General features: G+C 39.7%; 3 protein-coding genes and 5 long non-coding RNA genes across 17 annotated transcripts; 4 read left to right on the top strand and 4 right to left on the bottom strand.

The window, feature by feature from the left end:
• Positions 1 to 244,187: 244,187 nt before the first annotated feature.
• kbtbd8 (kelch repeat and BTB (POZ) domain containing 8) lies at positions 244,188 to 294,363 on the bottom strand. 2 transcript variants are annotated; one of them, XM_087994421.1, is made up of 4 exons: positions 294,345 to 294,363; positions 265,677 to 265,778; positions 263,520 to 264,637; positions 244,188 to 245,589 (listed from the first exon to the last, which is right to left on the bottom strand). In XM_087994421.1, coding segments are annotated over exons 2-4 (1,584 nt in total). In that variant the 5' UTR covers positions 265,679 to 265,778; positions 294,345 to 294,363; the 3' UTR covers positions 244,188 to 245,125. The 2 variants fall into 2 exon arrangements, with proteins under 2 accessions (XP_087850547.1, XP_043564240.2); XM_043708305.2 differs by having other exon boundaries at positions 265,571 to 265,778; positions 294,345 to 294,361.
• A 118,759-nt stretch (positions 294,364 to 413,122) lies between these two features.
• Positions 413,123 to 427,368, top strand: LOC122559068 (uncharacterized). The gene is made up of 3 exons (XR_006314327.2): positions 413,123 to 413,340; positions 414,210 to 414,384; positions 424,618 to 427,368. It is a non-coding gene; the product is annotated as an uncharacterized LOC122559068 (long non-coding RNA).
• Positions 422,700 to 493,623, bottom strand: LOC122559069 (uncharacterized). The gene is made up of 3 exons (XR_006314329.2): positions 493,448 to 493,623; positions 443,013 to 443,280; positions 422,700 to 422,896 (listed from the first exon to the last, which is right to left on the bottom strand). It is a non-coding gene; the product is annotated as an uncharacterized LOC122559069 (long non-coding RNA).
• A 94,810-nt stretch (positions 493,624 to 588,433) lies between these two features.
• LOC148147963 (uncharacterized) lies at positions 588,434 to 747,136 on the bottom strand. Of its 2 annotated transcripts, none has more exons than XR_015759414.1 (3): positions 746,969 to 747,136; positions 737,956 to 738,080; positions 588,434 to 589,353 (listed from the first exon to the last, which is right to left on the bottom strand). It is a non-coding gene; the product is annotated as an uncharacterized LOC148147963 (long non-coding RNA). The 2 variants fall into 2 exon arrangements; XR_015759413.1 differs by lacking the exon at positions 588,434 to 589,353 and adding an exon at positions 719,233 to 720,506.
• Positions 746,673 to 867,941, top strand: lrig1 (leucine-rich repeats and immunoglobulin-like domains 1). Of its 2 annotated transcripts, none has more exons than XM_043708289.2 (19): positions 746,673 to 747,274; positions 793,558 to 793,629; positions 795,485 to 795,559; positions 820,148 to 820,285; positions 826,193 to 826,336; positions 833,045 to 833,188; positions 833,905 to 834,048; positions 837,877 to 838,020; positions 844,618 to 844,698; positions 849,225 to 849,296; positions 852,876 to 852,947; positions 854,675 to 854,838; positions 856,472 to 856,792; positions 858,336 to 858,617; positions 861,191 to 861,628; positions 864,012 to 864,158; positions 865,925 to 866,062; positions 866,328 to 866,597; positions 866,764 to 867,941. In XM_043708289.2, exons 1-19 carry the CDS (start codon positions 747,048 to 747,050, stop codon positions 866,958 to 866,960), a joined length of 3,270 nt encoding a protein of 1,089 aa, XP_043564224.2. In that variant the 5' UTR covers positions 746,673 to 747,047; the 3' UTR covers positions 866,961 to 867,941. The 2 variants fall into 2 exon arrangements, with proteins under 2 accessions (XP_043564224.2, XP_043564225.2); XM_043708290.2 differs by having other exon boundaries at positions 746,787 to 747,274; positions 866,346 to 866,597.
• A 37-nt stretch (positions 867,942 to 867,978) lies between these two features.
• slc25a26 (solute carrier family 25 member 26) lies at positions 867,979 to 1,071,264 on the bottom strand. Of its 6 annotated transcripts, none has more exons than XM_043708292.2 (10): positions 1,071,150 to 1,071,264; positions 1,065,643 to 1,065,799; positions 1,056,959 to 1,057,068; positions 1,022,758 to 1,022,862; positions 1,013,863 to 1,013,910; positions 894,512 to 894,556; positions 889,039 to 889,108; positions 883,760 to 883,824; positions 883,142 to 883,215; positions 867,979 to 868,243 (listed from the first exon to the last, which is right to left on the bottom strand). In XM_043708292.2, exons 1-10 carry the CDS (start codon positions 1,071,180 to 1,071,182, stop codon positions 868,147 to 868,149), a joined length of 804 nt encoding a protein of 267 aa, XP_043564227.1. In that variant the 5' UTR covers positions 1,071,183 to 1,071,264; the 3' UTR covers positions 867,979 to 868,146. The 6 variants fall into 6 exon arrangements, with proteins under 6 accessions (XP_043564227.1, XP_043564232.1, XP_043564237.1 ...); XM_043708297.2 differs by having other exon boundaries at positions 867,979 to 868,181; XM_043708302.2 differs by lacking the exon at positions 1,071,150 to 1,071,264 and adding an exon at positions 1,025,505 to 1,025,610 and having other exon boundaries at positions 1,065,643 to 1,065,657.
• Positions 895,914 to 936,577, top strand: LOC122559066 (uncharacterized). The gene is made up of 3 exons (XR_006314324.2): positions 895,914 to 896,003; positions 910,646 to 910,883; positions 936,298 to 936,577. It is a non-coding gene; the product is annotated as an uncharacterized LOC122559066 (long non-coding RNA).
• A 108-nt stretch (positions 1,071,265 to 1,071,372) lies between the features above and the next one.
• On the top strand, positions 1,071,373 to 1,100,669 carry LOC122559067 (uncharacterized). 2 transcript variants are annotated; one of them, XR_015759416.1, is made up of 3 exons: positions 1,071,373 to 1,071,443; positions 1,082,504 to 1,082,612; positions 1,098,297 to 1,100,669. It is a non-coding gene; the product is annotated as an uncharacterized LOC122559067 (long non-coding RNA). The 2 variants fall into 2 exon arrangements; XR_015759415.1 differs by lacking the exon at positions 1,098,297 to 1,100,669 and adding an exon at positions 1,083,729 to 1,083,827.
• Positions 1,100,670 to 1,153,433: the final 52,764 nt, after the last annotated feature.

Genomic DNA, 1,153,433 nt, shown 5'->3' with positions numbered 1-1,153,433 from the left:
GATGAAAGTACATGCAATCTTTATTTTCACCTATTGCTACCTTTGTTTATCCAACCAAAGTACAGCTAAGCTGTAAATCTTTCCTCAACATCACACTGCTGCAGTGCAGTAATCAGAAGCAGGAACCCTGAAAATATTTCCCTCTTTCAACTAATGATTCAGAGACAAAAATAAAAATCATATTCCCATCTTGAGAAGACCAGCTAACAAAGCATAGGCCACAATCAAATTACAGGCTTGCTTGTTCTGGTTCAGCACCACATGTGTAGTGTACTTATCCACTGGGCTACTGGGATTGTCCTGACTCGGCTGTTGTAATCAAAATGAAATGTCAACAATGTTGGCAGGTCCTATATCTATCCAGATTGAACTTCAAACAACTTGAAAACTGCCCTATCTGTTTTCCAATCATCGAGCTGTCACTGTCTCATCAGCTCTGTGAATTCAAGATCAGCATCCAGTGATTTCTGTTTATCCAGACTGATATACGCTGCAAAAAAAGACCCTCAGTATGTGGCTTGCTTAGATAAAACTTAAATTGCTTCAAATAGAAAAATGATTGGGATGAAGTAATTACTTGATATCTGATGGAACTAAAATAATTGGAACTTGTTACAAATTGATGAAAACCCTGGGGAAAGTCATGCTGCAATCTGAAAATATTTCACAAAGGAAATGGTAATCCTAGTGAGTCATACAGATGAATCTGAAAGGGTTTCAGATGATTAACTATAGCATCATATGTGACTCATGAAACAAATGATATATAAATACTGTATTACAAATTACAACTGTGAGCAAAGTTATTCTGCAGTTTATGCATTCCTGAACCCCAAATAAAAATCTATGTTCAGTGAAGTAAAAATATTCTCATTTTTGTTTAGATAATGCAAACATATTTTATATGTGTTATCACTGGATGATTTTATTTGATAATAGAATTGTAGAAATGAATAAAAAGAAGTGAAATATCAGAAGGTGTTCCACTGGGCCACTTTGTTTATGGTTAGTGCTTCTCTGATTGTAGCGATCCAAAAGTAGATGAATGCACATTCAGAAAAAAAATAAAAACCTTTACTTTTGCTCAGAGTCATTGAGCCGTAGAGATATACAGCACAGAAACAGACTTTTCAGTCCATTTCATCAATACCAGCCAGATATCCTAAATAAATCTAATCCTATATTCCTCTAAACCTTTCCTATTCATAAAACCACCCAGAGGACATTTAAATGTTGTAATTGTACCAGCCACCACCATTTCTTCTAGCAGCTCATTCTATACAAGTACTGCCCTCTGCATGAAAAAGTTGTCCCTTAAGTCGCTTTTAAATATTTACCTTCTCACCCTAAATCTATGTCCTATATTTTTGGACTTCCCCACCCTGGGGAAAAGACCATGTCTATTTATCCTATCTATACCCCTCATTATTTTAAAGACCTCTATAAGGTCACCCCTCAGCCTCCGATGGTCCAGGGAAAATAGTTCCAACCTATTCAGCCTCTCCCTTTATCTCAAACCCTCCAATCTTGGCAACATCCTTGTAAATCTTTTCTGAACACTTTCAAGTTTCACAACATTCCTCTTATAGCAGGGAGACCAGAATTGCATGCAGTAATCTAAAACTGGCCTAACCAAAGTCCTGTATTGCCGCAACATGACCTTCCAACTCCTATACTCAATGCACTGAACAATAATGTTGCTATCTTGTTAAAGATTATTATTGACAAACAAGTGCTGAATTCTGCAGCAGCTTGGCTTTAAAATAATGTATTTGTTTCCAGGTCAAATGTTTCCTTAAAGAACATTACCTACTTCCCAGCCTCTCACTCTTTAAGAAATACATTAGAATTGAGCAGCTCATGCCAATTAGTGCATCTCACTCTGTGTTGCCGACCAAAGTAAGCTTTACTTCCATAATATTTAGTTTATTTTCCTGGGCCTTTGCATTTCATGGCTGTGGAATAGTAAGATTCATGTAAATCATGATGCTATAACTGATCGCATGACTCTGCTATAAGGAAGAAAATAAATGCTGATCTAAAATCAGCAAATGAAGAGAGAGGTCTTAGACAGCACACCAGAGAGCTGTATTGATAACCTGTTTTATATATGGATGTAAATAGAGTTACAATATATAAGGAGATGTAAGGCCTAGCTTAATGATAAGCAGCAAACAGTCTTAGAGACAGTAGAGTGCAGGTACCCACAGCCCAGAGATACTCCAGGCCAGTACCTCAACATACAGGTAGCAGCAGATAGAAACAGGCTGAAGGTACAAGATAAAGCTTGGTGGCAACTAAGGAAAATACCTCCAGAACTAGGATCTGAAATTCAAATTGAATCCAAGGGGCACAACTGAAAAAGGAAGACTCCAAAGGCATGTCAGGAGCTTGGAAGATTTAAGAAGATGAGCTGAGTAAAAAGCTGGAAAACTCTGAAGGTGAGCCATGCCCTTGCAAATTTTATGAAAGCAGGGGAAAAATAATACCTTGGAAGACTTCAATTACAGGGCTACAGAGCAGGAAGACTCCAAACGGAAAAAAAAGAATCTTGGAAGACTTCAAAGCCTAGTCACAAGATGGCAATATACTGGAGAGTAAGAGCATAAGATTAGAACACTTTCATAGTTAGAAATAAAAGAAACTACTTACCCAGAACATAGACCTTACCATTACCTCAATCATTTCATAATGTAGAAGAATCACAGCAAAGCCAGAAGTGGAAGCTCTGAAATTGGCAATTTCAACATCACAGAATGGCTTCAGACTTACACATTAAGGTACAGCCCTATCAAGTCAATACATTTTGTCTGCTGAAAGTTCCATAGCTGATGATGTACTGGCAGGACAAATCATGGAGTAAAACATTCTGGAACATGATGTAAGTGTTAAAGGATTCAACATGTACTTCAGCCTGTAAAACAAAATTAATGAAAGAATGGACAAGGTTTAATTAGAGCTTGCAATGTTTGAGAAAAACAATAGCCATTTTTTTGTAATGATTTATATCATTCAGAAGGATTCTGTAAGTATTGAGCTTTGAAAAATGAAGCACTTATTTTATATAGTAGTCAATGTGAGGGATGAAAACCTATGAGACTTTTACAATCTGAGGGAATTTTATTGCTAGCATATGCAGTCCAATTCATCAGATGGTGGAAATCAGGGTCCAAAATCAGTCAGTACTGTTGGATGGATAGGCACCAAGGCAGTAGCAACACCCTACAAACAGCCACCAAAACCCCAGAAATGTGAATATCAATGTATTAGATACATCACCATCGCTATTAGTTTTGAACTCAAACAAAGCAGATCAGGAAAAATAATCAAGGTTCTCAATTGTCGCGACCGGCGAGATTTGGACTTGGGGGTCAATTAGGGAAATGGTGAGGATGGTGTTTAGCGGTGATAATGTTGAAGATAACGATGACAATGAGTATGTATGTAAAATGAGTATGTATGTAAAGAGAGTAACTTATTTGAATAATATAGACCACATGGAAAGAAAACTTGAGGAAGTGTGAAATAATAACATTCATGTAAGTAATGATGATCACATGATTCTAACATCAGTGAGAAAGAAGAGATCAGTCTTGAACGAACATGTGAGGAGAGAGGTCTTAGCCACTGTACTAGATTGCTGTGTTTGGTAATCTAATATGCACAGATTTACCTAAGGATTGGTACACTACAGAAGGACGTAAATATCCTTACTTATTGTGAAGTATTCCAAACTTGTATAATGCACAGCTAGCAACATTGGCTTAAAGCAGAAGACAATGCAATGTGTTCTCCACAATGTTTGTGCATGCAACCTCTCACTTGCTTGATTGGGCTACATGAACAGTGCCAGTTGATTTTTGACACACCTCCTTTGACAATGTCTCATTTTTTACATGATGATTCTTCTTTTCAAAACTCTCTATGGCTTCATCTCTCCCTCACCCTGTAACCTCTTTCAGTGCTAAACGATCTGAGATTTTTGAGCTCCTCCATTTCTGAGCTCCAAGTTTGAACACTTCAACATAGACAATCATACTTCCAGCTACCAGGGTTGTATGGGCTGCAATTTACCCCATTAGTCTCTGTGATTTTCTGCTTCATTCATCTCCTCTCAGACTAATCTGAAAACCAGAAGTTTTCCCAAATGGATAACACTTTATGGCTTGTTGTAATGTATTATTTGCTATCACTCTTTAAGCTGTGTAATGTGATATTTTACCACTTTAAAGACAATATGTTAAAGGACTGTTGTCATTGTTATATCCAAAGGCAATTTGAAGGAGTAAATTCTGAAAATTTAATTGTTATATCTTGCAATGATTTTGTTTCTAATGACTGGATATGGAATAATATCACATATAGCGTTAAAGCAGAACTTTTGTATCCACCTTGAAACTGGAAATCTAACCACGCCTTCTCAACTTACATTATCTCAACCAATCTCCTTTAATGTACACATTATAATTTCATGAACAGGTTATCACAAATCAAGAGGATTTGAATTTTGGAGCACTGCATCACAATAATAATTTGATTCTTGCATGGTATGCAGTTTAGGACTGAATTAATAAAGTCAACTCAACAATCGCTTTGTGATTGCCTGACTTTCTGGCATGTGTCTCTTTGTAAATCATATCCTGAGACATGCATGTGAAAATTCTTTTCAGAAAGAAGAAAGCAGGTTTCTCCAAAGATGTCACAGCCTCCAAAATATTTTTTGAAGTGTAATCACTGGTAGAATTTAGGAAATGAGGTAATTAAATTGCACACAGCAAGGCAGGAAATAGCAATGTACCAAATAGTGGTAGATAAAGATGGGACAAGTAAGTGTAGTCTCATCCACCTCGATGTGTGCTCAGCTATGATGAAGTCTTTTGACAGGTCAAGACAGATGAGGAAAGGTAGATTAGCTTCATCACAGCAACATATAAATTTATGACTTTGATCAGAGGTAATTTTGGTACTGTGGCAGGAATTCAAACCTTATTGTGGGGATTTAAACATTGAGTTCCAGGAAAAATAGACAAAGTTTGGAGATGATAGCAGATTCAAGAACTTTGGAGAGGAAAGAGAAGTTGGTGATGTTTAGTTCACAAGAACTAAAGCTCAAGGTTTATTTTTGAGGAGAGGGTGCTCACAACAGATATGAAAACCATATGTTGGCTGTGATGAAGGAGTTATTGCTGTTACGTCTTTGTGCAACTTACTAAATGCAGAAAATTCAGAAGGAATACAGACCTCTCAGTGTACAAAAAATAAAATCAGTTTTCATTTTAACATTCATCCTTCATCAGATTGTTATGTTGAAGTCCAACTGATGGAATAATTCCTGTAAACATTTCCTGTGAACCAAACATTTCATTGTCATCTACTTTTTATCTGCAGAATAAATAATCCACACTGACATAAGGACTCAACAGAAAGAATTAAACCTATGCTTTTTAAAATGCTTTGTCAGATCTTTTTGCATTTGTAGTTATTTTTTATATCTCACCCATCATATCTCATATGATTGCCTCTAAAACATTCACTGTTTTCAATATTTATATATGGTCAGAAACAAACCAATTTAAATGACTTTCTGAAGACTGTTAAGTCAGTAACAAATAGTTCATCAGTAAATCAGTGGGATATGTTTCAGGGCTTTGAACACTGTGAAGTCAAGGTCATTGAAAATGCATGCAAGCAAACTTTCATTACATTTTTTTTATTGTTCAAAGCTATGGTGTTCCATGATAATATAATATTTTGCCCGAGCATGATCAATTAAGCTTTACCATCAAATGTTAAAATACTCTAGAAAATATGTCGGTGCTGTTTTTCAATTTTCAGACAAATACCCCAAGGTACGTCTGTTCATTTTTAAAAGAATCCCATTTACAGAGCAGTGCAATTCATGCTGTTGCGTAGCAACACCAAAAGTAACTTAGTCTGTTGAACATAGCTCTAGTATATGGGGATGGATATTGATCGTGATTAAAAAATGCATTTTGATGATCTTAAGGAAATTAATTTCAAGGTTTCATCTATTATAATTGTTGTCAATATTTGTACAGTTCAGCTCAATTTTATATTTTCTCAATTAGACAGCTGGCAATTTCTGTGCACTTCTTAAAAACAGACATCAGGTTATGATACTTATTTTCAAATGTCATGTTGCATTATAATTTTCAAATGATCCTTAATAATATCGGATATGCCCACTGCATCTGTGTAAACTGTTCTGAACATACATTTTGAGATTATTGTCAGGACATGGCCCAAGATGTATTTTTCAATATATATTTCATGCTGTTTGATTCCTATGTAAAATGGAAAGATGATGTTATTAGAAAATATAAATTAAAATATTCTTTGAGCCACCCCTTTAGATCACTGAGCATCTGAAAAGACAAACAGATTTCTTATTCCCCAATGGATCGATTGTGTCTTCATATAACAAAACATATGAATCACTTCAGACTAATCTCATGCATTTCCTCTGCACAGTGTAGATTACCAAATTTGAAAAGAACAAAAGAAAACTCAAACATAAACATAGAAGTAATGATAATATGATATCAGTTTTGTGTTGACAAGCCTAAATGACATTTGAAAAGCATAAAATGCTCTATAATGTAGAGATCCTGGGAAACAATGAGGTAGAGTGGGAAAAGGCTCAAATAAGTTTTGAATATCAACAAGGAATAGATTTGGAGAATGAAAAGTATACAGCATGGTATATTTGCAGCTCCAGAAATATTAAAGTCAGGTGACTTAGCTTTTTCATATACACACCAACAATTTATATTTATATAACATATTTAATGGAAAGAACCATTTCAATGCATTTCACAGGAGGATTTCAAAACACAAGCTCCATAAGGAGATCTTGGGTGAAGTGAGCCAATACTAGTCAGAGAGATAGGTTTTAGAGGTTCTTTTAAAGGAAGAAAGACAGTTAGAGGAGCAGAGAGGTGTCGAGAGGAAACTTCAGAGATCATGACCTCGTCAACGGAAGGCACAGCCACCAATAATTGATCAATTATGATCAGGAAAGCACAAAAGGCCAGAATTAGAGGAGCACAGACATCTTGGAGGGTTTTGGGTTGAGAGGAGATTTCAAGATAAGAAGTTTAAAGCCATGGAGAGATTTGAAAATAATTATCAGAATTTTAAACTTAATATCTTGCTAGATTTGGCATATATTTTAGGTGAGAAGAGAAAGAATTAAAAGGGACCTGAGGGGTAACTTTTTCACACAGAGGGTGGTTCATACATTAAATGAACTGCCAGAGGAAGTGGTAGATGCGGGTACATTACAACATTTAAAAGACATTTGGACAGGTACATGAATAGGAAAGGTTTAGAGGGATATGGATCAAAGACAAGCAAGTGGGATTAGTTTAGTTTGGGAAACCTGATTGGCATGGATTTGTTTCCATGCTGCATAACTCAATGCAATTTGTGACTTTGATCAGAAATAATTTTGGTATTGTGGCAAGGATGAAAACCTGATTGTGAGGATGGAAACATGGAGTTCCGGGAAAACTAGGACAATGTTTGGAGATGATAGCAAATTCAAGAACTTTGGAGAGGGAAGAGAAGTTGGTGCTGGGATGGGATGCTGTTCAGGAAGTACTGAGGTGATGGACTTCCAATTAAAATAGATAATGGTGAAGCTGCCTCACAGTTATCCACGGGATGCATTGTTGAATGAGAGGCCATGACCGAAACAGCATGGAGTTTCCAGGTTGCTTGTCCCCAGGTTTCATAATGAAGAAAAGTTAAAAAATCAAAGCTTTCTTAGTGGTCGATGAAAGTAAATTGTATATTGCTGGCCTCCCCTGTCCAAACTAAATTCAGAGGTTTTAACCCACAACACAGAATGGAGGAAATCAACATAAACACATTTTATTTTGAAAAGATCTTGAACTAATGAAAAGGCTCATAGTAAAATAACCTTTTTTCTTTGGTTGTTTAAAAGATCAGCTAAAACATGCGTAGGGATGGATCCATCAGAACCATCAGTTGTCGGTCAATCTGAGAACTAGATTTGGAAACCAGCTACAAGTCGTCAAGCATTCTGAAGATGAGTCACTGGACCCAAAACATTAACTCTGATGCTGCTGGACCTGCTGAGTTCTTCCAGCAGTTTCTGTTTTTGTTTCAGATATCCACCATCTGTAGTTCTTTGGTTTATTTTAATTCAAAGTATCCAACCTGTTTGAATTTCAAACTTCACCTGACAACTAACCTCTTTGATATGCAATTACAAAATTGAGGGAGACCCTGCTGTATACAATATCCTCACTTCAACTTTAAATACTTGAATTCATTCAGCCAAAAAGCTCATGTCTGGCACGTGGGTGTCCAGAATTCAGAAATCAGAGAGAGAATTAACAAAAGTTGTGAAAGTGTATTACCTTTACCTTTGTCTGTGTGCATACTAGTGGGTATTAATTCAGGATAAGTGTGTGACAATAAATAACCTTCTTTAGTTTAAACTCACAAATGTCTCCTGCTAATTTATTTAATTGCAAGCACATTCCAAGGATAAGAAAAGGCACACCTCATTTCTTACAAAGCACCACAATTCAGGAAAATCATTGTCATGGACGGAATCTATGAAGTAATTTAACAAATAGAAACAAAAAGACTTTGAACTACTGGTGAGGAAAGCATCATCTGCAAGAAACATTGTTTCATCCTATCCTAGAATGTGAGAGAAATGTTGAAAGAGCCTTTTTTCGACATGAGAGCTGTATTCAACTCTTGGATTATCATGGGGTTTGAATGAAGGTAAAAGTTATTGAGGATTCTAAATCATTTTGCTTCAATTAAATTCTTTCAAACGTGATTAAGGTGTCTGAGACCTTTAGATGTAGAAAAATAATATAACTTCATCTCTAGCTTTGTTAATTCTACTTTTACTGTGGATTTTTAAAAGAAATATGAAATACTAACAAAAACAGAAAAGGGTGCAGTGAGAATAACATCAGTTAATTTATTTCTAATGATTTGCTTTAACCTAACCCCACAAATGACCTAAAGTCCTTAAATGATTCTACTAGAACATTCCAATATTTCAATATTCAATCCTAAATATCAGTATAACAAAATTCATTCAGAGCACAACGTTACCTAATGTAACTACAAATTGCTCCATTTATTTATGGACCTCTGCTTTAGAAACAGATAATTGACACTGTTTAAGTAACAATTTCACAGTGCAAGTGTTTTCAAGTTTTTAGTCCTTGTGGATTTAGATATGATTGACAGAGAAAGGCACACAGAGCTCGACTAAAATAATGACAGAAATCATTTCAATGCGAATAACAGAGTGAAAGCACAACAATGCTCTTTAGCAAATAATTTGCCATTATAATGCACCATTTTGCAACTAGTAATGATCTATGAGCCTCACTGTGGCCTGTTTGCATGAGTTTGCTGCATATATAAATAGGTAAGAAAGATTGTTTGCATCTTTGTGTTTATCATGTGATATTTGTCAACATAATAAGTCCCTGAGGAAGCGTCAAAAGTCCTCAAAGTTGCAGTAATACCCATTGTACAGTTTTGTCTGAAAAATGAAATTAATATTATAGTCCTAGTTAGCACATGCAAATTTGGCATTATTAGCTCTAATTAAAGGAATTTTAGCAGTGTCTGCCTCAAAAGGAATCTACACAGACAGCTTAAATAAGCTAAAGCTATTAATCACCATAATATGTGAAAATATAGAAATATAGGGCTAATTTGCACTAATTGCCAATATTAAAATTCTGCCCTCTATTCTGTCAAGGTGGCATCATCCTTCTGGAGTTTACCTAGCATACTCACAATTATATGTTTTAAATGGAAAAATTCAGGACTTGATAGTTTTTTGAAAAGGCATGCAAGTTTTTTAAAGTTGTGCATTAGCTGGAGGCAAACACTTTACAAGGAGTTAAGACACTCATACCTCACAAATTCAAAGTGAAATTGTAGAAAAGAAATTGAGCTATCCAATAGCTGAATGGTTACCCACACTCCACAGTGTGGTACTCAGCCATATAACCCAGGAGGATCCTAGAACAGTAGGCAATAATGTGTTACTCGGGTCTCAGCTAATATGATTCGGAATGATTCGTTTTACCCTTGTGTTTCTTACCTTTCTGCCAAATCTCGCCAGCAATCCTTCCTAGAACTTATATGTTTGCTTGATAAGGTAACACTTTTGCTCTAAAACCACTAATAAAAGTCTAAACTTAAACTGCGACTCCGAGTCTTAATTCAATGCAGAGGATGCCTGCTGTACAATTTGTTGAGAAATTAAAATGATTCAGCTTTCCTATCTTACAGCAGTCTTCACAAGCCAAGTTTCTGAAGGGAGATGTGGTAAAACTAAAAGAAAGAGCAAGCCAATAAAGCAGGCGTGTAATGTCAACAGTGATTACCAGAGTTTCACAGGAAAGGACAGAGTGTGAAAAATGTGTTGCTGGAAAAGCTCAACAGGTCAGGCAGCATCCAAGGAGCAGGAGAATCGACGTTTCAGGCATAAGCCCTTCTTCAGGAATCCCCGAAACATCGATTCTCCTTGGATGCTGCCTGACCTGCTGCGCTTTTCCAGCAACACATTTTTCAGCTCTGGTCTCCAGCATCTGCAGTCCTCACTTTCTCCTAAAGGACAGAGTATACAAAATTAAGAACGCAAGATCAGAGTTTGCAATAATGGTTAAAAAAAAGTTCAAGACTCTGTATCTGAGTGAACAAAATTCACAAAATTGATAGCACAACTGGAAATAGATATTTATGTCCTGATAGTCATCCTGCAAATGCTTCTTTGAAATGTCTAAGGTTGAGACCAAAATATTCAAGGTTTTAACACTTATGGACGACAGGAATCGAGGAGAAAATGTTGGGAACTCTATTATTAAAGGATCATATTAGCACAGTAATGAGAGACCTTCATTCAGAACAGCAGGATATAGGAGTTTGTGTAAAATACGAAATAGCAACAGTAAAAAGTCATTTGTGGGAGCAGTTTATAGCCCCTCTGATTGTAGTTAACTGTGGGACATAATGTACTAGAAGAAATATTGGGGGTTATTAGACAGGTACTGTAATAACTATAAATAATATTAATCTTCCTATAGTTTAGACAAATCAGATTAGCAAAAGTGACTGGATGATGAGTTCATAGAATTTTTCAGAATAATTTGGACAGCAGTAAGTTCTGTCTGTGCATTCAGACTAAATTAACTAATGACCTAAGTAAAAGAGTCTTCAAGCAACAGTGATCAGAGTAAGGCTATGAGATCAGAGTTCACTAAAGTAAGCTGAGGAAATGTTCAAAGGTGGCGCAAAACAATAGCAGACATTTAAGAACGTAGATCATAACCAGCATTTCCTCTCATTTACTTACTGGCTGTGCAGGCCTCCTAGGGCCATGTGTGGCAGTGATTTTTGGAACTGGAAGTCAATGCATGATTGGTGCATGCTCATGTAGCAATTGGCTTAGAGGGAACAATGTTCATATTTCCCAGAAACAATATAGTCCATTAAGAAAGAAAGAAAAGCGTGCACCATCTATGGCTAGCTAAGGGAACTAAGGATAATACTAAGTTGAAAGGGTGGCACGGTGACTCAGTGGTTAGCAGTGTGCCTCACAGCACTTAGGGACTTGAGTTTGATTCCACCCTCAGTGGACTGTGTGGAGATTGCACACTCTCCCTGTATCTGCATAGGTTTCCTCTGGGTGATCAGGTTTTCGCCCACAGTGCAAAGATATGCAGGTTAGGTGGATTGGTCATGCTAAATTGCCCAGGCATGTGTAGACTAGGTGGGTTAACTGTGAGAAATGCACGGTTATGGGTGGGTGTAGGTGCGATGCTCTTGAGAGGGTCTTTGATGGGCTGAATGGCCTGATTCCACACTGTAGGAATTCTATAAAAGAAGTGCACAATGCCGTGAGGATTAATGATAGATCTGAAGTTTGGAAAGATGTTGGAAACAAGCAACGTATGACGAGAAATTCGAGGATGAGAGAAAACTATTTTGAAATAACAGATAACATTACACAAGGCATTACTATAGATTGTAAATAGTTTAAGCCCCAGAATAAAACCTGTGGTTCTCTGCCAACAATTTGACAAAAAGGGACTTTTCTAGAATCCAAGGAACTGTTCAACGATCGCAACCGATACATCAACTATGTTTGTAGTAATTCCTTTTAAAATCCTAGGATGAACACCATCATGTTCAAAGCACTTGTTTTCTGAAAGGAGAAGAGTAGCTATAATGAGTATGGGCCCCTGAGAAATTAAGACAGGAGAATATGGGCAACAAGGGAATTTAAAAAAAAATGTTGCAAAGGCTTTTCATGTCTGTTTTTGACAAAGAAGACACAAGAAAAATCTCAGTACTGGAAGAGGGCACTGTTGGTATGATCAGCAAGTTTGCAGATGATACGAAGATTGGTGGAGTATCAGTAAGCATAAGGGACTGTCAACGAATACAGTAGAATATAGATAGACTAGAGAGTTTGGTGGAGAAGTGACAGATGGAGTTCAATCCAGGCAAATGTGAGGTGATGCATTTTGGCAAGTCTAATTCTAGAGCAACTTATACAATGAATGGAAGAGCCTTGGGAAAAGTTGATGAGCAGAGAGATCTGGGAGTCCAGGTCCATTGTACTTTGAAGGTTGCTGCACAGGTGGATAGAGTGGTCAAGAAGGCATATAGTATGCTTGCCTTCATTGGCCGGTGTATTGAGCATAAGAGCTGGTAGGTCATGTTAAAGTTGTACAAAACGTTGTTTCGGCCGCACTTAGAATACTGTGTACAGTTCTGGTCGCCACATTACCAAAAGGATGTGGACACTTTGGAGAGGGTGCAGAGAAGATTTACGAGGATATTGCCTGGTATGGAAGGTGCTAGCTATTAAGAGAGGTTGAGTAGGTTAGGTTTGTTTTCATTAGAAAAAAGGAGATGGGGGGGGTTCCTGATTGAGGTCCACAAAATCATGAAGGGTAAAGACAGGGTAGATAAAGATAGGCTTTTTTCCCAGGGTGAAGGATTCAATAATGAGAGATCATGCTTTCAAGGTGAGAGGTGAAAAGTTTAAGGGGGATACACATGGCAAGTACTTTACCCAGAGGCTGGTGGGTGTCTGGAACACGTTGCCAGCAGAAGTGGTAGATGCAGTCACAGTAGATTCATTTAAGATGCATGATTAGGTGGGGAGCAGAGGGATACAGATGCTTAGGAATTGGGCGACAGGTTTATATTTGGATCGGCTTACGCTTGAAGGGCCGAAAGGCTATTCCTGGGCTGTAAATTTTCTTTGTTCTTTGTTCTTTGTACTTGGCAATCAAGAAATAAAAGGGAGGAAAGAACTTAAACCAGTCACAGTTATTACAGAAAAGGTCGTCAGAAAACTATTAGAACCAAAGGCTGTCAAATCCTCTGAACATGATGGCTTTCATCCTCGGGTTTTAAAAGGAGTTGTTGCGAATATAGTCGATGTATCGGTTGTGATCTTTAAAATGTTTCTTGGATTCAAGAAACATTCCAATTTGGCAAATTGCTAGCAGAATACCACAGGATTCATTTTTGGGCCTAATTTTTTTCTACACTCTATAGTAATGCCTTGAGTAAAGGGACCACATGTACAAAAACTAAATTTACTGAAAACACAGGAAAGTAAGTTGTCAAGATGTAGTCCACAAAAAGATTTAGACAAACTAAGTGATTGGCAAACTTTTGACAGATGAAGTATAATGTTTTCCCACTTTGGCAAAAAGAATGGAAAAGCATTGTACTATGTGAATGGAGGGTGAATGCAAATATCTGTGGTATATCTGGGTGTTCTGGTACATGAATTGCAAAATGTTGGTCAGCAGTAATTAGGAAGAGAAATGGATTGTTGCAAGGGGAATCCACTATAAAACTGGTGAGTTACTGTTGTAGACTTACTGCCTCTTAGACAGCATTTAGGGCACAGTGTTCAATTTTAGTCTTCTTACATGAAAAGAGATATAATTGCAATAGAAACAATTCATATAATGATTACTTGCATGATTATTGGAATGAAGAGGTCATGTTATATGGAAAGGTTGAGCAGACTGGGTCTATTCTCATTGAAGTGTAGAAGAATGAGGGATAGTCTAATTGAGATAAATAAGGTCCTGAGGAGACTTCGTAGAACAGATGCTGAGAGTTTGCTTTCTCGTGCAGGACAGACAAGAATGAGGAAGCATAGTCTATAATTTAAGATTGAGAGAAAGAGATTGTTTACCTATGAGGGTCATTAGCATTTTTTGATTGACAAAGCAGTCAAAGGTTATGGGGGATGGACAGGAAAGTGGAGTTAAGTCCACTATACAGTAATGGCCTAGGCAAGAGGGCTAAATGGCCCTGTCCTTCTAATCCTTTGTCCTTGTATCCTTGTGGATAACAGACCAAGTAGTTATCATGACTTGCTTTGGCACTCTCATTAATGCAATTTACTGAGCTATGACCTCGAACAACATGCTAACCGCTTCTAAAAGCCAGTGGTAACACCAGGTAAATGTGAGATTCAGTACATGAGCCACTTTAAATGACATGTTGAGTCTGCCCATGAGAGGTGCTGCGCCTCCCTACCGCCTTTCACACCCTGAATTCTATATCACTATTTTCTATCCTTTATTCCCCACATATCATTCCTTTCTGGGTTGCAGCTTCTGTAACAATCTGATAGCAAGAAGATGATAATATTTCCCAGGCTCCCATACAGCCTTTGATGGTTGTGCTGATTGGTATAGCTTGTTATTGAGCAGTGCAGTGAAGAAATGAATCTGTAGCACCAAAAAAGAACTGTGAGCAATTTAAATTGCTCCACTCTTGGTCAATACCTTCTTACACTGAAGTTTATTATATTTCAGCCAAGCACCTAAAGGCTAAGTGAACTGCTTCTTGAAGCAAACTGATAATGTGGTCTGAATATTACAATATTGATGCAAGGGCAATATTGTCACATAGCTCCAGAAATAATAGCTATTCCATTAGTCCATCTAAGATCCATTAGAGATAGGAAACTTACTGACAAGATTGCAAAGAGAGGACTTAAGTGACATAAATGAATTGGCACTTTAAAAATATTACCCCAAATGCTTTTACTTCTGGGACATTCAAAGGAGAAAGGAAGGAGACTGTGAATTATCTCTTAAGTATTCAATTGATTTTTTTAAAACGATTTAATTTTTAAAAAATATATGTATTTCATTTTGGATATCAATTCCGTTTAGACAAAATAAAAAAAGTACACTCTAGCAATACACATATAATTGATTTGAATTGGCTAGGTTAAGGAGAAAGAAGCTTATGATCATACCTTCCAAAAGGTGTTAGGAGAAGAAGGAGTGCACTTTTCTGTCACAGTGACCTTTTGGAACTTGATTCAATTGCTGGCAGGGATTAATGATGAACTTCCTAGATATATATTCATTGAATTGGCTGAGGGTTTTCTTTTCTGTAAGCTGTTTCACTTGACATGGGAGCTAAAATTCTTGTGGATCAGAATCTCCTGGATCACATACAAAATATTTATGCTAGCTTCTATATCAATTTTGTGGGTGGAATATTACATCCAAATTTCCTGCAAAAATCACATTGCTATATTAAAATATAAAATTCAAATTAAAACAAAGAAAAATTCAATGTCGCCACTACATAGTCATACAGACAATTTGCAGTGTAGTAACCTCAATGCAATGAGTCCATGCCTGTATTTATACTCAAGCTTCTTCTCAGCCCCCTTCAGCCAGACCATCAACAAAACCTTCTTTTCTTCCTCATGTGTTTATCTAGGTTTTATTTAAATGCATCTATGTTAGTTGCTTCAGCTACTGTTTGTTGGGAGTCAGGACCTCAAGAGCTAAAATTTTGAGGTCATGAGATTTGAGGCAGCAATGTTCACCAGAACTCTAGCCAAGTTATAAGAGTTATACTCTCACTCTCACAGTTTCCACTCAGGGGTGGAAACTCGCAATCCCCAATTTCAGCATGATAAAGGAGAAAAGTTTGGGAAGCACTTTGGTAGTGATTTTTCTATTCAAGTCTCTTTGATCAAGAGTGTTCTGCTGGATTTCTATGTTACAATGCGTGTGTTGCATTCTTCTAGCTTAGTAGCTGACTCATAAAGAATTTACTGCTAATTTTCTCCTTCTATCATTATGTTGCACATATACTGAGCAGAGAGGTCAAAAACCAAAAGATACAGATTTAAAATATTTGGTAGAAGGACTTGAGGAGAGTTGAGAATCTTTTTATTCACACAGAGGAACTCAATGGCTTCAGTAGTGATAAAAGGCAGAAATAATTATTTCAATCAATCAGAAACAATTGCATTGGAAAAGTACTAGGATCTGCACTTAAATGTTGTGACCTATCGGGATATGGATTCAAAGCTGGAAAGTGAGATGGGGTTGGATTACTCTTTTGGAACCCCTCAAGCATGATGGTCGAAATTGTCATCTTTTATGGTGCATATTTTCTGTCTCTTTCTCTCTTGGTTTCCAGATTAATCCACTGGAGAGATCATTCCAAGTGCTTAGCCCTTCTGCATGCCTGGGGTTTTGGGGGAAGGGCAATGGAAGAAGCTTCATGTGGGGCAGGGAGCAGAGACCAGGATTTGGCAGTGCTTTGGTTAGTTATGGGCCAAGGCTCAGGCAGATTAATCGGATAAAAACACTGCGAAGCTTGTAAAATCACAGCATGCATTAGGTAAATCGTTCTTGTTTGATAAATGTTTGACTGAAAATCCATGCATTAATTTTTCAACTTCGGACACTTACGTGACCTTTTTGTTTATCCTGGCATTATTTCCACATAGTAACCAAATGGCTTCTGTAATACTCAGATATAGAGGGAGTATAAGTGTGGAACTATTGCAGATTGAGAAATTGAAGATATGCCCAGTGATATTACAGTTGGTTTAGTCAACTATGAACTGAAAGTTTGAAAATGGGATGTGATAGTGGCTTCTTCTTGCTCCTCTGTTGCTTGCTGAATTACTAAGGGAAAGGTTATGATCTCCTGATGGTGAGGTTGTGCAATGTACAGCAAGCCACGATGAATTGTGACATGAGCACTACAATTGCTCCTCTAGAGTGACACAGGCAGTAGAAGAGTTACATTAGAACCCCCAGTGATATTATCAATGACATTTTGTGTAGCAGTTTGGCACTCATTATATCCATACTAATCAAGAGTACTTGAGTTGCATACGAGAGTTAGGAGTCAGGTGGTCAGCAGGTAGCTCCTGACACCCAAATGCTACCTTCTGGTTTGATGTGTTCGCTCAAATGTTAATGATGTAGCTGACTTGCAAAGGCCATAGGTTTCAATGCAGTTGCTGAGGTATTAGTCATTGTGCACCTGACTGTGCACAATATAGTTGTACTCCAACAGCACATTCAAGGAATAGAACACTTTGCATTTGTGACAGTTCACTGCATTAATGAAGCCATATGTGGGTCTTCAATGGCATCTTATAGTCATAAAAGGATCTTATATCCTGGAAAAGCCATGTGCATGTTCCAATGCTCATCTCTGACCAGAGAGAATGCTATGTCTTCTCCACTACTGAGATAAAGAATGTGACCTCATTTATACTGCAGTGGATGGCAAAGTAGGAGATGTTAGAGATGTCACCTGTGTCTGGGAGTCTCATATAAAGATGGTCTTAGCCCATGTCACATTCAAATTCTCTGACAGTACCGTCACCATCTGGCTCTGGTGTTGCAGATCTGCTTACAACAAGTGGCAGATTTCCCTGAAGTCCCAAAGTGGATAAGGTCACCCGCTGACAGCCTTTATCTTTCCCTTTAATCCACTGATCCTCTGTGAAATCTCTACTCAAAACCCTTGTTCGATTGCAGATCTGGGTACTTGAGAACAACAGCACCTAAGACTTAGAATAAATAATGTCTTCAAACTCGTGAAGTCAGAACAAGCCCTTCCTTTCAGGAAACACCAATTCCCACAGACTTCAGCAACTTTATGTTACAAAAAAAAACTTGCTGTACTTCTACGAACAGTAGAAATCAATCAACAAATAGCCTGATAGTAGCTGATGATGCCTTTAATAGCATTGGTCAGGAGTTGGTGTGCGATTCTTCCGGGTATTGAGCACATGTTCTGTTGTGCAAGGTTGAGAGGGTGCAAGTTGGTACACTGAAATTAAAATTAGCACCGCTTTACCAAAATCCGTGTTAAATACTGACTAACATCATGATCTATATTCTTGCATACTTCAAATAGACTTTTAACTTCTGCACAAGTACACTCACCAAAAATGGTGTACAGAGCAATCTGTACCAAAAGTGTGCATATGCAGCTGTGACACTATTTTGCACTCAGAGAAGCATGCATAGTCTGAGAAAAACAAGCACAATCGAGCTGGGTTTTGTGTCTCACATTTCTCTGGTGTTTTCAAATCTTTTTATTTTAGAAAGTGAATAATTGGCCAAATTGTGCTGTTAGCAAAAAAGGAACAGTACAGCCATTCATCATACTAACAGTTGTCCATAGATTTTTGTATTGAAACTTGCAATGATAAAAATTCCATTTTGGCGTATATTCTTCACAGATGATCTGAGACATGTATAAACAATGGTATGTTTCTTGAATGGATCAGTTTGAAGGATCCTTATTAAGTACACTTTAGAATGTACAAATTAGAACATTAAATTCAATGACAAATTAAGTTCAGAAAACAAAATAAAGAGAGGAAAGTAAAGGCTGTATTTGGAGGAAGAAATATAAGTTAAAAAAAGAGCAACAAGTTTTTCTTTAAATCGCCAAGAAAAATTACAAAATGTGACTCTGCACTTAGAAAATAGAACTTTCAGGTCTAGGAAGGATGTTTGGCAGAAATAAAAACTTTAAAGCTTCCGAAGATTTACTTTAGAAAACTCATCATATAGATACCAAAGCTACACACTGTTCCATTCAACATTCTATGCTGAGTTTGCCAGCAAGATGCTAGTGCAATGAAGGTGCAAGGCAACTCACAGAGCAACTTTCTAATTTCGGAATTTGACAGTCTATTTGTGGTTACTGGAATTTGCTAACTGAGTTACACTTTAATAACTGTGAATATTGCTTGCACTAGTATTCATTCAACCACAGATCCAAGTCTTATTCCCTAGGGTATCATACTCTTTAAATGTCCTCCTGAAGCAAGATTCTCATTTTAGACAGCTTTATTTCTTCCCTATATATTTATGTTTTAGTCCACCCCACATTTTCTGTCCATCACTGGTTTAAAATTTGTTAACTTCACCTCAAGAATATTCACATTACTTCAAGAGTAAGCAGTGTGCAGTATTTCCTCTAACATTGATGGGCGGCACGGTGGCACAGTGGTTAGCACTGCTGCCTCACAGTGCCTGAGACCCGGGTTTAATTCCCGCCTCAGGCGACTGACTGTGTGGAGTTTGCACGTTCTCCCCGTGTCTGCGTGGGTTTCCTCCGGGTGCTCCGGTTTCCTCCCACAGTCCAAAAAGATGTGCAGGGTCAGGTGAATTGGCCATGCTAAATTGCCCGTAGTGTTAGGTAAGGGGTAAATGTAGGGGTATGGGTGGGTTTCGCTTCAGCGGGTTGGTGTGGACTTGTTGGGCCGAAGGGCCTGTTTCCACACTGTAATGTAATCTAATGTAATCTAATCTAATTGATCCCATCCCAACACCTTGGTTCTCAAACTCATCTTTATTATCTGTTTTGATATGTGATAACATACCTTGGTGCCAGGTGGGATTTGAACCCAGTCCTTCTGATCCAGATGCAGGGATTCTATCATTGTGGCACAGACCATTCAGCCAAACTCAATCTTCCGCTCTAGCTACAATGACTGAAGTGCTTAATTTGCATCTACTGACCTTTCATGTGACATTGGGATAATGCTGAATTTATTATCAATGTTGCTTCATTATCAGTCAACAGGGATTTCTCTGGTCATAGATGAGCAGGCCTTTTAATCAAGCATCAAGCACCAAACTTATTAGAACCCTAGCCCCACTTCTTTCCCACTTAGTTCTAGTATGTACCACTATTTCAGCCTGTTCAATTCTGTGCAATTCCCCTCACAAAGGGCATAGTTATCTTGGAAGGAGTAGGGCGCAGATTTACTTGAATGATACATGAAGCTAAACAGTTAAATAAAGGGAACATTATTATATAAACCACGGCATGCCCATTAGATAAGGCATTTGAAAAGTAATCTCTCTCTCCCTCAGACAGACACACACACACGCACTCTATCTCTCTCTCTCTCTCCCTCACAAGCACATACACACACACATATAAGTGTGTGGGGTGATTTTGCATTTGCAGATTTGTATTTGCAGTATATTATTCTATTTTGTTCAAAAAGCACACAATCTGTAGGCAGTCAGTCAGTCAATATGACATTTTATAAATTTCTACTTTGGAAGCAGAACCAGTCTGACTCCAGGTTGGGATATAGGCAGACTGAAGAGGAAGAGGGAGGGGGCAGAGGGAGGGATCGAGGGAGGTGGGTGAGAGAGTGGGGAGAGAGAGGGGGGATAGAGGGGGTTACATTTACATTTTGTACTGTCCTCAGCACTCAACGAGACAGGATTTTATGGTTTTCTGGGGTTCTGGCCCTTCTAGTGAAGAATACAATTACAAACCAGCCCTCTTTAGTCAGCTGCCCCTCAGGCATTTAATGCTGGCAGTTTTCCTTATGGATTCAGGACAGGACTCCCATATGTGTCTGGGGAGAAGCTCACTTCTGAGAGCTGCCATGCAATAAGAAGGGGAGAGCATACCCAAAATTCATCAAGTAACCTTGAGTTTACAGTGGGTAGGTAGGTGGGAATCAGGAAAGGTGACCATAGCATCATGGTGAATAGTATGACCCTATCTACTGACCCACCACTGGGAAGTATAAGATTCTGCACTATATAGCTTATTCCATGTGTGAAATTACTTGAGCTGCACTTATTCAAGAAGTGTAAGAACCATGTCTGAAACATAGACACGCAAATTAGTTTTTGCCAGGCATTATGAATCTGAGCTAACCAAAATTTTCAGAAGTTGGCTGATTGGACATTGGACCACTACATTGTTTTAAACATCTCCTGAGACAATCTTACTGTTGCAATTATAAAGTCTATGCATTGTCTTTACTAATGAAGCATACGCTCCACTAATCCTTGAGCAGTGATGCATTGTGGACCTGGTACTGAAAGCCAGTTTTACGCCTCTCAAAACCTCTGTACTGAATTATTACCCTGAATACCGTAGGCTCATGCTTGTTTCCACATGAATGATTTGATATCAGATCACTATAATGTCATGTTTATTCACAAAGGCATATTTCTATTAGAATTGAAGCCACTTTGTGAACAGAAAGACGAGTAAAGATTTGGCTAATAGCAAATAAATTTATAAGGAGTTATAATCCAGTTATGATCTGGTGTGTGAGACCATGATGTTGTGAGATACTTATCTGTGTATATCTGAAGGTATCTGACTCAGTTGCAGATTCTGCTGAATAAGCTGATCTTAGCTGAGGACACTGCAATTTTGCTTCAAGTACCCTTAGGCTATGGAGCGGAAAAGTCAACTGTTTGTTTCTGATGAGTTCCAATGATATATTTTTGCATGTTAGGGAAGAACAGAACTGAGCAGGTAGTGATGCCCCCATGGTTAGTTTTCCTAATAAATTCTATGCAAAATGTTCAATCAACTCAGTTGTTCATTCTCCTCCATGAAAGTTGAAGGCAGAAAATGGGAAGAGAAAACTGAATTTATAAAGTTAACTTCTTGGCTGAGTAGTGCAGGTGAGAAGTGTCTGTTGGTTGGGGAGTCTAGCACCAGGAGGCATAGTTTTAAATAAAAAAAGGAGATGACATTTAGGAGTGACATGAGGAATGTTATTTTACTCAAAGGATAGCGCATCCTTGGACTACCCAACTCCAGAGCTGTGGAAGCTCAGTCTTTGACTGCCTTTAGAAGTTGATAAATTTTTGATTATCAATGGCCAAAAGGGTTGTGGGGATAGTGTGTGTAAAAGGCATTGAAGTGTTGATCAGCCATGATTGCATTAAGTGGTAGAGATAGCTCAATGGGCCAAATGGCGTACTCCTGAACCTATTCCTACTGCATTATACTCAATTATTGTTGGCAAAATTAGCAGCCTGAGCCCAAAGATATTTTCACATTATTCCTTTAATGGTAACCAATTTAATCAAAGGAAATGTTATGTAGGCATATGAAGACCTGAATTTTCCAAGGGTTAACCGATAATTTATCAGTAATCTGGAAGCAACCAATGAAGAAGAATGGAGTGGAGAGAGCTATCATTGCACCATAGCCTCACATATCTGCTAAAACAATTTTATGGGGTCAGGAGGCTTTGTCAAGTCTACAGTATTTGCTACTTACCTGTATTACTGCATAGGAATAGAAGCAGTAGACTCCTTTATCTGGTGGCTCTATTTTCCACTCCACCAGCTGTAAGCCACCTCCAGAAAAGAATCTTGTCTATCTATTGTCTAACCTCACAATCCTCCATGATCTCTGTTTTGCTCAAATTCTAATCCTTTATACACATCATATTTTAATTGCACTATTGTGCCTTCATTGTACCTGAGCCCAAACCTTCTGTCCTCCTTTCGGATACTTCGTAAAACCTATATACTTTACTAAGCTAGAATTTTGCAGGTTAGGTGAATTGGCCGTGCTAAATTACCCATACTGTTAGGTGCTTTAGTCAGGGGTAAATGAAAGGGAATGGGGCTAGCTAGGTTACGTTTCAGAGGGTCGGTGTGAACTTGTTGGGCCAAATGTCCTGTTTCCAGACTGTAGGGAATCTAATAAAAATAATCTAATTACCTAATGTAGTTATTGTCTCAATGTTTTGTTTACTAAAGTTGTGAAACTGGTTAGGAAAATTAAATACATTAAAGGGACCATATAAATGGAAGCTGCGCAATTAATATTCTTTCGATTTATAGATTTCCTGCTATTTATGAGCTGTGAGGGTCTGTAAATATTCTCAACATCCCCCAGTCACCCCTCCCTTTCCACCGGCCGGTGGAATGGTTAGTTTTGTGGGTGCATCATTGTCGCAGGTGTCTTGTAACCTTGTTCATCCATTGGTGGTGGTCAAGTAGAAAATCCAGGCTGCATTTCTTACTCAGATTCCCTATTTCTGCTGCAATTCAATAATGGAGATTGTGGAATGTATTCAGATGCTGTTAGTATAAAGGTTTACATCAGAATGCCTCTTTGTTTCAACATTTTCCATTAGAAGAAAGGTTTTAGACAACATGTAAGTTACATTTTTGTGTTTTGAGTTAAATTCAAGATCACAGAGAATGTTCTAGTGTTACTCTGGGGAGGCCTGTATTTTATGCCCACGAAACACGGCTGTAACTAACATCATATGTTAATGTTAAATTTCATGTCTGCTAATGAGTTGTTACTGATTTTGAAAAAAAAAATGGTTCTTCGGTTATCTCTGTGAAATATCAACAAGGCTAATCTGATAATTCGGATAGAAATGATATCATTGAACACCTCTCTGGTATATAGAACCATCATATACCACACCAAATCTCAAAAAGAAATTTAACTGCAAACCTTTCAATGTTGTCATGGGAACTTTTCTGTCCAGTTGAACAATATTATTTAGATAATAAAAATAAAAGCTTTCCATTATTAATTGAAATTTACTGTGTATTTTTTTCTGATGTGATGACGATTGTGATTTTTATATATTTTCATTTAGTATAAGTTTGAATTAATGACTTGTGAATTTTTCTGTGTGTCTGAAAGGTTAAATAATTTATTTGTAAGTCTGTCTATTGCTATGGTGATTTCTTTAAAAATAACTTGGTAAAAAAGTAGCTTTCAAAACTAATTTGTTTTTTCTGCACATTAGGAGAGTTTATGACCAAGCAAGGAGAACAATTGCGACACCAGATTTTTTTTAGAAATGTCAGGAATTGTTTTTTAAAGCTAAAGGGAAACACCATAGCTTGAAAAAAAAAGAGTTATTTGTTTTCAGTTTTTTGGGACAAGCATTTGGATGAAGATTAATATATGTATAGCAGTATTCAAAACAGAAAAAAAATTACCTTAGTGTAAGCGCTTAGTATTCATCCCAAACCAGAAGTGCTTCGGAACATTTAAACTCAGGAAAACCGATCAGACAGGAAATTAATTTACAGACAGGAAATTAAAATCAAAGTTAAATTAAGCCTATCGATATATTACAGAAAGACATTTTATTTTCTGATGTGACTTTTAAACAAGAGGCACTTTTGGGTACTGTATAGTTTTTTTGTATGTCAAGAAATTTTTTGAGATTGATGGGGATATATGTTATCATGTGTTTAAAAATCTTTTAAGTTTGTATTGTAAGCAAATAGTCTAGTTTATTCAATTCTATCATAACTTCTCCTGCCATATTAATTTCAGTTTTATCACAAATCTATAACATTTCATGCTTATGTTTCAGTGAGAGATCTAATTAAAACCAAAACAAAACATGATCTATCAAGACAGATTTCATTCTGGCATCTAACTTCTCCAGGAATAACATCAACTGGGATCAGAACACATGTCCCAATGACAGTATTCAAACTCAGCATCATTTGGTATTTACTAGGGCTGGGGAAGGTATTTGATACATTATGTCTGTGTGGGATCTCTGAAGAAGTAATTTGCCTAATGCCACTCTCCGGTCTTTTCCTCAAAACTCTACTTCCTTTTTTTTCTTTTTCAGAAAACCTTTTTGAAATCTTCAGTTGACCCTGTCTCCCCTTATACCCACCCCTAGTCCTGAGGAAGGGTTACACCCAAAATGTTGACTTCTCTACCTCCTGATACTGCCTGGCTTGCTGTGTTCTTCCAGCCTCCTGCTTGTCTACCTTGGATTCTAGCATCTGCAGATTTTTTTTGTCTCTGCACTACATTCAGGCAGTACATTCCAAATTGGCACCATTCATTACATTAAAAAGTGTTTCTTCATGTCACCATTGCTTCTTTCACCAGTTATCTTTAATCAATCCTTTGGTTTTTGGTGCATCCATCAGTGACTACAGTTACTCCCTCTGTACTCTGTCTAGTCACTTCATGATTTTGCTGGAGAAGATAATGATTGCCAAATGAGGAGGTTGCATTAAGCTCCACCCAATCTAATTATGTCATGATGTCTTCATATAAAGAAGAAACAGTCGAGCACAAGTCGTGCCATCTCTAGCTCCTGATAATTTTTGTAATTATGCCTAACTCATCACTATAAACTACAGCTTGTTGCATAAAATAAGTGTCTCTTCTCTTGAAGACTCAAAAGTAATTTATCATCTACAACTGATAATTAACTAGACCCTCAGATTCAGTCCACAGAGCTGGATCCATTCTTGCATCTGTGGGGAAGTGGTCAAAGAAAATGTTACCAGCTACAAGCTGGTTATTATTTGTTCCTGTACAGAGGCATCCTGCTCCTGGGAGCTGCTGATATAGCTGGATGAGTGTGGGAGGGAGACTTCTGTTTCTAAGCTGTAAATGTCAGTGGCTGGATCCACTGTGCTTGTTTAAATGCATCAGCAGCTGTTGCTCAGGAGTTGTTGAGAGACAAGAGAGTTGTTGAGTGGAAGAGAGAGGGGCAGTGCACCTGGCCATTGGAAAAGGGAATCACTCTGGGTGGGACATGCCTATTAGTGGATCCTTTACAGGCTAACACACAGCTAATTATTCTGTCTAAAGCACACCCTATATTCTTAAACTCTTTATTCTTAAACTCCTCCTCCCCATCTATGCCAATGGGAGATGGAATGGAGCATTTATTGTGATGCATGACGAGGCTGCCTTTGATATTGGTTGGATAGTGTGCAGTGCCAGGCCTGCAAGGCAGTTGCTGTTGTGAGAAAGAACTCTCCCTCCAAATCCATCAGGTCCATTTAATATCCATTGCTGGTGCCACCAAACCTCCCTCTCCCCACAACCAATCTGTATCAGACATGACAAGGAGAGTTTACACTGGAAACCGATCATGCCGCAGATGCCGGTCGGGTGAAAATAGGGAACTTGGAGTCTATCTCCGGTGATGCAACGCATGGTGACATGCTTTCCACTGAGCCCTCCCCACATCTCCAGTGGGAAACTGCAGGAATTTTAAGAGGTGAGCTTCAGGTGCTTGGATAGAGTCCAGCTGGCTCTGAACCAGTTGTGTGATTTATTGTTTCTTTTCTGTCTATTCACGTGATTCAGGTGGCCTTTGTGCAGAGTTGGAGTGAGAAACAGTAATTTAAGACATTCTTCATTGGACTCCTAAGGGAGTTGAGACGACATATGAGCCAATTCTCTCTCTCTCTGCACAGTAAACAGGTATTTGTGATGATGGGACTTAGCTGCTGACATGAAGAATGCTGTAAGTGCAGCACAGGTTTAGGAGCTTCTTGTTCCTTAGGAAAGGAAGTGAGTGATGTGAATCTTGCAGTAAACCCACATTATTCCAGGACATAAAGCTCCTGGAGAGATAAGAGGACTCTACGTAGTCACTTTGCCTCAAATTATGAACAGGATGGCTGACTTATTTACCACGTATTTTGTAGACCTTGGGGATCATGGAGCTTGTACTAGGCCATTTTCTCCATTTCACCTTGGGGAGCATGGTCACCTTGTGAATGGGCAAGTTCCCAAAATCCCGCTTGTCCCAGCTTCATCCACGAAGGCGGGTGCATCTTCCTCAGTGGGAGATTTTATCTGCACTTCTGAGGTGAAGGACTGTGCTAGTGCTCAGCTCCATTCAGCATAGGTGGACAAGACCATGGGTTTGATTACGTTCCTCGACTTGGTGGACCTCTGGTGGTATCTTCATCCTGACTTCATCAGTTTGTGAGGTTAGAATCAAACATCTTTCCATTTCAAAAGAGTATATTTCCTGCAATCCAGCAGGGCCTGTGCAGCATGCGTCATGCCCAGATCACAATCTGGTGTGGATGGAACCTGTTCCATTTCACACTTTGATGAGATCTGTGCGCTGGCACTCAACTTATTGCCAGAGGACAAGCAGTTCCAGGATTATTTCTGGGCACACCAGAAAGGGAAGCATAGAGGCTAATTGTCCTTGAGGCTAAAGTGAGATGTGAGCAAGACTTACACCCATGTCTTCTGTCAGCAGTAAATGATAAATGCTGCCTAGACAGCAGGCTGTAACTGAGCCATTCCATTTCTTTCACAACAGGAGTATTCATTCAAGCAGGCCAGCTATACCTGACTGTGCCACACTGAAAGATAGAAGGCAAATAAATTGAATACGCAACACTTTACACAACAAAATGAATATAAGAAAACAGTAAAGGAACAGAGGACATGAAAGTTGGGAAGATCAACCATGTCCTAAGACAGGTCAGACTCAGAAGACAGGCAGTAAAAAAATGCAGCAAAGGCCATGTTTCAACATTACTGACAGGTAGAATTGTTTCAACAGTAATTGGAAATGCTCATTTGTTTGTTTATTTTAATCATGCATAACACACTTATTTGTTGTAGTCAGGATCTGGTCAGTAACAAGTGAAAAGTTCAGGAAAGGGTTGTAACTACCAGACGTAAACTTATGGTCTGTTTAATCTTAATATGAGATTTCACCCACTTGCAAAGCCCAGGACATCGTTGGTCTTTCCAAGTATTGCGTCCTCTGTTTCTTCATTATTTTCTAATATTCATTTTACATTGGAAAATGTTGCGTATTCAATTTATTGTACCTTCTAACTTTCAGTGCTGTATATCAGGAATAACTGGCCTGCTGTGAATGACAATTCCTGCAGTGAGGGAAATTGAATAGCCTTCGTCAATCGCCTTGAGGGTGGATTCTGATGAAATGATTAAGCACATACAGCCAACGTTTCTTCTCTACCTCATTCTCTAAGGCCCAGGAGTTTACACATCACATCACTGAAAGGAAGACCTTCCTGTCGGCAAACATTGGATATACGGCCTTTGCTCCCAAGCTCTCTGACTGTTGTGAGGGACATTTCTTTGTTGTTTATGGAATAGAATGCACGCTTTATGCTGTTTTAAAGGTAGGTGTTTCAGCTGTGATTTTGAAAAGTCCCTTCAATAAGAATAGCACCCTTTTCAGTAATGCTTTCACATGATTTTATTGCAGTGAGTTCACTTGTGTGCAGTATATATTACACATAAGGTGGAAGAACTCATTAACCAAAATTTAGCAATTTTGAATCCTTACTCGTTAAAAACAAAATATAATGGTTCACACATTCTGATAGCCAGAGGATTGTTGGAGCAGTATGGAGTTCTGTGTCAAGACCACGTGGAATTGTCCATGTAGCTGACTCCATGAAGACTGCCAAGGATTTGGATTTTCTGATGGAGTGCTCCAAGAGTGTCCGTTCATGTTGGAGAGTCCAAAGGTTCCGACTTCTTAAGCTTTTCATAGTAACCCAAGAAAAATGAGAAGATTAAAAATCTACTTCAATTTCTGAGTAAATATTAAACCGAACTTCCAACCTCCTCCCCGCCTTTCTACAACTGAACCTCACCCAACTTGAGATGGACACCCTCACCAAATCTCTTCGACCACCCAAATTCCAGCCCACATACAACCCAAACCCAAGCACTCCTTATTTTCTGTCATACTGCCTCCACCAGGACAGACATCTCCTATCCCCACCACCAGCCTTACTTACCCACTAGGAACTGACACCCTCTCCCCTTCTGCCCCAGATCCAACATCCCCTCCTTCCAGTCAGACCCGCAACCCCTTACCACTGAACAGACCCCAGTCCAACCTGAACTGACAATCTACTCATAACCCCACACTGACCTTACACACTCATGCTTTTACAGTACTGGAAAAGCACAACAGGTCAGGCAGCACCCAGGGTGCAGGAAAATCGGCATTTCAGGTAACAGCTCTTCATCAGGAATGAGCCTGATGAACACATTCCTGATGAAGGACCTTATGCCTGAAATATCGATTCTCCTTCTCCTTGAATGCTGCCTGACCTACTGTGCTTTTCCAGACAACACTCTCAAGTCTGATCTCCAGCAGTTGCAGTCCTCACTCTCTCCTTTCACAGGAGCTGTCAAAGTGGATGGTTCTGCTGCTGCACATTTAAATCAGAGAAGATGGTACCATGAGTGCTGCAAAATAAGGCGTGATTTCTGTGAACTATTTCTTCCAGGCTGGATTTGCACAATCCTGGGCAAGTTGATAATGGAGGCCTCTCTATAGGATTCTTCAATGCAGCAGTCATCTTAAGGTAAAGTGGGGTTTTTTTAAATCCAGAGTCAGAAGTAAGATGAAGGCAATATGTGGGTCAGTAAATAACAAAATGAATTAAATAGAAAGCTAACACAAAGCTGTGTTGATAATCTGCTGAAGTGTATCAACCTTAACAGTCCAAAATGGCCTGTTCACAGAGATGAAATTTTCCAAGCAGACAGGAAAACTCCCAAAAAACAAGCATTAATAGACAAGTTAAAATTCTGTGTTCTCTATATCAGTGCATTCTCTGTAAGTGTGTGCTTTAAATCCTCTGTAAATATTGCTATGCACTTTGGCATGTCACAGACCACTCAAGCTAACCTCCAAACCACAGTGGCAACTACCCAAAGAATCACTGGGAAAATGATTGCCAATCAGTTTTTCTATTATTGTATAGCAACAGGAACAATGTTGTATAAACAAAGAAAAATGGCGAAGTTGATAGCAGATGGACAGAATGTGAGGTGTCCTGAAATCCTTCTAGTTCAGGGACATCATAAAAACCTTCCACTTTGAACATAGTTAAAAGCTGAAAGGTCTGATGCCAAGCTCTGTTTTAATGGGAATGGTATGTGGTTTCCACTTATCAAGATGAAAGATATCAGTGCTGAAGACTGATTTTTTTTTTACCTTTTGCATTCAGTGGTAGTATCAAGAATTCCAAATTTGGTTAGAGATGAATGCAGGTCAAAACATTACTTACTCTTTCTCAATAATAGACCCTGATTCCATGTTGCACTGATGGGTGATTAAAAACCATACCAACCACCCTTGTGGCCTCTCAAAGTAAGATTGCCAATTTAATACAGAAAGGCATGCAGTTTATGCTATGAACTCATACCCAATAGGAACTAAGTTCAGACTCTTAACTCATTTCACAGAAACATTTATCGATGGCAAAGCAGAAAGACATTCATTTTATTGTTAGATTTAGGGTTGAACCCAGGCTCCATGCTGAAATCAGATTTTAAACATTTTATGCTTTCGAACCTGTTCCTATATGGAGACTTTCTTTTTAATAATATTATTTGCTTTACATGTATTTCTTTTGGAAATTATGATAAATATCCCAGTGTGTTTTATATAGACTCTTCTATTAAGTAAAACGTAAGACACACTGATACTCTGCTCAGCATAAAACATACAGGGACATCAATTATAATTATTCGTGAAAAGTTTATTTGTTTTTCAAATGTACTCCAAACATGTAGCAGGGTACAGGTTATTTATTTTTCATAATAAAAAAACTTCTAGTGCAATATTCGCAACGTCTAGATTGCCAAGCAAGAGAAAGAGAGACAGATAAAACACAATAATATAACTCTCAGTTCACCTATTTCACATCATTGATAATGAATTCGATATACTGGTTTTGAAATTCTAAGTTGATCAGATGCCTTTTCCAGTTCTTTGTATTCCTATGGTTCTAATGCTGTCTCATTTTCCATATAATGCAATGGTCAATCATGTTGTGAATGTTTTGTCGAAACACTGCTAAGAAACATTATTAGAAGCCCTTGATCTGAAATCCTAAAAAAATTCATATCATGCATCACTTTGTACTGAATATTTAATCACCATGTACTAATAGGCAAATTAAGAGAATAAATCCCACACAATTTTCCCATCAGAGGCATTGATTTTGTGCTTGGCATGAGAAGATATAGAGACAAGGCAGCAAAACTGTCAGCAGGGATACAGAATTTTGAAGCCCCCAGGTAGCTTAAACATGCAAAATCCATCAGTGACAATGAAACCACAAACACAAATTACACAGAAATGAAATAAAGCACAAAGATGTTTAATTGGAAAACATCTCTCCTCCACATAGAAAGATTGACAACATAAAACCACATAACACTTCGATAAAATATTGTTGTGTTTTTTGTGCTAATTTAGAAGAGAGGTACTGTAACTAAAATATGATTTTTAATTACTCAATGGAGGAAGACTCCATAAATCACAGGTGATACAATTTGTCTTTAGTTCACTTCTTGAATAAGATATAAGCAACTTGTTAGGATATTATAGAATATTATTACTTCTTTTAAACTTTTAATTATCTTCAAATGAATTTGACCATGTTTAAGTTTAAAAAAAGACACGATTCATAAGGCATTGAAAATAGAAATTTTTGTCTGATTGTTTGGTAGCTCTCTTGAGGTTGTATTCATATTTGATTTGTCTTTTTTCCATTTATTAATAATTTGAAATAAAATTGTTAAAAATGAACTGCGGTTACCATCTATGGCTCAAGAAATGTTTTCTTTCCCAGAGACACTGGTTATACTTTGGATGGACCCACACTATTAGTCGAGACCTGCAATTTGTTCAGTGATGACGGTTTATCTGCAAACTTAAGGAATGCTATTCATTCAGGAGAGCCATCATAATAAAGTTCAATCCTGTCCTCCTCATTGATCACTAATGTGACTGACCTCAGTACAGGGCAGAAATTTAATTTTAAAGCTAAAGAGGTCAACAGCAAGATAAATAAATTTGGGACTACTGAAATTTGTATTTTTGAACCAAAGTAAGGAATATAATTTATGTCATGACTGAGAATACAATAAAAAGAAAGATGGCAAGTTGATCTTGTTGCAGTTCCATTCAATGGTTATGTCCCAAAATCCGAAGTATAAATTTGGAATGATTAGCTTGGAAATATAAGACACTTATAAGGTTTATATGTAGATTTATTTCTGCAATGTATTCACTGGAGGCAGATTCTCACCTGTTGCCAGTCAATATATGTGTCACTCAAAGACAACCAACTTCAGTGAAATCTAATACCATTAGGTTTCAGAAAATTCTGGTAGTGGTAACTTTCTCCTTTGACCCATTGAGCCTATTCTGTTTTAGCTTTGTATCAGTACTCACTAAGAACTTCAGCTCAGCAATTTGGGTGACTTTTGGTATTACCTCAATTTCCAGTCCAAGTGTAGAATCATCAAGATTTAAACACATTGTAAAAATGTATTCATGGGATGTAGATGTTGCTGCCTAGGCCAGCATTTATTGCCCATCCCTAATTGCCTTTCAGAAGGTGGTGGTGTGCAGCCTTCTTGACGCATTGCAGCTCATGGGAGGCAGGGAAACCCATGGTTAATAGAGTTTCTAGAATGTAGATCCTGCAACAGTGAAGGAACAGCCGTAAGGTTTCAAGTCAGATTCATGTGACTTGAACGGGAACATGCAGGTGCTCCAGGTTCATGCTTCCTGTATTCGTAATGTTGAAAGTCATCAGTTGAAAGGTGCCATCAAAAGAGTATTGGAGTGCATCTTGTACACCTCTGCCAGTGTGCAAAGTGATGGAAGCAGTGAATATTGAAGATGGTGGATGGTGCCAATCAAGCGAGCAGCTTTTTCCTGGATTGTGTCAAGGCTCATGAGTGCTATGGAGCTGTATGTATTCAAGCAAGTAGGGAATATTTCATCATATTCTTGACTTGTGCCTTGTAGATAATGGACAGGCTTTGAAAAGTCACCAGCTGGGTTACTTGCCTCAGAATTCTCGGTCTCTGAGCTACTTTTATAGCCACAATATTTCCATAGCTGTTCCTGCTCAGTTTCTGGTCAGTAATAAGCCCCCAGGAACCTGATACTAGGGGATTCAGCAATTGTAATATTTTTGAATGTCAAGGTGAGGTGGTTAGATTCTCTCGCTTGAAAGGGTCATTGCCTGCCACTTGTAGCGTGTGAATGCTACTTGTACTTACCAACCCAAACATGGATGTTATTGGCACAAAAACAGAAGTTACTGGAAAAAGCTCAGCAGGTCTGGCAGCATCTTTGAAAAGAAGTCAGGGTTAATGTTTCAGGTCCGGTGATCCTTCCTCAGAACAAGACCTAAAATATTAACACTGATTTCTCTTCACAGATACTGCCAGACCTCTTGAGCATTTCCAGCAATTTCTGCTTTTGTTTCTGACTTACAGCATCTGCATATCTTTTGGTTTTTATGATGGTTTTTATAGGTTTTGTTGCATATGGAAATGGATTGCTCAGTATATGACGAGTTAGGAGTGGTGCTGGACATCTGCATGAACAGCCAAAACCCAGTTTTCACATTAGGAAGGAGGGACGATCATTGATAAAGCCTCTGAGACAATTCGACCTTACAGGCTATCCTGTTAAACTTGGATTGAGATCACTGACATCCAACAACCACAACCATCCTCCTTTGTGCTAGATGTGATTTAGTTTTCCCTGATTCTCATTGATTCTAGTTTGTTACAGCTTCTTGATACTATACTTGGTCAAATGCTACCTTGGTGTTACTCCAAACTCATCTACCACTTCATTTTGTTGAAAGACAAATCACTTCCAAAGACTGGATGACACTTTGCCATAATGGGTGTAGGGATGAGCCAGTGTGCCTCTGCTGTAATCCAAAAAAATCTTCTCTTGTTCTAGCTCTGACGGGATGGCCACTGACAGTTCCTTCCTATCTTTTCGATGTACATTATGGCATGGGGGGGGGGGGGGGGGTAGCGGAACCGCAAAATCTTCCTGTTTAATGTCTATAATTCAGCCAGTGCCAGGGATGGGTAGGAGATGGAGTCATAGAGATGTACAGCAAGGAAGTAGACCATGTCGACCAGATATCCTAACCTAGTCTAGCCCTATTTACTAATACTTCACCCATATCCCTCTAAGCCTTTTTATTCATATGGCCATCCAGATGCCTGTTAAATGTTGCAATTGTACCAGCCTCCACCACATCTTCTGGCAGCTCATTCCATACACATACCACCCTCTGTGTGAAAAGGTTGCCCCTTAGGTCCCTTTTAAATTTTTCCCCTCTCACCCTAAAGCTATGCCCTCTAGTTCTAGACTCCCCTATCCCAGGGAAAAGACCTTTTGCACATCCCTCATGATTTTATAAACCTCTGTAAGATCATGTCTCAGCCTCCGACACTCCAGAGAAAACAGCTTCAGCCTATTCAGCCTCTCCCTATAGCTCAAATCCTCCAACCCTGTCAACATCCTTGTAAATCTTTTCTGAACCCTTTCAAGTTTCACAACATCCTTCCGATAGGAAGGAGACCAGACTTCCACACAATATTCCAAAAGTGGCCTAACCAATGTCCTATACAGCAGCAACATGACCTCCCAACTCCTATACTCAATGCTTTGACAATAAAGGAAAGAATACCAAACGCCTTCTTCACTATCCTATCTACCTGCGACTCTACTTTCAAGGAGTTATGAACCTGCACGCTGAGGTCTATTTGTTCAGCAACACTCCTCAGCACCTTACTGTTAAGTGTATAAGTCCTGCTAAGATTTGCCTCACATTTATTAAAAAAACTCCATCTGTTACTCCTCAGTCCTTTGGTCCATCTGATCAAAATCCAGTTGTAATCGAACATAACCTTCTTCACTGTCCACTACACCTTCAATTTTGGTGTCATCTGAAAACTGCTAAGCTTTTCCAGCAATTTCGGTTTTTGTTTCAGAATTGATAGCTCGCTGTTACTTCTTTCTTTATTAAGTACAGGGATTGTTCAGTGGTTTTTCAGCTGTAACACTAAAGTATCTTTCTTTGATATCTCATCATTGTCATAATTTGAAGCAACTTAAAGACTTGAATGATCATAATGTGTTTTATCAGACATTGTACGATTCATTTTATTTTGTATCTAATACAACTCACAGCCAACAATGGCTGTCAACTATCACTGACTATTTTTCATCCTCATGCACTGGATATGCATTGTATTTCCACTTTACATGGAAGCATTTGCAAAATATAAGACCTTGCATTATGTTTGCAAAATAAAATGTTGTGAGTGAATGTTTTGTAGGTACTTTCCTAATCAAGCTGTTCAGGGATATTAAGCTGGAACAGGTGGGACTTGAACCTAAGCCACTGGCTCAGAGAACAGGGCACTTTTAATTCTTGTTGGTCCCATCTTTTATTTGATTTAATTTTGCGGCGTAACATTACTTGCTGATTACTCTTTATGGATAGATCTTCTATTTCATGTTTTTTCCTGTAGCAAGAACTGAGATAGGGTATCGGGCAGCACCATTTCTCTTCCTTGTTTGTTGATGCTTTGCACAGATTTTGCTTGTAGAGCTGCTTCAGTTGTGGAAGATGTGGAAGTGACTGGTGTTGGACTGGGGTGGACAAAGTCAGAAGTCGCATGACAACAGACCACTTCATCAGGTGCAGTAGCAGCGCTCCAAAAGCTTGTGAATTCAAATAAATCTGTTGGACTATAACCTGGTGTTGTATGACTTCTAACTCAGTAGAGGATGATTGCTATCCACCATGAACTGTCTCCATGGAGAGATTTATGAAACTTCTTATGTCTAAACATAACTGTCAGAAATTCTCTTTCCATGTTGGCATATCTGGTCTCAGCTTAAAAAGAATGAAAGCTTTGGCTTTCCCTCTTGTATCAACGCTGATCTTAATACTTTTGTGGAATTGTCTACTTGCAGGGTGACAGGTTCCTTATTGTCATTGTATGTTCTCACTTTGCATGTTATTGTTTTGAGTTTGTTGAAATTCCTGTCACATGACATGGACCACAGTACTCTGTAACTGCTTTCATCCGCAGATTTGGTGCATGTTCTGACATATGCAGAATGAAGGAGCTCATGTTTTGGACCAGCCCAAGGAAACTTCTCAACTCTCTTTTATCTCCCACAGTTACCATCCCAAAGATAACCATAATTCTTTCCAGAGTCAGCTTGACTCCATTAGGTGTGTAGACCATCTGTAAGAAAAGATATTCTGGTACTTTTACAATACATTTGTCTACATTTTACTTGATCTCAGCTTTGAGGATTCTCTCCATGGCTTCACGGAGAAGCTTGTTGTTACAGAGTCATTGAGATATACAGCACAAAAATAGATCCTTCTGTCCAACTCATCCATGCCAACAAGATATCCTAAATTATTCTAATCCTATTTGCCAGCACCCGGCCCATATCCCTCTAAACCCTTCCTATTCATATACCTATCCAGATGTCTTTTGAATGTTGCAAATGTAACAGCCTCCACCACCTCCCCTGGCAGCTCATTCCATATACATACCACCCTCTGCATGAAGAAGTTGTCTCTTAGATCCCTCTTAAATCTTTTCTCTTAAACCTACATGCCCCCTAGTTTTGGACTCCCATACCCTGTGAAAAAGACTGTTGGTTTCACCCTATCCATGCCCCTCATGATTTTACTATGCTCTATAAAGTCACCCCTCAGCTCCAAGGAAAACAACCCTAGCCTATTCAATCTCTCCCTCTAGGTCAAACCCTCCAACGGTGGCAACATCCTTGTAAATCTTACCTGAATGTCATCAGCATTTTTGAATGCATCCGCCATATGCCTCACCTGCAGTCTGCTGGAACACATCATTTCTCCAATGAAAAATGTAGTTCCATGCATGTAAACACTTGCACATGGTTGGTCGATGAAACAGTCAAATTAACTTTGCAGGACAGAATCATTGATGAACCTTTGCATTAAAGATACATCTATATTACAACACAGCAACTAATTGTGACATTTGAATGTCTCAGAAAGTTTTAGATTTACCTGTTATATTGTTCTCTGCTCCTCAGCAGGCTTTTCACAGTAGTCGTGAACTCTCCAAGGACCCACACCCACATATGTAGTCATGTGTTTGCTCCTTTATAACTCTCTCTAGTCTTGCTGTGCCTTCTGCAGATGCGTAGAGGAAGGAGAGCCCAACAGCTTCACCATCACTGATAAACTTCGGGTACTAGCATGTAGCTGCCAGTAGGAGCTTGATTGCTGTACTACTAAAATCTTATCGTCCCACCTCCCAGTACAATTTGGGTGTTGGGTGGAGTAGTGTGTTAAGTATAAAATTTCACCCATTAAATTTGCTTATAGCTATAAAGATGCTGCCAGACTGCTGAGAATTTTCAGCTTTTACAAACAATGTTACCTCGCTTAGTTATATCACTAAATAAATGTAGGCTTGTTGTGACATATTCCTCTATTTTATCATCTGTTGGTTTCAAACTCAGGGTACTTGTGAGTCATAAAAGTGAAATGATACCTTGAATCACTGGCAAAAATTCTTGGAATTTCATAAGTTTAATAGTATTTAACTCACTCTGCCACTTTAAAGAAGTTGAATAAAGAAGTAAAAGTATGTCATTCACCTCTTCAATTAAATTGATGGTTGATGGCCATCCATCTGTTTTGATTCTGTAAATGTCGTACCCTTACTTAATAAAAATCTATTAGTGGCAAATTTGAAATTTTGATTTGGCCTTACAACTTTAATTAGGAACATATTGCAGATATCTACTGTTATTTGTATGAAAATCATACATCTTGCTTTACTTTTAATGTTCTACCTCTTTGTTATGGATTCTACGCAAGACAAACTAGTTTATTTCTATCCATCCACTCAAATTTAATCACCATCAGCACCTCAATTACTTCATCTTTAATCTTCTATACTCCAGTAAATACAAATGTTGGGGAACACTTTTCTGCTTTTTGAACAATTTTAGTAGTTGTTGTGAATTATCTTAGGTTAATAAATGTGCCAAAGTTGAGGGTCAGTACTGCTGGCAGCAATCAGGTACTAAATAGTTACTCTGGCTCAGAGGCCTCTCGGGTGCAAGAAAGAAAATCACTTCGCCAAATTGGTCTTGACCCCTCCAGGGCAAAAAGCACTGCCTCATTTACCTCACAAAACAAATGACAGTCACAGGTGCAATGTGTTTTCTGGTTGATTTAAATGCATGATGCTGAACTTAGTGAAAATGTTTTGGTCTCCTTATTTAAGGAAGAATGTAAATGCATTGGAGGCGGTTCAAAGGAGGTTTATCAGATTGATACCTGGAATAAGCAGTTATCTGACTTTTTTGTCTGTGGATAAACTAGGCTTTTTTCCATTGAAGTTTAGAAGGGTGACATACTTGAATATAAATTAGATTACCTACAGTGTGGAAACAGGCCCTTAAGCCCAACAAGTCCACACCGACCCTCTGAAGAGTAACCCACCCCCACCCACAATTTACCCCTGACATGGCAATTTAACATGGCCAATTCACTTGACTTACACATCTTTTGGATTGAGGGAGGATACCCACACAGACACAATGTGCAAACTCCACACAGACAGTCGCCCAAGGTGGGAATAGAACCCGAGTCCCTGCTGCTGTGAGGCAGCAGTGTTAACCACTGAGCCACCATGCCACCTAAATCATCTGAATGAATTTGACAAGGCGAACATGAAAAGGATGCTTCCTCTTGAGTGAATCCAGAGCTAAGGGCACTGTTTTAAAAATTAGGGGTCTACCTTTTAGGACCCAGATGAGGAGAATTTGTTTTTCTGACAAGTCTGTGCAACTTTGGGGCTGTCTGTCTCAGAAGGCCATGAGGTGGTATCTTTAACCATTGTTAAAGCAGTGGTAAGTAGGCAATGGAATCAAATATTGTCAGGGGTAGTTAGGAAATGGAATTCAAAACACAAACAGATCATGCAGCCATGATCTGCTTGATTGGTGGAACAGATTTATTTGTATATGTGGAAGCAAAGAGCTTGTGATTCTCGATGGGATATTATCGCACTCTCATATCTAGTTTTGAATTTCTCTCAATTATATGGAAGCCACAATGATCACGCTTTCTATTAACTGTCATCTCTTGTTACATTTAAATTCCCTATACACTATGTTGCACTTCCTATGTTCACATGTTGTGTTACAATCTACACTCATTATTCATTTTCAAATTCACTATTTCCATTTCTTTCTGTCCTGTTGCAAGCTTTTGGTTTTAAAATCCAAACTTGGTGTTACTGAATCCAAGACTGATGTATCCTTGGCTTCACTTTGTATCCGACTCTAAAAATTAGGCATCGAAATTTAAAAGAAAATTTAAAAGGAAAGTTATCAGGGCTAAAGGGTAACAACAGCCCAACCTTGGACATTCTAAATTGACCCCCCAGGCAGACGTTTGGCCCTGACCGAAACTTATCGGGTACCCGTTGTTCTTGAATACGTTGTATGGTGTTTTTCCTCAGCTTCTCGTAGTTCCTGGGTACTGCAGTGTGCTGCACAACACGCCCAGACACTCTAGCTACCCTGCCATATATCAAAGACATCTCGGACATGACGACTAGAACTACTCCAGACCCTGGGTATCATAGTAGCCCACAAACCTACAACCACACTGAAATAGCTCCTGATGAATTTAAAGGATGCAGTACCAACAACGAGCAGAACGAACATCATATATAAAATAACCTCCAAGGACTGAACAAACATTACATTGGACAGATGGGCAGGAAACTAGCCACCAGGATACAAGAGCACCAACTAGCCACCAAAAGACATGACCAACTATTACTGTTATCCATACACACAGACAAAGAGGGACACCAGTTCGACTGGGACAATACATCCATCTTTGGACAGGCTAAACAAAGACATGCACAGGAATTCCTAGAGGCCTGGCATTTAAACAGGAACTCCATTAACAAACACATAAAGTTGGACTCCATTTACCAACCTCTCAGAAACAGGACTGGAACTGATATCACGCCCCCCCCCCAACACACACACAACAAACAGAGACAGATAAATAGCAAAAGCGGGACAGAACACCAAAGTTTGAAGGCTCAATGTTGATGCTACCTAGCACAGTGATGAAACATCTGAAAACAAATCTACCAGCTCAGCGAGCACACATACATCCTGATCCACAACCTGAGCTCCAAATTTTCTCCAAAATCGTGGTTTTACTAAGGAATATTTTGTTAATAAAACTGAGTTGAATAACTAACCGAATTCTGTGCCCCTTTCTATGCCCCATCTACAAGAGCACTCGGGTAAAGTGTTTTTAATAAATAAATTGGTCAAAGTGTATGAAGCACAGACAACAGGTGAAAGAGCAAAAGAGTACAAGTAATTTGTAGTTTTCAGAAAGCAGTGTTGCCTCTTTATTAACTCAAATAATTCTGTGAAAAATATAGCAATATAATAATGCTGTACCATTGTGAGAAAGACTGTGTAACCCAAACTGTGACATTCTGGTTTTATAGGAATGATGCTGAACCTCCTCCATGGGTCACTGGGGGAAAAAAAACTGAAAGGAAACAAGCTGATGATTATTAAAATATTAGAGCATTGATCTGATGTACAAAGAAATGATGCTGAAACCTGGCATGCATCTGGAGATTGTGCCTTGTATGAGGAATTAAATGTTAGTCTGTCAGGGCACCAGATCACTTTCAGAGAGAAACATGCCTTTGGGGTGACTTCCTCTGGCTTTCATCTCCTGTCCTTTGCCTGCAAATGGTTTACAGAGATGGCAGTTTAAAAGGTTTAATTTCATTCCTCTTTGTCTTGCAGTGAGCTCCAAGGCTTTAATGAGCAAACCCAATGAAAGCATTACCATAACTAATGCAACCTTCACAATCTTACCTGACCTGCCTTGCAGTCAGGAGTTAGTAGTTGTTTGTAAGACAGAACTGAGATATTGATTAGTATGCATGTTCTCAGTTTAACATTGAGCTCCCAGCCGTGCAAAGTTCAGCTGTTTCATTCCCTGTGCATAAATTACAGCAGGAGCATTTCAATTCCACAAAACAGGTAAAATTAGAGATGGTGAATATAAATGCAAAGATTAACTGGCTGGTGCATCTGTAGGCAGTCCAAGTAATACATGTATTTCACAATAATTAGTATCTGTATGAAAACAGTTAAAAGATTATAAGATTAGATTAGCTTTTAGTGCTAATTGCTTTGACAGAATGCACCCTCACTTAACAATGTAATAAGTCAGTAATTTTAGTATGATAGATAATGAAGACAGAGCAAAACGCAATTGTTTATCAACATTGTCGCACAATTAAAACTCAATGTGCAAATCTGTTTCCATTAAAACCACACATTTCCCAAATGCCTTTGAGTAATTTTGACTTTTTTGTATTTCTATTTAGAACTGATTAGGAAATGTGAAAGATCTTTATATACGTGATATCTGTTTTTGCCTAACAAGATTGCATCTATGAATGTAATTCCAGTCAGCTGGCTGGGTGTTCATGAATATTTATAGCATGCTTATACATCCAAAAAGAGGTTTCCAATTATCAAAGTTGGGAAGGCCAAACCACCTGAAAGGTTCTGAGAACTAAATACCAAACCTAATCCACTGTTGGAAAACAGAAATTTTGCCTCTTGCCTAATTAGATTTCACCAAAGGTTTCAGTGTTTACTGCATGTAATTTTTTTAAAAACATGATGACATGATTTTCCCATTGGCCCACTACCCTGGCATCTTTTTGACACTGTACCTCTACGTTTTCCAACTTCACCACAATTACCAAGGCAAGACTCTAATGTTACACATTAGTTTCTGCTAATAATGTTAGACCATTAATGTTCTGGTTAGTAATCTAATAATTATACAGCACATGGTTTTCACCTCAGCACAAGGTGAAACTAATGGCAGCAAGGCATTAAGTTGTGGCTGTAATTGTTCTGTCTCCCATTTCATGTTGTTTTTGTCATACAAAATATAAAATATAAAGAACATGTGTTTGAGGTTGAAACCTGAAACAACTGGAAATGAGAAACAAAAACAGAAATTTTTGGAAATGCTCAGCAGATCTGGCAGTATCTGTGGACAAAGTTAAAAATCATACAACACCAGGTTATAGTCATGCAACTGAAATGATATATTGAACAAACCAAGATTGTTGCTCAGTATATCATTTCAGTCGCAAGGTACTGTAATCTTCAGCTATAAATTCTGTGACTTATGGTCCTGCTCCACAGCTACCTGATGTAGGAGCAGCGCTCCGAAAGCTAGTGCTTCCAAATAAACCTGTTGGACTATAACCTGATGTTGTGTGATTTTTAAACTTGTCCACTCCAGTCCAACACTGGCATCTCCACATCTTCAGTATCTGTGGAGACATTTCAAGTCCAGTGACCCTTCCTCAGAACCCTTCTGTTTCAAATTGTTGTCAAGGCATTTGAGCAAGCAGTCTTGAAAGGAATATAGCATGGTAAATGTGTCTCTTGTTTGTTTATTTATGCTTCCTTTCTTGGCACTAACTGCTCATGTACCATGATGTGCATTGTTAAATGTGTTTTTGTTCCAGCACCTTTACTAGATTTTCTCATTGAAATCTGATGTGTGAACACAGGGGAAGACTTATAATTGTCTAATTGAGTGCAGCGGCCAAGATATCAACAAATATTTCTTCAGACCTTGGCACGGAGACCTAGCCAGGCCCTGGCATGCACACTGAGTAATTCCTCAAGTCCATAAAGCAGGTGCAGAGCCATGCCATCTGCTCAAAAGACACCTACAGCTGTCTCAACAGAGGGATGGAACAAATAATAGGAGGAATAATTGGCAATTTGGCTACATCTCTTTGCAGGCATTCTGCAGTTCTGATCCATGTGGATAACTTTGTGCAACCGAAAATCTATCTCACAACCATCCTGTACAGCAAGACCTCCAATAATTATTCAGATTCCTATCTGCACTCATTATTTATTCCATTTGACTTTGCCTCTTTTTTTTTTCTTATGTTTCTTTCAGAAGGAAAAAAAAACAATTATCCCAGCACCAGTGAAAAATTGCCAGACAGTGATATTTGGGCACCAGCATATTAGAATAATTCATAAGTAATACAAGATGTGATGTCAGTAATACTGGCTGTGTCACCCATAAAATGACCATGGTACCAGTAATACTGATTGTACCAGTAATACTGCGTGTGGTGCCAGTGCTTATGGGTCAGTATACTGGCCAGTAATGTTGGTTATGACATTCGTAAGGATCTAGCAAATGGCTTGCAATGTCAGCTATACTAGCTCTGGTACTGAGTACAGGTGCTGCTCAAAAACATTTTCCACATTTTTCCAGATCAAATGAAGAGATCTAAATTTTAAATCATAGATGAGTGGAGAAGGCCTTCTAATGTTTCTGTGACAAAGATATTGAAGGTGCATCTTATGGCAAATTAAGTTGTGACATTCATTTGATGTTTTGAAAGCTCTCTTATTGAAAATCTAAATCATTAGTGTACAGGCAGTTCAAAACGTGCAACATGATAAAAACAAAAAAGAGAAACATAAAATCAAACTCACACTCTCTTTCTCTTTGCTATGACAATGAGTGTTATATGATCATCTGCTTTTCGTGTTCTCTTTAGGTCCATAATCTTCTCTGATAAATAAATTACAGGCATGAACTTGCTCCCAGCAACCCTTTTTAGCACTTATTCCCTTAGATCTGACTGAAGTAGTGTTTAGAATATGCTGCAGATGGGGGAGAAAAGAGGGAGGATAAAATTAATGACTGCAAACACAACTTGAAGTCACAATGCAGATCGGATATTATGAACTGGGATGGTGTTCAAAGATGCTGAAAGAGCTAGTAAGAAGGACATGTAAGTGAATGCATCATTAAAAATAATTGCTTTTCTTCCAGTTGAGTTTTATTTCAACAGGAAAAATTACAGGTTTGGGTAAAGGGGAATGTCCATGTTTATGAAGAGGGCACACACTCTGCTATGAATTGACATGTTACAGAGTATGTCTGAACTCCATAAAATGGCAGCCAGAGTCATAGAGATGTGTTTCCTCACGGAAAGAGACCCTTTGGTCTGACTCGTGCATGCCACCCAGATATTCTACATAAATCTAGTCCCATTTGCTATCATTTGGCCCATATCCCTCTCAACCCTCCCTATTCATATACCCATGGAGATGTCTTTTAAGTGTTGTAATTTTACCAGCCTCCACTACTTTTTCTGGTAACTCATTCCATACATGCACCATTCTCTACATGAAGTCTTCACAATATTGAGCTGCACTTTGAATCAAGGTCTCTTGGTGTTTGTGACCTGCAGACCTTTCTGCAGTTACACTCATTAGCAAAAAGTAGATATCAGTCTTCTGAACCAACATCTGAAAATTATTGAGACTAAAGGGGCAGGAGGACAATGGGGAGAATCCTATATTTTACTTCCCATCTATATCATACGAGAGGTGTTTTGGAAACTATTACTTGGAGAATTGTAAAAATAATTATTTGAGATTTGTCTCTTTGCATTTCCATCTCTCATCTGTTTCCCTCCCTCATTCTCATCCTATTTCTCTCAGATACATTTTCATTTCTCTATTATTCCCCTCATTCATGCTGCCTGCCCCTTCTCCCTGTCTCAATGTTCGTCTCTGATATTACCAACTCCAGTCTTTCACAGTGTCTAGTCCTTCTCAACAATCGTGCCATATTTGCTATGTTTCAGAATTTAACAGTGCTTGAGCTTTGATATGAATATGGTACATGCTCATGTGGTGCTGAAGTACTTTTATATCCCCACAGGCAGCAAGCAACCAATACTTCTGAGCAGGCAACCCCATCTGCGAAGCACAACACCTATTGTGGGAAAAGTAGACTAATGTGGGTTGCTAATGCTTAAAAAAAATTATTAATGCTCCATTAATTCATTCATATTGTTCTGACTGTCATGTACATTCAGAAATAAAACCCTCAGTTTTGTCTTTCCATTGTGTTTTAACATCTAATTATGATTTGGTGATCTATCCATAGGATTTTCTGCCATTCTGTGGCCCCCATTTCCCATATTACCATTATCATCTCATATTGTTTGTTCAGCACACCTTTCCACATCTTGCCCCATTAGTTGGGTTAAAGCTCTCTCTGCCTTCCTAGTTGTGCAGTTTGTGAGAACACTAGTTGTCTTAAGATACAGCCCCATTATCCCTAGTACTGGTGCCAGTGTTCCATGAATTAGAACCTACTTCTCCCAAAAGCCATATATTGACTTTTCTAAATTTTTGTACCGTTTGCCAATATACAAATATCTCAAATAATAATCGAGAGATTATAACCTTTGAGATTCTACTTTTTAATTTAGTGCCTAGCTCCTCATACTCTCTATACAGAATTTCTTTCTTCATTCTAACTATGTCATTGGTACCTACATGGACTGTGACTACCAGGTCCTGCCTTCTCCCATTTCAAGTTCCTTTGCAGCCCTGAGCAGGTGTAAATCTCCCTCACCATGCTATCCCCTACTGTAACTACTACCAATAAATATCTTGCTGCACTCCATCAGTTGAATGGTTTCCTGTATCACAGGAGTCATATATAGGCTAGATCAGACAAGGATGACAGAGTTCCTCTTTAAAGGACATATGTGAACAGATAGGTTTAACCAGAAGAAACGAAGGCAGTTTCATTCTCAGCATTACTGATAACTTGTTTTATTTTAGACTTATTTAATTAACTGTATTTGAATTTCCGACTACCATACTAGTGGAATTTGAACATTATGGTTTGAGACCTTTGATCCATGTCTCTGGATTACTAGTCCAGTTAACACTACTGTACAACAAATTGGATGGGCCTAAATTCCAACCTGATAACAGCCAGTTTGAAGTCTTTTTCCCTTTTAACCCTCGTCACCATCTTCTTCCCATCAAAAGACCTGATTTGCCAACTGGCTCAATGTGGCATGTTGAATAAGGCCTTGAAAGGGTTAACTCAGAAGGTTTGCATTAGCTTCACTCACTGAGATATGAGTAACTGTTTCTAGGAGGAGTTAGTTCTTGTTTGTTGTTTATCAGTTCCATAGTATGAGAACATAAAGATAGAGTTGCTATCTGTAGGTAATGTAGTGTTATTGTAGTTAACCTGTTTAAGTTAATGTAACCTGTTATCTTACTATAATATAAAAAACTACTTCTTGTTACTCAAGAATGTGCCTCTTCTGCCAAACAATTATCAATTGTTAATCCCTCCCCACTTAATACTAGTAGGTCTGTAGACTAGTAGTAAAAAAAAGACCTGGTGGCAGCAAATGTATCTAAGAAGATCCTCGCAAGACTATTTCCAACTGAAGTAACACAGGAGTTGGTCTCCTCAGCATCCTTTCAGAGCTAATGAATGACCTGTAATTTTTAAAAAATTCATTCATGAGATGTGGTCATCACTGGCTGGGCCAGCACTTATTGCCCATCTTTAGTGGCTTTAAGAAGGTGCTGTTGAACTGTCTTCTTAAATTGTTGCTGAGCATTTGGTTTTGTTGAATCTACAATGCTATTAAGAAGGGAATTTGAGGACTTTGACTCAGCCACACTGAAGGAATGGCTATATATTTCCAAGTCAGGATGGTGACTGGCTGGGCAGAGAACTTGTCGATGGTGGTGTTTGCATGTATGTCTTGTAGATGTCACACACTGCGTCTACTGAATATTGGTTCAGTAGGGAGTGAATATTTGCGGATTTGGTGTCAATGAAACAGGTTGCTTTGACCTGGATAATGTCAAGCTTCTTAAGTGTTTTTGGAACTTCACTCATTTTGGAAGTATTCTATCATACCCCTGATGTCTTGTCAATGATGGATCAACTTTGTGAAGTTAGGGGGTGAGTTACTCACAGCAGGATTTCTAGTCCCTGACTTGCTCTTGTACTCTCAGTATTTGCAGATGTAATACAGTTCAAATTGTGGTCAGTGGAAACCTTGAGGTTATAGATTATTCATAAATCTCTGCCTCATGCTGGCCCCTTTGGCTGGAGGACTACCAGCTCCTCACACCTTTTTGTCTAACTTGTGCAAAACCTGAAACTGATCCTCATAGAAGTTAATCTGTGTTCTTCAGGCTCCTGTCCCTTTTAACACTTTAAGATCTTTAACAGTATTCACACAGACACTTGTTAAGGAAGAAAGGAGTCAAGACATGTGATGTGAAAGAAAATTATGTTATATTTGAACATCCAAATCTGTGGATGTGTCTTGAACAATGCGGGGGATATTCAGAATTAGTATCCAAAGAGTTGACCTGAATTCAGAAAGAAATTTATGCTGTGGAGTTTTGTGAAAGATGAATGACATCCTTCAACTAAACCCTTAGTAAACAATAGCTGAATATTGGTTGAGATTGATTTGATCTGAGGTGATTGCAGTTTCTGCTTTACACACGTCAAACCAACAGTGGAGAATAAGATGACTAAAAACAGACATGACAGATAATCACTTAACAGCAAGACTGCAATCACGCAATGTTTGTAAATGACTTTTACATTCCATTCACACAAGTGCACTGCAGATTTCTTCGTTTAATGGAATGCCTAGGATTGATCAGCCAAATACTGATGTGGGAAGAGTTTCTGCTTTAGGCATAATCGGCAATCTGGGTTCTAATAGTGCTCAGTATTGAGGAAACTTTTTTTTATCCCTCATCTACTATCAATCAACTATCTTCAATATACCATGATCCAAAGCGATCAAGCCATTTTTAAAAAGTAATTCTACTTATTCTGTTTTTTAAAGTTTGCTTTAAAATGTATTTCTTGGTAAGGGAGGTTTAGTACAATTATAATATTAGGGCTGAGAATGGATGTGCAAGCATCTTCTCAAACTAAAGAACTGGATCTATGAACGATATCTGGGCATCATACTGGACCCTGAGGTCACCAGCTACTTTGTGACCAACTCGTACAGGATGTGAAAATGACTCCATATAATTTAATTCACACCTTTTGTTAACTTGAACACTTTAAGAGCTTCCTTCCACCATACTACATGCTGCATATGGGTCTGAAAAGTTTAATCTGAAGAGCAACATAGCACCAATTACAGTGATGTTGTCGAATGGACTTATAGGTAGAACAACTTAGGTGGTCTTCTTCAAAGTCTTCATAACAAACTCTATCATACTGACTAGTTTCTAGCAGTCAATAAAACATATCGTGATCATTTCAAGAGTCTTCTAGTTAGACCAATAATTGATTCTCCTCCACCACTCTAGCCCAAGCAGCAACAGTAGTGTCTTGTACTTAAAAAGGCTGGTGGCAGCAATCTTTATGATATGCAGGCAGCTGGCATGCCCATACAATACGAAGTTTAACAGTATTCCAGTTGCTGATATTTTACAAAAAATGTTTTTTAAGTCAGAGTTTTTAGTCCAGCAACTGTAAATAACCTAATTTTAAGAAACTGAAAATAACTTTGATAGTGCTATATTGAACCATTTCCAGCTTCATCATCACACTGTGGTCAGCACCTTAGTAAATTAAACCAATGAATTAATTCACAGCTTTCAAAATGTGCCTATTAAAATGTCCTTGCTCCATTAAAAACTGCTTAATTTTAAGAGTCGCTTTAATGCCTTGCAAACTGACTCATTCGTTTCAATCTGGGACTGTTCCATATGTTATCTGTGGCTTCTATTTTAGTGTACTTTATTTTAAAAAGCCAGGACAAAGGGTTGTGGACACATGATTCATGCTTAAAGTATTTGTGTTTCAGATGAATTGTGCTGATAACGACAATGTAGCCAAGCAACTCCAAGCCATGATAATCAATTTGGGGTGAAAGGGAGGAATTGATAAAATCTGTTTATCAAAAATTATGTAATTCAGGTTTGCTAATTCCTCACATGAAGTTGAGGGTATGACGAGGCTGAGAAGCAGGAGACCTCTCATAAAACATCACACCCCTTTTGATACACATTTCTGGGTCTGCCTGCTGTTATGGACCAGACTAAATCAGAATCCGTCAAAAACATTTAAGAAGGTAGACCAGATCACAACGTTTTCTTATTTTAAACACAAATGTAAAGTGTCCCAGATGCAATGCAAGTGGCCAAACTACTGAATGTTAAGCAAAACAAGTTATTAAAACACTGTCATTAAAGTACAAAGAAAGAAAGAGGAGTTTAGAATAACAACAGAATGGAAGCTTAACAGAACAATAGACACAGTAACTGTTATTAATTAACTGTTCCAATATAGTAACACCCCATAAGTACACCCCTTGGCAAAAAGGAAAATTCACATAGATTCTCACATGCAGTTCTCCAATCCAGGAGGGAAAAAAAACAAAGAAGGTTCAGAAAGAGTAACAGCTAAGAGGCATTCCCTGAAGCATCCAACTCCTATTAGGCCACAAAATCTGAAAAAAAAAACAAAACCCAGAAATCGGAATCTGTGAGAGCTGGCCACATCCATTCATGCTGTTAAAAAATGCACCATCTCTCAAGCTATTTACTCAATAGGTATTCAATAGCCAGTTCAGTGCCTCTGCCTTAGAACCTCTCTTTCTAAAAAAAACGACAAAATAATGTTTTAAAGTGACAGCAGCATCACACTACAGGAGATCTTAATAAGAAGCAAGTCAAAAGATCCATGAATTATGCAACATTGAATTAAAACCAGAATATGTGCAGTTTGCTGACCAGCATCTGAAAGAAACATTTGCATTTATTTTGAAGTGAGGCCAATCTAATGATGTAGACCTCTGTATCATTTTATTTCCCATTTTCTATCCAAATGCTGATTAATCCAAGCATTTTTTAGTATTTCCTATTTTTTTTCTTGAAGTGGATTGTGTTCATTTTTCAATGACCAAACAGTTGCTCCAATGCTTCATCTGTATTGGAATCAATATCCCCAAATTGTTGTTATTGAGATATAAAGGACATGAGTTCAAACTTCAGTGGCATTTTCTGCTGAGGATAGAGATATTTTACTCATTCTACTGTCCTTGCATCCCACTAAAGCAGCACTTATGTTGAAATGCCAGCCAGCAAGATAATTTCAATGCTATTGTGGTGCTTAGAAATGTTTGGTTACCTATTTGGTCAAAAATAAGATTGAATTTACTAGAAATAAAGAAAGATGCAGTTAATCAGCAATAAGGAGTACAACAGGCATAGATTTCTATCATGGGAATGCAATCAGCTGAGCTAAATAATCTAGATTGTAATGTTTGATTGATCTGCTGGAGATTTGGGTCAGTTATCTTCAGGGATCAGGACAAGATTTCACTCAGTTTTATCTTTTTTTTTCCGAGTGTCATCTCCTGCCTTTGACCTCCCTTAGGAAATTAAAGGACTTATTCAGTGATCCCAGCAAAAGTGCAGCTAGAATGACAGCACTTCCCTGAGCCACATTTCAGGCAGCAAGGTCAGCTGACTTTTACAACTTGTCTATTCTCCCTGCAGTCATTTCACAAGGATAGGGCAAATAAAGAATGAGAAATATGAGAGATTGCAACAGCAAAAGTATTTAAACAACTACTCTTTTGTTTTTCATGGGATGCAATAGAACTGCTATTACTGGCACAAACAACGACTTTGACCAAGATTTGGAAAAGATGCATCAGTGGATAATAACCACTCAGTGATACACCTGAGTGATGCCCTCATTGATACTATAAATGGCAGAAGACCACTGATCAGCATTCACCATGTTCGTAAAATGGAAATAGGGATAACGTATGCCAAAAGAAGGCTCCTATTGTAACTCAAATAGTGGTTATGACCATGTCCAGCTGGGTAGGACTGTTTTCACCTGATAAAATCTTGATCATCTGCAGTTTCTGATACAAACGCTGCCTCCTCAGCCTCATCATGTGAATGCTCAGCATTAGTTTGCACGTGAATGTTGATGATGCCCAGCACTACATCATCCTCATCACTCACTTCTCCACTGCTCGTCCTAGGTAATGAGGCAGCTGATCGACATCTAGCACCAGAAAGTAGAAATTGCCTCCAGTTAAATATTGGGATGATGGAGACAATTACTTTTAGTCCTTGCTGCAAAATCCATTCTCTAGTTACTGACTGCATCTCTCTCCTTTGCAAAGTCTGTAACAACAGCTGTCTGTTCACAACCTTGCTGTCACATTTGACTTTAGAGATAATCTTCAGCACCACTAAAATCAAACATTCCCCATCCTTGCATTATTACCTGATTTTTGCCCATCTCATCTGTTGTTCTAACACTCATTCATGCCTTTATCATCTCTGTATTTGACTATTCTAATGTACTCTTTGCTGGTTTCCGTCAATGTACTTGAATTCCAAAATTCTGTTGCCCATTCACCTATCAACCTATCCTCTCTAACTTGTATTAGTCAGGCAACATCTAAATTTTAAAATTCCCATCTTTGTTTTCAGTGTTCTCCCTGGTCTTACCCCTCCATTTGTGTGATCTACTCCAACCCCATAACCCTCTAAGATTGATTCATAGAGTTGTAGAGATGTACAGCATGGAAACAGATTCTTCGGTCCACCTTGTCCATGCTGACTAGATATCCTAACCTAATCTAGTCCCATTTGGCAGCACTTGGCCCATATCCCTCTAAACACTTCCTATTCATTGGCAAGTTTTGAGAAGATGAGAAGATTTGTAACTCAGATTGGAGTTCTGGATGTAAGTTTGCTAGCTGAGCTGGAAGCTTTCAGATGTTTCGTTACCATACTAGGTAACATCATCAGTGAGCCTCTGGTAAAGCACTGGTGTTATGGTCCGCTTTATATTTATGTTTTTAGGTTTCCTTGAGTTGGTGATGCCATTTCCTGTGGTGATGTCATTTCCGGTGGCTATGTCATTTCTGATTCATTTTCTCAGGGGGAGGTTCCCGTTAAATGGGAAATGTTGCACCTAAAAACTTTACTCACTAATGCAACAGGCCATGAATGGTGACACAGTATAACAAGCCATGTACATTAGACAGCAACAAACATAGAAAATGATAAAGCTAGACCTGCAGAAAAAAAACTAGACAAACTTACATAAAATTACAACACAAACAACACAGAAGCATAAATAAAACTTATCTGACCGACCCTTAACAGACACTGAAAAAGCCATCTTAGTAAGAGGGCTAAATTGCAACTTCCAGGATGTGTTGTGGAGAAAATATAGAGAATCACCAGAAGATGCAGAGAGTTCTTCAAGAAGTAGGTCTTTTATTTGCAAACAAAAAAAAATGACACTGAGAAAGCAGATTCTCAAATGCTCACAAACCTCAGGGTCCGTGGATTTTTATATTTTTTTAATCATATTTCTATTAGCTTATCAGCATGGCCAACTATATTCATCCAACCCAAGCTTTGGGTTCGCTATGTGGATGACACCTTTGTCATCACTAAACGAAACAAATTAAAGGAAACTACAAGACCATCAATAATACCCTTACTGGCATAAAATCCACTAAAGAGGAGGAAAACAACAACAAACTACCATTCCTAGATGTTGCAGTAGAGCAAACAGCCAATGGGGAACTTCAAACCAGTGTCTACAGGAAAACAACACATACAGACCAAATACTGAACTACAGAGGCAATAATCCCAAACTCCACAAACGGAGCTGCATTACAGCATTAATTCAATGAGCCACCACACACTACACCACAGAGGAACTATGCAGAGCAGAGGAAAATCATCTATATGGTATATTCAAAAAGAACATGTACCCAATAAACACAGTCCGCCGATTTCTCAGTAACAAACCCAAACAAGCAGACAAAACGCCTCCAGAAATCCTATATCAAAGACATCTCGGAAATGACTGCCAGACTACTCAGACCCTTTGGCATCATGGTAGCCCACAAACCCACCAACATACTAAAACAACAGCTAACGAACTTTAAAGACCCTATACAGACAACAAGCAAAAATAATGTCATTTACAAAATACCTTGCAAGAACTGTAACAAACACTACTTCAGACAAACAGGCAGAAAACTAGCCACCAGAATACATGAACATCAACTCGCCACAAAAGACATGACCCACTCTCACTAGTATTCTTACATACAGATGAAAAAGGACACCACTTTGACTGGTACAACACATCCATCTTTGGACAAGCCAAACAGAGACATGTGCGAGAATTCCTAGAAGCATGGTACTCCAACTGGAACTCTATCAACAAGCACATTGACTTGGATCCCATTTACCTCCCCCTGAGAAAAAGAATAGGAAATGACATCACTAAGGGAATGATATCACCAACCCAAGGAAACTTAAATACATAAATAAAAAGCAGGCCATACCACCAGTGCTTCACTGGAGGTTCTCTGATGATGTTACCTAGCATGGTGATGAAGTATCGAAAATGAACTTTCCAGCTCAGTGAGCAAACTTATCCCACTTCCTATTCATATACTCATACAGATTCTTTTACATATTGTAATTGTACCAGCCTCCACTATTTTTTCTGAAAGCTCATTCCATACACATACCACTCTGCATGAAAACGTTGTCCCTTGGTCCTTTTAAAATTTTTACCCTCTCACACTAAAACTGTGCCCTCGAGTTCTGGACTCCCCCACCCCAGAGAAAAGACATTGTCTATTTACCCTGTCCATGTCCCTCATAATTTTATAAACATCTGTAAGGTCACCCCTCAGTCTCCGATGTTCCAGGGAAAATAGCCCGAGACTATTCCACCTCTCCCTATAGCTCAAACCCTCGAGCCCTGGCAACATCTGAACCATTTCTGAACCATTTCAAGTTTCACAACATTCTTCCAAAAGGAAGGAGACCAGAATTGCACACAATATTCCAAAAGTGGCCTAACCAATGCCCTGTACAACCACTACATGACCTCCCAACTCCTATACTCAATGCTCTGACCAATAAAGTAAAGCATACCAAACGCCTTCTTCACTATCCTACCTACCTGCAACTCCACTTTCAAGGAACTATAAACCTGCACTCCAAGGTCTCTTTGTTCAGCACCTGAGCATTAAGTGTATAAGTCCTGCCCTGATTTGCTCCAAAATGCAGCACCTCATATTTATCAATATTAACCTCTATCTGCCACTATTTGGCCTATTGGCCCATCTGATCAAGATACCATTGTACTCTGTGGTAACCTTTCTCGCTGTCCACAACACTTCAATTTTTGGTGTCATCTGAAAACTTACTATTTAGGGTGTAGGTTTGCTTGCTGAGCTGTAGGTTTGATATCCAGACATTTCATTATCTGGCTAGGTAACATCATCAGTGGCGACCTCCAAGTGAAGTGAAGCTGTTGTCTCCTGCTTTCTATTTATATCTTTCTCCTGGATGGGGTTCCTGGGGTTTGTGGTGATGTCATTTCCCGTTCGTTTTCTGAGGGGTTGATAGATGGCATCTAGATCTATGTGTTTGGAAGTCGCCACTGATGATGTTACCTAGCCAGGTAATGAAACGTCTGGATATCAAACCTACAGCTCAGTGAGCAAACCTACACCCTAAACCTCAACCTGAGCTACAAACCTTCACAAACCTTGTAAAAAAAAACTTACTATACCTCCTACTTTCACATTCAAATCAATTATATAAATGACAAAAATCAGTGGATCATTGGTCTTTGTGGCACACCACTGATCACAGGCCTCCAGTCTGAAAAGCAACTCTCCACCACCACAGGCTGCATTCATCTCATTCTAGCTTTTTCTGCATTTTTTATTTAATTGCTTCACCACTGATGGCTGCACTTGCAAATATTTAAGGTATAAGCACTGCAGATCCCTTCCTATACCATCTGTTCCTCTGCCTTTCTTTCTCCCTTTAAAATATTACTTTAAATATACTGCTTTGACTAAGCCTTCAGCTATCTGACCTAATAACATTCTAACATTATAAAGCTCCTGTGAAGTAGATAGAGGCATTTTATAACGTAAAAGATGAAATATAAATATAAATTATTTTTATTGTATACATGCAAAATGCTAAATTACCTAACAACATTAATATACTGCAGTATATCATGTATACACTACACAGTGCACTCCAGTGTTGAATGTTGTAACTTTTTAAATTTGTGAATGGGGTGCTGACCAAGCAGACTGCTTTGTATTGGATATTTTCCTGCCTCAAACTTCCTAGCTTCTGCCTTGCTCTTGTAGTCACAGAATTTATATAGCTAGCCTTTTCATGTTCTGGTCAACAGTAACCTCTAGGACATTGATAGTTGGGTTCAGCAGTGATTGAATGTCAGGGGAAATGGATGGTTGTGCAGTATTATTGCCTTTGATATCCAACATTTTGTCCAAAGACTGATCCTAGTGGCAATCTGCTAGTCAGATTTTGCAACCTGAAAAGTACACATTAATCCTGACACTGTATGTTAACCAATCCTCAATCCATGATAATACCTTACCTCCCATCTTTTATGTGACACACTAGTGAATGCATTCTGGGAATCCAAATACTTTACATCTATTGGTTCCCTTTTATCAATTTTTGCTTGCTATAGCCACATTCTCCCCATGTCTGCTTGGTTTCCTCCGGGTGCTCCGGTTTCCTCCCACAATCCAAAGGTGTACAGGTTAGGTGAATTGGTCATGCTAAATTGCCCATTGTATGAGGTGCATTAGTCAGAGGGAAATGGGTCTGGGTGGGTTACTCTTTGGAGGGTCGTTGTGGACTTGTTAGGCCAAATGGCCTGTTTCCACACTGTAGGTAATCTAATCTAAAGAACTCTAGCAAATTTGCTAAGTATGACTACCCTTTCACAAAACTACATTGACTCCCAAAGGTTTGTTTTCTTCATTTATACCAAATATTTTCTAAAATTCATAATGATTCAAAAATTCTGATCTTAGAATTGAATATTGGGCCTCATAAAAGAACAGGGAGATTTTTGAAACACTTTTAAGTGTTGCCTTGGCTCAATGCTATCTTTAATAACTCTGTCAGAATATTGTGACACTTAAGTATATCACCTCAAATGGTACAAAACTAATGGAATGCTGCATTATTGGAGATGTTGATAAACGGATTCTGTCGGTCTGGCTGATTCGGAGAAAATAATGCATCCTAAATAGTTGGAAAAGAGAACACAGAATGGACCAGCAAGGTAACATACTGGATGCACAGAGAGGATATTAACAGAGAGTGGACTTCCAAACCTACATGTACCCAGAGAGAGAGAATCAGAGTATAACTGCAAAGAAACACACTGGGAGTACAGAGAGGATTTAGCAGAAAATGGAACTCCAGACTCACAGATACCACTGAGAAAGAGCAGAAAGTGGAACTGCAAGGATACGCACTGAGAGCACAGAGAAGACATAAGCAAAGTGCAATCGCTTCTGCAGACAAAGGAAGAATGAGTGGATGAACATGCAGTGGAAAAATTATGCTGCAGAAAGGTCTTTCGATTTCTGGGGCATTGGGACCAGTTCTGGGACAGTAAGACTATATAAGGAAGATGGATACACCCTAGCAGTCTTGTTCTTCATATTCTCAAGGAGAGGTTTACTAGAGTTACTGAAGCAGAATTTGATTGTGTGCAACTAAGAAACAGCAAGGAGTTGTAAACCCTCGATAGGAGTAATTCAGAAGCCACTAAACAGTTATAGTAATGTGGATTTCTACAAATCAGGAATGTAACAGCACATACTGCACAATGTGGTAATCACTGGTGACTTCAATCTACATAGAATGGTTAAGCCTAATGAGCATTAAGGTTGTGGAGGATGAATTCCTGAAATGTATGTCAAAATTTTTTATTAAGTTTAAAAAAGACGTAGTTCAATATGAAGCTAGAGCCTTCAATCTAGCAGGAAGGAGATTGTCTGTGGTGGATTAGAAAAAGGCATGAAAAGGTTTGATGGTGGATAGACAATGATTTGGAGACAGCGGCGTTGGACTGGGGTGTACAACGTTAAAAATCACACAACACCAGGTTATAGTACAACAGGTTCATTTAGAAGCACTAGCTTTCGGGGAGTGCTGCTCCTTCATCAAGAGGATGTGGAGAATGAGATTGTAAGACACAGAATTTAAAGCAAAAGTTTATGGCATGATGTAACTGAAATTATAATATTGAAAAAGACCTGGATTGTTTGTTTAGTCTCTCATCTTTTCGAATGACCATGTTGGTTTCAGTTCTTTCATATGTAAATCGCAAAAATTTTTTTTTGAAGTTACACTCTCAGGTGAACTTTAACAATTGGTGTCATGTCGGCCCAGATAATGTATTAAGGTGTGAGATTTCCTGTGTGGGGCTATCTGTGTCACAATGGTCAGACTGATTCTAATCTAAAAAGTGGAATTACAGAATCTTACATGGATTTGTGCAGTATTTTTGTGCAAAGTAAAATGCAGTTTTGCAAGTACAAATTCACCCCACAAACTTATATGTGTATGTGTGCATGTGGGTGGGTGTGTGTGGGGGATGTATCATTATGAGTGTCTGTGACAGAGTGTTTGCATGTGTGTGAGTACGAGTGTAAAAGGGTATAAGTCTATGAGAGGGTGTGCGTGGGAATGTATGTGTGAGCGTATGAGAGAGGGTCTGCGTGAGTGTGTGTGTCTGTAGGAGAATGTGTGTCTATCCGTGTGTGTCCGTCTGTGTGCCCGTGTGTATAGTGCAAGGGATCACCTGTAGTGTGATATGAACCCAAGGTCCCAATTGAGGCCATCCCCATGGGTACCAAACTTGGCTATCAGTCTCTGATCGGCCACTTTTCGTTGTTGCCTGTCCTGAAGTCCACCTTGGAGGATGGTCACCTGCCCCCACCAACCCCCCACACCCCAACACACACACACAAACACATGCACACATACAAATATAAGTTTGTGGAGTGAATTTGTACATGCAGAATTACATTTTACTTTGCTCAAAAACTCCATGAATCCAAGTAAGATTCTGCAAATCCATTTTTTAGATTAGAATCAGTCTGACTATTGTGACACAGACAGCCTCACACAGGGAAGCTTACATCTTCAATACATTATCTGGGCCGACATGACACCAATTGTTAAAGTTCACCTGAGAATGTCACTTTTAGAAAAAGCTTTGTGATTTACATATGAAAGAACTGAAACCAACATGATCACTCTAAAAGATGAGAGACTTAACAAACAATCCAGGTTTTTTTCAAAATATAATTTCAGTTACCTCACATTGTAAACATTTGTTATGAATTCTGTGTCTTACAATCTTATTCTCCACATCCCCCTGATGAAGGAGCAGCGCTCCGAAAGCTAGTGTTTCCAAATAAACCTGTTGGTCTATAACCTGGTGTTGTGTGATTTATAAGTTGATAGACAATGATTCCCATTTAAAGAATTAAGGCATAAAGGAAAGGAAAACTAAGAGTTTAACAAGAGAAGTTAAAGATCACATTAGATCATAGGAGGAGGTTGATAAAGTTGCTTTATAAAAGTTGTTAGCCTGAGAATTGGGAGAACTTAGAATTCAGCAAAGGAGGACCAAGAAATTAATAAAAAGAAAGAATAGAATATGAATGCATAACAGCAAAAAAACATAAAATATGACTCATAAAATCTTCTAAAGGTATGGAAAATGGAAAATAATAGCAATGACAAATATGGGTTCATTAAAGACTGAGATGGGAAAGTTTATCATGGAAGTTAGAAAATAAGCTGAGAAACTAAATAAACATTTGCATCTGACATCATAGAGGATAGTACAAGAAGTATTTTTAAAATAATTAAGGTCTGAAGGTTTTGTGAGAGTGTGGAACTGAAAGAAAATAGTGCTCATAAAAAGTAGCACTGAAGAATTTAATGGGTCTGAAAATTAATAAATCCCTAAGACCTAATGACCTTCATCCTAGTGTGCTGAAAGAGATTGCTGCAGAGATATTGAATGCATTGGTGGCCATCTTGCAGATTCTCTGAATTCTGTAATGGTGCCTGCAAATTGGAAGGTTTAAAATCTAAACCCACTGTTTACTAAAGGAATGTGAGGCAAAATAAAAGTAACTAGGGACCTATTAGCCCGATGTCAGTAATACATAAATCTATAATAAAAGATGTGATTACAGGATATTTATAAAATAACTGATTGGGAAGAATCAACGGGGATCTATGAAGAATAAATTATGTTTGACAAACCTGATTGAGTCGTTTTTAAGGATTTTATGAGCAGAGTCAATATAGGGGAATCAATGAGTATGGTGTATTTGGATTCTCAGACTTTTCTCAGGTTAAATCCTATACAGGAGGTTAGGAAATAAAATTGAAGTGCATGAGATTGAGGATAATATACCGACATGGATTGAAGATTAGTTAACAGGCAGAAAGTATGATAGTAGGAATAAATGGGTCATTCTTAAATGGCAGGGCATGACAATGGGGTACAGGAAAGATCAATTCTTGGATCCCAGCCCTTTACAATCAATATCAATGATTTGGAACTAAGGACCAATTAAAATATTTTCAAATTGCAAATGAAACAATACTTGGTAGGAATGAGAGTTATGAGAAGGATGCAAAGAGATTGAGATAGCCTGAGTTAGTGGGCATGACCATGGCAGATACACTTTTATATGTGAAGGTTTCCACTTTGGTAGGAGGAATAAAGGTGAAGAGTACTTGTTAAATGGTAAGAGATTTAAAAAGCATTGATGTCCAAAGGGACCCATGTGTCTTGATTCATAAATCAGTGAAGGCTAGCAAATAGGTGCAGCAAGCTATGCAAAAGGAAAATGCCATGTTAAATTTTATCACAAGGGGATTTAAGTAAAGGAGCAAAGAAGTCTTACTTGCATTGTAAAGAACAATTTATATTTCTGGTCCCCTTGACTAAGCAGGCCAGACTTTCTATGGAGGGAGTGTAATGGGATTTTACTAGACTTGATTCCTGGAATGAAGAGACTGTCCTGTGAAGAAAGATTGAAAAGATTGGGCTTCAATTTTCTGGAGTTTAGAAGAATAAGAGGCAATGTCACAGAAAGCATTAATTATAATAAGTGTAATGATTAGGAGAAAGACCCTGCAATTGTTAAGGTTAAAATTATGTTTGAATTGTGCAAGAATAATGTGGGATATTACCATATAGGGTACAATTCCACATTACCTTTTCACTTATCACTTATCACATATCACTTATCGAAGCCTATCTTCCCTGTTAGCTGAGTCAGTCTCCAGGCCACGTGTGGTTCTGTCAGCCCAGCACTGGTGGGCTGCAGCAAGACCTGTATTCAGGATCTATTCAATTCACAAATAGTATCTTGTCAACACCTTGTTTTTCAAGTGGACTTAACTTCCCACAAAAGAGATTGGGCAGATCCTAGCTCCTACAGCCAGTTTTCCAACAGTGAAAGTCATTCTTGATACTTCTAGCCTGGAAATGAAGTCAATACTTCCTTCTCACATGGGAGAACTAGCATTCCCTAATGAGCAAAGGACCTGTACTTTTGAACTGTTCTTAATTTTAAGGTCTCGCATGTGCATTTGGAGTCAGTGGAAACACTTTGAATCCAGTATCAGATATCACAGAGCTGGGGCTTTTGTTGTGGTAGGGAAAGCTCCATATTATAATATTATAATATTATAATATTTTATAATATTAACCATGCACCAGTATGTTAAATTCAAATTACAATGAGGTTGAAAATTCAAAGTAGTGACAGTACCGATACATCTTGTTTGATCTATTACCTAACAGTTCTGCAAACAGAGATTCATGAGATTCTTGGTGAAAATCTTGGAAACCTCATGCTTGAATGCCCTCCCACAAAGGTCCACAATTTGACAACTATTTATCAGTGCATGGACTATTTTAACCAAAATCATTTCTTGATAAAAAAAAAATCACTCACAGGTCAGGTGACATTCTTTTGCTTTGTTGCTTCTATAACTGTTAACTTTTCCTTGTACCTTAATCCCTTCTGTGGATAACAAGCTATCTCGTGACCAACTAAATGGAAATAAGTAGGTAGAAGGATTTATCGACCTGAGTTGGCATTATTGAGTAATCTTTCTTACCTCCATTTGATCCCAATGGAATTCTAACCACAACGTCTGTGCAGAGAACTGAGTATTAAGAAACACTTTGTGGGAAACGTTTGCCTGTTTGGATTATATTGCATGATTGAAAATTAAATATTTCTTATGTACAAATGATCTTGCATAATCCTATGAATGAAAAATACACACTAGCCATTTTTCAGAATGCAACCACTTTTACTAAATATGAGAACAACTCTGGGAATGCGAGTGTACATTCACATTCCCAGAGTTGGCTGATAGTCCTTTGTGAATGGGAGGGTGATGAGGTTTTGTACTTGTTTCTGAAACATGGACAAATTAATTTGTTAACAAGAATGCAGAATCTAGTAAGCATGGGGTCACAGCATAATATTTGAAACAACCAACCATTAGACTGACAATTTTATTTTCCAAGACATCAGAAATGGGCATCGTGTGATAGAAATATAGTTCATTAAAAAAAAATGATTTGCAACTTTGACTGATTCTGCAGCTTGTTTTAGATTTCAGGAATCATGAAGTGGAACAATCTTTACAATCGGTGTGGAAGAGCTCTTTGTGTTAATGCAGGATTTTGACAGGAATAAAGCTTAAGAGACATGACACTAACCAATAAGCTCCCGTGTGCTTCGGTGAGTTCATCCAGTAAATAGCTGAGCCATATCGATTAAGAAAGTATTGAAACAAATACCAAGATTGATCTCTAGTGGTTGAAATACAACACTACACCAATACTTAGCTAGAATTTTAAAATACTGTAACATTAAGAGGTAAGTAAAACTTAAAATATGTTTTGACTGTTTGAAATTAGTTTGAAGTTTGCAGTTCAAGATGAGCACTACTTCTGGAATAATTTGCCTAACTCCTAATCACAAAGTAGGTGACAGCAGCAGGTTTTATCTGAACTCATTGTCAGTACCCCTTACAACCTTTCTCCTTTAAAACTCATACTATCCATAAAGATACAAATATCTTTTAAAAGAAGACTTCTAAACTCTTCAGCACAATCTGCTGCCCTGTAGTATTAGGGAGTTTATATAGCAAGCTACTAAATTTTTTTCTTCCTTCATTCTTCACACACGATGAGTTTTTATTTCCACTTTGCATTCATAATGGTTACTTCCACTGTGACATTGAAAGCTTTACTATTAGCAATAAGAAATGATTCCTGTCTCACCCTGTACCTTATGTTGGTCTAGTTTTGGTTTAAGCAAATTTATGTTTCTTTTATTCCATTTTTAATGCTCCTCCTTGTATCGATATTAACTTCATTTACTTGATAGGCATGAGATTCTTGTGTTTGTTTTTAAGGATGGTTTTCTTGCCATGGAGAAAAGATATTTTATATAAAAAATTCTTCTAAACTTGCATGTATTTAGGTAGCACCAGCAGATTTCCTCAAGTGTTACAAATCTGGTAATGGATATAGACTTGAAGGTCTAAATGTTCCTTAAAACAAATTGATGGAATTAGAAGACTGGAGATAGAGCTGATTTTAACCCGCTCAAAACCACTCTGGGATACAAGGTTAACATTGTGCCTAATGAGTTTCATTCTGCTGAACTCCCTTGTCCGAACTACTAAACCTTGATCACATCTCAGTCTAGATGCTCTCTGAAGCACAACCTGGAACACTTTCATTCCACCTAGATGGAATAAGAAAATCAAATTGGGAACATTGTCTTCAGAACTGCCTCCTCTCTAGTCAGAGATCATCCAGGATTTGTGCTTTTGGAACAATCAACAGCCAGATTGTTCTACCTCCTTATGAGAGGTGATAGAAAAATGAATAGTAAAAAGTGAGAAATATTTTATTTTGAATACTCAAAGTGAATACTGCATGACTATCTATGGCTTTTAAACTGAGCCACTTTGTTATAATTTTATAATCCAGTTTTGAGTCCAAGTAACAACAGTAAGCTCAATTGGGCACAATACAACTTTTCATTTTCATGGAAAACTCCAAATATCCAACCAAAAGGAGTTTGAAGTTAGGCTGGAGGGTCACGGACCTGTTGGTATGAAATTGAGATGGTCAAATACTGCATTCAACAATGCCTCCCTGAATGTTCTGTGGGGGGCTATTCATGTCTGTACTTGACACAAAGAATGCATGGCTGGGGGTTGGCCAGAGGGTGAGCAGCAGGGTCATGCTGCTCAAGATTTAATCAGAAAATAACTTGCAGCGTGGGTTGGTACCTGGGATTTCGATGTTGTGGCTATTACGGAGACATGGGTAGAACAGGGACAGGATTGGCTGTTGCAGGTTCCAGGGTTTAAATGTTTTAGTAGGGTCAGAGGTGGGGGTAAAAGAGAGGGAGGTGTGGCATTGCTTGTCAAAGATAGTATTACAGCGGTAGAAAGGACGATGAATGAAGACTAGCCATCTGAGGTAGTTTGGGCTGAGGTTAGGAATAGGAAAGGTGAGGTCACCCTGTTAGGAGTTTTCTACAGGCCTCCTAATAGTCCTAGAGATGTAGAAGAAAGGATTGCGAGGATGATTCAGGAGAAGAGTGAAAGTAATAGGGTGGTTGTTATGGGGGACTTTAACTTTCCAGATATTGACTGGGAAAGCTATAGCTCGAGTTTGTTAAATGGGTTGGTGCTTGTCCAATGTGTGCAGGAGGGTTTCCTGACACAATATGTAGACAGGCCAACAAGAGATGAAGCCATACTGGATTTGGTTCTGGGTAACGAACCAGGCCAGGTGTTAGAATTGGAGGTAGGTGAGCACTTTGGGGACAGTGACCACAATTCGGTGACTTTTACTCTAGTGATGGAGAGGGATAAGTGTGCACTGTAGGGCAAGAGTTATAGCTGGGGGCAGGGAAATTATGATGCGGTGAGGCACGACCTAGGATGTGTGGCTTAGAAAAGTAGGCTTCAAGGCATGGGCACAATTGATATGTGGAGCTTTTTCAAGGAGCAACTATTGAGTGTCCTTGATAAGTATGTACCTGTCAAGCAGGGAGGAAAGGGTCGTGTGAGGGAGCCGTGGTTTAACAAGGAATTGGAATCCCTTGTTAAATGGAAGAGGGCAGCCTATGTAAAGATGAGGCGTGAAGGTTCAATTGGGGCTATTGAGAGTTATAAGGTAGCCAGGAAGGATCTGAAGAGAGAGCTAAGAGCAGCAAGGAGGGGACATGAAAAGTCCTTAGTTGGTAGGATTAGGGAAAACCCTAAGGCTTTCTATAGGTATGTCAGGAATAAAAGAATGACTAGGGTAGGAATAGGTCCAGTCAAGAATAGTAGTGGGAAGTTGCGTGTGGAGGCTGAAGAGATTGGGGAGACACTGAATGAATACTTTTCGTCAGTATTCACTCAGGAACAGGACATTGTTGCCGATGTGAATATTGAGTCACAATTAATTAGAATGGACGGCTTTGAGGTATGTAGGGAAGAGGTGTTGGAAATTCTGGAAAGGGTGAAAATAAATAAGTTCCCTGGCCCTGATGGCATTTATCCTAGGATTCTCTGGGAAGCAAGGGAGGAGATTGCAGAGCCATTGGCCTTGATTTTTATGTCCTCGTTGTCTATAGGAGTAGTGCCATAGACTGGAGGATAGCAAATGTGGTTCCCTTGTTCAAGAAGGGGAGTAGGGATAACCCTAGTAACTATAGGCCGGTGAGTCTCACTTCTGTTGTGGGCAAAGTCTTAGAGAGAATTGTAAGGGATAGGATTTATGAACATCTGGATAGGAATAATGTGATCAAGGATAGTCAGCATGGTTTTGTGAAGGACAGGTCGTGCCTCACAAACCTTATTGAATTCTTTGGGAAGGTGACTAAGGAGGTAGACGAGTGTAAAGCGGTAGATGTGGTGTATATGGATTTTAGTAAGGCGTTTGATAAGGTTCCCCATGGTAGGCTACTGCAAAAAATACGGAGGTATGGCATTGAGGGTGAGTTGGAGGTTTGGATTAGGAATTGGCTGGCTGGAAGAAGATAGAGGGTAGTAGTTGATGTTAAAGATTCATCTTGGAGTGCAGTTACTAGCGGTGTTTCGCAAGGATCTGTTTTGGGACCATTGCTGTTTGTCATTTTTATAAATGACCTGCAGGAGGGGCTAGAAGGTTGGGTGAGCAAGTTTGCGGATGATACGAAAGTCGGTGGAGTTGTTGACAGTGAGGAAGGATGTGTCAGGTTACAGCGGGATATAGATAAATTGCAGAGCTGGGCAGAAAGGTGGCAAATGGAGTTCAATGTAGGTAAGTGTGAGGTGATTCACTTTGGTAAGAGTAATAAATAGACGGGGTACTGGGCTAATGGTCAGATACTTGGTAGTGTGGATGAGCAGAGGGATCTTGGTGTCCGTGTACACAGATCTCTGAAAGTTGCCACCCAGGTAAATAGTGCGGTGAAGAAGGCATATGGCGTACTGGCTTTTATTGGTAGAGGAATTGAGTTCCGGAGCCCTGAGGTCATGTTGCAGTTGTATAAGACTCTGGTGCGGCCGCATCTGGAGTATTGTGTGCAGTTTTGGTCGCCATACTATAGGAAGGATGTGGAGGCACTGGAACGGGTGCAGAGGAGGTTTACCAGGATGTTGCCTGGTATGGTAGGAAGATCGTATGAGGAAAGGCTGAGGCACTTGGGGCTGTTTTCATTGGAGAAAAGAAGGTTTAGGGGTGACTTGATAGAGGTGTACAAGATGATTAGGGGTTTAGATAGGGTTGACTATGAGAACCTTTTTCCACGTATGGAGTCAGCTATTACGAGGGGGCATAGCTTTAAATTAAGGGGTGGTAGGTATAGGACAGATGTTAGGGGTAGATTCTTTACTCAGCGAGTCGTGAGTTCATGGAATGCCCTGCCAGTAGCAGTGGTGGACTCTCCCTCTTTATGGGCATTTAAACGGACATTGGATAGGGATATGGAGGATAGTGGGCTAGTGTAGGTTAGGTGGGCTTGGATCGGTGCAACATTGAGGGCCAAAGGGCCTGTACTGCGCTGTATTTTTCTATGTTCTATGTTCTATGTTCTAAAATAGTTTAATGAGCTAATCTAGGTGGGGAAGGTGAGTGCATTCACCTACATCCTGACGTTTGCCTAACCAACCTACTTTTGAGGGTTTATATTGTGTTTGACAAACACCCACGGGTGATCTACAAGTCCCTTAATTGCCACATGTTGGAGTTATAATTTTAAGTGCCCATTCACTCTGACTGGCTTAATCACAGAAAAAATTGACGTAACTGCTGTCCCTGGCAAAGAAGCAAACTGTCACTTGTTTGTAAGATGACTGCAATAACCTATAAATGTCTCCATCAGACTCCTGGAAGGAAGAGCTAAGGAAATTGAGCTTATTAGGGTCTTTGACCAGCTACTGATAAATGTCTAATTGACAATGAAGTTGTTCTCCCAGAATTCAAATGTCACAAGACCCTGATTCTCCTCAGAGACTGGTTTTCTGAAATATGGAGGAAACTTATCTTCTCTCTGTTGTGGTTCTGTTTGCCGAGCTGGAAGTGTTGTTGCAAACGTTTCGTCCCCTGGCTAGGCGACATCATCAGTGCTTGGGAGCCTCCTGCGAAGCGCTTCTTTGATGTTTCCTCCGGTGTTTATAGTGGTCTGTCCCTGCCGCTTCCGGTTGTCAGTTTCAGCTGTCCGCTGTAGTGGTTGGTATATTGGGTCCAGGTCGATGTGTTTGTTGATGGAGTTTGTGCCTAGGCATGGCATTCATCCACAAACTCCATCAACAAACACATCGACCTGGACCCAATATACCAACCACTACAGCGGACAGCTGAAACTGACAACCGGAAGCGGCAGGGACAGATCACTATAAACACCGGAGGAAACATCAAAGATGCGCTTCGCAGGAGGCTCCCAAGCACTGATGATGTCGCCTAGCCAGGGGACGAAACGTTTGCAACAAAAACTTCCAGCTCGGCCAGAACCACAACAACGAGCTCCCGAGCTACAAATCTTCGCACAAACTTTATCTTCTCTCTATTGATCCTGTCACTCTGTGTAACTGAAGGACTGTGAGCATCAGGCCTTATTGGTGCTGCAGCTGTTGGTCAGCTCAGTACACCTCCAAGGTCCAAAGTAATGTCCTGTAAGTGATATCTGATAGATTCAGTTCAAAAGTGTGACTAAATCTCAGTATCACAAAAGTGCAATTTTTTATTATTTGTTCATGAGATGTGGATGTCATTGGCTAGGCAAGTGGTAGTGAGCTGTCTTCTTAAGCTGCTGTAGTTTTTGGGTGTAGGCACACTCACAGTGCAATTAGGAAGGTAGTTCAACGATTTTGATGCAGTAATATTAAAGGAACTGTGGTGAAGTTCCAGGGCAGGATTATTTGTTGCAAGGAGGTAGATTGCAAGTGATAGCGTTCTTAAGTATCTGTCTCTCTTGTCCTTCAAGATGGCAGAAGTTGTGGATTTGGAAGGTGTTGTTGACGGAGGCTTGGTGAGCTACTGAAATGTGTCTTGCAAATACTACACACTGCTGCTACTCTGTGTTGGTGGTGGAGGGAGTGAATGTTTGTACACGCTATACCAATCAAGTGGGTTGCTTTATCCTGAATAGTGTCAAGATTCTTGAATGTTATTGAGCTGCACTCATCCAGGCAAGTGGAGAGCATTCTATTACTGTTTCCTAACTCGAATGCTGTTGTGATCTCCACCACCGAAACCTTCACAAATGCTGCCCGCTATGTATTCCTGCCCCTGTAGTTGCTGCCTCCTACGCCACTTCCGCTCCCACCAATGTCACCACAGCCCCACCGACGATGTCTCTGAGGTAATTGCTCACACACATCCTGATACATCAGAGAGAACTACAGAAGTCATGTTTTGATGCCACATTCTCCAAGCGCTCAGAATTTATCCCGATTTTAGTCCATAAATTGTCCACAGGTGGTTGCAAATGCAATGAACAGAAGTACTTATCTTTCACCGTTGACTTGAAGTTCTGAATCAGAGCATATCACTGGAATTCCCTACATTATGGGGTTTTCTACAGCACATGGACAGCTGTATTTCAAGAAGCCAGCTCATCACTACAATTCAAAGGAAACTAGAACAAGCAGAAAATACTGACCAGCCACTGTTCTTCATGTCTGATAAGTGATTTTTTTTACAAAAAAATTGAAAATTAGGCAAGAGGAATGGGTTTGCTGGATTGTTCACCCATTTTAAACCATAATGGGTATGTATTTTCTGACTTAGGCATGAGACTATTGCATTCATATATCTTTATTTATGAAGTACTGCCCATTCTGAAATTCTGAAGCAAAACATGAAAATGCAGGAAGTATCCAGCAGGTCAAGCAGAAGCTGTGAAACAAACCAATGAGTTTGGAATCAATAAATTCTTTATCTCAATAGAGAGTTGGTGTAGATTGGCAGCAAATAAAAAGGGACACAATAAAGAAAGGATTTTTCTTTTGACAGGAGTCGCTGTCTTTCTTCTCCAATGCCTAATGTTTCATATATTCCTCATTTATTTTTCCATTAATTTGAAATTTTCTGTTGCTGACACTCAATGAAAGGACTGGAAAACATGTAAGTTAAATTATACCATCAGCAATTTTGATCAATGAGCTTTTATCCCTTTTCAGTGCTACTCACTCAACTACTTGTAAATAAGGCATTAATGGGTGAGATCGGGAGTTCACTGTATAGGCAATCATAGGCAGAGGATTGGACCTCATTAGTCTGTGTTTACTATTCGGCTACCTTCCTGTGAAAGGGAGACGTGATTTTGTGCATGATATGTCTTAGCAGTACGGATGGTAATCATCATACTTGAGTTTGCAATCCAATCATATAGTCATACAGAATGGAAATAGGCCCAACTCATCCATCCTAAATTGAACTAGTCCCATTTGCCTGAGCTTGGCTCATATCCCTCTAAACCTTTCCTATCCATGTACCTGTCCAAATGTCTTTTAAATTTGTAATTATGCTCACAGTTACTACTTCCACTGGCAGCTCGTTCCATTTATACACCACCTTTTGTGTGAAAAGGTTGCCCTTCAGGTCTCTTTTAAATCTTTGCCCTCTCATCTTAAAACTGTGCCCTCTAGTTTTGACCTCCCCTACCCTGGGGGAAAACCTTGATTATTCACTTTGTATGTGCCCCTGATATATTTATAAGCTGCTATAAGGTCATCCCCTCAGCCTGCTGTGTTCCAGGAAACATATTTTCCAGCCTACCCAGCCTTCCCTTATAACTCAAATTCATCACTTTCAGAAACATCCCCTTAAACTTTTTTATGCACTTTTTCCAATTTAATAACATCCTTCCTTTAGTAGAATGGTATGCAACATTCCAAATATGGCCTCACCAATGTCCTGTACAGCTGTAACATAATGTCCCAAATCCTGTACTCAGTGCTCTGACCAATGAAGGCAAGAATGCAAATGTCTTCTTCATTACCCTCTCTATCTGTAGAGAGGTATTTTCAAGGTACCATGTACCTGCACCCCTAGATCTCTTGGTCTGACAACAGTCCCCAGGACCCTTTCATTAACTGTATAAGGCCTGCCCTGGTTTGTCTCACCAAAATGCAATACATGACATTTAGCTGAATTAAACTCCATCTGCCATTCCTCAGCCCACTGGCCCAGGTGATCAAGACCCCATTGCACTCTGAGATAATCTTCTTCACTGTCCAGTAAACCAACTTATATGTCATCTGCAAACTAATTATGTCTCATATATTCTCATCCAATCATTTGCATAAATGATGAACAACAGTAGACCCAGCACCAATACTTGTGGCACATCTCATCTTAATCTGAACTGAACAAATAGTCAATTAATTCAGGTTGATTCTAACTCAAAGCAGGTTCCACTAAGAAATGAATCTTTGACATAATTTACTATCTATAAGAGGCAACAAGAAGCTATGATTATTTTATCTACTTGGCCTTAATTAAATGCTTCTTGTCCATTTCTTTGTGCAATGGTTGTAAATCAGGTATTAAACCATTGCTGCTGGGGAAGGAAACCCATCAGTTTGTTCTTGTATAAGTAGCAGAGAGAGAGAGAGTGTTCCAGAACGATCTTGCAAGAAAAAAATGGCAGATTGGAGTCTCAGAGAACATGACATCTTTGCTTATGAAACCAAAGGGCACTTTTATTGTTCTGAGAGTGAGTTTGATGAGTAGTTAATTATAGTGTCATTATATTTCTAAAGGTGTGGTCTGTACTGTATACTTATTTCTTACTGGGCTAAGTAGTAAGAAAGTAAAGTAAGTTTCTTCCAATTTTTGACAGGATAAATAAGCCAAATTGGAGAAGAGCTGATTAGTTAATTCTGTAAACTGGTTCAGTCTAATTCTTGCACTGTAAGCTCTGAAGAGTATAAACGCAGAGATCCCAGTGCAGCTTGCAGGTAGAGTGATGATTTCAAGCAGTGAGTTTGGATCATGGTAAGTAAGGTATCCTGATGATTGCAAAGTGAATCATTTGACCTGAAATTATTTTTGCTCTATTAAAGTGTTACATGTTATGGAAACAAGACAGAAAGGTAGAATTAAGAAATTGATGAGCTATGCTAGAACTAAATAGTAGAACAAGTTATTAAGTTCCTAAACTTCTGATTTTTGTTTTGCAAGTAAATAATATATGAACTGGTGAAAAGGTAGGGAGGAGCTTTAACAAGGAGAAAGGCAGATACTTTAAAAATAGAACATCTAGAAAGCATTAATTTAGAATTTTAGTGTGTTTTAACTTTCAAAGCTGTCATAATTAAACAGGAAAGGTTTTTTGTGTTTGCCCACATTAGGTATTATGTTTTGCTGCCATCAATATCTTATACATTAAAAAAAAATCACTGAGAGATTGTTTATTAAGACAATTGGGATTACTGACCAAGTGCCAGTTCACCTTGTAGCTTAATAAAAACTGAAAGAACTGCGGATGTTGTAAATCAGAAAGAAAGCCAGAGGTTGCTGGAAAAGCTCAGCAGGTCTGGCAGAATCTGTGGAGAAAAATCAGAGTTAATGTCTCAGCTCTGGTGACCCTGCCAAGGACCCTGAGGAAGGGTCACCTGATCTGTAATGTTCTTTCCCCAGATGCTGCCAGACCTGCTGAGCTTTTCCAGCAATCTCTGTTTTTGTTCCTGATTTACAGCATCCGCAATTCTTTTGGTTTTTATAAATTTCTCCAGGTACATTGACATCAGAGTCATTTTACCTGGTTGCTGCCCATGAACCAACTTTTAACAGAATTCCTGACAGCATCAGAATTATTACAAGAAAATGGATATTTTGTGTTTCACTCAGTATATCTGGCATTGTATCTGCACGCCTCTTATTAGAGCAATGAGCTGGACTCTTGGACTCAGTTACAATGCTGCTGGGAGCAGCCGTGACGTGCCGATATGACATATTGAAGTAATAAAGCTCTACTCCAAAGGGAAGCTGAGGCAGCTCTAATTAAGTACCACTGGTGTGACTATAATGTGGATGCCAGTTGTCATGGTGTAGAAATATATCTTCTGGAGCTGGGTCAAAGTAGATTACTCTTCCCCGTGGACAGAAGTACCAAGGTCATTACCACAGAAGGCACAATTGCATCAAATCATCTCATTTTTAAAAATTATCTGTGTGGGTAGTCCAGTCACTGACATCTGCTACCTGGTTCCAGCGTAGGTCAAACATTAGCACATCACGCATTTCACAGAAAAAGTGCAGACAACAGTCTTTACCAGAGTGCTTCTGTGTGTGCTTTATGTGAAGGCAAGTTTTCTATGTAAGAAATGGACTACAAGTAATAAATTAGCAGGAAGGGGTAGAGAATATATTCTGCGAAGACAAAATCTCTGTATTCACAGATCCTGAGGAGATGAAATCTTTCCTAGTGGTGCAATTTTCTTGTACGTTGAACTGTCTACCTATGATTCTCACTATACATTTGATTATTGATGCAGGAAATGAGCTGCACTCATGGTGCAGTGAAAAGAATGAGTGAGGAGCTTTTGTGTCATTTTAAAATCGTGTTCCGCAAGGACCACTTCTGTTTGCAACTTAAAATACTTTCTTGGACTTTAAAATCAAAAGCACAGAGTTGAATTTTACCAAAAGTCAGGTTAGTGTCAATGCTAGGGAGTTTCATGGATGGCTTCTCTCTGTGAGCTCTAGCAAGTTATCTCATGTAATTCTCTGCTGCTCACCTCATTACATTTTTATGATTTCCTCGGGCTCATGTTATCATGTGCTCATCAGCGTCACCATCACCACTGCTGGGACCTTCCAGGATTTCATTGCCGGTGCCTAGCTTTTCAGCGGGTTAATTACTGTCAATCCCAAACAGTTCTTAGTGGGAGGGAAACAAAAAAACAGAAACTTCTGACAGCACGTGGGTCATGTAGGTGACACTTCATATAGAATCTGACAATTGTGAATGTATTGTCACTTTACATTATCACCTGTCTAATCAACTTTCATTGTGATTGCAGTTACAAGAATCAAGCTACAAAGATTACCCATCACTAGCACTGACCATGTTAGAAATTTCTTTACAAGGGCATAGTGATTGTCATGAGGTCAGCCAAGTGAAACTCATGGAACATGAGTTCCCTGATTGGGGCTGTTAATCTGGTCTAACCAGGGAACCCTGGCTGACAGATATAAACAGGAGTGTCAGAAACTCTGTTCACTCTGAGAGCTGGCTCTGAGGAAGCGATATCAATATCAAGGACTCTCCACATGTAAATAAAAGCTGACTTGGTGATGGGATACCAGCCTCTGTAGAGTTATTTCAGAGGGTGCTGCTATTTTTCTTAAATCTGGTTTAGCATACAATCTTGTCATTGTTTAAGACTGACATGGCCCACCTCTTGACAGACTTACAAGGACAGCCCAGATGATCATGAGTGACCAGACCCCTGTCTGATCTCTCTGCAACTGCTGACTGATTTATCATTACTCTTATATCTGGTTGCACAGGACCTGCGCGACTAACTTTGGACCATTCCCTGAACCGTAATGGGATGGAACCCTTGACCTGATGCCTTTGACTTACTATGTTGGTACACCTTGACTGACAGCAACCTCCCTTGACTTGACTGAACACTACATCTCAGGCCATTTGGTTGAAGCAGATGCAATGTGCTTGCCACAAAATCTGCTGCCACATACTACAGGTATGACCTTGTGTAGCATGGTGCTGGACAGCAACATGTCTACTATTTTGACTGATCACTGTCTGTGCTAAAAGGCAAGGCAAGACTAACATATGGTGAGCTTGTAAGTTCTAAATGAAATGACAGTAAGCAGCAAGGAAACACAAGACAATGGCTGTGAACAACCAAATAGGGACAGAGTGATTGAGGGTTAAGATGGCAAGTGATCAGGCCTTAGGCACATTCTGCTCCAATCCATGTGAAGGGTTCCTGTCCTCTGTGTAAAGTGGCCTGGAAACTGCATTGTAATGTAAGGTGCTGTTGCAATTCAATGCACAGCAGTGAAGTGGATTTCTGAACCAAAGATGTTCCATGTTAACATGGTAAGGCTGATACATGTCCAATGCCAACATCTGTGAATGAGGATTGATACGGTTTCTGCTCATGGAGGGTGCACTGAGAGTTTGGGACTGCTGACCATGTTGAAATTTCAGAAACGCAATCTGCAAACCGAAACTGCCAGGTATCTGCTTTTGATTTTCTTGTTAGGAATTGTCGCCATCTGGTTTCTCTCTACCATGTGGGAATGGGAAACCAATATAAATGAGGTGAGAGTTGGTAATCGTGAGATTTTAAGGCATGAAGTAGGACTCTAACTGCTCATTAGTGAGATTCTTGACTTGAAGCAGAAGGGCTGAGGGGTGACTTAACAGAGGTACTTAAAATGTGGAAAAGTTTTGATGAAGTTATTATGGAGAGTATGTTTCATGTTGCAGGAAAAGGCTGACTAGAGAACATTTATATAAAATAGACTATTATGAAGTTCTGAAGAAAAATGTATTTACCTTAAGAGGGGTGAGAATGTGGAACCCATGAATTGAATGAATGCATATGGATGGAGGTTAGAGGGAGAAAGGAAAGGGAGTTATATTATATTTAGATGAGGCAAGATGAGATTTGAGTTGAACATAAATACTAGTTGGACTGAGTGATCTGTCCCTGTACATCCAGTGCAACCCATTGTAAAAATTGTGCTGAGAAAACTTGCAACCAGTTGTGAAGAACTTGCCAAGCTGCTAAGGAAGGGAGGACAAAATGAAGGGAGAGGTGTTAAGTGCAAAGCTAAAGTGGAGACAGAGAAAGAAAATGGAGATTACAGTGTAGTCGAGGCCCTCGTTCAGGACTCCAGATGTTCAGATTATTCATGAACAATACCCAGAGCCTTAGCTATGCCATCCCATTCAGAAGCAGCCTCACATTCCTCACCTTCCTTCTCTCACTGAACATTGTGAAAAGCTACATCTGACAACACAGTTCAATACCTCTCTATGTTCATTACATTAGTAAAAACTCAAGTTTGACTTACATATATCAACTCACTGGTGAGGTAGTGCATACTGAATTAAACTAATCATTGATTGAGGTATTTCCGGTTTCTGCAGCGTGGCTCATGTTAGTTGCGACTTTTAATTCAAGACACATCAAAAGATCTTGGAGGATGACCTTGAGCAACCATGGACCTTAAGGCACAGGTTGCACCATTTCAGCGTGGGCAGTAGACAGGGCTTGTTGGGCTGGCAGGCAAAAGTAACAACACTGACAGAGTGGAAGGAATACAGACACCTTGAGAGGACATAGCAGGTCTCTATTCCATGGAGCCACTGCCACTCTTTTTGGGTAATGTTTCAGTACTCCTCGTGAACTGTTGTAGAATAGACTGATGGATAGTTTTCAGTTCAGATATTCAATGGAAGCTGTTCTTAATGGAAGCTGTGACATTAGTGACTGAACGTTACATCAGGCTAGGCTCCACATGTGGGCTGATGGAGGTGCTTCCATTCCACATTAAAATGTATGGGCTCCAAGCACCTGTACAAAATCCTTTGCCAGGTTGCTGCTAGACTCTTCTTTTTATCTCTTTTAACATAGTGTGCAGTTCTGACAAACTTGAAGTGGAGCAGTATTTGATTGTGTGCATCCAGTTATGTGAGGGCTTCAGGACCCTGGAGCAACCTCGTGATTATGTTACAAAGTGACACTTCAGTGAATATATACAGTACAGTGAGTTAGACAGTCTGGAAGACTAAACCATCCTATACAAGACTAGAACTTTAGAGAATGCTAAGAGCAAATGGACATGATTACATAAAGAGGACAAATTAGTCCTTACCGAATGTAACTATAAGTCAGAGCCTGATCTTCATCTGACTTACCTACAGCAGAACTAGTGTGTGAACCCACTTTCTGACAAGCTGGCCCCTATCCCATCCCCTTTCCTCCTCTCCTGGTTCTTAGACCTAGTGCCTCAACCTATGCAGAAGCTTTCTCCATCCTACTCCTCCATGATTCTATCCTCCATAATATGTGCACTGTCAGTTTCTGAGCCGGTGGCCATAAGAGTGACAGTGAATAATAGTGGCCATTTTCTACTCCTTTTTCTTCCCTCTGGGAAAGCTTCCAGTTCTTTGTATGAAATTATAAAGAAGCAAGGATAAGTTAAAGGGAAAGGAGGAAGTCAGAAATGTGAGCTAACACAATCTGCTCCACGTGAATTAGAGACTGTAAGATGAGAAAAAAGTGTGAAGGTGGATTACGTAGACGGAGAACATCATTATCAATCCCACTAGTCAAACAGCATCAGTAATGCCCCTTCACACGATGGCCAGTACTACCCTTCTCCCCTTCTTCCTCTTGTCTCCTGTTAAGCACCAACCTCCTTAGCGAGGAGAGTTTGCTTTGTAGTGTGTACTCTGTATCAATATGGAGCTTGAAATCTTTATAGCAATAAGTTAAGATGAAGTTGAATGGAATAGAATAGCCTTTATGGTTGATTAGAATATTCACAAATTGCTGAGAAAACGTTCACACTGAATAAAATTTTAATTGTTCAGATTGATGAACGGTTTTCCGATCAATGATTTCGAAACTTTCCTGTGTCGACCACCTGTAGGAGAGTTGCACTGTCATTGCGGAAAGTATCTCATTAGAATGATATTTAATCAATATACACAAAGAACTGCAGAAACCTGATGACGGCTTAGGATACAGGGACCCCAGTTTAAGAAGCTGAGATTTTGGTGGCTTGAAGATGTGCATTACTAAATGGAACTTTATCAAGCAGTGTAAATTTGCCCTGGTATAAAACCCTTTTCCCACCGTACAAACCAGGAATTAAATATCACGGTGCACTGATGATAAGCGAAGGTGTAAGAACTCAGACATCGGTAGATTCTGTCCTGCATAGGGAGACAAGGCTGAATGCAGCATATGATGCACAAGATAATGTCATCCACAAGACACAGACAAAGTATTGAATGCTTCTGTTCTATTGGAACACACACCAGGATCAGAACAATAAAGCAAGACCTCGCATTGGAGAAGCAATATGGAAATTCAAAACATAAATAACCGTAATTCAACCTGCTGCTTTCTATTTATTTGGGTCAACTGAGGCAAACAGAAGAAATGAGCCTCACAGGTGCCTTGGCTGGGACATCAATTCTATGAATTTCTCTTGGTGGGCCATTGCCAGCTGCAGGAAAGAGCTGAATTAATTATAGATGTATTTTAAATTACTTTCATTACCACCCTTGGTTCTAGGATGGGAACGTATGCACAGGATGACTGATGAAATAGTATTTTAATATATTCCCATGGCAGCCCCTGTTTTTTTTCGAGGTTGGCAGTGTGTTTGACTGCTAAATGGAGAGTCTAGCAATTTAGAACGCACACAGCAGAACTACGACGAAAGCAAACTTAGGTACCTGGGTACCTATTGTCTGAAATGTTCAAGAGACTATTATCATGTCACTGACAATCAAATCCTGACACTTGAATGAAATATAATATAAATTCCAGGTCCTGCATGCATCCCAGAGTAATAATGAATTAATTGTTAGTCTACGCTACAAGCATAACTTCAGTGTAAATGTATGTTGCAATGAGGTCAAATTTCATGAAAGAGATTTAATTATAAGAAATTTGCAGATGATTCTTTCAACTAAAATTGTTCAAATTCTAATTTTTTTTGCATGATTAGTTTGGGGGAGCTTTTTCTATATTTGATTAGAAATGGTGATAAGAACCATAGTTACATTTGAGTTCACTACAATCATAATTAAATCATCATTCAGAGCATGTCTGGTCAGTGACTCTCTTTAAAATGGATCAAGTATTAACCTTATTTTTATTCCCATTTGCACAAACCTAACAGTCACCATTTAACCCAAACAAAAGGCTCACCTCCAAAGTTGGACTTAAACTACTTTTAAATTTAACTACATTTAAAAACTAATATCTTGCATAAAGTTTAGTAACAATATAAGGCTTATGTGAGGATGAGGCATGAAGGCTCAGTTAGGGGGCTTGAGAATAATAAGTTAGCTGTGAAGAGTGGACATGAGAAGTTGTTGATGGATAGGAACAAGGAAAACCCTAAGGCCTTCTATAGGTATATCAGCAATAAAAGAATGACTAAAGTAAGATTAGGGCCAATCAAAGATAGTAGTGAAAATTGTGTGTAGAATCTGAGAACACAGGGGAAGCGCTTAATGAATACTTTTCGTCAGTATTCCCATTGGAAAAGGGCAATGCTGGTGAGAATCCGGCGATACAGGCTACAAGATTAGATGGGATTGAGGTTGACAAAGAGGAGGTTTAGCTATTTTCGAAGATCTGAAAATAGATAAGACCCTAGGGCCGAATGGGATTTATCCATGGATTCTCTGGGAAGCCAGGGAGGAGATTGCAGAACATTTGACTTCAATCTTTATGTCATCATTGTCGACAGGACTGGTGCCAGAACATTCGAGGATAGCAAATGTTGTTCCCTTGTTTAAGAAGGGGAGTCAGGACAACCCTGGTAATTATAGGTCAGTGAGCCTTACTCCAGTTGTGGATAAGGTGTTGGAAAAGGTTATAAGGGATAGGATTTATAATCATCTGGAAAGGAATAATCTGATTAGGGATAGTCAACACAGTTTTGTGAAGGGTAGGTCGTGCCTTACTAACCTTATTGAGTTCTTCGAGAAGGTGACAACAGAGATGGATGAAGGGGCGGTGAATGCGGTGTACATGGACCTCAGTAAAGCATGTGATAAGGTTCCACACTAGGCTAAAGCACAAAATAAGGATGTTCAGGATTGAGGGTGATTTAATGGTTTGGATCAGAAATTGGCTAGTTGAGAGAAGACAGAGGGTGGTGGTTGATGAGAAATGTTCATCCTGGAGCTCAGGTACCCGTGGTGTGCCGCAAGGATTAGTTTTACGGCCACTGCGGTTTGTCATTTTTATAAATGATCTGGATGTGAGCGTAGAAGAATGGGTTAGTAAATTTGCAACTAACACTAAGGTAGGCAGAGTTGTGGATAGTGCCAAAGGACTTTGTGGGTTTCAGGGGGACATAAGTAAGATGCAGAGCAGGGCTGAGAAGTGGCAAATGGAGTTTAATGCGGAAAAGTGTGAGGTAGTTCACTTTTGGAAGAAGTAACAAGAATGCAGAGTACTGGGCTAATGGTAAAATTCTTGGCAGTGTAGATGAACAGAAAGAGACCTCGGTCCAGGTCCATTAATCCCTGGAAGTTGCCACCCAGCTTGATATAGTTGTTAAGAAGGCATATAGTGTGTTGGTGTTTATTGGTAGGGGGATTGAGTTTCAGAACCGTGAGGTCATGCTTCAGCTGTACAAGACACTAGTAAGGCTGCACCTGAAGCATTGTGTGCAGTTCTGGTCACCGCACTATAGGAAGGATGTGGAAGCTTTGGAAAGAGTTCAGAGGAGAATTACTAGGATGTTGCCAGGTATGGAAGGAAATCTTACGAGAAAAGGCTGAGGGAACTGAGGCTGTTTTCGCTTGAGAGAAGAAGATTGGGGGGGTGACTTAATTGAGATGTATAAGATAAGCAGAGGGTTAGATAGGGTGGACAGTGAAAGCCTTTTTCCTCGGATGGTGAAGACTAACACGAAGAGACATAGCTTTAAAGTGATAGATTTAGGACAGATATCAGGGGTAATTTCTTTACTCAGAGTAGTAGGGGCGTGGAATGGCCTGCCAGCAACAGTAGTAGACTTGCCAACGTTAAGGGCATTTAAACGGACATTGAACATACATATGGATAATAATGGAACTATGTAGGTTAGATGGGATCAGATTAATTTCGCAGGTCGGTGCAACATTGAGGGCCAGAGGGTCTGTACTGCGCTGTAAAGGTTTACCTTCTATGTTCGATGATAAGAGTTTGTGTATCTACTTAGGTTAAAGGATTCTATTATTTACTTTAATATTATTGCTGAAATTTCTAATTTTGATTGACAATGGATTCACACAAGAACTCAAGAGAAATCCACGCAAGTACAAGTTTATTTTTGCTTACTAAGACATACACATTCACTATAGCACTTATTATATAAATATAGAAAGCAGAGCTTAAAAGAGTTTAGGAACCAATCAAATGCTCATGCTCAACAGGCTAACAGATTTGGTAAAGAAACAGAAATTGCTGGGAGATACAGTGGGTGTGGTGGCATCAGTGGAGAGAAAGCAGAGTCAATGTTTCAACAAGATCTAAAGAAGGGTCACTGGATCCGAACTGTTAAATTTGCTTTCTCTCCACAGATACTGCCAGACCTGCTGAGTTTCTCCAGCGATTTCTATTTTTGTTTCAAATTTCTAGCATCTGCAATTCTTTGTTTTTATTGTTTTCTATTGTTTGCACAGCAAAGACCACCCAACCTGAAGGAGTATTGGATCACAGGGTAATTTTATGCTGAGTGGAAGGAATTCCAGTCTCCAGTGACAGCAGCCAATAGCAATTCAAGTTTGTCTGTCAATAATCAGCAATGTTCTGGGGTACTAGATCTTCCAAATTCAGGTGTCAGATTGCTGAATCTATGAAAAATAATTCACTTGTGCTTTATTTTGGCTTGATGTAGGGGAGCTTTTATTGACAGCTCTGGTTAGAATGTGGAGCCTTTTACCATATAGAGTATTGAGCTGAACAGCATAAATGCTTTGAAGAGCAAACTGAACCAACACTTGAAGGAGAAAGGAACAGAAGGATGTTCAGTGAGTTAGATAAAATACGTGGGAGGAGGCTTCTGTGATGTATACAACGTTATTGTGCTCTACGGTCTATGCAATTCTCCTAAAGGTTATCCAAGTATGTGGTTATTTTATGAGTAAAAATGTTATAGAAATGTTCTTCTTCCAGAGATGACAGAGCATTACTTTAATTCAAAATAACACCCAATTGTAGTGTAATCAGCTTTTTAAAAAAGTAAATTATCAAAAAATTGTTCAGCATGTATTGCAGTCCCCTATATCCAATATTTCTGCACCTATTGCTACCATTTCCTTTAAATAGTAAAGTATTCGACACTAACACTCATACAGTGAACACTCACACAGTGAACAGCTGTTGTCATGATGTGGAATATTCTGTTGCTTTAAAGGAAGACAAACACTCTCTTGTGTTGGAGAGTTGAATTGCAGACCGTTTCCAGCAGTCCTTTACCATTTGACACCCACAATTAATGTTGGTCAAGTGTGGCCAAATGGTAAAGAAAATTCTCAGGTTGAAGTGTTATGAATGAGCATAGGAGTCTGAAATTAAGGGTCATTCACTTCAGCCACAGAAAATGAATAGTCACAGCAATCTAACAGATTTTCCACATGTTTGCTAATGTATGGTAATGTAACTTTTACTCATTCAGTCTAGTACATATAAATTTGTCCTTCAAGTCATATTGGAAGTCTTGACAGACTATAAACCCCTGATTTATTATTGCACAATTTAAAATACAGTTTGAGTTGTTAAAAAATAGCTATGAAAGAGATATTTCATGGTAATTCAAATGAATCACTTCTTTTTCTCAGTGGTAGCTATCACTATTTAATGGATTTTTTCCCAGCAGCTGTTATTTGATTTAACATTAGTGTCTAATTGTATGAGCTAATTATGCAATAATTAATGGCATGCAATGTGGGTTTTAGTGTTCCATGTTCGTTTTGGCATAAGGCAAATCCAGGACTAATTTTGAGACTGCAGCTCTTATGCAAATATGTAAGATTCTGAAATTAAGCCAAATCTATGAACAAGTTTGAATGCAAAACTTGACCAATCATGACCTCTTGCTTGGGCACAAAGTAACTTCAGAATTGTACGATAGTACACTTGTCAAATTAGTGCGCTAGCCCTTCGTTGTCCATTGCCAACAAAGAATCTGTATTTCATGGGACTGTTCCAATCAACTCAAGCATATTGACTATAGCCAAATGGTAAAACTGACAAATAGGCTTAATAAATAAATAGAGGTATGGAATAAAGAAACAAGGAAATTGTGATGAAAATTTATAATATAGTAGTTCAGCCTCAGCTGCAACATTGCGTCAAATTCTGGACACTACACTTCAGGAGCTGATGCAGAAATGATTTATGAGAATGGTTCCAGGGATAATTGACCTTGGTTGCATAGATCAGAGAACCTAGGGTTATTCTCCAAAAAGAAAAGAAGATTGAGAAGAGGTTTGAAAGAAGTAGGCAATATCATGAGGAGCCCAGACAGATTAAATAGAGGGAAACTGTTCCATTTGTGGTCATTTCAATAACCAGAAGACAGTGATTTTGGATAATTAGCTTAAGAACAAACAACCCAAATGAGAAAAAAATCTTTTCTTTGCTGCAAGTAATTAGAATCTGGAATGGATTATCTGAGAATGTGATTGAGGAAGATTCAAGTTCACTTGAAGGGAATTGGAATAAGGGCTTGAAGAGAAAATGACTTTTAGGGATATAGGAAAAAGAAAGGTGAATGGAAATAAGTGAGCCTTTCTCACAGACCATCGGGCATGGATATGGCAGGACAAAAGACCTTTTTCTATTATGAAGCTCTTTTATGATCTCCTATAACTTTGATAATACTTGACAGGGTAGTAATGCTGAAGTATATAGTAAGGGAGCTAACTGACTGCTGGGAATACATTTTTACAGCAGAATGTTTAATTCATTCTGTGGTTTGCAGTTATAGTTAAGATGCTTTTTACTTTCTGAGGAAATACCCCAAAATAGACATTTTTGTTGTTGCATCATCAGGGATTACATTAAAAAGACAGAGCACTTATACTAAAATCAATGTTTGCTTCACCCAACAGGGGTAGTTCTTTTGACATTCTCTGGAGAGAATGTCTGCTTTTATTACTGATTGAATGGGTGTCATTCTGCCTCAATTGCTCTTTTTAACATAGTCAATTGCCTGGTAATGTGGTACAGACAGAAACAATAATATCAAGATTAGACTGCATTTTAAATCTGACCTTGGGAACTTACTGAAATAATTTTTTATGATGCTAGTCCCAGCTTCTCTGCATGTGTTGTTGTATTGTTCAACTATTCTGATTCAACGGATGAAGGTTAATGCTGCTCTTGTAACAAAACACAATAAGCACAGAATTCCAGCTAAGTCCAACAAATAGATGTAAAAAGCTTCACTAATGGCTTACAGGCTTTTTGATACAGGAATCTCATGCCACACATAAGTAAGCAAGATATATTACTTAATGGAAAGGATGCTTTGGTCCACCCAGCCTATTCTGCACAACTGAGATGTTTTGTGCAACACAATAAATACACTCATCATTCCACCCAGAAACAATACAATCTCCCTAACTGTGTGATAAACCAGATTAAAGAAAAGACCAAGTCAGATACAAAAACCTAGAGAATTCCCCTCTAATCCTCTTAAGCAATCAAAACTAGACTTAGGTAATGCTCCTATGTGTCTAATATTGAAGACACTGTTATTCAGTTCTCAAATCTTTTTTTTATCATTATTCTTTATTTTTTTACATTTTGAACGCAACAGTTTTATCTACACAAAAGCATTTGCTCTGTTATGGAATCTAACAGTGTCAATCATCACTCAGCCTGCATGTTTAGGTAGAGTATTATGTCTTACATGCAAAGTCTCTACAAGTGCAAGTTCGCAACAAAGCAACCAGGGAATCTAAGTTTCTCCAGGGCTTAAGTAAACAGCGCAAAATCTGTGCATTTTCTTACACTGTCAGACTGACAGATGATGAAGTTAGCGGTGCATGGATGAAGAAGGAATTGGAAAATATTAAGGAAATTCAATGTCAAATTTGGTTCAGAAACATAAATAAAAAGAGGGAAACAAAGATAGGATTGAGAGAGCAAAAAAAAAATTAAGGAAAAGAAAAATAACTAAACATTAATTTTATTGTTAAAAATCTCGAACAGAAATTAATCTCTTATTATTTTGTTAAAAACATACTTAGACAGGAATGGATAAGACTGAACTTTCAGAAATGAATTCAATTCATATCTGGAATGAATGAATGACTTCATATACTTGTGTTAAGCCAAACAGTGATGGCAATTTTTGAAAGTATCTTGAACAGAAACTTCTGAATTTCTGCATTAAAGACAGATCTGCCCTGACTGAAGCTCCTGCATCATTTTCTCTTGGATAACAGCAAGCACTGTTAATGTCCTCATTACTTTCAATGGTATTAAGGAAAAAATATTATGACCATTAGTAGAATACTAATTTTTAGATCAACTCCATTGATTGCAAATGAATGCCTAAATTCAATTTATAAATTTATTTTCATATAGCATCCAACAGGTGTCAGTGTCACTTCAGCGTTGCTAGATTAAAATCCTGGAATTCGTTCCCAAACAAGCAAACGCACTTCATGTGCAGCAAGCAAGTAGTTATGTCTCAATGTCTTAGCGAAGTAGGACTCACTGAAGTCTAAGGAGACACCAGTCAGTCCTGGCACAGCAGGTTAAGTGCAAACTCTAACAGTAGTCCAAGGGATTGGACCCAGTTGAGTGTCCAGCTGGGTTCTTTCAGTCAGGAGGTCGGTGCCCTATGTAGTCTAGGGAGTGGGCTACAGTCTCTTCTGTTGTCTTGTCGTGGCTAGCTCATGGGGTAGGGCTAACACAGCATCAGCACAGGGTTCTGAGCTCTTCTCATCCTTGGCTGTCCAGTTAGATTGCTCCATTTACAGTTGATTTCTTTCATTTCAGATTCAACCCAAACATTCTCCCCGTGTCTGCGTGGGTTTCCTCTGGTTTCCTCCCACAGTCCAAAATAATGTGCAGATTAGGTGAATTGGCCATGCTAAATTGCCCATAGTGTTAGGTGCAGGGGTAAATGTAGGGGCATGGGCCTGGGTGGGTGCGCTTCGGTGGGTTGGTGTGGACTTGTTGGGCCAAAGGTCCTGTTTCCACACTGTAAGTAATCTAATCTAAGTGGAGGTATACAGTAAGCATCTTGACTGCCATGGCCTGGCCATTTTGTGAAGGATTTTGTTTACAATGAATACCCAAGAAGAGAAAAGATTGAAATTAAACTCTCCATTTCATGACCTAAATGCTTTGCACAAGAGGATTATAGGAAACGTAGCTGTGACTCTGCACACTGCAATCTTCCAAAAACAATAATTTGTTAATTGACAGATAATCCATCTTTCGGATGTTGGTTTGGGGAATTAGTAAATGTTGGCCAGGATGTTGTAGAGATCTCCTCCGCTCTTCTTTGATACTAACATGGGATCTTTGCATTCACTTGAGTGGGCAAATGGAGTAAAAATGTATCACTGGTAAAACGGGGATTCCGACTGCTCTGCTTATTTTGACGTATGCATATTAGCAAGCATACAATCTCAATATGCAATAATATACAGATGATAAATTTTTGCTAGGGGAGGTATTTAGCAAGTTTTTCAGTGAATCTGTTGATTTTTTACACTGCCAATAAATTCAGACTATTATTCTCATGATCTGATTTTTCGACTTCAAATTTGACCAAATGGCTAGGGTTGATAGTTGATCAAAGAAGATTAATTTTCACTACCAAGAGGAACCTCAATTATCCAAAGGACACGGACGGGGAGTATTTCGTTCGATTAATCGAATGCCACATAATCGAGTGCCGGATAACATAGTTTAGCCAAGCATAGGGACCTTGTGATCTTGCCGGATAATCTGAAATTCAGATAATCGAGTGCCGAATAATCAAGGTTCATCTGTAAACTCGTATACCATATTTTCCACTGGAAATGCATGCAATATTAGTTGTCACTTAGCAGCAGCCTAAACTTCAGAATTAGCAGTTACACAGTAAGAGCTGCAGTTCATTGCACAAGTTTAATATTTGTAAAAAAAATTTAGACCTGCCTGCACCTGGCCCTATCCGTTCTAACCTTTCCTATTCATGGACCATCTACACGTCTTTTAAACATTGTAATTATTCCCGGATCCACCATTTCCTCAGGAAGTTCACTCCACACATGAATCACCCTCTGTGTAAAAAGATTGCCTCTTATGTCTTTTTAAATCTCTTTCCTGTCACCCCAAAAATGTGCCTCCAGTCTTGAAATTCCCCATCTTGGGAAAAGACAACGACCATCAACTCTATCTATACCTCTCATTCTTTGATAATTTCACACAAGTTATAATTTTAACATATTAACCAATAATACATCAAAAATAACTGCATGTGTTTTAGGACTTACAGGGTTTTATGTCATTCTAAGCTATTAAAGATATTTAATAGGCCCGTTCTTTATTAATCCATATATGTGCTCCTGAACATTTATAATTCAATGCTACCTACAGAAGTAGGTGGTAAAGAAAATACTTTCTGTGCAAAAGATTTGAACCAGTTGGTGTGCTATGCTTAGAATACTTTGGAACAGTTTGCAATTTGTATCAAAAGTGCCAGCTTCAAATAAAGTGAATGAAACTGCCACAGGATAGGTTTGGCATCTTCACAAATCTAACATCACTAGAAAATCCACAGTAAGACTTACCCCAAAAGATTACTAAAATTATTTCAGTGAGTGATACATGTAATAACCTTTTAATTAAATAAATGTTTTAAACATCAGCTTTTCTACAAATTTAGACCAATATTGAAGCAGTCAATTATATATAATGAAGCGAGTTTTCTTCAGGTTGTGCGAGTATTTTCACTTCAATTCATTCAAAAACGATCATGGTCGAAAAAGATTGCAGGAATCTTAAGTTCAAATTATGTCCCGTACAAATTGAGTTTCTGCATTCATGGGTACTAGTTTAAAAATATTGCACTAGAAGCCAGTCACACACACAAAATCAGCCATGCCTTCAGATTGAACTAATGGGTTTGGAAAGATTCCATGAATTGCACACTTATGAAAGTCCTCAAATTAACAACTTGGGGCTAAATCTGACATTTTTTGGTTGCATCAGTTTTGTTGAGTTTCATGGAGGCTTTCTCTCCGTGAGACCTGGTGAGTTTTCTCATAGCAACGTACCAATCACACTTCACTAACTACCTTCCCTGCTCATTTGGCAGCTCTCTCTCAGAGAAGGATATGAACAAGGAACACGGATAGGCCACTCCTTCCTTTGAGCCTATTTTTGCCATTCTCTCAGCTCATAGTTGACCTGGTTTTAATTCAATTCACATCCCAATCAAAACACAAAGAACAGTATGGCACAGGAACAGGTCTTTCAGCCCACCAAGCCTGCGCTAAACTAAAAACAATTTACCTCTACATGGTCCGTATCACTCTGTTCCCTGCTTATTCATGTATCCGTCTAGATGCATCTTAAATGTTGCTATTGTATCTGCTTTTAAAATAAGCCTGATTCTAGCACCATTTTATTACTGATGTATGGGATTTGGGGACCACTATGACTGATAGTCAAACTTGCCATACCTGAAACTACACAATCCTGCTGGGATATCTCAGAATGAAACAACATCCTATCGTCACAAGGACTGTTAGTCAGAGCTGCCCTGCATGATTTCAGACATTTTGCCTGGACATGGCAGGTAGGAGGAAATCAGTGGCTCATTTAGTGGGCATGCACCCGGAGTTCCTGCTGGAGTGGAATGGAATGTTGGGATGCCCTTCATCCCAGGACAAACAGAGATCACAACATCATACCATGGTCCGAGGTTGCCACCTGGTCAGTGCAGTCTCAGCTGTCTGAAGGAATGCCCAGATCTATAGGAAGAAGGCCAATACCTTTTCTAACTGGCCACTGTAAGTACCACCATCTTCTCTCCGATATCTCACACTCACTCTATCTCTGATGCTGTACCCAGTTACCACCAAGGCTCATGGTCTAGCTCTCTCACTATTGTCTGCACCATTTCCACTAGTCGCGCTCACCCACTCAACAGCAGAGAGCATGAAGCCTGCATGCCCTCTGCACTGTCTACTCACTTGCTCGTGACACCTCCCTGCTTGAACAAACAGTAACAGCTGTGCCACCCACTTTCATTCTCTTTGATATCTACCTGTCTCTCAATCTTAGAAGGTAAACAGCCCAACATAAGAGCAGAAGAGTCCACCCAGTTATTGGGTTGCCTGGCATTCAGCTCCTCACTCCTTATGACAGGCAGATCCTGAATCTGACCACCCTAAGTGACTTCCCGTGACTTGCTGTGACTTGCTATCTCCCTTGATTTGATTGAGGCTTTTTGAGAACCAAAGATAAACTTTCTGGTTTGTGCTAGTCAGCAAGTCAAGACAGAGGTTACATGAACCTGGTCCCTCTGCCTGAAAGGCCAAAGTGTAAAAAGTCAATACAAGATCGGGTGCTGTGAGTGTTGAGGGAGACTCAGTGTGAGTGCACACTATTATAACGTGCAAACAGCCTGAAGATGCTGCCTGGTCCAGAAGATAAGCTGGGTGCATGTCTCTGAGGGCAGAGACCCTGCTACAATATCACAATAATAGTTTTGGTTGCACCCTGAGGTGCAGCATTAAAGAGTAGAAAGGGTCCTGTAAACGAATTGGACATGTGCCATGAGGGTTCTTTAGAGACTGGCATGAGTTAGGTGCCAGTGACCGTAAATGTGGGCTATACGTGGCTAATGCCTGTCGCCGATGGCCTGAAATGCTGTTTTTGTTGTGCCCATCATGGAGGTTCTTCATAGCCAGCAGCGAGCTGAAGAAGCCAGCTACCTGCTCTGATTTCCATGTTGAGAATTCACATCACCTAATCTGCTTGCATTGGATGGTAAGATCGAAAGATCCGTGTTAATGAGTGCGATCTGCAGTTAGTAGATAGCTAGCAATAATCCCCATTAATAGGTGACTCACTGCTGCCTAGCTCATTAAGAGATGCAACAAGTTGTTGCCAAAGTTAAGGAATTTTGAAGAAGATTCATAATAGACTTGAGACATTAGCTCTCTTTCTCTCTCCGCAGATGCTGCCAGACTTGCTGAGTTTCTTCAACATTTTCTGTGTTTCGTTTAGATAGGCCTCATTGGATTTAGATTTAGATTTTTTTTAGATTAGATTAGATTACATTACAGTGTGGAAACAGGTCCTTCGGCCCAACAAGTCCACACCGACCCGCCGAAGCGAAACCCACCCATACCCCTACATTTCCCCCTTACCTAACACTACGGGCAATTTAGTATGGCCAATTCACCTGGCCCTGCACATCTTTGGACTGTCGGAGGAAACCGGAGCACCCGGAGGAAACCCACGCAGACACGGGGAGAACGTGCAAACTCCACACAGTCAGTCGCCTGAGGCGGGAATTGAACCCGGGTCTCTAGCGCTGTGAGGCAGCAGTGCTAACCACTGTGCCACCGTGCCGCCCACCCACCGTGCCGGATTTCTCACGTGATTTTTCCACTTCTCTTGAAATTGCCAGATCAGTCATCTGTGAGATGGCGCTTTGCATTTAGTTAACACATTTTATGACCTCAGAAAATCCCAAAGCCCTTTATAGCTTATTAATATTTGATCATTATTCAGTTAGTCTCTGCTTTACAAACATCTGACTTCCACTCAATCGTACTTATGAATACAATCTCATACAGGGGTGTAATTTTAAAGGTCCAACATATGAACATTTTCTGTACTTATGAGCTACTATTTAGTTTTGTCCTGCATTGTGTTCTGACTTGTATACAAGCAAATTGACTTGAAAATGGACTCCAAAATGGAATCTGATAGCAACACAGGGACTGCCTGTGGTGAACTCAAAATGATCTTTTCTCCAGATGCAATAGAAAGAGTATGTTTGAAAAATGTTGATAACGTTTACAAAATTACACAGAAATGTAATACCATAGATCAGTGTATATAGTAAATGTTTCTGCATTGACTGTCCAAAATTATTTCTAGTTAATTAATGCCAGGTTATTTACAGATGATTAAAAATACTTCTTTTTGTGAGAAGTCCACTTTCAGTTAAACTAATTAAGTTGTGCCAAATTAGCTCACATACATATATCAAGCACAATTAATTAATGCAAAGCCATTTTTCAAAATTTCATTCATAAATGATCACACTGGTTCTTGAGCAGGTTTATTTTCAGTGATATACTAATGAACCTAAATGGAAACTAAAGCAAATTCAAATCGATAATTAAGGCAATTTTGAATATCATTTGATCCCAAATTGTGGATTCCATCCAAAGTGGGAACATTGCCCCCATAACCACAACAACCCATATTTATATCTAAACTTTAATCAACATGTGAAGACATTTCATAGGAATGCTATGAGACAAAATTTAACACCAAGTGATGTAAGGAAATATTGAACCTGTTCCAACAAGACTCCAGGAAAGATTCCCCAAGTATTAAATTCCAGATAGCTAATCCAAGTTGTTAAACTGCTGGGTGAGGGTAAATGTACAGGTTTCTCTTCTTTATTCACTCATTCCTTTGGTTGGTCACAGCAATATTAAATTTAATTTGATTTATTACTGTCACGTACCAAGACAGAGTGAGATGTGTTGTTTTACATAGTTTACAGGCAGATTGCACTATACAAGTGCCATCAGGGTAACAGAACAGAGTGCAGAATACAGTGGTACTACTGCTGAGATGGGGCAGAGAGAGATATCAACCTTAAAATGAAAGAGGTCCATTCAAAAGTCTGGTAACAATGGGGAAGAAGCTGTTCTTGAATCGGTTTTGTGAGTATATTTACACTTCTTTATTGTCTTCCTGACGGAAGAGTGTGGAAGAAAGTATAACTGGGTGAGCGGGGCCTTTGATTATGTTGGTTGCTTTCCTGATGCAGTGGGAAGTACAAGTGGAGTCAATAGATGGGAGGCTGGTTCGTGTGATGGATTGGGCTATGTTCACAACTCTTATGGGTGTTTCTTTTGGTCTTGGGAAGAGAAGTTGCCATTCTCTGCTGTGATGCATCCAGAGAGGATGCTTTCTTTCATGCATCTGTAAGAGTCTTAATGCTCATGCCAAATTTATTTCGGAAGTAGAGGCATTGTTGTGCTTTCTTGACCGTAGTGGATGGACCAAGACAAACTTCTGGTGATCGTCAGTCCCAGGAACTTGATGCTTTTGACCATCTCCACCTCAGCACCCCTGATGCAGACAGGGGTGTGCCTTCCATTCTGCTTCCTAAAATCAATGTCCATCTCTTTCATTTTGCTGACATTGATGAAAAGATTCTTGTCTTTACACCATGCTGTTAAATACTCAATTTCTTTCCTGTACTCGGTCTCATCATTGTTTGAGATCCAACCCACAATGGAGGTGCCATCAGCAAACTTATAAATGGAGTTGCTGCGGAATTTGGTCACACAGTCGTGTAATTTAAAAACGATTCTGCATTGTTGATTCCTATCTCCCAGGCACTAATTTTACCAGTTTTTCTGAGGACAACAAAGAGTATAATAAATGTGAAAATAAATAACAATACAACACATACATACCAATTAGGAATAAGAAGTGAGTCTAAAAAGAGATAAAAGTAAAAATATAGATACAAATCAGCTCTCTTGGTGATTTTCCAAAAGTAGATAGTGGTACATGATAAGTGAATAGTTGATTTTGGGATTTTTGGCTTTTGCAGGATCTTATCACTAGATCTTATTTGCTGGTTTACTTTTGAAGGTGATTGGCTGGCAGTACTCAAAGTGAGGGAGTCCGAGTTCTCCGGCTTCCTTCTGTCTGGCTTGCTGCCTCATTGGTTTCAAGCACACAGAGTGAGTCAATGATCTCACCTACAAGAGTGAAAAGTGGGTGTTTATTGACTGTGAACTTTACAGCACACTAGAGCTGAATCCAATGTAGCACAACCTTGTACAAGCAAACCTTCTTCTAATTACGCACCTTCGCCCACTACCGCAAACTTACCAGTGTCGCAGTTGGCTTTTTAACTCGTTTTTTGTATGCTCCTGGAATGGAAAGGTTGTGAGAGGAGACAGTCAAGCGTCCTCATTATTCTATCCTTTTCATCTCTCTTTCTCTCTCTCTCTCTCTGTTTGAAGTTTTTCTGACACTCTGCATTCCATAGTTCCCACATGGAACTTCACCAGACATCAGTTAATGTACATTTGTCGTTTTGTTTCTGAAATATTCTTCTTTTTAAAAAAAAGACACATTGGAATTAAACATTCAAAATGCCTGCACTTTGGGGTTCTGATCTATCATCATAATACTTTCTTCATTCATTCTCATTGCATTAAAAAAGCTGTAAAATAATTAAAACAATGAAGCAACAAACAAGTCACATATGCGCATTCATTCTGTTAGCCTGGTTCAAAATTATTTTTTCAGTTCTTGCCAGTTCTCTAAGTTCTAGAATGGCTGCCAGCAATCACATTCAATTTCCTAGCCATGTGGATAATATTTAAGTGGCAGAGTTGAAAGAATAAGCTCCTGTTAAATAGTCAGACATTCTGGTCTAAATCCCCTCTACAAATGTTAATGTATTATGATCAGTATAAACCATACTCTCTGTATACCTATTTGAACATATTTCTCACAACGTTTAAGACCCAGAAGATGTTTGTAAAATGATCTTCAGGTTTCCAAAATCATTTTTCAATTTTTCAATGCACACAATCTTTGACTAGACACTAAATAAACTGTCTGGAGTTACGAGGTTGGAGATTTTCGACATGCAGGCAGTCAAGCGAACGTATCCCTACACCTTGAGTAAATCTATGTTGGTAGTGTAGATGTCTTTACCTACCCCATCTATATTGAGTAGGAGTCAGTTCTGGTCACTGTTCACTGATCTACCTAAGTGGGTGAATAAGGAATTTAAATTTGCTAGTATTTCTGAATTACTCACTGGACAGTCGAAATTTCAACGTGGGCTTCATCCATATTTCCTTTTAATTCATCCTCACTTCTAATCTCATTCCCTGGATGTGGCAATAGTCCAAACCATTGCCTATTTGTCCCCTTTTGCTTTTTCCCCAATCTGGGATCTCAAACAGATAATTCATTTCCCTAAGCTGTATACAGATTGGAGGGTGACAAATGTGATGATGCTGGCACCTTAAAAAAATTATTTTGCCCTAGATTTTTTTGAAGAGAGGTTCTAAATATGGAGGTGTCAAAATGGCTACAAGAGACTGCCTAAGTCAACAATCAGAGGAGGCCTTTAGTTTTTTTTTAAACAGCTGTACAATGGAAGGGAAGGCGGTTGGGGGGGGGGGGGTGGTGGTGGCCAGTTCTAGCTTTTTTTTAGCTGTAGCAGTCACAAGATGTTTGAGTCCAGAAGGGTTGCAAGCTTCAGTAAACAATTCCTAACTTACTTTCTCTGAAATATTTCTCAGGATGTTGTTCCATTCTGCCTGTACGAATCTGTGTTTGAATTTACATTTTTGCCAAGGGGTGTGTTTATGGGATATTCCTATGCTGGAACAGTTCATTAGTTAAGTTACTGTATTGAGTATTCAGTTAGGTTTCCAATACTTAAGTTATTCTAAATTCTGATTTCTTTTGTTTGTGGTTTAACTGTCATGTTTAAATAAATTGTTTTCCTTAATGCCAAGTGGTTTGACCAGTTGCATCACACCCAGAATATCCTCTTCACATTTACCTTTAAAATAAGAAAAGGGTAGGGTCTAGGCTACCCTCCCCAAATATTTTGAGGGGTTCTGGCCTGGCCCATAACATAAATGTAACCTCACAATTTAAAAAAAAGGAGGGGATGAGAAGACAGAGTTTTATACCAGTTAGCCGAACATCAGTTTGGGAAAATTCTGGAACCTGCTATATAAGTCATGATAACAGAACAGTTGGAAAGCATGAGCAGGATTTGACAAAGTCATTATAGTTTATGAAAAAAATCCCTTGTTACTTTGTAATAAATACCTTTTTCCATTTATTGATGAATCGGGTTAGAATTTATTTTATCTTAGATTTGCAAGTCAGGCAAATGAATGACTTAGCGATCCAGTGGTGGCTGATGGAATAATGGGGCTTGATTAATAGTGCACTTTTCCCATCAGTGTTGTGACAATATTTTAACAAGAGTTGAGCAGGAAACCCATGGACCTGGATGGAATGTCATTCACAAACAGGGTCTAAGATTAATATATCAGTTAGGATAGTATTACCCCCAAAGTTTAGATGGAGTTCAAAGGCACTGCTCTCAAATTAGCATTCTGTATCAAAGAAATTCAGATCAAATCCTTAAAAAGGTATGTTCTTATGCATACCATTTTTATGCAGACATCAGCCCAACTACAATACCTAAGTAAAAAAAAAATACAGGAATGTAGTAGGCATGACTTAAGCATTCTGCAGTGAAATGTATGAGATGGATTTTTTTTACACCATTGTATCTCTTTAAATCTAGGCCTGGAGGTACACAAAGTGCTTCTGTTAATCTTCTGAAGCAAAACAGCAAGAAACCCTCAACAATAATCTTTAAAAACAATGGATTGTTGTGGACTTGTAGGGCTGAAGGGCCTGTTTCCATTCTGTAAGGAATCTAATCTAATCTAAAATACATTGATCTGACACTCTGCTGTTCATTAATTAATATATAGTGATCATTGATGAAACAGACAATAAACAAAGTTCAGTAAAGTCACCATAATGTTACCAGACTATAGGACTGCTCTCTCATTGGACAGAGATCATTGACAATGGCTTAACCTGAGGGTCACCACACCTTCAGGCAAGGGAAGAGGTTGAGAAGGAGAGTCCTTCATGATAACCTGGGCTGGTGCAAGAATTGAGTTATTTAAGTTATTTATTTATTGTCACATATATCTAGAAAGATATAGTGAAAAGTGTTTTGTGGCTACAATCCGGTGCCATTTTAAGTTACAAAAAGAAATTGCATAAATAGAGTTCATTTTCTGTACAAGGGATCTTCAAACACAGTACCAGGGCTTCTGCAAGGTGTCCCAGACCTCAAGGAGTCCATGCTCTGGATACAGCAATGACAACCCTGCCAAAAGTCCACACTTCAGGCCTACCGCAGCCAGGACTACCTCTGTCCGGGCACCAGCACCTGTGTGGCACCGCCATAGACAATAACCCTCCAGGTCCAGTATTTTCAGCTCAGATAAGGATCTGAGTCTTTTCCCACAGTTTCTGCATGTCCACAGTTTCTCCCTGTTATAACTAAACTTGTGTCTCGACAGGCCAGATGATTGGTTGAAATGTCGCTCGCGCACACAACACATGTACAGTTTCTCCCCACTGTGAATGGTGCTTTTTCATTCCGTGTTCACAATCCCTTGATATGCCAGTTATAATAAGTTGACCAACTCCCTCAGATCCAGATGAGATGTCTGGGTTCTGTTTCCCAACTGCAACTGCTCATCCTCCAATACCCTTCCAGATGCAGTGGCTGGTGATATTTAAATCTTGATAAACTGAGTTACTCTGTCAGATCATGATCTGTTGTTTGTTTTTGACTATCCCATCTGCAAAACCTGCCATATGATAATCAAATCTTAACCATACTGCACATTAAACCCATCCTGATGGTCTCACACATCACAACCCAGTTTCTAGCTAACTGAGCTATCTTACCACCAATGTTAAACCACAGGTTTACTAGTATTAAGTGGAGAAGAGTTAACCACTAGTGTCCCGTAGCCTACGACTATATAATAAGCTGCTACTTGCTACTCAGTTATGTGCCTCTTCTGCTGAAGATGCATTCGTGATGAACTCTTCTCTACTTCATACTAGTAAACCAGTAGACTAAAGCTGGGGGTACATTAGCTCACTTGGCTGGATGGTTGGTTTGTAATGCAGCGTGATGCCATGAGACGATGAGGTTACCATGGAGGTCTCACCCCCTCAACACTATTTCTTGCCTGAGATGTGGTGATCCTGAGGTCAAACTCACCACCAGTCACCTCTCACTAGAGAGAGCAACCTCTGGGACTGTGGTTGGTGACTTTACCTTTGCCTTTTCGACTAACATTAGAAGCAAGCTTGGTGGCAGCAAATCTACCCAAAGAAGATCCCAGCAGGACCATGAACCAGCAGTGTGCAACTCCCACAATATAGAGCACACTAGTGCAGATTCCTGACATATAAAATGAGGAAATTATCAACAGACCAAAGAATCCACCACCATCTGAAGAGAACAAAGAAGAAAAAGAAATCTGCAGCTGAAAACTGAGCTGCTACTTCAGGAGTGTGTTAGTTTTAACTTATAAACTACAAAGCAGCTAATAGCTGCAGCAGAGACAGCAAGCCAAAAGTTCAGACTGGAAACGCTCCAGAGACACAGCAGCCTTTCTCTAAACCTCAAAATCAACCAGAACAGAAGGAAAGGGTTGTGAGGACAATAGAGAGTCTCATTGAAGCAGTTAGGAATAGATATATGTGATGATCTAGCAAAGATGCTATTGAGGTTGGGCTCGAGGGACAAGGTGAGACCCTGGAAGAAAGGGTAAGAAAGTTTATTCATATTATTTGGTTCCGTGCGGTGAAGCTGAGAAGAGGCAGAATTCAGAAACAAAAATCATTAAATCTGAAGATTAATTTCATCACACTCAAAAGATTTTTGTAAATTGCAGAACAAATTTTCAATAAGAGCTATTATTTAAAATTCCTTCAATTTGAAATCGTCAGTTTTAAGACATGTACCTATAGGTCAAAATCAAAAAGATTTAGTGATATAAATGAGTTTGAGGGGCAAAGAAACATTTTGATTGTACAACAGAAATTATTTAAAGCAGCAAGAGATTGAGAGATGACATTTTGAGGGGATAATTCACCAAAAAGTTGGGGAAGAAGAAGAAATGGGACAAATTCTCCATCTTGTTGAAAATGGTGTGAAAGCCACCAACAGGAAGGGAAAAACAATGCAAAACCACCATCTTAAGTTTTCATATCAGAAACAGTTGCATTAACTGAAAGATTTAATAAATTTTACAATACCTCAAACAATTCAAAATTAATTTGAAGTTTTGTTGAAGAAATATATTTAAATACAACAGTTGAAAAAAATCACTTTTGCAATTTGAAATTTAAAAAAAGCAAAAAAAATTTGAAGAGACTTTAAAACAATATGAAACAACAATCAATTGCAATTCAAATCTTCATGAGAGCTTTATGAGTAACTACAATTAAAATAAGTACTTAATAAATTTGCTAAATACTTTGATAAACTTTACAGCAATTTAATTGAAGCCACAATTCAAACTTAAACAAGAAAATCTCAAAATGCAGCAGAAGTAGATTAATGTTAGAAAGATTTCAAAATCTTACATTAGCTATTTAAGTTAAAGAAAAGAATAGAAAATGTTATTCCACCTGTACGTGGATTCAAAGTTCAAGAACAAAATTCAACCGAAGGTTATAGTTTCTAGGAGAACTTGGTGATAATTTCAACAATGATTGCTTATTTTCCCAAGTTTCTTTCCAGGAACTTGTGTTAAAGAATCAGTACCTAGGTACTTTGTACCGAAGGAAGCACTTTAAGGGGCGACTTGTACACTTTTCACTGTACTCACTTGAGTACATATAATGATAAAGCTAATTCAACTCAATTCAATTACGTTTTCTGAATCTTGTAAATAGATGGCATTACAACTAGACCTAAATAGACACAGAATTGTCATTGGAATTTCTGATTCACCTCTTTCAAATCTTTTGCAATCAAAAAGGGATTTCACAGTGGAAAGGGATACCTGGATTGTATTAGAAACTGAGATTCAGAGAAACAAAAACGAAATCTGCCAAATAGAGGGCAATTATGTTTTGGAAGACGATCAGAAGCACTCCAAATAATCACACATCAAACCAATGCAAAGATCGTTTAAACCATTTGGTGTTAAGAGTCACTGTTCAAGATGTTGTGCAAAAAAGCCCCACAAACAAAAGCAATGTCCAACTCTATAATAAGAATATCACTTTTGCAAGAAAGTGGGGCACTTTAAAAAATAATGTTGTACAAAACTAGAAATAATCCTTGAACAACAGAATCATGGTGATTATATTGACAAAAATGTTTTATACCAAAAATCAATAGCAAAAATTTTGGACTTTCAGGATATCCTTTCATTAGAATATATTTCCTTAGATGATAACATACCATCTTTCAAGGAAGGCTCACAGCTATTCCTTGAGTAAATTGATTAATCCAGACATGGCAGAGCTCATCATGTCAATGGACATCAAACTCAATTCAAGCTTGATATAGGAGTAAGCATCACTTGTTGATTGAAAAACATAAAGTTACAACCTACAGATCCAATGTTACATGAGTCAGCAGAACAATTCATAAGGTTAAAGGAATTTTAAAAGTTTATTTAAAACAGGAAGACCATCAGTTCACAGAACATACCTATATCACCCAAAATCTGAAAACTTCACTTAAGTCCTTGAGAAAGGATTCCAACCACCCAAGAAGCCATCTTTCATTGACCAACTTAATATACATCAGCAACAAGAAGATTTTATTTGATTCAAATGAATGCTGGCTGAATCCAAATGGAAGCACACACACCAGATGAGATCAGATTTGCTGCTATTAAGTAATTGTCTGATATTACAAATATAGAATAAAACTACCAATTTCTCTTGACTCGCCTATGGGAAAATTGTCGGACCTTGATTTTCAGAAAACTCTGGCAGAATTGCCATCTGAAACCATTGGTGAACTTTTAATAAAATTAGTCCAGAGAAGAGAAAAGATTGTCAATGCTGTACGGCCAGTGCCAGTGCCAATAATAAAATCAAACAAAAAGATGACATTAGGTAAAAGACCAATGTCATAGTGAAGATATTCACCTAAGTCCAACGCATCACAAACTCAAAAGAAGACTAATTCTTTCACCAACTCAATTATTTTCCCCCACATGTTTTAAAGGATTTAAACACCTTCCAGATAGGACAACAGTCCACCAACAACATCTTCGGCAAAATACATTCAAGAAATGAAAAGAAATTGCCTGTGGTATAGAATGACAGAGAAACATCTGTGTATATCATCCTCAATAAAATAACAAACTACTCATCAAAGACGCAAAGGGTTTGAAAAGTCAGAGAAATGAGGTGGAAGAGTTAGATGCAATTTTGATAAATGTTATATATGATAGATATTGACAAGAGAATAAATGCTTGGCAGAGGATGCTTACATGCCATTTATAGAGTCATAGAGTCATAGAGATGTACAGCATGGAAACAGACCCTTCAGTCCAGCTTGTCCATGCTGACCAGATATCCCAACCCAATTTAGTCCCACCTGCCAGCACCCAGCCCATATCCCTCCAAACTCTTCCTATTCATACACCCATCCAAATAATTTTTCAATGTTGCAATTGTACCAGTCTCCACCACTTCCTCTCGCAGCTCATTCCATACATGTACACCCTCTGAGTGACAACATTTCCCCTTATGTCTCTTTTATATCTTTCCCCTCTCACCCTAAACCTATGCCCTCTAGTTCTGGACTCACCCACCCCACGGAAAAGACTTTGTCTATTTATCCTATCCATGCCCCTCATGATTTTATAAACCTCTATAAGATCACCCCTCAGCCTCCAATGCTCCAGGGAAAACAATCCCAGCCTATTCAACCTTTCCCTATAGCTCAAATCCTCCAACCCTGGCAACATCCTTGCAAATCTTTTCTGAACCCTTTCAAGTTTGACAACATCTTTCCGATAGGAAGGAGACCAGAATTGCATGCAATATTCCAAAAGTGGCCTAACCAATGTCCTGTACAGCCGCAACATGAACTCCCAATTTTAATACTCAATGCTTTGACCAATAAAGGAAAGCATACCAAATGCCTTCTTCACTATCCTATAACTCTACAACTTTGGAATAACTTTACCCACTATGATATAAATGATTGTATTTGAAAAGAGCTCATCAGTTCTAAGTTGTAATTCTAAGTAATTGTTCTCACTTTATTATAAGTTAGTCTGTTCTCCAGTTTACAACTATGTAGCATAAATTTGCTTACTATCTCATAGAGCTAATAGTACATCTTACCTATTGTTAATATAGCTAATCAGTTTAAGCTGATGTATCATGTAATCTTTCCATCTGTAATAAATTACTTCTTGTTACTCAAGGATAGTGACCCCTCTGTGTGGACTTATTATCGGTTAATCCTTCACCTTTTAATAACAGTAAGCCTTTATACCAGCATTAGAAGGCAAGCTTGTGGCAGAAATTCTACCCAAACAAAATTCTATCAAAACCAGTTGCAGGCATCTCTTACAACATTCGGTAATGCAGTAAGCATCTAAATCACACTCACAAAGATATTTTTAGTGTGGCAATACAACTCTTTAGTATGAGTATTAGCACTAAGATTAATTTGGAAACTTAAATCTCGATGTGGCGGTGCAGAGCATCAGGAAGAAGTGCATTTATCTCATTAGCAAAAAACACAGCAAAAGGTCTTCCTTGAGTCATGACACCACCTGACCTAGGCCCTAACATCGGGATTTCCGCCATTTCTCTAACATTTAGCTCATTGATTTTGCTTCCCACCAGAAATTCCATTTCCTCATCGAACCACGCCTGCTGTTGCAAGCTATTGTTATTACCTCTCTCTACCCGTCTTTTCTTTTCCAGAGTCAATGATTATGCTGTCACCTCCCAAATCCACATCAAAACCTGAAAACTTCTCTTCTCTGAAACCCTGAAATGAGTCTCTTGCCAATCTTGATGTCATATTGAGCACCACATGAACTTCTGACTTGATGTCCATGCCATTATTTCTTCCAGCTGTTTTCATCTCACTAATTTTGGGGTGTTTCACTGTGTTAAATTTGCTATATACATACAATTCCTGTTATTTTTGCAGGTGTTATTTCCATGGAAATGTGGCACAAAAACAAACAAACAAATGTATAACTCAGCCGCAAGCATTTTCCAACGAACATAATGTTGTACCATATATCAAAAGAACCTTACATGAAATACAAATATTGCAAGTCCAGGAGGGACATGAGAAATACTACATCACACGTAGTTTTGAAAGCCACATCCTTTCTCTGCAATTCATTTCATTTCTGTTTATACACGCACCAATACACCGTGACTCTGTCAATCTGCTTCCTTTTCAAATTCATAAATGTTAATAGGAACATATTTTTGCAAATGGGAATTATATTTGAATGTGCTCAAAGCCATCCATATGCCTGAAGGAGAACACGTTCTGTACTAATGAATAGCTGGCATGCAAAGCTACGACACTAACTCTGCTTTAGGCAGATTGCACCACAGAAATTGAACTCTTATTAAATTTAATCTTTAATGTAAACTCAGCAGAGGTTTAATAACTACTTTTTGCCATGACTGCACCACAGTTTCATTTGCAACTTCATCAACATAACAATAATTGACCAATTTAAATGCAGGTCTAGCCACTGTTGTAAAGGGGAAAAGCCAAGGCACACAAGTGGAAATTATGAACAGATGCTTATTCAATAAAGTTGTGTTTTTAAAAAGCTGGAAGGCAAGTGTTGCTATCACCGCCAACAAATGACAGCTTTAACTTGAAACTTTTTGGAATGCTGCTGTAGTTCTTTCCCATGAACCAGTGAATGCTTTCTAAATCTGCATTATTTCTTGTTTGCATTTCTACTCTATCTTGGAATCTTAATTTTCTAACTCAGCCTGTGTATGTATAAGTCAGATGAGGATACATTGTGGAAAACAAACATCGAAGAGTATTGTGAATTATTCCAAAGTAATCACTTTTGAAAAATTATTGTTAACTGTTTTTTTTAGAAAAGCTTTGGCTATATCTACCATTACCTGGTTTTGTTCAAAACTAACTGTATAACTTGTATTTTCAAATGCTGTTCAACATTCTGATAATTCTACAATTTCACTCGATAGGTTCCATTCATTTAACATCAACAGAAAAAAATTCCTATTCAATTTTCACAATTTGAATATAACTTCAGGTGATTTAATCTATCAACTTCTTTTCAATCAATTAATTATTCTGTCACCTATGCATTTAAATGCTATAAACATATCTGTAATAAGGATAAGTTAAGAATATTTGAGTTATTCTTCAGAACATTCAGTTTGACCAATACATTATTGGGAAAATGAAGAACTTGAGTTAGATAGTTCCATTCATATCATTGAGGTGCCCCTCAAAACTTCCCAAATCTAGATAACCAATTTCAATAGTGTACAATCTAAAATGACAAGATAATATTGGTGGTATTAGTTGCAGGGTGTTGGACCAGTAGAGTCCCTGTGCTGTACTTTAACTAGTGCCAAAAGATCTTTTGCGGTAACCTGAGCTTAGTCGAAAATTTTATTCAAAAGTCGGCATCTCTGGTAATGCAGTATTCAGTTAGTCCAGTTTGCTGGATAGCTGACTAACACCAACAGTGTGGGTTTAATTTCTGCTCTGGCTGTGATTACCACAAAGGTCACACCTTCTCAGTCTTGCCCTTTTCCTGAGGTATGGTGACCCTCAGGTTAAACTCACCACCAATTATTTTTCTTTAATGAGGGAGTAACCCTCTGGTTCTATGGAAGTATGGCATCTTTATCTTTTTACTCACTTTAAGCTGCATCAAATCATCAGCCAAGACTGTGGCCCAGATTTTGAGATTGTAGAAGTCAATAAGAGACTGCTGTCCAGTGGAAGACCTTGACTTACAGCAAAGCGGCCACTTGGTTGATAACTCCCAAGGCCCACCAACTGTGTGAAGTTGAATATTGGTGTGCCCTTCCTGCATCCTCTGATGAAGAATATTCACCACTGTTATTGTTGTCATGCATTTCCACTGCTCTTTGGGGAAAGAGAAATGCAAAAGCTAATCACCTTCTCTGAGGAGAAATTTCTGCCCAGATATATCCAATGGAGATCTTTATTTTTAATTGTGCCCTGTAGTTCTACTTTACCCATGACTAAAAACTTATCAGTAAAAATATCCAAAGAGATTCACTGAACATGTAAGATAATATTTCAAAGCCAACGACACAACATAGTCAAAAAGCGTGGTGCTGGAAAAGCACAGCAGGTCAGGCAGCATCTGAGGAACAGGAGGGTTAACATTTCAAGCATAAGCCCTTCATCAGGAATGTGACAATGTATACAATTTATATTCTAAGATAAACATGAAGGAATTATGAGTTAATAGACAACCTGTGGTAACCCCTTTATCCTTTAAATGTTCAATGGACTTAAAAAAAACAATATTATTGACATCACCAAATCTCATTAAAACTTTACTGTATTTGCAAGTGGTTACAATTCTTTACTTTCAAAGATCTTTGAATGTGCTCAAAACCTCTCCAATTCAGACCACCTCAATGACGACTCATGTTTTGGTAGTTCAATCTCTTCTCTTGAGTCCAAATTATTAAGGACTCCTGAGACTGCTCCACATGTCTAATTACCAGCACAATTTCAATTTTTAATACAGCTAGTTTTACCAAATTGTCACCAAATTTCTCTAAGCTCCTATGTTTTGTCGGATGCAATAAAGAAACACTGCTTGAGGGATTTGAGCTACATTTGATTATCAATTGCCCCAGGGCTTCTTTTTAGCTTTAATCTTTCTCCACAGTGCAATGCCACCATTCTTTGGACCCTCTCATGTGCTGTAATTACCTGGAGTCTGCTAGTGACAGCACTTGTACTTCCTGAAGCTACATCTTTACTTCAGTACTAGCCCAATTCCAAACTGTTTTCCCAGAGAACACACACACAGAAACCTGAGAAGCTACTAAGCTCCATCCATTCCAACAAGATTCAGATTGTGCTTAATGTGACCTTCAAGATGTACGGGATCCTTTTAAGGTAATTTAATCCAGCTCCTTTCTGACTGCCATTGCTGCAAGTTTTACAGACACTGCTTCTCCAGCTATGTAAGACCTTACGCTAAGTCTTCATCTTTTATATTCTCATTCTATTAAGTAAATATAACTGTCCTCCTGAAATGCCAAAATAAAGCAAAGAACTGAGGATGCTGGAGATCTGAAACAACAACAGAAATTGCTGGAGAAACTCAGCATTTGTGGGAAGAAAGCAAAGTTGAGTCAACATTTCGAGTCTGGTGATTCTTCATCAGAACTGTCAATAGCTCGGAAAAAAAAAGTGGTATTCATGCTGAAGCTGAAGTTGTTAGGCATCTGGAAACTCGGGGTCATTTTTGCAGACAGAATGTAGGGTTTCTGGTCACCCACTCTATGATTCACTTTCCCAGTGTAGAGGAGACAACATTGTGAGCAGTGATTACAGTAGACTAGATTGAATGAAGTATAGGTAAATCGCTGCTTCACATGGAAGGTATGTTTGGGGCCTTGGATGGTGAGGAGGGAAGAGGTAAACAAGCAGTTATTACACCTTCTGCAACTGCATGGGAAGGTACCATGACATCACCAATGAAATCATCAGTGCTACTTCCCTCTCTCATAATTGCTTTACTTTCCAAGCTATTAACTCAAAGCAACATGGAAGCAATTTTAAAAAAATCATTGGATATCAATGTGTTCATTTTCACTGTTAAACTTCAATATCTAAAACTAAAAAGTTAAAAATCACACAACACCAGGTTATAGTCCAACAGGTTTAATTGGAAGCACTAGCTTTCGGAGCGACGGTTGTGCCAGCACAACCACCTGATGAAGGAACGGCGCTCCGAAAGCTAGTGTGCTTACAATCCTCTTTGCCAATTTGATTTGTTAATTCAGAAGACTATTGGCACCGTGAGTATTGCAACACTTTTATTCCAAGCCCCCCATCATGTTATGTATAGTAAACCTATAAATTATTCCGACTATGGAATTATTTCCCTGACATTTACTTATCTCCATGCAAATTGATTTTATGAGTTGAATCTTACATTTTTTTTTACCTAAGTAACAGTTGCTTCTATTTTTTGGGACGGAATTTTAACATGAGGCCCAGGTATTTTCTCACTGTATCTTACCAGACACACCTTAATAACTAGTTAATCTGCCCCATGGCATCCTTCATATCTGATTCTAGCACCATTCTAATAGTCACTGTTCCCAAAACAATCTGCCACTCAGCAGATATCTGCCAAAAGACTAGCATCCTTAGAACCCATGCCATCTTTAAAAGCCTACTATGCTCCTAAACAAGCATCAATGGTGGGTGACAGGGTGGCACAGTGGTTAGCACTACTGCCTCACAGTGCCTGAGACCTGGGTTCAATTCCCGCCTCAGGCGACTGACTGTGTGGAGTTTGCACGTCTTCCGGGTGCTCCGTTTTCCTCCCACAGTCCAAAGGTGTCCAGGTCAGGTGAATTGGCCATGCTAAATTGCCCGTAGTGTTAGGTAAGGGGTAAATGTAGGGGTTTGGGTGGGTTGCGCTTCGGCGGGTCGGTGTGGACTTGTTGGGCTGAAGGGCCTGTTCACATGCTGTAATGTAATCTAATCAACCAATGTTCCCCATCATCAGCAACCATAAAGCTATATTAATCTCAACACACAGTTGGCATGTCTGTCAACCTTAACCTTATTCTCTCAACCTAGTCACTATTTAACCACCTGACCACACACATCACCTCAGGCTATATCCTGTTTAAACACCCTCCATAAGTTACTGCTGCACTGTTCCCTCTACTCACTATAGACCCACATTTAATCATTTCAAGTAGGGGAACATCACATACAATCAGTTGGACAAATATGTGCTTTTATTTATGTCCAGCAACAAGGAACACACATAAAACAAGAGGCTATAATTCACCCCCCACAATGCAAACCAAATGTTGACATCATTTAACATTCCATGATGGTCTGCTGCACCCAGGTCCCATCTTCTGGGCATCAATCTGACCCTGTCTGTCTTGAAGAGCCTGATGGAGGTGAACTAATCTTTGTCCTGCACAAGGAGAGCTTTCTCTTCACTATTGACCTCATCCTCTTCTTCAGAAGACTACTTCTATTCAACCAGTTTCTCAGAATGTATGATCATATTACGTAGAGCACAGCACACCAATATGATATAGCACACTCTGTGTGGACTGTGCTAGAAAGCCTCCCCAAAATTAGTCCAAGCAGTGGAACCACATCTTCAGCAGCCACATACTCTGCTCCAACATGAAATTGGTCAAAGCTTTGTAAGTGCTCTCTCATTAGTCAGAGGGTTGTGCAATGGTCTCAGTCAGTAGCTCTCGACCCCACAAGCATGCTTCAGGATGCAGGAAGTGTGGCTGCTGTCGGGGAAGTGATAATAGTGATCACAGGTCATCTGAACATTGATTGAATGGCTTCCCTTCCTCTGGATGAGTCCACAGTATTGTGATATGACTGTCTCAGAGCCACCTTTTTGCAGTCGATGGCACACTGCACCAGGGGAATTCAGCGATGTTTCTGAATCCTACTGCCCAAGTTCTGGCCCTGACCTCATCATCACGTAACAAAATGAGCCAGTGTGCTCTAACACAAATGACATCAGTCACTATTCTGATATATTGGTTGGTGAATGACTGAGAGATCCCAACACAGGTCCCCTGTCACTCTCTGAAAGGAGCCAGTCACAGAGAAGTTCAGAGCAGCTCTCACCTTCACAGCCACCAGGATAGAATGGCCACCCACTCCTACAGCCCTCAGGTCATACTCTGGCAGCTGGCACAGTTCTGTTACATTGTCCCTGAACATATGAAGCCTCCATTGACACTGTGCCCCAGGAAATGGAGTTAGTAACAAAGAGCTGTGGTCCTCCTGCAGACCCTGCATCCTGAGGGACACTGTGGCTGTGACCTGTCCCTGAGCTGGTGCTCATTGCAGCACCCCAATAACAGAGGCTGTGTCTCCATTATTCATTCAGCTTCCGTGCACATCAACTTGGTGAAGGTGCAATGGCAACAGAGTGACCAAAACATTACATCAAAAAGCACATTATTTCACTTGGTCGAGCCCATCCTTATACTTACATGACAGACAATGAAGTGATTATCTCTGCCTTCCAGAGTACCCTTGGAAGTTGTACAAATTATGTGTCACTGCTGACCAGCATTCCCTTAAAATTATCACTGTTAACGTCTGGATCAGTGAGATGCCAATGTTCAAGTTATAAGGACCAGTGGCATGGAGCAAAGTATGTTTGACATTCACTCTGCATGCATTACAAATGGGTGATGAAATGATTGCAAATCAAATGTAGCTACAGTTTGCATGTTTCATGTATTTGTCTTTTTGGTGTCTGGCAGATGTGGATCCCGTGCTTCCATCCATCAAACTGACACTAACACTGCTCACTCTGGGCATTGGCCCAACCATTTTCCAGTTACATTTTGCATCTAGAGAAACGTAATTAATGCCAGGGATTGCAGTTTGCACTGGTCACTGTCAGCACCAAGCTCCATCTGGTTTCCAGGTTTCAGGTCAGAACTTCCATGTTGTTTTTTTTTTAACTCACACTACCGAGCCAGTCCATTTTCACCTCGCCCCACATAGTGACCCACCACATTCAATCTCACTCTGACTGTCCTCTCTGTCCCCTAACTCCAGAAATTATACCTTAATAATGCCCTCTATAATCTACTATGCTTCCATTGCTAATAACCTGCTTAATGTAGCCTACCATGCTCTCTGATGCTGTTCCACCTACCCCACATGCCTTGAGATTCCCCTCATCCTTGTTCCTACCTCTACTCCTTCCCTTCCCCCTCTCCCGAACAGCATTGGCTCCCTATTCCATCTGGTAGTGATATCCCTGTTGCCACACTCAATGATCAATGCACGGACCCATTAGACTGTAATCACTCCAGATCTCTGACCAACTTTGATGGAAAGCCCCTAGCCATGACTGACCAAACTATTGTGTTTGTAGCTCCCTGACTGATAATGTGTGATTCCCTTGATTGCTTGTGATGGTCCTACAACTGACCATTGCCCACTCTATGGATTGTAGCTGGACATATTATCTGGCTGTGCCCAGCCTGAGTGGACTGGTGACTGTGGCCATGCAGATTATGCTGTGACCTACAGTACCAGGACCCCTGACTGACAGAAGGTACCCCTCCTCCCACTTTTACTGAACTGAGTACTGGTCCCCATTCACTTTCCGACATGGCCATTTGTTTGAATAAACTTGTGTTTTCTCCGCAGGCGGTGGCATATGCTGTGGGTGTTAGACTGATGCGTCAATGTGCTATACAGTAAGACTTCGCTCCCCCCAATAGAGATAGATCCCTATTTCCAAGCAACACGTTTATGTGTTTGTGCAAAAGAGGATGTCAATACGGCAATACTGATAGCAGACTCCATCTTAACTCAGATTACTTGAAGTATGACCTATTGAAAACATGCTGTTCTGAGATAACTGAATAGCTTAACACGAGCCCAGGCACTGATATAGGTTTGAATGTATTGTGTGTACATAATCACCACCTTTAATAAACATAATTTGAAGTTTTCAATATCACATTATCCTCACCTAGTTTCTGATGATACTGGGGACAACATTAGCATTGCCACACCGGGTACAACAAACTACTGGTGGCAAAATTTACATCATGCACAACATTTGGAAATGTTAATCTCAAAGCTGTTTCAGAAAGTAAAACTCATTCGCCAATCTGATGATACTTAAAAGCCCAACACATTCCTCATTAAGACACCTCTGTATATGAACAAGTTTTTCTCAAAATTAGAAATGCTGAATAGATACATTATTTCAAATATTATAGTCAGTTGCTGGTGGGGGTTGTTGCATGAGTTACCATTATCTTTGCACTCTGAGAAGAGTGTGTTCAGGGGCAGAGGTTGTAACTTATAATTGATCACCTGAATACATAGTAACATATGCTTGAGCATCATCAGAGTTAATAATGTTTAAAAATAAGGAGAGTTAAAGGGATCAGCGAGTGTGGATACTGATGGAAATTAAACGGTGCAGCATGCTGACTGACATGCATGTTAACTATCATACCGTAAAGAATCACAAGAATACTGAGAAGTATTGAGTTTTGTAAGCCTTCACTGCTTTGCCTCACCAGTCTGGGTTTAGGATGAACTCTGGATACTCTTCCTTTTCTCTACTATAACAAAAACTGTGAAACTTGTAAAGGTTGATTTTCAGAAAGACTTGTGTGTACTCAGGAAAGGAACAGAGAAAGCTACCATGAAGCTAGAAAGAAAATGGCCTATTGGTTTTCATTGTAAGAGGCTGAGAGTACCAGAATAACAAAGCCTTGCTCCAGTTGTGCAAGTTTTCGTGAGACAGCACTTACAATACTGTGTACAGTTTAGTTTCCACATCTAAAAAGGACATATTTGCATTTGAGCTGGTACAGCAAAGTTTTACTAGCTAAGTTCCTGGGATGAGCAGGCTACACAGCGATGAGAGGCTGAGTAAAATGAGCTTATATTCTTTGGGGTGAAAAATGAAACATGTCCTTATTGCAAAATAGAACATTCTGAAGGGGCTTTACAAGATAGTTTTCTCAGATGTTGGAATCTGATATTTAGTCACATGAGGAAATGCTTCTTAATTCAAATAGTTGTGAATAGTTCGAATTCTCCATCTTTGATTATGTTAAAGGCTAACAAAAATAGATTTTTGGTCACTTAGGGAATCAAGGGAAAAGGGGAGTGGTTGAGAAAGTGGAGTTGAAGCAGAAGACATAATCATATTAAATGGCAGTGCAAGCTTGGAACGGCCATATCCTGTTCCTTTTCTTATGCCCTTCTATTCTTATGGAATTCATAAAACATGTTGGCAAATTTTTATCCATGCAGACATTGGTTTTCTGATATGTGTTGCCAGTGGGTGATACATCTGACTCGTAGCATCAGTTCAGGAATTACCTATTTATTCATGAGAGAACTCAAGAAATAGAGATGGCAGGAAAGTGTTATACTTAAGCTATACCAAATGCAATATTTCCTTTGATTTATAGATATAATTTAACCCAAAAGGGAAATATGTTACGGTGAAAAGAATGACTAATGCATCATGGGAATATCTGTCTTCTAAATAACAATTAGGTGGTGGAAGCATAATGATACTATCATTCACCTAGTAATCCAGAAGCACAGGCTAAAGAACTGGATTATAGGTTTGAATCCCACCTTGTGGTATATTGTGGAATTTAAATTCTTTAAAAATTTGGAAGTAAATTTGAAATGAAATGAAACCACTGTCTATTGCTGTAAAAACTAATCTGGTTCTCTAACATCTCTCTGAGCACTTATGGTTGAGCAATATATATAGGTCAAGCTAGAAACACCCATATCCCATGAATAAATAAATAAAAAGTTACCAAGTAGTTGTATGATCTTACAGCAGTTTTTTTTTTGCCTGACATTTGTATGCCTATCATATTGGAGAAAACTATTAATGTATGTCAGTGGCATACATATGTACTCAGAATGCTAAAGTGGCTGGAGCCTAATTAATATTGATGAAGCTGGCTGCACTTTGTTTCAGGTTTCCGCCTCACAAGGTAACACAGATTAGTTTTCTTTCTCATTTAAAACGAGTAGCTGAATTAAAGCACATTTTCTCCTGAAGTACATAATGCTTCTATTTTTATGCTATTGTGCATCCTTAAACTCTTGAATTATTAAAAGAAGTCTAATTTACAATAAAATATTTAATTGCAACACAATTGAATAATTTTCAATATGTATTGCTTGTTCAGGAGCAGTGAAAGAGATACTGCCATCTTAACCATGATCTACTTTTACCCCAGGTGGCTTTACCTATTTTCCACATACCCAGTCAACTGTCACGCTGGCCCAATCTGTAGCACTCTTGCCTCTGAATCAACAGATCAATAGTGATGTAAACTTACTTTAGAAAGCTGTGCAATTCAGTATTGTGGAAACCCTGCACGTTTGAATGTAATGTTAACCAGAGACTGCATTTTAGCGCTGTGGCTAAATTGGATACTAAAAATGTCTGGAGCACTTTCTAAAGAAAATTATCAAAAATTTTTAAAGATCTGTGGTAATGTAATTTGGAAACTACATTTGCATTTGCAGAACCTTGACTATACTTCAAAAGAAGACAATACACCATGTGTGGAATGATTTGGGACATAAGTAGAAATGTGGTAATTTTTGTATAAATACATTTCATCACATTGTATCCATATACTCCTTTCCTCTTTCATGTTAGATGTGTTCTTCTAATAACTTATGCCTTACATTGTGACAGAGACAGGGGAGTCACAGTGGAGATAGCATTTAGGAGAATTCCAACCATGATGCAGTTTGATCAAGTGTGACCTGGAACTTTGTACAAATGAATACAGAAGTAATTTTCTGTGATCTCTACTGATAAAACATTGTGTACTTACATGTTGCAAGCATTGAATATAATGGCCCCAATCTTTTTGTCAGCTTTGGAATCCCCTTTTGTGATGTAGACCAGACAAAAGAATTACCAATTTCCTCCAATTTATCTGGCCAACCTTCCGATGTGGGATCCTCCCAAACTCAGTCTTCACAGGCATCCTCAGAGGGAACAGCAGAGAGTATTGTGCAAAAGCCCCCTTGTTACAGCACCAGATGATGTTATCTAGCAACTTTAAATGTCCAAGAACTTCTCAGTTTTAGTGTGAGTGAATGGTTGAAGGTGCAGGTATGTAAGTGGATAAGGAGCTAGTGTGAATGAGGGAATCAGGGAGGAAGGTGAGTAGAGTGGTAGAGTGGTAGATGGCTACTGAGGTAGGTAGGCAAGGCTAAGATAACGGGGTGTTAGATTGCAAGGATAGTAGGTAAGTTGAGTGATAAGTGTGCAGAGTGACAGGAGGGGAGGGTAGTGGGGCGATAGGTGGGTAGGATGGTGGGTAAAGTGGAAGTTTGTAGTGTGTCAGGGTTTGGGATAGAAATGCAATTTTTGCCAATGTACTTCCTGACTTGCTGAAGTCATATGACTGCTATCATAAAGCAAAGACAGGATGAATGCAGGTAGTTTCATGAAGTCACAGTACAAGCCATAATGTTGTCTTGACAGTTCACATCAGTAGTTGAGTAGAGTGGCAGTGCAGCAGGCAGGTAAGCTGGGAGGTGCAAAGGGTGATGAGTTTGAGTACTGTGGGAAGTTCAGAGAGATTCACTTATTTGGTTACCCAGAAGTTAGACATGGGTTTAACATGGTAACGCTCCATTTAAATAAGTGGTCTCCAAAGTATCTAACACAAACTAATTTGTGTTGGCTGCTGGAGTTTAAAAGTTTCAGGCAGTTCCTGCAGAGTCAATGCATGGGGATTTCTGAGAGCTTCTTACATTTGATTTTGGGCTCTGAGTAGACTCTGACTGTCCAGAAATTTGAATTCCTATAGAGCAATTAAAGCACAGATAGTTGGTTCAAATGAGACATGTAGAGCTTTTAGGAAAACACTGATAAATTTTTTTCTAATTATTTTACTTGGCCACATAATGTTTCTATCTATTTGCACTGTCATTTTCAGATGGTGCAATTGATATTTGGGTCATAAGTATTCTTATACAATTACCTATGGGCTAAAGTTAATGCTTAATTAAATAGGCAGACTCCTATCACAGCTCCCTTTTCCAAGCAGCAGCATAGAATGTCTGCTGGCCACTGCTGGAGCAGCAGCAAGTCCCCTGGATAAAGGGAATCACAGGCCCAGAACGAAGTGAGGCTGGAATCTTGCAGAGAGGTCTGGGGTGAGAGGATAGATGAGGGAGGTGGGGTTTGGAACAGGGTGCAGGAAAAATATTGCTGTTGGTGAATGAATGAGAGCTTTTGTGAGGACCTCTGATGGGCATAGAATATTTGAAGAGCACTCTGCTCCTTTTCAAACAGTCCTCTGGCATTTTTATGTGCACGTGCCTAGAGTAAATGTTTATTGTTTCAAGTTTGTATTGTTCCTGTTTAGGAACCTTTTGATCTTTTGTCATATACTGTCTTTTTAATTGCTTTTTCAATTCCCCCTACACTTTCAGTTTGATTCACTACTGTATTAATACTGTTCTATCTTAAATTACATTTCTTTAATTTAAACACAACAATAAAATGCTAAATTTCGGAACCATTTGTCAATGTAAATCAGTGAGGATAGATGTCATCTTGTAATGGATATGTTTAATGGCATTAAATAAGACCAGTAAGAACATTAAAACTTATCTTTATACTGTATAATGTACAAAATGTTACTAACCACAGTGAATTCATAAGGTGTGGAATTAAACTTTTTATTTGTTGTTCATCATTAGTACAGCGTCAAAGTGTCTCCTTCTGTTGTGACTGTAGCATATGCATGCGTTTCTTCTCATAAGGAAACTGCATTAAAAAAGATCATCCCACAACTGGAATAGTTTAGTGTTGGAGAAATCATGATAGAATTTCACAAACGAAAATAATTAAAATGATATTTTGAGAGGGAAAAAAATGGCTGAGTTTTGAGACCAAAACTGTAAACATGTCTTATTATCTCAAAACCCTTTATCAGCAGAGTAGAAATTACCTTTGTCATTGTATTTCAAGAGCTTACTATTTTAGAAATTAACGCAGTTTAGTTCGTTAAAACCGTGGGTTGCAGAGATTTAAATGATTACTGACAACATTTTAAAAAATCAAGCAGAATATCTTATGTGCATTCTATGGATTGCAGGCATAATTGATGGTTTAATAAAATTACATAACCAGTTGCATCACAATAGAAAAAGTATCGCAAAAGTGGATTTGGAAGGTTTGCACTATAGTTAATAGGGATTCAGCATTTTCTGGATGTATCATGATAAGCAGTCACTTTGTAAAAGCTGTTTTCAATTTTGAACAGTTTACCTAAATGAATACTATATTTAAGTAGTGAGTAGAATCAAAGAGTGGAATCTTTCTGAGGTGTTCAGGGTCATGGTTGATGGCTGGAGAGGCAGTGAGAAACACCTTGTGCCTCGTTATGGGAAGGCTCAATGAACCTTACAGTAATCAGGCAGTGGTCATGTCACTGGTGGGCTGCGTCATGAAATGAAACCCGTATGGTTGGAAGTTCTATCCAGCAAGAGCTGAGAGGATGCTGTGGCCTCTGCCAGAAGAACACTGCAACCAGGAGTCTGGGAATCGAGAAGGGTGTGGGGAAAGTGCACAGCAGGACAGAGCGGTCAGAAGCAAGGACAAAGAATAGCTTTCATTGCCTTATCCACCCAGTCCACCACCTTCCCAATGTCCAGCCCTCAAGCAGGGATAGGAAATAGTTGACCGATAAGAGCGGCCACCCCACACTGAAGCGACAGTTGCAAGTGTCCTACACGGTAGGACCTGTGGTACTTGCCACATGGTGACAAACGTGAATCATAAACCTAGAAGAATCCTTAATGATCTTAGATGGCCACTTAAAGAGCTCACTTGGTGCAAGGGCAGGGAGATTTCCAGCCAGATGTTAATTCTGGTGGAGGTAGGCAGGCAGTGATGTTCAGGTATGACACCACTTCACTCAATTAAACATCCTTCCGTCCCCAAGCTCATCACCAACAAGAGCAGAAGATTCTGCCCTGTGGATAAAGCGCAAATGAGCTTTAGATTTGTTTTTGTTTTTCAGGTTTCTCAACAAATTGTGAGTATATTTAATGGAAGCATAAAGCTGAAGGTTATGCTGGAGATGGGTGCCTTCTCATAAAAGTCAAAGGTGATCAACTCACCCCACAGTCATTTAACAACTGTCAGGTCATGTAGTGGGTTCATTTGCTGAGCTAGTGTGTTTTTCTGCAAACATTTCGTCGCCTCACTAGGTGACATTATCAATGCATCTTTGTTAAGGTGTTAGTACTCTGTCCTGCCTAGGGTTTATGTCTCTCTGCTTGTTGGTACTTCCAGTTCTGTATCTGAGTGGTTTGTTTATGGGGTCCAGTTCAATAGTCAGGTCTTTAACTGCCTCCAAATGGATCATCTGCACCAACCAAAGGAAAGTGTATCTTCCTGAAGTTGGCAACCAATCAGCGGGCTGGCAGGTCTGTTATATAAAGCAGTTAGTATCTGAACCAGTTAACTGGCATCATGAGATAATCCTTACCCATAGGATATTAAAGGACTGTTCTTGCGAATAGCTCAGATGTCTGAGGATTTCAACGTTTAATGACCACCTTTTAAATTTGTAGTACCCTCCCTTCTCGAATGAAGTTGAGACTGGCTCTAATGCAACGAGGGGTACGTTGGGTTACAAGAGATCAATTGTGTTAGGGGATTCTCTAGTCTGAGGTACAGACAGAAGTTTCTTTGGCCAGCAGCGAAAAAGCTGGATGGTGTGTTGCTTCCCTGGTGCCAGAATAAAGGATGTCTCCGAGAGGGTGCAGATTGTTTTCACGGGGGAGAGGGGCAGCAAGAGGTCATTGTCCACATTGGAACCAACGACATAGGAAGGGAAATGGTTGAGATTCTGAAGGGAGATTACAGAGAGTTAGGCAGAATTTTAAAAAGGAGAACCTCGAGAGTAGTAATATCTGGATTACTCCTGGTGCTACAAGCTAGTGAGGGCAGGAATAGGAGGATAGAGCAGACATGGCTGAGAAGCTGGTGTATGAGAGAAGGATTCACGTTTTTGGATCATTGGAATCTCTTTTGGGGTAGATGTGACCTTTACAAAAAGGACCGATTGCATCTATATTGGAAGGGGACTAATATACTGTCAGGGAAATTTGCTAGAGCTGCTTGGGAGGATTAAAACTAGTAAGGTGGGGGGGGGGGTGGGACCCCGGGAGATAGTGAGGAAAGAGATCAATCTGAGACTGGTATAGTTGAGAACAGAAGTGAGTCAAACAGTCAGGGTAGGCAGGGACAAGGTAGAACTAATAAGTTAAACTGCATTTATTTCAATGCAAGGGGCCTAAAAAGGAAGGCAGATGAACTCAGGGCATGGTTAGGAACATGGGACTGGGATAATATAGCAGGATACAAATGCTACAGGTAGTAATAGAAAGGGAGGCAGGAGAGGAGTGGGGGTGGCATCTTTGATAAGGGATAGCATTACAGTTGTACTGAGGGAGAATATTCCCGGAAATACATCCAGGGAAGTTATTTGGGTAGAACTGAGAAATAAGAAAGTGATGATAACTTTATTGGGATTGTATTATAGACCCCCTAATAGACAGAGGGAAATTGAGGAACAAACTTGTAAGTAGATCTCAGCTATCTGTAAGAAAAATACGGTGGTTATGGTAAGGGGCTTTAACTTTCCAAACATAGACTGAGACTGCCATAGTGTTAAGGGTTTAGATGGAGAGGAATTTGTTAATTGTGTACAAGAAAATTTTCTGATTCAGTATGTGGATGTACCTACTAGAGAAGGTGCAAAACTTGACCTACTCTTGGGAAATAAGGTGGGGGAAGGTGAGTGAAGTGTCAGTGGGGGAGCACTTTGGGGCTAGCGATCATAATTCTATTAGATTTAAAATAGTGATGGAAAAGGATAGACCAGATCAAAAAGTTGAATTTCTAAATTGGAGGAAGTCCAATTTTGACGGTATTAGTCAAGAACTTTCGAAAGCTGATTGGGGGCAGATGTTCACAGGTAAAGGGATGGCTGGAAAATGGGAAGCCTTCAGAAATGAGATAACGAGAATCAAGAGAAAGTATATTCCTGTCAGGGTGAAAGGAAAGGCTGGTAGGTATAGAGAATGCTGGATGACTAAAGAAATTGAAAGTTTGGTTAAGATAAAAAAGGAAGCATATGTAAGATATAGACAGGATAGAACGAGTGAATCTTTAGAAGAGTATAAAGGAAGTGGGAGTATACTTAAGAGGGAAATCAGGAGGGCATGAAGGGGATATGAGATAGCTTTGAAAAATAGAATTAAGGAGAATCCAAAGAGTTTTTACAAACACATTAAGGACAAAAGGGTAACTAGGGAGAGAATAGAGCCCCTCAAAGATCAGCAAGGCGGCCTTTGTGTGGAGCCGCATAAAATGGGGGAGATACTAAATGAATATTTTGCATCCGTATTTACTGTGGAAAAGGATATGGAAGATATAGACTGTGGGGAAATAGATGATGACATCTTGCAAAATGTCCATATTACAGATTTGGAAGTGCTGGATGTCTTGAAACAGTTAAAGGTGGATAAATCCCCAGGACCTGGTCAGGTGTACCCTAGAACTCTGTGGGAAGCTAGAGAAGTGATTGCTGAGCTTCTTGCTGAGATATTTGTATCATTGATAGTCACAGGTGAGGTACCGGAAGATAGGAATTTGGCTAACGTGGTGCCACTGTTTAAGAAGGATGGTAAGGACAAGTCAGGGAACTTCTTCTGGCAGCTCATTCCGTATACGTACCACCCTCTGTGTGAAAAAGTTGCCTCATAGGTCTCTTTTATATCTTTCCCCTCTCACCCTAAACCTATGCCCTCTAGTTCTGGACTCCCCGATCCTAGGGAAAAGACTTTGATATTTACCCTATCCATGCCCCTCATAATTGTGTAAACATCTATAAAGTCATCCCTCAGGCTCCAATGCTCCAGGGAAAACAGCCCCAGCCTTTTCATCCTCTCCCTATATCTCAAATCCTCCAACCCTGGCAACATCCTTGTAAATCTGATGTCGGTGGTGGACAAGTTGTTGGAGGGAATCCTGTACATGTATCTGGAAAGGCAAGGACTGATTAGGGATAGTCAACATAGCTTTGTGCATGGGAAATCATGTCTCACAAACTTGATTGAATTTTTTGAGGAAGTAACAAAGAGGATTAATGAGGGAAGAGCGGTAGATGTGATCTATATGGACTTCAGTAAGGCGTTCGACAGGTTCCTCATGGGAGACTGGTTAGCGAGGTTAAATCTCTCAGAATACAGGGAGAACTAGCCATTTGGATACAGACCTGGCTCAAACATAGTAGACAGAGGGTGGTGGTGGAGGGTTGTTTTTCAGACTGGAGGCCTGTGACCAGTGGAGTGCCACAAGGATCGATGCTGGGTCCTCTACTTTTTGTCATTTACATAAATGATTTGGACGTGAGCATAAGAGTCACAGTTAGTAAGTTTGCAGTCGACACCAAAATTGGAGGTGTAGTGGAAAGTGAAGAAGATTACCTCAGATTACAACAGGATCTTGACCAGATGGACCAATGGGCTGAGAAGTGAATTCAGATAAATGCGAGGCGTTGCATTTTGGGAAAGCAAATCTTAGCAGGACTTATACACTTAATGGTAAGGTCCTAGGGAGTGTTGCTGAACAAAGAAACCTTGGAGTACAGGTTCATAGCTCCTTGAAAGTGGAGTCGCAGGTTGATAGGATAGTGAAGAAGTCATTTGGTATGCTTTCCTTTATTGGTCAGAATATTGAGTATAGGAGTTGGGAGGTCATGTTGCAGCTGTACAGGTCATTGGTTAAGCCACTGTTGGAATATTGCATGCAGTTCTGGTCTCCTTCCTATCGGAAAGATATTGTAAAACATGAAAGAGTTCAGAAAAGATTTACAAGGATGTTGCCAGGGTTGGAGGATTTGAGATATAGGGAGAGGATGAAAAGGCTGGGGCTGTTTTCCCTGGAGCATTGGAGCCTGAGGGATGACTTTATAGATGTTTACACAATTATGAGGGGCATGGATAGGGTAAATATCAAAGTCTTTTCCCTAGGATCGGGGAGTCCAGAACTAGAGGGCATAGGTTTAGGGTGAGAGGGGAAAGATATAAAAGAGACCTATGAGGCAACTTTTTCACACAGAGGGTGGTACGTATACGGAATGAGCTGCCAGAAGAAGTGTTGGAGGCTGGTACAATTGCAACATTTAAGAGGCATTTGGATGGGTATGTGAATAGGAAGGATTTTGAGGGATGTGGGCCAGGTGCTGGCAGGGGTGGGACTAGATTGGGTTGAGATATCTGGTCAGCATGGACGGGTTGGACCGAAGGGTCTGTTTCCATGCTGTACATCTCTATGACTCTATGAATCTAAGTGCATGTAACTAAAAGTAATGGTTGTTCATTCTTCGGTTGGGACTCACAAGAGACTATGCCGTACCTTAGATATAACATAACATACGTTAAGAGATATGCAATCAACCTCTTTTTTATCCAGATTGAATCTGTCTTCTGATGAAGGCTTTGCATGGCCTTTACCCATTATTATCAATGACCTGTATTATATAAAAGGATTAGTGATAGTGAATGTACACAAAGCATTCCAGATGGGTTCAGGATATCACAGCCATAAGAACATTAGCAAATGTTGTGATAATCTTGAGGAGAATTCTCAGTTCTACAAAAGCCAAAACCACTGAGGAGAAGAAGAAAAGATGACAGTCAGAAAATATTCAGCAGCTTAAAAGCAAACATCGTCTGTCAGTTTCTGTAAATGTAGCTACCAGCAGTTAAACAGTCTGCCAAAGTGATAGCAGGACTAAGTCTGCCCCTAGAAACTCAATAATAGCCAGAAATAGTGAAAAATGTTGAAAAACGCTGTGTAGACCTGTGACAGTCTTTCCAGAGCTCCAAGGGGAAAATAATCTGAATCAAGAACCCAGACTAAAGTGGTCTTTATAGGACAACTAAGGTAAGTTAAGTAGATGAAAATACTTACAGAAAAATTCTGGGCTGCAAAGCTAAAGAAAGACTTCAGTCATTATATTTACTCAGTGAGTATTGTTCATAATCAACATTATTTAGAACATCTGGAAAACAGGACATTGGTGAAGGAATTTGTTAAAAATTGTAGTATAATTTGACTAATGAGAATGATAAAGACACAAGAAGGATTTATTAATAGTCAGTATTTTGATGGAAAAGACTCATCTTCTTGTGTAACCAGACATATTCTTCCAGGTACAGTAACAATACACTACCTTTATTTTTCAATTTAAACAGGCACAGGTATCTCAGAGAAGCAAAAAGGATGCAAGTCATCCATGTTGTTAAAGTGGTGCAAAAATATTTACAAGAAGGGAAACATGATCAGTTCTTACATCCATCATGAGAGAGTATAAAAGTATTCCTTGATTTTAAAGTATTTCAGTGGTCTTTAAATGCTTAAGCACATTTATGTAGAAATAGGGTAATCGTGTAACATTTAGAATTTGTAAACTTCAACAAAAAGAAATTAAAAATATTTCAATGAATAAGAATATGATAGAAGTCATAAAGCTCCATTAAATAACAAAGCATCTTCATGATAAAACTTTATTTATTGGATATTGAAGATTAATTGCTAATATAGTGAATAATTACAAAAACTGTTAAAAATTAAATTAAATATTTTAGACAATTGAAATGATTATGCAAATTAAAACACTCATCAGCAAAACCAACTGTATTTACAAACAATTACAAATTCTTACAACTTTAACAATAGTTAAAGTTAACTACAATGACAGTGGAGAAAATAATACTCCTCCAGGAAGATTTAAAATAATAAATACTTCAGTCTGTTCCTGGGAGGAGCTAACTGCAGTGTTTCAGTTATTTCTCAGATGTGCACCAGAACATTGCAGTAGCCTATCTTTTGCCGAAGACTTCATTTGAACATCTTTATTTTATATCAGTTACGTAGACTAGTATCAAGAATAGGGATTGGTGGCAGTGCATCTTTCCAATGCATCCCAGATGGTTCAGGTGGATATAACCACGACAATGTTATTAGATTCTCTGGTCCCATCAGAGTGTCTAGTAGTTGGGGTATTTGTTGGGACTACAGATATTTGCCAATGTAGACCAGGCTTTAAGGCAAGTCTGGGGACTTACTGGAGCCAAGCTGACAGGCCATAGTGAGAGGTGTGGTAGATCTGGAAGATCAAGGAGAAGTGAAAAGGGAAGCATTGTGGGAGGAATTACTATCAAGGAAACCAGCTGTGGGCATAAGGTTCAAAATAGTCCCCTGCTCGATCACCATTCCACTGGGTTTCACTTGGCAAGCTGGACATGACACCAATCTTCTCTGCCATAGGTAACATCCCAGTGCTGGTGGGACACTCTTATGTGGCCATTAACTGGCCCATGGACAAGTGGTGTCCTGACAGAAATGGGCAAGATTGAGTATGTGATGACCATGTCCATGCCCAATATACCAACCCTCATGCCTTTCACCACATTCCTAAATGGCTGTGAAGGTTCATCCACATGTTCTGTTAATCGCTGCATGCTACCTAAATACTGAGGAATGGATAGTGTTGGTGATCTGGAACAACACCATCAATTCATATAATTGGGAAAATCCTGCCCAATTAGAATCTGTTGTGCTCTTTATACAATGTAAGTTGTGTCATGGAGGATCCTGTGACAATTCTGGGTTTGTGAGTGAGGTTTTAGTATACTGGAGAACAAATTGGAAAAATGATTAGTAATAAAAGGGGAGATATGTTTAATTGTACAATACAAGACAGATTAAATTGTCTGAGTGTGTAGTCTTGAAGAAATATGTTGATTAGAAGGTAAGTCATTTACTTGTTTTAAAATCTGTGACTGCTTTCTAAGCTCTGGTCTGTTAATAGTCCAAAAGAAAAGAATCCCTTTGGGGACAAAGAGCAAAACTATTCTACAAGACGCTGGATTCAGTGGTAATCTTGCAAAGGCAAGTGTTTTCAAGGAGTCCACAGACTAATGTGCAATTAGTCTGTCTATCACCATTTTTAACTGTTGATTTTATTACCACAAAATTGCCAATTGGAGCAGCAATTACAGTGAAACCAGTAGCAATACTTACTTGTAAATCACTCTTTGACATACAATGTCACACAGCAAGTAACCTTAATGAATTTCATTTACACATTTCACTCATTAAGACTCAAGTAAAACCTAATCACCACAATTTTCTTTCTTTGCACTAATGAGATTGACTGAAAGGTCGAGTAAGCAAGCCTCAGAGGTAATAGTGAGACTCGTTTTCTCGTACATTGATGATAGAATACGTGAATCCCTTAAATAATAAGAATCTCCAAAAAAAAGAGACAAAGCATACAATTCATTTTTGATACATTATAAAATCCCTTGAACAACTTAGTAAATGGCATTTTCTGTTATTTGCACCTTAATCAAAAGGACAACTCAAATATGTAAGGTAAAACTACTTTAGGTGTGGGAATTACAATGTTCAATTCCTGTTCAATGTAAAGTCAGCACAAATCAAATTCTGTCTGCTCATTATAATGATTCCTACATGCATCTAACACGAACCATATTACAGGGGTTTGAATTGCTGTTTCTTAACATTGGCTAATGCTAAGCTGTGTTGTTTAAGATAATGGGTCTGAAAAAGTTAATGTTTGCTCTCTGGTGAGTTCTCCCCAATCCAATAATGTCACATCACTTCTGGGCGGGGAATCAATTGAACTCTGGCATGGTTTCCTGATGAGACACAGATGTCTTCTCTGTCTTTTGTCTGTAATATTTAATATGCCTAGGAATTAGTTGTATACAAGACTGAATCTAACATTTATTTGACTAAGTCCAAGTTACGTCAAGTTTTTTGGAAGGATTTCCACTGTGAAGTTGACCAAAGTTTGTTACTATTTCACCAAAATGACGTCATTAAATACCTAAAGTAAAACAAAGAATAGTGGACGCTGGAGATCCAAAATAAACAAATGCAGAAATTGCTGGAGAAATTCAGCAAGTCTAGCAGCATCTGTAGAGAGAAGACAGGATTAATGTTTCAAATTCAGTGACTTTTCCACTTCTTACTTCCTTGCAGTTTAGAAGAATGAGAGGTGGCACTCATTGCAACATTTAGGATTTTTAGGGAACTTGACAGTGTTGAAATGGAATGGTTGTTTCCTCTTTTGGGGTAGTCAAGGACCAGAGGCCATGATGTCAGAATAAGGGATTACCCTTTTAACACAGAGATAAAAAGAAATAGGATGTTGAATTTGTGGAAATCTTTACTGCAAAGGGATGACGTGGCTCTTCCATTAAGACTTTTCAAGGCTGAAATTGAGAGATTTTTAATCAGTGAGGGAATCAAGGCTTATGAGGAAAAGGCAGGAAAGTGAAGTTAAGGACATCAGATCACATGTGATCTCATTGCATGTTGGAACAGCTCAATGGGCCGAATGGTCTGTTTCTCCTTCTATATTTGACAATCCTATGGAAGCTAGTAGGAGAAAACACAGCTCCCAGCTCCCACTGTAAGCACTGGGCCCTACTTGGCCAGCAGCTCCAACCTCAAAGCCATCATGTTCCCTTTTACTTTGCAATATACTATACAACTAATTTACACACATTATCCCACCCATCTCACTACGTGAAATTTTGAGTCCAACTATGTCACCCGAACCACCCCACCCCCCCACCCCACCATCCCCTGAACCTCAGTGACACTTTAATGATGCCCACTCTACTCCTTTATGCTCACCCAGTGGAGATCAAAGTGATGGCCATTTTCATTAATCTCTGTCCTCTTCCGTATGCTACGATGGCCTTTGATGCTATTCCATCTACTCTTTCATCACCTTGAGATCACCACCACTCCCCCCCCACCCCCAACCCCATCATTGACCTGTTCCTATTGGCATATGCCAATGTTTTCCCTCCTAACCTCGACTCCACTCACCCTTCTTGCAGTGATCCTCCCACTACCCATCAAATCACCCTGCTGAACAATTGATGAATGAACCCCCAGACTGTATTACCCCAAACCTCTGGCCAACTAGATAAACCAGACCCCTGACTGTTGTGTTTGCCATTCCCCAATGGACAATGCACGATTCCACTGACTGCTGCTGTGAACCTTTCTCAGCTCACTCCCAAATTGTACTTAGACAAATCCACTGCCCATGGGGTCCCAAGACCTTGGACAGTGTGTGGACTGTGCCCATGACTGATAGTGCTGGGACCCACTAATAGACAGTGCACTCCACACCTCATCCTACCCCTTTGACTGAGCTCAAGACAATGCTCATTTCAATTGACATGCTTTGACATGGATTAGGCATGTGATGATGGCAGGGGATGTTCAGGGTTGTGAGGACGAGGGCCTAATGTTAGACTAAACAACTTGGATAAAGTCTCAGAGAGGTCAGGAAAGTGTTTTAAACAGTCCACCTTTTCTGTGGGCTTCAATCCGAGTTCAGGGTAGCAGCGCTGAATCAATTTTTGATTTGATTTGATTTGGGAACTATGGTGAGTTTCTTCCCAGTTCCCACTTGACAGCAATATTTCAGATTACAGACTCAGGTTGCAATTCTGGAGAAAGAAACAGAGTTAAAAATAAAGGCATTATGTCTATTGCCAGGTTACAGGGCATTGACATGCATGATGTGTTTCAGTTTCTAGGAATGGGTACATTTGCCATGTGATACAAGGAAATAATTACATGTACAGTTAATGACACCCTGTACCATATGGAAGCTTATTATCTGAGTGAAGTCATCTGCTTGTCACTAGCAAGAAAAAATGAAATGTAATTATCTCTCTTTGAATAGAGAACCTCAATGATCTCCTTTTACACAGTACAACAGTGAATGGGAAACAATGAGATACTGAAAATATCTCCAGCTGCAGCTTTTAAACTTGGAGCCAGCTGCTAAAACATTCATCAGCACTGCCATCTTCATACCCACTGGCCATTCGGTCCTTTCCCTGCTGGGAGGTTGCAGCTGTGGCTGCAACAAGTGGTAGATTTCAATGAGGCCATCCTTTCTGAAGCACAGGCATCACACACACACACACACACACACCTGGATTGTATGGAGACTGCTGGAGGTGGCAAATTGGCAGGCTGGCTTGGAGACTCATGCAGAGGCTGATGATTGAACCTCACAATTCTTGGTTAAATACAAATTGTGCCAAGGTGTTTGCAGGGATTCTTGCCACAAACACCAGCAAGATTTCTCACTGCATCTCACAAAATTTCTTCATTTACTACATACCCCGACCCATGGCATCCCTCTCATCCAATTCTGGTCCCCTCTTATGACTCTCCATACCCAGAGTAACTTGTAACTATTGGATATCTATTGAACAGTCAGAATCCCTTGCAACCCAGCCATTATTAAATCCCATTGTGCACCCAGACAAGCAGTATCAGTCCAGAGCTGCCCTGCACAGTTTTTGAATTTTTCCCAGACACGACAGATGGTGGAAAGTGCTGTTCAGTTTTATGGACTGGGATCTGGAGGTCCTATTGGAGATGGTGCTGCAGACATAGAACATCCTCTTCCCCAAGGACCAACAGTGGACACTATGCTAGTTACAATACCAGCCTGGTCAGAGGTTGCTACTCAGGTTGATGCAGCCTCCGCCATCTAGGAGCATACCACCAATGTAGAAAGAAGCTCAATGATCTTCTCCACACTGCCAGTGTAAATGCTGCCATCTTCTCTCTGATACCTCACACTCATTGTTACTGCAACCACCTCCCATGAAGGCTCATGCTCTACTATTTCCCACCACATCTTCTCTCATTTTCACCCAGCCTAATCCCTGGTTCTATGAAGCCTCCATACCCTCTGTACCGCTGACTCACTCACTCAGGACACGTCCTCACCTGCACCAAAAATAATAACTATATCGACCCACTTTCATCTCTCTTAATACCTGTGACTCTCTTATTCCAGGAGAAAATGAGCTGACAATAAGCCAGAAAGTGTCCAACAGTTGCTGTCCGATATTCAGCGCCCTGACTCTAACTGCCCTAAGTAGATGAGTGACCATGTCCAAGACCCTGAACTGATATTGGAGGCTCCCCTTGACTCACCATATGGCTAGAGCAAAGGCTATCTTCCTTGACTGAGGTCTGCTGACAATCTTGATGAGTTTCATGGCTTTGTGGCTGCACTAAATGGCAAGCCAAGAAAAGTAATATGAGCCTGGTATGGCTGTATAAGGAGCCAATGAGGCAAGGCAATGCAAGGCAGGAAGGCTGTGAGTGATGACAATAAGCATAGTGCATGCCATGCACTGCATGCATGTCCCTGCATGCAACGTTTCCTTCTAGCAGGGTTACAATGCTATTTGCCAGTGCCCATGCCAATGTTAATGCCGTGCAACCTGAGGTGCACCAGTGAAGTGCAGAAGCTTACTGTAAGTGGATTGAAGACATTCCATGGGGATTGAGAGGATTTAGCAAATGCTGAATGTCAATACATCCATGAATTGAGAGTCTGTGTAATAGTAGCCATGGATTATGCCCCAAGATGCTACTTGGTGTAGAGCAACGTGAAGACTCCTCACAGCCTTTATGAACAGAAATGGTCAACTAACTGCTCTAAGTTCCATATTGAAAGAATTCTCAATTCGGCACATTTGATCCTTTCTGAGAGTCGGGATCCCAGCAGCAAAAAGTGGATCTGATTTATATCATTGGCAGGAAGGTAAGGATTCAGGAAACTGGCCTGTCAGCATTAGGAACCTTGTCTTTATACATTATGGATCATTAACCTCTAATTCAATCCTTACTGGTTGGGGTTCAATGCAGCATCCTGGAGTGAGTAAAAGTGACACGAGTATCATGTCCTTTAGTAACCACATTCTAATGGCTAAAGTGTGGCATACACCAAATCCTTCCAGGATAACAAAAACATAGATGCCGTGCCACTCTAATTCTCCAATCTACCACAAAAAAACGATATGATCAGACCCAACAAGTTAATGGGGAAAAAAGATTGGGTCTGGAGCTGTTCTTGTGAGTGCATGGGCAACACATCCACCAAATGAACTTGCTTCAATGAGAGGACTCTTGAGTTGCAGCAGGGTGAGACAAATGGTTTTTGGAGAATTTTTCTCTGCATTAAAACATAATGATCTTGTACTCTGAGGGGCAGAGTCTGAGGCAGAAGATGCATTAGCCAAAAGCATTGGTTCTCAAAACTAAAGTGATCTGCAGAGCTGAAGCACAGAGAAGAACTGAGCCCTTAAGGGGAAGGCTCCTTTAGGGATTGCCTTTAAAGAGAGAGAGGAGTTGCAGCACCATGGTCATCATTCGTCATGCACCCTCTGATATTTGAGTGCTGCACACCATTGGTGCACACTGACACAACTATAATATGTATGCTTTTAAATATGACCTGCCCACAGGGATCAGTTAATGGGGTTTTTCCAACATTAAAGCCATCGACCACAAAATCTAATGACAAATTTACATCAGTCATGTTCATGAGTTCATAGCCATGCAGCGGGATGCAGGAAGCTTCCTGTACTACATCCTCCACACTTTTTGGGAGCCACCAGCAGAAGAAGGTTAAACTCAGGCTAGTTTCTCACTTCAGATTTCTGGTGAGGCCAGCGTTTATTATCCAGAGGGAAGATAAGAGTCAACCATATTGCTGTGGATATGGAGTCACATGTAGGCCACACCTCATAGGGTGACAGATTTCCTACCCTAAAGGACATTAGTGAATGTGATCTGTTTTTAGAACAATTAAATGGGTGCAATTCAAACAGCTTTAAATGCCATATTTTGAACTCAAATTTCATCATTGTGTGATTTGAACCCATGTCCACCGAATATTAGTCTGGAGCCCTGAATTACTAATTTTGTGATATTACTGCCATACCATTATCTCCCCCAGTGGAGAATTACTCTGAATGCTCTGGTACAAATGTGCCAGTGTATGCACCATTTTGGACTGCAAAAGGCATTTACAGTGCCCAAATATGGGTGCTTATGAGTCTACTTTGTTCACTCGAGACCTCAACTCAGCAAGTTAAAAATTATACACTTGATTGTCACCTTCTCTATTAATGATATAATTTTAGAAGTTTTTAAACAGGCACATTTTGGAAAACAATTATGCGAAAAACACAACTACTAAATAATACACAAAACTATAAATGAGGTAGTATTCAAATTGATTGTAAATGTTGCTGGGCAGTAATTAAAGGCGTGCCGCAATTATCTACTCCTGTGGAAATACTTCCAGTTGCAGAAAATAAGTATGAGTTGATTAATGTTAGGTGACATTTTCATGGAATGTCTTCTAAATGAGTACATCAGAATACCCAGAAAACCCTTGTTAATTCAATTTAAAAAAAACCTGTACAACAAATTTTAAAGTGGCCATAGAATTAAAGGCCACCTCAAAATGCAATTGGTCAATGATGTAGCAAACATGTTATTTGTTGGTTCTTTAATTGAATTATTTGAAATATCCACATTACATAATCTTAAAGTAACATAATCAGTTCAAAACTAAAACAGAAGTTGCTGGAGAAACTTAGCAGGTCTGGAAGGATTTGGGAAGATAAAAGCAGAATCAAACATTTCAGGTCCAGTGACCCTTCTTCAGAAATGTTAGCTCTGTTTCTGTCTCCACATAAGTTGCCAGACGGGCTGAGTTTTTTCAGCAATTTCTGTTTTAATTTCAGATTTCCAGCATCTGCAGTCCATTTTTTAAAATCATAATCAATTGCCTCACTTTGTGTATTAGTATTATTATGGTAGAGGATAGAGGAGTGATATAAAATAAAAGCATCATGACAATTGTCTGGAAAAGTATTACAAAGCACATGACATTTGGGCAACCAAACACCAGTTGTACATTAATTGAATAGAAACCTTTGCCATTAAGGATTATGATTTATAGCCACTGGTGATTGCATGGTTTAATGAATGAGGTATCAGAGGTTGGTGTGATTCATGATATTATCCGACGATTGCAAGTTTGAGTCCCACTTCAATGGCCTTGTGGCACAGCGGTAATGTCCCTGCTTCTGAACCAGAAGACCAAGAGTCAAGTCCTATCTGCTTCTGCGGTGTGTCATAACACTTCTGAACAAATATCTTAAAGCCATTGTTCTAATGGTGGATAATCTGCAGGCCAGATATAGATAGAAGCTTCATACAAAAATAATGTATTCGTAAAATTCCCTGAACACGGTGATGGCAGGATGAGGCAACTAGCAGGAAGTATAATGATGTCATCCATTCCTTTGTGGGGCTGAATGTAGAAGCAATGCTTCCTCAGTCCCTACTGGAAAGTGGCATCTGCTCCACACTCTTGCCTTTACTTCACACCTTCCCCTGAAGCCTATCTCCACCATTGATGCAGAAGCCCATGGGAAGTCACAGGTCATTTGATCTTCCCCTGCAGGGATCTGGTCTGCTCGAAACCTGCTAGAGATTAAAATCAGCCTCTAATTCTAAGAATATTAAGCTTTTATTTTCTATTAACATGATGCAGTTAGTATAACATAAATGAAACAAAATTCATACAATTAAATATATTCCAGTTATTATTGGAATTCTGATCTATGAGTTGGAAAGAATGAATTAAAAATATTGCTGTAAAACTACAATGAAGATGTTTAAGATCATAACACTGCTGAAATTATAGTGAAGATATTTAAAATTGATTTAAAAATTATAACATGCTGTGCACAAAAAAACTGCAGCTTCTGACCAAAATCATGATTAATTGTTACTTTCAGTTCTGTGCAGCTTAATTGTACAAAAATTGAAAGAAAGATGAAACCACATGATAGACATTAGTTGCAAATCAGGGTAATACAATTCCCATCATGAACAATGCTATTTTTAGCCAGGGTGCTGTTTTGTTTTACCTTCTGCAGAAATACAGCAGTCTGTCCACAGATTTCTTCCACAGCTGGGTCTGATATCCTGCCTCCATTCTCGAAAATATTCCTGCCAGCAATCACTATGTGTAGGTGGAGAAATGTGAAGTGTTGAAAGGCTTTCAGAACCATTTATGATGTTCACCATTTTCAAATATTGCAACTGTAACTATTTAGGAGAAATCAAAATACTGTGAAACCAATTTACATTGGTAAATCAATATATAGTCTCCTGCTATCATACATTTCTCTCTTGTACTAATGGCAGGGTGTCACATTTTTCACTCAACCGAATAATGAACTAATAAATACATTAAGTATATATTTCGTCCAGTGTAAATGCATGCTTAAGTTGTGATAAATTGTTGCTTTACAACATAATAAAAAGAGTATTTTTGATGTGTCAAAGAGTGAATACAACTCAAATACTGTGCTGATGTAATGCCTTAATTTGCAACTGTTTCTTAACATTTGAGCTTTAAACAACTCTTGTTAAATATGATCTGATGTTCATTGATGTTCCTTGTTTACTGGAAATTTAGTTGAGGTGATCTGTAAGAATATGTTCCACAGAAGTTTTTTCATGTTTATCCACAAAGAGACTAACAAGCAAATGTACAGCTAAAGCATATAAAACTTTCTAAAACATTTAGAATCGTTTAAGAACCATTGACATTTGTGCCACCATACTGTCTTCAAAAGATCATCTTCTTCTCTTCCCAACCACTGTCTCAGTGGACTCCCTGGTTCTGCAGCTGATGTGAAGGGAGCCTGCTTGGCACTAGAAACCGTTGGACCTGATGGTTTGGTCAGGCAACCCCAGATTGCTTGTGCCTGTACGGGCTAGACATGCTGATGGTCGTCATGTCAGAGGCATCTTCACCCTGCTTCCCCTGTCTTGGAAATTCAAACTGAGAAGCAATCCATGTTAGCAGTAGTTGCATCTTCAAGTTCTCCATAGTAATCACCAAGTTGGAGCACATCTGACTATGAATGCGGAATAGATTTTTCCAGCACAAGAGGTGGTGGTGGAGGGGGGGGTGGAGAGTGGAAGGCATCCATGGAAAGGTTTCCATAGTACATGGAGCAGATTACATATTTTCCCAATGATCTTGAAAACTATGGTGGGGTTAGTACCAGAGGGCACAATGGTTGCAAGCCAAATACAAAATAACATAATCAACCTTGCTGGATTTTTTGAAATATCAGAGTAAATGAGGGCATTGAAGACGTGGAAAACATAATTTTCAGAAGGCTTTCATCAAGTACTACTTGACAGGCACAATGGCAAAATCCAGGCTTTCAGAGATAGAAGTCAGACAGGAAGAAGGACTGGAAATGGATTAAAAACAAAAACAGGGATTTCTGGAGGAGGTTTCTCAGGCTGGCAAAAAGTATGAAGTGTTGGGACTATTGCTGTTTACTATATAAGTAAATAAATTCTGACCCAGGAGTTGGAAGAATGCTGTTGAAATCTGCAAATGACATCAAATTTGGGACATTAATAATAATGTGGAAGACTGCACAAAATACAGGACAATATAAACAGTGTTGCAGAATGGGTTGATAAATGGCAAAGGAAATCCAATCTAGCAAAAGTGTGAGGCAATTCATTTTAGTCAGAGCTATACCTGTAATGAGGACATTTACTCCTTGAAAGGGTGATAGCTAAATTGGGTAGATAATCAAAGAAACTGAGAAATAAAGAAATAAAGATAACATGAATCACTAAAGGTAGCAATGCAAATATATAAGGTGGAAAAGTGCAAAGAAAATACTGGCACTCATTGTTCAAGTAATAGAATGCAAAAATATTGTACTAATGTGAGATTTATGTAGAAATTTTGTTAGATGACACTTTAATTATTGTACACAGTTCTACCTCCACAGTACAAACAAAAGTGTGTCGAAATAATTGTGTTTACTTGTGCATTAATCCCAAATCATAAAGCATCACCACCATAATGTTCGATAATAGATACTTAAACAATTTAGAGAGGATTACTTTATATGCTGAGTGGTGGAACAAGGAATTTGCAAGCCGTGGAATAGTTGAAACAAATAAAATTGACAAATTATAAAGGGAGGTTTAATTCATTCATGAAGAAGATAATATGGGGACATGGTGCACCATGTGAATAGATCATTATAGTGGGAGGAGGATTTGTGGAGCAAAGTACCAACATAGACCAGTGGGACTGATTGGTCTGTTTCTGTGCTGTAGATTCATTGCACCAGATATTCTAATCTGGATTGGAAATAGCCATTCTGAGCAGGACATTTAACAGACATAAAGTGATAGAGTCATTCAGCATGGAAGCAGACCCTTCAGTCTACCTCATCCATGCCAACCAAGTTTCTCAAACTAAACTAGTCCCATTTCTTTAGCCATGTTTTTGACTTGGCGCAAGCTTCAGGTATATAGTTTGTAATTGAAATTAGACTAAAATATTTGTCTAACATTACTTCTACTTACACAAAAGTGGTGATAAAAGAGTAAGTAAAGTCTGAGGAGGTTTGGAATTTAACAGATTCCCTTTGATCTGACTTTTATAAAGCCCACTGGAATTTGATTTCTCAAAATCAGTTGTTAAATGAAGGCTAATATCGCTTTGATTGAAATTTAGTGATGTGCCCATGGAGTTAGATTTATTGTGAAGGTGTAATAAAATTGTAAATATATTATTTGTTATAAGTATATGATTTCATTACAGACTATACACTGAGAAATATATCTGCATCATTTAGATTTTTGGAGTAGACTTCAGAATTATTAGCTCTTACATTTCAAAATTATTCCATCCATTCATTATTCAATATCTCAAAATTCTCAAGTATCTCATTGCAGTGTATTTATCCCAACTGTGTCATCCATAAGGTTTTTTTTGGTATATTAACAGAACTTCTTTATTGGAAATAGAGAGTATATCTTATATTATAATTTTTGGAGGAACTAGTATGCTTTAATTTTTACCTTGTTTGGAGATCTGAATGCTTAGATATTTACTAAAAGAATGAAACTACAAGTTTTCACATTAAAAAAAATGGATTTCATTCTATAAGACACAAATAAACAAGTAAACAAATGGCTCCAAAAATACCATTGATTTTCTGATAATCCCACTGGTTCTTTCGCGAGATAGTTGCAAAACAAAATAATCCTTGTTTGAAAGAGAGCTGCAACCACAATATGCTCAGCTCTTTAATTAAATTCTATTTGACCTTTATTTCTATTTTTCATCTCCCAGACAGCTAGGTCACATGATCATTGAGTGGAACAACTCTGTTTTCAAATTAATTCTTTTTTCAGAGAATTCTAGCTCATGAAGAACTACCTAAAACCAAAAATTATAGTTTGTTCCACAATCATATATGAGCCATCACACATCAAATTTCCAGCACTATCTGTTCTTCTCAGTCTGGCAGTTAGACACACCATTGTTCTGCCATTCTCACATTCTGATTACTTAATCTGAACTATCAAAATCCTTTCTCCCCCAGCAGTCCAACCGCCCTCCTCCCACCCTCTCCACTGTTGCATAACGCTGCCCCTTCCACACTTCAATTCAGCTCTGATTAAAAGTCATCTGGACTCGAAACATTAGATTTCTTTCTCTCCGTGAATGTTGCCTGACCCGTTGTGATTTCCAGCATTTTCTGTTGTCAACACATTTCCACCAGTCACCCTGACCGGCAGAAATACTTAGACAACATTCAATAGTGAAGAAATGAGAATCCGCCACAGGTTTAATTGAAATTGAGAAATCAAACAGACCATGCCCCATTACAATCAAAAGAACATGGAATAATCAACCAGGCCAATGTAATGTTTCATCAGGAGACCAATCAGATAAAAGGAACCAGTGAAAATGATAAACAAAAGTAAATGAAGAATGTTAAACATTAAATAAATTAGGAGTGGAAGTAGGTCATTTGGTCTCTCAAATCAGTTCTGCAACTCAATAAGATCTTGTTTGAGCTGATTACATCATCTTCCCATCCACCCTTTCACTCCCTTGTTTAGCAAGAATCAACCTCATACATTAAAATATTCAAAGGCTCTGCTTCTACTGCTTTTTCTGAGAAAAGCATGTTCTAAAGAATCATCATCCTGTGGGGAAAAGAAAACATTCTCCTTAATAATCATTAAATAGGTGACCCCCTTATTTCTTTTAATCAGTGACCATTAGTAACAGCTTCTTACGTAAGAAGGAACATCCTTTCCACACCCAACTGATCAAGATCACTCCAGATCTAGTGTTTCAAGCAAGTTCCCTCTTAGTCTCTTAAACCCCAGATGATATAAGAATAGTTTACCCACATTTCCTCAAAAGACAGTCTGTCCATTTCAGGTGTTAGTCCAGGTAAAGTCATAAATTGACATGAACTGCTACCATTCACAGCCTTCCTTAAATAAGGAGAGCAATAGTGTGCACAGCACTCCAGATAGCACCTCACCAATGTGCTGTACAACCTTCCCTACTTTTATATTCACTTTCCTTCACAATAAAATATAACATTTTAGTTGCTTTGCTAATTACTTCTTGTACTTGCATACCAAACTTCTGCAATTCATGTACTAGGTCACCCTGATCCCTCTGTATCTCAGAACTCTGCAATCTCTTACCATTTAAATAATGTGCTCCTTTCTATTTGTCCTGTACAAATAGATCATTTCATATTTTTCAATACTGTAATCCATTTTTGAGATATTTACCTATTCATTGATCTTATTTAAATCATTTTGTAGCATCTTATGTGTACTTTGCAAATACTTTCCTCACTTCTTTGTGTAATCAGCAAATGTAACCAACTATACCTTTGATCCCTCCATCCAAGTCATTTAAATAAATTGGAAAAAGTTGAGGCTCCAGCATTCATTTGTAGCGCACCATTTGATATATCCTACCAACCAGAAATTATGCATTTATGAGTATTCAGTTTCTTGTTATGCTCTATCAATGCCAGCATGTTACCACCTACACCACAATAATCTTTGATGTAGCACCTTATCAAGGGCATTTTGAAAATCTAAGTGCAATATATTGACTGGTTTTGATTTATCCATAGTACAGATTATTTCCTCCAAGTTGTCAATAAATTAGGTAAATGTGATTTACCTTTCACATGTTGACTTTGTCTGTTTATCTTGAACTTTTCTAAGTGTCCTGCTCTAACATCTACAATAACAGTGAAAATTGTTCTATCATATCCAGTCTACCTTTATAATTCAAACTTTCCAGTCTTGTACTAACTGATTAGAGAAGGTCATTGACCTTTTTCCTACGTTGCTGTGCATTCGTCCATGTGGCTGAGACTGTATTGAGCTGGATGGGTGGCCACATCTGGTGTTATGGTTTCCACCTCTAGTCAGGAGAAAGGGAAAATCCTGTGTTTGCATGTTCCCATCCAGCAGGATCTCCAGGTCCCAAAAGAGAAAATGCTGGAAATCCTCAGCAGGTCTGGCAGCATCTATAAGGAGAGAAAAAGAGCTGATGTTTCGAGTCTATCTGACCCTTTGTCAAAAGCTTTTGGAAGCCTGTCCTCTTACAATATAGACAGAACATCTCAGTAGAGGGGAGGCTGATTGTATCCCAGAAAATTAGTCTAGTGGAGCCACACATGTGGATTCCCTTATAGCCTCAGACAGAGATAATTGTCCTTCCCAGTCAAGACTCATGGCCTTGGCCACAACCTGTTAAACTGCCTCCTGCTCCCATTGTCTTACTTTCCCTTCATATTAGCATAGGCATGTGAATCCCCCATTTACAGCAGGCAAGACCCTTCTGTCTTAATCCTATAATCCATTCACACATTATCACGGGACATCGACATTCATCAGGCTTTGTAAATTCATAATTACCTACTTTAATCTATGTAATGACAATCGGCCATGTGACTGATAAACATTTTGTTTAATCTCGAAAAGAAACACTGTGTTTGGAAGTAGGGCAGAGATTCGTGGAGAAGTGTCACCACAAGTAGACACATGACTACTTCTAGGGACATTGAGAATTTCTCACCGGCTGTCCAATAATAAAGCGTCTACTTTTGAGCAGAAACTGGTGTCCGAATTTATGGAAAATAGACATCAACATGTGGTAACGTGACTTGGACCTCAACACAGGGCTCACACTGGGATGAGTAAGTGACACAAAAGTCTGAATTGAACAGACAGAGTGGTAAAAGCGCCTCGAGGTATTTTACCCCAGACTGCTCCTTGTGTTCAGACAGACAATCTGTCCTTTGCCATGTGGAACTGGTACCTTGAAGAGATCGAACGAACCACCTGGACCCAGCTTGAAAGGTAGGAAACTTTTGACAAATTGCTGTGGGGTGACATTGGCTACTCTGTATTTTTCCTGCAGGATAAAGGTCGGGACTGGGGACCCCCGTCAGAGAAGTGTTCATCACTACCTGACGGATTTGGTTTAGGGAGCTGCCTCTTTCAGATATGACTGGTGGAAATTAATATATAATAAGGAAAGAGGGCAGGCTCGGTAAATTACTCACCCCGCAGTACTGATATGGCCAGTGGAAATTGTTTATAGCAGAGCAAGGAGTCATAAGGGAAAATGGGACAGTCCCTCTATGTAGTTGGGAAGGGGGACAATCTGTGAGAAAATACCTGATCAGAAAAATGGTTATAGGGATTGTAGGCCCCTCTGAGAGATTGGTTATTTTAGTAAATTTTTATATACAAATTAAAGGATACCTAATTTGAATTTTTGAGTGATTGTAATGGTATCATTTGAATTGAATGGTGAATTGATTCCAAAACTATGACTTAGCATTTTTGATTGTGATTGTATTAAAACAATTGACCAGGGTGCCAGTGTTTAGTCCTGTCTATGTGGGTTTTGTGTTGTTGCATGTTCTTTGTTTCTTCTTTGTTTGCTTACAGAACGTTGGGCTGAACTCTAAAATGCCAGAGAAAGGCTGCCCCTGGGGAGAAATGAGCCTTGTCTCACTGCGAAGGGTGGCCAAGAGTCAGTCTACCATCTCACGGAGGACACAGAAGCACCCCATTGCTAGGGTAAGGTTTGGGGAGAAGAAATAGAGAGGGTGGGTGCAAAGACCCTTTATGGCGTACGATTCATGTGATGCAATGCCTGGATTCATTTGGGAAGGTGGTTGGGGTTCATCAGTCCCCTACAATTAAAGAGATCCCCCATCAGCATCCCATGGGGTTTTTCGGGAGGCCCTTCCACCACCCCATTGCCCTATTCCCCTCAGTATCCGCAAAGTTTCCGTCAGTGCGGTGCAATCTGACCCTCAGGTGGATGAGGTTGCTGCTTTGGTCCGTCCAAGCCACATAGGGGGATGCTGTTACAATTCGCAATACTGGGCTACAAGTTGCTCATATCAGTACTCAACAGGGTCCTCGTATCAGGACGGAGAGCGCTGGTGATTTGTGAAGCTTATTTGCCCATTCCTTAACAAACAAAATCTAAACTGAACATTGAGGAAAATCACCTCAGACTTTAACATTTGTTCATTAAGTGGAGGAATTACAGTGAACTTTCTCTAGTTTAATTAAACAAAAATTGTAAAACAGAGTGTAAAGGTGGATCTGGATATACCAAACCAACAATATTGTTTTCAGAAAATGATACTGGTTGAATTGAATCTTTGTTTCGGACTCATTTATTCCACATAATTTTAAGACTACTTCATCTCCTTTATCAGTGTGGAGTGCCATTCATAGCTTTTTTTTTAGATTACTTACAGTGAGGAAACAGGCCCTTCAGCCCAACAAATCCACACCGATCCGTCGAAGCACAACCCACCCGGACCCATTCCCCTACTTTTACCCCTTCACCTAACACTACGGGCAATTTAGCATGGCCAATTCACCTAACCTGCACATTTTTGGACTGTGGGAGGAAACCGGAGCACCCGGAGGAAACCCACGCAGACACGGGGAGAATGTGCAAACTCCACACAGAGAGTCGCCTGAGGCGGGAATTGAACCCGGGTCTCTGACGCTGTGAGGCAGCAGTGCTAACCACTGTGCCACCGTGCTTTATTCTCTGTCAATTTCCCTTCCTCGCTGAGAAATGAAGTGTCAGTTCAACATTATCTTGCAAAAAGAAATGTAACAAAGGTTACAATACTGTTGTAAATATCTGTGTCTTTGGGTTAGTCATTATTTGTGCATATGAGGCATCTTGAGAAGACTTTTATTAATGCTGCCACAGTCATTTCACAGCCTAGGATATTATAAATGATCAATGACTGATCAGAACTGCTTGAAACCAAACCAAATTGGGGACTTAACTTGAAAGACTAGAACCAGGTAATTATAATGGAATTCAGAGTTGGAAACTGTGCTCATTCTACATTATAGCACTGGATTTTGATTAAATGAATTTCTAATTTATACTGAAGACTCTTAACAAAACTCCTACTCGATAGGAAAAAAACTTGTGATTGGTCAGCTGAGTGGGATATGCATGTAATTGAACAATCCTGCTACAATTTCCATATATACAACACGAAGCAGATTTGAATCATTTCTGTGACTTTGAAATCTGTTTGTTAGTTCTTATTATTTCACAGTGTGATGTCTAGTGACTTGTTCAGTTTCCATCTCTCATGAAGTATGCTTATTACTCAATATTTTAAAACAATTTGTACTGTCCTGAACTGCATTATCACATTTAATTAATTAATTAATTGGCGAGGCTTTAGACCTTTCCACATTGTCAGTGATCTGTGTCATTGCCTCATGGTTACTTTAAAGCATGGCTGCACTGATTAATACTCAATTGGTGACAGAAGTTATGGCAATATGATACGTTGCTCGATACGTTGCCTTGGAGTAGGACAAATCTAATTGAGGTGATTCTTTACACTACTATTTCTGGACAGTGTGGAGACAATATTTCTCTTAGATGTCGAAATTGGATACATTAATGCCATGTTTAAAACAAAAGAGAACAACAGAAACACCATAAAGAAGCTAAAGCTGAATAAGATAAACAAGAGGGGCTAAAGCAATAAAGCTGTCGAGAGAACCTCAACACTTCTCGGGATCCCGAGCTCAGGTCTGGCATACCAACCCTATTTGAGGAGGGAGGGAATGATACCGAGGTGGAGGGGAAATGGGGATGTTACCATCGTACACTGGTCCCTCCCATTGAGCCAGCTATGACTCTGTCCCCACCACTGTACCTGAGTCCCTAGAAAACCTGTATCGCTGATCAGGTTAAGATGTGCTCTAGGAAACCAGTGCTACCTTGGCACTGGAGTTCACCACGTCCATGTCACCCCCACCTAAAACTATGCTCCCCATAAGACAGCTACTGAACCCCAAGGCAGATGAGGAAGATGAGCTACCAATTATCGGGTCTGTGTCCTCTGGAAACCCCAAGAGATGATTGTGATAATGAATCAGGCTCTGGATTGTTGAAGATAAACCAGCCCAATTCGCCCAATATGTCCGGTGCACAATTCAAATGAACAATACAACATCCCGGGATCTGTTTGCATGATCTTGTCACCAGAAGAAGTTACTCAGTGGCAGGAACAAATGGGCGAGGGTGACAGAAAGGGACCAATCCACACTTATGATGATTTAAACGACAGATTCAAAGAGGACACCTTGAGTGTCGTGGACATGGTACGCACATATAACATGGATTGGTCTGAGAACACAAGGGCACAGATGAGGAGAGCCCTTATTTATTACTGGGATGACCAGAACGACCCCAAGTTGCGCTCTAAAAGTCATGCAAAAACTGAGTTTGTTCAGCTGCTCCATGATCACAATGTACCTTCAGCCAGTACTGATGAATTTCATTGTGAGCGGAATACCACAGACCTGCCCCGTGAACACGCAAACTTCACTTTTTATGTGGGTGGCAGCTCCTTTATTTCACCCACAGGTCAGCGATGCTCCGGATATGCGATTGCTGTGGATTCTGAAGTGTTTGAATGTCCAGGCTTTGAAATTCCATTGTCAGCACAGAAAGTTGAATTGTTTGCCCTCGCTCGGGCCTGCATCCTGGCGGAAGGGAGTTCAGCCAATATTAAATGGACTCTCGCTCTGCTTGCAGTATTGCCCATGTCCATGGCATCTTATGGGAGCAGAGGGGATTTTTAACGTCCACGGGGCAATCCATTAGTAATGCTGTTTTTGTGCATAATCTTTTGCAGGCCTCACAGTTACTGTCCAGCCTAGCGGTGATCAAATGTTCAGCCTACACTGGTGCCACTGACAGAGTCTCTAAAGGCAACGCGCAAGTAGATGCTGCCACCAAGCAGGTAGCTTTACACCCCACTTTCCTAGTTCATTGGCTCACAGCAACATCTAATTATAAAAAAGCATGAGGATGGGTATGCCAGACCTGGATGAGATACGTAACTTACAGGGGGACATCACTGCAGAGGAACACAGACTGTGGTCACAGATGGGGTGCACCATTAATGCTCATACCAAACTATGGATGACCCCTGCGGGACAGGTCTGTGTTCCTTCTTTGCTTTTACCGATTCTAGTAAATTACATACATATCTGTACACACCTGGGCAAGGAGAGAATGGTCAGCACTTTGCTGAAGATCTGGTGGCACCCCGACCTTCAAAAGACAGCTGAGAAACATGTACAAGCATGTTTGATCTGTAAAAAGACTAATGCTGGAAAGGGGATGCCTTGCAGTTCCAGGACTATCTCCTTGCTTGGTGGGCCTTTCAATTGTTTACAACTAGACTTTATAGAACTACCCAGAGTACAATGTGATAAGTACTGTCTGGTAATAGTAGATGTCTTCAGCAGATGGATTGAGGCAATTCCAATGATGGACAACACGGTTGCACCTGTGGTGAAAATACTGCTGAGGGAAATAATTCTCCGATATGGACTTCTGGAGACCATTAGCTCAGTTGGGCTGCACTTCGTGGCTATAATTAACCAGGAGATTTGCAGGAACTAGTGATAAAACAACAGTTCCACTGTAACCATCAGCCAAAAGTGGCTGGAGTGGTGGAATGGGCAAATGGTACTCTAAAAAAAATAAGCTGGCAAAGCTAAAACAGGAAACAAGCCTACATTGGTTGAAGGTCCTATCCTTGACCCTGTTCCACATGAGGGTTACACCTTCAAATGAAACCGGTCTGTTTCCTGCTTAGGTGATTTTCAGAAAGCCCAAGAGGACCTCATGGGGACCTGGGATAGTCTGACCGCCCCTCCCCAAGAGACAAGATATGAACACCCTGGGAGAAAATGTGGGGGTGTACCTACAGGGGCGAACCAAATCTCTCCAAAGTTTGTATTCGTAGGTACGTCAGGCTTACAGAGAAAGCGATGATCTGCCTAAAGGAAACTACCCCGCTGCTGAGCCAGGGGACTTCGTCTTGATAAAAGACTGGGAACAAAAGAAGCTGGGACCAAGATGGAAAGGACCATTCCAGGTGCTGCTGACCACTCCCACGGCTGTGAAAGTACAAGCTCATCCCCCGTGGATATTCAGAACTGACTGCAAAACAGTCAGCATGGAAGCCAACACCAACTAAGGACAGGGATGTTTTCCATACTTGTGACCTTGGTGAGTTTGGGATGGGGGCCTTGAGAATAGATGGATCCCAAATTGACATCCCGCAGCATCATATGTTTTGCACCTAGCCTATCAGACAGCCTGTGTAACGGGGAGAGAATCCCACTGCTGGGTATGTGCCCACATGCCATCCCATTCAGTAGGAGGAATCCCTTTGCTGGCATGAACTGGCAAAATGGCTACTGCGCTGAAGCCTTTCCGATGATCTTGCTAACACCGATGATGCATGAAAGTGACAGTCGGCAGGGAATAACCTGGCCTCATTCAGGGATTGGCATCAACTAATTACAACCAATTGTATAGGCACCCCTCCCCTGTAGTTCTCAACAACACCATCGACTACACTGTTTGTTTCAGGGGGTAAGGGAAGGCCTCCAAAGGTACTTACGCGGGAATGAGTGAATGCTCCTCTACCATCCCCTGGGTTGAACCTATTCAGTACTTAATAGAATATGGGTACTTTATATTTGATTGGTCTGCCGTCCACAACAGAACTTCAGGCCAGCTCTGGAATAATCCTGCTCCCAGGTTGTGAGGTGGGGGAGGGGGGAGCTGTTTCCATCCTGACAGTTTACAATGGCACATACTTTATTTGCGGGTTGAAAGTCTACCCCTGGCTTCCCTCAGATTGGGAGGAGTCATGCTACGTGGGGTATGTTGGACACCTCATTTGAGTTTTGGGCAACCTGCCCTCATCCCCGAGATCCAGAAGGTCCCTTGCCAGGTTTATCCCCTCCAATTTACATACCTAAGAACTTAGTCAGCTCAGGACCATGTGGGAAAGGGTCATCAATGATATGACTAGTGCTTTAACTGAAATTAACACAGAGCTACTTGCAATTAGGACTGTGGCCCTCCAGAATCATTTGGCACTGGACTTCCTGCTAGCCAAGGAGAGTTGTTGGGGCAGAGTGCTGTACCTACATCCCTGACGAGTACACAAAAACACTGATCTCTCTAAACATATCACATGGGAAATACAGACTCTCCAAACTATTGACCATGGGTTTAGCGATGGCATGGGAGGGTGGTTACTCAGGGGTACATTCTTGGAGGACTGGGAGTCCTGCTGGTACATATCAGAATTACATTACTAATTATAATTTCCTGCATTCTAGTGCTCCGAGGCTTATGCCCACTGTTGTCCGAATATTTTCGCTATAGATTCTAAGGGGACCTGGTTGATCATTGAATGATCAAAAGGAGGGAATGAGGAAGTTAGAAAGTCACAAGGGATCAGTTCCATGTTTTACTTCTCCTTCAAGGCACATTGGGGACTCAAGGGTTAAACATTTCACTGCCAAAAAGTCTCACTGCAGTGTCAATTGGAAGCCTGTCCTCTTATAATATAGACAGAATATCTCAGTATAGGGGAGGCTTATTGTATCCCAGAAAAGGAGTCTAGTGGAGCCATACATGTGGATTCCCCTGTAGCCTCTGACAGAGGGATTTCTCCTTCCCAGACAAGACTGATAGCCTTGGCCACAACCCTGTTAAATGGCCTCCTGCTCCCATTGTCTTACTTCCCTCAAAATTAGCATAGGTAAGTGAATCCCCCATTTACAGCAGGCAAAACCCTTCTGCCTTAATCTCTTCCCATCAACATAAAATCATAAAGAATACAAAAATCAGTTTCTTTAATCCATTCACACATTATCACAGGGCATCAACATTCATCGGGCTTTGTAAATTCATAATTACCTACTTTAAACTATGGAATGACAATCGACCATGTGACTGATAAACTTTTGTTTAATCCCGAAAAAAATACTGTAGGGCAGAGATTCTTGGAGAAGTGTCACCACAAGTGGACACACAACTAATTTTGGGGACATTGAGAATTTCTCACCAGCTAGCTGATAATAAAGCATCCATTTTTGAGCAGAAACTGGTATCGTCCAGATTTGTGGAAAATAGACATCAACAAGAGGCCATGTGTCATCTGTGAGCTAATTTAGCTAGCCAACAGAACACTGTGAGCTGCTTCATTTATAGTTACTTTATCCTGAAGCCAATTATGCTGCAGGGGTTGACAGTCATGCTTTGTGATCAGTCTACCTGCCAATTATCTTATTTTTTCCCCTCGTGCTTGTATTCTGTTGTCCTGGGAACTGGCTGCACAATATGGTGCAGCAGCTACCAAGGACTCCACTTCAATGAGGGCTTTTATTGTGCCAGTGGTAAGTTTCATTGTCTTCCACTGAAATCTTACCTTAAACACTTATCTGATGACATGCATGTAAATTTGCTTTCTTAAGGGAACTCTGAAATCACAATATATTTCTTTATGCGCAGTATTTATATAGTTATTCTCGGGAGCGGGGAGGGGGTATCATGGATTTTGCAGAAATGCTAAAGTAGTTCTGAAAGGATTCTTTTGAAGGTATCAACAATTGACAAATCCCTTGAAATGTTGGTTATTTAACATTTTCTGCCTCATGACTCAAACCTATAGCTGGAGAGATACGAAATTTACACAGTTAATCCAACTGGTTGGCTAAATATGTACGGAAATCCCCCTCAAATTTTGAGGTAAAATCTGAAGTTCTGTAATTGAGATAAAGTAGCCAGGAATCTTTAAAATTTATAGTGTTGGAAATCATATAGTAGGACTATATTATTTTCAGTTCTAGCTGCTTTGCAATTTAATATAAAAGATATTCTTTGGAAAATGATTCGTATAGATTTGTTTTTCACTTTCTTTAAGATAATTCCATAAAATTGGTACACCTGTGGACATCAAGTCAAAAGTTTGGTGGAGAAGGTTAATTGTCCAACATCTGGGGGTATTAACTCAGTGCAATGATTGCTGAAAAACTCCAATAATGTAACCAATACTTTTCAACGTACAGGAGGACGTGGAAACCTTACTTTAAATCTGATGGGAAAATGTGCTGATTTCATACAAAGCCATATTTATTTGAACTAAAACAGGTGGGGCTGTGTAAAATCTTTTGTTGCCAGTTTCTATTGTTGACTATGATACTCATGCAATCTACAGATGGTAGAATTTGGATCTGACTGAATAAGAATACATCAGTGACAAATCACACATATATTTTGGTCTGAAAGTTGGAGAAGTGAGTGTTAGAAGTGATTATACTTATACTGTTCCTTTCTATTTTCTTAATGGTCAGTTTTGATATCATTTGGAATGACTTGGATGTTACCAAGTGACGTTGGTTCCAACATCAAGTTCCAGGACATGGCCTGAACCTCTCAAAGGAAAGATCCATTTACGCTGCTAGTGGTACATGGCATTGTCTTTTAAACAGGTTCCTTTATGCAAAGGGATAGTTCCAATCTTCTCCCAGGTACACAGTCATTGACTGAACTTTCTGACTTCCCCAGTATCATGATACAATTGTCAGTGGCATGGTAATGAAAGAATATACCACTAATCTCAGGTCAACTAGATTTTTGGCAGATTAAATCCTTACACAAACACTGGAATTAATGGCTGCAGTGTTTTGGCTTCTGGGCTTTTTTTAATCACCTGGTCCAATAGTTATTGTTTGTTTTCCACATTTCCTTAGAAACAATTAGCAAAGTATATTCAAACCCCTGCCTAAAATCTTGAGGAGATTGGCAGGGAGGAAGAAGGCCATGCTGACTAAAAGAATCAATCCAAAACAAGTTGAGGTGATCAAGGTTTTGGGAAGGCGCAAAATTCTGAGGTGAGAAAGGTCCATGGTTCCCCTGTTGGGCCAGGAGAAATACTCCTACACCTTCAGGCATCCAAAGAAATGTCAAAAAAAAAGAGACATTTATTGAGGCTCTTCTGGCAATGTTTTTACCTGCAGTCATGGCTCAGATGTTGAGGTTTATTGCTACAATCAAACATTTAACTTCATTGGACATTGATATTTTGAAACCAATTATGCCGTCTTTGGAAAGCCATCTTTAAGCTGCTACTAACTTGCAAGTTGACAGTCTCCAAACACATATGAAATACAGCTGGCAGTCCCCAGTGGCTGTTTAACCACCTCATGTCCTATATAATGACTGGTTCACTGAAATTTAAACAACTTTGCTTTTGCAAGACAATATCCTCAAAAGACCTGCTGTTACAATCAACATTTATGTCCAATACTGATTCTTCTTCAAGTCATTGCGGTAACTCTCCCCATAGTGTTTGTAGATTCATATTTAATTACTTTTACAAACAGAGAAGTGAAATCTGCTAGTCATCTCAGTTTTAGATTAGATTAGTTACAGTGTGGAAACAGGCCCTTCGGCCCAACAAGTCCACACCGACCCGCCGAAGCGCAACCCACCCAGACCCCATTCTCCTACATTTACCCCTTCACCTAACACTACGGGCAATTTAGCGTGGTCAATTCACCTAACCTGCACATTTTTGGATTGTGGGAGGAAACCCACACAGACACGGGGAGAATGTTCAAACTCCACACAGTCAGTAGCCTGAGGCAGGAATTGGACCCAGGTCTCTGGTGCTGTGAGGCAGCAGTGCTAACCACTGTGCCAGAGGTTTTAGGCAGAGGATGAATTAATGCTTTCTTTTAGACGTCAGGAGGCTCATCAGAAAAACAATGTTGATTATATCCCAAGTTAATTCTCAAAGGCTAGATCTCATCGGCACAAATAGTTTTAGTACCAAGACCTTAAACCACCAAGCCAAACTGGTTTTGGGAAGACAATCAATCATGGATTAAACTTGCTATTATTTGGAGTAGCATGCATTGTGCTGTGAGCAAATATTAATTTAAGAGCTCTTACAGTTATACATCTGTTCGGAAATATTTGATTCGAATGTCATTTTTAAAATCGAGTATGTTTCCTGACCTGCTGTGCTTTTCCAGCACTACATGCTCGACTCTAATCTCCAGCATCTGCAGAACTCATTTTCACCTGCCATTTTTTAAAGTCAATCTTAAAGCATGATTCTGCAAAATGACACTAGCTGAGTACACGTTGAAACTAATAGTATTTTACTGATTAATTTTTAAATAGATTAACAGAGCTTTGACAGCCCTCTTAGTAATTTTGTAGAACAAATGTTAATATTGTTAGCAATGGTGGAGTTTGCAGAGGCAGTTATGCTATAAAGGTTGAACTGAAACAAACATTCTGATAAGGAGGATCATGAGGTTATATTGAACACCTGCATTCAAAGAAAGTTTTTGTAGTCTGGGAATGAAAATCCACCAGAGGCTAATTTTCACACAATTCCACAACAACTTACAATCAAAAGACAGTTGCTCTCGTGAGATACAAAGAAAGAGAGGCAAGACAAATTCTGCTGCAAAGAAGCAGGATGCTTGAGAGAATTTCTTTTTATTTTAAAAGAAGAACTTTTGGAGATTTCAACAACAAGAAGCCACTGAGAAGGGCCTTCCAAATGGAAGTTGGATCTGAGAGACTGAGTTTAAGTAAAATAACTTTCAAATGAAATTTGATATTGTGTCCTTACATGACAGGGAGAAGCAAGCCTGCTGGAGTTGCAGGAGTAACATTAAACCTGTTCGTCTACAAATCTGCAGAAGGTGCTGTGCACAGCAAAAACTGATTATAAGAACTACCATCATTGCATTATGTGGTTTGTAAATAAAATACATTTTCATACTATGCTTCATTAATTCTCAAGCAATTAATGTTTGATCTGTGTCGACATTGATTTGTTATCTACAATAAAAGTCTTAAAATATGAAATGCTGTTCTTTAATTACTTCTGCTGGATATTTAAGTAATTCATTGAATTCCAAAAGTTATTAGTCTCTATGACAATCACAACAATGTAATGGTGTGTCATTGGGTTCTGACCATGATGATGATGAAATGCAGGACAACCACTCAATTACCACTACTTCTATTTGAACTCATCATGAACTGCATATAAGTTAGCTGCTTCATCCAGCTACCATTTTTTTTTGTCAAATGCATATCGGGAATATGGACTTCAATAATGGGCCAGCATATATTACCCATCCCAAATTACCTTTCAGAAGATGTTAATGAGGCACCTTCTTTAATTGTTGCATTCCATTTGTTGCAAGTATACCCACAAGGCTGTTAAGGAGAGACTTATGTCATTTTGACCCAGCGGCACAGAAGGAACAGCAATATATTTCCAAGTCAAGAATATTTACCTTATTTACTTAAAATCTCAGTCGTATACAGGGAGTGGGCTGGATAGTCCTGAAGTAGTTTACTTGTTGATTTGAAAGCTTGTGCAGAGGTAAGTTGTTTTTAGACATGAATAACATGGTAGCCTTTTGGCTGGGGAATTGAGCATGACTGGTAGATTGTACCATAGGTTTTCAGACATTGTAATGGAATTCTTGTTGGAAGAGATGAAATAGTGGAGAGGTGCCCTGTATCTGCAGGGAAACAAGAGGCATCCGGTCAGGCAACAAACAGTGACAGAGGTCAATGCCAGGAGTATTATTCCAAATATATGAAGGCATTGCAGGAAGGAATTAAACAAACTGACAGAAGGTATCAAAATGAATTGCACCACTAACGTCACCCACGACTTAATTTATGACACCACTCTTTCCCATCTAGCAACTACTTTCAATCAATCAATACTCATGTTAACATTTATGTGATTTACCTCACCATTACACTTAGCATTGTTCCAATACATGCATTCTAACTCTCAGTTTTGGTTTCACGCAGTAATTATACAAACAGCAGGTAGCACAAATTTGCATACAATTCAATGAATAGACATGGGTTAATCACATGCTGAGATTCCAAAAGCTCATTTCAGGTGTCAGCCAATTTATTCTCAGTATATTTAATTAAACAATGATCCCTCATATTCACAATTGAGTTCATTTCCTAATGTTTCTGCCTTCCTTAACTATAAAATGATAAAAATGCATGTATCGTCAATCTTCAGAACATTACTACTGAGAATAACAAGTAGAATATCAAACCTTACATACACATGGAGGCAAAATCAAATTAATTCAGTCTACTTTGTGTCCTGTATGGAATAATTTAAGAAGTCTTGAAGGTCAAGCTGATAATGTAAGATGTCATCACCCTTTCAATTGCCTCAGTTTAAACTGAATGAAACTATCTCAAGTCATTTCTCAACCTATTGCCAGAACAACTCAATGCAATAGTCTAACTCCATATTCAGCAATAGTTACTCTTTCAGCAATAAATGATATGCATTTTAATCCATACAGAATAAATGTAAAATTGCGTAGAAGTACAGTTGTTAATTTGTTATTCTCTGATACTTGAGAGTGGAAAGCAAACAGAGGGATTAATAGATCAGTGTCATATGGGATATGAGGTTAAGTCTCTTCTTAAGGAGAAAGTGAGGTCTGCAGGTGCTGGAGATCAGAGCTGAAAATGTGTTGCTGGAAAAGCGCAGCAGGTCAGGCAGCATCCAGGGAACAGGAGAATCGACGTTTCGGGCATAAGCCCTCCACCTTTAAGGTGGAGTCTCAGGTAGATAGGTTGGTGAAGAACACTTTTAGTATGCTTTCCCTTATTGGTCCAAGCATTGATTATCAGAGTTGGGATATCATGTTGCAGCTGTACAGGACATTGATTAGATTAGATTGCTTATAGTGTGGAAACAGGCCCTTCAGCCCAACAAATCCACAACAACCCTCCAAAGAGTAACTCACCCAGACCCATTTCCTTCTGACTAATGCACCTAACACTACGGGCAATTTAGCATGGCCAATTCACCTAACCTGTACATCTTTGGACTGTGGGAGGAAACCGGAGCACCTGGAGGAAACCCGTGCAGACATGGGGAGAATGTGCAAACTCCACACAGACAGTTGCCCAATGCTGGAATTGAACCTGGGTCCCTTATGCTATGATGCAGAGTGCTAACCACTGAGCCACCGTGCTGCGGTTAGGCCACTTTTGGAATATTGTGTGCAATTCTGGTCTCCATCTTATCAGAAAGATGCTGTGAAACTTGAAAGGATTCAGAAAAGATTTACAAGGATGTTGCCGGGATTGGAAAGTATGAGCTAGAGGGACAGGCTAAATAGACTGGAGCTATTTTCCCTGGAGCATGGGAGGCTGAGCAGTGACTTTATAGAGGTTTATGAAATCATGAGGGGCATGGATAAGGTAAATAGGCAGGGTCTTTTCCCCAGGTTGGGAGAGTCCAAATCTAGAGGGCACAGTTTTTAGGTGAGAGGGAAAAGATTTAAAAGGGACCTAAGAGCAACGTTTTCATACAGAAGGCGGTGCATGTATCGAATGAGCTGCCAGAAGAAGTGGTGGAGGCTGGTACAATTTCAATATTTAAAAGGCACCTGGATGGAAAAATGAATAGGAAGGATTTGGAGGGATTTGAGCCAAATGCTAGCAAATGGGATTAGGTAAATTGAGGCTATCTGGTTGGCATGGACAAGTTGGACCAAAAGGTCTGTTTATATACTACACATGTCCATAATGCTATGACTCTATGTGAAAGGAAAACAATCTTTTAACTGCTGAATCCTTTCACCTGCTTCCTTGCGTAGGTGAATGGCTTTTGTTCTGAAAATATGGTTTCACTGCTTTGGAGGTGATTTTCAGTGACTGTGGACCTTATTGTCTTTGGTCTGCACCTCTCAGTTTTTGTTAGTCATTTGTGAGATATGGACATTGCTGGCTGGCCAATATCATTGCCCATCCCTAGTTGTCTTTGAGAAGGTAGTGGTGAACTGAGGTTCAAGTAGTAATCCTGATATTATCACCTTGGAGACTTTATATTTTACTTCAGCTCCTTGGGGATGATCATGGAGCCTGCCCATCCTAGTCAGTTGTTTCACATATACAGGCTTGGGCTGACAAATGACAAGTAACATTAGAATCCAACCATCCTCCTTTGGCATTCATAGGAATTACCATCTGTGAATACCTCATTGTCAACAACCATTGACCAGACATAGAATTGGACTAGCCATATAAATACTGTGGCTACTAAAGCTGGTCAGGTGTTAGAAATCCTGCAGTGAGTAACCGACCTCTTGACTTCCCAAAGCAGTCTAAATCAGGAGTACGACGGAATATTCCTCATTTGCCTGGATAAGGGCAATCCAGAGCTTGACTCTGTCAAAGATAAAGCAGCTCACTTGGCACCGCATCATTCCCTCTATCACTCTCACTCTGGAGCAGCAGTGTGTACTATTTTACATGATAGACTGCAGAAATTCATAGTGGTCTTTTAAACAGCATTTTCCAGCATCTCGAAGGACAAGGGCAATCGATACATCACACACCACCATCTGCAAGTTGTCCTCCAAGTGACTCACCATTCTAACTTTGAAATATGTTGCCATTCCTTCAGTACCACTGAGTCAAAATCCTGGAGTTTTTTCCCTAATGGCATTGTCCTAAACTAATTGGACTATAGTAATTGAAGGAGGCAGCTCACCCCAACCTTCTCATGGGGAAAATTCTAGGTAATAAATGCTGTTCCAGCTAGCGATGCCCACATAGAATGAATAAGAACTAGGATCAGGGGTAGGCCTTCTGGTTCTTCCAGCCTACTTCACCATTCAATAAGATCATGGCTGATCTTTTCATTAACTCAGATCCACTTACCTTTGCTATCATCGTATCTGTTAATTCTTTTATTATTCAAAGAAAAAGTCTACCTTAGCTTTAAAACTTCTTCACTGGGCAAGGAATTCCATAGATTAACAAGTCTTTGGGTGAAGAAGTTCCTTTCAATTCAGTCCTAAATCTGCTCTCTCTAATCTTGAGGCTATGCCCTCCTGACCTAGTTTCACCTGCCAGAGGAAACATCCTCTCTACTTCTATCTTATCTATTCCCTTAATAATTTTATATATTTCTATAAGATTCCCTCCCCCTCATTCTTCTGAATTCCAATGAATATAATCCCAGTCTACTCAGTCTCTCCTCATAAGCCAACCCCCTCAAATCCAGAATCAACTTAGTGAACCTCCTCTGCATCCCCTCCAGTACATCCTTTCTCAAGTAAGGAGACCAAAACTGCACACAGTACTCCAGATGTGGCCTCACCAGCACTTCGTACAACTGCAACATTACCTCTTTGCTTTTAAACTCAATCCCTTTAGCAATGAAGGGCAAAATTCCATTTGCTTTCCTAATTACTTGTTGTACTTGCAGGCCAACCTTCTGTGATTCATGCACAAGGACACTCAAGTCCCTCTGTATCGCAACATGCTGCAACTTTTTAAGTAATAATCCTTTTTACTATTACTCCTACCAAAATGGATAACTTCACATTTGTTTACATTGTATTTCATTTGCCAGGCCTTTGTCCACTCACTTAAAGTATCTATGTTCCTCTGCAAAGTTTCACAATCCCCTGCGCACTTTTCTTTGCCACACATCTTAGTGTCATCTGCGGTCCCAACACTGACCCCTGAGGCATACCATTAGTCACTGATTGCCAGCAAGAATAGCACTCATTTGCTATTGACACTCATTAGGAGTCCCCACTCTTTGCTTCCTGTTAGTCAACCAATCCTCTATTCATGCTAATACTTTACCCCTAATGCCATGCATCCTTATCTTAAGCAGCAGCCTCTTGTGCAGCACCTTGTCGAAGGCCTTTTGGAAATCTAGGTACTCCACATCCACTGGGCCCCCATTGTCCATCTTGCTTTATAAAATTTCAAAAGATTTGTCAAACATGATCTGCCCTTCATGAATTCATGCTGAGTCTGCCCAACGGAACAATTTCTATTGAGATGCCTTAGTATTTCTTCCTTGATAATAGACTCAAGCGTCTTCCCCACTACAGAGGTTAAGCTAACTGGTCTACAATTCCACAACTTTTATCTACCTCTTTTTTTAAACAGTGGTGTCACATTTGCTGCTTTTCAATCTGCTGGGACTGTCCCAGAGTACAGCGAGTTTTGGGAAATTACAGCCAATGCTCCTGCTATTTTTCCCGCCATTTCTTTTAGTACCCTGGGATGCATTCCATCAGGGCCGGGAGACATATACATCCTTCACTCCATTAGCTTGCCCAACACTACCTCTTCTATAATAATGATTGTTTCCAGGACATCACCCAACTTCATCTCTTTGTCAATTACAGACATGTTATTAGTGTCGGGGTAAAAACAATGACTGCAGATGCTGAAACCAGATTCTGGATCAGTGGTGCTGGAAGAGCACAGCAGTTCAGGCAGCATCCGAGGACAGGCAAAATCCGAGGACAGGCAAAATCGACGTTTCGGGCAAAAGCCCTTCATCAGGAATAAAGGCAGTGAGCCTGAAGCGTGGAGAGATAAGCTAGAAGAGAGTGGGGGTGGGGAGAGAGTAGCATAGAGTACAATAGGTCAGTGGGGGAGGAGATGAAGGTGATAGGTCAGAGAGGAGAGGGTGGAGTGGATAGGTGGAAAAGGAGCTAGGCAGGTCGGACAAGTCTGGACAAGTCAAGGAGACAGTGTTGAGCTGGAGGTTAGAAACTAGGATGAGGTGGGGGAAGGAGAAATGAGGAAGCTGTTGAAGTCCACATTGATGCCCTGGGGTTGAAGTGTTCAGAGGCGGAAGATGAGGCGTTCTTCTTCCATGCGTCTGGTGGTGAGGGAGCGGCGGTGGAGGAGGCCCAGTGCCTTCATATCCTCGGCAGAGTGGGAGGGGGAGTTGAAATGTTGGGCCACGGGGCGGTTTGGTTGATTGGTGCGGGTGTCTCAGAGATGTTCCCTGAAGCGCTCTGCTAGGAGGCGCCCAGTCTCCCCGATGTAGAGGAGACCGCATCGGGAGCAACGGATACAATAAATTATATTAGTGGATGTGCAGGTAAAACTTTGATGGATGTGGAAGGCTCCTTTAGGGCCTTGGATGGAGGTGAGGGAGCAGGTGTGGGCACAGGGAACTGTAAAACCTGTGCCCACACCTCCTCCCTCACCTCCATCCAAGGCCCTAAAGGAGCCTTCCACATCCATCAAAGTTTTACCTGCACATCCACTAATATCATTTATTGTATCTGTTGCTCCCGATGCGGTCTCCTCTACATTGGGGAGACTGGGCGCCTCCTAGCAGAGCGCTTCAGGGAACATCTCCGAGACACCCACACCAATCAACCAAACCGCCCCGTGGCCCAACATTTCAACTCCCCCTCCCACTCTGCCAAGGATATGGAGGTGCTGGGCCTCCTCCACCGCCGCTCCCTCACCACCAGACACATGGAAGAAGAACACCTCATCTTCTGCCTCGGAACACTTCAACCCCAGGGCATCAATGTGGACTTCAACAGCTTCCTCATTTCCCCTTCCCCCACCTCATCCTAGTTTCTAACCTCCAGCTCAACACTGTCTCCTTGACTTGTCCGGACTTGTCCGACCTGCCTAGCTCCTTTTCCATCTATCCACTCCACCCTCTCCTCCCTGACCTATCAACTTCATCTCCTCCCCCACTAACCTATTGTACTCTATGCTACTCTCTCCCCACCCCCACCCTCCTCTAGCTTATCTCTCCACGCTTCAGGCTCTCTGCCTTTATTCCTGATGAAGGGCTTTTGCCCGAAACGTCGATTTTGCCTGTCCTCGGATTTTGCCTGTCCTCGGATGTTATTAGTGTCCTCTACTGTGAAGACTGATACAAAATATCTGTTCAATATCTCGGCCATTTTACCATATCCCATAGCTAAATTCCCCTTCTCATCCTCTGAAGAACTAATGTTTACTTTAGCTACTCTTTTTTGTTTTATATGTTTATAGAAACTTCTGCTATCTGTCTTTATATTCTGTGCTAGTTTTTTTCTAATTTTCTATCTTACTTTTCATTATAACTCTCTTTGTGGCTTTCTGTTGACCTTTAAAGTTTTCCCAATCTTCTAGCTTCATGCTGTTTTGGCCACTTTGTATGCCTTCACTTTCAATTTGATAGCCTCCCTTATTTCCTTAGACACCCATGGCAGATTATCCCTTTTCTTATAGTCCTTCCTTTTCACTAGAATATACTTTTCCTGAGCACTTTGAAAAATTGCTTTGAAAGTCTTCTACTGCTCGTCAACTGTTCCACCATAAAATCTTTATTTCCAGTCTACTTTAATCAGGTCCTCCCTCATTCTATTGTAGTCCTCTTTGTTCAAGCACAGAATTCTGATATTGGATTTTAACTTCACACTCTCCATCTGTATTCTAAATTCAACCATACTGTAATCACTCCTTCCAAGAGGATCCCTAACTATGAGGTCATTAATTATTCCTGTCTCATTACACAAGGCCAGATCTAGGATAGCTTGCTCCTTTGTCAGTTCCATTATTATCATGGATGCACTCAATGAACTCCTCCTCAAGGCTGTCCTGACTGAGCTGGTTCGACCAATCTACATGCAGATTAAAATCCCCCATGATAATTGTCATACCATTTTTACAGCCATTAGTTATTTCCTTGTTTGTTGCCCACCCCAATGTGATGTTATTATTTGGTGGCCTATCGACTACGCTTATCAGTAACTTTTTCCTCTTAGAATTTCCAATTTTTACCCAAATGGTTTCAATATCATTCTTCATAGAACCTATATCATTTCTCAGCACCGCCCTTATGTCATCCTTGAATGTCAGAGCCACACCATTTCCCTCACCTTCCTGTCTGTTCTTCTGAATAGTCTGGTACTCCTGGATATTTAGCTCCTAGTCATGACCATCTTGTAACCATGTCTCCATAATGGCTACTAAATCATATTCATTTGTGATAATTTGTGCCGTTAACTCATAAACCTTGTTACGAATGCTATGAGCATTCAGGTAAAGTGCCTTTATGCTAGGTTTCTTACCCGCATGATTTCCAACATGTCCAACAACTCTCCTGAGTTACCCTTCCTTTTTGCTTCCTCCATGAATACATTTTTTTAAAAATGTGCTTCCAATTTGCAAGTTTCCAATGGTTTAACTAGGCATTTTAAAAAAAATGTTAATACAGTATAATTATGGTACCAGACACCATTGTGATTCCTAATAGCAGTATAGATAATAACTCAATAGCAGATGGTTGAAGAGCAATGGGGAGTGAAACGCCATGCATGAGGTATCTTTTAGTAGAAATTAGAAGCATTAAGGTGACATGAATGCATGAAGGTGGTGGGGTTGAGTGGGTGGGTGGGAGACCAAGAGATGATGTGTTAAGTTTCTCTTTCCAGTATCAATATTATTTGCTGCGCAAAGACTCAGCTGCTCCTCTGGGGTCTCCCTCTGTTTTCTATGTCCAAAGCCTAACCATTGTTACTGTCTTGTACATAGACAGAGCTTGCTTTGTTCCTCCCTCTCCACAGTTTAAGCAAAGATCTATTGTGGACGCAAAGGGATCCTGGCTTTAGTTCATTTTTATTGCTGAAAATGTGTTGCTGGAAAAGTACAGCAGGTCAGGCAGCATCCAAGGAACAGGAGAATCGACGTTTCGGGCATAAGCCCTTCTTCAGGAATGCTTATGCCCGAAATGTCGATTCTCCTGTTCCTTGGATGCTGCCTGACCTGCTGCACTTTTCCACCTGACCTGTACACCTTTGGACTGTTAGAGGAAAGCCACAGAAGCACAGGGAGAACGTGCAAACTCCACACAGACAGTTGCCAAAGGCTGGAATTGAACCTGGGAGCCTGGTGCTATGAGGCAGCAGTGCTAACCGCTGAGCCACCATCCCACCCATTCTAAATGAGTCAGAATTAGAATCAAGACAAGCAATGGCCAAGATGCCTTGTCAATCAAGGGATGTTGTCCAATAAAAATGAACTAAAGGAGAAAGTGAGGACTGCAGATGCTAGAGATCAGAGCTGAAAATGTGTTGCTGGGAAAGCGCAGCAGGTCAGGCAGCATCCAAGGAACAGGAGAATCGACGTTTCAGGCATAAGCATTCCTGAAGAAGGGCTTATGCCCGAAACGTCGATTCTCCTGTTCCTTGGATGCTGCCTGACCTGCTGCGCTTTTCCAGCAACACATTTTCAGCTCTGATCTCTAGCATCTGCAGTCCTCACTTTCTCCTTTAGTTCATTTTTATTGGACAACTTCCCTTGATTGACAAGGCATCTTGGCCATTGCTTGTCTTGATTCTAATTCTGACTCATTTAGAATGGGTGGGATGGTGGCTCAGTGGTTAGCACTGCTGCCTCACAGCACCAGGCTCCCAGGTTCAATTCCAGCCTTTGGCAACTGTCTGTGTGGAGTTTGCACGTTCTCCCTGTGCTTCTGTGGCTTTCCTCTAACAGTCCAAAGGTGTACAGGTCAGGTGAATTACCAAGCTAAATTGCCCATAGTGTGTTATATGCATTAGTTAGAGGGAAATGGGTCTGAGTGGGTTACTCTTCAAGAGTTGTTGGGGCCAAAGGGCCTGTTTCCATGCTATAGGGAATCTGTTTAAAAAAAACTAAATAATCATAATTATGTTTCATTCCTACACATCCTTTAGTTAGTTTCATCCCACTCTCAAATTCACAAGATGTTCGCATTCACCCAGTTGAGAAGTCTACTGTGAAGGACTTATGTAGAGTACAGTAGAGTAGATTTTATTGTCATTTCTACCATATACAACAGATACAGTAAAAAATTAGACAGCATTCCTCCAGGACCTAGGTGCTATATGGACAGTACAAACTAAACAATCATACAAAGGGTGACATAAATTGCACAAGAAGTGCAAAACATGCAAATGACAGCGTAAAAAAAGAATGATGATAGATGCTGCTCTAACTCAAAGTTGTGCAAATAATTTCAGATGGAAAAAAGTCCGATCATACAGTGTTAAGGAGCCTGATGGCTTGGGAAATAAACTGTTGTACAGTCTAGCTGTGAGAGACTGAATATCCCGATATCTTCTGTCAGATGGCAGATTCATCAAGTCTTAGGTGTACCAACTTTTGTTTCCCCAATCCTCTCCCTTAACAAAGTAACTTGAATTTCAATTAGAAATATGTAGAACATTTGAAAAAGTATATCTTCCTTGAACTCCATCTCGAGCACTGGAATCTGATTCCCTTCTCTTAAATTGATCATACTAATTCTCTAAAGATAAATATTCCCCTCATATCTGTAACAGCTGTTTCAAGGGATCACAACCATGTTTACATTCAATTCATCTGGAGCATAAGTGACTGAGGCTTGTAGCTAATGAGTTTGCAGATAAAGGGAGGTCTTAACATGTTTTCAACTGTATTAGTGGGCATCACAGCCCTACCACTTCGCCATCTGGTGTTTAGAACCACAAGGTTGCCAGCAATTATCCCTGGAGAGCTCTCTATGAAAACCGTTGTGACTGGTGTGCTTTTTCTTCACAGCTTTTACTCAAACCTTTCACAAGATTGCATCTCGAGAGTTTATTCCATTTACTTTAGTGCATTGAGATCCTGCACAACTATTGCCATATACTTTGGGATATTGATTGCTAAAACTCTCTGGCAAGTAATCAAAGAAATCATAGAATCCCTACAGTGCGGAAACAGGCCATTTGGGCTAACAAGTCCACATCAACCCTCCTAGACCCATTCCCCTCCCCTATTACTGTATATTTACCCCTGACTAATACACCTAACGTACACATCCCTGAACACTTTGGGAAATTTAGCATGGCCAATTCACCTAACCCGCACATCTTTGGATTGTGGGAGGAAACCGGAGCAAATGGAGGAAACCCATGCAGAGGCGGGGAAAATATGCAAACTCCACAAAGACAGTCACCAAAGACTAGAATCGAACCTGGGTCCCTGGTACTATAAGGCAGCAGTGCTAACCACAATGCCACCCATTAATCTAGACTGCCTGCCTGGCAAAGTTATCACTCAGTAAGTTAAAGCTCACACAACACCAGGTTACAGCCCAACGGCACCTGATGAAGAAGCAGCACTTCGAAAGCTGGTGCTTTCAAATAAACCTGTTGGACTATAACCTGGTGTCGTTTGATTTTTAACTTTGTCCATCCCAGTACAACACCAACACCTCCAAATCATCACTCAGTAAAGCAGGCTAAGAGCACTCAGAGAATCTGACCTTCTCAGAGAGTTCACTGAGGCTTACTGCGGAAGAAGACAGAAAGACTTCTATATTACTCTCAGGTTCACACTTTGCTGTTGATAAATTATTGAACAACTATCCCCTTCTGTTCTCTAAAGCTTGTTTGAATTACTAACAGCACTATAACAGCTTTGATCTGGAGCTCCACCATATTTAAGTGTGTGCAGAAGATTACATATTTTTGTAAACATTTTTAATTTCACCTGAAAATGCTTAGTGATTCTGGAATACGTTATGTATGGGATTGGTCACCCTTCCCTCCAGGTGATATAATCATTGAGGGCTTGAATTTTGGGCTATTCTGGTTGGGTCCTGCTATATATTTAGAGGTGTGCCAAAATTAGCTTGGAAAAACTAAGGCCAGGACCGTCAGAAGCCTTCTGGAGTACTTTGTCCAGTTCTGGTTGCCATGTTATAGGAAGCATGTTATTAAGCTAGACAATGTTCAACAGAGATTTACCAGGATGTTGCCACGTATTAAGAAAGGCTGGATAGGCTGGAACCTTTTTCACTGGAGTGTAAGAGGTTGAGAGGTGACCTAATAGAGGTTTGTAAAATCATACGGAGTATAGATAGGGTTAATGGCAGGTATCTTTTACCTAGGATGGAAGATTTCAAGACTAGGGGAATATTTTTAAGGTGAGAGGAGAGAGATTTAAAGACATGAGGGCAAAACCTTTACAGAGGGTGGTTCACATGTGGAATGAACTTCCTGTGGAAGTGGTGGATGCAGGCACAGTTACAACATTTGAAATATGCTTAGATTCGTACATGAAGAAGAAATATTTGGAAGGATTTGGGCCAGGGGCAGGCAGGTGGGATAGTTTAGTTTGGGATTATGTTCGGCATGGATTGGTTGGACTGAAGTGTCTGTTTCCATGCAGTATAACTCTGACTTTAAGCCAATACTGACTGGGTTTGGGAAACTCCACTGACAGTGATGGATCTTCTTTATGGCTTTTCAAAATCAGCTAAGTCATAAGAGACGGGCCAAGAACAGACTCTGTGATGAAGATTACCATTTTTCTGGCCCATAAAATAACCAGAGTTTCTACTGAGGCCTGTGTACCAAGTCAGTTGCTGGTAACTAGCCTCCAAAGTGGCACACCTGTGGCTGGCTCTCCAATGCTACTCATTTTATTTTTGAAAGGTACGTGCAGAGTAGACTGAGGAGGTAGAGTACTGGGTCTGCATGACAGTCTGCATATCCCTTTGTAATTGCAGAATAGATGAGTGGCAACTCTGATGTGCACATAGTGGTGTTGGCACCAGATGGCCTCATGAGATTTGGTTCCATCTCACAGATTCTGTACATTGCCATGGTTTGAGTAGGGTGGGGGGCACTTGTGGGATGCATTTTCTGCTTCTTAACATATACCAGATATTTGATGATTGTCTACACACTTTCCAACTAGCACCTGAATTGGAAGGGGACTAATATTCTGGCAGGGAGATTTGCTAGCACTGCTCAGGAAGATTTAAACTATTTGGAGGGGGGGAACCCAGGGAGATAATGAGGAAAGTCATCAATGTGAGACTGGTACAGTTGAGAAAAGAAGCGAATCAAACAGTCAGGGCAGGTAGGAACAAAGCAGAGAACAAGGTAGGAATGATAAATTAAACTGCATTTGTTTAATGTAAGAGGCCTAACAGGGAAGGCGGATGAACTCAGGGCATGGTGTGGAACATTGGACTGGGATATCATAGCAATTACAGAGACGTGGCTTAGGGATGGACAGGACTGGCAGCTTAATGTTCCAGGGTACAAATGATACAGGAAGGACAGAAAACAAGGCAGAAAACGGGGAGTGGCATTTTTGATAAAGGGTAGCATTACAAAATGTACTGAAGGAGGATATTCCCGGAAATACATCCAGGGAAGTTATTTGGGTTGAACTGAGAAATAAGAAAGGGATGATCACCTTATTGGGATTGTATTATAGACTCATAGAGGGAAATTGAGAAAACGATTTGCAAGGAGATCTCAGTTATCAGAATAATAGGGTGGTAATGGTAGGGGATTTCAACTTTCCAAACATAGACTGGGACTGCCGTACTGTTAAGGGTTTAGATAGAGAAGACTTTATTAAATGTGCACAAGAAAATTTTCTGATTCAATATGTGGATGTACCTACAAGAGAAAGTGCAAAATTTGACCTACTCTTGGGAAATAAGGTAGGGCAGGTGACTTAGGTGTCAGTGGGGGAGCACTTTGGGGCCAGCGACCATAATTCTATTAGATTTAAAATAGTGATGGAAAAGGATAGACCAGATCTAAAAGTTGAAGTTCTAAATTGGAGAAAGGCCAATTTTGATGGTATTAGGCAAGAACTTTCAAAAGCTGAGTGGGGCAGAAGTTCACAGGTAAAGGGACAGCTGGAAAATGGGAAGCCTTCAGAAATGAGATAACAAGAATCCAGAGAAAGTATATTCCTGCTAGGGTGAAAGGAAAGGCTGGTAGGTATAGGGAATGCTGGATGACTAAGAAATTGAGGGTTTGGTTAAGAAAAAGAAGGAAGCATTGTCAGAAATAGGCAAGATAGATCAAATGAATACTTAGAAGAGTATAAAGACAATAGGAGTACATTTAAGAGGGAAATCAGGAGGGCAAAAAGGGGTCATGAGATAGCTTTGGCAAATAGAATTAAAGAGAAACCAAAATGTTTTTACAAGTACATTAAGGAGAAAAGGTTAACTAGGGAGAGAATATGGCCCCTCAAACATCAGCAAGATGATCTTTGTGTGGAACCACAGAAGATGGGGGAGATACTAAATGAGTATTTTGTATCAGTGTTTATTGTGGAAAAGGACATGGAAGATATAGAATTCAGGAAATAGATGGTGACATCTTGAAAAATGTCCGTATTACATAGGAGGAAGTGCTGGATGTCTTGAAATGCATAAAAGTGGATAAATCCCCAGGACCTGATCAGGTGCACCCTAGAACTTTGTGGGAAGCTAGAGAAGTGATTGCTAGGCCCCTTGCTGAGATATTTGGATCATCGATATTCACAGGTGAGGTGCCAGAAGACTAGAGGTTGGCTAATGTGGTGCCACTGTTTCAGGAGGGTGGTAAGGACAAGCAAAGGAACAATAGGCCAGTGAGCCTGACGTCGATGGTGGGCAAGATGTTGGAGGGAATCCTGAGGGACAGGATGTACATGTATTTGGAAAGGCAAGGACTGATTAGGGATAGTCAACATGGCTTTGTGCATGGAAAATCATGTCTCACAAACTTGATTGAGTTTTTTGAGGAAGTAACTAAGAGGATTGATGAGGGCAGAATGGTAGACGTGATCTATATGGACTTCAGTAAGGTGTTTGTCAAGGTTCCCCATGGGAGACTAGCTAGCAAGGTTAGTTCTCATGGAATATATTGAGATCTAGCCATTTGAATACAGAACTGACTCAAAGGTAGTGGTGGACGGTGGTTTTCCAGACTGGAGGTCTGTGACCAGTGGAGTGTCACAAGGATCGGTGCTGGGTCCACTACGTTTTGTCATTTAAATGAATGATTTAGATGTGAGCATAAGAGGTATAGCTAGTAAATTTGCACATGACATCAAAATTGGAGGTGTAGTGGACAACGAAGAAGGTTACGTCAGATTACAACAGGATCTTGATCAGATGGGGAAATGGGCTGAGAAGTGGCAGATGGAGTTTAATTTAGATAATTGCAAGGTGCTGCATTTTGGGAAAGCAAACCTGAGCAGGACTTATACACTTAATGATAAGGTCCTAGGGAGTGTTGCTGAACAAATAGATCTTGGAATGCAGGTTCATAGCTCCTTGAAAGTGGAGTCGCAGGTAGTTAGGATAGTGAAGAAGACATTTGGAATGCTTTCCTTTATTGATCAGAGTATTGGGTACAGGAGTTGGGAGGTCATGTTGCAGATGTACAGGACATTGGTTAGGCCACTGTTGGAATATTGTGTGCAATTCTGGTCTCCTTCCTATCGGAAAAATGTTGTGAAACATGAAAGGGTTCAGAAAAGATTTACGAGGATGTCGCCAGGGTTGGAGGATTTGAGCTATAAGGAAAGTTTGAATAGGCTAGGGCTGTTTTCCCTGGAGTGTTGGAGGCTGAGGGGTGACCTTATAGAGGTTTATAAAATCATGAGGGGCATGGCTAGGATAAATATACAAACTCTCTTCCCTGGGGTCGGGGAGTCCAGAACTAGAGGGAATAGGTTTAGGGTGAGAGGGGAAAGTTATAAAAGAGACCTAAGTGGCAAGTTTTTCATGCAGAGGGTGCTACATGTATGGAATGAGCTGCCAGATGAAGTGGTGGAGGCTAATACAATTGCAAGATTTAAAAGGCATTTGGATGGGTATATGATTAGGAAGGGTTTGGGCCGGGTGCTGGCAGGTAGGACTATTTTGGGTTGGGATATCTGATCGGCGTGGATAAGTTGGACCAAAGGGTCTGTTTCCATGCTGTACATCTCTATGACTCTGTAACTCTATGACTCTAGAACCACTGGACAGTGAAAAACCAGGTCACTGAGGCTGATAGGTGTTCCTATTACCTTGTCTAAGGTAGTCTAACTCACAACAATTCTCAAATGAATTTCTTTGTAAGAGTTAACGGATAATATCTATGCCAAATGTTCCTTATATTTAAGTTTGAAATTACTCCCTATGATATTAATCTATGAAAGGGACATATTTGAAATGCTCTGTTTTAATGGAAACAACAGGCTGACCTCAAAGTCAAGATATGGAATATTTAGATCCTCCTCTGTGATGTAACAGAAATAAATGCCATCCTTATGTAATTGTGCAATATCATGATTTCTGTATGCAACCAATGCATACTATGTTATTCACTGGTGAATTGGTGAGACAGACAAAGACACAGAGACTTCCCAGTCAACATCAAAAACATTTCCATTCTCCACGTAAGGTTTAAACATCTAGATGAGAATTTGCATTTTTTACATTGAACTGGATATCTGCTCCTCACCTGAATTTACAGTGTAATTTGGGTAGATGTAGCGATAGATATGTACCTATATGCTGATCGCCTCACTGTCACTTTGGCATCATATTGTGGGCAATACATTTGAGTCTGTAAAATTACTTTTGTAGTTTTCAAAGGATTACTGAAAATTCAAAAGTTAAAAAACCTGCATTCCACTTCAGTTTTCCATTTTGTCAGAAAGATACTGTCCAAATCCACGGTTGCACTACTTTTGGGTGTTTACATCTCAGTTTACGATGATCCAGCCTGAGAGAAATGTTTGTTATGGCACAGGTTAGTTGCAAATGATATATACTTAACAACAGGCCTAGTATAAAGATTAGTTTTGACAATGATCTCCAGGTCCTGACCCATACAATACAGAACTCTTTTTCTTTCATACTAAATCTCACATCTCAATTCCTTTGTCTGGAATTTAATAAAAATCTTACTGAATTATGAATGCAGCCTACAAGTAATTCAGTTAAAATGATTCTATGGAATTGGGTTAACTAATGAACCATTAAACACTAAGCATATAAAATGACACAAGATAAAGTTAATGTACCCTGTCTGACAGTTTTAAAATGTATTAGCAAGATTGCATTACTGAACAATAATCATGAAGTACAGTATTTTTACATACAATTATTTTTGTCATTTTCAAGTTGAAAATATGCAAAATCATGATTTAGATGGAGCAATAATATATCTTATGTGTTTAAATGATACAAATAGCTCACAGAGCAAAAACATGCAAAACGATTGAGGCCCTCTTTCACATTACACAACTCCCAAGACGTACAAAATACCATCTCATCAATACAACTGACAGTTCAGTGTACTTATTTCATTATAAAAAAGAAACTGGGCTTCTAAAATGAATATAACACTAGCAGGAGACTAAAACTCAATGAAAATCTAGAGACTTGGTTTTGCCAACTGTAGCTGGTTTCTGCCAGGTTTTGAATTGGGATTGAATAGAGATAACATTTCTGTCTGTTCCTTATTACTGTAAGTAACAGACTCAGCCATGGAGTGGGTTCAGTATTGAATATATTCTGGAAGTGGGGGCAGTTCCTGAGCTAGGATTTTCAGAACCTCTGCCACAGTTGGGTTTGATGTGGACATAGTTGGTGAGGTGAGCTATCCTAGTTTCAACATTGAGACAAATGTAACCCAAAGATGGTTTCAGGCCTAATAAAAAGAAAACCTGGACTACTAAAGAATTAATTAGACTTGTGCTGTGGATGTCAGAACAATTTCTGTTGGTTGCAGAGGAATTGCTTATGCAATGTCACTGTTAACATGTGAAAAACAATGAGCATGAGATGTCCCCAAAGTGTGCTTCTATCCACTTACTCCAGGCTATGCAGTCCCACTGATGACCCAGTCTCCGGGCAGGTGATTATTGAGCATAATCCTGCAACTTTAGAGCTCATAACTTAACCTGGAATCTGAGAAACATTAACAAACTGGTGCAGCTTTCCATGGTAATTAATAACATCCCCTGTTTCTTGAACTCTTCTGTGAAAACACTTGTTAAAAATTGTAGTTTTTGTGTTGAACTGCAATATAATTCAGCAAGTTGCAGATTACTTGTTCAGAAGGACAAGCAGCTTGTTGATTGGCAAAGGTCTTCAACTCCATAAGCAGTGATTTGAATCTAACAAATATTCTATCTGAAATATTAGAATAGTGTAAGAATTGAATTATTCTACAAACTGCAGAATAAATTCAGTCTATTTGAAGAAAACTAACTTGAAATCAGAACTTTTTGGGATAAAGTATATGTTCAATTCTCAAAATAAAGCCAAACTTCAGTGTATCACCTGAGTTCTTTGCCTAATTAATAATCTTGTTGAGGTCTGCATGTCTGACATCCGAAGCCAATTCTAGACTGCGGCGATCTACTGGTTAAAAACATCAGAGCTACAGATAACTTATAAACACTATCAAAAAGTATGCAGAATTGAATTATCTCCCATGAGCAAATCGGAAGGTGGTGTTCATTTATTTGGGTGGGAGGATGCTAAATGCGACCTTGTTCATATCTACCTCTGCCTCAAAGTTGGAAGATTTATAGATAGTTTTCCTATGCATCTACCACATGAGATCCTTAAGTGGCAATTAACAGCTCTTCTCCCTGGTCTTCAACCATCGACATTCAGGACAGTTGTCACGACAGGAGGTCCGGAAAAACAAACCCTGGCATGTCTGTTTTTAAACTCAATTAAATGAATGACACCTTCAAACTTGCCCGAGGACAGGTTATTAAATTCAGCCCACATTTTTAATAGTTTTATTTACTATCCAGATCTTTGATGTATATAACCACGAGAATACCCAAGACCAGAATATCTGTAGACTGGATCTGCAGACATCAGATGCACAAAGCTCAATTACTGCCTGTACAAGGAGCCAACATTGGGAATGGGGCTCTGCTGGGAACCACCCATTTCCCCTGGCATCCTTTCTTCTTTCACCCGTTTCTTGACCAAATATCATCCCTTGGCCCCCATCCAGAGCTCATTCAACTGTGAACTGTAGTTTGCTGATCAGAGACATCTGGTGAGTGGATTGCTAGCTGACTGGCACTTGTTATAGGTGGCCTTCCTCAACAAGGGGCAACACTGGACTCTCATTAACTCTCCAATCAGGAAATGAGACCCCGATGACCTGAATTAATTTACATGCTATAACTTAATATTTCAAACTTGTATCCAAGAAATAATATTTTAATTTCATTAAATTTGAAATCTCAATCTATTCGGAAGTTCATTCCAATGAATACCCATAATCACAATAAATGTTCAATAAAATGAAATACTGTATAGCTAAAGGTAATGTGAGCTAAAGTCTTAGCACAAAAACTAAATTAGATGTGGATGTGTCTGTAAATATTAGCATTTTTCTATTCCCTTCTGTTGTTCTGTATGTTTTTCTTCTCTCTATTCCATTTCACACCACTCCTCCACTGAAGAGGGAGACAATATGAATTGCATTGAATTTATTGTCACGTGTACTGAGACACGGTGAAGAGCTTTGCCTTTTGAGCAATACAGGCAGATCACATAGTTAAGTAACATAGATAGTAAATAATAGGTAACAGCAGCAAAAACAAAAACACAGGCACAGGCGAATGTTAAGAGTTTGTGAGTCCATTCATTATTCTCACAACAGTAGGGTAGAAACTGTTTCGAAACCAGCCGATGTGCATGTTCAGGTTTCTGCACCTTCTCCCCAATGGTAGAGGTTGTAGAAAAATATTGCCAGGGTGGGATAGATCTTTTATTTTGCTGGTGGCCTTTCTTTGGCAGTGGGCCTGGTAGATGGATTCTATAGATGGGAGGTTGGCCCTTGTGATTGCCCAGGCCGAATTCACCACTCTCTGTAACCATCTCCGATCTTGAATGGTACAGTTACCATCCCAGGTAGTGATATAGCCAGATAGAATGCTCTTGATGGCGCACCTATAATATTTGGCAAGGTTATTTGCCATCATGCCAAATACCTGAGGAAGAAGAGACGCAGTTGGGCCTTTGTAACCAGTGCGTCCACATGTCAGTAATGTTCAATGATTGGTTATACTTTATCATTTATAGGAATTAGTAGGCCCTTATACCTGAAAACTGAATGTTTTCAATGTACAGAGCCACGAAAATGTGTTTAGAAAATAGTTGGGTCTCTGTCATTTTAATGCTGTATTGAACTTCCCAAACGTTCCCAGAGGAAATGGAATTTAGCTTGTCAGCAGAAGGGATAATTTTTAAAAAACCTTGTAAGTGAAGCAGGAATAATTGTTGCCAACCTCCTTCCTTGTAGAAGCATCTCATTACAAACCCAAATCAGGGTTTAACTATCACAAATATTGTATCTCTTCTCAGCCATCTCTTTTCAGTTATAAATAATCTCAGGTTCATTAACCTCTTATTATTATTCAAATAGATATCAAGGCCTTTTCACTGCTTGCAAAGCCTGAATATCATTGCAGTAATATGCTGACTGTAACTATGCACAATATTCAGTACTTGAGCCTTCTGTGTTTTCACTGGGCTGGGTGGGGGATTTTCATCTTTATCACCTTAGTGATAAGCATTAGACACAAAGCTGATTGAGATACCTGTCTAAAAGGACTGCACTCTGGTAACAGAATCTGCTAGATTGTCCTATCATTGATATTACTGAAAGGATTCTTTTAAGGGTATGCAATCCCTACAGCCAGATATTCCTTTCTCCTGCCATGGCAATGCTTAATGTCTAAGCATAAAAATTGAAAATTTGCTCTATCTCAATAAAGACAGCTATAAACTGGGGCTAATTTATTTCTCATTAGACTATAATTTTTTTCAAATCAGAACAAATTTCTAAGATTGCCGCAATTGAAAGAAAAGGAAAACAAAGATTGAAATGCAATTTTAAGCTGTGATGAAAAGCCATTGCAATGCCATCTGGAAGCTTAAGGCTAGTATGCTCTATTTCCAGCTGAACCCGCACAAATAGCAGTTCTCAGAGTGGTAGCTGCTAAATTCTTACAGAAGGAGTAGTCCTGATTCAAAGTCAGAACATACAGTCCAATGTTTTTAAGGCAAAATTATGGATATTAGAAACTACATTAAGGATTGGGCATTCCGTAACACCCTTTACAGAATTGCAACTATTCAGATAATGCATATAGTTACACTTTACAGATCAAGCACTAGATTATTCTGGGAAAAGAGCTCTAATTTATTTTTCTTGCCATCAGCAAGGAGGGGTTTCACAGCATTAGTACATCTGGTCTTTCCACAAATAATCAGAGAAACTCGGGAAATATATCAGCATTAAAAGACTCAACTCAAGTTATACTGGCAGCCACCCAAAGGGTCTATTGACCAGTTTGTCAAAAGATGCTGTGGCAAAGGACATGATTGTGGATTTTCCAAAGAGGTACTGTCGTTACAGCTAACCTGAGAATGCAACTTTTAAAAAAAGGTTTTGTGATTTACACATAAAAGAAGTGAAACTATCATGGTATTCGAACAGATGAAAGACTCAACAGACAATCAAGGTATTTTTCAATGTATAATTTCAGTTACGTCACATTGTAAATTTTTGCTATAAATTCTGTGTTAGGATTGAGCCCTCCACTATCACCTGATGAAGGAGCAGCGCTCCGAAAGGTAGTGTGCTTCTAATTAAACCTGTTGGACTATAACTTGGTGTTGTGTGATTTTTAACTTTCTACCTGACAGGTACTAAAGGTCTAGCAGTGGGAGGACTACCAGTATATGCAGAACTTGACATAGTAACCATTCATGAGGTTTAAACCACTCTTAAATGGGCCATACATTATACAATCGAATATGTCAACAATTTCAAACACCGATACCCAGATTGATTTGACACAATCAGAAATGTTAAGGGTATTGCATCTTGACAATGACACAACCCCATCTATTGATTCTCCAGGGAAGTGCAGTTTGCACATTCGAGAGCAGCTTCAAGCAGAACAAAATGAGATGAAGCAAAATGACACAGATGAGTGTAGCTCCTCACATGTGTTTTAAACAAAGATGGCAGCGTATGAGTGTACTTAGATCCAAGGCCCCAGATTGATCATTTCAAAGGCATCAGGAAAAAAGCTGAAAAAAATTTTTATATTATCTGAAACAAGTTTATTTTCCAAGCTACATGTAAACCATTAATACTGGTCTGTCTAGTCAGCAGAAGAAAATAAATGTTGCCCTATCAGGTAGAATACCCTGTTGGAAGCAAACTCACACCAGAATTGGCAGCAGAATTGAAGAGGTGCACAGCTACAGTCCCCTCTCCTGGGCTCTCAATGTTTTGCCATAACTCCCATTCCTTATGGTGATGTGTGAGCTATCCAATACCTCTTTCATCGAGAGATGGTTGTCCTGGGTTTAGAGATTATCAGGTTGTTGGAGTGAACTGGGCTGTAAAGATAAAGTAGAAGAAAAGTGAAGAGCAGACTTCAAGTAATGAACCTTTTGCATCCAAAAGGATAGTGTCAGCCGGAATCTGTAAATAACAGTTAATACTGTCAGAACATTCCAGAGAGGCCTTGGAGCCAAAGGAGTTTTAGAGATAGAGAGCCTGATAAGGAATGGGGCAAAACAAGAGTGGCTCAGTGGTTAGCACTGCTGCCTCACAGCGCCAGGGACCCGGATTCAATTCCCACCTCGGGTGACTGTCTGTGTGGAGTTTTCACATTCTCCCCATGACTGCGTGGGTTTCCTCTGGGTGCTCCGATTTCCTTCCATAGTCCAAAGGTGTGCAGGTGAGGTGGATCAGTCATACTAAATTGCCCATATTGTTAGGTCCATTAGTGAGAGTAGGAGAATGGGTCTGAGTGGGTTTCTCTTTGGAGAGTCGTTGTGGACTTGTTGGGCCAAATGGCCTGTTTCCACACTGTAGGGAATCTAATCTAATTCCAGACTGAGTGATCTATGACTGGAAAGGGGGAAGATATTAATGACATTAGCCTATGACCTTGAATGTTCATTGTCTATGTTTTCAGACATTGTTTCCAAGCCATTGCTAGGTTCAGGACTCAGCGGGAAATCACTCTGACCCTAAGAAAGTTCAGTCAATGTGGGGCAATGGCCCATGATGGGATCTTAATTGGAATGTCATGTTACCTGAATCATGTCGCCTATTTCTGTGGACGCCCACACCTGGAAATCTCACTTACAGACAGGACCGATTTGAACCTTCCTCAGGGTTTTCTTGATTCCTTGCCAGCACCTCTGCCTTCCAGGCCACCTCCAAGAGATCAAGAAGATTCTGTCTATATTTTCTGAAAACCTGTTTTAGATCCATTGAAAATTCAACAAAAGGCCTATTAAATCAACAGTTCATCAATGTTTGCTCGGGTTTAAATGGTCAAAATCAATTAAAAGGTGTAATTACTCCCCTTTCCAATTGCACATTGATCTCTTTTTGTTTCTTTAGCACCCACTAATTGCTCTTCCACCTCTCTGGACCTAACTGAGACCCACAGTGATGAGCAGTCTGGAGGTGTGCAGGAAGCAACTCCAGGTCATCAGTCTGATTGAAATGATACCAAAGGCTCATTTTTGCGTGCCCCTGAGATCATCTGTCATTTTTTTTTTCACTTATTCTAAGGTAATAATTCAACCCCAGCTCTCAAGATACTGTTCATGGTCCTAATTCTTATGAAAATCTCCCAAGTGGTTTTTGAAGGAGGCTGAGAGACCCAACATTGTGAAACCGCCCCGAGAAGATTTCCTCCTGAGCTCATGTTTCTGATCTTAACAAACCCATTGTCAAACCAAAGAGCGATCTCCTCAGAGGAAAAATAAATGTGCAAAACATTTGAGTTTTCACATTAATGAATCGTGAGCCTTTGTTTATCACTTTATTACATAGTTGGAGAATTTAGAACATAGAAAAATACAGCGCAGTACAGGCCCTTTGGCCCTCGATGTTGCAACGATCCAAGCCCACCTAACCTACACTAGCCCACTATCCTCCATATGCCTATCTAATGCCCGTTTAAATGCCCATAAAGAGGGACAGTCTACCACTGCTACTGGCAGGGCATTCCATGAACTCACGACTCGCTGAGTAAAGAATCTACCCCTAACATCTTTCCTATACCTACCACCCCTTAATTTAAAGCTATGCCCCCTCGTAATAACTGACTCCATACGTGGAAAAAGGTTCTCATGGTCAACCCTATCTAAATCCCTAATCATCTTGTACACCTCTATCAAGTCACCCCTAAACATGCTTTTCTCTAATGAAAACAGCCCCAAGTGCCTCAGCCTTTCCTCATACGATCTTCCTGCCATACCAGGCAACATCCTGCTAAACCTCTTCTGCACCCGTTCCAGTGCCTCCACATCCTTCCTATAGTATGACCAAAACTGCACACAATACTCCAGATGCGGCCGCACCAGAGTCTTATACAACTGCAACATGACCTCAGGGCTCCGGAACTCAATTCCTCTACCAATAAAAGCCAGATAAAATTTGTTTATCTCTTTAGAAGATCATAACCCAGCATTTTTTTATAGATAATTGTTGTTATCTTGAATTTGTTATCTTTTTAAATCAACTGGTTCAGGTGTGTTACATGCGCATCCCGGGCAGATGAAATTGAACTCAGGCCTTCTGGTTCAAAGATGACTATCATTCATCACAAATTTGTTAAGTGTGTCCGATATCAGGGGTAGTAATAGGTAACTCATCAATAATTAAACTCCTCTTCCCCGCCCCCTCCCCTCCCCACAGTGTGAGGATTTTTCAAAGAGCCAGCAATTATGTTTCATTACACCAATTTGAGTGCTTATTCAGACATAAGTACAAATATTCATGCCCTATTGACCTCTCCCATATCAGTTCATGATCCCAGTCATTAACAGCATGGATTGACTGAAAAAAGTAAAAACCTCTCATATATCTCAAAGCTATGTCATTTATTTGGGGCATTTGGAATATGAATAAATGATATTACATTCCTGAATGCAAGTATATTTTGCAAAAGCGTCATTATCAATGTGAGACATTTCATTTCAATTTATTTTTAATAAATGGCATTAGCAGGCTTTTTATCTTAAGATATTTTCTCAAACTAAACTCCACTCAAACATTTTTTAAACATTTGCAGCATTTTTCTAGCAATTCTACAGTTCCAATGGAAATTGCTTGATGTTATTTCCATGTCTGCTAATCAATTGTTAATCCTTTGTGAAGCTATCTATTGGTAAGTGCCCTAATAGTCTGGCTGCTTACTATGGTATTTCAGTTTTGGACCGAACAGGATGCATGCTAATACACTGACCTTGGGTATTATGAAACTCAGAGAAATAATGGCTTGTGCTGATTGACAGGTTAGCAGAGTTAGCTTGAAAAATACAATGCTTAACAATAGCTAGAAGACTAGTCTGCATTTCAATGAAGCATTCTTTCAGGAAAAGACCACTACACTAATATCACTATCACATTGACACAGAAGAAAATCTCAAAAATAATTCAGAAATGCTATTGTATCATTTGTGACAAAAATGAAAGTAACAGTATCATCTTGAAAAAGCACTCTTGAAGATGAGAGCTCAACAAGGCCAGATTGGAGATATCCAACAAGGCATCGGTCATGCAGGCCATCATCATTTTCAAATAGCAATTTATTATTACCAATCTCAGAAGTATAAACTAGGCTATATTTTTAGAAAATTCTAACTGCCAGTGAGAGGATCACACAATAAGCCTGGGTTAACTCATTAGAGTACTGTAGCAAAGATATTATTACATTTCGCAACCACAGCACGGGCCAATCTCGACAGTAACAGGCATAAGCTATGAGGAAAGATAAATGATATGAATATATTCTCACTGACAAAAAGGAGGCTAGCTTGAGGAAAGGAATATTGAAAATTGGGACAAAATAACATTATAATATTATTATTAGAATAATAAATTATCAAAATTTGGACAAAATAAAATAATACTGTTATTATTAAAATAATATGATATAATCAATTATACTCAAAATTGGGACAAAATAAAAAAAAATCAAAAATAGATGTTAGATTCGAATTATCATTAAAAATTACCTAATGAAGACCAGGTAGAAATTTCAAACATAAATAATTCACACAAAGTATTTTTGGAAATGTCAAACCATTCAACTCAGCTTATTTCATCCACTCAGAAAGATCCCAATGTTCCTTCTATTGCTTCTTAAATGATTCCAAAAGCCTATTTCCCACAATTGGGTCAAAGGTTTCTGATACTGCATCAGTTTTAATGTAAGTTTTTACTCATTTGAACCTCAGTGCTATATATCTGCAATCTGCAATATCTGCAACTGCAGATGGAGATGATAATGAAGACCACTGAGTAAGGGAGCTAAGTATGTTGCCAGGACCTCCAGCAACAGGTGGCGACAGTGAGAAGGACAGCAGGTGCGGTTGTATGGACTCATGGTGGAAAAGAAAGGTGTCTCTGGTGGAAAGAGGACTGACAGCAAAGGGGAGCAAATAGCAAAAGGATTCTGAACCTACAGACTTCATTTCCATGTACACACCATTTTTAATTCTTAATTTTCTTCCCTGTTTGTGACGGCTTGATGTAGTGGAATAAAGAACTTCTACTTCATGATTTTTGGACCTTTCGTGTGTTGATATCTCATATTATATTTCCACAACGAAGCAGGCAAAAAAAAAAATCTGCTTACATGTGCAAATTGGACTTTATGCTGGTTGTAGGATCCAGCAAATCTCAATTCAAAGATTCTGAGCATGCCCTGGACATTTATGCCAAGATGAGAGCCTAGTCACTGGGCCTTAAAAGTACAGCCACACCTTGTTGCAGAACTAGCTGCAAAAGTGTTGCAGAATGATGGTATCTGTTAAACCTAAAAATGAACTGTGGTCCACTACTGCCTGCTACACAGCCACCCTACTCCCCTTCCAGAAGGAAATAACATTGGGATTGGAAAATGAGATCTATTGGTTTAACCCATCTGGTATACTTAAAAATGGAGATCCAGCAAGACCAGTACGTTTATTTCTAAGTCTTAGCAAGTGTTTTTACTCTGCTTTTTTTCTCTTTGGGCTAAGGCGTTCTCCTTATTTACTGAGTGTTAGCTTATCCTGTTAATTGAGCAACTAGTTTACTCATCTCTAACACAACCAGCTGCATGTCAGTACTCATGGAAGCCACACCAACTCATCCAAATCAATGTGAAGAGAGTTTCCAGCTTCAGACACACAGTAAGGGGTTTTGGCTAACCTCAGCTTTTGGGTGCATGTTATAACATTGTCCCTGTGAACTGTAACCAGAAGGAACGAAAGCAAACCAATGTGACATTATTTTTTACTGCATTTTAAGATTTGATTTACATTACAATGCCAATTTCAAACATGATTTGGTATCAGCACAATGAACTAACAGAAGCAAAACCATGACAAAGTGCAGGCACTACCCCTTTCCCTGGGCAGTAATGTCTGGAATAAACACAGAGGTTTGAATCCTCAGTAATGGGGTCCAAATCCAGGGGCAGGCCTGAAAGAGGGTGTCACTTCCTCTCGTGGGTTGGTCTGGATTTTTTGCACAATCACATGGTTTTAGCGTATGACATCTGCATGTGAGCATGGGTGGCATGGTGGCACAGTGGTTAGCACTGCTGCCTCATAGCGCCGGAGACCCGGGTTCAATTCCCGCCTCAAGCGACAGACTGCGTGGAGTTTGCACGTTCTCCCCGTGTCTGCATGGGTTTCCTCCGGGTGCTCTGGTTTCCTCCCACAGTCCAAAGATGTGCAGGCCAGGTGAATTGGCCATGCTAAATTGCCCATAGTGTTAGGTAAGGGGTAAATGTAGGGGTACGGGTGGGTTGTGCTTCGGCGGGGCGGTGTGGACTTGTTGGGCCGAAGGGCCTGTTTCCACACTGTAATGTAATCTAATCTATTAGGTGAGTATAACACAAAAGGTCTCCCATTGGGTCCAGTGCAGGAATAGATTAATGATCACCTGTGTCCAACAAGGATAAGTGACACTATCGTCTCAATGCAAAGTGACACTCGTCAAGGCATTGATTTAATGATACCAGTGTAGAGTCAGGACAGATAGGATGCAAACCTCAGAACCGAACAGATAATGTAAATTGAATGGGTGACAACCACTTCATGTTGTCAATGTTCTAGCAGTTCCTAGGTGGTTTGCCTCTTAATCTATTGTCGTTCTAAGGACCTTACATGGCTGGCTGAGTACAAATAAGTACTCATTGTGAAGCAGTCATAATGATGACACTCAATCTTTGTTTTTGTCTGTGTGCAGGACAAGTATTCACACTACAGGTGGGAGTGTTCTGAGACTGGTAGAGTATTGCTGGATATTTGAATACTTAGGCATGTTGAAGAGGAAGCTACAGACCTGGCAGGGAATCCTTGATCATGCTTGTGCCAATCGAGAGTTAGAACACTCAAAGGTTGCCCATAAAATGCTTCCAATCTGCTGTTATCATATATGCAAACAGTGTGAGAGAGTGTTAAGATAAGGGACTGTTCCTGTTCAGCAGTTAAATTTTTCTTTCATTTACTCCAGGATCTAACAGCCACAAGATCAAAGCAATGAGAAATCAGTCTTCCACATCTTTTCTCCACCTCTTCCTCTTCTTTAGTCTCCAACTGAACAACCACAAGGTTTCTGAAACTGAAGGTACATTGGAATCACCTGCATGTTTCCCCAGCACAGAGACATTCACCTCAGTAGGTTCTCTATCTCTGAACTAGGATCAGGTTCCCAGTCTGGAGAGTGTATCACAGGCATGGGTCCACAAACAGCCGAGAAGGCAACATTCAAGGTCTCAGACTGATAAAGATCAGGCCCCTGCTCAGCCCTATCAACAAGAGGATTCTCTGTACTTGGTCACAATTGACATGTTGGAAATGTAGAGATGGACATAAAGGAGCATTTCCAGAGGTCCTTGCAATCTGGAGGAGTCCACTCAAATTCTGTCTGAGCTCTGGAATGTAAGTGCTTGACCATCTCCATGGAAACAGTAACCGCTGCTGTAGAGACCCAGGTCCAGAAGAAGGCTGCTGGACAAGCTCCCTCTATGCAAAATTCCATTGCTCTACCCATACATTCTAACTCCTTCCTGGTTCCCGGAGTCAGGGAGGTGCCATCGGACACCTACACCAAGGAGGAACATCAGCTACCTACGCAAGGGGATTCATCTCAGGGCACTTGGAGATACCCTGCTTCTCCACTTTTCCCCTTCCAGTAAGCTCATCACCTCCAACAGGTAAGGTGAAAAAGGTTGTGGGAGAACCTTAGTACACCAGGGTCTTCTGTGCTTCGAGCCTCCAGAAGATACCTGCCATCACAGTCATTGGGGTGTACAAGTCTACAGGCTACATTTACCCCAATTGTGGTTGTCAGGGCAACATTTGGATGTAGTGGTAGGCAAAATAAAGAAGACATTTTGAAATCACATAGGTGTTCACTCAACATATATTGATTGCATTAGTGTAAAGATATCTTGAATATAAGTTTGCTATAGTCACATTAAGGCAAAAGGTGCTGACATATGATTAGCTGGAATAAAAGGAATGAACCATTTTCACCAATTAGAATTTGGGACGGCATGGCAGCTCAGTGGTTAGCACTGTTGCCTCACAGCACCAGGGTCCTGGGTTCGATTCCAACCTCTGGTGACTATCTGTCTGGAGTTTGCACATTCTCCCCATATCTGCATGGGTTTCCTCCTGCAGTCCAAAGATGTGCAGGTTAGGTGAATTGGCCATGCTAAAATTGTCAATTAGGTGCATTAGTTAGAGGGGAAACGGGGCTTGAGTGAGTTACTCTTCAGAGGGTCAGTGTGTGCCTGTTGGGTGGACGGGCCTGTTTCCACACTGTAGGGAATCTAATCAGTCTGGTCTTCCAACAGCACACCTTTTATTGACACATATCATCACCAGTATGAGTGCCTAATGTCATTCTTATTACATAGAGATAGATAAACCTAACATCCCAGGCTTCCATTGAGTGCTCATGAGATTGATTTAAGGGTCAATATCTTCATCATATGAGATAAGCATGAGCAGAGTGGGTCTAGTTACAGGAGTTTGTCTCGACTAGGTATTTTTACCTGATATAGCAATGTTAATGTTATCTCCCATATGTAAGAAATTTGGCATGGATATCATGGTATTGAAGAATATAATAGATATATACTAGTATTAGCAATTATGTACAGACATTATATTTCTCAGGTATATAAGTATACTTCTGTACTGTATTGGACTGATCTTTTATCCCAGTTCAAGAGTAAATTTCAAAATTTTTGCTTAGTCAAAGCAATCTTGGAAATCTCTTCTGTGTTGAAAGAACTGACATTCTAATCAAAATGAAATGAGTTCTATTGTCCTGGTGGTTAATGCTCCATTTACAGATCTGTAGAAATATCTATATTCACAGAGACTGATGTTGCTTAGGGGTAGGAACATTTCACATTGTCCAAGTTCCCTCTTGCCTGGTTGGTCTAGTAAGTTCTCCAAATATCAGCCACAAAAAATACAGGAGTCTTTTATAGTGGGCCACCCCTGTCTTCATAATGCTTCCAACAGGGTATTTTACTTTATGAGACACTGTTTATGTTATTTCCTGTAATATAAAAACTGCAGTGAAAATGGGGCATATTTTGCATTCCCCTGACTGCTCTACACTATGAAAGAATTGTCAGAACGGAAGCATGACTCAGGATTCCTGAGTGGAATGTCTTCTCAGAAATGCAGAGCTCCTTTCTTGCATTAAAAATAAGTGGGTTGGAATGGCAATTGCCACTCCCCAGAAAATCCATCCCAGCACTTCCAATGCTGATCAGATGATCAGTGCCAAAACACTATGCTCCTTTTATATGACTTTTTTTTGTATCAATGGATACAAAGAGTAATATCTGGGAATTTGGAAAATGTTGATGGATTAAATTAATTAATCGATCTCCTGCAGAATTGTTTGTGAGAGGGCAGATTTTAAATTTGTACTTTGTGAGATGAGTGATATCAAATTGACAACTGGATTTATATTTCTCTTGCTATGTAAAAATCAGCAGAATTGTAAAATGAGTTGCTAATTCATAATCACCCAAATTCCAATAATGCATAAAGTTAAAATCTACTCCAAGAAGTCAAAGTCTTTATTATGTCCCAGTGCTGAAAAATAATCTGATGACTATACACGGTAAAATGTGGCCATTGGAAGCTGCTTCTGCAATGTAATGAAGAAAAAGAATAGTAAAAAGAAATAGAATCATTTAGAGATCTTCATTTGGAACACAGATTTTATTTCTTTTTTAAAACAAACAAATAAGGGAAATTGAACATACTGTAACCAACACAAACCATGCACATTGTGAACATTGACAGAATGCTAACAGATAGTATAGCAGAGCTACATAATCATCAGTTAATTAATAAGGTAATGGAGCAATTTATACCATTGGATTCATAGAAAATGGGTTATCAGTTAAAAAACTAATTCTGACATTGGCACTATTCAATTTCTAAATTAAAATAGCACACGGCATTACCAAATTAATTTTTAGAAGTGCAAAGAACTAAATGAATAAGTTCATAAAGCTATGGGCATACCATCATTAAGTTTATGGAGTACAAGGAACCAATGAATTCATGAATTAATGGACCCTAGGTACAGCAACAAATAAATAAAGCTAGTAATTAAGAGATTTGTGGTGAACCAATAACTTAGTAAAGGTGTGGGAGCATAACCAAACAAATAAGTTAATGTGACTGGTATACTGCGATCATGCAGAATAGAATAGTGTCACCAGTGAATCCTGACATCATTAATGAGTGGGGAGGAATAAGGGGGAAATTTTATCAGGTTTGGGAGTCATCCATTGATAGGGATTGATGTCCTAGTACCATGAACAGAGTCAGATTTAGGGGAAATCAATACACTGTGGTAAGAAGCACAAACAACAGATCACTGAAAGTGAGATTTGACAAAGGTGAAGATGGTGCAATGGCAGCAGCTCCAGGATGGGTGACACTTAGGTTCAGTGTTGTCTTGTTGGATGTGCTCCTCCTTGTGAGGGAGGTTGTCTTCCTATAGTGATTGGAACAAGGTCAGCCAGGTGGGACCTTATGAATATGGTTAGGGAGTTAGGGAGCCCTGGCTGACAGTTATGAACAGTACTATTGGGGTTAATTGATTTATTGTTACGTGTACCTAAGTACAATGAAAAGCTATGTTAATGAGCAGTAAGGCAGATCATAGTAAGCAAGAACATACAGTTCATAGGTAGAAAATAAAAACTTGGACAGGGGCATGCAGGTTATACGACACAGGACATGCACTAGGCAAGATCAACATTTACAAGATCAGGATAAAAGCAAATTACTGCGGATGCTGTTTTGACAAAGGGTCAGTTAGACTCGAAATGTCAGTTCTTTTCTCTCCTTACAGATGCTGCCAGACCTGCTGAGATTTTCCAGCATTTTCTCTTTTGATTTACAAGATCAGTATTATTTAGAGTTAGAGAATCCATTCATCAGTCTAATAACAGCAGAGAAGAATCTGTTCTTGAACCTGTTGGTGAATGCATTCAAGCTTCTGTATCTTTTGCCTGATGGAAGAGGTTGTAGCATAGCATTGCTAAGTTGCAATAGGTCTTTGATGATGTTGGCAGCCTTTCTGCACCAACAGGCCACGTAAATGGAGTCCGTGGATGAGTGATTGGATTCCGTGATGGTCTAGGCTGTGCACACAACCTTCTGCAGTTTCTTACAGTACTGGGCAGAAGTTGCCATACCAGGCCGCTATGTACCCAAACAGTGTGCTTTTTATGCTTAAGGTGCATCTGCAAAAGTTGGTAAGTGTCCTGATGGACATGCCAAATCTTCTGAGCCGCCTGAGGAAGAAGAGGCACTGTTATGCCTTCTTGACCATCACATCTACCTGCGAAGGTTAGGACAAGTTGTTGGTTATTGTCACTCTGAGGAACTTGATGCCCTCACCCTCTCGACCTCAGCTCCATTGGTGTAGAATGGGGGGATGTTCTCCTCTCTTCTTTCTGAAGTCAATGATCAGTTCTTTAGTTTTTCCAACATTGAGAGAGAGGTTGTTCTCCTGGCATCATGCCACCAAGCCCTCGATCTCCTTTCTGCTTGCTCTAGGAGCTGGCACTGAATTAGCTGGTCAGGGTCTTATACTATGTGTGTATAAATAAAGGGTGACTTGGTGATACGATACTGGACTTCATGGAGTTATTTCATTGACAACTGGAGGAAATGACAGGTCGAAAGGGCATGTTTGTAGTTCACAAAAGACATTGCCACACTTCAGAAAACCCAATTCATTATTTCAAGTGCATTAATTAGCTTTACTTGTTACATTTCAGCTGCAAGCAAACATTTTGCACATTCTCCTCTCTTAAAGCAATGTTAATTTTTAAAAAAATTTTGAGTCGATAGTCCAAAAATAAAAAAAAATGTCTTTCAAATTAAACATGCCAAATGAAAAGTGATGTATAGCAACATCTCTTAAAAAAACTCAGTAACTCTCCATGCATAAGTTGCACCTCAGAGAGATGGATCGATCTTTGTACCTCGGGTATGTTTGTCAAGTCTGCCCTGCCTTCAGCTTGGTACTCCCAAATTTTATTTGCTGTCCCACACCTTGCAATACAAAACTGCTACTTGATAAACCTATCACTGAGCTCCCACTTCCTTAAACCTGGTAAGGTTTGCTCTTTGTTTTTTATGTGCACTCTTGAAAATTCTAAACTTCTCCAGAAAATATTGATCAATTCACTTCTTAACAGGCACAGTTTGCTCCCGACTATCAATAAACATATCTCCAAACTGGGAACTGAGTTACTTCCAAGAATCTTCAATAGCCATGGAATCCATTCACCTTCCAGCCTGCTGCACTCACTTCTCAATTCACCACTCTGCTCCTTTCCACCCTTGGCGTGAGAAAATGTTGTCCAATTATTGAATGGAGCAGCAGCTATAATTGGGACTTCAAGTCTGCCCATGACAAAGCCATTTATAAATCCACGTCTATTTTTCTTTCTTCTTCGCTGACCCAAGATGAACACAGGGGAGAGACTGAAATCGCAAAAATAGACTTGTTGTTCTGTTCCTGCCAATATATGTCAGAAAAGCACCTGCAGAAACTGGCAGATGCTTGCATGCAAATTGGGATCCTATGATACTCAGTGAAACTTTGTGGGAGCAGAGACTGCCCAGAGCAACTACAAAAATGTGCGAGGGAACATACCTGAAAGGAGAGTCATAGAAGATGACTGAGTTGTTTGTGTTGAACAAGTTGTCTTTCTCAAAACTATCATGTCATTTTTTCGCCTCTCTCTTTGGTTTCACTCACTCAGACGAACCACTCTCTGCTTGTCCTGGCTGCCCACATTGCTGCTGTAACTTTGGTTAGCAGGACAGTTGGGTGAAGAGGAGCAGCAGCATCAATGATTAGGATGGAGCCTGTTCATGCACAGAGAGAGAGAGAGAAGAGAGAGTGAGTGAATGACAGGAAGAGAGAGAATGAGAAACACCAACTGAAAGTGAGTGGGTTTTCTCATTTAATTTAATTCATTGAGAAACCTGCAACCCATGTTACCATGAGACCTAGGAATTAAAATACCTGAAATTTTAAACTCATTCTACTACTGTTTCATGTGATAAGATGAGGTCCGCAGGCAGATAAGTGAACATGGACAGATGTTATTGAACATAAACATTGTATCAGGGAGTGTAGGGGAGGATATGTGTCAGACATATATTTGAGTTGCAGTTGTGTCTTGTTCTACCATGAACATCACTAATAAAATATTAATTACCATAATGTCCATTCTTGCCACCCTCATCTCGCTACTGACCCCCTCATCTCGCTACTGACCCCCTCATCCAGATGTCAAAATCAAGGCCAATAGTATCCTGAAAATTGCTGTGCAGGGTTTTTCTGATGAGACATCTTACTTAAACAGTTACATCACCTCCTTCCTCACTACAAAATCAAAGAATTCCAGCTGAAATACTGAATATTACATACAGTAAAATATTAGTTTTGTCTATTGATTATTCTTAATTGTGCATTTAAGGCTGCATTGTGCACAGGGATAACATGCTTTTCATCTACCACCGGAGTTTAGTGATTTGAAGTCAGTCTCCAAAAGGCTGACATAAAATGAGTTAAGGCAATCTCAATTCAGTTCCAATAAGGAGAGCTACTTGACAGTTTATCTGTGAATTAGCAAATGTCAATACTAATACAGCAGTATCAGCAGAGTTCATGAGGCTAATGTAGGAAATGAAATGCCCCACTGTTGTAATGAGGAGCGATCTTTTGAGGTTAGAATTAAGATAAAATTGTTGCTACGAAGTAAGTGGATGCTTGGTGTAAAATGTTCCAACCTACATCATTGATGTATTTTCAGGCAGCAAATAGAAGGGATCTCAGGAAGTCTTGTTTTTACCTCATACAGGAAAAGTTCTTGACCTCAACTTAAATGAAATTGAGTTCTGCTAAGCAAGTTTTGCAAAAGGATGTCAGGCGAGATCGGAACAGTACAGCGCTGTGCCACCATTGTTGATTGGAAAGTGTAAAATAGCACAAGTTGTTGCGGGAGAATATTTTTTAACTCTGATAGGGTCCAGCATGGATGTTAGCATGCTGATTTCTTGGCACTATTCCATCCCTGGGAATGTTTCCGGAGGCAGAATGGAGAGAAAGCAGGACTACCCACCACAAGTGACAGGTAGTAAAATTAACTCATCAAAGGCCTAATGAGGCCTACTATCAGAGGCCAGTGTGAATTTTCTAGATTATGTTGGGGTCCTCAATATGTAGGGGAACAGAGTAAAAGTAGTGGAGCCAGATCTCCAGGCAGACTTTGAGACCTGTTCAGCTGCTAAGGACTCTTCATGTTTTACATCTGAAGAAGTTGAAGAGGTCTCCACCATTTTGGCTGAATGGATTTCCTGCTGCTTCATTGGACTTCTGACGCCCACAGGGATTTTCCTGCAGTTTCCATCATAAATCTGGAAAAAAAACATTTAAAATAGAAACAGAAAATAAACTCAGAAAGTACAGTTTCTAAAATGTAGACTTTTAAAGTTCATTGATGGGATGTGGACATCACTGGTGAAGCCAACATTTATTGCCTAAGCCTAAATGTCTTGCTACACCATTTCAGATGACAGGTAATGTATAACCACTAGCTCTTTTTGCAATTTAAGGTTTATTTATTAACTTAATTTAAATTTCCCAGCTGCTATGTTGAGTTATGAACAGATCTCCAGATATTAGTCCAAGTATCCTAATGACTAACTCTATAATATAAACACTCCGGCATCATTCCATTTAAATTATTTGTGTATCAATCCAAATATCCTTTACATTCTAACTCCCATTCCTCAGAAGATTATGTTTGTTTTTAACTTCCTATCTGTGTACAATGAGTCAACAATTCATCTACTACATATATAGTTGAGGGTACCAATGTTATGTTAGGACTGCAAGCTCATTTAGAGAGCTCGATACTTTATACATCATTCTATTTTTCCTTTTCGGTTAAATGTCTTATCCCTCCCCTGTTCCTTGTTCTATTCCTTATTAAGTGCTGCTTAGCTATAATATCATCCAATTTTAAAGGAGTCATTCTTGTGAAAATAATTTTTCTGTTCTCTGTATAACTAGTTCATACGTAATTTTCTTTTCATGTTTTTGTTTAGGATTTGTATCAAACTCCTCCACTTAGCTCCTTGGTTTGGAACATCAGGAAAAACATTAAAGGAGATGTTGAGCTGATGAAACGCTCTCATGTTACTGACAATAAATGTTACTGATCACACAATCCTAATGCTATAACATTGTGTCTGTGTATCACATACACAGGCAGAATTTTAGTAGGACGTATCTTCTAACGAAAGGAAATTAAAAGTGAAATCTTAAAAAAAACACAAATAATTGTGAGAAGGGCAGGTTATTATAGGTCTTACAAATCATGATCAATTCCCAGTGACCAACTTAAAGGAATATGATTTCAAGTGTTAATAGTTACTGGAACAAACAAACTAAAAGCAGAGTTAAATCAGACTCAAAACATTGACTCTGTTTCTCTAATTATAGATGCTTCCAGATCTACCAAGTTGCTCCAACATTTTCTGTTGTGTTTTATTTTAGTTTCCAGCATTGGCAGGACTTGCCCATAGAGACAGACAGTCAGATACATACTTGCACAGGCAATGAGGTACAAATAGTATCGGTGGAGTCCTCCATTATTTGTCAGTCACTTTGCCCAGCATCTCCCAACAAACCTGCCTGCTGTTTCAATGTTTGCAAAAATTTTCTTTGGCTTGATCTTCCCATTTTTTCCTAAGTGTGGAAGCCTCCTCCATCACAGAAGTGACTCAACTGATTTCCTACCACCCTGCTCATTAAGATCCTGAAAGACAAGAGAGGGTGAGTACCTCACCCTATTACAGGGCACAGCACATAAGACTGGAGTTGCCAAAAGCTGCCAACCAATCACAACCCTAAAACCTGCCAGACAAGGCCTATTCCATCAGCAGTGAGAAGCGAAGTAACTTTTATCTAATAGTCGCAGGATGGGAGTTGTAAGGAGAGGGGAGTCGAGGGGGTCAGAGGCAAGAGCAGAGATTTGGCTTTCAAAGCCACTGCTTGGATCCCTATTCATACTTCTGACTGTACCCAGATTAGAGCAATTGGAGGCTCCTCCCCAAACTGACAGGCAGGTCACCATGTTTTCCAACTTCGGAAACTAGTCGCCTGTCTTGCCAACTGGGGAGGCAGGTGATCAGTAATGTGGTGAGTTGGGGCCCTCAAATTGTCATTGAATGACCACTTAAGGTTCTTAATTGCTGCAGATTTGAGAATATACCCAATGGACATTGTCTTCCAACAATCAATTGCTGTGGTAGTGAGAAAGAGGTCAGTTTATCTCTAGGTCCAACTTACCCCGTTATCTCCCCTTCTCACCATCTCTCTTGTCACATACATGGAGTGAAAAATTCCACTCTTCATTCTATGTACTGTTCTTTTGTCTCTAATAAGCATACAAAGCTTGTATGGAGAAATCATGAAATGCAATTTAAAAGTGGAAATAATCTCAGATACTCTCCACTAGCATGGATTCAGATCATTTCATCAGGCTTGTTGTGACTAGCTTAGGTATGATGTATCTTGTCCCATTAAATGGGGATTTGTTATCCTTTTGGAATACTAAAATAAGTGGATTCTGGTTTTAAAATACACATTGCATGCATTTCTCAATACTTGGAGATGTTATATTTCTTCTTAATTAATCATGAGGTTTTCTTGTGAATGTGTCTTACTTCTAACAAAGCTGAAAAAGAATTATTTCAATTCACTGCTTTTCTTCCATTAAAGCTCACTCATACCTTAAGGAACATCAAACACATCTTTTGCATTTAACAAGGATTAGCCATGGTGGATCAACCTAAAATACCCTTCAAGCATTCTTCAAAGCTGTTCTTTACCGACTCACAAATCAAAAACTATCTGTTTCAAATTGTAATCAGTTGTTAGGTCAAAATTCACATTTCTTTTTTTTGTCGTCCATATTTCACACTCGCCCCAAAACAGGCAACTGACCCATATTGTCTGGACATACGATTAGGCGCTTTGAGAATTTAAAAATGTTAATGGGCTACACAAATGCAAGTTGTTGTTGACTAGTAGATAATAAAATATATCTGGATCATTATACCAGGACCTGAATAGAATAAAATATTATTTTCTTCCTAATATTCAAAATGTACAAATGCAGGTCAAAAGGCCTGGATGGTCCAATTAAAGTGGTTGGCTGAAAGTCTCAAAAAATCAGCTCATTGACCCTGTACATACATCCACCTCACTGCCTCAGCATTTCCTGAAAAGCAAATTCTTGGATTAAGGATTTTACATCCCAGTATTCTAACTCAGTAGGAAAGAATGAGGTGGGATTTGTTTCTGCTTTGGTAGCTTTCTGTAGCCTTCTTTATTACTTTGTATTTTTTTTAAAACAGAAATTTGTCAATAATTTAAATGTTGCAGGGTCTCTTTCCTGGTAGCTGTTTTGGCTTAAGTCTGCATATTTGAAAGAAAACGCAAGCCATTCACTTTGATTGCTGAGTAGTATCTGATTGATGATTCCAGTTCTACATTATCTTGAGTGCACAGAGTGATATCTGGCTGACTAATTATGAATACAAATGAGTGACAAATAATCCATTGGGACGGGAATGGAAAGAGAACTGCAAAGACTTTATGATTGACATTTCTTTAAATATATATTTTAAATAGGACCTGTATTTAGCTAAAATGTCAGATAATCCTAAGTATTAAATAACAAATTAGGGCTATCAGAGCGAGTGGCACTGACTGTTCAGATCATGATTGCAAAGGATAATTGAGAGCAGTCCTGACGTCATGAAGCAACTTTTTTTTTTGAAAAGCACAGTGTAACATTATTATGAATAAAGAAAACAGGACATTCTTCTTTTTAAAGTTGGTGTGTTGTGTAAACTGCTCGTTGCTCCCTTTCCAAGCTGTTCTTCTCTTACATTTTCCTCCAACTTACCTGGGTCAATTCTGGGTTGACTAAACATCTTAAATCATGGACATTTCTGAGTGTATCATTTCATTGGGTTCAGCTCAGTGTTTAGTAAAAGTAATCATTTGTTTCTGTGATAAATCTTGGGAGCGATAGTCCACTGTTATTGATACTGACAGTACATCACTTGTGTTATTATTCTATATTTTTATTAACAGGATATAGTTTATTCATTCAAGTTGTAAATGGGACCAAAGAATGTCAAAGTTATTTTACCACATGGACCAATGTGCATTGTTCAATTCCACTGCCTTTTGAATTCTAGTGACAATTTCGATCCCAACACGGAAAGATATTAAAACAAAATATATGTTTTTCTGATTGCTTTTTAATCACTTCTGGCAAAAAAATTCATCAGGATTTTTAACATAAGGACTTTACTGAAGTGAAGCTTAAGATATCTGTCTACAGAGCGAGAGCCTCATCATAGAGGTCACATAAATGCAACAGACCAGAATATGATTGTATTTCAATCCCCTTTTTGAAACAACAAAAGACAAACAAAATGGCATGTTCAAACATGTAAATTTTTAGTTAGCCAATTCACTGTTCGCATGTCTTGACAGTTCATTAGTTCCATCAATCTATACACATGCAGTGCACATATTCCCTAAATTGTGCTGGTCTCTTCGTGGTATGTATGTGTGTTGTTGATGTTGGCTATTCATTTGGGTGATGTAGCCCCTGTGTAATTTGTTGTTGCTTTGGTAGCTGTTGTTTTATTTCTGTTGTTGGGTTGCTGTGGACCTCAGGGTCAGTTGGATGACTGTGTGTTCTGTTTAGGCGGTGCACTCACCTCTTCCTGATCAGCTGCCTGCTGTTGAGAAACAGCTTCTTCAGTTGTGTGTATGTGCCTACGATTGTGATGGTACTTCTGGTCATTGTATGACTGAGGTGACAACTTCTCCACTTAGAACCTGAGTTGCCAGATAGACTGACTTTTGTTGACACTGTTGACATGAATGCTCATACCCTGACTGGCCCTCCAAGTGCAACTCTGGCAATGGTTCAGCATGCTTATTAAAATGAAATAGGTCTTTCTGTCATTTCACCTGGATATTTTTCTGTCGCACCTGTTATTATTTCTCACATCAGTATGAATTTTGCTATTGGAAGAGTAGATTGTGTGTGGCATGACATTATCTTGGATCGAATTACTTTCCAAACTTTCAGTAACATGTTTCACCACTCAAGGACTGTCTTGTATAAATCAGCATTGGATTTGGTCTCTGACAGGGTTCAGAAAAGACGGAAAATGATTGAGGCTGAATAGGCTGGGGCTATTCTTCCTGGGTGAGGGATGACTTTAAAGAGGTTTATAAAATCTTGAGGAGTATGGAAAGAGTGAATAGTCAAAGTTTTTTCCCCAGGGTAGAGGAGTCCAAAACTATAGAGCATAGGTTTAAGGTGGGAGGGGAAAGATTTAAAAGGCACCTAAGGGGCAACAATTACACAAATGGAATGAGCTGATGGAGGAAGTGGTGGAGGCTGGTACAATTACAACATTTAAAAGGTATCTGGATGGGTATAAGAATAGGAAGGGTTTAGATGGAGATGGGCCAAATTCAGGCAAATGGAACTAGATTAATTTAAGATATCTGGTCAACATGAATAAGCTGGACCGAAGGGTTTGTTTCTGTGCTGTACATCTCTGTGATTCTATGGTCATTTTATTTATGATTCCTTTGGAAATTTTCAGCCTTTCCATTTCACTGGGGAGAGCGTGGAGATAATGTGTGCTATATGATTTTCCAGTCATTCATGAAGCAGCTAAATTCTTTACTCATGAACTGAGGATTATTATAAGACCATAAGACATAAGAGTGGAAGTAAGGCCATTCAGCCCAACAAGTCCACTCCGCCATTTAATCATGGCTGATGGACATTTCAATGCCACTTACCCACACTCTCCTCATAGCCCTTAATTCCTTGCAAGATCAAGAATTTTTCAATCTCTGCCATGAAGACATTTAATGTCTGGCCTCCACTGCACTCCGTGGCAATGAATTCCATAGGCTCACCACTCTCTGGCTGAAGAAATGTCTTCTCACTTCTGTTCTAAATTGACTCCCTCTAATTCTAAGGCTGTGTCCATGGGTCCTAATCACCCTGCCTAACGGAAACAAATTCCCAGCATCCACCCTTTCTAAGCCATGTATTATCTTGTAAGTTTTTATTAGTTCTCCCCTCAACCTTCTAAACTCTAATGAATACAATCCCAAGATCCTTAGCTGTTTATCATATGTTAGGCCTACCATTCCAGGGATCATGCGTGTGAATGTCCACTAGACATGCTCCAGCGCCAGTATGTCCTTCCTGAGGTAGGGGGCCAAAAGTTGAATGCAGTATTCTAAATGGGGCCTAACTAGAGCTTTATACATTGCTGCTTTTATATTCCAACCTTCTTGAGATAAATGACAACATTACATTTGTCTTCTTAACCACGGACTCAACCTGTAAGTCAACTTTTAGAGAATCCTGGACTAGCACTCCCAGATCCCTTTGTGCTTTGTCTTTATGAATTTTCTCACCGTTTAGAAAATAGTCTATGCTTGTATTCTTTTTTCCAAAGTGCAAGACCTCGCATTTCATCACGTTGAATTTCATCAGCCATTTCCTGGACCACTCTCCTAAACTGTCTAAATCTTTCTGCAGCCTCCCCGCCTCCTCAGTACCACCCACCTGTCCACCTAACTTTGTATCATCGACAAACTTCACCAGAATGCCTTCAGTCCCTTCATCCAGATCATTAGTATATAAAATCAACAGCTGTGAACACTGCGGGACACTACGTGTCACTATCTGCCATTTCAAAAAAGAACCTTTCATCCCAACTCTCTGCCTTCTGTCAGACAGCCAATCCTCAATCCTTGCCAGTAGCTCACCTCGAACACCATGCGCCTCACCTTACTCAGTAGCCTCCCGTGAGGCACCTTATCAAAGGCCTTTTGGAAGTCTAGATAGATAACAATGCCATGCATTAGGATGTCAGGAATGTGAAGGGCACTGTTAGACATTGGACAATCTCAGTGGTAGTTATTTACATCAATTGGCCAACTTCTCAGTCATTACTTTGACAAGACTATCAGTTCCTGTAAGATAAATCATGGTGGAAATCACATGACTATAGCAGACTAGGACAGACATTTATAAGTGATTGCATTTCATTCCAAGCACAGACTTATTCTTTTATAACATGCCCTATTTCATTCCTTATAATTGTTCATCTACAATTTACATTAAGATTCGTTACTTTCATGGTGTTCTAAAAGAAAATTTATTTCAAGATAATGAAATTCTCTATGTTTCTAATTTCAGACAGTTCTGTTAACCAAATAAAAAATAACACTTCTTTGTTTTCTGACGGCATATGTATATGCCGTCAGCAAATCTGTTTATCATTTTCTTTTCCAAATAGTTTTAATGGGCTGGGACTGGCAGTCATAAGCAAAGCAAACTATTGGCCTATGGAAATCTGCCCATAAAAGGTTTAGCAATCTCTAAAACTATATTTTCCTTTTCCATGTGTCTGTTTGATTCTGACACCAAGTCAATGGAATTCCCAAGATTTCCAAAAACAAAGATGTCATCAAACGGTGTAAGTAGCTAGTCATGTGAAGTATTCTCATAGACAGGAAGTAAAACAAAACACTGAATCTTCTTGTTTTTATGTTCTAAATAACTGATTAAGACATAGCAATAGTATTAAAGAAGAAAGCATGATAAACATACTTACAAAATGTACATTTTCATAGGTCTGAAATTTCTCATTATTCTCTCAAGGCAATAAAGCTTCTGAACATTAATCATATAATTAATACAGCATTAAAAATCACAATTATACTTCACCCAAGAGACTACAGCTTTTCCAGTATTTTTACCACTGAGACTAATGGTGAATTTTACCAAAAATCAGCTAAGTGTCAACTTTGATGAGTTTCATACGGGATATCACTCTGTAGCCCGAGACATTTCTCATTGTATTTTACACGATCACCTCATTAATGCTTCACATCCCTATCATTCCCTGCCTACGTTATCTTACCTCTTGTCTGAAGTGGACATACTCACCACTATCTAACAATTTCATTGCCATTATTACTTCAAAATATAGACCAACAGCTCCCATATTAAATACTTCAGTAACCATTCTTAAGACTGTGAAAAAAAAAGTTGAATGTGAGAGGGGTATTATCCAATATTGTTAAAAATATTGTACCTTTTAACTGTTTTTGGCATATAAAATTGAAAATCTAAATGGGCCACCAGCCCATAATTTAAAATTTAACATGATAATTCAAGAAGACACTTTATTTGGTATGGTACAAATCATCATATCCTATGTGGAAATAAATCATATAATAGTCAAACACTGGCAAAAAAGTCACTATGCATCATATAAGAATGCAAAGATCTCTCAGGGAGTCATCATGGATCAACTTTATTCATGATTTTCATACCAATAAATTGGGTTTGCTAAACCCAAAGCCCAAGCAGTTCATCTTTTTAAAACATTGAGACCTTTACAGTAAGGCAGTCAGTCATTAAAAAATTGGATAAAATTGCCTTCAGGTTTGTATATATTTGGATCTGCACAATAAATGATCAGATTTCATCCCACATCACTTAGAAAACAAATTGGGCTGCAAGGTGTTGGAAGGTACTTTTCCATCTCTTGTTATGTTGCAATCAATATTGGCCATATTGCAAAGTATCTGGGTTCACCAAGAATTGCATTAATGCATTGCAGTTAGATCCAGTTGACAGCAAGCATAGCATATATGTTGGCCTGGTCCAAAAGTCACTTTTTGAGGAAAATTGAAAGTGTCAATCTTGTCCTTCGCTTGGCTTTTTAAGATAGAGTGCAAGAAAAGGAAGCCACTACATGTCTTGGTACACCGCCTTCACTGCCATTAATCATGGATTCTTTGCTGACTCTTTTGGGGAGAATCATCCCTTCATTCACAAAGGTAATAAAGAGCCTTCTTGCTGCACAGTGTTAGTGTCCATAGCTCTGGACCAGGAGGCCTGGGTTCAAGTCCTACCTGCTTCAGAGCTTTGTGATAACAACTTTGAACAGGTTGATTAAAAATACTGTTTAAAAAAGGTGCACTTGTTTTGAGGAATATGAAAACTGCCTGAATTGAAATTAATATTTTATCAAACAGCTCTGAAATAACAAAACTAACTTAGATGTGAAAAGCCCTAATTTCCTGAATTGATTTCTATGTTTATGGTAATTTTCACACATTGGAATTACACGTAGCAAACCTAAATAAAACAACTTCTGCAAAGGGAATACACAGAGCAAGCTTGTCTTTCAAGGAACTGCTTGTGCGAGGAAGGAGGGATATGTTTTTGACTGCAGAAGTGTTCTCTTGGCTACTCAAAGAGGAAAAGTACTCAATGGCTGTATTTGCTCAACAGAAACACTGGGGCATCAAGAGTTTATAAAGGATATTCACTTTAAAGATTCAAGACACCAAATAAATGACTGTGGTTTTAAGGTAAAACCTTATAGATCAATTACATGCTAATGACCTTACCCTACCTATTCCTTTCATCCTCTTTATACTGGATAGTATTCCTTTATAACCTTATATCTGTATGTACACTTGACAATGTGTCTATTATTTTTTCGTATTAGCAAATATAAACGTGTTGCTTCTTTAAATCAAGAAATCTTGTCTCCTTATTGTATTTAGTAAAAACAATTAACTTTAACTGGAGGGACGGATAGCCTCATGTTAATAAGAGCGTAATTCTTTATTGCAGCAATCCAATAAATTTGAATGGATAGGAATCAATTTATCCTACTCAACTGTTCACCCAAGTAGCTTGGAAAACTTCAAAGCTGTGAATCAAATGGAGCATGATTGTATTAAAATTAGAGAAGTGTTGAAGAAGTTTAACTACCTGAAAGAGACTTCTGAATTCAAAGTTGAAACAGCACAATTAAATCAATTCCTGCATCAACTGTTCATTCTATCACTTTTGAGGCTCTTTTTGAGGATATGTCTGATGTTGAGGTTGAACTTCCAAGCAAGTTCGCAGACTAGAATACAGTGCAGGAACTTCCTGTAGACTCCAAACGTTGATGTGGATTCTGTTGTTTTTAATGATGCACTCCTACTTTATGATAGAGTTCCTGAGATCTGCAGAGGAGCAGTCTCAAGCTGAGAGAAATAGGGCAGTGATATCACTCCCTACGGAAAGCGAAATTCCTACGCAAGAATAGTAGGACAATCCTCATTTGTTTCAAATTCATATTTCTCTTCAAAATGCTCTTCATTCTTTTATTTTGTCGACCAGATTCATCCCTGAGTTGGACAGCAATGGATACAGGAGGATTTTTAGATTGTTATTTTCCTTTACAGAGGGTTACAATCGTTTGTATCTTGGAAGCTTCCCTTTTAAATCAGCTCTTCCTTAATTGGCCTTCACTGTCATTACATTCAGGTCTTTGAAAATGGCACAATCCAGGAATCAGCTGCCATCCTATTTTACCAATGTCAAATACATCCTATGTGTTCTCCAAGTGAGCCGAGAATGCATTTAGACATATTGCCTCCGGCAAGAGACACAGCATGAGAGGGAGAATTAAGAAAAGGTTGGATAAATTGTTAGCTATAATTAACAGCTTGAATGGAAAAGCACAAATAGGGGGTTATGTGGAGTACAAGGACTAACTACACTTTTATTCTAATTTAAGCTACTGAGTATGTACTTAAGGGGTGATACCATGGTGACGGCAGATCACATGGAAGCAGTTGTTAAGGAAAACCTACCTGTGTTGCTCTGGCTGCTGGTGCTGTAATGTAGACTAATGAAGGTGATATTACATCTCAAGAATCTCCCCATATTTCTACTCAGTATGATACTGCAGCAATCCAAGGTTGCCTGCTGCCTGGTTGGTTCCCTCACATATTGCTCTAGGAATCTATCCTAATGCACTCTATGAATTCATTTTCATTGCTAGCCTTTCCAATTTGATTAATCCAATCAACATAAAAATTAAGGTCACCCATAATTATTCCTCTATTCTTTTTACATGTTCCATTATTGTTGATTTGAAGCCTTTCCTACAGAATGGCTACTGTTGGGGTGACTGTACACTTCTCCAACAAATATCTTCATTCCTTTGTTTTTTTAAACTCTACATCATCCAACCCTAGATCATCTTTCACAACTATTGTAAATGCATCCCTTATTGACAGTGCTACTTTACCAACTTTTCCATCCCTTCTATCTTTCCAAAAAGTAAAAACATCCCTGAATGTTAAATTTCCATTTTTGCTTGATTTCCTTATAAACATCTTTCTGGAATGGCTGTGAGTTGATATTTATTTCACTCAATTTGGGCCATTATTTAATTTGCCTAATTCCTAATGCTATGTGCATTAAGATGTAAAGCCTTTACGTTTGTATTTTATCAAATTTCCCTAAACTTGAATAGTTTCTGGGTGCATTCAAACATTCTGTCTCTTCCTCTTACTTTCTGGTAACAATCAGCCCTATCACTAACCTGCAATCCTACATTCCCCTTTACCTTCAATTTTCATGGCAACTGAACCCACCTCCTGACTATTCGCTGTCCATCCCATGGAGGCAGCTATATGCTTGCAAGGCAAACCTCTGCGTATAAATAATAAATAAAGTTTTCAATGGAAAGAAAAGCAGATAAAGAGCTTCTTTTAGTACATCATCAGGCAGTAATATGCTGCTTTGGCACTATAAGCACTTTGGAGCTTGGATTTCTCTTATTAATCACAGAGTGCTCATCCCATTAGGTTTATATAGAACAAATTTCCACAGAACTTTTATTTGCAAGGACTTCCTCAAGCCCTCAAGCTTACCTGGATAATTCCATGCTTAGATGTACAAGGGCATGAAATTGTTCAGCCTGCTATCTTTTGATTAATATGGAACCTTAAGATAACAATATAAAAGACAGTCTCATGCTTTTGACACTTGTGAAGTTTAATGAGTATTACCATAATACCATTCCTTTCATATCCGTTATATGTAGTCCAGTTTTTAATTTGAATCTGTTTTAAGTACGTACTACTGAAAGGTTTCTGAACTTCAGTGGTGCATGGAAGAATTTTGGAATCTCTTAGAAAGCTACGTCAAAATAGCCACTGCAGCTCTGTATTGATAATGTGCCTGTGAAGTATTTGTTGGTCTCGAAGGTCTTAAGAAAATGAAACATCTAAGCTAAGCTCTTTCAACTCCTAAAAAATTAATCCCAGCTTTTAGAAATGATCCAACATTTATTTTAAGTGTCAGATGACTTTGTTTAAAACTGTCAAGGACAAAATGAAGAAGGATGTGGACTAAATGCACATATACAGGTATGAGTCAACCATACTTTTAGGTATGATAAAAAGAATGAAAGAATTGCGAATGCTGGAAATCAGAAGTCAGAGCAAAAATTGCTCAAATAGCTCATCATCTGTGGAGAGAAATCAGAGATAATGTTTAGGGTCCAGTGGATCTTCTTCAGAACTGACTGTATCTAGGGAAAACATTGTTTTTTTATGCAGAAGATAGCATGGGTAGAGGGCTAAGGAGTAAACAATAGGCGAAGATATAGTCCAAAGAGAAAGAAAAACAGGTGAACAGACAAAGAATAGATACTGGCCAGCCAAGGAGAATGAATAGCTACTAATGGGGACTATTTGTGGCTAACATTAGGTTGTGCGTAATAGCAGACCATGTGATAATAAGGCCTGGTTTGAGGGGTTAGAGGAAAATGTGGAGAAGGTACTCAAGCCCAAAAGTATCTAGAATCCCTACAGTGTGGAAACAGGCCATTTGGTTCAACAAGTACACACCAGCCCTCCAAAGAGTATCACATCCTATACTATTACTTACATTTCCCCTGACTAATGCACCTAACCTACACATCCCTGAACACTATGGGCAAATTATCATGGTCAATTCAGCTAACCTGCACGAGGAAACTAGAGCACCCAAAGGAAACTAAAGCAGACACAGGGAGAACTTGCAAATACCACACAGACAGTCACCTGAGGCTGGAATTGAACCCAGGTTCCTGGCACAGTGAGGCAGTAGTGCTAACCGCTGAGCCACCTTGCCACAAGTCTATCCTTACTTAAGTAATTGAACTCCAGAAGGCTGTAGAGTTTCCAAGTGGAAAATGAGTTGATGTTCTTCCAGATTGCACTGAGCTTTGCTGGAGCACTTATAACAAGCCCAACTCAGAAATGTTGGCCAGGGAAGGCAAGGTATGTTAAGTAGGAAGGCATTGGAGACTTAGGATCATTTTTGCAGACAGTTATCCAGTCTACGCTTCGTTTCTCCAGTGTAGAGGAGACCACATTGTGAACATCAATCGCGGGAGACTAGATTGAGTGAAGTGCAGGTAAAGCATTTCTTTACCTGGAAGCTGTGTTTGGGCTACTGGATACTGTGGAGGGAGGAAGTAAACGGGCAAGTTTACACCTGCTGCAGTTGCAGGGGACAGTGCCTTGGGGCTGTAGGGGCATGTTGGGATTGAAGGAAGAGCGGATCAGGATGTCCCAATGAGAACGGTCCTTGTGGAAGGTTGACAAAGGAGGGGAGGAGAATATGTGTCTAATGCTGGCATCCCACTGGAGGTGGCGGAAATGGCGGTTAATGATCCTTTGGATGTGGATGTGGATGCAGTTGGATAGCACGTGAGTATAAGGGGGTGGGGGAGTCCAATTGCTGTTGTGGAAAGGAGAGAGGAGAAGAGGGCTGAAGTGCAGTTGGACCCAGCTGAGTGCGCTCAGTTGAGGAACAAGGTGCAAGTGTGCATCCTTCCTTTAGCAAGGGGACCAGAACTGTACACAGTACTCCTGTGCAGAATGTCCAGTGTTCTATACAATAGGAATATGACTGCTTTGCTCCTTTACTCGAACCATCTTGTGGTAAGGATGAACATACTATTTGCCTTCCGATTTGCTTGCTGCACCAACATGCTAGCTTTCAGTGACTTATGTACAAGGACAAGGACATCTTGGTCCCTTTGGATATTAACACTTGCCCATCTCACAGAGTAATCTGTGCCTTCATTCCTCCGACCAAAGTGGATAATCTCACATTTATCCATATTATATCCCATCTGCTCTTGACCACTGAATTAGCAATCTAAATTATCATAAAGCCTCTTTGCATTTCCCTCAGAATTCATATTCTCATCAAGTTTTGTATCAGCAAACTTGGAAACTTTACAACGCCCTCTATATTCAACTTATCTATGCATTCTGAAGTAGGGTAACTGGACCCAAAACGTTAACTCTGATTTCTCTCCACAGGTACTGCCAGACCAGCTGACATTTTCCAGCAATTTCTATTTTTGTTTCTGATTTTCAGCATCCGCAGTTCTTTTGGGTTTTTTGTTTACAAGTTATCAAATAGATTGTGAACAGCTGGAGCCTATACACTGATCCTTGCAGTTGACCAGTGATTGTGCCTATTTTAGATGTTAAAACTCCAACAATAAAACTTAAAGTGGCCGAATGAATCGAAAATCAATCCAGTTGAGCGTTTGGTCAATGACAACCCCAAGGATGTTGATAGTGGAGGATGTGGTGATAGTAAAATCATTTAACATTAAGTTCTGGAAGTTTGATTGTCTTTTCTTGGAGATGGTCATTACCTGGCACTTGTGTGGCACAAGTTTTATTTTCCACTTGTCAGCCCAAGCCTGGATATTGTCCAGATCTTGTGCTACTGAACATGGGCTGCTTCAGTATCTGAGGGTCCATGAATGGTGCTGAACATTGTGCAATAAAGGCCTAAATGTTTATGTTGCAAGGTGAGATATTGAGGATAGGTTGTGTGAGTTAGATAAGTGAGTACAGTAGATGTATGGGTAGTATGGTAAGTAGACTGAGTGAGTAAAAATGTATGGGTAGAATGTGTGGGTAAGTAAAGTGGGAGAGCTGAGATGTATGAGATGAATCATTGTTAGGGTGGGTGAGTGATTGAGGGATAATTGAGTTTGTTAGGCTATGTGAGTGCTAGGCAATTAGTGGTAATATCAGTAGATAGGTCAGCAGTAGCTGGGCAGGGTAGTCTGGTCATATCAGGAATAATCAGGAAGTCAGATGTAAAAGAAGAAGGTCGAGAGTGAGTTGAGCAGGTGTATTCAGGGCATCATTGTGAGTATTTGTGATGTCAGTTGTGAAGTTACCGAGCTTTGGACATTTCCTGGGCAACTAGCCAGACAAGTTCAATGGGATTTTCCAACCCCTCCAACTCTAACCTAGAGTCAGAGACATTCATAGAGCATATCGTGGAGCAAGGGAAATGCTTTTTGGAAGTTCAAACTTCCTGACTTGTGAACACTGCCAGATCATATGAAGTACTTCTAAATGCTCTGCTTTTACATTTTTTATAATAGACCCTAACATTTTCCCCAATAACAGACATTAAGCTTATTGTTACCTAGATTTTATTTCTTTCCCTTTTTAAATACAGAGGAACCTTGATTATCCGAAAGACACGAGCAGGGAGTATTTTGTTCAGTTAATCGAATGCTGGATAACATAGTTTCAGGACCTTGCAATCTCGCAGAATAATCTGATATTCGGATAATGGAATGCCAGATAACGAGACTCCTCTGTAAATGCTTTATGTTGATGTTGTAAGTTGAGGTCTTGGGTATTGTTCTGATGCACATTTTCAGTCATATCTCTGACCTTGGGCAACCCAGAGACCAGAAGATTTGGCTGATGTTTCTTAAGGGTGTTTTCCAGTCACGACTGAAATTATAAAGATTTGGATAAAACTCTATATTAGAAGGAAAGAATTTCTAGGTTATAGCACTTTAGCAGATAGGTTTTTATTGTCATTTGTGCATTGTTGAGAGATAAAAACGTTATCATTGTAAACCAACATAAAGTATTACATAACTGTGCTGCAGAAACTCTGCTCTGAAATAAATAAAGAAGCCATTATCTAGATAATTCACAAGAATGATGGGAATGGAGATCTACTATGAGTTCTAACAGTAATTGAGAGCTGTCAAATTTTAATTCATTTGAGACATTTTTAATGTCAAAGTTCAATGAAATGTCAAATAGGCAACAATTCTGAAATTGTAGCACAAACCATATTTTTATCAACTTAACCCTCAATAAGAGCCTAATCTCAGTTATAAAGGCAGAAGGGTAGTATTTGCATAGTTAGATATTAGAACTTAGATTGATTAGATTCTAAACATGATTACCTATAGTCCACCAATTCACAATAGTTCAGTAGGGATATTCTAACTTTGACTCTTTGATAGTGCAATATCCACCCTTTACCAAGCAATAAGAACTGAACATTTGTATTGCGCATGCTGTAGGATAAAGCATCTTAAAATATTATTAAAAGCCCGCCTCAATCCCTTTAACTGCTTAACTCACACCAGACTACTGGGACTATAATTGATATATACTTAAGTTATAAAAATAAAGTTTAAATAATTTCAATGGAAGTATTGGTGTAAGAATGAGAAGGATTTATTTTAAACTTACTATATTTGTACAACTTCTTAAAACATTTTTTTCTGTTCCCCAAATTCAACAATTTGAGATTCTCATCATTCGAGGTATCATTAGAAGAAAGGAGCCCCCTCGAGCCTGCTTTGTAACCTTGACAAACAGCCCAATCACCTGCCACACCCAAGGACCTGCTACATTTTGTTTATGTTAGAGTCATAGAGATATACAGCACGGAAACAGACCCTTCGGTCCAACTCATCAGTGCCGACCAGATATCCTAAATTAATCTAGTCCTATTTACCAGCATTGGCCCATATCCTCCTAAACCCTGCCTATTCATATACCTATCCAGATGCCTTTTAAAAACTCCACCACTTCCTCTAGCAGCTCATTCCATTCACGTACCACAGTGTGCGTGAATAAGTTACCCCTTAGGCCCCTCTTAAAACGTTCCCCATATACCTTAAATCTATGCCCTCGAGTTTTGGACTCTCCGCACCCCCCCCCCCCCCCCCAGGGAAAGGACTTTGTCTATTTATCCTCTCCATGCCCATCATGACTTTACAAAACCTCTATAAGGTCACACCCCTCAGCCTCTGCGCTCCAGGGAAATCAGCTCCAGCTTATTCAGCCTCCCCTGTCGCTCAAATCCTCCAACCCTGGCAACATTCTTGTAAATCCTTTCTCAACCTTTTCAAGTTTCACAACATCCTTCTGGTAGGTAGGAGACCAGAATTGTACACAATATTCCAAAAGTGGCCTAAACAATGTCCTGTACAGCTATGACATGACCCTAGAACTCCTATACTCAATGCACTGACCAATAAAGGCAAGCATATGAAAAGCCTTCTTCACTATCCTATCTACCTGCCACTCCACTTTTTAGGAACAATGAACCTGCATTCCTAGGTTTGTTTGTTCAGCAATACTCCCTAGGACCTTACTATGAAGTGTATCAGTCCTGCTCTGACTTGCCTTTCCAAAATGTAGCATTTCTCATTTATCTAACTTGAATTCCATCTGCCATTCCTCGGCCCATTGGTCCAATTGATCAAGATCCTGTTGCACTCTGAGGTAACCTTCTTCACTGTCCACTACACCTCAGATTTTGGTGTCATCTGCAAACTTCCTAACCTACCATACTGATGATCTAAAAGGGCCATCCCCTCAGTATTGATCTGCTGCCAGGAAATGTGTATGTGTCATTATAGATTGAGTACTTCAATGCTCCTCCACAGAACGATGTCAGAGCACAGTACCTTCAATGCACTTACCTATTTGCTGGGCAGGCAGTGGCATAGTGGTGATGCTATTTGCCAAATAATCTAGAAACCCAGCCAATCATGTGGATAAGGATTCAAAATCTTGTAGCAGATAGTGGAATTTGAATTTAATAAAAGAAAATTATAGAATTAAAAAGCTGATCTGAGATTGGTTAGCAAGGTTAGCTCTCACGTAATACAAGGAGAACTAGCCATTTGGATACAGAACTGGCTCAAAGGTAGAAGACAGAGGGTGGTGGTGGAGGGTTGTTTTTCAGACTGGAGGGCTGTGACCAACGGTGTGCCACAAGGATCGGAGCTGGGTCCACTACTTTTTGTCACCCACATAAATGATTTGGATGTGAGCATGAGGTACAGTTAGTAAGTTTGCAGATGACACCAAAATTGGAGGTGTAGTGGACAGCAAAGAAGGTTACATCAGATTACAACAGGATCTGGACCAGATGGGCCAATGGGCTGGGAAGTGGCAGACGGAGTTTAATTCAGATAAATGTGAGGTGCTGCATTTTGGGAAAACAAATCTTAACAGGACTTATACACTTAATGGTAAGGTCCTTGGGAGTGTTGCTGAACAAAGAGACCTTGGAGTGCAGGTCATAGCTTCTTGAAAGTGGAGTCACAGGTAGATAGGATAATGAAGAAGACGTTTGGTATGCTTTCTTTTATTGGTCAGAGTGTTGAGTACAGGAGTTGTGAGGTCATGTTGTGGCTGTACAGGACATTGGTTAGGCCACTGTTGGAATATTGCGTGCAGTTGTGGTCTCCTTCCTATCGGAAAGATGTTGTGAATCTTGAAAGGGTTCAGAAAGGATTTACAAGGATGTTGCCAGAGTTGAAGGATTTGAACTATAGGTACAGGCTGAACAGGCTGGGCTGTTTTCCCTGGCGTGTCAGAGGTTGAAGGGTGACCTTATAGAGGTTTACAAAATCATGAGGGGCGTGGATAGGATAAATAGACAAGGTCTTTTCCCTGGGGTGGGGAGTCCAGAACTAGAGGGCATAGGTTTAGAGTAAGAGGGGAAAGATATGAAAGAGACCTAAGGGATAACTTTTTCATACAGAGGGTGGTATGGGTATGGAATGAGCTGCTAGAGGAAGTGGTGGAGGCTGGTACAATTGCAAAATTTAAAAGGCATTTGGATGGGTATATGAATAGGAAGGGTTTTGAGGGATATGGGCCAGGTGCTGGCAGGTGGGATTAGATTGGGTTGGGATATCTAGTCGGTATGGACGGGTTGGACCGAAGGGTCTGTTTCCATGCTGTACATCTCTATGACTCTACGGTCTAGTGGTGCCCATGGATGAAGTCTGATAAGGGCCGGAACAATGAGAAATATAGCAGAATCACATGAGAAGTCCAGCAAGGCCTATCCCAACTTCAGTAGCTACTTGATTTGTTAACAGAGAGACCTAGGTCCCGATTCTCTCACAAGACCAGTCTGTCACTTTAGAAACAAAACTGCCATAAACTCCCATAATTAGTCACACAGGCTTGGAATTTGCAGGAGTAGCTATGTAGCATGTGCCCTATCAGTTTCCATTCGCTCTTTAGCTCAAAGTAATTTGGGCCAGTATTTTGTGAGGAGAGTAAGCTGATAACTATTAGATGAGGGCAATAGAAGATTTAGGGTTCCAATATTGAATTGGACAAACAGCGTGTCAATATATTTCAAAGATTAAGATAGAACCAGGAAAGATGGCAAAGGTGAATGAAAAAGGGTTTCATCAGTATAGAAAGAGAAATAGAGAAGTAAAGAAAGACGGAATGAAGACACAGAGAGAAAAGAGACAAAGTGGGAAAAAAATTTTATAAATAACTTTTTTTTTAACATTTAACTTGCTAAGAATTCTAACAAAATTTTAATATTAATATCAATAGGAAAAATATCCCTGCAGCTTGATCTGGTCCCTTTCTGGAGCAGAGAGCATGATTGGCATATCAGGGGCATAAATCTCATTAAAAATGCATTCACACTGTTAAATACCAGAATTAACTGTAGTGAATTTAATGAGCAATTAACATGCAAATATAGCAACTTAATGAAAGTCACAAAGAGGTGAAAGGTGAGCTGCCATTTTCATGAAACTAGTGGGAGAGTATCACACACAGTCCAGCAACTTGAGCTTGTTCACAACTCATACGGTTTCCTTTCCTAATTACAAATAACTGGTTAATTTATTCAGTTAAGAACAGAGAATAACATTAAACCTGTTGACATTTTGGTAGAAAACCCTGGGAAGTTATGTTACTTGTGACATCTGGAACAGACAGATCATTGGAAAGTTAATAGAAGTCACAAAATAAATGGCAGATGTACAATATTTTCTGAATAGTCAAAAATAACGTAAAAATTGTAGACCACGGTGAGCCACATGTAATTTTATGTGTCAATAAAACTTAATTTAGTAAATGAACAAACTTTTTATTGAACTCTGATAAATTATAACCTTAGAGTCAAAACATACATTAAAATTTCTTAACTAAATTAAATGTTAATGGATATCAGGGTATAATTGCTGTTCTCAAATTAATTTGAGGACTACATATTGTTACTTGTACCATATACTTTGACCTGGACTTTCATTTCCAACAGAGATCTTCACCATTGTAATTGAACACATTTGAGTGAAGGCAAGAGCATTAGTAGTTCTCACAAACTGTGTTAAAATAAACCACCATGGCTACAGAAATACTTATAAGTTAATTAACTAGAGGTGGACAGAAAACTCATATGTCACTAACCCAAACTTAAAAGAAATTATACTAAATTACAAAAATCACACAACTTGCCACTTAAAAATATATCATTCTACCTATGCATTTGTTGCACTTTAAGATGACATTCTTGTAATCTCAGGAAATAAAGAATTAAGCTAATGGGTGTTGATTGGATTTGAAAAGTGATGAAACCAAGATCAATGCAAAACTTAATTCATTTCTAGTCGAAAAGGGTGGCAGTGGACATTCTTGAAGAAGATTATATTCCTGATGAAGGGGTTATGCCTGCAATGTTGACTCTCCTGCTCCTCGGATGCTGCCTGACCTGCTGTGCTTTTCCAGTGCCACCCTTTTCAACTCTGGCTTTACAGCATCTGTACTCCTCACTTTCTCCATAATTCTTTTCTAGCCAAAGTCATTCAAAGTTTACATTAAAAATCCAATCCAATTAAATAACATTTTTGAAATTTTTGAATGTGTCAAGCTAATAGTAATCTTGAATAATCAAACTTAATAAATGACCCTAAAATGAAGAAATTGAACAGGTCACCATATTTTGTAGTTTTTTAAAAATTTAACATGAATCAGAACAACCCAAGTTGCACATTAATTAACAGACAAGTTAACTCCAAATAAAAAAGGCAAATCTACTTTTAGTAGTTGAAACTGCAAAGATTTGTTTTATGCAACCACAGTCTTTCAATTGCTTCATCCCCGCACAAATGTGATACTATGTGCAATGCCATAGTCTTCTAACCTGGCCTCAGATACATAAAACCTCTTCCCTTACCATACAAGTAATTTGCCCGAGAATCACATACACAAGCAGTGATATTCCATCCAAGGTACTTGGATGCATTTAACACTAAGATATGATGGATCTTCAAATCTTCCCTCACTTTTCAGAGTTTCCAGAGTTTCTTTACAATTAAGCAGTCAACAGTGCCCAATTCACAATTTAGTCTTCTGATACAATCTCTTAGCTTCTTTGCATACTTAATTGTTCAGACTACTTTTAGAATTCCATAAATTTGCACCCAGATGTGCATTGGCTCATGACGAGCTTCTGAAATTCTATCTTGCTTCTTTCAGCCAAGCAGAAAGCTGATATTTTCATAAAAAGCTTAACTTGGCTTGCTTGTAATCAAATGAGAAGTTCAATAATTTTATCCTTTTGCTGCAATTGTTTGTGTTTGTATCACATTCTCCTTCCGGTCCTTCTCTGCATCTTTCATTAGCTTCTATATTTTAGCTACCTTCTTCTGATATTGTTTCCAGGTCAAGGGTTCCTAGGTGAAATGGATTAGTATTGCATATTATGCATGAAGATTATAATTGATCTCTTTACAATTGATGCAAGGTCCTAAAGATCATTTGCAAATATTCTTTAAAATACTTACAAATCCCACAAAACCCACAGGCACATTAAAGAAATTACACATTTTTCTTACTGTACTGCTTCTGGGTCAAAATTTGCATTTAGCTGCAGTTTCCATACGTGGCAGTTATTTTTTTCTCTTCACAAAATGTTTTGGTTTAAGCTTTGATGAAATTAATTCAGTTCTGTAGATCAAATTCTATGGATTCCAAGTAACATAATTGCACAAAGAAGATATTTTGTTCTCTACCAATGTTTTATAGATATTTAATCATGGTTCCAGCCAAGAAACCACATGAGCGTGATGGCGCAAAAAGCATCCTTCTGTCCTGTAAACCTCAATGATTCAGTTAGAAAGCTATGCATTTAAATTAAATAAACTATTGGACAATAAATTGTTTTCACAGACTATATTTCACACATTAAATCTCCTTCATCTTCTCTGTTGTAGTAGAAATGGGCCCAGTATCCTGATTCAGGTGTAGGACCATTCAGCGCAGCCATTTTGTCGCGAATGATTCGGCGTGGCCGGTTTGGCGCAGCCCATTTTGGCGCAGCTCATGTTTATTCCTTTTCAGGCTTAGTTAAAAGCATTAATGAAAGCAATAAAAAGAAAAATAATGTTTATCCTCTTTAGTAAAAATGTTAAAAAGAAAATAAAAAAAAACTTCCTCTGCAGTTTCAGCAGCTTGTACTTTTATCTTTGAAATTACGATATCTCTTTCCACCTTAGATGCCGAAGCTGCATGCGAATGTTCAATAATTTGTTTCACTAGGTCACCATTTATAACGTGTATTCAAACTTTGCAAATGCCCTTCCTCTCACATCTCTAAAACGTTGTTATCTTATCAGCAGCATATTTATCAAATACGTATATATAGCCGTCGTATGAGCACTTTTCCTTTCCACGTTTTGACAACAAAATTGTTGATGGCATTTTAATGGGTTATATTTTATTTTAATAATAACTACAAAACAGTTCTGCGCCAAAATGAGCTGCACCAAACCGACCGCGGCGAATCACTCGCGCCAACACAGCTGCGCTGAATGGTCCCACGCCGTCCTGATTTTCCCTTTATAACCTTGATTTCCCTGATTGAACCCTATATCCTTTTGACAACATGATTCCTGGATCAAAGCTAGAAAATGTAAATTAAAATAATTGCACGAGAAAGTAGTTATCAGTCTTTCTGAAATTTATAAAAATCAGTGGCCTACATAAATTGTAAGATAAGGCTATATCTCCAATCATACAAATCCATCAATGAGAACATTATCACTATTTTATGAATACTAGATTGTCTTTCCAATTCTAGGCTATTTTGTTTTGGGGATGAGCCACACTGGCATGCATCTTATTATAAAAATTAAAATCCCTGGTTATGCCAACCCTTGTTATTGTGTTGTAACAAGAACTTACATACAATGAAAGAAAGATCTTAAACTCATTAAGTGCTCACCTTTAACTGGCTTAATTCAAGCTAAATTGAAATTGTAATAAATGTAGGAAAATATCACCTGACTACATTTGGTAGTTTTCAATGAGGAAATGCCATGCTAGCTCAGTGGCCAAAAGTACATTATCAGTTGTCACACAAATCTTAAACAAACTTGATGAAAGGTGCAAAATGTATTCTGCCAGTTTATAGAAACCCTGATATGACTGGCAAACCTGATTTTCAAACATAATTTGCAAATATTTCATTTTTTAAGGAAAATAAGATATCATTGTTACAAATTTTACCAAAATGAAAAATCTACTGTCCAGTGGATTTTCCTCAAATGAATGTTACCTAAATGTGAATGTTACTAGAAATGTTCAAATACTTTCTAACTGCAATGAAAAATCTTTCCACGGCTTGGCATCACTCAATATCTTCAAGTTTCCCTTTTCTCATTCATACTCCAGCCAGCTGGCTCTAATACTGTATTTTATGCATAAAATGAATCAGGTTTATCATCAGAATAGATTAATTGAAAGTTTGGTATGGTGTGCATTGAATCAACTATGATTCCTAGGTTGTTTTAAGCTACATATTTTCAACACCATAATGTATGCAGGTGGTCCATTTTTCTTTCCCATGTTTAATACTTTACACTTATTTCCATTAAATTTTTATGTATCATTACTCAACCTTCTTGCATATTTTGTTGAACTCATTCTGTATTTTAAAGGCCATCCCCTTCAATTCCACAGTCTTTCTAGTTCAACCAATGTTCATTGAGTTTTTCAATCCATGGATTGCAGACTGTTTGTAAGTAGCAACCACACATCCAGATTTCTTGCCCATTGCCGAACAACCTACAGCTTGCCAATATGACAAAACTACCCAAAATAAAAAAAACTCAAGAACTCCACCTAGTGCACTGAGCAAATGGAGTAGGTGTACTGTAAAATACCCCTCTGACATATGAATCATATGAAGTCAACCCCAATATGTACAACAGCAAAGATGTTTAGTTAAGAAAGAATCAGTTAGTTACTTGATATTTTAGTCATCCAATAATAATCCATAATCTAGGCTAGTTGGCCTGTTTTCTGTAGCTAGTAATTGGTCTCATTCCTAGAGAGGTGTAAGTCAATTTTTGAATATTATATTTAGCTGTGCCAAGCTCGAGTTCTAGTTGTAACTAACTGGATTTTTAAAAATGCTGTAGATTGTTTGCAAACTAGAATACTATATGGAACTAGTTTCTCTTTAAGACACTACTAAAGTCATCTACATCTCTGATGTTATGCAATAGTTAACAAAGGAAAGTTTGTTGGAATACTACATTCATCATCTATCACCCAAAGTGTCCAGACTCCATTCTCTAGTTCCTGACTCCATCTCTATTTTGGAGGATGTGGCAAAACATCAAAAGAATCTTTATAACATCCATTTATTTACAAAAATAGGCAAATTAAAATGAAGATGAAAGCTAAGGATTTTTCCGACCATTGCCTGAAAGAATTGTCTCCAGGAGTGGTCTATAATATACCAATCAGTTACACTCTATTATATGTGTACAAAATATAGAAGTCACCCTTACATCAAACACCATACTGCTGAAATTTTGCTGCCATGCCTGACTTTTTATTTCAACCTAGGATAAAGGACTAAGCATTTCATTAAGACCAAGAAAGATCTTGGCAAGGAATGTCACAGCAACATTTGGAATTAATTATAATCTTGTCAGAAAATAATTATAGTCTTGTTGACACATACTTATAAAGAAAGAAAAAGATGAGATGTTTTGCAAATGTCATCTTAGATATATTTCAGCTCAAAGAGATTTTTAGCCTTTTAAAGGAGTATAATGTGCTGTGAGCCCATTTACCGTAAGATATTTAAAGACTTTATTAACTCACCAAAAAATGAAGCTGGAGCGAATACTGCAAAACATAGATGGATTAAGAGGTATAGCTGCTGATTTATCTAACTTAATTCTGTAGCCTGAGAGCTGACTCCAGTCATTAATCACTGTGTACAAGCTGGACAGGGAGACCAATGGCTCTTTCTCACTTAAGAGAATGTCATCAGTGTATAATGATATCTTGTGTTGATGATTGTCTACCTGTGAAGCCTATAAAGCCAGAGATCTAAATGTTCTATTTCAAAGACAAAGGTCAAGAGATTCAAGATATGCATGTTTTTGCCCTGACAATCAGAAAGGTAAAGAATAAATGTCACAGGTTCTACATATGACCTTTGAGATGAATAAAACATCATGATTCATTTTACAAAGCTCTGTTTGAAGCTTAAGTGATAAAGAATGGTATATAGGTAATTCCATTCAATTTGATCAAAATTTTTGTGTTAAAGGAAAGTATTGAAGCTTTCTGGTTGATTGTTGCAGAGCAGTGAATGTTAATCAGAAACCTTTGTAAGTTCTGTTTGAATACTAGCTTTAAATGAAATTCATTTAGCTTGGGTTATGGCTGTGACAAGTATAATCTCCAATCCAAATAATAAGAACATTTTAAACTTTTTGATACTCTGGTTTTTGAATCTCTCTCGACAGCAGATGGTTACATGGTAGTGGTGGTGGTAGATGGAGGTTTTACAGGCTGAAGAATCAAGCCATTACATTCCAGCTATTATAATTGTGGAGCAAGTGTTGAGTGACCAACTGTTTTTACATGTTTGTCATTCAAGCTCTTAATTTAATGAAAAATAAGGATAAACCCTTGAAGCCCTTGTAGTCTAACCACCATAGTGCAAAAACCAGGTTCATTACTCCTGGGTTCTTCTTACGTGCTAATTGCCCTTTACCAGTACTTTCACAAATTTCACTGCTGTGAATGCGGTTTTATAGGACTGTTACATTTTAATTTAAGGTACAACATAATTGTCTGGAAAGGGGATTGTTAGGAAGGTCTATCATTCTGCCTGGCAACAGGCCAGCTGACTCGGTTGCCTTGAGGACAACACAGACCCAGCCAAACCACTTGCTAAATTGTCATATATATCAAAATATAAGGCTACAGCATCTGGACAGACTTTCTATCTCTGACATTTCAGACAGAAGGAAAGAGAGAGGGAATCTCCCAGACAGATGGAAGGCCGCAGAATATGGACAGCAGAGACTGAAGTGTGGTCTTGCTATTAACTACCAGGCAGAAATGGGAAGGAAGACATTATGTGATTAAAAAGATGTGCCCAAAGGCAATTTAAGAAATCTGGAAGATCCTTCCTGGCAGCCTTGGGAGAGAAGAATCCCTGAAAAAGGAATTAGTGCAGCTAGGTTGGTTCATGATCTCTCCGTTAACTCAGTAAATGGCTTTTGACAGCCATTTGACATTACTGCGTTATGAAATGGGCATAGGTAAATTCATTAGAAGCTGGGAGTGATACTGCACTGGTTTATCAACAAATAGTTATTTAACAGAGAGCAACACAAAAAACATAATGGTGGCATTGATTTTTTTTAGTCATTTAAAGAAGGGATACATTTCCGATAGATTTGGTACTAGTTGCCTGCTAGTAATGAGAGGGATAGTCAATGCAGAACAAAGAGTGTTGTACTTAAATTGTATACAATATATGAAACAAGGTAAATGAGCTTGAAGTGCAAATTGAAACTGGAGGGGATGATGTTGTGGGCACCACAGAGATGTGGCTGCAGGAGGATCGGGGTTGGGAAATAAATATACAAGGATATGCATCCTATCGAAAAAAAAAACCAGGCAGATGGGCAGAGGGAGGCAGGGTTGCCTTGTTAATAAGAAATGAAATTAAATTGATACCGAGAAGTAATGTAAGGTCAGAAGGTGTAGAATCTGCGTGAGTAGAGTTGAGGAGCTGCAAAGGTAAAAATACCCTGATGGGAGTTGTGTACAGGCCTCCTAGCTGTAGTCAGGATGTGGGCTAGAAAATAGCTTGGGAGATAGGAAAAACACTATTTCAAAAATCATGGGTGACTTTGCATTGCAAGTGAACTGGGAAAATCAGGTTCGTAGTGAATCACAAGAAAAAGAATTCATGGAATATCTACAAGATGGTATTTTTTGGAGCAGCTCATAGTAGAGCCCACTAAGAAACAGACAACTCTAGATTTAGCAATATATAATGAGGCTGAATTTATTATGGTGAAGGAACCCCATAGGGGAGAGTGACCATAATATGATAAAGTTCACCCTGCACCTTGAGAGGGAAGAGCTGGAATCAGATGTAACTGTGTTACAATTGAGTAAAGACAATATACAAATACATGAGGGAAAAGTTGGACAGACTTGACTGGAAGGGGAGCCTAGCAGGGAAGAACATGGAGCAGCAATGGCAGACGTTCATGGGTGTAATTCAGGAGGCGCAGTAGGAATTCATCCCAAGGAAGAAACATACTAAGGGGAGGATGTTGTAACCATGGCTGACAAGTCAAGATAGCATTAAAGCAAAAGGAGAAGCACACAATATGGTGATGGTGAGAAGCCAGAGGACTGGGAAGCCTTTAGAAACTAGCAGAGGATAACTAAAAAAGCAATAAGGGGAGAGAAGATGAAATATGAGGATAAGCTAGCTAGTAATATAAAACAAGACTTCAACAGTTTTTTTTAGGTATATAAAAAGTGAGAGGACATTAGATCACTGGAAAATGAGGCTGGATGAGTAGAAATAGGGAATGAAGAAAGAAGGAATGGAATAGGTACTTTCTATCTGCCTTCACTGGGGAAGACACTAGCAGCATATCAGAACTTCAAGAGAGTCAGGAGCAGAGGTAAGTGTTGCAAGAATCAGTAAGCTGAGGAAACTGAAAGGGTGAAGTGGATAATTGACCGAGACTGGATGGACTACCTCTCAGGGTTCTGAAGGAGATAGCTGAGGAGATTGTGGAGCTATTGGGTGATCTTTCAGGAATCACTGGAGTCAGGGGTGGTCCCATCAAACTAGAAAATAGTTAATGTAACACCCATTTAAGAATGGATGGAGGCAGAAAATGGGTAATTATAGGCCAGTTAGCCTGATCTTGGTTGTTAGTAAGATTTTAGAGTCCATTATTGAAGATGAAATTGCAGAGTACTTGGAAGTGCATGGCAAAGTAGTCAGCATGACTTTGTTATGGAGAGGTCATGCCTGACAAACCTGTTGGAGTTCTTTGTCAAACTCACTCATTACTTCCTCAAAGGAGAGGCAGTAGACATAATCTATTTGGATTTCCAGAAGGCTTTTAACAAGGTATCCTGTATAATAAGAGCCCATTGTGTTAGGAGCAAGGTGATAGCATGAATAGAGGATTAGCTGGCTGGCAAAGGCAGAGAGTGGGGATAAAGAGGTCTTTTTCAAGGTGGCAGCCAATGACTAGGAGAGTTGCGCAAGGGTCAGTGTTGGAACCACAATTATTCACATTATACATTAACAATCTAGATGAAGGAACTGAGGATAATGTTGCTAAGTTTGTAAATGACACAAAGATGTGTGGAAATAGTGTTAAGAAGATGGGGAGACTTCAGAGGCCAGGAACAAAGAACTGGAAAATGGAACGCACTGTGGGAAGAATAGAGAAATAGACTATTTTCTAAATATGGAAAAACTTTGGAAATTTGAAGTACAAAGGGACCTGGGTGTCTTGGTGCAGGATTCTCAAGTTTAACATGCAGGTTCAGTTGCAGTTAGGAAGGCAAATGCAATGTTAGCATTCATTTCAATAGGGGTAGAATACAACAGCAGAGATTTTCTGCTCTGGTCAGACTCCATTTGGAATGTTGTGAGCAGTTTTGGGCCCCGTATCTAAGGATGGATGGGCTGGCATTGGAAGGGGTCCAGAGGAATTTTACATTAATGACCCTGGGAATGAAGGGCTTGTCATATGTGGAGTAGTTGAGGATTCTGGGTGTGTACTTGAAGGATGACAGTGTATCTCAGAATACTGAGAGTCCTGGAGATGGTGGATGTGAAGAAGATGTTTCTACAGTTGGAGAGATTGGGATCCGAAGGCACAGCCTCAGTGAACTGAGATGAGAAAGGATTTCTTCAGCCAGAGGGTGGTGAATCTGTAGATCTCACTGCCACAAAAAGCTATGGCGACCACATCACAAAGATAGATTGGTTTTCGATTAGTAAGGGGATCAGAGGTTACGGGAAGAAAGCAGGAGAAAGGGGTTGAGAAAAGTATATCAACCATGATTTGATGGAGCAGAATTAACAGGCCGAATGGACTAATTCTGGCTTTATATCTTATGGTCTTATAAAATAGAAAATATTTACATTGATATAAACATCAATTAAAAACATGCTAAACTAAAGTGTTATAAAGCAAAATTCTCTGAGGGAGTATGCTCCCAGATGTATAAAATGGATTCTGTATATGATATGCAAAGTACTTACTAACAAAATTAGTGGTGTGTTACTGTTCAGTCAGGGATTTCAAATTGCTATGAAAATATGTACTCCTGACGTGTACGATTTAGTCTGCAGCTATGTGCAATGATGATTATAAGCACCAATTTTCTTTACATCATTTTGCTGACCAAGAATCTCTTCTGCCATTGGCATGCACTGTAAGGATTTACAGGTTGATTCTCAATATATTTAGCTGCACTATGAGCAAATCTTCCTTGGCCATTAATTCCTGTGGTGGGAATCGAACCTGAAGCTTTTGACTTAAAGACAAGGACCTGAACCACTCTGGCCAGAGATCTCAAAACTAGCACCACAACACTGGCTATTATAAAGCTGTTGAAAAATAATTGGCTTTAAGTTTGTGAAGAGATGCTAAAGGTTAGTATGAGATAATGGGCATTTCAATGTGTCAAGTAAAAGAGAAAAGCTTTGATAATACCATTTCAAGGGATGTGTCCTCCATGGGAATATATTTGCCAGATATTCTTGTTCAGCAACAAAGAAGAACTATAGTTTGTTTCTATCATCAAATATATTTATTGTATATGAGTAAAATGTGCAATAATCTGAATTAAGTACCAAACAAATAGAGTTAGCCAAACTTTTTTTTCCCAAGAAATATGATGCTCCTTTGAATGTCAACAATTGGTTTACTTCTAGAACGATGTTTATTTGGATATTTCACACTACTTTTCATGATTATTTAACTCCTAGTCATAAATAATAGGCTAAGTTTTATTTCCAGGAATGGAGCTTTGCGCATTACAATACAGTAGGTCAGTGAGTAAAACCACTAGCTAATATAATATGAAACCAGATCAAAGATTTGATTCCTGCTAATTGCTAAATTAGTGAGTCTCAACCATGATAACAGACAGAAGGTAACTGATCTCTAAACTCTGGAGCAGGAAGATTGTAAATTTGATTTGCTGAATTTCACCCTGGCTACCAGGTCTCTTGGTGTCCCAGCAGTGCCAAATTGCAGGCAGTTCCAAAGAGTAGTCACACATGAAATCTGAACTTCATGCTAAATTCAAGGCTACACTGTAGTCAGGTTGTCAGGTCACTGCCATGCCACCCTATTTTATACATTTGTCTCCTTCCATTTCACTCCCAGGAACATAAAATTTCTGCCACAGCTGTTGATCATTATTGATTAGCCCTTTGTATAAAGTATATGCCTAGGCATCACCCAAATACAGTGCTAGGCTTAACTGCATTGATTTCCATAGTCTGCTGAGAATTGTCATACATGATTGTGTGAATAAGATTGATCATACGAGCTTCCTACAAGTGTCTAGTTGTACTCAATAAGAATCAGTTCCTTCAAGGCAATACAGAAAGGAAGTTGCTCTTCAAATTTATAAGTACTCCACATAGCTATCATCCAATGACCCAATGCACTGAGAATGATTGAATGGAAGAACAGCTATAAACTGAAAATCAAATACAACTAATTTTGAAGTACTTTTAAAAAAAAAGCTTCTTTAACTAATGCTATGGGTTATCTTTATCATACACGCAACGTCAAATAATGGGAACCTAATTTGAGTTTGTCTCCACCTTTTTTTTTATCATTGCTTGCCAAGTATAACTCCCCTGATGGTCATCAGCAGTTTGAGAGTCAGTTTGGAAGCTTTGCTTGCGTCAACATCTCAGAGTTTTGTGACACATTCTGAAATCAATCTCGACTCCAATAAGAGTGATGGGTGCTCTTGTGAGAATGCCAGTAATTTTGCCATGAATTATGATCAAGGTGAAAAGAAGCATTTAGAGCAATAAAGTTCATTTTGCTTGTTTTGATGATGTACCATTTCAAAAGAACAGACAAAGGAAGCACATGGCGAGGTCAGTGCAGGAGAGAGAGAGAAAGAAAATGACACCACAGTGTACCTGCACAGTTACTGACTTTGCTGTTTGAATTAATGTATCGCTGGACATCAGAGTGCATCTAGGAAAACAGTGAAATTCACAACTGATCTTGCAGGAACTGTTTGAGTGAAGATCACAGCATAGAAACAGATAAGAGAATTGTTTTAAGTGCAGCCTACAGAAAGTCTGCAGTAGTGAGTAAAGTGGGTTCTTTCTTGAATATATGTTTTTTGAGATATGTTTCTTGATTAAACTTAAAATATAAGCCATAACTATTAATTTAGTCTGGGACAGTGCTTTATAGAGGAATAAGACGGTGTTATTTTCTGGGTCTGCAGCTTGTGAAGGAGCAAAAATGGCCTTTAGTAGAGTGATATGCGCTTCTTGTCAGATGTGGGAGTTTAAAGAGAGTTTAAGGGTTACTGCGGATTATATCTGCAATAAATGCTGCTGGTTGCAAATCCTATCAGATTGACTGGATCGGTTGGAGAAACAGTTAGAGGCAATGAGGAATTTGCAACAGCAACAGTATGTGATGGATGACAGTTATAGGAAGGGGGGAAGTCTCAGATAGATGGGTTACAATCACATAGATGTGTTAACTCGAGGAAAGGTAAGAGAGGTAGGCAGCTAGTACTATCCCTATTTTTGGAAAGTGTAGGGGCATGTAGCACAAACAGCCAAGTTTCTGGTATTGAGACTAGCGCTAATGCAAAGAAGAGTATATTGAGTTCCAAGAGATCAATTGTGTTAGGCGACTCTCTAGCCTGAGGCAAAGACAGATGTTTCAGTGGCCAGCAGCGAAAAATCAGAATGGTGTGTTACTTCCCTGGTACCAGGATCAAGGATGTCTCAGAGAGGGTGCAGAATGTTCTCAAAGGGGAGAGGGGCCAATAAGAGGTCATTATCCATATTGGAACCAACAACATAGGAAGGGAAAAGGTTGAGATTCTGAAGGGAGACTACAGAGAGTTGGGCAAGAATTTAAAAAGGAAGGTCCTTGAGATTAGTAATATCTAGATTACTACCAGTGATAAGAGCTAGTGAGGGCAGGAATAGGAGGATAGAGAAGATGAATGCATGGCTGAGGAGCTGGTGTATGGGAGAAAGATTCACATTTTTGGACCATGAGAATCTCTTGTGAGGTAGAAGTGACCGGTACAAGAAGGACAGATTGCACCTAAATTGGAAGGGGATTAATACACTGGCAGGGTGATTTGCTAGAGCTGCTTGGCAGGATTTAAACTAGTAAGGTGGGGGGGGGGGGGGGGGGGGGGGGGGGGGAAGCGGGGGGGTGACACCCAGGAAGATAGTGAGGAAAGAGGTCAATCTGACACTGGAACAGTTGAGAACAGAAGTGAATCAAACAGTCAGAGCAGGCAGAGACAAGATAGGTCTAATAAATTAAACTACATTTATTTCAATACAAGGGGCCTAACAAGGAAGGCAGCTGAATTCAGGACATGGTTAGGAACATGGGACTGGATATCATAGTATTTAAAGAAACACGGCTCAGGGATGGGCAGGACTGGCAGCTTAATGTTCCAGGATACAAATGCTACAGGAAGGATAGAAAGGGAGGCAAAAGAGGAGGGATGTGTGGCGTTTTTGATAAGGGGTATCATTACAGCTGTACTGAGGGAGGGTATTCCCAGAAATAGATGCAGGGAAGTTTTTTGAGTGGAACTGAGAAATAAGAAAGGGATGATAACCTTATTGTGATTATAGATCCCCAAATAGTCAGAGGGAAATTGAGAAACAAACTTGTAAGGAGATCTCAGCTATCTGTTAGGATAATAGAGTGGTAATGGTAGGGGATTTTAACTTTCCAAACATAGACCAGGACTGCCATAGTGTTAAGGGTTTAGATGGAGAGGAATTTGTTAAGTGTGTACAAGAAAATTTTCTGATTCAGCATGTGGATGTACCTACAAGAGAAGGTGCAAAACTTGACCTACTCTTGGGAAATAAGGCGGGGGAAGGTGAGTGAAGTGTCAGTGGGGGAGCACTTTGGAGCCAGCAACCATAATTCTATTAGATTTAAAATAGGGATGGAAAAGGATAGACCAGACCTAAAAGTTGAAGTTCTAAATTGGAGAAAGACTAATTTTGACGGTATTAGGCAAGAACTTTCAAAAGCTGATTGGGGGCAGATGCTCGCAGGTAAAGAGACGGCTGAAAAATCGGAAGCCTTCAGAAATGAGATAACGAGAATCCAGAGAAAGTATATTCCTGTTAGAGTGAAAGGGAAGGCTGGTAGGTATAGGGAATTCTGGATGATTAAAGAAATTGAGGGTTTGGTTAAGAAAAAGAAGGAAGCATATGTCAGGTATAGACGGGATGGATTAAATTAATTCTTGGAAGAGTTTAAAGGCAGTAGGAGTATACTTAAGAGGGAAATCAGGAGGGCAAAAAGGTGACATGAGATAGCTTTGGCAAATAGAGTTAAGGAGAATGCAAAGGGTTTTTACAAATACATTAAGGACAAAGGGTAACTAGGAAGAGAATAGGGCCCCTCAAAGATCAGCAAGGCGGCCTTTGTGTGGAGCCGCAGAAAATGAGGGAGATACTGAAAGAGTATTTTGCATCAGTATTTACTGTGGAAAAGGATATAGAAGATATAGAATGTAGGGAAATAGATTGTGACACCTTGAATAATGTCCAGATTACAGAGGAGGAAGTGCTGGATGTCTTGAAACGATAAAGATGGATAAATCCCCAGGACCTGATCAGGTGTACCCTCGAACTCTGTGGGAAGCTAGAGAAGTGATTGCTGGGCCTTTTACTGAGATATTTGTATCATCGATAGTCACAGGTGAGGTACCAGAAGACTGGAGTTTGGCTAATGTGTTGCCAATGTTTAAGAAAGGTGATAAGGACAAGCCAAGGAACTATAGACCAGTGAACCTGACGTGGTGGTGGGCAAGTTTAGATTAGATTAGATTAGATTACTTACAGTGTGGAAACAGGCCCTTCGGCCCAACAAGTCCACACCGCCCCGCCGAAGCGCAACCCACCCATACCCCTACATTTACCCCTTACCTAACACTACGGGCAATTTAGCATGGCCAATTCACCTGACCTGCACATCTTTTGGATTGTGGGAGGAAACCGGAGCACCCGGAGGAAACCCACGCAGACACGGGGAGAATGTGCAAACTCCACACAGTCAGTCGCCTGAGGCGGGAATTGAACCCGGGTCTCTGGCGCTGTGAGTCAGCAGTGCTAACCACTGTGCCACCGTGCCGCCCACCGTGCCGCCCAAGTTGTTGGAGGGAATCTGAGGGACAGGATGTACATGTATTTGGAAAGGCAAGGACTGATTCAGGATAGTCAACATGGTTTTGTGTATGAGAAATCATGACTCACAAACTTGATTGAGTTTTTTGAGGAAGTAACAAAGAGGATTGATGAGGGCAGAGCGATAGATGTGATCTATATGGACTTCACTCAGGCATTTGACAAGGTTCCCCATGGGAGACTGATTAGCAAGGTTAGATCTCACAAAATATAGGGAGAACTAGCCATTTGGATATAGAACTAGCTCAAAGGTAGAAGATAGAAGGTGATGGTGGAGGGTTGTTTTTTTCAGACTGGACGCTTGTGAACAGTGGATCAGTGCTGGGTTGTCTACTTTTCATCATTTATATAAATGATTTGGATGCAAGCATAAGAGGTACAGTTAGTAAGTTTGTAGATCACACCAAAATTGGAGATGTAGTGGACAGCGAAGGAGGTTACATCAGATTACAACAGGATCTTGATCAGATGGGCCAATGGCCTGAGAATTGGCAGAAGGAGTTTAATTCAGATAAATCTGAGGTGCTGCATTTTGGGAAAGCAAATCTTAGCAGGACTTATACACTTAATGGTAAAGTCCTAGGAAGTGTTGCTGAACAAAGAGACCTTGGAGTGCAGGTTCATAGCTCCTTGAAAATGGAGTTGCAGGTAGATAGGATAGTGAAGAAGGTGTTTTTGGCATGCTTTCCTTTATTGGTCAGAGTATTGAGTACAGGAGTTGGGAGGTCATGTTGTGGCTGTACAGGACATTGGTTAGGCCACTGTTGGAATATTGCATGCAATTCTGCAACCCAATTTAAAGGGTTCAGAAAAGATTTACAAGGATGTTGCCAGGGTTGGAGGATTTGAGCTATAGGGAGCGGCTGAACAGGCTAGGGCTGTTTTCCCTGGAGTTTCCGAGGTTGAGGGGTGACCTTATAGAGGTTTACAAAACAAAGTCTTTTCCCTGGGGTCGGGGAGTCCAGAACTAGAGGGCATAGGTTTAGGGTGAGAGGGGAAAGTTATAAAAGAGACATAAGGGGCAACTTTTTCACACAGAGGGTGGTACGTGTATGGAATGAGCTGCCAGAGGAAGTGGTGGAGGCTGGTACAATTGCAACATTTATAAGGCATTTGGATGGGTAAATGAATAGGAAGGGTTTTGAGGGATATGGGCCGGGTGTTGGCAGGTGGGATTAGATTGGGTTGGGATATCTGGTCGGCATGGATTGATTGTACTGAAGGGTCTGTTTTCCATGCTGTACATCTCTATTACTCTATGATTTCAGTTGAATAGTTACAGAAGGCTCTGTGTTAGCAGACAGGTCCAGTTAACTAGGTAAGTCTATCATTTTGACTACCAAACCTTGCTGAGTAGCGCTAGTGTAATAAATTATACTTAGATCAAATTCTTATTATAAACAACAGAAGTCAGCTTGTTTATCTACCAGATGAATGTAAGATGTAGAGCCAGTGGGAAATCCTTGGTGATGCATTGAATTATTTCAAAACAGTGTTAATAATGGCCACAAAAAATGTTCTGTGAGGTAGTTGTAATTAAGTCATGTGCCATTGATTATAGGATATGATCTTGTTACACAAACTACATATAATATGTGGAATAAATCTGCTTGCACTGATCATGTTTTGGATCCGCTCTTTTGGATGAATTCGGGGGCAAGAAAATAGGCCTATAACTCTCCATGCCAGAGGAACATAGGAACAGAAGTAGGCCATTCAGTTCCTTGTGTCTGTACCATCTTTCAAAGAGATCAAGGCTAATCTGTGGTCAAACTCTATATACCTGCCTTTGGTCCATATCCCTTAATACCTTTGATTAACAACATTTTATCTCTGTCAGATTTAAAATTAGCAACTGATCTAGCTTCCAATGCGGTTTGTGGCAGTGTTCCAAACATCCCCCACCCTTTGCGTGTATAAATGCTTAACATCTATCATGAATGGTCTGGCTCTAATTCTCAGACAAAGCCCCTAGTTCTAGAATCCCCAACTAGTGGAAATAGTTTATTTATCTAATCTGACTTTTCCTGCTGATATCTTAAAGACTTCAATCAGATCAACCCTTAACCTTCCAAATTCTATAGAATACACGCCTAATCTGTATAATCTCTCCTCATAACCCCTGAAGTTCAGGTATCATTCTTGTGAACCTACATTGTACTCCATCCAAGGCTAATATATCCTTCGTAAGGTATAGTGCCCAAATCTGCTCAGTGACTCAAAGTGGAATCTAACCAGTGTTTTGGATAACTGCAGCATAATTTCTCCATCCTGGTACTCCTGTCCTCTAGATATAAAGGCCAGCATTCCATTAGTGGGACATGGATATCATTGACTGGCCAGCATTTATTGTCTGTTCCTAGTTGTCCCTGAGAAGGTAATGGTGAGGTGCCTTCTTGAAACTTTAGCATTCACCTGCTGTGGGTTGACCCACAATGCTATTAAGGAGGGAATGCCAGAATTTTGACTCAGCGACAGAGGAGGAATAGCGATCGGTAGCTCAAACCTGGGTTTGATTCCACCCTCGGGCAACTATCTGCGTGGAGTTTGCACATTCTTCCCCTTTCTGCTCAGGTTTCCTCCCACAGTCCAAAGGTATGCACATTAGATAAATTGGCCATGCTAAATTGCCCATAGTATTCAGGGATGTGTACGCTAGGTGCATTAGTCAGAGGAAATGTAGAGTAATTCGATAAGGGGGTGGGGTCTGGGTGTGATATTTTTCAGAGGCTCAGTGTGGATTGTTGGGCCTGTTTCCACACTGTAGGGATTTTATGACACTATGAATACAGGCATAGGGTAGGGAGTGGGTCAGAGTGGGATGCTCTTCGGATAGTCTGTGTGGACTCGATGGGCTAAATGGCCTGCTTCCACACTGTAGGAATTCTATGAAGTGATATATTTCCAAGTCAGGATGGGGAGTGGCATGAAGGCAAACGTAAAGATGGTGGTGCTCTTGATTACATTTTGCATCTTTAGATTAGATTAGATTACAGTGTGGAAACAGGCCCTTCGGCCCAACAAGTCCACACCGCCCCGCCGAAGCGAAACCCACCCATACCCCTAGATTTACCCCTTACCTAACACTACGGGCAATTTAGTATGGCCAATTCACCTGACCCTGCACATCTTTGGACTGTGGGAGGAAACCGGAGCACTCGGAGGAAACCTACGCAGACACGGGGAGAACATGCAAACTCCACACAGTCAGTCGCCTGAGGCGGGAATTGAACCCGGGTCTCTGGAGCTGTGAGGCAGCAGTGCTAACCACTGTGCCACCGTGCCGCCCACTATGACACTATGACCCCATCCCCTTATCCCATTTACTCTACATTTCCCCTGACTAATGCACCTAGTCCAACAAGTCCACACCGACCCTCTGAAGAGTATCCCCAACCTGACCCACCCCCTTATCGAATTACTCTACATTTCCTCTGACTAATGCACCTAGCATACACATCTGTTTGTGACATTTTAAAGATAAATGGACCTGAACGCAAGTGTCTTTGATATCCACTGTATTTAACTTCGTACTATCGAGAAGGTACCCTTATTTATCCCTTTTAGTCAAAATGGATAACATCATACTTGCTTACATTGCACTCAATCTGCCACATTTGTGCCCAATCACATAGCATAAAATTACACAGGCATATTGTTAGACTATCATCTACACTAACTACAATCCCACCTAACTTTGTGTCATCAGAAAATTTGGAGAAATGACTTTCTATGCCATTATCCAAGTCATTAATAAATAATGTGAAAACTTCAGGCCCTACCACAGATCCTTATGGGACCCCATTGGTCAGATTCTATAAATTTGAATACCTACTCATTATCCTTATGTTCTGACACCTGCTGCTCAACCAATAGCTCAACCATGTCAATAATTTGCCCCCAACTCCGTGGCTTCTATCTTAGTTAACAATCTCCGATGTGACACTTTATCAAATGCTTTCAGGAAGCTCATATAAACAACGTCCATAGATTTACCCTGTTCACCAATTTAGCCATCTCTTCAAACAAATTCATGACGTTTATCAGGTATAACCTAACTGTCATGAATCCATGCTGACTCTCCATAATTAATTGAAAACTTTCAGTATCCAGTCATTCCATGCTTGATGATAGACTTAACTCCTGTATCGAGGCAACGCTGAAAAATTACAGCTCGGGCACGTACAATGTGCTCCTCTATTTCCTTTAGCACCCTCAGTTGGAAACAATCAGGTCCTGGGGATTCAGGCCCTCAACAAAGTTGCTATAAGACATCATGGGATGATGGGTTCAAAGGCTGGATTACAGGGCAGCCTCCGAGCTCTCAAGGAATCTGGAGCAATATAGCCTCAGGTTGGCAGAGTATATTGTGCAAAGTGCATCCTGTGAGGGGACAGAAAGTCTCTGGCAAATCCAGAAACTCACCACAATAGTTCTAAAAACACCTCAGAATAGTGTCTGACATTTTGCAATAGTGAACATTCTTCAAAATGATCTTAACTGCATATTAGGTATCTAGCCTTTTAGAAACTATCTCCAAAATGTAAATTTCTGCTGAAATCTAGCCACTTCTTTTCTAAAGCTACAATTTAAAGGAAAGCAATTTGCATTAAAATGTTTGCCAGGTGTGTGTCATACAACTATTATGTTATCGTGCAAATGTCTATTATTTGCATAAAACCTGCTATAATGTCACAAAAACAAGATTCTCTTAAGTTCCCTATAATATTGAATCCTCAACTTCCCACCCCTTCTTCTCATGACAGATCCCTCTGACACAATATGAAAGAACTTTCTCCACACTCAAACTCAAATGATGCTCCTTGGCCTGTGAACAGATTTGATTTAAGCTGCTGCTATGAGTGGAATATTAAGCAGATGCTTCATTTGAAAATGAAATCTATATTACTGATGCATCAAAGGTCAAGGTAGTCCTGACTCAATGTCCTAGTGTTTGGACACACAAATATGGGTTAGCTTCTTCGGTAGATAAACTTGAAGAGGTTTTCCATATCACTCTAAATTGTACATTATATTTATTGGCTGATCACATGCTGGTATTTTATCAGTTATATTTTGAAAACATTGATTTATAGGGTACTTTTATCTGTTATGTTTTTAATATGATTTTTCATTAGAATCAAGACTATACTGAAGTTCAGTTACTTTCTTGCCTCTCTATTTTCATGCCATTGTAGATTAGCAAACAAAATGTTTGAATGTTATGAAGATTATGAAACTGGACTGCAACGTCCAAATCTATACAATTTGCTGTCAGTGTAGGCAAATGCTGACACATCATATATAGCAATTTGCAATGGCTATTTAAGCTTTTACATGATATATATGGTACTGTCAACAAAGGCAGGATATATCACAGAAAATGTGTTTAGAATGTTCTACCAACTTCTAAGTAAGTAAACGTCCAGTGTCTGTCTCATTCCAGATATTCTCAGGTTGCATTGCAAAATGCCCTTTCATAATTAAAGCACTGGATGCATTTCTTCAGACATAAAATCCAAAATTGCTGGAAAAGCTCAGTAGGACTGAGGATTTAAAATTTGAATTTAGGCTGTTGTCAAGAGCAACAAGTATATGTAGGCTTTTATTAACCACAAAATGGCTTTTCAATTTAAAATAACAACAAAATAGCTTCAAGTTATGATTTGACACTGTGAACCTTCATTTCTGCTTTGCTGTGTTAGCCGAACTTGAATAGACAATAGACAATAGACAATAGGTGCAGGAGTAGGCCATTCAGCCCTTCGAGCCTGCACCGCCATTCAATATAATCATGGCTGATCATTCCTAATCAGTAACCTGTTCCTGCCTTATCTCCATAACCCTTGATTCCACTATCTTTGAGAGCTGTATCCAACTCCTTCTTAAATGAATCCAGAGAGTGGGCCTCCACTGCCCTCTGGGGCAGAGCATTCCACACAGCCACCAATCTCTGGGTGAAGAAGTTTCTCCTGAGCTCTGTCCTAAATGGTCTACCCCGTATTTTTAAGCTGTGTCCTCTGGTTCGGCACTCACCCATCAGTGGAAATATGTTTCCTACTGCCAGAGTGTCCAATCCTTTCATAATCTTATACATCTCAATCAGATCCCCTCTCAATCTTCGAAACTCAAGGGTATACAAGCCCAGTTGCTTCAGTCTTTCAGTGTAAGGTAATCCTACCATTCCAGGAATTGACCTCGTGAACCTACACTGCACTCCCTCAATAGCCAGAATGTCTTTTCTCAAATTTGGAGACCAGAACTGCACACAGTAGTCCAGGTGTGGTCTCACCAGGGCCCTGTACAGCTGCAGAAGCACCTCTTTGCTTCTATACTCAATTCCTCTTGTTATGAAGACCAGCATGCTATTAACCTTCTTCACTACCTGCTGTACCTGCATGCTTGCCTTCATTGACTGGTGTACAAGAACACCCAGATCTCTCTGTACTGCCCCTTTACATAAATTGATTCCTTTGAGGTAGTAGTCTGCCTTCCTGTTCTTGCTAACAAAGTGGATAACCATACATTTATCCACATTAAACTGCATCTGCCATGCATCTGCCCACTCACCTAACTTGTCCAGGTCACCCTGTAATCTCCTAACATCCTCATCACTTTTCACCCTGCCACCCAGCTTTGTATCATCAGCAAATTTGCTAATGTTATTGCTGATACCATCTTCTATATCATTAACATATATTGTAAAAAGCTGTGGTCCCAGCATGGATCCCTGCGGTACCCCACTGGTCACTGCCTGCCAATCCGAAATGGAGCCGTTTATCACTACCCTTTGTTTCCTATTAGCCAACCAATTTTCAATCCAATCTAGTACTTTGCCCCCAATACCATGCACCCTAATTTTACTCACTAACCTCCTGTGTGGGACTTTATCAAAAGCTTTCTGAAAGTCCAGGTACACTACATCTACTGGATTTCCCTCGTCCAACTTCATAGTTACATCCTCAAAAAATTCAAGAAGATTAGTCAAGCATGACAGTAATTTCATCCTTTATAATAGACTCCAGCATCTTTCCCACCACTGAGGTCAGACTAACTGGTTTATAATTACCTGCTTTCTCTCGCCCACCTTTCTTAAAAAGTGGTATAACATTAGCCACCCTCCAATCCTCAGGAACCGACCCCGAATCTATTGAACTCTGGAAAATAATCACCAACGCATCCACGATTTCCCGAGCCACCTCCTTCAGTACCCTGGGATGCAGACCATCAGGCCCCGGAGACTTATCAACCTTCAGACCTAACAGCCTCTCCAACACCAAATTCTGGCAAATATAAATTCCCTTAAGTTCAGGTCCTTCAGCCACTGTTACCTCAGGCAGATCGCTTGTGTCTTCCCAAGTGAACACAGATCTGAAGTACCCATTTAATTCCTCTGCCATTTCTTTGTTCCTAGTAATATATTCCCCTGTTTCTGTCTTCAAGGGCCCAATTTTTGTCCTAACCATTTTTTTGCCTTGCACATACCTAAAAAAAGCTTTTACTATCCTCCTTAATATTCTTGGCCAGTTTACCTTTGTACCTCATTTTTCCTCTGCGTATTTCCTTCTTAGTAATCCTCTGTTGCTCTTTAAAAGCTTCCCAGTCCTTAGTTTTCCCACTCATCTTAGCTATGTTATACTTTTTCTCTTTTAACTTTATATGTTTCTTTACTTCCCTCGTCAGCCACGGCCGCCCATGCCTCCTCCTGGGATCTTTCTTCCTTTTAGGAATGAACTGATCCTGCAACTTCTGCATTATACACAGAAATATCCGCCATTGTTCCTCCACGGTCATCCCTGCTAAGGTATTGCACCATTGAACTTTGGCCAGCTCCTCCCTCATAGCTCCATAATTCCCTTTATTCAACAGAAGTACTGTCACTTCCGACTGTACCCTCTCCCTCTCAAATTGCAGATTGAAGCTTATTGTATTATGGTCACTACTTCCCAATGGCTCCTTCACTTCGAGGTCTCTGACCAATTCTGGTTCGTTACACAATACCAGATCCAGAATTGCCTTCTCCCTGGTCGGCTCCAGCACCAGCTGCTCTAAGAATCCATCTCTGAGGCACTCCACAAAGTCTCTTTCTTGTGGCCCAATACCATCCTGATTCTCCCAGTCTACCTGCATGTTAAAATCCCCCATAACAACTGTAGTGACATCTTTGCGACAGGCCAATTTCAGCTCCTCATTTAACTTACATCCGACATTCAGACTACTGTTTGGGAGCCTGAAGATGACTCCCAAGAGGGTCTTTTTACCCCTGGTATTTCAAAGCTCTATCCACACTGACTCTACATCTTCTGACTCTAGGTCCCCCCGCGCAAGGGACTGAATATCGTCCCTTACCAACAAGGCCACCCCACCCCCTCTGCCCGTCAGTCTGTCCTTACGATAACACGTGTATCCTTGAATATTCATTTCCCAGGCCCTGTCCACTTGAAGCCACATCTCAGTTATCCCCCCAATATCATATCTGCCAATTTCCAAAAGAGCCTCAAGCTCATCCATCTTATGTCTAATGCTGCGTGCATTCATGTATAGTATTTTTAATTTGTTACTGCTCTCAACCTTCCCATCAACCCTTATTTCACTCAACCTTACAGCATGATGCCTTTCCGAGTTTTCTGCCTCACTAATACAGTTGTCTTTCTTGACTTCTCTTGTTCTAACTTTCCCTTCAATTTCCTTTTTAAACATCCAGCTTGTCCCCTCCCCCCTGCTACTTAGTTTAAATGTAGTGGTGTTGCAGTAGAAAACCTGCCTGCCAGAATACTGGTCCCTAACCTATTAGGGTGCAAGCCGTCTCTCTTGTAGATTTTATGTTTACCACAAAATATACCCCAGTGATCCAAGAACTTAATTCCTTGCTTCCTGCACCAGTTCCCCAACCACACGTTCAAGTCCATTATCTCCCTGTTTCTGGCCACACTAGCCCGAGGAACTGGAAGCAAACCGGAGATAACCACCTTGGACGTCCTGCTTTTCACCCTTCTTCCTAGTTCTCCGAAGTCTCGCTGTAGTATGTTCCTCCTCTTCTTCCCGACATCATTTGTGCCGACATGTACCACCACCTCTGACTCTTCACCTTCATCCTTGAGGATTTCCTGCACTCTGTCCGCGATGTCTTTCACTCTAGCACCAGGAAAGCAACACACCATCCTTAAATCCCGTCTGCTGCCACAAAAACCACGGCTCTGTGCGATGTCCGACTCTTCCGCTCTGCCTCTGCGGCAACTTTTGATTGACAAACTTGGCCGCCTTGCGAACTGGCAGTGTCATCAGTCTCTGCTTCCAAAAGCTTCAACTTGTTCCTGACAGGTACTTCTCCCGGGGTCTCTTGCACCTGTCTCCTCTCTGCCTTCATCATTTGCTCTCTTCTGCTCTCTTCTGGCATGATTGGTGTAATAACATCGCTGAAGGTCTTGTCCAGAAAGATCTCATTTTCTCGAATGAGCCTAAGGTCTTCGAGTTCTTTCGTCAGCGCTGCAATATGCTCGGTCAATTGCTGAATGTGCACACACTTTCCACACATATACGAGCCAGACACACCAGAGTCGTTGACCTCCCACATCAAGCACGTAGCGCACTGAACCAGCTGGGCAGTCATGTCTTCACCCTCTTCAACTGTGGTGTAATCACTTCACTCAACCTCCTTGTCAAAGAGTCCTGAGCTGAAGCCTCACTCTTCGATCTAAACTTCCTTAGACCCTCTTTGTGGCACGTCTGTGGACTCTTAATTAAGGTTAGAGGAGGAGGGAGGGAGGGAGACCCTACTTTGTAGGACCTGGGGTTTAGAACACACCCACTCTAATAGTAATCACTTACCTTCCCGACCAGCTTTGCGCTCCGTCTGAACTTCCGCCCAGCTCCCGCCGCTCTCTGTTGAAGATAAAAGAGACAATGGAGTCGTCATAAAATGAATCATAAGACATTAACTGACCACTCAAACTAATCTTGAACTGAAAGTATGAGATGTTGATTTGTGTAAGACAAAACCATTTCCTAGGAAATATCATTGGATTGACCTCCTGTCAATCATGTAACCTTATTACATTTGAATGGTCTTTCCTGGTAATTAAGGCTGTACTGTCTCTTAAAAAACATTAAAAATTGCTTATTGTTCAATTGTAATTGCACAATTTCTCCATGGAACACAGAAGCTTTTAACCTCTGTGTTGCTGGACAAATCTGCACCAGGCTGCCTTATTTCAGTGGAGAAAGTGAGATCTGCAGATGCTGGAGATCAGAGCTGAAAATGTGTTGCTGGAAAAGCGCAGCAGGTCAGGCAGCATCCAGGGAACAGGAGAATCGACGTTTCGGGCATAAGCCCTTCTTCAGGAATGGGGAAAGTTTGTCCAGCAGCCTAAGATAAAAGGTAGGGAGGAGGGACTTGGGGGAGGGGCGTCGGAAATGTGATAGGTGGAAAGAGGTCAAGGTGAGGGTGATAGGTCAGACTGGGGTGGGGGCGGAGAGGTCAGGAAGAAGATTGCAGGTTAGGAAGGCGGTGCTGAATTCGATGGATTTGACTGAGACAAGGTGGGGGAGGGGAAATGAGGAAACTGGTGAAATCCGAGTTCATCCCTTGTGGTTGGAGGGTTCCTAGGCGGAAGATGAGGCGCTCTTCCTCCAACCGTCGTGTTGCTGTGGTCTGGCAATGGAGGAGTCCAAAGACCTGCATATCCTTGGTGGAGTGTGAGGGGGAGTTGAAGTGTTGAGCCACAGGGTGGTTGGGTTGGTTGGTCCGGGTGTCCCAGAGGTGTTCTCTGAAACGCTCCACAAGTAGGCGGCCTGTCTCCCCAATATAGAGGAGGCCACATCGGGTGCAGAGGATGCAATAGATGATGTGTGTGGAGGTGCAGGTGAATCTGTGGCGGATATGGAAGTTTCCTTTGGGGCCTTGGAGGGAGGTGAGGGGGGAGGTGTGGGCGCAAGTCTTGCACCTCCTGCGGTTGCAGGGGAAGGTGCCGGGAGTGGAGGTTGGATTGGTGGGGGGGTCTAGGTTTTCAGGACTGGCAGCATTTATGAGGAGAAATCAGAGTTAATGTTTTGGGCCGATTGAATTAAGGTCATGCAACCAAAAACATTAACTCTGATTTCTCTCCATAGATGCTGCCAGACCTGCTGAACGTTTTCAATAATTTATATTTTTGTCTCTGATTTACAGCACCTGCAGTTCATTTGGTTTTTACTTAGATCCATTTCTTCCATTGCTTTAATAATGTTTTAACTTGTATTTCACTTCACTGGAAAACATTTAACTAAATCACTGACCTTTCCTGTTTAATTTGAAATATGAAATCTCCTAATGTGGCTCACACAGGAACTTCGTGAACATCTTTTGTAAACTTTACTCAGTACCACATTATTCTATTTAAAAATCTAGTAAGCGCCATTTCCAGTAGTCTTAATTATGTGAGCTTCACTAGTACACCAGCTTAAGTTGAAGCCAAGGGACTATGTATTCCTTTGTACGCTAGTTTTAATAGAAATAATGTCAGTAAAGTAAGCATGAGTAAATGGGCTGGAAGGCTAGTAGAAACTACAATCACATTTTCCCTATTGCTAAGGTGTAAATGGGTAATCACTAAAACACCTCTTAAGGACTAAGTCCTTTTTTATAGGCTAAAGGAAAGCTTTTGCAGAATTATATGGGAACAGCCAAAAATTCTGAACTTGCATTTGAACCTGAGTTACCCAAAAAGTATAGTTAGACTTGTATGTTTTACCACAATATTGTCAGAAATGACTAAATGTAACAATTACAGGTTGATAAAATGACGAGCCACAAGCAGTGTGTAGGAAATGTATTACCTCCAGAACAGGCCAAGCAAGGCAGTGCAAGAGCCAAGCTGGAGTTGTCTGGATCTCATAGTGGTATAGTACAACATGAACCGGTGGCTCAGTAATTAGCACTGCTGCCTCACAGCACCAGGGTCCCAGGTTCGGTTCCACCTCGGGTGACTGTGTGGAGTTTGCACATTCTCCCCGTGTCTGTGTGGGTTTCCTCCGGGTTCTCCAGTTTCCTCCCACAATCCAAAGATGTCAGGTGAATTGGCCATGCTAAATTGCCCGTAGTGTTAGGAGGGAAATGGTTCTGGATGGGTTACTCTTCGGAGGGTCGGTGTGGACTGGTTGGGCCGAAGGACCTGCTTCCACACTGTAAGGAATCTAATCTAATAAAGCATAAACTAAGTATTAAATCAATGGTGACCTTGTAGGCCCAATCACACATGCACTATATGTACTAGCAGCACTGAAAAGCTCTGCTAACTTCAACATAAGCCATGTGTTCTCCCAGTAACCCACAAGATATCACAGTAGTCACATGTCCTGGTATATACTCCTGCATTAACAAGGTAACTGAAGTGGTTTCATCAGACAAACATTTAGTTCCACCTCTGAAGCTAACAGCAATAGCAGAGGTAGCTAGTTCCATTCCAAAAGCACAGGATGTTATTAAGCATAAGCCTATATCTGCAAATTTCAAGTTTAATTGATTTGTGTTTGACAGTCTTTTCACTGTGTTTATCTGCCTCAGTCCCTGAAGATGGAGCAAGAGAATAGAAGTAACTAACACCTTGTGGAAGAAATAGATGGTGAAACCTTGCAAAATGTCCAGATTACAGAGGAGGAAGTACTGGATGTCTTGAAACGGTTAAAAGTGGATAAATCCTCAGGACCTGATCAGGTGTACCCGAGAACTCTGTGGGAAGCTAGAGAAGTGAATGCTGGGCCTCGTGCTGAGATATTTGTATCATCGATAGTCACAGGTGAGGTGCCAGAAGGCTGGAGGTTGGCAAACGTGGTGCCACTGTTTAAGAAGGGCGGTAAAGACAAGCCAGGGAACTATAGACCAGTGAGCCTGACCTCAGTGGTGGGCAAGTTGTTGGAGGGAATCCTGAGGGACAGGATGTACATGTATTTGGAAAGGCAAGGACTGATTCGCAATAGTCAACATGGCTTTGTGCATGGGAAATCATCTCTCACAAACTTGATTGAGTTTTTTGAACAAGTAACAAAGAAGATTGATGAGGGCAGAGCAGTAGATGTGATCTATATGGACTTCAGTAAGGCGCTCAACAAGGTTCCCCATGGGAGACTGATTAGCAAGGTGAGATCTCATGGAATACAGGGAGAACTAGCCATTTGGATACAGAACTAGCTCAAAGGTAGAAGAGGGTTGGAGGTGGAGGGTTGTTTTTCAGACTGGAGGCCTGTGACCAGTGGAGTGCCACAAGGATCGGTGCTGGGTCCTCTACTTTTCAACATTTATATAAATGATTTGGATGTGAGCATAAGAGGTATAGTTAGTAAGTTTGCAGATGACACCAAAATTGGAGATGTAGTCAACAGCGAAGAGGGTTACCTCAGATTACAACAGGATCTTGACCAGATGGGCCAATGGGCTGAGAAGTGGCAGATGGAGTTTAATTCAGATAAATGCGAGGTGCTGCATTTTGGGAAAGCAAATCTTATCAGGACTTATACACTTAATGTAATGTTCTAGGGAGTGTTGCTAAACAAAGAGACCTTGGAGTGCAGGTTCATAGCTCCTTGAAAGTGGAGTCACAGGTAGATAGGTTAGTGAAGAGGGCATTTGATATGCTTTCCTTTATTGGTCAGAGTATTGAGTCCCGGAGTTGGGAGGTCATGTTGTGGCTGTACAGGACATTGGTTAGACCATTGTTGGAATATTGCATGCAATTCTGCTCTCCTTCCTATCAGAAAGACGTTGTGAAACTTGAAAGGGTTCTGAAAAGATTTGCAAGGATGTTGCCAGGGTTGGAGGATTTGAGCTACAGAGAGAGGCTGAACAGGCTGGGGCTGTTTTCCCTGGAGCGTCGGAGGCTGAGGGGTGACCTTATAGAGGTTTACAAAATTATGAGGGGCATGGATAGGATAAATAGACAAAATCTTTTCCCTGAGGGTCGGGGAGTCCAGAACTAGAAGGCATAGGTTTAGGGTGAGAGGGGAAAGATATAAAAGAGACATAAGGGGCAACTTTTTCATACAGAGGGTGGTACGTGTAAGGAATGAGCTGCCAAAGGATGTGGTGGAGGCTGGTACAATTGCAGCATTTAAGAGGCATTTGGATGGGTATATGAATAGGAAGGGTTTGGAGGGATATGGACTGGGTGCTAGCAGTGGGACTAAATTGGGTTGGGATATCCGGTCGGCATGGATAGGTTGGACCGAAGGGTCTGTTTCCATGCTGTACATCTCTATGACTGTATCTGGAATCAAGGTTGAGATCCCATCTGAAGATATCTCATTGCAGAGATATTTTAAAGTACTGGAAATAAACCTGCTGTAAATTTAGAATTGGTGCCATCTGTGTTACTCAGATAAATTTATTATAAGCAAAGGTAAAGTCACCATTGTCTTACCAACTGATTGAGCTGCTCTCTCATTTGGGAGAGACGACATGGTGGCTTAACTGAAGAGTCAAAGTGAGAAGTTGAGAAGGAGAGTTCTTTATGGTAACCTCAAACTGATGGTTGGAACTGAATCCACACAATTGGCAGCATCTGCCCATCACAAACAAGTAGTCCAGCCAACCGAGCTAATTCTTTTTCTTGAATGCATTTAGTGATGTGGCCTACACAGCCTTCTATGTTTGAATTCTAGACTCTTCAACTAGGGAAAAAGTCCTCACTGCATCGAGTATTTTTGAAACATATAAAACTCTAGCAGATCTCCTCTCATCCTCTGAACTCCAGTGAATATGAGTCTAGTCAAACCAATCTCTTCTCATAGCACAGTCCTGCCATTCCTGGTATCAGGCTAATGAATGTTTACTGCACTCCCTCTAATGGCAAATATGTTCTCTCTTAGATAGGGAGACCAAAATTAGATTGCAATATTTCTGATGTGGTCTCAACAAGACCCTATATAACTGCAGTAAAGTATTGAACTATGTCTAAATCACTCCTATACTACAATTAGTGCTGCCTTTGTCTTTTGCTCAGGGCGTCTTCTCTCTCTGTTCCATTTACTGCTCTTCCCCTTTGTTAACAGCATTAAAATTATTTTCCAGTCCCTTTCTGTTCCAAAGTCATATGCACTCAAAATATTAATTGCTTCTCTCTAGATACTGCTAGACCTGCTGAGTTGTTCAGCATTTTATTTTTGTATTGTACATACTAGATGTTTAGACTTAGGAAGTAAGCAGTTTTTGTATTCCTCAACTGCACGAGGATGGGATTGTTTAGGTTCCATGAAGTTAAAAGGCTTTCCGTAAGGATCTACAAGTTGTTCTACATCTTACCCCTCTGTGGGATTTGTTCTTTAGTTCCAATTTGGGTTGTTGGACTCAAAGGCAGCAACGGGTAGGTGTGTCTTTTGTTGTGGGTGTTGATCTCGGTTGCTTTAAACAGTTTTTGGGATAGCAATGGCTCTTTCAATCACTAGGAGTTTTCTTAGGATGGAAGAAGGTGGAAGAAGTGACCTTGGGATGTTCCAAAAGGGGAAAAAGGAAAGGCTGCTAGAATTGGCAGTAAGGCTGGAGATGGAGCTGTCTCCTTCCATGAGAAAAGGAGAGATAATTATCACAATAGCTCAGCAGTTAGCACAGCATTTGGAAACACCATCACAATCTGTGCAAATAGCTAAAATTCAATTGAAAACTAAGCAGCTTGAGTTACAAGCAAAAGAAAAGGTCAAAAGAAATGAAACTGAATTATGATTAAAAAGTAGGGCAAAGAGAAAAAGAACAAATTGCTTTAGCAGAACTAAAACAGAGAGGAAAGAGAGAGAGATAAGGAGAGGAAAGGAAGATAAGAAGTTTGAACTTCAGAAATTGACACTTGGACAGGAAAGTCAGTTTAAATGGATGCAGATGAAGGCTGAAGGTAAGCTTAGAGAATGAACATAAGCAAAGTCATGGTAGCCAAAGTAGTGAGAATCTGTTTAAATATGTTCAAGCATTGCTTAAATTTGAGAAGAATGTAGAAGCCTTTTTCACTTCATTTGAGAAGGTGGCTAAACAAATGAAGTGGCCAGTGACCTTGTGGATTTTGCTAATCCAAACAAATCTTGCAGGTAGAGCTAGTGAGGTATTCACATCACTATCAGAGAAGGAATTTGGGTGTATGAGGAGGTGAAGAAAGCCATTTTAAGTGCATATGAGCTTGTGCCAGAAGCCAATACTCAATGTTTCAAGAATCTAAGGAGGGACCCTGGTCAAACCTACATTGAGTTTGATAGGATCAAACAAAGTAATTTTGATAGTTGCATAAGGGCACTAAACATAGGGCAAACTTACAACCCTCTTAGATGATTTTTTGGAGGAGTTCAAAAATTCACTTCCTGAGGTAGTGAGAACTCATGGAAAAGCAGATTTAAAACAGCATGATTAGCAGCTGAAATGCTAATTTGGTTCATAAACCAAAGTTTAGCTTCCAACATCAGTTGGAAGGATAGAAATTGGGGAAAAAAGAGAAATCCTCACGTGGAGAGGGAAAAGTAGACTTCAGTGAAGATCATAAGGATAACTGAGCACAGGGTAAAAAGGAAACGCTTGAAGGGGAAAGAGAAGTTAAAAAGTTCAGGTGTTTTCACTGCAATAAAATAGGTCATGTGAAATCATAGTATTGGTGGATTCGGAAAAGCACTGGGAAACAGAAAGCAGATGTAGGAAAGCAGGATAAGCAGTGAATTTTGTTGGAGTGGTAATAGAAAGCACAGTGGCAGCTGAAAAGCTGCACCAGAATGTACAAGCTGGTCAGAGATTGGTTAAGGAGGAAGTGGCAGATCTTCTTAAACCATATACCTGTGAAGGTTAAGTTTACTCGCATTGACCAAGAGCAGCAGGTAAAGAGATTACAATATTAAGAGATACAGAATCCTCTCAATCTTTGATATTGGAAGATAAGGAGATATGTACCTCTGAAGGACTATTGCCAGAAAAAGTGCCAGTAACAGGAATTCACAGCTGAATTATGTAGAGTGAGGTTCGAGTGTCCAGTGAAAAGTGGCGAAGTCTTGGCAGGAGTACTGGTCAAGCTCTCAGCTCCACGAATATAATCTGTCCCTGCTAACGATATAGCTGGTTCACAGGTAGGAGTGCTGCTTACAATGGTTGAAAAGCCAGTGGACAGTAATGGCATCTGAACCATTAAGAGACACATAATCTGGGATTTTTCCAGACTGTGTGGTAACGAGGTCACAAAGTCACCAGTTAAAACAGGAGAGATCAAAGAGTATAGATAAGAAAGTTGAAGTGAAATTATTAGAGACCCTGTTTGATCAAATAGTTGAAACAAAACAGGTGCAGATAGATTGCAAAGCAGACCTCTTTAATTCAGAGAAAAGATGTAAATTTAAAGCAATTGTATCAAAAAGCATACATGGAAGAATCTAGATGTATCCCAGTGTGCTACTTTCCTAAAAATGATGTCTTGATGAGGAAATGGAGACCATTACATATTCAGACAGATGAGAAATGGGTAGAAGTTCATCAAATCGTATTGCCATTAGATTGTAGAAAGGTGTTGCAGGTAGCACATGAACCACTCCACTGGGAGTCATTTAGGGGTAAGAAAAATCCAAGCTAAATTACAAGAACATTTTTACTGCCCTGGCCTGAATGGCACGAAGATGCAATTGAATTTTGCCAGACATTTCATACATCAGGAAATTGGAAAACCACAGGCAGTGGCACTGACAGACGTTTCTATGGCCAGTAGCGAAAAAACAGAATGGTGTGTTACCTCCCTGGTGCCAGATCAAGGATGTCTCAGAGAGAGTGCAGAATGTTCTCCAAGGGAAGAGGGCCCAGCAGGGGGTCATTGTTCACATTGGCACCAACAACCAAGGAAGGGAAAAGAATGAGATTCTGAAGGGAGAATATAGAAAGTTAGGCAGGAATTTAAAAAGGAGGTCCTTGAGAGTAGAAATATCTGGACTACTCCCGGTGCTACGAGCTAGTGAGGGTAGGAATAGGAGGATAGAGCAGATGAATGTGCGGCTGAAGAGCTGGTGTACGGGAGAAGGATTATCATTTTGGATCATTGGAATCTCTTCTGGGGTAGAAGTGACCTGGATAAGAAGGACGGATGGCACCTGAATTGAAAGGGGACTAATATACCGGCAGGGAGATTTGCGAGAGCTACTCGGAAGGATTTAAACTAGTAAGAAGTGGGGGTGGGACCCAGGGAGATACTGAAGAAAGAAATTTATCTGAGACTGGTACAGTTGAGAAAAGTAGCGAGTCAAACAGTCAGGAACAAAGCAGAGAACAAAGTAGGACTGATAAATTAAACTGCATTTACTTCAATGCAAGATGCCTAATAGGGAACGCAGATTAAGTCAGGGCATGGTTAGGAATGTGGGACCAGGATATCATAGCAATTAGAGAAACATGACTCAGGGACGGACAGGACTGGCGACTTAATGTTCAAGGATACAAATGCTATAAGGAAGGATAGAAAGGGAGGCAAGAGAGACGGGGAAGTAGTGTTTTTGATTACAGCTGTACTTAGCCAGGATATTCCTGGAAATACATCCAGGGAAGTTATTTGGGTGGAACTGAGAAATAAGAAAGAGATGGTCACCTTATTGGGATCTCAGAAATCTGTAAGAATAATAGGGTGGTTATGGCAGGGGATTTTAACTTTCCAAACATAGTCTGGGACTGCCATAGTGTTAAGGATTTAGATGGAGAAGAATTTGTTTAAGAGTGTACAAGAATGTTTTGAGTCAGTATGTGGATGTACCTGCGAGAGAAGGTGCAAAATTTTACCCACTCTTGGGAAATAAGGCAGGGCAGGTGACTGAGGTGTCAGTGGGGAGCACTTTGGTGCCAGCAACCATAATTCTATTTGTTTTAAATTAGTGATAGAAAAGGATAGACCAGATCTAACAGTTGAAGTTCTAAATTGGAGGAAGGCTAATTTTGACGGTATTAGGCAAGAACTTTTAAAAGCTGATTGGGTGCAGATGTTCACAGGTAAAGGGACGGCTGGAAAACGGAAAGCCTTCAGAAATGGGATAACTAGTCCAGAGACAGTATATTCCTGTAAGGTGAAAGGAAACGCTAGTAAGTGTAGGGCATGCTGAATGACTAGAAAAATTGAGGGCTTGGTTAAGAAAAAGGAAGCATATGTCAGGTATAGACAGAGAGAACAAATGAATTCTTAGAAGAGTAGAAAGGCAGTAAGAGTATACTTAAGAGGGAAATCAGAAGGGCAAAAAGGGGATGTCAGATAGCTTTGGCAAATAGGGTTAAGGAGAATCCAAAGGGTTTTTACAAATATATTAAGGACAAAAGGGTAACTGGAGAGCGAATAAGGCCCAAAGATCAGCAAGGCAGCCCTTACGTGGAGCCGCAGCAGATGGGAGAGTTAACTAAATGAGTATTTTGCATCAGTGTTTATTGTGAAGAACATGCAAGATATAGAATGTGGGGAAATAGATGGTGACATCTTGAAAAAATGTCCATATTACAAGGAGGAAGCACTGGATGCCTTGAAATGTGTAAAGGTGGATAAATCCCCAGGACCTGATCAGGTGTATCCAAAAATCCTGTGGGAAGCTAGGAAAGTGATTGCTGAGCCCCTTGCTGAGATGTTTGTATCATCGATAATCACAGGTGAGGTGCCAGAAGTCTGAAAGTTGGCTAACAAGATGCCACTATTTAAGAAAGGTGGTAAAGACAAGCCAGGGAACTATAGACCAGTGAGCCTGACCTCAGTGGTGGGCAAATTGTTGGAGGGAATCCTGAGAGACAGGATTTACACATATTTGGAAAAGCAAGGACGGATTAGGGATAGTCAACATGGCTTTGTGTGTGGGAAATCATGTCTCACAAACTTGATTTTTTGAAGAATTAACAAAGAGGATTGGTGAAGGCAGAGCGGTGGATGTGACCTACATGGACTTCAGTAAGGCGTTCGGCAAGATTCCCCATAGGAGACTGGTTAGCAAGGTTAGATCTCATGGAATATGGGGATAACTAGCCCTTTGGATACAGAACTGACTTGAAGCTGGAAGGCAGAGGGTAGTGGTGGTGGAGAGTTGTTTTTCAGACTGGAGGCCTGTGACCAGTGGAGTGCCACAAGGATTGGTGCTGGGTCCACTCCATTTCATCATTTATATAAATGAGAATGAGATATAGTTCATAAGTTTGCAGATGACACCAAAATTGGAGGTGTAGTAGACAACGAAGGTGGTTAACTCAGATTGCAACTGGATCTTGATCAGATGGGCCAATGGGCTGAGGAGTGGCAGATAGAGTTTTAGATAAATGTGAGGTGTTGCATTTTGGGAAAGCAAATCTTAGCAGGACCTGTACACTGAGTATAGGAGTTGGGAGGTCATGTTACGACTGTTCAGGGCATTGGTTAGGCCACTTTTGGAATATTGCATGCAACTCTGGTCTCCTTCCAATCGGATGGATGTTGTGAAACTTGAAAGGGTTCAGAAAAGATTTACAAGGATGTTGCCTGGGTTGGCGGATTTGAGCTATAGGGAGAGGCTGAATAGGCTGGGGTTGTTTTCCCTGGAGCAAAGGCTGAAGGGTAACCTCAGAGGATTATAAGATCATGAGGGGCATGGATTCAATACTAGACAAAGTCTTTTCCCTGGGGTGAGGGAGCCCAGAACTAAAGAGCATAGGTTTAGGGTGAAAGGGGAAAGATATAAAAGGGACCTAATGGCAACTTTTTCATGCAGAGGGTGTTGCTTGTAAGGAATGAGCAGGCAGATGTGGTGGAGGCTGATACAATTGCAACATTTAAAACGCATCTGGATGGGTATATGAATAGGAAGGGTTTAGAGAGTGATACGGGCTAAGTGTGTCAAATAGGACTAGATTAGTTGGGATATCTGGTCGGTATGGACAAATTGGACCGAAGGGTCTGTTTTCGTGCTGTACACCTCTGACTGGAGCTCATCCACAGTAATGATGCCAAAATCAGATGGTACCCAATGGTTACATGCGGACTATTGCAAAGGCAATGCAGTTAAGACTGATGCATATCTGATTCCACATTTAGAAGACGGTGTTGAAAAGGTGGGACAAGCAACTTAGAATTCTAAATTTGACTTGCTCAGAGGATACTGGCAGGTACCTTTGTCCAAAAAAGCAAAGACAATTTCAGCTTTCGTAATGCTGAATGGACTGTATAATTTTAAGTCATGCCATTTAGTATGAAAACTGTGCCAGCCACATTTCAGAGACTAACAATAAAGTTCATTTCCAGATTACCCAGTTGTGTTGTTATATATGGATGACCTGGTGATTTTTAGTCACACATGGAAGGAACATTTGCAGCATTTGTTCAACTGACCTCAGGAGGCAAGCTTGATGATAAATCTGGCTAAAAGTGAATTTGCCAAAGTCTAAATCACATTCCTGGGCCATGTATCTGAACATGGACAAATGATCTCACAGAATGTGAAAATGAAAGGTAACTGGGGGGTTTTCCATACCATTGGCAAAAAAGAGCAGTACTACGAATCCTGGGATTGAATGTATTTTATCGAAAATTCACTCCAAATTTTAGCAATGTGACTGCTACACTCACTGAGGCAAGTTTCAGTCGACAGCAGACTGTCAGAAGGCATTTGACAGCCTGAAAGCTGTGATAATCACTGCCCTAGTATTAGCTACACCTAATTACACACAGCCACTCATGATGGCTATCGATACAAGTGATGAGTGTTTTGGTGCTGTGCTCTTTCAGGAAGACAGCAAGAAAATAGTGGGCGGCACGGTGGCACAGTGGTTAGCACTGCTGCCTCACAGCGCCTGAGACCCGGGTTCAATTCCCGCCTCAGGCGACTGACTGTGTGGAGTTTGCACGTTCTCCCCGTGTCTGCGTGGGTTTCCTCCGGCTGCTCTGGTTTGCTCCCACAGTCCAAAGATGTGCAGGTCAGGTGAATTGGCTATGCTAAATTGCCCGTAGTGTTAGGTAAGGGGTAAATGTAGGGGTATGGGTGGGTTGCGCTTCGGCGGGGCGGTGTGGACTTGTTGGGCTGAAGGGCCTGTTTCCACACTGTAGGTAATCTAATCTAATCTTAAAAAAAAATAGAAAGACCTATTGGGTATTTCTCTAGGAAGTTGAACATTCATCAGCAGAAATATTCAACAGTTGAGAAGGAGACTTTGAGCTTGGTGTTCGCGTTACAACATTTCAATTTATCTGAGACAATCATATACACTGATCATAAATTTCTCCACAAACTTCAATGGGTTAAGGACAACAATTCCAGACTTCTTATTACAACCAATTTGAAAATTGTGCATGTGGCAGGACGAAAAAATGTGATTGCCGACATACTGTCGAAACTTGGATGAGAAACGGAAGCATTCGGTGTCACGAGTAAACAGACTGAAACAGAATGTAAGTTGTGCAAGTTTATAGTCAATGCATGTAGGTGTTGAGTGTGCTAGGTGTAAGATTAAGGGGTTTTAAAAGACTTCTTTGCTAATGATGGTTCATTTTTTGTTTGAAGAAGGGAGGTATGATGATACTGCTCCCTTAAAGTTACCCTGTCCTTGGTTTTTTTTGACAGGGGTCGTAAACACAAGTCCGAAGTATCGGGCTTGGATGGGTTTGAGGGTCAATTTGATTATAGCCAACAGATACTACTTCAGGCAAAAGGCTTTCAAGTTTAAAAAAAAACACTTGTACAATGAAAAGGGAGTGGCAAATTCTCCCGACTCAGCTTTTCTCTGGTTTGGTTTGAATTAAGCTGGGGAATCCAAAGAAACAGCTGCATGTTGAAGGACGTTCCATGCTGAATCTCCTGTAAGAGCCTGTATCTGATTTTCCCTTTTTGCCAAGGGGGTGTTTCTGGGAAATGTTGGGCCTGCTGCATCACTGCAGTAGTATCCATCGCACCTGCTTAAAACAACTCAGAAGGCTAAGGTCCAGGCTACTTTCTTGAAATGTTTTGAGGGGCGGGTCTGCCCTGGTCCATAATACTGGACTCTCAATTCTCTGGGGATACAGGTTTAAATCCTAACATGATAAATGATGAATTTTGAATTTAATAAAACATTGGAATTAAAAACCTAGTCAAATGATAACCACTCCGTTAAGCATTGTAAAAACTATTTGATCCACAAATGTCCTTTAGAGAGAAGGAAATCAGTTGCCTTTACTTGGAATGGCTTATATGTGACCACCATTTGGAAGAAAAACAGAGGGTGACAAAGACTCTGGGTTGGTGACTTCAGTGTCAATTAATAGCACCATTACAAAGCCATCTGTCTGAGTCCTAAAGGACAAAGCAGCCAGATGGGATCTGCAGCTAGTGGTGAGGGAACTAGCAAAAGAGAAAAGCCTCCTTGATCTTAACTTTACTATCACAGGTGCATGTTTCTACAATAGGTGGATCAGTAAAGGTAAGGCTTGTATAAAGATTTGTAGCTCGGGTGCCAGTTGAAGTTGTTGTGGATGTGTTTGTTGAGCTAGGAATTTGGATTGCAGACATTTCATCCCCATTCTAGGTGACATCCTCAGTGCTGTGGAGCCTCCTGTGAAGCACTGTTGTACTGTGTCAGTTGGAATTTACATGGTTTTGTTCCTGCTGCTTCCAGTTGCCAGTTCCAGTTGTTCATTGTAGTGGCTGGTATATTGGATCTAGGCCAATGGGCTATTGAAGGAGTCCGTGGATGAGTGCCATGCTCGTAGGAATTCTCTGGCTGTCCTCTGTTTGGCTTGACCTATTATTGTTGTGTTGTCCCAGTCAAATTTGTAGTCCTTGCCATCTGTGTATATAGATACTAGGGATAGCAGGTCGTGGCGTTTAGTGGCTAGTTAATGTTTGTGAAGTATTGTTGAGAGTGAGTACCATCCTTAAAAGACAAAGCCCTATATTCGCACTGAGGATTCCCTCAGTGCTAAATGGGAAAGATTTTGAACAGATTTAGCAAGTAGAAACTGGGCATCCACAAAACAATGAGCCATCAGCAGAATTGTAATCAATCTGTAAACTCATGGCCAGACATATGGCTCAGAAGTAGCAAACTATACCAAGAAAATTTGTCCTTCACTAAAGATTATAGCACAACATTTGATACCAACATTTCAATTTCTGGCAGCACTGAATAAGTTATTCATATCAAAAAAAAAGTGAAGGGCACATTCCCTGATGGCACTGTTACTAATTACAGTTTTGGAAGCATTCTGCAACCGATGTTGCCACATTTACCTCAAATGATAAAGTGCAGTGTGATTTCAGTTGATACTTTATTCACCAGCAAATTAAATGGATGACTTCACCAGAGAAATGACATGAGCATGCTACACTTCATAGCTGACACCATGATAAATGTCTACAGTTTGAAATTAACAGATATCAGAATAACTTTCCGTAATAAACACTGGCAGATTGATGTCCAGGAGAGGTGAACTTTGAATATTCCATAAAGAAATTAGAGTACTCCTAAAATGATGATGATCTGGATTACATTTGTTGGTCTTACTTTGTGCAAACAAAATGTGAAACAGGAAAGAAATATTCAAAACAATTACTGACTACAGAGTAGAATAACCTCAATCGTTCACATTTAATCAATTTATTTCAAGAATATACTTTCAGTTTGTTACAAGTCACAATACTTTAAACTACATCACATATCAAGTAAACCAGCTTATCCCATCTGAGCACCAATTCTGAAGCATTCAACTCAAATCATGTGCAAGTACAGATAGATGTTTTTTTACAATTCTCAAAAAATTCAAGTGATTACATTTAAACCTGAACATACATTTCAAGTCACATCAAATGTTAACTATAGCTAAGTCTTTGCACGCAATGGAATGAGCATTGACAGCTGAAGCAAAGAACAAATAATTCAGCAAATCTACAGTGCAAATAGATCTAAATTCTATGAACTCTTTTTTTAAAAAAATGCAGACAAATTTAATTTCACAAATCAGAAACCAGCTTTTGTATTCATACAATTCAAGTTGAATATTATGGTGCAATGAGGACTCATTTGCTAAACCAATTCAATTTCATATATTTAGTTTATCATGTCAATTCAACATTCTCCCCCAAAAGGTCAATATATCCTCTTATAAATAAAAGATTGTCCTAACCAGCAGCAATGTTAACTAATTAAGAAAATTACAGGATTTCTGAAAATTAAGCAACACACTTTTCTGTAACTTCTTACACTACTTAATGCAACACTACATGTGGAAAGGTGCTTCAAAAAGTTTGCAGTAACGAAGTGGTAAGTGGTTAAAAATAAAAAAAAAGGGAGCATAATTTCTTCATACTGAAAAAGAAAGTGAAAAGAGAATTAGGGGATTTCTTTGCGGTGCATTGTTTTATGGAACCACAGCGTTCAGAAAAAACAATGATTAAGTTGTATCACTAATTTCTGTAAAACAATGTCATACCTAAAATCTTACTGGCAATAAACATTTAACTGAACCTTCATTATTTTGTTTAACCTCATTTAATGCACACTCAATTATGCATTAAACAAAACCTAAGTTTTGCCATTTTAATTTTGTAAAATATAGCTGCCATATTAATTTTTTCCATGCAGATAGTCAATGTTTATTTCAGATTTCCTCCATTGCTATTAAGAGGTGGTTAAAATGCAAGCCAAGTTTGTGGGCAGAACTCCTTCTTGGAAAAGAATTTAACTTTTCAAGCTGCGAGAGGATGCAAGAAAACAATATTTTGGAACTACCTGCATATAAAATTCTTAAATAGGAAAAATGCACTGCATCTAGAATGAAGGTGTTTAAATCATTAAAGTTGCACTATCTTGGAATGAAGACAGCTGGTGTTCATGGAACTGATCATGCATTACAGTAAAGGATTTTGTGATAGTTCAAAACAAAAACAAAATCTAACCTATTAGCTCATGGCTTATCTACCAGTTCACTTGAGGTACTAAATGCTTCAGATCTTCTAAACAATAGCTATTGTAACTGGTACCTATAGTGGATGCTCACCTGAACATTGTGTGTTGGTACATTTAACAATCAAAAGGCTTCTGAAATTTGGTTGTGTATTTTGTTGCACAAGATACTATGTTATACCCATGGCAGTATGGAGCCCTGGAAGTCAAAACTGTAAATACCAGAAATAGTAAAGTCATAAGGAACAAAATCTCTAGGCAAGAATGGAATGGGGCCAAAATGAAAAATGGTAAAATCCAAGTTTAGATACCAGCTCCCTAAAGATGAAATTTTACTACGTGGATAACTTTTTTCCCCAGTCTGGCGAGATTTTGCATGCTAATAATCAGCAAATAATTGAATGCCTATTTAAAAAAAAATTACTGAGCATTAGAGTAAAGGCAAAGGCTCCAAATGGATGTGAAATTTTAGTATCAAACAAACATCGCCATCCATCTTTGGCACTCATATGAAGTCTTTAGCCCACATTATGGTCTGATCTGGTATTTAGAAGAGCAAACAGGTGATAGTAGTACACCAACTACTTTGTGGGTGGTTCTGTATTCTGACCAAAACCTAGGCTCCTAGTAATTTCTTTACTACCAAAGGAAGCTCCCATTAATCTGAACTAGAGTCTAGTTTTCTAATACTAACTAAAACATCTGCACCACTCAAAGCCTAAAATAATCATACTCATACATCTTTCATAAATAACTCACTGAGAACACCTAGTAAGGAATAAAAACCTAACTAACTACATCTTTGATAAACTTAAAAAGGTGGCAAACATTACACTCAGCCAGTGCTGCCCACTGCTGAACTGATTGAAAGAATAACATGTAAAGTTATGAAACTATTTTTGCACAAGGATCAGGGGTTTGTGCAGGATGGAACGACTAGGTATCCATCAACATGATGATTCAATTATTCTCACTCAGTTTGATTGACTAACTCAACTTAGATTACATTAATTTATATGGCTCTCAGATCATCATTCTATTTTTTTAATATACTTTTTGAATTGCATCAAGGATATCTAAATTCTAAATTAGCCTTCACCTTGAATGGAATGCAAAGATACTTGCACAACTTTGATACTGTAAATTCCACAATTGGGTCTTCACTAAAACTTTCTCCAAGGTGTACAGCCCATTCAAAATTAGATGAAGATACAACAAAAAAATTTACAAGACTTCAAACACAATCAAATCAACTGGTTGGAGATGAGTAAAGTTCAAATCAATGTACTTTACCTCAAATTGTCCAAGAGGTAATGAAAGAGTCAATCCTAATTCTTTTCATGAAAGTTAACGCACGCTGACAGGCAAAAATGGAATCAAGACCACAAGCGGAATTTTTTTCTACGAGAGGTTTGCCTGCTAAATACTGGGAAGATCATTTTTACTATCTAGTGCAAATAAACTATTTGCTGCATTAGATTTTTTTTTTTAAAAATCAGTTTAATTTTAAAGAATTTTTCAGCATTGAGTAGCACTGAAAATATCTGCTAAGTGTGCATTGAGTTTAAACAGGCCATGCTTCAGACTCTACAATGCAAGAAGGTTATGTTTAGTGATTTTAAAATCATGAAAAGAAATGCACCTTTACGAAATCAGATGTGAACAAATTGAAAGTGTTAGAGCTTTGATAGATGAACAGATTAATTCACCGAATGTACTTGACAAATGTAAGCATGAATTTTAATTAAGTACAGTTTTAAAATTTTTAATTAAAAATGCATACCTTCATTAACAGAAATGCAGATGACAATCAAAATACAGCAATCAACATTTTTACCTTGATAAGTTCACACCAATGTTAGAAGTACTGCTAATATGAACTCAGTCCAAGACAGGAATGCTTTATATCTGTGCCAATTCACATCATAGGTGGATTGTGCTGCAATTTCAAAAAAACTGCAGTATATACACTGGAAATGAAAACAAGATTTACTTCATGTAAAATGCATAATAGATGACATTGCTCCGTAGAAGGAGGGCAATCAGAGATTTCAGCTTCTGTAGTAGTTAGAAGTATATCCAACCGGGAAAAATTCACATCTTATCCACTTCATTCAGAATTTACAAAATACCAAGCACTTCACTGCAATTCTAGACTGTTCAAATGAAATGCAGGCAGTATGAAATGCTGCTCGACAAAGTTAAGTCAACTGGTAAGATTCTATGATTCGGAGATGCCGGTGTTGGATTGGGGTGTACAAAGTTAAAAATCACACAACACCAGGTTATAGTCCAAGAGGTTTAATTGGAAGCACACTAGCTTTCGGAGCAACGCTCCTTCATCAGGTGATTGTCAATCACCTGATGAAGGAGCGTCGCTCTGAAAGCTAGTGTGCTTCCAATTAAACCTATTGGACTATAACCTGGTGTTGTGTGATTTTTAACTTGGTAAGATTCTAGTTTCTCTGCAGTACCGCGGAACAATCTCAATACTACCAGAAGCCATTTTTGTATAAAAAGTTGGTCTTTTCCCCATTCTGTTCCACACTAAAACAATATTCTCTGTTACAACAGTAGGTACATGTACCTCTAAATAGTTACATCAGCTTCCTAAACGGTTTAAAGGCTTGCCCTTGTTAATTGCACATTTTCTAACTTTCAAAGCTGTGTAATTTAAAGCAATGAAGGGATTTAATGGAGGGGCGAAGTGAAACAGTTTTACATAACTATTATTCTATGCAGTATGTTTTAATTTCAAGGCTTGACCCTGGTACAACACTTCAGTTGGTTACTCTAGGTGATGAAGAAACCATTCAATTCACTTGTTTCCCCATCAAGATCTAGCCATTAAAATATCTTCACATTTGAATCAGGTCATTAAATGTAAAATGGTCAATTCTCAAATACAGACACTTAAAAAATACAGATGCTATTAACTTTGAACAAATTTATACCCGTATGTATCATTAAAGGCTTTAGTTTTTCCATAACATTGGGCAAAACAATTTCTTACTTCCAAGCTGAATTTTGCCTGCTAGTCTGCATAGTTTTAAGATTGCCAGGCAATGGACAACTGCAATCTGATTCAAGAAATGCCATTGAATGAGCGAGCTAAAAATAAAAATAAGCTATAATTCATGTAAGTAATTGCACTTTTATATTCCCCAGCACCAGTGAAAAGTTAGTAAAATTTGATTATAAAACTAAACTTCTGAACAAGTTCAAACACTGCTACTTTCAAAAGCACCTATCCGTTTTCCTTAGTGCTTTTAAAACAGCCATTTTGATTACACAAAATACTGTTAGCCCATGTCACACTAATAGTTCATGCAAATTGCAAGAAAATCAAAACACTTTTTGAAGACACTGTGGATAGAGTTTGGCAACAACACATTCAAAATGGCGGCCAAGGTCCCATAGCTTGTCTGGTGACTCGTATACTTTCTTCCACTCATCAGATTCTTCATCATATTGGTATAAAGAATTCTTTCGACTAGTACGGAAAACGTGTTCCTCTACTACCACTTGCGTTGCTCGCACAAAAAGATGCAGTTTGTCAAGAAGCAAGAAAAGTTTAATGTAGGGGTTTGTCGATTGATCCAGAGGAAGGTCCTTCTTTTGCACCCATTTATTAAGTTGGATGTCATAACTCTCCACTGTAAGCATTCTTTGATGTGCTTTACAAATTCCAGCTACATAGTAGATGGAACCTTTGCAGACAGCTGACAGCCCCTGGGATCTAGGCACACTCATCGGTGTCAAACAGCCCCAGTAGTCTTTGAGAGGATTGTAGCACAGAAAAAACTCACCTAAACAAAAGAAAGACAATTCAGACATTGTTCAACAGAAAATGTTTGAAGGTGTGGTTTTATTATCCAATTAGCTAAACTGGACGCTATAAGATATCAGTCCACTGACCAAGTCAATTATACACATCAGATCACCAACCAACCACACCACAATGAATTCAGAGTCACTAAAAACATGTAAACCCATCTGCAAATAAACAAATGACTAGGCTTTTTACCTGTAACATTTTACATTTCATTTAAGTTCTTGATCACACCTTTTTACTAACCCAGTTATCAGTTTTTAAATGCAACATAATTGCTTGGTAATGAAGGCGGCTGGAAGGAGGTATTGTTACATTTTTTTCAAGTTGCACTCATCAGGACAATTTGCAAGAGTACCAACTTAAGATAAAAAACAATACAGATATGGCATTAAGGAACAGTGCTGATTGGTTAGCGAGTGGTAAATAGTTGCCACAGGGAATGCATAAATTATGACGGAGATTTAATAAATTGGCTTAGTACAAAATTGATCACAGCATTGCTGAGGAGCCATTTGAAAGTCATTTGCTGTTCATTTATTGAGTTGAAACAGGTACAGTGCGCATACACGTTCTCTCTGAGAAAGAAACAGGGATCTGTGCATGAATTTATGTGTTTCCAGGGCAAGCAGCACTTTCAGGATTACAGCAACTGCAGTGTGTTTGGACTCAATGATAATTAATACAGATATTCATCAAAAACGAATGACCAGCCTCCCATTGACAGTCAAGTCAAATTGCAGAAAAACATAAGGCATAAAAGTACATTAAAACCACACATATGTAGCTAGAACTCATGGAAACATTCTATTTCACAGTCTAGTCATCTCGATAAACGATAAAGTAATGATGGAACACCTCTGCCAGAACATTGTTAGTATAATTTACTATGGTATGCATGCTAGCACTGGATGATAATATATTAGTAACGTATTTTTTAGTACTATAACATGTTAGTTCAAGCAACACTTGCAAAACGTAGTCTGTGATTCAGACTAAGTAGTTAAAGAAATATTTTAAAGAAACATTGCAATGCAATGTAATTTACCAAAGAAAATTCAATTAGCTACAAAACCACTGAGGACTGGCTAAGTCCCAACCAGACAGTAAAGACCCACACTTAAAATTTATATTGCCAATCTGAAGATTAAATTTAGAATTTTTTTGGCATTCTATATCTTATGCATACAGTGATGAGGACATAAAGCCATTCTAGTTGAAGAGATTTTAATATTTAACTATTGACTTTCTTCAGAAGCTGGCCTAGAATGAATTTTTGAACAATTCTGATAAAAATGGTTTAGGAATCCATGAAAATGGTATTCTGTAGCTTGAAGCAAAGTAACAAGTAGTTGCTTTCTCAATGTTAAATGCAAAATAAATAGGATGCAACGTACAACAATATATCAGAAATAGTAGCACATGGATGTGTCCAAACACTCCACCATTGTCATGTGGTCAAATTTTTATTTTCAATTTTTAGTTTACTCAGTTCTGGGAACACCCATATGAAAGACAAATTCCAAGAAAAGGTTTAGTTTAAATGGCTCACCAGTAACTTCTCATAGCAGTTAGGAAAGGAAATTAGTGCAGGCCTTTCCAGGGAGAGCTTAATTACATGCAATGTTTTCATTAACAAGTACCATATAAAGGTGGTTTAAAACTGAAATCAGAAAAATGCATGCCAGCCTTAAGGCATGGGGAAGGGTATTAACTATCAGTGAAATATGCCTTAAAATGAAAGAACAAATCCAGTATTGAATGTGGTCTTCTGCCAAAATATTCATTATAAAGGGGACCGAGACGATCAAAACAAGAAAGTGACTAATCAATTAAGATTTTAAAGGTTCAAAAATAAATTGTGTATTATTTGAAAGCAGGTTGATGGCACAGAAGAAGATACACAAGCAACAAAATAATGAATCACTTTTTGCAATTTGACTGGAGGAGCCAGCTTTACCTGACATCACAAACATAACAGGATTATGTATAGTGAAACATTACAAATCACATTCTTAGGATACAAGGATCAAGATAATTTTGATTTACTGTTCCTTCTAAACCTTTTAATGAAATTCATCCCTTCAGTTATTCTTAATTCTTGAAGAAAAACTAGACAATATTCCCTGCAAGGGGTGTGGTAGTAGGGAGCAACCTCATTCAAGAGCCTGACAGCAGCAGGGAGTGAGTCACTTTTCCAGTTTTCAGTCAGAGAATCATGATCTGCATCAACTGAGGGATAACAGAATTTAAAATATGATAGAACATTGTCGATGTAAATTTTAAAAAGCTGTATTAGCAAACTAGTACACTCTGGTTAAAGGTATTTGTTCGCCCCATCCCATAATCACTGAACATATTACCTATTACAAACAGTTCTAATATTTCTCTAATACACAGTAGCATGCATCTGAAACTTAAATTTGATTTTCTTTGTTGTAAGAGATGAGGGGAGTAGGAAATAGAAAGCAAATGTGTGGAAAAATAAATAAATGAAGACAGTTCTTGATACAGAGATTACTACCAACTACTGAGAATGGTGAACTATTATGAATCAATATTGGTGCACAGGCTAAGTATATATTAAATCACTTTGTAAAATGTGACCAATCTCTTTCTACCAACGAGCCAGAGTTAATCCAATTTGCATTTTACAACTAACAGTGATAGTTGCTCATGACTGGTAGAAGCTGAGAGTCAGGAATGAGAATTCTGTATCCGACACTAGAATAAGATCTTCACAGCATTAATAGTCAAAGGCCTTGATAATCAATCAATTACAGGGAAAGGATTACATTTTATCAACTGTAATCCTTTTCAGTCTGAGCATCGAATTTAGAACTTCTTAGTTCTGTTACAATTAGAATCAAAGGCCTGATAACTATCACACCTTAATTAAGATCAGCCTGAATGAGATCAGAGGTGAATTTTAGCAAAGCATGCAAATACAAATATAACAAATACTCAAATTATTTCAGTTAAAAACAAAAAAGAAAACTTCACCTGTACATTATGTCAACAAACAACCTGAATTACCAGCAACTGCTTAAATATTAAATGGTATTGCTTCAGGGCATTTACATGAACTCAGCAAACTCACTGTCAAATTGACACTGAAATGAGCTCAAAGTTTAAAAGTAGTACTTCTGTCATCAGCTGTCGCTAAACATGGCAAAACAGCAAATTTAAATGAATCACTGAAGTGATAATTTCCTCAAAACAGAATGACTGAATTGCAAGAAATTGATTTTATTCATGCTTGAGCCGTAAACATCAATTAGGTAAAAACAATGACTGCAGATGCTGGAAACCAGATTCTGGAGTAGAGTGGTGCTGGAAAAGCACAGCAGTTCAGGCAGCATCCGACGAGCAGGAAAATCAACGTTTCGGACAAAAGCCCTTCATCAGGAATACAGGTAGAGTGCCTGAAGGGTGGAGAGATATTTGAGAGAAGGGTGGGGGTAGGGGTGGGAAGAAAGTAGCATAGAGTACAGTAGGTGAGTGGGGGTGGGGATGAAGGTGATAGGTCAGGGAGGAGGGTGGGGGAAGGTAGCAAAGAGTACAATGGGTGGATGGGGGTGGGATGAAGGTGATAGGTCAGAGAGGAGGGTGGAGTGGATAGGTGGAAAAGAAGATAGGCCGGTAGGACAGGTCATGGGGACGATGCTGAGCTGGAAGTTTGGAACTGGGGTGAGGTGAGGAATGATGAAATGAGGAAACTGGTGAAGTCCACATTGATGCCCTGGGGTTGAAGTGTTCCGAGGCGGAAGATGAGACGTTCTTTCTCCAGGTGTCGGGTGGTGAGGGAGCGGTGGTGAAGGAGGCCCAGGACCTCCATGTCCTCGGCGGAGTGGGAGGGGGAGTTGAAATGCTGGACCACAGGGCGGTGTGGTTGATTGGTGCGGGTGTCCTGGAGATGTTCCCTAAAGTCGCTCTGCTAGGAGGCATCCAGTCTCCCCAATGTAGAGACAGCATCGGGAGCAACGGATACAATAAATGATATTGGTGGATGTGCAGGTAAAACTTTGATGGATGTGGAAAGCTCCTTTAGGGCCTTGGATGGAGGCAAGGGAGGTGGTGTGGGCGCAGATTTTGCAATTCCTGCGGTGGCAGGGGAATGTGCCAGGACGGGAGGGTGGGTTGTTGGGGGCGTGGACCTGACCAGATAGTCACGGAGGGAACGGTCTTTGCGGAAGGCGGAAAGGGGTGGGGAGGGAATTATGTCCCAAGTTGCAGAAGGCAGAAAGGCATGGGGAGGGAAATATATCCCTGGCACACTGACCTCTACACCGCTGAAGCCAGACGCCAACTCAAGGACACCTCCTCCTACCACCCCCTCCGCCATGACCCCACCCCCCCCATCACCAAACCATCTCCCAGACAATACAGAACCTCATCACCTCCAACCCACAGCTTCCAAACTCAGTCTGGGAACCCAGCACTGCCCGGTTCTACCACCTTCCCAAAATCCACAAGCCTGACCACCCTGGCCGACCCATTGTCTCAGCATGCTTCTGCCCCAGTTAACTCATCTTTACCTACCTCGACACTGTCCTATCCCCCCCAGTCCACGAACTCCCCACATACATTCGAGACACCATCCACCTCCTCCAAAACTTCCCTTTCCCCTGTCCCCAATGCTTCATCTTCACCATGGATATCCAATCCCTCTACACCTCCATTTGCCATGACCAGGGCCTCCAACCCCACAGTTTCTTCCTCTTCCGACGTCGCCAACAGTACCCTTCCACCGACACATTCGTTTGGCCGAACTGGTCCTCACCCTTAACAATTTCTCCTTTGAATCCTCCCATTTCCTCCAGACCAAAGGGGTAGCCATGGGCACCCATATAGGCCCCAGCTATGCCGGTCTCTTTGTTGGCTACGTGGAACAGTCCATCTTCTGTAGTTACACCGACACCACTCCCCCCACCTCTTCCTCTGCTACATTGATGACTGCGTTGGTGCCACCTAGTGCTCCCGCGAGGAGGTTGAGCAATTCAGCAACTTCAACACATCCCACCCAGACCTTAAATTTACCTGGACCATCTCTGACACCTCCCTCCCCTTACTGGACCTCTCCATCTCCACTATAGACGACCGACTTGACACCGACATTTTTTTTTTATACAAACCCACCGACTCCCACAGCTACCTGGATTACACCTCTTCCCACCCTACCTCCTGCAAAAATGCCACCATGTATTCTCAATTCCTCAGCCTCCGCCGTATCTGCTCCCAGGAGGAGCAGTTCCACCACAGAACACACCAGATGGCGGCCTCCTTTAGAGACCGCAATTTCTCTTCCCACGTGGCTAAAGATTCCCTCCAAAGCATCTCGTCCACATCCCGCACATCCACCCTCAGACCCCACCCCTCCAACCGTAACAAGGACAGAATCCCCCTGGTGCTCACTTTCCACCTACCAACCTTCGCATAAACCAAATCATCCGCCGACATTTCCGCCACCTCCAAACAGACCCCACCACCAGGGATATTTTTCCCTCCCCACCCTTTCCGCCTTCTGCAAAGACCGTTCCCTCCATGACTACCTGGTCAGGTCCACGCCCCCCAACAACCCACCCACCCATCAAATTTATTTCAAATTTGACCACATTGCGCTGTGACATCAGGCCCACAACAAATGAAAGATGTATCATCATCATATGGGAACTTGAATTCTAAAGCAGTGCTCTGAGGGTGTTTTTCTCTTTTAAGGGTCAGAATGTTATTTGGGACAGTAAGCTAAAGATAGTGTTCCAAGAAATCATGTGAATTAAGCTAAATGGCTAAACAAGCTACCTGGTGCAATAATTGCTGGTTACTGTTGACTTTAGTACTGACAACCTACAGCAAGACAGGTGGCTAGGGCCCACAGGCAGTTTGAGTTCAGAAGAAAAAGATCTTTACAAGACGGGCAGTGTAATTTTCAGCAGCCTTAAGACTGTTTTGCAGTCGTCTAATTAAGAGGGTTTGAAAAATTCTACATCGTTTCTTAGGGCTCAATGAGGAAAAAGCAGCAAGTTAGGCTGTCTGTACATCTTGCAGAAAGATGGTAAGAATTACATCTGGTGAATGTACAGAAAGTCATCAAAAAGAAATGCAACCAGCTCAGCTCAGTCAGAAATTTTCAAGTGAAGACAGAAGAAGTGACACTTCACCCAAGTTGAATATTTGTAAAGGATATTGCTGGGAACAAGAACTGATTCTTTTCAGCTGTTTGTAACATCATCCCAAATTGCAAAGCATGTATTGCTTGGTATTTTGTTTACTTTGTTTAATAAAGTTATATTATTTTATTATAAGTGCATTAGTAGCCTGTGTTCAATGACTGACTACTAGGTAGCCAAATTGCAAAAATAAAACTTATGGTCTATTGACCCAGATTTTACTCTGAAATCTATAATTGACAGCATTACCATCAGATGGGAGCATAAGAAAGTGAGGCTTGTGCAAACCTACTGCGAATCCTCTTACAAGGATGCCTTCCTTGAAGAAGCTCTCTTTCTCCCTCTACAAACCTTTATCTTAGCCTGCTGGACCAACTTTCCTCATTCCTGAAGAAGGGCTAATGCCCGAAACGTCGATTCTCCTGTTCCCTAGATGCTGCCTGACCTGCTGCGCTTTTCCAGCAACACATTTCCATCTCTGATCTCCAGCATCTGCAGACCTCACTTTCTCCTCCTTGTGCAAAACAGATCAATCAACTTTTAAAGAAAACATGCGCGTGTAACTTCTGGGAATAAAAACAGGATTTGTTCTGATTACAGATAACAAAGAAAATTACAGCACACGAATAGGCCCTTCAGCCCTCCAAGCCTGTACCAATCTAGATCCTCTATCTAAACTGGTCACCCATTTCCTAAGGGTCTGAACACCTCTGCTCCCTGCCCGTTCGTTTATCTGTCTAGATATATCTTAAATGATGCTATCATGCCCACCTTTACTACCACTGTGTTCCAGGCACCCACCACCCTCTCCGTAAATAACTTTACATGCCTATCTCCCTTAAACTTTTCCCCCCTCACTTTGAGCTCCTAACCCCTAGTAATTGAATTCCCCCACTCTGGGAAAAAGCTTCTTGCTATCCACCCTGTCCATACCTCTCATGATATTGTAGACCTCAATCAGGTTCCCCCCTCAACTTCCATCTTTCTAATGAGAATAATCCTAATCTACTCGACCTCTCTTCATAGCTAATGCACTCCCTACCAGGCAACATCCTGGTGAACCTCTTCTGCACCCTCTCCAAAGCATCCACATACTTCTGGTAATGTGGCAACCAGATCTGCACGCAGTATGCCAAAGCTGATTTGACCATTGCTAAAGCGTTTCTGGTAGAAAATATAAATAGCTAATTATTTGAAATCTTTGACTATAGCTACATGGAGCTAGTGAATAAGTTCAAGATAGAAATAAAAGCAGGATCACAAAAAGTTGAGATGTTAAAATCGTTTTAAACATCAACTTTTTGTGATCCTGCATTCAGAAATAAAACAAGTGAAACCTAAAATTGATGTGTCACTGCTAGAATCAGCTAACATTTAGTTAGAAATGGAAACAAAACATGACTTAGTAAATGCAAAAACTTGAATAGGAAGAAAAAAGAGCCATGGAATGAAAATGAAAACAGAAAAGGCAATCAAAATCGAACACAAAGAAAGGAAAACAAAAACTGAAAATACAAAAGCTGGAATTGGAAAGTCAGGGGAACGAAGCAGTAGTTCAGAGGATGATTCAGCTTCCAAAGAGAACATAGAACAATATTAGGCCATTCAGCCCCTCAAGCCTGTCCTGCCATTTTATAAGACCATGGCTGGTCTGCCCAGACCTCATCAGTTTCTCATAGCCCTCAAGTTCTCGCTACTTCAAAAAAAACTACTTCCTCTTTAAATACATTCAGCAATCTCGCCTCCAAAATCTGGAGGTAGAGAACTCTAGACATTCACTACTCTCAGAAGGAATTCTTCTGCATCTCAGTTTTAAATGAGTGTGTATTTAATCTGTAATGATATCGTTTAGTTCTCCAACTAATGGAAACATCTTCTGAACAATCTAATACAAGCAAAATACTGTAGATGCTGGAAATCTGAAACAAACACACAAAATGCTGAAGAAACTAAACATGTCTGACAGCATCTGTGCAGAGAGAAAAATGGAATTAACTACTTGTCTGGAATGAAGATTCTTCAGAACAGAAAAAAATTACACAGTTTATTCAACTTTGTCTGTTTGTTTCTCAACATTGACCTTGTCAAGCCCCCTCAGAATACTGTGCACGCTAATAAGATTACTCTTCATTCATCTAAACTCTAATGAATAAGGGCTAAATCTGTTTTTGTCATTCTTGATAGACACCCCCTTCATCCAAGGAATTGTCTAGTGAATCGCTTTTGAACTGCCACCAATGTCAAAGTATCCCTTTTTAAATAAAGGGACCACAAATAATTGTAGCCTCAACAACAGCTTGTAAGTTTTAGCAAGTCTCTCACTTTTAAATTCCAACCTCCCAAGCAACTAAGGCTAAAATTCCATTTCCCTTCATTCTTTCTTAGTGCATCTGCACTCCGGACTGCCATTTCATGTACAACACCCAGGTCACTCTGCACTGCACTTTTTGGAGTCTCTCACTATTTAAATAATAGTCTTCCTTTGATCCTTCCTACTAAAGTTCATGACCCCCACACTTACTACTTTAAACTCCATTTAATTTTTTTACATACTCAATTTATCCATATGCAGTCATCACAACATGCTCTTGTCTATTTTTGTCTCATCAGCAAATCTACATACGTTACACTGTTCACTCTCTTCCAAGTCATTAATGTTAAACGATTGAGGCCCTAGGACTGGTGGCCCACGCCACAAATGCCAGTAAACTGACATTTTTCTAGCTGTCATTTTTCTTGCCAACAGTTCTGAAGAAGGGTGACTTAACTCAAAATGTTAACTGATTTTTCTCCACAAATGCTGCCAAACCTGCTGAACTTTTTCAGTCATTTCTATTTTTCTGATTTAATATTTAATTTTATCTAATTTATTTTTACACTACAATCCCACATTTCCTGTAAGTTGCATAACCTCAAAGCTGCTCAACAGTTTTATTAAACCAAACAGCATGCTGATGTGTTGACTTCTAGAAGCCACTGCCACATTCAGATCAGCTGTAAAAAAACAATGTACGGAATACAGTCTACGTCTCCCAACTTCCCTTTATTAACTTGGCTTTGTTATATCCTCAAACTTAGGATCCCTCTTACAAAAATAATCAGAGTCAATGTAGTTTAACATTTTTTGAACTATTCTGCTAACTTTTTATAAACAACACTCTAGCATTTTCCTCAATGGCAGATGCTAGACTAAACAGCCTTTAGTTTCCTGCTAGCTGTCTCCTTCCCTTATCGAACAAGGGTTGGGGTGGGGTGGGGGGGTCACACTGGCAATTTTCCCTTGAGGGATTTGATTAGATTAGGTACCTATACTTAATGCTTAAATTTACAGAGGATGAAGCTGAAAGATATTTTGCCTTATTTAAAAAAGTTAGCTGGGAAGTTGAAGCAGTTAAAAGATATTTGGGTCTTAAATGAGAGTTTCATGGTAGGAACAACCCATGAATACACAATCAAGTTTGTCAGGAAGAGCAACCTGAAGAATATGAAACTGTTTTTAATAAACATTTAAACAAAAAAATATAAAGCATTCATGATCCCGAAGCATATCAGTTAAAGTTTAGGACTAGAAGACAGACAGCTAATTGGACATTTTTAAAATTTGCAAGGGGAAAAATGTTATGGGATCAGTGGTTTTAATCACTGAAGTTGAGAAAACGTTGAAAATGTGAGGCAACCCATGATAGTGAGAGAACTCCAAAAAGTATTCTGGCAATTCTTAAGACTTATTTTGAGCAGTTCTAGCAAATATCTACGATATCTCACACAGACAGTTGGGAAAATGATCAGGTGCATATCATGAAAGAAGTTGAAGAATAGAAAATATTCTGGGATGAAAAGGCATTAGTTTTATTGAACAAACAGAAAGAGGAAGGTTAGAATCTAAAAAGTGATTAAATAAGTAATATGCTGCAACTGTAATAAGATTGGATATACTAAAGCTAATTGCTGGGAATTAAATGGGAGTCTTACTACATTAAAAGGAATGCTTGGCAAAGAATGCAAAAGCAAAATAAAAACTGTACTCAACCTGCAGCAGCAGTACAAGTGGAACATGTTTTCTTGGAACCTACCAGTGGGAAAGAGATGAATCAAGACAGTCAAACAATTTCCTTTAATTACTGCCGAAGACAAGGAGACAACTGGAGATTTTGATTATTTCATTCCAAAAAGGGAGAGTATTTTTAAAAATTTGTTCACAGAATGAGAACATCACTGGCTAGACAAGCATTTACTGTCCACCCCTAACTGCCCAGAGGGCAGTGAAGAGTTAAACCACATTGTTGTGGGTCTGGAGTCACATGCAAACCAGACCAAGTAAGGATGGCAGCTTCCATCCCTGAAGGCATATTATTGAATCAGATGGGTTTTTCTGACAATTGACAGTGGATTAATGGTTATTATTAGACCCTGATTCCTAGATTTTCATTGATTTCAATTTCCACCATCTACCGTGGTGGGATCTGAACACCAGTCCCCAGAACACCACCACTAGGCCATCGCCTTCCTGAAATTCGAAGAGGCAGAACAATAAATAGTTCATAACCAACAAATGGAGCTCATACAATTTGTCTTGCTAATGAGGCTAATGAAGGAGAAAATTTTAATTGGAAGTGCACAGTGAAGTTAAAAACTGGTCCTGTTACGTAGACAATAGAAAAATATTACATTATGTAAAGGTGGAATAAAGAGTGACTTATTAAAGACAATTTTCAGTTGGATTAGTGCAATAAATCACTATATAAGAAATTGATTTGATTTTGGAAATGACCTGGGCTGGTTCAAAAATATTGGCCTTAGCGATGTTATTTGATAAACCAGTAGAAGAAACTGATAATCTACAGGTCAATATACTGGATTGGTTCCTGATTCTTATGACCAAATCTCACATTCATAGGATTACACACAAAGAGACAGTGGCTACAAAAAAAAGGGGACTGACTTAGAAATCAAGTTCTCTGATGTTATTTATAAAAACTTAAAGTAAACTAAAAGATAAAGACAAAGACAATGAGGTTGACATACTTTGCCTAGCTTCTTTAATAGAAATACAAGATCAGACAGATCTGGAATTGAAAAAGCTATATCAAATAGTCTGCTCAAAGTGAATCAGAACCAATACCCAAGTTATTATTTAAAAGCTGAAAATGTGTTGCTGGTAAAGCACAGTAGGTCAGGCAGCATCCACGGAACAGGAGAATCGACGTTTCGGGCATAAGCCCTTCATCAGGAAGAAATGTCTATTTTCAGCTCTGATCTCCAGCATCTGCAGACCTCACATTCTCCTTATTATTTAAAAGACAAAGTGTTAATGAGAAAATGGAAACCACCCAAAATACCAGGTGATGAGGAATGGGTGTTGTCCATCGGGGGCAATTCCATCTGAGTATCATAAACTTTTAATGAGTGGTTCACAAAATTCCAATGGTAGGTCACTTAGATATTAGATAAACAAAGGGAAAAACTAAAATATTTTTATTAGCTAGCATTTAATGACTTGGTCATATTTTGCCAGATGTGCCATATGTCAACAATGCAGAAATCCCAACCATCAATTATGCCTGCACTTTGAAATCTGATACAGCTTTCAAAAGAACCATAACCAAGGTCTTAATAGATTGTGCTGGAAAAAAGGAGCAAGGTAGGCCATTCAGCTTGTCAAGCTTGCCCTTGACATTCAATATGCTCATGACTGATCAGAACTCCAATACCTTTTACTAACTTCATTCCCATAAGCCTGTACACCACCTGTAATCAAGAATCTGTCACTCACTATCCTAAACACACTCAAAGACTGAGCCTCTACAGCCCCCTCTGGTAACGAATTCTAAAAGTTTACAATCCTCTGAGTAAAATAAATTCTGCTCACATGATTAAGTTGCATTCTCCTTATTTTTAAACCATCTCCTGAATTAAGATTCCGTCATTACGAGAAATATCACACCTGCATCTCCCCTGTTGATCCTTTTTATTATTTTCTAAATTTTAATTAGCTATTCGGTCATTCTGCAACACTCCAAAAAGGAAGAGTCTCAGTTTGCCCAATCCTTCTTCACATAACAGTCCTGTCATTCCATAACAAGGCTGGTGAACCTTTGAGGCACTCCCTCTATGGCAATAATATTTTTCCTGAGATAAGGAAACTAAAACTGTACACAGTAATCCAGTTGGGGTCTAATCAAGCTCTTATGCACTGAAGCAAGACTTCACTATTCCTTTAATCTGCAGTACTGTGAAACTTGGAATGAGAATAAATATCTTAACAATTTCAGATACGTGGACAAGATTTTTTGAGATGGTGCCTATGGAGAAAATTACAAAGTTCTTTTATGGAACAGTTAGTTCCAATTTCTTCCAAGATTTAACCCAAAATATGGATAAAGATTGTCACAAATATTTTGCATCATGAAAACTCAATAAAACAATTTTTGTCCTCCCTTGGTCACCCACAATTTGAAAGAGCATTAGAAAGATGTCAACAAACTTTAAACACCAAAACTGGACCCGATTGCCAGGAATGCAGCACTGGGATGAAGGAATTCCCTTATTATTGTTTTCCATTAGGGATGCTTTTAGTGAATCCAGAGGATTCAGTCTTTTTGAACTGAAATATGAACACCAGGTGAGAGGTCCATTTAAATTAAAAATGGGAAATTTAAAAATCAAAAATTCCAGAGATTAAACTAACAACCGGTGTTTCAGGCTTTCAAGAAAAATGAACCAAAGTGTGAGAGTTGTCCATAAAGTATTTATTATGTGGAGGTGCTGGTGTTGGACTGGGGTGGACAAAGTTGTGTGATTTTTAATAAAGTATTTTAAAAATCCTCAATGAAAAATTAGAGCTAATAAAAAGACTAACATCCAGAATTTTATTGTAGGAGACAAGGTATTAATACTGTAACCTGTTTTCTGTGAAGTATTAAAAGCAAGGTTCACTGGACCAAATCAAAAACACACTCAATGTGAAAATTCAATGATGTGAATTATACACAGATTACTCTGGAGTGTATTAAAAAAAGAGAAAGTGTCATATGTTAAAGTGATATGTTAAATCAGTATAACGATAAGAAGGATTGTCTGGTTAGAAGTGCATTTAGTGGTAAACCAAATAGGGAGTCAAATAGAAATATCAGAGCAATTGGATAATAAATCAGACTCTCCAGTGATATGATTACAAAATAGTGATGTTGAAAAAGTTAGATAGCATAATATTTTATCTCAGAGAAAGCTAGGAAAGTGTTTATAAAAAGCAATGAGTAGAATGCATTTATTTGTGTACAAAGGGCAGGAAAACATCTGACTATATAATATGTTGACGTAGGGAATATATTACATACAAAGCACAGAAGTCAGCTCAAATGAGACAAGACAGCACAGCACATTTATGATGGAAAACTACAGTTTTAATAGCTGGAGCTCACCCATTATGATGGTGCCGAAACCAGATGGGTCAAAATGACTGCATCGATTATCACAAAGTTAATGTGGTAACAAAGACTGATTAATTGCTAATTCCTCATTGGAGGACTGAATTGAGAGGGTTGAACAAGCACATTTGTTTACAAAGATTATTGCGTTAAAAGGATATTGGCAAGTTCAACTGACTAAAGAATCTTGCAAAATGTCCAGATAACAGAGGAGGAAGTGCTGGATGCCTTGAAACGGTAAAGGCGGATAAATCCACAGGACCTGATCAGGTGTACCCAAGAACTCTGTGGGAAACTAGAGAAGTGATTGCTGGGCCTGCTGCTGAGATATTTGTATCATCGATAGTCACAGGTGAGGTGCCGGAAGACTGGAGGTTGGCAAACGTGGTGCCACTGTTTAAGAAGGGTGGTAAGGACAAGCCAGAGAACTATAGACCGGTGAGCCTGACCTCGGTGGTGGGTAAGTTGTTGGAGGGAATCCTGAGGGACAGGATGTACATGTATTTGGAAAGGCAAGGACTGATTCGCGATAGTCAACATGGCATTGTGCGTGGGAAATCATCTCTCACAAACTTGATTGAGTTTTTTGAACAAGTAACAAAGAAGATCGAGGAGGGCAGAGCAGTAAATGCGATCTAAATGGACTTCAGTAAGGCGTTCGACAAGGTTCCCCATGGGAGACTGATTAGCAAGGTTAGAACTCATGGAATATAGGGAGAACTAGCCATTTGGATACAGAACTGGCTCAAAGGTAGAAGACAGGGTGGTGGTGATGGAGGGTTGTTTTTCAGACTGGAGGCCTGTGACCAGTGGAGTGCCACAAGGATCGGTGCTGGGCCCTCTACGTTTTGTCATTTACATAAATGATTTGGATGCGAGCATAAGAGGTACAGTTAGTAAGTTTGCAGATGACACCAAAATAGGAGATGTAGTGGACAGCGAAGAGGGTTACCTCAGATTACAATAGGACCTGGACCAGATAGGCCAATGGGCTGAGAAGTGGCAGATAGAGTTTAATTCAGATAAATGCAAGGTGCTGCATTTTGAGAAAGCAAATCTTAGCAGGACTTATACACCAAACGGTAAGGTCCTAGGGAGTGTTGCTAAACAAAGAGACCTTTGAGTGCAGGTTCTTAGCTCCTTGAAAGTGGAGTTGCAGGTAGATAGGATAGTGAAGGAGGCATTTGGTATGTTTTCCTTTATTGGTCAGAGTATTGAGTACAGGAGTTGGGAGATCATGTTGCGGCTGTACAGGACATTGGTTAGGCCACTGTTGGAATGTTGCATGCAATTCTGGTCTCCTTTCTATCGGAAAGATGTTGTGAAACTTCAAAGGGTTCTGAAAAGATTTACAAGGATGTTGCTGGGGTTGGAGGATCTGAGCTACAGGGAGATGCTCAACAGGCTGAGGCTGTTTTCCCTGGAGCGTCGGAGGCTGAGGGGTGATGTTATAGAGGTTTACAAAACTATGAGGGGCATAATTTAGGGTGAGAGGGGAAAGATATAAAAGAGACCTAAGCGGCAACTTTATGGGTGGTACGTATATGGAATGAGCTGCCAGAGGATGTGGTGGAGACTGGTACAAATGCAACATTTAAGAGGAATTTGGAGGGGTATATGAATAGGAAGGGTTTGGAGGGATGCTGCCAGGTGGGACTAGAATGGGTTGGGATATCTGGTCGGCATGGATGGGTTGGACCAAAGGGTCTGTTTCCATGCTGTACATCTCTATGACTCTAAGTATCAGCTCTTGAAACACTGGATGGATTTTATCAATGTAAAATCATGTGACTTGGAATGCAAAATATACAAAAAAAAACTTCCTTAAAAATTATCCAATAAGGCCACCAAAGGATTATGTAGCTAGTAAATTTGATTGTGTTAAACCAAACCTAGAAAGATTTACAACAGTTGAACAAACTGTATTATTGGTTACAAAACTGCGAATTTGATCATAAATTTTGCTAAAAATGAATTGCTAAAGTAAACTGACACACAGAGACAAGACCAAGCAGCAGTTAGAGAAATAAAAACTGGGGGTCTCATACTTTCCAGTGCTTGGGACAAAATATGAAATTCTGTAACATACTGGCAACAGTATATTTAGTCACAAGTTTATTCTGAATTTCAGCACTGTGGGGCTTTTCTGACAATTTAGTTAAAGAAGCAAAATAAATCAAATGGATAAAAGAATGTCAGGGTGCCTCAGACAACTTGAAGCTGTACTGGTCACCCCACCAGTTCCAGCAGTATCAGAGAATGATGTTTAAACCGGCTGTTGATGAGAGTAACCTCATTGTGGGTGTCATTTTACTACAAAAGTCCTAATATGATGATTAAAATGGACTTGATTAGATTAGATTCCCTACAGTGTGGAAACAGGCCCTACGGCCCAACCAGTCCACACTGATCCTCCAAAGAGTAACCCACCAAGACTCATTTCCCTCTGACTAATACACCTGACACTGGGCAATTTAGCATGGCCAATTCACCTAACCTGCACATCTTTGGACTGTGCGAGGAACCCGGAGCACCCGGAGGAAACCCACGCAGACATGGGGAGAATGTGCAAACTCCACACAGACAGTCGCCTCAGGCTTGAATTAAATCTGGGACCTGGTGCTATGAGGCAGCAGTGCTAACCACTAAGCCACCGTGGACTTGTGTAGAATAGGATGGTTGTGAAAATCCATGTACTGTTTATCTAGAAAGTTGAATTGAGTTTTTTTTTGGGAAGTTTAGATGTGAAGGAAGTTTGTACTATTTTATTATTTGAGAATTCAGATTCTCAAGCTAATATAAATACATGTTTCATTTCAATGGTGTAAGAGTCTGATTTGCTTTTTAAAGGGTTATGAAGTTATTTGGAACATTGAGCTAAGGACAGCGTTTTCAATAAATCATGTGACTTAAGCTACATGTCTCAACAAGCTCATGGAGAGATAACTGCTGCATATTGACGATTTGAGCATTTATGACATATAGGAAGAGAGGAGCCAGACACAAGTTGAGTTCAGAAGAAAATGATCTTACCAGAAGGACAGTTTATATTTCAGCAGCCTTCTGGACAAAGCTAGAAATTAGTCTTAAGCTCTTTCAGGAGTACAAGTAGACAGGGCCAGAAAACTTATGCCTCAGATTATCTTAAGAGTTCAGTACAGTCACAGAGGCATAGAGATTACAACAAGGAAACAGACCCTTCGGTTCAACTCGTCCATGCCAACCAAATATCATAAACTAATGTCGTCCATTTGCCAGTATTTGGCCCATATCCCTCTAAACCCTATTTATATATGCATCCCAATGACTTTTAAATATTGTAATTGTACCAGCCTCCACCACTTCCGCTGGCATTTCATTCCATACACGCACCACTCTCTGCGTGAACATGTTGCCCCTTAGGGTCCCTTTTAAATCTTTCCCCTCTCACCCTAAATCTATGCTCTCTAGTTTCGGACTCCCCCAACCCAGGAAAAAGAACTTGCTCTTTACCCTATCCATGCCGCTGATGATTTTATAAACCTCTATAAAGGTCACCCCTCAGCCTCCAACGATCCAGGGAAAACAGCCCCAGCCAGAATGCCTGTATTTCTTGGGGAGACAGAATCACATCTGGTGAATGTGCAGAAAGTCACTAAAAAGGTAAAGACATGCACTTTGTTAGTTTATTGAGAAATTTTAAAGATGGGAATAATACTTCTCCAGAGTTGTTTCTGTAAAGTACATGGCTGGGAAATAAAAGGTGAATCTATCTTTTTGTTGTTTAGAATAAGATTGTTTCAAATTATCATATCTTTATATAGTTTGGGTGTCCCGTTCCTTTTCTTTCCTGCCATCAATTTACATTCTAAGTATAATGTCAGCCTTATGTAAAATGTTCAGTAACTGACCACCATGGTAAACAAATTGCAAAGTAAACCTTAGGGTCTATCAAGCCAGGTTTTAATGTTACAACCTGTACCCATCCAGTATTATCAGCTGGGAGAAAAGACATTAGTGAACCAGATAGAATTTTTGACAATTAGTTTTGAGTTTAACATTACTGAGATCAACTTTTTATTCCAGACTTAAATTATTGAATTTAAATTTCCGTAACAGCTTTAGTTGGACTTGAATGCATGACACTAGATCCTTAGTGCAAGCCCTTGTAGGTTAACCACTATATTCCCTGCTACACTTAAATTCAGATCCAATCTTATTTACAGTGCTTTTAGTTTAAGATGTGTAATAACTGTCAAAACTCTACATACCAACTGATGAAAATTAATGCAATACAACAATGGGTACATTGGGCATCCATATACACTTACCTTGCAGTACATAGATATTATCCTGATACTCCACAGCAACATGAAACTCCATTGCAACAGGCATTGGACAAACAGCTATCCAGCAATTGTCTCTGGCATCATAGCACTCCACTGATTTTAGAGCATTCCGTCCATCACCTTCATACACCCGACCTCCAATTGCATAAGTTTTGCTACAACAATAAACTAGTTTGCACCCAATTCGTGCCCTCAGTAATGGAGCTCTGGGTAACCACCTGTTTGCTGCATGGTCATGCATCCAGAAATCACTCTCTGCTTTATGATCTATAGATACATCACTGTTACTTGGTCTGTAACCTCCTGCAATATAAATATCATTATCAGGTGACACCAAGATTCCCACCTCCCTTAAATCATTAGGAGGCTTGCATAATTTGAAGACTTCTCCTGTGACAGTATCTAAACAAGGCACAGTTTGTTTCTTTCCTGAGTGTTTGTTGGCAGCCTCAAAGCAGATAATCATCTGTGAAGCAGTCATACCAAGTCTTGGTCTACAGCTATCAGCCCCGTCACTGGTTCCATGTTCTGAGGAGTTTCTAGCCATAGCCTGTGCAAAAGTGCAAGGGATTTTTTGTAAAAAAGTCTTTTCCATCAGAGGTACACGTACACATTTGGCAAAAATGTCTGCAAGATGTGGCTCCCTTTTGTCTCTGTTATGCTCAAGCCACTGAATTATGCTTTCATAAACACATTCTTCCTTTTCCACATTTAGGTCATCACTGTTTAGAATGCTTGTGAGCTGGTCTTTAGTCAAATGGAGGAACTCCTGCTCTTTGGCAACACATAAAATTTTCTTTCTAATATAATCTTGAGCTTTCTCCTTCAATTCTTGGTGTCCATAAGCATCAGCAAACATAAAAACCCCAATGGAGTTCTGTGGATCCAGTCGGCTGATCATATACTGGGCACATTGGTCCTGCAACAATGGGATCTGGAAGAGACTTGCAGCTGTGAAGAGAGCCTGTACATTAACCTCTGTCAGTGATACTCGAGATGTATATGCATAGTCCAATACAAGCCGCATCGCATCATCTTCCACTCCCACAATTCGCACTTTTTTCTGTGTGCTCTCTGTAAGGCCACTTGTGAACATAGACCTATGAAATTAAAAATAGCTTAATGAATTGAATCCATTCTGGAATAAGCAATTTTCATCCATTTAGTCATGCATCAGAAAAGCACATTTTGCACAGTTAATTACTTTGCTGGTTATGGGCAAATAAGCGTTGCTACACTGCAAAGATCTACAAACAGTAATGGGATGAATTACTGATCAATTTGGTTTGGATACATCGGTTAAGGGATGTTGGTCAGGGAACTGGGAAACCTCAGTTATTTGAATAAGTTCAAATGTTGAAAGTTCTGGTAGTTCAAACAATTGGGATGTCAAAAATCTTCTGATAGAGAGCTCCCTAAGTATTCCACTGGGATATCAACCCAAATTATGCATTGAAAGCATGCAAGAGTTTGAATTACTAGCCATCTAATTTAGAGGAATACCAACAATTGATACAACCTAAAAATCCAATTTCCTGAATTCTTTGACATTAACTACTTTACTCAAAACCTTTGTGAATCTACATCTTAACGGAGCAAACTCAAAAATTTAACTTATGATTAACTGCTGAAATCCAAAAAGGACTGAAGAATTAGCTTTTTAGATTTGATTCTAATAAAACAGCTTTACTTAATTTACTACTTTTTATACAGGAAATAAAATTTTATGGAAAACAACTATTTAACTTATTTCGCAGTGGCTGACTGAATAAAATAATTGTAAACTGAAATTACTTTGAATCCAGTTCTTTATAACAAAGTCATCTTAGACACCAGCTGAGGATTTCTTTAAAGCAAAAAAAAAATAGATATTTCATTTGAAAGTATGTCATTCACATCCTTCAGAAATGAGCTTTGAAGACAAAATTGTTTTTTCAGTTGACATCGATTTTGTGCATTCCCACTACTTTGATATGCCATATGTTGGTGTGTAATATTAAATGTGACTAGCTACCAAAACAGCAAAAGCATACCTAAAGTAAGGACTAATTGCAGCGAGTACATTTCGGTGACAGGAAAACGTTTTTCCATGATCTACCTCCACCACAATGTCAGTCAGCTGCTGCTCATCGTACATACATTTAAGCTGCTGCAGAATGCTACATGCATGTGCAGGGTCCATCCCGATATTCTGACTTGGACTTGAAACTCCATTGTGTCCCAGTAAAAATTTATTCAATTCTGTGGGAAAAAAAAAGGACACTATTGTTCACTGCTTAACACTAAAAACCTGACAGTCATGTAGATATATTCACACTAATGCATACTTCATTCTAAACTTCAAAATAAACAAAATATTTAGCAAGTATAATTTCATTTCCAAAATCATGATAAACCAAAGAACTGGGGATGCTGGAGAGCTGAAACAAAGACAAATTGCTGGAGAAACTCAGAAGGTCTGGCAGCATCTGTGGAGAAAAAAGTAGACTTAACATTATATGCCCAATGACTCTTTATCATGGTATGCCCAATAAGTGAAGAATTAACTTCAAGGTCCGTCAGTCAGAATATAGTTCTGCTAAGTCTATCTGAACTAGTAATCATTCTCCCCCCCCCAACCCCCAGATGCTGACATGGGCTTGCTTGATGTCTATTTCAGGCATTTTTATTTCAGTCTTACCAATATGAAGATGCTGAGAACTTGCAGTAAAATTCAGGGATAAGAATTTTTTTCCATTCCTCAAGCACCAAATCAAACAATTCAAGATTGATATGGCAGAAGACAGCCCGAACAAAAGTAAAAGGTTAGCATGTTTCAGCCTAATTCCCTGTTAATACAAATCAGCCACACAACACGATAAATAATTCTTAGCAACCAGTCGTTTAATATTTTTAATACAAAAGGTCATCAATTGTGAGGAAAATGATCTGAAGTGAAAGGGATCCATGTATACTTTAATAGAAGTGGAGTAGCTATTTTAATTAGATATAACTGCATCACATTTCAAAGTGCCTTAAATTATAAGGTGGCTGATGTACATTCCATTCCAGTCACAATAAAAATAAAACTCAAATTCTTACTGATAGATTTGGCTTATTGCAAGAGTGTCTATGATTACAATATTTGCAAATCACAATAAATCCAGAATCTGCTTGGTTTGAAGTAGAAGTAATTTTTCTCAGGCTTTCTAGGTAAATCATTGGCAATAACTCCAGATATTGTGAATTTAAAGTTGATCTTCACATTGTCAGTGTTGTCTTGCTAATGGGACTTGTATTTGGAACTGGACATATGAAACAACTAACAAAGCCCAAAAAATAAAAGTTAAGCCATCTAAACTAATACGTTCAAAATTAGTTATTTACAACTCATATCACTTAAGTAGCAATCTAAAATATTACAAGCACTGAAGTTAAATGGAAAAAATGTTTTATTACTGACTTAATCTCAGCATACCCTTGATCCAATAACTGGAAAGCAGAAAAATTTGCATTCATATAATACAGTACCGCATCAAAAAAAATCTTTACTCAAATTACTTTGAAGGGTAGAGTAGTTACTTCTCATACTGCAAGATCCTACAAGTATCATTGAGAGGTGTTACAACAATCCACATATCCATGTCTATCTGCCCCCGACCCCCCAGAGCAACATCTCTGGCAATCAATATTTCAGCAGCACTATGCTGGTGTCAGTCTGGCTTATGTACTTAAAGTCATTTTCAGGAACAGAGTGGCACCAAAAATAAACAAAATATGAAATATTCAACAGATATTTGTTTCACTAGACTCTGGACTCCAGATTCTATAGCGATCCTAATTTACCATTGTCGTCACTGGAGGACAAACTGCCAGCTGTTTATGACCTTGCCCTTAAATAGGATGTTTCTAAATCCATCTTCTTAGGTTACTTGATTCTGGGTTCGAGCATCCTAAATTTGCACTAGTCTTCATCCACTTTCCACAAACACTTATTGCCAGGGCAAGGGGAGACAGAGGCATTGACAGAGGGTAAATTAAGTGGAGCGGCTATCTCTACCTAACAATTTCATTCAAGATATTAGGAGTAATTTTCTTTTCACTTAAATATTAAAACATTCCATCTTAGAACTGAACAATGATTAAAAGATTTGTCAGTTATTGACTATGCTGCATGAAAGGACACTGAAGGAAAATTAAGAACATGCAGCAGAATGGATCAGAAGTAGACATATAAATTTGTGGTTCTTCTGCTCTTAGGTCAGAGTGCTATAAAGGAAACCGTAAAGTCCAAGTCCACTAGCCCCAAAACAGATCAATTGCCCTACCCTAAAATAACTTCAAAGGGAGTTAGAAAGGCAAATTAACAGTAGAACAAGAAAATATTCACATTGCAACAACGTGGAAGGATGGATTGAGACAGCAGCACCACCTGTCTGCTCCAACATCAGATATTTTGATTTTTGATACAACGCTGAGTGCCAACAGCAATCTTATCTTGGCTACCTTTGAATTAAATGCTCTTGTTGCTGCTAGGAAAATAAGCTTCTTAAAACACATTTAACAAGTTAAAGATCACACAACACCAGGTTATAGCCCAACAGGTTTATTTGGAAGCACTAGCTTTCAGAGCGCTGTTCCTTCATCAACCACCCGAAGGAGGAACAAGGCTCCGACAGCTAGTGCTTCCAAGTAAACCTGTTGGACTATAACCTGGTGCTGTGTGATCTTTAACTTTGTACACCCCAGTCCAACACCAGCACCTTCAAAATCACATTTAAAAAGCATCTGCTGAGTAACAATTATTTCTCATATTACTTGCTGAGAACTTTATTTCAAAAGTGAATAGCAATCCACCTTGTTACACAATGCCACATATCATTGTGCTAAAATGCAGGATAAAGGGGAATGGGAGTGAAGTTAAGAATGAAAGTAAGGAAGGTAAGAAACAAGCCCAAGCGCTGACCAGAGTTGTTTACAGTCGTAATACTCACACAGCAAAATAATTTTACTTAGATTTTCATAGAATCCCTACAGTGTGGAAATAGACCATTTAGTACAAGTCAACAACAACCCTCTGAAGGTTAACCCATTAGTCTACATTTAACTATTGCCTGCACATCCCTGAATGCTACAGGCAATTTAGCCTGACCAATTCACTTAACCTGCACATCTTTGGATTGTGGGAAGAAACCCATGCAGACACAGGAAGAATGTGCAAACTGCACACAGACAGTCGCCCAAGGCTGGAATCAAACCTGGGTCCGTGGCGCTGTGAGGCAGCAGTGCTCACCACTGAGCAACCACGCTCGCTTGTTTCTATTTTGTTACAAATAGATTAGAATTCCTTTTCCTATCACCATCCCACCACCATCTCATGAATTAAAATGCTTTTGTATAAACAGATGATTCAAAGTAAACATGCTGACAAATAATGTGATACCAATTTCCCTTAAAATATATTTGAAGCTTTGCCTATTGCACTTATCAGAACAAGTCACAAGAATACTAAGCAACTGCACCAGTTTACGCTGGTTGACATTTCCCATTGCAATACCTCTACCAAACAAAGTGCACTTGCCAACCAATCTGTACTCTCAGCTCAGTATTTTGGTTTTCCCTTTAAAGTGACATTCAGTTAAATGCCCTGATAAGCGCAAAATTAAAACAATCTTCAACAAAATGTGTTTTTCATCAATTCTCAAATTCTAAGCTCTTGAATAGCTATTAAAATATGTCAACCTGTACAATTTTAGTTTGCTTTTTCATAGAAAATATTCAAAATAACCAATGTGCTTTTGTAACTTCAGTTACTCTGTTTTTGCTGCAGTTTTTCTAATGTTGCAAGAACAATTCAGTTTTCACACCTATCATAGAATTTGATCTCAATATATCAGCACTTGTAAAGTCTTATTCACACTGTACAGCAGCAGTCCATTCAAAAGTGGTGAGAACATCTATCATTGCTTGTATCATTCACACCATTACTGCTCACCTAATTACCAAGAAGGAAACAGACCTGTTAAGGGTATCAGTGTGAAATCAACTGATCAGTTCACCAATACTCTCAAATCTTCAGTCTGAATTCAAATTCACTTCCAGTTACCCAATTATTTTTATAAATACATATCACAATATTTTGGATGTTAAAGAGCTTAACAGCATATTGATGCACAAGTGCAACTTTGACAAAATTATTGGCAATACAAAAGCTAATTTTTTCATTTATTTAGAAATGACAGAACCCCCTGCAGACATAAAACATTCAATGATATTAAATTGTACATTCAGCCAACACGAGTGCCCAGATCATTAATCACCATTTGGAGCACCAATTCTGGGGATCAGGAAATATAGATTCTGCATTGTCCCTTAAAAGTTTTGTATCAATATTGTCACTGTCCCTTTAATCTTGCTCACAATCCGTTGTGCATACATTGTCAAAAGCCTTCGGAAAGTTCAACCTTTACAAATGTCCATAGTTTTTGGAATTATTCTCCAGAGTTGAAAAGCTTCATCCTCGGGAAGGATGTACTGGCCCTGTAGCAGGTCCATAGTAGGTTCACGACAATGATCCCAGGAATGAAAACCTTAACATGTGAAGAATGTTCGAGGACTCTGGGTCTGTATTCGATTGAGTTTCAAAGGATGAGAGTGGATCTAATTGAAATTTACAGAATACTGAACGGCCTGGACAGAGTGAACTTGGGGAAAATTCCATTGGCAATCGAGACTTGGACCGGAGGGCATAACCTTAGAGTAAAGAGAAGAACCTTTAGAATGGAGATAAAGAGAAACTTCTTAAGCCAGAGGGTGATGAATCTGTGGCATTTCACTGCCACAGAAGGTTGTGGAGGCCAGGTGATTGAGTATATTTAAGATCAAGATAGATAGGTTCTTGATTGTCAACGGGATGAAAAGGTTATGGGGAGAAAGCAGGAGAATGGAGTTGAAAAATGTATCAGCCATGATTGAATGGTGAAGCAGACTCGATGGGCTGAATGGCTGAATTTCTCCTCCTATGTTCTATGAACTTACTGTCTTTGATCACTCAGAACAAACAAATTGGTATTCTTTTGCAAAACCCAAATAGAGTAATAATGGGAGGAGGCAAACATGTGCATAATCACACTTGTTTAAAAAAAAGACCCGAATGAAAAGGACATCCTGCACTGATTGTTTCAATAAAATATCAGTCCATTTTTGGACATACGAGGACCGCTAGAAAGAAGAATGATTAAACCAAAAACAGGCCAATAATCTCCCATCAATTTTCTAATTTAAAATGAAAATTTGAATACCAGTTACAAAATTTAAAGCTGAAGCAACAAAATCACTGTGCACCTAGAAATCTGAATATATCAAAGTACAGAGAGACATAGAACTGTGTAGATTGTATAGAATATTACACCGATACATATTTCATGAAACTGAACAGAAACAAACACAAGCTATACCTAACTCACAAACCAAACTGCATTGTACAAACTGTGAATTATGGAATAATGAAGAATACTATTGGGAAACAGACAAACAATACGACTGAATTCTTTTTAAATAAAATCAGTTTTAAAAGTTAGCTTTTTCCGTTTAGACAAAAATATTGTAGGTACCAATCATTTCTTTATTCAAGAATGTTAATTTATACTACCATTCCTAAAAGAAAACATCCCAAGTTGGTTAAAAAACAAAAGCAAGATGAAATGTGACAGTTAAATGAGGCATCAGGCTGTTCAGATATGAGACCAGAATCTAGATCAAAGAAGCAAGCTTAAGAACGGTCTTCAAGGAGAATGAGTGTGAAGTAGTACAGAGGAAATTCAGATGTAGGTCAGCACAGTGGAAGGCATGACCATCAGAATTAAGTGTGGAAGATGCACAAGAGACCAAAACAGATTATCGGTAGTGAGACAGAGAGAAGCAATGCCTTGGAGATAGATTTAAATACAAACATGAGTGTTTTACATTCAAGTCATTGCTCAGTAAACATAGCATAATAGGTCACAGGAGTGCAATGAGGTCAGGATCTGGAAAAGGTTTGAGTGAGCTTAACTTTACATAAGGTAAGAAAAGTACAGAAATAAGGAGCTTGAACTTAACAGAACACCAGATGAGGGACGCGACAGCAGCTGTGCCAAGGGAGTGACAGTAAATCAGAAGTGGGTTAAGAAACTCAACTGAAAGCCCAGTGTATCACTTAGTTTGCAAGTACTTGGGTTCAGACTCCAGCAGTGTCCAGGGAAGCAACATTGCAGAATAAAGATAACTGCTATTGTTTTCATTATATTTTAACTGGAGGAAATTTTAGCTCATCAATGACTAGGCAGACAACACAAGAGAGTGGACAGATTAGCAAGGTAGCATTGGCTCACATTATACAACACAATTTCCTAGATAACTTAAATGAGTCCATCACACACGCAAATTCACCTCTGAAACAGAATTACCTAGCAAGTGCTTTTTCCTAAACATGCTACTTGAGGATTTTGCCAGTCCTGCTGTCTACTATCACAGGTTAAATGATGGACTGAAAACTTCTCTATACATTTATTGGCAACTGCGTAAATGGGGGCACAAGCTATTTGTTCACCATGCAGTCTTCATTTCAAAAAGGATATATCAATGGAACCCTACAATTTAGTTTGGGATTAGGTTTGGCACAGACTGGGTGGACTGAAGGGTCTGTTTTTTGTGCTGTATGACTATGACTTTGTAATGGTTATGCCAACAGTCTGGCTGTGCATCAAACACACTCATAAATAGGTCCAATGACATTATACTTGTTGCTAAAAAATACATTTATTTCAGATTACCCTGGAAAGGTAAGGTATCCCAATAATTTGAAGAACAGTTGAAGTTCACTGTTTCACTCGGCTATGAAACTGTAATGCAAGAAGCTTACTCCACCATCAGAGGCTACTATCAATCCAAAAGCCATTCAGCCTACCACATACTGAGTAACATGGGAAATGAATTTCAGTGTCAGTGGTACAAGGGCAGATGGATCATATCAAACAGCAAGTCTGTGTAATGGAAAATTAACATTTATTGTGAAACCTATAAAAGCATGGTTGAAACAAAGTAGTAAGGGCCTGACTTTGCAAAGCATTGCAGACAGACAAAAAAATGTCAAGTTAAACCGATAGTAAGGAGTTACAAGGACAGTAAAGGAATGAGAAAAACAACTCCATATGTGGAAAGGAACTCGAATGTTCCAGGCTCCTGGCCTTGAGATATTGATAAGGAGAAGTGAAGTATAGTATAAAGGGAATATGTGAAAGCCGTCAGGCACTCCTTGCATGAAGCACCTTGTCAATGTATTGGGTCAACTCTGCACAGTCCAAAAATAAACTTTTTCTTTGCTCTTGCTAGCATTTGAATCAAGTAGATTTAATTTCCACGACAGGCTGCTTGCAACTGAGATGTTCAGGGGTTAATTTGCTCTGCTGACCTTAAAATAATTGGATGTCCTGGGGGTAGGGTGGTATGTTTCACGGTTTTGCAGGTACAATGTAAAAAAAAAATTACATCATCCTTTCCTATTATTCAGAGTACATTTACATTATAATCCCCTATTCAGAATCAATAAGAATATTGCAGCTAAAATTTTGACTACTCAGTGCAGTTAAAAAAAATGATTCACACCAGATCTTAAGGAATGACCTAAATTACACTGTTTCTGGAGATCATCTGTGTCTTGAGTGGCATGTGACGTGGGGGAGTGACTGGGGGTTGTCTTGTGAGCATTACTGACTGTGATGGGAGATTTTGTATAAAGGAAGAACTGGTTCCTTTGTTCAGAGAGCTCCTCTTCGCACACTGCACAAACATTGCGAAGAGTGTTAAGTGATCCTCCAAAGCTTGTACTTGCTTAATAAATTTCGGCTGTTCACAGAAGTTGGCATATTGCAGTTGAATCAGGTGTGCAAGAATCTCAAGGAAAAGAACCTAACAGCAACAAGATCGTACTCAATTAGACTGCGCCTTCAAAACCCAGAACATGGAGACCAACATTCGAAACAATTCCATGAATGCACAACATTTACTGAATAACCACAACTGTGCTAATTGGAAATAATAACCAATTTAAAGATCATCAGGCAGGCTCGCAATGCAACTTTTAGAAGCATAGGTAAGCTATATATATTAATCTGATCTCAGAAAATGAAAACATATCCAGGCTTTGTGCCCTTTGCAGATAAACAAAAGCTTGGGAGACAACTGTTTTCTGGTACACTCACAATGGCAACACCTCCACCAAACAGAACCCACATACCTTTTTGGAAATTAACAGAACTATACCCTAATGGGCAGCACGGTGCACAGTGGTTAGCACTGCTGCCTCACAGCGCCAGAGACCTGGGTTCAATTCCCGCCTTGGGCAACTGTCTGTGTAGAGTTTGCACATTCTCCCAGTGTCTGTGTGGGTTTCCTCCGGGTGCTCTGGTTTCCTCCCACAGTCCAAAGATGTGCAGGCTAGGTGAATTGGCCATGCTAAATTGCCCGTAGTGTCAGGTTTAGGGGAATGGGTCGGGGTGGGTTGCTCTTCGGAGGATCGGTGTGGGTTGCTCTTCGGAGGATCGGTGTGGACTTGTTGGGCCGAAGGGCCTGTTTCCACACTAAGTAATCTAATCTCTAATCTAATCTATTCTTTTGAATTCTAATATATTAGGTCCTGTCTAAAGTGCACAAATACCTCCAGTTATACCATTTTGAGAAATTATTAATGTTGTTTGGGATTCTTGTAGCGCTATGACAGTGTCCCTACCTCTGTGCAGAGGGATCTTGGGGTCCATGTACATAGATCCCTGAAAGTCGCCACCCAGGTTTATAGTGCTGTTAAGAGATGTTGAAACATTGAAAAAGATGCAGAGGAGATTTACCAGAATGTTGCCTGGTCTGAAGGTCTTATGAGGAAAGGCTGAGAGACTTGGGTCTGTTCTCATTGGATAGAAGGAGGCTAAGAGGGAATTTGATAGAGACATACAAGATGATCATAGGATTAGATAGGGTAGGCAGTAAAAGTATTTTTCCTAGGATGAAGAAGTCAGCTTTATGAGGGGGTATAGCTACAAATTGAAGGGTGATAGATTTAAGACATAAGTCAGAGGCAGGTTCTTTATTCAGAGAGTGGTGAGGGTGTGGGATGCCCTGCCTGCCAATGTAGTTAACTCAGTCACATTAGGGGCATTTAAACAATCCTTGGATAGGATGGGATAGTGTAGGGGGATGGGCTTAGATTAATTCACAGATCGGTGCAAAGTCGAGGGCCGAAGTGCTGTTTTGTTCTATGTTCTAGAAGATCAGGGTTCAACTCCCACCTGCCTTAGAGGTATGTTATCACATGTACACAAAGGCTGAATAAAAAAGAAAATTACTCCAAAATCTCAAGTTCTAATCTTGTGTAAGAACCTCTTAGAGTCTTGCAGCAAAGGGGTAATGACCAGCTCTCTGGACCAGAAGCTCTGTGTTAAAGTCCTACTTGCCCTAGGTGTGTCACAAGTCCATCGCTGGACATGGGAGTGCATCTGGGAAAATGAACAAAGTGAATTTCACAACTAATCTTGGAGGAACTGTTGGGCGAAGTTCACAGAATCAGATAAGTTAATTGTTGTTTTAAGTCTGTCCAAGAGAAAGACTGCAGTAGTGAGTATAGTGGATTCTTTCTTGATTATATGTTTTTGGAGATAAGTCTCTTGATCAAACTTAAAATATAAGCCATAGCTATTAATTTAACCTGGGGCAGTGTTTGTAGAGGAATAAGACGGTGTTATTTTCTGGGTCTGTAGATTGTGAAAGAGCAAAAATGGCCTTTGCAGTGATATGTACTTCTTGTCAGATGTGAGAGTTTAAAGAGAGTTTAAGGGTTATTGCGGTTTATATCTGCCATAAATGCTGTTGGATGCGAATCTTATCAGATCGAGTGGAATGGTTGGAGAGACAGATAGAAGCAATGAGGAATTTGCAACAGCAACAGTTTGTGATAGATGGCGGTTATAGGAAGAGGGGAAAGTCTCAGATACAGTCACATAGATGGGTTAACTCCAGGAAGGGTGAGAGAGGTCGGCACCTAGGGCAGGAGTCTTTTGTGGATATACCCATTTCAAACAGGTATGCTGTTTTGGAAAATGTAGGGGGTGATGGACACTCAGGGGAACGTAGCACGAACAGCCAAGTTTCTGGTATTGAGACTGGCTCTAATGCAACGAGGGGTATGCCGGCTTCCAAGAGATCAATTGTGTTGGGGGATTCTGTAGTCCGAGGTACAGACAGACATCTCTGTGGCCAGCAGAGAAAAAGCAGAATGGTGCGTTGTTTCCCTGGTGCCAGGATCAAGGACGTCTCAGAGAGGGAGACAGTGAGGAAAGAGATCGATCTGAGATGGGTACAGCTGAGAACAGAAGTGAGTCAAACAGTCAGGGACAAGGTAGGATTAATAAATTAAACTGCATTTATTTCATTGCAAGGGGCCTAACAGGGAAGGCAGATGAACTCAGGGCATGGTTAAGAACATGGGACTGGGATATCATGGCTCAGGGATGGGAAGAACTGGCAGCTTAATGTTCCAGGATACAAATGCTACAGGAAAGATAGAAAGGGAGGCAAGAGAGGAGGGGGAGTGGCATTACAGCTGTGCTGAGGGAGGATTTTCCCGGAAATACATCCAGGGAAGTTATTTGGGTGGAACTGAGAAATAAGAAAGGGATGATCACCTTATTGGGATTGTATGATAGAACCCCCCCCCCCCCAATTGTCAGAGGGAAATTGAGAAACAAACTTGTAAGGAGATCTTAGCTATCTGTAAGAATAATAGGGTAGTTGTGGTAGGGGATTTTAACTTGCCAAACGTCGACAGAGACTGCCGTAGTATTAAAGGTTCAGATGGAGAAGAATTTCTTAAGTGTGTACAAGACAATTTTCTGATTCAGTATGTGGATGTACCTACTAGAGAAGGTGCAAAACTTGACCTACTCTTGGGGAATAAGGCAGAGCAGGTGACTGAGGGGTCAGTGGGGGAGCACTTTGGGGCCAGTGACCATAATTCTATTCGTTTTAAAATAGTGATGGAAAAGGATAGACCAGATCTAAAAGTTGAAGTTCTAAATTGGAGAAAGGCCAATTTGGACGGTACTCGGCAAGAACTTTCGAAAGCTGATTGGAGGCAGATGTTTGCAGGTAAAGGGATGGCTGGAAAATGGGAAGCTTTCAGAAATGAGATAACAAGAATCCAGAGAAAGTATATTCCTGTCAGGGTGAAAGGGAAGGCTGGTAGGTATAGGGAATGTTGGATGATTAAAGAAATTGAGGTTTTGGTTAAGAAAAAGAAGGAAGCATGTGTCAGGTATAGACAGATCGAGTGAATTCTTAGAAGAGTATAAAGGAAGTAGGAGTATACTTAAGAGGGAAATCAGGAGGGCAAAATGGACACGAGATAGCTTTGGCAAATAGAATTAAGGAGATCCAAAGGGTTTTTACAAATATATTAAGGATAAAAGCGTAGCTAGGGAGAGAATAGGGCCCCTCAAAGATCAGCAAGGCAGCCTTTGTGTGTAGCCACAGAAAATGGGGGAGATGCTAAATGAATATTTGGCATCAGTATTTACTGTGGAAAAGGATATGGAAGATACAGACTGTAGGGAAATAGATGGTGACATCTTGCAAAATGTCCAGATTACAGAGGAGGAAGTGCTGGATGTCTTGAAACGATTAAAGGTGGATAAATCCTCAGGACCTGACCAGGTGTACCCGAGAACTCTGTGGGAAGCTAGAGAAGTGATTGTTGAGCCTGTTGCCGAGATATTTGTATCATCGAGAATCGCAGGTGAGGTGCCGGAAGACTGGAGATTGGCAAACGTGGTGCCACGGTTTAAGAAGGGCGGTAAAGACAAGCCAAGTAAGTATAAACCGGTGAACCTGACCTCGGTGGTAGGCATGTTGTTGGAGGGAATCCTGAGGGACAGGATGTAAATTTATTTGGTAAGGCAAGGACTGATTCGGGATAGTCAACATGGCTTTGTGTGTGGGAAATCATGTCTCACAAACTTGATTGAGTTTTTTGAAGTAGTAACAGAGGATTGATGAGGGCAGAGCAGTAGATGAGATCTATATGGACTTCAGAAAGGTGTTCAACAAGGTTCCCCATGGGAGACTGGTTAGCATGGAATATAGGGAGAAATAGCCATTTGGATACAAAACTGGCTCAAAAGGTAGAAGACAGAGGGTGGCAGTGGAGGGCTGTTTTTCAGACTGGAGGCCTGTGACCACTGGAGCGGTGCTGGGCCCTCTACCTTTTGTGATTTACATAAATGATTTGGAAGGAGGTATAGTTAGTAAGTTTGCAGATGACACCAAAATTGGAGGTGTTGTGGACAGCGAAGAGGGTTACCTCACATTACAACAGGATCTGGACCAGATGGGCCAATGGGCTGAGAAGGGGCAGATGGAGTTTAATTCAGATAAATGCGAGGTGCTGCATTTTGGGAAAGCAAATCTTAGCAGGACTTATACACTTAATGGTAAGGTCCTAGGGAGTGTTGCTGAACAAAGAGACCTTGGAGTGCATGTTCATAGCTCCTTGAAAGTGGAGTCCCAGGTAGATAGGATAGTGAAGGCGGCATTTGGTATGCTTTTCTTTATTGGTCAGAGTACTGAGTAAAGGAGTTGGGAGGTCATGTTGCGGCTGTACAGGACATTGGTTAGGCCACTGTAGGAATATTGCGTGCAATTCTGGTCTCCTTCCTATTGGAAAGATGTTGTGAAACTTGAAAGGGTTATGAAAAGATTTACAAGGATGTTGCCAGGGTTGGAGGATCCGAGCTACAGGGAGAGGCTGAACAGGCTGGGGCTGTTTTCACTGGAGCGTCGGAGGCTGAGGGGTGACCTTATAGAGGTTTACAAAATTATGAGGGGCATGGTTAGGATAAATAGACAAAGTCTTTTCCCTGGGGTCGGGGAGTCCAGAACTAGAGGGCATAGATTTAGGGTGAGATGGGAAAGATATAAGAGAGGGGCAACGTTTTCACGCAGAGGGTGGTACCTGTATGGAATGAACTGCCAGAGGATGTGGTGGAGGCTGATACCCATCCAAATGCCACTTAAATGTTGCAATTGTATATGAATAGGAAGGGTTTGGAGGGATATGGGCCGAGTGCTGGCAGGTGGGACTAGATTGGGTTGGGATATCTGGTCGGCATGGACGGGTTGGACCAAAGGGTCTGTTTCCATGCTGTACATCTCTATGACTCAAAGTCCAAGCAAACTGGTTAAAAATAATTTCATTATCCTAATGACTTTCTCATTTCTGCCTGTTATCCAAAACTTGACTCTGTTTTTGGACTGAACCTGAGCTTTCCAGGATTAAATAGTCAAAGGTTCCAGTTAGAACAAAATTCTTTACCTTTAGGTACTTTACATGTATAATTAAAAAGGTTGATTAAGCACATGTAAAATCTGACAGAGGAGTCTTGTGACACAATCTGATTGGGATATTCAAATTATGTTCATACTATTACCTAATGTTTTATTCAGTATACTTCAATTCAAACTAGTTTTATTTATTGCATTATTATGAAACATGTTCTATTGGGTTTTTTTCCCCATTTTGTCAGCACAAGACAAAAAGTGATTCACACTTCAATTATTCCAGATTGCTCAGAGGCTTTATCAAAAGTAATATAAACGGGGCAGGTGGTACAGAAGTGGGATAATTAATTCCTATTGAAGCATTTTCCTCCCTCATTGAAACCAGTCACTTTCCAAAAATTCCAACGATAAGTCACTATCGTTAAACCATCCCATACTACAAATGCTGGCTGTGATGTCAAACATCACAACAAGAGGCACTGATTTACAATAATAAAAGTCAAATTTCATTTCTATTACCATCAGACACAAATTTTAGAATACAACTTGGGAGCTTTCCATTCTAGTATTTTTCAAACCTTTGCCAACCGTAATTCAAATTGGAACAAAAACAAAAACTGAAAATAAGCATCTCATTTCCACTTGAGACCCTGCAGCCTTAGATGAAGTGTCAAGCTCAACAATTTTAGGGTCCAAACATCTTCCCCAACCCCTACACATTAGACCTTGTGATCACATGGACTGCTACCACAACCAACTCACTCAATTATTAATGCCCCCATTAGCACCTGATACTACAATGCTGACCATTACTCTTTCCTTCACCTGCCCAACTGCAGCTCTCTCTCCTGGGCTCCGTCTCCACCTATCATTTACTCCTATCCCCTTCCCCTACCCCACCTTTGACATTTATACCAACCTTTCCTCACCACACTCAGTTCTAAAGAAGGATCACTGGACTAGAACTGTTAGCTGTGCATTCTCTCCACAGATACTTCCAGACAAGAGTTTGTTTTTGTTTCAGATTGCCAGCATCTGCAATTCTTTTTCTTTTTATAATTCAAATTGGCTTGGCTTTCTCTATACAGAGATTTCGCAAAATCCTAATCTCAAAAGTTTTGATGTTTTTAAAATATCATGCTAATCTCTTATTGAACTATCTTACTGGAGACAAAGCAGCGTTTACAGCAGGCTTAATTTTCACCAACAGCATTCAAAATACCAACTCCATTCCATTCAAATTAACAAAAAAAGTTAAAGTATTCAACTAAAAACAGCCCTGTACTGTCTTATTTCTGACCACTTTAGATACACCAACATTAGAGTACATATAGAAAAATCTCAATCTATTGTAAAATTAGAATTCAAAGCACAACTGCAGTTACAGTTGGAAAGAATGGTTTTTAAACAAATGTGAGAATTTGCACGTATTTGTTTCTTTTTGTTATAAAAATTCTGCAAAATTTTAAATCAACTATGTTAAGACTAAAGTTTACTTGTATTGACTGTGGTAGTAGATTGTACAGATAATTACAGTGCTGCATTAAGATTAGAACATCTCAGTCACACAAAAGACAAGAATGTAATACTCACCAGCTGTAAACTCCCAAGGAATATGCTAGTTCTCACTTTCTTTTAAACTCAATGAACCTAGTTACTAGAGTTTACACTTGGGTTGCAGTGACTCACTAATACCCACTGAATATAGGGACTGGATTATCAGTAGATCTCTGTATTTCATGTAAACACAAAAAAATCAATTCAGTGAGTTAATCAGCCCCAGAAAATATTATTCGAGAATAATACTTCCAGAACAAGACAGGAAATATGGCTGTAGCAGAAGCTGGGGGAATGGTGGGAAAAACATATAAAACTTTCTTTTGAGCTACTCTGTTGGAGGCTCTGATCACCCGCCAATAATCAAGTATTCAATCTTCGTGTTTTGCCCTAAACTGTGAATGCCTGGCTAAGTTGATTAATGGGGAAGGCGACAAAATAGGAACAAATGCTCAGGTAGCCTGAATACACACTACAGTGTTCTAAGCATGGAGTTTATAAGGTTAGTTTTGGGCAAAGGAGGGTGCTAAGTTCTGAAATCTGCCTGATAATAAGTCTGGGTGGTGTGATTGTCGGAGTCAAAAAAAGGCTTAAGACAGTTATACAGTGAAGGAGATGCAAGATAATTATGTTTTCTCGTGCACAATTAATTTTACTTTCAGTGGTGGATTAATGAAATTCCTGAAAACCAAGGGAAACACCTGAAAACAGTCACAAAGTATCTGCATTTCAGAACTGGGAAATAAGAATCCACTGGAATCTGAAAAGCGCGATGATTCCCGGAAGAGTGCTGTACAAGATACTTATAAAGGCAAACATTCATGCTGCAGTATCGAACTCTAGTTAGACCACATTTGGAATACTGCATGCATTTCTGGTTGCTACACTACCAGAAGGATGTGGAGGCTTTGGAGATGGCAAAGAAAAGGCATACTGGGATGTTTTCTGGTTTGGAAGGTGTTAGCTACAAGAAGAGATTGAACAAAGTCAGTTTGATTTCACTTCAATGTCAGAGGCTGAGGACACACCTGATAGAGATTAGAATGGATATATTTTTTTCCCCAAGATAGAAATACTATGGGACATAGGTTTAAGGTAAAAAGGGAAAAGTTCAAACGAGATGTAAGGGGCAAGTTTTTTCTTGAAAACACAGAGTGGTAAGTGCCTGGAATGTGTTGTCAAAGGAGAATGTAGAAGCAGATACAACAGCAATGTTTTAGAGACATCTTGACAGATACATGAATAGGCAGGTAAGAGAGGGATGTGGACAGCTTTGAGGCAAAAGGGTCATGTGAGAGACTTAGAGAAAAAGCGTCATGTGTCAGCACAGGCTTGGTGGACCAAGAGCCTCTTCCTGGCATGTACCATTCTTTGTTCAAATGCATGAAGTACAAGTTGCATTGAAAAGTATTTGGTCAATAGCATTTTAAAATATTTAATTATTAAAACATTAAGTCTTGTTGTGTGATCCTTTCCAACCATAAATAGGTTGGAATGCTGTTGATCTTGACACAACAGTACTTATGCATAAACCAACAACTCTGTCAAGTTAATCCTTATAGCCACTGCGTACAATGGGAGTTAACCATCAATTGATTTTAAGGCATCTCCTTCCAATAAGTGCCATCTCAAGCCTTAGATTACAAAATAGCTGTCACCATTGAGAGAAAATACATAGATAGTTTGGTAAATTCTAATCACTTTAATATCTTGGACATAGCATGACCAAAAATGCTTACCATATGCTTAAAGTAGAGGGCTTGACAAATATGCCAATTAGGAGGTCAATCCATTCAATCAAATGCTGAGAAAGGTAATTCTTCCCTTTGTATAAAATTCACCAATTTGGCCATGAACCTGAAGAGCCAAATGAAATCCTTCTGTTGTGTTCAATATTTCAAGCTATAAAACTTCATAAACAAACTTAAGAAATATAGCTGTTCACCTTTGAACTTGCTCAGTCATTCAATAAAAACATGGTGAATCGGTGTTTCAAATTCCACATTCCCATCAATATGCCTGCCTGACAAGAACTTATGCCCCTCTGCCTTAAAAATATTCAAAGAACCTGCCAACACCACTTTGAGACAGAGTTCCAAAGTCACACAAACCTCTAACAGAAAAATAATTCTCCCCTAAAAGGGTGAGCCCCACAATTGCAAAAGTGCAACCTAACTCTGGACTGACCCACAAATATTCTTTCCTTGTCAAACATAAGACCATTCAGAATCTTATTCATACATGCCATTCATTCTTCTCAACTCCAGTAGAAACACAACCAGACTTTCCAACATATCCTCGTAAGACAATCAACACATTCCAGGTAACAATCTGGTAAGCCACCCTTGAAACACCTCCAATGCATCAAATCCTTCCTTAAATGAGACCAAAACTGCAGTCATCTACATAGACGTGGTCTCACCAATGCCCTATACAAAAGTATAATTTTTTAAGATAAAATTCTTGCATAAAAAAAGAGGATAATATCCCATTAGCCTTTGTGATTACATGCTGTTCTGGTAGACTACATTTTTGTCACACATGCACCACAACAGCTAAACCCCCCCAGTACCTCAGAACTCTGCAGTCATTCACCATTCAAGTAACACTTTGTCTTTTTCATCATGCACAAGTGAACAACTTCACATTTTCCACATACTAAGTGCCATCTACCAGATTTGTCACTCAAACAATCTCAATCCACCTGCATTATTCTGGTCTTATCGGAATCATGCCATCACTGCAGTGCAGATTGAGTTTATTCAGCACATCAAGCCTACACCAACCATTTGTCCAACATCCCATACTATCCCCATAACACCACATTTACCATAGTTAACCCAGCCAGCCTGCACATCCCCGAACACTACGGGGCATGGCCAATCTACCTAACCTGCACATCTTTGGGAACAATAGGAGCAGCCAGAGGAAACCCATGCAGACACAGGGAGAACATGCAAACGCCACACAGTTGCCTAAGGCAGAAATCAAACCCAGGTCCCTGGCATTCTGATGCAACAGTGCTAATTACTGTGCCACCTTCACAACATATTTTCCTATCTCAATGCAGTCGACAAATTTAGCTACCATGCCTTCACTCCCTTCATTCAAGTCATTGATCCAAATTGTAAAAGACCGAATCTGTGGACACAGTGCAGGATTCCACTTTTCACATCTCGCCAATCAGATAAATACTCATTTATACATACTGACTGGCTATCTAGTCAATCTTCCGACATTGCTAATACATTCCCTCTAAACCATATTTTTGGCAATAACCTTTGTTGCAGTGCCCGATTGAATGCCCGTGGAAAGCCAAGTATAATACATCTATAGACACCCCCATTGAAAGTGTTTATTACTCTTTCAATAAGTTGACTCTTCCCTAATGTCGAGTTTTCTAAGTGCGTAGTTATACACCATGATTGATTCCAACATCTTTTCCACAAAAAAAGTCAAACTACCTTGCTTCTTGCCTTCCTCCCTTCTTGAATCGAGGAGTTATGTCTGTTATTCATTCGGATAAAAACGTGCCTGAATTTAGTGTATTCTAGAAAATTAACACCCATGCATGACAAGTTCATTAGCCACCTCTTAAGACCACAGGATGCTGCCCATCTGGACCTAGAGCTTTATTAGTCCACAACTGCAGTAGTTTTCCTACAACTGCTATTATTTCATCAAGTTCCTGACCTGCTTCCATCTGCTGACTTATAAGTAGTACAGGAATGTTTACTATATCCTTTATAGGAAAGGCATACTTTACTTACTATTTTCATTTTGGAATATCTTATAAACATTTGTTGTCCATTTTTAGATTCCTAGCTAGCTTCCCTCAAATTCTAATTTTGGGTTTGCCTTTTAGTCATTCCATATATTCCGACCAATCATCTCACACTGCCACTCAACTTTGAGCAATCATGCTTTTTTCTTAAATTTGATGCTTTTCCTAACTTTTGTTAACCATGAGTGCTGGGTCCTCTCTTTAGCATTTTTGTTTATAGTAGGAACATACAAATTTTCTCCAGAATCTTAAAGAATATACTTATTCTAAGCATTATGAAATATTGCTATAAATGTACATCACTATTGCCATTGGTCCATCACCAAGCCTAGTACGCCAATTATCGTCAGCTAGTTCAGATTTTAAATTGAGACGGATGCCCTTAAATATATTTAAAATTCTTGACTAGCCCAAGCTTCTCCCTGGATGCAAAATTGAAACATATCCTGGTTGCTGCTACCTAGAGGTGCCTTATCATAACATTTAAATATTTAAATGTTCACTCGCCATGGTAAGGCATACAAGGCTATGGGCCTCGTTGGGAAATGGGTTTAGAATAATTAGGTGGTCATTTTTGACTGGCATTGATACAATGGGTCAAAGACTTTTTTCTGTGCTCTAACTCTGAGGACATTCATTAATCCTGTCACATAATACAATTAGTCTAGATAAATCTGCTGTGTCCTTGGTAGGAGAATGCACTGCTCAAAATAAACAAAAACCATCATAAATTGCATTGAATTGGCTTTATTGTCACATGTACTCAAATGAATGCAGTGAAAAGTTTACAATTTGTCCCTTGTGGTGCAATCTTACGGATAAAGATTCTTCAGTACAAGTTCTTAGGGAAATAAAGAAATAAAACGTCCAGCATTACAAACTATAGGAATAAGTTAGGAAAAGAGCAAAATTTAAAAATTCAGAATAATACTCCTTCTGACCCAAAAGACTCCCACAGGGTGCTGGGAGACCATCATTTCCAAGCATAGACTGGGACAGCTATAGTGTTAAGGGTTTAGCTGGACAGGAATTTGTTAAGTGTATACAAGAAATTTTATTATTCAGCATGTGGATGTACCTACTAGAGAAGGTGAAAACTTTGACCTACTGTTGGGAAATAAGGCAGGGCCGGTGACTGAGGTGTCAGTGGGGGAGCACTTTGGGACCAGCAACCATAATTCTATTAGATTTTAAATAGTGATGGAAAAGGATAGACCAGATCTAAAAGTTGAAGTTCTAAATTGGAGAAAGCCCAAGTTGGACGGTATTAGGCAAGAACTTTCAAAAGCTGATTGTGGGCAGATGTTCGCAGGTGAAAGGATGGCTAGAAAATGGGAAGCCTTCAGAAATGAGATAACGAGAATCCAGAGAAAGTATATTCCTGCTGGGGTGAAAGGGAAGGCTGGTAACTATAGGGAATGCTGCATGACTAAAGAAATTGAGGGTTTGGGAAAGAAAAAGGAAGCAGATGTCAGGTACAGACAGGATAGATTGAGTGAATCCTCAGAACAGTATAAAGGCTGTAGGAGTATATTTAAAAGGGAAATCAGAAGGGCAAAAAGGGGACATGAAATAGGTTTGGCAAATAGAATTAAGGAGAATACAAAGGGTTTTTACAAATACATTAAGTACAAAAAGGTAAATAGGGAGAGAATAGGGCCCCTCAAAGATCAGCAAGACAGTCTTTGTGTGGAGCCACAGTAAATGGGGGGAGATACTAAATGAGTATTTTGCATCAGCATTTACTGTGAAAAAGGATATGGAAGATATAGAACGTAGGGAAACAGATGGTGATACCTTCAAAATGTCCATATTACAAAAGGAGAAAGTGTTGGGTGTCTTGAAACGCATAAAGGTGGATAAATCTCCAGGATCCGATCAGGTGTACCCTAGAACTGTGGGATGCCAGAGAAGTGATTGCTAGGCCTCTTGCTGAGATATTTGTATCATCAAGAGTCACAGGTGAGGTGCCGGAAGACTGGAGGCTGGCTAACACGGTGCCACTGTTTAAGAAGGGTGATAAGGACAAGCCAGGGAACTAGAAGCCATTGAGCCTGACATTGGTGGTGGGCAAGTTGTTGGAGGGAATCCTGAGGGACAGGATGTACATGTATTTGGAAAGGCAAGGACAGATTAGGGATAGTCAACATGGCTTTGTACGTGGGAAATCATCTCTCACAAACTTGATTGAGTTTTTTGAACAAGTAACAAAGAGGATTGATGAGGGCAGAGCAGTAGATGTGATCTATATGGACTTCAGTAAGGTGTTCGACAAGGTTCCCCATGGGAGACTGGTTAGCAAAGTTAGATCTCATGGAATACAGGGAGAACTCGCCATTTGGATATAGAACTGGCTCAAAGATAGAAGACAGAGGGTGGTGGTGGAGGGTTGTTTTTCAGACTGGAGGCCTGTGACCAGTGGAGTGCCGCAAGGATCGGTGTGTGGTTCTCTACCTTTTGTCATTTACATAAATGATTTGGATGCGAGCACAAGAGGTACAGTTAGTAAGTTTGCAGATGACACCAAAATTGGAGGTGTAGTGGACAGTGAAGGAGGTTACCTCAGATTACAACAGGATCTTGAACAGATGGGCCAATGGGGCTGAGAAGTGGCAGATGGAATATTAATTCAGACAAATGCAAGATGCTGCATTTTGGGAAAGCAAATCTTAGCAGGACTTGCACTTAACAGTAAGGTCCTAGAGTGTTGCTGAATAAAGAGACCTTGGAGTGCAGGTTCATAGCTCCTTGAAAGTGGAGTCGCAGGTAGATAGGTTAGTGAAGGCGGCGTTTGGTATGCTTTCCTTTATTGGTCAGAGTATTGAGTAAAGGAGTTGGGAAGTCATGTTGCGGCTGTACAGGACATTGGTTAGGCCACTGTTGGAATATTGTGTGCAATTCTGGTCTCCTTCCTATCGGAAAGATGTTGCGAAACTTGAAAGGGTTCAGAAAAGATTTACAAGGATGTTGCCAGGGTTGGAGGATTTGAGCTATAGCGTCCTTATAGAGGTTTACAAAATCATGAGGGGCATGGATAGGGTAAATAGACAAAGTCTTTTCCCTGGGTTCGGGGAGTCCAGAACCAGAGGGCATAGGTTTAGGGTGAGAGGGGAAAGATATAAAAGAGACCCAAGGGCAACTTTTTCACACAGTGAATGGTACGTGTATGGAATGAGCTGCCAGAGGAAGTGGTGAAGGCTGGTACAGTTGCAACATTTAAAAGGCATTTGGACAGGTATATGAATAGGAAGGGTTTGGAGGGATATGGGCCAGGTGCTGGCAGGTGGGACTAGATTGGTTTGAGATACCTGGTCGGCTTGGAGGGTTGGACCGAAGAGTCTGTTTCCATGCTGTACATCTCTATGACTCTATGTCATGCTGCACTGAGGGCACGAGTTCAGGACATCAAGAAGAAAAGGAAAAGAAACAAAAAAAAAAATGAAACAAATGGTGCCGACAAGCTCTGGAAGAAAAGTTCTACTCTGCTGCCATCATGGAATCAAATGAAAGGATTCTATGAACTCCTCAGTCAAGCTACTATCAGCAATCTGCTTTTTCCAGTTTTTTGTAGATTTAAATCACCCATGATTATAGACAACAGTTATTCACCAGTACATAATATTTATTTTTATATATTTTGTCCCACATCATAATTACTGTTGGGTGGCCTATAAACCAATCCTATTGGTGACATTATTCTACATTTCCACCCAAGCATAAAGCAAATCCTGATCTCACAAAAGCAGGCCACCTGCAACGACTACACAAAGTGCCATCATTGATTAACAGAGCCACCCTTCCACTTTAGGAGAAAATGAGGACTGCAGATGCTGAAGACCAGAGTTGAAAAACGTGATGCTGGAAAAACATAGCAGGCCAGGCAGCATCCGAGGAGCAGGAGAATCGACGTTTCGGGCATAAGCCCTTCCTGAAGAAGGGCTTATGCCCGAAACGTCGATTCTCCTGCTCCTCGCATGCTGCCTGGCCTGCTGTGTTTTTCCAGCATCACATTTTTCAACACCCTTCCACCTTATCCAACTTATTTTTCTCCAAATGTTGAGTACCCTCAACAACCAGGATCTTTCATCATAATGCCATGTCTCCATAATATCTATCAGATCATATGATATACTTCAAAAATATCAAATTTGGTTATTTTGCTATGAATGTTATGGACAAATACAAAGCCTTTAGCTTTGCAACATCTGGTCTCGATATCTTGTCTACTTCTGCTTTTTTAAATTCCCTTCCCTGCCCCTTCCTGCCATTCTCTGACCTTCATTGGTCACATTACTACTCCTACTCCTTCATAGAACACATCTTTCCATATTTGATCCCTTTTCACTATTTAATTTAAAACCCTCTCTACTTCTTTAGTTGTGGGGTTTGGACGAAGACTGGTCCCAGCAAGGTTCACGTATGGACCATCCCAACAGTACAGTTACTACTTTCCCCAGTTCTGATAGAGTGCTGTTTGAAACAGAATCCACTTCTCCCACACCAATCTTTGAGACATTAATTTTTGCAATTTTAAGATGATGTCAATTTGCATAGAGCATAGGTAATAGTCCAAAGATTATTACCATTCAGATTCTATTGGCAAATCAATGCCTAGTCGGCGGTTTTCCTAATTCCACCTATGTTGGTCAGTCCATCGGTCAGTTGGACTGACATTGGTCGAGATAATTTTATCATCATGGGCATTTTACTGGGAAAAATACAGTAAAATAGCGAACAGCTTCCAATTTCACCATTTGGAATAGATGAATAATAAAAACAAAAGCTTAAAGACAATCCATAACTTTTCCACCACTGCTTTGCTGCCCACACTGCCAGACTCAACAAACTTCCCATTCCTCAAGCACCAGCTTTCACTGTTGGGCCTACCTCGCTGATGACGCCTCTGCCAATGTAGCAGCTATTACTGGGTCCCGTGCTCACCCCTCTGTCAGCTGCCTCCTCAGAGCTGCTGCCAGAGTCCCACGGCGGGCTCACCAACCCCTTCGCTGCCTTTCACCAGAGTCCGGCTCGGGGCTAATCAGCTACTGCAACCAACCCGGACCCGAATGAAGCTGCCTTCCTATCACCTTTCTCGATACTTAGCTTCTGCAGCAACACAGAAGTAAAACTAAAAACTAAGCAAAACTAAAAAAGACAAAAAAAAATTTTAAAAGCGAACAGAGTAGACAAGCCCCGGGCAAAGCTGCCCAGATGCTGCTTACTCCATCGTGGATACCCTACATGGACCGTGATGTCTGGATCTTCTCCCTTCCACTGTAAGCTCTTTTCCGGTCCTGAGCAGATATTCCATATCATGGCACCAAGCAGACAGCATAGTAGTCTGGACTTTTGCTCTTTTTGGGCAGAGAATCTTTTTTACTCTGCCTCATTATACTATATCATACTGCTACATGCCTTGTTGGTCCAATCCCCAATGAGCAGCAGTGTTTACAGTTCAGCTTCCAACTCAAACTTCAAACACTTATTTCAGATATATTTGCCCTAGATCACAAGGGTATCCAGGAGCTACCATCTTGCACAACCTTGAAACCACATGAACTACAATCCTTAAGTTTTAATTAATTGTATTATTGCCACATTTATCATGCTAATGTCCACTTGACATGCTTCAGACGTTTGCAGTCAATTAAGATGGGAAAAGCTGAAGGACCTCTTTCACCATACAGCCTTGAATAGCCACATAAACCAGTAAAACAGAAATCCAAGGTATGCATATAAAGTTAACAACTGGTAATCTTTCAGAAAATAGTCAGTGGATCTTCAAATTTAGAATCCCATAGTTAGACAATTACGGATAATGAATGCGACTCTGCAGAGCAAGCTCGATGATCCCAAAGACAGAATTGTAGGAAAAACATACAAGTTATAAAACTTGAAAGAAACTGGACTGTTTACTACAGAAGGTATGGGAAGAATTAACAAATGTTTCGAAGGGACAGCACGGAATGGATGAAGAGAGATCCAATAGTTGAAAGCTTCAGAATGAAGACAGAAGATGAAATGTAACATTTCAAAACAGAGCTAAACAAATTTTCAGCATATTTACAAAAACCGTGCAATGCAGAAGAGAAAGTCTATAGTCTTGAAGGATAAACTTTGCCACTGCTCATCTCTAACTGTCTACAAGCTGATGCTAAGCAGCTTTCTTGGACCTCTAATGTCTGTATAGTGTATGCACTTAGCTGCTACATAGGAGGTTCCTTGGTTTTCACCCAGCAAACAGTAAAGGAATGGGAATATATTCTAAGTTGCAATGATATGCAACTTGGAGGGCAATTTTCAGCTGATGGTTTTCAATGTGCCCATTGTCCTTACATGCCTGGGTAGAAGTGGCCACAGGACTGTGGAAGCTACCAGAATGAATTACTGTAATATAGTATGGCAGTTGGCACACAATGCTACCATTGTGCACTTGCATCAGAGGGGGAAGAATGCTTAAAATTAGTGGATAAATGCCAATCAATTGGGCTGCTTTATTCTGGATGGTGTTGCGCTCAAGTGTCATGAGGGCACCACTCCACCAGATAAGTGTAACATTTTCTACCAGACTTATCTACAGTGAAAAATCTTTTGAAAATCAGATGAATCACACTGCAGAATACTCAATATTTAACCTTTACTGGTACCAACGGTATTGAGGTTAGTTCAGTTAGGTTTCTGGTCAATAATGAACCCAAGAGGTTTAAGATGGCATAATTTCAGAATGGTAATATCATTGAATGACAGAGAAAGTACCTAAGACTCTCTTGTTGAAGATGGTCATTAGCTTGCACTTCTGTGGCACAATTGTTACTTTTTACTTAACATTTAATTTATTGCAGAGTTGTGAATAAAATCAGTATAAAAATCATCATTACTGCTGACCTGACAGAGGTTATTGATGAAGCTCATAAGACCACTGGGTTTAGGATAATGGCTGGATTCAACAACCACAACTACCATCTTTTATGTTAATATGACTCCAGCCACTGGAGAGTTTTCCCAAGATCTCAATTTTTTTTTTAACAGTACAAAGGCTGCCAGGTTGTCAAGAGGTAGTCTCAGTCAGTGTTTGAGCCAGGTCTGTAATGAAGCAGGGTAATCCTTGCAGAAGGCACTGAACATCGATGAGTTGTTATTATTAATTGCCACTGGACAGCATTATTGGTGGTTGCATTAATTTTGCCACTAATAACGATTGCTCTTGTGACAGTGGTATTGTTGCTACTTCTGGGCCAGAGGTGCTGGTTTCAAGTCCTATCTGCTCCAGAAGTATGAAATAACAACTCTGAACAGATTGATGAGAAAATATCTACCTTGAGGAATTCATGCAATGATGTCCTGGAACTAAAATGACTGATGTCTAATCATCACAACCAGTAGAGAATTTCCCAATTTCCAATAACATTGGTTTTGCTAACACACCTTAAAACCAAATTGATGCCAAGGGTAGTCACACTCACCTCTGGAGTTCAGCTCTTTTGTAAGTATTTGGACTAAGGTTACAATGAGGTCGGGAGCTGAGTATCATCAGTAGAAATTAATCTGAACAGCAGTAAGGTTATCACTGAGCAAGTGCTACTAGATAGCACTGTTGACATCCGCAACTCATCACTTTGCTGATGGACCAAATACTGGCAAACGGAACTAGATTTATATACGATATCCAGTCGGTATGGATTGGACTGAAGAGTCTGTTTCCATGCTGTATATCTTTATGAAAGAGTGTAGACTGTAACAGTTATAATTGAATAGGCTGGGTTTGACCAGCTTTATGTGGACATCACATTGGTAGGTAAGTGCCAGCATTGCAGCTGTAATGGATCTACTGGTCTAGGGGCCGTACTGGTTATCTAACACAAGTGCTCAGTACTAGTGACAGAATATTTTAAGAGCCCATTGCCTTTGTTGTCCAGTATTTTCAAACATTTCTTGATACCACAAGGAGCAAGTCAAATTGGCTAAAGCCTAGGAATGGGTTAATGCTTGGAAACAGAGAAGACCAAGATGGATCATCCACTCAGTACTTCTGGCTGAATATTACACAGATGTTTTTGCCTTGACTTTTGTAATGATATTTTGGGTTTGCCTATCACTGCAGATGGGAATATTTGTGGAGCCTCCTCTTCTTGTCAGTTGTTTAATTGTCCACTGAGATGTGGCAGTAACCCAGAGCTCACATCTGATCCATTAGTTGCAGGAGCTCTTAGCCATGTCTGTTACATATTACCTCTGCTCTCTGACATGCAAATATCATTTGACTGGCTTGGTGGTGACTTAATGCAGAATATGAAGGGCACATAGTTACAAACTGTGGTTGAAAACAATTATGCTATTGCTCATGATCCACTATGCCTCATGGATGCTTCGTTTTGAATTGCTAGATGTTGAAAATTATCCTATTTATTATACAATGGAAGGCATCCTCAATGTGTCACCACAAGGAATTCTTATTCTTACCCCTGCCAATACTGTCAAACACAAATGCAGAAGAATGGTTGGGGTTAAGTATGTTTTGCCTTCGTGCTAGCTCCCTCACACTTGCCACACACACAGCTGTCTCCATTAGGACTGTCAGCTAGATGAATGGTGGTGCTTTCAACTCACTCTTCGTGATGGACATTAAAATTCCAGTTGACATTCAGTTTGCTTGCCACCCTCAGTGCTTCTCCCAATTTACGCTCAACATGAAGGATTACAGATCCAATCAAAAATGCAGATAGTAAAGAAATCTGAAAGTTTCCCTGCCCATGTTTCATCTAATGCCATGTGACTTCATGGGTTCCAGAGTCAATGTGAAAATTTCCATGACAACTCCCTCTTGACTATATACCACTGTGCAGATATGATAAACAGGCAATCAAATTTACTTGCTTAGTCTCCTAAGTCACCATCTCTGATCTTTGAGTAGAGTATACCCATCTAGAATTCAACCCCAGGGTTGGGCAGCATGGTGGCACAGTGGTTAGCACTGCTGCCTCACAGCACCAGACACCTGGGTTCAATTCCCACCTCAGGCAACTGCCCGTGTGGAGTTTGCACATTCTCCCAGTGTCTGCGTGGGTTTCTTTCGGGTGCTCAGGTTTTCACCCACAGTCCAAAAATGTGCAGGTTTGGTGAACTGGCCATGCTAAATTGCCCGTAGTGTTAGGTGAAAGGGTAAAATTTAGGGGAATGGGTCAGGGTGGGTTACTCTTCGGAGGGTCGGTGTGGAGTTGTTGGGTCGAAGGGCCAGTTTCCACACTGTAATCAAATCAAATCACCAGAAATCAAGTAGATATCCTGTGAATTGATTATCTGGTCTACTATAGAACTACAACTCACCTCTCAACTTTCTTCCAAATGAAAATGACAATGCAACTTTAAAATTTCATACACAATATGTATGAAATTACATTTAGATGCAGTAACTCCTACCCTAAACACAAATTCACATCTAAAAGATATTGAGATACAGTCTAGTAACCAAGAAAGGTAAGGACGTTGCTACTATTCCACTTAAAGTACTCAATTTATCTCCTAAAGTAGCATCGGGTATCGTACCAGAAGTACTCAAGCGTTTACCCATCACCACCTAACCAAATCAACTGAAACTTTAATACTTACCTGATGCAAAGAGTAGAATACAAGTATAACACTATTGAGCTTCACTGAAAAATAATTTCTCTCTTGAAATGAAACGAGTGAGTTTGAAAGTAGAACAATTGTTTAGACCCTGACAAGAAAGGTTCCCCTGACAGAAACCTCAAGGGGAATGATCAAACAAAGCAACGACACGGAAAATACTTCTCTTAAAGTGTGTGTGAGTGTGTGTAAGAGAGAATATTTTAAAAAGGCAGAAGTTACCAAGGAGGTGCGAATAGCCAGTTCCTCAGGGACAGGGCCTACCCAGTTTCTCAAAGCCCCCGAAACCCTGAGCTAGCCCAGCCTCTAACCGGCGGCCCATTGTTTCCCCATCCACCCCCCACTCGCTCCCACAGCCTCAGGCTCCCAGGCCGGTATTTAACAAGTCGCTATCGGTCGATCCCAACCACTACCGTCCGTCCGCAACCCCCATTCCTTCAGTCCCATCCACACGCCTCGCTTCCGAATACCGAACCGGCGGAGAGGCCCAACTTACTGACCCGCTGCTGCAGCCATTCTACCACCCCCTGCGAATAACGGCAAGCGGCCTTTCCCCCGCCGTCTCCCCCCCCTTCTTCCTCCTCCTCCTCCTCTTGCTGTTGCACCCGGCAACGGTAACCGCCAATCAGCGCGAGCGGTGCGTGCAGGCGCGGGAGCGCGCGCGTGCTCGTCCACCCTTCCGTAGACCGGCGGGTGTGCACGCTTCATGCCCGTGCGGCACCGCGCGCCCGCAGCTGTCACTGAGATAAGCCGGAGCCGTGAGTGCACTCTCTCCTTCCCCTACCCCCAGCACCTCAGCTGACTTGAGAGTGCATTTTAAATCTGACGGTTCACCACCGCAGCTGTCTTTTCCTCCAGGATATGTAGGTGTGGAAGGATCTATAGATCCCACTGTCATCATTTGGGATCCTGGAAATGTTACAGCACACATAGAGATAGACTATGGAGTGTCCATCTAAGTACCAACTCTCTGCAAGAGGAGCTGAGATAGTCCCACTAGCCCGGATCTTCGGATGAAGGCTTGAGTACAAGAATAAAGCCAGAAAAAGACTCGACACTTTTAACTTTTTAAAAAATTTCTCTTTGATCTGTTGAATCTCACTAGCATTTTCAGTTTTTATTTCAGGTTTATAACTGTATTTTCCTCTAAATACAAGACTAAAGGTGTCCTAATTCAATTGTACAGAGTGTTGATGTAAGGACAACTGGAACACTGGATATGCGTTTTTGGTCTTCAATACCGAAAGAAGGATATACTTGCTGTAGAGGGTGTGCAGTGATGATTCACCAGACTGATTCCTGAGAAAGTAGGATTGTGCAATAAGAAGATGATGAGGTGACACAGACACAGCTCATTGTAGTCTGGGCTCTGTTTTGTTGCCTCCAACCCCAGAAACTGCATCCCCTTTTTACTTCGCTGTGCCCAGGCAGCCAACATGTAGAGACCCAACACATGGAGCTTTGCGATTCCCTGATAGCTAATGCTGACCGTACAGCACAGTTGTCCACTCCCAGTCAGTATTCAGATATATTCTCTGACAACGTCCAGCTCAAGTGGATGAATGACCATGACTAACTCCTGGATTGAGTTTGAAATAACTTAGGAACATAGAAAATAGGAGCAGGAGTAGGCCATTCAGCCCTTTGACACTGCTCAGCCATTCTATATGATTCAGGGCTGATTGTCTAATTCAGTATTTTATTCCTGCATCTTCCCCATGTCCTTTTATCCTTTTAACCCTGAGAACTATTTGTAACTCCTTCTTGGAAACATTCAATGTTTTAGCCTCAATTGCTTTCTGTGGCAAATAATTCCACAGGCTCACCAATCTCTGGGTGAATGAATTTCTCCTCATATCAGTTCTAAGTGGCCTACCCTGTATCCTTAAACTTTGACCCTTGATTCTGGACTCCCTGGAGGGATGAACATCAGGAATAGTCTTCTTGCATTTACGCAGTATAGTCCTGTTAGAATTCTATAAGCTTCTATGAAGATCTGCTTATTCTTCCAAACTCCAGTGAATATAATCCTAACTGATCCAGTTTCTCTTCATACATCAGTCCTTCATTCATCATGTCTGCATCCTACTTGCAGTTCACCTTCTCTACCAGCTTTGTGTCATCTACACACTTAGATATATTATATTTAGTTCTCTCATCTAAATCATTAATGCATATTATGAATAGTTGGGGTGCAAGCACTGATCTCTGTGATACCCCATGAGTAAGTACCTGCCACTTGGAAAAGGACCTGTTTATTTCAACTCTTTGTTTCCAATCTGCCAAACAATTCTCTATTCATTACAGTACACCACCTCCAATCCTATGTGCTTTAATTTTGCATGCTAATCTCTTATGTGAGACCTTATTGAAAGCCTTCTCCCCTCAACAACTCTACTGGTTGCATCTTTGAAAGATTCCAGTAGATTTGTCAAGCATGATTTCCCTTTACTAAATCTGTACTGACTGTGTCTATGACTGACAATACAGAGACCCCCAATAGAAAGCAGAACTTGCTTGACTGGCCTCAGGACGAGTTCCACCCAGTTACCAACATGGTCTTTCAGCTGAATACACATTCAGTGTATTTGCATCTCGATGGTAACTCCATCCTCCCAACAAATCCTTACAGATGAGCATAACCAGCAGCTTGCCTGTGCATCTATGCTAAAGAGCACATCAGTATATTATTATTGATAGCATTTGGCTCTAGCTGAAGCACCAGCACTCTAACTGGCATTGTGAAGTATGACAAGGTAAGCATGTAGGTAAGTGCTAAGTGAGCAAGCACTAAGAGAATAAGCAAACAGTGCTGAGGTGCAAGTTCATCCAATCCATGGGTTAGGTACCAGCACTTGCGTGCAAAGTGTCTTTGCAGCAGCTCTTCAATGCCAGGGTGCCCTGCAATGCAAGTCTATATTTCCTAAACAGCCTGCAAGTGGATTGAAGAGATTCCACAATGGTTATATGGGATTGGCAAATGTCAGATGCCAATTCCATGGAACAAGAGGTCATGCAGGTGGTTCCCACTGATCATGCCCTGAGATGCTGTTTGTTGCTAAGCAATTTGGAAGCTGGTCAAAGACAGCAGTAAGCTGAAGTTGCTCTGACTTGCATGTCGAGAATTCTCAACGTCTAGCTTATTTAGCATATTTGGTAAGCTGAATATTAATGAGATGAGTTGCAATGTTAATATGGCATTTAACAAGCTACAAACTCATTAACTGGCAACTCTCCACCTCTGTGACTCCCTTGTTAGGTCCACACCCCTCACTAACCTCCTCTCCACTCCTGGTACCTTCCCTTGCTACCATAAGAGGTGCAAAACCTAAGCCAACACCTCCCCTCTCACCTCTGTCCTAGGCCTCCAATGATCCTTTTGAATCCAGCAGACATTTACTTGTACATCCTCCAACCTCATCTATTGTATGCAGTGCTCTTGATGTGGTCTCCTCTACTTTAGAGGCACCAAGCTCAAACTTATGGAATGGTTAAGGGAACACCTCTAGTCCATACGCACCAACCATCTCCACATTCCATGGCCATCCACTTCAACTTTCCTTCCCACTCCCCTAAGGACCTGTCCATCTGGGCCTTCTTGCCTACACAAAGCCACATGCAAACTGGAGGAGGAACACCTAATCTTCCACCTCAGGAGCCTACAACGACACATCATCAGTTTCCAAATCTCTCCTCCCCCTACCCAATCCCAGATCCAACCCTTCAACTCATATCCACTTTCTTGACCTGACCTACCTATCCATCTTCCTTCCCGCCTATCTTCTCCACCCTTCCCACTGACCTACCCCTATCACTTCTCAATTTCATCTACTAATCACCCAGTTTTCCCCAGTCCCTCCCCTTCCCCCGATTTAACTCTCAATCCCCTTCCTTTTCCCCAGACCTGAAGAAGGGTTGCCCAAAATGTTGATTCTCCTGCTTCTTGGATTTTGCCTGGCCTACTGCGCCTTTTCCAATGCTACACTTTATCAACTCTGACTTCTCCAGCATCTGCAGTCCCTATTGTCTCCTAGTAAGAAGCACCTCACATGCAGAAAATGCATAAAAGATACTCCTGACATTAAGATAGGCATTGTCAATCCTATCATCATTATTTTGTCACAAATCTCACCCTTAGCCTACGTCACAGAAACCCAAGTAAGAGTCCACCTTCTGTAACTGCAAGCAGACACTTGGGTCATATGTGGAATAGCTCATGCCCTGTAATTAAAGCCACCCCACAACCTTCAGTTCTGATATAAGGTAACAGACCCAAAATGTTAGCTCTGTTTCTCTTTCAGCAGAAGTAGCATGACCCACTGAATATTTCTGTTTTCTTTCAGGATTCTAGCATCCATAATATTTTTGTTTCGTAATCTTCAACTTTTATCAACAGTTTGATGGACTAATCATCATTTGCCATAATAATTATAAAGATACTTGACACCACCTAGGACAGATCAAAGTTAAAAATCACACAACACCAGGTTATAGTCCAACAGGTTTAATTGGAAGCACAGTAGCTTTCGGAGCTAGTGTGCTTCCAATTAAACCTGTTGGACTATAACCTGGTGTTGTGTGATTTTTAACTTTGTACACCCCAGTCCAACACCGGCATCTCCAAATTAGGACAGATCAGATTGCTTGATCACTTTCACTGGACTCAATATCCATTCTCCCCATCAACAACATACTGTGACTGCAATATTTCTGTTCCAAATACCGTAGTGTATCAACTCACCAAAATTATTTCATAATTATCATCTTTCTTTGTGATCTCCACAAGCAAAAGGTCAGAAGTTGTAAGGTAATTGGAATATTTTCACCTTGAAATCCCCATTCATTGTGCGCAGTACCCTAACTTTGAACGATGTTATTGTTATTTCATGATTGCTCTGTCAGTGCCCCAATGTTAATTTGCATCATATTTTGTTGTGAATAAATACTTCACATTTTTGGAGACTGCACTAAATACAGCATAAGCCCCTAGTAGTACCAGAAAATGATGAGGAAAGTAGCTGAATTGTTACTAAACACAACTAATTCCCTAATAAACAGAACATTCCTTCCTGGTTTAGCCTCCACACAAGGAGCTCTTGACCTAAATTAGCACATTTATCCATCAAACTAGTTGCTAATGCATGACCATCAAAGTCATTTCTGTTGGTCAACTATGTAAAATTGGGTACAGCATCTGGTGGCCAAATGCAAGCGTGAAACCTAAACCTCTAATAGAGTAGGTAGGAATCACACTATTATGAAAATAGGCAAAATTACATTTAAGGTTTGTTTTTCTGAAATGGGCAATAGACTCTTTACATTTAAAAGGAAGTGGTTTGAAAGATTAGGTATCATACCTTTGCCCCGAAAGGTTGGGTTCACCCTATGTCAGGATGTTATGACCATGGAGGTGTGTCACAACATATCCAAAGAGGTTACTTTCACATAAAATGAGGCCATTTGATTTTCAGGAAACGTAGGCTATGTGTGGTCTAACAAGTGCTCCTTAAAGGAACTATTGGACAGCTCTTGTTAAAAGGTGCATTTGTTCAAAATAGATATCTCCACAGGAGTAAAAGTTGCAGGAGTGTTTCTTCTAGTTTTGTTGTTGATTCCCAGAGCATTGCTGATCTTCCATTGTCTACTCTCCCTCCTGATTTCCTTCATTTCAAATTTCTTCCCTCCCATTTGCCCGCCTTTCTTTCCCTTCCCTGGGAATCACTTAACCTGCAACCTGAAATTCTTAGTCTCTCTGTCTGTAACTGCCTGAAATTGTCCAATAGCTGTCCACACTCACTCATCTTATTTAAATGAGATGTAATATAAGAACATTTTGAGTGTACCCAATCATACCCAAGCAAATCGATAGACCAATAGTTATAAATTCTAACTTTCTAATAATCTAATTCTGTAATCAAGGTACAACAGTGATTACTTCAAAAGTACTTAATTGGATAAAACATTTGGAACATCCTGAGTTTGTGAAAGGCTATATGAAAATGCAACAGACTTTCTTTCATTACTTAAAGATCAGTAAAAATAAAATTTCTCTTAAGTGTTCAGCTGAATACCTCACAATAACTAATGTTTCATGACCTCAATTAAAATAAATACAAATACAAGAAGTTTTGACAAAATAATGAAACATTTGTGTCATTCATTAATTTACAGAGACAATGGTCTTAAACTAATACACGTACAGGTGAATTAAGCACTTACAAAGAAAATGAATAGACATTTCACTGCATGACCCAAAAGTCTGACAAATTAGTTATGTGTAGACATCAGTGGGACATCAGATTTAAATTAATAATATAGCTGGCTTATGATGGATGTGTTTAATATGCTAATTTTTAAAATTGGCTCATGCCATACATTTTGAATTGACAGTCTCAAGAGAGCTCCAGTTATGCACCATAGCATTGTTTGTATTTGAATCATGTAAAGTGGCAGCAAATCTGTAATTAAATAAGCTAGTTTGTTTTAAAGATGCTATTAACTCATTTTAGTCTGAGTATTATCCATATGCATGATCTTTGCTGAATAAGTAATCTTTCAAAGCAAAGGTCTTGCTCTTACAAAATGTATATTCAATCCTCTGACTGATGGTGAGGACTGACATTTGTCTATCCTGTTTTTCTAGGGAATTCTAAAGTTTTCAGTCACAATTTAGTGTCTCATATTCCCCTCCCCACACTCCACACGCCCACCCCACCCCCAACTCCCTATGTGCTTTTGTTGGAATCAACAGAGACATGACCATTAATATGATAAAGAACTGTGGATGTATTAAATGATTCAAAGTTGCTGTCATTATTAATTAGACTCCAGCACAACTTCTCCTAATTACAGACTACAAAACTGTTCATTTCTCTTCATTTTATATGACCATAAACATGGTTACAGTGACATTTGATACTCTTTTCTCAGTCTTTTCAAAGAAATATATTCAGAAAAATTTAAACCTTATATTCTCAACGGATGAATTTCCTAAGATTTTCCACTACTCAAAATGAACTGATAACTTTATTGGCAGAAATATGGTCTAGAAGCTTATGCTGCTTCTCCACCATAAAATCACTGCCATAGATTCTCTTTTTGCCTCTCATACAATCCACCTGCCAACATACAAAATATTTAAATACGTGAAATATACTGTAAGGTGGGCTGCAGACACTGCATTTCAGCTTCTTGCTGTACCTTTCAGGGTTACCTGTGGTGAAAATTATAAAGGAGGAACTGTTGCCAGGATCAGTGAAGGCAGATGAAAGTGAACAGTTCCTGAGATTGATATGTGGAGACTAGCAGTTTCTGCAGTTGGGAATTATGTTATGGTGTAAGTTATTGGCTATTCAATTAAAAAACTGAATTTACTTCTTGCTCCCTCTGATAGAGGGCAACAGTTGTATGTGTAGCTCAATCAAGTCTGATCCTCATGTGGTAGATTTTCTGCTAACATTCTCTTTAAGTGTAAGCATCCACACTGCTTAAATAAAAGCAAATTACTGCGGATGCTGGAATCAGAAACCAAAACAGAAAATGCTGGAAAATCTCAGCAGGTCTGGCAGCATCTGTAAGGAGAGGAAAGAGCTGATGTTTCAGTCTAACTGACCCTTTGTCAAAGCTGCTTGCTTGGCCTAGTATGTTGGAGGAAAAACACTTACTAGTTTAGCTAGAAGACACTCCTGTATTCAACAATAAGCAAGTTTATTGCAGCTAGTTACAGTTTACATTGATATGATAGACATTGTCACAATGACTTTGAGGAGGACCAGATGTTAGATCTCACTTCCTAGAGACCCTAAGTCATCACAGCCCCATCATTGTGAATGGTATTTAAGTCCACATTGTACGGATTCTATGATTCTAATAGGCTGAGTCTAAAAGACAGGTCAAATTGTGAAACCTTATGTTTTTTTTAAATCTTCACTTTTATGATGATTTTGTGAAAGTGGTGTGATGCATGAGTGAAACATAACACTGTGAAAGGAGTCACTGTACAATGTGGTGGCGGAATTTGCTCCACTTATTTCTGTGTATTTAATGTGTTAATTCTGCTAAATCGTATGTAACATGGTCTAATTTGCTCTTAATAGTAATATGGCCTATGGCAATGTAGAAATAGCATGATTCGGTGCTAATTATACATGGTTAATACCATAAGTATTTTGTTCCTGCACACAGCTTCATACTTCAGGATTACTGAGACTTTATAAGGCTCTAGTTGGCCCCATTTAGAATACTGTGTCCAGTTCTGGGCTCCACACCTCAGGAAGGATATACTGGCACTGGAGCATATCCAGCAGAGATTCATACGGATGATCCCTGGAATGGGAGGCTTAAAATACAATAAACGACTGAGGATCCTGGGATTGTATTCATTAGAGTTTGGAAGGTTGAGGGGAGATCTAATAGAAACTTACAAGATAATGCATGGCTTAGAAAGGGTGGATGCTGGGAAGTTGCTTCCGTCAGGCAGGAATACTGGGAACAGTGGGCACAGCCTTAGACTTAGAGAGAGTCAACTTAGAATGGAAATGAGGAGACATTTCTTCAGCCAGAGAGTGGTGGGCCTGTGGAACTCATTGCCTTGGAGCGAAGTGGAGGCCGGGGCGTTAAATGTCTTCAAGGCAGAGATTAATAAATTCTTGATCTCGCAAGGAATAAATGACCATGTATTACTCAGTTACCTCCTGATATATTAAAACAAAAACTACTTGCAAATATTAGTGTGTTCTGGGATTATAGATTTCTAATAAAGAAAACATACAAAATGTATTGTAGAAACAAGACAAGATACTGATAATAAAACTCATTGGAATACTGGATCTATCAGAATCATATTTTCACTAGGGCTTGAGACTTATGATATAGCTCAGACAATATAAGCTGTAGCTGCATTTAACATTTGGTTCTGTTTCAGAGGGTAAAGTCACCTTAGTCCCACTGTCTTATTAGAGAGAGAGAGAGAGAGAGAGAGGTTTAACCTGAGGGTCACCGCTGTTAAGGGGAGAGGTTGAGAAGGGGAATCCTTCAAGGTAACTTCAGCTGATGTAGAAATTGAACCCGCACTATCGGTATCACTCTACATTGCCAACCAGCTTACTGACCTCCTCACTAGATTAGTCTTATAATTATCCAATAACAGCCAATAGTAGAATCATAGAATTTTACAGCACAGATTCGGGCGGTTGGCCCATGCTGTATATGTGCATTGACTTTTCAAATGAACTATTCACTTTTGTCAGTGTTCTCCATTGGGGTTCTTCTGTGATTTTAATTGACAGAAGATCCATAGAAACACAAGAGAAAAGTATAGTCACTACTATAAAGCAGTTATAGATGTTGATGTACCAAATGGATGTGATGCAGACAGCAGACATAACCCATGCTGTCCTATCATCTCTGTGATTGAATATGTATCAGATCGTAATCGTGCTACTCTCAGCATTGGTGCCCAGGTTTGTACCAACCTAACACCAATTAAAGTAGCCTGTAATTCTTCAAGTCAGCCTGAAAATCTTAAAGGGAAGGTGCATTCTGGCTGCAGTCAAGTGCTGAAAGTGACTGGTTAAGAATCTTTGAGAAGGAAGAAACCTGAGTAATGGCCCAGCAGGCCATTATAAGGCAGCAGCCAGTTTGCAGACAGTAAGGTTCCCAAGTAACAATGTGATAATGACAGGTTATCGGTGTTTTAGTGATATTAGTTGAAGGATAAATATTGACCAGGATTCCATTACAATTCCTTCACTCTTTTGTGAAATGTAAAATGTCTTTTTACATTTAACTGAGGGAGCAGGCAGAACCTTAGGCTCACATTACCTTCAACTACAACAGTACCACATTCCTTCAACATTATATACTATGTGCAATTTGAAAAACTCTTGCAAAAATACTACTCATTAGTCCGTTTCCATATATCAATCTAATGATGTAGTCCACTTCCTCTTTGAAAGCTGTTATGGATTCTATTTTCACCATTGTTCCTAGCAGGGTTTTCCAACTGTGTTATAGCACTCTGTGTTAAAAATACAACAACATGACCTTGTTGTTCTTCTCCTTTCTCTTGGTGACAGCCTCAGATTTATACCCTTGAGTTACTGATTCAACCACCAGTGAAAATTGTTTTTCCTTGTTTATTTATTTTGATCAAAACCTCTCAGTTTTAAACATTTTTATCAGATCTTCTGCTAATCTTCTGTGTTCCAGTGAAAACATCTGCTTTTCAATAAAACTAAAGCTTCACATCCCTGATCCCATCTCAGTAAATCTCTTCTGTACCATTTCCATCCTTCTGAAATTAGGCTTGTAAAAATCAATACAATGATACAGTTTCTATTTAAGTCTGTAGTGTTCGTAGAGAAGATCAAAACTTTTTGCTCTGGAAGAAAGCAGAAAAGAGTGCAAATTAGATCTTCTTTAACAAAGATCTGATCCCGTTTCTTTTCATACAGTATGAACAACATCTATGTTATGCCTGCAATACGTCGTCCATTATTAACCTGTCTTTCTGGTTCACTGGGCATTCTTATTATTTCTTGTCCTGAAGCTGACAGGACGTGCTAATAAAGCTTTTTTTTTAAAAAGCATATGGGGTCAGTGGCTATGTAAATTGAGGCATAGAGTATAACAGCAAATAAGTTATAAGAATCCTTTGTAAAACCATGGTGAGGGCTCAGTTGGAATATGTGTTGAATTCTGTACACTGCTCGTTTGGAAGGATGATAAGGCAATGACAAAGGTGGAGAAGGGATTTACTTAAAGGACTTCACAGACAGGGAAAGGATTCACAGTATCGCAGTCTGCACTATGATAGATATGGATGGGAAGAATGCTGGAGATATCTTCTGGTCATCTTCATGTTAAGTTGTTGCAGAAGCCAGATGGTCCCATGATACTTTCTGCCAACATCTGGCCTAGAAAAAGGTGTTCTTAAGACAAAGATCCCACTGTGCATAAAGTTCAGTTAGCCTCTGTCTATTTTTGTTGACCTTTTCTAATCCAACCTTGCATTAAAGATCCATGGAAGAAATATTTTTTCTGTATGTAGTAGAATTTCCAGGTTGTCTGACAAAGTTTTATAAATTGTTGTATTATTCCAGCATTTATTTAATTACTCAGTGCTGGGTAAATTTCCTTCTATTTCTCCTCATCAAAATAGAGCATTTCCCAGTCTTCGGGCTAAATATTGCATACAGCCCTTTATTAGCTTTGGAGATTTTGATGTGTATTTATCATGTACCAAATGGATGTGATGCAGGCCTATCATCTCTGTGATTGAATATGTATCTGCGCTTTAACATGTTAATCTCAGCATTGGTGCCTAGGTTTGTACCAATCTAACACCAATTAAAGTAGCCTGTAATTCTTCAAGTCATTTTAAATCTTAAAAGGAAGGTGCATTCTGGCTGCAGATAAGTGCTGTCAGTGGCTGGTTAAAAGTCTTTGAGAGGGAAGAATCCCTGAGTCATGGCCCAACAGGCCAGAGATAGGAATTCTCAGTTCAGATGCTGCCCTATTTGCTGTTTTTGCAGAAATCAAATAATGAGAAGCTGTTAAATAAAGCTTTCAAAGTGGTAAGATATTTTTTAAATGTGTTCATGGGATGTGGGCATTGCTGATTGGGCCACAATTTTTACCCATCCCTAATTGTTTCTTGCTAGGGTCGTTTCAGAAGATGTGGGTCTGGAGTAAGAGGTAGTGTATAGTTAGACCAGGTAAAGATGATAAATTTTCTTCCCTAAAAGTATATTAGGACAGGTGCCCAAATAATTTCTAAATATCAGTGTTTCTGTATACCTGTCAAAAATGTCAAGAATTGAGCTGTGATTAATTCTCAACAACTCAAATACATCATGACTGGATTCAGAAATGGATGTTTATCCACATTTGTGGATATTGTGGTCTATACTGTACTTTTCCAGCACAACACTTTACAACTCCAACTTCCAACTATTTAGAAATCTCATCGTTCACAATGGACTCCAAAATCTTACCTATGACTGAGGTTAGGCTAATGGGCCTGTAACTTCACGTCTTTTGCCTTACTCCTTTTTTAACTAGGGGTATCACGTTAACCAGTCCTCATTTCCACTATCTCTTCAGCTATCTCCTTTAGAACTCTGGGGTGTAGTCCATCTGGTCCAGGTGATTTATCCAGCTATTTGGTTTTTCTAGCACCTTCTTCTTGATGATGGCCACCATACTCATCTCTGTCCCCTCTTGAATTTTTGGGATATTACTCATGTCTTCCACCATGAAGACTGGCACGAAGTAATTATTCAATTCCTCAGCCATTTCCTTGTTCCCAATGATATCTCTTCAGCATCATTTTTCATCGGTCCAATGTCCACTTTTTCATCTCTCATCTCTTCTGCCCTTTATATATCTAAAAAAACTCTTAGAGTTTTCCTTTATATTATTGGCTAGCTTACCCACATATTTAATCTTCTCCCTCCATATTTCTTTTTCTGTTGTCCTCTGTTGGTCTCTGTAAGCTTCCCAATTCTCTGGTTTCCCACTGCCTTTCACCACATTATAAGCTTTCCCATTTACTTTTATGCTATCCCTGACTTGCCGAGTCGACTATGGTTTCCTCATCTCCCATGTTTCTTTTTCTTTGGGATGAATCTCTGCTGTGTCTCCTGAATTATTCTCAGTAACTCCTGCCATTGTTGTATCACTGTCTTTCCTGCTGGGGTCCTCTCCCAGTCAATTCTACCGAGCTCCTCCTTCATGTCTTTGCACGTGCTTTTATTCAGCTGTAATACCACTACCTCTGATTCCATCTTCTCCCTCCCAAATTGCAGAGTAAATTCAATCATGTTATGATCACTGCCTCCTAAGGTTCCTTCAACTTAACCTCCCTTATCAAGTCTACCTCATTGCACAACAGTAAATCCAATATTGCCTATTTTCTAGTGGGCTCCTTCATAAGCTGCTCATGATAAATTCTCACTTTTTATCCTTCATTTCCAGATTCTTAGCCCTCAGATATTGTTGCTTCTTTTTTTTTTCTGTTTTCAGTTAAAACAAATTATCTCTGCAGAGATTTATCTTGTATTGAGTGCGCCTGTGTATATGATTAAAATTGCATATTTTTAATTCCGCACCATAACTTAGGTGTTAACTAGAGTTTGTCACTGGTTTTAAGAATAAGATTTGTTCATAATAAATGAGTTAATTAAAGAAACCTGGTAGATGTTATTTTTATTTTGATAGTAGCTCTAAGGAGAAGCTATTATTCATTTTGAAAATCAAGTCAACAAATTCACACCATGGTGTGACTAGTGGAACAGTGAGGCTTGATTATCAGTACATTCCTCTCATCACAGTCATAACATTCTAAGCATGGTCACATACAATTTTTATTTTCGGAGAATAGAATGCTTTGTAGCTGGATGCTTTTCTCCACTGCAGTATCAACAGACTGTAGCGATTGTAAGCCAGGTGGACCTCATAGAATATGAGTTCCCTGATTGTGGTTGTTAATCTGATCCAATCAGGGAGCCCTGGCTGACAGATAAGAATAGGAATTGAAAAGTGTGGTGTTGGAAAAGCATAGCTGGTCAGGCAGCATCCAAGGAGCAGGAGAGTCAATGTTTCGAGCTTAAGATCTGTATCAGGAAGAGCTCATGCTCAAAACGTCGACTATTCTGCTCTTCAGATGCTGCTTGATCTGCTGTGCCTTTCCAGCACCACACTTTTAGTCTCTTATCTCCACCACCTGAAGTCCTCACGTTCTCCTAGATAAGAATAGGAGTGTCAGACATCCTGTTCACTATGAGAGCTGGTTCTGAGGGAGTGGATCGATGTGAAAGACTCTCCATGTATAAATAAAGATTGTCTTGGTGACGAGATCCTTGTCTCTGTGGAGTTATTTCACTGATGATGAGAGAAAAGCACTTTCCTGAGGAAATTCACTTGCAACAGTCAACTTTGAATAGGGGTAAGCAGTTCTGGCACATGCTGTTATTTAGGAAGCTTGACTCATTTAATTCTGCCATCAAAGAATGGACCTAATATGTGGAAAGAATGCATTGTCTTTTTCCGGGCAAATGATGTTTGGCCAGACGAAAAGCAATTCTGCTGACAGCTTGTGGATCCACAGCTTTTAAGTTTATTAGGAGCTTAACTTTCTCTGACGCACTGAACACTGAAACATTTCAAGAGCTGACAGATTTAGTTAAGGAATATCATAACCCCAAGTCACATCTAATGCTGAGGCACGATCAGTTTTACTCAGCAATTCAAGATCAAGGAGTATCCATATTGGGACTTTGCACTTTTTTTTATTTTCCCCCACACTATCGCCTAACAGCAATAGTGCTTATATTTTCCACAACATGTGTGTGTGCAGGTGTGAGACACAGTGAAGAACAACAAGTGTGTAAACCTTTATTTAGATTCCACCACCAGGAAGAGGGGAAACACCAGAGTGGCCAGTGACAAGCAATGTTCTTCTCATCAAAGGGCAATGCTGCATGATCAAAAATGTGAAGGGGAGGGCAGTGATTAAATCAGAATAGAGTTGGAGAGGGAAATAAAACATTCCACTCCCTGCGGTTCCCACCTCTGCCTGAAAACCTTTAGTGTGTTGGTAGACACTGCATGCTCCCTCTCCAAGGACACCCAGGCATGGACGTTGCCATGGAAGAGGAGCAGGCAATTGGCCATAACGACCCCCTCCACAGCTCGCTGTTTGGCCAGGCCCAGGAGCAGACCCATGAGGAGATCCTGTGATCCACCCTCCCCTCTTCGCACTGGGTGAATCGGGATTTTTCACTAGGTTAAAATGACTGGCAGAGGTACGTGATTTTGGTTAACTCTGAATTAGATGCTGAGAGACTGTTTGGTATGTGGGAGTAATGATGTAACCATGCAAAAGTGCTTATTAGCTGAAGCTAACTGGACCTCAAACAGTCACTACAACTGGGTTTATCATTGAAAAATGCTGCAAGTGGAGCATATGAGTTACAGGGTTTCCGATGGAAGTGGACACTCTCGTCAGTCTGACTGAGGTTGGTGAACACCACTTGAGTGAAAGCAATTACATAGCTTCACAGCAGTACCAGAGGGACTCTAGGTCAGTCAACAAAACAAAACGTCAAAACAAAGCCAAGCCTTGCCTAAATGATTAAAATTTTCTTCAGTATCTGAGTCAGTAAGCTATTGTAGTTGCTGCTGATATGTGGATTAGAGACAGCAAAAGAGTTCCACTGGATCTAAATGGAGTAAGAGAACTCATAGGCCAGTATCCAGGAGAGTGCACACCCTGAAAAGACCACCTACATGTAATTTGGAACAGTTAAATAGTTTAGCACCTCAAGAATCAGAACTAAACAAACAAACCTCTGGTTCAGTGGTCACCCAGTTATAATGGATGACGAAACCGGCACCACTGCTTCGGTGATAGCAGAATGAGTCTTTAACAAAATTCATTGTGTACACCAACCCTTAAGCTAGGCTGAGAACCTATGGTGGGAAATCTTTACAGATTAAAGGTGCAACATTGGTTTTGACCTCTTTTGAGAAGCAGCTGGTTCAGTTACTACTGATTTTAGTAAAAGGCTCTAGCCCGAAATGCCTGAGTTAAGTCCTAATTAAATACCCAGAAGGTTTTCAGGAAGATCTAGGGAGTATCAAAGGAGTCAAGGCCACTTTACATGTTGACCAGGAAGCAATTCTGCAAGACCTGGCCAGTGCCATTTATCTTATAGCAGCACCAGTCATACCGATGGCAAAGCCTGATGGGTCAGTTCAACATTGTGGAGATTTTAAACAAACTGGAAACCACTCTTGATAAATACCCAATCCCTCGCTTAAACAATGTCTACATAAAGCTGTTTGGGGTTGTCTTTCACCACATGAGCCATGCGTACTTGCAATTGCGGTTAGATGAGAATTTCCAGAAGTGTGCTGCATTTAATACCTATAAGGTTTTGTACCAATGTATGAGTATTTGAGTCCACTCATTATGGACTCCAACTCTTGTGTTTGTGCAAGACCTTGGCTATACTGGGAACCTATACCAGGAAACCGTTACAGATTAAGGGTATGAGGAAGTATAAGAGTATCATTTGGGGTATCGTCAGCCTGTGAAATCTTTTAGCGAAGAATGGAAAACATTTTACAAGGTCTATTCCAGGACGCCATTTATCTAGATGATGTACTAATAACAGGAAAGACCAATAAGGAGCACTTAGAAAACTTGGATATAGTCCTTAAATGTTTCTCTCAGGCTGGTGTATATGACAGAAGGGAAAATGTGTGTTCCAGGCACCCCAGGTGACCTATTTGGGTTACAAAGTCAACAAGATTGGGTTAGACTGTTGGAAGATAAAGTGCAGGTGATCAAAACTGAAACTTAGGTCTTTCCTTGGGTGGTGAATTATTTTGGAATGTTCATACATAACCTGGCCTCCATCCTGGTAACTGTGCATCAACTCTTAAAACAGGGTCAGCCTTAGAAATGGTTGTGTAACCAATCCATAGCTTTCAGCAGTTTCCAAAAAGAAGATGTTGGTGAAAATATTCTCTGGTGGCCAGGATTGGATATACCGTGTTGGTGGGGCAGTGCCCAGAGTGCCAACAAGGATAAAAATTACTGCCAGCAGTTCCCACATATTTGTGGGAATGGCCCTGCACTCAGTTACAAGTCAACTATGCAGGTCCTTTCATAGGCTCAATGTTGTTAGTCATCGTGGATTCCCATTAAAAGTGGCTGAATGTGCATAGAGTTCATTCATCAAACACAGGAATGATGATAGAAAAACTGCATGCATCTTTTACACAGACCCCTGAAGTGTTGGCTATAGATAATAGGCCATCATATACCAGCAGGGAATTTGAGTATGTTCTAAAGTCAACTGGTATTTGTCGTTTAAGAACAGTTTCATACCATCCATCATCCAATGTTCTGGCAGAAAGAGCAGCTCAATCTTTGAAGGCAGACTTAAAGAAACAGCCTACAGCTTCACTAGATACCAGGCTCTCCTGGTTCCTATCTGATTATAGGATCATGCCTCATGCAACAGGGTTAGGTCCAACAGAGTTCCAATGGGGAGAAGACTCCACACCAGGATAAATCTGATCTTCCCAGACCTGGGCAAGGGTGAAACAGCATTCAGGAATACCAATGCTAAACCAAGACTCTGCTAAGCGAGAGAGACAGTTTACTTTAAGGGACGAAGATTGGTGTAGGAACCATGGGAATGGCCCTGCATGGGTGAGAGGCAATGTTGATACAAAGTCAGGTCCAGGTAGGTGTGATGGTCCTGAACAAGCATGTGGACCATATGAAAGCTACAATCTTGCAAATAGTGCAGGAGCAAAATGTGCACCAGCTCCTCGACAGATTTTCATAATGTTCCAAACCTCATGAGATCTCCCTCCCCATCAAGCATCGCAAATACCTTAGAGTTTGAGATGGACACGGTGAATGTCACCATCTCAACATCTTTGCTGTCTGAAGAAGAAAATTAATTTATTCCGAGACACCTGGGGTACAAGAGGTGAGCTACTGTGTGTCACAAACCACCCATATCAGAGACGGAGTTAGAGAAACCTGATCCGGTGCCAAAACACCCCAGGGGTCAGAGAGTCATGGTGATGCACAGCACAGAAATAGACTCTTCAATCCAACTCGTCCATGTTGACCAGATATCCTAACCTAATCTGGTCCTACTTGCCAGCACTTGCCCATATCTGTTGAAAACTTCCTATTCATATACCTATCCAGATGCCTTTTAAATGTTGCAATTGTACCAGCCCCAACCACCTCCTCTGGCTGTTCATTCGATACATGTACCACCCGCTGCATGAAAAAGTTTCCTGTTAGGTCCCTTTTAAATCATTCCCCTCTCACCGTAAACCAATGTCCTCTAATTCTGGACTCCCCGACCCCAGGGAAAAGATTTTGTCTATTTATCCTATCCATGCCCCTCATGATTTTATAAATCTCTATAAGGTCACCCCTCAGCTTCTGACGCTCCAGGGAAAACAACCCCAGCCTATTCAGCCTCTTCCTGTACCTCAAACCCTCCTACCCTGGCAACATCCTTGTAGAGCTTTTCTGAACCCTTTCAAGTTGCACAATATCCTTCTGATAGGAGGGTTACCAGAATTGCACACAATATTCCAAAAGTGGCCTAACCAATGTCCTGTACAAGCACAACATGACCTCCCAAATCCTATACTCAATGCTCTGTCCAATAAATGAAAGCATACCAAACGCCTTCTTCACTATCCTATCTAGATGTGATTCCACTTTCAAGGAGCTATGAACTTGCAGTCCAAGGTCTCTTTGTTTCAGCCACACTCTCTAGGACCCTACCATTAAGTGTATAAGTCCTGGTAAGATTTGCTTTCCCACAATGCAGCATCTCACATTTATCTAAATGAAACTCCATCTGCCACTCCTCAGCCCATTGGCCCATCTGATCAAGATCCCATAGTACTCTGAGATAACCTTCTTTGTTGTCCACTACACCTCCAATTTTGTTGTCATCTGCAAACTTACTAACTATATCTCCTATGCTCACATCTAAATCATTTATATAAATGATGAAAAGCAGTGGACTCTGCATCGATCCTTGTGGCACACTATTGGTCATAGGTCTCCAGTCTGAAAAACAACCCTCCACCACCACCCTCTGTCATCTACCTTCAAGCCAGTTCTGTATCCAAGTGGCTAGTTCTCCCTGTATTCCATGAGATCTAACCTTGCTAACCAGTCTACCATGAAGAAACTTGTCAAATGCCTTATAGATCACGTCCACCACTCTGCCCTCATCAATCCTCTTAGTTACTTCTTCAAAAATCTCAATCAAAAAATTTGTGAGATACGATTTCCCATGCACAAAACCGTGTTGACTATCTCTAATTAGTCCTTGCCTTTCCAAATGCATGTAAATCCTGTCCCTCAGGATTTTCTCCATCAACTTGCCCATCACCGGTCTATAGATCCATGGCTTTTTCTTACTACCTTTCTTAAACAGTGGCACCATGTTATCCACCCTCCAGTCTTCCAGCACCTCACCTGTGACTCTCGATGATCCAAATAACTCAGTAAGAGGCCCAGCAATAACTTCCCTCGATTCCCACAGAGTTCTAAGGTACACCTGATCAGGTCCTGGGGATTTATCCACTTTTATGCATTTCAAGACATCCAGCACTTCCTCCTCTGTAATATGGACATTTTCAAGATGTCACTGCCTGTTTCCCCACATTCTATATCTTCCATGTCCTTCTCCACAGTAAACACTGTTGCAAAATACTTGTTTAATATCTCCACCATCTCCTGTGGTTCCACACAACGGCTGCCTTGTTGATTTTTGAGGGGCCACTGTCTTCCTCCTTTTGTCTCTAATATATTTATAAAATTCCTTTGAATTCTCCCTAACCCTATTTGCCAAAGCTATCTCATGTCCCCTTTTTGCCCTCCTCATTTCCCTCTTAAGTATACTTCTACTGCCTTTATAGTCTCAGGATTCTCTCAATCTCTGTTGTTTATTCCTGACATATGCTTCCTTTTCCTTAACCGAAACCTCAATTTCCCTAGTCATCCAGATTTCCCTGCACCTACCAGCCTTGCCTTTCAGAGGAGTTACAAGAAGAAGAACCAGCCTATGTGCTCAGACTCAAAGGGGGAGGGTTGAAGCGATTGTAATGAAGTCAGCCAGGTGGACCTCATAGAATAATATGGGTTCCTTGACTGGGACTGTTAATCTGGTCCAATCAGGGAATGCTTGCTGAGAAACAGAAACAGAAGTGTCAGAAGTTCTGTTCACTCTGAGCGCCTGCTCTGAAGGAGCCAGAACAGTGTCAAGGACTCTCCATGTTTAACATAAAGGGTGACTTGGTGATGGGATACTGGCCTCTATGGAGTTATTTCAGTGACAATAATGGTCAGTGGCAGAGGCACACATAATCTGTTTGGTCATGGAATGTCTTGAGGAAGACGTTGCATCGTTCTGTGGTCAGTTCCTTAATGGAACGTACCCAATTCAACACTGGCTGAGGTGGAATTTGCTTTTTGAATTCCTTACATAGGTAAAACATTCTGCTGAGAGCTATCCTTTTCCTTCCGCCAACAATTTCTCTTCCCTGCTTCCTCTGCTCCACCTTCATATTATGTCATGATATGGAAGAGTTGGTATTGAACTGGGGTGGACAAAGTTGAAAATCACACAACACCAGGTTATAGTCACCAGTTTATTTGGAAGCTCTAGCTTTCATAGCACTGCTCCTTCATCAGGTGGTTGTGTAGCAGGATCATAAGACACAGATTTATAGTAAAAGATTACAGTCTCATGCAACTGAAATGATATATTGAACAAACCTAGATTGCTGTTAAGTCTTTCACCTTTTAGAATGGGTTGCAGTTTTTGGTTCATTAATGTGTACATCCCAGAACTTCTTTTAAGTTACATTCTCAAGATAACTTATGGTTTTATAAAAAAAAGGTGACATCTCAGCTCAGACAGGCATGAGGTTAGAGTCTGTCTGTTTCCCTATCTTGAGTCAGACTGGTTCGATTTCCAAAGTGCAACTTACAAAATATTACATGGATTGACTGCCTGCATTGACTGCCTGTAGTTTTTGCAAGTTTTGATCAAAATAGAACGTATTTATAAATATAGTTCTGCAAATATAAATTCACCCCAGATACTTATATGTGTGTGCATGTGCAGGAGAGAGAGAGAGACAGAGAGAGGGACAGAAACTGTGTGTGAGTGTGAGTACATGCAGACTCTAAACTCACACCTTTAATGCATTATTTGAGCTGAGATGTCACATTTTTTTTATAAAAACCTTAAGTTATCTTGAGAATGTAACTTAAAAGAAGTTCTATTATTTACATATCAATAAGCAGAAATCTGCAACCCATTCTAAAAGATGAAAGACCTAACAGCAATCTAGGTTTGTTCAATATATCATTTCAGTTGCATGAGACTGCAATCTTTGCTATAAAGTCTGTGTCTTATGGTCCTGCTTCACAACAAGCTGATGAAGAAGCAGCACTCCAAAAGATAGAGCTTCCAAATAAACCTGTTGGACTATAAGCAGATGTTGTGTGATTTTTAACTTTGTATTATGCTGTACCCAGAGGAACCACGACCATAGCCACCATGGTGGCAGATGGTGAAGTCAGAGACCTTTCAAATTGATAGCACTTCTTCCAAAAGCCTAGACCACTCACTTCTGATTGAAAGGGCTTTTCTCACCTCACTCAACAATACATTTCACAAATCTCCAATAGTACTGAAACAGGAAAATGGAAGTCAAAAACAGCTTATCTGACTCTGTGATGGGAAACCTTTAAACAATGCTGGAATGAGGAGTCTTGTATTGCTGAATGTGTGTTGCACTGTATGTGTATGGGAAAACACATTTACACAATTTGCAAGTTCTAAAATAGCAGGTTAGGTATTAAATGTTCTTTAGACACTGACCAATAATCTGCACATTCTACCTGTTTCCAGATGGCTGCACTATCAATCCTAAAAATGGCTCAATTTGTGTCAGCTAATTCAAAAATCATCAGGAGAACAACCTGCATATTTTAATCTCCCTGCTCTCAAAACCTTAAAACAAGCATTGGGTATAGAGCTGTATTTTCAGCCTTTTACTGTTACTATCTAACTTTGACCTGGTACTATATTTTCTTGCTTTCTGTCTTTCTTGCTTTAGTCTAAATTTTCTTAACATTATTCTCAATTAGTTCATAACGTAGCAGCAAAATTTGTCCCTTGCTGATATCTGAACATTAATCAAATCCAAGGGTATGTCTATTGCCTGTCTATGTTGTCTGTATATTTTGCCTTTAAAGCATGTGCTGTGTATAACCAAAATTGTGACTTTGTCTGCCAATTAGTCTGCTATGAATTTGCAGCCTGCAAATGCAGAAGTCAGTTGCAGGCTGTAATGCCTGCTTCACAACTTTTAATATGTTTTATTGTTTTAATCAAAATAGCCAATGGGGTTAATCAATCACTGATGAGCAATTGATCATGAGACCATTATCATTAATATCACTTGGTGAATAGTGGTGAAAAGTATTGTGCAGATAATGTCTGCCATGCTTGAATAATAGGCAAGCAGGTTAATCTTCAGAAGGAACATATGCAACAGGGTAAATCATTTTAAAGTGCAAGAGACAACTCGCGATGCTTTAATTGTTATATTATTGGATGATGTTGAAAACATAGCTTTCTTGTAAACAGACAAATCCCTATCAAGAGGTCATGCTCAATTCACTTGAAAAATGCAAATGATTAAGACAGATGCTGGTTCAATCAGAAGGACAGAAAGTCAAAGGCATGTTGTCAAAATAGCCACAAAATTCCCTAGTTTAAATTGGGACACAGCAAATCTCCTAATAGAATTCAAAATGTATGAACAACATTCAAAGCTTGAGCTGTCTGTTCTGGTTTGCCCAATGCAAAGGAAAGCTGTTAAGATTTGCTTAGTAGTTGGGAACAACAGTCTATATAAAGGATATAACCCATCAGGATTAACAATTGAAAAACTAAACCATCCCCAAAAGAAATGGACTCCATTAGAACATGTAATTCAGAGTCAGATCAAACTTGTTCATTGATGAACTAGAATTCATGTCATTAGCAAGATGACTAAGAATCCAATATTATTTTGTGTGCTTTACTGTTTTAAATAAACAAATCCATGGAGATATTCAATCTTGATAAGCAATTGATTATTAGACCATTATCATTAACATAACAATCTTTGCTCTTAGTCTTTACAAATAAATTAAATTTTTGGACAACTCATTGATTAAACATGTCTTCCACTTCTAGGATTGGGCATAGCTGATACTGTCTAATATTCACTGAGGTGAGACTATTTTCAGAGGTTTGGGTGAGGTCCTTCAGTAATGCTGAGCAGAATACGTTTTATTTTCAGTATGGTATATTACTTGTTCTGCTTGATTCTGACATGGAGCGCCTGACGTGAAAAATGTCCCTTTCCAAATGCACTAACACACACTCACTCTGATGAGCCCTAAAAATGTAAAAAGAAATCCTAGGACTTTTGTGGTACTAAGAACCTAGATGCTTTTCTTTTGGATTCAAGGGCCTTTAGCCTAAAGCTGATCAAAGACTGCCCTCTGCTGGCTATTCTTTATATATTCCTTATTTCCATCCTTCCGAGGTTTTCTACACAGGAAAAACTGAAATGTTTCCATCCAACAGGCTTCTCAAGATCAGAGACAGAGCTAAACACAACTAAAAAAATTGTAGTTGCATTTTAGTCAATTGCATCTTAAAGATAGAAAGGTCTGTTTTCTTGGGAATCATAACATGAACCAAAATGGAATATAATTTTAATTTCATTTTGTTAGGCTTCACCCGTAGTGGGCGGCACAGTGGCACAGTGGTTAGCACTGCTGCCTCACAGCGCCAGAGACCCGGGTTCAATTCCCGCCTCAGGCGACTGACTGTGTGGAGTTTGCACATTCTCCCCGTGTCTGCGTGGGTTTCCTCCGGGTCTCCAGTTTCCTCCCACAGTCCAAAGATGTGCAGGCCAGGTGAATTGGCCTTGCTAAATTGCCCTTAGTGTTAGGTAAGGGGTAAAGGTAGGGGTATGGGTGGGTTGCGCCCCGGCGGGGCGGTGTGGACTTGTTGAGCCGAAGGGCCCGTTTCCACACTGTAAGTAATCTAATCTAATCTAATCTAATATCTTAGTGTTTACTCAAAATACCCAAAGTTCCAGTTGCAGATTAATTGAACCTTACATTACTCTTTATATAATGCTTATTGAATAGACATGTTGCCCTCGCTGATCTCAATAACTTTGAATAAATATCAAAATCTATGTTCAAAAGGTATATAATTTATAATAACTCTATTCAATTAAGCCTCCTATTTACCCTGAAGAACAAAATCAAGACAATAAAATAATTTCATTTTCCAATTTTACTCAGTTCTGTCCAATACTGGGAGTGTTTGAACATTTCCTCAGAATGTGTACCGTTGACTTATTGCAATATTCAAATACAGTGCATGGCTGCTTATTAAATTAAAGTTATATCAATGCCATAGTTGGTCATACATGGACATTTAATTATGCTTGTCCAGTACTCCTGTGCAACTTAACTGTAATGTAACAGCTTATTACTCTAAACACATATCTGTGTCAAACTAGTCCGCTTATAGCAGACTGACAATAAGAGAGAATTGTATATGGAACTACAGGCCGGTAAATGAATAGGAAGAGTTTCGAGGGAAATGGGCCAAATACTGGCAAATGGGACTAGATTAGGTTAGGATATCTGGTTGGCATGGACGAGTTGGACCAAAGGGCCCCATGCAGTATGGCTGTAAAACTCCACGTAGAATACTTTTTATATGTCATGTTGAAATTCCAACAACTTTCCTGGAATCATAGAGTCATACAACACAGGTGACCACTTGACAAACTCTGAATAAAAAAGCAACGGCTAAATAGATCACATTAGCCGTTGTAAATAGCATGAATTCACAACTGTTTCAAGACTGTCTGTTTACAGCATTGCTTGCACAAGACTGGCTTGATCATTTTGCTTCAGAAAATAAGCTATCTTCAGTTTCTCTGATCCTAGAGGTAAAAATGTTTGCTTTGAAGATTTCCATCTTGAGGCTTTGGTTTATAATAAATTGATAATGAGAACGCTTTTGAGTTAAAAGCATGCAGATTCAAACCTCAGTTTAGTCCTTCTGCACATAATTCAAGCTGACACTTCAGTGCAGTATGAAGAAACTACCACATTTCAAATGTGCAATCAGATTGAGGCCCCGTCTATTTGCTCATGATACTCTGAAGAAAAGTGAGGCACTTTCCCCAACTGTTATTACAAACATTCTCCCCTTAGGAATACAACACCAATAGTACTTTGCCCAGCCATTCATTTCATCGACATTTGTGGGACCATTCTATGCAGGATATGGTTTTTAAGTAATAACAGTGATTACTTTTCAAGTAGTCGTAGTAATTTTCCAATAAGATAACAAGATGCTTTGTAAATAAAGCTCCTTCTTCCTCCTCACTTGTGCCACAAATTTGACCTGTCAGAGATTCTTTCTCAGAGTTTGTTTGGGCTGCTCCAATAAGTAAGTCCTATACTCCTAACATATCGGAGTAGGCACTGGAGTACCACGTATTGACCACTACAATAAGAATACAGCCCCTTGAGATTTATATCTTTGTAAAGTACGATCATGTGCTATCTGTGAAAATTTTTCACGACCAGATCAAGAGATCATTTGCTAAAATAAACTATTAATCATTAAGTCATAAACTAAGAGTCCTGGTGTTGGAGGTAGTATATTGGCGTGGAGAGAGAATTGGCTGATGAGCAGGAAACAGCGACTGGTGAAAAGGCTGGTAACCCGTGACCAGTGCTGGGACCACAACTATTTACAATTTATATTAACTATTTGGACAAGTAAGTGAATGTACTGTAGCCAAATTTGGGGAGAACTTAAAACAGGTGGAAAGGCAGGTTGTGAGAAGGATATATAAACAGCTTACAGAGAAATATTGATAGTTAAGTAAGTGAGCAAAATGTTGGTAAATGGAGTACATTGTGAGAAAATGTGAAATTATTCATTTTGGAAGGGAGAACAAAAGAACAGAGTATTATGTAAATGGTGAAAAACTGCAGAAAGCTGCAATACAAAGGGACTTGAAACATAGAAAGCGAGCACCCAGGTGCAGCAGGTAATCAGGAAAACTAATGAAATGTTGGCCCTTTTTTCAAGGTGTATGGAGTATAAGAGTAGAGAAGTCTTACTGCAATTGTACATGGTGCTGGTGTACACCACATCTGGTGTATTGTGAGCAATATCAGGTCCACTTATTTCATTGGAGACAGTTCAGAAAAGGTTCACAAGGACAATCCCTGGTATGAACAGATTGTCTTCTGAGCAAAGGCCAAACAGGTTGGCACTTTACTTACTGGAATTTAGAAGTATAAGAAGTTATCTCATTGAAACATACAAGCTGCTTAAGAGCTTGACAAGATACATGGTGAGGGAATATTTCATCTCATGGGAAAGTCTAGGACTAGAGAGCATTGTTTCAGAATAAAGGGGCACTAATTTAAGACTGAGATCAGGAGGAATTTCTTCTCTCAGAGGATTGTGGGTCTTTGGAAATCCTTGCCACAGACAGATGTACTTCAGACTGAGATAGATAGATTCTTGATCAATAAGGGAATCAAGTGTTACAGGGTGTGGACACCAGGACACGAGGAGTGTTGGATCAGCCATGGATCTGTTGAATGGTGGATTTGGCCAAAGGGGCCAAACAGCCTAGTCGTGTTCCAATTTCTTATGGTCTTATTAAGCTGCTTTATTTCACTACAAATAAATTCATTTAAATCTTGGTTAAATATGAAGGATAGGACCACTTCTCTTGGTCTCACATGTAAGTCTTGGGCTCAGGTGTATGATACCCATCCCCCCATTATCAGTGTCTGATATTTTTCCCTATTCTCAAACAGTTCAAAAGATTTGTCCCTCCCATTCCCTGCTACAGACACTCTTCTCCTGATCCTTATCAACATATACAGATTCTCATTGGTTTAACCATATAAGGCCTTGTTATTAAGATTAGCAAGGCCTCCAAATCCCCAAAATTTTTGACTTCATCGTCCATGACTGTGATCCTAAGCAGCCTTCCTACCTTGCCATTAATATCATTGTCCACAAATATTAAGTTTTAATTGATGACTGAGACAGGAAGTGTATATTGCTTACATTCTTTGGCGAAACAATGCTATTCCTTTAACATTTCTGCCAATTTTATGATCGATTCCTTTTTCAAAAAAGAAACCCTTGTGCATTCAAGTTTAATATTAAAAGGCAATCCTTTTCTAAGATTTCTCCATTGTCTAAATTTAAAATCCTAAAACACAAGAACATGACAGAATGTAAATACTGAGAGATTAAAATTGGGAAATGTCAAAGGGGACATTTATGAAAAAGCAAACAGCATTGTTAATAAATACATTTTGTAATTACATTACACCAAATTAAGATGCTTTCTTAAGTTAAGGTCAGGTATAAAAGATCATGATATGAACCGTGTTTGCAATTGAAAGTGGAACATATCAAAATAAGTGGTATTCTTGAACAAGGTGAGCAGTGCTCATTCCAAAGTCATACCGTGTGTGTGCCTGAAATATCTATTTACCACCAGTAGAAAATATGCATTAGATTTGCAAATCTTGAGAGGGAGTATAATGCAGCTGTACTAGCTGCAGATTGAAATGTTTTGTTTTGTTGGAGTTCAAAATTATGTTTAATTTATTACACAAGAGTAAATAAAGTAATTAGCACAGTAGGGCTCCACTACATATTGAATAATTGTTGCTTGTCAAAGGCATTTTCCATTATTTATGTGCATTAGATTTTGAGGTCCTTAATAAAACATAACTGTCTGCATCATATAAGACATGTCTTTTACCCTTTTTTTCAGTACAGTGCATCCTTAACTAACACTGTCTGACACATTGAGTTAGAAAATTGGTAAATGTGTTTTGCATCTGTATGGAAAATTACTGTTGACTGCCCGGCCTCGATTCAGCAGAATTCTTACAAATAGACTGGACGTCAACATAACGTTAGTTAAAGATCATAGCACATATAACTGGAGCATAACAAACTGAACTTTTATCTGTATTATTTGCAGCTGTTTAGCAGAAAATCAAGACCTTTCCTGGAGGTATTATTGCCTGCAAAGCTGAGATAGTGGACAGAGTGATGGAAATGCCAGGCAAGGGAATGTTTTATCAGTCATTTGACTCTTAAAATGCAGCTGCTCTTTCTTTCAACATATCTTGTTTTATTGCTGAACGTATGCATTTCCAAACCTGGTCTGAGTAAATCATCTGTTCAAGTACAACTTACTCTATTTTAAAGCGCTTGAAAATAAATCCTTGTCGATTCCTCCTGTGAAATAGGTTATATTGAAAGTTTATAATCGCATGTAGACTGACACTGGAAAAAAGTTTTACATTACAAGAAAGACTGTATTTTATACAACATTAACATATTAGATCCTTTATGTTTTTCTCTGGGACTGTGTGGTGTTAAATGTGCAAATATTTCCAATGTTCACTGGGTGCTATAAACAACATTTCTTCAAACAGAGTTGTTATTTTACATTCATTAGCCATCTAGCCAGTCATTTATCTTCAATCTTATTTGTCAAAACATCGATAAACGTATAAGAAAGAAGAAAGTTTTTTACTGCCCAGATCTCTGACACCTTTCTGTAAGCATATTCTAGCCTCTGAAGAATAGAGATCACTCAAAATCATACAAATGATGATTATGGCTTCTAGAAGCACAGTTCTTTTAAAGGGAATGTATTTTATGAATAGTACCTGAAGTTTTGCATGCTATTGTGAATATGCAGCTGAAGTGGTTTGTGCTACCAAGCTCCTTCATATAAGAATTATTTGAAAAAGGTTCGTTATCAGATTTCTAAAGGAAGATCTTTGTAAGCCAGACTAATTTACCATGAGACAGTCAACCCAATGGTAGAGATTGTATCAGTTAGGAATTCTACTTAAAGTTCAAATTTTCAGCAAATAGAGAGAAAATGTGTCAACATCTGGACATTTTCATTCATAAAGATCCCAATAATGTGAAAAGGAAAAGCCTGAATATTATAATTATACAAGAAGCACAGCTGTATTAACAGGGTTTGCTGGCATAAGCATTTGCTTTCTTTTGCATTCCAATAATAGAGGTAACATTCCTACATGGTTGGCAAAGTCCTTTTGTCATGAAACAATTTCGGTCTCCAGGCTTCCGATCGAAGTATGATGTTGAGAGTGCTGTATGGATTGAAGATAATTATATTGCAGTAGTTCAAGTAAGGAGTACAATTTTTATCAGAACACAATTAGATTATTGCTTGTAGTTCACTGGTTTATAGCCAGTAGTTTGACAGAGGGAGTGTTTTGTGTGTGTTTAAGGAAGAGAAATATGGACGGTTTCATAAACACATAGTTTAAGCAGAGATGGTCCTATTACTAAACTGAGACAAATAGAAGAGGAGAGTAAGGAGGAGTAGATTTAGAAGAACACAATAAGTCTGAGGTGGATATAGAGTTGAAGAAACTTACCAACAGGAGATGAGACAAGGACATGAAAGTTTATAAATACATGAATATGGGTCAGCAAGGACGTCTAATTAATGAACAGAGCATAGTACGGCTCAGAATGCATACAGCAGAGCTTTAGACAAGGTAGAGTGTATAAAATTTGAGAGATTGTGAAAGAGACACTTAAGGGAAAAACAGCATGTATATGGATTTCAGTGCAATGATGTTGAGCTAGGGAAAACGAATGATGTGTACCTGGCAATAGGCAGACTTAGTGTCAAAATGAATGTAGGATCTGAAGCACAGTGCAAGGTTGATCAGACTGACAGTTTTTAAATAATCTAGCTCAGCTTGAGATAGTGCCTGGGAAACATTGAAATTAGTTGTAAGAGAATGACATTAGTGGCTAGACCAAAGACAATGCTGGCCTAGAGGAATTTATGATACAACTACAATGTTACTTAAACTTAGAAACAGTGGAAAGGCTAAGAGATGTTGAAGACCTAAGTTGAGTGTCAATGAAATGTGTATCCAGAGGTTTAACCTGCAACTGCAGATGTGTCACTGAGAAACAACACATAGCCATGGAAGAAGAGTGGACCAAGGATTAATCCTTTGGAGATTCTAGTTATTACAGTTTTTACATGGGGAGAGAAGCAGTAGGTGAAATTTAATATTAGCAACATGGGTCCACACACAAGTTTGAAAACTGATGCAAATCCACGTCACTTTTCTTAGACAGACCAAGCACTCATCAATTCATCAGGTACCTGTGTGGACAGTATCATTTCACCTAATAAATTAAGCCCGAACGAAGACAAAATCCCATCTCAAAGAACTGCCAGCTAATTAATGTGCAACTGGAAGTTATTACTGGTTTTGCACTTGGATATTCAGGAAGAATCAGTAATGGTCATCTGGAGAGACGGGAGCATGAGAATCGGGGGATGGATGGTGATGTTAGCACGAACAAGGAGGTATGGGGTCAAAAGCAAGATCAAAGGAATGGTTTTCCACAGCCCTCTCTCCTAATTGGGCAGAAAGTGCATGAGAATGGGGAACCACCTCCAGACCTGATGGGATACCTAATAAGTGCTTTTAGGTCCTAACAATTCCCTGCCCTGACAGTGATGGATCGACTGCCTTGAGTAACCATGAAGTGCCTATTTAAGAGCCTCCATTGGCCCCCGAGGTGAAAGTCATTTTTTCACTCTTCTTACACAGAACTTGTGTGGAGGGGTCACGAAGGCAGCAGCGTCTGAACTGCACCCTTGCACCCAATCCAACGGATGCTGCCTCCCACCTCCATAATTGATTGCAGGAATAGAGGTTAAGTTCGGCGCCATTTGTTGGAAGTCCTCTGGCTAGAAAGCAGTGAGCAGTGAATTAGAAACATGCAAGGACAGTTCCGTGTAGATAGACAAAAGATGAGAATAGTCCAAGCATGTTGGCATGGCTCATATGTTGAACACCGGAAAAAGGTTGAGGAGGATGATGATGGATAAAATACATTTGTCACAGGCATAGAGAACATCACCTGTAACTTTGGTCAGAGATGTTTTATTACCATAAGAAGCATGGAAATGGGACTTGAGGGGATTAAGTAGAGTATTTTGAGAGATTTGTAAATCAAAGGAAATGGAGTTTGTGGTGGAACAGAAGTTGTTTTGAGTTGGTTTGGAGTTTTGTCCAAAGTGGTTTTCTCTTTAGAATGTTCATTGGCAGAGTGAAGAAATTTCAGACAAACATATTAAGCATTCATCAGGTATGTTTCTCCCTGTTATTTTAGTTTTAGTCCTTTTGCAGCTAATCTTTTTACTTTGTTAGCATACATTCCATGACGGGTGAAGGAGACTCTAATGTAATAAAAAGACCTTGAATTGAATAGATCAATCTTTTTACGAGCAATTATAGAAGTCTGCCTTTTGCACTGGCAGACATGAGCAGTAACACAAAATAAAGGCTACATACAGTCTCTGTTAAGTAAGTATATCTTTTATTTGATTCTTTTTGTTCATGTAACATACTCCCAAACTGAACTTATTTTAGAAGACTGATCTTATCAACTCATTTTTAAAAGCTTCTGTTACTGTATTGGGTCATGCTACGAAGGACATCAGATTCCTTCCACAGATAAGAATTAATAAAATTGTCTGAATGGAAATTTAATAACTCCATTAGAGGGAAAAATTGATCATAATTGAAAAAGAAATAATGAGCTTTATGACAATCAATAAAGAGAAGGTAGATTCATCAGCCATTTTATGGGAAACCTTTAAGGTAGTATTATAAGTCATGCTTCAGCACCAAAGAAATTGAATATTCAGAAAGCTGAATTAGTAAAAGAACCAAGGCCCTCGAGGAAGACAATGGAGCTATACCTAGGGAACACAACAATAGAACAGTCTTAAAAGAAAATTCTGCCTATGTGACTTGTTATATAAGCAAACAGTACTTACATCTCACTGCATAAGACTTTATTTTGTAAAGCCATAGATATAACGAGGTACTAATCTATCTAAGCTTTATGGAAAATATCAGATGCCATTCTATACACACAAGGTAAAAGGAAATGATTGAGGATCTGTTGGAAATTAGTGTTTTTACAATCATTCATGAAAATCTGCAGATTTCATAAAAATTAAACCTAAAATTGGAACATGGGCCACTTTTTCTTAAAATCAGAACACCTTAGATGGCTGTAAGTCCTGATTTTAAACAGACAGCCCCAGATTTTAGCCCTGCCACACAACTCCAAACTTTTTCTTAATTAATAGTAAATTGTTTACTTACTTCCAATTTCACTAGCTGGCTACTATTTAAGAAACAAAACTCAGCTAAACATGATGTAGTGTTATGTTGTTGCATTATTCCAAAATGATTTAACAATTATATTCAACATGTATAGCCACTGCTGCAGAGTCAGTGTACCAGGTGACAGTGGACTGGGCAACCTCAATCAGTTCTGGTTACATAGCATTGTAAGGTTGTAACCATATAGAGTTAGTTCTGTCTTTACTTTGAAAATGTGACAAAATGTGCATATTCTTTTAACAATGACCTACAAAAGCAATTCAAATTATTGTTAAAAAAGTCTTCAGTAGCTTGGGTCATATGTCAAACATGTGCAGTACACTTTTCAATTACTTACAGCAACTGTGGTGACATTATTCAGGATCATCAGAAAAGAAACACAAGGGGGCTGAAGTGTGAACCACAAAGGTTGGAGTCGGCTTCCAAGAGATCAATTATGTTAGGGGATTCTGTAGTCAGAGGTACAGACAGACATTTCTGTCGCCAGCAGAGAAAAAGCAGGATGGTGTGTTGTTTCCCTGGTGCCAGGATCAAGGATGTCTCAGAGAGGGTGCAGCAGGATGTCATTGTCCACATTGGAACCAATGACATTGAAAGGGAAAAGGTTGAGACTCTGAAGGAAGATTACACAGAGTTAGGCAGAAATTTAAAAAGGAGGTCCTCAAGGTTAGTAATATCTGGATTACTCCCAGTGCTACAAGCTAGTGAGGGCAGGAATAGGATAGAGCAGATGAATACATGGCTGAGGAGCTAGTGTATGGGAGAAGGATTCACATTTTTGGATCATTGGAATCTCTTTTGAGGTAGAAGTGACCTGTACAAGGACGGATTGCTCCTAAATTGGAAGGGGACTAATACACTGGCAGGGAGATTTGCTGGAACTGCTTGGGAGGATTTAAATTAGTAAGGTGGGGGGGGGGGGGGGGGGAGGTGGGACCCAGGAAGATAGTGAGGAAAGAGATCGATTTGAGACAGGTACAGCTGAGAACAGAAGTGAGTCAAACTGTCAGGGCAGACAGGGACAAGGTAGGACTAATAAATTAAACTGCATTTATTTCAACACAAGGGGCCTAACAGGGAAGGCAGATGAACTCAGAGCATGGTTAGGAACATGGGACTGGGATATCATAGTAATTACGGAAACATGGCTCAGGGATGGGCAGGACTGGCAGCTTAATGTTCCAGGATACAAGTGCTATAGGAAGGATAGAAAGGGAGGCAAGAGAGGAGGGGGAGTGGCATTTTTGATAAGGGATAGCATTACAGCTGTGCTGAGGGAGGATATTCCCGGAAATACATCCAGGGAAGTTATTTGGGTGGAAATGAGAAATAAGAAAGGGATGATCACCTTATTGGGATTGTATGATAGACCCCCCAATAGTCAGAGGGAAATTGAGAAACAAACGTGTAAGGAGATCTCAGCTATCTGTAAGAATAATAGGGTAGTTATGGCAGGGGATTTTAACTTTCCAAACATCGACTGGGACTGCCATAATGTTAAAGGTTTAGATGGAGAGGAATTTGTTAAGTGTGTACAAGACAATTTTCTGATTCAGTATGTGGATGTACCTGCTAGAGAAGGTGCAAAACTTGACCTACTCTTGGGAAATAAGGCAGGGCAGGTGACTGAGGTGTCAGTGGGGAAGCACTTTGGGGCCAGCGACCATAATTCTATTTGTTTTAAAATAGTGATGGTAAAGGATAGACCAGATCTAAAAGTTGAAGTTTTAAATTGGAGAAAGGCCAAGTTGGACGGTATTAGGCAAGAACTTTCGAAAGCTGATTGGAGGCAGATGTTCGCAGGTAAAGGGACGGCTGGAAAATGGGAAGCCTTCAGAAATGAGATAATGAGAATCCAGAGAAAGTATATTCGTGTCAGGGTGAAAGGGAAGGCTGGTAGGTATAGGGAATGCTGGATGACTAAAGAAATTGAGGGTTTGGTTAAGAAAAAGAAGGAAGCATATGTCAGATACAGACAGGATAGATTGAGTGAATTCTTAGAAGAGTATAAAGAAAGTACGAGTATATTTAAGAGGGAAATCAGGAGGGCAAAATGGGGACATGAGATAGCTTTAGCAAATAGAATTAAGGAGAATCCAAAGGGTTTTTACAAATATATTATGGACAAAAGGGTAACTAGGGAGAGAATAAGGCCCCTCAAAGATCAGCAAGGTAGCCTTTGTGTGGAGCCACAGAAAATGGGGGAGATACTAAATGAATATTTTGCATCAGTATTTACTGTGGAAAAGGATATGGAAGATATAGACTGTAGGGAAATAGATGGTGACATCTTGCAAAATGTTCAGATTACAGAGGAGGAAGTGCTGGATGTCTTGAAATGATTAAAGGTGGACAAATCCCCAGGACCTGATCAGGTGTACCCGAGAACTCTGTGGGAAGCTAGAGAAGTGATTGCTGGGCCTGTTGCTGAGATATTTCTAACATTGATAGTCACAGGTGAGGTGCCAGAAGACTGGAGGTTGGCAAACGTGGTGCCACTGTTTAAGAAGGGCGGTAAAGACAAGCCAGGGAACTATACACCGGTGAGCCTGACCTCGGTGGTGGACAAGTTGTTGGAGGGAATCCTGAGGGACAGGATGTAAATGTATTTGGAAAGGCAAGGACTGATTCGGGATAGTCAACATGGCTTTGTGCGTGGGAAATCATGTCTCACAAACTTGATTGAGTTTTTTGAAGAAGATTGATGAGGGCAGAGCAGTAGATGTGATCTATATGGACTTCAGTAAGGCGTTCGACCAGGTTCCCCATGGGAGACTGATTAGCAAGGTTAGAACTCATGGAATGCAGGGAGAACTAGCCATTTGGATACAGAACTGGCTCAAAGGTAGAAGACCTTTGGTGGTGGAGGGTTGTTTTTCAGACTGAAGGCCTGTGACCAGTGGAGTGCCACAAGGATCAGTGGTAGGACCTCTACTTTTTGTCATTTATATGAATGATTTGGATGCGAGCATAAGAGGTAGAGTTAGTAAGTTTACAGATGACACCAAAATTGGAGATGTAGTGGATAGCAAAGGAGGTTACCTCAGATTACAACAGGGTCTGGACCAGATGGGCCAATGGGCTGAGAATTGGCAGATGGAGTTTAATTCAGATAAATGTGAAGTGCTGCATTTTGGGAAAGCAAATCTTAGCAGGACTTATACACTTAATGGTAAGGTCCCAGGGAGTGTTGCTGAACAAAGAGACCTTGGAGTGCAGGTTCATAGTTCCTTGAAAGTGGAGTCGCAGGTAGATAGGATAGTGAAGAAGGTGTTTGGTATGCTTTCCTTTATTGGTCAGAGTATTGAGTACAGGAGTTGGGAGGTCATGTTGCAGCTGTATAGGACATTGGTTAGGCCACTGTTGAAATATTGCATGCAATTCTGGTCTCCTCCCTATCGGAAAGATGTTGTGAAACTTGAAAGGGTTCAGAAAAGATTTACAAGGATGTTGCCAGGGCTGGAGGATCTGAGCTACAGGGAGAGGCTGAACAGGCTGGGGCTGTTTTCACTGGAGCGTCGGAGGCTGAGGGTTGACCTTATAGAGGTTTACAAAATTATGAGGGGCATGGATAGGATAAATAGACAAAGTCTTTTCCCAGGGGTCGGTGAGTCCAGAACTAGAGGGCATAGGTTTAGAGCGAGAGGGGTAAGATATAAAAGAGACCTAAAGGGCAACCTTTTCAAACAGAGGCTGATACCTGTATGGAATGAGCTGCCAGAGGATGTGGTGGAGGCTGGTACAATTACAACATTTAAGAGGCATTTGGATGGGTATATGAATAGGAAGGGTTTGGAGAGATATGGGCCAGGTGCTGGCAGGTGGGACTAGATTGAGTTGGGATATCTGGTCGGCATGGACAGGTTAGACCGAAAGGTCTGTTTCCATGCCGTACATCTCTATGACTCTATGACACTATGAGTGTTTTGGATTGCTTTTGTTAGGTAAAACAAAAAAAAGGTGCTCGAATCCAAATAAATGTGGAAGTGTTTCTCTCTGGTGCTTTCTATAATGACATGACCAGAATTGCACACTGTACCCAATTTGAGGCCGAACAAATGTTTCAAGTTCCAGCATCATTTCCCCGCTCTTGTCGTCAGTACCTTGGCCAATAAAAGAAAGGATTCCATATTCGTTCTTCTCTACCATTTCAACTTGTCCTTCTAGCTTTAGGGAGATGTGGATAGTCATTCCCTCATTTTCTCCACAACTCTCCCCATTCCCCCACTAATTGTGTACTCCTTTGCCTCACTTGACTTCCTCAAATGCGTCACCTTGCATTTACCTGGCTTGAATTTCATTGCCACTTTCCTGTCTGCCTAACCAGTCCATTTACATCTTCCTATAGGAGCTGTGCTCCTCTCTATCAGCAAAGTTGCCAGTTTCTTGATCATGCCTCATATTTACATCAAATTGATAACATGTACCACACAAAACAGGGGACCTTGTGCTGAACCCCACAGGACCCCCTGGGAAACAGCTTCTCAGTTGCAAAAACATCGGTCAACCACATCCTTTGTTTGTTGCCACTGAGCCAATTTTGTATGCAGCTTACTCCGTTTCCCTGATGCCATTGATTAAAAAAGAAAATGCTAATCTTGTCAAAAGCCTTGCTAAACTCCTTGTAGTCCACATCAACAATACTATCGCCAACTAAAATAACTCCACAAAGATCAGTATCCTCTGTCACCAATAGTCTTTATTTACACGTGCATAGAACATGACACTGACCCAACTAACTCAGAGCCAGCTCTCAGAGTGAACAGATCCCAGACACTCCTGTTTATTTTTTTCTCTTTCTGTTACTCCTGTTCTCTTCTTTTTGTTTGCTGGTGCGAGACGCAGTGAAAGACAGCAGGTGTACAAATCTTTATTCAATTTTCGTCACCAGGAAGAAAGGAAACACCCAAGTTGCCAGTGACAAGCAATGCTCTACTCATCAAAGTGTAAAGCTGCATGATCAAAAAGTGAAGGGGAGGGATTAAATAAAATATATTTGGAGGGGAAAATAAGGCACTCCACTCCCTGCGGTGCCCACCTCTTCCTGAACACCTCAAGGATGTTGGTGGACACTGTTTGTTCCTTGTCCAGAGACACCCAGACTCTGACATAACTGTGGAAGAGGGGCAGGCAATTGGCCCTAACGACCCCCTCCATGGCCCGCTGTCTGGATCTGTTTATGGCTAGTTTGGCCAGGCCCAGGAGCAGACCCATGAGGAGGTCGTCAGACCTGCCCTACCCCCTCCGTACCGGGTGCCCGAAGATCAGGAGCATGGGACTGAAGTGAAACCAAAAGCAGAGAAGGAGGTTTTTAAGAAAATCAAAAAGGGAGTGCAAGCACCCGCACCCAATATATACATGGTCTACAGACTCCACAGCACCACGGAACAAGCAGTTGGGCTGGGAGTCCAGGAACCACCGCAATCTGCAGTTAGAGGAGACCGCTGAGTGCAGCACCCTCCGCCCCAGATCCCTGAGAGAAAGGGAGAGAACCCCTGCATAGAGAACCCTCCACTCGGGGTCCCTGCCTCCTGGTGGTAAATGCGCACGCCAAGGCATGTCGGGTGGTGGATGAGGGAGAAGAGGTGGATGGTGTGCAGCAGCAATCTGTACAGGGCCTGGCATGATACATCCCTAAAGGGGACAAAACTAAACTCCAGAGGTGGCTCAGGTTGTGGGGCACAGGTTCCCGGGGGAAGTACAGGACCTTGTGCCCAATGTGAAATTCCGTCCAGGCAGAAGTAAGCGCAGCAGGGATTCCACCACACACCTGAGCATCCTCCAACTGGTGCACTACACTGCGTCCGAGCACCGCCGTTTTAAGGCGTCGAATGGCAGTGGCCACAAATCGGATGTCTACTGTTGCCCTACTAGACTCCTGTTCATTTTTTTTTCAGCTCACGGAGTGACCAGAACCTCTGACACTTTTTTTTTGCAGGTGTGAGACACAGTGAAAGACACAAGGTGCATGAATCTTTATTCGGTTTCCACCACCAGAAAGAAAGGAAACACCCGAGTGGCCAGTGACAAGCAGTGCCTTCACATTAAAGATTGCTGTGTGATCAAACAGTGAAGGGAAAGCCAGGGGTTAAAGCAAAATAGAATTGGAGGGGGAAATAATGCACTCCACTCCCTGCGGCGCCCACCTCTCCCTGAACAACTCCAGGGTGTCGGTGGACATCGCATGCTCCTTCTCCAGAGACACCCGGGCTCTAATGTAACCGCGGAAGAGGGGCAGGCAGTCAGCCCTACCGACCCCCTCCACGGCCCGCTGCCTGGACCTATTTATCTTTTTTTTACACATGCAACGTACTTGACGCTGATCCAGTGCCCTCACTGCCAGCTCTCAGAGTGACCAGAACCTCTGACACTCCTGCTTATTTATTTATTTTTTAACAGGAGTCTGACTCTTCTGTTCTTTCTTTCTTTTTATTACTCCCATACTACCGCCTAACTGCGGTAGTGCTTATTTACCTCTCCCTGAACAACTCCAGGGTATTGGTGGACACCGCGTGCTCCTTCTCCAGAGACACCCGGGCTCTAACGTAACCGCGGAAGAGGGGCAGGCAATTGGCCCTAACGACCCCCTCCACGGCCCGCTACCTGGTCCTGTTTTTTTTTCTGACACTCTGCAAGAGTAGTTTTTTTTCTGCTTTTTTTATAATTACCCCCCAACATTGCCGTCTAACTGGAGTAGTGCTTATTTTCCCCAGCACCCATGTTGTGTGTATGCAGGTGTGAGACACAATGAGAGACACAAGGTGTGCAAATCTTTATTCAATTTCCACCACCAGGAAGAAAGGAAACATCTGAGTGGCCAGTGACAAGCAGTGCCTTCACATCAAAGGGCAATACTGTGTGATCAAACAGTGAAGGGGAGGGCAGGAACTAAATCAAAATAGAGTTGGAGGGAGAAATAATGCACTCCACTCCCTGAACAACTCCAGGATGTTGGTGGACACCACGTGCTCCTTCTCCAAGGAAACCCGGGCTCTAATGTAACCGCGGAAGAGGGGCAGGCAGTCGGCCCTAACGACCCCCTCCATGGCCCGCTGCCTGGACCTGTTTTTTTTTCCAGAGTGTCAGAACCCCTGACACTCCTGTTTATTTTGTTTCCCACACTACCGCCTAACTGCGGTTGTGCTTATTTTTTTCCCCAGCACCCATGTTGTGTGTGTGCAGGTGTGAGACACAGTGAGAGACACAAGGTGCTGGGACTGTTTTTTTTTCTCTTTTTTTTCATTTTTTTTATTTAACCCCCACACTACCACCTAAGTGCGGTAGTGTTTATTTTTTCCCCCAGCACCCATGGTGTTTGTGTATACCTATGAGACACAGTGAAAGACACAAAGTGCACGAATCTTTATTCAAATTCCACCACCAGGAAGATAGGAAAACACCCGAGTGGCCAGCGGGCCTGTTTATTTTTCTCTTTTTCTCTTTTTTTTTGTTTTTTTCTTTTCTTTTTTTTTCCCCCAGCACCCATGGTGTGTGTGCAGGTGTGAGGCACAGTGAAAGACACAAAATAGTGAATTCCCTGTTAATCTTTTTTTTTTATAATTCCCTGTTTTTTTGTTTTTTTTATTACCCCCACACTACCACCTAAGTGCGGTAGTGCTTATTTTTTTCCGAGCACCCATGGTGTGTGTGTGCAGGTGTGAGACACAGTGAAAGACACAAAGTACACAACTCTTTATTCAATTTCCACCACCAGGAAGATAGGAAAATACCCGAGTGGCTAGTGGGCCTGTTTATTTTTTTATTTTTTTTTTACGTACACTTCTATTTTTTTTTCCGGGCCCTGACGTAACCACGGAACACTCTTGTTTATTTTTTTTTCTTTCTTTACAAGAGCTCTTTTATTTTATTTTTTTTTCTTTTATTTAATTTTTTTCTTCTTTTTAACCCCCACACTACCGCCTAACTGCGGTAGTGCTTATTTTTTTTCCCCAGCACCCATGGTGTGTGTGTGCAGGTGTGAGACACAGTGAAAGACACAAAGTGCACAAATCTTTATTCAATTTCCACCACCAGGAAGATAGGAAAACACCCAAGTGGCCAGTGGACCTGTTTATTTATTTTTTATTTTTTTTTCTTCTTTTCTTCCTTTTCTTTCTTTTTTTTAAAATTTAACCCTCACACTACCACCTAAGTGCGGTAGTGCTTATTTTTTTCCCCAGCACCCAAGGTGTGTGTGTGCAGGTGTGAGACACAGTGAAAGACACAAAGTGCACAAATCTTTATTCAATTTCCACCACCAGGAAGATAGGAAAACACCCAAGTGGCCAGTGGGCCTGTTTATATCTGTCAGCTAGGACTCCCTGATTGGACCAGATTAACAGCCCAAATTAGGGAACTCATAGTCTATGAGGTCTACCTGGCTGACCTTGTTACAATCACTACACCAACAATCATCGTCCAGCAACTTCTTTTTTTTTCTGATTTACCACATCTGCAGTTCCTCTGGTTTTTAATCCTCCTCATTAAATATGTTGAGGAGGTAATCAATTTAGTCACCCTGTTGTCAGGCAAAGTGAAGATGCCTTGAAAACTGAATCACTGAAGGCACTTGAGAGAATTTGGTTGTATTCAGATTGACAACAGTCAAACCTCAATACCTAGCAGGAATACCCACCTCTTGTGGTGAAGTTCCCTCACTTGAAAATGTGCACATTATCTCATTTGTGCTATAGCATTATATCAGGAAGAAATATTACATGATAAATGGAGTATGAGACTCAGTTGTTGCCATTTTAAGAACAACCACAGCAGATGAACACTGAGTTCATATTCTTGATAAAAAGTCAATAATATGAAATTATGTGTTGAAAATTATGGGTTTGATAAATCTAGAAATGTGTATCATGAGAGTATGCCTGAGGCATTGGTGGAGGATCAACAGCATGTTCCTCAAATCTAAAATTATTTTTATTATGAATTTATCATTTACTGACAACACAATGATAGAAAACTTGACACTGAAGAACCTTAATTTAGTCAATTTGTACTTGCTCGAACAGAATGTCAGAAGATTAACTGTGACCAGACTGATTCATGAGTTATTTATTGATATTTTGATTTAAAAAAAGAACAATTCAAGTGTGAGATCAACTTTAACTTACACTGTTCACAGCATTAATTTAAGGTGTGACTCATAGACTATTTCCACAAATACCTTGTTTTCTCTGTAGTGTAAAGATTCAGTCAGTAAGTGTATAGATTAAGATTACTCATATAGAACATAAACTGTTACACATTGTGATCCTCAGACTTTCAATAATCAATAGCAGTCGCACTATAATATAAATTTATTCCAGTTGTGTGCTGAGTGATTTCATATCACCACTTTCAAGTTCATTATAATCATTTAAAACTGTAATTACTCATTGGAGAAAATCAAAGAAAAATGAAGTTAATACTTCAGTCAATCCTTATTCACTTACAACTTCCATTTTTGCACAAGAAAATGTACTATACTGAATGTAGAAACAAACTATTTTCAACAACTTAGATAAGAGAACAGAAAATGTAGATGAGTCCCACCCTCCCAGAAACATCTGAGCAAAATGAGCTCTAACAGCACAACAAAGTGACCATGTGTTGCAATAACAAGGAAACAAGCTGAAGGTTTTTTAAAGTGAAATCATTCAATTGACAAAGAGCAAGAACTAAGATTATAGCAGATGTATTTACAGTCAGTTCCATTAAAAAAAAGCCACAATATTTGCTAAAAGTTTTAAGTTACTTATGCATAAAAATGTAACAATCTATGTTTTGGAATACCTGTGAAATACCCATGGACTTCTGGTTCATTAACTGTTTATACAATATGTGGTCTTTAACCGTGCTCCTGAACTGTATCTTTATTTGATGCAAAAGATAATTTATGTTATTTCAATACAATATGGACAAATTGACTAATGTAAAGACACTTCATTTTTTTCCTGGTTTACAAACATCTGGAGGAATTGACCTCATTGTTCAGCTTCACGTTACTCACAGATATACTGGAACCACTCGAATGCTGCATTTCCAGGTTAGAATTTGAGAAATTCCTCCAATTAGTTTTCTAATCCCAATTTTAATTAGCATCGAACTAATTTTTTTCTTCTATATTTTCAAAACATTCTTTTTATTAATTATGTTTACTGAACCAGGCCAGGTTGGCTGGGTATAGTCAGTAACTTGCTTGCACATCACCTGAAGCAGATATGTTGTTTGTTACGATTCATTAGACTTTGGGACATTTTGTATGCCTACTTGGCACTACTCAATTGTTGAAAACCAGCCCACATTTGCAAAACTTATAATGGTGTCCAAAATTGGATGTGATTCTGTAATTGGACAATAGTTTCTGCATAATTCTTAGTGGCCAGATAATTAGACTGACAGTCATTTTAAGATTGTTAGTCAAGTTCATTCCACCCTCTTCCATTGGGCAGAAAATATAAAAGTTTGAATATACTATGAACAGCTTCAAGAACAGCTTCTTCCCCACAGTTATCAGAATTTTGTAAACCCTTTCCAAATGTTAATGTTGATCTCTCGCTCTCTCTCTGTACCTTGTCTGAAGCTGGAACACTATATTCTATTCTTTGTTCTGCTACCCTCATGCACTTTGTATGGTACAATCTGCCTGTAGAGCATGCAAAACAACATTTTTCACTGTATCCTGGTCCATGTGACAATAATAAATCAAATCTAAGTCAAATCACTTGCATAAACTTGAAGCTACATGTATCATTACACAGGGCATACAGCTAGAAATAACAATATAAAGTACATATATAATATATATATATAAAATATATATCCTGTTTCAACTCAACAAAATAGGTGACAACCATTCTCTGGTTCATTTCTTAGAACTATGTCTTAACCAATCAATGTCAACTTGCTGGGTTTAAAATTTAAACAAAGATTGACAGTTTGTTGTCAACCATTAATTTGTGCTTTTTCCATGATAAAACCTCTAAGAATCTCAGTCCACTTGCCAACCAATTACTCTCCTCTCATGCACTGTACTTTGAATTGGTATTCCTGTGTATTGTTCTGATGAAAGCAAGACAAAAGGTTTTGTCAAAATATTTCTATTTCCATCAATACTACCAAACGATTGTTTCACTGAATAGCTACACAGAGGCCAGTATCTAGTCACCAAGCCTCCCTTTATTTACTTGTGCACAGTACACTGGCTGTGGCCAGCCAGCTTGGAGTCAGTCCCCTGAATGGAGGAGATTCTAAATCCCCTGTTTATATTGGTTGGCCAGCGCTTTCTAATTGTTCCGGGTTAAAAAACCCCAATCAAGGCTTGCATAGTCAACAATGTCCACTTGGTTCCAATTACTACATCCTCTTATTCCTGTACATTGCATGGTTTAAGCTCATTTTGATTTCTTTAAAGTGAACCTGGTGCTTTCTTGATCTGGACAGTGGCTTTTCCATCTGAATCACTAATGAAGCCACACGTTGTTATTACTGAAACAAATCTATCATCTAATCACTGACTAATGCAGGAATAGATGCAGTAAATACCTTGCTTATGTATAGAGTGAATATTAAAATTTGAGCAAGTACCCTGTAGTAATATACAATTTGTAATTATTGGACATAACAAGGAGAGATTATATGACTTCTGATATTGCTAGGAGGATATTTCAGAATTGAGGCATGATCAGTTGGAAGTCCTAAAAAATGTTTCTATGACAGTTTACAAAATGAATGTTGGTCAATAATTACATGTGACGTCAGTAACCACAGATGTAAAAATAAGTCCTTCCATACAAATTATATGGTGAGTGATGAATCAGGAAGTGCACATAATTTTGTTACATTTCACAAGAGACATTATAATTAACCATTTCAGATCTTTCAGGAAACATTTTACTTTGCTTTAAAATTAGTCTGATTATCCACTTGCACTGAAAATCAAACAATTTACATCTGCAAATATTCCTTCAAGTTAAAAGGTTATTTGTGTACCCAAAATGGAAGTTAATTGTATTAAAGCAACTACAACCTATTTCGTGTCTCCATATTGGATCGGCATTTACACTCCACAAGGCAGTGAATTTTTACAAAACTATTTATTTATATTTTCTTGAAGACAATACAATGAAGAATTTAAATTGAATTAATATAATAGTTAAATCCTTTTTGTTTGTTTCTGGAACTGCCTGCAAGTTGGAATGTATGTTGCTGGAGCTGGATCTTTCCCATAGTAAGATTGTCACTGCGTGCCCCAAGTTCACCAAAAATCTATAAAGCAGCTTTATGCATTCAAAGATGTACATAAGTAAAGTTCATTGTTGGTATTGTTGTTTGGATTAAGACTGCAATTGGCAGATGTTTAGCAGCAGCTCAGTTGTCTGCATCTTTAATGCAAGCTTCTGCATAATGTGGATAGGAAAAGCTAAATAAAACCATTGTTAGTGTTTAAAAAAAAAGTTTGGAATATTTAAATCAAAGGAGGAAATACTCAATCTGTTTCTGGGCTCAGCAAGTGTGCAGAGTGACTGCTCTGTTCAGTTTGTCTCTACGTTGCAGGAACAATACAAACTTTATGGGTAAATATTCAGAGGATAGTAATGAGTTGGGTATGCAACCTCAGAACTGAGTTATGAGATATGTTTGTTTTTTTCTGGGATCTGTTCTGGAATTGAGAAGGTAAAGGACCTTTAAGATTTCCATGGGTTTGGGGAATTTAGGTCTAGGGAAGTACCTGTGTGAAGTGCAGTGCATATGTAAAATCATCACAAGTGTCTTTGCAAGCACTAGTCATATTGAGTGATTTTAGAATCAGAGTTCCTACGGAGTGGAAACATGCTCTTTGGCCCAACAAGTCCACATCAACTCTCCGAAGAGAAACCCACCCAGTCTCATTCCACTACCCTATATTTATCTCTGACTAATGCCCCTAACCTATGTATTCCTGAACCCTATGGGCCATTTAGCACGGCCAATTCACCTAACCTGCACATCTTTGGACTGTGGGAGGAAAATGGAGCATCCAGAGGAAACCCACACAGACACAGGGAGAATGTGCAAAATCCACATAGACAGTCGCCCAAGGGTAGAATCGAACCCGGTCCCTGGCACTGTGGGATAGCAGTGCTAACCACTGAGCCACCACGCCACATATGGAGGTGGGGTGATTGAATATTTAAAATGGGATGGATTGATTCTTGTTAGTCAATAGAATCAAGGGTTATGAGGTAGTTACATGTAGACATGACCATGGATTCAAAGCTGGAAGAGTTTAATAGGTAAGTAAAATAATTTTACTTCCTTTACATTGACTACTACATGAGTTGTGCCTGAGCCCGTTAATAAAGGGAATGTGCTGTGTCTGGAAAATGCGACCAACCTTAATAATGTATTTAATAAGTTGTTGACAGTTTGCCAGTTGGCATAAGTAAGTAAAAGATTTGAGTTGACTTGGTTTATTACTGTACCGAGGTGTACCGAGGTACAGTGAAAGGTGTTTTTTTTATGCTTTACAGGCAGATGGTACAATACAAGTGAATCAGAGTAACAGAACAGAGTGCAGGATACAATGTTACAGCGGCTGAGAAGGTGCAGAGAGAGATCAACATTAACATTAAAGAGGTCCATTCAAAAGTCTGATAACAGCAGGGAAGATGGTGTTCCTGAATCTGTTCGTACAGGTATATAAACTTTTATATCTTATGCCTGACGGAAGAGATGAAGTAGAATATAACCTGGAATCAAGACATCTGTTGTGACAAGAGTTCTGAAGTAATTTAGTTTACTTGGGGAAAGTTCTGAGTGTTTGGCTGAAATGTAACTGTCTAATCATTTTACAAATACCTAACACTTACATAGCTGGATTGAAGAATCAGCTTATTTACTGGGGAGAGTTATGGGCTATTCAAGTTTTACAACTATTATAACAGGACTTGAGAGCTCAGTTTATAGAAGGGATGATGGGTGATGGGTATGAAGAGGATGAGGATTTCAAGAGGTTTAAGGATGACAGGGTATAAAAGGGATGAGGAGGTGAATAGTTGAAAGTGGTGAGGCAGAAAGTGAGTGAGAGTAGTGAAGACATGAAATATTGAGAGGAATGAGGAGTTGAGGAGGCTTTAAATTGATCAGAATGTTCATCTACCATATACATGCATTGGAAAAGCATACAAACATTTTATGGAAATGGATCTGCACCTTTCAACCCACCTGCTCTGCACTTAGCATGAATCTATTTCTACCTCAAGTCAATCTTCTCCAGCTGCACGTTAATCCCCAGACCACTTAGGGACTGGACCATTGTAAAATCCCTTTGTTTAGAAGTCTCAAACTGGAGGCAGGAAGGGGAAGAGAGATTACGTGAAAATCTGACCCCTGGACCTCAATACAAAACGCAGAATCTGAACACAGGAGCATTTTGCATTGCAGCGTTTTACTGAGAATTCTGTTGGACTCACCTTAATGGATATGCCTTGAATCAAATGACAAAGAGATGTTTTTCATTGACCTTAGCTGATTGGGCTGTTTATGAAACTGCTATGTAGGCCAGACACTTACCAAATGATTGAGATCTGGTTGGCCGTTGTATTCAGTTTCTTGATGAGGTTATAAGTCATCGCTTTGAGACAAGCAGGAACTAGTTGAGGTTGCAAAGTTGTTGTCAAAATGCAGATTGGTTTGGACGCCTCTTCTGTTGAGGTTAAAAGGAAAGGAGACCCTGGTATTTACAGCATTGACATCAGCAGGAAATTGATCAATAGAATGTTGGGTTTGCATTAGTTCTGCAAAACCCACCTTTAAAGCAGACTTCATTTTCTTCCCCAGTGGATTTACATTCCATGGAAATACAGGCCCTAAACTTTTCTTCAAGTTCAATTAACTTCAGGCAATAGTGGTCCCATATTCCTCTTTGCTCCTCCAAAAGTAAATCTCATTTGTTTTCCCTCCAGCCTCATGGCTGAGGCTGTACAAGTGAAGATCATATGAAAGGAATTGTGTGCAATTGGCTACTAAATACCAAACCCAAGTTTATTTTAAATCTATAAGCAACCTGTAAATGTCAGCAGCCCTATGATACCTTTCGGCTTCTATTGTTCAGACTGAAAATAGACCAACATTTTTCTTCAATAACTTCATCATTAGTTCCCAAATTGCAAGTACATGCCAACAAAATTCACAACAAAAATTGTTTCAAAATTTGAATAGCGTTCTTAAGGCATATTGACCAGATTGGTTCCACTGTGGAGACTTCCGGAGATGTTAATTGATGTCAGGTCAGCAGTTGAACAGCAAATTGACAAAACTGTAATTGCACAGGGTTTAAATCAAAAATGGCATTTTGGTGGGGGCACGGTACCAGGGAAAATGATGATGCACTCCAAGTTCTGTGTACATACCTGTCACAGAAGTGCCTGAAGGATACTAGAAACAGACTCCCACCAGCCTTTTAGCCACTACGGGTTTGCTTTTCACTACCGTTTCCCTCACTACTACTTTCCACCTTCACCATTTTAAGTCACCTTTCCTCTTCCATTGACAACTTCAGAACTTCAAAAGCTCTCTCTTTCTCCCTTGCTTCTACTAGGGCCTTCTTTTCCTTTTCTTTTTGTTCTGTATTCGTTCCTTTTCTTTTTTCGCTGCTTTTAATTATAATTCAACCTGTTGTTTCACTTCCTTTTCATATTCAAGCTGTTCATTGCAAATTAATTTTAGCCATTTCCAATTATTCTGAATGCATTGCTGGCAGTTGTAAATGCAGAGCTGTTGCCACAATTATCTCCCCTTTCCTCACAGACACAGGCAACTCCAACTTCAACTTGTTTGCCAAATCCAAAAGCTCTGCCCTGCTCACTTTCTGTAAAACTCCCAGAGTGACTTCTTTGACCATCAAGAAGCTCTTAGCAACTGAAAGAGTCTTTACTATACAAGGCATACCCCATTTACCCAAAAAACCCACTCACCAATCACTGTCCTTGAGTCCAATAATCCTAAACCCAATCTGCAATTAGAGATTTTGATCCTGAAAAGAGTCCATAGTTTGTTATGGATCAGACCAAACACTCCCTCAAATATATCAAGTAGATAGCATAGACCAGAGCTTTTATCTTATTTAAAAGCAAATGTAAGGTACTGTGTTCCGGATGCAATTCAATTGGTTATTCTACACAGCTTTAAGCAAAACATACTTTGTTCTTACCCATTAGTACAAATACAAATAAAAGAAAGAAGAATTGGAATAAATTAACTCTATTGGAAAACTTAACAGAATAATACATTATTTAAACAGCAACTATTCCAATATAGTAGCATCCCATAAAAACACGCTTGACGAAGGCAGCTTCAGTTGATGGTCTCACATGCAATTCTGGTAGCAGGAAGAGAACCCTAGCTTTTAGATGTAACAGAGAGAGGATTAACAGTTTCTACATCCACCTTCAAGACCCCAGCAACTATTGAAAGCTAAACTAAATCCCTGGTTCTGTGGGACCCTGACTCTACCCATTCATGCTGTTGCTATTGTTCTAACTTTAAAAAAACACACAAAGCCTCACAAGTGTTTTTATATTATTAGCTTGGAGGAGACAGTTCAGCACCAATGACTGAAAAGCACTCTTCCTAAAAACCCAGGACAAAGCACACCACTTAAAGCCAGAGTATCGTGACAATAGAACGTAATGTGGAAGAATCAGATGGCCAATGGGCTGAGAAGTGGCGGATGGAGTTTAATTTAGATAAATATGAGGTGCTGCATTTTGGGAAAGCAAATCTTAACAGGACTTATACACTTAATGGTAAGGTCCTAGGGAGTGTTGCTGAACAAAGAGACCTTGGAGTGCAAGTTCATAGCTCCTTGAAAGTGGAGTCGCTGGAAGATAGGATAGTGAAGAATTCTTTCCTTTATTGGCCAGAGTATTGAGTACAGGAGTTGGGAGCTCATGTTGCAGCTGTACAGGACACTGGTTAGGCCACTGTTGGAATATTGTATGCAATTCTGGTCTCCTTCTTATCGGAAAGATGTTGTGAAACTCGAAAGGGTTCAGAAAAGATTTACAAGGATGTTGGTAGGATTGGGGGATTTGAGCTATATGGAGAGGTTGAATAGGCTAGGGCTATTTTCGCTGGAGCGTTGGAAGCTGAGGGGTGACCTTATAGAGGTTTACAAAATCATGAGGGGCATGGATAGGATAAATAGACAAAGTCTTTTCCCTGGGGTCAGGGAGTCCAGAACTAGAAGACATAGGTTTCGGGTGAGAGGGGGGACCTAAGGGGCAACTTTTCACTCAGAGGGTGGTACGTGTATGGAATGAGCTGCCAAAGGAAGTGGTGGAGGCTGGTACAATTGCAACATTTAAAAGGCATCTAGATGGGTTTATGAATATGAAATATTTGGAGGGATATGGATCGGGTGCTGGCAGGTGGGACTAGATTAGGTTGGGATATCTGGTCGGCGTGGATGAGTTGGACCGAAGGTTCTGTTTCTGTGCTTCTCATCTCTATGACTCTATGACTCTAAATCTAAAGCCCTGCCTATCCCCACAGGACCAGCTGAAATTTGGGCTGGGTATGAATAAAAAAATGTTAAGAAATCTGAATCTTGACCATGCTCCACTTTGTACATGATGGGCTGAATGGCCTTCTTCTGTGTTGTGAGCATCAAGAAATCTGATATCCACCAATTTAAAGAAGGGGACAAGGAATTGACAAGCAATCTGCTCCAAGAAGACAAACAGCCATTTTAAGTATGTTAATAAGGCGACGTGGTTTATTTCTATGTGCCATCTGAAATTGAAATCTAGCCAGTCGAGTTTCAAGGGCCTTGGGAAAGTGGACCCCTAAACCGAGCATATGCTTGCCCTTATATTTCAGATACAATGTGGTTACCTGGTCAATTACCCCAAACCAGACCATCCTCCCCACCCAGTCATTCCATCCTCATTCCCACAAGGACTTCTGTTTCCTCTCCCCATTACTGCTCCATTCCTCCAATGTGTCCAAACATCTGAGCACATCAAGGCCTCCACTGTTCCTGCTCATTAAAAATCAGAGTTTAAAGGGTTGCTCAGACAAAGTCCATGTATAGGCTTTTCTAGTCAGAGTTTTATTTCAGCTTATATGTCTCAAAACTCGAACATACTAATTACTTGCTTCCCATATAAACACATATTACAACCAGCTCTCATCCAATTATCCCTTAATTAACACATAACTATCGCCTCTACCCTAATTCCATTTGGTCTAAAGCATCCTTGCCAGATCCTGCTAAATGATAACATTCACCATCCTTGTGTCTCAAATTTCCATCCAAGTCTTTTGACCTTCCCTCCACCAGGTCTCAGATTTCCACACAAACCATCAGTCCCTTCCAAAGGTAACCAAACCACTTTAAGATCTCCACTATTTATGCAAAGCCATCAGGTCTCAGACATGTTTCCCAGAACCATGAGATCAAACCAGCCCTCCAGAATCTGCACTTTTCCCAACCCCCAGGCTGGTCATAAAAGCAATGATGTTATTGCAGTAGGACACAGTTGAATTGACTAACAATGATGGCTGATTTATTGTACAAACCTACACTTGGAGGACTGATCAGTGTGGGGAACTGAAGTGACACATCAGTGTCTGGCATTACTCTGGTCAAAAATTGTCACTCTGACAAAACTTTAACTTTCAAAATTTTGATCAATCTGCAGAAGTTCTAACATTTTCTGTTTTGACTGGAATGAAACATTTTTAGTTAAATGGAATTTGTTCAATGAATGGCCAAAATAAGCTTTTCGTTTGCTTTATTTTCTAAAGGCTTTGTTTGATGGCAATACTCATTCTGCATAGGACTCAAGTTCTGAAATACTATTGGTAAGAAACATGGAGTTGGTGAATGTTGCCCGGTTTAAATCTAGCAGAACAAATACAAAGGAATAACTTACAAGTCAGCAATGTAGAAATGCATGTGATTGATGAAAACAATACGGCAAGGATTCACAAGCCTGATAGCTTCTATTATCAGCACAGTACAGGCTACCCACACAGAATAATCCCGAAAAATGCAGAGATGATAGAAACTATGATGAAAGAAGTGTAAAAGAAATAGGATTGCACTCAGGCAAATCAATTCCACATTTTTCATTTGTCCATACTCTGTCTGTATTGGCTGTGAAATTGACCACAGCTGCCTGAAATGAAAATGAAGGGAAAATACCTACAGGGACAACATTGTGGCATGAAAAGCAATGATACCCTGGCAAGTTTTATTTCTGAAAGGCTTTTCAGTGCTTGCTTAATAACTTCGACATGTCATTTCATAGGCTGGAAAGTGCATTTTCTGCTTAACGTGGTGTAGTATCTGGGCCACTGACACTGGCAACACTTAACGAGCAGTGGTGGAAGGGGAACTTTCTCTTTAAAGTATTATCCTCCCATTAGTTTTGGCTCTGCAGGATACTGTCATGATTTGATCCAAAATATAATTGAAATAGGTAAGAATAATTGGAATTAGAACAGGGATAGGGAGGGTTTGATTAGGACTCTGCATCTTTTGCCATTCAATATGATCATGGCTGATTTCCACCTCCACTCTATTCTAATTCACCAATCCATATCCATTCATTTTTTGGGGATGCAAAAGTCCATCAATGTATTTGAACATTTATAATGACTAAATCTCCCCAAATCTGCTAGATTGAGAATTTTGAAGATTCACAACTATCTGAGTGGAGACATTTCTCCTTATTCCAGATCTATATGGTCATGCATGCTCTTCAAACAAATAGCCACATGTGAAAGTCAAAGAGGAGCGGTCCCTTGTCGGGTGAAGTGAGACTAGTATTGAAAAATGTGGTGCTGGAGAAACACAGCCGGTCGGGCAGCATCTGAGAAGCAGGAGAGTCCTGACTGGTTGTGCTTTTCCAGCACCACACTTTTTGATTCTGATCTCCAGCATCTGGTGTCCTCACTTTTTTCTCCCTGAAGTGGGACGAGGGTCAGTCGGAGGATATAACCATAGTGACTCACCCAATTAAGGGGTCCCTTTATCCAAATGTTTGGATCACACCAGAGTCGAGGTCCATGTCCTTGCATCCAGGGTAGGTCAATCTGAGTACTGTGGAGACATCAGTCCAGGATCAGAGTTGTCCTCTCAATTCAATCCAGAGTATCAGTCTGAGGGATTTGGTCAGTAATTGTCAGATAGAAGTCCATGGAGTCCTGGGAAAGTGGACAAGTCTGGGATGAATTTTATGTATTAGGTTGCTGAGGCAATGATAGGCTGCAAGTGGAAATTGTAGGATGGGATTTTACAGGAGAAGATTGGTAGATCCAGAAGGGGATCTTCACCGAGATCATGTTAATTATGGCCACTATATAGAGGTAGGAACAAGGATAGGGAAACTTCCAAGGTCATGGGCTCTGGGGACATTAAAGTGGGGACATTAGTGAGTTATATAAAGAGACTATGAAGCTTACTAGGTGGATTGACCATTGAGTTCTCCGCATCATCACTTCAACCTAAACAGATTGGAGTACTCTTGCTGCTCCTAAGCATTTAGGATGAGTTTCTTCCAACATTCCTCCAAATTCAAGTGTAACTTGTCAACATTCTGTTCTTGGTCACATCAAGAGAATTTCACACAGTTTATTATAATAAGATGAGAAGTTTAGCATCAGCTTTGGAAAAAATAGCACTCTGTATATGATCACCCTCTACCTGGACTGAAACTAGGAGGAAATAAAAGTGCAGCTACTACTATCAGCATAAGTGTCCAGACAAGTGGGTAATACCTTGCTAGTTCATTTCAATATTTAGACTGTCTTCAAAAACTTAGAGAGATTGACACATGCTGCCGAATGAGGATCCTTCAGATGTACCTTTTACTATGGCACCCAACATGCAATCCTTTTGTAAGAGACCCGTAATGCCTCTTTCTTCCTCAGTTAAAGCAGAAAGCAAATCCTGTACCCAAGGACAAATAGAAAACTAGAGAACGCCTCAATTTATTCTAGATAAGAGATGAGTTAGCCACCCTGCTCCCTACCCTATTTTTAATTTCCCTAAATGTTGACTACAGATTTTTGATACACAGTGCAGAGAAAATCCCACATTTTTAGCTTAAATGTCTTGAGAGATAGTAGGCATTACTGTGTTACCCATTAATATTAAATAATTGGGGGAAATACCCATTATTGACTCAAGGAATTTAACCTTTGACTGGAATTTATCCTATTGTGGTGCAATATGAAGTTCCCCTCGTACTGGGAGGGTCAGGTTCAAGTCCCATCTGTTCCAGAGGTGTGCAATGACATCCAAGTTCAAGTCCTATCTGTTCCAGAGGTGTGCAATGACATCCAGGTTAATTAGGAAAAATAGGCTAAATAAACAAAAGGTCTGATTGGTTAATGTCCTCCGTTGGTACACAGAGAATTAAGACTACATATCGTCTTCAGCTGAACCAGAATTAAACTGCATAGATTAATTAGACCAGCCTCACTAACATAGTTCAATTCTTAATGTGCAGTCACAAATCTGTCTGTAATTTTCTTTTTCATTTTAAAGTTTAACCTGATTAGTACTGGAAATTGAAAAAGAGCTGATGGATCTGCTATTGGTTTTCACCAGTTGAGGTACTGCCCTCAAAACTCATGGGATGATTTAGTGTTTGCAGATGTACTATAGTTACTATATTATTGGTCAGAAAAAAACATATTCCCACATATAGTTAGATATATTTTATGTATGCATTTAAATAATCACTTCTATAGTTGTGAACTTTGGACCACAGACTTGAAGGATGGCTGCTATAGCATTGAGTTTTGAAAATAAATTGAATTGAGTCCTATCTAATCTCTCTGGCAGGTGGTAAAGCGCAGCTAACATTGATGTAAAGTGCATGTGTGCCTGGCTTGTCCAGTTGCAGAAGTAATTCCAATGTCTAAGGCATTCCTATATGAAGTGGCCAAGATTTGCAGTATTTTTTAAGACTATTTTTAATGCTGGAGCTGCTAGATTAGCTTTCTGGAAGTTTTAAACCAAGTGCCTCACTTGGCGCTGTCACAAAAATAATCATGAGTTCGAAAGGAAACTTATCAAAATATCATTTTGGGGGTAATGGATGATGCACCCCAGCCCCTGCAGGACCCAATGATCCCTACAGGCAGTCCTCCTTTCTAGAAAACGTTTAAATCAATTTGTTTGGACAGATTATGATGCACCTCGTAGGCAGGTGGGATAGTACCACTGAACGACAAGACCCTAAATCCTATTTTATACCCCTTTAAATTAATTAGCAGATGATTACTATTTCTAGCCCTCTTTCTAACTATTGTGTAAATCAACTTGTTCAGATGCATATCTTTAGGACAGGTGGGACATGGACTCTGACATAGGGACATGACCACTACACCACAAGACTCTTTATCCTTTTTAAATAATAGAAGATACTCTAATCTTAATGAGAATTGACAGTTGTCTTAACACTAAGATTCAGTTCATCAGTTAAACAAAGACCACATATTTCATACTGTTTTAGTATGCTAACAAACTTGGCCATTTAATTAACTGTAGATCAAAACATATAGAAAGGACATCTTAATATTCTGCACAGAATATTTGTCTGGAATTGATTTAGTATTCCTGGGAATGTTGAGATCAATGATATTATGACTCTAGCTGCAGAAGTGGATGACACCTGATGAAACTCATCTGAAGTAAATGGCAAGATTTATTGTTAACTATTTTCCAACAGAGAATGGTCAACCCTTGGAATTAAGAGTTTGAAACTTTGAGTCTTTAGTAGCACAATTTTACCACTGCTTCTGTGATGTAATTCTTCTGAGACTCAGTTCAATAGAAAAGCACTTCAAGACCAGAAGAAAGCCATTGCCTGAGGCAGCAAGTTCAATATTCTTGGGCTTGATAATAATAATAAAAAAAACTTTTATGTTGTCTTTACTGCTTGTTTAAGTAATTAAACATACATAAATACTGGTTGTTTGTACCATGTAACATCAAGCACAACTGAGAATCCTATTCTATAAATTAAGAATTCATAACTTAGAGCTTTAAGTAAAAGAAATTTTGCCTTAAGCCCCTCTAAACTTAAAAGACTCGGCACAGCCCAAAGGTTAACACTGGAGCTGGTGTGCATCAGCTGTCACGAAAGCAAAATACCTACAAATATTTTCTTAGTTTTTCAAACAAAAAATGGACAGGAGAAGTCAAAGCTATATATTAAAAAAAAGTTTCTCAATATCTAATTAAAGAAAACTTCAATCCAATGCTGAACACATCTGTCCAAAATGTCAAACACTGACATAGCCAAATGAGTACTCTTATATACATATAAACAAAAGGTATGATTAAATTAGATCCCCTACAGTGGAAACAGGCCCTTCGGCCCAACAAGTCCACACCGACCCTCCAAAGAGCAATCCACCCAGACCCATTCCCTTACATTTACCATTGGCTAATCCACCTAACACTATGGGCAATTTAGTATGGCAAATTCACCTAACCTGCACATCTTTGGACTGTGGAAGGAGATCGCAGCACCTGGAGGAAACCCACGCAGACACGAGGAGAATGTGCAAACGTCACACAGACAGTTGCCCAAGGCAGGAATTGAACCCAGGTCCCTGGTGCTGTGAGGCAGCAGTGCTAACCACTGAGCCACCGTGCCACCCTATATTTGTATTTACATGTCATAAAACCAACTTAATCACATGTAGGTTAAAGTCACATAATTCCCCATCACCTATTCCCTTATGATTGTAGCTGCAATTTCTGCACATGTATGAACTTTAAACAGGCTGTGTGTATTTACCAGCATCCTTCTATCCAAACCAGATTTTTGCTCAGGACATAGCTTTACTTGTGCAGAGAAATAAAAGTATGAAAAGGATGTCAGAGACTCAGGATTCAAGCAACCTTTCATCAAATGACCAACATCATACTTGCATGCTTTGTAAATGAAACTGGCTTTTCATTTTGCTGAATAGAAATCCCAATGCAATTCAGTCTGCCAGAAGGGGATATTAGCAGAACTGTTCACAATTGATAAGCTGGACTTAAAAGCAAATACACAGTTCCATTACTTGAAGGCTTCAATTAAGTGGGTTTATTTGCTGTAATTATTATTTCTTTTATTTCTCTATCAATTTGCATAATTTGTTTTCCAAATCATTGTGAAGGAAATCTGTAGAAGAGTATTCAAAATGATATGAAACGATTACTCATAGCTCACCCTAATACAGAAAAGCTCATGTCACTGAGTTCTGGTTGACACAAATTAATGGAAAATTAGTTACTTAAAAAGGAAGACTCTTATGTTTGTGTCATAAAGCAATGAATAAAAATGCCCATCAATTTTTCATTTATTCAAGTCATTTATTTTGTAACACAGAGATAAATTCCACTCAGGTGGATTATATTATAGATGAATGAATAAACAGGCAACATTTTAAAAATGTATGGAAACAGAAAGAAAAGGAATTCATTCCTAATGGGTCTCATTTTCACAGGAATATACTTTTCAGAATAATTACAACATAGTCAAATACACTTTATAGGTTGTTATTTAAAACATTTTATCTAATGAAGGATTAATTGCTGGAAAATATAACGCTTCCAATTTTGTCAAACAGTATCAACCTAGAGCCCCTTTCAGCAAAATACAGAAGCATAAAACCCCCTTTACATGAGCAAAATACTCTAGATAACTGAATCCTGAAACAAAAATGGAAAATCAGGAAGCACTCTGGAGCTCTGGCAATATTCGGCAGAGAGAGTTAAAGGCACCATCTTACCAACTCTCTGGAGACATGTTGGGATAGAGAAGGGCTGACAAATGGTGGGAGGAGAAAGAGTTGGCAGAATGGTAGTGGAAGGGGTCACAAGGGTCATCCAACATCTTCTACTCAGCACACTAGTTTTCTTTAAGGCCTGAACTCACCCATGTCTTTGCCCTCTACCCCACACACTGAGCCTTGTTATCAGATAGTCTGCCATTACACACAACTTTTTATTAGCCGTTAACAGTCTCCATTAACAGTTACTCACCCTCCTAGCCAGATCATTATCCACTCCTTTATCTGTCCAACTGTAATCTCTCGTTGGGCTCTATCCACATCTATGGTTTACTCCATACCACCACTATCACTACCTTCACCCCTCGTCCCCACTACCCACTCCCCCACACCATGTCCTGCAGTCTTATGCATATAAACCAACATTTTCCTAGGTACCATCAATTCTGAAGGGCTACTGGACCCGAAATGTTAACTCTGATTTCTCTTCACAGATGCTGCCAGTCGTGCTGAACTTTTCCAGCAACTTTGTTTTGTTTCTAGTTTTCTTGATTTCATTCACAGGATGTGGACGCCACTGACTGGATAGTATTTATCGCCTACCTCTCTATTTTGCAAAGTGGGTATGGCTGCAGTTTACCAATCATTTAATAGACTTTTGAAATAACTTACAGGGAATTTAAAGCAGTGAAGCATTTTCAAAGAAAATAGTTTCCCTCTGCTCCCACTGCCAAAGGTTAAAATAAGTGACAGGACAAAAGTTTTCACCTTTTCATATTGTGATTATTTTCTCAATATACAGGACTGGTTATCACATTTATATGTAGGCTTCCATATTTATAATAGTTAAAAATCACACAACACCAGGTTATAATCACCAGGTTAAAGGCTGACCTACCATGATATCACAAAGCTGTTGGGCCAAGCAAGTAAGCAGAGGGCTTTCTACACCCATTGTGTGAGGGAATCCTGTTCTCAAGACTTGCCAGTCCATTCCATTGATCTGAGATTGCAAGCAGGCTTTTGTTGAAGGCAACCAGAGCATTCAGACTCTCACTACTCCAGATCTTGAATAAGGAGGAATTGGAGAGCTTAGGAAGTGGAGCAAAGCAGGGCTGGGAGATTTATAACTCAAATGGGGAGGAACAAAGGGGAAGCTAACATTTCTTGGGGGGTATGCATGCTGTACAAAGAGAACCTCCTAAATGATGGGTTCTTCTTCCTTTCCACATTTCGCACAAGGTTGGTTTAGAAAGATTCTTGTCACTCCCACCTCCACTGCAGATGCTGGAGATCAGAGTCAAGATTAGAGTGGTGCTGAAAAAGCACAGCAGGTCAGGCAGCATCCAAGGAGCAGAAAAATCGACGTTTCGGGCAAAAGCCTTCATCAGCTTTTGCCTGAAACTTTGATATTCCTGCTCCTTGGATGTTGCCTGACCTGCTGTGCTTTTCCAGCACCACTCTAATCTTGACTCCCACCTCCACTACCAATTCTATTATGGCCTGGGCAAAAGGACTTTCCGTATGATGGGCAAGGTGCTGGAAAAGCTCAGCAGGTCTGGCAGTATCTGTGGAGAAAGAAACAGAGTTAACATTTCATGTCTGCTCTGAAATTCTTTCGAAATTCAGTCATAGGACTCAAAAGGTTAACTCTCTTTCTCTTTCTACAGATGCAGCCAGACTGCTGTGTTACTCTTCGAGGAGAAAGTGAGGTCTACAGATGCTGGAGATCAAAGTTGAAACTTTATTGCTGGAACAGCACAGCAGGTCAGGCAGCATCCAGGGAACAGGAGATTCGACGTTTCGGGCACAGGCCCTTCTTCATTCCTGAAGAAGGGCCTGTGCCAGAAACGTCGAATCTCCTGTTCCCTGGATGCTGCCTGACCTGCTGTGCTGTTCCAGCAATAAAGTTTCAACTGCTGTGTTACTCCCACACTTCATGTTTATTTCAGATCTCCAGCATCAATATTATTTTACTTTAGTAATAATTGGGCCAATTAGCTTAGTGACAAGTTCAGTTGATCATTTAATAATTGATTGAATATATTACTAATCCAATTGTCTCAGATATTACAAAAATAAAAACCAAATGAAACCGATGCTCATTTACTGGTAGGTGAGCTGTTAATTTCAACACCTATTGTTCTATGGGAACTGGGTCATGTTTGGGCAAGCCATTCATTTTAAATTACATGCCCCCACTAATGAAATATGCTTGGCAGAGCATCCATAAAATCCAGTTCATTTTAAACTTAAGTTTTCCGATGACAAATAAAACGATCTTCATTCAAGTGTATTTTCCATTTCCAATTATGCCTTAACCCATTCTTTTGTGAACCTGAGAACCAAGTATCCAGAAAGTTTCTGTAATTTTTGATGATATTGCACAAACATTTTCCATAAAATAAACATTTGAAGAAATTAAAAATGCTGATCTTGACCTCAGAATTGTCAATGTTAATTTTTTCAGCAGAAAGCTCATCAGGGTTAAATGGCTAGTGCAGTAAAACTAAAATTATTCTGACCACCACCCTAGACAGGAGAAGCAAATAATGAGGGTAGGTGTTAGAACACCAGATACTGATCTTCCCACTTTGATCAATGTGACAGCACGATATAAAACGTCCTGCTGTGCTTGAGCCATGAGCCTATCCAGCTTGAGTACATTTTCTTCCAACACTGAAAGGCTTTTGTTCCTTTATGTGGCAGCTGTTTCATTTCAGCAAACCCTCATCAAGTTACTTTACAATTCTTGACAAAATAGCTCAAGGAGTTCAAATCTGATAAGTCGTTTAAAGGATTAGCAGAAAGAAATTAAAAGATCCAATCAAGTGAAAATCAACTTGCCCTTACGTTGTAAAATTAAAAGTCAATTATTGTCAAAGCATACTTCTCGTCTCCTCAATTTCAATTGTTATTAAATCAGCTGAATTATAGCAACGTGATTTGTAGTTCAAATTGCTTTGGATCCATCTTTTATATTTGGCTGCACCTTCTGTGTGACATATTAAAACTGCCCCAAAACTGGATTCTAAACCATCTTTTGAATTTACTGATGTTTGCTTTGTGTATATATTTAATAAAAGAAATAGATAATGAATTATTGAAATGTTTTGTGAAAGAGTAATCCAAAGAAAGATTTTTAAATGTTTTAATGCTAACACTATGCAGCGGCTGAATCGCCTCAGCCTGGCTACATCCTGGTGAATCTCCTCTGTATCCTCTCCTGCAATCCTTCAATGCAGTGACCAGAACAGTAATCAGTACTCGAGCTGTGGCCTAACTAATGTCATGAATATACATCTCATGCCATTTGATTTTCCAGGGGTACCTCTTTTACAAGACATGTGGGATACCCTCCATATTGTGTTGTGTGGCACTACCATTGTACAGAATGGAATAGACTTTGAACTCATCTAGCAACTCATGGGAAGTCAACCATGAAACACTGGGGACCAAACAATAGCAGAGAATTAGAGAGTGTCATAGAGTCAGAGCCTTTATAGCTTAGAAAAAAGCCCTTCAGCCCATCATGTCCATGCAAGTCACCAAGCATCTATCTAATCTAACCTCATTTTCTGGCATTTGGCCACTAGCCTTGGATGCTGTGACATTTCAAGCGCTTATCTAAATAGTCCTTAAATGTCTCAAAGATTCCTGCCTGTACTAACCATTTTGTTAGTGAGTTCTGGATACCCGCAACCTTCTGGATGAAAAGATATTTTCCTCCAATCCTCTTAAAACTTCCTGCACTTACCTTAAAACTGTGCTCCCTGGTTATTTCCCGCTCTACTAAGAGGAATTAGTTTCTCCTTAAGGACAGACTTCTTCCATTGAAATAACATTAAAATATCGCTCATTTTCAGGAAGAATGAGATATTAATTTGTAATAGCTCCCATTCTTGGAAGTTTGTTATCAGCTGACATTTTTATGCATTTTTTAGAACATGTACATGTGGATAGTGTGTAGATTGGCTCAACTTTTCTCAATGTCATAAGATTCCTTATTTTCCTGGGTAAAAAAAATTCTTTGCAGCCTCCCTTAACACACCTCTAGTTCCTGCTGAGATCGATAACTGCCCACATGAAATGGACATAACTATCAAAGACAAATGGAAAACTTGAGATGGTATTTATATAAAAAATTAATCTTATATAATCTGATTTCACTAAATACTTCAGTTTTCAAATGATTTTTAAGAGATTGATAGTATTGTTTCAGGGGCATTTAGACAGATATATGAATAAACCAAGGATTATAGGCTATGTGGGATTAGTTTAAAAAGGCATCAAAGCTAGCACAGACACAGTGGGCTTAAGGCCCATTGCTGTGCTGTACTGTTCTATGTTCTATCCACCATATGTCCCTCACCATTGTACCACCTCGCTTACACTCCCCAGCTCCCCATCTTTCTCCACTGTAAGGGAAAAACCAGACTACCTACTCTCTCTTCATAGCTGAATTGCCTCAGCCTGGCTACATCCTAGTGAATCTCCTCTGTATCCTATCCTGCAATCCTTCAATGCAGTGACCAGAACAGTAATCAGTACTCCAGCTGTGGCCTAACTAATGTTATAGATAGCTCCACCATAATCTTCTTGCTTTTGTATTCAAAGCTATGACTAATAAAAACAAGTATCCCAAATATCTTCTTAACCACCTTGTCTACCTGACCTGCTGCCTTCCAGGTTCTGTATACATGTGTACCAAAGTCTTTCTGATCCTTTGTATTTCCAAGGGTCTAAGTGTTCCATGTAGAATCCTTCACCTTAGTCATCTTTACAAAATACAGCACCTCATTTTTCAGAATTATGTTGTATTTGGTGTTGTTCTGCATATCTGACCAGTCTCTCAATATCATTCTGTGCTCTAAGGCAATTTGCAACACCATTAATTTTTGTATCATTTGTGGGCGGCACGGTGGCACTGCTGACTCACAGCGCCAGAGACCCAGGTTCAATTCCCGCCTCAGGCGACTGACTGTGTGGAGTTTGCACATTCTCCCTGTGTCTGCGTGGGTTTCCTCTGGGTGCTCCGGTTTCCTCCCACAGTCCAAAAATGTGCAGGCTAGGTGAATTGGCCATGCTAAATTGTCCGTAGTGTTAGGTGAAGGGGTAATTGCAGGAGAATGGGTCTGGGTGGGTTGCGCTTCAGCGGGTTGGTGTGGACTTGTTGGGCCGAAGGCCTGTTTCCACACTGTAAGTAATCTAATCTAAACTTACTGATCATACCTCCTACAGGCATGCCTAAATCATTAATGTACATTACAAAATAGCAGCTGACCCAGGACCAAACTATATTTGATCACAGTCTGTCAACTCATTGCCTGACACATCCCCTGGGTTCCCATTACCACAGATCCAAGGGGTCAACTTTCGTTCATAGAATAGTGCAGGAGGGCATGGACATAGATAGAAATGAGGTGACAACCTGGTGAAGCCAAAACACAGGATTCCTTGGTATTCATGTATTCTTACACAACATGATAAACAGAACAAAGTGATCCAACAGTCACTGGATCAATTCTAATTTTTACAGTCTTGCCAAATCCACTCATAAATAGAGGTGAGCAAGTACACAACTTAATGCAGCAGCTCCACAAATATAAAAGCTGAAGCATTTTCAACCATCTTCAGCCAGAATTGTCAAGTGGACAATTCATCTTCATTTCCTTCAACGGTCCCCAACAATTAAAGATACTAGACCACATGGCATGAAAAAATGGCTGAAGGCACTGGATAGAGCAACCCTATGAATACAGACAACAGTTGAGTAATAGCACTGAAGATTTGTGCTCCAGATCTAGCACAAAGATCTAGCTCTAAAGTGGTTAGTGTTATTCAGAGTTATGGTGAAAGTTCATATTGTTATAATCACAACTGATGGCAATACTGAGCAGGTCAAAACTCAGATTGAAACCTGATTTGATAGACCATAAGTTTTATTTTGCAGTTTGATTACCATGGAGGTCAGTCACTGAACATCTTCACTCAGGGCTGCTAAATGTTCTTTTAAAAAAGAAAAGAGGAAAGCAGAATATATAAGACAACTTAATATGTGTTGCATGAGTACTGATTTTATCTATTTGCCGCATGACTGTTGATGCATTCATCAGATTAAAGGTCCGATCTCTGAGTGCCAAGTTGAGTCAACACATGTTGAAAATGGTCCATGCCCCATTGCATGGAGGGCTATGTTCAGCATTCATTTGTAAGGGGTGTTAATATTAAATTCTCTCACCGCTAAGAATCTGTTCTGTATCTTCTGCTCCCCACACAGGTTCATTTTAACTGTAACAGATAGATCCACCCAGAGCAGAGGTGTCTTTGCTGCTGCTGTAATGCGATGAAAGTACAGAGACACAGGGGAGGAACAGTTGCCTGTAATAACTCCTAACACCACATGAACTGTCACCACGTGAAAAGATCACAGCTGAACAGCCCCTCAGGATGCACAACAGGGACAGAATCTTTCAACCTCAATGTCACTTCTCCAGAGTGAAGGCTAAGAATATCCTGAACTGGTACTACATTATTCCAACTGCTGGAGCAGGACCCTCAGCCTGATGGGTGAGTGCCCATCCCATTGTAGTGGCTGTCATGGTAACAGCTGTGGTAAGTCTTTTTTCTGACTATCTTGTTCCAGGAAGCCACTGGGTACCTGAAAGTGATCCCTCAATAGGTCACTCACTTACATATTAGAGCTGTGACTGATATCATTTGTGCCAGACCACACTGCTTTATATCATTTCTGTGATGATGTCAGTGCTGCAGAATAGGCTCTAGGATTTGCAAAGCCAATCCTAGATTTCTGATGAAGGGCTTTTACCCAAAATGCCGATTTTCCTGCTCCTCGGATGCTTCCTGACCTGTTGTGCTTTTCCAGCACCACTCTAATCTAAACTCAGGGTTCCAGCATCTGCAATCCTCACATTTGCTCTGGAATTTGCAAATATAGCTGGATCCTCCAGGTACACATGGTACTGAGAGGGCCAAGTTCATCCAATTAAAAAGTTCTGTTCTATCAAAGTACAAGTCATCTGTGATACCAGTGGTATATGGAAACTAGTGGTTGCCACAATTCCTATATCCTTGAAAACTCTCATCTCTATGCTGCATTTGAGGGTCCATCTGCCTTACTTGGATGGAAACTGGGAGAAACTGAACCCATGGCTGATAACTTTATTATGCAATCCCCTGCCTGACTCAGAGTCCAGATACAATGCAGCTATTCTTCAATAAAAGCTGTGGTGAAGCAAACAATAGGCCTGCCAAAGACGGGGTTCTGCTGCTTCGGCCAGTGTAAGGGGGCCTTACAGAAAATACTCAGTCCACAGTGTGCCAGATAAACCTAGCATGCTACACTCTACACAACTGGAACAACTTACAAAATGATGTGTTGGATGCTGAGGAACTGAGAGAGTGGAAGCAGTCATCAGAAGAAGAGAATGAGGATATTGGACAGGAGGAACATTACCTTCTGCATAACGTAGTGCTGTAGCATCCCACAATGCAAGCCAGACAGGACTTAATTGACACTTGATTTCCAGTAGCTGTGAACTGGGAGCAGTGATCAATCATTCACTTAAAATCGTTGAAGTCAATATACAAGTAGTTTGTGTTCCAAGAAGTATGTGCTGCTTCTATTTCTTTATGTATCTTTTCGTAGTTGGTGATTGGATATAATCTTTTAAAGTGCTGGAAGGCTTTCCTCTATGTGATGGCCTCACATTTGTTGTTGGTAAGATGCCAGGTTGCAATGGCCTTTGGAGAAAGTGTTGTAGTGACTTTGAGAGGCTTGAACGATTGGATATAGTGAAAGATGGGAGAGTTGTGTGGCCTTTCACTCAAAATACCATAGGTGTGGCAATGTGTACTTGTATGGACAAGGAAGTGGCAACCACATCACCTATGTGTTGAGAGTAGTATTGATTTGCAGCTGTTGTGCCATTACATTGATGGTAAAGTGCAACTGTGCCCTACCAATGTTTGAGCTGATGCATTGCCTGGGGTTCCAGGATGGGCTTGCCATGAAGGATATCAGTATATCTAGGCAATCGCAAGTACTTCAGTCTACAGTGAGGAGAACCAGGCTAACAATCAGGTAAGAGGGGTGCCCTAGAGGTGTAGTAGGCAGTTAATGAGGAGAGGTTGGGATGACAGCATGAGAGAACAACTCCCACAAGTATTTGCTTCTCCTTTCTGTTTCTACCATCCAGCAAAACTGTTTCTGTGTAATCTGAGTGATGTAGGCTGTAGCAAAATTAATAGTAGATTCGACAGACATTTTGTGATTTCTTTTAGGATGTTAAGGTAATCTCACTGCCTCTTGTCCATTCTTCTCAAGGGGTATGGTGAGATTTTTGTGTAGGCTATGTGGATTGGCCATGGGAAATGCAGGGTTACAGGGACATGGTATAGGTGTATCTGGTGGGATGCTCATTGGGGGGTCAGTATAGAGTCAACAGGCTAAATTACCTGCTTCCACACTGCAGGGATTCTATAATTTCTATGAAAGTCTCATTGTTCATCGAGGCCTCCTTGAGAGAAACCATCCATATTACTGAACAACAATGACACTGTAAAATATTGTGAGATTCAGCCTTCAGTCAAAGCCAACAGCCTCATTGTGGTGAACAAACAACATCAAAGTTCTATATTTCAAAACAATAAACTGAAGCACAAATGCAAATACACACAATTATCCTTCCTGTCGATATTTTAACTTCCATGAACTATCTCAATGCAGTTTTACTGATATCCCTGACTTGTTGAATCACAGTTGGATATTTAACACTTAAAACTGCAGAATGAAAAGCAAAATTGCAGTAGCTCAAGCAAATTTGAAACAGTAGGGAATCTAGTTAAAATACAGTGAATGTGAATGTTTCTCTCTGCATCTGAATTCAGAAGAAGATCATCTTTATAGGAGCTTCTTCAAAGAAGCAATCCCATAAAAGAATACATAAAGGAAACCTTAAAAGTTAAATCATCCACATACTTACTCATTGAATATCTTTTCTGTCTTCATATGACTGCACTTGTTCTATTCTGATTTGAAATAAGCATTGACCTTAGAGGGCTAAAATTATCATAAAACATTTAGAAAATCAATGAAGAGAAAGGCAATTTGTTGAGTTCAGTAAGTACATTCTAAATGTGAAGACTGACAATTTACCCAAGCTGAACAAAGTTTTTTCGTAGAACAGCAACATCTGTATTTAAATCCTAGATGTTGATTTTTTATGTATCAATGTAATTATTTTTAGCACTTAAGAATAAAAGACAAGTGCAAAAGAAACAAAATGAAATAATCAACAATACAACACTGTTGCTTCTGAATTTCTTTAAAGTGAATGAAAAACCCGAACATCCTGTGAGAAACATTAAATATGGATGAGAGGAAGGGAACTCAAAGCAATCCTCATTATAATAAACAACTAGGAAGTGAATTATTTATTGTGATTTTGTCAATAACTATCCCATAGATTTTTATCTATTTAATCTGTACTCATTGACTATTTCTATGCAAACAACTGTTAAACAGAAAATAACAGATAATAAATAATCTGCCCAGAACTCTCAATTCTGGAATACCTCCATCAGATTGCTTTCTAAGAGAACAAAACAGCTTTTCCAATCTATCCACATTAATATGGTTTCAATGCTGGACCATTCTCAAATATTTTCTGCAGCTTTTCCCTGACAGTTTCTAAATTGTGGTGCTCAGAATTTGATCAAATATTCTACTTGGGGCTAGAATAAATCTTCACAGCTTCTTGCTTTTTGTATTCTGTATCCCTATTTCTTAATCCCAGAGCACCATAGACACTTCATCCAGTTGGCCTGCACCTACAATGATTTGTGCACAGATAATACCCACAGTTCCTCTGTTCCTGCATCCACTTTAGAAATATATGACTTATTTTACATAGCTTCTCCTTTCTTTCTACCAAAATCATATCATCTGCCAAGTATCCATTGATTCCAGTTGCCTGTCTATTTCTCCTTCAAGTCAATTAATATAGTCTTTACCTTGCACAAGGTTTCTAAGTTTTTGTAAATTGTAAATCCATAAATTTTGAACATGTGCCTTGTATACATTAGGCCATTATATAGATTATGAAACCAATCCCTGAGAAATAACTTTGACCAGCAACAATTGTGCACCTTAACTCTGTTTCCTGTCATAGAGTCATATATTAAATCCTTTCATGAACAATTCCCAACTCCTCTGGTTACCACCCTTCTATCTAAATTTCCATACTAATTTGACTCAGTTTCCTCAGAAGAATCTCATCTAATAGAATCTCACCTAGACTTTTCTAATACTCCCTCATCTATTTTAACTTCTTTTTCACTACATTTTTGACCACATCTTCTTCAGCAAAGCCAGCTGCAAAAGTATTGATTTAGCATCTTAGCCACTCTCTCTGCCATCATATATAAAATGTTTTCATCCTTAATTCATCTGGTAACTTCTATTACCTAGAGGTCTTTAGATTTATTTTTCTGTTGGCTGTCAAGCTCTTCTCAAACTCTTTATACTGCCTTTATTTATTTTTTAACTTGCCCTTCAAACGTTGTATAGTGAGCCTGGTTCCTTTGGTTATCAACCTGATATCTGTACTATGCACTCTTTCTGCTTCATCTTTCTTTCTATCTCTTTCATGATCCAGCGAAGCCTGTTTTTATCTGTATGATGATTTCCATTCAGCACAATGTACCTCAACTGTCTCAGACTATTTTCATTTTAAAAGCATCCCATCGTTCTGGTACAGTTTTACTTTGAGGAGAAAGTGAGGACTGCAGATGCTGGAGATCAGAGCTGAAAATGTGTTGCTGAAAAAGCGCAGCAGGTCAGGCAGCATCCAAGGAGCAGGAGAATTGACGTTTCGGGCATGAGCCCTTCTTCAGGAATGAGGAAAGTGTGTCCAGCAGGCTAAGATAAAAGGTAGGGAGGAGGGACTTGGGGGAGGGGCGTTGGAAATGCGATAGGTGGAAGGAGGTTAAGGTGAGGGTGATAGGCCGAAGTGGGGGTGGGGGCGGAGAGGTCAGGGAGAAGATTGCAGGTTAGGAAGGTGGTGCTGAGTTCGAGGGTTGGGACTGAGACAAGGTGGGGGGAGGAGAAATGAGGAAACTGGAGAAATCTGAGTTCATCCCTTGTGGTTGGAGGGTTCCTAGGCGGAAGATGAGGTGCTCTTCCTCCAACCGTCGTGTTGCTGTGGTTTGGCGATGGAGGAGTCCAAGGACCTGCATGCCCTTGGTGGAGTGGGAGGGGGGGTTGAAGTGTTGAGCCATGGGGTGGTTGGGTTTGTTGGTCCGGGTGTCCCAGAGGTGTTCTCTTTGCAATCTTTCACTCCAATTAATTTGGGCAAGGTCTTTTCCCACATTACTGAAATTGGCATTTCTCCACATAACTTTCCTCTGAACTGCTTCCTGACTTTTCCGAAAATCAACTCAAACTTGGTGATATAGCATTCACTGTTGACTACATTTGACCCCATTCCTCGATTGGGCTGGGAATACTCTGATGGAAAAAAACTCTCCTCAGCACACTTCAGAAGGAATTTTCCTTTTTTTAACCTTCTTCACTTTTATAATCCCAACTTAGATTAGGATACTTAAGATCCATTATCATTTTCTACAGCTTTTACATCTCTAATTTCTCTCAGAATTACTTTTCAATATCTTTCCCAGTAGTTAGTAGCCTAGAGAATAACCCCAGTAGTGTAATGGTGCTTCAATTGTTTCTTACTTATAATCAAACTGATACTGACCTCGGCATCCTCTCTTTCCAGCATTATACATCATTCTCAATCATAAAAGTCCTCCTTTCCTTTTCTATGTCTTTCTTGACCTCCTAGTATCCAGAAATATTTAGTTCCCAGTCTGTCACTGGCTGATCAGAGCACTGTTCAGTTAAAAAATAACAACCTCTGACTTACATTGAATGGTTTTGTCTAGGCAGGCCACAATCCTATTCAATTTATCTGTTCCATTTATTGGAAAAATTTAGCATTGAGTCTGTGGTTCATGGATCTCTTGCCTTAGTTTTTATGTCACAGTTTATAGAGTACATCTTTATTAAGGAGACACTGGAACAGGTTCAAGGAACCACAATACTTATTGTTGGTGTCAGAAGTCTGTGATATATAGAAAAACTGAAGATGTACGAGTTTTACAGTCTGTGAATTGCAATGTAAAGGTCAAGTCAAAGAAAGAAATGATCTTACAATTCTAGTGATGGGGAGGCAGCGCAGAGAATCGGTGGAGGGGCAGGAGGCTGCAGGTTGGAGATTCTGCTCACTTCCTACCACCATCCAATTAAGTCCAAGCAGGAAAGGTCATGTGGCTACTTAAGTACTACTTAAGGGTCTCATCCCACTACCTCTGGTATTCAAAAAGTGAAGGCTGAGAAATTCTCATTTTCAAGCACTCTGCATTGGGAAGTTGTGCGGAGGATGTAGAAGTGCAAAACGCCAATCATCTTGCTTTTACTGGCCCACCCAGCACCAGGTGGCTCCCCTCATTATGCAGCACTTACCTGTCTCTAGACACTCCATTGCTGATCCTTTATGATTGTAACTTTCCAATCAGAGGTCAGAGTTAAATACAGAAAAGTCTAACCTGTTAGCTTCTTAACCTGCTGTAAGATATCAAGTTGGGACAGCCTTGTTCTATGTAATAACCACTGATAGATTATTATGTACATCTATGCAAGAGTCTCCCACAGATATTAAGGCCTCCAAACAGAGTCAAAGTCAATGGGTGTCTGCTTGGAATCTCGTTTTCTCCCAGTTGATTATAACTTTAGTGCAAAGCTTCTTCCAAGGATGCTGACCTTCGCTCTCAGCCCCCTTAGGCCACTCCCTTATTCTTGATGAAGCGCTTATGTTCGAAATGTTGATTTTCCTGCTCCTCGGATGCTGCCCGACTAGCTGTGCTTTTCCAGCATCACACTCTTCGACTGCTTGGAGACAAGGTCGATCCTTCAAGAATGTAGTTGAAGAAAGTTGTGAGGAGCTCAGATTCTCAGGAAACTTACAACCGAAACTACATGTATGCAAGCGTGGTCATTGAGCAAGCTGTTGGGGTACTTTGGATGTGACAAGGATGTCTGAACAAATCTCAGGCTCCCTTCAGTATTCATCAGCAAGGAAGTTCAGAATGATAATGGTCTACTGCAGCTTATACAACATTACTCTGACTGGAGCCAGGGTTATAGGTTGAAGCTGAACAGTCAAGAGTATAGGGATTGGAGAACTAACACCTTGCAGGAAAAGACACAAGATCAAATCGAGAGCAAAAAGGAGAAATGAACATGAGAATTGGAGTAAGTTCAGTCGATGGAGGGGCGCAATTGAGTCGATGGAGTGTCTGTAAGAGAGAAGAGTTTGAGAGGGCATAAGATGAGGGTAAGTGTCAATGTTGGGAGAAAGTGAGGACCGTAGAAGCTGGAGATCAGAGTCGATACTGGAAAAGCACAGCAGGTCAGGCAGCATCTGAGAAGCAGGAGAATCGATGTTTCGAGCATAAATCCTTCATCAGGAATGAGGCTTGTAGGCCAGGAGGCTGAGAGATAAATTGGAAGGGAGGTGGGTTTGGGGGGAAAGTAGCTGAGAATGCAATAGGTAGATGAAGGTGAGGGAGAAGGTGATAGGTCGGAGAGGAGGGTGGAGCAGATAGATGGGAATGGTGATGGACAGGTCAGAGGATCGGTGCCAAGTTGGAGGCTTGGGACTGGGATAATGTGGGGGGAGGGAAAATGAGGAAACTGTTGAAATCCACATTGATCCCTTGTGGTTGCTGGGTCCCAAGGTGGAATATGAGACATTCTTCCTCCAGGCATCGGGTGGTAAGGGTTTGGCGATGGAGGAGGCCCAGGACCTGCATGTCCTTGATGGAGTGGGAGGGCGAGTTGAAGTGTTCAGCCATGGGGCAGTGGGGTTGGTTGGTGCAGGTGTCCCAGAGATGTTCCCTGAAATGATTCGTAAATTGTCGTCCTGACTCCCCGATGTAGAGGAGACCACATCAGGTGTAATGGATACAGTTTATGACATTGGTGGAGGTGCAGGTAAATTTCTAATGGATGTGAAAGGAGCCTTTGGGACCTTGGACAGAGGTGAAGGGAGTGGTGTGGGCGCAGGTTTTTGCACTTCCTGCGCTGGCAGGGGAAGATGCCGGGAATGGGATGTGGGCTGGTGGGGGGCATGGACCTGACGAGGGAGGTCAGGTCTCTCCAAAATGCTGATAGGGGTGGGGAGGGAAATATATCTCTGGTGCTGGGGTCCATTTGTAAGTGGTGGAAGTGGCAGAGGATGATGCAATGTATGCAGAGGTTGGTGGGGTGGAAGGCGAGGCTCTGTCCTTGTTGCATTTGGAGGGGTGGGGTTCAAGGGCAGTGGTGCGTGAAGTGGAGGAGATGTACTGGAGGGCATCGTCAACCACGTGGGAAGGGAAATTGAGATCTTGGAAGAGGGAGGCCATCTGGAATTTTCCAAGTTGGAATTTGTCATACTGGGAACAGGTGCGGTGGAGCTGGAGAAATTGGGAATAAGGGGTGCCACTTTTACAGCAGGCAGGGTGGGAGGAAGTGCAGTCTAGATAGCTATAGCAGTCGGTGGGCTTGTTGTAGATATACATGGTGAATCGGTCGCCAGAGAGTGTCAATGTTATCTGTTTAGGCAATGATGGAAGATGTGCCTCAAAAGAAGAATGGTTGAATATTTAGCTGGTTTAGGGAGCATTGCATTGGAGAATGCTGGGTCAATGAGTGAGGTGTTTAAACTTAAGTATGGTGTGCCACTCACTACTGCTCTCATGATGCCTGGACGTGAAATATTAATGCCCTGGTTCAGTTACCAAACTATTGGAAAACCCATTGCTCAATAACCAGGCTCACATTGGCACTGCTGACCTTCCCTGCCATCAGTGAGTCGCAACGATAAAAATCAGCCCTTGTTGCAGTATTAGCTAATCTCATGAGGCATGGCAGCGTTACAGTTAGCCACATCACAGTGGATGTAGGGAAAAGAAAATTGTAATGACTAGTTGGACCTGTTTGCTTTTAAAAAGGGGATAAAGGGTATAAAAATATAGGAAGTCTGGCCTCAACTCTGCAGTAATTACTGCAGCAAGTGCCATTTTGTTCTGTATGCATTGAAGTTCCATGATTACATGCTTCAGAAGGCTGAAACAATTTTTTTTTATTAGTTTTACCTTCACATTGACTATAAAGTGATTCACCTGGTTTTTAACTTCCCATTTCACAATTCAGGTCAAATTGCCTGCTGATCTTTCCGAGTGACAGGGTGAGGTAGGGCTAGCAATTACAGTTAGGCTCAACTGCTGCTCTCTGGACTAAACTCAGGCATGAAGAATGTTAAATTTGGTTGAGGATTTTTGAGCTTTTCCTTGGGGAGTGGTGTAATGAGATTACACTCTTACCTATGTATGAAATATGCCAGTATATTCTATTGTTGAATTTGTTTGTCAAATCAGAAAGTAAATAATCCATATTAAATAATCCAGTTGTGAATGTTAAGGCAAATTATCATATTTTAGTTATGGGTGTCTGGACCAGGTGGCCCCAAAGTCCCAACCCTTCTTTAACAAAGAACAATTGCAAAGATGTAAATTTTTGTGTAACTCAGGAGACTAGTGTCTGAATACAGTGATAGTGAGGAACTATAGCCTTTAGAAGTCATAAAATGTAAGTTTAATGGTTGGCCAGAGAGAAACTTTGGTCAGAAATTATTTAGTTGTTTCTATGTGAAGTCTTTTTTTCACCTCATTATCATAAATGTGACTACCAAATGGGGGTAAAAAATGCACACATGAAATAGAGCACACAGAAGGATATTCTAAATGTAAAGCTAATCTTTTTGCTCTCAGAATTTCACTGAAGATGTCATCACAAAGAGAAACAGACTGTCATAGTAAGCCAGTGGGGCATCTTAATCCATCCAACTGTTGTTTTCATAGGCAAATGCCAATTCTCAGTGGTTAATGGAAGGTCATTTTAAATAACACAAAGAAGCAAAACAGCACTAATTAACATTATCATGAGGCTGCTTGACAGTTATTTAATGTATTGAACTGGTTTGATACTCAAAATAGCATTTAAACACATGGGCTTTCGAGTCCCCACTACATTGCATTTCCCTTGATGTCACTCTTTGGCATAAGTAGAAAGTTCCACAATTATGCAGCCTTACCAGTTAGATATATGGTTCAGCTCATCAGATGTAGCTCCATGACAGCAGGCAGCCAGACAGGTCTTAAAGCTAGTAGGAGAATAGGATTATAAACTCTCCAGTGTGTGAAAGTTATTGCTTCCATTATGAGCATGCTGAAGTACAAAATCAGGGCTTTCTTTGGCAAAACTGTAGAAATACTCTATGCAGAAAAGGCACTAGAGTAAAATGGAATGTTCTGCAGGCTTCACAGAGCTTGAGATTCTGAATTGCTATATGAAAGGCGAGACGAGAGAAAAAAAATGCAACAGTAAGTTGATAAAAGATGGTGAACTAGTTTCTGAACACTGAGTCAGCATTGGGTATGAGATTTGACCTGCAGAAGTTTCAAATCACACTGGGGAGATTCAGGCCACAATTTAATTTATACGTTTGAACAAAAGAGCCCAGGTGAATTGCAAACTCCATGCATGTTTCGGGCCTTACCCAATGTTTCCCCATCAACTGCCTGCTGCAGAATTATTTCACTCAATCCAGCACCTTTACAATTTGCATTCATATGACGCCCACTCAACATTAAAAAAAATCCAAGGCCCATCGCAGAGGCTTTTTTTAAAAAAGAAAGGCAGGGGTATGGGAGGTTGCAAAACCAAAGAAATAAAAAAATGCCTTGATCAAAAGGGTTAGTTGTAAAAGAGCTTTTAAAAAAACGGTGAACTAGAAAATGGAGAACCGGAAAGACTTCTAAAGCATGGAGCAAATTACTGCAGATGTTGGAATCTGTACTGCAAACAAAAAGTGCTGGAAATCACAGTGGATCAGCTGTCATCTGTGGAGAGAGAGCAAACTAACATTTCCAGTTTAGATGACGTCAAGTCTGATGAAGAGTCATCCAGACTCAGAATGTTAGCTTGGATGCTGCCTGACCCCTGGTGATTTCCAGCAGTTTTTGTTTCTAGCACTTCTAAAGCACGGAGCCTAGGTAACAGGGGCATGGCTGCCATGGTATGGTGACAGAAGTAGAAGTGCATAAGGGGTTAGAACATGCAAGACAGCATATAGAGGAGTAGAGTTTATGTTGTCTGATCGGATGAGACTGAGATAAGGATGATTAAAGCCATGAAAAAGGTTTTAAAGGTCTTTCCTGAGAGAATGAGAACACAATTTAATCAATTTTAAAAGCAATGACAATCAGTTGTTGTCGGGTTTAAGGCCCACCCTGGCACTCAATAAACTTCACACAAAGCTTTCCAATATTTTCTCATTTTTCTCTCTGATTGGTTAATTATTTTCCACTGCGCTGAATCCAGGACCAAACTTTAACAATGCCTAACAAAAGTAACTGATTAATGTTTCCACACCAACTAGGAAATTACAAAAATGACTAATATATTTACAACCCTCATTCAACACACTTGAGGATACAATGTTAATTAATTTTTTAAAAAAAATTTGCAAACTAAAACCCATCACAAATCACTTGCATAGGATCTTACTGAGCGTTGCATTATTAATGGATCTTCTTCCTCAGCTTGAAATAAATTGGGCCAATATTTTGACATTTTAATATAGCTTTCAACTGTTCAAGTACTGAACCTGTAATACACGTTTCAAGTTAGTATTGCTTTCAACCTTTAATGCTATACAGACTAATAATCTTCAAACAAAATTATTATTCACAAATTCAATCAAACACATGAAGAATTACATAAACAAAAGATAATAAAATACATTAAAAAAATCAAAAATGCATAGATTCAAATCTGACTGCAATAGACTGGAGATTGTTTCTGAAACAACTGAAGATAGCATGTGGACAGAATTTATATTTGATTTAGCTCGATTATACCACAAGATGTAAAGAACTTGCTACAAAAATCCAGGGACTTGGTCATGGTCAGTCATATCAACTTGGGTTACTCATCATCAAGGGATCTGTCAGAGCATAGTCTGGGGAATGGACACTGATGAGAAAGTTGGGTCAGCACTAGCAGTCAGATCTATCATCAGTCAGGGAGCTGCAAAGACAACAATTGGGATCTGGTCTGTCATATCAAGAGGGTGCTTGAAGTTGGTCAAAGGTAAGGCTGAATACAGTCCTGGGGGTATAGCTGTCAATCATTAAGGAAGATGAAAGAGTTGTTTGTGGAAGCAGCAGTGGGATCATTGCAAAAACATTTGGGGAAGTGAAGACTGAGGCAGTGAGAAAGCAGAAACATTTGAGCAATGGGGCAATGGGCAATGCTGGGGGAAAACTCAAGGGACATGGAGGATCTTCAGGGTGCAGGGGAGTTGGTACCTTCAAACCAGATCAAGCCAGTGCTAACAGTGTCTACCAGGATCTGCGCTCCCTGTCATCACTTACCATTCTTTAGACGTACAATAGAAAGTAAGAAATGGCTCAGACTATGATGTTGTGGCCATAACAGAGACATGGGTTTCTCAGGGGCAGGAATGGTTGCTGGATGTTCCAGGGTTTAGAGGGCGGTAAAGAGGAGGGGGTGTAGCACTGATAATCAGAGAGGGTATCACAGCTACAGAAGATACCATTTTTGAGGAGGGTCTGCCTACTGAGTCAGTATGGGTGGAAATTAGGAACAGTAAGGGAACAGTCACCTCATTAGGGGTTTACTACAGGCCCCCCAGTAGCAGCAGGGAGATTGAAGAAAATCAAGGATTTTGGAAAAGTGTGAATGTAGTAGGGTTGTTGTAATGGATGACTTTAACTTTCCCAATATTGATTGGAACCTCCTTCGTTTGGAAGGAGCTGTTTTTGTAAGGTGTGTTCAGGAGGGTCTCCTAACTCAGTACGTTGACAGGCCGATGAGGGGAGAGGCCATTTTGGATTTGGTGCTCGGCAATGAGCTGGGGCTGGTGTCAGATCTTGCGGTGGGAGAGCATTTTGGTGATAGTGACCACAACTGCCACACATTCTACATTCTATGGAGAAGGAGAGAAGCAGGCACAATGGGAGGATATTTAATTGGGGAAAAGGAAACTATGATGCTATCAGACGTGAGTTGGGAAGCATGGACTGGGAGCAATTGTTCCATGGAAAGGGCACTATAGACATGTGGAGACTGTTTAAGGAACAGTTGTTGCGAGTGATGCATAAATGTATTCCTCTGAGACAGGCAAGAAGGGGTAAGATAAAGGAACCTTGGATGACGAGAGCGGAGGAGTTTCTCGTCAAAAGAAAGAAGGTAGCTTACGTAAGGTGGAGGAAGCAAGGGTCTTGCTCAGCTCTAGAGGATTAGAGGCAGGCGAGGAAGGAGCTCAAAAATGGTCTGAGGAGAGCCAGGAGGGGGCATGAAAAAGGCTTGGCAGGAAGGATTAGGGAGAATCCAAAGGCATTTTACACGTATGTGAGAAAAAAGAGAACGATCAAAGAAAGAGTAGGGCCGATTAGGGATAGCATAGGGAACTTGTGTATAGAGTCTGAGGAGGTAGGGGAAACCCTAAATGAGTTTCTTGCTTCTGTCTTTACTAAAGAAAAGGACCTTATAGTGAATGAAACCATTGAGCAGCAGGTAAACATGCTGGAATGGATAGAGATTGAGGAAGCTGATGTGTTGAAAATTTTGATAAACATTAAGATTGGCAAGTCACCAGGGCCAGATCAGATTTGTCCTTGGCTGCTTTGGGAAGTGAGAAATGTGATTGCTTCGCTGCTTGAGAATGTCTTTGCATCCTTGCTCTCCACCAGAGTCATATCTGAGGACTGGAGGAAGGCAAATGTAATTCCTCTCTTCAAGAAAGGAAATAGGGAAATCCCCGGCAATTACAGACCAGTCAGTCTCATGTCTGTCATCTGCAAGGTGTTGGAAAAGATTCTGAGGGATAGGATTTATGACCATCTGGAAGAGCATGGCTTGATTAAATGCAGTCAGCATGGCTTTGTGAGGAGCAGGCCATGCCTCACAAATCTTATTGAGTTCTTTGAGGATGTGACTAGAAACGTTGATGAGGGTTGAGCGGTGGATGTGGTGTATATGGACTTCAGCAAGGCATTTGATAAGGTTCCCCATGGTAGGCTCGTTCAGAAGGTTAGGAGGAATGGGATACAGGAAAATTTAGCTGTCTGGATACAGAAGACAGGAAGACAGGAAGTGGTAGTGGAAGGAAAGTATTCTGCCTGGAGGTCAGTGATGAGTGGTGTTCCACAGAGCTCTGTTCTTGGGCGTTTTCTCTTTGTAATTTTTATTAATGACTTGGATGAGGAGATTGAAGGATGGGTTAGCAAGTTTGCAGACGACACAAAGGTTGGAGGTTTCATAGACAGTATAGAGGACTGTTTTTGGCTGCAGCGTGACATTGACAGGATGCAGAGATGGGCTGAGAGGTGGCAGATGGAGTTCAACCTGGATAAATGTGAACTTGAAAGTTGAGTACAGGCTTAAAGACAGGATTCGTGGCAGTGTGGAGGAACAGCAGGATCTTGGTGTGCAGGTATATAGATCCCTTAAAATTGCCACCCAAGTGGACAGGGTTGTTAAGAAAGCATATGGTGTTTTGGCTTTCATTAACAGGGGGATTGAGTTTAAGAGTCATGAGATCTTGTTGCAGCTCTATAAAACTTTGGTTAGACTGCACTTGGAATACTGCATCCAGTTCTGGTCGCCCTATTATAGGAAAGATGTGGATGCTTTGGAGAGGGTTCAGAGGAGGTTTACCAGGATGCTGCCTGGGCTGGAGGGCTTATCTTACGAAGAGAGGTTGACTGAGCTCCGACATTTTTCATTGGAAAAAAGAAGGAAGAGAGGGGACTTAATTGAGATGTACAAGATAATGAGAGGCATAGATAGAGTTGATAGCCAGAGACTTTTTCCCAGGGCAGAAATTGTTAACACGAGGGGTCATAGTTTTAAGCTGTTTGGCGGAAAGTATAGAGGGGATGTCAGAGGCAGGTTCTTTATGCAGAGGGTTGTGAGACCATGTAATGCGTTACCAGCAGCAGTTGTGGAAGCAAGGTAATTGGGATATTTAAGAGACTGCTAGACATGCATACGGTCACAGAAATATGAGGGTTCGTACATTAGGTTTACATAACGTGAGGATCAATGGTCGGCACAACATCGTGGGCTGAAGGGCCTGTTCTGTGCTGTACTGTTCTAAGTTCTATGTTCTATATAATACTCAGGATGGGCAGTCAGTGTTATTTTGATGGGCAAAAATCATGGAATCCTCTCTGTCTTCTGGAAGTGATGACATTGAAGGGTCAAATACATGAAGCATGCATTTGCAAACTCCAGCTACATTTTGCTTGCAAACAATTCCTCACACATATGTAATGCATGCAGAGTTAACAAATGCTGGTCAAAGTCTGATGGCACCGTATTATTGGCATGAACCAAATGAACATCATTATCTCAGTGATGCAAGATTAATGACAATAACATACAAAGGAGGCAAATGCTTGACACATGCGCCTTTTCATTTGTGGAACTTACTAGGGTGCTGTGGGATGAAGGGAACATTGCAGCATCATGTCTTGTAAGTATAATGATGGACTCTAATGACTGCATTGGGAAGAGGGATGGTTGAGGTGGGTCTAGGAGGGATGAGAGATGGAGCACAGCTCCCAAAAGGGAGTGCCTACTGTATGTGAGTCTCTTAGCTGGCACAGCATCTTCATCAGTGTATAAACTCTGACCAGAGGCATGACAGAGCAGGCAGTCGGACTGATGGTCTGTTTTTTCAGTATGGAGTGGTTTAAGGGAGCCCTCTAGTACAGGGTGACCAGAGTCAACTGCACCATCCTGGTGTTCTGTGTTCTGCACAATTGGAACCAGCAGGGAGGCAATGTGATGGTATTGAAAACCATTATAGATTGTCAAGATCAAGATGCCAGTATTTGTTTCACATTGTACCTGAATTCATTCCTTTTATGTTCAGTTTTGCTGGCTGACAATGAAAGCCAGTGTTCAGACTTGACCGAATACTTACTGACATGTGTTGTTCCCCTGCAAAACAATGACAAGTTGACGGTGACAACTGGGCATATCGAGGACTCATACATTCCATCTGAAGATCCATTAAGAACAGGTAAACTGTGTGGTGTGGGAATTAAGTATCAACTAGGGTGAGAGAACGGGGTTGTTAATGAGGAACAGAAGGACAGTGAGCCATGCTAGCAACATGCCACGTGCAACATGGCTTTGTAGGTGCTGTTTCATTACACTGCCAGTTAGGGGCAAGCCAGATTGCCAGCGATGGTCCAGATGCTCAACAGGGTCTTTAAAAAATGTGGCACCATGCAAAGGATGCCAGGCTTTCAGTTTATCTGTTGAGTGACGAGTTGCCCTGAGAACGATGAATGTGAAGATGTGGCTAAAATTGGACATGAGGGACACCAGAGGAGTGGTAGTTAGTTAACCAGTTGCTTTTTGTAAGATAGACTTCACAGCACTAATCCAGCCAAAAAATTCAACACATCTCACATTTATCCATAAATAATATCAGATTCAGCCCATTATTTCTCAAGTACTTGTTAGTTTCAGTTGCTTTGCCAGCAGCAAACAGTTCCTGTAAACAAGACTTTTAAAACTTGCAAACACTATCTTTGCACACTTCTCCTGATTCAAGCCATTATTGTTTTCTGCTTTTTAGTCCATGATCCAAAAAATTTATGTGGTCTTTAAAAATAAGTCAGTAATTAAAGTTTCTCTGAGCAAAAATGGCATTTTCAAATGATTGTCAAATGTTGCATATATCTGCAGAAAAATTTGACACAGGCTAAAATGCCAGATTTATACCTGAACAAACCAATAGAGCGGCCCTCGCTGTCAGTTCTAATGTTGAGTTAATACATAGAATACGAAGCTAGTTCAAAGTGGATTTGATTTAAATTTTGAGCACATTCAGTCTGTTTCTCACTTTGCAAATCTTTGCTCTTCATTGACTCATATTTCAGCCAGTTCTTGAGCATTAAGGGGTAAGAAAATGAATTTGCTAGCATTCATTTTTAGGGCACCAGGAGTACCCATGAAATGCCAAAATAACTTCCATATAATATAGCCGTGGGGTGAAGCATGTTCACTGCCATATTGATGAAGCCATGCACAGTGAATGTCTGTCAGTAATGCCGAGAGCTGACAGATCATATCATTAAATTAGCATGCAACATGGATTTGCCATCACATCCCATTTTGGAGCTTTGCATAGCTAATGGTCTCTTTTAACTTTGTGTAACTGTAGCTGTTCAAACCATCCACAACTTCATCACCTCTGCGGATCTCCCATCCACAGCCTCCAACCTCATTGTCTGTGAACCCTGCACCACCGATTCCAACTCCTACCGAAGATTCACAAACCTGACTGACCCATTAACTCAGCCTGCGCCTGTCCCACTGAACTCATCTCTTCCTACCTTGACACCGTCCTGTCCCCCTTAATCCAAGAACTCCCCACCTAAGTTCCTGATACCATCCGCGCCCTTAACCTTCTCCAAGATTTTCATCTCCCTGGCCCCCAACACTTCATCTTCACCATGGACATTCAGTCCCTGTACACATCAATTCGCCATGACGCAAGTCACCAAGCACTCTGTTTCTTCCTCTCACATCGTCCCAACCAATACTCTTCCACCGCCTGGCTGAACTGGTCCCCACCATCAACAACTTCTCTTTCTAATCCTCCCACTTAATCCAAACCAAAGGGGTAGCCATGGGCACCCACATGGGACCCAGCTATGCCTGCCTGTTTTTCAGGTATATGGAACAGTCCATTTTCTGCAGTTACACCAGCACCACCCCCCACCTGTTCTTCTGCTACATCAATGACTGTATCGGTGCCGCCTCATGCTCCCACGAGGAGGTTGAACAGTTCAATAAATAACCAACACTTTTCACCCCAATCGCAAATTCACCTGAACCATTTCAGAATCCTTCCTCTCCTTCCTGGACCTCTCCCTCACCGTCTCCAGTGACTGACTGATCACAGACATCTACTACAAGGCCACTGACTCCCACAGCTACCTAGACTACACCTCCTTCCATAAAAACACCATTCCTCATTCCCAATTCCTCTGCCTCTGCTGCATCTGTTCCCAGGATGACCAATTCCATCTCAAAGTCCCAGATAGCCTCCTTCTTCCAAGATCGCAACTTCCCTTACCACACAGTTGATGATACCTTCCAGCACATCTCCTCCACTTCATGCACCATTGCCCTTGAACCCCACCTCTCACAATGCAACAAGGACAGAACCCCTCTGGTCCTCACCTTCCACCCCACCAACCTCCGCATACTTCGCATCATCCTCCGCCACTTCCTCCACCTCCAAATGAACCCCACCACCAGAGATATATTTCCCTCCCCAACCCTATCAGCATTCCAAAAAGACCATTCCCTCCACAACTCCCTCGTCGGGTCCATGCCCCCCACCAGCCCACACCACATTCCTAGGACCTTTCCCTGCCACCACAGGAAGTGCAAAACCTGCGTCCACACGACTCCCTTCACCTCTGTCCTAGGCCCCAAGAGATCTTTCCAAATCCATCAGAAATTTACCTGTACCTCTACCAATGTCATCTACTGCAACGGTGCACCCGATATGGTTTCCTCTACATTGAGGAGACAGGACTTCTTCTTGCAGATCATTTCGGAGAACATCTCTGGGACACCCACATCCACCAATCCCACCGCCCCATGGTTGAACACTTCAACTCCCCCTCCCACTCTATCAAGACATGCAAGTCCTGGGCCTCCTCCACTGCCAAACCCTTACCACCCGACACCTGGAGGAGGAATGCTTCATACTCCGCCTTGGGGCCCTGTAACCACATGGGATCAATGTGGATTTCAACAGCTTCCTCATTTCCCCTCCCCCCACATTATCCCAGTCCCAAGCCTCCAAATTTGCATTGCCCTCCTGACCTGTCCATCACTCCCCCCTCTGACGTATCACCTTCTCCCTCACCTTCATCTAGCTATCGCTTTCTCAGCTACCTTCCCCCAACCTCACCCCCCTCCAATTTTTCTCTCAGCCCCCGGCCTTTATGCTCATTCCTGATGAATGGCTTATTCCCAAAATGTCAATTCTCCTGCTCCTCGGATGCTGCCTGACCTGCTGTGCTTTCCCAGCAACACACTCTTGACTCTGAGCGCCAGCTTCTGCCGTCCTCACTTTCTCCCATCTACTGGAAGGGCCCACTCACCTGCGCTGCTTAAAATGATTAAGTACAGTTAGTTTTTTAAAAAATGATAATTGTTAAAGTATTTAGTGCCTTCTATAGTTCTATAAGTATTCTATAATTTCTGTACTGCAATTTCACTTTGCACTAGTCTATTGATAATGGTATAGCAGTTTTTGTTGGATACCTTGTTGATTTCAAAGGCTCCTGCACAAACCATTTCCCAGGAATGGAGTCATTCATTTTGGTATCACTTAGAAAAAGGGGTGGAGGCCAAGTAGACACAAGCTGTTGATAAAGGAGGGGGAGTTCTATAGCCACTGAAGGGTTCTCAGAGAAATGACATATCCACCCAAAGGGAGCTCAGGAAACAATTTGTCTGCCTGAAGATCAGCAAGAAACAGTGAGATATTTTATACCAAATCCTGCTGAAGCCCTAATTGTTGTATATGGGTCAGAAATAGTTAATACTGTAGCTGATTGAGTGCAGTAAGCACCATACCATTCACTGCGATGATGTCAAGGTGACTTGGTCAGAATAAAAAGGAGCTTACAAGAGACAGACCTGGGGCTAATATGCTCCTAATAGTCTCTGTAGTTATGTAGCTCATTCAGATAATCTATAAATGATGCATTGAACTTCATATTGTTTACTCAAAACTTCTCAGTTTAGAGCAGTGAAATGAATATCCTAATTGATCCCCAATCACTTTGGGCTTGAAAGAATCAGACAAAACAATTTCAGCGATTGACAGCAGCAGCTCACCACCATATTCACAAAGGATACAAGCCATGAACAACCTCCTAGCTGAGCAAGTGGCTGTGAAGGTCACAGCAACTCGGGCTCTTTCTAAGCTGCAGATATTTACATCTTGCAGTTTTGTGTTTACTAAGGAAGGTTACAGTGGCTATCCACTCAACAAGCTCAAACTACATCTCATTCTCAAGTAAGATGAGCGAGCAAAGTGAGCACAAAACTTCACTATGATTGAAGTCTGCTTCATGGTGCTGGATGATGTCTCATATCAACTATACCTCACACCTTAGTGGAATTCTGCTCCCTCAATGTCAGCCTTAGAGATTGTCCAGGTCCAGGATGTGTACTGCACCATTTCAGCGAGAGCAGCAGCATTCTGTGCTGGCTGACGGGTAACAGTACTCTTTGAGTAGTAAGACTGGAGGGAGGAATTCTGGTCATTTTGAGGGTTGACTGTAGTACCTCAGCACCCTTAGTGTACTGTTGAAGGTCAGATTTCAGGAGTGCAATAAACCCCTGCAGGTATCTCTGCACACAAATAGCTGCATATGATGGCAGCAGTATACTGACCTTGCATTACTTCAGTCTGAACTTGCACTACAACATCGCCATGACTGCCACTTATAATGGCATTGAAATGATATCACTAGCCATCTGCAACTGCATTATGGTTGGACACATAAGTGTGCACCATTCTGAATAATAACTATGATCTGCAACTATAGGACCACAACAATTAGGTAATTAGAGAGCTTCCAGTCCATAGGGCTGCTCTCTCAATAGAGAAAGAGAGAGACAGGGACTGGTGATGGTTTAATCCAAGGGTCACCACACCTCAGGCAAGTGAACAGATTGACAGGCCTATGTGGCAATCTCAGCCAGTGTAGGAATTGAACCCAAGCTTTTAGCATCACTCTATATCATAAACCAGCTGTCCAGCCAACTGAGCTAACCGTCAAGTGAAGTACTGTAAATAATGGAGATGTACACCATTTAGAGAATCAGATGTTCCTATATCAGCTATGGCTGGAAAAGAATCAGGGCTATTATTCACAATTACTTTCACAAAAGTTTTCTTGAACCATTTGTTAATGACTGAACAAGTTTGTCACTTTAACCATGTACTATGCCCATTAATTCATTTGCTTCCATCAACAAAAACAGTACAGCAATTAATCTCTGGAGACAACTTAAATTAAATAGCGTGACATTGAGTATTATTAAAATGTACTATTTTATCAAAAATTATGCACATAAACCAAAAATCACAATATATCATTCTCTCTGAGCTTCTTAACCTTCATTTGTATGCTCTTATGCAGGTCACAAACAATAATATGCTGATGGACAGTGTTATGCCTCATGTACCAGGAGAAATTTTCATCTTATCTAAAGACATGACGTACATTGAAGAGTCCTGGAAATGGGCATGGCGATTGTGATCTGAGCTGAAAAATGTGTTGCTGGAAAAGCGCAGCAGGTTAGGCAGCATCCAAGGAGCAGGAGAATCAACGTTTCGGGCATAAGCCCTTCTTCAGGAATTCCTGAAGAAGGGCTTATGCCTGAAACGTTGATTCTCCTGCTCCTTAGATGCTGCCTGACCTGCTGTGCTTTTCCAGCAACACATTTTTCAGCTCTGATCTCCAGCATCTGCAGTCCTCACTTTCTCCTCCATGGTGATTGTGATGTTGATTTACGTGTATCTGTTCCATTTAACAGAGGCAACATGCCAATCTTGTGCTCCCTGAACATTTTAATGGTTACTGCAAGAAATCCACATAAACCAACTGTCAAGTCACTGTGCACATTAGTTATAACTTGCTAGCATGAATTAAAGCTGAGATGCATTATGCTTGGAACTGATGATGGAATTCATGCAGGAAGTCTTGCATAAAAAATGTAAAGATTGGCTAACACAAAAAAGAATATTAGGAGAGCTGCTCTCTATTTGCAAGTGGTCAGGAAACCTGCCAGGCGCATGCTTGACGATATGGAAGCAGAAATGCAGGGAGGTCAGTACCAGAAGACAAGTCCCGAGGACTACATGTAATGTATCAAGAAGTTCAATGACCTAATACAAATGGGCAAGGCCAGTCACATGTGATATCCTATCAACAGTGCCATCAGCCTCTGATCACCATACCTCAATTATTCATATATCAACAATGCCTATCAATCAGATCTCATATTAGTATTCATAGTTTCATTTCACTTTCACTCAATTTTCACCAACCAATCAGATGGGGTGTTGGGATGCCCATTACTAAACTCATGACCAATGGCGAGGCTGAAACCATTGAAAATGTTGGGATCCTCAACGGTAATTTGTCTTCTTGCATCTAACTTCCTTCTCCTCCCACAAACGCTCCTGGTTTACATTCTGCACATGATGTAAGCACATATCTCTTAATTTCTCTGCCCACTACTCCACCTTTGTGCTTTTCATCCTTTTCCAAATAATCAAGCTGTTCAATCTGATCAAGTAATGGAACAAGATCAACAAGAGTCAGAATGATTTAATTATTGCACAATCACCTGAGTTCAGACTTGTATCTGCCAGTTTGAATGCTGCCAGTAAATCTACCTTTAAGGGTAGATTAGAAAAAGGAATTGAATTTGATGAGATATGGGTATGAGTGACCTCAAGTCAAGTCTGGGGAAGGATATATTCACTAAAGGATAAGATCTCTTGGAAACCTGCAGTTGTCCAACTTTGTACCTCCAGTCAAGCTCAAATCATGGAATTTAGCATCTAGCTCAAAATCACTTGTTAAAATCAGATCATCAGATAGGTGCTTTTTTGTGACCTCATTTTTATTCTTTTAACAAAATTATTTTCCTCTAGTTTGCAACACAACAGGAGGTCAGTGAAAATAGTGTTAAACAGAATACCTTCAATTAAAAAAGGGGTCCAATATTATCAGCAGCCATGGAAGGTTCCAGAATGACAATATCCTTCCACTGAACCACAGTTTACAGGCTCTGGTCACATGGTGGCAGTCTGGAGCAATTTAATTTATTCCCTCTGGCTCAGAATTGGTGCTCAATTGGATTTTCACTGGGAAGAAAAGAAACTCAGTTAATTCTTTATGTACTGGCATTTTATTTTGCATTCTTATTCATTTTTCTCTCTGGATAGATAATATTTGAAATCTTGCATTTGGCATTCAGAATTTGAGAGTCTCAGGTTGATTAGGCCCTCATCTGTGCTATCCTCTCACCACCCTAATTTAACTGTGGTTCCTGATGTATTTTTGGTCTTAAGCTTTCTGAACGCCATACTGTGCTTTCCAACTGGACTTTATTTTTTCAACGTAACCTGCAGCCTAACCCTCTACCACACAGGGTACTGCCTTGTGACTTTCTCCAATTTGCCTGATAGTTTTCTGTAAACTTGTCTTCCTCGGTCCCTGGCAGGGTTCATAGTGGGGGTTCCTCATTTCCTTTTCAAGCTTGAACAACCAGTCTTCACTGTCCCTCCACCCCAACCTCTATTCTTCCACTTTCTCCTCTTTTGCCAACTTTCCTTTCTCCTCGCTTTCAGGTTCTGTACACACACCATGCACCTCCTTTTCTACTAACTAACACTTTAAAACAGGAGTTCTTCCATTTTTCTTTCTTCACCCTTAGACAATCATCTGCAATATTGGGAAAGAGATGCCTTCTGTTTGTATTTCTCCCTAACTCTTCCCTTTGCTTCTGCTTCTTCCTATAATTATCTGTTCTAAACAAAAGATTGTTGATAACCTATCTGAAATGCTATGGGAAATTGTCTGATACAACCTTAAACTTACATATATGTGTAAAAACACAGGGAAATGGGATTGTAAAACCTATCAGCTATGATTGAATGGCAGAACAGACTCGATGGGCTGAATGGCCTCATTTCTGCTCGTATATCTTATGGTCTTATGGACTGTTTTATTTTTACGCTTTCTAAAACTGTGGAGTAATATGAGAAAGGACTCTTTCAAAAAGTGTGATTTACAAGGGTGGCCTTTCAAGCATGTTCTAAATATGAGGAATTTTATACTCGAAATATGCAGGCAAAAACTAGAGCTGAGAAGTTGTTTACACGTGAAGCTGATTGGTGGAGACTAGTGGCTAGTTATCAATGAACATTAGGCCATAAATACATGAATAGGAATGTTTGGAGGGATATGGGCCAAACATAGGTAAGTCAGACTAGTTTGGCTTGGGAATATGGTCAGTGTGGACTAGTTGGACCAAAGGATCTGTTTTCATGATGTATGACTCTATGAGTCTATAAATAAAACAGATATAAGGCAGCTTTGCACCAGCTAGAACAAACACGCACTCTTCCTCTCTCTCTTGTTCTTGTTCTCTGTACATTAAGCTTGAAGAAAACCATCTTAATTTTCCTTGAATAGATGCTACAAGTTGTGATTTTAAATTGGAGAAGGCAGAAACACTTCATAAGTGAAACAGCCACCCAGTGTCTCTCGCAAACTAGTGGAAGCATTTGAAAAATGAAAGTTTAATGATTAACCTTCAGATCGTCAAGAACAAATCCAATATATCTTGTGAATATAGACTATGGAACTGTTACTGCAATTTTCCCTCTATCATGTGTTTCTTTTTACCCCTGTTTATGTTTACCAGCCGACATGTAAAAAGGGGAGTTTATAAAGATTTAGAGGTTTAGTTTGGAGAGTTTATTTAATTCAGTTTAATTGTTTGCCTGTAATTAAAATCTAATTACTTGTAATAAATAATGTTTTTTGTTACAGAACTTGGCTCATGGTTTCTAACAACGTCGATCTGTAATCAGGTAGTTTGAGGATTTTGCATATTTCTTTTAAAAATTCTTAACTTTTATAATGAATTTGGAAATAGCAGGGCTTTATTTCCAGTGCACTACTCCAGTGAGTCACGAGAGATTATCTTTTTATCACTGTAAAATTCAAATGTTTATTAGAATTTTTAAAGTAAGTATGTATTTGAACTCAAATACAACATTCTTTTCAAAGAACTAGCATTTGATCATCCATGACATTAGATTAGATTTTATTAGATTTATTAGATTACACTACAGTATGGAAACAGGCCCTTCGGCCAGACAAGTCCACACCGAACCGCAACCCACCCATACCCCTACATTTACCCCTTACCTAACACTACGGGCAATTTAGCATGGCCAATTCACCTGACCTGGACATCTTTGGACTGTGGGAGGAAACTGCAGCACCTGGACGAAACCCACGCAGACACGGGGAGAACGTGCAAACTCCACACAGACGGTCGCCTGAGGTGGGAACTGAACCCGGATCTCTGGCGCTGTGAGGCAGCAGTGCTAACCACTGTGCCACTGCGCCGCCCACATTCTTCCACACTTTTTTAAATGAAGGAAATTGGGGGTAAATTGTTCACAGACTCATAAGAACTCCAGAACTGTTTAAAAATGGTGCTGGACTTGATTCCATAATTTCCGTTAACACAGCCCCTATCCCAGCCCCAATTTTAAGTAGTGTGGAGTAAGGGAGCCCACACCCTGCACTTGCATGTAACTGGGTCCAGTATGGTCCTGGCTGCCAATAATTTTTGTGGAAGCAAACAACTTTTCTGTGACTTATGGTTCATGGATCACAGAGGATTCAGTGTGGATTTACGAATCTTTCAAAAGGTACGGTCAATAGGTCACACCCATACATGCCAACTTATGGCACACCCATTTGTGCTTATAGACTCTTGCACCCTTCATGCAACTCATTCCCCCAACCCACACCTCATGATCCATCAAGCCCTCCATTTCAACCTATAGTACTTCGACATCAACCAACCAGACTTTCAATGTGGCACTAACAGAAGCTATAATTACTTTGTATGCTATGATCTTTTGCAAATAAACACTGAGCCACTGACAAAAGCAATCACAGTAAAGAAAAGCCTAATAACATCATAAAGCAAAGGCTTCCCTTTTGAAATCTGCATGAACAAAGTAAGTCCTCTTAAGTGAGTCTGGGCTCTCAGCCATTCCTCATCATGCACACTTGGCTTGTTTGATTGACACATTCATAGAGTCATAACAATAGGTTTTCAAACATATTAAATTATGCATGTGTGTATTTTTGAGCTTACACGTACTATTGTTGCAATAGAGTTCATGGGTTCTCTACACTGTATTCTGGATAAATAGACATCGAAAAGCCAAGAGTTGGTAAGGAAGATATGAGTGGACATGTGCGCGGAAAATAAGCTTGGAGGTGAAATGGGTGAAAAACCAACAAACAGTTGAGAAATCTGGCAACTCAAGTTACTTGCCTCCATAGCAAAAGTCTGCCCTTTGAATTCTGGTGTTGTGTATCGGACAGTTGTTTTATTATTTACTTGTTAGTTTGCAGGTTGTGGATGCTACACAAAAGGGTTAAGTCATCCTCCAAGAGTCTTACCACTAATCTCCATATGCTCACCTACCTGAGTGACACTGTTAAGGAATGACAAGATCTTTCTAAAACATGCTGAGTACTCAGTGTTGACCAAGCCCAAGTTGATCCATCAGATGGAAGAGTCACAAGGTTTTACAGCTCACCCAAGGGCAAAGTCAAAAAGCTCTAAGCTTTTGCCAGAAATATCAACCAGAATCTGTTAAAGAATCCAAGGATGAGTATTCACTATGTTAGAGTTTGCAATTAAGTATAAAGGTTTTACAGTCAGGTAATGCATTTTACTGTAAAATTGGATAGTTTACCAAACTTTATTGGTAGACTAATCAACAGCAACAACCAGGACTAGACAAAATTGTCTCTAACAGCAATGACACATGCACTCAAACTAAAGATAAAACTGTGAAACAGCAGATCGGCCTATATATCTAAAAGGACACAACATTTTATGATACTTTGGGGGACAGGCTTCACTGAATATATAAGGCTCTAAAGAGCCGAAAATGAGAAACAAATCGGTCTTAAATTATAACATTAGGTTAACTGTGCAAGACAATATCTTGATAAAAGAGCTTTTGTGCTCAGAATTGGACTTGGAGGCTGATTGTCAACTAAAATTTCTGCTTAACTATGTAAAAAGGCTGCATGCATTTTGATGGCTCCAACCTTAGCCAATATCCTCTCCTATCAGTGCCCATCTGTTTAAGAACAGACACAGAATTGATGTCAAATCTAAGTCCTATTTAAAGAAAAACTACCTTCTCATGGACATAGTTGTTAGGTGCGATGCAGCGGATCTCTGAACCATTGAGGAATTTTATGAGAGATTTAACACTGTGACATTTATTCCAGAAATTCCCTGAGGACTACACCTTAAAAGAGCAGACGCTATGTTACAGCAGTGTACAGAAGTCACAAGGTGGCTGAGAGGGTTTGGTCAATGTTAGCTAGATGTAGTCTTATCTGGTCTGGATAAGGAATGAGATAAGAATGGGACCAGGCACAACATTAACAAAGCTGAAGGAAAGAGGGACCTGAGGTGGCATCCTTCCTCCATCACACTACCCCCCTTCCCGCTCCCACCTCCCCTTCCAATCCCCCCCCTCCCCCGCCAACACCCCCACCCTCCTGGTCGAGGATATCGCTATTTCTTCTTCTCTAGACTTCCAATGCCATATCAAAAAACTAGTATGTTCTATACTCCAGTTACTGACGTACAGAATCCCACTGCTGTGTGTCAATCAATGTATTGCACACATTTGCTGGATGTGAGTGCAAGGAATATGTACAATTTGAGGAAAATGGCACCTTATCAGAACCTGAGTGTTATTGCTTTCCAGCTTGAAACCTCCAGGCAAATTCAATGATGCTAATCAGCCCAAAATGGTGTGATAAGACCAGACCTTCAAACACGTGCATTTATCTAGGCACCTGATTTAACTCTTGAATGAAACAACCAGCTTTGTGTAAACTTTCCATCACCCCGATGACTCTGCTGTGAGTACTTTGCAGTTTTTTTTCCCTTTCAGTTTTCCAGCCTTTGCATATTTTTCTATTTACTTTACCTAAAATATGAGTTTGTCCAAAGAGCGAAAATTCTATTAAAAAGAGAAGAGTTAAGAGCAGGACATGTCAATCTCAGCATATTTGCTGATATTTCTGAAAGTGGCAAAGCCGTTAAGTTCCAGTTTTCATAGAAATGCAACTTAATGAATGCTAAAGTCAATACAGTACCAACCTAGCTATGAATTGGCTGTTCATTACTGTGTCCTTCTTACACACAAGTAATGTTAATCATTTCTAAGAGTAAGAACTCTATCCTTAAATCTCGTGTACTGGCTTCTGGCATAAAAAATTTCCACAGGGAATGGGAAGAAAAACTGGTAAAATATTCACTAGAGTGAGCCAGAGCTGTTAGCAAAGGAAGTCAAATACACCCAGAATATGTAGCAACATGCTCTGACAGGAATTTTAAACTAGAGCTCTTTACAGATTCTTAACTTATTCATGATTTACCATGAGACCCCATTAAACAGGGCACAGAATTAACTGGGGATTTCATTTTCTGGCCTTCTGGTGCCCAGTGTATATCAGATCTATCTGCCTGAAAGTGAAAATATGCCTTGAAAGCTGGAGAAATCATTTCAAGGATGTGTCAAAGTAACCTTTGGAAGGAACAACTGCTCAGAGCAACTGCTAATCTCTCTGAGCTGAAGGAAAGCAGTTCAACCAAGGCACAGCACATTCCACTGAACTGAATTATTCAAGTTCAGGACTGTTTCAGGCTTCTCCTTGTAGCTATGTTCATAGGTTCAGGTCTTTAAGGATTGGTTCTTAATTCATCTGAACCATCTACTGAAAATCAATGGCAAAAAAACCTCCAATGTGGTTATTCAGAATTGTTACAATTTTGCATAGATTTTGAATACCAAAAGAACTCAACGATGAAACCCTATTTTTAAAATTCACATTAGGCATGTCATGCTATGCAAATAATTATGTTTAATAATTTAGAGGGATGTAGTTGCAATTCTGCAGAAATATCAGAATGTAATATCCTGTTAATTAATTTTGTTTCATTACATTTTATATTAACTTCCATCTAATGTTAATTTTATGGATGGCTTTATAGCAACTTTACTTTATAGGTATTTCATTATTAATTAATTAATTATATTTACTTTTTAGGGATTGTGACCTTAATAGTTTAATTTTTTAGTTCAGTATTATGATATTCTTCTAATTATTTTTTGATAATTAACCAATAAATATCTGTTTTGTTTTGAATGCGTCGTGAAATGGACTGACTGCAATTGAGTATTCTGTAAACATCAATGTTAGATTACACAGGTGAAGGTATTTTCAATATGTGTACTCTTCTACATTTGATGAGAGAGATGAAGCCACGAATTATGTTACATACATTAATCTCATTAACATCATATAACAATTTTAATGATGAAAGAAATTTTCCTGTTTATGCACCTGGGCATAATGAGTCTGATCAAGGCGATGCACTGAGGAAATTAAGGAATACTGTATGCCTACAAGAGAATCGTCGATTGAAATTGATGGTAAAAATAAGGTCAGTGGATGATTTCCCTTGCTGTTTTACAAATATTCTGCTTGATGTTTGTCTGTGTGCTGTGTGTCAAAGATCCAATAAGCCAAGGTTTACCAATAAAAAGAGCAGCCAAGTTAAATTTACAATTGCAGCTAAGGTCTGTTCTATTGTCTGATCTTCCCATGTGCATGGTGTAACTCTAAAAGCATGCATTAATTCAATTATTTGGGAAGTCCTTGCATTTTGAAACATCAGGTTTCACCTTGGTTATGAGGACATTTTCATACAATCACAGAAATTTCACATGGTAAATTTCACATCAAACAGTAAGAGAACTATCTACAATAATTTCATTTCTCTGTCCTTTACCTATATAGATTATTATTCGCCCTTAACAAAGACTGACCAAATTATTTGAAAATGTCTCTAATTATAACCAGGTTTTAAAGAGTGTGGAGTATGGCGTTAACAGTCAAGTGCCAAATTTGCCCCAGTGTGTCACTTCAGACTTAGGTCAAGTTAACTCTTAGGCTTTATCTAAATGTACATAGCTCAAATCCTGTTTCACCCAGTCTCAATGATAACAAGGCTCTGAGGCAGGAATCAGACAAGTGTTGCAGAGAGGATGATGGTGTGGGACCAGTAGCACTAGTGATTGAATGTCTGGTAAACGATAGGGAGTGGAGACAGGGTGAAATTTCCAAGTTAGGGAGATGCAATTAAGGGAAGGAGACCGAGGCATTTTGGATTCTTTTAGGGACTCAGAGGGATTATTTTGTATCTCGTTTACTGTCCCTTTGGAGTGTTCCTGCCAACACTGTCAACAGTTTAAAAAATAGACAGGATTTGCATGATGTCATTAAACACTGCTGTCTATATTTTAAAGTGAATCTCATCTACTAGTATGATCCAGCATACTGGGAGACAGCAAACTCCTGTTAAAATGGGGGATGGTTCAAGACCAGCAACAGTTGAGTGAGTTACTTCCTTTAAGTATTTTCTAAACTGTCATATTTCACATTTCTGATTTTGTCACTCATCTGCAAGTTTCACTAACCTATGTCCTTCTGCAACCATCTACATCTTCCATACATTTACAATGCCTTCTAATTTAGTAACATCAGCAATGTTGATCTCATAGTCTTTTTCTGTCTATTATTCAAAGAAAAATGATACCTGCACAAAGCCTCAAAACACAATAGTATTCATTATCCTGCTAATCTTAACAAGTTCTTTAATGCTTTGATTTCTACCATAGTCATCACTAATGTAGCAACATCTCCTGCCTGAAATTTTGCCAGAAATCTCTTAATTGGAATCTCCTAATTGGCAAAAATCTCCTGAAAATTGTATTCACTACTTTTGTACTATTTTATGGAAGTGGTCAAGAACCTCGTGTTCTTTATAAATTTAATCTGACAATACTCGATTAGCCCATATATATTCTAAGTGTCAGCATCCACATTACTGATTCAAACATATGATCACAACTGAGGCATAAAAGTTGGGTTTATTGTCGTTCTTCATGGAATGGGGATGTTCATGTTTTGCAAACTTGAGCCATTTGGTACAATACTTGTTTCTAAATCTCTTCAGGAAAATTGTTTAGTGCATCCATTATCTTCTTCTACATTTCTTTGGTATTTTGAAAAGAAAAGCATCTAACTTTTCTATTTAATCCATTTAAAATGACTTCCTTTCAACTATATCTTTTTGTTAATATTCTTCTCAGATTTTCCTATAGTCCCATTTCACCTTTAGCACTAACAGCTGAAGCAAACGTCTCATTCAACATCTTTGCCAATCCATGCTCTTGAGTACAAAGTGGTCCCTTCATCTCACTTTGAATATTACTTCATAATTGTTTAGAAGTCCTTTCATTTTCATCTGGGGAGCCGATGGCCTATTATTACCTGATTGTTAATCCGGAGTCCCAAGTAATATTCTGGGGACCCAAGTTCGAATCTTGCCATGGTAGATGGTATAATTTGAGTTCAGTAAAAATCTGGAATTAAGTGTCTAATAATGACCATGAATCCATTGTTGATTTGTCAGCTTCACGAATATCCTTTCGTGAAGGGAACTGTCATTCTTATTTGGTCTGGCCTACATGTGACTCCAGAACATAGCAATGTGGTTAACTCTTAATTGTCTTTGGGTATTTAGGGATGGGCAATAAATGTTGGCCTAGCAATGCTTTGCCTAGTAATGCCTACATCCAAATATATGGACAGTATGTTTTAGTGTATATTTCCTCTGAAATTTGTAATCTTTCTTTTTCATTTCATATTCTGTTTATTGTACCTTTCTTCGATATTTTGAATAGTCTTCCCAGCCTGTGAACAACAAAGGAAATGGTGAGACAGTTTGGGAAGACACAACATGAATGGAAAAATGAAATTCTCAATATTGAGTAAAACAGTTTGACTTTCTACATTGAAAGACAATCTTGCCAGTGTGTTGGGAGATGTTGATTTGCATTCATTAATGTCTCATTATTACCAAATCCCACCTCACTTATATGCAATTTGCTATTTTTCCAGGTAGTGGAGAGAAACTAGACAGTGTTAATTCCAAAGCTAAAAGTTAGAGCAGCAATTTGGTAGTTGCAGATTGCTGTGTCTTCTCTGGGCATTCACCTTAAGCAGCATTCTCGAACATTTCAGGGCAAGCTCCATGGATAAGGCTGTCTGCACCTTACAACTGTGGAAAATACCATGAGCACAGTAAAAGCTTCACCACATCATGGCACACTTTAGACTCATTTTAACATAGCTCAGCACTTCTATACTACACTTTGGAGCTCACTGACACCTTACTTTGTAATGGTGCTAGCTGACCCTTTGTTCACAGGGACAAACATCCATATCAGAGATCAAAGTTTTCATCCTCAACTCTCACTCCTTTACACTGACATGGATGCATACAACATCCCTGCCGTACCTTGTCATTTAATGCAGGCAGAAATCCCGACAGCTTGTCATTTTTGATAATAATGAATAGCCAAGGCAGGGTCATTTTGTTATAACTGTGCTGCATCAATATTGTACCTAAAGCATGTGGCAGCAGCCTACATGGCAAACACACAGCTTCGATCAAACGGCCATGTCTGAATGTCTAAAAGGAGCAGAACTTTCATAAGAGAAGAGTGAGGACTGCAGATGCTGGAGATCAGAGTCGAGAGTGTGGTGCTGGATAAGTACAGCTGGTCAGACAGCATGCGAGGAACAGGGAAATTGACGTTTCATGCAAAAGCCCTTCATCAGGATTGAGGCTGTGAGCCGAAGGGGTGGTGAGATAAATGGGAAGGAAGTGGGGCAGGGGGCAAGGTAGCTGAGAGTGCGATAGGTAGATGGAAATGGGAGTAATGGTGATTGGTCAGAGGGGAAGGTGGTGCAGATAGGTAGGAAGAAAGATGGACAGGTAGGACAGGACATGAGGGCGATGCTGCACTGGCAGGTTGGAACTGGGATAAGGTAGGGGGAAGGGAAATTAGAAAACTGGTGAAATCCACATTGATGTCTTGGGATTGCAGGGTCCTGAAATGGAAGATGAGGCATTCTTCCTCCAGGTGTTGGTTGGTTAGGGAGTGGAGATAGAGGAGGTCCAGGACCTGCATGACCTTGGTGGAGTGGGAGGGGTAGTTGAAGTATTTTGCCATGGGGGGTGGTGGGATTGATTGGTGCAGGTGTCCCAGAGATGTTCTCTGAAGTGCTCTACAAGTAGGCGTCCTGTCTCTCCAGTGTAGAGGAGAGCAATGGATAAAGTAAATGACATGTGTGGAAGTGCAGGTAAAACTCTGATGGCCTTTGGGGCCTTGGATGGAGGTGAGGTTGTGGGGAGGGGCAAGCGGGGGGGGATGTGTGGGCACAGGTTTTGCAATTCCTGCTGTGGCCATTTTATATGGTCAGGAGAGACAACAGTCAGTCAGGAAACTGGTATATCTCACTCTTGGGGTTAGTTGACTGGATGGCTGGTTTGTGATGCAGAGTGACCCTTCAGTGGATTTAATTCTATCCTGGCCGAGGCCCCATGAAGGTCTCACTTTCTCAACCTTGCCCCTCATCTGAGGCATGGTGATCTTAAGGTTAAACAAAAAACAATTGTGTCTCTCTCTAATGAGATAGCAGCCCTATGGTCCTCTGTGAATATGATGACTTCCTTCTACTTTTACATCCTCAGTCAGGAATGGTGGTACTGTATAAGGAATCATTGCTGACTTGCAGAGTCTGAAGCCATATGTGTCCAGGATAAAATATGGTGCCTTTGGTGTAAAAGCAGCATGGTTCTGGCAGCGATGAGCATTTCTGCTTCTCCTGCTTTATACTTCCATTGGAAGGGTGTCAGAGAGCCCCATTCATCATTAATGAGGGAAAGAGCAGCAGTCCTTTACAATCCTTTGTTGAATGGACACCATGTGTTTCACTCGACAAAACACTTTCACAGAAAATTAGGAATATCTGCCCTAAGCCATTGATGTAGTATTATTCCTCGTCATTTTCTTCTTAATATGATAAGTTATTCTGCTTTCTTTCAACCTGTTTTAAATCTGAAATATCTACATGCTGTTTGTAATTTTCTGTGTTTTTTAATTTTTTTAATTTTGTGGTATATCAATGCTGTTTTAATATTCTGTCTAGCCAATTTAATAATTCTGCAGAACAGCAATGTTGCCTACATGCAGAGGCACTGAGGCTCTTTATGCTTTGTAATAATGGAGTGGTCAGCCCTAATGATTTCCAGTATTTGGTGGTAACAGTACTTGCTCTCCCCTTGAACTTCTGATCTTCTCCCAACAGATAGATCTTATACCATGATGAGCTTGTACTGAGGATTTATATGGGGGCATGATGGCTCAGTGGTTAGCACAGCTGTCTAGCAGCGTCAGGGGCCAGGTTCAATTCCAACTTTGTGTGACTATCTGTGTGGAGTTTGCACATTCTCCCCGTGTCTGCATGGGTTTCCTCCCACAGTCCAAAGATGTGCAGGTTAGGTGAATTGGCCATGCTAAATTGCCCAAAGTGTTCAGGGATGTGTAGGTTAAGTGCATTGGTCAGGGGTAAATGCAGGGGAATGGGTCTGGGTGGGTTACTCTTTGGAGGGTTGGTGTGGACCTGTTGGGCCAAAGGGCCTGTTTCCAAACTGTGGAGATTCTGAAGATATTGGCACCCATTCAGCTCTAACCAGCACAAAAACAGATCTCATATGGTATTTGTGGAAGTAAAATCGCAGCTACTGCTGCAGGGTCAAAATAGTTGGGTCATATCTTTGAATTTCCATTACATTGATTGTATAATTAATATGATTTTATTTCTATAAAATAATCTTCCTACTACAAACCAAATTAATGATATTCTCATATTGTGCAACATGCCATTATCTCCCAGTCTGCTGATGACAGTTCTCTGTAACGTATTTGCTTCAAAACAAAGACATTTGTGCACAATTCAGTATCAGTGAATCTACTAATACCTCCTGGTTATGAATAAAGAGAGTACATTAAAAGCTGGGAATTCATTGAATAAATAGGGAGGTTCATTGTAAATTTTAATCAATCAAAATCTCTGTAAGTACCAGTCTTTGAGAACTTGACAAGACTCAGCTCAGAAACCACATCATTTTCTTTATTTACAAAAGTGCCACAAAGCAAAAACTGGTTAACAACTTTGGAGTTAAAGGTGAAAACCTTGAAAAAAGGCACGCAGGTGTGAGAGCATTAGAAGTAGGGGTGGGAAAGGCAGCTGTGAGTTGACCTTGAAGTTATTAAAAACAAAAAAGAAATCAATGGACTACTTTCTAATCTGAACAGCTGGACTTTGTATATCCATGGATAAGGGTTTGGTACATTCAGCATGGGATAAAGGCTTGTTGGTTATTGGACCACCAGTCTGGACAAAGCAATTATTTCTGACATTAGCTTGGGAGAATGTTTCTTCATATCTGCAAGTGATCAATAAAACTCCTTCAGATTCTATTAGGATCACCACAGTTTGAAATACTTCCCTGCAAAATCCATATCTGATCCATTTATCCAGTCAGGAACTATCATATCCTCCTAAGTTAAGGAGCTTAATTGTGGTAAAAGATAAATTTTCTGTGGATTTTTATTAAAAGCTACAACCACAATTTTTCTTACAGTTAAAAAGGGTGAAAAGTATAACCAACTGCATGAAATCAAATTAACACAAAATACTGAATCTATTCTGAGGGACAGAAAAATCCTTGGAGAGGAATATTAAGCCCTGAACGTGATCTTCGCTCTGAACTGGATTATATTGACTATTAGAACATAAGTGTGGTCATAATTGACCATGACATCCTGACATAGCAGTGGTGGTGGGGTGGGGGTTGGTGAGTAGTGGAATTAGGCAGGTGACACTAGAAATGTCAATTTACTAATGATTATTATGAGATTCAGGCACAGTTGTGATTTGTTGCCTATTGAAGGGGTCTGCTAATAAGCAGTCGAGATGGCACATTGCAGTGTAGCAGCAGTGACCCTATCTCTGGGCTAGCTAGAAAATCTGGTTTCAAGTCCTGCTTAAGGATGTGATGGCCATGAAGATATGTCTGAAAAGGTTTTTTTTTAAGAGTAGTACAGTGGTTAGTACTGCTGCCTCACAGCACCAGGATCCTAGGTTTGATTCCAGCCTTGGCTGATTGTGTGGAGTTTGACTTTCTTTCTGAGTCTGCATGAATTTCCTCTGGGTGCTCCAATTTCCTTTCACAGTCCAAAGATGTGTAGGTTCAGTGGAACGGCCATGCTAAATTGCCCCAGGGGTTTACAGGTTAGGTGGATTAGCCCTGGGAAATACAGGGGGGCTGAGACTGGATGGGATGTTGTTTGGAGGGTTAGTGCAAAAAGGCCTCGTTTCACATTGTAGGAGTTATATGATAACCTGTATCAAGGTTAATGTTTCAACCGTGGTGATTTCGGTCAAGTATTGGAAGATAACTTTTGCACTTGCACTTGAAAAACCAACTTGCATTTATAAATGCCTTTAACTTTTCACAAGGCAATTCATTTTATCACGGGTTTTAGGACCCTAAAATATGACCAACAATAGTTCACACTTGCCAACAGCAGGACTAGCCCATTGATTTAGCTGCCACAGGTATTTTGTTGGCTAACTGCACTCCAATTGTGTATTGTACGATTAGGTCTGGTTGGTGAAAGAGATGATTCACACCCTGGACAATGAATCTGAACAAACTTCATTAAATATAACTATGCGAGAAATGGGAGAAAAGGGATATCTCTGAAACCCTGCGCATTCCAGTCCCTGTTGCAAGTCATCTGAAATTGTCATGACATAGCTCCTTAATGCACGTGCTCTGTGGCTATTATTACAGTAAAGTTAGAATCAACCCTTTACTCAACACCATCCATTTAAGTACACCAGGCAGGTTCCTGATTCTAGTGGTGTATTCAGAGTTCAGAAGGCCCAGCAAAGTTGTGGGGAGATGGGCTCTGCTGAGCTAAATAGGGACCTTCAGAAACGGTGGTTCAATGGGCGGCACACTGGCTCAGTGGTTAGCACTGCTGCCTCACAGCGCAAGGGATCTGGGTTCAATTCCTGCCTCAGGCATCTGGCTGTGTGGAATTTGCACATTCTCCCCGTGTCTTTGTGGGTTTCCTCCGGGTGCTCTGGTTTCCTCCCACAATCCAAAGATGTGCAGGTCAGGTGAATTGGCCATGCTAAATTGCCCGTAGTGTTAGGTGCATTAGTCAGGGATAAATGTAGGGGAATGTTCTGGGTGGGTTGCTCTTCGGAGGGTCAGTGTGGACTTGTTGGGCTGAAGGGCCTGTTTCCACACTGTATGGAATCTAATCTAATTTTTAAAAAATCTCAAAATGGAGGAGCCTCAAGCAGACACATAGGTAGTGGAGGGTGAGAAGTTCCATGGCCCAGAGGACAATGCAGGAGCTGTCTGTTGTGCCAGGAGAACATTGAAATAGTGAAGAAAGGAGAGGAGGAAAATAAACTTGAGGTGAAAGAAAATGAGAACAGCTAGCATCAACTTATAAAAGGGCAATTCTATCAGATAAATTATTTGATTTATTAGGAGATGTGAATAGTAAAAATGCATAGCAATATAGCTGACATACTTTATTTGAACCTTTAGTTTTTACTCAAAAGGCTTCCAGTTGTGTAAAATTCACAGGAATCCAGGTTGAGTATGAGACTGCATAAGGAGCAGATTAGAATACAGGACAGCAATCATGGCAGTTGTAATGTCAAATTAAGAAAATGTGTTGACCGAAGTCCCATTTTGATCTCCCTGCTATCAGAAGGATGTTGTGAAACTTGCAAGAGTTCAGAAAATATTTGCAAGGGTTTTGACATGGTTGGAGGGTTTGAGTTATAGGGAGAGGATGAATGGACTGGGACTATTTTCCCTGGAGCATCAGAGACTGAGGGGTGAACGTATAGAGGTTGATAAAATCATAAGGGGCATAGATAGGGTAAATAGGTATATCAGGAATAAAAGAATGATGAGAGTTAAATTAGGGCAAATCAAGGATAATAGTGGGAAGTTGTGTGTGGAGTCAGAGGAGATAGGGGGAGCACTAAATAAATATTTTTCGACAGTGTTCACTATAGAAAATGAAAATGTTGGTGAGGAAGATACAGAAATACTTGCATCTAGACTAGAAGAGATTGAGGTTCACAAGGAAGAGTCCCCTGGGCCGGATGGGATCTATCCTAGGATCCTCTGGGAAGCAAGGGAAGAGATTGCCGAGCCTTTGGCATTGATCTTCAAATCATCATTGTCTACAGGAATAGTGCCTGAGGACTGGAAGATAGCAAATGTGGTTCCCTTGTTCAAAAAGGGTAGTAGAGATAACCCTGGTAATTACAGACCAGTGAGTCTCACTTCAGTTGTTGGTAAAGTGTTGGAAAAGTTTATAAGAGATAGGATTTATAACCATCTAGAAAAAAATAATCTGATCAGGGACAGTCAGCACGGTTTTGTGAAGAGTAGGTCATGCTTCATCAACCTTATTGAGTTCTTTGAGAAGGTGACCAAACAGGTAGGTGAGAGTAAACCAGTTGATGTGGTGTATATGGATTTCAGCAAGGCGTTCAATAAGGTTCCCCACAGTAGGCTATTATACAAAATGTGGAGGAATGGGATTGTGGGAGCAGTAATTGGCTTGCTGAAAGAAAACAGAGGGTTGTAGTTGATGGAACATGTTCATCCTGGTGTCCAGTTACTAGCGGCGTACCGCAAGGATCGGTGTTGGGTCCACCGCTGTTCATCATTTTTATAAATGACCTGGATGAGGGCTTAGAAGGGTGGGTTAGTAAATTTGCAGACAACACTAAGGTCGGTGGAGTTGTGGATAGTGACAAAGGATGTAGTAGGTTGCAGAGAGACATAGGTAGGATGCAGAGCTGGGCTGAGAGGTGACAAATGGAGTTTAATGTGGACAAGTGTGAGGTGATACACTTTGGATGGAGTAATCAGAATGCAAAGTACTGGGCTAATGGTAAGATTCTTGGGAGTGCAGATGAGCAGAGAGATCTCAGTGTCCATGTACACAGATCCCTGAAAGTTGCCACCCAGATTGACAGGGTTGTTAAGAAGGCATACAGTGTTTTGGCTTTTATTAATAGAGGGATTGAGTTCTGAAAGCAGGAGCTTATGCTGCAGCTGTACAAAGCTCTGGTACAGCCACACTTGGAGTATTGTGTACAGGTCTGGTCACGGCATTATAAGAAGGATGTGGAAGCTTTGGAAAGGGTGCAGAGGAGATTTACTAGGATGTTGCCTGGTATGGAAGGAATGTCTTACGAGGAAAGGCTGAGGGCCTTGAGGCTGTTCTCATTACAGAGAAGGTTGAGAGGTGACTTAATTGAGACATACAAGATAATCAGAGGGTTAGATAGGGTGGACAGGGAGAGCCTTTTTCCAAGTATTGGAACGACAAACACGAGGGGACACAACTTTAAAGTGAGGGGAGATAGGTATAAGACAGACGTCAGAGATAGTTTCTTTACTCAGAGAGTAGTAAGGGTATGGAATGCTTTGCCTGCAACGGTAGTAGATTCGCCAAGCTTAAGTGCATTTAAGTCTTCATTGGACAGGCATATGGACATACATGGAATAGTGTATGTGGGATGGGCTTCAAATTAGTATGACAGGGCGGCGCAACATCGAGGGCTGAAGGGCCTGTACTGCGCTGTAATGTTCTATGTTCTATGTTCTATAGACAGGGTCTTTTCCTGGGGATGGGCGAGTCTAAAACTAGAGGGCATATAGTTAAGGTGAGAGGGGAAAGATTTAAAAGGCATCTAAGGGGCAACATTTTCACACAGAGGATGGTGTACAAATGGCATCAGTTGCCAGAGGAAGTGGTGGAGGCTGGTTCAATTACAACATTTAAAAGGCATATGGATTGATATATGAAAAGGAAGTGTTTAGAGGGATATGGACCAAATGCTGGCAAATGGGACTAGATTTATATAGGATATCTGGTCAGCATGGATGAGTTGGACCAAAGGTCTTTTTCTATGCTGTACAGCTCTATGCCTCTATCTATGACTCTAGGGATTCATACTCTTCCATTTAACTATGCTTGTGAACTTGTAAGATTTGTTGCCAACATTAAAATAGTGAGAGCAGTAGAAATAAAGGATTGAATTTTCCAATCAGAAAAAAAAACACAGAGCCCATGAAATTTAGCTCTGATAAAATAATGTAAACAGTTTGAGGAATGTATACAATGAATGGAGTAGAATTAGCACAGTAAATCTCAGATATGACCTGAGAGTAATAGTGGCCACATCAATGTCGAGATAATGTAATGAAGTAATATAAAAACTAACACAATGCTAGGGTGTATAGCTGGAATTAGAGAAGATTTGTCCTCAGAGATTATACTGACACTTCAGAATATGTTGCTTGTATTATCTTTAGCGTTGAAAAATGCATGGATACATTTGACAAGGTCCAAAAAAGCATAAAACTGATCCCAAGATTAAAGATGACAAGCTAAGAAACTCTATACCTTAGTTTTATAATCAGTAAGGAAAGTATTAAAAATGAAGATCAAGCTATTTAAAACATAGCTTATTGATTATGTCGACTCAAATTAATATCCCTAATTAATCCATGAAACTGGAACAGAGTTACATTTTCTTTAGAGCAAACATTTAACAAAATTAAAACAAAGAACTGCAGATGCTTGAGTTCAGAAACAAACAGAAATTGCTGGAGAAGCAAATTCACTGACTCCTAGAGTTACCTGGATTATACATCTTCCTTCCTGTCAGGACTCCATCTCATTCTCACAGTTTCTTCACCTTCATTGCCTCTGTTCTGATTATACTACCTTCTATAGAGGGAACCTCAGAAATGTTCATCATTTACCTCAACTGAGGATTTCCCACCATTGTGGTTGACAGGGCCCTCAGCCATCTCCTGCATTTCTGCCCATACCCCTTCCCTCCCACAGCACTGATAGGGTCCCCCTGATCCTCAGTTACCATCCCACCAGCCTCCACATCCAAAGAATCAACAGCCACATTTCAATCACCTCCAGAAGGATCCACAACCAGACACATATGGACACATTCCATATAGACTGTTTCTTCTGGGGCATGCTGGTATACTCCTCTTCCATTCCCAACACTTCCCCACAACCCCATAACACCTTCCCCTGCAATTGCAGAAGGTTTAATACCTGACCATTTCTCTTCTCCCTCCTCACCATGCAAGGCCCCAGGTATACCTTCCAGCTGAAGCAGCAATTTACCTGCACTTCACTCAATTTAGTCTACTGTATTCACTGTTCACAATGGCGTCTCCTCTACACTGGGGATCACCTCTACTCTATCCACAAAAATGTTCCTGAGCTTCGAGGTGCCTGCCACCTCAACACTCCACCGTGATCCCTTGTCAACATTTCTGTCTCAGGCTTGCTGCAGTGTTTCAGTGAGGCTCAGCACAAGCTCGAAGAACAGTGTCTTATTTCCCACTTAGGCACCCTGCAGCCTCTAGACTTAACATGGAGTTCAATAACTTGAGAGCATGATTCCATCCTTCCATGATGTTAGCCACCCCACATGCGATCCTGATATGACGTGGGTTTCTTTTAGCATGGTTGCCCATTCTCATGCACTGTTAGGCCCATTATCACATTCGATGGGTTGCATTCTGCACAGGTAACACATTTTCTTGTCTTAGCATTATAACTTATTCAGCTTCTTGTTTTGCCCTGACCTACTACCCATAATCTCCTTGTTTACCTACCCCTTTCAAAGTTCTCTCTCTCTCTCTATAGCCTCGTCCCCACCCTTCTACTCACTTCTCCCTTTCACTAACCCACTCCCCCACTTCATCTTCAGCATAAATACCACTTTTTTCAGTTACTAACAGCTCTGATGGACTTGAAACGTTAACTCAGCTTTCTTCCCAAAGATGATGCTGGACCTGATGAGTTTCTCCATTATTTTTGTATTTTGTATTTAACACTGAATAATCTTTCTTATAGGATTGTAAAAGCATAACCATAGATTTGTTCAGTATATAATTGAATGATAAGATTGACAAATTAAGAACTGGCAGATAAGATGACTCAGTAGCTTTTCTTTATTATTGTCCAGTCGAAAAGTGTGGCACTGGAGAAGGACAGCAGATCAGGCAGCATCCATGGAGCAAGAGTCGACATTTCAGGCATTAGCTCTTCATTAGGAATATGGGGTGGGGAAATAGGGGCTGAGAGATAAATAGAAGAGGCTGGTGCGGTAGCTGGGAAGGCAATAGGTAGATGCAGGTAGGGGGTGATGGTGATAGGTCAGAGGGGAAGATGGAGTAGATAGGTGGGAAGGAAGCTGCACTGGAGGATGGTTCAAGAGGGCAGTGCCAAGTTGAAGGATTGGATCTGGGATGAGTTGGGGGTAGAGGAGATGAGGAAACTGATGTAATCTATGTTGATGTCATGTGGTTGGAGGGTTCCAACCTTGTTGCAGTTGGAGGGGTGGGATTGAAGGGTGAAAGTGCAGGAAGTGAAGGAGATGTGCTGGAGGGCATTGTTAATCATGTGTGAGGGGAAATTGCAGTGCTTGACGTAGGAGGCCATCTGGGATGTTCTGGAGTGGAATTGCTCCTCCTGGGATCAACAATGCCCTCCACTTCCCACACCTCCACCCTTGAACACCCTCCAACCTCAACAAGGATAGAACCTCCATCGTCCTCACCTTCCACCACACTAATCTCCAGATACAATGCATTATCCTCCGCTATTTCTGCCACCTACAATTAGACCCCACCAGAGATACATTTCCCCCCTCACGCTACCAGCATTCTGCAGAGACCATTCCCTCTGGACTCCCGCGATAGGTCCGCACCCCCACCAACCTACCCTCCACTCATAATACCTTCCCTTGCCGCCGCAAGAGATGTAAAACCAGCACCCACACCTCCCCCCTTCACCTCCATCCAAGGCACCAAATGATCTTTCCACATCTGGCAGAGATTTTCCTGTACATCCAAACACCTCACCTACTGTGTCTGTTGCTTTTGATGTGGCCTGCTCTATATGGGGGAGATAGGGCGCCAACTCGCGGAACGTTTCAGGCAACACCTCTGGGACACATGCACCTAACAACCCCACCACCCTGTGGCTGATCATTTCAACTCCCCCGCCCATTCCACCAAGGACATGTAAGTCTTGGGCCTCCTCTACAGCCAAATCTAAGCCACCCAACACCTGGAAGAAGAATGCCCCATCTTCCACCTTGAGACCCTTCAATCACATGATATGAATGTTAACTTCATCAATTTCCTCATCTCTCCTCCCCCACCTCATCCCAGATCCTGCCCTCCAACTCGGCACCGCCCTCTTGAACTGTCCTACCTGTCCATCTTCCTTCCCACCTATCCTCTGATCCTCCCTACCGATGTTTCATCATCATCCCCCAAATGCATCTAACTATTACCTACCCCGCCTCCTCATCCCACCCCCACCCTCCTATTTGTGTCTCAGCCTCCTTGCCCCCCTCTGCCCCACATTCCTGATGAAGAGCTTATGCCAGAAACATCAATTCTCCTGCTCCTTAGATGCTGCCTGACCTACTGTAATTTTCCTCAGCCACACATTTCAACTCTGATCATCTGCAGTCCTCACTTTCTCCTCATTATTTTACACTCTTATGTCTCTATTGCTGTTCAATGGTCTTGAGAAAAGCAACATAAATGGCTATCTCCCTCACCCCTTTGTGTGCTATGATGATTAATATCATTGTCGGTAGTTTAGTTCCTTCATTAACATTGACCAAAAAGCTCTTGTGAACATTCTGGAAGCAGCAGCTGCATAACATTCAAAAGTAATTATATTCATTCACAGCTAATTTGTTTTTGAAATGTCAAAAACAGGAGGAACAAACTTAGCTTTTTTAATGTACACCCCTATCACTTGTAATACCCACAATTTGGCAAGCCATTCACAGCTGGTAACTAACATTAGTTAATCAACTAATTCATTAAAAAAAAGTTATACATAAAAACCAAAAATACAAAATGCTATTTATCCTGTGAGTACTCAATTAATTAATAAAGTATATGGAAAAAGGTGACATGAATTCACCATTATTTTAAAAGAGCTCTTTTCATTTTAATATGATGTCTGAGGTACCTAGATTTAAGGGTTCAGTAAAACTCCTCATAAATTAATAAAACCTTTGTACACGGAAATAGCTGTTTGGTAAGTAACAAATCAGTTTTTAGTGAATTCTTAAGTTTATTTAAGTTAATCGTATCACAACCGGTAGGGCATCTCATTCCCAGGGATTGCACATCCTGTTCCATGTGAAATAAAACAGGATGCTGCTCAGGACCTAGAAACCTACAAGAACAGTAAATATTATCAGCTGGAGCATCTCTGCCTCTGGTTTTGAGAGCTTCAGTGATAATTGATGCGAGGCTGTTTTCATTAGAGAGAAGAAGGTTGAGAGGTGAATTAATAGAGACATACAAGATGATCAGAGGATTAGATAGGGTGGACAGTGAAAGCCTTTTTCCTCGGATGGTGATGGCTAGCATGAGCAGACATAGATTTAAATTGAGGGATGATAGACATAGGTCAGATGTCAGAGGTAGATTCTTTACTCAGAGAGTAGTAAGGGCATGGAATATCCTGCCTGCAACAGTAGTAGACCCACTAACTATAAGGGCATTTAAATGGTCATTGGATTAACATATGGATGATAATGGAATAGTGTAGATTAGATGGGTTTCAGGTTGGTTTCACAAGTTGGCACAACATCGAGGGCCGAAGGGCCTGTATTGTGCCGTAATGTTCTATATTCTATGGTGCCAGAATCAAAGCACTGGCAACAAAGCACACTGAGGGAGGAGGGTGTGATTCACTTGAAAACCTGGGTAGAAAAAAAGAATGAGGTTCTGCAGATAATTTCCCTTAAACTGAACAAGTGTGATCTCAGTGCAGTAATTAAGGTTTCAGGAATTATGTTGAAATGTGACATTGTGGCAATAATTACATTTGGCTCAAACATGGAGCTAGACTGAGTATTACATATTTCTGGATAAGAAGTGTTCATGATGGAAAGGGAAGGAAGGAAAGGAGAGAGAGAAGATGACCAAGAGGAGAAAATATTGCCCTTTTTTGTTTTTATTATACAGTAATTCTAAGATTAGCTATTAGCTATTTGAAATACGAATGGCAAAGGTAACATCTGAGTCACGTTAATCGCTTCGGCTATTTCGGGCAGATTCAGTTCTTTAATCAGCTCTTTGTATCTCATCAAGATGTAATTATCTTTGGTGCTTAATCTCCTGTCATTTAGTGATGGGATATAACTTGCAGTAACTACACTGACTGCAGCAACATGGCTGCAAATTGAAAAGCATTAGATTTTAGCACAAACTAACCACAAGCAGATATGTGTCTTCAGAAAATAAAACAGTCAGTAGTGTTCAGCATGGTGGTCATACCCTTTGATCCATTCAGAACTTAAACACACAGAAAAATTCTAGTCATATCCCATTGTCCTAAGCAAATTTTTGCATTTCAAATCTTTCATTCCTTTGTTTTCAAAGCCTCCAGAAAAGTTCCTGTGGGTCTCCCAATTCTCCAATTCAATCTCTGCATTGTAGTGTACTAAGGCTCAAAGGGGAATTGGAACTTACTGCAATAAGATTCAACCATGCCAACAGCTGGTAACTTATTATAGTTAAAAGACAATTGCTTGAAATTGTCAATGTTTAGAAAGATAAACAGATTTTTTAAAAACCCTAAATCAAGACTGTTAAATCATAATGGTAAGACATTTTGGGGAAAATAGGTTCAGGAATAAGAATATAGTTAGCCTGTATATTATGCAGGCTTCCCTTAACTGTATGTCTAGAATGATACAATAACCATCGATATCACATTTACCTGTATCCATCTAATTAACAATATATTAGCATTGTACACTTGGAATTCTTTACATTGTCTTCTTGAATGTTCTGCAGTTCCTTCAGTGATAATAATCAGGAAACCATTCATGTATGCCAAGACAAACTTTGTCATCACCAAAACTGCAATATGTAGTTTTGTTTTCATTACGGGTGATGTTATTTCCCTGATACTGTCAGGAGCAGGTAATAAATTCCTAGTAAATCAATGTCATTTCAACAGGTTAAGTACCACATTTGTGAACCTATAAAAGATCTGTGCTAACATTTTTGTCAGAAAGCTGCAAACTGCTGTTTCACTGACAGAGATTGTCAAATCCAAACATCGATTGTACAAGTTTCTCATCTAAAATTTAGCAGTGGTGAGTTAGAGAGGTACGCTTTCAGCAGTATGCCACATCAGTCAACATGAAAGGATACTGTTGATGATGGATTTGACAACTGAAACAAAATGAAGAGCATGCCAGTCCATCTGCATATTGGCAAATCTATTACACCTGCTGCTAAACAGGTAGAGGCGAATCTACATTTCCTCTACAGAAGTAAACCAAAACAAAATTTAAAATGTTATAATAAAATAACACACACTGGGAAATGCAAGCAATTTGACATTTTAGGTGTCACATTTAGTAGCTGTTACCAGCCCAAGATTCCTAATTTTCTACAGAGAGAAATTAAAGTCTTCTTCAGATATTCTAATAGTTAGTTACTCATGCAAGAATATTTCACATTTAGGGCATGACTAAAGCAATCACCATATTCTTACCAGATGATGGGGCTGCTCCAGTGGGGGTTTAACCTGAGGGTCACCACACCTCAACTGAGGGAAGAGGTCGAGAAGGAGTGCTTTTCATGGTGACCTGAGCCAGTATGGGAATTTAACCCACGCTATTGGCATCACTCTATATTGTAAGTTGACTGTTCAGCCAGCTGAACTGAACCAATCTCCAACAGGTCTACATGCTACTTAAGATTAATAAAAGTGGGACAGGAGAGACAGGAGAGATACAGACAATGAGAGGAATTGTGGCAGAATCACATGTAAAGTATAACGATGCATGTCTTGACATCAGGGTCAACTCACAATCTTTTAACTAAGTTCCTGGAGCCAAGGTGAGATTCTCATGAGGCTGCACCAATTCTCTATTAACGGGGATTACTGCTTGTTAACAATCTCACATACATCTCACCTGATAGGTATGCAAGGAATAAAGTTGGAGGCAAAATTCAATGTGGACAGTCACCACATGGAAAATATGATCTTTGTTATTGGGGTGCTGTATGGAGGAATGTGTGCAGCCCTCACCTGCAGTGTAGGCCACCTCTGAATGTGTTCTTACAGCCATGAACCTGTTTTTCTCTTTATGTTCCCAACATAGCTCATTTCCAGCAAGCTGCTGGTATGACATTGGTTACTGTGACTGCCTTCCTAACAAGGTAAAGTTGAATACAGAAGTACTATAGCTGGCAGCAAGCCCAGGACCAACAGTAGGCTGCCCCAGAGACTGAGGAGCGCCCAGCTGAGGGAGAGGTTATAGCCACAGCATCCCTCAGGAGGTGTTGGGTCCAGAGGAGGACCAGAGCTTTTCAACTTATTCTCAATTTCTGGGATAAATGGAACATGGGTTCCATATGGTTTTGGACACTATGATGTAACGAAGCCGAATTCTAGAGTGGGACCTGAGGGCTGTAAGAGTGGGAGGCCATTCTCTCCCTGGGGCTGTGAAGGGGGCAGTTGCTTTAAAACTAAGACTGGTTTCTTCAGGGAACAATGGAGGACCTTTGTGGGATCTCTTAGTCATGGACAGCCAGGACAGTGACCATGCCGTCTGTACAAGATATACTGGTTCATTTCGATCCCCCGATGCGGTCTCCAGTGGGCATTGGGACAAAATAGCAGTGACTTGGAGAGGATATGTAGATAGCTGTGGCTAAGGACTGGTAAATTGCATAGAGAGGTGCAACACAGGCTTCTAAAGATGGCACAAACATCAGTGTTGCCGATCGTTAGGCAGATATCTGATGAGTGGCATGTTGTTCCAGAAATGGGGAGTGATTGGATGAGACTAGAATCAGGTGGGGCCAGAGCACAGTACGGGTTGGTGGGGAGTTAATGAGGTAAGTTTGGAAAGATATGAGAAATCTCACTAGGCCTCCGTGAAACTCCATCAAACTGAAACTTAGCCAAATGACCCTTAGATTCAGCCCATTGTCTTAATATTAGACATTAACCTTTCAATGCTAATGTTTTGATATACTCAAAAACTCAAATACTACTACCAAAGGTCAGTGTAGAAATAGGAATATAAAAAGAAAATCCAATTCAATTATAAGGTAGGTGAAAGATTTCAATCTGTCAGTTACTCGTTTAACTTAGCAAGCTAGTTAATAGACAAAAGCCATAGTGTTGCAAACCAAGACGGAAAATCCAAACCAAACCAAAAGTAAATTAATAAATAATTGAACGATTCCACGATGAGTCTTTGAAAGCTTGTAGACTTAAGAAAACATGATACAATTGCTTTGGTTTTGTACTTTATACCTTTAAGTTTAATATAACCAATCACTTACATAAGTGGTCTTTATGTTAAGGAATCATAGAATCCATACAGTGCAGATAGAGGCCATTTGGCTCATCGAGTCTGTAATAACCCTTCATACAGCATCACACCAAGACCCAGCTCCCCAATCCCATCCCTGTAACTCCCACATTTACCATGGTTAATTCACCTAGTCTGCATATTCTCTGGACACTACAAGACAATTTAACATGGCCAATCCCTCTAACTTGCACAACTTTGGACTGTGGGAGGAAACCGGAGCACCTGACAGAAGCCCATGCAAACATGGGAAAACATGCAAACTCAACACAGCTAGTTGCCCGAGGGTGGAATCTTAACCAGGTCCCTGAGGCTGAATGAATGCAGTGCTCACCACTGTCCCCTACATTCCAGAGTGCACCTTTAAATTCCAATATCAAGTAAGGTAACATGATCTATGTTTGCAATATTGAATCTTGTTACATGTCTTGGCTACTGTAATAAATCTCAAAACAAAGTTTATATGAACAATGAGGGAGGTAAACATTTCTGCAGTTTGAGATCCTTGGAAAGAATAAGTGAGAGAAAGAAATGGAGCAATGCTGTTTGATTCCAATGCACTGATACTTGGAGTTTGAGCAAGATTTGTAGCTGCTGCATAAGAAGAACAAAAGTATAAAGTTTAGAACAACAATAACTATTGCAGTACCAATAAAATGGTTTTTAATTTTGATGATAGAAGGGTCACTGTTATTTAAGTCAAAGATGATAACCATTGTTTCAGGTAATCAAACATTCTCCATTTCCTTGTAATTTTGAGTACTGCACCAAGAATAATTGAATTGGTTGTGTACATAACATAAATTGTATACCACTAAGTCACTCAGGATTTGCTAAATAGCCTCATATGAGTCTATAAGCCCATAGGAAAAATCTGAAACCAGTCTGTTTGAGATAATCCCCACTTAGGAGAGTAGGAAAGCTATAATCGACTGTAATCGCATTGGGAGAATATTGCCACAATCATTAATTATACTTATTGCCTTATTTGTAAACAGTGTTTTGCATAAAAACTTAAGTGACAATAGTAATAAATTTGAGTAAGTCAACTGCAGTCCACATGTGCAGTGCTCAAGATAAAACCGCACACACCAATTACTGTGATTACATTCAATGTCAACTTATTTCTCTATATTTCACTCAAGATTCATTGAAGACATTGTATCATTATTTTACTTACGATAGACTGAACTTGGAATACTGTGTCCAGTTCTGGTCGCCCTATTATAAGAAAGATGTGGATGCTTTGGAGAGGGTTCAGAGGAGGTTTACCAGGATGCTGCCTGGAATGGAGGGCTTATCTTACGAAGAGAGGTTGACTGAGCCCGGACTTTTTTCATTGGAAAAAAGAAGGAAGAGAGGGGAACCTATTTGAGGTGTACAAAATAATGAGGGGCATAGATAGAGTTGATAGCCAGAGACTTTTTCCCATAGGGGTCATAGTTTTAAGCTGTTTGGCGGAAAGTATAGAGGGGATGTCAGAGGGGGGTTCTTTACTCAGAGAGTTGTGAGAGCATGGAATGTGTTACCAGCAGCAGTTGTGGAAGCAAGATCATTGGGGATATTTAAGAGACATGCATACGGTCACAGAAATTTGAGGGTTCGTACATTAGGTTTACCTTACGTGAAGATCAATGGTCGGCACAACATCGTGGGCTGAAGGGCCTGTTCTGTGCTGTACTGTTCTATGTTCTATGTTCTATCATAATTAATTCTAAATTAAAACAGTCCCCAAAAAATATAAAAGGAAATCACTTTTCATGCAAATAGGATTAAATTTTCATGTGACAACGTGTCTTTTTTATTACAGATCAGAAATAATGTCTTCTCAAAAGTTAAATTTCCTGTTGATAAATAATCATGCCGTTTTGTTCTTTTGATGCAAAGAATTGCAGGAGAAAGTACTGAGAAACATGACCACAAGTAATGTTACTATAAACAAATGTAATAAACTATGAATTCCCTGGCATTCATATACATTATCTATATTTGTATTAAAGTGATAATGCCAGAACCATCCTCTTTCCATGTATAATGTATTTGAAGTGAGTGCCTAGAGACAGAGGGTGGTGGAGGAGAGCTGTCTTTCAGACTGGATGCTGTGACCAGTGGTCACAGAGGGATCGGTAGTGGGTCCACTTTTGTTTGCCATTTATATAAATAATTTGGATGAGAATATAGGAGGCATGATTAGTAAGTTTGCAGAAGACACCAAAGTTGTCAGTATAGTTGACAGTGAAGAAACTTACCTAAGACTACAAATGGATCTTGATCAATTGGGTTAATCGGCTGAAGAGTGGCAAATGGAGTTTAATCTGAATAAATGTGAGGTATTGCATTTTGATAAACCAAACAGTGGCAATTAAGCAATTAATATTAGGCCCAGGGTTGTGTTGTAGAAGGTTGGCACGGTGGCTCAGTGGTTAGCACTGCTGCCTCACAGCACCAGGGACCTGAGTTTGATTCCTGTTTCAGGTGACTGTGTGGAGTTTGCACATTCTCCCTGTGTCTGTGCAGGTGTGCTCCAAATTCCTCCCACAATCTAAGGATGTGCAGGCCTTGCTAAATTGCCCATAGTGTTCGGAGTGTGTAAGTGGGAATGGGTCTAGGTGGGTTACTCTTTGGAGTGTCAGTGTGGACTTGCTGATTCGAAGGGCCTGTTTCCACACTGTTGTTAATCTAATCACAAAACAGAGAGATCGAGGGGTTCAGGTACATAATTCTTTGAAATTTGCATCAGGGGTAGACAGAATGGATAAGAAAGTGTTTTTGAACTGGAAGTCATATTGAGGTTGTACAGGATGTTGGTGAGGCCTCTTTTGGATTATTGTGTCCAGTTCTGGATGCCCTGTTATATGAAGGATATTATTAAATCAGAAAAGATTTATCAAAAAATTGCCAGGAATGGAATATTTGAGATAGAAGGAGAGGACCTTTTTCACGGTAGCACAGGAGGTTGAAGGGTAACCTTACTGAGGTTTACAAAAGCATGAGGGGCATTGATAAGGTGAATAGCAAAGATCTTTTCCCTAAGGTGGGATAGTTTAAAACTTGTTTCAGTCTAGGAATACAGCCTAAGAATAACTAAAGAAGCAGCCCTAAGCTTCAATGCAGTAGAATAAATATACAATCTATTTGTCTGGACTTGATATTGCCATGGAATATAGGATTCCCCTTGGAAGTAGGCTTCCAAGTACAATCTGTGGATTATCATACATCTATTACGTGAAATAATTGTCTGCCCTCTTTCCATCCCCTGCAGTATTGTATTTGTTTAAAGGTTCAATCCATTTTAAAACTACAAGCCAATACTTTTAAAGATCATTAACAGACATTCAGCAGAAAAGAAAGCAACACTTATAAAATCCCTTGCAGAAACAATACTGATACAGGGTAAATTTGGGAAATCAGTTTTCAAAAGTGACCCAAAAGTGTCAGGAATATTAAGTTCCCTCCAAGGAAACATTATTGCAAACAGTTATATTTGTGTATTAGATGCAGAAGGCGGTGGCATTGTGGTATTGTCGCTAAACTATTAATCCAGAGACCCAGATAATGTTCCGGGGACCGAGGTTTGAATCCTGCCATGGCAGATAGTGGAATTTGAATTCAGTACAAAAAAAGCTGGAATTAAGAATCTATTGACCACCATGAAATCTTTGTCGATTGTTGGAAAACCCCATCTGGCCCCACTGTTGAATATACTGACTATCCAGCAGCAAACTCTGGCCTAAAGAAAACAACAACCAAAGCAAACTCACTTGTACTGTCCCTATGGACAGAAAGGTCTGTCGAAGGTTGTTGCAATGGTTCATTCATGAAGAGTGGACATTTTGAAGTGGTATGAAAAAGCAAGCAGCACCCTTAAAATTTCACCTTCGAGATGTCTGATTGGAAATAATAAAACAAAAGCTATACACAAACTATAAATAATTGCAAGGAAGGTTCGGCACTTAGGATTATAAAGTACCATTTTTGGAACATGTAACCATTGACTAGCATATACACCGAGTCTATGTTAGTAAAATACACATTTTAATAAGGTAGAATTGTATTTCGCATGTAATAGTATGGATTCCAAAACAATAATGTAAAGGTAACAAGACAGATGGATGGAGGGAAAATACAATTCAGTCATGGCCTAACTGATCTGCAGAACAAGTTCAAGGAATTGAATGTTCTGTTCATAGCAAATAATGGATCAATGAACTTGATTGGAGGCTTATGGCAGTGACAGACTACAATTGTTTTATTTCACAAGACATGTTGGATTATTTAACATCATTAAGAAACATTTCTTATTTGAATTTAACTAAAGTTTTGGAGAGCTAACATTTTCTCCAATAATGAATCAAATTTCGAGCTTGCCTTTCTCTTCAACAATCCAATCACTGGATCACAAAATGCAGGTTAATATGTTCCAGTACAAGGAAATGATAACTAATAGTTTATTAAAACTTAGCTGGTCAAAAGTTCATTGGTTATTATGCATTGATTTAAAGTCTTGGATAAAGATTCCCATAAAACACTGTTTCAAAACAGTGAAAGAATAAAAATTCAAACTCAACATGGGAATGAATGAGAAACTAGTTGAAAGAAAGCAAGCAGCAGATGTAATTAGAATGTGATATTTATGTGGAATAGGTACTTAACTGGGACACCTGCCTTTTCCTATTTGTCTCTAGTTAACACAAATCAGTCATGTTCACTGATGATACAAAACCAGAAAGGTAGAAAGGTTGATTTTGGGAAAATTGTCACAAGTAAAATTGAAAAAATATAAAACAGTGCCAGATGAAGTGCAATAAATATCATTGGAAGGTGTTTATGTTGAGAGAGAAAAGTACCAACTGAAAATTAATTATTAAAGCCTGGGGTAAATTCAAACATGTGGTGAAATCATTCTGAATATTTTAGAATTTTTGTTTATTTCCTTACTTTCCTTTTCGGTTCCTATTCTATCTTGCTATTTTTCTCTCATTATTTCTTTTCCTTACGTGATTGTATATTGAATTGGTTTCTTTAATTAAATCCCCTCAATCTTCAATTTGCTAATTTTCTATTCCTTAAATCTTATTAGTCAAAGTGGTACACTATTTCTTGTCCTGTTTCCTCAGATAGCTCATTGCAATCAGTGAACCTGTATCAGCTTGTACTTCCAGTAACTCTGTGGGCAAAATAGTTTTGTACTGAAAGCTTCACAGGAAAATTTAACTAATGGCAAATGTCATTGGATACCTTGTCCTGCAAATTCTGGCCATTCAAATACTATCTCAGTTATGGTTGCCATGACAAAATAAAAATTCATGTTCTAGACTTAATTCAAAGACTGACCTTATGTGTCATTGGACAAAGCTGCAAAATTAGTATTTTTTTAAAACTGGAGTTCTTTTTATCATGAGAAAAGATGATTAATATAGTTTACTTAGATAATGTCACCCTTAAAAACAGTACAGAAAGGCTAAGCCTGGAGCATTTATTCCGGTGCAAAGCAAGAATGTATAATTAGGGGGCAGAAGTTCAAATTAGCAAAAGGCAAACTAATGACTAATGTGAAGATTAGAAGCATAATTTGTTGAAAAATTGAAATGAGCTAAAATATGCTAAATAGTCACCCTAATTTATATTTGTCTTGTAATCACAAGGTAGATAGATGGAAATCGAAAAGAGATTACATTAGTTTTGAATATTTCTTGCTATGCTTCTCTGCATTACTTCTGTATAAGTGCCGTGGGTATCACCGCTTTTAGTTATTTTCAAATACAAATAATGTTAAATGTTTACTCCCATTTATTTTGAGAAGAATTATTTGTTAGGCTAATAAGATTGAATGAGTCTTTTAGTGTCTCATTAATTCTTTTGTTAAAATTTCTTCCATTTTATTTAAGGTTAAGAGAATCAAGTGATGGCTAATAACTGTTTGAGCACATATATAAGGAGCTCTTGTGGCCCAGCATGTGCGATGAGAAGGGAAGTTGTCATGGAGAAAATATAGAGAATCACCGGGAGACACAGAAAATTCTTCAAAAAGTAGGTCTTTTATTTGCAAACAAAAAACCGTGATACTGAGAAAGCAGATTCTTGAATGCCCACGAACCTCAGGCATTTTTTAATATCTTTTTTTATTATGTTTCTGTTAGTTTATCAGCACGTGCAACTATATTAATCAAAGTATCTTACTCTAGCTACACAGTAAACCAATGATGTTAGTTCCCATTATCTCTTTATTTGTACATTCTATTAATGTTATTCTAATGTCATGGTTAGATATTTATTATCACCTCTGCTACAGTGATCTTCCATTCCAGACTAACCTGTCATGATTAGATATTTAGCTATTCCATCTATTACAATAGTCTCCAGTCTCAAGCTGACTTTACTAACTATTAATTAGATATTTAATGTCATGTCCCAAATATTTATGGTCCCAATCTTGTCATAATGACACTTAACTACCTTTACTAACTGTTATCTCATCTCGCCATTGTGACCTTTCAGCCTCAACCTTACTTTGCTAATTCGTGTAAGAGCATTCCACTATTCTTATCCCATCCTGCCTTCCACAGACGACAGATTGCCAGTCGTCTTCATGCTTTAACCCTTCCCATGCTTTCATGTTCTTTATTTTCCTTAAAGTCTGAGGAAGTCAATAAATGTTTGCCTCAAAAGATAAGGTGAATGGGGCTTGATTTCAATTTCACCAACTGGCTTGTAATCTATTAACAGCAGTAGAAAGAATCAAGGTGAAGATTAGAAACTAGGATCCCTGAGATTCTGATTGGATTTACTTTGGAGAAGAAAGTAGTAACCAAATGGAAAGTGCTGGAAAATGATTTTGTGTTTGTGAAGTTAAACTGCATGATCGAGTTAAATAAAGTGAATTTGTTTTATTCATTGCCACAGAACAAAGCAAGGCACAGCCTTGATACCATCACTTCCTATGAGAAAGTCAGCAGTCACATGACTCCAGGTTACAGTCCAACAAGTTTATGTGAAATAGCAAGTTTTCAGAGTGCTGATTCTTCATCTGGTGATGGCTACTCTCAAAAGCTTGTGATTTCAATTAAACCTGTTGGACTATTACCTGGTATCGTGTGACTTCTGACTTTGTCTACCCCAGTCCAACACCAACACCTCTACATCGTTCTTATGAGAAGAAAGATCAACTGTAAAGTATTCTCAAAGCTAGAGGTTCAATGATTGGAAACTGAACAAAGGTCTGAAATTATATTAATTTCTGAACAGAATTACAAGTTGATGCTAAATGCAATATCAGGTATCATTAGACTTTTAAAAAATTAGAAAGCTGTATGGATGTTATATAAAGAATATGTAATGAGGTCGAACAGATAATATGCAAAATTGTGGAAATCCTGCTCGAAGATTCTTAATTCAGTGTTTACCTTTCAATTGCACGATTGTACAGAAGTGTTGAATATGAGTGGATTCCTAGAATTAACTGGAGCTGGAATTTTGGAAATAAATATGTTGTTGGAAGCCTTAAAAAAGGTTTAAAAAAATTCATATCTGGCAGAAATGAGATTCAGTAGTAATATACAAAAAAAAGGTCAATAGTAACAGCATTTTAAGACTCTCCAGACCTGGGGTGCAAGATTTTTCACATAATAAGGCAAATATATGATAAAAGAACTTCACAGTTCTACAGGTTTGGTCATTACAATACAATACAGTCATTAAAAAGCATGACAATGCCATGTAACATACTGGTAAATCACTTTATCAGCACAGATATTGTATCAGGCTCTTACTGTTAAGCAAACTGTCTGAGGGAGGCAGAAATAAATCTGGAAATGGAACATGACAAGATGTTAATTCAGCAAGTGGTTAAGTAGGCAGTTGGACTAATTGATTAATTGGCTAAATATAAATGGAGATCAGAAGGGACTTGCATATAAATGGATCTGTAAGACTCAATGGTTAATAATGCTTTACTACAAGAAAGGTGGTTTGTCTTTGCCTCTGATTGTTTTGGATCCAGATTGACATTTGCAGCACAAAATAGTTGTTTAGAAATGAAGAAGGGAAAGTAAAGTTTCTTCTCATACAGAAGGTTGTTACTTCGAAGAATGTCTGTCTGAAACCAAAAGCAAGATGTCGGGATATGACTTCCCACGAATGATTGCAAAACAGGAGAAGAATGAAGGGGATACATGTTAAACTTTTACAAAAAGAACAAGGTATGGCCTTTGCTTTGTTGCTTCCTAAAACAAGCGTGAGAAGTGGCAGAATGAGTTTAATTTGGATAAGTGTAAGGCATTGCATTTAGGCAAAGTAAACAAGGGCATGACTTACATAGTTACTGGTCAGGCGCTGAATAATATTGTAGAAGAGAGATACCTAAGGGGTTCAGGTACATAGTTCTTTGAATGTTGTGTTGCAGGTTAAGAGTGGTTAAGAAGGCATTTAGCATGCCTGTCTTCATTTTTCAGACTTTTGTGTATAGGAGTTGGAAAATCATGTTGAGGTTTTACAGGATGTTTGCGAGGCCTCTTCTAGAGTGCTATGAGTAGTTCAGGTCACATAGAGAGTGGCTGATATGTGGAATAAATGATCAGGTAAAGTGGTAGATGGAGATTATAGTTACAACATTTGAAAGACATTTGTACAGGTACATGAATTGGAAGCGTTTAGAGGAATGTAGGCCAAACACAGACAAGTGGGATTACTTTTGTTTGGGGAAATTTGGTCAGCATGGAGGATTTGGACCGAGGGCTCTGTTTCTATGCTATATGACTTTATATCTTAAGAAAACCTGGCTCCTTCAGGTAGGATTATAATAGCTGCTTTAGATCTTAATGTGAATAACTTTCTACGTTTACCTCAACAACAAAAGAGGACCTCTTTAAATTAGGTTGCCAGAGGGTGTTTGAATTATATTTGAATTATATTTATGTCAGGGATGTTTTTGAATCAAATGCTTTGATTTATCCAGATTTTCTAGAGTTCAACACTTAAAACTAATCATTATATATTTGAAACACAAATTATGAAATAAAGTATTTTCATAATAGTTTTATTTGTGCTCATTTGTGCTTATCCTCTGCAGATGGACAGTTCAACTGCAACTTACTTTTTCTTGTGGTTCAAATAGCATGGCTGTTTGTTTTTCTTCCTTTCTTTCTTCAAATTGAGTTGGATTCCCAATGGCATGCAGGGAACAAAGGACTAATATAACAGCAATCTCACGGCAAACTCCCTTCTCACACAACTAATAATATTTGGTAAGTCACTTCTAGCATTAGAACTGTGAAAGGTACGTGGATTGAGCTTAGTCTGTGAGCAAGCATAGGAAATGAAATTATAAAGATTCAAAGGTTGAAATGGCATCAGGGTTATAATTGCATCCTACTAGCCTCACTTTTTGAAAAGCCATAGCTTCTAACTTAAATTCATACGATGAAAAATAAATGGGTCAAAAATTGTGAGCGTTTGTGGGATCTATCACTCCAATTCATTTGCACCAAGTCAGGAGTGGAAGATTTTTTAAAAATTTGCTATCTTATTTGTGATTTGGTATATTTTAACCAATGCACCAATTTCCTGTTGAGGAAAACATCATTTTGGCCATTGTTTATCAAATTAATAACTGCGCCCTTTAATATTTTGTTAGTAATCCTTTTTTTCTAGCTAACATGGCCCCAATTTTTCAATACCTTCATCAATGCACGACTACTGGAACAATAGATTGTTAAAATCATAAGTGTCTAATATTTTAAGATTTAACATCTGCCTGATGTCCATATCTTTGACAACTTTAAAAATAATTGTTTATGGTCTGCCCTGAATACTACAGGGAATCAAGAAATTAAAACCAATGCAGACAAATAGTCCTTTAATTTCTCAATAGTTTTAAATTTTATGCCTAATCTAAGCTGGTAATACAGATAAGGAACCAGAAGAGGAGAAAAACTTCTTTATTTATATCATTCAACATTTAATTGTGTAACAAGGTATGAGTGTTTTGATGCCAGTTATTACCTTCTGAACTAGTTCAGTTAATTACTTATTTGGTCAAATTAAGTATTATCTGGAAAAAGAGACACAGATAGAAATTTGCTTCTGATCACTAGAGACTAAATATTTAAACCATAATATTCAAAGTGCGATGGATACAAGCTACCGTCTTTTCAGAAAACAGTTAATCACCTTCATAGGTTTTAAGGAACCCCTGTCAAGTGCATGAGATAAGCATGAAATACAACATTGGTCAATCATGAAATAATTACATGTTCTTTCATACTTCTAGAATAGCAAACAAGGCAATCAACTAGACTGAATAAACTTTAAGTCTATCATAAATTGTGATTCAGTTTAAATGGATCAGCTATAAATTCAAGTCTGTTTTACTGAACACACAGCCAGTAGGATGCATATTGGAAAAATAGGAGGTTGTATTTTGGTCAGGAAGTCATGCCAGCATTTTCTGGAAATGGGCATGACAAAATGTCAGACCATGTGAAGTCATATTTTGTTAAAAATTTTAGCTCTGGGATATTTACAACATTTGACAAAGAACAGCAAAATTTACAAAAAATCCTTTAATTAGCAGCAGCATAGAAATGGAAATGATATTAAATGAGGTCAAAAGTATTGCCAAAGTCAAATGACGAGGAGCATGAATTTAAGGTCAAGGAGGAGGTTTAGTGTGATCTGAGGAAAAACGTTTCATGGAGAGTTTTGTGGGGGTATCTGGAACTCTATGCCTGTAAGGGTGCAAGAAGCAGATACCCCATAACACTTTAGTATTTAGATATATGCTTGTGTTACGACATAGGGTAAACCCTTCTGCTAATTAAAACAAACACAGAAAAGGTAACCTTGCCTTGTTACCTGTTAAAGTATGACTGACAGAGAACTAACCAAATTCCACTATTTAGAGAAAAAAATAACAATTTTATTCTTTAACTACAAAAGAGAACATTGAACCACAACTATTTACAATTCTAATCCTCCTTTCTCTTAAAGATTTGTTGTCTACCTCCCACTCTATAACAATATACTGATCCGATAAAGCCCCTATTAAATTGACAGCAAATCTATTTTCAAAGCTGGACCACAGCTGTTGTCTTCGGTTTCACACTTCCTTTGTTTGTAGATCTCCCAGGGTTGTCTTCGGTCTTCTGCTGAAAAGATGTTTCATATGAAAAAGGTACCTTTTAGAGAGGGTTTGCACGCAGTCTGTTGGTGGCAGAAGGTGTTCTTTCTCTGGTTAACTTTCCAAAATGCCTGCTTTTTATATCCCAAAACATCTGATCATCTCATTGATTTGAAGTTGTCAAAACAGTAACATTCAAATTCGATTGGGTTTTACTATTTTGGGGCATAATTTAAACGGATTGGTTAAATTTGAACAGCTGTGAAAACAACTCAGTATCTAAGTTACAGCCCAAATGTTACATCTTCAAGTTGTCCAGTACACTGTGACATCACAGGTGCTTGCCAGCTTTCACTCTCCCTTAAAGGTACAGTACATGCTTTCAACTTCATAACACCTCCCCGCTGAAGGGAAAAAAGAACCATCATAATGAAAAGATGGCTTCATTTTTTTCTACACTTATCCCCATTACCATGAAATACATAGGACATGAATCTCAGTTCATATTAATTTCTGTACAAGAATATATATAACATTGGTATCTGTTCAATCTTGTCTATACTTTATCCATTAAATCCATGATAACACATCTGCTATCACATTCTTACAACCTGCGACATGTATGATTTGTAAGTTAAAAGTCTGCAACATAAGACTCCAACGTAATAGTCTCATATTCTTGTCTTTAAAGCATTCCAAATATGTAAGAGGATTGTGATTCGTGTGCACAATCATCTACGACACATTGTTTGCGACATAAACATTATAATATGATTATAGTACCAAACTCAATAATTCTTTTTTGATCGTAGCGTATTTTTAGATCGTAGATGGTAGAGCGGTATGATCACTCACAGCGTCAAGGACCCTGGTTCAATTCCAGCCTCGGGCAGTTGTCTGTGTGGAGTTTGCACATTCTCACTGTGTCTGTGTGGGGTTCCTCCGGATGCTCTGGTTTCCTCCCACTGTCCAAAGATGTGCAGGTCAGGTGAACTGGCCATGCTAAATTGCCCGTAGTGTTAGGTGCATTAGTCAGGGGTAAATGTAGGGGAATGGGGTCTGGGTAGGTTGCCCTTCAGAGAGTCAGTGTGGACTTGTTGGGCTGAAGGGCCTGTTTCCACACTGTAGGGAATCTAATCTAATCTATTTTCTCTGGTGGGTGTTGAGTTTCTTTGAAAAGTAACCAACTGGCATTTCAATCCCATCATCATCTTCCTGGAGCAGTTCAGCTCCAATTCCTATGTCACTAGCATCGATTGCAACTTTGAAGGATTTCAAAATGTTTGGTGTAGCTGAAACTGGTGTGATGGTTAACACTGCCCTTGAATTGTGAAATGCCTCTTGGCATTGTTCTGTACAGTGAAATTTTGTGTTCTTCTTCAGCAAATCTGTTAATGGTGCCACTACACTGCTAAAGTTTGGAATAAACTTACGGTAGAATCCGTTTAGTCCCAAAAATCAATGCACCTCTTTCTTCGAGGTTGGTTGTGGAAATTCCTCGATGGCCTTCATCTTTGCTTTCCCTGGGGTCTGCTTTCATGAATTCTGTTTTCTGTAAGTTTATTACCAGTTTTGCTTCTCTTAATTATTCAAAGAGCTCTTACAACTGTACCATGTGATCTTTCCAGGGCCCTCCAATGATCACTACATCATCCAGATATGAAGGGCTTTGCCCGGAACGTCGATTTTCCTGCTCCTCGAATGCTGCCTGACCTGCTGTGCTTTTCCAGCACCACTTTAATCTAGACTCTGGTTTCCAGCATCTGTGGTCCTTGTTTTTACCTTTGCACAGTTTATTAACCCAGCCACAACTCTGTTCATGAGTCTTTGGAATGTGGCAGGCGCATTCTTCACTTCAAAGCATATCACGTTGAATTGATGTAGCCCATTTGGGGTTACAAATGCAGAAATTTCTTTCACTTTCTTTGATAAAGCTACCTGCCAATAACCATGCAGTACGTCCAAATTGGTGATGTAACTAGCTTGTCCAACTTTCTCTATACAGTCCTCCAATCTCAGTATTGCGTATGGCTCCAATTTTGTTACGGCATTGACCTTCCGATAGTCCACGCAAATTCATTGAGTCCTATCTGGTTTGGGAACTAACATGATTGGCAACCTCCACTCACTCTGGCTCGGTTCGATGATACTTTCATTGAGCATTACCTCCACTTCCTTTTGGACCTATCTGGCTTTGAAAGGGTTAAGCCTGTAGGGGTGTTGTTTTATTGGAATAACATTCCCTCCATCTACCTCATACACAATAATATTAGTCCTCCATATCTTATTTTTAAATACATCCTCACACTGTTGTAACAAACCTTTCAACTGTGTTCTTTGCTCATGAGACAGATAACCTATCCCACTCCTCAAGGACCGTCTCATTGTTTAATGTATTTTGAAGCACATCAACTTCCACAACATCTGGATTTGATTCCTAATTCTGTGGGGCAGTAACTAACGTCTGTTTCTCCAGTTCTTTCTCTCTCTCTATTATAATAAGAATTCAACATATTCACATGACATACCTGATACAGTCTTTACCAGTTTATCTGACTCAATGTTTTCTCAATTTGATAGGGACCACTAAATCTGGCTTTGAAGGGATCTCCTATCACTGGTAATAGTACTAATACATAATCTTCATTGGAAAAGTCTTATATTCAGAGTTTTTATCTGCCATCTGCTTCATTCTATGCTGTGCCCTCTTCAAATGTTGTTTAATTAAATCACCTAGCTGATTAAATTTCTCCCTCACCTCAGGTACATAATCTAAGTTTGAAATCTTTGACTTTGGTCCTGTCAGTTTCTCTTTACTTAATTTCAAAGGGCCTTCCACTTCATGTTTAAATATTAACTTAAAGGAAGTAAACTGAGTAGATGCACTTGGGGCATCTCTAATAGCAACCAACATGAATGGAATATCTTTGTCCCAATCATTTGTGTAATCCTGACAGTATGCTCTCAACATGGTCTTTAGGGTCTGATGTCACCTTCCTAAAACTCCCTGGGATTCAGGATTTAAAGTGTTGTATACATAAGCTATCCATAGCCTCTTGAAAAAGCCTAGCAGTAAAATTAATCCCTTGATCTGACTGAATCCCTCTGCGTAGCCTATACCACGTAAAAAAAGCTATTAAATCCTCTACCACTCTTTTTGCCTTGATACTCAGTAATGGAATTGCCTCCAGAAATCTGGTAGATACATCCATTATGGTTAACAAGTACTGGTTCCCACTTTTAGTTCTTGGGAGGGGACCTACACAACCAATTATAACCCATGTGAAAGGTTGTTCGAATGTGGGAATTGGCAACAAAGGTACAGGCTTTATTACTGCCTGTGGCTTATCTACTATTTGGCATGTATGACCTGTACAGCAAAAGTTAACCACATCCTTGTGCATTTCAAGCCAATAGAAATGTTTTTGTACTTTAGCCCGAGTCTCCCATACACCTAGGTGACCTCATACAAGTAGTTTATGTGCTATCCCTAACACTTCTTGCCTGTATGCTACTGGTGCACTTCTGCCCATTTCTCATCTGCGCTAACCTACTGTGGTCTCCACTTTCATCTGAGGATTCTATCTTTGAGATAATAATTCTCAGGAATATTCTCTGCCTCCTTCTCTGCATATGCATCAACATATAGATCTTTCATTGTCTCGCTTTTCTGTTGCAAGTCCATTAGCCTTTCAGAACTAAACACTTCTGCCGGACCCTCTGCCTGTTCAGGTTTTTCCTGTACCATTACATCAAACAGGGTATCCGCTAACTGAATCATAACTCCTTCATCTTTCTCTTTAGTTTTTGCTTTGTGCTGTGGCTTATGATAATGGGATCTTGCAACTACACAGTGTGAGAAAATACCAGGATATTTTTCTTTTAACTCCTCAATTCCTTGGTCTTCCTTGGGCTTTTCCACAACCAGGGGTGTCATTCCCACCTTGGACCCTGTTAAATCGTTCCCAAGAACAAACTGGATTCCTGGAACTGACAATCTACCAATCACTCCCACTGTTACTTCCCCAGTCTTGAGTTGGCACTCCAACCTATCTTACATAGGGGAACGCTAAATTTCTGTCCATCTATCCCACAAATTACCACTGTCTTGGGTAACAGGTCAGAAAGAGTACAAATACATTCATCTCTTGCCTTTAGAGACTGGTTCGATCATGTATCTCTCAAAATTATAACCTCTTGCCCTTCTCCTCCCGTTCTTTGAGTAAACTTTACCCACAGAAGCAAATTCTTGATAGAATTTAGGCACTAACTCCATACCCAGCCCCTGCCTAGGCTATGCACTCTACTGCAGTTCCTCAACTTGGGTGGCACGGTGGCACAGTGGTTAGCACTGCTACCTCACAACGCCAGAGACTTGGGTTCAATTCCCACCTCATGCAACTGTCTGTGTGGTGTTTGCACATTCTCCCTGTGTCTGTGTGGGTTTCCTCGGAGTGCTCTGGTTTCTTCCCACAGACCAAAAATGTGCATGTTAGGTGAATTGGCCATGCTAAATTGCCTGTAGAGTTAGATGTAGGGGAATGGGTCTGGGTGGGTTGCTCTTCGGAGGGTCAGTGTGGACTTGGGCCTAAGGGCCTGTTTTCACACTGTAAGTAATTAAAAAAAAAAACTTTTATTGGGGTCTCCTTTACTATATTCACTAATGCCACTGGCTAAGCTTCTTTTACCACATCTTTTCCCACAGTCCCTTTCTTTAATGACCAGCACTGTGTCTTTGTGTCCCACTTTACTACTGTGGAAACACCCAAGGCCTTTCACCTCCTTTTCACCCACATGGGCCTCTTTTTTAACCTGTGGTAAACAATTACCAGTGCTCTCTACTCTTGGTTTCATAGTGCAGGATCTCCCCTTTTCCCAATTTCTATCCCTCACAGGATGAAACTCTTGCCAGAAGCGAAACTTTGTCTAATGCACCAACGCATATTCATCTGCCATCTCTACTGCTCTTCTCACTTTCTGAATTTTCTGTTCAATCACATGAATTATTATCATCTCTAGAAGTGAGTTTTAAAACTCCTCCAGCAGAATAATGTTTGTTAGAGCCTCGGACGTATTATCTATTTTTAAGGCCCTCACCCATTTATCAAAATTACTATGTTTAATTCTTTCGAACTCAACATAAGTCTGACCTGGTTCCTTCTTTATGTTTCTGTTTGGTACCGCTGTCTGGTACCAATTCATAAACACTCAAAATAGCCTGTTTGACATCTGCATAAGCTCTTGACTACTGATCTGACAGCACTGTAAATACCTCACTAGCTCTGATACCAGTTTAGTCTGAACTAGCCCTAACAAATCCTCTGACCACTCCATCTGCCCAGCCAATTTTTCAAATGAAATAAAGAAGGCTTCAACATCTTTCTCATCAAAATGAGGCAGTGTTTTAACATGTTTGTACACATCATTATCTTCTCTCGTCATCTCTATCCTCTTAACTTGACTTTGCTGAGGACTGCAGATGCTGGAGATCAGACCTGAAAATGTGTTGCTGGAAAAGCGCAGCGGGTCAGGCAGCATCCAAGGAACAGGAGAATCGATGTTTCGGGCATGAGCCCTTGTTCAGGAATCCTGAAGAAGGGTTCATGCCCAAAACATCGATTCTCCTGCTCCTTGGATGCTGCCTGACCTGCTGCGCTTTTCCAGCAACACATTTTCAGCTTTGCTGACTAAGTCACTACTTCTGAAGTTTAAACTCTCTCTATTTCTCTTTCTCTTCTCTCTTTTTCTCTCTCCCTTTCTTCTGTTTGCTCAGCTAAGAACCTGTCTCTTTCTTTTTCCTCTCTCTTTTTCCTCTCTTTCTCTTTCTTCACTCTCTCTGCTGTTTTCCTCTCTCTCCCTTTGTTTATCTTCTAAGTCCATTTTCTTCAATTGTAATTTGAGTTTTTCTAACTCTACTGTGCTTGTCTGTTTCCCTGACACCCCTAAGTGTTTGAGTAACTCTCTTACAATTTCAACTTTACTTTTGTCCTTGGTTAAGTCCAATTCTAACCTTTTGCTTATTCTAAAAGTATAGTCATTTCTTTTCTTTCTAAATTTCCTTGACAAATTTGGGAATCATCTTCAAATCCCAAAACCTTTTTAGCAATATTAAGAGCCATTTCTCTTACTTTTAATTTAAACAAACAGTCTCACCTACATTTTATTTAAAGATCTAGGGTACTAATTGGCAAGTGCTTAAATCTGCTGGGATTTTTCGTACCCCAAATTTGTTCAGATCTGTCTAAACCTGTCCAAATCACGGACCTGAGCCCCCAAACTGTTACAACACTAGGTAAACCCTTCTGTGTGCTTGATTTAATTGGCAGAAAAGCTCATCTCACCTCATAATTTGTTAAAGAATGAGTGACAGAGAACTAATCAAATTCCACTATTTAAAGAAAAAAATAACAGTTTTATTCGTTAACTCCAAAAGAGAACATTAAACTACAACCATTTACAACTCTGATCCTCCTTTCGCTTAAAGATTTATCTCCCTCCCACTCTGTAACAATATACTGATCAATAAAGCCCTTATTAAATTTACAGCAAATCAATTTTCAAAATAGGACCACAGCTGTTGTCTCCGGTGTCGAACATCCTCTGTTTGTAGATTTTCCAGGGTCATCTTCGGTCTTCTGCTGCAAAGATGTTTCATATGAAAAAGTTACTTTTTAGAAAGAGGGTTTGCGGACAGTCTGTCAATGGCAGAAGGTGCTCTTTCTCTGGCTAACTTTCCAAAATGCTTGCTTTTTATACCCCAAAAATCAAATCATGTCATTTGTTTGACGTTGTCAAAACAGTAAAATTCAAATTTGGTTGTGTTTTAGTATCTTGGGGCAAATTTAAACTGGTTAAATTTGAACTGCTGTGGAAACAACTCAGTATCTAAGTTATAGCCCAAATGTTACATCTTTGTTATCCAGTACACTCTGAGACATCACAGGTGTTTGCCAGCTTTCATTCTCTCTTAAAGGGACAATACACGCCTTCAAATTCATAATATTTGCAAAAATAAGGAGCTTGAGCTGGAATATAAGGTTAGAACATTTAGGTGCTTGTCTTTCACTGTGCAGAATTGATGCACTGAACAGCCACTTTGTGGTCTAGACCTATTTGACTTTCACTCACTCATAGGAATTGTTATATTACAATACGTCATTCAATGTAACCATGCCCTCACACCAAAAATGAATGTAAGGCATAACTAACATCTGCACCCCAGCAGTCGAATACATGCACACAGCCCTAAAACTATGCACAAGACAAAGATAGCAAGTTAGAAATTCCAATACAAATACTTTGATACTAGCAATGGTTTTGTAAAATGTGTTATCAGTTTAGATCATACAAAAACATAACTGATCATGGTGTTATCTGAAAGGAACACTCAGACAGTCTTGTGGCACAATGGGTACTGTCCCTGTCTCTGAGCCGGAAGCTCTGGTTTCATGTTCTACTCTAGGATTTGGTAACCAAAGATGGTGCATTTGTAATCCAGCCAAACAGGTTTAATATCTAATTTGTAAATCCTCCCAGCATACACTAATAACAGATTGGAAGAGATTCCTGGTCAGGAATGTGAAGGAATGAAATAGGAGCTCTTGCCATTACTATTGCTCCATCCTACAATAGGCACATTGGTGCACATTGGTGCATATTGCCATAGCAACGTCTCCACCCTCCTTGAGGAAGCTTAGGTTGGCTCAATTGGCTAGATGGATCGGATTGGTGCAAATAATCTAGCTTTCTGATGTGAGTTTTGCCACAAGTAGGGTCAATTGCCTGATGTCTATGCTTATTTTCTCTCCCGAAACATAACAAAATAGACATGGATATTGTGGTATTGACAATTCTAACAGAATTTTTTTATCGCCAGCTGTTATGCAAAAGTATTACATTCACAGACATATCCAGTTCTGGGCTACCATTAATCAATTAAGTTACACCAACCAACATGCTGTCAAAGCATGTCATGTGATTCCAGGATAAGATAGTGTTTGTGGTCTTTAGCTTTTTAATAACATGGTTATTTACATGGCTTTCAAAGATATTAAGAGTTAAAAATATCCCAAACAAATATGATTATAAGCAGATAAATATAGTATAAGTTTGATACAAAAAAGGTAATTTTTTTATAAGACGAATATTTCAACTATATCGCAATGCTTTTGGAGTTTGACTTTATCCTGTTCAGGCAATAATGTATATTTTACATTAACCTTGCAAGGTACTTTTGCTTTTTAATTACACTTTTTATTTAATTTTCTAACTTGCTTTTCTAACTTTAGGGCTGTGTACATATGTTCTGCTGCTGGAGCTTATGTATGTTAAACCCTTTCTTGTCATTTCTTGGTATTAGGAGATGTCTGCACTGAATGACATTGTTATACAACAACTACATCTCTGCATGGCCAAAATGAACATGTTTTCTTAGCTACTGCATAATACTTTCAAGTCACCACTAGTCATAATCTTTTGTAATTCTTATAGTTGCTTATCTATGGCTGTTGGAAAATTTCAAATGTTCAAACTGGTTCTTGCCAAAGAATAAGAGATCAACTTGTGAATGTTACAATTTCGTACTGCAGAGCACCAACATGATGATCAAGAGAAAAATCTTCAGCTTTGTGGGTTGGTGGTCTACTCATGTGTCAGATGTCATCATCCTTGTGCTGGTTGATGTCTCACTTCAAAGTCATATCCTGGACATTGACTGAATTGATTTCATCTTATGTGGCCTGTTCCACCACAGTAACAGTGGTTTAAACCTCATAAATTGTGACTATATCAAGATATGGACATGCAATAATCCTGCAACTAATGGACAATTAAGCAGAATTTCAGTAAGTGAAGATGAACTTGTATGTTAGTGCTGCAGTTTGATTCTGCCAATGCATGGAATTGATTATCATACTCCCTGAGACTGTGTGCCATAGACAATGGTGCTGAAGAATGTGTCTTTTAACCAAGTAGTAATATTCCGGTACCCATGTTGAGTTTAGCTTTTAGTATCAACTTAGCTTTTCAGGATTTTTTGGATATTAATGGTAGTCAAAGTTTAATGCCTTAACCCATCAATATCGTGTGCTAGATTAATATTATGAAAATTTCATTTGAAACTTACCATTCAACTTGGCGGACTGTGAACCTTCTACTGTTTGCATTTTATGCACTTTCATAATATTCACCTTTCTTGATTCACTCTTGGGTGTACAGACTGGACCAGCATTTATTGCTTGTCGCTAATTGCCCTTCAGATGATTGTAATGAGCTGCTCCTTGAACTGCTGCAGTCCATGCATTGCAGATAAACACACTATAGAAATAGGGAGGGAATTCAAGGATTTTTACCCAGTGAAGGAATAGCAATTATATTGCTAACTCTGGACAGTGAGTAACTTGATGGGGAACGTGCAGGTGGTGGTGTGCTCATGTATCTGCTGCCCTTATCCTTAAAAAATTGTCCTTCATTTGGAAGGTGTAATTGAAGGTGTTTTGGTGAACTTCAGCAGTACATCTTTTAAATAGTGACATACATGGCATCTACTGAGCATCAATGCTTGAGGGAATAGGGTAGTGCCAATCAAGTGGGCTGTTTTGTCCTAGATAGTGCCAAACTTCCTGAATGTTGCTAGAACTGTACTCATCCAGACAAATGGGTAGTATTTCATCACACTCCGAATTTTGTGTTATAGATGTGGAACTGATATTGGGGACTCAGGAGATGAATTGTTCATTGCAGTATTCCTAACTTTTGACTTGCCCTTGAATCACAGTACTTATTTATGGCTATGCCAGTTCAGTTTCTGGTCACTGGTAACCCAGGATGGTAATGTAATTGAATATGAAAGGCAATGGTTAGATTCTCTCTTATTGGAGATGGTCAATGGCTGCCATTTGTAGGGGCACTCATGTTAATTGCTAATTTCAGCCCAAGTTTGGATATTGTCCAGATCATGTTGATTTGGATATACACTGTTTCAGTATCTGATGACTCACAAATGAAACTGTAAATGCTACAGTCATCTTTGAATAGCTCTACTTTTGCTCTCATGGAGAGTGAGCGATGCAGCTGGAAAGGTTAGGCCTGGGATTCTGCCAGTGTTGTGATTTTGTGCCATCTTGTTAGTTTTGTTTTGGGACTTGGGCTGAACTAGATTTTCTGTAGATTTCTGACTAATGTTCCTGTGCCATAAGCTTTATGGATATCATGAAAAGTTGGACAGCTTTTGGGTAGCAGTAACAAATTCTTTGTTTATAGATATTCATCCGTTATTTGGCTTGAAGCACTTTGCTGACTATACCACACCATTGTTGGCATCTCCAAAAGCATGTAATTGCTGTTGGCTTGCCAGTATTGAGCTTCATAATTGCATCCATCCTCCGATAATGGTAAGGCCTCTTGTTTTCTTGTCAAGATTTTTTAAAAGACTTTAATTGGTGTGGATGCAATTACTAATTCAATAAGGCTGATAGTTCCTCTTCAGAAAAATCAACTTTACCCTTTGGACATCTTTCTAAAACTTGCTCACTAGATTTTTGGGTTGCAGTCTGCCTGAGAAAAGTTGAAGTTTATTAAGTCTTCTTTTGAACATGTATTTGAGGATTTTCCAGATCTTTTCTGGATCTTTGAATGCCCTTGGAAAGACTGGGCAGGTTAATTCTGAGAAACCTCTCCTCAAGGTTAAGCAAGACTTACAGAGCTTTTATTATTTTTTGTTATCTATCACTTGATCTGTAAGACATTCATTGTTTGCATTGTGGTAATTCAATAGACGTATCACTGACTATCCAATCCATAAATGCTTACCTTCCGTTTGTCTTTGCAGGTTTTTGTTGTTTTTTTGGAAATAGAATGCAGTGCAATATTTGTTTATTGTTTTTTCTTGGCTTTTTACATATTAAAAAACTTTCCATTTTACTTCTGCCTTTGTTTCCCTTTAATTTCCCCCGTTGTTGCTCATTTCTTGGCCTTTGTCCCTTTTTAAAACTGTTTTAGGAATTACATGCTTTTAGTTTTGCATGTGGAAGTTTTTACCTGTAGGAGCTTGTGCCTAATAAAGAATGATGACATCATGTAAGCTTCCCTCTACTTTCATCTCAAATTTTGAGGAAAAAAGATCAAACTAACTGATCTCCTAATATAAGTAAGCCTTTTTATAGGTAGTAAACCACATTTTTTTTTTTGTTTTAAGCCTTATTTACTTCTGAGATCTAAGCTGCCTGGAAAACTTCACTACCAGATTTTATATATCTGATGAATAACGTGTAGGGATTATTTAAGAAGGGAGTCCTCATTCTGTAGCCTTGAGTATTTTTGCATTTGTAAATTCAGCCTTTATTTTCAAGCAAGGAGACATTAAGAAATTTCTCTGTATATTGATTTTTTTATTAAATATAGGAAGCTGCCAATGCCAACCATGATAGGACAATATTTGCATTTTGCTTCATCACATGAGAAACGAAACGTGGATAGTGTGGCATTGAAGAATCCACCAAAAGCTTATTACAACTAACTCTTAAAAATTTTCAGGCATCTCCATGTCTAAGCTAACATTAAGCTCAGGTTACAGCAGTATGCTATCAAGAGTGTCATGCTTCATGTGATCCCACAATAAGATGGAATATGCAGTTGTTATTCTGAGGTCACATACTATGATACATGCCTCTCAAGGTATCATAACAGACTGAGTATCTTAAAGATATACTGACCATGAGATATAACGCAACATGCCAATCTCCATTCTGGTTCATATGGAATCAGGACCTGCATCCTTTCCCCCATCACTGGTGATCACTGCACAATGGATCTAGCATACCTTTAGACTGAACTTAATTCTTCTTTCATTTCCACAATGAATTTTGGCACCTTACAACATTGCAAACTAAATTATTTTGAAACAATGAAAAGGAGTTTGACTTTGGAAAACACTACAAAAGTAAATTGACAATTCAATTACCTCTCTCCTACCATGCAAACATCACAGATAGAGATTTATAAAGTGTTGACATCATCTGCTGCCCATTTTAGTGTCTCACAATGTCTTAATCTACCCCAATGGCTCTACTTTGTAAATAGCGTAAGTGTACAGCATCAGGAGAGACAGAGTTAGGTTTATTGTGGGACGGCTAAAGGTAGTATTCAGAACCAGGTCATCATAGAAAGATTAACTCTTCTCTGAGTGGTGTTATAATGTGTTTAATATTCAGTTGGACCTCCAGAGAATAGCACACCCATCAAAGCAATACTCCCCCTCTTTTTCTTAATCCAACCAAGTTGGATTACACTTTGGGATCAAATGATGATATCAGGTTGATTCTTCAGCCCTGTAATTCCAAAGTGAGTGAGGAGATGATGTTTATTAGCAGTACTGCAGCTTATTTTCATAAATTACTACCATTAAAGCAAATAAATTAATATCTCAAAGTTATATAATTAATAACACTGTTCTTATTTTTAAAGATGATATTCTTAGAGTACCAAATAGAACACATGGTGGATTTTGTCCAGGCATTTCTCCGGGTGGCACAGTGATTAGCACTGCTATCTCACAGCATTAGGGACCTGTATTCGATTCCAACCTCGGGTGACTGCCTGTGTGGTGTTTGCACATTCACCCTGTGGCTGTGTGGATTTCCTTTAGGTGCTCTGGTTTCCTCATACAATCCAAAGATGTGCTGGTTAGGTGAATTGGCTAAGCTAAATTGCCCATAGTGTTCAGGGATGTCTAGGTTAGGTGCATTAGTCATGGGTAAATGTAGGGTAGGGGAATCGGTCTGGGTGGGTTATTCTTTGGAGGGTCAGCGTGGACTTGTTGGGCCAAACAGCCTGGTTCCACACTGTATGGATTCTAAGTTCTAAGAGACGCTATTCATTTAACAGGACAAAACAGTGATGGCATAGAACACATCCATGAATATTCAGTGCTCTTATTTTAAAATAGTGGAATGAATCATTTCTCAGTCTGGTTTTAGCCGAGGTTTAGAATGGTTATGTTCATATAGAAAATGAAATTACGAGAATTTGTGAATTTTGCCAATACATTTTCAATCCAATGTACTGACAAACAATTCTCTCATTTTCAGTAGAAACATGAATTTCTTTACATTTAATTTCCTTTATGAAGGTGAAGTATAATCTTATATCCATCTGATTTAATACATGTAGATAGAATTGGCATTCTGACAGTCTCCTACTTAACTTTGCCACTTCACTGACCTTTTTTTATGACTTCTTTTTTCCTTACGACTGCATCTGCTGACAGATTTACTGCTTCTGTGCTGCAGTGTTAACCCCAGAAAGTTATGGGTACTATATGAATCTTCAGTTTTGCATACAGCTACACCAGTTGGTTTGTACCAGCATTTTATACATCATTACTTTGTGCCTGGTGATAATTTTTGAAGTTTTGATTCAAGGACTTTCATCATGGAGTTGCTTTTTATGTATTCTGGTTTATTTAGAACTTCTACATTGCTCTTGTTTCAAAGTGAGTGCAAAGCCAATATATTTACTTTTGTTTTTCTCATTCACTTTTGGCTAGCAAGTAACATTACAAATCTGCATGTATGTGTTCCATGTTGTATAACCTGAAATTTGCAACTTTCACACTGGCCACTTAACATAACATTGAATTGTACATTGGATGCAAAATGTATACACTACTAATAAATTCTAATTTTCCACACCTTGGTAAAGTCATCTGTAAGTTTTTAACTGATGAATTAATGGAAATTAATTCAATATAGCTTAAACCATCTTATAAGTGAAATACATAAATGAAATCATGCAATCAAAAATGGGTGAATCAGTGAAACAAATTTGTTAGATAAATTGCAGATTACCTAGAAGTCATTTTCACTGAAATTTGATCATCCAGAAAATAATTCCTCACATTTTAATAGTTGAACAGTTACTCGTTTTCAGATCAGTTCAAGTAATTGGAAAACACCAAATCTCTACAGATGATACATTGCATTCATCAAAAAGGAATTTAATCAAGCAGTTTTGATGGAAATGTATAAGCTATACCAAAAACTCAAATGACAACAGTTAAGTTGATAGTTAATGTTCATATACAACAAAATAGAGCATAGCCAAACAACTAATTGAAGCAGGTATTAAAGTTTGAGTGAGTTGTTCTTTCCTGCACTGTGTAAAAATTCTCTTCACATTGGTTATGTAGTTACATCTATGAAAGATAGTACACTAATGCCATCTACTGTCCTCCAAATCAATATGGAAAATATTTAAGATTTCTTACTAGTTTCTGGTATGATCTCAGAATAGGTCAAACTACAAATGATTTGTTTACATTTCGTTTATTATAATCATATGAATTCAAGTATTTTTTCCTATAGAACTTTAGAGTCATAGAGATGTACAGCATGGAAACAGACCCTTCAGTCCAACCTGTCCATGCCGACCAGATAACTCAACCCAATCTAGTCCCACCTGCCAGCACCTGGCCCATATCCCTCCAAACTCTTCCTATTCATATACCCATCCAAATGCCTCTTAAATGTTGCAATTGTACCAGCCTTCATCATATCCTCTGGCAGCTCATTCCATACATGTACCACCCTCTGTGTGAAAAAATTGCCCCTTAGGTCTCTTTTATATCTTTCCCCTCTCACCCTAAACCTATGCCCTCTCGTTCTGGACTCCCCCATCCCAGGGAAAAGACTTTGTCTATTTTTCCTATCCATGCCCCTCATAATTTTGTAAACATCTATAAGGTCACCCCTCAGCCTCTGACGCTCCAGGGAAAACAGCCCCAGCCTGTTCAGCCTCTCCCTGTAGCTTAGATCCTCCAACCCTGGCAACATCCTTGTAAATCTTTTCTGAACCCTTTCAAGTTTCACAATATCTTTGATAGGAAGGAGACCAGAATTGCATGCAATATTCCAACAGTGGTCTAACCAATGTCCTGTACAGTCACAACATGACCTCCCAACTCCTGCACTCAATACTCTGACCAATAAAGGAAAGCATACCAAACGCCTTCTTCACTATCCTATTTACCTGCGACTCCACTTTCAAGGAGCTATGAACCTGCATTTCAAGGTCTCTTTGTTCAGCAACACTCACCACGACCTTACCATGAAGTGTATAAGTCCTGCTAAGATTTGCTTTCCAAAAATGCAGCACCTCGCATTTATCTGAAGTAAATTCCATCTGCCACTTCTCAGCCCATTGGCCCATCTGGTCCAGATCCTGTTGTAATCTGAGGTAACCCTCTTTGCTGTCCACTACACCTCCAATTTTGGTGTCATCTGCAAACTTACTAACTGTACCTCTTATGCTCGCATCCAAATCATTTATGTAAATGACAAAAAGTAGAGGGCCCAGCACCGATCCTTGTGGCACTCCACACTGGTCACAGGCCTCCAGTCTGAAAAACAACCTTCCACCACCACCCTCTGTCATCTACCTTTGAGCTAGTTCTGTATCCAAATGGCTAGTTCTCCCTGTATTCCATGAGATCTAACCTTACTAATCAGTCTCCCATGTGGAATCTTGTTGAACGCCTTACTGAAGTCCGTATAGATCACATCTACTGCTCTGCTCTCATCAATCTTCTTTGTTACTTCTTCAAAAAACTCAATCAAGTTTATGAGACATGATTTCCCATGCACAAAGCCATGTTGACTATTGCGAATCAGTCCTTGCCTTTCCAAATACATGTATATCCAATCCCTCAGGATTCCCTCCAACAACGTGCCCACCACTGAGGTCAGGCTCACTGGTCTATAGTTCCCTGGCTTGTCGTTACTGCCCTTCTTAAATTGTGGCACCACGTTTGCTAACTTTCAGTCTTCCGACACCTCACCTGTGACTATCAATGATATAAATATCTCCGCAAGAGGCCCAGCAATCACTCCTCTAGCTTCCCACAGAGTTCTTGGGTACACCTGATCAGGTCCTAGAGATTTATCCATCTTTGTGTTTCAAGACACTCAACGCTTCCTCCTCTGTAATCTGGACATTTTACAATTTGCAAATGTGAAAAATCAGTGAAAGGCACAATTAACTGGAGTTGTTATATTTCACATATTTGAAACTTTTAGATTCTTGTAATATTGTATTCCTCAAATGAAAGTAAATAATGCAGATACTGGAGATTTGAAACAAAGATGCTAAAGAAACTCAGCATTTCTGGTAACATGTGTGAAGAGAGAAACAGTGAAAGATTTGGCAGGGGTGACCTTATAGAGGCTTACAAAATTGAGGGGCATGGATAGGATAAATAGACAAAGTCTTTTCCCTGGGGTCGGGGAGTCCAGAATTAGAGGGCATAGGTATAGGGTGAGAGGGGAAAGATATAAAAGAGACCTAAGGGGCAACTTTTTCATGCAGAGGGTGGCACGTGGATGTGGTAGAGGCTGGTACAATTGCAACATTTAAGAGGCATTCGGATGGGTTTATGAATAGGAAGAGTTTGGAGGGATATGGGCCGGGTGCTGGCAGGTGGGACTAGATTGGATTGGGATATCTGGTCGGCATGGACAGGTTGGACCGAAGGGTCTGTTTCCATGCTGTACATCTCTATGACTCTGACTCAGCAGTATTTCATCTATTAGTATTATTTTACTATTATTATTGTTATGCCTTCTGAAGTACAACAATAACTCAAGCTATTGTTTACTGTGCTGATCTTCCTCAATTAGGTAAAAAGACATTTCTAAAGCAATATGGAGAGGGAATAGTATTACTGCTGGGCTGTTAGTTCCACAGACCAAGGTAATGATCTGGGGATGTAGGTTCAAATCCTGCCATGGCAGAATATGAATTCAATAAAAATCTAATGATGACCACAAAATCATTGATTTCAGAAAAAACCCATCTGATTCATTAATCTCGTTTCAGGAAAGGAATCCATCATCCTTACCTGGTCTAGCCTACATGTGACTCCAGGGCCACAGTGATGTGGTTGACTCTTACCAGGCCTCTGGGCAATTAGGGATTCACAATAAATGCAATGTTCTCATGTGAATGAATAAAGAAAAAATTCAGTTCCTCTGTTCAAGGAGTCTTCATTTAAGAACACTCTATCCATGATAGCGGAATATTTTGGAGGCACTTAATACACTAGACATTGGGCATATTTTAGTACTGATACCTAATTTCTAATTTACAGACCACTGACACATTATCCACATTTTTTAAAGAAGATAAGTATGCTGACTTTCTAATAAGGGATTGACAACAAGAGGCTATAACCTAGATTAATCTTTTTTTAAATCTAGTGTATCCAACGTTCTCTTTATGGACCCTTAACATATACCACAAGGTCATTGAATTTTACAGAACAGAATGTGGTCACTTGAAAGAGCTAACCAATTAGTCAACAACCCACTGAACTTTGCCTACAACCTTGACATTTTCTTCTTTACATACTCATCGAATTAACTTTATCTGTGTCCTATTTTCCAACACCTCTGTCACTGAAATGGTAGCCAATATGTAACCTATCAAAACATTCATTAAATTGTTCTTGACCTTTGCTGTAACAAAGAACAATACCAGTGCAGAGGAACTTCCATTATCTGAACATCAATTATCCGAACAAAATTGCACGCTCCTGATGCTTGGCTAAACTGTGTTATCTGAACATTTGATTATCCGAACATTTGATTATCCAAACAAAATATTCCCCACCTGTGTCGTTTGGATAATCGAGGTTTCTGTGTATGTAAATCCTGGTAGATAACAGAAGTCCCTTTATCCCTGGTACTATTCCAGTAAATTAACAAAATGGTCCTTAAAATTGGACACCATATTCCGACTGAGACTTTACCAGTAGTTTATAAAGATTTACCATAACACCATTCTTTTACACTCTGTAGACAGTTCTCCCTTTCTTAGAGGTGGTGAGAAATGTTGAACTGCAGAAATAATTGGGCAAGATGATACTTCAGAGATTTGCCCCTTTCTTGACATCTCTCCAATTAAGTTCTGGATGAGAAGGTCCATTTGAAATCTCTGACACCAGAAATCAGGGCTCTGTTTAATTAATGGCCAGTTGAAGAGTTCAACTCACCACTGTCACAATTACTTGTTTTCCCAGCAAGCAAGGAAACTGATTGATTGGTTTCTTGATCTGACTGCTAGGTTATGATGGTGGTTGGAGAGAGAACTCTGGGAGCAATTGGAGACTGGGGTAGGTGGCAAGAGGTGGCCTCTGAAAGCAATTGCCCTGGTCTTCAACACCCACCCCTTCTCCCCCACAACACCCACTGAGATGCAAAGCAACCTACTTTCCCTTCCCTACTATCCATTCTTTAGGATACCCTGAAGAATGACTGATGGCCTTTAACACCCAAACGCTTCCAGCCTCTGATTAGCTGGCAGCATCCAATGAGGTGGAACTCTCGTGACTTGGCTTACAATTCAAGGATTTTTCTCATTGGTAGGGGCGGTGAATTCATCAGCAATGAACATGTCTGCCTCCACTCTTTGGCTGCGATTTATATAAAAACAAACCAGGATCCATATCTTTAACAGCGTTCTCAACTTGTGCTCCCACTTCACAGATTTCAATACATAATATATTTCTTAAATTGTACATTTGTTTTATTTGTCCTCATGCTTTTGTCACATTTTTCTTCTTTGCCCACATGTAACAGCGAAAATTGTAGAAGGATATATCTCAATGGAGGCACAAATAAAGCATTTTATAATGTAACATAATTTTGCAGTCTTCCAATGGTGTGCTGATAAAAAATTGCTAAAAAAAGGTTACAACAGTTATTACAGATTTTAATGACTATCCTGTCTTTGCAGGTTTGTAGTCATTTAATTGTATAAAAGGTAGCTGCGTAAAATTCAACTACTTGCTCAAATCTACTATTTTTCTGCATAGATGCCAGGTTCAAGCACTAGCATATTTCAGGCAGGTTACTAATGCCCTTTTCAATGCAACTGAAGTGTCTACTTTGGCAGGGGCTATCACTACCATATTTTAACACAGTTAAGTAGGCCGATACTGCTGGCTATAGATCTTGCACTTCATTGTTAAATCTACCAGCCTCCCAATAATCAATTGCCGTTAGGAAACCACTTATTTAAGTGTGACTGGCCCTACTCCTTTATACAGCCAATGATCTCTTGTCTTGATTTCCATGCAGCAGAGCACAGATACAAGAAGAGTTTGTTGTCACTTCTAATGAGAGTTTAATATGTAGCCACGAATAATTAACTTCATTTAAGTATTACACCAAATTCTTCCACTCATCCAGATTATGTAACTGTTTTTGATCTGTCAAGCTTTGAGAAGTTTTCTATGCTAAAGGTTCTATAAAATGTAATTTGACTCTCTTATTATGCTATGTATGTATCAATTTCATTTATTCGCACAATTTTTCTAAGGCGTCTTCCTGTTTCAAACAAAACACATTTACTTTCTCAAATCACTTAATTGTAATGTACTAGATCTGCGCACGCTAATTTTCCATTTCTACACCAGCTCCACTTCCATGCAAAAAGTTGGTCATCTATTTGAAAATAACTCAGATTGGCAATATTTGTACAGTATATCAATTCTATCTCTGACCACTAGATGACTCTTAAAGTTTTAACAAATTGTAGTTCCCAAGATATGACAACCCTCCAACCATGCTCTTTTGCATTATATTACCACCAGGCAAATAACATTTAATTTATTACTAAGGTCAATTGCTTTATTTCCTAACTAATCTAACTTTGGTGATTATTTTAATGGAATCTTAAACTAACATTTTTTATTACTTAAAGACAAAAAGGATGGTAAATCAGGAGTATAATTTCCCACTACTACCAATCATGTTACTAATCAAATAACCTTAATGATCATGTAGGATGTTTCCTTCCCACAGTCATTCATCACATTGAACATGAATATATCCTGATGAAATACGCATTTAGTATTTCTAAAGTGGATTCTTTTTAATAAGTCAAATTTAAAAAGAAATCTTTGACTCAAAGAAATGTTAAAATTGTCTATCTTAATTCAATAGCGCTTTTAAACTGTACAGTCAGCAGTGTTATATACAGTTAAACTATACAATAACTAATCCAGGATGTTCATGAGGTAATGATAGGTAAGATAGATGGAGCCCAGAGACAAAAACAGTTCAGTAATGAGATAGTTGACAGTAAGCCAGGAAAGGAGAAAAGCTGAGACTGGGGACTATATAAATAGGTGAAAATGGGTTGGTTGTGCTGAAAGCAGCCTGTGTCATGGCAGGGCCTGAAGTTCAAAGGTGGGTAAAGGACATGGAATGAGGTATTCAGAATCTACAGATTATTGAACTCTATACTGAATCCTGAAGGCTGTAGAGTTCCCAAGCGGAAAATGACAACATCATGCTGTTCTTCCAGCTTGCGCTGAACCTCGCTGGAGATTTGTAGAAGGCCTGAGGCAAATGTTAGCCAGGGAATAGTGTATTGGAGTGGCAGGCAACTGGAAGTCAGTGATTTTTACAGGCAGAATGCAAATGTTCTGCAAAGTGGTCATCCAGCCGGTGTTTCATCTCCTCAAGGTAGAGGCGACCACATTGTGAGCAGCGAATACGTTAGATAAATCATTGCTTCACCTGCATTCTTGATTACTGAGGTGGGAGGTAAATGGGTAAGTGTTGCAATTTCTGTGATTGCATGGAAAAGTGCCATAGGTGTGTAGGGAGTTGCTGAGAGTGAGCCTGGCTGCCCTGGTGGAAATGGTCCCTACAAAATGCTGACAAGGGAAAGAAGGGGAAATATGCCTTTGGTGCATATGGTGACTTATGATCCACAGATCAATACTCCACTGTGCTTTAAATTTCTTGGTATTTGAATTACTAAAAAGTGTGATTATAATAAATTAAAATTCTAAACAGGTTGGCTACTTCCATTGACTTGTTTGATGCTTTGTTGGTTGACCCAATGGCGTTAGACAGGCTCCTTCAAGTATAATGACAATTAAAGCTCAAAGTGTATTAGATGAGAGACAGCATAGAGCATGCTTAAATGAATGGTTACCAACAAAAATAACTACTGCTAATTTGGGTTAAATTACCCTCGTGTGATTAATAAATAAAGTTTCCATTGTCCGAGAGGACAGAACCCTATTGTGCCAAACAGTATCAGACTTGATATATTGATGTTCTGAACCATAATTATAACCATACGTTTTAAATATCAGTGTAAAAGCTAAGAGTGTGGGGAAAAGGTAGGAGATTGGCATTTGGTAATGATGCTAGTTTGAATGGCTGCTGCAAACAGGCTGGACTGAAAGGCCTCCTTCTTACTGTAACACTTCTGTGGTGAACTTTTTGAGATGCATCATAATTGCAGAATCCTTGTCTGAAGAAATGCTTTGTTAGAGAACACCTGATCCATATTCTGAAATACGTTAATCAGTGGAGTATCTACTTGAGTGATAAGGTGTTCAAGAAAAGTGAATATAGTTAAGTTACATTAGTTGCTAAATGTTGTGAAAGATTCATTTATTTATATTAAACAAATTATTTAGCAATGCATTTAGTTTTTCAGCATCTACGGTAATTAAAGTGGATCTTAAATCAGATTAGAAGTACATTAATGTTAAAAAGTGCTAAATGCTCAAGTTAAGTGACTGTTTAATCAAGATGCTGAGATGGGAGAAATACACTGGGATGGTAATGTTGCTGCTTCCTTATACTTGAAGAATAGATCAAAATTAAATCCATGTAACTTTGTGGAAACACTACTACTTAAAATCAAACATTTTCATTAATTATGACTTTATTATTATAACTAATTATACAATTAGTTTCAATTATTGAGTTATTCTGTAAATTGAATCATTCTCAATATACCAAAGCCACAAAATAAGTTCATGTTGACTTCAACTATGCTATTTGTTCATGCTTCAATACACTGAATTAGTCTTTAATATTTAAAGAAGACACATGCATTGACACAGCTTAACACATGAATTGTGCTACAGGTTCTTATTTAAAGCTCATCTCTACTGTGTAGTTTCCAGATTTCCTCTCCTTTCCTCAAAGCAACAAATTGCCTGTCAGCCTTCATTGGACACTGACAATGACAATGACATCTGAGCTTAGAAGTGGTTAGCCTACCTGGCAGTGCTGGCTGACATACACTAGGACAATTAGAATTAGAATCCCTACAGTGTGGAAACAGGTCCTTCAGCACAACAAGTCCACACCAACCCTTGGAAGAGTAATCTACCTAGATACATTTCCCTTACCCTATATTTGCACCTGACTAATACATCTAACCTACACATCCCTGAATACTATAGGCAATTTGGCATGGCCAATTTACCTAACCTTCACAGCTTTGGATTGTGGGAGGAAACCATAGCACCCAAAGTAAACCCACACAGACGCAGGGAGAATGTGCAAACTCTGCTATCATTGGTTTCAGCCAAGAGTACAATAAACTCTGAAAATAAAACTAGTCATTAAGTGAGAAGTAGCAGAAAACTGGAAAGTTCCACAGCCCTTAATTCCTCTTATTTTGTAGTAAATGAGCCCATTGATTTATAATCTAATTCAGACATGTCAGTTCTCTCACTTGTATACAGCAGGAGTGTATTTAGCTCATTATGCACTTGCTCATTAACTATAGTCAGAACATTGGTACAAATGAACCCTCTACACTACAGACACTTTGCACACAGTGATACATTTCACTTCATCCACTAAAGTTAGAGAAAAAGGTACTACACAACACTTTTGTGAGATATGATGAAGATAGAGTATAGAAGTCGAATTTTGATCCATCTAGTTTCTAATAATGCTCCAGGTTCAGAGTTGCTCAAAGACAGTAGTTGAATGCAAACAGTCAAGCTGTTGAGAACAATATAAACAAGTTGATGCTTGACATGACTGCACATCAATTCAATACATCATGCTGAATGCAATCACAACAACACGTCGAATGGGACCAGCAGGTTCTCATCTCAGTTCAAAGTGAAACAAGGCAATTTGAATCATGCAATTACTTTCATTTCACATGCAGTGCAACCAAAATGTTGGTAGAGAGGAAAAAAATATCTTTTAAAACAGGCTATACAAAGTCCAGGGAAAAGTTAATCTATTTTGCCTTAGCTCACAATCAGGGTGTAGGGTGTGTGCACTGAGTCGAGATCAAGGTTGTGAACTACTAAAGGCTGAAGCAGCAAATCATTGGCCTCTATATCTTTGAATGAAGTGGAAGGTAGAGATAATGCTTAAAACTGTTTAGTTATGACCTAAAGATGTTACTTAGAAACACAAACTGCCATTTATATCCTGACAACCAATCATTATTTTGTAGGCAGTTCCTCCTCATTTGCACCTCAAAAAATGCATTGACATGGTAATGTTGAGGTTCTTCCCAGAGAAATAGAACAATTAACTGACTCGTTTAGAATTATATTGTCTTTTTATTTAAGTTCCTTGTGCTGTTTCTCATTGCCTGAAAAGATGCCTGTTTGTAGACGTATATTTTTTAGAAAGAACTGATTTTGTAAGAACTGTAACAGTGGCATTGGGTGTAATATTCTGGACCCTCATGATCTAGACGGAGATGGGCGAAAAGTTTAAGTAGCAGCACGGTGAACATACCTGGACACAATGATAATTAATCCTACAAAAAACATCTCAAATGTACCAGCATGCAAGTCCAGCAGAAATTCAATTTGACAGTTCAGCAAGAATGAGGAATCTACTATAAGTATGTGTGACCATTCTTCCCTCCCTCCAGCTGGCTATGTGTTCATCTTTTTGTCCCTACTGGAGCTTTCTGATGTGGAGTGTGATACAGCAAAATGATCGCCGTGATGTTTTAAGTTAATTCGAAAATTTAGCTTCTATAATCTCCCAATTAAAAAGAATTTTCGTTGCACCATTTGTTTAAACATTGTATTAATTACTGCACTTGAAATAGTGCTAAGTGCAGGAATAGTTTTTGAGAAGTAAATGTTGCAAAATTATTAAAGCTCAGAAAGCTGGGAAAAGCTTGCATCATTTGCTTCTCCCAGCTGACGGCTCTTTTCAATTAATCTGTGAAGAAAATTGAACTGCTTGAAGTCCCCTTCCAGATGGTCAAGGTGGAGGAATATCTGTGACAACAACTTGGGAGTCGACAGCACTGCTGCTACCTCTGCAACAAGCTGATCTTCCTCTTACAGTTGTTTGATAAATTTGGCAATTTTTTAACTGCACTGTGTTTCACTGACCTAGCTAAGTAAGTAATTGTTGGCAGCTGAGTTAGAAATAGTACATAGAAAGTTACAATTTAGCTAATAGTATACAAGTGCAGTCTGACTAAAATGAAAAAAAAAATGTATTGCTTAATGAGGCACCTTGCAAGGAAGGCTGGAAAGACCATGCCACTCATACAGAGACAAAACACTCAATGAGCAAATCCCATAGCCAAAAGACATTGTTCACACAAACTCGCATGCAGCCTGGTTTGGTATTTATATGGCCTAGAACTGATGGGGCACAGCAGAAGAGGAAGGCAAGGTCAGATGAGCTCCAAAAGAAGTACAAGACTGCTGGACACAGGCAGCAATACTTGTAGTTTCAGTCAGGAGGGACAACACCTGTCTGATAATTGGTGCTAATAGTCTCATTCAATGCAAAGAATCAATACAACATTGGTCCAATGTACTTTCTGGTTCTTTAAAAGCATAAAACAACTGGAACCAGAGGAAAATGCACAGAAAGGCAAGGGAGGACAAGAAAGGGTTGTATTTAAGATACTAGGGCAAAATTCTGAGTCGTGACCCAGCCAACATTTGGATTTCAGATCTAATTTGAGCATGGAGAAGGAAATTTGGAAATTCTTTCCTTAATACAGAAATTCTGGGATGGGAAGTTAAATGTAGAAAATTTGTTATCTTTATTAAAAGAGTTGTTTTCTATCACACAAATTATTAAAGACTGTAAAAAGAAATTCTTATAAAACAGGATAATTCTTTCGGAAATCCGACAAATTGGCAAGCTAGTTCCAAATGTCAGAACATAAACATAGAAAGTGGAGGAAGATCTCACAAATGGAATTTGTTTTGAAGCAAAGATAAATCGTTTATTGTGTATCCAATTGTATTCAAAGTGCAGAAAACGCAAGTAATCACTTCCTTCAGTTTAAAAAAGTGCACTACAATTGTGGAAGATACATAAATGGCACAAATCTTCCATGAAACTCACCAAGAATAGAATAACATGATGCAAAACAGCCATCATAATTTTTTTTATGTTAGGAAAATATAATTTTGTTTACTAAAATACTTAAGATTTTCAACACTGCAAGCATTTCACAGTTGATTTCAGTGTTATCGAAATATAGAGATGAAAAATGTCTTACAATTTCTAGCTTAAATGTTGAAAGAAATTTTAAAATAGTACAAAACAAACAATTATAATTAATTCCAGAAAGAAAAGTTAATGATAGACCAGGATTTATGTAATTTCTAAAGACCTTTTCATGATTTAAAAGGAGAAACTTAATTTAAACAATGAAATAGGTTAAGTTATTACATCGCCAGGCAGATTGAAGATTACAGATGTCAGAGCATTAGATTAGACAAGATAGAGGAAATAGCTACAAAATTACTTCAAGTCTACATACTCTTAATATGACCCTGGGCAAGGTTCCTCAATTCATTATAATTCCAGACAAGATAACCCCAATAATTAAGCTCCTGGCTAGAGAGCGATGAACTAATTTCTCTTTATTCACCCGTCCCTCTGTTGGTTGCCACACAGTTAATTTAAATAGGTTTCCCCTCTTGTGGAAACATTTCTCCCAGCCATGTGAACTTATGTTTTAAAAGATGTCAATTTAGCCAGGCTTTCTTAAATTCACTCTTCTTGTTAATTCATTAATTACTCAAGTAATAAGAAATACTACACAACACACACAGCATAGAAATAAAAGATGAGTCCAAAACATTATAGGATTATATCTGAATTAGTCATGCAAAGCAGACAAAATGATGTTGCAGCCATTACAGTATTGGGTTGCAATGGTAACAATGCCATTGACAGTTGAACAAATGGTTTTCGAGATCCTTGGTTTTCTAGTCTGATGGAAGACCTTTTGGTCTGATTCCTTTTTTAGTTGGATTATAGAACTCAGTTAACAATACAGACTGACACTAACATTCAATTTCCATACCAGCTGAGGTTACCATGAAGGTGCTGAATTTTCAACCTTAACCTCACCTGAGGTGTGATGACTCAAGATAAACTCTCTGTAAGGAAAGAGCAGTCCTATGATCCTCTGGGACTATAAGGTCTTTAAAATTCTGCTTTCTTTAGCAATCATTGAGAACCTTATTTGATTACAATTTTTATATCTCACAAACTGCCATTGTTAGTGGCCTATTAAGCTGCAGGGGCACTTGGACGATACCATTTTCACCGACTGACCAATAATATGCTTCAGCCATATTGTAACTTGAAAGGTTCATGAATTGATCTTTCCTGTATCACGCCTGCTTTCTAATTTGTTCAACAATAAAAGAAAAAGTTTAAGTACATCTGTTATTGCTTGCACCTCCTCGTACTTTTCAATGCATGTATGTTGCAAATATCATTAACATAGATCATTGCTCTCCCAGTAACTGTTGGTTGAAGAGGCTAGGAAACAGCAAATTGTGAATAGGAGGTAGAATGGTAATATGCTAATAATGCAAGTTCATTACTGCTATCTAATTATACCTCATGTACCTCCTGATGCTATCTGCATTAAATATAATGAATTATTGGCATAATAGATGAAACAACTCACCTTTTGTGATGTACGGCTCTCCCCCAGCGCAAGATTGTAATAAGTGCAATAAAAGTTAAAGCCAAGAAATAATTAGCCAAACACAATCGGCCAGTCTTTGTTGCACAGCATCTTAACACTTCTGATGGTTGTTCAGCTTTCTCCTGAACCATTCAGCTCAATAAGACTTTACCCACTAAGTTGCAGCAAGTACAGTTGATAACAGTACAGCAAAATAAAAAGCACTTAGGACATGGATGAACAGGACCAGCATTTTCTGATTGAAGGACTGAAATAAACAGAAAGAGAAATAGTAAATTAAAGGGGTGAATTTAATGTCAAATCAACAGTAACGAGGAAAAAAGGAGGGGAAATATAAACATGAAAAGTTAACAAAATTATATTTAAAACTTGACATTTTTAAGATCTCCAAAAACAATTCATAACTGGAAGGAAAGGAATGACATTAATTTCATACCATTGATTGTCAGTCATTTACACATGTCACTGCCTGGGCATCTAAATTAATTAGTAACCCTAAATATCTGAGGAATGATCACTTGAACCGAAACATTAACACTGATTTCTCTCCATAGGTGCTGCCAGACCTGCTGAGCTTTTCCAGCAATTTCTGTTTTTGTTTCTTATTTACACCATCCACAGTTCTTTCAGTTTTTATTTCCTAAATATCTGTGACTGGTTCACACAAATACAGCAGCCTTGCTTAGTCAGTGCATTTCAACAGTGAGACTGACAGTAAAGTTCAATTTTTTACAAACTCAATTATATAGTGGCATGACTCAGCCTACAATTTTGAACCACACATCTTTTCTTTATTTGTCTATGGGATGTGAGTGCTGCTATGGAAGTCAGGATTTATTACAATCCCTATCTGCCATGGAGAAGATGAAAGTGAGCTGGCTTCTTGAACAGTTGTAGTCCATGTGCTGTAGGTACTCCCACAACAGTGTTAGAGAGGGAGTCCCAAGATTTTAACTGAGCAACAGTGAAAGAATAATAATACATTTCTATGGCTTGGTGGCATGCAGCTTGGAAGGGAATTTGCAAGTATTGAGGTTTCCACACACTACCTCTCCTTGTCTTTCATGATGGTCAATGTCATACGTTTGAAAGGTGCTGCCAGAGGAGCCTTGGTGAGTTACTGCAGTGAATCTTGCAGATGTTACACACTGCTGTTACTGTGCACTGGTAATGAAGGGTGTAAGTGTTGAAAGTGATGAATACACAGCCAATCAAGTGATCTGCTTTGTCCTAGATGGTGTTGAGCTTCTTAAATATTGGAGCTGCACTCAATCAGGAAAGTGAGGATTATTCCATCACATTGCTGACATTTGCCCTTATAGATGGTGGACAGGTACTGTGGAGTCAAGAAGTGAGTTAGCTGCCACAGAATTCCTAGTCTCTGACCTGTTCTTGTAGTCATAGTTTTCAAATGGCCAGTCCACTTTAATTTTTGGTAATTTGTAACCCCCAGGATGTTGATAGTGGAGGATAATGGTAATGCCATTGAATGCTAAGGGGCAATTATTAGAGTTGGTCTTTGCCTGGCACTTGTGAATTTTCAGCAAAAGTGAGGACTGCAGATGCTGGAGATCAGAGTCTAGGTTAGAGTGGTGCTGGAAAAGACAGCAGGTCAGGCAGCATCCAAGGAGCAGGAAAATCAACGTTTCGGGCAAAGGTCCTTCATCAGGAATAAGACTGGGAGCCTCCAGGGTGAAGAGATAAATGAGAGAGGGGTGGGGCTGGGGAGAAGGTAGCTAGGAGTGCAATAGGTGGATAGAGGTGGGGATGAAGGTGATAGGTCAGAGAAGAGGCTGGAGTGGATCGATAGGAAGAAAGATTGGCAGGTAGGACAGGTCATGAGGATGGTGCTGAGCTGGCAGGTTGGATCTGGGATAAGGTGGGGGCAGGGGAAATGAGGAAACTGGTCAAGTCCACATTGATGCCCTGGGGTTGAAGTGTTCCGAGGCGTTCTTCCTCTGGGCTCAGGTGATGATGGAGCGGTGGTGGAGGATGCCCAGGACCTGCATGTCCTCAGCTGAGTGGGAGGGGGAGTTGAAATGTTCAGCCACGGGGAGGTGGGGTTGATTGGTGCAGATGTCCTGGAGATGTTCCGTAAAACGCTCTGCGAGAAGGCATTCAATCTCCCCAATGTAAAGGGGACCGTATCGGGAGCAACGGATACAATAAATGACATTTGTGGATGTGCAGACCTTGGATGGCTGTGAGGGAGGAGGTGTGGGCGCAGGTTGGGGAAGATGCCAGGACGGGAGGGTGGGTTGTTGGGGGACATGGACCTGACCAGGTAGCCACGGAGGGAACGGTCTTTGCAGAAAGCGAATAGGGGTGGGGAGGGAAATATATCCCTGATGGTGGGGTCTGTTTGGCGGAAATGTCGGCGGATGATAAGGCTTATGTGGAGGTTGGCGGGTTGGAAGGTGAGGTCCAGGGGTTCTGTCCTTGTTGCGGTTGGAGGGGTAGGGTTTGAGGGTGGAGGTGCGGGACATGAATGAGATGTGTTGGAGGGTATCTTCAACCACGTGGGAAGGAAAATTACTGTCTCTAAACGAGGAGGCGATCTGGTGTGTTCTTGGTGGAATTGGTCCTCCTGGGAGCAGATACAGTGGAGGCGGAGGAATTGGGAATACAGGATAGCATTTTTGCAGGAGGTAGGTTGGGAAGAGGTGTAATCCAGGTAGCTGTAGGAGTCAGCCGGTTTGTAAACATGTCAGTGTTGAGTTGCTCATCATTGATGTTGATGGAGATGTCCAGGAAGGGAAGGGAGGTGTCAGAAATGGTCCAAGTGAACTTAAGGTCGGGGTGGAATGTGTTGGTGAAGTTGATGAACTTCTCAACCTCCTCGCAGGAGCACATGGTAGCACCGATGCAGTTATCAATGTAGCAGAGGAAGAGATGGGGAGTGGTGCCAGTGTAACTCCGGAAGATGGACTGTTCTACGTACCCAACAAAGAGACAGGCATAGCTGGGGCTCATGCGGGTACCCATGGCTACCTCTTGTGTATGGAGGAAGTGGGAGGATTCGAAGGAGAAATTATTAAGGATGAGGACCAGTTCAGCTAAACGAATGAGTGTGTCAGTGGAAGGGTACTGTTGAGGATGTCGGGAGAGGAAGAAACAGAGGGCTTGGAGGCACTGGTCATGGCGGATGGGGATGTAGAGGGATTGAATGCCCATCGTCAAGATGAGGCATTGGGGGCTGGGGAAACAGAAGTCGTGGAGGAGGTGGAGAGCGTGGGTGGTGTCTCTAACATATATGGGGAGTTCCTGGACTAGGGGAATAGGACAGTATCGAGGTAACTGGAGATGAGTTCGGTGGGGCAGGAGCAGGCTGAGACAATTGGTCAGCTGGGGTGGTCAGGCTTGTGGATCTTTGGAAGGAGGTAGAATCGTGCGAGGTTCCCGAACTACGAGGTCGGAAGCTGTGGATGGGAGATCTCCTGAGGTGATGAGGTTGTATATGGTCTGGGAGATGATGGTTTGGTGATGGGGGTTGGGGTCATTGTCGAGGGGGCCGTAGGAGGAGGTGTCTTCGAGTTGGCGTCTGGCTTCAGTGGTGTAGAGGTCAGTGTGCCAATCTAAGCCCTTTATCCACTGGCTTGAAGGTAAGGTTGGGATTGGAGCAGAGAGAGTGGAGGGCTGTGCGTTGTGAGGGTGAGAGGTTGGAATGGGGGAGGAGGGTAGACAGGTTGAGGCGGTTAATGTCCCGGCGGCAGTTGGAAATGAAGAGGTCAAGGGCGGGTAATAGGTCAGCATGGGGTGTCCAAATGGATGGAGTGTGTTAGAGGTGGGCGAAGGGGTCCTCGGAAGGTTAGCGAGAGTCCTCATTGTAAAAGTAAGCTCAGAGGCGGAAGCGGCGGAAGAAGTGTTCGACGTCACAATGTGTATTAAATTCGTTGATGTGTGAACGGCGGGGGATGAAGGTAAGGCCTTTGCTGAGGACTGATCATTCGTCCTCAGTGAGGGGGAGATCTGGGGGATGGTGAAAACACGACAGGGCTGGGAGCTAGGACCTCGTGTGGGTGTGGAGCTGGGAGTGGGGGCGGAGCTGGGAGTGGGGGCAGACCCTGTAACTGGAGTGGGAGTAGTGGTAGGAGGAATTGGGGTGGAATCATTAGCAGAGGTGATGTTCCACTCAGGGTTCTGGGGGCGGGGGGTTGTTGGTGACAGTGGAATCTGTGTGGGGCGTGTTGGCAGTATGCAAGTGAGTGGTGTTATTGGGGGTGGAAGTAGTGGCAACAGCGGCAGTAAGGTGGGTGGAAGTCACGGAACGCGTGATGTCTGCGATGATGTGAGGGGTAGAAGGGATGTCACACGTGGTGCATGTGAAATCGTTAGGGGCGGAAGTGGTTGCGGATATGGCCGTGATGGAGTGGAAGTGATATCATCGATTGCCGTGGGGATGGTGGGTGTACCAGCCTTGTGGCTAATGGCTGTCGAGCAGTTCTGGAGGCCAGGGGAAGCTTCTGGAATGTTTGTGGAGTGCTGGTTATGGAGGTGGGTATATAAACGTTTGTTGTATTTACAGTTTTTGATGTTTGAGATAATGTAGAAATATTGTTTGTTGAGAGTATAAATTCTTCTTAGGATATAGTACAGAAGAGATCCTTTGCAGTTCTGAGAGAGTGTGGACCTCAGTTGAGGCATAGCTGGCTGCAAGTGTGGAGCAGAGGAGGATCCTAAAGGAGAACCATTGCTGGTGGTTTTGAATTTGTAGTCTGTACTGGTTGTCCTGTTCGGATCCAAACTGTGCTGGTTTGAATGTAGTCCGGAGTCCATGTGGGATCAGTTGGTTTCGGAGGCAAGCACTGAGGAAGCAGATGTGGCTGTGGTGGCAAGTCTGTTGCAGGACATGGTTGAACAGCTTCAGGGCAGAGGAGATGACCTGGGGTTTGAGAGAGAGAGAGAGAGAGAGAGAGAGAGAGAGAGAGAGAGAGAGAGACTCCCTGAGATCTTTGTAGAGAGAGGAGGAGAACTTCTTCAAGGTAGGCATCCTTGCCAGAAGATTCGCCGTAAGGTTGGACTGCAGATGCTGGAGATCAGAGTCAAGATTAGAGTGGTGCTGGAAAGGCAGACCAGGTCAGGAAGCATCCGAGGAGCAGGAAAATTGACGTTTTGGGCAAAAACCCTTCATCAGGAATGAGCCTGAGAGCCTCCAGAGTGGAGAGATAAATTGGAGGGGGTGGGGCTGGGGAGAAGATAGTTGAGAGTGCAATAGGTGGATGGAGGCCTGCTCCTCGGATGCTGCCTGACCTGCTGTGCTTTTCCAGCACCACTCTAATCTTGTGAATTTTAGTTTACATATATCATTCCAAACTTGGTTGCTGTCTAAGTCTAGTTGCAAATGGACACAGCTTCAGTATCTGAAGAGTCTTGAATGGTGCTGAACATTTGTTACAATCAGAAGCAGACATCCTCACTTCTGACTTTATGATGGACCAGCTGAATACAATTGGGACTAGGAAACTACCCTGCATTATGGATCAGACCAAACCCCCTTGTAAATACATCAAGTAGATAGCCTAGACCCTAACTTTTATCTTATTTAAAGGCTATTGTAAGATACTGTGTTCCAGATGTAATTCAATTGGTCACACTACTAGGCTTTAAGCAAAACACACTTTGTTCTTACTCTACAGTTAAGATACAAAGGAAAGAAGAATTAGTCTAACTTTAACAATTGGAAAACTTTACAGAATAATAGATTATTTAACTCCTAAACAGGAACAGTTCCTAACACCTCATAAACATTCATTTGGCAAAGGCAAATTCAACAAAATAGATTGTCTCACATTCTGGCAGCAGGAAGAGAACCTAAGCTTTTAGCTGTAACAGAGAGAAAGGTGACAACCAGTTTCACAACTAATCAAAGCTAAACTAAAATCTTGCTTCTATAGGAGGCTGACTCCACCCTTTTATGCTGCATCCATTGTTCCAACTTAAAAAAAATCTTTAAAAACCCCGAGGCCTCACAAGCTGTTTATTTTATTAGCTTGGAACAGACCACACTCCACCTCCATCTCCATCTCAGCATCATTTCAGTAAAAAATTGACAAAATACACCTTTTGTCACACCTGAGAAACTCCTGCAAAATACATCCTGTGACTGAGATGACTGATCTCCAACAACCACAACCATCCTCTTTTGTGCTAGGTATAACTCCAACCAGCAGAGATTTTTTCTCCTGATTTTCATTGACCTCATCTTTGATAGGGTTCAGTCAGATGGGCAGTCACTTTCACTTGGCTTCTGTATTGCATCTGTTTTGTCAGTAATTGGACCAATGCTGTAACAAAACTAGGAGCTGAGTGGTCCTGATAGAAGCCAAGCTAAGTGCCAGTGAGCAGATTACTATTTTGCAATTGCTGCTTAACAGCACCATCAATGACCCATTCCACTGCTTTGATGATCAATAATAGATAGTTGAGGCAGGAATTGGCCAAGATGGATTCATCATGCTTTTTTTCCACACGGTCAGAGACAAAAAAACTGCAAATGCTGGAATCCAAGGTGGACAAGCAGGAGGGGTCTTCCAGCCTCCTACTATTTTGTACACAGGACATTCCAGTGCAATTTTCCACATTGGCAGGCAAATACCTGTCTTGTAACTGCCTTATAATATTTTGCCTTGGATGTGTTTGGTTCTGTAGTACAAGTTTTCAAAGGTCCATAGTCTTTGCAGTATCCAGTACCTTCAGTAGTTTCTTGATTATTATGCAGACTAATTCAAAATTATTGAAGACTGACACGCTTAGTGCTAGGTACCTTAGTGATCAAGGTATATCATGTACATGACACTGCTGGTTGAAGATGAATGTAAATACTTCTGCCTTGTCCTTTGCATTGATGAATGGACTTCTCAATGTTGAGGATGGGGATATTTGTGGAAACTCCACTTCCTGTTAGTTATTAGTTGTCCACTGAAATTTATGACTGGATGTGGTAAGACTGCAGATCTTCGATCTGATCTGTTGGTTGTGGGATTGTTTAGTTCTGTTTTTTGCATGTACTACCCTGTTTGACATAAACGTAGCCCTGTGTCGTAGTGTCACAAGAATGACACCTTTATTCTTAGGTATGCCTAGTACAGTTTGTGGCCTCCTTTACCCTTCACTGAATCGAAATTGATCCCATGAAGTTGTGGAAAAAAACAGAGTGAGGTTATGCCAGCCCATGACGCTATAGATTTTCATTGAGTACAATTCTGCTACAGTTGTTGCTATTGGCCCACAGTCCCCTCATGGATTCCGAGTTTTAAGTTGTCGCTTACTCAACATTGCAATGATTATGGGAGAAAGTGAGGTCTGCAGATACTCGAGATCAGAATCGAGAGTGTGTTGCTGGAAAAGTACAGCAGGTTAGGTAGCATCCGAGGAGCAGGAGAATCAACATTTCGGGCCAGAGCCCTTCATCAGCAATTCTCCTGCTCCCCGGATGCTGCCAGACCTGCTGTGCTTTTCCAGTATCACACTCTCAATTGCAATGTTTATGCATACCTAACAAAGATTCCCCTAGCTTTATGGCTACCTACAGAGCCAATTCTGCCTACAACTAGTTTAGTTCAAATATTCCTTATTATTACATTGTACAATGCATAGAAATAATCATGACTCAACTTCATGGGCTATATTTTGATTTGCCCAAGGGGTTGAAATTGAGTGTGGACTTACAATGAAATCACAGGATTCAAACACCACAAGAAAACAAAGTGATTTTTAAGGTGGATGAAAGCAGGAAGCACACACACCTCGTGGTTTTTGTCCTCACTAAAAGGCTCTTGAGCATTAGTTTTAAGTTTTCGGTCAGGCTAGAGGGGAAATCTGAGCATATGAGACATGTCAGGTTGCAGCTGCCAAGAACATAATGAGACTCCTGAGTGTTAATGGATGCACAGGTCAACACTTGTTTAGGATCAGGAGGCTTATATTCAGCTGTTCAATTCATTACCATTGCTGGCGCTGAGAGACTGGGTGTTTGGGAACAATGAGTCATTGCATTAGAGAGGGATGTGAAGCTACTGCTGTCACTTGAGCCAGAGAGGTTGATAGAGGAAATCCCAGTGAATGTATGAGAGGCAACTGGGGGAGTTGAGATGGAAACAGGCTTTTCTCTGACATTGAATGGAGTAACAAAAAAAGAGCATCAGCAGAGCATCCTCCTGGTCAGGTGGAAGCTAAAGGAACCTAGAGACTGCAAGGAAGTAGACACTAACCAGGTATCAGCTACTTGTAAATGACAGAGAATCAGTGGTGAAGTAGACTGGCACCGATTCAGGCAGCAGGTCTCAGACATTGCTGCTGACCTAGGTGGTATCTCTTATCAAGCAGCCCATCAAACCATTAGGCAGCTCATAGATTTCATACTGCAGGGGGCAGGGAAATGCATGCAGTTTGAGACAGATAGCCAGGGACAGACATTGAGGCTATTGGCATACATTTCCATTAGTGGATTCTCCTAGGTTCAGAGTCCATCTTCTGTACACAGCTAACTATTGAGGCACAATGATTAGAGCTTCTAGACAGATTCATGAACAGATCAGGCTTCCAGTTATTGAGTGACTGGTCTGCAAGTAGAGGAAACACATCTTGTACTCGGTTTCATGGCAGCTACCATGATTCCTCCTTCAACCTGCAATAGTCCCAGGTTCTGCACATCTTAAGGTCAACAGTAGACTCTGTGGATGGCTACTGGAGGTAAGGAGAAGATCGCTCCTGATAACCTGTCCAATACCCAAACACAGGAGGCTTTAGCACCAAAATCTTCCAGTAACATGAAACTATATTGAACAGATCATATATAATAAATTTTCCATACTGGAGAGTTTCTTACCCCATAATTAATAAATACAATGTCATTAGAACAGAACTTGGAATGGAAAAGGCAAGATAAGCTTTTGATTCATTTCTCTAGATTAAGTACATCAATTTCATGTATTTCAATGGCAAGAAAAAGTGTTTTCCCTGAAGCTAGTAGTAATAATGATGCATCTCCAACAACAACTTTTAGATTTCCACATGTAACTGTGCTTGAAGTTGTGCCCACATTTACGCATAAAAAATGGGGAAAAAATTAGTTCCTTTTTATTTTGGGAGAAAATTTAGAGGCCATTAAGACATTGTTTAAAAATCACCATTCAGCAGAGATATGGTGCCAAATTATGATGATGTGCTGAAACATAACATGGCATCAAAAAAAACAAGTTTAGGATAATTACTTTCTGGAAGTTGAGAATGTACAGTTCAGTGAACTGAGGACAGACTAGCTTTTGCATTAAGGTAGAAAAAAACATTCAGAGGGATATAAAATAATAGGCTTAAATATATATTTTACATTTTTAAAAAACTGTCTCTCATGTAAATGATAGATAAATAAACCACGGTAAGTAAATTAAAACACATTTTACTGTTTGATTGAGCCTATTATATCTTTGAAAATAGTGATTTGTATTTCATCTAACCTCGATATATGTGGGAATATCCATTGGAAAATTCATTCAAATATAAATCTCCATGTCAACTTTGTTAAATATGACAAAAATGAAAGGGAGGTTTCCATGAATTCAGCATCTGTTGTCACTCCACTATGCTAAATAATCATGACACTTAAAACCAGGATAGAAATTTCATATCAAATAAAAAAATGAGGCAATGATGACCTTTGATCAAGTCGCAAAAATGACATTTAGAGCATTTACATCAGATAATTATTTACATAGCAATATTCATTTGTTACAAAACAGGAGTGAGGTTAAATATGTGCCTAATTACTAAGCATGGCTGCACAATGTTTGATTGATATCCAGAATTGGAAACTATCATTCAACAATAAGTTTCTGTTGATGCTTTAACCCAAAGGAACTAAAAATAATAAAGAATATTTGAATTAAACCAGTTCTGAAGTTAAACTAGTTCTGAAGAAGATTCACTGGACCTGAAAGGTTGATTCTGATTTCTCTCCACAGATGTTGCCAGACCTGCCGAGTTTTTCCAGCTATTTCTGTGTTTGTCAAAACATTATATAAAATTAAACAACATATTTCCTTTTAATATTCCTTCAATATGTTCATAATTTAATATTTTCCCAAATACCATAAACAAAAACATTTTTTTAATAGCTCTCCATAAGTAAGATGAATGGGAATGAAATACAGCTAAACAAGATGAAACTTACTTTTTACTGAGTTTGAAAATTACATAAGATGCACCCATCAACAAAATTCTCTGGGAATGACTATTTGGCAACAATCTGTTACCTTTGTTAAGTTGTCTTTCAGCTTGTTGCTTCTTCTTGTACTTTTATTCTGTTTGTCAAACAAAGATTCTGTTTTATATGAATCAAATCTTCCATGATAATGTTTAATTTCTGTTTATGTATTTTCAGTTTAAAATATTAATACTCCCATTGATTACATCAATTTAAGAGTTTCTTCTCTCATATTGAGTGTAATTTATAGGTGCAAGTTTATCTCAAAATGTTATAATTAGAATTGTGATGTGCTGATATTAAGGCTACAGTCTGTTACAAAAAGCAATCGGTGAAGCCATCTGTGGAGAATAGTGTTTGTGAAAGCTTTTGGGAACATTGACAGACTGTTGTGGGAAATCACAGGATTGTATGAAATACCAGAAACATTTGCAAAAGGCTTTGATAAGTTGTACAATGGAATGAAATGTCGTGTGAAAATGGATAAAGGAATGGTGGAACATTTTCAAAACATAGAAAGTAGCTAAAATTGAAATCTAGCGAAAGCCAAACAATAGCTCCAGCAAAACAAATCTGGCTCAGATATATAAACTCAAGTTAATTACATGGCTTTTCTACTCTAAATGTTAGATGTTTGAAATAGACAAAAAGAAACTGTAGGTTTTGCATGAAAGGGAAGATAAACATTTTGAAAGAGGATGCCCATTTCTCCACCTGAGAATAATTTTCATTGATTTGAAATTAAATTACTTCCAAAACTTTCTACTGAAACATTTAATCATTTATTTGGTGTACGCTAGTCATTTTCTTAGCAAAGTAAATGTGACGTGAAATGGAAAGTCTTGTAAAAATAATCTCATGCCTATTAGTGTCTGTATACCAAAAAACTTGCCATGAGAAATTTGATTTGGCACATTCTAGACTTTCACTTAGTGACCAGTTTTAGAGCAGGAACTTGATATGGGCAAATTGGAACTGGAAGCAGTTTAAATAACATAGAAAACAGAACAATAAGTGTTTCGGTGTGTAACTCATTTTCTTTTAAATCTTCCCAATCTTTTGCACTATTTCATCTGATTCCACCCACACCTCACTGGTAGCACTATCAGAAACATGAAAACTCAACCCAGTCAGTCAGAATCTAGGTCTCTGAGATTGATTGACGGATGATCAATTACTTTAATGGTGGCTTTAGACACTGTATACAATTTAATTGATAAACTAACATGTGGGGCTGAATTTTTCCATTTGCAGTTAAAGTGTGGTGCTGCATGAGTTTCATGGTGTCCTGTCTGCCATTGCCCAGAATAAAATTTTGAGGAATCTATGATTCTATGAATCTTATGCTTTCACCAAATCAATTATGCAACAAAGGTATGTATCAATGGAACTCAAATGAAGCCTGACAACCTCTTGCACTGCAACAAAATGAACAGAGCACATACTTACGGATATTGAGGTTGGATGTATCCAGATCGAACAGTGAGTATTGAAGAACCCCAACACTCTGAAAATTAATTACATTCATCTTCCTCTCAAAATAAAAAAATGTCCACAAGAAACCAAAGTCTCAGCCTTTACCATTAGGCTGAAATTAATTAGTCATCAAATACTAGATTAGCCTGGTTACAAAGCAAAGTATGGACACAACTATATACCATGCAATATGACCAATGACATTAAGGTATTTTATACAGATTTATTCAGCCTGAAACTACAAGAAAGATATATTCTTTTCATTTGAACGGATACTGAGAAAGTCTTCCCCAACACATTAGAAAGGAATGAAGCTTAACACGTTTTAATATTTAGCCTCCCAGAACAACAGATTTTCTTTCTAACAGATCCATAGCTAGAAAGAACAGGCACTAATTTATTTCCATTTTTGGACAGAATCCTGACATGAGGAATAGATGGGAGTCACAACCCCACTCTGTGCGGGTGAAATAGTCAGCAGGTAGAGATGTTCCTCAAAGTGAACAATCATTGACCAGAGGGGTGGGAAGAGCATGGTGAACCATCCAAATAAAGGGAAGCAAATTGGCTTTTGAATCTGCAAGGTCAGGAGGATGCACAGTTTGGAAGGAGATGAAGTCTGTATTTCAAGTAGGAGTCAAAGAGAGAGATAGGGTGGGCTTCCATTTTGATTCACCTGTCTCCAAAACCTTAAACTTTCAAATTTAAGAAATTACCTCCATTGTCAGGGGAGTACAACTGCAGAGTGAGATATGGTTACAAAACCTGCCTTAGATGTTAACCCTCCAGGTCTGCCACTTGTAGGCAGCTGGCCTAGTCTGCAACATCTTGGAGGGTCTGGAAGCTGACTGGAAAATTCCAATTGCCTTATGACAATAAGTCTTAATAAGCTTTCAAGTTTTTTTAAATTCATTTGTGGGACTTGGGCGTTGCTGGCTGGCCAGCATTAATAGCCCATCCCTATTTGCCCTTGAGAAGGTGGTGGTGAGCTGCCTTCTTGAATCGCTGCAGTCCACTTGCTGTGGATTGATCCACAATGCCAGTAGGCAGTCCAGTTTCATGTCTTTGTTGTGACTTCCTAGCGACTGATACAACTGATTGGCTTGCAAGACCATTTCAGAGAGCAGTTGAGAGTCAACCACAACATTGTGGCTCCGGAGTCACATGTAGGCCAGACCAGGTAAGGATGGCAGATTTTCTTCCCTACAGGATATTAGTGAACCAGCTGGGTTTTTCCAACAATTGACAATTGTTTTATGGTCATCAGTCAACTCTTAATTCTAGATTTTTTTTATTGAATTCAAATTCTGCTGTGGCAAGATTCAAACCCATGTCCTCAGAACATTATTCTGGATTTCTGGATTAATGATCGATCGAAAATACCATGAGGCCACCACCTCCCCCAATTAAATACTCTTAATTGGTTACCTGCTAATTGTGGGATGGGACTTTCTTGACCTCTGTCATATCTCTAAGAATGGCAGAAGTAAAATGATGCCAGAAAACCAGCATTTCAGCTGAGGGTACATTACATTCATCTTCTCTTCAAAATAAAAAATGTTGACAAGAAACCAAAATCTCAGGCTTTATCTTAGGCTGAAATGAAATTTAAGAATCTTACTGACCTACCCTTCTATGTCTGTACATAACCCCATCAGGAGGAATAATTCCTGTACAACTTCACCCCAAAATCATGAGATTTAAAATGGAGTGTGGAATCAAGCCAGCAGTTCTTCCCTTTCTAGTCAAATATGTTACTCCAAGATGTTGCCCTACTTCTTGCAATATTCTCTAGATTTTGCATTCTTTCTTGTAGTCTAGTAATCCTACTTGGGGAAGTCAGTCATCCCTCTTTATTTTAGCCATTATCCTGCTGTAACAACAGCTTGCAGATGCTTCTGTGATAAAATAACGTTCTCTCTCTATACCACACAAATCTGATTTCTTCCTTGACCAACCCCACAATTTTACACCGTGCTACACCTGACAATGTGGCCAAGGTTGATGATTCCTAGTTAATTCAATATGGTTTTGAATCATAGTAGAGTCACAGTACCAGATCTAGCCTTCCCAGTCCTTGACAATATTCTGTCTTATTGATTTATTGTACATTAGAGGTTTACTGGAAATCAGTGTGTTTCTAAGTAAAGAATAATTGCAAATTTCACCTTTAAAATATCAACTGATATGTTATATTAGTTGAGAATAATACAACGATAGTAGGAAGAAAGTCTATCCAACAGAAGTATCCATTCCCACGTGAATGGATCCAGCATTGAGGTGCTAATCACTCATACTCAGCACTGCTGGTTGGGATATTTCATTCCTAAATGTGACACCATGCTCCCAAAGCAAGTGGTCCATTCGGAACTCCATCGTAGCAGGAGACCCCCAGGAATACAGCGAAATATTTTAGTGATCTCATCAAAGCATCCCTGAAGAGATCAAATGTCCCCATTGACTCAGGGGAATTCCCTAACTTGTGACCAATCAAAATAAAGAAGGGCATTTAAGAAGGAATTGAGCACATTGCCTTTGCACCGTTGTGACTAAGTTTCTCAAAGTTGAAGCATCAAAGACAGTGAGGACAAACCTACATTCTTCCACTGACTTTTCAAAGAACAAAGAACAAAGAAAATTTACAGCCCAGGAACAGGTCCTTTGGCCCTCCAAGCCTGAGCCAATCCAAATGTACTGTCTAAACCTATCGGTCAATTCCTAAGCATTTGTATCCCTCTGCTCCCCACCTACTCATGCATCTGTCCAGACGCAATTTAAATGAATCTACCGTGTCTGCCTCTACCACCTCTGCTGGCAACGCGTTCCAAATGCCCACCACCCTCTGTGTGAAGTACTTGCCGCGTGTATCCCCCTTAAACTTTCCACCTCTCACCTTGAAAGCATGACCTCTCGTTATTGAATCCTTCACCTCTATCCACCCTGTCTATACCCTACATGATTTTGTAAACCTCAAACAGGTCACCCCTCAATCTCCTTTTTTCTAGTGAAAATAAACCTAACCTACTCAACCTCTCTTCATAGCTAGCAACTTCCATACCAGCCAACATCCTCGTAAAAATACCATTTGTTCCGCATGTGACAGTGACTGCAGATTGTATATTGGATCTCTCAGCCTTCTCAGACCCATCAAACCAGAGTGGAAGATTTGCTCAGTTCTGAAGGACTGCTTAAGAAGAAGAGTGGAGAATAGTGATCTTAGTATTTTGCTATAGCTCACGGGGCTAATGCTCTGGACATCAGGCTCTGCTACTCCTGAATTCATCACAAGATTAAAGATTTTAGAAAGTACATAAAATTCCACAATTTACCTGTTTTTTTGATCCAGGATGACTGAAAGCCAGGACCAGACCTCTATACTTAACAAGAATTACTATTACTTACAAAATAAATAGATTATAATTACATTTCTAAAATGCAAACATATAACACCGCAAATTAAAACTCTAACGCACTTAAAATTCCTCCTCTACACACACACACACACACACCTCGATCCAGAAAATGTGGGTGTTATAGGTGGAAGGAAAGACTGGGAGGATAGTTCAGTGGTCCCTGTCACAGGGTTTGCTGAGATAATTCCTTGGCTGATCAGAACCTAGGTCTCAGTCTTCCTTCTAGAGGTACATTCACTTATTTACAGGAGAAACAGAATAACTGGTTCACAATTATAAAGATTTCTGGCTTATTACTTACAGGGGAGTATTCCTGATTCTGATGAAGGTCTTTTGCCCGAAATGACGACTCTCCTGCTCCTCAGATGCTGCCTGACCTGCTGTGCTTTGCCAGCACCACAGCATCTGCAGTCCTTACTTTCGCCTTATTACTTACACGTCCTAGCTTACAGCATCTGATGTGGGGAAATAAACTGACTTGAGATGCTTTCTAATTCAGAGCTGAAACACGATTCTTTCCCTTCCAGAGATCCAATTACTTCTGTTAAAATATTCACACCCCCAAATGGTTCAGCAACCTGAAAACCAATCACATAGTTGTTGACAGACAGAAGGTCATAACCATCAATAACTGGTCACTAGTCCACAATGAATCAGCTAATTGTTGCCAGCCAAAGCTCCTTTCATACACAACCATTGGCTCCAGATAATCTACAACCTAGGCTTCCAGTACTGCTTGAACAAGCAACTACATGGATAGTGCTTACAATGAATGCCAGGTTACTTGCTTTTTAAAAAATGCAACAATCCTTCATCAATCTTTGGGTTTTAAAGTACTCTTTTTCTATTTCAGCGCACAATCAAAAATCTAACTTTTTTGAAAAAATAGACAGTGTCTGTACTGCTTTGAGTTTGACTTTCTGGAAGCTTTTCGTTTTCCCATTGTAAAGAGAGAAATATTTCACAAAGCTCAAGTCCTTTGATTGGTTCTCAGTTAGATTTATGAAAGAGAGCTAATATGTAATTTGATGTACAGTGTCTGTGCTAAAAATGAGCTTATTTTGTAGCATAGTGAGATTTCAATTTTTATTAATTTAGCTCAGATGGACATCACTTAGAAATTAATTAAACAGTCATTTTCTCAATGACCTTAAAATTAAAACCAAAATCAAAATAGCTAAAACTTGTGAAACTCGTGGGCGGCACGATGGCACAGTGGTTAGCACTGCTGCCTCACAGCGTCGGAGACCCGGGTTCAATTCCCACCTCTAGGCGACTGACTGTGGAATTTGCACGTTCTCCCCGTGTCTGCGTGGGTTTCCTCCGGGTGCTCTGGTTTCCTCCCACAGTCACAAAGATGTGCAGGTCAGGTGAATTGGCCACGCTAAATTGCCCGTAGTGTTAGGTAAGGGGTAAATGTAGGGGTATGGGTGGGTTGCGCTTCAGCGGGTCGGTGTGGACTTGTTGGGCTGAAGGGCCTGTTTCCACACTGTAATCTAATCTAATCTAATCAAAGAAGTAGCTCCTTTTGAAAACAATGAGGTCTTATTCAGCTGGTATAAGTTGTCAAAGTTATTTCAGCTAAGTGAGTGACTGACTTCATATCCAGTTGCTTTTGAACAGTGAGTTTGCCACAGTAGCAGCTGGTGTCAAGGAATAAGTTTGAGTTCTTCCTTCCTATGCCAGCTGATTCCCAATCGCTGCTAACAGATGTTGCCTTGTAATTAGTTTTTAATGTGGGAAGCCATATATCAATGCTGTAGCTACAGCTTTTTACATTAATTTATTTTGACAAATTGTATGAAATTATATGAAAGATCCAAGTGTTATGCGTTCTGCAAAATTGTATACATAACACCATTGCTTCTTTTTCAGAACTCATCAAATTGTGTTCAGTTGTTATTGCAATGGCACTCACACTGGGTCTCCAGATAATTTTGATAATCGTTTCAAAGATATGTATTTAAATATTTTGAGTTCACAAGATAAGGTAAAAATTTCTACTTATCTATATAAATGCAATAGCATCCCAATTTTGACATTGTGAATCTATTCTGCCACTATTACATAACTGCGAATTCTAGGAAGATCCAGGCTTCTTGTATGCCCCATTCTCTTGTATGCTTGTCCTTTTGTAGTCAATATTGACCATGGCATCAATTAGAATTCATTGACTGTCTTATGTTTCAGACACAATGTGAGTGACAATAAATAATCAGTCTCAACTGAGCAGAGAAAGAGATCTGGTGTATATATTGGACACACATGAATTATAGGTGTTAACTAGGTGCTCCCAGTTCTAAATTTGCAAATACAGATTTCCCATTGGTCATTGTAACTGTTTTGCTGATAGGAAGTGACACGATGCTAATGGTACTGCACTGTATAGAGCAATGCAAGGGTCTCCTAGTGTGAATTTATCACTCTTCCATCAGATATTCAGTATGCCCATGAAATGGATTTTCTGGCCTTCGTCAGATTGAAGTTATCACATGCAGATTCACGCTGTGATCATTTCTTATTCTGAGCATGAAATTAAGGCATAGTCACTAATGAAATACAACTTGCAAATCACAGCTTTAGGCACTTTTGCTTTGGCTTGTACTTCCTTTCATTTGAAGATTTTACCATGTGTGGTTGAGCTAATGTTAATGCCACATTCATTAACCTAGCATGAGAAAACATGGTAGAGAACATCAGGGTGGAGTGGATACGAGCTGACATTGCTTCACCCTGTTTGTGACTCGGAAGATGCCGGAAGTGTTTTCAACATTGAGGACATGAACAAGCGTGCAAACAATTACTGATAATGAGCATCTCCCAGCAGTGAAAACTAGAAGCTGATATGCTTTATGGAGGTATTGTGATGAAGTCGAGCCCCACTATTCTCAGAGTTGTCACAAAACTTTTTTTAAAAGTATACAACATTCCTCAATTTATTTGTATTTTGAGGAGTTGACAGAAAACAAGAATGGCTGACTAATTTATTACAAATAAGTTGATTCTAGTTACAGATAAACACTGATGCTTAAATCTACTAGTTAAAACTTATAAAGTCCCTCCTCTGCACACAAATTCAAACATTTTTTTTTAAAAGAATGGTTTGGTGATCTACAGTGTTTACTGAGATAATCTTTTTGCTGATCAGAATGCTGTTTGTTGATCTTTACTCTTCAGATACCTTCACTTGTTTGCAAAAGGCACTGGATGACGGGTTCACACTTTATAAAGGTCTGTGACTTAGTAATTAAAATCCTCAGCTTACAACAACAGATGAGGGGAAATAAACTGACTATCTTCAGGCTTGAGATGCTTTTTACTGCAGAACAGAAACACAGCTTCTTCCCTTCGAGGGATCTGATTGCTTGTGCTAAACCATTCACACCCCTCAGCTGTTCATCCATCGGAGAACTGTGACGATACTATGGCTTTAGAGGTGTATTTTGTACTTTTTTTTAAGAAAGGGTGCCAAGCAATCTATTGAAAACTTGTAAAGTAAACAAGTTGTGAGATTTTGGATTTTTCTAATAGTTTGAACAATAGAAGCAGCCTGAAGGCTAGGGTTAAATTCACACAGAACCAGGATGTTTCATTTCAGTAGCAGTTGTTGCTGGGGTCTCATGGTTTGGAAGCTGCAATATACTTCTCCCTGCTACACTCTCTCAGAGTTTTCTCTTGGAGTTTTCCTGCAGCTAGAATTGAATGTAAGACAATCTGTTTTTTTTCTAAATTTGCCTTTGTCAAGAGTTTCTTTGCAGGATGTTGGAACAGTTAATGTTTGATAGTAAAATAATCTAGTATTCTGTTAAGTTGCCAATTGAGTTAAGTTATTCCAATTTCCTCTTTCATTTGTTGTATGTTAACCATAGTGTATGAATAACATGTGTTTTGCATCAAATCTGTCAGTTTGATCAATCGAATTGCATCCAGAACAAAACGCCTGGCACTTGCCTTCAAAGTAAGAAAAACTTATAGTCTATCTCTTTAATAAATATTGAGGGAGTCTTGTCCATTTTTGAGCCACTCACATAGATATTGGCAGACAGGAGGCTTTTATCATTCATAAATTGTCAATAGTCCACAGACCAATCAGCTACTTGTGCTGACTAAATCTCCATTTGTACTAGCCCTATAGTTCCAGGTATCTGTAAGTAGGCTTTCCTCACCACTTGAACAAACAGTTGTGTAATTAACATGTATAATGGGTAAATACCAAAAGAACCACAGATGCTGTAAGTCAGAAACAAAAACAGAAATTGATGGAAAAGCTCAGCAAGTCTGGCAGCATCTGTGGAGAGAAATCAGAGTTAACATTTCAGGTCAAGCAACCGTTTCTCAGAACTGGGTGCCAGCTTATTTGCTTCAAAAAGAAAGGTGCAACAATCCCTCTACAGTCCTTGTATTTTAAAGCAATCCTTTTCCCCATTTTAGTCCATCAACAAAAGAATTACAAGAAAATAACCATTTGCAGTCTTTACAAGTCAAAGGCAGGTAGTGCTGAAAATGTGTTACTGGAAAAGCACTGCATGTCAGGCAGCATCCAAGGAGAGCAGGAGAATCGACGTTTCGGGCCTGAGCCCTTCTTCCCGAAGAAGGGCTCAGGCCTGAAACGTCGATTCTCCTGCTCCTTGGATGCTGCTTGACCTGCTGTACTTTTTCAGCAACCCATTTTCAGCTCTGATCTCCAGCATCTGCAGTCCTCACTTTCTCCTAAAAGGCAGGTAGTGGCCATATTTGGGACTGCCTTAGATTTGCCAGGGAGTGGATGGAGCTTCATACAGAGCTAGCAGCTCTGCTGGACTATTGTGGCCATGACGGATATATGGGAGCCCAGCACTGACACTGGCACCAGTAAGGATGAAAATAAAGGTGGAAACCAAATGTAACTGAACTCTAATTCAGCAGAATTAGCTTAGCAGAACAGACAGCTACAGTTTGGATTGTTGAAATAATGATTAAAAACTTCGTGCTGCACTAAACAGACACGTTAACAAGCCCCTTAAAGAATTAAGGAGCTGACTATTGGTTGCAAACCGGTTTTGCCTCTCTCCTTTGCAAATTGTTCCAAAAGCAGCAGGATCCAGTGCCATCTTCCAAGGAACATAAATTGTGAATCCATTCCCTTCCTCAACAACAACTGAAAATCCTGTGCAAGAACTCACAGAGGCAGAAGAACAAAAACCTGAGATCTTGCGGCTTATGTGACAACAAACTAGAATTAACAGTGTTTTGGCTACTAGGTAAGCATAGGCAAAAGGCTTCTTCATAAAATTTCCTGTTGTTTTACAGCAATACAACTCCTTCTGACATCTGAACCCCTTTGTTGCTGGGTGTTTCAGCAGGACAGAGTGAATTTTGAAAATTAACAAATTATTTGTTTCAAGGCCACAGCCATTCTCCTGGACCTGCCAATACTCAAAGAAACCCACCACTTGCCGAAATATAAACAGTGTGTATTCATACTCTCGGTCAGGGATTTACTCTATGATATCCAAAAACTCTGTGTGACCTTCTTTAAATTGATAAGGTATCATTAAACTGTGCAATTGGTTTACCAATTCAAGGCAAAAATAAATGAAAATATCAAAAGTCTTGGAGTCAAATACAAATGGAGATTTGATAACCTTTAAAATAAAACAAAACAATAAAACAGTTGAAAATGCATCTGCATCCATTTTCAAGAAATGAGTTGAGATTCACAATCCGCCTGGCACACAGTCCCATTGAAGTAAGCAATAAGTCTCCAGATCTTAAATGTAGTCTGTCATTCTTAAAGGGGAGGGGGAGGGGTGAGGTTGGCAGTGAAGTTGCCTAAAAGTACTCTGACTGGAAATAAAGCAAACGGATGGCTGGAACAGAGAAAGGGCCCTTAGATGTGCACATGCAGTGTGGGAGGCTTGAGTGATTGAGAGGTGAATGAGGCAGAAAGCAGCCAAGCCCGATTTCTCGTGGTGAACAAACATTATGCCCATGCTAGCAGCCTTCCCACCATGAGACAGGTTGTGCAGGAAGTGTAATGTATGTCATTTACAGACTTCAAGGCTTCCATAGTACCAGCATTAGCTATACAACACTGCCTAATGTCATAAATAGATTTACCAGACAAAAGGAAATTTGAGATGATGTAAAAACATCATTACTCAATGAAAAATTTAAAACCAGTAAGAATTTACTATCAGTGTTCATTTAATTGTCATCTATCCAGAAAAAAGTGTGAAATAAAGGTTTTATAATTCAAGATGTGAAGCAAACCATGTTAATTTACTAAAATACGAATGAAAAATGGGAGAATTACATATCATTTTAAAGGTAATATCAATGTTATGGCTTATCAACCATTAATAGTTATAATCTGTTTTATTTTGTTCAAGATTTCACTCTTTGCAAGGACATATTTAAACAAAGACATTAGCTTTTGACATTTTCATGCTCATCCTGAGGGCAGTCTTGCTTAAAAGATTTGTAAGAGTTGTAACAAGACACAAGTAGAAAATAATCTAAGAATTCATGAGAAGCAAATTAATCATGATTCTTAATTCGTGCAATAAACTATATATCAATATAATTGATGTGGGTGAAACTTGGCTTGCACAAGATACATAGCTTCAGTTGATTTATTATGCACTGTATTATGAAATGCAGATAACTGGGGTCAATAGCACTGATCCATAAGTGAACTTCTGTGACTTGATTCTTTCAATCCAGGTATCTTTTTCTTATCTTTCCTTTTTGTACATCTTAGCAGTGCTTAAAAATCCATTGCAGATTTCCTGGCAAGGTTAAGACCAAAGCTTTGGCTTCTGAAGGAGTATGTTGACATTCTGCAGAGTACATGCATCCAAGGACAGTGCAGTGATGACCCCTAAATATATCTAGTCAATACTCGTTAGAGTGAGCTATGAGTCAGATTAACAATTCATCATCTAAAAATGAATTTGGTTGTAAGAAATCTCAAATTTTAACTTTTTAAAATTCTTTCAGATAATGCGGATGCCACTGGCTAGGTTAATATTTGTTGCCCATCTCTAATTGCCCTTGAGAAAATGTGTTGTGTTTTTGAATGGCTATGTGGTGTTAGGTAACCCCCAGTGCTGTCAGCAAGGATTATTGCCAGTGATACTAAATGAACTGTGATACATGTGCAGGTTACGGTAGTGTGTGAATTGAAGGGGAATTTATTGTTGGTTCCCATGTATTCCCTGCCCATGTTCTTCAAGGTGGTAGAATTCACAAGTTTCAAAAGTGCCTTCAAAGAAGATGTGGTGAACTGCTCCATGCTAGTATGTCCAGCGGATGTTACCCACCACTGTTGCAGTGGTGGGTAACATCCGCTGGACATACTAGCATGGAGCAGTTCACCACATCTTCTTTGAAGGCACTTTTGAAACTTGTGAATTCTACCACCTTGAAGAACATGGGCAGGGAATACATGGGAACCAACAATAAATTCCCCTTCAATTCACACACTACCGTAACCTGCACATGTATCACAGTTCATTTAGTATCACTGGCAATAATCCTTGCTGACAGCACTGGGGGTTACCTAACACCACATAGCCATTCAAAAACACAACACATTTTCTCAAGGGCAATTAGAGATGGGCAACAAATATTAACCTAGCCAGTGGCATTGCAACAGTGGTGAAGAGAGTGAATTTTGAACGTAGTGCATGGGGTGTCAATCAAGTAGAATGCTTTGTCCTGATTGCTGTTAAGCTTCCTGATTATGACAAAAGCTTCACAAATCCAGACAAGTGGATAGCATTCTGTCACAATGCTGACTTATGCCTTGTAAATGGTGGACAGGCTTTGGGGAGCCAGGAGATGAGGTAATGCACCACTGAATTCCTGCCTCTGACTTGGTTGTCTAGCCACAGTATTCATATCGCTTGTCCAGTTCAGTTTCAGGCCAATGGTAACCCCAAGCATGTTGATAGTGAAGAATTCAGCCACTCCCGGCACCTTCCCTTGCAACCGCAGGAGGTGCAACACTTGCGCCCACACCTCCCCCCTCACTTCTCTCCAAGGCCCCAAAGGAAACTTCCATATCCGCCACAGATTCACCTGCACCTCCACCCACATCATCTACTGCATCCGCTGCAGCCGGTGTGGCCTCCTCTATATTGGGGAGACAGGCCGCCTACTTGCGGAGCGATTCAGAGAGCACCTCTGGGCCATCCAGACGAACCAACCCAACCACCCTGTAGCACAGCATTTCAACTCCCCCTCCCACTCCACCGAGGATATGCAGGTCATTGGACTCATCCACCGCCAAACCACAACAACGCGACGGTCGGAGGAGGAGCGTCTTATCTTCCGACTGGGAACCCTCCAACCACAGGGGATGAACTTGGACTTCACCAGTTTCTTCATCCCCCCTCCCCCCACCTTGTCTCAGCCGAATCCCTCCAGCCCGGCACTGCCTTCCTGACCTGCAGTCTTCTTCTTGACCTCTCCGCCTCCATCCTACTCCGACCTATCACCCTCACCTTGACCTCTTTCCACCTATCACATTTCCAACGCCCCTCCTCCAAGTCCCTCCTCCCTACCTTTTATCTTCTCCTGCGGAACACTCTCTGCTCATTCCTGAAGAAGGGCCTGTGCCCGAAACGTCGAATCTCCTGTTCCCTGGATGCTGCCTGACCTGCTGTGCTGTTCCAGCAATAAAGTTTCAACTTTGATCTCCAGCATCTGCAGACCTCACTTTCTCCAAGAACTCAGCAATTGTATTCCCTTAAATAGTTTAATACTCTCATATTGGAGATGGTCATTTTGGTATTTGTGTGAAATATAGAAGCAAAAAAAAAGATCAGGAATATCCCTTCAGCCCTTTGAGCCTGCCCTATCATTCAGCATGATGATTACTCATTATCTAATTCAGTATCATATCCCCATTTTCTCCCCATTTAATCCCTTTAGTTCTAAAAAGTATATCTTGAAAATGTTTAATGTTTTGGCTTCAACCACTCTCTGTAGCAGAGAATTCCACAGACTCACCACTCTCTGGGTGAAGAAATTTAACAACATCCAGTCCTAAATGGCCTCACTTTGCACATCCTTAGACTTTAACCCCTGGTCCTGGACTCCTGATCATTGAGACTATTCTTGCATTTACTCTGTCTAGTCCTGTTTACAGTTTTATAGTTTTGATAAAACCTCTCTCCCTTGTTCTAAACTCTAATGAAAATAGTCCCAACCAATTCAGTCTCTCTTCATATATCGATCCTGCTTTCCCAGGAATCAGTCTGGTAAATTTTCATTGTATTTCCCATATAGCCATGTCGTCTTTTCTCAGATAAGAAGACCAAAACTGCACATAATCCTCCAGATATGGTCTCAGAAAGAAATTTAAATACTCCTGTATTTAAATCTTCTCACTGCGAAGACCAGCATACAAGTTGCTTTCTTCACCAACTGCTGCATCTGCCGGTTTACTTTCAGCACTGGTATACAAGGACACCCAAGTTCCATTGCATCCTGCCCTTTCTCAATCAATCACCATTCAGGTAATAATCTGACCACCTGTTTTTGTAACCAAAGTGGATAACTTGACATTTATCCACATTATACATCAACTGCCATGCATTTACCCATTCACTCAAATTGTCCAAAACACACTGAATCATCTCTGTACCTTGCTCACAGTTTCACCCTCCCACCCAGCTTTGTGTTGTTCTCAAACTTGGAGATATTGACATTTAGTTCTGTCATCTAAGTCATTAATATACAATGTGAACAGTTGGGGCCAAGCACTGATGCCTGTTCTACCCCACTCCCCACTGGCTGCCACTCAGGAAATGATCCATTTATTCCTACACTTTCTTGTCTGCCAACTAGGTCTCTATTCATATCAGAACATTACCCCAATCCCATTTGCTTTAATTTTACATGTGAATCTCTTATATTGGACCTTATCAAAAGCCTTCAAGAAGTCCAAGTAAACAATATCCACTCACTCCCCATTGTCAGCTCTTAGTTACATCTTCAAAATTCCAGCATGATTTATCTATTTATAAATCCACGCTGACTCTGTCCAATGTTTCCAGCCTTCAGGAATCAATTTTGTTTTTAACAATTTCAGAGTATGAAGACTGTCCTCCATTTTAATAACCAAACCCTGCACCCCATATTTTGTGAGAGAGAGCTGCTTAATTTTCTCCATTTTAATGTCCACCACTAATGGTTTTAATCATTTGACATCTCAATGTCACTTTTACCATTATTATCACTCCCTTTTGCTCTGGGCACTAACACCACTTGTTCCACCCTCTCCTTTTCTTTCTTTGAAAACATCATAAAATCAAGAATTTTCCAGGCTGCTTCATCCCCAAAGAAGAGACTTTAAACTTTCTTTTTTATCTCTCCATGGATGTGGCCAGAACACCAGCATTTTCCCTTTTTTTTAAATGTATTTGAGTGAGATCAGCTGGAAGGTATATATTGACCAAGATACAGGGACACCTCTACTGTTCTTTTTTGAGTTTTGCCATGGAACATTTTGCCTCCCTCTGAAAAGGCAGACAAGTCTAAATTATCTGCTCTTCTCCTGCCATGAGACTTGACCTGACAATTTTCTGACCCTGAAGTAGGGGTTCTAAGACTGAGCTTGCACTCAAGGAGATGGAAAAGTTGTGCGACAGCGACCCTTACAAAGCAAAGGCATGACGCTTGTTGAATCTGACATGACTGTCAAGACAGAATGAACACTGTATAAGTCAAATGCAGATATAATGTTCTAAGTAGGTAAATAAAAACAATGTTTACAACCAAAATTCAAAAGTACAAGATAACTATAATAAGTGAGCTGTCAGAAGAAGCAGGCTATCAAAAGTTTATCTATTACCTTTACATGGTGAATTAAATTTGGAGACAGGACAACCTCACACAACTTGGAGCATATCTGTGAATCAATCAGCGTGTATTAATATGAAAACCGAAGGTCTAATGAGACTCGTAGTGCATGGCAATATGGCAAATGAGAAAATCAACATACTGCTCGTACGTATACATCCTGATGAAATTCAGCAACTCTTACTCCAGATGTCTAAGATGCTAAACCTTCAAATCATTATATAGAGCTGCAGATGCTGACAATTGACAGATTTTTATTTTTGACCTTTATTTTAAGAATGATAAGAAATGTCACCAACCCCAAAAAATGTGTATTGTGTGAAGAATTCATAGAAACTGTGTTTAGGACTTTCATTGCAAATAATTTATCAATTTTAGGACATTTGCCATCATACCGAGAGGAAATTGCTTAAGTCAGCATTTGACATTTCGAACTGTAAAATCAGATGTTCCTTTAAAAGAATTGCGTTGTAACCAGAAAGGACTGTCAAACTGTCTCTGACTGGTTGAGTGAGTGCAGATTTGGTATTTCATTTTGAATGTTAATTTTTGTATGGATTGACATATTATTTGTGTCACAGTGAATGTGTCCACATCTGACATTTTCAGTTTCAAATTATATTCTGGTCAAACAGAACCAACATAATTAATGCAATATATAGATTAAGTGCATGTTTGAGAAGATCGTTTCAAAGTTATGATATTATGGATGATAATTCTGTAGCTTAATAAATGAAGGTGAACTGAACAAGCTGCAAAACACTGGCAATAGATTTTAACTCTATCACCAGCTAACATGTTAACTAAAACACTTGCTGAAGATTATTTTTCTGTGCACCACTTCAGTGAAGAGGATTAGTAATGGAGAATGAAGTATTTTGCATTTTACACCAAGTATTATTAAGTCCATCCAGGTCTCTAGCAGGGACTGTCAATGAACATCTACACTCAGTAGGGCCCTCTGTAGGACTGTCACATGGATTGAAGATAGGCCTGATTATACCTATAATGTAAAACTTAATTTTACAGTTAATATGATTCTGCCATTCAGAGCTGTTTCAAATGTTTTAATTTTGAAATACTAGACACTTCTCATACATATCAAATACAGAGTGGACATTAACTATTGTTTTCCCAAATTACTAACACAATAACTGAGCAGTATAATATACATAGAAGTGTTTTACAACAGAGTGTGCATAGAACTGTTTTCTTCCATCACATCAAATTTCTTGTGTTACCATGAAATATTACTTCTTTAACTTTGCAAATTTCTTGGAACCAACTGCCAGAAATTACATATTTATAAAATACCAACAAATTAGAGTGAAGCGACTACAAAATATACAAATTAGACACAATCATGTGTCAAAACTATTAATCATGATTTCCTGGCGATATGCTAAAGAAATCAACAAGCTTTAACAGCAAGGGAAAAATCACGATTATTACATTGAAAAAAAAACGCACCCAATTAAAGAGCAGAAGTATTTTTTTCTAAATCCTTTCTATCACCATTATAGAGATCAAAAAATGTAATTTCAAATGATATAATAGCTGAAAATGTGTTGCTGGAAAAGCGCAGCAGGTCAGGCAGCATCCAAGGAGCAGGAGCCATTTCAGGCATGAGCCCTTCTTCAGGAATGAGGAAAGTGTGCCAAGCAGGCTCAGATAAAAGGTAGGGAGGAGGGACTTGGGGGAGGGGCGTTGGAAATGTGATAGGTGGAAGGAGGTTAAGGTGAGGGTGATAGCGGAGTGTGGGTGGGGGCGGAGAGGTCAGGAAGAAGATTGCAGGTTAGGAAGGTGGTGCTGAGTTCAAGGGTTGGGACTGAGACAAGGTAGGGGGAGGGGAAATGAGGAAACTGGAGAAATCTGAGTTCATCCCTTGAGTTGGAGGGTTCCTATGCGGAAGATGAGGTGCACTTCCTCCAGCCACAGTGTTGCTATGGTCCGGCGATGGAGGAGTCTAAGGACCTGCATGTCCTTGGTGGAGTGGGAGGGGGAGTTGAAGTGTTGAGCCACGGGGTGGTTGGGTTGGTTGGTCCGGGTGTCCCAGAGGTGTTCTCTGAAATGTTCCGCAAGTTCCAGAGAATACCTCTGGGACACCCGGACCAACCAACCCAACTTCACAATAATCACTTCCCCCTCCTCCAACCTGAAACCCGAATCCTAAAGAATAGAATTCCAAGTCTCCTTCAAGCAACAGTGGCTCAACACTTCAACTGTCCCTCCCACCTAACAAGTGAGATGTCAAGAGTTCTTGACATGGAGCTCAAAGTGTGTACATGGCTTTTTCAGCTCATTGCTGCCTGTAATACACCTCCATTTGATCAGCATCAAGTGTCTCAATCTATGGGCACAAACTGGATATATCCCTCATCTAATGAGATTGGCATCTGATGTTTGCCAACATATCATAACCATCATGATGCCACTCTGAACCATTTGCAGGTTGTTTGGGAAGCACAGACATTTTGCGAAGGACTGTTTGCATGCCAGAACAACACCCACTTGGACCAAGCTGCATCTCAAGGCTTCTCGCTTGCTGCCTTAGTGATTGCTCAATTTGCACCTGTAGACACACAACCTGGCAGCTTTCCTAGCAGGTGAGCAGTCCTCAGGCAAGATAGTGGGCTTTTTGCTCTATAAAAATGTGCTAGATCAATCTGACACCTGCACCAAGTGCCAGTAGCTTACGCAGCATTTATGCTCCTGATGAAGGGCTTATGCCTGAAACATCGATTCTCCTGCTCCTTGGATGCTGCCTGACCTGCTGTGCATTTCTAGGACCACACATTCGACTTGGATCTCCAGCATCTGAAGTCTTCACTTTCTCGTGCAGCAAACAAGTAACAATGACTCAAAGTCGAAAGGAAAGAATCATTATCAAAGTCCATGGTGGCCACCGAACATCAGGGGACCCCAACACAGTAAATCAAGGGCAGCCTCCGATACCAGACAAAGTCTGTCATTTGGTTGGAATGTTTTCGATCGGTGGTCCATGCTTCTGCAGTCCGCAGTGTGGGTCGCAGTCAGTCCTGCGGTCCATATCAGATAGTCTGAGGGGAGGGCTAAAGTAGTCAGGGAGATGTGCAGAGATCACTCAGGGATCGGGAAACTTCAGGGACTGTCTGGTTAGATCACTCAAAGTGGTGGACCATAGTCAGTCTGTTGGGGCAATCCACAGCAAGTGAGGGTAGATGTGATTGGGAGGCACAAGAGGCCACTGTTGCTTGAAGGAGACTTGAAATTCTATTCTTTAGGATTTAGGTTTCAGGTTGGAGGAGGGGGAAGTGATTATTGTGAAGAGGGACAGCAAGATCAGTCCATCCTCTGTAGCCACACCTGCGCCATCCCACACTTTTTCGTCCACTGCATCAATATCTGTAACGGTGCTACCTCGTGCTCCCACGAGGAGGTTGAACAGTTCATCCACTTCACTAACACCGTTCACCCTGACCTGAAATTCACCTGGACCATTTTGGACACCTTCCTCCCTTCCTGTACCTTTCCATCGCCATCTCTGGCGACTGACTAACCACAAACATCTACTACAAACCCATGGACTCCCACAGCTACCTGGACTACCCCTCCTCCCACCCTGCCTCCTGTAAAAATACCATCCCTTATTCCCAATTACTCTGCCTCTGCCTCATCTGTTCCCAGGATGACCAATTCCACCATAGAAAATCCCAGATGGCCTCTTTCTTCAAAGACCAAGATTTGCCCTCTCACAAATACAACATTTAAGAGGCATTTGGATGGGTATATGAATAGGAAGGGTTTGGAGGGATATGGGCTGGGTGCTGGCAGGTGGGACTAGATTGGGTTGGGATATCTGGTCGGCATGGACAGGTTGGACCGAAGGGGTTTGTTTCCATGCAGTACATCTCTATGACTCTAGTCGACGATACTCTCCAGCATATCTCCTCCACTTCCCACACCTCCGCCCTTGAACCTCACCTCTCCCAATGCAACAAACACAGAACTCCCCCGTTCCTCACCTTTCACCCCACCAATCTCCAGATACATCACATCATCCTCTGCCACTTCTGCCATCTACAAACAGACCCTACCACTAGAGATATATTTCCCTCCCCACCCTGTCAGCGTTTCAGAGAGACCATTACCTCTGCAACTCTCTTGTTCGATCCACGCTCCCCCCACCAGCCCTCACTCCACTCCCGGCACCTGCCCCTGCCACTGCAGGAAGTGCAAAACATATTCCCACACCTCCCCTCTCACCTCCATCCAAGGACCCAAAGGATCTTTTCACATCTGACAGAAATTTACCTGTACATCCACAAATGTCATCTACTGTATCTGTTGGACCCGATGTGGTCTCCTCTACATTGGGGAGACAGGCCATCAACTTGCGGATCATTTCAGAGAACATTTCTCGAACACCTGCATCAACCAACCCCACCGCCCCTCACTTCAACTCCCCCTCCCACTCCACCAAGGGCATGCAGATCCTGGGCCTCTTCCATCGCCAAACCCTGACTACTGGGTGCTTGGAGGAAGGATGCCTCATCTTCCGCCTTGGGATCCTGCAATCACTCAGGATTAATGTGAATTTCACCAGTTTCCTCAATTCCCCTCCCCACACCTTATCCCAGTCCCAAGCTTCCAACTCAGCACCGCCCTCTTGACCTTTCCATCGTCTTTCCCATCTAGCCGCTCCACCCCCCCTCTCTGACCCATCACCTTCTCCTCCACCATCGTCTACCTAACACATTCCCAGTTACATTCCCCCAAACCCCACCCCCCTCCTATTTATCTCTCAGCCCCCTAGACTACAAGCCTCATTCCTAATGAAGGGCTTATGCCCGAAGCATCAATTCTCCTGTTCCTCAAATGCTGCCTGACCTGCTGTGCTTATCTAGCATTATACTCTCGACTCTGATCTCCAGCATCTGCAGTCCTCACTTTCTCCTTGGGATACAGTAAATCATGGATAGGGAAGAGAGGGGGTGCATGAGGGAGGGTGCGGTTATCCCCAATTAGCGGAAGCCTGGCTTGCTTCAAGTGGGGGGACAGGCTGAGACCAAACCTGGCATGGCCACTTCATATACCAAGGACTGTGGGTGGAAAGGTACAGGCTCATGTAGGCTGGTTTGGTGAGGACTTGGGAGGTGAGATACCTATGGGCCTTATGGGAAACATTATTGGGAAGGGAATCTCGATGTTTAGGGATTCAGTAACAAGCTAAAGTATACATAATGGGAAAGAATGTGGCTATGGCTATGCCTACATCTGGAGTGCACAGGGTAATGTTTGGACCTTTGAGAGAAGGGGCTGCAAGCCCTATTGATGTAATGGCCTTTAAAAGAGAACAACATCACTCAGAGACCCATGTAGTGTAGAGGATACATACCTGTGGCGTCCCAAATCCCTGACCTCCATAATGCATTGGCTTTCTGTATACTGCACATCCTCCTGTCCCAGATATCACTGACCATCTGATTCACATCAACACTTTTGGATGCAGGAACCATGGGAAGAATTGGGATGTTTTAGAATGAGGGGTAATGGTGTTAGCAGGATGCATTGCACTGTTTACGCCTTATTCCTCTTGCTTCCACATGCTGCAGCAAGCTCTGAGTGCACACGTCAATTGTGTGCGGACATCCCGTGAAGTTAGGTATCAGACTGGCACTGTTACACGTGAGGCGACACAGTATTGAACAAATGGATGAACTGCCAAAACAATGAAATGTATTAGAATCAGAGACTTTGTATAAAGCATATTGTCAGCAAAGTGCCCTCAATAGGTTTTCTTCTTTCACACACTCCTAAAATGTTTCAGTGTAGTCTTACATTCAAAGCTGGGATACTGGGGGCTTGCTTGGCAATGAAGCTAGTTAGCGCTGGAGGTTTGGTTGAACAGTCCCAGTGGTGGACAGGTGAAATATGCTGAGGGTCTTCTTGCCAGACATGAGCAGACTCTCCTCGGCTTCAACTTTCAAGGTCTAGAAAGGTTCAGGCAGGGTGGAGGTGATGGGCCTGGTCATCTCTGGAGTTCCCTGAGAGGAGATTTCTGAGAGGCCCTTGTGTGTGGTTCCTCTTCCAGCTGTGCACCAGATGGCACTGCCCTGTTTCCTTATGAAGAAGAGGCACTTAGATTGCATGTCAGTTTCCTGGCACCCCGCTGCCATGCCTTCAGTCCTAAGGACCAGTGACTGTGGCAATGGAATATGGGTATATACACTTCTCTAGAAATCCCTAAGATTGCTGAACTTGGTGCTTCATGGCAGCCAGAAGCTAGGTCATATGCTTGGGGCAGCTGGATCCCCATAGTGTACTTGAACTGCTGCAGTTTCAAGGCAATGAGGACCATCCCTTTTTGCCACTCCTGTACCTCCCTGTACATGTGGATGAAGTCCCTGTTCACCGACATTTCAGGTCTCTCTCCTGCCTGGAGCTGAGCAGGAGTCTGGTCTCTGGCAGACCTCCAATGCCAGGGTCCAAGCTGTATCTTCCTTAGCCAACTGAAGAGTTGTCACAGTGAGGTGGCCACCAGACTATGGTCCCATACTTTTCAAATCTATCATTCCTGTCAGGTAGTGAACTGATGGGAGGTGCAGGAAGCAGATTTGTCAATGTTTCCTCAGAGGCTTTGGTACTCTCATCTTTAGAGGATGAGGTGATGCCTTCTGGCTGAGCTGGCTGTTTCTTGGCAGCGGTGGTAGTACCTGCAAAACAAAGGGAAGAAAAAGCAGCATGGCCATTGGTTATAAGTGTTTTGCAGTGACTGACACTGACAGCAGGGTTACAGTCAGAGTTGCTGCAGAATCAAGTGTGGGACTTACTCAACTAGCAGGATATGGTGGTATTGGCATCCCCAGTTTGGTCCTGCAAAGGCCAGGATTCTCTCTTCGTAGGAGATGAGGTGTTTAATCCTGTGCATTACTCCACCTCTCCTGCTCCTTTGTGCCCAATTATGGGCTGCCTTCTCCTGGAAGGAGGGAAAGGAGGGATTAAGTAAGGTGAAAGTGGATGGCAAGCCTGTTAGTGCTTGTGCAGGCAGAGGATATGTGGTGAGGTATTCTGAGGGAGAGAGACGGTTCCTTTGTGGAATTATAGTGCAATCTTCCCTCTCTCCAATCTGTGGCTAAAATTGATTGTGGGGGATGCCATTGAGCTGAGGTGGGTAGTTTAGCCAAAGAGATATTGATTTCAACCCATCATATTGGTGCAATATAATGTAGTTGTTGTTTATAATCCAGCAAAATGGGGAGTAACCCATACATTAGTGACTCACAGATGACCTGGCTGGTCATGGTTTATGACTTTATTGATGTATTGTTTGTCTGCCAGTTGCAACAAGGATAATATCCACTGAATTTGTTTACTTGCATGACTGGAGCTGTACAACAATCCTACAGTCAAGTGGATTAACATGTCATACTTATGTGTATATTATTACTATTTTGACCAGTCAGATAGCCCCTTTTACAAACAAAATAATCAATGAGAACTGAACAATGAGTTGTTCACAGAACAGTGGTGAACATCAGACTACTAAATCAAGCTTAGCATTCTAGGCATTTGACACATATCCTTGTCATGAATAATGCAATTATATTGTTTTATTATTCCTGCATTCATAAATACTTGTAAATAGTTTACATGTTTCTAAACACCTATTTACTAAAAATTAATTAGTTAACAGAATGACCAGACTTCTATTAACAAAATGTTTTTCAGTTTCTCGTCAAAAAAACTAAATGATATCAACTGACAAGAATCAATGGAAATATTTACTGATAAGACCCTAAGGGGCCAGCAAAGACAGAGCCTGAACGCAAAAGATTGAATTTAGTAAATCAGCCTGCGTGTTAAATAATATTTTAAGAGCTTGCTGAACCAATCAAAATAAGCACACAACATAATGGAAAAGGTCCAAAGAAGGAATGGAATGTAAGCATGAGATATTAGCATGTGGATGGAAACTCTGCTGATCTGATGTGCTACACAATAATGTCTGGTACAATGAGGCTGCCAACGTGCCTGGAAAATGTGAATCTGTGAAAACAGCTGTCACAGCTGTAAGCAATTCCCCAGGCACCCACACCTGCAGCGTTAGCAGCTGAGAACTCATAACGATAAATTATCACTCTCAAAAGACGCTTTCAGAATGAAAAATTCCTTAAGTATGCAGTCTCAGAAAGAGTCCAAGGTGCAATCCAACGTTCCCGTTAATTATTACTTCCAATCTGAAGTTTAACTATCTCTGCTTTGTTTTAACTCAGTCCTTATACATTAAAATGTCACTTGTCATTTCTGTTTACAAGCAATAATTGTAAAGTGAATGATGGCAGATGGCATCTCAGCATGCTGTGCAAGGCATTTAACGCGTGAAAGGGTGAACTGGCATCACAAGATAATCTCCTCCCATCCATATATAAAAGATGGTTTCAAGTGTTCTTGTTACTGACACTGTGTGAGGATGTTCTAGCAGCTGTAATGTGAACTTCCTCTTAAGTTAAGGCTAATGTCTTACAAGAGATGTAACGTAAGTAGCTATTACATAGTATGTAATCCACCTATTTATTTTTCATCAAGATTTAGGCTAAGTTCTGCCATATGGTATCAGTAGCCCAGACTAATAACAACAAGCATTGATGGTGGTGAATCTACACAATATATCCCAGAGCATATCCAACATTCTAGGATGGAGATAGCAGTGAAGATTTTGTTAAGTTTAAGATGTTGGCAGAGATGAGAACCATTGTCTTCCATTATATAAGACTGTACAACACCTTGGCTGTCAACATGCTTCGTTGCTTCCACCTTTCTCTGCTGCATGCATTGAAATGGAAGATTGAGGTAATTAAGGGCCTCAGCTAGCCAAAATGTAGGTTAGCGGCTGACCTGGCCACCATTATATGGAGGAGGGGTTGGGGTTTGGCAGAAAGGTATTGCATTTTATGAGTTGTACCATCTTCAAATATTTCATTTGAAAAAATATTTTTTCTTTTACTTTCCCCAAAAGATAATTTTTGAAATACCTACTAAAATTGACAATAGGCTGCAGCTTCTTATCCCCATGGGAGATTCCTGAAGAAGGGCTTATGCCCGAAACGTCGATTCTCCTGTTCCTTGGATGCTGCCTGACCTGCTGCGCTTTTCCAGCAACACATTTTCAGCTCTGATCTCCAGCATCTGCAGCCCTCACTTTCTCCATCTACCTTGTAGATTCCCAGCTGATTATGCCTATCTGCATGCCAAAAACAGTTTAGACTAGGAATTAACATTATGGCTTTCCTCTGCACATTTTTAAGATCTTGATATTATCCAGAATGAGTAGATCAAAACTGAACAAGGCATTCTAATTAAGGCCTAATCAATGTCACACACTAAGATTAAATAGCATGCTTTGTCTTAGTGGACATCCTGAAAATGCACCCTGGTAGTCTTTTTGCTTCAGCTATTACTTCACATTATTGACCTAGAAACATTCAAGGACTTTGTACCATGTGCCATGAGCATTCTTAGGAGTTGGCACATTATGAATGTGGGATGCATATGAGGCAGTGTCCACGTCCCAGATATCTTTCTTTCTCCGTGAGCTCTGGTATTGTGCCCTGAAAGATACAGCGTTTGCCTTAGACGTTAATCCCATAAAGCCCAGATTCCTGATGAAGGGCTTTTGCCTGAATCGTCGATTTTCCTGCTCCTCGGATGCTGCCTGATCTGCTGTGCTTTTCCAGCACCATTCTAATCTATGTTAGCTAGTGACCAACTCCTCTGCCACTGACAACATTTTCATCCTGTTTATTCTATCAAAACTCCAATCATGATTTGAATACTTTCATCAAAACCTCATCTTAAACTTCTTTGCTCTTAGTACAAGCTTCTCTATTCAATCCTTAAGTCACTTAGTCTTGGTATTATTCTTACAAACTATTCTGAGCTTCCTATAAAAGGCTTTGACTTTCTTCCAAAAAAGTCTAATATCCTTGACTTTGTGTTTCATACCTATTCCAGTTATGTGAACTACCACTTTCAATGACATAAAATAAAAGCAAATTACTGCGGATGCTGGAATCTGAAACCAAAAGAGAAAATGCTGGAAAATCTCAGCAGGTCTTGCAGCATCTGTAAGGAGAGAAAAGAGCTGACGTTTCAAGTCGAGCTTTGACAAAGGGTCAGTTAGACTCGAAACATCAGCTCTTTTCTCTTCTTACAGATGCTGCAAGACCTGCTGAGATTTTCCAGCATTTTCTCTTTTGGTTTCAGATCCCAGCATCTGCAGTAATTTGCTTTTATCCAGCGTTTAACCCACTGCCACTTCTCTTCCAGGAATGCCTACGCTGAAGAAGTACTGCTCTTCTCTCCGACAGGATTTTCGTTTGGCTCTCTTCCCCGTCCACCTTCACTGCTTTCCTTTTCTCTCTCAGTATTAGACAAGGTATTTACTAAGACTCGCTTCCACAGCCATATTTCCTTCCTCAGTGACTGTCTTCACCTCTGACTTATTCCACGTGGATTTCAACTCGAATTCCACCCTGCATGCAGCCTCCAGGATTACAGGTACTTGCACTATATACAACATTTTTCCAACTGCTGTTCTCGCCACATCCTAAAAGCCATACTCAGGGCCATGTGCTGCCACATGAAAGCACTCAACACCTCTCTCCAGCAGCACTGACTTACTCTCTCTCAAAGCTGTCCTGGTCCACAGTTTCATTTCATCCTTCGTATTATTCGACGCCTTAACTCCAAACGTTTCCTGTTTCTTGCAGATATTAAGGAATGCAAGCTTCAACTTCTCATCCACACCCCTGCCTACCCTCCACCTTCCAACAGTCCCAATCCCTCGAACCCCACCTCTTCCAGCCCCAGCCCTTGCCGTGTGTTCACCATACCTTCCCCTCTCTGAGGCTGAGCGTGCTGTTCTCAGCAAAGGACTCAGCTTTGTACCCTTACGTCCCCACCTCAATGAATTCCGGGATCGACATGATGCTGAGCTCTTCTTCCGTCACCTTCTGACAAAGGGGTGCTGTTGTCGTCTGGCATGCTGACCTCTACCTCACAGAGGCTGAGCGCCAACTCTCAGATTCCTCCTCCTACCTCCCCCTGGAGCATGACTACACCACTGAGCATCAAGCCATTGTCTCCAACACCGTGACTGACCTCATTTCCTCCGGATGCCTCCCCCCCACAGCTTCCATCCTCATAGTCTCCCAACCCTGGACAGCTCGTTTCTACCTACTCCTCAAAATCCACAAGAAAGACTGTCCTGGCAGGCCCATTGTGTCAGCATGCTCCTGCCCCACTGAACTTATTTCCTCCTACCTTGACTCCATCCTTACTCCTCTGGTTCACTCTCTCCCCACCTACATCTGGGATTCCTCTGATGCCCTGTGACAGATTGACAGCTTTCAATTTGCAGGGCTTAACCACCTTCTATTCACCATGGGTGCGCAATCTCTCTACATCTCCATCCCACAGCAAGACGGCTTGAAAGCTCTTTGCTTCTTTCTCGAAAAGAGGCCCAAACGATCTCCATCCACCACCACTCTCCTGAACTTGTTCCCTCTCTCAACAACTTCTCCTTCAACCCATCCCATTTTCCCCAAATCAAAGGTGTAGCAATGGGTATCTGCAAGGGTCCCAGCTATGCCTGCCTTTTCATGGGGGATGTGGAACATTTCTTGTTCCAGGCCTACCCGGGTCCCCTCCCACAACTGCTTTATCAGTACATCGATGACTATTTCGGTGTGGCTTCATGCTCTCGTCCTGACCTGGAAATAAAAACCAGCTTTGACAAAGGGTCAGTTAGACTTGAAACATCAGTTCTTTTCTCTCCTTACAGATGCTGCCAGACCTGCTGAGATTTTCCAGCATTTTTTCTTTTATTTTCAATGACATGTTCCTACACCTCAGACTGTCCCTGCACATTTTTAGAATTGTACAATTCTGTTCATGTTGCCTCCCTTCATTCTTTTTACCAACATGCATCACTTCATACTGCATTATATTAAATTTAATCTGACATATGTCTGTCCATATTGCCAGTCTGGTAATGTTCTTCTCATTGTTCACCAGGATTTCTGAGTTTTTTTTAATTATCTGCAAACGTTGAAAGTATGCCTTGTGCTGCCAAGACCTGGACATTAATGTATATCAAAATGAGCAGTGGGCCTAATGGCAAATGCTGGTAAACTTTTAGTTCCAGTATGAAAAGCAATTGTAAATCAGTACTTTCTTTGTTCTGCCCCTGAACCAATTTTTCATTTGTGCTGCATCCTGTGGGCTTTAACTTGGCTAACATGTGTATTATGGGATACTTTGTTGAATGCTTTCAAAAAGTCAAGATATATAACAATAGCTTTACTACTCCCAAGAATGATTCAGCTGGTGCTTCATCCAAGTACTCAATTCTGTTAGTCAAATATCATTTGTCCTCAACAATTCTATTCTGACTTTAATCTCTTAACCTAACATTTTACAAACACTAATTGATTTTGTCTTATGTTATTGAGCAGAATCTTAAATGAAACTGGGTGATGTGAGCTTTAATGAGATTTGTGACAGAATTGTATTAGAACGCTGATGAGGCCTATCTTGTTAAGAACATCCCACTGCATCTTTTACACATTTGCCAAGTGACAAGGTAGGTTCTCGCGGGACAATAACAAGATGCCAATTAAAGAGTATTATAGAGGTTTTTTTTATTCACACCATTACTCGCCTCATTGTTATTCAGCTCTCTATCAAACCAAATTCAACCAAATAAACTAGATATTGAAAATTTTTGCATGAAAGTCAGAGCAGGATACCTGGAGACTTCAGCTTACCAATTGCTCGAAAGGATCTTCATGTTGGACAATGGGCACTAAATCTCAGGCATCTGGGCCATGGGCACTGCCCCACATGCATCCAATATCATAATGTGCCAGGCTTCTAAGAATGTTCATGGCACATCTCCAATTCACTCAACGCATGCTTCTATGGCTCATTTTCCTAACCTGGGATATCTCTTTGCAATATGGAGAACATAGACATCAAAATTAATCTAACATGCCATCTCAGACTTAGGCTGCGTTGGAGGAGCAAAATTTCAGACCTAAGACTAAGATCATGGGTTAGTGGGCAGTAAACACCGTAATCCTAGCAGTTTCCGAGACTTGGAGCAACTGCCTCAACACACTGGAAAAATAACATCAGCAGTGCATTTGCAAGATCCCATCAGGAATGGATGAATTGGCAAAATTGCTTTTCTCTTGAAAAGGGAAGATGAAATATAACCTACAAGAAATATTTACAATTACGAAGCTGCAATAAAAGGTTCTAATGTTATTGCCATTTTGGGATTTTGATTATATAGTTAAATGGGTTTTTAGTTCCAGTTCTGTGAGTGTAACTTGTTTTTTTAAGAGGACAAGAAGTCTTTTTGAACAGTGATTTCAAACTTCATTTTTAACAGGATATGTCATTTTTGTAAATCATCAAACTATCTGGGGGAGTTAATCAATAAAATGTTTACAAAGTTAGTTGCATAACTTACAGAAAGACAAAACAGAGGCCACAATCAGGTTTCAATTGAGAGGAAGTTTCATGCCAGCAGAAGAGCAAATTAGTTTGAGCAGTCCAGACTTTCAGAACTGGAAAGAAATCTTCAAATTGTTTTAGTAGCTTCTTAGTGTTTCGTTAGAAACAGCAATGGAGAGAATCACATCTGCTGCAGGGATATCCTTGTAATCTTTCTCAGCTGCATGTGAAATTGAAGTGTTATTGTAGAAGTGATAATACATGGGAGTTAGTCTGTTAAGGATAGTACTGAGAAAAGAGTTGAGCTTTTCTTTTTGCTGTTTATTGTACGATTTTTCGAAACTGCCTTACACAAAAGAGAACAATGCTATAAATGCAATAAACTTATGGTCTTTTGTGGTCATTGGCATCCTCATATGATGAAGTTCAATGACAGATCTCCTTGGTAACCAAACTGCAAAAATGAAAATTATGACCTATCCAGTGAGATTTCACTCTAGGATCTGACTTGTCCAGTATTACTATCAGCTGGGATCATAACAAAATGTGATAGAGTAGACAAAGAGACTGAACTCTGCAGTTCCCACAGAGTGACTGTTTTGATAACAAAATGGCATTCATGATACATGTACAATTCTAGTATGGCATGAGCAGAAAAATGGTAAATCATTTGGAGAAATGCTATAGGGTCAGGAAAATTTGCACTGGCCTTACCACATAATCATGACACATCTGTGACCCACTTAAAATACAGATAACACTACAGTACTGCACTTTTGAGCACACTGACACCTTGCATTATAATATTGTTGCTACGCATTTTTGAATGCTGTTATGACCAACTTGGGAAAGTGCATGATTCTCATGTTCTACTACTCCCAGGGTCACCAGAAAAGGTAATGATTCAATCAAAGTATGCAAAGCCCTCAATTTTTCTGGTGGTTAAGCTAACAGAGAACACTGACCAGATTTCTGAAGTACTATTTTAAAAGTAATACTATTTATTACAAGTAATGTTTTAAGTGTGGCCTACAGAAAGTCTGCAGTAGTGAGTAGAGTGGGTTCTTCCTTGATTATATGTTAATTGAGATATATCTCTTGATTAAACTTAAAATATAAGCCATAACTATTAACTTAACCTGAGGCAGTATTTTGTAGAGGAATAAGATGGTGTTATTTTCTGGGTCTGTAGATTGTAAAGGAGCAAAAATGGCCTTTAGTAGAGTGATATATGCTTCTTGTCAGATGTGGGAGTTTAAAGAGAGTTTAAGGGTTACTGCAGATTATATCTGCAATAAATGCTGTTGGTTGCAAATCCTATCAGATCAAATGGATCAGTTGGAGAGGCAGTTAGAGGCAATGAGGAATTTGCAACAGCAATGGTATGTGATGGATGGCAGTTAGAGGAAGCGGGGAAAGTCCCAGATACATTCACATAGATGGGTTAACTCCAGGAAAGGTAAGAGAGGTAGGCAGGTAGTGCAGGAGTCTTCTGTAGCTTTCCCCATTTCAAACAAGTATGCTGTTTTGGAAAATGTAGGGGGTGATGGATTCTCAGGGGAACGTAGCACTAACAGCCAGGTTTCTGGTATTGAGACTGGCTCTAATGCAACGAGGGGTACGTCAGGTTCCAAGAGATCATTTGTGTTAGGGGACTCTCTAATCCAAGGTACAGACAGATGTTTCTGTGGCCAGCAGCAAACAATCAGAATGGTGTGTTGCTTTCCTGGTGCCAGGATGAAGGATGTCTCAGAGAGGGTGCAGAATGTTCTCAAGGGGAGAGGGGCCAGTAAGGGGTCAATGTCCACGTTGGAACCAATGACATGGGAAGGGAAAAGGTTGTGATTCTGAAGGGAGATTACAGAGAGTTAGGCAGGAATTTAAAAAAAGAGGTCCTCAAGAGTAGTAGTATCTGGATTACTCCCAGTGCTATGAGCTAGTGAGGGCAGGAATAGGAGGATAGAGCAGATGAATGCATGGCTGAGGAGCTGGTGTATGGGGGAATGATTCACATTTTTGGATCATTGAATCTCTTTTGGGGTAGAAGCGACCTGTACAAGAAGGACGGATTGCACCTAAATTGGAAGGGGGCTAATATACTGGCAGGGAGATTTGCTAGAGCTTCTCGGGAAGATTTAAATTAGTAAGGTGGGGTTAGGACCCATGGAGATAGCGAGGAAAGAGATCAATCTGAGACTGGTACAGTTGAGAACAGAAGTCAGGCAAACAGTCAGGGAAAAGGTAGGACTAATAAATTAAACTGCATTTATTTCAATGCATGGGGCCTAACAGGGAAGGCAGATGAACTCAGGGTATGGTTAGGAACATGGGACTGGGATATCATAGCAATTACAATAACATGGCTCAGGGATGGGCAGGACTGGCAGCTTAATGTTCCAGGATACAAATGCTACAGGAAGGATAGAAAGGGAGGCAAGAGAGGAGGGGAAGTGGTGTTTTTGATAAGGGATAGCATTACAGCTGTGCTGAGGGAGGATATTCCCAAAAATACATCCTGGGAAGCTATTTGGGTCGAACTGAGAAATAAGAAAGGGATGATCACCTTATTGGAATTGTATTATAGTCCCCCTAACAGTCAGGGTGAAATTGAGAAACAAACTTATAAGGAGATCTCAGCTGTCTATAAGAATAATAGGGTGGTAATGGTAGAGGATGTTAACTTTCCGAACATAGACTGGGTCTGCCATAGTGTTAACGGTTTAGATGGAGAGGAATTTTTAAGTGTGTACAAGAAAATTTTCTGATTCAGCATGTGGATGTACCTACTAGAGAAGGTGCAAAACTTGACCTACTCTTGGGAAATAAGGCAGGGCAGGTGAATGAGGTGTGAGTGGGGGAACACTTTGGGGCCAGCGACCACAATTCTATTAGGTTTAAAATAGTGATGGAAAAGGATAGACCAGATCTAAAAGTTGAAGTTTTAAATTGGAGAAAGGCCAATTTTGATGGTATTAAGCAAGAACTTTCAAAAAAGCTGATTGGGGGCAGATATTCGCAGGTAAAGTGACGGCCGGAAAATGGGAAGCCTTCAGATATTAGATAATGAGAATCCAGAGAAAGTATATTCCTATCAGAATGAAAGGAAAGGCTGGTAGGTATAGAGAATCAGGATGACTAAAGAAATTGGAGGTTTGATTAAGAAAAAAGAAGGAAACATATGTTAGGCATAGACAGTATAGATCGAGTGAATCCTTAGAAGAGTATAAAGGAAGTAGGAGTATACTTAAGTAGGAAATCAGGAGGGCATAAAGGGAACATGAGATAGCTAGCAAATAGAAGTAAGGAGAATCTAAAGGGATTTTACAAATACGTTAAGGACAAAAGGCTAACAAGGGAGAGAATAGGGCCCCTCAAAGATCAGCAAGGCTTCACACAAAGCAAGAACTTTCAAAAAAGCTGATTGGGGGCAGATATTCGCAGGTAAAGTGACGGCCGGAAAATGGGAAGCCTTCAGATATTAGATAATGAGAATCCAGAGAAAGTATATTCCTATCAGAGTGAAAGGAAAGGCTGGTAGGTATAGAGAATCAGGATGACTAAAGAAATTGGAGGTTTGATTAAGAAAAAAGAAGGAAACATATGTTAGGCATATGTTTGTGTGAAGCCGCAGAAAATGGGGGAGATACGAGTATTTTGCATCAGTATTTACTGTGGAAAAGGATATGGAAGATATAGAATGTAGGGAAATAGGTGGTGACATCTTGAAAAATGTCCAGTTTACAGAGCAGGAAGTGCTGGATGTCTTGAAATGCATAAAGGTGAATAAATCCCCAGGACCTGATCAGGTGGACCCCAGAACTCTGTGGGAAGCTAGAGAAGTGATTTCTGGGCCTCTTGCTGAGATATTTGCATCATCGATAGTCACAGATGAGGTGCCGGAAGACTAGAGATTGGCAAACGTGGTGCCACTGTTTAAGCGGGGTGGTAAGGACAAGCCAGTGAACAATAGACCAGGAAGCCTGTCGTCGGTGGTGGGCAAGTTGTTGAAGGGAATCCTGAGGGACAGGATGTACATGTATTTGGAAAGGCAAGGACTGATTAGAGATAGTCAACATGGCTTTGTGCATGGGAAATCATGTCTCAAAACTTGATTGAATTTTTTGAAGAAGAGTTTTTTGATGAGGGCACAGCGGTAGATGTGATTTATATGGACTTCAGTAAGCGTTCGACAAGGTTCCCCATGATAGACTAATTAGTAACGTTAGATCTCACAGAATACACGGAGAACTGGCTCAAAGGTAGAAGACAGGGTGGTGGTGGTGGAGAGTTGTTTTTCAGACTGGAGGCCTATGACCAGTGAAGTGCCACAAGGATCGGTGCTGTGTCCTCTACTTTCCATCATTTATATAAATGATTTGGATGTGAGCATGAGAGGTATAGTTAGTAAGTTTGCATGTGACACCAAAATTGGAGGTGTAGTGGACAGTGAAGAAGGTTACCTCAGATTATAAGAGGATCTTGATCAGATGGGCCAATGGACTAAGAAGTGGCAGATGGAGTTTAATTCAGATAAATGCAACCTTGGGAAAGCAAATCTTAGCAGAACTAATATACTTAATGGTAAGGTCCTCAGGAGTGTTGCTGAACAAAGAGACCTTGGAGTGCAGGTTCATAGCTCCTTGAAAGTGGAGTCGCAGGTAGATAGGATAGTGAAGGCGGCGTTTGGTATGCTTTCCTTTATTGGTCAGAGTATCGAGTACAGGAGTTGGGAGGTCATGTTGCAGCTGTACAGGACATTGGTTAGACCTCTGTTGGAATATTGCATGCAGTTCTGGTCTCCTTCCTATCGGAAAGATGTTGTGAAACTTGAAAGGGTTCAGAAAAGATTTACAAAGATGCTACCAGGGTTGGAGGATTTGACCTTTGGGAAGAGGCTGAACAGGCTGGGGCTGTTTTGCCTGGACCGTCGAAGGCTGAGGGGTGACCTTATAGAGGTTTACAAAATCATGAGGGGATGGATTGGATAAATGGACAAAGTCTTTTCCCGGGGGTCGGGGAGTCCAGAACTAGAGGGCATAGATTTAGGGTGAGAGGGGAAAGATATAAAAGGGACCTAGGGGGCAACTTTTTCACGCAGAGGGTGGTACATGTATGGAATGAGCTACCAGAGGAAGTTGTGGAGGCTGGTACAATTGCAACATTTAAAAGGCATTTGGATAGGAAAGGTTTGGAGGGATATGGGCCAGGTGCTGGCAGGTGGGACTAGATTGGGTTGGGATATCTGGTCGGCATGGACGGGTTGGACCGAAGGGTCTGTTTCCATGCTGTACATCTCTATGACTCTGTGACTCTACTATTTTCAATGGAAAAGTAAAGGACAAAATAATAATTGCATATCATACGCATGTGTAATTAACTGATGTGCAACAAGTAAAAAGATAACATTTACAAAGTAATTGAGTGTGAATTGAGGTACTCTGACCAATAAAAGAAAGCATACCAAACGTCTTCTTCACTATCCGACCTGCGACTCCACTTTCAAGGAGCTATGAACCTGCACTCCAAGGTCTCTTTGTTCAGTAACACTCCCTAGGACCTTACCATTCGGTCACCCAAAGATTTCAATTAGTGTGAGAAATAATCCAATTTTTAAAAATGCCGGCTTACTATTTGATGTCATCTGTACTGGAAATCCCTGGACAGGGGACCTCTGGTAAAAACTGGGCCAGCAATCTCCAGCACAGAAGACATCAAATAGCAATTGAGCATTTTTTAAATGGACCATTAACTCATTTAATCAGACCGAGGCTTTCTGGTACAAACTGGCCCAGGAATTCTTGAATCTAGTAGTGGAGGAGATCAGCATCAAAACCACACTCACTTTTATACAGCTGAACATTGTATTGTGAAGTTTAAATGTCCAGCAGACACTTTGAAAACTACCTTCAAAGGACAACAATATAAAACCATAAAATTATAAGACACAGGAGTAGAATTAGGGCATTTGGCCCATCAAATCTGTTCCGTCTGAAATGCTACCCAGCCCTATTCTCCTGCCTGTAATCTTTGATCCCCTTACTAATCAAGAACCCATCTATCTCTGTCTTAAATATACTCAATGAATTCATCTCCATTGCCCTCTATGGCAATGAGTTCCACAGATTCACCACCCTCTGACTGAAGAAATTCCTACTCATCTCAGTTCTAAAGCATTGTTATTTCATTTTGAAGCTATTCCCTTGGGTCCTTGTCTTTCCAAATAGTGGAAATATCTTCTCCACAACATCCACTCTAGTCAGATTAAAGTAAGGTAATTTGGGGCGGGGGTAAGGTGGGAAGGGTGTGGATGTAAGAGGCTACTAGGTGAGAGAGTATGGTACCAGGTGGACAATTGGGTGGTGTGAAGGGTGGTATGCTACATGACTGAGGGTGGCAAGTTGTTGAAGGGACAGAATGGCAAGTGGGAAAGGGATTAGGAAGGTAAGGAGGAGGTGCCAAGTGGGTGAGGAAAGGTAGGTTGCCAGGCAAATAGATGAGTGGTGCAGGTAGGTATGGGTTTCAAGTCAGGGGAGGGTAAATGGGTGCCAGGCGTGATAATGTCAGGTCAAAGAGGGTGAGGTGGGTATCAGGTCCAGTAAAATCCAGTCCTAACAGAGGAGGGTCAAGTGTAAAATCTGGTGGAATTGGCACAGGGCTGATTATCAGGTTTGACAGATCAGGATCTGGTCTGTTCAGGTTGGAAAGACTTAGGTCAGTGGGTCAGTTATGAGTCAGGAGTTTAGCTTCCAGTTTCCTTGAAGTTAGCTTAATTGTGTCAGAACCCTTCAAAATCTCTGCATTTTAAGTCATTTTCAGAGGGTTCCAGACACTGGGGAATTGCCAATTGGAATTTTCCATTTCCTGCACAATTCCCTTTGAGTTAGCTGTGCTTAGATTTCTGTATGATGCCAGCAGACAAATCAAGCAGTAACACCACACATCGTCTCTGAAATGTCTGTCCAGCATCAGAATAGCAAATGTATTAATTAAAAGCTTATTAATTTGTTAACTACTCTTGACAACATTCTATTTATGAAATTAACATTTTATATTAACACAAAGAGGGAAGAAATACTTTTGAATTTTAAAAAATAACATTTGAAGCATATTTTGAAAATTTAAAATAATACAATATAAATATTCATTCAAAATGTATTTCATAATTTGTGTATATTTTGCATGATCTCTCATTTTGGCAACAATTGCACTGATCAATTATCTGCAGGGCCAAGCTTGTCTGGTTATTTATTTTTCAAAGGTTAAACTTCTCTCAAAGCTGAAGCTCGGTGATTGAATAACCCCATGATAAATACTTTCCACCTGTTTCATAACAATACCAAACTAATTGAAAGATCATTTGTTTATAGCAGAAGAGCCAATTAAATTAAGTGTTGTCATTCAATGACTTAGAAGCAAACAATCTCGATTTTACTGCAGGAGGTAATGATTTCTAAGCAAACGAATTAGATTTTACTGCAGGAGGGAGTAGTTATTCCCAATCATGCTGTTGACCCATGACCTTGTGCAAGGATTTTCATTGTCCAAGACATTTGTAAAGTATGCCACTTCAATCCTTGGTGAAACTCCATTGGATGCATCAACATCTACCTAATGTATTCCACTTTGATAATATAATAACATGTCGTTATTTGATGATTTTCCATACCAGGTATAAATTATAAAAAAAAGTGTGCAAAGCATCAGTAAATACAGCTTCAATTGTGAACTTTATTCTGAATTCTACAAACAACAATTCAATTGGAGAATTGTTCAAAATTTCATCACATCAACATGTGTCTCAGAAAGTAAGTGAAAGTTTGAGAATCATTATCAAATATAATGTAAATATAGTTGAGAAGGTGATGGCCCAGTGATATTGTCACTGAACCAATGACCCAGATATTGTTCTGAAGTTCTGCATTCAAGTCCCACCATGGCAGATGGTGGAATTTGAAATTTAAAAAAATTAAGAATGAAAAGTGATGACCATGAAACTGTTGTCAAATGTCAGGAAAAGCCATCTGGTTCACTAATGTTCTTTTGGGAGGAATTTTGCCATCCTTACCTGGTCTGGTCTTCATGTGACACCTGACCCACAGCAATGTGTTTGACACTGAACTGAGGCACTCAGTTGCTGGAAAGTCTCAAAACAAACTGAAACCAGAGAACTAAGGCACTGGAAACAATAAATACACCCCTGTTAACTATGAAGTGTCATAGGCTATCAGCAGCAGCGGAATTGTACTGAAACACAATCTGTAATCTCATGGCTCGGCAAATCCCCCACTCAACCATTACCATCAAGCCAAGGGATCAACCCTGGTTCAATTAAGAGTGCAGGAGAGCATGCCAGGAGCAGTACCAGACATACTTAAATACGAAGTAATCAAACCAGTGAGTAACAAAACAGGAGTACCAAGCAGCATAAGCAGCAAGAACTCCACAAATATCCCGATTGTCAATGATGGAAGAGTCCAGCACATCAGTACAAAAGATAAGGCTGAACCATTTGCAGCAATCTTCAGCCAAAAGTGCCAAGTGGATGATTCCTTTCAGCCTCCTCCAGTGGTCTCCAGAATCACAGCTCCAAACATCAGTCAATTCAACTCACACCATGTGATATCAAAAAATAGCTAGAGGCACTGGATACTGCAAAGGCTGTGAGTGCTGGCAATAGTATCGATGACATATGCCTCAGAACATGCCACACTCTAGCCAAGCTGTTTCAGTAGAGTTACAACACTGACATCTTCCCAACAGGTGGAAAATGCCCAGGTATGTCCTATACACAAAATATAGGACAGATACAACCCAACCAATTACCACTCCACCACTCTACTCTCAATAATCAGTAAAATAACAGAAGATATAATCAGCAATGCTATCAAATAGCACTTACTTGGCAATAACTTGATTGCTCGTGCCCAATTTAGTTATATCAGGGCCTTTGAGATCCAGATGTCATCATGACCTTAGTTCAACTATGGACAAAATAGCTGAATGCCAAAAGTGAGGTGAGAGTGACGTGAAGATTGCATTTGACTGAGTGTGACATGGAGGAGCCTTAGCAAAATTGCAATCAATTGGAGTCAGGGCAAAAGTTCTCTGCCTGGCTGAAGGCATACCTGGCACATAGGAAGACATGTCCAAAGTAGGATTACGATTGCACAATGGACATTCATGACTCCCCTGATAATGAAGCAGTCCATGTCCAAATGCAGAAGGACCTGAACAATATTCAGGCTTGGGCTGAGAAGTGGCAAGTAACACTAACACTGCACAAATGCCAGAAAAGACCATCTCCTACAAGAGAGAATCTAACTATTGTCACTTGATATTCATTAGCATTATCATCACTGAATCCTCCACTATTAACATCCTAGGGGTTGCCATTGACCAGAATCTGAACTGGTCATATAAATACAGTGGCTACAAAACAGATCAAAGGTGAGAAAAAGTGCAATGCCTACACAAAACCTGTCCACCATCTACAAAGCACAAGTCAGCAGTGTGATGGAAAAATCCCCACTTCCTGGATGAGTGCAGCCTTGATCACCAACTTTCAGTGGCAACAGTGTGTACAATCAACAAACTGCACCATAGGAATTACCCAAAGCAACTTAGACAGCACCTTCCAGTCCACAATTAATTGCAGCTAGAAGGACAGGACAACAGATACTTGGGACACTACCACCTGTAAATTCCTTCCCAACCACACTTCCCATCCTGACTTGGAAATATATCATCCTTCCTTCAGCTAGGTCAAAATCCTGGAACTGTCTCCCTAACAGCTGTGTGTCTACCTATAATCCATGGACTGTAGCTACTCAAGACATCAGCTCGCTGGCACTGTGTCAAGGACAACTAGTGAGGGGCAATAAAACGCTTTTCCAGTCAACAACAGCTACATCCCATGAATGAATTAATAAGAAAAAAAGAAAAATCAGTCACAGAGACCTTTTGGAGTGCACTGACTTAGACTACCCTTCATAGGATATTGCTAATTTGAGCATACCCATTGGAATGCTATTAGCTATTGAAATATTTAGTCATGAGCATTTCTAATGTGTTTTAAAATTTACACATTGGTCTGCACTGTCTATTTATGTTCTATCATTCACTGTATTGTTACATTCGGTAGCATTGAGCTAATATAGAAAAAGTGAAATTTGGTAAGAGGAAGCTAATATCTACCTCAGCTGCTCAAAAGGTATGTCTGAGATATGCATACCTCACTATTTTTAATCTGTCAATTCGACTGTGGGCAGCATGGTGGCACAGTGGTTAGTACTGCTACCTCACAGTGCCAGAGACCCCGGTTCAATTCCCGCCTCAGGCAACTGTCAGTGTGGAGTTTGCACATTCTCCCCGTGTCTGCATGGGTTTCTTCCGGGTGCTCCGGTTTCCTCCCACAGACCAAAAATGTACAGGTTAGGTGAATTGGACATGCTAAATTGCCTGTAGTGTTAGGTGAAGGGGTAAATGTAGAGGAATGGGTCTGGGTGGGTTGCTCTTCAGAGGGTTGGTGTGGAATTGTTGGGCCGAAGGGCCAGTTTCCACACTGTAAGTAATCTAAACTAGATTCCTTAGGTCTGTTGTATTACTTCATTTATCTTGTCTTCATGCACGTTAAATATTTCACACCAGATACTCATTTAGAAGTGGCTGTTATTAGGGTTAACCTTAACTCTGTTTTCCCAACACAATCCCAGCAATTAAAAGCAGCAATATTTTGTCAGCAAATTAAGCATTTCGTAAGCCAGATATTTTATACAATTCATAATGATGCAAAGTTGTTTTAGCTTCTCAATGAGGCAAATGGGATACAATGTTGTGGGATCAACTAAGGCTGAGAGTCACACAGTATCTTGGCATCAAATGCCCAAAACTATAGTTAAAAAATTAGAATCAATTTGGCACAGAGATAATGTGTCTATCCCTGACCTAGCAAACCCAGGTTCAAGTCTTACCTACTCCAGAAGTGTGTTATATCTTCTCTGAGCAAGTTGATTAGGAAAATATCTCTAATTGTGAAGGTAAGTTGAAACATATCTGTCGTTCACTTGACCACAAAGTGGGGTCTTTTCACAATTCAATACGAGTTGACAACCAATAGAATAGTTAAGTTCTTTTAAACGTTGAACCAGTGAACAGAGCTCAGTACATACAAACCTATACAGAGCACTGTCGTCAACTGATAGACAACAATGCAAAACCATCAATTTACTATGGTCTACTGACCTGTGACTTTCTATTCAATGTTATGTAGTGTAACAATATTCCTAAAGAAACTTCAACTATAATTGGCCCATCAAAAACAAATAACAATACACATTCAAACCAGTTCTGTGAACAAATTTCTAGCATTTGGCTGCATCTGTCATGACATTCATTTATTTTTGTTACCATACAGCAAAAAATAATAGCTTTGACCCTTCTTGCATTTAGTAATATTTACAAAAGGATTGTTCAGACGCTGGCCTATATCCAGCTCACATAACAAAGCTCAGTATGGGCTGAACTTTAGCTTTGCTGGCAGAATATGCTATGCCAGGATTTGTTCTTTTCAAACCTTTTCTTTCTGGCAGACATCCAGTGAAATTAAGTCAACCTTTCCCTTCTCTGACACAGATTTTGCAAAGCTAAAAAACTCTCAGTTTTTAAGTAGTCACCTATTCAGTAAAAACTTTTGAAAATAGTGTTGCTGCAAAAGTTCTAACATGGCAAATTATTTTCAAAGGACAATCAAAGGACGAATTTCTTCCTAAATTCTGGAAACGGACAATGTTCAGTCTGGTGTCTGTTAATGCAGATACTTCAGAGAAAGGACATCATTACATAGTGAATATTTTGATCAATTGGTGCCTATCTCAAATTGTTTGCAAATGGAATATATGGGTCAACCTCAGACACAGTCAACATTCAGGATTCTCATAGTCCGACCTAACTTTTATATCCATCTCAAACAGGACTTTGAAGCCCAGTGATAAGCTATATGGTTTAATGTCTTCAAAAGATAAAAGGACGTTCATGGGCTTTGAAAAAGGATTAAAAGAAAGGGGCTGAACCTTATGATATTTTTGCTGAGTTAGTTTTGTTAAGTTTCATGGAAGGTTTCTCTCTGCGGGGCCGAATGTGATTTCAAGTGTGAACATTCCAAATTTGCCTCATTAATCACCTACTGTACTCCTTTGGTGATGCTCCTGCTTACTGCTAGCCTGGTTCTTCCATCACCTTAGTTCCATCACCATCTCTGCCTGTGCTGAGATGATCCTGGTTGGATTGGTATCTGTGTTTTACACATAATCTCTAAAAGGCTGTTGCACAGCCAGACAAGCTCCTTTTGTCCGGAGCTGCTCTGCATGGTTCCTGAGCCTTGGCAAAGAAGGGGAAATCAGTGCTCTGCTTTGAAGAAGGGACAAAAGGTCTTGATGCATGGGATGGTGCAGAGGACGGATGGCCTCTTCCCCCAAGAGCAGAAGAGGAGGTCACAGTATCAGACCCTGGTCCAAGCTTGCAGTGCAGTCTTACTGTTTGGAGGAATACCCAGCAATATAGGAAGGAGGTCAATGAGCTTCTTAGAGCTGCCAGAACAAGATCCAACATCTTCTTTCTGAAGGTTCACACGTATTATATTTTTGCAATTGCACCCACTTCTCACCAAGGGTCACACTCTGCCACTACCTTTCCTCACACACATTTAACCACCCCAATCACGAACAATTCTAACCCTAAATGGCCTCTGTGCTGCCAACTCACTCGCTTGGGCCATCTTAGCACATTACCTTGTGAGCACAAGCACCAACAGCTGCACCACTCACTTTTACCTTACTTAGTAAGGCATTTGATAAGGTTCCCCATGGTAGGCTTATGCGGAAAGTCAGGAGGCATGGGATAGAGGGAAATTTGGCCAATTGGATAGAAAACTGGCTAACCGGTTGAAGTCAGAGAGTGGTGGTAGATGGCAAATATTCAGCCTGGAGCCCAGTTACAAGTGGAGTTCCGCAGGGATCAGTTCTGGGTCCTCTGCTGTTTGTAATTTTTATTAATGACTTGGATGAGGGAGTCGAAGGGTGGGTCAGTAAATTTGCAGATGATACAAAGATTCTACCATTCTCACTATTGTGTGCAACATCTTCCCCAGTCACTCTAACTCTAATCCTCATGAATAAATTAAAGAATTTATTAACCAGCTTTGCAGTAATCCCAAATACCATGAAAAAATCTGAAGGAGAAAGAAGAATTAATTATTATGGATGAGGGAGTCGAAGGGTGGGTCAGTAAATTTGCAGATGATACGAAGATTGGTGGAGTTGTGGATAGTGAGGAGGGCTCTTGTCGGCTGCAAAGGGACTTGGATATGATGCAGAGCTGGGCTGAGGAGTGGCAGATGGAGTTCAACCCTGCCAAGTGTGAGGTTGTCCATTTTGGAAAGACAAATAAAAATGCGGAATACAGGGTTAATGGTAGGGTTCTTAGTGAGGTGGAGGAACAGAGGGATCTTGGGATCTATGTTCATAGGTCTTTGAAAGTTGCTACTCAGGTGGATAGAGCTTGTAAGAAGGCCTATGGTGTATTAGCGTTCATTAGCAGAGGGATTGAATTCAAGAGTCGTGAAGTGATGTTGCAACTGTACAGGACTTTGATTAGGCCACATTGGAGTACTGTGTGCAGTTCTGGTCGCCTCACTTTAGGAAAGATGTGGAAGCTTTGGAGAGGGTGCAGAGAAGATTTACCAGGATGTTGCCTGGAATGGAGAATAGGTTGTACGAGGATAGGTTGAGAGTGCTAGGCCTTTTCTCATTGGAACGGCGAAGGATGAGGGGTGACTTGATAGAGGTTTATAAGATGATCAGAGGAATAGATAGAGTAGATAGTCAGAAACTTTTTCCCCGGGTACAACAGAGTGTTACAAGGGGACATAAATTTAAGGTAAAGGGTGTCAGGGGTGGGTTCTTTACCCAGAGAGTGGTGGGGGCATGGAATGCGCTGCCTGTGGGAGTGGTAGAGTCAGAATCTTTGGTGACCTTTAAGCGGCAATTGGATAGGTACATGGATGGGTGCTTAAGCTAGGACAAATGTTCGGCACAACATCGTGGGCCGAAGGGCCTGTTCTGTGCTGTATTGTTCTATGTTCTATGTTCTATGATCCTTCCCTTTGTCTTACTCCAGGCAAAACACAGTGCACAACTAGGCAGAAAGTTCCAAGATGGGTGGTGGGGGCCCAACATTTGGTTTCTTTTGATGGTAAGAGGATCCTGACCATCCTGAGTAGTCGACTGATCCTGCCTAACCCCCATGGACTGTTATTGGAGATTACCCTTGAATTAGTGTGCCAGGACACCCTGACTGAAGGTTGTAACACTTGAGTTGGACAAGGAATATTGACAACCGTAACAAGTTTCCTGGCTTTTTGTCTGTGCTAAATGGCAAGCCAAGACAGAAGAACATGAACCTGGTGGGTCTGGCAGTGTCAGGGGTGGGAAAAGGTGGGGAAGAGGCAAAGCACAAGAAGGTAAAACAGTGATATTGTGAGTATCCCGGTGTGCTCAAGGTGCCTGAACACTAAGGTAGCAAGCGAGTAGCCCTGAGATGCTACCCAGTTCAAACTGTGAGCTGGGTACTAGTTCCTGCACACAATATATCCTTGCAACAATGCTAGTTGACAGTGCTTCCCAAACTGCAGCTTTAATTTGCAGAAGTAGTTTAATTTGGAGAACTTGGTTATTATGAATGAGTTTGACTAAAAGATCTGTTTCTGTGCTGTATGATTTTATGTACCTTGTAAGTGGATCAGACAGATGATATGAGTGTTCTGAAAGGCTGTCATATGTTGTATGACAGTGGCCCTGGACGGGGGTGAGTATGGCAGATAACCTGGAGCCTGCTCTGAGATGTTGTTGTTGGATGTCCAATATAGCAGTCCAAAGAAGCACGGGTCAAACTGAGCTACCAAATACCCACTCTGCTTCCACATCAGGAATTCTTAACATCTAGTTTTGTTGTGGCAAGTGATCAGACAGGAAGCTATACATTAATGAGGTGAGACATGCAGTTGTTGAGGATTTAAACAATCAGTAATTCCCATTATTAGGCATCTTGCCACCACTTAGTGATAATCTCATCTCAACATCCAGAATTTAGTTAGAAATGCAGCTTGTTGCTCCCAATGTCAACAAAGACCTCATTGGACATCTCACGTGATTCACCATAATCCACACCATTGAGGGCCCTATATGATTCCACACAGTAGATGCTCCCAATGTCAAGAATTGGCTCACTCAACAAAACCTTAACCATTTTCTGCAATTATTGCTTCTTGACTTCTTGATCTCCCAGAAGTAGAATCATTTGTTTTCAAAGTTGTTGAATAAAATATTGTTTATTTTCAAAGATATCTGTCATACTATAGCTGTAATTTATATCTTGGAAATAAGGGTGAAATTAATCCATGTTATAGTAGTGAAATGAATAAAAGTCATGATATACAATCAATGTATGATAGCAGTACATCAATCCAGTTTCAGTGAACAGTTAGAATTGGGTAACAACAATTACTTTATGCACTTTTGATGATAGTCGTGCCACCCCTTAAAATTATGTGTCCAATAAGTGGTGCCATTGAATACACTAATTATTATAACTAATTCTAAACTTTTATTCACTCTGGTCCAATGACATCATATGCACAATCAAGAGATAAGGTTTAGGATTTCTTTGTAAGACGGTCTTGTGGCACAGTAGTAGTGTCCTTACCTCTTGTGGGCGGCACGGTGGCACAGTGGTTAGCACTGCTGCCTCACAGTGCCAGAGACCCAGGTTCAATTCCTGCCTCAGGCGACTGACTGTGTGGAGTTTGCACGTTCTCCCCGGGTCTGCGTGGGTTTCCTCCGGGTGCTCCTGTTTCCTCCCACAGTCCAAAGATGTGCAGGTCAGGTGAATTGGCCATGCTAAATTGCCCGTAGTGTTAGGTAAGGGGTAAATGTAGGGGTATGGGTGGGTTGCGCTTCGGCGAGGCAGTGTGAACTTGTTGGGCCGAAGGGCCTGTTTCCACACTGTAAGTAGTCTAATCTAATCTAATCTCTGATGTGGAAGGCCTGTCATAATAAATCCATAAAGCAATTGTTTTTATCTGTGTGGTTGTGTATGCTGAAACCATCTGAAATGCTGTGGCTAGGTTCATAGCAACCAATCCTTTTTATTGCATTAGTCTAAGTTACTAATACCGACTGGGGAAGTCTTTGGCAGAACTGAGGCTCACTCTTGAAATACTAAATAAGTAGGTTACTTGGTACATAATAGCTAGTTTTGTTGCATCTGAGTTTCATGAGAGTTCTATGTGAGGTCTTAGGATATACTTAAGAGCAAATACACATGACTAATAGCAACATAGGATCAGCAGTAAACTTAAACTAAATTAAAACAGAATTATTGCTTCCCCTAGGAGCAGTCCTTTCTATCCTGATGGGTGGAGCTTATACTGTGATGAGAATTAACTCTTTCAGGTACTAACTGACAACAGACGAGTACAAATTTTAACGTTAGTGAAGCATAACAAACTACCACTAATTAACTTTGTAATTGCACAGCACCAACTTAGATGCAAGACTTTTCCAAAAGTTGTCAGATTGTATATAGTTCCTTGTTAAGAGCATTTTGGATAATGCAGGCAGCAAGCAAATAGTTTGCTGCCTTTCTCAAAAAGAAATCTGCAATACCAATGAACTTTGACAACAAAATGGAAAAGCTGAGCAATGTCATGCACTTGAGTATTCATCAGTGAATTGTTCTAACAGCTTTACAAATGATAGCTGATGTAGTTATCAAACAGCTGCACCAAACCACTGTGAACAACATTTTGCTTTATGCTTCAGCTGTTGTGAACTGGACTGAAAAACTACATTGATTATGGCTGAAAAATTATATATAAAATGATTCTCTTGGTAAGCATTTCTGACAAAACTAGATCCCAGCTGGAATACAATCATAACAGCAAAGTATCTTTAGGGCATTTTAGGGGCTTTAGTGTGATAAAACAAAAAAACATAAAAGGCTGCAAACATTTTGAAATTGAAAAATTGAAATGAGCTCATTAAACCATACGCTGCGTCTGATAATGCTGCTGCCATCTGCCTGCAGCATATGCCAAGTATGCATATAAGTCTCACAGGTCCATATGGATTTATTAAACATGTCCTATAGACTGCTGATGTAATATTTTAAACTAGATGATTACATAGCAAAAGTTCACTTTTTGCTGAAATCTCGGCTGTGCTGAAATATGACACCACCAGCTAAAACCAGGTCCATAACAGACTGGTGGTGTGTGAAATTAGTGGCCACACATTTTAGAAGGCCTGTGGGCAACATATCATTATTAAAATATCCATCCACACTGTTACGTAAAAGCTAGTGACAAATTAATTACTTGTGTGCCCTATTATTGGCTGAAGGAAAACCCAAGTGTTTTATCACTTGGAGAGCAGAACTTTGAACAGCTGTCAAAAAATCATTTCCATTTTGACAGGTTTATTAGATCCTTCAATAAAGGCAATGATTCCAAGCCTTTTATACATAAAGAGGAAGGTGAATTCCTAATTGCACAGACTTCTTATAATGAGACATATGGCCAGATACTTTTACCATCCCACTACTGCAAAATATTTCTGTGCTTGCATTTGACATAAACACATGTGATTGAACATAATCTTTTGTATGAATGACCAATGTCTAAAATCAAAGTACATATATGGAGTGGAAGTTTATTTTCCTTCTGTAAGGCAGTAAGGGTCCTTGAATCAATGAATTTGAATTGTCTCAAGCTAGTTTTCCAGTGGTTCAAAATTCAGAAGAAACAAATGTCTAAAATGTCAGGAAAGTTGTCAGTGGTGAGATCTACAGGGATGATTATTTTTGAGAAATGAAATTAAAGCTGCGATGTCATGAGGTGATCTTCTGAGTTTCTCACAACATCAAAGGAGCTTCACTGTCTATATAATTTGTGCTATTCCAGCCTGACACTGGATGCAAAGGATTATGCAAATATTCATTCCTAAAACAACTATGAAATTAGTTACATTCAAACATTCCTGCAGATTAATATCAAATTAAATCAATGTGCTAGGTTGACTTGGGTTTAATAGGCCAAATTTTACTTTGGATCAGTGGTGCTGGAAGAGCACAGCAATTCAGGCAGCATCCGAAAAGCTTCGAAATCGACGTTTCGGGCAAAAGCCCTTCATCACTTTCCCAACCCAGGTTTCACATTTTAGAGAAAATATCCCAGGCAAAGAACTTTTCTTTGAAGTTCTGATTATATTTTGGATTTTGGGCAATCATCAGTACCATGCAAATAAAAAGTGAAAGGGAAGTATCATATCAAAATCTTATACACTGAATAAAAAAAACTGAGCAGTAGCTGAAAGTAACGTAACAATGATAAGCATTTGAATGGCATGGACAATGGCAAGGTAGTTTGGATAATACAGTAAGAAACGAAAAATGAGATTCTGGACACTAAGACAAATAGTTCAATTTTCCACAAAATAATGTGACGATTGGATGAGAATCTTACTAGTGAGTGGAGAGGGGTTTATTTGCATGCATTAACATCTCATTGTTATGAAGTCACACTTATTTACATGCAAGTTTCTACTTTCCTAGGGAGCAGGAAGAAATTAGGTGGTACCAATTCATGACATCAGAGGGGTTATCTGTGGGCTATAGGCCACTGATGTCTTCTCTGGGAATCCACTTTAGTCAGCAATCACAGGAACTTTCTATTGGCAGCAACCGCCTGCACCCTTTATCCATGGAGGTGAGCATCAGCAAAGCACTGGCTTCACCATCTTATCATGGCAGGCTAACTTTAATATAATTCAGCACCACAATACTACAATTAAGAGCTCAAAAAACCTTATTTATTTATTTGGATGCTCGCAGCATTTCTATCTTGATTTGCATTTTACCGCAGATGGAAAGCCAGGCAGTTTGTCATGTTTATCAGCAATGAATAGTCAAGGGGGTGTGTATGCTAGTGTGTGACATTATACTGCATCAGAGCCACACTTACAGCCAGCTTACATAGCAAATATGCTGCATGTGCTTCAACTAAATGACCAAGTGTCTAAGGGGAGCAGTCATTACTCCAGATGCCTACCTTAGATCAGGCTGGAAGCATTCAAAATGGTATACATCTGAGGTTCAAATGGCTCTTTTGGTGTGAAGGTTATGGCACCTCTGCCACTGCTAAGTACAAGATTGCATGGAGGGTGGCATTGTGGAGGCAATGTACACACTTAATGGGGTGAAAAGAATGAAATTGCATGAGAAAACCTATCAGCACTCAGAGTGAAAGCCTTCATGAAGTTCTCTGAAACTGACACTCTTACAAATCTTTGGAAAATTCAGGGTTCCTGACCATTTAGTGCAGTTCAAACCCTTAAATGCTCCATTATTTTACTGTTGCAACTTTATTCCTTATTGTATCTTTATTTGTATCTTTATTCCTTATTGTGTATTAAGCTTTTGCATAATTGGTTGTAATTTGCTAGTTATTATTTCAGTGAAGCATCATAAAATAAAGGAGAAAATGGTATTATCCCAGATGCATTCCATCTATTCATAATAATCCCAGCCAATGAGAAATCATTCATCTAAATCACCTTCCTTAACAGCTGTAAAGGTTTACATGAGAAAATTTGGCCCGAGACAACTGAGAGACAAGAGAAGAATCAGTGGATACACTTGATTCTATAAATATATTTTATGGAGAAATTTAAAAAGTCTAATAGTTAATTCTATAATTGTAGGTTTGAATTATTTTGTCTGACATTACTTCAAATCAATCCATCAAAAAAATTGATGTATAGTAACACTACAACAGCTTTGTGGTATATAGTACATGAAATCTATATATGACTGATCTGCAACACAAATTCCCAGCTTGGCGAACAGAACCACAACAATGATTGTTCCATAGTGCACTTTGGAGTGACTGCATTTTCTTCCTGAACATTTTTTTTGCGCACTTTGCTTTATTTCATCGTCAGACCACCTCCTGAGGTACTCAAATAACAAGACAAAATTGCTGTCTTTAAAAAAAAAAATTTTCACATGAATCATTCTCAGTATTGAGATGATCTTGAAATTGGAAATGTTGTCATGTAAACAAGGTATATTTTCCCCTGTTTGGGGCATAAGCAAATTTGCCATAGGTTTCCAAACCTGTATGAGGCCAATACCTCCTTCCAACGACTTTCTCTTCAGATATATCAAAGTACAGCAATAAATTTGAACCTAGCTGTTATCTGAAACTATACAAGGACAATAATAAAGCTATTCAAGGTAACAAAAAGGGTCCAACAATATCTCAAATGATATTTCAGAATTTGAAGACCAATGACAACCAAACATGAAAATTCACCCAAGACTTTGATCTTTCAAATGCTATTACAATCCAGGAACTATAGCTTTCAATAAATTCTGGTGACTATAAACAGGTATTTCTTTTGTCCAGAGTCTAACGTGGAAGAATATGCAATCAGTTGTAATTTCCATTAGATTTAGGACTTGACATCATCACCACGTGTGATTATGATTCCACTATAATATGAAACAAATGCTTACAGTTTACAATTGATAGAGTTGTAAATGTTGTAAATAAACTGGAAAAAAATGGGCAAGAATAGTTGTAAAACTGACTAGTTCTGATGATTTTAAAATTTGTTTTCCAGCTCAAACTGTATAACTCAATGTCATATGTAATTTCATCTGGTGGAAGTTTTACTTGAAAATGTATGACAAATCGTACAGTATGAAGCAATCTACATGGTAAAAGATGCCGATCCAAAATGTTTGGAGTAGTTTTCATGATTTACACATTCATGAGATATTGCTTTTAAAATTCAAAGCAAGTAGTGTAAGAAAAAGTACAAAATTAATCATCACTGTTTCAATACTGCTAATTTTCCTTTGTGTTATTTTATTCTAGATCTAAACATTTGTGCAAGGGGTTTTCAACTAGGAAAATCTAAACTATTTTCCAAACATATTTTACTCTCAACTTTGCCAATAAAAGACAAAGCTTTTCTAGACAGAATCCAATGCTTGTTTTGTAATTTAGCAAGTACAAGAATTTTGTACAACCATATTAGTTTATTTTACAAAATCTATACCTGTATTGCCTGGACTTGCAGATTATAAAAAGCTAATATAGAGTTTCACTTCCATATGTTTCCACTAGACGGCACTGAATCCACATTTATAGCTGTATAGATGAAAATAAAAAGCTCAGGAATAAGAGCAATGAAGGCATTGAGACGAAATGGGAAAGGAGCTAAAATTAAGTACTTATCTGCACAAAACATAATGGATTCTGTTGAAGATGTTAACAATGCAAGTTTCTATTTCGGGATACTTTTAAACAATTATTTTAGTGCCTTCTTCAAAATGCTTTGAAAACAAGCTCCTCGTTTGAGATAACAAGGGATCTATTCAAAATTAATTGGAAAGTAACGGAAGCAAATCCTAAAAGTATTGTCCAGTACAGTAGGATAAAAGAAATCTCTTGTAGCTTATTATCAACAATTCATAAATGCCTGAGGCACATCTTTAACATTCTCAGAGGCATTATATAGAGGGTGGCAATCAGATGAAGTACAAATCAGAAGTTAGGATTAATAAAACAGAGACAAAGCTTTCAGGTAGAGTAAAATCAGAAGCAATAATCTGGGCTGCCTAGAGAAGTTAAATCTAGCTGTGAGGATTAACTGAACATGGAGAAGATGAGACAATGCACAGGAGAGTGAAGTTTCAGAATCCAAGCTTCAACTTGTCTGTCAGCACCTTGTTATCAGCCCAGTGAAACTACTTGCACGTTCTGTATCATACAAAGATATTGTTTTTGCAGATTAATCAAGGCCAGTGAAATGGATACCAATGATAATGAGCCAACTATCCGTGCTCATTTTTGATTATGAGGTGGCATTTTAAAAAATCTGCTTAAGCTCTGACCAGCAAAACACAAATGTTTTCAAGATGCATTAGGTTAAAATAACCTCATTATTTCCATCGATCTTTGTCCCCATTTCTTTCTCTGTGTAGGATCCTCCTTGTTTGAGGGTTGCTAACCATGGCTGATGCCATATGACAATGGGGCAAGGCAAAACAGGACCAAAGAACTACAGGAGCCAGAATGGGGGTTTGAACCCAGCTTTTTGAAGTTATTCTGCACATATATACTTGAAAATCATATTAGTTAGCACTAAATTGCTGCACTTTAGTTCATGACATGTTAGGTTTGGGCCCTTCTCCAAAGTTTCTCAATAAAAAGAAGAACTCCTGCAATAGTTTTGCTCTGTCTAATGTAAATTTGAAGGGGAGTGTATTGACTGAATATGCTGTCCAGCTGCTTATTTGGATATAGCTCATCCATTAAAATAGTACACTGAACAGCAAAAATAACTTACTGAACAAAAGAACCTAGACTGGGAAGTCATTACTCCAAGTTATTTAAAAAGTCTGTTACTTTCCACAGAGTGCTTTCTACAAGATGGGATCAATTGCTTCAACTGATCAAATAATTTACACATTAAATCCTGATCATTTAAAAGTTGCCTAACTAAAAATGCACAGGGTCAATTTTAACCCTCAGCATTACACTCTACCCAACAGGAACAGTGAATAGGAGAGAGAACAAACAACCAAGTCCTTTGATCTGTTTGAGACCACACTGGTCTTATTTAAAGACATTCTATTTTCACCAACTTTGAAGTCACCTGCAGGCTGTCATGGCCTAATGTAAATTTAAAAGTCACAGACCAGTAACATTGACACCTTGGGGTGACTTTAATGAAGACTTGCTGCTTGCTGCTCCAAAAGCATCAAATTCCAGCTGATAAACTACTCCTCAATGAAGACTTTTTACAGTCTCCCACCTGCAGTCCATCCCGCCCCCTCTCCATGTCACCATTAGGTGAGACCATCAGTCTGGGCCTCTACGGCAATTAGTTCCCTCTCTGTATCCTGCCTTTATACATTCCCATCAGCATCAGGTGGGAGACTGAATTCAAATTTTAAAATGAGACCCAGTGGTTAAAACTAGCTAGGTGTCACTCTTGACTCTTTCCTGAGCTTCGAGTTACACACCTGCTTAAGACAGTTGCAGGTGGTAAGGATGTATGGCTGATGGATTGGAAGCAAAGCTAAGGGAGGCTTTCAATATAACACTCCCTTTCCCAAGGCCAGGTCCCTTCATCACATTGCGTGATAATGAGAGTGTCCTCTGGGAGGTCAGTTGCACACCAAACAGAGTTCACTGGGCTGCATTCTCAAGGCAGAAGAAACTTGTATGACCCAGAAAAAAAATGGGTGTCAGTTGACTCATCACTGAGCCAAATTGGCAAGGAGTCTAATTGCCATACCACCAGCAGTCGCCAGGAATCCCACTTTCTGCCCTCTTAACAAAGAGGTTTTCCTCTGCCTGGCACCTGGTTCAGGGTGTCTCTCACAAATGAGTGGGCCTGGTCACACAATGACAGACCATATTGAAATAATGCACTTGTTTAAATGTTTGATTTGATGATCTTTAACAAGAAGCGCACATCCTTGTATGATCTGCCATCTCAAAATTAACTTTCTCATCGATACCAGAGCCTGACTGGCAAATCCATGGACTGTTGAGTTCAGCTTTTGAGAAGGAATCATACGATTCTATTTTCATTATTTTACACGGTCTGAAAAACCATCAATGAGTAACAGACAACACATACCTCAAGGTTTTATCAGAGATTGTGTCAGGATGAGAAAAGTAATATGAAGTATATGACATTTTTTTGAGAATTATTAAGCTGGTACTGAATTCACTTAGGACCAAAAGACTGAACTGCATGTATTTCAGGGGGTCTTTGGAGTCTGAACTGTTGAACTGGAGATTGACTGGGAATACCATATTACCTTCTTAAGGAGGTAATAACTGCTGTTATTAAGTGTTGCTCAGGCAAGTAACAGGACACTGGAAGTTCTTTTGCAGGATTAAGGATTCAGGAAGCAGAAGTCTTACCTTCTAAGGGGTGCTTGACGACCAGCTGCCAGTAGCTCTTTTGAATGGTCTGTGTCACTAGAGAGGGCGGTGGCTGCTGCTGGAATGACAATAGGAAAAGACAATAGCAAATAGGATCGAGGAATAACCCAGACCACAGGTAAGTAATATCAAGACTGGGTAGGGGAGTGGGAAGGTATGTGTAGTGGAGTCAGTGGCAAGACATGGGTGGATCACAGTGGGTTCCTCTCTATCTAATGAGTGTGCCCTTCAACAAAAGACCTTTCAATGGAGAACACAGCAAGCCACATATCGATATACTAACCCACCCTCCAATGGGTTAACACTCGCAACAGCAGGATGAGGCACTTAAATGGTCATTAATTTGTCAGTTAAAGACCTTAATTAGTGGCAGGATGGGAAGTCTGAACAAAGAGCTTCCTACTTTGGGCTGAATTCTGACAGAAGTAGGAAGACATTGGAGTTCAAGTGTGCAACCCTGCTAATTAAGATTCTTTCTCATCTCCAAGGTACAATGAGAGAAACCACCTGCCTTTTTTGTTTGTCATGATTTTTTATATCACAAAGCTGCGTCATTTTGTTTTAACTTTCTTGCCTCGAATAGCAAGCAAAAGCAGAAACTGAATTAGTATATAACAATTAACTGGCCAGGATTAATAAAAACGTGTACCAGTATTCAAGAATTTCATACATTTTACAGTGTTTTAGCTAAGCTGATATCCAACAGCATCACTGACCTTGAATTATTTCAAAAATAGAACTACCTTGGCTCAGGACATCATGGAATGAGGCCCTATATCAGCCTTGGATGCCAAATAAAATAGGTAGTGCTGTTTGGTATTCAATCCTCAGATAATATAGCTTTGGAAATTGTAGTAATTTTTGTGAGGAATACTCCACCTGATGGTATCTGTGGGGCCTTGAAAAACAAGTAACTATTAGTTGGGTTGTTTTGTGGAACCTAGATATAAAATGAGATTAAATCTTATGCTAATTGAAAATTTCTGCTTAAAAATATTTCTAAAATGCTGACAAATACTTAGATGCTCTAAGGTATAATGTTGTTCTTGGGGCTAAATTTGGACTATACAATACACTGATTTTAGGTATTATGTGGCCACCTAATGGTCTAAGCTGGGATCCGAGATGTACTTGCATGCATACAATGTGCAAAATGTCACCTTGTTAAAGTGTTTGCAAGTGCACAACCTTCAAGTAAGGGGGAGGCCAAGGATTGATCCTTGGAGGGAATTATGTGGGAGCAGGAAGAGAATTCACTACAAGAGACTTAAGGTTCTTGGTACACCTGTACCAGCAGAGGGAGTCTGGAGAAATAAAAGGCATCCATGTTCTGAGTCTGAATGCTCATCTTGAATATTTTTATTGTTTCATTGCACAGACTTATCATTTGTGAGTTTGGTAAGATTTGTTTTGGTGTTGTGATAGTGTGGAAACTTCATCAGAATAATTCAAACGTAGAGTTCCTAGAAAGATTAACACACATTTGGAAGAAGGCAACATGTTCAAGAACTTTGAAGAGAAAAGGGAGATATGCAATATTTTGCAAGGACTGCAAAAAGTTGCTTTTCTTTTTGGGCAGATCATTTAAAAGAAAAGAGAGATAGTATCTGAACAGAGACTTTGTTAATAATATCAGCCAACATGGGGATGAAGAGTGGTTATTGGGCATCTGGTAGCTTAGTGGCAATTGGACTGTGGCAGCAAAATGTGGGTCTTAAGGACAAGACAAGAACATCAAGGCAGATAGAATCAAAACTGCAAAAGTATGAGAATTTGGGGCCGGACAGAGTGACATCGTCCGAAGATGTTTGATCTGATAGCTTAATGAAGTGACAGTAAATTTCAGAGGTGGATAAGCTTGACCTTAATGACAATTAATCCATGAGTTCCTTGCACTTGCTGTTATTAGCAAACTCAGGTTATTAGTCTGATGTTGTAGTCATAAAATGATACAGCACAGAAGAGGTCCTTCAGTCCATTTAGTCTGCACTGGCACATGAGAAACACCTGACCTTTAACATAATCCCACTGACCACCACTTGGCCCATGGCCTTGAGATGTATGACATGATAAGTGCTCATTTTTAAAGGATATGAGATAACTCACCTCCCCTACCCTCAGGCAACACATTCCAGACCATTACAACCCACTGAGTAAAGAAGATTTTCCTCCTACCTCCCATCCTGTCCCTCACGTTGAACCCATATCCTGTCATAACTAATCCCAACTAGGGATCAGCAGCTTCTTATCCACTCTGTCCATAACCCTTATCGTCTTGTACGCCTCAATCAGATTGCCCCTTAGGCTTCTCTGCTCCAATGAAAACCACCCAAGCCACTCCTTAAATTTTCCTTCTCAGGCAGCGTCTTGGTGAATCTCCTCTGCAATCCCTTCAGTACAAACACATTCTTCCTATAACGTGGTGAGCAAAACTGTATAAAATACTCCAGCTATGGTCTTACCAAAGTTCTATACAACTCCAGCATGATTTCCCTGCTTTTGTAATCTATGGCTCAAGTGATAAAGGCAAGTGTTCCATATGCCTTTTTCATCACCTTATTAACAAGTCCTTCCGTCTTCATAGACAGGTGGACAAACACACCAGTCACGTTGTATTTGCTTTGTCCCAGAGACTTTATACTGAAACAGTCAGTATACAATTCATTCTATTGGAAGTTATCTAATTGTAAGAATACCATTGCAGGATATCGTGAATTGCAGTTCTGTTTATTAGCTATCTGACCAGTGTAACTTGTAGCTGTTAGTAACCTTCATTCCTGTTTCTAATCAGTTTTATTTAACTACTTTTTGAAGGACATATTCTTTTGAAGGAAATAAATTAAAAACATGAAAACTACAACATAGAAGCAGATTATTTAGTCCAACTATTCTCTTTGACATCTAGTCCCTACATAAGCCAATAGTTCAAATTACATTTAACAGCTTGTTAATTATTTTTGTTATATTTTGCTTTTTCCACCTATTAAATCTAATCCTGAATGTTGACATTCTACCTTAACTATTCAGTCCAGACATGAATGCCACAGCCTCAAAATGTCTGGGCAGAATCTCACAAGGGTCTGAACAACCTGAGGAATGGGCAAGAACATAGAACAATACAGAGTAGACCAGGCCCTCAATGTTGAGCCGACCTGTGAAGATGTGACAGAATTGATGCCAAGTACAGTGAGGTCCATCTTGACATTGAGAGCAACTCTCATCATCTTTTATACTTTTCACAAGCAGCATGATGAGATTCTCACTGGGCTTCAGTGAATTGCAAATTGACAGTCATCATTGATTGTTAAATGCTTTGTTAATGCCACCATTCACCTTATTAATGTTCAGCGAGCCATTTTACTCAAATTGGCAAACAAGCTTAAAGTCAGGAATACTTGACAAGGAACCAGAACAAGCGACTGACAAATTCAGTTCACCACTTTCTCTGGACAAAGCCCACGTTGGACAATGGGCAACATCTCAAGGCACTATCCAGGGGCACCAGCCACATGTATGCTTCATCCATGGACATTGGCATCTGGAATCTGCTTACTCATCACAACCATCATGACATTTATCTGATACAATCGGCAAGCTGTGCAGAAATGCATTGCAGGGCACACTGGCAACTAGCATTGAGAAGGCTGTAGCAGGAATATTTTGAGCACACAGTCAGACACTCTGCTCACAGAATGGATCAGGCGACATCACACAGCTACCCTCTTGCTCTCTTAACTGTCACTCACATGGCACCCACCGTCATTCTTGTAGCAGCCTGCCTTGCCATGCGTTAGCCAGAACCTCTGGCTTCCAGTATTGTTATTTTGAGTTGCTCTTAAATCTGGATACACAGAAAGGCTGTTCAATAACGAACTGTCCAAGGGCAGGGGAGGATGTACTTCTTAGTAAGCAGCACACTGAGTCCTCAAGATAATACTTACAGCATATGCCAGTTACCTGAGTGGCAAACACACACTGCGCCAGCTGCAAATAACCATTCAACCAAATGGCCATGTCCAAAACTAGTGGGGGTTAGTCCTCAGTGCAGTCAAGCGGGGTGCACTGACAGTCAAGGAGTCCCTGTATATATACACATACACAGAGTCCGGGGGCTTCCACATGACAGTCAGGATGCTCGTAGTAAGAGGAACTGTCTCAGTACAGACTGGGGAGTGTTCAGCTGTCAGACCTGTAGGAACGGCATAAGCTGTCAGGGGAATTGCGTACCGTCAGGCAGGGAGCTGCCAAGACACAACAGTTAAGGGCCTGGTCAGTTATGCCCAGGGGCTGTTTACCAAATTCAGAGAGAGGTCTGAGGCAGTTACTGTTAGTCAATCTTTCAGAAGCATTCAAGCAAGGACCCGTAGGGGCAGCTGGGATCGAGGGCATAAGGGGTTGGTGAAGTCAAGGTTTAGGGTGGGGGGAAGCAAAGGCAATTGAAAGGGGTCTTATGGATAGTAACTGAGAAAAACTCAAGATGAGTGGGGTAGTGCAGAACAGCATTGATAGGCTACATGGGGGAGGGAGGAATATTTACTCTGACCATCACGATGGCCCCACATGGGGAGTATAAATGAGCCAGGTGGGCATGTCATGTACTAGTGAGGTTCAGGGGGCAGGGAGGACAGTTAGACACAAAGTTCAATATGGTGGATCTTGACGTTGGGGGATGAGTAGCGGTAGTGGATTGTGCAAGGAAAAAAGACATGGAGTTTAGGAGGAGGCACCTGGTGACCAGGCAGGACCCAGTGCTGACAATGTCCTCAGTGAGTTGCGTTCCCAGTTTCAATTTTCCTTCTTTAGCTGCACGGTTTATACTGGAAAATGGCTGGACCAATGTCAAGGGTGGACAGAGTCATTTGCAGTCTTATGTGTGAAAGCGTGGGATCCACCTTTGTTGAACACCATGACATTGTTGTGACAAAGTCATGAAGTAGCCATTTCAAAAGCTCAGCTACATGGGAATTGTAATCATTTCATTGCACATTCTTTATGGATTCAGAGTGAGCGTGCTTAGGGGTCAGAGCCTTTTTGCCTCACATTTGTAAATTGAACTTTAACACCTCAATAATGTTGAACTTAGCAGCAATAATGTTACAAAAGACTGAAGCTCAACCATTATTTGTGCAACTTTCAAGGTGCAGAGTGAGCTGAACAACTTTGAGTCCTTATCTATCATGTAAACACTACCAAGGTGTGCCCTCATTGCTGTGTGAAACTGAGTGTTTCATGTGGATTCTGGGTTGATAGAGTGTTGGTACAAGCAGTCCTTTCTCAATTACATTGGGTGTTCACTCAGCCAATGGGGCACTTGTGCCAAGATGTTGCACATACAAAGCCTGAATGGGAATGGATAGTGCAGACATGTCACCATTTCCGAGGTGCAGCATGTCTCATGGTGGGTGATGTGTGCTGAGTCCTCATCTGCAGGAGATGTCGTCACTGGATGTTCTGAGATCTAAGAAACTCTTTTGCTCCTTCTGTTCCCATGTGAGACATTTTCCCTGGTGTTCTAGGGCCTGTAGCTGGTGGGCACTGTCACTGCCTATCTAATCAGGCGAAGACAATGTAGGAGGACCAGGACTGACTGCTAGTCCAGGCATAACTACTGCCTCCATTGAGGACAAGGGACATCTAGCTCAGAGAAAGCTCACTACCTCAGGGCTCCCTCAGGATCTGTGGACTGTGCAGAATGTCCAGATTTTCCCACCCCATGACTCCAGTTCCTGAACAAGGTATGAGGTGCAATGCCACTGCATGATCGATTTGTCTGGGGGCATGGTGACAAAACTGTCATGCTTGCTGGAGTGAGACCTGAAGGCTGCGGGAGTGAGAAGCTATCTTCTCTAGTGGCTGTGAAGGGCTCTGCAGCATGAAGCTTCTCTGTGACTGGCTCCTACCAGGGAGTGACAGGAGACCTGTGCGGGATCTTTCAGTGCACCCACAAATACATCAGCACAGTGACCGATATCATCTGTGTGAGATCGTATTGAGAGGCCCATATAACAGTGCTGCAGAATTCATCAACAGGAAGGGGTTCAATTCCATTAATGTCCAAGTCATTTGTTAAAAATCACACAACACCAGGTTATAGTCCAATAGGTTTATTTGGAAGTACTAGCTTTCAGAGCACTGCTCCTGTGGGCGGCACAGTGGCACAGTGGTTAGTACTGCTGCCTCACAGCGCCAGAGACCCGGGTTCAATTCCTGCCTCAGGCGACTGACTGTGTGGAGTTTGCACGTTCTCCCCGTGTCTGCGTGGGTTTCCTCCGGGTGCTCCAGTTTCCTCCCACAGTCCAAAGATGTGTAGGTCAGGTGAATTGGCCATGCTAAATTGCCCGTAGTGTTAGGTAAGGGGTAAATGTAGGGGCATGGGTGGGTTGCGCTTTGGCGGGTCGGTGTGGACTTGTTGGGCCGAAGGGCCTGTTTCCACGCTGTAATGTAATCTAATGTAATCTAATCCTTCAGGTAGTTGTGGAGCAGTACCATAAGACACAGAATTTATAGCAAAAGATTACAGTGGCATGCAACTGAAATGATATATTGAACAAACCAAGATTACTGCAGGTTTCAGTTAATTAATATGTAAACCCAGAACTGAAACCTGCAACTCATTCTAAAAGATGAAAGACTGAACAGCAATCTAGGTTTGTTCAATATATCATTTCAATTGCAATACACTGTGATTTTTTTGCTATAAATTCTGTGTCTTATAGTCCTGCTCCACAACTACTGAAGAAGGAGCAACGTTCCAAAAGCTAATACTTCCAAATAAATATATTGGACTATAATCTGGTATTGTATGATTTTAAACTCTGTCTACCCCCGTCCAGCACCAGCTCCTCCACATCAGGTCATTTTTAATCACAGTTATCTTTGCCTGGAGCTGTGTGTCAGCTACCCTGGCAATGGTATGACTCCATCCTGGAGTACTCCAGAGTACCCAGTGTAGTTGATAATCCAAGTGCCCGACAAGGCTGGCTACTGAGGCACAAGGGATACCCAATGCGACTACTGAATACCCTTACTGATACAGAGCACAGGTTTAATGCCATATCTGTTTCAACTAGGGTGGTGGTAGAGTAGATAATAGGGCTACTGCAGATGTGGTGTTGGGGGTGCCCTCCAGTATCAGACTGAGAGTGCTGCATTATCCTAGAATGCTGCACTCTGTATAACTGGAGCAGACAATGATGCAATGTGCCGGGTGCTGAGGAAGTGAGGGAGCAGGAAGAGTTCTAAAAGAGGAGGATGAGGATGTTGGGGAAGAGAAAGTTGGTGTCCATGACAGAGCTCAAAATCGCACAACACCAGGTTATAGTCCAAAAGGTTTAGTTGGAAGCGCTAGCTTTTGGAGCACTGATCCTTCATCAGGTGCTCCTTCATCAGAAGGAACAGCGCTCAAAAAGCTAGTGCTTCCAATTAAACCTGTTGGACTATAACCTGGTGTTGTGTGATTTTTAACTTTGTACATCCTAGTCCAACACTGGCATCTCCAAATCATGACAGAGCTCAGCTGTGATGGTGTTATCAACCAGACAGAATCTCATTGACACCTCATGCTAATAGAAGCAAGCTGGGTACAGCAGCCAATTGCTAATGGGAAAATAATCTTTGATCGTGATTCCAAAATCAGTCTGGCATTTTGGGGACAACGTTCAGCCTCTATTGGCTTTGTCTGTTTTGCTTTCTGTAAACAAAAACTCACATTTGACTTTGCATTTGTCCAATTGTTTATCTGCATGTTGTGTTTCCCTAGTGGACAATGACAGAGTATAGGTCTACTCTTTTAACTCCGGGATGGCACGGTGGCTCAGCGGTTAGCACTGCTGCCTCACAGCATCAGGGACCCAGCATCGATCCCCGCCTCGGGCAACTGTCTGTGTGGTGTTTGCACATTCTCCCCGTGTCTGTGCGGGATTCCTCCGGGTGCTCTGGTTTCCTCCCACAATCCAAAGATGTGCAGGACAGGTGAATTGGCCATGCTAAATTGCCCATAGTGTTAGGTTTATTAGTCAGGCATAAATATAGGGTAGAGAAATGGGTCTGGGTGGTTTACACTTCAGAGGGTCGGTGTGGACTTGTTGGGCCAAAGGGCCTGTTTCCACACTGTAGGGAATCTTATCTAAATTGACAGTAAAGCTATCTCTACTCCTTTTAACCGGAAAATAAAGATCCATCTACACTGCCCCCAGCAAAGACTCCCAGGACAGGGACAACATGGATTAGATAGAGACATTGGGCACTGTGAATTGGGTAGTGCCAACATACAGTGTTCCAAACAAGAAGTTGCGAAGGACAGATAAAATATGTGGCCTGATGGTTAAACAGTAACTAGAGTGGGAGAATGGGAGTGAGCAAGTATCAGCCATTTTGGCTATGTACCATGAGCAGAGTGGCTTTGTAGTTGTTATAGCATTATACTGCCAGTGAGGGATAATACCCAATTGCCAATGTTTGTCTGGGTACACAGTGGGCTTTCACAGATGGCATTTACAAGGAATGCCAGTTTTTCATCAGATAATTGCTGAGCTGCAAGTTGTTCTGGGAATGGTACATGGTAGAATAGGATAGATGTGATAGGGCTATGATGGGTAATTAATAAGGCAGTTTGGTGAAATATGGTGACAGAACTCACTAAGACTCACAGCAAATAACCTTTCAGAAAGCTCAATGCAACCCAGGCTTAGCTTAAAACCCAAAGATTCACTTTTAAGCAATTCTATTTTACCTCTTCTAAATTCTTTACATCTAATCTATCTATTGTCACTCACCTGGACCCTTGAATAAGAGGAAATAATCTGTTTGTACCTCCCATGTGTCAATTTTTTTAAATTTTAAACATTTCTGACATGCTATCCCATCATTTGTAGTATCCTAAATAGCGATTTGGAGTTTGCTTGAAGATTGGGTTCAATGGAGGTCCTGACCCACACTGACTCGGGAGTAATCACCTGGCAGTGATTTTCCTTAAACTCACTTAAATTAATGTCCAAGAGGGGTGCGTGTCATCTATGTCGTATATGGGCTCTTCATGCTCTAAAGCCAACCAGAAGCCCTCCACCATGGAAGGAGCTACAACCCGCTGGTCCAAGATAAAGACTATGAATGATGTCAAAATGAGTCAAAGGCCCCAGTTATGGGGCTAGCATTGCGGAGGGAAACCCAACTCACAGATTATCCTGTTCCTGCAGCTCTAGTATGGGAAAGGTCTTGAAGACTATCTGGAAAACAGACTATCTGGAAATCATGGGGCAGGTAACCTAATACCTGATGCTTTGGGGAGGCGTTGTGTGCAGAGGCCGGCTTTCTTTGACTATGAATTGGCTAGCCAGCCCTGATCTCTGGCCCAGAGGTAAGACAGTGCTGGCAAAGTAGTATAAGGTACAACAGTGTGAAATGATAAGCTCCCTTCCCACCTCCATCAACCCTTCCCTCACCCCATTTCCATTCTTATCAAACATGAATGCAGAAACTGGCATTCTGCACCGAATAAATGATGAACAATAGAGATTAGCATTGGTGATTCATCAGAGATAAGTGAAGAGAAGGAAGAGCAGTAAGTGGGCAGTAGTGAGGTGAAAATTAGCCCTTGTGCTTTCACCCTACTCTGCACCGGACCATGTATTCTGATGCACCACAAGTACACAGTACTATATCTATCAGGTTGGTGGCCAAGATATAATACACTCAAAGACTGAGTTGCATGTCAACTTGCATTTTTGACATGAATGTTGAACTGGAGCAATTGGTATCGATGGTAGATGTTCTGACCTTTTTCTCATCACATGATCAGGAGACTATTCCATTCTTGCCACCTGCCACAGGCACATGCTGAAAGGACTTTTCGGTAATACTCAACCTGTTCGGCTATGTTACAATTACGCTACTCATTGTAACACAAGACCTCCTCCAGCTAATGGATTACGTGCTTACAATTGATCATTAAGCTTTGTTGGCGTATTCAGCTGAACAAGCTAATCAAAGAAACAAGACTCATTTTACCCTTATTTATTTTAGGCATTATATTAAATATTAAAACATTTTAAAATTCAAAACTATGCATATACCTTCAAGAGTACATTAACTTGTTTACTGATGTTTGCACCAAAGTTCACTGTTTACTTATTACTCAATAGTCCTATCCGTGGTTCGTTAATGCCAAACTGGAATAAAAGCAAAAAATGATGGACAAACACAGTACGATTAGCTGCATCTATATTGGGGAAAGGCAGGTAAATATTTCAACTGTAAACTGTTTGTCAGAACTGGAAGCCAGAAGATAAACATGACTAATCATGGAGGCAGGAAGAGATGCACTATATTGCAGGATTTAAAGCATTAGAGTAACATTATAAAACAGCACAATTGCCTTTTGAAGTATACTTGCCAACCTCACCAAAAAGGCAAAGAATAGATTCCCCAAATATCTAAAAATAATCAAAATTCTGAATTGAAAAACAATGAGGACTCTGATCTGGTTCAAGTGCTGCATGTTACAACAGAATGAATGTGCAAATTCCATAAGCAACATGCCTCAGACTTGGAAGCAATGTAAAAAAATGTTTGATGACCTTACTAGATCAGGCAACACAAAATAAACTTCGCTAGGGATTAAGTTAGGCCAGTTTCATCCGAGCTTCTGAATTAAAATAACTCAAAGCTATTAACACTAGTTGGATGTGTACTCTTAAACCAAACAAACAAGGTTTAATTATAACAGTCATGTGTTTTCTTTTCTGACATATTTAAATCCATGTGCAGACAATAATTACACAACTCACTCACCAGCTTGCTTTATATGGGGAGGCTTGTGAGGGGCAGGGCTTTTTGGTTCAGTTGTCAAGCTCATTCACTTTTCTGCATGGAACCAAAAGAAAGGAACCAAAAATCTGTGCCAAGAATGTTCACTGTAACAATACAGTGTCAATCAATCCACGAATGTAGCAGCATGAAGTATATAGATGACATCACACCCACAACTGCCTTGTAAAATATGTGGATTTCTGGATATCAGCTATATAATTAGAACTCTTCTTTGTACTCTGTTTATAGGAAAAGACAGGCTATAACAAAACACACAAGATTATCAACTAACCCTATAATGATGAAAAATCCATGTAAATTGTGAAGAAGGAGACCATAAGAAAGCTGAAGCTGATGACAACCAATTTGCTGAAGTACTTTGTGTGTTATTCCTTCTGTTCGAATCTGTATGTCAAGGCTGATTATAAGGATAGCATTGCAATGTTTATTTGGGATGTTCCAAGCACCAATGACCTTGAATCCACTTAATGCATTCGTAGTATTCCCTACTTGAGATCATGTGCTCAAATCCCTGGAGTGGGGTTACAAATGGGAAAAGGAGTAGACTTTTCAGCCTATATTCCTCAGTTCAGTTATATCGTGGCTATAGCATAATGTTATTTATCAACATCTGGTCTGTATCCATTGATCTTCTTGCCTCAAAAACATCTGTTAAACATAGAAAATGCTGGAATACTCAAGAAGTTCCATAGTGTCTATGAAGAGAATTTCAAGACGATGACATTTTATTGGAATATCAATAGGTCATCAACTGGGTATCTCTCTCCCTTGATACTGTCAGATCTTCTTAGAATTCCCAGAATTTATTGTTTTTATTTCTCTCTGCATGGGAGGAGAGACTGTAAGGAGAATTCTCATTACCTCCAATTCAGCCAGAGTTTATCAGCAATATGAAAAAGGCTGGTTCAACCCATTTAAACCATTAAACCCATGGTTTTTATTCAACCCATTAAATCTTTATGTAGGAGAAAGCATTCTTCATTCTTTATACTTCCCTAGTCCGTCACATCAAAACAGTGTTGTGATCCTAAGTGCATCATCAGACATTAAGTTACATGGATTCACGTGGCTACCTCAAGCAAACTGCTTTCGCCACCAAAATCAAACTACACACTTAAAATAGTTGTAGGTGAGTCATAACTCTGCTGGAACTTTAACCACCTGCTGGACATGCATCGTCAAAATTGTCACTGTATTTATCACATACCAATATAAAATAACATTTATACATTGATAGAAACATGTTTCTTAGAGTAGCTGATGTTTCTTGCCACTGGAAATAAGTCAAAATTGTTTGTTCCTTGAAATGGAAAAACACAGAAATGTTGAAAACCATTGAAACAAATTAACATATTACTATCCTATTGATGTAGCCAGCGTATGTATTTGATTTAACAAGTCAGTTTTCTGAAAAATAGGAACTTCAGTTTGAAAAGCATGGACTCATCAACATAGTAAGGCACTCAGAAAAAACATTTTGTAGATACACGTGGTGAAATTGTGGTAAATTACAATGGGGAAAGTGAGGACTACAGATGCTGGAGATCAGAGCTGAAAATGTGTTGCTGGAAAAGCACAGCAGGTCAGGCAGCATCCAAGGAGCAGGAGAATCGACGTTTCGGGCATGAGCCCTTCATTCCTAAATCATCTATCAACTGAATCTGGGAAACTGAATTCTAATCTTATAAGTGAGTTGTATACTAAGGAAGCAACTCTTACCTGCATCTCTCCATATCCTGTTAACTCAAAGGATGTTTACTCGCACAAATAGTGTTGACTAGCACTGTTGATGTGTGTTATGGGTTTCCTATTGGTCCAGATGTTTCAATGGAATAAGTATTGGAATCACACAATGGATTTTTAGATTGCTAGATTCACTCCAGACTCTGTACTGATATAGGTATTGCTACCATGTGTAATGGCAATAGTTCTCTGTCATTTGAGACAAAGATTACCACCTAAATTTTGTACTTTCTTTTCAAGGATTGAAAGTAAATATCTCTTTGGAATATTATTTAAACTTGGGATTCTTGATTAGAAACAGAATTACAGTCTTTTTATAAAACATCAATGTTAGAATTGGCTTTTCATCAAATATGAATTGCATGCTTAGTTCTTTGTTAATTTTTTTTTAGAATTTAAAAAGTATACTGTCCTTACTTTTATTAGTTCAGGGAATGCGATGTTCACTAGCTGGAGCAGATTTATTGTCTAAGCCTGTTGCCCTTTTGATCTGCCTTTTTGAACCTCTATAATCCACTTGGTGTAGCCCTCACAGTTTGAGGATTTTGACCCAGCTACAGTGAAGATAGTCTTCTGTCTCCAAACTCAGAAATCCAATTCTATGAACTGAGTTCAGTGGAGATGTACAGTATTAAGGAGAGATGCCCCTGGATCTTTAAAATATCTGGGTTGTTACAATCTGGCTAAAACTTGTTGAAAAGTTTTTGTTGCAAACGTTTTGTCCCCTGGCTAGGCGGCATCATCAGTGCTTGGGAGCCTCCTGCGAAGCGCTTCTTTGATGTTTCCTCCGGTGTTTATAGCGGTCTGTCCCTGCCGCTTCCGGTTGTCAGTTTCAGCTGTCCGCTGTAGTGGTTGGTATATTGGGTCCAGGTCGATGTGTTTGTTGATGGAGTTTGTGCCTAGAGGCATGGCATTCATCCACAAACTCCATCAACAAACACATCGACCTGGACCCAATATACCAACCACTACAGCGGACAGCTGAAACTGACAACCGGAAGCGGCAGGGACAGATCGCTATAAACACCGGAGGAAACATCAAAGAAGCGCTTCGCAGGAGGCTCCCAAGCACTGATGATGTCGCCTAGCCAGGGGACAAAACGTTTGCAACAAAAACTTCCAGCTCGGCAAACAGAACCACAACAACGAGCACCCGAGCTACAAATCTTCGCACAAACTTTGAACTTGTTGAAAAGGCTGGTTGGAGGATATACTCAGCTGGTTCCTTTCCTTCAAAAACAGTAAAATGTGTTTTCTTTTTCATTCATTTATTATAAGGTCTCATTTTCTTAACCTGAAGTGAGAGTGATTACCTGAAAAGTACTCATAGTCTGGAACTGTCCCAAAAAGGGGCTAGGATTATAATCCACTTCACGTACTGCACCTTTAAAATATTATGATGTCCAAAGTTACTCCATGTTGTGTGGACATGCCACTCACTACACTGTATGAGCTGCTGCTCCTGATTAAGGTTGCTGCCACCATCTCCTTTATTGTTAGGAAGCTAAAGGGACTGCTTGGTCACATGTGATGTAGGAAAACCCATTCCTGATCTGAGATTTTGAGGAGGATCAGATGTCAGGTCTCACTCCTTTGAGATCTAAAGCTGTTTGAACCACAATTAAGATGACATCATTGTGGTACAAGTTAAAAATTACACAACACTAGGTTATATTCCAACAGGTTTAGTTGGAAGCACTAGCTTTCGAAGTGATGCTTCTTCATCAGGTGGTCGTGTTCTAAACCACCTGATGAAGAAGCAGTGCATCAGAAGCTAGTGCTTCCAAATAAACCTATTGGACTATTACCTGATGTTGAAGAGTGTGGTGCTGGAAAAGCACAGCTAGCCCGACTCTCCTGATCCTCAGATGCTCCCTGACCGGCTGTTCTTTTCCAGCACCACGCTCTTCAACTCTGATCTCCAGTGTCTGCAGTCTTCACTTGCTCCTATAACTGGGTGTTGTGTGATTTTTAACTTTGTCCACCCCAGTCCCACCAGTTCATTGGGGTAAGCATTGCTCAATATTAACTATTTCTAGCCAGAGACACCCCTATACAACACTTCATAGGAACTTTTGTAAATAGAATACGGCAGCAAGACATACAAGGTGATATGGTGTCAGATGACCAAAAGCTTAGTCAAAGAAATAGAGTTTAAGAAGATGGTTTAAAGAATGAAAATAGCTGAGAGTTGCAGAGGAGTTTAAGATGGAAATTCTGGAATTTAGATTCTAAGCAATTGAAGATGCTGCCACCAAAGGTGGAGCAATTAAAATAGCAGATGTTGAAGAAGCTAAAATCTGACAAGCACAGGATTGGTGTGATTAAGGACGCAAACAAGAGACTTCTAAGTGACCTCAATTTAGAGGTTAGATAATGGGAGGCCCACCAGAAGTGTGTTGAAATGCTCAAGTCTGCCAAGGGCATTCATGATATGTTTAGCAGCAGATGAGCAGAGACTGGAGCAAAGTCAGGCAATGTCACAGAGCTGGAAAAGGCAGTTTCCATGATGATGCAAGCATCTGGCTGGGAGCTCATCCCAGGTGCAGAAATATATCAAGTCTGCAAACTGACTGGTTTAGTCTCAGACTGGTGCCAAGGAAAGAGATGATATTGGTAGCTAGGGAATGAAGTTGAGACTAGGAACTGTAAACTGTACAATTTTCCTAGTATTTAATTGGAGGACATTTAGGCACACCCAATACTGGATGCCAGACAAGCAGCCTGCAACAGTGGAGGAGCCATGAGAGCTGATAGTAAAATAGACCTAGGTGTCAACTGTCTACATGTGAAAATCACTGCAGTGCTTTCCAGTGGTGGTGGGGGTGTGGGGGGTGGTGGGGGAGGGGGGGGCAGGGGAGATGTTGAGAAGTAGGAGGAAATCAAATATAGATTTTTGGGGTGCCAATGGTGTTGGTACAGAAAGAGAAAGTATTGGAAATAATACTGTAGTTAAGATTAGATAATAAAGACTGGGACCAGATGAATACAGTCCCATCTCAGCCGGATGACACCAAATAGGCAAAGGAGGAGGATTGTGTGGTCAGCTGTGTCAAAGGCTGCAGGCAGACTCAGAAGAATAAGGAAATAAAGTTTACTTTTGCCTCAAGCTAATTCAATTTATTTCTCTTTCTTTTACTTCTGTGATCTTCTTATAGTACAGATATCAGAACTGTTCAAGAAGCTTTTCAGTTCCTTCCTTCTAAAGGTGTACCTTGTGCTTTGGTTTTACCCTTCACTGATGTCATTGTTTATAGTGATTCATATTGCTATGACCCTACAACCATCTGTTCCTCTATTCTACATAATAGCTTATTTTCCAAGGAATTTGTGGCCTTTATTTACCAATTGTACTTATCTGTATCGATTCATTTCACAATGACATGTCCATTCTGTAAAATGTTTAATGTCTTTGTGTAATTGTTGCAGTGTTTGTCTTTTGAATGCATCTCCTAATTTGTTACCATGACTGTGAATTATTCACTAATATTACCAAAGTTATATGACCATGGTTCATAACCCCTGATCACCGAAGGGCGTATCAAACGTTTGAACTCCAACATACTTGTTCTATAAAAGGGTTTTTAGAGCCAAAATGAGTGTGGATATAATTCTAGTGAATGTCCAGGGAGGAACTCTGGGATATCACACCTGCAAGTTTCAAAGAAGATTCAAAGGAAGAAATGTACTACCACTGAACTGTGATCACAGAACATAGAACATAAATTAGTTCAGCAATTTTTGTGTCATCTGCAAATTTACTAATCAGATCACTTCCATTTTCATTCAAATCATTTATATAAATATTGCAAACAACAGAGGTCCCAGCACTGATCTTTCTAGTAAACCATTGGTCACAGACTTCCAGTCAGAAAAACATCCTCAGCAACTACACTCCGTCTTCTATGATCAAGCTAATTTTGTATTCAATTTACCAATTCACCGTGAATCCTGTGTTTGTGAAAAAAGGACATTGGAAAATACACAACGTTAAGAATACAAAGGGGCAGGGATTAAAAGTAAGCTTCAATCCTAGACTTTGTGCCTTAACCACCTGATCCAATCAAACTGCAAAGCCAAAAACTCTGAATTAACTGTTCATCTTCCAATGTTACAGGTAACATCCACATTCTTCCATCTACTTTTCGTGAATGACTCAGTGACTGCTACATTTTTAACTTTGAACTTTTGGGACTCACGATTTATTCCTAACCCATATGGATTCTGTTGTGTTATTATTTTCTTCTCACATTCAGTTCCTAATGTGATTAGGAACACTCTTTTGTTGATTCAAGAAAGCTTGGTTAATTTGGTTCCTTTTAGTATGGAGGTGCCAGTGTTGGACTGGGGTGGACAAAGTCAGAAGCCACACAACTCTGGGTTATGGTCCAACAGGTTTATTTGAAATCACAAGCTTTCGGAGTGCTGCTCCTTCATCAGCACTCCAAAAGCTTGCAATTTTGAATAAACCTCTTGAACTATAACCTGGTATCATGTGACTTCTGACTTGGTTCATTTTAAAACATAAATTAGCTTGATCTGAGAGAAAGACATCCACAAGGAAGGAGTCCTCTTTGAATTAATATTTTGGAACCAATTTATCCAGTACTTCCTCCTCACTTTCCAATGTAGGGTATACCATCTGGAACAGTAATAACTTGGAGAACCTCACTGCGGGTCTGATTGCAACAACACTATTGTAACATGTTGTCAAGAAACACCGCTCTGCTTACTCGTCCTGCATTTTTGGCACAATTTGACAAAATCAAAGCAACTAGTGGAAAACATTGAAAATTTTAGGTGTAAATAGTATTCCATAACCTTTTGCACTACATTTAAAAACTTTGCATTTTGAAGAAGACCCCACCCATAAAGCTAATCATGACATTAGTGTAAGTTTATCCCCATTGAAAATTTCTACTAGTTGTCCTTATTTGCTAGCCTTCAGGAATTTCCAAAACATAATCTAGAATTTTTGAGACCAAGAACTCGAATAGTTAAGAGTTTTTTTTAAACTAGGGAACTGATCACTGTGCTCTAACTAAAAAAAAGCTTTGCATATCAGTAAGAAAAACATTTTCAGAAGTGTGAAATCAGGTTGCTCACAACAGTTTGTCAGTCAACATTGTGAAAAAAAAGTTTACTTTTCTGTGATGCACTAATTTTCAGCCTTATTCCTCAAACTTCACTGAGTTACCCTTATTCAATATTTCAAGGAATACATATCTGAGAAGCACATTTGCTTAAGAAAAAAATTACAACTTAAAATGCTGTCTAATTGCACTGGTTCATGGTAGTTTTCGTATATGCAAATAGGTTTGAACGGAAACACAAGCACGGGAATGGGAAGTACTTTTGAGACCAGGAGCAATTTTGGACACAACCTATGCCGGAATTGCTGATTGCAGACAAAGTAGAACCTGTACCCAAATTAATATCAAGTGTTCCGTTCTGATTCTTTTAGCCAGTTCATTAGTATATTCTCAACAATTATCCACAATCACAGTACTGAGTAATTTATTGTAACATTTTTGCTTAATGATATAATTATATGCTGATCTCTTTCAGATTTTGGTGTTGCTTTGATTTCTGTTAATTGTGCAACTGGCCTTTATTAACCCTTTTTATGTCAACTCCACCATATTTTTTCTTACCTCCTCTTTTCATTCTTTTACTTTCTCAGCAAGTTATTTAGCACAGAACTGCCAAAATATTTTATGACTGCGACATAAAACAAAGCTTAGTTCAAAGGTGGCACAACAAGTATAAAGCAAGCTATTTAGTTTAATCCATCTTGCCAGCCAAATTCCTATTATAGTGACAATGTAACTTAAAATTTCACAAAAGTCAAACTAATTAGAAATATTTACACTTCCTTTGAAGAAGTTGTCATAGTTAAATTTGTTTATTGCTTTGAAGGTAGGAATGGAGACTGAGTCTTTAAATAGTAGTTTTTCTTACTTTTATATGTTACTTTGTCTTGAGTAACGGTAGAGAATTTAAAACAGATAGTGGCCAGTGTGTGAAAATTTGAGTGCAAAATGTTTCACTTTGTTTAATAATAGACAAATATTTTCAGTGAGACGCAATTTGAAGAAAACATGGTCTTAAAATACAAGAGTGGTGGAATTTGTTTCTAAGCATCTTTGTTTGACTAACACAAATGTTCTTTGAAGGGTAACTGAACAGCTGTGAGGCCCACAGTGTCAAAGGACAATAAAGGTCTCCTGGTTACTATGGTAATAATACAACCTACAGAAACATTCTAAATCCAAACAATAATTTTACTGACTAACTGCAATAAAACTGACTAGATACAATAAAGGCAGTTTTCTGTTAATATGAAATGATTAATACATCCAGTAGCACTTCAAACAAAATGTAAAGAAACACTATTGTTCATTGCTCTCATTACATCATATAACAACATTTAAAACTTAGCCTTTCATCCGTCTACTGGAGAGTACAGAAAGATAAAAGGCTGGGCTTTAACTTCAGAGCAGATTATCATTCTCTTCAGTAAACAATCAGGCAGTATTTTTAAAACAATGCACCATAGAGCTGTGCCACCTGTATTTTAGGGGATTGTCACAATCTTTGGAGCAAAGTTTCTCACCGTCAACTACAAAGCACAATCAAATTATCTGGAGAAGAGAGAAACAACCAATAAAAAAAGTTATCTCTCTTTACAGCCAGTACATATTGCTCCTGATCTCCACCATGTCCACTAACCTAAATTCCCATGCTGTTCATGTATATACACACTTTAGCACTCTCTAAACTTAGTTTTTCAATCGATCTACCTGCACAGGAAGACTAGACTAGATGCTAGTTTTGATGTAAATCCTATGATGGAACATAATCAAGTCAAGAATGATTTAAGAACAAATAAAACATTTAAAAATTAATGCTTGAGAAATGCATATGTATTATTTGAATGCTTGTTAAGTGAACATACTTAGGTGCCTTGAAGAACATGAAACTGGCCATTTTTGGTAGTGCTTCACATGCTAATCTTCCTGATGGATATTTTAGTGTAGCTGGTTTCATAATTGTTCTATGAGGAAAAAAGGGTGATGCTGAGAAGATAAGAAATGGAAATTTTGAGAAGTTAAGAAAATAAAATGGGTTTGAGCTTTAGGGAGAGACTGAATAGGCTGGGGCCATTTTCCCTGGAGTGTTGGAGGCTGAGGGGTGACCTTATAGAGACTTATAAAATCATGAGGGGATACGGATAGAGTAAATAGACAAGGTTTTTTCCCTGGGATGAATGAGTCCAGAACTAGAGGGCATAGGTTTAGGGTGAGAGGGAAACAGTTAAAAGTTATGAAAAACTTATTTGTGCAGAGGGTGGTGTGTGTATGGAATGAGCTGCCAGAGGAAATGGTGGAGGCTGGTACAATTACAACATTTAAAATGCACCTGGATGGGTATATGAATATGGAGGGTTTAGAGAGATATGGAAAAAATGCTGGAAAATGGGACTAGATTAATTTAGGATTTAGGATGTCTGGTCAGCAGGGACGAGTTGGACTGAAGGGTCTGATTCCGTGCTGCATACCTCCATGATGCCATGACTCTACTTTCGTGGCTGAAACATTGGCTGTTGTAGAGGCAGTGAATATGAGATTCCATTTGTCATATAGATTAGAAATCATAAAATCTGTACAGTGTGGAAGCAGACCATTCGGCCCATTGGGTCTACACTGACCTTGAAAGGAACATCCCAACTAGAGCCACATGCCTACCCTATCTCTCCAACCCTGCACTTCCCAATGCTAATCTACCTCACCTACACATCCCTGGTCACAATGGGCAATTTAGCATGGCCAATCTATCTGATATGCACATCTTTGGAGTGTAGGAGGAAACCAGAGCATCCAGAGGAAACCCATGCAGACACGGGCGAATATATACATTCCACACAGCAGTCACCTGAGGTGAAATCAAACCCCGGTCCCGGGCACTGTGAGGCAGCAGTGCAAAGGTCATACTGAAGATAATATAACTAGTGAATACCATAGAAGTATTTTTTGTGGGTTAATGTTCACTCTTCAAAAAACGTGAGAAAAGGTTACGGATAGACATTATGACTTGAATCAATGCTGGAGAATAAGGCAACGTATAAAAAAAAAGGGTTGTTGCAAGTTATCAAGCAAACGGTTACTTTGCAAAACATAATTGATTGTACAGAGAAGTTATTCAGGATTCTTGAGATTTCTCACAATGCTAAACTTGTTTTTGATTTGGTTTGTTTTAAAACATTAATCTGTGCATTAACTCTACATTTTATTTAAAAGCAAAGAAACAAATATGTTAATTGTTTATTCATTATGTTTCAATATTTGAAAATAATGGTATTAATTGGTGTTTCATTCAAGCATATATAAAAAGACATATTAAACTTATCACATGTTTAAATTGGAAGGGTATTCTTGAACATTTAGTTCTAAATAAAGGTAAAGCTGAGTAATGATTAGCCCTAATATGGTTCATCACTAATTGTCCAGAAATGTTAGCAATTTTGGATATGCCTGATGCAACACTTTGATTTCATACAACATCATGATGTTACACCAAGACATCAAAGCTACAATAAATGTCATCTGTTTAATTTTTAAGCACCACCACCATTAGCCAGTCATATCTGGCTTTATTAGTTCACTGCCACCAATTAATCCTTCTTTCTCTAAGTTGAACCTATAGTTTGTCTAATTATCAGTAGAGGATAGACCACTGATGAGTCTAGATGTAAGAGGCATTGGTCTTACATAATGTGGTAGTTTACTGTATGATAACAATAGTTACAGCTTACATTACTTTGTGATGCATGTTAATGAGGATCCCCAGGAGCTAGGCTGCTCACTTAAAATATTTTAAAACTCAATTCTCTGCACCCAAAGACTATGACTTAATCAAATTGGATTGAGTTCAATATAATGTGAACATTAACTCCTTCAGAACCATTACCTTATACAACATTTTCTATAATTATATCATACATACATAAATAACTAAATTGCATTTGCCACTACCTCATTCCCTACTGACTTTCCTTCAGACTTCACAAATGCAAATTGTCTGATTCTTCCATAATTTTCCAAGAAAGTACTCTTTTTGGTCAAGGAAGAATAGTACTTCTGTTTGAGGATGGTTGAGGACTGTTGGCCTAGAATCTAATCACAGCAAAGCCCTTTGGTCTCATCACATCAAGTTGAGTCCTAGCTGCACAGCCAGATCATCAATAATTGCCAACAATAACTTGTATTTGTACATTATCTTTAATATATCACCTTTTAAGAGGGGCAGGTTTGCTCTAAGTAGTAGAACTGAGTTAAATTTATGCTAGCCTCTCAAGATTTTGCACCCTTTATCAGATGTGAGAGACAAACTCGCATACAAGCTTTGTCTGCCAGATGTATTCATGTAAATAAGTAAGTAGAATTAATTTTGTGTGACTCTGCCAATGAATGGGGAAAAAGTTAATCATGCATCATGATCCCTGTGTCTGTATGTAGGTGTTACTCTATTTTTATTTTTAGATTTCGCACTCACACAATTGATTTCTCCTGAATTATTTTCTCTGAGCAATTTAACCATATTTTTTCCATCTGCAGTAGTTAGGATCCCAAATATTTGTTGCAGTTTCTATTATGTACAAGTTGAATGTACAAATCAATTCTTCATTTATTCCTTTTGGATAACATTCCCACACTCAAATTTAGCATTTTGTATATGTAATCTCCATTAAGAGAAAACATTTCTTCAAACTTGTAATTTTGCTTTTGTGTTCATTTAGTGCTATGAATCTAATGTCACTTGACGTGCAATATATATTTGGACTATGGATTTGTAAATCAGTACCCAATAATAAAAACATGTTTGTTAATATTTTGCAAAATTTGAAATTTGTGTTAAATTAGTTTGCAAAATGCACAAATTAATAAGCTTGATATAAAAATGTCTGAAACAACTGCTTAAAAGTACTTATTTATTCAGTGCTTTATTCCCTTCTAAGATTAGGGATTTTCGTAAACAAATATTTACAAAATATCTACATAAAATAAGATCACTAAGAAAAGGGGAAACAGGTGCAATGGCACAGTCAATTTGCTGCTTCTCCATTTTTATACATAAAAATACCTTTTAACAATGTTTAACTGGATAGAATTCTTGTTTTCAAAGGTAGTATGACCTGGAGAAGAGCGTTGTGCTCTATTTCAAATGAAAGTCATTTCAATGACTTTGAATCTTTGAACTCAGAATCCTCATAGTAATTGACAAGTTACAATTTTTGTTCTTCTTTCTTAAAAGGTGTGGCAACGTGTCTCAGTGGTTAGCACTGCTGCCTCACAGTGCCAGGGATCTGGGATCAATTCCAGCCTTGGATGTTTGCACATCCTCCCTATGTCTACATGAGTTTCCTCTGGGTGCTCTGGTTTCCTCCCACAGTCCAAAGATGTGCAGGTTAAATGGACTTGCCATGCTAAGGGTGTATAGGGATGTGAAGGCTAGGTGGATTAGCTGTGAGAAATGCAGGGTTATAGGGATGTTGGTAGGTCTGGTTGGGATGCTCTTGATGTGGACTTGATGGGCCAAATAGCCTGCTTCCACACTTAGGGTTCTACGATTCCAAGATATAACAAAAAGAGCTATTCACAATAAGAAATGCCCATTGTTGAAATGTAAATTGTAGTTTCCTGGAGATGCATCTTGTAAGCAAGTGCTTCCATTTTCAAAGAACATGGCTGGCATTATTTGCTCCCAGAAAGTGAAAAGGAAGATGACAGGAAAGGTAGATAATGAGGCAGTTTAGCACTGGGGAATATAATCACCTTCCTGCTTCCTCAAACATTGGATAGACAAATGGGAAGCTGCGGAAGTAATACATTTGGATTTTTGGAAGATCTTTGACAAGGTTTTTACACATGAGGCTGTTTAATAAGACAAGAGTCCGTAGTGTTGGATATGGTAATATTATCAGGGATAGAGGATTGGCTAATTAATAGAAGACAGAGATTTGAGTTAAGGATGGCATTTTTAGGCTGACAATTTATAACTATTAGGGTGCCATAGGGATCAGATTTGTGAGCCAGAATTATTGACAGCATATATAGTATTGATGACATGGCTGAGGGATATTAATGTACTATAGCCAAGTTTGTGGTTGACACAAAAATAGGCAGGAAGACAAATGGTGACAATGGCACAGTCTCAGGGACACAGACATACTAAGTGAGCAGGCAAAAACTTGAAAGATGGGATAATAAAATGGGAAAATGTGAGGTTATCCACTTTCGCAAGAAGAATAGAGGACCTGAATGTTATTTAAAGTTGAAAGAATGGAGAAAGCTACAACACAAAGGCATTCGGGAGTACTCAGGCATAACTCACAAAATTCCAGTATACTAGTTCACTTAATAATGGCAAAGACAAATGGAATGCTAGACTTTATAGAATTTTGCTTTTATAGAATCCTTACAGTATGGAAACAGGCCATTTGGTCCAACAAGTCCACATTGACCCTCCAAAGATTATCTCACCCAGACCCATCCTCCTTTCCCTATAACTCTGCATTCCCAACAGCTAAGCTACACATTCCTGCACATTATTGGATTGTGGGAGGAAACCGGACCACCCAGTGAAAACCCACGCAGACACGGGGAGAACATGCAAACTCCACACAGACAGTCCCCCAAGGGTAGAATCGAACCCAGACCTTTGGCACTGTGGGGCAGCAGTGCTAAACACTGAGCCACTGTGCTGCCCATTATTACAAAGGGACCAGAGTATAAAATTAGGGAAGTTTTGTTAAAACTATACAAGGCACTGGTTGGAGAACAGCTGGAATACAGTGAATAGTTCTGGTTTCCTGATCTGACAAAGCATATAGTGGCATTGGAGGCAGTCCAGAGAAGTTTCATTAGTTTGATCCTGAATATGGAGGTACTGGAAGAATGGTGAGTAGGTTGGGCCTGTATTCACTGACATTTAGAATAATGAATGGTGAACTTATTGAAGCATACATGATTTTTAGGCGATTTGACAAGGGACCCAGATTCAAATTCTGATGGAATTTGAACTGAATAAAAATATCTGAAACTGTTGTCGATCATCAGGCAAACCCGTATGACTCACTAATGTCCTTCATCTTCATCTGGTCTGGCGTACATATGAATCCAGACTCACACCAATGTGGATGAATCTCAAGTTCACTCTGAAAAGGCCCAGCAAGCCATTCAGTTATTATAATCAATAAAAAATTGAAACCAGACAGACCACCTGACATCGACCTAGGAACTGGAAACAACACAACAAAACCAGCCCTGTTGACCCTGAAAAGTCCTCCTTACTAATATCTGGGGGCTAGTGCCAAAACTGGGATACCTATCTCACAGAATAGTCAAGCAACAACCTGACATTGTCTGTAAGGTATGATTCTATGAGTATAGCAATGTCTCAGATACCACCATTACCATCCCTGGATATGTTCTGTCCCACTGGCAGGACTGACCCAACTGTGGTGGTGACACATAATGCACTGTCGAGATGGAATGTCCTGGAGTCCTCAACAATGACTCCAGATCTCATGACAACTAATGCATCATGTTACACATCAGCAAGGAAATCTGCTGATTACTCCGTCCCAACCTTCCTCAGCTGATGAATAAGTACTCCTCTATGTTGATCAACACTTGGAGGATGCATGGAGAGTGGCAAGGGTACAGTATTAAATGTCCACCACCAAGAGTGGCTCAGCAGCAGCACTACTGATTAAGCTGATGGTGTCCTAAAGGACATAGCTGCAAGACTAGGTCTGCAGCAGATGGTGAGGGATCAAACAAGAGGGAATAACATACTTGACCTTATTCTTGCCAGCTGCAGATGCATCTGTCCAAGACAGTACCAGTAAGGATGGCCGCCGCACAGTACTTGAGGAAAGAAGTCCCACTTTCACATTAAGAATACCCTCCATCATGCTGTGTGGCACTCTCATTGTGGTAAATGGACAGATCTCACAACTCAAAATTGAGCATCCATAAGGTGCTGTGGGGCTTTGACAACAGCAGAATTGTACTCCAGCACAATCTGCAATCTCATTGGTCCAGTTTTTCTCACACTCAACCATGACCATCAAGCCAGTGGATTAACCCTGGTTAAATAGAGGATGCAGGAGGCCATGCCCCAGGCATACCTGAAGATGAGGTGTCAAGCTGGTCAAGCTACTAAATAGGACTATTTGCATGCCAAACAGCATAAGCATCAAGTGATAGATGGGACTAAGTAATCCCACAAACAACAGATCAGACTAAGTTCAGCAGTCCTGCTATATCCAGTTGTGAATGGTGATAGACACTGGAAGAGGAGGCTCCACAAACATCCCCATCCTCAATGATAGGTGAGATCAGCATATTGGTACAGAAGATAAGGCTGTAGCATTCGCAGCAATCTTCAGCCAGAAGTGTCCACTGGATGATCCACCTCCTCCTCCAGTGGTCCACAATATAACAGATACTAGTCTTCAGCCAATTCAATTCACTCAATAGAATATCAAGAAATGGCTGGAGGAGCTAGATGTAGCAAAGGCTATGAGCTCTGACAACATTCCAGCAACAGTAGTAAAGACCTGTGCTCCAGAACTTGCTACTCTCCCGGCTAAGCTTTTCCAGTACAGTCATAAACATGGAATCTACCCTATAATGTGGAAGATTGCCCAGGTATGTCCTGTGCAGAAAAAGTAGGATAATTCCAACCTGGCCAATTACTGCCCCATCAGTCTACTCTCGATCATCAGTAAAGTGATGGAAGGTGTCATCAACAGTGCTATCAAGCAGCACCTGCTCAACAATAACCTGTTCAGTGATGTAGAGTTTGGGTTTCACCAGTTACTCAACTCTTGACCTCATTAAAGCTTAAATAAAGATCCAATAACAGATTCAAGAACAGCCTCTTCCCTGCTCTTATTAGAGTTTGGAATAGACCTCTCAAATTTTAAATTTAATGTTGATCTCGCTCTTTGTGCACCTTGTCTGCAACTCTAATGTACCTTGCTTTGTTTTCTTACCCTTGTGCACTTTGTTGGGTATGATCTGCCTATACTGTATGCAAAACAAAACTTTTCACTGTACCTAGATGCATGTGACAATAGTAAATGAAATGAAATGAAATCAAATCAAATCATTATGGCCTTGGTTCAAACATGGACAAAAGAGCCAAATTCCAGGGGTGAGATGAGAGTGATAGCCCTTGACATCAAGACCGCATGTGACTGAGTTTGGCATCAGGGACTCCTAGCAAAACTAGAATCAATGAGAACTGGGGCAAACTTTACACTGGTTGGATTGATATCTGACAAATAGGAAGTTGATTGTGGTTGTTGGAGGTCAGTCATCGCAGTTCCAGTTCATATCTGCAGGGGTTCCTCAGGGTAGTGTCCCAGGCCCAATTATCTTCAGCTGCTTCATCAATGACCTTCCTTCCATCATAAGGTCAGAAGTGGAGATGTTCCCCGATGATTGCACAATGTTCAGCACCATCTTGACTGCTCAGATACTGAAGCAGTCCATGTTCAAATGCCAGTATCCCGATTTGGGCTGACAAGTGGAAAGTAACATTCACATCACACAAATTGCAGACCAATGACCAGCTCCAATAAAAGACAATCTAACTATTGTCCCTCAATGGGGTTACCAACACTGAATCTCCCACTATCAACATCATTGGGGTTGCCATTGATCAGAAACTGAACTGCACTCTCCACATAAACAAAATGACTGTGGCAAGTAACTCACTTCCTGACTCCCAAAGCCTGTCTACTATCTACAAGGCACAAGTCAGGAGTGTGATGGAATATTCTTCACTTACCAGGATGGGTCCACCCCCAACAATATTCAAGAAGTTTGACAAATTCAGGACAAAGCAGCCTGTTTGGTTGGCACCACATCCATAAGCATTCACTCCCTCCATTACCAATGCTCAGTAGCAGCAGTGTGTATTATCTACAAAATACACTGTAGAAACTTACCCAAGATCATTAAACAGCAGTATCTAAACCCATGACCACTTCCATCTCAAAGGACAAGGGCAGCAGAAGCATGGGAATGCCACTATCTGCAAGTTCCCTCCAAACTGCTCACCATCCTAACTTGGAAATACATCACCACTGTCTCACTGTCATTGGTTCTAAATCCTGGACTTCAGGTAGGCAGTTATTCATTACCTTCTCAAGAGCAACTAAGGACAGGCGATAAATGCTGGCCAGTCAATGAGACGCAGGTCGCACAAATGAATAAAAACTAATGATGCAGAAAGGTTGTTTTTCCTTGTGGGAGAGTCTAGGTATAATCTCAGAATAAAGGGTCATCTATTTAAGACAGATTTAAGGCAGAATGTCTTCTTTTAGAGGGTTGTGAATCTGTGGATTTCTTTATCACAGAAGGCTCAGTTATTAAGTATATTTAAGGGAATCAAAGGTAATAGTGGAGTTGAGGGTTATCAGATTAGCCACGATCTCATTGATTGACAGAGTAAACTCAATGGGTTGAATTGCCTACTTCTGCTCTTATGTCTTATTTGGTCTAATGGTCTCAGGGTTCATGTTCCACCTGCTCCACCTACTCTACATTTGTGTCAAGTTATGTCTGAAAAGGTTGATAAGAAATATTTAAGTGAAATAGTAGGCTGGAGACCAGTGATCATCCCTCCAGACCCACTGACAATTAAGGCCCTTAAGTTGTAGATTATTGAGAGCAAGAAGGAGCTGGCCTACCTGCCTGGTAAACCAATGCTAGTGAACTGTAAGGTTATTTTTTTATTCATTTATGAGATGTGAGCATCACTAACTGGCCAGCATTTATTGCCCTTGAGAAGGTGGTGTTGAGCAGCTTTCTTGAATTTCTGCTGTCTGTATGCAATAGGTTGACTTAGTTAGGGAGGGAATTCAAGGATTTTGACCCAGTGACAGTGAAGGAATGGTAGCATATTTTCAAGTCAGGATGGTTTGTGTCTTGGAGTGAAATTTGTAGGTAGTAATGTTTCCATGTATCAGGAAGTGGTTGTGCATTTGGAAGGTGCTGTTGAATTGTTTTCAGGGCATAGGGGTCTCAATCTGCACTAGTATTCAATTTATGACAAGGCTATGGCCTCACGGAGATAATTCTTGACCTCGCTTCTGACCCTACTGCTTGCCTTTCCCCATTATCTCCTACCCCAGAAACCTCTCCTCCCCAAACAACACTTTGATCCTCTGAATGGGGTTATGGGTTGTAGTGTCCTAGCAGCAGCATAGCCTCTTCCTTGACACTGCCAAATGTTGGAGATTAGATTATATTAGATTACAGTGTGGAAACAGGCCCTTCGGCCCAACAAGTCCACAGCGACCCGCCGAAGCGCAACCCACCCATACCCCTACATTTGCCCCTTACCTAACACTACGGGAAATTTAGCATGGCCAATTCACCTGGCCTGCACATCTTTGGACTGTGGGAGGAAACCGGAGCACCCGGAGGAAACCCACGCAGACACGGGGAGAACGTGCAAACTCCACACAGTCAGTCACCTGAGGCGGGAATTGAACCTGGGTCTCTGGTGCTGTGAGGCAGCAGTGCTAACCACTGTGCCACCGTGCCGCCCAAATGTCGTGTTCTGATTGGCCAACTGCTCCAGATGTCAGCACCTCCTCAACTGGCTTTATGATTCTGGTAGAAAGTCTGCCGGCAGGCAATTAACATCACTGCTGGGCAAAAGCACATATGTAATCAGTAGGATAGTCATGCTCATGCCTCTTTTATATTGTGTTTCCATTTGCAGCAGGGAGAAAGTGGATTTTCCAGGATGAGTTCCACAATAAAGGCCAGAATCCTGTAAGAGTGAAAGATAATCCCTTTCAATCACAACTCATTTGATCTACAAGAGAAAATGAAACAATTGTGGACATTTCCACTGTACCACTTTGATGGAGGTCCCTGCCACTCTGACATTCTGGAACTTCACTTGGACAGGTGCTCCTTTGACATGCCTTGCCACTTTGGCTAGCTTGTTTCTTCATAATCCACAAATGGCCAAGTACATATTGAATTGAAAAGCACATATTATTAAAAGTTCTAATTTTGTTATAACCAGTGGAAAGATGGGAATTTTTTTGCTTCATTGGACTTGGTCATAACAGGGATTAATTTATTCCTTTGGATCAGCATTGACTCACCATTTTATGTTTTCATTCATTTCCTTTTTAGAAGACTAAACTAAATTATTTTTGATGCACAAAAAATTCTAGATATTCTTTGTGAAGAAATATTTCACTGCCAACACATACACTGTGAGTCCTTTTACTTCTACCACTTGTAATGGCAACTTTGCCATATCCTGGATATACTTTTTATTATTTAAAAATAAAATCTAGTGCTACTCACATAGGAGGGGCTTGAAATTCCTCATCCTTGTAATGCCACTGTTTGGCCAACCCTGTCTAAATCCCAGAGTTATACATTCCAATGTTGCTTTAATGGTCTGGTTGTGTTGCGGCTAACATAAGCTGATTGTTTTTCTGAAGGTAGTTTATTAAACTGCAATTTGACCTTTCCCAGGTCATGTACGATAGCACCTGAAGTTCCATTCATTTTTAAAATTGTCTATTCCTGTGACATATTTCAGTTTGTAACAGAAATAGGGTTTCGCATTGAAATAAAAACCTGTTGAGAATTGGTGTTATTATTTTTGTCCTACAGATCTACTTGATATTATTCCCTTTGCAAACAGCAGGCAAGCTTATAATCATAGCTTTTCGCAAGGGCTGTTTTCATAGCTGACTACACTGGGGATGCTTCATATTACCAAAGAATTTCTGTATCTGATCAAAATGCCATTGAAATAGATAACCCTTTATTTTTGCAAGACGGTTTTAAGTAAGCTTCCTCTGATCTCTGGCCACTCCTGCACACTGAGGTATCTATTGAGTAATGTCAGCTCAGCTATCTTAACACAAATCCAATCCTTAGCCATGATGTTTAGGCATCCATTTTATAGGTTCCTGTGGATCTTGGCCAGTTTGCAGGGCAGATGGCTTCTGCAGCCATTTTAAAACAATATCCTGGCTCACTTAAATGTGTTTTTTTTTCAAACTAAAATCACAGGTATTAGATCATTCGATAGAGTTGAAGATTAATGGTCCATATGTTATCACATGATGACAGGTAGAAGCCCTTGTCTTGCAAACTTCTTTAATGCAGTGTTTACAGATTGAAATGAAGGTGTATGTGCTTCATATCTCAATGTGTTTTAAAACTTTGTTGCATTCAAAAGAAAGAATTTCCATTGATAAAACATGATTCATCCTTTATGTGTTAAGGCTAATAAGTTACTTTTAAGTATGTTTTAGTACTGCCAACTGTGGCATAAATGCTACTCAAGATAATCCTGTAGTCATATCATGACAGTGGATCTGTAATTTGCATCTGTGCAGATAGATGGTCCTTGATTAAGGTCTCATTCGACAAGGAAGTAAGTGTTTTCCTGAAGTACCAGTTTAAAATCATGTGCTTGGTAGTCCTGAGGTGAGACTTGAACACCCAACCTTTTGACTCAGATGTAAGACTCAATAGCAGTAAAGGCAGCACTGAGCCAAACTGAAATTTGGGGCTGATGCATTGTTATTTCTACACTTATTACACAATGCCATCACGTTCTCGATTATATGCATGTATGTCAGTTTTGGTTTACTAATAGCACTCTCAATCCTGAGTCATGAGATGCTCCAGAGACTTGAATACAAAATCCAGCTTGACATTCCAGGAAAGTATTGATGGAGTGCTGTGCTGCTGTAGATACGATTCTTTCAATGAGATATTAAACCAATGACCTTTCTGTCCTCTCAGGTAGACATAAACAATTCCATTGAATTATTTAGAGTTGGTCCTAATGTCCTGAATATTAATCCCCCAATAAGCACCACAGAAATTGATTAAATGCTCATATATTTTCTTCCTGTTTGTGAGGCCTGGTTGTATACTGATTAGCTGTAGTGCTTCATTCATTGCAATAGTGATCACAAAAGGTTGACTGTAAAGTGTGTTGGGCCATCCTGAGGTTGTGTAAGGGGTTTGTAATTACTAGTTTTTCTTTCTGTTTAAAAACATATGTTAAAACCTCCATGACCTAAAGTAGTCTAGGGTATTCAAAATCATCAGCAAGCACATGAAGGTGCATATTTTATCCAATATGATCATAAATTAAGCAAACTAGATGAAAACTGAATTCAGATCACTTCAAAGTCATACCACTCATTTTTGGATCAGAAATATTTAATATTTCTCCAAATGTTCTTTTCACCAACTGATTTTTGACAGTGCTGAATCTCGCTGGGTTTTGGTTCCATGTGTACTGGGTGCAACCAGTGCCATTAAAGTCAAACTGAACCTTGTTCTTGCCCGATATCCATTACAGCTTTCAGCAGGGCCTAATTCAACATTTGGAGGGGGAGATCAGACTGATGTTTTTTCCTTCTTTTTCAAACTCATTCACCGACAGCAGCACTCACTTGGAATTAAACTTTGCAGGCTTCTAGTGTGAACAATTTTATTGTGCATCTAGCATCTACAACAAAGGTTTTAACTTCTCTAGTACAGAAACTATGGGCAGATGTCTATACCAATATAAAGAATTTAAAAATAGATTTGATGTCCAAAATCAGCCACCTTCAGGACTGAGACTTCTGGATTTCAGATTTTCCCTGATTTTGCGTTTGATGTCAATTTGAGGATAGGACCCAGACCAGTCTGGCCCTGTAAGCAAAATGCTGAACCTGACAAATAGGCTGCTGTGCCATTGACTACTGACACCAACGTGAATTGTCAACATTTTTGGCCAAAATGTCTAAATTTAATTTCACTGTATCTCAAATGGAACATTTTCCAAAATGCTCAGTTTCCAGGCAATTCCAATTCTTGGACATATGGATTTTGGATGTCCAACCTGCAGTGCAATTAGCATTCAACAGACATCATGTTCCTGAAACACCACTGAAAGAGCACATTTATTCTGATGCAGTATCAGTTTGACATATGTGGGCAGTCATTTTCTATCTACCCAAAATAAAATGATTTCTAAGAGCGATAGTGGGTAATTTAATATTTAATACTGCAAATCTTTAGGTCTTATTGTTGCAACTGTTCGGCCTTGTGTCAGTACAGATGAGAACTTGAACAGCTGGAAAACAAGATAGCATGAACTCAGGGTTATCTAAAGTAAAGTTTCCAATGTCCTGCTCTCTTTTTAGAGATACATAACTGGAAGTGAGTTTAAGTGTAGGGTAACCACAACTCAGATGACTATTGAGCTACCTCAGCTGATACAGGAAATTGAACACACAATGTTGTTGTGAATCTGTTACACAAACCAGAGTCCAACTAATTGAGCTACCTGGTCCTCATTAATTTGGAGATTAAATAGGAAATTAGAAGAAATGTTTTCACAAAGATTCCTGTCAGTGTTAAAGAATAACTTAGCACATACATAGAATTGGATACTTGAAAAGGAAGAATATAAAATGAATAAGGTAAAGTTAAAGAAATTGAATTAGAATTAGTAGCACCAAGACAGTCTGAATTAACACAGGTGTACTAAATCCTCCCCCCCCCCATCTTATTCTGTTCTAATTAAATGTACAACAAACACGGTTGATTCGAATCTACTGCTAGTCCAGGTTATTTTCTAAGAAACTGAATCACACAATTTTATGCCTTATTATTACATAATGTAAACCTGCTCTTGGAATGACAACAGTCTATTCTGTAACTAATTATCCAGAGAAGTATATAGCGTGCGCTTTATGAACATGTTTCAATAAACCATCTGCTTGGGTGCCCACTATGATTGTCTATTGATAGGTTTTAACTATTCTTTAATCATTCTTCTTAAATATTCCAATGGACCAAGCATTTTACTTAGAAGACTGTTTATTTATGTGCAGCTGTGTCTAATTTCAGAGGCATTGGGCAGAATTGAAACACTGCATTCCAAGTCTCGGTAGCAGACCCCAAAGATGATGGCAGGCATATGTGTGCTGATGCCTGGAGAAGGAATGCCCTCACACTCCCCTTTGCACTAGTCATTTATTTTTAAAAGTGACATAAGATCTCTGTCACGTGTATGCAAATGATATTAGATAAATGAACATGATTGGCTGCTTGCTGCTCTCCGAAAGTATTGCTTACCCGTTGTTTTCCTGCTGCTGCCACCATTATGCAGTCTCAATAATCCAACATTCAGTTCTCAGAAAAATATGTCCTAATGCAATTTTACCATGCTACCATCTCACATCCTCTTTCAGTGGCCCCTAATATATCCCAGCCATCATCTGGAAATTGTATCTAATTACGATTCATCGATACATCGAAATCAGGGATTTCAAGGATTGCTGCATGGTTTGACAGCATATAACTTAATGTTCATTTGTGCAGCTGTGGATGCAGATGAACTGGAGCTGAAGGGTTGTGCATAAATAGAGCTTTTGTTGGCAACAAGTAATGGATTGTTTAGTTGACTAGTGATCAGTTACCATTGACAAATGTCTTCTGCCTGCCAACAATTATTTGATTGGTTCTCTGATAGCTGAATAGCTTGGGGCTGAGCACAGGATACAGAGAAGCCTTCAGGTCTCCACCAGCTTAAGAGTTCTCTTTCTGTTCACTGCAGTAAGCCACATTAAGTTTATTTTTCCTTCTGCAGTTGCTGTGGGATGTGATTTGTAACTGATAAGTAAGAAACCTTTTAAAGGTGAATGAGACACCATGTGCCTCTTGCCAACCAATGGAAGTATCCAGAAAAAGGAAGACTGAGAAGCAGCACAAGAACTATCTCAGCAGGTTGTGTAATCAACCACTGAACAACCTTCCTAATTTTCACTCCATCCATGTCATCCAATTCTATTTTCCTTTATATGTGTGCATGTGGGTGTTTATGTGCTATATATGTGCATGTACTAAAGGAAGTTTAAAAGGGGTTTGGAGTTTTAATTAGCAGAGTTATGTGCCAATGGTATATAACTGTCTACCTGTAGCTAGACTCTATTTAGCTGTAATAAAGAATAGATTTTATTAAGTGTAGAAACCTGGTCTGTGCTTTCTATCAATCTGGATCTAGAAGCCAGGTAACTAGGGGAATCTTTGCATAATTTTTAAAATCTTTATCTTTTGTGACTACACTGGGAATAGCGGGGGTTTAATTTCCAGTATGTTATCCCTATAATTCATGTTGGAATTTGACTTGTTCAACGAATGTTAACTAACTTGATAATAAAGTAAAAGGTTGTTAAAAAGAACATGGAAGTTTACTAAAGGTCACCAATCCAGTGGTTATAGGGTAGTAAAGTCCCAATGATGCACCTTCCTTCTTGCATTGTATTTCAGTATGATACTACAAATTCCCCAAGGGATCTTCCTTTTCTACCTGCAGTCTGCTAACATCATTCTAATCAAGCCAACTACTTTCACTTGGATGAGGGCTGTCAGGCAACCAATAGAAGGAAGAGACTAATCAGGTATCCATAAACCACCTACAGTCTAAATATGCTTAATTGATTCTTCACAGTTTATTACTATTAATAGCAATTAAGTTTTGTTATATATGTAGCAAAAAATCTTATCTGTGCTAAGTTTCCAGTCAGGTTTTTCCTGATGAAAGGCTTATGTCCGAAACATTGATTCTCCTGTTCATCCGATGCTGCCCTGACCTGCTTTGTTTTCCCAGCAGCACACTCTCAACTCTGATCTCCAGCATCTGCAGTCTCCTGTTTCACCTAGTTAGGTTTTATAGTCAGACATTATTTTATTTGAATAATTATTGTATAAAGCTGTATCAATAGATTCAACTGTCTGCAAAACACTTTACATTTGCTTAAAAATGGCTGAAACATCAGTCAGGGAAATGGTTGTGGATATGAGCCATGCATATTCATCCTTGACTTGCTGTGGGAAACCAGTTTGTGGAACTGAACTGTTGACATCAGTGGAAGGCATCAGTTATTCATCTCTATTGCAGGCATTCAGTACATCACTGAATATAAATAGCTTTCTAATTCCTTATACCAAAGAACAACCCAGATGTCTGGACAGATGGTGGTTTATTTATAGTTGTAAATCAACCTCACAACAACTAGATTTAACTTTGTATGGTAACAACCCTATTATCCTTATTAATCATGAGAGTATCATTTTAACCAGCCTAAACCTCAATTAGAACATCCTGCATCTGAATGCAGTGAAGAAGTTTCCAGTAATTGCAATGTTATGTCTTAAAATTGCTCCATATGTCCAGTTAGATGAGAAAATAATAGGTTTTTGTAAAATTCTCAGCTATGACTAATTGGTCATTATCAATATCATTTTCAGCTAAATAATATTGAGAGTGGCAGCTGCTTATATTATTTATAAAAAGCCATTAAACAGTTTTTGTCGCTACATTAAACCATTGTATTTCTGGAGTGTGTGCAGTCATGATGGTGTCAGAAGAGATCCATCAATGACATTACAGTGAAGTGAAGTAATTGCTAAGGATGGTTTAAACTATATCCTGTTGGGATTAGACTTTCTGTGAGGCTACAGCCAATTTGGCAGCATACCACAACGTATTACTCACAGAGGCTGGTTAATGAATTTCATAGCAATTAAGGAAAATATGGTTGAGAGGGAGGAGAACAGAAATTGATCCAGGTTTGCAAATCTTGAAGTTAAAGCTATCTTCAGAATCTTCTTCTTTACATTATGTGTATACTAATAGCACATTACAAAGTATGCAACCAAGAAAGTAATAGGGACAAAGGTTCCTTTTTGTGGTCTATTTCTCACACTCCAATGACATCTGAAAAAATTTGGCTATGCTGACGCTCAGGCTGTGACAAACAGGGCTCTGTTGCAGGCTTACAGATCCCTCTCAAAAACCAATCATGCTCTGCTCCTTCTGCTTAATTTTTGTTGCAACCTTCACCATTCCCCGTAAAGGAGAAGAACAAGCAAATTCTCTCAACGTGCTATCTACCATGTATCTGTCACCTCATCACTCATTACTATTTGTGAATTCTCATTAGGTTTGAACTGACTGCTATGTTTACCCACATTACACTTCAAAAGTATTTCATAGGCTATGAAGCACTCAGGACATAATGAGATTGTAAGAGGATCTGACTAGCTGCAAGTTGCTTAAAACAAGACTCTTAGGTTCAAGCTAGTTCATTTTTGAACAATTTGGTAACCAAATGCACTGGGAAGTGATCAGTTTGGATCGATGAATTAAGGTCACCCAATGGGGTTACCTCATGGCCTTCCTCAGTCATAAATGTGTCTAGGATCTCTACTGCAACTTGCGGAAATGTTCAATCCATTGGTGGATGAGTCAGAAATAAACCTGAAGATTTCCCTTTTTTTCTCATATTCATTCACAAAATAAGGGCATCACTGGCTGGCTAAGGATTCAAACCCGAATCCCCAGATCATTGTCTGGGTCACTGGATTCACAATCTGATGATAATGCCATTAGGCCATCACTTCCTTCCTGGAGTGCAATGTGTTGATTGCATAATGTTTCCTGTACAGTACACTCTTGATTATCCGAACAAGATCTCAAGGTCCCGTAAAAACGGTATGAGGCAACTCAGCATTCAGTTATCAGTTAAACGGTATTATGACGTGCATTGCTGCATAACTGAGAAATATTCGATAACCGGCACTCAAGTTACTGCTTGTTTACTATAGATCAATTATTGGTTAAATGGCGTTATGGCGTTCATTGCCAGATAACCGAGAAGTGTTTGGATAAACATCACTCATAAATTACCGCTTGTTTACAATCAGATCGATTATCCGAACTATCAGTTATCCGAACAAAATACTCCCTGCCCATCTCATTCAGATAATCAAGGTTCTACTGTATTTAGCTCTATTATAGCTATTCAGAGATTCAAGCAAAATACTTGATGAGTGCAAAGAGTTTGGAGTTAGACGAGAACATTGTGTCATTTTATAGAATGTGTTCCTTTAAAGAGTCAAGCCAGAATTGGGGACCAAGGATTTCTGATAACATTTGGGAAGGGCTCACAAGATATTTCAAACTATAATAACACTCACCTTATTGGAGGAGATAAGTGACATACAAAGATTAGTAAAAAGAAAGCAATTTGATGGAGGCATGAAACAGGCTGCAGTCGATTGATGGGACAGCACTTCAGTAGTTGAATTGGTAATCCTCTGACAGAGGACAAAATGTCTATCATTGTCTGTAAATACAGTTGGAAGGGGCCAGAAGAAGGGCGGAGAATAGTACAGGTACGCACTACCCACTACATATTCCTGCATTACAGATTATGTCCTGAGTAGCTCAGATGTCGGAGATTTCTGAAGGAAAACTCATTATGGATGCAAGATAGAAAAAGGTAAAAGTGGGATACCTACCAAATAAATTAAATGGCACAGGAAATCTGTCAATAAAGAAAGTAATACACCAGTCTTGACAACTGTTTATCAAGTCAATTACTTATTTCTGTACACAACTTAATCCTCTGTGATTCTTCACATTATCTATGAAGCACTCAGCACTCATTATTGAAAAATCAGGTGAATCTTGAAAAAATGTTAATGTACCTTCACTGAAATATTCCCGTGAAGTTCTTGCCTGTACTATCCAGTTGTTCAATGATAAAAATCATCAAACATACTACTGAACTGATCCTGATCTTCGGAACTTGGAAGTTTTGTTTTTAAGTGAATTTGGTCTTCAACTCACCAACATGGTAGAAGTTTGAATACAAGTGAATAATCATAATAACCAGACAATTAAATGAACCAGAGTGAAGAAAAAGAAAACAAAATCACATATATCCTGTAAATACAAAATGTTCCATTCCAAAAAGAAGATAAATGATCGCCTTCCATATGTTTGTATAAACGTTTGCAGTCCTCCATCCACAGAGAGAATAATCGGCTCTCAATTATTTTCCGATGTAAGTTGGAAACATAAAGCAAAATCTGGTCACCAATGGTCATGAACATCACAATTGCAATTAACTAATTATTTTCTGAATAACACTGAAGAAAATGGTATGGACTCAAAAAGTGACATAAGCACCAAGTTGCAGAAAAATAAATCTATTGGCATAATGATTCATTGAAACAGTTGTTTTGGAGTATTTGTTTTTGGGTTTTCTGTTTTTTCACACCAGAAGAAAAATCTAAGTTAATCTAAATCTGTGTAATTGTGGAATTCCTAACAAATCCTATTTACATGTTTCCTTTCTGAGATATAAATCTAGTGTGAAATTTCACTGCAAACTGACAACCATCTTCCACATCTGTTACTCTTCCTGTTTCATTTGACTTGGCTAAAGTCCTTATGCCCAGTATAATATTCTAAGTGTTTTAATAAATTGACATATAAATCACATCCTTTTTCACTACACTGCATTTTTTTTCTCAGGAAAAAAATTGCACCTAATTTTACGGAGTAACAGCACAAGCAATACAAACGATAGGGTGACTTGCACAGAGACACATAAAGTAAAAATCTTAACATTCCATCTAACTTTGACATTCTTTTCAGGTTTCAATAGCTCTACTTTTAAGGCACAGGCACATGAAATATTATTATGATGCATTTTGAAATTTTGCACAAATGGATCATGGAAATTAATACAATTATGTTACAGTTTACTTAACCACTTTCTGAGGCAATGGAATATCACACTTTCAACTGGGGACTCCAACTAAAATTCTGACCATAGGTGCTAATGCAATAAATTCCTCAAACTGTCTCACACTTCACATCAGATGAGCCCAAACTGGGGAAAAGATTCACTTAAATGTTCCCAAATTTCTTTGTGTATGAAATTCAGTTATATTTTACTCAGTCGATGTATATTCACAATAATTACAGACAGATATGCATTTGATGCATGTATATATGCACTAGCAAATCGAAGTAAGACTTAAGGAGCTACCTCACTGAGGATCAGTATGATAGCAGCCATGAATGCCTCATGTGCATTATTCAGTCTTGGTTTGGCCCGATAATTCCTTAATGGGTTCTGATTCTATTCATAGAGTCATAGAGATGTACAGCACGGAAACAGACTCTTCAGTCCAACTTGTTCAGGCCGATTAGATATCCCAACCTAATCTAGTCCCACCTACCAGCACCTGGCCCATATCCCTCCAAACCCTTCCTATTCATATACCCATCCAGATGCCTTTTAAATGTTGCAATTGTACCAGCCTCCACCACATCCTCTGGCAGCTCATTCCATACACGTACCACCCTCTGTGTGAAAAAGTTGCCCCTTAGGTCCCTTTTATATCTTTCCCCTCTCACCCTAAACTTATGTCCTCTAGTTCTGGATTCCATTCCCCACCCCCAGGGAAGAGACTCCAGAGAAAACAGCCCCAGCCTATTCAACCTCTCCCTATAGGTCAAATCCTCCAACCCTGGCAACATCCTTGTAAATCTTTTCTGAACCCTTTCAAGTTTCACAATATCTTTCCAATAGGGAGGAGACCAGAATTGCACGCAATATCCCAACAGTGGCTTAACCAATGTCCAGTACAGCCGCAACATGACCTCCCAACCCCTGTACTCAATACTCTGACCAATAAAGGAAAGCATACCAAATGCCTCCTTCACTATCCTATCTACCTGCAACTCCACTTTCAAGGAGCTATGAACCTGCACTCCAAGGTCTCTTTGTTCAGCAACACTCCCTAGGATCTTACCATTAAGTGTAGAAGTTCTGCTAAGATTTGCTTTCCCAAAATGCAGCACCTCATATTTATCTGAATTAAACTCCATCTGCCATTTCTCAGCCCATTGGCCCATCTGGTCCAGATCCTGTTGTAATCTGAGGTAACCCTCTTTGCTGTCCACTGCACCTCCAATTTTGGTGTCATCTGCGAACTTACTAACTGTACCTCTTATGCTCACATCCAAATCATTTATGTAAATGACAAAAGGTAGAGGGCCCAGCACTAATCCTTGTGGCACTCCACTGGTCACACGCCTCCAGTCTGAAAAACAACCCTCCACCACCACCCTCTGTCTTCTACCTTTGAACCAGTTCTGTATCCAAACGGCTAGTTCTCCCTGTATTCCATGAGATCTAACCTTGCTAATCTGTCTCCCATGGGGAACCTTGTCGAACGCCTTACTGAAGTCCATATAGGTCACATCTACTGTTCTGCCCTCATCAATCTTCTTTGTTACCTCTTCAAAAAACTCAATCAAGTTTGTGACACATGATTTCCCACGCACAAAGCCATGTTGACTATCCCTATCTCCAGCATCTGCAGTCCTCACTTTCTCCTCAAAGATTTTATCACTAATCAGTCCTTGCCTTTCCAAATACATGTACGTCCTGTCCCTCAGGATTCCCTCCAACAACCTGCCCACCACCGAGGTCAGGCTCACTGGTCTATAGTTCCCTGGCTTGTCTTTACCGCCCTTCTTAAACAGTGGCACCATGTTAGCCAACCTCCAGTCTTCCGACACCTCACCTGTGACTATCGATAATACAAATATCTCAGCAAGAGGCCTAGCAATCACTTCTCTAGCTTCCCACAGAGTTGTTGGGTACACCTGATCAGGTCCTGGGGATTTATCCACCTTTAATCGTTTCAAGACATCCAGCACTTCCTCCTCTGTAATCTGGAGATTTTGCAAGATATCACCATCTATTTCCCTACAGTCTATATCTTCCATATCCGTTTCCACAGTAAATACTGATGCAAAATATTCATTTAGTATCTCCCCCATTTTCTGTGGCTCCACACAAAGGCCACCTTGCTGATCTTTGAGGGGCCCTATTCTCCCCCTAGTTACCCTTTTGTCCTTAATATATTTGTAAAAACCCTAAGGAGTCTCCTTAATTCTATTTGCCAAAGCTATCTCATGTCCCCTTTTTGCCCTCCTGATTTCCCTCTTAAGTATACTCCTACTTCCTTTATACTCTTCTAAGAATTCACTCGATCTATCCTGTCTATACCTCACATATGTTTCCTTCTTTTTATTAACCAAACCCTCAATTTCTTTAGTCATCCAGCATTCCCTATACCTACCAGCCTTACCTTTCACCCTGACACGAATATACTTTCTCTGGATTCTTGTTATCTCATTTCTGAAGGCTTCCCATTTTCCAGCTGTCCCTTTACCTGCGAACATCTGCCCCAATCAGCTTTTGCAAGTTCTTGCCTAATACCGTCAAAATTGGCCTTTCTCCAATTTAGAACTTCAACTTTTAGATCTGGTCTATCCTTTACCATCACTATTTTAAAACGAATAGAATTATGGTCGCTGGCCTCAAAGTGCTCCCCCACTGACACCCCAGTCACCTGCCCTGCCTTATTTCCCAAGAGTAGGTCAAGTTTTGCACCTTCTCTCGTAAGTACATCCAAATACTGAATCAGAAAATTGTCTTGTACACACTTAAGAAATTCCTTTCCATCTAAACTTTTAACACTATGGTAGTCCCAGTCGATGTTTGGAAAGTTAAAATCCCCTACCATAACTACCCTATTATTCTTACAGATAGCTGAGATCTCCTTACAAGTTTGTTTCTCAATTTCCCTCTGACTATAATACAATCCCAATAAGGTGATCATCCCTTTCTTATTTCTCAGTTCCACCCAAATAACTTCCCTAGATGTATTTCCAGGAATATCCTCCCTCAGCACAACTGTTATGCTATCTCTTATCAAAAATGAAACTCCCCCTCCTCGCTTGCCTCCCTTTCTATCCTTTCTGTAGCATTTGTATCCTGGAACATTAAGCTGCCAGTCCTGCCCATCCCTGAGCCGTGTTTCTGTAATTGCTATAATATCTCAGTCCCATGTTCCTAACCCTGCCCTGAGTTCATCTGCCTTCCCTGTTAGGCCCCTTGCATTGAAATAAATGCAGTTTAATTTATTAGTCCTACCTTGTCCCTGCCTGCCCTGACTGTTTTGACTCGCTTCTGTTCTCAGCTGTACCCGTCTCAGATCGATCTCTTTCCTCACTATCTCCCTGGGTCCCACCCCCCCATCTTACTAGTTTAAATCCTCTCAAGCAGTTCTAGCAAATTTCCTTGCCAGTATATTAGTCCCCTTCCAATTTAGATGCAATCCGTCCTTCTTGTACAGGTCACTTCTACCCCAAAAGAGATTCCAATGATCCAAAAATGTGAATCCTTCTCCCATACACCGCTCCTTAGCCATGCATTCATCTGCTCTGTCCTCCTATTCCTGCCCTCACTAGCTCATAGCACTGGGAGTAATCCAGATATTACTACCCTTGAGGACCTCCTTTTTAAATTTCTGCCTAACTCTCTGTAGTCTCCCTTCAGAATTTTCCCTTCCTTTGTCGTTGGTTCCAATGTGGACAATGACATCCTGCTGGCCCCTTTCCCCCATGAGAACATTCTGCATCCTCTCTGAGACATCCTTGATCCTGGCACTAGGGAAACAATACACCATTCTGCTTTTTCTCTGCTGGCTACAGAAACATCTGTCTGTACCTCGGACTACAGAATCCCCTAACACAATTCATCTCTTGGAAGCCGACGTACCCCTCGTTGCATTAGAGCCAGTCTCAATACCAGAAACTTGGCTGTTCATGCTACATTCCCCTGAGAATCCATCACCCCCTACATTTTCCAAAACAGCATACCTGTTTGAAATGGGTATATCCACAAAATACTCCTGCACTAGCTGCCTACCTCTCTTACCCTTCCTGGAGTTAACCCATCTATGTGACTGTATCTGAGACTTGCCCCCTTCCTATAACTGCCATCCATCACATACTGTTGCTGTTGCAAATTCCTCATCGCTTCTATCTGTCTCTCCAACCGATCCACTCGATCTGATAAGATTTGCATCCAACAGCACTTATGGCAGATATAATCCGCAGTAACCCTTAAACCCTCTTTAAACTCCCACATCTCACAAGAAGTACATATCACTGCAAAAGCCATTTTTGCTCCTTCACAATCTACAGACCCTGAAAATAACACCGTCTTATTTCTCTACAAAACACTGCCCCAGGTTAAATTAATAGCTATGGCTTATATTTTAAGCTTAATCAAGAGACTTAACTCCAAAAACATATAATCAAGAAAGAACCCACTGTACTCACTACTGCAGCCTTTCTCTTAGACAGACTTAAAACAACAATTAACTTATCTGATTCTGCACTGTGAACTTCGCCCAACAGTTCCTCCAAGATTAGTTGTGAATTTCACTGTTTGTTAATTTTCCCAGATGCACTCCGATGTCCAGCGATACACTAATTCAAAAACAGCAAAGGCAGTAACTGTGCCTTTCTCCCTCTCTCTCTCCTGCACTGTCCTCACCATGTGCTTCCTTTGTCTGCTCCCTTTTAAAACAGACTTGCTCAAACCATTGGCTTGGATCACTAGATTACTAAGTAAGTGACATTACAGCTATGCTACTATCCTCCTCTGCTGTTAAGGTACAGGCCAAAATGAAATGTGCACTTACAAAGTAAAGGCAAGGATGATTTACATCTTCAGTTTTGTTTTTCTACATTGACCACTGTGTGGGAGTCTTGTGGCATGCTTTAAGCCAATCCCACCTCAAGAACCAGCGGGATCCCATCGCCGTCTTCACAAGTTATCCAGTCTAATTCCCAGTCCTGTTCTCCTCCAGTGATCAAAAGTATGTGCAAGCGGTCTTTTTAATAAGTCAGGTTCACAGAGCTGGGATTTCTCCAGCCTCTGATTGCACATGCAAGAACAAAAATTGAGACCATAACTATTATTTTTGTCCTTGCTGACATTGGTTTCCAGTCCTTCAACATATTCTGTTGGAAATGCTCAAGTTTAAGTTTAATTAACTTCATGGTCTTGTCTCCTCCAACCCTGAAATTCTCATAGCACCTTTCCACTCCAGCTATGTAAGCATCGTTTCCCCATTATCCCCCATTGGCAGCTATGCCATGCCAAAGTCCCAAGCACTGGAATCTTCTCTCTGCCTCTTCACCTGCTGTTCCTTCATTTAGACCTTCTTCAAAAAGACATATTTTTGATCTAGCTTTTGGTCAACTCTCCTTTTCAGTCTTGGCATCCAGATTTATTTGATTACACCTTTTTGACCTGCTTTACAATCTGTTTTATTTTATTTTCAAGACATGATATAAACACAAGTTGTTGTTGCTGTGTTTAATTCATTCACCAGTTGATAAATTATTGCTATTGCTAATGCTCCTTTGCGCTGATAAAGTATGGGATTAATAGTCATGATATATGTTAAGGAAACTTGGAGTTCACTTTGTTCAATTCATTCTGCAGACCACTATGTGAGAGATCACTCTTCTTTTGTGCAACTAAGCGACATCAAAAATAATTTTACATGGAAGTGAAATCTCAGATAAGAGGAAATACTAGACTTCTAATCCCATTAAATTTAAAGTGCCCCATATAAACTTCTACCATTTTTCAATAGTTACAGCTGTCCTAACAAGCAATGTGTGATCTTTTCCTGTGTCTAAAAACAGACACATATGGTTTCAATGTTTTATTTGTTATCAGATTGACTATGATTTGGAATTTTAATCATACACCTGGACTGCAAATGATTGCTCCGCACAAGGATTAACAATAAAAGTTAGCCTTATCTCTGAAATATAAACCTCGAACATATTTGATTTCGGAAACCCAGAATGTGTTTTCAAATGGGACAAAAAAAAGAAATAGCCTCTTTATCCCAGATATCTGACAATGATCCTCTCAGATGGTGAAGAAATCAAACGCATGGATTTGCAATTACTGCAGGTTGAATTGAGTGCACACAAGGGACCAGTGACTTGCCTTTCATCTCTGAGCTTCAGAGGCTGCACTTGATCTGTAATCTTTCTAATGAACAAAGCATTCTGGACAATGACCAGCATCCTCTAGTATATCTTCAAAACCCTGGCCTCTGGGGAACATTAAATGGAAGAAAAGTTCTTGTTGCTGCCTTCTCGTCCTTCTGCTAGATATGTCAGAATCCAAATCTGGCCTGTTTGATGCAGGATTTTCAATGGAAGGGCAGAAGTTGTATAAAGAGCAACTTTCCTTCCAATATTTATAACATAAACAGAATAAATGTAAGAAATAGGAGCAGGATTAGATCATCTGACTTCTTGAGCTGACACTACTAATTAATAATATCTCAACTGATCTGATTGCTCACTTTCCTGACTGTGTCCCATAACTTTGACTCACTATTAGATCAAAAAAATCTGTCAAACCTACCCTTGAATTCATTCAATGACAAAGTCTTCATTGCTCTTTGGGGAAGATTAACAATCTCCTGAGGAAAATCCTACCTCATCTTTATCTTATGGAAGACCATATTCTGTAACTGTGCACTTCAGCACTAGGTGTTCCCAGGAGGGGAAACATACTTTTAGTCTTACTTCTTTCAGTTCTTCCAAACTGCCCAGTCGCTTAAAATTCTTTTTTTTTTGGAATTGGCACTTAACATGTTCTCAATTCAGCAATTTATGCAGATGTATATGACGCCTGCTGCACAGCTTGAAGATGCGAAATCCAGAAGGAAATAATTATCAAAGCAACCAACTTGAAGTTGGAGAATTAGACCCATTACATTTTCTTCTGGGTTTAACACAGATAATTTCCTCACCTAATGTTCTATTCAGAGATTACATTAGTATGAATATCCAACTTGGTCTTTGCAAGAAAAGTAAAATATGTATTTTTAAAGCATATCCCAAATTTTGAGGACTCGATCCTGAACGTTTGAAGTTTCATATTTATAATTGAGTAACCATTCTTCTAGAAGAATATGTGAGAATTGCGTTGAGGAACTACTCAGCATATTTATTTCATAACTTCATGATGTCCATAAAGACAAGGGAGAGCCTAATTGTAGTCAGCAATTCAAGCAATAACACAGGTCAATCAGCAGTAACGAGCGATATCAATAAATGTTCAGATATCTCCATCAACAAAGGATTCAGTAAAATGTTTTGTCAGACATCTTTACTATTTTGATTTTATCATTTGTGAATTAGTTTTTCCTTAGTGATAGAACAACTTATATGTCACACATATGGCCATTGCGTATGCTTATTTAGCTTAAGCATCTCTACTTCACTTGATCATTTAACTGTCTGAAATGTTTTACAGGCAATGTTCTTATCCTCCGCACCTATCTCCTAACAAAAGGATAAATGCATATGTACGCTGTTCCGATTCACTTTCTTCAAAATGACAAGCCTTTATTCTTCGGGCCAACCACCATTTGATGTTTTCTGCAGTACATATGCACTACATCAGCCAAATATCCCTTTTATTGGAGAATACTTGTGGGTTATAAAACATCTCTGTATCAGTTGAATAGTTCATGTCAGGAATACAACAAAAATTCTCATCCGTACCATCATGCTGTACAATTGGCAGACTAATTTTTTTATAGGAACCTAGTTTAGGGTTTATCTCAGATACTATTAGAAGCTGGAAGACCAACAAACATTTAAGATTATTTGCATTATATGGCTGATAAACAGATATATAATGCTAACTGCATTTTAACAATGTAACTCAAAATATCTTAAACATTTAATAACCAGGAACTATTAGCCTTAGTTTATACTTTAGAACAATATATTGATTGATACACTCACATTTTGTGTGTGGAACATGTTCCTTCAAATCAGAATCTTAACCCTAATATTAAAATAATACAGAGATTACTGAGATAATAACATAAGCAGATGTTGTGTAAAACAACAAAGACAACATTTTGAATGCTAGAGAATCTCTGCACCTTTAAAATGTTTTACTTTAACAGGCATTTACACGAGGTTACAGTCCAGTTAAAATTAGAAGCTCCTTTGCCATCTGGTCCACACAGGATACAACGGCTGTTTGTGGATATAAGTCAAAAATCTGGAAAGGAAAACTTTAAGACTCAACCACATCTGCAAAAGGGCTTCAGTGTTTCCATGGAAACAGCATGAAGGCCACTGACAGCCTGTGGCCTATGCTTGTCAGTCTGACGCAGTGATTAATGGAAACTCAGTGCAAAGCAAGGTCCAGGACCTCAGATGAGGCTTTACTGGCATTTAGGTCCTGCCCTAGGGTCAACAATGGATCATATAAGAACTTTATTTGAACAGTATGGGTGGAATGTGGAATGTCAAGGGAATTAAGAATGGGAATCGCAGGTGCTGATATTTTTGCCTCTCAGGCTTATTGCATGCAAAATGCTTGACTAGTTTGGCTGCATTTGTGCTATTAAATCATTTATTTCCTCCTTGTTACTTTAACAGCTTGTGTTTGGTTGCTGCTAAGAAAACAGCAATAGTACTGGCATCAGACAGCTTAAAAAGGGTCATTGGTAAGAGTGAAAATTACTTAACTAAACTTTCCAGATGGTTTGAGAGGAGGGAAATTAGAACACAGGGAGTTCAAAGATCATGTATGTTATTTTAAAAAGCATGAAGATGAGGGTAGCATCTGTTCATGTCTTCAACTAAATATGTTCGGCCCCTGGTAAAAATTGCTCAGGTTTTATTTGAAAATAATCTTTGCAATATACCTCTTATAAAGCTCTCCATCATTTCAAATGGTGCTTGGTCCTAATAGATTGTGTCTTATTAAATTTGCTACGTGTTTTACCCCTTCTGAAGGCAGCAATAGTTTTACTAGTTGCTCCCTAATAAATTGCCTTGATGGTATTTCTTCAAGTATAGGCTTGAACTCAGAGTGCCAGAGAACTCCTATCTAAATGACAAGAACTATGTCCTCATCTGGCCGGCACAAGTGTATATTTCTAGCATGGGTCACAGGGTCATTGTCATGAGTGACAACCCTGCCTTATTTTCCCCTGTCTCAATCAAGAAGCCGAAAGTTAATTCTTGCTGCAGTACTGGTAAAGATGACAGAAAATGTGTATGCTAATTGTAAAATGAATTTGGAGCAAAACTAGTCAAGAAATCAACATCATAAGTCACTTAACAAGCAAAACTTCAGCCTGACTTTAACACTGAAAACATTTTCAGTGAGCTAAAATCTTATTCCAGTAATCTCCCTTATAAATCATTACATATACGTACCTCTACACAGAGATTAAACAATAACTGAAAATATCAATTGTACTCAAAGCTTAAATGTTTCCTTGCATAATAGTACATATATCAATGTATCTTGTAAATTAGTCATAATTAATAAAGTCAGGGATTACAAGTTCCAAGGTCTGCCTTACCAACTCCCCCAACTTCCATAACTATATGTGATAATGATAACAAAGCAGAAATAAGTAGTATTGGAAACACCATTCATGTATGAGCCAAGCAGAGGGATGTTGGTTGTCGGGGGTGTTACAGGGAATAAGAGATGGAAGAAACTCAGCAAAGGTCTGTTCTCTTCTTTTTTTGTGTGTAATTATTTCCTGTTTCCTGCTATCATGCTTCCTTTTTTTTCTGCAGGGTGGAATAATAAATCAGAATTCCCATTAATGTTGTATCATGATAATCAAAAAAATGTTGAGCAGAAAGGATTGTTCCCAACCATTTCTTTAATCATCCATGAGATTGTATATTTTGTTCTATATCAGAAGAATGACTAATACTCTCTCCCCAGTTGAAGGACAGAAACATTGAAGAAATGTCTGATGTTAAGATTCAAATAATTTTGCACCTATATATTATTTACTTTTCTCAAAGTATAAAACATAGCCAGTTAAGCAACCAGGACATCTTTTTTTTCCCACAGAAAGGCATTCATTCTCCATAAACAATATCTTGTTCAACCTACATACTTATTACCAAACTCATTATTGTCATTACAAAGTAGCAATTTGTTTCTATGCAGCAGGGAAGTGCTCCCTTAAGAACCCAACTTGCTCATGTCAGCATTAGTTTAATGGGAAAATAAGCACCTTGGTAGGTATAAGGTTGGAATTTAGAGCTCCACAAGTGAAACACTCAAGTGTTATAAACCTTAGAGGGAGGTGGTTCTTCCGCTGCCTTTCAGCTGAAGTGCTTGTTAATTCAGTCATAAATTTCAACTGCAGATAAGATCAGTGCTAAAGAGTGAGAAATACTGGTAGCACTGGGCTGCCACCAACACCTAGATGACCTCTACATCATCAATCACATTCTGTGGAGCCATTTGGCGACAGTTGAATTTTCTCCTTACTTGTTTGTTATACCAAACTGTGACTGGAGAGGACTAATTTTTTCAACACAATTTAAAGGATCAAAGATCACTGAAATTTAATTTAAATTTGAATTTAAATTCAATGGGTTAATTATATCAGGTATTTTTAAAGAAATAACATCAGTAACTGTGACCGTGGAGCTACTGAATTATCCTGAAAACTCCTCCAGTTCCTGTTCGTCCTTTGTGGAAGGAGATCTGTGATCTTTCCTTAGTTTCACCCCACTATGACTTCAGAGTCACAGTGATGTGGCTAACACTTAACACCTCCCAGAAATAGCCCAGCAAGTCATTCAGTTGTATTCCAGAAGGTGGCTCACCACCAAACTCCAAAAGAAAACTAGGGGTGGGCAATGCTAGCATGCAGGAATTGCCAGTGGCACACACGCATTGCACGGACAATATTTCAACATGATATGACCCTGTATTCAAGAGGGAAATTATATCAAGAAACTGGAATTTTTAAATGGGAGTAAACATGGAACTGAGCCCAAAGTTGCAAAGCCCAATAAAAATCTAAAGTTTAGGCTGTTTCTCGCACACGTTCCCCACACATGCATTTAAACAGATGTCCATCTCTCACTGTAAAGCTTGTTTGTCATAAATTTCTTTCAACAGGTGATCAGAATATTTCTACTAGAATGACTTTGAATTCCACACTTAGGGTCAAATAATATGACTAGATTATAACTGTAATTTTTAAATGATCGTCATAGTTTGTTATTTTGATTTTATAGTTATTAAAAAGAAGTTACTTGGTTCGATGTCTGTAGCATTAACAGTTCAGACAATAATGTACTATTGCAGAATTATATCATTAAAGTTTTAGTGCAACAGGCCCAAGTCCCTGGTACCAAAATAACACAGATGCATTGAGTTCTGTGGTAATTCTGTAAATTTCTTTGTTTCCAATTCTTGCTGAGACCTTTACTCTACTCAAGCAAAGTCCTGGCAATGTCACAGCACCAAAATCTTTCCTGACCTCTCATTTCTAACCCCCTGTGGTCAGAAAACCTAAACAGCTGGATTGGCCTTCTTAATAGGAATAACATCTGTTCAGAATAATAGATGAGACATGAGTTTCAACTCCACAATAACAGCTGGGACATCAAAATCCAAGTAATTAAATTAATCTGGAATAAAAAGTCTCAATAATAATGACCATGAAACTTCATTAATGCAAACATGCATCTCATTCATTAATGTCCTTTAGGGAAGGAAATCCACCATCTTATGCAGTCTGGGCTGAATGTAAGTCCAGAGTTAGAGCAATATGGTTGTCTCTTAATTTCTCCTTGAAATGGTCTAGCAAACTATTCAGCTGTAGGCAAAACAGAGAAGTTGAAAAAGCACATTGTCCCTACCTCTGAGCCGGGAGATCTGGGTTTGAGCCCCACCTGCTCCAGAGGTGTATAATAACATCTCTGAATAGGTTGATTAGACAGTGTCTATGGATAAAACAGAATGCATTATCTGGCGTCATCCTAAACACCAAACACAGTTGAGGCACACTTTACCTAGTGAACCCTGCAATATCTTCTTCACGAACATATGGGAGTTTGTGACAAAATTTGGAGAGTTGGCCCCATGCTAATCAACCTATAGTGTGACACAGTCATATTCACTGATACCGTAAAGTCAATGCTCCAGTCTCCTTCATCACCATCCCTTGGAATGGCCTCTCCCACTACTCAGACAGACTCAGGTTAGGGCTGTATGAGCAGCAGTAGAATTGTATTCCACCACAAACAGTAACCTCATGGCTCAACATCTACATCACTTGACCTTTAGCAACATTGGGTGGGATACTCTTCAGAGGGTCTGTGCCGACCCACTGAGCTCAATGGCCTCTATCTGCACTGTAGGGATTCTAAGAAAAATAGTTTTGTTAATTATCAAATTGATAGTGACATTTAAAACAAAATTACAAGACAGAGTAAAGAGCAGGAGGAGGCAATGGCCAAGTGGTTATCATTGCTGGCCTATTAATCCAGAGACCCAGGTAGTATTCTGGGGTCCTGGGTTCAAATCCTGCCTTGGTAGATGATGAAATTTGAACTCAATTAAAAAAATTAAGAATCATCTAATGATGATCATGAAACAATTGTCAATTGTCAGAAAAAAACTCATCTGGTTCACTAATGTCCTTTAGGGAATGAAACTGTCATCTGTACTTGTCCAGACTGGTAATGATATTGTTGACACCTAAATGCCCTCTCAGCAATAAATGTTGCCCTAGCCAGTGGTGCCCACATCTAGTAAATGAGTTTTTAAAAATTTAGAGTGCCTATTATAATAAATTAAATTAGATATGCCAGTCATGTAGTTGTTGTTGCTGTAGCATGCAGGAGCTATTGGATATTACCAAGGAGATTCAGGTTGAACACATCTGTTGTCAGTGTTTACAGCTTGAGGAACTTCAGATTGAAGTTGAGAAGCTGAAATCTGAGCTACAGACATTGTGCCACATCAAGGAGGAGAATGTTACCTAGATGCTATTTTGCTCAAAGGTGCACATTCTGCAAGCAGTCAATGCTGACAGTCAATCCATATAATATTTTAGAAACTCCTGCTTTGGAAATAGAACCAGTCTAACTCAAGATTGGGATATAGACAGACTCTAACCCCACACCTTTAATGCATTGCCTGAGCTGAGGTTTTACCTCTTTTTATAAAACCTTAAGTTATCTTGAGAACATGACTTAAAAGGAGTTCTGGAAGTTACATATTAATGACCTGAAACCTGCAACCCATTCTAAAAGATGAAAGACTTAACGACCATCTAGGTTTGTTCAATATATCATTTCAGTTGCAAGACACTGTGATGTTTTGCTATAAATTCTGTTTTATGACCCTCTTTCAAAGCTACCTGATGAAGGAGCAGCGCTCTGAAAGCTGGTGCTTCCAAATAAAACTGTGGGATTATAACCTGGTGTTATGTGATTTTTAATTTTGTCCACATAAACTCAGAGTATGATGTCACCCAGTTAAGACAGTGATGATGATATATGTATTTTCTCAAAGGGTAGTGCATCTGCGGTATTCATTACCACAGGGGGCTATAAAAAGGCTAGAGTATATGCATAGCTGAGATTGAAAGATTTTCAATCGGCAAGAATTTTAGTAGTTATGGGGAAATGGTAGGAAAGTGGAGATAAGAATGATCAGATAAGCCATGATCTCTTTGAATGGCAAGGCAAATTTGATAGGCTGATAGCCTACTTCTGCTTCTATGTCTTGTGATCTTACAGCTGAGATGGAAATATGGACACAAGAGCTCAACTTCAGTAGCGAGGTTAGAGTGTCTGCTCTTGAACTCAAGGCAGCATTTGGCACAGTGTGGCATCAAGGAGACTGAGTAAAAATGAAATCAATGGGAATTACAGGTTAAGTTCTCTACTGGTTGGAGTTATACCATGAACAAAGGAAGATGGTTGTGGTCATTGAAGCTGCTCACCTTGGTGCCAGAAGTGAAGTTCCACACAGTAAGACCAACTAGTTTCAGCTGTTCAATAATTAACTTTCCTCATTAATACAGAGATATTGATAACATTTAGTCCAAACGCAGCTTCTCAGACAGTGAAGCATACTGTGTTGACATGTAACAAGACCTGGACAGCATTCTATAGCTGGTTTAATTTATAGCTGATAAGTAAAATTGCACTATACAACTGCCAGACAAAAACCATCTCCTACAAGAGGGAATCTAAATACCTCACATTATTATCTAAGACTATTGCCAATGCTAGAGCAACTGAACTAGACCAACTGTATAAGTTAAGTGAGTGTAAGAACAGGCCAAAGGCTGAGAATTCTGTATTGTGTTCATGTAAAAGACATCAGTGAACTCACGAATGCAATCATGGGCTGCTGAATGGGGGATGCCGCATATCTCCTCAGTTGGGGTTTGAAAGGAACCAGTGGTGAGAAAGTACAATATCACGCTGCTTCCTAAGCTACTTGGTTGTAGATCTGCTTGGTGAAACATATAGATAATAACTCTTATTCATGGAAAGATGTCTTTGGAATTGCTTTTCACTGAACTGCAAATGACTGTAATAGCTTCAGTACACACTGTCTCAATACACTGCTCAATGATGTTTAAGACCCCAACTATCCTCTTCAGGTGTCAGATGAACGGATGGAATGTATTGTTGCCAAATTTAGCAACAACACAGATATAGGGAAGAAATGAGTTTGTAAAGGACATCAGAGGTTACAAAATTATAAGAATAAGTTCAGTGAGTGAACAAAAATATGACCAATAGAGTATAACGTGGTAAAATATGAAATTGTTCATTTTAGCAGGAAGAGTAGAAAAGAAGCATATGATCTGAATGATGAAAGATTACAGAAATCTAATTTACAGAGGGATCTTGTACATACATTACAAATGGGTAATGTGCAGGTCCAGCCAGTAATTAGGAAAGTTAATAGAATATTATCATTTATTACAAGAGAAATGAAATGCAAAAGTAGGGAGGCAATGTTTCTATTATATATGGCACAGGCCAGATTGCATATGGAGTACTGTGTACAGTACTGGCCAGTTTATTTAAGGAAGGATTTAATTTAATTGATGACATTTAGAGAAGAATTACTACACAAATAGTGGAAATAGGCAGTTGATCTTAGAAGGAATGATTGGTAGGTTAGGCATGTATCTGCCAGAATTTATAAGGTGATTTGATTGAAATATATACATCAGCAATTAGTTCAATCTAACTCTTGGTGGCCTTCATTATACCTGGTTATTCAGCACTACAGCCTGGTTTCATCTCTATGTCCTTAACTGTCAGATGTCTGCGCCCTTGCATGTTCCTGCTCAGCTGGCCTATAGTTACCAGTGTTTTTTTTTGTGTCTCCCTCCCTTTTGAAATAAAGGTGGTGCATTGGCAGTTTTCCAATCATCTAATTTTCCAGAATCTTAGGATTCTTGGAAGATTAATACCAATGCATCCACTATCAACATTCCTTTAAAATCCGAGGGTGCATCTCATCAAGTCCAAGGGATGTATTGACCTTTAGCCCCATTAGTTGCCTTAGGCCATATGGCCCTTCGAGGTCAAAATTCCATTTACCTTCTTAATTACCGGTTGCATCTGTAGACCAACCTTCTGTTACTCAGGCATAAGGACATCCAGGTCCCTCTGCTTAGCAGCATGCTGCAATTTTTTGTACCATTTGAGTAATAGTCCATTTTACTGTTATTCCTACTAAAATCGATAACTTCATATTTATTAACATTGTATTCCATCGGCCAGACCTTTGTCCATTTACATTAACTATCTATGTCCGTTTGCAAAGTTTAACAGTCCTCCACGCATTTTGCTCTACCACTCATCTTAGTGTCACCCACAAACATTGACACGCTACATGTGGTCCCCAACTCCAAATCATCAATGTAAATTATGAACAATTGTGGTCCCAACACTGGTCCCTGAGGCACACTTCTAGTCACTGATTGCCAACCAGAAAAGCACTCATTTATTCTCACTTTTTGCTTCCTGTTAGTTAACCAATCATCTATCTATGCTAATATATTGCTTGTAATGCTTTGTATCTTTATCTTATGCAGCAGCCTATTGGGCAACACCTTGTTGAATGCCTTTTGGAAATCTGGGTACACCACATCTACAAGGTCCCCATTGTCCACTGTGCTTATAATGTCTTCACAGTGCTCCAAAAGATTAGTTAAACATGACCTGCCCTTCATGAATCCATACTGTGTCTGCTCAATGGGGCAATTTCTATGTAGATGCCTGAATATTTCTTCCTTGATAATGGACTCAAGCATTTTACCCATTACAGAAGTTAAGCTAACCGGTCTATAATTTCCCATCTTCTGTCTATCTCCTTTTTTTAAACAGTAGTATCACATTTGCAGTTTGCCAATCTGCTGAGACTGTTCCAGAGTCCAGTGAATTTTGGAAAATCACCACAAGTGCATTTGTTATTTCTCCTGCCATCTCTTTTAGTAACCTGGGATGCATTCCATCAGGGCCAGGAGACTTGCCTACCCTTAGCTCCATTTGCTTGCCCAATACTACCTCTTTTGAGATAATGATTGTTTCCAGGTCTTAGTATTAATTGTCTGCCAATAGTTTAAAGAACAACCCGGATTATCTGAATGTTGATTATCCGGACAAGATCTCAAGTCCTGTAAAAACATCATCCATTATCCAAATAATCAGTTATCCAAACAATCAGTTATCCAAATAAAATACTCCATCTCATTCGGATAATCATGTTCTGTAGTTATTTATTTCCTGTCCCACTTTAGCCCCTTGATAATTTAGCATTTTTGGATTGTTAATAATGCCCTCTACTGTGAAAACCAGTGCAAAGTATTTAGTTAACTCCTCTGCCATTCCCTCATCCCCATTATAATTGCCCCAGCCTCATTCTCTAAGGCCACTATATTTACTTAAGTCCCCCTCTCAATTTATATACATATATATATATATATGTATATATATATATATATATCAAACATTCCACAATCCATACAATAGAACCATTTTTGAGTTAAGCTCTGCTTGCTTGCCTCAGTTAAGCTTGCTGATCTCAGGCAGTGTAACTGTCTTCTTGATAAGGCATGTTGACTAAGTCCTTTATCTCTTATCTGCAAGCATTTAATAAGCAGATTGAATACGACAGAGACTTCTCATGAACTCGTTAACCTAATTTGGTTTCATCCCTTACCCTTTAAGGGATGTACAAACAAACGGGTTGATCATGAAGGATCAAAGTTGCTGAATAATTTTGTACTCACTGGAGCTTGGTCTAATCCAGCATCTGTTTCCTGTTTTTGCCAACAAAATTGTGCCTGTGAGTGTAATTTCAGCTGGCTTCAGACTTAATGAATATTCTGAAAATGTTAATGAATGTAAAAGTGTTCCTGAAGTGAACTCGCCCAAAAGGTTCTGAGAACTTGATACCAAAATTTTAGTCTTCTGTTGGAAAACTGAATTTTGCCTCCTGCCCAATTAAGTTTTCCCATGTGCCCTTCTGAAATCCCAGAAAACTCTGCCCTAAAAATCTGTGCATTAAAAGAATTATTTGGAACTCCTGTGAGTCAGGCAAGAATCACTCAAAATAAGGTGGAGATACTGATGCAACAGATGCAGAGTAAAGTGCTGAAGAAGGGTTAATACCCAAAACATTGACTTTTCCTCCTGATGCTGCCTGGCTTGCTGTGTTCTTCCAGCCTCCTGTTTGTCTACTTTGGATTCCAGCATCTGCTGTTTTCTTATCTCTCTCAGAGTAGTGTCAGCTAAGTAGAACAACCACAAGATTGCACTGGAGGCACTCAATACCCTGACCTGAGGGAGACATAATTCATGATGAGAGGACAATACAGGGCTGCAACCATGGAAGCAGTTCATTCCGTGGAAACAGCTTAGACCAGATTGGAAGAACCTAGTTGCTTGAATGAGGAAATTTTTACAATAAATTAAAAGTCTTGTGAGGTTAAAACAGAACATTTCTCATACAACTTTTGAAAAACTGATACACGCAATACACCCGTGTATAGGTTTGCCCGAGAGCCAAGAATCAAAACAATATTTGCACAACTGGAGAAGTCACATCTCCAACATTCATAAAACATCATAAGCTGTGAGAAGTTGTAGTGCTAGACTGGAACATTCCGGGAAGAAGAATGGAAAAAGCATGTGAAGTAGGGCAATGATTCCCATGAGAAAGAACATAATGGAAACCATATATAGGCACCTGGGAGAAGCCCTCATGAGATTATATTTTCATCAGACAACATTCATATGGTCCTGTGAAAATGGTCATAGTATAATGAGGTTGTTAACTAATTGAATTTCATGTTTAAAGGTTACATTTCCCAACACATTTTGGCAAAATAAATAATGACATTTTGGAAAAGCTGCTATTATTGAAATTGCCACAAAAATGTGCATTCCAAAAAGCACAGCTGAAAAACATTGTGTAAGATCATTACTTGTTCCCCAGCTGCAAATTACTGCCACAGCCACTGAATTCCATCCGTATCGATCACAGAAGAAACCTAAAAGTTACACTGGATCACTTCCAAAATGGGATCACAAAATATGACTAATCCATGTCTCTTAATGTAATGCAGGCAACACACCAATTTTGCGCTGTCTGCTTATTTGCATACACCAACAGTAACTGTGCTGTGTATCGAGAATATTAATACACAGTGGGATCAAGTTGATAACTTGCTATCACCATGTAACTTTAACCTGCAGTTATCTGCGCTTCTGAAATGGGAGTTCCATTGTCGGGCAGACGTTGTGCTGCTTGCAGGAGTGAGATCAAGTTGGAGATGGAACTAGAATGGGTCCCAGGCCAAAATTCAGCTTCTCAATGCCTGCATGAAAATTTGCAATTAAGTTCTCAAAGCTTGAAGTGCACAGGCACCTTCCCAAGCATCAAGAAACCTTTTTTATGCATTGATCTTTCATGCTTTCTCATTAAAAGGCCAGATGTCCAAAATTAAGTTCCCCTTCCCATTTAAATTCTGCATGCATGAATAATAGATACCTTCTAATTTAAGACAGCATAGTCGTGATATGCAGTGAGTGAAGTACTCACCTTCCTAGACTTTGGAGTAAGTAATGGTTGCTTTGTGCTTCTTGGAGAGCATTCATTTATGCCATGCCATGATAGAAATGGCTTGGCAATATGTTTAAGGTCAGGATTAGGGTTCGTTCCAATTTGCATAAGTCATGAAGGATGACTGAGGGAAGGAAACTGGAGTGGACTGAGACTCAATCAAAGAGACCAGCCAAGTCTTTCTGGCTTAGGCAGGCAGGGTGACCAAAGAAGGGTGGAAGGGTGAAATGTTTAGGTGAAGATATCCACTCTAAAAGCACATGTGAAGCCCCTGGCTTGCAAGGAATGAATGACTAGCTACCCTTTACGTATAGCAACAGGGCTTCAAACATGTGAGGTAATGGCAGGGGGGTGTTAACCTCCTGCTCACCCCTATTTCAAGGTTCACCATACGTCTCCATGCATGAATATACAATAAGCTGAAAATGTGTTGCTGGAAAAGCGCAGCAGGTCAGGCAGCATCCAGGGAACAGGAGAATCGATGTTTCGGGCATAATGAATTCCTGAAGAAGGGCTTATGCCCGAAACGTCGATTCTCCTGTTCCCTGGATGCTGCCTGACCTGCGCTTTTCCAGCAACACATTTTCAGCTCTGATCTCCAGAATCTGCAGTCCTCACTTTCTCCTGAATATACAATAAGCTGTGTAATGAGAAATGCTGACCCCAGCTTCCCCATTTAGAATTATTGTTGATTTCCATGCCTGCTACTGAATTATATTCTACAACAGAAGTTTCTTGCCATGGCAGGTTTAGGTTATCATTAAGGACCATGCAGGTCAAAGTCATACGTTTCATCTGTGCATTAGAGATCATTACTATAACATAGAAATGAGATGATCTTCAGACATTACAGGGGAAGCATTGATGAAGAAGGTGGAAAGGAGACAATATATTTGTTACCGTATTTGGCCAAACGGCATTGCAAACATATGCCTGAAAGGCAGTGGGAACAAATAGCTGTGTAGGTCAGTGATGAGCACAATTCTAACTACAAGCATTTAGGGAGGATATTAGGTCTTTGGAGAGGATACAGAAGAAATTTATTAGAGTAATATCAGTCATGAGGGACTGCAGTTATCTGGAGCAACTAGAGCAAACTGGGATTGTGCTCCTTACAGCAGAGAAGATGGCGAAAGGTTTTAATAAAGGAGTTCAAAATCATGAAGAAGTTCAGTAGTGTTAATAAGCAGAAACCGCATCAAAAATCAGTAATCAGAAGATAAAAATCAACAAAAGAACTGGAGACAAGGGAACTGAAGAAGAGTCACTGGACTTAAAACATTAACTCTGCTCTAGCTCCACAGATTCTGCCAGACCTGCTGAGTTTCTCCAGCAATTTTCATTTTTGTTTCAGAGGCAAGGATTATTTCTCTGCAGCCATTATCTGGAATTCAATGCCTGAGAGGTGAAAGCAGATCTAAAACTTTCAAAAGGTAATTACAGTAAAAGCTTGAATCAGAACTATTTGCAGGACAATGGGGAAAAGGCAGAGAAAATGAGACTAACTGGACAGCTCTATCAAAGAACAAGTCTGTGATTCTATGTGTAAATTGCTTTGAGATGTGTATTTTGCAGTTTCCCGAAAGTTATATTCAGCCTTCATATGGATAGTATTGTTATGTAGATGTGTTACCTGAAATATTAATTTAGAATCTTTGACTGGACACATTTGGAAAGAAAACTTTGCGAAACAAAAGTAATTGATTACAGCAGTAATCATGTTGCATTTGTAAAGAACAAGTTGCCTGAGTGGAGATTCAAAGTTTGCAAATCTTTCAGAAAGAGGTTGCATGACAAAATTTATGAATGAAAATATCTATTTGATCTGGACATAGTCTGAGATAATTTGCCTCAGGACCAACAGCTTTTGCCCTCCTCATTTTTTTTCCTCTGAAACCCCCTCTTATTAAAGCTTATGCGTTGTAAACCAACTAGAAGAACTACAAATGGAGGGTTCCTAAAGGGTGAATTTAGAATTTAGAATAGATATACTGCAATATCAAGGGAAAGTAAACTCAGAAAGCCATCACAGATCCAGCAAGAAAACCCCACTGCCAACAGCTGTGGAAAGTGACTTCAGAAGCAAATCAGCAGATTTCTTTTTCAGAATCTGACTGTTATTTAACAAAGTGATTTTATGAGAGCAAAATTTTTACATTTTCTTATCAAACTTGGGGGTTGTGAATTGTGAAGAGGGGTAGTTGTATATATTTGCGCAGGCTTTGCTTGAGTATTTTGATTGCAATAAACTAATTATTTCTTAATTAAGGAACCTGGATGACTTATTTCTGGTATTGAGCTATATATAGTTTGGATTTTTGATTTATATAATTGACAATATCACCTTCCTTTTTAAATTTAAATCTTGTTGTGATCATTAAGGAGTGGGACAAGAAAAAGGAATTATTTAACCTCTCCTAACTCAGTCATAGCAGTATTGATCAAATAATTAGATTTGAAAACAAAGTCTGAAAATGAGAGAAATATTATTAGTTATGGGTAAGTTACATATATAAGTCCAAAATAACAGAATATATACCATTTCATGTGCACATCATCTAAAATATTTAACAAGCCTTAAAGTGACTATCTTAGGTATTTTGGAGGTTTGGAAAATTCTTTCACAATTGACTATTTAATACTACTATCTGACCAGTGCAGAAGTTAGCTAGCAGTAATTCTGACCTGGTAGCAGCAATACTGGGTAGTAGTATCATACAAGACAAAAGTGAGGACTGCAGATGCTGGAAACCAGAGTTTAGATCAGAGTAGCGCTGGAAAAGCACAGCAGGTCAGGCAGCATCCGAGGACCAAGAAAATCGAGGTTTCGGGCAAAAGACCTTCATCAGGAATAGATGCATCTTGACCGGCTGTGCTGTTCCAGCACCCTCTGATCTAAAAATAGTAGATCTATACAACTATAGTTAGGGCAGTGGCTTAACCTAATTCATTCAGTTAATATCTAATAAACAAATGCGTGATAAGGTATCTAGTCATGTCAATCATACATTCTATCCCAAATGGGAATTCTAGGAATAATTCTTACATCCTGGAAAATCACACACACAGGAAACGTCTTCAACCGAATTATCTTGAGATCTACTATTTGGAACTTGAACAACAGTTGACTTCACATCAACATACCTTCAAGACCAAGACTTCACTTCAAGACTTCACATCAACATACCTTCAAGACATTGATAGCTCCATTCAGGAGGAGGTCACCCTGCAGTTTAAGAGTATACAAGTGAGTGAATGGGTGAGAACAAAGTAGCACAGGAATTTCACAAGTGCATTGATTTTTTCCAACAAGAACTCACTTCTGAATAGTGATAAAAGGGATGGTCTTTCTGAGAAGTATAACTAGAACCAAGGCCACAGCACCTTAGCTGATTTAGTTGTACAGGCAGTTAGAGGAGAAAAGTAAGGAAAAGTGATAGGAGTTGAAAGGATTTGGAGCTCCTAGGAGATGGAGCATATGAGACCTGAACACAAGGCCAGTGTGACAAAATCAGAAATTTTTGGAGAAACTGAGCAGGTGTGGCCGAATGTGCGGAAAGAAAGCAGATTTAATGTCTTGACTCCAGTGAACAAGTACAAACTGTTAATATTTATTGCATATAACAGTATAGATAAGCAAGTTAGGGCAGGATTCAGTGGGACTTTCTTCCTTTGGGTGTCCAACTCATGTGATCTGGCATCATCAACACATAACTCCTCATGCATATGCCCAATAACTACTGTTAAAATATAGATATAGTTAATCCTTTAATCTGCACTGACAAGTAATATTGTACCTACAAACATGACTCCCGGATGGTACATAACCTGAAGAAAATGAGGACTGCAGATGCTGGAGATCAGAGTCGAGAGTGTGGTGCTGGAAAAGCGCAACAGGTCAGGCAGCATCTGAGAGCAGGAGAATCGACGTTTCAGGCATAAGCTCTTCATCAGATATTGCCTGAAATGTTGATTCTCCTGCTCCTTGGATGCTGGCTGACCTGCTGTGCTTTTCCCGCTGCATATTCTCGACTGGTAGATAACCTCCCTGGTGACAGGGTCGAGCACTGAACAGCTGTCATAGTTTCTGAGGGAAAAGAGTAAATAACCAGAGGGTATGATCAGTGACCTATGTAGAAAGCAGAATAAGATGTTGCTCAGTCAGACTTTAGGGAGGTAGGAAAGAAAGTTAGAAGGAGGATCTCAAAGATAATAATATCCGGATTACGACAGAAATAGGAGTTGAAGTTGATGCAACAGCAATGTGCCAGAGGGAGAATTTGCAATTTTTGCAGCATGAGGGCAGAGAATGGGAGAGGTAGGCCCAATAAACTGAAGGAAATGCAGTTCAACAGGACCAGAAGCAAGATAATGTAGGGAAAATTAGCTTGCACTTTTGAGGAGGTCTTAAATTACGTTAGCAGATGGAATGTGTTTTGGGGATAAATTTGGAAGTGCAGGAGACAAGGCTAGTGAGTGGAAGATGGAAGATGAGTATGTGAATATTAAAAGCAGAGGAAAGAAAGGCTAATTAATTATTCCAAGACTGATGATATTTTAATATAAGGCTTCGAATGGATAATGCAGATAAGCTGAGGTCACATATAGACACTTCGAAGTATGAAATCATAGCAATTACTGAAAGAAGATTTAAAGAACAGAAGGAATGGCAGTCTTAGTTGAAATGTTTTCATACTGGACAGAGAGAGCAAGAAAGCCACAAAGGGTTGCAATACCACAGCTGTGACGAGGGATAAAAGATATGGAAAATCATCAAATGAGGCCAATGTGTTGAACCAAGGAACAAAGTAAATGGGAAATCACACTGCTGAGGAGAAAGAATCTTTAAACCTGCCAAACATAAGGCTGCTAGAAGACATGTATTTAAAACAGCTGCTGTAAAACTCTTTTAAACCAGCCAACAGTTAGAAAGAGCTAGTAGAACAAATATGGAATCCAACTGCTGAGAAGCATCAAAAGTATATGGTAGAGGCTTTCAACCATCTCAATGTTAACTGGATAACATCAGTGAAAAAAGCTATGGTCTAAGGACATGTTTAAGTTGTGTATAGAAATCCCAAAAACAGAAAAGGACTTTATTTTCAAGAATTAATCTTGGCTGATGTAATTAACGGGTATCAATGAAAGAGCATTTTCAGAACAAACATCATAACTCGATTAGATGTAGCATTTGTAGAAAAGGACATTGATAAACCAAGAATGAATGTCTTAAATTGGAGCCAAAGCAATTCTACAACGTTAATGTGAATTTGTAAACGTGAACTGGAAATATTATTTTAAGAAAATTAGTAAAAGAGAAAAGGAAGGTATTTAAGGAGGGGATAGAGAGAATGCAGATCAACTATGTTTCCACAAAGGTAAGGTGGAACCGCCTCAATCTACAAACTGCCCACATCCCCACCCCAGGGTGTCAAAACAGAGTCAGATATTACAAATAAAGATAAAATGCAGAGAGCTCAATACTGCAAAGGGCCAAAGAAGAATATAAAGTTGTGTTAAATTGGAAAGGAAATTTGATATGGAAAGAGAAGGCATGAAAAAATAGTAAGTAAATGCAAGGAAAAATCAAAAATGTTAAAAAAATATAAAGAACAAGAGGACACCTTAAGAAAGACTAGGGTCCACGAGAAACCAGAAAGCTAACCTGCAGTGAAGGTGAAAGATTACTTAGTGTCCTACTAACATTGTGTCATTGTTTACAAAGGAAGAAATGGATAGCCAAGTAGTTACAGACCATTTTATGTGGTCTGCATGGATGTTAGCAAACTTTTGAGAAGGTCCTACATGGCAGAAATATTCAAAGAGAGAAGAAGACAGCCACAAATCCCTTGGGATGTAAGGATAAATGGTAAGTTGAATTCAAAATTTGCAGAGTGTCATGAAACAAAATTTGATGAGTTTTTTTGTTGTGAGTAGAACATAAGAACATGAGGAATAGGAGCAGCCCTTCGAGCTTGTTCTGCAATTCAACAAGATAAGGGCTGATCTGCCCGAGGTCCTACCTCTTCTTTCATGCCAGTTCATGAAAGCCCTTAACACCCTGATAGATAGTTCAAAAATCTATTTCCTCTTTAAGTAATTTCAGTGAAGTACCCTCTACAACTCTCCAGGGTAGAGAATTCTACTCATGTATTAGTGTCTGGGAGAAGAAATTCTTTCTCAACTCAGTTTTAAATGAATGTTCCCTCATGCTGTAATTAAGTCCCCAATTTGAGATTCCCCTACTAATGTAAACACCTTCTCAACTTCTACTCTGTCAAATACCCTCAGAATCTTGTATATTTTTCAGAAGATCTCCTTTCATTCTTCTAAACTCAATCATCGTGGGTAGTACTTAAGGCATTCATCAGCATTACTCCTTTCCAATCCTTAGAAACCTATACAATATCTTCTCCAAAGCTTTTGTACCTATTGTAAATATTTATACGTTTGTGCACATAATAACTTTTAGCAATACCCTATATCCCCCAAAGTGTTTGACTTCATAATTCAAAAGGCTTAGAGATTTCATTACTCTCTCAGAGTGCACTCTCTTTGGCGTTAGCAGAATGTTAGGTCTCCGGGTTGAAGCAAGTTGACTTTGATTGTGTTTTTAGTTGTCTAAATTTTATAAGTCCCTTTAAACTGGAGGGCCTTTTATCTCTTTTATTTCCTCGGTGAAGACATCTGTTCTGCTAAAATAAGTGTCACTCCATTGCTGTATCTTGGATTCTGGACCAGGGACTCTCTTCTTGACTGTATTGTGAATATTTGGAAATGAGTCATCCTTTTTCAGTGGTAGTTTCCAAGAAACTGTTTGCACCACATCTTCAATCTGTGTCAGCAGAGTTTTACTCTTAATCTGTTTGTAAATCTGAGCTAAAGTGCTTTCAATTTTATCTTCAACCTGTTGATTTTATTTGAGAGAAGCCTTTGCTTTATTCAGAAATCAGATGGCTTTGTACTGATGCCTTTACCCGACCTCATCAGCAACCTTCATTCTCAGCTCCTCATTCATCACTAGTATATTCTCCATGGTTCGCTAACTATCTGTCATTACAGAATGGATTTACTGAACAGATACCGAGAATTGGAGGTAGTTGAAGGATATTGGATGGCCCACTACCTCAGCTGCAGTGACATCTCAAATGCTGTTCAATGATTTTTGATGGTCCAATTTTACATCAAGGCTGAGACTACAGCCTCCCCTTCACTGCCTCCTGCCTCCACCTGTGTCTCGGTCTTCCTGAAATACCACTGGTGCCATGAGGAGTGCCAGGGCCACATGGTTTACCAGCCAATGTCCTTCCTCTCCAGCGCTAGATACTCCAGGTGGCATGGGTTGTCATTGATAAATCACTCTAAGATCACTTCATTGTTTTTGGTGTCTGGAGCTCTTGACCGTTCAACTGAGACAACGCAAATCTGTTCAAGTAGGAGCTGCCCCTCACTTCAGCTGCAGCCTTAACACTGCTACCATCATCGCCTAATAGCCTCAGTGGTTGTATTGGTTAACCAACACACTCCCTTCCTCTATTGCACTATTTGAGGATTGCTTCTACCTTGGCACAGTCTGTGATTGGTACTGAGATTACATCAAGGAAGGCAAGCAGGTGATATCCTTTGTTTGAAATCTGTTTTCCCAAGTCACCTCAACATCTGATATCAGACTTAAATCTGTCATTACCATTTGTTCAGCAAGCTGTACTCAGAATCACATTAGTTAAAGATTCATTCAAGCTCATAAAGGTATACTCACAGCGCCAGAGACCCGGGTTCAATTCCCGACTCAGGCGACTGACTGTGTGGAGTTTGCACGTTCTCCCCGTGTCTGCGTGGGTTTCCTCCGGGTGCTCCGGTTTCCTCACACAGTCCAAAGATGTGCAGGTCAGATGAATTGGCCATGCTAAATTGCCCGTAGTGTTAGGTAAAGTGGTAAATGTCGGGGAATGGGTGGGTTGCGCTTCGGCGGGTCGGTGTGGACTTGTTGGGCCGAAGGGCCTGTTTCCACACTGTAAGTAATCTAATCTAATCTACTGTAAAGAGATGCATTTTCTGTAGGTGAAACTAGTGAATCACATCCTTATTAAATAATTCCCATTTCCTTAATGGTTTTACCAAATGAATCCCACTATCTATAAGGTAAATCTTATGTTTGTTTTCTTGGATTAGTCCTGCATTGGGTAGTTTAAACAAATACTTCCTGCCTTTACAGATGTTTTAGTAAAGGATCTGAAGGTGCAACCTTTGGTGAAGAAGGCAAATGGTATGTTGGCCTTCACGGTGACAGGATTCAAGAACAGGAGCAGGGATGTTTTGCTGTAACTGTACAGGGCATTAGTAAGACCACATCTGGAATGTTGTGTGCAGGTTTGGTCTCCTTATCTGAGGAGTTTTGGCTATGGAGGGAGTGTAAACCAGGGTTACCAGACTGATTCTTGGGATTACAGGACTGACGTACTGGGAGAGACTTAGGATCATTAAGGACTGTATTCACCAGCATTTAGAAGAATGAACATTATCTCAAAAAGAAACCTGTAAAATTCTAACAGGGTAACTGCAAGAAGGTTACTTTCCATGACAGGAAAGTCCAGAATCAGAATCACAGCCTAAGGCTATGGGTAAGGCCATTTAGGGCTGAGATAGAGATGTTTCTTCACCCAAAGAGTAGCAAACCTGTGGAGTTCTCTATCACAGAAAGCTGTTGAGGTCAAAACATGGGATGATCTCAAGAAGGAGATGGATATATTTCTTAGGGCTTAACGGATTAAAGTTATAGGGAGAAAACTGGAACAAAATATTGAGTTGAATGATTAGCCATGATCATGTCAAATGGAGGAGCAGGCTGCAAGGGCCGAATGGCTCCTATATGTTTCTATGACAATCAACAAGAACGACAAAGGAATGAAAGTGGGCAGTGAGATCGACAGTCAAACTCTGTGATCAACCAGCCAATCACAATCCACAACTGTGGCAGAGGAAAACTACTTAATAATCTAGTGAGAAGAGGCTCTTATCTTAAACAAGACCTAGTTTATTGTATGATAGCAACAATGTACAAGTTACACTGATGTGATGTACATCATTACAGTGACTATGAGGAAGACCCAGATGATAGGATTTACTCATTGGAGACAACAAGCTGTTCCTGCGCCAAGTCCATTTTGCATCAACATCATGGATGGTATTTAAGGCACTCTTCAGCATTAAGCCTTTCAGACCCTTAAGTACTTTATGGAACCACATGCATTGGAGTTTAGAAGAATGAGAGTTGATCTTCTTGAAAAGCATAGGAAGATCTCAGTAGGATAGTGCATTTACCTGGAGGATATATTCTCGTGTGGGACAGACTAAAACCAGGGGTCTCAACTTAAAGGAGAGGTCATCCTTTTTAATGAAAACATCAGGAGGTTTATTTTCCCTCTCAGAGGATGCTTAAGTATAGAATTTTCTTCCCAAGAAGGTAGTGAAGGCTGGGTCTTCAAATTTATTCAAGGCTGAGTTAAAATATGTTTGATAGATAAGGAAAACAGGGATAATGGTGTGCAGGCAGGAAAGTAGAGCTGAGATCACAACAAGTTCAATTTGATATTACTGGATAGAAGAGCAGGTTCAAGGGGCTGAATGGCTTACTCCAGCTCCTAGGCCTTGCGGATGTGAGCAAGATTACTACCAGTGCATCCATTATATCTGTAATTACTTCTTTTAGTATCCCAGGGTGAAACAGGTACAGGAGACCTATCAGTCATTTGCCCCATTAATTTCCATAGCACTTTATCAGCAATAGTTATTGCATTTATTTCCTCTCCTCCTTTTGCCCCTTGATCTTCAACTAAGGTGCCATTGGATGATCCAGCTGGTACTCTTAAGTTTCTCAGCATCACAAGGGAAGGGAAAGGCAAAGCAATAGGGAGTATGGAGTCAAGTAGAAAGATAAGCAGCAGGTTAGTATGTGTGCAGGGTTTAAGTTCAAGGCAGACTAGGAATGAAGCAAAAAGGAAGGATAACTTAGGACATATCACTAGAGATGTTGGAAATCATGAGGATAAGAAAATTAGCATTAAGGCGCTTTACCTGATTGCTCATAGTATTCATAACAAGGTAGATGAATTAATGGCACAAATCATCGTGAATGATTATGATGTGGTAGGCATTACAGAGGTTGCAAGGGGTTGAGGACTGGCAGTTAAACATCCAAGGATTTACAACTTATTGAAAAGACAGGGATGTGGGCAGAGGGGATGGGGTTGCCTTGTTAGTTAAGAATAAAATTAAGTCTATGGCATTGAATGACATAGGGTCAGATGATGTTGTGTCTGTGTGGGTGGAGTTGAGGAACCACAAAGGCAAAAAAAAACACAATGGGAGTTATGTACTGACCTCCCAGCAGTGGCCAGGACCAGAGGTGTAAGATGTACCAGGAAATAGATAGGGCATGTCAGAAAGACAAGGTCATGGTGATCATGGGGAACTTCAATATGCAGGTGGATTGGGTGAATAATGTTGCCGGTGGATCCAAAGAAAGGGAATTCATGGAATGCTTACAGGATGGCTTTTTGGAACAGCTTGTGATGGAGCCTACAAGGGATCAGGCTATTCTGGATTTCGTGCTACGTAATGGGCCAGTCTTTATTAAATATCTTAAAGTAAGTGAACACTTAGGAGACAGCAATCATATATAGTAGGGTTCAATCTTCAGTTTGAAAGAGAGAAGGCAAAATTGGATGTAATGGTGTTACAGTTAAAGAAAAGTAATTACAGGGGCATGAGAGAGGAACTAACAAAAATTGACAGGAAGCAGAGCCTCTTGGGGAAGACAGTAGAGCAACAATGGCAAGAGTTTCTTGGCGTAATTGCGGACAGAGTACAGAGGTTCATCCCAAAGAAAAGAAAGATTATCTGGGGTGGCGGGTGGGGGAATTAGACAACCATGGCTGACAAAGGAAGTCAAGAAATGTATCAAAGGAAAAGAGGGAGCCTATAAAGTGGCCAAGAGCATTGGGAGATCAGAAGATTGGGAAGACTACAAGAACAAACAGACGATAACAAAGAGAGAAATAAGGAAGGAGAGGATGAAATGTGAAGGTAAGATAGCCAGTAATATTAGAAATGATAGTAAAAGTTTCTTTCAATACATAAGAAACAAACGAGAGGCAAAAGTAGACATGGGGCCGCTCGAAATTGATGCACGCAGGCTAGTGCTGGGAGACAAGGAAATAGCTGAAGACTACTTTATGTCAGTCTTCACAGTGGAAGACATGAGTAATATCCCAACAATTAGGGAGAGTCAAGGGGCAGAGTTGAGTACGGTAGCCATTACAAAAGCGAAAGTGGTAGAAAAACTAAACGGTCTAAAAATTGATAAATCTCCTGGCCCCAATGGGCTACATCCTAGAGTTCTGAGGGAGGTGGCTGAGGAAATAGCGGAGGCGTTGGTTGCGATCTTTCAAAAGTCACTGGAGTCAGGAAAAGTCCCAGATGATTGGAAAATCACAATTGTAAACCCCTTGTTCAAGAAAGGATCTAGACAAAAGATGGAAAATTATAGGCCGATTAGCCTAACCTTGTTTGTTGGTAAAATTCTACAATCCATCGTTAATGATGAGATTTCCAAATTCTTGGAAGTGCAGAGTTGGATTAGAACAAGTCAGCATGGATTTAGTAAGGGGAGGTCATGCCTGATAAACCTGTTAGAATTCTTTAAAGAGGTAACAATTAGGTTAGACCAAGGAAACCCAGTGGATGTTATCTACCTAGATTTCCAAAAGGCCTTTGATAAGGTGCCTCATGGGAGGCTACTGAGTAAGGTGAGGGCCCATGGTATTCGAGGTGGGAGCTACTGGCATGGATTGAGGATTGGCTGTCTGACAGAAGGCAGAGAGTTGGGATAAAAGGTTCTTTTTCAGAATGGCAGCTAGTGACAAGTGGTGTCCCACAGTGTTCAGTATTGGGCCGTAGCTGTTCACATTATATATTAATGATCTGGATGAAGGGACTGGGGCAGTCTGGTGAAGTTTGCCGAAGATAGGAAGTTAGATGGACAGGCAGGTAGTACTGAGGAGGTGGGGAGGCTGCAGAAAGTTTTAGACAGTTTAGGAGAGTGGTCCAGAAAATGGCTGATGAAATTCAACATGAGCCAATGCGAGGTCTTGCACTTTGGAAAAAAGAATACAGGCATGGACTATTTTCTAAATGGTGAGAAAATTCATAAAGCCGAAGAACAAAGGATTCTCTGAAGGTTAACTTGCAGGCTGAGTCCATGACTAAGAAAGAGAATGTAATGTTGTCATTTATCTCAAGAGGGTTGGAATATAAAAGCAGCGATGTGCTTCTGAGATTTTATAAAGTTCTAGTTCAGCCCATTTAGAATACTATGTCCAATGTTGGGTTCCACACCTCAGGAAGGACATATTGCCACTGGAGCACGTCCTCAGCGGAGATTCACATAGATAATCCCTGGATTGGTATGCCTAACATATAATGAACGGCTGAGGATCTGAGATTGTATTCTTTAGAGTTTAGAAGATTGAGGGGAGATCTAATAGAAATGTACAAGATAATGCATGGTTTAGAAAGAGTAGACGCTGGAAAGTTGTTTCCATTAGGCGGGGAGACTAGGACCCATGGGAACAGCCTTAGAATTAGAGGGGGTCAATTTAGAATGGTAATGAGGAGACATTTCTTCAGCCAGAGAGTGGGGGCTGTGGAATTCATTGCCATGGAACGCAGTAGCGGCTGGCATGATAAATGCCTTCAAGGCAGAGATTGATAAATTCTTGATTTCGCAAGGAATTAAGGGCTACAGGGAGAGTGCAGGTAAGTGGAGTTGAAATGCCCATCAGCCATGATTAAATGGCAGAGTGGACTCGATGGGCCGAATGGCTTTACTTCCACTCCCATTTCTTATGGTCTTATAACCTTTTGGTGATGTCGCATGATGTCAAGAAATAGCAGAATGCACTGACATAATAAAAGCTATGGATCTTAGTAACAATCCAACATTAGATGCTTCCTGACCTGCTGAGAATTTTTTCAGCATGCTTGTTTCTATTATTACAGACCTCCAATATCTGTAGTATTTTGCTTTGGTCGGAAAAGTTGCTGTCAGAACCTGGTATGAATCAGTTGGTAGCTTTTGGTGGGTAATCTTGCCACTTATTCAGGACAAATCAAACTAAAAACTTGCAAAATTGGAGAATAGAGAATCAACATCATACAAAAAATAATCAATATCAATTAGCAAGGATATATGAGAAGAGTATGCATATTAGACATACAGATATATAGCATGGTTGCAAATTAAGTATTAAATACCTAAAAAAAATTCAAATTTCTCAACCATGGCTTATTTGATAAAACTTTTGCTTCTCAATTAGTGGTTGAAGGCTAAAATCCCACTGCAACAACGGTCAGACTATAATTTCAGTGCAGTAGTGAGTGTTATAAAATCCATGGCTTTGTTTTACATCTGAGAAGTTAAACTGAGACCCCGTCTGCTCTATTTCAAAAATGAACAAATGAGTTATCCCTGATATCTGGGATAATACTTACATCTCAATCAACATCATGTAAACAGATTATTCAGTCCTGAATACATTATGGTTCATGGGATTTGCTGTGCTAAAATTATTTGCTGAATCTCCTGCAACACTGATGACACTTTATAGGAATTTCATTGGCTGTGAACTACTTTGGACTCCTGAAGTGCTAAATACCAGCAAGCTTTTTTTTCTCTTTTGTAACATGAATACATTATAGCTTAAAATGAAATAAGTCATTTATTTAGATAGATTAAGTGTGTGACTTGATCAGAAATAAATGACTAATATGTCATGGTCAGATGGTGGACACATTCCATCTCCAAGCACTGTAAAAGAAAATATCCTGGTTTCATCTGTGAGACAAAATCCCCAAAGACTCTAAAGTGCCTGACTCAGCCATGATTGCGCATTCATACCCGTATGTTTAGAAAGATATCACTCAGCAAGTAGGTGGGCAGGGAGGAAAAGAGGAGACACTGAAAAAGGAACCTGGGATCAGGTTTTTTTTAAGATGGGGGACAGCAAGTATCCTCATTCATACAATCAATAACATGCAGAACAAAACACTTTACTGAAGCATTTTCATTTACTTTATACGGTGCATATGCACTATCCGGAATAATCCCTCAAATTTAATTTAATTAGTAATTGTTTTAATACGTTCATTTCAAGAACTAATTTTACTGCACAAAGAAAATGAATATTTTATCATTTTGAAATCTTTCCTTTCCTCTACTGTCATTATCACTTGGCTCCTGGCCTTCAGGGACTGAAATTGAATGAATAATTGAAAACAAATCTTCTACAGTCCTGTTTTCTCCAGGAGGGAGGGAAAAAAAGTTTATCCACAAGAAAATCTGTGCAGTTATCATATGCTGATCTGTTCCTTTTCTCTTTAATTGGTGAAAGAGTAACCTTATTTTTAACATAAGACAAGATACTGTCTTATGTATTATACTACTACATGTATTGTAGTATCAAACTAATATAATCAATTTCTCAATTTGTTAATGTCTTTTGTAGTCTCAGGTACCAAGGTGGTGTAATTTGTTCCACTTCACAAGACTTTCAAGTTAAAACTTTCTTCAACAACATCAATGTTCCATTCAGCTCCAGTTTATGAGCTGATCAGCCACTTTTGTACTTTCTACTGAGCTAATATAAATTACATTGATTAATATAAAGTAATAAAATATTGAAAACCCCTTTAAAACTTAATCATTGATAGTCACAGATGAGGTGCCGGAAGACTGGAGATTGGCTAACATGATGCCACTGTTTAAGAAGGGTGGTAAGGACAAGCCAGGGAACTATAGACCAGTGAGCTTGATGTCAGTGGTGGGCAAATTGTTGGAGGGAATCCTGAGGTATTTGGAAAGACAAGGACTGACTAGGGATATGGCTTTATACATGGGAAATCATGTCTCACACACTTGATTGAGTTTCTTGAAGAAGGAACAAAGAGGATTGATGAGGGCAGAGGGGTAGATGTGATCTATATGGACTTCAGTAAGGCGTTAGACAAGGTTCCCATGGGGAACTGGTGAGCAAGGTTAGATCTCATGAAATACAGGGAGAACTCGTCATTTGGATACAGAAATGGCTCAAAAGTAGAAGACAGGCTGATGGTGGGGGGTTGTTTTTCAGACTGGAGCCCTGTGACCAGTGGAGTGCCACAAGGATCAATGCTGGGTCCTCTACTTTTCATCATGTATGTAAATGATTTGGATGTGAGAATAAGAGGCATAGTTGGTAAGTTTGCAGATGACACCAAAATTGGAGGTTTAGTGGACAGGGAAGAAGGTTACCTCAGATTACAACAGGATCTTGATCAGATGGGCCAATGGGCTGTGAAGTGGCAGATGGATTTTAATTTAGATAAATGTGAGGCATTGCATTTTGGGAAAACAAATCTTAACAGGACCTATACACTTAATGGTAAGGTCCTAGGGAGTGTTGCTGAACAAAGAGATCTTGAAGTGCAGGTTTATAGCTCCTTGAAAGTGAATTCGTAGATAGGATAGTGAAGAAGGCATTTGGTATTCTTTTCTTTAATGGTCAGAGTATTGAATACAGGATTTGGGAGGTTGTGTTGCGGCTGTGCAGGACATTGGTTAGGCCACTGTTGGAATATTGCATGCAATTCTGGTCTCCTTCCTATCGGAAAGATGTTGTGAAACTTAAAAAGGTTCAGAAAATATTTACAAGGATGTTGCCAGGATTGGAGGATTTGAACTATAGGGAGAGGTTGAATAGGCTAGGGCTGTTTTCCCTGGAGCATTGGGGGCTGAGGGGTGACCTTGTAGAGGTTTATAAAATCATGAGGGCTATGGATAGGATAAATAGACAAAGTCTTTTCCCTGGGGTGAGGGAGTCCAGAACTAGAGGGCATAGTTTAGGGTGAGAGGGAAAAGATATAAAAGAGACCTAAGGGGCAACTTTTTCACTCAGAAGGTGATACGTGTATGGAAGGAGCTGCCAGAGGAAGTGGTGGAGGCTGGTACAATTGCAATATTTAAAAGGCATCTGGATGGATATATGATTAGGAAGGGTTTGGAGGGATATGGGCCAGGTGCTGGCAGGTGGGACTAGATTGGGTTGGGATAGCTGGTCGGCATGGACGAGTTTGGACCGAAGGGTCTGTTTCCATGCTGTACGTCTCTATGACTCTAAATGTTAAACCTATGTTGGGATTGTATTTACTTTACTTCACTAACCACTTTTGGTAATTTGTTCCATTTTCTGTATAGGATTCGTGAACATCACCAATATTTAAGAGTCATTCATCATAGTAATTGTTAAAGAGTTTGCTTTAGTTTTATCAAGACATGCTTAAATAATTTGCATTAAGATAGCTCATTAAAAACAGGCTGTATTGAATTGATCTCACCTAACGTTAAGTATTGTGAAATGGTCACATTCAGCCAACATCATCGTGACCTGTATAATCACAAAAAGCACAATTTAAAAAGTTGCTGAACTAAGCACTTCCTGCTACTGAAAAAATATTCAAGAGAGGGTTACAGTGTAAATAATTTACATTAATTTTCAGAACACATTTTTTGAAGAGCAAGGTGAAGGAGAATATTGCCACACAATTAAGAGAGGTACTTGGAGGTCAAAAAGTAAACAATGAATATTAGTATGCAGTCTATAAAATGCAGCAGTAGAAATTAGTAAACCCACAATAAAGGCATAAAATAATCCTTTGCTTTATAGTTAAAGACATAGACTGCAAAAGCAAGGGAATACTGATAAAGCTCATATAAACCTTAACTGGACAGAAGTTGCATAATATTGCACAATTTTGAAAAACACATTATAGGAATTTCCTAAAAGCATTGAAAGGGTCCATCATGACTGCATTAGAATGGAACCTGGGATGAGTGATTGTGATTATGAAGACTTGGTATTTGGGTTTTTATTCATTAGACCTGATGAGGTTAAGAAGTGAATTGTGAGCTTCTCGATTGTGAGCCATTATGATATTAAATATTAATAAATTGTCTCACTTCGATGGTAATAAGAGTTAACAAGTGGAACATACTCACAAAGTAGTTATTTAAAATTTACATAAGTGCAAGTGTTTCATTTGGAATTGAAGTGGGTAAAGAAAGAAGCCATGAATTATACAAAATACCGAAATATAAATTACATAAATTATAGAATTGAACTGGTTAAATAAGATACGGAATGTCCCTACTGTTGTTGTAACATGCATTGTTTCATTTATAGTCTGCAGCAATGAATTATATTTTAGAGACTCCAACATTATTTCCATCATTTGGCTGACCAGAAAATTAGCCATTCAAGCTACCTCCATTGGTGTTTTTTGGGCAGATTTGTAGGTTGAGACTGAATCTTTTCTTTGCACTATGAACACATGCTACTTAATTATTAAGTCCTGAGGTGGGATTGAACTCAGAGTCTCTCATCTTGGAGGCATGGATAGTACGCTCAAGACTTTCAAAATGGTTTAGTTTTGCTTTTATTAATTCCTCTGTTCCCAGATCTTCTGTAATTTTCTTCCTTTTTCCTTAGTCATGCCCACAATATGTACCATTGTAAGATGGCTGTAAATGATTTTCTAAAATAAGTCACTAAAGACATCTGGATTGACTCATAGTTCACTATTTCATCATTGGCAATGCATTTTACCCCCATCAGTGCTTTCTGAAACATTCCAACAGGAATGTGGAAGTCCCTTATGATAATATGGAAAATCAGCATCTTGCTTCACCAAGAGGCAATACATGACAGCTTTAAAAATCTAGAGGTTATTTTTTATTTTTAGAAGCTCTGCCATTTGATTGAAGAAAATTGCAGTTGCTGTTTTAGTAATAATTTTACTGTCAAGTGGATCCTAGAGTTAGATCTTCCTCTGTTAGATTAATTTGTTGACATTTTATCCTGAAAAGCTATGTTCAGAATAAGAAATCAGCACAGACCAACACTAGCACCTGCAAATTCCCCTCCGGGCCACTCACTATCCTGACTTGGAAATATATCACCATTCCTTCAGTATTGGTGTGTCAAAACCTTGGAATTCCCTCCCTAATGTCTTTGTGAGTCTACCTACAGCACGTAGACTATAGCAGTTCAAGCAGGCAGCTTACCACCATCTTCTAAAGGGCAACTAGGGATAGGCAATTCACGCTAATTGTAGACTGGCTAGGCCAGTGATTCCTACATCCGATGAATGAATTCAAAAGAATTTTTATCATGAATTTCCTGCATTTGTGATTTCTGGATTAGCACTCAGGGTTGCAACCGAAACCATAGCCTAAGGAAACATTTCAGATACACAAAAAAAAAGCACAGGCAAAAAAATCAGTGACCGAGCAGTGAAATGTTCCTGATTCTAGAGTTGTTTCTATGAATGGGAGTTTGAACAGGCTGTCCAAACAATTATTGCAGTGAAAATGTATTACCTGACTGGGTAGTAGAAGCAGAATTGATAGTAATTTTCAAAAAGGAATTGAAAAAGTGAAAAAACAAATTGCAGGATTATGTGAGAAGAAATGGCAAGGGCAATTAATTAGACAGCCCTTTCACAGTGTAGGCATAATTGGCCATATCATTCTGTACTTTAATGAGGATTAATGAAAGTTCAGTGTATTCTACTCTGTCTGTATTTTTCCATCAAAGGAAGCATATATTGATATGGATATTATGGTCAGTGGTAAAGAGATGGTACTTGTAACTGACTAAAGAAAGCTATTCACAAAGATTTATTAGGCTCAATGGGGTTAGTTTACTCTGTTCCCATAGTGGCTTTCAATCTGGTGTCTTTTATAAGGGCATCTGGGGTGTCTGGTAACAGTTACATCATCACAGGGTTGGACTGCCAATCTGATTGCAGAATCCTCAGAGACAGCAAACCAGAATTAAAAAGAAACACTGATCATAATTCACTTTGTAATCACTGGTCCCTGTAATTTTTTTCCTTCCACATAGACTTCCGAAGTCTATGCATGGTAATGACTTCCAGAACTGTAAGTCAATGCTGTAGTCCATGTCGGTACATTGATCGTTGGGTGTGGAACGTCAGAGTAAAGCCACACAGCTTAGAGGGAATAAGCAATCACTTTACAGGGAATAAAATACTGATCAATATATAGATGAAGGATTGTAGTGGAAGCTAAAATATCATGAACAAATGTTAAACCTATAAACTCAGAGCATAATTGAATATCTCTCGGGCATTGAGCTGGAGGCGGGGAGACATCTAATTGGACAGGAGAGTTAAGTTCATGGACAGCCTTCTCATCCAGAATTAAGGGCTTCATCCTACCGCTGTTGGCATTTGCTTGCAGACATCTCAGGGGTTCATTGCTCAAAGGCATTCAATGTCAAATCAAGGGATACGGCATCAGATAAAATGAGGAGTGTGCTAGCAGCCACCTACTCAGCATTTCTGCTGACTCCTTCTTCTCCCAGACTCACCCTGTAACCTACATCCCATCTGCACTCTGTCAATCACTGTGCCTGTGCTGACCTGTGCAACCACAAGTTAGTGCAGACTGTAACTTCTGGATTTCCACACTTAATGTCCACATGAAGAAACCAATATTTCTATTGTTTTCATGTAGTTATTCCAGCAACAAAACCAGTTTTGCCATAAGTGCAACAGCAAATTCTGTCCATTCTGTCCAGAGTTCCCTTCCTTTGCAATATACTGACGCACCAACTGTTGCAGATCAGCTATGCTTAACTAGGACTGACCATAAATCTTTGATAGAAATGGCAAGACTCTGTGGAATCCAGTGCTCGGGTTCCTTTCAACATATGGAAGACTATAATGCAGGTAGACCTTTCAAACTTTAGCTTGCAATTTTACATTATATTTCAGCTCAGCCTCAATTTAAGTTACTGTTGAGCTCTTCTTGAAATTTATTCTACTACGTTTTGCACTGCAAGTTCTGCTTTTACTTTCTGGACACAATAATCTCCTCGATTAGTTAAAGCATATTATCAAAGGCTATAAATATTCTAACGTCAGCTGCTTCCTTCATAGTGCAGCAAACTCATCCAGTGAGTAGCTGAGCCTGCACGTTAGGGTGCTTCCAGACTTGGTTTCCAGTGTCTGCATAAGTAATTTGATCTCATCTGATTTCGGCAGCAGCAGAAGCACTACAGTTTGCCTCAGCACCCCTTCATTATTGAGGATGAATTGCATGTATGGAATGTGGCACAGACAAAGGTCATTTCACCCAACTGGGCAACGCCAATGTTTCTAGATCACATGAACCTCCTCCACAAAATGATGTCTTTGTGCCGTGTCCCTATTTCCCACCCTTTCATTCTCTGTCATGTATCCTTCAAGACCTTCATGATATCTGCCTTGACCATGTGACAGCCACATTACAGCTACAATTTTTTTCAAACACTGTGGAAAGAAATTCCAGTGATATTTTTTATTTGACCTTGCAGTGGCAACCATATACGTAGGGATCCTTGTTCTGTGCTCACTCATAAGTGGAAATAGTTTCCATCCTATTGAACATCATCTTTTGAACAGGATCTTTCTCAGGTCTCTGATTAAATTTATTTCCATAATAGAAAATAGATGCAGCCTCTGTTCCCAATGGCTGTGGCATCTTTTCTGAACTAACTCCAGTATTTCATTATTCTTTTGTGTGGTATGGAGATCAAAACTGCACACAATATTGCATGATTAATCAAATCGGCTTCAAATTGTTGCTTTGCTTTTTTATTCTATTTTTCTAATGATCAAACCCAGCCCTTTGTTTTAAAAAGGGAAAGAACTGTGGATTCTGGAAATCAGAAACAAAAACAAAAGCAGAAATTGCTGGAAAATCTCAGCAGGTCTGTCAGTTTCCGAAGAAGGGTCCCTGGAGCCGAAGCATTGACTCTGATTTCTCTTCACAGATGCTGTCAGACCTGTGTAGTTTTTCTAGCAATTTTTGTGAGCATTTTATTCACATTTTTTGTGACCTTATTTATTTGCAATGCTACAATACAGCATTGCTATTAGTGATTTATGTATCTGTAATGTCAGATTCTGTTCATATCTAAAAATGTGTTGCTGGAAAAGGGCATAAGCCCTTCAGGAAGAAGGGCTTATGCCCAAAACGTCGATTCTCCTGTTCCCTGGGTGCTGCCTGACCTGCTGCGCTTTTCCAGCAACACATTTTCAGCTCTGATCTCCAGCATCTGCAGCCTTCACTTTCTCCTCTGTTCATATCTACTCAGGATATCAGTTAATGTGGAGGCGGAGTGAAAGAGAGGTTACCTGCCTTCATGCTTTAGTATATTAAATTAACTTCGACAGTTATCTGCTCACTTAGTGAGCAAAAATTAATGTTTGTGGCTGAGTGCCAATTATGCAGCAGTAACATTCATTTATATACCATTTGACTCAATCCCTAGGAACCTCAATTCCTAATTGACAGTGGGAACATCAGAGATATTTAATTGCTATACTTCCTACTGTGAAAGAGATATCCTGCCACAGGCTGGCAGCTATAAACTGCTAGTTGTACTATCACGAGCTGGGATCACTGCCTGTATTGCACTGCAGCCTACACAGAGAATCATCGATAGCACTCCAGATAGAGATGAATATGCATCACTTGGGAGGTGTGGTAGTCACTGGATGGAGTGTATTTGGGTTAGGGTCAACTAAGAGGCTGGGGGTGTGGGAAATCTTCTGATAGACATTTCCACTTCTTGATTCCAATTCCCTTGATCCATCACAGAATGGATGAGAACAAGCCATCCAAGACCATAGTCTACTGGGTGTCCTCAATAAATGATAAGTACTTGATGGACTTTGGCTCAATCTACCAACTTACTTTCTTCTATGTGTGAGCCAAGTCCTGCGCGTTCTTTTAAATGAAGCAATAGGAGAAGATATTCGGTCTCACACTCTTAATTTATTTTAAACAGTAAGTGGATAAAGCATTCAGAGCTCTGGGTCTAAACCTTTTTGTCCCTGGCAAGCTACGAAGTGTGCCAGTTCAAAAAGTAAGACCCCGTTCTGTCCCTGACCCAGTCTTTTATACTATAAAAAACGTCAATCAGAATTATCTTCTGATTGGCTGTTGATCTGACTCCATTCTCCGCCTTCTCGCATTCCCGGATGTCCGACCCCACGTGACCTTCTTTTGCCCGCGAAACGGAGCATCACGTGACTTCCTCGGCCCGCGAAACGGAGCATCACGTGACCTCCTCGCACTCTTCCGGGGCGCGAAACGGAACGTCACGTGATCGCCTCGCACTCTTCCGGGGCGCGAAACAGAACGTCACGTGACTGCCTTCTGCGTGCGTTACACATCACCACAGGCTTCCGAATGCTGAATACATTTTAGACTCGCAGCCAGCCTTCTGTTTTACAAGTAAGCCATATATTTACATACCCCACCCAGGACTGGCTGAACACCAGCAGCCGAGGGACAAAGAAGCTCCTATTTGATCCCTTCTGGGCAAGTCACCCTAAAGCCTCCCTATGATGAACTGAATCAGAGGAAGGTGGGAAGGCAACAGGGTCTCCAATTAACCTGAAGAAGGGCCTGTGCCCGAAACGTCGAATCTCCTGTTCCCTGGATGCTGCCTGACCTGCTGTGCTGTTCCAGCAATAAAGTTTCAACTTTGATCTCCAGCATCTGCAGACCTCACTTTCTCCTCTCCAATTAACCGTCATGCCCAAACTCACAGCCGCCACTCACTTCTGGACACAGCTTGAAAGGAGGGAATTAAATTCTGCCCTGCATGTATCTGATTATGACACCCCATATTTGATATAATTCTCCACAATGAAGGAACTTCCAATTCTTTTATCCAAATCATTTATGAATAAATAGATCTAGCATAGATTCTGATAGAACACTACTTCCCATTCTCTGACAATCTGAAAAACATCTTATTCCTATTCTCCATTTTTTGGACATTAAATGTTTGTTTGATAATGTTGGTGAGGAATCCTCCTTGCTGCTGAAATTATGCTCAGCTCTGCAAGGTAAATGTTGAAAACTGTACTCCAGGCATCAATGCCATGTTACTGACTGACTGCTGTTGCAATCTCTCTACTTTGCATATATCTGACACCCTCGTATGGTGTAAGATCACCAAAGTGAATTCTGGGACAGCCCATATCAGGTGTGTGTATGTGCTGCATGGACATCATCTTTAATCTGAAATAGCACTACAGTGTCATAACTTGTGATATGCAACCAAATTTTGCAGCATTCCTATTTTATCATATCAACCATCTGATTGCTTTCCTATATATTAAACTAGCTGTCAGACCTTTTTTCACAGCTGATACCAAAACCTTAACTACTGTTTTACAAAAATTAAGTATAGTATTGACAAGCAATTGATTAAGCGTTTAAAGAATCATGTACACCATTATAAATTAAAATATTCAATGTTACATTAAAATTAAGCATTTCAAACAAGCAAAGACCATTGAAAAGTTTTTAATATTTATATTTTTAATGTTAACTTTAGTATTTTGACATAGCGAATGAAAGATTACATGGTTATTAAAATGCTCACAAATGGTGAAGTAAAAGTTCCACTTCGTGTTACCATATCAAGAATGGCAATTGCTCCTATTAGCATCAACAATGTAAAATTCCATCTAATTATTTTAATAGGATACAATTGTATTAGCAATCAGTAATATAACACCCATTTCTAATCTGTTGGTCTATGTGATAAGAATCCTAATACTTTATGAATATTGTAAAGAAGAAAAATGATATTTGAGATTAAAAAAATCAAAATGTTTTACTCATATAGTGTGTTCCCAGTGCAATTTTAACAGTAAAGTGTCACTTCAATTAATATTTGTAATTGTTCTTTGAATGAGAATCCATTTCAAGAGTCCAAGTGTCAACAACATTAAAACACACTGAAAGCTGATTGATATAGAGCTTCATAGAGCTCTCAAATACATAAAAAATATAAAACTGCAAAATGCAACATTAAAATGCAAGCAACTCCATGAGCTATGTTATCATCAAAAACTTTAGCTGACAAAATCTGCATGTTAAAAGAATTCTTCAAATCTCAAATCTTTCATTTTGACCTCCTTCTAACTTGTCAGCTACATTGAGAAATGACATAATTCAGCAAAGAACCTTGGACAGCATTTTCCAAGCACATGACCATTTCCATCTCAAAAGACGAGGAAAGTGGATGCATGGGAACACAGCCATCTGCAAATTCCCCTCCTTGCCATCCAGACTTGGAAATATATTGCTTGTGTTGTTCAGTGTCACCAGTGTGCAATGTTTCTTCCTAACCCTTCACTTGTCTAAGACCACATGGATTGCACTAGAGGTAGGTCATCACCATCTCGTAGCAGCAATGAGAGTTGGGCCTAGTGCTCATCCTTGCAGCAATGTTCACATTCTGTGAAATAATAAAACAAATTATGAAACTTCTTCCAGAAATATTGCATTACATTATAATAAATCAACTTGCACATTTGTAAATTTTGTTCATTTGTGTAGCGTAAAACAAAGTGCTACTTTGGTTTCCAAAGTGTACCAAATCAAGGCACTATTGATTTACTTGAAATTGTGAAATCTTCAGACTTTGATGGGAATATCAAATAAATTATAATGGTCTGGCTATCCTCAATACACCTAAACTGATATTATTTTCCATTAAAGTAAAAAAAAGTCAACTCTTTAATCTTGTTGCAAAGTGAAAACTGCCCAGTAATTCCTGGGTTTGGTTTTTTTTTAATGAAATGTCTTGTTTCAAATAATAAATGTAACTTTCACCGTTCGTGATAGTTTATTTTTAATTATGTGTTTATTATATATATATATATATATATAATATATATATATCTCATACGGTCTCTGTCCTCTCACATGTCATTGTATGTTCACTTTTATCTCAAGGTTAAAGCCTCACAGTCAGACTAACTACCAGCGCCTATGGTTGGTGACATTCATAGGAGAGATGGTCAATATTCTGTGAGCAAGGCTTAAAATACACCCTCCCATTTGCCTGGACTATCTTGGGCAGTTTAGCTAAGGTATTTGGACTCAACCATAAAACGTCTATATTTATTTGGACCCTGACTGTTACAGAGGTTACCTTGACCAGCTTGGAATCTCAGTATGACAACAGTTCATAAAATTAAAGTATAAGACACTAAAGTAAGGACTCAAGAAAATTATGCTTACTTTAAAAGATTAATAGTTTGATCTGAAATAATGTAGACTCCATTTTCTGCAGAATAATAAGTGGATATTGAAGAATATAATGATCAACATCGTCTTCATTCATTATGATCATGCACAAATCTTCCCAATTAATTTGAAATAATATACCAAATTAAAATATTGACAGCCATGATGCCTCTGCCTTTAGCTGAATTTATTACTGAATATTTAATGGACAGAATTCTTTCTCAACTTGGACAATAAATTCAGATCCAATAAAATTTAAAATTTTTCACAAACACTCTGTAAAAATGCAGCGTACCTACATTAAGGGTTTTTGAAAAGTCATACATTCTATAATCAGTCATTGGAAGCTTGGTTACAGAAATTTGATTGTTATGCTATGTAAGATTCATGTTTAGTAATAATGCTTACATTGAATGGAAGAAATCTGTGATCAAACAACTATTTTGGATGAATTGAATTTGTTTGAAAAATAGCCCAATCTTTGAAATCATGTAATTAGATTCTGGTGTTTAAATATGAGAGCAATAAAGATGTTTATTCTTCCATATAAGCCAATCAATTCATTTAAACACTCTATTTCTAAACAACATTAACCTGCATTCCTTTTTAATGTGGCTGTTCCTTTCTGTGATGGCTGATATTTCTGTAAATAAAACATACCAGAAATAAAAGTATGTCTGTAAAAATGTTCAAAAGGTTTGTAATAAATTGCCCAAATATAAATCGGACACAAAATGTAACTCAATTCAATTAAAGTCCCACTATCATTAAAACAATGGAAGTATAAGATAGTTAATATTGGTAATGATCTTGGATATGGTATGCTTTCAATTTAATTTTCCAACACAAAGTAAAGTTACAAAAATATTTTTACTCCACTGCTGAATAGAAATATCATAGAATTAGCACCATGCCTATTGTATAGAATGCTTTAAAACCCATTGCTACTTTTACTCAATATATTTTTTAGTATTTTACATTATTATGCTTGCATTTTAGTTAGCTTCATAAACTGTGATATCTTGAATTATTATGATTAGTGAATTCAGGATTTAAAGGGCTATAATTTTGACATGCATTTGCAGCACCTTTTAAAATTAATTACATTTATTCCACTCTCTTGACATAATGCTTACATTCTATAACTCCTCCAGCAAAGTAATTTTGTGGTTGTTATCCACTACTGCCTCAGAAAAAGAATTTAATTGTGATTTAACGTTCATGAGGTCAACTCGCAGAGCATTTCAGGGAACATCACTGGGACACACGGCCCAAACAACCCCACCGCCCTGTGGCGGACCACTTCAACCGCCCCTCCCACTCCCTCAAGGACATGCAGCTCCTTGGTCTCCTCCACGGCCAAATCAAAGTCACCCACCGACTGGAGGAAGAACACCTAATCTTCCACATTGGAACCCTTCAATGACACGGCGTCAATATTGACTTCACTTGTTTCTAAACATTCCCTGCCCCATCCTAGATTCAACTCTCCAACTTGGCACCACCCTCTTGAACTGTCCTGCCTACCCATCTTCCTTCCCACCTATCCACTCCACCCTCCTCACTGACCTATCACAATTACTCCCCACCTATATCCACCAATCACCTTCCCACCTACCTTACCTCCACTCCCAGCCCCCCCCCCCCCCCCCCCCCACCCCACCACCACCCCCCATCTATCTTTCATCCCTTTTCCCCCTTCCACATTCCTGATGAAGGGCTTATGCCCAAAATGTCAACTCTCCTGGTCCAGGGATCCTGCCTGACCTGTTGTGTTTTTCCAGCACCACCCTTCGACTCTGACTGTCCAGCATCTGCAGTCTTTACTTCCTCCTATTTTTATTCTTATCTATTTATCTCATTGCATTCTGATTTTTATAACTTCTCTTGCTGAAACATGGACTACACAGCATTAAATCTCAAGAAAATTTCTCGCAAACCGCATGTTGTTCCTTTATCTAATGTCTTAAGACCAAATAAAATAATTAGATAGAAAAATGTCATCACCTTCATTCGTGTCAAACTCTGCGCTCCCATTCTCTTATTTTAGTGTAGTTTAATGTGATTGTGAATGCTCATCTCAACTTGTTGTGCTTTGAATAGTTTGACTAACAGAAATGTTCAAAGTAATGGTTATAATTGTTACTTAATTAGCTAAGACACAGCACAAGAAATTGAGTTCAGTAATGCCTGTTTTCTTTGCTGCTATAGGAATCTAAAATGGCATCGGTGATGTGCGCACAAGACAAGTATGAAGTGCATTGAACACAATTTTGCAAGTGTGCACTGGAAGAGTGGCTGATCATAAAATCAATCAGCATGATTTGACACCAGTATAGCCATTCTAGAATTCCGCACTCCAAATGATGCCCTCTCTTAACCTCGTACAGCAGGAAAGGCCCCCAGCAGCACTCTTTATAAGGACTGTTAACTACTGAAGTTACTGATTGATTTCTTCTGGTTGTCCTGACAATTCTACATATTTTGACAATTCTACATATTTTGTTTTAAATTGTGACCATCTATAGTCAGTGGCAAATTAATTTTTCTGGCTTTAAGGCTTCTGCAGAAATTAGTATCACCTTGACATGGGTGCATTTGTAGGCTTTCCTCTTGGGATCAAGTATGACAGAAATCATTTTAAGGGACCCAGCAGAGAAGGACAAACTGCTTCAAGAGGGAGGACCTGGAGAATGCTGTCAGCAGGAGGCTATATCTATTATCCAAAGTCTTCAGATACTAATTCTCTTCCCTGAAACTCAGCAATGACCAATTTCTGACACATCTGTGATTCAGGAAGCACATCCTCACACATGTCATGATACTTATAGTCTCAACTTTGTCTTCAATGGCTACATTTTTGGGTCACCATTTTGAGCAACTTTGTTCAAACTTGTGAAGCTGCACAAACATCAACTCTCCTGCTCCTCAGAGGCTGCCTGACTGGCTGTACTTTTCCAGCACAACACTCTTCAATATTATCAACTGCACAAGTCAAATGTACTTGGAAAGTAAAAAGCACCATCAGAGTGAGATGAACATCATTATTGTGCCTATAAATTCTATTGCAATACTATACTTTCCTTATATAATTTTGCTGCATTTGCCATCTTGAAAACAAATTATGACCTCTTAAAGTGTTTCTACAAGAGTAATTGTAGAAAGAATATTTTTAAACACATTAACTGATATTAAGTGCGGCTCAAAATGGATTAAAGACAAACTACGCTTGTGTCTTACAATCACAACTGAACAGTTTCTTGCTGTTTTCTTGTTATTTGCTACTTAACTGTATCTATGGCACTTAATAACTTCAACTATCCTATGCAAGCTCTCAAAATATACAGATTGCAGATACTTCCACTCATGCAAACGTGCGAATGACATCTAGAAATAAGCTGGTTAGCCCCTGTAACCTGCTCAATCATTTATTAAGATTGTGGCTAATCTGATTGTGGACTCACCCCCACATTCTGACCAGATAACCTTTGACACCCCTTTCCCAAATAGAAAAAGGAAAACAACCACAGAGCGAAAAGCAAATCCATCCTTCCACAGTAAATGCTTGCAAAAAAAACACAAATAAATATGATATTGTATAAAGGATGGTCATCCAATCTAACCTGTGAATTTAATGGGACAGAGGAAAGTATAAGTGTATGAGGAACACAATAGAACTGATTGTTTACATCTGAAACAAAACTGAGAGCCAAATGACATCCATTGTAAACTATGTGATACATATTGGTTAATACAACACTGGTGATTCTTAAACAGTTATTATTATATTTATTCAAATCTAATGTGCATATCTTTATGTGCATACCTTCGCTGGACATGAAGGCAATGTGTACTCTACACCAAAATTAAGTTAATTAATATTTCTGTTTCAGTAAGTTCTTCAAGCACAGTTGTGTCTCTCTGAATTCAAAATGTATGTTGAGATAGATATAAGTGTTGACTGAACTACCTTATGGGTTGCTTGATTAGTGGTTCAAAATTAGAACTTCCCTCAATGGAATATATTCTATTGCTGTTTCTGAATTGCCAGCAGCTATTTATGATTTTTTTCTGTGTGCAGTGCTTCACTGAACTCATTCTTGGCTGGTACACCATGTTAACTTAGACTGTAGCTTTTAGTCAAACTTGGCTGTGGTCGCCCTGGGACAAATTTAAGTACCCAAAGCTTTAACAATGACTCAATGGGAACTGTCTTCCATGAAAAAATCGTTGGCAAACCTTTTTTCTTTACAATGTAAATCTCCATAAATACATAATTACAGCAATTGTGTGTATGATGTCAGTTTTATAAAAATGAAGTATGGCTCTTCTCCATCCTCAAAGAAAACAAGTTTTGGCAAAACATTTTACAACAGAATGCTCCTTTAAAATTTCAAAACATTGATAATTGTTAGTGACTGGAGGCCAATTTCTTCAGCTGTAAAGGTTCTCTGGAATAATTATTGCCCTTCACTGTTTTGGCTTAAATTCTGTCGCGTGATGTCTGCTATGTCAAATAGAGGTTTTTCAAATTACAAAAGATTTTCAGAGGATACATTGGCAAAGATTGTTTACATTTATGCAACACATATGGCACATAAAGCCCACATAACAACTCTTTACAATCATGTAGAACTTCCCCCATTAATTCCTGTATATTATCCATTGTCTTATAATGCATATGAATAGTCACATCTCAGAAAGCTGCCATGCAGTTTATATCATATACCAATTGATCTGATGGCTGAAGGCCATGTATCTTGATAGCCCTAACTGCAGATCAACTATCTCATGATGCTATGATTTATAACTCCACTGGGGCTTTCAGAGGTACAGTACAATGAATATAGTGAAACGCTTGCCCAACTGTGTAACAGAGTAAGTAATTAACTTTTCACAATCTGTGATAGATCTCTAAAAATATTCCAGAATAATTTGTCGCTGCATAACATTGATCTGGGAAAACATGTTCATTCTACAAACTGAGAGGGGTGATGAAAATCTTCCTCCCCAACAGTAACAAAAGAGGGTGTATGGAAAAACAACTTCTAAAAATTCACTGTATTTGAAGCTTAAGTTCAATGTGTCTTCAGGGAAAGAAGGGTAAGTGGAAGGTTGCAGGGAAAGATTGTAAGAACACATATATAAATGCAAATGCTCCTTTTTTGTTTGAAATACACTCAAATCTCACTTACAAGTTAGAATTTGTTATTTATTGAATTATTGTTTACTTTTTAAGTGCATCAGGAATTTTACAGAAAAATCAAATTGTCTGATAGTATGAGGTTGGTTTTATTTTGATTAAAACCCAAAAGTAATCTTACAAAGTCATTCAACTGACTTGCATATTGTTTGAAAGTTTGAACATACCCTTCATGCACTGCCCCTCAAAATTATATTAAAATGCGGTGACAATGAGACTATTTACATTGCAAGTTAAGAGCTTATTTGTTAATATTATCTAAATCAAACATTAGGATTAAATCTTGTTCATGTCAAAGTGACTCCAATTCCTTTTCCATAACAAAGTATTTTCACATCAAAGTGCATGAAACTAACCTAGATTTGGTCTTTTATTGAAACAAAAGGAAACCTGGCAGGGAGCTCATTCAACTCAACTGCTATTTTTTCAAAGTCAATGTGCAACTACGTTCTGTTGTGTGCAGATTCAAGCTGATAGCAGGAAAGATTGTTGATACATTAGTCAGAGCTATGAATGGTACCTCAGAATCTTCAGTTTTAAGGAAAATTATTTGACCCAAGGAGATGGTGTGCTTACAGGAAAATAGACTGGTGCTCCATGCCATTTTTTTAAAAGTTGCAAAGAATCCGAAATTCTCAATATTGGGTGGCATTTCTGACTAAGCACTCATTATTCCTCCTCCAGTAAGAATTGTATTACGCAGTGTTACCATGACAGGAATCAGGTTATTCCAAGTGGTGGATCTCTGCATGAAAATGTTGGCAAAATGAAGCAACAGGAATCAGCATTCAATATGTCAGATTTTTAAAAAACGTTCATATTTTTCCTTCTTAACCCAAAAGTAGCAGGCAAAACAGGCTGAAGACAAGGATTCCACATAAACTAGTAATCAGAGAGCCTCAAAGTACCCAATATAACATATGTGTTTTTCAACTAAACTTAGTCATAGATGAATGGAATTGATGATGCAGTGAAATGATGAGATTGGGAACTATTATATGGGCATGCCAACTCATTACACAGAATAAACTGGTCCTCAGTCTATATGTTGCTTCCACCATTCACTTTAAGTGTAGAAAACTACAGAATCTGCCTGGTCTAGTGTGGTACAGGAGAACAGATATCCAGTTTGCAATGCAGGATGACAACAGCGTGGGATTAATATACATCATTTGAAGTTACGGTGAAGGACTGACCTTCTCAACCTCTTCCCCTTACCTGAGATGTGGTGACCCTTAAGTTAAACCAATACCAGTCTTCTCTCTCTGTAATGAGAGGGCAGCCTTATGGTCTGGTAGGAAATGGCAACTTTACCTTTACAAGAAAAAAAACTGCTTCCTGGTGTGACTAAGACTCTTGTATTTAACAAGATATAGTTTATTACTTGGTAGCAAAACAAGTTACACATTACATTGAAATGAGAGACATTGTCACAGAAACGTTAAAAACGTTCAGATGTTGGGTCTTACTCATTCAAAATCCTAAATTATTCTGCCCATAAATCCATTTGACATCATTATTATGGGTGCTTTTTAATGACACTGTTCAGCATTAACCCTTTCAGATCCTTTCAGACCCACATACAATAGGAAGAAAGAGACATGCCAATACAACAATTTGGAATGTATGGAAAGAAGCTGCACTATTAGTGAGTGGTAAACCCTAATTCATTAATCATTCTCCAATGGATAACAAGGTTTAAGAGAACCACAAGTAGGAATAAGTATCATTACTTTGTCACTGATTTCATCCTCCCATATGGTCACCATTTCAGAAAGAATCCAATTTCTTGCAAACTCAGTGTCCTAGTCTTCACCAAAACCTACATTTCTGTCCCATACCCTTAGGTCACTCTGTTTTCGACTTTTCAGGTTGTTCATTAGCTGGGTCTTGTATAATGTGAATATTACCTGCTATTTTCAGTATAAGTCTAGATGGTATCCAATAGAAGATTGCAGAGCCGGAACCAAATTGCAAGAGTAAAACAAGAAAATTCAGGCTCAAATTAATAACAGGTATCAGGAAATTCTTCATGTACAGAGTGATCAATACGTCCTATGGAATTCCCAATAGAGTGCTGGAGGAGAAAACTTTGAAAATATTTAAGAAATAATTGGAAACAACAGCATGTGCTTCTGATTGGAAGAACTAAAATGGATCCAGTCATTTTCTTCATTGATTAATGTTTTGTAGTTTTAGAGGAGTAAATCAATAACAACATTTTGATTGCTTACTAGTCTGATATAGAATGCCGTGCTGTCAATAACACACAATTGAGAGTCCAAAATTTACTCAGTGTCCTCTTTGATAGAGATTTAATCAACCTGAATAAAGGAAAATATTTTGAGCATTTCCACCTCACAGACCCAATATTAGTTAAGGTAATGTTAGGGACAATTTAAAATGATGCCATTGAAAAAGAAAACTAATTATGCAGTCAGAAGCTTCAGGCTTTAAATGACTACTCTGTCAGAACCAGGAAAGTCTGATCAGGATTTCTATCACTATTCTGGAATTTACTGAATGCAACTTTCTAAATGTGCACTATTTAATTCTCTCGATGGGCTGGGGTGGGAAGGGGGTCCTCCTCCAAGCTGAAAAGATTTAGAAGTCTCATGAATCCCAGAAAACAAACAACTTCAAGAGCTGCTGGAATCTCACTCATCAAGGAGCAACAGGGTCAGAGGTGTTGCTGCAGATTGTTTTGCTATCTAACCCCAACAGGTGAGCTCTAAGAAGATCACATACCACATTTGGCAGGAGTAAAGAGGAGACAGTATGCCAGTAATCAACAGAACAAACAAGACCCATCACTCAATTTCAACCTCTTCAAAAGAAGTCAGCAGACAGCAGCTCAATTCAATAGCTTCCAAATCTACAGAGCTTTGACTGATTCAGCAATCCACTCCTCATCAGAGGAGAACTGTCAGTATGCTCTTGAATTGGTACAATGTCAATATTTTGTTAGTGGTTCTTGACAAGTAATTTAAAGCAAATAAGCTCACAGCCGAATAAGGAATCTTGCCGCCATCTTAAAAAGTTGAGTTAGGATGATGTTAATTATAATAACCAAGGTAATTCTTTGTCAGAATCGTAGAATGGTGACGGCACAAAAGAAGATCATTCAGCCTGTCATTATCTGTGCTAGCTCCCTGAAGGTACAATTTACCTTGTGCCGCTCAACTGCCATTTCCCCTCGGCCTGCAAATATTTTCTTCTGTTTAATTCTGCCTGCACCACACTGTCAAACAGTGTATCCAGGATGCTAAGTAGTCACTGTGGGCTAAAGCTTTGTTCTCATGTCACCATTGCTTCTTCTGCAAATTACTATAAATCTGTGCCCTCTGATTCTTGATTCTTCTGCCAATGGGAATAGTTTTACCTTTTCTCCTCTCTTGAGAGTCCTTATGATTTTGATTATATCTATCAAATGGCCTCCCAACCTTCTCTTGAATAAGGAAAACATTCCAAAATTTCTCATCCTCCTACACAATCAGAAGTTCCTCATCCCTGGGACCATTCTCATGAGCACATACTTTTGAGCACCTTCAGCTCCTTCCTAAACTGTGGCACCCAGAACTAGATAAGATGCGTCATTTGAGACTGAATCAGTGCTCTTACCCAACTTAACAATCAAAATCTCCTCATTTTTGTCTTTAAGTCCACATAGATAATACGCAAGATGCCATATACTTTATTAACCACATACTCAATCTGTTCTATCACCTTTAATGATTCCTACACATATATACCCAACGTTCTCTGCTCCTACACCCATTCTAAAATTGTACTCATTATTTTACATTGGCACTGAATGTTCTTCCGATGAAAATTTACCACTTTGCACTTCTCTGCATTCAAATTCATTAGGCATTTATCCACCCATTCCACCAATCTGGCAATGGCCTTTTGAAATTCTGCACGATCTTCCTCATGGTTCATACTACTTCCAATTTTTGTATCATCAGTAATTTTGCAGTTGTACCCTATACACAAAATTCTTGGTCATTAATTAGGAATAACAAAAACCTCAACACCAACCCTCAGAGAATTTCACTTTCACTGTTTTTCCAGTCGGCAAAACATGCATTAACTACTCTTTGTTCCCTGTCATTCAACCATTTTCATATCCATGTTGCTATTGTTCCTTTAATTCCATGAGCTTTGACATTAATCACAAATCTGTTGTGCATGAATTTATCAAAAGCTTTTCGGAAGACCATGTACACCACATTAACAGCCTTACCCTCATCATCCTAATATCATTTGTGGTTTATTATGTTTGTGAATTCATTTTGAATTCTGTTTGAGCTAGCTATCTGTAGTTTCATCGAAAACTAAGTATTTACAAGGCTACAATATCATAGACAAATACACAAGTCTGTTACTGTTCATTACATGCACATAACCGACTGATTGCACGCACCCCATTACACCAAGGAGTGGCTTCAGGGCACAGATATATCAACTCCATACATTTAGAAAATGTATGATGACCAGAATTGGTCCTTTTTTGTTATCACAATTTAGTGGTTTAGCTGCACTCTGCAATGTGCTATTCGTTTATGCAGGTGAATCTATATCATTTTTGTGGATGGGCAGTTGTTTGGCACATTTTCAGTGTCTGAGTTTTTGTCTTGTGTCATGAGTATTTATTATATGCAGTTCAAATATGTGGTTTGTTTCTCCACAGGAGTTAATCTCTGCTTATTACAACATCACATAGAAACATAGAAGAGGAGGCCATTCAGCCCTTCAAGTTTGCTTCACCATTCATTACACTCATGGCTGATTGTCCAACTTAATAGCCTAATCCTGCTTTCCATAACCTTTCATCCTTTTTTGCACAAAGTGCTATATCTAGCCACCTTGTGAATGTTTTGGCATCAAATACTTCCTGTGGTAATGAATTCCAGAGGCTCACCACTCTTTGGGTGAAGATGGAATGCTTGCCTTCATTGCAAGGGGCATTGAGTATAAGGATGGACAAGTTATGCTGCAGCTTTGTAGAACTTTAGTTAGGCCACACTGGAATATTGCATACAGTTCTGGTCACCACACAACCACAGGATGTGGATGCTTTGGACAGGGCACAGAAAAGGTTTAGCACGATGTTGCCTAGTATGGGGGATCTTAGCTATGAAGAAAGGTTGGATAGATTGGGTTTGTTTTTACTGGAATGCAGGATACTAAGGGGTGACCTGATAGAAGTTTATAAGATTATAAATGGCATGAATAGAGTAGAACGTATGAAGCTTTTTTACCAGGGTAGAGGGGTCAATTAGTAGGGGGGCACAGGTTTAAGGTGGAGGGGAGGAAGTTTAAAAGTGATGTGTGAAGCAACCTTTTCACACAAAAGGTAGTGAATGCGCTGCTAGAGGAGGTGGTGAAAACAGACACAGTAGCAGGATTCAAAAAACACCTGGATAAATACATGAATAAGGCAATAGAGGGATATGGATACTGTAAGTGAAGACAGTTTTAGTATGGAAGGATAAAATGTTTCAGTACAGACTTGGAGGGCCAAATGGTCTGTTGCTGTATTGTTCTTTGTTCTTTATCCCCACTTATAGTAAATGTTGCCCAATCATTCTGCGGTAAAGGGTGTAAAGGCTTCAACCTTTCTCATGGTGTCCATGCCATGTCCCATGTACTGTCTGACTGGAGTCTGTACGTAGGAACATATTGCTTACCTCGTGGATTTGTTAACATGCTTGAGTGCAATGGATGAAACTTTGGAATGTTCTTTGGCACTGTTCCTTAGCTGGAGTTTCTTCACATGCTGCAGCAAAGGATTGAATTGGACATTGGCTTTCTCCTATACATTTTTGCACAATATTGTCTTGTTGAATGTTATTTACATATGTATGACATACTGTGCATCAACGTGGTGTGTTAGACAAACCACATCTAACACAGAATATGATAATGACTGTAATAATTGTTCCAGAATAAAACACTTGCAGATACTCCTGACCTGCTACAGTTACTTCAAACTTGCATCCTTTTTCTATCACAGCATCAATGGCATATTCCTTAGGTTTGTCCTGAAGTGCCTGTCAGAAAGATTTGATAGATAGATATAATAACCAATTAAATAATAATTTAGCTTTGGTGAAATCATATTCCATACCTTTGCTTTGATACTTGCCCATGAACTGAACAATTGCTTCACTAGTTGTCCTCAGTATAATATGAACACAAACCTGTGTATCCTGAACTTGAGTTGAATTTGAAGTTGATTTTTGAAAATCCAAAAAAACATTGTCAGGATCTTTGCAGTAATTGTCATAGGTTTTTAGCGTTGTCATCTTCTGAACCCTTCAGTGCCAAAAGTGAGAAGTGGTTTGATTGATCCTTGTTCTTTCTCAGCTATCTGCTGATCGAGTAAACAAACATTGATTTTCTTCTTTGATTAACTGAACTTCTGACAGAATATCATAGGTCTGTCAATCCATAGTTAGATGTTTGCTTTCCATCTTTAGTAGCTTTACATTCTTTAAATTACTACTTTAAAAATTGGTTTTATAGTGCAGTACATTTTGTGTCTTTGTTGGCCTCTGCTTTTATTTCTTGTATGTTGCTGCTCTTTTAAGAACTACAAACTTGTGGTGTCAGGTTTCAGCCTGTATGTAGTATCACACCAAAAGAAGGTTTGAGGATGTCATATGGGTTTTTCTTATTGTCGCACCAATTAGAAAAGGGCAAATGGTGGATTCCACTTCATACAGTCACCATTTTTAATATAGAATGCTTCTCTTTTAATAGTTTAAACCTGTATTATTTTCTTTGAGTGTTTTGGATCTGTACTGTCAGGATCATATACAAAATCTATTATTTAAATCTGGTCAATGCTTTTTTTTCTTAAGGACAGAGAGCTTTAGAGTATTAATTGTGCTTCATTACAAGCATGTAGCCTTTACCTTTGATTGTAGCACTGTATTTTTGGTTGTAGTTGTACCTTCAGCTCTAAACTCAGACAGTTTGATAGTTGACTGTTGGGAAAACAGATACTACCCAACTGCCTCTATGCAATCACCTTGTTAGCCTTAGCTTCCACCTACTATCACTAACTAATTATCATGATGAGCTTTTAATACCCAAATATTGCCATCATGATGCCATTTGTGACTTACCATTGAGGATAGTCTATATAACATATACTACAGATAGTCAGGTTCATCTTCAGTCAGGTGCCTGAAGTTTCTTTACAACACTGGACAATTTCAAGGCTACGATGTTACAGACTACACACAAAGCCTGGGTTCTATGCTTCTAATATTGCTGTAAATTACAGAGACATGACTCCATTATGTTGAGAGTGTTACTGCAGACCAAACATACAGCTTTATACTGGACCATCACATGTTGTGATAACATGTAATGTTTTAAAGATACAAGCCTGCCTCATCTGGAATCTGCGCAATAAAAAATAATTACCTCATCAAAAAATTCCAACATGCTAGCTAAATATTATTAGACCTTAACAAATCAATACTTTCCTGCATTACTATTAATTTTGTTCCAATGCCTCTCATTGCTTAGATTAAATTGATTGATATATCATTGCTGGACTTACCTTCCACCCTTTGTTTCAAAATAAGTATCTAATATAACCAATTCTTTAGCCATCTGCAACCACTCTTGAGTCGAAGAAACATTGAAAGATTTTGGCCTGTGATTCTTTCATTTTCAGTCTCATTCATTCAGTATCCTTGCTGCATCTCATCTGGTTCTAACACTGCAGCAGGTACAGAAAATCTATTAATAACTCTTTAAGCATGATTAAAAATGATAATTTGTTGAAACTTTTCATTTTGCACTCATTAGGGTCATTTGCATGAAATATGAAAGTAAAGGGAAACCATATCTATTCTGTTTGAGAAGGGACCACTGAATGCTTTGCAAATGGACAGTTTGGTACAGGCTTTGCCATGAAGGGTACATCAATTAATAATGGTGGACAGTTAACTGCCAAGCTTTGTTTAAATTTTAAACTGGCAGTTTGAATCCGATCATGTAAAACGTTGCCCTGAGAAATTAGCCAGAGAACAGCTCTCAGCTAGTTTATTAAGCTGAAATGGGCAAAATGCATGTGCATGTTATTTACATCAGCAAAGAACTGTGCATTGATATCGGATGCTCTTAGTTCACGTTAAGTGTGTCAAGTTGTTAGTGTTCTCTGGGAATTGAGAATGACATCTATCATGCTAGATTAGTGTTTAGCTTACTGAGGAACCCAATTTTGGATTCAAACGTCTTTTTTTCTCAATGTGGGAGTACATTGTTGTGTCAAAATATGGAATTTACAGCCTCCATTTGGTTCCTCTTCTTTCCTCTGTCACTGCCATTCCACCTCATGGTTGAGACACTAAACCTTGAAGCAGCACCTTGATGGATCAGGAGGTACCATGTCAAGGAGTCAGCAGCTTACTCCTTGAGGTCAATGGAAGCAATGCCTCTGTGCTTCAAGATGGCCTTGTACACACATCTCTTCCCATGGCCATAATTTGCGTGTTAGCCAATGGAGAGATGGAAGAAGAGAATCTATCAAAAGAAGGTTGGTCCAATACTTCAATAGGCTCCTTAATCAATACTGCCACCCCTCCTTCCTTCCTTCCTACCTCACCACAATTTCATATTTCCGATTGAGAATCTACATCTACAGCCAACATTCCATCAAATTTTCTTACTGGCTGCGCTGGTCTTAAAGGCTCATGTGCAGCAGCAACTTCTGGGACTGGATCTTGGTGTCAATGCCAATCACCCCATGTAGAACCGCAGAGTGGCTCTGCTGACAGGGTCCCAAATCCTCAATTACCATTTCTCCAGCCTCCACAAATAATTATCAGCCCCTATTTCTGTCACCTCCAATGAGATGCCAGAACCAGACACATATCCCCCTCTGCTCCATTGTCAGCATTCCACAGGGACTGTTCCCTCAAGGACATCCTAGTCCATGTCTTCTCCAATCCCAAAACTTCCCCATATCCCATGCCATCATCCCATACAATCACAAAAGGTGCAGCCTCTGCCCATTTACCTTCCCCTCCTCACTATCCAAGACCCCAGACACACCTTCCAGGTGAAGCAGTGATTTACCTGTATTTCACACAATCTAGTCAAATGTATTCACTATTCATAGTGTGATTTGCTCGGTATTGGGGAGACAAAATGCAGACAAAGTGACCACTTACAGAAGACTTCTGTTCTGTCTGCAAAAATGAATCTGAGCTTCCAGTTCCCTGCCACGTCAACATGCCATCATGTTCCCTGACCAATATTTCTGTCCCAGGCTTGCTGCGATGTTCTAGCAAGCCTCTGCGTGAGCTGAAAGAACAGCCTCTCATTTTCCATTTGGGGACCCTGCAGCTTCGAGCAGTCCGGATTGAGATCAATAACTATAGAATCTGATTCCATCCTTTCATGTTTTTTACCGACCCCACATCCGGTCCTGTAATGACATTGGGTAAGCTCTTATTATCGCTGTATTCCCAAGCCAACATTTCTGTCACAAGCCTGCTGCAATGCTACAGTGAATCTCAACTTCTCTTCTGTTCTGACCTGCTATCAATCATTCCTTTGTCTGCCTGCCCCCTCATATCTGTCTCTCTCTGGATTCCATCTCTACATATCCGCTTACCTTTTCACACTCCCACATTCTTAGCAACACCCAAAACTTGTCTTCAACAGTTTTTCCAAGCTGCTATCAGTTCCGATGAAGGGCCACCAGACTCAAAACATTAACTCTGCTTTCTCCCCATGGATGTTACCAGACCAGCTGAGTTTCGTCAGCAATTTCTGTTTTTGATTTAGATCCACAGTCCTTTGATTTAGTTACAGAGAATGTTACCTACAACACATCAATCCTAAAACATACTGGAAAAAAATTGAAAGTGAAGACAAAACATACTTAAAACTAGACTTAGTTTCATTTTTAAACATCATTTTAATATAGCACATTGGCATGCACGTTTATAAAAAGTCTGAGGGGAGAATTGCGCAATTTTCAATTTATCATCAGATGGTTGGTGTCAGCAGACTCTCGCAATATTTTCTTTGAGTAAAGAAGTTGGTAAGTCATGTTGAGGTTGTACAGGACATTGGTGTGGCCTCTTCTGGAATACTGTGTCCCATTCTGCTCACCCAATTATAGGAAGGATATTAATAAGCTGGAGGAGGTTCAGAAGAGATTTGCTAGGATAGTGCCCGGTATAGAAGGTTTGAGTGATAAAGGAATGCTGGATAGGCTGGGACATTTTTCACTGGAACATAGGAGAGTGAGAGGCAACCTGATAGAAGTGTATAAAATAATGGGGATATCAATAGGGTTAATGGTAGTTTCCTATCTAGGATAGGGAATTTCAAGACTAGGGGCACATTGCTAAGGTGAGAGGAGAGAGAATTAAAAAAGATATAAGGGGCAAAGTTTTTACACAAAGAATGGTTCACGTGTGGAATAAACATCTTGAAGAAGTGGTGGATGTGGGTACACTTACATCATTTAAAAGACATTTGGGTAACTACATGAATAGGTAAAGTTTGAGGGATATGGGCCAGGAGCAGACAGGTGGGACTAGTTTAGCTTGGGATTATGTTCGGTATGGACTGTTTGAAGCAAACGATCTGTTTCTGGTGTTATATGATTCTATGACTTCTTACTCCAGCAATATCTGTCACCCAATATTCTTTATGTTTTGATATCTCTTTCAAGAATTACTTCCTGAATCTCACATTCCTCCCAAGTTATTCTAAATCTTCCTCAAAAGCACAAGTAAATCTCACTACAAGGGAATTGGTCCTACTCTGTTAAGGTACAGACCATCCAGCCTGAACAAATGCTATCTCCCCATATCTCATCCCAATGTTCCAAGACCAAATTCCCTCCCACCTGCACCATTTCTCCTGCCCCATATAACTGAGCTGCTACAATGTGTTGGACTTGGCTACTCTCCAGATGAACAATCACTTTCTTCAATATTCAGAAATGAATGGTGGCTGGAGAATGGGATATTCTCAAAGGGTTCCTGGACTACCTGTCTACTTCTTCTCTCTTCTAAGCAGTCATCCTATTACCCCTCTCCCTGCATACTCTTAAGCCATATGGGTGATCACATGTATAAATATTCTGTCCACAAAGCTCTTAATTATGCAGATACACCACAGTCAAGTCATCCACTGCTCTTAAGCTTAAGCTGCTGCAGCTAAGAACACTACCTGCACAACTGTTTATCCTGCATGCAGGGAAAGGACAAGCTGTGTAGTCCAGGGTTTAAATGAAAGCTTTACTTAACCTTGATTACAAAAAATTTAAGTTCCTATATTCTTAGATTCAATTGCCTAACTTTGGTGAATAATAAGCAGGCAATCAACTAAAAGCCTTCCTAATTGTATCACAATCTGATTCCTTTTTCAGAAGCATAGACTTTATGGAGCAGAAAGCAGAGCCCTGTGCACAATAACATATCAATGAATTCACCATAACCACAAACAAGGAAACCCAACTCCAAATCTTCACTTCAGTACATTCTCAATAAAGCTTCCACTTGACTAGGTTCCAGTCCTGACCAAGTGCCTTGACATAGTATTATAAGTACAGGAAGCATACAGGAAATGTAAGCAAAAGATAACTGAAGTCAGCATTTTCGCTGCCCTGAGATTGACACTTGCAGAATGTGGCTATGTTTGCATTAAACAATCGTTAATCTTTTCAGAGGAACCTCGATTATCCGGCATTCAATTAACCGAATTTTGGGTTATCCAAACAAGATTGCAAGGTCCCGATTCTTGGCTAACCATGTTATCCGGCACTCGATTATCCAGCATTCGATTAACCAATAAAAATACTGCCTGCTTGTAACCTTCGGATAATCGAGGTTCATCTGTATGTGTGTTTCGGGGCACACAAAAAGGTGAAATGGAAATTCAAATAAATTAACATTAAAAACAGCAAACAAATAATTCAATTAGCCCTCATGAGCCAAAACAATGTGATTAATGCTTGGAAATTGCTTTAGAAATAATAACCAAGATATTTTCTCAGACTGAACTTGTGGAAACTTTAAGTAGGCCCAGAGTGACAACAAATACTAACAAAAATACCTCAGTCTAAAATACAATTGGATATTAATTCATCTAATCACAATGGGTCAGGCAGCATCCACAGACAGAGAGCAAGCTAACATTTTGAATCTCTGACTCTTCATCAGAGCTGCTCATGCCCATGTCCTTCAGATAATCGAGATTCCTCTGTATGTGTGTTTCAGGGAACACAAAAAGGTAAAATGAAAATTCAAATAAATTAACTTTGTCAGACTGAACTTGTGGAAATGTTTTTAAGTACACCCAGAGTGACAACAAACACAACAAAAATACTCAGTCTAAAAATCAATTGGATATTAATTACTCTAACAGATTGCTGAGGTAGGAAAAATAATAACTTGCTTTGATGACAAATCTTAACCTATCATCACAGAACATCAAGCATCCAATATCCTTTCCATCTCAGTTGTACACAGTAAACATGTTGTTGTAAACTAGTATAAAACACTGACCCAGTATTGGTACAGAACCAAAAGTCAGCACTTTCCACAAAGTTCATAGGTTTAATTTTAAAAAAGGGCTTTTGTGCCAAACTACAAAATAATTGATATGTCCAGAATCATAATTTCATGTTAGATGGCAACAAAACATGTATAGAGAGATCTTGAGAACCTAAAAAAAAATAAGTCTTCCATCAAGCCAACAACAGAAGCAAATTGTATTGCCAATAAATGAGGCCTATCATGATTTCAATTTCTAAACAAACTTAGAAGAGAAACAATTCCCAAGCAGGTTTGGAAAACAGAACACTCAGGGTAGATTAATCTAAATTGTTGATGAAAGAAGAAAAATTGTTAAACAAGTGAGTAATAAATGTGAAACTCTGCTTTCCATCAAAAAGACTGGCAAATATTCCTTCACCAACCAGTAACCCTGCAATACTGACAATGTCTGTTAAATATCAAAAATAAGTAAGTCCTTTCAGAGTAGAAGTGAACTACAAATTAATTGTTCTGCCATTTTATAGTATACCCCGATAATTTAACTTCCTCTCTTCTGATGTATTCAAAGTATTTTGGAAAGTTCTGCTAAGCTCTGCCCAATAATAAAGCTTCAATTGGTGATATAGAGGCAGAGATCATTAGGGATTAGGATTCATGGGAACAAAATGAACCAGAATATAAGCAGAGGCATCTTGAATCTTACCCTGTTTCAAACATGCAACATCATTACCCCATAGATTATTATGTAACATTCCTTTGTTATTTCACAAATCTTCGAGGTTGAATATAATTTTACATTTGCAACAGCAGTTCACTCATCTATTATCCTCTGAGCATGGCTGGCAGGTGCCGGTGGCATAGACATTTGGGAAATCAATAGCCTTCAAAATCATCACAAATACATTTTCAGCAGCTAATTGTCTCTACAGTTTCTCACTGGTCATATTTATCAAAAATCTCAAAACAGAGTTCGAACATTTTTACGAATTCTTTCTCCATAACATCCAGGTAGCTGATAACATTGAAAACAAGAGATGCTGGAAATCACAGTGGGTCAGGCAGCATCCACGGAGAGAGGGCAAACTAGTCTCGATGTCTAGTTTCAAGTCAAGATGACTCTTCATCAGAGCTCTGATGAAGTATCTCAGCTCTGCTGAAGAGTCAAAGACTCAAAATGTTAGCTTGCTCTCTCTCTGTGGATGTTTCCTGACCCGCTGTGATTTCCAGCAACTTTTGTTTTCAGTACAGATTCCAGCATCTGCAATAATTTGTTCCTAACTGATAATATTATTGGAATCCCCTACTGAGGTTTGACCTGTATTCATTCCCAATCCACCAAAGTCCTCTGTGCTCACGAATCTCCGCCACCACAGCCTATGTTTGTGCTCTCAGTCAGAATGAACTGCAGCCCACTGCTCTCAAGCCTTCAAGCCTTCATATTCATGGATCACAATGTACTAATGATGATAAGCATAGTCCAATAGTCTTTTGATCTTTGCTTATAATATTCCATCACTTTTTATTCATGTCTAATTTTCTGACTAAAATTTATTGAGGAACACCATGTGAAGATTGTTCAACTAATATGAAACACTTATAGCAACACACACTAAAACATCAAATCAATGTTGAAGACAGCCATCTGAAGGGTGATTGTATGGCAGAAAGCCCAAGTGCTTTAATGGATTCTCAAAAGTTTTATTTAGTTTGCCAACGAATATTAAATCCAAGACCCGGAAATTAAATGTTGTTTTCAGTGATTTACCAGCAACTTTTTATTTCGTCTCCTAAGGTGGTAATAGGGAGTTCTGCGACCTCCCAAATGATGACCTCTACGCATTTCTCATGTTATGAAATTGACAATTGCATTCAAATTTTGAAACATCGAATCATTTCAATCACTGAAGAACTGAATCTCAGTCTTGGCAGAGTTGAGGTATCCATTCATCAGGAAGCTGGCACACGTCAGTTGAACTGAAAACATCATCCAGTGTGGTAGCACAGTAAGACACCATTGACATATGGTCATTCAATTTTACAAGGTTGTTTGATTTTCCAAGGTCTGGGATAGAATAGTTGTTGTTTCATTTGTTTTATGAGGTGTTACAGTCAACGTTCTCCTCAATTATACATACTCTCATCTTGCTAAAAGCTATGTATCTCTTGCATTCCACCCCACCGCATTCTCTCTTATCTCAACCCTTACTCTCTGATTTTATGCTTTCAGATACTCAGGAACTGCTGCCTGCACAGCCCGAGGATAGGAAAGAAAGCCATGTTGCAGCCATATGGTTAACACTGTCTAGGAATGTGAGAACAGGCAAAACGAATATTTGAATGAAAGAAAAGAGGACCTTTTTTTTCTGTAAGTGAATGTCCTTTTGAACAAAAATACAATAAAAGGTTCTTACAGTCAGTCAATATAGCTAAGTGTTGGAGTCAGGGCTCAGGAAAAAGCCTGGGAGCTTGGAGAAAGACATTTGCATCAATGCACAAGTATAGTTGTGAACGAGTGAAAGGAACTCACAAAGCATTAATTCTTTGGTGCAAATAAGCCTGATTAGTGTTCAGGAAACAAAACCCAAGGGAAGCATTGGCTCACAGTTTATGAAAGACATTGGAGTTATGCCTGTGAGTAAGTGCTGGAGTGTAGCTTCCAAGAACCTATTGGAGAATTATCTTAGGAGCGCAAGGAGAATCAAAACATGAGCAGTCAGTGAGGCAGTCCACAATGGAGCAGTTTTTGAAGCAGTTATAGTGTCATAGAAATGTACAGCACAGAAGGAGACCCTTCAGTTCAATTTGTCCATGCTGACCAGATATTCTAAATTAATCTGTTCCCATTTGCCAGCACTTGGCCCATAACCCTCTAAACCCTTCCTATTCATGTACCCATTCAATTGCCTTTTAAATGTTGCAATTGTACCAGCCTCTACCACTTCCCCTGGCAGCTCCATGCACACATCACTCTCTGTGTGAAAACGTTGCCCCTTACGTCCCTTTATATCTTTTCCCTCTCACCTTAAACTTATGCCCTCCACCTTTGGACTCCCCTACTTTGGGAGAAAGACTTTGGCAATTTACTCTATCCATGCCCCTCAGGAGTTTGTAAACCTCTATAAGGTCATCCCCACCCCCTCCCCCCACCAAGTTCCAATGCTACAGGGAAAAAAGCCCCAGCCTATTCAGTCTGTACCTATAGCTGAAACCCTCTAACCATGGCAATATCCTTGTAAATCTTTCCTGCACCCTTTCGGGTTGAACAACATCTTTCCTAAAGCAGTGAGACCAGAATTGAATACAATATTCTAGAAGTGGCCTCACTAAGGTTCTACACAGCGCAACATGACATCCCAACTCCTATACTCAATGCAATGACCAATAAAAACAAAGTGTATCAAATGCCTTCTTCATTATCCTAGAAGAGCACAGCAGTTCAGGCAGCATCTGAGGAGCTTCAGCAAAATCGACGTTTCGGGCAAAAGCCCTTCATCAGGAGGGCTTCCTGATGGAACACTTCACATCTAAAGTGAACAACCGGAGTCCTCGTGAAGTTTAATGAGATTTTCTGACCGTCAGTGTCACTAACACCTATGCAGAATTGCTGGCAAGTACATGAGCTTACTTTTTGCTCACAACTGCTGTTTGGCCATTGTTTATTTGTTACCAATATCTTCTCATATTAAGCTTTGGATGTTAGAATATAAATCATATCTGTCTTTGTGCAACCTAAAACCTTTAATGTCAATAATCTTTGCATGTTTGTTTAAGTTTTTTTGATACCAAGACAAATATAGTCTCAAACATATTTAGTAGGCTACACAATAGCATTGTTTATATTTAAAGCTTGTTATAAACAGTGGAGGAGTAGGAGAAGGAAGAAATCATTGCACCTCTTCAACCTCCTCTACCATCTACAAGGACAAGGACAGGTAGAAATATGCGAACACCATAAAACTAGAAGACCGTAAGATATATGTGCAGAATTAAGCCATTCAGCCCATCGAGTCTCCTCCAACATTCAATCGTGGCTGACATGTTTCTCAACCCCATTTTCCTGCCCTCTCCTGTAAGCCTTGAGACCCTTACAAATCAAGAAGCCATCTATCTCTGGCTTAAATGTGGGCGGCACGGTGGCACAATGGTTAGCATTGCTGCCTCACAGCGCCAGAGACGGGCAACTGTTTGTGTGGAGTTTGCACATTCTCCCCATGTCTGCGTGGTTTCCTACGGGTGCTCCGGTTTCCTCCCACAGTCCAAAGATGTGCAGGTTAGATGAATTGGCCATGCTAAATTGCCCATAGTGTTAGGTGAAGGGGTAAATGTAGGGGAATGGGTCAGGTGGGTTGCTCTTTGGAGGGTCGGTGTGGACTTGTTGGGCCGAAGGGCCTGTTTCCACACTGTAAATAATCTAAATACATTTAATGACTTAGCCTCCACAGCCTTCTGCAACAACGAGTTCCACAGATTCACCACTCTCATGCTAAAGAAATTCTTCCTCATCTCAGTTCTAAAGGATCATCCTTTCACCCTAATGCAATGCCCTCAGGTCCTAGACTCTCCTACAAGTCAAAACACTTTCTCCATATCGACTCTATTCAGGCCTTACATTAAGCTGTAAGTTTCAATCAGATCCCCCCTCATCCTTCTGAACTCCATGAAGTATCAACCCAGAGTCCTCAACTGCTCCTCATATAACAAGTCCTTCATTCCTGGGATCATTCTTATAACCCTCCTCTGGACCCCCTCCAAGGGCCACATGTTCTTCTTTGGATACAGGGCCCAAAATTGCTCACAATATTCCAAATGTGGTCTGACCAGAGCCTTATGCAGTTCAGCAACATATATCTACTCTTGTATTCTATCTTGCTTGAAATGAATGCTAATATTGCATTTGTATTTGTTACTGCCACTTGAATCTGCATGTTAACCTAAATAGAATCCTGAATTAGGACTCCCAAGTCCCTTTATAGTTCAGATTTCTGACACCTTCACCCATGTAGAAATTAGTCCATGTCTCTATTCTTCCTAATAAAGTTCATAATTTCACACTTTCTTGTGTTGTATCCATCTGTCACTTCTTTGTCCACTCTCCCACTGTGTCCAAATCCTTCTGCAGCCTCCCCACTTCCTTACAACTAACTGTCCCTCCGCCAATCTTTGTGTCATCTGCAAACTTGGCAACAATGCCCTCAGTTCCTTCACCCAGATAGTTAATGTACAACATAAATAGCTGTGGTCCCAACACTGACCCCTGTGGAACTACAATAGTCACCAGTTGCCATCCTGAAAAAGAGTCCTTTATCTCCACACTTTGCCTTCTGCTAGTCAGCCAGGTCATAACCTGCAATATCCCTCAAAGCCATTTCTTCACTAAAAAAGAAGTTGAACTCTATCCCTAACAGCACCATGGGTGTACTGCATATGGTCTGCTGCATTTCAAAATGGCAGTCCACACTGCTACCCCATCAAAGATAATAAGAATGGGCAACAAATGTTGACCTTGGTAATGATACTCATGAACAACTAAAAAATAATAAAATCTCTCTGTTGAATCTGAGTAACTTCAGATATTGCTCCTGTATGAGATAGCGGTTCTTCTTTGGATACAGCGCCCAAAATTGCTCACAATATTCCAAATGTGGTCTGACCAGAGCCTTATGCAGTTCAGCAACATATATCTACTCTTGTAATCTATCTTGCTTGAAATGAATGCTAATATTGCATTTGTATTTGTTACTACCACTTGAATCTGCATGTTAACCTAAACAGAATCCTGAATTAGGACTCCCAAGTTCTTTTTTTGAAAAGTCCTATTCCTCCCTCTGCACAGAGTTTCTCCTCTCTGCACCTTTTCTCAATCAAGTTGGAATGCCAGGGTCACTTAGTGTGTACAAATGACCAAATCTGTGCTCTCCTTGACTGGATGCACCAACTCACCAAATGACTTCCAAATACAAGCTACTTCCACAAATTCTGTGACAGCCAAATTAAGTCACAAGCACCTAACTTGCAAGTCAGCTGAATGACTCTTTAAATTGCATTAGGATGTGCCCTGTTCCGTGTGCAATCCTTGCTGCAGACCACCACGTTGCATGAGGCTGTCTGCACTATTATCCACCTGTGGGCAGATTTGCTGTACCATCCTCTTTTTGGCCAAGTTACACTATTATGATAGGCAGTTTTACAGAGGCTCTGAAGAGGACCCAACTTGTATCCCACACTGTTTCAAGATATTAAACTGATCTTCTACCATGTCTGTTGACATTATCGCAGTGGGTGATGCTTAATGCACTCCTCAGTATTAACCCTTTGAGATCCTTATACCAGTGTACATTTCCCTCTCACGGCTGACTGTTCAACTGTGTGTTATTATCACTGGTGTTCAATGGATTTGTGCAGACCAAATGCCAAAAATGTGCATTATCTCAATTATATTGTTGTTAGATGTGACAGTCTGGCCATGCCTGATTCCTGAAGAAGGGCTTATGCCCGAAACGTCGATTCTCCTGTTCCCTGGATGCTGCCTGTCCTGCTGCGCTTTTCCAGCAACACATTTTCAGCTCATTCCATGATGATTCTGGCATGTGCTTTACCATCATGGGCACCATGTGAGCTGCAGCACGAGTGACCAAAAGGATTGTGTCCCTCATCTGTAGACTGCAGTCCTTCTGCAATGCTACACAATCTGATTACATATCAAAGGTAGTTTAAAAGATGGGACTAACATTGGTATCACAACAGTTTTCTTCTCTGGGGTTATTAACATCAGCAAAAAAAACTTTTGAAACATTTGAAATTATAAAATGGAAATTGCTGTTCAGTGAGCACCAATGCACCCAATGAACACAGGGCAAGCTGCCACCAATGGCATATAACTAGGCAGTTTTAAACATTCAGTAACAACATAAAACTTTGTTTGCACATGCAGTTAATGTAAAATATAAGGCAATCTGGCACTCAAGATAAAAATCCCATTTGTTTGTAAATTTTAAAAGGTCTATTTTAACTAAGGTATCCAAAAGAACTTGGCACAGGGAGGCTTAAAGACAAAAAAAGCTTTATTCTCTCAGCCGTCATGGGAACAAAAACAAGTTACTTGGTTATTTGCCAAGCATCTGTTCAGTTTGTTTCCTTCATTTGCCCAGGAAAAGTTGGCTGAAAAGTTTCTTCTTTTCAAACACAAATCAAAAATTACCTTTTAAACTTTAATGACATGTAATCAAAATTACAGTAACCAACATTTACATAGTTGTTTTGTATCTAGGTTTGTCCAATAGTCAGGTTTCTATAGAAATATATTAGTGAATGCTCTGTGTCTGATATTGCACCTCAGAAGAATTGAATCACATCAGCTCTTAATCACAAGGGCAATGCACTTTTTGTATAAAAGAGGACAATTGCAGAAAAGAAAAAGGAGAGTTTAGCCTAATTTTGTCATTTCTATTCTAGAAAAGCATTTGAGGCAAACCGGCAACCTGGGAAAATGTTATAGATTCAGCTTGCAATGAAAGATATATGAATTATTTAGAACTGCCTGACAGACTAATGAATATTATAGTCCCTAACTGTGTGGAATTTCAAACAGACTTTGCTAAACTTGGCCACAGATAATAAAGGGCATTCTTTAGCATCTTTCTGGCTTTGAAGAGTGGCAGCAGGAACATCACGGTCTGGATTGCTTTAGCAATGAACAAATGAGAATTAGAGGCCTCAATAAATCACAGCTGTTTCTAAGAAACCTGTTCAAAGTGTTCTGCACCTCTATTAATTTAGCACATATACAGAAGTTTAGAACACATTCCTCCAACCAAGTAGTGAGCAATGGTAAACCACCTCTTTGCTATATTGAAGATTTTATTGACATCAGATGAGAATCTTAAAAGACAATAGTGGATTGTCCCTGTGTTAAAGTGAGCCCCATAGTTGTTTCATTTCTTTCACAGACATAAAAAGGACTTATTCCATTACAATTTAACATAGCAACAGAAAGAAATATTTAAAACATAAAATACGTAATACAAATACTTTTCAATCTCTGTGTAAGCTGTTTAAAATTACACTTTGCCTGATGTTTGTCTGCTTGAGATATAATTACAACTACTAATTCATATGTAAGCCTTATGGTGCATTTTGGCTTAAGGCAAGACTATCCGTATAAGCTAAGTGTTGTTGACACATTAGCCTCCTTGTTATGTGGTAATTTGGCAGAAAAGGTAGTGCATTGATGGCAATCGGTTAAATATTGAAACACTTATTATTGTATAAATAGAAGTGTAGGTGTTCTTTCTGAAAAAAATAAACCAGGTGAGAGCAAAAACGAAATTGAATAAAAGCATATTTATTCAGGTTTTGTTTAAGTCATCCTGTGTCAATGTGTTCAGACCTGTAATGTGCAACCAGCTGAACTTTAAATGCAGCTCATGTTCATTTCATTTGCACCTGGAATTTAAACACACAGTGAAACATCGTGGATCTATACGAGATATCCATACATTATGTAAGATCCCAATATTCACTCTCATGGGCACAACACAGCTTTCAGTCAAAGGTTCATTTCTGTAAAATTGGTCATAAACTTGTTGGTGTCATTTTATGTCCATTGAGAATGAAACTGATTCACACATCATTGGATCAACTCCAGAGACTTCAAAAATGAGAGATGGGATGTGGCTATGGAAATTCCACCTGCAATTGTCCAGGGATGTGTTGGCTTAGTGGATTAGCCATAAGAAATTTAGATTATAGGGATAGTGTAGTGGGGTGGGTCTGTGTGGGATGATCTTCGGAGGGGGTGTGGGTGCCCTTCCAATGCTTTCACCCTGGTTAGAAGTGGTCGTGTATTTATGGAGGAGGTATAAACTTTCTTAAAGTGCAGATAAAGTCCATTTAAGTACCACGATCCAGAGTTAATTAAATCCCCAGCCCTTTAAAAATAAAGAAATTGGGCTACAGCTGTCCATTTCAGCAGCACAGTTATGGTACATGGGGATTGAAGGGACAGAGCTAGAGGGTTTGAATGCTTTTCATAAGATTGGGCTGAAGCTTCAGATAATGAAGGCAGGTCATCCAACTACTCTACCTCAGAACTTGCCACCTCCATACCTGCCACAAGGGGCAGGAGGCATGATCTAACCCCTACCATGACCTTCCAAACAGAAAGTCATGCAGGGGTAATTTCCACAGAGACAAGAGATTTCCTGATTCAAGCTTCCTAACTCCATGGTGTAGGGTTGGCCTTGGTATTTGGTTTCATCTAGATGTGATTCCAGTCTCGCACTGCTGTAGTTTGCAGCAGTAAATCTCTCTGTTATATTAAACCTGTGCAAGAGGATACAATCTAAGAAGAAGGCCCACCCTATATTCTCTCATGGCACTAAGAGATATGCAACAAATGCCAGTATTCCAAGAATGAATTATAAAAATGAATGGGAAAGATTATAATAGAAGTAAGTGTTATTAGCTCTATAACATGTATCACTTTGGAATTTAAGGCTACAGATATCAATTACCATCTTTCATGAATATAGATCAGCAGAGTTCATAGTCTAATTCCCGAAGAATCCTGTGCTGAAAATATTCAGAGCTGTTATCAGTTCCCATTAAAACTAAAAGGATTGCTTCTTTTTTGCATGCTGCTGTCACAGCCATGGCTATGGTTCAAATTTGGTTTATACTCAGATATCTGGACTCAAGCAGCATCCAACATACAATTCACATCTGTGTTGGAATAGAGATGTGATGGTCATTCAAAATAGACAGGGAAAAAACAAATCTATCAGCAACAAAGTTAGATTGAGTACGCTCTCCAGATTAGACAACTATTAATGATAGTTGAACCTGATTGAACTTACCAGTAAAATTTTGTTTCTATGAATATCTTTTAAGAGGATCCACAGGTAGCAAGAGGAGGGAGACCCAGGTCAGAGTGCCTTCACCCCCAAGAAATGGGGTTACTTGGGGCCTGGTGGGAATATCATAAAATTGTCCAATTCTCAAACCCATCTCCCAACTGCCCTTTCTTCATTCTATGAGGGAATTGGAGGAAGGAGTGGTGAGGGCAGTATGTAATGGTGAGCAAGCAAACAGTTCCCAAAGGATGAGTTTGTTTTTTTGAATCTTTTAAGGTGTCTGCATATCTTCATTTTAAATTAGTTTTTAGTTGTAATGCACAGATGATTTTTTTTTCAATCATAGAAATTTTGACAGATAAAACAGCATAGGAATGAGCAGCTGCATAAGGTTAAGTGCTTTTATGACACATCTTGTATACTAGAAGTATGACTATATCTGGGCCCACCAAAACTAGCCACATTTGATCAGAGCCATGAAATTGGCTAGCCCCTACCCTTACCCAGGTTAAGCCAAATGCCACCCCGCCAATGTCCAAACAGACTCCATCCCAACATGATATCCGATTACACCATTCCCCGACTCACAACCACAAACCCCTGACCCGGCAGCAGTGTCTGAATCTATCTCTAAATAATGCACTCTCGAACGAACGTGCGCATTGTTGTTTACATTATAGAATGCTCCGATATGCGTAGCAGTCTTTATGATAGAGTCTTCATTATTTGTTGCACATATGTAATACTTGGTATTGAAGGTGGCTTGGAACCAAATAAGTTGAGGGTCATAACTGCAATGAAAGTTGAATCCAGCTCAGAAAGGCAGAAGCAATTAGGTCATGGCAGCCATTTGGTAACGGAGTCCAGCTGCCCTTGTCTACTTGTCAGACTCCATCTGAATAGTTCCAAGTCTGGGTCCTTCTCTTCTCATGGACTTTGTTGACTTAGAGCCAATCTACATCATTGTGAAAAGCAGGAATTGGATTCTAAGTAGATTTGAATCATGCGTATCAATATGAAGGAGATGTTAATGCAGTTTTCAGGCCTCATTTTCCTTTGTGATAGGAATTGTTGATAATGTAATCCTAAAATAAAGTTCTAGGAAGATTCCACAAATGAATACTTGGCAACACAAACAGTTAACAGCTTGAGTGCAGACTTTGAAGCTGCAGTGTCAAAAAAATGTACAATACTTGCCAGAACGTTTCCAGTAATATGTCTCTTTCCTACTTATAAAAACTCCACTTTAAAAATTATACTCAGTTTGTGAACAATTCTACAGGAATTTTTCCAAAAGAATATTAAGAAGCCAAATTAAATTTCTGGAGGTGATCTGTGTGTTTATCTTAAATATTGTTTGGAAATAGCTCTGAACAAATATTTTCTGCCTCTATGCTATTTCATCTTTTATTATTTTATAACTCATTCACAATAATACATACTAAAATAATGATTGAAGCAAATATTTTCTTTTGAAATTAAATGCAATAGTTTCTAACTTTTTCAATTAATTTTGAGACTTTAATTACATTTCAAAATTACTCAGGTTTGACCTTTCGAGGCAATTCAGGTCAGTCAAATTTGCACATAAACTGTTTAGCATAGACTGGTTCTTTATAATCCCTATTCCATTTCCAGTTCAAACAGCACAACATCTAATTTAAGTAGAATACATTGAAAAAACATTACTTTTTATGCAGATTTCACTCAAGAATGCTTGCAAAGTGGGACTTGCATTACCTACAATAATAGATACTGATGGATATTTGAAATTACTGAATGATCAAGAAACTGTAAAATTGGATATGTTTGCATTGCCTGTATAATATGTAAAACACAGAAATAAGTGAAATATGATCATATATTTTGTTTAATTTTAATTGGGCTGGATTTTATCAATGGGTGAGAATATTGGTAATCATGGAGCTGTAAAATATATTGCAATATCTTGCTCGTAGTATTGTTTTGCAAAAATATATATTCGGTAATTGAGAAAGTGGCGAAGTGCAAGTGCAATGAAAATTGATTTAAAGACAGTGATATGGTGATCCTATCTCTTTGTTCTCTAGAGAGTCTAAAAGCCAGAGAGTTAATAGGTCCATTCCAAAGAAGTATTATATCAAATTTAAAGCATTAACTCTATTTCTCTTTCCACAGATGCTGCCAGATCCACAGAATTTCTCCAGCACTTTCTGTTTTTTTATTTCTGACTTCCTGCATTCAGTTTTTTCTTCATCCCCTTTTTCAATTGGACTTTTCTCTGAAGGACGGTTTTTCAGAGAATTTTATCAAGTCATATATTTTTGGAGGCTGATCCTCAATGAATTCACATCCCAGTCACATATTTAATCACCAATTAGGCTAAAGAAAACATTTACACATTTATTTACTTTCTTTTGTTCTCAATCACACTGGTTGTACACCATCTGCAATTTAAATGATTGTTGGGAATATTTCAACAACATGAGTCTCAAGTGGCCATTCAAAGATTAATGTCAAGTCTGTTGAGTTTCATTTGTCCCTGTCCCTTGTGAAAATCTATGGCTTCTTGGTCAGTGGCTTTACTAACCTATGTTGGTTGCCAATTCAGAAATGCATAAATTTTAAAATGCTTACCTGTGTTTTCTTACTGCCAGTTCCCATTTCTACACATTGTCAACACCACGACCATTTCAAACATGTGCCCTCCACTAATTCCATATTCTTGCGTATCCCCAATTTTAATCAATCTAACACTGACAACAATCCCCTGAGCTATAGCTCTGGAATTTCCTCCTGAAAATGTCTCCACTTCTCTTTTTCTTCTTTTAAAACTCTCCTTTAAATGTATCCCCTGCTTTGTTACATATTCTTAGATTTCCTTATGTGTCTGTGTCAAACCATTTTTTTTAAAGTAGACTTTATGACACTCTTCATGACCACTGGATATCTCAAAAGTGCTTCGTAGTCAATGAAGTATATCTGAGGTATAGACATTGTTGTAATATAGGAAATGCACACAGCACACACAAATAGCAATGTGAAAGTTGGTATAGTTTTAAATGCCAGCACTACTAATAAACTATAATGGTGATTGGTCATGTTCTCCATAACCATCTGAGATGTCATGGGTAGATTATTCTTAGTGCTATTAGTCTGCATTATTTGTAACAAGTGGGGAAGGATGGGGGGTGCGGGAGGTAGGGAGACCGAGAAAGGGTGAGGGGAGAGGTAGGGAGACTGGGAAAAGGTGAGAGGAGAGGTAGGGGACCGTGAAAGGGTGAGGGGAGAGGAAGGGAGACTGGGAAAGGGTGAGAGGAGAGGTAGGGGACCGTGAAAGGGTGAGGGGAGAGGAAGGGAGACTGGGAAAGGGTGCCAAAATCTTTGGCAGATGTTAGGCGCACGTTTGGTAAACAACATTTAATAGCTAGTTGCATCACGCCAGAGATACAGAATCACCTTTTATGGGACATCAGACTCAATTTAAGAGCAAATGCACATTATTATTCACTGTATAGACTTAGCACTAGAACAACTGACACTGCAACACTGTTCTTAGAAATCAGGCACGAGCAAGCTCCTCCCATAACTTGATGGACAGAGCTTATCTCATGATGTCTAATAAACCTTTCAGGGACTTACTTTTAATACCAGAATAATGACCTTTACTTTTGGGTTGATTGAGGGATAAATATTGCCTTATCAACTCAAGAAGGCAAGTGGGACCTCTGTTTAACATCCCAGCTGAAAGAGAGCTTCTCTGACAGTGCAGCATTCCCTCAGTCCTGCGCTTTACATTCAAACCCAGAAGTAGGGTTTGAAACAGTAACTTTCTAACTCAGAGGTAAGTGTGCTGCCAATTGAGCCACAGCTGCAACTCAGTGTGTTTGATGTGTTTCTGTGAAGTGCTGTGGAATAATTCACAACATTAAAGCCATTGGCCTGAATCTTCCAAACTGCAGTGGAATCTTTATTTCCAATTCAGTTCAGACTAAAGTTGCTCACTTACTTTTGTATGAGTTTTCAAAAGGAATATCTGAGCCAGGAACCTCACAACTGAGCATCACAATCTATTGCAGGAAATAACACAAGCAGCAGAGGAGTAAATCAGTGCTGAAAACAGGCCCCTTTTCAGCAGTAGTTGGCATATCCTATGGTTTAAAGGTACTATGACAGCTATGGAGAGAAGGTAAGTGTGTAAGGTAACTGATAAGTTAGGGTATCAGGTGGTTGGGTGATAGAATGCCAGGTGAGTGAGAGGGTACAGGTGGCTGGATTAGTGATCAGGTAAGATGTCAAAAGGATGAGGCGATAGGGTGTGAAGTAGGGGTTGAGTTGCAAGGAGAGTGAGGGGTACAGTTGCCAAGTGGAAGTGGGAGCTGTAGGGTTACAGGCCAATGGGTAAGGACTTAAGATAGGTTATGGAGTACAGGTAGGGGGTGAGGTGAAGGACACTAATTAGGGGCTCTTCTGTCCTATTCAGCCAGGAAGGTGGATTCTGGGGATTGGAGTTGAGGCAAAGTTGGATCAAGCCAAGTCCAGGAATCATTAAGGGATTGGGAGTCTGGGTGGGAGGGCTGAATCAGGACGTGAGGTGTTGGGATTCCAATATTTGGAGTCAATGAGGAAGTTCCAAGTGGACAATTATGAGGGTGCTTAGGAGTAAATTTGGAGGAGTGTCTGGTGTCCATGAGGGGAGTTTCGGTGAGGACATGAGTTGAGAGGTATTTGGTCAGGTCATCATTGTTTGTGTGATAGATCCATGGGGTTACGGTGGTGAGTTGGAGTTGGTTAGGGTGAGGCAGTCAGGTATCCGTGGGAACTCAGGGAGTGTGGCAGATGGGAGGGGATGCAGGGTTGGATCAGGCTTGTGGGATCCAGGGAGTTGTGAAGTGTTTGAGTGGGAGTTGGGAGTCTGATCAGGAATGGGCTTGATTGTTCATGGTAGGTCAGAAGAGGAATCACGGGTTGGTAGGAGGTGAGGTTGGATCCATGAAGGGGTTTGTTTGGTGTCCACAGCCTGTTGAAGGGGGTAGTTAGAGATGGGAACAGTAGAAATGTTAAGTCAAGACAGTCAGTTTAATACTTCACCAAGTGTTTCAACAGGTTCTAATGCCTCTATCCTTTCCTGGCCAACTATACAGGTAGGATAGTCAAAACCCTGCAAAATCTCTGACTCTAACTCAGAGTTGGGAACCTGTGCAGAAAGTTCCAAAGACCAGATAATTTCCCATCATAATTTTCAACTTCCGAGACAAATCCTGTGGAGTCAGCTGTTTTGCAGCTTCTGTATAGTCCCATTGAGCAACTGCAATCTACGTTTCAGCAATGGCTATCTTCCTATTCTAGGATATGATGTTAATGCAAACCATTGCTGTTTTTGTTGTTTGGTATCACAAGCCTCTCATCAATAGAGGTAACTGGTCCTGCACATTAATTGGATAGATCTTTAAATCACTGCAATCCACTACCAACTAAGAAAAATTACAAACCCTAGGGATCCATGACCACCAGGAAGTACTGCTTCTTTTGATTTTGTGGTAATGTTTTTCTGATGGTTATTAGAAATTCTGGATCTGCCTTAGATATTTTCTTATGAGCAAGTCCAAGCCTTGTATCCTTTACATTAATAATTACTTCTCTGTTGCCCTAATTCAAATGACGCAACTAGAGAAGTGGAAACATGGAACAATATAAAATTATGATACAAAGTAAATGTTATGATCGACATGATGATGATCAGAACTCTGAAGTACTTGTGGACTTTTAATTCCAATGTGTTTTTTTTAAAGAGGCATACTACATCTAAAAAGTGATTATAGATATAAATTCAGTGATTATCAGGCATAGTCCTGTGTTGTTCCATGATGTGTGAAACCTATACGAACTCAGGAAAACTTGAAATAGAAACTATAAAAAATAAGAGATGATGAGAGCCTGACGACTCACTTTCCTCGCAGCAGGAAACCATCTCATGTAGTCATTTTTGTGTTTTACCCTCCAATGCATATACATAAAAAAGACATTATAAAATGACTGCTCTTCTGGACTGTATGTGTTCGTGGCCTGACATGCGAACGTGTTGGCTGATGTTCTGCAAAGGGCACTGTTTGAGAACACCCATTAAACACCCCTGCAATACAGGGAGAGACATGTTCATCTTGAGTACAGCCAATCAGCCACTGTTGAAAGGAACTAAGACAAAAGAATTCCAATCACTGTGCAAAGCCGAGAATCTAGAAATCAATTGCTTAAACTATCAACACTAATGCTACCGGTACTATCCAATGTAATAATTGCAAAGTTTGACCATCTACGCTTCATGAACAAATCAGGGGCAATACGTTTTTGGAAACTCATCATTTTTAGTCACACTTCTTATTAACAAACTGTGCATTTGTGTTCCATTATTATTCATTCCCATTTTAAGGACTAATAAACTCACTCTTCTGTTAACTCAAGAAAGCCTGGTTAAATTGACTCCATTAAAAGCATAAATTAAACAAAGGTATCCACAGGAGAAGGGATCCTTTTTTTTTAAACTTATCTTGTTGTGAAATACAAAGGGTTCAGTTGAATAAAGAAGGGGAGTCAGTTCATCTATCTTCAATCATGAGCTTAACAATTTGGGGTATCCTGCTGGAACTGTGACAAGTTAGGAAACCTCACCCAGGGAATGTTCACAACATGATGTTGACATGTGCCCTTAAGTATCTTTCCAATCATTCAAAAGGTGAATCCAATTGCCACACTGATGGGAGCATTTGATGTAAAGTCAGAAAGTTAGTTTATTTTACAAAAGTTATGCATCTTAACAAATTAATTCCAGACCTTTTCTTCCTAAAATTACTAACAACTAGTGGGTTGAATTATCTTTTTTCTCCCTATCTGAGATCTGACCCATCTTGGCAGCACCAAGTACACGGTTAGGTACAGCAGAATACTTTGTCAAGAGACTTATTTAGGCAGCACTACCACATACAGTAAATCAAAGACTAGGGTGAGGTATTGTTAGCTTCTTAATTTTGGTGGTGCTTTGTAATAACATGGTGAGTGACTATTCACTTTCACTATCAGTCATTTAGTCCATTTCTTTTGGCCTTTCCTGTATAAAATTTTAATGCGTTCATTTACAGTTCCACAGAAATATTTTTTCTTGTGATCACTGTATATTAGTTCTCTCCAATAGGATTGTATTGTTTGCCAAATTTGTAGTAATCAGTTCATCATATTTCCCACTTGATACAGAATATATGATATATCAATAAAGCAAATATACATTCTTTTGAAAATATGTTTATAGTTATAAATCATTTGCGATCAATATCAATACACTACTGTCAGAGTCTGAAAACCAACTGCAATTCTACCTTCCACAAAGGATGATGGCAATCTGTTATGTGAAGTTCTGTTTCTGAAAATGAGTTTCAGTTATTTCAATAAACAAATTTCCTTAAGAGTAATCCATCTCTATTTTATCAGAATTGAGATAGTAGAAGACTGGGGAAGAAAAATGTTCAACCAACTCTACATATTGGCTTCCACGCTGATCCTTGTATTGCTTACACTCTGTGCCCTGCCTTTTCTATACCCAGTATTCGAGTATTGAATACATCTTTGACTCATAGCCAACCTCCTGAAATCTCCCCTTTCGTGCCAGCAGTGCCTTATTCCTTTCAATCACTTATTTCAATGCATTCATTAAGATGAAGGCTGAACACGTTTGGATATTGCTGCACCAACTCAGCTTGCCAAAATTGAGTACTTCAGTCCTCTTTAGCAGCCAGGCAGCACTTTCTGTCACTCACATGCTTGAACTGTTTTGGGAAAACTGCCAACTACCCTCTAAACAAAACCAAGTTCCTCACTTAGCATCACCCTGTCACTAGATTCTCCAAGAAAATTGAGAATTATCAGATTGTTGTTCTTCCAAAGGTCAGGCCTTCTTTTAAAGCATTTCACAGTGTGGTCCCACAGATCCAAACATAGCATCATTGAGAAGCACCAATAGAGAACAGAAATGGAAAGGTAACGACTGATTAATTTAGGTACCCTCCAGTGTGGAAACAGGCCATTTGGCCCAACAAGTTCACACTAACCTCTGAAGAGTAGCCCACAGAGACCCATTCCCCTACACTATATTTACCCGAACTAATGCACCTAACACTTTGGGTAATTTAGTATGGCCAAATAACCTAACTTGCACATCTCTGGACTGTGGAAGGAAACCAGAGCACCCAGCGGAAACCCGCACAGACATGGGGAGAACGTGCAAACTCCACACAGACAGTCACCTGAGGCAGGAATCAAACTCAGATTCCTAGCGCTGTGAGGCAGCAGTGCTAACCACTGAGCCTCCATGCCACCCTTTGATGGGCCACTTTTTTTTATCATTTGGCCCTTTAGCATTCAGGTCACTAAAAATCTAGCAACTGAACTATATTCTGATCAATTTGACCAGACCAATATGTGACCCCTGGTTAATTGTTCTTTGCTGAATTAGGGATGGATAATAGACAGTAGTCTAGTGAGCAGGACCTATACTAATACCCACTTTGGAAATTTTTTATTAATATTTAATATGTGTTAATAGGGTTCATTTAGGAGTGTTACTAAAACATTCTGCACTTTTCTCCTGTTCTGTCTCATTACTGCAGCACCACATGACTTTAAATATTGTTTATTAAGGTTCAAAATACATGAATAAAGTATCATGCAGTCTGTTAATATACTACAATATATGTGAAGATCTTGAGATTTTTGGCTACAAATCTAGTTTTGTGGAGAAAAGTTCAGATCTTGCTATTTTTGTATCCTAGTTGATAGTTCACTTTTTGTGCCTTTTTGTTTGTACAAGCCTATTGTATTGTATTGTTAGTTCCATTACAATTAAATTAATTGTAATTACACAAATTTTCAATTATACGCTAATGTCACAGTCCTACAGTAAATAGTCTTCACAAATGGTTCAGATTTGTTCACTCAGCCAACTGATGAAATGACAATGAGTTGGCGACCTTCTCTGCTTAGGTGAACAACTCAAAGTGATGACCTACCTGAGCACACAATATCCCTGGGCTTCCCAAACTACAGCTCAGGGTCCACAGATGCTAAAGCTCCTTGCCAGGTATGCCCAGCCAAAGAACTTTCTGCAACATTTTGAATGGAGTAGTAGGCCATTAATCACAAAGAGTCATCTGGACTTGCTTCTCTCCATGGATGCTGTCAGACTCACTGTGATCTCCAGTATTTGTTGTTTTCAGTACAGATTTCAGGATCTGCAGTAATTTGCTCCTAAGCCATTAATTATCCTTGTCACCCTCTTTGATATGAATGGGGGAACAATCCCTGGTCTAAAACATTCCCTTGGAGCCTCATGACCCTCTCCAACACCTGTCTGTTCACTGCATGGATAGAATTGTAACACTCCTCTGCTGTATGGTGTGTTGGATGGGATCAGCAGCATTTGGTTTAAGTTGTATACTACTTTCAACGGGAAAAAATGCAATCAATGTGAGATCAACGTTTGTTCTCTAAGGCTGAAATTGCTTCGTTATTTAGATTTACATGTTTCTGTGTAAAATAAACCCCAAGACATTACTAGTATAAAGGCAAAATATTCACATGAATTGGATGTGGACAAAGCTACATAAACGTGCAGTAGAGAGTTTCTGCAGATAACTATTTCACAAGTTCTTCAAACAATCAAGGAAATATATATGTATCAATGCTTTAAAATAAAACTTCTGTTCATTAATTAACTAGGAAATCCCTCCCCAAAAACACTGGTACCACATTGTGTCATACTGAAAAGCTCCAGGAAATACTATTCCTGTAAAGCAATTATTTCAAACAAGGTCTTCCCGTTTTCAGCTCTACAACGTGGTTACAATCTCCTGTTGAGGAAGTTCTCATCTTAGAGCAAGAATGATGCCATTTAGTATTGTTTGAGAAAGTTAAATTAAACTTACACTACTTCTCACCATGTTGAATGTGCTGCTAAACCAAGTTTCAAAACTGATCTTTTATTGTATTTCCTGTATAACAGAAGGCCTCATATCACTAACACAGTAACTAGCCATCCCAAAATATAAACAAATTTCTAGTAAATAAAGGCAAAAGGAAGGTACAACAAAGATCACAAGAATCACCAGATCACTGAGGTCACAATGTTCCATTAAACTGTCATCTAAGAGTTCTCTGGTGCCAATTAGCAATGCAGTGTTTGGCAAAATATGAAGTTTCAATCTTAGAAAGAAGTGACAATCACCTTCAGATAAAGGTGGGCAAGGGGCCAACAGTTATCCTGAAATTATGAGTGGTTTTCCTGTGCCAGATGGCTAGAAGAGTTCAAATGGGTGATCAATGCAACATAAACTACCAGCCCCTAGAAATAGAGTATGTCAAAAAGAGTTCAGGGCCTTGTTGGCCAGTCCTTACCAGGTGGTCCTTGTATGGTACAGTCCTTGTCAAGGAGCTGTCTTCTACACATGGAAGGTGGATCAGAAGAAATTTAGGCAAGACCCAGGGAAAAGTTCCCTAACACTCAGGCTGAAGAGCAGAATGTTGCCTTCACGACTTTAAGGAAGTTGACACACTCCATGCTAACTGCATGATCATCCTCTGGGATCAAGGAAAAATCCTCAGTTATCACAGTTTGCACATTCTTCTTTATCAAACGAAATAGTACATTGTATCTAAACTTTTAGAAAAGTTTAGAAAATGTAATAAATTTTTTAGAAAATGTAATAAATTATCTGAAAATCCATTACAAATGGCCTGCTGCCTATATCAAGTAACTGAGGTCATTAATCATACCCTTCACCCTACCTTAATTGAAATTTAATACAGTAAAAGGTATGTTATATGCACAATCTTTATGTGAACAAATTCACAAAGTCAGTTTGGTCTAGTATGACAAAGAAAACTACTTCCCGGTCGAACTAGAAGAGACTCCCATATTGAATGAGAAGTAGCAAATAGTTATAGGTTACATTAATATGTTAGACATTGTGACAGAGATTATGAGGAAGACCAGGATGTTAGGTCTTACTCCTCTAAGATTGAGCTCATAAGGACTTTGAGAAAAGATGTACAAGCTTCTGTTTTTATTATGCTTTTATGAAATCTAATAGGAAAGGACAAAATGATTTCAATGTTACCAAAGTACTGGTTTACCAGACAGAATGGCAGACATGTGATAGACTATTTTAGTTTGAGGCAAAAGGAATGGTCTTATTTTCGATGAAGTGACTGCAGACTATGTTAATGCTCACTGGGTTCTGCTAACTACACTTGTGAGTATGCACTCTTTAAATCTCGGGTCTATCAGACAGCAATGAAACATTTTAGAAACAATGACATCAGTCTCTAGGAACACAAGCCCTCTTGTCCAAGTGCCAAAGCCTTGAGCTAAGTCAATGGCAATGTGGATACATTGGTTTAGATAGGTAATTAATTTATTGAAAAACCATCATTTTGGTAGGTGCTGAATTGTGATAATAGCACAAATTTTAAAAATGAATCGTGGTTCATAATCTAGTTATAGAACACCATTAAAACAAAATGAAGTATAAAATAATAAAAGAATTGCAGAATTGTTATCAGTTCAACACATATCACTGCAGTTCTTCTTAACTTACAAAATAAAGCTGAAATTCTCTATATTTTATTTTAAAGTCCGTAGATCATATGTTGTCTGTTTGAGTTCATTACATTTTGTACTGTTTGCATGCTATTTATGAGTTTTATAATTACAAGCCAGGACTGCCTCCTCGGCCATTTTTGCACATCTTATATGTGGAATAGAAACTTATCCTCTTAATTCTAGCACACAATTACTTTTTCGTGGTTGTGATAAGTGATAGTGATAATGGGAGGTGAGTTTCAAGAGTTTTGTATCACGAGATGTAGCGGAGTTCAGGGAAAGCTTTTTCTGTTTTACAGTAAGAGAACACATATTCAGCTGATTGTGTCAGAGTAGCTTTGGTACATGTTACCTCGGATCAGTTTCAGTGTTCAGCTCAGAACGCTTTCAAGCTTGTTCACATGCTCTTTGGAATGCTGGACTTACCAAACAGGTTTTATCCGTGATATAATTAGTCATGGAATATATTACAGTGTAGTACAGGTGGTTTAATTTTTAATCAGAAAGCAATTCTAAAAATAGCATCTCATGTAATACTGTCTAAAAGCTGCTGAAGATAGCATATTGTGGCGGAGTGTCATAGGCTCCAATGTAATTTTTTGTTTGTTCAACTTAACAGCAAAGAGCTGAGCTCCTCAATTTTTATTCTGACCAAAATATTCATTCTACAAAATCACAAACAAATCTCAAGGTGTCCTCTGAAAAACGTTGGACTCCTTTCCTTTCTTTCTGAAGTTCAGTCTTGGAAAGTTCCTACTCCACAAATAAGATATGCAAGAAATGGCTAAGGAATCAGTCCTTAACTATAAAACTCATAATAGTATGTAAACAGTTCAGAATTTAATGAACTCAAAGATAACATAAGATTTTAGAAAGCCTGTGACAGGCTTGCTATTTGTAGCAGACCAACACAAGCTAACAGTTTTACATATTTTGCATGAATACAGATAGCTTTACACACTTTGCTGTTTGGGTCTTTTTATACATCAACCCCAAAGTCTAACATACATGGCATTAGCATGACTGTTCAGTTTCCAATACTGGCCAATCTCATAGTTATGCCGTAGGATAAGTTGAATGGAGTGAGTTAAGTGCAGCAGCTTAATGGCATCGCCTCATAGACACCGGTAACTGAAACCCTGTAAGTATTTCACAAGGATTCTTAACTGGCATACAAACTGATTCTCACTATCTCTGTTTGGGCTAAATTTATACTGCAATCATTGGATAAAATAGTTTTGTAATTAACTACTGGATATACTGGTGTGCTTGTCTTATCAACCTGCTTGAATAACAAATAAACTGTAGGATGAAGTGAATATTTAAAAGCAGCATTATAAACATCAGTCTCCAGTCTCCAGCTAAAGTTGTCCAGCAGTTGGCTTATGAGGAATACAGTTAACAAAATTACTTCTTTACTGTGATACATGCAGTTATTTCCATATTCCTACATCAAAAATAAGCCTCAATAAAAGAGTCCTTAATTATGTCAAAGCTACTAAAATGATGTAAAGTTAGTGATCTGATGTTGGACCAGTTTGCAATTATTAGCAAGCTTAAGAAGTGTTTTGCACCCACAGAAGGCATCAGATTGACCTGAAATTAAAAAAAGACATTTGGCTATTACACATCTAATTTATTCTATTAAGTCTGAGCAAAGGCACTATATGAATGCCTTCTTTTCCCTTCATGGCAGTCAATGTCTGCTGTAATCTGAGACTCGGCTTCTGATGCATTTCATAAGATAAAGCATCACACTGTTGTACTGACATTTTTCATTATTTGAAATGGATTGCTTTTATTTTCTAAACTAAAAGACCATCGAAAAGACACATTCACATTTGCTTCAATACATTTATCATCTGAACAATCACTAGCCTGTCTCACTCAGCAACTTTCTTTTGGAATACTGATGCTGTAGCTTTTCAGGATATCATTCATAGAACTATAAGGTAAGTTATACTTTTCACCAGCTCTTTTAAGAAGACTTAAGTTACAACTCCAGTGAGAAATGCATACTTATTTCAAATCAGAAAATGTATTTACGTAGCTCCTTTCATGACCTCAGGAAACCCCAACACATTTTTGAAGGATAGCAGTCACTGTTACAATGAAGAGAAACACAACAATCAATTTGCATACAGCAACTTCCAAACAATGACAGATAGATAATAATCGATAGATAATCTGTTTTTGTTGTCATTGGTTAAGGTATGTTAGTTGACCAGCACAACCTCACTTGCTTCACTTCTTCAGAGTGCCATGGGATACTTTAACTCTATGAGGCAGCTTAGTTTGGCATGCCTTGTTCTCTTCCAGTATAGTTTCCTCACAAAACAGGTAGTAAACTGAATCTCCATCACCTCAAGTGGAATTAAGAATGGGTAACAGATGCTGGACTAGCTAGCGATACCCCGTGAATGAATTAAAATAGATATTAGAACTAAATCCAATTGATATTAAGCAATACTCAGTGATTTGTATCTTCCCTTGAATAACAATTTGCAGCATACAAGGAATATTGTAATCAACTCATGTCAGAACAGGAGGATTTTAAACTGAATCAGCCCAAAAAAATGCTTAATTCGTTTATAGCCAGATACTTCAACTGATCACTTGTTACAAAAAGCATTATCACATAAAGAGTTAGGTATCCTGATTAATACATTTGCGCAGAACTAGTTAGTAATTATCTTTTTTTCTTACTGTACAAGTTTTCCTTTTACACACTTATGTGATCAAAGATTTCTTACTTCCTCTTTATCATGAAGTTGTTATTGAAATAAACAACATTGTTTATTAAATTCTTTGCTCAGGTTTTGCAGTGAAATTGTCACTGTTTACTGACATTATTCCTTGAAACTGCAATTTCTTCAGACCATGAAAATCTTAGCTCCTGTCAGCAATTCCCCATTTTGCTGTACAAGTTCTCACAGATGGAAATATTTAGAAATCATTGACTTGGTGTGAACTTTTAAACTTTGATGCTGCAAAACTCCTTGTAAAAGTTAATCTTTGTTGAATGAAATGGAATGAAGAGCTCCTGAGGTTTAATTGAAAACTGAGTTATAATTACTCCTGAATGACCTCTTTGAATCTGAAAAAAAAAACAAATGAGTTTGTAGCATTACAAATTCTTTTATTTCATGATAAAAACTACATAATATTTTAAAATGATGATTTTTTTTCAAAATGTTTGTGAAATTTCTATTCCTTATTCAAATTTGTGTGATCTTACAAAAGATTCTCACAATAATTTTTACATAAAATAAAATAATAACAAGTGGATGATTAAACTGACAGCCTTTTAAAATGCATTCATGGGACATGTGCATCTCTGGCTTAATGCACATCTTTAATTGCCTTTGAGAAGAAGGTGATGACCAACCTCCTGAACTACTACAGTCAAATCTTGTAAGTACACACATTGTACTGATAAGAGGAAATTCTAAGTTTTTGACCCAGCAAGGATAAGGGAAGAACAAAATGGCTCCAAGTCAGGATGGAGGAAACTTTCAAGTTGTGTTGTATACATGTAGCTGCTGTTCTTGTCCTTCAAAGTGAGAGAGTTGTCGAGTTTGGAAAGTGGCATTGAGTGAAGTTTAGCATTGCACCCTGTAAATGTTACACACTATTGTCACTATGTACTGATATTGAAAATGATTGTTTAAAGTGGTAGATGATGTTCTACTCCAGAAGGTCAGTTGGTGAAGAATGCAATTGTGCTCAGCCTTGTATTTATTTACTGAGTGAATCATTGCAAATATACACCTCAGCCATGGCATAATTTTAGTAAGTGTTTCTTCATATGTGCCTTTTTTCTGCCCTCAACCTGGACTTAATTAAACACAATTGATACACAATTAAAAGATGAGAAAGCAGGAAACCATAGGCCAGTTAGCTTAATATCTGTCATAGGGAAAATTTTAGAAGGTATTATTAAAGATGTTATAAACAGGGGTGTAGGGGGGGTCACTTTGATAAGTTTGAGGTCATCACACAGAGCCAACTGTGTTTTGTAAACTAATTTATTGGAGTTTTTTTGAAGATGTAACTTGGGCTGTAGCTAAAGTGGAATCATGATGTCTGGGCATTTAGATTTCCAGAAAGCATTTGATAGGATGACACATTAAAGGCTATCTATAGATAGTAAAAGCTCCTGGTGTTGTGGGTATCATGTTGGTATGGAAAAAAGGTAGAAAACAGAGCAGAAATGGATCTTTTTCAGACTGGTAGGATGTCATGAGTACTGTGCCGCAGGGGTTGATGTTGAGGCCTCAACAATTTATAATCAATGATTTGGATGAAGAGTTTGAAGGTATGTTAGATAAATTTCCTGCTGTCATAAAGAATGGTAGGAAAGTGCACTATGAAAAAGCCATAAGGAGCCTACAAAGCAATATAGTTAGGTCAGTGGACCTATCAATAGAGTAGAATGTGGAAAAGTGTAAAATTATGTATTTTTGCATAATATTCTAAATGGTGAGAGCTGTGGAGTTCTGAGATGCAAAGAGATCTGGCTGTCCTAATGCATGCACCACAAAGTTAATATGCAGGTCCAGCAAGTAATTAGGAAAGTTAATAGAATGTTTTGTTTTGTTGCAAGGGGAATTGAATGCAAAAATGGGGAGGTCATATAGTTATACAGGATATTGGTGAGTCCACATCTGCATTACTGTGTCCAGTCCTTGTAACTATACATACAGAAGGATATTAACATGTTGGAAGCAGTTTAGAGAAGGTCCACTGGACTAATGCCAATAATGAGCATATTGCCTTGCGAGGAAAGGCTAGACCTATATCTTCTGGCTTTTAGAAGAGCCAGAGGTAACTTAATTGAATTATAAGATCCTAAAGGACTTGCTTGGGTAGAGTGAAATGGATGTTTCTTCTTGTGAAGAATCTAGAACTAGAGGTCATAATTTAAAAATAAGGGGGCACCTGTTAAAGAAGGAGATAAAGAATTTTTTTATCGGAGGTTGTGAATCTTTGGAGTTCCCTTCCTTATAAGTAAATGTAGAATCTTTAAATATTCTTAAGGTAGAGGTAGATAGAATTGAATAGTAGAGGTTGACATTAAAGAAGGGTCCCTGGACTGGAAACATTAACTCTGCTTTCTCTCCACAGTTACTTCCAGGCTTGCCAATTTAGTCCAGCAATTTCTGTTTTTGTTTCAGATTTTCAGCATCTGCAGTTCTTTGTTCTAAGTTATGGTTGATAGCTTTTTGATTATCGGGGGTACACAGGAATGGAAGGCTGAGGTTAAAATCCAACATATTGAATGGTGGAACAGGCTCAAAGGGCCAAGTGGCCTACTCTTCTTCCTTATTCATATGTTTGTATTTTTGAGTGGCTCATCACAGATTTCACAGCTTTTGACCTCTTCTTGTAATTCCTGTATGTGTGTGACTGGTCCATTAAAATTTCTGATCGGTGGAAAGCCCCAGGATGGTAAGAAATTCAGGAATCATTAAGGGCAGTAAACACCAAGCAATCATCAGTAAACATTCTTTCTGATGTAGAAGAGGCTATTAATGGAGCAAATGAAAGTGGCTAGGTATAAGACAATCTTGAGCAACATCTGTGTTGTCCTGGGATTGAGATGATTGATCTCCAAGAGCCACAACTATCTTGCTTTAAGCTTGCTCTTCCTCTAAGTGGTTTCTGGCCATTTAAGAGAAATTGCCTCAATCCCTGGGGCTACTATCTAATCAGAGGGCTGGCAGCTCTTCAGTTCCAGCATCACCAGCAGAACTGGTGGCCACTGGCTGAGCCTGCAGCAGGATTGCAAGTAGCCATCATGGAGCAGGCCCCATACTGAAGGTTCAAAAGTCAGGGCTCACCAAGACCACTCAGCCAGGCATTGCCAAAAAGGAAAGCAGTGAATCACAACTAGATTAGATTCCCTACAGTGTGGAAACAGGTCCTCCGGCCCAACAAGTCCACACTGACCCTCCAAAGAGTGACTCACCCAGACCCATTTCCCTCTGACTAATGCACCAAACACTATGGACAATTTAGCATGGCCAATTCACCTGACCTGCACATCTTTGGACTGTAGGAGGAAACCGGAGGAAACCCATGCAGACACGGGGAGAATGTGCAAACTCCACACAGACAGTCATCTCACCATCTCTAAGACTGAAAAATTCCACCCTGGGCACTGGTTAGGGAGCAGGCAGACATTTGGAATGCTGCATTCTGTAAACAAATCATGTATGAAATAAAAAATTGGCTTCAGGTTTCCTACTTCACACTTGGCTTCAGAATAAATTGACAGCTGCCACCTTCCCACTGCTTCAGGCATTTTACCAGTGGTAGTGGGAATGTGATAGGCTTGGCTCTCTTCCCCACACCAGCCCAGCTGAATTTACACACAATCTCCACCCCTGAGCATATTTCCCCAGTTCTGTAAAATCTCAGCCATTATTTCTGCATCAGGTTCTATTTTAAAAAAACTTTGTAGAGGCAGTTTTTTTCTGAATTCTCTTGAGTTTTCCCCTACTTCTTTGTTTCCAAGGCTAATTCCACTACACTCCAGAACTGAGTGAATTTTGATTCATATATTACATGACCATAAGACGGTCAGTAAGACAAATTCTGAAATTTGGGATAATAGGGAACCCTAAATGTATAACAATGAATTAGAGTCATAGAGACGAACAGCACAGAAACAGGACCTTCGGTGTAACTTGTCCATGCTGACCAGATATCCTAAATTAATCTAGTCCCATTTACCAGCATTTGGCCCATTATCTCTCAAAATGTCTTTTAAATGTAATTGTACCAGACTCCACCACTTCCACTGGCAGCTCATTCCATACACACACCACCCTCTGTGTGAAAAAGTTACCCCTTGGATCCCTTTTAAATCTTTCCCCACTCATCTAAAATCTATGCCCTCTAGTTTTGGACTCCCCCAATCCCAGGGAAAAGACCTTGTCAATTTACTCTATCCATGTCCCTTATGATCTTATAAACCTCTATTAGGTCACCCCTCAGCTCCAATGCTCCAGGGAGAATAGCTCCAGTATATTCAGTCTCTCCCTTTAGCTCAAACCCTCCAACCCTGGAAAAATCCTTTAAAATCTTTTCTGAACCCTTTAAAGTTTTACAACATCCTTCCTATAGCAGGGAGACCAGAATTGCATGCCGTATTCCAAAAGTGGCCTAACTAATGTCTTTGCACAGACAATGTAATGCAGTTTCTTTCATACATGCAAACCATGGAATAATACAGATGCAATCTGATTTAGAGAGACAGAGAAAGACTAACTACGGCACTTTACTTTTGTCACACACATGTTATTCAGGTTGTCTAATATATGTTAGGAGTGAAACACTTGCAGCATTGAAATGACACCAATCCATCATAGAAATAGCAAACCACAAACTCTGGGCACAAAACCCTCATGAAAATTCTATTCCATTCTTGCAGAATTAGAAATTTTAGGACTGGAGCAACTCATGCAATGGACTGTCTAGTTCTGCCAGAAACATTTTAATGGTCTGAAATTCTTGAGTACAGATATTTTTAGATATGCAGATAGTCAATATATTGTCGCATATAAGCAAATATTATTCAGATACAGTTGAAATTGGGACCTGAAGTATCATGACAGAGCATAATTGGTCCATGAAAGTTCTTTGTTAATGATAAATCATATTGGGAAAATATTTTGCATTGCTGCTACATTTGTCTAATCACAAAAGCCAAAGTTGACTATTCAAGGAGCTGTCATGGTGGGTCAAATGGATTAGAGTGGTGCTGGAAAAACACAGCAGTTCAGGCAGCATCTGAGGAGCAGGAAAATTGACGTTTCAGGCAAAAGCCCTTCATCAGGAATAGAAGATTTCCAGCATCCGCAGTCATTGTTTTTACCATGGTGGGACAAATGGCCTCTCTCTGGGCTGTAACAGTTCAGTGACTCTGTGATATTCCCAATCTCCATGAATTTCCAAGGTATCATTGCTCAGGACCCATCTTTAAGTCTATTTAAAGAAGATAAAAGGTCATCAACTTACAGCGTAATGCGAAAATTTATTTAATAAAATGGCATGAATTTAGCTAAATCAATAAATCCAAAAATTATTGATGGCCTCTTGGTTGCTATCAATTGCTCTTTCAATCTATTCAATAAGCTGAATCTTACTTTTGAACTAAGTCTGACTCATGTCGAGATATTTGGAAAGAATTCTACCTTGAGGCTTGGAGTTTTCTTGCTGTATCCTAGTGCAAAACCTCATTAACTGTTAACCCTGTCCTTATGGAGTCTGTCATGTTCAATTCTCAATCCATCTTTCCATGCACCATTCCCAGAAAAACAAGTCACTCAGCCAATATCCACCAAAAGACTGGCATCGCTTGCACACACACCATCTTTGAAAGGTTGCTGTGTACCCGGACAAGTGTGGCAATCCAGTGTCTTCATCAGCCCCATACTCTGCTCCACTGGTTAAAGCATGGGCAGCATTATACCTGCACTCCATATCAGTCAGGGACTTGTGCAATCGTGTCATGAACCATGATCAGAGTGGCTTTTATTGGTAGAGGAATTGAGTTCCGGAGTCCTGAGGTCATGATGCAGTTGTATAAGACTCTGGTGCAGCCGCATCTGGAATATTGTGTGCAGTTTTGGTCGCCATACTATAGGAAGGATGTGGAGGCACTGGAACGGGTGCAGAGGAGGTTTACCAGGATGTTGCCTGGTATGGAAGGAAGATCGTATGAGGAAAGACTGAGACACTTGGGGCTGTTTTCATTAGAGAAAAGAAGGTTTAGGGGTGACTTGATTGAGGTGTACAAGATGATTAGGGGGTTAGATAGGGTTGACAGTGTGAACCTTTTCCCGCGTATGGAGTCGGGTATTACAAGGGGGCATAGCTTTAAATTAAGGGGGGGTAGATATAGGACTGAAGTTAGGGGTAGGTTCTTCACTCAGCGGGTCGTAAGTTCATGGAATGCCCTGCCAGCAGCAGTGGTGGACTCTCCCTCTTTATGGGCATTTAAGCGGGCATTAGATAGGTATATGGAGGATAGTGGGTTAGTATAGGTTAGGTGGGCTTGGATCGGCGCAACATCGAGGGCCAAAGGGCCTGTACTGCGCTGTATTCTTCTATGTTCTATGTTCTATGAATAGACCTTATACCCCAGTCACCAGCCTTCTCAGGTTCCCAGATCCTCAAACAAACCAGTTACACAAAAATGCTCCATGATGAAGGAGTCATGGCAACTGCTGGGATAGCAGGCACACGTCTCCAGGCAGATCACCTGACTATTTATCAAATGGAACTCCTTCCTGTTGATGAATTCCACAATTTTGTGTTATGGGCCTCTCAGTGTTGGGTGTGCAGTTGTTGGCACTCTATATCTAGGGCAAGGCAGCTCTGTTCCTGAATCCTACTGCCTTGGCTGTAGCACTGACCTCATCTCAGGACAATGCAACAAACCAGTGTTAGCTTGCACGATTAGAATTAGTCATTTTGCTGAGGCATTTGTAAGCGATGTTCCAGATATTTCACATCTCAACCACATAAAGTGGTGGCAGAGAATGTAGCTCTTGGTGGACACCATCAGCACTGGGCTTCTATTGGTCAGTAGGAATCCCGCAAAGTCCATGTACCTCACACTACCCCGACACCCCATTTACATCTATCTCTCTTGTGTGGAAATGCTCGATATTGAACTTCACCTGCAACTGCATCACCCCCACCCCATGAACCTCAGCATTACACCTTAATGATGTCCACCCTCATTCACTATGCTTCCCCTGTGGAGGCCATCACAGTAGTGACTGCCATTAACCCCCAATTCTGCAGCCAGCTATGCCATACAATGCTGTTCCATATTTTCCATTCATGTGGAGATTACTTGATCCCACCTCTGCAAAATGTCTCTGCTTCCCTCATCCCGCATCACCCCCAGCCTTGATTTTCCCCATTTCTTTTAGGCAGTGATTCCTCCCTGACCCTGCAGGTCCCTCTTGCACCTTCCTGAACAATGGGGACATGGATCCCTGACTTCAGTAACTCCTAGACATGACTAACCAGTCCCCTGACTGATGGTATGTGGTTCTCCTGACTGCTGCTGCTGACACTATAAGACTGAGCTCTGCCTACTCCCAGGTTGTATTGGATAGATTCCCCTGACTGTGAGCAGTTCATGTCCCTGGACTACATGTGAACTTTTCCAATGAGTGATTGTAGTGGAAAACCCTGACTAGACTGAGGACTAGCTCCAACCAGACTCCAACTTAACATGGCTGCTTAAATGTTTGCAGTGTGTGTCTCAGGTTGTCATACATCAGGAAGTACTGTTCATTGAGACTGAACAGCCTAACTGAGTTAAGGGCCCTACCTCAGTGTAGCAGTATCAATAGTCTGTAGCTCTGGTTGAGGTGTCAATGCACTGGCAGGCATGGCTTGCCATTCATGCTGCAGGCAGGTAAGTCTAGGTGAGGGAGCAATACGACAGCGAGTGAGCAGTGTTGAGATGCGTTTGTCCAGTCTGTGAGTCAGGTGCGTGTCCCTAAGTACAAAGTGGCCTTGTAGCAGCTCTTCCATGTTAGCTGCTGATGCATTCTGCAATGTGGGACTGTGGTTCCTAAATGACTGGCTAGAATACTAGAGAGCCATGATGGTCATAAGGAAATTGGACCAAATGGCCGACTTCCACACTTTAGGGATTGTATTCTATGAAAGCTTCGTGTTATTTGAGCTGCCCTCATTCATTACGCCTACCTCATATCTTCTGGATCTGGATAGGCTCTGGCGACTCATGAGGTGATTATTTACTGTAGGATTCCTAGTCTCTGACCTGCTGTTGTAGCCACAGTACTTAAATGACAAGTCCAGTTTAGTTTCTGGTTAATGTTGATAGTGGGCAATTCAGTGATGGTAACAGCACTGAATATCAAGGACTGTTGGTTAGGTTCGCTCTTGTTGGAGATGCTCATTGCCTAGCATCGTGTGGTTTGAATGTTACTTGCCACTTCTCAGCTCAAGCCTGGGTATTGTAAAGTCTTGCTATATTTGGATATGTTCTACTTCAGTATCAGAGGAATTTTGAATAGTGCATAACATTGTGCAATCATCAGCAAACATATCTAATTCTGACCTTATGATAGAAGAAAGGTCATTGATGAAGTAGTTGAAAATGGTTGGGTTTAGGACATTATCTTGTAGAAGTCCTGCAGCTGAGATGACTTACTTACAAAAACCACTACCATCTTCCTTTGTGTCACTTATGACTCTAACCAGCAGGGAGATTTCCCCCAGATTCCCATTGAGTACAGTTTTACTGGAGTTACTTGATGTTGTACTCAAGCTATCAAATAATTTATGAGAAATATCTGTTAACTAAGTCATGCCGTGCCATTTAACAACAATCCCTCATGTTTTAACTTTCCGATATGACTGACCATCACATTCTCGTTGCTATGGATCAGGCCAGACCCTCTCAAAACATTTCAAGAAAGTAGCCCGGACCCTAACTTTGTTAGTTGTTTTAAGCAGGTGTAGAGTGGATATTCCAGGAGTGATGCTGCTTGCCCAACCATTTAGTTTTAAACAAATCAGAATTTATTTGCAATATTGCCAAATGAAACACAAACAAAAGATAAAATAAAATAACTTAATCTATCCGAAAACCCAACAGATTATACCAATTTAATGATGCTGTTACAAATACTTCCAAAATCACCATAAACATCCCTTGGTACAAAAGGAAAAACCAAAACGCAGGTCTTACAGGAGAGTGAGCGAGATTCAGCATGGAATACTTTCTTCCATGTCGCTGTTTCTTGGACCAGCAGCCTCAAAACTGACTGCTTTCAGTGAACAGCTAGACTGCTAAAACCAAACCAAACCTGAGCAAAGCTGAGCTGGGAGAACAGGCCACTCTCCTTTCATTGTACGAGTGTTTTTTTTTAAACCTGAAAGCCTTTTGCCTGAGGCAGTATCTATTAGCTATAATGAAACTGGCCCTCAAACCCTTCAATGCTAGACTTTGCAGAATTGCTACTTTCCAACCTCTCTGAAAAAAAAATCAAGAACAGCATAACCTTGTTAAAGGAGCATCATCATCACATTGTTCTTTCAATTACAGAAAAATAAAAGCTACCAAAAAAATGCACATTCAAGATCATAAGTTAAATCATTTGCCTATCCTATTACTGCTATGAGATGTTTCCCTGATAGCTACAACATGAGCGAAAGGTTACTGACATCTCATTGAGAAGACCCAGTTCTGAAGAAGAGTTATGACAAGCTCGAAACATTATCTCTGTTTCTCTCTCTATAGATACTGCCAGATCTACTGAGTTTCTCCAGCATTCTCTGAATTTGTTTCAGATTTCCAGCATCTTCAACATTTTGCCTTTGTTTTGGAGTCTTCAAGTAACTCTGAGACTCAAGGGCCAGAATTCTAACTGCACCATCTCAACTTGGGCTTTAGCAGGATGGATTGACTGTCAGTGTTCTTGCTGTTACCTATTAGCCAATGTGGCACACATGAGAGAGGCAGTGATGGCATGTTGAGAGAGGGTACTAGGCATGTGTTCCATGAAGCTGTTACAATTTTTCTGGTGTAGTACTTCAACAATCTTGCAGATTTAGAGAAGAACATTGTGACAGTGATGTCCTAAAAGTCTCATTGAGTTGTGCTATCCAGAGGCAACTTGTTATTCCATTACAGCACTTAGTTTTTGATGGAAACTTTAGTTTGCAATGAAAATTATAATATCAGCCTGAATTATCACGCTGGACAAAGTTAAAAATCACACAACATCATCAGGTGATGAGGAGCAGTGATCTGAAAGTTAGTGCTTTCAAATAAACCTGTTGGACTATAACCTGGTGTTGTGTGATTTTTAACTTTGTACATACCAACCCAACACTGGCATCTCCAAATTATATCATGCTGGAGTCATAGATGTGCAGATGGACATTGACCATGTTGTCCATGTTATAAAGAATGGGCCTCAAGCTAGGACTAGTAGGCTTTGCAATGCACCACCAACCTTATTTTGTAGCCTGGATCATTAAAGTCCTCATTTGGCTCCTGTGCAGCATAACTAGTGTCATTTCTACCTACAAAGCATATGAGCAGTCCTTTCCCCTATCCTGACTCCTGAACAAATGTGTCCAATATCACACCACATGCGCTATGTAGAGGCAGAATGATCGCCTATTTTCTTGCTATTAAACAATAAATGTTATTGGAATATACTAGGTTAACTTGAAGGGAATGTACATCCTGAGGAAGCTGGCACAGAAATTCATAGAACAGTTTTCTGGAAAAGGTCATGAAACACAAACACCACATATTTTAAGTCAATACTGCATATTATATTCATGCAAATTATAAAAGGCACAGGAACTTTTCAATAAAATTAACAGTGCATTTAGAATGAAGAAGGTCAGAAAACAAAATTTGATCAATGTTGTAAAGAGGACAGACAGAAAAGAAATGACTCAGACTAGGAATTTTAGAAGAATTTCTCAGCAATAGCCTAATGCAATGCTTTCAGAGTTGGAGAAAGCAAATGGGTTTGATACAACCTAGTGGCTGCACCTGAGAGGAGAACTTGGGTAAACTCACAGATTAATATTCATGGAATTTATGTGTTTCTTTTCCATTTCAGAAAAACAAAGTTCTGTGATCTTCTTTATTAACTGCTGCACCGTGCATCCTAAAAGGAATTGAAATTTGTGCAAGTTTTGCTTTTATACTGATAAACAAATATCAGACATATATTCTGCTGCTATGCCATGAACCGGAAAATACTGATCTCAACCTATTTAGAAATGGGACTGCAGAACAAAGAACAGACTTCTAATATGAAATCAGAACAGGAGTGAAATCATACCATCCTCTTTGTCATACAGTTATGGTACAGCCAGAGCTAGGTATAGGTAACTCCTAGGATATTGTGTGTCATATTAAAAGTGGAAAAGGGAAATTAACAAAATTGGGAAACGCATGATTAGACATGCATAGTTCAGAATGAATAAGCTATCACATATAATCTTGCATACCATTAATGCTGAAAGTTGAATCCAAAAGTTATACCATCTTACTTCTGTTTCTCAGAACTCGGTATGGATATATTTGAGTGACTAATTTATTCATATGTATCAGTTCAATTATCTAATGTCAATTTTACATGCTGTTGCATAATAGCAATGAAAAAAGGAAAGAACAAAGCAGGCACTGTCAATTCAAACAACCCTATCTGGACAAAAAGGCACTTAATTCTTATGCATTTGTCCAACTGGTTCCATAACAACAGGAAATACTAGACGAGTACAAATATTAGCAATTTAGCCAACTAGCCCACATAATACTGACCCACTGAAGTAACCCAAGAAGAAAGTCAACAATGCACAGCAGACACTTCAAATTTCTGTGGTCATATTTGAAATGGGAAAAAAAAATCATAAAAGAAAAAGCATACCTCATATTATCCATAAATTGTTCAGATTAAAGAAATGTTTAAAAGATACAAGTCACCTTTCAGAATGGCATGAATTTGCTTCCAAAGAATGTGGTTCCACTTAGGGAAAATACACAAGACAGGAACTGGGATGCAACATTAAATCACAACACCCTATGGAAACTAGTAATGTCAGAGAATGTCTTTGCTCTGGTTTCAATTCAGTTTTTTTGGAAATCCATATGTCTTCTTGATCTACTCAGCAATGTAATGCTGTGAAATATTGAATATTTCAGTGAAATGTGGAGATTAATTGATGCTGTTTTCCTAGACAAGTGTGACAAAGAATATTAATACTCAGTAGTTTTCACAAATTTCAGCAAAACTTAGCTAAAAATTTTGATTCTAAATCTTTCTGCTGATTTTTGCATATGATAATATTACTGGGTTTAGTCTGCCTTGCAACAGTGAAGGGGCATAATGTTGTAACAGCTTTTCCCTGCAATTGATGATATAGTCTGCTCAATTTTCATTTTTAATAATCTAATCTGGTTAAGAATACTAACAGCATACACACCTTGATAATATCACTGCATTCATCAGTTTTGTAAAATTACATGTGAGGTAATTACAGTCTCTAATTTGTACTGTTTTACTTTAATCTGATCAGCTATCCTTCAGTACAGGTAGGGAGAATTTGGGTGGATTCAAATTTCATCAGTAGTCATTCTTTTACTGTGCAATTAGCTGTAAAAATGTCAATGCTTGTGAAATTAATGCTCATGCTGTTGTGTCATCAGATATATTTGGCATTAGAAGCTTGCGGGTTTATAAATACATACAAGAAATCAACAACTCCCAGCTTTTTAAATCAAACCTACTTATCTGCACAACAAAGATACAGCCTGTTCTGATATAACGCAATAGTTCCATTCCCATGTGATCACATAATTGCAGCACCATTTAAACCAATGGGATCAGAATCGCATTATAGCCAATGCAAGTAAGGAAAATTCACATTCTACAAATAATGGTCTAAGTTCTTCAATTTCATTTTAGCCAATTCGTGTTGAAGAAATATGCATTATAGCAGAACCGACTGTAGATGATATCCACTCTCTTTCCATTCAAACTACAACGTAGCCAAATCATAGTAATGTAATCACCAAGGTGGAGGTCTTGCTAATGACTGGATTATGTTGAATTAAATGAGTGAAACTGAGTTGCTTTTAGTAACTTATCAATGTGTACAATTGAATCTATGCCACAAATCCACAGTGAAAATAAGAGCTATTTGTTCCTTAAAACAATGTAATAATTTAACCTATGTGCCAAAGTGTTTTGAAATTAGATGCGATGGAATTAAGAAAATATCAATAAAATGGACACAGACTTTAGCATCTGTTTGCCAAGTAAACTGCAATTAAAAGAAACATTTTGCAGGTTAGGAAGATAGAAACAGGAATACTCCATTCAGCCTTCAAAATTGTTATATAATTCTGCAAGGTCATGGCAGACCTCTACTTTATTTTCATTCACCTGCTGTGGCTCCATGCCTTTTAAAACTTGGAAGTAGACAAGCCTATCAATCTCTGTCTTAAAATTATTAATTCTGTAAACATCTCCTGCTTTTTGTAGAAGAGAGTTTGACAATTTTACCACTTTTCACGTACAAAGATGTTTCCTTACCTTTCTCCTGAATGAGCTTTACCTGATATAACCAATCACATAGATGTATTACAACAATATCAGGCACACCAGATTAAAAAGTTTGTAGACTCAATGGGTTTAATGGTCTTTTTTTGCTCTATCTGTTCTATGATTCTATTGCAATACGTACAGGGTTCTTGTCTGAAAATATCAAATGTTGTCACTGCTGGGGGGAATAATAGCATCTTAGATGTGTTCCACTACAAAAGTAGTTGATGGATAGTATGACACCAACTCTCACTAACTCTGATAAAGAATTTTCAGCTGCAAAATATTGAAAGCTGATTGTGTGGAAATGTATCAAAATAAGTTCAAATTGGAAATCAAGGTAGCTGAAGAAAGATATATGCCATGAATAGACTGCAGTATGAATGAGATTTTGAAGTATTAGTTGCCACTAGAACATATCACAATGGTGTAATCTGTTAGTACAGCATTTGGCGAGTGCAGAATGGGCATAGAATAAGAGGAGCAATAATAATGGACCTGAGGTATTGGAAAATTGTACTTATGTTGCAGCTTTATGAATGGGTGTAGTGAAAGAATAAAGCAATAAAAGCGTGAAAGGATTCCTTTTGCAAACAGAATATAGTAACACATCCACACAGCCACACAATGGCTACCATTCATTAATGTGATAACATCTCATGCAATAAGGCTGATGTAACACTGGATTCAAATTACAACATGAAATATTATTAGATTCAAAAAAGGCATTAGGACCGGAAATGTAATGTTCCGGGGCTGCTTTAGTAATTGAAAACTGTAATAACTACTGATGGAAGCAATATACAACTTTCAATAATCATTGTAAGAGTTTAGTTTTTCTTTTATGTGGAGCTTTGTCACACCTTTCACTAAATTGCTTCACTGACCAGGTTATCAAAGTGCCTTGTAGAATTAGATGAATTAGATTATTGTGTGTCTTGGAATGTAAGATGTATTATGTAAAGTTGATTTTGCAGATTTTTCTTCACTATCTGATCAAAGCAAGACCAACATGATTGATGGCTTTTCTTTGAACATTACACTATCTGCCTGTTTTTCAGTGGTGTACTGCCCTTGGCTAAATTATCCTCAGGGATAAGGTCAGCTTTCCATAATGCCATATGACCATAAGGTTTTGGAGCAGAATTAGGTCATTCAGCTCATGGAATCTGCTCTGCCATGTTTCTCAACCCCATTCTCCTGCCTTCTCTCCATGACCTTCGATCCCCTTACAAATTAAAAACCTTCGTATGTTTGACTTAAATACGCTCAGTGATCTGGACTCCATAGCCCTTGTGGCAATATGTTTGAAAGAGTCATCACCCTCTGACTGAAGAAATTCCACCTCATCTCTGTTCTAAAGAGCTGTCCCTTCACTCTGAGCTGTGCCCTAGGTCTCAATCTCTCCTACTAATTTAAACCTCTTCTCCATGTCGACCTTTTCCAGCCTTCTTCATATTCTGTCAATTTCAATCAGATCCCTCTTCATCTTCTAAACTCCATTGAGTACAGTCCTTAATCACTCCTCATTCCACAAGCTTTCACACAGAATCTAATGATATGTGGCTCTGTATTTCCACCAACGATTTTGATTATTCCCTAACTTAGTGCTATTCCCTGCTCTCATAGATGGATGAGCTCAGAATTGACATCAATGAAGCTATTGTACATGTCCACCAAATTCTCAGCCCTTCTGTAACTGAAATGTTTATTTTTACATTTGTCACTTACGGACTGATTGGCTTTGAACTTCCCTGGAGGCCTTGAAGAACCAAGTCAATCTCTCACATTCTGTCAGAGCTATCATGAACATCCAGAGAACTTTTGTGGATATTTAATTACAAATATTCCAATGATCTGTGATCAGCTTCCCACCTTTTAATTTTCAGTTTCAGATAATCCATTTAATCTTTCCTGATCATTACTTTGTTGATCTACATTGATTTCTAGTTCTTCATTGCCTCCAATCCATTGACATTACGCCACAGCTTCACACAATCCCTATCACTGACCTTTCTTTGCAAAACAGTCCTTCCTCTAACTCTCCATTGATGTCTGCTTTGACTCAATGATAACAATCGTGCCTCTCACTATAAAGGGTGTGGTTTCAAGTCCATTGTAGAGTTTAAAGACACAATCAGAACTGACCCTTCAGCACTATATTAAGAATAGAATGTTGCAGTGTTTAAAGAGTGAAAATATTGAATCATAAAATGTAGTGATCCTTCTCTATCTGTGTGAATTCATGTACATTTTATGATGCCTTCATAATTAAATGATAGTGGAGTGCAAACCAGCACTAAACTTGCTGCTACTTTGCTTTATGACTCAGCAGGGGTCTCAAAGTGATCTTCAGTTAGCATGATTTAAAACCAGCTTGCACCTCCCAAAGATAAGGTGCATTCTGATTGAATCAGGTAAAAAAACATTCAGAGTAGGAAGAAGAAAAATAATAGCTCAATTAGTCAGAGATTGTTATCCCTTTCTTTGATGCAACACTGGGGGCTTGATACAAGGGCAGAGAAATCCTCCTTGTAGCAAGGGCCAATAGGCTCTCTGGATACAGTTGGGGAGGAGATAACATCCACTATCAATGTAAGCGGTCTCACCCAAATACCAAAATGTTATTCAGGAGGTAATTTAATAACAACACCTGAGGGGTCAAGGTCAGTGATTCACCTACAAATTTCATACACTTTTAAATAAACAACTAACTTAACACACATTTCATTCACCATCATACCATCACTCACTGCACCTATCAACATTCCCTATCAAGAATGATCCAAAACTACCATACATAGTTTCATCTCACCCTCAAACACTTGGCACTGCTACAAGCCTCACACCTACATGGAAATATAGAAAATAGGAGCAGGAGAAGGCCATTCAGCCCTATGAGCCTGCTCTATCATTCATTATGGCTGTTGTTGATCATCCAACTCAATACCCTGTTTCTGCTTTCGGTCATATCCTTGGATCTCTTTCGTGCTAAGAATTATATCTATCTCCTTGAAAACGTTCAATCTTTTGACCTCAACTGCTTTCTATGGCAGAGAATTCCACAGGTTCAACACTCTCTGGATGAAAAAATGTATCCTTATCTCAGTTGTGAAAGGCTTACCCTGTACACTTAGACTGTGCTCCTAGTTCTGGACTCTCCAGGAATATCCTTCCTGCATTTACCTTGTGTAGTCCTGTTAAAAGTATCTGCTTGTACTGTCAGCTATTCAATGATAACGGTCACATTGCCCAGTCACACTTTACCACACCCACTAATGTATTTCCCTCCCTCGTGCAGGACAAAATGGTGAATAACTGCAGGCAACAACACTCAACCAGTGAGGAGAGAAGCAGACATGGCTGCACAATCAGTGGAAGACATTATGATGCCCATCATTGAAGTAACTACAACTGAAGCTGTGGTCAGCAGCAAAGCTAACATCAGAGATTGATGATGGCACTTTCACACTTAATCACTTTACCACTCCTACTTCTCTCTCCTTCTTCTAATTTATACACTCTTATGAAAATCCTACCCCACCTGTTTCCTCATCACACCCTTACCATTGCGGTTTCCTCACTTTTCCCTTTTCAAACATCCAAAAACTGCCACTTGATCAGGAAGTGACATGGGAGAACAAAGTCCAATAGGATCAGGAGACTGCAGATGCTGAAGCATTGTCACTCAATGCCACAGGCATAATTATCAGCTTAGATACTGGCACTGTGTAAACACTAGATGCTAGTTTAGATGTAAGATCTGCACATAATGTGTGACCAGGGGTGAGTGGCCTTTGGCCATTGTATAGAGAAATGGCCATATAACTCAAAGCCACAAGAATCCAATGAGCAGTTAATCTGCAAGAACTTGAAGCTCACTTTTAAATTGCACTAATCAGGGATTTGTTGAATACATGGTTCACTGGATGTGTTTAAGAGAGGATAATAGTTGGTGCAGCATGGTTGGACATGGTACAGTTAACATCAAATCAGTGTTAACATGAAATAGTTAACATGCTGACTAGCATTGGAATCTACCTAATTTAATACTTCCTGGGTACGTTCCTATGACCTGTAGTAATACACTCACCAAAATGATGTCTTATCCAGGCTTTATCATAAGAGAGCATGCACAGTTCAGATATCACTTTAGTACTAAATTTTGAGACTTGATGTTCAATTATGACTCTACTTTTCCTCTCAAATGGATGCAAAAGATTTCATGTGCTATTTTGGAAAGAGCAGGTGAATTTGCCCATCGTTTTTGGCAATATTTATCAATAAAATATTTTCTCTGCTCATTTATTTAATTGCTGCTTCAGTGAGATAGTGGTCCATAAAATTTCCCAACAGCAGTGACTGTATTTCGAGAATATACAGTCACTGTGAATTGTTTTGAGACATCCTGAAGTCATGAAAACTCTATAAATTTATTTATTATTTCCTCCATTTTTCTTATTCCCTTCATCTTACCATTGACATCTGGGCTTTCACCCACTCTGTGCCATGATTTGGAATTCTCTCCTTGAATAGTTCCAGCTCTTCACTTCCCTGTAAGACCTTTCTTAAAACCACTTCTTTACACAGGATCTTGCTCATACCTTCTAACCTCTCAATCATCATCCTTAAGTCTTTATACTTAAATCTCTGTGAAGCACCTTAATTGTTTCTTTTTAATATCACTCGAACTATGAAAGTGATCATTTTTATTTGTTATATCAGCAATTAGCCAATGCTGTCACAGCAAGATAGGGCATGGTTTCAACACTGTTTTATCAGCAAGCTGAAGAAGACACTGAACAGCATTAAACTGCAAATTTTGAAATGCAAAATCTGAAAGCCACCTTCTCCTATATATTACAGAGGACCGTATTGTTACTCGTTATGACTTAACTCCCAATCGTACTGTGTAAACAGCAAGGTGTCATTAAAAAGGGTATAACAAATTATTTCAAAGGAAAGCACGAATTGTTTAATTACAACTGAATTATGTAAAAATAACATCAATATACTTTATCCAATTTCACTGAAACAAAACTGAATGCAATATTCTTCACATGAAAGCCAAATCCATTTAAATGTAAGGTATAATTCGTTTGATAGAGTGTCAAATCACTGAGAGTGATTACAGAGCACAACTATAATCCAAGCACTGTCATAAGTTGTGCGAGCCATCTGGAGCCCAATGGTGAATTAGCTCACTTGAAAATCGCTCAAGGCTATCTGTTATTTGTTACCCTATATATTGTTAAAGTTGTGGCTTTTCTTTAATTCCAGTGTTGGTGCCAACAGTATCAGCGTGTATGCCAACTGTCAGCATTCTGTGTGTTGATATGTGCTGAAAGATTAATGATGGTCACATAATCACTGCAGGCTTTTTGAAAAATAATTTGCATTTGATTACAAGGAAATTTTATGGCTATCATGATATTAAAATTAAATCAAACCTATTTTTTCAATGTAAACAGTTTAGTTATTCATTAGAATGTATGGAAATTTAATATCAGCAAAGTATTACATCCTGTTACTCTCTACATATACAAAATACTCTACCCTAATTATTTAGTTTTATCAGATTGCACTGGTTTAAAAAAAATCACAGTCTGCACTATTCACATTTCAAGCGTACTTGCTAGAACAAATGAGACATGTTACTTGTATTTTGTTTATGTATTTAATTGTTTTCAGATGATGAGCTTAACTTATCCTCTTATATATTGCTCATTGACGGTCCCTCACTGACAAGATGACTCTCTTCCAAACTCAGGGTGAGTCCGTAGGTGTCTGTACAGATCGATACAGCTACTGCAGGCTCTGTTACACTAGGGGCAGTAAGGTGGTTGCAGGAAGGGATGGATGGGGCGTTGGTGTGGCAGCACACTACTTTCGCTGTTTACACCTGCCGCTTTTCCTGTCGGCAAGTCACAAGGTGCTCGACGCCTTCCTGGATGCAACTCCATCACTTTGGATGGCCTTGAGCCAGTGATTCCCAGGTGTGCGTGAGAATGCTGTATTTCACCAGCAAGGCCTTGAAGGTATCACTGAAGCTCTTTTTCTGTCCACCTGGAGCCTGCTGCCGTTTTGAAGCTGAGACTGGTGCACCTCCTTGGGGAGTTTCGTGTCAGGCATGTGGACAATGTGCCCAGCCCATCGTACCCCATCAAAGCTGGTCAGTGCCTCAATGCTGGGATGTTGGCCTTATCAATGACACTGGTGTTGGTGCATCTTTCTTCCTAGCAGATTCACAGGATCTTGCGCAGACAGTGTTGTTGGTACTGCTCCAGTGCCTTGAGGTGTCTGCTGCAGAAAATCCACATCTCAGAGCTAGACAGGAGGATGGGAAACACCACAGCTCTGTAAACCATGACCTTGGTGCCAGATCTGATGTTGTTGTCCTCAAACACCCGTTTCCTCAGGTGGCCAAAAGCTGCAGTAGCACACTGGAAGCAATGCTGGATCTCTTCATCAATAGCTGCTTTGACTGACAGGACAGGTATTGGAAGTAGTCAACATCCACTAAGCCCACACCCCCCACCCCACCTCACGGATGATCGGGGTTCACTTCACAATTCCAGGCCAGGTTGATGGAGCACCTTCATTTTCAGGGTGAGAGATGTGCTCTCATATGCCTCTGTAAATATACAGTACACAGATGATGTTTGCATATGTGCAGTCTCAGAGAATGTACTCCAGATCATTGTCTTATATGTAGGTAAAGATTGAAAATGTAATGATGGGATTACTAGGTGCATGTTTGTCATGTTTACACAGTAAAGAAGGCCTTTTAGTGGAAAGTTTACACTTCAGTTCTATTTCAGAGTGAACTTTCAAATGCTTCAGAAAGCAAAATCAATTTGAGTGGCAATATAAGACAAATGAACTAATGATGAAAGGAACAGAGGAAAGGGGGTTAGCAGAGATAGATATACATTAGCAAAAAATGTTTTAGGTAGTCTTAAGCTGGTGGGATAATCCTGAAGTAGTGAAGACCTTTAGATGCAGAGAGGAAGTTATGATGTTTCTTACTTTTGTCAAGTTAAATTAGTTGGTTCTTCACTACCTCTGTACATAAATATATTTAATAATCATTCAAACACAAATATTTTAAAATGCAATCTCCATTCTGCCAAATAAAAGGTAAAGCTGCAATGTTTGAAAGTCTGAAGGGGGAAGAAAAAATACTGTAAGTGTAAAAGAGGTCTGTCAGATCTGTAAAAATGAGAGGCAAGATAATATTTTAGGAATGCAATCTTCAGGTATTCTGGAGTGTTGTATATTATCTGGAACAACAGAGGTCAGAAGCTTTGGGATCACATCAATGGTTAGTCAGCCTCTCCTCACCCTTACTGACTGAGTTAGTGCCAAAATAATCAAGAGCTCTGTTAATAAGGTGCAGCAACATATTTATTTGTTGCATTCATTGTCCAAGCAGAACCTTTCTTATTTTGCATGCTGTATACCAAGAGGTCCCTCATAGGCCAACTGTTTCAACCAATGCTATTCAACAAGGGAATTACAATAATGATCGCTAAGAATTTGGCAGAGGGAGTATTTTAAACTTGTCCAGTTTACAAAAACGATGTAAAGGAATGAACATCATTGAAAATTATCTAAATGTCTGAATTATATAGTTATCCTTCATTGATCTGGAACAAAGTAGAATTAACAGCAAAGCAAGTTTATTTCCAATACTTTTTTCTTTTTATTTTGTAATTGCATTCATACAAGCTGAGGCACACCTCCTAGCAGAGCGCTTTAGGGAACATCTCCGGGACACCCGCACCAATCAACCACACCGCCCCGTGGCCAACATTTCAACTCCCCCTCCCACTCTGCCGAGGACATGGAGGTCCTGGGCCTCCTTCACCGCCGCTCCCTCACCACCAGATGCCCGGAGGAAGAACGCCTCATCTTCCGCCTCGGAACACTTCAACCACAGGGCATCAATGTGGACTTCAACAGTTTCCTCATTTCCCCTTCCCCCACCTCACCCTAGTTCCAAACTTTCAGCTCAGCACTGTCCCCATGACTTGTCCGGACTTGTCCTACCTGCCTATCTCCTTTTCCACCTATCCACTCCACTCTCTCCTCCCTGACCTATCACCTTCATCCCCTCCCCCACTCACCTATTGTACTCTATGCTACTTTCTCCCCACCCCCACACTCCCCTAGCTTATCTCTCCACGCTTCAGGCTCTCTGCCTTTATTCCTGATGAAGGGCCTTTGCCCGAAATATCGATTTCGCTGCTGCTTGGATGCTGCCTGAACTGCTGTGCTCTTCCAGCACCACCAATCCAGAGGCAGTGTGCTGCCAATTGTCACTCTGTCCTCATTCTTAAGTAATTGTTACACTGTCTGGAACCCCACCTGTTTAATATTATTATAATGTTAACCAAGAAGGCTTAACATACAAGTTAGCCGTTGAATAATTCATATGTGTGTCTTAAGCCTTTCTTTTTACTGCCTGTAAACTGCTGTGGGATAGTTTCTTAATACTCTCAATTAGTTTGGCATTTCCTCTGAATAACATGCAGATGAAAGAATGCATCTGTCAGATACCATGGGCATTACCCATATCATACTTATAAACTGAACACAGGCTGGAAAAACATGAGAATAACCACAGTAAACCTTTAATTAAGCCGACCTATAGAACTTACATGTAAACACTTTATGATTAGGAACCCTTTTTTTACTATCTTGCAGAATTTGCTTGCACATTTTAATAAACTTGAGATAAATAGGGAACATCTGTATTGTTCCAGTATGTTAGAAATCTCCAAGCTCTGGAAGTGATTTGAAACTGATTACGTTCTTGTGTTCGTGTTAAATAGAGCATCCACCAGCAAGGCTTTACTGTCATATTTTTGCCAGATTTATCTCCCTCTTGACAGCGATGACATTTGAAAAGAACGCAGGTTCTCTTTGTCCCAACCAGGTGGTTTAAAGTAAATGCTAATGAATCAAGGATCCACTTGTAAATCACAAACTAGCTTGACAGAATTGGTCACACTGTGCTGCAACAAATCACTGTTGTAACGATTCCAGAACTATACCTTAAATAAGCTCCAGAAACATACATAGCAATGTGATCATCTTAGAACATACGCTAAGGCAGAAACTTCAAATAATACGTAAAGCTAATACATTTAAACTTTTTTTAAGTTTTAAGAAAGTTTCATCATTCAAGTTTATAATAAGACCCCATCAATTTCTCACAATTCCGATATTGTATCAACCTTTGATCAAAACAAAACTTAGTCCGTGTTTTAGCCAATGTGGCTGCATTCCAATTCATGCTATGAGCTTCATTTCTCCTTTTACTTCTTGTTTAATGTTTATATTTTATCACAAATGTAAAAATTCTCATTGCTTAACAAGAAAATTATATTCAAATATACCATTGCAAGAAGCAGAGGGCTTTATCTTACCATAATTTGGCAACATTTCATTTCATATTGAGTTTCATGAAGGGTTTGCTCCAAGCAGCCTATGGGATTTTTCCTGCTATCAGCCGAGTCCAACCTCTCACCAGCTACCTATCACCAGCTGGTGGTGCCACTCCTGTCTGATGCTAGCCTGATTGTCGCACTTGACACAGCTAGAAGTAATCGCCATGACCTGGTCCTATGGCACCTTTAAAAGACCGTTCTGCATCCATGAAGGCACTGTCAATCCAGAGCTGTCTTGACTGGTTTGTGGTGCCTGTCTGAAACATGGTAGATTCAGGGAAATTGGCACCCTGCTTTGCAGACAGGAACCTGGAGGTCCTACTGAATAGAGTTATCCAAGGATTGTTCCCCTGAAGACTGGCAAGGAGGGCTTGACACCACACCCTGCCAGACTGGTTTGAGGTTACCAGCTGAGTCCATGGAGTCTCAACCATTTAAAGGAAGGGCTAGTCGTGAAGAGAGAATGTCTCTGCTCTGCCAGGGTGGATGCCACCATCTTCTCTTTTCTACCTCACACTCACTCCCTCTCTGCTACTGCACCTATCTTTCATCAAGTCTCATTTTCTACCACTCTTACTTCTCTCATGCTTTGCTTACTCAATTTGCTACACCCAGTTCCTCCATACCACTAACTCTGCATGGCCTGCTATCTGCCCACTCATTCATTCATGCCACCTCGTCACATTACCACCATTTTTATTTGCACCAGCAGCTGTGTCACCAACTTTCAACTCACTCATTTCTTCCTTTGCTTCAGGAGGTAGCAGCTCACAACAGGGTAGAACAAGCCAAGATGGATTTTGGGGTATCCAACATTCTGCCCTGGAGAGAGGATCCTGACCCTGACCATCTCAAGTGACTGAATGACCATGCCCAAGCCTCTGTAGTGGTAAAAAGGCTGTTCGTGACTTACTGTAACAGTATGCTTCCTGCACGTGCTGCTGGCACATTATGGAGATGTGAGGTTGTTCAGCAACTTGTCCACCCCCTTGACTGATGAATGCTGACAACCATGTCAAGCTGCCTGGCTTTGTGTCTGGGCAAGGCAAGGCAGGGCTTTGTGAGCATGGAGGTGTGCATTAAGTAAATGAGAAAGCAAGCAAGCGGCCTTGACTTGCAATCTTGTCCCGTCCACATGCTGGATTCTTGTCACTGTGAACAAAGTGTCCTTGTAGCAGCATTGCAATGAGAGGTGCCAATGGGCTCCAAATACAACATTGAAGATCTGAAGCATACTGTAAGTTCATAGGAATGTTCTATTAAGGTGGAAAATAGATGACATGTCTTAAATGTGGTGCTACCTTGGAACATACCCTATGTTATTGGTGTTGGTGCCCAAGAGGGAAGCATGGAATGACCATTCGGAGTGACCTGCTAGCACTCTAAATTTCTTGACAGAAATTTCTATTTCAAATTGGCATGTGGTAGGTTGAGAACGTGAATATTAGCAATGTAATTAGGTAGTACTGAGGGTAATAAAGAGCAATAATCCTCATTAAAAGCATTCTTGTTGCTCACTAGTGAGAATTTCATTTCAACATCTAGAACTTAGTTGGAAATTGTGACTTGCTGCTGACACCAAGAAGTCCTCATATGACTTCTCATGTGACTCTCCCAAATTACTTGTCATAACCCAGTCAGGCCCTGGGAAGTTTCCACCCATAAAGTATTTTATATGTTTTCAGAGAGGTTCCATCAGAATTCACAAACCAAACAATTAAGGCCACAGTCCACCAAAGACTAAATCAGTAAAAGCAAGCAGTTACAATGTTCAGTAGCTGGTCCCAGTTCATAACATCACAATTAGTCTCAAAGTCCCTTGAAAGGGATAGTAATCAACTAGGAATCTAATTTTTCAGGACAATCTGGCAACTCCGGCTAGAAGTGCAATGTATAACTTTATCTGTGTGTCAAAAATCATGTTGACACAGTATCGACAGCCATAAGATCGTCAGAACATCACTGCAGCAGTCTCTCAGGATAGTGTCCTAAACTCAACCATCTTTATTAGCCTCATCTATGACCTTCTTACTATAATAAGATCAGAGGTTGGATGTTTCCTCATGGTTGCACAATGTACAAATGGAGCAAGCCCTGGAAAACATTCAAGGTTGGAAAGATACGTTGCCAGTAACAGCCATGTCACACAAGTGCTAGGCAATGAGCATTTCCAACATGAGGGAATCCAGCTGTCACCCTTTGACATTCACTGCCAATATCATCATTGAATCCCATACTATCAGCATCCTGGAGGTAACAATGGACCAGAAACTGAAATGGACTAACCAGATAAATGCTACAAGATCAAGTCAGAGGCTATAAATTCTGTAGCAAGTAACTCTTATACTGACTTATCAAAGTCTGACCATCATCTACAAAGCACAGTCAAGAGTGTGATAGTATACTATCCATTTGCTTGGAAGAGAGTAGCCCCAGCTACACCGAATAAGCTTGATACCACCCAAGAGAAAGATGCCCATTTGATTGGCAACCCATGCAGCACTTTCAACATTCAACACTAATGCACAGTGGTACCTTTGCATGTATTATACAAGGTGTACACCAAGGCTCTTTAAACAACACCTACCACCTTGAAGAACAAGGACAACAGATACATGGGAACTCCACCCGCCTGCAAGTTTCCTACCAAATCACAAACTATCTGATTTGGATTTAGATCACCATACAGAGTTATAGAGTCATAGTGATGTACAGCATGGAAACAGACCCTTTAGTTCAATCCGTCCATGCCGACCAGTTATCCCAACCCAATCTAGTCCCACCTGCCAGCAGTTCAAAACCCTGGAAATGCAAGCCTAAAAGCATGTTCCTACACCCTAAGGAGTGCAACACTTCAGGAAGGTAGCTCATCACTATGACCACCACTACTGCCACCTCCAAGACAATAAATTCCAACCCAGCCAGTAATACAACCATGCCATGAATGAATAAAAAAATTCCCACTGAGGTGAGAATATGGTGGTGGTCTGGAACACAACTCCAATACAAAAGAAAAAAATTGTTAACTCATGAATAATGGTTCAGATATTTTTGTTTAAAGGTGATTTTTCCGAAAGATAAAATTTGGAGAAACAAATGAAATGACAGTTCTTCATTTTTCAGTTTTTCAGATGTGTTCATGCATTGGAATCTCATTGGTGTGACAATAAATGCTTTAAGCTGCATATAATTTAGTTTCTTGTCTGCATTTTATCAAACAGAAATTTGACTTGCTAGTCTGATGAAATCCATACTAATTTTTAATGGTTTAAGATGTTTGAGGATGTTAAATATTTAGTTATTGATTGAAATAAGTGAAAGACTGTATTTACTTAAGCAGGGTGACTAGTGGCACTATTTAACAATAAAGTTGAATTAGAGCATGGAAGTGATCAATGATTTCAATGAAATATCTCTTGTATGGATAGCAGAGATTTTGTGGCACACTGCTAGCATCCCTGCTTCTGAGCCAGAAGATTTGGATTCAAGTCTCACTCCAGGACTTGTTGGCCAAGTAACATGAGTTCATAATGTGGCCAAACAGGCTGAGTATCAACTTGTAAATCATTCTAATACTCATCAATGTCAAGCACTAAAGATGGAGGAGATTCTTAGTTAGCCTTGTGATGCAAAACATTGGAGTCTCTACCATCACTCTATACTTGTAGGCCACTGCCTATATATGTATGCATATATGTATATATATATATATATATATATATATATATGCATGTGTGCATGTTGCCACACAATTGAGATACCTTGGGAGTGGGGTGGGGGGGGGGGGGGGTGTAGGGGGGAGGGTTGGCATCATCATTCCTGTGTTATCTAAATGTAACTCAAATGAGGAACATGGATTATGTTTACTTTGAAGTGCTCTAGTGGGCTTATTTCCAGCTAAACTCATACATACAGTACAGAGTAATCTCGAGACACAGGCTATGCCTTGAGTGCTACAGTGCAGTGAGCCTGGGGTCAGGTGATAATGTCTGGGTATGTGGATCATTTGCACATTGAGATTTTAAAGACACGTCATTCTAAATGAGATAGCACAATGTCCCCTTTGTTTCCAAACATAGCTTTATATACTATGAATGAAAACACATAAATATTGGACAATAGCAAACTTAGTTAGGCAGAAATGAGGATTACAAAATATATAACTACAGAGATCTAAGAGGTCATAAGTCATTTCAGCTTTTGACAACTCTTCTAGATCTTGTAATGTTAGAAATGGAAATATGGATTTTTCCCTTGGTTGCTCTTGGTCTGTAAATGTCACTTGTGTGCTGATTATTGGCCTGGCACTCCATTACTCCATTATCATCTGGGTGTGCTCTTTCATGTTCACTGTGCACAACTGGCAAATTATACACTTCTCTTTAGCTGGTTTCTGTTCCTCCAAAGCGTTGCTTCATCAGTTGTTTTGACTTCATATTTCCTGGGCTCACGGTGCACTTTAGAAGCCACTTTAGGGAACCATCTTCCCATTTTGGACTTTGTTACTCCGACCCTTTTCTCCTACATGTAGCTGCGGTAATTCTACATCTGCGTGGAAAGTATACACCACCTTCACTCTCCTTTGTTTATTGAGAAGTGTATCCTGTGTCTCAGATAATTTGGGTAAATTTGGCAAAATCATTTTTGCCTGCCTTTTGACATGATCTGTGTTGGAGATGGTAATCCACCTTCAGAAGTGTAGCTCTGAGGTGTGAAATGGCACAACACAAATTTTGACTCATTGTCCTTCATTTCAGGATGAGTAATCTGGGGTAATGTGGTGAGGTCATGATGAAAATTCGGTCTAAACCACAAGGGTCTGTGAACACCAATTGATGAGTTGATGCCATTCCCAGCATTGACCTCCGGTTTCAGAAATCGTTGTAATGAAAAAGTATCAGAGGTCCTCACGGAAGAAAGAGAAAGGGAGGGAAGATAGGACATCACATGGCCTCACCAAATTGGCATATATTCCTGAATGACTTCCTGTATACCGTGGCTTTCTTCAAGTGCACTGAGCAGGCTGAATATGGTACTCAGTGTGCCTGCTACTGAAGGGCTTGATGTATTCTTTACTTATCTTATAATTGGACGTTAAAAGAAATAATTGGTGTCTAAAATGAACTTGTGTCCATTCAAATTGATGAGTGATGATTTTGGACTAAGGGCCTGATGGATTCTTGTGTTAGGGTGGAGGTCTTCTGTGTCGCTGCGGTTAGTGACTCTGGAATATCTTGCACATACTCACTAACATTTGATATCACTGTTAATTCCTGGTCAATGTGTCCTTGGTGTAAGTTATGACAATGTGTCTTGGTGGAGAGCTTTGGGCACATATGTTTTATTTTTTTAAAATCACAGCTCTCGAGTTACTGAGCTCATCTCAGGGGGCAGCATGGTGGCTCAGCGGTTAGCACTGCTGCCTCACAACGTCAGGGACCTGGGTTCGAGCACAGCCTCAGTTAACTGTCTGTGTGGAGTTTGCACATTCTCCCAGTGCCTCCATGGGTTTCCTCCCACAGTGAAAAAGATGTGCAGGTTAGGTGAATTGGCCATGCTAAATTGCCCATAGTGTTCATGAATGTGTAGGTTTAGGTGCATTAGTCAGGGGGAATGGGTTTGGGTGGGATACTCTTCGGAGGGTTGGTGTGGTCTTGTTGGGCCACGAGGCCTGTTTAGACACTGTAGGGAATCTATGGAATCTCTAAAGCCAGAAGTTTCTGAAAATACAGTCATAGAGTCATAGAGATGTACAACATGGAAACAGACCCTTCGGTCCAGCCCGTCCATGCTGACCAGATATCCCAACCCAACCTAGTCCCACCTGCCAGCACCTGGCTCATATACCTCCAAACCCTTCCCATTCATATACCCATCCAAATGCCTCTTAAATGTTGCAATTGTACCAGCCTCAACACTTCTTCTGGCAGCTCATTCCATACACGTACCACCGTCTGCGTGAAAAAGTTGCCCCTTAAGTCCCGTTTATATCTTTCCCCCTCTCACCCTAAACCTATGCCCTCTAGTTCTGGACTCCCCGACCCCAAGGAAAAGACTTTATGTATTTATCCTATCCATGCCCCTCATAATTTTGTAAACCTCTACAAGGTCACCCCTCAGCCTCTGACGCTCCAGGGAAAACAGCCCGAGCCTGTTCAGCCTCTCCCTATAGCTCAAATCCTCCAACCCTGGCAACATCCTTGTAAATCTTTTCTGAACCCTTTCCAGTTTCACAACATCATTCCGATAGGGAGGAGACCAGAATTGCATGCAATATTCTATCAGTGGCCTAACCAATGTCCTGTACAGCCGCTACATGACCTCCCAATGCCTTCTTCACAATCCTATCTACCTGCGACTCCACTTTCAAGGAGCTATGAACCTGCATTTCAAGGTCTCTTTGTTCAGCAACACTCCCTAGGACAATAAGTCCTGCTAAGATTTGCTTTCCCAAAATGCAACACCTTGCATATATCTAAATTAAACTCCATCTGCCACTTCTCGGCCCATTGGCTCATCTGATCAAGATCTTGTTGTAATCTGAGGTAGCCCTCTTTGATGTCCACTACACCTCCAATTTTGGTGTCATCTGCAAGCTTACTAACTGTACCTCTTGTGCTTGCATCCAAATCATTTACGCAAATGAAAAAAAGTAGAGTACCCAGCACCGATGCTTGTGGCACTCCACTGGTCACAGGCCTCCAGTCTGAAAAACAACTCTCCACCACCACCCTCTGTCTTCTACCTTTGAGCCAGTTCTCTATCTACATGGCTAGTTCTCCCTGTATTCTGTGAGATCTAACCGTGCTAATCAGTCTCCCATGGGGAACCTTGTCGAACTGAGAATGTGTTGCTGGAAAAGCGCAGCAGGTCAGGCAGCATCCAAGGAACAGGAGAATCGACATTTCGGGCATAAGCCCAACCTTGTCGAACGTCTTACTGAAGTCCATATAGATCACATCTACCACTCTACCCTCTTCGATCCTCTTTGTTACCTCTTCAAAAAACTCAATCAAGTTTGTAAGACATGATTTCCCATGCACAAAGCCATGTCGACTATCCCTAAGCAGTCCTTGCCTTTCCAAATACATGTACATCCTGTCGCTCAGGATTCCCTCCAACAACTTGCCCACCACCGAGGTCAGGCTCACCAGTCTATAGTTCCCTGGCTTGTCCTTACCACCGTTCTTAAACAGTGGCACCACATTAGCCAACCTCCAGTCTTCCGGCACCACACCTGTGACTAGCGATGATACAAATATCTCAGCAAGAGGCCCAGCAATCACTTCTCCAGCTTCCCACAGAGTTTTAGGGTACACCTGATCAGGTCCTGTGGATTTATTCAACTTCATGCGTTTCAAGACGTCCAGGACTTCCTCCTCTGTAATATGAACATTTTTCAAGGTGTCACCATCTATTTTGCTACTTTCTATATCTTCCATATTCTTTTCCACAGTAAATACTGATGCAAAATACTTGTTTAGTATTCCCCCCATTTTCTGCAGCTCCACACAAAGGTCACCTTGCTGATCTTTGAGGGGGAAAAATTAACGAGGTGAGCGGATAAAGGGGGCGCAGTGGTAGTCTGGCACACTGACCTCTACACTGTTGAAGCCAAACGCCAACTCAAGGACACCTCTTCCTACTGCCCCCTCGACCATGACCCCACCCCCCCATCACAAAACCATCATCTCCCAGATCATACAGAACCTCATCACCTCAGGAGATCTCCCACCCACAGCTTCCAACCTCATAGTCCGGGAACCCCACACTGCCCAGTTCTACCTCCTTCCCAAGATCCACAAGCCTGACCACCCTGGCCGACCCATTGTCTCAGTATGCTCCTGCCCTACTGAACTCATCTCTACCTACCTCGACACTGTCCTATCCCCCCTAGTCCAGAAACTCCCCACATACGTTCGAGACACCACCCACGCCCTCCACCTCCTCCAAGACTTCCGTTTCCCCGGCCCCCAACGCCTCATCTTCACCATGGATATCCAATCCCTCTACACCTCCATCCGGGGCCTCCAAGCCCTCCGTTTTTTCCTCTCCAGACATCCCCAACAGTACCCTTCCACCGACACTCTCATTCGTTTGGCTGAACTGGTCCTCACCCTTAACAATTTCTCCTTCGAATCCTCTCACTTCCTCCAGACCAAAGGGGTAGCCATGGGCACACGTATGGGCCCCAGCTATGCCTGTCTCTTTGTTGGCTACGTAGAACAGTTGATCTTCCGCACCACTCCCCACCACTTCCTCCGCTACATTGATGACTGCATTGGCGCCACCTCGTGCTCCCGCGAGGAGGTTGAGCAATTCATCAACTTCACCAACACATTCCACCTTAACCTTAAATTTACCTGGACCATCTCTGACACCTCCCTCCCCTTCCTGGACCTCTCCATCTCCATTAATGACGACCGACTTGACACTGACATTTTTTACAAACCCACCAACTCCCACAGCTACCTAGATTACACCTCTTCCCACCCTGCCTCCTGCAAAAGTGCCATCCCGTATTCCCAATTCCTCCGCCTCCGCCGTATCTGCTCCCAGGAGGACAAGTTCCACCACAGAACACACCAGATGGCCTCCTTCTTTAGAGACCGCAATTTCCCTTCCCATGTGGTTAAAGATGCCCTCCAACGCATCTCGTCCACATCCCGCACCTCCGCCCTCAGACCCCACCCCTCCAACCGTAACAAGTACAGAACGCCCCTGGTGCTCACCTTCCACCCTCCCAACTTTCGCATAAACCAAATCATCTGCCGACATTTCCGCCACCTCCAAAAAGACCCCACCACCAGGGATATATTTCCCTCCCCACCCCTTTCCACCTTCCGCAAAGACCGTTCCCTCCGTGACTACCTGGTCAGGTCCACGCCCCCCTACAACCCACCCTCCCATCGCGGCACCTTCCCCTGCCACCGCAGAAACCTGCGCCCACACCTCCTCCCTCACCTCTATCCAAGGCCCTAAAGGAGCCTTCCATATCCATCAAAGTTTTACCTGCACACCCACTAATATCATTTATTGTATCCGTTGCTCCCGATGCGGTCTCCTCTACATTGGGGAGACTGGGCGCCTCCTAGCAGAGCGCTTTAGGGAACATCTCCGGGACACCCGCACCAATCAACCACACCGTGCCATGGCCCAACATTTCAACTCCCCCTCCCACTCCCACTCTGCCGACGACATGGAGGTCCTGGGCCTCCTTCACCGCCGCTCCCTCACCACCAGACGCCTGGGGGAAGAACGCCTCATCTTCCGCCTCGGAACACTTCAACCCCAGGGCATCAATGTGGACTTCAACAGTTTCCTCATTTCCCCTTCCCCCACCTCATCCTAGTTCCAAACTTCCAGCTCAGCACTGTCCCCATGACTTGTCCGGACTTGTCCTACCTGCCTGTCTCCTTTTCCACCTATCCACTCCACCCTCTCCTCCCTGACCTATCACCTTCATCCCCTCCCCCACTCACCTATTGTACTCTTTGCTACTTTCTCCCCAGCTTATCTCTCCACGCTTCAGACTCTCTGCCTTTATTCCTGAGGAAGGGCTTTTGCCCGAAACGTCGATTTCGCTGCTCCTTGGATGCTGCCTGAACTGCTGTGCTCTTCCAGCACCACTAATCCAGAATCTGGTTTCCAGCATCTGCAGTCATTGTTTTTACCTCGTTGATCTTTGAGGAGCCCTATTCTCTCCCTAGTTACCCTTTTGTCCTTAATGTATTTGTAAACACCCATTGGATTCTCCTTAACTCTATTTGCCAAAGCTATTTCATGTCCCCTTTTTGTCCTCCTGATTTCCCTCTTAAGTATACTGTTACAGCCTTAATACTCTTCTAAGGGTTCACTCTGTCTATACTTTACATTTGCTTTCGTCTTTTTCTTAACCAAACCCTCAATTTCTTTAGTCATTCAGCATTCCCTATACCGACCAGCCTTTCCTTTGACCCTAACAGAATATACTTTCACTGGATTCTCGTTATCTCATTTCTGAAGGCTTCCCATTTTCCGGCCATCCCTTTACCTGCGAACATCTGCCCCCAATCAGCGTTTGAAAGTTCTTGCCTAATACCATCAAAATTGACCTTTCTCCAATTTAGAACTTCAACTTTTAGATCTGGTCTATTCTTTCCCATCACTATTTTAAATCTAATAAAATTATGGTCGCTGGCCCCAAAGTGCTCCCCCACTGACACCTCAGTCACCTGCCCTGCCTTATTTACCAAGAGTAGGTCAAGTTTTGCACCTTCTCTAGTAGGTACATCCACATACTGAATTAGAAAATTTTCTTGTACACACTTAACAAATTCCTCTCCATCTAACCCCTTAACATTATGGCAGTCCCAGTCTATGTTCAGAAAGTTAAAATCCCCTACCATAACCACCCTATTATTCTTACAGATAGCTGAGATCTCCTTACAAGTTTTTTTCCCAATTTCCCTCTGACTATTAGGGGGTCTATAATACAATCACAATAACTTCCCTGGATGTATTTCCAGGAATATCCTCCCTCAGTATAGCTGTAATGCTATCTCTATTCAAAAATGCTATTCACCCTCCTCTCTTGCCTCCCTGTCTATCCTTCCTGTAGCATTTGTATCCTGGAACATTAAGCTGCCAGTCCTGCCCATCCTTGAGCCATGTTTCTGTAATTGCTATGATATCCCAGTCCCATGTTCCTAACCATGCCCTGAGTTCATCTGCCTTCCCTATTAGGCCCCTTGCAATAAATGCAGTTTAATTTATCAGTTGTACCTTGTCCCTGTCTGCCCTGACTGTTTGGCTTGCTTCTGTTCTCAACTGTACCAGTCTCAGATTGATCTCTTTCCTCATTACCTCCCTGGATCTCCTGCCACCTTACTAGTTTAAATCCTCCCAAGAAGCTCTAACAAATCTTCCTGCCAGTATATTAGTCCCCTTCCAATTTAGGTGCAAACCGTCCTTCTTGTACAGGTCACTTCTACCTCAAAGTAATTCCAATGATCCAAAAATGTGAATCCTTCTCCCATACACCAGCTCATCAGCCATGCATTCATCTGCTCTATCCTCCTATTCCTGCCCTCACTAGCTCATAGCACCGGGAATAATCCAGATATTACTACTCTCGAGGACCTCCTTTTTAAATTCCTGCTTATCTCTCTGTAATCTCCCTTCAGAATCTCAACCTTTTCTCTTCCTATGTCATTGATTCCAATGTGGACAATGACCTCTTGCTGGTCCCCCTCCCCCTTGAAAACATTCTGCACCCTCTCTGAGACAACCTTGTCTATCACCTGTTTTATTGTGCCAGGTCATCCTGCAATAACTTCCCACAGTACTGTCAGTTGTGAGTGGTTTGCTGTTCCTGATTGAATCTGGTCATATTTGTACCAGCTGAAAAGCAATAGATTAGTTTGGAGCACATATTCCACCTCTGTCCCCTTGTAGGTCCAGTGAAACATAGGCATCTTTGCTCAGGTTTAGTAATCTGCTCAGAGTAACTAATGTGACCATTTTGATCCAAGATTTGTAGCCAACATCAAGGTCAAATCCTTGTACTTTTACCACAATTCATTGAGACTTAAGGGTGTATTTATCACCATTTTCTAATCAGTTTTCTCAATGAAATGATCACCAAACAGGTACATATGGAATCTTGTGATACCACATATGAGAGCAAATGTTTCATGCTCTATGGCCGAATAATTGGACTGCACTCAAGATAGACTTTTACGTTCAACTAAAATAATTTACTATCTTACAAGATGCTATTTCTGCAAGCATTAACTTCCAAGATTATCTTCATCCTTGAGTCCTAGTACTGCAAGATGAATGTTTTGGCTGACAACACTTATTTGAGACTTGAATATATGTTGATGGTCCCCTTACCATACATATGGAATGTCTTTCTTTCAGAGCTCTGATAATGATGGTGCTTTGTGACAAACGTTTGGAATATATGGTACTCAGAAATTGAAGAACCCAAGACACTTCTGTAGGTCTTCTCTGTCTTGTCAATTTTGCCTGTGTCCAAACAGGCTCCATAACCTTAATAAATAGAGCTAAAAAAAAAATCTGACGTGTTCAAATGGCTTTTCTTGCTTTAAAAAATTGAACCTCTGTGGCAAGTTACTGCTATCAGTGAGTGAAACCTCTGATCATGCTCTTTCTTGGATTTGCGAATTCCTCATTCTCTGCAGCAGTGCTTTTGTGTCCAAATATATTTCCTCTAATTCTGTTCACATGCTGTTGGAACATATCCTGACAGATAAATCAAATCTAATCTCTAGAAATATCTCCTCCAAATAGTGTTGTAAAGGTAGTGACTTCCTGAGATTCCTTGGCTAAATGCACCAACCAACATCTTCAATCTAGAAGTTACCTGATTGCTCTGTCCTTCCTTAATACACAAGTAATTGAGCTACACCAGTCAGTATGGTGATCAACATAGCATAAGAAGCCATTGCTTTTCTATATGTGATGCTACACTTTCTTGAAGGTTTAATTGACAGAATTACATCTTCTTTAAGGAGCAATACAGCATCAATATTGAAGCTTCCTATATTGCCAAACCTGCCCAAGTAAGATTGTTGTAAATCCTAGACTGAATCAATGCATAAAATCTTGGTCTTTTCTGCTATCATGATAATTTTGTGGATAGTCACAATTTTTCTTATTCACTGGTGGGACATGGGAGTCGTTGGTTGGGCCAGCATTTGTTGTCCATCCTTAGTTACCTTTAAAAAGGTGTTGGTGTAATGCCTTCTTGAACTGCTGTAGTCAATGTTGAGGTCATACACAATAGCCCCACCGTTTCTGGTCCACTTGTTCAACCAGATAAAATATTGATGGCTTTCCATTCTGAATTGCCATAGCTGTAATGTATTGTTAGGGCAAGGGATTGGCAAGGGATTGGCAACCCATTATATGCAGTTAAGTGAGCAGCTATCTGGTAGCATTGAGTTCCAATGCTCTCAGTACACATTGTTCAGAATTCAGACTGTTAGAATATTTGTACTAGCTCCCATTCAGAGAAAATGACAATGATTGTGATAATACAACACTGGCTGGCTGACTTGACTAGACGGCTAGTCTGGATCAAATTGATGCCAACAACCCAGAGTTCAAGCTCTGTTCCTGTTGGGGTGAATTTGGGACTTGCCTCCTTACCCTATTGGTTGTGTTGCTGTGCATCAAAGCTGCCTTCAGGCAGGGAACATAAGAAGAAGCATTGGTAGCTTAAATCAGCTTTTGTTAATATTATGTGGTACCTATTCAGTTGAATTGAAGGAAGTCCAATTCAATCTCATTCAACAGCCAATTAAACAGAGCAATTAAAATGTACATTAATACTTATAAAAATGCCTGCAAAACTTCAGCTTACCTTCTATTAATACAATTGTGGTAAATATACACATAGGACTTACTCTTCAACAAGAAAAATGTGTTTTCCGCAGTTTTCCAGGGAGACTTCAACCTACATTTGGTTGTATGGTTGCAAAGATCAATATAACTTTTCCCCTGCTGTGTGCAATTATTTGCTACAACAAACCTAAAAGTAAAAATTAACGTCTTGACGAAATTACTAATAGAGGCATTGTGGCTAACAGCTGCACTGAATGAAATAACCCCTGGGCATTACCATTTGAAATCTCTTGTTGCCCTGTGTTATTCCTTTTCCATTAAAAATATTTTGATGCTCTCCAGTTGTCTTGTCTTAGGCAGAGTTTGGATTCAGATGTTCCCCAGTCTCCACTCAGCAGACAACTGTCTGATTTATGAATCTTACCATAGTTTGGCAAAGTTTCATTTTCATCAAGTTTTATAGAGGCATAGTAAGCTTTCTCGCTTTCTCATCCAAAATTGCCTCATTAACTTTGTCCTCTCTTGTTCATCGCTGGCTGGATTCTCCTACTGACCATAACTAGATGAACATACCACTAGTTGGATATCTCAGAAATAGACTGGTATGACTGGCACCAATGTCATCTTTTAATGCCATTGCATGCCTGGACAAGCACTGGCTTTCCAAGCTGCATGCCCGCATGCTCTCCTAGAGAGCATAGCAGGCAAAGGGAAATGGGTTGCTGGTACCAGGAGCATGCCCATTGTATCGACAGGCAACAAATTAGCACCGTTACATGTCCCCTCCAGTACCTTCCAGGAAGAAACTATCTTAGACAGCAATTACTTCTCCAAATTTCTCAGGAAGCATGGGCAAGACTGCCTCCTCCAATCTTCCTCAGCTCAGTTGCTGACACCTCAGTAGGTGTTTTAGTTGCATTAGTGTCAGGTCAACCTGTTGATATGCAAGTCACTGCCATGTCTCTGTAGATGACTGAAGAAAAAATGCTCCAGGCTCCTGACACTCAGAGGACTGTCAGACAACAGATACCTGCTCAGGCCTAAACAGGAAAGGATCCCATGGTATCAGCCATACACAAATTCAAACAAGTGTACATGTAGACAGGTTAGTGGGAGACAATGGCCACCATAGTGGTCTATGCAGGAAAGGATCCCATAGTGTCAGCTATTCATGAATTCAAAGATTAGTACATGTAGACGGGTTAGTGGGAGGCAATGGCCACCATAGTGCAAAGTTGCAATGCCATGGGGACCCTGCTGCCTCAGTCATGTAATTACCTGCAGCCTCTCTAGACATGTTGGCAGCTGCCATGGAGAGCTATAGCAGGACCCTCAGAGTCTGCAAGATATGCACAGTCTTGCACTCCATCACCGTTATTCCAGATGCCTCTTCCTCCCAGAGTCAGGCAAGTGCTAGTGTGCACCCAAACATAGGAGGAACAACATATAGACCTTTCAAAAGTCTCCTGTCAGGGGACTGGGATCTCTACCTCCACTCTGCTTCCCACCATCACGCGTGTGCAAGTTCAGGCTGAGGTGCATGCACTTGCCTCGGGCAAGGATTCGTTCAGGATAGTCTCTCCCCTGGACACGGATGTCCCAGGGTCGGCAGACCAAAGATCAAAGACCAAAAGAGACCATTATACAGCAGGTTCCTCTCACCTCAGCTGCAGATCTAGGGATTGCACTGAGACATAATGAGGAGGGGAAGAAGGAAGAAGTCCTTCCAAGAGCACACATGATTGCAACTAAGTTCTTACATCTGTAAATATATGTTCACTTCCGATTATCATCTATTTGTGCAAGTGTCTGCGTAAACAAAAATATAGACTTGAAGGTAGCAAAGCCATTGCTCCTTATCCCTAAAGAATGTTTTGTGGCCCAAGGTGTGAAGTGAGTAGCTGTTGCTCCATGCGCAGGCAGTGGGTGACTGGCAGGTAACTGCAAGTTTGGTAACCAGCTCCCGCTGTCTAGGTGCACAGACATTATTATTTTTTCACAGTCATCAGTGGGAACCAGCCATTAGACTGTATAAAATGGTTAGGAGAGCCTGGGTCCAGGAGTTAGACTACACAGAATAGGCTGATGCCTAAAAGTCACAAGAAAGGCTAAGCTCACATTTATGTTTTACCCTCATTGTCCGAGTGACCCTAGCCTTAACACTAAACGTTTCAAGGGCCCCATTTGAAGGCCGTCCCCTCATGGGTGGCAGCACTTGCTCCATACATTCTGGGTGTGGTCACAGCTACTTTCATTTCCATTCCACACTTGAGATATACAGAATGATGGAAGGCAACAGCAGCTGTCCTCAGACTGTGAGTTTCAGGCTCTGCCTCTCCATGTAAGTTACCCTCCAAGCATCAACATCGCTCTCCTTGTTGCCCTCCGCATCAACCCCATAGGTGTCACACCGCCCTCAAGTCCTTACCCATGCCATTTATCGAATCTGCATCTGCTTGCCTCCTTCAATTTCTTTTCCTAACTGTCTTGGTGTTATCCTGAATTTAGCTACAATGCCTTCTCTCCCCTCATCTAAGTCATAGAGTCATAGAGTCATGCAGCATGAAAACAGATCCTTCAGTCCAACTCACCTGCGCTGGCCAGACATCCCAATCTGATCTAACTGCATTTGCCAGTATTTGGTCCATATCCCTCTAAACCCTTCCTATTCATCTCCAGATGCCTTTTAAATGTTGTAATTGTACTTGCCTCCATCTCCTCTGGCAGCCCATTCCATATATGCATTGCCCTTGACATAAACATGTTTCCTAAGCCACAGTGCCAGAAGAGCCCCGTTATGTTACTTTTCCAATGAATTGCAATAAATTTGTTAGATGTGATTTTAATTTGATGAAAGCTTGCTGATACTTCCTGATTACCTTGCATTTCTCTAGCGCACAGCTATAATCTCTTTAATAATCAATTCCGCAGGATGGACATTATGACTAACTGCTCTATAGTCTTCTGCATTCTCCCCCCTCCTTTTCTTGAATGGAGGGGTTATATTTGCCATTTTTCAATCTTACAGAACCAGTTCCTGAATCTAGGGAATTTTGGAAAATTGACACCAATGCACCCACTACCTCATTAACAATCTCTTTTAAGACTCTAGGATGAAATCCATCTGAACCCAAAGTCTTGCCAGCCCACAGCTCCATTAATTTGCTTAGTATGAATCCCCTTGTGTTTGTAATTTTATTAGGTCACCATTCCCTTTCCACCTGATTTATAGTTATTACTTGAATGTGCTTTGTATTCAATATAATGAAGGCAGAAGCAAAATAGTTATTAATTCTCATCCACCATTTCCTTTTATCTACTGTTATCTGCTCATTCTCATTCTCTAAATAACTAATACACTTTATTTTTTATCTTTTACTATCCATTTTTAATTTTCTAACTAGCTTCATCTCATGCTCTAATTTCTTTTGATTAGCTTTTTAGTGATTCTTTATTTTTTGACTCATCATCTGACCTGCCATTCACCTTTGTGCAGTTACATGAATTTTCCTTAAATATGATGCTTTCCCTAACTTTTTTTGTTAGCCGTGAATTTTGGGTTCTCCCTTTCAAAATTTTCTTTATAGTGGGAATGTACTTATTCTGAGTATTCAGAAATATCCACTTAAATGACTCTCACTGTTTCTCTATTAACCTATCCCCTCATCTAGTATGCCAATTTGCTTCGGGTAGCTCAGATTTCAGATCCACATAGTTGCCCTTATGTATGTTTAAATTATTAGATTTAGCTCCAGTCTTCTTCCTTCCATACAGAATGTAAAACTCAATTATCCTTGGGTAACTATCTGTGTGGAGTTTGCACATTCTCCCCATGTCTGCGTGGGTTTCCTCCGGGTGCTCTGGTTTCCTCCCACAGACCAAAGATATGCAGGTTAGGTGAATTGGCCATTCTAAATTGCCCATAGTGTTAGCTGCATTGGTGTGGGTGGGTTACTCTTCGGAGGGTCGGTGCAGACTTGTTGGGCCAAACGGCCTGTTTCCACACTGTAGGGAATATAATCTAATTTAATATTGTAGTTGCTGTAACTCTGAGGTTATTCATTAATCCTGCCACCTTACACAATATTTCAAATGTATTACTTCACACATGGTTTCATGACACAATGACTAAACTTCCTACAGGCAGGTTTTGAGAAGATTTGTCAACAGAAAATTGCCTACAGGCAATTAGGAACAATGTCACCTGTTGTACTGTTGGTCACCCTCTCACCTATAAATTACACATTTCGAGGTCCAAATTCTACTCAGGCACAGAAGCACACAAATCTGGACTGACATTCCTGTATAGTGGTGAGAATTACCAGAGGTGCCACCCTTTAAGTGAGATATTAAACAGAGACCTTGTCTGCCTTTTATGATTATTTTAAAAGATCCCACGAATCTATTTTGAGGAAGAGCAAATGAATTATTCTTGGTGCCAAGGCCAAATATACATCTGTCACTCAACAGACAAAAAGAAACAGAAGATTTTATCATCATCACTTTGTTGTTGAAGAAACATATTGTGTTTCATGTGTTACAACAGTGACTACACTTTAAATGTACATCACTGGACACAAAACGTTAACTCTGATTTCTCTTCACAGATGCTGCCAGACCCGCTGAGCTTTTCCAGCAACTTCTGCTTTGTTTCTGATTTACAGCATCCCCAGTTCTTTCAGTTTTTACTGTTAAATATCTGGTGGTCATGAAAAGTGTGGTATAAAGTGTGCAAGTCTTTCTTTCCTTTGTGAGTAATAAATTCTGGTTTTGCAATAATTTCCCACTTGCCATGATCATATAATGGTACAACACAAGTTTTAATGAAACATATCAACCACTCAAAGCTGAAAGTTAACTTTGCAAACATCCCAAGACCTTTCAATATTCCTTAAAAACTAATAGATTTAAATGTTAGGAAGAGGTTTCCAGAGAACCCAGCTTGTCAATATCCTCAGATGTATCTTTTGATGTAATAATAAGGTCAATTTAAACAAAAAAAAAACATTACCCTGGTGCAGGCAATCACAGTCCTGTGCTAAATGGAAATTTTTGCCTCATGTGTACTGTCTTACCATGCTGAAACAATGATAATCTTGGCCTTTGAACTTATTCATCCAGTTCAATATGAAAAAAAACACATTTGATTTATAAATCCCTTGTAACTGCAATTTCATTTGAGCATGTTGCAGATATAGTTAAGGTTCTTTGCTACTTCAAAATTAATCACTTCATTAGATTACACTGACAAAAGGTTGTGATTCTTAATCTCGCAGGTGCATTTTGCTACTGAGGCTATTGTTGCATGATGTAAAATAAGAATCAATAATATATGTGCTCATCATAGATCTCATCATCAAAGACATCAAACACTTTTCCTAATCAGAAGCAACATTTCAGGGAGAGTGCTGTAAGACATCAATGAACTGGATAAGCAAAGCAGCATTGGTCTCCAGTGATCCCTCATAGCGGGGGCATCCAACGCCATCAATACAGCTATAAAGTTATGACTCGCTTTTGCCCGAAATGTCAATTTTCCTGCTCCTCAGATGTTGCCTGACCTGCTGTGCTTTTCCAGCACCACTGATCTAAACTCTGGTTTCCAGCATCTGCCGTACTCACTTTTGCCTATGTCAATAATGGTATCAACTTGAGTCTATGCCAGTGAGAGACCAAAGAGCACAACAAAGCTGCTGTGTAGTTTGGACATCTTCCACCATCATCCAGAGGGTCCATAGCATAATTTGTAAAGACAACATCACAACAAAGAAGTGCTACAAAGGACAAGTCAGAGATGCCTGCTGAATATGATGACAGAGAAATAACTGAGATTGATTGGGCTCATATTTTACCTCCTATACCTGCGCCCAGTCAAAATCTATTTTTAGTAATCTGTGGGATGTGGGCATCACCAGTCAGGCCAGCACTTATGCTGCATCCCTTGATTCCCAGAGGGCAGTTAAGAGTCAACCACATTGCTGTGCATCTAGAGTCACATACAGACCAGACCAGGTAAGAATGGCAGATTTCTTTCCATAAAGGACAGTAGGGAACCAAATGGACTTTTAATGCCAATCGACTGTGATTTCATGGTCACTACTAAGTGAATCTTTTACTCCAAACTTTTATTTAATTTAAATTTTACCACCTTGGAATTCAAACCTATGTCCCTGGCACATTATCACTAGTGATGTTGCCACCACATTACCACTAGTAGAATGGACACCACCAGATGAAAATAAAGATGGGCCAACTAAAGATGACCCAATGAGTTGCATTTGAAAAGAACATTGTGAAGGAATAGAAGCAGTGGTCAATTAACCACCATCTAAAAGACATTTTATATCACTGCTAAAATATTATTATTGAAACGCAGGAAATGCAACAGTCAATTTCCACACTAACAATTTTAGATGTCTGTTTAAAACACTGACGCAGACATCTAAATACTGTTAGTATGGAAGTTGACTGTTGCATTTCAATCATTTCAACATTAATAGTTTAAAAATACTTAAGTAGCTGAAAAGCACTTTGAAATATCCAATGGTTGGGAAGGGAATTATATAATTGAAAGCCTTTTTTCTTGATCACTGTTATCTGTTTCCCTCTCATTTTCTCACACATCTCCATACAACTAACAATGTTAAAGGCAGTATGTAAAAGTACATTTGGTTATCAATAAGTGAGCTAATTCCTTGTTTTGGCTGTTTCAGAATCTGTGGTTGTTGGTAGCATAGCAATACGGGGTCCAGGGACAATGGGAATGACAGGTAAGCTTTCAAAGCCAATCTTTTGGGTGAGTGGGCAGGAATAGGGGTGTGACAATGCTGCTCCTTTAACAAGGTTATACTGTCCTTGGCTTTTTTACAGAGATCATAAAAGCAGCGTACCAAAAAGTCTAGATTTGAAGGGTTTTAGATCCAATTTAATTATAGCTAACAGATACTGCCTCAGGAAAAAGGCTTCCAAGTTTAAAAAACACTTGTACAAGCACAAGCATTTTACCTTAAGACTTTCACAAGGCAACTATGCTAAACCTTCTGAGAATATCAAAGTTATGAGAATATTTTGGGAGCTCTTAGTTTTGAACTTCAGCTGATATGAATAAGCAAGAATTTACCCATATCTGGCAGTAACTAGTTGCAATGAATGCTTGGTATTATCTCTGGTCATGTACACTAATGTATGCTTCTGTATGTAGAGTATGTACCACATTAAATCATTTATTCAGATTATAGTTCCGAGTTAAATTGGTGACAATATATTTCTGTACAAAAGCAATTTACGTACAACAGAAGGACTTCATCTGTGTTCGGTAATGTGAACATTTTGTTCTGAAGTCAAATCATTATATTGCTCAGCTGTTTACTACAGCTAACATTTCTAAAATCTTAATGGTTACAAAATGAAGCCATTTTTAAAAATCAATAACAGAAGGTTAAAACTTTGATGGAAGCAGCTTTGGTTTAAGATTAAGGGTTGTTTTTGCTGCAAACAGCTGCTGCTTTCAATAGAAATCAACTGGGCATTATGTCTATTTCTTCCTGAGAAATGAAACATGTTTAGCTTGGCCATGTAAGTTATTATAATAAATGTAAAAAGATATTTCCAACCAACTTCATCAATTATTGACTCTCTAACTTCAGTTTTCCCGACCAAGCATTCCAATCATTCATGGTTGAATGATGATTTCCTCCAAAAGCTCAGCTAAAGCTGTTCCTGAGCAAATTCTCAGAGTACATTTGAGAATCTTCACCTTAGATATGTCTCTCCCACTTCAGCTAATCTCTTCCAGTGTCTAAGGAGATCAGTAATACTCTTTGAATGGGCAATAATCCCTTTTTATATTCATTCATGGGATGTGGGCATCACTGGCTGAGCCAGCATTTATTGTTCATTCCTAGTTACCCTTAAGAAGATGGTGATGAGCTGTCTTCCTGAAAAGCTACATGGTGTAGGTACACTCACAATGCCAATAGGGAGGGGGTTTCAGGATTTTGACCCAGTGACACTGAAGGAACAGTGATATATTTCCATGTCAGGCTAGTGATTGGCCTTGGAGGCTTACTTGCAGGTGGTGTTCACCTGTATCTGCTGCCTTTCGCCTTTTAGATGGAAGTAGTTGTGGGCTTAGAAGATGTTGTCTCAGGAGCCTTGGCAAGTATCTGCACTACAACTTGTAAATAGTACACACTACTGTCACTGAGTGTCAATGGTGGTCAGAATGCATGTTTGTGAATGTGGTGCCCATCAAGCGGGCTGCTTTGTCCTGAAAGGTGTAGAGCTTCTTGAGTGTTGTTGGAGCTGCATCCATCTAGGCAATTGGGGAGTATTCCATCTCACTTCTGACTTGTAGATGGTGGACAGGTTTTGGGGAGTCAGAAGGTGAGTTACTAACCTCAGAATTCCTAACCTCTGATCTGCTCTTGTAATCATTGTATTTATGTGGTTAGTCCAATTCACTTTCTTGCTAATGGTATCTCACAGGATGTTGATAATGGGGGATTTAGTGATGTTAGTGCCATTGAATGTCAAGAGGCAATAGTTAGATTCTCTCTTGATGAAAATGGTCATTGCCTTGTACTTGTGTGGCAGGAATGTAACTTGCCACTGTTCAGCCCAAGCTTGGAAATTGTCTTGTTCTTATTGCATTTGGTCATGGATTGCTTCATATATCTGGTTCTGCCGTGCTGTAATTTTATCCAAGTGGGAATCAACACTTTTTGGATAATTAAGCAGCCAAAGAATTTGACATAAGAATAATATGTTGTATAGATTTATGGTTAGACCTAATACTATGTTACCCCAATTGGATTTAAGCCACATATCTTCAGGTAAATGGAGAAAAAAAGTCTAAAAATGAAGTCAGAGTTAGAAAAAAGCCAACAAGTAATGTCAAAACGGATTAGTCCCAGGAAAGAACTTGGAGATGAATATGTATATGCTGTGTGATGCTCAACCATCAGTTCAGGCATTTTCAAACATGATAATATGAAAATGACCAGAGTACCAATGAACATGCTTGGAATCAGATATGACTTTGGAACTTATTGATGTATTTTCCAGCCAAATTGTTTACTGGTATCTATTTTTAACTTGTAAGGTAGAAAGTTTGCGAGTAATGATGCTGTGTCCTATGTGTAAAGAAAGGTTATAAACATTATAGTAAGTATGTTGGCAGGAATACAACCTGTCTGCACTTAAAACTAGTTTTTTGTTGATTAATTGTTTCATAGCATATTCTTATGCTATTGTTTACTTAAGGACAAATCCAGATGTATTGTAGCAACGCAGAGAGTACATAAATCAATGCACAGAAAAAAACACTTCAATAGATTATTTTTCAAACTATGGCAGTATTTTGGTAATTGCAACTGTCGTAAGGAAATACAGAAATTGTCTTCCTATAACAAAAATTAAATCAAGAATGCCTCAGAAAACTTCAATCCTAAAGTTATCTGAATTTGTTGAAATGTTTGATGTGAACTTTACAGTGAAATGTGGGGACATTTGTTTATTGTTACTGACATTTCTTCTGCTTTTGTTAGCATTAGAGCTCAGTTTTTGCAAAACAGAATAAACATTCTCTATTCTTTCAAATGCAAAATACTGGAAATCTGAAATAAAACTGAAAATGTTGGAAGTACTCAATAGCTCAAGCACAGGATCTTTGTTTCATGTCCGTTTCCCTTTATCCAGGTCCAATCAACCTGAAACATTAACTCTGTCATTCTGTTTGCAAACGCTGCCTGATTTGTTGTGTGTTTCCAGTATCTTTAACTTTTAATTCAATACTGTTTAATGTGATTGTCACCTTTTTTTTATAATTTTCACTTCTTCATTTCTCAAATTTGCATTAGATTTCAGTTTTGAAGATGTCAGTTGTTCTTCAGTAAGTTGTTCGCTTTAAGCATTGCAAAACAAGTAGACCAGAATTGCTAGTTTTCATTTACAATGTAAATCCGGTAAAGTATTTCTGTACACAGAGAAAGGAAATGGCATGGGGCAGGTAGCATATGTTGTGACTAGACTTAATTTGACTTCTGTTCACAGCTCTGGCACACAATTCAAAATCCTCCAGGACCTTACTTATCCCCAGAATGATCAATCTAACCCTGTCTTGTTTTCCATGAATCATCTTTAAGTCAGTAGGGAGAACTCACTATAATTTATTTCGTTTTGCATTCACAGCTATTTTCCCCACTTATTGCTTCTTTCCATTTTCAAACACATAGTGCAAATCTGTTTCATGCAAGTTGAAAATGATCAACAAAGTATATATTGCTTCATTTCCTTGCATCTTGCAAGGGAAAAGAATCAGTCACAGAAAAGGAATGAGCTGTTAAAATTAGGAGAAGATCTTGCCACATATAGACAGAAACATTAATGGAGAATGTTACCAATGACATTGTTGGCAGTGACAGAGACAGCAGCACTGAACATTCAGCATGATACTTGCACATGCATCCCTCCATTTTTCTTTTTACTTAATTCATTCACTAACTCTCTGCAGTACTATCTGATGGTGCTTTATGCAGCTATTGTTCAGTTGTGACTTTTCTTTGTAGCTATCTGCTTGTGTTTGTTCTTCTATAATTTTCTGTCTCAATTAGATGATTCTTTCCTTTCCGTCACATAGACTGAAAATGTGAACCCTCAAAAAGATGCACTGCAACACTGTGTACTGTAAAACTGCATGGTTTAATGCTTTGGACTGCCTGCCAGGGAATTCCATGAGATCCTAGGGTTTGGAGTAGTCCACTACAACTGTGTGACTCTTGTGTGTGGTTCTGGCATTTGTCTTAATATCCATCAGACTATCATGGAACATAATGGTTGTCATATTGGAACCTATGTCTGGACATTCCTTGCAGGAAGCTTGGGAATTCTCAGACTGTAACCATGCTTGTTCTGGACTCAACAATCTCCTCGTTCTTACAAAGGTTGGGGGTTCAACTGGATTTTCAGTCTATTTCTACTGTCTATTTTCCTATAGGTCAATGGAACTGTTGAGGCATAATTATTAGAACAGGCTGTAATGCAATAGAAATGAAGCATATTGATATATCCCGAATCAGTTCTTGCCTTTCCAAATACATGTGCATCCTGTTCCTCAGGATTCCCTCCAACAACTTGCCCATCACCGAGGTCAGGCTCACCGGTCTATAGTTCCCTGGCTTGTCTTTACCGCCCTTCTTAAACAGTGGCACCACATTTGCCAACTTCCAGTCTTGTAGATCTCATGGAATACAGGGAGAACTAGCCATTTGGATACAGAACTGGCTCAAAGGTAGAAGACAGAGGGTGGTGGTGGAGGGTTGTTTTTCAGACTGGAGACGTGTGACCAGTGGAGTGCCACAAGGATCGGTGCTGGGTACTCTACTTTTTGTCATTTACATAAATGATTTGGATGCGAGCATAAGAGGTACAGTTAGTGAGTTTGCAGATGACAACAAAATTGGAGGTGTAGTGGATAGCGAAGAGGGTTACCTCAGATTACAACAGGATCTGGATCAGATGGGCCAATGGGCTGAGAAGTAGCAGATGGAGTTTAATTCAGATAAATGCAAGGTGCTGCATTTTGGGAAAGCAAATCTTAGCAGGACTTATACACTTAATGGTAATGTCCTAGGGAGTGTTGCTGAACAAAGAGACCTTGGAGTGCAGGTTCATAGCTCCTTGAAAGTGGAGTTGCAGGTAGATAGGATAGTGAAGAAGGCGTTTGGTATGCTTTCCTTTATTGGTCAGAGTATTGAGTACAGGAGTTGGGAGGTCATATTGCGGCATACAGGACATTGGTTCGGCCACTGTTGGAATATTGCATGCAATTCTTGTCTCCTCCCTATCGGAAAGATATTGTGAAACTTGAAAGGGTTCAGAAAAGATTTACAAGGATGTTGCCAGGGTTGGAGGATCTGAGCTACAGGGAGAGGCTGAACAGGCTCGGGCTGTTTTCCCTGGAGCGTCGGAGGCTGAGGGGTGACCATGTAGAAGTTTACAAAATTATGAGGGGCATGGATAGGATAAAAATAGGCAAAGTCTTTTCCCTGGGGTTGGGGAGTCCAGAACTAGAGGGCATAGGTTTAGGGTGAGAGGGGAAAGATATAAAAGAGACCTGAGGGGCAACTTTTTCACGCAGAGGATGGTACGTGTATGGAATGAGCTGCCATAGGATGTGGTGGAGGCTGGTACAATTGCAACATTTAAGAGGCATTTGGATGGGTATATGAAAAGGAAGGGTTTGGAGGGATACGGGCTGGGTGCTGGCAGGTGGGACTAGATTGGGTTGGGATATCTGGTCGGCGTGGATGAGTTGGACTGAAGGTTCGGTTTCCGTGCTGTACATTTCTATGATTATATCAACATCAAAAAGGATGAACGCAGTTGACTCTTAATACAAAATGAGGTGTTACATAGTAAACGCCAAAGTTACTTCTTTAAAAAAAAGAAGTGTTAAAAGCAACAGTTCTATCAGGTACAGTTATGAAATTATACTAAAGTAGGCCTGCATCAGGTACTGCTACACTTGAAGACAGTAATAGTTCTGATACAGGTGAACAGTTGTGTGTGGGGCCAGGTTCAACAATACATACTTGGAATGAGCTGCCAGAGGATGTGGTGGAGGCTGGTACAATTGCAACATTTAAGATGCATTTGGATGGGTTTATGAATAGGGAGGGTTTGGAGGGATATGGGCCGGGTGCTGGCAGGTGGGACTAGATTGGGTTGGGATATCTGGTCGGCATGGACGGGTTGGACCGAAGGGTCTGTTTCCATGCTGTACATCTCTATGACTCTCTGACTCTATTTCTTTGGATAGCAGTAGGTTTGATGTCTTGTGACTACCTGAACTTCTCCTATCCAAGGTGCCAGATTTACTAGGTCTGACTCTACCAGTAGCAGATGAGCTTCTGCTACTGGGCTCAGTCTGGACCTAAAACCTATCAGTAACTAACAAAAGGCATCTCAAAAACACAGATTATTACCACAGTAACTTTTCACTTTCCATGCTGCAGGATGCTGTCATAAACACTATGGAGGTTAGCAAAGCACTCAGTCAGTTATTTAGTAAAATAAATAGTAAAATAATGTTTTTTCTGTGATCTGTCTGTGCAGAGAATGTTCCTGTAGTAGCTTGTGAGATACAATATTTTCATTAGTATTGATCTTCTGATGTAGTGTTAGTTGATGGTGGAAAGTCAAGTTTGACATGTCTGATAACATGGAAAGGAGGAATTTTTCAGTTGAAGTACTAGGTGTCAAAGGCACTTGGCCACAGTCAAGCCTTTGAACCTCTGGTGATTTGTAACATCCTCTGTCATCAGTGTCATCTTCCTCATTATATTTGAATGTCTTTATCCAATGGTGGTTCCATATGTCAGCCTCAGATTTGCAAATGATTTCCAGCAAAAAGAAAAGCATTTATTTTACAACACAATTTCTTAGATTTGGTTGATATTCGACTTAGGCATCAAAATTATTACCGCACAACTCCAATGGCCCACCTGATGAGAGCATGATTTAAGCCATGCTCATGATAGTAATGTAGTTTGACCAGTAGCAAATAGAAAGAAAGACTTCTCATTTTTAATATCCCTGAGATTGGGTAACAAAATACATGGGGTAATATGAGTGTTGCCAGTAACAGTTGACACAGGGAAAACTAGTAATCTGAACAAACCCTAATGCCCTGTACTGCTCCTTTCAGTTTTCCATAGGAAAGAGATAAGTATTTGTTTCAACATCAGCCACTTGTTTAACATCAGAATAAACTGCAGTTTTCCACTTTTACTGATCTCTGCAGTCGCAGCTTTGAAAGAGTTGAAGGCAACGACAATGTTAGCCATGCTTCAGTCTAAGAACTTGAACTGGTGTTAACATTAGGAGTTGTAATGATTTAATCAGACCCTGATTTGCAATTATTATTATTACAGCTCCAGCTTGTTTCCGAAGTTCTGCTTGTTATTTCAGTTGGTTACAGGACTTGGACAAAGGCCCCAGAGGAGCCAAACCTGCTTCAATGTGCTCCTCAGAGAACAGCGAGCATATCGTTGCAATGTGTTTTCGGAAAGTATAGATTTTTCTTTTAACTACTTTCTCTGCAGCTTCTGATCAAATTGCTGTTTTCTTCTGTTGTTGTAGCTCTTTCTCTTTCTCCAGCTGCCAGAGTGAAAATGCCAGCAGATGCCTTCATGAAGAAAGATGTGCAATGCCAAAACAATGCACATATGTGGTCCCTTTGAACATGGTCCAACCTACCCCTAGCACCTATCCCTTACCAATTCAGCCCTCAAACCAGCCTAACACCTTTCTTAGTTTGCATCTGCCCAACTGGCCTGCTAACCTCATTTACCTTATGTATTTAACATTTCACATGAGCTGTGAAAGACGCTATATGTGATAATGGACCTATATCTATGTCAACAAAGTACTACGAAAAAAGGGACATAGTTTTCCCTTCCCCTGATTATTTTACGCTACCTTCCAGAATAGAAGAATGATTCCACATTTCTGATGGAGCCCAGATTGGAATCTCCTGTCAGAAATGCAAATGGCGTAAAAAAGGAGCCTTTGGAAAATCCAGCCTATGGAATTTTGGTCCCTCTACTACCTTGTTTCAAAGTCCAAACAACAATGACTTGATTTCCAGAAATATATTGTATTTCTAAAATTTGTTAAAGTACATTCCATAACTGTTATAATTTGGCATTATGTTGAGTGCAATAAAATCACCTTTTAAGTGGCTTTAAACTATACAATCATACGTGGTACATTATTAATCATTTCTTCCAAAGAAGTGTCACTGGACTTGAAATGTTCTCTCTACTCCCTCGCCATAGATGCTGCCAGATCTGCTGAGTTTCTCTACCAACTTCTGTTTTTGTTTCAGATTTCCAGCATCAGCTGTACAGATTTCCAGCATCAGCTGTACAACACGGAAACAGACCCTTCGGTCCATCTTGTTCATGCCCACCAGATATCCTACATAAATCTAGTCCTATTTGCCATCATTGAAGCCCATATCCCTCTAAACCCTTCCTATTCGTAAACCCATCCAGGTACCTTTTAAATGCTGCAATTGTACTAGCCTCAACCACTTCCTCTGACAGCTAATTCCATACATGCACCACCTTCTGCATGAAAAAGTTGCCCCTTAAGTCCCTTTTAAATTTTTTCCCTCTCACCTTAAACCTATACCCTCTAGTTTTGGAATCCCCCACCCCAGGGAAAAGACCTTGTCTATTCAGCCTATCCTGTGCCCCTTATGATTTTATAAACCTCCATAAGGTTACCCCTCAGCCTCCAATGCTGCAGGAAAATAGCCCCAGCCTATTCAGCCTCTCCCTACAGCTCAAACCCTCCAACCATGTCTCCATCGTTATAGATATTTTCTGAACCCTTTCAAGTATCACAACATCCTTCCTATACCAGAATTGAATGCAAAAATGGCCTAATGAATGTCCTGTGCAGCTACAACATGACCTCCTAACTCCTATACTTAATGCACTTACCAATAAAGATAAGCATACCAAACACTTTCTTCAGTTTCCTGCCTATCTGTGATTTCACTTTCAAGGAACTAAGAACCTGCATTCCAAGGTCTCTTTGTTAAGCAACATTCACCTTACCATTAAGTGTATAATTCCTGCTTTGATTTGCCTTTCCAAAATGCAGCACCTCTCATTTACCGGTTAAACACCATCTGCCACATCTCACCCATTGACCTATCTGATCAAGATCCCATTGTATTCTGAGGTAACCTCCTTTGCTGTCCACTCTGCCTCTAATTTTGGTGTTGTCTGCAAACTTACTAACCATATCACCTATGTGCACATCCAAATCATTTATATAAATGATGAAAAGTAGTGGACCCAGCACCAATCCTTGTGGTACACCGCTGGTCACAGGCCTCCAGTCTGAAAAGCAACCCTCCACCGTCACCCTCCATTTTCTATGTTCGAGACAATTCTGTATCCAAATGGCTAGTTCTCCCTGAATTCCATGTGATCTAAACTTACTAGGAGAAAGTGAGGACTGCAGATGCTGGAGATCAGAGCTGAAAATGTGTTGCTGGAAAATCATAAGGGGCACGGGATTCCTGAAGAAGGGCTCATGCCCGAAACGTCGATTCTCCTGCTCCTTGGATGCTGCCTGACCTACTGCGCTTTTCCAGCAACACATTTTCAGATCTAAACTTACTAACCAGGCTATCATGAGGAACTTTACTAGAGTCCACAGAGATCATGTCCACTGCTCTGCCCTCATCAATCCTCTTCATATCTTCCTCAAAAACTCAATCACGTTAGTGAGACATGATTTCCCATGCATAAAGCCATGTTGACTATCCTTAATCAGTCCTTGACTTTCCAAATGTGTTAAATGCAGTCCCTCAAGATTCCCTCCGACAACTTGTCCACCACTGATGTCAGGCTCACCGGTCTGTAGTTCCATGGTTTTTCCTTAACACCTTTCTTAAATAGTGGCACCACTTTAGCCAACCTCCAGTGTTCTGGCACCTCACCTGTGGTGATCAATAATACAAATATCTCTGCAAGGGGCCCAGCAATCATTTCCTTAGCTTCACACAGAGTCCTAGGATATACCTGATCAGGTCTCAGGGACTTATCCACCTTTACGCATTTTAATATGCCCAGCACCTCTTCCTCGTATTATGGACATTTTTCAAGATGTAGCTATTTATTTCCCTACATTCTCCACTTTCCATATCCTTCTCCACCGTAAACACTGATGCAAGGTACTCGTTTAGTATCTCCCCCATCTCCTGTGGTTTCACGTATAGGTGACCTTGCTGATCTTTAAAGGGTACTATTCTCTTTTGTCCTTAATGTATTTGTAGAATCCCTTTGGATACTCCTTAACCCTATTTGCGAAAGCTATCTCACGTTCCCTTTTTGCCCTCCTGATTTTCCTTTTAAGTATACGCCTACTGCCATTATACTCTTCTAGGGATTCTTTCGATCCCTGCTGTCTAGACCTGACGTTTGCTTCCTTCTTATTCCTGAGTAAAACTTCAATTTTTCTAGTCATCCAGCATTCCCTGTATCTACCAGCCTTGCCCTTCACCCTAACAGGAATATACTGTCTCTGAACTCACATTATCTTCTTTGTTTTATTTTTAAGTCAACACTTCCCATTTGTTTCCTTTCCTGTAGTCACCTTGGCTTGGGTAAAGGGCTGCACAATGATTGACATTAATTTTATTTCAAAAGGAGACATTATAGTTTCTTCGAAATTAATTTTTTTCATTTGACTTAAGAGTTTTTGGTTTTTAATCTTCAACTAAATATACATTATCATTTACGGTGATTTATGGAGTTTCAAGAGAGCACATGAAAGCCCTATGTCTTAAAGGAACAGTACTATAAAAAGGGCGAAGTGCTACGGACCAATTAATGGGAAAAGGGGGGAGAAAAAAGCATTTCTAGGAAGTGAAATCTGCAAACTTCGCCAATTTCACTTTGCCTTTCTTAAATGAACTTGTGATCATCAATATTCTTGTAATATTCATTCTTCCTGTTATTACTGCTCTCACCATTACATTATCTCATCCGCTCCACCAAGTGACAGCATATTCATTCACTCAGCCTTTTTCATTGCAGCAGCACAGGCTCAGTTTATATCAGAGCTGTGCCAGTCCTCAAGTTCCATTTCATCCTTATTGTATCCAGCAATCTAACAAAAAAATTCATATTTCTACCTTGCAGCAGGAAGAACCACAATTTTCTTTCTTTTTGTTCTGTTACTTCTTAATACTGTCTCTCTAAGCTTAGAGCTTGTGTTGTTTGTTTTTAGTGCATCACTTTTACTGAATTTTACCCAACAATTGGATGTATAAAGGAGCACTGTCATAAGTTCTGTTTCAGAGAAAATCAGGAGGTTGAGGTGAGGGTACACAAGTGAGGCAAGCCGCAATCCACCTATCCCCAACTCCCTGTTAACGCTGTGATAAAATCTACCTCTGGCTAAAGATGTATGTGAAGATGTATATGAATTCATAACCATTATACCGGACAATAGGATACTTTCCTATCCATCATTTCATACCTACTTATCAAGCTGTTGATAGTTACTCCGTCAGAACAGGGGTACCCCACTGGATGTTAACAGTATTTAAAAGCAATAATTTCTTTGCACTGGAGTTATCTGTAGTGGAGTTTGAACATTCTGACTCATAGGCAGAATTCTGTTACAAAAATAAATCTTTGGCATTAAAACACAGGAACATAGAAAAAGGTGTGAGCCATTTATACTTAAGGCCTGTTCCATCTTACAATGAGATCATGACTGATCTACAAATTAACTACATATAGACCTTAAGAACCCACCAGATTAATAAATAAGAATTTCTCATTTCTATTCCAACAATGTTATTTATAATTATATTATTATGTTTCCAAAATCCAGTCAAAATACAATATTTTTGAAAAATTAAGTAAAAGTAATTTATGAGTAATTCTATATATTGTATTTTTAAAAATTGAATACTAGTAAAAGACAATGGTCCAATGATTAATGTGTCATTGTGATACACCTACAATAGATGTGGGTCAGCCATGTGATTCCTTTCCATAGCCAAGGTCAAACCATTGGAAATAGTTTGCTAAGAAATAGAATTTGAATTGTGGTCCAATTGAAATGAGTTGACTTCAACTCCTTTTATGGTGAGAGGGACAAAAGGAGTTTGATTATTTTGTCAACAACAGTGAATGCTTCCAGAAACATTTGACATTTGAAATCTTTATTCCCCACAGAATCTGCCTATTTGGCTGGACCATTGTGTGGGTGTGGGAAGACAATTTATATATATGCTGTACAAATATATCTATAAAATCCAAACAAGTGTTTAAAGATTTAAAGAGGAGAAAGTGAGGACTGCAGATGCTGGAGATTACAGAGCTGAAAATGTGTTGCAGGAAAAGCGCAGCAGGTCAGGCAGCATCCAAGGAACAGGAGATTCCTGAAGAAGGGCTTATGCCCGAAACGTTGATTCTCCTGTTCCTTGGATGCTGCCTGACCTGCTGCGCTTTTCCAGCAACACATTTTCAGTTCTTTAAAGATTTAAAGTCAAGATGTGAGTATATTTCTTTCTGCAAGTTCTTCAGGAACAGATTGCAGGCTGACTTGTATATTAATATAGCTTTAGTACTTCTCCACAGAGTACCATATCATCAAGGTCATCGCTTCATGGTGGCATAGAGGTGTACTGGTATATATTTTTCACAAGTTGCTTCAGTTGGCTCAAAATGAGTTGAAGGGCCTTTAGTTCCTTCATTATGCCAAGCTGAAGGCAGTCCTTTCAATTACACCTCTTGTTAGCACACAGTATAGGTCTCACTAGATCTTTCTGCCTTCTGTCCTCCCAATTATTTAGTCCTCCTCAAGCTCAGGTCTGAGAATGCTAGAATCTGTGCTGGTATTAGGATGAGTTGAATACTTGGTGTAACACTTATAATGATTGGTGCTGAACATGTTTTGTTCTTTTCTTCTTGGGAAAAAGAAAACAAAAAGGTGCATATTTTATGATGTCTCCCAACCCCAAAACAAAAGCAATGGTTTCTAAGACAAGTATATCATAGGGTTTTCATGTAATGTAAATGTAGCTTCCTCTGTCAAAAGTTCCGAGTCACAATATCAAGGATGGAGGTGGATGGCAACACAGTTTCAAATTTGCCCTTGCCCATGTAGTACATGGATGCAAAGAGAGTGACTGAGGGAGTGCAATCTCATCATATATTTTCACATGTTTCAGCAGAACTGATTTCTGTTCTGATTCTCTCTTACTGGTTGAGCTGCCTGTTGAGAAAAGCACACTTATGATGATGCATGCAAGTGGCATCGCAGATGAAAAACACTTAGCACCCTGATTCTTTCCAGCGCCAGCCTTGACTGCTCCCATGCATTTACAGAGGAATTTCGACTATCTGAATCTCAATTATCTGAATTTCAGATTATCTGAAGAAGATTATCTGTAGTGTGTCTTGTAGATGGTACATACTGTTGCCACTGAGTGTCAGTGGTGGAGGTAGTGTATAATCACAGATGAGCTGCCAATCAAGTGGTTGTTTGTCCTGGATGGTGTCGAGCTTCTTGAGCTTTGTTGGAGCTGCACTCATCCAGGCAAATGGGGAGTATTCTATCACACTCCTGATTGTAGATGGTGGACAGATTTTGTTGATTCAGAAGGTCAGTTACTCACTGCAAGATTCCGAGCATCGGACCTATTCTTGTTGTCACATTATTATGTGGTGAGTGTAGTTGAGCTTCTGGTCAATGGTAACCCATGTGATGTTGATAGTGGAGATTCAGTGATGTTAATGCCATAAATATCATGGGACAATGGTTAGATTTTCTCTTGTTGGAGATGATCATTTTCTGGCACTTATGTAGTGCATATAGTACTTGCCACTTGTCAGCCTAATCCTGAATATTATTCAGGGCGTGGACTACTTCAATATCTGAGGAATCACAAATGGTGCTGACTATTATGCAGTCATCAGTAAACATCCTCACCTTTGATTTTATGATGGAGGAAAGTCACTGATGAAACAGCTAAAGGTGGTGAGGCCTAAGTCACTGTCTTAAGGAACTCTTCCATTGATGTCCTGGAACTGAAATAACTGACCTTCAACGACCACAACCACTTTTCTATATGCCAGGTATGGCTCCAACCAGCAGAGATACTGATTGATTCCACTTTTGCTAGGACTTTTTGAGCCACACTCAGTCAAATGCGGCCTTGATGGCAAGGGCACACCTCAACTCTGGAATTCAACACTTGCGTCCGTATTTGAATGGAGGCTGCAATGAGGTCAGGAGCTAAGTGTCTCTCATAGAACCCAGACTGCGTGTCACTGAGCAGGTTATTGCTGAGCAGGTGCTGCTAAGCACACTGTTAACGACACCTTCCATTATTTTATTGATGATCGAGAGTATACTGATTGAACAATAATTAGCTGAGTTAGATTTATTCTTCTATTTATGTTCAGGATATATATGGGCAATTTTTCACATTGTTTGGTAGAAACCAGTGCTGTGGCTGTACTGTAACAGCTTGGCTACTGGTATGGCAAGTTCTGGAGCACAGGTCTTCAGTAATATTGCTGGAATTCTGTAAGGTTCCATAGTCTAACAGTGCATCCAACTGTTTCTTGAAATCATATGGAGTGAATCAAGTTGGTGAAGGCCATCTGTGATGCTGGGGACGACTAGATAAGGTCGAGATGGATCATCCATTTAACACTTCTTGCTGAAGATTTCTGCAAGTGCTTCAGCCTTATCTTTTGCACTGATGTGCTTAACTCTCCACCCATTGAAGACGGGGATATGTGTGGAACCGAGAGTTGTTCAATTGTGTACCAGCATTCACAATGAGGTGTAACAGCTTAGATCTGATTTGTTGGTTTTGAAATCTCTTAGCTTGTCTAACATTAGCTGATTATCCTATTTAGCGTGCAAATAGTCATGTTTTGTAGCAGGTTGACAAATCATTTCTCGGTATTCCTAATTCTGCTTCTGGCATGCTCTCCTGCACTCTTCATTAAACCAAGTTTGATCTCATGGCTTGATGGAAGTGGTAGATTGAGGGATATGCTGGGCCATGAGTTTGCAGATTGAGTTGGAGTAGAGTTCTGAGGCTGCTGGTGGCCCACAGCACCTCGCAGATGCTCAGTCTAGATTTGCTAGATCTGTTCAAAATCTATCTCATTTAGACATTGCAGAAATTCATCAAATTAAGGAGAGAGTCCTAAATTATAGCATTGGCCTGGGGCAGCTCCCCACTACACAAATTGCTGCTTGATCTCAGACCCAGTTTTGATGTGATCCAAAAATAGGATTTACATGTAATCTTAAGTAATCTCAGCAAGTTTGCTGTTGCCAATTTTTTTAAAACAAGAACATTTAAATTGTATTATATAATTTCTCCAAAAGGTCATTAAAAGAAAGTAAATCATTTACACTATATATGCACAATTGTTCTGAATAAACTTACCTTTTCACCTTTATTGTAACTCGAAGGGCATGCAACAAGTTATTTTAACAATGAATCATTTAAGGAGTACATTGTAGAGAATGAAGGCAATTTAAACAAATGCTCTGACTATACATCAAGTTATTCAGATCCTCAAAAGGTGAACCATCGTGGAATAAAACCTTGCAAAGTAAAAGTATTCTCACAATCAAATTAGGGAGATCGAACATAATAGTTCACAATTCAATAATTAAATAATATCAAGGATATAATATAGAATACTCACCCATAAGACTGTTACGATATTGATGGATTGCACAATTATGACTATATGAAAATCCCAATTTACATATGTCGTGTGTTTTAATTTACAAATTTACTTTGTAATACAAAACAGTTCCTTCAAGTATGTGGCTTTCCTTTTGCACTTTGCTCAGCAACAATAATTACCTTCTCTTCAATCAAGCCTAAAGAAGCCTGAGGCTTAGAATATTCCACTTACAAGCACTGTGCAATCCACATTAAAGAACACCTGGAACATTGAAAAGGTTGGTATATTAATATTCAGCTGTGCCTTTTAATAGCTTAATTGGATGCAAACCTCAAAGATTTTTCTGCATATCAGTTATTGACGGATGTGATCTAAACAGTTCTGCATTATGAATCCTAAAACGCATAATAAAATATATTAAACAAAGTAATGCTTCTTAGCTAAAGACCATGTAAATTGTTTCAGGCCAATATTTTCAACTATAAGAAGGTATTTTGATTTTGGTTCCAAGAATGCACATGAATAACAACACTTACCCACAAAATTTACATGTTCTATCAGTGCACTATTAATGAATTAAATAATAGAACAGAGAGCTGATGAAATTTAACCCATGCACATAACTGGTCAATTTTTGATGCTTCCATTTTACTTTGCAGCACAGGCATATCTAAAAATTATGTCTTGTTTGGGGGTTCCGTAATGGTGCAAATGGTTAAATACTTCACCGGGTGACAAGTTTGAGCCCCAAGCCTGTCTTTCATTAGATTCTCCTGCCTTGCTTGTACAAGTTGACATTTGTCTAGGAGGTTTTTTTGTGGCTTGTAAATGGAAAATCATCCATTTTGAGGGGAGGCAAAAATATGACTAAGTCTGACTTGCCCAGGTGTAATCTGTCTACTTTAATGATGCTGTTTGGCAAAGGCATCAGTCAAGGAGAGCTCAAATAAAAATCAGAAAATCCTGGAAATACACAGCAGCTCTGTCATCATTTGAAAAGAGAAAAGGCAGATTAATGTTTCAGATGGCGTCCTTTTATTAGAACTAGCCAAGGAGAAATGTGAGGCCACGCTTGTCAGTTTCCTGAACAGGGGAGAGCAAAAAGGTGGAAAATAAATCTGCAAGGAAAGACAAAGTTGATTCTGTTCAGTTTAAACTGAGGAGGAACTTAATGCAGAACCATGATTCCTCATTGTACTTGATGTCAGTAGAACAGTTTCCAGTCTTATAGTCTCTGTTATGCCACATAAATATTTTTTGCATGCTAATATGGGTCATGTTAGTCATATGTCATTCTTCTTTGGTGCCAACAAGAACACAAATGCAAATCAAGTAATCTTAATTTAAACATATGAGTGGTTGAAAATATATAACTCTACTCAAAAGCAACTTGTGAAATAAATATCACAGGAATTAATCATTACAGATTTCTAAAGATATTGCCTTCATTTTGTCTCTACTTAAAACTCAAACCATTGGACCAAATTTTATTTTTTATCAAAGGATTTATTTTTTTTGATTTTTCATTCACAGAACATTGGTGTTGCTGGCTAGGCCAGGATGTGTAACTCATCCAAATTTGGCTTTAAGACGATGGTGCTGAGCTGCCTTTTTTGAACTGCTAAACTCTATTTGCTGTAGGTAGACCCACAATGTTTTGGAGAGTGAGTTCCAGAATTTTGACTGAGTAATAGTGAAGGAACAATGAGATATTTCCAAGTCAGGCTGGTAAACAGCTTCAAGGGGAACTTGCAGGTGATGGAGTTTCTATGTATCTGCTGTCCTTGCCCTTTTGGACCGAACTGTTTTTGAGTCTGGAAGGTGCTGTTTAAGGACCCTTGGAGAATTTCTGCAATGCATCTCCTAGATGGTCCACACTGCTTTTACTGAGCATCTGTGATAGTGGGAGTGTATACTTGTGGATGTGGTTCCAATCTAGCAGACTGATTTTTCTTGAATGGTGCCAAGTTTCTTGAGCATTGTTGGAGCTGAACTCATCCAGGCAAGTGAAGTGAATTCTACCACAATTCTGACCTGTGCCTTGTGGATGGTGGACAGGCTTTGACCAGTCAGGAGATGAGTTTCTTGCTGCAAGGTTTTTAGCCTCTGATTTGCTCTTGTCACCACAAAATTTTGATGGCTAATCTACTTTAGTTTCTAGTTAGTAGTAACCTACAAAGTATTTTTTAGTATGGGATTCAGTGACAGTGATACTATTGAGTGTCAAATGTTAGATTTATTCTTGTTGGAGATGATCAATGCCTGACACTTATATGGTGTGAATTGTGCTTGCCACTTGTCAGCCTAATCCTGGAAATAGTTCAGATTATTCCAAATTTAGGCATGGACTGCTTCAGTATCTGAGAAGTCACAAATGGTGCTGAACATTATTCAGTTAACAGCAAAAAGCTCCATTTCTGACCTTATGATAGAGGGAAGGACATGGATAAAGCAGCTGAAGATGGTTGGGCCTAGGACACTATCTTGAACAACTCATGCAGAGATGTCTTGAAGCTGAGAAGACTGACCTCCAATCACGACAGCCATCTTCCTTTGTACCAAGGTAGATTTTTAAATAGCAGAGGTTTTATCCAATTACTATTGACTGCAGTTTTGCTAGAGTTCCTTAATGCCACAGTTGATCAATGCAGCTTCCAAGGCAGTCACTCTCACCTCACCTCTGGAATTCAGCTCTTTTGTCCATGATTGGACTAAGGTTGTAATGAGTACATCAGTGTGCAAGATTCTAATTTTATCCACTTGGCAGAAGACAGGCAGACCTTTAAATTGCTCATGACATTCATTCGCTGCTCAAGTTGATCCTACAGGCTACTGCAGTTCTCAATCATCAAGGACACTTGATAGGTCCTTAGGTTTATGATGTCTTCAGGACTTGATTGCTATTTTAGTTATGAGCTTGAGCAAGGAAGTTTTTGGGTTTTCCCAGACATCTACACACAATTCATTCCTGGGATAAAGGATTTATGGGGAAATGTAAACAAGTAGGACCAGTTTTTGGAATTTAGAAAAAAGAGAGGTGATCTTATTGAAACATTAAGATCCTGAGGAGACTCTTTAGGGTGGATATTGAGAGGATGTTCCCTATTATGGGACAGGCTAGAACTAGGGGACTTGGTTCAAGAATAAGAAGTCATGCTTTTACGATCGAGATGAGGAGAACCTTTGTTCTCAAAGGGACCTGGGTGTCCTCATGCATAAATCATAGAAAACCAGTATGCAGGTACAGTAGGCAATAGGAAGACAAATGGAATTTTGGTACTTATTGCTCAAGGAATATAGTCTAAAAGTAGTGAAATGTTGCTGGAACTATGCAAGGCATTACTGAGGCCACACCTAGAATATCATGTGCAATTTTGGCCCCTCTATTTGAGGAGGGTTGTTGTTATATTGGAGGCGTTTCAAAGGAGAGTCACTAGATTGATTTCAGAGAGAGGGGTTATCTTATGAAGAGAGGTCTCCCCAGGAGAGGGGAATCCAAAACTAGAGGGCATAGGTTTAAGGTGAGAGGGGGAAGATTTAAAAGGGACCTAAGGGGCAACCTTTTCATGCAGAGGGTGGTGCGTGTATGGAATAAGCTGCCAGAGGAGGTGGTGGAGGCTGGTACAATTACAACATTTAAAAGGCGCCTGGATAGGTATATGACTAGGAAGGTTTCAGAATAATATAGGCCAAATGCTGAAAAATGGGACCAGACCAACTTAGGATATCTGGTCGGCATGGATGAGTTGGACTGAAGGGTCTATTCCCATGTTGTGCAACTTTATTACTCTATGACTCTATTTAGATCTATGCTGCCTGGAACTTAGAAGAATGAGAGGCAATCTATTTGAGGTGTATAAGATGCTAAAAAAGGATTGACAAAGTAGACGTAAAGAGGATGTCTCCTCATGTAGGGCAATCTAGAATAAGAAGTCATACTTTCAGGATAAGAGGAAGCAGATTTAAAACACAGATGAGGAGAAATTAGCTCTCTCAAAGGCTCATGAACCTGTGGAACATATTACCCCAGTGTTTAGTGGCTGCTGGGACACTGAGTAAATTTAGGGAGGAGCTAGGCAGATGTTTGATTGGTGGTGGATTAAAGGGTTATAGAGAGTGGACAGGAAAGTGGAGTTGAGGCCAAGCTGAGATCAGTCATTGTATCAAATGACAGAGTTGGCTACCCTTGTTCTTATTTCTATTTCAGTTTCTAATCTTCTTATTAGTTTGTGGAATTCCCTTACCTGAGCAGTAGAAGCTGGGTCATTGAACTTATTCAGAGCTGATTTAGATAGATAATTTATAGACAAAGGAGTCAAAGATTATTAGACGAGGGCGGTTGCATGGACAGGGTGAGTAGATGGAGAAGTAGAGTCAAGATCGCAATCAGTTCGGTCATAATTTTATTAAATAGCAAAGCAGGTTTGAAAGGCCAAATGGCCTACTTCTGCTCTTAAGTCCCATAATCCTTTGTTCCCAGTTTTATATTGAAGAAATAGAAGTTAAGATCAAAAAAAGGTTAGACATCCCAAAACACTCCTTCTGGGGTCTGGAAGAACAGTAAAGGTCCTGTAGACCTTGCAAAAGAATTTTAGGTTATCCTTTGCAAGGATCCCCAAAGCTCCCAGATTGCGAAATTTACCCAAAACTCCATCTCAGTGACATCTTTTCCTTTGGCTCTTAATGGCAATTACTTTCTGCTCAACATTGTGATTCCCACTCTCTGGGACCTGTTTAACCAAAAAGATCATATGGGCGACAGGAGTCATAACTCCATTAACAATCAAAATTTGTAGGTGACATAAAACTTTGTAGGATTATAAATTGAGGAGTACAGTGTGGAACTCTTAAAAGGACAATGACAGGTTAATAGAGTCTGTGGATAGTTGGCTGATATAGTTCAATACAGAGAATTATGAAGTGATGCAATTTGGTAGGGAGAGCATTAAAAGACAATGTAAAACAGGGTACAATTCTAAAGGGATGCAAGAGCAGCAAGTGACCAGTGTATATATGTACACAGATCATTGAAGGTGGCAGGACAGGTACAGAGAGCAATTAATAAAGCATATAATGTCTTTTGATTTATTAATAGGGGCACAGAGTATCAGAGCAAGGAGGTACAAAACACTTGTACAAGACACTTGTTAGAACTCAGCTGGAGCATTGTGCACAGTTGTGGGCATCACATTAGAGGAAAGATGTGAATGTATTGCAGAAGCAATTGTCAAGAATGGTTCCGGAAATGAGAAACTTCAGTTATAATGATGGACTGAAGTGGTTGTGACTGTTCTCCTTGGAGACAAGAAAGCTAACTGGAAATTTGATAGAGTTTTCAAAATCGTGAGCAGGCTAGATGGAGTAGATAGGGAGATCCCACCCATCAAGTGAACAAGAATGAGAGAACATAAATTATGTGATGTGCAAAAGAGGCAAGAGTGATGTGAGAAAAAAAGCTTTTTCACAAAATGAGTAGTTAGGGTAAGGAATACACTGAGTGAAAATATGTTGGAGGCAGGTTCAACTGAAGCATTCAAGAGAGCGTTGTATAATTATTTTCATAAAAATAATGTGTAAGGGTATGGGCAAAAACCAGAAGATCACCACTAGGTAATGAGCTCATTTGAAGAGCCGATGGAGACCTGATGGGCTGAATGGCCTCCTTCTGCCCCATAGCAATCCTGTGATTCTGTGACAATGTGGGTGTTCGTCTTATTACTGTTTGTGGGACGCGGCTGTAGTTAAATTGGCTGCTGTGTTTTTCTATGCTGCAATAGTAACTACAAAATGGAAGGCACTTCATTAGCTGTAAAATTTTCTGGGATGTCCAATGGTCATAAAAGGCAATGTGTAAGTATAAAGTCCTTCTTTAGTAAGTAGATTAAGACTGTGCCAACTCATTTCACGTCAGACCTTTTCATCTAACAGAGAAAGGCATGTTTTATCCTATCACTTGTCGCTCAGAGCAGAAAGGGCAGTCACTAATCCACCTTTTAAGAAAAGTTTTTAAAAGCATTTGCAAGCATGTAGATTTCTGATGAAGTTCAGTTTTATATAAATAGATATGATAGCATTTTCTTTCCACTTATACCTTCACTGTGGTTAAAACACACAGTGATTCAAGGCAACAAGCCAGCAGACTAAAACCACAATGTTAAATATTAAGCTCGCTATTCACAGATTTGTTGATTGGCTAAAAAGACCTTTTTGCAACTACACAGATTTCTTACCGATTTTTCTTCAACAATACAAAGAAAAAAAGCAGAAACTCACTCTTATCACATCAGTAAACTCCTAATGAATCAGGTGTTCAGAATTTTGGACACTCATCAAAGGCTTCACTGGAACAACTTATCTATCAATGTTTGTGTTTGGCCTGCTGTGGGAATTTTACCCAAGTTCAGAACACATACATATTTTTCATGGTTTTAACTTGTATTAATAATAAAGAAAACTAATACATGTCGTTCATACTGCAGTCACTCTTTTCATCACTACACTACATAATAGGACATAATTGTGATCATAAATATGTAGTTCAGTTACTGCCTGGTTCTAAAGTAGTGCTGGTGTAAGTCTGGGTTTTCTGCCAGCATGCTCTGTCAAGATGAGTACTAGCAGTGAGAGAAGCTCAGGAATTAATGTGAAAATTACTTAGAAATCAAAACATATCAACCATGTAAGTGAGCTAGTTTTTTGAATGCGCTGCAACAACATGGTTTAATACTGTTGTGGTTCTGTTCGCCGAGCTGGGAATTTCTGGTGCAGATGTTTCGTCCCCTGTCTAGGTGACATCCTCAGTGCTTGGGAGCCTCCTGTGAAGCGCTTCTGTGATCTTTCCTCCAGCATTTGTAGTGGTTTGAATCTGCCGCTTCCGGTTGTCAGTTCCAGCTGTCCGCTGCAGTGGTCGGTATATAGGGTCCAGGTCAATGTGCTTATTGATTGAATCTGTGGATGAGTGCCAAGCCTCTAGGAATTCCCTGGCTGTTCTCAGTTTGGCTTGGCCTATAATAGTAGTGTTGTCCCAGTCGAACTCATGTTGCTTGTCCTCTGCGTGTGTGGATACTAAGGATAGCTGGTCGTGTCGTTTCATGGCTAGTTGGTGTTCATGGATGCGGATCGTTAGCTGTCTTCCTGTTTTTCGTATGTAGTGTTTTGTGCAGTCCTTGCATGGGATTTTGTACACTTCATTGGTTTTGCTCATGCAGGGTATTGGGTCCTTCGTTCTGGTGAGTTGTTGTCTGAGAGTGGCTGTTGGTTTGTGTGCTGTTATGAGTCCTAGTGGTCGCAGTAGTCTGGCTGTGAGTTCGGAAATGCTCTTGATGTATGGTAGTGTGGCTAGTCCTTTGGGTTGTGGCATGTCTTCGTTCCATTGTCTTTCCCTTAGGCATCTGTTGATGAAATTGCGGGGGTATCCGTTTTTGGCAAATACATTGTATAGGTGTTCTTCTTCCTCTTTTTGCAGTTCTGGTGTACTGCAGTGTGTTGTGGCCCTTTTGAACAGTGTCTTGATGCAACTTCTTTTGTGTGTGTTGGGGTGGTTGCTTTCGTAGTTTCGAGGGTTTAATACTTGTTTAAAGCAATCAGAGAAATCAAAATAATCTAATTTTGATCCATTTTGGATGTTTTCAAACAGTAAACAAATGGTTGATTCCATTAATTGAATCCTCTCAATCTCAGTACAACAGTTTTGGAGGCAGAATCAACAGCAAAATTAGAAAATGTTGTATTGGATGACTCGCAGTCATTTTCCCACAAGGGCAATCTTACCAGAAATGGGGGCTGTCTGGTACCACTGACTTACCTAGCAGGAGTAGGTACATAATTATTAATTGAGTGACACACTTAGGTGCAAATTGATGATGTCACCGAGAGCTACTAACTGTTAAGATATACAGCTACAATCACTGAAGCGATTGTTTCATTGAAGTGAAACAAGAAGAATCTGACCTAGCCCATCAAGACAATTATAAAAGAGTGGGAATAGTAATGATACCTGGAAGTTCCAAAATGATGTTACTTTTCCACTTCCTGTTTTGGTGAAGGATGATCTACAAAAATGGGGTAAAGTATAAACCAATTTATAAAACTAATGAAGGACTGCTCTCAAACAATCCTGATTCCAATGCAATGACCATAGGGTGGTGTTTTGCAGGTCACAGGTATCAATTTGCTAGCATATCATCAGAATTAAAGAAGATGCTTGAGCAAATCACAGAGGACAATTGTATTATTATCTCGACAGAGGAGAGATCTGGTTCACCTAAAAAAAAGTTTCCGGTGTTACTAATTTGATTATAATTTTGGAGAAGTCCCTATGATAGTTGGTGAAGGAAGCTAAATGGATATTCCTACCTGGACTTTTAGAAAGCTTTTGATTATGTACATAAAAAACTTCTCCTGTGGATTGAATATTCTGGCATTGACAGTAACATGATGGATGAACATCCTTAGGTAGTAAATGACCATAGATGAATTTGGATATCTCTGGAGATTGCTCACTAGTGATGTTCTGTAGGGTAAGAGTTCAGACCATTTTAATTTACAGGATCATAAGACATAGGAGCAGAAGGAGGCCATTTGGCCCATCGAGTCTGGGCTGCCATTTAATGAGATCATGGCTGGTTTGATAATCCTCAACTCCACTTTCCAGCATTTGCCATATCTTTATTGATTCCCTTACTGATCTAAACTCTGTCTCTCTCAGGCTGAATATACTTAAAAACCCAGCCTTGACAATCTTCTGCACCAGATAATTCCAAAAATTCACAACCCTCTGAAAGAAAATAATTCCTCCTCACTTCTAACTTAAATAGATACCACTTATTCTGAGATGATGTCCTCCAGCACTAGTCTGTTTTATGAGGGGAAACTACCTTTTCCTATCTACCTTGTCAATCTCCTAAGCATCTTGTATGCTTCAATCTTGCATGAGTGGTTAGCACTGCTGCCTCACACTGCCAGACACCCAGGTTTGATTGCAATTTTGGGCGAATGACTGTGTGGAGTTTGCACACTCTCTCCATGTCTACATGGTTTCCTCTGGGTGCTCTGGTTTCTTCCCACAGTCCAAAGATGTGCAGGTTGATTGGCTTGTGTCCATTGTGTCTAGGGAAGCGCAGGCTAAATGGATTAGCCATGAGTCACAGGGATAGGGTAGGGGGTTAGGTCTGGGTGGCATGCCCGGTGTAGAGATTCAGTGTAGACTCGATAGGCTGCATGGCCTGCTTTCACACTGTAGGGATTCCATGATTCAATAAGGTTATCTTCATTCTTCTGAACTCCAATATGTACAAGCTTAAACTCTCTTCATAAGACAGTCCCTCCATATCTGGTATCATCCTGGTGAATCTTGTCTAGACTGCCTCCAAGGCGGGTATCGCTTCCCCTAGATGAGGGGCCAAAATAGTTCACAGTATTCCAGCTACAATCAAGCTAATGTTTTGTATAGATTTAGCAAGATATTCTTGTTTTATACTCAATTCGCTTCGGAATAAAGGTCAACAATTTATTGCATTCCCTGGATTATCTGCTAAATTTGGATGCTAGCTTTTTGTAATTTATGTAGAAGGACTCCCAATTGTTAATGGGATTCTGCGACAAATTTTACTATAGCCCATGATGTTAAAATTCCTAAAGGTTTATGCCCCATGAACAGATCTTTAATCCATGTATAAACCATATCTTCAACTGAACTGCATGTATTTTGAAGTAACAGATTATCAACAACAGGCACATATTTAGACTAAGTAAGCAAGCTCCAATCCACATAACTGATACAATATGTATCAATGGTTTCTCTAGGCAATTAATTCCTTTTTTCACATTAACCTGTGGATGAAAAGACTTTCCTGCTCACACTGTAAATGATCAATTAACATCTACTCGAAGAGTGTAAGATATCTTTAATAATGTTTTACCCCTATTTATGTCATTGTTGTACCAATAGTATATAACTGTCAAGTACACTATCAGACATAATCTAACAAAAGAATCCACACAATTATCTGAATACATTTTTTCCTATTGCAGTAACTGCTCTTGTGAGTGAACTGCTAAAAGTCTATAGAGAAATATGGTAATCAATTATGTCATTTAGTTATTAACACTTTGCTAACATTATGGCAGTGAATGTTTGAAACTATTTGTCACACCATGCTGGTATCTCTTCTGAATTCTTTTAATCTGCCTTTTATGAATGAAAAGATAAACACAGCCCATGGTTCTGCACTGTTCTTTTACTCTATAAATTAGTTTATTCAGCGAAAAAGTTGAACCACAAGCAGCTGTGGGGAAAGGCCATTTCCTCTCAGTTAAAAAGATGGCACAGTGAGTGACTGGGTGAATAAAGTGGAAGACAGGTTTAAATAGGAAACATGCTTCTACTGTGGGAAAGGGAAAGAGTTATTAGAAGCAATTATGAATTAGGGCTTTTATTTGCTACTGAATCATATTTGGAAGAACTAGGAGTGCAGGTGCGTAGTTCCTTGAAAGTGATGTCTCAGGTAGACATGGTGGTGAGGAACGCGTTTGATACATTTGACTTTATTGGTCAGTACATTGAGTATAGGAGTTGGGATGTCATGTCATGGTGTACAAGACATTTGTAAGGCCACTTTAAGAATGCTGCATACAAATCTGGTCTCCCTGCTATAGAAAGGATATTGTTAAACTTGAAAGGGTTCAAAAAGGATTTACAAGGATCTTGCCAGGATTGGAGGATTTGAACTTTAGGGAGAGGTTGAATAGACTGGGACTTTTACCCTTGGGCATCGGAAGTTGAGGGTTGACCTTATAGAGGTTTATAAAATCATGAGGGACATGGGTAGAGTAAATAGGTCAAGATCCTTTTCCTAGGGTAGGTGAGTCTAAACCTAGTGGGCATTGGTTCAAGGTGAGAGGGGTAAGATTTAATAGGAACCTAAGAGGGAACTTTTTCACACAGAGAATGGTGCATGGATGCAACATGTTGCCAGAGGAAGTGGTGGAGTTTGGTACAATTACAAAATTTAAAAGATATCTGGATAGGCACATGAAAAAGATGGGTTTAGAGGGATATGGGCCAAATGCTGGCACATGGCTCTAAATGGGTTTAGGTTGTCTAGTCGGTATGGACGAATTGGATTGAAGCATCTGTTTCCTTAATTTATAACTCTATGACACTATCCACCTATTCCTAATCTTTCAAAGGTAGGTCGAAGTCAAAGCTAGGAACTCCCTTATTAATTTTATATAAATGCCACAGTCCTTGGCAATATAGTACACTGTAATGTGGTAGTTCATTGTCATTAATATGCATGATCTTGAGTAGTTGTTACTATAACATTTTATTATATTATTATGGCTGAATTCCAATTTCTTACAGGTTTTTGGTAACTTATTTACATAATTAAGTTACATTCTGTTTTCACTTTTAGTTGAAATCTTATTCTCATAATTGTTAAGTTTACAAATAAAGCTGTTCGCGTGGGTGACATTTCTCAATTCTCCTTAGCAACCAAACTGTAATGATTATGCACATTTGGCACTCCATTTTCCTGATTAATAATATGTCTTTTTTTATATATGTGTGGCTGGAGAAGCAGTTTAGTTTGATATCGAGGTTAACAACCCATTCAGTGGTTGATGGAGTGTGAGTGGTTGAGATACCAGCAGGAATTATCTGTCTGGGCAAATGCTCAATATATGGGCAGAAGTCTGATGGCCTCAGGAACAATTTGAGCTGTTCCTTATGTTTTCACTTATAGAATGAATGGCCACGTCTTCCCTGGCTCATCTTCAAGGCAACTGAGTATTGTACATATTTTCAATGGAATCTTGAACCCTTGGTTCACCAGCCAGATCAGTTATCAGTTGTAGTTAGTGATGTTTGCAGTCAATCAGGAGATACGAATTCACATTGTTAGTTTGTGTGGCAAAGAGTATAGTCTACTAGAGATGATTGGATTACCAATGAATGTGTGAGGTCCTCAGTCAATAGGGTTGCTTCATTGTCTGTCAACCAGAACTGTGTTTTTGGGTAGACAAGCAGGAGACTGGAAGAACACAGCAAGCATCAGGAGGTGGAGAAATTGATGTTCGGGTGCAACCCTTCTTCTCTTAACAGAATGCTTTTGCCTTGGACATCAGGAAGTTCAATGTATGATAACACAGGAAGCAAGTCAAGCTGAGTTGGTCATATTATCCCAGAAATAATTCTCATGACTTCCAGGAAATGGTTTTGTGTGGTGAGCCAGGTTGAGTATCAGTACTCTGCTGTCAGTACTCTGCAATACTCAATGTGTGAAGCAGTGTGTAGTTTGTTGACTCAGTTTCCATCTGAGATTGAGTTTCATCTTGACCTTGGTTCCAGTGTTCGGGAGGTGTTACTCATGCCTAAAATATAATTAAAGGTACTGCCATTATATTTTCATGTTAAGTCATGGGTGAGTGATTGACCACAAAAGTGAACATAAGATACTTCTCTGACCTTCAGATTGTTCTATAGAAGGCTCAAATGATAGCCTTTGCAGTGTTTGGTCAAAAGTTGGTTTGGTATAAAGGGTTAATTATTCCTTTACTCTAAGACTAGCTTCTGGGCATGTGCCTTCTGCACTATATGACATTACATTAAATGGAACTAGGTCCTAAATCTGCAGGGTACCAACATCTTAATTTCTCTTAACATCTCTTGTATATAGTTATTTTCAATAAAACTTGTTAATAATCATTTAGTTGAGTGCAGATCTAATCTTCCTACAAGCACCATTTCCTGAACCAGGTCTCCAGAGAACATAGATCTTCAATGCTTTCACAATGTCAAGAAGTCCCTCAGCCTGGAGCAGATTTCAGCAAATGTAAAATACATGACATTATACTCACATGTATGTTGAAGAGAGGTGTATGTGGACTCATCCTTGTAAGAGCCATTCAGATAAAAGCAAAATATTGTGGAAATCTGAAGCAAACATAAGAGATTACTGTTGAAACTCAGCAGATCTGGCAGCATCTGTGGACAAAAGAAAGAAGTAAACTTTTCGAGTCCAGTATGACACTTTTCCAGCATTTGTTCAATCAGTTGGTCTGTCCACAGATGCTGCCAGAGCTGTTGAGATTCTCCAGCATTCTCTGTGCTTCTTTGTGAGAGCCATTTTTGATTATGTGTGGGTGGTTGATTCAATCGCCAATGTGTGCAATTGGTTGGTTGGATCTTGGATTTGATTAGTTACAGGGTTGCCACTTAGTGTTAATTGGAGAGTTTTAACCATGTTTCATACTGTATCATAGGCATGGGATAAATAAAAAAAAGGTGGTTCCTGTCTTCAAGAATTTCTGGAAACTGACCTAAGTTTGTGAAGTTAGTGTCAGAACCTGCTTAGAGAAGTTGAAGCCTGTGCAAGAATCTACCAATTGCTGGGGATTTGTGGGGTGAGTTGCTTATGCCAGGACTGGACTCAGTAAGTTTATCAGGAGTTATTCCAAGGCCTTCAATGTTATTGACAGCAGAGTGATGGCATTTTCATTATTTGAGTCATCAAGTTGATTGAGGAGAAAGTGAGGTCTGCAGATGTTGGAGATCAGAGCTGAAAATGTGTTGCTGGAGAAGCGCAGCAGGTCAGGCAGCATCCAGGGAACAGGAGAATCGACATTTCGGGCATAAGCCCTTCCTGAAGAAGGGCTTATGCCCGAAACGTCGATTCTCCTGTTCCCTGGATGCTGCCTGACCTGCTGCGCTTCTCTAGCAACACATTTTCAGCTCATCAAGTTGATTCCCTGGTTTTGCATTGGTCATTGTCTTGGACTAGCACCAGAAACATGGAATGGTACTTGCACTATGGATGTTGTAAACAGCTTTGCTAGCAGTTTCCTTCTTTATGATTTAATGTTCTTCCCTTCCATTCAATACGATCATGGCTGATTGAACATTTTAATGTCTTTTAACTACACCATCCCCAATAACCCCATATGCCACTGGTAATCAGAAACCAATATTCTCTACCTTAAACATACTTCCAGGGGTCTCTGGGGTAGAGAATTCCAAAGGTTCACAACTCTCTGCGGAAAAGAATTTCTCCTCATCTCAAACCTAAGTGGCATATTCGTTATTTTTAGATTGTGCCCCTGGTTAAAGACTCCCAACCAGGGAAAGCAGCTTACCTACTCCTGTACTTTTGCATTTAAAACCTAATACTAATTCTATGTCTATCCTCTGGTGAGAGACTGAGCAAACTCAGCCTGTTTTCTCTGGAGTTTTGAAGAATGAGAAGTAATCTCATTGAAATTTGCAAAATACTTGAAGGGATAGATGGGTTAAAAGTGCAAGACTACAGGAGTACAATGAAAAATGTACCATGTCATCATACACGGCACCATCTTAGGTATAAAGTACCTCGGTACAAATCGTATGTAGTGAAATAGATTAGGTACAAAAATAATGAAAAAAAGAAAAGAAGCTAGAAGTTCTATATTACAGTTCTTCATAGTATAAATTAGAAAAATAAAGACATCAAGTTAAAAGATAAACATTATAGTCCTTCTGTAGACCGCACTCGATCCATGCTAGGGGCTTTCCATACATGCTCTCTCTCTCTCTCTCACTCTCCACCGCACTGGGCTGACCCCAGGCTCACTAGATGCTGACTGTCATCTGTGACAGGTTAATCACACCATACCCAAGTCTGCTGACCGCTGGCTGCCCCACTTCGCTCTGCCCACTGACATACCAAGATCAAGTCTGGTGAACCATCAGTGCACTGCCTCTAAGGCAATAATATCACAGCAATGGCTGTCCACTGATATCCTCCGAACAAGTGCTGCCCCTCATCCCTCTCAGTCAGTACCATCCAACTCTCAGTTGCATGAGCCTCAAATTACCATTTATAATTCAAAGCTAAAACATAAATTGGAATCTGCAGAAGGCCAACTGGAATACAGCAGATACTTAAAGCTACCTCTCCCCCAAAGTCTACAACTGTTTTGCTCAACTTCTCAGGCTGGCTGCCACCAAATTTATTTCTCAGGGCATTAGAAAACCTTTCCTATATATGTAACCCGCTGACTCAGATGACAGCAGCATTGACAATTGCCAGTAGTTAGTCTGTCTTTAGGTTTTTACATCTTTGTGTGGCAAGTTGCTGAAAGTGTGAGCGGATAACATTGCAGCAAGAGAAACAGGGAGTCTGAAACCTATGCAAACAGGGCAAACTAATGTGTATTTCCTTCAGCAATCAGGTTGAAGAACTGTGAATCAAATGGAACAAGGACTGAGAAGGAAGTATAAATAAAAATGGATAAATTTGGTACCAATGAGGGAAATCAAACAAAGTGGGGTAACTAAAGATTGAATTAAGAGACAAAGAGAGAAGTAATAGAAGGGAAAGGAAAACATCTGTAATTTTTGAATTTCAATTTGTACCTAAAGGAGTGACATTCCATTAACTGCAATAGTCGATTTTCAGTGCCAGAGTTTGATAGGTAGAAGCTAATAGTTATCACATTGGATTAAGTTTGATGAGATCTAAAGTCTCATGATAGGTGCGGTTTGTATCTTTCTGCGCAAGTACACTAACGTTAAATCATTCAATGTACTTCATTGTCAAAGAGCAACGTTTGGACATGCACATTCAACCATGCATCTACTTCTTGCCTGAAGGTGCTGAATCAGTTGTGCATAAAAAATGGTGAGTGTAACCAGCTTCATTGTTAAGCTGAGAGTAAAATTAACCCTGCATTTTTTTGATGCAGGGTTGCAGCTGCAGATGTAGCAATAAATCTGATAAACTGTCAAAGGATAGGTCATTTAATAAGATGCGATCTGTAAATACTTAGCATAATTAAATCTAGTATTGAGTTTTTTTTGTGAAGTCAACCAGATTTTTTGTGAACTGAGCAAACGATGTACTGTTATCGAGTATTAATCTTATGTCATTAAAAATCACACAACACCAGGTTATAGTCCAACAGGTTTATTTGGAAGCACTGGCTTTCGGAGCACTGCTCCTTCATCAGGTGGTTGTTAACAAATAAACCTGTTGGATTTTAATCTGGTGTTGTGTGATTTTTAACTTTGTACACCCTTGTCCAACTCTGGCACCTCCAATTCATAATCTCATGTAGGCTGCAATGACTCCAAACACACTTAAGTAATTCCAAATGAAGTTTAGTCTATTTTAAAGACTAACTTAGGACATTATTTAATACATATCCAGCAGGATTTATCATATAAACACTTTCCCTCCAGTCTTTTCTATTCTCTTAAATGTTGCTCCAGTAAAATATACTTTACTGTACTTGCCTCATCCTTACGGAGCTTAGTGATAATAGCAAAGCCTTGCTATAGATGAAGAAAACACAAGCAGCTATGTCCTGGATGATTTGTAATTTGATTGTAGAAATGGGGAGGCTGGTGACAAGACTCCAGACTCATGGTGATAGGATGTAAACTATGACTTGGAGAAGAATCAGGGAAATACAGTAAAGTATATTTTACTGGAGCAACCACATCTTCCAGATGTCTTACCTGTCATATAAAGTCTTCCCAGTAATTAGAAGTATCTGACTCCCACGTTCATGAGCTACACTGTAAGCATTTAAAATTTGCACTCCATCTGGTTATTTAGGTTCATGTGCTGAAGGATCTATGGTAGTCATGCTGAACACTTTTTTTAAAAAAGAAATATCTAAAGATGTGTCCTTATTATTTTCAGTAACTATTTTCTAAGTTTTTCAAAAAGAATCTGAGAATTTCTTGAAATCTTTGAAAATAAATGTACTGCATAGTTTAATATTGACTCAGTCACAGTAGAATCCCAGTTTTGACATTCGACACGTACACAGAAACCTGATACTAACAGAGGCAGCTAAGACCCGGACAGGAAAGATGGAAAAATCCAACCACAAGGAAATGCTCTTCAAGCAAATACAAGCTTTAGCTCAGCTCTGGTTCAATCCACGCTGAATAGACTGAACTCACACATGATGATGAATGGCCATTGCACAAAGCATCAAAGGGCTGCCATCTACTGCATACTGAACCAAAGCAAAATTCACTGCTTTCATCAGAAGCAATCAGAAAATAAAGGGGGTTATGGGTAGAAATTGTGCTGAAATGAGTATTTGTAGCTTGGTTCCACAGGCCCCAAGATTCCCACAATTGATTATTCAGTCTCAATTACACTGTTTGAGAAGTGATATGGAGGTATGCTTAAAGAAAAAAGAATATTCACCTGCTGCACCTTTACAAACATTTCAATGGGCAATAGAAAGAAATATTGTCTCAGAGCTATAAGAATAGCTTGCTGACTATTTGTTAAGAGTTTAACACTTCTCATTATGCCTGTGGAATGAACTATTTGGGAAAGTTTCATTTTTAAATGACAATACTGATGTCTATTTGAAAATATATTTCATTTGTATTTTTGCAGCAAATTATTTATCCTAGATTGAACATATCTGATGGTAGCCGAAATAATGACCAACAATACTGAAGCAGCTTAAATAAAATATCTTGCACAATATTCTGAACTTGGTCCATTGTACAATACATACTGAAGGCTGCTTTAAGGCTTTTCAAATTGGATGTGGCAGAATGTATCCTCTTAGAGGCATACTGCACACTCATTAACATTTTCACAAATATCTTCAGTGTACTTCTTTCGTATTTAACGCTGGTTATTCCTCTTTTCAGGGTTGCAGATATTGTCACTTGGCAACACTATCCAATTTTGTAATAGTGACATTCTCTGTTTGCTAGACTCACTGCTGAGAGACCATTTTGCATCCACAGTTATTTTGAACCCATCAGTGCCATCATGTTTAGGCACAGTTTATGAATTCCTTCACGATCCACCTGGGACAATCAAATTAGTGCAGAAGTGACATCCAGCCCATATATTTACATTGTTAATGCAACTACCTTTATAAAAGCAAAAATCTTTGCTGAGCAACATTAACACAGAGTACAGATCTCAACAAACATTAGTTAATTATACTACATGCAGTCAGTATCAGTTAATAATATTATATCTCCATTACATTGTTGATGAAACTGGCCATATGCAGGATATGGTGTGCTTTTTTGAAGTAGTCAAGATCATATCAATATCAAAGACATGTGCAACAACATTTTGACAGCTGTGTGCAGTTCAGTCATTCGTGATGGCTTGTGATGAAGGAGTTAACAATAGAAACTGCTGTTTAAACCTTTGGTTCTCAGGTGAAATACCCATAAAAGACAATAGGAATTTCTAGCTGGATACAACTGGCCCTGAAAAATGTGTTGTATCTCTATGTTTATAAACAGCGCTGACTAATCTTATTAACACAAATCCAGCTGACACTACACCTGTTGGGTAGTTATTTTCACGCACAAGTCAATCTTCTTCAAGGACTCTATTCAATAGCTGTCTCTCCTTTCAAAGCCTAAAAGATTGAGATTCAGCAGAACAGTTCTTCAAGAGATTAGGCTTTAACAGGTGTGTGTTTGACAATGTCAAGAATTCAATTGATGACAGCATTAAAACTCTCGGTGCGCTGGTCTTGTGGCATAGAGGTGGTGTCTGTACCCTTAGACTAGAAACTAGAGGTTCAATACCCAATTGCCTGACAGATATCTTATAACATGTCAAAACAGGTAGATTAACATTACTTTAAGCACCCTTGATACAAATTCAGAGCTTGCTGATTGCAGTATATACTTTTTGTGCAACACAGCAAGAACTTCACGTGAATTTCATCATAAGGTCATGGATAGGTCTTCGACCAAACAAAGCTCATTCTCATTTATGTATTAGCATATTTTAGTATCGAACAAAAATTAGAATAATTCAAAATAATTATGATCAATTATTGAACTGATACTACTACTTTTTGAATAAAGAATATTTTTCCGATCTCTTTACAAATCTATTTTTCATTCTGATTAATTTACTTTTCTGTTCAGCTCTACTTCAAAAAAATAAACTTGTCATTTATCTATCATCAAATACCTTGCAATTTTACAATAGTATTAATGTTGTAACTTATTTTCAAAGTAAGATTTACAAATTTGTGTGAGTTTTTTTGTCAAGCATAGAACTGCTCTCTGCAGGGAATAACTCTGAAACAACCAGAGCCATTGCATTTGTGATCTGTTACAAATGTGAGAGAGGGAAATTATGTTCACTATTTATAGCTACTATAGTATTATTCTTGAGCTGGGCCAGTGCTGCTAATTCCTGATGCATAGTCAATGCTAAAAACCAAGATAAACATTCCAGATTCACTAAGTAAGAAAATGGGTCTTATTGTAGTCTGCCTTCATGAATGTGCATATTAATGTGGATGTTGTCCCACCACAGTGGAAACCATGCATTGAACGTTGTGGTAAGCATTAACACAGGCGGTGAGAGGAAGGACGAGTTTGGCAACAGGTTAGAAAAGAAAAAAAGAGGTACATAAAGTAGCATTAAAGAGCACCAAACCATATAAGAACAAAAAGAATGCAGGAAGCTAGGCTATGATGTATTAGGAGGTGGCATGGTGGCTCTGTCATTAGCATTGCTGCCTCACAGCATCAGGAACCTTGGTTCAATTCCCTCCTTGAGGGACTGTCTGTGTAGAGTTTGCACGTTCTCCCTGTGTCTGTGAGTTTTCTCCCACAGTCCAAAGGTGTGCAGGTTAGGTAGATTGACCATGCTAAATTACCCATAGTGTGCAGGCTAGGTGGATTAACCATGGGAAATGTAGGGTAGGGGAGTGGGTTTGGATGGGATGCTCTTTGAAGGGTCAGTGTGAACTTGATGGGCTAAATGTCCTGCTTCCACACTGTAGGGATTCTATGAAGCATGGTAAGTGTAAGATCCATTTGTTGTTTGGGAATAGAATGGTTTTGTTTTTCATTGAAATAGACTGCAAATAGTCCAGTATTTTAATTATTGTATTTTCTTTCTTATACAGTGTTAATAATTAACAAGATTATCTAGACAAGACTGAGTTCCAAAATATGAAAGGTTCTTTAACGCGAATTTAAAATCAGCTCCTCTAAGTGAAAATAAAGCCTGCCATGAATCTTTATTTTATGTTACCTCTGGATCTGACTTAAGAGTCTTTGAAATATACCATGTTCTACCTTGGGTGTAGATTAGCATGGACACAATCTGAGCTTTTGCCATTTTGCAACTGTCTCATCTCTATAAAGCTGTGCTCTTAGTGAAGTATTTTATTGGCAGATTTTATTGTTCCATTGTTTTTATTTATAAGATCAGATAATTACAAATGAAATTGCACAACACCAGTATTGTCTCCAACACACAGGCCTTTAGGCACTGTAAGGACATTGTAAGTTACACACCCGGGTGTAATTAAGATAAAGATAACGTGTATATATTCATCAAATAATAGATTGAGTATTTTATATTTTTAAGTGGTGCAGATTTCAGCATAAAGGATATGTTTATTGTATGTTGTGACTGAGAAATGTTATCACAAAGAATGTATATTTAATGAAATACCAAATAAAAAATTAGATACTTTCATTTAAGTAATTGGTACTTTTTATTTATTTCCAGACAGGATATTCAGTTCATGGATAATTCATCAATGCCACAGGCTTGTTTTGAGACCTTTATAAGTTAAGAAAAGGAGCTGATTGGTATTCAATGTATTCATGAAGTTGAATACAAGACTATTCATTCAATTATGCTTTATTAATACAATCCTTTTTTATTTACTCATTTTATTTAAGAAAGCAAAAAGAAAAACTTAAGAAATGCAACACCACCCAGCTTTATTCACAATTGATAAAAACAGTAAAGGGAAAAAGAACTTCTTTCAACAGTTGTGTCTGGGCCTCGTATTGAGGGGAATCACATTAAAAAACACTTGGCACCAAGGCTGTGATTCTTTGGTGTAGCCAGTGGCAGTTCAGGACCTAGGGCAGAGGAGACATCTTTGGAACAAGCTTTTGATTTAGTCAAAAGTTAGTTTGTAGATTTCTAGAAACAGTGGGTCTTTCTAATTTAGAATATGTAATTTGTGTTCATGCAATTTTATAAATGTGGGTTTAAAATTATATTATTTTCACTGCACCTTTTTAAAATTCTTGCTCACTATGATTATGATGTAAGGAACGGTTGTACATATTTAAACTTAACCATCCATCTTTTCTATTCTAACAATATTGTATGCTCACAATGTTTTGCTTTGTAACAGATAAGTGTGTGCAGGTATAACACTGATTCACTGATTTTGTTTTGCTGCTCAAGGAACCTTTCCACTTTCCATCCATTATTAAGTTCAGATGACGATCATTGTAAATATACATAAATATTAGCATATCATGCTCACTTTCTAATCTGCTAATGTTACACCATGACCTTGAATTTGGAATATACAACTTCAAATGATCAGGAACATTTTTATTGCATATAGCAACCAGACAATTTCTATGTTGGGAAGTAAGAAGAATTACAATATCATTCTCACAAGGAGTGAACACTGATATTATGGTTCTTTAATTATAATACTGGACTTACTTAAAGGAGAGTTTAAAGGAATCTATAAACTGATGTAATATGAACAAAAATAGCCCATCTAAACTGAGTGTCTGATTGCACAATACTCCACATAGTTGAGCCTGATGAAAGGCAGCATCTGATTATGTGACACTCACTGAGAAAAGAAAACATTTTTTGTGGCTGTTTTTGATTGGCTTCCAGTGGTCTTTGGTTGTGCCTATTTAGCCACCTGGTACATGAGATTGGACCATGGAGGGGGCTGAATTTTACATTTTCTTAGGTTAAGTCCAAGTAGCATGACGGTCTTTAGAGGATTTGCTGCTGCAGGACTAGCACATTCTTTCACTGTATCTTACTAAACATGCCTCACAAATTCGATGTTTCGGGCAGGAGCCCTTTATCAAGATTCTTTGGTGTAGCCACTGGCAGTCCTGATGAAGGGCTTCTGCCTGAAATGCTGACTCTCCTGCTCCTCGGATGCTGCCTGACTTGCTGTGCTTTTCCAGCGCCACTCTAATCTTGACTCTAATCTCCAGCATCTGCAGTCCTCATTTTTGCCTTGCCTCATTAATTATCTACTCTGCCCATATGGCATCTGATACACTGATTTCTGATCCATCTTACCATGACATTTCCAGAACAGCTCACTAGTCAGTAGTTATACAGAAATTCACATCTTTAAAAGCTTAACATGCACCCAGATAAGCCCTGTCGATTGGAACTGCATAGTAGCTGACATTTGCTCCAGACAAGGCAGGGGGGATGTCAACACATTGCTTTTTGGGCATGGTCCTGAAGATCCTGCTGAATGAGGTTGTGCTAACACAAGACTTCCTGTACCCCAGAAACAGCAGTGGAGCCCATCACATCATGGAGAACGTGAGGACTGCAGATGCTGAGAGTCAGAGTCGAAAAGTGTGGCAGTGAGAAAGCACAGCAGATCAGGCAGCATCCGAGGAGCAGGTGAGTCAATGTCTTGGGCGTAAGTCCTTCATCAGGAATGAGACCACAACATCAAACTATTCCAGCCTGGTCTAAGGTTGTCATCTGGATTGAAGCACTTTCAGTTGTCTGGGGAAATGCCCGATACTGTGGAAAGAAAGTCTTTCTCCACTCAGACAGGATAAAATCCACCAATATCCATCTGATGCCTCACACGCACTTAATCTCTTCTACTGTACCTACCTCCCACTAAAGCTTATGTTCTATCATTCTTACCATTGCCTTGAACATTTTCTCAACTCAATCTCACCAAATCCAGCTCCTGACACCACTTACTCTCTGCACTGTCTAGTCACTCACTTGGGACAGCTCCCCATTTGCAGAGTCTGGACTGGAATCAGAATCTGTCCTTGACTTACTGACCGGGGAAACCCTGAGCTTTTTAAAAATGCATTAACGGAATGAGGGCATCTCTGGCTAGACCCAACATTTATTGCCCATCCCTAATTGTCCAGAAGGTAGTTAAGACTTAATCACATTTCCATTGGTCTGGAGTCACAGGTAGGCCACACTAGGTAAGAATGGCAATTTCCTTCCCTAAAAGGCATTAATAAACCAGATGGGATTTTCTGACAATTTACAATGGTTGCATGGTCAACATTAGATTCTGAATTCCAGACTTTTATTGAATTCAAATTTCATCATCTGCCTTGGACGGATTCGAACCTGGGTCCCCGGAACATTTCTTGGCTCTCTGAATTAGCAGTCCACCGATAATACCACTAGTTCATCACCTCACGCTAATGAATGCTGCTGTTCCACTTGATTTGACAACAACAATGCCTCCTAACAACAATGACATGTTTCCTGGCTTGTGTCTGCACTAAACAGTACAATAAGACAACAATAATATGAGAAAGTGAGAACTGGAGATGCTGGAGAGTCAGAGTCAAAAAGTGTGGTGCTGAGAAAGCAGAGCAGGTCAGGCAGCATCCGAAGAGCAGGAGAGTCAGCATTTCAGGTATAAGCCCTTCATCAGGAGTAATATGAGCCCGTTATCTCTGGCTGAGGAGGCAAAGCACAAAAAGCCAGAGCAAGGCAATGATGCTGTGAGCGCCCAGGTAGGCTCAGAGTGGTGAACGTTTCAACAGCAAGCAAAGACCAAGAGGTTCAGCATGGTCCAGAACATGAACAGCGTGCATGTCTCTGAGCACACTATGTCCTTGCTGAAGCATTACATGATAGTTGTCAGTGTAGCCTAAGGTGCAGCATTGCATTGCAGAAGTGCCTTGTAAATGAACCCAAGATGTGCCATGAGGGTTGACAGAGGCTGGGTAATATCTGACACTGGTGGACATGGGGTACATGTGGCCACCAACTGTGGAACTTGTTCTGAGAAGTTGGTGTCCAGTTTCCAACATGGAGCTCATTCAGAGAAAACAGTGAGTTGAATCCACAAGGAGCTCACTCTGGATCCTTGTTGAGTGTCCTGAAGTTGAGTTTGTTTGGTGAGTTTGGAAAGATGGGATGCTGAATATTAATAATGCAAGTTTGGCTGTTAACAAAGTATTTAACAATCAATAATCACTGATAATCGGCAACTAACTGCACCTTGCCCTTTGTGAAAAGCTAAAATATTTATGAGACAGTCTTTACATATCACAAGTAGTCTCTCACCTGGAGCTAAATGCTCCAGCTTCCCACTTCAAGCTCCTACCCAAGATTACAGCAGCCAAAGTGTCAGCGTAGACACTGCAGGAAATAATCTAACACTATATTGAGACCACAACCACTGCGTGTAAACTAGACAGATCAAATAAAAATAAGCACTTGTCTAAACTTAATCAGTGGTTCTCAAATACTTTGTTTGAAGGACTGCTTTTCAAATGGATATAAAAGTATGCTTTCCCAACAATCTAAATTATAATGCAATAAACTCTTCACATATCCCAGGACAGTGCAAAATAGTAAATATCACTGTAATTTGTTAGATGAAAATATTTCTCTTCCCTTCAGCTAAGAGGTAAATCTACTGGTTTGGCAACATACCTATTGGATACTTCATCACATTGCACTGTTCTGCTCTTTCTAGAGTCACATTGCCCCTTGTTGCAAGTTTCAGGTGAGACCAGCTACAATATGTCTCTTCATTGCACTGTTGAGATATCAGGGAGTTTCTCTCATCTCTGCTGTTTACCAGCTTCTCTGTTCTGGGATTCCATTAACATATTTCTTGGTGTGTGGCATTTCTGCATTTGGGATTTCACCACAAACTGCAACAGGCGTCAACAAGGTCCACTCAACCCAGAACATCACAGTATTGGCTCATATTCACATTATTCTGCACATCTCTTCAAATGTTTCACATCCCCAGGGATCCACAGACTCATCTAAAAACCATAATCCTGATACCTATAAATGAAAAAATGTGTTGAAGGAAACAAACAGTAACAAGTCTGAGAATGTAATCCTAAACAGTTGACTAGGTTTCCATGCTTTCTGTATACTATTAGCAAATGTATCAGATGTTTAAATTGAACTTGCATCAATCGAGGAAAAATCAAGTTAATGGATGCAGCTGGGGACTAATGGAAATAAAATCTGTAACTGGCCAACTCAAATATGGATAAGTGCAAGATCCAATAATAAAACAAAGACTTCTGAAAATATTTAGCAGATCAGGTAGTATCTGCAGGGTGAGAAACAGAGATAATGGGCTAGACTTTCTCTGGACTATGATGAAGGACTTGAATTTTGGGAAGTCAGATAAAGATGATAGGAATGGTTCACTGGACTGAAATGCTTGCCTGATGCATTCTCTTTGCTGGGAAAATTTCTTAGGGGCTTGCCACGAATCAGTTCAGTTGCCTACTCCAAGAAGGCAAGCAGCCAATTAGAGAACTAGCTGGAGAAACTCAACAGGTTCAGCAGCATCCGAAATAGGTGGCAGTTATTGTCTGGTGCACTGTGCTCTTCATTGTGAAGGCTGAGTGCTAGCTCTCAGATAACTTCCTCCTATATCTCATGACATCACCATTGAACATCAGGTTATTGTGTCCATAGCAGTCACTAATCTGATTATATCTGTGGATCTCCCCTCAACAGCATCCAAATTCATAGTTCCCCAACTCCATATAGCCCACTTCTACTTCCTCCCCAAAAACCACAAACAGTATTGCCTGGGCAGTCCCACTGTTTCTGCCTGCTCCTGTCCCATGCAATTCATCTCTTCCGAGCTTGACTTGATTATTTTTCTCCCCTTATCCATTCCCTTCCCACTTTTATTAACAATTCTTCTGATTCTTTACATCAGTTTCAGAAAGACCAGTTCATGGTGTGATGATGCTGTCACTTGTAAAAAGTTATTTTGTCCTTGCTTTTTTTTCAAGAGAGGTCATAAAGGCAGAGGTACCAAAGTGTCTAGTATAACAATGGCAGGGAGTTGCCAGTTCTCCCAGTTCAGGTTTTTTCTAGTTTGGTTAGCTATTACAGTCAAAAGATGCTGGAGCCTAGGAAAGGTTCCAAGCATCAGCAGATGATTCCTGATTGACTTTTCTCTCTGAAATCTCTTTGGAAGTTGTTCCCTCCCACCTGTAAAAATCTATGTTTCAATTTACCATTTTACCAAGGGATGTGTTTATGGGATTTTATTAGATTGGAATGGCCCGTTACTTAAGTTGCTGTATCATGTCAGTTAATTTTCCAATAGTTAAGTTATTCTTAATTCTTTTGTTCATGTTTCAACTGTAGTATTTAAATAAATTCTGTTTTGCTTAAAGCTGAGTGGTTTGAGCTTGCAAACCTGCATCACATTTGGAACACCCACTTCTTTGCTTTTAAAATAAGAAAAGGTTATGGTCAAGGATCCATCTTCAAATATTTTGAGGGGATCTGGCCTGGTCATAACAATGGATTCCAGCCATCTCTTCTTCACTATAGATGTGAAATCCCTTACACATCCCCCATCAGGATGGTCTTACAGCTTTCTGTTTCTTTCTGGAAAATGGCCTGAACTGTCTCCATTTACCATCTACCTCCTCTTCCTGGCTGAGCTCATCCACATTTGCACAACCTCTCCTTTAACTCATCTCACTTTCTTCAGATCAAAGTACATGCATGGGCCTCAGTTATGAATGTCTTTTTTATGGGGTTCATGAAACATTCCTTGTTCTAATCCTACTCAGGTTCCTTTCACAATTCTTTCTCTAATACATAGGTGACATCATCAGTGCTACTTCTCTCTATCATCCAAAAGTGGAAAAATGTATCAACTTGCCTTTAACCTTTCACCTTCAGATGCTTCCAGACCTGCTGAGTTTCTCCAGCTATTTCTGTTTTTGGTTCAGATTTCAAGCATCTACAGTTCTTTATTTTTGTTTTTGAGCAGCCAATTAGTCTGGTTAAGATGAAAATTAGGGCAATTTTGCTGCGAGGCTAAAACTTTTCCCCATCGCAGAGTGGCTGAGTGCAAATATTACCAGCCAATTCAAGGCAAACTCCCTGAGTCAGGCCAAAGTGGCCTGGGAGCTGAGGACTTCATGCTGCAATATTGCAGCCACATGAAAAGAACTGAGAGAGAAACATTTTATACAGGAAGCTAAACAATATAATACAGATCATTCCAAAGATTCAAGAAAACATTTAACACAGAAGGAAGTACTTCCTCATTGCAATGGTAATCAGCATTTTGAATGATATTATGGAGAGGTATCTGGAGACTCAAACCTTAGATTCATACATGTGATAAATAATATGATACAATCAGGAACAAGTTTTTTTCTTTATTTTGAATGAATTATTTAAGATGGGTTGAATGGCCTCCTCATCTATTAATAGCTTAAGAGTTGGAATATAATGAGTGTGATAAAGCTTACATTGTGATCAGTGTGTGTGTCAGTTATTAGATTGTTCCAGGGTGAGGGTGATTGAAGGGACAGTCACTTACCTAAGGTGAAAGATTTGGGAGAGTTTTGTATTGGGACAGTGAGGTATGTGTTTTTAATTGATTTCTGGAAAATAACTTAATTATGAATGCTAATCATATTTGGCATTATGGTTGTATATCAGGTTCTGATACAGCAATGTCAGTATGTGATTAATATCAAAACGTTGACTGAAGGGTTTCAATGTTCTTTAACATAGGATTGAGGGAATGCTGAATGATATACCAAAGCTTGTTATTTTTATGAAATTTATTTTTGACACTTCTAGCTGTGTAAGACTGAGGATAAAGGAAGAAACATAGCTGGATACATTTGAGCAGTTTCATTAATTCAGTTTCTGCTTTATTTTACAGTTGTTTTATTTTGCTACTCATTTACAATGTTCTCACTTGTCATTGTTCAATCTACACTAGATTCATTGACTAGAAATTTAATTGGATCAGTCATAAATATTGTGATTACAAGTATAGTTTACAGGTTCCCCAAAGCCTGTCCACCAATTCCAAGGCACAAAAGACTTCTCTCTTACCTGAATGGATGCAGGTCCAACACCCTTCAAGAAGCTTGCAACTATCCAGGACAAAGTAGTTCGTGTGCCTGGGATCCCATCCACCACCTTAACTATTCACTCCCTCCACCAAAAACACACAGTGATGGTAGTATATAACATTGATGCATTAAGGTTCCTTCAGCAGCAATTTTCAAACAACACAACATCTACCACATAGAAGGAAAAATGCATTAGACACATTTCTATCTGCATTCTTACCTCCAAGTCAGACAGAATCCTGACTTGGAAACATGTTGCTATTCTTTCGCTATCACTGGGTAGAATTTTTGTTATTTCTCTCTCAATCTTTAGAATCTCCTGCTAATCGTAGCTTTTTAATCATATTTCTTAAGGTCATTACTCCTAACTTTGATATCATATCCACTTTTGAGCCATGTCTCTATATATCTTGATTCCCCTTGTATCCAAGATTTTATTTTTGTTATGGATTAACCTCTGGATCCTCATTTCTGTATCCTTGTTAAACGCTAAACAACAATAATATTCTACTGCTTTTTAGTTTATTATTGTTTAATGGTCCCCAGTTAGCTGCATCTCTCATTCCATACCTAAAATTTCTCCTTCACACAATGTTTATGAACAGAATGATAATTTTTCCTAATTTCTTGTGCATTTGAAGACTCTGACAAACATTTGTGATGAATAACTACTCAATTTGGATGACTAATCCATGATTCAAAACAATGAGATATTGGGTTACATAATTACAATCCCTCCACTTTGTATATTTCAGATAATGTCAGCTCTGCTTTCATCTGCCTTCAGTGCATCATGACACTTTGACTCATGGTTTAAGTATTGAGAATATTGAGAAGTGCTCTAGTTTCTTTTTGCTCTATTCACACCAGTTATTTGTGTTAAAAAGGTATTTCGAAAGCCAACCAGAACTTACTTCCGAATTCTTATTTTGAGTCACAATATTCTAATAAATGACAGAAAATGTTACTAAAATAAGATGTAGCTATATCCACTTCAACCAAATTCGTTGAATTGGAAGATGATAAGTAAGTCTTCTAACCTTTGAATGTTAGCTGGGCCTTATCACATAAGCATAAACTGTTTCTAATTATCCCCACAACAAGGAAGGGAACTTACTTGCTACTGATCAATATTTAAATATGGTCAGAAAATAAAACGTGAAAATTGATCCTTTAATTTATACAGCAGAAAACATGATAGATTACACTAGAAAGTAACAGAGTTTCCATGCTAAATTATCCAGACTGTCAAAAATCATTAAGATACACTCACATTATTTGATTCAGTATGTCATGATCTGCCCCCAAGCACAATTTTTCACTTTATTACGGTTCCAGATGAGATGCCTCAAACTGTTAAATTCCCAGATTATGAGAGCTGAACTGGCTTCCCTTGTTTATTCACTCGCTCCCCCAGTTAGTTGCAACAAGGTTAATTTTGACAGGATCACTTCTATTGTGAATATTGTTCTCACAGGCACAAAATAAACTTATATTTCAAAATAAACTTACATTTCAAAATGAGCCAATTTAAATAGACTTTCATGAATTAACAAAAATAGTGAGCTTATTAACTACTAAATACAAGAAGAAAGTGGAATGTAATACACAGGAATGTGTTTAAGAATCACATATGCACAGATTAGTGATAAGAGGCATGTCTGAAATAACAGTTAAAAAAAAAAGGATCATTCTCTAAATTATTTATGAGGAGTGGATAGTTTGACATTGTAGCCATTGAAGCAGATATTATTGGTAGCATTGAGATTGGTGGTTGAGCAGTCAAATTTCAAGATTCTTGACTTTGCGGATTGATTGAAACTTTTCTGTTTTGAAGCCTTTCAGTAGTGGCGTACTGACAGCCCTCAGGTATGAGAGAGACATTTCCCTTTTGCTTTACCTATTATACAGGGGTGGTCAAATGGTTGTTCACATAGCTGTGTCCCTCACACACGAGAATGTTAGACCACTAACATTTACAGACGAGGTTTGAAGATTTTGTTTAAGCTTTGTTCCTGTGTATTCTTGAAAGAAGAAAATATAGTTACGTTTCTTTGGAGATGGGTCCCTGTTGAGACAGTGTTGGACAGTCAGCCTCCTTTTCTTTTTGTCTTTCTGTTTAGATTTTCCATTTGAAGTTTTCACTCTACTGGGTGAAATTCCAACAGACCCACATAGAACTTTGCTGGACAACATCTCAATTTACAACTGCAGTCTTTTTTTAAAACTGTTGCAAACATTTGAAAAAATAATTACTGAGTTAAAAATTAACAATGCCCATGGTATTTTGGAGTTCTGATCTGCTTTCATGCAAATAGGGAGGATAATTGTAAATAATCCACCAGAGTGGTATTTTGCAGGGTGGAATAATGAATTTCTTGTGCATTTATTATTTAATAAAATATTGCCATGATTACAATAATAATTTATTTTAGCAGGGCAAGTACATAGAAAAATGCTTCAATTTATTAAAGAACATTCCGACAAGAGACAATCTTGAGCTGGGAAACCTAGTTAGATTGTACTATCTCTGGAGAAACATCAAGATATTTTGTGCCAGAAGGATCACATGGGACACAATCAGACAGTATTTTTATTTTAAATAAGAACAGAATCATCTAGAGATACAGAACATTCATTCATTAATTCATTGCTTTTATTATTACAAATATTGAATACCACAATTAGATATCACCAACAAAACTAACGTCATTTACATGATACCTTGCAACAACTGTAAAAAACACTACGTCGGACAAACTAGCAGGAAACTTGCCACCAGGATACATGAACACCAACTGGCCACCAAAAGACACGACCCACTATCACTAGTTTCTATTCGTATAGACAAAGAAGGACGCCACTTTGACTGGGACAATACACACATCCTAGGACGGGCAAAACAAAGACACGCATGAGAATTCTTAGAGGCATAGTATCCTAACCAGAACTCCATCAATAAACACATCAATTAAGACCTTATCTACCTTCCCTGAAAATATTATGCATATTAATTGGCTATAGCATACACCATAGACAATTGAGTAGCACAGGTACAGAAGGCTGAGTTTTACCAGAAATTCACTTAGCATTGATTTTGGTGAGTTACATAGAGAATTTCACTCCATGAGCCCCCAAGTGAGACTTCTTATGTTATTCTCTGAGAAATCGTTCATGATCCAAGCACAACTCAACACTGTCTACTCGCCCTATCTTCCATCTTGGTGAAAATGGAGATACTCACCTCAGTTGGGAATTCCAAGGGGATTCTCAGCTGGAGCACCATTTATAAAGGTCAAGTTCTGCCAAACATGTCGTGAGATTGGAACCAGAAAATAAAGTCTCTCAAGGCATATGAGAGTTAAAGCTGGCAATTCGTTACAAATATAAGCGCATATTCACAAATGTATTGTAAATTAAGGGGGATTAGTCTAGGGTAACTGGTATGTGAGAGGTTGTGGGTTTAAATCTCACACAACTAAAAAGGGATTAGTGAGCTCAGTTGGCTGCATAGTTGGTTTGCAATGTAGAGTGATATCAACACCACAGGTTCAATTCCTTCACTGGCTGAGCTTCCCGTGAAAGCCCTGCTTTCTCAACCCCACCCCTTACCTGAGGCATGGTGACCATCAGGTTATACTTACCACTAGTTTAGATCAGAGTGATGCTGGAAAAGCACAGCAGGTCAGGCAGCATCCAAGGAGCAGGAAAATCGATGTTTCAGGCAAAAGCTCTTCATCAGGAATCAGCTGTTGCCCAAACCATTGATTTTCCTGCTCCTCGGATGCTGCCTGACCTGCTGTGCTTTTCCAGCACCACTCTGATCTAAACTCTGGTTTCCAGCATCTGCAGTCCTCACTTTTGCCTATGAGCTGTTTCTCTCTAATCACTATGGTGACTTTACCTGAAAGGGGATATTTGACCCCATTGTACTTGCACTGGCTCTTTAAATGAGCATTAATTCATAGTACCAATTCTCCTGCTTTTTACCCAAACCCTCACTCATTATCTTATAGAACATAGAACATAGAATGTTACAACGCAGTAGAAGCCCTTCAGCCCTCGATCTTGCGCCGACCTGTGAAATTAATCTTATGCCCATCTAACCTACATAGTTCCATTATTATCCATATGTATGTCCAATTCCCGTTTAAATGCCCTTAACATTGGCGTGTCTACTACTGTTGCAGGCAGGCCGTTCCACACCGCTACTACTCTCTGAGTAAAGAAACTACCCCCTATATCTGTCCTAAATCTATTACCCTTCAATTTAAAACTATGTCCCCCTGTATTGGCCTTCATCACCTGAGGAAAAAGGCTCTCACTATCCACCCTATCTAACCTCCTGATTATCTTAGACGTCTCAACCTTCTTCTCTCCAACAAAAACAGCCTCAGTTCCCTCAGCCTTTCCTTGTAAGACCTTCCTTTCATACCAGGCAACATCCTAGTAAATCCCCTCTAACCCTTTCCAAAGCTTCCACATCCTTCCTATAATGTGGTGACCATAATTGCATGCAATACTCCAGGTGTGGCCTTACCAGTGTCGTGTACGGTGAAGCATGACCTCGTGGCTCCAAAACTCAATCCCCCGATCAATAAACACCAACCCACCATATGCCTTCTTAACAACCCAATCAACTTGGGTGGCACCTTTCAGGGATTTATGCAGCTGGATATTGACATCTCTCTGTTCATGTACACCATTAGCTCAGTACTCTGCATTCCTGTTACTTCTTCCGAAGTGAACTACCTCACACTTTTCCACATTAAATTGCATTTGCTATTTCTCATCCCAGCTTTGCATCTTATCTATGTCCCTCTGTAACCCACAACATCCTTCCGCACTATCCACAACTCTGCCAACCTTAGTGTAATTTGCAAATTTACTAACCCATCCTTCTACGTCCTCATCCAGGTCGTTTATAAAAATGACAAACAGCAGTGGCCCCAAAACAGATCCTTGCAGCACACCAGTAGTAACTGAGCTCCAGGACGAACCTTTCCCATCAACCACCACCCTCTGCCTTCTTTTAGCTAGCCAACTCATGATCCAAAATACTAAATCACCTTCAATCCCAAAACTCCTTATTTTGTGCAATAGACTATCATGTGGAACCTTATCAAATGTCTTAGTGAAGTCCATATACACCACGTCAACCACCCTACCTTCATCCACCTGTTTTGTCACCTTTTCAAAGAACTCAATAAGGTTAGTAAGGCACGACCTACCCTTCACAAAACTATGTTGACTATCCCTAATTAAATTATTCCTTTCCAGATGATTATAAATCCTTTCTCTTATAACCTTTTCCAACACCTTACCCACAACCGAAGTAAGGCTCACTGGCCTGTAATTACCAGGGTTGTCCCGACTCCCCTTCTTAAACAAGGGAACAACATTTGTTATCCTTCAGTTTTCTGGCACTGCTCCTGTCGACAATGATGACATAAAGATCAAATCCAAAGGCTCTGCAATCTCCTCCCTGGCTTCCTAGAGAATCTGAGAATAAATCCTATCCGGCCCCAGAGTCTTATCTATTTTTAGATCTTCTAAAATTGCTAAAACCTCCTCTTTGTCAACCTCAATCCCATCTAATCCCTGTATCTCTGTATTCTCACTAACATTGCCCTTTTCTATTGTGAGTGCTGACGAAAAGTATTCATTAAGCACTTCCCCTATGTCCTCAGAATCCACAACTTTCCACTACTATCTTTGATTGGCCCAAATCTTATCTCATCATTCCTTTATTCCTGATATACCTATAGAAGGCCTTAAGGTTCTCCTTGAACCTATCCACCAACAACACCTCATGTCCCCTCCTGGCTCTTCCTAGCCCTCTCTTTAGATCTTTTCTGGCTAACTTATAACTCTCCAGCCCCCTAACTGAGCCTTCATGCCTCATCCTCACATAAGCCTTCCTCTTCTTCTTGACAAGGGCTTCAACTTCTTTACTAAAGCATGGCTCCCTCTCTCAACAACTACCTCCCTGCCTGACAGGTATATACTTGTCAAGGACATGCAGTAGCTGTTCCTTGAATAAGCTCTACATTTCAAGAGTGTCTACCCTCTGCAGTTTCCTTCCCCATCCTATGCATCCTAAATCTTGCCTAATCACATCATAATTGCCTTTCTCGCAGTTATACCTCTTTCCCTGCGGTATATACCTATTGCAATATGGTCACTATTACCAAAGTGGTCACCTACCTCCAAATCTAACACCTGGCCAGGTTCATTCCCCAGTACCAAATCCATACGACATCACCCCTTGTTGGCCTATCTACATACTGTGTCAGAAAACCGTCCTGCACACATTAAACAAAAACTGACCCATCTAAACTACTTGAACTATAGTATTCCCAGTCAATATTTGGAAAGTTAAAGTCCCCCATAACAACTACCCTGTTACTCTCACTTCTATCGAGAGTCATCTTTGCTATTCTTTCCTCTACATCCCTGGAACAATTTGGAGGCCTATAGAAAACTCCCAACAGGGTGACCTCTCCTTTCCTGTTTCTAACCTCAGTCCAAGCTACCTCAGTTAATGAGTCCTCAAATGTTATCTCAATATACAACCCTTGATTAACAATGCCACACCCCCACCTCTTTTACCATCTTTTGCTGAAACATCTAAATCCTGGAATCTGCAACAACATTTCCTGTTCCTCCTGTAGCCATGTCTTTGAAATAGCCACAACATCGAAATCCCAGGTATCAATGTTGCAAGTTCACCCACTTTATTCCGGATGCTCCAGGCTTTGAAGTACACACATTTCAAACCAACATCCTGATTGCTGGTGCCCTTTCGTGACCTTGTATAGATCAGTACAATGGCTCAATAGTTAGCACTACTGCCTCACTGCGTAAGGGACCCAATTCCAGCCTTGGATTACTATCTGTGTGAAGATTGCACGTTCTTCCTGTGCCTGTGGAGGTTGCCGCTAGATACTCCGGTTTCCTCTCACAGTCCAAAGATGTGTATGTTAGGTGGATTGGCATTGTTAAATTGAATTGTAGTGAGCAGATTAGGTGGATTAGCAATGGTAAATGTGGGTTTAAAGGGACAGAGTAAGGGTCTGCAGTTGGATGGGATGCCACTCTGTCCAATCTTCACAAACTGCTCATCCTGCATGATCTGAACTGTCAACATTCTGGGTAATCAAAGATGGAGGATGGGAAAAATTTCTGGCTGTAACAGCTGCTTCTTTTTTGAGATACTTTAGGTGTTGGAGGTGATTTCCTTGAATTCCAGGAGCAGCAATTACTGTTTTATATGCTGTTGCATTGTCTTGGAACTTTGGGGAAAAAAAGTCAAAACAACACCAGTTTTAAAAGGGAGAAGAATAGACAAAGGAAGCACATGGTGCAGGAGAGAGACAGAGAAAGAAACTGACACCACAGTGAACCTGCACAGTTACTGCCTTTGCTGTTTGAAATCATGTATCGCTGGACATCGGAGTGTGTCTGGGAAAATTAACAAACAGTGAAATTCACAACTGATCTTGGAGGAACGTGTTTGGGCAAAGTTCACAGTATAGGAACAGATAAGTGAATTGTTTTAAGTGTGTGTATTCTTTCTTGATTAAATGTTTTTGGAGATATGTCTCTTGATTAAACTTAAAACATAAGCCAAAACTATTAATTTAACCTGGGGCGGTGTTGTGTAGAGAAATAAGGCGGTGTTATTTTCTGGGTCTGTAGATGGTGAAGGAGCAAAAATGGCCTTTGCACTGATATGTGTTTCTTGTCAGATGTGGGAGTTTAAAGAGAGTTTAAGGGTTACTGCGGATTATATCTGCAATAAATGCTGTTGGTTGTGAATCCTATCAGATCGAATGGATCAGTTGGAGAGACAGTTAGAGGCAATGAGGAATTTGCAACAGTATGTGATGGATGGCATTTATAGGAAGGGGGGAAGTCTCAGATAAAGTCACATAGATGGGTTAACTCCAGGAAAGGTAAGAGAGGTAGGCTGCTAGTGTAGGAGTCTTCTGTGGCTATCCCCATTTCAAACAGGTATGCTGTTTTAGAAAATGTAGGGGGTGATGGATTCTCAGGGGAATGAAGCTCGAACAGCCAAGTTTCTGGAATTGAGGCTGGCTCGAATGCAACAAAGGGTTCGTCAGGTTCCAACAGATCAATTGTGTTCGTGGTTTCTCTAGTCCAAGGTACAGACAGACGTTTCTGTAGCCAGCAGCGAAAAATCAGAATGTGCGTTGCTTCCCTGGTGCCAGGATCAAGGATGTCTCAGAGAGGGTGCAGAATGTTCTCAAGGGGGAGAGGGCCGAGCAAGAGGTCATTGTCCACATTGGAACCAACGACATAGGACGGGAAAAGGTTGAGATTCTGAAGACAGATTACGGAGAGTTAGGCAGGAATATAAAAAGGAGGTCCTCGAGAGTAGCATTATCTGGATTACTCCTGGTGCTACGAGCTAGTGAGGGCAGGAATAGGAAGATAGAACTGATGAATGCATGGCTGAGAAGCTAGTGTATGGGCAAAGGTGGGTGGGGCGGGAGGTGGTAGTGGGACCCAGGGAGATAGTGGGGAAAGAGATCAATCTGAGACTGGTACAGTTGAAAACAGAAGCGAGCCAAGCAATCAGGACAGGCAGGGACAGGGTAGGACTAATAAATTTAACTGCATTTATTTCAATGCAAGGGGCCTAATAGGGAAGGCTCTTGAACTCAGGGCATGGTTAGGGACATGGGACTGGGATATCATTGCAATTACAGAAACATGGCTCAGGGATGGAGAAGACTGGCAGCTTAATGTTCCGGGATACAAATGCTACAGGAAGTATAGAAAGGGAGGCAAAAGAGGAGGGGAAGTGACGTTTTTGATAAGGAAGAGCATTACAGCTGTACTGAGGGAGGATATTCCCGGAAATACATCCAAGGAGGTTATTTGGGTGGAACTGAGAAATAAGAAAGGGATGATCACCTTTTTGGGATTGTATTATACACCCCCTAATAGTCAGAGGGAAATTGAGAAACAAACTTGTAAGGAGATCTCAGTTATCTATAAGAATAAAAGGGTGGTTAAGGCAGGGAATTTTAACTTTCCAAACATCGACTGGGACTGGCATAGTGTTAAGGATTTAAATGGAGAGGAATTTGTCAAGTGGGTACAAGAAAATTTTCTGATTCAGTATGTGGATGTACCTACTATTTAAGGTGGAAAACTTGACCTACTCTTAGGAAATAAGGCAAGGCAGGTGATTGTGATGTCAGTGGGAGAGCACTTTAGCCAGCGACCATAACTCTATTAGATTTAAAATAGTGATGGAAAAGGATGGACCAGATCTAAAAGTTGAAGTTCTAAATTGGAGAAAGGCCAATTTTGACGGTATTAGGCAAGAACTTTCAAAAACTGATTGGGGGCAGATGTTTGCAGGTAAAGGGACGGCTGGAAAATGGGAAGCCTTCAGAAATGAGATAATGAGAATCCAGAGAAAATATATTCCTGTTAGGGTGAATGGAAAGGCTGGTAGGTATAGGGAATGCTGGATGACTAAAGAAATTGAGGGCTTGGTTAAGAAAAAGGAAGCAGATGTCAGGTACAGACAGGATAGATCGAGTGAATCCTTAGAAGAGTATAAAGGCTGTAGGAGTGTACTTACGAGGGAAATCAGGAGGGCAAAAAGGAGACATGAGATAGCTTTGGCAAATAGAATTAAGGAGAATCCAAAGGGTGTTTACAAATACATTAAGGACAAAAGGATAACTAGGGAGAGAATAGGGCCCCTCAAAGATCAGCAAGGCGACCTTTGCGTGGAGCTGCAGAAAATGGAGGAGATACTAAAGGAGTATTTTGTATCAGTATTTGCTGTGGAAAAGGATATAGAATGTAGGGAAATAGATGGTGATATCTCGAAAAATGTCCACGTTACAGAGGAGGACGTGCTGGATGCATAAAGGTGGATAGACCCCAGGACCTGATCAGGTGTTCCTTGGAACTCTGTAGGAAGCTAGAGAAGTGATTGCTGGGCCTCTTGCTGAGATATTTGTATCATCAATAGTCACAGGTGAGGTGCCGGAAGATTGGAGGTTGGCTGAGGTGGTGCCACTGTTTAAGAAGGGTGGTAAGGACAAGGCAGGGAACTATAGACTAGTGAGCCTGACGTCGGCGGTGGGCAAGTTGTTGAAGGGAATCCTGAGGGACAGGATGTACATGTATTTGGAAAGGCAAGGACTGATTAGGGATAGTCAATATGGCTTTGTGTGTGGGAAATCATATCTCACAAACTTGATTGAGTTTTTTGAAAAAGTAACAAAGAGGATTGATGAGGGCAGAGAGGGCAGAAAAGATTTACAAGGACATTGCCAGGGTTGGAGGGTTTGAGCTATAGGGAGAGGCTGAACAGGGTGGGGCTGGTTTCCCTGGAGTGTCAGAGGCTGAGGGGCGACCTTATAGAGGTTTATAAAATTATGAGGGGCATGGATAGAATAAATAGACAAAGTCTTTTCCCTGGAGTTGGGGAGTCCAGAACTATAGGGCAGAGGTTTAGGGTGAGAGGGGAAAGATATAAAAGAGACCTCAGGGGCAACGTTTTCACACAGAGGGTGGAACATGTATGGAGCGAGCTGCCTGAAGAAGTGGTGGAGGCTGGTATAATTGCAACATTTAAAAGGCATTTGGATGGGTATATGAATAGAAAGGGTTTGGAGGGATATGGGCCAGGTGCTGGCAGGCAGGACTAGATTGGGTTGGGATATCTGGGTTGGCATGGACAGGTTGGACCGAAGAGTCTGTTTCCATGCTGTATATCTCCATGACTCTATGACTCTCTATAACATGCCAAACCATTCAACCCAAAATACAGCAATGTCTGAAATCAAACATGGCATAGGCTCTGAAGTTTCTGGATTTAATGTATTATACCTGTAAGTATTAAAAAAAATACAATTTTAAACTGCCAAATATTATGGTTAGCTGGTTTGAAAGTTTTAAGCTTCAATTTATCAAAGCTGTGAAAGAAATAGCAACTGTTCCTCAGAACAAAAGGTAACTGTCAGCACAAAATGTAGATATGGAGAAAACAAAGGAAAATAGGTCTTGCATTATGTAACAGAAGGATAAAGGACAAATCATAAGAGTCAATATTATTGCTCCATCCGTTACATCTTAAAATCAATGAACAGTTTGATTGTCTAAACATAGAAAAGATCATTTTGCCAATGAAAAGGTGCACAAATAAGCACAAATGATGGCTCCGTTCATCAGGAATTACATTATGATGAAAGGGTAAAAAGATTGCATATTTAAAATTTGAGGAAATCCTTATTTTCAAGAACATAAAGGAAAATTAATTTAGACTAAAGTGTGATGGTTTCAAATACTGAGAGACAAGTTAAAGTAAATAGTCTGGAGTCAAGAAAAGATGTTAGACATTAATCTTCTCACCCATAGGTTAATTGAATTTTAGATTGAGTTACCAGGGAACATGATTGAAGCAGATAGCAAAATTCAATAAAGATACAACTGATTCAAATTCTGTAGAGTGGGGTGTTGTGAAATATTGGTAAACTGATTGATGTAAAATGGACATTCTAAAAATAATTGTAGATTTAACCAATTTAAGCAATGATCCTAACTCACAGAGAAGAAATCCAAGTGCCCCACACATTGTGCCATTCAATTTACAGAAATATTTTAATGTAGCTTATTCAGATAGTGACTGGAGAGCAAATTATAAGGGTTTGAGCAATTTGAAAATGAAATGGCATATTGCTGTTTCAAAGTAGACACTTTCTCCCCAGAAGGACATGACCCACTTGCTCAAATCATAGGATTATATTAGGTATTCAGCTCAGAAACAAGCTTTCAACCTATCCAGTCCACACAATGTGTCTGTACCAATTATATTCCTCCTCCCACCTGTCCTTTTACACATCTAAAACTACCACCATCTCCTTCTATTTCCATCTGCTTGTCTATCTTCCCATTAAATGTATCTCTACTATTTGCTTCAATCACTCCCTGTGGCAGTGCACTTCATATTCTTACTTGGCTTTGGGTGTGAAGTTTCATCTGAATTCTATATTGGATTTTTTGCTAATTGTCTTATATGGATGGCCTCCTCTAGTTATGCTCTTCCCCATCAGAGCAGAAGCTGCCTGACCTATGAGAACTTTTCATAATTTTCAAGAACAAGTAGGTTCCCTCTCAGCCTTTTTTTTTCAGAAGAATACTCAACTTGTCAATCCTCTCCTGATGAGTATACCCAGACATTTTAAATATTATCCTTGTTTATACTTTTCATAATAATGTGACAGAACTACACACAGAACTTCAGTGTTTCTAACCAAAGTTTGCTGCATGATTAACAGAACCCCTAATTTTCAATTCTATCCCTTTCATGCTAAACGCTAGTGCTTTGTTTGCTTCTTCTTATGCTACCTCAACCACAAGTTGAAGCTTTTTAGCACAAAGTTAAAAATCACGTAGCACCAGGTTATAGTCCAACAGGTTTATTTGGAATCACTAGCTTTTGAAGTGCTGCTTCTTCATCAGGTGGTTGCAGAGCAGAATCATAAGACACAGACTTTATAACAACAGGGTTGCAGTGTCATGGAATGTAATATTAAACAAAGTTAACTTACCACTTTCATGTTTTAAAATGATCAGTTTAGTTTCAGTTCCTTCACATGTAAATCCCAGAACATTTTTTAAAGTTACACTCTTTAGATAACTTTTAACAATAGGTGTCTTCTCAACTCAGATAATGCATTGAAGGTGTGAAGTTAAAGGATACCTGTGTCCCAGTGTTAGGTCAGACTGATTCTATTTCTAAAGTGGGAGTTACAAAACCTTACATGGATTTATGCAGTTTTTGAGCAAAATAAAATGTAATTCTGCAAGTACAGATTCATCCACAAACTTATATGTGAGTGTGCAGGAGAAACCGAGTGAGTGTGTACATGTGAGTGTGTGCGGGAGTGTGAATGTCAGTGAGAGATGATGTGTCTGTGTGAGTGTAATGGGGTATAAGTCTGTGAGCGGGTGCGTTTGGGTGTGAGTGTGTGAGCATATGAGAGAAAGCTTGTGTATGAGACAGGGTCTGCATGAGTGTGTGGGTCTGGAGGAATGTGTGTGTGTGCGCGTGCTTGTGTGCGTGTGTGAGAGAGTGTATAGTGTAGTGGGGTCACCTATAGTGTGGCATGAACCCAAGGACCTGGTTGAGGCCATCCCCATGGGTACCAAACTTGGCTATCAGATGTTGACAAAGCCAAGATGTATGACTGACCAAGCAAGTGTGAGAAAATCGCAGAACTTCCTACTACAGGGCATGGTAAATCTTCTGCTGCTTGCATTTCTAGAACGCCCTGGCGAATTATGTAATTAGCTTTTAAACATCAGAAGCCGAAGGGGATGAGTCCTGGTGTTTTGTCATAGGTCTGTACCCTTTAAGGTTCATTAGTCGGCCAAGTTTGCTGGACAATCATTATAAATTCTATAGAATACTACAAAACTTTCTGGTTCTAATATTGAATTCGTGAGTCCACTTGATTTAGTTGAATTTTATCTCCAACTTACAACCGGAACTCGCTCAGGCTTCAAGAAACTGTACATACCTACTGCCCTTTTCCCCAGAGGGGTATGATTATGTTGGGAAATTCATAGACTAATATGCAATGAATCAATACATACACAACTGGTATCAACAGCCTGTCACTGTAGTGTGATGAGTATCAAAACTCTAAAATGTGTGAGTGCAGAATCACCTTCATTTGGAGCAAAACAATGAACACACAGGGGACTGTCAAAGGATAGAGGAGAATATAGATAGACTGGAGAGTTGGGCGGAGAAGAGGCAGATGGAGTTCAATCCAGACCAAATGTGGTGATGCGTTTTGGGAAGTCTAATTCTAGAACGACCTATGCCGTAAACTGAAGAGCCTTGGGAAAAATTAATGAGCAGAAACACCTGGGAGTTCAGGTCCATTGTACCCTGAAGGTGGCTGCACAGGTGGATAGAGTGGTCAAGAAGACATATGGTTTACTTGCCTTCATCAAATGGGGTATTGAGTATAAGAGCTGGCAGGTCACGTTAAAATTGTACAAGACTTTGATTCGGCCACATTTAGAATACTGTGTACAGTTCTGGTGGCCACATTACCAAATGGATGTGGACGCTTTGGAGAGGGTACAGAGAAGGTTTACGAGGATGTTGCCTGGTATGGAAGGTGCTAGCTATGAAGAGAGGTTGAGTAGGTTAGGATTGTTTTCATCATAAAAAAAGGAGATTGATGGGGGACCTGATTGACGTCTACAAAGTCATGAAGGGTAGAAGACAGCGTAGATAGAGATAAGCTTTTTCCCAGTGTTAGGGATTCAATAACAAGACATCATATGTTCAAGGTGAGAGGTGAAAAGTATAAGGGGAATATACATGGCAAGTACTTTACACAGAGGGTGGTAGGTGCCTGGAATGCATTTCCAGCAGAGGTGGTAGAGGCAGGCACGGTAGATTCATTTAAGGTGTGTCTGGACAGATGCATGAGTAGGTGGGGAGCAGAGGGACAGATGCTTAGGAATTGGGCGATACGTTTAGACAGTGGATTTGGATCAGCTCAGGCTTGGAGGGCCGAAGGGCCTGTTCCTGGGTTGTAAATTTTCTTTGTTCTTTATAGTATATACAGTTGAACCCATCTGGTTCACTAATGTCTTTTACGGAAGGAAACTTGGTCTGGTGTAGACATGACTCTTAAATACCATCCGGGTAATTATAGCTGGGTAATAATTGCTGGCCAAGCTAGTAACTCCCACATCCCATTAATGAATTTAAAAAGAAGTACTTGCACCAGCTGCATTGCAGAGCTTTAACAACAGCTGTCTGTTTCTCTGTAATTCAATCACGGTAGTGCAGGCCCATGAACATATGAGCATACTCTATGTTCGTATACTCAGTATCTACATATCATTTTCCAGCAGCAATGTTTCAAGTCTTAGCATTTTCTCAGTGACTAGCAGGCACCTGCTTTCAGCATTGAGAAAAATCCTGTAATAAACGTTTACATTTTTTTAGCCACTTTATAAGCAAGCCTATGTATATAGGTCTACTGTTGTACAGTTCACTAATTCATCAAAACAAAAGAGGCTTTAGACAGAAGTTACAGCTTATTTCATGAATTCATCACTGGCAACAAATTTTCTTGTTCTTTTTTGACGCTTACATTATACACAACAACATCCTTTATTCATGCTGTAACAACATGAAGATCCACTTTAAGAGTCACAAATACCAGTGAAATTTCTTAGTAATTTAAGTTTATGATTATCATCTTTCCACTGGAAAGAGGCTATAACAGTGCTCTGCAATCTTACAAATATTCCTATCTCCAGCAGAATCTATTCACTATGCTCAGAAGATCAGCACCTTCCTGAATTTCTGGTTGTTGGCTTTATGTGGAAGACCACTGCTGTTTCCCTTGTTCTTGAAATATTTATTATTAATTTTAGATGATAATCAGTCACTTACTACCGAAGCTCAACACTTCCTCTGTTCCAATTTTTAATCATTATGCATAATTATACTACCGATATAAGTGATGTTACTGAATTTCCTGCTAAACAGTTCAGAAGTAACTATAGACAAAGAGATTCAAAATTTTTATGTCATTTAACATACTGAGAATTCTGTGGTTTATTTGAAGTTAAATTGGCAGATGTCTTGGAGCATGTTGGACCATGTCATAACCTCCATTTTGACTATGACTTCCCATAAGCATTGTTCCTTTGTCAAGTCAAGACGATTTTGTAATGGTGAACATAAACAGCTTTAAAGATATCAATAATTAGGAATCCTCAAAAATCGCTAATTAGGAATCCTCTTTCTGCATCATATCATCATTTACTGTCATCCAAACATTCTTCAATTCTCACCTACTTCTTTCAGGCAATGCATGTGTGGTAATAGTCCAACAGTGCTACGCTGAAATCGGAAATGGATCAAACTCCAAACTTCATTATTCAGTTAAGGTAATGTTGCCATCGGAAAGGAAACGTTAGGAACTCCCCTTGTCCAAAATGGAGCTGCACAGGTCCAACTAAAATAGCAGAAGAGCTAACAAACACTAGCAAAAATGATGATTCAATTCAATTCAATTCTATAGGAAGAACATTGTTAAACCTGAGAGGGTTCAGAAAGAATTTACAAGGATGTTGCCAGGGTTAGAGGGTTTGAGCTACAGGGAAAGGCTGAATAAGCTGGGGCTTTTTCCCCCTAAGCGCTTCAGAAGCTGGGGTGACCTAGAACAGTTTTATAAAATCATGAGGGGGCATGGATTGGGTGAATAGCCAAGGTCTTTCCCCCACGGTAGGGAGTCCAAAACTAGAGGGCTTAGATTTAAAGTGAGAGGGGAAGGATTTAAAAGGGGCAACTCCTTCACTCAGAGGGTGGTACGTGTATGGAATCAGCTGCCAGAGAACGTGTTGGAGGCTGGTACAATTGCAACATTTAAAAGGCATCTGGATGGGTATATGAATAGGAAGGGTTTAGAGGTATACAGACCAAATGCTAGCAAATGGGACTTGATTAACTTAGGATGTCTGGTCGGCATGGACAAGTTGGACCAAAAGTTCTGTTTCCATTCTACACATATCCATGACTATGACTCTATATATTTTATTTAGATTTTAGCGAGTGTTTAAATGTGGTGCAATTGTCTCGAGAGGACCCATTAGGTCAGCTAGAATGTGGTTCGGAATAACACCAAAATCATCGGCTTAATTTGCAATTCGAGCTGAGGTGGACAGGGGATCTGCCTCTGCACTCAGTCCCTGAGAGGGGAAGGTAATGGAAAATCATCACTCATTAAAAACTGTCAAGAAGAGAATTTAGGTTGAGCTTCAGCAGTCTATGAACAAGTGCTTGGCACATAATATGATATTTCTCCATTAATTCCAAAAGCTTCGACAGACTATTGTAACTCAAGTAGAAACTAGCTTAAAGCACAGTTAAAACTAATTAGTAATTATAAATGATAGATATGATGTGTTCAGTTCTAGTTTTAACACACAACCAAAATATAGGCATTTGGTGGCTCTGTGGTGTATTGACATATGTTTGTGCAGTCCTACTCAGTATAAATTCCTGGTCTCAGCTTTCCTTTCAGGTTATATGCATAGAAAATGAAACCATGAATTATTCAAGAATAATAGAAATTACAAATGTAATGTCTTATGCGATTTGCTAAGTTAATTAACAGTAGATAACGACTCAGATCCTTTGGAGATTGGTAAAACATAAAATAACAGCATTTATTACACTTATTATGTGATACCACATAGGGATAGAAAAGCATGCTTTGTTTTAGAATGCATAAGTTATTCTGTGCTTTTATTTCTCAATGTTGCTAATTGTAGTTCTCAACAGTAAAGTTGACAGTAGCTTTGGCAAAATCACAATGGAAGTGATGGATTTTGAAGACTTCTGGTTGTTTCTTTGCATCCAATGTTTGATGTTAAACACACATAGTAAATGCACTTAGAGACATATGTATGAAAAGAAATCCCTTATCTCTACAAATCATGTTTAATGTCTATTCGTGGACCACTTTTGGCTCGTATAATCTCCTGAAGAAAGTAACTGATTACTCATACATTTCCCAGAGGATAAATCAGTGTGAAATATACCATTGGCCTCATATTGTCATTTAATAAAATGCTAAGTCTTTAGCAAATTTTTCACTTTTGCAAAGTCCTTGCTCTACAAGTGCCAACGTGATTTGCAGATACATAGTCATAAATTACAAACAATTCTTAACCAACTACATATCTAGTTATATTTAAAGGAGTTATTACATTAAATGGGAAGCTAGTCAATAGATTAATGGGGTATTTGCTAAGAACATATTTATTATTGTGTGAATTTGTCACAGAATTTATCTTTTCTTCTAATTACTTGTTTCTTTGGAGATTCTTTGTTTTTGCATGTCTTCTAACATAACTTGAATTAAATCATCAATTTCCATCTAAGTTATCCATGGCTTTTAGAACCTATTCCCTATCTAATTTCTATGGGCTTAATCTTACATTTTTTTAGTTGGCCAAGTCTGAGTTGTGTTGAGTTATTGGAGGGCTTTTTGTTGTGAGGTCTAATGAATTCTCTTGTCATATCTTACCAAATTTGCCACATTAACTCTTTACCACAATCCTATGGCATCTGTTATGTTCAATTCTAGTGCCACTCAGCAGCTTTTGAAATCGTGGAACTATGAAATACTTGGAAGCCCAGTATTCACTGGCATCCCTTGCACCTATTCCATCTTTAAAAGCATATTGTTCACCTGGACAGCACTGTCAATCTGGAGCTGCCCAGCGCAGTTCCCAATACTTGTCCTGGGCATGACAGACAGGGGAAATCAGTGATAAGCTTTGCAGGAAAGAATGTGAAGTGCCTTCCTGAAACGGTAATGCAAAAGCAGGATTTGGACATTCCTCAAGAGCTGCAGTAAAGTTGACCAGATCCCTTTACACTACCTTCCACACTCTGATGTGTCAGCAAAACGTAACACCATTAGCTCAGTCCAAGTGTAACCACTGTGTCTTTCAGACAGCTACTACTGTTTTTGGTCTCTAAAATGATAGAACATCTTTCAGTTATTGAAGCAATGATTTGTAATCACATGGCCTCAATGTAATAATGAAACAGGAGAATTTTCTCCTCCCATTTGTGAAGCTAGAAAATTGGAAAATAAAGGAAAGAGTTAATTGCACTTTAAATAATTCATATTATTATGAAGTTCACAAGTAGGTGAGCAGAGTTTTGAGCCTTCCAGAACCTGATCAATTTAACCAGTTGAGCTGATTGCCTGCTACTTCCATTACTTTCAGACTTGCCTACTCTGTGTTAATGGGTGGCCTCCCACTGAGACACTATCTCACCCCCACCCCCCCCCTCCCCCCCCAACCCCGTCACCATCATGCCTCTTTACACAACTTTCCAAACTCTGATATGTCAACAATAAGTATCACCATTTGCTCAGTCCTAGCATAATGTTTGTGCCTTGCAGACAGCTACCACTGTTTTAGGTTTGTAAAATAGTATGACATCTTTGAAAAGAATTGTTGAAGTTAGGATTTGTTATCAGATGTCCTTTTAATGTAATAATAAAAGAGGATTCCTTTTCCCCAGTAAACAGACCAACATGGAGGAGTAAACTCAACCTTTAAACCTTTAAAATGGGAACACATGTGAGTTCCTTTAAGACACCAATTTCAGCTTTGAATGTCCATTTGGAATGAATTATGTGTTATCAAAAATCCATTATACTACTAATACAGTAATGAGTTGCAATGAGCTGTACAAAGAGAGCTAAATCTGGACCCATAATAGCCTAGGGTGCTGTAACATAGCACAAATCCCAGATTCAACAAATAAAGAAACTTTCTTTACTATCTGCTTCTTTAAAATTATTCATTATATTGCTTTATTTAGTACATTGATTGCACAAAACGTGTTCTTACCTTTGAAGTAACAGATTCTTGAAAGTTATTAAATTATTTTCTTGACAACTTTATTCAAGATGCTGCTTCTTGAAATTGACAAAGAATTGTTTCCATTCCACTGAAGAATCTTCAGTTGATTAATGCTTTTAAAAAAAAAGTTACATTTTTACAAGTGATGTACGGCCTCAGATCATGGTGTACCGAAAAATAAAATCAATTCCTTGTTGTTGTGGTCTCAGCAGCCCTTATAATCCATCACACGGAGTTTAATTTTGACTAGTTTTTTCCGCTGTTGCACCTTTTAAATCTTGTGTGGTTTTTATGCTGATTATGTCTCAACCTTCCAATCTTAAGATGTCTTAAAGCCACTGTTACAATTTACAATAACCCCTCTAATCTTAACAATATTTCAGTATCGAAATAAATTATTTTCAACAATTCCAGAGTCAAAAAGTTCTGAGATTTGATATTTAAACATATCAAGACCTTACCAAACATGTTATAGCCAATTTTAAGGATATTATTGATTTTATTTGTTGATATATGTATGTATATATATATATATATAGAACAGCCACCACAAGGTTCAATACATCAATCTTTTATATATATATATATATATATATATATATATTTATGCTCGAAGTCACGTTTCACCCTGGCTTGGATTTATTTGAAACAGAAACAGAAATTGTTGGAAACTCCTTAGCAGGTATGGTAGGATCTATGGGGGGAAAGCTGAGTTTTTTTTGTGAGTCCAGTGACCTTTCTTCAGAACTGTAATATATTTGCAAAAGATAAAAAGGGAGGGGGGATTGTGGAGCTGGGGGTAAAGGAGTGACTGGTAAGTGGACACAGAATCTAGAAGGAGGGAAAGACAGTTGGTAGATACAGAGATGGATAATGGTAAGCCAAAGAAAGAACAGCTTATAATGGGGACTATAAGAGGGTGAAGATGGGTTGGCTTTGCTTAAAGCAGTCCATGTGGTGACAGGGCCTGGGGTGGGGGTGGGGAGATGAAATGGAAGAAGGTGTTTAGGCCCAAAAATAATTGAACTTGATATTGAGTCCTGAAAGCTGCAGGGTCCCCAAGTGGCAAATGGATTGATATTGATTTTCATTCTCATCATTGGGCCAAAATCTCAGAACTGTGTGGTATAACTAATAATTAAAAAGCAAACCCATCATTAATAAATCTGTAAGTCTGCAAATTGTCATTCTTTTCTATTGCTGACACTTCTTGTACTGTACTTTAACTAATATTCCCTTTCAGTACAAGCCAGGCCTACTTCTATTGCTGGGAAAACTCAGTAGGTTGGGCACCATTTGTGGAGAGACAGGAGAACTAAAGAAGGGTCACCGAACTTGAATTGATATCTCTGCTTTCTGTCAATACATGTTGTTAGATCTGCTCAGTTTATCCAGCAATTTCTGTGTATGTTTTCAGAATCCGCACTTCTTTGTATTATTCTCCTTCTATTGCAGCCACACAATATTCCCGCTACAATCATAACAACTAAAGACTAACCTCACCACAGTAAACATAAATACAAGTCATAAACAAGTTACCATTTCTGAAACTTCACCTCAAAATGAGAGTGAGCATAAAAATATAACAGCCAAACAAATTGGAGTAGGCTTTCATGTGAATTATTTCCAATCAACAAATACAAAGAAAGGTAACTGTATACAAACGGTTTCTAAATTTTTCATGTAAAAGTCTTATTTCTACAGCAAAATATTTGGTCAAAAAGTGGTAACTTTAAAATGAGCAGCTTTTTGTTGAGGTGGAAATTCACCTTCTCTCAACACCTTGCTATCGCAAAGTGGCCAGGTCAGAAACTGCTACCATGAAATCCACCTCAATAGTAGTGCAAAAGCAGTCAGAAGTATTTTTATTATTAAATTTCAGTGCATTGCAGCCTTGACATAATGTGTTCATGTGCATAGATGCAAGAGGCTGAACAGTCATCTTCAAGGTACTCTATAATACGATTCTATCTTGGCTTACACCAAGGTTAATTTGATTTCAGTGGCAAATAGTTGGTAAATATAAAGAGGTTTGGAGTTTTTTAAATTGCAAAACTATATTTTATTCATGAAAAAAATCTTTATCTACCTTCATAGGTTCTAAAGCAGTTTTGTACAGTCTTTGCATTACAAGAAAAACAAACATAGGAATTTTAATTCCTTGCAGTTACAATAACCAAAGGTATTTCTTACTCAGGCAGGCGATTATTTACATACATTGAGACAATGAGAATGTTTACTGAAAAGACCCTTGTTAAACTTCTGTAGAAAAACCTTAACCTTAACCAGTCTTTCCCCACTGCACTTAGATGGCAGCTGCCCCAAGGTATAAAACATCCTGAGCATACAGTCCTGGATCTTGGAATGTGTCAGTCTGCAGCATTTAGTTGAGATCAACTCTTTACAATGGAAGACCAACAAGGTTTGGGCTGACCAAAGAGCGTCTTTCACTGAGTTAATGGCCCTCCAGGTGCAATCGATGTTTGTCTCAGTTTGCATCCTGGGGAACAGCCCATACAGAGACCTGTGTCATGGTGCTGATCGGGATGAATCTTGGGAAAAACTACTGCATCTCTCTCCAGATCTTCTTCACATAGGCACATACCAGAAGGAGATATGTCTCTTCACCAGCACACCAGTTTCAAGGGAACACAGAGGCTGGGCAAGCATGAAGAATCTGCCAAGCTGTGCTCTTCTCACCATCAGCCAAGTTATGTTTTGATGATTGTTGGAAAGTTCTGCTTTTCTTTACAAATTTTCCACAAAGGACAAGTGATATGGAACTGTCCAACTACTTGAAGCGTTCTGCAGACTGACCCATTCTTCACAACACCGGGCACAGGTAGAAACCTCAGTACGTAGTGATACTTGGTGTTTGCATACTGGATCTATGCACAGCTTGGTGTAGCTGCACTCAAAGTTGGCCATCTAGATGAGAGCAACAATGGGTACATCCTTCCACCAAGCTTTGTACATCGTGTCCCTGCAGATGAAGTAGAAGATGGCTTGGGTGACTGCAGTGGTGCAGGCTCGGGGAATGGGCCAGACATGTGCCACATGCAGCAACGTGAACAGTACTTGACACCTGGTGACCAGGTTTATACCAGCAATGGAAGGGGAGTTTCTGTCTCATTTCAACAATATGCTTCTCCCAAGTTTTGCACGTACCCTGGCCCCTCTGAACCATTTTCTCAGCACCTTTAGGTAATCTGTCCTGACGGTCTATTTCCTAAAAGTCAGGGTCAACTTAAAGGTGAGTCGCCTCAGGCGACTGACTGTGTGGAGTTTGCACATTCTCCCCGTGTCTGCGTGGGTTTCCTCTGGGTGTTCCGGTTTCCCCCCACAGTCCAAAAATGTGCAGGTTAGGTGAACTGGCCATGCTAAATTGCCCGTAGTGTTAGGTGTAGGGGAATGGGTCTGGGTGGGTGCGCTTCGACGGGTCAGTGTGGACTTGTTGGGCTGAAGGGCCTGTTTCCACACTGTAAGTAATCTAAAAAATTGGGCGGCACGGTGGCACAGTGGTTAGCCTGGGTTCAATTCCCGCCTCAGGCAACTGGTCTGTGTGGAGTTTGCACATTCTCTGCGTGGGTTTCCTCCAAGTGCTCCGGTTTCCTCCCACTGTCCAAAAATGTGCAGGTTAGGTGAACTGGCCATGTTAAATTGCCCGTAGTGTTAGGTGAAGGGGTAAGTGTAGGGGAATGGGTCTGGGTGGGTTGCTCTTCGGAGGGTCGGTGTGGACTTGCTGGGCCGAAGGCTCACTGTAAGTAATCTAATCTAAGTATATGAAGAAAAGAGTGATTTTCTCCCCCCAGAGGTCAGGAGCGCTTTTGCATGGGATTACCATCATTCAAGTATATTTGGTACCTTATAGTGTAACAAATGAAACATTAACAAATCTATTTCTAAGTGAAAAAATACATATGCAGTTAAAATTTCCTTACTAAAATTATTTTATTTGCATAACTTATCATGGAATAAAGGGAAGACTAGCCATTTGGATACAGAACTGGCTCAAAGGTAGAAGACAGAGGGTGGTGTGGAGGGTTGCTTTTCAGACTGGAGGCCTGTGACCAGTGGAGTGCCACAAGGATCGGTAGTGGGTCCTCTACTTTTTGACATTTACATAAATGATTTGGATGCGAGCATAAGAGGTAGAGTTAGTAAGTTTGCAAATGACACCAAAATTGGAGGTGTCGTGGTTACCTCAGATTACAATAGGGTCTGGACCAGATGGGCCAATGGGCTGAGAAGTGGCAGATGGAGTTTAATTCAGATAAATGCAAGGTGCTGCATTTTGGGAAAGCAAATCTTAGCAGGACTTATACACTTAATGGTAAGGTCCTCGGGAGTGTAGCTGAACAAAGAGACCTTGGAGTGCAGGTTCATAGCTCCTTGAAAGTGGAGTCGCAGGTAGATAGGATAGTGAAGAAGGCGTTTGGTATGCTTTCCTTTATTGGTCAGAGTATTGAGTACAGGAGTTGGGAGGTCATGTTGCGGCTGTACAGGACATTGGTTAGGCCACTGTTGGAATATTGCATGCAATTCTGGTCTCCTTCCTATCGGAAAGATGTTGTGAAACTTGAAAGGGTTCAGAAAAGATTTACAAGGATGTTGCCAGGGTTGGAGGATTTGAGCTTTAGGATGAGGCTGAACTGGCTGGGGTTAGTTTCCCTGGAGCGTCGGAGGCTGAGGGGTGACCTTATAGAGGTTTATAAAATTATGAGGAGCATGGATAAGATAAATAGACAAAGTCTTTTCCCTGGGATTGGGGAGTCCAGAACGAGGGGGCATAGGTTTAAGGTGAGAGGGGAAAGATATAAAAAGACCTAAGGGGCAAAATTTTCACGCAGAGGGTGGTACGTGTATGGAATGAGCTGCCAGAGGATGTGGTGGAGCCTTGTACAATTGCAACATTTAAGAGACATTTAGATGGGTATATGAATAGGAAGGGTTTGGAGGGGTATGGGCCGGGTGCTGGCAGGTGGGACTAGATTGGGTTGGGATATCTAGTCGGCGTGGACAGGTTGGACCGAAGGATCTGTTTCCTTGCTGTACATCTCTATGACTCTATGACACAGATGACAATACACCAAGAAAACTACAGAAGCAAGTAATCGTTTGAAGCATATAGATTCAAAGCCCATGTACACAAAATCACTGCCAAATTTAAAAAGTGCAAACATGTGGGAAAACATTTCAAAAATATTTTTCCTTTTACTGTTTGTCCAACATCACATATTGAGAAACAACAGGTTGCAACCATATAGGTATAAGAGACTAAAATCAGGGACCACCTACTTAGAGTCATAGAGTCATAGAGATGTACAGTATGGACTTATCACACATGAACACATTACAGGCATACCCTGCCCACTCAACCCTGCTAACCCCTGTCACTACCATTTGGGGACCTGGTTCAAATTTTGTAGAGATGTTCCCTTAGGTGAATCAGGCAACAGTCTAGCATAAACACACCGTCTCATATCTTTCAGTCAAAAGCATCATCATCACTAGGTACTATCAATAAGAATCTTCAAGATTGACTTCAGGCAGCATGACATATCATGGCATCAGGTCAAATCAGGCAAGGAAAGATCCTGTAGATTATCAGTATCTTTCTCCTTCAGACGATGGTCATTACTCCTCTATATTCAATATCATGGTCAGATAATGCAATGAGCAATGCTGAAATTCAACCAGACATGGTCCATATTCAGATTTCTCTGCTTCCAACGTATCATCCAAGTCACATACCGTTGTGACTTCAAAATATATCCTCATTTCTTCTCGGTTCAAGATCCTCACAACAGGGACCCCAACCATTCAAGAACCAAGTTTACCACCACCACCACCTTCTCAATAGAAATAGACAATAAATCCTGGCCATGCTGTCATCTGATTTTTAAAAAAATGCATAACATGTAGTTATTTGTATGGATGTCATTGAACAAATACACTTTAAATATGTATTATAAAATACAATGAATCTACTCCTCACATTACCAAATTATATATTAAAATAACTATTTCTATAAAAAGTTTGTTGGCATTTATCAAGAATGCAGTGTGAGCAACTAGTTTATTAATAGAAATTATATTGAATGATGAAGCCCAAAATTCTCACACATTGCAATTACCAGTGAAGGTAATGAAAGTCCTTCTCAATTTCAACGTACAAAATTGAAATCCTGTCATGTAGTAAACATTTTGTTAGTATTGATATGTTTATCTCAAAAAAAACTTCAGTGTTGTAATGACCACAACGTTGTACCACTGGCGTTGCTAATTTGCACTGACACTAACCCTCCAATGTAAAAATCCCTCCACCAACCTCTGGCGTCAAACAGCGGGGAACCTCCTAGAAAATTGTTTCATTCGTTTTCTGGCACACGATGGAACGTGAACCCAATTGGATTAGCTTGTATTTGGACAACTTTGTAGAATATCCAAGGGTCCAGTAGATAGATTGTAAACTTACCTAGCACCATGTTAAATGGTTAGCGAGGCGAAACTCCCACCCTCGCTGTTTAAACATATAAAATTTCATAAAGTTACAGAAAAAATTATCAGTGACACGGGCAAGTACACTAACTCTCCTCAGTATAGAGCAGCCGAAGTTTCAGCCAGGTAGTAGTCGAGCAATGTGAATAGGTTCTGCCTATCCGAAACCCAACCAGTTTTTGACCAGTTGTGCGTCTAGTATAATTACAGTACATCTTTCGACAGCCATCAAGTATTTCCGCATTGACCGTAAGTCGTGAAATGCAAGGATAAGGTAATGGGTAGTTTGAGTTAACCGAGGTGCCTTTTACTCTCATACAATGACTTGACCGCTCTTTTTCAGAGCGATTAGAAATCGGTTTCCGTAACTGAATCATTATCAAAATATTTTGAAAGCTCATTTGTGCTGCACGTGAAACACGTGTACTGTTTATAATACTGTCAATGCTGACAATGAAATTGGAATTCACTTGGTGCTTCATAAAAGCTTGTAACTTTTTGGGTTGCGCTATCATTCGAACCATGTAGTGTCATTACGAAAGCGAAAAGAGCAAGACGGGGGCAAAGAGGAGATGTTAGGTAATTTATTCTAAAGGGAGAAAGTCCATGCAAGTGTTTTTTTTTCATATTCCTGTCGCAATTGGATTCTTGGTTGAAATGATTGTTAATGTGTTTCAAATGAATAACATGCCCGATATTACAATACAGTGCTTGGACTTCCGGCATTGGTCTCGTTTTTGGATCTTACGCCGATGTTTTGTGCGCTAAATTCCTTCTGCAAAACTTGTCCTTCGATTTCACGTTTAAAAAAAGTCTCTTTTGACAATTACTGTAGCCTTCATTCGGTACGGCGACAAAACAAGCTGAAGGTATGGCTGTCACTCAGATCAAGTCGTGCCCAACTCACACTGAAGATAACAATCGGCAACAAGACCCAATGAGAAAGTGATATGAGTAAATCGACTCAGTTTCGGTAAACTTACACACATTCATTTCAGATTGGCAAACCTAACAGCAGAAATTTTTAACCGCATTCAAATACTGTTGGACACGTTTGGATAAAGAAACAGTTACTTTCCGCGATTGTAACAATAAACAGATTAACTGTAAACCATAACAAAACATTATACAAACGACTGATCTTTGTGTATCATTCAACCATCCATTTTGATGACTGTCAAACAGTTTCCAATTCATTGACGACATAAATTAATTTGATCTCAGTACAATTGGATGAATTTCGCTCTTTTGTACTGTACTTTAACAGTTACTACACAAATTCCATACATAAATGAACGAATAATGTCGCAATTACAAATATAAATTGTTGTTGAAGTTAAAAAGTACCATTATACTCAACAAAGTGCGGTTTACAATATTTGCACTGACCACCCGTGCTTAATATTTAAGAAAATGTGCAGTTTATTTCTGCATCGAGAAGGTAGACTGTCAGAAAAAACCCCAGATATGTTTGAAAATAACAGTCTTGGCAGTTGCAGACTTAGAAGTAGCTCTCATTAAATTTGATCTTCCAAAATTTTACAGAATATTCAAATTATTCCTATGCTGTAACTAACTGTAACATTATTGTATTAGCATAAATATCTGGTAGGAGTTGCTGTAATACAATCAGGAAACAAATTTATTTAACAATGATTTAGATTTACTTGCTTCTCTTGAGAAAGGACTGAAATTGTCTGCCCACCTTACAGCATACTCTCTGCAGTATTTTCATTGACATTTACTTGTGGCCTCTGCTGAAGACGCTGCCGAAACTTTAGTGCTTTGTTAACATCAAATGTATTTAAAAGAAACTTTCCCACATAATTCTGCTGGTCGCTAAATTAACTTGTTAGATTATGTGCCGTGGTATTTCGAATTTCAGCTATTGGACCTACTCCGCTTGTGAAAGCTGTTTGCTTATGCCATACGTGCCTATCTATTTTTATAGTCAGGTAGGTGTTTTTTGTAACTTATGGTCATCTTATTTGGTTCGCAAAGTGTAAATAATATGTTACACGACAGCCTTAAAATCGCGCGCTCTCCCTCTGTCTGATGCATGCAGTCAGACAACAGGAGGCTCCCGCTGGGCATTGCCCTTTAAACGCGGTGAGGGGCTGGGAGCAGTGCGGGACTTTTCACACCCTGGCCTGGGACGAGGGGGAGGGGTGAGATGCTTCGGGACCAGCCCACCTCCAGTCCATTCCTGATTGATGTTCCTGTCACCCAATAGATGACGGGTCATCTAGAATGTTTGTTCACGTGATGTGGAGGTTGGACCAATGGTACGGAAGGAGGGATGGAACACCCCCACTGCATCCAACGTGGGTTGCGGCTGGAGCGCGAGCGGGTTCACATTAACGGCCGTTTGCAAACGGCCAGCAGTTGAGTCAGGAGGGCCGGGGGTGTGCAGAGAAAAAGGTAGCGTAGAGCAGCACAGTGAGGAGTTCCCGCTGAACTTGGCTTTCTTTCGAAGTAGGAGAGCGAGCGAGTTACCTACCCTCAGCCGATCGGTGTGAGGGCTGGAGCTGTGGCTTGGGTTGTGTTCGTGGAGCGGCGGTCACTCGGTGCGAGGCAAGATGGCGGCGCTCGGGCTGCCGGCGTTGCTGCTGCCCCTGTTGCTGGCTTTGAGCGCCCCCAAGCCGGCCGTGTGCACGGGACTGGGACGTGAAGGTGCTTCTCGTTCTGTCACCCCCGGGACCTTGCCGTGTATCCCAGGCTGTACGTGCAGCGGGGAGCAGCTGGACTGCAGCAAACAGGCCTGGACTCACATTCCCCACCAGCTGCCTTCCTGGGTCGTCTACCTGTAAGTACCCTCGAGATGTTTTGATCATCTGCGAGGACCTGTCAGGGGGGGGGGGGGAGGGGGAGGTGCGCAATCCAACACTAATCACCTCGTATACATATTTCTGAAACTGGAAACTTCATGGTGTTTTCTACTCTTGCTTCCAAACTACATCAATCATTGACATGATTAAGTTGGCATTGCAGCTTTCAAAGAAACTCGAATGCTGTATATAGTCTTTTTTTTAACCTTTTAAATACTTGGACATAATTATTCTCAGAGGCGAACTTTGCTTATTCTTTGATATGCAACCATGCATTTTCATTAATACAAGTTCAGGAAGGTGCCGATGTTTGTTTTAGCGCACAGGACTTAGCATTGAGCATGGATTGTGCTTACTTCTGAATTGTTGCACGATGGAAGAATAAAAATGGGTCGTTAGCATTGGAATTTCAAAAACCTGTTTTGTTTCATCCCGAATACAATCTACATACATCAAGTATAAACTCCTGGCAGATTAGTCTTCACTCTTTCGTCACCTGAAAGGGGACAACTTTCGTACAGCGATATCACAATCTTGCCAGCAAATCTTTGCATTTTTTGAGTTTCGAGTATTGGGACATATTTGTTGTGAAGCAAAATGTGGACGAAAAATTAGCTTTGGGAAGATGAGGGAATAAAGGATCGTCAGTTTTTTCCTCGGCGTTTTGCGTCACTTGAGGTTAAAATAGATGATGGTAGAAAATTCCGTACTTGGTAGACATTAGGAAAAATGGATTGTGGTTTAATTACCGAATCACTTAAATAGCAGGTTTTCGAGAATCGACTGTTAAACAAAAAGTGACAACACTATATGTGTGACACTTCTTTAATGGGTATTAAACTATTGACAGACGTAGATAATTGTTGCAATTTGCTGTCGATGTGGTTCATACATTTGTTAAACTTTGACTTTACTTAATGTAGCATATTTTACAATTTCTTCTACCTTGGCTCTTGCTAAAGAGGGGCTAAAATCTTTGGAGTGCTAATCCCACAACTAGGTAATTAGGGGGCTCACTTGTATTGGCTGGCCATATAGTTTTTCCAGACACAGTTGGATTCATTGTCACTGCGACATGGTTCTCATTCACTTGGCTGTTGCCCGGAGATGCTGGTTGGCAACATGCCTACCTTGAGTTCAGTGCCCATATGGCCCTAATGCTCGATGCGGCTTAGTAAGTTCTATTATAGCTATGCCGGCCATCTGAATTTGCTAATCTTGGGTAAAGCATTAAAAATTGAAGTATGTAACCGAATGTTAATCTGCATGGTTTTAATCTTTGAGGAAGCGTGTCCCTTTTTTTCGTGTCTTAGGTATGGATGGTTTTGTTCGTTTAGATTTTTCATTTTTGAATGTGCCTTAACTATATTGCTTGGGCAAAGCTAAGAGTAACCTCCTTCGACATTTATTTACAATACAGGGATGTTGAGAGGATAAGAAACAAACTATTTTGCCAAACGAGACTGGTGACAAATTATTTCACTTGTGAAGTTATAGTGAATGTTTTTCATTGTACTTGCCCAAAAGGGCAGAATTATTTCTTAACACTTTTATGATTTTCAAATTTAAAAAAAAAATCACCGAAAGACTTCGCAAATTTATTCAATAAAATAAGCTGTCCCAAGTAAATGGGTAGTAATAAGTTTACTCCATTCTATAATATTGATCTCAGATGAATGACAGCTGGGTGTCACAATTGACCTCTTCTTTGGTTAGAAATCACACAACACCAGGTTAGTCCAGCAGGTTTTATTTGAAATTACAAGCTTTTGGAGCGCTACTCATACGTCACATGGGGCAGAATCGTAGAACACAATTTTTAGTAAAAGATCAAAATGTCATACAACTGATGTGATGTTCTGGGATTTTCATATTAATCAATTGAAACCTGTATCCTTATTCTAAGTGACTAAAGATTTAACAGCAATCCAGGTTTGTTCAATACAGTGCATCAGTTGTATGACACTTTGATCTTTTACTATAAATTCTGTCCTATAATCCTGCCCCGCTAGCTAAGTGATGAAGCAGCAGTGCTTTGAAAGCTGGTACTTTAAATAAACCTGGTGTTGTGTGATTTTTAACTTTTGTCCCCCCCAGTCCAACACCAGCACCACCACGTCATGGCTACTTTGGGGAGGGGAGCATTGGTCAGTGACTCATACTGGAAGTGCTAATGGACAATGGATGTCAGCATGATTGGTTGCAATGCATTCCACAGCATTCATATAACACTGATACAAACCCTTTGGTCCGACTCATCTGTGCCAACCAGACATTCCAATCTTACCTAGTCCCACTTGGTCTATATTTCTCTCAACTCTTCCTATTCATATACCCATCCAAATGCCTTTTAAATGTTATAATTGTACCCAGCTCCACCACTTCATCTGGCAGCTTGTTCCATATACTCACCACCCTCTACGTGAAAAAATTACCCCTTTGGTCTATTTTAAATGTTTTCCCTCTCACCTTAAACCAATGCTCTCTAGCTTTGTACTCCCCCACCTAGGAAAAAGACTTTGGGTATTCACCCTATTCATGCCCCTCATGATTTTATCAACCTCCAACTAGGTCATCGCTCAGTCTCCATTCAAGGAAAAAAGCGCCAGCAGATTCAGCCCCTCCCTATAGCTGAAACTCTCCAGTCCAGCCAACATCCTTGTAGATCTTTTCTGCACCCTCTTAAACTTTAAACAACATCCTCCCTGTAGAAGGATGACCAGAATTGAACGCGGTACTCTAAAAGTGGCCTCACCAATGATTTGTACAGCCATAACATGGCATCCCAACTCCTGCAATTAGTGCTATGACCACCGAAGGCAAACATGCTAAATGCCTTAGTCACCACTCTGTCTATCTGTGACTTGACTTTCAAAGAACTATGCATCTGCACTCCTAGGTCTCTTTGTTTGGCAACACTCCCCAGTGTCCTACCCTTAACTGTAGAAGTCCTGCTTTGGTTTGCCCTACCAAAATGCAACACTTCACATTTATCTAAATTATCTAAATCTATCTGCCACTCATTGGCCATTTGATCAAGGTCTCGTTGTACTCTGAGGTGATCATCTTCACTGTCCATTGCACCACCTATTTTGGTGTTGTCTGCAAACTTACTATACTTCCTATATTCACACCCGTATCATTTTTGTGAATGGTGAAAAGCAGTGGACCCAGCACTGATCCTTGGATGATAGCTACTTAGCTCTAGAATGATAACTATTGCTTTTGGAACATTACAGTAACAAATAGCCAATGTTATCTGGAGCAACCAAAATCTTGTTTTTTAAATGAGGCTATTATTTCCTGCTTTTCACAAAGCAATTGCTGCCCAACATGCTTACAGTATGTAAAGCAATAACATCTGTTTCATAGGACCCTGTGAATGTAACCTAATTCTTGCATTCTTTAATTATATTATGCCATGATACTACTCTTTATGAAACTATAGTCTTTGATATAATGTTAGAAAGTTGTGAAACACCTTGGGGAAAACCCATTTTATTTTTTGACAATTTGGGTTCCAAATTCTTTTCATAAGAGTTGTACAATTCCTACAGTGCAGAAAGAGGCCATTCTGGCCCTTGAGCCTACACAGACTCCCCCAAAGAACCCACATCCCTGTAACCCAACATGGGATTTTTATTTTTACCTTTGATAAGCCACTAACCTGCTCATCTCTGGACACTACAGGTCAATTTCTAGCAAGGCCAATCCACCTAATCTGCACATCTTTGGATTGTGGGAGGTAACTGGAGTACCACAGAGCACAGAGAGAATGTGCAAACTCCAAAAGTTTTGAAAATTTAAAGATTAAGATTTGGAAAAACATTTTAGTTACAAGTTTCAGACAATAAGACAGGAAGGAAAAAGTGATCTGTGGTTGGTCCTGTGATTTGACAGTGCAGTTTGGCCTTGTTCTAATTTTGATGTCTAAATTGATGTTTTACACGGATCGTCCAGTAATTTAGTTTTATAATTCATCCAAGAACAATTTTCATATTAGATTAGATTACATTACAGTGTGGAAACAGGCCCTTCGGCCCAAATATTAACAACCCTATGAGGGAATTTTGTATTACCTTTAGAATGTATTCCAATATCTTTGAAAATAAAGGACCAATGGTTGGAATTACATATGAAACGTCTCTGCCACTTTCAGTTCACTTCATCCACAAACCTGAGTTTAAAGGGTATTATTCTTTTCCTTGTTGCCTTATTGCCAGAGTAAATTTGTAGCGCATTAAGCAACTTTTTTTGCATGAATAAAAGTCATTGAAGGAAATTGTTATTGTCATATTTACTATAGAGTTCCGTTGAATTTTTAGTCAACTAAATCTTTGGACTGATTTGAAATAATGCAGATTATGATCATGAGAACTTCTGAACTTCTGTTTCTTTCTTTAACATTGCATTGTGGTAAATTCAAATTGCGACAATGTAGAGAAGTCTTGCTTCAAAAGGTGTTTTACAATCATAGTGTAAATGTACAGTGAACAAGGAATGACCTGTAGGGAAATGTTCCCAGGAGGATTTGTGCCATAGTGATTCAATGTTATAAATTTGCCATTTGAGTTGCTGTCAAACTATTAGTCTGAATATAAAAGAGCAAGTTGTAAATGTGCCATGTTGGTCCATGATGTTTGCATTAAAAAATAAATCTTCTTCTACCTTGGCAGGAAATCAAATAGTAAATTTCCAAGTCTGATCAGAGGTTTTGGCTAAAGCCTTCAACCTGTATATATTCCTTTTGTTAAAGAAAACTTTCACACCAGTTCAAAAGTACTTTAAACTTGAAAATATTAATAATTCAAGGTTGCACTGAATTAGAGATGGGTGGTTGATTAGAAATACGGTCAGAAGTCAAAGAAGGATTAATTATTTTGCTAAGAAATATAGTGCAAGGTATTTGTGCTTGTTGTAGTATTGGTATTGGATTGTTAATGATTGTACTTTTAGATTGTCTATTTAATTCAAAGATGAAAGGAAGCTGTATCAAATATAGCTAATTAGCTAGCTGCAATGCTAATGTGTTGCCATTATTCTGACATTGCTGGTTGGAAAAACAATTATTTGACCTTAAAGTGGAGCTGGATTTGAGGAACTCCATTAGAAATGGTCGCTCCATTATTAATTGGTGAAATAAGAATACTGGAAACTGTTGGAAGCTAGGAGTAACTGTGGACTGTTTGCTAAAAGCACTGTAATTCCTTGGAGCATTCAATGGGTGATGAGTATACAAGAGAAGGTCACTTTTTAAGTTAAAGTAACCTACCAAAGTAGTCATTGGTGTTTTTGTAAGTAATTTGTTACAGCAAAAACTTATACTTGAAATGTTGTGCCTTTTTGCCAAGCTAATAACTGGAACTGCAAGTTATCAGTCTTCACAAGGAAATGCAGTAGGAAACTGCTGCAATAATGATTTAAATTTAAATGGGCCATTTAAGAATGAAATGAAGAAACATTTTTTTTTAGGTTAGGTAGATTTTGGAAAATACTGTGACAAAAGGAGGTAGAATTTATGGAAACTTTCAAGCTTGACTTTGATACATTTTTGTTAATTAATGCCAACATGGAACATGAAGTTGAGGGTGGGTTAATTAATGATTTTAATAGAATGTCAGGCTATTCATTCCTTGAGACCTATTGTTCATAGGTTGTAATAAAGTGTAGTGAGTGAAAGACAAACACAACATGCAAGACTTATTTGATGTTTTCAAAGTCAAATTGCATTGCAGTTTCTGGAAATTTGAACTTGTGTTTTATTATATTTATTTTTTTGTAATTCTTTCCTTGGGATAATTGTTTTTTTTTCATTCATTAAATTTTCAAATTTATGAACCAGAATTTGGAGTGGATTGGTGTTAGTTCTAGCTGTCACAAACATGCAAGTTTTGCTTGTTACTATGCCATTTATTGCATGGGGTTTCTTTATATACGTGGAATCAATTGGAGTAGTGAGTGTATCATGTCAGTTTTGGACTTATTTGTTTATTTGCCTCCTGGTGAATAACTTGAGTATAATTCATAGTCAACTTTATGTTCCTATATATATAATGAATTCACTTTATTCTAAAGATATTTCTCCATACTCTACCAAAGCATACCCCAGCCAAATAATTTTTTGTAGATATTTTTAATAAATAGGTTAAGGTTACTACCACTGGAGCCTTAAGAGTTGTTCCTAGTCTTTTATGTGCTGAGGTAAGGTTGAACTGTAAATTGACAGATCTTAACTGTGTTTTCATTATTTTGCATGAACAAAGTTCCAAAAATTGCTATTTAATCATATTTAAGTTGTTAGTCATGGTTACATAGTACCTGATCATTTTTTAGGACTGGTATCTGGATTAGAATTCAGCTTTCTACTCATTTCTATTCTGCTGTTTGCGGGTGGCGGGGAGGAGTCGGTTAGCTCAGTTGGCTAACGGGCGGCACGGTGGCACAGTGGTTAGCACTGCTGCCTCACACCGCCGGAGACCCGGGTTCAATTCCCGCCTCTGACTGTGTGGAGTTTGCACGTTCTCCCCGTGTCTGCGTGGGTTTCCTCTGGGTTCTCCGGTTTCCTCCCACAGTCCAAAGATGTGCAGGTTAGGTGAATTGGCCATGCTAAATTGCCCGTAGTGTGAGGTAAGGGGGAGATGTAGGGGTATGGGTGGGTTGCCCTTCGGCGGGTCGGTGTGGACTTGTTGGGCCGAAGGGCCTGTTTCCACACTGTAATGTAATCTAATCTAATTACCTTACTCAGCTGTGATTCCAACAAGACATGAGGCAGTTTGAATGCTGTTGCTGCCCTAAGCTGCCACACATTATAACAAAATTAAACCAATCAGATTAACAAGTTATTGTCTAGTATGCAAGGGAGCCACATAGCTGGCCATCAACAGTATTTTGGAGTTAGTGTGCTCATGTGATCAGCATGAAATGAGTATTTCATTCTTTAACTTTTATTTTAATTCTTAGTTTGAAGTTTTATGATCTCTTGATTAGATCAAATTCTGTTGTGGATTAGAGAGCCAAACTTAATATAAGGCTGGGAACTGACTTAAGAACACTAATTTCACATAAGTTTAACATCAAACTGTTGTTGTGGTTCTGTTCGCCGAGCTGGAAATTTTTGTTGCAACGTTTCGTCCCCTGTCTAGGTGACATCCTCAGTGCTTGGGAGCCTCCTGTGAAGCGCTTCTGTGGTGTTTCCTCCGGTATTTATAGTGGCCTGTCCCTGCCGCTTCCTGTTGTCAGTTTCAGCTGTCCGCTGTAGTGGCCGGTATATTGGGTCCAGGTCGATGTGTTTGTTGATGGAGTTTGTGGATGAGCACCCGAGCTACAAATCTTCACCCAAACTTTTAACATCAAACTAGTTGATATATCTGATTTTGTTTGCATGGGTTTAGTGGGTAAGGTGTGAGGTGTAAGGGACTTAGCTTTAATGTATCTAAACGAACTGATAGAAAGATCAAAACAGGGTGTTCAGCCAGTGTGAATGCTCTAGGTCTTTGTAAGTAGTACCCAGTTAGTCCCACTCCCTTGTTCTATTTTTTACATTCTCCAGGTCTCTCCTTTCTAAATATATATCCAGTTCACCTTTTGAAGTGTGCTATTGAATTTAGTATCCTTTCAGGAGTGCATTGCAGATTATTGCACCCAGCTATTCCTGATAGGAAGGGAAAACATTTTTGAGTAAGACCATTCTTGCATTATGAAACATATTGCATTTTGTTTCGGGGACATTCATTTTTTTTTGACAGTAAGCCACAGTATTGAGGACTGCATTCTGCTCAGCACTAAACACGTTTTTTTTTAGGTATGCCTATTTAATTTTGCAAGGATTTTGTTTGCTAGGTATTTACAACATATAATGCACAATTTAATAATTGTTTAGAAAGTGTAATAAACACCACTAGGATAACCACGTGGTATAAAGAGAGAGGCTGAAATATCAAAGTTTAAAGCAAATGCAATTAGTTCTTCTATAATGCGATGGTTGCGTTCTTGTGCAGTTCCACGTTCTACAAAATCACGCTTAGAAACAGAATTTGAAGTGTTGGCGCTGTATTCGTGTTACAGCCAACACATGTTTCAAACGTTTGTGCTGCAGAAACAGCATCCCCAGTTACTAAATTGTGTTACAGCAAATTCGCATTGTTGAAATGCACGTTATAACAGAACAACCTGTAGTTTTTTGTTATGTTTTAAAGAATTGAATGATTCGTGTCTATCTTCAGAGAAACTGTGATGCCACTCTTGTAGATTTAGTTTTTTAGGACCAGCAAGGTTGTCATTACTTTAATACCTGGCTTAACATTTTCAGTGGTTTTAACAGTGAATGTTGTGTGTTCATGTTAAATCAGCGACTGTATTGATTGCACCTCAAAGGTAGATTATAACAATGTACTAAGTTGAGGATCTGAAGCACTAAGCAAATGGCAGAAGTTTTACACAGTAGTGACAGGGAGCACCAATAATTTTGTCATCATGTAATTTCAGGCCATTGTATAGCATATTTTTTGGAAAGTTAAGTACTGTTAAACATAAGTCACAACAAACCTACTTAAGCAGCACTTAAGTTATAACTTTAAATTGCTTTTTCAGTTTCAAAATCCAGAATAATTCGCACAAATACCAATAGGGAAGAAGTCAAAATATGGAGAAATTTCAGGTGTAATGCATTTGTTCTTTCATTATAATTGCTTTTGAACTCATTGAAATATTTCAATCACCAGGGCAAAGAACCAAGCGCACAAATGTCTGCAAGGTAGGGAAGCTGGTTCAAAATCAGTATATAATTATAGCCAGAGCTTGGGCCACGCATGAAGCGTACAATTTGTTTATTTTATTTGTTCTCATTAGGACCTGCATTGTGTTTTTTGATTTGCTAGTTTGTTAATTTTCACCTTTCACATGTAAGTGGAGAAACCTTTTGAAACTATATTACAAAAATTAGTTCTTCAATTATATTATGTTTTAGTGATGTTGGTTAAAAGATGAATATTGTCAAGAACAAAAGAGATTCTATTCTTCGAGTAATATCATGGATTTTCATGTGTTCAGCTATGTATGGAGTACTTTTGTTGCCCAATTAGTTCACTTTTAAATTATGTTGCCTTGCACTTTCTACATCAAACTTCACTTGCTTTTACTCTAGTCTTTTTTTGCCTAGTTCATGTTGCAATTTTTGAGTTGCCTTTCTGAATTCCATTGAAAATAGAGTCATAGTCATAGTCATAGAAACAGGTCCTTCTGCCCACCATGCATGTGCTGACCCACAAACACCCATTTATGGCAAGTGCAGTAGTTCATTGGTAGAGTTCTAGCCTGCCACAGAAGAGGCCTCTGTTTGATTCCCTGCCAATGCATGATACTCCTTTCCTTCCCTTTTTGGGAGGTGATGACCTAGTTTAATTTTAAGAAAACCTACGCTTGGTCCATAACTTACTATGATCTGGCATTTTTTTAAGTGCTCATCCTGATGCTGCTTAAACGTTGTGAGACTACCTGCTTCAACCGCTCTCTCAGCCAGCACATTCCATATTTCTTCCACCTCCTGGTGAAAAAAAATTCCTCAAATCACCTCTAAACCACTTAGTCCTCACCTCAAAGTTATGCCCTCTGGTCTCAGACTCATCTGCCATGGGGATAAGATTCTCACGATCTACTTTGTCTGTACCTCTTAGAATTTTGCGTGCTTCAGTCAGATTCTCTTTCAGCCTCCTCTGCTCCAAGGAAAACAAATCAGCTTATTCGGTCTCTCCTCATAACAACAGACCTTTCATCACATGCGATATCCTGGCAAATCTCCTGTGCACGCTCTTCAGTTCAATCACATTTTTTGATCGAACCGCGCATAGTATTGCACCTTTGGCCTAACCAATAATTTATAAAGTTATAACAAGACTTCCTTGCTCCTATGTTCTGTGCCTCGGCTAACGAAAGCAAGCATCCTGTATGTCGCCTTTGGATGTCTTAATTTGATTTACTGATGTAAATTGGAAATTATTATTCCAGTGATGATTCCTATGACCTATTACTAAGTACCCATCAACGTATGTTTCTGAAAAGTGAATCTTGTATCTTCAGCATTGCGACTTATTTTAAGAAAACAAATCAGCTCAAGACTGTTGAAGTACCTTGCATTAATGATACATATGACTTAGATTGGGAGAGTGGACTTGAGTTGAACTTGGGACATAAATAAAGATTAGATTTTTCTAGTCTATAATCTACTCTGCCACAAAGAAGAACGTGTTAGAGTGGCAGCAGAGCTTCCTGATAAAAGCCTGAGGGGCGAGGCCCAGATCGAGCTCAGTTGGAGTAACAGTTAAATCCAACAGGAACTTCTGCCAGAATTTGAAAATGCTGATGAAATTAACATGAGTTATTTAAAAAAAAAAGTAGTGAGCTGATATGTGGTAGGATAAATTATTTTTATCCACTTCAAAACTGCTTTAAAGGAATGGTTATTGTTCTAGCTTTTTAGGAGATAATATCAGTAAATTTAAATCAAGTAGAAAGTTAGTGAGAGCCTTTTAAATAAAGCTATGAATAGGAGCTCTGTCCCATGTGTTGCACAGCCTGCAGTATATGGGAAATCCTAGATGCTCCTGGAAGTTTGGATGACCACATCTGAAGGAAGTGCCAGTTTTATCAGCTTGAGTATCAGATTTTGCAGCTCAAGTATCTGCTGGCAGGATTGCAGTGCATCCATGAGATTGAGAGTTAAGTGAATAGCATGTTTTAAGAAGTGATCATCCTGCAGTTCAACAAAGTGCAGTCAGGGAAGGAATCAGTCCGAAGGAGAGAGGCAGGTTGGTGGGAAAGTACCAGAGTACATTTCACTGAAATACAGTGAGTGTGTATGAGTAAGTAGATAGAATAGATGGATGGTCGGTGAGGAGGAAGAGGGTTAGATTCCTAGATCACTGTGTCCAATGCCAGAGGGATTCACCTGAACTGCACTGGGACCAATACCCTTGCAGGGAAGTTTGCTAGTGTTCTGGCGGTTTCTTAAACTAATCTGGCAGGGGAATGGTATACAGGGTGGAGGTACAAGTGTTGATGATGCACAGATGAATGGAGAAGAAAAGCCAAGTCAGTTTGGCAGGCAGAGCATATATAGTCAAGTTAAGACACAAATGATCTCTGTGAGGTTGGGCGGTATTTATTTTAATGCATGAGGTCTTGAAAGTAAGACCGGTGCATTGAGGGTACAGATTAACACATGCGGGTATGGCCGCAATGTTATCAAGAGGACATGGTTGTAGTAGGGCAGGACTGGTAGCTCAATATTCCAAAGCATAAGAGTCTTCAGGTGAGACCTGGCGGGGTGGTAAGAGGAAGTGGTGTCATGCTACTTGTAGGACGATCTGTATTGGAATAATGGTAGTATTTCAAAAAGAAAATTGTACAAATGCAAGGCCAGTATGTTTCATGAAGAGTGGGACCAAAAATTCTGGTAGACTCAGGATATTGAGGAAATATACAGAATTATTTAAGAGGGGGGAAAGTAAAGGCAAACTTTATGATGGATGACCAGGATTCAGAGCATCATGAGTCCTAGAGGCACATAGTGCAGGATTTACTGAAAAGACATTTAGAAAAATAAGGACTTAAGAGAAAAACTGGGTGGACCTAGAAGATGTAGGTGAGATTTTTAAATTAATGCTTTAAAGCTGTATTCATGATAAAAGAAAGATATTAAAATAGAAATTGGGGAAGAGGACAATGACATAAACAAATTACAATTGAGTAGGAGGACGTGTTAGTGGTTTTAGCAGTCTTAATTGAAATTGGAAAAGTCTACAGGCCCAGAAGCGATGTATCCTGGGGGATGCTGTGGGAGGCAGCAGAGAAGTCTGCAGGGGCCCTTGCGTTAATTTTCAGAGCCTCTCTGGCTGCAGAGGACTGGAGGTCAGGTGATATGGTACCATCTTTCAAGAAGGGTAGTCGGGATAAAGTTGGGAACTATAGGTCAGTAAGCCTAACATCAGTAGTAGAAAACGGTTGGAAAAGGTTCTGAAGGACAGCATCAATCTCTAATTGGAGAGGCAAGTTAGTCAGTGTGGCTTAATCAGATGAGTTCCTGTCTGATGGGTTTGATGGAATTTTTTCAGAAGGTGAATAGATGCATGAATGAATGCATGCAGTGGCTGTAGTCTCTGTATGGACTTTGGTAAGGCTTTTGACAAGGTTTCACATGATTTACTGCTGAAAAAAGTACAAGGCCATTGGGTCCAGGGCAAGGTGGCAAATCCGATCCGAGATTCCCTTTCTCACAACAGGCAAGAGAGGATGGTCGAAGGTTGTTATTGTGACTAAACTGTGGCACACCACAAGCTTCAGTGCTGGGTCCCTTACTGTTTGAAGTATACATTAATGATCTAAACCTGAATGTGGAAGATTTGATCAATAAGATTCAGATGACACAATAATTGATCATTCCATAAATAGTGCAGAGGGAAGCCTTGGACTACAAGGTGATATAAATAGACTGGTTAGATGGGCAGAGCAATGGCAAATGGGATTTAACCCTGAAAAATGATAGCTATGCATTTTAGGAGGACTAACAAAGCAAGGGACTACAGTAGTGGATTAGAGGGATTTAGTGTGCATGTCCTGAGTACCTTGAAGGCAGCATGATAGGTGGACAAGGTGGTTAGGAAGGCATGAGGATTACTTGTCTTTTTAGTAGTCAAATAGTTAGGTCACAGCACAAATACTGTGCACATTTTTGGTCACCAAATATGGGAAAGTTGTCACTGCACTAGTAAAAGGCAGTTGCCATAGTTCCACAGGGCTGCTGTGTCATTCGAGAGGGACAGTGGTGGTTTAACCTGAGGGTCATCAAGCCTCCAGTGAGGGGGGGGGGGCATAGCTGAGAAGGCCGGATCTTCATAGTATCTGGATTAGTGGTGCTGGAAGAGCACAGCAGTTCAGGCAGCATCCGGAGAGCAGTAAAATCGACGTTTCGGGCAAAAGCCCTTCATCAGGAATAAAGGCAGAGAGCCTGAAGTGTGGAGAAATAAGCTAGAGGAGGGTGGAGGTGGGGAGAAAGTAGCATAGAGTACAATAGGTGAGTGGGGGAGGGGATGAAGGTGATAGGTCGGGGGCGGGGGGAGGGTGGAGTGGATAGGTGGAAAAGACATTCAACCCCAGGGCAACAATGTGGAGTTCAACAGTTTCCTCATTTCCCTTTCCCCCACCTCACCCTAGTTCCAAACTTCCAGCTCAGCACTGTCCCCATGACTTGTCCTACCTGCCTATCTTCTTTTCCACCTATCCACTCCCCCCTCGCCCTGCCCCCGACCTATCACCTTCATCCCCTCCCCCACTCACCTATTGTACTCTATGCTACTTTCTCCCCACCCCACCCTCCTCTAGCTTATCTCTCCACGCTTCAGGCTCTCTGCCTTTATTCCTGATGAAGGGCTTTTGCCCAAAACGTCGATTTTACTGCTCCTCGGATGTTGCCTGAACTGCTGTGCTCTTCCAGCACCACTAATCCAGAATCTGGTTTCCAGCATCTGCAGTCATTGTTTTTACCCTCTTCCTATATCTATAGAGTGTGCTAAGAAGATTCACTAGGATGTTATCTGGGCTGGAGCATTTCACCTGTGACAAGAGACCAGAGAAATTGGGTTTGTGTTCCTTGAAGAGATACTTGTTTGAGAGGTAAAAAAAATATGATGGCGTAGATAAGGTATATAGGAAAAAAAATTTCCCCTTAGAGACCAATAACCAGAAGGCATGGATTTAAGGTAAAGGGAAGGAGGTTTTGAGGGATTTAAGATTTATTTTTCACTAAGAGGATGCTGGGTATCTAGAACTTACTGCCTGAAAGGATGATAAATGTGATAATCATCACGCTATTTAGGAAATGTTTGCATGATTTTGAAGCACAACAGCATTCAAGGCTATGGGGCCAAGTACTGTGAATTGGGACTAGATGGACATGATAGATCAATGAGTCTGTTTCCATGCTGCAAACATTTACTCAAAATTTAATTTTAATCCTTGCCTAAATCTCTCAGAATAGTAACCTTGTGTATCAATGCCATAATTCTTGTGGAATATGCTTAATGGGAATACTTTTAAGACATTCTTTTGAAACTTAGTGCTATTAGAGCAACTTTTAGAATCATTATACTGTAACATATTTATATTATATATGTATATATCTCTGAGTATGGACTTATTTCCTGCATTAGTATATGACAAAACTTTATCATTGTTTTAGTTAAAAGATACTTGTTTCTCAAGTGTTGTCAAAAGTGTGATACTGAGATGTCACGAGGTATAGTGAGCATGGCTGTGTTTGTGTCCCCAAGAATAAATAAGTTTTTCAAAGGCAAAGTTATTAACTGATGTTATGCAATACAATTATGTTCTTGAAAAAGAATTCTATCGAGTCTTGGTTATAAGTAGCCTCTGATTGTAAGGGATCATCTGTGCTATATATGTTTGTTGTCAGCCCGTGTGTTGATGTTTCACAGGAACCACTTTTTTATTATCCTATGATAGTTGTGTTGTCCTAGTTCAATTTATGCCATCTTGTGTGGCTACTAGGTCAGCTGGTCATGACATTTAGTGGCTAGTTGGTGTTTGTGGATGTGGATTGCTAGTTGTCTGCCTGTTTGCCCTATATAGGGCAGCCAAAGAACATACCCACAACCACAACTGTTATATTAAGGATATAAGGAGAACGAGGGAACAAGTAGGACCCGAGTGGCAATTGGTCTGTGGAGCCGGAGGATGTAGGTAGGATTCTAAATAAATCCTTTTATGTCACTGTTCACTAGTGTGGGGACAATGTGAGTATAGAAATTAGAGAGAAAAACTGTGATATGCTTAAAGAAGTTAGCATAGAGAGAGAAATGGCAGACTTAAAAACAGATAAATCTTCTAGACCAATGAATCCTAGTCTGTTGAGTGAGGCAAGGGAGGAAATAACCTAGTGTTGGCAATAATTTTTAATTCCTTCTTGACCACAGGAAATGTGCTAGAGGCTAGAGGACTAGAGGACCATCAGTGTGGTATCATTGTTGAAGAAGGAAGCAAGAGACAAACCAGGAAATGAGTTATTATAACCTCAGTGGTGAGGGAACTATTAGAAGCAGTTCTGAGGGATGGAATTCCTCTGCACTTGGAGAGGCAGGGGTTAATCAAGAATAGTCAGCATGGTTTTGTTAAGGAAGGTCACGTCTGACCAACCTGATTGAATTTCTTGAAGAGGTAACCAGGTGTGTAGATAAGGGGGGTGCATTCGACATGGTCCACTGGGACCTTTTCAAGGCTTTTGATAAGGCCCCACATGGCAATCTGCTAAGCCAGAGTAAGAACTCATGGGATTCAAGGACATTTGGCAAAATGGACCTAGAATTGGCTGAGTAGTAGGAAGTAGAGGATGATGGTTAAGGGGTGTTTTGTGACTGGAACCAGTGGAGTTCAGCATGGATCAGTGTTGGGGCCCTTCCTGTTTTTGGGATGTATAAATGATTTAGACTTGAATTATAAGAGAGTTAATCAGTAAGTTTGCAGATACTATGAAAATTGGTGGGCTGGTAAATAGTGATGAAGGTAGCCTTAGATTACAGGAGAACGTAGATGGGCTGGTCAGATAGATTGATCAATGACATATGGAATTCAGTACGGATAAATGAGAGTTAATGCACTTGGGCAGGACAAGCAAGGCAAGGAAATTCAGAAGAATGGTAGGATCCTGAGAAGCATAGGATCAGTGGGACCTTGATGTAAATGTCCACTGCTCCTTAAGGTTGCAGGGCAGGTAGATAAAGTGGTTAGGCTGACGTATGGGATACTTGCCTTCATTTAGCTGAGGCATAGAGTTTAAGAGCAGGGAGGTGATGCTGGAATTAAAAGTTGACTAGGCCACAACTACAGTATTGTGTCCAGTTTTGGAATTCACATTAAAGGAGAGATGGGATAACACTGGAAAGAGTGCAGGGGAGATTCATCAGAATGTCACCTGGGCTGGAGAATCTTTATATTATGAAGAGATGTTTAATAGGCTGGGGCTGGTTTCCTTGGAGCAGAGGAGTCTGGGGATTGAGGGGTGGGGAATGACTCAGATTTATAAAATTGAGGCACTTAGACTTGTTAAACCGTGCAAAATATTTCTCCTTGATTGAGGGATTGATGACCAGGGGAGAAATTTGAAGTTAAGGGACAAGGGGTTTAGAGCAAATGGGGGGGAAAATTTTTGTTCACCCAGACAGAGATGGGAATCTGAAACTCACTCCCTGTGTGAGGCAAAAACCTTCATAACAATTAAGAATTTCAGTGCACTCTTGTGTTGCCAAGGAATGTAGGAGTAGGAGTATGCCATTCAACCCCTTGAACACTACTGCCACTCGATGAGATTATGGCTGATCTGTGGTCTCACTCCATAATACCTACCTCGTCCCTTAATATCTTTGCTCAACAAAAATGTATTGATCTTATGTTTAAAACTAACTGGTCCAGCGTCAAATGCCTTTTGTGGAAGAGAGTGCCAAACCCCTACAGCTCCTTTGTGTAGAAGCACTTCTTAACATCGTGCCTGAATAACCTGACCCTAATTGTGTTGTTTTTCCCCAGTTCTAGAATGCCCAACTAATGGAAATAGTTTATCTTCATCTACCCTGTCTCTTCCTATTAATTTCCTGAAGACTTTGATCAGATTATCCCATAACCTTCTAAATTCAAGAACAAACACACTTTGTTGTATAATATCTCCTCAACCCCTGAAGTCCACTTATCATTCTTGAAAATCTACATTGTAGTCCCTGTAAGGCCTATCTATGGGTGAAATACTGCAAAGTGGGATTAGAGTAGTTATGTGGTTGGTTTTTGACTGGCACAGACCCCATTGGCTGAAGGGCCTTTTCCTGTGCTGAGAACCTCTTTGTCTCTTGAGTAGTAGATAGGATTTTTAAAGAGCTTTCTGGGACTTGTTCAGATTTACGCTTGTTGCAACTCCTTTTTTAGGAGAAGGAGAATTGATGTTCCTTTTTGAAACTGTTGAACAGGAATGCCCAATGAACCGAGTAATGCTGTGAAATTATTTAGAGTTTGAAATAATTGAGAGAATATTAAGCTTTACTTAAACAGATTTATATGTAATGGTCATATTTAGGTTTCAATATGTATGTGATTCACATTTAACAGGTTTGCGGCTGTTATTTGCAACAACTTAAGTGCTTTCAGATTGTTTATGCATATTTGATTGTGATCCCTTTGGTCTTACGGAGTAGCAAGGGAAGAAACTCTCATCACTAATATCACTAATATATTCCTGAAGAATATGAGGAATGATCACTATAATTGTATAAGATTCTGTGCGTCAAGTACATGTTAAAGGAACAAAACTCAGATTTTTACAACTATTCTTGGAAATCATAATTTTGTATGCTCTGTGTATTATATTTGGGAAACAAGCAATGGTTTTTAAAAAAAATGCTGGAAATGAAAAAAAGACTTTACCAGTTTTGCAGAAGTAGACAAACAAGAAATTTTTGCCAAAGGTAACTGACATTAGTACAATAGTTTGTACGACTTGTTATTTTAATAGTATTAATCCATCCATTTTGATTTTACCTGCAGTGTCACACTGAAGTCCTTGTTGCTATTTTCTAAATGTATATATTCCACCAGAAGAAACTTTGTTTTGAAAGGCTCCATAATTCTAATTAAGGTATGGAATAGAATATTAAACTATTTTAGAACCTAGAAAATATGGATTGCTTTCAGCAGTCTTTCCTTTCTCAAAAATACATAATTTTCAAACATCCACTCTTGGCCTTGTTTAAGATGATTCTTCGAATAAATGGTAAAATATAATGAAGTGCTACTGCAGCTTAAAGTCTGGTCAGTGAATGATATGTTGCACATCAAGATAGTTATCACAGCCTGAAATGGTGTTATTGAATATAAAATATTAAGTAATCGCAGCTGTGACTGCATTCAGATCATTTGATTAGAAAGAGCATTTTTACAGCATAGGAAAGTATACATATGCACATTAATTTCACAAACATTTGCAAATGTTCATGGTAAAAGTTTTGTATTGTCTGTTTGTCCAGAGTTTAGAATTTGATGCAACATCGATTTTTGTCCAAAAGTAGTACAGGCGGTCCCTGGGTTGTGAATAAGTTCTGGTCTTTGATTCTATTAGCATGTTGAATTGTACTCTAATTCGAGCCCGATATTTTGAAAATATAAAGAAGCCGTTCGTAAATACAACCAGTTCGTAAATACAACCAGCTCATGTCCGATCTTTCAGAGTACACCCTTTGCATGGGATCGTGTTCATAACTTAGATGTTCATAAATTGGGGGCTTTCTGTTTTTTGGTTCTACAATATTGACTGGCATAAGATGTGCCACAACTGCTTGTGTTGTTTTATTTGTTCATAAAGTTTGGGTATTGCTGGCCAGACCAGCATTTATTGCCCATATCTAATTCCCATGGAGAAGATGGTGGTGAGATGCCTTCTTGAGGATACCTTATAGTATGGGACATCGACAGTGCTGTAAAGTGGGGAGTTCCAGGATCCTGACCCCCAGCTTTCTCTAGGACATAGTTGGATGCTGCCACTTGCTCTTTCCCATGATATGTCCTGTTGGAGCCAGTTGTTCTTGGTTGGCTTTGTTTTCTTCTGCTGGCTTGGAGCAATTATTCTAATTTATGAAGGTGACCTCGATGTTAGGTCCTCTTTCCACACTCCTATTTCCATTATGCTGAAGTGTGGCATTTTTTCCAATGTTACATAATTTTCACACAACCAAAAAGTAAAGCATTTTCAAGATCGCAAAACACTTGCACAGGTTTTTGTTTAACCATTTTACCATAGGCATACAAGACATTAGAAATACTCTGAATATATGAATGGGTATTTCCATTATCCTAATTATGTTTAACAATTCAGTCACTGATCAAGAACTGAATTAATCACAGCTGTGCTCTCAGATAGCCACATTAGGCTCAAAAGTTAATTTTATTGCCCAACATTGTACATAATAATTATTTATTGGATAATGATTATGTAGCATTGTTTTTAAGTTGTCAAATTTTTTTAGAACAAGAATCTGCTTTTGTGAAGCAATGGCAACTAATTAATGGTGTGTTGCAGAGATCAGTGCTGGGCCACAATTTATTGTATAATACATGCTTTTAAGGAAAATGAATGCACTATGTTAAGTTTGCAGATGACACAAAAATAGCTGGGACAGATAGTCATAATATATGGAGGACGAATCGAGGAGCTGAATATTAATTAATTGATTAGTCCAGAGAAAGCAAATCACAGAGATTTGGAAGCCGTCGTACATGCATTACAAAATGCTTGCATTCAAATTCATTGAGTATTATGGAAGGCAGATGGTACACTGGCCTTTTGTTTTAAAGGAAATGGAGTGTAAAAGTAGGGAGATTTTGCTAAAGCTATAAGGCACTAGTATAGCTGCAATACTATAAACGTTTTTGGGTCCATTATTTAAGGAAAGGTGTACTGACATTTAATGGGAGGTGATGGCCTAATGGTATTATCACTGGACTGTTAATCCAGACAACGATCTGGGGACTTGGGTTTGAATCATGCCATGGCAAATGGTTGAATTTGAATTTGAATTCAGTGTGGTTGAGTCTTAACTGCCCTCTCTGCAATTAGGGATGGATATTAAATGCTCTCCTAGCCAGTGATGCCCTCGAGCCATGAATAAATGTTGGGGAGAAGGCAGGAAAGTGGAATTTGAAGTTTGTCAGATTTGCCATGACCTCATTGATAGAGCAGACTCGATGGGCTGAATGGCTTACTTTGGCTCCCATATATTGTGGTTTTATGGTCTATTGAGAAAGTGAGGGCTGAAGATGTTGGAGATTGGAATCGAAACCTGTAGTGCTGGAAAAGCACAGCCGGTCAGGTAGCAGGAGAGTTGACTTTTTGAGCATAACCATTCCATCAGGAATGTGGGAGTGGACCAAGAATCTTTTGGAAAAGTCTGCTCAAAAGACAGTGGATGCAGAATCTTTTAAGTTTTTTTTAAGGCAGAGATAGATACTTGATTACCAAGGGGATGAAAGATTGGGACATTGAGGAATGTTGAGTTGAGATTAAAGTCAGATCGGCCAAGATCTCATTTAATAATGCAGCAGGCTGGAAGGTCTGAATGATCTATTCGTTCCTTGTTTGTATATTTTCCCCCTCTGTTTTTCCTTTCTCCGTAGCGTCATAGATATGTTTTGACAGTCTGCAACAAAGTGCAAAGCAAAAAGTTGAAACTGAGAGCCATGTCAGGAAATAAGATCAAATACCTAAATTGTTGATTGGATCGTTTAAAAACTGAAGTTGCGTTCCAGTATTTTATTGCTTGATGCTAACCACTCCCTCTTGATACCCTTTCCACCCCCTCACCCCATTATAAGCAGAGCTCATTTGTCATTTGCACATTGATGCTTTCTGAGCAGTGAACATATACTATGAATTACTGCGTTAATTTTGTCGTGTAATTGGTAGCTACTTTCAAGGCTAATTTGTCCTTTGCTTCTAGTATTTGTAAACAGGAGAACAAGGACATCCTCTTTAGGAAATTGGTTTGCTGATAGGTGTGATAAGACACCTTAGCCTGTGGTCCTTGTGGGATTGTGAGATTGTCTGGTCCTGTCCTTTTGCAAGTGTATTGCATAATGTGTGAAATAGTTTAATAAAGCTTCATTATCTGGTATATTGCAAACCATATAATTTAAGTGGTACTTGTAGATGCGTTATTTTTTACAAATATTTGCACAGATAATATGAAAATTTAAATATTGAGTAGGGCTAAGAATTTTAAAGAGGAAAAAGATAAAATGTTTATGATGGATTAAGCCTTGACTGTAAAATTTTAGAATTAATCTTATTGTGACATTTACAAAAATTTACAAATCACCACTTACGCCACCATTTTAAGGACAAAGGTGTTTAGGTAAGATTCTTAAGTACAAATTCTTAGGGGGAAAACAAATTAGAAAAATAACAAATAAAATGTTCAGAATAAGTCTTTCGAACCCAGTCCATGCTGGCATAGCCTCTTTTCCATGCCAGGCTTTGACGCCTGACTTGGCTTTCTCTTGAGGCTGGGAGGCTGCTCTGAAATCATCTTGAGGCCAGAAGTCCACGCTGTGGCCACAACGGAATGAAAGAATGCCACGCTACATATTTTTGGACAGTAAACATCATACGCTAAAATGGGGTGCCTAACGAATGACTCGCTTTGGCGGGCATTTCAAATGGCTCGACATCTGTTTTACTGATAAATAAATTTACAGCTCATTCATAGGACTCCCATAATTAATGATTATGCAACTTCACATGAGAAGGATCACACAACCAGAATAAAAAATTGAAAACTTTTTGGTTGTTGATTTTTTTTTTGTTTTATTTGATGCTGGAGTTTCACATGTCAGACCAAGACTTTGCTAGGAGCTGCCCCTCGAGTCAAATGCCTTATTCTAAGTGCTGCTGCATGCTTACTGATCTACCAGCAGTGAAGGTGAGAGAATCAGGTTGTTGAACATAGAACATAGAAAAATACAGCGCAGTACAGGCCCTTTGGCCCTCGATGTTGCAACGATCCAAGCCCACCTAACCTACACTAGCCCACTATCCTCCATATGCCTATCCAATGCCTGTTTAAATGCCCATAAAGAGGGAGAGTCCACCACTGCTACTGGCAGGGCATTCCATGAACTCACGACTCGCTGAGTAAAGAATCTACCCCTAACATCTGTCCTATACCTACCATCCCTTAATTTAAAGCTATGCCCCCTTGTAATAGCTGACTCCATACATGGAAAAAGGTTCTCATGATCGACCCTATCTAAACCCCTAATCATCTTGTACACCTCTATCAAGTCACCCCTAAACCTTCTTTTCTCCAATGAAAACAGCCCCAAGTGCCTCAGCCTTTCCTCATACGATCTTCCTACCATACCAGGTAACATCCTGGTAAACCTCCTCTGCACCCGTTCCAGTGCCTCCACATCCTTCCTATAGTATGGCGACCAAAACTGCACACAATACTCCAGATGCGGCCGCACCAGAGTCTTATACAACTGCAACATGACCTCAGGACTCCGGAACTCAATTCCTCTACCAATAAAAGCCAGTACACCATATGCCTTCTTCACCGGACTATTTACCTGGGTGGCAACTTTCAGAGATCTGTGTACATGGACACCAAGATCCCTCTGCTCATCCACACTACCAAGTATCCGACCATTAGCCCAGTACCCCATCTTTTTGTTACTCTTACCAAAGTGAATCACCTCACACTTACCTACATTGAACTCCATTTGCCACCTTTCTGCCCAGCTCTGCAGCTTATCTATATCCCGCTGTAACCTGCCACATCCTTCCTCACTGTCAACAACTCCACCGACTTTCGTATCATCCGCAAACTTGCTCACCCAACCTTCTAGCCCCTCCTCCAGGTCATTTATAAAAATGACAAACAGCAATGGTCCCAAAACAGATCCTCATGGAACACCGCTAGTAACTGCACTCCAAGATGAACCTTTACCATCAACTACTACCCTCTGTCTTCTACCAGCCAGCCAATTCCTAATCCAAACCTCCAACTCACCCTCAATGCCATACCTCTGTATTTTTTGCAGTAGCCTACCATGGGGAACCTTATCAAACGCCTTACTAAAATAAAGCTTGCTTGCTGAGCTGCTAAATTTGTTTGCAGATGTTTTTTCACCATACTAGGAACATAATGCATGCGCCTCCGGTGAAGCGCCGGTGTTCCACACTGCTTGCTGTTTAAACAGCAAGCAGGACTGAACACCTACGCTTCACCAAAGACGCACTGATAATGTTACCTAATTTGGTGAAGAATCATCTGCAAACAAACTTAGCGGTTCAGCAAGCAAGTCACCAACCTCATCCACAATCTGAGCTACAAATCTCCTCAAGAACTTTGTGAGAGAATCAGCTTGTGTTTAGAGGAGCAGTGAGCAGTTGAAGTCTGGAGCTGTTGTGGTGAGTCAAGTCTTAGCAGACTTTCAGGAAGACTCATTTTAATGTTTTTCCCAATGTTGGGTCTACCTACAGCCTTGTCCTTTGTAATTGGGTACAATGCTTTGCTTTCCTGTTGGTAATCATTGTTACCTGGTAGCTCTTTTACCAGTTCCCACATCTTTCTATTTTCTCTACTTAACTGTAAAGCGCACAAATGGACACCTTGAGAGGTTTTCTAACTCAGTTTTTCCTATCATAACCTTATTTGAATGTCTATCAAAGACACACTCGTAATACCCATTGTGTATTTCTACAGTTTCCAGGACAGCTCCTACTGCCAGTGGTCTTAATTTTTCCATTAAATCATCTACAAGGTACATTTTCAAATATGCCAGTGACATGATCACCTTAATTAAAGACAGCTGCTTCTCGCAGCTTCCCAAACTTAAAGCCAATTAAACCGTTATTACAGTGATACACTAGGTAGATTAAAAAACAACTGTGACAATTGGGGATAGCTCACTGATATTAGAGGAAGCAGGCTGTTGACACTGTTTCGGTTTTGTTAAAATGGTGCTGGCAGCATCCTGCTCTCCAGCCAAGATGTTAGGGAACATGTTCCTCGATCTTCTTCTACATTCCTCTTGAACATTTTGCTCAGAACATGCTCCTGATTTGTTAGCCAACTTGAAGGTAATGTAAGGTTTCTTCCCTTCTTACCCTCCTTAGTTCCCTGTGCAATGTCCATTCTCCCTGTCCACAGTGGGTCTCTTTACCATTCTCAGGGTGAATGAGGGTCACCAATCTGCTGCAGGACTCCTCACCATCCCAGTGTGGATTTTACTCTTCCTGTCCACCAGGGTGAACTAGGGCGTATTGATTGTCCACCTCACATGGCATGACTCCCTTAGTTCTTTAAGTACTACGAGTTACTGCTGAGATTGACAGTGGGGTTTGCCCTCAATGTCAGAAGTGGTAGTATTAAACATATTCACCCAACTAGGGACTGTATTATTATTTTGTAAAATAAAGCTAAAAATTTCTGAATGCCTGCAGTGAACTGAAAATAAGATAGGTTGCAAATAAATTAGGAGGTTCACTTTATGGTTCATTGTTTTCTAAAAATCATTATAGGTTAATCATTATAGTCAAAGAAAATTAGTAACATTTGAAGGGATAGGTATTTAAAATAGCTTTATATTCTAAGTTTTACGACCAAGTGGGAGATTAATTTTGATTTAAAGCCACAATTTGACTTAAAATAAAATCTTTTCACTTCTTCATTTTACCTCAGTGTTTTAACACCTTTTTGTAGAGGATGCTTAAAGCTGTTTTTACTTGAAGAAATTTGAACGTGTATATCAGCCAGAATGAGAGAGTGGAAACATATGCTGATGTAGTAGGAGGCCAGTCCCTCTTTTGTTTAGCTAGGTTGTGCAAGCTCAAGCAGGGAGGCGAGCTGCCATATTTTTGTGGCCGAGTGCCTGTGGGAACCGTTGAGTTCTGATTCTTGCCAGCATCATGAGTAAGAAAACTGAATATCAGATTGAACTTTGGACTTCCATCTGTAAAGTGAGTTTAGTAATACAATTTCAAAGTACAGGTGGGATAAAATTGTTGCTAGATTTAAAAATAAAAAGATGTCAAATACAAAACTTTTATGTAGACAAAATCATTTCCGTAACTAATTATCATCTTGACCCCTTTTCCTTGTCTATAGAAACATATGGTTCAGTTCAAAGGAACACAGTAAGTGTGATTATGGAATTCAACCATTATGAACTATCATCTCATGGAATGATTACAGCAGAGAGGAGGCCATTTGGCTTGTTGTGTCGGTCATTCTCTACAAAAAGCAGCTAAGCATGTCCCACTGCTCCTCCTTTACCCGTTCTCTTTTTTTTCTTGCTTTTTGGTAGCCTCAGTTTGTCTCCACCACACTTTCAGGCATTGCTTTCCAGAACCTAGCCATTTAGAGTCACAGAGATGTACAATATGGGAACGGACCCTTTGGTTCAACCTGTCCATGCCAACCAGATATCCCAACCCAATCTAGTCTCACCTGCCAGCACCCGGCCCATATCCCTCCAAATCCTCCAAAGAGGGACAGGAATGGTTGTATGAGGTTCCTGGTTACAGATGTTTCAGTAAGGTTAGGGAGGGTGGTAAAAAAGGAGGAGGTGTGGCGTTGCTAATCAGAAATGGTATAACGGCTGCAGAAAGGCAGTTCAAGGGGGATCTGCCTTTGGAGTATGGGCTGAAGTCAGAAATAGGAAAGGTGCAGTCACCTTGTTGGGTGTTTACTATAGACCCCCCAATAGCAGCAGAGATGTGGAGAAACAGATTGGGAAACAGATTTTGGAAAGGTGCAGAAGCCACAGGGTAGTAGTCATGGGCGATTTCAACTTCCCAAATATTGATTGGAAGCTCTTTAGATCAAGTAGATTGGATGGGGCGGTGTTTGCGCAGTGTGTCCAGGAAGCTTTTCTAACTCATTATGTAGATTGTCCGACCAGAGGGGAGGCCATATTGGATTTGGTACTCGGTAATGAACTGGGACAAGTGATGGGCTTGTTAGTGGGTGAACATTTTGGTGATGGTGACCACAATTCTGTGACTTTCACCTTGGTTATGGAGAGAGAGATAGGTGCGTGCAACAGGGTAGGTTTTACAATTGGGGGAAGGGTAATTACGATGCTGTAAGACAGGATCTGAGGAGCATAAGTTGGGAGCATAGGCTGTCAGGGAAGGATGTCGTGAAAATGTGGAACTTTTTCAAGGAACAGATACAACGTGTCCTTGATATGTATGTACCTGTCAGGCAGGAAAGAAATGGTCGTGTGAGGGAACCTTGGTTGACGAGGGAGGTTGAATGTCTTGTAAAGAGGAAGAAGGAGGCTTAAGTAAGGTTGAGGAAACAGGGTTCAGACAGAGCAGTGGAGGGATACAGGATAACCAGAAGGGACCTGAAGAAAGGGATTACGAGAGCTAAGAGAGGGCATGAAAAATCTTTGGCGGATAGGATCAAGGATAACCCAAAGGCATTTTATGCTGTTGTGAGAAACATGAGAATGACGAGAACGAGGGTAGGTCCGATCAAGGACAGTAGTGGGAGACTGTGTATTGAGTCGGAAGAGATAGGAGAGGTCTTGAATGACCCCTACTTTTTTTCAGTATTTACGAACAAGAGGGACTGTATTGTTGAAGAGTAGAGTGTGAAACGGACTGGTAAGCTAGAGGAGATACTTGTTAGAAAGGAAGATGTGTTGGACATTTTGAACAACTTGAGGATAGACAAGTCCCCCGGACCTGATGGGATATATCCTAGGATTATGTGGGAAGCAAGAGAGGAAATTGCAGTACCGTTGGCAATGATCTTTTCGTCTTCACTGTCAACGGGGGTGGTACCAGGGGACTGGAGAGTGGCGAATGTTGTGCCCCTGTTCAAAAAAGGGAATAGGGATAACCCCGGGAATTACAGGTCAGTTAGTCTTACTTCGGTGGTAGGCAAAGTAATGGAAAGGGTACTGAGGGATAGGATTTATGAGTATCTGGAAAGACACTGCTTGATTAGGGACAGCCAGCACGGATTTGTGAAGGGTAGATCTTGCCTTACAAGTCTTATTGAATTCTTTGAGGAGGTGACCAAGCATGTGGATGAGGGTAGAGCAGTGGATGTAGTATACATGGATTTTAGTAATGCATTTGATAAGGTTCCCCATGGTAGGCTTATGCGGAAAGTCAGGAGGCATGGGATAGAGGGAAATTTGGCCAATTGGATAGAAAACTGGCTAACCGGTCGAAGTCAGAGAGTGGTGGTAGATGGCAAATATTCAGCCTGGAGCCCAGTTACAAGTGGAGTTCCGCAGGGATCAGTTCTGGGTCCTCTGCTGTTTGTAATTTTTATTAATGACTTGGAAGAGGGAGTCGAAGGGTGGGTCAGTAAATTTGCAGATGATACGAAGATGGGTGGAGCTGTGGATAGTGAGGAGGGCTGTTGTCGGCTGCAAAGAGACTTAGATATGATGCAGAGCTGGGCTGAGGAGTGGCAGATGGAGTTCAACCCTGCCAAGTGTGAGGTTGTCCATTTTGGAAGGACAAATAAGAATGCGGAATACAGGGTTAACGGTAGGGTTCTTAGTGAGGTGGAGGAACAGAGAGATCTTGGGGTCTATGTTCATAGATCTTTGAAAGTTGCCACTCAGGTGGATAGGGCTTGTAAGAAGGCCTATGGTATATTAGCGTTCATTAGCAGAGGGATTGAATTCAAGAGTCGTGAAGTGATGTTGCAACTGCACAGGACTTTGGTTAGGCCACATTTGGAGTACTGTGTGCAGTTCTGGTCGCCTCACTTTAGGAAAGATGTGGAAGCTTTGGAGAGGGTGCAGAGAAGATTTACCAGGATGTTGCCTGGAATGGAGAATAGGTCGTACGAGGATAGGTTGAGAGTGCTAGGCCTTTTCTCATTGGAACGACGAAGGATGAGGGGTGACTTGATAGAGGTGTATAAGATGATCAGAGGAATAGATAGTGTAGGCAGTCATTTTCCCCGAGTGCAACAGTGTGTTACAAGGGGACATAAATTTAAGATGAAGGGTGGAAGGTATAGGGGAGATGTCAGGGGTGGGTTCTTTACCCAGAGAGTGGTGGGGGCATGGAATGCGCTGCCTGTGGGAGTGGTAGAGTCAGAATCTTTGGTGACCTTAAAGCGGCAATTGGATAGGTACATGGATGGGTGCTTAAGCTAGGACAAATGTTCGGCACAACATTGTGGGCCGAAGGGCCTGTTCTGTGCTGTAGTGTTCTATGTTCTATGTTCTAAACCCTTCCTATTCATATACCCATCCAAATGCCTCTTAAATGTTGCAATTGTACCAGCCTCCACCAATTCTTCTGGCAGCTCATTCCATACACGTACCACCCTCTGTGTGAACAAGTTGCCCCCTAGGTCTCTTTTATATCTTTCCCCTCTCACCCTAAACCTATGCCCTCTAGTTCTGGAATCCCCGACCCCAGGGAAAAGACTTTGCCTGTTTACCCTATCCATTCCCCTCATAATTTTATAAGCCTTTATAAGGTCGCCCCTCAGCCTCCGACGCTCCAGGGAAAAGAGCCCCAGCCTGTTCAGCCTCTCCCCATAGCTCAAATCCTCCAACCCTGGCAACATCCTTGTAAATCTTTTCTGAACCCTTTCAAATTTCACAACATCCTTCCAATAGGAAGGAGACCAGAATTGCATGCAATATTTCAACAGTGACTGAACAAAATATCCTTTCCAGCTGCAACATGACCTCCCAACTACTGTACTCAATACTCTGACCAATAAAGGAAAGCATACCAAATGCCTTCTTCACTATCCTATCTACCTGCGACTCCACTTTCAAGGAGCTATGAACCTGCACTCCAAGGTCTCTTTGTTTAGCAACACTCCCTAGGACCTTACCATTAAGTGTATAAGTCCTGCTAAGATTTGCTTTCCCAAAATGCAGCACCTTGCCTTTATCTGAATTAAACTCCATCTGCCACTCCTCAGCCCATTGGCCCATCTGGTCCAGAAACTGTTGTAATCTGAGGTAACCCTCTTCGCTGTCCACTACACCTCCAATTTTGGTGTCATCTACAAACTTACTAACTTTACCTTTTATGCTCGCATCCAAATTATTTATTTAAATGACAAAAAGTAGAGGCCCTAGCACTGTATTCCGTGAGATCTAACCTTGCTAATCAGTTTCCCATGGGGAACCTTGTCAAACGCTTTACTGAAGTCCATATATTGTTGTTTTAAAAAGTGTTGTCATGTTGAATGTTATGTGGCACTTTACAAAGTACCTTTTAGAAGTTAATCTCCACCACTTTAACCACATTACCTACACCCATGCCTTCCAGTACTTTATCAAAAATCTTCAGACTATTAGCACAATTTGTCTTAAGCAAAGTGAGCATGGATTTATTAAACTGGTCTGCATATAGCTAAATTACTATTATTCTATCCAGTATTATTGCTGTTTAAAAGCTTCCCCACCACAAAGATTAACTCCTTTGAGTCAATTCGTGGAACCCATCCTCACCTAGGAATTATTCCAATTATAAGAATATTTTCAGACAACTAAAGTTGTTAATGTTACAATTCATTGAAAAATATATTTCCCTGTTTCTGTGAACTTTTTTCTTTTGACCTGTAAATTATTTATAGAAATGGTTTACAAGGGTACCCTTCACATTTTAAAATGTTAGTTTACCTCAAACCACTTATGTTGCAATGATTAATATGTTACTACACTGATTTTGTTGGAGAGTTGTGCACATTTGGAGTGCTGTTTTTGAGATCTACCTGTACAGCTTTCACAAATACAGGTGCGGCCTCTCAAAACTGGCAGTGAAGACCTTACTGGAGTTTGGAGTTTAAGATGCTAATTAGACCATGCCTAAGATACTGAGTGGTTTTGTGTCTCTTAAGAAAGTTTATATTGGAATTAGAGTTGGTTTTGAAGGCTCACTAGGTTGATACCGTGTATGGAGTTCAAATGAGAAGTTGAGTAGGTTGGGTCTCTATTCATTGGAATTTAGAAGAACGAGAGAAAACTTTATTGAAAAATGCAGTCTTCTAGGGTGGTGGCATGTTTGACAGGGTAGGTGTTTAAAGTTGTTTCTTCATCTGGGGGAGACCTTCGGATGAGAAGGCATAATCTCAGAATAAGGGCAGTTAGGCTGGATAAAATATTTTTGTGGGTAGTGAATCTGTGGAATTTATTACCATAGAAACTGGGTAATTAAGTATATTCAAGGCTGAGATAGACCGATTTACAGCCACTAAGGGAATCCAGGCTTGTAAGGAATTAATTGACCCAATTGGATATATTCCTTACCTGGACAGGGCACAAATGCACAATTTTCCAGAATTGCTGGTATGATCTAAACTGTCGGAAAAATTTGTATAATTTTTAATGTTATTTAGTGTTACTTTGGTTTACAGGTTTTTGAATTAGTAACTGGTGGGTTATTCTGGGTGTCTAGAGTTGATTATTAACTTGTATGTATTTATGTAATAAGTGATTTTTTTTTTTAGAACAATTTTTGAAGCCTGACTGGAAAGTGAATAGATGTTCATTACTAATGGAATTCTGTAAATTGATTTAAACTTAAAGGAAGCTCTCACAGCTGAGAGAGAAATACTGCTAGTTTCACTTCAGACTGAGAGTGGAATTGTTCTGTAAAGTCCTTGGAACAGAAGGGAATGGTATATATTGTGAATCAGATTACCATTGAGTGAAGAATTAATGTCAACCCCAGAATAGAAATGTTGGGATAAAACCCTGAAGAGGTAAGTTAAAGCTGAGCACAATGAGGTTCCAGACAAAAATTCTGAAGAAGGGTCACTGGACCTGAAGCATTAACTCTGCTTTATCTCCACAGTTACTGCCTGACCTGCTGAATATTTCCAGCATTTTCTGATTTTGATTCACATTGAGATTCAGGTGTGTGTTAGCTCCAGAAAAAAGCTGTCATAGTTCAACTCTGAAAGTTGAATTCATAAGGAACTTAAACCGATTAGATTGTTAGGTACATAAACTCTGGTATAACGTATGATACACGTGGTGTTTTGGGAATAGTATGGATACAAAAGTTTTTATCAAGCCAGGTTCCTAATGTGATCTGACTTGTCTGGAAATATTACCTGGAATCACAACACTGGATAGATGATAGTGTAATTCTACTGAAACAGCTCGGTTATAGATGTAAGTAGTTCTGGAGCTCAAGGAGATGGAGATACTTGCAAATGCTTCAGCTTCTGTCTTTCATAATGTTGTGTTGGCCTCCCTGTCATGAAGGAGGAGAGCATTTGTGGAGCAGTTTCCTCCTACTAACTTGTTTTAATTGTCTACTGCCATTCATGACTGGCTGTGGTCAGACTGCAGAACTTAAATTGGATCCCTTAGTTGTGAGATCACATAGCTTTGTCGCATTCTACGTTTTCTGCTTGGCATAGTTTCACCAAGTTGATGCCTATTATAGGTAAGTTTGATGCCACTGCTGATGTCCCCATGCATTCTTCATTGAATCTGAGTTGGGCTCCTGGCTTGCTGGTGATGGTAGATTAGGACAATTAGTCACAGCATAAGGTTACACTTTGCGGTTGGATATAGTTTTGCTACTGATGGCCCAATGTACTCGGATCCCTTGGCATCATGGTAGCCCACAAACTCACCAACATGCTAAAACAACAGCTAATGTACTTGAAAGACCCTATACAGACAATGAGCAAAACTAACGTCATTTACAAAATACTATGCAAGGATGTAACAAACACTACATTGGACAAACAGGAAATAACATCACCAACCCAAAGAAACCCAAACATATAAATAGCAAGGAGGAATTTTCAGCATTGCTTCGCATGAGGTCCACTGAAGATGTTACCTAGTAAGGTAACGAAATGTCTGGAAATGAGCCTTTCAACTCAGCAAGCAAACCTACACCCAAAACCTCAACCTGAGCTACAGATTTTCTCAAAACTCGCTAAGATTAAATTGTACTGTCTCTCTAGACATTCATGTAATGTTGTCTTGGGGAATCACTGAGTTAGGAAATTGTTTGCATAATGATTCCACAGGATTGGTGCATTTACATTTACATTATCTCTGAAGATGACCTCATCCTACCATTGTACCTGAAGTAACGTGGTTATTAGGGTAAGGGGGGAGTGGCCAGAGTACCTGTAAGCATTGCCAACTGACCTGTATAAAGGGTATGTGTTTTCTTTTGTTCGGGGCATCTTTTGACTCGATTTTGCACGCCTGTGACGAGGGTCACAGGGGGTCACCTAGCTTGTACAGGCTCGATTAAACTTTAACTGTTTGCAGAAGTTGGTGTGTGTGAATTGTATCTTGTGTGTGAAACTTCAGCAAAAGAACCTAACCGTGTCTTGTGGATACCCAGTCTTCAATTGGTAGATGTGTTGGTGGCGACAATGTTACATATGTTTTTCCCTCTTCCTTGTTCCTTCATGATGTGCAGCAGGCTCAGACTAGCAGCAGTTCTTTAAAACTCAATTAACTTAGCCAACAGTGGTGCTGTCAAGACACTGTTGGTGATGGGCATTAAAACCACTCCCCCCCCCCCCCCAACACTTATCTCCTTATTCTTATTAGTTTTATGGGATGTGAGTGTCGCTGGCTTGTCAGCATTTATTGCCTGTCCATAGTTGCCTGTGGAAAGGTCGTGGTGCATTGCTGTCTTGAACCGCTGCAGTCCACCTGTTGTGGGTTGATCCACAATGCCATTAAAGAGGGAATTCTGGGATTTTGACCCAGCAAAAATGGAGGAAAGGTGATATATTTCCAAGCCAGGATGGTGAATAGCTTTCAGGGGAACTTGGAGGTAGTGATGTTCCCATGTATCTGCTGGCCTTGTCCTTCTCGATGGAAGTGATCGTGGGTTTGGAATCTGCTATCTGAGGATCTTTGGTGAATTTCTGAATTACGTTTGCTAGATAGTACACATTGCTGCTACTGAGCATTGGTCATGGATGCTTGTGGAAACCGTTCCAATCAAGCCAGCTGCTTTGTCCTGGATAGTGTTAAGCTTCTTGAGTGTTGTTGGGGCTGCATTCATCCTGGCATGTGGGGAATATTCCATCACACTTCTGACTTGTGCTTGTAGGTGGAAGACAGGCTTTCAGGAATCAAGAGGTCAATTGCTCACCAATTCTGAGCCTCTGACCTGCTCTTGTAGCCACAATGTTTATGTGGTGAGTCTAGTTGAGTTTCTGATCCATGGTAACTCCCAGGGTGTTGATAGTGGGGTATTCAGTTATGCTAACGTCATTGAATGCCAAGGGGCTATGGTTAGATTGTCTCTTGTTGGTGATGATCATAGCCTGGCAGTTGGGTGGCACGAACGTTACTCACCACTTGTCAATCCAAGCCTGGATATTGTCCAGACCTTGATACATTCTTATTATCCTCAATGCTCGTTCCAAATGGTGTTCAACATGGAGGAGAACTTATTCATAAGTTAAGTGAGGTTCTGTAAGTGATAATCTGGAGTTTTACTTCACGATCCTTGAGCTGAATCTATTAGACTTCATGGGGTCTGGAATCAAAGTTGAGTGCTCTATGGGCAACTCCCTCCTGATTTTGATCTACACTGAGGTTTTATGCCTTCTATAGACTGGACAAAGCTCTTGTTCATTTTATGTGCTATTGCTGTGTATCTTTTCTGGTAGTTTTCAAAAGTTATCCATGCACCTTCGCACAACATCTGTGAAGTGTGGCATCTGTATTCCAGTAGTAGTTATTTTGTATTATAATATTAAAAGGTTAAATTGTACTATCTCTCTGGACATTAATATAATGTTAAAGTGTTAAACTGTACTATCTTTCTCCAAAAAGCTGAATGTTCTGGAAGTGGGTGGGGGCAACATTCTGTCTCACAGCATGCAGGAATGTGGATGACTGTCCATTGTAATTCACATTTGGGCAGCCATTTACTACTATTCTGCTATTATCCAATTAAATTCATTTGGTCCCTTCCATTCAAAAATGCTTTCATAGCCATCGTTTATGTGATCATCCCCTGACACTGAAGTATATCACACCTACATTTTCTTGGGGAATCATTGAGTCAGGAAATCATTTGCATAATGATTCCCCAGGATTAGGGTACTTACATTTATATTATCCCTGAGGATGACCTCATCCTGCCATTGTACCTGGGGTAACGTGGTAGGTGGGGGGAGGAGGAGGAGTGGCCAGAGTACCTGTGAGCATTATCAACTGGCCTGTATAAAGAGGAATGTGTTTCCTTTGTTCGGGTTCTCTCTGACTTGACTTTGCACGTTTAAAATGAGTGTCAAAGGGGGTCACTTGGCTTGTGCAGGTTGTTTGCAGAAGTTGGTGTGTGCAAGTTGCATCTCGTGTGTGAAACCTCGGGAAAAGAAACTAACAATATGCCCTCATTCTGCATCCTCATCTAACAATTATCCACATTTAATTTTTTTTGCCACTTTGCAGTTCATTGGCTTAACTAACTAAATGCATCAGGTTTTTATCCTAATAGTTATGCACTCTTTGTTTTCTCCCATGTACTGATATATCAGTGAACTCAGCTTTGTTCCTGTCAATTGTCTCTTTTGGAATTGATGGCTAGAATATGGTTTGCTGAACTACACTAAACTGGCATTTCTTTTTGTGCTAATGTAGCTCTGTGTAGACATTCCCATTACTTCCTCTGTGGTAACTGGTAATTGAGTTCTGATGCTCTTTAAGTAATTCCTTTCATCCTCTTTGTCTTTCCTTCAACACATCTGGAGCATTGTCCTGAGTGGAATTAGAGTAATAGTCATTGCGATGTACAGTACAGAAACAGACCCTTCGGTAAACTTGTCCATCTCGTCCAGATATCCCAACCCAATCTAGTCCCACCTGCCAACACCTGGCCCATATCCCTCCAAACCTTTCCTATTCATATACACACCCAGATGCATTTTAAATGTTGCAATTATTCTACCCTCCATCACTTCCTCTGGCATCCCATTCCACACATGCACCACCCTCTCAAATATTTGTGACAATATATAAATAATGTTGAGTAATTTCCTCTTTATTGGTCTGCGAGATTTTCAAATAATTCTAGTAGCATACTTGGCATGACTTTCTTCCCATAAATTGACACTGACATACTTAAGTGTGGGATAAATGTTTAATCTTTCCCCTTATTCATGGTACATTTTATCTGCTAGCGATATTGAACTCTAGTTCTCTTGGTTACCTTGATACTTTTTTTTGATTTGCATTACAAGTTTTAGGAACAATCATATGTACATATCATTTTAGTTTTCTGTGATTTGATTTGCAAAGTTGTGACTGATTTTCATCAACTGCATTTTTGTTCTACAGATCTTGTTCAGAAAATTGGTGCTGGATTATACTTTATGACCATTAATTTTATTAGCTTATTTGTTAGTTAAAATAAATTGTAAACTGGGCAAACTCTAGTGCATCTTGGGGAGGTGATGGCCTGGTGGTATTATCGCTGGATTGTTAATCTCGAGATCTTAAATTTCTGGGGATCTGGGAGGATATTTATTTAGCTTGGATGTGATATTGACCAAGTAGTTTGCTTCAACCTGGATGATGTCTTATTTCTTGAGTGTTGGAGGCAAATGGAGAGTATTCCATCATGTCCTTGACTTCTGCCTTGCAAATGCTAGACAGACTTTGGGGAAGCTGGAGGAGTGTTATACAACTAGGATTTCCTAGTTCTGTCCTCTTCTTGAAACAGCAGTGTTATGATGTATTGAACCATTTGAATTTTTGTGAAGTGATAACCCAAGAAGGTTGATTGTTTCCCTTGCATTTAGCATCTTTTTGTTGTGTTGCTTCTATATTCTTAGTTTGCAATTGTTTGAAATCATTAATTTCCCTCTGCTTTGATTATTTATTTCTCAGCTTCCTCTATTAGTCATTCCCTACCTCTACTCCATTCTGTGCAGCATTCACTTCATAAGTGATTTTTCCTTTCATAAGTTCTGATTGGAGTTATGTTATTTTGAGCTGGTGAAAATCCTGAATTTTGTGTGCCCGTTACATTTACCTGCTTTGGGAGAAATCTTGTAATTTATCATATATTTCAAAATGATTTTTTGTGAATAAAACAGAAGTGGATAATATCGCTCCAATTATAACAAAATGCACTATCTTCCAATGTTATATGAAATATTATACAGGTTGCAGTAAATGTTTTGTCCATTATAGTTTAATTTTAGCAAAATTAGACTGACAAATCCATATCAAGCTGAAATAATTCCTTTCTAAATTTCTAAATCAGTGCTTCCAAATAAACCTGTTGGTGTTGTGATTTTTTAACTTCTGACTTCTATGCCTTTAGAAATGAAGTTACTTAAATTGATCAAATTTGGTTAGACTACACCCAGAGTACTTGCACAGTTGTGCATTTCATTTTACATGAAGTATATTGAAGTAATGGAGAAAAGGCAAAATAAAATTTTTGAACTTCTCAATTAGGAATAAGAGGACAGTTGGCAGAAAATATTGAACTCTGAGAGAATGCAGAGTTGACTTGATAGTTAGCTTTAAATTACAAATATCCGCAATGGCTTTAAAGTAGAGTGGGTATTTCCATTTATGCAGCAGTCCAAGAAATGCCACAAAATATGATCTCTCTACCCCCTTGGCTCATAAGCCTTATTCCTGATGAAGGGCTTATGCCCAAAATGTTGATCCTCCTGCTCCTTGGATGCTGCCTGACCTGCTGTGCTTTTCCAGCACCACCCTCTCGACAAAACATAAGATGGCCACTGACAAGTCTGATAAGATTTGGGGTGAGCATCTCTATCCAAATAATTTGAGTGTGAAACACTCAATCTAATGGATTAGTTGAGACATTGTAGAAGTTAGATTAAATGCATAATATTTGAAAGGGTTACAGACTCTCCTGGTGAATGATCAGTGTAGGAACTGGGGTGGAGGGGCTACCAATTAGATTTCTTTTTTTTAAAAGAGAGTTAGCACAGATATACTGGGCTGAAAGATGACTTGTGACTCCATGATGTATTGATGGACTGAGATTAAAGGGAGATTGTGTGGAATATGGATACCAGCATATCTCAGTTGGGCTTTTTCCATAGAATTTAAATCAATGTAGCTTAATAGTATTTGGGATCCAATTAATGACTACCTTCTATTTGTTCATTAAAAGTTGAACCTGGGTGTCTTGGTCCAGGGATAGGGACACTACCACTGTGCCATAAGAAGGTCCTTTACCAACACTATCAAAAAGACAGAAGCTCTTTTATTTAAATTGCTTAAATTGTCAGTTTAATCATCATTTTTGAGCAGAAAAAAATCCTCAGTCAGATGGGTATATGCTATTATTTGAGTGTTTTGAATGTAGTGCAAGTGATTTTTATGATTAATTGCTACTTATGTATGGCCTTTATATTTACCTCTTTTAGCATGGTTAGAATATAATTAAAATTCTCCTATCTTCACTTCTCTGTTTTACTTTGAATACCTGTCTCATTGTTTCAGATTTGTTTAAAGTACTTTCTTGGAGTGAACTTTGAATGGCCAGATTTTTTTCCCATTTCTATTTAGCTTAAGAAGGAATTTTTAGATCACCTTTTTGCTTCAGCATTTAGTTGTGATTACAGTCCTGTGTGTGGGACAAGAAATTCTTGTTTATTGACAAATTGCTGTTTCTTCAAAGAACAAAAATATGTGACTTAGAGATAGTAGAGATTGTGCCCATTCCCTTTCAATGAGAAGAAACATAGAGTAGATGTATGTCTTGTGATTATGCTGACTGCATTTGTGGATGATAGAGACATTAAATCTCACAATGAGTGCTAATCAAGGGGCCTAGTCCATCCTGAATGAGATAGATGTTTGAATGTTCTCACTGCTTGGATCCAAGTGAATGGTTGATATCACCAATTTGTGCTGGAGGCAGTGGGGACATGACAGAGCAGCAAGCCTTTGTGTCAGTTGGCTCAGTTCTTTTCTTTCCTAAAGTCGTACACAAGATCCAGTTAACAAATATAATTAAGACTTATATTTGCTAATTAGATTAAGCTCCATAACTAACTTTTAATACATTGTCATATTTTTAGTATAGCACTTTTTCGAGGCAGTGCTTGACTTTTATTCTTTAAAGAAATGAAAGAAAGAAATATAATTGTATTCTGATGGGGTCAAATGTAGAATTAACAGCTGCTAGGCAAACAAAAATGCTAATATCGAATATACAACATGTTGTAGATTGAATTTAAATGAACCATGTCATTAAAATGGGAGCTGATCTTGAGCGTGGTCACAATGGGGATAAAATGATTAGCTGGGCCAAATGAAGAACAGGAAAACTGGCTGTAGTAGTTGATCATGTACTGAGACTTGGCCACTAACAACTCCAAACCTAGAATCTCCAAGTAATGCACAAAGCTCACTTGATTTGAAATATGTAGCATGGCCGCTTCAGTATGATTCCGGATGAAGAGTCAACTGCTTGAGCCTACTCTGCTTTTCTTTGATCACGGTTGATCTGTACCTCAGTTCCATTTACTTAATTTTTCTTCTTCTCATTTGACTTCCTTGCCTAAGAATGTTGCTACCATCTTTGTAAGCATAGAATCATATAACATGGAAGTAGACTATTTGGTTCATTGTGCCTGTGTTGCCTTTATGAAAGCCAGTGTCGTTAGTCTTACTATTTTGCTCTTTCCCCATGGCTTTGTGATTTTTTTTTCAGTCCACTAGTGAGTATGCAATACCACTTTGAAAATTTATATTGAATCTCCTTGACATTGTCATTTCAGAGCATAACCTGCTGTACGTAGAATTCTCATGTCCCTAGCTATTTCGATCATCTTTAATTTATGATATCCAAGACAAACCCTATAGCCAGTGGAAGTAATTTATCCTTATTTCCTCTGTCAAACCCTAACTATCTGAGAGGCAGAAATATTCCTTATATCAACTCAATGCCTTGATTTAATCATCCCTTGACCTTCTAAACTTAAGAAAAATAAACACCAAGGTTTTGCAGCCTACCCATGCTACTTAACCCATTTATCATCGAGAAATTCCAAAGTTTATGTATCTTTCCTGAGCTGGGTGCCCAAAATTTTATCGTAGTTCTTTGAATACTGTGTGTGCTGTTCCTGTTTCTGGCTCATTTTCTTGTTCGTTGTCTTTGCTCTTGACACTATGAAGAGCTCTTTTTTGGTTAGGTTTCTGACTGTTTACTTTTATTCTATAAAGATGTTTTATTACAGGCAGGTTATTGCTGTTGTTTTGTTCACTTTTTTTTTGAGCATGTTACCAATAAAACATTTGATCACAGTGATGTAAACTCCAAAAGTATGCATTCCTAAAGTACATATATTTGTTTTCATGTTCCAATGCAAAGAAGATCAATTAACGGTAAATGAAAAATCAGATACGTTGTTCTTGTGAATTGCAAATAGTAAATGTAAGTTGAGAGGACTTTTTACTGCAAATATGATTTTATCTTGTGCATATTTTCATTTAGAAAAAAAATGAGGCATTTACAAAAATAATCACTCCTCATGGGTTTGGATAAGGATTCAAAAATAAGCAGTCGATAAATTGCAATTGGCATTTCAGTAATACTAGCAGCTGTCATGTTCTGCTTGCCCACTGCTTTAATGTAGCGTTAAGTAAGAAGTCAGATTTTGTGTAAAATGGGGATAGCTCTGTTGACTAATTCCTCTCCTTCAACTCGCACATCAATTCTCATTCCATGGTATATTTGTATCCCAAAAATAAGCAGCATTATTGAGAAATAATATTTGCACCTAGAGAATTGCTATATTGCTAACCCTCCAAAAAAAATACCTTCAATGATTCTTCAGGAAATTATTTGGATGGTCTATTGCTGAAAATCAGAGGGATTAGTGTCACTGATTTAGCAGTTATGTTGGCGGTTTGTTGATTTGGTTGGCTTAACATCAAGGCTATCTTGAGCAACAGTTAATCTTTCCATTGTCAGATTCTTTTGAAGTGGTTAGAAAGCTTGGGCTGCCTTATCTTTTCTTTCTCCTTGTTCAGATAGAGTGAGACGTTTATCACTGCACCTGTACCTGCACAGTGAGACACTAATGTCCTTGTAGTAATCAGAAAGAACAGTTAATCCTTTTAATTTGATTTTAGAGTGTCTGGGCCATACAAGATTGAAATCTAGGTACTGATTCCGAACTTTATATTATTCATGCTTATAATAACTGCATTTATTTCAGTTTGGGAAATAGTGCATGAAATGTCAATGTATCTTCAGCTTAGGCTTAGGTTTTTAAGGCCTACGAAGTTTACCTGGTCCATTCATTGCTTCTTGGTTTCTTGCAGATTTGCATTGTATATTAAGGTATCCTGTTTTAGACCTAGATTTATGTTAGAAATTCAGAATGGGTACAGGAGAACTGGTGTGGGGTGGAGCCAGGGCTCAACACTCAGGTGGCTGCAGGCTATCAGGTGGTATGTTTAAAGAGCCTGCTGGAACTTAGCCGCTGTTGTTGTGCTTTAATATTGCGCTCTCGCCCATCGTCAAACCCATCCATGCCAACTAATGCCATCCACCGACCACCATGAATCTTCATATCTTTCATGCAATCCCATGTTCCTCACCCACCACTTCTGTCTTTATAACTTTTTGCCAACACTAGTATGCACCATGTGTAGATCTCAACAACCTTGCTGAGATTAAATGAAACAACAATCTAAATGCCTAATTACAGCCTTCATGATCATTTAAAAAAGATTCATGAAAGCCCATTCGAAACTTAGCTGTGTTATAACTTCACATCAAAGGCATCTATTCTTTTAATAATCTGTTTGTGGTGTGTTTTGTAGTGATTGTAACAAGGTCAGCCAACTGGACCTCTTGGAATGAGTTCTCTGATTGGGACTGACAGATGCTGGCATTCTAATAACTGACTCAGAAGAAGCAGTACTAAAGTCAAGGATTGTTCATGTGTAAATAAAGAGTGATTTGGTAATGGGGTTCTGGCCTCTCTGGAGTATGAGAGTTGCGGGGTATTCAAAAGCAGGGAACACAGCCAGTCTGAAAGAGCTTGGGAAACACACTTGTGTGCTGGCATTTACATAGCATCACTCAGGATATATCCTGATCAGACTGTAGGTTGGCTCATTGCAAAATGCTCAAACTAAAGCCAAACCTTGGCCAAATTGTTAAAGCTTTCTTCAGGATCCTGGTCAGCAAACTATTGTAGTTGCTGCTGGTAATCAGACCCGAGACAGCATTCTACTCAACTTGACTTAAGTAAAGTGACTTGAATGTCGATAGCCAGGAGGTTATTCAGGACCTACAAAAAAAACTAAAAGAATTGTAGATGTTGGAAATCTGAAACAAAAACAAATTTCTGGAAAATCTCAGCAGGTCTAGCAGCCTGTGGAGAGAAATTTTGAGTCCAATGTTTACATTTTGGATTCGGTGACCCTTTCTTCAGAACGGTTCTGAAAAGTGTCACGGGACCTGAAATGCTAACTGTGATTTCTCTCCACAGATGCTGCCAGACCTGTTGAGAAGTCCGCCTACATCTGGCTTGGAACAGTTAAATTGCTTAGCAACATCCAGATCAGAACCAATCAAAATAAATATCTGGAAAAATGGTCACCGGTTCTAATGGAGGTTGATGTCATTGATCGCAGAACCAGCTTTCACCAAAATTCACTTTGGACTCCAGACTTTAAGTTTACACAACACCTCAGTTAGGTTGAAAATCTACTGGGAAAACTTAACAGATTCAGGGTATAGCTTTGATTCTGTTCTCTTATGAAGAACAGCTGGTTCAGTTATCACTGTTCATAGTAAATGGCTTGGGCCCAAGCTCAATGGGGTGAAATTGGTTGCGAGCAATTGGCTCAACACTTCTCAGTTAGAAAATGGCTGTCTAAGTGAAGTCTCAATTAAATACTTGGAAGTCTTCCAGGAAGGTCTAGGATTATCAGTAGGGCCAAAGCCAACTTGCTTGTCGATCAGAAAGCAATTGCACGATTCTGCAAGGCACACCAAGTATCACTTTAGATTAGATTAGATTGGATTAGATTACTTACAGTGTGGAAACAGGCCCTTCGGCCCAACAAGTCCACACCGACCCGCCGAAGCGCAACCCACCCATACCCCTACATTTACCCCTTTTAACCTAACACTACGGGCAATTTAGCATGGCCAATTCACCTAACCTGCATATCTACTCTTGCCCGTAAGGAGAAATCAGAAGGTTGTGTGAAGAAACCATCTACGGCCTCGCTAGATACCAAGCTACCGTGGTTCTTATTTAATTATAGGACCACTCCACATGCAACTACAGGGATAGCACCAGCAGAGTTGCCGATTGGGAGAAGACTCTGCACCAGGTTAAGTCTGATCTTCCTGGATCTGGGGAAAGTGTGCAATGGCAAGACATGGCTGCCACTGCTATTTTCTTCTGAGGCCATCTCTCCCTCACCCCACAGCAGTATACAAAACAGCATAATTTTTGAAAGAGGGTAGCCACGTGAGCATTCTGACTATCTTCCTATCCCTTCTGACAGTCACCCCTCTATCTGACTGTACCTGTGGTGTGGCCACTTCTCCGAACCTACTATACATCACACTCTGTGCCCCTACTTGCTGTAGACGTGGTCTCCTGAGACAGTCAACTGTTTCCTGATCCCCCACATCTGATAGGAAGAGCATACCACTCAACTGACTGCCATCTTTGCTCCTTTAAAAATTAGTAAATGTTAACTTGTCTTAAAGACCCTTGCACACCCTTGCTGCTCACACTCTGTACTAGGAGAACTTGGTGCCTATTTTAAGGCCTACAAGAAGCAGCTCCCGTTTTTCAAAAACAAATCTGACCTTCCCTTAAGGTTTTTTAGATTTAAGCATGCAAAACATTACGATTTATGTTGTTAAATTCTAACATTTGAAAACTGTGCTGATCAAGATCAAAACCAAAACGGCCTCCTCCTAGATTCACTATCAGGCACAGTCCTCTCCTACTCTCTAAGATGGTCCTTCGGCCTTACACAGGCAACAGTCCGGGGAACCCTGCTTCCTGTGATTCCTCTCCCACTGCTGCCAAGACGTTGCCCCTCTGGACCTCTTGATAGCTGCTTGGAACAGACTTGCTGTAGTTGTCGTAATGGGGTGGCGTGGTCGCTCAGGGTTGGGGAAGAAGCTGGTGCAGGTGATCAGTGGTTAGCACTGCTGCCTCACAGCACCAGGGACCCGGGTTCAATTCCAGCCTTGGGCGACCCGTCTGTGTAGAGTTTGTACATTCTCTCCATGTCTGCGTGGGTTTCCTCCCACAATCCAAAGCTGTGCAAGTTAGGTTATTTGGCCATACTAAATTACCCATAGTGTTCAGCGATGTCTAGGTTAGGTGCATTAGCCGGGGTAAATGTGCAGTAGTAGGGTAGGGGAATGGGTTCGGGTGAGTTACTCTTCAAAGGTCAGTGTGGACTTGTTGGGCCAAATGGTCTGTTTTCACACTGTAGGGATTCTACTTGAGAAACAAGCCCATTCCCCCCCCCCCCCCTACACACACACACACACATACACACACACAAGGCCAAAAAAAAGGGTATGGGGATAGCTTTGACAGATAAGGTTAAGAAGAATCCAACGAGTTTCTACTGTACCTTTTAAAGGCAAAAGAGCAACGAAGCTAACGTTCCTGTGTTTTAAGAAAGGCTGTAAAGAAAAATCTGGGAACTATAGACCATTGAGTCTCACGTCAGTTGTTGGAGGGGATTCTGAGACTGAATTTACTTGCATTTGGAGAGGCAAGGACTGAATAGGGATAGTCGGCATAGTTTTGTGTGTCGGAAACTGTGTGTGTCTCAAACTTGATGGACTATTTTGAAGACGTGATCAAGATAATAGATGAAGGTGGATCGCTAGATGTTGTCTACGTGGACTTTAGCAAGGCCTTCAATACGTTTTCGCATGGCAGATGGTTAGTAAAGTTAGATCACATGGGACCCAGGCTTGCTTTCATTGGTCAGAGCATTGAGTATCGGCGTTGGGATATTGTGCTGTGGTTGTACAAGACATTGATGAGGCCATTTTTGGAGTACTGCTTCTAGTTGTGGTCACCATGCTAATAGGAAGAATATTATTAAACTGGAGAGGATGCAGAAAAGATTTACTCTGATGTTACTGGGACTTGAGGGTTGAATTATAAGGAGAAGCTGGATAGGTTGGGACTTTTTTCCCTGGAGTGTAGGAGGTTGAGGGGTGACGTTATAGAAGTTTGTAAACTCATGAGCCTATGTAAGGCAAATAGCAAAATTCTTTTCCCCAGGATAGGGGAGTTCAAAACTAGAGGGCATAGTTTTAAGGTGGGAAAAGAATGATTTAAAAGGGACCTGAGGGGCAACTTTTTCAGATGGTGTGAATATGGAATGAACTGCCAGAAGACATGGTAGATGCAGGTACAGTTATGACATTTAAGGGCCATTTGGACAGATATGTGAATAGGAAAGGTTTAGAGGGATATCGGCCAAACACCGGCAAATGAGACTAGTTTAGTTTGAGGAAACCTAGTCAGCATGAACGATTTGGACCGAAGGGTCTGGTTCTGTGTAGTATGATGCTCTGACACTTATGACCATTAATCCATCTCTTTCCAACAGCTTTGCTTTTCTGTTTTTTTTTCTGAAGTTGTTTGACTTTCTGTATCAGCTACTGTATCACAGCCCACATTTAAATTGTTCACCTAATTTCCAAGAAACATTTTGTTCCCTGTAAACCCTTTCTTTAAAATATCCTTTTTAATCCAGAAAATATCCAAGCAATTCACTATCTTCCAGTTCTCCACATACTCTTCCGTATCCGCGAGGGTTCCATTCCTAAGAATGATGAGATTCACAAGTTCGAAGCCCATTAAGAGTACAGGTTAAAAATTGCAGATATAAGTTTTGTCCATGGATGTTGAATTTGGTTGTTACATTTTGGCATGATTAGCCAAATTCGCAAGTCATGATCTTGTAGATATAGAGGCTTTGCTGTATAGTCCATAAATTTAGGTATGTACTTTCAACAAAAATACAGTTGTCAATCAGATTATAAGCATGAAATATTCCTGTTGGGATAATCATAGGTTTTGAAAACAGCCAAACTTTAAATTATCAAAAATGATCACCCTTGCAGTCATGTGAACGACCAGCTAATGTAAATCAGATTAGTTTTCCGTTCATGACAACTCTGATTACTTTTTCCTTAATTTTAATGATATGGATTTTTCAATAATTGCAGCTTGGCAGTTCTGTGTACCTTCCCATTATGATTATTTGCATTTCCATAAATTAGTAACTCTTAGTCCACAGGTTAACACTCTTGCTGGAGCAAACATGACCTTGGTTGTACTCAGCACTGAGTTCAGGTGGCCAGCCTCTATGAAGGATACTCTCCCAGGTCTGATCTCTGGAACAAATCCTACCTCTTTTTTTTGTAAGATCTGTGGGGTGTCCACAAATATGAAAATCCAGCTCCAAGCCTGGGTATACAGTTCTCAGATGATATTAAAATTGACACACCATTGTGCTGATGTTTATGGACTTCATGGTGATGCAATGTGCTAGTACTGATGTGGCAAGACTACATTACAAAGGCCTGGATTTTAAAGGTCAGTGGTGCATTAAGGATCTTGGATCACAAGGCAGTCTCCTTGATTGTTATTATTTTGATGATTTGACAACAGTCCTTTTAAAAAAACATTGCTGAATGATGTTTCAGTAAGTCCATTCAGACAGCAGTAGGAATTAGTTTCTTCACACATTTGGCTCCAAATTCTAGGTAGTGAATCACATTGTATTATATCATTTGTTAGCTTATTCATTTTTCTGTTTTAAGGCATATATTAGAACTTTACCAAGATTGAGTGCAAAAAAAGGCATGAGAAGTAAAAAAAAATGTAATAGTTAAATGACTCCACACTTAGTAATGAAATAGAATGCTGGATTTCAGCAATTGCTATTGGACTGACCAACTTCTCCCAGAGGTAAACAAGATGCATTTCTATAGTTGGCAGTTGATAAGCTTCTGGGCTTTGTTTTTGAAGAGTGTCGGGCAAACAGTTATGGTATGCCAACAATTGCTAACGTTTGACTACATTTGGGTTTTTTTTTTGTAGCTTTCTTCAGTATTCCTGTTCAGATCTTTCCTGATATTTTAATCTTATTAGATTTTTATTTCTTCCTCAGCAGTAAAAATCTATCCCCATCCTTAAATTGGTTAGCTCTTCCATCATGCTCACCTCCTCCAAGGACCTCCTTGGAGTGTGAACCCTCCCGTTGTGGTTATGCACTTTTGTTACTTTTTTTTTTGGCCTGTCCATTTTCTCAGTTATTCAGTTTGAAATCCTTTGGTGTGCTGTCTCAAAGCATGTTGCTGTTAAGAGGTAAAGAAATTTGTTCATGGTAGTGAAAATTTGAGATGCAGTTGTTCTGGCCCAAAAAAAGATTGCTGAAGTAAAATTTGCTGATGATTTGTAAGTTACTATTGAAAACACAAAAAATGGAATTTATGAACAATGATTTTTCTTTTAAAGAGAAATTACTAGACTTCTTATAGCTGATTAGCTTTCTTTTGAAACAGCTAGCATAGTAGGATTTGTAATTTGCTTGAATGAAACTGCCTTACCATGCCATTGATATAGTCTTAATAGGATTAGCTGAATTCTGCTGAACATTATCTGATTTGCATGTATCTTTTATGCAGAAACCTGAGCTACAACAAACTGGCAACAATTGATCCCTCTGTTTTCACAGAACTGCACAGCCTTCGTGAAATGTATGTAATTAAAACTAATGTTGTACATCTAAACAGTTTTTTGTTTGTATGTTATGAAAGTAGGCTTAAATATTCTGAAATTATGCTTTTTTTTTACAGCCTTTCATTTATTTACTTTTTAAATGTAGTTATTTTGATTCTGAATGCAAGCAAGATTTTGCTGCCTGGTATAAGCGAACTAAATGATTAACCTTGGTAGTTCCACATTAGTAGCTGCTTATTTGCTAATGTAATAATTTCAGAAGTTTTTTAAGACCGACATGTTTAGAAGTTATTTTCCAGTTAACAACAGGTTAAAAGTTGATAAATTGAGCAAGAGGACTACAATGTTCCTGGAGCTGAAAACTTGGTTTGAAAATCAGCCGAAGTTCAAGAAATTTAATTGAACAATTAAACAAATTGTTTAAATTTGTTCTCCTTGTCAGATATATCCAAATTTCATTTAAAATTTTGAGGAGGGAGAGAAATGGAAAGAATTTATAAGAAAAGAATGCTTAGGACTATTGGCCTCACATTCTAATCTCTTTCAATATTCAGCTGTTGCTGTGGCAGTGCTATGCTTCCTATAGGATGAAAAGCCAATATAATGTTAATGTTATTTGTTTGATGAGTGACTTAAAATCTGATATTTAAGTTATATTTCTTAAATGCTGTGTTAATCTCAGCTCAGTGTATTTTTTTTTAGTCATGTAGAACAAGAGATCATATTCTTTTGTGTATATTGCGTAAATGTGCTGTGCTAGAGCCACTCACTAAACAGTAATATTTTTATGTAATTGAATGAGTAAAGGAATAAAATCTTGATTCACTTCAAATTCTGGAGTGACTTTTCTTTTCCTTTTTACCAATTGACTTGCTTTCACTTTCAAAGCATTTTCCATTTCACTGTCTGATCTCTGTTAGCAAAATCCTTTTGTAGGGATTTTACCGGCTCAACTCTTCTGTTTTCATTCAGCCTTCTTCCTTCATGGACTCGGCCATATTCAGATGGGTACCACTCTTGCTCATTCTGAAACTACTCTCCATATAACAGGTTATCTGCTGATTTCTCCTGCTCTGTTTCATTTACCTGGAAAGTTTAAGAATTTTACTGAAAGTGTTTGAATTTGGTGTATTTTTCAATACACTTAAAGCATATTTTTAGAACAGCTTCTGATTATTCACACAGAGATTTTTGAATTTTACATAATTTGATTATATGAAAAATAAGTTTTTTCTGAAGTGGTTGCCCATTACTGTTTGAGGAAACCCTGCTGTATTACAGTTTTTTAAATTAAATTTACTACTGAAAAAACATAATACCACGAGATATTTTGGAGTTTTGTTTGTGTTATACAATTGAACAGCAAGAAGATGCAAGTTGTTTGTATGTTAAAACTTGTTTTTAAAAAACTGGCTGTTAATTTGAAAACTTGATTATTTCAGGCTGAGAATATTTTGACATTTTAACCTGTTAAACCTCCCTCCTTAATCATTTTAGAACTATGTAACTCCATTGAGCTATTTTTCTTAATGTTTCTCTGTTGCTATTGCTTTTCCTAACCATCCACCCACCTAGGACTACCCGATTATCAGCATTTTATATTTTACTAAAATGTTAAAGTGGAAAAAAAAAACTGAATTTTTTAATGTACTGTTATTGGGTAGGTACTGATAATGATATTCTAAGTAATGTGTTTTCAAACTCTTCTGAATGTGAATAAGAGGGAACGCTGACAAATAGGAGCAGAAATGTTAAGGAATGACAGTGAAGTATTGAGCTGTAGATTACATGGCATATAATTCAGGTAATACTTGTAAAGTGAAAGGATAAAAAGGGAGATGCGTCATGGATTTTGTTTATTTTCTCTTGCAGACGACTTGATCATAATGAGTTGACTGCAATCCCTGAGATAGGACCTCCTTCAGCCAGTCTTGTGTTCCTCTATTTGTGAGTCATTGCTAACAGTTTATTTGTGCTCAGTGTGTTGATGTCCAATTTTTAAATTAATTTATAAGCTCATTTAAAACATGTTTATTATACTGTGACTTTACTAAAGTCTGTAATTATTCAAATTGTATTGGTACATTCGTGCAACTTCAAAGTGAAAACAGTATTTCCTTTCTTGTTAGAATTGCATCCCGGAAACTGTTCTCTCAAGGAAGTAAAGTCGATGTTCCTTTTTTTATTAAAGACTTACTGCACACAGTCATGTTTTCTTACATTATTTCTGGCACTTATATGTATCTGATTTTCCTTCTGTGATTTTATGCCAATTATTTCTGCATGATAGACATTTTAAGTCATTTTGTCAGGCATTCCTATAGCAAAAACTCATGAAGCTACCACTCAAAATGCACCAAAAGTGGAGACCGGGCGCCTCCTAGCAGAGCGCTTTAGGGAACATCTCCGGGACACCCGCACCAATCAACCACACTGCCCCGTGGCCCAACATTTCAACTCCCCCGCCCACTCTGCCGAGGACATGGAGGTTTTGGGCCTCCTTCACCGCCGCTCCCTCACCACCAGACGCCTGGAGGAAGAACGCCTCATCTTCCGCCTCGGAACACTTCAACCCCAGGGCATCAATGTGGACTTCAACAGTTTCCTCATTTCCCCTTCCCCCACCTCACCCTAGTTCTAAACTTCCAGCTCAGCACTGTCCCCATGACTTGTCCGGACTTGTCCTACCTGCCTATCTCCTTTTCCACCTATCCACTCCACCCTCTCCTCCCTGACCTATCACCTTCATCCCCTCCCCCACTCACCTATTGTACTCTATGCTACTTTCTCCCCACTCCCACCCTCCTCTAGCTTGTCTCTCCACGCTCCAGGCTCACTGCCTTTATTCCTGATTAAGGGCTTTTGCCCGAAACGTCGATTTCGAAGCTCCTTGGATGCTACCTGAACTGCTGTGCTCTTCCAGCACCACTAATTCAGAATCTGGTTTCCAACATCTGCAGTCATTGTTTTTACTTAGCAAGATGGTTGAGTCATTAGGTGTAATCTATCTACTTGTAGAATACTAGGAGTATAACTTTAGTGTGGATTGCAATATCTGAAAAAAACTTTGTTTTGTATTTGGTTCATTCAGCAGAATGGTTGAATGTTGTGTTGTAATTTGTGTTACTTTAATGGTTAATTTTGTTAGTAATGAAAAGGAAGATCTGCTGACAGATTTTGAACAGTTACGAGCCAAATTAAAAAGCAGAATCTCTAAGGTAATAATCTCTGGATTACTATGTGAGCTACAGGAAAACTGGCATCCACAACCTCGTCACCTCAGGATTTCCCATCAACAGCCTCCAACCCCATAATCCAGGAGCTCTGCACTGTCCGGTTCTACCTCTTGCCCAAACTCCACAAGCCTGACTGCCCCGGTGGATCCATCGTTTTCGTCTGCTCCTGCCCTACCGAACTTATCTCCACATACCTTGATACTATCATGTCCCTCTTGGTGGATCTCCCCACATACAGTCAGGACACCACCCATGCCCACTACCTCTATGACATTCTGTTCCCTGGCCCCCAATGCTTCATCTTCACCATAAACATCCAGCCCCTGTATGCATCCATCCGCCATGATGAAGGTCTCCAAGCCCTCTCCCGCCAGCTCAGCCCGTACCCTTCCACCAATACACTCATTGGATTGGCTGAACTGGTTGTCACCCTCAACAATTTCACCTTCGAATCCTCTCACCTTCAGGGCAGAGATGTAGCCATGGGCACCCCATGGGCCCCAGCTCTGCCTGCCTCTTCGTCTGGTATGCGGAACAGTCCATTTTCCGTAGTTACACTGGCATCATTCAACATGTTTTCCTCTGCTACATTGACTGTATCGGCACCATCTTGTGCTCCCACAAGGAGGTTGAAGAGTTCATCAATTTGACAAACACCTTCTACCCTGACCTCAAGTTCACCTGGACCATCTCAGACACCTACCTCCCCTTCTTGGACCTTTTCATCTCCATTTCCAGCAACCTACTCAACACTGACATCTACTTCCACTCCCACAGCTACCTGGAGTACACCACCACTCCCAACCCCCCCCCAAAAAAAAACGCTATTGCTTACTCTCACTTTTTCCGCCTCCACCTCATCTACTTCCAGGAGGACAAGTTCCACTCCAGAACATCCCAGGTGTTCTCTTACTTCAAGGACTGCAATTTCCCTCCCATGTGGTCAACAATGCCCTCCACTTCCCATACCTCTGCCCTTGAACTGCACCCCTCAAACTGCAAGAAGGATAGATATCCCCCCCACCTAATCCTCACCTTCCACCCCACCGATCTCCGGATACAACACATCACCCTCTGCTATTTCTGCCACCTACAATCAGACCCCACCACCGGAGATATATTTCCCTCCCCATCCCTTTCTGTTGAGACCATTCCCTCCACGTTAGGTCCACGACCCCACCAACACACCCTCCATTCCCGGGACCTTCGCTTGCTACCACGGGAGGTGTAAAACCTGTGCCTATATCGCGCTCCCCTCACCTCCATACAAGGCCTCAAAGAATCCTTCCACGTCAGGCTGAGATTTTCCTGCACATCCAAACACCTAATCTGAATCCATTGCTCCCAATGTTGTCTCCTCTACATTGGGCAACAGGATGCCAACTTGCGGAATATTTCAGAGAATATCTACGGGCCACACATACTAAATAACCCCACCACCCTGTGGCCAACCATATCAACTCCCCCTCCCACTCTGCCAAGGACATGCAAGTCCTTGGCTACCTCCACTGTCAAATCCTAGCTACCTGACGACTGGAGGAAGAACACCTCATCTTCTGCTTTGGGACTCTCCAGCCATACGGAATCAATGTCGATTTAATCAGTTTCCTCATCTCCCCCCCCCCCCCCTTTATTCCAGATCCAACTCGGCATGGCCATCTTGAACTGTCCTACCTGCCAATCTTTCTTCCCATCTATCTGCTCCGATCTATCACCATCAGCCACCACCTCCATCAACAAACTGGCAACAATTGATCCCTCTGTTGATAGCCTCCTTATTTCCTTAGACATCCATGTCCCTACAGTATTTCCTTAGACACCCCTTTCCCTACAGTACTTCCTTTTCAATGGTATATACTTTTGCTGAACACTTTGAAAAATTGCTTCGAAAGACCTCCACTTTTCCACCATAAAGTCTTTGCTTCTAATCTACTTTAGCCACCTCCTCCTTCATCCTATTGTGGTCTCCTTTTTTAAGCACGAGACCCAGGTATTGGATGTTATCTTCTCATTTTCCATCTGTATTCTAAACTCAATCAAACCATGACTGCTCCTTCCAAGAGAATCCCTAACTATGAGATCATTAATTATTCCTGTCTCATTACACAGGACGCAATCTAGGATACCTTGCTCCCTTGTTGGTTCCATTACATACTGTTCAAGAATATTATTGCGGGTACATTCAATGAACTTCTCCTCGAGGCTGCCTTAACCAACCTGGTTTGACCAATCGACATGTAGATTAAAACCCCCCATGCCAGCATTCCTGATGAAGAGCTTATGCTCAAAACGTCAACTCTCCTGCTCCTTGGATGCTGCATGACCAGGCTGTGCTTTTCCAGCACAACACTCTTTGACTCTGATCTCCAGCATCTGCAGTCCTCAATTTCTCTTACTTGTTAGTAGCAGTCGTACTGTGGTAGTTGGTTTTTGAGTCACCATGACACCCAGCGATCGGAGCAGTCCAGTGGTCACCTCTGACATGCCCCCCCAGTGTACAACAGCAACCATTGTAACACCCAAACAGTGATGCATCGGAACATTGTTCAAGTGAGCCATAACACACTACACTGCCCCGGAGCTGTGCAAAGCAGAAGAAGAACACCCACACAATGTCTTCAGAGAAAATATAGTCACCAATACTTACACGACAGTCCATAGCGTGAAGACCCAACACGTCCAGACACACTGCCATACATTGAGGACATATCAAAAACGACGAACAGATCACCCCAACCCCTGGGCACCATGGTTGCCCACAAACCAAGTACCACACCAAGACAGCTGTTAACAAGTATAAAGGATTCCATACCCACAATCAACAGGACCAACATTATATACAAAATACCATATAAAGACTGCCAAAAGTACTACATAGGGCAGACAGGAAGGAAATTAGCCACTAGGGTACACGAGTACCAACTAGCCACCAAGAGACATGACCAGCTATCAGTTGTATCCATATACATGGACAACGAAGGACACCAATTCAGCTGGGACAATATATCCATCTTAGGACAAGCTAATGCATGGGAATGCAGAGACATGCATGGGAATTCCTGAAAGCCTGGCACTCAACCCGAACTCCATTAACAAACTTATAGAGTTAGACCTCATATACCAACCATGAAGAAACAGAACCAGATCTTCTTGTAGATTGACAGAGGTAGTCACAAGGAAGAATTCACTGTATTCAGGACAATTTCCAAGAACAATATGTTGTGGATCCAAACTGGGATCAGGCTGTTTTGGATCTAATGATGTGTAATGAGGCAGCATTAATAAATAAACTGAGACAAAAAAATACCCTAGAAAACAGTGACCAGAACATGATAGAATTTAGCATTCAGTTTAGAGGGAGGATCTTGGTTTGGAAGCAACTATACAAAGTTTAAATTCAAAGGAATGAGGGCAAAGCTCGCTGGAGTGTACTGGAAAAGAGGTTTAGAAGCAAAGATGCAATGGCACATCTTTTAAAAAAACAAATGGCTCACAGTAACTTCATATATCCTAGTGAGAAAGAAGGATTCGAAGACAAGGATAAGCTATGGTTGACCATGGAAGTTAAGGTTATGATCAAATTGAAAGACAATATATGCAATGTGGCAAAGAGTAGTGGTAAACCAGAAGTTTGGGAAAGATTACCAAAAAAAGAGAGAAGATAATCTTTGAGAGTAAATTTACAAGTAACAGCAAAAGCTTCTTTAAATATATAAAAGGAAGAGAGAGGCCAACATTAATGTAGATACCTTCAAGAACAAGGCTGGGGAAATGATAGGGAACCAGGAAATATCGGAGGATTTGAATAAATATTTTGCATCACTCTTCATAGTAGAAGCCAATAACAACTTTCCAAAATTACTAAATAATCAAAAGGCAAAAGAAAGAGAGCTAATTAACTACTATGCAATCAATAGAGATAAAGTGCTAGGGAAGCTAATGGAACTAAACACTTCCTCTGAAGTAGGGGCATTGGTGTTCTTTCTTGATTGTAGCGCTGACTTGGGTAGACTAGGATAGATTGTTGGTGACATGTACTCCTAGGAACTTAAATCTGTCTACCACCTCAACCTCGTCACCCTTGGTACAGACAAGCACGTGTCCTCTACTCCATCTCCTGAAGTCAATGTCCAGCTCCTTCATTTTTCTGACATTGGGGGAGAGATCATTGTCTTTACACCATGCCATTAAGCTGTCGGTCTCTTTCCTGTACTCTGTTTTGTCTTTTGAGATATGGCCCACTATCCGGTGTTGTCATCAAATTTGTAAATGGAATTAGAGCAGAAGTTGGTCACACAGTTGTGAGTATATAAGAAATGTAGTTAGGGGATAAGTATGCAGCCTTGTGAGGCACCAGTGTTGAGGATTATTTGTGGAGGTGGTGTTGTCACCTATCCTAACTGATTGCAGTCTGCTGGTCAGGAAGTTGAAGATCCAGTTGCAGAGGGGGAGAACAGAGTCCTCGGTCTCGGAATTTAGAGATATTTAGTTGAAATTATGGTGTTGAAGGCAAAGTTAATAAATAAAATAAACAAATGGAATGTTGTCTTTATATTCCTTGTGAAATAAAATATGAGGAGATTTTACTACATCTATAGAAGGCATCAAGGAGACTATAATTGGAATACTATGAGCAGTTTTGGGTCCCTTTTCTGAGGAAAGATGTAATGGAAAGAGAGGCAGTCCAGGGAAAGTTTACTGGACTGATCCTAGGTGTGAAGCGCGGTTGAGTCGGTTGGGCCTGTACGCAGAGTTTACAAGAATGAGGAGACCTTATTGAATCATGCAAGATTCTTTGGGACTTGACAGGATCGGCATTACACCGGCACCACCCCCCACCTGTTCCTCCGCTACATGTGGTTGACAATGCCCTCCAACGTATCTCCTCCACGTCATGCACCCCCGCCCTTGAACCCCACCCCTCCTAGTGCAACAAGGACAGAACCTCCTTGGTCCTCACCCTCCACCCGACCAACCTCCGCATACAAAGCATCATCCTCCGCCACTTCCGCCACCTCCAAAAGGACCCCACCACCAGAGATATATTTCTCTCCCCACCCCTATCAGCATTCCGAAAAGATCATTCCCTCCGCGACTCCCTCATTAGGTCCACACCCCCAACCATCCCGCACCCACACTCCTGGCACCTTTCCCTGCCACCGCAGGAAGTGCAAAACCTGTACCCGCACCACTCCCCTCACCTCCGTCCAAGGCCTCAAGGGATTCTTCCACATACCTCAGAAATTTACCTGTCCCTCTACCAATGTCATCTACTGCATCCATTGCACCTGGTGTGGTCGCCTCTGCATCGGGCAGACAGGACGCCTTCCTGCAGATTATTTCAGAGAAAATCTCTGGGACACTCGCACCCACCAACCCCACCACCCCGTGCTTGAACACTTCAACTCTCCCTCCCACTCTGTCAAGGACATGCAGGTCTTGGGCCTCCCCACAGCCAAACTATTACCACGCAACGTCTGGAGGAGGAATGTCTCATATTCCACCTTGGGACCCTGCAATATCACGGGATAAATGTGAATTTCAACAGCTTCCTCATTTCCCCTCCCCCGACATTATCCCAGTCCCAAGCCTCCAACTCGGCCCCGCCCTCTGGACCTGTCCATCACACCCCCCTCTGACCTATCACCTTCTCCCTCACCTTCGTCCACCTATCGCTTTCCCAGCTACCCACCCCCAACTCCAACCCAAACCCTCCTCCCATTTTATCTGTTAGCCCCGACCCACAAACCTCATTCCTGATAAAAGGGTTTATGCCCGAAATATTGATTCTCCTGCTCCTCTGATGCTGCCTGACCTGCATCCAGCACTACACTCTGAGCTCCAGTATCTGCAGTCCTCACTTTCTCATGGATCTGGGCAGGTTGTTTCACCTTGTGGGTGAATGTAGGCCCAGAAGGCATGACCTCAGAGCAAGTGATCATCCAATTAAGACCGATGAGGGGAAATTTGTTCTCTCATGTAATTTTTAAGGCTGCCAGAAGCAAAATTTTAATCAGTAAGAGAGACCAGGATTATGGGAAGAGGAAGGCAAGAAAGTAACGTTTTTCAATTGTGAAATCAGCCATGGTCTCATTGACTGATGGAACAGCCTAGATAGGCTAAATGGCCTACTTCTGATCATATCTTAACATGTTATTTTGGATTTGGTTGCTGTTTTAAATTTGAAACATTATTTTCATACTTCAACATTTCTTCATCCACTTTATTTTTTAAAATCTTTTGAAATAAAGTCTGTTGCTGAAGAAATATTAGCTTGATCTGTAAGTATTCTGTGCTTGTGTACACAACAGATAACCTGTTGCTCTGTCCAAGAGAGCTCTTGAGTGGTTTGTGGTACAGTACATACAATTGGGCAAGTTTACTATTTATCACCTCTGCTTAACTGTATTTTCTTTTGAGAAGTTTAATAAAATCAATTTAATAAATTCAGCAAAGAGCGCTTGGCAGAGCAAACCTATTGATTAATTGTTGCTGATGTACATTTCAAATCTGATTTATCTTGGCATAGTTTCTGTTTTCTGTAGGCAGAACTGCTCGGAAACCCTGCCTCTTTTTGAACTTTTTTTAGTAACTGAGCATGGAATGAGAAGTATTCATTTCTCTCTCTCTCTCTCTCTCTCTCTCTCTCTCTCTCTCTCTCTCTCTCTCTCTCTCTCTCTCTCTCTCTCTCTCTCTCTCTCTCTCTCACTTCCCTCCACCTCTGCTTCCCCCCCCAACGCCCAACACCTTCTAAAGAGCTTTCAGTGTTGTAGACTTAAACTTACACATTGGAAGTTTCTCCCAAAATCTCTCTCTGTTTTCAGTATTTCTTCTTAATTTGAGATTTTGTTTGGCTAGTGTGATGCAACTTTTAACATTTCAATTACGCACTGTCAACTTCAGATACTCCATGCCAATGATAGAGGATTCAGTGAAGTTCCTTTACACTCATTCCCATAATTTATTTAACACCTAATCTCAAGAAATCTTCAGCTGCAATGTAATATTGTTCCCCAGTTTTCAGCTGCAATGCTGTGTAAGCCTTGAGATTTTTCACCAGTGCTAAGTTGGAACCAGTTTTGTGCTGTTGCCAGTACTGAAAATAGATTGAGACTGTGTGCAGTCAATTTCAAACAGGACTTTTACAGCCAAGAGAAAAGTGAATTTTTACCCCTTCAGTCTGTGTGGAATTTTAACCTGTTCTTTGATGCTGGTAGATAAATAACCAACCTGTTATAACTAAAACCTTTTAACATCTATGCTGTCAGTCAGTTCATCTAATTCCCGTTACCTTTTTTTCTATATGGTATACATTGGATTATTTGTGCTTACTGTTATGCATCTTTTAATATTTAGATACATGATGCTGCTTCTATATCTTTCTGCTGTGGAATGCAGGCGAAATGGTCTGAGTAGTTTTTGTCACAACCAAAATTAATCAGTCATCATCTGTGGTGGTCTTGCTGCACTTCATTAAGCAGTAAACATGATTCCTGATATTTATACAAGTGGGCATCAGTTGTTATAATGTGCAAGGGCAAGGAGAGCTTGATTAGTTTATAACAATAATTAGTGGGGTTTTTTCACTGTTTCCCATCCAGTTGCTGTCCAGTTTGAGAGATTCTATATCTACTGAATGGGAATAATTGCATTTTGCAACAGCAGAAGCACATGGTGGTGGGCTCAGTGCAATAATTTTATGGATGGGGAAAAAGGGATAAAATAATAGATCTGCTTGAAGGGTTTAAAGAATTTTGTTCTTCCTAGTCCAAAGTAGTACGGGCAAGGCACTTAATTAGTAAATTTGGCAGCCTACCGTTACATTGTCATACTTCCTGATCTCTGGGAAACAGCCTGCAACTTTTAAATTTAAACAGCTGCCAAATTTGAGGCAAGGGACCTCTTTAAATAGTACAATTGTAGACTTTAGTGCGTGATACTTGATGTACCCTAAACCTGTTGTAATTGGACTGGAAGTAGGTGTGTTTGTGTCTGATTGAAGAAGGATTTCACACTTTTGCTACTTAGTTTAATCTAGGTAATTTAACAAATTTTGTGGGTTTATTTTTTACAACTTTAGAGGTATGTTTTACTAACTTTCTGCTTGTAGCACTATGTGCAATTATAATTTGAACTGAACAACATTTTAACAGTTTTATTATCAGATTTTTATGCGTTGTATTGGGGCAAAATACTTTATTGATTCTTCTTTGTTTCTCTGATAATATTCAAACTTGGAGAAAGTGAGGACTGCAGATGCTGGAGATCAGAGCTGAAAAATGTGTTGCTGGAAAAGCACAACTGGTCAGGCAGCATCCAAGGAGCAGGAGAATTGACATTTCGGGCACAAGCCCTTCTTCAGGAATGAGGAGGGTGTGTCAAGCAGGTAGGGAGGAGGGACTTGGAGGAGGGGCGTTGGGAATGCAATAGGTGGAAGAAGGTTAAAGTGAGGGTGATAGGCTGGAGAGGGGGTGGGGCGGAGAGGTCGGGAAGAAGATTGCAGTTCAAGAAGGCGTGCTGAGTCTGAGGGTTGGGACTGAGATAAGGTGGGGGAAGGGGAAATGAGAAAACTGGAGATATCTGCATTCATCCCTTGTGTTTGGAGGGTTCCTAGGCGGAAGATGAGGCGCTCTTCCTCCAGGCATCGTGTTGCCATGGTCTGGCGATGGAGGAGGCCACCCCCTCCTCCAAGTCCCTCCTCCCTTTTATCTTAGCCTGTTTGGCACACCCTCCTCATTCCTGAAGAAGGGCTTGTGCCCGAAACGTCGATTCTCCTGCTCCTTGAATGCTGCCTGACCAGCTGTGCTTTTCCAGCAACACATTTTTTCAGCTCTAATGTTCAAACTTGTATGACTTTAGATTGAGAAAACACTCAAATGGTAACCATGGGATTAGTGAAACCCAACAGCACTGAGGTAAACAATACACTATTTGTAAAAAAAAAAGTTATAATCATGGACAATTCTAATTGCTCTTAATTGTTCTGGTAATAATAGTAATACTTTGAGTAGGATTTTGGTTATCTCCAGCACAGACTGGGAAGTCACAGTGGAATAGGAGGCAAAGTTCCAAGAGATGGAAGGATACAAGCAAAGCGTTTATGTCTTTTTCGCATCACTACTATTGGTGCAGCCAGGTATAAGCATGTCTGGTGCCACTTCTGGCTCTCCCTACTCCCTGCCCCTCAGGGTATGGGGCAAGAACTGAACTTCAGTCAATACCTTAATGCTGTTATTCTTGTATTCTGCTCTCTTATTGGTTTAAAGCAATTTTGTGTGATATGGATGTTGCTAACAAGAGCAGCATTTGTTGCGCATCCCTAATTGTCCTTGTCAGCAATTGAGAGTCAACCACGTTTCGGTCTGGAGTCACATGTGGGTTGACCATGTGAGGACAGCAGATTTCCATCCTTACAGGACACTAGTGAACTAGATTGTTAGAAAAACCTATCAGTGATTATAATTTCCTGATCACCAACTGCCATGGTGGAATTCGAGTGCATGTCCCAGAACATTAGCCAATGCCTCTGGATTACTAGCTCATCGTCTCCTCATAGCTGGAGAAAAGTAAAATAAATTATGATGATACACCATGTTTCACGATTTCACTTGCGTAGTCAATTTCATATTCAACATGAAACACAAAAATACAGTTTGACCCGAACAGTCAGTGATGGTGTTATGCTCAGATATGCATGGCATGGATATGTTTCAACTCCTTCCACCCTGTGCATGGGAACAATTTTTCTATATTCAGCCTATTGAGCCCATGCATAAATGCGGATGCCTCTAACATTTCTCTTCGTATCATTTTTGTTTCCTGGGCAGTAATCTACTCAAAGCAATAAACCTGTGAAGTTCAGTTGGTTAGATATTGATACCTTTTCAGTTTGAGCAATGACTTGCAATTCCCTGGGTGGACAATCGTAATAGTTAGCAAGTGATTGCCTTTTTCTGTACCCTAATAGAAAACTAATATTGTTGCAAAAAATATGCATGTGCTTGTGAACAGATCAGCCAGTACTTGTCAGCAAAGAGAATTAAAGATGTGGGATAGAGATGCTCTGTGTAACCTATTCGTCTTCTCCTCATCCACTCTTCCTTATCATTGACTATTTTCAGTTTTATTAATTTGAAACAATTTTCATGGATATCTGATATTGGGCAAGAATTGGACACCTTCAGTGTTGCATCATCATGGAAAAATCTTGCCGTGCAACTTTTTAAAGCAGGAAGATTTTTGTTGCACATGTGCAGTTATTTGTTGTCATGATGCGGCCATCTATTTGGTTCACCAGACCACCTCGCTGCTGGACACAATCATTATTCTGCAAAGCAACCTCTAAATTTGATACTAGTTAATTGATCTGGAAATTTAATGTTCTGTTGTGGATGCTTGAGATTGGTTCAACCTACACAACTAAAATGGTGTGAAGAGCTCGGTCATTTACTTAGTAAATTTCATTTCCTGTTAGTGGCAGTTCTGTTGACCTGAGGAAGAGTTTGAAATGATATGTCAATATTCCTTCATTTTCTTTGGGCAGCATCTTTGCCATTCATTGCTGTTAGGGGAGAAGAGTGAGGAGACAAAATTTGCCGAATGGTAAGACCCTACCAAGAAGGATTGTTACAATAGCTGTATCTAAACTTGACAAGTCCTTTACGATTAAATGTCTAATTGGAATTTTTTTAAAAGGTGAGTCTAATGTAAAGGACAAAAAGTATTTTAGCTTTTCATTTTAAAAAAAATTTGGTTTCTGAACAGTCGATTACCATAATCAATTATCTTTTCTCTTTCTGTCCTTTTTTTCTGAATATAAATTGCATCTGGTGCCTGAGGATGAAATTGTGTTTATTGGAAGTGACTTCCAGAATGTTGAGATGTAAAATGGAGTGGGTAATGAGGCTGATTTCCTCACACGATGTTCTGACAAAATTTATAGCTGACTTTTATTATTCATTACATTTTATTTAGTGTTGCTGTATTGAATGCAGACAAAAAGCAGAGGTTGAAACGGCAGCGCATGTGAAATTTCACAGGCATAATATAATAGAGTACAGGTGGATAGTGTATGGTGCCAGACATGTCGGATGATACTCCAGGATTGGAAATGAATATGTTGTAAGTTACAGTCTAAGTCTTGCACTCTGTATGATCCTACAGATTGCTCAAAGCGAATACCTTTCAGTCTAATTGATTTTAGTAAATATTACAAGTATTTGCACTGGAATTTTAATTTCTGAAATCTCCCTCCTCGTCAAAAGATAGTCCTTTATATTGTAATTCAAACCGATTGAATGGCCCCACATTTTGTGGAGGATTGGAAATATTAAGCAATCTTAAATATCTTTTCTAACACTGTGATGCAATAATGGAGACTTCACAATTGATCCTTCCACTTTGAAAGCATCTATGTGCCAGTTCTTTTTTCCTTAGTTTTTGTGTGCAGGCTAGTATTTATTGCTTATACACCAGTGTTCATATGTGCACACACATCACATGCTTTTTGGAAAGCATTCGGGATTAGAAAACATAATTTTATATGCTGAACGAAATTTTGTGTTCCAACATTGCCCCAGCAAATACAGACTACCTTGGACATTTTTTTCCTTGCCCGAACAAAACTGAGTTGTAGGAAGAGTTAGTTTTTCAAGAACAATTCTAGATGACCTGCAGAGATGTCACCACACCTGGGCCAATTGGGTAAAGACAACAAATGGCTTTGCTAGCAATGCATTTTTTCATGAAATAATTTTTAAAAATCTCATTTACTTCAGTAAAAGAATGTCTGTAGTAAGGAATTTGAGAATATGCTGTATAGGATTTAATATATAACTAAAGTAAAAGCATGTTTATCATGGAATAAGAAGGCTAATACTTCTGTAAATACAATTTTAGAGCTGAATTAGAGAAACCTAATGCAAAAAAATTACAATGGTCTTCTGAACAGGGAAAAAAAACCTATAATTTTATTCACAATGCAACTTGGGTGAGTTAGGTGAGTTTTTATTTGATAAATGAAGTAAAATGGGCTGAACAGCATCCCAGATTTCTGTCTGTGTGTAATAACTGTTTATTAATGAACACCTAGTAGGACTATTGGCTTTGCAGATTTGAGATTTTCTTGCTGCAATTTGCAGATTCATTGACATTACAATTTTGAGAATTAACTTCTTATTTTAGACTATTTTGGAATATTGTAGCTGTCAAAATTAATGTTTATTAAGAAATTTATTGAACTGTAGTATTATCTTGGTTTTAACACTTAATAGAATCAATCTTGGGAATTTTTGTTCTGTAGGCTGTACAAGTATGAAGAAAGTGACTTTGGGATTCAAATTTTAATTTTGTTTCATTCTGCAATTGTGAAGTCTCAAGATTATTTCTTCCAAAACATCTTTTAATTCCCACAATAACTGAGAGGATGCTCATGGGGTGTCAGCACTAAAAGTGTAATTCAGCATAATTTGCATATTAAACAATGATGGAATTTTGGTTCTGTTTATCCAATTCACCCATTTGATCCTGGCTTCTCCTAGTTGGATTCCACTTGACATGGCCTCCCTCAATGGTATCTATGTTTTGTATCTCTCTTGTGTAAAGAAGTGCAGGCCAAACTCTTGAGAGTTCGATGAAATATACCAAAAATGCAAGGTTGTGACTAAAAAGGATGAGCAAATAAACATTTTAAATGATCTAAAATGTTGATGGCATATGATCACTCTGTCAGTTTAGGCTTTAGTTGACACAAAGTGAAAGCTAGGTATTCACTGATTTTGGGGTGGTGGGATGGGGGTGTTTTGAGAGAAATAACTGACGCATGTAGCTTCACCCATTTGGCAAGCAGTTAGAAAATTAGATATAAAAACAATTGCAGATTGTAATTCTGAAACTTCATGTTTTGAGCCATTCGCTATCAAATACAGAGCTTTGCTGCTTATTGTAATCTAAGTAACAGTAACTAAAGCAGATGTTGTCCACGTGTGTCGAATAAATTATACAGGAATTTCTGTACTGATTTTAGTGTTACTTTTTACTTAATTCCAGTGCTTCCCTCTTCTAGAATGACATGAAGCATAAACTTAGATTATACCTCTTCAATTTATTGTGTTAAACTTATCTTTGCATAATGCTTTTACAACCAATTAACAAATCTATCATCATTTAAAGTACATTTGTTGCTAAACAATTCGGGGAAATCTAAGTAAAATAAAAAGAGTCAGTGCTGGAGAAGCTCAGCGGGTCTGGCAGTATCTATGGAGGGAGAGAAACAGAATTCATGTTAGTCGAGTATGACTTGTTCAGAAATCCAAAAATGTTAACTTACCTTTTCTCTTTCTGCACACTCTGCCAGACCTGATGAGGTTTCTACCAGTACTTTGTTTTTATTTCAGATCTACAAGACCTGCAATACTTTGCTTTTATTTTACTAAATCATGTAGTTTGATTTAACTAAAATTATGCCATTTTAATGTTGTTTCCTGTTTTTGACAGTTATTTTGTTTCCAAAGGTATCAATTCTTTTTCTTCAATCGATTATTTCTTTATTGCCTTGGGCAGGTTGGAAAACTTCTTGTTTTAATGTTAACTTGCTTATCAGATTTCTGTAGCTCAACCATAATCTTCTGGCAATGTTTTATTGTTCACTTGTATTATATATCTTATTGAAGTCTTGATTGTTTTGTAAAAATAAAAACTATTTAAACTTATGACAGTGTGAAAAACTAGCTATTAGAGGGAAAAATCAATGGCTTGGTGTTCATAACATTAACTCGCACATGTGTATTTGTTTCTGTTATTGAAGGTGGGCTGAGGGAATGCTTTCACTTCTGTTTAATGGTCTGCTTGTTTGTAAACAGTATATCAATAACTAATGAATGGATTTCAAAGCACTTAATGCAAATGATTTGGACAGAGAGAAAACTAATCGATTTTTGGCGACAATGTGGAGCTGGATACTGGAATTTCCTACAGTATCTGTTGACATTGAAAGATGGAATAAATTGACTTTTATATTTAACATCTATGTTAGTTTACTTTGTTACGGCTGACAAATATGAACTAAGTTTTCAGACCAGGATGTTAGATATGCATTGGTCTTAAGCCTCAATGAAATGGTAGCTCCTAATATGGTTTTTTATTTCAGCTTTGTAGTTGTAGTCAGTCCAAGAAAAGCTTTAAGCAAAAACTGTAATTGTAATATATTGAGTTAACACATTGAGGTTACGTGCTACACTGGGTGCCTTCTTATGGAATGTGCAGTTAAAGGATTATTTTGTTGTGACAGCATATACATATTGTATCTGAAACTTGAAAGGATTCAGAAAAGATTTACGAAGATGTTTTCAGGGTTGGGGAGTTGGAGCTATAGGGAGAGGCTGAATAGGCTGGGGCTGTTTTCCATAGTGCATTGGAGACTGAGGTGTGATCTTGTAGAGGTTTATAAAATTGTGAGGGGCATGGATAGAGTAAATACACAAGGTCTTTTCCCTGGGATGAGGGAGTCCAGACTAGAGGGCATTGGTCTAGGGTGAGAGGGGAAAGTTTTAAAAGTGACTTAAGCGGCAACTGTTTCATGCAGAGGGTGGTTTGTGTATGGAATGAGCTACTGGAGGAGATGTGGAGGCTGGGGACAATTACAGCATTTAAAAGGTATCTGGATGGGTATATGAATAGGAATGGTTTAAAGGAATATGGGCCAAGTGCTGGTAAATGGGGCTAGATTAATTTAGGATATCTGATTGGCATGGGTGAGTTGGACTGAAGGGTTTGTTTCTGTGCTGTACATCTCTATGACTGCATAACTCTAAGTGGACTTCAAGTTAAATCACAAACAGCCTTATATTGGAGCCATATTTGCTGTGTGACATCTTGTTGTTTTTTTGTCTGGCTTACAGTCTTTTATTGGGCTATTATAAGTTTTTTTTAAATTTTATCAAGTAGAAGTCTCCTTTGAATGTATTTTAGAACTCCATTTTCATGTTGGCTACTGGGAATTTTATTAGGGTTCAGTTTGGGAGTGATTTAGTTATTTGGAAATATAGGTTGCCATTCTCCATTTTGTAACTAAAATGTGGTGTCAAGCAGCAGAGATGGCATTTCAAATGCCAATGCCTGGGTTGAGTTTCCTTGCATGATTATCCATTTTACATACCATGCAATAGAGCAAATCAAATTATGTGGTGAATAAAAAGAATGTGGCATCATAGTGGCTCAGTGGTTAGCACCGCTGCCTCACAGCGTCGGGGACCCGTGTTCGATTCCAACCTTGGGCGACAGTGCACGTTCTCCCCATGGCTGGGTGGGTTTCCTCTGGGTGCTCCGATTTCCTCCCACAGTCCAAAGGTGTGCAAGTTAGATGAATTGGCTTGCAAAATTGCCCATAGTGTTCAGGGATGTGTAGGTTAGGTGCATTAGTCAGGGGTAAACGTAATGTAATATGGTAGGGGAAATGGGTCTGGGTGAGTTAGTCTTCGGAGGGTCGGTGTGGACTTGTTGGGCTGGACGGCCTTATTCCACACTATAGGGATTCTATGATTCTATGAAGATTGAAGGTTTGTATGCACTTTTAAAGGCCAACTGGGCACCACTTAACATTCTGCTAGCCAGGGTGCTTGGTGTAACTTGAGGTGGTTACTCCCAACAGACTTCAAGAAACAAGTTACTTCCTAAATTTAGTGATGTTTCCTTAAGTCTGTTATTGAATGGAGTCACTGATGGAAGGGATAACCTTTTTCTGATGGATGGCACCAGGAAGCCAACCTAATAACCTTCTGTTACTTAAGACCAAATAGCATTGCAGGTAAGTGGCATTGGCCTTCTCCAAAGGAACTGGCTCCAATTTGCACAGAATTGAATGATCTCCTGTGCACCACAAAGGTTAGTGGTACTATCTTCTCTACACTATCTCACTCCCAGAGGCATCACTCGCTCTCATTCTGTCACTGCATGGGCATCTCACAAAAACCCATGGCCAGCAAGCCTCGCATGTATGTGATATATATTGAAGGGCTCACAGCCCCCATTTTATACTCTCAAACAATTTGGGCACTGTGCTTCCTCGGGTTATGTATGTTTACCAAGCGCTTCTGCTCTCATTGTTTTCACACTTAAGTCTTCACTTTACCTGACTTCTGGACAAGGTGGCAAAGGGGACCAAGGGTACTAGACATGAAAATCCTTGACTCCATTGAGCAAAGGGTAATACTGCTAGCTCAAGAAGACCAGGACCATTTTCGTGGTGACGGAGTGAACGGAATTGGCCAGCAGCTTAATAAGCAGCCATGCACTTTGCACACTGCTCAGAGGTGCATGCAAGAAAATATTGGTCTGCATAAGCTATTATGCATTTTCACAAATTAATTTTTTCTTTTACTCTTCTGTAGGCACTAGTGGCACCCAGTGCAAGAGGCTGCAGCCCTAGTCTCAGTGCCAGTTCCACCTCTGAGGAGTAAGCCTTTGAAGCATCAGAGGACCCATCAATCAGGCATTCACCTGCATCTTCCACTGGCACAATCATCTTAGTGGCTCTTGTAGCCAAATTAGACTTGGGAACACAATCTAGTGAGTGCATCACTGACCTGCCTCTCCAGCTCATGGATGAAGAAATACTTAAGGTCTTTGATACTTGGAGTGTTGGAGACCCAGACTCCAGCTGAGCGCTGTCCAGCACATGTGACTCCATACTCTATTGTAAGTGATATAGTCAACTTGCAGAAAGAGTAAGGGGAACTTCAGAACCAGAGGGCCTTGGTAGACTAGAATGAAAGATGGAGGAATCCCTCAATGATCTCACTACTGCAGTGGCCGCATCATGCGAGTGCTTAGCTGCCTTGAAAAAAACACTCAAGGGGCTGCTGGATGTATACTTAGACTTGCACTGCTATTTTTTTCAAACCATTGATGCTCATGGATAAGGCATCTCAATCTAGGTGGTGTTGCTGCTTAACCCAAATGAGAGAATGAACAACAGATTAGTAACCTTGCAATTTGTTCTCATGACACTCGAGGTACTCTGCCCCTCCACCTCCTCTGTCCCAGTGAGTCCATTGCCTTCAACAGCTTAGGTCAAGGGCAATGACTCTGCGGGATGTCCTAAGCAGACTGGGTTTCCTAGGCCTTGAGTCCAAGGAATGTCCACCAAAGTCTTCAAAGTCACCAGGTATATCAATCCTTTGGACGTGCCTATTACTCCTGCAGATGTTGGACCTGTGCCTGGACTCTTGGAGAGAGGGAAAATAATCCCTGAGGGTACATTGGTGGCACAGGCATTTATTCTTTGTGATCTGTACTTTTATAAGTATGTATTCACTTGCACTGTTCTAATATTTGTATTTTAATGCTGACAATAGAAGTGAGAGTCCAGAGCATCTATTACCAGCAAAAGAATGTGCTTTGTTTCAATTGCCACACCTTAGTATCTTTGTCATAATCTGCTAAGTGGGTTACTGCAGATCCCCTCATTTGTTAGGGAGTCACACATGTAATTGGGGGATTGCAGCCTCATTCCTGATAAAGGGCTTATGCCCAAAACATTGATTCGCCTGCGTCTCGGATGCTGCCTGACCTGTTGTGCTTTTACAGCACCACATTCTTGACTCTGATCTCCAACATCTGCAGTCCTTCCTTTCTCCTCTAGATTGCAGTCTAGGTGTGACAGATTATATCTAGGGACACTGAACGTTACAGTAAGTGGAGGGGGCTTGGGATGTCCAATTGATAGGTCCTGCACATGCACCTTAGGGTAGTTTTGGAGAAATCTGTCATATATCTATAAGTTCCAGGAAGGAAAGATCACTCTGGTGTCTGGTCCAGGGCAAAGTTTGCACACATGCTTTAGCTTTCATAGGGGTGAAAGTCAGCATTTCATTGCATAGATAGATCAAACTGAAGAATGCTTCATCCATTACAGTGTGGCCTTACTGCAAACAGAAGGCTGATGCCAACTATGCAAATAAAAGATCAACAGGAACGAGAAACATCTCAAATAGCAATGCTGCAGAAACTCAGCTTGTTTAACAGTATCTGTCGAGAGGGGAAAAAGCAATGTTACCCAGTATGATTCTCTTGTTCATTTCTAAAGTCAAAAAATAATGCTGGGAATAGTTAGTACACTCTAAAACAGTAATTATACTTGATCAGACTATTAAACAAAAAGTATTGATTTTAAACAAAATAAATTATGGGATTTTTGTCTTGCTTTGTATGAAAATTGATCACCATGGCAAGTTTGAGATGAGTTTATAGAATGCACCAAATTAGCCTCCATTAATATTTTGTGGTGCTGCTTTATTGTTAGTCAATCTTGGGTTCATGTTGTGTAATGTAGCAGGGTTACTTGGCTAAGGTATGGTCAAAATAGCAGTGGGAAACATTTAAATAATCATTCACAATGTTTACTGAAAACATATTTCATTAGAAAACAAAAAAAATTGGCACGAAAGACACATCTGTGGACTATTTAAGAATTTGAGGTAGTATTTGATTTAAAAGGATTGGTTTAAAATACTGCCAAAAAAACAAGAATGAGTTTGAGGATGGGAGACTTCGAGAAACCAACCAAAGAGTGCCAAAACATTGATTTAAAAAGGAAAAAGTAGAGAATGAGATTAAAAAAGCTGGTAAGAGCATTTATTTTAAGTTGTGAGGTAGCGAGGTAACTGAAGTAAGTGTTGGCATTTTAAAAGCAGAGACAGGAAAAATGAACAGATATTTTGTTGGTTTCTATATTAAAGTCATGGGTTTCATTCCAGAAATAGTAACCCAGAGGTTATGAAGAGTGAGGAAATTAATATCTACAGAGCAATAATGTTGGTAAAACTTGAATTAAAATCCAACAAATTCTGGGCAGTAAATGCATTCATTGCATTCTAAAAGATAGTTGCAGAGACATGCTAGCTATGATTTTCCAAAATTTGCTTAGAATTAGGAATGAACCCTTCTGATTGGAAGTTGGTAAAGTAACAATGCTTGTCAAGAAAGTAGGGAGAGAGATAATTGGGAAATAACGACAATTTAACCTAACATCAAATATTGGAAATGCTGGAATCTATTAAGGAAGTCTTAATGTGCTTTGAAAAGCAAAATATGATTAAAACAAGTCAACATGACTTTACTAAAGGGAATTCCTGTTTGCTCCATTTACTGAAGTTTGAAGATATAACTTGAGAGATAAAGAGGAACCAATAGATGTAGTATACATAGATTTCTAAAGGGCATCCCACATGTATCGCATATGCTAGTAGGTAGGATAAGGGCTGTTGAATATGGGATAGTATATTAATACGGTGTTAAGATCCCAGCTAGTAGTAAACTGGACAAGTTAGATCCTTGAAGAAAACCTGGCTTTATAGATCAGATGTTTAATTTTTACAGTTGGTTACCATGGAGGATAGTCACTGAAACATTGAGACAGCAGATGCTCTTTAAGAAAAGAGCATTTAAACAAAAAAACTGCTCAGTTGGCTAGCACATTTTTGAAATTACAACTGGAACTATACTTCACAAAGTATTTCCTTGGCTGTAAAATGCTTGAAGATATCCTGTGAAACACTTTATTTTGCTTTGATTTCTACTGTAATGGGGATTAAATATGCAGCATTTAGGTAATGCACGGCAGTGTGAATCATTCTGTTAAATTGCTCAAAATGCGACCATTTGGCAACTCCTCAATTTGTAAATGTTTGCTCTTGTTCCAAAAACATTTAAAAATTACTTGGGGCAGTGTTGAAGGAAATTTGGTTTTGGCATGAAATAATTCATCACCTTGAAAGTGCAGCTGTTTTGTGGAAAGCTCACAGCTGAAATTAAAAGGCACCTGGAAGCAACTAAAACATCACCTTAACTATTGCAGTTTGTCATTCTCCAGTATTAAAATTTCCATAGGGCATGTGGTGGCAGAGTTGGGTTTATTAGTTTGTTTTACCAGAAATAGTTGAATGTGCCATGTTTTTGTTTCAACTGTGCACTTATAATCTAATTCAGTTATTTGTGCTTGGATGTATAAATTGTATAGAAATATAGCAAAGCTTACTACAAGAATTTATGATTGTGCTTGAGTAATATACATCTGAAGTGTAAAATACTCTATCTTCATGTAACTAACCAAGTGTGCAACCAACCTTGGGTAGAATAGCAGTTAGCATTGCTCCCTTACAGCGCCAAGGATTTGGGTTCAATTTTAACCTTGGGCAACCGTCTATGTTCTCACGAATCTGCGTGGGTTTCTGCTGGATGCTCTGGTTTCTTTCCACAGTCCAAAGATGTGCAGGTTAGGTTGATTGGCCATGCTAAATTGTCCTATAATATCTGGGGATGTACAGGCTAGCTGGATTAGTTTTATGGATTTACGGGGGTGGGATGTGTATCTGGTTGAGATTGTCTTCGGAGGGTCAGTGCAATTTCAGTGGGTTGTATGGCCTCTATCTGCATGGTAGGGGTTCTGTGATTACTTATTACGATCAAATGTTAGTGATTAGTTGCTGTAATTTGTTTAAATTGTTTTGAAAGAACTGATTAGATTGAAACAAAAATCCTTTCAGTGGTCTAAAACATACCTTAAACATGTTGCTCAAGAAACTCAGCAGGTCTGGCAGCATCTGTGCAAAGAGCAGGGTCAGCGGTTCAGGACCGTCCTTCAGAATGGACATAAAATACATCTTCTGTTGATTAGCAAGTTAAAAATGAAAATATGCACTCTTTTTAAGTTTCAAAACGTTTGCAAAGTTCTATCTTGTATTTTATTTCGAGCCTTGATTTAATTCTTGTCCAATAGCATTTTCAACCTGACTCCTTAACTATTTGTGCAATAGTGTGAATAAGTTGCTTCGGTATTCTTGTGGGAACAATGCTATTCAGACATTACCAATTTGCATTATGTCTCAGAATTCAGCATTAGTATGTGTTGTTGTGCCTGGCCCCCCACACAACTGTCCACCTGTATCAGAAGTATTACTGTCGTCTTCAAGTGTGGCAGTACCTGATGCAGGCCTACTTTAGTATAATTTCATAACTGTACCTAATAGGACGGTTGTTTTTCACACTTTTTTTTAAAAAAGTAACTTTGGCGTTTACTATATAACACCTCATTTTGTATTAAGAGTCAACTGCGTGCATCCTTTTTGATGTTGATATAATCATAGAAATGTACAGCATGGAAACCGACCCTTCGGTCCAACTCATCCATGCCGACCAGATATCCCAACCCAATCTAGTCCCACCTGCCAGCACCCAGCCCGTATCCCTCCAAACCCTTCCTACTCATTATACCCATCCAAATGCCTCTTAAATGTTGCAATTGTACCAGCCGCCACCACATCCTCTGGCAGCTCATTCCATACACTTACCACCCTCTGCGTGAAAAAGTTGCTCCTTAGGTCTCTTTTATATCTTTCCCCTCTCACCCTAAACCTATGCCCTCTAGTTCTGGACTCCCTGACCCCAGGGAAAAGACTCTGTCTATTTATCCTATCCATGCCCCTCATAATTGACTGTGTGGAGTTTGCACGTTCTCCCCGTGTCTGCGTGGGTTTCCTCCGGGTGCTCCGGTTTCCTCCCACAGTCCAAAGATGTGCAGGTCAGGTGAATTGGCCATGCTAAATTGCCCGTAGTGTTAGGTAAGGGGTAAATGTAGGGGTATGGGTGGGTTGCGCTTCGGCGGGTCGGTGTGGACTTGTTGGGCCGAAGGGCCTGTTTCCACACTGTAAGTAATCTAATCTAATCTAATCTAATCTAATCTAATTTTGTAAACCTCTATAACGTCACCCCTCAGCCTCCGACACTCCAGGGAAAACAGCCCTAACCTATCCAACCTCTCCATTTAGTCAAATCCACCAACCCTGGCAACATCCTTGTAAATCTTTTCTGAATCCTTTCAAGTTTTGCAACATCTTTCCGATAGGAAGGAGACCAGAACTGCATGCAATATTCCAACAGTGGCCTAACCAATGCCACAACATGACCTCCCAACTCCTGTACTCAATACTCTGACCAATAAAGGAAAGCATACCAAACGCCTTCTTCACTATTCTATCTACCTGCGACTCCACTTTCAAAGATCTATGAACCTGCACTCCAAGGTCTCTTTGTTCGGCAACACTTTCTTGGACCTTACTATTAAGTGTATAAGTCCTGCTAAGATTTGTAATCTGAGAGTAAGTAAGCACCATCTATTTAAGTCGGTGTGTAAAATTTTGCATTCCTGAAATTTTTTGTAGCAGTGGAGCTCATAGTGGTTTGCTGCTGCTTACCATTTCTAAATAACATTTAACCTTGAGATTTTGCAGTGATGTACTAATAATAGTAATAATACATTGTAATTAGCCTCATACAATTTCCAGTTTTACTGTTCGTTTTATAAGAGCCTTTTTTATAAATGATAAGCCCTGTTGCTGTCTGTATTTAACAAAGGTAGTGATTGACTAAGAAGACAATTTGTATGTTTGTGCAGAGGACAAATTGACTAATCCCGTTAGTTTTCAAATTGCAGTTTTCAGCATGTTGTTATTGTGAAGGGGTTATGACTTTTTTGGGCACAGTTTTCCAATTAATGGTTCCAAATAGGATATCCCAAATCGTTAAGTTCCCAGGTGAGGAGGGATGAACTGGCTTGCTTGTTTCACCCACCCCCTTGATTGGTGGTGACAAAGTTAACTTAAACGTGACTCAATTCCTTGTGGAATTTGCCATCCTACAGCAAATGCATTTGTGTTTAAAATGAGGAAATTTAACCAGACTTTCTTTCTTTAACAGAAGTGCATTATATTTAGTTACTTCACGTCACAAGAGAAAGTAATGCCAAACACAACCTCTTGTGCTCGAACAACATTCATTTATTTCTTCTTTATCTACAGTGCAGGTGTGTTTGATCACTGCTGTAAAGCTGTGATCTTCTCAACAAACTAATATACATGCTACCCAATCAAGCCATTACACCTATAAACCAGGAGTTGTTGTCAATGTCTCACCCTTTTTTCTGTTTCTCTGGTAATACAAACTCTTGTCTACATGAAGTGGCTTTCTCTGAGAGAATTGGGTAGTCAGCCTCTCGTTATATCTTCCTTTTTAGTTGTTTTTCATTTCCTTGAGTTTTTACAGGTGTGAAGTTTTATGGGGCTCCATCTACAGTGATATTTTGGCTGCAGCAGTTGTCTTTTTATAAAAACACTTACGGTTGTACTGAAGTTTCAACCCCATATGCACTTGGGATTCTGATCTATCATTATGACAAAATAGATGAGTGAGTTGTTTTGTTTTAATACTTTTGAAGTTTTATTTCATATGTGACTTTTATTTTTAACAGGCACCACAACAAGATACGCAGCATTGAGCCAAATCATTTGAGCTACTACCAGTCCCTAGAAACACTCGACCTAACCTACAACGAAATTACTGAAATCCAAAATAATTGCTTTCCATGGCAACTCAAAATTAAAGACCTGTGAGTACTTTATTCTCTGACAGTTAGAATAATGCACAGGCAGTTGGATGAAAGTGCACAACAGTTTTTAACTTTTGAATCATAAAAATATTATTGTTATTCATGTCATTACTTTGTTTTGTTTGTTCACCGCTCCATCACCCACCACCCCAGAACCACCAAAACCTGCCCCCAGGTCTGCCATTGCAATAGTAAGAAAGTTTATACTGAATATACATTGCAGAGCTGCTTCAGTTGTCTGTTTGTCCACACTTGCCATTTTTATTTTCTTGGGTTTTTTAAATCTTTTTGAGTGAGTGACCATTTATTCATTTGTGAAACTAAGCAGAGAATATTGAGTTCCTATTTGCCAAAAACACTTGTGCTACTTGTATTATAACTGTGCTGCTAAAGTAGCTGTAACATATTGAGCAAGACACATCTCTTAAAAGTTGCTTTCATTTCTTGAATGCACTTTCTCCTATGTAAAGTGACAGGAATGTCTATGAGCTGCTTTACTTAGGGCCAAACACAAACCTAAATATTTGATAACTGTCACTCTTGTTTTATAGTGAGTTAGTTACAGGTTGAAAATGCTGTGGACAAGATGTGTGCAGAAACTAGACTAGCATGAGGGAGATACAGAAAGCTTTAGAGTACTATTGAGTAGGAACTTGAAAAAGGTGAGGATGCAACACAATATAAGCAAAGTTAAAGGGTATGATGTGAAGGAGGTGGGGAGGAGAAATCAGTGTAAAATAGAGCCCAGGCAGACTCAAATTCACATTTGATTTATTTGAAACAAAGATAGAGATGGGAAGAACTTGGATAATGAGTAATCTTTTAAGGGATTGTATGGGCATTGTGGGGTGAAAACATAATGTTGGTGAAGTTGACTCCTGAAATTTGATGTACAGAACATGCCTTACATCCTGAAAATGCCAAGGCTGTAGCCAGTGGAACATCAAGATGGTAGTGGCAGGTAAGAAGGACCGTGTGAGTAATGATGAGATGGAAGTTAACAAGAATTAAGAAGGGAGGAATAATGCAAGTGATTGTGTCAAGAATCGAAGGATGGGGGTAAGAAACAATAAGAAAATGGCACCTAGTTTTGTAAGAACTTTCGGGGGGGAGAAAGTATTTCTGGATTATAAAGGTATATTATTGCCAGTTCAGATCTATAGACATACACTTCTCATTTTTTTATATTAGAAAATGATTTATTAGGATAAATCTGAATTAATTTAAAAATATAAATTTTCTGATTGCCATAAAATATTCCATTCCTTCATCCCAACTTATCAAATCAACTTTAACATTCTAACGTGACGATGAGCAACACTTCACTTTTATAATTCAGTCTTTATGGCAAGACTCGACTGCGGTAGAGTTAACAGGCAGAGCACAACATGAATAATTTGGAGTCATCAAATGAACTTCAGAAGCTAGATGTCTGTAATCAGTTGGAAAGTTCAATGGCAATTATAGTGCACAGATGTTTTGACAGTGCAAATAAATTAGCAAAGTTAAAATGACAATACATCAAAATATGAAAAAGAATTCAGTAAATCTGGCAACTTGTTGGCTGTCACCTGGTTATTCAAGGGTAGGAGACAAAAACAGGTACATCTGTCATTGAGAAAATGCTAGAGTCCATTATAAATGATGTAATAGCAGAGCATTTAGAAAAATACATTAAAATGAAACCAAGTCAACATGGCTTTGTAAAAGGGAAATTATGTTTAACAAATTCATTACAGTCCTTTGGGGAGGTAGCGAGCAAGGTAGATAAAGACAACCAGTACTTATAAAATGTTTGGATTTCAAAAAGGCATTTCATAAGATACAGTACATAACACTACTTAAGGCAAGAGCCCATGGTGCTGGGGGTAGAATATTAGCATGGATAGAGGATTGGCTAACTAATAGAAGATAGTGACTTGGAATGAAGGGGGCATTTTCAAGATGGCAACTTGTAACTGATAGACTGCCACAATGATCAGTGCTGAGCTACTGTTCATTAAAAGAAATATTAATGACTTGGATAATGGAAGTGAATCTTGTATTGCAAGTTTGCGGCTGACACAAAATTAGATGGGAAGGCAACTAGTAAGGATGACACAATGAACTTACATAGGGGTATGGGCAGGCTGAGTCAGTAAAATCTTGGGAAAATGTGAGGTTATGCATATTGGCAGGAATAACTAAACATTTTACCCTAATCTTCCAGAACAAGAACCAGATTCTTGTGCAGGAAACAAAAAAAAAGTGGCATTTTTTGGAACAAGACAATGAAATTTTCTTGGGGCTATAGGAGAGAACTGGAAGAAATTTGTTTGAGTCAAAAGAATACAATTTATAATCGTTGGATTGGGATATCAAAGTGATATTGATTGAGTGTTAATACTTCCTAAACAAAGTTCTTTTCCACGTCAATAAGATTAGGATTAAAAATTTTTTTTTAAGAACAGAGACTTATTTCTAATTTCCAAATGGATGGCACAAATAGGGAAGAATAAAAAAATGTTATTTTTAAATATGACAAATAAAGGGGAGAGCAGATCCATCTTGGTAGAATTGGGAAATGATCTACTATTTAGTAAGGCTAATGAAGTTATTTTGGCGTGACTAGTTTTAAAATATTTCTGATTCAGTGTTACTAAATATTTGAAGCAGTAGAAAATGCAGAGGTATGGAATAGTGTGGCAGTTTTAGATTTCCCTCCATTGAAGCGCCAGCATGTCCTAATCTCTGAATTCTTAGTTGAATTGTGTGCAGATTGGCATAAGGATAGATTAGAAACTTAAATGCATTGATGAATGCATAGGAGGAATGAATTTTGATTCATGGGACACTGGCACCATTACTGGGGAAATAGGAAGCAATTTAATCAGATGTGCTTCTACCTAAGCTGGGCTAAGTCTGCACATTGCTGTGTAAAATACTGTAAAACACCTGTGCATTTAAATATATTGGCCACGTTCAGCAAGATAGGCAAGTATCAGCATTCTGATAGATAAAATAACTACGGTTGTAGATAACAATCACAAATTTAGATTTTTAAAATAAAAGAAATTATTGAATTGAGGGAATAGAAATTGACAAAAATAAACTAGTGATTAGAGTAACATCAGTGAAAAATAAAAATAAAGCTGAAGATATTATCTTTGAATAAACAAAACAAATGAATTAATAGCATAAATAAAAATTAATTCATGCATTAGTTTTAAAAGAGTGGCTGTGTCATGACCAAAGTTGGGAATTAAATACTCCAGGATGTTTGACCTTTAGAAGAAATGAGTAAATGGATTTGGGAGAGAGTGGCCTTATTCATAAACCTGGGATCACAAAAGTGGAAGCAAAGGGTCTTACCTTAGAAATTCCAGGTACTGAATCAGTTTAGATGGCACTAAGACACAAGCAGAAAAGAATTGTGGAATAATTTATTGGCCTTCCAGTTCTAGTGTTGGGCAGAATATAAATCAGGAAATTAGCTTGCAGCAAGAATAATATGGTAATTACAGGGGTCTAGGGGACTTGATAAAATTGATCACACCGAACTTGGATATGTGGAAGGGCAATTGTGTGTTAACAAAGCTGTTAAGTTTTTGAGATAAGTAGTGGGACACATAATGGGGAACCAGTGAATTTACTGCATTGGCATTTTTTTAAAAAGCATTTAATGTCGCATGAGATTATTACACATGGAATTGTGGGAAATCCATTGGCATAGATTGAAATTGACAAAACAGTAAGTAGTATATCAGTAATTTTCAGATTGGCAGGCAGAAACTATTTGAGGTGCTACATGGGTCAGTACTTGAATAGGAGTTCTTTGCAGTGTGTAAAATGACTTGAATGAAGGGATCATGTATAATATATTCAGGTTTATTGACTATGCTAAGTTATGTGGGAAAGTAAACTTTGAGGAGGCCACAAGGATATAAGAACATGGCATACAATATTTAAAGTGGAGAAATGTGAAGTTATCTGCTTTGTTAGGAAAAGTACAGAAGTAGAATATTTTTTTAAATGGTGAGGAGAAGAATCTGAGTCCCTTTTATACATACAATCAGCAAGCAGACTTAGCAAATAACGAAGAAAGCTAATGTCACAAAGGGATTGCACACAAAAGAATGCAGGCCTTGTTATGCTACACATTGAGTACTGTAGCAGTTATACTTTGCTTATTGGTTTTGGTAGGAGTGCAACAACAATTCATTATCCTATGAGGAGAAACTGACACGTATCAATTTTATCAACAGTTTGGAAACATGATTAGTGATCGCATTGAAACATATTGTGACACAACTACATCAAAAGTTACTGGAAAAACTCAGTGGCTCTGAAAGAGGGTTGTTGGACCCAAAAAGTTAACTCTGCTTTCTTCCCTCAGATGTTGCCAGACCTGCTGAGTTTTTCTAGCAACTACAGCACCTGTAGTTCTTTGGGGTTTTTTTCAGGTGTGGAATTATTGTGTTGGAATTATTCCAACTGCAAATCATAGGAAAAACTACCTGCTTAACTGTTCGTGCTTGATATGGGCAGTTTTGCAAAGCTGACGCCTGAAACCTCCATCATCGATAACCCAGCAGGCCTAGACACAATGCACAGAAAGTGAAGTCATGTGTTCTTGCCAAAAAAAAACACTATGCCAGAATTGCTGCGAAGCAGGAGACACCCTGAATTTTAAACTACAAGATCATTTCGGTAGAGCTGCTGTACCATTTTCTGAAAGTATTATATAGTTTTTTTTTGCAATTCCTTTCTGTTTCTTATCACTTAGTTGCAAATGAATGTAATGACTTTTAATTTCAAATATTTAACTGCATTGTTATTTAATGATTCGAAGTGTAATTAGTTTTCTTAACATTGTGTCATTTAATAATTAGTGAATGCGTGTGGGTGAGAGAGATAAGTGAATATGGGTGTGTGGTAGCAGGTGCAGCCTAGTGTCAGATGTAAGACAGGCGATGTCAGTGGTATAGTTAGAGCAGATTTTAAGCCCCCTAATATTTCCTGGTTAATTATTTGTGGAAGTGAGTCAGAATCCTGTGAAGTCCCCAACTCTAACTCAGAGTTGAAGATGTACTTAGGACAGTTCCAGGTCAGGGCAATTACCCATCAGAAGTTTAAATCAGTCAGACAATTTATGCACAGTTAATATGTCTGAGGCTTCAGATGCACATTTTTAGACAACACTGGTGTAATGGCTGTTTGAAGATCTGGGCTATAATTCTTGAGCTATATGGTGGATTCTAATTGGATAATTCCCCAGTCTAGAATTAGGAATTATGTGTTGGAGATCAGGAGAAATGTTGTTCAGAGTTGTGAATCTCTGAATATCTGCAGTGGACCATTCCAGTCACTAGTTTCAACAAAGAGATGGGCAAAATGTTTGGATATCAGGCAATTTAAAAAAAAAATCAGAGGATAATAGGGATAATTCAGGCATAGAATGCTGAGTAGAAGATCAACCATGATGTTAATGAATGACTGAACTCAGCCCACTGCAGCTCCTGTTGCTCTGATACTGGTACACTGGGTTAGATGCCTTTCTGTGTTGCAAACTTTTATGGTTCTATAAGTAAAAACAAAAGTAATTGTCTAGAGAGAAACAGTTAGTAATCTGAAAACCCATTTCACTGAAGTAAATTTCTCCAACTCTTTATTTACCAACAAAAAAAGTACAAAGCTACATGCTTGATGAATACATTGTTTTCACTGTTGAATGCAGCTTTGACAGCTCATAGATCTTGTTTTCTGTTTTAAACTTGCAAGATTACAACTGCAAAAATGATACGTATGTTATTTTTGAATACACCATAAATTAATCTTTTCAAATTGCAAATTTCTGTTGTAAATTTGTAATGATTTTGTTGAACATGGTAATAATTCCTACTGTAATCTACAAATCTATGTTCTTAGCTATCTCAGTAACAATCGAATAAGCATTTTGGAACCTGGCACATTTGATAATTTGTCAAGCACCTTACAAGTTCTTCGACTGAGCAAAAATCGGATTTCACATCTACCTGTCAAGATTTTCAAGTTGCCACATTTGCTGCATTTGTGAGTATAAATCCTGATAAAATTTTCATTATTTTGTGTATCCTAGTTTGGTTGTACTTGTCAATAGTTTCAGAATCATTTTTCACTCTTGAAGATTCACTGGTTAAATAACTGGTATGCATGTAATTGTTCAGCATTTATTTAAATGCAATGAATACTGCAAATATAATTGATCTCTAATTTACAAGTAAGTGTTATAGGTCTCCCCTTTAATGAGTGGAAAAAAATCTTTTCATTTAAAATTTCCTGTACTACTTACTATTTATAAGATCTGAATTTTAGTTCCATATTTAATGCAAACTTAAACTATTTAATTTTGCTGTTAAATTCAGCATTGTCATGATATTCCTCCAGCATTACTGAAGTCATAGCGATTGGATGTAAGCTAGTGTTCATATTGTTCTGTTGCTACCATGTATAGTACAAATGTATTAGAAAGTTCAGTATCGATCTAATCTTCAGTAGTTACCTTTATTGCTTAGATTACTGGTACCTCCTACAATTTAATTTTATATTTCTCCAACTGTTGGGATGCACTGGAATTGCACGGAATCTCTGTGCATGAAGTGTAATTAGCGTTTCATATGCATACAATTATTTTACCATTGTACATTGTTATGCAGTTTATTTGCTGCATCATTTTGATAAATCTACCGAATCCTAATCTAATTTTTGTTAGCATCAATGGATTCCAGACTAAATAAAATCACGCACTCAACTAACATATCAATGACAAATATTGAACAACTTAGCCCACAGCTGTTGTAGTTTAGAAAGGTTGGAAGGAGAAACCTGTGAGTTTGGTATTGGTGGTGTATAGATTATTGGAGGTCATTCTGAAAGCTAGGATTTACATGCATTTGGAGAGGCAGGTCTGATTGAAGATAGTCAGCATGACTTTGTATTAGGGAAATCATCACTCAAACATGATTGAGTTTTTTTGAGGAAGTAACCAAAAATATTGATGAGAGCAAAGCAGTAGACGTTGTTTACATGGACTTTAGTAAGGTCCACGTGGTAGACTAATTAGTAAAGTTTAAATCATACATGATTCGGAGAACTCGCTAATTGGATACAAAATTGGCTAGATGGCAACGTGATCATAGAGTTATTTTTTCAAACTGGAGGCTTGTGACCAGTGGTGTTCCACAGGAATTAATACTGGTCCAATTTTGTTTTCATTCACATGGTTTGTATAAATGACAAATTTAGGAGACAACGGTTAGTGAGTTTGCGGATGACTCCAAAATTGGCAATATGGTGGACAGTAAAGAAAGTGCTTCATAATCTCAGATAAATCTGATCAGTTGGTCCACTGGGCTGAGGAATGGCAGATTGCATTTAATTTGAACAGAGGAGATATTGCATTTTGGCAAGACAAACAAGGGCAGGACTTAGGACTTAGATCATTAATATTAGAGCCCTGGGTAATGTTGTAGAACAGATAAACTAAGGGGTTCAAATACGTAGAAATTTACGTCTCATGGTTGGTTAAGGGTGGTTAAGAAGGTGTTTAGCACACTTGCCTTCATTGCTCAGACCTTTGAGTATAGGAGTTAAGATGTCATGTTGAGGTCTTACAGGATGTTGATGAGGCCTCTTCTGTAGTACTATGTACAGTTCAGCTCACTCTGCTATAGGAGGGTATTCTTAAATTGGAGAGAGTTCAGAAAAGATTTACCAGGATGTTATTGGGAATACAAGGTTTGAGTTAGGCTGGGACTTTTGTCACTGGAGGATTGGAGGTTGAGAGGTGCATTGAGAGGGTTATAAAATCATGAAAGGCCTAGATAAGGTGAATAGTGAGGGTCTTTTCCCGAGGGTGGGGGAGTTCAAAATTCGGGGCATATTCTTAGTGTGAGAGGAGAAAGATTTGAAAAGGGCATGAGGGGCAACTTTTTTTTACAGTGGTTCATTTGTGGAATGAACTGCCAGAGGAAGTGGTGAATGAAGGTAAAGTTCAAAAGGCATTTGGATAAGTACATAAATGGGAATGGTTTGGAGGGATATGGGCCAAATGTGGGCAAGTGAGACTAGTTTGGTTTTGGAACGTGATCAGCATGGAGTACTTCTACCGAAAAGTCTGGTTCCATGCTGTGAGACACTGATCAGAAGTGATCTTATTGAAACATGTAAGTTTCTGAATGGACTTATTAGGCTAAAGAACCAGTGGATGTTTCTTCTTGTGGGAGAGACCAGAACTAGGTGACACAGTTTATAAGTAAGAGATCTCAGTCTAATAATAGAGAGAAAAGGAGATAACATTTATTAAAGGTAGAGCAGGTTCAAAATTCCAACTGCTATATTCCTGCTGTCAAGTCCTATGTGATCTCTACCTTACTTGGAAGTTATTTATCTACATAGGTAGTGGGTTGCATATCTGGCTTAATTTACTATATAACTACTTACTTTTCTGCCAAAAGTGGTATTTGTATGTCATATCTCCCTGTCTATTCCTTTTGCATTATTTTTATCTCCTATTAAAATTTTTTGTGTGAAATAAAAACATTAATGATGGATCAATTAGAGGCAGTCCAACTCATCCATGTTGACCAGATATCCTAAATAAATCTAGTTTCATTTGCCAGCAGTCGGTATAGGGAATGCTGGATGAATAAAGAAATTGAGGGTTTGGTTAAGAAAAAGAAGTAAGCATATGTCAGGTATAGACAGGATAGATCGAGTGAATCCTTAAAAGAGTATAAAGTAAGTAGGAGTATACTTAAGAGGGAAATCAGGAGGGCAAAACGGGGACATGAGATAGCTTTGGCAAATAGAATTAAGGAGAATCCAAAGGGTTTTTACAAATATATTAAGGACAAAAAGGTAACTAGGGAGAGAATAGGGCCCCTCAAAGATCAGCAAGACGGTCTTTGTGTGGAGCCACAGAAAATGGGGGAGATACTAAATGAATATTTTGCATCAGTATTTACTGTGGAAAAGGATATGGAAGATACAGACTGTAGGGAAATAGATGGTGACATCTTGCAAAATGTCCAGATTACAGAGGAGGAAGTGCTGGATGTCTTGAAACGGTTAAAGGTGGATAAATCCCCAGGACCTGATCAGGTGTACCTGAGAACTCTGTGGGAAGCTAGAGAAGTGATTGCTGGGCCTCTTACTGAGATATTTGTATCATCGATAGTCACAGGTGAGGTGTCCGATGACTGGAGGTTGGCAAACTTGGTGCCACTGTTTAAGAAGGGTGGTAAGGACAAGCCAAGGAACTATAGACCGATGAGCCTGACCTCAGTGGTGGGCAAGTTGTTGGAGGGAATCCTGAGGGACAGGATGTAAATGTATTTGGAAAGGCAATGACTGATTAGGGATAGTCAACATGGCTTTGTGTGTGGGAAATCATGTCTCACAAACTTGATTGAGTTTTTTGAAGAAGTAACAGAAGATTGAGGGCAGAGCAGTAGATGTGATCTATATGGACTTCAGTAAGGTGTTCGACAAGGTTCCCCATGGGAGACTGATTAGCAAGGTGAGATCTCATGGAATATAGGGAGAACTAGCCATTTGGATACAGAACTGGCTCAAAGGTAGAAGACAGAGGGTGGTGGTGGAGGGTTGTTTTTCAGACTGGAGGCCTGTGACAAGTGCAGTGCCACAAGGATCGGTGCTGGGTTCTCTACTTTTTGTCATTTACATAAATGATTTGGATGCGAGCATAAGAGGTACAGTTAGCAAGTTTGCAGATGACACCAAAATTGGAGGTGTAGTGGACAGTGAAGAGGGTTACCTCAGATTACAACAGGATCTTTACCAGATGGACCAATGGGCTGAGGAGTGGCAGATGGAGTTAAATTCAGATAAATGCAAGGTGCTGCATTTTGGGAAAGGAAATCTTAGCAGGACTTATACACTTAATGTTAAGGTCCTAGGGAGTGTTGCTAAACAAAGAGACCTTGGAGTGCAGGTTCATAGCTCCTTGAAAGTGGAGTCGCAGGTAGATAGGATAGTGAAGAAGGCGTTTGGTATGCTAACCTTTATTAGTCAGAGTATTGAGTACAGGAGTTGGGAGGTCGTGTTGCGGCATACAGGATATTGGTTCGGCCACTGTTGGAATATTGTGTGCAGTTCTGGACTGCTTCCTATCGGAAAGATGTTGTGAAACTTGAAAGGGTTCAGAAAAAATTTACAAGGATATTGCCAGGGTTGGAGGATTTGATCTATATGGTGAGGCTGAACAGGCTGGGGCTGGTTTTCCCTGGAGCGTCAGAGGCTGAGGGATGACCTTATAGTGGTTTACAAAATTGAGGGGTATGGATAGGATAAATAGACAGAGTCTTTTCCCTGGGGTTTATAAAATTATGAGGGGAATGGATAGGGTAAACAGGCAAAGTCTTTTCCCTGGGGTCAGGGAGTCCAGAACTAGAGGGCATAGGGTTTAGGGTGAGAAGGGAAAGATATAAAAGAGACCTGAGGGGCAAGTTTTTCACAGAGGGTGGTACGTGTATGGAATGAGCTGCCAGAGGATGTGGTGGAGGCTGGTACAATTGCAACATTTAAGAGGCATTTGGATGGGTATAATGAGTAGGAAGGGTATGGAGGGATACGGGCTGGGAGCTGACAGGTGGGACTAGATTGGGTTGGGATATCTGGTCAGCATGGACAGGTTGGACCGAAGGGTCTGTTTTCATGCTGTACATCTCTATGACTCTATTTGGCCCATATCCCTTTAAACCCTTCCTATTCATATACTCAACCAGTTGCCTTTTAAATGCTGTAATTGTACCAGTCTCCACCACTTAGTCTGACAGCTCATTCTATACACACACCACCCTCTGTGAGATCCTTTTTAAATTTTTCCATTCTCAATCTATGCCCCTTTGTTTTCGACTCCCCAACCCTAGGAAAATGTGTATTTACCATATCCATGCCTCTCATAATTTTATAAACTTCTTTAAGATCACCCCTCAGTCTTCAATGCTTCAGGGACGTTGGTCCCAACCGATTCAGCTTCTCCCTGTAGCTCAAATTGTCCAACCTTGATAACATCCATGTAAATCTTTTCTGAACCCTTTCAAGTTTCGCAACATCCTTCCTATGGCAGGGTTACCAGAATTGCATGCAGTATTCTGAAAGTGGCCTAATCAATGTCCTATACAACTGCAATGTGACCTCCCAACTCCTCTACTCAGTGCACCGACCAATAAAGGTACGCCTGCCCATCGTCGCCTTCACTATCTTATCTACCTGCAACTCTGCTTTCAAGGACCTCCACTTCAAGGTCTCTTTATTCAGCAACACTCCCAGGGTCTTACCATTAATTGTACCAGTCCTGCCCTGATTTCCCGTTCCAAAATGCAACACCTCACATTTATCTAGATTAAACTCCATCTGCCACTTCTCAGCCCATTGGCCCATCTGATTAAGATCCCGTTGTACTTTGAGGTAACTTTCTTCGCTGTCCACTACACCAATTTTGGTGTCATCTACAAACTTACTAACCATACCTCCTATGTTCGTATCCAAATTATTTATAGATTATTGAAACATTTGTATTTCTCGATTGTTGCAAACAGGAATCTATGACCTTCTGTTCTCTGAAGCAAAGCTAGGTAAATCTAGAGTAAGACTTTTTAAAAAATTTTGTTGAGAATTCAATTGACGCAGATATTCCAAAATGATGATCTGAGCAATGTTCTCTCGCTGTTACTATTGACGTGACAAATGGAATTATGAATGGAAGTTGTTTGTGATTGATATAAACTCAGATTTGTGGGACTGCATTTTTCATCACAAAGAACAAGACCTGACTCGCATTTGTTTTAAGCAATCTGTCGAATTACTGCTGAAATTAATGTTAGCCTTAAGAATAAAGATCATTGGGTTGCTTTGCATGACTGCTTTCTATGACTTGTGAAATTTGCAGCTACCAGATGGTAGAGCAGACAGTGCCTCCATAATTTTTAAACTGTTTTTTCGTGGGATTTGACTGTTGCTGGCAAGCCCAATAATTTTTTTTTTCCAACCCTAATTGTCTTGAACTGAGTGACTTGCTAGGATAATTCAGAGGGTAGTTAAGATCAGCCTTTTTGCTATGGATCTGAAGTCATATGTGGTCCAGATTTCCTTCCTTTTTTAAGGACAGTTGTACGTTTTCATCACAATTAATAGGTTTCATGGTCATTATTACTGAAACTAGCTTTATTAATTAAATGTAAATCCTACCATCTGCCTTGGTGGGATTTCAATTCCATAAGCTCACTGAATTGTTATGGCACAAGAGGAAGCCATTTGGCTTTTTAAGCCTGCACATGTCCTGTTACCTTCCCCTCCTGTTACCTAGTGCCAATTTCCTGTCTTTTCCCTGTAACCCTGCATATGGCAGATGTTCTGGATTACAAGTCTAGTGACATATGCTACGTCAGTTGGGGATGGCATAGCAGTGACATACTGGTATTAAAGAGCAAAGACAAACCTCTGGTATGTTTTGAATTCTGGACTGAATCTAAATGTTTGGTGGTCTCAACACAAGAATATTCAATTTGCACTGGGTCTTGTTGACTAGTTTTGTTCTGAAAACTTTAAAGTTTGGAAATCAAACACACTGTACTTTTCACTTTCATCATTTCAACACATTTGGAATTTGGATCAGTTAATTTGGGAGCTGCCTATTTTTAATACTAGCAGAAATGAGAGAACAATTGCAAGTGAAAGCAGACTTAAGGAAAAGTTTTTGCACAATTTATGTTCCAGAGAACTGAACCGAAACAGAATACGTCTCATCGATGGGCTAACATTCCAAGGATTAGACAGCTTAGAAGTGCTTAAATTGCAGAGGAATAACATCAGCAAACTCATGGATGGTGCCTTTTGGGGTCTTGCCAGGATGCAAGTTTTGTAAGTCATGTTTACAAAATGATATCTCAGATATGAGGATTCTAGAAGGTCATCTGTAGCAGAAATGCACTATGTTGCAGGATTCTGCATTGTTATAAAATCATTACAGCACAGAAAGATTCATCACGTTGAGTTCATGAAGACTGTCAGTGGACAAGCCAATCAATCATTTGCATTTCCACCCCTGCCACCCTAATATTCTGTCCCTGTAGCCCCTATTTTGTTCATCTTCCTTCTATCTTGTTACTTCCCATATGCACTCTCCTTAGAAGTGACTGTAACAACAGGCCATCAAACTTATATGTTCAATATGTGGTATTGTAGGCTGTTATTCTAATGCCTACATGTATTTTCATCTTTTGCTCCATTTATATTTATCATATGCTGAAGTGAATCTGGACAGTCGAAGGTTTACCCTGAAATATCATATTGCGCAATGTTATAATGCTATAAAAAAACTGCAATTCAGACTTTAGTAGATGTCTAAATTTTCTATCTGTCCCAGTGAGTAGGTGATAGATGGGGATTCTAAGGCTTTTTGATTTTGTAGATTTGTCGACTTTGTTGGTCACTTTGGTGTGAAAATTTGAATTGTAGTCAGTTTTAACAAATGTAGTATTTGTAATGCATTTCATTAGAAGTAAGGTATGAATTAATTTCTTGTGGTCCTATGTTTTGTTTGAAGGTAGCATAACTCTCAAATTTATCTTTTCTAGACATTTGGACAATAATGTCTTGAATGAAGTGAAAAGTGGCTGGCTTTATGGATTGTCTTCTCTGCAGCAGCTTTTTCTGAACTACAATACTATCTCTCGAATACATCCTGATGCCTGGGGATTCTGCCAGAAATTAGTGGAATTGTAAGTGCCCCCCAATAGCACTTGTGAAATTAGAGCAATGGATTCACATATATTTGTGAATGATGTCACTGATGTAATCGTGACAAAGTGAGAACACATTCCGCGATGGTTGTAGAAGTAGCATTGTATTAAATTATGGTCTGTATATGAAGTTAATAGTGTTGGAATACTTATGACTACACCGGAGTTATGAAGTAGCACAGCAGATAAAGACAATCAACTCTTATAATATTCTGGTATGTGGACAAACTGAAACTTGGAATAAGGACAAACTTGATTGTGATGTGAATGTTCGATTCCCAACCCCATCCCAAAACGTTAAACACCTCTAAATCTGTGCAGAGTAATTTAGTTATTAGAGTGATAGTCAGAGAGATGTATAGCATGAAAACAGACCTTTCAGTCCAACTTGTCCGTGTCGATCAGATAACCCAACCCAATCTAGTCCCACCTGCCAGCACGTGGCCCATATCCCTCCAAACCCTTCCTATTCATATACCCATCCAAATGCCTCTTAAATGTTGCAATTGTACTAGCCTCCACCACTTCCTCTGGCAACTCATTCCATACATGTACCACTCTCTGAGTGGAAAAGTTGCCGCTTAGGTCTTTTTTTTATATCTTTCCCCTCTCACCCTAAACCTATGCCCTCCCCGACCCCAGGGGACTCCCCGACCCCAGGGAAACGACTTTGTCTATTTGTTCTATCCATGCCCCTCATGACTTTATGAACCTCTACAAGGTCATCCTGTGGCCTCTGACGCTCCAGGGAAAACAGCTCTAGTCTATTCAACCTCTCTCTATAGCTCAAATCCTCCAACCCTGGCAACATCCTTGTAAATCTTTTCTGAACCCTTTCAAGTTTCACAATATCTTTCCGATAGGAAGGACACCAGAATTGCATGCAATATTCCAAAAGTGGCCTAACCAATGTCCTGTACAGCGCAACATGACCTCCCAACTCCTGTACTCAATACTCTGACCAATAAAGGAAAGCATACCAAACGTCTTCTTCACTATCCTATCTACCTGCGACTCCACTTTCAAGGAACTATGAACCTAAACTCCAAGGTGTCTTTGTTCAGCAACACTCCCTAGGACCTTACCATTAAGTGTATAACTCCTGCTAAGATTTGCTTTCCCAAAATGCAGCACCTTGCATTTATCTAGATTAAACTCTATCTGCCACTTCTCAGCCCATTGGCCCATCTGATCAAGATCCCGTTATCATCTAAGGTAACCTTTTTCACTGTCCACTACACCTCCAATTTTGGTGTCATCAGCAAACCTACTAATTATGCCTCTTATGCTCACAATCAAATCATTTATATAAATGATGAAACGTAGTCGACCCAGCACTGATCCTTGTGGCACTGCACTAGTCACAACCTCCAGTCTGAAAAGCAACCCTCCACCCCCACCCTCTGTCGTCTACCTTTTAAGCCACTTCTGTATCCAAATGGCGAGTTCTCCCTGTGTTCCATGAAATCTAACCTTGCTCACCAGCCTCCCATGGGGAAGCTTGTCGAACGCATTACTGAAGTCTGTTGTTTAGTTTTAGTTAGTTTTAAAGTTGTAGTTGCAAAATCTATAACACACAGCAAACAATCCATTGTGGAGGATGTGAAAACCTCTTCTTGAAAGAGTTAAATCATTTGGATGCTAAGTTGAAATGCATTTTACAGTAAGTTTGACAAACTTATTTTTGCAGTTAGCACATTTATATTTGCTTGTTTGTTACTTCATTCAATTTGAACAAAGCTAAACCTGTTGGGTATATGTAAACTTTCACATTGAGATTCTAGATTTTCCAGCACTCATGAGTTGAACAGAATTGAATTCCAGCTGACTGTTGGTTGTTCTGTTTTCATGCTAGTCAATTTGATTGCTCCCTGTTCTTTCCACAAAGGTTAGTGGTATGAAGTAATTTGAAAAACCTTTTATTTGAAGGACTACTCATTTGGAATGAAAGACAGCAAGCATGATGTACATTAGAGGGAGATCTTTGAGGGTTTAAATTAATTAGGAATAACATGGGGGATATTGTGCACTTGGGTACAGAATAATTGAGGGTAAGTGCATAAGTTACAAGATGTTTTGTATGTTTCAGTCACCACTGAAACATGTAAAGTTAGCTTTGCTTAGATGTGGACAGAAGAAAATAAATGGAATAATTAAAATTGTGTAATTCATGTTATTTTGACTTGTCACAGTTATACAAATAGGTTGCTATGAAGTAGTTTTCTGTTTTACTTTAATAAGAGTATACAGAATGACTGTACATGTGTCTTATTTGATTTTATTTGTTGCTGGGTGGGAAATTAACTTTTAGCTAGTTTTCTGCGTTTTAGGGTAGTCTTCTTCTGTCTGACTTTCCATTGGTGGTAATACTTCAGTAAATATTTTCTAAAAGTTTGTTTTTTCAAAATTTTACTTTCATTGAAATTGTAACATTGGTTATAGGCTAGTCGATAGAATATAAATATCCTGAAAACAAACATTGCTTTTCCTCACATTGGGATCAAAATTACATTCTGGTTTGAAAAAATAACGAGTTAATTCTGGTAACAAGTGATATTAATTCTGAATTTAAATGGGAGATCTGTTGATCTTTGCAGTTTTTCTTTCAGTTCATCTAATACCTAAAATATCCTATTTTACTCCTTGGATTGCTTGACAGAAAATAAAATTTTAGTATTCAGTCAATACATTTTGATGAATGATTGGTATGTATTTGTGTTCATTAGGATTCCAAGAGCATTTTTGAGATTTTTCAAATAAATGAAGAGCTTCATACTCTTGCATAATATATCTCATCTACCTCTTGGGTTAAATGGATCAGTGATTATGAGGAGAAAGCAGAAACAGGATACTGAGTTGGATGCTCAACCATAATCATTTTGTTTCTGTTTAACATCTCTTTAACCCACTATCAGCTTTCATAATGTTAACCCAAGGTCACAAATATGCTTTTTACAAACTGTTAGCTGACAATCCTATATTTTTGGTGTGCATTTCAGAAAAATTCCAGCTGGGATTTCATAGTTAAAGATTAAAAATCCCATGATATTGCCTCACTAAGTAAAATGTTTAGTAAACAGAAATAATGTTGATTTGTATACAAATGAGTGCAAGTCAGGCTGTCCTCTAAACTTGAATGCGGATTGAGTCCACAAATTAAACTTGATCTGAAATCCACAGAAGGTTGACATATATGCAGGTTGATACACATGGATGCTTTACATTTGCGTGCAGTGTACCATAGCTGTTTGTTCTCCCCCCTGTTTTCTGTTTTCTTTATCTGGATTGTATGGGACAAGGGATGAAAGTTGTTTTAATTTTTCCTCTGCCCACTGTGGCCAGTTTGATGTGATTTTTTTTTTAACACTTTAAATAATTGAATCGAGATTTGTTTTTTTTCTTACTGCCACCCTGGTGGCTCAGCTGGTTAAGGCAATGAAGAGCTGAGTTCAGTAAAACAAGGTGAGAATGCTTGAACTGCAATTCATCTTGGGCGTTGCACTACCATAATCTCTAAAGAAAATGTTTAAATGAGGTCAGTATTGGACTGACCCCACTGTTTGATTCAGAGTTTGCTAGGTTATTAAGGGTTGCATATTATTGATCTGAAGGTCAGAATACTTGTGGAAATGCACTGTAACATGATTTCTGCAACAGGTAAAAGGTAAAGATTGCTTGGTGAGGGGAGAAGGAAGGGTCAATGCATTATTTCTGTGTCAAAGGTAAAGCTGCCTCTGTATGCAAAATAGCTATTAACTAATTATATATTTTATTAATTTTTCTAAGTCTTATGATTTTTCTTCTCAGAAATCTTTCTCACAATAACCTGATCAGGTTGGATGAGGGAAGCCTAACAGGACTAAGCGGACTCCAGATTCTTCGCTTAAGTCACAACAGTATAAGCCATATTGCTGATGGGACCTTTAAAGGACTTCGAACTCTACGAGTATTGTACGTATTGAAATTTGCTATATAGTGAGACATGAACAAGTTTGATTCCAATCCGGATAATCTGCTGTAACAATTTAGAACATGCACTGCTGTGACTGATGTTTCATATTAAGTTAGATATACTGAATCCTCTGTTCTCATTTAAATCAAAATTGTTACATCAAATCATTTCTCTATTAACATGTAATAACCTCGTGAAAACCTTTTATGTCAACCTTGGTAGTAAGCCACTGGAGTGACTTGTTACTAGAAATTAGTCTGATAGCATGTTGAACATCTGGTTAGTGCTCAGTTAGTTCATGTAAACAATTCCTTTACACTTTCTTGCAAATTAGAGATTTCCCGAACTGAATCAATATTTTTTCCTCGTTTGTTAACACCGAAACAAAACCAACAGTCGTTCCTCTAATTTGCTGGTGGCAAGATCTTACTATATACAAATTGGCTGCCATATTTTCCTACTCTGCAGTATTTATTCTGGTGTAGTCAATGTTACTAACTCCGATGCACTTTGGGACATTCTGAGGTTGTCAAAGAGTTATACAAGTGTAAGTTTTTTATATTGTTGGTGTTTTAAGGGCATTTGTGAATCAAGGCTGTTACTGGTAATCAGATAAGTAGATATTTGTGATTTATTCAGTTTATTGCTACATTAATGAAATAATTCATGTCATTTTTTGTATTTGTATTAAACAAAGGGATTGAGTAAATCTAATCTTGTGCAATAATGCCCCAAATTATGTATACTTGAATGAAATTGCAAAGATCTTGTGGCTTTCTGTGTTTGACATTTCTTGAGATTTTAAATGCTGAATTGTATGTATATATACTTTCTTTGAAAAGCATCTGGGGAAACCATGCTTTTAAAGTATTTTTTTTCACATTTTGTAGTTAAGCAGTTGACATTTACTCAGCTTGTGTGCAAATGTATACAGTAGCTATCTATTTCTACATGAGAGGTCTGTAACCTTTTAGTTTGATTCTTCTGGTTTAAAGTTTAACAATCATAATGTATAAAACTAAACTGTCCGTAGTGTTAGGTGAAGGGGTAAATGTAGGAGTACGGGTCTGGGTGGTATACGCGTCGGTGTGGACTTGTAGGGCCGAAGGGCCTGTTTCCACACTGTAAGTAATCTAATCTAATCTAATCTAAAAAAAAAAAAAATGTTTGCTGAAAAGTTAGACTGTTTCATTGACCAGTGTAAAGTTTTTCTTGACTTTTAACTCTCTTCCACCTTTCCTGCTACAATAAGAAATCCACCTACAATACTTGTTAGCTTTTGCCAACTGCTTTTGTGCCATCTGCTTCTTCCTGGTTTAGCACAGATCAGTTAATATAGAAATAGCAAATGACACATTACTCAATTGCTATGCACAACTTTTTCAATTGTAAGTATTTTATCAGGTAAATATAAGAGAAATAGCAGTGGAAACAAATTGTAATGTAGCTTCAAAAATTTTTTAAATTTTTTAAAAATTACATATTTTACATATCTTTTTCTAATATACAACTGTTAGTCTATATCAGTGCTATCTGCTAGAGACAGAGAACTGTAGAGTATGTTAGGTTTATTGAGGAAAGAGACTTCATAATATGATTATTGCAGATCCTGTATATTAATTATCTATGTTGTTCTTACCACTTTCATTGCACTGAGAATAGGACCAAAGAGCTGTTTTTAAACTATGTTTACTTTTAATATAGATTCATTATACTTTCAGCAAGTTTAGTGCCTTGTGTAAGTATTGTATCCCAATGTTCTGTGTTAATCCTGAAATCTTAAAATGTAGTAATTTGTTTAGAAAAGAGATAAATTTGGTAATAAATATATATAGAAAATATTATATATAATAAAACATCAATTTACAATTTATTTTGAGGATACATTAATTTCTACAATTATGATTTTATTCACTTGTTTATCATTTACTATGGTAGAAGTTACTTTTGCTGTCAATTTCAAAACTGATTTTCAGATTGGGGAAATTAGCTTTGCTTGCTCCTAAACTTATAAAGTAGGTGCCGTGCAGTAGTTTCGGTTATTTTCCAGGAGTGGAATATTTCTGATTTTTGCTAAATTTCAGTTAGCAACCAAATGCAAGAAAACTTTCAGATCTCCAAGTTTCCTAATCTCCAGTCACATAGTGTTGGCAGTAATTGTGAAAGGGTATGATCATTAAATGTGTCATTTCTTTACAGTTGTAAATCAATAGTAAGTATTGCAAATATGATATTCAATTATTCAAAGTATGCTGAAAACATGACTAAAAATTGGCAGCTCAGTCACGGAATGTAAAAAAAATGAGATTTTTATTTTTCTTGGGAATAAATTAATCGTTGATAGCTTAAAAAATCTAATGTTGCATTTTAAAGATCTGCTTTAGTTTTTAGTTTTTGGGCAGCTGCCAAATCTTGTTTAGTGATGCGTTTGTCAGTGAAAAGGAATTTACAAAGAACTTTCATGATCACCACCTCTTCTTTACACCCAAAGGTAGAAGCAAAAGTTTCTGTTTGCAAGAAGATATCCTGCAGAACTTAGTTTTTCCTTGGAGCATTTTTGCTTTCAGAGGTTTATGTTTATATTTTGAACAATCTGTCTGACAGTGTGCTGCGGTTTTCTACTTGAATGCTGAGAATTCTAATTAAATGAAGCAGAGGCCCAATGGGTCCTGCACCTGGTGAAAGAGAAACGAGCATGCTTTAATTATGGTTCCATTGTTGCTGAGGATTGACGAGCCTTCAGTGGGTGTGAAACTGCTGAAATGCATAACTATTCAAATGGAGGTCAAGCCTTGAGGCCTTCACACAGCAATGATTAACAAGCCAACAGGCATTCAGGCCTAGCCAGCCAGAAAGAATAGGAAATTGCCAGTGAAGCTTGTAAGAGAAAGGAAGTAAATACAAAAAGAACTCAAATCAAAGGTTTTTCTACTCAGAACATTTTTTCTTTTACTTTACCCTCCTTTCTTTTCAATTAAAAGAAAAACATGCAATGAGCAAAGACATTGACGTTATATAGAATACAATGACATAGTCAATTTAAAACCCTATATTTAGAGAATAAATATCCAAAGATAGAATGCCCCTCTATTATACTAGTATATACTTTCATCTCAAGGGAAACTGGCTGGTCAAGCTGAGAATCAAATTCTGCTTTAGAAAAGAAAATATGCATTTAAACAGCACTTTTTCTGATGACTGGATGTCTCAAAGCACTTTTCATTTAGTTAAGTACCTTTTTTTGAAGTGTTGTTGTAGGTAGTTATATGTAAGGTAAAACCAAATTTGAATTTTTAATACATAAATTAATTTCAGTCACCTTCATGTTAAATATATTGTTTATTACTTCAGTGGGACAACAAGTACAATATTGAAGTTTTCCAGTTTGTTCCAGCTTGCAAGACTTTAATACAAACTGAACATATTGTTCTCTTGACTGCATGCATTAACCTAGTAGATCCTGTGTGGCTAGTATCAAATATTGCAATAGCTTTTGCTTCACTGCATTACTTCATACATTTTAAGCAAGAAAGATAACCTAAGATTTGTAGCATGTACACAACTCCTTTTTAAAACACTCAATGTTTTTCAGTGGTGCTAAATATTTGTGTAAGTTTCAGTGCTGAAACTCTACCTAATGACTGGAGGGGCAAAAATAAAAGCACTATTGGACCAAATTAGAAATTGCAGGAGAAACACAGCAGGTCTAAATAGCACGTTTTGGATCCAGTGACCTGAAGCATCAACTTTGCTTTTTATCCTTAAGTGCTGCCGGATTTGCTGAGTTTCTCCAGTTTTTGTTTTTGTTTCAGATTTATAGCATCTAGAGTTATTTTGCTTTGTTTTTGTAGTCCATTGGATAATCTTATTCTCTTACAAAGTTTGCACTTGATTCCAGAACTGAAGCTCTGCACCTTAAGTTTATCAAAGTCTCTTCTTAACTAAAACTTGACATAACTTTCCAGCAATTTAATACAGAGATGCAAACATCTTTTAAATAAAGAAATATTTCTGCAATTTTGTCTTCCTTTGATATCCTTCAAATTGTCTGCTTTGTCCCACAGTCATGTGCATAACAATTTTTTTTTAAAGTCTTGGGTCTATTTATCATTCCGTTAAGTTTTTATTTAAAGATTGAAACTTCTTCTCAACTGATCAGATTTATTATTACATTTATAGAAGCAGACAAATGGATAATTCAGTTTGTGCTGCAATAAACTGTCCAGTTCCTCTAAAATCATAATTTTAATTATTTTTCAGTTTCCAAATGCCAGTGGTCAGTGTTGGGTTTTGACTTTTCTTTCCTATTACTATCCTATTTCCTGTTGCTATAAACTGGTGATAGTTAAAGACTAATTACAATCCATTGCCTTTTTTAGTTATTTTTATCAATGTATTCAGACATGTTATGACTCACCTCTGGGGCAAGTGGGACTTGATCCTTGACCACTGCACAACAAGGTTTTAAAGTTCAAATCTTACCACTGGCCATGGTGGGATTTGAACACATGTCCCCAGAATGGTAATCTGCGGTATTAGATTACAACACCAATGATTTTTCCACTATATCATCATCTCCTTGACCCCGCCACCTTTCTGATCCTAGACTTGTTGGTGTTACTTTGATATTGGAAGCTACTAGGGAATTATTTTTTTCAAAATGTAACTTCCTTTGCAGTAATGAAGGAACACTGGATTCCTCAAAGTATTAATTACAAAGCAGTATACTTAACTCACGGTGGCTTAGTGGTTAGCCCTGCTGCCTCACAGTACCAGGGACTTGGTTTCGATTCCCATCTCGAGTGACTGTCTGTGTGGAGTTTGCACAATCTCCCTGTGTCTTTGTAGATTTCTTCTGGGTGCTCTGGTTCCCTCCCACAGTCCAGAGATGTGCAGGTTAAGTGAGTTGATCATGTTAAATTGCCCATAGTGTTAGGTCCATTAGTATGGGGTAAATTTAGGGTAGGGTAATGGGTGTGGGTAGGATACTTTTCGGAGGGTTGGTGTGGACCTATTGCGCCAAATGGCCTGTTTCCATGCTGTAGGGAATCTAATCTTAAAAAAAACTCTAAGCTGATAGCTGTCCCGTTTGCTAATAAACTTCTCTTTATTGGTGGTTAATGACAGTAATTTGCATATTTATAATCAATAATAAAAATTTGCAAAAGTCTTAACGTTTTCTGATATATCCTTTTAAAATATTGTTTGAAATCCTCAATAAACAAGGTTGACATGCTGTTAAATGTCCGAATAGGTGATTTTTGACCTTTTTCACCAATTTTGCTTAAGTCCAGAAGTGGACCAGTTAATTGTACAAGTGAAGGGACAATAGAAAATAGTTTATCCTTTCTGCTCTCTTTACGGACCATGGGATCCATTTGAGAAAAAATAATTTTTCATTTTAATTGGGCGATTAGGATCTGAAGATTTCAAAGTCGCAATAGCTTCTCGACTTGGAAAACTTGAAACTTTGCAACCCTTTTAAACATTCTGACATGAACTTCAAAGTATAATATTGTGTACTACTAATATGGAGAAAATTCCTCCTTGAGTAAAGAATATAAATAGTTTGCTTATGTCCAGTTGGTGCACTGAATCCATTTAAAAAGTACATTTTCATGTCAGATAGCCAGAAAAACTTTGAGAAAATATAGAGCCATGTTAAAGCAAGTTTCTGTGGAATTAATGCATTTCCACTTATTCATTAAAACAAATTTAGACTGAATTGTTCCTCCAAAGATTTATGCAATTGGATAGAATGATTCCCTGAATCACAGAAATGTGATTTTTTCTTTGTGAAGAGAAATCTCTATACCAATAAGAAGTTGAAGGAATGGAATAGTAATGATTTTAGAAATACCAACAAATGTAAAAACTCCAGCAGAAGTAATGAATAAGGGTAACCAACTTTGAAAGTATAAGTTTTCATCTCAAGTGACTCACAGTTAATAAGGCAATAGAAATATTTCCTAGTCATCCCAAGTTTAAGATCATAAGCTTGCCATGATTAGTATTTGTTCCTGCTGTTATCATTGGGAAGTAAATTTGGCATCCTTTTGGAACACGTGATATATTGTTAAATGGGGAATCTAAAATGAATCTTGTGGATTGCTGTTTAATGAGTGATATTACTTCCACATTATTCAGGCTCTCAAAACTGAATTGCAATGTTTTCTAACTCTTACCTCCACGTTTCGAAATACTTTGTTAAGATAGTCATATCTGCATTTTAAGGTTTTGAAAGCGTAGATCCTATCTATTTTGCAAAAATTCAAATCTTTGTAAAACCTTGCTAAATTTTAATCTTTTTGGCAGTCTAGTTTAAGACCCAAGATAGTAGCTGTTTCATCTTGCAAAAAAAATCAGATCTAAAAAAAAGCAATGTTTTCTTGGGAATAATACTCATTGGCAGATTTCAGAAGACTCTGGACAAGATTTTATATTGTACTCAATAACTTCATGATCGATCTTTCTTTTTCTGTGTGTATTGTAATAAACTAAAGAAGTACTTGCCACCCCCTGCTTTTTACCTTTTCGTAATGTAAATGAGTAAGACTGGAAAATTGATTGCACTTTCTTATTTTCCTTCCCTACAGGGAACTAGACAATAATGAAATCTCAGGAATAATAGAAGATACAAATGGGGCCTTTGTTGGCTTGGATGGTCTGAGCAAGCTGTGAGTATCTCATCTTTTGAAGTCAGCCAAACTGCATGCATGAAAAGCTTATTCTTTTACAGCCATTGTTCTTGCGCTTGAGCTTTGAATAGGAACTTTGGGAATTAGGCTCATCTTTATGCTCAAGAAAATGATGAGATGCAATGACTTGTAATTAGCTATTCAGTTCAGAAGTTGCAACAGGGTGTACTTAACTATCTGTGCAACTATAAAATCCAAGGGATAGAATCTTGGAAATTAACCATACCTCAAGATCTTCATGGCATATCAGTTTAAAGAACCCACTGTCAAATATGCACAGTCAACTCCACTGTTGACTGTATGGATAGCCTTTGAAAATGATTTAAGATAAAGTGGGGATGACATGAGCGTCTTCTTTAGTTTTAAACTGAGTATTTATTTTGGAGTCTTGATCAATGCTGCCTTTTTAATTTTAATGCAAAATTTAATTTTTGCATGGTCCCTTATAATAATTTTTTTTCTGTGCAGCTCTGCAAATGCTGTATCTATGACTTCACAAGATTTAAATGATGCCATTTGGCTGTAATGAGGCCATGCCGCAATGAAGCTTAGTGAGAACATATGTTATAATATACCAAATTATGTATTACAAAATCTTTAATATGTAACTGTCATTGAGATCAAGATGTTGATGCAATGCATTAGTATTTTTACAGTATTACAAAAAGCTAAGGGAAAAGTCCTGTAATCCATGATAAGACAAGCACCTGTATAATAACATCACCTTGTGTTTATATTGTGCTTTTAAACATAGTAAATATCCTAAGGTACTGCACAGGGGCATTATCAAACAAGGTTTGACAACAGGCTGTATGAGATATTAGGACAGATAGGCAAAGGAGGTAGGTTTTAATGTGCACCTTGATGGATGAAAAAGAGGAATAAAAGCAGAGAGGTTTAGGCAAGGACCTCCAGAGCTTTAGAACCTTGGCAGCTGAAGGCACTGCCAGTGGTGTAGTGATTCAAACCAAGAGTGCCGAGAAACCTAGCATTGGGGGATCACATGTATTAATTAGCGTAAGACACAACATTTTTTTTCTGCTCTTTTAACATTCGTTTCATCACCTTCTGTAGCAGCTGCAGTAATCTATGCATCCTATTCAGTCCTGTTTGAAGTTGTACCCCTTCACAGGAAATACCTACATCTCAGCAATGCTGCTTTCATTTTTAACAGAATGCTTCTCCTCCAATCAAACTATGCACGTGTCTGTACCCATGGATTTTGTCACTTTGCACACTACACAATGCTATTGTTCAATGATTTCACTTTTTCAAATGTTGCATTTGCTTGTCGTATTTGCTCTAGATTAATGGAAGAATTGATGTATTTACATGTATTTTTCAACTTCATTTACTTTATTTTGCAATGCTAGTGTCATTTTACTGTTTTAAAGATGGTTGTAAATGGCATTAGATATTTGTGCTTGGATCACCTCTGGTACAAATTAATTTCTGAAAAATTTGCCCATCCCTCCTGTGCAAAAGGTTACAGATTTGGGATGGCACGGTGGCTCAGTGGTTAGCACTGCTGCCTCACAGCACCAGGGTCCCAGGTTTGATTCCAGCCTCCACTGTCTGTGTGGAGTTTGCACATTCTCCCCGTGTCAGCGTGGGTTTCCTCTGGGTGATCCGGTTTCCTCCCACAGTCCAAAGATGTGCAGGTCAGGTGAATTGGCCCTGCTAAATTGCCCACAATATTAGGTGCATTAGTCAGAGGGAAATGGGTCTGGGTGTGGTACTCTTCGGAGGGTCGGTGTGGACTTGTTGGGCTGAAGGGCCTGTTTCCACACTGTAGGGAATCTAATCTAAGAAAAATATATGATAGGCTGCAGCTGTGTGGATAAAACTTGCCCAAAAGGATGTTTTTCAGAAGTTTTCCACATGTCAGCGCTGGTGAGCTAAAACTTAATGTAACTTGCTAATGTCTTGCACAATGAAAAGTGATTGTGGCTGTCGCTGGAGTTCTTCTGATCAATGTTTTAATATCCAATCATCTTTATTTTACTTTGTCATTGGCCTTCTCCTTCACCCTCCAGTCATATTTTGGGAACTTTGTCAATGATTGCAAGATTCAGTTCCACTTGCAGTCCCTCAGATCATACAGCAGTCTGTACTGACATGCAGCAAAACCTGCACAGCATTCATGTTTGAGAGATAAGTGCCAGGTAACAATCATGCCACATAAGTGCCAAGCAATTACCATTCCAACAAGAAAATATTACCATCTCCTGTTGACATTTAGCTGACATTACCATTGCTGAATTCCTCCTTCAGTCAACACCCTGAGGAATACAATTGACCAGACACTGAACTTGTAAGGTTCCCTGATTTGTGTAGCCAATGAATAATTCACCTGGCTCATCAAAACTTACCACCATCTACAAGGCGAAAGTGAGGACTGCAGATGCTGGAGTCATGAGTGTGGTGCTGGAAAAGCACAGCCAGTCAGGCAGCATCCGAGGAGTAGGAGATTCGATGTTTCGGGCATAAGCCCTTCATCGGGAATGAGGCTTGTAGGTCGGGGCTGAGAGATAAATGGGAGGGGGTTGGGATTGTGGGGAGGTGGCTGGGAAAGTGATTAGGTGGATGAAGGTGAGGGAGAAGGTGATAGGTCAGAGGAGGTAGTGATGGACGGGTGTGGAGGGCGGTGTCGAGTTGGGAGGCTTGGGACTGGGACATTGTAGGGGGAGGGGAAATGTGGCGTTGGGCAATCAAGACAGGATGCCGCCTTGCGCATCGTTTCAGAGAACATCTCTGGGACACCTGCACCCACCGACCTGTGGCTGAACACTTCAACTTCCCCTCCCATTTCATCAAGGACATACAGGTCCTGGGCTTCCTCCACTGTCAAACTGTTACCACCTGACGCCTGGAGGAGGAACACCTCATATTCCACCTTGGGACCCTGCAACCACACTGGATAAATGGATCTCAACAGCTTCCTCATTTCCCCAACCCCCATAATATAATATCCCAGTCCCAAGCTGTGCTTTTCCGGCACCACACTCTCGACACCATCTACAAGGCCCAAGTCAGGTGTGTGGTGGAATATTCTCCACTTGCTTGAGTGAGTGCGACCACTCAAGAAACCTATCATCATTCAGTACAAAGCTGTTAATTTGATTGGCTTTCCCTCCACCACCACTGCATTAGTGATAAATGTGTAGAACATAGAAAAGTACAGCACAGAACAGGCCCATCAGCCCACAATGTTGTGCTAAGGATTAATCCTAATGTAAAATCAAATAACTTAACCTACGCACTCCTCAACTCACTGCTATCCAGCAGTCGCTTAAATGTTCCTAATGACTCTGCTTCCACCACCACCGCTGGCAACGCACTCCATGAATTCACAACTCTCTGCGTAGATGTGTGACATCTAAAAAAAATCACACTGCAGCAATTGAAGATTTTTATGATGCCAGTTTCCAAACCTGTGATGCCCATCGTCTGGAAGAACAAGGGCAAAAGCTGTATCGTAACATTAACCTGTAAGTTTCTCTGTCAGGGCAAACATCATCCTGAATTGGAAATGTATTGTCATTCATTCACGGTTTCTGGACCAAACTCCTGGAACTACATTTCTAATGGAATTGTGGGTGTACCTATGCCACATAAAATACTGGGTTTAAGTAAATAGCTTACCATGACCATGACCCTTTGTATGGAAATGATTATTGATTTTGCCACCCACATCCTTCCTATCAACTAGTGTAAGAGAACCTCAACTATTAAATGTGTATACCTTTTCCAGTGGGATACAATTGAAAGTCACTCTGGAATGGATAAACTGATTGATCTTAAAAAGAATTTTCCCTCCTTGGTCAAGGATACTCTCGTTGCAAAGTCTTCATTCTTAGCCTGATCCTAGTTGAATCAACCAGCTCTAGCATTTTTCTGGTCTGTGTGACTTCACTCTCCTGGATCAAAATTACTACGTTAATAAAGGGAGTTTGTCATGCTATTTGCTAAGTTTTTGGAGGAAAGAGAGAAGCCTTTCAGCATAGTTATACAGTCTAAAATCATTCTAAAGCAGAGTCTAACTTAATTTTAACAGTTTGCAGGGTGTCGTTATTTTATGGGGCTACAGGTTTAAGTGTTTCAAAAGGTATGCAAGGGCAGAAAATAAAGCAGAAGCAAGTAGATTTGGCTGGAAGATTTTGGAGCTATTTGAGTATTTTCTCCGGTGTAATGCTGGATGCTGCAGCTGTCAGCACAGTTAATCTAGCCCGTTATTTGCTGCTGATTACTGGACAGATTTTTATTTTTACTTTTTATTTTTTGGTACTTAATTTAATTTGAGCCACATGGCTTTCTTTTCTTGCAATTCATGAGTTCTTAAGGCATTTCTTTCGAAGCAGTAGAGCCCAGTACTAAATTTGTACTTTAATCTTGGAGCAGTTCAAGTTACCTCCTCTACGTATAATTTCTTTATCCAATTTTGCTGAACTAATTGTGCTTATTCTTTTTCTATTCATCTCCTGTATATGTTTGCGAAACTGCAGAACACTGTTTGGAAACGAGATCAAATCTATAGCCAAAAAAGCATTCATAGGCCTGGAGGCCCTCGAACACCTGTGAGTATCCCATAATACACCGAGTTAGCAGTCTGCCAACAGTGGCTGCTTTAGTAGGCTGCTGGCAATTTAATAGCTTCTTTGTAAACTGAGAAGAAGTTGAGTTTGCAGAGCCATCTGCTTCCTCCTGGTTATAGTCTAAACTTTGGTTATATTTTTCTTTTGTCCTTAAGGCATTAAAGGAGAACCTCAGATACTAGATAATTAAATTCAGTGACTCACCCGCACCCTGCTCAAATTTTTCTTTTGCTGATCTAGTTTCATAATTTTTTGCATGGATTTCATTTAGATGAGAAAGCTAATTCTAAAATAAGATCTTTTCCTGATTGCTACTGACTCATGAGAATCACTTTGTAGTCTTTCCAGATTGTTGACTCTTGTGACATAACATAGTGTGTAACATATTGTGATGGATGGAAGATAGGCCAGCTAACAGGAAATAATCGGTATAAATGGGTCATTGCCTAGCTGACAAAATAGTTGTGTGCTACAGGATCAGTGCTGAGGCCTCAACTTTTTACAATTTGAAAATGATTTGGATGAATGGATCAAAAGTAGGTATAGTTAAATTTACTGTTGACAGAATTTATTGATTCACAATGTGGAAAAGTTATGAAGAGGACATAAGGAGGCTACAAAAGGATGTAGATAGTTCAAGTAAGTGAGCAGAGGCTTGGCAAATGGCGTATAATATGGGGAAAATGTAAAATTGTACATTTTAGCAGGAAAAATTAAGAAAACATTATCGGAATGTTGAGAGATTGCATAGAGGTCTGGGTGTTCTAGTGCATGAATCAGATAACGTTAGTATGCGAACACATAAGTCAGTTAGAAAAGCTAATTGAATATGATTATTTCTCGCAAGTGGAATTGAATACAGAAGTAAGAAGGTTATGTTCATTTATACAGGACATTGGTGAGGCCACATCTAGAGTACTGTGTACAGTATTGGTGTCTCTATATAAGGAAGAAATGCAGCCCTTTTGGAAGCAGCTTATAGAAGGTTTACTAGACTTCAAAAACAACACTGAGAATTGCTGTTTGTTTTATAATGAGCAGTTGTACAGGATAGGCTTGTATCCACTAGAGTTTTGAAGAGTAATCGCTAACCTGATTGAAACATACAAGATCCAGGCAGGTTTAATTGTTTGGATGTGGAAAGGAGATCTCTTACAGGAAAAAAGAGAGCTAGGGATCACTGTTTGTTAAAAAAAAAAAAATTTCTGTCAGATGGCTGAATGTTTTTGGAATTCTGATCCATGAAAGGTAGTGGAAGCAAGTTTTTCACACATTTTTAAGGCATAGGAGATTTTTGATGAGCAAGGGGTAAAAGGTTATCTGGAGTAACAGGAATATAAAGTAATCAGATTAGCCATGACTGTGAAACAGGCATGGCATTTAAGGTTATTTGGCCACCTTCTGCTTCTAATTCACATCTTTATATGAATTGAAGATAAACAAAAACTGTGGAGAAATATCTTGTCAAAATATTTTATTTGTAATTTTAAATATTCATACACTAGTGACACAAAACTGAAATACCCACCATTTGTACTGTTAGTTTCCTCAAAATCTAGAATCCATCTCTACAGACAGTCGTGTTACCAATACTTAAAACTATTAGTTATTTGAGGCTTATGAATCAATACATTCTAGATCTATAACAGTCTACTGTACCTAATCTCCAGAATTCGAGTAGTTTTGATGATTTATTGAGAAAAAATTTTGGGATTTTATTTTTTTTGTTAGAACAACTCACTTCTATCCAGTCAGATTTCTGTGTTTGCTTGCAACTTTTATATGAAAACTAGTGTTCCAAGTTAGGAGAAGACATGCATTTCAATTGCCCTTCAGAACTTTCATTCTAGTAATGAAGTCAGATACACCAGCCAGTTTATATATAGTTGGTTATTCAATGACATAATGAGTAACTAATGTGTTTTTAGTGATGTCAGTTAGTTGACTGACAAGTATTATCTAATGCATTAGCAGTACACTCATGCCCTTTGGTAAATAGATCTGTGGGATTTTTTTAATGCCTACCTGAGAAGGCTAGATTCTTACACTTCAACGAAAAAGATTGTTGCAGCAGCAAAGGTTCAGCACTCCTTCGCTACTGTATTGAAGTGTTAGGTGACACTTCTATTGTCCATAGTTAAATGGGTTCAGCATTGTTTGGTTTGTCTCTTCAGTTTGCTTATTAAACTTTACTTTATGTAGATGTACTTGAGTGAAATGTTTGAGCAAATCTTGCATTTGTCGACCTTATTTAAACTAATTTTTAACTATGTACTTATTTTATACAAAGCAGTACTTTCTCAATGGGCTTATCTATATTACTTTAGGGCATTGTTGGGTAGAATTATATTCCAGAGGGGTTTTGATACTTTTAAACCACAAAATCACAGAATTGTTGAAGCACAGAAGGATGTTAGGTCCATTTGTGTCTGCACTAGCTCTTGGAATGTACAGTTACTTCATATCAAGTCCTTGTCTTCTTGTAACCCTGCTCATTTTTCCTTTTTAGAAAATAGTCCTAATTCCGTTTAGAATGCTTTGATTAAATCACTCTTGTTTACACGTTGGGCAGTGTATTCCAGGATTAACCACTTTATATGTGGGAAAAAAAGGTTTCTCAAAAATGTCACAAAAATAATTTGCTGGAGAAACGCAGCAAGTCTGGCAGCATCCATAGAAAGAAAAATCTGAGTTAACCTTTTGAGTCCAGTGATGCTTTGTCAGAATCAAAATTTGAAAATGGAAGTTCCTTGTATCTAGAATCATTTCCCTGACCACTTCTGTACTCTTTCCAACACCTTTATGTCCTTTCTAAGTTGTGGTGACCAGAACTAGACCAGAACCAGAACTGCAGCTGTGGAAGCAATAGTGCCTTTCACAAGTTCAACATAATCTCCTTACTGGTGTACTTTATGGTTCTATGAACAAAGTTTAAGATATACATGCTTTGTTAATTATACTGTCAACCTGTCCTGCCAATTTCAAAGACTATACACTCTGTCCCTTTTATTCCTAAACATTTTTTTTTGTAGTACTCTCTCTTTATAGTTTTTCTTACCAAAATCAGTCACATTTTACTGCATTAAATTTCACTTCCTGTCTGCCCATTCCACCAACTAGTATACATGTATGTCCTTTCCAAGTTCTACATTCACCTTCACCATGCACAATGTTTCCAAATAACTTTAAAATTTGCAAGTAAGGTATGTCCATTGAACCTATGACAGTAATGTATAGCAGGACAAGCTGTCATATTTATATTTTTGAATGTGACTGAATAGGGCAAACTTGAATGACTCCAGGTATGGGTTAACTTTAGATTCTCTTCCTTGACCCTCCAAAATAAATTGCTGAAAGGCCTGTGCAGTTTGTCAAATATCTCTGCAGCTTGTCAAATATCTCTGCAGCTCAGAAGTAAAAGGTAGATATCAAGGTGTACACATACAGTAGACTGTATACATGTAAGATTAAGTGGATGATCTTTTTCTTAAATGAACAAATTAGCTATTTTACCTTGGAAAATTTTGAAACAGTGGCGACATATAATTTCTCCTTCTACAGAAATCTGGGGAACAATATGATCAGGTCTATCCAGGAAGAAGCATTCACCAAAATGAAGAATCTGAAAGAACTGTAAGTAAATAGAAATTTGTCACACTAACTGGTTTGAAATTTGTTTTGGCTGGAAATAGTCTAATGGACACCAAAGCAAATTATACTTTGGAATAGGGATCTTTGAGGATAGAGTTCTTGCTTTTTTTTTGTAGTTACAAATGCAAAATGCATTTAAAATTATGTAGTTCACTGAATTGAATTTTCTGTTTTAAATTGCATATCACTAAACATGGGAATATTTCAATACTAGCCTGTTTAGTATTATAGAGTTTTTTTTTCAAAACACTTTAAATAACCTTCCTTTATGAACTTCGAAGCAGAACCTGAATCAGTTTTATTTGTACAGCTGAAAATGTGCATATCACAAAAAAAATCTGTTTTCATCAGCATGAAATATTATTTCACTAACTGTGAAGAACCTGATTCTTAAATATCTGAAAATTATGTTAGAAAGAAATGTTACCAGTTTAATTAGTGTATAATAGTCAGTTTTTTGAAAAATTTGATATTTTCATTTGGAAGTTTTTCAACCAATAACAAAAAGCTTAATTTTAGGAATCAGATGTAGTGGAAATTTCATTTGAGGATCAAATTGATCAGAGGCAATGCGAGGAGTGGCCAGTTTTATGACTAGGCTGTCATCATGATAATTTTAAAATTTGTGCACAAGATCATAGAAGGTTTGTGCTATAAGTAATTTACATCTGCATTTCTTTATCACTTCTGTTTTGGTCAAATTTTAATTTTTTTTTGAGGTGGTGACTAGGATAGTGCATATGGGGATGTATATAGATCTTTATACAAATTTTAGAAAATGTTTGGAAAAATGTCTGTCCATGAAGTCATTAACAAAAATAAGTGTGCTGAATTCGAGGAAACCATGGAACATCTAAGGCAATTTGAGAAAGGCAATTTGATAATGTTATTGCCAGCTCCTTTAAAAAAATGTTTAAATAGATGTTGTCTTGCTCTTTCTTCATATTGGAGTATGATGGCCATTTTCAAGCATATATCCAATTCCCTTTACATAATTCCAACAAACATTTAGTCAGTGAGCTCTAGGTCAACACAATTTGCTGCTACTTTTGTTAATTATTGCAATTCTTATTCGAATGTTTCCAATCTCCTACCAGTGGAAACAGTTTCTTGCATCCTAGTCTATCAAGACTCTTCATAATTTCAAACACCTGTCAATTTCTTCTTCATCTCTCTGCTGTAAGGATAATGAACTCAACTTCTTTAGTCTATGGATCCAACTTAAGTACATATTCCTGCTGCTATACTAATATATTTTCTCAGCAGCTTTTCTGAGGCGTTGGCATTTTTTCTGTAAAATTGTTTGCATTTCCTGACCTAAGATCTAATTTAGTAAGCACCAATATATAAATCACAGGGACACCTTACATCACTGATCTTCTCAACTTTTTTAACCAGCTTCAAAGATTTGCCTGTGAATCCACTTATCCTGTCTTTACCCAAATTATGTTGGCAATTAATTGACTCATATTTGTAAGTGCTAACCAACTTGACCATGATAACATATTGTTTGCGCTACAGATTCTGGCTGCTTGTACATGCACGCATTCTTTAATTTGGAAGAACTAGGAACTTTTCATTTTACATTCAAACTAATGTATTTCAGGCAAATGCATTAAGGCTGCTCCATTAATCATAACTTTATTTAAGCATCTAATAGAATTACAGAAATAATGTTCAGCACATTAATGGTTAAAGTATTTCTACAGATCAATGAACAGTGATAGCTTTTTATGTGACTGCCAATTAAAATGGCTGCCACAGTGGCTCATTGGAAAAGGCTTCCAATCCAGTATAGTCGCTACATGCGCTCATCCAGAATCACTAAAAGGCCAAAGCATCTTCATTGTCGCTGCAGAAAGTTTTGTTTGTGGTAAGTTTTTTTTTGAAGGAATTAAAAGCTTTTGACTAATTGTGGGGCATATTTCTGCTGAAGTTGTCTTTGTCTTAATATTTAGTCTAATTTTAGCTGTTCTTGAATCACATGACTCACCTATTTAGTTGGTTCATTTAGCTTCAGTAGTCCGTTTGCTAATGAAATATAAAGGTATGTTGCATGAATCATTATATAATTTGATTGAAATTATATAAAATGCAGTTCTTCTCCAAGATTGACCTGATGTAAGTGCTCTTCAAATAGTGATATAGAATTGGTTACAGAGAAGAATGTGGTTTTTGTAGGTAAAACTTCTGGAATGGTCAGGCCTAGTAGAAAATTGCTTATCTTTAATACCCACTTGATGCAATTGTTATTGAAAATTTGCTGTCTCGAAGAAGCTGGCAGAAGCTGAGTTCTGGCTATTGCATATTGATTTGATGCACTATACCAAAGTATCCTCTTACTTTTGAAATGGGCATAAAGAGGATGGTAAAAACAATGACTGCAGATGCTGGAAACCAGATTCTGGATCAGTGGTGCTGGAAGAGCACAGCAATTCAGGCAGCATCCGAAAAGCTTCGAAATCGACGTTTCGGGCAAAAGCCCTTCATCAGGAATAAAGGCAGAGAGCCTGAAGCGTGGAGAAATAAGCTAGAGGAGGGTGGGGGTGGGGATAGAGTAGCATAGAGTACAATAGGTCAGTGGGGGAGGAGATGAAGGTGATAGGTCAGGGAGGAGAGGGTGGAGTGGATAGGTGGAAAAGGAGCTGGGCAGGTCGGACAAGTCCGGACAAGTCAAGGGGATCGTGTTGTTGGAGGTTCTAACCTCCAACAACACGATCCCCTTGACTTGTCCGACCTGCCCAGCTCCTTTTCCACCTATCCACTCCACCCTCTCCTCCCTGACCTATCACCTTCATCTCCTCCCCCACTGACCTATTGTACTCTATGCTACTCTATCCCCATCCCCACCCTCCTCTAGCTTATCTCTCCACGCTTCAGGCTCTCTGCCTTTATTCCTGATGAAGGGCTTTTGCCCGAAACGTCGATTTCGAAGCTTTTCGGATGCTGCCTGAATTACTGTGCTCTTCCAGCACTACTGATCCAGAATAAAGAGGATGGCTCAAGACTTTGAGAAAATGTTCGTTGTGATATTCACTGACTTTGCATATGACTTGAAATGGTATAAAGAATTCCAAATTGAAAACAACTGTTCACTGCAGATTTTGCAGCAACGGTATTGAATTTAACGTAATTCTTTTACAATGTTACTGAGTTTCATTATCTCGTCTTCTTTATCATCTGATTTGATGATACCAAGTGTTTGAATATTGAGAAGTCATTTTTTGTCATTTGTTAAGTCTAAGGAGGACAAAAACAAAATATTTTACTATGCAAATTTATTTAAAATTGTCCTTGTTGATTCTGCTAGCTTAATGTGAATCCTTTCCCACTTGAAATTTGAAATCGTACATTTTTGGCCATTTTGGTTATACCCCTTATATTCACTTCATTATGTGTTGATTTTATCACTATTTGTTTTATTTCTGCAACAGTGTCTTGCCAATCCAAAGCCATACACATTGTTTCTTTAAATTGAAACATATGTTTCCTATTTAACTATTCAGATGACTTTCCAAAGCCTCAGATCATAGTTCAACCTGAGACAACCATGGCTATGCTTGGCAAAGATATACGTTTCACTTGTTCTGCAGCAAGCAGTAGCAACTTTCCGATGATATTTGCCTGGAAGAAAGATCATGAAATTCTTCACAATGCTGAGATTGAGAACTTTGCACATGTGCAGGCAAAGAATGGTGAAGTAGTGGAATACACAACCAGTCTTCTTTTAAGAAAAGTGAAATTTTCAGATGAGGGAAGATATCAGTGTATTATAACTAACAACTTTGGCTCGACCTACTCCAATAAAGCTAAGCTTACAGTAAATGGTGAGTATAAGTAGGATAAGCACCTGATAAGTTCACAATTCTACTAATTTTTACGTCAGTTGTTGCTAAACATGCAAGTTCAAGTTAATAATGCCAAATACAGAAGAATAACTGGCTCCATAAATCTTGCAGATGTTTGTTTTCATATAGGAACAGGAGAAGGCCATTCACCTCTTTGAGCCTGCTCTGCTATTATTCCAGATCTTTGCTGATCATTTACCTCAATGCCATATTTCTGATCTACCTCCCTACCCCTTAATGTCATCAATAATTAGAAATCTATCAATGTCTTGAACAAACTTAATGACTGAGTTTTTGCAGCCTCCTTAGAGAATATCAAAGATTTGCCCAAAGATCCGAGTGAAGTTGTTCCTCCTCATCTTAATCTTAAAAGGCTTGTCATTACTGAGAATTGTATTCTCTGGCCTCAAACCACACAACCAGAGAAGTGTCTTTTTCCCCCCCCCCCACCCCCGCAAATATTCTTTCTGTATCTTCAAAAAAAAATTAAGTTTCTAAGATGATCCCATATCCTTTCTAAGAAGCTCCAGAGAATCAGGCCCAGTCTCTTCAATCCTTCCTCATAGTATAGTTCTGTCATTCCCAGAAAACTATTTGTGAGCCTCCACTGCACTACCTTATGTCCAGTATATCCTTTCTGGAAAAGGAGACCAGAATTATACAAAATACTCCAGGTGCAGTCTCACCAGTGTACTGAACACTTGAAGCAAGACTTCTCTGTTCTTGTACTTAAATCCTGTTGTGATAAAGGTTAATGTCACTTGTTCTCCAAATAGCTTCCTGCACTTGCAAGCTAATTTTCAGTGACTTGTGACCAAAGACACCTAGATCCCTTTGGTAACCAACACTTACCAACTCTCACAATAACTCTGCACCTTTGTTCCTCCTATCAAAGTGAATAAAATTCATTTATCCATATCCTATTATATCTGCCATGGTCTTGCCCACTTTAGTCTGTTTAAATTCCCTTTGCATCCTCCTCGCAATTCAAATTCTTATCAATCTTTGTACAATCTGCAAATTTGCCTGAACTCCAAAACACTGATATAGAGAGGTGCCCAAGCACTGATTCTTGTGGTTCTCAAACTGTCACGTCCTGTCAGTCTGAGAATAAGCAGTTCATTCATACTGTCTGCTTTTTGCACGATAACCAATTTCCTGTCCTTGCTAGGGTATTACCCACAAACCCATGCAATTGTAACTTTATTTACTAAGCTCCCAGGAAGGACTTTTTTTTAAAAAAGTATTTTTTATCTTCAACTTGCAGACAACTGACAAGATCCTAGTGTAGGGAAAACTTACAGTTCAAATGCTGCGCTAGCAGTGCAATAAAATTCCAAACGTAGTGACCTTTTTGTGATATTTGTTTGCTTAATGATAACTGAAAATCTGACACCTCTACCTCAATTTTCTCCTCCTGGGTTGTAAGGAAATAAACCCACAAAAATTGAAATTCATAATTTGTCTTCAACTTGTTTAATCAGCAATGTTTTGAACAAGCTTGAACATTTTATGTTTACAGTGTTACCGTCATTTGTTAAGACCCCAAGAGATATTACGATTCGAACAGGAGCCAATGCTCGTCTTGAATGTGCTGCCACCGGTCATCCGACTCCACAAATTGCATGGCAGAAGGATGGCGGCACAGATTTTCCTGCAGCTCGAGAAAGGCGAATGCACGTGATGCCGGAAGATGATGTTTTCTTTATCGTGGATGTCAAAATTGAAGACATGGGAATTTACACTTGTACAGCTCAAAATATTGCTGGGGCCATTTTGGCCAATGCCTCACTCATGGTGTTGGGTAAGTGGATTCAGCATTTATGTTTTATTTAGGGTTACTGCTACATAGTACAATTAGTAAGTAGGAGTAAGCATTTAAACACTATCACTTTTAAGTTAGTAAATGGCCACGTGAGATTGTTTTACTGTTCTAAATCTCATATCACTCTAACTTGATAATATAATCTTTGTATGAATTGATAGATGTCAATTGTGCCAAATGCACAGGGAAAAGCAAACAAACTGTTTCTTTTTAAAGTTCTCACCTAATATTTGTAAGAAGAAACACTAATTGAAATACTTCTTGGTTAGATTTTTCCTTTTTAAATTTTCAGGGAGATTTACAATTTTGCATCTATTCTCGGAACTGTTTGAGTTGATATTGGTATCTTGCCTGTGTCCTGTAACGAGTCTATTTCATATTCTGTCTCTTCTTTAACAATTCAAGATCACACTTGTTTATTGAATGCGTGGAGGTGTTTCACATTGTATTCTTAGCATAAATAAAATTTCTAAAAGGAGGACCCACCAATGTATTTGATCAAAGTGTCAAACATAAGTTAAAAGCACATGGTTGTGCAAAGATGAGTAATAGATCAGATGAGTGGACAGAATCTAATTAATGGCAAGATTAATCCGGAGAACTAAATTAGTATGAGGGAAGCTAGCTAGAGATGTAAATACATCTCTTTAAAAAGTAAATAAAGTGAATATGGTCCCTCCAGAGAATGTGTGTTAATAGTAGATATTAATGAACAAATATTTTATCTGTTTTCATTTCAGAGGATAAATAATTACCATAAATAAATGTAAATCAGGAAGAAGAGAGGAATTTGGTGGAATTGCAATCACCAAGGAAATGGTACTGATGATGGACATGCAGGCTGACAAGTTCCCTGAGTTCTGATAAACTACATTCTAGGGTCTTAAGAGGTGGCTAAGTAGGTAGTAAATATGTTGATGGTAATTTTATAAAATTCCCTAGACTCTGGAGAGATTCCATCAGACTGGAAGTAGCAAATGCAACTTTTATTCAAGAACAGTGTGAGGCAGAAAATGGGATGCTGTGGATCAATTTGTTTGTCAGTCATGGGGAAGATTTACCAATTCTTAAGGAGGTTGTTTTTATTTTTAAAAAACTTGAATAAAATAATTGGGAAGAATCAGCATTGATTTGTAAAAAGGAATTGGAGTTCTTTATCCTAAGTATATGTTATGCCTTTAAAGAGAAGCATGTTGGCATGCTGTGCTTTGATTTCTATAAGGTATTTAAGATGTCATTAAAGGAACATAATGAAAATAACCGCCCATGTTAGAGAGGGAACCAGATTATCACAAATGAATGACAGGAAAACCATATTGTGGTTAGGAGGAGGGAGGTGGAGAAATACTGAGAACAGTAGTGTATGAAATAAAATGAATGTAGACTGACATTTTGGAGGTAAACAACCCTTCATTGAATAAAATTTAGTCTGAAAAGTTCCATTGTTCAAATTGGACAAAACCTGGGAGAATGTATACCCCAGTCCAACACCGGCACCTCCAAATCCAAAGTTAAAAATCACACAACACCATGTTATAGTCAAACAGGTTTATTTGGAAGCACTAGCTTTCAGAGCACTGCTTTTTCATCAGTTGGTTTTATAAAGTTCTGTGTGCGAGAGTGTTGTCTTGATAGCTGAATGAGAAACCAGGGCTTATTCTCAATCGTTAGTATCTCTACAGTGCAAAAAGGCGCTATTTGGCCCACCAAACTTCTGAAAAGCATCACACCCAGACTTGACCCTACTTACCATAGCTAATTCACCTAGTCTGCACAGCCCTAGAGTCTACAGGGCTACTTAAGTAAGGCCAATCCACCAACCTACTCATTTTTGGACTGAAACCACAGCACCTGGAGGAAACCTGCACAGACACAGAGAACATGCAAACTTCACAGAAACAGTCACCTGAGGGAGGAATCAAATCCAGGTCCTTGGTACTGTGAGTTGTCCTATAGTAATGTAGAGTGGTAGCCAATTCTCAGAAATGGAGGCCGAGAAATCGGGGGAAATGAATCGAAGATTTCATAGCATATATAACACCGAAATCGCCCTTTTCTGCCCAGTTTAACATTTAATGTTTCATTCAAGCTTGGAGCTTTCTTTCCTCACCTAAATCTATCATTGTAACTCTCTATTCCTTTCTTCCTTATAGTTTTTCAAATACAATTTCACTATCATTTGAACCATTCTCTGGTAGTAAGCTACACATTTTCACAAGAATTTCTTGGTAACTACTTTATATTGATAGCTTCTTTCTGCTCTTCACAAAAGAATTTCTGCAAAACATGCCCATTCGTATTTATTTTAGCTAGCAGTGCAGCTAATAAAGAAATTGACCATTTCAGGCTTCTCTTCCCACCTATTCAGATGAATCTAAAAGCACTTTTAGGTAAATTGAGGTTATAATGACATTTATGCCCTAGTTAGACATTTGATGCATTTCAATAAATTTTATTCTCACACCCACTGACTTCATAAATTAAAATATGTGTCCCTTAAAATTGAAGATGAAAGAATTTCACCAATTAACTTGTTCATTTTGTATTCCTAGAAACCCCATCACTGGTTTATGCCCTTGAAGACCAAACTGCAGTGATTGGCGAAACTATAGCTCTGCAATGCATGGCATCAGGAAGCCCATCTCCACGGATAACTTGGTTAAAAGGTGATGAATCTCTGGTGGTTACAAAGAGACATCATTTCACATCTGGAAATCAGCTGCTCATCATACGAAATGTGGTATTGGATGATGAGGGTAAATACACATGTGAGATGTCTAACACCCTCGGCACGGAGCGAGCTCATAGCCATCTCAGCGTTTTACCATCATCAAGGTGTGTTGTGGGACAAAGCAAAAAAGATGGAACTATGACTGTTGGTATTGTCGTCATTGCTGTGGTTTGCAGTATTGTAATAACTTCACTGGTTTGGGTATGCATCATCTATCAGACCAGGAAGAAGAGTGAAGAATACAGTGTTACCAATACAGGTAGGAAAACAAAGGATTTATTATATAATACCATCAGTGTCTAAGATACTCAATGCAGCAAGTTGCTCTTAAGCACAATCATTTTGATTGAAGAATGAGTAGTTCTTTTGCTACTGGTGCACCTAAATTATGATTAAATGTCATGTATTTTGCATTTCATCTGTGATCCTCTTGCCAGTGTATTTGATTTTAGTGTTTTAAGTCACTGGAAATGTGCTTCTTCCTTGTAGTTAATTTTGTTTAAATTGGAAAATTTTAATCCTGAAGTTTTTTTGTGATATTTAGTACTTTAGCATGGCCTTGTCCTTTTTAAAAGACATTGTTCATAAACCTTATTTATTCGGAACAGAAAAGTGCTATCTATTTTAATTGGGGAATACACCAACCAATATATCATACCGTTGTTCCATCTATGCATTCCATAAATTCAAATAGTTATCTTCAGTGATCTGTAATTTGTAGACAGCAATGTGACATGAACTTTGAGTCACAGCTGACAATCGTGGGAAGAAACTAATTTGTCAGTGTGTTGTCTTTGAGTTAGAAGGTCTTGGGTTCAAGATACTTTTTTTTTCCCCAGAGATTTGAACACAGAGATCCAAGACAGTGTATAATTATCAGATGAGACGTAATTTCTAGTGTGCTGGCCAATGTTTAGCACTAACATTGGTTATCTTATCGTGATAGCATGTGTCTGGAAGCATGCTGTGTGCAAATTGCTTTAAGTATCCTACTTTATACCAGTGATTACATTTAAATTGTAAAACACCTTTTCATAGATCCGAGGGTTGCGAAAGGAGCGATGTAATCCTGTTGTCCTCCTTCACCATTAAAATTCATTCCAACTAAACTATGCAAAATATTGTGCGTGACAGTAAAGGTATCATATTGCATCAAAACTGTTTCAGCTGTGATATCACTATGTTAAGTGGTGCTTCTATTAATTGACTATTCTTTTTCCATAATTAGAACAATTAGATGAGAAAAAGATAACTACTAACCTGTTGATTTTGAAATGAAAGCTTAGTTTATAATTTTACTTAGCAGTTTTTAAGTAAGATTTATGAAACATAGAAGTTTTCATGACAAGAGGCAGCCCATCAAGTAGCCACCCAGCCCAATCCTGCTTTCTGACTCATAGTCCATAATGACAATTCTTCAAGTGCCTATCCAAGTAGAGAACCAGAAATACTGAGTGTTTCAGATCCCCATCACTTCAGGGGTGAAGAAAATACCTTTTGAATTTCTTTGAAAACACATTCCTCTTATTATATAATCTATGCCTCTTGGTTATGGATTTCTCAACCAAGTGGTACAGAGCCTTTTATTCCTGGTGAGTTTTGAGAAGATTCAGGTTGAGGTTCTGGATGTAGGTTTGCTTGCTGAGCTGGAAGGTTCATTTTCAGACATTTCATCACCATACATAGTCACTAAAGTAATTCAATTCTGTACAGTAGCATATGAAGACACAAATAAACAAACCCAATGTGTTTCTTATCTTTACAAGATTATATTTACATAGTGCTTGTGTATAAGGCGTCAAATAATACAAAGGATGAAATGAAACTGTGGACCAGGAGCCATGACTCCCCTTCTCTCAGCCTAGTATAAATACCTTCCTGTTTTTCCCTTTTTTTTAGCTTTGACAAAGGATCAGTTAGACTCGAAACATCAACTCTTTTCTCTCCTTACAGATGCTGCCAGACCTGCTAAGATTTTCCAGCATTTTCTCTCTTGGGATTATATTTACATTTGAGGCAGCGGGATAGTCTGATAATTGAATGGACCCCCCTCACATTTAACTTAGCTGCCCCAGTGTGTCCTTCAGGACATAGTCCTGGACTTTGGAATGTGCCAGTTTGCAACACTGGGGTTAATTCCTTGTTCTGGAAGACCATACTTCCTTAGCTTGTCTACTTACTTTAGAGGAAAGTTAAGAATCCACCAAGCTGGTGGGGGACTGAAGTCACTTTTAGGTCACAGTTACTGGTTTTTATTAAATTTCTAGATCTTTGTTTAAAATTAATTGTAAATTCTCAATCTACTATAGTATAGCTTTGTTTGAACCCTTAATCCAGGTGGTACACACACTTAATTCCATGCCCTTGTGAGTAATTTTAAATTGTACAACTTTGAAATATTGGCATGACGTCAAGATATTTCTGAAGATTAAATAACTAAGCTGGGCAATTTGCATGTGAAAGCAAGTTTATACTTAGTAAGTAGTTAGTGAATTAAAATCCGTCAAAGATTTTCATATTGAGTGAATTGAATTGTGTTTGAAATTAGAGATGGTTAATCCTCTATTATAATTCTGCTGTAAGGAAAATGTGACTGGCTTACTTCTCACCTGTGTTTACCTTGGAACATGCATATATTATAGATGAAACCATCGTGCCACCTGATGTACCAAGTTACCTCTCTTCCCAAGGGACATTGTCTGAGCATCAGGAAACATGTGTCAAGATAGATGACAGTAGCAATTTGCAATTAGCAGCAACACTTTCTAATGGACGTATGGAGAGCAATGGTATGGCTTTTTAAAATCATGTTTCTAATGAGTATATTATAAATAAGATGTTACTCGGCTCTGAGCCTACTGTACTATTCAACATGATCGTGGCTGATCTCCATACCCTGTGCCCTCTTGCTCCCCAGTCTCTTGATTCCTCTTGCCCAAAGAACAAGATCTAACTCTTCCTTGAAAACATTCAGTATTTTGCTGCAATCACTCTGTGGCACAGAATTCCCCAGGCTCACCAATTTCTCAGTGAATAAATTTCTCCATGTCCTGGACAGTGTACTTATCTTTTAGACTATGTCTCCTGGTTCTGGGCTCCCCAATTATCAGGAACATTCTCTTCCTACATTTTACCACATGTAATCCTATAAGAATTTTATAGGTTTCTGTGATAGTTCCCCTCATTCTTCTAAATTCTAGTGGATATAGGCCTAACCAATTCAGTTTCTCTTCATTGATCAGGTCTGCCATCTCAGGCATCTGATCTGCAACTTTTGTTGCACTCTTTCCCTGACCAGACCACACAGTGGTTGTGGTTTTACCAAGGCCCTGTACAAGTGCAATATGATGTCACTCCTCCTGTACTGTCATCCTCTAGCTATACAGGCCAACATACCATTTGCCACTCCCTGCATACTTTGTGACTAGTGTACAAGACATCCAGGTTTTGTTACAACTCCCCTTTTTCTAATCTATCAGCAGTCACAGAATCTGCCTTCACGTTTTTGCCCTAAGTGGACAACCTCACATTTCACAGAATCCCTACACTATGGAAGCAGTCCATTCGGACCAAGTCCACACCAACCCTCTGAAGAGCATCCCACCTAGACCCACTCCAACACCCTATCTCTGCAATTCCCATGGCTAGCCTGACGTTCATGGATACTTGTGGGCAATTTAGCATGGCCAATCCACCAAACCTGCACAAGATGGAGCAACACCCGGAGAGAATGAGGGAGAATGTGCAACGCTACTCAGTCACCGCAAACTGAAATTGAACACTGGTCCCTGGTACTGTGAGGCAGCAGTGCTAACCACAGAGTCACTGAGCTGCCCATGTATCCACATTATACTACCTCATCTGCCATGCATTTGCCACTCACTCAAATAGTCTATATCGCAGTAAAGTATCATGCCCCTACAGTTCATCCTTCTGTCCATCTTTGTGCTATCTGCAAACTTGGAGGTACTTTTCAATAATAGCAAATAGGGCATTTTTCAAAATAAAATCCTGGATATATTGCTTGACATCATCTATGGAACTCTTTACCATATATTCAAGATAGATCTTCAAGCAGTAAGGGAATCCAGGGTTATGGCAGGGGAAGAAGCAGGAAAATGAAGTTGAGGATTCAGATCAGCCATGATCTCATTGAATAGCATACTTCTTTCTGTAGTCTTATAGGACCTGATTGAAGGGATGCTTTTCCTCCAAATTCTATCAAGTTAATCTTGAAACTAAGTTCCACAAAGGACTGACCTGGTTTGCTGTTTTATATTCAATATTGCAGAAAGGAGTTGTGATATTCCTGTAAACTGAGGTCCACACATTTAGCAGGATACAAGATGAAATATAGGCATCCTGGGTCCTCAGCTGAGGTCTTGCTCACTATTCATTGACATTTGGTCTATATTTAGACATAGAATGATCTTCCTCATTCTGTAACAATTATAAGTGGAGACTAAATAGTGGAATACCTAGATGTATTAATGAGCATACTTTTATAGAACAGCCCATGTCACGTTATGGAGCTCTAAACTGTTCTTAATTACAGGTATGTGTCAGTCTAATGCTGTAAGCTGTGTAGAAGTGGCATCCCATAATCACTGCAGTCAAACAAATTGTTTTGGTTGTAATGTAAATGATGGATGTAAACATGTAGCAGGAGGAAGACTGGGGTCAGAAAAAACAGGTACGTGAATTTTACAAACCAAAATCCATCTAATTATAAAATATTTATTTCCTAACATTTTATTTTTATCTGCTTTGAAAAGATGCAAAAACAATTCATTTGAAGATCATTTCAGATTCCAATTTACAATTAAAATTAGTAGTTGAATAGAGCCATTGAGGAGCTGTAGAGTGCATAAAATGCACTGGAATATTTGCACACAAATTACAAGTTCGAGCAATGTATTTGTTTTGTCCAATGCCTGAGAATTTCTCCATGTTTATAGGTTATTTTGGTGTTCCAGATCAGTTTGGTACTACCAACATTTCCTCCAAGGAACGTGAATGGTCAAATCCAAATAAATGTGTGGATCATGTGGATGAAAATCATGGTACAGAATGGAATGGAACAGACGAAGGCATTTTGAATTGTTATTTATGCAACGGAACATCCAGTGGTATAAGGGAGAGACAAGGGCTTGTGTATCCTAGCAATCATGACAGGATGGTGTCACAGGTACAAAATGTAACACCTGCAAAGATTGCTGACACAAAAGGTAATGTTTGGCCTTTAATTATTAATTAATAAGTCACTGCACAATAAATTCAAAGAGTAATGAATAAGAGTGCAAGCAGTTGTACTCTGACTATTCTAAATCTAATAGAAAAACAGACCAAAGATATTTACAGTTCTTAAACTTATATCAAATATATTTCTTTTAGGTCTGTCTTCCAAACCTGTGCAATTTTGTCAGGAACATCATAAGCCTGTACAACTTCCATTGTTGGAGACCTCAAGCCATCAATCGGTACCTTTGTGTGAGAAACCTCAGTCTGTACTGTGCTGTGATGCAGAAGGTGACATCAAACAGTCTTTACTACTGAATGGACAGTTATCACAATCTTACAACTTGGTCTGAAGAACAAGTAAATTGAATACAAACTTATGCCTGTGCACTGAAAACATTTTTTGTTACTACCTCATCTACAATGAAGAGTCATGGCAGGACAGAGCTTGTATGGGAACAATCCTATTTGAGCGTTCTTTGTTTATTTTTAAGCTTCCTTGGGAAGTATTAGTAGCTCAACAATTGACTTGCATTTAAAGCATGTAAATGCAGGGCATAATGTACATAAAGGAATGTTTTGCTTTTCTATGTTTGTATATGTGTTTCCATATGTATCTTTTACAGAAGATATTTTAAACCTATTTAGTGCATGAATAACTTTCTAGAATTTTGAAGCTATTTCTCAGTTATGTTGGTTGCTGTTCTTAAATTTTGCAAAGCCTACTGGTGCCTTATAGAAAAGGGTCATAATGAATACTTATAAACACATTTACCCTTACACTGAATATAATTACCATACTGGACATGACAAAAAGGATTTTGTAAGGAAATGCTTACATTGTTTGATGAGGGTCTTAAAGACATTACATTTCTCCAGTGTCATTTTCTTTGTAGTTTGGTACAGAAATGATAGAAAAGTCACTCATAGTTGTAATGGTATAAGTTGGAATTCTGTGACTGTGAAATATAGGACTTTATCAGCCAATGGGACACTGGAGAAATTGAAAATATGTACAGTGTCCAGATCACTTGGAAAAGAGATCTTGTTAGTTGATTTTGAAAAACTGCATTATTAGAAAAATAGCAAACAATATTTGGTTAACACAATGCTGTCATCTCTATTCGCAAATTTTGCTCCTTGGAGATCACAGTTTTAAAAAAAGACTAATCAACTGCTAAAATTGGAAACAAATGTAAAAGAACAAAGATCTTGGAATTAAAGTTCTGTTGAAATAATGTCACCCTTCTAGTAAATATTCTCTATGCTGAATCTGCCTCAAACACATAATAAGTACAATTGTGTGACTATTAAACATTGCCAGAAAGGACACAGCAAAGCTGCTCAATAGAGGCAAAGAGAGGAAGGAAGTGTTACTTCTCTGCACAAGTATTTATTTATACAATTTGGTAAAATATACATTGTTACAGAAAATGTAAAATATAGAAGTGTCTAACAAAGATGTCTAATAAAAATCATTTATAATACAAAATCGACTTCAGTGCAGTTCTCTTATTAAATCTCCAATCTTGATAGTGATCATAGAAGCAACTTGTGCATTTTATCATAAGTTCCTAGAAAGATAAAACCACCAAAACTGATCCATGTTACTCTGGGGACAATTCCTGAAAACAAACTGGAAAATAAAGAAAAATATATTCAAACTATAATGTCCAACTTTTTCTGCTTCTGTTAATAATCCAAAAAAAGCTATTTTGGATAAGTTTAATTCTATTTTCATGTTTTCTGTATCTCATGCTGCAACATTAAGTTTATTTATAAGCTTCTTATATTTTTTCAATCATGTTTGCTATCACGTTGGTCAACATTGTCCTGGTTAGCAGTAATCATATACAATCAAGCAGCTTATCATGGTATACTATTAGCCCAGGCATACATTATTAATTTATTCTCAACAAAAGCAAGGCACATGCATAATTTTAGAACTGAATTCAGTCTTGTTTTTGAGGCTTGAATTTCCAGCCTTCCCTACTGTTAAATGTGTAGTGTTAGTTGAACTTGAGCAAAGAAGGTTAAAAAGAAATGCATTAATTGGCCTAATTCATACCTGTTAAGGTCTCCATCCATCTATATCAGTGTTACAACATATTCTCCTGAATGGACTTCATACCATGAAGTAAGTCCACAAAGGACCTGTTCAGGTACTGGGGTTGTTTACAAAGGCATACTCAGTAAATGGGCCACAAAGTTTGCTGTGTTTAGTAACAAGGCATCTAATTGAGTATGCTGATGATTCCTGCACCTACACAGCTTTCAGAGTTGAAAGGCACCATCCTCTTGTTTTCAACCATTAGCAAGATTTTATGCCCATTCAGAGGTAGGTGTGGAAGCAGGTGACTATAGAAATGAATACTAATGGGCTGTTGTGCAGGATTGCTGTTGGCAATTTTGGTTAGGAATGGGGAAGGGAGTGCTTGGTAACCTGCCCAATTTGCCAATTGATCTGTTAATAAGTTTGGAATTTTCATCAGGGTGCAATGATTGCACTGCAGGAGGAGGAATCAAGGTGCAAGCTGTCACGGCTATGCCACTCAAATAAGTTGACTCATAAAACTGTGATGGAGCCTCATTACACTTACCTATGGCCTTCTCCTATTTCTTATCGCTATGTAACTCCTTAGCAACATCCTCTGAGTTCAAGTCAGATCCCACATGTTGATCCCAATCACACATCTCTGGAACAGATGGGACTTGAACCTTCTTGCTCAGAGGTAAGGTCACTACCAATGTACAAAAATAGCAGTTGAATCTCATATACACACCACGAGTGGATTGGATTTGGACCTAGGCCACCTGGTTGAGGTAGCAGCTCCACCGCTCTCAAGCCCTCCAGTGCCTCTAAATGTTTATACTGTCTGACATTTAGCTGTGTAGAAATTTGCGGCAGCTAAAAACTGAAAAACTGAAGCCATTTTCTTTAGTCTATATTACAAACTCCGTTCACTAACCAAATACTCCATTCCTTGTGGTGTTATGCCATCACCAAGGTGTCAATTTTTATCTCTAACATCTCCCTGAATCTGCGCATGCCTTAGCCTCTGTTGAAATCCTTCTTCATGCCCCTGTTCTCTCTAGACTTGACTGTTCTAATATTCTTCTGGCTATCCGCTTCATCAACTTGAGATCTTAAAATATCTACTTTTTAAAAAAAAAACTCGTGCTGTTCCCTCAGTAGCCCTGTACGTCTAGGTCCCTATTGAATTTTAAAATTCACATCCATATTTATAAATCCTGTGTGACCTCATTCCTCATTATCTCTACAAAGTCCTCTACTCTTAGATCAGCTTAAAATCTCTATGCTCCTCCAATTCTGGCCTCTTCCCTAGTTTATTTGCTCCACCACTGGCAGCGATGATTTCTGCTACGAAAGCTTGAGTTCTCTCTCAACCATTATTCATATTGACCTACCATCCTTAAGATCCTTCTTAAAACCTGTATCTCTGAACAAACTTTTGATCATTGAATGTCATGTAGTTTGGTGTCAAATATTGTTTTGAAATGTACCTTCAGACCATTTACTAAATTAAAGCTGTTCTTACTTATAAGGCTACACTAGGAATGGCCTTTGCTTGCTTTCTATCCAAGAACATTGAGAGCTGCAGTCTATCAAGAGACTTCTACAGTGGTTAGGTAGGGTGTTCCAGAATTTTAACCTATTGATGACAGAGGATATATATTCAACTCAGATTGATGTGACTGAGGTGTTGTTGTTCCCTTGAGGCTGCTGCCTGCCTTCTTTCTTTGAAAGAGCTTTGGCAGTTGCTGTGATGCATCTTGTAGATGGTACACAATGATGCCACAAAATAGTTAAGGTGGTGGGTAAGGTAATAATATGTCTTGGATATTGTCAAGCTTACATCTTGTTGCAGATACACTTATTCAAGCAAATGGAGGATATTCTATCACTCACATAACTTGTGCCTTGTAAGATGGGTGGACAAGCTCTAGAAAATCAGGAGGTGAAAACTCCTGACAGGATACCCCAGCTTCTCAGCCACAATGTTTATTCAATAAACATACCAGAAACATTGTTTTTGAACTTATTTAAGAGTCAGCAGCTTATTTTTCCAGCTATTTTGGTTTTCTAAAAATTCACAGCTGACAGATGGAAACAGTTTAGGGTTTTACTAGACAAGAGATTCAGCAGATTACTGTAATTATAAAGGATAAAGCACAGCAATTTGTACCAGGCATGTACTGGCCACACTGTTAAATAAATTGGCATTTTAATGTGTTAAACTTGTAAATGTTACCCACAATTTCCCTTAGATTATGCCAATTTTGTTTCAAAGTATTTCAGCCTACTACAATTCTCCTGCACATTTATATGGCATATAGATACATTAAAAATCAGAGCTATCAAGGTTTATAGTATAGTTAAATCCCAATCAACTTACTTGTCTATCAGATTTTTTTTAGAGCAATGTAAACTAGTTTCAATGCCTGGGGCTCTCCTCATGTTCCTATATTTTTCTACATTTCTGATATTTAACTTTTCCTTAAAAGATGCAATGGTCTCTGCCTCAAGCAATCCAAACTACAGTGCTTATCACCCCTGTTTTAGTTTTCAGAGTAACAATTTCAAATCAATAACTAATTTATTCAGGAACGAGGCACACAGTGAACCTGGTTAAAAAGCGCACAGGAGACAGTGAAAACTTGAAGGGAACACAGTGCTCAGGACCTACAGGATGAGGGCATTCCAGAGTACGAAGTGTTCAGAAAAGATAGCAAAGGAAGAAATGGAAGAGTGTGGCAGTATTGATTCAGGAGAGCACTGCAGTGCCAGAGAAAGAGGATGTCAGTCAGTCCAAGGTCAGAATCAACTTGGCTAGAGCGAAGAAAGAAAATAAAGTGTGTGATTACATTCTTTGGTGTAGTCTGTAGACTACCAACTGAAGGGAAGGATGTATAGGCACAAATCTGCAGGGAAATTACAAGAGGTGCAAATATTTTAGTGTAGTTATAATAGGGGATATTAATTAGTTGAATGGAGACTGGGATAGTGATAATATATAGGGCAGAGAGACACAAGAGTTCCTAGATAGTGTTCAGGAGAATCTTATACAGCAGTGTGCGAGCGGTCCAACACGAAAAGAAGCATCACAGGACCTGGTTCTTGGAAATGAGTTGGGTCAAGTAGGTCATGTAGGAGAAAGTGAAGACTGCAGATGCTGGGGATCAGAGTCAAAAGGTATAGCGCTGGAAAAGTACAGGTCAGGCAGGGTCCGAGGAGGAGGACAGTTGATGTTTCGAGCATAAGTTCTTCATCAGGAATGTGAAGGGGCGCCCCAAGTGGGCTGAGAGATAAATGGGAGAGGATTGGGACTTGTAGGGAAGGTAGGTGCGAATGCAATAGGTAGACAAAGGTGAGGGAGAAGGTGATAAGGTGGAGTGGATAGATGGGAAAGACAATGGACAGGTCAAGAGGGCTGGGCTGAGTTGGAAGTTTGGGACTGGGATAAGGTGTCATCTACTGTATCCGTTGCACCCAACGTGGTCTCCTCTACATCAGGGAGACAGGACACCAACTTGGAGATCGTTTCAGAGAACATCTCTGGGACACCCGCACCAACTAACCCCATCGCCCTGTGGCTGAACATTCAACTCTCCCACTCCAACAAGGACATGCAGGTCCAGGGCCGCCTCCAACACCAAACCCTAACCACCCAACACCTGAAGGAAAAATGCTTCATCTTCTGCCTTGGGACCCTGCAACCACACTGGGTTAATGTGGACCACCAGTTTCCCCATTTCCTCTCCCCACACCTTATCCCAGTCCCAAGCCTCCAATTCGGCACCACCCTCTTGACCTGTCCATAGTCTTTCCCATCGATCCGCTCCACCCGATCACCTTCTTCCCCACTTTCATCTACCTATCACATTCTCACCTACCTTCTCCCCAGCCCCACCCCACTGCCCTTTATCTCTCAGCTCCCCCACCCCAGCCCACAAGACTCATTCCTGATGAAGAGCTTATGCCCGAAACTTCGATTCTCCTGCTCCTTGGATACTGCCTGACCTGCTGTGCTTTTCCAGCACCGCATTCTCGACTCTGATCTCTAGCATCTGTAATTCTCACTTTCTCCCAGAAATGGGAGGCATGTCAAGACAACTTTATGTTTAAGTGAAGTAGCATTTCAACAACAACTGCCGCTCCTTGGAAGATTCAGGCCATTATGTTAGACATCTGCATCTCAATTAAAACATTCCTTATGATTACAGATTCCTATGTCGGACATGATCTTCATCAATCTCTCTGGCTTTAATACTCTTTCGACAAGATGTGATGAAACAAGAAAGGGTGGTACAGTGGCTCAGTGGTGAGCACTGCTGCCTCAGCATCAGGAACCTGCGTTCAATTCTAGCCTCAGGCAACTGTGTGGAGTTTGCACAGTCTCCCCGTGTCTCCTCCAGTTTCATCCCATAGTCCAAAGATGTGCGGTTAGGTGAATTGGCCATGTTAAATTGCCCATAAAGTTCAGGGATGTGTAGGTTAGGTGCTTTAGTTAGAGGAATGGGTCTGGGTGGGTTACTGTCTGGAGGGTCAGTGTGAACTTGTTGGGTCAAATGGCCTGTGTCCACACTGTAGGAATTCTATGAAACAGTGCTGGACCTGCTTCTCAGAAATCAGGTGAGCCAAGTAGGTGGCCATTGTATAATAGGGCAGAACCTTATAGGAGCAAGGCAGGAGTTGCTGAGGCTTTCAGCTAGAAGGAGAGGCTGAATAGACTGAAGCTATTTTCCCTGAAGCGCCGGAGGTTGAGGGGTGATTTTTAGAGATTTATAAAATCATGAGGAGCATGGATAGGGTGAATTGCCAAAGTCCTTTTTCCATAGGGGAGTCCAAAACGAGAAGGCATAGGTTTAAGGCGAGAGGGGGAAGATTTAAAAGGGATCAAAGGCAACTTTTTCACACAGAGGGTGGTGCATATATGGAATGAGCTGCCAGAGGAAGTGGTGGAGACTGGAACAATTACATTTTAAAGGCATCTGGATGGGTTCATGAATAGGTAGGGTTTAGAGTCTTATAGGCCAAATGCTGGCAAATGGGACTTCATTAACATAAGATATCTGGTCGGCATGGACAAGTCAGACCAAAGGGTTTGTTTCCATGTTGTACAGCTCTATGACTCTCTGAATGAAGTGGGCAAGAATGAGACTTGTAGCAGAATTGCGTAAATGCAGTGTACTGGGTATCCAAAACCAAATTTTACACAAATTACACTGCTCCTTCCTTCATGTATTCAAGCCACTTTCCATAAAGCTGAAATGGTTTATTTTGTGACTTAACCTTATCTGCACTTACACTGCAAGTGTTGAAGCCCCCCAGGCGTGTCTACACAGCCTCAAATGCCAGTATTTTCTATTATCTAGCTAACGCCACTGCTCCTAATTTATCTTGTCAAAGTGTATGACCTCATATTGGTTCACCAACACAAGATAGATTATACACCAGAAACAGAAACCTTTGCAGGACAATGAGGAAAGCGTGGAAGAGAGCAAACATCACCATGATGGACTGAACTACCTTTCATGCTATGTGATTCCACCTAATTGCATCAACTACAAATATTTCATTTCAGTAGCTTAAACCTCCTGGTTTTTTTTTTATATATAGTCGTCCATGATGTTTGCTAACTCTCCACCTCTGTCATCAGACACCATGTTTCCAGTGGCTAAATCCAAATCTTTAATCTCTGGCACACATCACTTCTGAGCCTTATCTGAACATCCATTTGTCTTAACTTGTTGCTTCTTCTCTGTTAACCAACTTTTTAATGCATGCTGCTTTACTTATTCTTATACTACAAACTATCAAACTTTGGCTTTCAAACAAGCCTCTTTTGAGCTATCTTGTCAACCGTGTTCTGCAAAACCATATATTCTTATGTCTATTGCATTCCCATTATTGAAAAGTGATCATCTATTCCTAATAGAATTAAAGTATGTGCACATTTAGAAGTAAATGGGTTAATAAAAGATGACTCATACATAGTTGTTAAGCACAAGCCACATTGGGCAAATTCGAGTTTTCTTTTGCAGTCTAACCATCTCAAAAGGGTAACTAGGGAGAGAATAGGGCCCCTCAAAGATCAGCAAGGCGGCCTTTGTGTGGAGCCACAGAAAATGGGGGAGAAACTAAATGAATATTTTGCATCAGTATTTACTGTGGAAAAGGATATGGATGATATAGACTGTAGGCAAATAGATGGTGACATCTTGCAAAATGTCCAGATTCCAGGGGAGGAAGTGCTGGATGTCTTGAAACGGTTAAAAGTGGATAAATCGCCAGGACCTGATCAGGTGTATTCCAGAACTCTGTGGGAAGCTAGAGAAGTGATTGCTGGGCCTATTGCTGAGATCATCGATAGTCACAGGTGAGGTGCCGGAAGACTGGAGGTTGGCAAACGTGGTACCACTGTTTAAGAAGGGCGGTAAAGACAAGCCAGGGAACTATAGACCGATGAGCCTGACCTCGGTGGTGGGCAAGTTGTTGGAGGGAATCCTGAGGGACAGGATGTACATGTATTTGGAAAATCAAGGACTGATTAGGGATAGTCAACATGGTTTTGTGCGTGGGGAATCATGTCTCACAAACTTGATTGAGTTTTTTGAGGAAGTAACAAAGAAGATTGATAAGGGCAGAGCAGATGTGATCTATATGACTTCAGTAAGGCGTTCGACAAGGTTTCCCCATGGGAGACTGATTCGCAAGGTTAGATTTCATGGTATACAGGAAGAACTAGCCATTTGGATACAGAACTGGCTCAAAGGTAGAAGATAGAGGGTGGCGGCAAGGATTGTTTTTCAGACTGGAGGCCTGTGACCAGTGGAGTGCCACAAGGATCGGTGCTGGGCCTCTACTTTTTGTCATTTACATAAATTACTTGGATGTGAGCATAAGAGGTACAGTTAGTAAGTTTGCAGATGACACCAAATTGGAGGTGTAGTGGACAGCGAAGAGGATTACCTCAGATTACAACAGGATCTGGACCAGATGGGCCAATGGGCTGAGAAGTGGCAGACAGAGTTTAATTCAGATAAATGCAAGGTGCTGCATTTTGGGAAAGCAAATCTTAGCAGGACTTTTTCACTTAACGGTAAGGTCCTAGGGAGTGTTGCTGAACAAAGAGATCTTGGAGTGCAGGTTCATAGCTCCTTGAAAGTGGAGTCGCAGGTAGATAGGTTAGTGAAGAAGGCATTTGGTATGCTTTCCTTTATTGGTCAGAGTATTGAGTACAGGGGTTGGGAGGTCATGTTGCGGCTGTACAGGACATTGGTTAGGCCGCTGTTGGAATATTGCATGCAATTCTGGTCTCCTTCCTATCGGAAAGATGTTGCGAAACTTGAAAGGGTTCAGAAAATATTTACAAGGATGTTGCCAGGGTTGAGGATCTGAGCTACAGGGAGAGGCAGAACATGCTGGGGCTGTTTTCCCTGGAGCGTTGGAGGCTGAGGGGTGACCTTATAGAGGTTTACAAAATTGAGGGGCATGGATAGGATAAATAGGCAAAGTCTTTTCCCTGGGGTCGAGGAGTCCAGAACTAGAGGGCATAGGTTTAGGGTGAGAGGGGAAAGATATAAAAGAGATCTAAGGGGCAACTTTTTCACGCAGAGGGTGGTATGTGTATGGAATGAGCTGCCAGGGGATGTGGTGGAGGCTGGTACAATTGCAACATTGAAGAGGCATTTGGATGGGTATATGAAAAAGGAGGGTTTGGAGGGATATGGGCCGGGTGCTGGCAGGTGGGACTAGATTGGGTTGGGATATCTGGTTGGCATCTACGGGTTGGACCGAATGGTCTGTTTCCATGCTGTACATCTCTATGACTCTATCTCATTGTTGAGGATTTTAATGAAGATCAATTGCCATATTTTAGAATAATTTTGAGATTTAGGCTAAATATGTTATTACCTTGCAAAATTTATATGCATTCAAAGTGACCTCTGACTTTGTTATACTTTTCCAATCTTACATGCTGTAGTCATTTCTCCTCAATTGATCTTCAGCTCATCAGTTATTAACTCCATTTCATTTTCAGATAAATGAAACAACACTGGAAGCATCCTAATCTAAGAAGCAGTCTTCAGTACACTCTATAAATCATTTCCCATTGTAAACATTCATTATTTTTGTCTTTGTCAGGATGTGTTTTTGCACTACTATTGCTGAAAAAAAAGACATGATATTTAAGCTTTTCTATATCAGAACAGCAAGAAACCAATTTACTCTGCATGGAAAGAGTTGGATCATATTTGACATGGAGTTGCAGCAGGATCTGTTAACTGAGAAATATTAGCTCAATGATTAATCTCAGACCAGGCGGGAAGACTCTGAATGGTGAACACAAGCTCCTTCAGCCTACATAGAACAGTGCCTATGTGAGATCATATGTAGCTTTTAGCACACTCAAAGCTCATGCGATCTCAGCTAATGATTCTAAAATTGTCTCCAGTGTAATTTTTAGCACAGTCTGACCTATTTATCCAATAGCAGTATCACGTTTAATGTTCAATACTCTGCCCTCAGATTTGCAAGTACAGGTTTGGCCATGCTGTCCAGTCAAAGGCATGTGCTGCTTGATAGTGCACTCCCCTCCCCAGTCATCAAGGCATCACTCCAGCACCAAAGCTCATCAGCCATGTTACTTATTTGCGTGATATGCAGAATGTCTGTTTGGCTTGACTGCAGCATCATGTTATGGAGCAAACCTTTTGTGTGTTTACTGCAAAGTAGCAGCATGACATAACTACCTCCACAAGTTAGTCAAATTTGGAGAAACCGTCCTCTTTTACAGTATTCGGAGATATACTGGGCACCTGTCATGACTAAAACTTCCACAAGTTTGCATGAAATGTGAGTGATGATATGATCAAGGTAGCCATTATCATGTGGGACTGTTTTGATAAACCCTATCTTGCCATTACACTTACACATTAAGTAGCTGGCTACAGTGCTACTCACAATGTTACCATTATTAATAATCTTGTAGCACACAGAACTGCAGGAATCACATATATTAATCAGATAATGTAGGTTTTCAGTAAGTAGTAGATGACCATTTTCTGCTGAGAAAGGGAAGTGGAAGCTACCAGTCTTTACTTTTGCCCTATGGCGATGACTTTGCCAATCAGAATCTAGCTGGCCAGACTGATGTTAATCAGCTAGCTAATATTAACAAATAACAAACTAGTTAAATCTCCATACCAACTGTGGTCCAACTAAACTTCACCCTCTTCTCATGCTGTAAATATCTGTGATCCTTTTCAAAGTTTGGGTTTGTTGTATCCCAGTCATGATAAGTGCAAATTAAAAAGCAAAAAAAATCACTCAACACCAGATTATAATCCAACAACCACCTGATGAAGGAGCAGCACTCAAAAAGCTAGTGCTTCCAAATAAACCAGTTGGACTATAATCTGGTGTTGGGTGATTTTTAACTTTGTACACCCCAGTCCAACACCGCCTCATCCACATCATGCATTAACTTTGATGTCTTATGACCAATTTTAAGTGATACCAATAATTATTTGCTCTATTGTTCTTAGATATTACTCTACAAATCACCCTAAATTTTACCACTATGACAGGTTTCCCCTAATGAATACCAAGAACTACTGAAGAGAGACACATACATTCAGGTTAAGTATAAGAAAGCATTAATTCACTCAGAGTTGATTCTTAAAATAATGCCAATGGAAATATTGGGTGTATGTGACTTGAATGTCATTAGACCACCAGCATTTTGAAGAGTAATTAACAGCAGTTACAATGACCAGAGCATCAGAAAAGCAGGCCAGATACAGATATGGTCTTTTGAAGACTAAATATTTTCTGAGCTCCCATGGCAGGAAGGTATCTATGTATGCAAAGTATTTATGAAGACAGGAGAAGATGGCTGGGCGGTGTCAAATCAAAGAACATACTGTTTTGAAACAGCAGACATGCAATGTTACTCACAGTGTGTTATGAGCAAATTTATGCTGATTAAATAGGTTAATCTGCATTTGTATACAGTACCTTCAGAATTACAATGATCATTTCACATTCAAATTCTCTGTTATATGCATACTTAGGTGAAACTATAAATTAACAGAGTTGATTAGTGTTAATTTGTTGATGTTAAACATCCATGGCATGGCAAGATTTAAGAAAAAAAGCATTAAATTCTATTTTCTAAAAACAATCTTGCACAACCTCAAGCATTTTGTATTTGATAAGGTATTTTCAGAGGATAGTCATGACTATAATGTCAGATTGACAGTAGAGAATTTGTGCAAACAAGCTCCTTCAAGCAATAAACATTTTTTCTGTTCACTGGAGAAGGTGCTGATGAGGTGCATTCCTGAACTGCTGCAGTCTTTGGGGTGTAGGGACACCCATGGTACTGTTAGAAAGGGAGTTCCAGATGTTTGACCCAGCCACGCTTAAGGATATGTTTCTAACTCATGTTAGAGAACACAACCTCTCCCCTTTCAGATGATGGACGTTGAGAATTTGTAGGTTCTGTCTAAGGAGCCTTTGTGAGTTGCTGTAGTGCAGCTTGCAAATGATACACACTGTTGCTACTGTGTTGGTGAAAGGAGTGAATGTTAGATATTGTGGATGTGGTGTCAATCAAGTGATGGCTTTGCCCTGGATGCTGTCAAGCTTCTTGAGTATTGGAGCTGTACACATTCCAGTAAGTTCCATTACACTCATGATATATCATATAGTAAGGTTTTGGAAAGACAGGAAGCAAGTTATTCACCTGCTGTTGTAGCCACAGTATTTATATGTCTGGCACACAATGGTAACTCTCCGGGATGTTGATAGTGCGGGATTAAGTGATGATAATACCATTGAACATCAAGGGATGGTTAGATTATCTCTTGTTAGAAATGGTCATTACCTGGAACCCGTATAGTATGAATGTTACTTGCCACTTATCTGCCCAAGCCTTATCTAGATCTTGCTGCATTTGGATAATATCAGAGGTATCACAAACAGTGGCGCACACTGTGCAACCATCAGCAAACTTCCCCACTTCTGACCTAATGATGGAGGGGTGGTCATTGATGAAGCAACTGAAGATGGTTGGTCCCTGGTTCCAGTAAACTCCTAAAGCAATTTCCTGGGGCAGATACTTTGATGTTGTTCACTGAAGAACAAACATTGGTTAGCTCACTAGCTATAACTCACCTGTTCTCCCTTAAAAATTGCAAGGGATCTTCTACATGGGAACAATTTAACTTCTCAACTAAAAGACAGTGGTTCAGATTCTCTCAGTGTTGCAGTGGAATAGCAGCATTGGCTCTTTGATACAGGGATGGCAGGGCTATCAACTGACCTATAGCTGTCACCAATGCATTTCACTTTCTACTATTTTCACAGAAAATGTTTCCAGAACTTTAAGTTTTATCAGGATTCCCAAAAGCTCTTCTCCCACAGCTACCTTACACAGTTTGCCAAAATAACACTTCAATTCCTCTTTGCTGCCCCCCCACCCCATAAACAAAGGCACTGTTTAAGACAGCCTCTGAGATTGTAACAGTGAAATTTCAAGAGGCACTTAGGTTGGCTGATGACGATACAGTCAACATCATTCTTTGAGATTAATGGCACCACGGCTGACTACAAAGAACGAGAACAGACTTAAACTACACATTGTTAAATTAACTAAACTTTGCACTTGCACAAACATCAAAATCAATTTTTAGCACATTTTTTCTGACAAGAATTAATCTATTCTCTTTTTGCTTTCCATCTGTGTGACATTAAACCCTTCTGAACCTTGATGATAGATTTTTGAATCTGGCCCAATAAAGTGTCAAGACAAATACGTGAAGAGGAAAAGAACATCAAGGGATAGTAATTTCTGTTCAAAGTTGTGCCCTCATCGTGCATTAAAAAAAAACTGTACATTTTTAATCAAAATCTTACATCTTTTACATCAAGCACAGTTGAAATGGCACAGCTGTTAAACTTAAAAGTCTTACATTACTTGTGCCTGGTTTGCTCCAGGATCAGATTCATGAAATAGTAACAAATCATAAAACAGGGAACCTACCACTGAATGAAGAACAAATTGAAAAAAGAAAGTTTGTCTTTTCCTGCTGTTTTATTTATATGTGACCCAGGAGACTCCACAATATGAACCTAAATGGCCCACGAAGTCAAAAAGCTTGGATGTTCATTTCCCAGACTTTCATTTCCCTTTATTATTTTGGCCCCTTGCCCAGGAGTCTGTGGTGGAAGAGACAACAACCCAGAACCAAACCAACACCCGCTTTCATATTTCAACTACACGTTTGCTTGGATGGCCTAATGTGCAAGAAAAGACAATTGGAGACAAAAAGATGCCATGAGAATGATAAATTGATTACAATTACTCCTGCCTTAAATAGTCTCAACTCACACCAGTATGTGTTGCTACCAACAGAACGTGGTTTAGTATTTTGTAGGGAGAACAGGGTCATGGCATGCAACATTAAAAAGGTTCATGAATGATATAAAATATGACCACATTTGAACATGATTCAATTGCAATTATTTACCCGCTAATTACAATTTATTATACAATCATGGCTCAGTTGGCAGCTCACTCACTTCTGAATCATAATATAACTGCTTGAAGTCACACTCCAGAGCCTGAGCACAGACATCATGTGGAACAAGGAGCAAGCACTGCACTTTCAGAGGTATCACCTTTTGTATGAGCCATTAAACTGAGGACCTACTGGCTGGGGATGGTGAATATAAAAAATCCCATGACACTATTCTAAAGAGAATCAGGGGAGTTGTCCCCAGGTCCTGAACAATATTTATCATAAAAAGATTATCTGGTCATCATCACATTGCTGACTGTGGAAGTTTGCTGAGTGCAAATTAACTGGTGCAGTTCCCACATTACAACTGTGACTACACTTCATTAAGTACTTCATTGATTGGAAAGAGCTTTAACACGTCTGAGAATCATGAAAAATGCTACATGCAAGTAAAAACATATGTCATTTCACTTCTGCTCTAAAGAATGTTTACTGCTCACATAACTGAATGTGCAAACAATCTTTCAGAATACAATTGTTGCTACAACTTAACTGAAACAATATCACTCAAATAGCTATTCTTAGCTGCAGTGCTACTTTTTAACAACCACTTTTAACTCATTTCCAAGTTTATAAAAATTTAAGGAAGAAAACAAGGAATCTAGAGAGACTGTAAGCTCAAAAAGATCATACGGAATAAATGTAGCTTCTAATATTCTTTCCAACATTAGATGTGATTTTGATATTGGACAGCATTTATTCAATGATTCTGATTGTGCTAAAAGTTGTACCAGAAACCAATGTAAGATTATTTGTTGGGTTCACAGCATGATTTATTTGTGTGCATTGGAAGCTACAATTATTTACATGTAGGGCTCTGTTCTTTGTAAACCTAAAGAATATGTGCAAATTGCAACAGTTTGATGGGGAAAAGTGCTCTGAAGTTAGCCAATCCCTGCTCCAACCTCATGACAACACTCTGACCAATGACAGTTGACGTGTCTAGTTTGAATTTAATCAGCTCGTTAAGATAGTTAATAAATCTTGCCGCATCTCCACATGAACCATATTCCAACCAATCAACATCCTCTTCTCAAATTGTATAAATTTGTGCTTTCTTTCTAAATTGGTTTTCTTGCATTTTAATCCTGATGAGTACAAGACACAAAGCTTTGATTTCATGTCTCTTTTAGCAATGTTTATATTACGGTACAATTGCATATTGAAAAACAACACAGTATTGAAGATACCAAAACAATCTAGTCTTAAATCCAGAAAGGTAGAGTTTCTGTTTTCCTTATGTCGCATGCACACGCTTACTCCACAGGGTTATACCTCATTTACCCAGCTCCAGTGATCTAAGAAGCATAACTTGCATGACTGCCACAAAGCAGGTATCATAATTAAGTTTCAAATTGCTTTCTCCATCTACAATGTACTTAAAAACAAATGGGAAGAATTTCAGCCTTCAACGAGAAGCTTCTAAATTCAATAAGCATTAAAGAGCCAAGATGATGGCTTGGTCTTCAATAAACCCACAGACTAAAACAATAGGGATATTGCAGTATCAAGTTGACTACACAGTGACAATTCAGTTTCAATCTTCCATTTAAAATATATAATTTTAAGGTCACAATGATCTCACTTTTCTCTTTAAGAATGATGAGAGGGAAATCTAGTCAATGGGTTCAGCCACGTTAGACTAAATCCAAGTTCTAATTTTAACCTAACCAGCAAGGTGAAAATGGCATGAGGTTTGATTGGACATGTTTAACAACCCAGTCGAGTTTATGCTCGATGGATTCCAATGCAGTACAAAAATAGGCGGTTTCTAAAATGGATGCCTGACTTGAAACTGTTGTATTTCCACCAGGCAGGTTAGGTTAACATTGGGGTTTTAGTTTCCCTGAAGTATTATAAATATCATGTCAGCTGGCCCTGTTCAGATATTTTTAAAGGAGAAAAGAAAGTAAGGCCTTACCCAGAAATCCCTTGTGTTTCCCAGATGTTTTTCAAAACTGGTAACACCTTTCCACTGGCAGTGGTGGTGCCTGTCTGCAAAGAACCATCATCAAATTTAGAGAATGCTGTCAACAAGTCAGTCTTCTCAACAACTTACATCTTTATGCTACAATTGTGATCATTGTACCTTGTTTGAATTGGGTGAATCATTCCTGTGTCAGAAATCTGCTACAGAATAGTCTTCCGACAAAATGTATTTTATGAATCTATGAACAGAGTAGACTAATACCTTGATAAGTAATAGATTGACTGCATTATATCAAAGATGCAATCCTAAAATAAACCCCAGTTCAATTATCATTTTTTGTTTATTAAGAAAATTGTTGACCAACATTGTCACAAATTTTGTATCACAGCAGAAAAATGCTGCAGAAATACTTATTTAAAAACATTTACCACAATATAATTATGTTTTATGGGTTTGGTGTTCATAGTTCATTCATTAGGGTTCCCGATCTTATTTCACAATATTAAGGGTTATTATATTTTATTCAGAAAGGTATAAAAGACATGGAACTGTCATGAGTAATTCGCAACACCATTTTATCTTTCCTGCAGTTGTATTCCACAATCTTACCTTAGCTAGCATGATTCTTGTCTTTGCTAGGTCGAGAGGGGTAGTGACTGCTGCTGCAGATGCACCTGAAAATAGAAAACACAGGTTTGTCAAAAAAAAATATAAAACCTATTTCATAATTGAACCTAGAAGTTAATATCAGGCTACAAAGCTATATATATCACCTCAATTATCTATCCATTTTGATTTTAAGACACAGAATCAAGTTGAGAAAATGTCAACTGATATTAAAGTAGAAGGGGCTCTTGAGTCAAAGTGGTAGCATCCCTTTATCTGAGCCAGGAGGCCCAGTTTCAAGTCCCACTTGTCCTACAGGTGAGTAATAACACCTTTGAACAGACTGATTGAAAAATATGTGTAATTACAACTTATTAAAAGAGGAAAGAATAGTGTCCAAAAGGATATCAAAATAATCTTAAGATAGCCTTATGCAAGTGACCACCATCTAGTCGCTTCGGCAAAATCATCCTGATTAAGTTTTGTGTCCAAAATCACAAGTGTCAGAAACTGGAAACAAATCTGAGTGAAGCAATTGGACCGTAAATAGTGGGCCTTTTTCTTCTACTAATTTTACGTCTGTGACTCTTCTCAGCAGTTTGTCTTCACTACAGACCAGGCAAGATTCAAGTGCAGCTAACTAACAGCTCAGTAGGAACCTTAAGTAACAATGGAGAAGAAGCAAAATAATGGAAAGTGAGGAATTATAATGAAGAGTAACTGGAATCAATGTTAACTCTGCTTTCTTTTCGCAGATGTTGTCAGACCCGTTGTGTTTCATCAGTAATTTCTGTTTTTGTTTCAAGTCTCCAGCATCAGTTCTTTATTTTAAAACAAAATGACACAGTTTTACACTAGTAACTAAGGAACACATACACAAAACAAAAGTAAAAACAAACCAAAACCCAATAACAAACCATTCTTAAGTTTTCTAAACAATACAAAGACAAGAATGCGGATAGAAGACAGACAATGGATCCTATTTCATGATTTTTTCTGTGGTCAAAATCTTTTTTTGTCAATACTGCTTCATCATCAATTTTGGATGGTAGTTCTTGACTTAATCCAAATTGTCTCAAGTCATTGTCTAAGTAAGCTTTCTATTTCAACAGGACAGTGCGTAGAGATAAAATCAACAAATAAAATTGTTGTTTAAATTCTTAAAATCTTACAGCCTAAACTCCAGGCTTGAAGGCAATAAAAGGACTCAAGGTTCATTAAGAAGCAAAGCAGTTAAATTTCAGTTTCTTCACTAAGAAGTTGATGAATAGACATTGAATGGATTGACAGAGGAGGAATTGTTAATGCATGTTGCCTGCAAATGTTAGAAAGAATTCAGGATGAATTCCTGAAAAAGGGCCTTTGCCCGAAACGTCGATTTTCCTGCTCCTCAGATGCTGCCTGACCTGCTGTGCTTTTCTAGCCCCACTCTAATCTTGACTCTAATCTCCAGTATCTGCAGTACCCACCTCTGCCTTCATAATTTTGCAACAAGTGATTAAGGGAGTCTCTTTCTTATACTTTGTAACTTTTAAGTCCCATATGGAAACCTCTTATAACAATCAGTGTAATACCACCGTTTACTTCATCCATATCCCTAATAAATGGATGTTCGTATGCAATTTGTGGAAATAATTAAATGATTCATCTTGTATAAAGCGACTAATATGAGGGAGCTATGAGTGAAACAAAATAAACCACTCACCTCTAATCTAATCTATCACAACTCATTTACAACACTTGTGAATTAGGCAGCAGGCACCAAGTTACCATAACCCACCAATTCCTGATGAAGGGCTTTTGCCCGAAACATCGATTTTCCTGCTCCTCGGATGCTGCCTGAACTGCTGTGCTTTTCCAGCACCACTCTACTCCAGAATCTGGTTTCCAGCATCTGCAGTCATTGTTTTTACCTAAACCACCAATTCCCAACATGGATACTCTGCTTAATCCTTCACTGATGCAGATGGAACATTATAGCTGTTACTTAACTTGAAAGCAGGTAAATTTCATTTTTAAAGCCTTCCTGCATAAAAATATGGCCTGTTTGATTGATCTTTTGCCCACTGAGGTGAAGAAAAACATAACAAATACAGAAAACATATACCAGTGGAGTATTTCCTTCATTTGAATAACTCATACAAAAATTAATTCCAGAGTGCAAATGCAAATAATACACCTGAAGTTGAACATAAAGCCACTCTGCATCACCATTAACAATACAAAACTAATCCAAACCCACTGACACTAAGGACTATTAGGGATTTTACAGTCAAAAACGAAACAGAAAATTGCAACTTATTTTCTAACTGGCATTAATGAGAACTCCAGGTATTGGTCTGAGGTTAACAGTGTTTATTAACTTGCACAAGGAACTCAAAACTTTCTACGCCAGGACGGGCACTGAATTGCAGCACTGCAGAAAACTTGCAGCCTTAGCTAATAATACTACTGATAATACTACTAATAATACTACTACTAATAATACTAATACTACTACTGATGGCTAACTTTATTAACCAAAATCAAAATTATTAGGAAATGTTCTAATTGCTTCTTATAGTCTTTGAGAGATCATTCATTTAAAGTGATGATATCCTCTTCCAATTAAGTATCTAAATTACACTGAAGAATATTAGGAGTATTATAAGTTATACAGCTTTAAAGTAATGACAGGTTTGCAAGAAATATTCTTCTAAGTGGGTTGAGCATGGGTGAGTATGCTGACGATAAACCTAATTTTCAATACTTGACAATTCACAATTTTATTCATTCAATATTCAGTTAAACAGCATCCATATTAAAAAAAAAAGACAGGTTTAACCAGTTGTCCTATGGATCAGACTTACAACCAGCATACCATATTTATAAATCTCAGTGTCCCAACATTTTTCCTTCTAGAATATTTTATCACAAGACTCTACTGTGGTGGATGAACCATCCTTGTCAACTTAACATTATTTTTGTAAAGTTACTCTATGCAAATCAGCTCAATTTGGCAATGAGTTGGCAACCACAGCAGGCGTCATTAATTAGTGCATGTCTTGAGCCACGCTATTGTCTTTTCCCCAGTTAGTGGCGGGTAAGCAACTGGACATTCTCAGCTCTTTGGAACAGCATGACTGCCTTCACTGATCATTCATACAGTGAAGTACAACAATTGACAGCCACATAGGATATCTATGAATGTTTTTTTTCTGGAAATACCAATGGTTGTGTCACCCAAAGGAAAAACAACTAACATAGGAAGAATGAGAGTGTCTGCATCGTATTTTAAATGGTGCAATTAAACACAGGCTGTCAAAGATAAGTGCGATCATCCCCCATGAAGCTGGATAATTTGTAAATTGCAAACTTGCTATGTGTGCCTAGGCTAATATATAATAATCAGTGCACATCTTCCAACTGTGAATTAGTTTTTAGAAGTAAATATTTTTCAATTAGACAAAATCAAGTATTAAAATCACTTGCTGAGGGGCAAAGCAACCCTCAAGCAATATACAGACTTGTCAGATATTGAATTTGACAGCAACAACCATGGCTCTTTCTGCTAATGTGCATTGAAAGCAACTCGATGCTTGAGTGTTGGACAGTAGTCCACATTATAGATGCTTGATACACAACATAAATTATTAATTTTAAATTAGAGATGAGAGTTCAGTCCAGTAGTTGAATTGTTCATCAGGAATACCACTAAGTGCAAAAAACTATATTTCTGATGTTAATACTGGAGTCGGTACTTTCTTGGTATGAAGCAATCTTGACAACTCAGGCATAAGATAAAAGAAAATCAAAGTAGAATACATTTTAAACTGCAAGTATTACATTACTCTAAATAATAAGTTCCTCACACAACTAAATACTCCATATCTCCCCAAATTGGTGTCTCTTAAAGATCCAAGTGGCACTGCTATTTACTCTCCAGAACTCAGTTATGCATCCAAATTCAGCTTTGAGGTGGACACCTCATATGAACAGGATTTTTCCAAATTTGTTACTGTTTCCACATAAACTCACACAATTGCCAACAAATGTACAAAACACCAAAATTCCACACAGATAAAACTGAATTTGGTGCATTTGATGAGAAATTTACAGTCATTCACTTTGAGGAAAATAAAAGAAATTAAGTGAGCTCACTCACGGAAAAAGTCAAGGGCCTCAAAATTTCAAGACTGTTAAGGAGACTGACAAATCTGACAAGAAAGTTAGTCAACATGATAAAATGTTTTAAATGCTCAAGAGGAACAAATTTTAAAAAAGAATACCAAGCTAATAATAAGAATTAAAATCTGGGGAAATACTGATCAACATTGGACCCTGTGCTTCTAGAAAAGGAAAGAGTTGAGAAATACTGCAAAATGTCAAGGCACCATTAACCGATGTTACTCAACAAAGTGTGGCCAATCAATACTGTTGTGAAAATTTGCTTGTTGTTATGTTTTTCTTATTTGCTCAATTTTAAACGTTGGATCAATTATTGTTATAGCTCTGAACAGGGCTAGCATGAAGTGATTCTGAAAAGCAGCAAATGTGTACAGAAGCTACAGAAAAGAATAGTGCTCACCTAAGCAGCATGTGGTCACATGCAAAGGATGTGTTCAGTTACATTAGTAATGTCAAGTTTCACTGGACAGATTAGCAGAGTAATACATGTTGCATGAAAGAAAAAGTGTTTAAAGAAATAATCAAATCATGAAAAAATGTCAGCTTGAGAAAAACACTTTTCTAGGGATTCAACAATCCCCAAATAATTCTTTTGTTTTTAGGCTTTTCCAGAGCACAGCACAGGTGTTGGTGCCCTGTAGCTTCAGTGGAGAAACAAATGGCATGTTTTCAGCCCTCGAGGTCCATGCAGCAGCACTGCCATGTTCCTCACTCCAATTAATCTGTTCTTCTGTCAAACTTGTCACATGAACTGTTAATCATGAATCCTTGTTGATATGCCTTTAAACCCCTAAAGAACAGACAGCTGCACAGCTGAGGATTCAGTACAGGCCTCCTCCTTACTGAGAGATTTGTAAATATTCCTTTAACAAATGCAAAGGCCCAAGTGACAGCTTCTATTTTCACACAGTTCAAATTTGCCAAGAACAAACTGCCTGTCCTTCATTCAAACACCTTTCCCTTCAACCTTTACTCTTCTGTGGACCTGCCCAGCTCTGAACATTATTTCCAAATCATCGTTGGAATTTCAAAAGAATGTTTCTGCTAACTTGATTTTTTGGCATGCTTCCCTCTCCCAGCCCTCCCAGAATAGTATTTAATTTAATCCTCTGCACCTGCAAATGCTCCACAGACTGCAGCTTGCCAAGAATCAACCGCACGATTCTGCTTCCATGACCACACGGCCTGCAGTTGAAAAAAATAACATTACTCGTTATATTTCAAATCATTTGAAAGCCCAAGGGGTTTGCTGAAAATAATATGAACTTATCTCACAAAGTGTGTGGCTATTTGTGAGCTTTGACGCATCCAACTTCCCAAGGAATTTAAAAATGTTTTAAATACACAGGCAACTTTAAAAAGCTTTGCAATACACTCACCCTATAACAAGAGTCAAACTTAACAAAAAAGGTACGACCTTTAGTCTTGCAACTGCACTGGAATCTTTCAAAGTGTAATCTGTTTTGCAACAGGCAAATTGCTGTAATACCTTTTAAAACAAATGTGGTGCTTAGTTACTGCTGAAATATGGGCTGCCATTATAAAAGTTCATTTTGGCATGGAGTCAGATATATTTCTGCTTAAGCCAATGCATTTTGCCTAAGAAATGATGACGATGATCACGGTGCGTTCACGGGACAATGGAAGAAAACACCAAAAAGAAGTGAAGTTTGTGTGAGCAGATACGCTCCTGATGGGTTGGGGTTGACACTGGTTGGGGCAGGGGCAGGTTTAGCACATAGGTGATGTAAACAGCAGGTGGTTATGTTTTAAGCCTTTTTTGATGGAGATCCAACAAAGAGAGGTGGGAGGGGACAGGAAAGTGGGGCAGTGGCGAGTGCAGAAGCACTGGGCTGAGAACAATGAGAGGTGATAGGTGAAAGGTTATTGTGGTTGCCAGGAAGGTGGATTTGAAGTTACAAACATATCAGTCTGATTTTATTAAATGGCAGAGTAGCGTTGAACGATTAAATTGGCTATTGCTGCTCCTTGTTCATCTGTTCATAACAAGTGCTCAAATGCTGACACTAAAGTGGCAGGCAGCAAAGGTCAATGAAACACATTGGGAGAACCAGCCATGGAGTAAGAAAAGCAAAAGAATGAAGATAAATGGTCAGGTCTGGGCCACTGCTACATGTTGGGGACCAATTAAAAAATAGCCACCAGGTGTGACAAGAAACAAGGCTACTGCATTTCTCACATTAAAACGTAAAATCTTATTAATGTAATACCTACAGGTATGGCACGAAGCTATGACAGCTAATGCTTGGCATTTTAATATTAGAGACCCCAGGGGATATTTACATGTTCATTTTCAAGGATATATGTGACAATATACAGCATTAATGTGCCGATGACATTTTGTGGAGTCATAGAATTATGAAGCATGGAAAGAGACGCTTCAGTCCAATGCATCTGCATCGACCAGATATCCTAAAATAAGCCAGTCCTGTTTGCCAGCATTTGACCCACATCTCTCTAAACCTTTCCTATTCATATACCCATGCAGATGCCTTTAAAAAGTTATAATTGTACCAGCCTCCACTATTTCCTCTGACAGCTTGTTCAATACTCATACCACCATCTGCATGAAAACAATTACCCCTCAGGTCCTTTTTGAATCTTTCTTCTCTCACCCTAAACCTATGCCCTCTGGTTTTCGACTCTTTTCCTGGGAAAAAGACTTTGGCTATTCACCCTATCCATGCTCCTCATGTTTTTATAAACTTCTACAGGGTCACCCCTCAGCCTCTGAGATTCCAGGGAAAAAGCCCACCCAATCAGCCTCTCCCTTTAGCTCAAACCCTCCAATTCTGCCAACATCCTTGTAAATCTTTTCTGAACCCTTTCAAATTTAACAACATTCTTCCTACAAGAAGGGCAACCAGAATTGAACACAATATCCTTAAAGTGACCTCAACAATGTATTGTACAGCCACAACATGACCTTCCAATTCCTATACTCAACCTTATGACCAATAATGACATGTCTGACAAATGCATTCTTCACTACCCTGTCTACCTGCAACTCTACTTTTGAGGAACTATGCACCTGCACCCTTCGGTCTCTTTGTTTAGCAGCACTATTAATTGTGTAAAGTCCTGCCTTACCAAAATGCAATACCTCACATTTATCTAAATTAAACTCCCCCTGCCATTCCTCGGCCCATCAGCCCACCTGAGTAAGGTCCTGTTCTATCCTGAGATAACCTTTTTTCACTGTCCATTACACTACCTGTTTTGGAGTCATCAAACCTCCTATATTCACATCAAAATCATTTACATAAATGATGAAAAGCAAAGGACCCAGCACCGATCCTTGCAGCATACTGCTAGTTTTGTTACGAGTTCACAAAGAAATTGTGTGTGAATGACTTTAAGGGCATTTGTGTGGCAGAATCAGGTGGCCTTGTAAAACTTGCCAAATTTAAGTCGGTGCATTAAATTCAATTTACATGTACACATGTGACAGAACTAAAGAAAACATTCCTCTTTATATCTGAAGAGGAGGAAGAATTTTACCTGAGAAAGTAACTTTAGCAGCATGTATCAATCCATTATTCTCTCTCTGATAGGATTTTTATTTGTAGCGATTCGTAATAAATGAAATACAATAAAGTCCCTTCACAATAAAATTGATCACACATGGCTCTGAGAGCTCTTGTGCCAAACTAACCCTGCAGTATAGTCTGTGGACATGGAAGAAAAAGCTAAATTATACAGTGGTGAATTCCAGTTTTCATCTTCATACCATCAGCAAGGGTGACCATAAAGTAAAATGGTGTTAGTTCTGTTAATAATTATACATGACTATACCACAATGATATTACTGGCCTGCCACCATCAATGCACCAGTGGAGTAAATGAGGTGATGCCACTGCTACATGGGAACACTATACAGCACCGAAAAGAATGATAGCTATTGTGCATTTTGCGTATATCACCATCAGTACAGATATAAAAACGAAGCAGGCTGGCAGTCAGATTTGTAAGGCCATATTATCTTCTGTCTGCCGGTGGCAGAGAGTGACTGAAGCTTCTATGCACTCGTTCACTTCACAAAGTTTCACAGGCTATCTCCAAAACATTTCTACTCCCACGACAAAACCTACAACAACAGGAGTCTTCAGATACACATTAAAGATGTAATTTAAGTTCCCATGCATACGATGTCTGGTTAAGATGCCATAAACTATCTATAATATCATTTGCATGACATGTCACAACATCACACCAGCTTTCTGCCAGGAATAAGCAGCGTGTTTACACAAAGACCCACAACTGTCAGAACAGCATGAAGTAATCAGATTGTTTTTGAAAGGGTGCTATTCTCTCCCACCATCATATGCAGTTTGCCTAAAAAATTATGGTCCAAATACTATTTCTGAAACAGGCTTAAGTGCCGTGTCAGTGTCACGTGTGCTACACTATGTTGCAGATTGAATAGAGGACTTTGTTTTCTACTTCAAAGCTTCTTGTCACAGAGAACCATTCCAGTCTCCTGTTCTTTCCTTATGAATAACAAATTTCAAATAAATTCACTGCTGCTGAGCCGAGGAACCCACACAGCAGGTCTCTGTTAAGCTTCTCGGATAGTCTTTCACTTTAACTCCTCCCTGTTCACTATTCTTGCTTAGGTTTTGTCTTTTGTTTTTACTTTTGCATGTTAAAAATCAGATTGTGCTTCATTTTAAGAAAGGGGGCGTTTAAATTTCAGAAAGCAGGCAGAAGTAATTAAAGCAGGTTAATTTTTTTTTTAGGCATTCAAAGTGGAGGGGATCAAATCTAAGTCCACTGGAAGCTTCAGTATATCCACAAATCCCTTGGACTATTCAATATCTTTTCTATCAACCAAACAACATGATTCTCAGATTATAATATCCATAAGAGTAGCATCCAATGAAACTCTACTGATAAAACAGTAACAGGAAATAAAGATGCATCTGGCATACTTCTCCATTTGGTGATGAAATTTAACCCACATTTTCTTTGGAATTGCTGCCTACAATCTGACAATTTATTCAATGAACTACACCCATTAAACATTTTTGTCCCTTAAAGCTAAATCATATATTAAAAAGTTTGTTTTATGTATTCTTTTAAACATAAAACCTGCTCCCTTATAACCTGCTATTTTAATCTGTAGGTGTGTTTATCCACACCATTCAGATTTGATGTTACATTAATTTGTGGGTGGAGCTAGTTCACCGAGCCACATGAACCGCACAGACGACTGGTATGAGACACATCCTTTTTCAATCAGGGGTCACAGAGAACAGCTAAATTCAAATATTGTGAACGAACCCAATTTTTATTTGTTTTGAATATGTAGTTGCCTCTTTTCCTAGTTGATTGTAGACCAATGACCGATGGATCGGGAAGAACTTAAACCCAGTGTAGTGATTGTACAAGGTCAGCAGGTAAGACCTCAGAGTATATGATGTCCCTGATTGGGGTTTTTAATCAGGGAGTGCTGGTTGACAGATATAAACATGAGTGTCAGAGTTTCTGTTCGCTCAGGGCTGGCTTTGAGGGGCTGAATCAGTGTCAAGTACTTTCCACATGCAAATAAAGAGTGACTTGGCGATGAGACATACCACCTCTGAGGAGTCATTTTACCTAGCTCACTAGTCATTACCAAAGGCCCTGTTGTCAGGAAAGACTAGACTCCATGTGATGGGAATTGCACACTTAATTTACTGAACTCCCTTCTACTTTTTCTTCGACCTACTATGCCACTACCATCCTGTTGATGGGAAAGACTTCAATGTTTGAAAAATCAGAAAGTGAAAGCAGCAATGTTTGTCATATTTTTCTAAAATCCTAGTTAGTGGTTTCTGCACTGAGGTATATGTGCATTGATGTGGAGCCTTGAGAGTTAGGTGCAGCTGCAAACATGGAGGCAGGCAGAGGGAAGGGGGAGTATTGGAATGCCATGACACAGGACAGAAACCAGCACGGGGAAAAGCAGGAGAGATAGAAGAAAAGGAATGGAATAGCTATGGCATGCAAAGGATGGTTTAGCAAAGGGGTTTAAAAGATGTACTGAAGCCACACAGATCTCAATTCCTTTTTAATTTCTCAGGATGTCTGCCATTGTTCGCAAGGTTGGTGATAATGGTCCATTATAACAACTTATATTTATGTAGCATTTTTGGTGTTAAAAATTCCACAATGCACAAAACAGATGAGCGAAAACAAGAATTAACAGAGTTAAGTACAGGTTATTAAAAATTGTTCAACACAATGTTTATTAAATTTTAAAAGTATTGAACATGAAGGGAAAAGAGGCACAGGCAGAGGGGATAATCTAACAATCGTGTAACAAAAAACTTTCTGGTTGGCATAAGAATCTCGGCCATTATCATAACGGGCATATTGGGTGACCAAGTGCGGGTAACTGAAAGTTGGAGTCATGTGATAAAGCCTCTCGGAGAGTATCCAAGAAGAGCTGGCAATCCAAGCATGGGATCCGAGTTTATGGTACAAAGAAAAAGTGGTGACTATATCGGCATGGACTCCGCACAAATACAGAAATTAAACCAGTGCTGAAACTAAGTTATTTACATCACAAAAGTGTTAACCTACCTTAAGAAACTCCCACAGAGGAAACTGGACCAGAGCAAAGGGAATCTGAAAGTGAAAACCAAAGAGATCAGCAAGTTCACCACCTTTTACTTGAATTCTTTCACAAGCACATTATTCTTCCAGGTGGCAAAGATCACAAGTTTGGAAGATACAATCAGAAGAGTCTGCAGTGCATTGTATAGATGGTACACACTGCAATCAATGTCTGTCAATAGCAGAAGCAATGTTTAAGCTCTTCCATAGGGTGCTGATTTATCCTAGATAGTGGTGAACCTCAAGTGTTCTTGGAGCTGCACTCATTCACGCAAGGGAATGGTATTTCATCGCACGTGTCATAAATATATAATTTCTATGGATTTTACAACAAATTGTAATCTCTTTTTTAGATGAACGTAAGGAGCTTTAAAAGAAATGGTCACCACGAGCTATCTGACCTCTCAGCCAGACTAAGAAAGCAGACTATACTCCCTCAAGAAGGATGTACATTTCCACTGGGATAAACAGAAACCCATTTAGAATGGTCTCCCTGGTGGGGTAACCAGCTCTGCCACAACACACTGAACCTGAAAGAATGAGAACCAGTTAAAATAACGACTGGCACAAAGACAATGAAATGGGACTATCCTCGAGGTCTGAGCTAACTTAATACCACATATGGAAGCAGGAAGTGACAGCTTGGGATAGCAGCTATGTTGGGTTTTGAATGTATAAATTCTGGCTCACAGCTATTTTGAGCAGTGAGCACAGGAGGACCTGTGAAAACGGTTCCAGGCCACAGCAAAAAAAAAGACAAAGCAAGTGTGAATAACATGTAAGACATGGAATTTCCTTTCATTACTGACAATAATGTAGGAAGGGGCCGGACTGAAAAGGAATCCAGGCAGTTTTCAAATGACATGCCAGCAGAACCTTCATGGAAAAGTGGCCTTCTCTTGAAGCTCCCTGAACTTGCTTCACCTGTTGGGTCTACACTATTCTACTACAAAAGCCGATGCAACTGCCGACAGAGTCTTCAACTTCAACCCTGTACTCCAAGCAACAAACATTTCAACTATAGGCCCTGCAATACTGTCATAAAGGGCTGAACAAAATTTCATTTTTATCTGGATCTTTTATCCTTAACCTTAGTACACATTGAGTTAAAGCTTTATTCAGTAAATGGAGTCACTCAATTTTTTTTTAGCCTATGGTATTTCCCTTTTAATTTATCAGTGAGTCCATTTAAAAAAAATCAACAGCAAAGCTTTAGTCTAGTAGTAAAGGATTGCATGGTCATGGTACACACCCGATTTGCACATTGGACATCATTATATCACTTGAAAAACAGAATCATAAAACAAGTTCTGTAACCCTTTCAGTATGCACATTTCTGAATGAAACATGGTAATGCTCACACCAGCTAATCTGCTGTGACATTACAATATCTGATTTTCACTGTCAGCATGTGTGTAAGGAGGTGAAGGGTGTATAAAGAAGGTACAGCTTGACAATGGTAAGTAAACATAAAGCAGAGCTTATCTCAGTATTAAGTATCTACAGTTATTCTGATACAATACTTCAATTTGATGTTAACAGCATTGGAGTTTTTCTGCATGACAAGTTAAGAAACAAGAACATGCAAAACAGGCAATCTAATGCTTGGCAGACAGGTGGAATTACATCACATGTTTACATATCCGGTTGCCATTATAAATGTTGTTATTGAATTGGAGATTGCACATACACAGGCAAACACATTGAACTACAGGATTTTTGTGCAGTGGATTCAAACTCTGAACCCAATATTTGAAATGAAACCAAAGTTAATGTGATTATCCACTGGATCATTCAATCCCTCTTTCAGTTCATTGTGTATTGCTTACAATTATGTGCTATTTTTTGAGTAACTGCTTTACCAGTACACTGAAAATTGTATTCTTTGCTAATTTGAAAGTCAAAGGAAAATTGATTGCAGTACATATTACATAATATTATACAACACTGATAAATCACATTGAGCACGTTTGTCAACTTTGCATTTACTCAGTGAAAAACATACTATTTAAGACATACTGTATGTTACCTTGAGTAGCAAATAGTTAGTAGTACAGTATAGGTTCAACTTAATTTCTAGTGGCCTGTGACCATTTGTAAACCACACAAACTTAGGTGTCATAGCAACTCCTTGATTGAATTACTCGTAACTTACTATCAACTATTACACGATACCTCTGTCAGTCATGCAGAATATTGATCCTGAGGGCAGTGAGACCATGAATCATGACCTGAAGATAGACAGCTTTATCGGTTCAATACTATGATTACTATAGCTAATACAGTAACAATGAGCTAACATTGATCTCCCATGGCTTAGTGACAAACTGTAGACATGCAACTGAACTTAAGACATTTTGTTACCATATCTTCCAGAATGCAACAAAAAAGGTTAGAGCTTTTCTCAAACCTACTGTCATGGCTAATAAATGAGAGGGATTTATTTCAATTTTCTAGCAGAAGTGTGCTTGACAGACACCTGTCACTGTACATTTATTATCAGCAGAGACAGGAAATGGCAGTGAGAAGAAATCAATGCCATTGCTGTACACAGAGCTGACAAAATGAAACCTCTGAGGATGTTTGTCATCTTTGACAGAAAGTATTCTCTCCAGGGACATCTCAAAATTTCACTAGAAAGGTCAGTGCTGATCTCCTTTGCCAAATACTTGCAATTTAAGTGTGCTTAGAAAATGCCTGCTTACTACTGGGCTCAGCACACACTGGATCTTTTTTAATTCATTTCTGAATTAAACAAGGATGCATTTCTGAAAATCAATGGCAGGTGACCTTGAAAAAGCTTGGTTTGTCAGAAGAAAATAGGTCATTTCAACTTCGTTAGGAAACCTGTCAACACCAATTTTCTCGGGTACATTCTTGGGCTTCAGTCTAAATTGGTACAAAAGAAATATTGCTTAACCAACAGTCTGATTTGAATTGATTCCCTGCCTTGCAACATTTTACTTGTAGTAACCGACAAAGACAAATGGAATATATTGGTCATTATCATGTATCTATGAAAGAAATTGTACAGAAAATTGAAAATCTAAAGGACACCTTGGACACCAGCACACAGCGTTAAAAATATGAGACGGCAAGAGGTACTTTGTGAATACTAATACAACCACAAAATATTGAGAATGTTGGAAATATTCACAGCATCTATTGAGAGAAAGAAAATTTGAGCTTCATTCTTTTTACGCTTTTGAAATTCTTTGCAGCTGAAAAGTTCTAATATAGGTCAGAAGAGAATCAGAATCAGGCTGTTTTTCAATTCGGAGGAAAGTACAGTCTGACAAATGATTACATAATTCAGTGCCAGCTTTTTTTGGGAACCATTTTGGGATAGGTCTCTAAAATAAATGCAAAGTACTTTAGATGCTGGAAATCTGAAATAAAAATCAACAGAGCTGGAAATATTCAGCAGGTCTTTCAGGATCTATGGCAGGAAAAAGAGAAAGGATTAAGATGACCTGGGAAGTTGCAGATGGAGATAGATACATTGCTTGGGTGGGAAATATCTGGCAGATGGAGCCTAATGTTGGAAAATGGATGAAGTTGTTCACTTTGGCAGAAAGAATCAAGAAACAGAGTATTAGTTAAATAGAGGTGGATGTAGAGTTCTGAGTGCAGAGGAATTCAGTTGTTCTCGTGCAAGAGTCACAAAAATGTCAGTATGTCAGTACAGCATGTAATCAAGGAGGAATTTTACCTAAAAGGGTGTTATCCTTCAGTTATATAGGACATTGGTAAGACAACATCTTGAATACCACATGCAGTTTTAGTCTCGTTATTTAAGACATAATGTAAATGGAGTTTGTTTCAGAGCTTTACTCAACTGACATCAGGAACGAGTGAGTTGCCTTATGGGGATAGGCTAGAAATGTTATTACTAGAGTTTAGAAGAGTGAGTGGGACTTGACTGAAGTGTCTAGGATCCTGAAGGGTCCTGACAAAGAGGACATGAAAAAGATATTTCCTTTTACCGGTCAGTCCAGAATGAGGAGACGCTGTTATAAAACTGGGGTCATCCTTTCATGACGAAGATAAGGTGAATATTTCTTTGTGTGAATTTGAATCACTCTGCCTCAGAAACAAGTGGAGGCAGGGTCGGTGAATATCTTTAAGACAGAAGTGGATGGATTCTTGCTTGGACAGGGAGATTTAAGGTTATCAAGGGTGGATGGGAATGTGGAATTCAAAACACAAACTGACCAGCCATGATTGTATTGAATGGAACAGCAGGTTCTTGGGGCTGATTGGTTACTTTTACTCCTATTTTATATGTTCCTTCACATAATCTTTTGTACTTCTCATAAACACATGTTTATTTTGAAGAAAGAACAACCTTCAAGAGATTTTAAAGGAATCATGAATTAAATGGAGTTCATTTTTTTACCAAAAAGACACTATACATGCGATACTTTAACAGCTGAAATGCAATAGAATATTAGCACAAATTCAGAACCAACATCTGCGTTCAGGCTTGCTAATGCTAGTGTAATGTTACCTATAGGTTTTCAGCAGCATAGCTTAAAAGATGATTGACTGCTTGTGCATACAAAATTACATTTTCTTTCATCAGGCTGGAAGTAATGTATAAAGTTTTCCATTTGATTAGAAGAACATGTCAGTCAAAGCCCTTTACAAATAAGAGTCCAAATCGGTTGGTGAAGCAAAGGAATCTAGGATTGCATATATATAAAATGCTGATGGATAAAGCAATTTTTTTTCAAAAAACAAACAAGCACTGGAGTTACTTTCTAAAGAATAAGCGTAAAACAAAATAATTATATTATCCAAGATCACACTTAAGAGTACTATGTATATTCCATGTCATAGATGTGAGATACAAGCATTGGAGAAGCTACAAACAGATGAACAAAGGTGATGCCAAACAAAGAGGCTATTTGTCAAGAACAGACTTTTAATCCAGAAAGAACAGGATTAAGATCTTTAAGATCAAGAAAGAATTTAATTGGGTAGCTGTTTTTACAAAACATTTTAGTTGGCAAGAGTCCAGAACTAGAGCCCATACATATGTTAATCACTACTAAATCCAACAGACAATTAAGAGTAACTTCTTTATCCAGGGTTCAGTAAGAAGGAGGAACTAACTACTGCATAGATTGTATTAGCATACATGCAGTGAATAGTAAGCAAAACAAAACAAAAATAAAAGAGAACAGACTCAAAAGCTATTCTGATATGTTCAAATGAGGATAAGAGGCAGAAGGTTCATGTGGAGCCGTAGCATGGATTACTTGAGTCAAATGGCCAGTTACTGTATTATATATCCCATATAATTCCATTATTGTATAAGATAAACGATTTGACATATAACAATTATTGTTTTCCCCAGGTAGCCACAGAAACAGGCATAAAAAACCTTGTAAGTGTTAATGAGAAGCCTAATGTCTACTGAATGAACCTTTTTAGAAATTGGGCTTGTTCCAATGCATTTTGTTTGTACCCACAGCTCAGGAAACTTTTTTTTATTGCCTTTCATGGGAAGCCAGCACTGCTGCATGGTCTCTCTCGTAAAGTTCATTTGCCTTCCCCTCCTTGGTCCTCTTTCCTCACCATACCTGAGTGACATGGCCAGGGGTTGTTGCTAGCAAAGGAACTCAGAGCTCATCCAAAAACTACAAGGCTCAACACCCAGCTTCAGGCCTCTGTCTGAGAGTCTGGATCTGAAAGCAAGTTCAAATTCATTTCTATCCCAAAGTCTTTAAAGCAAAAATCTAAATGGCAATTTTCAACAAAACAAAAAGGCTCGTCAATCAGAACATCCACCAATACCTACTGACATCCAGTGAAAGGCAGCAATTTCTCTTCACAATCTTAGGCCACCTTAATAATCTCATAGCACAGAGCATTCTTACGGTAAGCACTTCATATAATGTATGCAAATTAGAAAGGGCAGCAGGACCAAGTCTGGCATTCCCGTTACTGCAGTTTTTTTTTGGATCGTTTTAAATGCACCATCTTCAAATAAAAGCTTTTACATTAAGCACAGGCTTTTAAAACCTTACAAAGCTATCGTCACCCATTAATGTGTGGGCTTTAAGTGCTATAAAATCTGCTGTAATCCCTGGTGAAACTGCACTTGGCGTAGTAGGAATACTGCACCAGATAACATTTGAAAACATAAGATGAAGCAAACTCAAGCTTGAAGTCAAGTATCCAATGCATAAACAACCAAAACATTTTAACTATTATGTATACAATAGCAGTGCAATTATACTTGCACCTTAATAAGACAGGTAAAACAAACAGGTCAGGTGATTGAAGCTATCATTAAAAAGTAGGTTAGTCTGTAAGGCATAGAAACAGAAGTAAATTATTCAGCCCATTGAGACTGCTCTATCACTCACTGAGGTCATGGCTGATTTGGCAACTTCCAACTGCACTTTTCTGGCCTTTTTTTTCCTCATAGCCCTTTACTCTCTTACTGATGAAAAATTTGTCTACCTCAGCTTTGAGAGACCTCAGCGCAAAAAAAACCTCCACAGATTCACTGCCTACTGAGAGAAGAAATTCCTCCTCATCTCTAGTTTTGAGGACCCTTTCAAAAACAGGGAGAAAAATAGTGAAGAGAGGGTTGGATTTCCTGTGGAGGAGCAATCTCTTGCAGATACGCCAGGAAACAGCTGCGCAGTTCTAACAGAAGATTGCGATCAATGTTTCTTCAGAAATACAGAGCTGACAGTTCCCTGGTAAAATGCAGAACTGTCTAGGAAAGGCAAACCATGGCCCATTTTAGACACCAGTCAGCTGCTGTATCCTTAAATTTTAAGAATCAGAGAGTCACTCTGACAATTGCTGTCAAAGGTCGGTATGGTGTCAGGTGGGCAGGTGTTAGAATGGCGGGTGCGAGTGTTCACAGTAGGTTGAGGTAAGCTGGTCGTAACAGTTCCAGCAGAGGGAGGGGATGGGGAGTGGGGTCGCAGAGAGGAAAGGGGATTCTCAAATTGAGTGGTGTTCAGCTCCAGTGACAGGCACTATCAGGATCCCACGTTGAGAGGTGTTTAGGGTTACTGTCTGTGGAGTCTGCAGGAGGCACAGTTTTCAGCTTTTGAGATGGTCAGGGATGGTCAGCCTAATAATTAACCAAGAATAACTATTTCTTCAACTTTAAGGAATGCTCCAAATTCTTTAGTTCAAATGGATACTTTCAGGTGCTTTCATCCATGGGGAATTGCTCCAAAAGGAGTGAGATTTATAAACAATGAGGAGAATGAGAGATTTGATTAATAATTGAGAATGACAATGAGAGAGTGAGGCTGTACAGTTGACAATCAGGGAACTGAATGTGTAGCAGTTATATATGCCGATGACACCAAGATAGGAAGAAAATTATGTTATCAAGAAGAGACAGAGATTCTGTGAAAGGATACAGACACGCTAAATGAGTGGACAAGAACTTGGTTTGTGGAGAATAAATATGGGTAAATATGAACTCATATTTTTGGCATTTAATTGCAGAATTTATTGGTAGAGATTGGGATTGCTGGCACATGAATCAAAGAAGGCTCGTGAGTAAATACAACAGGCGATTGACAGGACAAACTGAATGTTGCAGTTTATTGCACTGGGTATGAATGCAAAAGAGAAGTTTACTGCAGATGTACAGGCTTTGGTGAGACCACATCTCAAATACAGTGTATAGTTTCGAGTTACTTACTTGAAAAAAGGTGTCATGGCTTTTGAAATGCTTAAGCGAAGGTTCACTCTTCCAATGGAGTTTAGAAAATGAGAGGTGATATTATTGGCATATAGAGGATCTTGAGGACACTGGATCCAGAACTTGTTTCCTCTTCTGGGAGACTAAAACTTCAGAACACACTTTACAGATAAATGTCACACTTTTAGAGTCATATAGCACTCTGTTCAATCATCCATGGTGACCAAGTTTCCCAAACAAAACTAGTTTCACTTTCCTGCATTTAGTCCATATCCTTCTAAACCTTTCCTATTCATGTACCTATCCAAACCTCTTAAAAATTGTAACTGTGCCTACATCTACCACTTCCTCTAGTGGTTCATTCCACAATCAAAATCAACCTTGGTATGAAAAAGGTGCCCCTCAAGAATCTTTTAAATATTTCTCTTTCCACGTGAAAAATGTGCCCCTTAATTTTAAACTCCCCCAGCCGAGGGAAAATAAATTTGCTATTCACCTTATCTGTGCCCCTCATATTTGTAAATGTCCAAAAGTTCATGCCTCAACCTCTTGTGCTCTAGTGAAAACTGTCTCAGCCTATCCAACCTTTTCTTATAACTCAAACCCTCTAGTCCCAGCAACATCCTTGTCAATATTTTCTGACCCCCCTCTCCAATTTAATACTCTTCCCATAGCAGAGCAACCAAAAGTGTACACAGTACTCCAAAATTGGCCTCACCAACATCCCATATAAACCCAACATGATGCCCCAATGCATATACTCAATGGTCTGAGCAAAAAAGGCACACGTATTAAATGCCTTCTTAACCATCCTGTATACGTGTGATGCAACTTTCAAAGATCTATGCACCTTCACCCCCTTCGGTCTCTGTTCAACAACACTCCCCAGGGCTCTAACATTAACGGTCTAAGTCCTGCCCTTGTTCACATTACTAAAATGCAACACCTCACATTTATCCAAATTAAATTCCATCTGCCACTCCTCAGTCCATTGGCCCAGGTGATCAAGTTGGAGATGAGAATTTTGTTTTACTTTTACAGTGTGGCTAGAACATGGAATTCTCTTCCCCATAAAATATTAGCGGTTGGGTCCTCAAATTTATTCATGGCTGAGTTAGATAAATGTTTGATTGATGAGGGAGTATAGGGTTCTATGGTGGAGTGATCTTAATGAATTGTAATGTCGGCTCAAAAGGTCTATTATTGCTCCTATGTTCCGACAGAAACATTTTACGATTCACAGACAACACTGTGAACTCCACATACCCAGGGAGTGGCTATTAGTGATTTCACACTTCAGTTCAATAAATTGCATAAACACAAGTAACAATCTCTGATCAAACCGCTGCTCTCCTATTGACCTATTTGGTGGGGAAACATTGTTGTATTCTGGGAACTTTGAACTGCTGGTGTGGCTAACATGAGACTAATGTACTTGCAAAATTCTAATAACTGAGCAATAGAATGAGCAACTCATTATGCGATTTCAAGTTGCTGACTTAAAGATTCAACAGGTTACCGACAAGAGACTAAATTGGTCTTTAAAATAATTCCATAGTTCCAAAAGGATATGAAATAAATCTATCACAACATCTTTGCTCCAAATAAATCACTTAACATTACTGAATAAATTAACATTTTAATGCATTTCTAATGTATTTAACCCCTTTGAGAGAAATCTGACAAATTGCAGCTGCCCTCATAGCATAATGCACTGATCCAAAGTAACTGAATGGTAGTGTACAAGATTCATGGCTACATATGTAAAGATTGTGATCCTTAATTGCTAAGATGACAATAAATACCATTGTGCATTAGAAAAGCCATGTTTTCTTGTGGCTGCTGTTTAACTTTCATATTTGAAAAATTACTGATAATCATTGATTATTCAAACATTTTTTCACTACTATCCATCAAAGCAGAAGTATATACGCAGGAGTGTCCTGTGGCTATCCCCGTCTCAAACAAGTATGCTGTTTTTGAAAATATAGCAGGTGATGGACCCTCAGGGGAATTAGCACTGCAAGCCAAGTTTCCGGTACTGAGGCTACCTCCACTGTCGTGAGGAGTATGTCAGGTTCCAAGCAATCGATTATGATAGGAGACTGTCTCAGCAGGGGCACAGATAGACATTTCTGCAATTGACAGTGAGACATCAGAATGGTGCGATGCCTTCCTGGTGCCAGGGTCAAGGATGTCTCAGAGAGGGTGGAGAATCTTCTCAAAGAGGAGAGTGACCAGTAGAAACATGTTGGTGCCAATGACATAGGAAAACAAAGGGATGAGATTCTAAAGAAATACTATAGGAAATTGGGCAGGAGGTTAAAACATTGGTCCTCGAAGGTGATATCTGGATTCCGCCCACGTGCTAGTGAGAGTTGGAAAAGGAGGATAGATAAGGTTAATGTATGGCTGAGGAGTATGGGACAGGGATTCACATTTTTGGAATCTCTTCAGGGGTAGAAGTAACCTGTTTAAGAAGCAAGAATTCAGCAGAATCTGTGTTTAAGTGAAGGATGAATAACAGGACTAGACAAAGCTCTGATCTTAACAGAGTATCCTCAACACTCAAGCTTTGACTAAATACTCACTAAATCTGTGGAAATCATATACCAAGGTGAGTGACTGTCTGCAAAAGCATATCCAGAATACAGCAATGCATGTGTTTTTTTAAAATTTAAAATTTAAAAACAATTATCCAATTAAAAACAATTATCCAATTGTTTTTTGAGAGAAAGCAGGTTCTCATTATAAATACAGACATCATAAGTTAATATTCATAATTTAACCTTAATTAAATTCTTAAATGAAAAAAACTAACAGTTAATTTCTAAAATAGTAGCTTGGATTTGGTAGATATTTCTTAAGATGAAAAATCTAAATTATATAACTACAATCCCATGGTTAAGAATGTATTAATTTGAAAAAGATAGAGGTTTTGATCTGCAGATTACACCCATAATGGTCTACAATGTACAAACAAATTATGGGTATTAAATTCACTTTGCAGAACAATCTTTAATTAGCTGGGAATTAGCATCTACAACATCTGCACATATAAATTTTGGAAAATTTCTAGCTGTTGCAATTGTTGATAATTGAAAACATAGTGTTAACTTATTGCAGACATTGTAAAAAATGATCATTGTTGAATGTCTTCATTTAATATTGGGAATGTACTTGTCAAACAATTCTACCTGTCAGTTATAAACTTGCTTCTCTCTGTGAATCATCACTATGTGTTTACAGAAAATGAATTAAAGTTGTCACTATGAGTATAAAAACAACCGTGCAGAGCCTTAAGATTTTTCCAAAACTTGCTGATGGACAAAATGGGTATTAGTGAAGGGCAATTATATTTCACACAAATTAGGGTGAGGAATGGAGTTGGCTCAGTATTATGGCTCCTTTCCAAGATGATAATCCTTACCATGAGAAATAATTCTCAACAAATGTTAAATTATCTTCACATTGTGCTTTGGTTGTTAAACAGTTGAAGTCTGTTTGCCTATAGCAAGTGAAGGAACTACAAAAACACCTCACTTGACTGTTACACTTGAGTACTTTAAGTACGCTTTTTTCACAAAAGCTTAAAGAATACACGGAAAGTCTCTCAACAGCTCAAACCAGACCATTTTTTTCCCCAAGTTTGTACAGTGGATTTGTAATTTTGTTGAAATAATTGTTCCTTTCCTTAATAAGAATACAAGTATTAGCAATTGTCTTGGGAAATTAACATCTCAGTCCTTAGGTATTCACTAACATCTGTTTGGATTATGTTTCTCCATGGCCAGCATCAGGCAGCATAAAATAATTATAAATAACATTAGTATGTGATAATGTAATCTAGCCAAGTGTGTGGTCATGCACGTGTGTGTACGAAAGAGAGAGTGAGAAAGACAGAAAGAAAGACAGAAAGACAGAAAGACAGAAAGAGAGAAAGAAAGAAAAAAAGAGTCAGAGAGAGAGAGAGAGAGAGTGAGTGAGAGTGAGAGTGTGTGTGTGTGTGTGTGTGTGTGTGTGTGTGTGTGCGCGCGTGTTTTGTGCGTACATACAATCCCTGAACACAATATTTGACATCTCAATGTTATTCTTCCACCATTTTCATTAACAATTCTTCAGACCACATTTATAGTAGGAACTGTTTTTGGAAACATATCCTTGTAATGGCACAATCCAAACCTTTGATTCTCACAAGCTTTTCAACACGTTTTCCGAGAAATTATTTTCACTGAAGGTTTAAGCAAAAAGAAAAGTCAAAAGGGCATATTCCACTCAACAATCAGATTCATGCATTAAACTGAATGCATTAAAATTTTGTCTCACTTTTTAAGTCAACTGATCATGACACCTGTTTTATTGATGCTACTGAACGTTCAGAACAAGGTTCTAACTCCTAATGTCTACGCTACAGAACGGAAGAGATTTTGAGAAGAGAATTTCCAGTTTTTCAAAAGGCAAAGAGAGGTTTTAAGCAAAGATTGTCTCTAGGGAACACAAAAAGTTGCAAGGGGAGCAACTAATCAAGGGCAAGAGAACATCTGACCTCCCTCCATTATCCTTTGGAGAGAAAGCATGAGTGATAGAGAGGAAATGGATGGGGAAATTAAGGGATGGTAACAATGCAACATGTAGAGAACTAAAAGATAAAAAGGCTTCAGTAGACAGTAAAACTGAATCTGTAGGACTAAGGAAGCGCAAAGGGGAATAACTTGTAAGAAATAAAAAGCCTTTTCAAGAGATAGACATGGAGTTCCTCTATTTCCGTATCTAAAATTTATTACCTGAGGCAGCATTTAGTACCTGCCTGCAAATGATTTTGTTAAAAACATTACTCCGATTTCCTGGTGAATTCATTCCCATTGTCCTGTCTTCAACAAACCCAGAAACTGTCCTCAAGTAAAGTACAATGCCATCCACACTGGTCCCTACTTCCAAGCTCAAGATGGGCACGTGAAGATTCTTCCTTTAAATTTTGCATGACCAAATAATTGGGCCATCTGCTAAATTTTACTCCTGGTTTGCTGTTCCTTTTTAACTCCAGTTGCAGTGGAGTATTTGGTTTTAGTTATTCCTTTGTCCCATCAACATACAGTCGTCCCTGGTGTTCTCCAAGAGATTTTCCCGTGAACCCATCTGATGTCTCATTGACTTGTTCCACCTTAGCATTGTCTGAAAAGGCAGCATGTAGACAACAACATTCAGCTCCACCTCACCATTTCCTCTCTCGACCCCTCTACAATCTAAATTGCCAGATGTTTGTCTGACATTCTGTGTTGAGATGAGCAGAAGTGCCTTCTGATTAAATTTTGGGAAAACTGAAGCCATGGTTCCTGCCCTGATCTCAAATACCAATCCCTCACCGCTGATTTCAATCTCTCCTTGTCAACTGGCCCAACCAGACTGACTACAATTTCATGTTAGATCTTGAGGTGGGTTTTATAGCACATATCCATGTCATCACCTTTGTAATATTGCTCATCTGTGCTCTTACTTCACTTCTTGTGTTGCATCATCTATGTCCTTGTTATCTCCAAATGTGACCATTCTAACTTACTTTTGTCAGCACTCCTGCACTTTGTCCTCTTCAAATTGGAGATCACCCAATCTTCTGTCCTCACCATGATATTACGGCCAGCTTCTGGCTGATGTCCCCTAATGCATTAGTTCCTGACAGGATTCCCCAAGCTGTTAAGTACCCAGGTAAGGAGGTTATGAACTGGATCCTCTTCTTTATTTACTCCTCTTCATTGCGACCAAGAAATAATTTACAAAGGACCCTTTTCCTTATGGATACCTTTCTTACTTGCAAACAGCTGATAGTTGAATATTGTGTTGGTTGCCATGGAGGTTACCAGTCTGTGCTGACTTGCCTCTTTCCCTTATTTGAATGCATGTGCCCATCTAATCTGGTTTCTTGAACATAATCATTACATTTTTGGTGGCTGCACCCTCAGGTTCCAAAGCCCTCAGCTCTGAAATTCCCTCACTAAACCTTTCTAATCTCGTTCCCCCTTTTCAGCCTATACTGTGCTCAGCACCATGTTCTCTGGAATCATCCACTTGCTTTGTGAAACTTGTAAGTGAATACCACATTGTATTAAGGGGCATTAAGAATGAACTTCACCAGCTTACAGTTTTCTCAGAGCAAGACTCACTGCATTGAAGCAAAGTTGTGGGTCTAATGGCACATAGTTTTAAGGCATAGGAATGAAGTTACAGTACACTTCATTCAGAAAAAAAATCTATGAATAGGTCTAACTGGTCCCTTAAAGGACTTTAAGAAGAAAACCAAAAGAGCTACTAGCATCCATAGTCTATTGAGGTAAAAGATAAACTCTTGAGCTACTGTTTTCAAACATGTACCCAGGTAAAGGAGTCCAGTAGTGGGAAATGAAAGACTTGCATGAATGTGCAAAAATGTGAAAAGGCTTGATTTAGTACTTTTCCATCGCCATTCTAGCCAAAGACCTGTTAGTTCTTGTACCAAATCATGCCTATTAAATTAGAATAGCTTCAAACAGATTTCAGTGGACAATGTCAAATATTTTCAAGTGAGCTGACTAATCTGATCGAGTCACAATGTTCAAAGCTTGGTGTAAATGATTGTTATTTGACTATATACTGGAATGTAATGGAAGTAATCCTTGCCCTTCTTAAATCAACTAATCAGTGAGAAAGTGGTCTTTAAGCAATAAAGTTTGTTTAGTCCTTTGAGAGCGAAAATTCTCTCCAGTTTTTTTTGAGTTGTTCAGTCATATTTTCTTTGATACATCTGCAAAAATAATCCTCTGGATGTTCAACAATTCGTGTAATGAAATGAGAAATATATGTATCAAGCAAGATAATCAAATTAGATGCTCTGACAAGAAAACAAAATATTGCAACTCTTCCTTCTACTACTCTCTAATGAGGAACTGGTACAATTGGATCAAGGCTCATTTTGATCTTTAAATATGTTTGTCCAAATTTCCAGAGACCAGACACATAAGCTACATGTGAAGTTTCTGAGAAGATTCAAGTTGTAAGGGGCAATTTTCCTGTTCTCAGGGAAATTTCCCAGGGACCCTGTCGAATGCTTCAGTCTTTTCAATCGGAGACTTCAGGTCAGAGACCTCATGTCTGACACCCTGACTGCTCCCCTGACCAAATCCCCAACTGTGCCCTTAACCACCCAATGTTTCAACCATCATTTAACTCAACCATTCCCCAAAGTACCATCCTATCCATTCACCCACTCTCACAATTACTCGCACTGGACCCTTAAGCTGGCCATTTGGTAAATAAAAGGAGTATGGCCTGTTTTCTCCTGGATGCTACAGTACAGTCCCCTGATAGATCCTAGTAAAGCTAGCATCACAAGACCCAGGAAGAAAAATAAAGCAGAGCCAAGGCAGATGTCTGTTTAATTGAGCAGACAATCAGATGGCAGCCGCTGCTCTTTGGAAGATCCAGGTCATTGCTTTTAAAAGCAATCAAGTTAAACTGGTTTTCATCTCGACTCAGCGACTGCATTGATTTCATGTGACCATTGTTGCAGATAAAACTATAATTCAATTTTCAGCAGGTCTGGCAGCATCTGTGGAGTGAAAACAGAGTTAACGATTCAGGTCCAGTGACTCTTCTTCAGAGTTCACCCGAAAGATAAACTCTGCTTTCTCTCCAGAAATGTTGCCAGACCTGCTGAATTTCTCCAACAATGTCTAGTTTTGTATCAGATTTCCAGTTCCTTGTTTTTGATATAATTAAAATTTACTCATTTGGACCTCAAAACTATGGGTGAAATCGTATAGGGATCCAATTGACATGAGCTATGGTAAGATTTGTGGCAGGAATTCTACAAGAAGTCAGGAAAGGTTGATCTCAATGTTGGGAGCAACTCATGCCATCTTTTATATTTCTGACAAATGGTGTGGTGAGTCAGCAATGAGTTGCCAATTGATGATGATTATTGCTCATTAAATGCTTAGTTGACGGCACAACTTGCCTCATTAATATGCAGTCTCCCACCTTATCAAACATGTAAATGAGCTGGACAGTGAGAAAACTCAACATGGATGCCAGAGAAGGTACTTTTGTGTCACCTGCAACTAAACTACCACTCAGGGCATGATCCATGGGCATCAGCCACATATACTCCTCACCCACAGACACTGGCCTCCAACATCTGCCAAACCCTCACATATATCATGATATTTTTCCAATATATTAGCAAGCTATTGAGGAAGCACAGTCTTACTAAAAAATGGCTGGAACAATGCTCAGGGTAGGTGTAGTAAGCATTAGTTTAATGGGTGAAAGCACAGGATTTATGTTTGCTGAATACTAGGACATCATAGCAACAGATAAATGAAGCAGCCTTTTGGAAAGGTTAAATGTGTTTAATTTTCACCCATTTTTTCATCTATTTGCAGTGCATGCAGAATGAAGATGCTTAAGGATCTGATGCGGATTATCGGTATTCTATGCTGGTGGTGCTTAAGCATCTCAATAATGTGTAAGTAAGCAGCAACGGCATTAGAAAAGGCCACTATCAGCTGAAGGATAAGCACCATTTGTCCAACTTCCAAGGTCCTTACGTGAGCTACATAATAATGATTCCTAGTCTATCATGTCAGCGTTACAGTGCTTTGCACTGAATGATCTGTGAAGGTGAGTGTTGAATTTTCATTCAGGGTTGGAAGGGTGTCAGTGCTTCAGACATGTCCCTCTTGATGACATTAACAAAGATGGCATTGATGCAGGTACAGACAGGTAAAATGAGTGTATTGTGGTTAGACAATAATTTTGGCTGCTATGTGAGTGAGTATCATGGTTTTCTTACTGTTGTGCCATGATTGTGCAAATGAGGGGCAATGTTTTGGATTGCTAATACTTGCCTAGGTGCACAATGGCCTTTCAAAGATCCTGTGGGCACAAGAGGTGATGGACATCCGCTGAATGGCAAGTTGTTCTGGGAATAACACATGACAAGATGGAGTGGTAATCAGACATGAGGTCCATCAGAGGGGGACAGTAGGTAATTAACTTGGCAAGTTTGATAAGATACAACGAGAAAACTTGCTAGCTTTGTGGGGAAAAATGCTTAACACAACTCAGCTAAGCCATAAGGAAGATTCAGGCCAATATTTCCCTTAATCAGGATAATCAATATTTGTTCCATTGTATTTAGATATGGATTTGCAATGTAATGTTGTATTTTTGCATATCTCCAGCTACAAAATCAACAGACTCTAAACAATGTTCTTCCAAAACAGGATTGCTAATTAAAGTAATTCTCTGATAGAAATTGACAGTGATGAGCAAGAGTATAAATGAAGATAAGCCTGTAGACTTCAATTTTTATTTAAATCGGACAGCATGCAGAAAAGGGCATTTCATCCCAAAGTAATGAAGAAAATGTCAAAGATTTGACTGAAGCAATTATACACTTCTACTGGAAAAAATGGTTCAGAAAGTTAAAGGAGCATTCAGTCCTTTATTAGAACAGGAAAACAAAGGGATGCTGCAATCTGACTAAAACATTAACAAAGTTGTGCACAACATTTCTTGTAACATCAAAAGAAAATAGGTTTGCATACGTGTCAAATAACAGCAAGAATAAACAAATTCTGATAAAATCACATTTTCAGAGACTGACACGGCAAAGCTTTCCCCCATCAGCCCAGTACAGTGCATACCCAAAGATTTTCTACAATGCAGCAAAATAATTCAGATAAATGCTAACTGTTTAATTTTCTAATTTGAGTGGTCATTTTCAAAGTCCACACAGATAGTTGGTGGCGCAGTTATCTTGTTCATCTGATATCTTCAGTGTGAGACCAGAGACATTTTATGGAGCCAACAGAAGTATTTGTGGCACCATAACAAATTTAAAAAATAAAATTCATTCTCAGAACCAAGGTATAGCAATCCCTTTCTGGACCAATGTTTAATGCACGTCAACATCAAATACCAATAAAGGGAGCACACACGTTATTCCATGGCACCAATAAAACCATCACAAAATTCATATACTCACCACAACATTTAACAGGTAGGCTCTCAGCTGAAGTAGGAAGGCACTTGGACTGACAAGTGAAAACTCGTAACAAGGTTGAAATGGTAACTGAATCACAATTAAATCTGGACATTGTCCCCCTATACCCATTTAGCAGATAAGAGTCATTCTTGAACAGCTGATCTGCTAGTGTCTCAGCACCTTTTGCATTAAGTCTTCTCACATACACACACAGATACCACACCACAACAGGAACTTCTATGTATCACAAATTTCTTGATCATTTGGAAAGTATTATTGCAACTAATGCCATTGTTGACATTCTACAATGTAACTCAAGACCAAATCCCTTCCACCAATTTTTATATTCCTAAGATTTCATTCCAAACATGATTTGATTTCAATAAAATTGTTCTTTGTACAAGCACAATCTGAAGCAGACAGCACCATTTGTGCTCGTAAAACAAAAATGCAAGTGGAGTTGTCTTACTGAGAGATAGAATAGAAATGGGTCAGCTTCGCCTGCTCCACTCACAAAGCATGCCATCTGTCTAAACATGTATAGAAACAGTATTCATTTTAATAGAAATCTGTAGTCAGAACCTGTTTGTGTGAACATAACACCTGAGTCTACATTCTTTCTCATATTTGTTGCTCAATTGACTCTCATCAATAAAGTACATAAGATGGGGAAGTTTGGTGGAAAAATCTCACCCCTTCCTTGTCTTTTCCTTGATAACATTTGTAGCTACGTTTACTATAACTTTAAACTGTTTATGAAAGAACTTCTTGTTATTACAATCTGAAAGCTACAATATAAACATTAAACCTTGTTCAAAAGTTGTCATTTTTCATGTCTATAAATCACTTAAAGGTACTAGTTCCAAGAAATATTCTTTTCAGGATAAAGCAGGAGAACAGAAATGGGTTCATACCAAGACAGCAAAAACTGCAGGAAGGGAAAATAAGACGAGACCCAGACATGCTTTTAGATCCAACTGTGTGACTATTCTTTGGCAGACTTGCCTCAACTTGGAACCTAGGTTACCGCGGACTGGATTCCGGTCTCACTAAGCACTTCATCAGAGGCAGCAATAGGCCTGAATGAATGTTTTATAAGATGCAGTGGCCATTTAATGCATATTCGTAAAAATGTCAAGTTGAAGGAGAGCAAGCACGCAGGGAAAGGGCATTGAACAATCAGAACATTTCTACAATTCTTAAATATCCTCCTTAATCATTTCTATTAGCTCGAAGTAACAGGTGGTACTCAGTTTCCAACATTCACCAGCCTTGTTATTATACTGGAAAGTAATAGAACCTGTTATTTGACTTGAATCAAGGAGGTTTGATTCTGGCAATGAAATAGAGTTGGCTATTGTCCACTACTTCTTTAAATAACTCTCAATAACTCCTGCGGAAGATCACAGCAAAGACCCTTGAGATGTCCATCTTCTCAATTTCATATTCCTGTATAAAGCAGTGAATTCATTAACATTATGATTCACTGGGGTAACAAGCTGGAAATTGAGCTCATTGTTCCTGGAGTCGTGGAGTCGTAGAGTCATAGAGATGTACAGCATGGAAACAGACCCTTCGGTCTAACCCGTCCATGCTGACCAGATATTCCAACTCAATCTAGTCCCACCTGCCAGCACCCAGCCCATATCCCTCCAAACCCTTCCTTTTCATATACCCATCCAAATGCCTCTTAAATGTTGCAATTGTACCAGCCTCCACCACTTCCTCTGGCAGTTCATTCCATACCCCTACCACCCTCTGTGTGAAAAAGTTGCCCCTTAGGTCTCTTTTATATCTTTCCCCTCTCACCCTAAACCTATGCCCTCTAGTTCTGCATTCCCCGACCCTTGGGAAAAGACTTTGTCTATTTATCCCATCCATGCCCCTCATAATTTTGTAAACCTCTATAAGGTCACCCCTCAGCCTCCAACGCTCCAGGGAAACCAGCCCCAGCCTGTTCAGCCTCTCCCTATAGCTCAAATCCTCCAACCCTGGCAACATCCTTGTAAATCTTTTCTGAACCCTTTCAAGTTTCACAACGTCTTTCTGATAGAAAGGAGACCAGAATTGCACGCAATATTCCAAAGTGGCCTAACCAATGTCCTGTACAGCTGCAACATGACCTCCCAACTCCTGTACTCAATACTCTGACCAATAAAGGAAAGCATACCAAACGCCGCCTTCACTATCCTATCTACCTGTGATTCCACTTTCAAGGAGCTATGAACCTGTACTCCAAGGTCTCTTTGTTCAGCAACACTCCTTAGGACTTTACCATTAAGTGTATAAGTACTGTTAAGATTTGCTTTCCCAAAATTCAGCACCTCACATTTATTTGAATTAAACTCCATCTGCTACTTCTCAGCCCATTGGCCTATCTGGTAAAGATCCTGTTGTAATGTGAGGTAACCCTCTTCACTGTCCACTACACCTCCAATTTTTGGTGTCATCTGCAAACGTACTAAGTGTTCCTCTCATGCTCGCATCCAAATCATTTATGTAAATGACAAAAAGTAGAGGGCCCAGCACCGATCCTTGTGGCACTCCACTGGTCACAGGCCTCCAGTCTGAAAAACAACCCTCCACCACCACCCTCTGTCTTCTACCATTCAGCCAGTTCTGTATACAAATGGATCGTTCTCCCTGTATTCCATGAGATCTAACCTTGCTAACCAGTCTCCCATACGGAACTTTGTTGAACGTCTTACTGAAGTCCATATAGATCACATCTATCGTGCTCTACCCTCATCAATCTTCTTTGTTACTTCTTCAAAAACTCAATCAAGTTTGTGAGACGTGATTTCCCATGTACAAAGCCATGTTGACTATCCCTAATCAGTCATTGCCTTTCCAAATACATGTACATCCTGTCCCTCAGGATTCCCTCCAACAGATTACCCAGCACCGAGGTCAGGCTCACTGGTCTACAGTTCCCTGGGTTGTCCTTACCACCATTAAACAGTGGAACCATGTTTGCCAACCTCCAGTCTTCCGGCATCTCACTTTCCGGCTTCCCACAGAGTTCTTGGATACACCTGATCAGGTCCTGGGGATTTATCCACCTTTAGCCGTTTCAAGACATCCAGCACTTCCTCCTCTAATCTGGACATTTTGCAAGATGTCACCATCTCTTTCCCTGCAGTCTATATCTTCCATATCCTTTTCCACAGTAAATACTGACACAAAATACTCATTTAGTATCTCCCCCATTTTCTGCGGCTCCACACAAAGGCCACCTTGCTGATCTTTGAGTGGCCCTATTCTCTCCCTAGTTACCATTTTGTCCTTAATATATTTGTAAAAACCCTTTCGATTCTCCTTAATTGTACTTGCCAAAACTATCTCATGTCCTCTTTTTGTAGCATTTGTATCCTGGAACATTAAGCTGCCAGTCCTGCCCATCCCGGAGCCATGTTTCTGTAATTGCTATGATATCCCAGTCTCATGTTCCTAACCATGCCCTGAGTTCATCTGCCTTCCCTGTTAGGCCCCTTGCATTGAAATAAATGTAGATTAATTTATTAGTCCTACCTTGTCCCTGCCTGCCCTGACTGTTTGATTCACTTCTGTTCTCAATTGTACCAGTCTCAGATTGATCTCTTTCCTCACTATCTCCCTGGGTCCCAGCCCACACCTTACTAGTTTTAATCCTCCTGAGCAGCTCTAGCAAATTTCCCTGCCAGTATATTAGTCCCCTTCCAATTTAGGTGCAATCCCTCCTTCTTGTACAGGTCACTTCTACCCCAAAAGAGATTCCAATGATCCAAAAATGTGAATCCTTCTCCCATACACCAGCTCCTCAGCCATGCATTCATCTGCTCTATCCTCCTACTCCTGCCCTCACTAGCTCGTAGCACCGGGAGTAATCCAGATATTACTACTCTCGAGGACCTCCTTTTTAAATTCCTGCCTAACTCCCTGTAATCTCCCTTCAGAATCTCAACCTTTTCCCTTCCTATGTCATTGGTTCCAATGTGGACATTGACCCCTTGCTGGCCCCTCTCCCCCGTGAGAACATTCTGCACCCTCTCTGAGACATCCTTGATCCTGGCACCAGGGAAGCAACACACCATTCTGATTTTTCGCTACTGGCCGCAGAAATGTCTGTCTGTACCTCGGACTACAGAATCCCCTAACACAATTGATCTCTTGGAAGCCGACGTACCCCTTGTTGCATTAGAGCCAGTCTCAATACCAGAAACTTGGCTGTTAGTGCTACGTTCCCCTGAGAATCCATCACCCCTTACATTTTCCAAAACAGCATACCTGTTTGAAATGGGTATATCCACAAAAGACTCCTGCACTAGCTGCCTACCTCTCTTACCTTTCCTGGAGTTAACCCATCTATGTGACTGTATCTGAGACTTTCCCCCCCTTCCTATAACTGCCATCCATCACATACTGTTGCAATTGCAAATTCCTCATCGCTTCTATCTGTCTCTCCAACTGATTCATTCGATATGATAAGATTCGCATCCAACAGCATTTATTGCAGATATAATCCGTAGTAACCCTTAAACTCTCTTTAAACTCTCACATCTGACAAGTAGTACATATCACTGTACTTACTAAAGGACATTTTCGCTCCTTCACAATCTACAGACCCAGAAAATAACACCGTCTTATTCCTCTACAAAACACTGCCCCAGGTTAAATTAATATTTATGGCTTATATTTTAAGTTTAATCAAGAGACATATCTCCAAAAACATATAATCAAGAAAGAACCCACTCTACTCACTAATGCAGCCTTTTGTATTGGACACACTTAAGATAATGATTAACTTATCTGACTCTGTGCTGTGAACTTCACCCAAACAAGTTCCTCCAAGATTTGTTGTGAATTTCACTGTTTGTTAATTTTCCCAGACGCACTCTGATGTCCAGCAATACGTGAATTCAAAACAGCAAAGGCAGTAACTGTGCAGGTTTTCTCTCTCTCTCTCCCTCCTGCGCTGTCCTCACCATGTGCTTCCTTTGAGTCATCACAGAAGTTAAAAGTTTCATAAAGTATATAAAGTTCCTGAAATTACCTGACTTTCAAACTCAGGTTGATAGAAAGCATATATGGAGGAAACTCAATTATCTGGCATTTGATTATCTGAATATTGGATTATCCGTCAAGATCGCAAGATCCCAATGCTCAGCTAAACTGTGTTATCCGGCATTCGATTATCCAGAATTCGATTAACCAAATGAAATTCTGTCCCCCCACCCTGAATCCTTTGGATAATCAAAGTTCCTCTGTACTAGGTTTCACTACTTAACAAGGATTACTACTTATTACACCGAATTAAGCACTAGCTTCAGGTAAACAGTTATAAGCTGTCAGTGTATAATACTACTAATTAAAACTTTAATCTCTTTATAAACCCGTCCATACATATATAGACAAAAATCGTTTATACTCAGAGAGGAAAACTGTAAAGACAGTTCAGTAGCCTTAGTTCCCAAGTTCTATGGTTGAGACAACCCTCTATGACTGTTTTGTTGGCCAGCAAATTGCTTCTGTCTTCGCTCCACAGATTGGTTGCTAAAAAGATACAAAGCGGCCAGTTCATTAATAAAAAAACACTGAATTATCAGTTAAAAATCACAGCTTGCAATGACTGCTGCAGGAAGGAGAAACTGGTTTACTTGGTTTGACTGCAAAGAACAGAGAGAGCATTCCCAACGTTTGGAAGAACTAAATGCTTCTTTCTCTCTCTCTGTCTTTCTCTTTAACATATTCCCAATTCCAAGCTGTTGAGTTACCCAAAAATGAATCATCTTTGTTGGCAGGCACAAGGTCTCGGTCATGAACAACTGATCACTAGTCCATAGACTAATCAACGTCTTGTTTCCAAAAAGATGACCACATCAGCTGCAACTCAGACTTCAATTATTGCTTGTTCAAACAATTGTTTACATTACTTTGCTAAAGCTGTCAGATTAAGTACAAACATACCGGCACCTTTTATAACACTGGGTTTTAAAACAGCTCTTCCTCATTTCAGTCCACAGATCTTTAAAACAATACAAAAAGTTCACAATTATTGATTGGATTATTCAAAGATCTCCCTAGTCTCTGATCTGAAGATCACTGTCACAATCTACAAGGCACAAATCAGGAATCTGATGGAAACATTCCACTTGAAGTGCATGAACACAATTCCAACAACACTCAATAAGCTCGACACCATCAGGATCAGGTAACCCTACTGATCAGCAGCCCATCTAACATAGCACTGTGGTAGCATTGCATACCATCGACAAAATGTATTTCAGCTCTTCACCATCACCTTCTAAATCCATGACTTGAACCACTGAGGAGGACTGTGGCAACAAATGCAAGTTGTTACAATTGTAGTGAAAATGGGCCATCAATATTCAACTTTCATCATTTGACTTCAATATCTGAGAATTTCATAGACTAGAAATAGTTTTCAAATGGACACTTCTGGTTTAAAATGACTGCTGTCATCACTTAACAAGCCCAGGCAATAGGAATGGAATATACAAAACCAGAATTGTAATTCTAATCAAGTGGCACTGAACACCATGAAATTGCATTTCTTTTAGTCTTACTGATATGTATACAGCTGGAAGTTTGCTTACAGCTAACCAGCTTGGAATGAAACAATGACATGGAGACAAAAATCCACACAGGAACTGTATATAACAGTTTGAGCAACAAAGGAAAAAGAAACTTGGACTGATAACAGCCCACTTTTTTTTATTTTCAGAAAATAATGAAAACCTAACTTGGTAAAACCACCACTCACTAAGAAATCAATTTTATCTGCATAGGTCACAACACCTGAGCACACAGGCAACAGCTGAACCACAGGGACTCAGTGTTCATTCTCACAACACAATGGTTACTTCTGCTCCTATGTCTTATGAGCTACCTGGTGTAGGTATAGACGTGGTGCTGCGGGTGGGGTTCCAGGTTTATTTTACCCTGCACTCCTGCAGTTCTAGACAGTAGCTCCCAAACAATTTCTCATGTCCAACCGGGATTGGGTAATGATCTCTGGCCGGGCAGAGCTGGTCACATTCCATAAATGAATAAACAAACAGTCTCCTTCTCAGTCTACTTGGCTCCCATGTGAGGTGCAGATATTCATCTCTCAGAAGTTTAATTCCATACTCTACCTGATTCATTGCTTTAGAATGATCTCCACATCACTGCCATTCCCTGCCTGCTTCATTTAAATTATCAGACTTGAAAAGTGCATGTTGATTCAGTTTCTGCACCCACATTGAGTAATTTATATGGGTTCCCATCTAGTTCCTGATGTCAGCTTCCCATTGCTGCAGTCTGATCTTTTCTCACGTCTTCATTGCAGTACTGATGGAATGCTGTGCTGTCAGAAGTGCCTTCTTTCAGGTGGATATTAACCTGAGGCCCTGCTTGCCCTCCAATATGGGTATAAAGGTCCCAATGGCAATATTTTGATGAGCAGTGAAATTTTCCCTATAACCAGGCCAATATTTATTCCTCAACCAACATCTAAAACAGATCACTAGCTGTGGGACCTTGCTATACACCAGTGAGCTGCTGTATTTCTCCATGATAAGACCACAAGGTATAGGAGCAGAATTTGGCCCATCGAGTTTGCTCCGCTATTTGATCATGGCTGAAATGTTTTGCAACCCCATTCTCCTGCCTTCTCCACATAACCCTTGATCCCCTTACTAATCAAGAACCTACCTCTGTCTTAAATATATTCAATGACTTGGTCTCCACAGACTTTTATGCAATAGGTTCTACAGTTTCACCACTCTATGACTAACGAAATTCTCATTGAAATGTACTGAGATCTGGTGACAGTGGACATGGAGAATATGCTTCCACTAGTGAGAGAGATAATAGTGACTACTTGTCAGAAGTCGTTTAATAACGGTGAAGAATTTTGAGTTGACTGGAGAACACAAAGGCATTATATTAAAAAAATTCTCTTGTTTAGTAACTTTTCATTGTCTTTCCCTAGACTAGGTTGAACATGTGCCTCAGACTGGAGTCATATTTCTAGATTTTGTATCCTTCTTTCCAAGCCTCACTGCTCTTCATTACTGACAATTAACCCATTGTTGTCCTCAATTGGTTCCTGGACACCAATGGAGTAGGATTGTACTGCTGACCATGCAAAAGGTTGTGGAATGGACAGCAAAGACAAGAAAGGATGTTATTTGTGACTTTAATGAGGAACAATTCTGTGTTGTGATCAGAGATAGTATTGATTTATAAAGTTTAGGTCATGACTGTCAAACATGATGGAAATCTTGTAGAGATAATGAAAGTAGTGGATGGGGAATGTCAATGGATGTTATTTATATAGATTTTCGGAGGCATTTGATAAAATCCCTCATTATGACACAGATGGCAAAACTTAAAGTTCTGGATCTGATGTTACATTATTGAACTGTTTTCGAAACGGAGAGACAGAAAGCAGTAATAATTCTAGGATGAGACTAGCATAAACCATAAGGACTTGTGCTGGAGCCTAAAACATGCATGGCTATAAAATTAGCAAGAAGTGTTAATAAATTATTTGAATTGTCAAAAATGTGGCAAATGGCTTTATGCAAATGCTGCTCCTTTTGAATACTGAAAAGCTGGAAACAACGGAAATTCAAAAGAGACATAAGGATCTTGCTTCACGCATAATTAAATATCCTGAATAAATGCAGAAAATAATCCAAAAGACTACATTAACGTTGGCCTTTCTGACTACAGGATGAAACTACATGTGGGTACAAGCCATACTCCAGCTAAACAAAGCCATGGTTAGTGCCATGACCCACTGGGGTAACGTGCTGGAAATCAAGCCCTACTATTTCTGGAGTCATTAAAGATTTTTAATGAAGTCCAAAAAGTTCTCCAATTTACCTGATTTTCAGACCCAGACTGATGGAAAGCACAGACCAGACTTCTGTACTGAACAAGAATGAACATTCATTATAAGTAATTAGATATTAACCACAAATAAACAGTTATAAACCATCAGCATAGAACAGTCAAAATTAAAACTCTAAGCCTCTTATACACACAAACAAACAAAGGTAGGGAAAATAGGTTAAAGGGAGAGGAAAACTGGGAGGTAGTTCAGTATTTTCTATTCTCAGGTTGCTATCGTTATGATTCGTATGCTGTTATCTTTCCTTGGATACTTCTATTGGTTTGCATGAAACACAAAGATGTCTCTATGTTAAGATCCTAAGATCATGAGAAACAGGAAAAGGAGTAGGCCATTTGGCCCCTGAAACCTGCTCCACCATTCAGTAGGATCCTGGCTGATTTGGCACTCCTCCTGCTCACTTTTCTTTCTCTGCAACCCTGGAATCCACTAGTGATCAAGAATCCATCTTTGTCAGATTCAAACATATACAAGAACTCTGCCTGTACAGCTCCCTGTGGCAAGGGGTTTCAAGACACACAACCCTCTGGGAGAAGAAATTCCTCATCTCAGTATTAAATTGGTGCCTCTTTATTCTGATCAGTACATTCTACTCCCAGATTCTCCCATGAGGAGAAACATCATCTCAGCATTTATCCTATAAAGCCTCTTAAGCATCCTATCTGTTTCAATGAGATCAGCTCTCACTCTTCTAAACTGAGTACAGTCCCAACCAGATAATCTTCATTTATTTTATAATCGCTCCATTCGGGGATTATTCTAGTGAAACTTTGCTAAACTGCCTCCAATGAAATAATATTTTTCCCTAAATATGGGGATCAAAACTGCTCACAGTACACCAGATGGAGATTTACCAGCAGCTTATACAGTTACAATAAGAATTCCCTCCTCTCATTCTCCAACCCACTTGAAATAAGGACCAACATTCCATTAGCCTTCCTGATTTCCTGCTGTACCAGTGTGCTAACTTTGTGTGTATCATGTACACATACCCACAAATCCCTTGGAGTTACAGCTTTCTGCAGTTTTTCTCAATGCTCTATCTTTTGTTCTCTTTTCCTAAGTGAACAATGTCCCATTTTCCTCTACTACAATCCATTTCAAAACCTTTACCCACTTACTTGACCTATCAATGCCTCTCTGTAAACTATTTAGCATTTAAAAGTTTCAGCTGAAGGAAAGATGAATTATTTTTCTCTTCAGGTTTAACATGGGTTTGAAATCTCCTGTTCTGGTGGAGAACAAAATCCTTGCCCCATCTTACTTCCAGGTCAAAGCTGTTTAGTTACCCGAGAACCAATCACAGTTGTGGTCGGCAAAAGGCTTTCATCATTGATAACTGGTCTGTAATCCATGAGTTATTATTGTCACCCAATTGCATCTGTACACAGGGCTCCTTGGATCCAATTCATCAGCAACCATTTCATTCACTGCTTATTCAAACAACACTCCAAATAATGCTTGCTATAAATGTCAGGTTACTTACTTTTCAAAACATGCAGCAATTCATATCTACACTGACTTGAAAATAGTTCTTCCTCATTTCAGCCTATAACTTTAAAAAATACAAAAATAAAAAGACACAGCCTTTACAGTGGACATTAGCACAAGCAGTTCTGGGCACTAGTCTTAGGAAATATATATTAATCTTGGAGGGAGTGAAGTATAGATCTACTATGACGATATCTAGACTCAAAAGTCATGGAGAGAGATTAAATAAACTTGGGTTGTATTTCTGGAATTTAGGTGGCTGTTGAGATACTAACAGAAACAAATGGGGTGGAGAGAAACTTTTCCCACTAGCTCGGGAGTCTAGGAATAGTCTATAATCTAAAAATTACAGCCAGATCTTTCAAGGAGCAAAACAAAGGAACAGTTGTTCACATAAAGGAAGCATGAAACTCACTTCTGCAAACTACAATTAATGTAAGATCAACTGTCAATTGAAAACTGAGGTTTGTGAGATTTTTGCGAGTTAAAGATTAAGTGATATGGGCAGAAAAGGCAGTTGTATAGAATTTGGTCATACGCCAGCCATGATCAACTTAAATGGTGGAATGGGTTAAATGATTTGCTTCTTCTTTCATGCAACTTCCTCCAGTTATCTTCTTTGGTGTCCACCACAAACTGTACATTGTATATTTGCCACTAACTCCATCTCCCTCCCTGGCCACTACCAAACTGAACCAGATTGCTCAGTACCTTAAATCACTACTACTGGATTTAGTCCATTAAATTGAAACCAAACCTTTATATTATGATCTATCATAAAATAACAAAAGCACTGACAAGAACTATAAGCAAACCAGCAGTTTCTTTTTTGTAAAAGACATTTCTAAATGCTGAAAGATAAGTGTGGCTTTTTACCAACTTTAATGTAATAAATTTTGTACAAAATAAAATAAAGTGTTAACATTACATTTCACAACTATATGGCATTCCCATTGGCACCTGCATATTTCTATTAGGTATCAATCCACATGGTTCTTGGAAAACTCTTCATATGTTGTAATATGATAAACAGATAGCAGTCGTTCTGCTTAAAACCAGGTGGTTATCCAGAGTATTACACAAATGTTGGATCTTATCCAGTAAAATACTATTGTGGGTCAGTGAAAACAGCTGACAAAAAAAGTACTCCCAGCTGGCTGTAAGTTTGCATTTTAAATGGAAAAATATTGTCTAGTTACACTTTTTTTTAAAAGAGTAGTATTGTAATCCAGTAACACAGAATCTTATTTTTTGGAAAGGGCCTCCCTATCAGCTATGCCATTATATTTGCTAAATGGCACTGTAACAGTTGTAAAAATGAAAATGCAGGACTCAAAACCTTTTCAAAACAGATTTCCCCATTTATGTCTTGAAACATACTGCGCATCCAGAGAAGCAAAGTAAACTGCACAGTTTCAGCTTGGTTCAGTTGAAAGCACTCTTGCCTGGGAATTACAAATTTTCAGATTCAGGTCCTGAGTATGCAATCTTGACATGCAACACTGAGAAAGTGCTGTCTTGTCATCTTTTGTGACAAAGATTCAACTGAGAACTGAAGAAGATACTAAAGATTTCAAAAGAATATTTAAATATCATTTGTCAATCTCTAGGTAAACAGTCATCAAAAACAAAAGGTTAAATTATAACTGGTATAATAACTATCAGCAAAGCATAAATATTGAAAAGGTAGGGTTTGGGGTGGCAGGGTAAAGTGAAGACAGTGATTTGGAAAGCAGGAGGTATTAGTTTCCAGGGCTCCTCCATGGCAATTTTGAAAGTTAAATGCATCATTGACAATCTTGTGATTTACACTTAACATTCACTGGTCAAAGTAATTGCAGATGTAAACAGAGTCAGAGGATGTCAATTGATTTTCTGTTTGATTGTTTTGTAACAGTGTAAGCTGTGACTTGGGCAGGTACCATACTGCAATTTTGGTCAACATTTGGCAACTTAAAGTGCCTGTGCCATCGAGGTGTCATCAATGGGGTAGAATCAGAGCAGAGGAGAAAGTGAGGACTGCAGATGCTGGAGATCAAAGCTGAAAAATGTGTTGCTGGAAAAGCGCAGCAGGTCAGGCAGCATCCAAGGAGCAGGAGAATCCTGAAGAAGGGCTTATGCCCGAAACGTCGATTCTCCTGCTCCTTGGATGCTGCCTGACCTGCTGCGCTTTTCCAGCAACACATTTTTCAGAATCAGAGCAGAAACGCTCTTTATGTGACAAGACATAATCACTAGTTGGTATGAGGTAGGTCTGCAGGGGTGAAGGTGAGTGCTGCAGACATCAGGGGACAATATTTAGGTGCAAAAACATCAAATACACTTACTACAATTGAATACCAAATATGGTCTTACATAAGGGTCAAATGTAACGGACAGCAGAACCTGGATGAGGCTAAGAGAAATGGACTCAACAGTTTTACTCCCACTTAGAAGTGAAAATAGATAACCCTCAGAGGGAGAAAGAGGCCCAGACTAATGCTCTGGCTGCCTGGGTTAAAATCTGTAGGAAGTAGGAAGTCTGTTTTCCTTACCTTGTCAGACCTACATGTGACGCCAACCCCAAAACAATATGTCTGATTCTCAACTGCCCTCATTGGACTAGAGAAGAATGAAAGGCAATCTTATCAAAACATACAAGATTCTTAGAGGAGTTGATAGGGAAAACATAGAAAGGTTGTTTCCCCCTGTGGAAAAGCTGGAGACCAGAGGGGAAAATCTCAGACTCAAATGTTGCAATTTTGAGACGCAGGTTAGGAGGCATTTCTTCTCTAAGGGGATGTATATCTGTGGAATTCTTTACCACAGGGAACTGTTGAGGCTGGGCCATTTAGTATATTCAAAGCTAAGAATCAGTCAGGCAATCAAGCATTGTGGGGGAAAAGGCAAGCAAGTGGAGTAGACGATGATCAGATCAGTCATTATCTCATTGTACAGTGGGGCAGATATCTTGAATGGCCCACCTCTGTGTCTTATTTGCTTCTTCTGAACATATGCCATGCAGGGAGTAAAATTAATGAGGCACCATCTTATCAAATGTTCTGTGTTTACTCTAAGTGCAACAAATGAGAATCAGAACATATCAAATCTTCCCTTTGTAAATCATCAAAAGGATTTTGATTTGAATTACATTGAGAAAAATTCAAAATCTGATCAAGAGAAAATAAATAAACCGAAAAAAAAATATATTTTACAGTTGTCACATTTAATTATATGTTGGTTAAAACTGTATCTTTTATGGATGAGCAAATTCTGAAATTATCACAAACCTAGCCGCAGAGCTACACATTTCGTGCAAACATGTTCATAGTTTTAGCTTACTTACGGCATGAAAGAATTTCAAGGTATTTCAATTCACTGCCAAATCTCCACTGAAGCTACTGCAGGATTTCAACCATTTACAGCTTATCGTGCCTACGAACCCAGCACCAAAATGATTTCTTTCTTGTTCATAGCAAAAACACATAAGCTGGACAATGTAGGCTTCTAACGTCTGCCACAAGTTTGACTTTGACAAAAAAAAATATAACAATTGTATGAGGGATATAGCAATTTTAAATTTGTTAGAAACTCTTTGATTGAACGGCCTAAATTTCATGAAATTTGGCCTTAAAAACACTTTTACAGACATTCCAAAAGGACAGGCACAGACAACTGTGTAAAACAGCTGTTCATTCGATACATAGAAGTATCTCTCTGTTATTCTGTTATGGACTGCTGTAACACAATGTACAATTTTTCTTTTCAAGATTAGTTTTTGTATTCAAAGTCATCAAATCTCAAACCTTGAGAACCAATTAATAAACCAGTAGATGATCCAAAACTGGTTAGGTTTTCATTTAATGTGAAGTATGCTAAGGTCTGTGAATTTAAGATGCTGATTTCTATGGAATGATTAGATCAAATTGAAGAAATAAAATGAGAGATCAAGAAGACATTGGTCATTACAACATGTTCCCTGCAGTATAATAATGACTACGTTTCAAGTTGTGAAATTACATACAAGTCTATTTTTCTTTCTTTTATTAAAGAATCAAAAGAACATGATAAAAATGGAAACTCTCAATTTAGACACAAATCTAAACATAATGACAAATAGAATGGATTAAATGGAAAAACAGGAAGACAATTGGTTGAGCTCACAACACAGGAACAGTAGAGCATTCTGCCCAATGAGTCTCTTCTACCATTCAATTACTTAATGGCTGATCTAGAACTTAGCTTCATTTGTCCACCATGACTTTTTATCCTCTTAATACCCTTGTCTAACAAAAACCTGTCAACCTCCACTTTAAAATCTGCAAATTACTTTGACACACCAGCTTTTTGGGTAGCAAGTCACAGGTTTCTATGATCCTTTCCATGAAGCACATAAAGTCATAGTCATAGAGATGTACAGCATGGAAACAGACCCTTCGGTCCAACCTGTCCATGCCGACCAGATATCCCAACCCAATCTAGTCCCACCTGCCAGCATCTTCCTCCAAACCTTCCTATTCATATACCCATCCAAATGCCTCTTAAATGTTGCAATTGTACCAGCCTCCACCACTTCCTCTGGCAGCTCATTCCATATACGTACCAGCCTCTGCATGAAAACGTTGCCCCTTAGGTCTCTTTCATATCTTTCCCCTCTCACCCTAAACCTATGCCCTCTAGTTCTGGACTCCCTGACCCTTGGGAAAAGACTTTGCCTGTTTATCCTATCCATGCCCCTCATAATTTTGTAAACCTCTATAAGGTCACCCCTCAGCGGCCTAATCAATGTAAGAATATCATGCAACATAAATGCAAGCTACTCAATTGAGAAGTTTTCACAAAACAAAATAGGATTTACAAAAATAAATTAGAAATAAAAAGCTACAATGAAACAATTTTAAAATAATCAAAGAATAGAGGAATGGTAAAACCGTATATTTCAGATGGAAAAGATATTATTGAAATATTCTGAACTCTGCTTTTAATTGCATAAATTGACTCATAAGGGGAACAATTTGGTTTGTTCTACAATTTGGTTTGTTCAAGGATACACTATTTCAAAACTCTGTGGTAGAGCCAGTTACCAGCTAATTCTCAAACTATAAGGCTCAAATGATCCAAGTGCTTGAATTTTGAAGTACAGGAGGTCTCTGTATAGATATCATAAATATATTTCATAATCTGCACTTCAGAACCATTCTGTGTATTTTAAACACTTAGTTACAAACTTAGATTGCAAACTCTACAGATTTAAACAAGTCATTCAAACATGCAAAGCCAGCATGGGGCAGCTGTCAGCCTCCACTGCAGGGGTTTCTAATCCTGAATTAAGGTCCCGAGATCGCCTTACATTTGGCAATATTTAGTCAAGGGCTTTATTAATTTAAAATAGCTGCAGAGTTGGAACTTTCTCAAAGCAGCAATATGAATTTAATTACAGAGACACCTTTGATCAGATTAAATTTTAGTGGGGATTGTCAAAAATCAGATCACATATGGTATAAATAGCAATGACAGATTTATTCAATGTTGGATCGTGACTGACCTAGACCCCTTGCCAACAGATTATCCACTGTCTATTTCAGAACCAAAGGTTTTCTGCTTCTAAGTAACCTTAAATCAAATGCAGTTGGAACAAGGGAAAAAACATGCCTGCTGTAAAGCTGTGTTTGAGATAGTGCAACATTTGGCCCTTTGAACATGAAGTCAGGTGATTTTTTTTTGGAAAACGTAACTCACAACCTGAACTCCAGAATATTTCCCATACATCACAAATAAAATGCAGACAGGGAAAGCACAAAAGTCAATGAAACTGTGAATCGATCCTAAAATGATCCAATTGGTCATGAAATTTCATGGTTGGCAAGGATGAGTCTCAAGGTACCATCCCAGAACATGGCAAAGAATGTTTTGTGGTGCCCAAACACCAGCTGTCAATCAATTTTACCAGCTGCTGGAAATGAAATTAAAAAATAAATTGATGATTCATGGTAGGGGGAGCGTGAGCCGGTGGGGGGTGAAGAGCAAGCACAGCATGGGGTGGGAGGGGTTGGGGAGATGGATGCGAGCCCAGTAGTGGGGGGAGGGGAGTGAACCCAGTGTGTGGGTGGTGGAGCGTGAGCCCAGCATGGGGTGGGGGAATGAACCCGGTATGTGTGTGTTGGTTGGGGAAGGGGGTGAGTCCACCATGGGAAGGTGCAAACGAGCCTAATGAGCCCTGGGGTGACATCAACAAGGTAGGACAAGCAGTGAAAGATGACGCTTGACTTTGTCATTGGATTTTGGTCCGGCACTGGCAATGGCGAGTTGGTGGCAGAAAGGCATTGAGCGAGAGACTCTAACATCGGCGTGTGCCCACCCCAGGCAGTGGCAGAAGTGAATCAGGTTACAGAAACCAAGAGCCATATAGCTTTCTTCTTTGCTATACATTCCATTTAATATTTGTCATGGACTGGAACAACTCGGGTGGCACGGTGCTTAGCACTGCTGCCTCACAGCGCCAGAGACCCGGGTTCATTTCCTGCCTCAGACAACTGTCTGTGTGGAGTTTGCACGTTCTCCCTATGTCTGCGTGGGTTTCCTCCGGGTGCTCCGGTTTCTTCCCACAGTCCAAAAATGTGCAGGTTAGGTGAATTGGCTGTACTAAATTGCCCGTAGTGTAGTGAAGGGGTAAATGTTGGGGAATGGGTCTGGGTGGGTTGCTCTTTGGAGGGTCGGTGTGAACTTGTTGGGCCGATGGGCCTGTTTCCACATTGTAAGTAATCTAATCTAATCTAATCTAATCTAAAAAACCCCTCAAAATATTAAGATAGTCTAGGTCCTAACATTTTCTTCTTTTAAAAATAAATATAAGCTCGTGTTCTAGATCCAATTCACTTGGTCAAACTATTGGATTTAAAGAAAACCACATTTTATTCACCCACTACAACTGAAATACAATAAAAGAAAGAAGGAATTGGAAAAGCTTAACTCTATTGGAAAACTTAACCGGATAATAGATACATTGAGTGTTACTAATTAACTGTTCCAATATGCTAACATCTTATAAACGCACCTTTGGCAAAAGTCAAATTCAGAAAACAGATTCTCACATTCAACTCCCGTAGCAGGCAGAGAACCCTCAGCTTTTGGCTGTAACAGAGAGTGGGAAAAAATAGCTTCCAATTCTTCAAAACCTCAACAGCAACTGCTGCAAAATCTTGGTTTGGTGGAAGTTTGACCACACCCATTCAGGCTGCTTCTGTTGTTCCATCATTTAAAAATAAAACCGCAGGGCTCACAAGCTGTTTACTGTGGTGGTTATGGCAAACTACTCAGCACCTCTGCCTTAAAACCTCTCTTCCAAAAAAAGGACAAAATAACCTCTTAAAGCCACAGCATCATCACAATACTAATACAAAATAAGACAAAATATACTTGCACAGAAGCTCATTCCCTCCCCAAGCAGAAACAATCGTATACAATCCACTTGGGCATTCTGTATTTTTTTTTAAATTGTCCCTTTCCACTGCTGCAGAAGTCCATGAACTCTAAAAGCTTACGAGGAATAGTGGTTCAGACAGTACTAAGTTTGACAGTACTAGATTATTGATCGAAATTCCTAGCATCATTTCCCTCAAGGATCTTATAATATTTTGGGGGTTAATCCATTTAGATTAGATTAGATTAGATTACTTTACAGTGTGGAAACAGGCCCTTCGGCCCAACAAGTCCACACCGACCCGCCGAAGCGCAACCCACCCATACCCCTACATTTACCCCTTACCTAACACTACGGACAATTTAACATGGCCAATTCACCTGACATGCACATCTTTGGACTGTGGGAGGAAACCGGAGCACCCGGAGGAAACCCACGCAGACACGGGGAGAATGTGCAAACTCCACACAGTCAGTCGCCTGAGGCGGGAATTGAACCCGGGTCTCTGGCGCTGCGAGGCAGCAGTGCTAACCACTGTGCCACCGTGCCGCCCACCAATTTAGATTGCATCCTGAGAATTTGAAAGATTCAAGAGGTGTGCTGTGATAAATTGAGTTAACCGACACAAGTGGTACATAGTAAAAAGATAGTTTCCATGGAGAAAGAAAACTCAGAATAAGAGAGACGTACCAGCAGTCCATAAGTGCTCAGGTAGCTCACTGATATACTGGCATCTTCTGCAGCAATGCAATAGAACAATAGTCTTTAATCAATGTGCTATGGAAGCCATGATAAGGTGTGAAGTGAGCTGTGATATTTTCAGGATATTGCTTCACTTGAGCATCAAGACCACGCCAATGTTTCTAATCTCCTTCACAGCCTTGCTATCTATTATTCATGGAGGTATTGGCTTACACTAGTTGCCCCTATCTGCATTTGCACAAACCTCCAGAGCCAAATATACATATACTTCTAATAGCATGCACGTTTGGAGTTTCCACACCGTGCATACGTGGACATTCAGTTGAAAACAAGCACCAGGGAATTGTCTGTCTCATTGAAGTTTACCTTGATACTGGAAAGGTTGGGAACCACTGCTGTAAGAGCCACTCAGATGTTTAAAGGTCACTGGGGCTCATCAGCAGCATGATGAAAATGTTCTACAGGGAGATGGTGAGGTAGTGGTAATATGATTGGACTCGTAATCCAGAGGCCCAGCTAATGGTCTGGGATCATGGGTTCAAATCCGATTATAGAAGCTGACAGAATGATTTATTCTCTGGAATAATGGTGACTGTGATGACCATCAGTGACCATCAGTTGTTTAATCAGTTATTAAACAACCTTACCTCATGCTCTTTTTGGATACAAAATCTGTCACCCTTAAGTAGTCTAGTCCATCTGTGACTCCAACTCAGAAATTGTCGAGAAACCCACTCAGGTCAAGGGAATTAGGGACAGACAACAAATGCTGGACTTGCTCATATTCCAAGAAAAATTTAAGGTAGTTCCCTTGGAAAACTGGAACAAAAGGAATTCGGGGTCAAAACTCTCCAATCATGGGAGTCATACCTAGCACATAGTAATGTGATCGGGGTTGTTGGAGGTCAGTTATCTCAGCTCTTTGATCAATGACCTTTCCTCCATCATAAGGTCAGAGTGGAAATGTTTGCTGAAGATTACCAATGTTCAGGATCATTTATGATTTCTCAGATACAGAAGCAGTCCATGTTCAAATACAAGATGTGGACAATATCCAGACTTGGGTTGACAAGTGGCAAGTAACATTCACAACATACAAATGTGAGACAATCACCTTTTCCAATATGAAGTCATTTAACCACTGCCCCTTTTCATTAAACGGTGTTACCGTCACTGAATCCCCCACTATTAACATCCTGGGGATTTACACTGACCAGAAACTCAACCGGACTCATCATATAAATATAGTGGCTACACAAGCAGGTGAGAAGTTAGGAATCTGACAGGAAGTGACTCACTTCCTGACTCCTCAAAGCCTGCCCACCACCTATAAGTCACAAGTCAGGAGTGTGATGGAATACTCTCCACTTGGCTGGATGGGTGCAGTTCCAACAACACTCAGGAAAATTGACACCATACAGAACAGAGCAGCTTGCTTGATTAGCATCACCTCCACCGCTGATGCTTGGTAGCTGCAGTGTACACTATCTACGCAGAAATTCTCCAGACAGCCATAGACAGCACCCTCCAAACTCACGATCAATTCTATCTAGATGGACAAGTGAGGCAGATACGTGGAAATACCACCACCTGCAACTTCCCCTGCAAACCACTCACCATCCTAATTTGGAAATGTATTGTCATTCATCATTGTAATTGTGTCAAAATCTTCCAATTCCTTCCCTAATGACATTGTGAGTCAACCCACAGCAAGTGAACTGGCAGCTCATCACCATCTTGTCAAGAGCAACTAGGGACAGGTAATAAATGTTGGCCATCTAGGAATGCCCATAATCTCACAAATGAATAAAACAAAATTGAAGTCCCATACCAGCAGCAGTAGAGATGATCACCAAAGAAGAAGAGTAGTATAGCTCGAGAGACTAAGAAATTTTCAACATTCAAAAATAATTGACTGAGAAAAAGCAGCAATGACACAAAGTGCATCAATTCCTTCCTCAATTTTTCCACGCTGTGCAATGTTAAGATCAGGTAAACAGTGCAGCTTTTGACAAGCACCAACAGAATAGAAGCTCACAATCAAGTTCAAACTAATCAGCAATGGTTAAGATTTTGTTTAGGCAGACAACCAGCATCAATGAAGAAATACAAGAATGATGAATTATATCCAGCAGAAAAAGTATTAACAAGAGGGAGATGAGATCGAAAGAACACAGTTTAAGAACAAGAAGTTTCTCTTTAAGGACAGAAATGGCTGAGGGCGATCTAAGGTTTATAAAATCATGAGAGGACTAGATAAGGTGAATTGCAAAGGGTTTTTTTCCGTAGGGTAGAGGAATTCAAACCTAGAGGACATAGGTTGAAGGTGCGAGGGAAAGGATTTCAGAGGAACTGAGCTGCAACCTTTTCACACAGAGGGTGATACATACATAGAATGAATTGCCAGAGGAAGTCATAGAGTTATGTGTCCTCTAGTTTTGGACTCCTCTATCCTGAGGAAAAGATCTTGTCTATTTACCTTATCCATGACTTCATAGAAATCATGATTTTATAAAACTTTACAAGGTCACCCCTCAGCCTCCAAAGCTCCAGGGAAAACAGCCCCAGCCTATTCAGCCTCTCCCTATAGCTCAAACCCTCCAACCCTGGCAACATTCTTCTAAATCTGTTCTGAATCCTTTCAAGTTTCACAACATCTTTCCAATAGCAGGGAGACCAGAATTAAACACAGTATTCCAAAAGTGGCCTAACTAATGTCCTGTAGAGCCTCAACATGACCTCCCAACTTCAATACTCAATCCTCTGACCAATAAAGGCAAACATAAGAGACACTCCAGTAAGAGAGGTCTTTGCAGGGTTCAGGTCAAAATTCCTGGAGCTCCCTCCCTAACATCACTGTGGGACACCCAAGGACTGCAGCAGGAGAGTACAGCTCGCCCCCACTTTCCAGACAACCATTAGAAGGTGTGGCAATCACATGCAAGCAAATTTGAAAATAACTTTTATTACAAGGTCATGTTGGATGGTCACTAAGACTGTTTCTTTACCTCTGTTCAAATTAGCATAACAGAGAATCAAAGGATGGGTTGAAAATGACAGTGATAGCATTTCACAGGTTGATTTGAGATTGCATCGACAGTGTGAATGTTTGAACACTTATTCAAGGGCATACAGGTAGCTGCCAGAGGAGGTGGTGGTGGTAGCTGGTACAATTGCAACATTTAAAATGCATCAGGATGGGTATATGAATAGGAAAGGTTTAGAGGGATACGGACCAAGTGCTAGCAAATTGAACTAAATTAGGTTAGGATATCTGGTCGGCATGGATTAGTTGGATGGAAGGGTCTGTTTCCATGCTGTGCATCTCTATACTTCTTCACTATTTTATCTACCGATGACTCCACTTTCAAGAAACTATGAACCTGCACTCCAAGGTCTCTTCATTCAGCAACACTCACCAGGACTTTACCAATACGTGTATAAGTCCTGCCCTGATTTGCATCTCCAAAGTGCAGCACCTCACATTTATCTAAATTAAATTCCAGATGTCATTCCTCGGCCCATTAGCCCATCTGATCAAGATCTTGTTGTACTCTGAGGTAACGTTCTTCACTGTCAACTACACCTCCAATTTTGGTGCTATCTACCAACTTACTGACTATACCACTTCTGTTCACATCCATCATTTATATAAATGACAAGCAGAGGACCCAGTGCCATTCCTTGTGACATACCGCTGATCACAGGCCTCCAGTCTGAAAAGCAACCCTTCGTCACCATCCTGTGTTCTACCTTTGAGCCAATTCTGTATCCAAATGGCTAGTTCTCCCTGTATTCCATGTGATCTCACCTTGCTAACCAGTCTACCATGAGGAATCTTGTCAAACGCCTTACTGAAGGTCATACGTATCACATCCACTGCCCTGCCCTCATCAATGCACTTCTTTACTTCTTCAAAAGACTCAATTAAGTTAGTGCTGGATGCAGGTTCAGTCACAACATTCAAAAAATATTTGGGCAGGTACATGTTTAGGAAAAGGTTCAGAAGGATATGGGTCAAACATAGGCAAATGGACCTAGTTTAGTTTGGGAAACCTGGTCAGCATGAACAAGTTGGACAGAAGGGTCTGTTTCCGTGCTGTAAGACTTTATGACTATGGCTGTGTGAAGGCTTTTCTTTCCTCTCAGACAGTTGTTAGTCTATTTTCTTCCCACAAAACAGTAGAGTCGAGCCAATTGTTTTTTATTTAATGCTGAGTACATTTTGATAGATATAGACAGCAGGTAGGAAAGGTGTGTTAAGGCCATAATCAGACTAGCTCCAATGTCTTACATGTGGTGCATTTGTTCATGGTGTCAAAAGTTAGAATAAGACCTGCAGAAACAAAGTAATCACCAAATTGTGCATTTAAATCTTTCAAAAGCTAAACATTGAGTCGCATGTGTTCGATTACACAAACAAACTGGATTAGGATTTATTTTTGATGAGAACTTAGTCTGTTGGTATGGAATAACTAAGGCAAAATAATTTTGTATTGATGGATTAAGCCTTTACATAAAATGATGAATTTCAATTAATTTTTGTTCCTGTTGCAGAAGTATCATTTCATCTTTATAATGGTACAAAGAAACGTTTCCTTTCTGCACAACAGCTTGTATTCATATAGTTCAGCTAATGAAGTGAAACATCTCAAGAAACATCAAACAAAACATACAGCAAGCCACATGAGGAGATATTAAGACAGATGACCAAAGACATGAACAAAGGAAGCATCATAAAGGAGGGGAGAGAGGGGGCTGCTGAAAGATAGAGACAGAGAGAAAGAGAGAGACAAAGACAGAGTGAGAAAGGAAATTCTAGAGCTTAGGGTCTGGGCAGCTGAAGACACGGCTGCCAATAGCAGAGATTAAAGTCAGCATATGGCAAATCCATATTTTGACTTTTGGTCTGTTTGGTCCATTTAAAGCCCATGCTATTTGAAAAACTCAGAGCTGGCTTGGGCTCAAGTTCAGAGATAAATGTGGCCAAGTAATAATGATTTGAGGATCTGAAAGAGATCATGAAATGTCCTCAATTCAATTAGATAAGTTTTTTCCCCCCACTGGTGAGCTTCTGCTTTTCATTTCCTTATGTTTGCCAGATATTGCTACCTCTTATGAATCCCAATTTTAAATCAATCCACGATTCTCTCTCTCTCGGATTTCTTCCACAGCCTCTTTGCAACACACCTGGACTGTGTACGGCCAATGTTTGAGCAATGCTTGCAAAATATTTTAATTGTATTTCTCTGCATTATTGTGATACAAGAATGAATATTTGCATAAGATAACTATTAAAATGGAAACATAATGGTGACATCTAAACCTGGGCTGAAAAATCTTTACATACATAATGGAGGAACATGGCGGCATAGTGGTAATATCTTTGAGCTAGCAATCCAAAACTCCTTAGTTAATGTTCTGCATAAAAGCAAATCGCATAAATGCTTGAACTCTGACACAAACAGAGAATGCTGGAAAAAACTGAACAGCTTCTTCTCTGAAGAGTCATACCAAATCCTAAATGTTAACTCTCTTTCTCTCTCCACAGATGCTGCCAGACCTGCAAAGTTTTTCCAGTTTTCCAATGTTCTGAGTATGAGTTAGATATCCACCTTGATCGATGGTGAAATTTGAATTCAATAAAACTCCAGAATTAAAAAGCTGGCCTCACTGCTACCATGTAACCACTGTTGATCGTCACTGATGTCCTTTAGAGAAGAAAATCTGCCATCCTTATCCAGTCTGGCTTCCATATGACTTTAGACCCATAGCAGTGTTGCCTTTCAAATCCTAACCTCTCTCTGGACAGTTAGGTAATAAATGTTGGCCGAGCCAGTATGCCTACAGCAAACGAACAAACAAAAGCAACTTAATCTCATTGGAAATAACTGTTTGATACTGAGTCCCCCCCTTTCTTGATCTTATTGTATTAAACTGTGAAAACTCTGCATTGCGAACAAAGCTTGTGGAGTACATTGTTGGCCATGAAAGTCAATATTCAGAGCAGCATCAGCCACCATTAACTAACTGTCTTTCCACAGGTCAGATTTTCTCAGCACAAGCTACACCACCTACAGCAGTCGGCGAGTTAAAAACATTATTTTCCTATTGGTTGTGGTTTGAAATAGGGAGTGTGTAGAGAGCCAAGTTAGTATCCTGTTGTGTCAGCAAATCCCCATCTGTTCAACAGCTGTCTTCATCAAATTCTTCATTTAGAGTTTTGCTGTTTTCCAATATCTGTTAATCCAGGACAAGGACTGTAGAAGATCAGAGGGCCAGACTGGAAAAATGAAACTGTCCACAATAAAGGTCTAGCAGCAACATTGAAAAACATATCAAAACATTGTACAGGCAAAGTCTTTTCATTGTATTTTCACCAAAGATGACATGTACAATCGTGAGCTGATTTTATTTTTTACATTTTCAATATCAATAGCTGGTTTTAGGTAGAGTGGGACAGTCCAACAGATGGCTTTAAAATTATAAAAGAGCCAGTTGCTGAGGAAAGATTATACCAGATGGAAAATCAGCTGTAAATTTTGAGAACACGGCCAAAATAGGATATCAGTAGGGAATAAGAAAAGAGAGACAAAGCAACAGCAAAAAGTGTTAAGGTGGCAACTTTCTTCAGACTGATTTTGGACTGACAGAAGAGGAACACTGTTCAAAACGTAGTCTCCACTGGTTTACCCAAAATTAAGTTGCTTTTGCATATTGCCAAAACTGGGTATCTAATTCCCCCCATGTCTGTTTCAGGTATGAGCTCTGGATACCTAAAAATGAACCAGTAGCAATGTGGAGATGCATTTCCAACAAGGACATGTATATATATAGTGCACCATGTTGGATAATCAAGCACTCATTTAGACTTGCAAATGGCTGGGGTAGCAACAAGTTCCTATGCCATACATTATTGTTCATCCGCCCTGAAGTTAGTAAAGGACTAATGATTCCAGTAATTTTATAGACTTCCTTTAGAAATCTTGTGTTTCCCAGTGCAAATAATAATGTTGCCTTGTATAATGTGGATGAAGTACTTGCAATAAACTCTGATTTACCCTATTCTTGCAAGAAATTTATCTTCCAACCCATAGGTATTTTAATTCGGCTTACGTACAATCATCTATGGGCTAACTTAGCTTTTTAAATACATTTCTGTAAGGGTTCTAACTCACCTGGATAGTTACCCAGTATGCTTTCCTTTATTGGTCAGAGTATTGAGTACAGGAGTTGGGAGGTCATGTTGCGGCTGTACAGGATATTGGTTAGGCCACTGGTAGAATATTGCGTGCAATTCTGGTCTCCTTCCTATCGGAAAGATGTTTTGAAACGGAAAAGGGTTCAAAAAAGATTTACAAGGATGTTGCCAGGGTTGGACGATTTGAGCTATAGGGAGAGGCTGAACAGGCTGGGGCTGTTTTCCCTGGAGCGCCGGAAGCTGAGGGGTGACCTTATAGAGGTTTACAAAATTATGAGGGGCATGGATAGGATAAATAGACAAAGTCTTTTCCCTGGGATCAGGGAGTCCAGAACTAGAGGGCATAGGTTTAAGGTGAGAGGGGAAAGATATAAAAGAGACCTAAAGGGCAACCTGTTCACGCAGAGTGTGGTACGTGTATGGAATGAGCTGCCAGAGCAAGTGGTGGAGGCTGGTACAATTGCAACATTTAAGAGGCATTTGGATGGGTATATGAATAGGAAGGGTTTGGAGGGATGTGGGCTGGGTGCTGGCAGGTGGGACTAGATTGGGTTGGGATATCTGGTCGGCGTGAACAGGCTGGACCGAAGGGTCTGTTTCCGTGCTGTACATCTCTATGACTTTAATTAAAACTGTTCTGACACCTGGGTATCTATCCAGATCGTAAATTGGAATCCTCTGAAATCTCTATAACTCAGAGCTCGAGACTTATTTGGAGGGTCCAAAGTAAATACACATTGGAAGTTTAGATTTTCCAGGCAATTCCTGCACAGTCATTGCATTCAAGGTCGAAGAGATCCCAATGTACATTAGTCAGGATAAGATGACCTGAGACTAGCAGATCTGGGTATTATTTTCTAATTGGGTATTCAAATTTCTTGTCAAGGATTTCATTCATATTTTTCTTTCATAACCAACTGAATTTGGGAGAGGCTGCTATTCGCCTAAGTGGATCTAGAATTTATTTTGGAATAGATGGGATTCAGAGTTCCATGCCAAACACAATAAGGCACAGGCATCCCTGCTGTATTATGTTCAGTACTTTTCCATGGCAACTCTTTGGAATTTGAAAAGCCCTAGATTTTCCTCCTCTATTTGTATTGGTGTATATTTCTTACCCTCCGAATTAAGTATTTTTCTCCTGACAGCTAATGTACATATAGTTCCCACCAACATTCAATTATAACTTCTCATTAAGCAATAATAATTATTAAGTAATAACTTAGGTCCACCTATCTATACCACTCAATATATTTTATAGACTTTGAAATATGAAATTTCTGTGAACAAACTTCTATCTTGACCTCTTAACTCACTCGCTTGATACAAGATCACACCTGTTTAACTAACTTATACCTGTATTGATTCAAATCTGTATTGTTAAGATTGCCAGACCCCAATATATTACATTTTAAGTCCTGCCCATAAAACCCCCAGTACAAACTATGGGTGAGGAGCTTGCTTTAAAGAAAATGAGTTGGCATGCTATCCCAATATGCTCCCACCTTTCATGATCTTGCTGGAGATGGGAGCACATGAGCTACTTGCCTGGCATCAGTTATTGCATCAATTAGGTGCCTACAATAGCAAATTGGTCATGCCACTAGGGGACCTACCCTGAAGTCCAGAATGTGAAGTGCTTCATTTCCCAGTGGCAGTTGACAGGCCAGCAAGGCTTCCTCAAATTCATCCCTATATCCCATGCTACTAGCACCCAGAGAAAAGTCCACACTGACACATTGGCAGCTATGAGCACAGTTTATTACATTTGTGTAATTTTCAAAGGGTGCTTCCATCTTGAGGCATCTCACCCAGAGCATTAAATTTCCACTGGCCCTCCTCCTTAACTGGGTGGAAATCTTGGAAGCAGTCTCTTAATTAGCCATTCCCAATAAGAATGACATCAAAAACTATCAGGCTCAAGACCAGAAATGAAATACTAAGGTGGTAGGTAACATTTGGCCCAAATCTCTAACTTATCCAGCCCTATATCCTCAACTGCTGAAAATGTGTTGCTGGAAAAGCGCAGCAGGTCAGGCAGCATCCAGGGAACAGGAGAATCGACGTTTCGGGCATAAGCCCTTCTTCAGGAATCCTCAACTGAAGACTAATCCTCTGACTGGCATTTTATTCACTTAGCGTTCTAGCAGTAGTGCTAGAACCTTTGGTAATTTTTTTTCCTCCAAGACTTAAAAGGCAGAATTAGTAAAGATTGTGCAGTTCATGTGGTTTACAATGGTCCCACATAACAAACTAAATAAAAGCCCACAGGATCCAGGGGAATGTAGCAAACTGAATATGAAATTGCTTGATTGGCAGTAAACAAAGTGTATTGGTTGATGGGTACATTTACAACTGGAAGACTATTTCCAGTGGGGTTCCACAGGGCTCAGAAAATGGTTCCCTGCTTTTTGCAATAGGTATGAATGACTTGGACTTAAAATGTGGGGGAATGATCAAAAAGTTTGCAGAATAAACAAAATACTGGCCTCACAGTTAATAGAGAAGAAAGGAGCTGTACACTACAGGAAGATATCAAATTGGCCAATCAGGTGGAATTCAACCTGGAAAAGTACAAGAGGATGCATTTGTGGAGGGTAAACAAGGCAAAGGAATACACAATAAATGGGAGAATACTGACAGAAAATACTTGACCTTGGAGTGCATGCTTAGAGATCTCCAAAGACAGAATTACGGCTTGATTAGTTAAGAGAGCATAAATAATATTTTTTAATATCTTAGTCCTCAGCGAACGAAGAGTAGATATCTGTCGGCATGGACGGTTTGGACCGAAGCGTCTGTTTCCATGCTGTACACCTCTATGACTCGGAGTTAAGCCACAGCTGGAAATAGTTCTGGTCACTTCATCACATAAAGGATGTAATTGCATGACAGCGGATACCAAAATGATGCTAGAATTGGAAAAATGCAGCTTTGAGTGAAGATTGAATGAGCTGGGGCTGGTTTCCTTGGAACAGAGGGGGCTGAGGAGAGATTTGATTGAGGTTTACAAAGTTGTGAGGATGCAGTGGATGGAAAAGACCTCCTTCTCTTAGCAAAGTGCTCAGTGACTGAGGAAGAAACATTTAAAGTGATTGGTAGGTAGCTTATGAGCAGACAACGACACATTTCTTTTCAACAGAGTTTGCCAGGGGCTCTGGAACTCACTCCTTAAAAGGGTAGTAGAGACAGAAACCTTCAACATAATTAAAAGTTGTCTGGACATACTAAAGTCCAGTAACCTCCGGGGATACTGGCTAGATGAGAGAAGAAAGAGATTATGCTGATTGGTAGAAACAATGATAGAAACAATGGGCAGAGTGACCTCTGTCTATGGTGTAAAGCTATGATATTTGGGATATTTAAAAAAGAGAGAGGTAGGGATAGGATAGGGGAGTGGCAGAATGTGAATTGCTACTTAAAAGGGCCAACAAGGATACAATGGGTCAATTGGCCTTCTTTGCTGTATTCATGAATTTATGAACCACATTGGCATTCTTTGGTACAATTCTCTTCCTAAAACACTCTCTTGATCATGTTATAGTCCCAGCTGACAGTAACACTGGACAGGTTAGATCCCGAAGTGAAACCTGGTTTAACAGATCATAGAGGAGGAGAAAGTGAGGATTGCAGATGCTGGAGATCAGAGCTGAAAATGTGTTGCTGGAAAAGTGCAGGTCAGGCAGCATCCAAGGAGCAGGAGAATCGATGTTTCGGGCATGAGCCCTTCTTCAGGAATTAGGAAAGTATGTCCAGCAGGCTAAGATAAAAGATAAGGAGGAGGGACTTGGGGGAGGGGTGTTGGATATGCGATAGGTGGAAGGAGGTCAAGGTGAGGGTGATAGGCTGGAGTGGGGGTAGGGGTAGAGAGGTCAGGAAGAAGATTGCAGGTTAGGAAGGCGGTGCTGAGTTCGAGGGATTTGACTGAGACAAGGTGGGGGGAGGGGAAATGAGGAAACTGGAGAAATCGGAGTTCATCCCTTGTGGTTGGGGGGTTCCTAAGCGGAAGATGAGGCATTCTTCCTCCAACCGTCGTGTTGCTATGGTCTGGCGATGGAGGAGTCCAAGGACTTGCATGTCCTTGGTGGAGTGGGAGAGGGGGTTGAAGTGCTGAGCCACGGGGTGGTTGGGTTGGTTGGTCCGGGTGTCCCAGAGGTGTTCTCTGAAACGTTCCGCAAGTAGGCGGCCTGTCTTCCCAATATAGAGGGTGCAGCGGATGCAATAAATGATGTGTGTGGAGGTGCAGGTGAATTTGTGGCTGATATGGAAAGATCCCTTGGGGCCTTGGAGGAAAGTAAGGGGGGAGGTGTGGGCGCAAGTTTTGCATTTCTTGCGGTTGCAGGGGAAGATGCCGGGAGTGGAGGTTGGGTTGGTGGGGGGGTGTGGATCCGACGAGGGAGTCACAGAGGGAGTGGTCTTTTCAGAACGCTGATAGGGGAGGGGAGGGAAATATATCCCTGGTGGTGGGGTCCGTTTGGAGGTGGTGGAAATGACGGCAGATGATACGCTGTATATGGAGGTTGGTGGGGTGGTAGGTGAGGACCAGTGGGGTTCTGTCCTGGTGGCGGTTGGAGGGCCGGGGCTCAAGGGTGGAGGAGCGGGAAGTGGAAGAGATGCGTTGGAGGGCATCGTCGATCACGTCTGGGGGGAAACTGCAGTCTTTGAAGAAGGAGGCCATCTGGGTTGCATGGTATTGGAACTGGTCCTCCTGGGAGCAGATGCGGCGGAGACGAAGGAATTGGGAATATGGGATCATAACAGATCATATATTTTACTTTTGCAATTTGGATACCGTGGTGGTCAGTCCATGGACATATTCACAAGAGGATGCCAATATATTTTTAATTTCTACAGAATTTTTAAACGTAAATGGGAAGAAAATCTATTTTTCAGTACGCACAAACCAGTTGAAAAAGTCTTATTAAGAAGGTCAGAGGTAAAGATTCAATCCTTGCAACTTCAACAAAAAAGTTAAATACTCAAATCTCAGTAAAGGATCACTGTCATTTTAAAATTCCATGCTTCATTGGTACAGCTATACTTGATTCTTTCCCTGCAAATGTCTGCACTCATTTGATGATAGCCTCACGAGCTGCTGCCTCTCTTCACAAGACTCTTAAACAAACTGCCAACACTAGGCCTTTTTCCTTAGCAAGGATTCCTTAAACTCTTCTTCTCCAGTTTTCTGTTTCTGTTTCAGAGCAAATGGAAAGCTGGTTCAAGCAGTGTTCCACAAGGACTTGGTTTGGGGGCTCCTGTCATTTGCTTTATCCATTAATGATTAGGACTTGAATGGGTGCAGGCATAGTTGGGAATTTTGAAAATGTCACAAAAACTGTGATTAGCAGAGAGTGTGGAGAAAAGTTGTAAGCTCCAAAAATGATATCGATGGACAGATGGAATGGGCAGGAAAGTGGGGATAGATAAAAAGGAAATGCATATAGGGAAGTCAAACAGTAGAAAGGAATACACAATAAATAGGAATATACTGAGAGGGGTAGGTAAAGTGAGAGATCTTGGCATGCAAGTGCACAGGCCCCTAAAGGTAAATAAAGTTGTAAAGAAGGCAAATTGAATGCCCTCTTTCACTGGCAGACGTATAGAATAAAAAAAGTAGGGGTATAATCATGTAACTACAAGACATAAGTGAGGCTACAACTCAAATGCAGTTTTTGGTCACCACATTACAGGAAGGACACAATTGCTCTGGAGACACTGCAGTGAAGACTTACTAGAATGTTGCCAGGAGAACTGTAACTACGAGAAGAGATTAGAGAGGTTGGGATTGTTTTCCTTGGAACAGAGAATGCTGAGGGGTGACATGATTGACGTATACAAAATTATGAGGGGCAGAGATAGAGCAGACAGAAGGAACCAGTTTCTCTTGGCAGAAAGTTCAAACACCAGGGGGTCATGGATACAAGCCAGGTGGCAGAAGGATCAGAGGAGAAATGAGGCATTTTTTTTATGGTGGGTGTCTGGAATTCACTGCCTGAGTTGGTGGTGGAGGCAGAGACCCTAAGTTTGTTTGAAAAGTATCTGGATCTACACCTTAAGTGTTGTAGGCTGCAGGGCTATGTGTTGTGTGCAGGAAGATGAAATTAGAAATGGTATCTGGGTTGTCCTTGAGTCGGCATGGACAAGATTGGTTGAATAGCTTCCTTCTATATCACTTCTATGGTTCTGAAACTTTGTTACATTGACATTAAACCACTTAGGACTTCTTTTCTTCAGCCTTGACTGTTCGGTTAGCTGCTCAGCTGACAGCGCCTTTGCTATTTCTGGAGCTATTCTCTTGTTGGTATATTGTTGAAATATTCTGGACTTCCTTTCAACGCTGACCTCTTTTAGAGACTGCTAAAGCTAATTTGCTGTCCACTGACGTGAATTCTGTGACAGAAACCCAGCCACTCCCTGACTGTTCAGAAAGTTCTCTCATTCTTGAAGAACAGGTTTGTCTCTGTCTTACTGTGCCAAAGAACAACTTATTGCTTGGTAACAGCCAACTCTGTTTTCTCCTTTTCTATCCTTGCTCTTCTAGTGCACTTAATTATTCCCGTTAAGATTTTTCTTTTGAAAAAGGCCTCATTTAAAGAAGTGTAAACATATTTTCGGTCATTCTGGGACCATTCTCAGAACTCAGAAGTCAAATCACTTCATAACCCAAGATTCCAAACAATAATAATTTTTAAAAAAATGAACTTTCATTACAACCATTCAACAATACCTCAAAACAGATTTTTTTTTAGCTACATTCTCAGTCACCTCTCAAAACACCTCTCTCAATTCCAGAATCAACCTAGTCAACCTCTACTGTACTACCTCCAGTGCCAGTACATCCTTTCTCAAGTATGGAGACCAAAACTGTACACAATACTCTAAGTGTAGCCTCACCAGCATCCTATACAGCTGCAGTGTAACCTCCCTTATTTTTAAACTCCATTCCTGTGGCAATGAAGGACAAAATTCCATTTGCCTTCTTAATTACCTGCTGTACCTGCAAACCAACCTATAGCGATTCATGAACAAGGACACCTAGATGCCTCTGCACACAAACATGCTGCAATGTTTCACCATCAATAATACCTTATTTTGCTGTTATTCCTATTAAAATGTATGACCTCACATTTACCATTGTTCTCCATCTGCCAGATCCTTGCCCACTCACTTAACCTATCTCTATCCCTCTGCAGACTGTGTCCTCTGCATACACTATTCTACCACTCATTTCAGTGTCATCTCTGGACTTTGACACACAACATTTGGTCACTGGCTCTAACTCATCTATGTAAATTGTAAACAATTCTGGTCACAATACTGATTCCTGAGGCACAACACTAAACACTGATCGCCAAGCAGAAAAGTACCCTTTTATCTCCACTCTTTGTTTTCTGTTAGCTAACCAATTTTCTATCCATGTTAACACATGATCTGTAAAGCTGTGCACCTTTATCGTATGCAGCAGCCTTTTGTGTGGCATCTTGTCGAATGCCTTCTGGAAATCTAGATACACCACATCCACTGGCTCACCATTGTCCATTGTGCTTGCAAAGTCCTCAAAGAATTTCAGTAAATTGGTTAAATGTGACCTGCCTTTCATGAACCCATGTGCATCTGTCCGATGGGGCAACTTCTAACCAGATGTGTTGTTATTTCTTCCTTGATTATAGATTCAAGCATTTTCCACAATACAGAAGTTAAGCTAGTTTTTCGTTTGTTTGCCTATCCTCTTCTTTAAACTGTGGCGGCACATTTGTTGTTTTCCAATTTGACAGAACTGCCCAGGATTCCAGCGAACTTTGTTAAATTACCATAATTACATTTGCTATTTTACCCGCAATCTCTGTTAGCACCCTGGGAGGCATTGCACAGCAGGGCCAGGTAACATGTCTATCTTTAGCCCTAATAGTTTGCACAACACTACCTCTTTCTCCAACTCCAATGATCACTCCATCTCCAACTCCTACCAGGTTTTCACTGAGACCTTTCTTGGTATCCAACTTACGAAATCTCTTCCTTTTTCCTTTCCACTGTCACCCAAACACTGCCTGTTTACCTGATCATTGTTTAGGTATTGTGGAAAATAGATTCATGATGTTGGGAATAACATATTGGCAACAGTAGAAGACTAACAAGAAACAGAGAAAAGGCATAAATGGATGTCTTTTAGCTTAATACAATATTCAAGAGTTTCCTCTATATCTATATATATGACTTGAATGAAGGGTTGGAAGTTATGGTTTCTAAATTTGCTGATGACACAAAGACAAGCAAGTTATGAAGACAACGTAAGGAGATTACAGAGAAATATAGATGAGTTCATGGAACGGGCAAAGACTTGACGAATGGACGTGTACAATCTGAGAAAATGTGAAATTGGATGTTTTAAAAGAAGAATAAGAAGAACATAGTAGAAGATTGTGGAGTTCCAAGGTGCAGAAGGATCTGACGATCTTAGTGCATGACTCAATAAAGGCCAGTATGCAGTTAAAGCGAATAATTAGTAAAGCCAATAGAATGCTGTCAGTTATTGCAAGGAGAATTTAATGCAAAAGTAGGGAAGTTAGGTTTTTGTTGTACAGGGCATGGGTGAGACAAACGGGAGTCGTCCCCTTATTTAAGGAAGTATGTAAATACATTAGAAGGAGTTCAAAGAGGATTTAGCAGACTGGAATAGAAGTGTTATTTTATGAGAAAAATTGGATAGGCAAGGCTTTTATTTGCTTGCATTTTAGAAGAGGAAGAGGGGCCTTGAGTGAAAATTATAAGATGAGGGATTGTGACAGAGTGGATATGGAAAGGATGTTTCCTCTAATGGAAAATCTAGAACCAGGGTCACGGTTTAAATATGAGGCCTTGCCCATTTAGTACAAAAATGTGACAATTTTTATTTATTGGCACAACCTCAAAAGAAAAGTACAATTAACACTTACTTCCTTATTTTATACCTTATACTGTTATCCTAAGCTGTATTTCTTTTAAATTGGACAGCCATTAGCACATTTGAGCATGAATTTCAAATTTCCGAACAAATGCAGTAATTGCATTAAAATTGACTTCATCTCAGAAATAAGATATCTTGACTTTGTTTCAGGCTAATTATTTTGTGTCATAATTATGGCATAATTATGTCATTTGGTTTGTTCTTCTGAAAGGCATTTATTTCCTCACTCTCTGAATAAACACTTTAAGCCGAGGTAATAATTCACTGAAAACGTTATTTGTATAAAATGTCAGTTTAAGATCTCCATTATACACTCTGGTGATACAGTTAATTGCATCTGTCACACATTCAAATGGTAAGGTGAGAACAAGCAAAAAAAAATTGAAATTCCAACACACTATTACCAATACGTTAGATAATAAAATTTATGATGTAGGCTTTTCTTTCCCTTGTGTGTTGAGGTGCATGGATGTCAATGGATGAGTTATTTCATATTATAATGCACTGCATTCTTCACTGTAATGATAGCCTAATAAGATCACAAAAGCTGAAATAATCATCCTACTTCCATGTTGTTCCACTGTACAACTTTGTAGTGATGCAGAGAATGAAATCAGGGTTAAGAAGTTTCTGATAACAGGGTGTCTGATAACAGGAATGTTTGTAACATTCTTTATGAAGTTTACCAAAAATAGACTTTTGTAGTGCTGAAAGTACTTTGCTTTGACATGTTTTTGGGGAAGTGTCATAAAGCTGGTCTCTTTTTTTCTAAAAGCTGTTCCTTTTCTCAAGGATACTGTATCCTTGGTCTCTTTCAGAGCGGTCATGGTTTCAATTATACTGGTTTGGTACAGAGACTAAAGGGTACCGAGAGGTCTTTTTGTTGGTATGTAAACAGGTGAGACGTCAGGCCAAAGTGGTCATGTTTTAGAAGTGACCTGTATAATGAAAGGGGAGTGATCAGCTCTCTAGCTGAGCAGTTCAGTCCAGAACTAGTTAGGAGTTCAACAGTGAGCTATGTGGAAACTCTCTCCTCCTCCTGCCCTTCTAACTTCAACCTGTAAACATTTGTTCCAGTTTTTTACTGGGGGTCTTTAAGGGGGTTTGCTTATTGGGACTGTGGTGTATATTCAGAACAGCACAATTAAGTTTAGTTTGGATAGACTGAGTTCTATATGGGGCTCTTTTTTCTGTTTTTTGTGTTTCATTGCATAATTTTGTGAATAATGTTTTGTCTGTTTTAAAACCTGGTAGTCAACCTCCAAGTAATATTTTTCACTGTACACTTATTGAAACAAACTGCAAAGTTATGGACTGGGCTCCCTGCTTAAAAATGTCTTGAATGGTCTGGACTAGTCCATAACAGATTGGGGGCTCATCTAGGATTTAAACAGCGAGTGGTAGGTGCTAGTGTCTTTATTTCAGGTGTTGGTTTGGATGGATAGACAAAGCTTGGGATAGTAATGGCTCTTTCAGTCACCAAAGGTTTTCTGGAAGTGGTTGCGGTGACTTTGGAAGTTTTGCAAAAAGTGAATAAGACCAAGCTGCAAGAATTGGCAGACAAGCTGGAATTGGAACCGCCTGCTTCTAGGGAAAAAAGAGAGCGCGGCAGAACAAAGAGAAAAAGAGAGGGCAGCAGAAGAGAAAGAAAAAGAGAGAGCTTTTGAACTTCAAAAACTGACACTTTAACAGAAAAACAGCTTAAAAGGCTGGAGATGAAGGCTGAGGGTAGGCTTAGTGAGGAAGAGAGTGAGGAGGAGCAAACCCCTAGTAGTCAGAAGCCTAGTGAGAAACTGCTTAAGTATGTTCAAGCATTGCCTGAACTTGATGAGAAAAATGTGGAAACTTTTTTCATCTCATTTGAAAAGGTGGCTAAACAAATGCAGTGGCCAGTGACAAGATGGGTTTTGTTGATCCAAACAAAACTTGTAGTTAGGGTTAGTGAGGTATTCACATCATGATCAGAGGTGGTATCTGGGTGGAAAAAAGCATTTTAAGTGCTTGTACAAGAAGTCTATAGACAACATTTCAGGAGTCTAAGGAGGGACCAGGTCAAACCTATATTGTGTTTGAAAGGAGCAAAGTAATTTAGATAGATGGATGAGAGCTTTAAAAATCGAGCAAACCTATGATCCCCTTAGGTAATTATTTTGGAGGAATTCAAAAATTCGCTGCCTGAAGTAATGCAAACACATGTGGAAGAGCAGAGACTTAAAACAGCAAGGTTAGCAGCTGAAGTGGCTGATGATTATAAGCTGGTCCATAAAACACGGTTTGGCTTCCAGAATCATTTTCAGTCCATGAGGGATAGACATTGGGTAAAAAAAAAATCCTTATGTGGAAAGGGAATGATAGATCTCAGTGAAGATCATAAAGATAACTTACCACAGGGCAAAAAAAAAAAGCCCTTGAGGGGGCAAAGAAGTAAAAAAATCTCCCATGTTTTCATTGTATTAAACTGGGCCACACAAATTCAAAGTGTTGGCGGGCTAGGAGAAAGCCAGATGTAGGAAAACCAGACAAAGCTGGGAGTTTTGTTGGACTAGTAACAAAAAGCACAAGGGAAGTTGGACAACTGCCTCAGTGTACAAAATGATCAGAGGTTGGTTAAGGAGGAAGTGCCCAATCGGCATAAAAATATATATGCAAAGGTAACGCTTATTCATATAGGCTTGGAGGAGCAGGTAAAGAGATTATAATATTAACAGACTCAGGATCCTCTCAGTCTACAATGCTGAAGGATGAGGAGATATGTACTCCTGAGGGATTATTGCCAGAAAAAGTACTGGTAACAGGAATTCATAGTGAAACGAAAAGTGCTCAATTATGTAAAGTGAGGCTAGAGAGTCCCGAGAAGAGTGAAAAATTTGTGGTAGGAGTATTAGATAAACTCTCAGCTCAAGGAATACAACTTGTCCTTGCAATTGATATAGCTGATTTGCTAGTAAGCGTGCTGCCTACTTCAGTTGAAAAGCCAGTGGAGGCACAGGCAACTGAAGATTTGAAGGATGTTTATCCAGAAATTTTCCCAGAGTGTGTGATCACAAGATCACAGAAGCACAAGGTCAGAGTCATAGAGACGTACAGCATGGAAACAGACCCTTCGGTCCAACCTGTCCACACCGACCAGATATCCCAACCAAATCTAGTCCCACCTGCCAGCACCCAGCCCATATCCCTCCAAATCCTTCCTATTCATATACCCATCCAAATGCCTCTTAAATGTTGCAATTGTACCAGCCTCCACTACATCCTCTGGCAGCTCATTCCATACACGTAACATCCTCTGCATGAAAAAGTTGCCCCTTAGGTCTCTTTTATATCTTTCCCCTCTCACCCTAAACCTATGTCCTCTAGTTCTGGTCTCCCCAATCCCAGGGAAAAGACTCTGTCTATTTATCCCATCCATGCCCCTCATAATTTTGTAAACCTCTGTAAGGTCACCCCACTGCCTCTGACGCTCCAGGGAAAACAGCCCCAGCCTGTTCAGCCTCTCCCTATAGCTCAAATCCTCCAACCCTGGCAACATCCTTGTAAATCTTTTCTGAACCTTTTCAAGGTTCACAACATCTTTCCAATAGGAAGGAGACCAGAATTGCATGCAATATTCCAACAGTGGCATAACCAATATTCTGTACAGCTGCAACATGACCTAACTCCTGTACTCAATACTCTGACCAATAAAGGAAAGCATACCAAATGTCTTCTTCACTATCCTATCTACCTGCGACTCCACTTTCAAGGAGCTATGAACCTGCACTCCAAGGTCTCTTTATTCAGCAACACTCCCTTGGACCTTACCATTAAGTGTATAAATCCTACTAAGATTTGCTTTCCCAAAATTCATCACCTCGCATTTATCTGAATTAAAATCTATCTGCCATTTCTCAGCCCATTGGCCCATCTGGTCCAGATCCTGTTGTATTCTGAGGTAATCCTCTTCGCTGTCCACTACACTTTCCAATTTTGGTGTCATCTGCAAACTTACTAACTGTACCTCTTATGCTCACATCCAAATCATTTATGTAAATGACAAAAAGTAGAGGACCCAGCACCGATCCTTGTGGCACTCCACTGGTCACAGGCCTGCAGTCTGAAAAACAACCCGCCATCACCACCCTCTGTCTTCTACCTTTGAGCCAATTCTCTATCCAAATGGCTAGCTCTCCCTTTATTCCATGAGATCTAACCTTGCTAACCAGTCTCCCACAGGGAACCTTGTCAAATGCCTTACTGAAGTCCAAATAGATCACATCTACAGCTCTGCCTTCATCAATCCTCTTTGTTACTTCTTCAAAAACGTGAGACATGATTTCCCATGCACAAAGCCATGTTGACTATCCCTAATCAGTCCTTCCCTTTCCAAATACATGCACATCCTGTCCCTCAGGATTCCCTCCAACAATTTGCCCACCACCGACGTCAGGCTCACTGGTCTATAGTTCCCTAGCTTGTCTTTACCGCCCTTCTTAAACAGTGGCACCACGTTTGCCAACCTCCAGTCTTCTGGCACCTCACCTGTGACTATCGATGATACAAATATCTCAGTAAGTGGCCCAGCAATCACTTCTCTAGCTTCCCACAGAGCTCTCGGGTACACCTGATCAGGTCCTGAGGATCTATCCACCTTTAGCCGTTTCAAGACATCCAGCACTTCCTCCTCTAATCTGGACATTTTGCAAGATGTCACCATCTATTTCCCTACAGTCTATATCTTCCATATCCTTTTCCACAGTAAATACGGATGCAAAATACTCATTTAGCATCTCCTCCATTTTCTGTGGCTCCACACAAAAGCCGCCTTGCTGATCTTTGAGGGGCCCTATTCTCTCCCTAGTTATCCTTTTGTCCTTAATATATTTGTAAAAACCCTTTGGATTCTCCTTAATTCTATTTGCCAAAGCTATCTCATGTCCCCTTTTTGTCCTCCTGATTTCCCTCTTAAGTATACTCCTACTTCCTTTATACTCTTCTAAGGATTCACTCGATCTATCCTGTCTATACTTCACATATGCTTCCTTTTTTTTAACCAAACCCTCAATTTCTTTAGTTATCCAGCATTGCCTATACCTACCAGCCTTCCCTTTCACCCTGACAGGAATATACTTTCCCTGGATTCTTGTTATCTCATTTCTGAAGGCTTCCCATTTTCCAGCTGTCCCTTTACCTGCGAACATCTGCCTCCAATCAGTTTTAGAAAGTTCTTGCCTAATACGGTCAAAATTGGCGTTTCTCCAATTTAGGTGAAGCAGGAGGGATAAAAAGGCACAGATAAGGAAGCTGACATAGTTTATCTGAGACCTTTTTTGATCAGATAGTAGGACAGAGCAGGAGCAACTCGATAAACATGCAAGTATCTTTAGCTTTGAAACTTATCGAAATACAGCAGAAAGATGAGAACTTAAAACAGTTATATTAAAAGGCATTTACAGAGGAGAGTGAATGCATCCCTGTGTTTTATTATTTAACAAATGGTGTCTTAATGAGGAAATGGAGACCATCACACGTTCAAGCAGATGAGAAACAGGCAGAAATTCATCAAATTGTTTTGCGAATAGGGTATAAAAAGGAGATGTTGCGAATGGTGCTTGAGCTAACACTTGGAGGTTATTTAGGGGTGAGGAAAACACAGGCCAAAATACAAAGACATTTTTACAGGCCTGAACTACAGAAGGATGTAGTTGAATTTTGCCAGATGTGTCAAACGTCAGCTTATCAGAAAACCTGAGGTAGTAAGAAAACCTGCACCTTGAATACCTATTCCAGCATTTGAGGAACCTTTCACAAGAGTCTTGATTGATTGTGTAAGTCCCCTACCTCAAACAAAAAGTGGGAAAAAGTATTTATTAACAATAATGGATATGTCGACTAGATTTCCAGAGGCAATCCCATTATGCAACAGCACAGCCGAAAGGATCGTAGAAGAATTGCTTACGTTTTTTTAACTAGATTATGGACTACCAAAAGAGATCCAGTCAGATCAGGGATCAAACTTCACATCCAAACTAATCAATGAGGATATGGATAACTTAGGAATAAAGCAATTCAAATCTACTGCGTACCATCCAGAATCGCAGGGGACACTACAGAAATGGCATAAAACACCAGGTTGAGGGCTTATGGTCAGAATTATCTAGATGATTGGGATAAGGGAGTTTCATTTGTACTTCTTGCGATCAGAGATGCACCGAATAAATCAACCAAATTCAGAGCATTTGAATTAATTTTGGGGCATGAAGTAAGAAGGTCGTTAAAATTGATTAAGGAGAAATTAATAAATCAGAATTCAGAGACCATCCTTTTGGACTATGTGTCAACTTTTAGAAAACGATTAAATAGAGCTGGAGAGTTGGCTCGACAGCATTTAAAAGTATCACAGCATACAACGAAACAAGAAGCGGATAAGAAATCACAAATTCACAATTTTGCAATTGGGGATAAGGTATTGATGTTACTTCCAGTAACAGGTGAGCCTTTAAAAGTGAGATTTAGTGGACCTTACCAAATCAAGAGGAAATTGAGCAAGATGAACTACTTGATAAGGACTCCAGACGGGAAGAAATCTCAGAGTGTATCATGTGAATATCCTCAAAAAGTATTTTGATAGGGAAGGAAAGCAAGAGGAGAAGGTGTTAATGATTACAGCACAGAAGGAAGAACCAAGTTCAGTGGATTCTGAATTGGACATTTCTCAAATCAAATTGGACAATGAGGGAGTTGTCAAAAATTGGGATAAATTATTGAGTTACCTTCCACAAGAAAATCAAAATGACCTTAAAAAGAGTTATTACTATCACCTGGGGAGATATGCAAAAACAAACTAGGAAGTACTAACCTAATTGTACATGATGTCGAGATAGGAGATGCTGTTCTAATTAAGCAACATCCTTACAGGCATAACCCTCTAAAGTTGACACAGGTTCAGAAGGAGATAGAGCGCATGCTCCAAGATGGCAGAATCAAAGTGAATTACAGTGACTGGAGCTCACCCATAGTCATGGTGCCAAAGCCAGATGGTACCCAATGGTTATGAGTGGACTATTGCAAAGTCAACGCAGTGACAAAGACTGATGCATATCCAATTCCACAGTTGGAAGACTGTGTTTAAAAAGTGGGACAAGCAACTTACATTTCTAAATTGGACTTGCTCAGAGGCTGCTGGCAAGTACCCCTGTCAGAGAGAGCAAAGGCAATTTCAGCTTTCGTAACGTCAAATGGACTATATCAGTTCAAAGTCATGTCATTTGATATGAAAAACGCTCCAGCTACATTTCAGAGACTAACTAATAAGATCATTGCTGGGTTACCCAACTGAGTGATCTATATCGATGACCTGGTGATTTTTAGTCACTCATAGAAGTAGCATTTACTGCATTTATTGGATTTGCTTGATCAACTTCGGAAGGCAGGCCTGGTGGTAAACCGAGCTAAAAGTGAATTTGCCAAAGCCCAAGTCACTTTCCTGGGCCTATTTGTTGGACATGGACAAATGGCCCCACAGGATGCGAAAATAAAAGTAACTACGGAATTTTCCATACCGTCGATGAAACAAATCAGCACTACGGTTCCTGGGATTAAGTGGATTTTACCCAAAGTTTGTGCCAAACATTAGCAGTGTGGCTGCTCCTAGTTAGGAGTTCAACAGTGAGCTGTGTGGAAAATCGCTCTCTCCTTATCTCCTTCTAACTTCAACGTGTAAGCATTTGTTCCAGTTTTTTTTTCTGGTCTTTAAGGTGGTTTGCTTATTGGGACTGTTGCGTATATTCAGAACAGCACACTTAAGACTAGTTTGGATAGACTGAGTTCTGTAGGGGTTCTTTATTCTGTTCTGTGTGTTTTATTGTGTAATTTTGTGAATAAATCTTTGTCTGTTTTAAAACCTGTTAATCAACCTAGCTACCTTACTCCGGGTAATTTTCACTGTACACTTACCAAAACAAATTGCAAAGTTATGGTCTGGGCTGCCTGCTTAAGAACGTTTTGAGTGGTCTGGCCTCGTCCATAATAGAAGTACTTTCTCTCAGGAAATAAGCCAAGTGGCACAGAGTTAGTATGTTTGCCCTACTTGACTGTTTTCTGAAGCTCCTAAGAGAGTATAGTTAGCTGGTGACATAAATCTAAATCTGCAATTACAGTTGGCAATTATGGCCCAGATCAAGATTTTTGTAAGTTCTAAGCTCATAATTTATGCCCAAAGGACCTTAATATTTTTGTTCATAAGTCATTGAAAGCTAACATGCCACAACAGCAAGCCCTTAGGAATGGTACGTTGCCCTTTATCGCAAATGGGTGTGAGTACAAAGAGAAATCTGTCCTACTCCAGTTGTAGTATAATGTTGGTGACAGTGCACCTGGAGAAGTGTGCGCAGTTTTGGTTGCTTTACCAAAAGGAGGACATGTTTTCCATTCAGAATTGGTTCACCAGAAATCCTTGGATGGCAGCATTAGCCTATGAGATGAGGTAAAGACTGGATATATATTTTCTGGCTTATTTCTCAGGATAACACCTTGACCAATCAGATTCTGACTGTGATTGTTAGCTGGATTAACAATTTAACTAAAGCTTGGCAGTTAACTGTCAGTCATCATTAACTGGTGCATACTCCAAAGCAACACCTCGACCAGTCAAAACATACTTGCCTTCCAATCAGCCTTACCCTCTCAGAGAGGATAAATATTATTTTCTCCTTACTTTGGTATTTCTTGCTGAGTGCAAGATCAAAAGCTATGTCAAATCATATCTTTTTATTTTTAGCTATTCTCTGGATCTTAAAAGAATGAGAAATGATTGCATTGAAACTTAGTAAATGTCTTCAGTGGATCAACAAGGTAGATGCAGGAAGGATGTTTCTCCTGCCTGGAATGTAAAAGCCGTGGTCCACAAAAATGCACTGGTCAAACTTTAGAACACTGGTCCAAATACATTAAAAATTAATTTCCGCCCTGTCTTAAATGCGCTCAAATAGGACAGGAAATTCAAACTTACCAAAATCACTGTAATAGTTTTGCTTAAAGGTGAGCATAGAACATAACAAAGATTTGTCTCCATTAACTGTACTTAACAGCATGTAATGTAAATCAAATAGAATGATGATGACCTTTACTGGTATCGAAGACAAGATCGGAAATGGGAAATTATTCTGTACAGAATGGAAAGGCCAAACAAAATAGGGACCCTCTCTGACTCATCCCTGAGGTTTGCTAGAATATCCAATGGTGGCTTTCCCATTATATTGTTCAGTGCAATGTACAGAAAATATTTATAAGGAAGATGTTGTTATGATGGAAAATATATTGATTCCCTTGCAAATATGACATAAGCTAGGTAGGGAGAATGAAGAGGAAATCAATAAAAGTTCCAAGTAATTTTTTGCTATTCATAAATTCGATGAACGGAAACCTGTTTCTATGTTTAAGATGCTGATACTGATAGCTTCAAGATATTGATAGCTTCAAGTCAGGGTGATGCATGGTTTGGAGGACAATGTGCTCCCATACATTCCTTTGATTTTCATGGTAGGTAAGATTGTGATTTTGGATAGTTCGTCCATTGCAGCCTTGGAAAGATGCTGCAGTGCATTTTGTGATGGGATTTATGTGATGCACACTCTTGTTGATATGTGCAATGATGCTGGAAGTGAACATTAAAGATGGTGGATGGGAAGCCAATCAAGTTAAATACTTCATTCTGCCCCTCAAGTGTTCTCCTGGGAAGAGGAGTGAATTGTGTCACAATCCTGAGTTCTGCCTTGTCGATGGTGAAAAGACTTTTGGGAGTCAGAAAGTGAAGACTGCAGATGCTGGAGATCAGAGTCGAAAAGCACAGGCGGTCAGGCAGCATCTGAGGGGCAGGAGAGTCGATGTTTCGAGCATAAGCTGTTCATCAGGAATGTGGGGGTGCCCCAAGGGTTTTGAGAGATAAATGGGAGGGGGTGGGGCTAGAAGGGAGGTAGCTGGAATTGCGATAGATATAGAGATTGGGGGGGGGGGGGGGGTGATGGTGATAGGTCGGAAAGGAGGGTGGAGTGGAGAGGTGGGAAGGAAGATGGACAGGTAGGACAGTTCAAGAGGGTGCTGCCAAGTTGGAAGGTTGGCTTTGGGATAAAGTGGGTTGGGGGAGGGGGAAATGACGAAACTGGTGAATTCTACATTAATCCCATGTAGTCGGAGAGTCTCAAGGTAGAAGATGAGACATTCTTTCTCCAGGCGTCGGGTGGCTAGAGTTTGGCAGTGGAGGAGGCCCAGGACTTGTATGTCATTGGCGGAGTGGGAGGGGCAGTTAAAGTATTCAGCCACAGGGCAGTGGGGATGTTTAGTGCATGTGTCCCTGAGATGTTCTCTGAAATGCTCCGCAAGTCGGCGTCCTGTCTCCGCAATGTAGAGGAGACCACGCGGAGAGCAACACAGTAGATGATGTGTGTGGAAGTGCAGACCTTCCCTTGCCACCACTAGGAGTGCACTCCACTCCCAGCTCCTACCCTTGTCACCACAAGAAGTACCAAACCTGCGCCCACACCTCCTGACTCAGCCCCGTCCAAGGTCCCAAAGGATCCTTCCACATCCGATCAAGATTTACTGTACTTCCACACACATCATCTACTTTATCCGTTGCTCTCAACGTGGTTTTCTCTACATTGAGACGACAGGACGTCAACTTGTTGGAACATTTCAGAGAACATCTCAGGGACACACACACACTAAAAGACCTCATCACCCTGTGGCTGAACACTAACTCCTCCTCCTTGCACTCTGCCAAGGACATGCAAATCCTGGGCCTCCTCCACCGCCTAACTCTAGCCACCCAACACCTGGATAGAGAATGCCTCATCTTATGTCTTGGGCCCTCCAATCACACGTTTCCTCTTCCCCTACCTTATCCCAGAGCCAACCTTCTAATTCAGCACCACCCTCTTGAACTGTCCTACCTGTCCATCTTCCTTCCTACCTATCCACTCCACTCTCCATTCTGACCTATCACCATCACCCCCCCCTTCCCCATCTGCCTATCGCATTCCCAGCTACCTTCCCCCCAAGCCCCAATCCCACCCACCTCCCATTTATCTCTCAGTCCCCTTGGGCCACCCCCTCATTCCTGATGAAGAACTTGTGCTCGAAACTTCCAATCTCCTGCTCCTCGGATGCTGCCTGACCGGCTGCGCTTTTCCAGCACCACACGTTTCGACTTTAGGGGGTCAGAGTTACTCCATGCAGAATATCTAGATTTTTTTTTGGTGATACAACATTAAGTTGCTGGTCTAATTAAGTTTCTGGTCAATGGCAACTGTCAGGATGCTGATGCTGACAGTTCTGCAATTCTAATGTCATTTCATGTCGAAGGAAGACATTTGACTTTTTGTTGGAGATGGTCATTGACACTTAAATGGCAAGCAAAATTCATGTCACAAATCAGCTCAAGTCTGAATGTTGTTTATTTCCTGCTATACCTCAGAGTGAAGTGTTTCACAATCTGAGAATATGCAAATGGAACTGAATATCATGTACTAATTAGTAAACATCCACATGCCCGAGGCAAGTTATTCTAACCTTATCTCTGGAATTCAGCTTATTTTGTTCATGTTGGTCCAAGTTTGCATAGTCTGGAGGTAATCAGTCCCAACCAAAATCAAACTAAGCAATGGTGAGGAGGTCACTGTTGGGAATGTGCACTGTTATCAACACCCTTCATCACTTGGCTGTCGATTATTAATAGACTGAGGGGCCAATAACTGATCAGATATGACCTCGGCAATTTTCCACTTTATCAAACAGATGACAATGTTGTAGCTGTACTGGAAGATCTTGACTAAAGGCACAGCTAGTTCTGAACCACAAGCCATTAACAACACAACCAGAATATTGCCAGGGTCAATACTCCTTGCTGTATCCAGTGCACTCAGTAAGTTCTAGATGTAATGTGAAAGGAATGAAACTAGTTAGAGACTAGTTTCTCTGATGGTAGAAACTGCAATAGATCTATCAAACAAGACCTATCATTTAGTCTGCAATTCTAGCTGAAAATGGTTGTAAATATTTCAGTAAAATAAAATTTAAAAAACTGCAGTTGCTGGAGATCTCAAACAATCTTTTTGTTTCTAAATATTTCAGTCTTGCGTTTTGTATGAGCTGGGATCCTCCATCATAGAGGATGAGGCAAATCAGGAGACTTCCCCTTCTATTTGTTCTTCACAAGAAAATGATACGGAGTCATAAATTGGACTTAAAAAACTGATATTTTTAACTCAACTGAACCAACCCTGTAAGTACAGTAGCTACAAGAGCAAAGAGAGGCTAGCGGTTCTGTAGCAAATAACTCATCTCCTTCCTCCCAGAAGCCAGTTCACCAATGTCTACCCAATCACAAGCATATGTCAGGAATGTGATGGAATACTCTCCATTTGCCTGGTTGGGAGCAGCTCCAACAATGCTCAAGCAGTTGACACCATCTCGAACATGCCACTTGATACCTATCTTAAATCTTAAACATTCACTCACTCCACATTGACACAGTGGCAGCAGTATGTACCACCACAAGACGTACAGCAGTAATTCATCAAGGTTTCTTGGTCAGAACCTTCCAATCAGTGACCTCTACCACCTAGAAGGACAAGTGCAGCAGATGCTTAGGAACACCACCACCACAAGTTCTCCTCCAAATCACACATGCTCCTGACTTGGAACTTTATCATTGTTCCTTTACTGTCGATGGGCCAAAATCCTGGAATCCCAACAGCACTGAGGGTGTTGATACACCCCAAGGATTGCAGGTCAAGATGGCAGCTCACTATCATCTTCTCCATGACACCCAGGACAACAAGGGTTAGACAATAAATGCTGGGCTAGCTCACAACACCTACACACTGTGGACAAATAAAGAAGCTTAAATATTGTTTTTTTTTAAATCAGAGTCTTGCAACTTTACATATAAAAGAATGCTTGTCACTTTATAAATATTACATGATAACAATAGTTCAGTTTAAGTATTAAAAAACTACGGAATAGTTTAAACGAAACTAAATAACTCATTTGAGAGCAAGGCTTCCCAGAAAGGTATGATTTCTCCCTTTTAAGAAGCTACACAAATATACTTTACAGTTGTATGTAACTGCTCAAGTTTATAAGTTAAGCCATCAATGTCAGTCAGTGCTGATAATAAACCTCTCACTATCAAGTAATTAGCACAAATTTTGAAAGCAAATCACCATTAAATGACCCCACATTAATGATTTTAGAATTCATATTGAATAAGACAACAAGATGGCTGGAGTGAGTTGAGTCTATATGTAGTCATAAGAAATCAATGTCCAAACCAATAAAGAACTCTATTCTGTGTGCATTTTAATTCATGACCATTACTTTTAATAAACTGTGAACTGAGTTGTTCTCTCTTTTCTTTTGGTAAGGGAAATGCCATCAGGACAAAGAGAATTTTGCCTGATTTATCTTTGAACTTATCATCAAGTTACAAATAGCTATTTTGTAGTTTCGTCTGCAAGCCCACTGAAGAAATGGATGGAAGTCATTGGCCTGAAGTTCCTGGAATCCTTTGATACAAGTACAACAAAGGCACATCCGTTAAAAAAAATTGCAGGTAACTGTTTCAATGTCAGTGTGCACTAATAATTTTCACCAGTTCTGAGACATTCACCGAAATGGTCCATGCCAGATGTACCTTCTACATTGAAGTCACAATAGTCTGTTGTAGACTTTTACCAAAACTCAACTGTGCTTCAATTTCTGACACTCATGATTAATTGTCAGTTATTCCAAGCTTCAAATATACAAAACTTTTGAGCTACTGTACCAGGAATTATGAGTGAAAACATTTTCATTGCATCTCTCTTATTTTACAAAACAAAGAATTGCAGATGCTGGTAATCAGAAATAAAATCAGAAGTTATTGAAGAAAATTTTGCTAGACCAGCTGAATTTTTATAGCAATTTCTCCATTTTTTTCTTTCATACTAGAATTCTGCTTTACCTAACACCAATGCTAATTTCACAACAGACGATTCCACACTTCAAAATTATTTCAAAATGTGCACTTCATCAAGCCAACATTGATACAAACACATGACCATCTCCTTTTACAAAATTAGATTAGATTAGATTAGATTCCCTACAGTGTTGAAACAGGCCCTTCGGCCCAACAAGTCCACACCGACCCTCCGAAGAGTAACCCACCCCACCTCTGACTAATGCACCTAACACTATGGAGAATTTAGCATGCCCAGTTCACCTGGCCTGCACATCTGTGGAATGTGGAAGGAAACCAGAGAACCCAGAGGAAACCCATGCAGACCTGGGGAGAATGTGCAAACTCCACGCAGCCAGTCGCCCGAGGCTGGAATCGAACCTGGGACCCTGGTGCTGTGAAGCACCAGTGATAACCACTGAGCCACCGTGCTGCTCCTAAATAGGAAAGCCCAAAGTAAAAACTCCATTAGTTTGCACTAATACAAAAAAAAACTGTTCGGGTAACATAACCTGCATCAAAAGAACAAATTAAAACTAAAGTAGTGAGTTTAAAGATTAGTAATTGAGATGAAATTGTAGTTATTTTAAACCAACCTGTTTAGATATATTAGAATATTTCTGGGGAAAGGTGGGACTTGAACCTAGACTATCAGGCCCAGAAGTAGGGACACTTACCAATGCACCACAACAGCCCTTGAGATTAAGTTGTATACTGAAACCAGTGCTGAGATTGACAAAGTGAATGCTGAGCTAAATAGAATGCAGCAGCTGGTAATTCTGATACAAGTCACTATGCTAAGCTTCTCACTGCTTTCTAAACCTTATTTTCTTTTACCAGTTGAGCAAAGGGAAGAACAAAATGTTTATTTATAAGTATACACAGAGAATTCAGGATTGCATTGTGTTTTCAGAATTCTTTCCAAACAAGTATATTATCCTGCACCTGCTTGAATTGGCAATAAAAGGCAGCCCTCTCACTTGAATGAAAAACTGTGGCACTGTTGGCATGTGAGATGGTTCAAACAAGATACTCAGCTGTAACGAAGTTAAATTATTCACAGATGCATATCTTTTCATATCGGATGTTAAGTTCTTAGAGCAGACAGCCACAAAGAGGTTACATATGCAGAAGAAAATCAAACATATTAATATTTTAGGTCATGCAAGAAATTACGGAATTTCATGTCACATGAATGGAAGAGTCCTTTCTCATATGTAAAATAAATCTGGTACTTTAACTTAGTGTTGTAATGTCATTTAGCTTTTATGACTAAGATTTGAATTCTGCACAGACTAATATGATATCTTTCTACACTGCCCATATTTATAGTATTCACAAAGGAAATAAGCTTGGAGCCTCTCAGTCCAATTACTATACAGACATAGGCCCACTACACAAAACTGAACTTTGATTCTTGTGCATAAATAAAAAAAAATGACTTGTATAGGAAAGATAGATTCACGTGGCAGTTCTTCTACAGATGAAGGCTCATTGACAGTAAAGGAACCTTTTGCTCTATACGCATCTGACTAAAGAACGTACTTATTATTACTCAGACCTGATCCACACAAGCCTCTGTCAAACTGCCTGCTCAAATACAATTAAACCAGTAAATGGTATGCATTTTTTGTAAGTCCCAATGTAACGTCACTTAACTCAGTCACGACAATGCAGGTTGCAATTGAACACACTTTCCCAACAATCTTTTAATATTTATTCACAGCATGCTACATGTGACATGAGTTAAGTTTGAACAAAGTGTTAGAATTGCCAATACTTAACTAAAAATGATAATCAAATTGAATGTTCAAACATGCCTTTCAAAGGCTTTGGCATAAAATATGTTGAACCTATTTGGCAGTGCTAAATACTGGGTTGTTTAATATAAGAGAAAGAATTGCTGGTAAATATAATTAAGGAAAATATTCTTTATCCCTGGTTATTCAATGAGAATTACAAAAGGCTGAATGGCACCCCTCTGAATAAACAAAGAATTTTTGGATCGGGGACAAAAGAATTGGAGAAGGAAATGTAGCATAATTCATCATCAGTGGCATAATTATCCAGATGGTCGTGTTCAGCAATATTATACTCATGTGCAGTATCAATTCTAAAAAGTCATGTTTCTCTTAAGAATTTTATAAATACATAAAATCATTGGTGGTAGAATACACCAAAATATCTATTGTTTGTTTATTAATAAACAACAAATAATTGACTAGGAGCACAGGTAAAGTACACACACAGCAAAACCACTCACTTTTCATGTAATAAAGATGAGATAGAAACAGAATAGCCATAAACAGCAACACAAAGTTCAAATGGTTCTTGATATTTACTCTGCCGTCAACCGGAAAATCAAAGACTTGAAGAAACCATACTGGGGTAGCAGCATGCGGATCGCAAAACCCTCACAGTAACTCCAGGTGTGTTTAAAGTTCACCTGGAGAAGCAATGTTTTGAACAGAGCTGATGTTGGTCTAAAAACAATCTGCGTATTCTACCAATATTCTCAACAATATTGTGAGATTCAAATATTGCAGTTTGAATATCAGTGAATCAAAAAGCATTTACCATTAAGTATACATTTCATTGCAGCTTCAGGTGAGGGCTTGGCTAAATGTGGAAATCAAGTAGTTGCTACTGGAAATCACCACTCTGTTGTTAATGTTTTGAAAATGGCATCTTGCTCCCTGTTTCAATACATTACACAGAGTAATGTTCTTCAGCTTGTACAGTATGCAGAAATTAAATTTGCCACACAAAGTTAACCCAAATCATGTCAAGCCTATACATCTGGTTAATTATTTGATCAGGTTAATTACTGGTCTGGGCATCATCCGTGACAAGGTCTACATAATGATGACTGAAAGGCAACAAATGCCCTTCAAAGAATACTCAGGACTTCAATCACTTCCCCTGTCTAGGGAGTGAGGGTGACGTAGAGATTATCATCCACATAAGAATTGGTAAAGAAGCATTTTTCTCTCTGCAACTCTGCATCATGTGGGCATCCAACACCAACAATACAGCCGTGCAGCTATTACTCCACATGACCATAACAACCACAATCACTGACAGTGAGATATGGAGGAAAACAGCAGCTCTCCGACTACAGTTGCCTACGTAAGATTCTGGGCATCACATTTAGAGACATCACCAATGACAAAGTACAACTCTGGACTGGTTAGGAGGACATATAAAACATTGTGACAGAGAGCCAACGGAGACTGACAGAACATGGATTTCACACACCACCACCACCCAAGGACCAGTAGGATGGATGCCAACAGATCAAAAAAGAAAATGAGATTGGCTAGAGAAGGCCAAGCAAGGTACATTTACAGAGGACGATGCTTGGGCTGCAATAAAACAGATTGTAATGGACTAGGACTGGTGGCAAAGACTTGCTGCCCATTTTTTGCACAGGACAAAAGGACCAAGCCTTTTATTTCATTTCTATTACTCAATCTCTCTGGCACTGGGAATTAATTAGCGTACGCCTTCCAAGTAATTCTTCAAAGTTTTAATTCTTGCTCAAGATTTAAAAAAAAATGAATCATCATAGAATCCCCGCAGTGTGGAAAAAGGCCACTCAACCCTCTGAACAGCATCCCAGCCAGACACACCCCCCTATCCTATCATTGTAACCCTGCATTTCCCATGGCTAATGCAACTCACCTACACATCCTGGGACACAATGGCCACCAAACTTGCATATCTTTGGACTTGAGAGGAAATCGGAGCACCCAGCAGAAAACCATGCAGACATGGGGAGAACGTGCAAACTCCACACAGAGAATTGCCTGAGGCTGGAATTGAATCTGGGTTGCTGGTGCTGTGAGGCAGCAGTGCTAACCACTGAGCCACCTCTTTAATTCCAAGTCTTTCACTTCAGTTATTTCTATTTCGTATTTGAATCTGTACATAAATTCATCCATTAGAACTTTTGTTTCCTTGTTTTTTTTTGGAGGGGGGGGGGCGGGGGGACCGTTGCACTACTCTTTAACTTGAGTAGTTAAGGAGATACAGAGTTGCTTGCCCAGTACATCAGATGCCCTGCAGAGGGCATCAAATCATTTCCACCTTGCGCCACACACAAAAAAAATCATGTGGATTAAACAGACATGAGTCTAGATTAGAGTGGTGCTGGAAAAGCACAGCACGTCAGACAGCATCGACGAGCAGGAAAATCAACGTTTCGGCCAAAGGCCCTTCAACAGGAATAGAGGGAGGGAGCCTGCAGGGTTGAGAGATAAATGAGAGGGGGGTGAGGGAGCGGAGAAAGTAGAATTGTTTCCTTGTTAAACAGACACAAGCAAATCTAATATACAGTACCTTATGTTTTCACCATGGTGTTCTTACAGTAAGGGAATATGAAAATAAAAATCAATGCTATTAAATCTTGAAAGAAAATAAGTAGAAAAACCACTTGAAAGAAAGGCACTGTGCATCTGATCCATAAGCACATCATCCTTTTCGTCTGGTTATAGAATACTCCTACAGATAATTAAAATCCCTCGTCCCAGCCTCCTCTATTATCCTTTCAACCTAGATCCAGCTGAAAATAGTTTGAGAAATTACCTTTGAACAGTAGGGGAGTTAGTGACAGAGACAATAAAAATGAATTTTTAAGGTAAAAAATTGGCTGTATTAAGGCCTGCAGTTCACATCTACCATGTTGAAATATCCTTAATAATCTGACAGTACTGCTGAGTGTGATCAATCTTCTTCAGATCAAAGTGTCTCATAGTGGCTCAAAACGTCTGCGTGATTAATGGGTTTGTCCAAAAATCTGATGTCATCCGTACCTGCATTTTCCTTTGAACTTGAAAATTACTAAAATGGTCAATAGAATAAACTGATTATCACAGTGAACTGCCGTCACTCTAGACTGCACTAACCATTCTGATTGAAGCTGTACGTTAAAAGGATTACTATAAGTAGAAAATGTTATCTTGGTAATTTGTCATACTCAAATAATTATATCAAAGTATGGACTTGTTTGAATAAATAGATCCATTATTTCATGAAAGTACACTAGATGACATTTTGAAATCCTCTGTAATAGACTTGATTTTACTTCTAAGTATTATATTTTGTTGAACCAGGCAATTTTATTGCATTAGTTATGTGGCATTGTAAGCAGCTATTGAGACATACGCCAATCAAAACTGTCATAATTTTTAAAGGCAAAAACTAAGAACAAACCTTTTTCACTGCCAGCTTCTCACACAGCAAGCAAAACATTGTTCTCAGATCCACACATTCACCATTGACCATCACCTTTATCTATCTATGCATATAAAATGAGAAAACACCATCATGTCCAACCATGCCAACCTGATCCATTAGAAGGTGTAATCTTCCACTTCCAGCCACAGAAACAGAAGGAGGCAAAGCAAAGTGGCCAACTTATGAAGCAAATCCCTTGATGACCACTGCCCAATAAAAGTAAGGTGTTTAAAATTAGATTAGATTAGATTAGATTACTTACAGTGTGGAAACAGGCCCTTCGGCACAACAAGTCCACACCGCCCCGCCGAAGCGCAACCCACCCATACCCCTAACCTAACACGACGGGCAATTTAGCATGGCCAATTCACCTGACCTGCACATCTTTGGACTGTGGGAGGAAACCGGAGCACCCGGAGGAAACCTACGCAGACACGGGGAGAATGTGCAAACTCCACACAGTCAGTCGCCTGAGGCGGGAATTGAACCCGGGTCTCTGGCGCTGTGAGGCAGCAGTGCTAACCACTGTGCCACCGTGCCGGCCACGGCATCAAATCATCAAGATTTCAATTGACCCAACATTAATTGTCATTTGGGAATTTGAAGAACAGGTTTACTGGGCTCTTGTGGTACAATGGTAGTGTCCCTACGTCCAGGCAAAAAGCTCCGGTTCAAGCCCCCAACTGTCTCACAAGTGTATCATAACACATCTGAACAAGTTGATTAAAAGTAAATTAGATGATTAAAAGAGTTAGGTAATAACAAAGAAAGGAAGACGTTTCGGACGTCATTGCTCAATGGCCAAATTAAAATTTTAATGTCAATTCCTCCTACTTTTGACACTCCCTCTAGAGGTAATAGATTCTTAAATCAATCGATTGAATTCCTGAAAATTTTTGAACACCTCAACAACCCTAGCTCAAGGGAATATAATGTGTTTATGGATTTTACCCTAATTTAGCCATTTAAGCTCTGGTAAATGCATGTGTACCCCAGCTAAGACCAATATATGTGAAGTGCTTTGCAGATAATTGAATCCACTACTTTAGTTAGAATCTAAACTTGGTTCTGTATAACTTAAATAAGTACTTTCCTGTCCGGATTGCGATCCAGGGTAACATTCCATTAGCCTTTTGATTACTTTGTGTATTTGTTCACTGGATCTTTAATGATTTGTATATCAGTCAAATTCCTTTGTGCCTCTACGGTTTTTACTGTCTTGCCATTAACAATAAAAAGCTTGTTTTAAAAAAAATAACACTACATCACAGGAGCACATATCATCAAACCTTGTCATGGCATTCCTGATCATGAATGTGATAGTGATATGGTAGTCCCACTCCATCAGAGAAAAAACAAATCAAGTCATCATTAAGCCAATTGTGTGTGCCCCCTGCACTTACAGTCATAGAGTTATACAGCACAGAAACAGATCCTTTGGTCCAATTCACTCGTGCCAACATCCCAATCTGACCTAGTCCCATGTGCCAGCATTTGGTCCATATCCCTCTAAGCCCTTCGTGTTCATATCCCCATCCAAATACCTTTTAAATGTTGTAATTGCATCCGCCACCCCTACTTCCTCTGGCAGCTCAGTCCATTCATGCACCACCCTCTGCATGAAAACATTACCCATGAGGTAATTTTTAAATCTTGCCCCTCTCACCTTGAATCTATAATTTTGGACTCCGCTACCCTAGGAAAATACCTTGGCTATTTACTCTATCTATGCCCCTCATGATTTTATAATTCTTTGTCAGGTCACCTCTCAGCCTCCAATGCTCCAGGGAAAACGTCCCAGCCTATTCAGCCCCTTGCTATAGCTCAAACCCTCCAGTCCAGGCAACATCCTTGTAAAGCTTTTCTGCACCCTCTCAACTTTAACCACATCCTTCCTATAGAACTGCAACCAAAATTGTACGCAGTATTCTAAATGCTGCCTTATCAACATCCTTTACAGCAACAACATGATGTCCCAATTCCTATACTCAAATGTTATGACCAATGGCCAAACACTTTCTTAACTACCCTGTCTACCTGCAACTCCACTTTCAAGGAACTAATGATTTTACTCTGCTAGGTCTCTTTGTTCGGCAACACTCCCCAGGGCCCAACCATTAACTATATAAGTCCTACCCCGGTCTGCCTTAACAAAATGCAACACCTCACATTTATCAAGAGTGAACTCCATCTGCCACTCCTTGGCCCATTGGCTCATCTGATCAAAGTCTCATTATACTCTGAGGTAATCTGCTTCACTGTCCATTATTGGTGTCATCTCACTATCCATACTTTCTATATTCACATCCAAATCATTTATATAAATGAAAAAGAAACAGTGGATCCACCACCGATTCTTGTGGCACAACACGGGTCACAGTCCTCCATTCAAAACAAAACCCTCTAACACCATCCTCTGTCTCCTATCTTCAAGCCAATTTTGTATCCTATTGGCTAGCTCCCCCGAATCCCATGTGATCTAACCTTACTAACAATATATCATGCGCGGAACCTTGTTGAATGCTTTGCTGAAGGTAATCAAGACAACGTCTACTACTCTGTCTTCATCATTGTTCCTTGTCGCCTCTTCAAAAGACTCTATCAAGTTAATGAGACACTATTTCCCATACGCATGTCGACTATCCAAATCAGTCCTTGCCTTTCTAAATGCATGTAAATCCTGTCCCACAGAATTCCCTTCAACAACTTAGCTACGACTAACGTAAGGCTCACAGGTCTATAGTTCTCTGGCTTTTCTTCAGTCTTTTTTAAAATAATGGCACATTAGCCAACCTCCAGTCTTCCAGTACCTCACTCATGGCTGTCAATGATACAAATATCTCAACAACGGACCCAGCAATCACTTCCCTAACTTTGTATAAAGTTCTGGGAAATACCTGATCAGCTCCCAGACATTTTTCCACCTTTATACCTTTTACAAGCTCCAGGACATCCTCTTCTGCAATATGAACTCTTTTCAAGACATCATTATTTATTTTCCCCAATTCCCTCAGTTCCATGTCCTTCTCACAGTAAATACTGATGTAAAATATTTGTAGTTCCACACGTAAACAGCCTTGTTGATCTTTAAGGAGCATTAGTCTGTTCTCAATTACTCTTTTGCCATACATGTCCTTATAGAACCCCTTCAGATTCTCCCTATCCCTATTTGCCAAAGCCATCTCATGTCACCTTTCTGCCCTCCTTATTTCCCTCTTAAGTAGACTCCTACTGCCCTTATACTCCTCTAGTTGGCTTTGAGATAGTCTGTGGAGACCCAAGAATGCATTATATATCTCACTCTCACTCAAAAGTACAATGAATCTAGAGATTGATTGGTTTCCAAATAAACAGAAGTGTGTGACTAGTTAAATAGCTCTTTTAAAAGGCCCTTTCTTTGCTTCGATGAATCTAACATTTTCTATTGTCACTTGTATAATATTGGGCTATTAGAACATAGAACATAGAAGAATACAGCGCAGTACAGGCCCTTCGGCCCTCAATGTTGCGCCGATCCAAGCCCACCTAACCTACACTAGCCCACTATCCTCCATATGCCTATCCAATGCCCGCTTAAATGCCCATAATGAGGGAGAGTCCACCACTGCTACTGGCAGGGCATTCCATGAACTCACGACTCGCTGAGTAAAGAACCTACCCCTAACATCTGTCCTATACCTACCCCCCCTTAATTTAAAGCTATGCCCCCTTGTAATAGCTGACTCCATACGTGGAAAAAGATTCTCAATGTCAACCCGATCTAAACGCCTAATCATCTTGTACACCTCTATTGTTCTACAAATTTGAACAATTCATTTGAGTGGATAATGAGTGAGCCAAGAAAGTGAGCACCAACAGATTATTCCATCAAGAGCCAGAGGGTACAAGTGAATGTAACCTTCGCACCAATTTCGACATTGACGTCCACACAAACACACTCCAACAGGTAACACTGAATTGCAAATTGCATTTCTGCAACTAGATTGGCTCCATCCATTTATTAACCCAACTTGTCACTTGAGTTATTCAAGCAACTCCACACCGCAAGTGGAAAGCATTTGAAGAGTGCCTTTTTCTGCACATACTGAGTGATCCTGCACAGCTGTCATTACCTTGCTGTACACTAACCATATCAAAGTAGTCAAGACTGCCCTGACCACAAAGTGATCTTATAATCAAAGGTCTAACGTTTAGGAGAAGTTGGAAACAGAAGCTCAAGCAAATAACATCTTCAAAAGTCAAACCGGTCACTTTCTTAATGAGCTGGCAGGTAAACTACACTTAAATAGAGGCTGCCCTATAACTCTGTGCGCTTATTCTGAAACACCAGCACTAGCAGCATTTTCTCACACCATGAAATAAAGCACCTCAACACATAAATCAGTTTTATCTCTCAAAAATGTGAAAGGAACTTTCTTCATGGGACTCTACTCTTTTTATGGCAAGATGCTGAGTTCAACCCAAAAAGTATGCCCAGGGGAGCCCTGTGAAAGTTGTTCAAAGTGCAAACAAGGAATATGAGTAACACATGCACTGCAGAAGTGAATCCTTGATGAGAGAGGCAAAGGCAGAGTGTCTGGGAAAAGTTTCAAATCCAATTCCAAAGTGACACAATTTATTGCATTTTTTTTTCATTAGATAATCCATTGCATAAGGAAAAGGACAGAACCATTTTTAACCGTCTCACCATATGTGGAGTATTTTTCTCCCCCCAGTTATGTAATGACAAAGAAAGTAATGAATTCAGCTGCAGGTGTCTCATAAGAACCTCATGTTCTGAAAGGTTACCGAGGAATGCATTGTGTTAACTGGACTAAATCAAACATCTGCTTTGCTGCACCCATCCTCCGCATTTGAAACAACTAAACAATAAATGACCAATTTCTGGAAAAATTTTATTTACTTAAACACAGCAAAGCCTCAACCAATGCAAAAGCTTGTTCAAACAACTTCTGGCAAGGATCGCATCCCCAAAAAGCAGCTGCAGCATGATAGTGATGTTGTCAGATTCCCAACATGTCACACTTACGAGCATCTTGTGGAATTTGCTGAAAAATTGAATTTTCAGACTTTAAAAGAGTGTTGCCAGCTGTTAAAGAACAAACTGTTATATAGGTCCGTCAGAATTGTTCATCAGAATCTGGTTACCAGAAAAAGAATAACTTTTTTAAAAAGCGTACAGTATCTTGTAGAGGATCTCATTTCCATTGAAAAAGGAGAACCTTATAATCTTTCCCATTCTGCATCAACATGGAGCAGAAAAACAACAGCCAACTGGAGCCAATTCAAGCTTTCCAACAGCCTCATTGCTTGCCATGATGCTTGTACATGAATCTACCTTTTGTTCAGACAGACTTCATAAAGCATGCAACACACAAATTCAACAGATGTGCTTGCCATACGGTGCTGTACTATACATATTGTCTGTCAAAATGAGAATAAACATGAGCATGCTTTATCAACCATAGATCCATCCTGCCCTCTAGTGGTGTTGCATATGACCAACAACACAAAATTTTCACACTAGGTTCTCAAACTTGCTCACGACTGCAACTTACGGAATGTCTTTGATTGGTAAGTTGACAACACTAAACTAAAAGTAATTTCTTGCCACTTTATCATCATACTTATACATAGGTTGAGTACTTCAGGTAATGGCTAAATAAATAAAATGAACAGACTAAATCTACAATGTACTGACTCTGCATAGCATTCTAAAACCTAGCTTCCATCTAATCAGGAGAATCGACGTTTCGGTCATAAGCCCTTCTTCAGGAATGAGGAAAGTGTGTCCAGCAGGCTAAGATAAAAGGTAGGGAGGAGACACTTTGGGAGGGGCGTTGGAAATGCGATAGGTGGAAGGAGGTCAAGGTGAGGGTGATAGGCCGGAGAGGTCAGGAAGAAGATTGCAGGTTAGGAAGGCGGTGCTGAGTTCGATGGATTTGACTGAGACAAGGTGGGGGGAGGGGAAATGAGGAAACTGGTGAAATCTGAGTTCATCCCTTGTGGTTGGAGGGTTCCTAACCGGAAGATGAGGCGCTCTTCCTCCAACTGTCGTGTTGCTATGGTCTGGCGATGGAGGAGTCCAAGGACCTGCATGTCCTTGGTGGAGTGGGAGGGGGGGTTGAGGTGTTGAGCCACGGGGTGGTTGGGTTGGTTGGTCGGGTGTCCCAGAGGTGTTCTCTGAAACGTTCCGCAAGTAGGCGGCCTGTCTCCCCAATATAGAGGAGGCCACATCAGGTGCAGCGGATGCAATAGATGATGTGTGTGGAGGTGCAGGTGAATTTGTGGCAGATATGGAAGTATCCCTTGGGGCCTTGGAGGGAAGTAAGGGGGGAGGTGTGGGCGCAAGTTTTGCATTTCTTGCGGTTGCAGGGGAAGGTGCCGGGAGTGGAGGTTGGGTTGGTGGGGGGTGTGGACCTGACGAGGGAGTCACGGAGGCATCTTCCCCGCAAACTCCCTCCAAGGCCTCTCCGCCCCCACCCCACTCCGGCCTATCACCCTCACCTTGACCTCCTTCCACCTATCGCATTTCCAACGCCCCTCCCCCAAGTGTCTCCTCCCTACCTTTTATCTTAGCCTGCTGGACACACTTTCCTCATTCCTGAAGAAGGGTTTATGCCCGAAACGTCGATTCTCCTGTTCCTTGGATGCTGCCTGACCTGCTGCACTTTTCCAGCAACATATTTTCAGCTCTGATCTCCAGAATCTGCAGTCCTCACTTTCTCCTCCATCTAATCAGGTCTTGTAGACAGATAAATTAAAACAAACAAGTTGATAAATGACATCAGTCAACAGAAAAACTGTGGAAAAGTTATCAAAAACTTTCCAAATTCTAAAAATATTAGGAATACTCAGCAAGAATTGAATATTAACTATTATTAGTTTACTTTGGTGATGATAATAAACAAATTCACATTTTTTTTTACACCTCTCTGAAGACAATGCATTAACTTAAAAAAAACCTCCTCTATCAGCCACAGTCATGGTCTACTAGCAGGTTATAAAGCACTTTCCTTCCTCCTTTCCTCTTAGAGACGAATAGTAAAACAGTGACAATAATAATCAAATCATTAATTCCAACAGCAAACCTGAAGTGTCAGCTCTAAAACAGTCCAATGAAAAAGACTCATGTCCAATGCCTTAAGACAGACAATGGGTCATAGATCTGTGCTAATAATATTCTATTTGCTCCGTTGGATAATGACATCTGAAATGCTCAAATGTACGATTATTCTGCAACACAATTTCAATTAATATTTTTCACTACTTTCAAAGCAACCCTTTAAATTACTGCAGAAATATCTAAGCAACTTCTCAGTTATTTAACTGCTGTTGTTATAGTCAACACTCAATTCTTCATGGAAAGCACTATTATAAAAAACAATGCAGGATCTACCAAATGGCATTGTTTTCTTTATTGCCACCCCAGAATGTTGTACTTTAACAAATACATACAGAATGTATTATGCTTCAGCAAGTGAAAAGCTGAGCAAGGAATGCTTCACTTAATGCAGTTTAAATTAATATACTCTGTGAAAAACAGTCAGCAGGTTGGTAATTTTGAATATCGGAGATGCAAAATGGAAGGGATTCATTAGTTTACTTCTGTGGGGGCATTATGTAAAGAAATGCTGAGCAGCATTTTGAAAATGAACAAAGCAGGAGTTCGCAATATCACAGTATTGGTGAAATTATATATTGACTACTGTTATATTCATAACAGCCCAGCTTATGAACAAAGAAATCTGTATTAAACTTGATGCAAATGTTATAAAAACAATCAAGAAATGTCTTCATTTGGAATGTAAATGCAAGAAACCAACCAATGCCAGGATTATGGGAAAATCCATTTGTGAATTAGAAATTAAATGTAGAAACTGATAATAGGAAGTCAAAATATTAGGTCTGATAGAAACCTTGACAAGTATTCAAAAGGCTTACAGAATAAATGGGTCTGTGTAGACAGAGAGACAGACAGACTGATAGGTGACTTAAGTATATGACACTTTAAGAAGGATTTTTTTTTCCCCAGTTAGATTATGGATGTTTAATTTTTCAATGATTAATCATCACAGATTTAGAACAAAATTCCAAAATAGCCGCAACCTCCAGCTTGAAGGACCTTGTCTTTTCATGAAAAAAGAATAACCTAACAATTGCAAAAGCAAAAGCAATGCAGATGTAGCAAGCCTGAAATAAAAACAGAAAATACTGAAAATACTCAGCATGTCAGGCAGATTCTCCAAAAGAATAAAGTTAATGCTTGTGTCAATAATGTTTCATCAGAACAAGACAAATACTTAGATGGTTCTTTTCATACCCTCAGATCATTCCCAGAGTACTTTGCAGCTCTTAAATTTCTTTGAAGTGTAATCACTTTACTCTCGATTCAGTGGGTCGTGCTCATTCCACAAGTATACTGGGTTCCAACTCCAATACAAAGACTTTAATACAATCTCGTCTTCAGTCAGTACGGCAGTGAAGATATGCCGTCCTATCAGCAGGTCTGTTTGCGGATAAAATGTTAAACTGAGTCTCATCTGTTCAGATGGGGATAAAAGACAACAAAAAATTTATCAAAGATCTTTCAGTCTCTTTTCCAATATTTCTCTCTTAGCCAATATCCTAGTAAAAAGGATTAATGCATGGGTGAAAGTGAGGAGATAGGTGTCATGGAAATTAATCTTGCAATGCCTACAGATTCCAATCGCTTAGTTTGGTGAAGAATCTCATTGAAAACCACGAAAGGTTGTCAACAACACCAAACGGGGAGAAGCAATTAATTCTGAGTTTGGAGCTGTAACCAAGATTGACACAAACTTGGCAGAAAGAGTAACGAAATTTAATACATTTGCATGTAAAATGATGCAATCAAAAACACATGACAAGTGCTCAATGAATGACATTGAAAAAATAATCTCTGGGATTCAGTTTACTTAACCCCAGAGCAAGTCTAAACACAGCTGAGAAGCAACTCACCAAAGCAAATAAAATGATTACTTATGAAGCTGTAACTTTCGAGTCCAAGTAAAATAAAGTCATAGACAAACTGCAAGGATCTGATCAGGCCAGAACACATCTGCACTGTCATCTAAAATTCCCATCCTCGGCAAGTTGGCTCCTGATAAACCAGCAAAACTATCCTGTTCACTGACAAGTTTATCTAATACACCTCACTCACTCTACATTATACTGATACTGAATTACTCCTGCTTCCAGCTTCTCTGAAACTTGCCTGGAATTCTTTTTTGCCCTCCCTGCTCATCCTCTGTTCATGTTATCAGGGACTGAGATATCACACTGCAGATTAAGGGGAGGATGAAAATATAGGGAGCTGGTTGTTGTCAAATAAGGAGGTGCCAACCTGAGCTTGCAGAAACACAAAGTGAAGGGGAATATTAAAGGGCACAATTACTAGAAATGTGAGGTTTCATAAAAATATTGTTTTGGGACTGTCTTAACTACTTCATTTATCTTATATTAAAGATCATCATGGCCTCTGCTATTGAGTTCTGTCTGGCAACAGTTTTTTTTTTTAATAAACTCATTCACCACATGTGGGCATGACTGACTGGGCCAGCATTTCTTGCCCATCCCAAATCGTCTTTGAGATAGTGGTGAGCCACCTTCTTGACTCACTGTCGTCTATGTGGTGAAGGCCCACCCATAGGGCTGCAAAGGCAACAAGTCCAGAATACGGACCCAGCGACGCTGAAGAAATGGTGGTATAGTTCTAAGTCAGTACAGTGCGAGGCTTGGAATGCAGCTTGCAGACGGTGATGTTCCCATGCAACTGCTGTCCTTGCCCTTCCAGCTAGTACAGGTAATGAATTTGGAAGGTTGCTTCCAAGGAGCTTTGGTGAGTTGTTGCACTGCACCTTGTAAATGGCACACACTGCTGCAACTATGCATTGATGTCAGAGGGAGTGAACACTGAGTGTAGTTGACAGAGAACCAATTAAGCAGATGGTTTCAAGCTCGAGTGTTGTTGAAGCTGTTCCATCATGAATTGTCAAAATTTCCCTGCACCCCAACTCCATCTTGTTTTTACAGTTTTGCTTCCAGTCAGAGGGACCTTCATCATGTTATAAACATCTATTACAGCTCAGTCCCTTTTCTAAAATGATTGCTATTCCTTCTGCTTTGTGACATCTTTGATCTCTATCCTGGAGGGATTCGAAAGAGAAATTGTTCAAAGTCTGTTCTGGAATTCTTCACGAACAGAAAGAAGCACCTTTCATTTGGTACTTTATGTGAAAACTGAAAAGGGATGTCACAGGTCTACTGGAAGTGACATGGAGTGGCTGCAGACTGCAATGCCACAGAGGCTGCCATCAGTGGAAAGTGTGCTGCAGTGATGTGGATGCAGCACAGAGTTATTGATACTGTTAACATATTAATGAGGGTTATCTTTTCTCTAGTTCTGAGCATCAGTTGCCCAGTAAGTAATGCATAATTAAAATAAAAGCAAAACACATAGGCAATACTCAGCAGTTCACACAGCATTTGTGTAGAGATAAAGTTAACTTTTTGGGTCAATGACCCTTTTCTATTGATGTTTAATCAATGTTGCTTTTAACTTGCAGGTTACAGTAAAAGGCTTAAAACTTGATCTTGTTACGCAATGCCTTCAAGTCAGTCTCTGTAAATTTATACATCTTTTTAAAAGAAAATGAATTTGAAAGGGATCGTAACATTGTACAGAGATAGCATGTGGTACCTCTTTGCATTATGCTAACAAAGACACAGCTGAACATACCAATTAAGGTCCTATCTTCCCTAAAGTGGTGAGAAATTCTTCAAAATGCAAGACAAAAACAGAAACTTACTGGAAAATTTCACAAACATAAGAATAGTTTGATCTTTTGATGCTCCCATGAAGCACCTTTGGGGATTTTGCAATGCTACCAGTGCTATATAAATGCAAGTTATCACTATGCATAATTGATATCCAACAGTAGTCAAGCCAAAATCCCCCTTCTAGAAATTGAAAATTACAACAGCACAGATGACCTGGGTGGAGAATCCCATCTTCGGCCATTAGCATGAGCATAGTTACTGCTTTGAAACAGTGCACACAATTAATCTAAAGGACCAACAGCTGGCTTTGACCTTCACAAATCTAATACCATTTTGTGAAACTATGTTAGAGGTAGGAATGGTTCAGCCTTCTAAAACCAGCATATCCACAGGAAATAATGACTGTACTGTGACTGAACTTTGCTGCAGTAATATTCAAAAGGGAAATGAGAAGCATGCTTACAGCAGGAGCTTGCTATTGTGTGAAATTCAGAGTAATGTCAAAAGCTCAGAATCCTGTTGCCAGTCTGAAACCACATGATTTCTACTTCCAGCACAGCAGCAAACAGAGGGTATCTGTAACATGCACGTTACAAATAGAATCACCTGGAATGTTAATAATTTACAGCTTCCACAAAATGTTGTTATCCTTAAAATCAAAAATGTTAACACAAATAAATTGCAACTTTCCAAATAACCTGCTTAATGATCAGTGGTGGGCCGCTTTCTGTTCGTTCAATGTCAGTTATTAAGATAGGCACAACTCTCTCGCATTACATTATAAATATAATTAACTCCACTTAACTAAGTATCTTAACCGCAGCAGTTTCAAAAGAGAAGTGTGTGCCATAGACATTCAACAGGCCTTGATTTTGGCCTTATTAAGGTTTACGTGTTTTCTATAAAATGCTGAGGGATTATCACAAACAGGAACAAAAACTAAATGATTTAACATTTCTATTTGAACAGTAGAAAGCAGGATTTTAGACAATTGCAACACCAGGGACACCAACATGCTTTGGCATAATCTCAAAGATTATTCCTCATGTCCAAAAAGCCTAGAACAGAGGCTTGAAATGCTAAGAATATTAAGGGCAATACACACTCAAATTTCAGTTGTAGTTTACAAGGATGCATCAGACTGGAAAGTTGCAAATATAATCAGTTTATTCAAGGGAGGGAAGGAAGAAGAAAACAGGAAACTAATATGCAGTTAGCTTGATGCTTATTGTGAGGAACATATTAGAATTGATCATTAAAGAGATTATAACAGTACTCTTGGAAAATCTCAAGATAATTGGGAAGAATCAACATGTTTTCAGAAGGAAATCAATTTATTGGAATTCTTCAAATGAGTCACATGTGCTGTAGAAGAAGGGCAGCCTGGAGGCATAATATACAGACTTGGTTTTCCAAAAGGCATTTGACGAGGTGCTACATTCAAGGTCATTATGAAAAATAAAAGCTCATGGTGGGGGTTACATATTGGTATGGATAGAAGACTGGCTGACTGGAAGAAAACAGGGAATATACATAAATGGGATTTTTGTCTGACTGGCAGAATATGACAAGTGAAATCCCTAGAGGTCTATTTTGGGACCTCAACTTTTTACAATTTATAACAATGATTCAGATGAGGGGAACAAAGACATGACGGGTAGATTCACAGACAAGACTAAGAAAGTAAGAAAGTGCGTTGTGAAGGTGACATAAGGAAGTTACAATCGGATATAAGTTCATTGAGTGGGCAAGAATCTGGAAAATGGAATATCATGTGCCATAATAGGAAGTTGTTCACTTTGGCAGGAAGAATTTTAAAAGTGCTTTAATTAAATGGAGTATAATTGCAGAATTCTGAGGTTGAGGAAGATTTAGGTATTCTGGATCAGGAGTCTCAAAATGTAAATTGATACATTGTGCAATCAAGAAGGCTAATTTGGATGCTATCCTTCAGTATAAAAAGAATTGAACATAAAAGGATGTTATGCTTCAGTTTTACACAATATTGATAGGACCACAACTTGAATACCATGTGCAGCTTTAATCTTGCTTTGTTTCATACATTAATGGAGTAGCACGGTTAGCTAGGCCTGCGTTTATTGATCATCCATAGTTGCACTTGACAGGGTGGTGGTGAGCTGCCTTCTTGAACTGCTTCAATCCATATGCTGCAGACCCATAACAATATTGGGGAGGTAGTTTCAGTGACACTAGAAGGAACAGTCATATATTTCCAAGTCAGAAGAGTGAATGGCTTGGATGAGAACCTGCAGGTGGTGGTGATCCTATGTATCTGCTGTCCTTGTCATATCATACAGACAAAAGAAAATATCAGGCAGGAAGAGATCAGCCAGACTACCTAGCCTGTCCGATACAAAGTGATGCACTCTCCATCCGTACTTAACTGGAAATATCTAATCTCCTGTGAGGTGAGAAACAGATCAGATACAATAAATTTGAAAAATTCTACAGATTCTCTTAGATGATTAAGTATAGTTCAGGAGTCTATACGACACCTGTCTTTTGTCCAAGATGATCTCCATCCCAGTCAGAAACAGATCCTGCTCTCCCTTCAAGCTGTACTTTGAACCAGTGTTCATCACAAACAGTGGCATCCCTTTGTCCAGGTCAACCAATCATTGGAAAACTAATAGCCAACCAATGTCATTTTCACCCCATGCAACTTGTAAAGATGACTTCCTCAACTTCAAGTAACTTAACTACTTGAAAGCTCTTGCCCGTGCAGACACAACCAAGTCTCTTCATTAGTTTATAAACCTTGATCATATCACTCCTGAGTTAAGGCTTCGCAAAAACACAGACATTGATGTTGATGCTTACCTGGCTGGAGCTGAATTTGCACCCCTCTTCCATGTCTTCTGGAAGCATGCAATATTTCCCCTTACCATGAGTACAACAAAAACTCAAAACAAGACTCAACAAATATATTTTACAAGGAAAGAATGAATTGTTTTGTTGTGAATTATTCAATGAATACAACCTCATGCCCTGTGTCCTGAGAACTGAGTGTGCATTTGCTGTGTAGGAAAGGCTACATTTTTGTTCTACAAATACTTAATTTAGTTTGCAGTTCACGCTAAAGTGAGAGCTATAGTTTAAATTCTGGAGCCTAGCCCTAAGTAGGGTTTCTTTAAGGGTTCCAATTAAACAGTAATTTAATTAAGAAACAGATTAAAATTGATCCTCCGTTAGTGAATATTGTGTTAACAACATATAGAAGAAACTTAAGCACTTGAATGTGACTTACAGTCAGATGCCAGAATTCAGAGCTTCAGGGAGTGAGGGGACAAAGGGAAAGAAGTGTTTGGTTGCTCTCACCTAAAGTTTTTGTGCATCCAGAAATTGATTCCTACTCTGCTCCAGCAGAAGTAGTTATTTAATTAGCAAGCAACTGTTAAGTGATTAAGATTTATCCTGTTTTTAGGGATCAAAACAGTATATTTTGAGTGATGAGTGATCAAAGGCACGGATCGTGAGGCATACCTGCAGTGAAACCAGCTGCAGAATGATATTAGAAATCACAGCAAGTGCAGGGAATGAAACTGGTGAGGATTTTTAGTCTTTAAAGTATAAGGAAGGTTTTAAGTTTGTATTATTTAGGTTTTTAGTCTTCTGTTAAAAATGTGCAAGGGGCAAAGGATTCTTCAATTGTAAAGAACAGGTGTAGTAGTGTAATCACATTTTTTTTAAATGACATTGATAGGAGGACAGGTGATATGTGGTTGTTGCAGCATGTGGGAGCTGCTGGGCACTGAGGTGAACCAGAGTTAAAACATCTGCAGTAACCATTTGCAGCTTGAGGCACTTGGGATTTGAGTCGAGGAGCTGGAATCCAAGCTGCAGACATTGTGTTACAACAAGGATGGGGAAAGATATCTGGACATTTTGCTCCAAGAAGCAGTCATTCAGATTGGGTAAATCAAATTTGGCCAAATATCAGGGACAGAAGGAAATGACTGCAGGAGAGGCAGGTATGGGGACACAGGGTATAGGAGTCTCAACCCCAACTGTCCAACAATTATGAGCATCTTCCAAGCTGTATGGATGAAAGCTGAGATGGCATGTGCAAATTCACCATGGCACTGTGATACAGGGAGCCATTGAAATTGGGGAGGTAATGGAATGATGGTAGTGACAGGGATCAGTATAAGTAGGGGAATGGATTCTATTTCTGGCATGTGAGAATGTGAATCACAAAGGCTATGTTGCTTGCCCAAGTGCCAGAGTTAAAGATATCTCCTCAAAGCCTGAGACGAACTATGAGTAGAAGGGAGGGATGCAGTTGTTGTCATTCACATTGGTATAAACAACATTGATACAAATAGAAAAGGCAGCCTGCTGAAAGAATTTGAACAGTTTGGACCTAAACTGAAACAGAACCTATTTGGATTACTAAATGAACCATGGGCAAACTTGTATAAGATAAATGAAGTCAAGGAGTTCAATGTATTTCTGAAATATAGGTGTGGGAGGAATGAATGTCAGTTTATGGAGCATGAACACAAGTACTGATGGGCCTAAATTCACTTGAGTCATGCTGACAGTGCCTAACAAACTGAATGACTAAGTATGAGGTTTAAACAATTTAAGGTTGTAGTTCCAGGAAGCACAGCTATTCTGGAGAGGGAATGTGTAGGTTTACAATAATAAAATGGCAGCATTGCAATGCATCTATTTAAGTAATGACACCCAAAGTGGGAAATGAAGGGGCAGAATGGACAAACAAAACAAGTAAAACAGCAAAATTAATGGCTTTTCACTTGAATACACATAGTATTCAGAACAAAATTAAAATAAACAGCACAAATAGGCCAAAACTGGAAGTGTAGTGGACAGCAAACAAGGTTGCCTCAGAGTCCAACAAGATCTTGATCAGATGGGCCAATGAATGGCAGATGGAGTTTAATTTAGATAAATGTGAGATGCTGCATCTTGGAAAGGCAAATCAAGGCAGGACTTATCCATTTAATGGTAAGGTCCTTGGGAGTGTAGCTGAACAAAGAGACCTTGGAGTGCACGTTCATAGTTCCTTCAAAGTGGTGTCACAAGTAGACAGGATAGTGAAGGCGACATTTGATATACTTGCCTTTATTGGTCAGTGCTTAAAATGTGTTGCTGGAAAAGTGCAGCAGGTCAGGCAGCATCAAAGGAGCAGGAGAATTGACGTTTCAGGCATAAGCCCTTCTTCAGACTTATGCCCGAAACGTCGATTCTCCTGCTCCTTTGATGCTGCCTGACCTGCTGCGTTTTTCCAGCAACACATTTTTAAGCTCTGATATCCAGCATCTGCAGTCCTCACTTTCTCCTCCTTTATTGGTCAGTGCACTGAGTACAGAAGCTGGGAGGTCACTTTGCAGCTGTACAGGACATTGGTTAGTATACTTCTGAAATACTGCGTGCAATTCTGGTTTCCCTGGTATAGGAAGGATGTTGTGCAACTTGAAAGGGGTCAGAAAAGATTTACCAAGATGTTGCCAGGAATGGAGGGTTTGAGCGACAAGGAGAGGCTGAGTTGGCTGACGTTATTTTCCATAGACTGTCGGAGGCTGAGGGTGACCTTCAAAAGGTTTATAAACTCAAGAGAGGAAGGATAGGGTAAATAGACAAGGTCTTTTTCCCCAGGTAGTGTAGTCCAATAATATTGGGTATACATTTCAGGTGAAAGGGGAAAGATTTAAAAGGTACCAAAAGGGGCAACATTTCATGCAGAGGGTAGTGCATGTATGGAATGAGCTGCCAGAGGAAATGATGGAGGTTGGTATAATTACAACATTTAAAAGGCATGTGGATGGGTATATGAAAAGGAAGGATTTAGAGGGAAATAGGCCAAATGGGACTAGTTCAATGGCATGGACAAATTGGTCTGAAGTATCTGTTTCCACACTGTATGACGCTGCGACTAGCATGTTTATGGAAGATTTGTAGCTCAGTTTGAGGTTCTGGATGTAAGTTTGTTCGTTGAGCTGTAAGGTTCGTTTTCAGATGTTTCATCACCATACTAGGTAACATAATTAGTGAGCCTCCAGTGAGGCACTGGTACTATGACCCGTTTTTTATTTGGGTGTTTAGGTTTCTTGCAAGAAACCTTGCAAGAACTGCAACAAACACTACAATGGACAAACAGACAGAAAACTAGCCACCAAGATCCATGAAAATCAACTAGCCACAAAAATACATGATTCCCTCTCACTAGTATCATTACATACAGATGAGAAAGACACCACTTCAATTGGGACAACACATCCATCCTAGGACGAGCCAAACTGAGACATGCACCAGAATTCCTAGAAGGATGGTATTCCAACCAGAACTCTATCAACGAACACATTGACTTGGATCCCATTTACCACCCTCTGAGATAAAGAACAAAAATTACATCACCACAGGAAATGACATTACCAACCCAAGGAAACCTAAACACATAAAAAGTGGGCCATACTACCTGTGCCTCACTGGAAGCTCATTGATGTTACCTAGTATGGTGATGAAACGTCTGAAAATGAACCTTCCAGCTCAGTGAGCAAACTTGCATCCAGACTTTGTGACTCTAATAGCAGATAATGGATATCATTATAGAGACATGGTTACAAGGAGATCAAAGCTGGGAACTAAATATTCAAGTACGTAGTTTTTCAAAAAGATGGGCAAGGTGGAAAGGGTAGTAGGGTAACTTTGTTAGTAAACAATACAGGAAGTATGATAGCAACATATTATCATGGTTCAGAGGATATAGAACCCATATGGGTAAAGGTAAGAAATAACAAGGGGAAGAAGATACTGGTGGGAGTAAGTCTATAGGCATCCTAATATCAGGAGGATGCTCTTCGGAGGGTCAGTATGGATTGAATGGCCTGCTTACACATTGTAGGGATTCTATGATTCTTAGGGTATAATGTTAGAATAAATGGTTGGGCAATTAGGACAGATATTAGGAGGGAGTCTGTCTCTCAAAGAGTAATAAATCTGTGGAAGTCTTTATGTGGAATTCTTTATTAGAGTACTGTAGAATTATTTAAGGCTGAGATAGATTCTTAATCAGTGAGGGATCCAGAGGTCTGGGGAGAAGGCAAGATAGTGGAGTTGCGGATTATTAGATCAGTCACGATCCCACTGAATGGCAAAGCAGACTCAACCAGCTGAAGGCCTAATTCTGCATTTTTGTCTTATGGTCTTTGGCCAGAGACAGAGCTTAAAATGTGTTGCTGGAACAGTGCAGCAGGTCAGGCAGCATGCAGGGAATAGGAGAATCGACGTTTTGGGCATAACCCCTTCTTCAGGAATGAGGAAAGTGTGTCCAGCAGGCTAAGATAAAAGGTAGGGAGGAGGGGCGTTGGAAATGCGATAGGTGGAAAGAGATCAAGGTGACAGTGATAGGTCAGACTGGGGTGGGGGCGGAGAGGTCAGGAAGAAGATTGCAGGTTAGGAAGGCGGTGCTGAGTTCGATGGATTTGACTGAGACAAGGTGGGGGGAGGGGAAATGAAGAAACTGGTGAAATCCGAGTTCATCCCTTGTGGTTGCAGGGTTCCTAGGCGGAAGATGAGGCGCTCTTCCTCCAACCATCGTGTTGTTGTGGTCTGGCGATGGAGGAGTCCAAAGACCTGCATATCCTTGGTGGAGTGGGAGGGGGAGTTGAAGTGTTGAGCCACAGGGTGGTTGGGTTGGTTGTTCCGGGTGTCCCAGAGGTGTTCTCTGAAACGCTCCGCAAGTAGGCGGCCTGTCTCCCCATTATAGAGGAGGCCACATCGGGTGCAGAGGATGCAATAGATGATGTGTGTGGAGGTGCAGGTGAATTTGTGGCGGATATGGAAGTTTCCTTTGGGGCCTTGGAGGGAGGTGAGGGCGCAAGTCTTGCACCTCCTGTGGTTGCAGGGGAAGGTGCCGGGAGTGGAGGTTCGGTTGGTAGGGGGTGTGGATCTGACGAGGGAGTCACGGAGGGAGTGGTCTTTACGGAATGCTGATAGGGGAGGGGAGGGAAATATATCCCTGGTGGTGGGGTCCGTTTGGAGGTGGCGGAAATGACGGCGGATGATGCGCTGTACATGGAGATTGATGGGGTGGTAGGTGAGGACCAGTGGGGTTCTGTCCTGGTGGCAGTTGGAGGGGCAGGGCTCAAGGGCGGAGGAGCGGGAAGTAGAAGAGATGCGGTGGAGGGCATCGTCGACCACGTTGGGGGGGAAAATTGAGGTTGAACAGTTCATCCACTTCACCAACACCTTCCACCCTGACCTCAAATTCACCTGGACAGTCTCAGATTCCTCCCTCCCCTTCCTCGACCTTTCTATTTCTATCTCAGACAACCGAATCAACACGGACATCTACTACAAACCGACCGACTCCCACAGCTACCTGGACTACACCTCCTCCCACCCTGCCCCCTGTAAAAACGCCATCCCATTCTCCCAATTCCTTTGTCTCCCCCGCATCTGCTCCCAGGGGGACCAGTTCCAAAAACGTACAACCCAGATGGCCTCCTTTTTCAAGGACCGCAATTTCCCCCCCGACATGGAGGTGCAAGACTTGCGCCCACACCTCCCCCCTCAAGGCCCCAAAGGAAACTTCCATATCCGCCACAAATTCACCTGCACCTCCACACACAGCATCTATTGTATCCTCTGCACCCGATGTGGCTTCCTCTATAATGGGGATTCAGGCCGCCTACTTGCGGAGCGTTTCAGAAAACACCTCTGGGACACCCGGACCAACCAACCCAACCATCCCGTGGCTCAACACTTCAACTCCCCCTCCCACTCCACCAAGAATATGCAGGTCTTTGGACTCCTCCATCGCCAGACCACAACAATACAACGGTTGGAGGAAGAGCGCCTCATCTTCCGCTTAGGAACCCTCCAACCACAAGGGATGAACTCGGATTTCACCAGTTTCCTCATTTCCCCTCCCCCCCCACCTTGTCTCAGTCAAATCCATCAATCTCAGCACCGCCTTCCTAACCTGCAATCTTCTTCCTGACCTCTCCGCCCCCACCCCAGTCTGACCTATCACCGTCACCTTGACCTTTTTCCACCTATCGCATTTCCAACGTCCCTCCCCCAAGTCCCTCTTCCCTACCTTTTATCTTAGCCTGCTGGACACACTTTCCTCATTCCTGAAGAAGGGCTTATGCCCGAAACGTCGATTCTCCTATTCCCTGGATGCTGCCTGACCTGCTGTGCTGTTCCGGCAACACATTTTCAGCTCTGACCTCCAGCATCTGCAGACCTCACTTTCTCCTCCAAGACAGAGCTTCACAGCTTTCTCAATAAAACTTCACAGCAATGCTATTTTCTTTCACAAGCCTTAATTTTGCCTCCTGCAGCCACAGTTTTTAAATGGTGGATTACTATTCAAACTGGGGTTACAGAAACAACAAAGGGATAATGCTCTGATATGGTGACAATGTGATGCAAACTGGCTAATCCTAACTTTGCCTTGTATGCATGTCAGACTAGGATCCTTTTCTTTCTCTGAAAAGTATTTAAAAATGCTGCCTGGAGGTCCACAGCCAGATCCTGGCTTGATATGAGTACGTGTGAGTGCATCCGTGTGCATGTGTGCACTTGCAGGTGTGGTGTGAGAGCACATGAATATGTATTGCATCTCATAAATGTGGGATAGGGAGAGGGGTTTCACAAAAAATTGGGAGAACTTACTGAAATTAGTGTTTAGTAACTTTGCATGTTATGTTCTATATTTGTTCAGAAACACTTCATTCTCCATGGGTTGAGAAGAACACTACTCTACATTTGGTTTGTTACTTAATTTAGGAATAAAATAATTGTTATTTTGAACTGCATTATATGTAGGCAGAATCCACCTCTGGTTGTATAATTATCATGATGTCCTTTGAAAATATCACAGAAAATTAAGTTTATTTAACTCTCTGACAAAGTCAATAACATCAAGGCAGTCTTTAGGGTATTTTCATGTGATTTGAATATAGATTAGTAAATGTTGAATGCAAATATGAACATCAATAGCAACTGTTGCTTTCTGGGCAAGGTCAATGAGCTGGACTGGCTCTGATGAAGTGATGGACTCAAGTTCATAAAATAATAGCATTTATAATAGCACTAGAAAACAATTGTTAATATGATGTACTTTATGTTGACGCAAACTACACAAATTACGTACTACACATGACTAGGCTGCTTTACGGCTTTGTTTTTGTTGACATCTGGGGTCATACTAATTTTCAATGTTAAAACAATACCACATGGAAAAACAGGTTGGGGAAGCATTGCCTTAGAGTGCGGATGTATATTTAGTTGGAGACATGCTCAAGTGGATAACATTGCACTGCACAAAGTTAAAAATCATTTGTCAAACATAAATCTGTTGCTTCAAAATGTTATCATCCTTTTCATTTCTAACATTTGCATATAGCTTTGGATTGTCAGAAAGTTTATGAATGGGGTCAATTTTCTAATGCTTATATCTGGATTTGACAGTTTCTTTTGGAAGGAGTTATCTGATTTTGTTTGGATTCCACTCCACATATTCGTTTAAATAAAACAAAACTGCTGATGCTGAAGATCTGAAACAAACAAAAACAGAAGTTGCTGGAGAAATTCAGCAAGAATTGAACAGTCACTGGACTTGGAACATTAAGTCTATTATTGGTATGTTCGTGGGATTTTTTTTCTCACTCCTAAACTGGATTCATGTTGGTATTATCAAAGTTACTTATATACAAAAAAGTTGTCATTACAGTGAATGCCATCGAGGATTTGCACTTATACTGTAAGGTGCTTACTGCTGTTATACAAGTCACAGGATGGCGTAGAGCATCAGTCAAAGGAATATTTTGCTTTGGTTACAACTTTCCCACATTCAAAGCAAAGAGGATAATTCTTAGACTCATGTAAACGTTCTGCAAATCAGTAGCCCAATGATTGTTTGAATGCTTCAGCACATACACCTCAGAAATATATTGAAAGATTCAAGCTCTGTTTTGAGAACTACTTTACAGGAAAAGCATGCAATTAAGATATGAATTTGTCAATGTTGTCCTAGTTAATTCAGTTACTGTAATTAAAGTACATAGTTTCAAAATGAAAGTTGTGTTAGAGACAAACTAAATCCCCAGCTAAATCTCATTAGCTTCATTTAGGTTCTCAATCAGATTCTAATTTTATAATACTTATTTAAAGAGATATTTGAATTGAGATTTGACTTTATTCACATTGTTGACTTTCCAAATTAAGTTTACATTATGTTGCCTTAGCAAATGTGCTGAGAACAGATAAAAATAAGGAATTAGTCATGGGATTGAAAAGACAAACAATATACACTCGTGCTTCCAGAGAGAATCAAGGCCAACATATATTTGTCTCAACATGGAGGCACATTAATTAACCAGTTGAGTTTACTTCATTTCACAAGTCGAAGATGAAGAGTTGAGCTTTCTAAATTATGCATAACTGAAGACATGCATTGAATAAAGCAACAATAGCTGTCTTCATTTATTCCTGATGTGGGTTTGCAATTTATTGTCTACTTTCAACAGATTGATTACCAAAATGTTTTGTGGCTACAGTGAAGGTTAATGAAGGTTAAATTGCAATAACCAATGTACTAATTTAGTTAGATCTAGGAAAAACTTATACATTGATTCTTTGGCTTACTCAGGGGGAACATAATGTGCTTTGTACCTTGAATATTTGTCCATTTTAATCCATTGTCCTCACCACAAAATCAATTACCTAAAGCAAATCAAGTTCCATGAAAATTTTTAAGTTCTAAGCATTCCATATGTTGCATTATTAAAATATTTAATAAATATTATGACCCATACATAACATAGACATTGAGGTTTTAATAAACATTCACCTGAAGTAGAAGTTTAGGGTGTTCAATTTTGCAAACACTTTTTCCAACTCTTCAATTCCAAAGAATTGGTGAGGCCAGTTGTTCATTTTGACGTCCATGCAGGTAAATACAATTTTTAAAATGGCATTGTTTCACATCAAATCATCAAACTTCCAAAAACGTTCTTCCTCCATACACACACATCTAGTTCACTGATGTCTCCAATCAGACTATATTTTCAAAAAAAAAAGCATTATTTTTCAAAAAGATGACCTAAAGGAATGGTATTTTTTCTTTGTGGAAAACTTTGGGAGGTTATACTTTTTTTTGTGTGTCAACCCATTTTTCCTTCATTCTCCCAAAAGTTCATCTGAGATTGAGTTCCAAAGGCTACCTAACTAATCAGGGACCAGGGATTTAGTACCAGGCTCCTCTGTAATCACCCCTCCCCACAACCAGGCTCCAACTCTTATTCCCACTGTCACTTATCTACATAGCTCTCAGTCTTAGAGTACACAAAGCTGTTGCTCTTCCTAGCTTGAAGGCTTTTCATGCAGGTTCAGAATTCCGTTTATAATGGCCTAATTCTTTACTAGGTTGCATTTGATAATATTATGTGTGAGCTGCAGAAGTCCCAGAATATGCTTTGTTATTTATGTATTTCAGCACTGTGGCTTTGTTCAAAGATGAATAGATTGATCCTTGATCTGAGGCAGGAAACGTTATAAACTGTACAAATTGCCTTCAATTCCAGCCTGTTGATGTATCATTTGACAATTGAAAGGACCATAAATTTGGCAGACATCTGCCTTCCAGATGGGCTCTCCAGCCAGACAGAAAAGCATTCGTTAAAGTGATCAAAGAATGTGAAAGTCATTGCAGCCTGACACCTGCTTGGACAATGATACACATTTCTACAATATTGTCCGGTTTTTCAAAACTGGTAACTACCAATTTGGGATTGGAGGTTACATTTGTTGTTAGGATTTCAAGGAAGAAACAGCCAGAATACTCCTCCCTGATTGTATCATCAAAGCAAACCACCTAACTTTGGGTAATTAGTCATGAAAGAGAGGGAAAATATGCAAATCCCCTCAAGACTATAGAAAAATAGGCAGATTTTTAGTTGATTGTTCTCTGCCAATAATTTGTAGACGATGTAACAAATCACCATATAATAATTTTATAATTTCCTTCAAAAATGGCTGAATATTGTATAAATAGCTCTCCCTCTTTTAAAGCAAGCTTTTATAACAACTTTCTGGGCTGACAAAAGACAATTCGGACAAAGTGTGGACTGCTGATGCTGGAGATCAGAGTCGAGAGTGTGGCGCTGGAAAAGCACAGCAGGTAAGGCAGCATCTGAGGAGCAGGAGAATTGACGTTTCAGTCAAGAGCCCTTCTTCAGGAATGAGGCTTGTGGGCTGGGGGGCTGAGAGATAAATGGAATGGGGTAGGACTGGGGAAGGTAGCTGAGAGTGCGATAGGTGGATGGAGGTGGGAGTAATGATGATATGTCGGAGGGGAGGGTGGAGTGGATAGGTGGGAAGGAAGATGTACAGGTAGGACAGGTCATGAGGACGGTGCTGATTTGGGGGGGTTGGATCTGGGATAAGTTAGGGGGAGGAGAAATTAAGAAACAGGTGAAATCCACATTGATGCCGTGTGGTAGAGGATCCCAAGGCAGAAGGTGAGGCTATGTCGGGTGGTTAGGGAGTGGTGATGGAGGCCGCCCAGGATATGCATGTCCTTGGCAGAGTGGGAGGGGTAGTTGAAGTGGGAGGGGTAGTTGAAGTGGGAGGGGGAGTTGAAGTGTTCAGCCACAGGGCAGTGGGGTTGTTGTTGCGGGTGTTCTCTGAGTGTTCTGCAAGTAGGCACCGTGTCTCCCGAATGTAGAAGAGACTGCAACAAATACAGTAAATGGTGTGTGGAAGTGCAGGTAAAATTCGAATCAATGTGCAAGGCTCCTTTGGGGCATTGGATCGAGGTTAGGGGGAAGATGTGGGTGGAGGCTTTGCAATTCCTGCAGTGGCAGGGGAAGGAGCCGTGGGGGGGGGGGGGGGGGGGGGGGGGAGGATGGGTTGGTGGGAGAGTGTGGATCTGACAAGAGAGTCGCAGAGCGAACGGTCTTTATAGAACACAGATCGGGAGGGAAATATATCTGTGGGTGGTGGGGTCAGTTTTTAGGTGGCGGAAATGGCAGAAAATTTTATTGCTCCTAACACCTGGAGGAAGAACGCATCATCTTCCTCCTTGGGACCCACCAACCACATGGCATCAATGTGGATTTCACCAGTTTCCTCATTTCCTCTTCCCCTACCTTATCCCAGACACAACACCCCAAATTGGCATGGTAACCTGTCTATCTTCCTTTTGACCTATCACCGTTACCCCCATCTTCATCTACCTATCACACTCTCAGTTACCCTCCCCCCAGCCCCACCCCACCCTCATTTAGCTCGCAGCTCCCCAGCGCACAAGCCTCATTGCTGATGAAGGGCTCTTGCCCAAAACGTTGTTTCCCTACTCCTCAGATACTGCCTGACCTACTGTGCTTTTCTAGCACCACCCTCTTGAAACAAAAAGAGGACAAAAGCTATTATCTCTGCTATGGACATAGCCCTACCACAAACACAAACAAAACATTCTTAATCCTGTTGGGAAATGGGAGGTGATCCCATGACCCACGTGTAAACCCACTATCTGAAGGTTTTACAGGACATCCCACCAAGTGGAGAGCCACAAGCTGACTTTGTGGGCTTCCAAAAAAGTAGGGCAAATTATCTTGAATATCTGTCCCTTGCCATTGGACAATTAAAGAAATAATTGGCAAAATCCTCATAGAGCAAATACATCAACAAATATACCAACTGACGTTTCCCCCTTAAGAGTAAGGCATTTTCACAAGGTGGACCAGTAGTGTCACCTATCTAATGTGTTTAGCTCAAGAGGAGTTTAGCCAAATACTTTGGCTCTCCCAAAAAGACTGAAGAAAATGGAAAAACTGACACTTTAATCCACGGAGATCAGCTTCATTGATCGTTTTGTCCAATTTGGGACTAATAAAATTGTTCTGGGGAGACTGCCACCATCAGCCAGTGGGATCAGTATCTCATTGCTTTAACACTTCCATTTATCTAACCTGATATCACTAAACTGTTCTCAGTCTTTGCAAGTCATGTGTTTTCTGCCCGCTCAGATGATCTATAATCAAAACTGTTGCTTCTTAACAAAGACGATAAACTGTTTTAAAATCACAATTTTTGATTGTCCACTGTGCGTAATCTGTGACGCATTTACCCAAAACCTTACAATCATGAGATGGTAAAGAGCTTGTTTAGATTACTTATAAACAAAATTAGCTTGAAGCTGTGCTTTCACAGGTATTATTGAGTATCAGGTTATAATCTCCCAGCCATGGGCGTTCATCTAAAATGCTTCATATTTTCTGAGGTTCCCATTTTAACGAGATACTTTGAGCAGAACAGTATTCTGGTCAATGATGCAATGCCTCGAAAACCCAGGTAGTAGTGCTACCATCCTGTTGCAATACCACGTTCACTTCATTTGTTTCAATGCTCAGCTAACGTTCAATGATGTTTAATCATTTCATGTCCCGAGGGGAATGGAAAACTCTCTTTTGGAATGCCAGACTGTGTGCGCCTGGGTTTACCATCTGTCTAAATGTAAAATGCCTTGGGATTTTCTCGTACATTGAAGACATTACATAAATGCAAATTACTATGGTTATCGAACTGATGTTGTCGGGCTATGGTAATACCAGCTGCATGAATTTTCTTGCTTTCTGCTAAAGGGCATAAGCCCAGGAAATATCAACTGAAGCCTCAAAATAAGAGACAACACTGAATGATGCATCACTTCCCATTAAATTTCTTGGACAACTTTCTTTTGGGATTTGGGTAAGATAGAGATTTGGGTTAACTTGCACTTACTGATCTGTCAGTGATCTTGGAAAAGCACAACATAAAGCTGTAATAAATGTCTGTTTGATCGATACTCAGACAATGCTGGACCAGCAACAGGATCAAGATCACAAGCCAACCCGAATAGATGTTCATTCAAGCTTAATTACAGAATTGCTTGACTGCACGACAGGGAAAGGAGTAGTCACATGAGCAAGGCAAAAAGGTTTATTTTATCCCCACCCAATTTCTAACCTCTTCTCTTGTCCCCAGGGCATGGTTCCTTAATTAGGCATAATTAATAACAGCAAGGCTACTTAATCACTGGGGTGTCAATGGAGACCCTTTTTGAGTCTTCACTCACATGTCACATAAATACTCTAAAGTGGAGTTGCAGGAAAACAGCAATGGAAACAAAGGCTTATTTTGTCCCTATCAGAGAGGGACTCTGGGCCAAGTAGGGATCAACACCACCACAGGTGTAGAGTTCAATCAACTCAGCAATTGATAAGGCACTTATCAACATGCCATAGTTAATCACTCAATAAGAATAGTGACCAATCACTGGAAAGTTGCTTCTTTCTGATTTTTAAATTCAATTTCTGATCTCGATAAGATTTGCAGAAAACGACAAACAAATAGACACCATTCAAGACATTTTGTTGAAGCTAACATATTGTCCCTTTTTGTTCTGACAAGACTGATCACAATTATGTGGCGGACATTTTTACTATAGCTATTTGGCAGTGCTATAATTAAAAACTACCTCATTCGGCAAGATATAGCTTCAAACAGTTTGAGAGATATCGCAATGGATTCTGAAAGACTGATTTTTAAAAAAAGAGTGAAAATCAATCATATTTCAATGGAGGGACAAAAGTTGACTAGAAAACAGAACAGAAAATTCTATTCAAGCATTCATTATAGTTTGGAAACATTTTGGTGCTACTTGATGAGGACTAATGGATAGCAAATAATTGAGGGGAAAAGATCTAATAAAAGCTGTGCTTTCCAGATCGCAGCTTATATGGCAGGGAGTCATTTCAAGTAATTAGATGATCTCATCTTTTTCACTTGTCCACTAGTCAAATCTACATAAGATATTTAAGGCAATTACATGGCTTTCAGTCACCAGACTTCAATCCAGTCCAGCAAATGAGGTTGGATCTATAAGCAGAAAATGAAAATAGGCGTAAGTGAAAACCACAAAGTCACACACTGCTGTAGTGTTAGATATCAGTTCAAACTTGAAAGAGTTGCCAGAAACATCCTGCTGAGGAATACCCGCTTGTCAAAAGTGGGAAACTGAAATCCAATAGAAGAACAATGAAGCTAAGTGTATAAATAAAAAATTTAAAACTGCAGGCTGGTTAAAAATAAAATATATTTATTTTTGCAGCCTATATTACTCCTACACCACTGAAAACAGGAATAAGACATTATACTAAACCTTGAAAAGTTCATGTGGGTATTGCTGTCCACAAAGAAGAAGAAAACAATGATGAGGGATTTCAAAAGAATAGTTAGGGAAGTGCAGTTTCCACTGGCAGGTGGGCCGGGAGCCATAAAACACGGATTTAAAATAATTGGTAAAAAGCCAGTGTGTGACTTCAAATTACAATGACCTGAAAGGCACTGTCTAAAAGTATGTGAAAAGCAGGTTCAGCAAATAATTTCAAGAAGGGAACTGAATTTGCATTTATAAATGCAACATTTGCAGGAATATGGGGTAATTGCAGGGGAGCAGATTAACTATCTGAATTTTAAAAGAACAAATGGGCATATTAGACTGTTTCTGTACTGTATATTACAGGATTTAATTGGATAAGATCCATGTAGAGCATTTGACATTAGCTTGTTTACTGCACTCAGTATAATTAGGCTCATTTTCTCTGTTGATTTCTGTGATTATTTTGCCAATACTCCTCTTTGGCTACACAGATGAATACAGAACACAATACAATGCATGGCTAGTGCCACTGAGAAGGTGGCTCACCTCCTGTTATGATATGCAATTGTGGCTGCTAGAATTGACATCAAGAAGCGAACTGCTTTCAAAGTTGTGTCAATAGAGTTCAACACCTGAAAGGGTGCACCAAGCCCTGATAGAGCACTGGAGACCTTGATGGAAGGTGTGCAGAGGATAAACATCCCATATCTGACGGTTGTTTTCAGAAGGTAATGGAGCAGTCAAAACGAGGTCAATGCCAGGGCCAGGAATGTTATTCTACAAGAATAAAAGTTAAATGACTTCATACAAGTTGAAGTGAGTGAGTTCATCTTCAAATTGCGTGTCATCATAACAGCAACACTCGCCTCATCCACTGCTCAATTCACTATATCCCCATCATCCTCCTACCAACATTCTCTATCAATTCTCATTCTTTCAAATCCTAAATTGTACCTAACTCTTTCACACTCCGAACTACTGCAAGCCACACACCCCCAACTCTAAGCTCACACATCAGCAGCTATTCAACAATGACAGCCACATGAACCAAACACTCCAAGCCACTTCTCAAAACAGAGAAGTATCCCAGAAGATGGTAAATAGCAACAAGCGGCAGCAACAACTCAATGGGAATGTGTATATGTTTTAGGCTCTATAGAAGAGACGTGAGGTCATAGTCCGTGCCATCTTTCTCCTGTCTTTCCACTTCACCGTCAACCCATATTCTTCAAATTCCCAAAAGAAGAAATAATGCAAGCATGCAATTCTTTCTTTCTCTAACTTTCACACTGCATCCCAATCCTTCACCTTTTCTTATCAGATACCCAAGAAATTGAATTTTCCCAGAGAAGGAAGAGAATGGAAAAACAGACAGTCGTTAAATCTAACACTCTCAGGTACGGATGCTGTATATAGTTAAGGGTAGCTTGGAAGATGGATCTGCACATACTGAGATACAACCACGAAGAAATCCGGATGTGAGGAAAGAATAGATTTGTCAGATGCACTCTCGTATACATACAGTACAGAGCAGCGCTCGATGACTCCCCTCTGTTTCCATCAAAAGTTTCAACTACAAGCTTAGACTGCTGCTACTGTCGCAATGGATACCACAGCTCAAAGAGGTTTAATCTCTTCTCCAAAGTGACATGCCATTCTCTAAGAACGACTGAGGCTCTATGGGATGTGAAGCTGCTGTTCTTTCTTGGGATCAATCCAGCCACTCTGCCAGAACCCTGGCTGTTGACAGTCAGCCTTGACTGCCACAGCTTAGTCAAAACATCAAAATTTCCTCAATTAGTAGATAATGGCCTTCCATAGTCTGTGATGCAGCCACTGGAGAGATGTCTTGTAGGAGCTCCAACAACTTGGATTGATACAGTATCATTGGAATAAAATGTTGGTAATGTGGTGCTGGAGAAGTACAACAGGTCAGGCAATAACCGAGGAGCCAGAGAATCGACATTTTGGGCACAAGCTCTGAACCCCGATGAAGGGCTTATCACCAGTGTGCTTTTCCAGCACTGCACTCTTGACTCTGATTTCCAGCATCTGCAGTCCTTGCTTTCTCCTGGAGTAAAATGTTCCAAGGCACTTTAAAGCAAAGGCAATAATAGGGCTAGATTAGATATGATCAAAAGCTTGGATGAAGAGCCAGAGGAAAACAAGGTTAAGAGGTGGAGAAGTTGATGGATGGAGTTTCAGATTTGAGACAATTGAAGGACTGGCCACCAGGGTGAAGTAATTAAAAATGGGAATGCTCAAAAGATCATAATTAGAGGTGCATAGATATTGGAGGGTTAGATGGTTGGAGGCTAACAGAGCAACAGCAAATATCATGTCACAGAAGGATTTGAAAACAGAATTTTAAAATTAAGGTATTGCTTCACCAGGAGGCAATATCATAAATTTGCTAAGATAAATCTGACAATGTGAAAATCAATAAGACAAATCCCTTGAAAATTGAGTCTCTCTTGTACTGTTTTGCTAAATTGTGGCTATAACCATGAAGGTTATCAATTATCTTAAAGCAACAGCTGAATTTTTTCAAAAGTATATGAAAATCATACCATTCTCATTTGTACAGATCAATATTGTCTACAATCTCAAGCCCTCAGATATACACTTATAGAGCAAAGTCCATAAGAAATGCAAGTGCATAAACACAAGTCAGCTTTATAATAAAACAATTGATCTGCATTTGATATTACTGTGCACTGACTATAATTTTCAATAATCTGCCCAGGTTTCATCAGTGCAATCCGCTGAATTTAGGCAAACGAATTTTAAAGATCAGAGAATTTTAAACACAAGTTATACTGAATGCAAATTAAGTGCCTGTGATCTTTAAAATTGGTTTGTAAAACTTCATGTTGCAAACTGGCCCTTCATATTAACAGCCCATATTTCCCAGATTGAAATAACAAGCAAATTCAGTGTATTTGCAGCCACTGGAGAAGGCTTTTCAACTCAAGCTCTTTTAAATAAAACCTTCAAATATTAAAAAACATTAAATTTGCTAAGAAATGTGCAAGTGTATGATGAAACTAGTAAATGGTTCAGCATAGCTTTGGAGTCATAGAGATGTACAGCATGGAAACAGACCCTTCGGTCCAACCTGTCCATGCCGACCAGATATCCCAACCCAATCTAGTCCCACCTGCCAGCACCCAGCCCATAACCCTCCAAACCCATCCTAGTCATATACCCATCCAAATGCCTCTTAAATGTTGCAATTGTACCAGCCTCCACCACTTCCTCTGGCAGCTCATTCCATACACGTACCACCCTCTGTGTGAAAAAGTTGCCCCTTAGGTCTCTCTTATATCTTTCCCCTCTTACCCTAAATCTATGCCCTCTAGTTCTGGACTCCCCGACCCCAGGGAAAAGACTTTGTCTATTTACCCTATCCATGCCCCTCATCATTTTGCAAAACACTATAAGGTCACCCCCCAGCCTCTGACGCTCCAGGGAAAACAGCCCCAACCTGTTCGGCCTCTCCCTGTAGCTCAAATCCTCCAACCCTGGCAACATCCTTGTAAATCTTTTCTGAATCCTTTCAAGATTCACCACATCTTTCCGATAGGAAGGAGACCAGAATTGCATGCAATATTCCAATAGTGGCCTAACCAATGTCCTGTACAGCTGCAACATGACCTCCCAACTCCTGTACTCAATACTCCGACCAATAAAGGAAAGCATACCAAATGCCTTCTTCACTGTCCTATCTACCTGCAACTCCACTTTCAAGGAGCTATGAACCCATACTCCGATGTCTCTTTGTTCAGCAACACTCCCTAACACCTTACCATTAAGTGTATAAATCCTGCTAAGTTTTGCTTTCCCAAAATGCAGCACCTCGCATTTCTTTTAAGTCATTAATGAAATGACTGGTGGACTCATTTAAAATACTTATTCTTTGAGATAAACTCACTTTCGGTTGCCTTAATGTCATTTCAGCAGGTTACTACTTAAATATACGAATTTTGTTTTAAAACTCAAGTCCAATAGTATTTGTTTATCAAATATTTTTTAGTTTGAGATTGTGAAGAAACGAGAATACAATCTCAATTCAGAAAATTCAGCAGGGGTCAGCTTTGTTGCTCTCCTGAACACTGCCTCTAACACATGAATGCCTACTTTGTACCCCACCAACTAGAACTAGGTACAGTATTCAGACTTCCACTCGCTTTTAAACAACTTTTTCAATATTCTATGAACTTTACTGCTTTGCACTGGTTCGACCCTATTGAGTGTGAGATTCATTAAGACTTGTGCATTTGTCAACTTTGTCATTCGGCATTAAATGATGTTGAAGCAGCTAAGTGCAATATTTCAAGTTCTTTACTTTAAATTTCACCTGGGCATTATTCTTATTTGTATAATTTGTCCAGCTGGCTTTGTAATTTCAGAGCTGCTTTCTTCAATTAATTTGGTATCTCATGCATACACATGGCCACTTTGCCAATAATTTATGAATCCAGGTTGCAAATCAAAAATTAAAAAGAGTAGTGGTTTCAACACAATCTTTTGGGAACTGCACTCTGAAACTGGATAACACATTCCCCCCTCAACCTCTGCTCCAAAGGGTTTTCACTATTTTCGACAATTCAGCTAAGTCTTTGCTCATTTTGGAAATAGAATGTATTCGACTTATATATTCAACATTTTGATTGTTAAACCGTTCGGTTATGCATTTGGCAGGAATGGACCTTGAATTCCAACTGGAGGCTGGCTCTCTGCTTTGTTTGCTGCTGACAGGGAGTGGGTGAGGAGATGAAATAGAGGAATGGCTGAACGGGAAGCGGGTTGGTGGGTGAGTGATAGGCAAGTGCATAAATATGTGAAAGAAAGTGGAAGCTGAGTGAGGCAGGGTGAGTGCATGCGGGGGGGGGGGTGAGTAATTGAGAGGGTTGAATGAGTCAGAGGGTGAATAGGTGAAGGGAGATGAGTGAATGGTGAGTGATTGAGGTATGGATGAGTGAGGGACTGGGACAAATGAATGATTGAGTGAATAACTGAGTTGAGCAGCAGACTGAGTGAATGGGTAACTGGGGTTAAATGAGAGAGACTGGGGCAAGTGAATGAGTGACTAGGAACGAGTGAGTCACTCACCGGGAATGATTAACTAAGTAAGTGACAGGGTGGTGGGTGAATGAATGACTGACAGGGCGTGCTGGGCAGTTGAATAACTGATTGGCATTGCACAGGTAGATGAGTGAGTCACTGACTTGGCAGGTGAGTGGATGTATTAGTGACTGAGTAAGGGATGCGGTTGAATGAATGAATGATGGGAGTGGTGACATCAGCAAGAAAGACGAAGACACACACACACACACACACACACACACACAAAATATTCCCCATCCCTTGTAAAATCCTACCAAGAGAAAACATTCAGTTTGGTATGAATTCTGCTGAATATGCCCCACCAGAAGTGAACCATACAACACATATGGCACCAATCTGTGGAGAGCTACGCATGTACATATACTGTGCTTCTTTAAAATAGGTAACAAAATAGGTGACAGCTAATCCTTGGTTTGTTTCTCAGGGCAATGCCTTGACCAGAGTCAACCTATCTGGTTTTAAATGCAAACAATGCTTAGCAGTTAACTGTAAATCACCATTAACTGATGCAGTGACTGTGGCAAAACCTCTAACAATCAAAGGCTATTTGCGAACCAATTAGTTATTTCCTCTCACACAGTGTAAATGCTCTTTGCCCTTGTCTTTGGGACTTCACATGAATTGTTCTGAAGAATTAAAGATGAAGGCTTTGACAAAATACAACATTTTTCAGCATACTCAAACACAAAAAAATGAAATTATATTTGTATTGACTGAGAGTCTTACTTAAATTATCACTGTGTTTACAGGAAGATGTACTAAAATTCCTTTGTTTTATTCAAAGGACCAAAGAATCAACATGAAGTCAATAACGAACTACAGCATATTCTTGATTAAGTATAAATAAGTACTGATTTGATAGACATGCCATTTTAAATGGAATAGAAGCACAGATATAATCAAATAATTACAGCTGGCCTGAAACAATAAAACTGCAAAATAAAAGCAAAGTAGTGCAGGTTATAGAAACCTGAAATAAAAACAAATTATGCTGGTAATACCCAAATATGACACACTTCTGAATACAGCCATACTTGGATCAAAAGTTAGCTCTCTTTTTCTCTCCACAGATGCTGGCTGTGTTTTGTGAGCAATCTCATTCCATATACAATACAACTCCAATTTTATTTTTGCTCTTTTTGTAATGTAAAATAAATAATTTTACAGAACTCTAGATGTTTCTGTTCTAGTTTCTTTTAATTACATTCATGTAGTGGGATCTTGACACTTGTTTTTACTTTAACGCAGGATCACTGAGTGCAACATAAACAATAGACAATAGGTGCAGGAGTATGCCATTCTGCCCTTCGAGCCTGCACTACCATTCAATATGATCATGGCTGATCATCCTTAATCAGTATCCTGTTCCTGCCTTATCTCCATAACCCTTGATTCCACTATCCTTGAGACCTCTATCCAACTCTTTCTTAAATGAATCCAGAGACTGGGCCTTCACTGCCCACTGGGGCAGAGCATTCCACACAGCCACCACTCTCTGGGTGAAGAAGTTTCTCCTCATCTCTGTCCTAAATGGTCTACCCCATATTTTTAAGCTGTAAAAAAAAAAAATACGGGGTAGACCATTTCGGACAGAGATCAGGAGAAACTTCTTCACCCAGAGAGTGGTGGCTGTGTGGAATGCTCTGCCCCACAGGGCAGTGGAGGCCCAGTCTCTGGATTCATTTAAGAAAGAGTTGGATAGAGCTCTCAAAGATAGTGGAATCAAGGGTTATGGAGATAAGGCAGGAACAGGATACTGATTAAGGATGATCAGCCATGATCATATTGAATGGTGGTGCAGGCTCGAAGGGCAGAATGGCATATTCCTGCACCTATTGTCTATTGTTTATGTTGCACTCAGTGATCCTGCGTTAAAGTAAAAATAAGTGTCAAGATCCCACTACATGAATGTAATTAAAAGAAACTAGAACAGAAACATCCAGAATTCTGTAAAATTATTTATTTTACATTACAAAAAGAGCAAAAATAAAATTGGAATTGTATCGTATATGGAATGAAATTGCTCACAAAACAAATTGCTCACAAACCCAGAAAGAAAATAAATCAGTGAAAGAAATTAATACAACACAAACATGGATGAAATTGGAAATAACAATTACGATGTACCAAAGTTAATAAGAATTCATCAACTTGGCTGAAAACCGTCTTGCTTCTTTCACCAGAAACCATGAGGTCTGCATTCACCATGCTTTTATTGGTTGAACAATTTAAGTCAATTATTCAATATTTTACAGTTCTATCTGCTGGAAAGTAACTTCTTATTAAAGCTTATTTCTGGAATCTATGATTTCAGAAGGGAAATAAACTTGCCCTATTTGTATTCAGTATTTTCTAAAATAGTAAACTATGACCAAACCTCTATTAGTACTTCATTATGCAATTTATTTAAGCATAACTGGTATTTGTTCTGCAATTATCACTTTCTTTTAAAAAAGTAATATTTTTTGCTCCAATGAACGATTTGGTGGGACAAAAACATAAACTTGTGCCGTGAAGTACACTATGGAGTATCAGCACACACACACAATCACTACAATTTAATATTATTTTCTCTGTTAGTTAGCTGCAGTATCACACACCAGTTGTGGCTGGGCAGCATCAACGGAGAGAAAACGTTTCAGGTCAATAACCTTTCATTAAACTGTTAATTACACATCAGATGGAATAGGTGCTGATAGTAGGGGTTTTGTAACTTGAGTTTTTCCAACTGGAAGAGACTGTGGCTTACTTATAATTAGATTTTAGACAAGATATTTGAGACCGTGGGGCATTAGCAAGGATAGATCGATCTGAGTGGTGATAGAATTTAGCTATCGGTGGATGGGTGCCTCTCAAAACTGCATGTAGAAGAAGGGACAATGTTCACCTCAAGAAATTCCATAAGGAATAGTGTAGGGATGGAAAGAGAAGCCACTGTTAATTATAACCTGACTACCATTGGAAAGATAAAAGTGGAACCAAATCTGCACAGTACAGTTGAACTTAGCCATTTATATTTACGTCACTTGAAGTTTAGGTCGGTGCTTAACTCCAACTGGTAAGATTCAAAAAAGGACTGTTTGTTGGCTACCTCTGCTATTGACCAAAGTATGCTTTGCAAATATTATTTCTGATTTGTATTTTGGTGCTGGAAGCTAATTGAAGTTAAGGAATCGCAAATGCAAGATGTAAACAGAAAATACAAGAAATAGTCAGCACACCAGGCAGCATCAATGGAGAGAAAATGTTTCATGTCAATAACCATTCATCAAACTACCAACTAGGCTTTGCTGATGAAAGGTCATTGACGTGAAGTGTTAGCTGTTTTTCTCTCTTCTCAAATATAGCTTCACCTGCTGAGTATTTACAGCACTTTCTGTTCTTATTTTAGATTACCAGCCCCTGCAGTATTTAGTTCCTTTCTTAAATGAGCAAAGATGAAATTATATTGTGAAGAAAATCATGTTGACAGCCATGACTGTCGTAAAAAAGGCCTGATCTATCAAGGTTGTGAAATGCAATTCCAATCAACCTAAGTTGCGCTGTCCTTTTAAAGTGCAGTGCTATTCCAACTTCAGAAAAAGGAAAACGTAACTTTCGCATATTAACAATCACTGAAAAATTTGATGATTTACTAATAAAACTTATAAAAACTCTAAAATTGAAAGCTTGACGTTAAGAATTGCCTATATTATCAGATCAGAACATGCTGGCTAAATAAATGACACAAAATGTAATTTTCATGAATAAATTCTATTCCCATCTTTTTCCACGATAATTACCTGTTAAATAGTATGAATAATTGCTAATCAGATAGAACATTTATATTATAGAATTCTGGGTTTACTGATTGAAGTGCTACAGTTATTTGAAACAGATAAAGAATACATCAGTTAAGTGCATAAATTACTTGCCAAAGATAATCTTCATTTTGTACTGTAGTTCTCAATAAACCTGCATTTGCCTGTCTAAATTGCTTCTATTTTGATGGTATGCAGAAACCAGCTTCACAAAAGATAATCTTGGACATTCCTGTCACCAAAGTGAATGACATTTTAGAAACTCCGTTTTGAGATAAGCTTTCAATCCTTCCATGCAATTCCAGGCAAAAAATATTGCTTTTAATGAAAGAAAGGTGACAATTGTAAAACAAAACTGATATAAATTCTGGACCTTGTGTACAGACATATTGGAAGGGTGCTAATATGCTAATCGATTGCTTCTGTAACAGAAGAAACCTGCAAGGGAGTATAGATACTTCGAGTGAGGGAGCAAAATCCTGGCAGATCCAGTGTAATGTTGTAAAGTAGGAGGTCATGCACTTAAGTTGGAATAATTAAAAAGCAGATTATTATTTAAATGTAGAGAGATCCCAATGGTTTACTGCAGAGGAATCGGAGTGTTCTTCTGTATGAAACACAAAAGTTAGCATGCAGGTGCAGCAAGTAATTAAGATAAATGGAATTTTGTACTTGACAATTAAGAAAATTGAGTCATAGAGATGTACAGCACAGAAATAGATCCTTCAGTCTAACTTGCCCATGCCAACCCAATATTCTAAATTAATCTAGTCCTATTTGCCAGTACACACCCATCCAGATACATTTTAAATGTTCTAATTGCACCAACCTCCACCACTTCGTCTGGCAGTTCATTCCACACATGCAACACCCTCTGCACAAAAAAGTTACCCCTTACGTATTTTTTAAATCTTTCCCCCAAACCTATGCCCTCCAGTTCTGGACTCCCCCCAACCCATGGAAAGACCTTGTCTATCTCCTCTATCCATGCCCCTCATGATTTTATAACCATCTATAAGGTCACCCCTTAGCCTCCAATGCTCCAGAGTAACAGCCCCAGCCTATTCAGCCTCTCCTTACAGCTCAAACCCTCCAACCCTGGCAACATTCTTGTAAATCTTTTCTGAACCCTTTCAAGTTTCACATCATCCTTCCTGTAGGAGGGAGACCAGAACTGCAGATAATATTCCAAAAGTGGCCTAATCATGTCCTGTACAGCCGTAACATGAATTCAACAACAGGGAAACCCTATTACAACTGTACAGGGTATTGGTGAGACCCCAACTGGAGTACTGTGTAGCATTTTAATTCACTGGACAGATAATTCCTAAAGCAAAGGGGTTAACCCATCAAGAATGGCTAAATAGATTAGGTGCTTATTCATTAGCACTTAGAAGAATGAGTGGTGATCCTTTGAAATATGTAAAAGTTTGAGAGGGCTTGACAGGGCAGACGTTAAGATGATGTTTCCAATAGTGGAGGGATTTTGACCTATGGGACACAGTTAGAGAATAAGGGGACTGAGATGCAAAGAATCTCTTGCGCCAGAGGGTAATAAATGTCTGGAATTCTCTATCTCAGGACAGTTTTGGAGCCGAGATCACTGAAAGTATTTAAAGGGGAGGTCGGTATATTTTTGAATGTCAAAGAGTTGAGGACTATGAAGAGCTAGGATGAAAGAGAAGTGAGGCCAGGAGCAGATCAGCCATGAACTTGTTGAACTGCATAGCAGGCCTACTGCAACTCCCATTTCTTAAAAACAACAGTCAAAATGTTCATTAACAAAGACTATTTCCTTTCCTTTATAAACTAAAAATATGTATTCACACAAAAATGCCCACAATTACATCCTCAAAAAACACTTTTAAGACTGCAATAATTTTCCAATTTCCCTAACTCTTCCTTTCATTAAATCGCCCTCATCCTATAATTTTAAGGAAACCTGTCTCTTTTCTCGACCAAACCAGGGTTTCCATATCACGTCTGTGCTTTTGCTCAACCTTAATCTTCCAATTGCTCCCTGGTCACAGTTTTCACTGTTTTTGTTATTTATTGGTGCAATATCCCCAGATTGTGACACCGTCAGTTGTTTTCTCTTCACTGGACAAATGCCTTTTCTTGTTTTTGATTAATATTCCAATGAGGGCACATCACTGGTGTCTGAGTCAGGGCCACAGCAAGGAGACTGCTGAAGAGGAGCAATTGTTCTGAAGCCTCAAATAAGCGCAACCATAATGATCAGAACCTCCATGATGCAAGTCAGAAACTATAAATCAGGCATTTGTGAAGAATAGCAAAGGATTCTTAGCTCAAAGTTTTCATCAAGATGGAATCCAAAGCTGCCTGATGGACAACGCATAAATATTCTATTCATTTGCTGAAGCAAATAATGGTGGAATTAATTCAACCTTTGTTTAAAAGCAAATAATCTGTGAAGGAAATGTCTCACCTTGTGTCTGTGTTACTTTCTCACTGAGTGATCAAGACATTATTCTCATGAGCTTGTGCCATTTTTACTTTATTTTGCAATCTTTCGTCTTGCACCATATATAGAAGTATTTGCTACATAAAAATCTGTTAGCTATCCTTAGGACTGCTGGAAGATTTAGGTATTTGGTAAGGCCAGTAAATCAAATACAAATCGTCAGTGTTCAGTGTCACTAATTAGGAAAGGATGCTTATAACTCCCACACAAAAATCTTTGCAAGATTTTTGCTAAATGCTAGATCACTTGTGATTTCTTTAATTTTTAAAGGAAATAGCATTTCATTAGTCAGTAATTTGTCCCACTATGCAATTCAGCAAACACACAAAAAAAGCAATATTTCTTTAGGAAACAGTTTTGAAGGTTGGTTAATGAATATACATGAAGGAAAAGACCCCAATTAAATTGCCACTGGAGTTCTGCCATCTTCCGTAAACAAAGTTATCTGGACAGGGTCACATCTCACACGAAGATAGCAGACTGAAAATTAATTACCTACGTGACATATGTCAAAACAAATTCTAAAGAGAATAGCATCTATTTGTAGCTGTGTTTTTTATCTAATTGTTAGTACGCAAAATTTGCATTCACAGAGTTTTAAATGTATTCATTTATTCAGAGCCCCTTAGAGAAATCAAAAAAAACCTTGTTACCCTTTTTGTACTTCCAGATGGAGGTAGGCAAAATAACACTTGTTTACTGAGGCAGAAAATAAATACTAGATAACTTTTACTTTTCTTTAAGCTGGGGAAAATTTTTAAAAAAGCTGATGTTACCTTCTGCTAGAAATTAGATGGTAAAAACAAAACTCATATTTGCCTCGAAAATAATTATGAGCCATAACACATTATATCTTCTAACTAAATCCAAAAACTATCGGAATCAGAGGATACTTGCTAAATTTATATATGCTACTGCATGAGGAGTGACAAATAAAAATGACTTTCACCAGTACATCTAAACTCGAACAACATAGTTCTAGGTGAACAATCGCAGTACATATTCATGGAGAGATTTTTCTTCATCACATTTCCCCTTGTAATTGTTTTTGCATGTAATTCTGATAGAAGCTATCGATATCTAAGAGGCTTTTACCTTTCACAAGCTGTGCTTTGCATTTCAGCAGAGATAACCACTACCAGATTTAAAAACCTTTTAATTTTGCAATGTCACCATAAAATTTGCTCATTTATATTAGAGGCAGGAGGAATCCCAATAAGGGTTCAGAGTTCATTCATTGTGGTTGTCTTCGAGTTATTTCTTATTCAACATAATCTCAGGTCGAACCTCAACTAAAACTTCTGGCTAATTTGAATTTCCCAACAAAGTGGACCTGACAGTGAAGTCTGTCGCGAAAGTCAAATTCGACTTGTTTCCAGCAAAGTTCTGCCACAAACCTCTGACAGCTATTCAATTTTGTTTACCAATAAAAAAATATATATTTTAAAAGTTATGAAACTTACTGCACTTCTGAATCATAGTTCTGTCACTTAACCAACATGCAAGCTCAGGCAAGACAAAAAGGAAAGCAACTTTTTCCACAAATAGCATGGAAAGGCTTTCCAAATCATTTAGTATTTTGTTATAACCACAAAGACATTTTTAACATTGGTAAACGTGGACTATGTCCACATCTTTTCTAAGGACAATGAAAAATCCTCAAGTGAAAAAAAGAGCCAGGAAATACCTTCTATTTATAGAGAGATTTTAATTATAAAGGAACATCGCAAATGCTTTGCAGAATTGTAATACATGAAACAGAGAAGGTATTGGGAGATTGGTTTTAAGAAGGATCCAAAAAGGGAGGAGGAAGTATGGTTAGGCAACAGTGGCTTAGGTTGGAATGTCCAGATCATTGGGAATAGGCATCTGAAGGCACAGCCATCAATTATGGTGCAAAAGGGATTTATAATACACAGGAGATCTGAAGAACTGAGAACTTGGAGAGTGAAGGAGGTTTCAAAGTCATAGATGGGTGAGAACATGACAGGATTTACAAAAAATAAATCAAACTGTAGCTAAGCCGGCTAGAACGCAGTATAGAACAAAGAAGCACTAGGTGATGTGGAAAAGTGTACTCATGTGAAAATCCTAGTACTTCTGTTTGTGGTACTGTATTTCTCTCACCAACAGATAACAGGTTTCCAAAAAGTAATGCCCAATTCTAAAGCAATGCAAACAGAGTACGGGAATTCTTTATTGTGACTGCCGGCTTGTATGTGATAGGAGGATATTTCCAACAGAACTAGCACAGGTATACAGTTAAAATGGTCTGGGTTGCTTATTTATCAGATAGCCACTGTAAACTGCCATTTCTGATTTAAATAACATACTTATGGATAGGTGGTTAACCCACCCATCAAAAGCCAGTTCACTGTCAAATTCAGGTTCGCATGAAACTTAATAAAAACTGAAAAAACTGCAGATGCCGGAAATCAGAAATAAACGCAAAAATTGCTGGAAAAACTCAGCAGGTCTGCCAGCATCTGGACAGAGAAATCAGAGTTAATGTTTCAGGTCCAATGACATTTCCTCAGAACTGGGGAAGAGTCACTGGACCCGAAACATGAACTCTGATTTCTCTCCACAGATGCTACTAGACTTGCTGAGCTTTTCCACCAATTTCTGTTTTTGTTGTGAAAATGAATCTTATTGGACTTTGACAAGGATTCTAACTTTGCCTCAGTGGGGGGCATTCTGCAAATGTTCTACCAAGTGACAAACAATATGAAGAGGATTAAGAAGTTAAAGAGGTCCTGCAGACAAGACTTTTACTTGCTACAAACTAGATAAGTAAAATAGATGTACAAAACCCACAAAGGTGAAGTAAATCTTTCTGCAATGCCAAACACACACACATATAGATATAAATATAGAATACCAACATATAAACACCAACATGGGTGGCACGGTGGCACAGTGGTTAGCACTGCTGCCTCACAGCGCCAGAGACCCGGGTTCAATTCCCGCCTCAGGCGACTGACTGTGTGGAGTTTGCACGTTCTCCCCGTGTCTGCGTGGGTTTCCTCCGGGTGCTCCGGTTTCCTCCCACAGTCCAAAAATGTGCAGGGGTCAGGTGAATTGGCCATGCTAAATTGCCCGTAGTGTTAGGTAAGGGGTAAATGTATGGGTGGGTTGCGCTTCGGCGGGGCGGTGTGGACTTGTTGGGCCGAAGGGCCTGTTTCCACACTGTAAGTAATCTAATCTAATAAAGGCTCTGTCTAAATTTGAGCAGCTGCATTTCATTTACAGAATAAGATCATGGAGTGAGATAATTTTAAAATGAAAGGAGCAGGGAAAGCTACCACGCAATAACAGCTTTATGTGCAGAGCACAGTCATCATTCATTGATTCTATATCAGACAAATTCAGATGGTTGAAGATTTTTCTCAGATTTAAATGTGATCCATGAACAAATCAATAAGTCAGTCTTCCATTGCTTTAATTTTTTACTATTTTGCTTTGTAATGTTAGAATCTGTATAGTTTGCTGTGGTTTCAATGCAGTTCTGGACCTCAACATCTAAACGCCATACTGTGCTAATACAAATCCTGTAAGACATGCAAAAGCAATCTGTCAATTTTTCTTGAATAATACACAAGGCTGTACTTTGGCAATCTTTAACTTATGCACACAAAGGAGACATGTCATACATTAGCACTAGTTGAAATATATTATTAAGGAATCAATGGAACAGAACTATTCTGGGACTAATCATCAGTTAGGACACACGCAAAGTTATATTCTATTAGAGAAAATGTGGAAAAGACTTTGTTAACTTACTCACACCTGCTATATCAAGTATAGTGACAACTATAACATTCATCAATGTCAATAACTTTCTTAACCACAAAACACCTGTCTACAATTAACTTCAGAAATGCTTAAAGTATTTAAATTTATTTTGAAATTAAGTAAACAGAGTAAAACGGCATGAGTAATTGTACTGCCTTAAATTCTGATGACTAAATCACACATCTGCAACTTTATGCAAATTGCTTGCATCATATTAGTGTTACCATTCACCCTGGCATAAAAGTCATTTCCTTTTACTCAAAGGACTAATAGAGGCCCCAGATAGTGATTTCAAGCCAGATGGTACTTGTTTGTGTAATTTTCCACAAACTTTGTATGGTCAATTAATGAAGCTCCTGGAGTGAATAAAAGTGAAGATAAGTAGATATTGAAACATGCAGTCGAACGTTAAACTATCATATTTAAAACATAGTTCACAGATTTTGTTTTAAATTCAGAATATTGTAATAGCAGCATTAAATCCCACATTCATAAACCAAAATTATTGACTACCAATTATAAATTATTCTAATATCAAATTACTTCAAACTAATTCAAATTTAGCAACAACTATGCCACATCAGAGAGCTATTACAATTAAAGAGGGAATGTAATCCTGGACATGAGCACATGGAATGTAAAGCACTTGCTCCTTGATGTGTTACAAATTCTTATTGTGCCATTTTACAGTGGAACTTTTCGGGCCATTAATTCTACTGAATTTATGGGATCCAGCTATGCACAAGCTGGAAGTTATGTCTGTTTACATTATAAAGATTCAACAGTATTTCAATAGCTGTGACCCGAATTTATGAATTTCATTATGTGAAACATACAATGCAAAAGCATTTCCACAAGGATGAGAAACCAAAGTGCCCCACATTGATCATCAACCAAAGAAACCACAACGCAGTGTTTCTCAATCCTATGGTAACCTCAATGACTCTATTTGTCTCATCAGAAGAGACTGGGCCTGTATTTACTGAAGTTTAGAAGAACAAGAGGAGATCTCACTGAAAAGTATTAAGTTCTGACAGGGCTGGACAGACTGGATACAGAGATGACATTTCCCTGACCCTGAGTGGGAACAATGGGTCATAATCTCGGGATATGAAATAGGCCAGTTTGAACTGAGAGGAGGTAAATCTGTGGAATTCCGCCCCAACAAAGGGCTGCATAGGTGAAGGGCCTGAGTATATTTAAGAAATAAATAGTTATCTAGAAGCTAAAGACATCGAAGGGGTATGGGGAGACAGTGAGAATACAGTGTTGAGATAGTGGATCAGCCCACTATCATGTTAAATGGTAGAATGTACTTGATGGACTGAATAGCCTACTTCGGCTCTTTCTTTATGTCCTCTATACCTATGTTTTCTATTTGATACAACAGTTATGTTTCTCTCCACAGATGCTGACAGTCTTGCCAAGTATTTTCAAAACTTACTTTCTTTATTCCTGAGCTGGTCAATCACTGAGTAATGCAAAAGGTATGACCAGGCTACTTCAAATGAAAAATAATGACTCTTTCTTGATCTTGGAAGAATCAAATGCACTGATAGAAATTCTTCATTTCTAATACACCATGAAGAGTTCCACTGTGGCTATCATCATGAGACAAAGTTAAAAATCACACAAAGTTATAGTCCAACAGGTTTAATTGGAAGCACACTAGCTTTCGGAGCGACGCTCCTTCATCAGGTGATTGTGGAGGGCTCGATCGTAACACAGAATTTATAGCAAAAATTTGCAGTGTGATGTAAGTGAAATTATACATTGAAGAATTGATTGTCTGTTAGCCTTTCATCTGTTAGAATACAGTGATAGTTTCACTTCTTTCTCTGTAAATCACAAAACCCTTTTTTTTAAAAAGTTGCATTCTCGGTTAGTTGTTAACAATAGTGATAGCTAGACAATGCGTTGAAGGTGTTAGCCCCCTGTGTTCTCTGTCTATGACCTGATGTTTAGATTAATTCCAATCTAAAAAGTGAAATAACAGAGTTTTACATAAATTCATGCAGTTTTTGAGCTCAGAGTTTGACATGAATCTATGTGGTTTTTGAGCAAAGTGCAATGTAACTTTGTACCAAAAAAAGTCACCACACACAATATATATGTGTGCATGTGGGTCTTTGTCTGTCTGTGTGTGTGTCTGTCTGGGGTGGGGGTTGTGAGTGTGAGAAAGTGTGTGTGTGTGTAGTGAGTGCAGAGTGTCTTAAGTCTGTGAGGGGGTGCCTGTGTGGGAGCCTGTGTGTCTATAAGGGTGTGTGTGGGTGTCTATGTGCATCTGTGTCCGTGTGCATGTGAGAGAGAGTGTGTGTGTGTGTGTGTGTGTGTGTGTGTGTGTGTGTGTGTGTGTGTGTGTGTGTGTAGTGCAATGGTGATCACCTGTAATGTGACATGAACCCAAGGTCCTGGTTGAGGCCCTCCCTATGGGTACCGAACTTAGCTATCAGCCTCTGCTCAGCCACTTTCCTCTGCTGCCTGTCCCGAAGTCCACCTTGGAGGATGGTCACCCGAAGGTCCGAGGCTGAATGTCCTGGACCACTGAAGTGTTCCCCAACTGGGAGGGAACCCTCCTGTCTGTTGATTGTTGTGCGGTGCCCATTCATCCGTTGTCGTAATCTTTGCTCAGTTTCCCCAATGTACCATGCCTCCGGGCATCCTTGCCTGCAACGTATAAGATAGACAATGTTGGCTGAGTCACATGAGTACCTGCCATGTACACGGTGGGAGGTGTCCCCACTCGTAATAGTGGTATCTATGTCCACAATCTGACACGTTTTGCAGCGTCCACCGTGACAGGGTTGTATGGAGTTGTCCTGAGAGCCGGGCAGTTTGCTACGAACAATGATCTGTTTGAGGTTTGGCGGTTGTTTAAAGACAAGTAGTGGAGGTGTGGGGAAAGTCTTGGTGAGGTGCTCATCTTCATTGATAATGTGTTGCAGGTCACGAAGAACATGGCGTAATTTTTCAGCCCCTGGGAAGTACTGAACAACGAAGGGTACCCTGTCAATTGCAGCCCGTGTCTGTCTCCTGAGGAGGTCATTACGGTTCCTTGCTGTGGCACGTCGGAACTGGCGGTCAATGAGTTGAACATTGTACCCCGTTCTTGTGAGGGCATCCTTGAGTACTTCCAGGTGTCCGTCACGTTCCTCCTCATCTGAGCAGATCCGGTGTATGCGTGGGGCTTGTCCATAGGGAATGGCTGTTTTAATATGTTTTGGGTGGAAGCTGGAGAAGTGTAGCATTGTGAGGTTGTTTGTGGGTTTGCGGTAGAGTGTGGTGCTGAGGTGTCCGTCCTTGATGGAGACGCACATGTCCAAGAATGAGACAGACAGTCGAGAGTAGTCCATGGTGAGTTTGATGGTGGGATGAAAATTGTTGATGTCACTGTGTAGTTTTATCAGTGACTCCTCGCCATGGGTCCAGAGGAAGAAAATGTCATCAATGTACCTGGTGTACAATGTCGGTTGGAGATCCTGCATAGAGAAGAAATATTGTTCGAACCTGTGCATAAAAATGTTGGCATAATGGGGTGCAAATTTGGTCCCCATGGCTGTTCCGTGTGTCTGGATGAAGAATTGGTTGTCAAAGGTGAAGACGTTATGATCGAGGATAAAGCGGATGAGTTGTAGGATGGTGTTTGGAGACTGGCAGTTGTTGGTGTTGAGTACTGAGGCTGTTGCCGCGATGCCATCATTGTGGGGGATGCTGGTGTAGAGTGCGGAAACATCCATTGTGACGAGGAATGTTCCCGGTTCGACTGGTCCATGGGTGCTGAGTTTCTGTAAGAAATCCGTAGTGTCGCGACAGAAGCTGGGGATCCCCTGTACAATAGATTTCAAGATGCCTTCCACATAGCCAGAGAGATTCTCACATAGGGTCACATAGGCTCACATCTCCGAATCATGACTACTATCGACACATCTCCGAATCATGAGACAACAATCAGTTCAATCACTGCAAAGCAAATTTTATCTTGTACATTATATCTGGCTTATTTTGTTGAATTGCTTTCAAATACTGCTTGAAATGAATCAAAATCTCATCATTTCATTCCTTTGTGGTCCATTTTGTTTAAAATTAGAAATAAAATAATTCTGTACAAATTAAATATCTCACCGGATTTAAAATAATTCAATCATCTTTTAAATTCTACCAAGCCAGAAAATACAATCCTCATTGACCTGACTCAGTCAGCCAGTGCTTTTTATTTTAATAACCAAGAGCTACTGACTACCTTGAAAATGCAAGTACACGTATTTCAACAATGCAAGCAAGCATCCATCCACATATGCTGCAGAGAGAGAATAATGGGCTTATTTTTACCATTGTAAATTCACACACAGGCTGAAATGATAGGTTTATTCAAATTGAAGATGCAAAGGGTGGTGATGGGAGAAAAGAGGCAAGAATAAGTAGGAACTTTTTATAGTTAAATGTTGAAAATAGTGACTTTATTACTGACAATGCTTTAAATGGCACAAATCAGTTGATTAACTTCAAATCAAAATCTGTAAAAAGATGGAAAGATATGGTAATTCTGACCTCTCGTTTTACTGTGCTTCCATAGCCCCTGTAGAATCCTAGGATACCCTGGGGATGTGAAACAAGACAAAAATAATTAGGTAAAGTTAGTCAATACTTTGAAAACTTTAGTTGAACAAACTGTTCTATAGATTATCAACAATAATGAAAATTGTGAATAAAGTTTTCAGACTATAAAGTTAGGGACCGGCAATAATTTTCCTGTACCAGGGAATGTAAATGGATTATAGTTGGGTTACAGCAAGGGAACAGACAATCAAACCCCAACATGTCGATTATTCCAGACCACGGGGGAAGAAAAATGCAACCAACTTTTAATGATCCATTAAAACCCTGGATCTGGATACATACAGATAATAACACAGAATTGGAGAGGGAAAAAAAGGATATTGTTGCAAAACAAAACAAATGTAATGGACACTGAAACAAGATGGTGAAAAGCCCTAGAACTTGCAAATTCTGCAACATTTCTATCTTTAATGCAAACACACTCCATTATTTCCTTCCCTACACCAGATGCCAATGTGAGGTTTAAGCAAAATGTATAGAACTGTCCGTTCAATTTCTTACTGCTCAGTGAAAGCAATCATTGATCATTAAAGAGCAAGCTTAATTTCCACAACACACTGAATTAACAACGTAGCTGTGTGTTACAATTTACTTCAAACCTTCAGATAGGAAGGAGACAAAAAAAGTGCAAATAATCTCCACCTTCAGTGGTAGTATAACATACTTTGGTGAAACTGATCACTGACTTTACATCAACAAGAGAGGAATTACTGGTATAGAATGAGCACGTGAAGAGAGAGGCCTCAGACACAAGAGAGTTGAATGCGATAATCCGTTACACTCAGCAGTAAGTGAAGTATTGCTGCACAATATAAACTGTAGAAGGACTTTGCTTAGCAATACGGAGCAAGCAGCATCAATGATAGCATATGTGCTGACACACACAGCCCAAGATGATCCAGACTGGTATCTCAATGTGCAGGGAAAAGTACTGGCTTAAAATACAAGATAACTCAAATGTTGGAAACTCTTGGAAATAAATGTGGGCATTAGGTAAGGTTGAGTTCAATTTAGCCAAAACATTGTCCCAGATTTAAATGTTTTTATTAACACACATCATCTGGACTGGTTGTGAAGGCCAGGTGGCAGCACAAATTATAAACATCAGGGAAGAAGGGAGAAAACTGGAGAAGAAAGTGGAATTTTGGTTTACATTGTTTATTAAAAAAACTAGCATGAATAAACTACAATGTAATTATTGTTTACAATTAAACGAGGAAGATCAAGGAGACACAAGAAATTAGACTGTTTCCTGAAAAACAGCTATAAGATGAAAGACAAAGCATAGGATTTCCAAAGTTCTCCAAAAATTAATTCAATAAAGTTCAAGTCCTCAATAGTATGGATGGCATTGGGAATATTAATGGGAAAAGTTAAACAGCCATGTGTGATCCATTAGTATGTCCTCTGGGTGACAAAAGTCAGCCAATCAAACAGGAGGAAGATAACAGCAAAGGAGACCGGATGCATTTTACAAGTCTTTGGTTAAGAAATGAATTCAACTGGAAAAAACTTTATGTTGGCTATCAACCTGGAAAATTGTTCAATTCTTCACACAGGAACAAGTACCTTAGAAGATGGTTTAGTAGTTGGTGATAGTTTTATTCACATTTCTTGTCTTCAAAGTGTACCATAGTCTTACCTCTTCAATTAAAAATATTAATTATGAATTGGATAAGCAGGATTTGAGTGTTTGATGATAGTTGAGTTAATCACATCATTTGTAACGTTAAGAAATGGTCAATAGACATACTCAACATTTAATTCTCTGAAGCGATCAATGAAAGCACAATCCTGAGGAGATTTAGATTGATATATGCACATTCAAGAGCAATGTTGTGACACCAATGTTTCCATAGTTACTGGCCAACCAGTTGTTATTCAAACCTTGCTCAAAATTGATGAAGGTTCAGTTTTCAAGTGGGAACTAGCACAGAAGTACAGAAATAAAAATTCCTAAATTAAAACAGAAAATGCTGAAAATACTCTGCATCTGTGGAGGGAAGAAAAGAGAATTTAAATACAATAGTAATGAACAGTCATTGACTTGAAAGGTCACATCAGTTTCCCTCTCCACAGTTGACCCCAGACCTGTTGGGTATGTTCAACTTTTATTTCAGGTTTCCAGCACACTCAATATTTTGCTTTTGCATCTTTTTAATTAGGTCCCTTCAGCATTTGAGATTTTCAAAAATAATCCCAATAATGCACTTGAACTTGAATCTTAGAATAAATTTCAATCCTATACTTAAATATGATAATTAAACTGTGCACATCATTCTGCGATTTAAGAATGAGCATTACCATTAGAGATACGTTATTTATAACATATGACTTGTTAAACTATACTCACAAGGAACGGGTTTAATTAAACAAAATAAAATACAAGCATCTATCAGGATGTACTGCAAACTGGACTTTCAAAATCAGATCAAGCAGTAAATACTTAACACCATTTGCATGCTGTCAGACAATGTCCAGCACAGCAAAAATTCAACATGGAAGATGCAATTCTGTCTAGACTCTAATCTTCATTTACACGTCCAGATGGTGCTATGCTGTACAGACAGTAATGATCATCATGTCAAGTCAATTTGAAAATTGCAGTCATCTACGCACAAAACTCAATCTAATTAGCAAATTTGTCAATATGATCTATGAGGCAAAAGACTCAGACAGATATAGATCAAAGCAAATGCCAAAAAAGGAAGGCTTGTTCCTTCAATTTTAATTATAATCATTTGATTGCACTAGAACAAACGTAAAGACTCTGATACATGCATAGATAAATGCACCATTTGCCACATTAAGCAGCTTGTAGTGCATTATGCTTGATTTTTGTTTTATGCAAGTTAACTGAAGCAAAACAGCAACAGCTTGTACAAATAATTTATATGGATTTCCTAACTAGGTTATGTTTAGAAGTCTGTGTCGTTTGCTTAAGAGTTTTGATTCTTAATGCACTCAGAAATGGCAAACTGTTCTCCAATGAAAAAGATTCACTTGTTCCCTTCCAGAATAATACCATTCTTCCTCTCCCTTTGATGGTTTTCATTTTTCCTATATTCTCCATCTTTCCCAGAATTTCAATTCTCATCAATATTTCACACAATTTCCAGTGTCAGCAGCTGACTGCCCGACTCTCAAAATTCATAACTGAAATGAGCCTTTTTGCAAATAAACAGGGCTCAGCCCTTGGCAATTTGTATTGCAAGGTAAATTAAATGTGAAAACACGCTCTGACACCGTTCCTTTCAATGCCATTAAATTATTTTCTTCAATTCCATTGACAAATAAATATACTGCCAAGTTCATTTTTACATAGCAAAAAAATTTAATAAAAATGCAAGTATAATTCAGAATGTGGATCAACAAATAAGGCAAGGCTTGTAACACTGGAAAAAAAAAACAAAATTGGATTTTTCTCCACTGCACTGTCACAACTGCACTCAACTGCTTTTAGTGATCCTTATTCCAACGATAGAAATCTTGTTGCTTCAGGAGGAAGTACAGCCATTTCAAGTAATGTGATGGTTGTGCTCTTGTGCTTTAGAAACAGCACTTAAAGTGTTGGTGATGTATTCACATTACAGCCAAACACATTTTAAAAGTTCATGCTATAGAAACAGCACTTCCAATTCATCAATCGTCTTACAGAGAATTCATGTTGACAAAATACACATTAAAGCAGAACGACCTGTAGGAGAAAAGACAAAAATACAATGGTGCTGCATTATTATAGTAGCAGCCCAGCAACGACAATAATCAGTGCAATGTCATTTTAGACCTTCAAATTTCAGACTCTTCAATAGAAGTTGCTTGCTCAGAAATACAGCAACGGATATCCTCGGTTTTGGCATCCAGCATGTCCAGTGAAAGCAAAATCCAGAGTCCTGAACACCAACTCTCGCAAAGTCCAGAAAGGTATACAGTGGTGCAAGTTGTTAGTTAACTCATCCAAATTAGTCAAAGTACAAGGAAATAATCAAACTTGAGCACCAAAAAGATTGACGGGTTGGACCGAAGGGTCTGCTTCCCTGCTGTACATCTCTATGACTCTATGTGGGCATCACTGGTAAGGCCAGAAGATAATGTTCAGCACTAAGTGTTCTGAGCAAGATGATGGTAAGTTCCCTTCTTGAACCACTACATTCATGCAGTGGAAGTGCTCCCACATGCTGTTAGGCAATGTGTTTCAGTAGCAATGAAGGAATTATATTACAATCTCAGTGAAGAATGGTCTGTGGCTGCAGAGCAGAACTTGCAAATGTTATCCTATCCACTTGTTGTCCATGTCATTCTGCATGGTAGAGGTTGTGGCGAAAGTAGTGGTGGTGCTGTCAAGTACGCTCTGGTGAGTTGCTGCAGTGCATCTTGTAGATGGTACAAACTACTGGCACAGGTTGTGGAGGGGGTGAATAGTGATGGATAGGATGCCAATAAAATGACTGCTTTGCCCTGGATTGTTTTCAGCTTCTGCAATGTTGTTGAAGCTGTATTCATCTTGGCAAGTTTAAAGTACTCCATCATTCACCTAACTGTAAACAACGGATACAATTTGGCAATTTTGGATTCATGGAGAATTCCCACTTTCCGACCTGCTCTTGCAGTATTTATATGGTTGGTCAAGTTAGATTCCTGGTCAATAGCATACTCATTTTCTCCATCTGTCACATCCATATTAAGAAAGTGTTTGGGCTGTATTCCACATACTGGCAAGCAGATGTGTAGTGGATTGGTTTATGGTAAGAAAGGTACTATATAAAGATAAATTGTTGGTGAAACTGATTTTTAGTACCTTCACAATTTCTCTTCAAAAGCAAAGATGATTCTCAATGTAGACAAGGAAAAGGCCCCCAACTGGAAAGCATCAGGCACACCAAACCTTCCTGCCATGAGTAGGTCATGAAGCAAACATGAACTCAATCTTGGGAATTGAGTGGACACGAAAAATAGTAGGAAGATTTGTGCTTGTTTTTTGAACATCATTAACAGGGTAAAATGCAGAACGACTTTGGTTAAGGTGGGGAAATAACCACAGAAAATTGTTTTTTAAATGGGAACCTTGATAAACGTGGAACGGTAATAATGAATGGCTTTATGTGAAGGCTGGACTAATTTTGCTGAGAGACCAGCTTTTTGGTAGAGCTGTTGTTAATTAGACTGTTGCAAGCAGCTCTTCTGAATCACAGTGTGACATACGAATGTGCTGCACTGCATCAATGCTGAGCAGAGGTAGAAGGGACTCAAAGCAGAGATAGGGTCCACTCAAGATAAAATGCCTCATGTCCTATCAACTGTCCAAATATCTCCATTTCAACAGTAAAAACTGGAACCCTGATGGAGTATAAAATGAAGCACGCATTAATTTACAGCCAAGGTGATTGACACCACACATTTATCTCTGCCCAATAAACTGATGACATTCTCCAAGAATAAGAAGGAAACTGAAGTTACAAGGCACCAACAGAAGTACTGCATTTGACCAAGAGATGAAAATGCATTCTAAAATATTCAAGGAAAAATTATTTTTCTGGACTAAAGTATACAATTCAGCAAGTATACAATGCTAATAAATTTGTGGGTGGCACGGTGGCACAGTGGTTAGCACTGCTGCCTCACAGCACCAGAGACCCGGGTTCAATTCCCACCTCAGGCGACTGACGTGGAGTTTGCATGTTCTCCCCGTGTCTGCATGGGTTTCCTCCGGATGCTCTGGTTTCCTCCCACAGTCCAAAGATGTGCTGGTCAGGTGAATTGGCCATACTAAAATGCCCGTAGCGTTAGGTAAGGGGTAAATGTAAGGGTATGGGTGGATTGCGCTTCGGCGGGTCGGTGTGGACTTGTTGGGTTGAAGGGCCTGTTTCCACACTGTAATGTAATCTAATCTAATGTAATGTAATCTAATCTAATCTAATTTGTAATCTAATCTGTAATCTAATCTAAAAATGGTTTAGATGACCATTATCTAGGTTTACTTCAACAAACTTTGTTATGCATGGTATTCTTTAGAAACAAAAAGCAGTGGGGTACAGATGACAGAGGTACCAAACGCCTTGGAGCAGTTACTTCTGCCTATTTGGTTTCATTTGCAAACAGCAGACTTAAGAACCACCCGAAACTGATAAAAATTATCTACAGGGATTCAACAAATGGCCTCCTTGTTCCAGTTTTATCATATGGCTGCCTGAGACAACCCACAAAAGGGGAACTAATTAGAATGTAAATACAGTCCACAGTGTTTTGCCTTTCTGTAGCGTTCTTTCATGATACAGTTGGGAAGATGCTGTCTGGTTTCTTTTTAAATTTGATACAATATTCAGTCAAACTCAAATTCGAATTTGGATGTGACACAAAATTCCATTTGTGTTGTCGAGCATACCTCCCAGGGAATAGCAAAAACCAAAGAGCCACAATTCTAGAGTGGCTGATCAGCCTAATTATTGACCAGTGTCAACAAAAGAGGTGCTTTCACTGTGAAAACCAGCCTTTTCTGTCAGGGGTCACATGACCAAACTGACCAAAGTGACATAGTTAGACCTAAGGATACTCAAATGCTGCCAAAGCCACTGTTCAAAATTTAGATTTCTCGGTGTGCAAAGTCTGGCAAAATCTGAGAGGTTAGAAGTATCGTTGATCAGACAGAAGTTGAAATCGGTAAGCAAGTGGAAAAGGCATGAAGCAGAAAACAATGAAAATCTGAGAGATTGTGCCATCAAGTTCCCATCAGCCTGAAAGTCAAGGGGAAACATAAGTTAGTGTCAGAGAACCAAAAGAAAAAGCACACAATGTGGGGAAAATTAGTGGAAAGCAAGTTAGACAAAGAAGAGCCAGTGGACATGATCTATTTGGCGACCTAGAAGGCCTTTAACAAGATGCCACATAGAAGGCCACTCAACAAGATAATTTGTGGTGTTGGGGCAAGTTACTGCTATGGATAGACAACTGGCTGAAAGAATATATAATGCGAGAAAGTGAGAGGTTGAGCACTTTGGTAGGAAAATTAGAGGCATAGACTCTTTTCTAAATGAGGAAAGAAGGCTGCAAAAATCTGAAGCAGAAAAGAACTTGAGAGACCTAGCTCAGGATCTTTGTCATTAACATACAGGTTCAGTTAGCAGTTAGGGAGGTAAATGCAATGTTTGCATTCATTTCAAAAGAGCTAAAATAGAACAGCACAGATGCACTGCTGAGGCTGTATAAGGGTCTTGTTAGACTGCATTTGGAGTGTCATGGGCAGTTTTGGGTCATGTATCTATGGGAGGATGTGCTGCTTCTGGAAGGGGTCTAAAAGAATATATAAGAATGAACCCAGATATGAAGGGCTTGTCATATGATGAATCATTGAGATCTCTGGGTCTGTATCAATGGAGTTTAGAAGGATGAGGGAGATCTGATTTAAACTTGCAGAATACAGAGAAGCCTGGATAGAGTGGACGTGGAAGATGTTCCACTCGTAGGAGAGATTAAGACCCAAGCGCACAGCCTCAGAGTAAAAGGATAACCCTTTAGAACTGAGATGAGGAGGAATTTCTTCAGCCAGACAGTGGTGAATCTGTGGAACTCATTGCCACAGAGGGCTGTGGAGGCCAAGTCATTGAATATATTTAAGATGGAAACAGGTAGGTTCTTCATTCATAAGGGGATTGAAGGTTAAGTGGGGGAAAGCAGGAGAATGGGGTTGAGAAAGATATCAGCCATGACCAAATGGCAGAGAAGATTCAATTAACTGAATGGCCTAATTGTGCTCCTACATGTTATGGTCTCATGGTCTTACAAAACAAAACGCATTAACCAAAAAGGGATTGGTTCCCAATACCATGGCCAAAGTGCAGCTAATGGATCGGGAAAAATTAGGAACTTGAAAACGTAATATTGAGGCCATTGATAAGCATGGCAACATGTTTTGCTGGTACTCATGCTTTGCTGGTTTGCATGTGGAAGGTGGGAAAGGAAGCCATAATCATCAACTGCTTCCTGCAAGCTAGTTTCAAACAGATTATGATGCACAAGGCAATAAAAAGATGAGGAGCAAGATGACGCCAACCAACCAGAAAACAAGATGTTTATGTTCCAAGATGGAGGCTGGCTTGATGATTTCCATAGAAACTTACATGAAGATGTTCAACACCAGACGAAAGACATTGTAGGTGCAGCGTACTGTTCAGTGAGGAAGGCTGATGATTTGAAGACTCTAATGAATGTCCACATACTCATCTGCCTGTTTCCCAAGACAATGCCGCAAAAACCTTATCAATATTCCAGAATTTCACAGCATGGAAACATCAAAACATAGTTGACTGCATTGAAGAAATTGTGAACTGCATTGTGTATGTCTGAAAATAGCTTGATAAGCATGAAACAATTTACAGATTTTGTCTAGTGTTGAATCTCGGTCATTTTCAAGGCCAGTTCACTCAGCCTCTTTCAAGACTAACACATGGTACATTATGAGATGTGCCCCTGGAAAAGTGCTGAACTTATAAACTGAAATGCATTGTTAAACCTCACCACAAAAAAGAACAGCTACTCTTTCACTGAAGAAATGGAATAGATATACTTCTATTCTTTGCACACATCCACACACACTTCACCCAGAGGGGTGTTCAATATATTACAGCATGGCTCAGTATGTAGTATTCAAATAAACTACATTTGTAAGCAGATCACACAAATAGAGACACCTGCATATGATAAAAGGACCTCCACAGCTATCATACAGCTCTGCTTAATCCAAATTTCAAGGCAATTCTCTAGGGATTTAACTCTTCGAGAGTTCACTGTATCTGCAACACAGCAACTGCATTATTTATTTCACGAGCTTACCTCCTGCCTTATAGTATCAAGGAACACCTTATAGGTACCCAGTGAGGGGTAGGCTTGAGCTCGTTGTTTGACAACTTCAGAAGGAACCCTTATCAGACATGCAGCCTGTAAATAATCAAAACATAACATCAAACATCATCATGGAGCTAGGTCAGTCGAAATCAGAACAAGTATGACTTTGCAAAATATAATCACATGCTGAATTAAACATGCAATTTTGAGAGAACAAATTCCTCAGACTGCTGTCATAAATAGAAACCAAGTGTAAGAATCATTATATGACCGCTGATCCGAGTGACATTATGTTGACACAATAGGAAAACTTGCTCCATTAATATGGCACAAGCAGCTCATCTTGGTCTTTTCAAAATATAGTAATACAAAAATGCCTAATCTTTGAAGTTGAAACCTGATGCACATCAAAAGCAGTGAGTGTAATACATAAAACTGACGGAATTTGATATAAAAGAAATGAGTTCAAGACTCAAGAATGCAAAAACCCCTCAACTGTGGTTCTTGCCAGCCTCTCATGAAAGGTGAGGTATTCCTAATAAAATAATACTACCAAAATGGGAACTATGCCTCAAGGATTGATCTAATTTTGAGGAGTAAAGATTGGCCATAACACTGGGTAACTCCCCTGCTCAACTTCAGAATGTAATGTTATGGGTTCTTATATGCCTTCTGAGTGTGGAGACAGGTCTGTTATTTAAAATCATTCATCCAAATAAAAAAACACTTTTGTCGATGCAATGCGCCCTCTGACTTCAATCTAAACTTCTCGACTCAGATTTCTAGATTTGAACCAAAACCAAAGTGGGCGGCACGGTGGCTAGCACTGTTGCCTCACAGCGCCAGAGATCCGGGTTCAATTCCTGCCTCAGGCGACTGACTGTGTGGAGTTTGCACGTTCTCCCCGTGTCTGCGTGGGTTTCCTCCGGGTGCTCCGGTTTCCTCCCACAGTCCAAAGATGTGCAGGTCAGGTGAATTGGCCATGCTAAATTGCCCGTAGTGTTAGGTAAGGGGTAAATGTAGGGATATGGGTGGGTTGCGCTTCGGCGGGTCGGTGTGGACTTGTTGGACCGAAGGGCCTGTTTCCATACTGTAATGTAATCTAATCTAATCCTTCTGATCCATAGGCATCTGTGCTACCAACTAAGCCACACATGATACTGTTTCAGTTAAAACCAGCAATTATGAAAATAACAATAACTACCATATTTTCCTTAGCAATTGAAATTACAAGATAGTTGGCTTGCTTCTCTTAGTATTCAATAATATCAGGAGTTTGGATCCTTTCCCATTCAGTTTTAGGTACTATAGCAAGTTAATTTCTGGAAAAGCGTAGTAGAAGTAGTAATTTGAGCAGTTTGATCTAGTTGAACTCCACACTAACTCTTGAATGTGCTCAAGGGGCCATGAACATTAACTCTATAAACTTGCACTGAAGCTCACTGGACTTGCTTAAGTCAGAAAGTCCCAATGGTGAGAAAATGTGCATTCCATATTGAACTAAAAGATTTCTTACCAACTTTGACACAAATATGATGATGTATGGCTTTCTGAGCAGCAAAACCAACCTCGATTACACACATTAATTATTAGAAAGTTAATGGAAAAAAATGTTTTGCAAGAAAAACATCTATTGTTGCAGTCTCAATGACATACTTTAGCAAATTCTGTACCTGGATAATAAAGCATTTCAATTGACCTTAAATAAGCTCATGAAAGCTGAAAATAAAAAACCTAAAAATAACTCAGACTAACCGGCAATTACTGACATTTTATTGGTAATATTGTTTAATTATTCCATTACTCGGTTTGTTGTTCTGCTCTACCTCAGATCAAAAAAGTAAAGCTGAGGTATTGACAACTGAGCTTCATAGAAGTAGAAAAATCCACAACTGAGAGGATTGTTGTAATGGAGGAAATTATAGAGATAGAGAACAGCAAGGCAATGAAGAGACTTGAGATCAGGGTTGAGAGTCAAGTCAGTTTATCAGGAAGAGCCAATTTAGGTCAACAGAAGAAAACAAAATAGATAGGTAATGTAACTAAAAAACGTAGGATAGACTGAATAATGTGGGACGGCACAGAGACACATTGGTTAGCACTGCTGCCTCACAGCGCCAGAGACCTGGGTTCAATTCCCGCCTTGGGCAATTGTCTGTGTGGAGTTTGCACATTCTCCCCGTGGGTTTGCTCCCACAGTCCAAAGATGTGCAGGTCAGGTGAATTGGCCATGCTAAATTGCCCGTAGTGTTAGGTGAAAGGGTAAACGTAGGGGAATGGGTCTGGGTGGGTTGCTCTTCGGAGGGTCGGTGTGGACTTGTTGGGACGAAGGGCCTGTTTCCACACTAAGTAATCTAATCTAATCTAAAAAAACGTATAAAGAACAGAACCAGAAAGAATTGTAAAATAAAAGACAGCAAGGAAAAAAAACAAATGAAAATACCAAGCAATTCAATCATTTAGTATTTAATATAGAAATGATAACATAGGTATAGAGTGCTCGGTCTAACCAGACTGTGTTTGTATTTAATCTTCACATGAAAATTAGCCCAAATCCCATGTGTTTATGATGTTAACCACATCTGATCATACACTTTCCTTCCAACGTCAAATGAACATTTCTTCCTACTGATCTAATTTCTACTGTAATCACTAACCTTTGTACAAAATTCTCTCAACTATCTTTGGTTAAATTTTCTCTTGCTGTCAGTTCTAAATCTCTTACATTTATATACCTTTGTTCGAAACTCCTTTTCTGATTCTGACAGTCGGTTTCCATTTTTCATGCCATCTCTTCAAAATTTTATCGCCATCAAATTATCCTTGCAGTCTCAACTGTGTCTGTATTACGTTATAAAACAATTGCTTTAGTTTGACATCATTGTGTATAAACAGGATTGCTGATATAAGTGACAAGAACTTCATCTCCAGTTCTATAGACAATAATAGGTCAATTGTTACCTAAACAACTGTACTTAGTGGCAGTAGTTCACCGACAATTTCCAAAACCCAAATGAGAAGAACAGCTGTTTAAATTCTGGCCTAGTCTTTTCAAAAATGTCTTACAATTAAGATTAATTTCCAGTGCATTGCATCTATAATGAAATGCACACTTAAAATAACAAAGGGATACTTTAGCATTCAAATCAACAAATTACATTACATTCCCACCAATCTTCTCATCTCTCAAGAGACCATCCAAAGTTCTTGACCTGTTCACATAGCACTTTGATAGTATTCCCAGTAATCATTGCAGCTTTTTAAACAGGTTTTGAAATTTCCAATAGAAAAACTGATGTTAATAGGTCAAACAGAAAGGTTTGCCTCAATTACATTTTTAATGAAGCATTCGAATCTGGAAGACAACGTGGAAAGCAGATAAATGTAATTTTATTTGGTAGTGAGACGTAACGATTTTTCTACAAGTTCTCCTGAATCCCTACTGGCCCACTGATACAAGGAAACTCAAGTCAATTGTGAACACATCTAGCAACATGTTTCACTTGTCATATCCTTTGTGTATCCAAAAAGATAATTTCAAAAATGCCCAGAATTCTTGAGGTTAAGAATAACATATGACCTCAATATGCCAAGAAAATAAGAATTGTCAACTTTTGAAGTATACATAAATATTTATAGCACTTCACGCTTCATGTCACTGCATGTCCTTATGCTGGCTTTTTTATCTCTTATTAATATAGTGACAAGGTGAACTATTAAAAAGTCAGTGATGAAAAGCAATCTCTCCAGCTGTGGAGTACAAAAGAGCCAGCAGGGACATTGGATTTCAACAGTACAACAATTTCACTAACCAATGAGGCACAAAGTGGTCAGCAGGTCTTCTTGATTTCTTCAGCATTCTGCATTTATTTTGAATAAACTTTGATTTTTTTTAATGAACTGAGTCAGCTCTACAGAGTTTATGTTTGAGAACAACTTCATAGAACATTCAAAACCTACAAGAGAACTTCGGCATACTTGAAATATTCATCATTTAAGATAGACTTTTTTTTAAACTAGAGATTATTATTCTATACGGACTGAGGTATTTCATTTTACATCCATTTTATTCATCTCTGTTCCTGTTTTGCTAATTTTCCATTTTTTAGATGGAAGAGGTATACAGTTTGAAAGAATTCTGCTTTGGATATAAAAATCTACTGCAGAACATCCTCAGAGACAGGAATTTGACAAACACTTTCTACAAATTTGACTTTTACCAATCTTAAAACATTAAGTTGCAGCAACTGATCACTAAAATGTTATCTGTATTCGGTTTGTAATGAACAGTTATGTAAAGAACTGCAAATATTTGGTGAATTGGGATGGTAACTATATTAAATGTACAACATATTTAAATTGCAATGTTGATTGGTAAGTTTCTGGAGAGATGGATGAGGAAACCTATATAAATCAAACATATCAATAGCACATACGAATTTTCAACATCCTTAGAGTGCAATAAATACTGTACATGAGAAAAAAGGTTATAGACAATTAAACTTTTTCAGGCTGTACACACTTATTGTCTACCAAATGTTTTGTGTACTTTTTTTCTTACAGAAGAACGTGAAGAAGCTGTCCTGCTCTGTTAGATCATGGCTGAACAACACAAGTAGTTAGCAAATCTGGAATTCAGACGGCTGTCAAGGCTGCATCATTGAGTATACTCAAGGCTGAAATGATTATTAACCAGTTAGGGAATTCAAGGGCTGTAGGGAAAACGCAGGAAAGTAGAGATGAGGTTTATCCGTTCAGCCATGATCTCACTAAATGGCAAAGCAGCCTAGATGGGTTGAATAGCCCATGCCTGCTTGTCCATCTTATTGTCTAGTTATCCATGATTCCTTCATATTGGCTGATTCACTTGCCTAACAATAATCTCTCCATTTCAAGCTTGAAAATTTCAATTGAACCTACATCCAGAACCATTTGGAAAAGACCAAGCGAAGTGCCTCTTCAATTCAATCCTAAACGACCTAGCTTTGATATTATTCTGCTCACTTTCAATTTAAAAATGTTAACATTTTTATTGACTACTCCAAGTACAAATACTCATAATGTTGTTGATGATCTACTACAGGAAGTGGTGGAGGCTGGTATAACTGCAACATTGAAGAGGTCCAAAGCCCTTGCCTCAACTCCATGCTGGCCTTCCTCAGTCTCTGCTAGTCAACCAATAATAACAATTTTAACTTGAGACATACAAACGGTTAAAAATCATCTTCAAAAATCTTTGGTTCTGATCCTCTCAAAAAAAACCCTGTAATGAATTCATAATGTTCCAACCAAGCCCACTGTTTCTGGAAAAAGGTTGAACAATTCAACCATAAAAAGACATAACACCACACTCTTTGCAGGTCTGTCCCCACAATATTTTATGTACAGCCCGAGACTCACTTGTAAATCTTAGGCTCTACTGTTGCACATACCAAGCTCATGATTCCTTTTATATCATTTTTAACTTTATGAATTAATGGTTAAGAGAAAACATGAGGTAAATGTAGCAAAGCATCTTGAAGTCGAGCATGTTTAAAAGTTTGCGGTCATATTGCTTTAAGAGGTTGAAAGCTAGGAATGAGGTTATTAGAATGCTGGGATTTAGTTACTGACAGAACACATGACACAAATGGTGTTTCGGAAGGCTGCCTGTGTTTGTTTAATACAATCAAAATAGAAAAGATGTAGCTCTAAATCCATCGGCTGGCTTACACAGATGGAGACTTGCTGCCTGCAAACCTTGCAAGCATGGAGGCTCAGAGAAAGTTAGAGCTTTATTAGCTTAAAAGAGTTCAGTTAACCCTTAAGGTCAGATAAGGACAACCAGAACAGGCTACGTTATCAGAGGGAAGGAGAGAGCTTCAGGTGGTTTTCTGGTTTGAGTTTATTTGAAGGTATGTTTGTTGGATGAAGTTAATTGCAGCTTGGATCTGGCAGAGTGTGGAAACAGAATAAGATGCTTCATGTTCATGCAAAACGCCAGGCAGTTCAGCCACCGCTGTCCTTGGAAGCCATTGATAGATCACTTCGGCTGAGAAAAGGGTGAAGCAAATCCGCGGCAGTCATTGCTTGATGGAACTTAGAAAGATTTGGTGGCAGCTCAACATGTGATAAAAGCTGAAATTTTGCTCCTAATTAGACACTTCGAAGAAATGTCTGAAATCTTAAGTGTCACAAAGCTGGTCCTTTCTTAAATTTACTGTGCCCTAGGGTTTTCTTTCAGAGAGAGGATAATTAGCCAGGCTCCAACTAGACTGGGTTCAAATAGATTATTGGGGCCCTTTTTGTTCACACCTAACAGATAATGCATCAGGCCAAAAGCTTTCAAGTCTTTTTTAAAAACTGGTATAATCAAGGGGGTATGGCCAGCTTTCTAGTTTCACAGGTCAGTTCAGTTCAGATGTTAGTTGAGTCAACATCATAGTTGAAACTGGACACTCTCCCCCTCCTCTGCCCTTCTAACTTCATAATCTATAAGCATTTTGTGTCATTTTTACTCTTTGCGCTAATGGGTCTGTTTATTGGGACTGTTGTAAGAACTCTGGAATAGCATCATTAAGTCGGGATAGTCTGTCAGGTTTTCGGATAGGATGTTATTTGGGTATTCTATTTTTGGTTCGTTGTGTTTCATTCCGTAATTTTGTAAATAAATTGTTTGTTTAAAACTTGGCAGTTGACAAGTTAATTCACTCTGGGAATATCCACTGTACACTTTACCTGAAGCAAATAGCAAAGTTACAGTCTGGGCTACCTGGTCGGTCCTGGTCCAAACATAAGGAATTTGGTCTCAGGAAGGGAGATTAAATTACCATGACACAAACAGTGTTTGAGACTGCCCAGGGTTGAAGAACAATCATGAGTATATCAAAGATCTTCAAAAGTAAGGAATTGAAATCCCGAAAAAAGGTCAGTGTTTTAATGAGATAAGGTGACCCATAGTTTCACTGACATCTGTGTGGGATCTATCATGACTACATTTAAAGTTCAGTTTGTCTGTTAACTGGCATTTACCTCATGTTAATCCTGAATATTCAGAGTTCAAGTTGGATGTATAACACATATGGAAGAGAAACATTATCATACCCATTCACTGTACCTGTTTAAACATTATTGCTTATTTTAATGTTGTCCTTGTATAATAAAATTGTCTTTTGATGTTTCAGTTCAACCCTAGAATCCTGCCATTTATTTCATTACTCTTCATTTTTACATGTTTAATTCCGGAAAAGATTTTGCTCTATCAAGATGGACCATAAAAAGAAGATCCAGCCTGTCCAGTACTTTCATAACTATGATCATAAGGCCAGGCAGTCTCATTTGGGGTCACAAAACTTCTATTACCTCTCCCACTTAATTTTGAATGAAAGCATCAGACAACATTACTCAAATCTGCTCAGCAATGTCAAGTCTGAAAAAAGAATGACAACTCTGTTCCAGGACTGTTTGCCTAGAATAAAATCAAACGATTTCCAAAACGCTTGACACCCCACTCCCTCCTACACCTGACTCTGTATTGCTGTCTTTAGAAGTTATTTTATTGGTCCAAACTTATAATTAAAATAAAGCTGCAGTTCTACCTGCGCAGAATGGAAATTTATAAAACAGCCAAACTCTACATCAGGACATGCATTACTGGATCTCTTATGGTATTACACAACAAGAGAGAATATAGCCTACCTTTCTTACCTATTATCACCCTGTTTCTGTTCATTTCTCTGCCCCCGCACATTCTTATGTTCCATTTGACTTTAGTCTATCTGTTTCTCTGCATGTTCCTTTCTCCCTGCATCCTGTCTATGAGGGAGTTGGCGGTATTATTGGAGCACAGAAATGTTAGATGTTGCTAACGCGGACTGCAGTGTTCACCTCAAAACAATCAAGGAAAAAACAATAAGAAAAGCCACATTTTCTTTGGGAGGTTGTGGAGAAAACTTGCTAGCATTCAATGCTTCAAACATACTTATTTTTATTATTCATTCATGGGATGTGGGAGTTGCTTGCTGGGCCGTTTACTGCCCATCCCTAATTGCCCTGTTGGCAGTGAAATGTTCATGATGATGTGGATCTGGAGTCATATCTGGGCCAGACTAGGTAAGGAGAGCAGACTTCTTTTGCTAAAGAACATTAATGAACCCGATGGGGTTATACAACAATTGACAGTGGTTACACAAGATCCATTAGCTCACTTCTTATTCAAGACTTTTATTGAGATCAAATTTGGCTATAGGGATATTTGAGTCCCATGTTCCCAGAACAATGACCTAGGGCTGGAGATTACTAGGCCAGTGACATTACTATTACACCACTGCCTTCTAATTCACTGACTTTCATCAATCAACCCCCCCCCCCCCCCCAATTCCATTGTTTCCCCTAATGTTTCCCCTAAATTTTAGCCTTTCAACTTCCCTAGTTGCCTCTAAAAACATTAATTACTGGCTTGATTCTTTCTTTGGGATGACTCATTGACCCTGTAGTCCCATCCCTCCTACCCAAAACATTTATTTTCCAAAACTATATAAAACCAGAAAATTTATAAAGGTTCATTATGTAACACTGAAAATTTAACAGGACAAAGTATCAGACAGAATTTCTCTCAATTAGAAGAGGTTCACTACAGGTTACAATGGTCAATACTCAGCCCAAAACTTTCATCGCATTATTACCCATTCATCCCTACTCTATCACAGGTACTTCAACTTCTTTTGGAGATTGTGATGTACTATAATGCACATTCTCCTATAATGTGCATTCCATCATTGCAATTTGGTCGTCACGTGATTGGTGAATTGGGGAACTTTTTTTTAAAAATGGGTTTTAAATCTCCCGTTGGCTGTTGTGCGATTCCATCCCCATTTACCTTAAGTTCACTCCAGATATTTACTTCAGATCAGGCAAAAGACATTGCATGATGGGGCAATTTGTTTCTGATCTTATTGTTGATGTTTGTGAGAATACTTTTAAAAATTATTGCAGGAGAAAAGATTTGGATTTCAAGATTCTTCTCATTCTGGTCAATGCACCAAGCCATTCTCCCACCATTGGTGAGCTTTCTGAAAACATCAAAATGCCATTTCTCCTTTCAAGCACAACCTCTCTCACTCAACCCTTGGACCAGGATGCAATGCAAGTCATTGAAGCTCATTATTTAGGCGCACATGCAGGAAGCTGATTACAGCAACTGAGGACCGTGTTCGTCAATTTTGAAAGAGCTTTAACATTTTTGTCATTTACATAAATGATTTGGATGCGAGCATAAGAGGTACAGTTAGTAAGTTTGCAGATAACACCAAGATTGGAGGTGTAGTGGACAGCAAAGAGGGTTATCTCAGATTACAACAGGATCTGGACCAGATGAGCAAATGGGCTGAGAAGTGGCAGATGGAGTTTACTTCAGATAAATGCAAGGTGCTGCATTTTGGGAAAGCAAATCTTAGCAGGACTTATACACTTTATGGTAAGGTTCTAGGGAGTGTTGCTGAACAAAGAGACCTTGGAGTGCAGGTTCATAGCTCCTTGAAAGTGGAGTCGCAGGTAGATAGGATAGTGAAGAAGGCGTTGGTATGCTTTCCTTTATTGGTCAGAGTATTGAGTACAGGAGTTGGGAGGTCATGTTGCACTGTACAGGACATTGGTTAGGCCACTGTTGGAATATTGCATGCAATTCTGGTCTCCCTCCTATCCGAAAGATGTTGTGAAACTTGAAAGGGCTCAGAAAAGATTTACAAGGATGTTGCCAGGGTTGGAGGAGTTGAGCTACAGGGAGAGGCTGAACAGTCTGGGGCTGTTTTCCCTGGAGCGTCAGAGACTAAGGTGTGACCTTATAGAGGTTTACAAAATTATGAGGGGCATGGAGAGGATAAATAGACAAAGTCTTTTCCCTGGGATCGGGGAGTCCAGAACTAGATGGCATAGGTTTAGAGTGAGAGGGGAAAGATATAAGAGAGACCTAAGGGGCAAGTTTTTCACGCAGAGGGTGGTACGTGTATGGAATGAGCTGCCAGAGGATGTAGTTGTGGCTGGTACAATTGCAACATTTAAGAGGCATTTGAATGGGTATATGAATAGGAAGGGTTTGGAGGGATACGGGCCAGGTGCTGGCAGGTGGGACTAGATTGGGTTGGGATATCTGGTCGGCATGGACAGGTTGGACCGAATGGTCTGTTTCCATGCTGTACATCTCTATGACTCTATGAAGAATGCTATTGACATCATTGTGGAGGCTGGGGTGATGTCAGTAAGGACTGCTTGCATGTAGTTTGGTGGAAGCTTCTCCCACATTTTCTTCATGATTTTAAAGGCTTTGAACCATCAGATGATCTTCCGGCAATGAAAAACATTGGGTCGCTATTGCAAAGCAAGTTGGATTAGAAGAAAGGGTGACTTATCTACAACTTGTTGCTGTGGGGAAAATTGAAACTCAAGATGAAGACAATGAAGGCCAGGATGCAGCACCATAAGAACTTTCCATTTCACTTTTGTCTTCTATGATGAAGTAAGTTGAGAAGCAGTTGCAGTTCTTAGAATACCATGACTACAATGCAGAATGAAGCAGCATAGCAGTTTGTGGCATAAAGTCTTATCTGGCATCCTATGAACAACTTCTTCATGAAAAAAAGATGGCAAAGCAGCAAAACCCAGATGCCCTTTTTAAGCCAACCCCCAAGAAACAGTCTGAGGACAATGAACTACAGCCATCCACTTCTGGACTAAATAATTTCTATCATAACTCTGCACCTGAAAGCCATGATGATGCTGATGATGACCGTCAGCCCATGTATTAATATAGTACTGCAACTCAACAAACTCAGAAACCCCTTAAAGTGTTAAATTTATTGTACTATTTTGTTAAAATATAGATTTTAACATTTAATTAGACTGCACTATTGTTTGTGTTATGCAAACTACTATTTTGCTTCAATTTTTACTGATTATGTTTGGTAGTTCACCCCAATCCTGCTTTTCCCATAGGCCTCGTTATTTCTATTGCATTATCTTCTATAACAAGAGGTCGCACGAGAATGCAACTGCTGCATTACAGAACAGTTAAATGGCTGACAATCCAATTTATTCTGAAGGCACAGTCACTCTCAATGGACATGGTAGCTGGTGGAATTTAAATTCAATTAATAAATTTGGAACATAAAGCTAGTCTCAGTAATGACCAATGAACCCATCTACTTTACTAATGTTCTATCAAGCTTACCACATCTGACCTACATGAGTCCAGACCCATTGCAATATGGCTGAAACTCAACTGCCTCTTACAATGGCCTAGCAAGCCACAGGTCAAGGGCAGTAAAGGATTGGTGACAAATGGCCAAAGAAAACGGTTTTCATTTTTCTCCCAAAAGTCTCTATTTTTTAAAAAAACTGATAATTGATCTTATGAACCTTGTTTTGAATATTAGAGAGTGAAGTTGGCATTGTTTTAAGAAGATGGAAATGTGTTGCTGGAGAAGCGCAGCAGGCCAGGCAGCATCTAGGGAACAGGAGAATCGACGTTTCGGGCATTAGCCCTTCTTCAGGAATGAGGAAAGTTTGTCCAGCAGGCTAAGATAAAAGATAGGGAGGAGGGACTTGGGGGAGGGGCGTCAGAAATGTGATAGGTGGAAAAAGGTCAAGGTGAGGGTGATAGGACAGATTGGGGTGGGGGCGGAGAGGTCGGGAAGAAGATTGCAGGTTAGGGAGGCGGTGCTGAATTGTTTTAAGAATGCAATTTGAATGATTTGCAAGAGAAAGAGCAGTGGGGGGGGGGGGGGGGGGGGGAGACACTGATTTACAAACACCCATTTTATGAAAGCTCACATTACAAACAGAGTCATAGAGGGGGTGTAATTTTAAAGATCCAACTTTCAAACATCCACTGTAATTACAAGCAGCTATATTGTACTCTCCTGTATGCTGTGTCAACTTTTGTACAAATAGATTTCTGAATAGACTCAAGAATGGAACCCAAGAACTGACTGTATGATGTCTTTGTATGTTGGTCAAAAAGTGTGGCGCTGGAAAAGCAGCATCCATGGAGTAGTCGAGTCGACCTTTCAGGCATATGCCCTTCATCAGGAATGGCTTATGAAGGGCTTACGCCCAAAATATCAATTCTATTGCCCCTTGGATGCTGCCTGACCTGCTATGTTTTTCTAGCGCCACACTTTTCATCTCTGATTTCCAGCATCTGCAGTCCTCACTTTCTCCTAGTATTGGTATGTTAGGTAAGCCTTGGCATTACATGGAAACAGAATAAGCAGTCTTATTAAGAATAACAGGTGAGGGCACACATTTACAAATATTTTCTAATCAACCTGTTCAAAGATGATCCTTTGGAGCAGGAGTCTTGAACCGGAGTCTCCTGGTTAAAAGGTTAGGAACATTACTACTGAGCCACAAGAACCTTTATATTATATTCTGCTCTGAAAGCTAACTTTGTAACAACATCAAATCATCATCACTTTGTTCACAAACATTAACTTAATTTCAATGCAGGAGACATATGTTTTTGAGATATATGTTAATTAACTGCTCAATAGCTGTAAAAAATATACAATCATTTTAATTTATATCTCTAACATACTGACAAGATCAATTTAGCAATGTTTTGATTGTACTGTTCTGTGCGACACTGTCAATCAGGTACGATTTATTCAAGCACATGAAACAACAAAACCCTATAACACAATTTGCTTATTTCTAATAAAGGTCCATATGGACTCCTGCAGTTAACTGAAAATATTAAGAGACTTTGTGGGTACAATACTTCATTATGATAAAAATTCTACATTTGGAATATTCAGTGCAACATGTTATAGAAATAAATCAATACGTCATGCATGAAACAAAAATCATCCTGCAAAAGCATCTAGTTTATTGTGCTATTGTTTTTCATGATGGTGAAACCTCCTCTTACTGTAGGAGTGAACATAACTTGATTTAAAATGCTGCAAAGAAACTATAATAGGCATGTACTGCAAGCTGCACATAGTGGCACCACTATACCTGGCCAGGATGGCAAAACCTATGGTACATCCAATCATACACTCCTGACTTTGATTCTGTCAATGATTCAAATAGACATATTCACACATAATTTAGTGTGTTTTGACATAGAATTAATAATTGCTTCTTTAATTATTCTCCATTCACTCCATTTTCCAAAGAAAAAAAAAATCACTATTTATTAGAAATTGCTGCAGGTTTGGTCAGTGTGTTTAACATACACCTTACTTGTAAATTGACTCAGTAAATGTTTTCTCCAAAACTTGACCTGTGCCCACCTCACTGGCATACACATTCATGGCAGCAGTTATTGCATGCTGCCCCCAAATAACATTTTCCCATGTCCTATATTCAACTGTTGTATATTCAACTCACCAAATCAAACAGCAGTTTGTTTTGACTTCAAACCTAAAATTCTAACAGAAATATTTCTATTCTCGTGCAAAGTCAGAAGAAACAACCCAAAGGGGCTGCGGTGTAGGAAGCATGAAACATGTCAAAGAGTGAAGACAAAGAATCAGAATGACGAAGGCCACAGTGGGAGGTTGGAGTGAGATAGAAACCCTCGTCAGCAGAGAACTTTGAAGAAATGATCCAAAGTCATTGTCTCAATGAATGAGAGAAAGAAAGACAGTCTGTCTTACAAAGATGACCTTATCGAGGTTTATAGAATCATAAGGTGAATGACAATTTGTCTTTTCCCAGCAAGGGGGACTTCAATACTAGGGGCTATATTTTAATGGTGAACCAGGAAAGATTTCAAAAAAGACATGCAGGGCAATTTTGTTTTACACCCAGAGTGGTTCGTCTGTGGAATGAACTTCCAGAGGAAGTGATGGATGCAAGTACAGTTACAAGATTGAAAAGATATTTAGATCAGCATAAGAACAAGAAATGCTTTGAGGGATAAGGGCTAAGCGCAGGCAGGTGGACTAGTTTTGGTCAGCAGGACTGGTTGGACCGAAGGGTCTGTTTCCGTGCTGTATGAGTCTATTACTATTAATGTATGGCTGCAATGATATGTTGGTGGTGAGGAGATTAAAAAAAAAGACAAAATAAAAAGGTACTTGTAAGTAAACTAAATCATTTCTTGCTAAATAATTTGTTACATATATGCCTGCCTGTTCTCAGCAAACATTCTGCTCCCCAGTATATCAGAAGTCAAAGGCTTTGATGACAATCAGACACAAAGTCAAACGTACAGTATGTCTCTAAATTCAGAATTAATTTCAAAAGCACCAAACTTGATAAGTAATAATTGAGTAGCCCAAAATATTTGCAAGGTGCATTTTATGCTTAAGAGAAAGACACCTGATGTATTCTTAACCATTCTTTCTTAAACTCAGGCAAGAACCATGTGGGGTCTTAAATTCCTATCTAAAAAGTTATTTGATGCTAAGTATTTTTGGCTCACTTAAATTGGCCCATCGAAATTTTATTAACCTGATTTTTAAATTAACAGTTATAGAATCAACCTCTCCATGCAAGGCCAGGATAGCAGAGTCAATCTTAGCTTGTTATAATAAACGAAAGATAATTAAATTATGAACTAACATTTCTTCATTAATATTGAAATAACAACACAAGCATTTAATATGAGACATTGGAAAGTACTTCATTTACTTATGAATAAGTTCAAGGTTACAAAGATATTTCAAATGTATCAGTGATTTATCACATGGACTTTTACATATTAAGGGGCAAAAGAAAATTCAATGTCCAATGTTGACATGAGTTCAGATGGTTAGTTTAAGGTAATTTTCCATGTAAATGTGATAAGTTAGCAACTTCGATGAAAAAAATCAAAAATTTAAAAAAGGATAACCAATTGAGCTTACTACTGATAAAAGTTTAATTTTAACAATGATTCTTGAATTAATGATAACTTGGCGCATCAAGGAACACAGTGTAGTTTGCTGCCTCATCTCCCAATGACACTTGTTATCAATTTTTATCAATCCTTCATTGCTACGAACTTTGATAATAGGAGCTGGGATGCTATGTTCAGGTTGTACAGGACGTTTGTGAGGCCTCTTCTGGGGTACTGTGTGCAGTTCTGGTTATCCTGCTGTAGAAAGGATACTATAAAATTGGGAGAGGGTTCAGAAAAGATTTACCAGGTTATTACCAGGAATGGAAGGTTTGAGTTACAAAGTTACAAGGTGACTGGCAAGGATCTTTTCCCAGAGGGTGGGAAAGTTAAAAACTAGCAGGAATTTTTTTAAAGTGAGAGGAGAATATTTTAAAAAAGGACACAGAGACTGGCTCATGGGTGGAATGAACTGCTGGAGAAAGTGATTGTTGCAGGTACAGATACAACATTTAAAATGGATAAGTACATAAATCGGAGAGAGGTAGGCCAAACATAGGCAGCTGGGACAAGTTAAGTTTGAGAACATGGTCAGCATGGACGCGTTGGACTGAAGGGTCAGTTCCAATGCTGTACAATTCTATGGTATCCACCCCCTCTTGGATCACCTACTTCTCCAGAGTAGATTTGGCATTCACATCATAGTTATGATCTGGAACGCAAGCAGTTTGACCCGTCCTCTCCTTTTCAAGGAAACTTCTTTTGCATGTAAACGATTGGAGTCAATTAAACATTTGAACTTCTCTTCGGACCCTTCAGGTTTCTCTGGCCTTATATTTTATTTTTCAGGGTCTTTTTGCTCAACTAAAGTTGTCTAAAACAACTCTAGACTTCTTTCTCTTTCTATGGTTGCTACAACTTCAATCTTTTGTATAATTACTTAATACAATGTAAACTGTTTTACTGAGCTTTAGGCAATCTTTGTGAGACATGTACTCTTTCGGCACTAATCAGCCAAGATTGAGTAGGCAGTAAGGCCAATGAGTTTGCAAAACATCAGTGTTTGTTGCTCTTCAGGAGCAAATTACTGTAGATGCTGTAATCTGTAGTGGAAACCGAAAATGCTGGAAATCACAGCTGGTCAGGCAGCATCCACAGAGAGACAGCAAGCTAACCTTTCGAGTCTCAATGACTTTTCATCAGAGCAGACATAAAGTATGGTGGGGGCAGCATTTATGCAATGGACGCGTTGGACCGAAGGGTCAGTTCCAATGCTGTACAATTCTATGGTATCCATTCCCTCTCGGAGAAGGGGTTGATAGTACAGTTTAAGGTGATCAGAATTGGAAAATGGCAGAACAATGGTGTGTCTGTCAAACTGGGAAGAACAGACAGTTCCACTGGTGTATAGGGAGGGGAGATAGAACATGGTGACAGAGAATGCAACAAGTAAAGCTAAAAGAAAGGAATGAGAGTAGATTCACTTCTGAATGTGTTGAACTCAATATTAAGTCCAGAAGGTTGTAAAGTGTTTATTCTGAAGATGAGATGTTGTTCCTCCAGTGTGTGCTGTGATTCATATGCTCACTGTCTGTCCTCGGCATTCTGCAGTGCTCAAGCAAAAACTGGAAGAACAACAACTCATCTTCAGGTGAGGCACTTTACAACTTTCTGGACTTAATATTGAGTTCAAGACCTGTCAACTGGTGAACTTACACCCACTCCTTATCTTTCTTTTAGCTTTACTTGTTACATTCTGTGGTATCTCCACCCCCCCAAAACTCCACCCTCCCCCCCCCCCCCCCCCCTCCACCTTGGGCATCAACTAAAATAAAAGATAAAGAACAGGAGGAATCCACAGACTGGGAGAAATAAAATAAAACAGACTTATGAAAGAAAGCAAGTGCAGAGAGAAAGCAAATGCAGGAAAAAGACTGAGGTACATAATTAACAGGTAGAGAGAGAGGGAGAGCGGGAGAGAGGGGGAGAGAAATAGTGAAAATATGAGACACTAAGAGTAATAGCAGGTCTTTGATGAGAGGTACAGGTGATCCGGACTGAAAACGGTGAGATACTCAAGAAGAATCCAAGATACAAACAAAATTGAAAAATAAATCTAAAGGAAGAACCAACTAGGTTCAAGGTTTAAAAATGGTGATGGAGACACTTATAAGATTAAAGATAGAAAAACAAGCAAGACCTATAGTTTTCTGCCCCAGGGAATTAAAAGACAATTTGTTGCCTAACAATTCATGCTCTTCCAAAACATTCTGTCCAGGAATTGGAAGCTTGGAGTGAAATACTGACAAAGTCACAATATTATTTAAGAAGGATGGGGAGATAGACGAAAAGTCTTTAATTTTCCAGTACATCAACAATTATGGGGGAATTTACTACAGCTTGCGATTAGTTACACAATGAGTCAGATTTTGGGAAGTACGAGCTGATCAGACTGCCAGCACGGATGTCATATCAAGTCATGTTTAACAAACCTAGCTGAATGTTTTCTTTACAAGTACCACCCAACATGCCAGATAAGAATATATCTGTGGATGTTACTATTTAGGTCGCCCAAAGAGAGTCAACAAAATTCCACAAAGCACAGCATATCAATTTGGAGAAAATATTATGGTTTGGACAGGAAATTAGTTTGCAGGGTGGAGGGATAATAGCTATAGACATTTCCAGGCAAGATGCAACTAGGATGTACTGGGATCTGAGCCTTTCACTACATTCGTGTAAATGACTTCACACAAATTATTTGAATGAAGCCAGTGTGCACATCTAAGTTTGCTGACATTATATTTGGCGTGATAATAAACAGTGTAGATGGGAGTAGAAAATTGTGAAGGGTTATTGATAGAATTCAAACTGAAATCTGTCTGTTAAAGATTTACATTCTATGTGCAAAATGTAAAGCTTCTATATCAGGTCTAAAAAAGATAGGTCAATGCATTTTCTCAGTGGTGAGAAGTTAGGAATTGTCAATGATATAAACACAAAAATGTCTCATTATTGAAGTATTAACAGCTACTGACCAAGTACAGAATTACATCCGAGAGAGGATTGGAAAGTTAGCCTTTTGCTATAGCTGGACCAGATTCTTGACCAACATACTACACAAGGCCAAAAATTCTTTGCAAAGAAAAGCTGAAACTGTTGAGTGCTCAAGCTCCAAAATCTTTGCTGCAATGTCAACTAGCCCTTTGTGAAATACCTTCATCAGTTCAATACTGGATAACTATTATCAGTAGCTTTGGGCATTAATAACTGGTAACACACAATTACAAATAATCAAGTTAATAGAAAAAAACTAATGGCTCTGTATCACAATGTGTGCAGCATTCATAAAGTAAACAAATTGACAGTAAACATTTAAGTGAATAAATACAATCTGAAGATCCTATAGTTGCAATGGAGACACGGCTTCAGGATTACAAGGACTGAGTCCCAAATATTGAAAGATTTATAACATTCAAGAATGACAGAAAATAATTGAAAGACGGAGAGGTACCATTGATAATCATTTTTAAAAAAAGCCAATGCAAGCTCAAGATATAGCACCAATGTTTTACTTTAGTGCTTTACAACCTTTCAGACTCAACACAAGAGTTAAGTAATTTAACTTGTGACCATTCCTCCAATTTCTTCTCCCCCAGACAGCAGATGCTGGTAATGGTTCTGCAATTGCCTTTTATACTTCCTCTGAACCCATCTTTTATTTCTTTACCTGGCCCATTACTGCTTCATCATGCCTTGCACCATCATCACTTTTGTTATTACATTACTCACACCTTTCAGAGATCTTCACTGTTTTCTTTTGCCTCTCCTTGCCTCGACACATTTCCAATGAAGTTTCTGAACTCTCTAATATGTTCATAAAAAAAGACCTCAAGCTTCCAGTTGTGTGCCAACTGATCATACTACCGTGTATGTTCCCATGCCAACATTTCTGTCTCTAGCCTCCTGCAATGCTCCTGTAAGACTCAACACAAGCTGGAGGAACCATCACCTCTTCTTCCACCTAGGCTTCTCGCCTCAACATTGAGTTTAACAATTTCAGAACGCGAAATTCTCCCTTTTTTGTTCTCTTCCTCACACCCCTAAGTTCTGCTTGAACAAGCTGCTCCCAGATCAGCCAATCTGTTTTCAAATGTTTACACTTAGTGGTAGCACCACAACTAGTTATTATCTCATTATCAGTAATCTATTTCTCTAACTATTCCCTTTTTTCCCTCTTTCCCTGGGCGCTATCTCCACATACTCTATACTCTTTCTTCCTGCCTTTCCCAACCCCAAAATACTCCTGCAATCATCAGTACCACAAATACCCCTTTCCCAGTTCATGAGAAAGGGTCGCTGGACTCAAAATGTTAATTCTGCTCTTCTCTCTACAGACCTTACCAGGCCTGCTGAGTTTCTCCAGCACTTTCTGCTTCTACAAATGTTCCATGTCTTTGCCATTTTAGTCCGTCACAAGCCAGGGACTCCCTCGAGTTGCTGAGAATATTTGAGCTCTTCAGGGATGTTGTGATGATAGTGCTAAAGGGTTCTAGCTGTGACCAAGGTCCAATTACAGCAGTACCTTCAAGAGTTAGACAAACAAACAATGTGCTCTGCCCAGTGAACCTGGGTTTCAGTATTTAGTGCCTCAATGCTGGGCACGTTGACTTGGCATGTTTGACTGCCTTTCTTATTTGGAGAATCTTGCAGAGATACTAGTGGTCATACTCCTCATGTGTTGTGAGGTCACAATACTCAATGGAATCTTAACTGCACTGAAAAATTGGCTTTCCTTCAGTTCTACTGAAACATGGCCTTGAGGCATGTGCCAGCTCAAAGGAGGTTAATGGCAAGACGCAAAAAGAATACTGGATCTACTTGCAAAGAGGAAACAAACAAAGTATTAAAGATGTGCTATCCAGGGATCACAGAACATAAAATGCTTTGAAGTAATGTGAAATTGCACCATAGGGGTCCAGGGAATCTCTAAATTAGGATGTATGTTATAAACACCGATTGATGCTGACTCTTTAACATTGTACCGTTATCTGAAGTTCCTGGGCATCAAGACATGCCAATTTCATTCAATCATAGACTTTTCAATATGGAAACTCCAAATGTATATTGAAAAAAGAAATCACCTGACATAATATGATAACACAACAAAAGTAGCAGGTTGACAACTTTATCAATTTCCTTACCAAAATCAAAGAAACTTTATATGGCTTCAGCATGTTGCTAAACATGACTTGAGGGACAAAGAGAAAATTGGAGTCAAGACAATAGTCAAATCAGCCATGATCTTACTATTAATGGAGGAGCAGGCTGAAGCGTCTATTGCTATTTCTTATGCTGTGTTCTCAGCATTTTCAGCAGAGGATCTGTTTCCTGTGCCAGAGGGAACTGATCCAGAATTTTTTCCCGGTGCATCCTTAACTGATGTTCCTCCCAAAAGGTTGGGAGTCAATTTTGCAAACAGAGAAGCCTACTTTGAGAACACAGATCATGCAACAATGCCAGAGTCCACAATTAGCATTTTTTTTAAACGGATAAAGTGGTAATTAACACTCGACTATTAGAGCAATTGAGGTTGCTAAAAACTGCTAAATGGATGTTGCTATCCTGAGTTTGTCCATGGATATCCCAGACTAATACTCAATTTATAAAAATGACAATAGAATCTGCAGGCACTGCTACCCTATTTAGGGCCCTGATTAAAAGGAAACAGTGGGAACTAAGAAAATAGTGACTTTCACAAACCCAATCCTCTCAGTCTCCTTAAAACAATAACAAATCTCTGTTGACATGCCAGCCTCTAAGCAAGACCCTGTGGAAGAACCACCTAGTTGACAATATTGAACATGCCGGGGTTGAAATACCACATACTTGAACGCTTTATTGTGAAAAGGATTTTTCGTAACTCATTTATCATCTTCTAACTTGTCAATAGTCGTAGACTTGACAGAGAAGGAAACTAAGTAAAATATAGTTCATAGAATTAATTGACCAAAAATATAACAATACAATACCACAAACTTGATATCCAAAATTAATTAAATTCAACCCAGAAAATCTGTTTAATTCCAAGCAACTTAAATACTAACATACGCTTCAGCTGTAAAACAAAACTCAAAAATCTCTATAAACATTTTTGTTGCATGTTTCTGGATCACATACAGTTAAAACTGCAATAAATTGATGCAGGACAATCTGGTTTCCTATTCAGGGATTGGACATGTCAGAAATCAAAATAAAATTGCTGTGGCAAGACTGACCCCTTCAGGCTGGAAATAGATAATGCAAACTCTCCATGGTATATTTATATATTTTAAAATAAACTCTACTTAATATATGTAATAGAAATAATCATTAAAGCAGGCTGTGCTTTTTTTCATAAGTTCATTTAAATACTCGACATATGAACTGTGAATCATATTTCAGAGCATTAGTAATCTTGGAACATTTCATGAAATTGCCCACATCAAAATGTTCAGATTTGTCGAATAAATCTCATTTTGATTATTAAAACCATATTCTATCATGACTTATGATATCAAGCTAAATAGATGATTACCTGTTTTCAGAGGTAAGTATGTTTCTACACATTATTTTGGTAGAATAAAACTGGTCTTATTTCCTCCCTGTGCTGTTTTGATGCAGCTCATGTGTGGGTTGCTGACAGATCCTAATTTTCAGGTTTCAGCCCCTAATTGGATGATAAATTTGCTAGCTGTATTGAAGGGTTTCAGCCTCCATTCATCTTTATTTACAGACAATTTCAACTCCAGGTTTAATTAGAGATTTGCCATGTTATGACCACAAAATTCAGCTGCATTTCACAGCAGGTCTTTATGGCAGCAATCTCATTTCCTGGGCAACCATTAGGTTAAGTTAAATCAGACTGGTGTTTCAGGGTGACCAAGCACAACAGCAACTACAATTCAAAGGACATATTTGACATTTTACAGAAACATTGAAGAAAGCAATCAACATTTTAAAGCAGATGAAAACAATACGCCTTCTGAATAATGCCATTTTGCAAAGGCAGATGAAAAAAAAGGGAAACGGCACAACATGCAAGGTTACAGGATATAGAATTTCAATGAAAAAATGTTTCTTTTCATCAGCACTGGGACTTTTCAAAGTTATTTGTTTCTTGTAGTACATGAAAAATTGTTTTTTTTTCCCCCACAGGAGATGGATGTCATTGACAAGGACAGTATTTATTGTCCCACCCAAATCACCCGAGCAGTGAGCCACCTCCTCAGAAATGTTGCAATTCATCAGATGCAGATACAGCCAGTGTTGGTGGGAAGGGGGTTTCTCAGCAACCGTGTTAAAACCAATGTTGTAGTTCCAAGTCAGGACAGCATCCAACTTGGAGGGAAATTACAGATGGCGATATTCCCAAACATCTGCCACCCTTGTCTTCCTCAGTGGCAGAGGCCTAGTGATTGCAAGGCACTGATGAAAGAACCTTGGTGAGTTGCTGCAGTTCATTTGCTACATAATACAGACTGATACGTCGGCGATGTGGGAACGAACATTCAAGGTGGTGGATGAGGTGTTGTTCAAGTGGGATACTTTGTCATGGAAGTGTTAAGCTTCTTAATTTGTTGGAGCTGCACTCATCAGATTTGCACCTTATAAATGAAACCTGAAAATTAGGATCTGTCAACAACCCACATGAGCTGCATCAAACACACCACAGGGGGGAAATAAGACCAGTTTTGTTCGACCAAAACAATGTGTAGAACCATACTGTACCTCTGAAAACAGGTAATCATCTATTTAGCATGATATCATAAGTCATGATAGGATATGGTTTTTAATTATCAAATGAGATTTTTTCAATAAATCTGAACATTTTGATATGGCTTTGGGGAGATGGGAGCAAGTTATTCACCACACAATTCACAGCTTTTGGCTTGTCTTAGAGCCATAATATTTATCTGGCCAGGCCAGTCCAGTCCAATCCAGTTTCTGGTCAACAGCATTCCCCAGGATGTTGATATTGGGGTTACAGCAATGGCAAATGCCGTCAAATAGAGTCATAGAGATGTACAGCATGGAAACAGACCCTTCGGTCCAACCCATCCATGCCGACCACATATCCCAACCCAATCTAGTCCCACCTGCCAGCACCCAGCCCATATCCCTTCAAACTCTTCCTATTCATATACACACCCAAATGCCTCTTAAATGTTGCAATTGTACCAGCCTCCACCACTTCCTCTGGCAGCTCATTCCATACCTGTACCATCCTCTGTGAGAAAAGGGTTGCCCCTTAAGCCTCTTTTATATCTCTTCCCTCTCACCCTAAACCAATGTCCTCTAGTTCTGGACTCCCCGATCCCAAGGAAAAGACTTTGCCTATTTGCCCTAAGGTAGTTAACGAAACTCTTGTTCAAGATGGTCATTGCCAGCCATTTGCACTGTGTAAATTTGCTTGCAAGTTATCACCCCAAACCAAATGCTGTCCAGATCTTTCCACTAATGGACACAGACACTTGGATATCTGAGAAGTCACAAATGGTGGTGGACATCATGCAGTCATCAGCATGTATTCCTACTTCTGACCACATGATGGACCGAAGATCATTGATAAAGTAGCTGAGAATGGTTGTGCCTAAGTCAGGAACCTGAGGAACACCTGTATTAATGCCCTGAGTAGAAGTGCCTTCATTTCAATAACCGAGGGGTCAATATCAGGTGAAATACCAGGCAGGAGAGAGGGAAAAACATCAATTCGGAGACCCCCACTTGCTAAAAGTAGTTGGTTACAAGGAGAAAAGCTATTTTTGAAGTAGATAGGAAAAAGATGAGGGAGAAAGGAAACGATCCTTCTTAACCCTCTGTGAATTTTCCCTCCAAAATAAACAAGATGCAACAGAATGAGAGAAAATATATTTTTCAGGTAAAAGATGGAAGCAACATGAATATTTTTTGGATATTCCAGCTCAGGTATAGTGCAAAGATTACACACTCCTAACAGGCATATTAAATCATTGAATCCCTACGGCATGGAAGCAGGCCATTCAGCCTATTGAGTCCACATTGACCCTCCAAAGAGCATCCCATGCAGATCCACTCCTCTATCCTATCCCTGTAACTGTGTTCCCATGGTTAGTCTACCTGAATACTATGGGGAATTTAGTAAAGCCAATCCACCTAACCTGCATATCTTTGGAACGTGGCAAAAAACCAGAGCACTCAGAGGAAACCGATGCAGACATCGGGAGAATGTCCAAACTCCACACAAACGGTCACTTGAGGGTGAAATCAAATCCTGGTGCTGTGAGGCAGCAGTGCTAACCCCTGAGCCACCTATATCCAGTGTCAGGATCAAACCTTAATTCATTCAACTTTCTTTAGTCATCACCTCCATTGTCTTATTGGGATAACAGATGTAAGAAAAAGTGTTGCAAATCTAGGGCAATGTTGTGATACAATCAGACGCATGGGAAATTGATAGGCACGAGAACTGCATGAACACCAGAGGATACTTTCATTATGGATTTGTACATTCCGTTTAAGACCCAGGCTGAGATCAGGAAAAAAATGAAAGGTAAATCTCAGCCATTTTTTTACCAGTCTAAAGGTTCATAATTTAATATTTCATTCCAAATTAATATTTCTTAAAATAGACAAAGTATGGTGAATTCCAGCTTACCAACATTGCTGGAATCTACAGTCCCAATGGGGAGAGTGGCCCAAACCAATTTTTCAAAACAAATATGTTTCACAACTTGAGATTATTTTTTGGAAGACATTCATTAAGCAATTCAACAATCAAGATTTATGCAGAAATTAGTCCACTGTGGACTACTTTGAGAGATACACAGAGGCTAGCTAAAAACACTTTTTTTCTTCACAACAAAATGCCTTTATAACCTTGGGATTTCCTAAAGGTTACCATAACCAAACTAATTTTGCAGAATGTAGTCATTGTTGAAGATACAAGGCAACAGCCTCAAGGCAATAGTAAAAGAACGCAGAACATCAACTTGCAGAAATGGGACTGAACTTTGGAGGCTGAATAAAAATGTTGAACCGGAGGTAAAGCCAATGTTGCAAACATTCAACTTGAGACACTGTAGTCTCCCTTTCAAAAGAACACACACTACATTTATTTTCCTCACTCTGTAAACATAATCATTTCAATTTTGACAAACTTGGCCAGAGGAGTGGGATAGCTTAGGGGTATGTAGACTGCCAAATGTCAGCAAATTCAAGATGTCAGGTGTGCACAAACTAGCTTGACGATCTCGAATACAGGGTCTGTCACAGGCTAGTCACCATGAAATCAAGGAAAACGTCAAAATTCCTGCTGCAAAATCACTGTTTGAAAACCCTTGTTCAATCAGATGTAAGTGCTTTTAATGGTGAACGGACGAACAAAATCTAATGAACAACATGGAGTGCTGATAAGTGATTAAACTTTTTTTTTTAAGAGGGAGGTTTTTTTCACAATGTTTTTCAACTTTCCACATTCACCTCACTTATATATTAAAGGCCCAATCTTTAATATGCTGCCTGTAAAAATATTAAAGCAATTGTTATTGCTTTCAGTTTCCTGTTTTAGTCAGTGTAAATATCTTATTTTGGCATTGAGTCCTTGGAAAGCCTGAAAACAACATGGCTGCTCTACACTGTGAATGCCCAGTATTGAACACTGCAATCTGTTGCTGTACCACGGTGTACCATTCTCTCAGTGAGGCTCACATCCTGGTCAACAGCTAGTGCCCTTGCTTTGCCGCTAACCACAAACCTCAGATTAGAAACTCTCAATGATACGGCAGTGAAGTCAATCTTCAAGTCATTTTATCTTATTTAAAGTCTATAGAAAGGATGACAGAATTTTTCCCTGTTGTAAATGCCTCTCCACAGTGACACAGAAATTTGACTCTATTTGCACTACCTGCCATGATTGTCAGCAATGAAGCCCATTGAAGAAATCCATCTGAGTCCAGTGCACAAGACAGCAATGCAAAGTTACATGTAGTTTTTGTTTGTACTAAGCCACATTCCTTCAGAGCATTGCTGGAGGACTACTTACAGTGTACTAACATCAACAGTGCACTGCAACAGATGCATCACCTGCTTTTGGAAATGAGAACCTGGTTTTCACTACGTCTCTGCACCTTCATCAACTCTTTAACATTAAAGTTCTATCTTAGCTTTAATGTATAGTCCACCCTTCCTTCCCCGGCAGAAAGCACTGGCATAAACTATTCCTTAAAATCTTGGTTTTAATACTTTGGAGAAAGACATAATTCATAATCTAGTTCTAATAGTTATGTAACATGAAATTATGCAGTCTTATTTTTAAGCATGCTATGGTTTTCCATTCTACTAGTGATCTGTTCCATGATTCATTATCCCCTTACTAAGGAATGCTTCCTGTAGTGTGAACAGTAATGCATGGGAATAATGGGGCATACAGCCATAGAGGTCTACAGCATGAAAACAGGTCCTTCAGCCCAACTTGCCCATGTTACCCAGCTTTCACAATTTAAACTAGCCCAATTTCCATATCCCTCCAAACCTATCCAATCCATGTACCAGTCTAAATGTTTCTTAAAATGACAAAATTTTATTCTCTTCCACCACTACCTCTGGCAGGCCTTTCCAGACAATTAGCACCCTCTGTATGAAAAATTTGTCCCGGACCCTCTTGTATTTCTCCCCCTCACCTTGAACTTATGCCGTCTAGCTTTAGACTCCCCTATCACGTATAGGTTCTAGATCTCAGCTGTACTATAAATCTACATATGCTCAACACAAATCTACATATTCAGAACACATTTTTCCTATAGGCTCTTTTGGTGAGTTATTTTCTCCCTATGTGTTTTATAACTTTGGTCAAAAATCACACAACACCAAGTTACAGTCCATAAGGTTTATTTGAAATCACAAGCTTTCAGAACATTGCCTCTTCAACAGGTGACTTATTTTACTGTGTAGTTTTTAACTTTTGATTTACTATTGTAAATAGTCCCATTTCAACAGATGTTGTTTACAAAAAACAAGTGTTAACATGGCTTTGTTATTGCCAGTGTTAACCATTTCCTCATAGAGCAGTGAGTAACAGATTTATTTCTGATTCATTTCTCAAAAGCTAGCAGCTGGATCACAGAATATTCTCGTGGCAACATGTTAATTTTCACCCAGTGTTTGGACCGAATGGGGAGTGCAGAATCATTTGAATTCTTTTTCTCTCAAAGCAGATGCTCAACTGTGGAAGAGGTATATTTGAATACACAACACTACATTAACCAACTACTTCTTTATCTCAACACAGAAAAATGACAAACTTAAAACTACTATTAATTTTTACCACAATTAAATGCAAGAGTCAGTGTAAAATTACATTCCACACATTCCTGATCTTAACCTGTCATCCCAAGAAGGAGAATGAAAAGAGAGCAACGTGGTCCCTTCAGTTATATCTCAGTTTCACATCACATGAAAGCTTTAGCTTGTTCAAGTAACCAATTGAACTGCACTAATTGTTATTTTACTTGCAAGCAAACTAAAATAATGTTTCAATCAAGGTAAAATAGCAATAATGGTTATCAAAATAATTCTCATTGAAATGAGAATTTCTGATATTAAATGCACTAGACTAGGCTCCATTGCCTTTCACATCTTCTGAACAAAACAATTAATCTGAAATAACATTAAGAAATGCTGTTGCTTCAAGAAGGTATCCTCAAGGTACAGATCACATGATATGGCTTCCTTGTACTTGTACTTTAAAAGCAATCCTTTTGTGTTCAAGATCAACAAATGGTAAAAGGATGTTGAATCATAAAAATGCTGATTTGGCTGTACAATCTTCTACAGGCACAGAATTTTGATGACAGTCATCTTTTCCGGTGACCCCATCTAAAGAATTGCTGACGATCATCAATACAATCATTTTTCTCATCAGTCTTAAAAAGATAACACTAATAATTTAAAATTTGACCAGGTATGTCCATATATGAAGTGAATAATCTCCTCTCAGATGGTAGCGCTTCACATCACATAAACAACATGACATGAAATAATTTTAAATGACGACACCCGGTGTAAAAACTCCAGATCAGAGAAGCTCTTGATGACTAATGTTTAAATATTTTGTATGCTTTTTGGTATTTATTACAGGTGTACAAGGATTTTAAATCATGTCCTTTGGGACCACCCCTATGTCTGTAACCTACATCATTAACTGCTTCAACACAAAACTCTCATCAGCTAACTGAGGGAAAAAAGGTACTTAACACAACAATTACATTTGACTGAGCACATTACATTAAGGATGCCTAATTAGAAACTATTCAACATGCACTGAAAATGATGTTAAAGTTATAACTTCTCAACTTGACTTTTGTTTTAAAATTGGGATTCACAATTATTTAAATCGATGGATGCATCAAATTTGCTTCAGGTCACTACCTCAGGGCCTAAAAGGTCTGTATTCAAGTCCAAACTACCACAGAGGTGTGTCAAAACATGTCCAAGCAAGTTCACGAACTTTTGTTTTTTCACAAAGACTATATAGTGTAATGTTTTAAATCAGGGATGTTACACAATGTTCTTCACATCACATGGAAGCTCTAGTCCTTAAAACTCAAGCAAATTAGTTCTATTTATCCTGTTAAACAATTAATGCGTTGGTCTGTCTCATTTCTTCTGCTCTCGAGTTGTTACATACACAAGAAAAGTATTTAATTGGTGAAGTATTGAAGCCCTGGCAGTGGAATAATACCAAAGAAGGGAAAGCAAGGGAGAATGAAAAGGTTATCTTCAAAGTATAACATAATTTTTACAAGTGTATAGCATTGTTGTCTGACAACTGTGTTTTACTCAGTGAATTAGCTAATTGTATGTACCCTGGCTGAATGGGAAGAAAAGATTATGCTAATCACCAGATCTGTGAACAAACAACTGATTGAGACGACAATGTGTCCCATCACTTTGTGACTTGATTTAAGAGATAATGGGAAATTCAGTATTTTTTCCACATTCAAAGTTTCAAACAGTAAATGAAGGATCATCATTTGAAAACCTTGTGATTTTCAAACAAAACAGATTCACTGTTATGCAGTAACAGGGAAGAGATAGCTCAAGTACAAACTAGGCATAATCATTTGAAATGAAAAGGCAGAAAAGCTAATGCATTCTGGATGACAAAGGAAATAAAATAAAACACAAACAAGAAGCTCACGGTGATGAAAGTTAAGTATTGGTCTAAATATTTGGAAACTTGAGATCTAACTTGGATAGGATTCACAGAGGAGAAAGTGAGGTCTGCAGATGCTGGAGATCAGAGCTGGAAATGTGTTGCTGGAAAAGCGCAGCAGGTCAGGCAGCATCCAGGGAACAGGAGAATCGAAGTTTCGGGCATAAGCCCTTCTTCAGGAATGGGGAAAGTTTGTCCAGCAGGCTAAGATAAAAGGTAGGGAGGAGGGACTTGGGAGAGGGGCGTCGGAAATGTGATAGGTAGAAAGAGGTCAAGATGAGGGTGATAGGTCAGACTGGGGTGGGGGCGGAGAGGTCGGGAAGAAGATACCCCCTGTAAAAACGCCATCCCATTCTCCCAATTCCTTCGACTCCGCCGCATCTGCTCCCAGCAGGACCAGTTCCAAAAACGCACAACACAGATGGCCTCCTTCTTCAAGGACCGCAATTTCCCCCCCGATGTGGTCGACGATGCCCTCCACCGCATCTCTTCCACTTCCCGCTCCTCCGCCCTTGAACCCCGCCCCTCCAACCGCCACCAGGACAGAACCCCACTGGTCCTCACCTACCACCCCACCAATCTCCATGTACAGCGCATCATCCGCCGTCATTTCCGCTACCTCCAAACGGACCCCACCACCAAGGATATATTCCCCTCCCCTCCCCTATCAGCATTCCGTAAAGACCACTCCCTCCGTGACTCCCTCGTCAGATCCACACCCCCCACCAACCCAACCTCCACTCCCGGCACCTTCCCCTGCAACCGCAGGAGGTGCAAGACTTGCGCCCACACCTCCCCCCAAGGCCCCAAAGGAAACTTCCATATCCGCCACAGATTCACCTGCACCTCCACGCATATCATCTATTGCATCCTCTGCACCCGATGTGGCCTCCTCTATATTGGGGAGACAGGACGGATACTTGCGGAGCGTTTCAGAGAACACCTCTGGGACACCCGGACCAACCAACCCAACCACCCTGTAGCTCAACATTTCAATTCCCCCTCCCACTCCACCAAGGATATGCAGGTCTTTGGACTCCTCCATCGTCAGACCACAACAAAACGACGGTTGGAGGAAGAACGCCTCATCTTCCGGCTAGGAACCCTCCAACCACAAGGGATTAACTCGAATTTCACCAGTTTCCTCATTTCCCCTCCCCTCACCCTGTCTCAGTCAAATCCATCAAATTCAGCACCGCCTTCCTAACCTGAGATCTTCTTCCCGACCTCTCCGCCCCCACCCCAGTCTGACCTATCACCCTCACCTTGACCTCTTTCCACCTATCACATTTCCGACACCCCTCTCCCAAGTCCCTCCTCCCTACCTTTTATCTTAGCCTGCTGGACAAACTTTCCCCATTCCTGAAGAAGGGCTTATGCCCGAAACATCGATTCTCCTGTTCCCTGGATGCTGCCTGACCTGCTGCGCTTTTCCAGCAACACATTTCCAGCTAGGATTCACACAGACTTAAGTTTGATTTGATTCATTGCCTTATGGGTTAAGAACAGAAGGACTTCACTGAGTTCTGAGTGTGGTGGTGGGTATCTGGAAGTGTGTATCATGCATTAATTGAGAGAGAACAGATCTATGGTAGCAGAGGAGTTGAGCTTAGCGATCCCCAAAGCAGTTTGCACTGAGAAGCCCCAAGTGGATTAATGTCAGTGAGATAAAGTTCCAGAGACAGGAGGCTGGGTAAGTGGAGTTTAAGGGATCCATGTTAAGAAACATGTGAACTGTGTAGGCAGTTTGCTCAAAGGTCTCATTGAACAGACATTAACTAAAGATGATACTATCAAGTGAATACAGATGTTTGCTGAAAAGAAATAATGTACAGCTGTGCCAACTGAACAAAGAACTTTATAATAGAAACAGGATGATCCTTCCGTAGGTCTAAGCATCTGTAAGATTGCTGAGAAAATAAATGAGTTGAATCATTACTTCTGATATTTCTTATAAGACTGTTTCAGCTAGTTCTCCTACTGTGTGAAATAGTTACTGCTTTATTTTCCTTCTAAATGAAATAAACTTCAATTTTTGTTTTGCTAAAAGTGCATGACAGCCTTTTGTCAATATCTTCAGTGACCTTAGCTGCAAAATTAAAACTTATGGTCAACCAAACCAGATTTCACTCTGGATCTACCTTGTCCATTACTCTCATCAGCTGGAATCACAACATTCATGACAAAAGTCAGGACAAAAATTTAGTTAACAACCAAAATGATGATGAAAAGTATAAGAGGATATTCCAAAAGTTCATATAGAAGGCAAGGCATTACAAGGCAAAATTGCTTGTATCTGGAACACTATTTAATAAGGCAGTAGGAAATGATTACATAAAATATTTCAGTAAGTGGATGATAGGCATTTAGGATGACAAACCTACATGGTTACAGACATAAATTAGGGGTGTGTGGCGAAGTTCAACTGCTCTTTCAAAGTACCAAGACATAATGACAACTGACTGACTGGCCTTCCATACTGGAGAGAAAGCATGCAAGAGGAAGCAATTGCACAAGGATAACAAGTGACAGTGATCTTTAAATGGAAACTCCCATTTAAATGGGACTTGGAAGGTGAAAGTATAGCCTCAAACTGTTATACGAAGAGAGTGTCAGAATATACAGGGTAGGAACAAAAAGACAATAGCTTCCAGCAGAGCCGGCAAATTATTGTACAAACAGTTCCAATGGGTTAAATAAATTATCTTCTCAATCCTTTCCTTAAGGCAAAGGAAAAGGGTTAACTGGACACTTCCTTGTTTGTATTGATATGTTCAATATGAATCGTCAAATATTATTCCAGTATTCCATTTTCTACTGCCAGAATTTTAAATGGAACAGAATACGAAACTCAACAAATTTAAATTGTGTAGTTCCATCACTTTACTCCTGAATGTCAATTCTGTTTAAATCCCCTGCAAATTTCTAAGCATTGCTTTACAATAAAAAGGAAAAACAATGGAATCAGGCAGCCATTGTTGCTTGCTATAAATGCAATATATTTTGTTTTAACTGGCTTTTGGTATTCCAAAATTTGTGGATGAGTTGACATGCCAAGCTAAAAGCCTGCCAATTGCTTTGCCTTGTCATGTCACACTGTATTTTCTAGTATGTCCTGAGGGAGAAAAGGTTTATAAATGCAAGCAAGCGATTCACTTCAACTTGACAAATGAGCTCTCCACAAATACACACATGGAATACAAATGAAGTTAAACCACAATAAGATCAATCAAAAAAGCCAAAGTACTTAAGAAAAACAGAAGCAGAATATAATAAACCTTTGGAAGTCCATACAAATTTGCATCAAAATCAACACAAAATGAGTTTTTAAAATAGTTATGAATTTATTTTGAATCAAACAATACTTACTAAATCTCTATGGTTTCAAATTTTCTCTCAAATGTTGTGACATTGGGGGGCGGGGGGGGCAAAAACTGCATTATACAGAGCGATTGACTATATTTCCATTTGCACTGGTACAGGAGCTTTTCACATCACGTTCTAACCTGTATTTGTACACTACCCTGAAAACATGAGGGACAAAGGGCCAGATGCAATTTGAATGTCATAATGTTCACCCATAAAAATGGTCAACCTTGTTGAAACATTTGCTACAATCATCCAAGAATGACCCCTGGCTGAGGTTGAAATCAATGAGGAAAAAAGTTCAAAAATTATATTCATTAAAGCAGCTCCATCTTAAGAAAATATTTAAACAGTTCTTGGGGGGAAAAAAAAAATCAAAAATCACATCACTAACCCCATGAAACACTAGTTAAAGAACCACAAATAAGACTAATTTAACTTATTCATCATCAAATCAAATCTATCACCTGATGCATTGTGCATTACTCCCTATAATGTCAACTTGCAGCTCCTGAGCAACAGGATAATAGGAAATTCAGCATACTCAAGTGTCAGCACAGATTAAGAACAATTCTTCTGAAAAAAAAAGAAAATGCTAATTCTAAATGGCATTTTTAATTATAAATGCTGATTACAAATCCAAAAGTGACAAATATTTTATATGTGCCAGGGATGCCAAGTGGCTCTACTTTCTCTTGAAAATTCAGAAAATTATTTAAAAGGTGTTGCAATCAAAAAGGGAAAAAAACAGCCATTAGTACAGCTGACTGAATGCACAATACTCCAGGGCAAATTAGGTACTCAACCCATATTTTGGCATCACCTTCTAAATTCAGTGGATAGAATCACAGCTCCAAGCAAAAATTCCAAAACCAGAAACTGAGGTTTTAGAGTTAAAATAATAAACCAATCTGTAGCAGGCACAAAAGAAGATTCAATAGATAAGTTAATCATATTCTGAGGTGAAAATTTCTTTTGCATATTAACTTCACTTTGAACATGTGAAATGTCCTTATTGAGAAAAACAGCAGATCAATAATGCTTTAAATAATTTGTTGCACAAATGGTCAGTTTGTGTAATTGGAAAATAAGCTTTCCACATGTTAAAAAAAAATCCAAGCCTTTGTTGTCTTGAGACTTGATTATTCCAGAGCTCTCGTCATCAGCCGCTCATCTTCCACTCCCCTTGAACTCATCCAAAATTCTGATGTGCATATCCTAACTTCAGGTATAGCATTCTGCTCTTTGACCTACATTGGCTGCTGGCCTGACAATAACTTAATTCTAAAATTCTCAACCTTGTTTACAAAGACCTTATCCCGTCCCACTTGGAAACCACTTCAGCCTTGCCACATTCAGACCTCATGCACCTTCCCAATTTTAATCACACATCCAGCTTCCTGAAACCTCCTCTCTGGATTCTCCTCTCTGGATTCTCCTCCATGGATCTGCCTCACTACATCCCTCTCCTCTTTTATGATATTCTTTAAAATGTATTTGTTTAGTCAAGCTTTTGGCTAGCTATCCTAATTAACTTATATAGCTCTTGTGTTATACTTTCAAGTGCCATTATATCTTGCTTATAAAAAGGAGACATGAACTTTTCACTGTTCTCCAATATGTACTAGTCAAAGTTTTATAAAAATTAATTCAACTACACTTCTAAAATGTACTTAGGAACATTTTACTGTGCTAAAAGGTGCTGCGGGAAGAATGATTAAAAATAAATGCATTTTTATCATTTTCTCATTTTAAACTTACATATCAACATAAAAGTCAGGACTCACCACCTCCCCAAGAGAAGCAGCAATCATGTGGACAATTGGAGCTTGTTTTGTAGACACACATAAACCCAGCACAGATTTTGTACAGTCATAGGTAACGAAGAAAAGTGCAGCTGAAATTAAATATACACAGAAGAAAAATGTTCCAGTCAGTGTAAAAGTATTTTAGCAAATTCTCATGGTAATGGAAAGTGAATTCATTACACAACTCAGCAGACCGACTATCAATCTGCAAATCCTTCTAATACATTTCAGCAAGCAACAGGTATGGGTGCGTCTCCTGGTCGGCCATGCTTAACACAGACTGTTGCTCCTCAAGTTATAACCTCTGGTAACCTGGTACAGAAAAAAATTAGTCATGGAAACAGATGCAGGCTTAAAAAAGGAATAAAATGTTATTTCACGTGGGAGATTATGTTTTTCAAGCAAAACATGTTTTGAGAGCTGGCATCTCTCTTCCCTACTTGGATGACAGTTGCTGAAAACATTTAAAACTGAGCGAAGCTAATACATGCCTTAAAAAGCATGTAAAGTAAGGAATACACAGTGACACAGCTAGATGTCAGCCAGATGCATTTGTGTGAAAGCTCTATTATCGACTATGCGTAGAAGGCCAACAGTACAATACCACAATTACAACCCTGACAGTTTTCAGTCCACTACAAATGCAGATCAAGCCATTCAGAAATTTATCAAAATACTGAGGACCAATTGATGCTGAAACTGGTCTTTGATCCCAGTTCTGTATTACTAACTCCTTTTTGTTAAATCCAGAAGTAACTACACATCATTAATTGAAATTCACTTCCAGTCAGCAACATGAAATACTGCTTCATGGAACAGAATCACAAGAATGCACCAAGATATTTTCAGCAACTTGAGGTCAACTTGGATTCCGGGATAACATACAATTGCCATGTGGAATCAATGCATTTTTTTTTAGCATGTATTTCCTTGATCCAGGTTTGCCTTCTGTAGCCCTTTTACCTCAATTAGAAGCTGGTGAGCACATACATTGCAGAATTTTTATAGCAATGCTGCATTATCATTTGGGTGTTGAAATTTCAAATCAGTTTGTTTTCTCAGCTGAACATAGAAGATCCCATGAAACAATTTAAAGGAGGGTTGTTGTCCTAATGTCCTGGTCAATATACATTCACAGTCAAAATCTCAAATAGGTTAACTGATCATTTATTTCGTTGCAGTTTGTGGAACGTGTACATATACTATATAATATATATTCCATACATGGTGGCTAATTTTCAAACTATGTGAAGCACTTTAGTAATGACCTATGGTCTATAAATTTTTTTTTAAAGTAAACCTTGCTAGCAAAGACAATTCCTAGTTTTGTGACAGAGTGGTTGTGACTAGGGTACAATGAGACAAATAGCATGAGAGAGACTGAGTGATTGCATATTTTATAACACTTGTTCAAATGGTTTAAATAAGAGATTGGAGATTTTGCTGATGAAAAGAAGTATGAAAACACAAGAATGAGCTCTAGCCTTTGAAGTAAAACTAACCGTTAGAATGTGCATTTTAAGAAAAACACAATTCCATTGACTGTGCCTAAAATGGAAAATGTCTGAAATGTCTCATCTACAAAAAGTGAAAAATGCATAATTAATTGGGTATTGTCAGAAGTTGAGTATAAATAACACTGCACTAACCAATTGTTCAAGCAAATGTACAACAAAGTCCTTCTCAATTTCACTGCAATCTAGTTTGAAGTCCATTTTCAAAAGCGTCTGCTGAGAATTAAGCTTCTCATATTGAATCAAAATGCCTTTTTAAGGATAAAAATCTGTTTAAAAAAAACACCCAGAATGTAGCAAATATCTCACATGAAAATGCATACCTTTTAAAAATATGAACAATTAAGGGCTATCATTTCATATCGCCACTGAAAATACATAACTACAACAATTCACAAACTAGCGCAACCATTTAATATTTTTAAAAGCGTTATTGCTTTAGTTCAGAAAAGATGTACAAGGATGTTGCCAGGGTTGGAGGATCTGAGCTACAGGGAGAGGCTGAACAGGCTGGGGCTGTTTTCCCTGGAGCGTCAGAGGCTGAGGGGTGACCTTACAGAGGTTTACAAAATGATGAGGGGGATGGATAGGATAAATAAACAAAGTCTTTTCCTTGGGGTCAGGGAGTCCAGAACTAGAGGGCATAGGTTTAGGGTGAAATGGGAAAGATATAAAAGAGACATAAGGGGCAATTTTTCTTGCAGAGGGTAGTACGTGTATGGAATGAGCTGCCAGAGGATGTGGTGGAGGCTGGTACAATTGCAACATTTAAGAGGCATTTAGATGTGTATATGAATAGGAAGGGTTTGGAGGGATATGGGTCGGGTGCTGGCAGATGGGACTAGATTGGGTTGGGATATGTGGTCGGCATGGACGGGTTGGACCGAAGGGTCTGTTTCCATGCTGTACATCTCTATGAGTCTATTTGTTCACTTTCCTTCTTACAATAAAAAATGCTGCTATAATTCAAGAATAGAAGTTTACTAACAGAGTTGAAAATAGTTTACTACAAAAACACATGCATTTTTAGGTAGCGATTAATCCATCACCTGGGCCCAATTTTAAAATAACTTGAATTTGCACGGTCAGTTTAAAGTATTTTAAATACTTTTTTTAAAAAAAAGTTGCTCAAGCACTCTGGCATCTAAAATAAGCAATTAATAATCATCCTTGAAGATTCACAATCAGGTGCAAATAGCATAAATTCATTGTAGTATTTCATTTGGTATGTGGATAGGGTCAGCTTTTTGAAAGAATGTTGATTTGTTTACCAACATAAAAGATTGGAGACACCTGATTTGCACTGATCCTGACTAACTGATTGTAGAATAATACAGCATAGAAAACCAGTTCATCCATCAAGACTGAATCAGCAATTTGGCTAATCCCACATGCTGAATTTTTTTCACAAAATCAAAGGATTTCTTTATTTGCCTTCAAATATTTATCCTCATTCTTTTGAGGACAATGACTGAAATCTGAATCATTCCAACAATTTTTTTTGCATGTACAGTTTTTCTCATGTATTTTTGAGGAGAAAGTGAGGACTGCAGATGCTGGAGATCAAAGTTGAAACTTTATTGCTGGAACAGCACAGCAGGTCAGGCAACATCCAGGGAACAGGAGATTCGACGTTTCGGGCACAGGCCCTTAAGAAGGGCCTGTGCCCGAAACGTCGAATCTCCTGTTCCCTGGATGCTGCCTGACCTGCTGTGCTGTTCCAGCAATAAAGTTTCAACTTCTCATGTATTTTGCCAATCATCTCAAATCTGTATCCTCCAGTTCTCCATCTTTCCACTTGCGGAAACAGCCTATCTTTAATTTCTCTATTTTCAGCAGCTCTGTCAAATGCTATGCTAATCTTCTCTACTCTAAGAACAACATCCCAACGTCCCCACTCAACCTGGATAACCACTGTTCCCTGAATGACACTACAACAAAATTCCAATATAGGCTGAGTTCAAGTCAGTCTGATGTTACTGTGCAAGTGCGACTTTGCAAAGAAAAAAATTATATGCATTTAAATTAATAGACTGTGTTTTACAACAACAAAAAAAGGATAGCGGAAATACAATCTCTCACTGCTAGAGCGTGTCTGGTAAATCTCTCTTGAAGCATATCCGAAGTGTTCATATCTCTCCGGGAGTGTGGTGCCTAGACATAGGCATAATGATCCAACTTGAAGTTCTTCAATATTTTCTATGGGTTTGCCCAATCTTGAGCAATAACAAACTCTCAGAAGTATGGAAACTACATTCAATAATATTTCATCTGCATACCCATAAACACATCCAGAAGAGAACCACATGGTCCCCAGTTTTCCTCCAAATGAATCAATTTCTGGACAGAAAAATCTATTTATTCACCAGTGATTTCTAAGAAGGAATTTTCACTTGCACATTAAAATTTGATCAGCACATCTGTGTGTAACTTAATTTCCAATCAGCAAAGCTACATGTTTGTATTTTAAAATTAAAATTAGACCAGAGCTCCACTCCTTCACTTAAATGGACAGAAGATGACATTGTCTCCATTTAAGTAATGATACAGAAAGGCACATTTCACTAACTTGCTTGACACTATTAGTAAAAGCATGTTTCACAATCAACAAAAACAATTGGATTGCTCACATAATGGTGGAAATCAATATAAAGTCATGTGATTACCTACAATTGCCATTAAAGTTGATTATGCTTCACCAAAATTAGCTATCTTTAATACCAGCTTTACTCGAGACAAAGCATCAACTTCAGGCTCAGTAATCAATTAACATTCAAATGATCAGTGAGCATCAATCTGCTCATTTAGGTAAATAATACACTGATTTATAGATTTTTAAATTTAATGCTGGCTGTTAGAAAAAGAAAGTTCGGTGAATATTGGTTTAAGTTAACAAGTCGACTGTAACTGCTGACCTTTAAAGTTAATTAAGCAAGCTAATCACTACTGAGGAGCTGAAAACTTGCCTTTGTTTCATGGGTGAAAATCTAATTGTTGATCCAAACTGTTAGCTGATGGACTCATGACATTTGAAGGTAACCAACAAATTATTTTCCAGTAGACTGTCCATGTTAAACTTTATTCCTATGTGCTGATATAGCTAATGAGTGACAGAACCATTCAGTGTTTAGTTGCAAATCTTTAGCAGCTACTTATTTAAGAATATTTAAGTTTGGAGTTATGATATCGATGAGCTACGTACAGCATTAAAAGACTTGGTGCACCTTGCGAAAAGCATCTAGTTTGTGGCACTCCTGTCAAAGGTTCTATCAATAAATAAAGTGAACAGAACAAACAAAAGCAAACAAGGTACATGTACTTAAAACTTAAAAACAATTACATCTTTAAGCCTTACCATACCATTTTGTGAACACTAAAATTAGGTGACTTGGCTAGGGCCAGTTGATGAATTTCTATTACAAATTTACGAAAGAAGTGTGATTATATACCATTTCATGCTTATTCCCATCGAAATGTACAGCATCAACTGAACATTAACCGTTTTTGCACTCTTGATCCTCGGCATGACTAAATCTCCTTATGAAATGCGTACATTTTTGCAAATTTATTTCATTTTGTTCTTAGGAATTCATATTTTTTGGATTTACGTCAAGGTTTCAGCCAACAAATTATGAGTTATGCAAAAGGCTTTACAATATTGTTCTAAACAGAGAAAAAACCTGAATTCAAGATTTTAAAAAGTTAGATCAACTACTGATAAGTTAAATTTCTTTCATACACTTTGCCCAAAACGGCAAAAATACCATTTATGATTCTGTGTTTAAACAAGACAACAACCTTGAAAGGAACAAATAAATATAAACGGAAATGGCATGCATTTCCGCACTGTTTCAGCACTGTCTCCCTTTAGGTGTCTCTATATGATGCAAAATACATACTGTGTCAAGTCTACCCTTAAATGGAGATTGGATGACATCATCCCCATTTAAAAAATGATATACAAGCATATATTTTACCACCTTGTATGACATTATTATTAAGAGTATGTTTCGCAATCAACAAAAACAATCATAAAGCCTGGCCTCTCAACTTCGTGAAGGTTTTTATTTTCCACCTTGCATATTGGTTTTGAAATGCTGTCACTGTTGCAACGTAGTAAATTTGCCAATTAATTTGTACCCAGCAAATGCTAGTCTATTGATACAAAGGACTGGAAACTAGTTTCAAAATGGATTATTTAGAATATTTTCCAAATAAGATTTAATACTTTTAATTCTCATCTAACTTACCTCCAAAATCTATTTTTCCAGTGTTCAGAGTGGAAGTTGAAATTTAGGAAAAAGAACAGAATTGCTGGTAGTGGTCTGTAAGTCCTTAGCAAAACTAGAATCATTGGATATCATGGAAAACACTCTCCACTAGTCAGAGTCATACCTGTCACATAGGAAGATGGTCACGCTTTTTTGAAGGTCAGTGATCTCAGCTCCAGGACATCTCTCCAGGAGTTCCTGCTTCAGTTGCTTCATCAATAACTTTCCCTCGACTAGAGGGTCAGAAGTGGGGATGTTTGCTGATGATTGTACAATGTTCAGCATCATTTGTGAATGCAGTCTGCGTTCAAATGTAACAAATTCTGGACAATATCCAGACGTGGGCTAGAGTAGTAAGTAACATTCATGCCACACGTGCCAGGCACTGGCCATCTCTAATAAGAGACAATCTAATAACTATACCTTGATAGTCAATGGAGATGGTAACTGTCAACATCGAGTTACTATTGACAAGAAATTCAACTGAAGTTGCCATATGGATTGGCTACATTGGCTATATGGATACTCACCTCCTGACTCCCCAAAGCCTGTCTACCATCTAAATTGACAAGTAATGGAGTCATACAGGACTGAGGAGAAAGTGATGACTACAGATGCTGGAAATCAGAGCTGAAAAATGTGTTGCTGGAAAAGCGCAACAGGTCAGCCAGCATCAAAGGAGCAGGAGAATCAACATTTCGGGCAGAAGCCCTTCTTCAGAAATCCTGAAGAAGGGCTTATGCCCAAAATGTCAATTCTCCTGCTCCTTTGATGCTGCCTGACCTGCTGCGCTTTTCCAGCAACACATTTTTCAGCTCATACAGGACTGAAACAGACACGGAATACTCCCACTTGCCTGGATGGATGCAGTTCTAACAATACTCAAGAAACTTGTCACTAAACATGACGAAGCAGTCTGCTTGACTGGCACGATATTCACAAGCATCCACTCCCACCATCACCGATGCTCAGTAACAGCAGTGTGTACTATCTACAAGATGCACTGCAGAAATTCACCCAAGAATCCTTACACAGCAACTGCCAAATCCACAACCGCTTCCATTGAAAAGGAAAAAGCAACTGCTACCTGGGAACCCTACACCTGAAAGATCTCCTCGAAGCCACTGACCATCCTGACTTAGAAATATATCACTATTCCTTCACAGTTGCTGAGTTAAAATCCTGGAATTTCCTCCCTAAAGAAATTGTGGGTCAACCTACAGCATATGGACAGCAAGGGTTCAGGAAGGCAGCTCACACCACCATCCCAAGGACAACTAGAGACAGGCATTAAAGTTGCTGGCCACCAGCAACACTCTCGTCACACAGGGAAAAAGAAAAAACAAAACTTTAAATTAAGAAAATTGTGGTACATCCAGATCACAGAACTTTGTGATGCTGAGACAGCAGAGGAGACCAAGAGTAGTGGTGTTAAAGTAAAGCTGAATGATATTAATATACACAAAACCTGAAAGAATTATGAATAAAGTCGCTAAGGAGCAGATGCAATTCAAAACTAAAAGGGAGACAGTTGGCTAGGAGACCCCAGAGACAATGGTGTGAGAGGACTGGGACTGAAACTATTGTAGGAGATTCTCTGGCTGTCCTTGCACAGAGAAGAATGGACCCAAGCATGGTCATTTCACTCAGCTGGACATCAGAGGAAAAGGTGCTGCTAGCATGGCCAACTACGGCAAAAGCTGCAGAGAGGTTGAGAAATGAGTGCACAGCAATCAGAGTTGCAATGTATGACTTAATTTAGACTGTTATATTGCAATAACACAATGAGACATGGAAATGAGAAAAAAAGGGACAGACACTAAATTAGACGGTACGAATATCTGAATGAATCAATGAATGATTTATTGTTGCATATCTTGAAAATGCTGTGAAAAGTGTTTTGCCGCCACAATCCGGCGCCATTTGAGTTACAATAAAGATGGAAAGAAATTACTTATATAAGAGTTCATCTTCTGTTGAAATTGGGGTCTCAAGCACAGCTTCAGCGCTTCTGCCCGGTGTTCCAGTCATCAAAGAGTCCCGCTCCGGAAACAGCGATGACAACACTGATGCCACAGAGATCCCGGCTCTGCTGCTACTACTTCCACCGCCCCACTACCAGGAGTCCAGGCCACATGCCTCACCACCAGGCCATCAGGAGTCCTGATTCATGCTGCAAACGCTGCAGCCACAGGCCAGCCAAAACTGCTTTGGCCTCGAAGATGAAGAAGAAAGGAGAAAGAAAAAGAAAAACGACAAAAAGTAGATAGAGAAAATGATGATGCCAGTCTGGAGCACTATTTAATATGCCGGCGCCATTTTGAACATCTTTGGAGAGGGAAGGATGGCTAGTGATGGAGTGGCAGTTTGCAAAAACATTAAAACTTGACTGCTTTTTTTGGGAAGGTGAGGGATGGCAGCATACTTGAAAGAGAGGGTGACAGTATCTGAGAAAATTCAACCATTGTGAGCCCTCAGAAGGGAAGTCAGGTGGTAAATAGTTGAATGGGAATAGAAACAGAGTGGATCTCATACACAAGATCAGCTTGAAGAGACCATGATGGAATAGGAGGAGTCAAGCTACAAGATACATGTTAAGGGCTGAGGTGGAAAGGTCTGTTTAGCAGGTAAGGGAAGCATGTGACACCCAAATGGTCTCATCTTAATGTCCTCAAACTGAAGACAGTTAGTCTGTTTAGACTACAGAAAGATTAAAAATTTAACACAACATTCAGCAATTTAGAAGGAACACCTTTAAAATAAAGTACTTAAAATGCTCTATTCTACACATACATTACAAAAATTTAGATATTCTCTGTGACCATATATTTTCAAAGACTTCCAGATGAAAGCAGGAGTTAGATTAACAGGAATTTACCATTAGGAAAGGACCCTAAGGCAGCAGAAGGAACACCAGCATAAATCCCACGGAACCCTCCAGCGTTGTAGAATCCCTGCTGGCTCTGTAGTCTGGTTTTTATGGTATCCAGTGGGAAGAGTGTCAGATCCACACACATTCCTGCCAGGCCACCAGCCTAAAATGACAAGGATAAGTTAAGTTATCTTCACATCATCACATTCATGAACAGTTATAAACAGACTGCACTTTCAAGAAATTATTTTCTACTGTAAAAACCTTTATCATATTACTTCTTATGGCATAAACTTTTAAGTTATCCAAATTACAGGCTCAAAAAAATAGGATATACGCAGATGGTTCATGTGAAGCATATTTCTAAAATGTCAAAATGTTATTATTTTTCTGAAAGGACAAATGTTTAAAAATCACAAGATTGTTATGACCGCAAAGACCAGATTCCTGTTTAGTATACAAGCTGACCTAGAAATGGTGACAAAGAAATAATCAACCAAGGATTCGCACTGTAATAAACTGGCATTGATTCTATTACAACCATTGACTTTTCAATGAGGGCATTATAACACTAAAGCCAGAACACAGTATTATGTGTGATCATCTCTTTTTCACTGTTTATTACATCTTGACACTAATGAAGTCAATGCTTCATAATCACTCCCATCTATCTGAAATTTGAAGACTTTCTTATAAATCTTCTAAAAGGACTTCTTTAAAGTCCTAAAACATACATATAAATGTTGAGATATTTTGATTTTTAGACCTCTGTTCATTATTGCTTAAATGAGCTATGCATTGAAACTTTTTTCCCTAAAAATTGTAGAGCCTAAGGAATTTGTTAACCAATGAACACTTCGCACCTATTAGGTTATCATGGAGAGGTTCAGGAAGGGGAGCGACCCAACCTCAAATTCATAACACCTTCCACCCCGACCACAAAATCGGGCACTCTCATCCACCTGGCTGAACCGGTCCTCACCCTCAACAACTTCTACTTCCAATCCTCCCACTTCCTCCAAACCAAAGGGGTAGCCATGGACAACCGCATGGGACACGGCTGTGCCTGCCTGTTTGTCGGATACGTGGCACAGTTCCATCTTCCGCAGTTAGACCAGCACTACCCCCTCACCCCCCGTTCCTCCGCTACATCAATGACTGAATCGGCCCCGCCTCATGCTCCCACGAGGAGATTGAACAGTTCATCAATTTCACTAACACCTTCCACCCTGACCTCAAATTCACTTGGACCATCCTCGACACCTCCCTCCCCTTCCTGGACCTCTGCATCACTGTCTCCAGTGGCTGACTAACCACAGACATCTACTACAAGCCGCAAATGACTGCCACAGCTACCTAGACTACACCTGCTCCCACCCTACCACCTGTAAAAACGCCATCCCTTATGCCAAATTCCTCCACCTCCGCCGCATCTGTTCCCAGGATGACCAATCCCACCTCAAAGTCCCAGATGGCCTCCTTCTTCCATGATTGCAACTTCCCTGCCAATGTGGTTGACGATGCCCTCCAGTGCACCTCCTCCACTTCACGCGTCACCACCTTTGAACCACACGCCTCCCAAAGCAACAAGGACAGAACCCCCACCAACCTCCATATATACACTGCATCATCCTCCGCCATTTCCGCCACCTCCGTAAGGACCCCACCACCAAAGATATATTTCCCTCCCCACCCCTATCAGCATTCCGGAGAGACCATTCCCTCCGCAACTCCCTCATCAGGTCCATGCCCCCCACCAGCCCACACCATACTCCTGGCACCTTTGCCTGCCACCCGCTGGAAGTGCAAAACCTGCACCCACACTACTCCCCTCACCTCCACCCAAGGCCCCAAGACATCCTTCCACATCCATCAGACAGTTACCTGTACCTCTACCAATGTCACCTACTGCATCAGTTGCACCCGGTGTGCTCTCCTCTACATCGAGGCGACAAGACATCTTCTTGCAGATCGCTTCAGGGAACATCTCTGGGACACCCGCATCTACCTACCCCACCGTCCCATGGCTGAACACTTCAACTCCCCCTCCCACACCATCAAGGACATGCTGGTCCTGGGTCTCCACCACCACCAAACTGTTACCACCCAATGCCTGGAAGAAGAACGCCTCATATTCCACCTTGGAAGCCTGCAACCACACTCCACAAATGTGGATTTCAACAGCTTCCTTATTTCCCCTCCCCCCACATCAACCCAGCCCCAAGCCTCCAACTCCGCACCACCCTCCAGACCTGTCCGTCATCCACCCTCCGACCTATCACCTTCTCCCTCACCTTCATCCATCTATCGCTTTCTCAGCTACCTTCCCTCCAACCCCACCCCCTTTCCTATTCATCTCTTAGCCGCAGCCCACATGCCTCATCCCTGGTGAAGGGCTTATGCCCGAAACTTTGATTTTCCTGCTCCTCGGATGCTGCCTGATTGGCTGTGCTTTCCCTGCAACACATTCTTGTCTCTGATCTCCAGTATCTGCAGTCCTCACTTTCTCCTCACATCTGTAGAGTGTGTTGGTTGCTTGAAGAACTCTGACTTAGTATTGATGAGCTGTAGTGTCAGCTTTGAACATTTGACACATCAGGAGGAGACTGAGTTACCTGGATGGTAAAAACAAGGACTGCAGATGATGGAAACCAGAGTCTAGATTAGAGTGGTGCTGGAAAAGTACAGCAAGTCAGGCAGCATCCGAGGACCAAGAAGATCGCCGTTTCGGGCAACTATTCCTGATGAAGGGCTTTTGCCTGAAACGTCGATTTTCCTGCTCCTCGGATGCTGCCTGACATGCTGTGCTTTTCCAGCACCACTCTAATCTAGACCCCAGAGTTACCTGGACACTGTTTTACGAGACAATCACACACCTTAGATTAACTACCTCAAATTCGGTCAGTGATCAGGGAGAGGGAGGTGTAACTACGAGCGAGAGAGGTAGAAGGATCCAGGAGGAAATGCTGAAAGATCTTCACCCCTTGAGTTTGTCTAACAGGTTTAAGATTCTTGCTCCCTGTGTAGATGAGAATGGTGACTGTAGGGAGGATGAGCAAACTGACCACAGCATCATGGTACAGGGAGCCATTCAATAGGGAGGAGTATGGAGAAATGTAGTTGTAATTGGTGATAGTATAGTCGGGGTAATAGACTGTTCTCTGTGGCCAGGAACAAGAGTCCTAAAGGCTATGTTGCCTGCCTTGTGCCTGGATTCAAGATATCTCATCTGGGCTGCAAAGGAACTTGGTTGAGAGGGGAAGATTCAACTATCATGTTCCATGTAGATTCCAGGGATAACAGGAAAGGGGTTCTGCCGAGGAGAACAAGCAGCTTGGAGCTAAATCGAAAGCAGAACCAAAAGGTAGTAGTCTCTAGATTACTACCCAAGTCACAAACTAATTTGCATAGGGTTAACAAGATTAAAAAGGAAATCTGATGTGCAAAGGCACTTGGGAGTCCTAGTTCATGATTCTCTCAAGGTTAACATGCAGGTTCATTTGGCAATTTTGGAGGCAAATGCAATGTTCGCATTCATTTCAAGAGGGCTAGAATAAAAGATGTACAGCTGAGGCTACATTTGGAATATTCTGAACGGTTTTGGGCCCTGTATCTGAGGAAGGATGTGCTGGTCTTGAAGGAGGTCCAAAGGAGGATTACAAGAATGATCCCAGGGAAGGACTTGTCATATGAGGAGCAGTTGAGGACTCGGTCTGTACTCGAAGCTGAGAAGGATAAAGGGGAATCTCACTGAAATTTACAGAATACAGAGAGACCTGGACAGATTGGACATGAAGAACATAGTTTCCACCAGTAGGAGAGACTAGAACCCAAGAGCATAGCCTCAGAGCAAAAGCACAATCCTTTAGAACTGAGAAGAAGAATTTTTCAGCCAGAGAGTGGTTAATCTGTGGAACTCATTGCCGCAGAAGGCTGCGCAGGCCAAGTCATTGAGTATATAGATAGATTCTTGGTTAGTAATAGGATCAAGGGTTACAGGGAGAAGGCAGGAGAATGGGGGTTGAGGAACATATCAGCCATGATCGAATGGTGGAGCAGACTTGATGGACAGAATGGCCTAATTCTGCTTCTGTATCTAATGGCTTAATTCTATAATCTGCTGCCTTGGTTGACTGCATGAGTTAGTTTCTCCTGTAAAGACAGCTCTAAACACACAAAAATAATTGTTTGATAACCAATCAAGTTAACTGAAAATCAGATGATAGAATATAACTGGTTATTTCTGTATGTCCTCTTGTGTGCAACTACTGTTGAGTCAAGAACCTTTTGAGAAGCTCTACTTGAATTTCTATACCCAGTTTTTTTAAAACATGGTTTGTTGTAATAACTCCCCCATTTCATAAACAAAAAAGATGACAAAGTTAACATGAAAATGCTCATCCAAGCCGCTATCAAGCACAATCTTTTTAGGTATAATAGCAATTCACCATGTGGAAATTCTGGGTCCTGTGTGTTCTGACTGTATCTTGTTCACAGTATCCCTTTCACTCACCATGTTGAAAAATCAAAAAAGTCTTTATCTATCTGATCGAATCTATTTTACTTAAATAAACTTTATATTTATTTAATGCTGAAAAACAAGGGAAAAAGTGAGGGCTGCAGATGCTGGAGATCAGAGCTGAAAATGTGTTGCTAGAAAAGCGCAGGTCAGGCAGCATCCAGGGAACAGGAGAATCGACGTTTCGGGCATAAGCCTCAGTGACTGTGTGGAGTTTGCACATTCTCCCCTTGTCTGCGTGGGTTTCCAACGGTTGCTCTGTTTCCTCCCATAGTCCAAAGTCCTGAAGAAGGGCTTATGCCCGAAACGTCGATTCTCCTGTTCCTTGAAAAACAAGGGAGTCAAGGAATAGGGGGAAGAGGCATAAAAATGGATTTGAGCCCACAACCAGATGAGTCGGGTCTTACTAGATGGCAGAATAATTTTGAAGGGTGAATGGCTTATTCACGTTTTTAAAAGTCGTGAGAGACTTGAATTTACTTAACATCGTGCACAACACCGAAGTGTCCCAATGCATTTAACAGTCAACTTCAGAAATGCAGCTGCTGTGGGAAATTGAGAATTCAATTAAACACGTAGTTATCTTTCAATTAGTAAACGCCATTCGTCAGGTTAACAAGGAAAATCCCCTAACTTCACTGTCACTGCTACAGCACAATGAAAAGTATATATAAATGTATATAAACAAATGGAAAAATGCTTGTTACAAAATACACAGGTTTTTACTTCAACTGTTCATTCGTTAATTGCTGGGTAGAAATTTAAATATACTAATGTCTCCATAATGCTTGCTGTTTAATAACAAATCAACATACAAAACATCTGCTAAAACCTCCGAGTAAACAAAAAAAAACATTAAAACGCTCCTCATGCGGAGTTCCACGTTATTTTCTTATTTGATAGATGCTGGGCTAGTAAAATCAAACTGATTCCTTCCTTTCCTGCAAATAAGTTTTCAAACGGCAGCCATCATGCTCTTAATAGAAGGGCTCACCCCAAGAGAGGCGAGAAACTCTCTCCCCTCCATCAGTCCGCTCAGAAAGTGCGTTCAGCTAAACTCGCGAGTGAAACTCAGCTCCTCCTGGGCGCCGCTATGGTCACTCCAGATACTGCTTCCGGGGTCAAGGCTGGCAGCTCCTTCCGGTTGCCGCAGTGACCCGGAAGAGTTAGTGAGTGAGCGGCTGGCATAAAGTGGCTGTTGAACTGGGCGGTGGATCGGAGTTTACATCAAAACATCCGTCTGCATCTCACATCAAGCTGATATCTTGAGGAAAAAAAAAGTAAACAGGTTAGAGTCGAGAAGGGTCAATGCTTTAAACACCAGGATCGATGGGTAAGGCCAGACAGAGGGTGGGGGTCAGGATTGAGCTGGCAACTACATCCCTACCTCATCTTACTCCTAACCAACACCAACTCTTGTTTTCCACCAAAGCCAAACTGTGAACATTGAAGCAAAATATGATTTTCAGTCAGGCAAAGAGACACCAACAGCCAAAACAATTTCAATTCCAGGATTGATGAACCAGTCCACCTTGTGGTCTGGAACCCATATCTGAAACCATGGATAGCTTCTCCTTGCCACAGTTGGGAGGAGTGTGATCATCACTACTTAATTTGTGTACTCCTTCGACTGCTTTGCAGATATTTAAAAGGCAGATCAAATTTCCCATTGGTAAAGGGTGGCGCAGTGGCTCAGTGGTTCGCACTGCTGCCTCACAGCACCAGCCTCAGTGACTGTGTGGAGTTTGCACATTCTCCCCTTGTCTGCGTGGGTTTCCAACGGTTGCTCTGGTTTCCTCCCATAGTCCAAAGATGTGCAGGTCAGGTGAATTGATCATGCTAAATTGCCTATAGTGCTAGGTGCATTAGTCAGAGGGAAGTGGGTTGACTCTTCAGAGGGTTAGTGTGGACTTGTTGGCCCACGGGGCCTGTTTCCACACTAGGGGAATCTAATAAAAGTGGACTGGGGAAAAAGTGATATAAGGGGTAAGGAAGAAAAGGTTGTGACAAAAGAACATTGTTCACAGTATTGGTCCAAGAACTAATAGGCAGGCTTGGACATTATTGAGAACATGGAAAGATTCTTCTACCTGTCACTTCAGTTTACTGAGGATCTCTGGTACACCTGTCTGCTGTTCCTATGCCTCTCTCTGCAGGTTGGCCATGTGACTCATAGCTGGATACAGAGTCATTTCTATATGGTGCTTGGCCTCTAGCAGTCCTCCATCCGTCAGAGCACTCTAAAGCTTCTCCTTCCACCAGCTGTGGGCTTGTGTTAGTGACTCATTAATCAGATTGTATCCCACAGACCAAACTATCAAGTGCACCAATAGAGGTGAGAATATCTGTACTGATGGATGATGCAAGGGAACACCTTTCCAGTGCGTCATCTGAAAGGTCACAAGCGTGATTTTCAGCGATGGTGTTCTGTCTGACCCGGAGATCAATTTCTGACAATATATCTGCTTCATCACTAATACCTCTAATTTATAACTACATAACATCACTCAGCTGTGCCTCTGCCTCAGCTCAACCAAAGCTTTGTGATTTATGAAACTGAATATTTCAGTACTGCTGTGACCAATCTGCCAATGTCCATGAAGTTGAATTCATTTAAATCTAAGTCTGAACTGCTGGTGTCATAACTCACACCAAATCCAATTTGTGCAGGGAGTACACTCTCAGCCATGCAGTTGCAGTACCTGTGACATCAGTGCAAACAAGTAAACTTAAATAACATAAGGAGCTGAAACAGAAATTGCTGAAGAAACTCAGCTAGTCTGGCAACATCTGTGGAGAGAAAGCAGCGTTAATGTTTCAGATCAAGTGACCCTTCTTCAGAACAGAAATAAACTTGCTCACTGACTGACTATATATTCTTGGAGACTTCCATCATTTGTATTGTTGAATCTGCAGGGATGAAGTGGCATAATCTCACCTTACTAAGTGTATAGGCTTGCTATCTAACACTCTAGACTTTGCACCTGTGGAACTGTAACATGGGCAGCAAGTGGGATGTGGGAATTGTAGCTAGCAGTGAAGGGACAGCCAACCACAAGGTGGGCAACAACCATCCAGCCAGACAGTGAGATAGAGGCAGCAGAAACAAGAGCACTACTTCAGATTTTGGTTCCATGTCCAATGGGGTGTGGGTGCAAATGGGACTATATTAATTTAGGATAGCTGGTCGGCATGGATGAGTTGGACCAGAGAGTTTGTTTCCGTGCTGTACACCTCTATGACTCTATGACCAGTGGTGAAATGTAGAACGAGACCTTACTACTTTCCTTGGTAACAGGTTTGTTTGCAGAATGTAAACTTACATGTGGTTCTTCCTGCCTCCTACCTCAGTGAAAAAATCCTGTCTTTCAGAAATGCTTGAAGATATTTTCTAATCAATCAGTTCAGAGATATTATGATACACCTCTGGAGCAAGTGGGAATTTAACCCTGGCCTAGTAATGGGGACACGATCACTGCAGCGCCAGAGCCCTCTACAAGGAGAACCTGATGACATTGAACTTGGGCGATCTGGTCCAGTAGTAGGACCACTGCACCACAAGAGCCCTATAAATGCATTAATATATTTTCTAAGCAGTCTGTCCAGAAATATATTATTACACACTTCTGGAGCAGGTGGGATTTGAACCAGGTCTCCTGGCTCAGTGATAGAGGCACTACCACTGTACCTGGACCTAATTAAAAATGCCCCTCACCTGTTTAGCTGAACAAAGTAATTAACATTCCACTAACAGAATCCCCTTTCCTTTAAGCAAAAACTTGATCACACACTCAGTTAATTATAAAGCATATCAATGAGAAAAGTTATTTTCCAAATTACAGAAAAGGCCCTCTCTTCCAATAATTCCTTTGAACAAGCATTCCTTTTCAGTAAAGCAGCCCAGGCGTTAATGATTTGCATTGACCTTAGATGGTCTTTTTTCTCTAATGTTCACCAGCAAGGTCAATCCTTAAACTGTTCTCAGTCGCACTGTTAAAATTATGTTATCCCATAGATTCTGTTCACAAAAATGACTCCAAATTTTCAGTTACCAAATTTTCAGTCACTTCAACACATTACCGTATTTCCTGGCCAATATTTCCATTTCAGGCCTGCTGCAGTTGTCCCACAAAGCTCAGCGCAAGCTGGAATAACAGCACCTCATTTTCCACTTGGGGGCCATGAAGCCTTCAGGACTCGATGTCAAGTTTAATAGTTTTTGAACCTAAATATGTTCCTCTATGCCTTTTACCCACTATCACACCCCTGGTCATGTCACGTCATGGGCTGCTTTCAGCACCAGCAACCCATTTTTATCTACTTATAGTCCCCATTACAATCTTTTTTATCTCCTGAGCTTATCATTATCTATCCCTTCATAGACCTAACTGTCTTTTGCTCTCTCTCTCTCTCTCTCTCTCTCTCTGTGCTCTGCCTCTACCTGTTTGCTGACTTCTGTCTTCAGCATATATACCATCTTTTCCTAGCTACTAATAGTTCTGAAGAACCATCACTGGATGCAAAGCATCAACTCTACTTTCTATCCACATATGTTGCCAGACCTGCTGAGTTTCTTCAACAATTTCTGTTGTTTCACATTTTGAGCATCTGCGTTTTTTTTGTTTTATTTATCCCATATCCACACAGATTTCAACGGGCAAACATTTTTCAGAATGCCCTAAACATACAGTTTTCCTCAAAATGTCTGAAAAGTAAAATCCCACATCTGTTGTTTTTGCTGGAGTAGAGAGTTTCTGCTGCTCGGATACTTTTAACCCTACTTTCCATTTTCATGGTTTTTCTAAGCCAAGGGACAAGACATTTCCATTTTCATTCACCAGGAATATCACTAATTCAGCTGTACTCAAATAACCATGTGGAGGTTTAGCATGGACATTGTCACTAAAAAAGACACATTTTATGTCCTTCCTTAAGACCATAAGACGCGAGCAGAAATTAGGCCATTCAGCCCATCGAGTCTGCTCCGCCATTCAATCATGGTTGATAAGTTTCTCAACCCACTCTCCCGCTTTCTCCCCATAACCCTTGATCCTCTTGTCAATCAAGAATCTATCTACCTTTTTCTTAAATATACTCAATGACCTGGCCTCCACAGCCTTCTGTGGTAATGAATCCCACAGATCCACAACTCTCTGGCTGAATAGGTTTCACCTTATCTCCATTCTAAAAGGCCTTTCCTTTACTCTAAGGGTGTGCCCTTTGGTCCTAGTCTCTCCTGCCAATGGAAACATCTTCCCAAAGTCCACTCTGCCCAGGCTGTTCAGTATTCCGTACATTTCATTGAGATCCCCCCCCCACCCCCATCCTTCTAAACTCCATCAAGTATAGACCCAGAGTCCTCATTCTTGGAATCTTTCTCATGAACCTCTTCTGGACCTGCTTCAGGGCCAGTACATCCTGAGGTATAGGCACCAAAATTGCTCATAGTCTGTAGTCTGACCAGCACTTAATAAAGCCTCAGAAGTACATCCCTGCTTTTATATTCTAATCCTCCCGAATAAATGCCAACATTGTGCCTTCTGCACTACCAACTCAACATACAAGTTTACCTTAAGAGTATCCTGAACGAGGACTCCCAAGTCTCTTTGCACGTCAGATTTCTGAATTTTCTCCCCATTTAAAAAATAATCTATGCCTCTATTTTTTCTACCCCCAACCCCAAACTGCATGACCTGATACTTTCCCATGTTATATTCCATCTGCCACTTCTTTGCCCACTCTCCTAACCTGTCTAAATCCTTCTGCAGCTCTTGCCCCCCCCCCCCCGATCATCTGCAAACATAGTTAGAATGCCCTCCATTCCTTCATCGAGATCATTAATGCATAATGTGAAAAGTTGTGGTCCTAACACTGACCCTTATGGAACACCACTAGTCACCGGCTGCCATCCTGAGAACGACCCTTTTATCCCCACTCTCTGCTTGCTGCCAGACAGCCAATCTTCTAACCATGCTAGCACCTGGCCTCCAACACCATTGATCCAGAATATGTTGAAGGTGTTGGCCCCCTGTGTTCTCTGTCCAGTTAAACCTGTTGGACTATAACCTGGTGTTGTGTGATTTTTAACTTTGTACACCCCAGTCCAACACCAGCATCTCCAAATCATCATTGCAAAGGTAATTGAATACAAAAGAAGGAAGGAAAAGGTTCAGTGTTACTATTCAGAGGCAGGTAACTGAACCAAAACGGCCTTTCTACCTGTGTATTTGTAACACAGTAAAACTGAACCAGTAACTACTGGTTCTTAACCAGAATTATAAATGACCAATCTCAGACTTCACAAACAATTAACTTCCAGACATCAGTTTTGTACCTCATACAAAAGACTTAACTATTTGTTAAATATTAAGTAACTTTAGCAGGGACAACACTAAACAACTTGGTTATCTGATTCATATCTGTGCTTAAAAGCCAAAACATTTTTGAACCCCCAACCCCCGCCGCATTCTCATAGGAGACAGACAGACAAATAATCACAGTTAAGTGATATATAAAAGAAAATCGCAAACTGGCCAGATTACTTAAATCCTTTCAGGTTACATTGTTTCCCAGGCATAAATTAACTCGGCGAAAGTGAGGACTGCAGATGTTGGAGATTAGAGTCAAGAGTGTGGTGCTGGAAAAGGCTCATTCTTGATGAAGGGCTTTTGCCCGAAACGTCGATTTTCCTACTCCTCGGATGCTGCCTGACCTTCTGTGCTTTTCCAGCACCACACTCTCGACTCACAGGCATAAACGTTGACTCGTTGGCTGTTTTTCTGAGACATAGATCAGGGTCACCTCAGTTCACCAGGCAAAGGCAGCAATACTTCTAATTCAGGTTTCTACTCTTTGGGCTTTCAAATCTTTATCCTGTCTCAGCAGCAGCCCAGACATAGCTCTCAGAATGCATGGTTCCAAGAAACCTGAATACTGGTTCGGCCCTGATAAACTGATCAACTCCTCCTGATGCCTCAATTACCATTCAGCAATTGAACATAGGATCTTTTCAGACTTGCTGGAATCAGCCACAGGTACTAACCTCATTAATAGCCAACTTCTCCTATCTGTTTAAACACAATGCTCTCCCGGGGGTTGCTGTGTCAATAGAATCTTTTTAATCAAGACTCAGTCTGCAATTAACCTCCAAGCTGGCCTCACAAAAAAAAGCTGGTTTGACCTGTTCTTTTCTGTTTACCACAAAGCTGTCCCAAAGTCCACCAGTCTTTTCCAGCTCATAATTCAAAATTGATAAAAGAATAAAAATACTGAAAGATGAGTGAGGGTTCAAACAAGACGGCATTGATGAAACCACATCTGAAGTACTGTGTAGGAACAAATTACTACAGATGCTGGAATCTGTACTGAAAACAACAAATGCTGGAGATCACAGCAGGACAGACACCATCCATGAAGAGGGAGCAAGCTTGAAATACTATGTATGATATTGGTCAACTTACTTAATGAAGGATGTAATTGCATTCAAACCAGTATAGAAAAGGTATAACAGACTAATGCCTGGAATAGGAGAAAGTGAGGTCTGCAGATGCTGGAGATCAAAGTTGAAACTTTATTGCTGGAACAGCACAGCAGGTCAGGCAGCATCCAGGGAACAGGAGATTCGACGTTTCGGGCACAGGCCCTTCTTCAGGAATGAGCAGAGAGTGTTCAGCAGGAGAAGATAAAAGGTAGGGAGGAGGGACTTGGAGGAGGGGCGTTGGAAACCAACCTGTAGCACAGCATTTCAACTCCCCCTCCCACTCCACCGAGGATATGCAGGTCATTGGACTCATCCACCGCCAAACCACAACAACCCGACGGTCGGAGGAGGAGCGTCTTATCTTCCGACTGGGAACCCTCCAACCGCAGGGGATGAACTTGGACTTCACCAGTTTCTTCATCCCCCCTCCCCCCACCTTGTCTCAGCCGGATCCCTCCAGCCCGGCACCGCCTTCCTGACCTGCAGTCTTCTTCTTGACCTCTCCGCCTCCATCCTACTCCGACCTATCACCCTCACCTTGACCTCTTTCCACCTATCACATTTCCAATGCCCCTCCTCCAAGTCCCTCCTCCCTACCTTTTATCTTCTCCTGCTGAACACTCTCTGCTCATTCCTGAAGAAGGGCCTGTGCCCGAAACGTCGAATCTCCTGTTCCCTGGATGCTGCCTGACCTGCTGTGCTGTTCCAGCAATAAAGTTTCAACTAATGCCTGGAATAAACAGGTTGTCTTCTGAGGAAAGGTTGGACAGACTAGGCCTGTATCCACTGAACTATAGAAAAGTCAGAGACAACTTGAATGTAACATTTAACATCTTCAGGTATATATGGTGAATGTAGAAACGGGTTCAAAATAAGGGGACCCCATTTAAAGCAGAAGTGAGATGAAATCTTCTTTCAGATGGGTGAGAGTTCTTGAAACTCTCTTCCTGAAAAGGTGGTGGAAGCAGAGTCTTTGAATATTTTAAAGCCAGAGGTGAAAGGAGTTTTGGAAACGAAGAGAATGAAAGCTTATTGGAGTAGACAGGACTATGAATTTGAGGTTACAATCAGACAGCCACTTTTGTATTTTATTTGCCCTCGAAACCTCCTTAATTGTAATGTTTTTCTTCATAGTACTGAGCAGAAATTCATTATAACTGTCACCTGATCTTAGTACATAGCCAATCTAACTCTTCAATCAAGCTTATTATCCGCTATGTTTTTTCTTTGGGTGCAAAATTATCTTTCTGTGGTGATTCAGGCCAATTTATTTTGATAGAAATAACACTTTTTTAAGATTAGATTAGATTCTCTACAGTGGGGAAACAGGCCCTTCGGCCCAACAAGTCCACATCGACCCTCCGAAGAGTAACCCACCCCCCTCTGACTAATGCACCTAACACTGGACAATTTAGCATGACTAATTTCACCTGACTTGCACATCTTTGGATTGTGGGAGGAAACCAGAGCACCCTGAGGGTTTGCACAGGGAGAATGTGCAAACTCCACACAGACAGTTGCCCAAGGCTGGAATTGAACCGGGGACCTTGGTGCTGGGAGGCAGTAGTGCTAACCACTGAGCCACCATGCCATCCTATGGTTATTGCTTTAAGTTATTCCCAAGCCATTCTGATTAAAGTCACAGTCCATATATTTAAAGGTTTCCAAAGGCTGACTTTGAAGAATTATAAATTCTCCTTTGATCATATCCATAACAAATTGAATGTCAGTGAACTTATTTGACATTGAGTGGGTCGAATTCCTGCATTCATTGGCTAGGCCACTTTAGAAATAAAGTGTTCAATTCTGGTCTCCCTGAGAAAGATGTTGTTAAATTTTAAAGGGTGCAGAAAAGATTTACAAGGATGTTGCCAGGATTGGAGGGTTTGAGCTATAGGGAGAGGCTTAGTAGGCTGGGGCTATTTTCCCTGGAGCGTCGGAGGTTGAGGGGCGACTGTACAGAGGTTTATAACATCATAGAGGTATAGATATTGTGAATAGTCAAGGTCTTTTTCCCATAGTAGAAGAGTCCAAAACTAGAGGACATAGGTATAGGATGAGAGAGGAAAAGTATCAAAGGGACCGAAGGGACAACTTTTTCACAGAGAGGGTGGAGCGTGTATGAAACTAGCTCCACAGGAAGTGGTGCAGGCTGGTACAATTACAGTACTTAAAAGACATCTGGATGAGTACTTGAATAGAAGGGGTTTAGAGGGATATGGGCCAAATATTGGCAAATGTGACTCATTTAATTTAGGATATCTGGTTGGCATGGACAGATTGGACTGAAAGGTCTACCTCCATGCTGTACATCTCTCACTCTATGATTAAGTTAAAAATCACACAACACCAGGTTATAGTCCAACAGGTTTAATTTAATGCACACTAGCTTTCAGAGCGACGCTCCTTCATCAGGTGATAGTGGAGGGCTCAATCGTAACACAGAATTTATAGCAAAAATTTACAGTGTGATGTAACTGAAATTATACATTGAAAAATTGATTGTCTTTTAAGCCTTTCATCTGTTAGAATACATTGATAGTTTCACTTCTTTCATGTGTAAATCACAAAACCTTGTTTTTTAAAAGTTGCATTCTCGAGTTAGCTGTTAACAATGGTGATAGCTAGACAATATGTTGAAGGTGTTGGCCCCCTGTATTCTCTGTCTATGCCATGATGCTTAGATTGATTCTAATCTAAAAAGTGAGATAACGGAGTTTTACATAAATTCCTGCAGTTTTTGAGCTCAGAGTTCTACATGAATGCATGAAGTTTATGAGCAAAGTACAATGTAACCCTGCAAGTACAAATTCACCCCACAAAATATATGTGTGCATGTGGGTCTTTGTCTTTCTGTTGTGTGTGTGTCTGTCTGGGTTGGGGGTTGTGAGTGTGAGAAAGTGTGTGTGTAGTGAGTGCAGGAGTTTCTTAAGTCTGTGAGGGGGTGCATGTGTGAGTGTGGGAGTGTGTGTGTCTATAAGGGTGTGTGTGGGTGTCTGTGTGCGCGTCTGTGTGTACGTACGTCCGTTGTATGTGAGAGTGTGTGTGTGTAGGAGTATCTGTGTGTGTGTATAGTGCAATGATGGTCACCTGTAATGTGACATGAACCCAAGGTCCCGGTTGAGGCCCTCCCTATGGGTACCGAACTTAGCTATCAGCCTCTGCTCAGCCACTTTTCTCAAATGCCTGTCCCGAAGTCCACCTTGGAGGATGGTCACCCGAAGGTCTGAGGCTGAATGTCCTGGACCAACTGGGAGGGAACCCTCTTGTCTGTTGATTGTTGTGCGGTGCCCATTCATCCGTTGTCGTAGCCTTTGCCCGGTTTCCCCAATGTACCATGCCTCCGGGCATCCTTGCCTGCAACGTATAAGATAGCAACGTTGGCTGAGTCACATGAGTACCTGCCACGTACAAGGTGGGAGGTGTCCCCACGTGTAATGGTGGTATCTATGTCCACAATCTGACTCATGTGACTCAGCCAATGTTGCCTATCTTATATGTTGCAGGCAAGGATGCCCGGAGGCATGGTACATTGGGGAAACCGAGCAAAGCCTACGACAATGGATGAATGGGCACCGCACAACAATCAACAGACAGGAGGGTTCCCTCCCAGTTGGGGAACACTTCAGTGGTCCAGGACATTCAGCCTCGGACCTTCGGGTGACCACATACACAAACACACGGACACAGGTACACACAGACACCCACACACATCCTTATTGACACACACACTCCCACACTCACACATGCAGCCCCTCACAGACTTAAGACACTCTGCACTCACTACACACACACACACACACACTTTCTCACACTCACAACCCCCATCCCAGACAGACACACACACACAGACAGACAAAGACCCACATGCACATATATTTTGTGGGGTGAATTTGTACTTTCAGGGTTACATTGTACTTTGCTCAAAAACTGCATGCATTCATGTAGAACTCTGAGCTCAAAAACTGCAGGAATTTATGTAAAACTCCGTTATCTCACTTTTTAGAATAGAATCAATCTAAGCATCATGGCATAGACAGAGAATACAGGGGGCCAACACGTTCAACATATTGTCTAGCTATCACCATTGTTAACAGCTAACCCGAGAATGCAACTTTTTAAAAAAAAGGTTTTGTGATTTACACATGAAAGAAGTGAAACTATCAATGTATTCTAACAGATGAAGGGCTTAAAAGACAATCAATTTTTCAATGTATAATTTCAGTTACATCATACTGTAAATTTTTGCTATAAATTCTGTGTGTTAGGATTGAGCCCTCCACTATCACCTGATGAAGGAGCGTCGCTCCGAAAGCTAGTGTGCATCCAATTAAACCTGTTGGACTGTAACCTGGTGTGTGATTTTTAACTTTGTACACCCCAGTCCAACACCGACATCTCCAAATCATGACTCTATGATTAGACCTTCCATATCCTTCCCTCTTCCCTGCTATATTTCGGAGAGTTTCCTTAATGTCAGGAATTGGTTGGAGGTTCTCTGTCACAATTCTTTCAGCCACTGTCCCACTCTGGCAGACTCCACAATTTATGATGATTCTATAAATATAAAATATATCTCTAACCTTATACTTGTCACCATGCACTTCACTCCCATTATCGGAAAAGCAGTGAGCACCTTCAGGATAGTTTTTCATTATGATCTTCATTTTACTGAGATTTTCAAAATCAGAATTGATCAATATCAGTGTGGATTCTATTGTGAATGGTCAGTGGTTTATTTTTTTTTAATTCTACTGCTGTTAATAGAAGATGCAAACTTTAAACTGTGAATTAGTATGAAAAATATATTTTCTTATATGATTTTTTTTCCCATTGTCACCACTGATGAACATGTAATGGTTCTGAAGAGGTTGATGTTCATGGTACATCAACTCCACTCATTTAGCGATGTCACACATTGGAGACGAGAAATTCTACTCTAGCTTTCAGAAGGAGCAGATATATCAACCTCCTAAGGTACTAGAAATTGTGCCTGGTCAAATATTGTTGTACTTATTTCAATCATGCAATAATCCTTCTTGGTAGATAAGAACAATGCCCCTTTGTAGATTCTCTATACTGGTGTATCCTTCATGACTGGTCACTAGATAGGCCTAATCAAAGGAGATTCGGTGTCAGCAAATTACCTCAAACAACCCAAATCCAGTACCACATATTGATGGAGGTGGCAAATACGGCAAGGTAGCAAGTATGGTCTTCTGGGAAAATGCCCCAAATGCAGCTGGAGTAATTCACTAGCTTCTCCTTTGCTGTTCATTCCATAGCATCTGCAATGGAATGTGTACACATGTAACATAGTAAAAATGAATATTTTATGTTTTACAATTAAAACTAACAGTATTTATACACAAATCCAAAATGTAGAGATACAATAAATGACTTTGCTGCAGTTGAATTTATATAGTAATCACCTTCTTAAGGAAAATGTGGTACTTATCCATCTTGCTCAAGGTGCATTATTATTTTATATCCACTGTTCCACATGATTTATTGCCACCTAACTTACAATATTGCAGGGTTCCCACTTCTCCAAAGAAAGAGCTCCATCCTGATCATTCCCAAAATAATATTAAGGATATGTTTGCATTTTTCTTTTGTGTTTATCCAATGATTTTTAGCAAGGATTTATTTAAATCTCACATGATAGACTGGGCACTAAGAACCAAGGGATCCAAAGGCAAGAGGCAAGTTATGTTCAAACTTAGTTCAGTGGGTGGAATGAAAGATGAATGGTCAACATGAGTGGAAAGGAAGGATATATTTCCATGAACAGGCCAAAAAGAGAGGCGTAGATTTAAAGCAATTTGCAGAAGGATTAGGAGGTAATTGAGAAATGTTGTCACACAGAAGATGGTGAGTGTCTGGAGCACTCTGCCTGAAAGGGTGATAGAAGCAGAAACTCTTCCGCATTTAAAAAAAAGACATCTAATTAATACACCATTACCTTCAGAGTAATTGCCTAAGACCAGAGAAATGAGATTATCCTGGTTAGCTCTTTTCTGGCCAGCACAGACAGGATGGACAAAATCGTCTCCCTTTGTGCTTTATATTTTCTGTATTTTTCTTCTGCAGGTTCTGACATCAAAATAGATTCTTTCAATTTTAAAGTGACTGAGTATTTTGTGCTTCAAATTTACCACAATTATTGCGGCTTTCTATGCAGGAACAAGGATAATACAACAATGGTAATATAGTTCATATGAATTTTTAAACAAAATCTGAAGTATGTATGGATGAAAAGCATGAATGTTTGGTAGTGTACATGACCAAATCAGTTAATCAGAGAGTGAATTCCAATGAATTACAATGGATTAACTGAGTTAGCAGTGGCATACAGTGAGGTTTGTGATAATGTAAAACAATGAATTATATGATTGTGCAATGGACAGAATGATATCTATGGGAGCGTAATAAGAGTTTGACCTCTTCTGTAGTGCAATGGATAAACTATGTTTTATGGGGGAATGAGTTTTGTGCTATTGGAAAACAATGGGTTATACATTTGTAATGGACAACATGCATTATAAGATCATGAGTTTATCTCAAAGACTGAAGAAATTCTGAAAGAAATTTGGAAGCAATGCGAGCTATTTGGAAGCTATTTAAATGTTATATTAAAAATGAAATTTAGCTAGAATTTTTCTACCTCTAACATTCTCATTGATGACACAGACTTGGAACTGTTTTGCGAGACACCTACCTGAACATCATTGTATAGTCATAGAGTCATACAGCATGGAAACAGACCCTTTGGTCTAACTTTTCCACACTGACCAACTTTCCCAAACTAAACTAGTCCCACTTGCCTGCACTTGGCCCATATCCTTTCTACCTTTCCTATTCATGTACCTATCCAAATGTCTTCCAAATGTTGAAATCTGCATCTACCACTTCCTCTGGCAGTTCATTCCATATTAGGTGAGACAGTGGCCTAGTGGTATTATCACTGGATTATTAATACAGAGACCCACATAATATTCTGGGGACCCCCAGGTTTGAATCCTGCCACCACAGATGGTGGAATGTGAATGCAGTAAAAATCTGGAATTAAGAGTCTACTGATGACCATGAGTTAATTGTTGATTGTCGAAAAAATACATCAGGTTCATTAATGTCCTTTGGGAAGGAAACCACCATCCTTACCTGGCCTGGCCTGCATGTGACTCTCGACCCACAGCAATGTGGTTAACTTTTAACTGCCGTCTGGGCAATTAGGGATGAGCATTAAATGCTGGCCCAGCCTGTGATGTTTACATCCCACAAATGAATAAAAGACAAAAAAAACGCCCTCTGTGTGAAAAAGTTGCTCCTCAGGTCTCTTTTAAATCTTTCTCCTCTCAGTTTAAAAATATGCCCCCTAGTTTTGATCTCCCCTATCCTTGCTATTCACCTTATCTACGCCCCTAATGATTTTGTAAATTTCTATAAGGTCATCCCTCAACCTCTTACACTCCAGTGAGAAAATTCCCAGCCTGTCCAACCTCTGTTTAAAAGTCAGCCCTCCAGTCCCCACAGCATCCTGGTAAATCTTTTCTGAAGCATCTCCAATTTAATAAAATCCTTCTTATAGAAAATGCAAGGGAAATATCATTTGGTAATTGTGTTAACTTCAAAGCAAAATAACAGAAGTGGTTGATCTTAAATAGCCTCTAATAACATTACTCCCAAAATAGTTTGATACTCCATCTCATACTAGTTCAGTTTTACAGTAATTGGTAACTTTTGAAATAATATACTTTTACAGCAATGATACCCATGGAATTGACAAAAATACATTTACTGCTTTGTGATACAAATGCATGAACACATCTTTGAAAAAACACAATTCAAAATGTTTTTATTTTAACTTTTGTACTAAATATCTCATGAAGATATTGAATAAATATCAGAAAATGTACTATATTCAGCAAAGATTCTTCTATCTATCGATTTTTTGATGTTTATTTTGATTTCAATTATTTGGCAATGGTTTTATTTAGTAATGTAATTGTAAAATATTATAAAGTGGCATGTTTAGGAATATATTATTAACCTATAATGATTATTAAGATATACAATTAGGGTAATGTGATTTCAATTCAGGCAGCGCAGAAATTATAAAATTTAAAAAATATTCAACTCATTGTTTATTATTCACCATCATATCTTTACAGGACTTCTTTCCTTTATTATCATTATGAAGTTAATGAAAAATGTTCATGTTTTCCTAAATCATGGTGTAATTTTTAAGAAGTATAATTCACCGTTTTTTACATAATAGATTATTTGCAACAAATATATTAAGGACCCTATGCTACTCCAGATCTCTTTCCACTAGGGAGACATATTAATTTTCAGGGCCACGTTATGAATATGGAAAGAAGGCTTTTATTATACATTATACCTGGAGCAGTGGTTGGAGTCTGATTAAGGTGAAGGATAGAATGAAGGGCAAGTTAAGGTATCCCCTCAGTTGAGACGTTTTGTAGTAAGTTGCAGGAGTAAGCTGAAAGAAAGGGAATGCATATACAACTCTGCATCAATTGTTCTGTCCTGAAACTTTGTTATCCATTCACTTATGATGATCGTGTTGTGTTATATCAGAGCTAAGGGTGAGCTGGCTTACTACAGATGGTATGCAGTCAGTCAAGTAAGCATAGGTTTGAGTTCAATGAAATAGAGCTCTGTGATCTGGGATTCTGGAGGCTACAATGTCTCGAGGTACGATGGGTCAAAATGTGTGGTAAGCCACAATCCTCCCTGCATCATCTGATAGTTTCACTCCATTTACACAGTTTGTATGGGGTAATGAATTCTGTCTAAAACCATAAGATGCAAGAGCAAGAGTAGGTCATTTAGCCCAACAAATCTGCTCTGCCATTCAATTACATCATGGCTGATTTGATAATCCTTATCTTCACTTTCCTACCTTTTACCTATAACCCTTGATCGCCTTACTGAATAAAGATTTATCTGTGTCAGCTTTGAATATACTTAATGGTCGAGCCCCAATAGGCCTCTGCAATAAAGAATTCCACAGATTCACAACCCTAAGAGAAAAGGAATTCCTCCTCATCTGTATTTTAATCGTGCCACTCCTTCTGAGATTGTCCCTCTGGTCCTAGACTGTCCCACCTCTACCCTGTCAAGTCCTGTAAGAATCTTGTATATTTCAGTAGGGTTGCCTGTCATTCGTCTAAATTCCAAAGAGTACAACCTCTTCACCAGTAGTCCATCCTGGTATCAGCTGAGTGATCATTCTCTGGTTTGCCTTTAATGCCAGTGTAGCAGTCCTGAAATAAGGGGCCCTATATTCCAGCTGTGGTCTGACTTGCATAATTTTATACTCCATTCCTTAGTCTGGTTTCTCTTCTGGCCTGTTGTAGAAGGAAGTCATGAAACTTAGCCTCAACCCCCCACTTCAATTTGTTCTTATGCATCCGAAAAATCTTAAGTCATTTTTTATAATTTACATAGGCTTTTTGTAGTCCATATTATTGTCTTTGGCTGACTTACTTTCACAGGCAGTAGAGAGGCGATCTATCCGAACTGAAAAAGGACAAATAAAAAGTGTTAGACGTAATAAACATGATTTTTGATGTATGACACAATTGATAGAAGGTTCAAACTTTCAATCTCACAAAAGGTTCTTCAATATTTCTATTTCTTTGTATTCTAAAATTCATATTTATCCCATCATTGTGTAATATCTGGACAGTCCCAGATAGAAAATTCTATCTGAGTTCTGATTTCTTTAAAGCCAATTACTCCCATTAATGAACCTGTTCATTTTGATGTAATTTATTTTCTTAAGAACATTAAAGCTCTAATAGATGTCCAACTCTTCCTGAAAATCATTAAACTAACTTGAATCATTTGTTAAACAACTTTCTGGGCAATGGGCATAGCGTGCCTTCAAGTGGATGAGAATTAGAATCCTGACAGTGTGGATGCAGGCCCTTCAGCCCAACAAGTCCACACTAACCCTCCAAAGAGTGACCCACCCAGACCCATTATTTGCCTCTGACTAATTGACCTAACTTGCACATCCCTGTACTGTGGGAGGAAACCAGAGAACCTGGAGAAAACCCGCACAGACACAGGGATAATGTGCAAACTCCACAGACAGTCACCCGAGGCCGGGATCAAACCCAGGTCCCTGACGCTGTGACACAGCAGTGCTAACCACCGAGCCACCATATCACCCCTTGAATTTTCTTCAAATCCAAGGTAACCTTGACATTTGATTTCAACTTGGGATCTTTGTTGCACACAGTGCTGGTGTCTGTCAGACATGGAAAGAAAATAATGTTATTTTTCACCTTCTATTCCAGCTGGAAAACAGGTTTTAAGTTTTATGTCATGTCGCAGTTGAAGATCTCTAGGGAAATACATGTATAGTCAAGTCAATTGTAGTGTTTTCTGCGAGAAATGTCCAGAACAAGATATGTATTGCTTCTGCATGCATTAGGAAAGCAGAACAGCAGTAATGCAATGAACAATCATCTGTAAATCACACAGTGTGCAAGTAAACCTATTTGGAGATCTCCTTGACTTTAATACCAAAGGACATGTGGAAATAGATGAAGCTACATTTATCTGATCTCCAGAGTTTTATAAATAATAGCTTTTCTTAAGCCTTGGTATTTAATAGTTTTGAAATGCAGAGTTGCATTCTTACAATGTACTTGAATTTATAGAATTATATGTGAAATGTAAAACTGCAAGCACGGTAATTTTATCACTAAGATACCACTAGATATATATTTTAACCAGAGAATGCGAGACTCAAAGTTTATGGGAATTGTTCTGAATGTCACATACACATTGTAGTATAATAATGATGATTTATAAGGTCATTTTATGAACACTACAATCATTTCCAGAATGCCAACATTGCATCAGACTTCTACCTTTTTGTCAGATAGGCACTTTACTCTGTCAGTACTTCCTGGAAGCAGCTATTATAATTTGTATTGTAAACTGAAATAATAATTCACATAAAATATGCAGAGGTGATTGCAGATATGACTGATGAATGTATTACAACTTTAGTGCTGTTCTTGTGCACAAAACTGACATGATAAAAAGGTATTGTAAAATAATACAGGCTCTTAGCGTGTTTTAATGTTGGGAGAACCTACAAAGCACAGAATTTGTATAATTGTTCTCTTCTTACTCCCTTAAACAATTCACTGTTCATTATGTATTTCATCTAAATCGACTTGTTTCATGGCTAAGATATTATTCATGCTTGTAATATACTTTCCACTAGAATTGAGCTTGAATCTTTGGGGTTAATTTTAATTTTTGTAGGTGTTAAAATAATAGTTTGATCATGACTCATAAGGCCTTAAGTTATAGGAGTGGAATTGGGCCATTCAGCCCATCAAGTCTGCTCTGCCAGTTGATCATCTGATAGGTTTCTTAACCCTGTTCTCCTGCTTACTTCCCGAAATCTTTGATCCCTTTACTAATCAGGAACCTATCTGTCTCTGTCTTAAAGACTCTCTGTGACTTGGTAACTTAAGAAATAATTGAATTTTCATTTCCCATCCAAGATTGCCCATTTTGTGCCATTACAAAAATTAGTTACTTTCCTGTTTCATTCTTGTAGTAGTGAATACATAAGAAAAATTCTCCATAAGATCATACCTGTAGGTTGTATAATATAGTCTAAATACCTGGCTTGTTTAACAATGACAATGAAATGGTATCTGTGATCTAAATAGCAGATGGTTTCATTGAGTTCATTAGAAAAGGATCATGTTAAATTCAGAGTTGGTTTGTCAATTTCTCAATGAATACAATGAAGCAATGAATTATACCTTGTCTGAAATGTCTAATTTGACATTATTCGCTAGATAGATTCAACTTTTGCATGATTTCTTGAACAAATTAAACAAATGTCATTTCGGCAATCTTCTATCCTAATTGCTGAATGCATAAAACATTGGCTTGTCTGATAATTGAAGAGAAATTGTTTTTGACAAAGAAATGGTTAATTGTCAAGAATTGTCAGACATGAGGGAAATTATATTTAAAACTGATGAAGGGCTTTCCATAACAAAGCCTCTATGGGAAAAATAAAAGGTGGTTAGATAGGGGATGCAGTTGAAGCACAGTGAGCAAATTTTAACCAAATTAAATTCTGCAGAGGAAAGTAAAAAGGAACATATATTTAAATACCATCTCTCACATGGATGAATCATCTCAAAATGTTTTCAGTCAGTTAATTAATTTTGAAGTGCACTGTTTTTGTCAGTGAATGGAGCAATCAATTTACCTATCACAGTACCTTATGCCAACACACTGGAACAGGAAGTCAGTACCACCAATGTCATCATTGTATACTTTATTGCTGGAACAGCACAGCAGGTCAGGCAGCATCCAGGGTACAGGAGATTCGACGTTTCGGGCACAGGCACTTCTTCAGGAAGGAGGCCCTTCTTCAGACTTTAATTTGGTTAAAATTTGCTCACTGTGCTTCAACATTCCTGAAGAAGGGCCTGTGCCCGAAACGTCGAATCTCCTGTACCCTGGATGCTGCCTGACCTGCTGTGCTGTTCCAGCAATAAAGTTTCAACTTTGATCTCCAGCATCTGCAGACCTCACTTTCTCCTCCATCATTGTATACAACCTGCACAATTCGGGGTTGGTTAATTCAGTTGGCTGGACAACTGGATTGTGATGCAGAGTGACACTAACGCAGGTTCTATTCATGTACTTGCTGAGAGTAAAATAAAAGGTTTCACTTCTGACCCTCTTTCACCCAATCTGAGGTATGGTGATCCTCAGGTTAAACCACCACCAGTCACCTCTCCCTCTAATGAGAGAGCAGCCCTGCGGTTTGCAATGGCTATGTCAACATTTTTGTTCTGCTGAAATGTTCAGAACACATTTATTACAATATAAAGTTGGTATATGCATTTACTTATAATGTTTTTGAATTTTTTTTCTCACATCAAAATCTTTAACAAGCTGCCTCAGTCTATCCTATCCAGCATCAATATGGAGTGGCTATTGACCAACTACTGCATTCCTGATGCATCATTCATTCTAATGCAACAAAGTATAGCACTGAAGTGGAGAACTGTAATTGGGTTAGAGAAATGAGGTGGTGATGCAGTGAAATATTAGATTAGATTACATTACATTACAGTGTGGAAACAGGCCCTTCGGCCCAACAAGTCCACACCGACCCGCCGAAGCGCAACCCACCCATACCCCTACATTTACCCCTTACCTAACACTACGGACAATTTAGCATGGCCAATTCACCTGACCTGCACATCTTTGGACTGTGGGAGGAAACCGGAGCACCCGGAGGAAACCCACGCAGACACGGGGAGAACGTGCAAACTCCACACAGTGGGTCGCCTGAGGTGGGAATTAAACCCGGGTCTCAGGCGCTGTGAGGCAGCAGTGCTAACCACTGTGCCACCGTGCCGCCCACAAATATGTTCCTTGCCAATTCCATGCCTGAAACTTTCACTCTCCTGCTCCTCGGATGCTGCCTGACCTGCTGTGCTTTTCCACCACCACCTTTTTCGACTCTGGTAAAAGACTGTTAAGGGATTACCTGCACAGCACTGGAACCAGTAGTTGGTGTTGTTGACTGACCACCTGCACTTCAGTCCATGGAGTTGGCAATGAACATATTGCACTGCATCACCACAGCATATCTCTAACCCAATTATAGTTCTCCACTCAGTGCTATACTTTGTTGCATTAGAATGAATGCAACAAAGTTAATCATACTAATGCTGCTGCCAGGACATTTTGTGTACAGGGCAAATTTCTGCAGTGCACATTGCTACTACTGACTGGTGGTGGGGAATGTGGACACTTATGAATGTGATTCTGGATTAGTGGTGCTGGAAGAGCACAGCAGTTCAGGCAGCATCCGACTCGGATGCTCAGATGCTGCCTGAACTGCTGTGCTCTTCCAGCACTACTAATCCAGCATCTGCAGTCATTGTTTTTACCTACTTATGAATGTGATGCCAATCAAGCGGAATGTTTTGTTCTGGTTGGTGTCAAGCTTCTTGACGGTGGTTGGAGCTGCACTTATCCATGCAACTGGAACATGCCCCATCACACTCCTGACTTATGCCATATAGAAAATGGAGAGGTTTTGGGGAGTTTGAAGGTGAGGTACTCGCTGCAGTATTCCTGGTTCTGACTGTTCTTATAGCCACTGTTTTTGTGTAGTGAGTTGATGTTGAGAGTAAGAGGGGGCAAGTTTCTTGTTTCTTGCTAGTTCTGCTGCTACAGAACTTATAGACTTTGTGTAATTCTTAAACAGAACTGCATTTTATTTCTGGAAGTCTTTCTGTTTTGTGAGGAGAACTTTCTGTCTGAGGATTTTGTCTCTCAGAGGCCTTCTCAGGGAATTCTGTTTTAAAGTATTATGTAAAGAATCTCGAGGGAGCTGCTATTATAAAACTGGCACATCATGTTTCCATAGTAGATGCTCAGTTTGTCAAGCCAGGAGAACAGTCCTACTTATTTTCTTTTAATCAAAGGAATTAACTTTTAACTGTCACATCCATCAATTTGGATGGTTCTGGATATCAGTTTGAGTGAGCCTCCAGTTTCTTGCCTATAGGGGATCCGTTGTCAGTGCATTTCTCTTTACATTTGAAAACATGCACTGAATTATCAAAAGGTCTCTTCAGATTTCTTCATGTGATACATTCAGTCAAGCCCCAGTACTAGCTCAAGCCACAAGGATATAATGACTTCAAGAAGCCATTTTGTAGGTTTATTTTTGTCCATTTTTAAAGGTTACATTAGGTTTCTTTATATACTTTAATTACAAAAATAAGAAAATTACTGGAATGTGGACAGCTCATCTCCTGAAAAGAAAAGTCAGCAAGCTGACAAGCCTGGAAGGTGCCAATGACAGCTGTAATACACTATGGGTAGGCAATGGGTAGTGAGAATTCCACCCCTCCGTGGCGACATTGGACCTTCACAGTGGGTGCTGCCAGGGAAACAGGTAGACCCACAAAGGATAGATTCTGAAATGAGGTAAGTCAGGGGGCTTGGGCAGGAAGTTGTGTTTTAAAGTATAGGTAAGTAGAAAGAAAGAGGGCTACTATCTTCTTAGAGTTTCCCTTAAAAAGATTGGACTCCCTCCTTCCTGCTATTTTAAACACTAAAAAAGAATGCCCATTCCTACCTGTCCATGCCAACTAGTTTAGAGTTTGGGCATCATAATATTTATTTACAATTGGCGGGCAGGCTGCTGATTCCATGCCAAGCCAGCGTTTGTGTTATAGTGGGAATATTGTAGACTAGCCACCCAACTTATCATATGTCCCATTCCCACTGAAGACACAACTGACGAGGACATGAAATATGCAGCCCATAGTCATATTATTTACAGAATATATTGAGGCAGCTTTCCTTAACATAGCTGGAACAAAGTATGAACATGCACTATTTGTGTTATTTGGTCTCATGCTTTGGCCACCTTGCTAACTGCATGAACGGGGTTCTGATCATGGCTTCAGATTGCCTGGTCAATTTTCATTGTAGATTTAAGTTGAATAAAAATGTAATTTTTGGAATCTAATCCTCAAAAATGTGAAATATGTTGAAATTTTTCAACTGTTTTATCCGAAAACAAAACATCATCTTAAAGCAGACTTTACGAAAAGCTAAAGAGATTAGAATATCACTAATAATTAGAATCATTCTTGCTAGTCGGTGAAAGAGGAACAAGATAAATCTCATCAGTGTCATACTCAGAGTGTGATCGAGTAAACAAATTGTTAACGGAAGTAAAATCGTGAGACAGTGAACATCTTGAATTATTGCTCACTTGCACTTTCAGATGTTGCAATAATTGACAAGTGCAGTGTAAGTTATTTGAAATTTCCAAATAGAATGAGATCGTGGTGTTTCACTTTCAAAGTCACTGTGCTAAGATACCTATTCAGACCACCAATTAGAGATAATATGAAAAAATACATGCAAGAAATCTAAAACCAAAATAAAAATTCTTGCATATGCTAGTCAACTGGTATCTGAAAAGGAAGAATGAATTGATATTTCAGATAAAACTCTTGTTCAGAGCACAAAAAAAAAATTTCTTTACTCTGTCTTGCATTATAGTCGCTCCTTTATCAACCAATGCTCAATAAATTATACTTAGCATCACATTGATATTAGAAATACATTTTCATGGTTGTACATAAAGAATAGATACCTAATCTGTAGACATCCCATATCCTGATTGCAGTCTATGTCTTGATCCTTGGCTTTCTGTCACACCAGCCTCAAATTGTGACACATGTGTAGTCACTGATTACTTCTTACTTGTGGTGCAGGGTAAGATAATTACAGAGCTCTGGTGTGACAGATGTCTGGCAGAAGGAGCTATGAGAAGTGACTGTTGTGAGTAATAGAAATGCCATTCTAGTCTACGTTATTCGATCTACCTGTCTGGAGTGGATGGCTCTTCGGTAATTGGACCAGGTCACCCAACTGTTTTCTGCATTTGTCCACAAGTAAGTCTTTTCTAATCTTTACCTATTTCTCAGTCCTTGTGGTTGTAAAATATATTGGTGCTGTGAAAGTTGTGCTGTGCAGTGTAGGTTGGTCCAATTTTTATTGCTCCACATTTTGTGTTTACTAATGATGAAACTATTTTGAATTTGACAATGGCTGGTACTAAATTAAAAGAATCATCAAAATATTCTGAAAATAAATACGCTTAATAAGTGCAAAAAGATTCAGTTTCTCAAGCAGATCTTTCTTTGATAACAGTTTTGCTTTGTAACTTATTGGTACCTAGTAGAATTGAGTCGGTTGATGATATTCATTTGGAAATGTAACTTCTTCAGGCTTCAGTTATCGAGTGTAGGAAATGATCAGAGCATCTTGTTACATAACAGAGTAAAATGTCACTAGCTCTGTTCAAACAAGTCCCAACCATTAGAAGATCCACACTATATCACATTGTTATTTTCTACCTTTCACAGCACTCATCATTTGATCAATTTATAAATGATTGGAGCCAGTTCTGTGCTTTTGGCTGATCATTTTTTGGAAACATTGCTGAGGCTGATTGAATTAATTTCATACAAGACTGTTATAATTGACAAACAGAGAGAAAATTACACCTTCCCAGCCTGAGCTTGTTTCAAGAACATAACAAAAAGATAAGAGACACAATAGAAAAATCCACGTTACTAGTACTTTACAAGGCTAGTACTTCATGAAGGTAAATATATTTAGCAACAAAACTTAGATGAAAAAATGCACATTTTCATTCAAAAATGGCTGTGCAGATAGTGATAATAACATCTTGGCTGAGAAAACAAAATAGGTAGGTAACAAGTGGTAAGAAACATATTGCTCTTCCAAATTAAAAGGGCATTCCTTCCTGAACTTGAAAAAGTACTGAATAGAAAATATTGTATGACAGTTGCTATGTATTAGAGTCTATGAAAGATTCTGATTTACATAATTTTTATTGTGTTCAAGATGTTCATTCACTTCCCAGTGTGAGATTAAGCATACAGTCTAGAAAAACTATGGTCCATGGTTTTATGTTGAATTATCTGATCCTGAGGTGACAACCAGGGCAGAGAGGGGCAAAGGGCAGTCATGGTTTCAATACTTAATTGCTCAAAATATATATTTGTGGTTATTAAGTAAGGACAGAATCAAAACGGTTGTGATACTCTTGCAAAATCTCTAAATCCTTGCCCCTTATTTGCTCATATTAAGCAGAAAGCAGATGAAAAACAGAAAAATAATCCAGTGAATTAGTGCAGAAGACTCCCTTTTCCAGTTTCTCAGCATGATTTGATTTGGGCAGCCTGCATTCCCAATGGAAACAGTACTGTTAATTAGGATATTCAAATAGGGTCAACTGACATTGTCAGCAGCCCTCCTCATTTCCCTATCCTCAAACCTGCCACTGCTTCCTCAAGCATGGACAGTATTTATTGCGAGACAGTAAATCACAAGGCTATTATCTTTAACTGCTGTCAGAGAAGGTGGCAGTAGATCTGGCACTCCACTCTTTTTTTTCTTCAGCCTTTTGAGAGTTTTAAATATTTCTGAAACTTCATTCTAGATGAAAAATATGTTTGAAAAATATTTTTTCAAGTTTTGACTTCAAATTTGGAACCTAACTTTCTAAATGAATGCTGTTACAAAAGTAATCATATTAGCTACAAGCAAACACAAAGAACAGCAAAGTGGTTATGAGGTTACTAGTATAAATGTAATTTTTTTTCTGTGTTACATCCAGTCATTGAATACCAAGTGAAGCTAGTTAGATTCTCTCTCGTCGGTCAATTCCTGGGATTCATGTAACACAAATCTTATATGTCATTCACCAGCCAAAGTTTGGAAGTGGTGCTGTTGAGGGTGGAAATCAGTATTGGGCAGGCACTAACATACAGTTACCAATTGGCATTCTGGTTTAATGTCATTGTTTCTGCAGCTGCCAGTTTTCCTCAGGATTTGGAAGGGCATACTCCAGCATTTCACCCAATTTGGGAATGTGGTCAGTTAATCCTATTAATAAACTCATTGTCAGTTCGTTAAAGGCCAGTTTAATGCTTTGGAATAGGCAGTGACTGAGTGGTAGTCTAGGAGAAAGTGAGGACTGCAGATGCTGGAGACCAGAGTTGAAAAATGTGGTGCTAGAAAAACACAGCAGGCCAGACAGCATCCGAGGAGCAGGAGAATTGACGTTTCGGGCATAAGCCCTTCTTCAGGAATCTGGTAGTCTCCCTACCTCTATACCAGAAGGCTGCATTCAAGTTGTACCTGTTCCAGAGATACATATTAACATCTAGGAACAGGCTAATTAGAAAATATATATTTTGGAGAGATACTTAGGTTGCACTCTGGCTCAGTGGCAGACCAGATTCATGGAGGTGGCATCCAGTTATGATATTAGGTTATCTCATAGAAGGCATTACAGCTGAGGGAGCACTCAGTCACTAATATACATGTGATATTGGGCACAGGTTAGCCTCTGCATGCTCAGATAGTGCAGGAAGCCTTTATCTTCATGAACCTTCAGGCTGTTCAGTCTGTGTGGCCATTGGACAGCAAATAACCAGAAGCCTATCATCACGGTTGGGTCTTCCATTCACTTTGCCAGAGTGAAGAAGGTTAGAGATAATGGGGTGGCATATAGTGATTGGGAGACAGAACTTGGTACTTGGGAGTTGGGAATACATCTGGATTCAGGGATTGGAGCCAAGGGCACTGCATTGGCGGTCAAAATGGTTCTGGGAGATTATGATAGAGGGAGATGCAGGATTGGAGCAGGAGTGATTGGGTTCTTTAGAGTTACAAACCCTACTCTGTTGAACAGCCTGTTAAAATTAGGTAGAGATGTAACTTGAACTAAGCAGTTGGTGTTGACTCATTTATGCAGCAACTGATATTCATTTACATTATCTGCATGTTACCTCAGGTCAATCCATACTGCCAAATTTGCACTACAGCTGAAATTCAATTTCTATCCCAGTGACCTTTTTAGCCAATCCTGACAGTCATAGTCATAGAGTCATAGAGATGTACAGCACGGAAACAGACCCTTCGGTCCAACTTGTCCATGTCGACGAGATATCCCAACCCAATCTAAGTCCCACCTGCCAGCACCCGGCCCATATCCCTCCAAACCCTTCCTAAACATGTACCCATCCAGATGCCTTTTAAATGTTGCATTTGTACTAGCCTCCACCACTTCCTCTGGCAGCTCATTCCATACATGTACCACCCTCTACGTGAAAAAAGTTGCCTCTTAGGTCTCATTTATATCTTTCCCCGTCACCCTAAACCTATGCCCTCTGGTTCTGGACTCCCCCACCCCAGGGAAAAGACTTTGCCTATTTCCCCTAACCATGCCCCTCATGATTTTGTAAACCTCTGTAAGGTCACCCCTCAGCCTCTGATGCTTCAGGGAAAACAGCCCCAGCCTGTTCAGCCTCTCCCGATAGCTCAGATCCTCCTACTCTGGCAACATGGTTTAAATGAGAAATACTTTAATAGATTACTTCAAATTAATTAGTTTTTCCATTATATCAAAGAAAGGAGCTTTCTAACATTAAAATAAAAATAAAATTGCATCATAATTCAACATCATATTGACCTTCAATCACAGCAACTAGTAAAATATGTTTTATCTTTCACATTGTAATACATAGTAGGAAGTTGTCATGTTCAAAATCCATAAGTCAATAAGTTGAGTATTAAGTAAAGTTATTCACAATGAAAACTTTACATGAAAATGATCATTTGTTTTATTGACGACTGCTTCCTAGTTACAGAATTCTCAAACAGATTTATTCACACTGGAGGCAATGGAAAAATATGTCACGAGAAGCTTAATTAAAGGAAAACATATGGTTCATTGTGCATATCAGTAATTCCAGAAAGAAAACAAGTATGAAAGCTATCGTCTGCGAAACATGTTTCTAATTGATTTGTTATAATGCTTAATGCTTTCTGACATTCTTGATCCACCATCATTCCTACTTAATCGTAACAAGCCACATTGAAAATATTGTAATCATAAGGAGTCACTCGGAATCCTATTGGTCCTGAGGGAAATAGGAACAAGCCACTGTGGAAGCAGCTACATTTTGTCATGTATAAACCATCTTTTTGTATTTATAGAGTCATGGAAAAGTACAGCACGGAAACGACTCTTCGATCCAACCTGTCCAAGCCAACAAGTATCTTAACCTAAGCTAGTCCCATTTGCCAGCACTCGGCCCCTATCCCTCTAAACCTTTCCTATTCATATACCCATCCAGGTGCCTTTTAAATGTTACAATTGTACTAGCCTCCACCACTTCCTCTGACAGCTCATTCCATACATGTACCACCCTCTGCATGAAAAGGTTCCTCATTAGATCCCTTTTAAATTCTTTCCTATCTCACCCTAAACCTATACCTTCATGTTCTGGAGTCCCCTACCCCATTGTGGGATTTCAACTGAATAAGACTTCAAAACAGACTGTGGAATTAGGTCCTGTGGAATTAGCAAGATACCTGACTGTAAAAGAGGAAATATTGTTGTTTGACTGTGTAGGTCTTGAACAATACTAAAAGGAGAAACTTGCAAATGGAACAACAAAGTGCCCATTACACCATAAATGTTCCTGGAAAGAGAACAAGATGCTACTGTTAATTTAAAACACATTCTGTCTACTCCACAATCAAGCCATATTGTGTATGAATTTCAATGTCAAATCGACACTAGGTACACAGGCTTATGTCCCAACTGATCGATGGATCACTCAATAGCAGGATCTTTCAGTTGTTTGGAATAGGCAAAGTACAGATAGTACTGAACCAGCCCATGCATGCAAAAAAAAGTCTACTGTTGGATGTAATTTTCACAAATTTGGCAACACTTGCTGAACAATCTTTACTATGCTAATATCTGCATTAACCACTTGGCAAGGAGTCACTGATAAAACTACACATTGATATCAACAAGTTTCATCACACCATCAGACTCACCATGGACTACTCTCTACTATCTGTCTCATTCTTGGACACATGCATCTCCATCAAGGATGGACACCTCAGTACCACACTCTACCACAAACCCACAGACAATCTCACAATGCTACACTTCTCCAGCTTCCATCCAAAACATATTAAAACAGCCACCCCCTATGGACAAGCCCTACGCGTACACCAGATCTGTTCAGATGAGGAGGAACGTGATGGACACCTGGAAGTACTCAGGGATGCCCTCATAAGAATGGGGTACAATGCTCATTACATCGACCGCCAGTTCCGATGTGCCACAGCAAGGAACCGTAATGACCTCCTCAGGAGACAGACATGTACTGCAACCGACAGGGTACCCTTGTTGTCCAGTACTTCCCAGGAGCCAAAAAACAATACCATGTTCTTCGCAACCTGTAACACATTATCAATGAGGATGAGCACCTCACCAAGACCTTCCCCACACTTCCACTGCTCATCTTTAAACAATCACCAAACCTCCAGCAGATTATTGTTTGTAGCAAACTGCCCGGCTTTCAGGACAACTTCATAGAACCCTGTCACTGTAGGCGCTGCAAGACGTGTCAGAGTGTGGACATGGATACCACCATTACACATGGGGACACCTCCCACCATGTATGTGACAGGTACTCATGCGACTCAGCCAACGTTGTCTATCTCATACGCAAGGATGCCTTGAGGCATGGTACATTGGGGAAACCGAGCAGAGGCTACGGCAACAGATGAATGGACACCGCACAACAATCAACAGACAGGAGTGTTCCCTCCCAGTTGGGAACACTTCAGTGGTCCAGGACATTCAACCTCGGACCTTTCGGTGACCATCCTCCAAGGTGGACTTTGGGACAGGCAGCAGCGAAAGGAGGCCGAGCAGAGGTTGATAGCTAAGTTCGGTACCCATAGGGAAGGCCTCAACTGGGACCTTGGTTTCATGCCACACTAAAGGTGACCACCATTGCACTATACGCACACACACAGGCACTCCTATGTACACACACACACAGACAGGCACTCCTATACAGACATTCATACACACTCCGACAGAGACACATTCACACATGCACCCTCTCACAGACGTAGACCCCTTTACACTCACACACACACTGGATATACACTCTCTCACACAGACACTCACAACCCCCCACCCAGACACACACACACACACACACAAACCCACATGCACACATACACATATACGTTAGTGGGGTGAATTTGTACTTGCAGAGTTACATTGTACTTTGCTCAAAAACTGCATGAGTCCATGTAAGACTCTGTTAACTCATTTTTTAGATTAGAATCAGTCTAAACATTACGGCACAGACAACAACACACAGGGGACGAACACCTTCAACACATTATCTGGACTGACACTAATTGTTAAAGTTAACCTGAGAATGTAACTTTTAAAACAAGTTTTGTGATTTACATATGAAAGAAGTGAAACTAACATGGTCATTCTAATAAATGAGAGACTGAATAAACAATCAAGGTATTTTTCAATGTATAATTTCAGTTACATCACACTGTAAACTTGCTATAAATTCTGTGTCTCACAACCACCAGATGAAGGAGCGTCGCTCCGAAAGCTCATGCTTCCAGTTAAACCTGTTGGACCTTAACCTGGTGTTGTGTGATTTTTAACTTTAACCAGTTAAAGTTCAATTCATCTTGTACCATGGTTCCTTTACACTTGTTAGAATTAATGTGCATTCTTGCTCAGGGTAATGTTCTCCACAAACCAAACTATTTCTTTTTCAATTACCCAAGAGTTTAAAGAATCTGCCATTCACTGCTGCTTTCTCAATGGCAATGTCTCAGCTGATAAGAGTTGACTTATCAAACAATCAATGTCTTTTCCTCATCTGGTACAAATTGTGATCACTTGACTGTGTCGATGGCTTGTTGAAAGTTTTACTGCGCGCAGTAACTCTGGTCTCAAAAACTAGGACTGTCACTAACTTAAAGAGAAATTAAGAGTTCATATCTCTGTAAAATGAACTGTGATCTCAAATTGTTAGAAAAATGGAAACAAGAAGGAATGAAATGATCTCAGCAGTACAGTCCAGTGCAGGAAAACTGTGAGAAGAAGAAGAAAGTCACGATGCCACTGAAAAACCTAAAAAACGGGATTCATAAGCAGGGTTCAGACAGATCGAGAAAATTGTACCTTTTGGTGGAAATTGTATCTGTGCAACACAGATGAAGTGAAGTTGCTGTCAGATGGAACTTGGTGATTAAATCCTTGAAATAAAGGTGAATAGGGCTGATGAATGTGTGACTGAAGAGTTAATGCAAGGGGGAGGGTTTTAGATTCCTGGATCACTGGAATTGTTTCTGGGAAGACAGAACCTATATAAGTGGAATAGTCTGTACCTGAACTAGAATGTGACAAACATCTTTGTGGGTGTATTTGCTAGTGCTGTTGGAAGGAGTTTAAACTAGTTCAGCTGGGGGAGGGGGCAAACAGTGTCAGTTCAATAGGCGAATAGCATATGTTAGTAAAGGTAGTGGGAGTTCAGTCATGTTGAGTTTCAAGGAACTAAGGCAAGGCTGGATGGCCTCTACTTTAACACTATAATTATTTATTTAAGGTAGATGTTTTAGGGCATGGATTGATTCATAAAATTGCAGTGTTGTTGCCATAACAGAGACATGGTTGAGGGAGGGGCTGGTCTGGCATTTCAATATTTCAGGATATAGGATCTCAAGGCAGGACAGGGTTGGGATAAAAAAAGGAGCTGGTGTTGTCTTATTAATTAAGGAGTCTGATACTGCAGTAAGGACGGACAATATTTGACAGGGTCATCAAATCAGTCTTTGTGGTAGAACCTATGAATAAAAAGGGAGCAGTCACATAACTGGGAGTATCTTATAGACCCACAAACAATCAGCATGCAATAGAAGAACAGATATGTAGACAATTCACAGCGTGTAAAAAATAATAATCAGATAATTATATTCAGAGATTTCAACTTGCCCAACATTAATGGGATAATCATAATGTAAAGGATTTAGAAAGGACGGATTTCTTGAAATGCATTCAAGAGAGCTTTTTATATCAACATGTAGAAGGTCCATCAAGGGATGGTGAAATGATGGACCTAAGTGTGGGGAACAAAGCTGGACAGTTGTTTGAGGTAACAGTGGGTGAAAATTTTAATAATTGCGACCACAACACCTAATGATTTAAGTTTATTATGCAAAAAGAAAAAGATGGTCTCCAAAGAAGGAATTTGGTTTGAGGGAAGGCAGATCTGATTAAAATAAGGTCGGAACTGACTAAAAATAGACTGGAAGTACCTATTTGTGGATATACCTACAACCAAACATTGGAGAGCATTCAAAAACAAGTTAAGCAGAATATGAGGCCTGTGTGTTTAGTTTAATGCGAAATGTTGGAGCAACCAGTCCTGAGAACCCCGGATGTCTTGAAATATTCAGGACTGGATCAGAAAGGAAAGAAAGGTTTTAACAAGTACAAAGGGAGCAAACCAATAGAGGTCCTAGTGAAGTATAGAAAGTACGGGGTGAAAATATTTAAGCAATTAGGAGAGTGAAGATGGGCATGAGAAAACACTAGTGTTTAAGATTACAGATCATTCTATAAGTACATCAAGGGAAGAGGGTAACCATTGTACAAGTAGGGTCCATTAGGGATCAGGGGATCAATCTGTGGTGTGGAGCTGAGGACACCAAAAAGGTGTTGAAAGAGTAGTTCACATCTGTCTTCACTTGGGAGAAGGTGGGCGTAGGTACAGAATTCAGTAAGAGGGACTGTGATGTTCTTAAACAGATTGGTAGGAGTGAGGAGGTATTTGAGGTTTTGGTAGTCCTAATTTTGACAAATCCCAGGTCCAGATGAATTGTATCCCAGGCAGCAGTGGAAGATAAGGGTAAATTGCAAGGGGCTCTGACCAAAATGTTTAATTCCTGTCTGGCCACAGGAGACGTGCTAGAGGATTGAAGGACAGCTAATGTGGTTCCTCTTTTCAATAAACTGGGAATTACAGACCAGTGAGTCTCATATCAGTGGTAGGGAAACTATTGGAGAATATTCTGAAGGAAAGAATTAATTTTCATTTGCAAAGGTAAGATTTCAGCAGGGATAGTCAGCATGACTTTGTCAGAGGGAGGTCACACCAACAAATTTGATTGGATTTGTTTTGAGGAGCTAAGTGTATATATGAGGGTCATGCAGCTGATGTCATTTACATGGATTTCAGCAACGTTTTTGATAAGGTCCCACATGAGAGATTGATAAAGAAGATAAAAGGTCATGGGGTCCAAGTAATTCAGTAAAATTGATCCAAAATTGGCTTAGTGGCAAGAGAAAACAGTGGAAGTAGAAGGCTGTTCGTGTGACTGGAGGCTAATGTTCAGGGCGTACCACAGGGATCAATGCTGGGTCCCTTATAGTGCATGGCAGATATATAGTATAGAAAAAATTGGGGGTGTGGGGAACAGTGTGTGGTGAGGTGGTTGATAAGTAAGCTTGTGGGTGAAACAAAGATTGACTGGATGGTTGACAAGAAGGAAGCAGGTCTTACATTACAGGAGTACATAGATGATCAGTGACAGATCAGTGACAGATAGAATTTAACCCTGAAAAACTGTGTGGTGATGCACTATGGAAGAAGCAAGATAAGGGAGTAGTCAATGAATGGCAGGACACCAGGAAGCTCAGAAGAACAGAGGGATCTTGGTGTGCTTGTCCATAGATTCCTGAAGGCAGCAGACCAGGTTAATGAGTTAATTGAGGAATCATTCAGGACATTTGCCTCTTACAGTGACAGCATAAATTATAAGAACAGGGAGTTTACATTGGAGCTGTAAAAGGACATTTGTGAGGTCACGGCTGGAGTACCATGAGCAGTTCTTGTGATTGCATTTGAGGGGGTGCAGAAGAGATTACCTGGACATTGCCTGTGGAGAACTTGTACTATGAGGAGAGACTGGATAAACTAAGGCTGTATTCTTTCGAGTAGAAAAGGCTGATGAGGGGACCTATAAAATTGTGAGGACACTAACATGATGGATAGGAAGCAGCTGTTCCCCCTTGTTGAAGGGGGCATAATTTTACAGTGAGTGGCTGGGGTTTAAAAGGTTTTTGAGGAAAAGATTTTTCACCTAGAGATGGTAGGAATCTGGAATGTCCTGCCAGGGAGGATGGTTGAGGTTCTGGAAATTGCAGCTGTGCACTGGCCTCAGAGGCGTGCCCAGCTGGTAGGAAAATTAGAGTGAATGATATTCACAACCTTTTAAAAAGCACCCAGATGAACATGTGAAATGTCAGAGCATTCAAGGCTATGGATCAAATGCTGGAAAGCCGGTTAAGTGTAAATTTAGAGTAGTTTTGTCAGCGCAGATCTGATGGGCCAACTGGACTCTTCGGTACTGTGTGATTCTATGATTCTAGAAACTGAAGCCCCATCTGAGGAAGGTAGAGGTTTGAACAATTTCATGACTGAGATTGTTGTCATATATGGTGAATGGACTACCTGAGAAACCTGTTAGAGCTACTTTCATTAAAAATTATTTTGAACCAACCTGTTCAGACACATCTCTGGAATCGAGACTCTGGCCCAGAGAGGAGAATACGAGCACTGCAACACAACAGCCCTCCACTACGATCGTTATATCCACTTTTTGAACTGTCATTTACAGTTTATCTTGAGTAATTTGCCTGTTAATTGAAGTTTTATTTATATTGATTTAGTTTTGCTTCTCATTGCAAAAGCTATAAAAACGTGAAACTTTGTCCATCTTTTCCCCATGGGTTGTCCCGTAAGTTCAGTTATTTTAAGTTTTTAGTCTCCATGGGAACCTTACCGGAGGGAAAGATGGCATGAAGAGAGAGAAAGAGAGAGCAATAAGAGACAAAAAGGAGAAAATGAAAAAAAATGAAGTTCACCACCAATAATGAAAATCTTAAAGAATGAAATATTATATCTGTAAAAAATAAATAAGTTCCAGAGATGTTGTTTGGCAACAATTAAGACTTAGCATATTATTTAAAAATTAGTTGCATTAGAATACATAGATCTAATGTTTTCTGTTCAGTCAGTCTAGAGTGAGTAAGAATCCTCAGTTCAGAACCTACATGGGTCTGATTGGCTGCCTAACAACAGTGACTGTCTCTCTTATTATGATTGCAAAATCCAGGTCGTTGAGTGAAGTGTTATTCCATATTTTCTTCATTTCACTGTTTGCATGTTTAGATTAGCAGTGCAGCTTATTTGTCCTTTGAGTTTAAAGTAAAGTAACTTTGTATCATTAAAGAAAATGATTTTACAATGACCCATTGATGTGTGTAATTAATGGCATTTGCCTTTAATGATTAGTGCTTGAGGGCAATGTTTAGTCACATATCATGTTCCATGAGACAATAACTCAATGATCCATTATCCTATGTGACTGTATAATTCTTATAATCCATCCCAGAACTCATTTCTTCATCATCCCCAAAGGGATGAATAGCAGCGTAGGTGATATGCAGACTCCACTATAGGTGACTTTTAAGCATGAATGAACTGAATTAGTAAGACACAGCATTAATCACTCTGCTACCGTCAAAGCATTTTAACTTCTTTAATGACACAACCCATTCCTTATGTGCAATATTTCAATAACATTCCAAGAAGAATTATTTGATTTTCAGCTTGAAGTTGATTATTGCATAGAGTTAATGAATATAACAACGTGCACTCAGCCAAATGAGTCTAAGACTTGGGTCGAACATAATACCATTAAAATATTGAGCTTTCTTTTAAATAAATGGGGTAATAGATTTTCATCACAGAGATAAATTTCAACACTGTTGTGTGTTTTTGGCCATGAATTCAATACAGGGGATCAATTTTGGATCACGAGTCCATACGCCCAATCTGCCCTCGAAGCAGGCTGACTTTTGAATTGCTATACATGGCTCACTGACTTAATGCTAATGAAGTTCTAGACCTCAGTCTAATAGCTTTGCATTCTCATTGCATTCCCATTTCGAATGTGTTGAATTTCTATCCCAATGTTTCAGAATGAAAAGTTTATGATCACAGCTGGTACTGAAGTCTAATAAGAAAATGTATTTTCCAGCAGATTTTAAGTAAACCAAAGTAAAATTGATCCAGTGCTTGAATTTCAATTGGTCACACTAACACCAAATGGCTTTTGCAGCAAGGATAACATCATAAATATTGAGGGTTTTTAAAAAAAAATTCATTTTTGGCATGTGGATGTCACTTGACAGGCCAGCAATTATTATCTATCACTAATTTTCCCTGAGAAGGTAATGGTAGAACTGGTGCATTTTTGTATTAAGACTATTGCTAGAAGACAGGGAGTTTCAGGATTTTGACCTAGTGATAAAGCAAAATGGAAATATGTATCAAATTTAAAATGGCATGGAGCTTAGGTTCAATGGCATTCGACAGCTGCTGCTCTTCAAGTTCCTAGAAATACATGTGTGGGAAATGTTGCTGAAGAAGAGTTGCTGAGGCCCAGCACTGCAGCCAAGGTGCGTTCGCGGGCAAAACAAATGAATGTTCCATCTAGTGGTCTCCTAATGAAGTTGACATTATGGGGATGTTATTACGTTCACGTGTTACAGCTTCATCCAGGCAAGTGGAGAGTATTTCATTACACTCTTGCCTTCTATCTTATAGATAATAGAAATAATTTGGAGAATCAGGAGTTGAGCCATTTGCCACAAAATACCAAGACAGATTAATAGCTGTGGTACTTAAGTGGTTGATTCAACCAAATTTCTGGTCAATAGTCACCTCCAAGGTATCATTGGTGAAAGAATAAGCAGTAGTAATACCATTAAACTTCCATGGGGAGGTGATTATTCTGTATTATTTTTTGTGTGTAACTATTTAAGATCAACCTGTTCAGCGATGTTATTACACACCTCTGGAGCAGGTGGGATACAAATCAAGGCATCCTGGGTCAGATGTAAGGATTACTGTGTCTTGCTGAAAATAATCAATGCTGAACGGTTTTGTGGTATGAATGGTTTTTTGCAACTTATCTGACCAAACCTGGATGACTTTTAGGTTTTCCTGAATATGTGGGCATGTATTGTCCTTTATCTGAGGAATTGTAAATGGAATTGAACACAGTACACTGAACCCATTTTTCACTGTATGTTGAAGGGAAAGTAATTGCTGGAGCATAAATTTCTTGAAGCTAAGATATGGACCTCTGATAAACACAATAATTTTCCTTTCTGCTCAGTATGTCTTCAGCCAGTGGAGAATTTACCCTGATTTAATGCTGGAACTGAAAGAAGTTACCAATTATACTCCTCAAATGGTTCAATTATATGGGTTGGAAAACTCTCGTGTTCAGTTCCCAGCTGAATTAACTGATTTCAGCGACACAAATGGTACAATTCAAAATGCAGAGTTTGATGCTACAGCACTGAATCCCATGTACAGTATTTTTTGAATTTTTTTCACAAAAGGAAAACATATATTTAGGCTCTAACTCCGCCCCCACCACCCCCATCTCCCCCACCCCCCACACCCCCCTAACCACCACCACCACCCTATCACAACTCCTCCAATTTACTTTTGATATAGAAATAAGACAAAATCCTATTTATTTCAATCTCAGAAGGACAAATTCTCAATGGTTCAGTGTTACATTGTTTAAAATTGGCATGGTTCTGTAACTAAGCAGCCAGATGATGCAGAATGCAGAATCCATCAATAAAAGAGACACTGATGCGGGTTTATTTTGTAATTGAGAATTTTTGACATATTTTACAAATCATAACTTCAGCTGAAAATGTCCATAACTCATTTGTTTCCAGAATTAAATTATTAACATTAAACAGCAAGATATTTTACTTAGTCATTTTACTTTTTATCTTACTTATGTACTAGCAGATGGAAAATAGCAGCAAATTATAGAATTTAATCCTAAATCAATTATTTTCAGCATTATAAGTGTTTCAATGTTGTAAAGTATGTTTTTTTCACATTCTCTGCTACTGTCACTTTCATGCAGCCTTAGCAGCCATTTTATTTTCATTCTGCACAGCGTTTCCCTTTATTTCCCTCCGAAATGTGGTCCTCAATTGTGCTTTATCACCTCCTGACAGATAGGTACAATTTCAGAATTCAGAAAGTCATCACCTTTCTTTTCATCAAAGCTGCTGTTCTGCTCCAAATGAGCAAGCACTGCTTGATGCTGCAAGCCCAATATCCATCTTTTTGATATGTCGCTCAAGGGGGATTTTTCATTAAATTCCCAAAGGGTAATTGTACAGAAAGAGAAGAGTGAGCCTGAGCCTGAGGGACTCAATGCAGGTGTCACAGAGAGAATAAAGTTTTAACACATTGTCCTCTGAAACCAAAGGTGGAATGTAATGGTCCCCAGAGGCAGAATGACAATTCATACTCAGAATCACAAACTTATACAGCACAGAAACAGACCCTTCCGTCCAACTTGTCCACACAGACCAAACATCCCATTCTGTTCTAGTCCAATTTACTATTCATATACCCACCCAGATGCCTTTTAAATGTCTGACAATTCATTCCATGCACACATCACCCTCTAGGTGAAAAGTTACCCTTCAACCCCCTCTTAAGTCTTTCCCCTCTCACCTTAAATGTATTCCCCAATAATTTAGACTTGGGCATCCTCACCATCTGTTCCCCTTGTGGTCTATCCCCCTCTGCCTTTCCAGCCCCTTTCAGTTCTGAACAAGAGTTAGATCAGACTCTAAACATTAACTGTTTCTCTTTACACACAACTTTCCTGATCAGGTCGGAAGGTGTTGGGTAGAGACCCCGTTGCCTTCCCATCCCTTGTGCTACCATCCCATTCAGAAGTAATCCACTGATCCAAGTACTGCATAGTTACCTACTATTGTCTGACTAGACCAATAGGATTCAGATCATCATTGGATCCTGATGGTTCTATATGAATTTTTTAAAAATTATTTCATGGGATGTAAACATTGCTGGCCCATCGTTAGTATAGCATTGTGTAACTGTATTCATTTCTTTGAATTTGATGATGAAACAACAAAAAAAGAGTTATAGTTCACAATTGGAATTTTCTAATAAAGTAAATGAATAAAAGAAATTCATACATGATAAGAATTGGTCTCTATACTTCTGAAGAAGAAATTAGTCAAAGTTTCAAATGCTGAGCATTATCCTGCTGTACGTTAGTGGATATCAAAGGCAAAAGATTGAAATGGGCAGGGATTCTTTCGACATGGAGAATGGTCACTAATGCAATGGAACCTCCAGCAACAAGATATAGATTGGTGAGCCTTACATCAGTGGTGAAAGTGAGGACTGCAGATGCTGGAAATCAGAGTCTAGATTAGAGTGGTACTGGAAAAGCACAGCCGGTCAGGCAGCATCTGAGGAGCAGGAAAATTGACGTTTCGGGCAAAAGCCCTTCAACAGGACTGAAGGCAGGGAGCCTCCAGGGTGAAGAGATAAATGAGCGGGGTGGGACTGGGGAGAAGGTAGCAAAGAGTACAATAGTTGGATGGGGTGGGGATGAAGGTGATAGTCAGAGAGGAGGTTGGGGGAAGGTAGCAAACAGTACAATGGGTGGATGGGGGTGGGGATGAAGGTGATAGGTCAGAGAGGAGGGTGGAGCGGATAGATGGGAAGAGAGATTGGCAGGTAGGACTGGTCATGATAATGGTGCTGAGCTGGAAGGTTGGAACTGGGGTAAGGTGGGGGGGAGGGGAAATGGGGAAACTGGTGAAGTCCACATTGATGTCCTGGGGTTGAAGTGTTCCAAGGCGGAAGATGAGGCGTTCCTCCTCCGGGCGTCGAGTGGTAAGGGAGTGGCGGTGGAGGAGGCCCAGGACCTCCATGTCCTCAGTTGAGTGGGAGGGGGAGTTGAAATGTTGGGCCACAGGGTGGTGTGGTTGATTGGTGCAGGTGTCCCGGAGATGTTCTCTAAAGCGCTCTGCAAGAAGGCATCCAGTCTCCACAATGTAGAGGAGACTGTATCGGGAGCAATGGATACAATAAATGACATTGGTGGATGTGCAGGTGAAACTTTGATGGATGTGGAAGGCACCTTTGGGGCCTTGGATGGAAGTGAGGGAGGAGATGCGGGCGCAGGTTTTGCAATTCCTGTGGTGACAGAGGAAGGTGCCAGGAGGGGAGGGTGGGTTGTTGGCGGGCGTGGACCTGGCCAGGTAGTCACGGAGGGAACGGTCTTTGCGGAAAGCGGAAAGGAGTTTGGAGGGAAATATATCCCTGGTGGTGGGGTCCGTTTGGAGGTGGTGGAAATGTCGGCAGATGATGTGGTTTATGCAAAGGTTGGTGGGGTGGAAGGTGAGGACTGGGGGGATTCTGTCCTTGTTACGGTTGGAGGGGTGGGGTTTGAGGGCGGAGGTGCGGGATGTGGATGAGATGCGTTGGAGGGCATCTTCAACCACGTGGGAGGAGAAATTGTGGTCTTTAAAGAAGGAGGCCATCTGGTGTGTTCTGTGGTGGAACTGGTCCTTCCTGGAGGCAGATACGATGGAGGCAGAGAATTGGGAATACATCAGTGGCGGGCAAGTTGTTGGAGGGGATCCTGAGGGACAGGATTTACAAGTATTGGAAAGGCAAGAACTTATTAGGGATAGTCAACATGGCTTTATGTGCGAGAAATCCTATCTCACTAACTCAATAATCTTTTTAAAGAAATGACGAAGAGGATTAATTGAGGGCAGAGCAGTGGATGCTGTCTGTATAGACTTCACTAAGCTGTTTCACAAGGTTTCACATGATAGGCTGGTTTACAAGGTTAGATCGCATGGAATATAGAGAAAACTAGTTACTTGGATAGAAAATTGGCGAGAAGGTCGGAGACAGAGGGGTGTGGTGGAGGGTTGCTTTTCGGACTGGTGGTCTGTGACCAATGGTGTGCCGCAGGGATCGGCGCTGGTTCCACTGCCTTTGTCATTTACGAAAAGAAACCGTGGCTTTCTAAAGAAATTGCATCTCTTGTTAAGCAGAAGGAGGTTTATGTGACATTGAGACGAGATGGTTCAGATGCAGCAATGGAGAGTTACAGATTTGATAGGAAGGATTTAAAGAGAGCGTTAAGAAGAGCAAGGAGAAGACATGAACAGTCTTTAGCAGGTGGAATAAAGGAGAACCCTAAAGCTTTCTATAGGTATATGAGGAAGGAAAGGATGACTAGGGTAGGAATAGGGCCAGTCAAAAACAGAAGTGGGAAGTTGTGTGTGGACCCTGAGAAGATTGGAGAGGTGCTAAATGAACATTTCGTATCTATTTTCACTCAGGAAAAGGAGAATACTGCAGAGCAGAAGAATGAGATATGGGATATTAGACTAGAAAGGATAGAGCTTAGTAAGGAGGGGGTGTTATCAATTCTAGAAGGAGTGAAAGTAGATAAGTCCCCTGGGCCAGATGGGATTTATCTGGGGATTCTCTGGGAAGCTCGGGAGGAGATGTTGGAGCCTTTGACCTTGATCTTTGACTTGTCATTGTCTTTAGGTTTAGTACCAGAGAACTGGAGGATTGAAAATGTTATGCTCTTGTTCAACAAGGGCAGTAGAGATGACCCAGGTAATTATAGAGCAATGAGCCATACGTCTGTTGTAGGAAAAGTTTTGGAAAGGATTATAAGCGATAGGATTTATAATAATATAGCAAACAACAATTTGATTGCAGATAATCAACATGGTTTTGTCAAGGGTAGGTCATGTCTCACAAGCCTCATTGAGTTTTTTGAGAAGGTGACCAAGCATGTAGATGAGGGTAGGACAGTGGTGTACATGGACTTCAGTAAAGTTTTTGATAAGGTTCAACATGGTAGGCTGTTGGAGAAAATGCAGAGGCATGGGATTGAGGGTGATTTAGTAGTTTGGATTAGAAACTAGCTTTCTGAAAGAACGCAGCGAGTGGTGGTTGATGGAAAATATTCAGCCTGGAGTCCGGTTATTAGTGGTATGCCACAATGATCTGTTTTGGAACCACTGCTGTTTGTCATTTTTATAAATGACTTGGATGCAGGCATTAGTGGATGGGTTGGTAAGTTTGCAGATGACACTAAAGTTGGTGGAGTAGTGGATAGTGGAAGAATGTGGAAAGTTGCAGGGGGACTTGGATAAACTGCAGAATTGTGCTGAAAGGTGGCAAATGGAGTTCAATGTAGATAAATCTGAGATGATTCACTTTGGGAAGAATAATAGGAAGGCAGAATACTGGGTCAATGGAAGGATTCTTGGTAGTATGGATGTGCAGAGGGATCTTGGAGTCCATGTACATAGATCTCTGAAAGTTGCCACCCAGGTTGGTAGTGCTGTTCAGAATGCACACAGTGTGTTAGGTTTTATTGGTAGAGGGATTGAGTTCTGGAGCCGTTATGTCGTGCTGTAACTATACAGCGGTCGCACTTGGAATATTATGTATAGTTCTGGTCGCCCCATTACAGGAAGGATGTGGAAGCATTAAAAAAGGCACAGAGGATATTTACCAGGATGTTGCTTGGTCTGGAGAGGTGCTCTTACGAGGAAAGGCTGATAGACTTGGGTCTGTTCTCATTGAAGAGAAGAAGGCTATGATGGGATTTGATAGAGATACACAAGATGATCAGAGGATTAGATAGGGTAGATAGTGATAGTCTTTTTCCTCAGATGATGAGATCAATTTATACGAGGGGGCATAGCTACAAATTGTGGTGTGATAGATTTAAGACAGATGTCAGAGGGAAGGTTCTTTACTCAGTGAGTGGTAAGGGGGTGGAACGCCCTGCCTGCCAATGTAGTTAACTCAGCCACATTAGGGGCATTTAAACAATCCTTGGATAGGCACATGGCTGATGATGGGATCGTGTAGGGGGATGGGCTTAGATTAGTTCACAGGTCGGCGCAACATCAAGGGCCGAAGGGTCTGTTCTGCACTGTATTGTTCTATGTTCTATGTTCTACAGTGTAACGTAATCCTGATTTTTTTCCAGGTATCTATTGTTTTGTAGACTACACTTTATTGTGTCAGCATATTAATTTTTATCCAATACACATCTTTTGCATTGTGTCTGTAATTGTCTCTGAAGTAGGTTCTGTTATTGTTGCATTTCTCACAACACTGACAAAGTGTCCTCAGCTGAAAGGTCAACCTATGCCCTGACCACAATTTCTGACTGACTTGCTAAGTGTTTCCAGAATTTTCTGTTTTGTTCATCCAATACAGTTTAATATCTGATTCAATTGACCTTTACTTAATGCGAGGATTGTATCATGCTTCTTTATGAGAATGAAATTCTTTATATTTCCTTTATGGTATTTGCTCTTTCTTTAAGAGTTCTTTTTTTTTCCCCTCTGTTAGTGGGAATAATGTAATTTCAAATAGTAGCTGAAGGGAAAGTTATTGTTAAATCTCTAAATTATTTCTAGTACAGAAAGTCATAAAGAAAACTCAAGAAACATTAAGGTAAAGTGTGTAAAAATACCAAGCATAAAAGAAAATTTAAATAATACCACATTCTCCCAAAAATTACTCTAACGTTGATCTTCATCTAACACATATAAACTCTATAAAGTTCTACTAATGCTCTCTTTTTGATTACAGTTGAACTAAAGAAAAGTCCAGAAGATATCTGAATTGCTCTGGGTGGATCATAGAGACTGAGGCCTCTGCGTTTACTCTTTCTGGAAAGGCCCATTGTACGTCTATATTGGTATTTACCACTCAGGCATTTAACTGGACAGCAGAGGACTTTTCCCTGTCCTGGAGGTCCTGCTACTGAGGGCTGTCAGTCAAATCATGCCAGTGGAGGGTCACTGAGGAGATGATAGTTGCTTCTGGAGTGACTCCAGAGACAAAGGTATTGGAGAGTTGGCCACAAGGACAGGGGAGGGGTTTCCCAATGCCTGGTACCGCAATCAGACACTGAATGCCTTTGAAGGAAAGGCAGAACCTCTATGACTCCAAGCGCAGCAAGCAAACAACCAGGACTTGCTTGTTATATCAAGCCCAATGCCTGTCACCATAGATTGTGGCTCTTTAAATGAGTAGGATGGGAAACCTTCCACACATCTTCCTGTCACAGCTGATCTGGGTGGAGGTGGAAAGATAGCAGGGTCTACCTTCCCATCTGATTAACATTCTTCTCAAACACTCGATGGGTGAGGAAGCCAGATTTCAGTCCACAGATTTCATTACACATCCAAAACCAACAGGAATATTTGGGTTAAACTTTGTGTGCTACAGTACTGGACTGTTGATTTCATGCTCAAGCTCAGAAAAAATGAGCACCTAAATACAGTTTGTTTTTGTACTTGTCCATATAGCTCTCAATCCTACTCCAAGCCAAGTAGTCCTGCACATATTAATTAACAGAAATTGGAATTATGTTCCCATTATCAACATTCCATGAGAAAGAGGTTATTTTTGTAAACTCATATTGTCTAATTTTATGCTTGTATATTGATGAAATAATTTGTTTGATGTCATTCAAAAGTATTTCCTAATTCTGAGTTAAAAGTGCCAGATTATCAAAATACAATACAATCTAATAGTAGGAAGAAGCTTTAGTTCCGAAACCACTCCCAAGTTGAATTGTTCTGCATTGGTCGAGAACCAGGCTTCATCTCAGTTGTAACAATACCCTCTAATAGGAAACCTGAGAAGAGGAAGGAGAGAAACTTGCTGAAAATCAATTGTAAATGTATCTTTGATCCCAAATTTTATCTAACATTTTGACTGCCAGGGCTGTCACCAGCTAAGGCATTTCTTCATTCAAAGATTTGGAGCTCAGCATTTTCAAGACAAGACAATTTTATCCTCTCCACAACAGAATGTGTCATTCCACCAGTATGAATTTTCCATCTGGTCATTAATTTAGTCCCTTCTGGAATAAGGCTAAAGTTAAAACAATTGGTTTAGAAAAGTTCCTGATTCATTTTGAGTGAAGTAATTAAAATAGCCATTTGCCATTTCCTGAATCATTATTGACTGAATAAATTGGAATTTAGTTATTGTATTTTGTTCTTGTCAATGTATTTTGTAAAAATAGTTAACCAACATCAAGCTTCCTGTCGGTAAAAGATACATTTTTGTGACAAGTTCCTTGACACTAGGAAGCAAAATGTTACTTTGTTTGTCTTTCCTGTGCCTGTCCATTTTCTCCATTGGGATTGAGGAAGGAAGGAGATTCACAGAGTAGTGTTCTTACTAAACTGGAAGTGGAACCTGGAAGGTGCCATGCAGACCTGATCCTTCGGTATATACTGTGGATACAAAAAAAAGAAGAAATGCACTTTGGAAGAACTGGCTACTAATAACAATGTTAATGAGAATATTGGGAGAAAGGAAATCTACTGAATACTCTTTTCCCTTAATATTCTCTCTGCATCAGTGTGCCAACACACCATTCTCCACTTATCTTGTGGGAAAATCTCAAGCTTCCATTTAGTACCCCACCTCTGACAGAATGGCTGAAGTGGGAAATTAATTGTGTAGAATTAGAGTCTAAAATTCACAAGCCTCAAGATGTATATATTACGTATTTTTCCTTGGAATGAACTCTCAGATGGCAACCATTATTTTGATTGAGGGAAGTGCAACTTCTGTTTTCTCATTTTGTTCAACACATACAAAATCTTGCAACTTCTACTCACTAATTAAAAATTTTGGCAGAAGCAGGTTTTTTTTAGGCTCAGTTATAAAACAACAGAAAATATTTATTGCTGACCTGAAACGTTGTTTTACTGATGGCTACTGGGCTGCCTACATGTAGTCATGTCAATCAGGCTTTCAGATTGAGCACATGAGTATCCATGAGAGAATCAACACAAATTCTCTCAAGGAAAAGACTACCAGTGAAATTTTCCAGCAAGCCTTTTGGCTTAAACTTGCTGCTGACCTCAATGCATCAGAAATGGCCTCAAGTCCAGTGTCTTTCCAGCTTGCTCTGAAACAGTGGACTTCATCAGTCATCACCAACAAAACTTGTTCAAGGGCAATGACTCCTCAATTGAAAAATGTGCTATATTTGACAAGAGGTGCCTTTTACCAATGGCAGAGTGACCCCAGAAAGAGTGCCTCTGTGGCTAAATTGGTGGCAAGAGAAACCAAGGAGATCCAAGACCAAGGAGCTGTATACTGTCAAACATGAATAATGAAACTACCAGGCCACAGAATCTGTCTGTGATTCATGCTCACCTGCTGGTAAGGCTGTTCTACACTCTGACAAATATTCTGTCAGGGTCAGGTAAAAAACAGCACTTTGAAGCTCTTGTCAGGTATGACTTGATGATCTTGGAGACTGCTTTTGACTTTGCTATTGTCCAGTGCATGCTTAGCAAACTTCTGCCCCCGATCAAAATTAATGGAGCAATTGCACAAGCCAAAAACAACAAGCCAGATTAAATCACAGCTACAGGTAGGAGTTGGCTGTCTAGAATGAGACTCCCAGAACACCTAAGGGGAAATCATGATTATTTGAATGTTCTAGAAGGGAAAGTGTGCTGTATTTAACAGCTACCAAGATATAGCTCTGTTCTCCACTACAATATGGAGTGTAGATTTTCAATTTTTTTTAATGCACTTTCTTCTTTAGTCTTTTACTATTATTTTTCCACTTCCTTTACCATTCACTAAATTCACTCCTACCTCTTCTAGTATCTGTCTTTTACTATTTTACTCTTGCCCTTTCCTTGACTCTATTGCTGCTCTTCTCTTTGATGTGAGAACTCCATAGCACATATCCTTCTTCCAAGGTAGAGACATTGTGTCCACTGGACTGTGATGCTTATTTTGTTACATGTATGGAAGCTTTGCCATAAGATTGTCAACATCTTTTTGCATGCAATTCAGTCCATCAGAACATAAAATTATGAAGCGAACTTTTCCTTTCCACAGACCGTGGCCTTGTTAGGATTTTCTGAGCGGTATTACTTTTGCAATGGTGCCTTATGACAATAGGAAGCATCACTTTCCAAGGACAAGCACCAAGGTCTTTTTGCAATCAACCCTATCTTGCTGAGTCTTTCTCTTATCCACTTTTCTAATTTAAAGTCAATGCTGGGCAACTAACTGTAACATAAATACAGACACACTCAGCATCTTCAAATTTAGTTGGCCTATGGAGTTTGGGGATTTAAAGATTCACTGGCAGATTTAATTGTATGACTTGTAGTTATATCATGTTTAACTCTTTTTTCACCCTGAATGATCTTCCTGAATCAATCATTCCCAAGCAACTACCATTCTAAGACATGTTCAAGGGAACTCATGAGAATGCCTGAGAGTTATTTTCCAACTACCTTTCTTTCTTCCCTTAGGGTCAACCTGATCATGACTTTAGCATTTCTCCTTCTTCCTCACCCTCCCTGCCCCCATCCACACCAAATTGAGATCAGAAAATCAGTGAATAAAAGATTAAGCTGTGCCATTACATAATATCGCCTGAGACCCTAATATCAAATTTGCAGATTTACTCTAAATTAAGTAATAGAGGACTTGTCAATAGCATTGCATTCTTCACTAACTAACACAACAAATAACGCCCCCAACTGATTTACATAAGCAGCTCATATTTCTGTTATATAATTTGCACAAATATTTGAGAGAAACCACAAAAGTATAACTCCATAATACTACACAGAAACCTACTGAGGGTCCTTCCACAACTTCTTCCAGACCCTCAAACTCTGTCACATAGAAGGACAAGATGCACAGGAATACCACCACTGTAAGTGTCTTTCCAAGGCACACACCATCCTAACTAGAAATTATATAAGTATTCCTTCAGTGTTGCTGGGTCAAAACCCTAGAACTCCCTTCCAACAGCATAGTATGGTAGTATACCGAACTGTTATGGACTGCAGCAGGTCAAAAGGGCAGCTCACCATAACCTTCACAAATGCAAATGGACCTCGCCAGTGATGCCCACATTCCATGAACAAATGAAAAAAACATATTACCAGTAGACATGATTTGGAGATGCCAATATTGGACTGGGGTGTACAAAGTTAAAAATCACACAACACCAGGTTATAGTCCAACAGGTTTAATTGGAAGCACGAGCTTTCGGAGCGCTGCTCCTTCATCAGGTGGTTGTGGAGTACACAATTGTAAGATACTGAATTTACACCAAAAGTTTACATTGGGATGTAACTGAAATTATACATTGAAAAATACCTTGATTGTTTGTTAAGTCTCTCATCTGTTAGAATGACCATGATAGTTTCACTTCTTTCACATGTAAATCACAAAATCTTTTTTAAAAATTACATTTTCAGGTTAACTGTAACAATTGGTGTCAGCCAGATAGTATGTTGAAGGTGTTAGTCCCCTGTGTTCCCTGTCTGTGCCATAATGTTTCAACTGATTCTAATCTAAAAAGTGAGTTAACAGAGTCTTACATGGATTCATGCAGTTTTTGAGCAAAGTACAGTGTAACTCTGCAAGTACAAATTCACCCGCAAACGTATATATATATGTGTGTGTATGTGGGTTTTTATGTGTATGTGAGTGAGTGTCTGTCTGGGGTGGGGAGTTGTGAGTGTGAGAGAGAGTGTATATGTATGTGTATGTGAGTGTAAAGTGTCTAAGTCTGTGAGAGAGTGAGTGTGGGAGTGTGTGTGTGTCTAGGGTGGGGGGGTTATGAGTGTCTGAGAGAGAGAGTATATGTGTGTGTGTGTGAGTGAGTGAGTGTAAAGTGGTCTAAGTCTGTGTGAGTGCAGGAGTGTGTGTGTCTCTAGGAGTGTGTATGAGTGTCTGTATGTGTGTTAGTGTATACGTGTGTCTGTGTGTCTGTGTGTGTGTATAGGAGTGCCTTTGTGTGTGTGTGTGTGTGTGTATAGTGCAATGGTGGTCACCTGTAGTGTGACATGAACCCAAGGTCCTGGTTGAGGCCCTCCCTATGGGTACGGAACTTAGCTATCAACCTCTGCTCAGCCACTTTTCACTGCTGCCTGTCCCAAAGTCCGCCTTGGAGGATGGTCACCCGAAGGTCCGAGGTTGAATGTCCTGGACCACTGAAGTGTTCCCCAACTGGGAGGGAACACTCCTGTCTGTTGATTGTTGTGTGGTGCCCATTCATCCGTTGCCATAGCCTTTGCTCAGTTTCACCCTGTCAGAGTGTGGACACTTCATTCGACCTCGGACCTTCGGGTGACCATCCTCCAAGGCAGACTTTGGGACAGGCAGTAGTGAAAAGTGGCCGAGCAGAGACTGATAGCTAAGTTCTATACCCATATGGAGGGCCTCAACCGGGACCTTGTCACACTACAGGTGACCACCATTGCACTATACGCGCACACAGACACACACACAAACACACACACACACACAGGCACTCCTATACACACACAGACACACGTATTCACAGACATGCACACAGACACTCACACACTCCTACAGACAGACACACTCCCAAACTCACACATGCATCCTCTCACAGACTTAGACTACTTTACACTCACACACACATATACACTCTCCCTCACAGACACTCACAACCCCCCCACCCCAGACACACACACACACTCCCACATACACCCTCTCACAGATTTAGTCACTTTACACTCACATACACACACATATACACTCTCTCTCACACTCACAACTCCCCACCCCAGACAGACAGACACACACAAAAACTCACATACACACATATACATATACGTTTGTGGGGCGAATTTGTACTTGCAGAGTTACATTATACTTTGCTCAAAAACTGTATGAATCCATGTAAGACTCTGTTAACTCACTTTTTAGATTAGAATCAGTTGAAACATTATGGCACAGACAGGGAACACAGGGGACTAACACCTTCAACATACTATCTGGCTGACACCAATTGTTACAGTTAACATGAAAATGTAATTTTTTAAAAAAGTTTTGTGATTTACATGTGAAAGAAGTGAAACTATCATGGTCATTCTAACAGATGAGAGACTCAACAAACAATCAAGGTATTTTTCAATGTATAATTTCAGTTACATCACACTGTAAATTTGTGCTATAAATTCAGTGTCTTACAATTGTGTACTCCACAACCACCTGATGAAGGAGCAGCGCTCCGAAAGCTAGTGCTTCCAATTAAACCTGTTGGACTATAACCTGGTGTTGTGTGATTACCAGTAGACATGGGGCCAATGTTAATCTTAATTTCAGCTTTGATATTCCTTCTGATTCTATCATTGGATGGTGGTTATTCATTCGAGTGCTTTTCCCTGAATAGGATTGGAATAGTTTGTACCTTAAAGGACTCAGTGATATCTGCTGATACTTTACCGTAAGTGCTATCACAGAAGCTCACTCAGCCATTTCAAAGTATTACATAGAATTCCTGACCGTGAGGAAAGGATCAGGCCAACTATGATGGCTGCCGTGTATCAATTATCAGCTGGAAATGAATATTTGTTAAATCATTTATCTAATCAATGTTTGTATGTAAATAATGAATGCTGGTTGTGTGTCAGTATCCATACAGGTCTACCTGGGAATAACTTTGCAGCTTCAGGGCAGAAATAGAGAAAACTAGGAGGAAATATTTAGCATCAGCATATGGAATTGGTGAAAATAATAAGATCTAAATAGCAAGTATGAAGTGAACAGTATAACCAGGTTTTTGTGCCAAAAAGTAAGAAATAAGGAAGCAATATACATTTGATTTCAATTTATATGAGCTTTGGATGACCTTTGTAAGATTCTGCAGATAATAAAACCAACATTGCTGCACATATTATTTATGAGTCTCACAACTGTCAGTCAGTTAATAAGAAAGGAAAAATAAAAGTTAGATATATGGAGTAAAACCTTTACTGTAAGAACAGATACTGAGCATTTAATTAACAGGCTATGACATAGTGACACCAGATCACATGAAAAGGAGGATGTGAGGTTATAGAATTCCAGAGAGATGTTCTCTCTTACCATCTCTCATTTATAGTTATATTCAGTAAAGTTTGTTGACACTCACTCGTCCAGACTGGATCTTACTACAACATAGAACGTAAGAACTAAATATTTTTTATTTGAAATATAAAATTCAAGATCAGACTGCTTTGATGTAGAGAATGAACCAGTTTTTGTTATTGCAACTCAAACAAAAAGTGGAACTATGTAATAATTCATTGGTAATTCATGTAAATTTTTAAGAAGCTGGATTTAATACTTCTGTGAAGTGTTTTTAGATTGAGAAAGAAAAGGAATTAGCCCAGCAACAGCTTCAGATTAGTTCTAAATATCAGTTTATTAGATCACTGAGGAGAGAGAAAACAGTTGGATGGAAACCTCTGAAAGGCCTACCATCAAGTGAGATCACATTCTCTCTCCCACCGTGAAAGAAAATCAGTGCTAACACTAGCAAACAATTTGCAAAAAGAAATAAACTTCTATCTTAAACTAAGACATAGCTTCCAAATTGAGGATTGTTGCAGTTGACAACAATGTGATATAATCATAAAAAAAACAGAAGAACTCTAAGAAATTCACCACATTCAATCCACTCTGAATTGGACTCTTGATCCATAGAATTTGTCCATCTTGCCTATATTTTCTACCCATGATATTCCTTAAAGAGCTAATGACCTGATCTGTCCTACCCATCATATTTGTGAATGTGTGTGTGCTTAGATTTAAAGATGCCGGTGTTGGACTGGGGTGTACAAAATTAAAAATCACACAACACTAGGTTATAGTCAAACAGGTTTAATTGGAAGCACACTAGCTTTTGGAGCGACGCTCCTTCATCAGGTGATAGTGGAGGGCTCGATCGTAACACAGAATTTAAAGCAAAAATTTACAGTGTGATGTAACTGAAATTATAGATTGAAAAATTGATTGTCTGTTAAGCCTTTCATCTGTTAGAATACAGTGATAGTTTCACATCTTTTATGTGTAAATCACAAAACCTTTTTTTTAAAGTTGCATTCTCGGGTTAGCTGTTAACAACTGTGATAGCTAGACAATATGTTGAAGGTGTTAGCCCCCCCGTGTTCTCTGTCTATGCCATGATGTTTAGATTGATCCTAATCTAAAAAGTGAGATAACAGAGTTTTACATAAATTCATGCAGTTTTTGAGCTCAGAGTTCTACATGAATGCATGCAGGTTTTGAGCAAAGTACAATGTAACCTTGAAAGTACAAATTCACTCCACAAAATATATGCGTGCATGTGGGTCTTTGTCTGTGTGTGTGTGTCTGTCTGGGATGGGGGTTGTGAGTGTGAGAAAGTGTGTATGTGCGTGTAGTGAGTGCAGAGTGTCTTAAGTCTGTGAGGGGGTGCATGTGGGAGTGTGTGTGTCTATAAGGGTGTGTGTGGGTGTCTGTGTGCGCATCTGTGTGTACCTGTGTCCGTGTGTATGTGAGAGTGTGTGTGTGTAGTGCAATGGTGATCACCTGTAATGTAACATGAACCCAAGGTCCCGGTTGAGGCCCTCCCTATGGGTACAGAACTTAGCTATCAGCCTCTGCTCAGCCACTTTTCTCTGCTGCCTGTCCCGAAGTCCACCTTGGAGGATGGTCACCCGAAGGTCCGAGGCTGAATGTCCTGGACCAACTGGGAGGGAACCCTCCTGTCTGTTGATTGTTGTGCGGTGCCCATTCATCCGTTGTCGTAGCCTTTTCTCAGTTTCCCCAATGTACCATGCCTCCGGGCATCCTTGCCTGCAACGTATAAGATAGACAACATTGGCATAGTCACATGAGTACCTGCCACATACAAGGTGGGAGGTGTCCCCACGCATAATGGTGGTATCTATGTCCACAATCTGACATGTCTTGCAGCGCCCACCGCGACAGGGTTGTGTGGAGTTCTCCTGAGAGCCGGGCAGTTTGCTACAAACAATGATCTGTTTGAGGTTTGGCGGTTGTTTAAAGGCAAGTAGTGGAGGTGTGGGCAAGGTCTTGGCGAGGTGCTCATCCTCATTGATAATGTGTTGCAGATCACGAAGAACATGGTGTAATTTTTCAGCTCCTGTGAAGAATCAATCTAAACATCATGGCATAGACAGAGAACACAGAGGGCTAATACCTTCAACATATTGTCTAGCTATCAACATTGTTAACAGCTAACCCGAGAATGCAACTTTAAAAAAAAGGTTTTGTGATTTATACATGAAAGAAGTGAAACAATCACTGAAAGGCTAAACAGACAATCAATTTTTCAATGTATAATTTCAGTTACATAACACTGTAAATTTTTGCGATAAAGTCTGTGTTACAATCGAGCCCTCCACTATCACCTGATGGAGCATCACTCGGAAAGTGAGTGTGCTTCCAATTAAACCTGTTGCACTATAACCTGGTGTTGTGTGATTTTGAACTTAGATTTAAAGGGGGTTTTGTTTAACTTTGCATATCAGTCAGTAATAAACCATTTTGAATCTGTTTGTATTCATAAATAAGTTTGTGTTTTCCTGTTCCTTGAGGAAAGCTGATGTGTGTCTTTTACCTTAGACAGTCCTCACACAGATATTACCCAATCTGTAGTAGCATTAGTCACATTTGTGTTGACTCATGGAATAGTGGGGCTTGATTTCCAGCACTCTTTTCCCATCAGGATTGCAACATGAGCATTGATAAACTTTAACTGGAATGATACCTGAAACCATTTATCCTAACAAAAATGGTGATGGCGCTTTAGATGGTATATTAGATTATTGCAATAACTTTTTCTTTTCTGATATAAATGAAACATATCATAATTAAAAGCAACTCAAAGAAATGGCAGTAAGATGTAATTTAAACATTACAGGTGTAATGAATATAAAATTGGGCTGAAAATCTCGAGTACAGTATTTGGCATTGAGATAGTATGAATTAAATGTGGTGATACAATCTGTGTCTTGCATCCTTCATAATTTTTTTCATTAACTCACATAAAATCTGAATTATACAATGTGATACAAGGCATACCAGTAAAGTTTTCATAAGCTGAACAGAGATCAGAAGAAGATTACTGAAATCAAACTGGGAGGTCCTCATCCACTCATTTTGGTGAAAGCAGTCATCTTTGATAAGAAGCCTTTATCAAGTAGCCAAGATCCATACTACACTTCACTTTGCAATCAATAAGGAGCGAGGATTTACCTGGCAAATTGATCTTCAGGACATTTTAAATTTAGATACATAATCTCTGTTTATGAACTCAAGATTATTATAGATGTATGCTTCACCTCACGTAAGGAATTAATATTGTATGAAGGTCAACAGATGTTATCCATTTCCAAGAGATTACTACAACCCTATCTTTAATTTAAATTGAGCTGTTCAATGATTGGAATAGGCATATTTTTGTATTTGATTTGTTTATTTCAGAAACTCTATACCACTGTAGTTTTTGTCTGTTATTCCTTTCAAAACATCAGAGGTTTTGTGACATGCAATGGCATGACAAAAATCTATGGTCAGCACTGGCTCATTATTTTTCATATCCTGGCAGATCACTTGGGAGCAGAAAGTATGAACATCGCTCTTTACTTACTTTTAAATATAAACAAATATATGGTAAAGTCATCTTGTCATTAGTTTCTATTCTAATAGTTAAGCTGCTTATCAACATAACATACGACAATGCTATTAATATGATGAAATCATCATCCTTGGATCTGTACATTGTCACTGTTTTTTTCCTATTATTCATTATTCTAACAATATTAAGCAACTCAATTTAAAGCTTGTTAATAAAGCATCAGGTTAATGTGCATTGATTCTTGAAACATTTCTGAATTAATTTTAAAAGAATGTGTGGTACTCTGTAATACCTGAAGCAATTGCTACATGAGTGAAAATGCAATCACCCGAGAAAGATAATCAAGGTTCATAGCTTGTGCAGCAGGCATCATTACATCTTTCTAACAAAGAACAATATGTCACCTTTGTACTACATTGCAGCCTACATTAATAACCAGCATAATGAGTGCCATTAATAAAATAACATTGATCTGTCCTATTCAAATTCAAAGCCATTTAATGCCAAATAAACAGAACCATTTTCTTTTTAAAAATTACATGGTATTCATTCGAAAAGATATTCAAGATGGACAGATGACAATTTGTGTTTGATAATTAACCCTTTGTTGCTGGAAATTGTGTTTGAATTGACCGAAGATCAATGGTATAAATTTTCTATTTTCTAATATGATGCAAGTTTAGGTGCTTACAATACACTTGCTAATCAACAAAAACTTCAGTGTTGTTACCACCCCTTCTGATGAGTACATCCAAATCACATTCATCTTCTGCCACAAATGTCTCCAGTAAATATATTTCTTGCTCCTTTTCCTTAAGCTTACTAACAATAAATAAGTTTGAAGCTGACAAGTATCTCTGGAAAAGATCTAATCCCAAATGACAGATGGCTACTCTTATTGTGCACTCTGTGTTTTGTCCTCAATAGTCATTGGTAATGATAATTTATTATCAATGTGAAACTTCTTAGATTTGCAGGAATAACTTTACTAATTTAGTGTCTTAATTCTACAGTGCAGTTAAAGCATATTCAGTGCATACAAATTTGTTTTATAATTTACTTGAAGGACAAGTAACTATGCGGGTATTCAGCTGCATCGTTCTGGTGTAAGGAACAATATAATGATGTTTTTGTTTTTTGTTTGTTTTCTAATTGTGTAAGAAAGCTTCAACATATCAGACCTTCCTTCAAATTATATATATTATTGCAATCAAGTCAAGTCAATATTTGATTTCAATCTAATAATTATCATAATTCTCAGGTTATTCAGATGTCTCATGTTCCACCCTGACTATGCCATTTACCATCAATTCAGACATCAATATCGGTCTTTAATAACAAGCCATATCAACCTGCAAATGGCGCAATTCAAATGAATATAATTGTTTTTAATCAGACTGTGTCTAGAGTACACTGTGTACACTTTTGTTCTATTTACTTAAGAGAATATGATTGTATTAGAAACATTTCAAATAAGGTTTATTCACCCGCTTCCAGAGATGAAGTATATGAAGGAGATTGATATTTATCCATTGAAGTTTAGAAATTCATAGTGATATGATTGACATATATAAGAACCTGAGAAGACTTGATGTGACAATCGCTGAGAGGATGTTTCCCCTTGTGGGCAAGACTAGAATTAGGAAACACAATTTCAAAATTTAGTTTCTCTCATTTAAGACTATGATGAGTTTTTTTTTCTCTTTAAGAGTCATTGGTTTATAGAAATTTCTTTCCTCAGAGATCAGTGGAGGTTGAGCCATTGAACATATAACTGAGTTAGTTAGTTAAAAATTACACAACACCAAGTTATAGTCCAACAGGTTTATTTGGAAGTACTAGCTTTCAGAGTATTGCTCCTTCATCAGGTAACATCTCTGGACACTATGGAAAATTTAGCATGGTCAGTCCACCTAATCTGCAGATCTTCGAACTGTAGGAGGAAACCAGAGCACGCGGAGGAAACCCACGCAGACACAGGGAGAATGTGCAAACTCCACACAGACAGTCACCCAAAGCTGGAATAAAACCTGGGTCCCTGGCGCTGTGAGGCAGCAGTGCTAACTGCTGAGCCATTGTGCTGTCCCACATTATCAAACCTGGATATCCCGATACATGAGTATATTGTATTACAACATGAAATTTCATTAATTGCCATTGTTGGGTTTTATTTAGAGCTTTTTTGTTCTTTTTCTACCAATAAAGATTGAGTAGTCTATTTTTGTAAAAGGTGAAATAGAGCTGCCCTACTAAGACACCCCTATTTGAAAGGCTGATCCTAATTGCTAATTTTTTGAAAAAGTCATGAGGCACCAAGCAGGCAACTAAGGTTTCGAATGCAAGTGCTATTTAGATGCAGTTTCCATGGAATCTTAAGCTTCTGGAATCCATTTCCACTGAACTTTTACATGTTGCTGGCTGACACCCAGCAGCAGTTTTCAAGATCAGTCAGGTACTGAAGGAGAGGATGCACAGCTTCTTGGAAGTGGCACTAAAAGTCCTGCAGGAGGAGGTTCTGATGAGGAGGGTTGCTCGAGACTCACTCCTCCCATTCATCATCCAGATTCAAGGATTGGAACACAAGGATTGGAACACAAGGATGAACACAAGGATCAGCAAAATGCTGATCACCAAGCACTTTCTTTCTTCTGGTGACTTCTATTGTCTAATAGATAAGAGCATTTGAGTGTTTTTAAATGACATTTTGAGAGAATTTTCAGAACAAATGTTGGTAGAACTTGGTGAAGTCTTGACAAACAACCCCAAACTTTTCCCAATAATACCTCTGGCAGCAGTCAATTAGTAAAGGATAAGCATACTTTTAAGGAGTACCGAGAATCCACAATTTAGTTTCACCTGGCTGATGGTAGTTTGAAGAAAGACTTGGGTGAAGTGCTATCCACCAAAATGCAGCCTCAGCGAAGAGGATCAGCAGCCAATGTTAGCTGTTCTAGCTGTTTAACATACTTCCAGGCAGTTGCCCATAGCATGGGTTTCAACTCTTTGGTGAACATGCCATCTTGTGATAAACATGGGCTTGGCTGACACTTCAGCTAAAGACCTCATCACATCGTTCAGAGGCTTTCATGTAAAGGAACCAGCAATAATCACACTGAACATTTTCCAATACAGTCAATACCATATCCTGGCTGTCCTCCCTGGCAATAGTTTGAGATTACGACAGTCTGCCCACAACAGTGATGTCACATTTGATCCTGAGATGGATTATCAACCTTATTTTTGTGCCATTATCGAGACTAGTTATTTACACCTCTACAATATTGCCCAACTCTTGTCCCTGTTTCAGCTCATTTGCTGCTGAAACTCTCATTCATGCCTTTCTTATCTTTAGACTTGACTATTCCCATTTTTTTTCAAAGTTTACCTTCTATGTTCTACCCTTCTTAACTTGAGGTCATCAAAAACTCTACTCTAGTGTCATAACCCGCACGATGTCTTGTTTTCCTAATACCCACTGAGTTTCATTATCTCCCAGTGAAGTAACATTTAGATTTTAAACTTCTCATCCTTGTGTTCCAAGCCTTGAATCTCCCTATTTCTATAATCTGCCTCAACCCTTCAACAGTTTGAGATATCTCTGATCGTCTAATTCTAGCCTGTTTTGCATTTCCAATTGAAATTGCTCCACTGTTTTTGGCCATGCCTTTAGTTAGCTAGGTCCCAAGTTCTGGAATTCACTTCTTGCATCTCTTGCCTGTGTTTTGCTCCTTTCAGACATTTCCTAAAACCTTCCCTTTTAATCAGCTGACCTAACAGAGCAGCTCCTGTGTGGCTCAGTGTCAGACTTCATTTTATCATGCCCTTGTGAAGCACCTTTTCATTACATGAACAAAGCTACACAGAATACATACGAATAGTTGTTCCTCAATCCACACAACAAATAAAAGTGACTGGACTCATCAAATTTGAGTTTAAGAACTTTTCTAACAACAAAAATGGAAATGAGAACTAATTACCAGTGGGATAAAACCACAGAATAAAGTTTTGCTCTGTATAAAAAGATCCAACTAAACAGCAAAGCAATTTATAGTTGTTAAAAAATTAAAACTCTGAAAATAGAGGTGGAATAAATGGTCAATAAAGTAAGCAAACATCAGCAACCTTAGCTGTGGGAGGAAAGAACTCGCCAAGCTGACAATGGAATAAATTATTCTCATGCACATTAACTTGAACAGGAAGTGGAATTTTAGCTTTTACATGTAGCATTAAGAATTGGGAATGAATGCATGACGCAGCTGGTGGAACCTGACAGATTGTATTGTATACAAGGAGAAAGGAGACAACAGTTCAACAGTATTACCTTAAAGGTCAAAATCCAAACTCTGTTACTTAACCTCTTTTTCATGTGAAATGTACCCCAGACTAGATGGAGATGAAAGGGAACAAAAGAGGGTTTAAGAGGATTATTGTAAGGTATGAAAAGGTTAATTAACTTGCTCTGGAATGAAACATGTCTAGTCAAGATATTAGAGGATGAACAGATGGAAGACACACTTGCATGAGTAGTTTAGCAAGTGAGAACAGAAATGATTTGAGACAGTTACCTCTTGCTGGCTGTCCTTGAGTATTTCCTTACATTCTCGTTGTTCTCCCAATAATTTCTGCATTAAATTGGAGATGTTTTGTTATCACAATGCAACTTGTGCCAAACTAAATTTTGTTTTGTTTCAAGGTTCAAAAAGTAATCCACAGCTTAATTTCTACATTTATCTCTATGTATTGCATCGATTACAATTATAAAATTATCTTGCCTAACAAGTTTTAGCTTTCTGGGCTTTTTAAAATTCAACTTTAAAATTTGAAAAATAGACATAATTGAATGAAAAACAGTAATGGCTTGCTAGACTACAATTTACAAGTTGCTGTTTGTGCACAACGAAGGGGATAACTTCGTCTACTTTTATTTGCATACGTGACAAAAACATTTGATTATCATTTGCTGTTTGCTGAATACTATGGACTGTAAGTGGGAGCTACTGAAATAACTGATCTAGACAGATAAGAACATACATGCTAAGCAAAATTTAATTAGAATGGATCATAACCAAATTTGACCATGGAATGGTATAGGACAGAAACAGATGTTTTGGAAGGGTTATCCAAATATTGCCATTCCCCTGCACTTGTTCCATAGACTTAATCCATTTCCTATCAACAGATATAAAAGGGAGGAAATGTTATTGAGGTATTGTTAGAGAATCCAGTAATCGTGCTTGCAACTTGTGAACAGTTAAACAAAATTGGATGATACCTTAGTTTAAAAGATGCCATCATTCTTTGACTGGCCATTGGGTATTTTACCACCAATTTCAGTCGCCTTTGTTGTGTCATTGCAAATACACAGGAAATGCAAATCACACTTAATCATCAAAATACTCCAAACCTCAGGTTGATGACATCAAGTCTATTTGTCCCACCTGCTTAAAGACTGTCAATAGTGACAATCTATTGTTTATTTCACTTCTAATATTGCAATTTGAAGAAGCATTAGATTGAATAGATTACAAGTTGTATAAATGTAAGATGAAAATTATCATTTCATAATAATTGAGCACATAATTCCACAACAGTTTGAGTGTATGGTGGTGTTATTTATCCTTTCTTTTCTTGTCACCTCACATTTGGATTTGCAGAAGTAATCATTGTTCATAGCCTTGAGCATGTACTGATCCTGCTCATACTTCGCCTGAGCTTCTTTGTGTTTGTATTGCTCCTGTGCAATCTCAAATGTTAGCACTTATAAATGATGTGCAGGGCCATTCGCCTTTCCCTTCACAGCCGAACAAATCAATCTTGTCTTCATCTGCATTTTCTTGAACTCTTGGTCAGAAACTTAATTTAGCTTTCAAAAGCATTTTGATGTGCAGATATTATTTACCTTCCTTTATTTTCCACTATTATCAGTATATTTGATACTATTGGTTGTGATTCTGTGGCGTGAAGTTGTGAGCTCCTCTGAACAAATGGCCCCAACTGGTAACAAACATAATTAGTTTTACAGACATCTGATTTACTATTGACAGAAATACTGAAAGAAATGTCCATTTATGCACTGAGAGAATGAGATGGTATGTGATAACTGTGCTGTTGAAAGTACAGGTCTGTAATGCTCAATTTCTATCAGAAAAGTATGCAGGAAGTAGTATTCATGTCCAATAATGAGTTTAAGTGGACAAGGAGAATTATCTAACCCTTGAAATGAAAGAGGAAAACTAAGCAATTTACCAGCAATATTTCATTCTGATCCGGAAGCAAAGAACCTTCATTGATTATTGAAAATCAAATGCTGAATCTCTCAGTCAGCAAAGCAGCCTGGATCATTTGTCTACCTGGGCTTCTCTTATCCTTACCTTGTTTTATTTTAACACAAAGTCAATTATCCATCTGCTTCAATCAATTTGGTGGCCAAATGTTTTACTTATTTACTTTAGCTGAGGAATTGATCCATAAATTTTGAGAATTTGAAGAGTCTGAATTATTTGTTCTTTACTGCTTTATTGACTGGTGCCTACAAATGCTCACTCTGTTTGCAAATAAAGGATGATGTGTGTCTGTCAAAGTATCTTACAATAAGTTGCATTTTACTATGTGGGGATTGGGTGAGAAATTTGCTTATTCTCTTCTTTGTCTCTTCTTCTTTATTCCTGTTCTTACACTGGTACATTTTGCAAGTTACTTTTTTTTCCTGCTTAATGTGATAGCCAGTTATCCATTTGAAATGCTTCAACTGATGCAAGTTTATGACTGGCTACCAGAAGAATTCGAAGAGTATTGGCTGTATTCCTTCAGGAAGGTACTGGATTCTGTTCAGCATCTCCCATTGACAGCACAGCATCAACTTGAAACACCGACAGAAAGAGCTGGAAATAAGTGGGAGGTCTGGCAGATTCTGTGGAGAGAAAGAAAAGGTTAATGATTCTGGTCAGCATTTTCTGTTTTTATTTCAGACGTTCAGCATCCGCAGTATGTTGCTTTTAGGTTGGAAACACTTGAGGAATCCATGACGAAAGCTTTATGTTCCAAAATTGAATGGAGAAACACAATACACCACATTAATACATTGTATAAGTTCAACTGCTCATTTTGCTGGTGAAGAAGAGTTTTACAGATATTTACACAAAAACGACAGAAGAATTGATTCTGGGAAGGTATATTCGTGGTGCCATCATAATATTGGATTGCATTAAAATCATTTTTCCACAGAGAACAAATTTTACTGATTAAAGGTTTGCATTTAAATTGGAGCAAATCCACTAAAGGGTGGTGATCTGCTTGCAGTTCAGGTTTCATTGAAGTCATAATAAAGTATCATCAGTTGATACAAGATAGACTGTGCTAGCAAGTCAGTATCACGGTGAAGCAGACTGGTAGGAGTGTGTGCAGTGAGTCAATATCACAGTGAAGCAGACTGGGAGGAGTGTGTGCAGTGAGTCAGTATCACTGTGAAAGAGACTGGGAAGAATGTGTGCAGTGAGTCAGTATCATGGTGAAGGAGACTGGGAGGAATGTGTGCAGTGAGTCAGTATCACGGTGAAGCAGACTGGGAGGTATGTGTGCAGTGAGTCAGTATCACGGTGAAGCAGACTGGGAGGTGTGTGTGCAGTGAGTCAGTATCACCGTGAAGCAGATTGGGAGGGGTGTGTACAGTGAGTCAGTATCACGGTGAAGCAGACTGGGAGGGGTGTGTACAGTGAGTCAGTATCACGGTGAAGCAGACTGGGATGAATGTGTGCAGTGAGTTGGTATCACCGTGAAGCAGACTGGGAGGAGTGTGTGCAGTGAGTTGGTATCACCGTGAAATAGACTGGGAGGGGTGTGTGCAATGTGTCAGTATCACGGTGATGGAGACTGGGATCAGTGTGTGCAGTGAGTCAGTATCACCTTGAAACAGTCTGGGAGGAATGTGTGCAGTGAGTCAGTATCATGGTGAAGGAGATTGGGGTCAGTGTGTGCAGTGAGTCAGTATCATGGTGAAGGAGACTGGGGTCAGTGGGTTCATTGAGTCAGTGTCACCGTGAAACAGAATGGGAGGAATGTATGCAGTGAGTCAGTATCACAGCGAGGTAAAAACAATAACTGCAGATGCTGGAAACCAGATTCTGGATCAGTGGTGCTGGAAGAGCACAGCAATTCAGGCAGCATCCAATGAGCAGCGAAATCGACGTTTCGGGCAAAAGCCCTTCATCAGGAATAAAAGCGTGGAGAGATAAGCTAGGGGAGTGTGGGAGTGGGGAGAGAGTAGCATAGAGTACAATGGGTGAGTGGGGGAGGAGATGAAGGTGAAATGTCAGGGAGGAGAGGGTGGAGTGGATAGGTGGAAAAGGAGCTAGGCAGGTCGGACAAGTCCGGACAAGTCAAGGGGACAGTGCTGAGCTGGAAGTTTGAAACTAGGCTGAGGTGGGGGAAGGGGAAATGAGGAAGCTGTTGAAGTCCACATTGATGCCCTGGGGTTGAAGTGTTCCGAGGCGGAAGATGAGGTGTTCTTCCTCCAGGCGTCTGGTGGTGAGGGAGCGGCGGTGAAGGAGGCCCAGGACCTCCATGTCCTCGGCAGAGTGGGAGGGGGAGTTGAAATGTTGGGCCACGGGGCGGTTTGGTTGATTGGTGCGGGTGGCTCAGAGATGTTCCCTAAAGCGCTCTTCTAGGAGGTGCCCAGTCTCCCCAATGTAGAGGAGACCGCATCGGGAGCAACGGATACAATAAATCATATTAGTGGATGTGCAGGTAAAACTTTGATGGATGTGGAAGGCTCCTTTAGGGCCTTGGATAGAGGTGAGGGAAGAGGTGTGAGCACAGGTTTTACAATTCCTGCGGTGGCAGGGGAAAGTGCCAGGATGGTAGGGTGGGTCGTAGGGGGGTGTGGACCTGACCAGGTAGTCACAGAGGGAACGGTCTTTGCGGAAGGCGGAAAGGGGTGGGGAGGGAAATATATCCCTGGTGGTGGGGTCTTTTTGAAGGTGGCGGAAATGTCAGCGGATGATTTGGTTTATGCGAAGGTTTGTAGGGTGGAAGGTGAGCACCAGGGGCGTTCTGTCCTTGTTACGGTTGGAGGGGTGGGGTCTGAGGGCGGAGGTGCGGGATGTGGACGAGATGCGTTGAAGGGCATCTTTAACCACGTGGGAAGGGAAATTGCGGTCTCTAAAGAAGGAGGCCATCTGGTGTGTTCTTTGGTGGAACTGGTCCTCCTGGGAGCAGATACGGCGCAGGCGGAGGAATTGGGAATACGGGATGGCATTTTTGCAAGAGATAGGGTGGGAAGAGGTGTAATCCAGGTAGCTGTGGGAGTCGGTGGGTTTGTAAAAAATGTCAATGTCAAGTCGGTCGTCACTAATGGAGATGGAGAGGTCCAGGAAGGGGAGGGATGTGTCAGAGATGGTCCAGGTAAATTTAAGGTCAGGGTGGAATGTGTTGGTGAAGTTGATGAATTGCTCAATCTCCTTGAGGGAGCATGAGGTGGCGCCAATGCAGTCATCAATGTAGCGGAGGAAGAGGTGGGGAGTGGTGCCGGTGTAATTACGGAAGATCAACTGTTCTACGTAGCCAACAAAGAGACAGGCATAGCTGGGGCCCATACGTGTGCCCCTTTGGTCTGGAGGAAGTGGGAGGATTCAAAGGAGAAATTGTTAAGGGTGAGGACCAGTTCGGCCAAACGAATGAGAGTGTCGGTGGAATGGTACTGATGGGGACGTCTGGAGAGGAAAAAACGGAGGGCTTGGAGACCCTGGTCATGGCGGATGGAGGTGTAGAGGGATTGGATATCCATGGTGAAGATGAGGAGTTGGGGGCCGGGGAAACGGAAGTCTTGGAGGAGGTGGAGGGCGTGGGTGGTGTCCCGAACGTATGAGGGAAGTTTCCGGACTAGGGGTGATAGGACAGTGTCGAGGTAGGTAGAGATGAGTTCAGTGGGGCAGGAGCATGCTGAGACAATGGGTCGGCCAGGGTGGTCAGGCTTGTGCATCTTGGGAAGGAGGTATAACCGGGGTTCCCGGACTATGAGGTTGGAAGCTGTGGGTGGGAGATCTCCTGAGGTGATGAGGTTCTGTATGGTCTGGGAGATGATGGTTTGGTGATAGGGGGTGGGGTCATGTTTGAGGGGGCAGTAGGAAGAGTGTCCTGGACTTGGCGTTTGGCTTCAGCGGTGTAGAGGTCAGTGCGCCAGACTACCACTGCACCCCCTTTATCCGCTGTCTTAATAGTGAGGTTGGGATTAGAGCAGAAACAGACTGGGAGGAATGTGTGCAGTGAGTCAGTATCACGGGGAAGGAGACTGGGAGGAATTTGTGCAGTGAATCAGTATCACGGTGAAGCAGACTGGAAGGAGTGTGTGCAGTGAGTCAGTGTCACGGTGAAACAGACTGGGAGGAATGTGTGCTGTCAGTCAGTATCACAGTGAAGGAGATTGGGGTCAGTGTGTGCATTGAGTCAGTATCACGGTGAAGCAGACTTGGAGGTGTGTGTGTGCAGTGAGTCAGTATCACAGTGAAGCAGACTGGGAGGTGTGTGTGCAGTAGGTCAGTACCATAGTGAAGCTGACCTGGAGGAGTGTGTGCAGTGAGGCAGACTGGGGTCAGTGTGTGCAGTGAATCAGTATCACGGTGAAGCAGAAAGAGGGGAGTGTGTGCAGTGAGTCAGTATCAGGGTATAGCTGACCGGAAGGGGTGTGTGCAGTCAGTCGGTATCACAGTGAAACAGTCTGGGAGGAGTGTGTGCAGTGAGTCAGTATCACGGTGAAGGAGACAGGTGGTCAGTGTGTGCAGTGAGTCATTATCACCATGAAACAGACAGGGAGGTGTGTGTGCAGTGAGTCAGTATCACTGTGAAAGAGACTGGGAAGAATGTGTGCAGTGAGTCAGTATCATGGTGAAGGAGACTGGGAGGAGTGTGTGCAGTGAGTCAGTATCATGGTGAAGGAGACTGGGAGGAATGTGTGTAGTGAGTCAGTATCACCGTGAAACAGACAGGGAGGTGTGTGTGCAGTGAGTCAGTATCACTGTGAAAGAGACTGGGAAGAATGTGTGCAGTGAGTCAGTATCATGGTGAAGGAGACTGAGAGGAATGTGTGCAGTGAGTCAGTATCACGGTGAAGCAGACTGGGAGGTATGTGTGCAGTGAGTCAGTATCACGGTGAAGCAGACTGGGAGGTGTGTGTGCAATGAGTCAGTATCACGGTGAAGCAGACTGGGAGGTGTGTGTGCAGTGAGTCAGTATCACAGTGAAGCAGACTGGGAGGTGTGTGTGCAATGAGTCAGTATCACGGTGAAGCAGACTGGGAGGTGTGTGTGCAGTGAGTCAGTATCACAGTGAAGCAGACTGGGAGGTGTGTGTGCAATGAGTCAGTATCACGGTGAAGCAGACTGGGAGGTGTGTGTGCAGTGAGTCAGTATCACAGTGAAGCAGACTGGGAGGTGTGTGTGCAATGAGTCAGTATCACGGTGAAGCAGACTGGGAGGTGTGTGTGCAATGAGTCAGTATCACGGTGAAGCAGACTGGGAGGTGTGTATGCAGTAGGTCTGTACCATTGTGTAGCAGACCTGGAGGAGTGTGTGCAGTGAGTCAGTATCACGGTGAAGCAGACTGGAGACAGTGTGTGCAGTGAGTCAGTATCATGGTGAGGCAGACTGGGGTCAGTGTGTGTAGTGAGTCAGTATCACCGTGAGGCAGACTGGGAGGAGTGTGTGCAGTGAGTCAGTATCACGGTGAGGCAGACTGGGAGGTGTGTGCAGTGAGTCAGTATCATGGTGAGGCAGACTGGGAGGAGTGTGTGCAGTGAGTCAGTATCATGGTGAAGCAGACTGGGAGGTGTGTGTGCATTGAGTCAGTATCACGGTAAAGCATATAGGGAGGTGTGTGTGCAGTGCGTCAGTATCACAGTGAAACAGACTGGGAGGAGTGTGTGCAGTGAGTCAGTATCATGGTGAGGCAGACTGGGAGGTATGTGTGCAGTGAGTCAGTATCACGGTGAAACAGACTGGGAGGAGTGTGTGCAGTGAGTCAGTATCACGGTGAAACAGACTGGGAGGAGTGTGTGCAATGCGTCAGTATCACGGTGAAGCAGACTGGGAGGAGTGTGTGCAGTGAGTCAGTATCATGGTGAGGCAGACTGTGGTCAGTGTGTGCAGTGAGTCAGTATCACCGTGAGGCAGACTGGGAGGAGTGTGTGCAGTGAGTCAGTATCATGGTGAACCAGACTGGGAGGAGTGTGCGCAGTGAGTCAGTATCATGGTGAGGCAGACTGAGAGGTGTGTGTGCAGTGAGTCAGTATCACGGTGAAGCAGACTGGGAGGTGTGTGTGCAATGCGTCAGTATCACGGTGAAGCAGACTGGGAGGTGTGTGTGCAATGCGTCAGTATCACGGTGAAGCAGACTGGGAGGTGTGTGTGCATTGAGTCAGGATCACGGTGAAGCATATAGGGAGGTGTGTGTGCAGTGCGTCAGTATCACAGTGAAACAGACTGGGAGGAGTGTGTGCAGTGAGTCAGTATCATGGTGAACCAGACTGGGAGGAGTGTGTGCAGTGAGTCAGTATCATGGTGAGGCAGACTGGGAGGTATGTGTGCAGTGAGTCAGTATCACGGTGAAACAGACTGGGAGGAGTGTGTGCAGTGAGTCAGTATCATGGTGAGGCAGATTGGGAGGTATGTGTGCAGTGAGTCAGTATCACGGTGAAGCAGACTGGGGTCAGTGTGTGCAGTGAGTCCGTATCACGGTGAAGCAGACTTGGGTCAGTGTGTGCAGTGAGTCCGTATCACCGTGAAACAGACTGGGAGGTGTGTGTGCAGTGAGTCAGTATCACAATGAGACAGACTGGGAGGTGTGTGTGCAGTGAGTCAGTATCACCGTGAAACAGACTGGGAGGAGTGTGCGCAGTGAGTCAGTATCATGGTGAGTCAGACTGGGAGGAGTGTGTGCAGTGAGTCAGTATCACGGTGAAGCATATAGGGAGGTGTGTGTGAGTGCGTCAGTATCACAGTGAAACAGACTGGGAGGAGTGTGTGCAGTGAGTCAGTATCATGGTGAAACAGACTGGGAGGAGTGTGTGCAGTGAGTCAGTATCACGGTGAGGCAGATTGGGAGGTATGTGTGCAGTGAGTCAGTATCACGGTGAAGCAGACTGGGGTCAGTGTGTGCAGTGAGTCAGTATCACGGTGAAACAGACTGGGAGGAGTGTGTGCAGTGAGTCAGTATCATGGTGAGGCAGATTGGGAGGTATGTGTGCAGTGAGTCAGTATCACGGTGAAGCAGACTGGGGTCAGTGTGTGCAGTGAGTCCGTATCACGGTGAAGCAGACTGGGGTCAGTGTGTGCAGTGAGTCCGTATCACAGTGAAACAGACTGGGAGGTGTGTGTGCAGTGAGTCAGTATCACGATGAGGCAGACTGGGAGGTGTGTGCAGTGAGTCAGTATCACGGTGAAGCAGACTGGGAGGAGTGTGTGCAGTGAGTCAGTATCACGGTGAGGCAGACTGGGAGGAGTGTGTGCAGTGAGTCAGTATGATGGTGATGCAGACTTGGAGGTGTGTGCAGTCAGTCAGTATCATGGTGAACCAGACTGGGAGGAGTGTGTGCAGTGAGTCAATATCATGGTGAACCAGACTGGGAGGAGTGTGTGCAATGCGTTAGTATCACGGTGAAGCAGACTGGGAGGAGTGTGCAGTGAGTCAGTATCATGGTGAACCAGACTGGGAGGAGTGTGTGCAGTGAGTCAGTATCATGGTGAGGCAGACTGGGAGGAGTGTGTGCAGTGAGTCAGTATCACGGTGAAGCAGACTGGGAGGAGTGTGTGCAGTGAGTCAGTATGATGGTGAGGCAGACTGGGAGGTGTGTGCAGTGAGTCAGTATCATGGTGAGGCAGACTGGGAGGTGTGTGTGCAGTGAGTCAGTATCATGGTGAGGCAGACTGGGAGGTGTGTGTGCAGTGAGTCAGTATCACGGTGAACCAGACTGGGAGGTGTGTGTGCAGTGAGTCAGTATCACGGTGAACCAGACTGGGAGGTGTGTGTGCAGTGAGTCCGTATCACGGTGAACCAGACTGGGAGGAATGTGTGCAGTGAGTTAGTATCACGGTGAACCAGACTGGGAGGAATGTGTGCAGTGAGTTAGTATCACGGTGAGGCAGACTGGGAGGTGTGTGTGCAGTGAGTCAGTATCATGGTGAACCAGACTGGGAGGAGTGTGTGCAGTGAGTCAATATCATGGTGAACCAGACTGGGAGGAGTGTGTGCAATGTGTCAGTATCACGGTGAAGCAGACTGGGAGGAGTGTGTGCAGTGAGTCAGTATGATGGTGAGGCAGACTGGGAGGTGTGTGCAGTGAGTCAGTATCACGGTGAGGCAGACTGGGAGGTGTGTGTGCAGTGAGTCAGTATCACGGTGAGGCAGATTGGGAGGTATGTGTGCAGTGAGTCAGTATCACGGTGAAGCAGACTGGGGTCAGTGTGTGCAGTGAGTCAGTATCACGGTGAAACAGACTGGGAGGAGTGTGTGCAGTGAGTCAGTATCATGGTGAGGCAGATTGGGAGGTATGTGTGCAGTGAGTCAGTATCACGGTGAAGCAGACTGGGGTCAGTGTGTGCAGTGAGTCCGTATCACGGTGAAGCAGACTGGGGTCAGTGTGTGCAGTGAGTCCGTATCACAGTGAAACAGACTGGGAGGTGTGTGTGCAGTGAGTCAGTATCACGATGAGGCAGACTGGGAGGTGTGTGCAGTGAGTCAGTATCACGGTGAAGCAGACTGGGAGGAGTGTGTGCAGTGAGTCAGTATCACGGTGAGGCAGACTGGGAGGAGTGTGTGCAGTGAGTCAGTATGATGGTGATGCAGACTTGGAGGTGTGTGCAGTCAGTCAGTATCATGGTGAACCAGACTGGGAGGAGTGTGTGCAGTGAGTCAATATCATGGTGAACCAGACTGGGAGGAGTGTGTGCAATGCGTTAGTATCACGGTGAAGCAGACTGGGAGGAGTGTGTGCAGTGAGTCAGTATCACGGTGAACCAGACTGGGAGGAGTGTGTGCAGTGAGTCAGTATCATGGTGAGGCAGACTGGGAGGAGTGTGTGCAGTGAGTCAGTATCACGGTGAAGCAGACTGGGAGGAGTGTGTGCAGTGAGTCAGTATGATGGTGAGGCAGACTGGGAGGTGTGTGCAGTGAGTCAGTATCATGGTGAGGCAGACTGGGAGGTGTGTGTGCAGTGAGTCAGTATCATGGTGAGGCAGACTGGGAGGTGTGTGTGCAGTGAGTCAGTATCACGGTGAACCAGACTGGGAGGTGTGTGTGCAGTGAGTCAGTATCACGGTGAACCAGACTGGGAGGTGTGTGTGCAGTGAGTTAGTATCACGGTGAACCAGACTGGGAGGAATGTGTGCAGTGAGTTAGTATCACGGTGAGGCAGACTGGGAGGTGTGTGTGCAGTGAGTCAGTATCATGGTGAACCAGACTGGGAGGAGTGTGTGCAGTGAGTCAGTATCATGGTGAACCAGACTGGGAGGAGTGTGTGCAGTGAGTCAATATCATGGTGAACCAGACTGGGAGGAGTGTGTGCAATGTGTCAGTATCACGGTGAAGCAGACTGGGAGGAGTGTGTGCAGTGAGTCAGTATGATGGTGAGGCAGACTGGGAGGTGTGTGCAGTGAGTCAGTATCACGGTGAGGCAGACTGGGAGGTGTGTGTGCAGTGAGTCAGTATCACCGTGAAACAGACTGGGAGGTGTGTGTGCAGTGAGTCAGTATCACGGTGAAGCAGACTGGGAGGAGTGTGTGCAATGCGTCAGTATCACGGTGAAGCAGACTGGGACGAATGTGTGCAGTGAGTCAGTATCACGGTGAAGCAGACTGGGGTCAGTGTGTGCAGTGAGTCAGTATCATGGTGAACCAGACTGGGAGGAGTGTGTGCAATGCGTCAGTATCACGGTGAAGCAGACTGGGAGGAGTGTGCGCAGTGAGTCAGTATCATGGTGAGGCAGACTGGGAGGTGTGTGCAGTGAATCAGTATCATGGTGAAGGAGACTGGGGTCAGTGTGTGCAGTGAATCAGTATCACGGTGAAGCAGACTGGGAGGAGTGTGTGCAGTGAATCAGTATCACGGTGAAGCAGATTGGGAGGAGTGTGTGCAGTGAGTCAGTATCACGGTGAAGCAGACTGGGAGGACTGTGTGCAATGCGTCAATATCACGGTGAAGCAGACTGGGACGAATGTGTGCAGTGAGTCAGTATCACGGTGAAGCAGACTGGGGTCAGTGTGTGCAGTGAGTCAGTATCACGGTGAAGCAGACTGGGAGGAGTGTGTGCAGTGAGTCAGTATCATGGTGAACCAGACTGGGAGGAGTGTGTGCAATGCGTCAGTATCACGGTGAGGCAGACTGGGAGGAGTGTGCGCAGTGAGTCAGTATCATGGTGAGGCAGACTGGGAGGAGTGTGTGCAGTGAGTCAGTATCACGGTGAAGCAGATTGGGAGGAGTGTGTGTCGTGAGTCAGTATCACGGTCTATTCAAATGGGAGGAGTGTGTGCAGTGAGTCAGTATCACAGTGAAGTAGACAGCGGGGAGTGTGTGCAGTGAGTCAGTATCACGGTGAACCAGACTGGGAGGAGTGTGTGCAGTGAGTCAGTATCACGGTGAAGCAGACTGGGGTCAGCGTGTGCAGTGAGTCAGTATCATGCTGAATCACACTAGGAGAGCAGATCTGGGTGAGAATAGCAACGGTGATGGCAGATATAAAGTGGAAGCAGGGAGCCCCTTCTCCCTGTCAGAGCCAATATGTAACTTCAAAGTAAAACAGGTGACAATTAATAGTATTTTTCTGATCTGTTTTGATTGACCACGTGGTATCAATCAGGAGTCAATATAATAGCTGAAGACTAGCTGGAAAGTTGACTTTTAAAGTACTAAACATTCTCATTTCATTAAACAGATGTTTGGGCCAGTGATGTGTTGGAGCCACAGTGTGTGGTTGCTGCTGGATGCTGATGTAATCCACGGTGACCACATCTGCAGTAAGTGTTGGTCACTCAAGAGTAGATGATTAGGTGATTTCTGAATTGCAGATACTCTGACTTTTATCAGGGAGGGGGATAATTGCCTGGAAACTGTCTTTCAGGAGATAGGCATACCCCTTATATTAATTGCATCATATTTGAAATGGGCAGGAGGGTGTAAGTACGAGTGAGGTAGGTGTTGAGTTCAAGAATAAAGCTTTCAAAAAGTTTCAGTCGGTGTCCTTGTCCAAAACATACAAGTACAGGTTATTGCTCCAAATGTGAACATGGGCAGAGAAAGCAGGGAGGATGAGTGAACTGATCAAAGCACTGTGTTGCTGAGCACCATTAACATGATTTACGTAAGAAACAAATGTAACACATGAAAAAACTCTTTCACATAATGCGCACTTTCTGTGTGTGTGCTGGAGGAAGGTTCAGTTGAGGCATTTGAGAGTACTAGATGATTATTTCAAATAGAAATAATGCAAATTGGTATGGGGAAAAGGCAGGGGAGTGACAGTAAGTCGTGATGCTCATTTGGAGATCCAGTACAGATATGATCGGCTGAATGGCTTTCTTCTGCACCACAACCTTCCTTCGATTCTGTGAAAAAAATGGTCCAATATATTTTCTCATTTAAAAAGTAACAATCCTTGCATCTCCATACTCTTTCAAGATTGAATCTACAAAAGTTAAGTATGAAGCATCTTTATAACAATGTCAAAAGCTTTCAAAAATATCAGAGGCAAACATTCATTTCAATAATTTTCATGATACAAATGGAACATGCAGCACTAACACCAAAACTGGAGGATTGAATAGGAGTGGCAGTATAAAATCATCCAGATGTGGGGCATAAGCTTCAATATAAAAGAAGCTGATGACATGTTTTTATGCTTGAGTAAAATTGCTGTTCTGTTTGATCAGTGTTTACAAGCTTAGAGATTATGTTTGGATTTTGCTGTTAAGTAAAGCCTGCTGCAGAATAAGGTTGTCAGCTTTTGCTTTGTGTATCTGAAAGACCTTTGTGATAAATTCAGCATCAAATTTGATTGTTATTTTGGAAGAGCAACTGAAAGAACTCTCAGCATTGTAATTCCTGAGCAAACTGCATCTGCCAACATCCCAGAGACGACAATGCATGATTAATGACTTGATCACATGTGCAAGAACACCAGATTGACAGCGTTCAGAACATTATACAACTTATAATTTTTTGCCTTCAGGAATAACTATTATCAGGTAGAAAGTATGTTTCTTTTTTTAAAATGAATCTCTCCAGAGAGAAATCTATTTGCTTCCTTGACCTGAAGTGTGCATGTATGTGTCTTTGCCTGTTTTCTGTTAGAGAGATATATGAAACATAAAACATTAACATTTTTATATTACAAATGGTGTGTACAATCCAATTTTGCATCTCCATTGAATTGGTTTTGTTGCATAATAAATTGCTAATTTTGAGTGTACTAAAATAAGCCAATTGATGACATTTTTCATTCCACTTCAAATATAGAGAAAGCACACAATTGGCCAAACTGGGACTTGGGTATTTTATTTTACGTTGTAACCCATGCAGCTATGGGTCTACAGTGACAGTGCATTCTGCCCCATCTTGGTCATGACATCTGAAAATTTATTGACAGTTAATACAAAAATGTTCTATCCATTTTCTACACTTTAGCAAAGTCCAACAATGTAAAGGCAAGCACTGATTTTGGAATCTAAAAGTAGAATTTTTGTAATTTGTGGAAGCTCCACAAATACTCAATATCTTTTCCTACTTTTATCCCTGCATGAAACAATTTACAAGAAGTAGCAATGTAAGTGAAAAACAATATTCACATGGAGGAATAATGTAATTGTTTCACCTCCAAAGATACAGCCATTCTCTGGCTCACATTTAGGAAAAAGCCTTGGCAGATCAATGTCATTTAAATTCAACAAAACGAGGCAGTTAACTGTCAGTCATTATATAACTGATACATCTTCTATGGCATTGTCCCTACCAATAAGATCCATCCAACCAACCATCCATCTCCCCCTTTTCAGACAGTATAAAATGGTGCTTTCCCTTCACATGGGTATTTCTTGTGTAGTGTCCTGATGCGTGCAAAACAAAAAGCTTTGACAAAATGTGTCTTTTTTCGGCAATACTGAAGTTCTACACTATCAACTGATTATTGGCATTTAAACTACTAACCACTCTTAATGTTCATAACTAAACTATCTTCCATAATGATGAATAACTCCGGGTACAAACATCAATGGAAATACACACGGGATCACTGCTTACCAAAATAAAACCTGAGTCAAATTTAAAGTTGGGGAGTGTGCCAACACAAACATGAAGGGATATGATTTAGCAAGATGGAGTTCATAATCAATGGAACCTGGAAATATATCTAGGGACACATGACACAACCTTTATTTGGTAAAAACAATGACTGCAGATGCTGGAAACCAGGTTCTGGATTAGTGGTGCTGGAAAAGCACAGCAGTTCAGGCAGCATCCAAGGTCCACCCTTCAAGCATTCTGCCTGTATTCCTGATGAAGGGCTTTTGCCCGAAACTTCGATTTTACTGCTCCTCAGATGCTGTCTGAACTGCTGTGCTTTTCCAGCACCACTCTAATCCACAAACTATATTTGGCCTCTTCTGTAATGGCTGCCTATATGGACCTGTATGACAAATGTGTGAGGAGCATTTTTATCTATACTACTCTACAGCTTCACCTGAAAATCAATATTTCAGTATGCCTACAAGCAGACATAACCAACATTGTGACCATGGCTGTCTGTTACTGTTCTGCACATTGGCAGGCTCTGCATGGCTTGGCAACTACTGCTGCACTTACAGAAAAGTGCAGACCTTTTAAAGTGCCTTATGTGCTTACCTTTCAACAGGGTGGGCCTTTCAGTCACCATCTCATTTGCAGGTCCCCATATCTTGTTTGTCGGAGCTTTCACGGCATATGCTGGAGACATGACCTCCAACATAACAATGGTGCAGAAATTAGCACGTTGTCCTTCCTTACCCACATGAATAAACATACTGAAGATTCCACATTTATTCATGCAGGAACTTTCTTCACATATCCTCACTAAACCTAATCTCGCAGGAATTTAAAGCAAATAGATTTCCTGGCTAGTACCTGACATGACAGTTGTCCCCACATCAAATAAAATGTATTATTTGTCATATTGAATTTGCTGCTTAACATTTACTTCCTACAATGAACTGGTTTTTCACACATTGTCCTTAAAATGCATTCATTTTTGTTACTAGATGCTTCTGCATTTTGGGGATTTTTGCGGGCACTGCTGTCTTGGAAAAAGTTGTAAAACATACTCTGAGGTTATTGTTTATCAGCTGATCTACACGTCACTGATTTTCAATTGAAATCCTGGCTTTTCCATGAATCTGGAAGATCACAGAAGCAGGTAGTACAATGTGATGACTATGAATAAAAACCCAAACAAGCAATTTCGAGGGATAAGCACCCCTTTTGAAACATCTGCTCTTTGTCTTGCAAGACATAACTAACTTATAATGCAAGAAAATGAAGCATTATGTGTTCTTGACTAGTTTGTGTAAGAACCTGACAAGAGAAGGGAACTGGTTAACGTAATACAATCAGAGGGAAAATGAATGATGATTACTGTACTGTTAATTCAGAAGAACTAGCAACAGGCAGAAGATAATATGTTAAATTTGATGTGCATTACTTCTGAGATACAGATAAAGGGCAGAACTGTGTTGAGGTGTGGGTGTTGGGCCTATGGCTGGAGATCTGGTGAATGATGCTTGGTGCCTTTTTCTTACATAGGCCTGCTGATCCATGGGTCACCAAGGCAATGGCACGGATCTCACTGAAATCAGGATCCCAAGAACCAAAGTCATGCCTACAGAGAGCAGATTGTGAATCAGAGCCTGGCAGGGCTTTGACTCAGCACCATCACTGGGGAAATCATGCTTGCTGTCAGGCACCAGAGTGTCAGGATCAAGGAGTGATCCAGTCCACAGGTAAATAATGTTAGGAGAGGTCTCGGCAGGAGGGGTATTGAGAAGAATGGTCTAACGGGATTCGCTGCAAGGGCAAGAGGTGTGCTTCTCAATGGGCACACCCTTCTTGATGTCAAGTCCATTAATTAAGCATTGAATGCCTATGATCAAAGCATCTTCTCTTCCTTCTTGTGTCTTGGCAAGCTGGCTGCACAGTTTTACCTTTCTGGCATGCTGCGTGTCAACAGGTCCACCTGAATCAGACTTCGTATCAACTGAGGTGAGATGAGGCCACTCATTGGCTACTAAAGATGTTTAGCTGGCAGTGGGATGGGCCAAGTCCATGACTTAACACTGGTGGAGGTGGGAAGAAAATGGGGGCACCATTCTGCCTAATCAAATACCCTTCTTGCCTACAAAGTGCAAGAAGGAGGACAGAAGATTCTACCCAAACAGCCTGAAAAACTGCAGCCTTCTCATTTCAGTATATTGTCTCAATGCAATGGAGTCGAATTTCTAAGCTGTGTACTTGGGGCATTAAGCACAGAGGAGATGTCGACACAACTTATTATCCACCAAGTTTCTATGCATCCAAATGTCTTTGAACATTTACTCTAGTGATAGATACTTGCACCTGAATGCATCACAGTTCATTACATTGGCTCCACCGATAAGGCTGAAAGATTCATATATGCACCATTGTATAATTAAAGTGGTGGTTAGTAGGATTGATACACTTAGTGGTAAGGTCCTAGGGCATGTTGCTGAATAAAGCGACCTTGGAGTGCAGGTTCATAGCTCCTTGAAGGTGGAGTCGCAGGTAGATAGGATAGTGAAGAAGGCATTTGGTATGCTTTCCTTTATTGGCCAGAGAATTGAGTATAGGAGTTGGGAGGTCATGTTGCAGCTGTACAGGACTTTGGTTAGGCCACTGTTGGAATATTGTGTGTAATTCTGGTCTCCTTCCTATCGGAAAGATGTTGTGAATCTTGAAAGGGTTCAGAAAAGATTTACAAGGATATTGCCAAGGTTGGAGGATTTGAGCTATAGGGAGACACTGAACAGGCTGGGGCTGTTTTCCCTGGAGCATTGAAGGCTGAGGGGTGACCTTATAGAGGTTTATAAAATCATGAGGGGCATGGATAGGATAAATAGACAAGGTCTTTTCCCTGGGGTGGGGGAGTCCAGAATTAGAGGGCATAGGTTTAGGGTGAGAGGGGAAAGATACAAAGGAAACCTAAGGGGCAACTTTTTTACACAGAGAGTGGAATGAACTGCCAGAGAAAGTGGTGGAGGCTTGTAAAATTACAACATTTAAATGGCATCGAGTTCACTATATGACTAGGAAGGGTTTAGAGAGATATGGGCAAAGTGCTGGCAAATGGGGCTAGATTAGTTTGGGACATCTGGTTGGACCGAAGGGTCTGTTTCTGTGCTGTACTCTATGGTGCAAATGGAGCATAAATCAAGTCTAGAATTTTAAGCAAAACCAGAAGCAAGGTCTGTATTCTAGCATTTGATTGTGATTTCTTTTTGCAAATCCCTAAAATCTATGCTCACTGTGACTGCCATTGTGTTTCTTATTTCTTTGACAGCCTTTATGATGTATCTGTGAAAGTTACATTAAAAATTAAAATTTCCGTATGAAAACTATTTTGTTGAATGCAATTGGCACAGCGTAAGTCAGCAATCTGTCCATAGCAACATTCAGGGACCAGAGTTCCAAAGAGTTGCTACATTTGACAACTCCAAAATATTAATTGCATTCAGATCTGCTTACTATCACATGCTGGATCGTTATGAGGTTTTCAATATGTCAGTCAGAATCGGTCTATGTGGAGGTAAGAAGCAACAAACTACAGAAAACATTAATGGGAATTGTCTCTTGATTTCCAAACAAGTATGGTAAGGTCAGAGACGACATTAAACAGGAAACTGGAGATACACAGTATTCATTGGTGGCTCCAATCTACATATAAATTGGGCAATAATGCTATGGTGAATGAATCCCTGGAAAGTTTGCAAGTATTTTAAAAATATCACATTGAGAAACCAACTAGGAACACATTATATTAGAGAGGAGGTTAACTACTAATCTTATTATGAGAAGTCTTTTCAGAAAATATGATCAAAATCTTCATAGAAAGTAAAGTAGTTAAATCCAGGATCCTAAATCTAAACAAAGGAAGCTTTGAAGGTTTGAGAGGTGAGTTAACTCCAATAGACAGCGTAATAAGGCATGTCAGTGGATAGACAATGGTTCATATTTCAGGAACAAATGAATGCTTTGCAATAGTTAAACATTTGTTTCAGGCAAAGGAACACAACAGGAAAAGTGGCTCAATCAAAGAAATTATGGATAGTATTAGATCCAAAGAGCAGTCACAGACGTTTTCCAGAAAAAGTAGCCTTTTGTGTACCTAAAAAGAAAAAGGTTACTCCAGATAAATGTTGGTTGCTTACGGTTTGTAACAGGAGAAATGATCGTGCAGAACAAGGAAATGGCAGAGCAACTAAACAAAAGAAGAGACAAAGCCTTTGCAAAAGCAAGGGACTATTGGGAAGTAGGAAAAGCAGGAGATTAACATGAGTGAAAAAAAATGAAGAAGTTTGTGGGACTGATAGCTTTCAACCCCAGGGTCTGATATTACAGGGTACTAGAGGAGATGGCCATGGAAGTCATGGATGCAACCACAGAATCCCTACCATGTGGAAGCAGGCCATTCAGCCATCAAGTGGGTGGCACAGTCGCACAGTGGTTAGCACTGTTGCCTCACAGCGCCAGGGATTCGAGTTCAATTCCTGCCTCAGGCAACTGTCTATATGGAGTTTGCACATTGGGTTTCCTCCGGATACTCCGGTTTCCTCCCACTGGCCAAATATGTGCAGGTTAGGTGAATTGGCCATGCTAAATTGCCCGAAGTGTTAGGTGAAGGGGTAAATGTAGGGGAATGGGTTTGGGTGGATTGCTCTTCAGAGGGTCGGTGTGGACATGTTGGGCTGAAGGGCCTGTTTCTACACTGTAAGTAGTCTATCTATCTAAAAGAAACCCTCCAAAGAGCATCCCCACCTCTATCCTATCCCTGCATTTTCTAAGGCTAATCCACCTAGCCTACACATCCCTGGACACTGTGGGTATTTTGGCATGGCCAACCCTACACAACTTTATACTATGGGATGAAACCAGAGCACCTGGAGGAAACCCGTGTAGACACAGGGGGAGTGTACAAACTCCACCCAGACAGTCACCTGATGGTGGAATCAAACCCTCGTCCCAAGTGCTATGAGGCAGCAGCGCTAACCACTGAGCCGCCATGTCGTAATGGTTGTAATTTTTCAAACTTCTGCAGGTTTTGGAACAGTCCTGCCAGATTGGAGTGTGGCAAATCTAGCTGGTGAAATGTTAAGGGTGGGACAAAACTGGGAAATACAGACCAGTTAGCCTAACAGTTGTAGTAGAGAAAATGTTGGTCTATTATAAAGGATGTGAAAATGTGGCATCTAGAAAATACCAATGCTATTGAACAGTCAACATGGTTTTATGAAAATGTAATCATATTTGACGAACCTACCAGATATTTTTTGAGGATGTAACTAGCTGAATAGATGAGTGAGAACCAGTGGATTTTCATAAAGCTTTTGATAAAGTCCCACAAAATCAGAGCGCATCACATTTTTGGTAATGCACTGGTATGAATTGTGAATTGATGAGGAGAAAGGAACCAGAGAGAAGGAATAAATGTGTTTCTTTCAGAGTGGCGGGGGGGGTGAGGTGTTGGGGGTTGGGCGGCATCATAGGGATCATAGGTGCTTTGGTCCTGCTATTTAAAATATAATCAAAGAATCCCTACAGTGTGGAAGCAGCCCATCAGCCCATTGAGTCCACATTAACCCTCCAAAGAGCATCCCACCCAGACCCTCTTCTGTACCCTTCCCCTGCATTTCCCATGGCTAACCCACCTACCCTTCACATGCCTGAACACTATGGGCAATTTTGTATGGCCAAACCTGCACATCTTTGGAGACTTTGGATCAAGCAGGAGATGGATGAGGTACTAAATGGATATTTTGCATCAGTATTTACTGTGGAGAAGGATATGGAAGATATAGAGGTGGTGAGATAAATAGAGGCATCTTGAAAAATGTTCATATTACAGAAAAGGAGATGCTGGACATCTTAAAACATATGAAGGTGGATTAATTCCTGGAGCCTGAGTAGGTCTAGAACTCTGTTGGAAGTGAGGGAAGAGATTGCTGGGCCCTTGGTCAGATATTTGCATCAACAATCGTCAGGGGTGAGGTGCTGGAAGACTGGAAGTTGGCTAATGTTGTGACACTATTTAAGAAAGGTGTTAAGGAAAAGCTAGGGAACTACAGACCGGTGAATCTGACAACAGCGATGGGCAAGTTGTTGGAGAGAATCTTGAGGGTCTTGGTTTACATGTATTTGGAAAGGCAAGGGCTGAAAGGGATAGTCAACATGGCTTTGTGCATGGGAAATCATGTTTCATAAACTTGATTGAGTTTTTTGACAAAGTAACAAAGAGGATTGATGAGAGCAAAGAAGTGGACGTGATTTATATGGACTTCAGTAAGATGTTTGACGAGGTTCCTCATGGTAGACTGGTTAGCAAGGGTTTATCACATGGAATAGAGAGCGAACCAGCTATTTGAATTTGGTCTGGCTCAGAGGTAGAAGATAGTGAGTGGTGGTGGAAAGTGACTTTTCAGACTGGAGGCCAGTCCACTGTTTTCATCATTTATACAAACAATTTGGATGTGAACATAGGAGGTATAATTAGTAAGTTTGTAATTGACACTAAAATTGGAGGTGTAGTGGACAGCAAAGACAGTACCTCAGAGTATGCGGGACCTTGATCAGATAGGCAAATGGGCTGAAGAATGGCAGGGAGAGATAATTTAGATAAATATGAGGTGCTGCATTTTGGAAAGGCAAATCAGAGCAGAACTTATACACTTAATGGTAAGGTCCTGGGGAGTGTTGCTGAACGAAGAGACCTTGGAGGGCAGGCTCATAGTTCTGAGAAAGTGGAATTGCAGGTAGACAGGATAGTGAAGAAGCCGTTTGGTATACTCGCCTTTATTGGTCAGTGCATTGAGTATAGGAGTTGGGAGGTCATGTTACAGCTATACAAGACATTGATTAGGCCACTTTTGGAATATTGCATGCAATTCTGGTCTCCCTGCTCTAGGATGGATGTTGTGAAACTTGAACGAGTTCAGAAAAGATTTGCAAGGATGTTGCCAGTATTGGAGGGTTTGAGTGATATGGAGAGGCTGAATAGACTGGGCATATTTTCCATGCAGCATCAGAGGGGGAGGGATGACATTACAGAGGTTTATAAAATCATGAGGGGCATAGATATGTTAAATAGGCAAGGTCTTTTTCCTGGGGTGAGGGGAGTCTGAAACTAGAGGATATAGGTTTAAAGTGAGAGAGGAAAGATATAACAGGGACCTAAGGGTGGTGCATGTATGGAATGAGCTGCCAGAGGAAGTCGGTACGATTGCAACATTTAATGTGTATGAAAAAGAAGGGTTTAGAGGGACACGAGTCAAATGCTGCAAATGGGACTAGATTTATATTGGATATCTGGCCGGCATGGATGAGTTGGACCGAAGGGTCTGTTTGCGTGCTGTATGCCTCTATGACACTTTGTCTGTATGGCTCAAATGTAATATTTCCAAGTTTGCTGACAACACAAAACTGGCTTTGATTGTGAATGGTAAGGAGGATGTATAGAGACTTAAGGACAATTTATGAGTAGAAAAAAGTGGTGGCAGATATGGGGAAGTGTGAAGATGTCCACTTTGGTTGGAAAAACTGAACGGCAGAGCATTATCTAAATAGTATTGCTTTGGGAGATGTTAATTAAGCAAAAGACCTGAGTGCCTTTGTCCATCAGTCACTGAAAGCCAGCATGGAGATGTAGAAAGCAGTTATGAAAGCTGATACTTTGGCCTTCACAGCAAGAGAGTTTGAATAGAGGAGCAGGGAAGTTTTACTGTAGTTGTACAGAGGATTGGTGAGACAACATCTGGAGTATTATATGCAGTTTTGGTGTCTCCTTAACTAAGGAAAAAAGACCTAATTTAAAGGGAGTTCTGCAAAGGTTCACCAGGCTGAGTTTTCTCTGAAGTTGAGAAGAATCAGCAGGACTTTCGTCGAAACACAAATTCTGATAGGTCAATACAGAGTGGGTGCAGAAAAGATGTTTCCTCTGGCTGAGGTCTCAAATAAGTGGTCACAGTCTCAGGATATGCAGTTGACCATTCTGGACTAAAATGAGGAGAAACCGCTTCGATTAGAGGGTGGTGACCAGTAGAATTCTCTACCACAGAAAGCTGCGGAAGCCAAGTTAAATACATTTAAAAAGAAGTCAATAGATTTCTCGAAGCTAAAGGTGCCAAGGGATTTGGAGAGTGATATAGTGTTGAGATAGAGAATCAGCCATGATTTTGTTGAATGGCAGAAGAGGACTCAATAGGCCAAATGGCTTACACAAGTTCTTATTTTCTATGTTTCTGTGTCATCCTGAAGAAATGTCAATGTTGTGCTACATAATGACCATTTCCCTGGAATCATTGAAGATTCCTTTTCAAAACATTTGTTATTTATCAGTTAAATAAAAACTGTTAAAGCACTTATTACATTTGTGCACAGTATCCATCTCATGGGATGGCTCTCTCGAAGCTTTGGAATTCTTTGATCATGTGTAGCTTTTGTAATTGTGACTGGGATTAAAAACTCTCCAAAGACTGTACAGCAATAAATCAGTAATAGGATTTAAAAATGCATTACATCCACCAGCACAATGTAGCCATAAATCCTCACTAGTGTGCCAACAAGGAGTCTCAGCGATAAAGGATTTTGTGCACTATATTTGATAGAAAGGAAATTATATAATTATTTTCAAGCCATCTATGCACATGCATTTACTGTAATTGTTTTGCAATTTTTATTTAAATCAAATAATATGTCCGCCTTTGAAAAATAAGTATTTCTAATTTAGGAAAGCATTTCTGATAAATAAATGGCATTGAGAAATACAAATAACAATTAAACAGGGAAATCACTGTATTGGTATCATACATTATTCAAAAGTAGGTCAAGTTAACAATCAATATCATTTTTATTTTGCTTATTCAAATCCAAAAAGGATTCTTGTGAAAAGATGAGCTATTTATCGATTTGAAACGTAGTTTCTGTAAAGGATTGTTGTTCTGGGTATAAAATTAATAACAGTAAAAATACTAGGCCTTTAGAGCTCAGATAAAGTAAGGACATTGCTTATCAGCATTCTGTGTAACTGGTAGCTCGATTTTATCTCTAATCAAGTGTGATTGTCAAGTCTGAATTTAAAGCATTTCAGACTATTTAGTGACTTTGCGCACCTGTTCTCCTGAGTACAGATCTTAGAAGACCTTCCGAGTTCAAGTTCAGATATAGTTTCCTAATGAACCTCCGGTGGTATTTATGCTGCCTAAGATGGCAGAGAAAAAAAAGTCACTGCAGTGTCCACCATATCATTAATTTTGACAGAAAACCCTCCCTAGCACAATCAATAAGAAGTTGATGGCATTTTGAATACCTGACTAGCTAGAAGTATCAATGATGTCTGAGGATGTTTCTGCCGTCATTAAGTTATGAGGATGACACTTTCAGCTAATTATACCTCACAGCAGATTTTATTTTACATTGACTTTGAAAATATTCCCCCACCTTTTAATTTTAAACCAAGTAAAAGCAACAGAATAAAATTGGCTGAAGTTAACAATCAAAGCTGTTTTTTCATTCAATTTCAAAATAGACACTGTGAAATGAAGACACATTTATTAA

This window comes from Chiloscyllium plagiosum, unplaced genomic scaffold (genome assembly GCF_037043375.1).
Source record: "Chiloscyllium plagiosum isolate Xiang-an unplaced genomic scaffold, Cpla_swu_hap1 HiC_scaffold_14, whole genome shotgun sequence".
Classification (NCBI taxonomy): domain Eukaryota; kingdom Metazoa; phylum Chordata; class Chondrichthyes; order Orectolobiformes; family Hemiscylliidae; genus Chiloscyllium; species Chiloscyllium plagiosum.
Note: the sequence above shows the minus strand (reverse complement) of the source record. Positions and strands in the feature narration are given on the sequence as shown.

What these genes read in the sequence shown, in the direction of transcription:
- kbtbd8 (XM_043708305.2), bottom strand. An exon ending in GCAATTAGTCCTTACTTTAG is followed by an intron (nt 264,638 to 265,570) that starts GTATGCTTTTGC and finishes TTAATTTCATAG; the next exon opens with GTCTATGTTCACAAGTGGCC. An exon ending in TAATATCTATGTACTGCAAG is followed by an intron (nt 245,590 to 263,519) that starts GTAAGTGTATAT and finishes TCTTTTGTTTAG; the next exon opens with GTGAGTTTTTTCTGTGCTAC.
- slc25a26 (XM_043708292.2), bottom strand. Translation starts at nt 1,071,182, where the DNA reads ATGGAGGGGAGAGAGTTTCTCGCCTCTCTTGGG. An exon ending in TTGATACTATAAGGCAGGAG is followed by an intron (nt 1,013,911 to 1,022,757) that starts GTAAGCTCGTGA and finishes TCACATCCCCAG; the next exon opens with GGTATCCTAGGATTCTACAG. An exon ending in CTCTGTGGGAGTTTCTTAAG is followed by an intron (nt 889,109 to 894,511) that starts GTAGGTTAACAC and finishes TTTCAACTGCAG; the next exon opens with GCCGTGTGGTCATGGAAGCA.
- lrig1 (XM_043708289.2), top strand. Translation starts at nt 747,048, where the DNA reads ATGGCGGCGCTCGGGCTGCCGGCGTTGCTGCTGCCCCTGTTGCTGGCT. An exon ending in AGTCTTGTGTTCCTCTATTT is followed by an intron (nt 795,560 to 820,147) that starts GTGAGTCATTGC and finishes TATTTTTAACAG; the next exon opens with GCACCACAACAAGATACGCA. An exon ending in TGCAGAAAGTTTTGTTTGTG is followed by an intron (nt 854,839 to 856,471) that starts GTAAGTTTTTTT and finishes TTAACTATTCAG; the next exon opens with ATGACTTTCCAAAGCCTCAG.